This window comes from Podarcis bocagei (genome assembly GCF_964188305.1).
Source record: "Podarcis bocagei genome assembly, chromosome: 1".
Classification (NCBI taxonomy): domain Eukaryota; kingdom Metazoa; phylum Chordata; class Lepidosauria; order Squamata; family Lacertidae; genus Podarcis; species Podarcis bocagei.
Window position 1 is genome coordinate 94,859,971 of NC_138125.1, and position 1,153,433 is coordinate 96,013,403.

At 41.6% G+C, this 1,153,433-nt stretch overlaps 9 protein-coding genes and 10 long non-coding RNA genes across 63 annotated transcripts in view; 8 read left to right on the forward strand and 11 right to left on the reverse strand.

Annotated features, from left to right (window-relative positions):
* Positions 1 to 14,623: 14,623 nt before the first annotated feature.
* Positions 14,624 to 31,540, reverse strand: LOC308584334. Its single transcript, XR_014006775.1, has 4 exons — positions 31,430 to 31,540; positions 30,991 to 31,042; positions 17,563 to 17,646; positions 14,624 to 15,562 (listed from the first exon to the last, which is right to left on the reverse strand). It is a non-coding gene; the product is annotated as an uncharacterized lncRNA (long non-coding RNA).
* Positions 31,541 to 31,571: 31 nt separating this feature from the next.
* Positions 31,572 to 182,700, forward strand: PDIA5 (protein disulfide isomerase family A member 5). Of its 2 annotated transcripts, none has more exons than XM_081188770.1 (17): positions 31,572 to 31,700; positions 61,175 to 61,301; positions 72,319 to 72,406; positions 90,627 to 90,710; positions 92,689 to 92,734; positions 98,905 to 98,997; positions 102,762 to 102,822; positions 109,399 to 109,466; positions 112,859 to 112,950; positions 113,049 to 113,120; positions 118,606 to 118,742; positions 142,932 to 143,002; positions 144,203 to 144,366; positions 147,986 to 148,116; positions 161,016 to 161,086; positions 177,637 to 177,771; positions 181,087 to 182,700. In XM_081188770.1, exons 1-17 carry the CDS (start codon positions 31,629 to 31,631, stop codon positions 181,165 to 181,167), a joined length of 1,593 nt encoding a protein of 530 aa, XP_081044896.1. In that variant the 5' UTR covers positions 31,572 to 31,628; the 3' UTR covers positions 181,168 to 182,700. The 2 variants fall into 2 exon arrangements, with proteins under 2 accessions (XP_081044896.1, XP_081044897.1); XM_081188771.1 differs by lacking the exon at positions 31,572 to 31,700 and adding an exon at positions 45,978 to 46,114.
* A 16,031-nt stretch (positions 182,701 to 198,731) lies between these two features.
* LOC308584293 lies at positions 198,732 to 202,078 on the reverse strand. Its single transcript, XR_014006749.1, has 3 exons — positions 201,940 to 202,078; positions 199,787 to 199,947; positions 198,732 to 199,016 (listed from the first exon to the last, which is right to left on the reverse strand). It is a non-coding gene; the product is annotated as an uncharacterized lncRNA (long non-coding RNA).
* On the forward strand, positions 199,970 to 223,383 carry SEC22A (SEC22 homolog A, vesicle trafficking protein). 4 transcript variants are annotated; one of them, XM_081188901.1, is made up of 7 exons: positions 199,970 to 199,991; positions 210,913 to 211,116; positions 213,805 to 213,968; positions 214,992 to 215,186; positions 217,285 to 217,403; positions 219,741 to 219,806; positions 220,730 to 223,383. In XM_081188901.1, the coding sequence occupies exons 2-7, from the start codon at positions 210,935 to 210,937 to the stop codon at positions 220,928 to 220,930; spliced, it is 927 nt and encodes a 308-aa protein (XP_081045027.1). In that variant the 5' UTR covers positions 199,970 to 199,991; positions 210,913 to 210,934; the 3' UTR covers positions 220,931 to 223,383. The 4 variants fall into 4 exon arrangements, with proteins under 4 accessions (XP_081045027.1, XP_081045025.1, XP_081045028.1 ...); XM_081188899.1 differs by lacking the exon at positions 199,970 to 199,991 and adding an exon at positions 202,139 to 202,278; XM_081188902.1 differs by lacking the exon at positions 199,970 to 199,991 and adding an exon at positions 202,139 to 202,278 and having other exon boundaries at positions 220,883 to 223,383.
* LOC308584339 lies at positions 217,863 to 220,721 on the reverse strand. The gene is made up of 2 exons (XR_014006778.1): positions 220,607 to 220,721; positions 217,863 to 218,908 (listed from the first exon to the last, which is right to left on the reverse strand). It is a non-coding gene; the product is annotated as an uncharacterized lncRNA (long non-coding RNA).
* Positions 223,384 to 225,405: 2,022 nt separating the features above from the next.
* Positions 225,406 to 419,515, reverse strand: ADCY5 (adenylate cyclase 5). Of its 6 annotated transcripts, none has more exons than XM_081188287.1 (23): positions 418,173 to 418,287; positions 416,654 to 417,518; positions 305,168 to 305,317; positions 302,770 to 302,891; positions 284,118 to 284,229; positions 283,513 to 283,640; positions 278,708 to 278,866; positions 276,797 to 276,938; positions 269,053 to 269,193; positions 261,145 to 261,167; positions 256,519 to 256,663; positions 255,248 to 255,345; positions 247,974 to 248,061; positions 243,157 to 243,273; positions 242,435 to 242,599; positions 241,188 to 241,363; positions 236,333 to 236,365; positions 235,267 to 235,399; positions 233,883 to 234,146; positions 232,644 to 232,848; positions 230,965 to 231,089; positions 229,922 to 229,997; positions 225,406 to 226,453 (listed from the first exon to the last, which is right to left on the reverse strand). In XM_081188287.1, the coding sequence occupies exons 2-23, from the start codon at positions 417,491 to 417,493 to the stop codon at positions 226,275 to 226,277; spliced, it is 3,621 nt and encodes a 1,206-aa protein (XP_081044413.1). In that variant the 5' UTR covers positions 417,494 to 417,518; positions 418,173 to 418,287; the 3' UTR covers positions 225,406 to 226,274. The 6 variants fall into 6 exon arrangements, with proteins under 6 accessions (XP_081044413.1, XP_081044410.1, XP_081044409.1 ...); XM_081188284.1 differs by having other exon boundaries at positions 225,407 to 226,453; positions 418,036 to 419,515; XM_081188283.1 differs by having other exon boundaries at positions 225,407 to 226,206; positions 226,323 to 226,453; positions 416,654 to 419,515.
* Positions 419,516 to 424,368: 4,853 nt separating this feature from the next.
* Positions 424,369 to 448,351, reverse strand: HACD2 (3-hydroxyacyl-CoA dehydratase 2). Its single transcript, XM_081188921.1, has 7 exons — positions 448,019 to 448,351; positions 445,884 to 446,001; positions 441,005 to 441,023; positions 438,334 to 438,422; positions 435,228 to 435,349; positions 432,784 to 432,962; positions 424,369 to 431,266 (listed from the first exon to the last, which is right to left on the reverse strand). The coding sequence occupies exons 1-7, from the start codon at positions 448,180 to 448,182 to the stop codon at positions 431,184 to 431,186; spliced, it is 774 nt and encodes a 257-aa protein (XP_081045047.1). The 5' UTR covers positions 448,183 to 448,351; the 3' UTR covers positions 424,369 to 431,183.
* On the forward strand, positions 431,438 to 432,472 carry LOC308584336. Its single transcript, XR_014006776.1, has 2 exons — positions 431,438 to 431,565; positions 431,690 to 432,472. It is a non-coding gene; the product is annotated as an uncharacterized lncRNA (long non-coding RNA).
* Positions 448,352 to 451,817: 3,466 nt separating the features above from the next.
* MYLK (myosin light chain kinase) lies at positions 451,818 to 633,540 on the reverse strand. Of its 8 annotated transcripts, none has more exons than XM_081188192.1 (32): positions 633,403 to 633,540; positions 587,513 to 587,685; positions 570,922 to 571,129; positions 568,746 to 568,794; positions 565,702 to 565,867; positions 564,538 to 564,703; positions 559,922 to 559,958; positions 557,233 to 557,816; positions 556,058 to 556,261; positions 554,793 to 554,927; positions 545,207 to 545,359; positions 529,987 to 530,127; positions 528,370 to 528,567; positions 525,006 to 525,252; positions 520,360 to 520,434; positions 518,905 to 519,953; positions 507,509 to 507,625; positions 504,255 to 504,326; positions 489,558 to 489,608; positions 487,718 to 487,845; positions 483,576 to 483,729; positions 476,803 to 477,105; positions 473,980 to 474,021; positions 473,800 to 473,893; positions 471,581 to 471,784; positions 468,065 to 468,282; positions 466,261 to 466,384; positions 463,679 to 463,831; positions 459,081 to 459,204; positions 457,508 to 457,637; positions 455,532 to 455,663; positions 451,818 to 454,030 (listed from the first exon to the last, which is right to left on the reverse strand). In XM_081188192.1, exons 2-32 carry the CDS (start codon positions 587,675 to 587,677, stop codon positions 453,780 to 453,782), a joined length of 5,874 nt encoding a protein of 1,957 aa, XP_081044318.1. In that variant the 5' UTR covers positions 587,678 to 587,685; positions 633,403 to 633,540; the 3' UTR covers positions 451,818 to 453,779. The 8 variants fall into 8 exon arrangements, with proteins under 8 accessions (XP_081044318.1, XP_081044319.1, XP_081044316.1 ...); XM_081188193.1 differs by lacking the exon at positions 633,403 to 633,540 and adding an exon at positions 595,921 to 596,057; XM_081188190.1 differs by lacking the exon at positions 633,403 to 633,540 and having other exon boundaries at positions 529,987 to 530,124.
* On the forward strand, positions 457,635 to 458,777 carry LOC308584328. The gene is made up of 2 exons (XR_014006772.1): positions 457,635 to 457,774; positions 458,527 to 458,777. It is a non-coding gene; the product is annotated as an uncharacterized lncRNA (long non-coding RNA).
* LOC308584321 lies at positions 589,765 to 606,823 on the forward strand. Of its 3 annotated transcripts, none has more exons than XR_014006769.1 (3): positions 589,765 to 589,992; positions 601,557 to 601,674; positions 606,384 to 606,823. It is a non-coding gene; the product is annotated as an uncharacterized lncRNA (long non-coding RNA). The 3 variants fall into 3 exon arrangements; XR_014006770.1 differs by lacking the exon at positions 589,765 to 589,992 and adding an exon at positions 594,276 to 594,380; XR_014006771.1 differs by lacking the exon at positions 589,765 to 589,992 and adding an exon at positions 595,227 to 595,425.
* Positions 633,541 to 633,773: 233 nt separating the features above from the next.
* Positions 633,774 to 654,722, forward strand: LOC308584182 (tetraspanin-6-like). Of its 4 annotated transcripts, none has more exons than XM_081188912.1 (7): positions 633,774 to 633,860; positions 646,209 to 646,397; positions 648,017 to 648,091; positions 650,001 to 650,096; positions 650,638 to 650,787; positions 654,086 to 654,169; positions 654,534 to 654,722. In XM_081188912.1, exons 1-7 carry the CDS (start codon positions 633,807 to 633,809, stop codon positions 654,600 to 654,602), a joined length of 717 nt encoding a protein of 238 aa, XP_081045038.1. In that variant the 5' UTR covers positions 633,774 to 633,806; the 3' UTR covers positions 654,603 to 654,722. The 4 variants fall into 4 exon arrangements, with proteins under 4 accessions (XP_081045038.1, XP_081045039.1, XP_081045040.1 ...); XM_081188913.1 differs by having other exon boundaries at positions 633,792 to 634,027; XM_081188914.1 differs by lacking the exon at positions 633,774 to 633,860 and adding an exon at positions 634,051 to 634,086.
* A 2,747-nt stretch (positions 654,723 to 657,469) lies between these two features.
* Positions 657,470 to 672,462, reverse strand: CCDC14 (coiled-coil domain containing 14). 3 transcript variants are annotated; one of them, XM_081188435.1, is made up of 13 exons: positions 672,321 to 672,462; positions 671,317 to 671,372; positions 670,925 to 671,000; positions 669,199 to 669,271; positions 668,969 to 669,109; positions 668,176 to 668,418; positions 667,983 to 668,080; positions 665,819 to 666,392; positions 664,258 to 664,399; positions 663,289 to 663,368; positions 661,799 to 662,014; positions 661,586 to 661,715; positions 657,470 to 658,711 (listed from the first exon to the last, which is right to left on the reverse strand). In XM_081188435.1, exons 1-13 carry the CDS (start codon positions 672,348 to 672,350, stop codon positions 657,739 to 657,741), a joined length of 2,832 nt encoding a protein of 943 aa, XP_081044561.1. In that variant the 5' UTR covers positions 672,351 to 672,462; the 3' UTR covers positions 657,470 to 657,738. The 3 variants fall into 3 exon arrangements, with proteins under 3 accessions (XP_081044561.1, XP_081044560.1, XP_081044562.1); XM_081188434.1 differs by having other exon boundaries at positions 661,586 to 661,718; positions 672,321 to 672,461; XM_081188436.1 differs by lacking the exons at positions 669,199 to 669,271; positions 670,925 to 671,000; positions 671,317 to 671,372; positions 672,321 to 672,462 and having other exon boundaries at positions 661,586 to 661,718; positions 668,985 to 669,098.
* A 5,068-nt stretch (positions 672,463 to 677,530) lies between these two features.
* On the reverse strand, positions 677,531 to 690,451 carry ROPN1 (rhophilin associated tail protein 1). The gene is made up of 6 exons (XM_081188915.1): positions 690,295 to 690,451; positions 688,473 to 688,599; positions 687,086 to 687,203; positions 681,958 to 682,119; positions 678,656 to 678,831; positions 677,531 to 677,677 (listed from the first exon to the last, which is right to left on the reverse strand). Exons 2-6 carry the CDS (start codon positions 688,586 to 688,588, stop codon positions 677,611 to 677,613), a joined length of 639 nt encoding a protein of 212 aa, XP_081045041.1. The 5' UTR covers positions 688,589 to 688,599; positions 690,295 to 690,451; the 3' UTR covers positions 677,531 to 677,610.
* Positions 678,838 to 687,068, forward strand: LOC308584341. The gene is made up of 3 exons (XR_014006779.1): positions 678,838 to 679,187; positions 682,189 to 682,247; positions 686,065 to 687,068. It is a non-coding gene; the product is annotated as an uncharacterized lncRNA (long non-coding RNA).
* Positions 690,452 to 711,955: 21,504 nt separating the features above from the next.
* Positions 711,956 to 1,153,433, forward strand: part of KALRN (kalirin RhoGEF kinase) — a 501,553-nt gene continuing 60,075 nt past the window's right edge. For 4 of the 22 annotated variants that reach the window (XM_081188025.1, XM_081188027.1, XM_081188026.1 and 1 more), the window contains exon 1: positions 1,138,153 to 1,138,339. In XM_081188025.1, the coding sequence (XP_081044151.1) occupies positions 1,138,252 to 1,138,339 (88 nt within the window). In that variant the 5' untranslated portion in view covers positions 1,138,153 to 1,138,251. Of the gene's footprint in view, positions 712,255 to 737,210; positions 737,404 to 796,151; positions 796,383 to 882,462; positions 882,600 to 930,150; positions 930,226 to 941,460; positions 941,576 to 969,709; positions 969,903 to 974,889; positions 975,403 to 991,588; positions 991,712 to 997,381; positions 997,574 to 1,004,744; positions 1,004,877 to 1,007,927; positions 1,008,159 to 1,023,892; positions 1,024,016 to 1,034,303; positions 1,034,496 to 1,042,307; positions 1,042,478 to 1,047,079; positions 1,047,255 to 1,050,527; positions 1,050,724 to 1,052,523; positions 1,052,691 to 1,066,145; positions 1,066,266 to 1,068,627; positions 1,068,847 to 1,069,765; positions 1,069,916 to 1,071,666; positions 1,071,782 to 1,074,804; positions 1,074,921 to 1,075,903; positions 1,076,027 to 1,077,052; positions 1,077,236 to 1,078,603; positions 1,078,723 to 1,080,106; positions 1,080,174 to 1,080,910; positions 1,081,021 to 1,082,227; positions 1,082,298 to 1,083,088; positions 1,083,179 to 1,088,554; positions 1,088,648 to 1,089,481; positions 1,089,594 to 1,090,303; positions 1,090,495 to 1,090,802; positions 1,090,905 to 1,092,950; positions 1,093,094 to 1,094,120; positions 1,094,224 to 1,128,101; positions 1,128,349 to 1,138,147; positions 1,138,340 to 1,151,510; positions 1,151,884 to 1,153,433 lie in introns of those variants that run through there. The other 18 variants (XM_081188022.1, XM_081188023.1, XM_081188024.1 and 15 more) reach the window with 13 other exon arrangements.
* LOC308597682 lies at positions 834,298 to 835,728 on the reverse strand. The gene is made up of 3 exons (XR_014013103.1): positions 835,628 to 835,728; positions 835,252 to 835,381; positions 834,298 to 834,523 (listed from the first exon to the last, which is right to left on the reverse strand). It is a non-coding gene; the product is annotated as an uncharacterized lncRNA (long non-coding RNA).
* On the reverse strand, positions 924,356 to 926,435 carry LOC308584345. The gene is made up of 2 exons (XR_014006781.1): positions 925,468 to 926,435; positions 924,356 to 924,921 (listed from the first exon to the last, which is right to left on the reverse strand). It is a non-coding gene; the product is annotated as an uncharacterized lncRNA (long non-coding RNA).
* Positions 1,072,807 to 1,074,852, reverse strand: LOC308584347. The gene is made up of 2 exons (XR_014006782.1): positions 1,074,764 to 1,074,852; positions 1,072,807 to 1,073,028 (listed from the first exon to the last, which is right to left on the reverse strand). It is a non-coding gene; the product is annotated as an uncharacterized lncRNA (long non-coding RNA).

Consider the following 1,153,433-nt stretch of genomic DNA (forward strand, 5'->3'; position numbering starts at 1 on the left):
AGGATTTAAAATAATTTGTGATGGTGGTCTCCCGTCTCCCCCCCTTCAACGTTTTACTGCTGTTGTTCAAGAGAGGTTCTTAAACCAGCCAGCCTGTTCTAGGGAGATCAGCTATCTTTGGAGGTGCTCAGATAAAGCAGAAATCAGAGAGAAGAGAGGCTAGTTAAAACTAATATCAGCAAATAAAAAGTATTATACTTCCGGCTCAAACACGACAATCATGGTCGCTTGACCCCAGAGTTTTGAGAACCCCACTGAAACACCCAGCCCCTCAGGGGAATGAAAGGGGAACCCAAGATGCAAAGTGAAAGAGACCAACAATATACCCTTAACCCCAAAGCAAAACCACACACGGTCAAGGTCAGGGACAACGAAGAAGTCAAAATGGCAATGATCAAGGAGAAGGTGGAAACGACAGTCACTTCACACAGCAAGCACACACCACCACAACTAGACCTGAAGGAACTTGAACAGAAAATAACAGAAGCCATCCAAACCTCCGTAACGGACTCGCTGTGCCAAGCCTGGAGGGACTTAACAACCGCATTGGAGCAGCAGATCTAATAACTGAACTCCAAATTTTAGACTCTACCAGCACCTTTACCACCTTGGAGAAGAAGACTCAGATACAAGAGAAACAAATTCACTACTGTCAGAAGGAAAACACAGACAAGAGAAACAAACTAGCTGACGTCAAAAATCTCAATGGATGCTGCAACATTCACATTCACAACTTTCTTGAAAAAGTGGAGAAAATAGACCAAACAAGTTTTGTCGTGCAATGGCTGAAAACCATGTTCCCAGACCTGCCACTCAATGTGGAGAACCTGGAAAGGGCACACAGGGCTCTGAAACCCATCCTGAAAGCTGGCACATACACACCCCATGGGACATCATTGTATGCTTTGTCTTCTACAGGGGGAAAAAATCTGAAACAGACACAATAAATTAACCTCCCTGTGACACGAGGACAACCACATCATGGCCTTACAGCAGGGCTAGGCAACCTAAGGCCTGGGGGCCAGATGCGGCCCAATCACCTTCTCAATCTGACCCATGGACAGTCCAGAAATCAGCGTGTTTTTACATGAGTAGAATGTGTCCTTTTATTTAAAATGCATCTCTGGGTTATTTGTGGGGCATAGGAATTCGTTCTCCCCCCCCCCCGGTCAAAATATAGTCCGGCCCACCACATGGTCTGAGGGACAGTGGACCAGCCCACGGCTGGAAAAGGTTGCTGACCCCTGCCTTACAAGATCTTTCACAGGAGACTCTGAACCAAAGGAAAAAAATCTGCATCCTTGCACATCAACTCTCCAACAAGCAGGAATAAAAGACTAATGGGGCTTCCCCCCTGCACCTAATCTCAGACTGGGGACAGAGGGTAGCGAGCAAGATGTTGCAAAATGCTCCATTTGATTAACTGAAATCATCCCAGGTTTGTGAGAACCTGCAAATCACTTGTGGTTGGTAAAGCCAGTGCTTCTCCCCACCAGGCCAAAATCTATAATTCACTAGCCTGCAGTAGTTCATGCCATTGGATCCACACAGTGATAAGAAGAGAAATGCTTTCTCCTGCAACCAGCTGTAGCATTACACACAGGTTTGATGGAAGAAAAAGAAAGGAGAACATTCCTTGAGAGGGGGGTCTCTACATTTAGACAATTACAAATCTATAGGGATTGACAATTGGTGCCATTTTAACTAAGCTCTTCCCCTCTCCAGGTGTCATGTTACAATCATTCCAATAGACCCCCTCAGTTCTTCAGTGCTAGAAGATGAAAATTAACAAAGCAAACATAAATATTTATTCAGAAAGCATTGTTCATTACCCGATGCCACTACTGTAAGTGGCCGAAGAATGGTTACTTTGTACCTGCTTAGTGCTGGAATAATCTACTCATTCACTGAAATCGAAATATATCTATATCACAGCACTGAGGATCTATTGGCAGTCACTGTGCTGCATACGTCCACCCTAGAGGGATGCAGGTTGGATTTGGCAGTCCACTCTTGTCATTTTCAGCCAGTTAGTTAAAATTTTGGAGTGATGCCCATTCACAACATGCAACCCCAGGACCATCACCTGTTTCACACACCTGCTGCTCCTGGTGGCTGCCAGCATTTCAGCTATGGACTCCATGCTACCTTCACAAAAGTTCCCTTTCCTCAGAGATCTTCAGGTAAGTCTTTGCTTAGGGAGGCATCTTAATTCAAAAAGCAACATCAATGAGGACATGTGACAGTCTTTTTGGGTAAATACCCCAACCTGGAGGCATTGAGTAAACACCATACTCTTAAAAAAAAAAAAAATAGTGTTGTGCAACATGGTTAACATTTTAGCAAGCTGCATATCAAGTGGGAGTCTATTGATCCTGGGGTGAAGCTGTCCTCCTATCTAGTGTATTCATAGACAGTGAATACTGGTATGGTTTCCAATGGAACCGAGAAACAAGATAAACAGAGAGTTTGGCAAATAAGCAGCTGTGGACAAGGAATGTCACCACCAGAAGGATGTGATAGATTAACCAAAAGGAATCAAGTGTGGTCATCATGCTACACATAGAATCACTACAAACTTCCCTCAGTGACCTATGAATTTCCTGGAACTGCCTGTGCTCAGGCCATACAACCTTCTTGAGGCACAAAAGGGAATGCAACTACAGCAGGCTGTAAGAAGCCTCCGGACTAGCATAAATAGGAGGAGTCTGGCTTTCTTATCTTTCCCTGTTAATGAAGCAGTACTTCATTGCTCACCAAAAATAGCTTTAGGTGCTGCATTTAGATGTTCACTCAAAATATGTTCAGGGTAAGCTCTCCCGAGTGATCAGGTGGGCCGCTAATTCTATTTTCTATGTCCCTATCTGGATATCATACAGAATAGGCATCATCTTAAAGGTTTGTGATAGGTTTGGATCTCAGAATTAAAATGCTGGTGATATAGTGGAAAAATGTGAGCCCTAGGGGCACTATTCTATAAAACATCCATTAGTATGCAGGGAATTGTTTTTAGACAACCATAACAGCAATAAGATTTAATTATAATTTTGCCACAGAGGAGGAGAACTGGTGCTTGAAAACAAGAGCAACCCACTTTTCTTATGAGACAAACAAATTGAAAGTGTTTACCCAAAATGCCCAGGGACAAGTTACCTTATTTATTTATATTTTCTTGCCCATCATCTTAAAGCTATTCATGTGGCAAAAGAGTAGCAGAGGTCATTTTAGGCTAAACTAGCACAACTTATGCAACTGCATTGGTTTCCAAGACAACAAGTACGGTAAGTTGCTGCTCTTGTCTGGATCACTTTTCTCAAAAGTAAAAGCTCGGGGTTTTACAGGCCTTAGGCTCTAACTTTACTTGGAAATACTGAAGGACAAGCATAACTTCTGGCAGGTAGATGTTATGAAATACATCTTCTGGATAGAAAAAAAGATGTAGAATTCTCTTATTGAAAAGGAGGATAACGTATAATAAGAACAGCTTTACTGACAGCTGACACTGCTTGTGGTGTGTCATCTCCCTGTGTCTTATATCTCAGCTGTCGCAATTGGTTAAAAAGAAAAATATGCAAGGAGACTGGGCCACATACAGAGTGCTAATAGAAGAAATTAATGATAACTTCAAACTGAAATAATTTGAAGAAATTAGAAGGCATTTGACAGACTGGCTACAATATTTTCAGAATGAAAGACTGAGCTTAGATAAAAAGGAAGGTCTTGCACAAGAAACATCTAGATTTGAAAAAGAATTAATTCAATATAAAGGAAAATAAATTTCAAGAATATATAATCTCCTCTTAGAATGGGAGGTGAAAGAAGAATTGGTGAAAGGGACAATGGTGAAATGGGTGCAAGACCTAGGGTATAACATCTATATGGATCAATGGGAGAAATTATGGAGAGAGGGTATTAAATTTACGGCATGCTACAATCTCAGAGAAAATATTATGAAAATGCAATACAGATGACACCACACTCCAGCAAAACTTGTGAAGATGTATAAAAATAGATCACCAACTTGCTGGAGGTGTAAAGACGGTATAGGGTCATATACGCACATGTGGTGGGAATGCACAGCCATTAAGGAATTTTGGAATAACATCTATAATGAATTTAAAAAGTTATTTAAGTTCTCATTTAAGAAAAAAACTGAAACCTTCCTCCTAGGTATAATGTCGCCAGAAATTTAAAAAAGATGTTAGACCACTTTTTATGTACATGACAGTAGCAGCCAGGATCTTAATTGCAAGAAACTGGAAAAGTGATAAAACACCTACAATAAATGAGTGGCAGGTCCAAATGATAGAATATCTGCAGTTGGCCATGATGACAGGGAGAGTCAGCGGTTAACCAAAACAGAAAGTACAGAAAGAATGGGAAATCTTTGAAGAATATCTGGAAAACTATTGTAATAATAAACATCTCCTAGCAGAACTAGAATGATTCTTGTAAAATAAGAAACATAATGTTTTTGGTATCTGATAAAAATAAAGAAAGTAATACAGTATTTTGGAACTGTGTATGACAGAACAATAGAAATAAGAATACAATGAGTCTAATTGGAAGTTAAATGTTTATTCTTTCTGTAATTTTTTTAAAATTAATTTCCTCCCCTTCTTTTTCTTTTTTCTCTCTCCCCTTTTTCCTCCTTTGGTTTTTTTCTTTCTTCTCGCTTTCTTCTTTTGGTCTCCTTTCTGATTTGCTAAGAAAGAGATAAAGTTAAATATGAAAAGTTGACTAACTCAAAGTGATGTTTTGTAGATTGTTAACTATTGTTAAAGATGGTCAACTGTAATGAATTAATGTATTAGTTATTGTTGATTTATTGTTATTGTCGAATCTTAAATAAAATTTATTTTGGATTGTGGGGAAAAAATATTATGACATAAGATTTAATGGATTGCAGCCCACTTCATCAGATGCATGAAGTACTATTCCTAGTTGCAGATAGGTGCCTTGATGCAGTGGCGTAGCGTGGGGGGCACACCAGGCGCAACATCTGGGGGGGGCCCTCGCACTCGAGTGCTAAAATCCACGGGTTAGGGGGTGCAAATTACTTGCCTTGCCCCGGGTGCTGACAACCCACGCTACGCCACTGCCTTGATGGGAGCCAGCATAGTGTAGTGGTTAAGAGCGGTGGACTAATAATCTGGTGAACCGGGTTCACTTCCCCACTCCTCCACTTGCAGCTGCTGGGTGACCTTAGGCTAGTCACACTTCTCTGAAGTCTCTCAGCCCCACTCACCTCATAGAGTGTGTGTTGTGGGGGAGGAAGGGAAAAGAGAATGTTAGCCGCTTTGAGACTCCTTAGGGTAGTGATAAAGCGGGATATCAAATCCAAACTCTTCTTCTTCTTTTTCTAAATATGTGTGGGGAAGGATTGTTCTACAAAACCTCTGTGGTGTTTAATTTGTCATGCCAATTTCATAAAGGCAGCTCATCACTTGATGTTGAAGTCATCCAATAAGGAATCTGCATTTGCCAAGTCAGATCCAGATATTGTCCAAACCATATCTTGGTCAACGCTAGAGGAGAACATTCAGGAATACTATAGTGCTCCATTCACTGGCATTCATCCTCAGCTTTTGTCAGCCAAGGTGTGTACGAAGGCAATTACAGGAAAGGCCATATGGAAAACTGACCTTTAAAGCTGCAGGGGAAAGTGAGTGTGGTTCAACCATTCTTGTATTTTTTCCTTCATGCCTCCACCATTCTCTCACTCACACAGACACAAACACACAATTATGAGCAGACAACAACTACAGCTGCACAGGGAAGATGATGGAATCGTTTTATGAAGAAATCTCAGTCTCATTTGTGGAAATGGTGGGGGGGGGGGAAATAAGGGGTTTGATTATTATTCTGTCAGGATAACTCAACAAAACACCTGCATGACACTAGAACCTATTACATTACCTAAAAATGGGGTAGAATGCCATATACTATACATAATCTTAACAAAGTGTCCCAGCTTCCTCCTTGCAGGCAGTATCCTGTGATCTGAGCCACAGATAAAGAAAAATGATTGCAGCAAAGAGTGGAATTCATGCAGGAACAGAGTGGTTTCCTGCTGTAACATTCAGTGATTAATAACATGCAAACCTTCCCAGCACAGCATCATGTTCTCAATTCAGCATAGACATCACAGCACATGGTTTAAAGACAAAAAGGCACTTTATCCTGTCTGTTGGACACCCTATTAAAAAAGGGCAACCTGCAGCTTTCCAGTGGCCTCTTTTTTTCTTTTTTTAAAGTACAATTCAGGAGTTCTGCCTTTCAAGAGCAGGGCATTGTTCCTTAATACACTGCCTTGCAATGTCAATGAACAATCGAACACTCTGAGTGAATTACAGGAATTTTGAGCAAGAAGCACTTTGAACACAATGTAATCAAGATCTCTGTGTTACCAAACTCACTGAAATTGGGAGGTGTTTCTTACACGTTATAAGACTGTACAGCAGTGCAGCTGCAATTTGTCTTCTCAGGTCTCGCTCTAAGCAGCCTAATTCTTTAACTTGTATAATCAATTTCAACCACTTTCTCCAAAGTAGCCCATGACCTTTGCAGCAGTGACCTTTGTATCACCAGAACAGTCTCAGGAGCTATACATCTATTCTAGCCAGAACAAAGATTATGCTTTACTGTTTTGGTGCCAGTTCACAAACTCAGATTTCCATAGTACCAGTACAATCAAAAAAAGTATTCATTATCCCTGAACTAGGGCATCTCCAAAAATCAGAACAGTTGAGTGATTAACAGGAGATAGTCTCATAGATGCATTATTTTGAAACTGTGGTGGCATTTAGGTACACAGCAAATATACACAAATAAATAATTCCCTGAAGTTTACTTCCACACAGCACATTGGCCCAGGACATGGGCATAACCAGGATTTTTTTCGGGGGGGGGCAAGCTTTTATTGGGGGGCAGAACCTCAGATTTGCATTGATTTCTGTTTTTTTTTTTTATTTAGGGGGGCAGCTGCCCCTCTGTCGTCGTCCCCCGACTATGCCCATGGCCAAGGACAGTCTTTGGTGTCTAAAATGAAAGATTCTGAGGCTTAAACCAATTCTTTCTTTCACTAGCCTTTCTTTCAATTATCTCAGACTATCAAGTTTTCTTTCACATCAACATTGTGAGATTGGTTAGACTGAGTGATAGCAATGGCCACAGTACAGTGGTACCTCGGGTTACATACGCTTCAGGTTACATACGATTCAGGTTACAGACTCCGCTAACCCAAAAATAGTGCTTCAGGTTAAGAACTTTGCTTCAGGATGAGAACAGCTAAAGTGGTGCTTCAGGTTAAGAACGGTTCAGGTTAAGTATGGACCTCCGGAACGAATTAAGTACTGAACCCGAGGTACCACTGTATTCCAGTGAGTTTCACAACTGAATACATTTGTGTGGTGAGGCCCCAGGCCCCGCAGCTCCCTCCGAAATAAATACACAAACCCAAGTATATCGGGTTAATGGGATAAATAAGGCCACAACTTTATTGGTTACAGATGTGAGCAGTTTGGCTTAGGTAATTGGGTGAAGCAAGGCTATATCCTGACACCCGCCTGTCTGCAGGAAGTCTCATAAGGGGCAACCACCAGAAGGAGGAGCCCTATGATATACATCAATTAAGAGCACCCCCAGAGTCACTGATGGGGTCACCCTAACCCATGCCCAGGCTTCAGACAGGAATCACACCCTGGATCCCTTTAATGGGATACCCTTAATGAGGAGCGGCAGGCGGAGGCAACAACCTCCCCTCCCATAATGAGGCTTACCCAATGCCTAACCTTACAAAGTTGTGGTGATTGCTACTAGTTAGGTGAAAACCAAATGGCTAGTGCCAATTTTGCCAAGGGGAAAAATTCCTACCCGGCCCCAACAACCAGGCAACCGACACAGCAAGGCCAAAGTCAATCCACACAACAAAGGAGGGTGGGCGGGCTGGGAGATCCGAAGAATGGAGGAAAAAGGAGGCTGCTTCCCAATTTTGCCAAGGGGAAAAATTCCTACCCGGCCCCAACAACCAGGCATCCGACACAGCAAGGCCAAAGTCAATCCACACAACAAAGGAGGGTGGGCGGGCTGGGAGATCCAAAGAATGGAGGAAAAAGGAGGCTGCTTCCCTGGCCGCACCACAATTTAAACAGTCATAGCCACACCTCCAGGCAAACCTGATTGGCCGACCCGGGGGGCGTGACATGGCTGGGCGTCCTCCTGATGTGGGCTGCATTCCTCCACCCACTGCCAGGTCGCTGCGAGGACCTGGATTCCTGCCTGTTAAGCAGTGGCATAGCATGGGTTGTCAGCACCCGGGGCAAGGCAAGTAATTTGCGCCCCCTAACCCGTGGATTTGCGCCCCTAACCCGTGGATTTGCGTCCCCTAGCCCTAACCCCCAGATGTTGCGCCCGGTGCAGCCGGGCCCCCCTGCACCCCCCACGCTACGCCACTGCTGTTAAGCAGCCCCCTCAAAACGGGGAACTGACTTCCCTGCTTCAAGAGCAGCAGTCTGTGGAAGCCACTTCATACTGGCTCTTGCAAGTAACAGCCTGAGTGACCTGGTGACCCAGAAACCTTTCCTCTCTTGCCTAATACATAGAGCCTGATTTCAGTTTATTCAGTGGTGAAAGGCACTCTGCATATGCCAGAAGCCATCCATTATTAGGATTGCTTAAAATTACCAATGGTTGCAATCTAACATATAAAACAGGCCCTGGAGCTAAATTCAGCTGAGACCCGGCTCTTAAGAGCCTGTAAAATACACTCACTGTTGAAATACTGTCTTGTCTTAAAAGCAACTCATCAGGTTTAGATCTTTGATCAGCTAGACACATTCCCTTAATCCTCTGATATTACAGTATATTGCTCCAATGCCAAACCCCAGCAGACTTTCTCAGACTACCACATCCAAATTCTTTTTGTTGGTTTTTTAATGCTAAAAAGGCACAATTGATCCCCTCTCACTGAGAGCTGGCCCAATGTATTTTGCTGACTGAGGTAAAGCAGCACATGATATCCCATACTTTCAAAAGCACCCAAGGCTGGCCAAATTCTTTTCAGCACCTGAGGCAAAAAAAAAATCCCATAAACATTTCTTTCCCACACCCTGCTTATAACAAAAATGCAAAAACAATAAATAGGCTTTAAAGAAACCTGCTGACTTGGTGCCCTTTAATAACACACAAAATCACCTGTTGAGGCAGTGCCTTGTCTGGTCTGAAAAGAGGCAAACTAGTGGTCAAGCTGGAGGTAAGACTCATTGAGTATAGAGTTCTAGGGCTCTGATGTTGCTTTAGAACAGGCTTCCTCAAGCTCGGCCCTCCAGATGTTTTGAGACTACAGTTCCCATCATCGCTGACCACTGGTCCTGCTAGCTAGGGATCATAGGAGTTGTAGGCCAAAAACATCTGGAGGGCTGAGGTTGAGGAAGCCTGCTTTAGAGCTCTGGAGAGTTGAGCCCTGTGTAGTAAAAGCAGCTAAATCTCAACTGTTAGCCCCACTTGCTCCAGAAGATGCCTTTTAATTAAAGAGGCCCAGCCCACTCAAGTAGTTTCCTATGGTGTCAAAGCCTCTGAATTCACTGGGTCTTGGAGTCCTCCAAGTCTGAGGATGGCAGCGCCATATCCTTGGGTTTCAGGGATGCTGGTCTCACAGGGTCCTCTGGATAAAACAGTTCTGGCTAATCTTATGAAAATGCAGTCTTTTAATGAACTTGTGACCAAATAAATCCAATTCAAAACCTGACCTCAGATAGACAATTGCTGCACATGGAAGTTCTACTTTTGACAATTTGCTTTTACTGGAAGGGATGTTCATTTCTCCTTTGGTCATACAGTCATAATACTTATTAGGATTCCTTTGTATTCAATGATATATTGTCTACTTTTTATGCCCTTTATGAATACATGTGTTGAGGTGTGCGTAAGTGTTGGTTTGTATGTATGTATGTATGTATGTATGTATGTATGTATGTATGAATGTATAAAATAAAAAAATTCCTTCCTGTAGCACCTTAAAGACCAACTAAGTTAGTTCTTGGTATAAGCTTTCGTGTGCATGCACACTTCTTCAGATACCTTCTTCAGATACCTTTGTGCATGCACACGAAAGCTTATACCAAGAACTAACTTAGTTGGTCTTTAAGGTGCTACAGGAAGGAATTTTTTTATTTTGACTATGGCAGACCAACACGGCTACCTATCTGTATGAATGTATGTATGTGTATATACGCAAACACGCATTGTGGTGATGGGGTACCAAACTGGGTCAGTCCTGAGTTAGGCTTCAGATAAACTCATTATTCACTGCATGTATATCTTGTCTTTTTATTTTTATATCTTGAAGTTCAAGGGTTCCCTGCTGGCCTCCCATCCAGGCACTGACCTGCTTATCTTCAGCCAAGGCTGATGCTATATCATGGACTGTGCTATGAAACTGAACAGCAGCAAATTCAGCATGGAGAAAATAAAACACTTTTTTTGCACACAGTGCCTAATTAATCTATATAATTTCTTGCAATAAAATGTGATGGCTAATATGTTAGATGACATTAAACAGGATTAGACAAATTAATGGAAGGAACTGTTTTATTGGCTGTTAGTCATGGCGCTATGTTCCAAACCATGTACAGAGGCAGTGTGCTCCTAATCCTAGTTGCTAGGGCATTATTGTGCAGTTGTATAGTGTTTGTTATTTATTTTATTATATTTATTGGATGTGTTTCCACCCTGGGACCATATGACGAAGGTTAGGCTGCACATGACAAATAGAAATAGGAAGCAACGGCAGAGAAGACTGTTGCCTTAAAACCAGGGATTATGAACCCATGTGTCTTGAGTCCTACGAAAGCATCATGGAGAGGTTGGTCAGAGCCAGAGGAGTAGGAGAAGCGTGAAGAGATTGTGTTGGAAGATCCTGGGTAGGGACTCAGTGGGCTGCAGGTTATCTGAGCCTCAAGAGAGGGAGAGACCCAGTGGCCAGGTGAAGGCTCAAGTGGTCTACCGGAAGATTGTTACACTCCTGTCCCTCCTGGTCTACTGCCTTCTGTTGAACAGCCACCTTTGGCACCTCCTCCTGCCAGTGCTGGCACAAGCAAACTTCACAGAACTACATCTCCCTTGAAAGACCGCTTGTTTACTTGCTGAATTTCAGGCTCCCACAGTAAAGCTGTGTCTCCCCACTCTTCAAAAGGAAGGTGCAGGAAGCATGTCACTTGTTGGACCAAAATCCCACGCATTTAGCCTCTTGTGACTCTGCTTAGTTCTGTAACCTGTAACCTGCCTTTTATACTAATCTGATCTACGTATTAAAGCTTTTGGCATAAACTGAGTTGTGTGTTCACGTTATTTGTTGGATGGGAAGGGCCAGGATGCCGTGGTGTGGTCTCTTGGTTTCTGTTGGACTCCAACACTCTCCAACCCCAACGGTCAAGGGTGATGGGAATTGTCGTTCAGAAACATCTCAAAGCCCTGATTATGAGCATCCTGTTGGACACTGTGGGAAATACTATGCACCAGGAAACAAGTCATGTGATCCGGTTCCTAAGATCTTATTTCATCCATTATTCTTTGGATCCTGTACACACTAGTGTTGAAGAACGAAAACTGAAGAGAGGACCAAAGGGCAAGAAACAGAACATGGGACGGGAAACCCACATTAATTAGTGGAAGCAATAACATTTTTGTCAGTCATCCATATTTCCTGCGGGGTGTAGCTGCATTGGTTCAAAGTCACTAATGTTACATTTGTTTCATTTGTTATCAGTTAAGTGTGTTCAGCTCTTATAAAAGCTTCAGTCACCTGACTTGGTGTCCATCCATCATTCCCTTATATGTTTTTTATTTCCTTTCTGTAATAATGTCTGAAGTATTTTGTAAAAGTTAACTCATTCTCACCATAGTTTTCAGAGAATGAAGCAACTCATTATTATTAGCATGATGATGATGATGCCACACAGCAGATATAAAAACAAAGTAATTTCGTCAATGTACTATGCTGATTAACAGCAGAGCAAGCCTTTTACTCAACATTTACTCCCCATGCTAGATCCCTGTACATCACTTCCTAAGTTTTATTATTATTACTGAGCAGGGCTCTCCTTTCATGAAGTTGCCCTGACTCACATGTAAACCTTCTGCCCTGCAGTTCTTGCCAACTATTAATGGTTTTAATTTCCTGTATGTTTCAGCCTCCCCCAGTTCCTTGGAGATTATGATAAATCTTTGCAAAATCCACCCTCCTTCTCCCCACCCTGTTGGCCGCCATCCTATACCTAGCATACTCGCTTTTCCCCAACTGCCATTCATTCTGTATCTGGATCATATAATTAAAAATTGGCATATATATATGAAAAATGGGATCAGATGTCACTATACTTTTCTTAAGTTTTTATTCTCCAAGATTGTTCACAGATGTTCTTTCACCATTTAGGTGCAAGAGGCCTCCACTATACCTCCTGTGACCCCATAAGCAGAAAAAAGTCAATATACCTACAAAGACAATGCTCAGATTGCAAAGGCACATGCATTCCTGGAGGCCTCTTCTACTCTCCAAGGGAATAAGACGAAAGTGTTTCAAGCTGAATTCCTATGTATAGTTACTTGGGAATAAGCCCCTTGGAACTCAGTAGAACTCTCCCCACCCCCAAGCATGGGTTTTCACTGTCCAGTGTTAGAGGCTGGCTTAAAGTCTGTCATTTGGATAAGGACTTCCAACCCAGATCTGAGAACCTAAGAGGAGCCCTGCTGGAACAGACTAAAGGCTCACCTCGTCCAGCATCCTGTGACCCACAGTGGTCATACAGTTGCCTACAGGAACTCCATAAGCAGAACAAGAAGGCATGAGCCATCTCCCACTGCTTTCCCCCAACAACTGGTATTCAGTGGCACAAGTCATCTGATCCTGGAGGTAGCATTCTGACTAGTAGCTGCTGATATCCTTATCCTCCATGAATTTGACTTATTCCCTGCAAAGCTGTTCAAATGGGTGGCCATTACCGTACAGTATGTATGTATGTATGTATGTATGTATGTATGTATTTATTTATTTATTTATTTATTTATTTATTTATTTCATATTCCAAGTTTCCTCTAAAACGATCAAGATGGCATACCTGGCTCTCCCCAGGCATACCTGGCTACCTCCCAGCAGCCCTGTGAGGTAGGTTCAGCTGGGAGATACAGACTGGCCCAAAGTTACCCAGTGGCTGAATGCTCCCATAGCTCTGTTGGTAGAGCAGGAGACTCTTCATCTCAGGGTCGTGGGTTCAAGCCCCATGTTGGGCAAAAGATTCCTGCATTGCAGGGGGTTGGACTAGGGTCCCTTCTAATTCTACAATTTTATGATTCTATACTGTTTCTTATGTCTCTCTCTACCATCCTTCAATGAGTTCTCTTTCTCAGTTACTTTATATTCTTCAAACAATACTTCTGCAGTCTCATAGCTTCAGAATTTTCTGCTACCGGCAAATCCTACCCTTCTTCACGCCACCTACCTTTGTCAATTCTGACTGATTTAAAGGTCTCCGGGCAGGGGTGCCATGTCACTTCTCTGCTTTGTACATTGCACCCCCCCCACCCCAGTGAACAATAGGGTCCTAATTCATCCTCCCTGATGGACAGTCACTATTTGGAGTTCACCCACCTGCCTGTGTGGAGACTGAAAGGCTCACTTTGTGCAGTTTATATTTGTCCAGAGAAATAAAAAACAGTAGTGAGGATTTGGAGCTGGCTGGCAGAAAAATTGAAGCCCCAGAGATGCTGATGTTGCTTTGACACGACTGCTGCTTTGTACCTGCTTGCTTGCCACCTGCTCAATTCTCAGTTGTACATTTGTACAGAAACAGGTATTACAAAACGCTATCCGTCTCCAGAGCTCTCTCATTTGAAGGAAATTGACCCTGCAGAGCTGCCTGGAAATCTCCATTGCTCGGAAAACAGGGAACACTATTAAGTAAGACTGAGCAGCTAAATGTGATTGCCCAGTTAAGAACATGGGTGGACATGTGGCCCACCCACAAACCCCACATATGCACCCACTTTGGGCTCTTTCCTTCTCAGCTGGGAATTCTTTCCTTCCTGCAGTCAGCATAAATGCAACACATCTTTTCATTATTTTCACATAAATTTGCTAGTGTCTGGCAATTTTAACCTCATCCAGTTTAATTAACCCATGGTTAGTAGTTTTCATTATTGTGAGACTTTGCCATCTCTTGGCATTCCTTACAAAATACCAGTTTCCCTTAAAGTAACCATGTATATAAACTTGTCCCCCACAATATCAATGTGGGCAGGAGCCTGTTGCTCTTCAGATATTGCTGGACTACAGCTCCCATCATCATTGGCCATTGGCCATGCTGGTTGGGACTGATAGAAGTTGAAGTCCAACCCACAACATCTGTAGGGCCACGGTTTCCGCACCCCTGATATAGACAAAGGTGCATGTAAAGTTCTACAATCACAGAATTGTTCACTGTCAACCTCTCTTTCAGAAGGCTGAACATTTGCTGCACACTCATGCATTTTTAAGCACTGCCAATTACCCTTTGTCCATAGATAAATTAAGAATGTATCCAGGCCCCTCCATCGCTTTGTGTTTATTTTTATTTTTTTTAATACAGCTTTCCACTTGAAGCATTTATTTTGTTAAAGTAGCTTGCTTTATCTCTGTCACACATGGAACAATTGAACTCATTCCAATGACCCACTTGGTTACATCTGCACTCCATTCTGTTGTTCTGTAAGAGTTCTGCTGGCCTGTGTTTTATTAGTGTCTCAGGGTTATTCCCAGTTTATATATCCCAGAACACTATGCCTACACATACTAGCTTCGTTGCTTGTCTTCGTCACTTAGCTGTCTCTCCTCCTCTTTTTTCAGTTGAGGGCCATGCACTCAGTAGTGTAGACATGATACGCATGGCAAGTTTCCAAAGAGGCCTCAGCATGTGAATGTGCACACACAATCTTACACACACAGGTACTGTACAATTAAATAGGTAAAATTGGAAGAGCATGGGATAATAATATTTTTCAGCATGTTTATATTCACAGAAAAGTCTGATAACTCCAGAGTCACTTGGGAGTGGTCCATGCAACATTCTGACCCTTGTTCCACGCTCCATGGATTCCGGTGCTAGAAGAGCACAGGCAGGAGCTACTAAAAATCCCCTATTGTATAGCAATGGGTTGTCAAGACAGAGCAAACTTGGGCTCCCCAGGCAAGCCTGACGGCACTGTCCAGGGCTGACCAAAACCATAATATGGGCTTCGAATCAGCATGCGCACCACTCAAAATGAATGAGTAGTAGGTGGCAATTTGGTCCAAAGAACAAAGAAGGGTGGATTCAAAGGATGCTTAGACACAAAACTAGGTGCTTGGAGGATGTGGGCGCTGCTGTTGCTTCTGTGTGGCCTCTTTCCTGGACTGTGCAGATAAAGTTGTGGGTAGGCTGGAAATGATAAGATAAGACAGGATGGTAGTGATTCTGGAAGACTCTCCAGATGCTCCCAGCATCTGCATAAAAGGAAGGACACAGCAACAGTGGAGAAACATCTCTGGGACCTAGAAAAGTAGACAATGGATGGAATTTGAGAGATTTATTGACCAATGACAGGCTGCAGAGCAAGGAAAGTGAATCAGAAAAACTACACGCACACAAATGAAAGGCTGTAGTTATGGATTATTATGCTATAGCAAATAGGCCAGTTTATAGTACTGGGATGAGAAGGGGCTCAAAGGATTGTGTGGACCTCAAAAAACACATTTGTGGCACTGGGGACTTGGCTAAAGGTAAAGGTACTCCTGACCATTAGGATGACTCTGGGGTTGTGGCGCTCATCTTGCTTTACTGGCCGAGGGAGCCGGCATACAGCTTCCAGGTCATGTGGCCAGAATGACTAAGCCACTTCTGACGAACCAGAGCAGTGCACGGAAATGCTGTTTACCTTCCCGCCGAAGCAGTACCTATTTATCTACTTGCACTTGACATGCTTTTGAACTGCTAGGTTGGCAGGAGCTGGGACCAAACAACGGGAGCTCACCCCGTCGCGGGGATTCAAACCACCCACCTTCCGATTGGCAAGCCCCTGGGGACTCAATTATACAGCTGCAAATAAAGTGTTTTGTGTTTTAAGTGCAATATACAAAGTGATGCTAGATGGTGATAGTGAGCCTTATGGGAAATTCAATGTATTTTAAAAAATGTTGTTGTTGTTTTTAAAGCATTTTCAGAACTGTTTTTATATGGGTGTAGATTCCACCTGGGACTCTGCTGAAGATGATAATCTCTATCTGCACGTGCAGTGCATAAGTTTTGGTTTCATGGAGAGCTGTGTAAGCTCCAGGAAAGACTATCATAATAAGCAAGACTGTCATGAGCTGGCAGGATACTGGTGAAGAGGAAGGGTGTGGCTACAACTGGTACATACCAGGACAAGCTGAAGATGGGGAAGGGGAGGTTGGGGACTTAGGAGGGATTCAAGGGACATCAGAGGATGTTGAAGTGGCAGCTGCCAGTTCACAGGAGCCAGGGGGGAGTGCCCACATCACCAGAACCAAAGGTGCCCCCGTCACCATGAAAAAGGCGGGTTCCGAGGCATCGAGAATACTGGGAAGTGCACTTTAAGAGACTGAGGCAGGCAAGACATCACAGCCCAGCTTACTAGGTGATCAGCTCAGAGAGGCTGGGAGCCAGGAGGCAGATGCCCTTCTCTCCTCACAAATGCCTCACTGGGGCAAGACCTACTGGGAATAATTGCTGTGATCACTATGCCTGAGCTGTTTTGTTTCCACCACTCATCTGCATCCATCCATCCATCCATTCCATGACATCTTCCATTGATAGGAATGTATTCCTTTTTCCCTTTCCAGTTTTCTTTCTGTTCTGCTCTGTCTTCCCCACTAAGAAATAGATTTTTTCCCCCCAAGACACAGACATGTACATAGGTGTGTGTTTGGTTTTTTTGGTAGCGTTTACCTTCTCATTTAAAATATTGGCCATTTCTGCAAGCCTAACCTCAAAACAAACAAACAAAAAAACCCCCCCACACCAAGTGGGAGTACTCAAGGTTACATTTAAAACCCCTGTTGTGAAGGGATACAATTCTATAAACAGGTCACCCATTTTTCTCTTTTTCCTTTCTATAAATTGGGAATTCCTTTTCTTCCTTTTCCTTTCAATGCCCTGCCAATTTTGATTTCTATAAATAAATCCAGTCTATCCTTTTAACTCCATTCTGTGACTTTGGGGCTTTCAGATACTGTCTATCCCTGACACTCTTGGCCCATGTTACCAGGTTTACTCCCAGATACTGCTGTGGTTTTACTATCTTGTCATTAGCAGAATTTAATAAGGAGTTCTGACAGTCAGAGTACTGACAGTCTGAGAAAAAAACAGTGTAGGAGCTTCGAAAGCTCTGCATGTTCTAATCCATCCCAGGCTCCTTAAAGTTAAATGAAATAGACTGGATCTTCACCAACCTTTTAAATATTATAAGCACAATATTAGATACATCATTCTAAAACGTCACAGGGCATACTGGTAAGTTAAAAACATTCCTTACCTTTTGTCTGTCCAAACACAGTTTCACTACTGCCGGTTCTTGATTGCTCTGCAGCACCCTCTGGCTTCACATTTTCATAACGCACTACAATATTAACATTACAAGCAAAACGCAATGTATCCATCTTAACGTTATAAAAGATGAGTGTAGATCTGCCCATAGTGTCTGTTGTACAGTGAATGTGCAGGATGAGCCTACCAAGAAGAAGGCAGCTAGTTTCCTACTGAGGCCAGGCAAGGAGTAGTTAGCAGATACCAGGAGAGATGGTGACAACAACGTGGAGAAAAATGGCTAAGACACTGACAAAGTATACATGTGCACAGAGAATGGCATTTTAAATTCAAGTTCTTACTACATTCCAAATAAGATGGTCAAGAGCAGCCCAACACTTTTAGCTGCCTAAGGCAAAAGGCAAGATGGCACCCACCCCACATTTCCACACTCAAAAGTTGACCAAACTGGATCTTATTTCAACATTGGCAAGGAGGGTTCAGGCAACCTACTAGGCCATATTCTCTATCCTCCAATAACACCCTGCTGCTCCCCACCCTGCAGCATCTTCCGCCTTGCTCTACCTAATAGTAGGACTTGCCATGAAGCCAATAAAGGGTATGGTGATGGCCTGATCTATGTGATCCTATTTCACGTGTGTGAGGCATTGCAAGGTCACTTTCTTTCTCAATATTCACACGATTGAGTAGTCTGGTGAAAATTCATATGGAACATCTAACTTATCCTGCCCTTCTCATGATAGCCTTATGAGCACTTTTCTAAATGTGTTACTCCTTTAGAGTGTAGGAAGGATCGCTTGCATTGTGCTTGTGCAAAGAATGCTGGAGAAATGCAATACTCTTCCCTGTAGTTAAGATGACAAACAAAAGAGCTTTGGTAGAGTTTGTTGATATGCATGCAGCTATTTTTGTCTCACTTCAGACAGGGTGCATGTGTTTTGCATAAAGAACCTGAGGGTGTATCACATTCCTATAGAACTCTATGTATAGTGTCCTATAAGTTGACGTCTTGGGAATGATGAATGTGTGTATCCCTATGGCTCCCTCTGGTAAACTAGTGAAAGCAAAATATACGCTACTGTATAGCTGCTTGCCACCAAGTCAGGAACTGACAATAAAGCCAAGGGAATACTGAATGCTTGCAATAGCGGTTGGCAGCACACCAAGATATCAAAATAATTAGCACATCTGAAATGCAAAGGGCAGAGACTGGCTACATGATGGCAGTAACCACAATACAGCTTCATTCTGGAGAGAAATGATGCATTGTTAAGGAATGAGGCAAATATCCAGTGTTACTGCCAAAAATAAGGCAATTACAACATTTAGGCATACCAGTATTGAATACCAAACTGGACTGACTCCCCTTTCATTAGTCAGAGAACTGCTCAGCTTTATAGGGTTCTTAATTACTTAGGTGAGTACTAGAAAAGAATAGAAAACCAGGATGCAAATAATAAATAAACTTTCCCTGTTAAATACAAGACCAAATGCTTCATTTTGAAAATCACAGTGCTGACAATTTTGTAGGGTTAAGTCCCCCATAAGCACTGTGATCATGTAAGCCATCTATATAATGTTGAATTAGGGCAAGATTTCAAAGAGGCCAGTCTAGAACAATTCCCATAACCTAGAAATTAGAGTAACATAGATAGTTCCCTCCATTTCCATGAATGGCAATTCCATCAAAGGGTGATGGAATTAAGACTTTAAAATTCTTAACCTTTTCCATATTCCTGAAAAGAATTCCAGAATGAACAAAGAACACAGTAGTATCAGGACCATCCAACGAAAACTCTGGAAATACACTTAGAACTCTGTGGAGATAACTAACTAATGTGGGGGAGGGAGACAGTGCTCCTGAAGGTAGGAGTCTATCAATTGATGAAGATGATCATCCAAATGTCATAGACCAAATGGAGCAAACAGCACGCAGACCTAGTGGTGGGAGGAAAAAATCCTTAAATAAGAGACACGGGGGAATGATTAATGGACTTCAATGTCTGTACACTAATGCGCAAAGCATGGGAAGTAAACAAGATGAGCTTGAGCTCTTGGTACAGCAAACTAAATATGACATAATAGGCATCACTGAAACCTGGTGGGATAAGTCCCACGATTGGAATGTAATAATGGAGGGATACAATCTATTTCAGAGAAACAGACCAGACAAGAAAGGAGGAAGAGTGGCGTTATATGTCAGGGATGTGTATACCTATGAAGAGATCCAAGATTTAGAACCTCAAAGCCAAAGTGAGAGCATTTGGGTCAAAATTAAGGGAGAGAAGAATAACAGAGACCTCATTGTGGGAGTTTACTATAGATCCCCAAGCCAAACGGAGGACATAGATGATGCCTTCCTGGAACAGATGGCCAAGCATGCAAAAGGAAGGGAGATAGTAGTAATGGGGGACTTCAATTACCCGGATATTTGTTGGATGTCAAACTCAGCCAAGAGCATAAGGTCAAACAGATTCCTCACTAGCCTTGCAGACAACTTTATTGTCCAGAAAGTGGGAGAAGCAACAAGAGGAACAGCCATTTTAGATCTGGTCCTAACCAATGTTGATGATCTGGTTAGTGGGGTAGAAGTGGAAGGATCATTAGGCACGAGTGATCATGCTCTTCTGAAGTTTACTATACAGCGGAAAGGAGCAGCCAAGCATACTAGGACTCAATTTCTTGACTTTAAGAAAGCCGACTTCATAAAACGTAGGGAAGTGCTGGGTGAGATCCCATGGACAGTAATACTAAAAGGAAAGGGAGTTCATGATGGCTGGGAGTTTGTTAAGAGGGAGATAGTAAAAGCACAACTTCAGGCAATACCAATGAGACGGAAACATGGAAGGTGCCTAAAGAAGCCAGAGTGGCTATCTAAAGAACTTTTAACTGAGTTAAGATTAAAAAAGGATGTGTACAAAAAATGGAAAAGGGGGAAAACCACCAAAGAGGAATTCAAACAAATAGCCAGCACATGTAGACACAAAGTCAGAAAAGCTAAAGCACAGAATGAACTCGGCTTGCTAGAGAGGTTAAAAGCAACAAAAAAAGCTTTTATGGGTATGTCCGTAGCAAAAGGAAGAACAAAGAAACAGTGGGGTCACTCAGAGGAAAAGATGGTGAAATGCCTTCTTTGCTCAGTCTTCTCCGATAAAGAAAACAATGCCCGACCTGAATAATTTGGAGCAAATGATTCAGCAGAGGAAACACAGCCCAGAATAACTAAGGAGATAGTACAAGAATACTTGGCTAGTTTAGTTGTATTCAAGTCTCCAGGGCCAGATGAACTGCATCCAAGAGTATTAAAAGAACTGGCAGATGTGATCTCAGAACCACTGGCAGTCATCTTTGAGAATTCCTGGAGAACAGGCGAAGTCCCGGCAGACTGGAGGAGGGCAAATGTTGTCCCTATTTTCAAAAAGGGGAAAAGAGAGGACCCAAATAATTACCGCCCAGTCAGTCTGACATCAATACCAGGGAAGATTCTGGAGCAGATCATTAAGTAAACAGTCTGTGAGCACCTAGAAAGGAATGCTGTGATCACCAATAGTCAGCATGGATTTCTGAAAAATAAGTCATGTCAGACAAACCTGATCTCGTTTTTTGACAGAATTACAAGCCTGGTAGATGAAGGGAACACAGTGGATGTAGCCTACCTTGATTTCAGCAAGGCATTTGACAAGGTGCCCCATGATATTCTTGTAAAGAAGCTGGTAAAATGCGGTCTTGACTATGCTACCACTCAGTGGATTTGTAACTGGCAGACTGACCGAACCCAAAGGGTGCTCATCAATGGTTCATCTTCATCCTGGAGAAGAGTAACTAGTGGGGTGCCACAGGGTTCTGTCTTGGGCCCGGTCTTATTCAACATCTTTATCAACGACTTGGATGATGGACTCAAGGGCATCCTGATCAAATTTGCAGATGACACCAAACTGGGAGGGGTGGCTAACACCCCAGAGGACAGGATCACACTTCAAAACGAACTTGACAGATTAGAGAACTGGGCCAAAACAAACAAGATGAACTTTAACAGGGAGAAATGTAAAGTATTGCACTTGGGCAAAAAAAATGAGAGGGACAAATACAAGATGGGTGACACCTGGCTTGAGAGCAGTACATGTGAAAAGGATCTAGGAGTCTTGGTTGACCACAAACTTGACATGAGCCAACAGTGTGACGCGGCAGCTAAAAAAGCCAATGCAATTCTGGGCTGCATCAATAGGAGAATAGCATCTAGATCAAAGGAAGTAATAGTGCCACTGTATTCTGCTCTGGTCAGACCTCACCTGGAGTACTGTGTCCAGTTCTGGGCACCACAGTTCAAGAAGGACACTGACAAACTGGAACGTGTCCAGAGGAGGGCAACCAAAATGGTCAAAGGCCTGGAAACAATGACTTATGAGGAACGGCTAAGGGAGCTGGGCATGTTTAGCCTGGAGAAGAGGAGGTTAAGGGGTGATATGATAGCCATGTTCAAATATATAAAAGGATGTCATATAGAGGAGGGAGAAAGGTTTTCTGCTGCTCCAGAGAAGCGGACAAGGAGCAATGGATCCAAACTACAAGAAAGAAGATTCCACCTAAACATTAGGAAGAACTTCCTGACAGTAAGAGCTGCTCGACAGTGGAATTTGCTGCCAAGGAGTGTGGTGGAGTCTCCTACTTTGGAGGTCTTTAAGCAGAGGCTTGACAACCATATGTCAGGAGTGCTCTGATGGTGTTTCCTGCTTGGCAGGTGGTTGGGCTCGATGGCCCTTGTGGTCTCTTCCAACTCTATGATTCTATGAATCTCCCCTCCAACTGAAGGCTTGAAGGAACCTGCAGTAGTCCAAAGGCAGCCTGAAAAGCTCCATCTCAATAATTTTTCACCTGGGTCCCCCAAGCACCTCTCCTCCCGCATCTCAAACCTTGCCTCATTCCCCAGTTCTACCACATCACCCCCAGAACACAGAAGTGAAGGTGGAAGAGTCACAGGAGTACCTGTTTGATTGCTGGACAGTTTTCTTACACAGGAGGGGGAGAAGACCCAGTTGTAAGATACGACCTAGCAAAGGCCCGGGTAGAAAGAGGCATGCCAATGACTATAGAAGAATCTCCTCTGAACCTTTTCTGGGTCATTCCCGTATTCCCTTTTGAGCTCATTCATTTAAAGCTTCCATGCCAGATGCTGGTCATGCACAAATAGGTAGAACTGTATACAAAGGGCAATCCCTCTTCATATGTAGTGCTGGCTCCTTGCAAACAAATTTCTGCAATTTGTGAGCCAGAACATAGGATCATGCACTCTCTTCAACACCAGTTCCTCTCTCTTTTCCCTTGTTAGTCTTAACAACCTACATGAGAGATCGATAGCTCAGTAGTAGAGAGAGCACACTTTCATGTAGATCATTCATTATTTGGTATTGCTAATGATAAAGAAAGGCCCCTACCTCAGACCCTGGGAAGCTTGTGCAGGCCACAGAACAGTGGAGTAGATAGGCTAATAGCCTGACTCATTATAAAGTAGCTCCCAGCATCTTGTTCTTAAGTAATAAATATAATTCTGTGCTAAGGAATTGTTTTAAATAACAGAATTTAACAGGTACATAATATCTCTTTCACTCTCCCTCCCAAACCCACATTACAACTTATTCTGTATTTGCAATTGTAGTAAGCCATAAGAAAAATATCAACAAAAATAAGGAGTATCTCAAGCATATGTCAAACTGTCTCTAGAAAAGTCTTTGGCACCTATTGAAGACCATTCTTTTCCAACAAGCCTTTTAAGACAAGATTTCTTATCCCACTCTGTAGGTGTACTAGACTTGAAATTGTTGTTATGTGTGCTTTTATTGTTAAATTACTTTGTTGTTTTATGGAAGTGATTCATACATAAATAAAGAAATAAGCAAACTGCAAACCTTCAGCACACATTCCTCAACCTCAAAATAACACAGAGATTCTTGATTAAGTACCTTCCATTATTTATGTTTAAGAAACCGGGCATCTAGGTCATTGTTAAAACATTAAAAGCAAATCCAACAGTTAATATGTATGGGAAGAATTAAATTAGTTGTCCTCTTGCACCAGCGCTTTAATAAGAAGTGGCTGTAGAGGACATTGCTGTCACAGCCCTGTTCCTGAGTTAAGAGTCAGAGGACGATAAGCTGGCTGCGTTCTGCTGGACAACTTAACTGGGTGCCTGATCCTCAGGCAAATGCTCCAGTGCCCGGGGAATCTAAGCTAGGGCTCTCATGGATGCCTTCTTCGAAATCCATTTAGCCTTAGAAGTCACCTCCTTGACCACCAGACCTACAGAAAAGAGAAGAGGCACTCTCCTTCATAGATTCAATCACAGGATTGTAGAGTTGGGAGGGACCACGAGGGTCATCTAGTCAAAGCCCATGTAATGTGGGGCAATGCTCTATCCCATGCTAAGGGGTTGCCCCGATTCACATTCTTCAGGCAGGAGATGGAGGTCTATTGTGCTGCTTTTCGGAGGCCCAGGAAAAGCAGGATCCCCTTCTCCTACATTAAACGGCATCTGATGAAATTTGTTTGGTTGGCGATCACAATGGATAATTGTGTAAACATATTCTAGAAATAATGCCTGGTGGTAATGGAGAGGGGAAGCACAGGGTACACAGAGAGTACATTTTAAGGTTTCAGTCATGGTTGTACCTAATAAAAGACACAGGTTTGTATGGCATTTTAATAGTAGTTATGAACTGGTTGTTGTGTTCATATTACTAATTTAATATTGGCTATGTTGAAAATCTTGTTAGGCATTTATGCATTGTTGCTGTATGTGTGATCTTTGTCTATGGGAATCCTGTGGGCTTAGCTGGAATAAAGTTTGTGAATAATTAATGTGAACCAATTTTCTCTAGTTCAAATAATAATTATACCAAGAAATAAAGAAATACAGCAATGGTTTCTATTGTACCTTTGAGTAGCCATCCAGTGGAGTTCTTCTATGTGGTCTGGAGGTTGGTCACTCCTGACAGGGACTGGTTGACTTAGCACTTCCAGGATAAAGTTGCTTGGCTCTGCAGTGATGAAGATGCTGCTCTTGAGACAGTGTCAGCCAAGGTGTCCAATGAGTCATGAACCTATGTTGGGATGTAATACTAAGCTAAACCACATTCCTTAGCTACTCTACAGGTCCACCACATATGATAGAAAGTTCCTTCCATTACATTTCCAACAATCACCTGACTCCAGTGAGATCACAGTGGACGCAATGCAGCTGGTAGTGAGCCCATGGGACACCATCTCTTGGACTTCTGTTGCCCAAGGCAACTGCTTCAGCCTACCTTATGGATGGGCCAGCCCTGCTGATTAGACAGCAGATCAAAGCAAGCATGTCCAAGGGAGCAATCACATCCACATCCATGCCTCTTAACATGGCTGTTAAAGTGAATGTGAATATGGAGAACTCTATATTGTTAAGGGTGCTCAAAGTTGTTAGGCGACAAACTATAACAAACTATAGTTCCTGGCATGATGTGTGTGTGGAGGGGGGAGCACATTACAGTTTAAATGGTATAAGAGAGCTGTTGGTGTGGATGTGAATGGTAGGAAGCAGGGCCCATGAGGAACTGGTCATAAATAGGGCATCACCATAGGCGCCGACTCCATGGGGCTTGAGGGGGCCCGAGCCCCCTCAAAAATTCGTTGGGGGGGCTCCGCCCCCCCAATAATCTCCGGCGCCCCTCCAGCAGAGCGCCATCGCCGCCCCTCCCCCAGCCCAAAATGCACAGGGTCGGGCTGCATGCCTCCTGCCCTCCCTCCCGAGCAAAAGCTCCACCCACTTTATTTGCATATTCATGAGCTTATTTATTATTCATGAGCTTTCCCGGGGGGGCCCCCCAATATTTTTTATAAGTCCGCGTCCCTGGGCATCACCCATCCACTCAGCTGCAAACCATTATTTATGGCAATATTTCCATACAGATGCCAACCATTTGGAGGGCATTTTTCTAGTTTGTTGTGAAAGACTGTGCCAAACCTAAGACTGGGTTTTAAATCCATAGAAAACTGACAAAACAGGGAAGGGAACTTCGACAATAGCAGACTTCGCATATGAGAACAAAGGCAAAGTGGAATAATGGAAGCACACAAAACAAACTAAGTGATTATGAGAGGAAACAGCCAAAGCAAGACATCAAAAATAAAGGCAACATGTTAGTACAGATTGATCCAGGGCTGTAATTCAATGAAGCTACCTTATCTATTGACTTGCTGCGTAGTTTGTGTGAATTGCTGTTGTTGGTCCACTTTCCAACCTGCACAAGTATTATAAAGACAATTATATCCTATCTGAATAGTTTTTGAAGTCTCTGGTTGGAAATGACTGTGTAAAAGCTAGGTGCTATTACAGCTGGAAATTGTCAAAACATGATGTGATTTTGTTCCCTGTTGCAGATGCAGTCTCCTTGAATTGCCGTGTAAAGTAAGCCACTCTTGTGTTGAAAGATGCTCTCTCCCCTCTCTCTCTTTTTGCTATTGCAGGGAGCATTTCTGCTTTCCGGTCTGATAAAAGCCGTCCTGCCAACCTAGCTTGGCAAATTTTTCATACTGAGGTTGCTTTTGCATTCTTTAAGAGCAGCGACTGTGCTATAGAGCATCTGAAGATGTAAGCATTTTTTGGCACAAAGGAATCAAAGAGAAGTTATGATAATCACTGAAGGTTCAGAAATCCATGGGAAACCAGAAGAGTGCACACAGGCTGGGATAATTGTGTCTGTATAATACAAATGGAAATCTGTTTAAAAGTGCCTGGGAGTTACCAGGTGAATCTATTTTTTTTTGTTTGTTTGTGTAAAAGGAGTCACTTATGTAGATAGCAAGGAATTTCTCTACTTGCATTTCCAATATTATATATTGAGTGGTGGAGAGGTGTATTATTTTTAATTACGTGTGTATGTATGAGTGAGAATTAACAGTAGTTATTATCTGCTTCCTCTTCTCTTCCAGCAAGAATTATGGACAGTTTTCTACCAGTACTGTTGAGGTTGCATGTTTTTATGCTCAGGTAACCAATATTTCTAAGGATCACACTGAATTATACCTGGTTTGGGGGCGGGGGCTGATTCAGATGTTGCACCACTTTTTATACAGCATCTATAGTTGTGAGGTGGGCATAACATGTCAGTGGAGAGTCTATAGACTTCTGCTATACCATGGTCTCAAAGATTCCAAAATGTTAAAGTCTGTGTGCTTTCTTAGTGCACATTGTATGATGCTTATATGAACAATGAGCTTAGTAATACAAAAATGGTTGGAAGCCTTCCTTGTGAGTATAGAAAGCAGTTTGTGAGTGCAGATGGTAATGTTTGAACTGGCCTTTATAATGTCACACAAGGTAGGCTTGATTTCATAGAATCATAAAACTCTAGAGTTGGAAGGGATCCCTGAGGATCATCTTGTCCAACCCCCTGCAATGCTGGAATCTCAACACGTTTCCCCATCCAATTTGAAACCATACCAGACCCTGCTTAGCTTTGCAAATGTGCTAGCAGTGTTGTTGATTCACCACATCTGCAGGCACCATTAACAAAAAGAAAGTATTTAGTGATTTGAGACAATAAACATATACAAGTCAAATAAACATAGCATGTAACCAAAGGGCCATGTACCAATAGTATTACTCATAATGGCTTCACTTTTTCCACTTTCATAAGATCTAAAGGGTATTACAGTGACAGGTTAACAAATCTATACTGTTGACACTTTGCAACAGGAGTACAGAACCTGTGATCACCCAGATGTGGTTGGACTGCATCTCTCATCATCCCTGGCCATTGGGAGTTGGACTCCAACCAGCAACATCTCTATATCTGCAAGTTCCCTACCCTTATTTCACACACTGTTTGGCTGCAGGTTAAGAAATTTCCTGATTATGCAGTGACCAATTACATTATACACTCAATTACTTACCTAGGCATTAGTATTCCTAGCAAGGCTTACTGGCCATGCCAGACAGAACTTGCTCTCTGCATGCCTATGATTTGGGAAGTGTACCAATTAGTTATCTGGGATGAGATGATCATTCAAATATAATGATCAAAATGAAGGTTACACAAATTGATTCTGGACAGGCTGTGCTTCATTTGTTTACTTGAAATTTTGAAGAGTTCCCAATACATAATCAAGGCTGAAATGAAACCACTTCTCACACACCGGCAGAACTAACACAAGTTGTACTGAGGGTATCTTTCTTCTCCAAGCCTGCCCAAGGACTAGAAAAAATGGCAAAAAGCTATGATTGTGTTGGACTATGTATTTGGCACTGTGAGCTACAGTGGAAATGTATACCAGGCTGGTGAGACATCACTAATAGCATTAAAAGCACAATTGCCTTGCTGCCATATAGTTTTTAACCCATAAAGCTGCTAATGGTGGAAACCAATGGCACAAGTATTTTCCTGTTTCATACCGCAATATTGAAGCAATCTGAAGCATGCTTATTTGGGAGTTAAATCCCTTAGAATTTAGTGGAGCTTGTGTGTGACTTAACATGCATGATGCAGGATCTTAAGGTGCATCCTTAAGCATCTTAACAATATGATCCTAACAATGTTTCTTTATAAGTAAACCCCAGCGAATTCAGTAGTACGTAGTTCTGAATAAGAAACATAGGCCAGCAGTCATACTTGAAAATAAAGTTGTATTTAAATTGGTGGAACTTCATTCTAAGTAAATGTGTTAATCTGGGTGTCTGAACAAATGAAAGCACCCCATTAACATTTCATGGATGTGTTTCTAGTATGTCAATTATGCCAAGTTATATAGACACAAATCCTTGATGGCTGCCGCATGCTGCAGAACTCCTGCCCTTAGGCTCTCAGACACTAATATTATTTCTTTAAAACCTTATTTGTGTGGCTTGTATTTTTATTTGAATAATTTATATGCTTTTACTTTGAAGAATTGCAACTGGTCCCTAGCCCTCATTTTTAAAATAATGTCTTTTAAAACTGGGTGCATAGTGAATGTAATAATAATGACTTTCTAGAAGTTTTCCTTGGTTCTATATTTACTCATTTCTGTATTTTGCATTACACAACTCAAATTTTCTTAGTGATTCTATGTACAAAATTGGGGAGCTTGATTGTTGCCTTTCCCCATTTCAACACACTTCTGTTGGGCTGAACATGCTGGGTTGCATCCAGTCATACTTGGAGTACACTCAATGAGATCAATAGTCCTAAGTTATTGTAATGTCCGAGTATGACTTAGCTGAATACAGCTAACTCTCCTAAATTTCCCTGACGAGGTGCTAGTTAAGCCTGTTTTAGGGTTGCCATATTTCAAAAGGTAAAAACAAGGACACCCCAAAAGTTGTTGAGTGTTTTAGGAAACCACCAAAATTGTTGAGCTTTTTAAAGGAAAAAAAAATTGTTGAGCTGTCTTTTTATGAAAACACAAAAAACCCATGATTTTTTGGTCTATTAGCTGAAGCTCCAGGACAAACCGCCACCCAGATGTCACTTCCGCCTTTGAAATCCTGGTAATGTCTGGGAAAATCCGGAAATATGGCAGCCCTAGTTTTTAAGTACCTGCAAATCAGAACATTCCTGTGCCTGTATCTGGACTATGGACCTGGGATGCCTAACATTGTTCCCCTGTCATTAACAGAGCAGCCAAAACACATTCTCACAATCTCTTTCATTTTATATGTGTTTATGGCAAGTATGGGAAACATGTGGCCCTATAGGTGCCTTTGGACTCCAGCTAGGGTTGCCACCGTTGGTCAGGCAAAATAAGAACAGGTCGGGCAAAATACAGGACAGGACGGGGCGGGAGGAGGGATTGAGGGGCTAAAAATTACTTCACTGGGTGCAGAAATAACTTCAAAGCAATCCATTACAATGGCACATGGGGGTTACAGTGGTTTATTCAATGAAAACAACAACTTGCTCTCTGATCCACCTGCCTCTGTGCATAAACTCCTTCCTAATACCCCCTGCACTCCACTGGGTGGATGAACAGACCAGGCCCGTGCAACACCCCTCTTTCTCCAGGACTCACCCTCTGCCCGCATAAAAACCCTCTCTCTCAAACTCCTCCTCCTGGCCCCACCCCACTCTCTGCTCACCATCCCACAATAACTCTTGCTCTCATTCTCCATCTCATGGACCCACCCACCCCATACAAACTCCTGCTCAGGCTCTCCCTCTCCTCCTCCCACCGGACCCACCCTCTGCTCGCACAGTTTTGAGGATGAGAATGAGCCTGAATACATGAAAAAAGGCATCCCGTCCAAACAGGGCAGGGGACACTTTTCTCCCCAGAAAGGACAATCACATATTTCTAGGGACAGGTGGCAACCCTAACTCTCGCTCCCACCATCCCTGTCCGTTGGCCATGCTGGCAGGGGCAGATGGGAGTTGGAGTCCAACAACATTTGGAAGGTCACAGGTTCTCTATTCCTGGCATATAGGGTAGCTAACTTGGTACCTTCAAGATTTTGCTATTGCTCCCATCATCCCTGACCATGGGTCATGCTGGCTGGGGCTGATATGTATAAGTTCCCAGGTTCAATACCTGGAGCTACTTGTTCAAGGACTTGAGGTAGCAAGGCTAAAAAAGACTGTGAAGAGAGTTGTTGCCAATTAGAAGAGACTGTACTCAATTTAATGGCATGCTATAAGGCAGGTTGTAATGTGCTTCTGCCATTTTAGGGGTATTTGTACAATGGGATATATGTAGAAGGCAATGTTTTACAGAACTGTGATATTGCAGGGAATATCCATCCTAGGCATGGCTATCCTAGAAGCATTTAGAGGTGTTTGATAGCATCTGGCACTTGGGTGTTCTTTTGTTTTTACTGCCATGGAGCAGTGGGGTGCCTTATTGTATAGGATTCTGTGTGAGGCTGCTTGTTCTGTGGGGCTCATAAGCTCTTCTATGGAGATGTGAGAGGCACCACGTGTGCCAAAGAGATGCTTTTCAAAACAAATCTGCAAGGTGCCTGTGATTTTATAGTGGGGTTCTTGAAGCTGTACATGTGCCAGTCAGGTAAACTGGTCTAACTGTAACACTGGGGAATGAAGGCTGGGTACACACCCTTATTTACTCTGCACCCAGTGTGCTCCCAAGAGTGGCTTGGGAAGCAGTGTACACATGACGTTTGCCACAATCCATATCTGTCCTGTTGTTTTCCTTATCATGTTTTTAATATTCTGTTGGGAGCCGCCCAGAGTATTATTATTATTCCTTATGAAATACTGCATTTCGATGCACTTTCCCCACAAGCTGCCTTCAGCCCGACTTGAGGAAAATAACAATCTAGCTGTGTTTTAAACCAGTAATGTTTACACAAAATAATGGATGCAGTCCTAAACTCCATTTACCAGGGAATAAGCTTAATTGAATTAAAAAGGATTTACTGCTGAGTACACATGGCCAGGATTTCAGTGTAAATTACCAAGAAACTGCTGCTGTTTTCGTTTTTGTAATGTTCAAGACTGGAAGAGTTTCTAGAAAAAATAAATATAAATGATAAGCCGAGATATGTCCATAGACATATTAAACCAACAAGCAGTTTGCATGCCCACCTCGGTGTTTATTTACAAAACATGAAGAAAAAGCCCTGCCCCCTTTCAGGTATGCTAACCAAATCTTAACCAAGCATCTACATCCCCCCTCTACTTTGCTCACCCCGGTTATTTTGAAACGATTACCAGTCAGAATGAGATTTGAAGCAGCGATTGCTCTGCTCAGACCTCAGGCTCTTAGTCTCTGCAGAGGAAGCATCTACTGCTACCTCACGGAGGACGCCCGCCGCGCGCGCCCCTTCCTATGCCAATTCGGATTAGACTATACCCTGCCTGCAGCAGACGTGTTAATCGGATACTTCTTCCCACCTGTTTCCTCGCCCGTTACCCAACGACCTGAGCCGCCGGAGAGACTACGCTTCCCAGCATGCACCTCGGCCGCTCCGCGCTCCGCTCCAGTGTAGCAGGATTTTCCCTGTGGATTGCGCATGCCTAGCCAGACGTGGCAGCAGCAGCAGCAGCCAGAGCCAGCAGCTCCTCGTTCTGCCAGCGCGAGCGGCAGTCGGTGATGGGTCTGGCGGGGCGCAGCTTTGGGAGGACGAAGTGCTTCGCAGGGAGGATGTTGCTGCTGGCCCTCTTGGTAAGTGGCTGTGGCTGGGAAGCGGCTTCTGCTGCCGAGGGGCGTTTCGCGAAGGACGCGCGGGGCGGCGGAGGGCGGGGGCGAGCTGTCCGGGGCACTTGGGCTGGTACACTGGTGCTGCTGGTGGTGAGAACTGGTGATTCTGGAGGCGCCGGGCTGTGTGTGTGCTTGTGTGTTTGCACACAGCTCGCCTGTCAAAGTGAAAGCGGCAGGCTCACATTGCTTAGGTGGCAGAAGTTAAAACTTCTTCGGCCTTTGGAAAGCGGGGCGGGCAGGCGGGGTTTGTGTATGTGTGTGTGCAAATACGGTACCTCACGAGAGGAGCCGCTGCTTGCAAAGGCTCGCGCTGCTTTCCTTTCCTTTCCTGCCTGCCACGCTTGCGAGAACCCCGTGGCCGGTTGTTGGTGAGTTGGAGGAAACCCGGCTGCTCCAAGGCAGGCTAGTTGCCGGCTGATTTATGCCTCCACTGCCACTTAACGCTCGGGTCCTTTATCAGTCCCGCGCTCAGGTTCTCCGGCTGCATGTTTTACATTGCTGTTTCTGGGATGATTATACAATATGTCCTGTAGAGCAGCACTGTTACTATTTCTCTCTCTGTCTCTCTTGAGATTCTACAGTAGGTAGGTGTAAGTCATTCCCCTACTCTGTGAGGAGGGAGAGAGAAGTGTTGGCGACAATGATTAGGTTAGTTCAAATGGTTAGCTCTGGACTAAATTTTTGTGCAGAATATCAATCGACCTATTTTCTTCCCCCTTTTCTTTTTTAAATAGAAATAAAAGCAATGAACTGAATGTGCCGTGGTGAAACAAGACTACTTCTGTAGTTCAATATTTCAGGGGTAAATAGAATGTAATGGTGTAATCCTATGCTACTCCGAAGCAAGTCCGTTGAGTTCAGGGAGACTTGCTCCCAGGGAAGGACAGCAGCCTGAATACTGTTTGCTGAAGCTAGTGCTCTCAGAAAATGGGTTCAAGAGTGAAATGAGCACAGACAGGTCCTCTGCATGTTTACTCAAAGGATAAACCCCACTGGGACTCTCTCCCAAGTGCATACAGGCTGGGTTGCTACCTTATACATCTTGCAATTCTAGGTGTGGCTATTCTGAAGTGTGTCTTGCTGAGTAAATTGGGACTTATTCCCTAGTCATTGTGTTTAGGATTGCAACCTTCATTTTTGTGAAAAGAATAAAAGTCACAGAGTTAGGAGATAAGATGACTTGAGAGATGTGTGTATATATAGCTATATATATTTCCTTTTCAGAGGTGGGTTGAGGAAGGATGGAGGGTTGACACTTAAGGCTCACATGGGTGCTCAAATTCCTGTGACCTTGCTTGCAGTGCAATGCACTTATCATTGTTTGTTTTCCACTTCCCTTAATTCTCTTGTGTTTTTCCTACCACCGTTTCAAAACAGAAACATTTTTTTAAAAGTGTTTTTCCATTTCCACTGGAATTTTGCAGACTTCCCTTATGGCTCCTCTCAACTCTCAAATGCCTACTGTTATCCCAGAGAAGAATCTGAACTGTCTGTTGTCAATAATAATAAATCATTTCAATCCACATTAGTCTGACATACCAGATTATTTTAGGTTTTGCAGTAAATGGTTTAAACAGAGACTTCATCCATTCATGGTGAAATGTAACTTGGATTCCTTATAGAGGATGATTATATGGATATGACTGGGTGGCATTAAAATCATGAGCTTGAGAATTCTCAGATCTCTGTATGCATAGGTACACTTTGCACAATATGAGTTCTCCTTGAATGTGCTGAGAGAAAAGAGAGGAAACCTTGAAGTTTTGGGCATTGAGTGGGAAAGCTTTATGACAGCACATTCAGAAATATCTAGGTATGGTATAATTTAAATGGATGCAGTACCACAAATGGTTTATTAACACTAGCTGCTAAAGTGGAGCTTTTTTCTGTGGTGGGAAAAAAGCTTTTACAACTCTTAATTGATTCTTTAAAGAGGCTTAACATGAATAAGTCAGAAGGTTGTTTAACATGAATGCTTGCATAAATACTTCTTTTCATTTACCCTGTGAAATTAGACTTTCTTCTTTCCCCTGACAAATAATCATAACCTAGGTAAGTTCTTAATTTTCTTACACCTGCTCAGTCAGTCAGATGTGGACTTCTGAAACAGAGTGACATGATAGCAGTGCATTAATTTGCCTACAACAAACAAAATGTATAATTGTGGTTGTGTTGCCATTTCCCCCCGCTCCCTTCCCCACCAATCCTTATTTGCAACCCCCACTCAACTGACTTGGTGTGATGGACACAAATGCTGTGCCATTCATGGAAAAAGAGTTGGGTGGTTGGTTTTCACTGACCTCTTGCTTCTGACACACTTTTATTGGCTTTGAAGGAAAAACAAAAGCTCAAGCAACAATGCCCTAGCACACAGGTGGGGGATTTCATGATGGAAGGGTCCCTTAATAGGAGTCCTGTAGATAGAAAACTAGAAATTTGGGGAGAAGGCTCAAACTGTGTGTGTATGTATGTGTAGGGAAGAGTGTCTATTCTGAAGTGGCACAGTCTAGATACAGCTTTACTATTTCATCTGCTGTTTGGGATAATGCTAAATTAATTTCAACAGAGAAAGACTGAAACTTTTGGGCAAAGAAAGAGCCTGTGGTTATTGCTTGCAATGTTACTTTATGGGTTAAGTTAACACAAATGTGCATATGTCGAACAGGAAGTGTTATATGAATTTTGGTTTCCTGCTAAGAGTACTCTTCCAGTCAGCTTCCAGAGCTTTGCAGAAAGTCTTAATTGAAAGAGGATTTTGTTTAATCATTTCCAAGTGTTTGGTATTTACTTCCCACCCTCTTTTAGTATCACAGTTTGATGTGCCTCCTGGACCTGGATTCTATCTACTGTTTAGCCTTATTACTGCTTCCCTACTCTCCTTTTCCTATTGCATGTGGGAACTGATTTTCTTGTTCTAGATCTTCCAAGTGCAGTCACATGGGTAGCCCCATGTACAGGTTGCCCTATTTGTATGGTGGTAGTACTAATAATAAAATAAAGGTTATTTTTTCCTTATAAAAACATAACTACATAGGTCTGAACATTTTGTTACCCAACTGGATTCCCCCCCCCCCAAGAAAAGATCCATTTTTTCTTGTAGAATATAGTACTAGTATTCTTTGGTTTTGAGAGAAGGTGGATTAAGCCTTCTTGAAAGAGTCAGAATGATGTAAGTTTGCTCCTCCAGTTTCCAACTTGTGAAATGCTTCTGGATATGGGTCAGTTTGGTATTTTGGGGTGGGGGGTGATTGATGGGTTGGATCCTGTTACAACGTAGGATAGGACTTGGATTAATCTGGACATTCAGTTCCAATTCTGGCAGAACTATTTTTTTATAAAAAGGTTGGCCAAAGTGGAGCTACTTGATGCATGATGGAATGGTGCTGTTTTTCAACATAGGGCGTCCGCTATCATCTGTATGACTCAGATAGTCTTCTGTAATAGCTATTTTACAGTCCTCCATGCTGTTCTTTCATCCTGTATGTTTCAATGCCTGCCAGGTTCTGCAGTTTTTGTTAAAAAGATTCTCCTGTACTCTGAACCAGGAATCAATACCCTATCCCAATATTAATATTTGCTACTGATCCCTCTTCTTGAAAGAGAACATCTTCTTACCTTTTCCATGTGCAAAATTCCCACTGTGGCCTTTTGTTTTTAGGATTGTTCAAGATCTGTTCTCAGACATGCAAGTCCTGTCGCTCTTCTCAGAACCCTTTTATTGCAGTCTTGCCCTTTCTGAAATGAGGTGAATATTACATGATAAGGTTAAATTACACGATGCTATTGCAGATTATCCTTATTATTCTCTATCTTCTTTGTCTAGCCCCAGATTTCCTTTGCTACTCTTATGCTGAGCTTAGGTTGGTTCAGCCAATTTCGCTCCAACAATGTATGCAATTAAATGCTACTTCTGAATTGTACTGTTTTGAATTTATATACCTGTATTAGCTTGGCATCATTTTGTAACAGATTTAGCTTTTTATAATTTAATACATATTTGATACTCTTGCTGCATCTTGTACAGTGGTACAGGTCCTGTTTGCAAGGCAGTAAAACAAATTAAATTGTTGCTATAAAAAAAATCCTCAAATATGTGTATGTATTTGTAACTTTTCATTTACAGGATTGCACACTGAGTGCAATATTAAGTATATTCAAGCCTTCCCCCCCCCCACCCCAAATTCTTGTAGGTTCTGAGGATTACAACTGGCAATTTAGGAAATGATCTGGAACAACTATTCTCCCCTCTTCTTGTCCAACAAAAAATTGTGGCATGGGTGGGGAAAACTATCACTTATTGCCTTGTGCTCAAGTGGGTGATCTGCAACTAGACAAGCATTGAGTGACTTATAGTACAGTCCTGTCTGTATGGCTACTTAGACCCTCCTAGGCTAAGCTATGCCACAGAAGTGTTCAAGCTCCTAGGGAGGACATTGTAGCGAATGTTCAAAATTCCTTAGGTGTGTTTTGCTAATGGCACGGGTCCAATTGCTTTTACATGGAGATCGTCAGGCACCAGGTTGGTGACCACAGTTTAAACAACTCTGCCTTAAAGGTAAAGGGACCCCTGACCATTAGGTCCAGTCGTGGCCGACTCTGGGGTTGTGGCGCTCATCTCGCTTTACTGGCCAAGGGAGCCGGCATACAGCTTCTGGGTCATGTGGCCAGCATGACTAAGCCGCTTCTGGCGAACCAGAGCAGCGCACGGAAACGCCGTTTACCTTCCCGCCGGAGCGGTACCTATTTATCTACTTGCACTTTGACATGCTTTCGAACTGCTAGGTTGGCAGGAGCAGGGATTGAGCAACGGGAGCTTACCCCGTCGTGGGGATTCGAACCGCCGACCTTTTGATCGGCAAGTCCTAGCTAGGTTCAGTGGTTTAGACCACATTTCCATTTCCATTGTGTGTCTTTCTCCTTGCATACTGGCACACGTGACTTATAAGGGCAAGCTGGAGTCAAGCAACGTAGTTAAGATCATAGAATTGTAACATTGGAAGCAGTGTTAGAAACTGGGTTATTTGCCACATGGCTCCCGGAACCTGGGTTACAGGCGCAAAAACATAATGGCTAGGTTTTTCCAAGGCTTGCGCAGTCTTTCCAAGCCAAGGTTTGGCTTAGCATGTCATGTGAACCAGGCCATGGGGTTTGCTTTCCAAGTTTGCTTAGGATTGCAGCTTGAGTTTAAAGTAGCAGGTTATTTTTCACAGGATTCTTTTCCCCTTTATTGCTTCTTGCTTTTGTTGGTCTTTTGCTTTCACCATGTGGAAGTATGTGTTGAGTGTTTGCATATAGTCTCACTAAAAGGGCATTATCCTACTGTGTTCTTGGCTTGAGATCATGTATTTGGAGTAGCTAATTGAACTGCTGAATATGACTGTTACTTCTCTACAGAAAAAAAATATTTAACCCAAAAGCTTAGAATCTGACTTTGAGGAGCCTTAGTGCTCAGTCACTTCCATAATTATTGTGTGTTCTCCTGCTTGGAATCAGGCCTTGAAGTTGTTTTATGCTGGAGGACACCTTCTGCCAATTAAGCTTTCGGCTATTTGTCCGATGTAGGAAATAAAATGCTTTAAAAAGAAGAAGACACTAAACTGCAGCCTTCTTATTCTTGGCTTTCTTCTTCAAAAACAGAATGTACTTGAAGTAGAACTTGACAGTTATGAATTTTTAAGCGGGGGGGGGGAGAGCTTTGTTTTGAAATGTTTATTCAAAGGTTTTTTTAACCTCTCTCTGAGGATGACAAAACACAGTAAGTCCTGGTTGCGGCACAGCAGATTTTAGTTTTAAGTTCTTGAAGTATCTCAGTAGAAAATAAACTGAGGAGTGGAATGGTTCCAAGGAAAGTAGAATCTGGAATCCTGGAACATGAGTCTGTGTGTATGTCAGGACAGTTTATGTCTACTGACATCCTTCCAGTACATAAGAGTTAGCTAAAATGACTAGAACCTTTCAAATTTAGTTTAATGTCATCGCTTGCTTGCATCCATTCTTCCAGCAGACTCCCCTCCTCCCTCAGTGATGATAATCTCCCACCTCACCAATTGAACAGCAACTTGTTGTCTTGCTTCTTGAGCCCCTGATTTGGCAGAACATCTGTAAAGGAACTGAGGGTGTTCTCTTGAGGTTCTGCTGTGCTCTTATTAGATTCCTCTGACGTAGTTGCTTTGTCTCTCAAAGTGAGGGGAGAGAGTAGAGTTTTCCCCTCAACCCTACAGGCCACTCACCAAAGATAAACACAAAAGCAAAGTACAGAAACGTCACAGGGATACACAGGCAACCAAACTTCCCTCGCTGAAGAAATAAAAGCAGCTGAGTAGTACAGATAAGAGGGGGAAAATGGCATAGCACAATGCAAAAGAGGTAAGAAGTTGATATTTGCTTCTCTTTAAATGCCAAGAGGAGTGATGGTATTCCTGTGCCCACAATTTCCTTACTTTTCTATTTGAGTGGATTCATACAGCCATTTGAGGTGATGGCTGATGTAATGAAGCTATTACAATTGCTGGGTGTGTGGGGAGAGTGTCCCCCCAAACTTTGACATGTTCTGCAAGGTGATAAATTGCTTGCCTCCTTGTGTATGTTTCTGAGATTTTCCAAGTAGTGATTGTGATGTTGACATGTTTTGAGATTTGCTGGGGCAGTCGTAGGTAATGGCTTCAAACATTTCAGCTGCCATCTTGAAATGGTTATGTGAACTTACCTACTGAATCTCAGAACAATGAATACACTTTTGGAAAGCCGACTGAGTGCTAGGAAGGAAGTTGACTCCTGAGACTCAAAGCTGAAAAACAAAGTGAATGATAGAGGGGCAGGTTCTGGCCTGGAAGAACCTAAATTTCTTTAAACTATCACAGCTATTTTAAAAGAAGTGTTACATTTTGAACGTGAAACACTCCTACATGCAAGTAGATGTCATTGGCTACAGACGGATTCCAGTGGCAGTGCCAGTCTTCTTGAGTGACTGACTTAGAGCTTGTATGGTAGCCTCTTCATACAGAAGATATAGGGAGAATATCTAATGACCACTTTCCCATTAAGTAAAAAACTACAAAGCAACCATGGTTAGGAAAACATTAAAAGATACTACCGTATTTTTCCATGTATAAGACCCCCATGTATAAGTCGACCTCTATTTTCTGAGCCCCAAATTAAGAAATAAATATTTTAAACACCAAACATAACAACTCTGATATTTTATTAAATATTCAAAACACTGGTATACTTAGTACCGTATATTTAAACATCAAACAGTGAGGCAAGCTGTGTAATGGCAGCTGCTCCTGTCAGCTCAGTGTAACTCCACTGTGGCTGCAGCTCCTGCTCTCCTGCCTGTGTGTTGCACCTTTGTCTCAGTATTTATGGTATATAGCCTGTTTACTCCACGAGCGGCGGCAGATGCGAACGCTGATCAAGGAGCTGTGACTGCCAGAGCTGCCTGAGTGAGTGCGCTTGGGGAATGGGGGGTCTGGGTAGCCAGGGGGCGGCTGAGGGAACCAGGTAGAAGGGACAATGTCCGGAGTGGGGGCTGCTGGGGGGGAGTACCAGTCCAGGGTTCGTCGTGAGGCCAATAGTGAGGGGAGGCGGGGGGGGGGAAGAATATGGATGGCGGCATGTATTTATTTATATATTTAATTGCAACATTCCTTCTATAAGAAGACCCCGAATTTTAAACTTAAAAAATTTTGGGGGAAATATCGTCTTATACATGGGAAAATATAATAAATTGAGAAGTGAACAGAGTTTACAACAATGCCTTCTGTCTTAATAACCCCTTTACAAGAATGGTCTGGTTTAAAATGTGGACTAAAAACCATTGTATATCTGTTAAAAGTATCAAGCAAGCTTTCAACACTAATGACTTTGTAAACTAATAAAGGGTTTTGACAAATTGTGATAATAGTACAATTAAAATATTTTATTGTAGATTTCTTCATAAACCTTTCATGGGTGATTTAATTTAAAGATTCCCCTTTTCCTGCTGTAATAAATGGAAGACTTAGTTTTCTGGCTTTCAGTATTTACCTGAGTGTGGCCATAAGCTGGAGAACACATTTTTCATCAGGAGGTGGACATCATGAGGGTGAAGGTGAATAATAACTTTGATTTGTATGAATGGTTGTCATAGCAGTGACTGTCAGATGCTGGGCTATTTAAAGATTTTGTGTAGATCACCACCTTTTCAAGTTGTGGGTTTAAGGTAATAACGGTCAGGAGCTGAGGCAGACTAGAATGCCTAGGTTAATGGGGCAAGAGAAGAATGGAAACCTTGTGGCCCTCCATAGCTTGTTGAACTACAATTACCGACTGTTGACTATGCTGTCGGGCTGCTGGGATTTGGAGTCAAACAACACCTGGAAGACTACAGTTCCTCATCCCCAGACTAAGAAGCAAGGAAGAAAAACAGAATTCCATTAATAGATCCTGTGAGTTAAAAGTGTAGGAAAAACTGTGCTGTTACCATAGTTATTCTCCGTAATTTGTAAAGTGGTGTGCTTGCCTACGAAGTAGGTCACTTGTACAGTGCAATTCTGTGCATGCCTTCTTGGAAGTATGCTTCACTGAGTTCAGTGAAGGCGATTCTCAGGTAAGTGTATATAGGATAGCACCCTAAATCACATTTTCTAATAAAGCCACAGTGGCTGTAAAGTAGTAACAAGCTCAAGGCACAAAGCAAATTTTTTACTTAATTAGAATTTGAACCCAGGTGTGTCAGGGATAAGTTCTAGATAAAGGAAAGATTTAGGTTATGCATCCTGAAGAGTATCTAAGAATAGACAGGCAGTGAAATAAGCTAACTGCTTAAGGAGAATGAATATTGTCAACAATAGCTCTCAACATTATCTAAAATGTCAGAAACGGTTATTGGCTTTGTGTAGGATCACAGAGGTGGATTTGACCTTAAAAGAGTCCTCCAAGCTTTGAAAGCTAGCAGAGAATGCTATGTGGAAAGTTACATAACCAGCAAGTTTATAGGATAGGAGCAGATGTGATAGGAGCAGATGAGTTAATTTTTCAACTGTAATCCAGAGTTCTCCTTAGTATTTTAATATTGGCTAACTGTTGCATCATGGATGTGTAATGCAGTGTTAGGATTTTTATTTTGGAGATTGTGAAACACTTGACTAAGATGGTATGGAAGTTGTTGGTAGATGCAGGTTAGATTTCAGAAATGTGAGGGTCCCACTCCTTTGATGATTTACAAATTGATTTACAATTGCCATAGTTCAATTCTATTTATATTTACTCAGAAGCAAGTGCTGTTGAGCTCAGCGTGGTTTACTCCCTGGGTGATGAGTATAGGACTGCATTCTCAAGGGCACAGGAGCTGCAAATTCATTTAACCTGACTTTATTTACAGAATACAATGAGCTTTTCAGTTCACTGAATAATGGGATCACAAATGGTAGAATCTTGGTGAGGAGGGGGAGACAGAACTATGTCACTGCTGTCAGTCCTGCAAGAATAATTTCCTGCCTTGCTAGCCTTTTTCCACCTGGACTGGGAGCACAGGGCCCTGACTGACTCCAGCTACAAAAGCTAACGCTGATGGAGAAGCTAGAGGCCATCTTTGCTGTGAGTCCTGCAGTTCCTGCTGCCATGGGTGCAGCCAGGATTTTTGTTGGGGGGCGGGGAGGACTTCGTTAGAGGGGCAGAACCGATGTGATTGGTCAGTTAAGTATTTCTATTGTTTTACTTGATCTGGAGGGGGTAGCTGCCCCCCTGCCCCCACGGCTACATCCATTCCTGCTGCTCAGGGTGCCTAGAGGTGCAGTATTGTTTAGGGTTTTTTGGGGGTGTGTGTGTCAAGTTTTCATTTTGGAGATGCTTAATTTCTGCTGTTATTTGGTGTTTTAATTTTTTGTATGTTTGATGATAGACCGTATCATGACTTATATGGGGATTGTTTAATTTTATTGCATACTTCCTGATTATTTATTTATTGCTTAGGTCTACTTTTGTTATATTTTTGAAATTATATAAATCTTCATGGTGTAAGCCACCTTGAGCATGGTGTAACTATGAAAAGGTGGCATAAGTGAGCAATGAATATGATTGTAAAAATGTGAAGATTTTAATAAACCCTAATAAACTAACAATTAAAAACAACGATCATTTCTAATTCAGGCTGGCAAATAACAACCTGACTGATCTACATGTGGTAAGTAAGGAGCACTTTCAAGTGGGAAAGGTATACACAAGTTGGTAGTTCTATTCCTTTAAGCTAAATATGGCTTTACACCAGTAACATATTACTCTGTCATTAACTTCACTGGCTTCCAGTTTGTTTCAAAGTGTTTGGCAGCTGGCTACATGAGAGATGGCCTTTTCTGTGGTGGCTCCCAAATTCTTGAATTCTCTTGTGCTTGCCTGGCATCTCCATTGTGCACATTTAGGTGCTAGGCAAAGCCCACCCAGTTTTCACAGGCTATTATTGGATCCTTCTCCTAGTTTTAGCACCCACCCAAATTGTTGTTTTTGTGTGTGTTGCCTTTCTCATTCTTTCATAGTTTTAATTTGATATGTTGATCCTCTTATTTGTATTTGTTTTGGAAGCCCCCATGAGGCCACCTGTCCAAAGGCAGAGAACTGGTTCTGCAAATAAACAATAAAGTACCGTGGTATGTTGGCAGGTGAGCTAGTGACTTCTGAGGACTCATTTGCGTGCCTGTTTTAGCTGCTTCTTCAAAGTTAGGAGTCTGTGCAGGTGTGTGTGTGTATGTGTGTTTTCCTCAATGATGTACTCGGCTCCCTGAATTAATTGATGTGGGAGGGAAGCCTTGCTTTGGTTGGTTGATCATGCCAACTGAATAGATGAAAGTTTGCAGCTCTAAATACATGGTGATTCCCTCAGTGCCAGTAGTATTCATAAGGACACTCTTCCCATTTCCACCTCAGATGGTTTTTCAAAGGAGTTCAGGATTATCATTACTCTTTTCCTTCTTTCTTTACAACATATACCTGTTGTTCATAAGAGACTTAACCCCAAGAGCCCTTTTCTTTCCATTTATATACAAAACTAAGCAGAGAGTTCGCTTTTCAGGTGGCAGAAGCAACTGAGGCTGACAGTTCTCAGCTGAAATCAATGTCAATATTTCCTTTAAATCAGGATCCTTTGCAGTACTTGGTTCTGCCCTGAAGTTGTTTGTTTTTGTCTTGGAAGCCCTTTTGCCACTGATGTTTTAATGCAAGAGCGTTTCATGTTCCCAATTTGACGAATAAGGAATTCATTAAGTTGGCCTTTCAACACAAAGTGGTAACTTGTCTTGCAAATTTTATCACGGAAGTGTCATCTTCATTCATGATTAATCAAGAATACCTTTGTTGGCTTCGCATTTTGTAAGTGCATTTAAATTTAATCAAGCAATCCGTCAATGAAAAGTCAGGTGCCCAAGTTAACACTTTCAGTTGATTGACAGTCCCTATCCATAGCTGTCAAGTGTCCCTTATTTGAAGGGACAGTCCCTTATTCCAGCGCCATGTCCCGCTGCTGTCCCTTATTGATGGATGTCCCTTAAATGTCCCTTAAATGATGTCCCTTAAATTTCAAAGGAAGCAGCTCCTCTCCCTCCCTCCCTGCTGGCCAGGGAGGCTCCAACTGTGTTGCTTGGCTGTGTTGCTCACCCAATAAGAAGTCTAAGAATGACTGGGGGGTGGAGCTTGCATGCCTTGTGTGTGGCTAGTTAATGCAAGCTGAGGGTTTTTTGGAATGCTGGACGCCATTTTGGTGCACGTGCTGCTGCAAACTTCGCAGTGCAAAGCCAGGCCGTGGAGCCATCTTAAGTTGAGGCTGTATAGGCCTTGTGGTGCATGTGATTCAGATTCTATTCAGTTGAACCTCTGGTTACAAAGTTGGTTGGACAGTGTTCTCGAACCTACCAGCATGAGTTTGACCAGACTGCAGGAGGACAGGAAGACTGGAGTGCCTGGAACAGGTGAGGCTGCAGATCCCTTATTTTGGCTGCTGGTCCCTTATTTTCAAATCTGTAAGTTGACAGCTATGTCCCTATCATGCATTCTTCATGTAAGAAATCCAAAAAGAATTGGTTTCCATTATTTTTTTTTTGAAATCTGGACTGGGCCTCTATAGCAGTCAGTATCACAGGCTGCATAATTTCAGTGGCACTGTCTTATTGGGTGTTCAGGTGCTTGTCACCCACTTCCTTGCATTGAGTTAAATGCATTGAGTCCTGTAGTTCTCTTGCAGTGACTATCATTATTGTGATGATGAAGACTCTTGAAGAACCATAAGCAACAGTGCTAATAATACAGTGTCAAGATCAAAAAATAACAATAAAAAGTGACTGATATTTGTAGCATATTCTTGTTGAATTAGAAGGACTTTCTGTTGACATACCAGTTTAATCCATTTTTCAGAGATGAGAAGCACGGTGTAGATAAGTGCAAATTGGTAATGTTCAACAAGCCCTATCTGCTATTAAAATCAGTGCAGCAAAGTAGAAACATCTTGCTTGAAATGCACCAGCAAAACAAAGAATATTGCAGTGCTGTTCCTAAAGCTGTTCTTAGATTTATGACCTTGTGTGTTTTCTCCAATTTCTTGACTTCTGCCTGTTGGGGAGACTTCAGCCTGAAATGATTGAACTAGAATATATTGGCAAGTTTGATCCTATTAATTTAGAACTTAATTAAGAGCAGGTATTTCTCTCTCAATGTGTTAAATTAGCAAGCAGCCCTAGGAAGATTGTATTAGCAGTAATTATCACTACAGTGGTGCCTCGCAAGACGAAATTAATCCGTTCCGCGAGTATCTTCGTCTAGCAGTTTTTTTGTCTTGCGAAGCAACCCTATTAGCGGATTAGCGCTATTAGCGGTTTAGCGGCTATTAAAGGCTTAGCGGCTTAGCTGTTAAAGGCTATTAAAGGCTTAGCGGCTTAGAAAAAGGGGGGGGAGCGAAAAAAAATCTCAAGACTCGCAAGACATTTTCGTCTTGCGAAGCAAGCTCATAGAGAAATTCGTCCTGCGAAGTGCATTGAAAAACGGAAAACCCTTTCGTCTAGCGGGTTTTCCGTCTTGCAAGGCATTCGTCTTGCGGGGCACCACTGTACTGGGTACAGTCATCGGTATCTTATATACCTTTTAACTGGGTTTAGAAATAACACAAAAGGTCCCTCTTGTGTCATGGTCTTCAAGCCCTGTTATGCTGTCTGCCAACTAAAGATATGGCTTCATAGATCTTACAAATTCCTGAGGCACCACAATGAATGGTTAACATTTAAGGTGCCACAAGGCTCCTGATTTGATTGAGAAGCCTGCAAGCCAAGACTTTTCATAAATGAGAGCACTGCAAAAGCTCTTGCCACAAGAAATGTGTTTGGGGGTCTTAATTTGTGGAATTCTCATCTTGGTTGTAATATATTAGTTCCGTGTCTGACCACCGTGGTTGGTACATCACTGGTGCATGTTGAAGTGCACCGCATCTGCTTCTCTTGTCTGGCACAGCCCTTGACACGTTATATTTTGTCTCTCTATAATATCCTCCCACTGCTTCTTGGCCTACAGATCCCCTCCTTTCAGGACTATCAGCTGTTCTTTGGGGCTTGAATAAAGCTATGCACACATACATCTTTGACTCCCAAGAACTGCTGGAGTGCCTTGAGGAAAAATATGTGGGGACTTGTCTAAGTGTTATGGATTTATGTTGCCAGGTATCTGCCTCTGGCCTGCACGGAAAGGCTGCTACTATTGGGCTCTTACAGTACAATCCTATACATGTCTACTTGGAAGTATCACTGAAGTCATTGGGGCATTTAGATAAATGTTTATAGATTTGTAGCTTTAATTTTTGCCCCAGAGCTTCCGGTCTCCTATGGACTTGGAACTTCTGTTGCTGCCAGGCTATTCTGCTCCTGGATAGAAACATGGATCAGCTACATAGCAGCCTGTTCACTGTGGAACAACAGAAGCACAAGTACACAAGCTCCAACCACTGGCATTGGCCCCAGTAGGGTGTGTGTGTGTGTTTGTGTGTGTGTGTGTGTGTGTGTGTTTTATTTAGACAAACCATGCAGGACATTGCTTGAAATCTCACATTCTTTTAACTGGGTACTAATTTTCATGCTGTGAAACCTGGAAGTGGAGCTCTGTCCTTCCAGGATACATTTGTGCCCCTTTATCAGACTCTACCAGCTACTTCTATGCTCTTCAGTGCTGGATTTTGAAAAATGACCAGTTATGGAAATAACATTTTAGTTAGTTAGGCTGAGGATTGGCTGTAGTTGTGGCTGTAACCTTCCCAACAGTCAGCATAGGCCACCGCATGATAACACTCCATTATGAATCTGCCTCAAGATGGCAACCAGTTGGCTTTTGTGGCTAGCTTGGCTGCTCATTACTCTTCCTGTTAAATATTGGTAATTCTCATCAACCTGGAAGGGGAGTTATATGGGTTAATTAGTTAATATTGGTGCTGCATTTGAAGACATTGCTTCCTGTATATGTGCTAAGTATTATTAGGGGTAATTTGTTCCCATCACTGACTCCCATTAGTGTGTTAATATGCTCATCGAGTAGCTCTAGGCTTCCATGGAAACTAATTTCTAACATAATAATGTGGCATACGCGCTCTCTTTTTTCCCTCTGACTGTCCCTAATTGTTAAAATTATACAAATATATTCTTTTTACAAATGGTATCTGGAACAAATATTAACCAGAGTGTTAATGAAATAATATTGTGTTGAGTTTGATGTGGAATTGAATTCCGCATACATAGAGAGAAGGAAAATTTAGTCAGTGCAGGTAATTGACCATATTACAATAATTTGTTAATTAGTAAATAGTTGTGCTGGCTTTCCTTCACTAAGCATTTTAAAATTGGCAATATGGAGCATAATTAATTGGCTACCCAGAGCCTTGAAAGAACTTGTAGCAACAGATACTATGGTTAGACATGTTTCCTAAACACCCCCCCCCAAAAAAAACGCCTTTCAGCATTTAACTACTGTGTATTCATGGGTAAGCTCTATTCAGTGACTCAGTGGCCCTGTAGTTGCATTATCCTTATGTTACAAATGGGTGACTACTGGAAATGCCACTTTAAATAGAATATCTTTGCTATTTGTCCTCCACATTGCACACATTATTTATTTAATACACTCATTTGCCGCTTTTCAGTAATTCTTCCTATGGTGGTTTACAGTCTGACAGTCAAAATAGAATAGGAAAATACAGTAAAACATTTAAAACACTATAATCATTTCAATATAGTATAATTAATCAACATTGTTAAAATCAGCAAGCCCCAAAATCATCCAGCATAATACAGCAAGTACCACCACCAGACCCCAACCCACAATATTGGCCTACATCTGAGGCCAAATTACTAGGCCAGAATATGGAAGTGAGTTTTTAAGGCCTACTTAAAATTATCCAGGAATGGGGCCTGTCTAATATGAACTGGGGTTTACAAATTCCATAAATTAGCGAATTCCTTAGGAACCTTCCCATTTTCATATTTACAGTGGTGCCTCGCAAGACGAAAATAATTCGTTCCGCGAGTCTTTTCGTCTTGCGATGTTTTTCGTCTTGCGAAGCACGGTCCGTCGCAACTGCGCCTCTTCAAGCGGCTATAAAAAAAGCGCAAGACGTTTTCGTCTTGCGAAGCAAGCCCATAGGGAAATTCGTCTAGCGAAGCAACACACAACCGAAAAACCCTTTCGTCTAGCGAGTTTTTCGTCTTGCGAGGCATTCGTCTTGCGGGGCACCACTGTATTTGTAAAAGTAATAAGAAGTAATACAGCCAGTAATGCACCTTTGTGTTTTTCCTTCTAGCTCTGCCTGTAACTTTTATGTAAGTTTTTCAATTATAGCTATTTGGTACTATACCAGGACCAAAGTAGACCCCTTTAGGTCATTCCAGAAGTTAGCAACGGTTGTTTGTATCGCAACCAAAAGGTATTTTATCAGATTTTTATTTAGCAGTTCTGCATCCTCACCCATAAACAAGCTTATCAGAGCTACTTCTAGGGCCCTTTTTGGTTGGTTGGTTAGTAATTTTAGATATTTTTCCAGTAGCCAGAATGTGGACCTGGGTGCAGGTCTACCACATATGTTTTAGAACAGGCATGGCCAAACTTGGCACTCCAGCTATTTTTGGGACTACAATTCCCATAATCTCTGACCACTGGTCCTGTTAGCTAGGGATGATGGGAGTTGTAGTCCCAAAACAGCTGGAGGGCCAAGTTTGGCCATGCCTGTTTTAGAATAACATTTGTCCCCACACCTTTGCCAGCAAAGCATCAGAAAAAAGGTACCATTCTCATATAATTTGCAGCATCAATTATTTGCTAGCATTCATGGTGCTTTGTATGTGTGTGTGTAAAGTAAATTGTACTTCATTTATGTTACTTTATAGTGCAGTAAATAGCTCTTAGACTTACTGCTTCTGTATACCATCAACCAAATAGTTTGATTCTACTCAACTGCTCACTAGAAACTGGCTTCATTCAGATATTGTGGCAAAACATGGTTTATGCTAACCATAGCTAAGAATCCACACTGTCATTTGACCTCCAAAATACAGGAAAGACAAGCCACGGTTAGAGCTACTTTTGTAGTTTTGTTTTCCAGTTGCTCAGCACATGGCTTCATAAGTTCACTTCTGTCTCCATGGAGCAGCAGCCTTTTGGTTCACGGCAATGACTATCACTGGTTTGTTAATGGTTTGTCAATTTAGACAAAAAAAGCAAGCCATAGTCAGCTCGCTTATGGTTTGCAAACCAGTTTCAAACTGTGGTTTGGTGTCTTTGTTTGCCAGTTTCTCACAAGTCATGGTTTGTGATCTGATACAGGTTCAGTCATTAAAAATAAAACCATGGTTTGGTGTAACATCTGAATGAAGTGATTGTTGTTATGCCATGTAGTGTCAGTGACTGGCCTCTTGTTGTCCAGCTTGCTACCACTGAAAGATGCCTTGGGAACCCTATCAAATGTCTTTTTTTCTGTCAGGGGCTGCAGTCTTATTCTGGCAGCAGGAGAGGGGGATTAGCCTCTTTAGAACCATATGCTTCTCTGTTACTTCTAACATGTACTATGTAGACAGTATCCAATGTTCCTGTCTTACTGGCACAAGAGACTTGCTGAACATAACTCTTTCCTCCTCAACCTTGTAGTAGTCCTCTGTACACCCTCCAGAAAGTTGGGCGAATCTTGGGAGCAGATTTGGGGAGCATGTTGGTGGAGGAGAGGAGCCTTGTTGCATGAGTGGAGTTGCAGAGCATTGGATGCAACCATCCGAGAGGCTCTTTTCATAACCCTGACAGAATGGTAAGGCTAGAGCTACAAGGGACCACAAGGGCAGTTGCTTAGCAACCCATTCCATGACCCCTGGGACAACTTAGAAATGACTGAGAAGCATATGGCATGTATGCTCTGGATAGCTTTTTCTTTTGCTAATGTTTCTAAGACCAGAATGAGATAAGTAGCCTTTGTCAGGAACATGGAGGCTTTTGACAAGGTATTTGTATCTTTAATCGTTGGCAGACCATGCAAGGGTGCCTCACGGAAAACAAGAAGCCAATAACTTAACTGGTTCGTTTAGTATAATGGCAACCATCATGAGCAGGGTAAATGACTCCTAATTTATTGTTCTTTACAAACCTAAAACTTCTTTTTCGTCAAACATTGACCCATAATATTTTCTGTTTCAGTCCAAGTTGTTGCTATCCCACATACCCATCCTTGGTTGACTTTAGACAAATATGCATTTTTGTTCCAACAGGATTTTCCCAATCAGATCTAGCGCTGCTAAGCTTGGCTCCATGTTTGCACGAGATTGTTTCCATTTTAGAATTGACATTTCTTAATTGTGATTTTGTATTGTGTGCTTTAATAATGAACTGATCTGCCTTGAGATGAGACCCAATAAAGGAATGGGCTTTTTTAGGGAGGGCTTTTTGCTCCCCAGTACTAAGAGATTTTGACTTACACAGAGTTCTACAGTGAAACTTAGCAAGAACTGAGTTATATCAAAGCTAGACATCATCTTTGCTAGATAAAAAGCTGAGATTCTTATTTGAAGTGTGCTGTTTGATGTAACATACCTGGTAGACATGGCGTCTCAAAATGTATATGCCTTTTGATCACAATAGACAACACAGAATCTGGATGTCTCGGTTAAAGAGAATCCTGAGACTCTCCACCTTCCTATAAAAAGGTGGTAGCTAAGTTGGCCTTCGTGGTGTGTTTCAGAACTTTCCATGGTTAGGAGCAGGACTTCTCCATGCTTTGAGTTTCTTTGTTTGTTCTCAGTCTCTTTCATTTCATCCACATTCATGTTTTACCATTAAAGGTAAAGGGTAAAGGGACCCCTGACCGTTAGGTCCAGTCATGGCCAACTTTGGGGTTGCGGCGCTCATCTTGCTTTATTGGCCAAGGGAGCCGGCATACAGCTTCCAGGTCATGTGGCCAGCATGACTAAGCCGCTTCTGGTGAACCAGAGCAGCACACGGAAACACCGTTTACCTTCCCGCCAGAGCGGTACCTATTTATCTACTTGCACTTTGACGTGCTTTCAAACTGCTAGGTTGGCAGGAGCTGGGACTGAGCAACAGGAACTCACCCCGTCGCGGGGATTCGAACCGCCAACCTTCTGATCTGCAAGTCCTAGGCTCTGTGGTTTAACCCACAGCGCCAATAAATACTTGTCAGCTCTCTACATTAGTGATGTCTGTGTGGCCCTACAGTTGCTGTTGGAGTGCAGTTGCCATCAGCCCCAGCTAGAATGGTCTGTGGTAGGGGATGATGGCAGTCATCTCACCTTTCAGTGGGTGCCCTCAGGAGCTACTGTTCCACACCCTGGAGGTATAAGTCTCTTAGCAAAACATTCACTAGTGGGGTCATAGTAGTACTATGGATTAGGGTTTTGGACTGAGGAGTTTCATTCAGCTATGAAACACACTGAGTGATACTGGGCCAGTGAGTGGAACACCTTCCCATCAGATGTCGAAGAGATAAGCAATTATACAACTTACCAAAGACATCTGAAGGCAGCCCTGTATCGGAAAGTTTTTAATGTTTAATGTTTCACTGTGTTTTTTATATTCCACTGGAAGCTGCTTAGAGTGGCTGGGTCAACCCAGTCAGATGTGCAGGGTGTAAGTAGCAAAATATTATTAATATTATTAGCCAAGCAGTTATCCAAGCAATAGTGTGTAGGACTGTAAATTGTGCTTGACTATTCTCCTTTTGTGTGAGGCTTGCCTCTCAGTTTTTGGTTCAGCGCTGAACATAGCTTGCTTTGATGTCCAAATAAGCCAAGTGTGGTTAATGCTTGTAAACCTAAAATCAGAAACCCACTTCAAACTGTGGTGGAAAACTGAGAGATAAGCAATGGATGTGAAGGCAGTCTGAATATATGGCTCATTTTCAATCCTCTAAACTAGGCATGTCCAATTTACAAGAGACTGCAATCTACTCCCACTATAAATTGACCAAAATTGTTGAGCTTTTTTTGGAAGCCAAAGCTGTGGAGCTTTACTTTTTTCCGGGTAGATCAACCAGTAGATTGCGCTCAACTGGTTGGACATGCCTTCTCTAAACCATGGTTTGGATGGTTGCCGGAATAGATCGTAGAAAAAGTTTCTACCTAGCAGTGAGGATAACACATGGTCACCCTGAAGTCAGATGAATGGTGGAATAAAACTGTCTAAAATGCAGTACTTTTTGGCTTAATCAGGAGATTTTAGAATAGAATTTTAGAACCCCATATTTAGAAGTTCCACCCTTACTTTCAATGTATGCATCTCCTAGGGCGGGGGTTGTGGTGCTACTCCTGTTTCTCCATGGGTGATTTTGTCTGGAGAATTCTCAGACAGTGTTAGCTATTAATCATGAACAAAAACTGGGGATTGTTCTACTAATCGCTTTATGTCTCGGGAGACATTTGTTACTGATGGTTGAGTGATCAAGGTGATTGCAGCTCAGAATGTAAATAGCAATGGAAGGGAGCGTTTGTGATGGGAAAGGAAGCAATTATTGCACAAGGTCAGGAGTAGTTTGCATGATGAGCAAAAGGACAGAAAAGCATGCCATCAAATCCTAGTGTGTTCTCTGTCCTTCTCTATCTTGATTTGGGGAGAAATGGCTTTAGGTCAGCCTACAATGGCAGAGCTGTAGGTAGTTATTTGTGTGAAGATTTAAATTAAATGTGCTTGGTTTGGGGATACTTCGGTTGCTCACTTTTAAGAATCTGTCTTAGGCTGTGGTGCTTTGTTGCATGTGACATCCCTTGAAGCATGTACAAAAATGTACAGGTGGGGTTCTGTTATGTCACTCAGTGTAACATGATATGCAATTTGAAGTTGATTGATCAAAAGAATGGGGTGCTACTATGCTTATGTCTTTGAGTGCCTTTTGCTGGTGGTTTATTGGGCTCTCTCAATGACCTGTAAGTGGCTTACGCCATTTTGTACATTCTCCCTCCTCTTTTGTTCCCCTTGTCTGTGGTCGCTACCTTCAGCACTTCCATCAAAATGACTTAGCAGTTGATGGTGGCACTATTTTGCTCTGCACAGTCTTCACAAGGATACATTATCATCTCCCTCTCTCTGTTCAGTCTATTCTCTCAGTTTGTTATTCAAGGAAGTGACACAAAACAGGTAAGCCACAGATACCTGCATCTGTTCCCAAGTATGCTACTTCTCTCCATTCTAGAAGCAACTTACCAGTATTGCATCTCACAGTATTCTAATCCAAAATGAGTATATCTGATATACTGACTTTAGAACTTATATGACCAAGGCAAATTACTTTGACTGAAAATATGATTTAGGTGCTCCAGTCATTCAGGTATTTTAATATGTATCCTAGCTTTTGTGCATATTAACATAATGATTTAGATTGTCCCAAATCTGTGCTTTGAGCTTTAAAATGATGCCAAGATTGCCTTGGCATGGAGAATTTTTGGTTTGCCAACAACTGCATTTTAAAAGTGTGGGTATTGTATAGGAAAAAGAAAAACTTGTGTGGGAGGAAGGGAAAAAAAACAAGTCAACTTGCAGAGACCACTTCACTGAGAATGAGTGGGATGTGGAGGCTAAACCCTTCTCTTCTGACAGTGTTCAAGGAGCTGCATGTTAATTGAGTTTATATAAAACTGAAGGGTGGGGCTATAGCTCAATGGTGGAACACAGGCTTCATGTGCAGAAGTGTCTCTAGCCTAGCCCACCCCTTGGCACCAGGTAGCCGGGGATGTAGAAGATCTCTAAGATCCTGGGTAGTCTTGGCCAGTCAAGAGCATGGAATGCTGATAGCTGAGAACCCAAAACAGGATTTGAGCTTGCAGATACGCAGCAGGTTGGTTTACTACACGGATGAGACCTCATTATTGAGCTTACTCTGTGGCATTGATGGTAAAGCAGAAACAATACTTAGCTGTCAAAATGGGGTTGTCTTGTACCCCCAGTAGTGTTTCCAGGGCAGTGTCTCCCACTGCTGCAGAAATGTTACATCTATCTGCATACAGAGTTAAGCTTTCACATTTTATCACTGTAAAGTGCTGGTGTCTAGAGGGCCTGAAGGAAAACTCTGCTGCTTCAGAAAAGCCTGCTACATCTTAAAATGTGTGTCAGTCTGCAGGGCCAACAAGGTTACAAACATCTTGCACTTCATGTGCTTAGTGTGGCTCATCAGAGAATTCTGTTCTAGTAGCGTAATTGCTTCCTGTCTCTGTGTATAGTTTACAATCTATGGGTCAGGAGCTTGACTTAGCATACAAAACCCCATCAGGGCCCAAGTTGGGTCAAGCTGATTCTTACACACATTATCAGTGAAGTGGATAAGACAAAATCACTAGCTGAGAGTGAGCTGTACAGGGAATCTGAGGGCTGTGGGTCATTTGGAACACCTGGTCTCTTCCTAGCTGGAAAACAGCAAGGCAGTAGGCTCAAGATGGTTGCAGCAATAGGGAGCAGAACGTTTCTGTGTTTGTAACTGGTACTCATTTCCCACTTTGTTGACACGTGACCATATCCTGTTCATCTTAAGCAGTGTATTGTGTAATTGGGGAACCAAGAAAAATGTCGTGGCAATCCCTTTTTGTGATCAGAGCAGCTCCAAAAACATATACATTCCTAATAATGGAGGTTACCACCCTTTGGTTTCTAGCTCTCACTTTTTGCAGAGTTCAGCATTTAGCTGAATGCCCAGTACGACCTGAAAGAAGGAGAAAATAAAGTGGCTGTGAAAGAGTGATTTGCCCAAGACCATCCAATTAGCTTCATGACTAGACAGTGATGTGAGTTCAAGGCCTTGTAGCTTAAGTCCAACAATGCTACAACCCTGCATATGGTGGAAAGTCACCAGCTTGGGGTGGGAAACCTGTTGGGCACGCTAGCATTTTACAGTGAGTGAAACAGCTCTCTGGGCATCACAGTTACTGTGTGAAACCTCCAGAACAGGTTGTGAATGGTTGAAAATCAAGTTCAATTAATTACAATAGTCATGTCATAAGGTGAGCTTTTCAGGTGCTTGTAAAAGTGAGCTAGATTTTGTGTAGACACTGCTGCCCTGGTCAAGTGTAAGCCAGTTTTGCAGCTTATAAAATTTGAAAAATGCACCCTTGCACAAGCCCTGCATCTTTTTACCCAATGCCAAATAGTTCTCATGTTTATCTGGAATGCAGGCAAGTGGTCTTTCAATGCCTACATGAGCAACAATTCTACAATTTACAGAGATTGCTGGAAAATTTAATGGAAGAACTCAAGGGACTATCTTACTAATAAATATTGCCCTGAAGGCTAAATGGAAAATCTAAAAAAACCCTGATAATTATTCAGCTCTGAAGATCAGGGAAAGAAGACGAGAGAGAGAAAAACACTTTAGATAAAAGTGGTAGTCTTGTAATTTCTTGCACATTGGTTTTAACACCCCAGAGTCATTCAATCTGAATATAGTACATGAATCCCAGAGCTTATGTTCCCTTAGGCATTTACAAAGTGAATAATTTGTAACTGCAGAATCTGATTATATGTTCCAAGTCGGGTATAAATGAGTTTTGATTCTTGAGTTTAGGGATAGTAAGTATGGCTGGCACATAGTTTAAAGTGCTTTGAAGTCCCTTCTTATTTTGCCATGTCAGTCCAGATATTGTGCAGAACTAAGGTTTGTGCCACCCAGAATCACACCATAGTTTGAGCTTTCAGATGTATAGCAGGCACACCCTGATTGTGTGTTCCTCTCACAACTGCTCATCAATTTACTTCATCTCTTGTCTCCATGGGGCAGCGGAGGCTGTGTAATAATCTTAACTGTGAACTATCAATGGCTTGTGATTTTTGACACAACAGTGAACCATGGTTAGCATAATCTGCATTTTGCAAACCAGCTTCAAACCATGGTTTGATAACCCATTGTGTTTGAGCAGTCTGGTTTGGATGAATAGACAAACAAACAAACAAACAAACAAACAAACAAACTGTTATTTGTATGCTATTTGAATGCAGCTATGTGTAGCTGCCCCACTGATTGTGGGGCAATGCATCCAAAATGAGCCTGATTGCTGCTTCCTTAAGAGATGATGGCACCTTTCTCTCTTAAGGGCACATTTATACTCTTCTGCATAGGGCCAGTTCTTTTCTCATTCAGTTGGAACCATCCATGATCGGCAAGGATCCAAAAGAAATATGATTGTACACACTTCCTCAAGCCTTCTGTTACCATTGGAGAAGGAAACGGTGTGAAACTTATCCAAGCAAACAGAACAAGGTAGTACCAGTGACACCTCTGGCTTGCATTCTGCTTCAACAGTAAGATAGCTAAATCGTGTTAGATGTGAACAATTTCATACACAAAATGTTGATGAGTTCCTTCACAGGGGCATTGCAGAAGTGGGCTGAGTGACTAAGACTGCAGAGACAGAAAGTGTTTCATCGCTCAGAGCAGCTCTCAGCAACAGTGCATATGCACATGATGACGGGAGGAAAGCCATTACTGCCACTGCAATCCTTTTAACAGCTTGTTCACTTTTATCTCCTGTATACCTACAAGAATAATTGATGCCCTCTTCAGCTGGAACCAACATCAGATCATTTCTGGCTTGATGTGATCCTGTTTATCTAACAAATGTTAACAATTGTAATAATGCTTTTAAAAGCACTGTTTTTCAGTAATTCAGAAACTGGATTCCAAAGCTGCAATTGCGTCGATGCCTTCAACAGAATTAATTTTTGACTTTACAGGTTGTGAATGTGTGCTCTTGCACATGTCGAACGGCAAGCTTTAGTAGTTGTGTCCGATTCTCATTGCTTGTTATGAGCTTCACAAGAGAAGCAGACAGATTTCCTTTCCAGAAATGTGTGTCAACTTTCCTGACCTTGTAACATGTGCTCATCCGTTTCTGTGACCTTGGGTGTAAAACAAATGAATAGAAGGGTTTTTTTTATTGCCTAGACTGGCTTGTAGCACCTTCTGTGAAGTCTTTTTGCAAACAATGTAGTGTGAATCTATCCCTTGAGTCATATCCCAGCATTCATAAAGTGTGTTCCTTTGGTAGCATACTAGTCTTGATGTATTTGGCCAGAGGTTTTTGCTTTTTCCTCTTTGCTTTTTCTGTCTGGGTCTTTTAAAATGACAAAAAATAATATACTCATTATTCAGTTTAACGTTAAAATTGTATCTAACTTACTTGAAATTCCTGGATTTAATGTTATATGAATTTGCAGGGTTTTTAAATGAAAGTAAATGGCAATGAAAAGTACCATATTTTTCCATGTATAAACTATATTTTTTCTTAATCTTTTGAAGTTTAAAATAAGGGGACGTCTTATACACAGATAATGCATAGTGCATTTTCTTAATTTTGGGTTAAAAAAAATAGGGGTTGTCATACACGGAAAAATACGGTATATATTCCAGCCATAGGGTTAACGGTTCCAAATGCCAGTCCTAGCATTTGATCTGCATTGTAATGACTATAAGTGATCAAAAACAGAGTGTATGGAGTAAATTGCTCTACTTGGCCAATACCAGTGGTCAGAGAGCTTTCAGTGGAACTAGGCTTACTTGTTCTGTAAGCTGACAGTGAACTAGATTCTTACCTTCACACTTTTTCATGGAGAAAAGCTATATATGGAGATACAAATGTTCCTACCTGGGACTTGAAAAATACAAGCTCCCTGATAGCCTAACATAGAATTCAGGCTTGTTGGGTGTACTTTGTTTTTTGCTAGAGTCTCAATACCTACGAACCAGAGTCATGTGCAGAAGACAGTTCATGAGGTGGGGTCTATATTGATATTTGGATGCCAGGCACCATATTAAATCAAGATGGCAAACTGAAATGTGACTTTGTCATGACTGTGCTCATTTTATTGGCATCTCCGAACTTAGCACAAGGGTTCCCAAGGTGGGAGCTGTGGTCTTTGTCAGCACTGAGATTCTAGGCACCATTTTCAGTCAGGAAGGCAGACTAAAATGTGACTTTGGCATGACTTAACCTGATTCTTAGTGTGATGCTCTCAAATTATACTGTCCATTTAAAGAAAATAATATCTTTTAGCCCAGCCAGATGGGTGGGGTATAAATAAATTATTATTATCCCTGAGGTAGAGATGGCATTCCTCATTGACATTTAGGTGAAGGTTACCATTTTGAATCAAGATGGTAGACTAAACCATGACTTTGGTGACTATGCTATTTTTTATTTTTTTATTTTGCATAGTCCTGGCCACCTCTCAAGATAGTTTTGCTGAACTTGGCGTGAGGGTTCCTGAGTTGCAGGTGGGGGGGTCTAAGCTGATGTTTGGGTGCCAGGTGCCATTTTGAATCAAGATGGTGGACTTGAAATTTGACTTTGGTGTGATGCCAATGGTTTTTTTGGCATAGGTTTGGCCACCTCTTAAGATACCATTGCCACACATGGCATGAGGGTTCCTGAGGTTGTGGTAGCAGCCTTCATCAATGTCTGGATACCAGGTTCCACTTCGAATGAAGATTCCATTTTGAATTGCCCAATATTTTATGTGTGTGGCCCAAGCTCACAAAACACACAATCAACTTAAAAATCACAATATTTTTGGGTTTCTAAAAAAAAAAAAAAATTCTGGGCAGTGCCAGGCACTCCCTACTAATGGACATAAAAAAACTAAACAATGAAGGGTGGGAAGGGGAGAAGATGAATATTAGAGCATTTGGGTTCATGACATTCTCAAGGCCCAGAAGAAGGATGTCCAAAAATGCCATTGGTCAAAAATAACACCCTTCACCCTTGTCATACTCCAGAGTTATTACGATGGATCCCCTCACACCTCTGGGAAAAGATTTAAGTAGATTATGCTTCCTGTTTCTGGTCCATGTGAGAGAGACATTACAACTGCATGGAGTCCCAAGTGAGTTAATGACAACTCCTAGCAGCTGTTTATAGAGGAAGCCCGGTGTCTTGCTTAGAGGAGTGTGGCCTGATGTCTGAATTAATGCACGGAGCTGCTTCTGAAAAGAGAATTGCATTATCCGACTTTTTAACTCTTATCAACTTGCAAATGTCATGTAGTCCACAGTGCTTATCTCAAGGTGACAAGTTCTTGGGATGCCCTCGATCACCTACTGAATATCTGATGCAGAGGCCTAAGCATGAATATGCAGATTTCCATATTCCACCTGCCAGCGCAGAACACTTGCAGTGAACATTTAGGTTCTGTGGCCTCGACAGGGCAAAACATTAATCTTAATACAGAGGAAATGGTGGTGATTTATTCAGCAAATGTCAGTGGGATACTTGGAGGCCCGCCATACAAGGGAAATGGCATGGCACCTGTGCCCATGGTTCAGAGCAGAAACTGAGGAAATTCTCTGTTACTGCATGAATCATTTGGGGGTATAACATAAGGCAGAATTTGCTTTTGGGATATAAATTCATGTTTTAAACACTGTTTGACAGGAATTAATGTTTGCAAGCTGTGTCATACAACAGAAGTGACACAGAAGACACAAGTGTGTGGAGGCATGTAGTGCCTAAGATTGTGTTTCCCCCAGGGGGTGTCTGATGCTGCAGCAAAACTCTACTGAAACTTGCACTGCCTCATTTCCATTTTTGAGAGGAATAATTCCAAGCTACCTCTATAAGCATCTCTTTTAATAAGGCCACCTGGATTTTGCTACAGAATCTGGTGATGGTGAGACTTGGTTAAATTCCGTTTGATTGTATTAAAATCCTAATTTACATAGTGTGCTATTTACTCTCTGGAGACACATGACTTCCTGCAGTGTATTGGAAGCTTTGAGCAGGTAAGCACTGCATTTTAAAGTAAGTAACTCCAGCTTTTAGACTCAGCAGGCAGAAAGTAATACTGGACACCCCCTCATAACTATAAGAAGGGAATAAGCATTAATTACAGACACGGCATGTTAATTCTCAGAACTGTTCCTGTAATCACACATTAAAGAAATGAGTGTGCTGCAGCACATTTTTCTGGCCTCCGAAAAGGCACACTTCCCCTGAGAAATCACATGAATGGCAAAGGGGTTTAGGCAGCGCAGCAGGTCACATATATTCTGTCTGAGCAGGTTGTGTGTAATGAGAGACTACTGTCACATGTGGTGAGGGACAACTTTACTTGGGATAGCAGAATGGGGGGCAGGGGGAGAGAGAGAGAAGAGGGATATTGGGGAGAAAAGGGGTTGCCCTGCCCACTTTTATCCCTGGCCATTACCAACTCCGCTCCTGGTATGTGACTCCCTGAGGAGTAAGTCACAGGGAATGCTGCCCTCAGTTCAGCATCCCTTGTGTATTACCATCATATCAGTGCATGCAGGGCTGCATTTGCAAAGTTGCACATTTACTGTTCGTCTTATTTGATCACCCCTTTGTGTGAGGTGTTTGAATTCAAACTTTCTTCAGTTTTTCACTCTTCATAGCTCCAAACCGGTGCAGCGGATATTAAAAACACATAGTTGGGGAGGGTGAGGCTTTCACTAAGTAATAGCATTGAATGGGGAAGTGAAGAGGCTGCAGGAGAAACACAGTGTTTTAATAGACTACAGGGCTAGAATGTATGTCTCTTGTTCAAGAGTTAGACTCAATAACAGCTTGCCTACAGACATTGTGAGGCAGACAATGCAATAATTGCAATATCCCTTATAGCCTCCAACAGCAATGTTGATTGCCATGAAAATAAAGTGGGATTTTTTGGCGTTCATATTTATCCCTGAAAAATCATCCTTTGCTACTGCATACTCTTCATCACTAACCCTTTTGTTCTGAAGATGATGAATACAGGTGGTGTCTATTTTTGGTCAGTGATACCTGTTCCAGGATTGTGTAGAAGCTGCGGCCATGGATAGCATTGTTTCTGCTGGGTTCCCTAATGCTTGATAGGAACCTGTTTTGAGTGCCCACATTAGGCCTCTTAATTGCGTCTAATATATATTTACCATGCAGTTCTAATGGAAACCAATGCCACTAACTTGCTGGATGGTGTGAGGGATTGTTGTATCCCTATTGTAAACCCTTTTAGTTTCTCCATGACCTCTTTGGGGTCTGTTTCCATTGGTGTCCCAGGATTGCTTGCTGCATCAAGCAGAGGAAGGGACACAGGTCATTGGGAGAGCACATGTTTTGTGTCAAGGTAGGACTGGGATTGTCCCCTGTCTGAAACCCTGGAGAGCCTTTGCCAGTTTGTGTAGACTAAACTGAGCAAGGTCAACCAGTGTTCTGCCTTGCTATGAGATGGCTTTCTAGTCCTATGACTCATAGTGGTTTGAAATTTGGGCATTGCTTTCTTTCTTTGCCATCCCTACCCTACAGTGGGTCTTTCACTTGCTTACCTGTTTAGGGATACATTTGTCTCATATCTGCATTTTTAAGACTTCAGGTAGGTCTTTGTGTCTGGGAAGGCAGGTTGTGGACTAAGAACCAGTGGTCCAGTTCACATGTGATGCTATACCATACCATGGTTAAATAGGAACTCAGCTACATTAGTCAAAAAACAAAGAACAAAAAACTTTGTTCTTCCACTGGTTTTGAATGTGTTATAAACATGCAACACCAGATGGTGCTGTAGAGCAGAAAACTTTTCTATGTGATCTTACATAGTTCCCCCCTCCTTTGTTATAATGATTTAATTTCTGACTTATTTATAGCGTTTTTCCTTAACTCGGGGGCTGACGGGCCATAGCACCCCCAAATGGTGGTTATGGAGGTTTCCTAGAATTGATGCATGTCATAGGGTGACCTGTAACCTTGATCAACCCTGCTGATCCACAACTCACAGGTGGGCTGGTTGATTTAAGGAGACATACCCATTCCCTTTGCCAAAACCTGCTGACATCTGTAATCAATACAGCTGTGGCCTGTTTAACCCCATACTTATGTCACATGTTTTATTGCTGCCTGTTTTGTATTCAGCCCCCTGTCATGCAAACAGGTTGTGTCGTAATAGTAATGTGCCTGCTTGTTTTTCTCTTTGTCTTTCCACTGCAGACCATCTTTCCAGCCTGCCTATTATCAGCAAAGATGTCCCCATTGATAGAGAAAATTAGTGATCAGAAGGACTTCAAGAAGCTCCTGAGAACACGGAACAATGTGTTGGTGCTATATTCCAAATCTTGTGAGTGCTGCTCATTAAAAAACAAGCAAAGGTTTAAGAGCAATTAATATGTTAACAAATAATGCTGAGTAGCTGTCAAGGTTGAAAGGATCACAAAAAGAGCAAGGATTATTATTATTTTTTAAAAGTTAAATCTTGATTTCAGACCTTATATACTGTATATCTGATAAATAGCAGACTGTTTTGCAGACTGATACAAGCATTTGCTGATAAAACTTTTGATCCCCCCCACCCCCAGGAATGAATTCATTTCTCTCTTGCTATTTTTCTTCCTGTCCTTACACCGAACAAAATAAGTTTTTTTAATTTTATAACTTTTATAAATAAAACGATGTATCGCTTCTGTTTTGTAAGAGCAGTCCTATAACGAGAAGCGCAGATGGAGGCAGATCTGGTGAGCTTTTCGGCTTAACATCACACAAGTCATTCCACTCTTTTGCCTTGAGGCACTCTTCATACCATTCTTTTCCCTTTGTTCTCTTAACACACATCAAGGATGTTCTCAGCAATAGTTTTATTTGCCCTTTATCGTATATATATAATATATAAACACTGTGTGTGAAAAAGAGCAATTTTCCTTCCTCTACGCCTAGTTATACAAGCATCCCCACACACCAAGTTGGTGTCACCAGCATTTGTGTTTATCTTTCTGTTTCCTTCTCTCTCTCTCTCTCTCTCTCTCCGCCCCCCCCCCCGCCCCCCCGCCTTTGGTCTGTTCCGTTTGCATCTTCTTATGCTTCACCTCCGCTTGAAATACCCTTCTTAACTTCTTGTCTCCTAGCCACCCACTTGCTGTCTCTTTCAGTTACAATCAACTTCTTTTCTCTGCTGGTTTCCTCCTTCTGCCTCCATCCCTGATTCTATAGTACAGCTTTTCTTCTGCTTTCTTTCTCTTTCTTTTTAATTGTCTGTACTGGATTGTGAGCTGCTCTTGGCAAGATTATTTGCAAGAGCTTGGCCCATTTAGGGCACTGTGTGTAGAAAGGCTAATTACGCCTAATATTTCATGGCTGTGATATTTACTTGGCCAGGAGATGTATGATCTGCACATTAGCTTGGAAATTAGATCAAATTGGTCTCTTTAATGCTTTTTTATTCCCTCCTTGAGTCCCCCCTTTGGGTGAGGAAGAGGAACAAGCCAAGAGATGTTGGTTTTTAAATTTTATTACGCAGTTTTCAGTTGCTCTTAGGCTTAAGCCCCCTTGTTGCTTATTCTGAAAGGGAGGGAGCTGCTTCTCCCAAGTAGCTTGTTTGGGGAAGCTTATTCAAGAATTAGGGTTTTTTTAATTTATCTGATTTTAGAATATATTACATTGACTGCAACATAATTAGATTAAAGGGCAGAATTTTATGGAATCTTAAGTGACTGAGGTTCATCTCTTCTTGCTACTAAGGCAGGACTCTTTTACTAATTTCTATTGATTAATTAGATAATGGAGGGGACAGGAAAGGGAACAGATGCTTGATTCAGCCACCTTCCAAAACCACGATTAAGAAGATTGGCCAGCAGACCAGAAGCTGCAGCCATGGTTTAAAGTGGGATATGCCGACTGTGATTTCGAGTGCTGTCGGAGTCCACAAACAATAGTTATGTCCACAGTTCCCCCCAGAGCCTGGATTGCTCAGCTGTCAGAAAATGAAAGCAAACAAGTGGAAATAATGCATGATTTGCCTGTGAGTTTGGAAGTTCAGTACATGGTTCAGGTTCTAAATACAAACCATGGTTTGGAGTAATGTCTGTGCTAATATCAAAGTCAAAATAATTCAACAGGACTCAGCTATAAAGTGTCCTGAAACACTTGTTCCAATGAAAAAACTTCTTCAGAGTTACTAGGGAAGGACCAGTGATGAACAACACTTAGAAATGGCCTGTCCACTACTAAGGGACTGCATAGCTCCATTTGTCATCTGTTGCTACACCCATCCCTTTCTCTCACTCCCCTTTAATAAATGTCAGGTGGGATTTTGCACACATAAACTAGCATATGTGATATTCGGGAGATGGTGCCTCTGGCAGAGGGTAGTCTTCCCAGAGAGTAATTTTCATTGCTCATCTCTTTATACACATCACTGATATTTAAATACATTTTTTATCTTGTTAGACTGCTGTCCAGGAGCATATACAGTTGTCTGCTCCTGTTGATGTGGGGTTTGTTTGTTTTTTGGTCTTTATAGCTCTTCCAGAAAAGGTAACTAATAGTGGCCCCATGCATTCTTATGCAGAATTTAAACCCACTGTGTCCAGTAGAATTTCCTATGTCAAATTCAGATTTGGGAGGCAAGGACCTGACCTTATGTACACTGTAAAGCACAATGCACATTGATAGCAGTGAATAATTAAATAATAAGTACATTTTATTGATAATACAGAATAATGTATATCATACTATTTGCAGCATGCCACAAGTAGAAAGCAGAAACATTAGGGTCTGCTATGGCTGTTGGTTATCAGAGAATATAATTAATTTCATTTGTGCATTGCATATAATAAAAAAACCCACAGTGCTAGTAAGATTTTCAAAAAAATCGGGACACCACATGGGAACAATCTGATCTAGAAAGGCCATTGAGCATTTAGAAATCCAGAACTATATCATACAGTATACCCACTAATTAATAATTATATATTAAAAGTAAATATATAACTTGCAAGATAATGTGGATTGCTAATTATCAGCAAAACAATGCACATTGTCTTCGACAAGGAATAGCTCAACAAATCTGTAGAGTGGAATTATCTTTCAGAGTTGGGATATTGTTACCTCATTTCTTAATATAATGTAAACCCAAGTTACCTTTCTCTGCAGTAGAAGTTGTTTGTGGAAAAGAACTATCTTAAATGAAGGGATTATTTAGGTGCTAATTAGAATTCCTCTTCACATCTGTCAGTCTGCCTTTACAGTATTCCCATAATGTTCACTTTTTATGTTTGAGAAGGAACGTCCTCAATTCATACTGTGTGTGAGCAGCCTCTCACCTGTTTTGGAACCACATGACCATGTAGGAGTCTGAGCACCTGGAGTCTCCTGCTGGTTGTTCCTGAAGGGTATTTGGGATTCTTCCTCTCCTCACAGCACTATGACGGTGTATCAGATTCTCTCTATCCATGCATTCTAAAACAGTGGGTTTGATGGTAGCAGGGGAGAATAGTGAAAATGCTGTTCCTCTTCACCTACCTCTCTACTGTAAGATTTCCTTTAAAATTCAGATAAGGCACTTGTAGCAGAAGGATAAACTTTTCCTCAATTGCTCTAGAAAGTGAAATAGCTTTTAATGGATGCTCACGTGACCTAATTGCTGTTAAAATATTTATGCTATTGGTAGCATAAGGTAGAATAGCAAGCTCATTTTCTACTCTTGTCTTTCTGTACTAACTCTTAAAGTTCAATTTGCAACAGGGTTTCTAACGTCATTCTCTGAATTTGAAAGAGGATTTTAAAGCAGTGCTGGCCTATGTGTCTTTTGTTTTTTTGCTGTCAAGTAGAGTATCTAACTGCATATCCAAACATACAGAATAGGATGGCATTAATATTTCCTAAAAGATTGCTGTAAACGTTATCTTACTGTTATTTTTTATTAAAAAAAATGTGTCTCATATCTGATGCATGACACATATCAGAGCTGAATCTGACTGTTAAAAACAATCTATCAGATTTTTCACATTAAGCAATGGAAAAGAAGCTAAGATTAGCTCTCTAAATAGATGGAGGAAATTTACATGTGTAAAATATTCACACTTAACGATATAGCTAAATGCAGTTGTGGTAACAATATTAACTAATTTTATGCAAAACCCTACTTGAGTAAAAATTGCAAGGAAAGGGGGCAGTCTTCTCAGAGTTCAACTTTCCCTCCCTAGAAAATATATTTTATTATGAGCGCTGATCCTTCTTCCTAAAATCAACGCTAAACTGCAAGCAACATACCCGTGAGTAAAGGGGTTTAAAATTTGGCAAAAGAAATTCGGCTAATTTGGCTGAAAGCGGGAGACGAGAAAAGGGAAGTCCGTCTTCCGACATTGCTGACAAGATCAAAGCAAAGCTTTTAGAAACGGAAGCATTTGAAACGGGACTTTGGGAAGTTTAAACTTTTTCGTGCTATAAAATCTGCCTATTTTATTGAGCTGAAGGTGGAAATGGACATTGACTAAAAGAAGCAGCAGATGGTGACTTTCCTCCTATCTTTTTTCTTCTTTGGGCTGTATTTTTAAAGAGCCAGATTGTCGGGCTGCCAGAGAGAGAGACTGTGTCAAACTGCGGAAACAGTTGCAAACTGTGCTAGAAAGTAATTGTTACATTTGAGCAGAAAAGTCTGATTGGGATACTGTTACAAGCACCTTTCGTGAAACTCTGTCGATTTATAAAAGGTGCTTTGGGAGATCTTGAATTTATGAAGGGACTTTTGGATTAACGAATTTACTGTTCTGAAACAATTTGGAACTTTAATGGCGGATTACTTCCTTCTTTGTCTTTGAAACCGGGTGGCACTCCCCCTACAGGGCTTTCGGATTATAAAATCCTGGGAACTGACTTTTGTTTTGAATTCCATCTCACTGGCTGTTTACTCCTGAATTCGTCTTTCCCATGGAACAATAGACAATTTGACCTTGAACATTGACAGATGTGTAATGAGTGGTGCAGGGAGAACAAGAGCGTCTAAAGCAAAGGAATCTAAAGAGGCTAAGGAAAAAGAAAAGGAAAAGGAAAGAAGACCAGCACAATTTGTACAAACAACATTGACCCAAGGACGCCGATCGTCGGTTCCAGCTGTACTGGTGTCTCATAGAGAACAAGGGGAAATAACTGAGAAGTCCACTGAGGAAGATATGGCAGCAGGTGGGTCAGACACACTATTAAAACAAATATTGGAGCAACTATCAAGTTTAAATCAGAAGGTGGACGATCAGTCTGTGAAGATAGATAAAGCAACTTCCTCGATCCAAAAACTGACTGACCAAGTTTCCCAGCACACGCAAGCCATAGAGAAATTGCAAGGAGCAACAGCGGAAAATCGAGAATTAGCTGGAGAAGCAATCCAGAAAGTGGGAGTCCTACAAAAAGAGGTTGAAGAAATAAAAGGAGAAGTTAGGCCCCTGCACAAACAGGTGGGTGAACAACAAGTCTATCTGTCAATGGTGGAACTGAAAAATCGTGAGAGCAACATCAAATTGAGAGGTATTCCAGAACTCGAGCAAGGAGACTTGATTGGATACTTAACACAGGAATTCTCGAAGTTCTGGGGTTTAAAGGAAGACACGGATTTTAGGATTGTCTCGGCATACAGATTGGGAAGACTGGTAAGGAAAGACAGATCCAGAGACTGCTTGATAATTTTAAGAACAAAGGAAGAGAGAGACAAGATCCTAGGCCTTCACTTCAAAAAAGCAATTGAAATACAAGACAAAAGAGTGGAAATTTACAGAGATATTCCGAGGCAGCTGCTGGACCTTAGAGCCACCTATACAGAATTAGCAAAATTGCTGAGACACAACGCAATTCCCTATAGGTGGGAGTTTCCACAGGGATTATCCTTCACCTACAAAGAAAGGAAGGTTAAAATAAGAACACCTGAAGATAACCAAAGGTTCCTTCACGACCACGGAGAAGATCTCCAAAAAGGAGCGGATTGGCTTCCAGTTTTACCAGCACCAGCACCGCCCGGAAGTGGGCCAACGCCTATACCTTCGGGATCTGAACAAAAGAAAGACACCCCATCTTAAGAACATCTTAATTAGAACAGGATGTCTCTGCAGCTACTTAGTTGGAACATAAATGGCGGGAATTCTCCGGAAAAAAGGAGAAGGATATTTCATATCCTAAAAAAAGAACAATTGGATGTAATATGTTTGCAAGAAACACATGTGACTAGGCTCCACAGGAAAGTATTAATCAATAAAAGACTTGGCCAAGAATTTATCTCATCAGACAAAGTTAAAAAAAGAGGTGTTGTAATTTATGCAAAGGAGAACCTGTCGCCAAAATTTCTATTTAAAGATGATCATGGAAGAATCCTCGCAATTGAAATCCAAACACAAGGGGAAAAGATTTTGATATTAGGAATCTACGCGCCAAATGATGGAAAATCAGAATTCTACAAGAAGCTGCATGAGACAATGATGGACTATCTGGACTATGCAAATATTATTGTGATGGGAGACATGAATGGGGTGGTGTCTACAAATATGGACAAATCTCAAAATCAAAACTTAACAACAGACGGCAGACTCCCTAAAACTTTTTTTGAGATGACAGACAATATGGACTTGATTGACATTTGGAGGACAAGGAACCCCTTGGGTAAAGAAGGAACTTTCTTTTCTGAGGCCCACTTGTCATGGACACGAATCGACCAAATTTGGATATCTAGAGGGCTGGCTCCGAAAACGAGAAAAGTGGAAATCTGCCCAAAAACCTGCTCCGACCATAATGCCTTAAAAATGGAATTGAGACTTTTCCCAACTGGATCCTTCAGATGGAGAATGAATGACACCTTGCTAAGAGATCAAGAGATTGTTAAGAAGGCCCAAAAAACGCTAAAGGACTACTTTGAAATAAATTTGAATACTACGGTGGAGAAAAGAATAATCTGGGACGCTAGCAAAGCTGTAATGAGAGGGTTTCTGATACAACAGAATACAATAAAGAGAAAATTTTGGAATGGAAAAAAGGAAAAAATTCTAGAGAAAATAAGTGAAGGAGAGAAAAAGCTGAGAACTAATCCGAAGTCAAAGGAGGTGCTAAGAGAGATCAAATTCCATCAAGCACAATATTCGAAATTGATTAATCAAGAGATTGAGTGGAAAATCAAACAAATGAAGCAGAGATCGTTTGAATCAGCAAATAAATGTGGAAAGTTGCTAGCTTGGCAATTGAAAAAAAGACAAAAGCTAAACACGGTCACAAACTTGGAGATTCAAGGAAAAATAGTTCAGAAACCAGAAGAAATAAGAAAGTGCTTCCACAGATATTTCAAAGAACTTTATGCACAGGGGCCTCAGAAAGAATCGGAAATAGACCAATTTTTGAGGACAAATGGACTATCCAAAATAAGTCAAGATAAAAGATCAATTCTCAACAGTAAAATAACTCAACAGGAAATTGAAGGTGCCATACAAAATATGCAACTTGGCAAATCTCCAGGCCCAGATGGTCTCACCTCCAAATATTATAAGACTCTGAAGGATTGTTTGATACAACCGTTGCTGGAGGTTTGCAACCAGATTATGGAGGGGAGAAGGGCACCGGAAACGTGGAAAGAAGCATTCATCACATTGATTCCTAAGTCAGAGAAGGAAAAGACTCAGCTTAAGAACTACCGTCCCATCTCACTCCTGAATGTGGATTACAAAATATTTGCAGACATTTTAGCAAGTAGACTTAAAAACGTTTTAAACGAAGTAATTCACAAGGACCAAGCAGGCTTTCTCCCTGGTAGACACATGTCTGATAACACCAGGAACATTATTGATATATTGGAGTTGTTGAGAATTAGAAACACAAGGGCTGCTTTAATCTTTATTGATGCGGAGAAAGCATTTGACAACATTTCTTGGATGTTTATGAAGAAAAACTTGAAGGGGATGGGAGTGGGACGGGGGTTTGAAAATGGACTAGAAGCAATTTATTCAGAGCAAAAAGCCAAGTTGATAGTGAACAATGTGGTGTCGGATGAACTTCTAATTGAAAAAGGGACACGACAGGGGTGCCCTTTATCCCCTCTGCTATTTATCTCTGTTCTGGAGGTATTGCTGAATATGATTAGGGAGGACCAGTTGGTGCAAGGTATAGAGGTCGGAGCGAAACAATACAAACTGAAAGCCTTTGCAGATGACCTAGTCTTGACAGTACAGGAGCCAGTATCTAGCACAAAAAGAGTTTTGGAACTTATCTTGGAGTTTGGTCGGGTGGCGGGATTCAAGTTAAATAAACAAAAAACTAAGGTTTTGGTCAAAAATTTGACATCTACAGAGATAGAGGGGTATCAGAAAGAGACAGAGCTAAGTGTGGTTAAGAAAGTGAAATACCTGGGGGTATATTTGTCCACCAAAAATTTAAATCTTTTTAAAGATAACTATGAAAAATGTTGGTTGGAAATTAAAAAAGATCTGGATATTTGGTCAAGATTGAAACTTACCTTGTCAGGCCGAATCGCAGCTATAAAGATGTGTGTTTTGCCAAAAATGCTGTTCTTATTTCAAACCCTTCAGGTCGTGGACAGAATGGAATGTTTTGGAAAATGGCAGAAGGATATTTCTAAGTTTGTCTGGCAGGGCAAAAAGCCCCGAATAAAATTCAAAATACTAACCGACTCAAAAGAAAGAGGGGGGTTTGCCCTGCCGGACCTAAGGTTGTACTATGAAGCTGCAGCCTTCTGCTGGTTGAAGGATTGGTTCCTGTTGGAAAACACCGATGTCCTAGATCTGGAAGGGTTTGACAACGTGTATGGTTGGCATGCATACTTGTGGTATGACAAGGCGAAGGTTCATAAATTGTTCAAAAACCATATTGTCAGAAAATCAATTTTTGCCGTCTGGACGAAGTACAAGGACTTATTAGAAAGCAAGACCCCGAGGTGGCTATCACCTGTGGAAGCCAAGATTTCAAAAAAAAAGCCCAATATGGAGGCCTACTGGCCAAAGTATTGGGAACTGATTGAAAGAGTTGGAGATAATTGGAAGCTCCAAAGCCAGGACAAATTAAAAGGTAAGGTGCGAGACTGGCTACATTATGCTCAAATTCAAGAGGTATTCAAAATGGACAGAAAAGTGGGTTTCCAGTTGGAAAAATCGAAACTGGAGACGGAGTTGCTAGAACCAAAGATTAAGGTACTTTCGAGAATGTATGACTTGCTGCTTAAATGGAACACACAGGATGAGACAGTTAAATCTGCTATGATAAAATGGGCACAGGATGTGGGACACAACATTATGTCTGAAGACTGGGAAAGGTTATGGAACACCGGTATGAAATTCACGGCATGTAGTGCCTTGAAAGAGAACATTATGAAAATGGTATACCGGTGGTACATGACTCCAGTCAAGTTGGCTAAAATATATCATCTTTCTGATAATAAGTGTTGGAAATGCAAGGAGGCAGAAGGGACATTCTTTCACCTCTGGTGGACCTGCCCGAAAGTAAAGGCCTTTTGGGAAATCATACATAATGAGCTGAAAAAGGTATTTAGATATACCTTCTCTAAGAAACCAGAGGCCTTTCTCTTGGGCATGGTGGACCGGAAGGTGCCAAAGAAGGATAGAACCTTGTTTATGTATGCAACCACAGCAGCTAGGATTCTCATCGCTAAGTTCTGGAAAACACCAGATTTACCCACACTGGAGGACTGGCAGACGCAGTTGATGGACTACATGGAGTTGGCAGAAATGACTGGCAGAATCCGAGATCTGAGCGAAGAAACTATGGAGGAGGACTGGAAAAAATTTAAGGACTATTTGCAAAAACATTATAAGTTGTTTGAATGTTAAGATAGCGCACGATTAAGAAACGCTATGTTTCCGTAATTTATTTTAAGAAATGATAAAGTAAGTATTGATAGAAAAAACGAGAAATATTTGAAACAAATTATTATGTTTATTAACAACGTCAAAACTAAATTACAATTTTCTGAAATTGGTAACATAATATATTTAAAGGTACAATAAGATGGGAAACAAGATAACAAATTGCTGAACTGGTTAGAATAATGAACGCAATGCTGAGAGGATGTGAGGAGGTCCAAAAGTGAAATGCTGAAGGATGTTAAGGAAAGTTTCATAACATTTTTTCTTGTTTTTATTCTTTCTTATACATATATACAAAAAATGTTTCTTGTATCTTGCCATGTAAACAAATTTGTAAATCTATGAAAAGAAACGCAATAAAAAATCTTTAAAAAAAAAAAAAAAGAAAATATATTTTATTATGTCTGAAGATTTCTTACTGTTTGCCCTGTTCTCATCACCGTGGCTCAGATTTCAATCTTGCCATTGAGGATGGTGAGCTGTCCAATGAATCAGAGATAAGGTTTCTAGAATAGTAGGAGAGCTGTCCAGTTAATGGGACTTGAGAGCTGGGCATGGTGTGGTGTGACAACTAGATGCACATTGAGCAGCTTTGTATTTGGCTCTTGCTATTCTTGAACACCAGCAGGGTCCTGATTCAGAACATGGGTTGGTTCTGGCTGTGTCTTCCCAAGTACAGCTCAGGGATGGGAGACTGTCTCATGCTGCCAAACAGACACGGAGGCATCTCATACTGGCCTCTACTTAGAACCTGTCCTGACTCTGTTCTTGGTGTCCTGGTATGGACTGACTAAAACAAAAACTTACTTGTCAGTGTTGAAACTTGCCCAAGCACATGGAAGGGGAAATGAATGGGAGCAGGGACATACTTGCTTGGGGAAGCTAAAAGCTAGAGAGGAAATTGCTTAGCCATGAAGATCAGCATGATGAAAGGTAGGCAAACATAGTTTCCTTGCTGCAGATAGGGCCCTCCAATTGTTGCTGTATTACAACTCCCATCAGCCCCAGCAAGCAAGGCCAGGGATGATGGGATCTGTAGTTCAGGAACATCTGGAGGGCCAAAGGTTCATCACATCTGGCTTACTGTATTCATTGACAGAAAGTGAATGTAATCCCCCCCCCGTACCTAAGGAGGTTTTGGGCTTGTGACATTTCAACAACATCCATGACAGATGGTAAACCACACTTGAAACTGACATCCAGAAACAGTGTGCGATATGGAGCAGAGTGTCCAAAGAAGGAAGAAGACAAATCTAAAATCCTACTGAGCATGCCCAGATTCTTGGGCATATCTAAAGTGGCTCTTTGGATCCCAGCCCTTAGTAAAATGTTGAGGGAAAAGCCTATGCTGCCTCTGGCAACTGTTTGTTTTCTGGCAGGGAGAACTTAGTGAAAGTGTTTCAGCACAGAATTCTGCAGAGTTGCACTGGATATTAATTATTGTTTCAATACATACAGTACATTTATTTATTTGTTTGTTTATTTTGCTCTCTTTTCCAGCGGCTGCTGCTGACACTTCACTCAGGTTATTATCTGATGTAGCCCAAGCGGTGAAAGGCCGAGGTACTATATCATGGATAGATTGCGGGTATGTAATGTCCTGCCCAATATGGTGCCCTCCCTTCTCCCACCTGGTGAATTGCCCATGTCTAAACAAGCAAGATTTTGCTGCCGTTGTGTGCTTTATGTGGCAAGGAGAAAGCATTGTCTTTTGTTCCCCACGGCTTCCTATACAGTGGTACCTTGGGTTACAGATGCTTCAGGTGACAGACGCTTCAGGTGACAGACTCCGCTAACCCAGAAATAGTACCTCAGGTACTTTGCTTCAGGATGAGAACAGAAATCGCATGGCGGTGGCAGCGGGAGGCCCCATTAGTTAAAGTGGTACCTCAGGTTAAAAACAGTTTCTGGTTAAGAAGGGACCTCCAGAACGAATTAAGTTCTTAACCTGAGGTACCACTGTATTGTAGGGGTGGCCAACTCCCAAGAGACTGCGATCTACTAACAGAGTGATCTACCCCCTTTTTGGGGTTCGGGTCAAAGTTGTTGAGCCAGTGATCTACCACAGACATCATGATCTACCTGTGATATTTTGACACTAATATCGCAGGTGTGATATTAGTGACAAAATATCACACAGGCAGAGCCACCTGCTACTATTCTGCGCAACACTCTGTAACTACCACATTCCTCCTTGGCCCCATTAATCCAGGCAGTATTATCATCCTCTGTCCCCTACACGCGGCTCTGCTGCTTTATGTGGTCTTCCCGGTACCCCTCGCTTTAGGGAGAACAACCGAACAAAGGGATAAAACCTGCAGTGTTCTGACTGAGAGGTATTGTTGGTCCTGGGAGATTTAGATCACTTGCCTTTGATATGACCCTCCAGTTTATGACCCTCCAGATGTTCCTGGGAGTCCTATCGGCCCCAGCTGGCATGGCCAATTGTCAGGGATTATGTGGGTTGTAGTACAACAGCACTTGGGAGGGGCACAGGTTCCTCATCCCTGGTTAAAACCTCCAGAGAATGCAGGCTCTTGCATTCAAATAATCTTTAAGTTATTTGTTTCTCCCTCTGTCAGAGGAGTATGGAGGATTTCAGTGCATATAAGCTTTTGGTGTGCTTCTAGCACCTTCTAGGATACCATTTTAAGGGGAGAAGTGTCATCTTTAAGTACATCTTTGTATATGTTCAGCATATCGTTGAGAGAGGAGGATAGGCAGTGGTAAGGCACTGAACGTTCTGTTACGCCTTTACTTTGCTTGCGGAGAATTTCCTATGCTTCTGTTACATGGTTGGAATTTATTTGAGAATCACTTTTAGCTGGTTATTAAATATAATTCATAATATAGTTGGTTTCTCCCAAGCCTTTAAGTGTGCTTTACAGATACTGCATTAACGTAGGATTGGCTAACCAGATGCTGCTGTACTATTACTATTACTTCCATCCATCCCTGACCACTGGCCATGCTGACTGGGGCTGATGGTCTGGGACTGATGGGAGTCCAACACCAACTGGAAGGCCACAGGTTAGCCATCCCCATCTTAATGAATTTTGCTGCATGCCACTTGTATGAGCTGCAAAAGTACTTTTCTTGGAATGGCTCCAGGATTGTTTCATTCACAAAGCAGATTTGAGAGTAGCACTGAGGCTGTGTTGGGTCTTGCACTGAATCCAAAGTCCAAACTATCTTTTTTAAAAATAGTCTTTGATCAGTGCCTGGCAAGTTCATTTTAAAAAAAGTAATTGGTTCCAGTTTCTGCTCGCCGTATCAAAAAATGAATTTGGAGTCACAATTGATTCACATGGTTCCCCCATCTTCAGAATTTTAGAAGCTGCTCGGCTAAAGTATCCCCTATCCCAGGAGTCCCTCTGCTGTTCTTTCTAGAGTGAGATCCCTTTAGTGGATCCTTCCTTCCTTTCAATAATTTTACTTCCATTGTGGACTTCTTCGAACTGTAATAACTGTTCAAGTGAACATGGCCTTAGCTGCCATGCTTAAATTGCTTCTCACACAACTGCCTTCCTTAAAACCTCTGGTATCACTTTGACCCTCCCCAAGCCTCACTGTTCCATCTTCAGGTCATGTCCTCTCCTTCACTTTTGTCCTGTTGAACTTAGGTCATGAGCCTTCTTGGCAGGAACCACATTGCTTCTCTGTTCCATGTAGCGTCTGACAATGTTGTGCCACTAACTAAATGTCACTACATGCCCTTCAGCAAAATCACTGTCTTATATTCTTGCATGTAACTTTGGAGTCAAACTTTCAGAGGGGCTGTTGATATGTCTCTGGAAACACTAATGCTTTCCCATAATATACTTTTGTGCTTCAATTTGTTGGCTGTCTTGCATCATGAGCCCCACGTCGGGTGAAAGATTTCTGCATTGCAGGGGGTTGGACTAGATGACCCTTGTGGTCCCTTCCAACTCTACAGGTGTATGTGTCCTAGCAGAAACTGCTAAATCTTTTAAAAAATTCAGTGTGTGTTTGTGTTTCAGTAAGAAGCTGGATCTGAATAGTAACTGGGAGAAATGTGTTGCAAATCAAACAATGATTTAAGCTTGTGTCAGTGTTTTGCCTTGGGCAGGGTTCATTTTCTGCATTTTTGATTGTTTCTCATGGCATTATTGGAAAGAAAGTTCTATGTTGGTTTGTTTGCTTAGTTGTTAACTTTGCGAGACTTCCCACAATATGGAAATGTCTTGGTGTGTCTTTCTGTCATCAGCCCCCAATGACTTAGTTTTTTTTGCAGGCACTTTGAAACCACAAGTCTTAACAAAAACTGCTTCAGGGGGGTGCCTGAGGAGAGAGACACCCTCCCATTGCAAACACATGTTGCAACTCCTTCTCAAGGATCTCAAGGCTGAAGCAGCAAATTACACAGATGTTGGGGGGTATTTACCGTGTATGCCCAGTTTGTTTGACAAATATTGACAAGGAGCGGTTTGTTTGGCTGCTATGTTCTCCTTTCCCAGTAGCACAGATTTATTTATTTTTTTGGCTTTGCTTCTCATATCACACAGTATAGCGAGTTTTCTGAACAGGGGAAGAAAGAAACATTGTGTGTGTGTGTGTGTGTGTGTGTGTGTGTGTGTGTGTGTGTGTGTTTTGGCAAGGCTGGCAGGCATGCTGTGCTGTGTGGCTGCTGCCTTCTGCTCTCCCTGCAGCGATGACAGCTCTGCCTTTTATGAAATTGGCTGTGTTTTGTTTCTTATAGCTACTGTTTTACTCTTGACTTGGGAGAAAGGAAGATGCTGCCCCAGCTATTATCAGGCGACATCATTTTATTATCTCTTTGTTGATCCCAGCATTGTCCACGGAGCTATTCTCAAAACTGCTTCTTTATTGTGCAGTCTTGTTGTTCATCTTAGAAGTAAATTGTGGCACTACTTCTTCCTTGTGTGTTCGCTGGAAAATATTTATGGGTGTAATTCTTGGGATTCCTATGTGTTTTGGAAGGTGGAACAGTCCCACCACTGCTTAGGTTTTCAAGTTAAAACAAGCACAGGCAATGTATCTAGTCCACAAAGGCCACTATGTCCCTCTCATCACTGCTTTTCACTTGAAAGGCTTGTACTGTGGCAATAGTGGAACCTGCCATAAAGGCTTTGTGGGACAAAAGGTAAGCTATACATTGGTCCAGTTTGCATACCACAACCAGGAACAGCCACAGCAAGCCTTGTTTTCACACACGCTCTGCTCCCCTCTCCTTCTGTGGAGTTTGGAATCTTCTGTTTTTGGTTAACCACAGTTTACCGTGTTGTCCGGGCATAGAATTATGATACACATTAACTGTGGTTAGTGCAGTGTCTGAAAGGGGCCAGCTAATGCATTGCCTGTCCCTTAGTCACTGTGTTAAAGTGTAACAGTTTGCCTAGTATTGATAATGAACCCCAACCCACACTTGAGGGGAGCCTTCAATCTGATCCAGTAGGATTCTTATTTTCTTACACTTCTGTATAGTTGCAGATTGGGTCAGGCTATCTGCTACTACAGATGCTGATTCCCACCCCCCACCCCAAAAAGTTTTGGGATATTTCACGTGGCACTCTGTCCATGTTCTAGGTCCCCATGCATGCAGGGCTTTTAACTTCAAACCCACAAGGGCACTTGACGTTGTGTTCAGTGAACATCTCCCTTGTGCACAACAGCAAATGTTTCTGGTGAACCCTCTAAAAGGCAGTTTCAATTTGGAAGCCTTAATTATAAATGTAGCTATACTTGGTATACCCTCATCTAGGGGTGGATGAATCAGTCTGTTACCAGTCAGCATCAATTTTGCATGTATTTATTCATAGTAATGCTATTTCCTGTTTTTGCATTAATATATTTAAATATTTTATCTCAGTGTATGCATTTCAAAACCTTTTGTATCCTAAAATAACCATTCTGTAACTCATTTTGGTGTGTTTTTCAGTCTAGAGCTATAAAACAAATTTGGGAGAAGTGCAGAACCTGAAGAAGCTCAATCTACACATGAGCCTGGGGGGGTTAGGTCAGTTCACTTTGGAATTCACAGAGTAAATTCCTCAAGCATCCCAGCCAACAGGGGTGGGAAGCCTGTGGCCCCCTCCCGCCCCGATCTTGCTGAACTGCAACTCACATCATCCTGACCATTGGCCATGATGCTTGGTACTGATGGGAATTGGAGTCTCACAGCGTTGGAGGACCAGAGGTTCCCCATACTATCTCCTATAGAACAGTAATACGATTTAATGATAGGTTTAAATCTGAACCACCCATCATTTCATTCCACGTGTTGCTCTCTGCATAATCCACACAGAGCATGTTCAACTAAGGATGCAAGGCCCACAAATGATGTGACAGAAATACTTACTTATTGTAGCCTTCCCATGTTTTAATTAAAGAGTCCTTGCCCAAGGTGTCTGATGTTTGAATGATTTGCAGAGGAGGAGACGTTGGAATATTGAATTAATAATGTCTGGTGAGATTTCACAGTGTACGCATGATATCTACTTTTTGTTGCTTGTCAGTTTTAAGCAGAATGTTCCCATTATACTGTGGAAAATCCAGTGCATTAGATCTAGATTAGAAATAAAAGGCTAACTACTAGGGCTGGAGGTGCAGTTCGTCATTGCAGTTCGGTAAATGTTTAAGCACTGCAGTCAGTGTGCCAGGATGTGCACATAATACCAAATGGGCTCTTCTCTGACCCAGAAGTAGACTTCTGAATGAAGTAGTCTAGGCAGAGTGGCATTCTTCCAATGCAGTGACCAAGGGGCAGGCAATGCATTAATCGGTCCCATTCACACATTATGCTAACCGTTTTGAAGGTGAACCACAATTTTAGGCCTGGACAACGTGGCAAACTGTGGTTAACCAAGAACAAATTTTCAAACTCTTCCTTGCAGGCACACACTGAAGGAGGAGAGGGAGGAGAGTGTGTTCAAGTCCAAGGCTCACTGTGGTTCTTCCTGCTCATGCAGGCTATGTCAAACATCATATGTTGAAAGTTTTCCCTAGTATTATGTGTTTAAGCATTTTTAAAGTAAAAGCTTTGTTGTGTTGAAATGGATAATAGTTACTTTTAACTCAGTCGAAGCATATGGAAAATTCTAAAAACTAATATTGTTTGTGCCTAACATACTGGATTCATAGCCATTTAAAATTGATCTCATTGAATAACTAAGGATTTGGGGGGAAAGAGAAAAGAGTTAGGGCAGCTAGTAGGATGATTCTCTACTCCATTAGTAAAGACTTGAGAGGACAATGTAAAATTATATACTGGCAAAGAGAGAACAACATTTAGTACAGCCTTCTCCAACCTGGTGCCTTTCAGATGTTGTACTCTGACTCTAATCAGCCCCAGCCAGCATGGTTAATGGTCAGGGATGATGGAAATCGAACCCTAACAACATCCGGATGGTACCAGGTTGGGAAACGCTGATTTAGCTTACATCACTGCTACTCAATTCTGGCTTTCCCTTCTAACAAATGTTGAGTTAAGGGAGGGGGTTCCACCCAATTGTCATCTCACACAGAGACCCTTTCCTTTGTTCTCTTAATGATCCATCACCTAGAAGATCACCTCATCAAGAAGCTAGTCTGGCTGGTTCCAGGGGTCAGAAGGCTCTCTGCATACAGCTTCTCTCCTCCCCCCCCCCAAACTCATAGCAGTATCTAGAATCGTACTGCAAAATGGGTTTGAGGCAATGTGGAGAGAAGCTTTTAATGTTTAGGCAGTGTTTGAAACATCCCCAAACACATACAAATACATCACTGATGTTGCATTCATTGTTCCGCTATAATGTATTGAAATTTTATACAGAGGAGAAACGAAAAAGGAGACAGAATTAAATGTTCTGGCTTTCTGTCATAAATCGCACGGGGTGTACAGAATCTCTTATGTTTTGCCTATGTTAATATTCCCAGAAGCATCTTAAGGATTCAGGTTTGCTATCTACTGACTTGGGTTTTTTTGGCATGTCAGAAATTGAATCCATATATCTAAATACTTGCCCCCCTCCATTTTTGCCTTTTCCCTAAGAGTTGCAGTTGATTGAATAAATTCTCAATCATTCTCATGCTCCATATTTTAAAATACCAAAATTTTAGTGTAGGGAGGCTGAGGTCTTTCCATTTCTCTGCAGTACATGGTCTTAACAGCCTCTAGTAAAAGGGATATAGATTCTTTTTTTATGGAAACTGCATCCATTTTTTAAAGGAGGGGAGAATTGCTTAGCAGGTATAACTGGTTTATAGGACCTCTATTGATATCAGTGTTATTACTTTCCTCCAGACTGATTCCATAGCACGAATAAGAACATGTGCTGCAGCCATTGAGTCAGTTAGTCAGTGATGCCCAGGTCACCTCATCCTTATGCATATCTGAGGAGTCCTCACCTCATATCCCTCTGTGCTGCACTGCTTTAGACTTTTTCCTTTTAATTCTTCCCTAAAGTTTCATTGACTGAATTTTCAGGACTATTCTTTTTTAATTAAAAGTTTGGCTATCAAGCGTTCCCCACTGTGCCTTTTCTTTAAAGCCCTTGAATGATGTTGTATAATTAAGTTCAGGGCAACCTGTATTCCTTGCAGCTTTTCTGTGCTGTCCTGGAGTCTAGTTACACATTTTGTGGAATCTACCACTGTGGCGGTGATGGTGTTGGAAGTTGATTCTTCCATGGTTTCTTCCAGTTTTCACATTTCTTTCTAGTACATGTGCCCCATGTAAGGCGTGTGAAAATTGGATTGTATCCCAGGGACTGTTAGTGCAGCTCTCAGTCCCACCTCCAACCAGGGGTGGATTTAGGGCAGCACGATCATTTCCATTGCACTCGGCGCCAAGACTAGGGGGCACCATAAGTAGGACGTAGTGAATTGAGCAGAACAGGGCGCCACTGAAATTTGAAATACCAAAGTGTGCCCTTGCTCCCATGCTGTTCAAGAACGTCCCCCCCCCCGCCCCAAGCCTCGGAAGCAGCTTTTCTGAGGGAACAGTGGGCTGCAGGTTGGAGGAGGAATAAGAGAAAACAACCTTTGTCCACCCCATATCTTTCAGTGAAGCATCCTGTCAGTGGAACTTATGTAAAGCCTGGATCCAACCCACTATATATGAAAAGCTGGAACTCAATAGGACATCAAAAATGTTTGCATTTAAATATGTGCATCTTCCTGTTCCTTCTCACACATAGCCAGACATATGTGCAAGTTTATTGAATGACAGGACCATTCTCTTACCAAGCTGATCCTCAAAGTACTTTGGCAAGTGAGAGGATCACTGAAGCCAGCAGAGCTCCTTCTGTCAAGATGATTGAGAATTGGACTGTCAGCTGTTTTAAAAGGCTGTGATGAAAGAGCTTTTCTTTCTTTTTAAAATGATGAAAGTCCCTCTGTCTTTTTTCACCAGGAGATCCTGTGCTGTGTTTGGCACTTCTCCTTAACCTACTGCTTATTTCTGTGCAGTGGTGTCGATTTCAAGAGAGATTCACTTATTAACATGCCTCTCCTTGGAAAATGCCATTTGTTATAACACGCTGGTTTCTGCACAGCTGGAATGCTATGCTGTTGAGTTGTACTCTCCATTCCTTATGGTTGACATCCAAAGACACCTGCCTCGCGTTTGACTTGCTAGTCTGTTGTCTTTGAGTTGAAACAGCTCTTGGTATTGCAAAGTGAAGAAGTGTCCTCATTCAGTGCCAAAGTCATTAATCGGTATGATGAATTAATTAGCCATAGATTACTAATGTGGATCTTTAAATGGTATTCTTATCACAGCAGTTTCCACGGGGAAAGCTGCAGTGCTGATGGCAAGATTGTAAACTGTCTCAGGCAATGCATTTGAGATGATTTTTCTCAGCAGGAGATGATTTAATCTGAGGAGTTTCCTTGAGCATAATTTTTGCTAACATAATTGTTTGCTAATGAGGGGTAAAGTCTTGTTCAGACTTGCACCAAAGTAAATAACACTGATACCTGTAGAATCTTCACATTGAGACCAAAATTACTTTGATGCTTGGCTTCCCTAACCTCATTATCCTATTATTTGCTTTCCAAACAGGTTTGTCTATCACACATTTAAGTTACATTGATTTCAGTAACTTTTAAGCATGCCCATTTTTCTCTGAATTGTGCCCATATTTATTCATTCATTCATAAATTTAGGATTGTGATTACTGTGTGCCATCAGTATACACAGTGTTGTACAGAGTACAACAGGGCAGGTCCCTGTCTCAAGGAAATTACAATCTAATATTTGATTGGGGTGGGGGATGACAACAGAGGAAGTAGGGCAGGAAAGTGGAGGCAGGGACAAACAGGGAAGGAATGTGCAGTTGTTTCATCTGCACCTGCTCAAGCTTAGTTGCAGGCTGAGTTACAGTAGGGCATTTCTTCATTTCCTTAAAAAGAAATCTGGAAAAGAGAGCTCTTTTTTCTGTCACTCACATCTCCCTGGTCTTTTCTCTTTACTTTTCTCCACCCCATCCCCCGCCACACCCAATATAATTGTTTTGCCCATCAGTGCTTCCTTTTCAAATCATTTTGACATGAGCTTCATACAGCTGTATTGAAATCTTCAGTTGTTGGATTCTGTGTCTCGGAGGCATAGAGATGAGTCATAGACTTCAGGCTGGCATTTCTTTATCTGCCTGTTTGGGTCTTTCTATTTCAGTCTGGGAGGGTCCTCTTGTTTTTGTCCATGTGTGGAAGCAAGAGACCATTATCATACAGGGGTTGCTTCTCTCTCTCTCTCTCTCTCTCTCTCTCTCTCTCTCTCTCTCCTTTTTCAAGGAAGAGCTCTTGCAGTCTTTATTTTGACACTTCCTTTGTGGCGCTCCCTCCCCGTCATAAAGGACTGAAACAGAAAGGCCTAATATCATTAATCCATGAGGATCCATATAAATATGAATTGCTATTACTGGTTCCACTACTACCACAGAATTAGGAAGAAGCAATAATAGGGACACCAAAAGAGTCCCTGAAGCTGGAGCAGAAGCCAATATGTTTTTCATTTTCCTAGCACAATTCCCTAGCTTCTCTTTCATAAAGCATACCGCCACCACTGCTGCTTTGAGAATATGGAGAAAAATAATAATGTGTTGGATCTTTTCAAAGAGCCTTTTCTGGCAGAGGATCTTAAATCTGAGACACAGGGAAAAGTACATGGACCCTTTGACGACATCCTCTGTATGTGCTTTCAGACATCACAGTGCCAGCCCAATCTAGCTGATGTGTAGACATATGTAGGATTGTCGAGTCTTGCTTAGGAAGGGGTTGCATTTGAAGGATCTACATAGCACTCTCCTCCTCCTCCTCTTCCACAGCACAATGAGAGGGTTTGTTCAACACACTGCTAATTATATTTTCAGTTAAATTGCTAGTTTACTAGAAAGCAGGGAAGTGAATGGGGGGGGCAAGTGTATTGAGTCCAAATTCCCAATGAATCTCCTTCTAGTCATGGCTTCAAAGTCTGAAAAACAACACTAGTGATAAGCAAACACAATCTTGATTCAGAATTGCACCCAGCAAATTTAATTTAAACAAATCTGAAAATGGCTCTTTTTGTTCCATGTCCAGTTTGGACCTTGTTGTATTCCTGATGATATCACTGGGACTGAAGTAGCATTCAAGGATCTCACCCACATCTCCCATTGCACCATTCCACTTACCTAGTCTGGCCACGAGGCCTTACTTGAGGACTTCAATCACTTGATCATCTGCTAGAATTCTGGCGTCGAAGCTTTCTTTAGGAAACATCAACTCTGGGTCACATAATTTCCATGACTTTTGGTGTCAAAGGAGGTTAGACACTTTTAGTAAACTACATATTAAAATGTATTAAAAAGGTGGTAGCGAGGTGCACCTCTGTTGCAGTCACTGGGAGAGTAAGAGAGAAGATATTCTCTGGTTTCATTACCGTCCAAGCCAGAGAAGATTGTAGTGCGCACTTTGGATTGGAGACAAACTTTACAAGTCTTCAGCGTTTGTGTTCTGAGCAAGGAAAGTACAAAGTTTGGCATCACTAAAACATTTCCAAACTATTTTGGGGGTGATAGTCTTTATGCAATAAGGTGTCTGCTTTTACCATGCTGTTAAATTGACTTCCTTTGAACAATATAGACTGCGAGCTTGTTAGATGATGTATTTGTCTATTCCAGAAAGGCAGTTGTTGTCACTCAGTCTGAAGTTCTAATAACTTAATAACAAGTCCCCGCCCAAGAAACATGGCTACAGCAGCAACACAAACCTTCACATCTAACTTGATACACTGTTAAATACTTGTTGCTTTGCCGGAAACTTATGCAGAAATTTGTAATAGATGAATTGGTACCACAAAGAGTTCTGTTTTTATTTTAGGAACAGCATTCTGAGATAAAAGCATGAATATTTAGCTAATTCTTTCCAAATGGATAGTTTCTCACTGTCCTTTGGCAACTCTGTTGTGGTTTCAAGGTTGGGGATTAATCACATGAGGGCAGCCGCCTTCTGTATTTACAGATGCTGCTCTGAATTAGATGAATGGTATTCAACCAAGGCTGCTGTGTTCTGTTGTACATTTATAGAAGCTTTGCCATAATGACCTCTAGTTGTTACTTGAAGGCGTAATGATTATCTGTGGCACTTCCAATTGTGCTTAGATCTAAGGATCACATGGCTCAACTATTATTAACAGCAGATGTTTAAGAAGGAGCCACATTGTTAACAGTTTCCACTATTATAAAATTCGTAGTTATGGCTGCAAAAAATAGACACCAATACACTAGTTGTGCTTTTTTCAGATTGAACTGGGTTATAGAATATAGTATGTTTAAAGGTATGAGTTTTGTATTTCTTAATATCAATATATGGTGCTAGAATTACTACCTTAGGAAATATATAACTGAGTGTAAGTGAATTGAAGGTAATGTGGGTTTTTTTTTAAAAAAAAGTTGTTTGACCTCCTTCTTTACAAGAGCACAATTTTGATGTCTCTGCCAAGCCTACCCGCATTTTTCTACTGCATTGAACTATAGGTAAAAGGGAGGGGTGTTGAGATCAAGAGAGTTACAAACTCTATTAAGGACTTCCCTTCTTCCTTCTCTCACATACACATTCTTCCATCACAAGAGCTGTTGTCCTAATTACCCTTTTCCACACTAGAGGTGAGGTGTTTTTCCTTAAGAGGATGTTGGCGAAAATCCAAAGACATTCTCCTCAGAGCAGAAAACTGATTCCGCTTTTCTATTACATTGTTATTCAGAATAAAGGAGGGCATTAACCAAATGCTGTCAGAAAGGGTTTCCTGAAGCAGATGCTTGGTAAGGTAGTTTATTTTCTGGCATCTGTGGAAAGGGGACGGAAGACAGGAGGGAGGGAGGTCAAAATGGCCATTTCAGTCAAAATGTGCTCAAGGTGCAGTATGTGGTGAGACTGAGCTGCACCTTTGGTTTCTTTGCATATAGGAAGGTAATATGTGTACTGAGAAGTTGTACACATATTATCTGAAAGCTCTCTTTCTGACCTTGTGATATAATTAGGTAGGAAGAATCTATGCGGAGGTGAGAGGAGACTGAGTGTCTGAACAGGCTTTCGGTTTGTGTCATTCTGTCCATAGCCAATCCATACTGGCAGGTTTAAATGTAAGTGTCTCATGTACTGTTGGAACAGCCCTGCCTCTGTTCACCTGATGGGATACTCGCTTGCATTGTGTTGTCTAGATCAGATACAAACCACACTCGTGCTTCCTTATCCTCCCCTGAAATGTATACAGACTATGAGATTTCAAAAGATGCTTTTCTCAAGGTGAGGTTGAATCCAGAGGGCAAAAAGGCCTGTTGCCTCTGTCCAGAAAAAACTTTTCCTGCCTGAGGGCTGTTTAACAAGGATTTTGTGATGAAGGATTGTGATCTTGTTTTAAATTGTATTGATGCATTTTATGTATTTTTCTGTTGTGCTTTATGCTTTGTAAGTGGTTTCAAGGGCAGTTCTAGGGGACTGTGTAGAAATTGAATAAAAATAATAATAAATGTGAGTTATGACACTTATGAGTACCCGTCAACAGCCTCTGGAAGGATGTGGTTCAAAGGATATGAATAACCTGCTTTCTCCCACTGCATAATCTTTCTCAATCACCATCCGTGGGACAGTCAAACCATTGTTAGAATGCAGGTAAAAGATCAGAATGGGAAATTAGGCATTGATTTGGGTCTCAACTGCTTCTGTGGGCGCTAAATTGCTATATATTTAGCAGTTAAAGTCAGCACAGCTGTGACTTCTTTTCAAATTAAAGGAGTAGGATTCAAAGATACAGGAAAATAGCTGCTTGCACTGTTTAGCAAACACTTGCACAGGTGCTGATGGAATTATTTGTGTAGTGCTAAAATTGGCTAGGTTCTCTAGCAGTTGTTTTGCTTCCGTTTGCATCAAGTAAAATAATATATTTGATTTTGGTTTTCTCATGTAGTGCTCTAGTACAAGTTGTAAAACAGCCCTTCTGAGGATGGAAAGAAGCTCCCACATGTCGAAGGAAACCTTTGGAACTAACCCAGTGATTGGAAATATTGAATGACTTGTCTCATTCTGGGTTGTAATTGAAAATGATAAGAGATGCTTTGGGTGGCTGCCCAGTAGCCATGCACTACTGCTGATCCACCACATTCAAAGATGGCACTGGGACAGTCTCATAAGGCATTAGATGAGAGAGGGGACAAAATGGCTTCTCCCATGATCTACCGTACTCCTTCAGTACAAAGTACACCCCCATTGGGTCTGGAAGACTGATCTTAGACGGAAACTAGTTAGTATGTGCAGCCATGTGTTTTATCACCCCACTACCAGCTTAAAAAATCAAGAAGTGTCAGGCAACTGTGTTTAAGCAGAATAATGGTAAGGACGAAGCTGCTTAGCACTTTCCACTGGCACTTAAATTCTCTCAACTTCTGTTCCCTGTCTATAGAGGAAAAGCATAAATCATGCTTTGGGGGAGGTGGTGATTTTGAGCAGGAAAATAAAGTGCCAAGAAAGAAAGGGTTAAACAGCTCTTCTTCTCCCCTGTTGCCCCCACTTGCTCACAGTCTCTCAACCCTGGTGTGAGTGAGTCTCTGTGTATTTTAAATTACACTGGTGAAAAGTTAACTTTAGCTCTGTGTGCAGTATTTAATTGGGGGGCTTTAAAGAGACGATTTGCACAGTGTACTGCAACTGCACGGTTTCCTCCTTGTTTCCACATTTTAAGATGATAATGAGATCAGCCTCATAAAGCTGACTTTAGTACTGGTGGTAACATCTGCTGCTTAAGGAATCACCTGGTGCCCTAGCAGATCTAAGAAAAAGGTGGAAGTTTGTGATGGGCCACCATCACAGTGTGTACAACAGTGCAAAATTCCTGGAGGTCTGTGTTGGACAGGATGGTGTTTTAGCCAGCGTCAGCTGTTACTTTCTGATGACCGTGTGGTCTGGCATGCACTATGTGTGAGAAGCCATTGCCTTGGCAAGATTGCAAGCTTTGCTTTAATGGGTGAAAGTGTTCACCTTTAAGTGAGGAAGTCTGTCTTAGTGTCTTAGTTTTGCTAGTTAGTGCTTTAAAATGCTAATGTCAGTGCATGCCAGACTGCTGATTATCATGCGTTTCTATATGCTACAGTCTTCCTGCTCAGACTAACTACCATCTGCAGGGTATGTGCTGAACTCTTCTCACCCAAGCTCTCCCGTCTTATCTGCAACATAGTGCTAATTTATTTATTGTTCATTCTTCACATTTTCCGTAAAGACAGCTTGAAAATGTCGAGAGAATTAACAGGAATGCCAGCAACCGCAAAAGCAGCACTTCGTGTAGGGAATGGCCCTAATCAGTTCCTCATTTCTCAAGTGTTGAATGTGTGCTCAGCAATTTCAGTCCATGCTGGCACATTGGTGCGCAGATGCATTTTGCTCTGTGCCTTTCAGTTTGACTCGATCCAAGAATCTTTGAAGATGCCTCTTCCGTCTTTGGCCCTGCTATTAATGCTCTTCATCCTGCCACTTTGTGCCAGTCTAAGATATAATACTTCCAGGCTAGGCTGCAGGATTATACCTGCCTCTTGGGCGAATTATCCCATATTTTCTTCTACTGGCCTTATGTCAGGGCCAACCTTAACAAGGATTTGGTATTAGCCAGGATTTATCCATAACCAGCTGTTATCCGCAAAGTCAGTGGAGATTAAAGCAGTTCCGGCCCAAGACATTTTGCTGCCTGAAGCAGAGCCCAAATAAGTTTTAATCTTATATGGGCATTAAAGCACAGATCCTTTTTGCCCTCAGTTTGTCCACATGTTCTGTGAGACTGTGTGGTCTGCTGCTGAGAATGCTTAGGAGCATTAGTGTGGGAAAACTGATGAGGTGGGTTCTAATTCCAATAGAGGCACATCCTCTCTGGTCTTTATATATCTCATGTAGAATATATGAGTGGTAGTGTTCTTTAGAAGAAAGCATTGCAGCCACCACTCCCACCCCACTTTCTCCCAGTATCCCATAAGAATAGACTGGGTGGAACTTCATCATTGCCGATTATAATCATTAGCCCTCATGCCCCCGACCCCCACCCAAAGGAGAGATCTTCATGGCTCTTGTTCTGTATTGGCCTCCAGGAATGCTCAGCATACCATCTAGATTCTAGAAATTAAGCCTTAGTGAACAAGTAGGTTAGGATCTGCATTTGATATTGTTTACTGTCTGGTTATACTTTGTACCTACCCCCCCCCATATCTCTTTGTATTTCTTTATATGTTACTTCTTCAGTTCATTCTATTTTAGTTTATTTTCCCTGGTGTCGCATACCCTTCACACATGTACAAATATAATTGCATGTGTCTGTGTTCTCAGGCAAATGCAGGGTGTTTGTGATGTCTACGCGATGCCACTACTGACTTCTTCAACACCTTCATACTGTACATCATTTCTTCATGTTGCCTCCTACGATTCATTTACCTACTGACCTATTGTTAAGCTCCTTGTACAGGTTGTGACTATTTATCTGATGTTTGTATATTCTTTGAGTAGTTTCAGGGATGCTACCAAGAATACTTCTGACAATGTAGGCATTTTCAGCAAATATACCCCAATATTATAGGCAGTTTCCTAGTACTTCAGGCTGGGTGTGAAAGCTAGAAATACATTTTCCGTGGGGCTGGGTGGTAATGTGTTGCAGTGGCTCTGCTTGTATCTGGATGACCATTTCCAGAAGGTGGTGATGGGAGATTTCTACTTAACTCTTTTTTTTTTTTTTTAAAAGATATTTATTAGAGGTTTAAAAATTACAGAAAAAAGAAAAAAGGAAGACAACAAAACAAATTACAATACATTAAAGAAAAAACATAGAAAACAATACAGCAATACAACATAAAAACACACCATAACATTAAAACACACATCCAGAGTTCCATAACTTTATCTTTCTTTTACTTGTTTCATCGACCTCCTCGCATCTCCCTTCTCTGTGTTCCCATTTCAAAATCTTATTCAGCAATACTTCACCTTCTCTCAAAACTTGTTTTAAATTATACGTTTCAACTATTATGTCTCCGATTCTTCCCTTTATTATCAAATATTTAAGCTTGACATAATATTGTTCAAATTTCACCTTTGTTCTTATAAACCAATTATTTTCACAGTCCTTTCAGCTATGTCACTAATGCCATATTATCTTTATATCCTGCATCATTCTAACCTTCATACAGTTTACAATATTTTTGCAAATAGTCCTTAAATTTCTTCCAGTCCTCTTCCACTATCTCTTCTCCCAGGTCTCGGATTCTGCCAGTCATTTCTGCCAATTCCATGTAGTCTATCAGTTGCATCTGCCATTCTTCCAGGGTGGGCAAATCTTGTGTCTTCCAATATTTTGCTGGGAGATTTCTACTTAACTCAATGGGGCTTGTGCCACAGGGTCCTGCAGGGTCTATCGTATCTCCCATTCTTTTTAACATCTACATGAAACTGCTGAGCATCGTCATTTGGGGATTCGAAGTGAGTTGTTGCCAGCATGTGGGTGACACAGAACTTTTCATTAAAACCGCATGAAGCGCTGAATGTGCTAGGCTAGGGTAAAGGACAAGATGAGAATAACAAGCTGAGGTTAGCTCTGCGAATAAGTACTTCCTCTCTCCAGATGAGCAGGGTTCAGCCTGCTCTGGATGGGATTGCACTTCTTCTAAATGATCAAATTCATAGCTTGGGGGTGGTCTTGTATCCATCAGTGACCTTACAGATATAAGTGACCGTTTAATTAACTTTGGCTTGTAGCCAGTGCAGTTCTACGTAACTGTGCCCTCAGTGCAAAGATTTGCACTGGCACAATGGGAGGTCCCCCCCCCCCACTTTTAACACCCCCAGTGTATGGTGTATTTTTGACTGTTTCCATGTGTGAAATGATTTTCCTGTCTTCTTTTTCTTCTTCCAAACTTGGATTTGAAGGTTTGTTTAGGATTCTAAAGTTCAGTTCTACTGTACAGTGGTACCTCAGGTTACAGACGCTTCAGGTTACAGACTCTGCTAACCCAGAAATAGTACCTCGGGTTAAGAACTTTGCTTCAGGATGAGAACAGAAATCGTGTGGCGGCAGCAGGAGGCCCCATTAGCTAAAGTGGTACCTCAGGTTAAGAACAGTTTCAGGTTAAGAACAGGCCTCCAGAACGAATTAAGTTCTTAACCCGAGGTACCACTGTATTGGGTGGAATTCAACATAGCACAAACTGGGGTATATGAATACAGGAAATAAGATCCACTAACAAACAGAACTTCCTCCTCCTCCTACCATGTGCCCCCTAAACCTGTCCTTAGGACTCATCTAACCCTCCAGAGCAGATTTAGCAGGAGAGGAAAAGTGGAGCTTGTTTTTACCCATATATATATTAAACTTGAACATCACCTGGAGATATTTTTTTTGAGGCAAGTAGTAAAACTAAATAATAAATGTCACTCATAGATTTAAAGAGACAGAAACAGAACGAGCAGTTGAATCATACTGCAATCACCTGTGCCACCAACTGCTGCCATGAGATAAAGAGGCGTGGTGCAGTAGCATGAGAAAGATTCCTGTGTGAGTGCATTTCTCTGCTCCTTCATTAGCCTGTTGCAGCTCTTGCTTGCTCAATTAACTTTGTGACAAATTTATGTATTGGGGAATGTGTAAAATGTTCCCCGGGATTTCATTCATGGCATTCCAGCCGTTTTATGGTGTCCTTTTAGATGTTAATCTTGTCTGTTTCCCTGTTTCCCAGAGAAGCCAATTTCAGAGCTTTTCGCGTTTTAATCATTCTGCAGATTTGTGGCTGTGTTGCATTATTTTTATCTTCATGTTGTGGGGCACATTCTGGGATGGGAAGGTTGACATGGGCTTGGTTGCTACAGAAAACTGTGGGTTGGTGTTGCTGAGTAAGTCTGTCCACCCCTCCTGCCTTGTGCTATGATCTGGAAGTGTGGGACAGGGCTGCCTTTGGCTGTAACTCTTAGCAACCGAATCATTAAGGAGAAGGCTGGCAGAAAGAAGTGCTATCAGGGCTGCACCCAGCTATTCTGACACTGAGTATTGACTTGGAAGTAAGTCCCACTCTGCTCAGTGCAGCTTACTAAGTGTGTTTAGGGTTGCATCATAGAATTATAGAACTGTAGTTGGGAGAGACCCCAAGGGTCATCTAGTTTTACCTCCTGCAGTGCAGGAATCCAACTAAAGCATCCCTGAATGTTGCAGTCCCATGCTGCTGCTTGTGTCCTAGGTTAAATTATCAGTAATCACGATAGAGGTGCTAAACTAGAATTGTTCACATGTAGTTAATGTTGTGTAATATTTTAAAAAATATATCAAATGCTTTTGTTTGTTTTTCTTGCAGTGATTCAGAGAGCAGAAAACTATGCAAGAAGATGAAAGTTGACCCTAGTTTGAAGGAGAAAGGGGTAGAGTTATTGCATTACAAGTAAGTGCAAGAACGGGTTTTTATTTTATTTGTTGAGACAATTTATATACTGCTTAATTACAATCCTATCTAAGATTGTCAAGGAGTGCAACATAATGTGTTGAGAGTGGCTGTGCTGCCATTGGCTTTATCTTCTCCTAAAGATACCCTGCAAGGCAGCAGAGGTTTAGTATCAGTGTTTTCCTTTTCCAAGATGGGCTACCTTCCCAGGTTGATGAGCCCCATCTGTCCCTCACTTCCCTCTACAGCATGTGCAGGAACCGCCTTCTTGGCTATTGGACCCACTATTGGTCTTGTCTGCTCAATCCACCGGAGCCTGTCTTTGTATGCAGGGCAAGTCCCTAAATCAACGAGGGTTTGAGGCCCATCGGCTACCCTCACCTGGTTTAGCCAGCCAGTCAAAGCCATTTCCCAGGATGTAGCTGCTGTTGCATGCTGACAGCTTCTAGGAGCCACAGGTGAGAGCTGAGTGCAGAGTGGGGACCAAAGGTGGACAAACTGCCCCAGAAGGAGCACAATAGGTCTCCCACCAGAGGTACTACCCCTCCCCATACAGCCCAGAGTGGCTATGCAAAAATAACAAAAGCTCGTAAGGCAGAGATAATAATTTTCATATGTACTGTATTCCAAAATTGGGCTGCTAATGGACATTTAATGGGCAGGCAACATGGTATGGGTTGGCTATGATGAGCTGGTGGCTGAAAGCTAATTTCTGTTGGTGCACTCGGTCCCACTAAGATCTTAGTGCTTGCTAATATTTAAGAATATTAAATGCTTTTGTTTATCTCTTGCAGTTGCCGGAACCATGCACCTTCCTCAACAGTTGGGGTTTTGTTCTGACCTTGCACCATACATTTGAAATGCAGCACAAGGTCGGAGACAATTTCTGTCCCAATCCCAAACCTGGAGGAGGGTTCAGAGCTCTGTGCAATGGGAAAGCAAGCCTTCAACCCCCTCCAGTTTAGAGTTGGAGGGAAGTGGACAGGCTTGCTTTGGCTGTATGCTAGGCAGTTGAAGCGCCTGTCAAATGCAGATGTCAAGACACCTGCCTCTCCTTCTAGCTTGGAGCTGGATCCAAAACACATCCCAAGCCTCCTCTGAACTGTGGAGGCAAGGAGGAGCAGGGTCATTCCCTTCCCCCTCGCAGCTTCAAGCTTTGAAGTAAGCCTAGGACTTACCCAAGAGGCTTTCTGGGCCACAAAAGTGGCAAGTAAAATTGTAAACTCCTAGACATAATTGCACTGTATCTACTGGCGCATACATAGATAATGTAAGTTTTGTTGTGAATTTCAAAGACCATGTTACATACTCAGGAGAGTTCCCTGAATAAAAATGTGTGTGTGATTACATAATACACTGTTATTAATATTAGTAGTCTGGGTCAGCATTAAGAGTTGAAAATTAACCCTCCCCCATCTGCCTGGCCTGAGAGAAATAGAAAAACTCGTCACATTATTATTATTAGGGATCAGAAGGGATGTTTTTAAGGCAGATGAGTTTGGGGAAGAAATTACCCCCTGAAAAATTACACCCATACTTAAAGAAAGTGTTGTCTCCTCTTCTAGTATTCCGTCATAATTCTTTTTAATGAGACAGTCCCTACCTGTGTTACCTAAATCAGTTGGAGGCTGGTTTCCCAGCTGACTGATTTCAGGAGACTTTAGCATGTGATTGTTTTTTGTTCTTCAGGAACCAACATGCATAAATATAGCTATGCATTGTTGCAAATAGAACTGCCCCCTGAAACTGCCACTCCCCAAGTCTAGCCTGTGCTAAATGCTCTCATTAAGGTTTTGTGGAAGTGATTGCCCATTAGAGACCAGGTTGCTTCAAGAACTTGTTTTCGATGGCTGTGTTTTCCACAGCCCTGCAAGCTGAGGAAAACTTAATTTATCCAGACCAGAGGAAACAGCTGCATGATTTTCTAATAGCACTCCTAAAATTAATTGCTGTTTTTCCCCATACTGTTTCTTGACAGGGATGGCGCATTTCACACTGAATATAACAGAGCACTCACACTGAAGGTAAATTTACAGTAGTTTGAAATCTTCCGAACAGGGAGATGTGTTTGGGTGTAGAACAGATGTTAATGCTTACAGCTTTATATTTGGATGGTCCCCCCCCCATACATTTCAGGAACAGCTGTTTGGGTGACCTAAAGGGTTTCTCTCCATTCTCATATCTCCTGCACATCTGCCAGGCAAACATCCTGCAAAGCTGTGTGTGATTAACTAGATGGAGACACTGTTAAATTGCAATATAAATTGTGAACTTCGTTGCAATCTGCTAACAAATAAAGTGGGTTTTTTATTTAGTATGTGTGTTGTAAATTATTTTTGTCTTGCTGCAAGATCCCTTTTGATGCCAGCTTGTATCTAACCCTGGCAGTGATTGGGAAAATGCTCTCCCCTTCTATTTCATCTGCCATGAAATGAGCTTGGAAAAGAGAGGAAGTGGCCTTTTCTCAGATATGATTGCAACCATGGACTAAAGTCCTAGGTAGATGCCCAGCGCACAGCATTGGTAAACTGGCCTCCTTTCCTTTTGTTGCACGGCCATAATAGACTGCACAGAGCAAAAGGAGAAGTGCCCTTTGAAGCAGCTTTCAGAGAAAAGGGGTATCCTAGAGAACACCAGAGAATACTCCTAGAATAGGAGGCCTTTCCTCATGGTGGCTTAAGAAAAAGCTTTGTTCACAAAAGTAGCCTCAGGAGGTCTTGGCTCTGTTCCTGAAATGATTGTAGGAGGCGTTTTTAAACTCCAGAAGAGCCTTAAAAAATTGACAAATCAAATGATACTCAGTTGAATTCACCTGGTGTGTTTCCTTCAACCTTCTCCAGCACTTAGAGGATTTCCCCAAAAGTCATTGGAGGGACTCAAAATGACAGAATAGATTCAACAAAAATGAGTTCTGTTTAGTTTTGGAAGTATTTGGGAACCTTCCCTATAAGAGGAGGCTGAAGTGTTTGGTGCTGTTTGCCTTAGGAAGGATTACTAAGAGGAAACATTATAGGGGAGGGGAGCCAGCAGTGCATAACCCAGATATTATACAAAGTGAATAAATTGTGAAGCTTTGCGTAAATTTCTCTCTTTCTGGTCTTTATAACAGAACAAAACAGATAAATTTATCTGCACAGACCCTGGCTTGCTCATAGTTCACAGTACGGTGGCAGTTACGAGATTTGAGCACCATTATTGAAGCTAGTGGCAACTGCCACTCATCAGTGTCTCAACACTGATTCCTCCTGCCTAATTAGAGGAGACTTAGTTTTGCAACTGCTACCACATTTTGCAGATTGTACTTCATTAACAGATATCTTCTTCCTCTTTGGCGATCACTCGTAGCCGAGTAAGATTGTCTTCCATAAACACGGTTACACAATGAGTCCGTAAGTGACTGTAGAGGCCAGTTCTGGATCCACACATCCTTCCACAGTGGGAACATTGGTTTCCGGGCGGGAGTTGATCATGGTGTGGATTTGTCAATCATGCCTTCCTCTTAGCACATTTCTCCCTTGTGTCCTGAGTTCGGGTGTCTTCAAAACCCATGACACCTTTGGTAAAGGCTGTTCTCCAACTGGAGCGCTCACAGGCCAGTGTTTCCCAGTTGTCAGTGTTTATACTACATTTTTTTAGATTTGCCTTGAGACAGTCTTTAAACCTCTTTTGTTCACCACCAGCATTACGCTTTCCATTTTTAAGTTCGGAATAGAGTAGTTGCTTTGGAAGACGATCATCAGGCATCCGCACAACATGACCAGTCCAACAAAGTTGATGTTGAAGAATCATTGTTTCAACACTGGTGATCTTTGCTTCTTCCAATACACTGATATTAGTGTGTCATTAGCCTGTCTTCCCAAATGATGTGTAAAATGATTCCATAAGTTGTTCTAATTATTGAGTGTGTGTGTATGTGTGTTATTAATCAGTTGGTTGGAAAGTGTTCGCAAACTACACATTCCTTATGGGGTTTAGAAGCAGTGAAAGTCCCTTCCCTGTTCCAGAGGGACGGCACCTGCAATCTCCTCCACTGCCCTAGGAGGGAAAGCTGCTCTAGGCATTGTTGGAGCTAGGTGCTCTTAGGCAGGTGCCTGTACAGCGTCAGCCCAAGCACTCCTGGCAGCCTCTGGCTGGCTTCTGCCAAGCAGAAAAGAGCGGAGTGTGTGTGTGTTTCTGCCTTCCCTCAGGAGTTGCTTTCATTGGCTGCCACTGGGATTGATATTTCCCATCTGGTGTGTTATCTACTGACTGTCTCCCTCTTCCTTTTTTGTTTCCATCTTTTTAAAATGATGGAAACAGGCTTGCACAAGGCCCCTCTCCTCCTCCTCTGAATATAAAGTTTAGAAACTGACTCCATGCCCAGAAGTAGGGCTTTCCCCTAAAGCTAGCTGTTGTCTTCTTCTCGGGGGAGAATATGATGAAAAAATATGACATGTCAAACTAATAGGAGGCATCTTTAAAATAAGCATGCAGAAGAGCTTGACAAGATGTGGTTAACATGCTTGTGAACCTGACTGCTTCCAGAAGTTATCATAAAAGGTTATGGTCAAGCATTTGGGCTTTCCCCCTCCCTTTTAGTCAAACTATTTTTTCAAATGCCTACAGCACCTTTGAATCAATAAATGCTCACTGGGCAGACCACAATAAAAAAAGCCATTCAGTTATTAAATCCCTCCAATAAAATTATGAATATAAAATCAATCAAAAGGTGGATTTATTCTTATGGAAATAGATGTAGTTTGTGTTTACGCAGCAATAATAGAGGCTAAAATGGAAACCCGAGTGGCAGTTGTTGCCCATAAAGAGATTCCTATTGGATGAAACCAAGGTCCATCTTCTTGGTGACCTTGCTTCCTAAAATGACCAACCATAAACGTCCTGAAAGCCCACTAGCAGGGAATGAAGGCAACTGCCCTTCCCTGTTGCTGCTGCTGCTTCCCAGCAACTGGTATTCAGTGGCATACTGCCAAAGTCCTAGTCAGCTAACACTGATTGATAGACTTCTCATCTAGTAACTTGCCTAGACCTCCTGCAAAGCCATTTGAGGTAGCAATCCTCAGTAAACCCGAATAGCTTTAAAGCATGGGTTTTCACGGGGAAAGCCCTGGAACAAAATAAAAAGGGGTGCTCAATCAAACATGGAGCTTTAAAGTTCCTGGAAAGCGCGGAAGAAAGGTAAGTGTGGATCAGTCCTTAGGAACCTTTGCCACTATACAATTAGGCCACAGGAAATATTGCTGCATTGGAGAATAAACATTAAAAAGACACTCATCATCATCTTCCATTTTATTCATAAAGTGCCCAAAATAACTAGTTACTTATGCAATATATTTTTTTGAAAAAATCTGGCTCCCTAATCCCTAAATTAAAAATTAACTAGTACAATACGACGGGTAGCGAAGGAAACAGAAGCAGTCTGTTCAGTAATGCCGAGAAGGCTTAGAACACATGAAAATAGCAGATTATTTAATATTGTTTTATATTTAGGTATGTGTATCTCAGAACATGTTTTGTTTTTAATCGGGTATTCCTGTTTTCTGTGACCCTGCTGCTTCAAGTGTGTGTAGATTTTAAAAACTGTTAACAGATTTAACTTAACACTTCGTTTTGCAGTACATCAGTAATAGCGAACAAAGCTCTCTAGATCTGCTGTGTTACATTTTAAGGCAATATGAAAATGCATTTGGCAGTAAGGTGGGGTGTGCTGTTCTAATGAGGCTGCCACGCTGCTCCCAGCACTCTTTCTTTCCTGGGCTGCAATCCAAAGAGCCCTCTTAAGCACACAGAAACCCTTTCATATGTGCAAGCAGAGCTTTGGAATTTCTCCCTCCCTTCACCCCTCCCTTCTCCAACAGCATCACAAACTAGTTTGAAAACCAGGGTTGGGGAACTTTTCTGTGGTTCTCCAGATGTTGTTGAACTACAACTCCCATCAGCCCCAGCCAGCCTGGCCAATAGTCATGGGTGGTGACAGTTGTAGCCCATCAATGTTTGGAGGGCCTCGCCTGAAACTAAATTCCAGGTTTTGAGAGTAGTTCCTCAAGCTTCATTCTGAGCCTCTGTTAAGAAAAAGAATCAAGAGGTGTGATGTACAATGAGCCCACAACTTGCACACATTTAACTTGTGTGCATTCAGTTTTATGCAGGTGTGGGGGGGAATTACAAAGGAGGTGAGGTTCTGGGGGGAAATGACTTTGGCAATCCCACCCGCCATTGAACCCAGTAGGTTTTGACCATATGTGATTTTGGCTTTAGACACAATCCCTGGAACGTAAACCCTGCGTAAGTTGTAGGTCTGCTATATACACAAATGTCCAGCTCCCACATTTGTGGACCTAATTTTATGTAAAGCGGAGCAGATTTATCCACTTAGACTGTTGCGGTCTGTCACTGGAAAGTTCAGCACTGGCAAAACCACATATATGGCAGCACACTGTTTCGTGTTTCTGGTGTGCATTGCAATCAGTGTTTCCTGTTTGTTTTTCTTCATGTATAGTAGCTTGTGTTAGTTTTGGCAGTTAGATAAAAAGAGAAAGCCAGCGCTGTTCAAACACCTGCTAAATATGCTAGGAATTTACTAAGCTAGTTGAAACAAACAAACTGTTTGTTTGTTTCATTTAACAGGGGTGTGGGGCTTAACTGCACACTAAAACACACAGGGTTCCTATGCTGGGCAGGAGGGAAACAAGCCTGATATCTCTCTGGTGTCTGGATTACTTTCCCAGCACTCTTAACTGGTGAGGGAGCCTCACACACTAAGTCTAAGGGTGTAACTCTATGCAAACTTGACAGAAAGCTCTACTGAATACAATAGGTCTTAAGAATAAACTTGCATAGGACTGTGCTGATGACCTACTGAAAATAGAAGGAAACAAAAATATTGAAAGCTGGGTTGTTAGGGAAGATTGCCTGGGGTCCTCCTGCTTGTGGATCCAGCTTTTCATTAAAAAGTTACAAGCTGCACTTTTAGATTTCCATGGAATTTGAAGAAGACATTATCTCTGCTCCCTTTGGTCCTCCTCTCTTCGGTCCAGTTATGTCCGTAGTTTGCTGGACATACCCATTTTGTGTCCAAATTTTCACTTTTTAAAATATGGCAACCCCACATTAGAACACAGCAGGCATAGTATTGTTCTTTTGCATGAGAGATATTTAGAAGCTATTAACAGCAGTGGGATAAAGCCACTTCCGACCTAGGGAGGAGGTGGTGTTGCGGGCTTCACACCCCCACCACACGCGTGGAGGCTGGCTTTCACCCTCCACGCAATTAGGGGAATCCTTGGCCGCGTCATCCCCTGGCCAGCCAATTGGCTGGCCCAGGGGGTGTGGCCTGCGCTGTTTAATGCAGGCGTGGCCGGGGATCTCCCTCTTTTGCCGCTCAGCTGCTCCGGTTTCCCACCCACCCGTCCTTCCCACCCACCCGTCTGAAGCCTTTGGAGGTGAGGGCTAAGGCACGCCCCCAAGCGGTGACCCCGGGGAGTTCCTAGTTGATGTGCATCAGCAGGACTCCCCCTGCTGGTGTTTTAGCCCATTTAGCCCAATTTTAGCCCATTAACCTAAAATAATGGTGTTGTGAGTCTTTATTCCTACTGGGGGGAGGCGGGAACTCGCCACACAACATAGATCACAGGCAGGCAACTTGCAGCCCCCACCTCATTTTATACATCTCACACCCCATTTGTCCAATCCATATCAGAGTTAATGCCTTCCTATTAATTTCCTCCTTATTTTTCCTAGATTTAAAAACTTTCCCTATCTTTTTTATTTGGTTTCAGAACAATTGGGAGGGGCAGCAGCACTTCATTAGATTTTTTTAAAAAATTGGTTTGTATGGTTTGGGAAAAATAAATTTCCCCCATCCCAAACATCTGAGAGCAGTTTGATAGGCTTCTGTCATTTATAGCAAACTAGTCAGAAATGAATTTGTTTTGCTTGCTTTCCAGAACAATATTCACCTGTTGTTGTTGCTTTTTAAAAAGTGTTGTTTTTTTAAAATCATCATGCCAAAGTTTTCTGGAATCTGTTTAAAAAACTTTGCTGCTTGGGTTTCTTTTTATTTTTTAAAGAAGTCTTAAGTGCAAGGGTGAACCAATGAATGTTGTTACTGGAAGTAGAATGGCAAAGTCAGCATTCCATGGATTGGTGGTAGTTCTGTCATGGGGTTAAAAACTTTTGTCTTTCCATTTCTGTGCAGTCAATGGTGGCCTTTCTAAAGGATCCAGAAGGAGCTCCATTGTGGGAGGAAGATCCTGAAGCCAAAGACATTGTCCACATTGACAGTGAAAAGGTACGTTAACAAGAATTGTGAAGTGCTTGGAACAAAACAAAGTTCTTCCACAAAATTAACTCCTGCACATACTGAATGCAGAACCCTTTGCACTCGCGTGAGCTTGAGAAAATCAGGGAAATGTTGTTACTCTTAAGCTTATGAATTTTTGAAAGGCATGTTTAGCAGAGCTCCATGTTCTGTAAGCTAATATGCTTTAAGGGCACCAAGGAAGTTGCACGGGACATGAGAGAGATGCTTTGCAATTTTATGTTGTGCAATTTTATGCAGTTAAGGCATGCTGTAAGGGGATATCCCTTGCAGCATGCCTTAACTGCATCAGCCACTCTAGGCACCAAATATAACTTGTGCTCTCCCAGCTGATAGTTCCTTGAACTTTACAGTTTTCTAGTTGGCTTGTGGGGTAGTTGCACTAATATTTGCAACATGGAATGGTTGTGATAAATGGCTGTGTATCACGTGGGTATCACATAAGCAAAGCCCTCAGACTTCTATTACTTCATTAATTTGTTTATGCTCCGCACACCTGTTGGTTCTGGCATCATTATAAATCTTTATGGTATAAGTAGTATGATAACCCTTTAGGTTTTTACAACAGGTTGCAGTTTTGAATTGAACACAGCATCAAGGCTGAGCAAAATGAGCATATTAATCATTGAAGGCTGTGATTAAATGGGTGATATGATCCAGTTTAAATGGAGATAGAATGAGGAATGGGTGAAAAGCGAAGGGAGTGCAGGCTGATTTCATTGAAGGCAGTGTTCTGTGCTCCTACAGATGAACTACTGACTATCACCCTGATCTTTATAGAACTGATGGTTCAAATGGTGAATTGTTTAAGGATGCAAATGCACTTTTAATTTTTTTATATATGAAGTTCAAAATTGGTATATGTAACCAGCAAATCCTTAGAATACAACAGAACGTGAATTAAAATGAATCAAACATCTTAAACATGGGAATAGTCCCCTGTTTGGATTATCTCATGGGAAATGGGGTTGGTTGGAACATTTTGGGTTGTAACTTGTTGAGGTAAAATATAGACTCCACAATTAATATTTTAACTAGAGCAGAATTAGCTTTTTTGGCAAGGTACTAATTGGCCTAAGTGACAGAATAGGAAAATGGCTACTCCCCAGAGTGCTCACGTGCCATCCTTTTTAAAAGCCGTGGAGGGACTGGCATGGTAACCAAAATTTAGATGCATTTGATGGCTTACAGGTTTTGAATCACTGGCAGATATTTAAGGGTCATGATAAAGCCCTTTGAGTTGCAGTAGGAAAACTATGTATGATGGTGTGTTCGGTCTTAATGTGGGCAAATGAGGACTATGGCAAGGGTTAGTGAGGTTACCTGAGATCTCACTTGCAGCAAATAGAGGCTGTTTAAGCCCAGCAAGGCTTCCTTAGCCATCAAATTATTTTGATTTAATAGCAGCTTATTCATAAAAGCAGAGAACAGTCCTAAATCATACACCTACTTTTGTTGCAGAAATGTAGCTTCATCATTCTACTTCCTCCTCTTTCTTGGTAAACTCTGAGCAATGTGTGTTGTATTCCCTCCCACCCACCCTATTGATTTTAAATTTTAATTGATTGGTCTCTGGCTGGTATTTCATAGAGTCATTTCAGTTTCTTAGCTTTCATTCTGGTATTAGGAACAGTTACTTTGGCATTCACTTTTTGTAAGAAGATTAATTTTTAATGTTCACCTTTCTGTTCTCTATTACAATCTCTCCTGGGGTCATTTTCAATTTAAAATTTTCATCTTGCCTTTCTAATCATACTGGCTCTGAAAAATTCACCCTTATAGTCCCTCATAGCCCTGGATTGGTTTGTGTTGAAAGGAAACAAGCAGATTTTTCTGTCCTTAATAAAAGTGGGGTGCCTGTTTCATTGAAGAAAACAGTCCTGTGGTTCTGGGGTAATCAACCAGGGGTGCATACCTCATCTAATTTATAATACTTGTCTATTTTTTGACAGTTACTTAGCAGTTTCTGGATAGAAAGTACTGTAAGGGTAGACAACATGGTGCCCTCCAGCTGTTGTTGAACTACAACTCCCATCACCATTGACCACTGGACATGATGGTTGGGGTTAATGGGAATTGTAGTCTAGCAATACATGAAGGGTACCACATAGGCTTCCCCTGGTAGCTCCTGTGAGAACAACATCTTTATTTTCCCAGCCCAATTTAGATACAGTTTCCTGATATTTGCACAAACCATGGTGAAACCTAGGCTCACATGCTTCCCCTTTTGTGCTCATTAGAGGGAAAGTGAAACCTTCTGTTTTCAATTTTAAACAAGCTATGGTTCCCTGTGATGTTGAAACTTGGGTGGCTATAGTTCATTTAAACAGTGATTTAGTGGGGGAAAGTCAGAATGAAACTGTGGTTTCAGACTCTGACTTGTATTTGCCTTAAAAAACACACCACAGATATAGTTCAAACAAATTGTAGCTCCCTAAATCCTGATGTCACAGGGAATTGTGATTAATTTGAACCTAGAAGCAGTTGTTTCCAGTCTTCTCCATTTTGGACACGAGGAGAAAAGGGGTTTTTGGGAGTGAGAGGCTAGCTGCAGTTCATCCACTTAGCAGAAAATCATGGTTTCCTATTACATCTGAAGTGGGCCTTGGTTAACTTTTTTGTGAGTTAGCTGAACTAGAAAGTTGGAGGAGAAAATTATGTTTGTATCTACTTTTAAATACCCTTCAGCTCCATATTCTCTTGGCTATAAAGCTGAGAAAGGGGTGAAGAAAACAACCAAATTTGATGGGTTCCCTAAAGAATATTCTAGGAAGCTTATAACTACAGCAACAAAAAAGTCACAATGTAACACTATAAATAGGGTAAAATACAGTGATGAGAATACACAAAGAACAAAAATCCAATATGGGTGTAAAGTTGCTCATAAATCCATCAGCACAGATGAGATATATCTTAAATTTTCTGAATAAACCCCTTTTGAGTAAATCCCACTGGAAGCTTGTCCCATTAATTTATTTTGGATTATCTGCATTTATGAAAACATATCAGCAGGAAAACAATGTGTTTGCTTCATTTGTAAATCTGTGGAAATATTCCACTTATACGGAGTGGGGTTGTAGTTACTGTGGAGTTGCAAACATCTGCTTCTAGCAGGCTCACACTGTTGTCTTTAAAATAACTGAAAGCAACATATTAAAGATAAATGGTTTGTTTGTGAGAGAATGCATTTCTCTCATTAGTAAAAATAAAAATAAATTTAAACCATAGTTCATTTGTGCCATGTCTTGGCTTAAAAACAAGAGACCCATCTTGGCCTCATAAATGTATGTGAATAGAGAATAGTGGCCATGTTCGATTGCTCATAAAATATGGGTTTGAAACCTTGGATATGAAGGTATCACTATGTTCTTAAAAGGCATAAACCCATGGCACAAAGAAAGCCGTCCTGTAAGCAAGTTTTTAAAAGTTTTGTATTTATTTATTTTTTAAAAGAGAAGGGACCTGGTGTAAAAGACCCAGGGCCTTATCTATCTACTTGGATTATCGCCTAAATGCAGCCAATTCCTTCAATTCATCAACCTCTTGGCCTTAAATTTGGCACAGTAAATTTTGTTATTCAAGCCCCTAACACAGACCAATCCTTACTCCATATATTGACACATGTAATCCAAACTATATGTGCTTGGAAATTTTACCTGTTTATCTCTTTGGGATATATTGTTTCTTAAATTCAGGGTTTTAATTATAGCATGTTTATCTCTTTGGGTTTTAAGGAACTGAAAAGACTTTTGAAGAAGGAAGATAGGCCTCTGCTGCTGATGTTCTATGCCCCCTGTAAGTAATTAATATGCTGGTGTTCTGTGTCCCCTGGAAGTAATCTAATATGCAAGATCTCAAATCCTTCTTTTTTTTTCTTTCTTCCTATGGTCCAGTAAAACAATATGGACTGTCTGTTAAATTCAATTTCATGTGTATATGATTGCCATATGGTTATCAATTAGCAGATGATTTTTTTCACTTCATTATTCTTCCTAGCTCAATTCTCCAAATTTCAGTGTAAATGCTGACAGTATAGCACAAGAATATTTCAGATATTTGCTTTCTCTAAGAGCACTCTCCTTAAATTATTGAGAGAGGAAAAACACTTGGCTGGACTTGCCGTTATAGTGCACATTTGTACTCAGTTCTAAAAACTGAGTTTAGGAAGCCTGAGGTACCAGATCCAAAACATTCTTTGCTCCAGCCTTAATCCATCTGAAAAATGAATGGATGTGAATTCATATCGACCCACCATTATAACAAATAGACTGACCACACAAAGGGAGCTGTACTGTTCCAGCCTGGCTGAGTTTGCAAGTTGCTGGACGAAGTCAGAAGAAGCTGATCTTGATTAGCAGGGAGCTCGCAAGAATTAAGTGGCACAGGACCTTGGATAGCTCCCAGTGACAGCAGCTGTTGGTTCCTTAGCTTTCAAACTTTATTAGAGACTGATGTCTACAAGAACCCTGCCAGTGAAGCTGCAATCAATATAGAGACAATGCTCTGATTTCAGTTGTGCACTGTGAATGACCTTGCACTGAACCCTCTAAGGGAATGGACAGCTTTGGGTGGTGGTTGGGTTGATACAGATTCTTAACAGAGATATCTGAGCTGCCAGTCCAAGATCTACAGTCTAGTTATTCACCTTCCTCAGAGAGATTAATAGGGAGTTTCCCTTCTGCCTCTCCAGTTTCCCTTTTCTGGTGGGTTTAAATATTCCTGGGCAGATGTTGCTGGCTCAAAGTAATCAACCAATAAAGGAGGATGTAGGGGAAGCTTAAGGTCAATATCAGATGGATCACCATTAGAATCATTGAGGGCCTGGATCCCAACAGGAAGTTCATGTGCAGGTCAGATGCAACCCATCGCTTTAGATATGAACGCATGCCATTGCAGGCTCACAGATAACTGGACTCATTATCTTTATTAAGAAAGACTTGCATGTCACAAGTACTTTTCTCTTCCCATCTACTACTCAGAACCTAAGGGTCTAGAGGTTTAATTTATTAGCTGTGAATATGTCCAAACTGCCCATCTAAAAAGACATGCCTTTGAGGTACAATCTTGAACTTGTTCATTATTCATCTACTGCAAGATTTACTTCCATCTATCATCTGGCAGAATGTTAGTGGCTTGTTGTTTTGCCTATTGCTATTCAGTTTGCACCTACATTTCTCTTCCACTACTGGCTATTGTCGTGGGGTGGGTAGATATGAACATAATTGCTTTTGTCATTTGAAACCTTGTTAAATGAGATAGAGACTGTATTGAACATGAGAAATAGAATCTTTTCATTATATTGAATGCAATAGACCAGTGGTCCTCAAAGGGTGTGCTGCACCACACTGGTGTGACAGGAGAGGATGTCTAGTGTGGTGGGAAGATTCAACAACAATCAAAGAAGCTTGTATACAATTTCATTTTGAGAATGATTCATGTTCTTACGTAGCTGCATTGTTTAATACTTTATGGCTGTCCCATTATCATGTTATAAAGTAGTTGTGTTCTATTAGGGTTGCCATATTTCAAAAAGTAAAAACCAGGAGCTTTTCTTAGGAGGACCCCAAAATTGTTGCAACACACAAAAAAAGCAATTTTTCGGTTTGCTTGCCTAAATTCCAGGACAAACCGCCACCTTCCGGAAATTCCCCCCGGATGCCACTTCCGCCTTTGAAATCCCGGCAATATCTAGGAATTCCAGACGTATGGCAACTCTAGTTCTATGTTACAAATCAAGCACTGCTAGGAGTTGTTTTGTTTTTGTTTTCCAATTTATTATCAGTAAAAAAAAATTGGTGTGGTGTGAGCAAATTTTCATTCTGAAAGTGGCCCAGATAAAAAAGTTTGGGAGCCACTGGTATAGACCTAAAAACATCTCAATTTGTCCATTATACATGGATTGTGAGAAGCACTGGTGTTTCCTTGGCAAACACAGCTGATGTGTAAAGTGGCTCATAGTAATATTTGTATCATTCCATATTCAAAGGCTTTTCCTACTTATAACAGTGCATGCCTATTACTTTTTGTTAAAAAGGGCAAGTTGGAACAATTAAGTATAGGATATGGTAAATATGGCTAAATAAGAGTATATCTGGTGGATTTCTGGATGAAATATAGGCTCTGGATCCATTCAAGTCCGGCTTCTGCTCTGGTCATGGGACCGAGACGGCTCTGGACACCCTAACATATGATCTCCGCAGGCAGTTGGAGCAAGGTGGGGTGGGGCTGCTGATTCTTTTAGAAGCCGCACAGAGAGGCTGGGGCAACTCAATCAGATGGGCCAGGGATTACTACTACTACTACTCATCCTCATGAGGATATGTATGTATCCTCCCTCTGTCTATTGCTGTTTTATGGCTCTTTCAGATGACATGTAGAATAGCTGCTAGTATTGTTTTCACCTTTTCAAGGCTGAATACTGCTGAATTTTAGCCACTGATCACCAAAGAGAGTAGAGTAGTTGTAGAAAGGAAACCATCCTATGCTTGTTGCATATGGAATTGGTGTTGCAGTACATGGCTCACCCCTTCCAGTGCAGTGGCTTTTGCTCAGACTCACGTTTCACAATCTCCAGTTTGTTCCTTGAGTGAGTGTTCTCTAGAATGCTGGCTCCCTTTATTGTTAAGGCCGCTGTTGCCTATGGCTCCCAGACAATTATATGTGATGGCATGTTTTTCAACCATGCAGATTTACTCTTAACAAGCCTACTTTTAAACTTCTGCAAACACAGCAGAGTTTTTGGGTTATCTCTGAATGGCTGCTGTTTTCTGGCTCGCAGGATGTAATGCAACTGCCTGCTGTTTTATATCGGTTTGAAGCTCTCAAGCCTGCTTTAGGCCTGTAAATCATTCATTCAGGGAGAGTCCATAGCATCAGAACACTTTCATACTATTACTCTCTAGCAAGTAACTTTTTTGTTTTTAACAACAAAGTATTTTTCTTCAACGTACATCATCTGACCCTTCAGTCGGTTTGAACTATCCCCCCCTAGACACACTGCTGTTCTGCCTCCTTCCAGTTTTCTTTCCTTTGAAGCAGGAAAACATTTGAGGCAGCAATATTTTCCTTGTTTCTAAATGGCTGTGGAGGAGCCGAATTACTATTTTAGCAGCTTTAAAAAATTTTCTCTCCCTCCCCAGTTTTCATTCAATTTTATAACTTTTAGCATAGACAGTTTGATCTGCTGGTGTTCTGGGTATACCCAAGACAAAAATTAAACCACTAATTGAAGTCTAGTAAACTAAAGATGCTTACAAAGGTCTCTCTTACAAATATATTTATATATTGTTGGGTTCTGATTTGCCTGATCTTGTTTGTGGAGAAGTACTTGAAGGGGGGTGGTGGAAGGGGGGGCTGAGCTGCTTCCAGCCAAGATGACTGCTTTCAGGAAGGATCTTCTCTTCTTTCAGATGAAAAGTGCAACATAATAATGAGAATTGCTGAAGATAAGCCGCACAAAAATCCAGTGTGGATTCTAGATACCACACTGTTGCAACAGGAGAGGTTTGTGAACAAATTAAGTGAGGAAATTCTTTGAGAAAGAATTGTTTTCAGGGCTTTCCTGTACAATGGTCTGCAATTCAGTGAAAATGGTTACAAGAGAAACATAGTGTATTTAAAGGTTAGAAATGTAGAGAGTGAGAGGCTGACTTCTGTAATCATGAGATTAGATCTAATACATAAAGAAACAGTTAGTACTAAGATCTATAGGCAACTCATCCAGAAAAGAAGTGAGGATCTAAAACCACAGAAGCCAGTTCTTCAGAGTGATTAAGGGAGTGTAAGATTTTTTGGAGTTATTTACACATATGGCTGCAGTGTCCAGTAGTGCAGCTTTTCTGACAACACATCCATGAATAACTGTCATCATAGAAGAAGAGGTGTCCACCTAGACCCATAAGTAGCTTTATGTCATTTGTTTGTCAGGCCAAATAAAAATCTAATGACCAAGGGTCTAATCATTATCCCATTAGTAACATCTAGACTTGGAATGGCGAAAAATGCAGGTGTGTTACTACGAGTTACGGTATTAAATCACATGGGATATAGTATTAGATGTAAAAATAGCATGTTTCAGCGTGGCTTTATGAGGTAACACAAATCATAACACTTTTTAATGTGGTATGGGATAGTTTCAGTAGGCACATAAACAATCTGGATAATCAGAGATGAGCAACTCAAACACAAAGGCCTTTGGAAAGATGTGTGCCCACAAAACATGCCAATTAGGAAATGCTGTGCAAATGTATGAGAATGTAAATGTTGACTGCTAGCAATGACAAAGGTATAGGGTTATTTGGTGTTTTTGTAATGTTTTGTTATATTTTGTTGCATGTCTTTTAAGTATGTGTATGTGTATAAAAATGTGCTGGGAGGGAGAAGTGGACTGCTTAGGATTCAAGCAGTATCCAATAACCTTGTTTTGTTTTAAGATTTATAGAAAGGAGAGGTCACAAGACAGTGATGAAAAGATCAGGAAGATTTGAATGTCCTACAGACAACAGTTAGGACAGGTCAAGGCTGAGGACCTTCCTTTACCTCTGCTAGAATAAGCCAATAATGTTAACAAAAACTTATTGCGTGGGATTGGCCTATTTTAGGCTATTCGGACTGCGAAGGCTGATTTTCTGGCTTGGCTTCTATACTGAGCAGCAGATGCAGGCTGCTAGGCTCTATGTTCCAAGAAGACACTCAATTTAGTCAGTATCTATCCTTTGTGTAAGAACTTCTGCTTCCTACTCCCACAGTGGTCTGTTTAGTATTAGAAGAAAGTGCCAGTTTGCAAGGTGATTTTGATTTGTTCAGCATTGTATGCATGTAGTTTCTAGCATTCCACAGCCAGATGATGACTTGGCTGCATTCTCTCTTTTACTGACAAGTCTTCAAAGTCTGGCATCATAAGCTTCTGGGTCCTAATGAAGGTGGCCCTTTGAATTACCACTATTCTTAGTAATCATGCCAACATTGCCATTGCTTGTTTTTTTAATCTCTGTGTGCTTAATTTGATGAAAGGTGCTTCAGTTAAATTCCTATGGCTTGTCTCGTCTAAATTAAGCCTGTAGAGCCTATTAGCGTACCCTGGGTTGCTTTGGAGGCCTTGAGGTTGGAATTGAACCCGTGCTCAATAAGCAAAGCAGTTACTCAGCCAAATAAAGCAAAATGGATTTAACAAGATGACTAAACCACTGCAAACAGATCAATAGTGAATTAAAAACAAGATAAAACAAGGTTGATACAAAATAATGGCTGTGAAAATAAGGGTTTATATATCTCTAACTCTAAGCAGGTTACAGAGTCCTTTTTGAAGATTTCTGAGTTCTACTTTGATTCCAGTAAGTCTAGTTTTATGAACTCTGTCCCTATCACTAGACATGTGTAGGTTCAGTTAACTATATCATTCCAGCATAGGCCGCCTTACGGCCTATATTCTTCTTGCCACAATGGGTCTTAGGTAGAATTAGGGCATATTTGATTGATAGAGACTCTGGCCTGGTTTTGTTGTTGCTTGGCAAGCTCCAAAGGATTCTTCTTCAGTGTACAAAATTGATATAGCTGGTTTCTTGCAAATTTCAAAACTGAACCAACCAACTTCTCCTCCTCTTCCTCGGCTAGTTTGAGAATACTCGTACCTGTACTGGGCGTCTGCTTTGAGATGAAAGTACTCTTGTTACTCCCCAAGAATTCTATAACTTAACTCTTTTTTATATTGGGTAGGGGAGAATTTCGTACTTGTCCAGTTTGTATCTTCCCCAATACTGTCATCATTGCAGCACTAGACATTTCAGTTACAAAGGCTAGTTTTTGCTTTCTCACTGGAAGGAAATTGGAGCTGATATAAGAGATTTGCGTATACCACTTCCAACATGATGTGGAGAGTATTGTGAAGTGGGGAACAAGATACAGCATTTGAGATACCAATCAGAATGCTGTGGTTTAAATGATGCAGCACGGCTGTATGGCATTTATAAAAACAAAAATCAAATTGCAGTTAGAACAAGCCATCAAAGAGACATACTTGGAGCCAGCCCACCCACAAGACAAGGTGAAGCTACTGCCTCAGGTGGCAGGATCCACTGGGGCAGCAAATCCCAATGTCAATCTACCTCCCCCCACTTTCCCCCTTCTTCCCTGGAGAGGAGAGGGGCACCATTTTGGGGTCCGCCTCAGGTGTACAAGGCTTTAGAATATAGGGCCAATGGGAGGTGCCTAAAATTTGGACCTTGGCAAGTCAAGAATAATTCAGTGTGTTTTAAGTTGTAAGTTCCCTAGCTCTAACTCAGTGTGTTTTTCATTTGATGTCCATGCAGATGCATTTAATGGTCTCTCTCTCTCTCTCTCTCTCTCTCTCTCTCTCTCTCTCTCATATATTAGGGTGTGGTGTTTGCAAAAGAATGATGCCATCTTTCCAGCAAGCATCCACAGAAGTTAAAGGCATGTATGTAAGTGAGAGGAGTTGCAAGACTAATGAATGTTCTGGTGTTTTGTTTTTGTTTCTGTGCAGCTTCATGTGTGTGTGTGTTTTCTGTCCTTTCTGTACAACTATTGCAACATGCAGACAGATCTTACCATATTTAGTTTTTAAATGGCATCCCATTTTTTCCTTCAAAGAAGTCAAAGAAACTGACAATACAAAACATAGTCATGAAAAACCTTCAAAGAATCATAATCTAAGAGACAGTATTCACTTTGGTAGTTGTACTGTTGGGTAATGAATATTGATCAGTACCTAATATTGTTTTCATGCCCTCTGTCCACATGGTGCTTGCCACTGACAGTTAATTGTAGCTAAATATTGGGAGAGATGGGGACACGGGTGGCGCGGCGGTCTAAACCACTGAGCCTAGGGCTTGCCGATTGGAAGGTCAGCGGTTCAAATCTCTGTGACGGGGTGAGCTCCCGTTGTTCAGTCCCAGCTCCTGCCACTTATCAGTTTGAAAGCACGTCAAAGTGCAAGTAGATAAATAGTTACCACTCCGGCTGGAAGGTAAACAGCGTTTCCATGCGCTGCTCTGTTTCGCCAGAAGCGGCTTAGTCATGCTGGCCACATGACCCGGAAGCTGTCTGCGAACAAGTGCCAGCTCCCTCGGCCAGTAAAGTGAGATGAGCACACAACCCCAGAGTCGTCCGCGACTGGACCTAACGGTCAGGGGTACCTTTACCTTTACCTATTGGGAGAGGTGCAGTGCCCATACGCACTCTAGCTGCATCATCATATCTATAATCCATATTCTTGATGGAGGCTGGGGAGAGCTCCTTTCCCCACATGATGATAGGAGACTGGGGGATGAATACAAGCGGTGAGGCTTTTTGGACTGTGTTTACTGTAGATTTCATGGGGGAAGGGTTATCCTCCCCCCCCCCCACCTAGGCAAGTTGATGCCTTGCCAGCTCTATGTTGTAAAATGAACAAAATCTCAAGACGTTGCCCTGCAATCTTGCCCCTTTTTGCATGAGCCATAAAACTGGGGTGGGGGGCAGAGAGGGGCTGCCCCTCTTTCTTACCACTCTTCTCCAGATAGGAATTATATACACAACACAAGACTGAAAGCTCTTGAGTAGAAGCAGGGAATTGCTTAGTTGGTAAAAGCAACCTCATGAATCTGTAATGCAGAGGTTGCTGATGTAAGGGTTTCCCCTGTTAATCCGTTTGATGTTCTTCAAAGTAGGTGTTGATGTCTCAGAATGGGGGATAAGGGTTGGGGAAAGACCAAGACTCTGTGTGTAGGTTTGCTTTTGTTATTTATGTATATATATAAAAAGCCCTAATGCTTTCTGAGCAACAGCTGACCTTCTGAAGGGAACGGCCTGCTTTAAGATTTATTTCACACTACCTCCAAGCACATTTGGTCTGAGCAGCATTTTATGTGAAAGAAAAATCCTGCTTTTGGATGGGGAGGGTGAAGTGGGTGCAGTTAGATTAACACTGTGCTGCTAAAGGGATTTAAGCCTTCAGTGTTATTAATCAAGAGTTAATCTTCCAGTTGTATCTTCAGCAACTGGCCATTGAGGAATATAGCTACAAGATGACTTGCATCTAAATCTTAGACCCAGAGAGAGGCAGTCCAATCCTCTGAGTAGTTTCATTTTAAAAGTGCTTGGGGCTTTGGAGGAGCAGAGTTGGTAGTTTATTGTTCTGAGCAGAGGATGGCAAGTCACAAGCTCTGTATCCAAATGCCTTTTTCTAGTATTCCTCATCCTTCAGGGCAAAAGTCTGCTCCCTTTTCAGTAAAAGATGAGCCTGGCACCAGGCCTGCAGCTGTGAAGATAAATTAAAGAGCTGTGGCTGTAGGCAAGGCTCCAAAGTATATTCTAGCAGTAGTGTTTCCAAGCAGGTATGAAAAATGAGCAAGCTCAAGAAGGTCTGCTCATTCCCCTGGCTGGAGTGTTTGTAATGGTGAACTTCTTCTTGGGTGATCAAATTTTATATGCATGGAGGTAGGTTAGGATGAGCGATAGTAGCTGGCCCAAGATCACCCAGTAAGTTTCATGACTGCGTGGAGTTATTGTTGAATCTTGGTTTCCTCAGTCTTAGGTCGATACTTGAACTGCTACACCACACTGACTCTTTGCAGCAGTCCCCTGGGGTATCTTAGGCTGAGAGGTAGCAATTTATTGCCACCCAGATTGCTTCATAGCTGAACAGAGGTTTGACTCCTGACTTCCTCGGTCCAAGCCCAATACTCTGCCCACTAAACCACTCTGATTCTGAGGATCTTTACTTTTTTGTGTGTACATCAAGAAAAATGTGGTCTGAACATTACAAATTCGTAATTGCAAATACATGCATCATACAGGTACAAATAAAAGATCTGGAAAAGGACACTCAAGTAACAAAAAAGTCCCCCCCCCCCCGCATAATATGTGAAAAGACCATCAGTGTTTCCTAAGCAGGGCCCATTTCCCCTTCTATTTTTCCATGTTAATGGCACAGTGAACTTCACATGGGGTTTCCTTTGGTGTTCCTGATTAATAATAAAAAGGAATCCATTAACAGGCTAATATATAATAGGCTTTTGAAATAAGTATTTTCTCTTGAGGTCATCTGTGAGATGTTCGCACTGTCTCTTATGAGAGAAAAAGAGAGCATCTTTGTTAATGGACACTTATAGTACACGTGGAAGAGAGGTGAGCTGCTGAAAGACAAGGGCTCTCGAAGTAGCCAGTGCATTTCAGACCACTTAAAAATGATCCCTGGGCCTCTGATTCTAGGCATCAATGAGCCATGTATGTCTATGCTTCCCCACCCCACCCCACCCCCCACTGCGAACTGTTTCCCCCTTCTCTATTCCCAAGCTTCTGAATGAGGAGGAAGCTCCATGTTAACTGCCATAGCAGAAATAAAAAAATCTGTGATCCTCCTGACATTGTAGGAGTCCAACTCCTACCAGCCCCATACAGGATGGCCAATAGTTGAGTGATGGGAGTTGTAGTCCAGCAATATCTAGAGGGCTGCAGGTTCTCCATCCCTACTGCATAATCTATGTAAATGATTTATGGCTTGAATCAAAAAGAATCCCCAACTTTTCCTGCCTTCAAATCCTATATGAGCACACAATTCATTCTCTACTGTAAAGGAGAATGGTAAGCCCCATCACACATGGCAGAGCATTTTGGGTTTTTTTAAAAAAAAGACCTATCAATTCTTGCCCTCATGAGCCCATGGTGGTGAGAACCGCCACCATGGTTTTATTGGCTTTTATGTGTTAAACTTTTCTGTGGCTTTATTAGCAAGCAGAGATTCCTATAAAATATAATCGGTACTGCAGTAAAATACAGCTTCGAAAGGTCCTTCTGCTTCTGGTGTAAGACTCTTCTGGTTCTGACATTACAGGTACTTGCAGGGATGAATGTCTACTCAGCTGAATTTGAAAAAATAAAAGAAGAATACAATGTCCGGGGATACCCAACCATTTGCTACTTTGAGTAAGTCTCTGCTTATTCTACATATAGATAATGGCAACACCAATCATGTATTTTGTTGGTTTTCCAGTATTTCAAACCTTGTTTTGTTGCATTTATAGAAAGGGAAAATTCCTGTTCAACTTTGAGAACTATGGTGCTACAGCAAAGGACATCATTGAATGGCTGAAAGAGTAAGTGTCTGAAGTGTATCTCCTACATCTTTGAGAACTGTATTTTGAATAAACAGTATCACACCTTGCAAATAGCAGTATCTTCATCACTACTCCAAAGGCACATAAAAGCATCACACTGAACTATTAAAGATGAACCTGGGTTGTTTGCTTCAGTTTCCATGCTTTCTATTTCATACTTGCAGTATCTTCCCAGTTGCAATTCTCCTATTATCTTTTCTGGACATCGGAAGGATGCCATTGATCTGTGTCAAAACCTTCGTTTTTAAAACCTCAGACTTTAAAATTTTCATTCCCTTGTTGTGAACACCTCCGTTATCAGACAATTTGAAATGGCTCTGACTGAGAGATTGCGAATCTTTTGTTCCAGTATCTTTTACCAGGGAAAGGAGACAGACTCAGTGGTGTGTAGGAATGATGATCCAAATTGAGAGGCAAGACAGGGTTCATAGGATGACACTAGAGTTCTTGCTTTTAGTATCTAATGTTGTGTTCAGCATAGCTGGATATTTTAGTTTTTGATTATGAAACAAAATGCAGCAAACACTGGCATATATTTATAGGTTTGGCAAGTTTGATGCTTGATTGAGATAGAAATATCTGACCTAAGCAGAATTGATTGACACTGGGACCTTGGGGCAAGGTCTTGAGCATCGTTAGTGAAGCTGTTTGATATTTATCGGAGGAAAACTATAATTTGGTGTTGGACTGGAAATAAAGCATAAGTTACAGAAAGCATGCAAGAACCTATGGGCTTGTTCACGCCATTTCATGGCAGCCTTTGAGGAAGAGCCATAGCTTAGTGCTAGATTATCTGGTTTGCATGCTGAAGTTCTCAGGTTCAATCCCCAGGAGAGAATGTCTGAAACCATGGAGTGCCACTGGCAGTCCATGTCAACAATACCGAGCTACATGTACCCAGTGCTCTGTATAAAGCATCTTTCTTTATTACAATGCTGTGTGTTGTCTTTCATGGGACTGAAACTGCCTTGGTCGCACTGGCTGATGATCTCCGGCGGGCTAGGGACAAAGGTGAGAGCTGTTTCCTAGTTCTGCTGGATCTCTCAGCGGCGTTTGATACCATCGACCATAACATCCTTCTGGACCGTCTTGAGGGGCTGGGAGCTGGGGGCACTGTTATACAGTGGTTCTGCTCCTTCCTCCTGGGCCGTGTTCAGAAAGTGGGGGGGGGGATGAGTGTTCAGACCCCTGGGCTCTCACTTGTGGGGTGCCTCAGGGTTCTGTCCTCTCCCCCATGCTTTTTAACATCTACATGCAGCCGCTGGGAGAGATCATCAGGGGGTTTGGGCTGGGTGTTCATCAGTATGCGGATGACACCCAGCTCTACCTCTCTTTTAAATCATAACCAGTGAAGGCGGTGAAGGTCCTGTGTGAGTGTCTGGAGGCGGTTGGAGGATAGATGGCAGCTAACAGATTGAGGTTGAATCCTGACAAGACAGAAGTACTGTTTCTGGGGGACAGGAGGTGGGCAGGTGTGGAGGATTCCCTGGTCCTGAATGGGGTAACTGTGCCCCTGAAGGACCAGGTGCGCAGCCTGGGAGTCATTTTGGACTCACAGCTGTCCATGGAGGCATAGGTCAAATCTGTGTCCAGGGCAGCTGTTTACCAGCTCACCTGGTACGTAGGCTGAGACCCTATCTGCCTGCGGACTGCCTCACAAGAGTGGTGCATGCTCTGGTTATCTCCCGTTTGGACTACTGCAATGAGCTCTACATGGGGCTATCTTTGAAGGTGACCCGGAAACTACAACTAATCCAGAATGCGGCAGCTAGACTGGTGACTGGGAGTGGCCGCTGAGACCATATAACACCGGTCTTGAAAGACCTACATTGGTTCCCAGTACGTTTGCAAGCACAATTCAAAGTGTTGGTGCTGACCTTTAAAGCCCTAAACAGCCTCGGTCCAGTATACCTGAAGGAGCGTCTCCATCCCCATCGTTCTGCCCGGACACTGAGGTCCAGCACCGAGGGCCTTCTGGCGGTTCCCTCACTGCGAGAAGCCAAGTTACAGGGAACCAGGCAGAGGGCCTTCTCGGTAGTGGTGCCCTCCCTGTGGAATGCCCTCCCACCAGATGTCAAAGAGAATAACAACTACCAGACTTTTAGAAGATATCTGAAGGCAGCCCTGTTTAGGGAGGCTTTTAATGTTTGAGGTTATTACAGTATTTGATATTTCTTGGAAGCCGCCCAGAGTGGCTGGGGAAGCCCAGCCAGATGGGCGGGGTATAAATTATTATTATTATTATTATTATTATTATTATTATTATTATTATTATTATTTTATTTATTTATTTATTTCACTGTGTGCTTTGCTCCACAAGGTATGAGCCACTGAAGTCCATCGATGGGCTTTTGTATACTGCCTGCACTTGCTGCTCCTGTGCCTTGACACGTCTACATATTTGGTTTCCTGTCTGTCTTTCTTTGGGACTGTTTGCTCTGCAGGCTCATGTGATCTGGACTGTGTAGGCAGATCTGCTGTGGTGGGGTAGGGATGGGGGTGTTGGACGATGGTAATGCTACTACTTTGAAAAAGAATTTATTGAAAGTACTCAGAGCTCTTCATATGCATCCTTTTGCTTATCCTAATAATGTCCTGCAGTAGAGGCTGTTGTTGCTATTCCCAAACTAGAGACTGGAGAGTAGAGGTGAGATTGAGAAGACAGTGAAGTTGACTTAGGCAACTCCAAGAGTTCCTGTTTGTATGGACACATCTAGTTCATAGCTCATGTTCTTAACTGTTATGTTGTAATGTTTCGGCAGCATCACAATCTTTTGATCCCTCACAAATCATTGGGTGGACAGTTATGGAATCTTTCCTAATTTAATCATGCTCTCATCTTTTGCTTTTCCACCTCTCATTTTGCGAAAATGTACATGGGCATCCCTAGGTGTTTACAGTCTTGCCTTGTGCACTTCTATGTATAGCCACGAAGGAACAAACTTATGTAGCCGTTGAATCCACGTAAATAGGTTGCTAAATTGTCAGTGGAAACAGTGATTATTGTACCTGTGGAGACTGCACGTCCTAGGATACTGGGAGCGCAGGGCAGGGGGTATGTGTCCAATAACCAATTGTTTGGCTAAAGAGCTTTGTAGATGGGATGAGGCAGGTGTTTAATAGAGCTGGAGGCGTCATGGTTCAGTGACATTGTATGGCATTCAGGCTGCTGTCTCTTACAGTGGAATACTCAACACATTGAGTACCTACTGTGTGGATCAAGGAAGGAAATTTTGCCCTTAGAATTAATGTCGCTCTTGGTCTGTTAAGAAAGCAGCACCCGCGAGCGGAAGAGAGATAGCATTTCTCCCACCGCCCCTTAGCAATGATGTGTGCCTTCATCACCTGTACCTTTTCTCTTTGCCTTTTGGCTCTGCGTGGAGGCCCTTATCTCTTGGCTACCACATGTGAAACAGTGTCTGGAGCCCCCCTCCCCTTTTCTTCCCTCCAATCTGCCTACATTATAGTCTGATAATCCCTGCAATATGCAGTGCTTTTATATCAGTGCTGCAACAGCTACTGAAGGCAAAGCAGAACAGCTGTGGACTCTTCCCAGTGATAATCTCTGCTAACAAGCCACTCTGGGCTTTGGCTGATATTTCAGTCGTCCAGAGCTAAAGACAGCTGTTTGTCCTCAATTAATTTCCAATGCACACTTAATAATTTCCCAGAAGGCAAAGTGATGCAGCCGCTTTTCTTCCCTCCCCTAAAAGAAATCAATATGCTGCGGGGGGGCAGGGGGTGGGGAGAAGAATTCTTATTCAGAAGCCGTGCTTTAGTTGGAAGCTGTCCATAATTGAGGTTGCAGTTATAATTTGTATACAGTGTAAGACCCGCACATAGGCATAGTAATGAATTACTCAAAGGAGTCTGTAATATGGCGTAGTCCAGTGCTCTGTGGCAGTGACTCAAGAAGGCCTGGAAAGTGTAATTGAATAATGGGGCAACATATGTAGGCACTATATGGGAAATAATAAACCTAATTAAAAAGAACAACAGGAACAAATAACATTTCCAATTAATTCAGCCTCCTGTTAGAGGCTGATAGTGGGGGGGGGAGGGGTGGTTCTTTTTTTTAATAACACTTTTATCAGCCCTGATTCTCAAAGGACCTGTGAACACAGAATCTCTGTTTATTTCATTGGGGCACCTGCCTTATTACTGCATGTGAGTGGCGTGAAAAATCAAGAATTTGTGATGATTGTGCTCTGAGGGTGCAAAAGGCAGACTGATAACTGATTTCCCTTTTGCAAGAAAGCTGAAGATATGAAATTCCTGAATTCAAAATACAATTGGGATTGGCAGGGGGTGGGAAGTGGCCAAACACCACAGGTTTCTGTTGTCCTCCTCTATACTTTTCAAGTCCAGCTGCATTTTTTCTGTCTCCAAAAAGCCCCCTTCCTTGGGGACAGATATAAAGAGAAAGGAGAAAAGGCAGCTCCAAGGCTGCTTTACCTCATTTTATTTGTTTTGTATAACAAGATCTTTATATAGCTTAATCAGAAGAATTAATGGCTCCTTGCGAGAGGGGGCAGTCCCTGCTTTCTTAAAGTACTTCTAGTGATTTGAAGGAACTAATACTCTTTGAACAATTTTATTGTAAACGGCCCGAACCACTTGTGCACAATTGGAATCCTAAAATTGCCGAGGATGCTGCGGTTCTGACTGAAAACATGAAATTGAATTGCCAGGAAAGTTTTGGAAATCCAACCTAGAAATCAGCAGCAGCTCTGATAATAACGTGAAGTCCACTAGCCACATTGAGTAGTAGGTACTCCATGTGCTTAGTATTTTACTGTAAGAGACAGAAGGTAAACAATACTGAGTAAACAAACACATTTTTTTCAAGTGTTTAAAGGGAGAGGCATCTTTGTGACTCATCAGAGTTCTAGAACTTGGGGGCAAAATAAGTACCGTAGTTTGCGTGTAAGCTGGAGGGTACTCCATTTGATGTCTTTAATTTTGGTGGCACTACACTGGTAGGATAAAACTCTTCAATGGTATTTAATATTCAAACACCCATTATTATTATTTTATATTGACAAAGCAAACAGTGTTGTCCTGTACCTTAATTTCATTTCATTATCTTTAACCTTAATTGGGTTATGCAAAACCTTCAGTATTTGTTCCTTTTGTTACAACTCATCATAAATTTAAGATCATAGCAGCAAGGGTGGGGAAATGATGGAAGGAATCCAGCATTCCACTGTTGTTATTGTTCCATCAGTGCAAGCATTTTGGGTCACCAGACATAACAATCTCCCCTTTCCTCTCACCCACCCCTGCAAACTGTTCTGCCATCGGGGTGGGTGGGCATAGGGAGTGGCTACCCTCTTAGAATAGGTAACCTCTTCATCAAGTTAGCACATACAGAATCATTTTAATTTCTTAAGATCCAGTTCGCGAAGGCAGCTGCTATTTTTCTCCTTGTAGCATCTTCTAAATTCTACCTGTTTGTTTCTAGTCCTCAGCCACCTAAGCCACAGGCCCCAGAGACTCCCTGGTCAGAAGAAGATAATGCTGTTTATCACCTAACAGATGATGACTTTGACAAGTTCACCAAGGAGCATCCTTCTGTTTTAGTGATGTTCTACGCACCATGTGAGTCTGCATTTTTTTGTTTGTTTATTGTTCACCAATATATTGAGAGATGATCTGGTTCACATAGTGTACCTAGACTCTTGAGTAAGCATAGATGTCATGGAATAAGAGGAGGGGACCTCTTGTGGATCAGGAATTGGTTAAGCTGCAGGGAGCATAGAGCAGGAATAAATGGACAGTGATAGAGTTAGAAAAGGTTCTGAAAACGGCAACCAAAATGATCAAGGGGTCGGAGTAACTCCTCTATGAAGCAAGGTTGCAGCATTTGGGATTTTTTTTTAACTTTTGAGAAAAGGTAAGTAAGAGGTGGCATGATAAAAGTTTGTAAAATTATGCCTGGCATAGAGAAAGTGGATAGAGAGAGGGTTTTTTGTCTCTGCCTCTGATAACATCAGAACTCATGGACATCCAATGAAGCTGAATGCTGGAATATTCAGGGCAGACAAAAAGAAAGTAGCTATTTCTGCAACACATAGTTAAACCACGGACCTCGCTGCCACAGGAGGCAGTGATGGCCACTAACTCAGATGGCTTTCAAAGAGGGTTAGAGAAATTCATGGAAAACAAGTCTACCAGTGACTGGTGGCTTTGATCTGCCTCCCTGGTCGGATGCAGGATGCTTCTGAGTACCAGTTGCTGGAAACCCCAGGAGGGGGAGCATGTTCTTGTGCTTGGGTCCTGTGTGCAGTTTCCCCACAGGCAGGTTCTCACTGGCTGGCTGGCCCCTGTGAGAAGAGGATGCTGAACCAGATGGGCCATGTGCCTGATCCAGCAGGCTTCCCTGGTGACTGAGTCCAGGGTTGCGAGGAGGAACCTTAGAAACTAGAGCTTCCCAATCCTGCTAGGAATGGTCATGGCAGTATCCGTGCGATAGATTCTGTGGTTTGGCCCTATGATGGGACAAGCTGCAAGCCTTCTGTACTCATGTTTCCCATGTGTCTACGAATGAAAAAAGGAAAGATGTAGACGTTAAATATTTTAGCACTGCAGCAGGAAAACAAACCACTCAATTCAGAACCCAGTTTATTTTGTCAAACAGCTTGAAGGTGTCAAGCAAATTAATTCGGTTTCTCTCTGTTATGCTAGATTTGCATCCATATGTTTAGGGTATATTTTTATATACAGGAGAACATTCAAATACACCACCCCCTGAAGTGCTACAGACCAAATAAAGGATTACCACTTGATCCTACTGAATAGATAAAATGGTTTTCAGTTCATTCAGGTTTCTCTAAATGATTGTCTAAATGATTAGCTTTGCTGTGCTATGTTAATACCCCCTTTTAAACTAAATATAGATTCAATGAATTATTGGACACATTTTATGTCCAGTTATGCCATCCTTATGACATAAGGATGGAGGATGACCCTGTGGAGGTTATCGTATTTCATAGTGATCCCATTTTGCAGATGAGAGGGGGCCTAGGCTCATCATGACTTTGCAAGCCCACTCAGCCAGAATGCTTGTTTATGAATCAGGATTTCAGCTCAGACTGCCTGTGGCAAATCCAGTTCTTTTATGCAGTACAGCACACTAAAAAGCTTTTATGGAACTTTGGACACAAACCGTTGTAGCTTCTGAGTTGCAGAGAACAAAATTCCACTGAATGGATTACTCCTGTGGACCAAAGAGAGATTCCCCCTTCCCTTTTTCAGCCCCTGGAATCAAAAAAATATTTGCTCCAGAGGGTTGGAGGGCTCTCTGGAACAGCATGGGAGGTGTTGTGGTCTGCAGGGGAAACTGGCAGATATCTCCTCCTGCTGCTTGTTCTGAGCCATGAACGGAAGGAGCCCTGCCATTTGCAGAACAGCAGGTTTGGATTCAATCCAATGTCTTCCTTTTAAAAAACCACACATTTAGAACATTTTTTTGCTGATGGCAAGGATAATAGCTAGTGATTACTAAACAGGCAGATTTCACTGCTGCCAGGATGCAGAAGCACTTTTCTACTAGGAATCCCCTGCAGGCAACATTAAGTGAAGGTGAATATGCAAGTTAATTAACAGAAGACAGCTATCATAAACAGTTATCTCCATGATTAAAAGGTCTTCTCCAGACACTTTTTATATTTACTAATGGAGTCACCTTACAAATATAAGTAGATAAGATTCTTCCATGAAAGCAATGCAGCAAAGACAAGGAGCTTATTCATATTTCTTTCATCCTTGGGACACCTGAAAGATTGCAAACTTACTAGCTCGAGAACAGCAAAAATCAAACCAAAGCCAAGAGTGCTTCATGTACACTGAAGTGTGCATCTAATTTGTTTTTTTTAATGGGAATTTTGATATGAGATTTGCAACACTGACTTGGAGTTAGTAACCTGGCTTTCGCAGCCGATAAAACTAGTATACAGTTGCATTGTGTTTACACACTACAGATCTTACGTTCATAGAGTGTCCTTTTGGAGAGGAGACAGAATTCTGGTGGTAACCTGATTACAAAGTTGTAGTCAGATGGGCAGAATATTAAGAGTCCATTAGTGCAATGCAATTCGAGCAAACTGTTCTTAGCATAGGTCCAACACATTTTGGTAGCAGAGGAAGAAAATTAGAATGACTCCCCTGGTGGTAAAAGATACCATAATACACTGTGTAGTGTGCTATTTGCTGTCCTTGAATGTTTGCCCAGCTCAGGGAACAGATTTGGGGGTAACTCACCTTGACTTAATGGTAAAGCAGGGCCATTTTCTGAAATGAAATATACTTCATGGCACATGGAAGATTTCTCCAGTGGTAAGATTCAGCACATACTTTAAGTTGATGATGCCTTGGTGGTTTGATTAGATGCTGCCATTATTTTTCCATAAAACTTGATTTTCATGTCATACCCTCGAACAGTGATTCCCAAACCATTTTTCCACCAATGGACCTTTGCAAGATTGTTGAGGGACTTGGTGGATCCCTGAATGATTTTCTATCTCTTTTGGCAATTGTAATGAGCTGTGCAAGATGCTGAGTGATTTTTAATTGTATTTTTATTGTTGCTTTTATTTCTTATATTGTATTTTATTACCATTTAAATTCTATGGAATTCCACTGGTAGCATTTGCACATCACAGTAAACCATAACTTATGGTTTGTATCCTTGGGTTACCATTACTTTCTGTGGCCAAGGTTTGTTCTTGGCTTATGAATTCTAGCTTGTTTGGAGAGCAACATACCATGATCCCTGGTTTGACCATAATGCTAGGTCAGAGACTGTGGTTTGTTTTCCCCAGCAGAAATAGGAAGGAATGAAGCTGACATGATCAGCTCATCCACAGTAAACCAGGGGCTATATATACCATGGTGTCCTAATGTGCCCATTGTGACTTTATAGAACTGTAGAACTGTAGAGTGGGAAGAGCCCCAAGGGTCATCTAGTCCAACCCCTTGCAATGCAGGGATCGCAACTAAAGCATCCATGACAGATGACCATATAACCTCAGCTTTAAAACTTCCAAGGAAGAAGAGTCTGTCATCTCTCATGAGAGTCTGTTTCACTGTCAAGCAGCTCTTACTGTCAGAAGGTTCCTCCTGATGTTTAATCGGAATCTCCTTTCATGTAACTTGAATCCACTGGTATGGGTTGTGCCCTGTGGAGCAGAAGAAAAGAAGCTTGCTCCATCTTCCATGTGACAGCCCTTTCGGATATTTGGAGATGGCTATCTTATCTCCTCTCAGTCTCCTCTTTACCAAGCTAAAGGTACACAATTCCCTCCATTCTTCCTCAGGGAATATTTTTTTAAGGTACCTTTTGTGCTTTCCCCCCCAGAGCATATTATAGGGAGGTGTTTGTGTGTGTTGCAGAATTGTGCTCACATATGTTCCTTTGAGCTCAGTCTGTACCCACCAGAAACACTACAGTAGTGAAAGGAAGGTTCAGCTCTTGTTTCTAAGACGATTGTGTATTTGTGGGGGTGGGGATTTGATTGAGAGGCAGCACATCAAAGGGTGTGCTGTGTCTGACCCAGTTTCCCCAGTCCTCTGGCGATCTCTTCAGCAAAAGAGCACTCGGCTGTATTTCATTCCCAACATGATGGTTGTGGGGGTAGGAAGTGTTTGTGACAAGCTAACAGGGCTAAGAGATTTACACTTCCGAGCCTAGTAACCATAATCTATCTGACCAAGTTAATATGGCTGTAAATAAAGTTGCCTGAGGTAGAACAAGCAGATCAGGCAACTGAGGTAGCAAGGCATAGCATGTGAACTTCAGTGGTGCATTGACCATTAGTTTAGTTTTGGTCACCCTGGCCAAGGGGCAGCATAGCACAAGTTCAGATGCTGTACTGCCCTAAAGTCACCACTTACTAGGTCAGTGAAGCTTGTCGTGGTTTCACACCGTGACTAACAACAGGCACATTCTGTTTCCAAGGCCAAGGAGGAATCACAACAGGATTATTGTTCAGATATAAGTAATAATTGGTGCAATGCTAGTAGTACCTGAACCACTTCTAGGTCTTAAGATCACCCATTTTGATCCAGAAGAAAGTTGCTTTGATTGATTAACGGCTTTGAGGGGTTTTGTTTTATTACAGTCAATATAAATGTTATTAAGTAAACAAACAAATAAGCTTTTCCTGGTGACCCCGAGTCCATTACAATATCTCTGCACAGAAATTCAGTAAGCAGAAGCATGTCTTCAGATGGTTCCAGACAAAAACAACCAACAACACTAGGGTCTGACCCTAAAATGCAAGGCTTTACTAAATCTTTTTTTTCTTTCTTACATGGATCTCCACTCTCTCTAAATCCATGTCAGGAGCACTTCCTCATTTTTACCAAGGAAAAACAAGCGTGTTTCAAATCTACTATCTGAGAGTCTATAAATAGTAGTGATCTTTTTAAAATGCCTTGGAAATGTTTCACTTCAGTGGGGAAGGCTTAAAACATGTGTGAGATGTTATCCTGTAGAGAAAAGATGGAATATCTTGCCCTGAGGTAAATCACGGGTGCATATCCAGATCTATTAACTGCTTGTCAGCAGGCGTTCCCAAGGTGCATCTACATTTACACAAAAGCATTTCTTGCTTAGATCTGGTTACATAAACTGCACTTCACAGCTCTCAAGCATAGCATGCGGTGGGACATTTTAGCATTCGCAAGCTTCTTTGAATATTGGTTGTTTAGATAACATAAATTCCCATATGAAATTGTCTCTCCTCAGCATAGCTATGGACAATGCAATTTGCCGCAATTGCAGTGTTAAAATGGGAAGCAGCACTTAAGGGTGCTAAGGGGATTCAAATTGAACTGCTTGGGCTCTTCTCTCTACCACTGCCACCCTTCTCTTTCCATTTGACAAATCAATTCATTCTGTGACTGGTTTTTACCCCCACAGGGGTAAAATAAATAAATCATTGATTGATTCTCTCCCCCACCTTAGGCACAGAAATGTCTTGGTTCATATGTGCCTGCTTAACCCCCACTGGTTAACATGTGAAGAATGCCAGAGCATAGACCTGATAACCCTTATCCTCCGATCCTAGAGTGTGAGGGTGGATTAAGATCATTCACAATGGGAGGGGGGGACCTTTGGTCCATCAGGCGTTATTGGACTCCAGCTCCAGCTGGAGATACTCTCTGCACATACTCAGAAGCTCTTTGCTACATATTCCACTGATGTGTTTCAGCACTGATAATTGGTTCTGGCTCACTCTAAGCCCAATTCAAGCCTTTCTTCTTCTTTCATGCGCTGCTGCCATTTACTTACCTGTATTGTAGGGACAGACTGAAAAACCTTATAGCATTCTTACCTGAGAGGTGGGCAAATAAACATCAAATTCTGTATGGGCTGGTTGTATGTGTACTATTTCCACCCAAAACAGTTCTTTACGTTTTAAAAATCACTAATGTATTTTTGATTTTTTCATGGCCAGTAGATTAAGCTAGGGTGAATAACTGGTGGGTTTTGATTGCTAGGGATAGGACCTGGTGAGTGTTTGGCAGGTCAGAGATGGAACCAGTTGAATTTTGGTAGATATGGCAAGAGTCTGATGGGCTTTGACTCATCAGGCTAGAGCCTTGTTCATCGGATGTGGATCCCATAGGAGGTAGTTTAACACACACACCACAACTCAGAATTTGTTGTTGTTTAGTCATTTAGTCGTGTCCAACTCTTCGTGACCCCATGGACCAGAGCACGCCAGGCACTTCTGTCTTCCACTGCCTCCCGCAGTTTGGTCAAACTCATGCTGGTAGCTTCGAGAACACTGTCCAACCATCGCGTCCTCTGTTGTCCCCTTCTCCTTGTGCCCTCCCATCTTTCCCAACATCAGGGTCTTTTCCAGGGAGTCTTCTCTTCTCATGAGGTGGCCAAAGTATTGGAGCCTCAGCTTCAGGATCTGTCCTTCCAGTGAGCACTCAGGGCTGATTTCCTTCAGAATGGAGAGGTTTGATCTTCTTGCAGTCCATGGGACTCTCAAGAGTCTCCTCCAGCACCATAATTCAAAAGCACCAATTCTTCGGCGATCAGCCTTCTTTATGGTCCAGCTCTCACTTCCATACAACTCAGAATATCTGATAACAAACACAATGCAAGAGTAACATGTGCTTGTCTTCACTTGCACACAGGGCCGTCTTAAGCATATCTGGTGCTGTGGTGCAAAGATCTCCCCGGCGCCCCCCCCCCAGCAACTCCAAGGGAGGGGGAGGGGGGAAATGTCCTCTGACTCCCCCACCGCCCCAATCCCCGGCGTGGTGGCAGTGATCAAGCAGGAAAACGTGCTGGCAGACATGCTCTCCAGCATCGGGGCGCCCGAGAAGGCAGCTCAGGAAGGCAGTACGCTGCCTTTCGCCAGGCAGCAGGAGGAGGACAACGACCAGGAGCAGGGCCGTCTTTAGCAGATGCAGAGTCTTGGGAGGGAAGCTGTGCGCAACTTCCTTCCTAAGCCTCTGCGGGGATCACTCTCCTCTTGCACAGGCTTGGGAAGGAAGCTGCACACCCACCAGCCATATAGTTGGCGGGGCGCAGCTGGTGGGCATGCAGGGGAAAGGGAGGCTGCCAGCAAAGCTGCGCAGCTCCCCCACTTGCTAGGGCGCTCCTGAGAGGACGGCGCCCTGGCGCAACGAACCACTAAGACCAATGGGAAAGGCGGCTCTGCTTGCACACACACAATGCAGTATCATTCAAAAGAGAAAACAAGTCATAACACACTGAGAAGGGCATTGTAGGTATGGAGGCATCCAGGGTCTTACACAGGGTGATGACTCAAAGAGCTGCAGAGCCATTTGGGTAGATCAGGCCCAGTAATTTCCATGGTGCCCAGCATATTGGACAAACCAGCCATGCAAAGGCCACAGGGTTGCTTTCAACCCTACTCTCTGCCACAAATCAGGGCTTCATTATTACATTTCTCCCCACGCTCCCCACCCCCCACACCCGCCACACATATGTAAGAGGATAGGTGTCACAGGGAGAAGAGGTGACCTTTAAGCCCCTTTATACATCCGGTGATGAAATTGTGGGTAGGAAAGTAGTTAGCAACAGAGCATGTGAGTACATAATCTGTTCTTAAGTGCAAACAATTCATTTGGTGAAATAATAAAGGGATGCATTTTAAGTTGTGGAAATCAAGTGTGCCTTTCTCCCCATCTAGTGGCTGGTCCACAAGAGGTTTGTCAGTGTGCTGTTCATCCTGCATAAGCTATGTGGAGCTCAAACCCCCATGTATTTCCACCAGCAGGAGCATTAACGAAGTTGGCAGGGCTCCCATCAGCAAGTTGAAAAGATTTTGAGCTGTGAGCTTACTGGATGGCATTGAATGTAGATTTATCTAGGTGCTGAGCTTCTGTATCTTATGTTTACTCACAGTACCAGACATACCATGTATACCTGTTGCAAATATAAACGCCATACTAATAATCTGATACTGATAATATATTTTAGGCTTGATTCAAAGCCTTTTATGTTCTGTAGTTATTGCAGACATTTTCAAAGATGTGTCAGTATTTTATTTGCCATTCCCTGTAATAGCAAAGTTAAGAAGCTGAATGTCAATCAGATCTGAAGACAACAACAACGGACCCAACAAAAAATAGTCCAGAACTTATATAATGTTGGTGTCATGAGCTGGTCCTGCCTTTTCTGCTTCCTTTTCCTGGGCTATCTCTTGTTGACACGCTGCTGTGTCCTGGATTTCTCCATTGTTTTAGGATGTAGGAAGCTGCCTTAAACCAATTCCTACCATTATTCTATCTAACCCTGTATTTTCTAGACGGAATGGCAGTGGCTCTGCAGGATTTTAGACAGGATTCTATTCCAGCTTTACCTCAGGATGTGTGGCCCTTTTTATGTGATATACCTCTTTTTTTCTCTGGTCAGGCCTCTCTTCTGTCACCAGGATGGGAAGGGAGATCTAAAGGAAGCAGAAATTGGGCAGAGTTGCGCAAGTGGAAATCCTGACAGAACTACCGTATTTTTCGCTCTATAAGACACACTTTTCCCCTCCTAAAAAGTAAGGGGAAATGTGTGTGCGTCTTATGGAGCGATTGCAGGCTGCACAGCTTTCGCACCGATCCCTCTTGCTCTCCTGGCTTCAGGGATAGCCGTCCGAAGCCTTCTGAGCGCAGCAGGAGCGCTCCCGCTGTGCTCAGGAAGCTTCGCATTGCTTTCGCTCCCTCTTGCTCTCCTGGCTTCAGCGAAAGCAGCGCGAAGCCTCTTGCTCTCCTGGCTTTGCTTCGCTGGAGAGGCGCTGCACAGCTTTCCCTTTATGCACAGCGCCCCTTCAGCAACGCGGAAAAAGAAATGGAAGAGGCTCTGTTTCTCCTGCCGCTTCGCTGATGGGGTGCTGCACAGAGAGGGAGAGCTGCGCAGATCCCCTTCCGTTTCTCCTCCCGCTTTGCTGGAGAGGTGCTGAGCAGAGAGGGAGAGATTTATTTTTTCTTGTTCTCCTCCTCTAAAACTAGGTGCGTCTTATGGTCGGGTGCATCTTATAGAGCGAAAAATACGGTGGTTGATTGGATATTGCCCATTGTCTGGACTAATCAGATAATGATAAAGTCCACATAGTTATGGAGAGGAAGCATTCTTACTTAGTTCATAACCTGAAAAGGCTATTTTAATGCACTTAGGCTCTCATGCAAAATTCAACAGCGTCAGGTTCTTCTAGATTAAAATAATACAAGTTTCTCTTTGTTGTTGTTGTTTTAATGCATAGGAATGATGGTTACACAGTGGGTTGGTTAACACAAGGCATTCCATTTGCAAGTACTCTTGTTTGAAAGAGAGCACCAAGGTTGCTAAGTGAAATACTCAAAGCGAGCAAATGCCAAAGCTTAATTAAAGATTGAATCACAGAGCAAAGGCACAAAGGCATTTTTCTACCACAGTAACAGTCACAAACTAAAAACAGCAGCTATATAAGATAGCTAGTTAGCATGGGCAAGGGCCCCCCGGTAGTAATATCATTTTTGCCAAATGTGTTCCCTGTTGTCCATCTTGTTAAAAGCTTTGCATTTTGCAAATAATTCAGCATACTGTAATTGAGCACATTTTGCATATTTTCAGCAGAATTGTAACCCTCAGGCAAGAGTAAACTGTAGAAATGTTAATACAATCTCATTGTGATGTGGATTGTCCATCTACAGCCCATTCTTCCATCATCTGTAATTACCTGTAATTACAAAAAAAAGATATTATTGGGTCTGGCCCATAGTCCTTTGATCCCAGTAACTTAGGTCCCTTTTCACCAGTCACGTACAGTAAAGGCTTAAATATAGGCTCAGAGCAAACAACTTTGTGTACGTCTAACAACCCTGAAGTTGCTCAAGGAAGCTCCAAGTCTGAGGATTTATGGGTTCTGAGATAATCTGAAGTGATTTTTAAAGTACTTTCATATAGGTGGAAAGGTTAGAACTGTTTTGCAATTCATTTCACAAGAAAAACCTCAACTAAAGTCTAGTATACTTTTATGGATCAGTCCCAGAGGTATAGTTTGAGAAACTAGTTCCAACAAAATGGATTGGTTCCAGACTTAATCATATTTGGTGTAGGGCCACTTGTATGAGTGGGAGCCTGCAATCCTAGCCTCATTTACCTGGGAGTAAGCCCCACTGAATTCAGTAGGACTTACTCCTGAGCAGACATGGTTAGGATTGTATTGTAACTCTGACTCCAACCCAGTGTTTCACACTTTGTGTACAAGTGTTGTTCACAGTTCACCAGCAGCAACATCCTTCCCATAGTGTATAAGTAATAACTTGGACTATAAGGCAGTGCCCTTGCCTACTTCAACTCTTGAAAGACTTAGGTGAGGATTGTCATCTGGGGAAAAAAATCAATGCACATTTATAGCAAAAGATCATGTAAATAAGGTATGAACATAATAAAAATCTGAACAACTGAGTTATGCAGTAAAACTTGATGGGTTACCTAATCAAATCTATGAGGGTGATAAAAATGGTTTATTATCTCACTTAATCCATAACTTCTAAGAGTCATATAACCTAAAGCAGTGGAAGTATTAGGTCTGGATAGACAGAGTGCTTTAAGGACTGAGCAGCTATGCTGGATGAAGAATGAGAACATGAGTGTCACTGTTTTTTACTAGAGTTGTAGGCACCTGAAGATTTAATTCTGTGGAGTGTAAATGTCTCCATGCTTCCATGCTTCCTTCGTGATATTATTGATTATATGACACTGAATATTGTGCATGATACCTTGGGCATATTGCATTATTACTTTGGACAGTGCACCACATTCCCCATTTTAAATTATTGAAGTAACTTCCATTTTTAAGTGCTGATCCAGACAGCTCTGCTCAACAGCTGCTTTCACTCCCTGGTCATGAAGATGCTGGCCCTTTCCTACCATAGGCCAGCAGAGAAGCCTGCTTCACCTCTGCTAGCTGATTGACAGCCCTACCTGGGTTCAAATGCCAGGGACTGGGGGCCATATCTTTCCCAGCTGAGATGTGCCTCACCTGGGAACTTTACATTTTCTCTGAGGTGACATATAGAGACAAACTGCTGGCATGTGCCTGGGATAATATCCCTTGGGGAGAGCTTGAGGTAAGAGAGGAGGGGCAAGCCAGATGAAGGGGATGCAACACAGGCAGTTTGTGGATGTTTTGCATGCTAGCCCCTTCTCTATCCAGAAGAATTAGAGTTGTGCTATCAGCCAGCCTTCTGGCCTGTTGATGCTGCAGCTGAACACCAGGTCACTGTTTATAGTGAAGGTACCAGCCAAACATCTCTGAGGAGAGCATTCCACAAGCAAGGAGCCACTGCAGAAAAGGCCTGTTCTCATGTTTGCCACTCTCTGGACCTCTTATGGAGGAGGCACATGAAGAAGGGCCTCAGAGGATGATCTCCTATTAGAGAAGGTGAATCTCAAGAGGTCTAGTCCTGTTTTGTTAGATGAATTACAGGTGGTATGGCTTGAGGATGTGGACCTGTTGAGTACAAAATATTTTAGGTTCAGCAAATTATGATACTTGGATATAAATGAGGGATGTGTTGTTGTTTAGTGAGTATGCTACTGTCTGAGGTTCAGTCTCTGGCATTTCCCCCTAAAAGGATCTATAGTTCAACTAGGAAACATGTTTGCTTGAATTCATGGGAAGCTGCTAAAGGTCAGAGTAGATAGCACTGGGTTAGAAGACCAATGGTCTGACTTGATCTAAAGCAGCTTTATAAGTTCTTTAGCAAAAACCAAAGTGCAGTAGCCATGATCTAGACTATTTGGCCTGCATGCATAGTTGAACTGAAGAATAAGCTGTGTGAACAAGGCACTGTTGGTACAGAATGTGCCTAGTATTTTCTTAAATACTCAGCCCAGAAGCTTCCTTTCTTGTGTCCTTTCCATAATGCATCAGTTTCTGAAATCATCAATTTCATCACTCAGATTATGTATTTAAACTGGATAAGTGCTTTCATGTCATCATTTTGCAGCACATGCAAATATATTTTTGTTTGTTTTGCTAATCACTCATTCCAGACTGCAGTTAAAAGTAACTAAGCGTCCTCATTCCCTTTAAAATATGCCTTCTTTGTTGATAAGGAGTGTGGATGTATGTTCAGTTAATGCTCATTAATGCCACAAAAGCCACCCACACCTGTGTGTACAGTGGTAATTCACACACCTCAATTATTAGATCTGTTAGGGAGTCTCTTGAAAAGAGATTGGGGGAGAGGGCATTGCTTATCATTACATTTCTGCCCCCTGTTGTGCTGGCAATGCAAGTTTCTGACCAGAATCCCACATTCTGACTGATTCTGTAAAGGAATAATTATGTTCTGAATATACATGGAATTTTAAACTATTTTTGGACTACATTTTTCAAGCAGAGGAACTATATTTCTAATATGAAATGTGGTGGTGATATAATAATTAGTGTTGGGTTCTTCATCTTTCTGTGACTATTTTCAGATATGGTAGGGACTGCTGCATCTTTTGCCCCAGTGTGCAAAACAGAATCCATAAGGTCTTACCTATCTCTAGTCTATACACACATGAAGGTGTGGTATAAAAGGTTGGGGCTATTGAGATGTTTGTGTTTATTTCTCACATAGGCTCCCCCGCCAGACTCATTACTCAAAAGGGAATAATGAACAAAGGCTGTCAGAAGAGTAGTCCACAGCATGACCTGCACCATATGGCATTAGGGAGATAGATTGCATGTGCTAATTTAGATCTCTGCCTTCATTAACATTTTCTTATGTTTTCCCCAAATTAACTACCACGCTGACTCAACAGTCAAGGAACCAATTCCTTAGAATTGGTTAATATTATATCTGGATCAGCTGAAGACAGAAATGCTACCTGATCTTCTTTCAGTCATGTTCCCTGACATGTTTCATTTGCATAGCTGCTTTTTTCCATCCGTAATGCCAGCAACACCCTTTTTCATCTGCTGAGGTTTTCGTTGTTTGTCTCTAAATTCTCACTAGGAAAGAAACAACCAAGTCATAAAATATTTCAGTGCATGACATGAACAGGCAGTTGCAGATCAGAAGCAATGCTTAGTAAATTGTATATTCCACTATTCCTTCCCCTGTCATTCCATTGCCAATACTGTATGGAATTTAAGAGCCTTCTGCTTTCGCTTTTTCTATAAGTTCCTGCTCCAGTTCCGTATGATCCCCAGAGCCTTGTTTTATTCTGTATAAAACTGTAATACCCTTTTATAGTTATATTTAACATTTTAAACCACTTCACCCACAGGCCTCAGATGGAATCAATACATGGTTGCATTTTGGCTTATTTCATGGCATGTGTACTCAGAAACCATATGCTTAGATCACAACTGGATAGTGAAATATACAGGCAGTTAAGTCAGATTAGCCTGCCCATCACTCACTCATCACATTGGCATATCTTTGCATTGTTAGTGTAGAAGAATAACATGAAATTTGTCTCGGTCTGTGTAATATAGATCTACCATCAGGTTGGGTCAAATGAAATTACCTTGGGGGTTCTCAGACAGTAGAAGTTTTGCCCTAGTTACCGGTAGTTAGTTTGTTGATAGTGATTCTGGCTTCCTTTATCCCTGTTTTGGCTGATTACCCTCATATCTTGCTTTGAACCAAGCACACCTTGTGCAGTAGTACCATTTGTTAAGTCTATTTTAAAATATAATATTTGACTCAGTAATACACATGCTCCACTGTTCTCATTAGCCCATGTTCTGTTGTAGCGGTCTTCACCCAGAAGAAAGGGAAATCCAGAGATCTTAAGAAGAAAAAGCTTTCCATTATCCCATAGACCCTTCCCAACAGGCCAGTTTACGGCTAATTGAAGAAAAATTCTACTAATTAATCATCAGTGTGCATTTACCTCCGGAATCTGGAAATGGGGGCCTCCATTTGCGGGAACTAACATTTGTACATTGCAAGTCTGGAGGAAACTTGCAGCTCAATTTTATTGCCTTTACCTAGGTGCTTCTAATGACTGATGTATCAATAAAACTATTTTGTGTCATTAAAGCAGCTATATGTTTATACCTTTTGAAAATGAATTTCCTCTCCTGCCTGGTGTGTAATACCAATTAATTTGAAATACGGCTATGGTTATTTCCATTCATAAAACCTTAGACAGTGTCTTGCATCATAGTGAACTGGCTCTTCCATTAAGCAGCATATCGCTAGCAAATCTTTGGTCAGATTCTGTCATATGTGACGTGCAACGTGATATTTGTGCTTACTGTACATTGTATTTAAAGCATATGCATGTGAAGAACAACTTTGGTAGGAAGACTGTTTCTTTCCTGACTTTTGGATGCTTTCCCTGTGCATCCAAATGTTTAATGTTTCTGGCATTTCAGTACACTTTATTTTAATCCCAGTGGGGTGTATTGTGAAATTGCTAGCTATTTCCAGGCAGTCTGAAATATAGAAGGTTAAACGCATCAAAGAAATAGTTGTTATGGTTTATGATGTTTTGTAAGCGTGAAGGAATTGTATCTTTTTGTTTTCGTTAAGGCTTTACTAGCGTTCATTGTTGCAGTGCAAAATTGTACCTTGGCCAGAGCTGTATTCATAGAGTGTAATGAGCATAGCATGAGACAGAGAAAGCAGGAAGGGTTTCTGGCACAAATATGAGGAATGGATCAGCAAACAACAACAGCCTAGACAACAGTATAGAACATTTGTAGAAATACACTCAAATGGAATTGGAGGATAGGTGATCCCCAGTTGGGATCATTCAAGTGAAGATCATTCAAGATCCCCAGTTGGGATCATTCAAGTGAAGAAACAAGACACCCAACTGAACAGTAACAATGCTTTGTAAACTGGAGGTTCACTTTTTTCTCTCTATCTGTATTCCTAATATGACAGAAATTGGTTGTGCTCTTTAAAAACATTGGTGGGAATATGGGATAGAAAATAGAGTATAGTTTTAATGGTTTATCTGAGCTCCTAAGACTCTGCACATTTTTCTTCTCTAATGTTCTGTGTGACCGTATAAGATACCCTCTGTCTTTCATGGTCCATCTTAAAACGAAGATTCTTGAGAAGTTTATATTCGAGATTGCTATAGCTATAAATTAGTCAGACAGAGAGCAAAGAGAACTCTCTTGATAAGGATTGTGCTTCCTGTTTTGCGAGAAGGATTTTTCTTCAGGTCATATTCATCAGTGTGCATCATGGATTTTGTGCTGGTGTTTGCCCCTGTTTTCACTATAGCATGCAATGATTTGGATTATGTCAAGTAGTATGTGAATGTGAGCTAATGTTTGAATTGCTGGGTTGCCAGTTGTACATATGAAAAAAACCTAGGGGTCTTAGTGGACCACAAGCTTAACACGAGTCAACAGTGTAATGCATTAGCAAAAAAAGCTAATGCTTGACCGCTGCTTAAGTTTCAAGTACTCTGTAAAGAAACTGATCTGTAAAGAAACTGACCTCCCAGTCCACTGGCCCTGACCATCCAACACTGCTGCTTGTCTTAGGCAGCACATCCTTCCTGATGTTTATGTGTTGAAGCAGGCACATACTGGTGGTAAGATGTGTACAGGATAGGCTATTGATGTGCTTAGTTTTCCTGCAGGTTAGAACATGGTTACAGCCCCTCTCTCACCGAATTTTAAAGAACCTGGTCTTAAGGAGCACTCAGGTAATTTGTACAGCTGCCAGGTGTGAGTTGCTAACTTATTTTTCTTGGAATGTATAGCTCAGGAATGCTCAAACCTGTTTAAATTCCCTTTGGGGACCTAATCCCCATGGAAACCTCTCATTCTACCAAGGAGAGAGGCTGAAAAAAAATCTTCAGTACATTCCCATTAACACACAACTATCAAGCTGCACAGATCTCTTTGTGCAGTCACGTGGTTAGCATCTTTTTTTAAAAAGTACAAACTCATATTTGGAGCTTACTCTTTGGCATCAGTTTGTTAAACATGTAACTGTTCAGTCCTCTTAATTTTGTAGAAATGCATACAAATGTATGAGCTGTTAAGTATCAGGCTCCAAAAGGCTTACAGTGTTCAAAGGCTGCATTGCCTGCAGAGCTGCCCATTACTCTCCCCTAGCTAGTCCTTGAGCAATAAGAACCTGAAGTGCATTTGCCTGAAACAAGTATGCACTCCTTTCTCTCTGGATTCATGCTGCTTCCAAAAACATTGCTGAATGATCCTCAAATGTAGGGAATACTTAACAAGAACACTGAACAATGGACACAGCCTAGTACTTGTGTGGGAAATATAATTGGAGGCCTTGTGCCCCACTCCCATACCCATTTTAACTCTGTACATCCTTCCTCCCTGTTTGGTAAGACCAGGAGAAATGTTTATTGCACATTTTAAACCAGTCTTCTCATTACATTAACAGAAATATTTGTGGCATGCTGCCATCAAAGAACGTGGAAGCAAGCTAATGAATGCTAATGATTTCCAAGTAGCTTGTCAATAGAACAAATTTAATAATCAGTGTTTTGGGATTCTACATTCATAAGTCAGTGTGTTGCTAGGGTACAGAAGTCAGAGATACTGTCTTCTCCCATCTGCTTTGAGACTGATGGTGATCTGTATTTCCTGTCTGTGTCATTCTTCTAGCTTCAGGCCATAGCCTGGATGAGGCAGTGCCAAAAATTAGATGAGGAGTCTGCGAACACACTTTTTAATCCATAATCGCTCAATGTGAGAGAAGTATATGTGGCAAGTACATGTGACAACTAGCAATGTGACTAGTTATTCTACAATCAGAAAATGCTACATATAGAATAGTAAGAGTTGATAGACAGATGAAGAAAAACAGTTTTCTTGTACATAAAGTTTAATGGTTTCAGTCCTAATTTCAACCATTAATCACTGTTGGCATACTTTGTACTTTAGTTCAATAGCCACAAATTTTAAAAAAGTAAATATTAAAATATATTTCTCAATATTATCCAGATAGATACAAATAGACACCCTTCATGTGAAAGCAGGCTTTGGTAGATTGAGCACAGGAGACCAACAGTGGGTCCAAGAGCCAAGAAGACAGTTTCTGCACATGCTGTAGAGAAAGTGAGGAGCAGATGGGCTCATCAATGTGGGAAGGTAACCCATCTAGGAGATGGAAAATTCTGATCCTAAGCCTCCACCACCTTGCGGGATCTCTTTGGAAGGTGAAAAGGCAAACCCTACATATACCCAGATTCCAGATTCCAGGAGTCCCTAAGGCAGTTGTACACCTCCTTCTGGCAACTCCTGCAGCCAAGCTGGTGCCAAACATATTGCTCTGCTTTTCTTTGGATCACATCCGTGAAGCAGCACAAGACCTCCATACACACTGCCCAGACTTGCGCCCCAGAGAGAACACTTCGCTGTTGCTAACTTCAACCCCGGAGGAGCACTCCATTCTGTCTTGAGACAGATGAATGCCAGCAGCAGCAGCAGCAGCAGAAGCTACAACAACAACAACAACAACACACACACACACACACACACACACACACACACACAAACACACAGACAATTATATATCTTTTTAAGAGGAAGTAAATCTGTTGAAAGCATGCCCAATGTCCATATGAAAGCTATAGGCATCTCTTTATGCAGGTCTGCCTTGTAGCAGATCAGACTGTTGGTCTGTCTAGCTCAGTAATGTATACAGTGGTACCTCCGGTTACATATGCTTCAGGTTACATACGCTTCAGGTTACAGACTCCGCTAACCCAGAAATAGTGCTTCAGGTTAAGAACTTTGCTTCAGGATGAGAACAGAAATTGTGCTCCGGTGGCGCGGCTGCAGCAGGAGGCCCCATTAGCTAAAGTGGTGCTTCAGGTTAAGAACAGTTTCAGATTAAGTACGGACCTCCAGAACGAATTAAGTACTTAACCCGAGGTACCACTGTATTGTGTCTCTGGCTCTGCAGAAGTCTTACCCACCACCTGCTAATTGAGCCTTTTAACAGGATTATACTTGGTGCCTTCTGCATATGAATAATGGGCTCTACAGCTTGAACTGTGGTCCCTTTGTCATATTGCTGGTCCCTTCCTATAGGAATTATTGTCTGTATCTTATTTATATTTTATTGATCTTTCATTAGGCCTCTTGTGGCTCACAGAATCAGTTTGTTTGTTTGTTTATTTATTTTTACTTTGTACTTAACTGATCCATGGCAAAATGCTTAGGTGGACTTTTTTTTTTTTTTTAGTACATTCCTCTGGAAGCCTTCCAGGCTTTGACAGATGACAAGGGGAAGTCAGCCTCAAACTTAAGGAGCAGCCACTGAGAGTGCTTGCTCCACAAAACTTGGCAATGGAATGTGCTGCTGATTACTGCTATGCAACCATGGGTATCCCAGAACCTAGCCTTAGGCTTTATCGGCCCATTCAGGAGAAATTGAGGTGGAATGAACTGTACCACTTCAAAACCAGGTTGTGATTCCAATTTTGAATAATCTCCCATGTAACAAATTCCCTGATGATAGAACTACATAAAGCAGAAGAGGAGGAGGAGGAGTGGATTTGATATCCCGCTTTATCACTACCCGAAGGAGTCTCAAAACGGCTAACATTCTCCTTTCCCTTCTTCCCCCACAACAAACACTCTGTGAGGTGAGTGGGGCTGAGAGACTTCAAAGAACTAGCCCAAGGTCACCCAGCAGCTGCATGTGGAAGAGCGGAGACACGAACCCGGTTCACCAGATTACGAGACTTGGTGCCTTCTGCATATGAATAATGGGCTCTACAGCTTGAACTGTGGTCCCTTTGTCATATTGCTGGTCCCTTCCTATAGGAATTATTGTCTGTATCTTATTTATATTTTATTGATCTTTCATTAGGCCTCTTGTGGCTCACAGAATCAGTTTGTTTGTTTGTTTATTTATTTTTACTTTGTACTTAACTGATCCATGGCAAAATGCTTAGGTGGACTTTTTTTTTTTTTTTAAGTACATTCCTCTGGAAGCCTTCCAGGCTTTGACAGATGACAAGGGGAAGTCAGCCTCAAACTTAAGGAGCAGCCACTGAGAGTGCTTGCTCCACAAAACTTGGCAATGGAATGTGCTGCTGATTACTGCTATGCAACCATGGGTATCCCAGAACCTAGCCTTAGGCTTTATCGGCCCATTCAGGAGAAATTGAGGTGGAATGAACTGCCCCTCCGCTAGGTGAAATAATGAAGAGGAGATTGTTGGATTAATTAGCCAGTCTCTTAACCACTACACCACACTTGCTCTTTTAAAGAGAGAGAGAGATTATGCACCTGCAGACTGAATAGGTAAAGTCCATCCTATCACATCATTCTCTTGCATATGTGGTCCAGTGATAAGTCAAAGAGCATTTCAGGCCTGTAAATCTGAGGGCTGGTATACACTTGCAGCAGAATGATGTGGTTAAACACTGAGGTTGCCCTGCAGGAAGAGCCAGTTCACTGCAGGTTTATAAATGCAAATAATAAATAAATATAACCACTGCAAACATTGCTAGCCAAAGGCTAAATGTGGCATTATGTATATATACCTGTCCAAGAGACAGGTTGTCTTTGTTTGCAGTCAGCTCTGAACAAGGATTTAATTCTAATAATACTCTGGGAATCCTGATTCCCAGTTATGCTGTTATTTTATATATTCTCGGATATTCCAGGCAAGCTGGGAGGAAGAACTAGTTATGTTAGTGTGTTGCAACTGACATGAAGGTGTCCTTGCACTTGATTTTTGACCTTTCTCTTCCCCTCCCGGGACAGAATATGTCACTTCACTTTCTTGGTCTTTGGCTTTTACTGCAGTCATGTCAATATTCACTTAACACAAAAGGGCATCTCTTTCAATAATGCACATCAAAGGTGTTTTGCTATAAAAACCTGGACAATCCAAGCAAGCCTTATGCAACATATTATACAGCATCTGGGTTAAGGGCAGCTTGGAGTGTTCTGTTTTTAAAAAAAGCAAGAGGAGCTTTATAGCAAGTAATCTATAGCTGTATAGAGATGGATAAAGCAGTAGTTGGGTAGGATGTACACCACTTTGGGATTAGGTGTTTTTTTGTGTGTGTGTGACCCTTTCATAGTTTGGGAGGATTCAGTGTTTAACATTTTCAAGAACAATCAAAGCAGAACATTGAACAGATATTTTATGCTTCTGGAGTTAAGTTTACATGCAGTAGCAAGGGAATTGAAAGGTTTTAGCAGGCATGCATAGAATAGTGGATGATGAGGGGAGTGGATTTGCCTTAGGACTCCCTGTTAATGAGAAAATATCAGTTCCATTCACCACGGCTGTGTGTATCTGCCTGTTCCACCCATGAGAATAAACACCCATCATGATAAAATAAGAAAATTATAGGAAGAAATGAGACATTGAAAGATTATCTAGTCTGTCTCCCCACCCAACTGGGACCAATTATCCCTATTACCATCCCTGATGCAAGAAAAACACTTAAATTTCATAATGTAATAATTTCCAGCCATAATAGTGTGTGTTTTCCATAGGGTGTAAATTGAATAATAAAGTGACTGATGTCAGTGGAGTTCCCAAATACAGATCTCAAGTCCAGCCCTGTGAATCTTTCTATTTTAGTACAGAAGAGTTCAGTAGTTACGTTTGATTTTTTTTAACAGGGTATGACATATTCTGTTGACTAGGCTTTCCCCAAAATCATTAAAGGGATATCAATTCTGTAAAAATGTTTGCTGACAATATGCCTAGCTGAGCTTTGAAGCAAAAGTTAGGTGCATGACAGAATACCAGCCATCTGGCAACCAAACATATTTCACTCCTACCTAACCTCTGACTTCAGAATTGTCAGAGCCTTCCTATAGCACCTGTTCTGTAGGGCAGGGATTTCTGTTTCAGAACCCTTCAAGTGATGGTGATGAATATGCTCCCAAATAATAATAATCTAAGCTGCAGCTGTTGAATTTTAAAAGTTTCCTCCACATAAAAAGTTATGCTTTGCTTTTACATTTTAAGGACTGTGCTGTATAGCACGCGAATAAAGCCAGTGTGCATTTCTTCATTGCAATGAAATGTGACGTTAAGCTATTACTTGAAAACTGTTTTCCAGTGTAAATTTTATGCCTACCATGGGAAACAATAGTAGCTATGTTCATTGTTATAACCTTGATGGGGAAGCCCAGTCTGCTTGTTCATTTAATCATGCAAGGAACTGAGGATTCTTGTATCCTCACCCACTTTTGCTTCCTGACTTCTACTCACAGTGATAATATGTAGTGAATGTTGTGATTGCGTAAATTCTTGCTGTTTAAAAAAAAAAAGTATGTAGAAATGAAATATTTATTTTAATCTCTGGATAAATTGCATAATTTAGAAATACATTTAATTTGCATATTCTAAAAGCACATCCAGGATTCAAGCAGGCAAATTATTTGCAGGCATAGAGATCTGAATCTCAGCCCATGAGAGGAAGGGTAGGCAAAAGTCTGGAAAGCCTAGGCATGGAGATGTGGAACAAAGGCATAGGGTTAAATATTAACAAGGTTGGGGGACCCAAAATTGTCTGTTGGATCAGAGTTAGCTAGCTTGTACAGTCAAAGAAGACAATGTAGGATGGCCCTGTTTATAGAAAAGAATCAGTAGCATATATGACAAATTTTGTCCTAGTTGTTCAGTTTCCTGACTTGAGAATACGGAGAAATTTGGTAAGATCAGAACCAGCTGTTCTCCAGGTTTCTTTCACCGAGTGGACTGCACTGCGCCAGGTGGGAGATGAACTGTAGCTTTTAATGGCATGTATTTTCTCTGCTGAGATCGCCTATGATGACAGAGATAGAAATTTTTTAAATAAAATAAAAATAATTATGCTGATGGGGTATTTTCCCAGCTTGTAGTACTGTAAGCTTATTACCTGCCCTCAGGCTCTGGAACACTGGTAAGCTGTTTGCTTACAATATAAGCCCTGGAAACAGATGGTCAGTCCCCTGCTATTGCTGTCAGCCAAAGGCAGCCTTGGCCTTGTTGTATAAGGGAGACTTCCGATTCCATCAACGAGGCAGAAATATTAGTTTCTGACAAATAAATCATCCCCATCCCTTCTACTGATTGTAGAACACATTTCAGAGTCCACGGTTTTCTCTTTTCAGTGTGTTAGGCACTTGGGTTTATGTAGTTTTTTCCGCCACGTGCTTTCCTTTGTGGCAAGAATGCTTATATGTAATGTTGCATAGAGGCTGCCCCATAGAGAGTCGGCCAATCTCAGTTTTCTCTGTACTCCCTGGTAGTGTCTCTCTAGGGTTTTTGATGGGAGACTTTCACAAACCTACCTGGAGATGCTGGATATTGAACACAAGACCTTCAGATGTTCAACCCATTGAGCTACAGCCCTTCCTAAACCACCAATAACCTGCCAGTCCCTTCCCAAAGAGAGTACTGAATTCTTATTTTAACCATGAACTGTGAAATCCATTTACTATACTTATTACTGAGCCAGTCTTGAGCGTGCAGCCTTGCCACACATAGCCATAAATGCTCGCTTGCCACACATATCTACTACATAAGTCATTGGTGGGCTAAAGAAACAGCTTTCGTAAAATAAAATTTTGCTCAGTGAGCTAGCAACTGGTGAATTGTAAGTTATAACAGCTTACTTTAGTTCCCATTTTCTTGGAACTGGTGGTCAAACAGGCAGAGAAATATGGTACAAATTGAAAACCTTTTAAGATTAAAATTCCTAAATGTACACTGAGATATTTTATTCAGCGTGTTAACCCTCCTCAGGGTCTATAATTGAGGGCAGTTCCTGTGTTGGTGGTGGATGGGGGTGGGGTGGAAGAAACTAACTGATTCCTACTGCTTTATCTAATAAACTTCTGCATCATCAGTGTTAGTCCCACCCAAACATTCCTATGCATTAACTAGGCCTGTGGGCATCATCATCGTCAATAGATCTGTGCGGAGACCAGCACATCTGTTAAAACATGGATTGTGATGGGAAAAGCTTACATGGGTGTAATTACATGTGTGTAAATGAGCCTTTTTAATGATCCATTTGCTCCCTGATGGGGTTAGTAGCCTTTATATATATGAGGGAATAGCACTTTTTCCATTTTACAGCTACTCAGTATTTTAAAGAGCCAGAGCAAACCCAATTTCAGATACATATATAATGGGCGAAATGAAACTGTGTTACAGCGAAGTGAAGCTGAATTGAAGCATGAACAGATCCCAGAAGCACAACATAGGGTGTCCTCCACTGCAATTAAGAGAGAGAGGGGGGGGCAGACCAAGGAAGCAGACATTGGAAGTGCTATTGATGTATCACTGATGTGGTCCGAGAAGCACTTGGGATGATAATGTTGCTCTCTTTGCTCTCCCATCCGACACAGAACTTATTTTTATTTTTATCACTGAAGGCCCTTGCAATATGTGTGTCGGGTAAGGTATGTGTATAAGAATGAAATTTATAATTTATTAGAAGGCAGTAGAACGTGTGCTATCATTTTTCCCGTAGGCAAAGCCAGTTTTTGTGTAAGGTAATTCCACTGACAAGATGAAGGATCCATTCTGAGCCAGCAGACTGCAAGCAAGAGGCCAATTATACCTGTAACAGGGTAGCCATAGCCAACGACTTGTCACACTCCAGTGGACGGCACTACTAATGTACAGTTCCCAGGATTAAAAGTTGGCCGTCTAGTGTGCACCCAAGTGCATCTCAAAGCAATAAGCTTTAGTGATGTAGAGATGTATCTTAATCACAGTGCCTACTCTAGTATCACTTACTGGTTTCCAAATCTTAAATCCGGAATGGTGTAGTGTTTAATAGAATGAGCTGTGGACCAGCAAATCCCTGCTTCAAATTTCACGGCAGTCTTGAACTCATTGAGTGCCCTCCAGCACACTTATGTTTCAGCCTTATCCCTACTTGCAATAACTAGATGATAATATTGGCCTGCCTTATTGGGGTGTTGGGAGAGATTGCTGAGGTAATGTTGCTAAAAGGGCATTGTATGGCTGAGGAAAAATGCTCTATGAATTACCTGTCAATAATGTACCGTAAGCAAAATGAGTACTGCATTTTAATCATCTCTGCCTAAATTTGCAATATAACTTGCAATTTCTTGTAATAACTGCTTGTTGTTTTTTTAAGCATATGTATTGTAACCCTTACCACTAAACAGAAGTTTAATGCAGCATTGAAATGCTAATCTAAAATCTGCAAAGCAGAAGACAAATGAGATTAAGGCATAAACTATCAACATGTTTTACATGAGCAAATGGATTTTTGATAACTTAGTTGTAGGCAGCTCTCTGATTTTTTTCTGGAACATGTAGTGGATCAATTTTCTTTGTAAAGAAAAATGTTATGTTAAACTTTTTTTCTGGCAGGGTGTGGGCACTGTAAGAAAATGAAGCCGGAATATGAGAACGCCGCTGAGGTGCTCCACGCAGACAGTGATGTAAGCTAATTCCCTCTTCTTAGCCTGTTTCCAAATTATCCTTAATAAATAAATGAAATCATAAAAATTGTTCTCCTTTCTTGCTGCAAGAATTTCAGCTGTTCTCATCTTCCCAAGGGGCTGCAAAAGCGATGGTTCCAAAGTAGAAGCTCATCGGTAATGCATGAGCTCTGCCAGAATTGTTAGCAAGAACATTCTGTCTTTAAACACAAACAAAACATTCACAGGGTGTTTATATATTCAGCCGTAGAGCCTTGCATTGTACATAACATGATTGAGCCCAAATGCTGCACAGAAATGTTTTGTCCCCACTATTAATTACAGGTTTCATGTATAACACAAACCTATGAAAGCATTGGCTTACATTTAATGCTGTGCACTTGTAAACTAATAAGGGTGTTCTCCCCTTCTGTTTAAGCAGGTGTTACTGACTTTGACTTGATTTTCTGCCTACCTATTGTGCATTCCAGTATTGCAGAGAAGAGTTAGGCACGACTGCTATCATTAGTATAATTAAAACCATGCACTAATAGGTCATGCAACAAGAGCTGGCCTCACTGCATAATTTGAGCACTTGTTAACTATGTTCTGGGAGTATATATTTGGGGGAGGGGGAGGGGTTCTTACCTGCTGTTTAATGGCTGAAGGACTTTAGACATAAAGGTGGGTAGAATTTTGCAAACCCAGGAAAAACCATCATGGAGTCTTACGCTACAAATGGGAAGTCTTGCTGGGTAAATGCTCTTCATTCAAGGCTCAGGGCCATGCTAGGTCATCCCATCATTACACATGTGCAGCAAGTGTTGATTTTTTAAAAATTGTTTTATCCTTTTATGATTCTTTTTTAAACAATCAAGCGGTGTATAATTTTTTTGAAATAAATGTATGTTGGCCAGTTAATAGTTTCACAGCTTTTATTCTCCCTTTCTGCAACATATAGCAATAATGCTTTAGTAGATTGGATGGAAATTTTCCTATAAGGATTTACCCTTAAAATGGAAAAACATTATTTGTCTTAACAAAACTGATTAAACCGTTCTTCTGTTTGTGGTGATAGAAAGGTTCAAGTACACCTTTCTATGTATGCTTTGCACTTCCTTTGTAAAACCCATTCTGGGCTCTGAATGACTGGCTTATGAATTCTCCCTAAGCTTCACAACCAGTGATTTGTAGTTACAGGTATTACTCTTTATATTGCAGAGACCAGGTGTCCTGGCAGCAGTAGATGCTACTGTCAACAAAGCTGTAGCAGAAAGGTTTCATATATCAGGATTTCCAACACTCAAGTACTTCCAGGATGGAGAAGAGAAATATACTTTGCCACACCTCCGAACAAAGAGTAAAATTGTTGAATGGCTCCAAAAGTAAGTGGTTGGCACCAAAGATTTATCAAGATTAACAACTAGCCACAGATGGTTACTTTTTAAAGATGTTTAAAAAGAAGTTTTTAGCAGCTCCATCTCTTTCCATTTAAGACTTTTATTTAAAACACCCCAATGCAAACTGTGGTGTCCCACAGAAAGCTAAACAAACATGGGGTATGTTTAGCCAGGAGGTAGTTTTGTTAGTATTTTCAAAACTAAATGGGCTTGTGCTTTCAGGTAGCTTGAGAACAGCAAACACAGAAGTGAATGGTGTATGGGAGGGAGAAGGAAGGTTGCTGCCACAGTGGAAATGTATTAGCTATTCTGTACTTTTTTGCAAATCTTTCAATATATTTTATAAGCATATCAAGGATATGATGGGACAGAGCAGAGACACCCCTTTGCTACTTTGACTTGGAAGATATGGCCAACTTCCCTCAGATCTGGGGTTGTTTCAAAAAACCCTGGTTGTGTTTTTGTTTAAACATAGTTGTAATGGGAATTGGGGTTGCTTGTGCGTAAACTGCAAACTGCTCCAAGCTGGTCGTATAGCTAAACCTTTCTCTGGTTTGACAGCCCTTATAACGCGACTGTCTCAGTCACTGGCAGAATCCGTTTGTGGGCGTCTCCTAAACTTCCTCCAACATAGAAATTCTTTGATGCCAAGTCTCCTCCTAGATTCTCTGCGCGGAAGCCTTCTGCGCAGCGTGGGCGTGCCAAGCGGAGGTCCTGTGCTCTCTCCGCTGATTTCACTGGAAGAGTCTCGGAGCCTCCCCTCTGCAGTACTCTCAGCCTCCCCTTTCTCCCTGGTGTCCCCTGGATTTCCTTCCCCAGCGGAAGCTCTCTCTCTCTCCTTGCTAGTTCCCTCCCCTGCATCATTGGAGCGTCTTACCTCTCCTCTTGCCTCTGATGGCAGTTCCCTGACAATAGTGTTTTACAAATATGTTTTTTAAAAAAAGATATTTATTGAAAGTTTTTAAGCTATAACAAGAAAAAAGAAAAATAAACATACAAAATAAAAAAACAGTTAAAAACACACATAACTTCCATACACTTATTTCCTCGGACCTCCTCATACCTCCCTTCTTTGTATTCCAATTCGATTTGTTAGCTCAGCAAATCCTTACCATTAAACTTTTACCCATTTGTGAAACCTTTTTTTTTTCATATCTCTTAAAGCCATAGTGTTTTACAAATAATAGTTTCCTGCAGTTTGCACGAAACATAGATTGCCTCCAAAACTGAAACTTAGCAACTGTGAGGAACAGGAACCCTACATCACATTCCTAATCCTCCAGACTATGGTTTGGAACAGGGGTGGGGAATTTCCAGACCCTGTGCCAAACTTGGCCCACCAGGGGTTCAGATTTGGCCCACAAAGTCATTTGCCCCCAAACCACCTGACTCACATCTCATGTCACATGTGGTGAAAGATGCGGGGGGGGGGGAGCGTAGAAACAGAGCTGTCAATGCACAGTCAAGAGTCTTTAAAGCTGTTCCTGATTGTGCACTGGCAAGGGAAACAGGCTTTGTCACTGTGGCTTGCCAGCCGATGGGTGGTAAAGCCAAAGTCCTGGGCATTTTAAACCATGCAGGGTGGGCTTCTGCTTTGAAGTCCCAACTTCAAAGTGTCCAATCCCTTGATGTCATTGTGACGTCAGACAGTTGACAGCTCGGCAGCCTCACCTATCTATCAGTTTGACCCGCAAGGCTAGGAATTGACAGGGATCTGGACCACAAAGCCAAAACAGATTCCCAAACAGCCCTGTAGCCTACCTTCCATGCTTGATGAGGCACCATTTAGCTGCCATGGGGAGAGAGAGAGAGAGAGAGAGAGAGAGAGAGAGAGAGAGAGAGAGAGGTGCTGCTACTGCTGAGTACTGTCACAAAAATAGTCCTTACATTTAGCAATAAGTACCCAGTCCTGCTCTACTCATCACAAAAACTGCAGAATAAACAAACTCTTATTGCTTACTACAGGCTAAAGTCTGTCCACTCAATACCTTCCCTGAGGGTAGATTTTTCATGATCACAATAACCCTGTTATTACTTAAGTAAAACTCTTCAGTGAGTTTTACTTTTTCAAATGAGGCTTGCCCTGTATCAATTTTTCAGAAGCCCCCATTATTAAACTATTCATATGCTTAAAACAAAAAAAGTTGTCATCCTTTGTATGGAGGTTGACATTGTCTGTCATGTCAAAAATTAAACAATTGAAAAAAACTTGGGGGCAGAGTCCTACACTGGCTACAGGGCTGCTCCCACACCGCTGGTTTGGAAGACTGGAAACATATTTGAAGCAACCCAGTACCTTGCGTTTGACTGTGCAGCTACCCAAGAGAATTTTTTTTTCTTCTTCTTCTTCTTTTTTTTTACAAGGGACTGTTAAGTGAATTTGTAAAGTTTGGAAGCAGCAGGTAAACACTATTACATGTGCTTTTTGTTGTGTTTTGTACCTAGATAAATATTTGCTTTTGGGGAAAATAACATATTTTGCCCCAAACCCTAACAGGCCCACCACTTTGATGGATGTAGAAAAATGTGTTGAGCCTAAGCTTAATGCATATTGAAAACTGTGTAATTCCAAGAGGCAGGACTTACTGGTGGTGGCATTTTTGTTGATGGTTACAGAGCTTATTCATTATGAAAGCTGCCAATTAGCCAAGGGCAAATTGCATCATTTTGAATCAAATGGTAAATTCATGAGTTGAAAACCCATGTACTACTGCACACAGGGAAAAATACAAAAGTGTCCTTTAGGGAGAGGGTGTGTGAATTCTTAATGGTTTGTAGAAAAAAAGTTTAAATTTGCCAGGTTGGCATTAAGGGTGCATAAAAAGACTCCTTTTAGTGTTTTGAAAACTACTTGGCAGTGCTGGAATTTAAACTATATAATTGGGAAACATGTGCCTTGAGGCATATACCCTCTACTTTTTGAGCATCTGAGTTTTAATTAACAGTATTTTGCACTTTTATTATCTGTGGTTCTTGAAAGATCATTATAGTAAGTTTAATTAATTTAGCTTCACTGTGGCTTTATGAAAGCGTTTCAGCTATACATACCTTAAATACTAATACGGTGAATAGTGAGAGACTCTCCAACTAGACATGGTTCCCACAGGATGTCTTATCTGTCACAGAGCTACAATTCAGTGGCTGCAAGAAACTAAGTTGCTCTTGGTGTAGTAGGAAACATGTTAAACTCCGGATATCAGGTTCTAATGCTAGCACGATGTCTGAACCCATCAAGCTGTGGTTAATCTTAACTATGCTTTATTGAATCATAATAGGTAGTTTGAAATTAATTTTTTATTGGGTTTGGATAAAACGACAAGCTGATGATGATTGAAAATGTAAGGCAAAGCTTCTGATCTTCTCCTTTGCACCCAACATGGGAAAAGGAAAGGAGAGTGCAAATTCCAAGGCTTCTTGTCAATCATTTCAAACCTGATAAACCATGGTATATCATGATGTCTGAATCAGTTATAAGTAAATGAGACAGGTAACTTTTTTAATAAAACGTTTAGTTTGACAAAGTTCTTCCAAAGAAGGCTTTGGCATTTTGCGTCTATTCTTACCAGTAAAAAAAAGAAAAGCTAAAACATTATTCAATCTTCAGTCCACAGGCGCCGCCTCCACCTGAACCAACTTGGGAAGAAAGGCAAACAAGTGTAATCCATCTAGCAGGAGAAGACTTCAGGGAATCTCTGAAGAAAAAGAAACACGCTCTTGTGATGTTCTATGCTCCATGTGAGTAGATGTTTATCTGAATCATGCCTCTAATCATGCAAATACATAGAGTGCAGCAGAAAGAGTAATACCTTTTCAGTGCTTTTGCACCAAACTAGACATGAGTGCATTCTGAGTTTTAGATATGCTCAGAAATGCATCTCAATTCTCTGCCAATTTGGCCCTCATGATATTGATTGGGCCAGCACTGCGGGGGAGCCAACTGTGTTGGAAAGGTAGGTCCAACATCAGAACTGTCTCCCTGACATTAGAGAGGGCTCCTCGATACAACCTGTGGCCTCTGGGTTGCTCTCTTCGGCGTGTAGCCTTTGTTTGTTTGAAAGAAAAATAAGAAACTGCAGGTAACAAGCCTGTTCTGCACCAATATGAGCCACTCTGTAGTTGAGAAGAACATATTGGTGTTCTGAACATTTAGTATAATGACTTTAGCTTTTATGTAGAAATATGCTGAACTTCAAAATTCCTGTTACAGGTAGGTAGCCGTGTTGGTCTGCCATAGTCAAAATAAAAAAATTCCTTCCAGTAGCACCTTAAAGACCAACTAAGTTAGTTCTTGGTATGAGCTTTCGTGTGCATGCAGACTTCTTCAGATACATAGCACCTTAAAGACCAACTAAGTTAGTTCTTGGTATGAGCTTTCGTGTGCATGCAGACTTCTTCAGATACATAGCACCTTAAAGACCAACTAAGTTAGTTCTTGGTATGAGCTTTCGTGTGCATGCAGACTTCTTCAGATACATAGCACCTTAAAGACCAACTAAGTTAGTTCTTGGTATGAGCTTTCGTGTGCATGCACACTTCTTCAGATACGTAGCACCTTAAAGACCAACTAAGTTAGTTCTTGGTATGAGCTTTCGTGTGCATGCACACGAAAGCTCATACCAAGAACTAACTTAGTTGGTCTTTAAGGTGCTACTGGAAGGAATTTTTTTATTTCAAAATTCCTAAATGAATGTTATGGCAATGCTACCAAGCAGTTGAAATTCTAACGCTGCCTTTTAGAAACAATGAAGAGCATAATCTGGTTAAGCCCAAATGCTTGCTTAAGCTTTGTAGTTTTAATAACTTCAGAAGGTTTTGCTGGCTGTGTTCCATGTATGCTAGTTCCATAGTGCACTGAATTGCACAAACACGCTGATGGTCATGTATGCAAGTTCCCCCCTGAAAATTATTTCTCCAGTACATTTACTCATAACACTCCTCTGTCCTTCCTTAATTCTAGCAGGAGCATTTTGAGGAAAGTGTGTCATGGTCTTCAGTGTCACAGCTACACCACATGTCTAAAGCACATAACTTCCCCCAAAGAATCATAGGAACTGTTGCTTAACAGTTCTGGGAATTATACTCAGTAAGGGGTAAACTACAGTTCCCAGAATTATTTGAGGGAAGACGTATGGTTTAACTGTCTGGCATGAACCTGACAATGATTTTTGAGATGAGTTGTCATATTTCAGAACTGTAAAGTGGGCTGCAGTTGGTTGGATGTGTTTCTTAAAACCTTTGAGATAAAAACTCCACTACGGATCCTAATTTAGTAATGGAAATACCTTTAATTTGATGCTATGATGAATCCTATAACTAATGTATTTACATCTGCTGTAATATTATCATTTCCTGTGCTCATGAGGCTCTGAGACTCTTAAGTTTTATTTCAGAAAAATGTACGAGTGCATGTGGTACCTTTGATATATAATGCACTCATATACGCACAGCCTCTTCTTAATCAAGCACTGTATGGTGTAACTACTGAATATTTCAAATCTCTGCTTGCAGTGAGATACTTATTAGGGAAATCGAACAAATACAAATCATCATGTAGTGAGACGGTTCCTTTTCTCCACTGGTAATGTGCCTTCTGTTAAATTTGATAGATTATCGTTGTTTATCTCTTTCTCAGTCACGGAGCCTCTCGGGGTTTTTATGCCTACCAATTACCACTAACTTGCTTATTTTAGTGCAGAAGGAGAACGACTAAGATGGCCCAGCAAATAATTTTCTTTTCCTATTCAGAGCCGTATCCCAGGTCAGTGAAGCTCCTCAGCCAAGGCCACCATACTGTGTTCAATAAAGAGTTGCAAACGCCTTGCGTGATTAGGGTTTGTTTTTCGATCTGCTTGAACTCTTTGATGCTTTCTAAAGCCTTCAGTTTAATTAGGCGAATAGTTGGTGCAGGTATAATTGCAGCTGGCAAATCCCCACAAATAGTTGCTGAAATGTATAGCATCTTTATCTGAGATCTCATGAAAGATCCCAATGGCTACTTAATAAAACTGCACCTTCCCATTCAGTCACTTTAGGAACTCCTACGATTGTCTATTATTCCCCATTTCAGACATGGGGAAATGAAATAGAAAACCTTCTGAAATAGGACGCTAAGTAGAGGAATAGATTACCCATAGCAGAAAGGGTGAAAAAGGTGAAATGGATTACAAAGTAGGATAGAGTAGGCCTCTTACTATGTGTGTCTCACAATGATAATGATAAATAATAGTCGGGTAATATAACTGGCACACTGTAAAATTTCTTCTCTGTTTCCCTTTGCAATGCCATTTCTGCATATGGCTTTTTCATAGTACTTGGAGTTTTAACTGCTAGCTGCCCCCATGCCTAAAACCACAGGGCAATTTATCTGCATTCATCAGAGTGCAGTCCATTTCTACCATTTCTACTACCCCTTGTGTGCTTCAACTGGCATTGGCCAGTTGGTGCTTAATCCATGTAAATTGGAAGACTTGTTGCACCTGCACAAAAGAGCCCAGGATATATATACCATCATTAGCATCTAATCCAATGCAGCATCACAAAGCATGTGTTGTGTTGTTGTTGTTTTTAGAAAAATAATATTTATTTATTTATATATATATATAAAAAGAGATACTGTCTCCAACAGGGGCCCAACTCTTATTAGTAAGCATGAATCACTGCAACTCCCTTCTTAGAGAAGTTAGACTGGGTCCCTCCTTGCTGTCCTTCTGCTGACTGTGAATACTTCCTTATTCCAATAGGCCTTTTATTGTAATTATTGGTATGTTTTAAACAGATTTTATATATGTATATAGTTTTAATTCTATGTTTAATAGTATTTTGATTATTGATTTTCCCATGTTTTTAGCAGTTCTTGTTTTTATCTGTAAGCTGCCTTGAGGCGGGGAATAAATAAATAATTATTATTAATAATAATCTTAAGAGTAGTACAGGTTTCGTTTTACTTTTAAATTTTGTGGTCACCTGCATGAAAAGGATTTCAGTTAGTTACTTGACTATATAATGAGACAAAAATTGTGTTTAAATAAATGTCAGATACCATACATAATTATGTACCAGTCTTTATTATGGATATATAGCCTTTCCACATGCTACTTTAAACATAATTAAACCATAGTTAAAAGGTGAATGCGCAGCCTTCTGGCTCACACTGCTGAAATCATAGGCACTTCACTTCTCCCCCGCTTCTCCTGCTGCTATGGTTGCAAACCTTGGTTATAGCTCAGGGTATGTTGGAGAGGAACAAACCATAACTCTGGTTTGGATGAAACACTAAGCCAGACCATAATTTAGCACCCAATGCAGCAGGAGCAGGGGATGGGCAAAGCACCTACAGTTGTAGCACTGTGCAACAGCATATTCATTCACCTTTAAATCATGGATTTAGCTCATTTGTGGTTTGTGACATACAAACCAAGCCATTGACTAGATGCAAAGGAGAGCAGGAAAGCTTCTGCACTGTTGATAGCTCTGAGGAAGGGAGAACTCTGAAAGCGTCCACTTCTCCTTACAAGGATAAGAAAAGCTGCACCTCTTTAATTCTTCCTTTTATTTAAGGACAGGGTAAGCAGGGAATCCTGTAAGCAGGAGTCATTAGCAGTAGTCCAGGAGTTGGGAGCCTATGGTTCACCATGTGTTTCTGGACTGCATCTCCCATCACCCCTGATCACTGGACATGCTAGCAGGGCCTGTGGGGAGATGGACTCCAAAAACGTCTGGGGGATTGCAGGTTTCCCATTTCTGCTCTACTCCAATTACAATAATGGTTATATTCCCTAGATATTTTTTTAAGCCAAAGAACAAGAGTGCTTTCTATTAGTAGAAAGAAGAAAGAAACAAGAAGACAAAAGTTTGCCTTTCATCCAAATGCTGCATAAGGATGGCAATTGCCAATATTATTAACTTTTTGAATGGCTTCAATTTGCAGACCTCTACAGGGTGCATGGAATTGATGTTTCTTGTAGATGATTTGCAGCACAAAGCTGATATCCACTTCGCTTTATTAATCATAAGAGAAAATTTCAGTTAACTTGAAATAATGATAGTTGGCTTATGAAACCCCTTTAAGAGGATAATTGCAGCCATGATCTATGAGCACTAGATGGAGGGCACCAGAACCTACCCCCTTTACTCTCCTTCTGTTGGCTGCATTTGTATTGAACCAATTAATGCTAAACAACTGCTGTGTTTGTTCCTGAGATAATGATTATCTTTCCCTGCTTTTCAGAAAGCTTTCTTTTTCCAAATTACAAAATTGGACATGTTAAGATATGAATGTTCTGCTTTTTGTTACCTTTCATAGACCCCCCTGGAGAGTGTCAGAATACTGTGATGGGGTGTTGTTAGCAGAATAATGTGCCTCAGGTTTTTAAAATGATTGTTTCTTTATGTAATTTTCTTGCTGCTATAAAGGTACACCTTGGTACCATTGCAAAGTAGCTGTCATGTGCCTCAATACAAGTCCCATTCAGAAGCTCTTGTGGCAACTTTCCTCAACTGATAGTTTTTTTCCTATCCCAAAGTACTCTGAGGCTGCCTCAGCTCCTGGCAACCAGCAGCTCCTGGCCAGCCATGAAAACAACATTCACTGGGGGAGCTTGTAGCCACGACTGCTGCAACAAACAGCTGTGCACACCTTTGGGAGGCAGAGATGTGAGAGGGCATCAGAACAGGGAGGGAAGGAAAGAAGGACAGAGGCCAGTGTTGCCTGCGGCACCCCTGACCATCATTCAAGGCACCCCAGGGTGCCACGGCACACTGGTTGAAAACCACTGGTCTAACCAGATCAGTAGCTGTGTATGGGCCTCTGTATGGACTGCTTGGTTCACACCAAAAGCTATGTGTTTGGTCGAGCTGGAGGGACACGTGCAGCTGGAGTGCCTGCTCACTGTCTCATCCAAGGCAGAGTCAATTGTAGATGCCTCTGCCTATAGTTTGTTTCTTTGGATATTGGTGATGGGGCAGAATTTGCTTTCAGTGACAATTGGTTTGTCCTTAATAGAGCAAACACATCTGGAGAGCATGAGGTTGGTAAAAGTTGGTACACTTTTTCTTTCATTACAGATGGACCCGTGAAATGATTTCCTGCTAGTACAGTCACTATTTAATCCTTGTTCTTCTTGCTCACATGTATTAATTAGTACTTGGGGAGCTGCCCTTGAAAATACTTGTTTCAACATTACTCCTACTCCAAAAGTTATGAGTCAGTTTAATAGACTTGAACACACTAGCAAGGCTAGAAGTGTGGCTAGAAAGCAGCTGTGACACTAAAACCTAAAGATAAATTTGTCAGGTTTTGCACTCATAAAACCTTTTAGTTCTTGTACAACAGGATTTTCGCTTTAAATATTTAATAACCTTAAAATGTTGCATGTGATTTAATTACCTAAAAGGAGATTACCTTTAGTATGCACCTAAGTCAGCTTTGAAATATATGAATGCCTCTCTTTGGCAGACAGTTTAGATTCAGCAATGGAAGGACACCATTTACCCCTGAATGATTCACTTCTCCATTAACATGTTCCTGCTGCCAGATAATTATCAGGCCACTAGATTTTAAAAGTGTTAGGTTTCAGCATATTGATACAAATTCTGATTCATGGTTGTGAGTACAGAACAGAGCCCTAGTGACTCACCTTAAATGATATGGGGTTTGAGGCTTGCTCACAAAAGCATATTGCTTCCACGACAATACCTGCTTTTAATGTCATCATTGCGGAGCAGAATTTAGTTCCACCTAGAACCTTAGAGCTGGGGGCAGCCCAAAATGTTTCAGCATCAGAAGCAAAATGCCCCCTGCCACCCCCATGATGGAGGGAGCATGAGGCTCTGCTGGGCTGCCGGGGGTGGGGGTGGGCTTCCTTTCTGAAACACCCTTCCTGCCAGCAGCAAAGCACATCCCCTTTCGCTGACTTGGCAAGAGGGGAGGTGTTCCACAGAGCTTTGTCACCAGAGTCTCTCCTCCTCTAGGGGCAACGGAGACTGGCAGCAAAGCTGGGTGGCAGAATGCTGTCCCACACGATTTTTAGGTCCCTCCTCCATAGAGCACAGGGAAGTGTTTTTTTCCCCCCTAATCATGCTTGACTCAGGAGAATATTCAAATGGGATTTTGGAAAATGCACCAATACTGCAAAGTCCAATCATTACAAAATAAATATATTTAAAATGGGGAACTTCCTTTTTTTAAAAAAACACCAAAACTCTACCAGCTTTATGGAACCAGAATCATAAAATTGGCAAGCTCTTCTTTTATTATTTATGTATATTTTTTGATGAAAATAATGATTTTTTTCTATTTAAATGTTTGAGGTTGATTAATACAGAATATAGAGAGCCTTAATAGTGCATCTCCTAGGTTGTAGATTCTCAACCTTCAAATATATATTTATTGTTTGCTGTGATATTCTTGTCCTCTTGTGGCAGATATGGCAGATACAGTGGTGCCCCGCAAGACGAATGCCTCGCAAGACGGAAAACTCGCTAGACGAAAGAGTTTTCCGTTTTGGAGGTGCTTCGCAAAACGAATCTCCTATGGGCTTGCTTTGCAAGACGACAATGTCTTGCAAGTTCCTGCGGGTTTTTTTTCCTTCCCCCCCTTTTTCTAAGCCGCTAAGCCGCTTATCAACTGATCCGATAAGCCGCTAAAAGCTGCTAATAGCGCTAATCCGCTAATCCGTCAATGGGCTTGCTTCGCAAGACGAAAAAACCGCTAGACGAAGAGAATCACAGAACGGATTCTTTTCGTCTTGCAAGGCACCACTGTATTACTGTTAGACATGTCTAATATGAATAATATTTTTTTATGTCTACCAGCAAAGTACATGTCTGCCACATATATATTACAAAATCAGTGAAATGAATGCTCTTTGGCTCAAGCACCTATTAGTTCTTGTAAACACTTAGACTAGCAGGTAGATGCTTAATGATTTACTGTCTCTGAATTAGTGAGACTTTTCTTTGATGCTCATGCTTGGCTTTTTCCAGGAAAAAACCCTTCTTCTTTTTTTCAGAAGAAAATTTCTGTAACATTTTAATATAACATCAAGTACAACCTCATTTATGTAAGTCACTAGGAAGGCATATACAGATGACAGATGATAATGCCCTGCAGTTGGCCATGACTTCCCAAGGGTATCTGGTTAGGAACTGAGAGAACAAAATGCTGGAGTAGCTGAGCCTCCAGCAGCGTTCTTGTTATGTTCTTAGAATCAATGTGTCTCAATCTACCTTTGGAATTCATGTTGGATGGTTCATGGAAGTGACTCCTATGCAGAGTGGTGTTAAAAATTTAATTTTAAAAGCTACGTGGGAAACATGGAGCTGTGAGTGTGTTCACAGAGGAAGTTTACCTCTGGATTGCTGCTGGATCTGCCTCCATTCTTGTAGAGTTTGTACCTGACTGGAAGCAGCTTTGTGAGAAATCCTTTTATAGGTTAGGGACAGCTGCACTTCGCTCCTACAGTGGTGGTGCAGACAGTATGGAAATTAAGTGTTTTGCTGCTGACATTACTGTTTCAAGAGAGTAAATGCAAACATGTCCTAAGCTTCAGAATAATATTTGTGCATCAGTGTTCTAGAATGCAGCAATAAACCTTGGTGTTGGTGGTGGTGGGGGGATACACTGTGGCAAAATAAATTACAGTTGTGTGAGGGGTGAGTTTAGGGAAGCAGCTGGCTATAGCTCTCCTGCCATACCAAACAGTGATTCTTTTGCTACTTGGGAACGATAACAAAAGCATGGCCCTGTCCATTTGCAGAAGCAAGCCTCATCTGCATTGTTCAATGAGATGACTTCACAACATTGTTTGGGTAGACTTGTTATTTGAAAAAATACATTTACTGTAGTTCAATTTGTCTGCAGCCACAAAATTGCCATGTGCGTGGGCTGTACTATAGCAGGAAAAAAGGGATCTCAGCTGTGGAATGCCATCTTCTCACTGTAAGTAGGGTATGCAACCTGTTGGTATGCAGACTAATCTTTTGAAGTATGGTCCTCCTTATTTATTCTCCCCCATCTATTTTTTTCCCTTAGCAATTTGCACAACATAGGTTTCTTTTACTCCCATCTGCTTCCTGTTCAGAGAGTATTCTTGGTTTCAAAAGGCACTTCCTTTTGCCTCCTTTTAAACCCTTGTACTGTACTCTTCCTTTTTGACGTTTTTGGTTGGCCTTCTTAAAATATGCAAACCATCTGTGCTTTTATATACTGATCTTAAACAGCCCCTACTCCAGATTTGTGCTTCTTAAATTCGTCCTTCAGCCTATAATTAATCATCTTCCATGTAAATTTTAAACCTGTCATTTTAATGAGGGGAGCCTCTCTTGGCTATATCAAATCCAGTTGTCTAGTGCTTACTGCAAACCAGTCATGAACATTGCTAGTGTACCACACAGGGCCCTGCCCTTGAAACTTACATGAAAGTCTTCATAATATCCAGGCCTCCTTTATGTCAATGTTTATATCAAGCCAAATGGGCACTCCAGATGTTCCCTTGTTTATATTTAAGATTTTCCCATCATATGTGGTCTATAATTCTGTCCAAAAATGTAGTTTTTTACATGTTTTCATTTCTTGTACTGTTAATTTTAATTATTAATTTTAACAGTTTTTAATGATAATTTTAATATTTCTTGTAAACTGTTTATGTTTTACTACAAAAAAGAGATATATAAATGTTAAATTAAACAAAAAAGGGTGGCTCTGATTGCCTGATCCCACAAGCAACTGGACAGCTGCATTATACATGTTCTGAAGTCTTCCAGGCTATCTTTAAAGACATCCCTATACTTGGGCACATTACTTGTAGAATAGAAGCTGGATTGGAGTTTATTAGTAGATCTCTTGAGTGATTTGTAATGGATTGACAAGGGCTTTCAGCTCCCTGCCTATCAGTAGCAACACAAAAGGGCTTCTTCTCTTCCACTCTGGATGCTGAAAGAAAGGCTTGGGGGAAAACCAAGAGTAGATTTTTTTTTGTGGAAGGATTTATGAGCTTGTTCTGAAACTGATCACAAATTCCTGGGCTGAGCATGTGCTTAGCCAAGTGGTTGTATGGTATTTTGCACATCGCTCTGATTGGTGAATCTCAGGGTTCAAGCTTCTTCCCCCCCCCCCAAGGTAGGTCCCACAAGCATGGCCTGTCCACTCTTGTTACAGAGCATTTCTCTTTTGAAAATTAAAATCTTTGCAAATATATTAATAGATTAAAAATGTGATAGTGGGCGTGACGTGGGTGTGGAGAAAATGAGGATGGTGAAAATTTAATCCCTAATGCTTTTTTCAGCCTGCCTGTTTTTTAAATAGAATTAAAGACTGAATTGGGTTTTATCCAGTTTCCTGCACTTGGCAACCCTTGTAAGTTGTAACAGATGAAGTTCTACTGTTTCATTCAATGAACTTCTTCCCATATCTTTTTTTCTGATGACTTCTTAATTCCTTGAGAATTCAACGCAGGATTCACATCTGTTCTGTTTGGCGAGAGGTTGAAAGCCCAGTAAAAACGCCCCATTGGGTGTAGAAGTTGTGTGGTACATAAAAACTCATATGTTGACATTTTGACTTCACATTTGGATGATGTGGTAAAGTGGAACAAATACCTTTGGCTAAAGGTATACTTATTGTAAAGATAGATCCTGTTGCACTTGAGTAAATTAGCACAATTTTAACATATGAGGGGAAGAAAAGGGTGTAGCATTGCAGAAGTGGCTGTTAAAAGATGACTGTTGTGTATGAAACAATGGCTGGAGACATGTTTTTTTTCTCCACTTCAAGAAGCTGAAGGTGGCGTGGTGTAAGTATGTATATTTATTCTTTGCTCTGGTAAACATGCTTCAGTCTCAAAAATCTGCAATAGTTGTTCTATGGGATAATAATAATAATAATAATAATAATAATAATAATAATAATAATAATAATAAATTATTTATATCCCGCCCTCCCCAGCCGAAGCCGGGCTCAGCTCAAGTACATGTATATACCAAGTACAGTAATGCATCTAGCATCCTTCCTTTGTCTTTCCTAGAACCTATTGTCTGTCACCAGCCTTAGTCATTCATTCTACATTATAGAGACAGCTCCTGCAAAATGTTTGTCACTAGGAAAACAGAAACAAATTACTGTTGTCTGAACTTCTGTTCATAGTTATTTTGAATCAATGTCATCTTTTGGAGATGACTGTGATGAGTCAGAATATTGCACAGCATGAAACACATGGCAGGTAAACATGGTAGGATCATCAAGCAATTCTACACATTGACTGGTATAGGATTTTCAGATCGGATTTTCAGTAAGATGTTCAGAAAATCTCACAATAGCAAAACACCTAGCAGTTGAATTTTTGTGCATTATAATGTGCATGTTGCTTCTTTAAATGTTATTCTTCTAGTGAGTATGGTTGTAATTTGCTTTGCTTCATAATACACCATGAGGTCTAAACAGTTAAAACCTATTTATTTATAAATGAGTATTTCTGAAGCATTATTTAGTAGCCTGAACTAGCGTAATAGTTCCTCTCGCCATATGAAAGCTAGCTTATGGTTAAGCCTTTGTGCCCAGGAGCCTATAAATTTAATTTGTGGCATGTCACCTCATACAAACAAGGAAAACATCCCTTTTCAGATCAAATGGTATATGTCCTGAAAATCTAGAGGTGGTAAAATTTTGGTATTTTTGAATGCTCCCTGGTTCCTCTGACGTGAGTGTTTTACATGGAAGAGCATTCAGGAACACAATCCTTCACTTCAGGCTGCAAGTGATAAAGTATCAAATTCTACCACCTCAAGTCTACATACCAGAGCTCATAGAATAGCTCTGTCAGTTGAGCATCAAATTTTCTGCTATATATTTTAATGTGCAAAAGAGCCTTTTTCCCTTTGGCTAATCTGTGAAGCAGCTTCCTGGCAGTCTAGCCTGCTTCCCAGCCCTACTGCTCAAGAATTCAGGGGTTTTGCTGTTTAGGTTCCAATGCCTAAGCATTGATAAAGACTCGCTTCAGCTGTCATTTTCCTTTATTATGTGACTTCTGAGAGGAGTTCTGTCAATTCACGCTTGTTTCACCTTCTTTAGTATATTAATGCCCTAGCAGAACCATTAAGGAGAGTGAAATGAAGTAATTGAAATAGTGCTGCCTCTTACTGGGTGTACCTCAGTGCACAATTACTGTTCAAAGAGAAGGGCTTTCTCATTCTCTGAAAAGACGAGAAGCCTTTTTTGTGCCACTCATTGTCCATTTGCGAATAGGTAAAACTAGTCTCCATAAACATAGTCTACTGTTCAGTTTCTGTCTGATCAGGCCTGTTTTGTTCTGTGCTGACCGAGAGGGGAAGAGTGCCACCTATATGTGCATGTGGCACAGCTAACAACAGTAAAAGCAACATTTCACAATCCGCTGCTGTTAAGCTGGGGAGGCACTCAGTTGGGCAGCAAGTTCTTTCATTATAGAGAGGTGGGTCTTAATTGATGTTTGGCTCCTGAGCCAGTTTTAGAGAGTGTATAGAAGCAAAATGTAATAGAAGTGGTGTTTATGTACCTTATGTACCAGATGTTTCACCTTCTGTACACAGAGATCAAGGGCTGCCAGGAGAAGGATGCAATGACACTTGTGTAGGTCTAGCTGATAGAAACAGGGAGATTTTAGAGCAGCAAAGGAGGAGAAGCTGTAGCAGTGAAAGCTGTAGGGAACCTAGTCAAGGAAGGAGAAGCACTGGCAAGAGGGACAACTGCTGTAGTCTACTTATGTGAAAGTTGCTTAGAATGAATGTGATGCAAAGCCTTTGAATTAGGAGAGTGAAGAAGAGGGCACAGCCCTCCTTTAAAGAAGAATTATTTGGTTTTCAATTCACATTTCTCTCACTCAAAAGCAATGGCTGTGGTTTCCTCTTTCTTTCCAGCCTTAGGTTTCTATTTATTTTTTGTAAATAGAATCTGACGTACTTGTGTGGTGTCCTTTGGTTCTGTGATATGATTGACTGTCCAAATTCAAGATAGCTGTGATAAAAACAAAAGGTTGATGATTGTAGAAAAGCTAGGAACAGATGGTCATAAACTCCAGCACATGGGGCAAGTACAATAGGACAATGCAATCATCTCCAGTCTAGAAGATATTGCAGTGTGGGTAGGAAGATTGCACGGGCATCGCCATCTTTCCCAAGCACCAAGGGGAAACATGCCAGATTTCCCAAACTTCTCACTTTACCCTTCACATCTTCTATAACAAATGTAACGTACAGTTCATAGGTTGGTACTGCTAGGCAATGCTGGTGAAATAACCCTGGGATATTTCAGTGAATTAAAATGATGTGAAATTGCACACTTGGTGGCTTTGTGTTTTGGGCCAGCTTCATCCATTTAGCTGAATGGTAATATCCTTCATGTAGTGGGGTGGAGACCACAGTTCCAGGTATGTGCAAGCTGAGACCCTGAAAATATGCAATGTGTGGGTTGTTATCCATGATCCTTCCACCCCACTGTAAGATAACGTGTGTATGAACACATGACCCAGTGGTGATGCCCACTCAAGTGGAATCAGATTTGCACACTCCCAAAGCCTCACTTGCCACCATGTGCAGCTAGACTGAATATCTAAGAACATCTAAACTAATTTGATGATTAATGTTGTTTTTCTCTTAATTTGCAGGGTGCCCACACTGTAAAAACTCCATCCCCCATTTCACAACAGCTGCAGAACTATTTAAAGAAGATCGAAAGGTAATCCCATTTTGGATTGTTTCTAAGGTGTTATGTAGAACATCACAGCCATCCTTTTCTGCTAACAACTTTTATCCAGGTTTTAAAATGGTGAAATGCTGGGCTTGTGCTTTAAAGCAGTGACAAAACAACTGAATAAATTAATCTATCATCTAAAGCGAAGGCAGTGGGCCAGGGGTGGATAACCTGTGGCCCTCCAGATGTTGATGGGCTCCAACTTCCATCAGCCCCAGCCAAAATATGCAGTGGTCAGGGATGTTGGGAGTTATCATCCAGCAACATCTGGAGGGCCATAGGTTCCCCATCCCTGCAGTAAGCTAACAAATTCCACTCATTTCTCCTAATTTGTTGCTTAAATAAATGTGGTTTGGTTCATGTTACTCTCCCATGATATACTACTTTTTCTCTCTCTCTTCAGTCTCAACTTGAGACACACAGTTCATTTCAAACTCAAAGGCCAAGATTCAAAAAAGGTAAATACGACACCTGAGAAACTCTGGAGCTTCACTTCCTGCTGTTAGTGCAGCTGATCCTGCTGCTGAAAGAGACCACCTGCTTTTCAGGTTGTCCTTATTAATCAGTGGACCTTCCATGGCTTGATGCAGAATTGGCTCAACATGTACAGACTTTCTCAGATAACTCTTCAGGATGGGGAGAATCTCACTCTCCACCCAAAAAACCCCTGTCTTCTAGCACATAATTCAGTGCCTTATTCATTGGCCCTGCTAACTTAAGTTTTGAGAGAGAGGTAAAAGGCCTCCAGGCGTTCATTTTAGAGCTCAGATAACTGTAGATTCCCCTGATCAAGATTGTGGATGCTCCCCATCCTGACTGAGCAGCTGCTTATACGCCTTCTATTAAGCCCTCTAATTTTAGTTTTTAGCTATTCTTTTACTACCTTATAGGGTAGTAACAACTTTGTTTGTTGATCATGTAACTAGAAGTTTTACTGAGGCCAGTAAAAAAACCCCAAACCCACTCAGGTAAACTTTGCAAAGAGTTGTTTAAAAGGGCAGGACTTATTTAAAAGGAACAAAAAAAAAAAAAAAGGAAATACTCTAGCAGGTACACTTTCCTCCCCCAAGACTTTATATTAAATGCATATGAGATGCATAGCATTTTGCTACCAGAGATAGGAGCTGAACTAGAGCAGGACTCATAACTGCAGCCATATAGGCTGAGAGAAAGAACTGGGAATCACAGCTTACCCCTTCAGTAGCAAGAAACGCAAAGAACAAGTTGCAGTGAATTCACTCCTCTCCTACTTTTCATGAGGTTCTTTAGGAGGAATAATGCTGCTCCCAAGATGCAACTCCCTGTCTATGGGCTGTGCCTCAGAAAGCATGATTCCTAGTTGTGCTGCAGAGCCAACACCTCCTCACACAAATAATGTTGGGCAGGGTGCACCTGGAAATGATTTCTTCGGCCTGTGGAGTCAAGTGTTAAGTTTATGAACCCAGAGAGAACATTTGGATAGATGGGTGGGTGGATGGATTGGACTCCTGTGAAAGGCTCATTACTATCTGAGGAGGGGAAGAGAGAGGGAGAAAACGGATTGTTTTAATTGATATATTGAAAAAATGAAACATGGCTGACTTACTTTTTAAAGAATGTTTTGATTGGCTGATATTTACTTTATGGGTCTGCTTCTTGACTAAGATACTGTAGAATGAATAAATGAATAAGGTCCTGACCCTTTTAGTGTGCACCCAGCTTCCCCCTGCCCACACCATCAGTGCTAAGCAATGCATCTACTGCATCTTTATTAATGAATGAGGGAATCCTTTCCTATGCATCATCTTGAAGCAATTTCTAAATAAACAAAACCATTTATTCCTTCAAATAAAGCCTTCCACACATGAGATGCTATTCCCCCCAGTGGCGTAGCGTGGGGGTGCCAGGGGTGCCAGCCGCACCGGGCGCAACATTTGGGGGGGGCGCGTTTGGCCGGCCCTCCTTGAGGAAGCAGGAACCCCACTGTCCAGGCGGAGAGACCTCCTCCCGCCGCCAGCCTTCGGAAGGCTGCTCCGAAGCCTGGCGGTGGGGCAGAGAGCAGTGGCGTAGCGTGGGGGGTGCAGGGGGTGCACGCCGCCTGCCATGCCGCCCTGGCTGCTTCAACCGCGTCCGACAGCCGGCTCGAGGCTCCTTCCGGCCGGGTCTCCCGACGGGGCGCTGCGGGCGGAGGCTCCGGCACCAAGCGCCACGCCGCCCAGGCTCGGGTAGCTGTCTGGACGCGCGCAGCCCGCCCCGCACCATCGGCGGCGCTCTAGTGCCTGCGCGCCAAGACCGCCCACCCGCCCCGACGGGGCGCCCCCTCACCCGCGCCGGAGGCCGGCCGACGCACTGGCCCCAGAGCCGCCCCCTCCCCGCGCCAGAAAGAAGCCCCCTCCCCGCGCCAGAAAGAAGCTGCATCGGGACTAGCCGGGCCGGGGAGGGAGACTGAGAAGGCTGCGCCGCGACGCCCAAAGATGCGCGTCTTGGCGCAAAGGGGCCTGCGGCACCCAGACGCGGAAGGGACCCTCTCCCCCTGACTCGCCACTGAACTGCAATTTCCAGCTCCCTTGGCAAATCCCAGTCCCCAATCCCCAAGATGCTTTATTTGAGGCAGGGGTCCTTTAATTGCAAAAACAACACCACGGAGGGCAGTAGTCACCACGACGTTTGCCCCAGAGTAGAGCCGTCAGTATTAATGACCATGGTTAGGGTTACTTGGCTTGCCCCGGGTTTGGGGGCGCAAATTACTTGCCTTGCCCCGGGTGCTGATAACCCACGCTACGCCGCTGATTCCCCCCCATGGCTGCTGTGTGTGTTTCTGTGTGAATACCACAAACTTGGGAGAGGGAATTATGTGGGTCATTATCAACCAATGAGATCCCTGCCAGGATGTCTGTGTGCTTAATATCAAAGAATGCTGCTAAACAGATGGGTGAAATTCCACATGCTCAATCCTTCCGCTGGGTAAAATGTCTGATTGTTCAAAAACTGCTGAAGATTGAGAGAGGGTCTTTTAGCCCTCGAGACGATGATTGATGGATGGAACCCTTATTTCAGCCAGTGGTAGTTAACAGCTAAAGTGCCATGGTATAAAATTTAATGAGGTGGAACCAAAGTTCAAATTGAGAATATTGAGTTTGGTGGGGGTTCCTCAAGGCCAGGCACACAGGAAAAACAGCTTTGTTTTTCCCCCTCTTGACTTTTCAAGGTGGTAGAGATTGATAATTTTGGACTCCTCCTTCAATCATACACAATCCAATTCTGCTGAAGTACTTCTTGTGGTCTGCTAATGTCCTTAATGGATAATTTACAGAGGCTGTAGCACAGCACAGGAATGCAAGTGCTAAATAATTTCTTTGCAGCTACTTCTTTTTTTAACAATTCTTTTGTAAAGTTTACACAAGTGTCTTTGTGGACTGGTTGCTCTGCAGTTCACTACAGAGAAAGTGAACAGGGCTCCAAAATAACTGCTCTAAAACCCAGTAAGATTTAATTTAAAAGAAGAAGAACAAAAGGCTAGACTTTCAGTAGCTTGTTTTCTTTGATATTCCATATCTCTGAACTTTTACTCTTCCTGCAGTATTTCAGAGGCGGTTTTTCTTTCTATCTAAGAATGTTTTCCTATTTATGGTTCCAAATGATGACACCAGGTCAGAACTTTCATATCACTCACATCAGTAGAGAATGCATTTTAGTGGAAGCATTTTGCATAAGGATTATCTAGTGATGAAATCAGTTCTGTTCCTGCAGAAGGCAAGATGGATCCGTGCCCCAACCTTGCTGGATTCTTTCAGCAATCAGCTATCATTTGGCTCTTTCCCTCCCTGAACTGTTTCCATCCAAGCTGATCATTATTAAGAACTGCCATGTAGCTTTGATAGTTTGGGCTTGTTTGCTGCTCCCACCTCCCACATCCCTTTTTGCAACGTATCTTCTAAATTGTCGTCCTGTGGGGAGGGACTGTCAGTGTGTACAACACTTGGCAAATTCATGCTCTTTATTATTTATTAAGTTTAACAACCAAAAATTTGAATTAATTCTAAGTGTTCTAAACTCAAGATGCCATTGTAAAATGTTTTCTGTATACAGTGGTACCTCTGGTTACGAACATAATTCGTTCCGTAGCTCCGTTCTTAAGCTGAAGCCGTTCTTATCCTGAGGCATGCTTTTGCTAATGGTGCCTCTGGCACGCGTCTTCTGCTCGCATCCTGGGGCAAAGTTTGCAACCAGGAGCAACTACTTCCGGGTTAGCGGAGCTCGTAACCTGAAGCGTGCATAACCAGAAGCGTTCGTAACCAGAGGTACCACTGTGTACATAAGCATGTGTTGGAAAGATGCATGTCTTATATAGATACAGAAGAAGCTGGCTCATTAGGGTGAATGGCCACTGCCCTATTAACCTTCATGTACCCTCGAGCAGCTTTCTTTCTTTCTTAAAACCAGTCATGGGGTGTCTGTGCCTGCCACTGGCTCTGGCTCCACCTACTACTTGGTTTCCCTGTCTTCAGCTTTACAGATCCAATGGGCACCAGCCATCATAGTACAGATCATACGTCATAGTACTCTCTAGTGAGACTGAATTAGGTTTGGTTCCCTGAAGTTGGTGACAACCATGAGTTTTGTCACAGCCATGTTATATATTAAACAGCCCTCACAGTCAAGTGTGGGTTGATCTCCTGGAAATCCCCTTGTGCCTTCTACCAGGTCCCTGCAAATCCTAAGACGTATCGAGGCTCCACGGTTAGCTTGGCCAAGAAGCACTGTATTTATGATGTATAATACTTAACAGAAATAAAGCAACAGCACAGTCATTGTCAGGGAACAGAAGATTTGCAATACGCCCCATGCAGAACCCAACCTTTAAGTCATTTGGCAACAACATCCTTTTCTGTGTAAGCAGAGATTTGTCATCTTTAGTTGACTACTTTCTAAGCTATTCTTTTCCCGACTGAAATGTTATCCTTTTTAAAAGAACACTTAGGAAGGGGGGAGAAATTAAAAACCTGCCCTTTTTCATTCCTTTCCAAAATCAATGTTCAGATAGTTATTCACTTCCATTTTCATAACAAAAGTCAATATTTGCTCCTGCAGAGATTTATTTCCTTGAATCAATAAGCTGATGTGTGGTGGTACATATTTTAATGGGAGAAAGGCCAAGTGCTCCTGCAGGAGACTTCTATTATTACAGGCTCCTGTGGTAGCTAGAAAGCCAGTCCGTGAAAAGAGGAGGGAAAGGCTGGACAGAGGTGGGTGGGTGGGTGGGTGGGTGTGGGTATAGGTATGGGTGTAAACCAGAGGCACTTCAAGGTTTGAGAATGCACCCGAGCCAGGGGTCCTCTGCAAAAGGGCCTACACTGCTCTGGTCATTTCTCCACCACCGTTGCCCTGGCCCACTGCTTTCTCCTACCTCCACTTCTATGATGGTGTCCCCCTTTCTGCTGCCTCACATTTTAAACCTTTTGGTCAGCAGGGCCGTTCTTATTTCCTCTCTCCTGCCTCCACTGCTGCTGCTACTCTACTTGTGTTTTCTTAAAAAACCTTTTTGACCAACCAAGTGGCTAGTGCTGTGTATCACTTTACTGGCTGAACTTCCAGCAGCCTGCCATTTGCAGCTGGAAGTTGATAAGCTACTGGAACCTGGGTTGCACAGTGATTTGCTTCATAAGGCACAGTGCAGTTTCCTCCTCCGCCCACAATCAACTGCTCCTCACTTTATAGTATCATCTGGGGAGTGGAGAGCGTAGTGTGTTTTTGCTCAGCTACCCACCCAAGTACAGGGACTGTGGGGGCCTGAACTTTGGCCCTGAAGTCTGCATGTAATGGAGTCATTTAAGCGAAGTGAAGCTGAGTATGTAGTTAATTCTTTGCTGTTTGCTCATTTGAGTTTGAATAATCACTAGCAGAGGCTTGCTCGAATTGCTAGACCAGGAAGGAAATCTGGTTGAAGAGTCGAGGTGTAAAACCCTGCGACTAAAGATGTAAGACAAAAAGAAATATTGATTATACTGTACTGTATAATATCTCTTTTTTAAAGTGCTGAAGATGAGTACTCCTCAGGATTGACAAGCCGTTGTAATAACACACTGACCCATTTCTGAGATCACACATGACCCCATTAGACTCCTGGCCACTACCCAATTCTGACTTCATGGCAGAGGCCACCACCCATGGATAGGTGCCGTGTGCAATTTCCCTCTTTCAAAAAAATACTCCAGGTGTTCTGTTGAACAATTCTGAAAAGGAAATAGCACTGCACAAGAGTTAAAAAACAACAACCCTAAAGCTAGTCTATATTTATTTGTAATTTCTAACACACTCAAAATCACTTTTAAATTTTGTATTTACCTTGTATTATCATTTCATTCCACGCTCCTCCACATTTTTACTCCAACACACCTTCAGAAGACAACTGATTTATACATAGTTGGCTGTGGGATGGTCAAACTATAAAACTGAATGCTAAAATCTGGAGGTTAATCTGACAGACAAGGATTTCGTAAGGATTCCTTAAAAAGGGAGGGAATAATTGCAATGTGTTGATGGATCTGACCGCTTTAACTTGCTTTATTATGATGTACCAAGCAAGTGATGACCATAGAGTTGCAGTAAGGCCAGAACTGAATAGTTTTGGCAACTATGAGGCCTCACCCCCATTCCACTTCATTGGTAGCTGTTTTCAGGGTTAAGGAAAGATGGATTATGACCATGTCATATACAATTACTAGAGCCCTATTCCGGGATCCAGTCTTGTGTGTAAAACAAAACATGAGAATAAGGGTTGATGTGTTGCCAAGACTAACCCACTCTCTCAATAGTTTTGAGCCCTCCACAAGTATGAAGACAAAGGTTTGACATGAGGAGAAATGTCTACTTGAGGCTCCCCACACTATTTTGAACCCTGAACAATCAGGATTATTAATCTTGTGGCCAAGGTCCATGAGTACAAGAGGCTGCCTCCCTCAGGCCCTTGCCCTCACACTTGTGTAGAGTTGACATGCCAGAGAGGGTGGGGCTTGGCAGAACACCTAATTTCTCTTCACATGCTTGTTTGCAAGTGAGGGGATTCAGCACCCAAATCAGGTTTATATTATCAGAGAAAGTGGGGGGTATAAAGAGGCTGCTTTTGACAGAAGACATAAATGTAATAAAATAGCTAGTTCTGGCCTCAGACTCAAATGTATATTGCCACTTGGAATACAGATTGAGTGTTTTAACCACCAGTTATATCAGCTGTCAGTGATACAAGGGATCATGTAGATACAAGTGCATTTAAATAATATGAAGCACTCAGATACTATAACAACACGGGCCAAAGACGTCTCACAGTTGCATCTATAAATCACTCTAGAACAGAAAGCTGTGTTTTACTGCTCTCCTGGAATATGTTTCGCTTGAAGAAGTCATGATATGAATAGTGCTGAAAATGGTTCTCCAACTTATTCTTGCAAATCCCACAGAGGCAAGGACTTACTAGCTGCAATTTTCAGATAAGGCACTGAGGAACTGACAGTTTAATGTTCACATTTCAAGAAACTCAACATCTCCTTTTGAATCTAACAACGTGAATGACGATGGGTGTTTTTTTTTTAGAAGCTACAATAAACCATCTATTTTGAACACAAAGAAGTGGGTAATCTTTTTGATTTTTTTTTAAAAAAACACAGCATAGCTGGTTTGCTTTCATTCTTACCACATCAGCTACTGTTCAAATTATATCAGCCATTGGTTCTAATCCAAGGCCCAGGTATAAACAGTGTACACACACACACACACGTAGGGAGGGGATTCCCCAGTCTCTTCACTGTCATTACACATGTATAGTGTCTTCAGTGATGAAAATGAATGGAGAAGCCCCTGGAGCACCTTCTGTGGATAAAAGTAGTCGTCTTAAATTTTCAGTGCTCTTCAGTTGGTTTATTTCCACTTAAGAGTTCCACAAAAAAGAAAAAAGTATACTTGTCACTTCTCCCGCAACAGCTTTATTCATACAAGGTGCCCATCCCTTATTTTCACCAATTCCCCCATCCCACTGATGCTCCTATATCACAACCCGTGTCTTTCCTGAGTGCTTCATATTATTTAAATTAAAACTGGAAATTGTAGAAGGCACAAAAAGTATACATTTCCCACACAAGGGGACTTTTCGGCGGGGACAGGGCAGAAGCTACATAAATCCCCATTTGTTGTGCAAAGTTTTAAGAGTCCAGATTCATACTGGACATGAGGCAATGGTTTGACTTGCTCTCCCAGACATTGCATACTCCAAATATAGGCTTGGTGAATAAGGTAGGATTGCCATATTTCAAAGAGTAAAAACCAGGACACCCCAAGCTTCTTTTTAGGAAAATCTGAAAGTTGTTGAGCTCCCCCCCCCAAAAAAAAAACCCCTCCAGAAAACCCAAAAATGTTCAGTTTACTTGACTTGAGAGCCATGACATACCAATGCCTTCCAGAAATGCCCCCCCCCCCGATGTCACTTCCGCTTTTGAAAACCCGGTATTGTTCAGGTAATTCCAGACATATGGCAGCCCTAGTTTTACAAATAAAGCACTGCTAGGAGTAGCTTCTTTTCATTTTCCAATGTCATTTCCCCCCCTTAAAAAAGTCTTTTTAAAAAAAAAAATTGTTGAATTTGTTTACTCCTCACTTTATCATTTATTCTTCCACCAAGGCCATAAAAACTATGAGGGAAATTTATTTCTGTTTCACCCCTGAATTGGTAACCCAAAAGAAACCTATTTCTGTGGAAATATTGCTGACATTTGACTGCCTTGAAGGCAAACAAATGTGTATATATTTGCAGCCAGTTCCTCTTTCCATTGGCCTTCTGGGATACCGATTGTGAAAAATATTTATTCATTTTCTATTTAATATATATTCAGTGGGGAGCAGTGGAAACAAAAGCTGCTAATGTAGTATGTAAATCAAATGATTTTAATCCACTTAATATGGTGACGCTTTGCTGTTGTTGATTAACACCTCCCAATTATCAGGGGAATAGCAAAGCAGTTGGAGTAAGATTAGCAAAGTCCCTATACAAATAAATGGTTTGATGTTTTCAGGCCACTTTAACATCATCACAACCAGACTATGCACTTGTACAATACAAGATCTCAGAGTGGCAAAATTCACAGGTCTTGGAGGTGCATCCTTCCTTCTCTTTTGCATCTCACCCTTGATTTCTTGATTTTTATGAAAAGTTAGCAGAACATTTCTTCCCAAGGACGTTGCTGGAGAGGGATTTATTATTTTTCATATGGTAAACAAATAATAATAATAATAATAATAATAATAATAATAATAATAATAATAACAATAATAATAATAATAATAAATTTCAAAGAAACTTCTCATTTAGACAATAAAGGCTATAGGCAGTGCAGATAATGTTTTTATTTTTGCAACCAATGTTACAAAAGCCATATTGAAATCAGAGTATGTTTCAAATTTACGTTCTTTTTCAGGGGAGTTGTGAAATTATAATAAAAAAAACCTGCTAAACAGCCAGAAAATCATCTGCTTATAAAACTTCTAACCACCACTGTGATAAAGCATCAAGAAAAATATACATATAAAAATATATGGCATGAATGCAAGTTATCAAAAGTTCTAATGAAAAGTAATTATTAATAATTGTTTACACCTATATGTCCATTGCCGGGGGGGGACGGGACTAAACACACAAAAATGTTTAAAATGTGAAATTTATTTCCAGTTGCATGCCATTTTCCTCCCCTCCCCCAATTCAATTTAGCTATTCATTGTCCAAAACACCTTTTTCTATAAAGAACAAAGTTTTCTAACCAATAGGCAAAAAAAGAAGATTTCATTTGAACCAGAGCATGTCACAAAATATCCCTAACCACTGCTGCTACCTGATTAACCAGGGGGTAAATTCAGAAGCATCTGTATGGTAAAATCATGCATTAATGAGTACTTCATTCATCGCTACATACCTTAGACCACTTCCTCTCCTTTTGTACCATCGTGCAATTAACCAAGAACAGCTTTCTGACGGTATCATTCGTGTGCTCAGTTTGAAGAGCAAGACGGAAAACTCTTTCCCTAGAGGTCTGTGAAATTCCAGGGCTGAATGCTTTCCAGAAGAACTGTAAAAAATTCTTTTCAGGTTGGCGTTCAACAACTAGGGTTGAACAGGCATCTGATAAAATGTAATTGGGTATTTTGTCAATATACTCCTCTTTTTCTTTTTAGCTGCTGATACTTGCTAAAGGACCTTGAGAAGGAATAGGATAGAAAATGAACTAAATAAATAATATTTAGATCGCCTTGCCCCATATAGGTCTACTCGATCAGCAGAACTGGCATGGTTACAGGTGCTGCATAATATTCATTCCACATTTGGAATAAATCAGTCTTTTAGTGTGGAATGCCCTGCCTATTGACATCAGACAGGCACATTCATTGTATTTTTTCCAGTTCTTGCTAAAAACATTTCCCAGATATGTAGAATGTTTGCATGTGTTTTAATCTGTTTTTAGCTTATCACTGATTTTAATTTTATTTGAATTTTAAAATAGTTGTTTCTACTGATAATTGCATTCCTTTTGTAAACCACCTTGTGTTTTTTGAGGGTGTTTTTTACAATCAAGCAGTATATAAATTTAGGCAGTATATAGCTTACAAACTTTTCTCAAATTAAAAGAGAGTGAGAATCTTAAGCATTAAATCGTAACATAAAGAAGCAAATAACTATTTTGAGGAAATGATGCAATGGCTCAGAAACACTAGGAGTCTCTTTTTTAATGCAAAGTTCACTTCTGGGTTTTAATATTTGTGCACTAAATCTTGGCTGTACCACTTGTAAATTTTGACCTGGGTATTTTTGCTTACTCACACATCTGTGTTACCTGTGAGATGGCCAAGGGTGAATTCAAGTGACAGTAAAGTCAGCAGTGGCCGCTTAAAAACTGCTGGGTGATGGCTCTAATTGCATGATGAAATGCAATTATTTGTCACATCTGGTTACATGAAACCCAGCATCACTGCTTCCCTGTTGTGGGATCTTAGCAAAACTGGTTAACTTTTCCATGTGGAAAGTTGCTAAATGGGTGTTAAATGATGTTTGGATCCACCATGAAGTGCTGTGTGAAATAGAAATAGATTAAAATTGAGTTGTTTTCAGTGATGCAGCCCAGAATTCCAAGGCCAGCTTCAATGCATGTGAAGTACAAACCTAAATTGGCTTTTAAAAAACGGGACCTAATGATGTGAATTATAGTCAGTGCTCTTTCTTTTCTTTTTTTAATAGAAAAATGGTTCTGGAACTCACCATAAAGTTGTTATAATAAGTGCCACACTTTTAACATTTGTGGAGGTGGGGTGTGTGTGAAAGTGCTGGTACTGTGTACCCTTGAGTACCCCCAGAAAAAAGGACTGATTACAGTAATTCTTAAACATTATAAAAGGATTTCTTGGTCCCAGTGATAAAAAACCACGGGTATGTACTTTGCTCAAATCAACAAGAGGCTGAGCAGGATTTACTACACACCAACTGGATATCTTAAGAGCTACAGTGTTAATTAGATAAGTAGCAGCCTTCCCTATAGTGGCTTTTTTAAAAAGAGAGAGAGACAGAGAAAGAGAAAGGCAGCTATTTAAAAATGATGGTAATTGCTGGTTGCTTCTGATCTCTTGGGCACATGCTTATATAAGTTCAGTTTGAGTGAGCTTATCTTTATTGTGTAAATAATATTTCTTAAGTCTGGGGACATGCCATGTGCTAGCATTCGTCTTAATGTTAACACTCAAATGATAGTTGGTGGCTTGTACATTTCTGTTGCTGGGATCATTTGGTCTGCTACTCAGTGGCGTAGCGTGGGGGGTGCAGGGGGGGCCGGCCGCACCGGGCGCAACATCTGGGGGTTAGGGTTAGGGGGCGCAAATCCACGGGTTAGGGGGCGCAAATCCACGGGTTAGGAGGCGCAAATTACTTGCCTTGCCCCGGGTGCTGACAACCCACGCTACGCCACTGCTGCTACTGTCGGTAAGTGGAGTTGGGCAAAGCTATCTTGTGGCTCAAAAATAAGCCATTTTCATGCAAAATATATTTTTAAAATGTAATGGCTGACTTCCCTGCCATGCCAAATTTTAATCCATTACTGCTCCCACCCTCTGATATCCAAAAAGAAGAGGACTTTCCTGGACACAGGAAATATTCACAACCATGTACTGAGGGGCCTTGCAAGCCTCCATAGTTTCTTCCTGTTGGTGGCTACCATTTGTGCAGACAGTACAGATTGTTTGTTCAGACAGTAGTGAAAGCCTTTGGCAGCCAGGAAAGCATGCATGTCTTCATAGATTCTGACTGTCAAAGACTCTGATTGTACTGCCATGAGAGGTCACTGCTGGCTGCATGAATCTTTTGACAGGCAGACATGAACAATCTAGGACAATCCTTGCCAGGCTAGCAAAGGTTTGCTACAAAGGTTTCCACAGCCTCCACAGTTCAGATGATTCACATGAATGGCTAAGGAAGCACCTTGACCTCAGGCTTCAAGAAATCTTGAGCATGCAGCACCTTCCAGGACTTCACCAGCAATTCTACTTCTTAATAGTAGTAGAACATACAGTAGCTATTTCATCAACTGGTAGTGTTATTAGTGCACTTTCTCTTGCTTGATTTGTTAGGTTTCTGGCCAGGGGATGTTACCTCCTGTTTCTCTGCTTGAGGCAAAACAAAAAGTGCCACCACCTATCTTCTCCTGCTGATGCCAGCCCTTCACCAGATCTCATTTTATTTTTCCTTCTAATATGAATCTTCCCTTCATAGAGAAAGGTGTAGGATAAGAGTGCACAACATCTTTCCTCTTGATGTTGTTGGACATGCTGACTGAGGCTGATGGGAGCTGGAATCCAGCAACACCTGAAGGACATCACACTACCTAGCCCTACTATGGGAAATAATAACAAGTATGGACTCAGCCTAAATAATGCTGCTAGTTGTTCATAAGCTGGTTATTGAGAGACTTGAAGGGGTTATAAGGGACGCGGGTGGCGCTGTGGGTAAAACCTCAGCGCCTAGGGCTTGCTGATCGCATGGTCGGCAGTTCGAATCCCCGCGGCGGGGTGAGCTCCCGTCTTTCGGTCCCAGCTCCTGCCCACCTAGCAGTTCGAAAGCACCCCTAAGTGCAAGTAGATAAATAGGTACCGCTTTATAGCGGGAAGGTAAACAGCGTTTCCGTGTGCTGCGCTGGTGCTGGCTCGCCAGAGCAGCTTTGTCACGCTAGCCACGTGACACGGAAGTGTCTCCGGACAGCGCTGGCCCCCAGCCTCTTAAGTGAGATGGGCGCACAACCCTAGAGTCAGACACGACTGGCCTGTACGGGCAGGGGTACCTTTTTATGGACTCAGCCTAAATAATGCTGCTAGTTGTTCATAAGCTGGTTATTGAGAGACTTTAAGGGGTTATAATGCCGCTGGGAAAATTAAGAGATGGGCTGAGGAAGGGTTTACAAAGAGTGTATAAGGAGACTGACTGAGCTTTTCCTCAGTTGGGTTGCACGCTTCTCTGAGCTTTTGCTTTCTCTCTCTCTCTCTCTCTCTCTCTTATTTTGGCTCAGGGACTGCGCCGCTTCATTATCCACAGAGAAGGAGCATTTGTCAGTTAATTTACAAAGGGTTCCAAAGGGCCAGTCAGCTGTGTTGGGACAATCCCATTGAGAACGTACACTTTGAGTGGAAATGACAATCCTAAGTGGAAATAACTTTAACTGTCACATGCCAGCTGGGTATGCCTAAAGGAAGTAAGCTGGCTTTGCTGCTGCCAGCCAAGATACTGGCCAGCTTGCCTAACCCAGCAGATGAGTTTGCATTGAGAAGTAAGCAACACTTGCTCCCTGCCCAGCAGTAGATGGCTCTAGAGCAAAAGAAGAGTCAAAGGCAGCAACAATTCAAGCAAGGGAGTAATTAGGTGGAGCACAGAGTGAACAAATGGAATAGAAAGAAAATGACTTGTCCAGAGCTGTTAATAACTAGTAAGAATGCCGCTGTAGGTGCATGTGTAACGTTTACTGCATATCACCAGGAAGTTAGAGGTCATAATGGAATATTAAATGACATTTAATTATGGGACTGCGGCTCAATAACAGCCCGGAAGGCAAGAGGGGGGTATTATGAGCAGATAGTCTAAAAGAAGCAGTGTAATGGAATCTTAAATTTTAAAACTGCATTAAATTTCCCTTCAATAGATTCTAGCCAGCAGTCACAATAAAATTAAAGTAGAAGGCTCCCATATCTGTATTTAAACGGGATTAAAACTGAACAAATGACTTTTCTACAGGAATGAGCCTGGCAGATGTAGTGAAGCAAATGTGTATTAATAGCAGTATAGTCTTAGAAAGTGCTGTTGCGGTAGTGTTGACCTATCAGTGTCCGCTAAAGGCAGAAGGATCATCTAGAGAGCCCTAGTGAGAGAGCAGAGCATTGCAGGATAATTCTTAGGAATTAACATTTGCCAGGCCTTTTCCTGAGACATAATGTAGCAGCTATAATGAAGTCTGTTGAGGCAGCATATGATAATACTTTGCATTACCTTTCAAATGTATATTTCAAGTATATCTTTTTTTATTTAAAAAATGTGTTCAAAGGAGCTTAATGTAATCTCAGTAATCCTTTGGTGGCCTTGGACGATAGACCAGTTTTATGCCCCTGTTTTAGAAGGTAAGCTGACCTGACAGAATAGTGGCTTGTCTAAAGGTATGTGGTAAATTTGTGGCTCAGGTAGGATTTGATCACATTATTAGCCACTGTCTCATACTCACATGCTAGAACCCAGTCATGTAGCATATAATACCTATGTGTTAGGACTTTGCCTTGGGTTCTGAGTAATCTGTATCCAGCCCCTAGGAACTGAACCCTAGCCAGCCTCTAGGAACTGAACCCATGCTCCTGAACCAGGTACATTATTTCTGTACGTTGGTTCAGTGTTGAGGTTTCCCCATCCTATCCCTGTCACTTGGATTCTGACTATTCCACTGATGGTTTAGGAATAGTGAGGGTTGTGGGTTGGACTTGGACTGGGGAGACCTGGAGTTCAGTCTCTGCTCATCCACAAAGCTCTTTGGGTTGCATATCACTGGGTGGAATCCATCTGTTGCTCATGCGCTCACAGAAGAGCTCTTGATTTAGCGGAGGTGTGTCCACCAGCAAAAGAGGAGAGCAGGCAATTCCCCACCCCCTGCTACCTGCAGGTAAAAGTGTTCTCTGAAAATCTGTTCCAGATTGTTGGGGGACCCTCCAGAACAGGGGGGAAAGTGGTATGCAAGTCTACATGAAGACAGTGGAATCAACAGAGATCCCCTCACCCTTTTCATTAGCTGATGCCTTGATCCAAAGCTCTTCTTTCAATGCAAGGGCACTTGTTAGATTTCACCACCTCTCAGCCTTACGTTAAAGGATGAAATGAGAACATCTCATTTATGCCAGCTTGAACTCAGCTGGGGGCAAGGTGGAGGTAAAATGTAGCAACTGAATAAGGCACTATGACGAAGCTACAGGAATAGCTTGGCCTCAGTAATCCATGCTCTGATAACCTTTCATTTTTATTCCTGCGATACATACTATGCAGGGCTGCCCTTGAAGACCACTTGGAAATTGCAGCTGCTCCGAAATGTTGTGGTTCATCTCTTGAGCAGAGTCTCCAGTCAGAATAATTTTTCTCCAGTTCTTAAATATTTGCAGTTGTTTCCAATCCATTTCCACTCTGAATTCAAAGTTTTACAAATGGCATAAAAAGCCCTGGATTACTTGCATGAGGGAAAGCCTCTTCCGGTATGTGGCAGTCCAGGGAGTTCAGATCCTCTATGGAGGCTCTCCTTAATGTCCTAACCTTGGGAATTACACGTAGGCAATCCTTTCCCCTGGCAGCATCCCTGCTCTGGAATGCCTTCCCATCCACTGTTTAATCTGTCTGTTTGTTTGGAGCTTTGGCCTGCTTAATGTGAAACTGTTCACGTCCTGTTTTTATTGTGCTTTGCTGTGACTTTAAATGAGATTACTTTGTCTTATTGAATATCATTGTTGCCTGCCCAGAGAATGTTTGGATGTAGAGCAGGAGATCAATGAAACTAAGTACAGTACGTAGATAGAAATCTAGTTGTTCTATGAGATGCAGTGACATTGCTCTTCATGCGCTTAAAGAATTGCTGTAGTTTAAAGGGACAGGATCCTTTCAGAACAAACCTTGGTTACAGCTTAATGTGCCGCAACAGGAAACAGCATGTCCAGGAGCACACACGTTTGTGTGATTCCGCTCAACCAAATAGTGGCTTTGTATCATCCCTTTGTGCGCAAGTGGAAGGATTTTCCACTAATGCACAGGGGGGTAAGGTGCTGGATCTGCCCTGAGCGCCTATTCTCAGGAATTGGCAAAACAAGAACTCAGAATTCTGATTCTGGTAGTGCTTAGCCTTTGGAAATATTTCCCATATCTTAGTTTATGTGAAAATGCATATGTTTCATTTTGAAAGTATCTGTGCGCCATAGAATGGGATCACACTTGGTGACAGCTGATCTGCTTTTCCTTCCGGTGCTAGATTGCCTATGCTGCAGTGGACTGTGCCAAAGAACAGAACCACGACCTGTGTAAGCAGGAAGGTGTGGATGGTTACCCAACCTTTAACTACTACAACTATGGAAAATTTATAGAAAAATATAACGGAGACAGAGGGGTAAGTACATGGTGCTGTTCTAAAAGATGTACTGGTGTGGGGAGGGGGTATCTTTTTTAAGTGGTTTCATCAGCAAACAGTAAAATCACCACCAGCAACAACAGGGACATAATACAGAGCCAGTTATTTTGCCAATGAGTTTAATGCTTCCATTATAAATTCCTCATGACTGTGTCACCTTATTCCACACATAATGCATGCATTTAGCATCTGGAATTAACTCAGTAGAAAATTTTGGAGGCTTTTATTTTGAGTCTTATAATTTATTAAAAATTTAGCACTAATGAAAATGCAAAAATTGAATGTCTGCCAATTCCACATCAACTCCTAGCCAATGTAGTGCAGAAGCTGTTCCAATGGGCTCTCCATATTCATTAGGAATCTAAGCCTTTGGTTGCCCTGTACACATTTGGAAATTCACTACACACAGCCAAATGATAATAGATTGTTTGTTGGTTTTGTTTTGTGACCTAAACCCACATTTTCTGGGCAGTTTGCACTGGTCACCTTTAGCTTGTGACCTTGATGTCTCCTTACATTTCAGGTTTTGCAGAGATGGATTATTAGCAGTTCACTTGTATCTTGAAATGGAGGAGACAAAAGTTTACCAGCTACTCAAGAATGCTCAGTTTAAAGGTCCATAGCTAGGTTATTAACAATTGCCTGGAGAAGATGGGGACCTAATGTGAAAGATTGTTTTGTATATTAATATGGCCGGTAAACGTTGTTGAGAAACATTTGGCTGCAATATTATTGCTGCTGGTACAAAAAATCTGTAGATATATAGAAAGAGAGGATTTGTGGTACGATCCTGTGGGTCTTCGTTGAGCCTTTTTACAGGTTGTTCATGTGGGAATTCTGTCAGGATAACACCTCCACAATTTGATCCTTAATGAACTAAGCCATTCTGTAAACTTTGTTATGGATCAAGTGTTGTGCTTTGCTTTTAGAATGAAGCTTTATCCGCCGAAATATAAATAAGAGGGAATTGAGTTTAAGCCATCTCTTTGGCTTTATAAATGCGCTTACAAAAGTAAAGGGATTTATGAAAACCAACAGATCTTGTTTGTTTGGCTAAGGAAGAAAAAAACAAGTATACACTTGCTCTTTCAAAATCACACTTTGGGGTGGGGAATCTGGCTAGTTGTCCTAGTGTTCAATTGTCCTTTTCATTTCTTAACATCTGAGTTAGCACAGAGTGCCTCTGCATCTTCATTCTCTCAATTACTAGCAGAGGGCTGCCTCCCTCTACCCAGCTGGAACTTGTGTGCTCAGAGTAGACTGTAACTGCCAAGTGCTTACTGGGAAATTGGAGATTTTGTTAAATCCTTCGTTAGTTTAAAAATATTTCCATTTGTGGCGATGAGCAACTTGCCTTCCCCCCAATCTCTTTCCTCCTAGGCCAACATTTCAGCTTATGTTAGGTAGTGTTATCCCTGTTGAGAGTCTAACAGTGCATCTTTGGTACAGCAGCAAACTGCTAATATACTGTCATTGTACTCATATGTTGCAAGGCTGTATTTATTACATTGCAAATAAAGATACAATCTCTTACTAGCTCTCATTTTAAAAAAGTAGTCTGGGCTTCTCATATGCAGTGAAAGAGAATGTTCCCTGTGAAGTCAGTGGGACTCATGGCACTCACTTTGGCTCCAAAGAGGTATCTTGCTTTAGGCACAGGGCAGGCCCAGTAGAATATTTATCTGAGGTCTTTCAACCATTCAGAATAGATTTAAGATAGGTGTAGGAGGAAGGGGAAATCGCTGAAAATTACATTCCTGGTTGTTTTGCTGATGAATTCCTTCTCTCAGTCACCACTAGATACCACCCCCAGTCTTTGAGCCACAGGCCCCATATCGTACAGCAGTATTAATGGTCCCTTCAGTTTTAAAAGTAATAATTGACCATGTGATGGTGGCTGCTGTTCAATAAATCCATGCACCTAAACTTCTTTGGATCCCAGACTGCTTCTACACTGCAGTGAGCCTGGAGAAAGGCAGATAACAGACCAATGCAATGTTACTGTGTTGAAAACAGGACCTGCTAAACACATCTTGAAGTGGAGCACTAAAAAGGAGTGGGGGGGCTTATTTTAATTGTGGTTATAGATCCTTTTCAACAGTTACTTGGGTATTGGACATTTTGTTAGAAATGGAGAAAGAAACATCACACACAGCTTCACTGGGCTGGATAATGTGTTTCGGATAACACTTGTAATAGCAGGTACATTGCTAATCAAAAGCTAGTTCTTTGGGGTGTTTACTAGGATCTCAAATTTCGCAACTAGTGGTGCGGAACATTCTGAATTAAAATTGACAGATGCAGCCGACAGAATAGCAGTGGTTCCATTCCCTCTGCATCATGTGCCCAAATAGATCAGATGAGTTGTCAGGTCTAATCTAAAGCCCTTGGAAATTAATGGAAAAGCTTACAGACTTCTGTGGTAGTTTGGCTCAAACTCTCACTGTTTTGGGAGCATGACCTCATTATTTTGATCACTTACAAAGAGACAATATGCTGCAGATTAAAGGCACAGTTCTTTGCTGCAGAATTCTCACAGACATGGCAGAATAATAGCAGAACTCCCCTGCCCTGCAAATTTCATGTTCATTTTTAGTAATGACTTGTTTCAGAATGTGGTTACACCCTTCAAGTATTTTCACATTGGGGAGCCTTCACAAGGCGGTTTAATCATCTGATGAGTTTAGCTGGAAGCTTTTCCTTGTAATGATTATTCCATCTCAAAAATGGCTCGGCAGCAGAGGAAGCTTTTAAGAGGGGACTGAGATAATGAAGGACATATGACCAGGTGTGGGCAGTGTGGGGACTGAACTGTGAGATTACCACTCTGAGGAAGGAAGCTTATACAGTTGCTAGTGGTGGAGGCAGGAGGCTTTTGAAAATAGTGAGCCAAGACCAAGAGCGGGTGTTAGCAGACTGGAATTGGGGGACGTTGTGTGGCAACAGTGAGCCAGGGGAAAGGAAGTCAGTAGCAGCAGTGTGCACCATGCATCCTTCACATAGCTGTGTCCACTTAGGATTCTGGAAGAGTGATGAAGTACTTAACTCCCACTCTGACCCCATCCATCCATTCAGAGGAACCATGATGCTGTAGAGTGTTTATTTTACTTAAGGGAAGTGTTCAGTTTGTGACCAAATGGTCACTTGTCATATAAATACAAGGACCTGCCTTACCTGCCCCTTTTACCTCTGCCTGCACTACTGCATGCCCATTTGCCTGTAGAAGATGCGTTGGAGTCCTGTGTTCCAGTTTCACTGTGCAACCAATGCCTTTCTTTACCTCTCACATTCTAGGAGTCTGGATTCTCGACTTTCATGCGGACGCTCAGAGAACGGGATCATGAAAAGATAGGGAAGAGGAAAGATGAGTTGTAATTTCTGCCTCACATGATGATTTCCACTGCACTGTGAATGGTCTCAGGGCCACTGGTACAATGCCTGGGATTCCACATCTTTTTAAAAAGAGAGACTTTGGTTTTTTTTACAAACAGCCATTTGCCATTTTGTACAATTTTGAAATAAAGTGAGATCATTTGATTTTTAAAAGGAAAAAAATAAATGACATCATTGTTGCCATATTCTGTTATGGAAAACGAAAAGAAGAGCGTTTTCTCTCCATTTGATGCACCTATGCCCATTTGATACTCCTATGCAATCTTTTTTGTAATCTGTAGGTTTGATAGTGATTTCCCCCTGACAAGGTGATTTCTGCATTTTTTTTAATTTTTGAAGAATATTATATGTGAAATGGCTTTTAAAAATTGGAGGATGAGGATGAAAGGAAGGTGCAATGGATCCATCAGGAGTAGGTTCCATGGAAACAGACAGAGCTTTGTGGTCCCAGTGGACTCTGCCCCAAGCCTCTTCAGGTGCAGTTATAGCACTTGTGTGCACAGCACTTAATTCAGGAACCAGGTGAGATTAAGTGCACTTTCAGTCCTTATAGTCCACGTACTAAGCAGACATCAGCCTGCACTGCTCACTCCTGCTCTGCATGGCTAATCGGACATCTGCCAGAACAGGGTAGTGTGTGGAGTCTGAATGACAGATCTGCCACAATTATCACACAAGCATCTTTTGTAAGTGGGGCCTTTTCCAAGAACAGTGTGTGTGCATTTCTAGTTGTGCTCAGCAGTGCCAAACTGGTAGGACGACTAGTTGTGACTGGGGCATGCTCTTGCGGTCTTGCTAGGTTACACTTCCTTCCTAGAAAGATGGGGGGGCAATTTTTAAGGTGCTCAGGGATAATAGGTAAATAATGAAGAAGCATTGATTGGCCATTTCAGATCTTAATTGACTGTAGTGGTGGTTTTTGTTTTGTTTTTGTTTTTTTAATCTGCCGTACTGTTTACATATCTTTATAGAATGTGTGGGTTATTTCAAACAAATGTCTCTGCATTCGGCACATATCAAGCACCGAATGTCTCTCAGTGTATGTGTTTGCTCTCACGTTGTCCAATGCTCCTGTAAGCATAGGAGTGGTGTAGTGCAGGTATAAATAAGGTTCTACTTAATTTATGATCTGACCATAGGAACTGCGTATTTGCTAAGCATTCCATTTGACTGTTGACAGAGGCACTGATATTTTTGATATGAAGAAACATCATGCAACAATACTTGTTTACGTTCCAAAGGCTTGTCTATGTGAGTTAACTACAAAAGGAAAGTATAATTTTTTTAGAATTCTATAGAAGCAAGTTGTGCTTTAAAAATAAATAAATTGTTTAGCCCCTGTCAGTGATGTAAGAAAATAACAGCATTACTAGAACTAGCTTTTAAAAGTCCGTAATTATGTGCAGATTCTGTGAGGTGAGGGTGATCTGGACATTGTGTCTCCATGGGATTTATTATATTTTTTGTGATTTCCAATTTGATCAAAAAGAATAAAAGATTGAAAATATGCTCTAATTGCTGCCTTTATTCAACATTTTGTAGGCCAGATTGCCTGAAGCTGCTGTGCTGGTGACTAAAAACCATTTCTTCTAGCCATTCTCGCTAGCCACACAGGAAAGGTAAAGCATCTCCAGTCTCCGCTTCGAGTCCCTGTGGGGAAAGAACAAAAGTCTCCTTGCCACTGTCTTGCCTAATTGTTAAGGCAAGTTACAAGTAACAAAAGAGTCTTTGTAATGCTGTTTCTCTTGACTCCTCTGCTCCATCTGGTGGAAGATGCAGATAAATTCGGGAAATCTGTAATGAAATAAAACCCACAGCCTCTCTCCCTGGGCTACTTCTTGCCAGTACATAGATTTGCAGAATTCTAAAGTTGGAAGGGAACACAAGGGTCATCTAGTCCAACCCGCTGCTATGCAGGAATATTTTTGCCCAACGTGGGGCTGAGCCCCACAACCCTGAGATTAAGAGTCTCATGCTCTACCAACCAAGCTATCCTGCAGGAAATAACAAGCTGTAGAAGAGTACATAGGTGCATGGGAAGTGATTATAGCCCATTGGTTAACTGAAATCTGGTGTTCTTCCTTACAACCTTGTAGAAACTTCTCAAGTGCAAGCAGAGGCACTGTAGGCCACCTGAAGAGGTTCTGTGAGATGGGTTCTGCTTGAGGCTCACCTATAGAAAGATCAGGGTTTTAAAGGAATGTTCCTTCCTTCATAATAGTCTCAGCTCCATCAAAGGAGATAAAATTTCCCTTACTTCACTCCATCAATCTGGGGTGTCCATTAGCAATGAAAGTTGGATCTAGCAACTCTAACAAACTTGCTGGAATACTTATAGGATTCATGCATAGAAAAGGGGCAGTAGTGGTACAGATATGACCCACATACACTGTCACTTTTGAATATAGTATGCGTAAAACGACATGTATTAAGCTGAGAGTGTCACTGGAGTATTCTCAGTGAAGAAACAATCTCTACTCACTGTCTGCTTGATCTTGCTTCTTTTCACTCTTGTTCGGGCTCCACGTTTTCTCTGCTGTGGATTCTCACTTTTTAACAAGCTACCAGTGGCCTGGTTTTCCTCTTATGTATTCCTTTGAATGCTCGCGAGCAGGGAGGTCTGCATTGATGACCTGCTGTAAAGCACAGTTGTTGTTCAGGTGATCTACAGCTGAAAGGGGAAGTGTGGGGGGGGGGTCATCCTTCCCACCTGGACATTTAGCAAAGTTATGTGTTTAAGTGCCGCTGACATCAAGAACATCAGAGCCCTGCTGGATCAGGGCTCAAGCCCATGAGCCCAGAGTCCTGTTCTTACAGTAGCCAGCCAGATGCCTACAATAAGCCTGCAGGCAGGACCTGAGGACAACAGCATCATCCCCATGCGTGATTCCCAGCAAATAGATTTGGAAGCACCCTACCGCCCAACAGTGGCGCTGCAACATTCCCATCATGGTTCCTTGAATATATTCAATTAAACTCAATGGGAATAATGCTTAATTTTAGTTTGTTTGTGTTCTCTCTCTCTCTCTCTCTCTCTCTCTCTCTCTCTCTCTCTCTGTGTGTGTGTGTGTGTGTGGTGCTTTGCCAGACTTATTAAATCATATGTGATTTTCTCCTGGCCTTCGCTCTGTTAGTGAAACACTAACTCTCAAAACAGTGTGCTTTTGTGCTGCCGAGGGAGACTGTGGGAGGAGACCTCACAGGAGTTCCCACTCCGCTTTTCATTCTCAATGCACTTCCTGCTTTTTCTCTGGCCCAATTATTGCTTCTGTGTATTTGGCACTCATTAATCTGCTGGAGCCCCTGCTATGTAATCAGTGAATGATGATAGGGTGATTTGCCTTGTGTGGTAGTAAGCTTGTTAACCATAACATAAATCTAAGCAATGGTTCCATGCCAAACAGGTTCTTTTATTAGACTCCGCATGAACTTTCCTATTAGCCAGACAATTAGCTGTCTGGAAAATGAATGGTGTTTCTCCCCCCACCCTTCTTTTCTCTATAGAACCTGTCCTTACCACTTAGTACTATCTTCATTTTTCCTTTCTGTTGTTCTTAGGCTAATGTAGTTGTGAGTAGAGATGGACAGATCACTATTTCCAGTCTGGGACAGTTTCACACGTGTTCATTCCTATGTCCGTAAGTCCATTCAGACATGTTTCCACACTATATTTCCATTTTTAAACCACATGAAAAATCTGCATTTTATGTAAAGTATGTATCCAAAAATAACTCCTTTAACCTAAAATGCACATTTTAAAATGTATTTTGGTACTTTTCCCAAGTGAGAACTGCAACACAAAAAATCAGAGAAAGCTGTTCTGACCCATATATTAGTTTGGGAAGTGCTGTTAGGATTGTTTGATTTAAAATGGGGACAGAACAAAATGCACAATGGTCCCTACTTGTGGTATTTAAGTTTCAAGGGAGTTCCACTTCTGTGCTATAGCAGCAACAAATCCTTCTCTTTGTGGCTTGATGATATTGGCACTTAGGAGCCATAAAGTAGGACTGACAGCTGGCCAACATTTCACTGGCTGAGTGAGCATTTAATCCTCCTTGCCAGTTGCCAGAATGGAAGGCAGAAAATAACTATGGTTGAATCGAGGTGTGTTCACCTACAAATGGACTGGTTCCTTCCATTTGCACAAATGACTGAGATACAGTGAAGGCCCTACCACAAGAGGGATGGAGGTAATTTGCCCTAGTATTATCTGGGGTTTTTTTATTTGTTGGTTTCTTTATCAAATTTCTATTCTGCACTTCCTCCCAAAAGAGTCCCCATGTCACCTCCCACATGGAGGGTCCCCCAGTCACCCACAGCAGCTTTCCTGGGGGTTTACAAACAGGAGGAATCTGCACAATTCACCTTCCTCCCCTTCAGCATGTGGGGAGCATCCCATGAGCACAACTCTGTTCATGGTTAGTCTGGATTAAACTGAATAAGCCCAGTGGTTTCATTGTAGACCCTTCCTTCCTCCTTTCTTCCCTTCCTTGAAACAAATATGACACTCTTGTAGGAAATATTCTGCATATACATGAAGACATACTCCTTAAAATGAATTTCTTTGGACGGAAGCTTCCTACAAATCTGACAGAAGAGAAAAGGCACATAGTCCTTTAAAGAAAAAAAAGTTCCCTTTAGGAAAAACTTGTGCATGTGTTGAGAGGCAGTCAGATGGAAGTACCAGGAGATAGATAGATTATAGGTAGGTAGGTAGGTAGGTAGGTAGGTAGTTCTGTATGTATGTATTTAAGGAGCAAGCACTGGAAATTGTTTTATATGAAAAGATACAAATACAGTGGTACCTCAGGTTAAGTACTTTATTCGTTCCGGAGGTCCGTTCTTAACCTGAAACTGTTCTTAACCTGAAGCACCACTTTAGCTAATGGGGCCTCCCGCTGCTGCTGCGCCACCGGAGCACGATTTCTGTTCTCATCCTGAAGCAAAGTTCTTAACCTGAGGTACTATTTCTGGGTTAGCAGAGTCTGTAATCTGAAGCATCTGTAACCTGAAGCGTATGTAACCCGAGGTACCACTGTACTAATTTGTATTTAATTTCTTTTTAAAGTTACTTCCCAAGTTATTAATAAAGAGTAGAGCAGATTAAACTTTGTAAGCCAAACTCTCTTCACTTAGGTTCCCCCCCCCCTCCACCACCCCAAACTTGGTGGATTTCACATCAGATTTTGGCCTAGCCTTTCCTAATTAAACAGCTAAGGAGTTCAAGTTGATGCACAGTGGTTTGTAGTGCCTAAAGCTTTTGCAGGCCATTAGAGTTTAATTGTTCATCTCGTTTAAAATCATCTCAACTCAAAAGACATCTTGGCTGAGAATGAAATGGGTCATGAAACTATAAATAGGAGGTAAATTATATTTGCACGTTAACTGAAACGGGGGAAGGAAGGGAGATCTTCCAAGGCCAATAGACTCCATTACAATATCCCAATGGGAAAATTGGATTCCACAATTTTCATGTCATTGTGGAGTAACCAGTTGAAAAGAATTACTTATCTAAAGCACAGTGAGCAATTGTCCTAGACATGCACTAAAGCCTGTGATTCGGAGCAATCCCAAGAGATGAAGTCACCATTGGCAAGTTCCAATTTTTTTAAAAAATAAATGTCTGCAGTTCTCAGCAATTAATACAAATATAGACACAGCCAATGGCACTGGAATCCACAGACGATGTGTCTGTTTATTGTAGACGAAAAGAGGGGTTGGTGGAGGTGGGGAAAAGCTACAATCGACGTTTCAGTTTAGGACTAATTGTACTTTTGTTCTTCCTGTGCTGATCAAAGCCAAAGTCCTTCCTATTTCAAATGTAAACACTGTTGGTGAGCTGATTTCTTAAAAGCAGAGATCAGGGCAACTATTATATTTCAAAGGCTAGTTTAAAACAAAAGACCTGGCCTGGATACCGGGGCTGTGTTTGTTCAAGAGAATAAAATGTGCATTTTGAAAGGACATTGAGTTCACTGTACATACATCTAAGCTTTGACATAATTGTCACACTTTGATTTTTCCCCCCCATTTAATTTCCCTCTGACCTTTCTTTCTTTGCACCTATATGCCTGCCAACTGAGAAAAACGCTCCATGCAACTGATGATGGGTACTTCAATACAGGAAATCTTCTGCTGTAACAAATGTATTAGTCTTTTGAGGTAGCGTAAAAATCCTTGTTCTTTTCATGATGGCCTGCCCAATTTGAGGCAGAGTGTCTGCTCTGCATCTGATTTTCCCCACAAGGCACCCCTAAGCATCTGGTGAACTTGTCAGAATAGAATCTGGCCTAGAAAAGCAGGCTGGCTTTCTTAAACTCATTCCCACAACCAACAACCCCTTACCTGCTTCTCTGCTCAGAAAATAGGGGGTAGTAGTGAGTGGGAATGGAGTAGTAAAGGATTTAGTTAGAAGTGGTGCATAAGCATAGGAAAAGGACCGACCTTACCCACCACTTCATGATTGATGGGCCCTTAGCTAGTATATGGTATACATAGATGTATGCACATGTACATCCATGCATGAATTTATATAGATAACATCTTAATGGTTTTGCACAACTGTAAAGACAGCATAGCTTTCTCTTCTCAGTACGATATGCAAAGTAGTCTGCCAAACCATGGCTGATTTTACAAGTTTGGACCTTAGTAGCATTTCCAAATAAAAATTTTCATCTTGTGACTTGGTTCTCCATGAAATATATATTTCATTATCTATATGTAGGTTACTGGCATTCATCTTAATATTCCTTAGAACCAGATCAATGGAAGAGAAAGAAGCCATTATGTGTGCACGTATTTATTAAAATAACATAAGAAATTTGCCAATATGAGTTTTTACATTTCAGTAGCACATAGAGTAATAATTGTGTGTCGCCTTTTAATAACGCAAGGGACAGATACCTGTAAGGAACTAGAAAATATCTATACCAACCTCCGAGGCATTATGTAAATGTTTCTGAAATATTTTTAAGTCATGCAAGCCTTTTAACTTTCTCTTAGAAGTTGGGTTTTAAAAGCGCAGGGATTTTGTAGATGCCCAGGACAACCTACCTTGGGACAGGTTTTCTGTAATCAAACATCCCAATAGATTAGCTCATACCAAAAAAGTTTGTTTCTGCTATATAGGCCACAACAAGCCCTACAATCAGGAGGGTGCAGCAGCTGATTTTAGGTGTCATAAAAGGACGGCCAATTGTTATTTACTTTATTATTATTATTTTACTACCCAGAAGGGGGAGGCACTTGTGGGTTTTGCTGCCACCTTACACAACTGTATTTTCCCACAACACAAACATGGGTGAACATGAAATGTTCAAAGATTTGTTCTGGGATAAATAATATCCAAGCTATTAGAAAATTGGCTGGTACAGTATAATGCTGGCTCTTCTTCCACCAGGTAGTGGCATACATAGGCATTATTTCACAGGGGGTAGAGTTACATAACCCATGTATCCATATTTTGCTTCTTTCAGCATAGACTACCAAGAACCATATCAGGTAGATTAGACTGATGAAGATGGATTGATCCAGCATCATATGGTGAGCTTCTTGCCTGGACAAACATTTTAATGGGGTCTCTGGGGTCAAGGTCCAGCACTCTGGCCACTAGATCACATTGGTTCATGAGGGTAAACCACTAAATAAACAACGTTCCATAATGTGCTTACTGAATTTACATGGGATAAAATTATCCCTGATCATTTGAGCTGGAATAATTTAATCACATATAAAAGATTTCTCAATGGCAGTTGCTGCTCATTCATGACTGCCCACTCTAAAGGGCTGAGCTACATGGTACCACGCCAAGGGTGTGTTTTGAGATCTGCGTCTGCTGAGGTAATTTGGAAATTGGAAGGAAAACCCTTCTCCATGCCCACTTATTCTCCACTGAAAACATTTGCTCCACAAACAAGGTAAATTCACAATTTGAATTATTAATTCAGAGCTAGGGTGTGGAGGGGAAAGCTTTAAAAACAACTGTGGGGAAGTATTTGCATGGGAGAATTGGTAGGCAGGAGACGGACTATGTGTTTCTTCTCTACAAGTGTTCTCTGCATTTGTGTTATGAGCAAAACATAGGGCAGGGAACTAACTACATGTTTCTCTTGAAAATTCTACCTCCGTCAGTGAATATTAAAATTTTGGGTGTTCTAATTTTGTGATGCACTAAGAGGCCCAAAATACTAGAACCTACAGATCAGCTCTATCATTAGAGGGATTCAGCCTGTCTATCAGAAACTGTTCAGAGATGTCACAGATGGAAATAAATTACCCTCTGTTGCTTGGGATTATAGACCTCTGTTTGCAAATAAACCAGACTATCATTACACTTTCTCTTGCTTTTCTTCAATTTAACTGTGTACATATTTGGTATGTGGGATGTGGTGCCTTTATACATTTGCTGCTAAATGATCTGTAATAGCTAATCAGATCATCATGCAGAATTGCACATGTTAATGAAGTTGGGGCTCTCACTCGAATGCCTATTACAGTAAAGCTTAATTTATCCACACAATTCTAGTTCAATGTCATATGTACTGGATATACCGGTACCTCACAATTTTCTGTGTGCCCTCTCTGCTTCTTCTCTTTATGTGCACACTCATAATGGAACTCAAGAACATATTTCTACTTCGCTCTCTCTCATCCATCAAATCCCTCCTCAAAACCCACTTCAGCACACTTTAAATATGTGTAACACAACTCACTCACCTTTTATTCCCCCTGCTTCTGCATTTTTCTCACTGCCTGGATTGTAAGTTCCTTGTGAGCAGGGACGTTTCACTAGTGCCAGTTTAACTTTGTACAGTACTGTGCACTCTGATTATGTTATATAAATAATAACCATACCGGGCTGTAGGTAGAAATTTCACACCAGGAAATGGCTTGTAGCTGGAACTCCTGTACCTTATTAGAAAGAAATTTATTCTGCCTTTGCCCAGTTCATAGAGTCACATTTGATTGGCTGAAACACCATATAGTAGCAGACAAGGGCTTTGGAAGATTTCCTGCCAATAAGGGGCACCTTCTCTGTTTTCCAGTCCACATGTGATAACCCCCATTGCTGCAAGCATACCTATGACTGACTATATGCCCTCTCAATCCCTGCCCATTGTGACTTATCAAATCTAGCTAGCAGAGCCTGGATGCTTTGGTGGATGCTTTTAGTGGGTGGTTAATGCATCTTTGTGCCAGTGATGTAGTTCCCCCTCGTCTTTTAAAGAGCCACTGGCATAGTGCTAGTCTGTGACAGCTACCGACAACTTACAAATACCCCATTTTGCAGGGCGTTGATCGAGAGGGTGGTGACATGGCAATTGCAGACATTCTTGGAAGATGCCAACTTTTATTTGGGGAAACTTTTATTTTGGAGGCAAGCTTGGTAAAAGTAAAGCAGAGAGGAGCACAGCTGAACAACTGTAAAAAGGGGGAGGACACAAAAAGGGCAAGGGTCTGCAAAACATTATTTTGTCTCAAACAGAGCAGCTTGCCTATGCCTTTTTATGACAGGGTGTGCAAGATAAGCAGGATACACTGTTTGCACAAAACCTTGAATTCCGCTTTGTTGGCAGAGTTAAAGGTAGTCAACGACCCTTATAGCAAAGTGTCTGTGTACGTCTACTCAGTTTTCATTTTTCTCCTAGGTTTGTTTAATTTGCTTGCCTCTTTCTGATGGAAAAATAAATAAATATGAATTATATTTCTGAATTATTAATTATATGCAGCCTTTAGAAGACAAGCCATCACCCACCAACTCAGACTTTTTTCCCTTTTCTTTCGGAAACAGCACAGGCTTCAGACTAGTTATTTGCTATACAGAAGAAAAGGGTAAAGATATCAGTAAACTGCTAAAATTGCAAAATGCACCTATTAGAATGCTTGGGCAATGCAGTTTTAGCTTGACTCATCCAACACTAAATTCATGGAAGAACTTATCTTTTTACCTTACTGTTTTTCACAAGGGTGAAACTGGAATATTGACTCCACATTTTTAATATACCGGTATATACTTTGATGTTGTGCATTTATTTTGTTTGCTTTTTTGTAGAAGAAAAATAAAAATGAGAGAATGAGTGATTTTATATATAAAAAACTTATATAAAAAATTATAATATGAGAGGAGTAGCGTGGGTATGGGCATATATGGTGGCAAATGGGAAAGCGCTTCAGTTTGTGGAGAGGTCATAAGATATGCAAGGAGATAAAAGTCCAGTATCCTGGTCACCAGACACCTTAGCAAGTTCTGATGAATTTGCATGAGGGGTAGAAACCCTTTTAAAAAATACAGTTGAGCAATTTTCTTCTATCCTTGGATTCCTAAGCTATTTCCCCCTTCCTGCTTGTGCATTTCTTGCTGCAGGTATTATTTTTACTGGCCTTAGGGACATGAAGCTGTTTGACTATAAATTGTTTATGGGGCAATCTTATTTACAATGAATGCTTTTCTCATTTACTTTAATTGTTTAAATGAAATCTAATTAAGTTTGGTGGAGAAGAATGATACATGAAACAATCAGGTTGGAATGAGTTTTTCTCTCTCCAGAAATATCTGAATGTAAACAAAATCTGACAATGTGTTCCATTACAGTAGCAGGAAATCTAAAGGGACTGTATGAGCTAGGAGTGTATTAATGTGGTTTTCGGATTCAATTTCATTCCCAGAGAAGGAAGAAAGCAAGTGGTGGGTGGAAAGACCCGAAGAGAGACCTCTGTGATTGGATCGGCCCCGTTACATGATCACCAAAAGAAAACAGACCTGCTTTATTTGTGTAACAGCCAAAGTGCCTGTGACCCTGAAAATGAAACGATACTAATAATATATCACCCTAACGGAAGCTTGTTGCTTTGCAAGCTAAGAGAGATGCACTGTGAGGAAAGACGGCCTTTGCCATGCACAAGGATGCAGAGCCTCACTGCGGTAAGAGTCTTTCCATAAAATGCAGCTACTGCTTCTACAACAGAGATGGGTTTCCTCTCTGAATTGTGTGGTGCAGTTAGGGCAGGAATATAGGGCTTAGGGCCACCACCCAGTGGGATGATCAGAGGATGGGCGTAGTGCAATTTGAATATAATACATGCTGGTTTGTTTATTTATTTACACACGACTGTATATGCCACGTAGCTATAATCCCATTGCCATCTGAAGAGCCCACCCGCTTCCCTGTGAGACTACTAAGTCCAGAGGGTAAAATTACATACCCTCCAACACTTCTTCGATGAAAACAGAAACGTCCCATTCCATAATGATAATCTTACAATTTATACTCCACACATCTTACTGGGTTGCCCCAGCCACTCTGGGCAGCTTCCAACACATATAAAAACATAATAAAACATTAAACATTTTTAAAAAACCTTGCCTATATAGGATTGCCTTAGACAACTTAGGGGTCAGATAACTCCATAGCCTCTAACATTTCTCCAATGAAAAAATTGATATCCTGAGGAAAAGGGGGACATTTCGGGTACAAAATGGAAACTGGGACAGATTCTCTAAATCAGAGACATCCCTGGAAAATAGGGACACTTGGGGGGGGGTCTGAAATTACCCAAGTGCACCACTGTCTAGATTTATTTGTGAAAATGGCGGGTCTAGTAAGTCTTCTTTCTCTCCTCATTTTATTCAGATAGTAACTCAGTTTGTGCACTGCATCCTCCTCTTCCTTGCAATGTTTTCTAGCTCCATTCCTATTCAACCCCCAAGCCCTTAAGAGGACAAAATAGTCTGTGTGGGAAGAAGGTTGCTTCACACACTCTGTACGCCATCCCAAGGCTGACCACCACAAGGGCCTTTAAGGTACAGTTCTCTCACCTCTTCAACCAGCTTCGCAGACAAAGATTTGATTTTAGTTCCAGATCCCCACCCTCCACCGCGAATAGTCTGGTCTGGAAGATAATGTATGGTCTAAAGTCATATGAAGCAGCAGTTGTGGGTCTGGTCAGCGCCTGGGTAGGAGGTCGCCTGGGAACACTGTGCTGGCTGCCCCGAGTTGGATCATAAAAAGGGAGGGATATAAGTGTAGCAAATAAATTATAAATGTATAAGAAGTCAGGAAACACCTCATCCTTCCCTAGACTCTCACTTCCCATTTCCTTTTCCAGATCCTACATACTAAACACTGGTTCCTAGCCAAGTAACCAATCTGCACCCACCTTAGCAGAATATTATTCGTTTCTTTACTTAGACCGTTTTAGACTACTTAATATATTACATTATCTCTAAGTGGTGCATGGAAAACTAAGGTCACATCAGACAACAAGAAATTAAGAAATTTTTACAAAAATGAACAGTTACATGGGGGGGGGGGGATATTGCATTAGTACATCATTACTAATGCATATAAATCAATATCAGTTCCAACTCTCCCACAAAATTTAACAAGGAATAATGATTCTACAAAACAGCTGATATCACCCTAGTCTTTTACTTTAGGCTTGCTTTTTATGAGCAGGCCCACAGGTGCATGAAACAACCTCAGGCTGCCCACAGCTGTGTCCCATTCAGCAGTCATCTGCCGTCTTCACACAGGTACAGCAGACGTGGTGAGCTTCTGGGGGTCCATGTGGGTGAGAAAATGCACCCCTTCACTCACTGTCCTTTTTGCCAGCCTCTGCTCACTTCTCCTCCAGCTGCATTCATGAATACTGCATTCATGTCTATCCCAGATTTCCTTGAACCTTGCTATCTGCTCTCTCTTTTGGTCCAGGGACTCTTTGGCAGCCAGCCATGTCCCCCCCCCCCAAACCTGCAAATTGGTTGATTGGCTTGTTGTTTATGAGAGAATTTTCCCCTTCAACAGTCTGGACTCATGATTTGCATTTTTAAAGGTCACATTTGCATGATGCATGCCCTGCCCTTGGGGTGTATGTGAGTTCTTCTGACTTGGAAATTTGCGGGTAGATTGATTGCTGCAGTCAAAAGGACTCAGGAGTCAGGATATTGTTCTATAACATCCAAGTCAATTTCAGCTATCAACAAACATGTGCCAACACAGCAGCTGGCAGCTGCCTTTCCGAATGCCTGGACTGTGGACTGGAAACTACAATAGGCAGCAAATAGGTACATAAATGTATAATATTCTTCATTTAAATTATGAGTAGGAGGCCATTTTTAGGGGTGAGGAAACTCACCTTGAAATGCATTTGTGTATTTTGAGATGGGTCAATTTGCCCTATGGGCCCCATATTTTTCAGTTTTAGCAGCTTCACTAGCAAGACTTGATCCCTCTTTTTCCAGATTCAGGAAGTTATATGTGATTATCCCTTAAGTGACTGTTCCTTTGAAATGGGTCTGTTTTCTGCAGCCTTCTGCAACCCACTGAAATCTTTATTAAGAAATGCAGGTAATGATTGAAAGCATTGGGGGGGAGGTTGTTTTGAACCTAAATCTGCAAGTTCTAGAACCCCAAGTATCTACAGTACTTAATGACATCGGTCATAAGCTCCCTTAATATTCTCTGTTGAGCACTTAAATGTGAAAAGAAAAATGGTAGCAGGTTTGTTGGACCACTGCTTGTCCCCTGTCATTGGGAAGAATCGAGATATCCTTATTTTTCTGCTGATACACTAAAGAACCAAGTGTTTACAATAAGAGTCAGTGTGGTGCAGTAGTTAATTCAAAGTCCCACTTTGCCTTGAAGCTGACCTGGTGACCTGCCTTGGTGGTGAGGTGCTGACCCTGCATGCTGTCTGAATCTCCTTAGAGGAAGAACAGGATAAAACTGTAGTAATAAAAATGTCATTCTAACCAACCCCTGTTCAGTTGCTATCCAGTTACTCTTCCTGTCATCTCCACTTTTCCAGGGAGTGACAACTCCTTAACAGAGAACAAATTCACACAATTGAAAGGGTCATTGGATGTTCTCAGGTCCTACCTGGTGCTTTGATGTGGAGAATATTATTCCTAAACGATAACAAGGATTACTGTCTTTTTAAAATTATTGGCTCTAAGGAATAGTCCATTTAAAATCATCTGGGACTGAGCGTTTAAAAACCTGCCAGCCAGCAATTCTAATAGTAACAAGGCTGACAGTCCTGAAAAGAAATCACAATGGAAATAAATTGGAAATTATGAGTGGAAATAATGGGTAGACAGTGGTCTTTAATTATTTGAAAACCAATGAGGATATATGGTGTCTTTTTGCAGTATGTCATTCAGTAACTATGTTGCTCCTATGTGTTTACAGTGCAGACATCTTTCTTCATAGCTTAATAGTATTTGCACTTAGCATAGGAGCCAACTCCTAGGGGCCGAGGTCCCTCCGCCCCCTCCCCAATAAAATATTTGAGGGGTCTGGGATCCTCAAAGTTGATGGGCACTGCCATTCAAATGGTATGCTTGTGATCAATAATGCAGGGCAGGGCTAACCTAGCCCCACCCAATATTTTATTGAAGTTGGCACCCCTGGTTGGTTCTTAGGCAATTGTGATTCATCTGCAGGTTGCTCATATTGTGATTATTGTCTTGCATGTCATTATTAAGTAGTAAAATAAAATTACAGGTACAGTGGTGCCTCGCAAGACGAAAAGAATCCGTTCTGTGATTCTCTTCGTCTAGCGGTTTTTTCGTCTTGCGAAGCAAGCCCATTGACGGATTAGCGGATTAGCGCTTTTAGCGGCTTTTAGCAGCTTTTAGCGGCTTATCTGCTGATCGGATCAGCTGATAAGCGGCTTAGCGGCTTAGAAAAAGGGGGGGGGAGGAAAAAACCCCAGCAAGAACTCGCAAGACATTGTCGTCTTGCGAAGCAAGCCCATAGGAAATTTGTTTTGTGAAGCACCTCCAAAACGGAAAACTCTTTCGTCTAGCGAGTTTTCCGTCTTGCGAGGCATTCGTCTTGCGGGGCACCACTGTACATTTGATGAAAATTTAAAATCATGTTAAAACATTAAAGTAAGAATAAAATTCAGCATTTCAAGTAAAAATGTTCAATTGCCATGCTCCTCCTCCACCATTCCACACTACCACATGCATTCCTGATAAATACACGGAGATGTGTTGTTAAGACATTGATGCTAAATCAGAGATTGCAAATACACAGTACAGCACATTTGGGAGACACAATGGGCAGCCAATTGATAAGTAGATGCTCATGGCACACATACATATATTGGAACCCCAGTTGAAACATTTGTACATTTTTCGCCTATATTTAGGCACAGGGTAGCACTGGTGTCACTTTCCATGGCTGGCTAATGCCATATGGTTTAATTATTAATGTTTGAAAATATCAGCATGTCACCTGTCATGAAACAGCATCATTTCATTTGCTATGGGGCATTTGGGTGCGTAGGCTCACTTGAGTATTTGTTGATACTGAAGATGGAAGCATGGCAGGAATGGAGGGGTGGTGGCAACAGCATGAAATATTTCAGGGGAAAGTGCCAGTTTTTTTGCACTTTGGCACTTTTATGGGGAATATAAGCTGCACAAAATGAAAAAATGGGTGAATTTGCTTAATGTATAGAGAGGATGCAGATCATGCTGTTAGTGCAGAATTTGGATTACCTTTCAGCAGAATTTGAAGTTTGCAGGCATGGAGTACACACAACGCAGCTTACATAATTTTATCTATAATAGGAATGGTTTCCCCTGACGAGTCTTTTTATTCACACACATTCATATGCACTGAAAGAAGTAAAGTCATAAGCATAAATGGGACTGTTGATGAATGTAGGTCATTTTATTGTATTAATTTATAGGAAAATTATCTTTTGCCTAGCCCTTACATTGCACAAGAGGAAAATGAAAGGCTGGATGTCAGCTTCCTCTAAGCCAGCTGCAAGGTTCTCAGATTTATTACAGGGCTTAATTCTATATTCTCCACTACCATAGACTTCACTTCTGTTTACTCCCAGAGTTCATTTGCTACAGAGTCTCCTTCACACAGTCTCGCCACAGCTGACATTCTTATCATCTGTGGTGGCCACTTCTCCGCCTCATCAACTCTCTATCTCATTTCCAGTCTCACGTGAAAACAATTTTTCTCCCTTGCCAGCACTTCTTAGTTTCTTTCTCCATCATAGTTATTATTGAACTCTACAACTGTATTTAACCTTATAACAAATTTTTGAAATGCACTCAGAAGGGAAGACCCTGGGGGGTAGATATCATTAGCTCAGCCAAATGGTTTTGAAGAAGGGATTAAAGGTGAGGAGATTCAAAGGACACTTAAATTTGTTTATTAGATTTGAGTACTCTTTCCCCACTCCTACTCTTCCAAGTTCAAGGAACTAGTTCCATCATTTGTCCAGTTTCTTTTTAGCTATTCCTCTTCTCCCTTTCTCATTTGACAAAGATCCCATGTTCATAAATGATTTTGTATTTTTAAAAAACCGGCTTGTTTTTTTTAAGTCTGAGTGGCTAATACAATAGTACCACTTTTCTAAAAAGAAATAAAAAGAGACCATGGGTGGGATTCACCTCACCAGTCCTGTAAAGTAGAAGCTTTGCGTGAGAACACCCCCTTGCTCAGCTGGGCCTTCCCTTTCCTGCCTTGCACCCCACCTGCACCCCCCAAAATTAACTTGTAGGGAATCAGGAAAACTCCCAAAGCAGAACATGGGACAAACGGGTATTGTTCTGTTTGGCAAGCTGAAATGCTTGGGCAAATTGAACGCTTGGAAGAGCTCAGTGTTGAATTTCATCCCTGGCCTTTCCTGTTTTCTTTGTCATGTGCTATGAAAGTTTACCTGTCAGTGTTTCATTTTTTAAAATTATCATTATTTTACAATCAAAATGCCTGTCTTTTCTCATTACTGTGTTACTCTAGGGCCACATCTGCACCATATATAGAAAATAGTACTGTACTGTACCTCTTTAAACAGTCATGGCTTTCCCCAAAGGATCCTGGGAAGTGTTAAGGGTGCTGAAAGGGGAATAGAAGGTCTGAGTTCTCTGGTCCTGTTAGCTAGGGATGATGGGAGTTGTAGTCCCAAAACATCTGGAGGGCCAAGTTTACCTATGCCTGTTGTAACCCTATGAACTCCAACTCCCATCAGCCTTAGACAGCACAGCCTAATGGTCAGGAACACCTGACATGGTCAGAACATGGTCAGAACACCTGGAGGGCTCTAGGTGAAGGCAGGAGACTTGTGAGGAAGGAAAGAGAGCCTCAATAGCTTAGTGACAGGGAGTTTTATTCCATTCTTCTATGGACATGTGACTGGCCTTTTCCCTCCATTCCTGCTTCCAGCCCTTGAGGGAGGAAAGCCAGCCCCTGTTGAGATTTGTTTTCCTGCCAGTCCAGCCTAATGTCAGCTGCCTTCCTCTTTCGTAACAGGGCAGGAAGCAGAACCTTGAAGGGCTTTGTCTGTGTTGTTGACAGTCATCAGGGGGTCCCCAGGGTTCAACTCTAGCTCAGCCTAGCTTGATGAGCTGAATGTAGCTCTCAGTCCTTTTAATATAATCAGCAAATAGCCAAAATTCCTTCTACAATTAAATATATTCAATTACATGGCCAAACACTAATTTAGATGGAGGGAGAAATTAAGCAGGCAACGGTCTCCTGTGAGAACAAAAAGGCCAGAAATGAGATGAGGAGTAATGGAATAAAAGTTTTATTTGATAGAAGGGAGTGCAGGCAAGTTGCAACCCAGCTGAAGATGGGAAGAATCCTCTCATCACACTTCAGAAGGCAGAGCTTTCAGATAAACATTGAGCTCATCAGGGACCTGGGTAATTGGATATGGAGAATCCTTCATCAAAGTTGTCAGTTCAAATCTAGTGCAGCTCAGTTATGATGGGGAGTTACTGAGATCTGAAGATTGTTTGTCGGCCTTTGTGAGATGTATTAGGTGGTCGAGCTCCACTCCCCAAGGACAACTGTCTGTATAAGAAAAAACATCACTGTAATTAGTACAGATTCTCAGACTTCTCTTCCAAAGATGATTATATATGAAGTTTATATAATGTTTGAAGAAAAATTATTCTAGGCATTTACAAACAAACAAATAGCTCCATATTAGAGATGAGGAATTCACAACAATCATAATTGGTGGTAAAACAGTTTCCATTTTAACTCTGATCTTTGGTCAGATCTGTTCCATTCAGAATAAAAATGTCTGCATAGTTCACCTGTGAGGCTGTTGCCAAATAATTAATTCTGGGTATATTTGGCACATTTAACACCCTAAAATATCTGGTTGCTTAGTTTATATAGAAGCTGCTATACATTGATGTTGCTGGCAAATTTCCCACTGACTTCAGTGGTGCTGAGCAGCAGTTTTGATGTTTGACAATAACAGATTATACACCATAAAATAATGAGTTTGTCATGATACTTAAAAATATATAGATATCAATGGACTGATTATTTCCCTGTGGTTCCTCTTCTGTATGCAAAATTATGTTGCATACTTTTTTTCAGACATTTTGGAGGAATATTACTTTAAACATACTTGTTATATATAAAAAACATGTTTAAACAGCAGAAACACAATTTAGCATATTTTTATGCTTTTTGACTTTTAAAAGACGTACAAAATCATGACATACATGATGATGTGTTTACATGAGCTAATTGCCGTAGCTACACGTGCATATTAAAGATTCTCTTTCTTTCAGGGGGACTTTTGTAGTATAATGTTGAGCACTCACCTGCTATATCACTCTTTTCATAGCAGCACATATGTAGTCTTTATTCTTAAAAGATGGCAAATGCTGGCATCCTCCCCAACAGGAACCTGACAGTTTGTCAATTTTTCTGCAGGTTGTACACTCTTCTTCTTGGTGAGCCACAGAACACATCAACCTTGGTGCTTTGAAAGCAATACAAACATGTACAGAAAATCAATACAAACTGGTACATATTGAAAATATTGGAATAAAGGTATTGTCATACATCTCATCCTTAGGTTTTTTCTGTTCTCCCAGTGTATTATATAGGGAAATCCTACCACTGTCTTTGAATTTTACTTCAGAAATTATCCAAAAAAGGATAAAAAGCAGGTGGGAATGGGTCATCTACTGACATCCCTATTGATGCTTACTTGGAAGTAAGTCCCAGAATGTTCAGTGGGACTTACGCTGCAGCAAGTGCATTTAGGATTGCAGCCTAAGTGTGCATCTAGATACTTGTAACTTGAGTTGTGAGTCCGCTGTGGATGAGTATTCATCAGTTTTTGTTCACCTTTTCCTTAAGGAAAATCCATCCTGTTTGTAGCTGAACCTGGCTGTGCTGTGTTGGCTAGCTGCTTACAACATCATGAGGCCACTTATTCCCCTTCTAAATTTTTCAGCATTTTAAAAAAAGAGTTGCTTTACAAAAAATCCCCGCTCCTGTTGCTCGGACCCTGCTCCTGCCAACCTAGCAGTTTGAGAGCACATCAAAGTGCAAGTAGATAAACAGGTACCGCTCCGGCGGGAAGGTAAATGGTGTTTCCGTGTGCTGCTCTGGTTCGCCAGAAGCGGCTTAGTCATGCTGGCCACATGACCCGGAAGCTGTACGCCGGCTCCCTCGGCCAATAAAGCGAGATGAGTGCCGCAACCCCAGAGTCGTCCGCAACTAGACCTAATGTTCAGGGGTCACTTTGCCTTTACATCTGTCCATAGCATCCCAACATAAAAAAAAGGCAGACACACCCCAATGGGAAATTTGTACTATGACGCCAGTTTTTAAATATGTCTGTAGGTATCCTAATGCTCTCCATAAACCCTTAACCAGACTGTTAGGCTTTTAGATTTGTGGAGAGACCACTCAGATTTAATAAAGAAAAGTTTCTAAGTCATGTGCCTGTGGTTTATATATTAGGCTCAGCAATCATAAAGCTAATATAATAACTATCAAACAGTATTGAAAGGACTATCACTGCAGTGGTGTAGGGGGAAATAATCTCTTGAAGATAGTATTGGCTTTGGCCCCATAGCCTTAGCCCTCAGACTTATCCATGTATAGCCACAGATATAAATACAGTGAGTACTTCTGGGCATATATACAGAATACCTTACCTTTCCTGTCTCCACACACTTAGAATGAAGGAATACTGTAGATGTGCATTCTTCAGTTCAGATTGGGATCCTAGCATACCTTTAAAGGCTGCTTGCCCTCATTTCCACAGACAATATTTTGAGAACACAGTGTTGGAGGAAGACATGTCATTATTGCAGGAAGTTTATGAACAGAACCATCTTGGCTCATTTCCACCAGTGTTGATTATTCAAAGATAATTAAGATGTTAAGGATTTAGCTCTTGGTTTAAAGGTATTTTTGAGTGGGCATGAAAGTTTATTAAAATGACATTATCTGCTCGTATTCTAGGTCAATTACATTAAAAAAAAAATTATATATACCATGATTGGATCCCTTTCGGAACTTGAAATATGGGTACCCCCAACAAAAAAATTAAAATTCAGCTTTGTAATTTGGAATCTATGTGATTTGATTTGATTGGTTTGTTAATAAAAAATATTTTTTTAAAAAAATCCATATACCACTGTGCAACACCTCAAATTATATTTTACTATTTTAGAAAGTACTAATCAATATCCAGTTAATTGTATACAGTAGTTTATTTATTTCTTTTGGGATCTTTCGATTTACAATTGCCATGTAAACCCCGAAATCTCAAAAGGCGCTAGTCCCTAATAAAGACAATACGATTATAACCAATTAATATCCCTCCTAGTTTCAAATCCAGGTGTACCGTTTTTGTTTCAACTTCCCAAAATCATGGTTTGGATTATACAAATTCTCGGGCGGGGTTTTTTTTTAAAGGTATACGGCAATTTAATTAGCCAGCGGCACCACTTACTTGGGAGCAAGCCCCGCTGAATGCAATAGGACTTTACCTCTGAGCAGTATTGCGCCGTTCCACCATTATTCCCATAGGCAGATTCAGACCACACCCGCGACTGCGTAGACCAATGGCTGCTCCCGCAGCCATATATCCCCACAAAGCAATGGCGGCTTAAGCTACGCCTTCCCCTCCTTACCCCCGCAGAGCAATGGCGACTTTTACGCGGCGTCATGTGACGTCGCATTCTACAAGCGAGCGCTGTTGAGTGTGACGTGTCAAGACGCCCAAGAACGCTATGCGCGAGGCTGTGGAGCCGCGGTCCGGCTACGGATGCTGCCGGGTCGATTAAGCAAGGTAATTCCGATTCCCTCTCCGCGCGCTGGCTGCAGCCCCGAGTGGTTGCCTAGCAACTGAGCCAGCTTGCCCGTAGGAGCGCGGGCCCTGTCTTTGTGGGCCTGGGCGAAGGTGCGCCCTTCCTGTGGAGGAGGGAGCAGGCATAGGGCTCCCTCCCCAGGGACGTCCCCACAGCTGCGCCCTTTGGCACGGTCCTCGAGACCTGGGAGGGGACGTCTGCAGCCTCCAGTTGCTGCTGCTTCGTCTTCCCTTGTGGCGTTTCTGTGCCTCAAGAGCCCCTTGACCAGGTGGAAGTTCACCAGGGGAAGTTTTCTCTCTAGGGGTGGGAGGGAAACGCTGCAGCTGTTGGATGTTTTGCCCGCCATGCAGCAATTCAAGGCACTGTAACTGTGCCAGAGGGCAATGCGGGGGGGGGGGAGTGACTCGGCCCTTAAATACCTGAGCTAATGTAGCTGGGTGTGCGTTTGCGATTCGCATATCCCCCTCTAGGGTTTTGGCAAAAGGCGTATTGGGGAGGATTTGGAGAAGGAAGTGCTCTTGCATAATGAGGGATATATATTTAGGGTTTTAGGCCTACCACTAAAAACTGCATTTCTGAGTGCAAGGCCTCTTGGTAGTTGTGGAAAAGAAGGGTGCCCTTTAGTTTTCCTCCCTTGCCCTTCCATGCAGGGTGCTACTAGTGGGGGATTTAATGAGACTATTTGTTTGTTGCTTTATGATTTATTGAAATAAAAGGGGGTGAGGGAATCCTTCCCTCAGCCTTCCCTAATACAATACTGGGGAGGAAATGCTGTGACGTTTTAGGGCAATTGTTGTCGGTATGGCTGTGGAAAGTTATTAAGTGGTTAGTAAAGGTATAGTAAAGGTAAAGGGACCCCTGACCATTAGGTCCAGTTGTGACCGACTCTGGGGTTGTGGCGCTCATCTCACTTTATTGGCAGAGGGAGACAGCGTACAGCTTCCGGATCATGTGGCCAGCATGACTAAGCCGCTTCTGGCGAACCAAAGCAGTGCACGGAAACACTGTTTACCTTTCCGCTGGAGCGGTACCTATTTATCTACTTGCACTTTGATGTGCTTTCAAACTGCTAGGTTGGCAGGAGCAGGGTCCGAGCAACATGAGCGGGGATTCGAACTGCCGACCTTCTGATTGGCAAGCCCTAGGCTCTGTGGTTTAGACCACAGCGCCACCCGTGTCCCAAAGGTAGAATCATAGAATTATAGAACTGCAGAGTTAGATGGTATCCCAAGAGTTATTTAGTCCAACCCCCTGCAATGCAGGAATCGCAGCTAAAGAATCCCTAATGGATGGCCATCCAGCCTCTGTTGGAAAACCTGAAATGAAGGAGAGTCCACCACATCCTGAGGGAGTACATGCCAGGAAGGTCTTCCTTACCACTGTGGGTTAGGCCTCAGCTTCTTGAGCATGTTTTTATTGCTTAATGAATGTAATAATACTGTGTTAATTATTGATTTGGCCATATGTTACTCTGAGTTGTGTATCCCCAAGGTTACATTAATGCAACTCTCTTCATATGGTAACATTATTCCATAGTGTAAACTCAAAAAGCTACAAGTGTATTCCTCTTAGTTTGCTAAGAGGAAGTTGTTCCATCAAGGATAGATCACACTATTTCTTACAACATCTTGCAAATAAATGGTACCGCAGTGTAAAAATGGTGTTAAAGTGAAGTAATTTTTCCTCCTTCAGTGGTTTACATGAGATTCATTGTTATCTTATCCTAGAATAACCTTTTCATTTGACCCTTCTGAAATATTTATTGACTGTCAGTGGGATTTCTAAATGTAGTTTGATTTTAAGTGCAATCCTATGTATATGTACTTAGAAGGAAGTCCCAAAGAATGAGTTGGTTAGTTTATTTAAAGCTATTTATATATTGGTCTTCAGCTAAGTAAAACCAGAGCGGTTCACAAAATACAATAGGATAAAATACATATTAAAACCATTATAAAATTATACCCACTGCAGCCAGCAATAAATACAATTTCAAGCTGGGTCTGATTTATGGAATATAGGGTTCTTTAATTGTTATGTATTGTTACTTTTCCTTATTTTATGCTCTGCTTTATGTTTATGCTCTTAAAATTTTGCAAGTTGCTTAGGAAGTCCTTACATAGCAAGCAGTTATTAAAATGAAATAATAATAATAATAGTCAGCAAAGGTTGAGATAAAGAGCTAAGTCTGAGGCAGGTCTTGAAATCCAACACAATCTGCACCAAGCATATTTCAGGGCAGAGGGAGTTCTGTGGAACGGATACAGCCACAAGAAAGGCCCTTGCTTAGGTTGCCGCATTCTGTGCCACAGCCAGTGGTGACACCATTAGGAGAGCCTCCTTTGATGATCTTAACAAACAAGTAGGTCTATATGGAAGCAAATGCTCCTTCAGATATCCAGGCTCCAACTTGTATTGGCAATACAATGACTGACTTCTAGGTGGGACTTGCTCATAGGTAAGTGTGCATATGATCTTAGCTTTGGTGTTGCTCATAGATAGGGAACCTATAGCCCTCCATACCCTGTTGGATACCAGCTCCCATGAGCCTCAGCCAGTCAGGGACAACTGTAGTTATAGTCCAGCAACATCTGGATAGTAAGTTACAGGTTCCCTATACTTGCCTTAAAGTATGGGGCTGTCTTCCACCTTTCAAGATACGGGTATTGAGACTGGAAACGTGAGCATAGCCTAGTGAAAATATGGTTCAGAGCTATGGCAGCTGCATTTGTGGTTATAGCTTCAAAGCAATGGAGATTCAGCTGGGACCTTGGAGTCAACCCTTAGTTGAGGCAAACAGGCAGGTGGCTGATTACAAGCCTATTTTATTGTAAATAATGAAAAATAAAGTAACAGTCTGTTGTTAATGCAAGCCCCCTTTAGGTTGCTGAAAGGACTGCCAGTCAACACAATTGAACACATTATTAAATAACGGATTTCAGCCATTATACTTGCCTATGTGGGCTTATGAAGAACAACATAATAAAATGTTAGCCAGACAACTGTAAAAGCTGCCAGTATTGGCACATGATCTACTGCCTTCTGTGTATCACTATGTACCATAATACAGGCTGTCTATCCACAGTATTATTTTAAAAGCAATTGTCATGCATCCCATTACTTTATTTATTATGTTTATGAGAAAGCCAAAAGTTTTTAAAAGGATGTATTCATACTCATCTCAAATTTAAATAGGAAAAAAATCATTAAAACATAAACATAAGGACACTAAAGGAGAAACCTTATAATAAGGAAAATGATTTTGCTTAATAATACTTCGTTCAGCATTCCAGCAGTTTCTAAGCCATTTCCATTCTTCTCCAAACACATCAATTTTGTTTCTCTTCTCTAACACAAAAATATATTATGTAATTTTATTCATGATTTCTTTGCCCCATAATTTTCTATACCATTCTTTCAGAGATGGAAAAAGAAATTGTCTCCTTAGTTTTCCAGTACAGTATGTTGCAAATAAAAGTATAGCTGTAACAGTGCCCTTTTCTTTCAGGAATAGTTGTTTCAGAAAACCTTTAGGCATAATCCTAAACCCACTCACTAGGGAGTAGGCCCCCACTGAACACAATGTGTTATTAAACTTAATTTTTGGTTTGGAGAAATATGAGTTTAAGTATATTGTTCGTTCTTACACACATGTCCCCCAACAGTCTGCAAAACCCACCTTTCTTTCATCTTGCTTTGAACTTATTTCGCTACCATTAGAGTGTTAGACGACACTGTGTTAGTAATTTATTGAAATTGTCTGAGTACTAAATATTTTCACCCAAATATATTTCTGTAAGATTACTGACAGCTTAACTTTTAGGGTCTCCCATCACTCATTTATATATATATTTCTGGACCCTCTTCTGTCCCGATATGTAAGCCACCCTTACTCTGAACCAACTTGCAATGCTTCTTCAACACTTTGCTGTGCATGTTTCATTTTCTGAGGGGCAAACTAGATATGGCAGTCTTTGCCTTTAACATACAGATTTTTTAAAAAATGCTATTAGCAGCTGTATGGATGGCTGATAAATATTGGGATGGAGGAGATGTGGAGGGAGACTTTACCCATTTTCTGCCTTGCAGTTACAATGGAAATAATTTTGTGAAAACCTGTAAAGTTCCCATCGGCACTTTGGGAGCTTTCCCTTAATGCAGAGAGCACATCTGGAGAATGCTCCACATCTGCTGTGATCCCAGTGATTTTCAGTTCCCTCCCAAGTGGATAGTTAGTGCATTTTAAGAGGAGTTTAAGTCAGACACACATTTAACATTGCATAGTTTATCCCTGAGCAGAGGTCAATTTAGCCATACATTTGGAGGTGTAATGCCAAGGAAACTGACCAAGTGATTGAGGAGTGGTTCTCCAAAGCAAATATGGAGTGCTGCAGCCTGCGAAGATGTCCTCACTCTCTTGAGTGGAGCTGTCTTCCTCACAGAAAAAAACGGGGGTGATTATACTCATAGAAGCTCTACTTGTGAGTAGCAGTGCATATGGTAGTCTGTCTCAGAGGGAGCTTTTTAAACTGTTGCTATTATTTCACACACTGACAAATCCAAGTTATGCAATTCAAGTTGATAAGGACTCTTGCATGACAAACCCACTCTTTCCCCCAAATCAGACATTTCACAATAAGGAAAGTGATTGGATGCACCAGAAAGTAGGGAATGATGATTGCTTGATGTCATGTAACTTCCCCGTATATTAATAAAAATGAATGCTCGGTAAGTAGTCAACATCTTCTAACCTCCCCACAATCTTTGTGCATATTAATAAGGATAAATGCTCAATAAACAGTTCATCTGGAAGCAACCAGAGTATATCTAAAAGTGCAAGATGTAAGGATGGAGATAACAGGATAATAGCATTCTCAAATGATATACATAATAGAGGAGCAGCTCACAGGCGAATTTAATCCACAAGTACATTTTATATCATGCAATGAGGTATGAACACGGTTTCACTTAGAACCCCTTTGACTAATGATATGAGATAGGGCTGTAGCTAAATACAGCTTTGTGCTACTATCATCTGGTAATGCATGGAAAACAGCTTGCCGGTTTTAGGGAGGCTTATCTTTTGGAAGAGTGACTAATTTGCCTTTGCATAAATAGGAGTTCAAAGGAAATGAATGCTGTTTATCCAGGATTTAGGGAAGATTTTGTAAAATAGATCTAGTCCTGTGACGCTCTAACCTCCTCCAGTTCCCTAGTATTTGGGATTTTGTTTTGTATCTCTGGTCCTAAAATACAAAAACCTACTGAGAGAAAAGGAGATACTGTACTAGCTTTATACGTTGCAGAATTGTTTCAAAATAACAGAAATTGCATTATATAATAAGGTCACCAGAATTATACTTTGTTTTCTCATGTAAGATTAATTTTGGTTTATGGAAATTTGGATAAGGATAGGAGGAAAAATCTCTTTCTAGGTAGAATAGTATTAAGACTGAACTCGTGGACTTTTTTACTGTAGGAAATTTGTTTATACAGTATGCAATCTTGTAAGTGAACTGTTGGAACACATGTTGCATCTGTGAATTACAGGCCACTTAAACTGACAGATGTGCAGTTAAACTATTTTAGCCTCATGAACAAAACTAGTCTAGTTCTAGTGTCTTACAGAACACACCATTACATTGCCTTTTAAAAATTGTTTTTATTAAAGGATTTTCATGGTTAACAAGGGTACATACAACCTCTCTGTTTTCAGAGGTATGTGCCTGTAGTGGTGCAGCCTCTCCAGCATTTAGGTGAGGTTCCTGGGTGTATCAGCGCCAGCTTCTAAGGTGTTAAAGGTAAAGGTAAAGGGACCCCTGACGATTAGGTCCAGTCGCGGACGACTCTGGGGTTGAAGTGCTCATCTCGCTTTATTGGCCGAGGGAGCCAGCGTACAGCTTCCAGGTCATGTGGGCAGCATGACTAAGCCGCTTCTGGCGAACCAGAGCAGCGCACGGAAACGCCGTTTACCTTCCCGCTGGAGCGGTACCTATTTATCTACTTGTGCTTTCGAACTGCTAGGTGGGCAGGAGCTGGGACCGAGCAACGGGAGCTCACCCTGTCGCGGGGATTCGAACCGCCGACCCTCTGATCAGCAAGCCCTAGGCTCTGTGGTTTAACCCACAGCGCCACTTGCATCCTGAGTTGTTAGGTACCATCTATAAATTAGTTTCAGTTCTCTTCTTTTGGTTGAGATGGACTTAAAGGGTGGTTTAGACCATAGTTTAAACAGAGTTTTGAACACAATTTTGTAGGGTCTTGAGTAGTAGTTTGTATATTGTGGATTCCATTCCCTTTCTGTGTCCCTCTGTTGTTAGAAGTTTATCAAAGGTGTTCAGAGTCCTTTGACTTCTGGGTTATTTAAGGTGTGCAGTTGGTGTTGGGTCAGCCAGGGTATACAAACTAGGGGACACTTAGTTTCCCCTAGTTTGTCTTTTATTTTTTGTGTTAGTATGGATTTGTCATTTTTGTAGACGTCTGTTAGGCTGTGTAAACTTTTGACTTGCCATGTTTTTGTTTGGAAGCTGTGGACTGCATGGTGGAATAGTGGGTGGTGGCCAGGGGGATTAATGGGGTTGGGGGCACTTTACCTGCTTTCTCCTTCCATACTTTAAGCATGGATTTTGTGAACCTGTTTAGTGTTGTGAGTATTTTCTTTAGTTTGTTTTCGAGGAACGGATACACTGGTACTTCCAGTTGCATCTGTCTCCATGCGCAACCATTGTTTTCTTTAAAAAAGCTGACAAAAATAGCATTGTGTTAAACACTTTGGCTGGCGCATTCATAATGCTTCTTAATCATTCATAATGGTTAAGAATTCACGCATGCCCCACAGGTTCAGACACAACTTTCTCCTCTTGGATGTGAATTTTCCTCTCCCTTTCATTTTCAAAGCTAACCCATGTTACATCTGTACTGTATCAAACTGCAATTTGCAAATATGTTTCTAACCATGGTTGCAAACTGGCTTGGCATTAACCATTGTTAAAAGTGGTTTCGTGAGCTGTGGTTTGAGCTAAACGTGGCTTTGTTCCATTAATGGCATTTAAAAGTAACTTGCTACTATTCATTCTTAGGGCCGTACCGCTATGCATAAGAAATTGGGCAGGCAGACTATGGTATTCAGTGAATAAGTGACATATTTGCATCTGATCTACAATTTTGGGCTGGCTTGGCAGCTGTGTCAAAAAATTTAGTTGCCCACTCTCTGCCTATCATTCTCCTGCCACCTTCTTTACAGCTGACATCCCTCTTCCACCCACTGGCCTTTCCCAAGGGAAAAGAGAAATGTACATGTGGTTAAGTGTACTCGAGTGCTGCTGCTTTAATGTACTTGCAGCATCTTCAGGGAACAGCATGCAACCCTGGAGCTGGGAAGCAGTACAGATGACAATTCACAAACTGTGATAATCCTTGCCCAGCTCTCCAGGTTGACCGACTTTAGGGTGGTGCCCAAGTGGAATTGTGGGAGTCTGTAGATACCAAAAGCATTCTGTTTGGTAAGTTTCAAAATGCTCTCCTAGTTTTATGAGTACTTTAAAGAGAAACTTGAGTGTTTCTTAATTACAGTTTGGGATAGTTTACAAAAAGACTGCCTAGTAGGCATTTTAAATGCCTGCTATGAGTTATTACTAGAGATACCTTCTGCATTATGAATGTTTTAATAAGCTCTTCCTGTTTTCCACATATTATGAAGTATCATATTTCTCACAGCTAGGAATAATATCCAGCTAGGAGCAAATCTCATATGCTAAGAGCAAACTCATTCTCCAACTTATGTAGCCCCCAAAAGCAAAAGAGGAAGCTATTGGCAGGCTCTGTGTTTAAAGGAGGGAGGCTAAGTCATCTCAGTGTACCATGCAATGCTGGTTGACTGCTGGAGGTGGGGAATGGAAACTAGTGTGGAGGGGAAATTGAAAGGACTGTTCTGGAATAGGCCATGATTGATTGGCTGGCTAGAACTCTGAACAAGAGCACTCCACACTGCAATATTTGTTGCAGGAGTTATAAATGAATGCAAGCAGGATGACAGCCAAAGCAAGGACACTGTGAAACAGGAGGAGAGGCACCAGCATGTTCAGGAGAACCCCAAAGTTAGCAAAAAAATCTTAGGGACCATTCGGTCTCCACAAAACAGTTCAGTTAAGGCTGAGTATGCTTAGTGGTCACTCATTGAGTGCGTGAATGGGAAAGTGGGTGAAACAGAATAGAGCAGCCTGGATGAGGCTATGGCTGGCTGGAATATTGTACAGAAACACTTTACAACATTTTTTTGCAGGGCCCATTTATATATATTTCAGTGGTGATTCAGTTTTGTGGTTGGAACAATTTGTGACTGCTCTTCTTCCGCCAGTTGTGGTGACAGAATTACTTTTGTGATGGTTTGCTAAATGCCATATGAATATAAGAAATAGAATTAGGTGCATAGGAAGTCAGATCTAACTAGCTCACTTTTCTGTACAGTACACTGTCTGGTTGTGGCACTCCAGAGTTTCAGATGGGATATTCTCAGGGGTTGAACCAGGGATTTTACTAGAACCCCGAGATGCACTTACTGGAAATGTAGTGAATGAAAGCAAAGGTAAATCAAACTCTATATGTATGTTCTGTTTCAGATTTTCCTTGTGCCTGCTGGCAATGTCCATGATCCTGTCTGCCTCGGTGGTCCGTGTGAGAGATGGACTCCCTCTATCTGCTTCTACTGATTATGAGCAAAACGTTGGTGTGCAGGAGTGCCAAAAATACTTCAAAACTATTGCAAAGAGACTTTCTCACCTTCCTGACAGATGCACACTTCATGCAGGACTGTATAACCTAAAGTAAGTTTTATTTGGGATTTTATCTTGTTTTTATCTTGTTTCACATACAACTGTTGGCTGCTATAATAGGGAGTGAAACAACTATTTGCTTTTGGGGGGGAACTAGGTTAGCTTTAAATGATGATGTATTTTCATAAATCTTAAATATGAAGGCATTTGTACAACTGCTTCATTCCTCATATATGTACGCACATAAATTGTAGTAATCCTCAGAGATCCTGTTTTGCATTCCACTGCCATGAGCCAGGGCCTTTTTGGTGGCAGCATCTCAACTGTGGAACTCCCTCCCAAAGAAGGTTAGACTGGCCCCATCTCTGATATCTTTAAAACAAGAGGTTAAGACATTTTTTTTCTGCCAGTCTTCTAGTTATTTTAAATTGGTCTGTTCAGATCCCCATTTTTGTGGGGAGAGGAGAATCTGTTTTATGTAGCTCTTCAATGCTCCCCAGTTTTTAATTGTAATGAAATTTTAATTGTTATAAATACAGTAAAATAAATATTGTTTCAGTATTGCTTAATAATAATAATAATAACAATAACAATAATTTGCATCCCGCCTATCTTACTGGGTTGTCCCAGCCCCTCTGGGTGGCTTCCAGCACACATAAAAACACAGGAAAAGAGCTGCCTGCAGATGTCTCCTAAAAGATATATAATTACTCATCTTCTTGACATCTGGTGGGAGGGCATTTCACAGGGTGGGAGCCACTACCGAGAAGGCCCTCTGCCTGTGGTTCTCTGTTGCTTCACTTCTTGCAGTGAGAGAACTGCCAGAAGGCCCTCGGTGCTGGATCTCTGTGTCCAGGCTGAACCATGTGGGTGGATATATAAGGCATATAACGGCAGACTAATCAGAAGGCAAATCAAGTGATTATCTTGATATAGTGGCCTGACATAAACCCTAGTATATCATAGGCAGCCAAGCCTTGCACTACCCTTCTGGAAACAGAGATGCTTTTCCTTTGAAGTGTTTATGAAATGAATCCAATGGGGCAAAATATGCTGTGAACACATGGTGGGAGCAGTAGTGTGATGTCATAGCACATTATGCCATTTTGTTCCATTGGTTGTTTACCTTTAGTTTTTGATTGTTGTTAGCCGCCCTGAGCCCGGCTTAGCTGGGGAGGGCGGGATATAAATAAAATTTATTATTATTATATTATTATCAGTTGGGACTTCACCTGCTGAGAGTGTTGGGTCACTCCTGCCTATAGTTTTTCTTTCATTTTCCTACAGACTTCAATATATTTTGTGTCTAAGACCATGAGTTTGTTGGTAGTGCTTTTTCTTTTTGTCCAATAGGTTACAGTGGTGCCTCGCAAGACGAAAAGAATCCGTTCTGTGATTCTCTTCGTCTAGCGGTTTTTTCGTCTTGCGAAGCAAGCCCATTGACGGATTAGCGCTATTAGCGGCTTTTAGCGGCTTATCTGCTGATCGGATCAGCTGATAAGCGGCTTAGCGGCATAGAAAAGGGGGGGAGGGAAAAAACCCAGCAGGAACTCGCAAGACATTGTCGTCTTGCGAAGCAAGCCCATAGGAAATTCGTTTTGCGAAGCACCTCCAAAACGGAAAACTCTTTCATCTAGCGAGTTTTCCGTCTTGCGAGGCATTCGTCTTGCTGGGCACCACTGTATAGAAAAACCCAGCATGCCTTATGCACACCTAGATGGACTATGTTTATCTGGATTAAATTACAGCAGTGTACAGCAGCCATAAAACCATGTGTATCTTTAAGCTGAAAACATAAATTTCAAGCTTTTCTCATTGCCTTCATTTTTCTTGTACCAAAACTATACTTTGGAATGGTTTATCTGAAATGAGTTTGTGTGCTACAGTGTGTGTGTTTCATGATCTTAATAATTAAGTGGGCCCTAGACCAAATGGGGAATGAATTATTTGTAAGTAGATGCAAATGGAGTTGGGGAAAGAATCAATAGTCACAGTTCAAAATTAGGTAATTCATATTATTATCTGATGTGTACATTACTGGCACTGACCTTTATAAATAAACTTCCCTAAGTACTCTTGATAAATCTCTGATGTTTAGTATATCAGTATATCAGTCTAATTATTTTTAAAGTGTCAGATGTACAGTATGTACCTAAAATTGTCCTAGAATTATTGTTTTGAAGGAATGATGAACTAATGCAGTGTTTTAACAGAATGTTTAATAAATAAAGAGTGTAAGCATATGCCAGAATTTCAATTAGATCTGGGGAGTTTTCCAGCTTCTGATGTGTTCCTTTAATGCCATCACTGAATACTGACGAAGAAGCATCATTGCTAGGGCACGATTTCATTCTCTGGCTCATAAAGATAATTCTGAAGAACTTTTTCGTTTTGGGTTTTGGAATGAATATGTCCTTTTATGTACAACCAATAATTAAAACATTCAGAGGTTAAAGAGGGGAAGGCCACCTGCCCTCTTTGATCTGTTTCCTTCTTCCCACTTTAGAGAGGAAAAATTCGCATACTCTTCTGCTTTTTACTTGTGGTGGGACACACCCGGGACCTTTTCCTCTTGAAAACAATGTTACAATTTCTCATGAATATTGATGATTTCATTACACTCAGAGCCATTTTTCTTGTTCTTACAGCACAGAGAGCTGCTCTAGTCAAGCTGTAGATGCATGAATTTAATTCTGAAACATTAAACACATTTTAAAATGTTTTTGTTTTGTTTTGTAGTTTTATTAGTTCCTTGGGAGTGAGTTACATGATGCTCTGCACTGAAAATTACCCCAGTGTCTTGGCCTTCTGTTTCCTGGATGAGCTTCAAAAGGAGTTCATCACCACATACAACATGATGAAGACAAATACAGCTGTTAGACCATACTGTTTCATTGAGTTCGGTAAAGAGGATTCATCACTTTCTTTAATGATGGACTTGTTTTAGATCTTATATATATATAACTGTAACATATCTTTCTACCCCAAAGTGTTCAAGGTGGCTTACAAAAAGCTTTTTTATTATTATTACTCAGCTGACACAATAAAATTAACAGTTAAAATCTAAACATAACCACATAACTAAACATGAGCCACAAACCTTTACTGTGATATATAGCCCATTCTTCCAGCACCTTACAAAGAAAAAGAGAGCTTTCACCTGTTTAATGACATTTTGAAGCGGTGGGTTTAGGTAGGTCTTCCTAGGAAGGGAGCCATAAGTGATGCCACAACTAGGAAGGATTTTATTTTTTTGGTGGAATCACAGGGTGGAAGTCATTGTTGTGTTATGTATGAGATATGTTCTGTATGCAAGCATTTCAGCTTGCCAGATGCAACAGTCCCACCTCTCCTCCCCCTGTGTGCTATGCTGGGGATTCCCCCAATTTCTTAGATTCCAGATGCCCTAAGAATATGTCGAAAATGAAGAAGCCTGTGGGCTTTCCCCTTTAAGCATGTATTTTGCTCTTACATATGTATAGTCGTATGCTTTTGTTGGGAAAGAAAGTTCATCATTATGGATGCTGTTAATTCTCATATTATGTGTGTTGAAGTAAAACAGGCTTGTTTTCAGAACAAGCTCTTGTTTTATTTTGTAAGAATATATTCTGAATTGCATGAAAAGCTAAACAAAATGCAATTCATTAATTATATTAGCCCTACTTTCAGGCTTGTCAGTGCATGAGTCATTAGTTTATTTATAATTAGGTTTCTAGCGCTTAATTTTTTGGTGCTGCAAAATTAATTAGCCCATGATATATTAGTTATAAAGTAGCAACAATATTAAAACCTTCCACAATGGATGTAAGAATTCCAAATAATGAATTTAAATGTGTCTCAGAGACTTATATTGCCCATAAAGCCATGGGGTCTCAGATGATTTTATTAACATATGTCTAAGGGGGTTTTGTTTTAATTTTACACAGATAATTTCATTCAGAGAACCAAGCAGAGATATAACAACCCACGGTCTCTGTCGACAAAGATAAACCTTGCTGACATGCAGACAGAAATCAGGCTGAGACCACCTTATCAAATTTCCTTGTCTGAACTGGGTTCAGCCAATGGGTATCCACATGTACCTCTTCCAGAATACAAAGGTACTGGGAAAATATCTACAGGTGAGTTTGTTTCCTTAAACATAATTTTGCTTGGAAGGTTCAAAACTGGAACAGTTTGCTTATACCAGTCTTGTAAATCTTGGGACCAAACTAGATGTCATTCTTGTTGTTTAGCCTGTCTTAAAATAAAATAAATGGCCATTGCAATGGGCCTATTCCGGATCAGGAGTGTGGCATGGAGAGACTACTTTAACCCTTTGCCCCTGCTGCTTTCCTGATTAGAATCTCTCCCACCCACAACACAGCACCTTCAGTTTGCAGTGGGAGGAAAGGTCCCATTGTTTCCCTCAAGGTCAAATGACATGTCTAATTTGATCCTAAAATTTTGCTAAATCTGAGGTCTTGCTAATGGCTCCACCATATTATTCCACTCTTGTAACAATCAACAAGCTTGAATTTGTGAATATAAGTAAAAAGCCACTGCAAAATTTCACTTGCCTCTAGAATATGTGATTCTGGATTAGAACGATGGACATGAATGTAGGGAGGAAGCCAGTCTCTATTTAACTATGAAGCTCACTGAGGTTTGATGGAATTGTTATCTCATATAATCTGTTTATTCTGACATGTTTGTTTTAGAGTAAAATACATGTAGAATAGAAATCTGTATTTTTAAAAAAACATGTTTCTTCCAAACAACAGCTAAGCTGTGCACAGATTAGTGTGTTCCTTCCAGAGTTTGGAAACAGTGATGCTCACAGTCTAGTTTTCTTCTTCTAGAGAAATTCCCTTTGTCGCTGCTGTGCTTTCTCTGACTTTATGAACTGCTTTGGAGAGCCTTTTTCTGCTGCAGCTGTTCAATGCAAACAACATGGAATGACACCCCTCTCAATATTAATGTTCCAGCTCATTAACTTCATTGTTGGCACCTTTACACTTCACTGATTTAAACAGAATGATTTAAATATGGTTCAGTAACCTCATTGTCACTCTCTCTGTGTTGCCTAGACTACTGTGGATTTTGCCCTGTTTTTTCATATTCATTTTCTGTCACTTGTTGCGGAATAGCACAGTAACTGCTTGTACACACATTCACTATGAATTGGCAGATATTTGTGGGTACCGTTGGCTCTCCAGTAGCACTGATGAATGTCTGCATAAATGCTTACTTTCAGCCACCTCCTCCGCATCTTTTAGCGTCAGTATAGTTTGTAAGAGAATTGTGCAGTGGGTCCCTCTGTGGATTTGCCAGTGAAGCTAGAAGTTATACTTAGCCTACCTCTCCTTCTGCTTCACAGTGCCCCGTTTAGCAAATACACTAAGGCACTAAGCCTATGTACATTTACTTGGGAGGAAGTCCATTAGGATCAATTGGACTTCCTTGTGAGAAACAAAGGAGTGTCTGATTAAGGGGCTAAAAGTGCTGGAGAAGGATAAACTGACAATAGTTTTTGGAAGACTTTTAGGAGATGAATGGATCCCATTCATTGCCTCCTAGAATACCAATTATGGGTATATTACTTTTCATTTTTTTTGTAATATTCCACATTGCTGTCATTTAAAAATATGGAAAAGGATCAGGCTGTCAACTTCTGTGCACTTACTTACTTGCAAGTAAGTACCATTGAGCTCCTACCTCTGAGTAAGCATGTTTAGGTTCAGCTATAAATCATTCATTAAGAGCTGTAACTTACGCATTAGTGGAGCAGAAAAGCAAACTCTGAGAGCCCTATTTCAAGGGTGAGACTTAACTACTCAGTAGCTAATTGCAGACTAATTTCACCAGCTAGTTCTACATTGTGGAAATTTACAGCTGTGCTGTAATCCAAGCCTAATACTGAAGAACTTGAGTGCATTTGTTCAAAACTTATTTTTAACCAGGCCTTGGAGAGTTTCAGTTTTTGCTCATGCAAAATATATTTTCCCCAATGTGCTCTGAGAGTTATGCTTCTTCAGCTTGCTGTTATATATTCTCTAAGCAAGTACTCAGTTTAAAATAAATGAAAAAGGAGTCTCTTCAGCTTATGAGTATTTTCTCATTTAAGTTACAGAATCTTGAGCAGGAAGTCACTGAAAAATAGCATTAACATTTTTGGCTCAAATATTAAGGAACACATCTTTAAATATTGATAAGTGTTTTTTCCCCTCTGCCTTCCAGCCCCTCACCAGCGACTGGAACCTGTGACTCTGTCAGGGATTGTTTCCTTTCTACTCAGCCTTTTATGTGGGGCTTTGAATTTAATTCGTGGTTTTCATGCCATAGAGAGTCTTCTGCAGGTACTGTAGCAATGTTTATGACTTTGTAGCAGGGAAAAACAAAAGCCCAGTCTTGGAAGGCCTACCTATCAATTTCTTTTTTTAAAATGCTCTTGCAATAAGTGATAGAGTTAAATCACTCTCTGAATATTGTTTGGATAAGGAGAAACCCCTCTTTTCCCACAGAGGGCTGGCAACTATGGCCTGCAGGCTGGGTTTGTCCTTCTGAGCTAAGCTGTTCAACATCTCAGCTGGTGGAGCAATATCTTTCTGTTACTAACATGTTTCAGACATGTGTCGCTAGCTTTTTTTTGTAGGGAAGCTGAGCCAGTAGAGAAGTCCAGAATGTTTCACATGTAGACTTTAATAAGATTCTTTGAGTTGGTCTAGCTATTAAACTTTACAACAGAAGTAGGTTTTCCCTGGTGTGTTTCTGACCACCCCATCATTTCTGGGCCGTTTACATGGTGAGTTTGCCTGCCTGCTGTGGATGTCAATGACATTGATTGCTGGTGGTGGAGGAAGCTCTCAGTGTGATAGTGCTGAATCATGTGACAGGTTGTTTGGGGACAAGCAGCTTTCTGTGGGGATGTTGATCCACATGGCCAGTGAATTGTTCTCTTGCATCAGGGAAATCCATGATGGAGTACCTTCTCTCAGTGAATCCCTTTAGAACACAGAATTGCTGCAAATACTCTCTGTATTGAGAGGATCATAGATAGATGATGAGAGAAGGATCTGGGAAGTTCTACTGTTCACTTACAGCAATCCAAGCTAAAGCTCTGGATGCACTAGTTAAAACTGTTCTTTCCTATGTTCTCCACTCTGGGGAAATGTTTTGGAGGACTGCACTACACATTGGGAGCTCCTAGAATCATAGAGTTGGAAGGGTCTCAGAGGATTCTAGGCCAATCCCCTGCAATGCAGAAATTTGCAGCTGGGCCTTATGGGAGTTATCAGCTCCATGTTCTAACCAGCTGAGCTAAATGGCAGGTGTGATTTCTAGTCCATTTCAGATGAATTGCATCACTTTTTCTTTTCAATTCAAATGTAAATGTTTTCAGTGAAATTTAAAATACACTTTTGAAAAGTCATTTTGAACTGCACACACTATTCTGGATTTCTCTTCTGGCACAGGATACTAAATTATAATATAATACGAAAGTAATATATGAATGTTATTACTACCCATGCAACGGTTATAACAAATGAGATGTCCTTGAGGTCTTGTTTCATTTTTCAATATTCCACTAAGCATGTAACATAAAGTTATATTGACTTGTACTCTATAATTGCCCACAGATTACAGTTAGAAATTACACCTTCCCCATTATCATTGAAGAACCTTCTGATTTGCATGCAATTCTAGTCTTTATTGTTCTTCCTTTTGAAAGTGGTCTTCAACAGCCATTGTTGTCTTTTCAATTTCTCATAAGGAACTCATATTTCAGTTAAGAAATAATGTGCTGCTTGTGTGTAACAATTGCTTTTGTTATGTGCACACATGTTCTGGGAAGTCAGGATTTCTGTAATGTGAGAAACAAACCAAAATCCATTGGAACCCATATCTCCCAGATCCAAAGCTCCTGCTCATACAACTGTTAGATATTACAGCTTAAGGAAAGTATATCATATAATATTTAGCTGCCATCTGTGTAAATACTGCTTTGTGGGATTTCTTCATTACCAGTTTACTTTTTACTTTGCAGGAGCTGAGCACCATCTAGTGGATGCATGTGATGGCAGCAGATCAGTCTCTTTAAATGTTGATCTGTGGCTATTGCTGAAAATGGGCTGGACATTTTGTTTGTTTTAAGAGAAAAAGGGGCACATTTGTGAGAGATGCTAAGGCCCTACACCAGCTCTCCTCTTCATAGTCTGTCTCCTGAATTTTTATTTCCAAGTGTTTCTACTTAGAGAAAAATCAAGATTGGCAGGGAGGACAGGCTGCAGGGAGATAAAAAATGGATGGGGGAAGGAGTTTAGCACTTGTCACCCATGTACCCCATTTGCTCTTAAAATGAGATCTCTGCTGATCTGCATTTAAAGAGAGGAAGAGTTTTTCCCCAATGATAGCTGTTGTACATTGAAAAAAAGTGGTCCAGTGGGAATATTTCAGATACCAATTTCAGTAAATGCAGAATAACATTAATTTGATGGTGAACAGATGGCAATACTCACTTGAATTTTGCTAAATGAATGTAGACATACCTATTTAGCTATTATTACTTAAGCAATGCAGTTAAATGTGTTTTACTGCCTTGCATTTATCATGACCTAAGTGCTGGCTGCTTGGCTGACACTGGGACCAGTTGTGCAACTTCTGTTACTAAATAAGGACACCAATTGTTTCCCCAGAATGACAGAGAGGACCTCAGCTATGTTATTGCCTTTTTCCTCGGCACAGCAGCTTGTTTATATCAGGTAGGATCTTCCTCTTACAAGTCTGAATGATTTCTTAAAAGTTGTAATCCCTTTCTGACTTAGGGTATGTTGTATCATACCTTGTGAGTCAAAAATTAAATGAGTGTAAATAGATTTATTTCAAAGTTTCCTTCTGAGTTCGGTTGGTAGTGGGTGAACTGTACTGCAACTCTAGTTTAGTCTTTCTGGACATTTCTGGACATGTTAGAATCAAGTTATAAAGTCAAACAAAAAAGCACCTGGTCCCAGGTGGAGGCCCCTGGCTAAGACCCTGAGGCTCAGTGTACCTGGCCACCCACACCCTCTGCACAGGCCTGCTGAAAATTTCTGTATTTTCATTAATGATTTTATGGCACTGCAGTAAACAGGTAAGCTTATTATGCTAACTTTCCTGAGAGAGCATATTGTATCTTCTTTTAGTGGAGATATTTGTTGCTTCAGGTAATATTTAATCAAAATAGCTGGTAACAGGCAGCTTACTTTCAGCTGCTGTGGTATTTTATTTATTTTAAATATTTATTATTATTTTTAAAGGGTTATACAAGATTCATATGGCTCATAGAAGACTCTTGTGTAGACTTCAACTGCATCTCCAAGATGCAGGGGGCCGGGACAGATGTTCAGAAATTGGATCGTACCTCCACCTGTGGTAGGGTCGTACTAGAGTGCACAAATTTTGGGCAACGGTAATTTGATAAGATATTAAAATGCCACAGCAAATGGTAGATTTAAATTGAAAGCCATAGCTTTTCTCAAGGGAGCTCACACTGTGGAGGTAACATTTGCACTCCCCTTCTTACCTTTGTCGAGTAGAAAGGTATGAAAGGAGTCTCTTGGCACATTAGCTGGATGCCGCTTGCTATAGAAATATGAGAAAATGCAACTGGTTACTTACATCCTTGTGACTTTTTTCCCCTTTGCAGTGCTATCTGTTTGTGTATTGCACAGGCTGGCGGAACATCAAATCCTTCCTAAGTTTTGGCTTAATCTGCCTATGCAACATGTATCTCTATGAACTACGCAACCTCTGGCAGATCTTTTTTCATGTGACTGTGAGCGCTTTTTCAACGTTACAGATCCGACTGAGGCAGCCACAAGGGAAGGCCCCTGATTACAATGTGTGATGGTTGTCCTCCAACAAGTCTCAAGGCAAACTTGATCCAAGCAGTATTCCTCTCAGGAATGAAACACTTTTCTGCAAGACAGATGCTTCCCATAGTCTAGGGCATTAATGACAGAGAAATTCTTCTTCAAAGAAGAGCTGGAAATGGTTCAGGACCCTGTTGCAGGACAAATGAAAACCCTGTGCAGGAGAATGTTCCTCAAGGGCAACGTGAGAAGTTTGGAGGGGCAGCATGAAAATTCCACATCCAGAAGTATGAAAATTGCAAGGAGCTTGTTCTGCATAGCAAGTGATTCCTTCAGTCCCATACCAGGTTTGCCTTTGTGAGATAGTAGAAAAGGCTGAAATAAAAGGATGGTGTTGCATATTAACAAACTCTTCAATATGAATGAATTTCTAAATGCGAGATTATTGGATGCACATAAGTTTAATGGTGTGTGTCTGCATTTTCCTTAATTAAAATCTAACCCAGAACCATCTGTTCATGGGGATTAGTTCCTGGGCCCCAAAGGCCTACCAGCTAGTGCAGTGCTCATTCTGAATTGCTTTGTTTCTGCCCCTCCCCAACTACTTCTGTGTAATTTGCTTTGAAAGAAATTTGGAAAGTGACCTCTCTCTTCTGCAGCCCCAATAGCAATCTCTAATGCTTTTCTCTAATGCTTGAAGGATGAAAAGAAGTTGACTAGCCTCATCTAGGAAAGAGCCTAACTTCTACTAATTTCAATTTAATTGTCTAAGAAAAACTGTTCTGGGAACAAAGGAAATTAAAAGCACTGGTTGTGAACAACAGATCTATTGTAGAAGAGGTGAGCAACCTGACAGAATCCTACAGTGGACCAAAATAGCCTGCCATCAGCAGACCAATGAGGGAGGGTGATGGTTATTCATTTCCACCCTCCTCTAACCCTCTGGAGCAGATTTTGGGTTAGCTGCAGGGAGAGAGATGGGGGACACACACCCATGTTTCCTTCCCTATTCCATTGGTGGCCACCTTTGCTGACTCAATGAGCCTCTCTCATTTTTAGGATTATCACTGGATACAACCCTACTAATCTCACCTTAATGAGAAAAGTAAACCTGCTGGATTGCATTGCATCCTGTACGTTAAGTAGCAGCCATGAGAACAAAATGCCTTCGCAATGAAGGTAGTTGCAGAAGTTTCCTCATGTACAGATAAAAGTTGTTCAGGGTTTGTGAGGATTTTAGCAGCTGGGGGTTCAAGAGATCTGTACTGTCAGCATCCACTGCCATTCTAAACGCACGTCAGTCATGAGATGAGGAAGCTTTTCTCCCAGAGACAAACTTAAGATTCAAGGGAAGCCTGTTCTATGTTTATGCTTGCATTTAATAAACTCTACAATCTACTCCCACTGATCTAGGCACAAGCTTTCAGTGTGAAAACTTTCTGTAGAGATTCTAGCAAGAAAGCGACGATGCCAGACTGAAGTTCTATTGTCCTACCTATCACATCTCTAATGTTTCATGATCCTCCTAGTCTTTAATTGTAAGATGTTACCTACACAAAAGTGGTAGTTTTTTTCAGTAGGCAGTAAGATTGTCTAGTCTTAGTTTTACTATGAATCCTAAGCTGCTTTACGCATTACAATAACTTCTAAAGCATTATTTTGTAGGACAATGCTGAGTGGGCAGAGACTACCCAATCAGTTTACTCCCACATGACTTGGAACACCCCTGCCCTCAAATTAGATGCTGTACCCCAGAAGTGGCTGTTTTTGTCCCAGCAGCAATTTTCATTCTTGACTAACCTCTGGACAGTGGCCACCCAAAACCATTGCATGCACACATAGGAACTCCCTCATCTACATAGATCAGCAGAGGAAGGGTTAATCACCCTCTCCCTGCTCATCAAATGATTGCTAGGGAGATTTGCACCCACATCAGAGTGGTGAGCTCTACCCACTGTAGTGCTAGGTGTATTTTTTTCTTTCTGCCACTGCTGCCAAAATGGATGAAGCTTATTGGGGGGGGGGGGTAGAGGCAGATCAGGCCCTAGATCTGGAGGTCAGACATTATTTTGAAACCACATGCAAGTAATGTGTGAAGTAGCCCAAGTATGTTTGTTGTAGACCCAAATGTTAATAACGATACACACAAATTCATTTATCATGATAGGCATACAAAGAGTCCTAAACTGGGTCTTCCAGTTGCCCTAGTCTAGTTGCTGTTCTTGTATGTTATGTTTTCTTTACTTTCATGATAATTTAAAATATAAGTAAAGGAACTCCTCCTGCCAAACGAGGGAAAGACTCACTCTGGTTGCCATGGGACGCTGCGTATGACGACTTTGGGCATCTGTTTCCTAGCTGCAAAATGGGAATACTGATCATTTCAATGAAAATGTAAAGTGCTTTGTAGAATAAAAGTGCTGTATAAATAAATGCAGAAGCAGCTATAAGACGGTCAAGACTTCTGAAGTGAGGTCACTGCAACTTACACAGGGGTCTTTGTGGATTTTTCTTTTATGAAGGTGGCTATCTAAAGAACTTTTAACTGAGTTAAGATTAAAAAAGGATGTGTACAAAAAATGGAAAATGGGGGAAACCACCAAAGAGGAATTCAAACAAATAGCCAGCACGTGTAGACACAAAGTCAGAAAAGCTAAAGCACAGAATGAACTCAGGCTTGCTAGAGAGGTTAAAAGCAACAAAAAAGGCTTTTATGGGTATGTTCGTAGCAAAAGGAAGAACAAAGAAACAGTGGGGTCACTCAGAGGAGAAGATGGTGAAATGCAAACAGGGGACACAGAAAGGGCTGAACTCCTCAATGCCTTCTTTGCCTCAGTCTTCTCCAATAAAGAAAACAATGCCCGACCTGAAGAATTTGGAGCAAATGATTCAGCAAAGGAAACACAGCCCAGAATAACTAAGGAGATAGTACAAGAATACTTGGCTAGTTTAGATGTATTCAAGTCTCCAGGGCCAGATGAACTGCATCCAAGAGTATTAAAAGAACTGGCAGATGTGATCTCAGAACCACTGGCAGTCATCTTTGAGAATTCCTGGAGAACAGGCGAAGTCCCGGCAGACTGGAGGAGGGCAAATGTTGTCCCTATTTTCAAAAAGGGGAAAAGAGAGGACCCAAATAATTACCGCCCAGTCAGTCTGACATCAATACCAGGGAAGATTCTGGAGCAGATCATTAAGAAAACAGTCTGTGAGCACCTAGAAAGGAATGCTGTGATCACCAATAGTCAGCATGGATTTCTGAAAAATAAGTCATGTCAGACTAACCTGATCTCGTTTTTTGACAGAATTACATGCCTGGTAGATGAAGGGAACTCAGTGGATATAGCCTACCTTGATTTCAGTAAGGCATTTGACAAGGTGCCCCATGATATTCTTGTAAAGAAGCTGGTAAAATGCGGTCTTGACTATGCTACCACTCAGTGGATTTGTAACTGGCTGACTGACCGAACCCAAAGGGTGCTCATCAATGGTTCCTCTTCATCCTGGAGAAGAGTGACTAGTGGGGTGCCACAGGGTTCTGTCTTGGGCCCGGTCTTATTCAACATCTTTATCAATGACTTGGATGATGGACTCAAGGGCATCCTGATCAAATTTGCAGATGACACTAAACTGGGAGGGGTGGCTAACACCCCAGAGGACAGGATCACACTTCAAAACGACCTTGACAGATTAGAAAACTGGGCCAAAACAAACAAGATGAATTTTAACAGGGAGAAATGTAAAGTATTGCACTTGGGCAAAAAAAATGAGAGGCACAAATACAAGATGGGTGACACCTGGCTTGAGAGCAGTACATGTGAAAAGGATCTAGGAGTCTTGGTTGACCACAAACTCGACATGAGCCAACAGTGTGACGCGGCAGCTAAAAAAGCCAATGCAATTCTGGGCTGCATCAATAGGAGTATAGCATCTAGATCAAGGGAAGTAATAGTGCCACTGTATTCTGCTCTGGTCAGACCTCACCTGGAGTACTGTGTCCAGTTCTGGGCACCACAATTCAAGAAGGACACTGACAAACTGGAACGTGTCCAGAAGAGGGCAACCAAAATGGTCAAAGGCCTGGAAACGATGCCTTATGAGGAACGGTTAAGGGAGCTGGGCATGTTTAGCCTGGAGAAGAGGAGGTTAAGGGGTGATATGATAGCCATGTTCAAATATATAAAAGGATGTCACATAGAGGAGGGAGAAAGGTTGTTTTCTGCTGCTCCAGAGAAGTGGACACGGAGCAATGGATCCAAACTACAAGAAAGAAGATTCCACCTAAACATTAGGAAGAACTTCCTGACAGTAAGAGCTGTTCGACAGTGGAATTTGCTGCCAAGGAGTGTGGTGGAGTCTCCTTCTTTGGAGGTCTTTAAGCAGAGGCTTGACAACCATATGTCAGGAGTGCTCTGATGGTGTTTCCTGCTTGGCAGGGGGTTGGACTCGATGGCCCTTGTGGTCTCTTCCAACTCTATGATTCTATGATTCTATGATTCTTATCACAGCCAACACTTCAAGACTGGGACATTAATGATATATACTGTGGGGTTGTGGGTATACAGCTAGCACTATAGGCAATTGGAGCCTGCCCTAAATACTTTCATGTCTCTAAAGAGTCATAGCCAAGGGCTGAGCATGAAGATGTTCAGGGCATGCAACTCTGCTGAGGCTCTGACTTCTCCAAAAAGTAGTAAGCCTTCATCTTGGATTTCATACATGTCACTAGAAGCACTGACATAAAATATGCTTACAGATGCATTTTGCAGGCACACAATCCAAGGGTGAAAAGCTAGCAGAATTTGTTTAAGGATTAAAAAAAAATAATCCCATCACAGAACTCAGTGTTATCTATCATAAGTCCCATTAAGTGACTGTGCTGGATTGTAGCCCAATTTGGGAGGTGGGGCGCGGAACTAGGAAAGATGCTGAGAGTTATGCAATACCAAATGATTTAATTATCCTAACTGAAAAGATCTATATCTAGCAATCCCCCTAATGTTGTGTTATGTAACAGCTCCCATGCTTTCTAAGTGCAAATCGCGCTCATGACCATACTCTTTAGCTAGCATGGAACATCTAAAATGTTTCTCATCTGTGCTTGCAAAATTAACAACTAAGGGCAATTTGCCTGTCTGCTTTCCCCACTCACCTTAACAGGGACTAGCACAAGGAAAAGCAGCATGCAGGGACCCCACTGATGACTTAAATATGAGTTCAGGATGAGTTTCTCCCTTATTGTTGAGCCAGCAACCTTCCCTCCCAATATCTAGAGACTACCTTCAGAGATATTGGGCACCTGTGTTATTATCTTAAAACAGAAGAAAATATGTTACAGTGATCGGAAAATATAACCAGTTGATTTCAGAATATTTTATCCTAACAATATACAGCCAAGCACCATAATTTCAAACAGAAGAGACTTACCATTCCAGTGAAGGAGATCCATATGTGGGTGAAGGCTCCTTTACATGCACAGGTAACATAGATTGAATCGGGCACTTCTACGTAAATCCAATTCTGCTCCATGTTGCTCATCTGTACTGAATTACCCAGACCTGTATTTAAATGCAGATGGCTATGCTCTTGTGCGCGCGCGCGCGCGCGCGCACACACACACACACACAAACACACACACACACAGCTACTAGCTCAATTAGTTGAGTAGGACTAGACCACAGCCTACTGCTTCCAGCTGCCAAAGTTCTCCCTAAAATACAGTTTTGTTGAATCTGACATACAAATGAAATATCCAAATCAGCTCCTTCATTTAGAACCCAGGGGCTGAGATTGATAACCACCTTCGCTGTATTCATCTGAATATTTTACCATTTTTCATCCAGTCGCAGAGAAGTGAAGAGAAACCATTGTACAAAGTCCATTCTCTTCCTTCTGTGATGCAGCAGGCACAAAATATCATCCAGAAATTCATACGTGAGCAGGACTTTTGTTGGGACAAGTTACACAAGTCTGGAGCTGCCCTTACTGAACTGATGAATCATACCGTTGTGATGCACAAAATTCTATTGTCACTCCCGCCACAAAACATTAAATTACATTCCTACTTTTGTAGCTTTTAAAAAACAAACCAGACTCTAATGAATAAATAGAAACATTCACAAGTGAAACAGTGTTTTAATATAATTGTTAAATTACTTAAACAGATTGCAATTTCCATGGGAAATCATAACTGTATCACCTTTTGCAAGAGCCAGAAAAAAGACTGCATACCCCTTGAAATGATCCTGACACAGTCATCAATCACAGTCAGAGATACAGGTAACTGAAAACTGAATTGACAACACAATTGCGCAAGGTGGTCTGCTCAAATGTTAAGAATGCACATTTCAAAGCAGCAGGCAAACCTAAAACAAAATGATCCTATATTGTGCTATTAATTAAAATTTGGAAGTGGTAAATGACGGTAAGAATGAAGGGTGGAAGGTGATGAAGAACAAGCTGCAGTACTGTGTAAATAAAGACCTTTGCAAATCAAATGGCATTTCTTGAAAAGGTTCAAAAATATAGTATGAGGACAGACTTGGCAGTTTTCTAGGAATCCGGCAACTATACTATCCAAGGGTGTGCCCTAGTAGAAAGGGAGGAGATGAAAGGAAAGTGGGATGCTACTGACACTCTAGTCTGAAACAGTTTAATAGCAATATTACACATATCACTGAGACCATGGATTTTACCTTATTTTTTGGTCAAAGGTGACACTAACCCCTGCCCCCTCTCCAATGTCATAATTGCCAGTGCTGGGTAATCATTAGGTAATGGAAATTCTGCCCTGAGAAGAGTGGAAAAAGTATGTGTCAAAGTGTTTGAGTCATTTTTGAAATTGCCAAATTCAATATCAAAAGTTTCCCCCCACTGAAATATAAAAATATAGGTTTTTATGCTTTTATACTTTTTAATAAAATATGAAGGGGACCTTGATTTTAAAAGTTGAAAATGTATTTAACTCACTTATACATTTATTAACAGTCCCCCTCTTTTTTAAAAAATAAGTATTGTTCAGCAGGATAGGCCACATCAATATCTTTAGAGAATCAATCAATACATGTTTTATTATGGAAAAAAAAACTTGCCAAAGTCTTCAAACTGAAATTCATAATATATGAAATGGAATTCAGCTCCCACAATATCAATCCAGAAGAGTAAAATTTCTAGGTAATATTCAACGGCACTTACTTGTATAGACAGTTGTTACATAAACTGTAAACATTCTTTCAAAAAGAAATTCTTGATTTGATTGTGGTTCCTCTTATGCTACTGTCCAGAGGCACACTCGAAGTGGCTTCAGGCCTAATACCCTTGGTCAAATAACTTTCAGAATTTTGAATACACAATTTACCTATTGCATTCAGCTCCCTCTGACGTTAGGAATGAGCACAGCTGTTCTCATTCTTCCTATTTCATCTCTGTCTAACTGTAGGTTTTCCTCACTTTATTTCCTCTTTAAAAAATCAAACCTGAGCTTTATTATTATTACTTCAGCTTGTTTGCTGGACTGTACAATATTTTATTTGAAAACTGCCAAGTCTGCAACTCAGAGATAATGAAAAGAATATCACACAATTCTATAGCTTATGTACACCTCCCAATGTACCTGGTGTCCGATCCAAAGAACTGTGAGCTCAGCAGAAGACTTCACACCCATTGCTGGACTCATGGAGACAAACAGAGCTGCAGGGCAAAAACATCCCATAGCCCTGATCAACCTTCCAACAGGGAAACAGAAGTGCTTGAACTCAGCCTGGGTGCCCGTTCCCTTCTTCCTAACAGTGACTATCAGCTTCTGTGTCAAGGGCTGACTGCCTAATAAGGGATTCAGGATTGTGTCAAGGTGCTCCTGCTCTTGTCCTGCCTAACAGTTGACAGATGCTTTGCTGGGTGCTCAGTTCTGGATATGCGTCTCCTTCAAACAGCTGTTCTGTGAACTTCACTACAACAGAGCTACACATAGATCGCTGTTGCTCCATTGGGGCAACTGTTTAATACACAGAACGTTCAAAATATAGAATTTTGGTGTATTTCTTAGATCTCATAATCTTCCATATTAAAAAATACAAAAAACTGCACCTCAAAACCAACAACCCTACACATTTCAGAGAAATCTCCCTGTGTTTCTCCATGTGTTTCACGTTGGCAGCTAGTCTTTCATGTGTAAACCAAAATATGCTGAACAGAAGTGAGAAGGCCTCCTCATTTAATAAATATGCTTGAAGCATCATTTCCCCCTCACCTTAAGAACTATTTCTCTCCTTTCATTTTCAGTATATCAGTTCTGGTAAAAAGAAGGAACCTCCTATCTGTGTAAGGGTAGGGATGGCAAGAGTACATAACAAGGCATCTTTTCCATTAAAAAACCATTACTGGTGATGTCATTAAAAAAGGCCCTTTTTGTAGAGCAATCGTTGGTGGTGTTTTTAATTTCAAAAGTCCACTCAAACAGCTAATAAGAGAACAGTGGCACACATCAAGGAGTTAACAGCATAGACCAGAAATACTATGGGACTGCACAGCTTTTCCAGAGTAATGCTGTTCCTTTTTGTCCTTTTGTTGCAATGAATCAAACTTTCCTTCAACCAAGTAAAAAACATTGTGTTGCTTCAAATAAATACTTAAATATCTTAAGTCCTGTGTAGCAGCCTCACTGAAGATCTCAAATCCACGTCTTCATTTCGAATTCCATTCAGCAAAAAATCTTTGGTCAATTCATTTACACTCAACCTAGAAAAAATCCACAGCAGTGCTAGGTAACTTCCGAATGGTGTGCCACATAGCCCAAACTGTGTCCCCCCTCCCCCACTTCTTGCACACACTCCTGCTAGGAAGGCATCATATGAAATACTCAACTGTGCCTTGGTATTAGATTCGCTGCTAAGCAACAGCAGATTTTTTTTTGCCAACTTGTTGTATTTAAATCAAACTGAGCCATTCTTGAGTCATTCTTGCCCACTGCTGTTAACTTGCCAGTGGGGGGCCTTCGTTTAGGAAGTAGGTGGTCATTTCTCCTTTACCTTTGACCTTAACAACCCCTCGGCATTCTAGTTGATAGTTGTTGACTGTTAAAACTTGGTACATGTCTGTGGTCACCTGTGGGGTTTTAAAAAGAATGGATCAGAAAAGAGTTGAATAAATTGCAATTGACACAATTCAACACAAGTCTGGTATTCTCAAGCAGCGCTGATGGAAGAAGCGCTGTCATTTCACTAAAAAGTACTATGATTGCACCCATACGAAAAAGGGCTAATGACATTAAAAGTGAATTTCAGATCATTTCAGAGAAAGACTCATAGTGTTCACACGTCCCCTTGGGCTCCTAAAAGGACAATGGCAAGACTGAGACATGTGAGTAAGGAGAAGGAATAGGTGAATCTATCAATTTTGGTTTCTCTCAGTATCTTGTTTTTCAGCTTTGACAATGCCAATCACCTGTTGTAGAGGACAAGAGACTGGATCAAGTTTCCCATTCTCTTCCCTCCCTGTAAGCATGACCCATGTTAGCTTGAAATTGGGCCATCTCTCAGTGTGGACTATAACTGCGTGAACAACGTACTAGGTGGCTAAGTGTTCAAAGCACAGTATCACATAGGTATGTATCTCTGGATCAGAACAAGGTGAATTATCCCATCTTCTGGTTACTGCTCAGCAAGAACAACATGAAAATACTCGGGGGGGGGGGGGGTTACAAAAGAAGAAACAGATGCAGAGGTTCTCAAGGAGCTCTGTTCTGGACTCCATATTACATGATAACATAGATTCCTTCATATTTCACCCCCTACCCCCAACACAGAGATGAATCACTAAGCTGGATAAAGCATGAAATATGTAAAGTAAGAAAGGAGGACAAGTTACATGAATCTGAAGTGACTTCATGTGTCAGCTGCCACATTTTTTATGCTTGGTTAAAAGTTTTTGCTTGGGGTGGTAAATATCTAACTCCAAGTAGAATACATAAAATGTACATATAGATTACTTCTCACTTCTACTAGTGGCTTGTGTAAATATTCATAAGAGAAAAAAAGTTTTAGGGAGGAGGAGAGGTGCCAAGAAGACTCACCTGAATCCTGTCGGGCACTCCTGTGCTGTCCATTCGGCTGGCTACATTCACAGTATTCCCCCAAATATCATACTGGGGCTTACGTGCGCCTATGACCCCAGCTACTACTGGGCCAATATTGAGCCCTAGTAAAGAAATAGTATGGAATTAGACATGAGTGTATAAAGTACATCTTATAAGTTATCACTACCAGATCACATATGCAGGAGGACTGCAACTATCTGATTCCTCCCCAGGCATAAACTGACCTCAGCTAATTTTTGAATGGCCAACCTTTTGAGGGCTATATGACAAAACGTGCCATGATTCTATGATCAGGTATTATTATAAATGAACAAAGGTTTAAAGCAGACTCCACATGGTGGCTGTAATATGTGTAGCACTCCTAAGACTTTGAAACATTACCAGCTGAGAGTGAGGTAAATTCATCCAGTGCGACCTTCCCTGGTCTTTGAAATCTGTGATATCAAAGATTTGTGATCTTTGAAATTTGTGATATCTGCATATAAATACCCTACACTGATTATTTCTCTGCCTGCTGTAGCAATTGCAATGCACCACGCTAGATGCTGAATGATTTTTATTACACACACACACACACATATATATACATAAATTTTTTACTGTATTACAATTTGAATTCCATAGAATTCATACGGCAAGTGTTCTTCATAGGCACACCTGAATGAAGCTTGGGGACCACAGTTTGGGAACCCCTGTCCTACACTATCTAACTGCTTCTCAGAAAACTCACTGGAGCTTATTTTTTACTTGATTAAAGTATACTGTATCTTGATATCCAGAATTATGAAGATGAATAACAGTGCGCCAAGAACACTCATGCTCTACACTCAAAATAAATGATCTATAAAAAATGTTATAAAATCTGCTTGTTTGGCAGATGTTCTCAATTTACACATTACATTCTAAGCTTAGTTGGTCTGTGGAGAGTGGAGCATACCTGGAATAAGAAGCCTCACTCCAGACATCCTTGTGAATCAACTGACTGAACCTGAGGCATTCCCAGTGAAACAGATAAAAATGTAGCATATAAGAAGAGACTTGCTGGATCAGGCCCAAAGGCCCATGTAGTCCAGCATACTGTTCTCACAGTGGCCAGCTTCAAAAAAGGGGCCTGAATGCAAGATGGCTGGCCTTGTCGGTTTTGACTGAGTGGAAGGAAGTACGGGTGCTCAACTCAGTTCCTCCCAAACAATGGTGATGGCTCTAGGAATCCCGTAAGAATGAAGGAACCTGGTGTCAAGCACCTGTAGGCATGCGGATTGGCCTTACAGGATCAGGTTGAAAGAGCTCTTGCTCCGCCTCCACTTCAAGTGTGTGTGCATATTTCAGATTCAAATATGAAAGACAGTTTTCCAGTGTTCTACACGACAAAATAGTTCTAACAGCCATGTCCTTTCTAAAGCACTAATGTGGGCAGGAAGCTAATTTTGTTTAGCTTTAGATCTTCCCATGTTCAATTGGCTACTAATGTCCAGTTGGGAATGTTATGTAATGGGGTCAAATTTCTGCAGGAAACATGAACAGTACCCATCAAGAATACTCCATTAAGTGCTAATTTAATTCAGTAGAGGCAGCACCAATTAACACATGGCATTTGCACTTTTAACCACAGAGGAAATACTCCAGAAGCATAACACCATAACAAAGGCATTTACCTATTTTCATCTGGAAGTTGTTGAACGAATGCTCATTGATGTATTTCATTTGATCCATTAACCTCATTGCAAAGTCAGCCAGGGCCTTGATGTGTGACTTGCCCACTTTGTCATAGGTGGAATCATTGAGGCCTGAAGCAGCCATATATGTGCTGCCTATAGTTTTGATCTTTTCCAGCTGTCGGAACTGGTCTTCGCTTATTATCTGCAGAGGCAACAAAGGAACGAAGTTAGTGAAAAGGACACGTGTAAATCAATATAAGGTACACTGTTTGACTGACCCAGATATAAGACCCAGATATGATATGATCATGCACACTGTAGCTTGCATAACACATGTTCTAATGTGCTTCCCATATGAAGAGAAAGTTCATGAACTGTTTTGATCCTGCACATAGACAGGATGGTGTCCTAAACCCTATTTTTGCTTCTTCAAATTGATAAGGACAGAAAAGTAAGATTTTGCACTAGGATGTCAGGTCACGGGATGCAATGCCCCTTCAGTTTGGGTCTACATCACGTCCTGGCACGAGTGTATCAGTACTTGCTGTCAGGTGACTGAGTTAGGACCATTTGCACTTTTAACCATAGCTTTCTGAGTAATAAAAGCAACAGTGGCCAGTGCCACTGTAACTGGTAATCATAGAGGAGGTAGAACTTTCCTAGGAGCCTCTGCACAAGCATGAGACTATTTCAGCTGACTTGGACAAATTATTGTTTCCACTGCTGCACTTATACAGCCATGGGAGCAGAGCATGAGGTGATTAAAACGGCTGTTGACCAGGAAATAAAGTCAACAGGCCAGGATACCAAGAACTAGGAAACTAGATCTATAAGCTGAGGAAGGCTTGCAAGCCAGGTAGCTTTCTGGGTCCTACCCATAGCCATGGATGAAGAGTTTATTTAGGAGTGCATTGCATTGTCTGGGCTCAGCAGCACCTTTCAGTATATAGTACTTCATATAGTACTTCTAGGAAAGAAAAGTATAGTACTGTATTTCTATTGATACCTCTGGCATATGAAAGAAATCTAGCACAGAAAACAAAAGTGTCAGAGACGACTAGTGTTGTGTGCATCGGGACAATACAAAAGGGTCAGTCATAGATTCACAGCATTGTAGAGTTGGAAGGGACTCCAAAGGCCATCTGGTCCAACCCCCTGCAATGCAGGAATCAGTTAAACATGAACTAGACCACACTGAGGTTTAACTCTTAAAAAAGAAAAAGAAAACTTGCTCACCTCATCAAAGTCAGCAATGATTTCATTGAGAAGCCTCAAGCATTCCACTCCTTCATTGTTGGCCTCTAACTCTACATAGAATTCTGAGAAGTTGCTGATGGAAGCAAACATGACAGCCACACACTCGCATGACTGGTAATACAGCTCATCATTCCTCCGTTCCTGTGCAAGGAAGTGGGCTGCCACATCCTTTGGCAAGATGTTATGGAGAAGGCGTCTGTTGTAGGCCTGCAATTCCTCCATTTCCTCCTTTTCTTCAGTAGCCTGAAAAGGGAGAGAGGAGGAGAGAGAAAAAGATGCAGCCTGCAACTCAGGTTCATTTATGTGGCAAATGGACTGGAAGCATATACAGTGGACACACAACTTATGCGTGTTTAGCTTGAGTGGTTGCAGCTCTATGGACATGACTGGAAAAAGGGGCGAGGGGAGATACCATAAGGGGGTGGGAGAGCAGGGGGGAAATGTCAGCAATCGCACCCGCCATTGCATTAACCATGGTGCAAGGTGTAGTGGCCTTGAGAGTGTGTGTGCAGCTTTTGGAGACACAGCAGAGGTGGCTGGATAGACTTTAATGGTTTTTAAAGGGTTGTTTTGACTATGCGATTTTGGCTTTGTGTGCTATCCCTGGAAAATAACTCTTGCATAAGTTATGCATCTATTGTATAAGGCCGTGGTTCCCAACATGGGGCACATGCCCCACAGGGGGGCAATTTGATTTTTAAGGGGGGGCAATTCGAGAATGAGTTATTAACAGTTAATGGCCTTTTAGGCTTCCTCCTCATGAATAGTTCACTTTTTGAACAATAATAATTACCGTATTTTTCGCTCTATAACACGCACCCGACCATAACACGCACATAGTTTTTAGAGGAGGAAAATCCGTAGGCATGCCACCCGTAGGCATTCCCTCCATAACACGCACAGACATTTCCCCTTACTTTTTAGGAGGAAAAAAGTGAGTGTTATGGTGCAAAAAATACGGTATATGTCATGGGGGAGGGCATCAGGATTTTAGAGTTGCTTTGGCGGAGCATGGCCAAAAAAAGGTTGGGAACTACTGGTAAAGGTCTAAGATGCAACCCATCAATACATGCTAGCAACAGAATATGATTTTGCACACACTAAGGGTGGCTCCGTCCAAACTATATGCATGGGATGGATACACACATGCACGGACAGTATTCTTTACAATACAATATAAAGCAAAACTAAGAGCACAATCTTTGTGATCCTCAGCTAAAATTGATACCGTAGGAGTTTCCTTTGTGCTAGCGCTTCTACCTCGATAATTTATGAGCATGGTAAGATAATGCATTAACAGCGTGAATAGCAACTGTTTGCTGATTATAAATGGCATTTTAAAATTACACTCAAAAACACACACCTGAAGCTTCCAGAGGAAATCAAGTCTTGCTGTGGATTCCACTTGCTGCGCATGAAGATACACCGCCAAGACAAAAACAGTGATAACTACGGGAGTCACAATCTTCAAAGCCACCCTGGACACACTTGGAGGACTATGGCGGAAAAGAAAATATATAAATCTCTGGATGTTCTAGGATGCTAGTTACTAAACTGGAGGAGTACGTATAATTCAAAGCAAGCAATTTCTTGACTTCTTTGTGTAGCGACAGGCTGAGCAAGGGGTGGGCTCTAGCTGCTGACCAATAAAATCCACTGGCTATTTTATTCTGTTCAACTCTGAATCATTTAGTTTTTGCTTTTGATGCAGCGTGAACAGCGAAGTCCAGGTGGCCATCTTTTGCTTTGCACAAGGCCGCCCCATCAATCTTCATTTTTTGTGTGCTTCAATGGCTCTAGAAGTGAGGCACACTGTATCAAAACTGCCTCTTAGGCAAGGAAGGGAGACCAAGCGCCACAGCAGAGTCAATGCATTCCATTACTAAATCATAGGGGATTTGTGAGAGACCACTAGATTCTATTCTTTTCTCCCACTCTCCCTGCCTTTATGAGGTCAAATTCTTCCTGCCCTTGAATACAACAAAGGCTAGGTAGCAGTGCTACTAACCAGTGGCGTAGCGTGGGGGGTGCAGGGGGGGCCGGCCGCACCGGGCGCAACATCGGGGGGGGGGAAGCGCATTCGCACTCGCAGCGCTCTCTGCCCCTAACTGTTAGGGGGCGCAAATTACTTGCCTTGCCCCGGGTGCTGACAACCCACGCTACGCCACTGCTACTAACTGTGGTTGATGTTAATTTGCATTTCAAGTTTGTTTCAAATTCAAACTCTGGCAAGCATTCAAAATGGTTAACAGTGCTTCAGACAGCAAGGGAGGGGACTTGTGTTTGAGAAGAGAGGGGTGTGCCCATCCCATATCCCTTAAGCACCATTAAAGGATGAGCCACATTATGTCTGCAACAACCCAAACCCACCAATGGCTGAAGCCATTTTTTAAAGCAACCTCAGGCTACCTGCCCCCTCAGTAACTCACCATGCTCCATTCTCAGTCCCATTGGAAAATACTCTGAAATAGCAAGAGATAGGTTTTAGACAATGTATATAGACTGCTATGCTATATTTATAAATCACTGACTCCATTGCTTTCTTCCCAATTCCACATTTAGTGCCCTCCTATACTGCTAGGAGTATAAGCAATGAGCCAGGAACACCCTGGTTCAGAGCTCAGATTGCCTTATCAAGCAACCATCTTCTAAAGAATACTGAGATAATATATGTGAAGAAGTCTGAACACTATTCCTCATTACTCCTCCTCATTACTATTATGATTATGCTGTTTCCCTTATTTGTTGCACAAGCTGCCTTTTTAATTTTTCAGTATTCTTCCCAGCTGGCAAGGAACTGCTGACTTTGGATTAAAATCAAGGTGTACATTTCACTGCTCCAATGCTATCCAAACAAAAGTGCCTCTCTAATACTTCAGCCAGTTCAAAGGTCCATGTCTCTTCTGGATCACTTGCCTGATGTTAATCAAATGAACATGTGTGCAAAGTACTCCATTTAAATTACAGGGAAGTTGTTTTATATGTCTCTGTGTTCATTGTTCTGAAATGCAACAGGAGGGATCCCTAATGCCCCTTGTGACACTAGAACCAAAGCCTCAAAGCATTCACTTTATTGCAGGTCCTGCTGCAATTTCAATGGAACATGTTTAAAAAGATCACCATTCTTTTTAAAAAAGTTCTTACACCTACACAGAGTTCCACGGAATCCAGGATGCCACATATTTTAAAATAAAGGCATTTAGGATTGAGTGGAATAATCAACTGCTCCACAAAATCAGTGCTACTATTTTTCACTTTGAACACTATGTGGAGCCATAACCACTTCCTAAAATTTTCTTCTACTTGCCTTTCGCTACAGTGAAAGAGGATCGCTTTTTGACTTTGAGCTTGATTATCGTTGAAGTGAGGAGTCAAGGAAAGTTGGCACATTAGATAGGATGTTATAAAACAAAGCTGCCTGGACAAGTTAGGGAATTAATTCCTAAGAATTAATTCCCTAACTTGAATTAGGAGATTCAAGTGCAGGGAATTCTGCACTTAGGGAATTCTGCATTGGGGCTGCAGAAAAGAGGAGATAAAACGTGACAAGTTGGAATCTGCCCACATAAAGCTGGATTCTACCCTTTGTTTGCAAATTTACTGTCTCATTCTAGATGGTACTGGAGAAGCAGGGAGTGCCTTGAAATCTAGTTTCTTCATATTTATTCACTTCTTGTATTATTCTTGTATTTTGTCAGAAATTTTTATCCAAGTCGTATCTCCAGATCACTCCAGCAGAACCAGATACTTTATAATCCAATTAACATAGCTCCTGTTCCAGTTCTTCTGCCCTTTCGTTTTAAATTTTTTATTTTGTTCAGTTTATGAGTCACCTAACAAAGTATTCTCTAGAAAAGAAACAAAGTAAAAACAGACCATAAAATCTGACAGTGACAATTTAAAAACTGCTTTTCCACGTTAACTCTGTTATATCTATCTTACTTACTGACTCACTGAGTCAGTAGAACTTGCTCAAAAGCAGCTGTAGTCTTCCAGCTGAAATTCAGACCCCACATGGCTCCTGCAGGAAAGCCTGGCGCCAGCAGTTAGCCTTGCTGGGCATTGGTTGATTGCCCCAGGGCTTAGAAAGGCCCATCATGGGTTTTAACATGAGATCCAGGCGGATATATGCAGACACTTCTTGGGGACCAACTTGGCTCCCATCCATGGTAATTGCATAGCCTGCTGCCTCTCTTGAACTCTGAGAAAGGTGACCTGGAAAATGCCAATGCTGTTGCTGCAGTTTGCTAAAAAAGGCCTTTCAAAGTTAGATTTATTTTTTTTAAAATCTTTTTTTTAAAAAAAGCTTTCCTAGATGCCATGGCAAACCGCAGCAGCAGCAGCAGCACAATCAGCTTACCCAGAATTCCTGGCTCTCAAGGACTCTTATTCATCCCAAGGTGGCAAGAAGCTACTACTGAATTAGCCACTACAGTCAGACCTTGGAAGTCGTTCGGAAACCAACGCACCAACCCAATCCTGCCGCCAATTTGAAGCCCCGTTGGATGTTCGGCTTCCAAAAATAATTCACAAACCAGAACACTCACTTTCAGGTTTGTGGTGTTCGGGAGCCGAAACGTTCAAGAACCAAGCTGTTCGAAAACCAATTTTGTGTGTGTTTTTAAGGAAGAGGAGGAAAGGGACTGGAGGCATAGCTGCTGCCACAAAGAGAAGGATGAGAGCTCCAGGAGCTCCAGTGTGACAGGAACAGCGGGCATCAGCTGGACTATGCTGAGGGCCCCCTGAAGTTTGACACCAGGCCTGCTTGCATGGTTACAATTCTTTTTGGCTGGAAAGAGCACTCTAAGTTTTACCACTAGCCTTTTCTTGGCTTATGTTTTCAGTAAATTTGTATAGGGGTGTGAGAAAAGGCATCTGTGCATCTTGCTAATTAGTGTGCATGTCATATACAGAATAATTAGATGGATCAGACAGATGCCCAGTTAAATTAATATAGGACAATATTCCCTGAATCTGGAAGAGATCTGCACCTAGAATGTGGCGGCTGCATATGTACTAAATACTTCCCACGAGCCGTAAGTGGTTCACCACACAGTAAGACTAACAATAAATGGAGCTTTCAGAGCAAGCAAAGCTAATTTAATGAGTGGTAAGACTGCAGCTCCTAAATTTATTTCTGGGAAAAAGCTGCTTATTTACTCTGCCTTTTTACTGACATCTTGACTGTGAGGTGATGCAAATAATTGCTTTTAAGTGCTCTAATTCAGTCTGCTCCTGGCTTATCAAAATTCCATGCAGTATAAAATGCCTAAAGGATGTTTTGTTTTGAGATTATCCCTTCAAATGACTGCCCCTATCAATTTTATTTTTTATATGAAGGGCAGAAATCACACCTGAGTGGATTAATCAGAATTAAGCAATCCAAAATGGAGAAGGGCAGGGCTGTGGTTCAACCAGAATGGCCTTTTTTTCTTTCTTTCTTGTGTTGTTTTATTAACTTAAGAAAAGATCTCATCAAATTGGTTGTTTGGTATGTTTTAAGGGAATTAAGGAAATCATAAGGCATACAAATAATGCCAATAAAAGTAGTGTTGCTTATTAGAGAACAAGCCAAACTCCTACAATGAAAAATGTTTAATGAGTAAATATGTTTAAAAGGGAAGATATGTGTTAACATTCAACACAACTAAGGCACTAGCCTCCTACTTGATGCAAAATATACCGTATTTTTCGCTCTATAGGACGCACTTTTTCCCCTTCAAAAATGAAGGGGAAATGTGTGTGCGTCCTATGGAGCAAAGAAGCCATAGCCCCGTGACCATCTCCCGGCTGGAGAGGTGGCGCGCGGCTATGGCAGGAGCCTCTTTAGCCGCACACCACTTCTCCAGCTGGGAGAGGGTCGCGGGGGGCTTCTTTAGCTAAACAAGCCCCCCGAGACCCTCTCCCGGCTGGAGAGGTGACGCGCGACTATGGCAGGAGCCTCTTTAGCCGCGCACCACCTCTCCAGCCGGGAGAGCGCGCGCGCGGCTAAAGAGGCTCCTGCTGTAGGGTCGCGGGGGGCCTGCTTTAGCCGCGCGCGCGCTCTCCCGGCTGGAGAGGTGGTGCGCGGCTAAAGAGACTTCTGCCATAGTCGCGCGTCACCTCTCCAGCTGGGAGAGCGCGCGCGCGCAGCTAAAGCAGCCCCCAGTGACCCTCTCCCAGCTGGGAGAGCGCGCGCGCGGCAAAAGAGGCTACTGCCGTAGTCGCGCGTCACCTCTCCAGCTGGGAGAGGGTCGCGGGGGGCTGCTTTAGCCGTGCGCGCGCTCTCCCAGCTGGAGAGGTGACTCGCGACTATGGCAGAAGTCTCTTTAGCCGCGCACCACCTCTCCAGCCGGGAGAGCACGCGGGGGGCTATGGCAGGAGCCTCGCCGCTGCGCGCCTTTCCCCGCTCCCCGACCTGCTCTTTGGGGCTGGTGGTGGGCTTCCTCCTGCCAGCCCCAAAGAGCAGGTCGAAAGGAACCTGAAGCCTGGAGAGCGAGAGGGGTCGGTGGGCACCGACCCCTTTCGCTCTCCAGGCTTCCAAGGTAGCCGCCTGAAGGTGACTGAACACACCTTAAACGGCACCTTGTTTTAGAGGGGGGAAACAAGAGGGGGGAAATTCTCCCCCTCTCCGCGCAGCGCCTCCTGCCGCTTCGCTGAAGGGGTGCTGGGCAGAGAGGGGGAGAATTTTTTTTTCTTGTTTCCCCCCCTCTAAAACAAGGTGCGTCCTATTGTCCGGTGCGTCCTATAGAGCGAAAAATACGGTACATGTTTGGTCCTTATCTGAGAGCGCAACAGTCATGCAGATTATGACATTCAAATTCTAGATACCAGCAAAACAGAACCAAGAGCAAGAACTAATAGAGGGTTCTTAAATAACTTCCAGTGTTAACTCACTTGTTGATGCTGCACACTCTTTCTGTTTACATAAAATTGTTTTCATGGATTCATTGACTTGGTTTTCCCAAGCAGCAAATGATGCGGTGAACCTGTTTCTGGACTATTCCACTCTAGACCCTGGGTAGGGGCCTCACATGACTGAATGCCCCTCCCATAAAACAATAAAACAATAAAACATAAAAAACTGGCTAGGCAAAAACCCTTGACTTCTTAAACTCCTATGTGCAAGTTTTACTTTTTTAAACTGAAGTGTGTCCAGTCATGTGAGAACTTACTGGTACTCCGAAATGGTATAGTCCAGAAATAGTCTACTTCCTCACCTGCTTTACTAAAACTTCAACTTGGTGACCTTTCTCTTGGTTTATATATTTAAAAAAAACTTACAAAGGTTTAAGGGTAACTTACATGGCATTGGCTGTGACCAGAAGATCTGCATTATCGAAGAGGGTAAGCCCTGGCACTTCCACAATAAGGACATATGTAAATTCAATAATCAACATCAAAATGAGTTTCCCAATGCAACTGATCTGAAGGAACACAGAGCAGGCCAGGAGGCTCAGTAAGACACTGTAGGTAAAATACTGCAAGAGGAGGGATTGGGAAGCGGAAGAGGAGTGGAGGGAGGAAGAGAGAACAAACGGGAGTCAAATCAGTAAAGCACAGCAAACATCAATTAAGCAGTGCTGCAAGAATGAGGTTACACATCAACTTATTTTAATTATTCTTCTTTTGCTATGTCACATGTCAGTTAATATAAGGCTCTGAACAACTTTGGTTGAGGGTACCTTAGGTCCAGCGTGCCACTGAACATCCTTCAATGGATGCTTATACTGGGACTGGCACATTTGTCTAGCTGGGCTTCCAGCAGGCCCACACAATGCCTGACCCACCAAGCCTCAGCAGCAGTTTAGTCCTCTGGCAGTTAAAAGTCCACCTTTTATTCTGTAAGGTATGTGCATGCATGCCTATTTGAATGTACATACATCATATATGCATATGTGTTTAATGCATCTTTGTTTTCATTAACTTGTAATTTTGTGTGACAGCTGTCAGCTGCTCCAAAGTCAATTCTACGTAAGATGCATAATGAAGGTGGCATTGCGAACTCATAGAAACCACCTCAGATCAAGACTTATATTTTTCAAATGCCACTCCCTTTAAAAGTTTGTTTAGGTCAGAAGGTCAGCAGTTCGAATCCCAGCGACGGGGTGAGCTCCTGTTACTCAGTCCCAGCTCCTGCCAACCTAGCAGTTCGAAAGCACGTCAAAGTGCAAGTAGATAAATAGGTACCACTCTGGTGGGAAGGTAAACGGCATTTCCGTGCGCTGCTCTGGTTTGCCAGAAGTGGCTTAGTCATGCTAGCCACATGATGTCTGAGGACAAACGCCGGCTCCCTCGGCCTATAGAGCAAGATGACTGCAGCAACCCCAGAGTCGTCCACGACTGCACTTAATGGTCAGGGGTCCCTTTACCTTTAAGTAGCTGGGCTAGAAAGAATCTCTACCTGGAAAAAGATCTCTACCTGAAGACAATGGAAAGGAGCTGAAAACAGCTGAAACAGACAACAGTGGGCTAAGTGATTAACTGTCTCATTCAGCATAAAACAGGGCCACTTATAGTTTGTACGAATTAAAAAACTTAAACACACCCACCTCTGGGAAATTGCAGCTTGGCTGGGAGCTGGCACATAATCCTTGTACTGTCCCCAGGCTGTAATTGGAGGCAGAGTAGCTAATATGGCACATGTTCACCTCACGTGGGGTGATGTTATACTCTGCAGCCACACAATCACGGAGATCCACAGTGCTGCAAGTGAACTGGCAGAAAGGAAGTGATTAACAAAAAAAAAAAGGCAAGGAAAAGAGAAAACAGCTAACTACAATGGAATGTACTCAGGGCAGAGATGCATTAAGAGACGGTTCTCTGCACAATGGCAAAGTGGCCCAGCACAGATGGCTCTTGGGCCTGACGATATAAACCACCAGTTAAACAGCGGCGGCTGTAATGACTGCTTTAGCAGGTATGCAAAACATCATCTACCTCTTCCCACATCCCAAGTATTGTCTAACCCATCTAATTAATATACCATGAAACTGGCACGGGGAATTCCCAGGAAGTGCTCCATTTGCAGGTGAAACAATTAGCATTGCTTTGATCCTGTCTATTTTAAAGACATAATATTGGCCAACGCACTGGAGACATTAAGTTGTAACCATGACTGGTTAGAAGAATTAGGAAAATTACTGAGCCCACGCCTACTTTTATTTCATTGGTCACACATACACCAGGAGCTATGCTTTCTGTTGTACCCTACAGCTTCTGGGCACTGATAGGTCAGTGATGCTAAATAAAAGTAACAACCAGTGTAACATACCATGTTGGCAAAGGCTGAGAGGAAAACCAATACAATGGTAAAGACCCCAACTATGGTGTTGTTGGTCCTGGACTGAACAATCTTCCTTGAGAGAGTCTGGAGTGGAGCTGGAAAAAGCTGGTCAAAAAAGAGAAAGCAAGATGTTTGAAATCATGATTCTGGATAAATATCTTGCACACTAAAGAACAATACACATTAGAAAGTACAAAAGCTGACATACCAGATCACTGAACATCTGTCTTCCTCTAGGTAATTTTCGGAGCAGAAAGGCTAAATGCATAATTGCTTGGCTAACTTGTCATACTGACTTGCTGCTCCCTGATTAAAATAATGGTTTCTAAATCAGAACCAGAAAGAATGGTGTGCAAAACAAAACAAAACATCCGATTCTGATCTCAGAATAAATGGATATATAAACATGCATTTTGAAATAACCTGTTTTGCTTCCAAGATTCTAGCTAGAATTGAGTTTTATCTTCATGTCACCTCTTACTATGTTTAGATGGACAATAGGTAGAACTGCAGCAGTGAATTGTACAGTAGTCAATAACACTGGCAAATGTCTTCAAACTTCCAAAGGCACCAGAGATTTGAACATTAAAGCCCAGCTGCATCAGATCAAAGACCTATCTAGTCCACCATTCTGAGTTCACAATGCCTATGGAAAACTCATAAGCAGGACCCAAGCTAAACAGCACTGTCCTGCTCATGATTCCCCAGCAACTGTTACTGCCTCTGATACTGGACGTAATGCATAGTAATCATGACTAGCATTCATGGATACTCTCCTCCTCCATGAATTTGTCTAATCACCTTTTGAAGCCCTCGGAGTTTGGCTTGTACTGAATCTTGTGACCCTCTGGGATCTACAAACATTTATCTACTCTACAGGAGCTGTTCAGGAATCATCAACTTCAACTAAATTAACTCTAAATGGTATTTGGCTGACCAGTGAGTTTGGGATCTTGGAAATTATCTTCCGGTATTAAGTTTTAACCTGGTGAGTTCAGGGAACATATTTTCCTTCACTTGCTTCCCGCACATCTTCCTCCAATAGGTTTTTGTTTGTGGCTCACCCCAACCCAGCACTCAAATCTCCCGTGCAAGGAGATAACAAGGATACATTTCTAGAATTCAGATGTTTGAGTTCTGTAAAACTAAAAGGCTTCCCTGCTGTTAATTTCGCCTCATCAAAATGCTCCCCAATTCAATCCCTAGAGAGAAATCTGAGACACAGACAAATAGCAGCTCAAATATGCATCATTATCATTGCACCAACTAGGCTTCTAAGTGGTTTCTTTTTTAAAAGAAGACAGTGAGAAATGGCTTGTGTATTGCTTTTTTAGCAATGACTAACCACGCCAGCCTCTTCCTTTTTGCTCCCCCCCTTTTTTTTATTGCACGGTTACAAGAGTTGCATTTTGCTTCCTACACAAGCACAATTATGAAGCTGTTTGATGAACAGGAGGGCTGATTAGCTGGTGCCTATTACAAAAGGAGACAGATACAACTTGTGACAATGCTGTGCCTCTTTTAAGCTGCTGCCTTCACCTGCGTCCATTACAGAACTATCTAAAATCACCGGACCAGATTTTTTCTTTGGTTGGGGTGGGGAGGGGGGAGATCATCTACCAGGCACTGACATAATAAAAGATAGCAATAAACTGTAAGATGATAATAAAAATCTATCAATGTTCTTCCAAGTGGTTAAATTAAGCTTGTAAGTAGTTCTCAATGCGACAGATGAATCACAGTCAAACATCACCCTATTCTACACAGACAAGGAGAAAGTTTAAATTATGTGCAGCATGAGGTGCAGGCTTTTCATACTACCTCTACCTGCACAATTTTTTTTAGAGTACTGTAAGGATTTTCAGCCTAATCAGACTCCCATCAAGCTCTGAAGCAAGGACTGGATAATTACATATTTAGAATTTCACATATTTATGTAATACAGAAATTCATCTAATCCCAAATTTGGAAAATGTCAGCATTTGAACTGCTTTCTTCTATTTGAGAACCTAACTGCTCGTTATTTGACTATCTGGAAACCATTTTTCAAAATGGTCTAGCTGAAGTAGAAAAACCCAGATTTGTTGGCAAAGAATATGTTATGCAATGTATGAAAAACCATTTGCTCATAAACATTTACCTTTCATTGCCCTGGAATGTGGAATACAAAATCTGAGGTCATAAACCACTAGTCAGGGATGGAAAAGCTCCAGCCTGTGGACCAGGTCTGACCTGCCAAGCCTCTCCATTTTGCCCATGAGGCTGTTTTTCCCAAACCAGGCACACCTGCCTCACACCTGATATCATATGTGATGTCAGTTGTGGGGCAGGTAGAGGCACAACTGGATCAGCTGCAGAAAGCAGGACAGAACTCCCCACACAAGGAGTGATGCACAAGGAGTTCAATCCCACGGGTTCAGCTACTTTGCAGGGTGCAGGGTACTTCCTGCATGCACATCAGCTGATGTGCAGGGTGTTCAATTCTCCTTGGATATTAACCTGCAAAGTTCTTACCTGGCCCTACCCACAGAAGGCCGATATTTTTAAAAATCCAGCATTGGAAACTCTAAGAAGCAAATGACAAGAATCAATGACTGATATTGTTATAGAAATGAAATAAGTAGAGTCATGATGGTAAGAAGCAATGAACCTTGCAGGACAGGCCTTGCAATCTAGTTATGACCTTTGTTGAAATTTACACAGGACACCCAAATCATCCAGCAGCAGGGGGCAAACAAAAACGAATCAATATAGAAGGTATAAAATTCCTAACTGTCACACTCTAGTTTGGTTCACACATAACAATAAGCTATTGGTGTTTAACAAGCCATGAATGAACCACAAGTTGTCCCATGACTTGTTCTGTGTAAACTTGTTTTGTTTTTCAGATGTTCTTGCCTCAGGCCTTTGTAGGTTGGTGAGCCTCTGAGATGAAGTAGCCAAACAAACTATGGTTAAGGAAGAGTGCTGGATATGCATATAATACCAAGTCATAGTTAAAGCAAGTCAGAGTTTGTGAGTAAACAACAAAAAATGGCTTCAGATCATGGCAGTAAACAAACCAAAGCTAGGTCACTGGACAGTGTTTGAATGATCAAACAAACCATGGCTTAGAATTATATGCAAACCAACTACTATGCTCAAGGAGGCTGCCCTCCCCATCACTGATCACCTACGCATGTTCTTAAACTGGACAAGGGAACACTAGGATTAACATGAGACACCAACAAACTGGTTAAATCTCTTACGAATAAGCATAGTCTAAGCACAAAACCTAGTTATTCTCTTTATGACACCTTTAAAGAGTATGTTTTCAATTAGCAAACCAGACTGTATTTGAAATAGAAGCTAATTTCCTACAAATAGCAGCCTATCTCAGAAATGTGGAAGCTGAGTCAGAATGGGTCATCAAGAAGTTCAGTACTGACAGCAATAAAATACTTTTGGATGCTAGGGCAATAGTTCAGAGCCTAAGCACTGAAATCAGCAAACCAAGGCAAAATAAAGGTTATAACTATAGCTGTATGATTTGTCACTAGGTATTTCATGAGTCACTACTAGTCACTTTTCCATTAGCTAGTTGTTTTTTTTCTTACTGGAAAGAAATTCAAACAGCATTCCAAGTACTGACAATGCTTTATAGAGTACAAAAAGGCAAGGGACTCTGTGTAATAGTGGTTCTGCTCCTACTTAAGGGAGGCTGTTGCTCAGCCATGCTATTTCAGGAAATTTGGAGCAAGGTGTTATTAATATGCTGATGATCCCCAGCTCTATTTCCTCATTCCATCTGAATCAGGGGAGGCAGTTCAGGTGCTAGACCAGTGATTGGAAGTGGTGATGGGCTGGGTGTGGGACAATAAATTGAAGCAAAATCCCAATAAGACAGAAGTATTATGTGTTCCAAGTTCTCTGGTTCAAGGGGAGGGGGGGGGAGAGGAGAGGGCCTCTTCTCAAAAGGGTTACACTCCTCTGGAAGGAGGGGGCTCGCAACTTGGGGGTACTCTTGGTTCCAACATTGTTACTTGAAACTCAAGTGGCCTAAGTGACTAGAAGGCCTGCTTCCAGCTCTGACTGGTTCACCAGCTCTAGCCTTGGTGCTTCGTGACTCAGCCCCTGTACTCCATGCTTGGGTACCTTCAATCCTGAAACTTCAACTGGTTCAAAATGCAACAGCCAATTACTGGTTGCGGCTCCATTCAAGCCCCTATAACAACTATGCTGGTTAATAGTTAGTTTCCATTCACTTTGTTGTTTAGAGCTCTAAAATGACGTAGGAGCCAATTATCTTATCGGCTCCTTACCTACAGACTGTCAGATGTTAAGATGAGCAGAGGAGGCCGTCCTGGCAGTTCTGACAGAAGTACACAGAATGATAACCCAAGAGAGGGCTTTCTCTGTGTCAGCCCATAAACTGTGGAATTCCCTTCCCACAGAGGTGTCTAGCATCATCATGGAATAGCTATCACTGTTTGCTGTATGTATTACTTGGTCTTTTACACACACACACACACACACACACACACACACACACGATCCATCCTATTTTTCTGATTGAAAATTGTTTTTACTGGATTTAATATTGTATTTTTATATTGTTGTAATCTGGGACCTTATGGTGAAGGACAGTTAAGAGATCCAAAATCCACAGCAGGACAATGTCTTTATGAAGACTAATCAAATTGCCACACAATAGTGAGCAAATCATCACCCACTTGCCAGAGAATAAATCCCATTGAACTAAATGGGGCTTGCTTACTTCTGAGTAGACACACACAGGATTATACCATCAAATTATTACCACTCACCTTTACGCAGGAGTAGATGACTGAAACAAATATTACTGTGGTGAGGATCACAAAACAGGTCAGGTAGAATGCCAGCATAAACACAGAGCTGAAACCAGAAAACACAGCCATGTGAGATGAGTGTAACAAATGAAAGTAGGCATAGTAGAGTCATTGGAAGAGAGGACAGAAAACCACAATATCACTGTTCTCTTTATGTTAGCTTAGAAATATAGGAGGAAGCACCACCCTCCTGAAATAACAGCTCCAACAGTGAAAAAAGAAAAGGTTTATGATTAAGAGTAGGTCAATCCACAAGTTGGTAGTGAACAACAAAACTGGATGGCAGCTTAGTAAATTTGAGAAAGAAATATTTGCAACCCACTGTAATCATTTCACACTGTTCTTAATCAGTATGTTACATTATATTCCAAAATCCAGATACAATTTTCATTCTTATTGGTTCTATTTAAAATGATCTAAGACATCTAAAGATGCATTATTTGTCAAGCATTTGAAAAACAACAACAGAAAAATGAAAAACAGAGCAAACACCCAAAGAAATTCTGGCCACTTCCTTTGCATCAATAACCCAGTTCATACACCACAGTAAGCCATAATTAACAACTTGCTGTGAGTGCACAGATCATTCTACTATGTTCCTTTCATAGTGTGAGAGCAGGAGTAACAAACCACAATATTTACCTGAGGCATTGCATCTGGATCATGGATTGTTGTTGGTTTTACTCAAGAACAAATCTTCTCTTTGGAGATTACATTTCTCCTGAGGGGCAACGTGTAGCTTCAAATTGGGAGTGGGGGAAAGCAGAATTTCGTTTCTACACACCACCACCCCATAGCTATTTCCCCAGTCTAATTTGGCCTCTCCGCCTTGTGTAGCTGTCTAGAATATAAAATAAAAGGGATCGGATTCTGGATCCCCCAGCACCAGGTCTACTTTGGCCCTTAGATGTGTGAATGACTTTTGCATCAACTTGCATCTATAAATTAATTATGACTATTGAGTATAACTAAAAAAAGTGTTTACATGTTGTTGTTTTACTGCTATCCAAGCTAATTGATCATCAAACCATGTAGCATTCCATTTTTTTGTGAAGTCCTTGGAATTTTTATATGTGTTTTAAATGGAGGGGGGCTTGCATGTTGCAATAAATTCTACCTCCACCGTCAAGACGCATTATGCCTCTGAAAGCCAGTTGATAAGAATTACAGACAGGCAAAATGCTGTTGCACTTGTGACCTGCTTGTGGGCTTCCCAGAGGAATCTGGCTGGCCACTGTGAAAACAGGGTGCTGCACTATGAGGGGCTATTGGCCTGATTCAGTAGCTTCTTCTTATGTTTGCATTAAGTGTAGTAGAGGCATGAAACTTGGCTGGTATGGGGAGGGGCCACTAGGGGCGCATCGGAAGATGGCTGACAATAACATCTCTCCGACCCACACGAGGTAATTAGGAGGCTGTGATAGGAGTAAATAGCCTCCCTACCCCCCCCAAGGTTGGGGGGGGCTGCCCTTGCCTGCTGTGCCCTATACCACTCCCGAATTTGTGGGGATGGGGGCACTAGGCACAATCCTGTGGGATTTCGGCGCTCCTGGACGCCGTCTCTGATCCGCGCCGCTAGCTACAAGAACTTCAAAAGAAACAATTAGGATGAAGCGAATGCACATATTTCAAGGAAGGAGGGGGAGTAAAGACTGCTAACAGAAGAGATCTCTGATAAAACAAGACGAGTCGGAGGAACAAGAATAAATCATGAGAAGATACGCCAAGACTTGGTATGGCAAAGGGACTGATGGGGGAGGGGGGGGAAACTTTCCTTTCTTTCCTCTATGTGATTAAACAAGAACCACTCCCCTTACAAGTCAGAAATGTCGTTTTAATGACTTAAGCTGTGGATTAAAGACTGTGTGGAGATAAATTTTCTAACCAAAGCATGTTTTAAGAAGATTGTGGAATGTATAAGAGCTTTGGAATGACGCAGTTAAAAATACCGTCGCCATGTTGGCAAGCTCTGTCGGAGGACTTGAGTCTGGGAGGAGGAATAGAGCTGCTTTTGTATTGTGTGTGAGACTCCTCAGAGGGACTCAAGAACGACAGTTTGCGAGATAAATGATGGAAAGAGCGATGTTATTTATGAAAGCAATGATATAAGGAAACCATCTCGATATGAGGATTGGACGAATGGAAAAATTCACACAGGATTACAATTGGGGTTTATCTGCTTAAGGAGATTATCAGAAGAGATCATAAAGAAAAAAAGAAATAATATATACGAACAAGATGAGATGTGGAAACAGCAAGATAAGACTGGATAGAATTATGAACTTTATCTGGACTGATTTGGATATTAACGCAGCAGCAAGAAGATGATCAGAATCCCCCTTCGGAACTTGAAATATGGGTCCCCTCAACAAAAATTTAAAATTCGGCTTTGTAATTCGGAATTTATGTGATGTGATTTGATTTGATTTGATTGGTCGGTTAATAAAAATTATTTTTTTAAAAAAAGAAACTTGGCTGGTATGTCACAGTAGTGGAAGGGAACTGTTTCAATGGTGCACAGAACACTAGGTAAAATCAGACAGTTCTGTCTCTTTCTTCATCTCCCCTCCTTGCACCCTTCCAATTTTGAAAAAAGGTCCAGTGTGTGGCCCAGTTGCATTGGTTAGAATATTTTAACTGAACAGTGAGTGGCACAGCAATGACAGTGACTTTTGCCACCTCAGCACAGAAGGTGGGGCCAGGACCTGGTAGTGCCAGAGCAGGGAGGAAATATTTTCTCTTGTGCCAGTACTGATACCTATGTATTGGGTAGATCGGTTTCCCAGCTACCATATAGAATCCAGGTTATATGGGCTTGTTCAGAGTAATACCTCCACTTCAATTCAGAACATCATTGCCATGTTTATGAGTGAAACATTTCCATGTTACCTTATTATTAAAAACAACAAACAAACAAACAAAACCGGCTCACCCTTCCCTTCCTATTGCTCAACCTCATCCATAATTCAACAACAATCATTATCACGCACGGTAACATTAAGGCTAACCACACGAAAGCCAGCTGGGTTTCATGCTCTTCCTTGACTACAAAGAGCATTTCTACTTGCTAATATATTCATCAGGCTTTTGTGGCTTTCCTGCTGATTGCAATAAATTTATCACTGCCATTTTGCTGAGAGTTTTCATTTCTGGACCCCTCCATGCTTTTGGTAAGTATCTCATGGACATTTACAGTGCTCAACACACAAATATCCATTGCCACACAATGTCACAAACATTGAACTGGTTCAGACATAATGATTTCAATCCAATAATCCATGGCTTGGGGTCCAAGAATGATCTCTCCTTGAGTACCTAATTTCAATGAAGTTTTCTTAAACTATTTTGAACCAGGAAACTGTTGTTTAAGTGCTGCTTACAAAGCAGAAGTCTTCCTTGAACCCAGACATGCAAAGAGAGGAGAGAAGAGGAAGCATGTGGGCATAAGCCTCATTCTTTGTCTGATGAACTATAGTTTACAAGACCAAGATGGTTATGTCTGAATTGAGCCATCTTATATGTATAATTTGGTTGTCCCAGCTTTTCTTAGAGAATGTCTGCACTACAGACAAATATTTACACTACAAATAAAAAGCAAATGAAGCAATGAACCTCTAAAATACACAGCTGAGCAATACCTTTATTAAGACCAATTAAAATGCCACAAAATAATGGCAAAACTTTTGAGTTCTCCAGAACATTTAATCAGGTAAAAAGTTACACAAAGCAGGGGGAGGGGGAAATGTACCATAATCAGGTTGGATATTGCAGCCATAAGGTAAGTTTTTATATTTAGCTCCTTCATCAAGTCTCTGCTAGGTGTTACAGTTATCAGGCTACACACCCAGGATTCTGGGATAAAGACTCAAGGGCTGCTTCCTATTTTTAATTTTGCCGATATAAAGACTGAAGTGTTTGTCTATTTCTTGCTCTCTGCCTAACTAGGAAGCTTTGTCAACATCCAGTCTAAATTTTTTACTTCTTAATTTTCCCTGTATTTCACCCCACCCCTCACCCCAGTTTTGTGTGGCATATTGCCTGATGAAGAGTTCTGGATAACCAAAAAGAGTGCAGATAAATCAGTTTAATATTGTTGCATGCCACCCCAATCTCCAAGTGGTCCTGTGAGAAAGAGTTAGTGGCTGTCTAACAGAGAATTGTGAGTGTCCTCAACAAACCACAATTCCTAAAATTCTCCAGCAGTGGAAGTAATGACAGCATTATTGCTTTAAAGCCAAAGTAAGTTTGCAGGGTAAGTTTAGCTGGGAAAATGACCTCTCCAAGGATTTGTCCTAAAGCTCAGACTTGATGGCTTTCACCTTCCCCACAAAGCTGTTAGAGCAAAAGTGAAAATTAGCTGCTAATCGTTTTTTGCAGCGTGTATTTTGATTCCGGACTCTAGACATGGCTGCCAAACTACTGTTAACACCTCTGCTATTTTGAACCACCGCTAAGTAGAAAGCTGGCCTCTTTACACCACAGTTTTATTATGGGTAAAATTATAACTAGAGTCCTGCTTCACAGTCTACAACCCTGTGAACTGAATTACAGTAAGATGTGCCTGGGATTTCCAGTTTCAGCAAATAATACTTTAGTTTACATTGCTACATTTTTGTGGCTATCTTTGCACTCTCCAATATAACCGAAGTCTTATCATCAGGCAGCTTCCAAGATCACGTTGTTCTGGATTGCCTTAGCAACATCCAGACAAACTACCATGCCTGAAGCACATGATGCTTGAGGGCTTTGCCAAGATGAGCCCTGGATCCAGCTCAAATCTAATCCACTTTCTTTTTCTCCTGGCACTACAGAGACCATCAGGGAAACAGCATCATATCATTGATGCAAACAGACACATACTTGGGAGGGAGAGGGTCTTGCTGCTTGCATACAATTTTCCACTGTCCTGGCAGCAGTCCCCATTCCTTGAAAGAATATACTGCTTACGCTGTTATAGCACAATTCCCTGACTTACCTTTCTTGTTGCTCTTATGGCGTTTGGGAGACAAGAAGTGAAGGGTACTAAGAATTATCAAAGTGATGAAATCTGTAGGTGCTCATTGCAAGGGGTGTGTAGGCAGATCACTTGCCTGTGAGGATGACCCAGTATATGGTTGTTGCTTGAGATCTTTCTTAAAAGCAAACTCTGGAGCCAGCCCAACTTCTGCCATATTTGTTACTTAGCTAAGACAGCTAGAAATGATTATATATATATATATATATATATATATATATATATATGGGTAGTTATGCAATGTGTAATATGTTACACTGAATCTTTAGGCAGTGGGTGGAAATCAATGTTGAACAATTACAATTATTCAGTCAGAACAATAATTTCTGCTTGCCATACAGAACAATCTCCCCTCTCCCCACCCTATGTGCTGCTCTAGGGGTGTAATCCTAGGATCCACTAAGTCCTGGCACCTGAAGACACATGTAGCACATAATGGAAAGTCATTCCAAAGTAAAAATAGCTTTAAAAAAAATGTTTCTTGGTCAGAAAGGAAAACTGGAAAGTCTGCTTCATCTGTAAAAAAAGCCAACAGCAATGCAGACCTTGCCTCAGCAATAGATGCTTTCCCAACTTTACATAAGATGGGTGCGTTGCACCTTCAAGGAACATGGCAAAGGTCCCTATTCCTGTGATTACTGGGCCATTTCTGTAAAAGCTCAGAAAAGGCACAAATCCTGTAACAGTTGTGATTACTGAAGAATAATGGAAATCACAGACCTCTGATCTAAAGCCTCAGAGATGCTGAGCTAAGCCAGAAAGAATAAATTTAGTAGCTTTTAATCACACATTAAAGTGAAGAGATCGACCTAAATTTAGCTGCAAGCCTCTTTTTTGATTTCTCTTCAGTTTTCCTAGATGGAGCCGTCTAAATTTTAGATTACATGTTTTTGGATCCCGCTGCTTTGTGGAACTGATTTTCTGCCTCTCCTTGCACAGTGCTTTTTCTTTAACCTCGAAGAAGAACAAGCCAGGATGATAAAAGCAGCAGTAAAAGGCCTAAGAAGTTTCGTATGTGGGGGGTGGGGGGGACATGGTGACTTCAGCCACATCTTGTTTCCTGCCACTAACCTTTCCATCCTTTTCATCTCCACACTCCCTTACCTCACCTCACATTGCTTCCCTGTCACTCTCCTGAACCCAGCTTCTTGGTGGAATTGCAGCCACCTTTACTGCTGATAATGCAAAACTCCAATATGTAGTCCAAAAAACTTGCATAAAAAACCAGTCTACTCATACCATTTCTCCATCAATATTTTAAGATCCAGAAGATGACAAACAATACCATGAGCGGAAAGAGAAAGGTCATGGACTAAAACATTTGTACCAAAGGACAAACAGCAAAGCAGGAAATAACTTATTAAAAAAAACAATTAGTAAACATAAAAGTGATTTGTTTCAAAGCATCAAATAACACATTTTAGTTTCAATCTTGGTTAAAACTGAACCAAGTGGATCAATAACAGAATTCGAACAATTGATATAGATACTTATAACACTTGCAAGTAAGGGAAATAGTATCCAAAATGCATAAACTACTCAGAGTCAATACCACAATGGTATCAAAAACCTTTGCGGAAAAGATACTGGAGAAACAAGTTGATCAGGAAAAAATGGAGTCAATGTGGAATAAATACTACTTAAAATTGCTTTAATTAAAAAAAAGCAAATGGAGAGGTTGTACCTCTGAATAAATGACACAGCCAGCCCTCATTGCTGAAAAGGATATATCACTATAAGAATATTTTATGCTATACATCATGGGGGAGAGTTATTTGGTTGTTTCTGTTTTTATTTTGATTATGTATTCTGTGTTGAGCAGGTTTAGGCGTTATGGTCAAAGCTGCATGCATGTTATTTATGTTCATGATTCATTTTGAATGCAGGTGTTGAGTTTTCTACTTGCGCATAGAGTACAATGTTGCAAAGCGTAGTACCCTAGATAAGCACCCACAGGGTCTTTTCCTGTGATATTTATGTGAAAATAGACTAAATCATATTTCTCAAAGGCAGAAATAAATATACATAAACTATAATATTAGTAACAACCAATATTACATTACAATACCAAAGGAAATAAATGTCAACAATAAGCACTGCAGTTTGCCACACAGCCACACATTATGGCAAAGAATTTTACTTCACTTTAGTGCAAAGAAGCCAGGGATAGTAAAAAGGAAGATGGATTGTGCAAGGGAAGATATAAAGATCTACTCACTGTGGCACAATTGTGATTTGAACAAAGCAAATGAAGAGGAAGACTATGGAGGCACAAGCCACATATGCACCAAATCGATCGTCCACCTGTTTGGAGTACTGCAAGGAAAGGAACCATGTGTTAGATAGTGAATTCTCATGTTATAGCCCCTTTCTGAATCTTGCATTTCTTAACAGATTTGCCTCTGCCCTTATTGCTGTGTTGTCAGCTTGACAGTGGTACAGGGGGCTATAAAATGGAAATAAACTGATACTACCTTTATAGGCAATTACTACAAATTCATATATTAGATAGGAGGACACATATCTCACACAAAATACCCAGTGCCAAGATCACCTTCTTCAAACATCTGCTGAAGGTTTCCTTCACTAGTGCCTCTCCTAGAGAATATCAACAAAAAAGGGCTGCTTGCAGGCAATTTTTTAAACAAACTCAGAAACTAAAAGGGAAAAACTATGAAAAAATGTGTAGAAGCATTCTTATTAGGAATGATGAATTCTGAGATATCATGTAACATTGTAAATATATGCAAAGTTTCAAGAAAAGCAGCTCATCAGTTCTTCCTCACCTGTTCAAATATGCTCATGGCCCAGGACTAAATGCAATAAAGCAATTGGAAAAGCAGCTGAAATTAATGTACAAATACTGTCTCCCAATACACCATATCTGACAACATGCTTTTTGCTATCTAGGAGACATCTGAGAAGCATTGGTATGTAAAAAGAGGCCAAAGTTCTTTAGTAGGGCAATATAAATTTATTAAGTATCGATGTTTAGACTGGGGAAGAAGAAGAAAAAACAGAAGATTATTGAGGCCGGAATACAAATGACAATGGCAGACTGAAATCATTAAAAAGTCTTCCCAAATTGTGTGAGAAGTGGGGACTGGGGGTTGCAATTTAAAGCTTTTTTAAAAAAGGTGTGTGGGGAGAAGACTGTGAACCTCTCTACCTCAGCTGAATACCAAAGGGAATTTTTACCCACTCTCCCCAATGGGCTCCAATACTGGAAATGAAAGAGCTGGGGGGGGGGGGAAAGCAGCTTTCAGAGAGATTGAGGGGGGGCAAAAGGAGTGGTTTTTTTGGGGGGTCTATGCATCTGATTCACATGCCTCTCTTGAACTTTAAACCATGCCCCTTGCTTTACAAATGATTTGCACCGATTCAGATTTTACAACTTTAAAGTTTAAAGATACAGATTTGTCACCATCATCTGTCTGGTTTCATTCTTAACTGACCTCCACAGACACACCTCTTCTTGAGGAATATTACCTTCTTCTCCAAGTCAAGTTCCCTGAATGTTAAGAGAAACTTGCGAACGTGTTCAGAACGTAAGCGGTCAATACTCCTTGCATCAATGGCGCGGCCTAGAAACTCATCCACTTCATCTTCCGGATTCATGCTTTCCTGGATATTCCTATAAAGCAGAGACCAGTCAGCCTGGGTATTTACACCAGAAGAGCCTTCAACAATGTGTCACCCAAAGGATGAATCAGTTCATCACTTTTGCCTATTGCAAGCCTACGCTGGGTTTCTAATGACAGTCTGAAGGAAGAATTCTACTGTCATTTTGGAAACATGAATTTATTCTGCAGCAATGTAGGCGGCATTTGTAATTCTACGTAAGGCTGCCTTTCCAAGCTTCATCAGTGCCCTATAAGCCTTCATATTATGCTGACCCTAAAGGAGAACCCAGTGACAACTTATGAAACTGCAATCTTTTGGGTTTCATGAATTGCAGTAAGCATCTCCCTTTACTGTTATTTGCTATCAGGAAATTTACAAGTGGTACCTTGCAGTGTATCCTCACCTGCTAACAGCAGTGGCCCAGACACACATCCTTCAGGATTCTCTAAGCTGCAAAAATGGTCCTTCTGTATACAGTGGTGCCCCGCAAGACGAATGCCTCGCAAGACGAAAAACTCGCTAGACGAAAGGGTTTTTGGTTTTGCGTTGCTTCGCTAGACCAATTTCCCTATGGGCTTGCTTCGCAAGACGAAAACGTCTTGCGCTTTTTTTTTAAAAGCCGCTTGAAGAGGTGCAGTTGCAACGGACCGTGCTTCGCAAGACAAAAAACATCGCAAGACGAAAAGACTCGCGGAACGAATTATTTTCGCCTTGCGAGGCACCACTGTACTGCAGGGCTCACCCAACCATGCAGGGACCACATTGCTTTCTCAGTGCTGCTGATTTGACGACTTCATATGAAAGAAGTCAACCTGACTGTAGCAGATCATACTGAAGACAAACACCTAGGTTTCTTTTTTCAGCCTCTTGAACTACAGAGGGAAGCTACAGTATTAACCTGCCTGCCTTCAGAAATAGTATTACTGACCTCTTTAGAAGCCACACTCATAACTACAGAGTACATTCAAGGGATCTTTGCACATCTGATAAGAAACGATGCCCTGTAAACCCTGTGAGGAAAAAGGTTCTATTTTGTCACCTTATCCAGAAGAGCAGAAGAGCTCCGTCTCAAAGGAAACAAAATCAAAATCCCCATACCCAAAGGTACCGTATTTTTCGTTCTATCGGACGCACATTTCCCCCTCCAAAAATTAAGGGGAAATGTGTGTGCGTCCTACAGAGCGAATGCAGGCTGCGCCGCTAAGCCCAAAGCCAGAACAGGAAGACGGAGCACTGCGGAGCACTCCGTCTCGCAGTTCTAGCTTGGAGATGGCTGTGTGCACAGCCTCTCCAGGGCAGCGGGGTGCCTTCACCCCGCTGTCCTGCAGAAGCTAGCAAGGCTGTTCCCAAGCCAGAACAGTGAGACGGCTGTGCGCAAACCTCTGCAGGGCAGCGGGGCGCTGCGCTCCAAAGGCTTCAGGGATCTTTGAGGCTGGCGGTGGGGGAAAGCAGCGCTTCCCCCCACCGCCAGCCCCACAAGCTCTGGTGAATGTACCTTGAACGCACCTTGTTTTAGAGGGGGAGAACAAGAATCCCCCCCCTGTTCTCCCCCTCCTATGGTCCGGTGCGTCCTATGGTCCGGTGCATGCAATGGAGCGAAAAATACGGTAAATAATTCAGTTTTACCTCATGGCTGCTGTACACCCCTTATGAATGGTAGGTAGTATCAATTTTTTTGAACTTGTTGATGATTTTATGTTCATAATTCATAGTTCAAGTAATAAGAAGTAATAAGACCAAATGTATTATGCTATCACGATTTATCACACCCAAAGTAAAGAATTCCAGCTCTTTTCACAGTCAAAATCTAATATTTGCTATGGGAAAACTGAAACAGTATAAGCCTTGGATAGCGAGTTAACCATGTTAAAAATATCATTGAAATTTGTCTTAAGAAAATTAAAGTTCTTTTATTAAGAAATGAATGAGCAATCTAGTTAGGGATCTCTACATTTTTAAAACTAGCTCTGTTTCCAAGAACATAAGAAGAACATACTGGATCAGACTGATGGATCATCTAGTCTACCATCCTGGTCTCACAGTGGCCAAGCAGATGCCTGTGGGAAACCCGCAAGCAAGATTCTCGCACAAGAGCACTCTCCCCTTCTGTGGCTCCCAGTAACTGGCATTCAGAAGTGTTACTACCTCCAACTGTGGAGGCAGAGAACAGTCACCATGGCTAGCAGCCATCAATAGCCCTACCCTCCATGGATTTGTACAATTCTCTTTTAAATCCATCTAAGTTGGTGCCCTGGGGGGCTGCACAAGAAGATAGCTGTTTGTCCCCCAAGGAATGGATCCCTTCTAAGGGCATGATGTTTCCCGCTACCTCAACACCTTCATTCTTCCTGACAGCAGGGGAACTATCAATATATATAGGTGGTAGGGTGCTTTATATCACCCACTGATTTGGAGGCGGGGGTGACATTAAAAATCTCACCCACGTCACATGGAAGAGAACCTATAACATTCTACCTCACATCCTTTGCGGAGACTTCAAAGCTATTTTACCTCTGTGCCATGAATGTTCTCATTTAGCACAAGCCATGTTTTAATAAAATGGCAGCAAACAACTGCACAGCCCAGATCTTGAATTATTCACCTCAGATTTTCATAGCCAAACAAACTTCACTTGGTCTTCTCTGGCATCTCTAATAAAAATGCTGCTTTAACAAACACCCTTAATTAGGCAACTGGTGAGTTGGAGTTCTCTGTCTCCCATCCCACTCCTGCCTTATATAACTCATATCTGAAATTCCTCAGATGCCATTACAAATCTAATTTGTATACTGGGGTTACAGACAGCAGCAACCTAAGTATTAGATAGGGTATGCTTATTAAAGTCAGTTTTATTGTTCATAAATCCAGATAAAATATGTTTAAAGAGGTGTACTATAATCCCTAGTATAAACTTTTCCTGATAAAAATAGTAGAATTTAGGGCATTCATTAGACAAAAAACTTTAAAGTGAAGTTATTTTTTCATATGTGATTTTCATATCACAAGAAAGATCTATGTTCTAAAAAACACTTTGATTCAAAAACAAAAGATTATTACTAATTTGAGGCAGTCTGACCTGCTAAAAGATTTAGACAAACAAACAAACAAACAAACAAACAAACAAACAAACATGTTAAAGATCCTAAGAAGGCCCAGACATTTAGTGGGAATTACCCTTGTTAATAAATTTGCAAAAGAAGGGCATATTTCCTGGGAAATGATTCTTAATTAAGCTTTGTATAATGGCTCTTACCACAGTCATTTTATAGAGCTTTTAGTCTTATGAAAGCAATTAAGAATTGTGAAAGAGGGGGGAAATATTTTTTTAAATCTCAAAGATTTGTTGAAAGTAAACAAAATGGGAAGAAGGAGTTATACAGATCCTGAATTCAACACTTTAAAAAGCACTTGATTTTTTCCATCATTTTTCTTTTTAGGTGTGATAGAGATGGTTTCTTCCTATTTCCTCATTGCTTTATACAGTTTGAAAGTAATGGGGCATCCAGCTATTACCTTATCCTTCTTTATTACTTTTATTCTCACGTGCACATAGATACAAAAGCTGGAGATCAATAATTAAGTCACTACCTCCTCCACTTCCCATCTTTGGATCAGGAGCTACACAGCAACAATACAAGCAGCAGCAGCAGCAGCAGCAGCAGTAGGGCTCATGTTTTGACTAATCAAGAAGCATCTCCTTTCTGGCAAATTGGCAATTAAGTCACATCCTTCATAGTCAGAGAACTACAAGTGCTCCCCTCCTTTAACATGAAGTAGCCTTACAGGACTTTACATCAGGCAATCTCTGCAGGGCTCTTGTAGGCGACAACCAGCAGTTAATCTGTGGCATCCCTGAACTTCTAAGGTTATGCAGAAAAGGGCTAATAGAGTTCTACACTTCCCCCACCTATTAACTTTCTCCTCCATTTTTCCTTTGTGCCATGTGAAAAAGATGTTTGGAGTGCTCCAAATAATACTTTAGATGTGTCACAGAGAATGAAACCAAACAGTGCTTGGTGTCCATCTTGAAACAGAGTTGTTCAGGAAATGCAGGGTTGCTGTAGTTAATCATCACAATGACCCTGTGAGTTAGGTAAGGCTGAGAGTTAGTGCCTCTTCTTTTCCCTCTCACTTTCTTTTTAGTTAACCCCCCGCCCCCGTAGCTGCTTATTCTTGAATTTCTCAAACTGGTGACACCCAGTTTAAGAGCCTTTCTACACGTGCAACCTTTTTAAAAATGTGGCTCATCAAAGCTCCCCTAAAGAACAAAAGATAGGTGGCAGGATGGTATAATGGTTATGTATGTATTCATCACATGGGCTTTATGAGCCTCTTATGTATTGTGTTCCAAAACCTAATAAACATTGAATGAGGAAAATTGTGACTTAAGGAGATGTATTATAATGAGAAGGTCCTCTCCACAATTTGTAGACGGCTAGCTTGAAAATTTTCGTTATAATAAAGAGGAATCAATTATATTTTTTCTCTTACTTGTCTTTTGGATCTTCAAAGCCCTGAAAAGAAAAAAATATATACAAATTAGCTAGCAGAATGACCTCAAGTACAATGAAGAATTCTGAACCATTACCCTACTAAATATTTCCATTTGTCCATATCACGGTGATAACAGTCATGCCAAAAGAAGGCAACATTATCAGTTATGAGTCAAAGAATAGAAATGTTTTGTAAAGTTCAACATAAAGGCTATAAAGTTGGTCACTTAAACTTCTGTGTCTTACACCAGCTGATGTAAACATCATATTGTTCTATCTAAAACTCTTCCACAATGCACTGTGGTCCATTTTTTTACTATGTGTCCTTACAAATGATGTATTAAAGTAGTGACTGACTGGTAGGTCGATCTGGATGTTTACCTTGTAAAAAACTGATATAATCACTGATACCAGCTAGTGATCTGCTTAGTGCATTCTGAATGATTAATTAACTCAATCAAACTTGTTTATATTAATTCAAACAATCAATATAAGTAAATAATAATAATAATAATTGATTCAGTAGCACTGCAGAGACCAACTAAGTTAATTCTGGGTATAAGCTTTCATGTGCATGCACTCTTCTTCAGATACCAGGTATCTTCAGAAAGAAAGAAAGAAAGAAAGAAAGAAAGAAAGAAAGAAAGAAAGAAAGCAAGCTTGGGCAAACCAGTCCTTCAGTGGCCTCCTTCTTGAAATATTCAAAATTGCCAACAATTTCTGAGTTACCTTGGGAACAGAACAGCAACTGCTCATCTCTGCAAAGATCTTGCTGCAAAAATATCTCCCTGATTATGTTCAGAAACATGACACTAGCATAAAAAGGGGGAAAGAGCACTCTCCCAACCTCCCCCCCCCAAAAAAAAGAGTGGGAACTAAACTCCTCTGTATATCTCACAGATATATGCCAAAAATATGATTCTTGGCTACTTGGTAAATATTAGCTTGTCCTGGGTCTACTTTGTTTTGTTTGGACTGGGAAAAGGAACCCTTAAAGCAACAAACAGTGAAGGCATTTCAGAGCAGAGGTTTTCCTAAAGCTGATGGTAGACTCTGGCCACACTCATGTTTGGCACACAATCTCTATGTCAATCACTTCCAGATCTCTTCCACTTTGGCTAACTAATGCTCAGGAGACAGCTCCTCAATTGCTCTGTGCAGAGACTCCTGGAAAAAGAATTACCCACTCCACAACACCACCATCAAGGAAACCATGGCAACAAACATTGCTACAAGAGGGAAGAATCTTTCACAACTGAGGACACTTCCCATTTGTTGCTTTTTAAGGGGAACGACAGCATATCTCCTTAGGAAAACCCATACTGGAGGTGCCATGGACATAAGAAGAAACATGAGTGCTGGCCCATCTAGCTCAGTACAGTCTACGATGCTGCAGCATCTTTCCAGCATTTCCGAGGGGAAATTCCCAGCCCTACCTGGTGATACTGGTGACTTAAACATGGGATCTTTTGTGTGCAAAGCATGTGGCCTGCCACTGCTCTCCCTCCACATATATAACCTATGTATGAAAAGCAACCCATAAAAATTGAGAAAGGCTGTTAACATAAAACAGGGGTAAGGAACCTCCAACCCATTTGGCCTGCCAGACTGTTTCGGTCAAGTCACACTCACTTGCCCCACATCTGATGTCTTATCAGGTATTGGAAACGTAAAGGCAGAATTTGGACAATAGGAGCTTTGCCAGCACCATGGATCAGCGGAGTCTGTACAGTGCTTCTTACATGCCAACTATCAGCTGAGTGTTGGCAGTGTGTGCAGTACTTTCCAAGCTCCAAATAACAGCTGATTGTCAGTGCGTGGGAAGTGCTGCAGCACAGTTTTTTTGCCTGTACGGTTCAATTTCAAATCATGCAGGTAAAAATGGGTCACCTGACATAATCATAACGTCAGGTGATTAAAAATTAAGCAGCAGTTCCCACCCATTAAGCTCAGCTCAGAGGTGCCTGGAAATAATTTCTGATTGGCTCACAGGGGAGCGAGTTCCCCACCCCTCATATAAAGCTTCAGATAATCTAAACGAGACTTCTTTATTCAAGCAAATTTTCAAATTGTCACCTTAAAAAAAACCACACACACACAGATACAAACAAAATTGGGCCTGTGGATTTATGGAAGTACACACTTTAACATAATCTTGGACAGTAAGATAATGATTTGGAAACAAAGTAATGGAAACAAAGTAGGTGAGCTGTCCAGTCTTGGCTGGTTAGTGACAGCTGCAAATCAAAGCCAAGTTCAGGAGAATGGAACAACAGATGATTTCTGATGAGGGGGCAAGCCAAGCTACAAATTAGAAACAGAGACATGAGCAATGCTTAAAAGAGAGAAGGAACCAGAAGATGCTACAGGTAGGCCAGCTATCTGTGGTCTGATGAACAGCATGAAAATGTAAAATTACAAGGGAAAAGAGTAATGCTGGCAGTTCAAGAGCTGCTTCCCACAACAGGAGATAAGAGATAAGAACAGTATCTTATGTGAAAGGTCATATTTCCTTTTAACTTAATAAGCAGTTTCCTTACATTAAAAACGTAAGAGACAACAACTATGAAACTCTTGATTCTCTTTCACACATGGGGCAACCCGCCCCACCAATTAAAGCAACAAGAGACAGTGAAGTATTTTACTCCTGTCTTCCTCCAGCGGGAAAACAAGTCATGGAGCAACTGTGTTAGCATTATATCTGAACAAGTGAAGGTTTGTTCTAGGGAGGTAATACAAAACCACACATGGGACCCAGGAGGTGCTGTGAAACCTGGGGCTGATCACCAGCCAGCTTCAGCTGCCTCAAACCCCACGCAGCCCCACAAGGTAGTTCCATTGGGAAAGGGTTAGAACTGTGTGTGAACTAATATGTTTTACCATGGTTTATGGCGTGACACTGTGCCCAAACATAACCACTGTGTTGGAAAACAGCACTGAGAGTGCTGAACAAGTTATTTTACTCATATACCTGCAGCTGGTGCATGTTCACGACCTCAGACTCTTTTATTTAACCCAGTGTGATAAACTGCTATTTTAGCAATGTTTGCTTTGCACTGTAGGCTAAGGAACTTCTGTTTTATGACTTATTTGGTATGTAATTTTCTGTGATGGATACTATTGGTTTTTCTAGTGCATTGCACAATTGCATGGAAGCATAATTAAGAAAAGTTTGATTAATTATAAACTCCTAACTTGGGTTTTGTAACATGAAACAGTACCAGCTTTGGCATAGGTTTTTTGGGGGAAGTAGGAGTGGGGCAAAGAGATTTGCAGGTTTGTAGTTAGTGGAGCTATCCAGAAGCAGATTAATCATAAAACACAGGTCTTCACTATTCCAAGAGCAAAGATAGAAGAGTTAAGAAAGAAATGATGTTCTACAAAGAAAGACAACAATGGCTGGAAACAGAGTTAATTTTTTCAGAGAGTTGAAGGTGGAATAATAGAAGCATTGTTCCCTGCAATGTGCATTCTCATTCCAGTATCATCTCTGGTAAACACACTTTGCAAGCTTTTTTGATGCTTTAAAAACAAGGAAAAAAGTATTTTAAAACAGTAGGCAAGGGAAATTAATATGGATACCAAGGATAACAACTGCATCTATTAAATTACCTTTGATTTTATCAAATATGCACAATCTATTGCACATAGCTACCCTCTACCAGCTTGTCATGGGACATTGTTGAATGATACATTTGTTTGATTCATTCTTGTTATAGGCATCACTTTAAGTCTTGGATTTTAATTATAATTTAACGCCAGCTCTATACTTCTGGGAGAAGGATGGGTTGGAAATAATGTAATTGCTGTTGCTTTTAGTTTTGTTATATTTGAAAATCACTAAAATAGGGGGAGAATGATATCATCATTTTTTTTAACCTTTTCTCTAGCCTATCATACTCCCTCCAGCTTACACAATTACTAGTCACAACATGCATATTTGAAATGCTGTCAGCCAAAGGAAACAAATAAACTCTTCTTTGTATCAGTACAATGTTAGCACAACACTGAGCCCATACTCAGTACACAAATCCCCACATTTTTCACTGTAAGAAACACAAATCACGCATGTTATTTGTGTGTCAGATTCTCCAAAGCTAGTGCTATGATGCAGAAACATGCAATTCCCACAAAATATCCATTCACAAGTAAGTTAAAGAGAGAAAAGTTGCGCCATCTTCATGTTTCAAGATGTCTTCTACTCATACAGTGCACAAAGTGGAGGGTATTTTTTTTAAAAAATCGCAGTTTGATATTACAATAAATAATAATGTTTTCCCTCTGAATCACCAGCTAGACATAGCAAACTCTAATTAACAACATGATGCATAACACCTCTTGGCACAACTACCCTTTTCCTATGAATAGGATGATGCAAGCACCCTTCTAACGCCAATTGAAAGCAACATCTAATTATAATTACATGCTAGCTTGATTAGAATCTCTTAATCACATCATGCTTTGTGAGTTTGCATGACCAAAAAGCCAAGAGAGGTTTTATGTGAACAAAGGCTGCAGCTGCACTGATATTATGCTACTCCTACTTGACAAAACTGCATATGAAAAGCATGAGCATAAAAGCAAAATAACAAGAAAGGAGGGAAAAACCACCAGCAACATTCATTTTTAAGCCATATTACCAAATATATTCAAGCTGGTTAAACTGCATAATAGTGAATGTACAATTACTCATAGTAATATGTTTGCAAAAACATACAATGCTATATGATCAACTCAATTACAGCCAGTAGAAATCTCTGCTTTTTCCATCTTTTTTTAAACAGAATTAACATTACAGGTAATTATGTCTCATGCCATATTCTGAAAGAGATGCAGGTTCAAAAGCATGTTCTTAATTTGGATATGCAGGATTGCATACCTGGATGAAGTTAATTACATAATTTGCATTCCCTTACACGCTGTGCAGTTGGTTTTAATATGAGACATGTTCTAGTCAGTGTGCAGTGCAGATGTATCTTTATCTTTGAAAGAACCATTATTTTAAAAAGGAAACAGATTTATTGGGTAAAGCCTTCTGTTAATTCACAGTTAATATGTGAAACTTCAGGGACAGGTATTTGAAAGAACATTATGTGAAACAAGTGGGTATGATAATAAGAATACTAAAATAGAAGTGAATCTCAGTGCTTTTTCCCCCAGCTGGAACTCACCAGAACAGAACTCCTTCACCTTTTTGGTGAGTTCCGGCAACTCTTTGTAGCGCTGCTGGTGCTGGAGTGATCCCCCTAAAAAAGCCCTTTTTCTAGAAAAAAAGCACTGGTGAATCTGATATTGCTTTTTCAATATTTTGTTTTTCCTCAGGGTACATTTCTGTTAATAAGCCTACTTATTTTCAATAGTACTACTATGCAGTAAGTAATTTGAGGATTTATTATCTTGTTTGTCTTCCTGATGCATGCAGAATGATAAGCCTACATCCTCTAAACCAGGGTGTTGCAAGAAATTTGGTTGCGAGTTGCTCTAATGTTGTTTCTAATGTTACATTTTTACTTCAATAATTTCCATAAATCTATCATAACGTAATATGAGAGCAAAACATATAAATAACATGTAAAGAGAATGCAAGTGTCTATTTCACAGCTAAGATATGCCCGGTGAATTTCCGAATATGACCACCAAGAGGGTATTCAAGCTGCTCAGCACTAAACCATGAATATAGTATATAAACTTTCTAAGAAAGCAGCTTGCTCCTGTCTTGATTAGATACTGCAACACACACACACACACACACACACACACACACACACACACACACACACTATCACCACTTACTTACTTCCTATAATGGCAACTTAAAAGTAAAGGTAAAGGACCCCTGACAGTTAAGTCCAGTCGCAAACGACACTGGGGTTGTGGCGCTCATCTCGCTTTACTGGCCGAGGGAGCCGACGTTTGTCCACAGACAGTTTTTCCAGGTCATGTGGCCAGCATGACTAAGCCACTTCTGGCAAAACCAGAACAGCGCACGGAAATGCTGTTTACCTTCCCGCCGGAGCGGTACCTATTTATCTACTTGTGCTTTCAAACTGTTAGGTTGGCAGGAGCTGGAACCGAACAATGGGCGCTCACCACGCCGCAGGGATTCGAACTGCCGACCTTCCGAACAGCAAGCCCTAGGCTCAGTGGTTTAGACCACAGCAGCACCCGCGTCCCATAATGGCAACTTATCCAGTCAAAATTGGGTCCAATTACTTGTGAGTAAGTCCTACTGAACAACAGTGTTGTCACTTCCAAGTAAATATTCAGGGGACTGTACTTTAAGCTGGTTTTGGACACTGTACCCTAGAAACACCTGGTGTTCTGTGGCAAACAAAAGAACAAGTTCCATATCTGTTTGACTCCTCCAACCCAATGGGGAAGGGTTTATGGACCATCCACAGGACACACTAAGAAGAACTCACAGAGTTCAAGTCAATTTTGCTGAATATTCTGTTTCCCACAGGCATCTGGTAGGCCACTGTGGCAACAGGATGCTAGACCAGATGGGTCATTAGCCTGATGCAGTAGGCTCTTCTTATGTTCTTATCTAGTGGTGGGTTACACCCAGGAATGTGGTGTCTCTCATTTCTAAAAGGGGCTGGGCTGAGCTTTGAATGACAGTGCCACTCTTGGCAGTCCTTAGGCTCCCAAACTCATTGCCCAGCTAAGCAATAATACCTCTATTGAAGATGAGTGAGGGGCTCCTGCTTCATGTCTGACCAGCAGATTATACAGCTGAAGCAAGTACTGTGTTTTCCCCAGTAGTCAAGCCCACAAGCCACTTTCACAGTATATTTTTGAGTTTTAACACTGAACTTTGGGCTGTTGGTGAAAGTACTCCTTATTCTTTAATGTGAAACTTTCCCTTTAATTATTGTTCTGTGCTGAGGCTGCCTCCAGACTGCCGGTATTTTGCCAAAAGGATTCAAGCACATACTGGAAAATTAGGTTTGCACAATTAAACTGGATTAAAGTTGCCCTGATGCAACAAACCCACTTTAAAAGTGGACTTCTCATGGTTAGGAAAATGACAGGGATGAATGAATGATTAATGGGAAGTATGACTGCCACACAAACAAATGAGTATGAATGCTCATTTTCAAATAACTGCCTTGCAAACTAATCAGAATGAATTTTCAATAAAGACCAGACATAGTCTAACCTCTCCCTAAGATTTGTCCAAGCAAATCAAGATGAATGCTCAATCAACAGGTCATCTGGAAGAGCTCTGCATTTCATCTTCTGCCTCATCATCATTGTGTGAGAAACCCTTGCTTAGTCTAACTGGGGGAGGAGGGAGATCAACAACAACAGAAATAAATTAAAAACAGATTAGACAGGGTAGACCCAACGTAGACTGCTTTGCAAGAAACATAATAGGGTATAGTAAGCCATTCCGCATTCCCTTTTAGACAGTGCTGTTTGTGGGACTCCCCGCCCCCCAAAAATGCAAGGTAAATTACACAGTTTACTTTACCTTTCAGATTGTGTAGTAAGAATGGCCTTGTCTAGGATAAGTGTTAGCAGCAGATGTTTGATGCAATTCGGGTTGTACCAGTCTTTTCCTACTGCTGCCGTCAGTCAGTCCTGAGCCCAGCAGCAGATACTGATGAGATACAATCCAACCCTCTGGCTGGTCCTCACAGTTTACGTAAAGGACACTATTTTTTAGAAACAGTATTACTTGGGGGTTGTTTGTTGTTGTTCTTTAAAGTTTGAACTACTGTTTATGAGCTCGGGGTTTATAGAGCATGTTGTATCTGGTTTGATTTGTACCTCAATTGCTCCCTAACATAGTAATGCCACAGCCACCATAGACTAAATATAGGAATATATATTTACATATAAACACGCAAACTTCACACACAACAGCAACACATTGCTGCATAAAACTGAACAGCGTTACCATTCTTTTCATCTCCTTGGAAACTTGGTTGCTGCCAAGATGGTTGTAAAAGGAGCGATCTACTCCCCAGTGTGGTGGGTTGTGGCCAATGGAATTAGTGCGCTGACGATTCATCTTGGCTATTGTCGCTTTCTCATCTTTCTAGAAAGAAGAACATAGTAAAGAGATTATATTTTGAAACATTTCAGTGGCTATATGTCATCCTAAACCCTGTCTTAACTTCTTTATAATCCTCAACCAGCATATTAACCAAAATCTTTAAGACTGAATGGCTGTGATAAGTATTCTTCTCATGTTACTCACTATATTACACTCCCTTCACCCTATGGTCCCCTGGCAGGTTACAACAAATAAAATGTTTAAAATAGCAAAAGTTACAGAAGTAAGGTGTCAAAAGCCATGGTAAAGGAGAGGTGGATTTTCAGCACTCGCTGAAAGCTGTATGATGAAGGTGTGGGAAACGAGCTCCACAACTTAGGAGCTGTCACGGATAATGGCCTCTCCCAGGCCACCATCCCACCATGGAACCCTCCACCCATCTTAGCACCCAAAAGGGTCTATAGGGAAGGAGGTAGTATTTCAAGTATATGGAGCCTGAGTCATTTAGGGTTAAAATTTGTTAGAAGAATTTGAACATGGCCGCATTAAACAAAAAATTCATAAATGGCAAATCACAGAAAGATCAGCAAAGGAGAATTGAACCCCATGATAACCATGCCTTCTCTTTTCTGCATCCAAAAAGTGCTGTTTAATGTAGAAGAGCTCCAACTACAGATGTCTAGTACGAGAATGCTGCATTATGACCGAAAGTGAGGTTCAAGTGCTTCTAAAAATATAATACTATGAACTCACTTAGTTATGTATTTAGCTGGCTTTTTCCTTTCAGAAATAGCCGCAATGATTTATTTTACATTCCTAGTCTGTCTATTTCTGCCTTCCAGCTGAAAGTGATTTTACATCTACAGATTTAAAAAATATATCTCATTAGATGCCAAAAAAGGAAGAAAGAGCAAATCAGTAATCTGCAGCTAAATATTTATTGCATGGCATGAACAAATGACATTGTCTGTACATTTTATTATAGCTCAGCTAGGGGTTTTGCAACTAGTAGTTATCTAAAAAGCTGCCATAAAACCAAGCCTTTATCTTTCTTTAAAACTGTTTCATTACATTATAAAACCCTCCTATTCACAGATAAGAGCTGTCATATCATGAACTTTCTCTAACGATCATATTTCTGACTTACTGAGAACAATGTGTATTAAATGCTTTGAGCACTTAGGAAAGACACTTTGTATTATTTCAAGAGGTTTCTTCATTTCAGGGTTTGCCAGTACATCCTGCAGTCCTAACTTCACTGGAGCAGGATGTGGGAGAAAATGGAGCGGCAATTTTTTTTTTAATCTCACCTTACTTTCTAATACCAATAACAATCCAGCTCAGGAGAACATTCCGAGTGGACTGGGTCTCTTAGTCTCATCGCTGGGACAGTGCAGACAGATGGAAGACCAGCCCAGCTGAGCACGGATAGCTATTTCCCTCGGTACCCATTCTGACATGCCTTAGTTAGGACAGCTACTTCTCTTGTAAAGGCTAATCTGACATATTCTAGGACATCAAATGAAACCAGTGCAGCCGTTTGTTTATTTAAAACAAATAGAGAGAATTTCCACCTAGCACAATGGCAATCATTCTGTGAGGGCAAGCTTTTCAGCTTGCCAGACGAAACAGCCCCTGCTCTCCTCCCCCTCCACACTGTTCTGGGGGTTCTTCCAGGCATTCGCCGCCCCAGCCAATTCTGTGGGCTTGGGGAAGTCCAACTATGCTAGCAGAAGTCCTTGCATGGGCTTCTGCTAGCAGGAATCATTGTTTGAATCCTGCCCCAAAGCTGCAACTCAGTAAACAGAATTGCACTGTTAATTCACATTTCTGTTTTGGAGGGTATTCTTTTTATTCTGTTTGTGTTGTTTTAATATTGTTCTGTCTATCACAGTAATGGGGGAGGGATCGACCAAACAAGCCCACAACTCTTAGCACCAGTTAAAAGACATTAGACAAAGGCCTGGTCCACATGTCACACTACGCCAGGCCTTGGCCTTAGGGGGAACAATGAACTCCCATAGCACAGCATGCAGCTGCTATGTCACGGCAAGCTAAGGAAAGGTTTGATTTAGCATTTTGATTTAGGATGTTGTCTGAATTCAGACTTGTGGTTGAGCTCTCTCCAGATTTACTGTGAGCTACAACCACAGGGCCCAGGGTGGTAGTGGGGTAGCAGTGAGGGTGTTTTTATCGGCAGTTCTACTGTGGGGTATAGCTAAGAACAGATAAAAGGAAAACACTTATCTATGGCTATAATAAAGTGATGTAATAGCCCTCCAAGTCAATAAAAGGAACTCTTGCAATGGGCCACAAATTGTCTTAGGTGTGTTGCTGTTAAAGTAAAAACTGGGTGCGGGAATACACAGCCACCCAGGCCGTCAGACTAAGTCCGCGGGTCCCTGCGGAGGAAAATGAGTTCAGCCAGACACGGGAGCAAGCAGCAGAAGATCCGAGTTTATTGCACAACAGGTTCAAAGTGAGATTGAACCCCCGAGAATGGGGCGACATAGACTTTTAAAAGTTCCCTCCGTGTCCCAGAATACAGTGCACGAAACGTCATGAATACATTATGGGAGGGTTGGGTTTCGCGAGTAACATCATGAATATATTTCTCACGTCATGAATATATTAAAGAAAGGTGGGATTACATTAATTAACATTTGAGATGAGGGAGGGGGGAACATGCAGAGCGAGAAATATACATAGATAAACATTTATTGAGTACCGGTGGTGGCAAGACAATGGGCCAGAGATATGCATCGTCTGCCACCTAATATTGCCCGGAGGAAGGGTTAGGCGAAACGATCTGACAGGATTAAGAAGTTCCTGTGTACGTGACCTGCCATTTCGGGGATTATGGAAGTAGGGGTAGCATCATGGAGTCCAAGGGGAACTGAGTTGAATGACACCAAGAGTGAAGAAATTTGAGTTACGGTTGATTTTATATCAATTTCCAAAGATTTCAATGCTTTCCAACCTATTCCGTACTGTAGATCAAAAGCGGAAACAGAATGGATACATAGTAACAAGAATGGATACATTGTAGCAAGATTTTGACAGTTTTACGAGGTCCCTGGTTTCGGATCCATTGTTCTCGCAGTGGGGGGCCGTCAGCAGCTTGTCAGGAGTGAAATGAGGCGTGCAGCTAGCTTCTGCAGGGCAAATGCATGGCTGTGATTGGCTAAAGCGCGGCCATAGGAATAAGCGGGGATACAGCAACACACGGTCTACTCATTATAAGTATGGAGCACGAATAGGCATAGCAAGAGATAGGGAGATATATATATATATATATATATATATATATATATATATATATATATATATATATATATATATATTATATATATGAGCTTATTTCGCTCGTGGAAGGAAGGGGAAAGGAGGGTTTCACTGAGGTCTGGGAAAAGTGTGGTGCTTATGCAACGGTGAGGGGGCTGAGGGTGAGTGTATGGTGGGCACCCTCGAGGTCATCGCCTCGGATGTTCCAAGGGAAGGGGGGGAAAGGAGGCACCCCCCCTCCGTTCCGTATCAGTTGCAGTTCCCACCAGATAAAACACAGTATGGGGGAGGGGGGAGAAGCCTACAGCTTCTGCAGGCCAAGCTACTTGTGCTAAATAAAGCACATTTTGCAAACCTGCCAACTTTGCTGCTAATTGTAAAAAGTTTATGCAAATGAAGTCATTCACTTCGAGTGCTGACAAACACAGTCACCATTCTCTTGAAAAATGCAGCAAACTTTTAGCAGCTCATATAAAACTGAAACTGTAAACATATATGCTCCATTCCTAAAAACGAGGCCATCTGTCTTCTTAATAGTGTCCTGAAGCTCAGGGTACAACTTACTGTTATTTGTCTGGAAATGATTGGTAGCATTTTTTTTTTGTCATTGCCTGGATTTGTAGCTCTGGATACAAAATGGAGTGCGCCATATTTATTTTTAAGTATCTGAAGAACAATCTACTTTAAGAACCTTCTGAGATTAAAATCAGAGCTTCCCTAATTTAATGCTGAAATATTTATAAAGGTCGCTATGTTCAGACAGTTTGTTTTTCCTCCTTTACACAAAGGGAAAGGTTTCTCCCAAAACTCTGAATGATTTACAAGGACAATTCATAAGTATCCAAGCCTCTTATGGTAAGGAAACTCAAGATTGCAGTATTAGAAACGCTTTGTTCCTTGTCATTAGCTCTTTTGTACTTTCAAATGTTAAGTGTTACCATGGACCAACATCAGCCTCTTTTAGCTATGCTTATGGGAGATTCCTCAAATCGGAGCAAAGAACAGATGTAAAGCTATTTATTCCACCGCAAGCACAGCATAGGGAAAGACTGCATGCAGGGTTCAGATAGGGAAAGGTACAGAAGGAGGCATTGCTGTTAGCTCTGAAGACTGTTCTTTGTGCTAAGCTGAGATAAAAGACAAAATTAACATCTTTCTGTCTCTGATTATGCTTCTTTCTGTTCCACATTCTTCTTCATTTCAATTAAAGCTCTCTATTCTGCTGTGTAAATTGTGGACATGCCACTCAGTTCATGTTCATGCATATATGACACCCTCTGAGCTACTTTGCCCAAAGCAATGTAGGCTTCATCATTCTAATCCATCTAAGTGGTGCTTTCTAGACTGATTTGTTTTTCCAACAGCAACATCGTAACAGAGTAAATTTATACGAACTGGACTCAAACTTGGCTGAAATTCATAAAGTCTGAGATATTAAGATTATCTGATTATCTTGCTGCATTAGGATCACATGAAAGTCATCTCAGTAATCATTCTGTTTGTTCAGCTGGGTAGATTTCTAGAACACCACTTGGAAAAAAATTGACTTGCACTCCTAGGAGTTGATGGAACTATTTCTGCTCTAAACATCACTTTCAACATTTTTGTTCCATTACATTACTGCTGCATTTTTAGAAAGAAAACCCCAAGCAACCTGTACCCAAGTTTAGTAGGACACAATCCAGATACAGCCTATAGAGGTCTTTGAAGGACATTTGTTTGTTTGTTTGCCCATAAAAAGATCTCTACATAGGGTGATGTTATAAAGTTTTCACTGTTAGCCTCCGTTTTGTGTTCAGGAGTGAACCAAAGATGGGTTTGGCACAAGTGAACAACCATAGAAAACAGACCTCTTGCCTTGATCTCATATACAGTTGTAGCTGATTTCTCTGTGCTTAACATTGTTAGAGAGATCACGAGGAGCCAGAATGTTCATTGATTGACTCACCAGGGAGCTAGATTGTAATAATGGTACCAAGGCAAAATAATTGGATGACAAAAGATAAATGTTACAGACAGGTAGCCGTGTTGGTCTGCCATAGTCAAAATAAAAAAAATTCCTTCCTGTAGCACCTTAAAGACCAACTAAGTTAGTTCTTGGTATAAGCTTTCGTGTGCATGCACACTTCTTCAGATACACTGAAACAGAAGTTGCCAGATCCTTCTATATAGTGAGAAGGTGGGGAGGGGTATTACTCAGAATTGGTGGGAATTGGAGATTGGCAGATAGCTGAGATGAGCCTGTTGACGACTCTTAACGACTGTAATAGGTCTTACAGGAAAAGGCAAGGGGTGAGAAGGTGAGAAATGGCTTAGTCATGTATAATGAGATAAGAATCCAATGTCTCTGTTCAGACCAGGTCTCTCCATTGTTTTAAGTTTGGTAATGAGTTGCAATTCAGCAGCTTCTCTTTCCAGTCTATTTCTGAAATTCCTTTGTAGTAAAACAGCTACTTTGAGATCTTGTATAGAATGTCCTGGGAGATTGAAGTGTTCTCCTACTGGTTTCTCTGTTTTGTGATTCTTGATGTCAGATTTATGTCCGTTTATTCTTTGGCGTAAGGTTTGGCCTGTTTGTCCAATGTAGAGAGCTGAAGGACACTGTTGGCATTTGATGGCATACACAATGTTAGACGATGAGCAATTAAATAGTCCCGAGATGGTATGTGTGATGTTGTTGGGGCCAGTAATGGTGTTGTGGCAGCAAAGTTGGCATCTGGGTTTATTGCAGGCTCTGGTGCCAGTGTCCGTGTTAAGTCTGGTTGTAGTATTATTGTGGGTTAGGAGTTGTTTAAGATTGGGTGGCTGTCTGTAGGCAATGAAAGGTCTTCCTCCCAGAGCTTGAGGAAGAGAACTGTCATTGTCCAGGAGAGGTTGTAGATCTCTGATGATGCGTTGAACTGTTTTAACTTGGGAGCTGTATGTGATGACTAGTGGTGTTCTGTTATTTTCTTTTTTGGGTCTGTCTTGCAGCAAGTTCTCTCTGGGTATGAGTCTGGCTCTGTTGATCTGTTGTCTAACTTCATCTGCTGGGTATTTTAGTTCTGAAAAGGTTTGCTGTAGATCTCTTAGGTGAGAGTCTCTGTCTGTAGAATTGGAACAGATGCGGCTGTAACGTAGTGCCTGGCTATATACAATGGACTGTTTGGTATGTTTGGGATGGTAGCTAGAGGCATGTAGATATGTTTGTCGGTCAGTTGGTTTACAGTATAAGGTGGTGTCTATGCGTCCATCCTGTATTTTTATAGTAGTGTCCAAAAAATGTATTTCTTGCATAGATTGATTCATTGTAAGGTTGATTGTGGGGTGAAAATCATTGAATTTCTGGTGAAAGGTGTCCAGGGTCTGTTGACCATGTGTCCAGATGATAAAAATATCGTCAATGTATAAATAAATGGATATAAGGATACAGGTTTTTGCATCTAAAAGCTTGTGCACTAAGCTCTAGAGACAAGATTTCTCCATCAACCAAAAATTCTATAGAAAAATAAAAACCAGATAGAAGCATAGCATCTGCAGTCAATACAGCATGACTGACCGGGAAACCACTTACCATGATCATTGTTCTTGATAGGTAAATCCATTCAAGAGGAACACCCACAAGGTAAACCTTCCAAATGAGTCATGCTTATTTGTTTACGTGCTCAATCTATCTCATACAAGAACTTTCCCCGTTATATTACTGTGGTCTTCTGGGTGCAAGTCAACTCATGGGTCCAGTCAGCAGAAGTCTTGTGCAAGGAAACAGGGCTTCCCCGCTCCTGAACCCCTTAATTGCCTGGGGGGGGGGGCAGACTGGGAAAACTCCCGGAACAGCACATGGCGGGGGGGGGAGGGGGAGAGGGGGGATTGTTTTGTCTCACAAGCTGAAATGTTTGCCCTGCTGGAACAACTGTCTTAGTGTGATCTTGAGTTCCTCCCACTGAATTAATGGGTGTAACTTAGTCTCATTTGTTAATTTCTGAGTAAATTTTAGTTGAAAGCACCCAAAATCTGTAATTCTAGACGCACATTTTAGGATTTAAGGTAAGTAATAAATCTTTGTGAAATCAGTAGTACAGTACTTCAGATCAGGCTGGGAAAAAATGTGATTTCACTAGAAGGGGACACATTGAAAACAATTATTATTGCAGCAAATAAACTGTGCAAAAAAAATGGAATGTATAAACTCCTCAAAAGAAGGGAGAGCATCTAATCCTCTCAATAGTGAGAGCAACATGAACTCAATATGAACCATCTTACACCATGGACTCTTCCACTTCCCTCTTAGCAGGTTGCCATGGGTATGTATCTATGGTACCACCTTTTTATATGGCACAGCTGGACTATTAACCTATTATAACTTTTGGTTGACTCTTACCCTTTTTTGGCTGCATCGTACAATGAGGAAGGTCTCAATACTATGTTCTTTGAGGTAAGCATTACGTTCTCCTCCAAAACCAAGCTCCACTTCATAGTCACCATTCAGGTAGTTCAGTGTAGCTTTTGTTATGTGGATTCGCCTTGGATGAAGACAAAAGGCAACCAAATAATAAAAATCATTGAATGAACTGAGAAAGAAGCAGTCTGGAAGAGAAAACTATTACATGCAATGGAATGGTCAAGTTGTACTGAAATCCTACCCGGCAACTATAATCATTCCACAGTTTTGTGCTTAACATAGAGGTCAATAACATAAAAACAAACGTTATGCCTATGTTTTCCTGTGCTTATAAGTATCCCTTGACTAAACTGTTATTTTATTTGTTCAACCATTCAACCTATGCCACCCCAGCTCACCAATAACAGGCAATGGTTCACTGCCACTCCTAACTATCCCTCTTCTATTTGATATGGTCAAGAGACACCCTATGAGAGCTAGGGTCAAGGCTTCTTGGCTCATTTACAAAGAGGCCCTTCACCTGACTTCAGATTTTCAAGGAAAGGGTAGATACTTCTCTTTTTAAACAATTTTTAGGGGACATATACATACTGAAAATTTAATGAGGCTACAGTGGGGGGGGGGTTATTAGTCATACTCCCACGCACGTGCATATTTTACTGATGCTTGTATTGTAGTTAACTGTTTCAATTTCCAGCTGGGAGATAAAAGCAGAACAAAAACATTTTAAATGGAATAAAATTGGAATAAAATATTGGAGCAACTTGTGTTGGTGACCATGATTTGTAGTTTAATTAGGGCTAAGCTGCAATGGTGTGTGCAAGTGCTTTTTATTAATACTTTCACACTTTGCAAAAAGAGGGGATGCATGCCTATTTAGGTTCTGTTTCCAAGTGAAAGCAGAAAACAATGGCTCAGCTTTGCACAACAAGCACAACATCCTTGACTTAGCATGACACAGCAGCAAATAAGACTCAGGAAGAGCAAAATGTGGCCTCTCCAAGAACCCTCATAGTTGCATTGTTTTAGTCAGACTGTGCAACCATTTGGTTTAGTGCTTGGGTAGTCAACCTTTTTATACCTACCCCCCACTAATGCTTCTTTCTTGACGGTAAAATTTCCTTATCGCCCAGCAGTGCTCAATGGAAGGAGGATTCAGCTTGTGCCGTAGAACCCCCTACCACCCACCTAGAACCCTGAAATGCCCACTAGTGGGCGGTAGGGACCAGGTTGACAACCCCTGGTTTAGTGTGTCATGCCAAACAAGACCATTGAACCAGACTTGTTTTTGTTACATTGTTTGCATGTGAACATTCAGCACAGCTCTAAATTTCATAAACATTTCTCCAGTTAAAGGATTTGCTGGAATGGTTGGTCAGTAAAGGAAACCTCTGCAGACTGAGTTTTAGTGTCTCTGGTATAGAAAGCTGTTGTGAAAAAAGGAACAATGGAGTGTGAAAGTTTTGGATAATTGTAGCAATCCTTTCCCTGTGTAGGATACACCACCTCCTGAGTCTGGCATTCTGCTACATGGGCAGATCAGACCCAGAGAAAGAGGAGTTAGTTTTGCACCATTTGTGCTATACCATTTCTATGGGCCAGATCAGGATTTTAAAGTCCACTTTTTGGTAACAAACATGAACAGGAAGAAGCAAAGAAATGGCATCCGAAGTTTTTATTTGGACACGCTGTACTTCCCATCTTTCCTTTTGTACAGAGAGCGCAACATCAAAAGTTAGTAATTTGCCCGAATCTAGGTAGAATTGCTTGTCCATAATTCCCATATCCAAGAATATAATTAAAGGGTAGATGTATTAATGTGAGGCTGCAGAGAAGTTACTGGAGCAAAATCAAATAGAACAGTAGACTTCAAAGGCAGGACTCTCTTACCCCGCTTTGCCGCCTGCTTCCATGTGATTAGCTAATGTGACATCATTTGACCACACATCAAATTGCCATTTCCTGAGGCCCAAGACACCACAATGAACTCTCCCGCTGTGGATCCCAACTCGCATGTTCACGTTGACACCTGTCACCTCCCGCACTAATCTGAAGAAGGATGCAGGAGGGGGAGGGAATGAAAGACATTGAAGAGGGCACACATTTGAACCGAAAAGACTGTCCTCAGTTTTTTAAAAAAATAATGTAAACACACACATACAGTGTTGCTTAAATGCTACATTTCACTAGGTAAGGCAGAAACCACACTGTGAAGTTTGGCTAGACCAGCAACACAAATCACTGGATGGAGGAGTTAGCCAGGGATGTCAATTTGCTTTCAGTTCAAAGCACAGTTTTTGTGTGTGGAGGGGGGATATCTGGGGCACGGCAAAGAGCTCTGGCCTCTGATTTCCACACCAAAGCTGGACATCACTTGCCAGCTTTCAGAGCCTCATTAAACATAATAGCCATGTTGTGAAGAGAAAAAGAACAAGATTCCAGAGCTCTCAATTTATTCACAGAGTACCGGGTATCAAATGTTCCAGAGATGAAACATAATACATATGTGAATTATTCACTGTAGCAAGACATGCTGAGCTGCTGCAGCAGCAGAGCAGACAGGTCTGTCTTCTTCAGTTACTCCCAACAGGCTCCAATGCTAATGAGCTCTCAGATGTACAAAGCTTGCTCCCAAAATTATCACTGGAATCCTTTGTGGGATTTTGCCTTTTAGGGCAAAAGTTTACTTGGAAGAACACAGCAATTTGCAATGAAATTATATCTAGGGATTACGGAGGAAACCACTGAGGCGACTCTTGGCCTTGAAAGACCTTAAATGCTTGCTCGTGATTGCTGTCACTGGACATGTTATGGCTGCTGTGGGGAGCCGCCATAGCTCAGCCACTTCCAGGATGGTTGTGCTGTACAGAGAGTAACAGTTAGCTTCAGTGGAATGAGAAGATGTCATGGGTCGGATTGTCTAATGAATCAAGCATGACCGCATTGTAGACAGAAACTGCATTCTGCACTCTGCTCCCCCAGTTCTGCCTTTTCTTTGCAGAATGCAACTTTACTGGTGGAAAGGTTTTGCAGACATGGGAAGGTGTCATTTCAGATCAGCTACTGATTTAATAGAACTAGTGCAGAGCGAGTTGAGTGGTTCTTCGTTCAAGCCTCTTGCCTTAGCTGCCCATAAGGTAGTATCAAGCTCTGTTCTTCCTGCCTCAGTGCCTCTCCCCAACCCCTATGCATGTCTGTAATGAGAGGATCATACTGCTAACACAACTCATGGGAGTTCTGATATAGTGTTGTGTGCAGCAATCAGAGTACTTGACATGCTTTCTATGCAACTGTATTAGGAACAAACCACATGTGACACCAGGAGATCTGTGATCAGCTCTACCGTGGAGTTTTACAGCTGTCAGGCCCAGTTCAGAATGGGGTCATGGAGCTCAGAAGTGGTTTTCAACTTTTCTATCATTTGCATGATCTAAGCTCTCCTGTTCCAAGCTTTGGGGAAACTGGGAAACAGACAGGAACCAAGGGGGAGGAATTTAGGGCTTGTGGTGAACAAATTATAGGAAATCCGTTCCAGGGGCTGGGGTTGGCTCTTAGTGGATGCTATGATCTTAGATCACCAGTGTTCCCCAGGCATCAGATAACATCAGACATTTATTTCCCCTGTGAACCTCATGCTGAACATTAGGTGTGAAGACAAATGCAACATAAAAACATAATTCACAGGAGGTCTCTCAGCCAAAGTGTAACCATTGGCTGCACATTTCCCCTCAAACATTATGTGCAATCAGAGGAGCTCCTTGTAACCTTCACTTTCTCCTAGCTTCACAATTTGTATGACAGCATTTGTATGAATCAAACACTGGCTCAGTTATAGTGTTGCCCCTTCCTTCATGCTGCAGATACCATGTCACTTTTAAAAAAGGCACATGTATGGTTATTCATTGATTGGTTGCTTTATTAATAATAAAGACAAACTTCTTTTTGAGGGCAAAAATGCTGCAGAGATGTGAGAGAAGAAGAAGAGAAGAAGAGTTTGGATTTGATATTCCGCTTTATCACTGCCTTAAGGAGTCTCAAAGCGGCTAACATTCTCCTTTCCCTTCCTCCCCCACAACAAACACTCTGTGAGGTGAGTGGGGCTGAGAGACTTCAAAGAAGTGTGACTAGCCCAAAGTCACCCAGCAGCTGCATGTGGAGGAGCGGGGATGTGAACCCGGTTCACCAGATTACGAGACTACCGCTCTTAACCACTACACCACACTGGCTTCTTGATGACATCATTGATGTTGGTCCCTCAGTGATGTGCACAGTGCATGCCGAATTCTGCTAAAAATTTGCAGCATCATTTTTCACAACTTTTACCTCACAAGGAATATACTGATAAAATGAAGGCAGCGAGAACACTTCCAAACAGGTTGCTTTCATCTTTATCCTATGGTGTTCCACATGGTTGTGTACCTGAGGATGGCTAGGATTTTTTTTTTTTGCATACAGCAAAACAAAGTATGTGAATCAAGCCTTGGTTGTTGAGGGCAGAATCTAAGCTGTGGTCCTTGTTTATTTTAGTGCTGCTCACATCAGGCCAAGCAATTGTCGCATTTCTCAAAACTGTCCTTGACAACATTCAGTGCAAGCCTGTTCATATCTACTCAAAAGTAAGCCCTACTGACTTCAATGGAACTTAGTTCGAGGGGAGTATATATGAATGCACCTGAGGTGCCTAAATCCCACATAATTCCTCCCCATCCCACTATGAATCTTTTCTAGTTTGGCCCTGATACAATGTGGTGCTTTCTCTAATTCACTGGGGCTGCAAGCAAGGCTCTGTGGCATTTCCACAGAGCAGCAGTGTGTTTTATATAAAGCACCGATACAGGCACTGAAGTGCACTCCATTTTTGTTTACAAATTGTTCCCTGTCAGCTTTGAAAAACCTGGTTCCCACTTTGTGTGGGATGAAAAGGATTCAAGAATCTTATCTCTTTGCTAAATCTGGAGTGAGAGACTTTTTGTTCTCACTGCCTCCTCCATATTCTCTGATGAAAAGAGAATGCTTCTCAGACAAGCGAAGGTAATAAAAATCAGAATGCTGGAATGGCAAGCACTAAAACTGCTGGTCCTTTTAGGATGTTCTTTATGCTTCTGAAACATTAACACAGCACTATTTTGCTTTCGTAGCTTTTCAGCATCTATTTCGTGGAAATTATTATTCTTATTATTTATTGAATTTATATACCGCCCTATACTCGGAGGTCTCAGGTAAAGAGCTGAAAGGATAAGTAAGAAGCGGATTGTTTACCTTGAAATGGAGATGTCAAGTATTGGTTGAAAGAATGGGTGCAATCCAAAGAAAAGTTGCTGCTCTATGTCATACAGAAAACTATATGATTTAAGATGACAATCAACTGCTTGCATATGCAAGTTCAAGGTGCCCCTAACTTTGTTGGGATTTTGCTCAATATCTTTAACAGAGCCTTCAATCGTGTGAAATATCAAGTTTTTGACCACCCACAGACTCTTCCTCAGGCAAAGAAGTTCAACATAAAACAAAAGAGATCATAATGTCCTTACTTTTCCAGGTTTGGCATCTTAGCACACAGCTGTTTTGGGACATTAGCTGGGTCACTGCCATGCTCATCAATCTAGTTGCCCAATCTAGTTGCCCAAGCTGCCCTTCAGCTTGAAGCAGACGATCAAAAGAGAACTTTAACTGCAGCTATTCCAGTTGTAACACCAGCAGCCATCTAGACACAAAGAGCATCTGCACAAGCCAAGCTAAGCTAAAGAGCTCAGCAAAGTGCTGAGCACTTTGGTGAGAATATTTTTTACCTAGACTCTGGAGGGGAATTTGCATCCAGTCCATGGCATGACAGGAACCAGCTTTGCCCCACTTTGGATCAGGGCCCTGCATAGTTGCTATCTGCATGACAGGAACCAGCTGCATCATCATGCAAGCATGGATGCTGGACATGTATGCCAGAATATGCAGTCATGGAAAGTGATGACAATACACCGTTTGTACCACCACTTTGCCCTAATAGGAATCCACGACCCAAATATGCTTCTCCCATTCACCAGGTTTGGCACTTCCATAGGCCGCTGTTAATAAGCTACTTGTAAATTAGCACTGAGGATCTGTTTACCAAAAACTTCACCATGGTCAGTTTGTTGTTTTACTGACTCCAAACAATAGTAAGTGACTTCTTGAAAAACCAACATGAAGGAAGTAGAACTACAAAAGGGGAGGGACAATGCAAGGTGTGCCCCCCCCCAATTCCAGTATATTTAAATTCCTTAAACATTCATCATATTGATATTTCAAGCATACACTCTTCTTCAGGGTCATTTGCTTCATACATTTGTTTTGTTCCTTTTTGCACTTGACAAATCAAGTTAATATTCTCTAGTGTTGTGTTTCCCTGTGCTGAAGAGCTGCAGAAGTACTTTGCTGCATGTATAGTGCAGGGATGACAAGTACTCAGTGGGTCACACCACAGCTGCTGCAAGTCTTCTTTATTGCACTTGTATCTGGGGCTTTCCCCCAGTACCAGAAGCTTTCTCTCTCCTATTCCACCCAAACCTTTGGTCTCAGCTAGACTTTGACCTGCTGGTATGAAACAGTCATATTGATTTACAAGATATAAAATTAATTAGAAGCACACATATACACACACACAATATATATCTATATTTGTTATTTATCCACTGCCCCTCCCTGTGGTGCTTGGTACTTACGAGATAGCCTCTATCATATCCATTCCCATTTCAACACAGCAGTGTGCGTGGTCTGCTCTTGCCTCGGGTAACCCAGACACACAGTAATAGCAATCGCCTAGGATTTTTATACGTAAACAGTGATTCTCCTGCAAAACAATAAGAAAAAAAAATAAGCACTTTTACTTCAGGATGTTAACAGTTTGCCGCTTAAGGCAATGAATTTTTTTGCAAAAGTCTAAAGCAACATCATGCGAAAGGCACCGTTATACAGTGGTGCCTCGCAAGACGAAATTAATTCGTTCCGCGAGTTTTTTCGTCTTGTGAAGCACGGTGTCGGAAAAGTTTTGGAAAAGCTTCAAAAATCACCAAAAACCTCAAAAAAGGCTACCACACCGCGTTCTATGAGTTGCTCCTCGAAGTCAAGTCGCAACTGTATTAACGGTGTTAAGAAAAAGGAAACAAACTTGCAAAAAACGCAAGACCATAGGGAAATTCGTCTTGCAAAGCAGCTCAAAAACCGCAAAACCCTTTCGTCTAGCGAGTTTTTCGTCTTGTGAGGCATTCGTCTTGAGGGGCACCACTGTAATACATTTGAGGAAGCAGAAGGAAGAGGGAAAACTTACAGCTGCAAGTTTATCAAATCTGGCAAAGAGTTCGTTCAGCGTCATCACCAGCTCCTGGGCAGTACACTGGGAGGCCAGGCTGGTAAAGCCCTCAATGTCGGCAAAGAGAATGCTGCAAGGATAGTAAAGGGGAAAGAAAACCGTGGGAAACACAGGTATTGGTAAATACATGCTTCTCATTCATCCTAGCCTTCTACAAAGTTATGCAGAACTTTCCTTATCCATAAGAGCATGCCCCTATGTTGGACTCCTTAAAATACCATTGAGAAATCAGTTTCAGTATAGGTGTGAATCCCTAAAACTCTTAATATATGTTTTTCCATAGTGTCTTTTTTTCTTGTTTGAGACATCCTATAACTCATCCTCTTTTGATGAATTTATCAGGGCACCTCGACAAGAGACAGACTATATACAGTTTCTCAGATACAGTCCCAAATATCTCTGACCAGGTAGCTATAACAACAAAAAAAGCTCTGTGTGTCAGAGCTCAATGGGTTGACTGTGCTAGCTAAACTGCATATATTGCATGGCTCTTAGTTTTCTTCTTTGCTATTTGTGCTCTGCATTTTAACATGAAAGGGGTTGTATGACCACAAAGAAGAACAAGTGACTGAAGATATAGCACAAGACAATTCGGACCAATGCATATTTTATATATGCTTTACATTCCACAAATTAGTACTTTAAGTATGCTCAGTTTAATCGCTCTCTATGCCATTCTGGGATAAGTTTAAATTTTAACAAATGATATAGTGATTCAAGTTTATACCAAGTGGTATATAAATTTATCATCATTGTCGTTGTCAGTGTGATGCACAACACCCACCCACCCACACATATTTTTTCATTACAAGGATACAATGCATTTTTACACAAAATACTAAAATGCATATAATAAAAACATGGTCAACTTTATCTATATAGATGACCAGTATACTAGTATACACCTCATTTGATTCCACTAAATTAACATTAAAAAAATAAAGGTTGCATACTTGTACTTACACTGCTTTGTACTTTTGTTTCAGTGACTCAGCTGACCATTACTTGGTGCTCCCCATCCCTTTCCACTTATGCTGAGTCAGAAATGTGAAGCATTGCTTAAGCTCATCATATTAACAAGTTAAGATACTCACAAGTTAATAATAATGATTATAGCAGAATCAAGAATAGCTGTTAAACCAAGTGAGGAAAGCCCTGCCTCCAAAAGACTAATCCCTACCTCACAGGCCTGTGAAATTACTTCACTGGGTAGGTAGAAACCAGAGGACCTTTCAACTCCTGCTCTACTACTTTCCACCTGAATTTATTATTGATCATTTATAATTATTGAGGATTAATAGTAATTCGAAATGTACTGTGTATGGTCTGCCCTGAGCCCAGCCTTGGCTGGGGAGGGCGGGGTATAAATAAAAATAAAAATTATTATTATTATTATCTAGTTAATTATTTATTATTAATTAATTATTATTACCTATTATCTCACCTCCATATTTTAGAAGCCACTGTTACGCATTCTGTGAAACCTCTTTTGGTTATTTTTAATAAGTTGTGAACCACCATGAACTTTCTTTTCACAACAGAAGGATGGTGTGGGTATACACACACACACACACAGGCTGCACTCCTATGGTCCCTAGAAGGGCATCCCAGGGGCAATTTATTGTATCTCCTTCTTTGACAATGGACAGAGAGAGAGATCGCTTTAGAGGCAATGACTCTCACAGCACAGTCAACTAGACGAGGGTAGGGTGGTGCTGAACCACCTCTTCTGTTCTCTTGGAAGAAATAATGTCCAGCATTATAATTGCTGCTAAGATTATAACAGCTAAAAATTGAGAGGCAAAACATCTCTCTTACTATATTGAAATCAACTTAGAAATTTGGTCCATTGTAACTGATTACAAAACAATACATGTAAATCATTTTAACAGGTTTAAGAAAATATTGGTGGTTTTTTGGGTAATGTTTTGGACCAAGTTCAATGATAATGTTCAACCTGCTTATGCTGCTTACAAGCTGCTGTAATAGTATTTCTTTATGCTCCTTACCTTTGATTTATTTTTCTTATAAAAAAATTATAATATTCACTGTACTACATAATCCACAGGAGGAAATAATAAGGCTCACAGTATGTTTCCAAGTTGCATTGCTTTTTATACATGACCTTGCAAACTAACATTATTTAGCTTCAGCAGCATACCAAGCTCAATGACTCTAATGAGGAGATCCCAGCAGACTTCAGGGATGCCAAAATTACCAATCTCCTTTAAAAAGGTGATAGAATGGATTGCGGAAACTGTCAAGGCATCTGTATTAGCTGCGGCTGGCAAAATTCTTGCAAGGATCTTAGGAAAACATCTCCTAACAATATTTGAGGCTACCCTTCCTGAATCCCAAAATGGTTTTCAACCTTCTAGGGGGACAGTGGACATCATTTTCACCACTTAACAGCTTCAAGAAAAATACAGAAAGCAAAACCAACCCCTGTATATGGTGTTTATTGACCTGACAAAGTCAACACTGTAAATCATATTCAAAAATAAGAAAAAGATACAGAAAAAAAATACAAAAATACACCACAAATTAAGAACATTTAAAAACAAATTCATTATTCTCCAATCCTCAACTGTCATTACCTTCTTTCTTTGACCTCCTCCTCCTCCCTTTCTTTGTATCCTAGTTATTAATTATCCCAGCAAATCCTTTCCATATTTCATAATATTCTGTCATTACATTACCCTAAACTGTTTTAATCTTATCTTTCTATAGAAAAATAAACCTTAAAGCTTAAAACTTAAATCTTATCCTTACCAACTTCTCATAACCATAATAGTCTTTCATAATTCTTTAAACATCTTTACTAAAGCCGAGTAATTTCATTCCAACATTTTTCTGACATTCATCAATTTTATAAAACAGTTCTAATGGTAAAAAAAGAAAGAAATACAAACAGATCCAATCTTCATCCAACGTCCCTTCCTCCTGGTTCCGGGTATTGTCAGTCCTTATTATCCCATCGATCTAGCCCATTAACCTGGCAACCTTATATCCGAGGCCCTCAAGTCTCTTTCATGTCCCTTCCGCAGCTCTTCTTCATATTTGTAACTGTATTTTCCCTTGTCTCCTGCTCGTGGTAACTTCAGCTTGGCAATATTTTTAACCCTTCTCGACAGATCAGCCCCTTTGTATTTATATGGTTGGAAGGGGTTTGTTATTTTTTTCTTTTTCTACTTTGTTAACTATTTTTATTTTGTATTTTCTTTTGCTTTTATTTTATTTTGTAACACTTTGAAAATCTCAATAAATATCTTATAAAAAAAACAACAACACTGTAAATCATAATGCCCTGGGGACTGTCCTTCTGAAAATCGGCTGCCCAGATAAATTTGTGAACATCCTTTGGCTCCTCCATGATATGACAGCAACAATTGCAGATAACATTGACTCTCAAAGTGAACTATTCACAGTGGAATCAGGTGCTAAACAGGGTTGTGTTATCGCCCCAACTCTATTATATTCATCACCATGATCCTACACTTTGTCGAAGGGAAACTCCCTACTGGAGTAGAAATCATTCTTTGAACAGATGGAAAGCTCTTTAATCTGAGCAGGCTGAAAGTAAAGAAAAAGGTTACCATAACTTTTGTCATAGAGCTTCAGTATGCTGATGACAACGTAGTGTGTACACACTCAGAGGATGACCTCCAAACCATCCTAAATATATTTGCAGAAGCATACGAAAAGCTTAGCCTATTGCACAACATCCAAAAAACCAAAGTGCTGCACCAGCTAGCACAAAACAACCCCTCTGCAGCACCACAAATCTAACACAATGGTGTAACGTTGGAAAGTGTCGATCACTTCTCCTACCTGGGCAGTTATCTTTCCACAAGGGCTGACATTGATGCTGAAATCCAGCATCACCTAAGCTCTACGAGTGCAGCTTTTTCCTGATTAAAGTACAGAGTGTTTGAGGACCGGGACATTCGCGGGGAAACCAAAATGCTTCTTTACAAAGCTATTGTACTACCAACCTTACTGTATGCTTGTGAAAAATGGACCATGCCGTCTCCAACTGCTCAAAAGATTCCATCAATGGTGACTCCAAAATTTGTTACATATCACTTGGGAATACAGGTGAACTAATGCCAGTGTACAGGAAGAAGCAAAGATGACCAGTGTTGAAGCAATGATTCTTCAAATTCAACTTCGTTGGACTAGTCATGTTGTTCGATGCCTGAATACTGTCTTCCAAAGGAACTATTATTCCAAAATTAAAAATGAAAAGCATAATGCTGGTAGTCAACAAAAGAGGTTTAAAGACTCTCTCAAGGCAAATCTTTAAAAATGTAGTATAAACACCGACAATTAGGAAACACTGGCCTGTGAGCACTCAGTTGGAGAACAGCCTTTACCAAAAGTGTCATGGACTTTGAAGATGCTCAAACTCAGGACGAAAGGGAGAAACGTGCTAAGAGTTTGGTAAACCCTCACATGATCAACTTCTGTTTGAAAACCTATGTTTTCTATGTGGAAGGACGTGTGGATCCAGAATTGGCCTCCATAGTCACTTACGGACTCACTGTAAGTGAAGATCATGTTCATGGAAGACAATATTACTCGGCTATGAGTGATAGCCAAAGAAAACACTAATGTAATTATTTATTGATCTGATTAAAGCCAAGAATGGGTCAAGACTAGCTCACTCCATTTTACATTTCAATCTTTATTTATTTTCTGATCTTATCTAGAGCATTTGTACCCTTGCTCTTCAGCCAAAAAGGCTCTCAGAGTGGCTTTCATACAATTATGCGGGCTTGCAATTGAAAAGACACAACACACAAGAGAAAAGGTACAGGGTGGAAACAGGCACCAATTATTCAAAGAGCATTTTAGAGTGTTTGGAGTACTTAACTCATAGCACCTTAAAGAGTAACCAGTTAATTACAGCTTAAGCTTTAGTGGGCTAGAGTCCACTTAATTAGTGGCATCTTCTAAAGCGGATCAGTACTGCTTAGCCCTGTTGCTGAGGTTGAGAAACAGTGGCTTGCCTTAAGACCAATGTGTGGTTGAAATGAGATCTGAAACATGGGGGGGGGGGGATATTTCTAATACCAGAACAGTTCCATAATAATGGGTATATAATTTTTTCCCATGGCACATCACAGAAATTGCAGTACACTAAAACAAGCATGCTTCAGCAGCATCCAGACGGACAGCAGGTGATAGCTTTAGAGATTTTCCAAGAATGATCTGACCTTGCATATGACTACAAAATAAAATGGTCTATTTATATGTTGACACAGTAAAACTGATTTGCTTTAGTTGTCTTCCATTGGAATTCACCTACAGATTTTCTGCAGAAAATATGTGAGTGTGCAAAATTCCTCTCTGGGAGAAAAGTTATTTGTGGAAAGGAAGAGTAGTACTCTTTGGCCCAGGATTCCACCACCTCCCAAGATATCCATGTTGACATATCACAAGGAAGTTCATGTGCAAAATAACTACACCAGCTTATGACTTTGCCTCCACAAACTGAGCTAGAAGTTTCTTGCTTCTGCCTGATGGATCATGAGTACAAATTTCATCTGCCTCGGCTAACTGAAATTTCAAATGTACCCATTTAAGTATCATGACAATGAATGCTCAGAAAAAGAATACCACTCTTTAGAAAAAGCCTTTCTATTTTAACTGTATGATTCTAACCTTGTAAAATAAATATAGCAGTTGCACTTCACAGAATTAACAGAATCATAGAATTGTAGTGTTGGAAGGGATCCTGAGGTCTATCTGGTCCCCACTCAATCTTAATTTCACATATATGCTTATGGGGTCTGAACTGAGGGTGACACACTAGGAATGAGGCCTTGGGGTCACAGTAAGGTAAAGGTAAAGGTACCCCTGCCCGTATGGGCCAGTCTTGACAGACTCTAGGGTTGTGCGCTCATCTCACTCTAGAGGCCGGTAGCCAGCGCTGTCCGCAGACACTTCCGGGTCACGTGGCCAGCGTGACGAAGCTGCTCTGGCGAACCGGCACCAGAGCAGCACACGGAAACCCGTTTACCTTCCCGCTATAAAGCGGTACCTATATATCTACTTGCAATTAAGGGTGCTTTCGAACTGCTAGGTGGGCAGGAGCTGGGACTGAACGATGGGAGCTCACCCCGCCGCGGGGATTCGAACTGCCGACCATGCGATCGGCAAGTCCTAGGCGCTGAGGTTTTACCAACAGCGCCACCCGCGTCCCCTCTGGGGTCACAGTAGATAGCTTGAATAAGTTGTCAACCCAGTGTACGACAGGAGTGGAAAAAGGCAAATTTCATACTAGGGAATCATAGATTTGTAGAGGTGAAAGGGATTCTGAGGGTCATCTAGTCCAACCCCCTGCAATGCAGAAATCTCAATTAAAGCATCTGTGACAGATGACCATCCAATACCTGCTTAAAAATTTCCAATGCCATAAGAAAAAAGCCTATATATATTTTCTTATGGCAGTGCCTAGACCATGGGTAGGCAAACTAAGGCCCGGGGGCCGGATCCGGCCCAATCGCCTTCTAAATCTGGCCCATGGATGGCCTGGGAATCAGCGTGTTTTTACATGAGTAGAATGTGTGCTTTTATTTAAAATGGATCTCTGGGTTATTTGAGGGGCATAGGAATTTGTTCCTTTCCCCCCAAAAAATATAGTCTGGCCCCCCACAAGGTCTGAGGGACAGTGGACCAGCCCCTTGCTGAAAAAGTTTGCTGACCCCTGGCTTAGACACCTCAGTCACATACAATTTAATTTACATTAGCAAAATAATTAGAAAACTATCAATGAAGTTACAAGGAATTATGTTTAGAAGAACTAGTTATTATTTAGTGCTAATTTTTCAGTCTCAGGAAAATCCCATTCTTCTCAACAACTTTTGATCTCCAACTTTATTGCATACAATAAATAATTGTAGCTACAGTTAGCAAAACGTTACCAGAAAATCACTGAATGGTTTGGGAGAAACTTACAGAAGCTTAAACTAAGCACAGCATAGTTCTGTTAAAGATACCTTATGGTGGCCTTTCAGAGAATAATGGATAATTTAGGGGAATCACTTCTTCTACTAACTTGTGCTTGGAAAGCTACCTGCTGGTGTTAAATTTGCAGACCCAGGAAGATAAATAAAAGCTATACCAGAAAATAAAGATAAAATGCTGGATTGTTTCTTCATGAAATCAAATGACCACTTAGGAAGCCAGAAATCTTAAAGAAAATAAACTATATAAAAGCAGATCTGAAAATAGTCCTTTGAGTGCAAGTGAAAGACCTGAAGTTATATAAAAGGAGAAGATACACAAACACTATTTGTCATCACTGAGGTCCTTAGTGTTCCCATCACAATGACAAGACAGCTGGATATCGATGGAACAATTTAGTTCAACACAATGTTACTGAACGAAAGAATAAAACTAGCTTTATATAATGTCTTTCCTAGTTCTGGTTTCCCACTGTGCTTTCCAAAACAAAAAGGCAACTTTCTGCTGATCTGGTCACACGCCTGCACCCCCACACACATATAAACAGTATATAAATAGAGCATCTATACATCTCACATTGATGAGCTGGACATTATGATTTAAATTCATGAAAAAGTTATTTTTGTACCTTATAGAGTGGGTCTAGGAGTTCCGTTTACTGTTTCTTCATTACTTGTTATGAAATCTCAAGCTGAATTCAATAACAAGCCCCAGTAGATAGGGTTATGACTGCACTGTAACACAATAATTTACACACACACACACACACACACACACCACCACCACCACCACCACCACCACCACCTGCCTGCCTGCCTGCCTGTCTTCCTTCCTTCCTTCCTTTATTCCAGTTATATGTCACTTTTCCTTTAAGGAGCTCAGTGAAACGCCAACACGACTTCCTAGGTGTTCTCTTTTTTGATAATGCTGTGTGTGTGGACAAAAGAGGACAGAGATTTGCTTTAAAATTCTAAAAGCTAATTTATACGTATAGGTGCAAATTTAGGGGGGGAAATGCTGTTCTTTAAATAGAAATACAGTATATCTCACCACAATGGGGAGCAGAATACAATCAGGTGACTTTTATGCCTGTTCATTTTGCCAGGTTCTACTGTAACAGAGGGACGCGGGTGGCGCTGTGGGTAAAACCTCAGTGCCTAGGACTTGCCGATCGTATGGTCGGCGGTTCGAATCCCCGCGGCAGGGTGAGCTCCTGTCTTTCGGTCCCAGCTCCTGCCCACCTAGCAGTTCGAAAGCACCCCTAAGTGCAAGTAGATAAATAGGTACCGCTTTATAGCGGGAAGGTAAATGGCGTTTCCGTGTGCTGCACTGGTGCTGACTCGCCAGAGCAGCTTCGTCACGCTGGCCACGTGACCCGGAAGTGTCTCCGGACAGCGCTGGCTCCCGGCCTCTTAAGTGAGATGAGCACACAACCCTAGAGTCGGACACAACTGGCCCATATGGGCAGGGGTACCTTTACCTTTACCTTTACTGTAACAGATGTTGGGCAACTTCTGGGCTTTGCTATCCCTTCCTGTGGATCTTTATCTTTGAACTGGACTTGGAATGGACAGCTCTTCAAATAAAAGGCCGTCCTCTGTAGTGTATTGGCACCCTACACACAAGCAACTTACATGGCCATACCCTCCTAACTGAAAGAGCAGAACTGCATGAATTGCCTTCTAAGAAGTCTCTGGGCCCATTCCTGACGTAATGATAGTGTTCTAATGTTTCCAAACAATGAGATTTTTGTATCAACCCAGAAGGCCAGCTCGAGCGTGTCATCTCTCTATCACAATATTTTAAACGTTGTCATTTATCAGTTAAGCTCTTGTTCCTCTTTGCAACACCCCTGCTGGCCAAGTCTTATTATTTGCCTTTTACAGACTAAAGACTGAAAATAAGCGGTAAAGACTTGCTTTTGGCGTTTGAGCAAACAGCACTGTCAAGCACTGACTGACTGGAACACCCTGGGCTTCACAAAAGCTCAGTTAAGAAGAGCTGGTTCTTTGTTTCAAAGGATCATCAAAGTCTCCGGAAATCTGGATTTGCCTACCACAGCCAGCCCCATTTTAAATAAAGCACAATTGAGATATCTTGCAGAAAAGCAAGAAGCCTACAGTGGCTGGAAAAAACGGGTAAGGCTCAGTGCTGCACAGCAAACATTTCGTACTGAATAACTGGCCTAGTTTTCCTAAACAATGCACTGAACAAAAATAGAAGCCTATTTACATACTGATGCTAATATCTTTATTTATAGTGCCACAGAACAACAAAATTCAAGCCTTGGCTAAGAAGCAGAGTGCTCCGGAAGCATTGTACAACTTTCTTATTCCTGGTCTTAATATGTCAGCAGTTTTTTTTCAAAAAAAATCTATTCTATGTAGTTGAAAAAGACTTTTAAGAACTGGTCAGGGTTCCAAAGTAGGTTGCCTGAACTATCTGAAGGCATGCATCATCACAATTGAAATGCATCTTGTATCTCTAAACATTATTTTAGTAAGCTGTCAACCCTAGTTAGCAGAAGCACTAGGGTCAACTTGTGTATTTCGCAACCTAGTACATTAATGCTTATTAGAGACATTTGTGCTTATGGTATATTCACGTATAATACTTTAAAAAACGTGTATCTATTCTATTCTATTCTATTCTATTCTATTCTATTCTATTCTATTCTTTTAAAGTTAAGCTGTTTTAACTCAGTGAGTTTTTCAGAGAATAATAAGCAATAGTTGAGCGATGAAAAACAAGCAAATGGGAATGTTTATACTCATGTTCTCCCCCCTTTCTTTTAATATATGTAAATTGTCTATGGTGGAAGTAGTGAACTAAATCAGTTTTGATTTAGCTATTGCAGTCTATATACCAGGAGCTGTATTAAATAATCACTTGGAGTTCCAACTGATTTGTACAGTCGTACCTTGGAAGTCGAACAGAATCCGTTTCAGAAGTCCATTGGACTTCCAAAACATTTGGAAACCAAAGTGCGGCTTCTGATTGGCTGCAGGAAGTTCAGCCCAGCCTTCCTCAACTTGGTACCCTCCAGGGGTCTTGGATTACAGTTCCCCTCACCCTTGAACACTGGTTATGCTCCAAGTAGCTGATGGGATTTGTAGTCCAAAACACCCAGAGGGCACCAGGTTGGGAATGAATGATTTAGCCCAATACTCCAAGGAAGTGCTCAAAGTCAAGATGTGGTTAGTTGTCTGGTTTTTATTCACAACTTTGTAACATGCATAAATGTTCACACAGTCTCTCAACTGGAGCCATCTTTCAAGTAGAAAATATTATCAAAGTAGTTATTTCTGATCTGGAGTTTATAGCTCTTTCTTTCTCAGGGGCTCTGAGGCCAGCTGTCTTTCCCAGCAACGGTAGCTTCAACAAGATGCTGGCAAAGACCAAAATGCTGACCATTGCTGCAGAGCTACTATCTTGGCAATTCTTCTGTTAACTGCAATTTTTCTATTAATATTTTAGTTGCCCTTCACAGCTTATGAAATTAAAAGCACCACCAAGGTTCTCAGCATACTTTCTGTTAATGATCTGTAAGATAGAGATGCTTGAAGAGTCTGCACAGCATGAATTCCTATTTGAACTTTATGATTCCACACAACACCAAATGAACAAATCAGGCAGTTCCCCCCCCTACATTTACATAGAATCCCAAGAGGCAGTTTTCTAATCAGTGCATTCAACTGTTTATTCGTATAACAGTGTAATAACAATGAATATTGTTTGCACATAATTATTTGCATGTAAGCACATGCAGTGCTTTCCCCCCTAGAAAAATAGATGCTGTGAAGTTCTTACAGTAAGTGCAACACTTTATAACAACAACAACAACAACAACAACAACAAAAGAGGTGCCGGTACTGCATACCCTTGAGTGCCCTCTGAAAAAAAGCACTGAGCACATTTATTTATTTACAACAGACACACACTGCCTAAATTAGATTGGCAAAAAGAGGAGAAAGCAGTAAAGAAGGAACAAAACATGGCAATTCCAGAATAGTACGCTAGTGTGGAAGCATCCCAAAGAAAAACCATCCATCTTCTTGGATGAATTAGTTTTAGTTAAAGGTGCTTGAATGTGAAATAAGTGATTATTAGTCAATGTGCATTAATAGTCAATATACTGGCCCCATAGCAGCTTTTGACACAATGGAATGCCACTGGGGTATTTTTAACCAGATAATATCTGCCTCAATCAGTCCATATAGCCATTTAGTTTATCTTTCTAAAAATTATATTATTAATGTAGTTTTTAATCTTTCTCTCTAGTGAGCCATTTTGATCCCATGTTGAAAACACAGCACATACATTTCAAATAAATAAATAACCATAAGCACCGCTGTGCTGCTCACAACATTGGTCAGCACCAACTGAGCTCAATTCTCAAGCAGCCACACTGAACAATCAAGCAGAAAATTCATAAAAGAAGCTGTTCTTGCTGAATATGTACTCAGTGTGAAAGCGGTTGTGGTGGGCCGAGTACAACAGTTGGTATGTTCTTCTGGTTTTGAAGGCCAGACAGCCCCATCCAGTCTCAATTGGACACAAGTTTTATGCTCCCTGTTGACAACAAAGGAACAGCAGAGCCTCATTTCCTTGGTGGGGCTGTGAAATGTCTATATTTGAAGCAACAAAGCACGCTCTTAGGCAAGGCATTCTTCCACCTCACCTACTGCAAGTGCCATCAATGGACACCCTTTCCAGATGTCAGGTCACAATGTCTTTCTATTGTAAAATGATGAATAGTGTGCAGTTCTGGATTTGAAGGACATTTGATGATTTAACAAATAGTGTTTGTTCTTATAAGTGCTTTCTATAATGTCACATATCTCCAGGAGGGAGTAATCTGGCACCAGCACTACTTTGAAAGTGTTTCCTTTGATACCCGGTAGCTGCTCATTCTGCTATAATATACCTTTGAAGCTGGTTTCAATTTATTGTAATGACTGCTGCTAGGTGCGGGTACCTTTTTCACAGTCTGGTTTTAGCATGAAAGATTGTATCCCTCTATCTGGGGAAATAAGGAGCGTGGCCAGTGATTCAAGCAATGAGTAATAAGCAGGATACAGACAGCAAGTGTGAGGCCACCGCTGTACTTCCAGGCTTATCAGGAAGCTTCCAAACAATTATCACCATCCGAAAAATGTTAAGGCACCTGCCTTGCTGGGAAATAATTCCCTTTAACTTTAAATCATTCTGTCACCCTAGTGCTACAAAACAACTGCTCTAAAAAAACTGATTTTTTATTTTTTATTTGCTATTATGGGGAACTGTACTGAAAAGGATGGAATGAATGAATGGTCAACAGAAGATATATAAATACTCAGTAAGCCAATTGGGATGAATTACCATTGTTGTATAACCTCCCAGCAATGGAATCAGAATAATTGCTTAATCAAGACCAGAGAGAGCCTAGCCATGAATGAGCCTAGCCTAGAATGGATGGCCAACAGACAGGATATTTGGGAGAGCCCTCAGCAATAGAGCACCATTATCAAGCAAATGTAATCAGTGGTACCTAGGGATGGAGGGAATTTGGTTTAGTCTGCATTTTAATGTGAACCTACCTCATTTGTACTTCTCCAAACAAGACACTTCTCCAAATTTTGCTATGCATTTGTCTCACCAAATAAGGTGCACAAAATTTGTATCTTGGGTAGAGCAGTGGATAAAAGTGCATCTGTTATTGAAAATAATGTACAAAACAGCATTCTATTATGAAAAATTGCATACAAAAGTGTGTAGATTAGGAGAAACGTGCATGAAAATGCTGAAAATGTTAAAGAAATGCTGAGAATTTTTTTTAAAAAAATTGCAAACTGATGGTGAAACATGGTGAACTGAACTTAAACTAGGGAAAAAGAGAGAAACCAAAATGGATAGATTTGTCCATCCCTAGCAGTAGCAATTCTTTTACTGCTTGGGTCAGATGTGAAGACCTTTTGGTTCTTTAAGTCTTCAATGCTGTTTTTATGTTTTACTGTCTACTCTTTTTAAGTTTTTAATGTTGTCATGGACTGTGTTTGGCTAGTACACATTTTTGTTTTATTGCTGTTTTATACTGACAACCTAGCAGTTCGAAAGCACATCAAAGTGCAAGTAGATAAATAGGTACTGCTCCAGCGGGAAGGTAAACGCCGTTTCCGTGCGCTGCTCTGGTTCGCTGTACGCCGGCCCCCTTGGCCAATAAAGCGAGATGAGCGCCGCAACCCCAGAGTCGGTCACGACTGGACCTATCGGTCAAGGGTTCCTTTACCTTTACCTTACTGACACTTTAGATATGGTATACAAGTAACACCCCCCCCCCGTGCTCAAACTTTATTAATCTTTAACAAAGGACACCCAGTATAATTACACACAAATTTAATAAAAACCATTTTACAGACAGACTTTATTACTACTATTATTTATTAAATTTCTATACCGCCCTATACCTGCATTGAGAATATAAGTCAAAAACCATGGTCTTTTTTAATTTTAGTTTTTTATTTTAATTGGATTATGATTTGATATGTTAATTGGATTTTTTTATTGGAAAATTAATAAAAATGATTTAACAAAAAACAAAAACAAAACCATGGTTGGAAGCCAGAAAAACTGATTCTGAAGCAGATTGCACTGCTTACTACTACATTGTTAAAAGGATTTAAACAGCGATAAATGAAGCAACAAATTGGTATGTTTTGGTACATTAAGCAAACCACATTAAAAAGCTAAACATGTATTTTATTTACAGAGCTGACAAGTCCACTGCTGTATTCCAGCAAATGCCGGTTTAACTTCCACCTTCCAAGCCATTCTAATTAACTGACAGTGACAACAACTGCTTCTCCATAATCAAAGTATATTTCACAACACTTAACAAAAATTGTCATTCTCATTGCATCTGGGTACAACCTCTAAAAAGAACACATTGGTGAGAAAAATTTAGTGGCATATAAATGGTGAGCAATTTTTGTTCTTGAGCTTGACACCTCTTTTTATAGTACCAGGATGACTATATTTGGCAAATTCCAGATACCATTAAGGGGTTATTGTGGCAATGGGATACCTTTTGAAAACCACGAGGTAAAAACAATCTATGCATATCTTAGTGCATTTATGTCTGCTATAAACTAGTCCAAGATGGAAAAAAGGACTGCTGTAACAGTGCAGTTTGTGTTATTTACTTTAAAAAGTGAATTGAGAGCTCCTGGAAATCCCATTTTAATTTTTTTGACAGTGACCATTATTTTTCACAAACAGATGTAGGCAAAGATCAATTTCTGCTGCAAGACTGTTTTTGTGTTAAAGCAGTTTCTCACATTTTAACTTTCTGAGAGTGGGAATGTTTGCTTCCCCATGAAATGTCAATATACTGTATAGTCATAATTCACATCACGAGTGACTATATGAGCCTGAGATAGATTTCACATCATCACTAACTTCTACTTACGCAACACTGTAACCGCAACTAGATTAAAATATTTTATGAGCAGGCATGACAGGAAATCCTGGGTAAATTACCCCTAGAGCTGTAATTCTCATTGCCGCATTCCTGAGTTTTATTTTATGCATTTATGTTCAATGTTTCTATCTCTCCATTTTTATAAAATTATACTCAAGCTAGCTAATAAATTAGAAACAACAAAATTAGAAACAATAAAGCCAAAATCATCAACAGTAAAAACCACAATCTTGAAACATTAGCAGTCAGAGACCCAGTGTAAAAGACAACAGCAAAAAATGCACGCTGAAAAAGGGTAAGTTGAAGCTGCCTGCTGAAAGGTAAGCAGTGATGGGCCTAGCTGAACCTCTAGACTGTTTCCTGGTATCCACTTGTCATACGAGAAAAAACTTAGGTGTCCAGAACTGCTCCTTGCACACACCCTGGATTAACTAGAGCATTTGTGTGCTTTGCCAGATGTGACTGGTGTTCCGCAGATGCTTCAGAGATGGATTAGCCGGGAGATGTGTGCATTACAACTGGAGAGGTTGGAGAGGGTGCCCTTTTTTGTGTGCACACGTGGATCTGTGGCTTTCACAGATGCGTAAGAATGCAGGACTTTCCCAACCTGATGTTTCCCTTGCATGGCATGGTTTCTAAACCAGCCAAGGTCACAGGGAGCCGTTGTCTTCTGGTTGCTCTCTGCTGTGTAACTTAACCAATGCCACCTCCTGGTCCCATTCCCACCACCACCAGAAAAAATTGCAGGGATCTTTCCCCAAGAGACATCTCTAGATGAGACACAAAACCCTGTTCAACTGAGGCGCCCACCTTCTGCCAGCCCAAAGCACCAGCTAGCATTTATGGAGCACCAGCAGAGTACGAAGAGATCATAAGAGCATGAGAACAGCCCGTTGGATCAGGCCACACATCTAGTTCACCATCTGGTTCTCACAGTGGCCAACCAGGTGTCTCAAATGGAAGCCCAGAAGCAGCAGCTGAGCACAAGAGTGCTCTCCCCGCCTGGATTTTCCAGCAACTAGTATTCAGGTACATAGCTGTCTCCAACTGTGGAAGCAGAGCATAGCCATCATGGCTGGTAGCAATCAGTAGCCTGCTCCCTAATGAATTGGTCAAATCCACTTCTAAAGCCATCTAGGTTGATGACCAGCACACCCTCCTGTGGAAGTGAGTTCTACTGATTAACTATGTACTGTGTGAAAAAGATGGATTAAGCAGGCCAGCTCAGAGGACCTAGTGTGAATATGGAGCTAGTCCCTGTGTGCAGCTTATAAGTGCAAAGAACCTACATGTATGCATTAGAGAACATGGAGCTAATTACAGTGGTACCTCGGGTTAAGTACTTAATTCGTTCTGGAGGTCTGTACGTAACCTGAAACTGTTCTTAACCTGAAGCACCACTTTAGCTAATGGGGCCTCCTGCTGCTGCTGCGCCGCTGGAGCACAATTTCTGTTCTTATCCTGAAGCAAAGTTCTTAACCTGAAGCACTATTTCTGGGTTAGCGGAGTGTGTAACCTGAAGCATATGTAACCTGAAGCGTATGTAACCCGAGGTAACACTGTATAGAAAATTGCAGGTGAAGGTATGGAACCAGAAATAAGTGATTGCTCAAAGTATATTTTAGGTACAAAAGCTTGGCCTTGCTGAAGCATGCATTTAGGACACGCCTTCACAATTATTACACAATGTGTAATAAGCCAAGGGCAATGCCCGAAGCATGGACTGTAAGCGACCTAATAGCTAACAAGCCTGCTATTTTGCAGTCCTAGAAGACAGAAAAAATAGGTTTGTTCAGTCCCTGGAGGACCACCATACATGAAAGGTGACTGCACCCAGATCAGTGTTCATTAGCTGAGCAACCTTTAAGGTGGATTTGAAGCAACCAGAGAGATACTGTATACGTTTATATCAGGCTGAAGTAGGGCTACTTTTAAAACCAGAAGCTTTTCCTTTAGGGATAGTTAATACAGAAATTCCGAAGGACCTTAGAAATTTGTGTATGCTACAACCACAGCCAGAATGGTTTTGCTCGGAGATGGAAAGAGGATGCTGTTCCAACCAAGGAAGAATGGCTGATTAAATTGATGGATTATGTCGAAATGGCAAAATTAACAGGTGTGGTAAGAAACCAAGAGGAAAGCTAATTTACTAAAGAGTGGGGAACATTTGTGATATATTTCAAAAATCGTGGCATGCAAGTAAGTGCATTAGTAAGTAGGGTTAACTTAAATCAAGAAGTTAAGAGTATTATCAAGATTAACTGTAGAATAATTTAAAAATGGAGCAAAGTGAAAAATGCAGTGTTAAAAATTTAAATAAGATAAGAAACCAGAACCAGATGGAAGTCTAATGTGTATTGGAAATATGTGATTGTAAGGTGTATATTTGTAAATTTTCAAAAACTGAAAATAAAATTTGCAAACTCAAAAAAGAAAAAAGTAGGGCTACTTTTGTTCTTGGGGGAGGGGGGAGCTAGTGCTGAATCTTTCTAGTCATTAATTGTTTGTTGTTGTTACCTGCTCAGTTGCTTCCCCTACTCCCCATCTGTTCCTATTCACCACACATTGCCAATACAACTTCAGATACGCAATGGCCAGAGCACAGGTCATAGTGTCTATCAGTGGATACTTCTGAAAACTGCCTCCTCTTTCTGTGTGACATGTTGTTGTTTTTTTGTTATTTAAAGCCCCACTTACTGCACAGATCTTAGTTGTCACTATAGCTCTCCATAAAAAAATATGGAGCAGGACTGTGGAGTTCAATGTGAAATTATCCAACTTCCATGCAGTAAGTCCTATACATGTCATGGACCAGGATCACTCACCACAGAGAGGCTGACTCCAGTAGTATAACAACATAGGTTGAGCCATTTGTTGTGCAACCAAGACGCTGAGTTTCAAAGAAATGATAATGATGACAGGCAGGTCAGATATTGGTATTGGAACTAGATGGACTTGGCCTCTCAACATTTGCCTAGGTCCATATCTGGTTTCTGAACTGTTGCTAGTGACTACCCAAACATGTCTAACCTGTTTTCTGATTACAAGTCTAGAGCCTTGTTTTTATTAAAGGCAAACTGGACATCCCAAACATAACTAGGATAACTATGCATCTAGGGCTATTGCTTATATATTTATATTTGCCCAGAGTGGCTTGGGCAACCCAGTCAGATGAGCGGGGTACAAATAAAACAATAACAACAACAAGTTTGTTTCTATTAGACAAACTGATATTTTTACAAGTCTCCTATGTACACCTATCCTTGTAATGAAGGCCACAGAAATTACTGGCTCAGGAAATTTTAAATAGCCTGATTTAGTTATTTGTGACGTTTTGAGGTCTTGAGAGGGGAAGAGGGAGAAAAAAACTTAGACACCAGGAAAATGGCTACTTACAAGTCAGCAATTATCAATGTGAACTCAGATAAGAAAACCATGTGAAAGCATATATTCACCCTCCTCAGTTATAAATCTCTACCCTTTGGAGAAATTACACAATATTTAAGATATAAGGATACTATAGAACTCGCAATTTTATGTGTTGGCACAATTAGCTAAATACAGCAAACATTTTCATCTGTTTATCTTAAGACACACATACTTAATTATGTTCCCTTTCTCAGCTATCTTTTTTCAAACCTCCTCCACCTTGTGACCATTCTCTCATCTTTAATTGTTCTCCCTTCATCTCAGCAAATTGGCCTCATTCTAAAACTAGTTGTTTGTTTAGATGACATTAATAAATAAGGTTTAAATCCAGTGAGGTTGCTGGATGGAGACTCTGATCTTGAAAGTCTCACTTCAAATGCCACAGAAAAGTGTCAAATGTATATAATGCTGGAGTCAACAAGGCCAATTAAGGCAGGTTTCTTCTAATTAAAGAGCACAGATCGAAATGCATAGATCAGTTATGCTGTACTGCTTTGATTTCAGCTGATTAATTTTCAATTAATTTGATAAGATTAATTAAGTCAGTCCAAGAATTTCTGCTTAAATAGTTTGAGTATTGGTGCACTGGTTTAATTTGACTCACTGGGACCAAGTCATTTTAAAGGCAAACAAAGAAATTCCATTTATGCTTACCTCTCAGACATACATATTGTTTGCTTTAGTTTCGTTTCTTTTTAAAACATGCTACTGTGTTGTGGGTTCATTCCACGCCTTTACCGTTGCACTTACCTGACATTGTCATGCTTCTGTATGTAAATTTTATGAAACATCATATCTTCTTTTTTGGCATTAATGTCAGCTTTCATCTCCATGGCAACATGGCGAGGAAGTACGGAGAGCAGGAGGCGCTCCTGTGGTGTTAGACAGATGAGCCAATTAACATGCCTGCTCTCTATTTAACAACACAAACACACATCTCTTCTAATCTCATATAAACAAAATGAAGCTATCAGTTCTGCAGTGAATGGGCAGAATCATGGATATTTTCCATAAAGCCAGCCTTTATCCAAGATCCTATTCCACTCAGTAATTAAGCAGGCCATAATCCATCAGATTTCTCTCCAGTTCCAATTTAACGGCCATTCATAGAAGTTACACTCTCCAATGTTAGCAACATCAAAAGGTAGCTGTTTTAACGGAGCTGGTGGTGCACAGAATGCATGTTGACTGTGCATTGTTTGTGGCCATTCCACGAGCCCTATGTAGGCCAAAGGAAAAAATATCATTCATGAAATTTGGCTTCATTTATTTGTTATGTAGCAGCAAATCCAATTTCTAATACACGTTTATGGCTTCAGTAACTATGAAGAAATGACAACAAGTGACTTGCATCCAAGTTTTGTATTTCTTGTGTCAAATGTGAAGGTTGAAGATCAGAACTCTCTACTGATACTGAAATGTATGGGCATTGTCCTGCCTTCTTCTGGCTTACAGTCCCAGTGGAGGCCAGGTTAACGCTGATAAGAAAGAAGTCATATTCTAAAAAGCAGGGTCACAGCAAGGCATGTCCAGTCAAATCCAGCCAGATTATGGGCTGGGTAATTTGTCAGCACCCTGGAGAACTCACACCAGCCAATGCTTGCTAGGACTCACTTAGGAAGGGCTGTTGTCTCAGCAACAGGCTGAAGCCTTCTGAAGACTCCTATTAGTCAGTCATCCCTGAGGTGCTGTGTATTCTTTTAAGGACCATTGCCCTGTTCTGCAACTGCTGGCTCCTATGGCTTGGAGGCAGTGAAGAAAGAGCTAGTGTCCTCAGCGATGAAGAAGTCCAGTAAACCCACATTATCTTTCACTCTGAGTCTGCCTCTGAGCTAGATAGGGAATTGTGGCCAAATAATATAAGAAGCACCATCTCGCTACTGGAAACTCGTGTACTTTGCTGCTTTGCACATTACAACAAAAGCATGAAGATAATCTTCTCCATTGCACTACACTACAATTGTTCATAAAGTGTGCATCTGGGAAATTTTATGGGCCCAAAGTACATGTGTTTAAAGATGCATAAACATGCATGGATGCCTTTCACATTTTAACCGTTTGCTGAGGAAAACAGCAGTTTCATATTCTCAGTAGTGCATTTTCTCAGTCCCTATATGAGACCAAAACAACCAGAGCAGAAAGATAGCAAAGTAACACATTTTACTCAGGATATTTAAAAAGCACTAAAATCTTTATTGTGTACATTAGAACCAAAAGGGTTCAAAAGGTAACATATGAATCACTGACACCTCAGTTTCAGAAGTAATTATTGCATACTGGTGAGTCTCTAAAAGTGAATTCCAAAGGCTTGTAGCCAACTAAATTCTATTCAGAGTGGACCCATTGAAATTAATGAATCTAAATTAGTCATGTTCATTGACTTCAATGGGTCTACTTTAAGTAGGACTAGGATTAGATGCAACCCCAAGTTACTTTTCTGTATTTACATTAGATGGAGTTGGGCAGCTGGGTACAGGATAACAAAACATGCATCTATGCAATGTGGGTGGAATCAGACTTAATTTCTGTCTATAGATGTATCATCAGTCCTCTTTAGATTATTGACAATTTCCTACATGCATCTTAAAGATGCTCTCAAATTAACTAGATTGCTCACAGACACTCTATCATGAGCCGTACTTACAGAAGAATGCTACTAATTAAAGCTGATGAAGTAAACTAAAGTTCTGTGATAAGACTGGAACCAGGAACACAGTTTTGGCAAACTACTCAGTGCTACAAATCAAAATGTTCTCAGGAGTAGGATATTTTCTCAGCTCATGATGGTTACCTCCCTCACCCCACAGACCACCTATTCATTTCTCCTAACCTGATAGATATATTAAAGCTTTTTGGGCCAGACTTGGGCTTTGCCTGAGCAACAATCACAGCTGAACCTTGGAGATCATCATAGTCCTGGGAACTTTTCTCCTGCAGCCACAAACGGCAGCAAAAGCCAGGTCTCTATCAAATCACAACTTCAATCAGAATTACTTGAACATTCTGTATTCTTCCTATGCAAGACCTATATTGCCACACAAAAAGCCCGGAAATTTGTTCACCACAAAAATATATAAAATAAAATAAGATAATCAAGCTAAAAAACCCCTCATCCTTGAATGTATTATCATCATCATTTTTCTTTTACCTGTTGCTGGTTTTCTCTCTGAGAATGTAGACGAGCTTGAATGCATTCCCTGGTCTCTTGAAATGCCTGTCTCTGGGACACCTCAGCAGGATAGTGTGTACACACACCTACAATGTTCGTGCAGATGAAGATGAGGATGTTGGACACCAGCTGCATAAGAAATAGTGGAAGGAAAGAAAGACAGAACTGGTTACAGTCCAGAAACCAGGGTTAAGAATAGCACCAGATCCAAGGCCAGAATGCCCTCTTCTGAACCATATATGTAATCATTGTCTTCTGCTCCGAGCAAATTATCTTTATGGAAGTCAATAGCTGCAGAAAGAGTAGCAATATTTATCCTCTGGTCCTGCTTACAGAAGAGGTCACATAGGCAGCCAGACACAGGATATTTTCCTGCTGTTTTGGTTAACAGATTTGAAGATACCTCTTGCTTTGCTTTAAAATATGGTCATACACACGGCAATAGCCATCAGCATCTGAGTTCTGGAAAGTTTTAAAGAATCCCATTAGGGAGATGAATAAGCACCTAACTCAGAGATGGGCAAATATCCCAGTCTTTCCACAAAGAAGTCCACTTTTGATTACTCTAAGCACACCTCATTTCAGTAATGTAATTTAAGGTAGTGACAGGTACAGGGATTATTTTGTGCAGCTGTTGTTTTGGACTCCAAAACCCTTGCCAATCTACTGCAAATCACTCAGAGATCTAACGTAAGATTTATATCTTTTTTTCTGCCTGGCCCTAACCTAGTCTACTGACAGGCATACATATATAACTACAGTGGTACCTCGGGTTAAGTACTTAATTCGTTCAGGAGGTCCGTTCTTAACCTGAAACTGCTCTTAACCTGAAGCACCACTTCAGGTAATGGGGCCTCCTGCTGCTGCCGTGCTGCTGGAGCACGATTTCTGTTATCATCCTGAAGCAAAGTTCTTAACTCAAGGTACTATTTCTGGGGGAGCGGAGTCTGTAACCTAAAGCGTATGTAACCTGAAGCATATGTAACCCGAGGTACCACTGTACACTAAAATTTGATGCCATAGTCTATACTTAATGGCTAATCTAAGCCTGAAGAAAAATCAGGGAAAAATAAAGCTAGTGTGACAGTTTGGAGGAACTGATTGGTTTCTGATCAGCAGACCATGGTGATTCTTGCACACATATCTCAAAAATCCTTGGGAGTTGTTATATCACTTATCCCCTACCTCTCCAAACCCAATGAGATGTTTAGGCAAAGTTTAAGTAATTTAAAGGGGCTAGTATGTTAAGAACAGTAATGAGGAACCTTCCAGATGCTGTTGGATTCCAATTCTCATCAACTCCTTTCTTTAAAAGTAGAGCAGCAGGTGTCTCTTCCCAAGTTACTGGCACTTCAATAATATTTCCCTCAAAACTGGTTTACAGCCTGACAGCCAGCACATTAACTACTAAATCAGTTGTGATGTTTGACTGCCCTCTTTGCACATCTGCAAAGACTTGAAACCAAAAGTGGCTCCAGATGACAGAAAAGTGTTTGCATATAGCGCTGCAGGTAGTTAAGATAGGGAAAAGCAAGCAGATTCGGCTCCTGCATACCATTTTTGCTTTTAAAGGTCAGATCTCAGGCTCAGGCAACAACTTGTAGCTCTGCAATATAATTTTCCTGCCCTCTCCTCTGCCCACAAATCTGCTCTAGAGGATTGCGGGGATGGAACCTAGAGCAGCTTTAGGGGGTGCTATGTGGCAGATGATGTGTGTATATTCATGTGGTTTTGCAATGAGTTTTTTTTAATGTTTCTGTTTTGGTTTTTAATACAGTGGTACCTCGGGTTACTGGGACGCGGGTGGCGCTGTGGGTTAAACCACAGAGCCTAGGACTTGCCGATCAGAAGGTTGGCGGTTCAAATCCCCGCGATGGGGTGAGCTCCTGTTGCTCAGTCCCTGCTCCTGCCAACCTCGAATTTTGAAAGCACGTCAAAGTGCAAGTAGATAAATAGGTACCGCTATGGCAGGAAGGTTAACGGCGTTTCCGTGCGCTGCTCTGGTTTGCCAGAAGCAGCTTAGTCATGCTGGCCACATGACCTGGAAGCTGTACGCCGGCTCCCTCGGCCAATAAAGCGAGATGAGTGCCGCAACCCCAGAGTCGGTCACGACTGGACTTAATGGTCAGGGGTCACTTTACATTTTTACCTCAGGTTAAGTACTTAACTCGTTCTGGAGGTTTGTTCTTAACCTGAAACTATTCTTAACCTGAAGCACCACTTTAGCCAATGGGGCCTCCTGCTGCCGCCGGGCAGCCGGAGCATGATTTCTGTTCTCATCCTGAAGCAAAGTTCTTAACCCAAGGTACTATTTCTGGGTTAGCAGAGTCTGTAACCTGAAGCGTATGTAACCTGAAGTGTATGTAACCCAAGGTAGTACTGTATACCTCATACAGCAAGTTGACTAGGGAAAACGGGGGTACCGTAGTTAGGCAGTTCTGGGGAGTCCTGGAAATCACTTATAAGGGAATATGGAACATTGGGAAAGTGACAGTCGAGGGGTGGGGGCAGTTGGGCCAGGAAAGGAGAAGAGAATGGTGGGCTGTTGAGGAAGAAAGTGTTGTTTTGAGTTTGTGAAGCAGTACACCTGGTGAGGGGAGCCTGCATTCAAGTTCTGGCTGTGGCTGTTACAGATAGATGCAGAAAAACGCAGTGACAAGGGACAGAATGGTTGTAAGATGAAACACCCAGGCGAAACTGCACCATCATTTGAGACTGGGGGGGGGGGGCTCAAGGAACTAAGCTGGGGGAAAGGACCACAGTGTTAGTTCATTTTACCAGAAAGGATACCGACTTGTTAAGGGCATTTTATGCTAGAGAAAGTTATACCTTCCTTCAATCAAAATTGTTTTAACAAAGGGGTTTGTGTAGGCTTCCAAACTCCTTTCTCAGATTTTGAAATTTTGATTGTGGTCTTCTACCTATTGCACTATGTTTAACATAGACTAGTTTCTTGAAGGCAAAGTGCCTCTGCTTAAAAGTGTTTTATTTCAATGTTCCTTGGCAGAACCTTAGAAGGACATTCAACCTACCGAGTTGCCCTTTTAACATATCCTTAGACATGTATTTCTTTAGAATGCCATTACCGCATTGGCACTTCATTAGAACACTTTAATCTTGGCCTGCTAACGTTCAGATGCCTTCAATTATTGTGCCCGACTGCATAAACGTTTCAACATTCGTGGAATCTGCGATGAGCTCAGAATTTTATAAAATATATGATGGATGACTATAATTATTAGCACTTACTGATATTTGCATATATGGCATGAGAGCTGAAAATAGGATAGCCTTTCCCCCCCCCCTTCCCTCGTATTTCAAAGTCGCGCTTCAACTTCTTTGACAGAAAGGCTTTTGATTTCATTCCAAATACTCCCACTCCCAGAAACATGCTTTCTTGGTGAGATTCAGCTGTTAGATCACAGCAAAATATTATTTCCACGCAAATGAGCTATGGAATTTATATCCCATCTATTCACAAATTTGATCTTCAAAGTGGCCCACATATATCACTAAAACAGTATAAATCAGTTGGTTACTTGGAATAGCTACATTTGTTCTGCATTTTACAGAAACAGAAACTCAAAGGCAATATTTCAAAGTACATTAAAACAATATATAAAGATATGAAGGGGAAAATTAGGAATAAATATACAAATTTCATGCCCATTTTATGTCTGACCAATTATCTGTCTTAAGTTAAGAAACTTCAGCTGTAATCATTGCAAGACTTAAAGACTGGGAATACATGTCACACAAAGCCAAACCACGGTTTAGCAGGCCTATGTGAGTAAGTGGACTCCTAGAGAAGAACTGCTTTGCTTCTCCATAGTCTTTTTGCTACAAACCAAGGTTTTTGCACAGTAAGCCAAAGTTTTGCTTAGTGTTTTGTTTAAACACACAGCTCATAGTTAGTCTGGAGACAGTTTGTTCCAAAGGCTTTTCAGATGTGCAAGTGGCTGATCTGAATTTTATAAAATCCAAGATGTAAAGGTAGAATTGTATGGATGGATAGATTTGAATATTACAAAGCAAAGAAAGAAGCTTATTTTTAAAATTGTTAATACTGTAGTTTAAAATCAATCTATGCTATTTCAGTAATGTAACAATATAATAGGGACACGGGTGGCACTGTGGTGTAAACTACTGAGACTTGGGCTTGCCGATCAGAAGGTCGGCGGTTCGAATCCCTGCGACGGGGTGAGCACGTGTTGGTCGGTCCCAGCTCCTGCCAACCTAGCAGTTCGAAAGCACGACAAAAAGTGCAAGTAGATAAATAGGTACCGCACCGGCGGGAAGGTAAATGGCGTTTCCGTGTGCTGCTTTGGTTTGCCAGAAACTGGCCACATGACCTGGAAAAACCGTCTGCAGACAAGATTTAAAGAGTGGGAATAATTTTAAAGCATGACAGGAAATGATCTCATGCTCAGCATGGGATACATCTATTCAAACCACATTATATCCAGTGATTTTGATTTTAATCCAGTGATTTGAGTTTGACTTAAATGAATATCATCTTCTTTGTATTATTATTATTATTATTATTATTATTATTATTATTATTATTATTATTATATACAACAGTACTGATATTCTAAGCCAAATAAATTGACTAACATCTAAAAAACCAAAAAATTTGTTTTCTGATGATACAATTTACCTTAAGTAAATTATTTACATATTAGGTGTTGATGTTCTGCCTAATATGTAAATTCTGGACGAATGTTAAGATGGTTAGTAAGAGAATGATCAATAACAAAATATTGCTAGATGCTAAAATAATGTACTAAAATTCAGTCAGCAGATCATATCAAAAACACACCACCCATTCATTTCAAACCTTTTATTTGCTTCAATATTTGTAATAGCAAAGAGAGAGAAATACTAAACCATGTATATGTAAAGAAATTTGGCAATTACTGAAGCTCAGTTGCCTAAGCAAACAAAAACCTAAGCTTAAAGAAGAGAAGTCAGCACAAATAAAAATTACTATAGAGTAGTGTTCTTTTACTAATTATAGGAAGAGAAAAATCATAGTATCAATGTCATATAAGGGTGGGTTTTTTTGCCTCAAAGTTTTATCTTTTTATTCTTTTTGTATAATAATAAATGTAAAACAGTATTAAAAATGTTCATAAGCAACAGTAATGGATCAAATCAAACATCCTAAAAACAGAAAAAGCAGCCTATTTAATGTGAGAGATTTTCTGACTGATTGCCAGGAATAAATAAAGCTAGTACAAGATTATTAAATGCTATTGCATTAGCTGTCAGATGCTGTCAAATATGGACTTGACTGTGTATCAGCTGCGAGAATCCGTTAAATGCTGGTTGTTATATGTAAGATGCTGTAAAATGTTGGCAGCTGATTCTGAATATCAAATATTTGTTGAATATTCACACATTCACATATTTGCTAACAAAATTCACACAGCAGAATGGATTTTAACTCTTGTGTAGGACCGCCACTGAAAACATGTAGCTTCTTAGTACAAACTTTGCAAACTGTTTAATGAGGAATAACAATTTCACAGAGAACTCTAAAAACTAGTAAGCAAGAAGTGAGCAACAGCAGATTACAGGATGTGTTGCAGACTGTTCTCCTTTCCTTGTACAGATTGCACACACAAAAAATCATCTTTCTGCATACATCTTTAAATGTGTAAAACTGACAATATGGTAATTCATTGCCCTATAGTATCTATTTACGCTGAATTAAACCCAATACCACCCTGCTTTGTTTATAGCTTTCACATGCTATGAATTTCCCCCCTAGAGCCCATATATTCAAGCAATCAAAGACCCATAACATGGGAAGGCATTGGCAAGTCTTCCCATCAACACAGCAGTTAATTATAATGAGTTACTCAAGGCACACAGCATTATTGAAAAACTACCCTCCATGTCTCTGGTGCCTTTTACACACCACTAAGAACAGTAATTATACAAATCACTCTACTGTAATTCTCTGCAAAGTCAAGGTGGCAAAGCACCCAAAAACAGTCTGAAGTAGCCATTCTTGAAACAGTATATGTGTGTGTTTCATGCAACGCTTGACTAAAGTGAGACAAGAGCTGAAAGTCTTATAAATCAGCTTTCTGCCCCCCTCCCGAGAGCAAACAATACTAATTCTCATCATCGTAAAGGGATGAAATTCAATTAGGAAACCGAAGCTGAGATTCCGAAGGGAATTAAATGGATTCTGACTCATTTCTAACGTACCTATAACTAAAAATATTGCTCAAGATTAGCTACGAGTGAAATACAGGAATTGCACCTGAACTAGAAAAGATAGGGGCACCCAAGGATTTTTAAGAACACAAGACTTTTTGTCAAAAAATTACTGAGAGTGCACTGGTAGTCATGTTATTCACACAACAGCTGTACAATTTAGCTGTACATAAATGTGATCTCCCTGCAATCTTCACTTGGCTAGTCACAACCCTACAATGTCTGAAGTTTTTCTGCTCCCTAAAAGGCATCTGCCCTTTCTCTCTTTGCTGCACCTTATGCCTAGAACTACATCCCTGAACAGGTATCCCAGGTATTTAATTACCGTATTTTGCGCCCCATAGGACACTCCGGCCCATAGGATGCACGTAGTTTTTTTGGGGGGGGGAAATAAAGAAAAAAAATTTTATTTCCCCCCCAGGTGCGGGGCTGGAAGAACCAGGTCGGGGAACAGTGGGAAGGCACTCTCTGCCTCCCCGCTGTCCCCCGAGCTTGTGGGGCTGGCGATGGGGAGAAGTGCGCTGATCCTGGGACTGCAGGCAGCTCTGCGCCGCCATCCGGAGTGGGGCGGGACTTAGCGCCCCGCTCCCGGTGGCCGCGCAGAGCTGCGCTGATCCCGGGACTGCAGGCAGCTCTGCGCGGCCATCGGGAGCGGGGCAGGGCTTCGCCCCCGGCTCCCGGTGGCCGTGCAGAGCTGCGCTGATCCCCGGACGGCAGGCAGTTCTGCGCCGCCATCTGGAGTGGGGCGGGACTTAGCGCCCCGCTCCCGATGGCCGCGCAGAGCTGTGCTGAGCCGGGGACTGCAGGCAGCTCTGCGCAACCCTCGGAGCCGGTCTCCCGAGGGTTGCGCAGAGCTTCCTGAAGCCTGGAGAGCGAGAGGGGTCGGTGCGCACCGACCCCTCTCGCTCTCCAGGCTTCAGCGAAAGCCTGCATTCGCCCCATAGGACGCACCCAGATTTCCCCTTCATTTTTGGAGGGGGAAAAGTGCGTCCTATAGGGCGAAAAATACGGTACCTACCTACTTTTCTTCCTTCCAGTGTTTCCTCAAAACTCACCTTTCCCAAGTTCTTTGGAATAATCCCCTAGAGCAGTGGTTTTCAACCTTTCTGAGTCCACGGCTAACCTGTGGGAGCCACTTACATTCAGGTTCCATTGCGTGTAAGGGGGAATTTCCCCTTTCCACCCCGCCTTCTTTTGGGCGATGTTTTTGGCAAGCGCCTAAGTGGGAGCACACATGCCGATGGGAACCCAAGCAACACTGCTGCTTTGCAGAGATGAGGTGACATACTCCACATGGTAGCCCCAGCCTGTCTTTCCTGAAACTAGTGTGCACATGGTGAGGAGAAGGCAAAACAAGATTAAGATCAGAAGCAGAAATGTTTTGTTATTGTGGAGAACGAAAGCGAGAAATGCAGCGCTGGACACACATGGAGACATGGTTCTTTTCTGCAACATTCTCCCTTTCCCCGTAAAGCTGGGTGACTGTTAAGGGGGGGAGTGTTGCCTGTGGAGAGAGGTAGAGAAAATAATCACATGATTATTTTGTTTTCAGAATAAAATCTGCATGACTGATGTCAAGCAGGGCAACAAAAGCATATGGAGTCTCTCTGCCTGGGTCTGAGAAGGTATTGCATTCATTTGAAACAAGGTGCTTAAAGAAACATTTTCAAAAAACACACCAGAGAAACACAGGGCATTGTTTTTACAATCCCACCAACAAAAACATCTGATATCCCTTCTCTGCCAGTTGGGATAAATGCATGTACTAGTCCTCATTTTACAGAAGTTCCTTTCATGCATGAATCATATGAAGAGGTATCACGCATCAAAAGAGGAAGCTGCTGTGATCAGAGAGGCCAGCAGTGACCTGGACCCAGATTCAGACCTGAAGGACCATTGTTACCAAGTGGAAGCCCTGAGCACCACCATTAAACTGGGAACCCCCAGCACCCATATGACAACAACCTCTGAACCAGAAGCAGAGACTGCAGCCCCTGAACAAAAGTTCAGCAAGGGGCCAACACACCTGACATCAACACGGTTGGTTTATAGATTATTTGTTAAATTTTTATTCCTATCGTTTCTCCAAGGAGCCCTGGGCAACATACATGACTAACCTCACTCCCAATTTGTATCTTCACAACAATCCTGTGAGGCAAGTTAGACTGACAGAATATGACATAAACCAGTGAAATCCATGGCTGTGTTTTTGAAGCAAACATTTTTGTTGCTGTTGTTACTTTGCTCACAAAAATGACTCAAGGAGACTTACAGTAACACTGAAACACTAAAAACAAGTATGACAACCAATCAATAAAACCCGAAAAACACTACTACAAAGATAAAGGACAGGTCTTAGGTCCTATCCCATAAAAGAACCTGCAAAGACACGAAACACTTCAAATTAAGGGCAAAAAGCCTGGATAAAAAGGTAAGATTTTGCCAAATTACATTTGTATCTAATTTGCTTTATTTTTTCTCCAAGAATACTTTCTTCAAAAGATAGAACTCTTTCATCAGTTTCATCCTGTTGCTTTAAAAACTGAAATGAATAGGTAGAGTAACCCTATTATGTAGTAATTCAGAGGAAAAAGCCTGGTACTGTACAGTCACCACAAACAGCGAAAGACCATCTTGTGTCAATATGCTGCACCACTCTGCTACATTTGTATTTGATTATTCAAACACCAGATGCCATTCAACAGACAATTATAGGCAGAAAATATGCTTAAAAGAGAGATGGTGTCAAGATAACCTCTGTTATTTTCTTACCTGTGACATGAATAACAATGCAAGTTATTAAGCTGCAGAAACTGGTGCAGGAGCAAGCAGATATATTTTCCACTATTCAGATTCATTGGATGGTTATGAATTCCAGTATTATGACTATCCACTTTCTCTACACTGTGCACCATTTTATACACCTGCACAAAGTCCACACATTATTTTTTGTCTAGATTAAAAAGCCCCAAAGGTTGTAACCCTTCCCCACAGGCAAACTGCTTCAGCCACTTGATCATTTTGGTTGCCCTTTTCAAACTGCACCTTTCCCCAACACAACAACATACTTTTTGAGATATAGGGACCAGAACTATACATAGTGTTTCAAGCTCTGGTTGCAGCATGAATTTGCATAAAGGAATTATGATATTGGCAATTTTATTTTTGATCCGTTTCCATTTCAGGGCCTTGTTATGCAGAAGTTATGGACTGCAATTTTGGAACACCCTCATTACAGACACATGTTAAGTGGTCAAGTCTTCTAGAAAAGTTGGCAGATGAATCAAAGGGACATGATACCAAATATGGACCATGGACCTTAAGCTTAGTCAGCGAATTTAGCAACGGAATCAGCTGCAAAATAAAATAGAAAAAATATGGAAAGCTCCATTACATTACTGCTGCCCCCTTTAGTTTAACAATATATATACTTAGAAATAATTATAAATTTTGACAGCAACGAAAATTTCCCATTGAAAAGAATTTTCTCTTCTATTGGTTGCCTGATGTTTTAGACCCTATAGTCTTCTAAAATAATGTTCTACTCCATATTATACAGTGCTGTCCACTATCCAGGATTAGCGTTGAAAGATCAGGAAAGATTTCTTGCCAGTGTTACCTTGCCAGCAAGGTAACATTGTCATGGAGAGATACAGCACTGTGGCTGACAACTCTGAAAGGATTCAAGGCTCTCCCATTATTCACTTCTTGTACTTCTAATTGATTTCTCTTGACAACCAGTTCTGCTTTCAATATCTTTCCCTGATAACAGTTCTCTAGAGGTACAGCTGATATGAAACCTATCCACCTGTGGAGTAAACTAGCAGGCTGCCTGCACATGGTTGACCTCTCTTATTGCGACTCCTGAGAAATTCCAGGATCTACAGCCTGGTTGAAGTCCAGACAATTTTCCTCTTAAGACCAGACAATTTCCCCTTAAGAATTTCTGGCATACAGGAATGGGTCTTTGCAAATATGGAAAGTCAATATTCATACTATACTGGAAAGCCCAGTCGCACCTTAAAGACCAACTAAGTTAGTGCTACTGGAAGGAATTTTTTTATTTTGACTATGGCAGACCAACACGGCTACCTATCTACTACTGGAAAGCCCAGGTATCACTTGAACCTCACAGACTTCATGTAACGTCATGGAAAAGTAAAAATATGTACAGGAAGTACCAATAAACACCAAGTCAATAATGTGGAATCCAACAAAAGACCTTGGAGAGCATCACATAATGCCTCTTCAGGCATTCAGTATTAGAGTGAAGCAAACACACAACACAGGGAGCATGCTAAGTCCACAAACCCATCACCACTTCTGTTGGAGGGTGACCCTGTAAGGCAGGGAGCCTCCTGTACATGAGGCTCCCTGATTCACAACACGGGATGACAACAGGAGGAGGAACTAGTGTACAGATCCCCAGGACCTGCCTGTGCACACTTAATTCTGAATATGGCTTTTGTGACTGTAGTTTCTATACACCCAGAAGAGCTGTGTATGAAAAATTATAGAAAAAACCTGCAAAACAGCTCCAGTGAAATTCATGCACACTTGGCATTTTGTCATTGCTCTGTATTGCTTGTTGATGTTGCTGAAGTCATTAGACAGTCATGATACAAAGCAACTAATTATGAATATGCCTCAAAGCACTTTACTTCTAGAGAGCCGGATGCGCAGAGACTATTCAAAGTAATCATCTCAGATGACATCGCCAACAAAGATTCATACATATTGCTTTGAAATAGTTAGTAGTTGTACAAATCCCATGTCCTTGAGGACTTTCATTAGCTGGCTGTCTCCTGCAATTATGAACTCTGCATGTTCTCCTTTTGCAGTGTAGGGAAACAGCTGTCTAAGAGATGCTTTCACTGACTCATGCACTACGGAGTACCTCCACACTCCTCAGCCATAATCAACCTCTCTAATTAATAAACAGCAAGGATCCTGGCACTTTTTAAGCCAGGAGACTTTTCAACATAGTTACAATTATAGAAAAAACACTTTGTAGATAACTCTTTTCTACCTAGACAATTTTCTACAAATTGCCCTATCATTTTTAAAGAAAGATTTTACATATGTCATATAGATAGAAGAACAGTGTTGGATCTAGAACATGCTACTTACACTTTCTTCCCAGTGGAATCAGCTACAGCAATGATTTACTGAATTTAAGTCTGCCCCACCCCCGCCCCAGTTTATCATCTAGTCTGATGAGTTCTGGAGAACTCAAAGGCTTGAACCCTATTTTGTGATATATTGTTTGGCCTAATAAACGTATTGTCCTAATATGGATTTTGGAATTTTGTATTAAAGAAACAGGGGGAAGAAAGGTGGTCTGAGAAGTTGCAATGCCACTGAACAGAATCACAATCCTAGAAGCAATTATAACAGGGATGGGGAACCTGTAGCCCTGCAGACTTTGATGACTCCATCTCTCAGCATCCCTGCCCTTTTGCCATGTTGCTGGGACTAGCTGGAGTTCAAAAACTTCAGGAGGACTACAGATTCTCTGTCACTAGAATTTTGTGTAAGTTTGTTCTGCCGCCCACAAAGCTCTGGAATCTTTCAGGAAGGACCTGACTGCAACATAACTTTCAACTTTTCCCTTTTCTTGCGAGGAATCCTATTCGGAATAAGGGAATTTCCCTTTAAAAAAGGGAAATATTGACAGCTATGGACTACAACTGTTTTTGCTGAGCTGGGCTCATGGAAAGAAATCATGTAAATGCCTTGATGCCTTACTGACAGGAGTTCAAACAGGTTGTTAAATTAAAACAAAAAACCCTGTGCTCACTTCAGATCAAATGAGTTTACACAAGGCACTCTACAACACAGGCATGTAATCAGTTACATAATTGCCTAATAAAAAGGAGCAAATTATAAGAAGAAATGGTGTGTCACAGCATGAATGCTATTCATTAAGACAAGCCAAAGCAAAAAACTCACATATCTGAAAAATAAAGATCTGTGAGAGCGGCAGGGGAAGAAAAGGCAATGATCACCTGGAAAAGAAAATACATTCCTCCCTCCCTTAACTTGCTTTGGTTCTGCACAACTTCATGGCTTTGAAACTCAAGGTCCAATCAAACACAGCCAGAATGGCCAATAAGTCAGGGATGGTACTTGCTAAGGTGACAAAGGTCACTCAGTTTCTTTCTTTGGCTTGCCACTTGCAACATCTCTACTTTATCTTAACTTAAGTCCATTTTCCAAACACTCATTTGTACACCCAATTTATGCTAAATGTCTCTCCACATTTCATAAAATGTTCCTAGTGCTCTTGCATATTGAGTAATGTATCGGGGTCAGTGTAAGACTCCTTCTAATTTCCCTGGTGATGCATTAATTGGTTTGTGATAGGAATATGTACTCCCACTTGCATTTTCTTTTGAGTGAAAAAGTACATTGAAAACACTTGCAGCAGATGGATGATACATCTTACATAAAGCAGTCTCCAAATGGCTAGTGTCTGAAGACAGTAATCCATGTGGCATTACTCTTTTAAGAAGGAGAACTTTAGTGGACTGTGTACAGACAGGGTGGTTGTTTCACAGGTAGAAGACCCCAGTTAGTTTGTTTATTTATTATTTTAAGAAAACGTATGCCTTGCCCTTCCACTACGATCACAACATTAAGGGGCAGCTGGACATGTTACTGAACAGAATGAAAGCAATGGCCAATCTAACAGATTGTACTCTGATTGGTAGCAGCTCCAACAGAAAAACCAAGGGCTGACCCCTGGACCTTTTGTGTGCGAAACTATGTGCTGTAATACTGAGCTACAGTAGCCTCTCCCCACTAATCTCTTACCTTCCAGCAGGCTCTACCTCTAAACACACTCTTCCACACTCCCAGCTCCTACCAATAGCAATGAGAAAGTTTCTGGGGAGCTGGTAATGAACCTGAAGTTACTGATACTCTACAGATAAAAGTCCTACTCCAACTTTACCACTTCCAACCTACTTAAACCTGCGAAGACACCATTACTAGATATATAGCACATGTGCAAATAATCTGCAAATTAAAATTGACTTGTACTAATTCTAGCAGATAAATACCAATTATGAAAATAGCAAAGTAATTTTTTGACAATTTAAACAAATACATGTAAAATATACAGTGGTACCTCGGGTTACAGACGCTTCAGGTTACAGACGCCGCTAACCCAGAAATAGTACCTCAGGTTAAGAACCTTGCTTCAGGATGAGAAGAGAAATCGCGCAGTGGTGGCGCGGCGGCCCCATTAGCTAAAGTGGTACCTCAGATTAAGAACAGTTTCAGGTTAAGAACAGACATCCAGAACGAATAAAGTTCTTAACCCGAGGTACCACTGTATGTCTTTTGCAAGCAGCTTTACCATATTAGTGGGCTAATGACACACTTTTTCATTGAGTAGAAAATTGATTAATACATCACCAAGAAAATTACAAGAGGTCTTGCACTGACCCTAACACATTGATCAATATATAGAAGCACCAGGAGAAATTATGAAACAAGTTAAATGATATTTAACTTTTGGCACAAATTTAGAGTCAAACTAGATGAGACATTGGCGATCTGTAATTGTATCATCTATCTCTTTTAATTCATTTTAAAAGCAGCAGCTGAGACCCTGACTCTTATCAAGACCATAGTGCGGGAGGTTAATGATTTTACTCCATGCCACTTTCCCAATTTAATCACACACAGATAGATTTGCCATGATAGGAACACTCTTCTACCCACAGTTTCCCCTAAAAGAACAAATAGTATATTAGTAGTAGAATTTACAGCATGAAAATAGGGGGAAAGTTGATCATCCTACGATACAGCTTCAATCCAAGCCCACTTTCCTTTGTTGCTTTAAAGAGAGAGAGGGAGGGAGGGAGATGAAATCAAAAAGGGCCAACATCTCATCTAGTTTGGCATTTACTTACAAAAGAGTATTTGCAAAAGTAATTTAAGTTCAGCAGCTACCAATGGGAAGACTGAAGGTAACTGAATGCTGTTTGGTGAAAGCCAGAAAATTCAGGGGTATGGTTGAAGATGTGATACCAATGCAAAGGCATCAAAGTCTTATGCACTGCTTTCACTTATTTTCCATATCCGTATCTTGCCAGAAATCGTAACAAGTGTCTCACCAACTCCTCCCCAGTAGTATTAATCAACTTCATCTGATCACAGCTTTGCTACTACTGATCACCCTCTTGTTTATTTGTTTATTTAGTAAATTTATCTCCTGCACTTCCTCCCAAAGGAGCCCAGGACTTCAGGAAGAATAACTCTTGATATGGACAACATACTTTTGTTGTAGGGCATTGCTATCTATAGACAGAATGAGGTGGACGCCCCAGGCATCTGATTTTAGGCAATGTGAAAGTTCAGCAAATTGTTGCTTTTTAATTTGTTGTTATTGGGTGAAATAATGCCATGCAAGTAGTAGCAGAGCTTTGAAAAATTGAAAAACAAAGTGCGAGATTGGCTCCATTACTATCAAATAATGGAGGCATACAAATTGGACAAAAAAGTTGGTTTCCAGGTGGAAAAATCAAAATTGGAAACAGAATTGTTAGATACAAAAACTAAGAATTTGTCAAGAATGTATAACTTGCTGTTGAAATGGAACACTCAGGATGAAACGGTGAAATCAGCTATGATTAAATGGGCACAAGATGTTGGACATAACATAATGATGGCTGACTGGGAACGGTTATGGACCACAGGTATGAAATTTACGGCGTGTAATACCTTAAGAGAAAACTTAATGAAAATGATTTATAGGTGGTACATGACACCAGTTAAGCTTCAAAAAATCTACCATTTGCCCGATAATAAATGTTGGAAATGTAATGAGACTGAAGGTACATTCTTTCACCTTTGGTGGACATGCCCAAGGATTAAGGCATTCTGGGAGATGATTTACAATGAAATGAAAAAGGTATTTAAATATAGCTTCCTTAAGAAACCAGAGGCCTTTCTCCTGGGCATGGTCAGCCAATTGGTGTTAAAGAAGGATAGAACTTTCTTTATGTATGCAACAACAGCAGCAAGAATACTCATCGCGAAATATTGGAAGACACAAGATTTACCCACCAGGGAAGAATGGCAGATGAAGTTGATGGACTACATGGAATTGGCGGAAATGACTGACAGAATCCGAGACCAGTGAGAAGAGTCGGTGGAAGAAGACTGGAAAAAGTTTAAAGACTATTTACAGAAATACTGTGAAATTAATGAATGTTAGAAAGATGTTGGAATGAAGTTATATGGCTTTAGTAGAAATGTTATAAGGAATTAAGTATAAATAGATTATTAGAGCATTAAAGGGAAAAATAAGGTTAGAATGTGTTAAGACAATTATAGGATAGAAAACAGAGGAAGATGGAAAGGAATTGCTGAAACAATTAATAGAAGTGGGGTCACTCAGAGGAGAAGATGGTGAAATGCAAACAGGGGACACAGAAAGGGCTGAACTCCTCAATGCCTTCTTTGCCTCAGTCTTCTCCGATAAAGAAAACAATGCCCGACCTGAAGAATTTGGAGCAAATGATTCAGCAAAGGAAACACAGCCCAGAATAACTAAGGAGATAGTACAAGAATACTTGGCTAGTTTAGATGTATTCAAGTCTCCAGGGCCAGATGAACTGCATCCAAGAGTATTAAAAGAACTGGCAGATGTGATCTCAGAACCACTGGCAGTCATCTTTGAGAATTCCTGGAGAACAGGCGAAGTCCCGGCAGACTGGAGGAGGGCAAATGTTGTCCCTATTTTCAAAAAGGGGAAAAGAGAGGACCCAAATAATTACCGCCCAGTCAGTCTGACATCAATACCAGGGAAGATTCTGGAGCAGATCATTAAGAAAACAGTCTGTGAGCACCTAGAAAGGAATGCTGTGATCACCAATAGTCAGCATGGATTTCTGAAAAATAAGTCATGTCAGACTAACCTGATCTCGTTTTTTGACAGAATTTCATGCCTGATAGATGAAGGGAACTCAGTGGATATAGCCTACCTTGATTTCAGTAAGGCATTTGACAAGGTGCCCCATGATATTCTTGTAAAGAAGCTGGTAAAATGCGGTCTTGACTATGCTACCACTCAGTGGATTTGTAACTGGCTGACTGACCGAACCCAAAGGGTGCTCATCAATGGTTCCTCTTCATCCTGGAGAAGAGTGACTAGTGGGGTGCCACAGGGTTTTGTCTTGGGCCCGGTCTTATTCAACATCTTTATCAATGACTTGGATGATGGACTCAAGGGCATCCTGATCAAATTTGCAGATGACACTAAACTGGGAGGGGTGGCTAACACCCCAGAGGACAGGATCACACTTCAAAACGACCTTGACAGATTAGAAAACTGGGCCAAAACAAACAAGATGAATTTTAACAGGGAGAAATGTAAAGTATTGCACTTGGGCAAAAAAAATGAGAGGCACAAATACAAGATGGGTGACACCTGGCTTGAGAGCAGTACATGTGAAAAGGATCTAGGAGTCTTGGTTGACCACAAACTTGACATGAGCCAACAGTGTGACGCGGCAGCTAAAAAAGCCAATGCAATTCTGGGCCTCATCAATAGGAGTATAGCATCTAGATCAAGGGAAGTAATAGTGCCACTGTATTCTGCTCTGGTCAGACCTCACCTGGAGTACTGTGTCCAGTTCTGGGCACCACAATTCAAGAAGGACACTGACAAACTGGAACGTGTCCAGAAGAGGGCAACCAAAATGGTCAAAGGCCTGGAAACGATGCCTTATGAGGAACGGCTAAGGGAGCTGGGCATGTTTAGCCCGGAGAAGAGGAGGTTAAGGGGTGATATGATAGCCATGTTCAAATATATAAAAGGATGTCACATAGAGGAGGGAGAAAGGTTGTTTTCTGCTGCTCCAGAGAAGCGGACACGGAGCAATGGATCCAAACTACAAGAAAGAAGATTCCACCTAAACATTAGGAAGAACTTCCTGACAGTAAGAGCTGTTCGACAGTGGAATTTGCTGCCAAGGAGTGTGGTGGAGTCTCCTACTTTGGAGGTCTTTAAGCAGAGGCTTGACAACCATATGTCAGGAGTGCTCTGATGGTGTTTCCTGCTTGGCAGGGGGTTGGACTCGATGGCCCTTGTGGTCTCTTCCAACTCTATGATTCTATGATTCTATGATTCTAAGTGGAATACAAAAAGGGAGGTGTGAGGAGGTCGTGGAAATTAGTGAAAGAAAGATAAGATATTGAAATTGGACTGTGTTTTAAATGGTTTTTGTTTTGTTTTGTTAGTTGTATGTTAGTGTTTTGCAGGTTTTTTTTGTATTGTATTGTATTATTGTATGTTTTTTCTTTTTTGGTTTTTTGTAGTGTTGTGTTCAATTTGTTGGAAAACTAATAAATATTATTATAAAAAAATAGACTTCCACTTGCACAGTGAGAACTCTCTGCGCAGCTCCAAAATCTGTTCAAGGGGAGGGGGGTCCCCCAACCCTGCAGAACAGGTTTTGAAGCTGCGTATATGGGAGGAGAGGAAGGGGAAGATGGAGGGAGGAGGTTGACACATGAAATTCTGCCTTAAGCAGCAAAATAATTTGGGCCAGCCCTGACAGTAACTGATAAAGGTCCTTCAGGAATCTACTTTTAAAAAATAATATTTTCATAGCAGATCTCTTGTACTTGACAGTTTAATTTTCAACATTTATAAATAGAGAATAAAACCCAGCAGGAAGTCTTCAAAAGGGGAAAATCCTGCCTGAACATGGATGCAACGGATGACAGCATCAAGTCCCTGACCTCTCATAATTTCTTGGGAAATTATGCTTTTACTATTCTAATACAAGTGTTCCGAGTACACAAACACAAAATACACCAATGAGGACAAAATTAGAACAGCTATTCTTATGTTCCACAGAAAGCATCTGAGCTCTGAATCAGACAAAACATAATAAGACGAGCTGTTTCTCATCTGACTTTCTTGCACAAGATGTTCTACAAAAATCCCTTTTAAGGAGCTCTAAAAGTGACATCAACTCAGGCCAGTGCAATGGGTGGGGTAGCCGGGTACACTTGTCCCAGGCCTTGGAGGGCTAAATCATCTGGGAGGCCCAGCCAGGGACCGGCTGCTTTTTTGTTTGAGTTTATAATTTTATTCTAACATGGACCTCCGGGTTGGTGCCTCCGGCAATGGCGGAATTCCTCTGATCGGGAGGAATTTGCCCCGTGGGAATTTGGGTCTGTACTGCCACGGCGAAGGCGGAGACCCGTAAAAATCACAGGCGGGAGAAGCCTGTGAACGTGGGATTCGGCGGGCACCTTTTGCGCCTCCCCTACTCGCGGGGAAACTCGGTTTCGGGGATCCGGAACGATGTGGGGTGAGCGGCGCGGTGCTTCGAATCGTCTGCTTCTTCCACGGAGCGAAGCTGCATAGCTGTTGTCGGAGAGCACTGACTTTTTCTTGTGGACAATTTGACTCTAAAGTAATTACCCGTGAGTAGAGCTGAATTGGGAAGAATTGGATTTTTAAACGTTTAATCTGGCATCGAAACGGGGAGGTTCAATACAGGAAGTCCGCCTCCCCCTTTTGTAGATAAACTGAAGCAAGGAGGCTGCAAGCTAAAGTCTTGGAAGGCCTTTCGTAAAAGACTAAATTTCCATCGGTAAAGAACTACCCCCCCTTTTGGAGACAGGAGAAGAGGGGGGGAAGTGGTGGACTGAATATGCCTGTAGGAGAGAGTTAAGAGAGTTAAAATACCGCCGCTCTGACCCTGGAAATGGGCTGCTAGCAGGATTGATGTTTTTTGGAACGTCCATTGACAGCGTTTAGAACGTTCATTGACAGGTAGCTAAACAAGAGAATACATTGTTTCTACTGTCTCTGGTTGTTTTCAAAAAAATGTAGCATTTATGTGTTGTATTTGTATTGTTTTTTCTCTTTTCTTTTTTTGTTTGTAGTGTTGTGTTGAAAATGTTGAAAAAGTAATAAATATCATTCATATATATATATTGTCAGGGGTTCAGGAGCAGAGGCAAGGGCAAGGGAGGAAACAGAGAGCGAGGGGGAGGAGGCAGAAGAAAAGATGAGTGATGACGACGACCCGAGATCTCCGAGTCTTTCCAGTGAATCAGAAGATTCACAGAAAGGAGCACCAGTGGTCAGGGCAAGGGGGGAGCCTAGGGGGACACCCCAGGAAGATAGAGCCAGAGGGGACTCAGAGGAGAGCAGTTGGAAATCGGGACCAGCGTCACAGCCAGAGAGCAGGGAAGAGGAGGAGCGCCAGAGATCAAGCGCTGGCAGCTCGCAACAGGGGGGAGGGCACGAGTCAGGAGTGGCCACACCTCCATCGGGGAGCGAAGAAACGGTCAGACGGAAAGTGGAAGGTTGGGCGCGCGCGCCAAGTTCAAATGCACAGGAAAGTGACGCAGTAGGCAGCCAGGAAAGGGAGCCAGGTCCTAAAGCCCGGCGCAAGGAGACAGGGAGTTCCGGGGGGTCGGCGTCAGAAGAATCCCGGAAGGAAGAGACCCCGGGGGGCAGAGGGACCCAGAGGAGAGCAGTCAGGCGGAAAAGGTGGAGCAGGGCTAGGATATTAAGTTGGTGCACAAGGGGCGGAGACTCAGACGGAGCTTCGCCGATCTAGCCATTAGACGTAGAGTTGCACGCAGCAGCTTGGGAATGGAAACTGTAACTCAATAAAGACTTTTACTTAATGACCGCTGGCTAGCGTGATCCTCTGTGAGCTAGGATCTTGAAGCAGCTCTGACATATATATATATATATATATATATATATATATATATATATATATATGCAGGTTTTGGTGTCTTCGGGTGTCTTCCCGTGTAAGAGTTGGGGTGTCTAGGCGACGTTTCGACGAGGTCTCACTCGTCATCTTCAGGCTGGTGCTTTCGGCTTCTTGTTACTAGAACAGAGCAGGATCTCAGTGTTTGAGTTCCTATAAATACTGTTGAGGGGGTGTGGTGTATAGCCTCCAACGTTCTGGGCAGAGAGGGAGTTCCCAGGTTAGTGTGCCTGTACAACTAAGTGCAGTACAGCCATCTTCTCAGAAAAACTTTTCACAAGCTCAAGAGGTCAAGACACGAAAGCTTTAGCAACTAATCCACACCTAATGACCCTCCTAAGTGGTACTCAGAATATCACTCAAGAAATCACTCAAGATATCCCTCAAGTAATTAAGGAACAAAAGAAGAAAAGGCACACTAACCTGGGAACTCCCTCTCTGCCCAGAACGTTGGAGGCTATACACCACACCCCCTCAACAGTATTTATAGGAACTCAAACACTGAGATCCTGCTCTGTTCTAGTAACAAGAAGCCGAAAGCACCAGCCTGAAGATGACGAGTGAGACCTCGTCGAAACGTCGCCTAGACACCCCAACTCTTACACGGGAAGACACCCGAAGACACCAAAACCTGCATTCCTGTACCCGTGAAAATCTACGAAAGCATATATATATATATATATATATATATATAAAATTTTATTCTAACATGACTCGCGACCCAGGCCTCGGACAAGTTCTGCACAGGCCTGCATAAACTGCTACTGCTCTGATTGTCTCAAAGATAATGCACTTTACACTGGGAGAGCTTCCTTCTGCAAAGCTGGAGGCTAAAGGTGGTTTTTAAGAGGAAGTAGATAGGGTAGGATGGAGGCGTAAATGCCTGTGACATATATATTCATTTCTTTTGTCTCATTCTCAGCAAAAAATGCTTTTTCAAGTACCACCAACATAAACTAAAAGGAGGGGGGGGAGAGTGGTGAGATATTTCCAATAATGGGATGTGTTTAAACCAGTGTTTCCCAGCCTTGGGCCTCCAGCTGTTTTTGAACTACAATTCCCATCATCCCTGACCACTGGTCTTGCTAGCTATGGATGATGGGAGTTGTAGTTCAAAAACAGCTGGAGGCCCAAGGTTGGGAAACACTGGTTTAAACACCCTGCATTATGATGCCTTATTTATTTCAACAGAGCAAATAAACTGTGAGACGAGTCAATGCAATGCTCTAGATCAGTCCATTAGTATAAGTACTTCTACTTACCAGCTGGAATGATCTCCCCTCTCCTCTCCTAATGCACTGTTCAGGGCAGGGCAACATGAGGAAACCCCGCAGTCTTTGCGCAGGCTTCCCCGGTAAGACCCATTAGTTGAATCGGGCCCTAAGTTTTGAAAAGTTTGACCACAGCACTTGAAAATGGCCTGTTTGGGGTCTGAGAGTGGATGGTCCATGTTGGAAACCCCAATTCAGGTACAAAACTCCATAGATGACGAATGGACAAATCATTCTCTTTGACTCTCACCCTACTCACAGTTTGTGTGACAACAAGCAAGCAGTGCAGCCTTAATTTAATCAAAAAACTATGAAGAAAATTCCATTCTGTTCATGATACATTGATTCTTTTTATAAAGATTCACTTACTTGACTATTTTATTGCACTGTATTTATAGTTATTCATTTTCTTTACATTATTTGCCACCTTATATTTGAAAGCAGCTGAAACTAATTCTCATCATGGACTTGGATCCAAAGTTGTCCTGCTCATGGATGGAGTGGAGGAAGAGATTTTTTGCTGATTCCTCCACTCCCGCAGCCCCTGACACTACCTCCCAGACTCCGCTACCTGCCCCCCCCCCCAACCCTCTGGTGCATATTTGGGAACAGGAGGGGGAAGAGATAATAAATGAAAATTGCTACCCCTGCTTCCTTCTGCCAGTGGGATTTCACTCACAAGATCTTGGAATCCAACCCATAATATACATACATCAGAAACAATTTTATGTTTAATTGGGCATTTGTCCTCTTATCACTACACACCCACCCCACCCCCAAAAAGCATGCTAGAGACGAACAGATTAAAAAAGTGAGGGCTGCAAGTGTTGTAATGATCACAGAAGCATACAGTGAAACAAATCATCTTCAGAGAGGAGCTGTCAGAATATATAGAACATCCTACAGCAATTAAACTGGTGAGGCCTCAACATGAAAGGTAATTCAAAATCAAAGCTTGTTCCAGGCTGATCAGGCTGCTGTGTCTTATAAGGGAGTGCTGCTGTCAACTTCCTGCCTCACCCTGAAATTTATTCTATAATCTTAGGCCTCAGCTGCGGACTATGCCATTTACAGCATCATCATCATGCCACTTTAAACAGCTGTGCCACCTCAAAAGAATCTGGGACCTGTAGTTTTGTTAAAGGTGCTGAGAGTTGTTATGGGGGAGACCCCTATTCCCTCCACAGAGCTACAGTTCCTTAGGATGAGGGATTGCCGGTGAAACCACTCTATAAACTATAGCTCTGTGACTGTTTAAAGTGGTATGATACTGCTTTAAAGCCTCTCTCCTCCTCATGCAGCTGCCTTACATCCATTTCCCACCCAAAAGCCCTTTCCACACAATTCTTATAAAGGAAAGGACATACAAGAAGTCATTTTTCTCTCACTATGATTATCTGCAGAGAAAGGAGAAAGCTGGGGATGTGACGGCAAGGGGGAATACACATCTTGTAGAGCCTGAGCTTCAGGATTCCTTCTCGGCCCACAGTGCCAACTCTCATTCCAATCACACTCATGTGGAGTGATATTTGGGATGTGGAATAGGTTTCCATCAGAGTGGTGATGACATCCACACCCACCTTTCCTTGAAAGGAGTCCCTCACTTCACAGTCATTCCTCCTTGCATAGCTTCTTGTTGGTGCATAGATGTGTGAGGAAGCCGTTTCACTCCATATCTAAGACTAAGATAATGATGGCTGGTGAAAGGATTAGGTACACCTGTAACTGTTAAGAGTCTAGGCTCTCAGGGTCCTGAATATTCCTGAGATCTAGGAATATCCATTCCATCACCACCCCCGCCCCATGTAACCTCGATACTTGATTACAATGCAAGCTGGCTACATAAACCCCCCTCGGTAGATGTATTATATTGTATAACTATACTTATGGGAAACTATTATTTTTCCACAGCAGTGTTCTTGCAAGAACTAATTGACTTGAGGTGAGGAGGGTTACGGGGGAAGCAAAGAAACTGAGAGCTCATTAGTGGCTTTTAAAAAAGACAACAGATAAGATTCTAGAAGCAAGTGGAAGAGTTGGAAGCCAGAGAAAGGATATAATTTCCAAAAAATGATGCACTTTTGCATGGTTGGCTGGACACAACATATTCAGGCCCCTTGCCAAATCAAGGCATATTAGGACATGTGTAAGACATGCCAAGAATCGTGTCGTAGTTCAAACACTTTTGACATTAGCTGTTTCTGCGGGCTTTCAACTCTATTTCGACAGCTGATGCTCACCAGATACACCAGACCTGGTTCTATTTCCAACAGTGATAATGAGGAGGCATGCATAGCAGAGCTAATTAAGCAATAAAGACAGAACTTTACATACTCAAATATGTGCAGATTTTATTTTTTGATTAATGAAGAATGATAACAAGCAGACAAAAACACGCAAAGATTAGGGGATAAGTGCGCAATAACTATGTTTTTATGACATTTACTCTTATAAACATAGGTAGTCTATTCAAACTGTCCAACATGCACCACTGTAGACACTTGGTGGGGAGCAATATGTTTGAATGCTCCTCCCCAATTAAAATAAACAAATCCGTGCCGAGAGGAAACCAGATGCCATGGAGATGTATTCTTTATTTATATTAATATCCCACCTTTCTTCTGTCACAGAACATAGGGTATACATGTGATTCCCAGGTGGTCTCTCGTCTAAGCCCTGAGGACCAAGGTCTCACATGCCTTCAGAGTAACTTAAACACATCCTTGACATGCCAATTGCCTATGTTTTCTGAGTGCCCACATCTACTATATGAAGTAGTCCAAGAATGAGTTTACCATGTGATCTGCTATTTGTCTACTCCAGACCTTAGTTTAGCCTAAGGTGGCAGTCACATGCCTTCTCATCATGTTAGTGGTAGCCTATAGCTGCTCCCAAAGTCTTGGTGTTGTACCCAATGTAGCGCTAGGTAACCAGTTCTATTAGCATAATTTATTTGTTAATCTCTCAAAGATGGCTATTTCTTGAACTGTTTTGTACCTATTGTTTATTGTTGTGCCAGAAAGGACTTAAAGGTCTACCCTGTGCCTGGAAATTACGTACTGAAATTAGTATGAGTATGTTAAAGGTAAAGGTACCCCTGACAATTAGGTCCAGTTGTGGATGACTCTGGGGTTGCGGCGCTCATCTTGCTTTACTGGCCGAGGTAGCCGGCGTTTGTCTGCAGACAGCCTTCCAGGTCATGTGGCCAGCATGGCTAAGCTGCTTCTGGTGAACCAGAGCAGTGCACGGAAATGCCGTTTACCTTCCTGCCAGAGCAGTACCTATTTATCTGCTTGCACTTTGAAATGCTTCTGAACTGCTAGGTGGGCAGGAGCACGGACCGAACAATGGGAGTTCACCCCGTCACGGGGATTCGAACCGCTAACCTTCCGATCGGCAAGCCCTAGGCTCTGTGGTTTAGACCACAGTGCCACACACGTCCCATGAGTATGTTAGGTCCATTAATTTCAAAGGGTCTACTGTGAGCTGAATACAACAGAACCCACAACTAGTATTGCGAATAGATTACTTAAACCTAGAGAAAGATGCTCATGGCGCTGGAATTAGGAGTAAAAAAGTTTCTCATTGCCCTTAAAATACTCACCTGTCTTCTTCTAGGGTCAGTGATGGCCAAACCTGGCCCTCCAGCTGTTTTGGGACTACAATTCCCATCATCCCTGACCATTGGTCCTGTTAGCTAGGGATGATGGGAGTTGTAGTCCCAAAATAGTTGGAGGGCCAAGTTTGGCCATCACTGTTCTAGGCACTAATACTCCTCTCTTGCATCAGGACAGCTATGACAAAGGCAGACAAAGGGTTATTGATTTCATACCCTTTGATGTCACAGAGTATTGTGACATTAAATCCAGGCAGCTGATTACTTGGGGCCTCAACATTTAAGAGTATCCAACACTCACTGTGTCAACAAACAGATCAGGTAGTCCCCATCAGGAAAGAATGATCTGTGTGAACACTGTGAGCATAAAAAGAATGTCTTTAGAAATTACATCTGCCTAGTGCAGTTTGAGTCTAACATGAGGTGCTATCACTACTGAGACTGAAAACATTGTTTAAAATTCTAAAAGATTTTCAAAAGCATAAATTTTCCCATATTTTAACCGACAGAGCTAAAAAGTCAATTTTATCTCAAGAACAGTGTTAACAGTCACATGATTTCCTATTTGGTCGTTAGCCTGTCAAATTATGCGCAATAAATCTTTTAGCAGTTGAAAATGACACAAAAGAGTTGTCAGATGAGGAATATAAGGAATGTGTCAGTCATCATAAATTAAATGAATTTTAAAGGGAGACTACTTGCAAAAACTCAAACTGGGTATAACATTCTAACTTTTTGTACTAAAAGAGTAAAAGCCACTAAGAGATGTTCATAAACAATGTGAATTTAACTGTCTACTTTTCCTTTACAGGTGAAACAAAAATGTAAAGGGAATTCTGAATTAGATGCAGTCTCTGAATTCAGGGTGTCATATTCCATTTAGGATTGTACAAATAGCTTATAGTTTTGTCAATTCTGCAATAACATTCTGAAGCCTCAGTTCTGCAATCCGAATTTTTGTACTATAGACTTCAAAATGCTAAATGCTGAAGTGCTGGTATTTCTGCAAGTCTATAGTGCAAAATAGCTTCTACTTTTAAGCTTTGTATTTCTAAACTTTAACTCTATGAATGTTTGATTCTAAATGTGAATTTCTACCAGTGGGATAATAAAGCAAAATGAATCTTTTACCTGAACTAAATATATCAGATTAATTGTTTCTAAAGATAGCCACTATGATCATTTTTCACAAACACTTCCATTTTCAAAAAACAAGAAGTATAAAACTAAAGAAACCGGTCTGCAACTTGAAAGTCAGTAATAACTGAGACTCTCCTATAGTGTGTTACCAAACTGCTCAGCCTCACTGCCATTTTTTAGTATCACCCTAGCACCCTGACTCCAAACCCCTTTTGTCTAGGAAAGTATGGTAAGACTGAGGGAGGGGAGTGTTCTGTCTGGCATGCCAAAATGTTTGCCTTACTGTGGTGTTCAATTCCTCCCAAAGTATCCAATTCTATGCAGGGTTGAGAATACTGTACCCATTAAATAGGGAAAGCAGGAAGGGTTTCTAAGGTCAAATTCTATAAAGTCTATTTGAGTGGCTTGTTTCAGATACATGCCCAGTAGTTACATGAGCTGAGCAAACATACTCTCACTTTTATAAACCATTAACTGAGCTTATGACAATTTAGAAAAGAAAATGAATTGGTAGATAAATGTGATTCTACCAGTTCATGCTCTGAAACCTCAAACAGTAAAACCAGCAATCAGCTGAGCAGGCAGCTCTCTCTGCAGCCTTAGTGAATACCAATGGACAAACTTGCCCTTTTGTATCTGCTCAGTTGGCTTCTTGTAGCTTGAAGCTCTTGCTCGATTTATTTGTGACAACAATGTCCTAATGTTATCTGACAGCTACTATTAAAGTATCATACGCCACTTGTATATGTAGGAACCTAGCTCAGGCTTCTGCTGCAGCTGGGATTCCACTGTAGGCTACTCTCTTCCAAGCTACAGGGATGGCAAAAGGATATCATCCCATCCCTCCCTCCCTCCCTCCCTCCCTCCCTCCCACACCAACAAACTTGTTATCACCCCCCACACAAGAGGGTCGAATCAGCAGGCCTGGGTAGAGTTTGCAGAAGAGCAAAATGTTAGGGGAGAAATGAAGGAGTACAAGAACCACCCCAAAACAGTTAAATGTGAATCCATTTAGTGGTGGACAAGGCCAAAGTCAGTGGGCAGGGTCAAAACGTAAAGACACTTCTCTCTCCCCTTGCCAACTGCTTGCCCTCCACCCCCCCTTGCCACTCTTCATTAAATTAGACAAAGATAAAGTTGTAGCTCAGTAGCAGAACATCTGTTTTTCATGCAGAAGGCCCAGGCTCAATCCCAAGCATCTCCAGGCAGGGCTGGGAAAATGAAACCATGAAGAGATGCTGCAGTCAGCATAGACAATAGAGGGACCAGTGGTCTGACTTAGTATAAGGAATTTTCCCATCCTCTCATTCTCGGCTCACAGGTTACTAACTCATGGTTTAGAGATTAGCAAATGGTCAGGATGTTAAGTGTCCATGCACAACAGATATTAAGAAAGACATGAACAACCAAGAACCAAGCAAACTGACTGTTGCTTTAGTGCAGGGATAGCCTTTCAGTTCCCGGACTACAACTTTCATCATCCCCAGCCAGCAAAGCCAATGATTAGGTATTATGGGAGTTGTAGTTCAAAAAATATGGAAGGCACTACATTGGATACCCCTGTTTTAGTGTCTGGATTGTAACATTTAAAAATTATTTATCTGTACCTACTTTGAAGAAAATAACTTTTAATTCCCCATATTAAAGATAGAGATGAAAATCTGGAGTTGTATCCAACCAAGTTGTTCCATTTGCAAGGACTTTGGCTTGTGCTATGAAGCTTCCCCCTCCTTCTCCTCACCTCCATGCACCCCAGCAAATCTGTTCTGGAAGTTTCCCCTACCCTCCAGAGCATAATTAGGGAAACACACAAGGTGAGGAGAGGGAAAGGAAGTTCCATTGCACAAACCAAAGTTCTTGAGCTAATGGGACAACTTCACTGTATATAACCCATAGACATTTACAATCTCATAGTGAAAGTGAGTGATAGAGGCATCTTTCATCTTTGATGATAGTGTCTACATTTCCATTGATTACAGACTAAAGTGGAAAAGGACAGCAAGTGTAAATCTGGATTGATGTATGTAGTCATACAGTTCAAAATGCCAAAAGTCTTATCATCTGCCCTTTAATCAATTAAATTTATTTAATACATTTAATAAATTTGCATGTGACAAAACACCTCAGCCCATCTTTCCTTTTGAGATTCTGAAGGGCATCCAAGACGACATATACTTCTATAAACTAAAGCTACAAAGGATGGCCATCTTTAACATTTGGTATTTTTTATTGCCTTTTACAGTAACACAGTGGAACTAAAAATAGCCTCTAAAAATAAGCAAGTGTGCCCTAAAGGCCAGTGCAGATGAAACTCATACAGACCCAGCAACTAAAATTGGTCTCCACCAATGAATCATCTTCAGTCAGCCTCAGTACTAGTTTACTATATGAGAGAGAGTGGGGGGGAACAGTTGTTGAAAAATTAATTTTATGGATAAATCTGAAATCTCTAAGCTTTGTACAGTGACAAATCAAAACTTTGTTATCTTTTAGAAGCAATAATGTTTATATGGCTTTGTCGGGAGGGGAGAACAAGAATATCAACTTAAGAAAAAAAGAGCAAAAGTGAGCCATATTTTGCCTTACAGCTGTGAAAAACTGCATGAAGAGCAATCTTTTTTTTTTCAAGGAGAAAGACTGCATTCCTTCAAACATAGCAAAGGCTGTACAGAGAAGTCTGGATAGTACAAAGTTCTAGCTTATAGCCAAACTGAATGTTTTAAAGCTAGGCTGGAGCTCTCAAGATTCTGGCTATAATCCAGTTATGTATTCATATAAATCATGCAAAATTCAACAGCATTTTATGCATGTAACGGGCAACACTTTTGTACTTAAAAATAAAATAAAACGAGTAAGTGAATCCAGATATGTACCCTTAACATAAAGCAAAAGAACAACATGGTCCAGGTTTAAAAGGCCAGTGTAGATGAAATGTTGGCCCCTTGCTAACCCACTATTATCATAAACCACCCAGCCTGTGGAACACATGTTCCTTCCTCATAGCCCCTCACCTCTCCAGAGAAAATTCCACCCTCCCCTTCCTCCTCAAATTTCTTTTAGCAGTTCATCTGTTGATCACTGCTCCCCTTAACACAGGATCTGAAACCTATTTCAAACTTTGCCAGTTTGAAATGGAGGTTAACTTTCACTGCAGTTAAAGGTGGCACCAAAGAGCTGCTTAATCACAATTTGGAGAAAATTTGCACTGAGAACTAACAGTCATTCCAGAAGTTGACTCTGGAGTGATTAATCATTACAGGGACCAAGTGTCAAATCTGTTCCAGCCACTGATACTACCTGGCTGCTGCTATGGAAATTGCAAATGGCAGCTTTCTCAAATGGTAGGCCATGGGCCATTAGTGAGCCTCCTCCACCCAGTGCCTCCTCACTTACTTGCAATGCCCCATTCATATAACATAGGCTTTTGGTTGGACCAGTGCCAGCACCAACAGCTTGCCACATTCATGACAGTGGGATTTAGTTAGAGAGCATGTGAAGTCAGAGGGGACGGGGGAATGAAATCTAGGGACCTTATGATGGATAGACCAAGTAGCTGACTAAAAGAGTGCCCTGGTTCCCAACCTCAGACATAGTACTCAGAAACCAGAGAGCTTTATTTAAGAAATCAGCACACTGTCGCAGGATACACAGTTCATAGGTCTATAATCAGAGCTCTAGGATAAATGACTAGGACAAGCAAATATACTGTCCCAACATTTGACACTCCTGCTCTGCTCCATATTTAAAGAGCAGGATGGAGGCCACCATTCACGCAGTGGCCTGGGACATCTGCTGTGTCTTCTAACACCTTTGATTCACATCCTCACTTCCACTCCCACAACCCACTACTCTTTCTGGTCTCCTGCTGGCTGAGTCCAGGTGCAATAGCTCCCTGCTCCACCACAGAAGAGCAACCTGACATTGGGTACCAGAAACAAGAAAGGCAGGGTGGATAGGTGACCACAGGGGATGGGGTGCGGTCCAATACAGAAGGTGGAACTAAGCAATGGCATGCACCTCTTAACCACTCCTTCCTCTGTCCTGCACTGCTAAACATCTGGGGGTGTTAAAGCATTTTCCCCAGAAAAGCACACAAGAAGAACATAAAAGCAAATGTTACCTAACCTCCATTAACTGGAAATCCCATTGAATTCAGCAGGACTTAATGGTAGGATTCCACTGCTGTGTTTCACAACAGAGGCTTGTCCTCTGCAGGGGAGATTATAGATGATAGATAGATAGATAAGACAGACAGACAGACAGAGAAATAGATAGATATAGATAGATGATTGATAGATGATAGATAGATAGATAGACAGACATGAAAATTGCTGTCTCAAAGAATTTAGAGAACTTCCAAAGAATGATCATACGCCAACAGAAAATTATGTTGGTAATTGTCAGCTGATTATGTAAACTCTACCTCCACTCACCACTCACCCTGCCCTGTTACTTTGTAGTTGGTGTAATTTTCAGTCCTCTCAAGGGCCACAGGGGCAGAAAAATTGAGAATCTCTGGTACACAGTGTATAGAATTGTTAATGTCACTTGAATAGAACTGTTTGCCCCAAACTCAAATGGTCATGTGAACCTGCCCAATTTGCACCCTAACTTATATTGATAAGCCCACTCCTGCCAACTCTCACCACAGATTTAAGTGTGGGTTCAATTACAAGCAAAGCAACACAACTACGCAACCAGTTTATGCTGCTGTCTAAATTAGGTGAGTGAATTCAAACATGAGGCATCCATTTGCTACATTACAGAAATTCATGAATTGGTTAATAGAAGTAGATGACATTCATATTAATAGGCAGGCATTCAAAGTTGAAAGCAAAGTGGCCAGTGCCCAAATATCAATCATGGAAGCAGATAAGAACTTTATTACTGGGTAGATTCCATTCTATAATGGAATCTGCACAGAACAAGGCATTCCAGGACGTTTTGTTTGTTGTGTTGTTCCTGCAAAGCATAAACAATCAAAATGACTTTCAGGTCTCACCCTGTGTGTTCTGAACCCATCAGCTGTACTGGGCCTCATCTGGTTCCTGCAGAGAACAGAAACAATCCCAGTGCCAGGGTCTTTAGAACAAAGCAAGGGAGTTGGCATGCTTAAGAGAGGAAAAAACAAAAAGGTTGGATCTCAAATGCTAAAACATGGATGTAGTTCATTCCTAGACTTAGCTTTATAAACAAACACATTAAAAAAACATTCTTATTTAAAAACAAAAAACGCTCGACAACCCAACCCCTTATTATTGAATTTAATATTTCAGCAGTACTGTCTGTAAATGTGCATAGAGACATGCAAGCTGGGGGAAGGAAAAGAAATCTAAAAGCTATGATCCTTGTTGAGGAAGAAAACACCTCTGTTTAGATGTTTGGTGCTATCAAGCCCCTACATAGGCACTAAGAATCCTATGTTGCAAAAAACACTGATCTGCACCAAGTCTTGGACATCCATCTCTCTATCTGGAAACAGGGAGACTAGATTCAAAGAACAGGGTTTATCTGCAAGAAAAGACAGAACTATGAAGGTAGGAAGATATATGTAAAATTTCATGCAGGGTGATATTTATAGAGATTCTGAGCAACTGCAAAACTTCCCAAACAATCCTCTCAGTGTTTTGGGAAGAGATTGCAGGGATTCCAGATGACTTAAGATGGAGAACATTACTTGACATCTCAATTCACAACTAAGTTTCCCTAATATTTCAGGTAACAGCTGTCTCGGGCGGCCCTGTCCTGTCCTCTATTTTATTTGACTGAAAACATTTCTATACCACCCTTCAGCAGAGCACTTAGGATTGGTTCACAAAAACAAACAACTTGCCTTTAAGGAGTATTATTTCTCTTGTGAGTGAGCTAAAACTAGAACTCAAACAAACATTTGTTTACATTCACAATAACTTGATTAAGGCCTGGTACAGAACAGGCTTGAAAATCCTTATCCTAAATGGCATGAAGGCTGACGTTTGCCACAATACTGAATTTTTTAGCTTTACAATCCCACATTCCCAAAGCAGCTACACAAACAGCACTGATTTATCTGGGGAAAACAGATCATATCCAGTTACTTGTGAAAATAGTACTGCACCTTCTTTACTCACTACTCTTCAGCTGTGTTGCTGTGGCTTGAAATTAAGAGTAAAGTCAACCCATCAGCAGAATCGCACGAACTGTGGAGGTTGAGTGAAAGACACGTTTCCCTTTATTTTAGAAAAGAAAAACTCCCTACATTTGGAAAAGTAGCATGCCTAAGGAAATTGTGGTAGCTTAGCCACCTCCCTGGCATACTAGTTATCTCTAAGCAGAGTTTTAATGTACCCACAGCAAGAAGGGGAAAAACAGTCTGGCAGAGCAATAATTATCTAAATCCACAAAATTATTTTGTGTGGATATTTTGTGGATATTATTATTATTATTAATAATAAAATTATTATTTTTTATTATCTCCTACCACCCTTCTGAGAAAAACCCCACCCCACCCTCCCACTATATATAAGGGTTTGGTGACTTCAGTGTATCTGTGCATATTTGGTGTTTCAGTGTATCTGAAGAAGTGTGCATACACACGAAAGCTTACACCCAGAACAAACTTAGCTGGTCTCAAAGGTGCTACTGGACAATTTTTTTCTATTTATTTCAACTGCATCAGACCAACACGGCTACCTACCTGAACACAAAATTATTGGTTAGATCTTACAGTTTGGTGCAGCATATGGTAGGGATCCAAACACCCGACAACCCAATTGCAAACCGACACAACCACTCAGTCCAGAAGCTGGGAAACATTAGTGTAAAGAAGGCAAACTCGTGCCCACCTTGGTGTGGGCTGATATTTTGTGGACTGTTACTTTCAATCTCTGTGTTTCACAGGCATTCCTTTAAGATCCCTGAAGAGAGTCCCCAGGGAGGAATGGGGGGGGGCACTCACACCTACCCCAATTATGAATCTTGACCAATTCCCCCAGGGCCTGCTGGAAAGTTGTGATGATACTATGAACATAATTTTAAAATCACAAAGTATATTGCTATAGGGATGGCAAAAGTCTTGCATGGCTGAAGCCATTCATGAACGTAGATGAAATTCTTTCCTAGCCACATCAGCTGTCTTAATCTCTGTCCATAGCAAGGTGATAAGTACACTGTGGTGATAAGGTGATAAGAACAAAGGCACTGTGGGAGAGGAATTACCGTATGTTTCGCTCTATAACACGCACCCGACCATAACACGCACGTAGTTTTTAGAGGAGGAAAATCCGTTGGCATGCCACCCGTAGGCATTCCCTCCATAACACGCACAGACATTTCCCCTTACTTTCTAGGAGGAAAAAAGTGAGTGTTATGGTGCAAAAAATACGGTAGTGATTAACAGTGCTGAAACCTGGGCCAGATCCCCAGTTTCTATCGCAGGAACAGATCAGAAAGAAGAGGTTCTTCCTCTGCTGTGTTCTGTGGCCCCACTCTCTGAAGACCAGCCAGCATCACTGATTGGTTCCTGGAATGGGATCTGGACCATGGTGTACCTAGTTAGCAGCCCAGCCAGATCACCATCTAGTCATACAGCTGAGGGATTTATCGGTCTCCTGCTACTCCCACCTCATGCAGGAGGGCAGTAAGCAGGTACCTCTAACATATGGGAATATCATTAAAACATGTGTCCCCTCTGTAACCTGAAGTGGCAAAGTCTCACAAGAGCTATCATATCTGATTCTGCTAATCAGGTAGCTCAGTTCTAAAATATTATTTAAAATTTGATCAACTGGAGAACTGTGTATTAAATTAATGCAATCAAAATTAACTTTTTGGAATACCTCAGTTGTGTTGGGAGGTCTTGAGAAAGGACAAATAAGCACACCTGTGCCTTATTTGGGGATCTGAAATTAAAGTCTGCTACCAAAAATAGGCCTGACTATACTCTTATTATTCATCCAAAGCAGATGAAAACCAGCTGTCAGGATTTGGGGTAAAGTCAATGACAAAGGTTAGGTAAATGGGGTCTGGTTTCATTTTTTTACAATGGGCAAAATAGTTGATAGGTAATGGATGGTGTGCAGCCAATAAAAGGGCCATAGTTACCAAAATCTGAACATACCATCATAGTTTATTTTAACACAGTCTGGCTTCAGTGTCTGCAAGCTACAAAGGCAAACCAATGACCACACTAACCCTGACTAGTCCATTGGGAAATGCTGTTTCCACATGTGCCTATTTGACCCTGACAAGGCAAAGCTCTGGTGAGGAAATAGTGATGGAAGAAAACCAGAAACCAAAAAGGAAACAACTGAGCTGAAGAAAGAATCAGCTATCACAAACAGAGACAAAAGAAACCATGGCAGGAGCAGCATGATCAAGTTAAACTTGGGCAGGCTGTGAACATCTTGGCAAGTGGTGCAAAAAGATTAAAAGAAGGCACGGCAACAATGCTCCAATACCTTTAATATTCATGGAGAGGAGGGCAGGTATGTGTGTTTTTTGGCAGATGCAGCTCTTCTCACATCTGCGTGGGAAACAGCACCACTTACACACATGGTACAGATTACAACCCCTGCCAACACTGCATCAAATAACCCTATACCTGGAAAAGGAGATATATGGGCCATACTGGTTGGAGTTGATGGAAATGGCAATCTAACTACAGTGGTACCTCGGGTTACATATGCTTCAGGTTACATACGCTTCAGATTACAGACTCCGCTAACCTAGAAATAGTACCTCGGGTTAAGAACTTTGCTTCAGGATGAGAACAGAAATTGTGCAGCGGTGGCACAGCAGCAGCCCCCATTAGCTAAAGTGGTGCTTCAGGTTAAGAACAGACCTCCGGAATGAATAAAGTACTTAACCCGAGATACCACTGTGTATCTGGAAGGCCACAGATTCTCCAACCGTGTCCTATATAATATTTAAACAGCACACATACAACAAACATTCATCCTCAAGTACTCCCAGCCAATCAGGGGTCATGTACTGGGTGCAATCACATCCCAATGCTATTTATTGTTGATGTTTGATATAACTAATGGCAAATAAAGCCCATCTAGTGTGAGGGAAATCCTTCTTATATAAGACACACAGTGATTCCAGTCAATTGGGGATCTCATTGTGAACATTTTCACTATCTTGTCTTGCTTCAACAACCTCCACACATCCCTTGCAAAAGCTGGAAGAAGAGTTGTGTCTTTCCATTCTGAGAAGATTTTAATGAAATGGTTCCCACTTTCAGCTAAGCCCAGCAGGCCAGTGCGAAACATTCACAATATGTTTTACTAGTAATTATTATTATCTCTTCCTCCTCTTACAAGTGCTTCACTTGTTACTTTCATTTCATAAAGTGATATATTTATTTGCTGTTTTTATTTATTTATACCTAAATACACAGACCTCAGCTTCTGATAAAAGGTAAAGGTAAAGGTACCCCTGCCCGTACGGGCCAGTCTTGCCAGACTCTAGGGTTGTGTGCCCATCTCACTCAAGAGGCCGGGGGCCAGCGCTGTCCGAAGACACTTCCGGGTCACGTGGCCAGCGTGACATCGCTGCTCTGGCGAACCAGAGCCGCACACGGAAACGCTGTTTACCTTCCCGCTTGTAAGCGGTCCCTATTTATCTACTTGCACCCGGGGGTGCTTTCAAACTGCTAGGTTGGCAGGCGCTGGGACCGAACGACGGGAGCGCACCCCGCCGCAGGGATTCGAACCGCCGACCTTTCGATCGGCAAGCCCTAGGCGCTGAGGCTTTTACCCACAGCGCCACCTGCGTCCCCCAGCTTCTGATAAATGGATTTAATTTAATCTTGTTCCCAGATTCTCTTCTCTACGACTGCTGATTGCTTCAGGTTGTAAAACAATCAACTTTGTAACCAGAAAAAAAATGCAGGACAACAAATATTCAGAAGCTTGACTTGCAGTTCCCCTCACTGTTTCTACATCCTGAAATGGCAGGATAAAAATCCTCCTAAACCAGGCATGTCCAAAGTCCATTTTGGGGGCTTAATATGGCCCACTGGTTGGTTTAATCCGGCCCCTGTGGCAGTTTATTTCCTGGGGTAAAATCCTAAAAAAAAAACCCTCTTCAATCCTAAAAAAAAGTCAACAAATTTGGTTGGCCCTTTGGTCGGCCCTCACGGCCCTTCACTTCATCAAATCTGGCCCTCTTTGAAAAAAGTTTGGACACCACTGTCCTAAACATACGAAATAAATAAATTGTTCCACTGCTCCACAATATAACAATAGCTAGTAGGTGAATTCTTCAAAATCATGACAATTAGGTATAGAAATAGTTATTAGACTTGATAGCTAACAATCAAATGGTTTACTACTGGTAACTATAATAGATGCCTGTGGAACAAAACTAGCACAAAAATGGAATGGGAGTCATGACCTTGGAAGCTTCGCTGGCCACTGTTGCAGCTACAATGCTGGGTTATTTTGATCTACTCAATTAAGGGAATTACCATATTCTTCAGTAGACCAAAAAGGAAGGAGATGCCCCTCAAAGATGCAGATGTGGACTAATCTAAGCAATTTATTTCCATCCATTAACGTCTGCCATCTCATTTTTCCCTAACTACACAATTAACACATTAAATACTCAATTTCACCTAGAAACCCTTTTGCTATTTTTTTTAATCACTGCTAATTTTTTTATCTGCCTCTTAGCAGCAAGGTCACCAGATTAATCAGCTGACAGTAATTGCAATAAATCTAGACCCCAAAGCCCATTTTTAACTATGTTGTTGTTGTTTAGTCATGTCCGACTCTTCATGGTGTGTGCTAAATCTATAGCAGTTTTGAACTTTCATATTCCATTTCTATTTTTTAAAGAATCGGGTTCATTTTAACTGTGCTTCGCAATATTGTACATGAAGTGCAATATTTTATTTACTTACTTTCAGATAAGTACAGGTAACTCACATCTTACATAGAATCATAGCATCTTAGAGCTGGAAGGGACTCAAGGGTCATCTAGTCCAACCCCCTGCAATGCAGGAATCTCAGCTAAAGCATCCATGACAGAAGGCCATCCAATCTCTGCTTAGAAACCTCCAAGGAAGGAGAGTCTACCACCTCTCGTAGGAGTCTGTTCCACTGCCAAACAGCTCTTACTGTCAGAAAGTTTTTTTCGAATGTTTAGTCAGAATCTCCTTTCTTGTAACTTGAAGCCATTAGTTCGAGTCCTACCCTTCAGAGCCACATGAGGGTTCAACTACTGCTCTAGTGAGTTGTCTTATGTATTTTCTTTGTATTTTCCCAGCATTTCTATTCTTTTCTAGTCCATTAAGATAGAAAAAGAAAATACTTGCCATCCGGCATTAAGTACTGTATGTCTTTTTATGTTTGACTATGCATGTGTGTATGGCTGTCTGCAGTGATTCAAATATTATTCCTGGATACAGTTCGCTTTCATTTTCTAGCTCCTATCTACACCAGAGCACCAGCAAGAGACAACATAGCAGCCAAGTCTTAACACTGTCTGGAAAAGAAAAAAGGTTTTCAAACAATTTGTTAACAAAGAAAAGTAAAGTAAAGCAGATTTCCCCTTATTTTTGCACCATTTTATATTCCCGTACCTTTTCTTGGTCCACTGGAGGTGGCAGTCATGTTATATCCCTGGCTGCAATCATTTGTGATTGGCAACCTTGGCACTTTTTCAAAATTCTCAAAAGCCAAGCCCCAATAGTATCAATAGAAGTTTACATTCCAGTAGCACAATACCTATATTATTTTTTCATAACATAACCAAGAGAGACAACTCTTTAGAAGAAATATTCATTTCCTTTTCCTCTTCTAGGTCCCCTACTATAAAACCTGGAAATACCTCAAAATACCTCAAGGCAAAGACTCATCTTAAGTACTCAGTGTGGTCAAATATCAACTATATTTGGAATTACATAATCTGATTCAGCTGATGCTCACAGGACCTAGCCTCAAGAAAAACATGGTTAATTAAATTTCATCAGTCCTGTGCTCAAACTAACTCATGAGCCTTGGAAAAAAGTATTTTTCTAACAGGACAAAGAAATCAAAATCTCACTCCTTGGTTTTTCTTCTCAACACTATCCAAGGTGATAACGATGTGTTTTCTGGGAGGAGGGGGCGCATCCCATTGGCCTTCTAGCCACTGAGAAAAGAGGGTAGGGTTTAATTCTGATGCACTGGAAAAGTAAGAGATAAGGCTCCACTCCCGGCTCTCTGCATTTTCAGAATGAACTGATCCCTGCACAACATGTACAGTGGTGCCCCGCAAGACGAATGCCTCGCAAGACGGAAAACCCGCTAGACGAAAGGGTTTTCCGTTTTTCAATGCGCTTCGCAGGACGAATTTCCCTATGGGCTTGCTTCGCAAGACGAAAATGTCTTGCGAGTCTTGAGATTTTTTTTTGCTCCCCCCCTTTTTTCTAAGCCGCTAAGCCTTTAATAGCCTTTTAGCAGCTAAGCCGGTAAGCCTTTAATAGCCGCTAAACCGCTAATAGCGCTAATCCGCTAAGCCGCTAATAGGGTTGCTTCGCAAGACGAAAAAACCGCTAGACAAAGATACTCGCGGAATGGATTAATTTCGTCTTGTGAGGCACCACTGTAATACACTGGTACCTCGGTTTAAGAACAGTCCGGTTTAAGAAAGATCTGGTTTATAAATTCCACAAAACTGGAAATAGTGTCCTGGTTTGAGAACTTTACCTTGGTATAAGAACAGAATCCGAACGGTGGAAGGGCACCGATGGTGGGAGGCCTCATTAGGGAAAGTGTGCCTCGGTTTAAGAACAGTTTTGGTTTATGAATGGATTAAGTTCGTAAACCGAGGTACCACTGTAGTAAAAGGGGAGAGATAGCTTAACACTGAATGTTAAACATAAATGTGCAGTGTAGCCCTTATTTGACTTGAGCATTAAAACCCTGTAGAAAAAGGTATATGCCATATGTGCAAATGATGGAAGCAAATAAACACATGCTCTGCAAGGTACACATTTTTTCCTAACGAATATACTCACATTAATACCATAGATTCTTGCATATAAGGCGACTTTTTAACCCCGGAAAAGAGGTTAACAAGTCGGGGGTCACCTTATACACTGGGTATGGGTGGAACGGAGCGGAGCCCCCCCCGCCCCCCGCTGCTGCGGCGGCGGCTCCGAAGCAGCAGCAGCGAGCGGCAGGCTCAGCTCCACGCCGGGCGGCTTTCTCCTGACACGGAGCTGCCCAGCGTATTAGGCGACTGGGCTTGCAGCTGCTAATTTGGGGGGTCGTCTAATATGCCCAGTCGCCTAATATGCCGGAATCTACAGTACTTTTTGTGTGCGTTAATCACATTGAGGGCTTTACGTATGTGATTTTGAATCCTAACGGCTCATTCTGCATTTATTTCAACCCTTAATGCCAGTGTTGAGGCCAACACTTTTTGCTGCAGTTGCAAAATACTTTGCCCATACAGTATACAGCTGAAGCTACATTTCTAGTTTCTACAGGCTGCTTCCGACAAATTATATCATTCTAGCACTGCAATCAGCTTTTGCTTTGCTGTTTTAGAACTATTTGGAAATAGAACTACTGTGCACACCCAGGATACAACTGGCCTTTTCAAAAGTCATTTAATTCCCACTGTGACAGACAAGCTTTCAAATAGAGAAATGCCAGATGGAAATTTTGTATGTGCTGATTAAATATTTTTAGGGAATATAAAACAATGCCTTCAGTTAAAACATGTTCTCTAATATTTCCGTACATGAATCATGGCTTCTTTTAATAACAATTCCAATAATAAACCAGAAGTTAAAGAAAAAAGAACCGAGCAAGCTTTTGAAAGGCTGGTGAAAGAAGTAAGGCTGCTGTTCTGATATTCACTGCCCCATATCTGATTTTTCACTTAAGCTGGGATGTCCATGATGATGTGGCTGGAGAAGATGCAATGCCTTGGACATCCATTTCTATCTACTGCTCCTATTGACAGCAGGGGTTCTAGGCACTATACATTAAACAGAAATAACATAGTGCATGGCTGGAGGCATAGGCACAACTCTATGGGGCTGAGGATAGATATGGACTGAAAAGGACTAGTGTGGATAGAAGAGCAGCTAAGCAACTAGCAGCAGATGGTATTGAAAGGTTGAGGCTACCATAATTGCCATAAGACATGGTGTGGCTAACATGATGCCCTCTAGATGTCAGACTACAACTCTCGTTGGCTCCAGCCAGCTTTGCCAAATGGTCAGGGATGGTGCAAGTTGCAGTAGAACAACTTATGACGGGTATCACACATGTTCTGGAACGGAGTGGGGAGAGGACTCATACAGGTGTCCTCAACAAAATTCTACATTGAGAAAACAAGTACGGTACATACCGTATTTTTTGCTCTATAAGACTCACTTTTTCCCTCCTAAAAAGTAAGGGGAAATGTGTGTGTGTCTTATGGAGCGAATGCAGGCTGCGCGCAGCTATCCCAGAAGCCAGAACAGCAAGAGGGATCGCTGCTTTCGCTGCGCAGTGATCCCTCTTGCTGTTCTGGCTTCTGGGATTCAGAATATTTTTTCTTGTTTTCCTCCTCCAAAAACTAGGTGCGTCTTATGGTCTGGTGCGTCTTATAGAGCGAAAAATACGGTAACTCGGTACGTTACTGAGGTATACTAGCAAAAGTACTAAGATAGGATGTGGGAGATGAACCAAGTTCAATTCCAATACTAGGAAGGTCATACAGGACACCAGGTGCATATCATGTTACTCATCCTATAGTTCTATCACACAGAACTGTTGTGAGGGTAAGTAAGGTTTGTAAAACGCTTTCTGCACTGCAATATAGACAAAGAGAGAAGTGATGAAGCAATATTATACCAAATAAGCAAATCATATTAACTTTAATCAAGTACATTCTTATAGCAATATCTGCAACATTTACTGATTTTCTTAAAAAATAAAATTTCTAGATTGTCAGCTACAAAGCAAAGCAAAATGGCATGGGGAAGGCGGGGGCAGTTTGGACAAGACTACAGTTACACAGAGCTATACAAGGGACAGAAATTCCTAAACACATGATGGAAGACCTGCTAAGCTCACTTCTGACAAATTCTTTATGGCCATTGCTCTCATATTAAAATGCCCCCCCATTTATGTATGTATGTATGTATGCATAAAATTTATTAAACAGTTTTCTGCCAAGAAGGCACTCAATAATGATATAGAACAAGCCAATAAAAACCAATTCATTCAAACAACTAAAAGAATAATAGAACCAGTGCAAAAGACAGGAACGCAATTACAACCACGTTAAAGTGCAGAACAGAGGCCCCAACTTCAGAAAAAGATTGTGGGGGCCCAATGCAACATCCTGATGTTACAAGTGTGACATTGCAAGGTGTCAGGAACCAGAGTTGAACATGACAGCAGCAAGGCTCCACTCCTCCCTCTCCCCCTGCTGTGCAAGGGAAAGACAAGGGAAGCTATCCCTGGTTAGTGCTGGCAGCAACAGCAGCACCTGGAGGAGCTGCCAACCACTGAGCCACGCCATGCTGTGCTCAGCTCCAGTACTGGCCTCCTCTTCCTCCTCTTGCTGTGCCACTGGCGGGGGGCTGCTTTCCCCGTCCCGCTTGCACATGGCAGGAGGAGGAGCTGCCAACCACTTAAGCTGCACCTGGCTCCACATTCGCCCTTCACCGCCCTCTGAACATTGGGGGGCCTGCCCTCTCAAAAAAACAACATGTGGGGCACCTCCAAGTGCCTTGGCCCCAAGGAGTTGGTGCCTATGGTGCACAATAAATTAATAGGGTATTTTCTCAGAGCCTAAATTCTACTAATGAGATGGCCTGGAAGGATTTGTTACGCAATTTGTTCCAGAGTTGTGGTGGGAGACAACAACTATGAGAGATGGACTTAATTTGAAAAAACCGAACTGAGATTCTGTAGCACAATAAATCACTTGCCATATTCTAGACAAGAGAAAAAGGAAAATGTCCAGTAGAGCATAGTCTCTTGTCACCACAACCAGGGAATAGTACCAGTTTTCCTTCCTCTCCTACTGGTATACTCGTGTGTGTGTGTGTGTGTGTGTGTGTGTGTGTTTTCAAACTACCACCTTATCTAGAATTGCTATCTCACTGCACTCTGCAAGCCCACACAATTCACACACATTTTGCCTACACAACTGCAGCTGATGGCTGTGTAATACATACCCATTTTCACCCTCATTGGCTGTGTAATGCATACTCATTTGCAGTGTAGTTGGGTCATCTGTATATACCTAGTAGCTTGCTTCACACATCATGTTAAGCCAAACCACAGATAAGCACAAGCGTACAGACTGTTTGTCCCAAAAAGGTAAACCATGAAACCTAGTCTGGACAACCTGATAAGCCAAACATGGCATAGCTCAGTGATGCACAGCAGTATAGCTATCAGGGAGAAGGAAAGTGGACGCAATCAAGTGAGAGATTGGCTTCATTATTATCAGATAATGGAGGCATACAATTTGAATAAGAAAGTTGGCTTCCAGGTGGAAAAATCTAAATTGGAAACAGAACTGTTAGAACCCAAAACTAAGATTTTGTCAAAAATGTATAACTTGCTGCTGAAATGGAACACTCAGGATGAGACGGTTAAATCTGTCATGATTAAATGGGCACAAGATGTTGGACATAACATTATGTTTGCTGACTGGGAACAGTTGTGGACCACCGGGATGAAATTTACGGCATGTAATGCCTTAAGAGAAAATATTATGAAAATGATATATAGGTGGTACATGACCCCAGTCAAGCTTGCAAAAATTTATCATTTGCCCGATAACAAATGTTGGAAATGTAAAGAAAATGAAGGTACATTTTTTCACCTTTGGTGGACGTGCCCTAAGATTAAGGCTTTCTGGGAAATGATTTATAATGAATTGAAAAAGGTATTTAAATATACCTTCTCGAAGAAACCAGAGGCTTTTCTCTTGGGCATGGTTGACCAGTTGGTGTTAAAAAAGGATAGAACTTTCTTTATGTACGCTACAACAGCAGCAAGAATACTTATTGCAAAGTATTGGAAGATGCAAGAATTGCCCACTTTGGAAGAATGGCAGATGAAGCTGATAGACTGTATGGGACTAGCAGAAATGACTGGCAGAATCCGTGACCAAGGAGAAGAGTCGGCAGAAGAAGATTGGAAAAAATTTAAGGACTATTTACAAAAATACTGTAAAATTAAGGAATGTTGAATGATGTTGGATTGAAACTAAGTGGTTTCTAGCTGTAATGGTATTAAGGAATATGATAAAATGGTTTTCTTTTTATAAGTAAGAATTTAAGGTTATAATAGCCTAAGATGATGGAGAGAAAATAAGGTGGTTTTTTTGTCTTTAAAGCTGTAATGCTTTGAGATATGGATTTGCTGCATAAATAATTTGAACTGGATATACAAGAAGGGGAGGTATGAGGAGGTCAGGGAATGTTATGAGAAAATAAGTTGTGAAATTTATGTGTTTTTAACTTTTTTCTTTTTATGTCTGTTTTCTTTTTCTCTTTGTTTGTAAAAAAAATGGAAAATTTAATAAATATCTTTATAAAAAAAAAAGGAAAGTGGACGCAATCTTCTCTCTTTGATCCCACACATGTTTGCATTAATGCTAAGCCATGGTTTCATTTAGTGCAAAGCTTGATTGTTAGGTATGGCAAATAACACCCCATAGTTTTTATGAGCTGAATGTTCAGAATAAATCCTTTCTAACTAAACTAGAAATGACATCAAAAGTTGTAGTTCCAAAGACCCGATTTATGAATTTTGGCAGCTCAAAGTGTTTACCAATACGAATGTAAGAATTATAATCTCAATTTCAATATTAGCAGGTGGGTGCTTGGGAGAGGATTTGGAGGTATATGTGGAAGGGTTGGATCCCATCACACTTCTGGTGATGTAATATGGATCCAATTTGACTCATAATTCGGGAAAGAATAAACCAATCTATTTATTCCCTGACTCCTTTTCTTATTTTTTTGGAGGAGGGCAGGATTTTTCTCACATTTGCAAATCAAACTATATACTGCAGCTGTATCAGCAAAGAACCAGCAACACTGTCTTTCAAACAAACAGTGGTATGTTGAATTCCTGAGTGGAAGCTAAAGTCAGTAGGGCTCACCCAGTCAAGCTATCATTCAGATGGGAAGGGGTGGAACTTTCTGTTGAAATGAATTGAACTTCCTTATAGGGGCAAAAAATGTCTAGAGCTGTCAAATTAAATCAATTTTATTTCTTGAAGAATGAAAGGGGAGGGAACCATGTGTGTGAGTGTGAGGGGTTAGGAATGTCAATATAACTGCTTATTATTATAGCAAACTCTGGCTAAATAAAACTTTTGTACTTATATAAGTTTATCTTCCCTCACAGTGAGAAGCTTCATGGAATGTGCTGAAATAAAACATTCTGAAATTATTGCTTTGTTTGAATGAATCCCTTATACCAACTCATCCCAATTACCAGTTTCAAAAAGCACTGATATTAGCTAGACAAAAGGTAGATGCATTAGAGGCAAGAGAAGCAAATTTGTCCCATTTGTTATTGCAGAACTTGGATCTCAGTTTTCCTTAGCAATCTTTCTAAATAGTCAGCACACAGCTTTCCTTTGTAAATTTCTATTCCACCTCAAAATAGATTTCAAGCAGCATAAGAACAGGGGTGGTGGGGGGAACAGAAAAAAAACAACCTCTTCTTAAGAAGCCTGATTCCAAATTGAGCCCAGCGGGGGGACTGCTAAATACATTCTGTAACTTGTACAGATTATATAGTATTATGCAAACTAAACAAATCTGCCTACATTTGCTCAATCTACCCAACTACACCAGACAGAAAATGTTGTATTCTTGCATCCCAATCTCTCTAAAACACAATTTTAGGGAAGGGGGGGGCTTCACTGGGGAGGGGTAAATCAGCAAAAACAAACACCCCGCCAAAAAACCCCATCCTCTTATGTTAAAAGCAGTTACAAATAAGGGGTGGGAAATGAAATCACTGGTATCACACCAGGTGACAAAATCTGGTGTACCATCCAAGTACAGATAGTTTACGACATTTTTAACACTGTAGGAGCACTACTTCACTTTTTTGGCCTCAGGTACTAAAAAGTCTTGTGTCACTTCTATTCAGCAAGCTCACAGTTACCAAACACCTCCCTCGTTATCTTCCCAGGAGAACCGGAAACACTATTGGTACAACGCTGACAACATATGTGGCTGAACTTGGTCTACAGCTGCACAATTCATTCTTTGTGACATGGATGTGATTCACTGTGGATCCGGCCCATATTCATGTCTTCCTTCTGTGCCAACCAGGCTGAACAAGGACAAGTGTTGAACCAGCGTGTCTGGCTTACCCTGGCTTGTTCCTGTTCTCATGTTTCCACATCTAATACTAAGCAATTGCTGCAGCTCAGTTCACTGAGCACAGCAACAGTGTCCATAGAGATTAATACCCAATGGTGTAAACATCTGGTCAGCTCTGTAATGACTCTCTCTTAAGAGTAAAGCTTTTTATTATATACATATTGCTCAGATTAGTGTGAATTTGAATTCAATAGACAGTTCCGCCTATTAAAAATATTTGCTACAGGAATAAAATGGAGTTCATTTTGTATTTTTTTATATTGTATTTTTATGTTGTGAGGTGCCCTGATATCTACAGTTGAAGGGTGGCACACAAATTTAATAAATAATAATAAAATAATTACAGAACTCAATCAGCAGAACCATCGCTATGGAGCCTTGTGTCATGGATTGTGTCCTATATAAGTTCTCATTTATTGTTGGCTTAGTGTTTTTGTTTGTTTGCTGCTAATGTGCATATACAAGTATTAAAAATAAAAAATCAAGTTGTTGGCTTAGTGTTTTTGTTTGTTTGCTGCTAATGTGCATATACAAGTATTAAAAATAAAAAATCAAGTTTCAGTATTTTGATTCTTTTACATATCTCTGTATGTGCACATACATACCATAATATGCATCTTCCTTGGTTTGATAAACTCTCAAAAACCTTGTACTTTTCTAGTATCTTCTGTTATTTTAAATACCCAACATAAGCTTAGTTTTAAGCATGTGCAAAATCTGTTTAGAGTCAAGAGTCTAGAGACAAGTACATTTTCTTAACCTTGTACAATCAATAAACATATATTGAAATGTTCTTTTCCTCATTGCCACATCTGTCCCATCTGTTTTAGTTGCCTAAATAATTACTGTGAATAAACCTCACTGTCAAACTATTTTTTAACCAATGCACATCTAGAAAATGTGGCAGATTTTTTTAAAGGCAGATGGGACAGGTGCAGCACATGAATTAATTCTGACTCTGTTTATCAACAGGTGCTGAAGTTCATGAAGTTTGTCACTGTGGACAAGCAGTGTACTAGCTACTAGTCATTCTGGAACAAAAGCTTGAACACTGACACTGCGAATACTGTGGTTCTGATCCACCACCCCCCCAAATTTCTTGATAGATACCCTTCTTGCTGCCTTTCCTACCTTGGGAGGAAGCCAGCAGCAACCATGAATTTATAGTACTGCAATTACTTAACAGGACTACCAAATGCCATTAGTCCCAGTCAGCATGGATGATGGGAAAGGTAGTCCAGGAACATGTAGAGAGGCACTGATTCTCCCCCCCCCCTCTGAAGTTTCCCTCAGGAGCCTCAAAGACAAAACACAGCATTATAGTGTAAATAGGCATGAGTAAACTGGATAGCCCCTAAATAAGAATATTAATCTACATTATTATTTGTAAAGAGGGGCAAGGGTTCCGCGTGCAAGTGGTTGGCCTGACCGATCCAACCATCCTGGTCCACACCCTCAATCCTTACCAACAAAAACTAGACTGTGCTCCGAACCCACCTTGAGATTCATTTGCTATAACAGCAGAGTCAAGATGCCGGTGGATGCAAGCGATTTTATAAAATGGGATATGGAATTTCTTTATCATAAACTATGTCCACAGCACAGGAATGGCCAAGGTGATGCCCTCTAGATGTTGGACTCCAACTCCCATCAACCCCAGCTACTATGTTACAGTGGCAAAGAATTGTTACATTCTCAAACTTTCCTTCCAGGCCAATAGTTCCAATGTAACTCCATTTCACATTGAAGCAAGCATTCACACAAGTAAGTTAAAGAGAGGCATTATTCACCCACGCTCCTGACAAGTGCAAGTACAAAGTGCAAATGAGTCAACAAGTAGGAACAATTAAAGCAGGAAAGAGAACCACAGCTTCTGTTCTTGCTTGAACTTTTAATGGTTTTTTTTTAAGTATCTCAGAGGCTGGTTTTACCTACAAGGCTTTTGTACCTACTGTGAAATGTCTAAACATTTAAGCTCCCATGAAGAAATATGTCAGCATGTCAAATGCATGCTACAGGAAGGAAAAGATGGGAACGGCGATTAATCAAAAGGCATGCTTTAGTTGACAAGATATACCGTAAATTTCGCTCCAAAACACGCACTTTTTTGCTCCGAGAAAGTAAGGGAAAATGCCTGTGCGTGTTAAGGAGCGAATGCACAGATCAGAGCCATGGCTGCCGTCAGTCAGGCAAAGCGGGAGCCACTTACACGCTCTACGAGGCTCTCACTTTGCTTTCTTTAAAGCGACCTGGAGCCAGGAAGGAGGGAGGGAAGGAGAGCCATAGCAGCAAAGCCGGCAGCAGCCGCTTACACGGGAGGAGGGAAAGGTCTGCGCGCTCTCTAAACAGAGCAATGAGGCTGCAGAGAGACGGCAGGAAAGATAAAATTTAAGCAACCAGCAGCAAAATAAAACCAACCTTGAGCTCTGAGCCAGCGCAGTGAAAACCAGGAAGTTAAAAAAAAGGCTGGGGAGGGCATGAGGGAGAGGGGAAAACTTTGCAAATCCCCCGCGTCTCAGCTGATCGGCTGGGATGGAGCAGCTTGTTTTCAGGCAGGATAGATTTGAGCATTGTCTGGGTCCTAGTGCCCCTACCTCTTTTTTGTGCTCGATTCTATTGCTGCTGGTGGCTGCTTATCATTCAGGCTGCAAGGAGGAGCACTTTTACACAGCTAATGGCGAATCCCCTGCAACCCAAGTCCTCCTCACTTGCTCAAATCTATTCCGCCTCAAAACAAGGAGCGGAAGGAAAAGGCTGCAAACTGTTAAATGGAAAAAAAACCCAGGCACAGGGCAAATACCTTAAGTATACCTTTAAAGCAACAGTGCTCTTTCCCTCCCTCCTCCCCGCAGAAAAGCTCCTTGTCCCTTGAGTTCTTTTCCTTCCCTCCCCACTTAAAACGTGGTTACAAAGCACGGATCCACATGGATCCTCAGGATTTTTGCATTGGGCTACCCCAAACTCACTGTCAGATCACATGTCTGTGGCCACAGCATGAACCATAAAAATCATACATCCACTGTTTCATTTAGAATATTTTTTTTTCGTTTTCCTCCTCTAAAAACTACATGCGTGTTATGGTCAGGTGCGTGTTATAGAGCGAAAAATACGGTAGGTTAGACTAAAGAGCCAATTCATATGCATCCAAAGAAGCTTTATGGATAAACCCAGGAGGGAAGTGAGTCTCTCTCTTCTTAAGTTACACCGAGTGCTAGAGCCACGTGCCATTTCTTCTATTGCTACTACTTTGAATTCACTGACTAGCCTTGTAAAAACAGCTAATGAAATAATGGCAGAGCAAGACTTGTAAAAAAATATGCTCTCTGTATAGAAAACCAGTGCCGTACACTTGTTAGAGTGCTGGACTAGGACCAGAGTTCAAATCCCCACGCATTCAGAAAGCTCTCTGGAGCAGTCGGAGTTTCTTAGGTTAACCTACCTCACAGGGCTATTGCTGGGGGGAATTGTGGAAGCAGCAGAACCATGTATGCCACCTTGAGGTTCTTGGTGGAAATGTATAATATAAATGCAACAATAAATAAATATTCCTCTCAGGTTAATACATGCGGCGCCCATTTCACATGAGGGTTCCATTCCCACCCCTTGCATGTGTCAGCAGAGTGCGCATAAGTGCCTCTGCCCCATTCCACCCTCTTCTGGGTCCAAAAGGACCCGTGCATCAATTGGATCATGCATCAATTGGAGATGCCTAAAATGGTCATCACCTGTACCAGGTGATGTGGGGAAACTGGAAAAAAAATACATCCAAAAGCAACTGTTAAGGCTGATAATATCACATGAGGGATTTCTTACCCTACCAATGTAACATTTTCCTCTAGGGAGGTAAATTTGAACTGTGCATGCACAATACATTTACACTGCGTACATTCACGCCCAAAAGAAACGTGGAGCTGTACTCTACCCCTCACAGAGCTACAATTCTCAGCAGCTTTAATAAAGTATAGTTGCACATTGGGGTGGGGGTGTACTTTAATTGTGTGGTGGGTGCACAGTCATTCACCTGGGGAACACAAGAGATGAATAACCACATTAGTCTGTTGCTGCAAAACAGCAAAGAATCTTGTAGGACCTTCAAGTCTTGGCACATTGTTGCATAAGCTTTTGTGGGCAACAACCTACTTCATCAGATTCATTTGATAAACAATGGATTTGAAAGTCTGTATGGCCATCTTATGTAAGAAATGAGAGCAGAAGATAGCAAGAATCTTAGAATATTAATTCAACCTCTCCTATAGTAATGAGACATGTACACTTTGTAGAGCTCATCACCTGCTTCCTACACTGAAATAGACAAGATTGCAAACAGGGATAAGAACAGGTATCCTCATTCCATCTATGTTGCTTTGGGAGATAACATGAATCACACCCCAAGGGAACGGCACTGGATTGCCAAAGTGATGCTCCTTAAGAAATCATGTTGAGAGAAAAGTTAATTATACATATATACAGAGCTATTTTTCTAGAAAGAAAGGTGCCAGAACTCACCATGAACACCTCCTTTGTTCTTTTATAATGTCAATAGTACCAACCTGCTGGGGGTGGGGGAAAGCCCTGCATATATATGACATTCCACTTGACACTTTAATCATCCTCTGGATTGAATAATTGTGTAAACAATTCTAGAAGTTAGCTGAACTATACACAGTGTTCTTCAAAAGTTCAACAAATAAAGGATGGATTGTATAATGAAATTAGTAATTCATTAATTACTAGAAATTGTTTTTTGTCCTGATGAAACTTGACTCTTGTCCAAAAGATCTCATAATGGGATACAACACAGCTGGTTGTGAATTACAAGAAAACTAAAGTCACGGTGTTTTCAATAAACTATAGGGCCCATAGATGGTATATGGATAATCAGCTGACTGAACAATTTAAGTCTTTAAATACCTTGGCCTTATTTTTCAGTCAACAGGGTCATGGGAAACATCAGAAACATGCAAAGGAAAAAGCATCTTAAAGCACCAAAATTCTGACATGCTTCTTCCATACAAAAGATGGCAATCACATACCATCAGCGTTTGAAGTGTTTAAAGCTAAACCACTAGCAGAGTTATTATATGGGGCATATTTGGACAGATGGATCTACAGATGGATCTACCATGGATCTACAGATACTGTTCAATCTAAGTTCCTAAGGCAAAAAAAGTTCTGTTCCATCCTGTGTTCCAAATGTTTCATTGCGCCTGGAGGCTAATCTCTCCTTTGTTGAATTACAGATTTGGTCTAGGTAGGACATTTAATTATTGGCTTTGGCTAAATTTAAACCCCACTGGTCTACTACCCTTAGTATTACAAGATTGTCATGAGCACGCTTGGACTAAAATTGTCAACCAAAAGCTTTACTTTTCTGGTTTATCACCACAGTAGTTATTAACACTGAGCTTCACTAAAGCAAATAATTTAATTAGACAGCACCTATATGATACTGAGCGACAGAATAATTTGGCCATGATAAGGAAATTTTGTCCATGGTATGATAATTTTCCACCTAGTCATTTTGACACTTTGGCATCCTATTTTGGAATTTAACAATTCCAAAATACAGATGTGCTTTCACTTGTGAAAGGTTAAATATACTGCCCTCAGCTGTACTTGAGGGTCGATTTCAAAAAAATTCCGCTGAAAAAGCAGTAATGTCCATGTAGAGATGGAAGTATTGCATCAGTAGCTCATGTGCTTCCAGCTTGCACTCTTTATAAAGATTTGAGGAGTGAGGTTCCTACCCCTCTACTGAGTCATCCGCAACTGGATCTAATGGTTGGACCTAATGGTCAGGGGTCCCTTTACCTTCTTTACTATCCATACCAGGTTGCTCAACTGTTGCTACTGTGTCCTTTCTTCTAGGAGATCAAGATAATCAGGTAACAGCAAAAACTGCTAAAATTTTAGCAGGGACAATTAGAATAAGATCTATTATTTGATTACTGATGTAAACCTCCATAATGTATTTTGTATAGTTAAGTTTTTACCTCTATCTTCAGTACATTTTATTTTATTGCTATGGCTAGTGGCTGATGCAAATAAAGATTATTCTGATGTACCTTCTGAAGTAATGGGATACAATTTGTGTATTTTCTGAATATTCACTCTTAAATTACAAGAGCTTTCAATTTTGCTAAGTCAGTTCATTTCGTCCTCAAAATAGGATTAACAAAACATTTAAGAGCATTACAATAGTTCAGCTTGAAGACTACGTTGACAATGCAGAACTGCAGAAATAAATAAAAAATTGATACATTTTGCGCATTTAGCACAGACAACTCAAATCCCCAGTTTAAATAGTCCAGAACAGAATGCTGCCTCAAGCAAAAGTATTGTTTTTCAAGCCTGTAAAATGCATTACCTTTGCTGGGATCTTTGCTAAACGGCATACTGCTGTCTTTCACACACTATGATGTGATCCAGCACGTTACCAGATTGCTAGCATACTTTAGCACATACTTCATTTTTAAGATTATGTAATCAGTTGATAGCAGTTCTATATGCAAACTGCATATGCTAAAACAGAGGTGTGTGAAACAAAAAGTTATGCGAATGAAATATGGGCACATTCAAATGGGATGTGTTTCATCCCTGTGCAAACCACGTGATGACTGTACGTGTATCTTTTTCAATGTATATCCACATGCTAAGAGGCCACAGTCTGTTGTAGCTTCCCTTACATTTGTACATACAGTGAAACAGATTAATGTATAATTAGCACATGAATTTTGAATATGTAGTGTGCAGTGCTATGTAGGACTCTAGTTATATCTGAATAGACCTAAGATGATACATTAAAAAAGGAGGCAGTAGAAGCAGGGTGAGGTGGAAGAAAATAGCTGACAGTTGGGTTTTTAGGATAATGTCCTCTAAAACTCCCAGGAAAATATATTTGTTATCTGTCTGGAAAGTGCAGTTTGTTCCATTAGCACTGGATTGAATCTCATGTTTGCCAATTAGCTAATGGAGAATATTTCTCCCCTTCTTGTGAAGTCTTGTCTAAGATTCAGACAGAGAATTGTGAAACAGATGTTAGCAAATGGGGCAAAATTTTCAACCCTAGCTCAGTTATGGTTAAATGGGAGAGAAGGCACACCCCTAAATATTATGAAATGCAGCACTCCTTGAGCCCAGAGGATTCAAAAACTCACTTGACATGCAGTCATTGCCCTGAATAATGTGTACAAGGCCAATCCTGTAATTAACCTCACTGGCTATAGATGTGGGAGGTGGACAAGTAATAAGATAAACCTTCATGATTGGTCTTCACATGTTACCATTACAACATACATCCTGATTTCCAGGTTCTCCTGGTGTATCATGAATTTGGAATGATCTGAAAGTCATAATCCACATTCAAATAAGGTGTGCTGTGCTTATAAAATTATTTCCTGTCAAATTTCTTCCCAGATTTTTAATTCAGCAATAGCAGAGTTCATCTAAATTTCATAATTCAGTATGTTATCAACAATTATTAAGACAAAACATAAACATACACACTGAGAGACGCAATATGTATGTAATAATATGCTCTAGCTCTGAAAAATTTCATAAAATTACAAACATCAAGAGTGACTGAAAATGCCCCCTATTGGTTAACATGATTATGACATAGCTCCTCACTTTTCCCAGCTACTTCAAGAAACTTCACAAACTATTGAGCTTACAGTGCTACCTTGGGTTACATACACTTCAGGTTACATACGCTTCAGGTTACAGACTCCGCTAACCCGGAAATAGTACCTCGGGTTAAGAACTTTGCTTCAGGATGAGAACAGAAATCGTGTGGTGACGGCACGGCGGCAGCAGGAGGCCCCATTAGCTAAAGTGGTGCTTCAGGTTAAGAACAGTTTCAGGTTAAGAATGGACCTCAGGAATGAATTAAGTACTTAACCCGAGGTACCACTGTATACACTTTCTGTTGACCTCTGATTTTGATGGCCCCTGCCATCATCTGTCAGGTAGCCAAATGCTATCAGGCCTTTAACTTGAGCACCACTCCTTCAGATACATTTATTGCACCGAGTGTAGGTATATCTACTCCAATAACATTTTGTAGGCCACCAAGTTACCTTGACGCAGCAGGTCTTTTTAGGACAAGACAATTGCAGCCCTAACTTTGTTGGCGATTGGAGAGGGACCACTGAGAAACTTTCTTTTCCCCTGACCCCTATCTCTAGGCTCCTGAGTGGGGAGCTTGGGGGGAGAGAACCAGAAGACTCAGAAAAGTGTAGCCACTGAGAAAGATTACTAAATATGAGTGGAAGCTATGCAGCCTGGTGTCATTATTGTCTCCCATTTGGAATGGAGGAGTAAAATAGATGTCTATGAACTGTAAGGGTGCTTTTGTCAGGGCTGGCACAAGACATTTTAGCACCTGAGGCAGACCCCAAAATGCACCCCCCCCCAAAAAAAAATATTGATTGATTCAAAGATTTAGAGGCCATCTTTCAGGTGGAAAGCAGTGAATGCTTTCCAAATTAAATATTCTTGAAATAGTTCTTGAATTTAGTTAATACATTTGGAAATGGGGTATATAAATTAAATTAGGACACCTGAGAAAATAACAACTACAAAAACAACACCAACACCGCTATCCTATTAAAAATGGCTTAACACAATAATTTCAGTAATGGCAATAAAAATAACTAAGGTAACTGATACAACAAAAGACCCAATGAAATAAAAGTAAAATAGTGTTGGTGCCAGACAAAGCTTGCTAGGAAATGTATTTGACACGAAATGAGGCCAGAAATGAGAAGGGGGTTTCTCCAGTCACCATCTGCCTACCTCCAGAGGTTAGGGGGACTCGCAGAAGGCTTCACATGAGAAATGAAATACATGGGGAGGTTCGTGTGGCCTTGTGTCCCGGCTCTGTATTTCCTGTGACCCTGACACAGTTTTCCTCATTGTCTGCTTTCGACTTCTGCATTGTTTCTTATGACCCAGGTTCCTATTCCTCTCCTAGACGAAACTCTGGTTGCTCCCAACATGGGTTCGGGCGCTTTCCTGGAAGTCTATTTTTCTATTAGCTATACTTTTGTCTTTTCTGCTTAGCTAGCTCTGCTTCCCTGGCCCTCAGAACCTCGGAACAGTTTGCACACCTAGTAAATGAAAGGTACTTAATTCTGCAAGGATTGGGGATCAGAAGGCTTGTACCTTGTAGGAAGAGAGATAAACACTTATAAATCAGCCAACAGCAATACCTCTTAATGTACCCAACTTACGCATTTTCTCTCTTAATACTTTCATTAAAACATGTTCTCCATTTATCTTTAGATTCACAGAGAAACATAGGAGATAGTGATCTCTATTTTACATAAGCCCAGGGGACCACGTATGGGCACCATCTGTACATCCTCTGCATTTGTGACTGATTAGTGATTACTCTTCAGGACCACTTCCAAGGCTAAATCAGACTTAATGTGGGAAATCCATAAGCATGGTCTGAGGACACATTATGCAATCCTGCAGTGTGCCTGACCAAGGCGTTTCGTTTTAAAATTAACTAGAAGGCATGCTGCGAGAGAATTTGCATGACAGATATATCTACCACTGAAACATTTCGAGATAGTTAAAGACAGGATATAATAGTTTCTAGGCAACCTATGACTAAGTGCTGACAATTATTAAATTAAATGAAGAAGCAGCAACAGCTGCCACCATCTGATTTGGGAGAACTGCAGTGCAGCTTATCTAATAATACAAATACTAAGAAATGACTTGCTGGAACGCACAAGGCCAATTCAGCCCAGCAGCTGCCTCCAAGAGTGGATAGCCAGATGCCCTTGGGAAAGAGGGCATGGATACTGTCTCAAAACATGGACCACACATACCTTGGGTAATTCCTCCCCCCATGGTCTCACAACTGAATTGCTTCGATCTTTAGCAAATGAAAGACACACAAGTTACAGGGTCTTGAAACTGATCTGATATCCAAACTAGGTTCCTGACGCTGACGAGACACAAGCAACCCCAACCCCAATGCAATTCCAAATTGTTGCTTGGAATAAGCATGCCTGGCATCGCTTAATATATATGCAAACCTTTCTGATGACAGTTAAAGATTGGGAAAGGGGACAGTTAAAGATTGGGAAATTATCTAAGGGGACACTTTGAATTAAGTGTCCCCTTAGATAATTTCACAGTCCACATTTACAATGCAGTTTGGCAACAACATTAAGGTAAATTTGACTGCCCTGGTTTGGGTGAGACCCTGCTTTACCTTTCTACCATAAGCAATCAGAGAGCAAGAAAATGTGCCCCCATCCTTTCACTAGATATGCCTGTCTCAGCTCAGATAAATCAGACATCCATGAATGGATATAATATTTGAATAAGGTTCATGTAAATTTCTGTGCAAGTAAACCCCAGTTATGCCACCCCACCCCCTAAAAGCCAGGAATGGGTGGAACAATTTTGGGCTAGGCACACATATAGCATATGTAATAATACACTTAATTATAAATAGTCTCACCTAACCTTTTGGGGAGGGGAATAATAGAGCCAAATTTTCATTTTCATGTGCAAAGCCAGACCCCAAAATGCTGGTTTTAAGTTCCCAAGAGAAGAAGAAGAAGAGGAGTTTGGATTTGATATCCCGCTTTATCACTACCCTAAGGAGTCTCAAAGCGGCTAACAACTTCCTTTCCCCTTCCTCCCCCACAACAGACATTCTGTGAGGTAAGTGAGGCTGAGAGACTTCAGAGAAGTGTGACTAGCCCAAGGTCACCCAGCAGCTGCATGTGGAGGAGCGGAGACACGAACCCGGTTCACCAGATTACGAGTCTACCGCTCTTAACCACTACACCACACTGGCTTCCCAAGAGAGTGAGGAATCCCTGATTTAGAATACACGGCACAGATCACCTGGAAATATCAAGAAGTTCACAAGACATAGGGAGCTACATTATACTGAATTGGGCCATCTAGTTCAGTATTGCCTGGCAGAAGCTCTACAGTTTTACAGACAAGAACTCTCCCAACACTACCTGGAGATGCTGGGAATTGAACCTGCATGCAGAGCAGATGCTCTACCGCTGAGCACTACTTCATGGTGTTCACCCTAACTTCAAGAGAGTATGGCTTGCACTCTATAATTTTAGGTGGAAAATTAAATTTGTGGGTAGCATTGATTTACCACGAAGACCTCTTAACATCACTGTTTTAAAATAAATGTCAGGAGAGCTGCCAACATAAACTGTAGCTGCACTTTTGCTGAAAATCTGCATGAGATGTACAAAATATCTAAGGGGTGATTCCCTTACCTCTCCTCTATGTGCAGCAGGGGAAGCTAAACGATGCCCTTACACTTACCAGCTGTGCCTACCCTGCCTCCAACATCCCTTGTAGTTGTCCCTTGGAATTCAACAGACTATACCAGAAATACTCGGGATATCAAATCCAAACTCCTCTTCTTCTTCCAAAGGAAAATTCCTTACTTCATCAAAAGGAAGGTTTTGTCTGTTAGTTTATCTGAGCATAGCACCAAAATAAGATACACTGTCCTGGCTAACACTGATCAATGGCTAACCAGATGCCAGAAAGGTTCTCACATGTGAGGATGTAGAGAACTTCCATGCAAATTAATTCTTGGCCCTAACCCTGTGGACTAATCGTTTATAAACAAGTCCCTTTCTCTGCATGACACCAGCAGCTACAAGAGAGATTATTCAGCACTACAGAGTGAGACACTGACACACTTCACAGTTGTTACTGATTTCACATTTCCTTATTGAGTTTACCATGCTGACAAATGAAAGTGTAAAATCCTAAAATAGAAAGCTGGTCTCTCTAAACTGCATGATGAAATCTGCATAAACTTCATCCATTCAAAAGATCTCACTAGTTTACAAATAAAGCGATAGCAGAAGCTACAAGGATAGCCACATCTTTGCCACACTCTCTTGCAACACAAGCTGCTATAACTGTGGCAAGGCATGGAGGGAGAGCAGAAGAGGTGGGAAGAAGCTCCAGTTTCTGACAGGAAGAAATGCAGGTTAATGAATGCCCTTGAGGTCAACCGCAGTTTACTCAGAATAATTCCTCTTACAGTAAGCAGCCAGTGGGCTGGAATCCAATCTCCCAACAACGAAATTCCTACAGTTTATCAGGCAGGTGCAGGGCAGGGAGATTTTGGGGGGCCACAGGTGCACCACCAGTGACAGAGTCAGACATGCACTGCTACTGTCCTGACTTCATGTTTTAGAAGTGACCTGAAAACATTACTAAAAGGGATGGAATGGGGCAGAGGAAAAACAAGGTTTTTGCATGCTTTCTCAATGGTATTTCAAATATGCATTATTTCATTTAAGTGTGTGGTGCCTTGGGACATAACCCCAACATAAGTTGGGCATTGCCTGCATCGTAACATAACTATGGGATCTATAGGTATCACATAAATGAGCATTCAATAAATTTTATATTGCAGGAGGTTGGGTAACCTTTTATGGCTTAAGGGCTGCATTCCCGTCTGGAATACCTTTAGGGGGGAGTGGCACATACCAGCAGTTGGTGTGGCTACCCTCACACAGCCCCCCCCCCCGACCATGCAGATCCAACTGAGTAGGGGGAGCTCACCACATCACTTCTCATCAAATTATCCATCTGATGATTTATACTCGTACTACTAGTGGGGCTCCACCCACCCCTTTGCAGTATCTGTTTTTATTTCCTTTTTGCTCTCACCGTCAAAATCAATGAGGCCCAGCAAAATTTGCTTAGGAATGCTGGATCAGGCCACCAAAGTGGAGGTGTATTGAAACTATTCCCAGAAAATGTCAAGGCAGGCACACCAAATAAGCCAGATATGTGCATCATCTTGGCCACACACGTCTGACACTGATGAGAACCATTTTAATAAACTTCATTCAGATGAGCATGTGTTAAACACCAACAAATAAATCTAGATAATAAAATATTATGTTATTGTCCTTTGGGGCATCTGTTCATCTCTGTAGGTAAAATATGTGGGAAGTGGGAAGGAAGGACTTGGCAATATAACCTTTAGCGACCTCTCTGTGCTTGGCCACAAAAAGGAAATAAATAAGAACTCCTGTAAATTAAGTTCCAGCAAATGAAGTGACCAAGAAACTCATTAGGATTCAGAGAGAGCCAGAAGCAGTAGACTAAAAACTTGCCTGCAGCATTTCATAGCCACTGAAAATGTAGCTTTAAGCTTGCTCTGGTGGAAGTGAGAATGAAAACAGATCTTGCACATGGCAGCCCCAAACCCTGAGGGTAATGTACTTTTTCCCTTTCATGCACTCATTTAGAGCATCAGATGAACATATAAGGAAACAATGGCATTCCAGCAATGCATGGCAGAAACGGTCAGGAAAAACGAAGCTTTATGTACACAGATTGTGTTGCATTCAGCTTTTGCCACTGGGTGACATAGCAGCTAGGCAACCAAGACATCCCTTCGATGTATGTAGGGCATTTTATCTCACCAACAAAAAGGAAAATTCAATTAGAAAGCAGTTTACATGCCTGTGTTCCATGCCAGGGAAAGTATATTTCCCACTTAGACAGTAGGTCTATTAAAAGCCTAACTCAGAGAAGGAAAGGGGAGAACAAAACCCCCAAAGGCTTCGCCAGCCCCATGCTGCATTTGTTGTCCTTGCCTTTTTTCTTCTGCACCCCAGTGTGTGCTCCTTAATATGTTTACAGAAATTAGCAGCTAGTAGAGGGTGAAGCCTCTTCCTTAGGCTATACAGCATATCTCTGCAAGTAATGAGCACAATCCAAGTGGTACACTTTCAAACCTTTCTTTTTCTCCCTCTGATATACAGCAAAGCCTAAGGTTCTTAAGAGTCAGTGTCAACTCGGTAGGACTCAGTAAAAAAAATTACAAACCAGAGCAACCCCATAACCTAGCCCCCCCCCCCAGCTCTAGAACTTGTTGTTGTTGTCGTCATCTTTATTATTATTATTCCCACCACTACTACTATTTTATTTTTATTTTGTTTTTCAGAGATACATTAGATACTTCCAAGAAATTCAACTTCCATGAGGTTAATATATATGTTTCAACACATAAACAGATACATGTATATAATACATGATAGTAGATGCTAGAAACTTGGTAAATGCCAACATCTACTGATTAGAAGATCAGCCATGACACAGTTGCAAATGTTCTGTAACATCCATGGCAGGCTACATGTTCTTTATATGAAAACATGGAAGACATTTTGGGGGCATCATTAAGTTGGCTGTGATGTTCCATTGGTAAATGGGTTTAAGCAGAGAGGGTGGGATGGGCAGGGATATGGAAGGTACTCAAAATGGCCTGGTGTAGTTACCTGTGTGCACTCCCATTCACATGCACCCATACTTCAAAGGTGTATGAGGAACATACTGATGCACCCATGATTGACTGGGTTAAAATATTTTAATTGCTACATGGCAGACAAGTCCATTTTTTCCAATTCCTGTATTTCCCCCTTTTATAAAAGAAAATCTTGAACCTGACATTTGGAAAGAGATCGAGAGTTCCACAATAAGACAACAGTATTAGACTAGAGTTAGCAAATAAACTCCATTATGAAATACAAATTCAGCACAAACAAACAACACACCTAATGAGAAATAGAAACAGCTGGCTGATAAACAGAAGCAGAGTTCTTATATTTGAATGTGACTGAATTGCAAACATTGGTCATTTGCAAATCTCTTTATAACTTTCTTGATTTGAGGCCATTTTAAGGCCACTGTTCTTTGGGGGGGGGAATCATTGGGATGAACCAAATAATGTCAATATTTTATGTCCTGTCCCCCTCAGAACTTTTTTGGCCATTGCAGCAAAATTCTATATTTTTATAAAATTGTTAGAGGGTTTTCATGATGTTCTCAATTGCACTTCAGTTCGCAGATTTACTCACTTAACAGGAATAACCTAAAACCCAGAGCCAGCCCAGCCGTTAGACAGGGTGGGACTTCAGAAGCCCCTTAAGCAGCACACCCACAGGAACCCTGCCTGCCCACTACCTCTGTCTGTAGTAGAGAAGCACTGCCACCACTGGTGCAGATTTTGGGCAAGATTGTGTCCATTTTGGAAGACTTGTGGTCTTGCCTGATATTGGTGCTGATGGCAGCAGCAATGCTTCTCCACCAGCGGCAGATGTAGTGGGGCATGTTGTGGTGGCAAGGAACACAGTGGCAGCAAGAGCAGGTTGGTAGTGGCAGCAAGACAGCACTTCCTATTTTGCCTCAAGTGGCCAAACGGGACACGCCCAGTGTTAGAAACTGAGATATGAAAACTAGGAGTTAAATGGCACCTTAAACCTGGGTCATGGGCACAACAGTGTCTAGGCATGCTTTTTTTAATAACAAAAATACAAAGCTGAAAATGAATGAACTGCAGCGAAAATATTATGTTCATTTTTCACATGGTCTACTCCTTCCCCTGCCCACCCCCCTAATATTTTTAAGAATATTCTTCTCCAGTCTTCAGAGAGTAGCTGGAAGTGGGGAGACAGAAAAAAGTCCTCCTTTCCTTCCACTCTGCAGTTTAAATCTGAAATCTTAGGCGCAGTACTGCACCCAGAGCTCAGAAACTGCTCGCGCTAATGAAATTCCCTGTCGCAAAATGCGCCTAGAACAATGAGAGTTTCAAACACTGGACACGCCCCTCCTGTTAGAACCACAAGTGTTTCAGATAAAAGCAATATTCAAATGCCTACCAATAGCTTGATTCAATAACTCACTCTCCCAAATCTTTAACTCTGATTCCCAAACTATCGTACAAAAGGAAATGTATTAACATTTACCAGCAAAGGTTTCCACCAAGTAAATAATTTTCAACTGTCCAAAGGGAGCAGGGAAGATTTACAAGTTTTAAAAAGATTTAAAACAAACTACTTCATTAATGTGTATTACATTATTCTTAGGGTTTGGTTACAAATATTGGCTTTCCATCATCAGGAACATTTGAAATTGGCTTAGAAATAATACTGTTACATATAATACAATTACCTAGACTCAAAACTGGAAAGCACAAAAATTATTGGGTTCAAATTCCTGCACTAATGGAAGGTCTGAATAAACCCCTTCCCTCAGGAAAAGGAAATATAAGAGGAGTAGAACTCAAACCATTCCAGAACAGCATTTTATTTGTGTGACCTGTTGTTGACATTGGTGCAAGGAGAAAACATAATTCAGACCACATCCAAGAACTATTACCACTTGTAATGGTGAAATTTGTGACAGTGGTTTTGTTTATTAGTTTGTTTCGCCCCAAGCATGTACAGTGGTACCTCAGGTTAAGTACTTAATTTGTTCCGGAGGTCCATTCTTAACCTGAAACTGTTCTTAACCTGAAGCACCACTTTAGCTAATGGGGCCTCCTGCTGCCGCCGTGCTGCTGGAGCACGATTTCTGTGCTCATCCTGAAGCAAAGTTCTTAACCTGAAGCACTATTTCTGGGTTAGCGCAGTCTGTAACCTGAAGCGTATGCAACCTGAAGCATATGTAACCCGAGATACCACTGTATCTGTAAACTTTCTGCAGGACATTTTGAAGATAAAGTCCCTCGCATTTGTCATGATTTAGACTCCATATTTAGTGCAGTTCCACTAGGTGTCCAGAAGACTGCCTGATCCAGCACTGTTGAATCAGTTTCAGTCAGTGAGGCCCAAGGGTGTGGATGAGGTGCTTAGGCAGGTTCAGCCAACTATTTGTGTGCTGGACCCTTGCCCATCTTGTCTTACTGCAAGAAATAGGGAGTTTTCTGGATGGGCCCTAGGGTTAGTAAATTCCTCTTTGAGAGTGGGAACAGTCACAGCCTCCTTGGGGGAAAAAGGCACTTGTTAGGCAGTTCCTAAAGAAACCTAACCTGGAGCCAGAATATGCTAACTATAGGACAAGATAATGCCACTTTAAAGGTTGGTTTATTTGAATACTGTTACAGAGAAATTCAATGTTTGCAATCCAGCCACCAACTTATCACCAGCTTCATTTACTGGTCTTGTTAAACATAATGTGGATGAGCCTGGGGAAAGGAGGACAGTGTATTTACGAGGATACAATTGGAGGCATTTGCTTTCATTTTTAACTAAGTTGAGTGTTACGCCCAAACATAGATGAGCTGCAGTTTTAAATAGGGTTTGCTGAAGCATGCCAACTTCAAACCTTCATTTCTAAGTATGGCTTGTTTCAATAAACCATAGCTTAGTATTCACAAGTAACACAAAAATGTGACCGAAAATGGAATTGCCTGGCTGCTATACCACTGGGGCCGTCTGAGGCTCATCCAGGCTTATTCATGTTAATTAATAAACCATACCTGAATGAAAAGTTTGGCCATTGTTAAATCAGCCCAGGCAATCTTCTAGTTTGGGCAATTTAATGGTTTTTGGGAAGCTTTTTGAACCTGCACAGTATGAAAATCAAATCCTTGCTTTCAGACATAGTACTGACTCGCAGAGCTGACCAGTGGAAAAAAAGAAACCCAAAGAAAGAAAGAAATGCAAGGATACTGGATTGCTTGGGGTGAAAAGGAAGGAGAGTGCTTTTATCTTTATTGCTTTTTAAAAGCCAAACATGATTTTTTTAAAAAATATCAGATCAGTAATGCAAGAACAAGTTGGATTTACATAAAGCCACACATTTTGGAAATGTAAATTAGTACACCTGTGAGCATATATAAGGTGATATCCAACTGTGGAGAGTTAGGAAGACCCTTCAGAACAGATGGGACACAGCAGCTGCATTTCAACTCCAGGGTCCTGGGGCAAGGTGAAGTGTAATGTATGTGGTATTCACTTAGCCACAATGCTGATTTCCCCAGCTAGATCCAGTGAGATAAAGGTGGTCAGACCCCCACTTCCTCGACCCTTTAGATGAGTCTTGACTGCCAGGAGACTATATTCACTTAGCCATTTCTTGTGAAATTATTAAAATCCATAGTGTCTTTGTTGAAATACCCTGATAGCATCCAACCAGGAAATTCATCATGAAGGCAATTAGTAAGAGCCATGGACAAAACACGTTCCTCTAGGGATTCACTACCCAATATGCTATTTTTAAAAATGCACGGCCAGTAGTGCTGGTTCCCATCTATATATATATTCTCAGATTTGCCCCTCCTTTCCTCTCTTTGCAATCCAAGTCCAGGAAATAAATTAATTCCCTTTTTACCTAAATGCTTCTCCAGAAAAATACAATAAGTGGTTTTCAGAGTTTCTATATTTGTCTTAGTCTTGCTGTTCCTGAGAATAGCTGGGGCTAGGTAGAAGGGAAGACTGCCTGCCAGCTACATCCTCTCTTGTACTTCCTAATTGACTTTTCCCCTACTCTCTATTGTGGCAAAATTAAAAGGCATGTCTTAGATTTAGTCATGCATTCATCAATTTCACTTTCATCCCCTGAGTGCAAAGATGCTGAATAACTGTCACCTCCTATCAAGGGCTGAATTATTTGTGTAATGATGGCTCACTTGCCTTCCAGACTACAACAGAGAAGTCCTCTTATTTTATTAGTAATAACTCTGCGCCTGGATAGAGTGAAGAAGGACTCCCCCAAGCAATGTTAGAAACTCATGTATGTAAGTTAATTGCCAACTGGCGCCTTAAACCTAGGTTACGGTAGCCACAATGGACTGTCTAGGTGCATCCCCCCATGAGATTATCTCTCATTTCATTTCTGTACCACTTTTTTTTTTAAGTGGTTTACAACACATTAAAACAACAAATAAAACAATCCAGAATAAAACAAATTAAAGCTTGAAGGAAAATATTTCAGATCCTTCTCTATGTGACATTTTGCTTTCCCCATATTAATTTACCCTGCTTAATTTATGTAGCTGCCCCATAGCAGAAGTCCTCTGGAAAACCAGTGTGGTGTAGTGGTTAGTGTTGGACTAGGACCAGGGAGACCAGGGTTCAAATCCCCACTCAGTGATGAAGCTCACTGAGTGACCTTGGGCCAGTCATAGCCTCTTAAATCTACCTCCCAGAGTTCTTGTGGGGATTAACTGGGGAGGGGGTAAACCATGTACTCAGAGAGAGAGAGAAAGTTATCCTGCTAACTGCTTAAGAAAGCAGGAGGAGCCAGCCAGAAGATGTCAGCTGCCAACCTGGCATCCAGAGATCTCCATGTGGTCGAAATTTGACCCACGCCAGTAGCAAAATGTGCCTGGCTAATTTCAAACACTGCCCCAAGGCATACCAGATGGGAGAACTTCACTCTCTTAGTTTGGACAATAATCTAAAGGGGGACATTTAAAAGGAATGTGTTTTAAATGTATTAAGTAGGTATATAGATTCTTCCTTTGAGATTTATGATGTGATCTTATGCATGTCTACTCAGAAATAAAACCCAACCAAATTCAGTGGCGCTTATTCCCAGGTAAGAGTACATAGGATTGAATCTGCAAGATAGTACAGTGGTACCTCAGGTTACGAACTTAATTCGTTCCGGAGGTCTGTTCTTAACCCGAAACCGTTCTTAACCTGAGGCGTGCTTTCGCTAATGGGGCCTCCCGCTGCCGCTGCGCCAGTGGCATACAATTTCCGTTCTCATCCTGGGGGAAAGTTTGTAACCCGAGGTACTACTTCAGGGTTAGCGGAGTTTGTAACCCAAAGCGTTTGTAACCTGAGTTGTTTGTAACCCAAGGTATCAATGTATAGATTACCAATGATCACACTGCCAAGAATGAAGTTTAATCAATCTATAACAGGCAGAACTAAACATAACAAGAGAAAGGTTAAAAGGGGGGAGGTATACTATGAATGTAGAAACAGATATTCTAAATTGTGGTGGAAGTTTTTTGAACAAACATGCATTTGTTGTGTTCCCCGGCACTTCCATTTTGAAATAATGTGTTTCCAAACCACTTTGACCACACTTTGCTTTTAGAATTAAAGGTCCTCACATAATGCCTGAAGGCATCAATCCTCAGTAAAAAGATAGGTGCCCTAACCTCATTAGACGATACATTACATAAGTTCATCAAATCCTGTTTGTGGAATTAGTTATATCACAGGTCATTATCAAATCCTATAGAAGTGAGTTCCCATGTTTAATGGGATGCTACACAACCATTTTGGGTGTGGTGGATTTGTTGACTGGGTGCATTGGTTTGCTCCTAATGGCTGGCATTACACTGATTATTTACTGCACAAATGTCTAACAACACCTCTTAATAATGAACAATAATCAAAAGCACTGACAGAGGTTCACTAGACTGTGAAAGTTAATATTTGCTTGGCGCTAAGCACCTAATTGGGACGCGGGTGGCGCTGTGGCACCAACTCAGCCTGTCTCTCTTGTATTGTAAGGTAGCAAACAGTTGCAAGCCAAAGAAGAGCCAACCTAGCTGATGGAGCCAGAATTGGTGACATAAGAGAGCGTGAGAGACATGTTACTTGACTTCTGTTGTGTGTGAGATAGAAAGTGTGTGTGATATGTGGGGTGTTGGATTAGTTTGCAAAAAATAGATATTTTCTGGATGCTTAATATATTGGCAATGCAGTGCATTTGTGTAGGTTGATAGTTGCCCTGAAAGTGAGTTCTCTGCAATGGATTCACTGGTTTCCTTAGGACTAGCCTCACCCTTGGTGTTCCCCATCAGTAAAATGGATTTTTAGGATTCTGGACCTCACAATGGAGGTCTTTGATTATTTTTAACCTGTGAGAGTAAACTTCACTTTACTCTATGTGTGAAATCGATAAATCGATAAATGTGCCACAGCCAGAAGTCATGAAACAAGTTATCTGTGGAGTCTACATATAATTACCTTATTTGCACAGAACACTAAACCAAACCAAATTCCGGGAGAAGAGATTGTGGCCATGACCGCTGCACTCCATCCTAGTTCCTTTTGCTCTTGGTGCTGTGTTATGGTTTAGCTGAGAATATTCTCCAAACCCAGGCTCATGGTTTATCTCTTCCAGACCATGGTTTATCTCTTCCATGAACTCTAACCAAGGTTAGTTCTTGGGTTTACAGCTAGTGGTTTGCCTGAAGGATAAGGGGGGAGACATGCCATGATATTTGGTTTGGATGATTCACTAAGCCCAAACCATGGCTCAGTTCATGGTAGCTCAGCCAGCAGCAGGAAGATTGGCCACAGTCTCCTCTCTGGGAACCTAAGCCATGATTTGGCTTAGCGTTACATTCAAACTAGCCCAAGTTGACATTGCTTAGCCTTAGATTATGAGCCTTAGAGACCAGAGCCTTATAAGCATGCATTGCCATGCCCTTTAGACTATGTACAGTGTATTTGTGTGGCTGTGCTATAAAACAGGTTCTGGATTATTGAAATTAATTTATATGCAGATTTACCATGGTAGGCTATGCCCAAAGTGGCTCAGAGTAAACAATCAAAGAAGTATAAAAACACTGCAGCAATTTGAAAAACAATTAGTTAGAAAACTTCTCAAACAATTAGGATAAAGTCAACAATCTGATGAGCATGATACAGCATAAAGTCCATATTATAGTGAAGCAGTGTCAGTCAAACTTTATAAATATCAGGTACAAAATCAAGATAAATCTTCAGACAGGGGAAAGTAACCCATAAGTTGCTGCATTCTAAGCAGGCAATGCAGGCTGGCTTAAATGCCGTTGGCATCCTGTGGGTGGGGTCTAGATCAGGGTTCAGCAACCTTTTTCAGCCATGGGCCGGTTCACCATCCCTCAGACCATGTGGGGGTTGGACTATATTTTGGGGAAAAAAATATGAACAAATTCCTATGCCCTACAAATAACCCAGAAATGCATTTTAAATAAAGGGACACATTCTACTCATGTAAAAACACGCTGATTCCCGGACCGTCCATGGGCCGGATTGAGAAGGCGATTGGGCTGCATCCGGCCCCCGGGCCTTAGGTTGCCTACCCCTGGTCTAGATAGTTCTTTCCATGCTTCCTTGTCTCTCCTCCAGTGCAACAGAAATGGGGAAAAGCTGGAGAGAGATGGCAAGTCCTCCTTCCCAATCATCCCAAGTTTTCTGGCTGCTAGGTACTATAGCCTTGGAGCTTTCCAAGGGGTTACAGTAGCCTAGCAGGAGAGTTGTTGCTCAAAGCAGGAGGAGGGCACTGAGCTGTGGAAGGCTGCACCAATGGCAGTGTTTTCCATTTATGTATTTTTTAAATACGAAGACATTTAACATGGAAAATGCTTTGTTCCCCGTGACCCTAAGCAAAAGAAAGATTGATCTTAAATTGTTTTAAAGAAAACTGCATGCTATTTCGTTTCTTAAAAGTGGCATGCAAGAGATAGTTCTGTTTCAGCAGCAGCACCTACTTTTCCACTGGCAAAGCAGTTGGTGTGGCCTCTAGGCTTTCTGAGGGAAGTATATCACTATTAGGTGCTTAAAAAGATAAAGGGACCCCTGACCATTAGGTCCAGTCGTGGCTGACTCTGGGGTTGCGGCGCTCATCTCGCTTTATTGGCTGAGGGAGCTGGCGTAAAGCTTCCGGGTCATGTGGCCAGCATGACTAAGCTGCTTCTGGTGAACCAGAGCAGCGCACGGAAACGCCATTTAACTTCCCGCTGGAGCGGTACCTATTTATCTACTTGCACTTTGACGTGCTTTCGAACTGCTAGGTTGGCAGGAGCAGGGACCGAGCAATGGGAGCTCACTCCATCGCGGGGATTTGAACCGCCAGCCTTCTGATTGGCAAGTCCTAGGCTCTGTGGTTTAACCCATAGCGCCACCCGCATCCCGGTTTTCCACCAAGAGTCATTCAAAGCAACTAACAAATCTAAGAACACTTACAGATATAAATGAGAGGGGAAACCCAAAAACTATTATGTACAGTAGTGTAAAAACCATTAAAATATAAAAATAAAACAAGGCTCAGGGACTCTTTAAGGCCCTAAACCCCACTTTCCTAGGAGTTAAGTCTCACCAAACTCAATAGGACTTTTGAGTTTGTTTGTCTGTTTCCCATCCTTCTCAAGGCCTTCATTTTCTTGAGAACTAACTTTTATTTGACAATCAGCTCCCCAACTGGCTGGACATGTTTTGGCTTCCTGGTGGGCCACTCTACTTTATTCTGCTGCTCCAGCAGTTCTGAAATGAGTAAGCCCGCTGCAGTGAGTGTCTGAATTACTTGCCAGCTTAAGGAATGGGTCCATCATAACCAATATGCAATTTATCCACTAGGAGGCCACTAGATTACACTTCTTAAGTGGAACACTGATTTGCCACAGGACTGTTGACCATAAAGGTGGTAGGAACCATACATCTTCAAGGGAAATAATTCCCAAAAGGTGTTTCTTTCTTTTGCTCTGATGCTGTGATTATGGATCTCCCAGGGAAATACTGTTCTGTTGCGTAATATTTTCTACCACTCAAGAGAGATAGTAGAAATGGTATTTTATGATTCTGCATGTTTGGAATTTCTTGGTGTAACACTAGGGCTGGTATTTCAGTGTTTTAAAAGAGAGAAACATGTTGAAGATAAGATACTTCAAATAACACTTTATAGAAGTATGGAAACAAAGGACAGCCGCTATGTCCCAAGAGCATAATGGCATGACAAGGAATATGCCAAGATAAAAGCCAACTCTATTCTGGCAATTTCATATAATATTTAATATTAAATTGGAAGTTACTGAGAAAGTAAAACTTGTGCATGCTCACAACAGATCAGCTAAAGTAGGACTGAAAAGGGAGACAAAAATTCTATCTCAGGGTTGCAAGGCAATCAAGTGAGAATACATAGAGCTGTGGAAGGACAAAGAGCAATACAAAAAAGCACTTTCCTTTGGCCATGTGATGCTATTTTACACTTATTCTAATCCTGCACTGTCCTGCTACACTACTGCTGTATGTACTTCAATCACATTCATTTGCAGAAGAGTAAAACTGTTTGGCAATTGGTAAAACTGTTTGACTCCCTAGAAAAGACCCTGATGTTGGGAAAGATGGAGGGCAGAAGGAGAAGAGGACGACAGAGGACGAGATGGTTGGATAGTGTTCTCGAAGCTACTAGCATGAGTCTGACCAAACTGCGGGAGGCAGTGGAAGACAGAAGTGCCTGGCGTGCTCTGGTCCATGGGGTCACGAAGAGTCGGACACGACTAAACAACAACAACAAAACTGTTTGGCAATGTTAAAATTGTTTTAATTATGCCTGTAAGCCATGTTTGAATGGCTTTGCCACAAAAGGCGGTATATAATTTTCTCAAAGAAATAAATAGCAAGATACAGTAGCCAGAGAACCATGAATTATTTCTGCTTTAAAGGCAAGGCATACCTATACTTCATGTTCCTACAGCGTGTTTTATGCGAGTGCATCTCAGGCCATTTACAAGGCAGCAGTGCTCAAAACACTGCAAAGGAGAAAGAGTGGTTCCCACAGGAAACGTTTGGGAGTTGCTGCAGTAATGAATTAGTGGCCAGAGGAACACCTGCCTCCAAAGGCAAACATAAATATCTGTACATGTCAAGTGCGAAAACTGATTATATGTACACAGAGAGTGAAGATAAATTATTACATTCAAACAAAAAACCAAAGTCAAACAGAATATTACGAAAGCAAGAGAAAGCCACAGGAAATTGTTTGACAGCACTTTATTGTCCTTCCCGCCATGACTGTGATAGTGGGATAAAATGAGACTGGCAAAGCTTTATAACAGTAACATGAAACAGATTCAATGTAAGGAGGAATTCATAAAGGCTTGGGGCCAGGTTACTTGAGGAATCAGCTCTTTGTACAAGATCATCTTCAGTTGCCCTTCCCTAGGTGACCTCACCAAGCAGGGCATGACTGGTGGCTATTGGGGAGACAGTATCGGTGGTGGCATCTCGGTTATGGGATCCCATCTCTAGAGATACATGGCTGGCACTTTCTTTATACACTTTTCAGTACCAGATAACCCCTTAATTTTCCTAATCTTTTCAAATCTATGCACTTTTAATCCATGGAACATTAGCAATCTGAACTATATTTTTAGTGATGATGTGCACCTTATTAAACAGTTTTACACACTGCCACTGACAATTGTATTCTGCTTTTTATTGTTTTGTTGACAATTGCATTTTAATATTTATTTTTGTATGCCATCCAAATAACACTGCTATTGAGCAGCAAATGAAATACTACACATAATAGTGTGTGTCTCTGGTTATAAATGAGATAGGTAACCTGATCCTATTGCAATATTTTGTGACCATAGATTAATAAAAGCCCATGACATATCAACCAAAGCAACACCCTTTGTATGGCAAGTGTACTAGCATTATCCAACTTTATGATAGCTCTTTAAATACAACTGACTAACCCCTTGATGGTGAATTAAAGCACTAGTAGTTGGAAAAGAACTAGCTGCTATGCCAGCTCTTCAAATATGCAGGCCAACACATAACCAACCTTGCACCATGAGACAACAGTCTCGCAGGAGGCAAAGCTATGCTGTTTATGTGCTTCCTCAAAGCAGTGCCACTGATTGCAAAGACAAAGCAGGACACCTCCTTGCACCAGCACTTAGAGCTGCCCACTGTATCTATTGCTCCCGTATGGTAGGGCTTACGGACTGGGCTACAAAAGGGATTAAACAAAACTGCAAATAGATTTCTCCAAGTACTGCTCCTTCTGAACTATGAGGGGAGATGTATCAGCATCCTCAGGGAAACCCTGTGGTTGCAGAAGTACAAAAAGAAGCTTTAGGGATTAAAAATAAGTGAGCAAAACCCTGATGATGAAAGGGCATGGGGACAAAGAAAAAAATGGGGGAACTAAGAGAGAGGAATAACAGCATGAACACGGAACAGGAGAACTGCACCATGTCTCCCTGCCCTGCCTCCATCCCAGTAAGAGGCAGCAACACCAGTGTTAAGGAGGGTGGCTCCATGGCACCACCCCACCATTCCTGCTTTTAAACTTTGATATCATCTTAATATACATTTCAGCGCATGGAAGTTATTGTTTGGATGAGTAAGAAGGAACCCAATTGATATGCAGATAATCTCTCTCCTGTTTTTTCACAAGACATCCGGGAAAAGTTTGGATTCAAGTGGGCGGACAGCTTTTCAAAAGACACTGCCATACTAAATGTTAAGTTATTTTAGAACTAGCAAGTTTTATTTTTTAAAAGAAAGTTCTCTGTTGCCCACTTATAATCTCTCCAACGCACATTGCAAAGTGCTGCATTATAAATTGCTACATTATTTTAAAAAACAAACCTTTCACATCTCAAGCAGGAGTATGGCTTCTGACAAGCAAATTTCAAGGAAATAATGTGAAGTGTGTTATAAAAGTAGAAATTAAATTAAAAACACTTTTTCTGTTTTTTAAAAAATCATTGTACAGTATTTGCCTTGGGGCTTTGGAATCAACAACTTGGGAAAGTCGTATTTTTTATGACCTAGCTGTGTTTCTAAGCACTCTCCCCCTATGAACAATGAATTTACAATTCTCTCCCTTTTCGGTTCTCCAAATGCTTATAAAGTATAGCAAAACATTGGAACAATATATTTTATTTTAAAGGCATTATTTGTAAAATAAGAAAGCTTGTGGTCTTAATATACTTAAGGTGATACCTTCAGGGCTCCTGTCCTTATGATGAAAGGAGGCAATTTCAATAGAAACATTAACAATTGTACATTCAAATTTTGACTGTTCCTAGGCTCAGAGTTTTCTGAAGACATCAAATAATTTGATTTTGATGGGGGGGGGGCCTGGTGTTTCTAAGCATTACCACTGAGAAAGAAAAAGCGCCCTTAAATCTTAAGATTGTAGAAACCCATTGTAAAATCTGTAATTAACCAGCTACTTCGAACAATCATTTCATTTCCCCCCTAATTTTAAAAAGGCTGTTTAAATGCATTAAGTACTGACATGGCAAAATATCAGGGTCAGTTTGCTCTGCTCATGAAAGTATTAAATGGCTAACTCAGAATAAGAGGTCACATTGTGCATTTTCCAGCTCACATTAGAACACACACACATGTAAGTATATTGGAACTGATAGCCTGTGTTTGGAAAATGTGTAAGTAAAAATGAGCATATTTTGAAGATCTGTAAAAAAGGAATAATTTATAAATAAAATAAAATCGTATTTCAGTGCAAGAGCAGGTGCACACAGTATACACACCTCTTTGTTTTGCTCATGTTGAAGTAGCACAAAGTAAGGCATTTCCATTTAATCACAATGAATCATACTCCCTTTCTGTCCTCCACGCCTTCCAAAAAGTTGCACCACCACCACAGTGTGTACAAAACACAAAACTGTTCAGCTTAAGTCTTTGGGTAGCATCTCCTTTGGTTGCCAGGCAACAGTTTCTCCTGCTCTACTGTTATTGTCTAACTTGCAAGATGATTTCAACATGTTTACCTGAAATCCCATGGGTTTGCAAGGTGGGGCAGTAAAAGACCCAAAGCCAATCTTGGCCAGCAATGTACACTTTTATTACCATCTGGAAAAGTATATGACCAATTAATAAGCTTAGCTTGCTCTTCTTATAAGTAAACAACTTAAAACATACACACAGAGGAAATGTATTGGCTGAAATCCAAAAATGGTGATATAACTGACTGTTAGGTGACAGAATTTCACTAAGAAGAATCTAGATTATGAACTGGAAGTGGCAGGATGCTTTTGCAGTGGGCCAGGGAAACCCAAATATAACAGTTTTAGTCTGTTTGTTTTAGAGATACATTATTTATTCTCCCCAACTCATGTAAAGGAAAACATTATTTATTCTCTCCAAACTTACTTAAAGCAAAATAGAGAATGTATGAAGAAACTTGATTACGTTATTCTGTATTCATTTGCAGCTCAATCCAAAATCTGCCTACTCAAAAGTAAGTACTACTGATGGGACTATGTACTTCCTACCTAGTACTTGTGTTGACGATTGCAGCCCTAAGCTAACCATACCCCAGGTTCCCCGTAATGAGAACTGCAATTACAGCTTTGAAAGCACTGTTTAACCATTATTCATTAACTACTGCAACTATGGGCATTACACAAAATCTGTTGTTAAACTGTGTTAATCAACAAAGAACTGTTCAGAGCTAAGAGTTTTTGAACACAAATATTAGCAACCCTTGTCTCAAGTCTCAAAGTAGGCAGATCAAATAGAAAGACAAATTTCTGTACCATAAATGACAAAGACATTAGGCAAGGAAAACTAAAGAACCATAAGAATCACAAAATAGGTCTTGGGGGGCGGGCGGGTACAACTTACCTATAATGCAGGAAGGAGTTGGGTCTGTGTAACTTTCCCAGCTGTTATATTGTTGATGGACACGGCTGTGGCAACTAGCATTGTCCATGAGGATTACATTAAGGGAAGGTGCACAGGCCCCAGACTAACCCACATTATGGGTGCTTAGAACGGGAAGAAACAGAACAGTGATGGAAGCCTATATTATGGACTCTCTGAATGCTTCATAGGTGTGGAATATACAAGTTCCACACAGGATTCACTGGGAGTTGCATGCTTCCCTCTACATGTTCTGTAAAATGGTAAAGGGTAAAGGGACCCCTGACCATTAGGTCCAGTCGTGGCCGACTTTGGGGTTACGGCGCTCATCTCGCTTTACTGGCTGAGGGAGCCAGTGTACAGCTTCCGGCTCATGTGGCCAGCATGACTAAGCCGCTTCTGGTGAACCAGAGCAGCGCACGGAAACGCCGTTTACCTTCCCACCGGAGCGGTACCTATTTATCTACTTGCACTTTGACGTGCTTTCGAACTGCTAGGTTGGCAGGAGCAGGGACCGAGCAACGGGAGCTCACCCCATCGCAGGGATTCGAACCGCCGACCTTCTGATCAGCAAGTCCTAGGCTCTGTGGTTTAACCAACAGCGCCACCCGTGTCCCTTTAATGTAAAATGGTAGTGAAGGACAAAAGTGCAGGTTGAGAATGCACAGAAAACACTCAGGGCCTGTTCTTTACCCCACCACCACCAAGCACACTTCCAAAAGGTGGAAAAGACACGAGCAAGGATTCAGAGGCTGAGCACAAGCAGGTTAAGTTCATTGCCTGTACAACAGAACCAGCTCTAAAAACTTTTAAAACCTGCCTTGCTTCTTGAGAAGATTTCTTTGCTCTTGAAATATAAACACTAAAAGCTTTCAGAGCCATTTTTAAACTGCCAAAGAGTGCTTATGCCAATAGCATCCATAATATTTCAACACAAATAGAACATTAAGTCCTCTAGTGCTCAGAAAGTTAAACACTTGCAAATAATTAAACGTCTAGTATACTACATTGCATACGGAGGATCCCCACAGGGCTCAAAAGAGCCCTGCTTCTCTACTCTTGACCTCTCAGGATGTGCTGGCAGCAAAACACCCCATTATGGGAAAAGGGAGGTCTGACCACATCTCCCATACACCCATCCAGCAGTTTGCCTCCACTTGATCACGTTATGGACCTACAGAGCTCCTGTAACTTGACTGAGTGAAGGAGCACAAGCTGTAAGGAGATATAGGAACAACAGACAGACTTCCTAGTCATCTCTGTGCCCTGGAAAGCTACCTGTGTGTGTTTTGGGTTCAGAAAATAATCACTAAATCAAAAGGGGAGCCCTCTGGGCACACAGGGAAGGACTATATACCCAAGCAATTAAAAACTAAGTCAGAGTAAATAGCAACCCCTCTAAACCTAAACAAAGCACAGGGCTTCCAGAGCCCTCTTTAGTAATGCATTGCTCTAAAAGCAAGCCTCCAGAACTCACTCCAAATACCTAAGGTGGTATGTCCTAAGGCACTGCCTTTCAGCAGTTGTCTGCAAAAAGTCCAAAAGTATTTACTGCTGAGAAAGGAATGAAGCTCAAATCACTCTAGGTACAGGTACAGCTGGCTAATAGAAGTTGCTGCAATTAACTCAACCTGCTTTTACAGAAATTAGGGCTCCACATCCATGATAAAGTCCAGGGTGGATAAAAATCAATGGTTTTTAAAAATAATAATAATCAAAAAAGTGATATTTTTTAATTTAACTAGGATTTTTAAAATAAAATACTTTTGGAGGAAAATGCATTTGCCAAGGTAATGTCTAGTTTGGCCCGCTGTCAACTGTCTAGGTGGTACATCAAGGACAAGTGAGGGAAATAATACCACTGTAAATAACCAGCAAAGACGGGAACTCATCTAGTTCTGACATGTTTGTGCCTATAAGAGTGAAATTAACTCTCTCTTGTTTCCAAAATAGTGCCAGGTCTTGAATCTTCCATAGGAGACTAAAAATAGACTCCCGAAAGATGTGAACAGGGCAACGTACTCTCTATTCTTAGCAAAGAATTTCTTCTGTTTTGTACACAAACACTTCTGGTTTTGTTGGGTTTGACACAGAAAGAAATTGAGGGGTGGGTGCCCTCTCACTTCCCATGCTATTCCAAAGCACAATGTAGAATCACGAGAGAGAGCAGCACATTGGTAAATTGCAATTAATATTACCTTATGAAATGACAAGTGGACAAGATAATTCCTGCAGCTGACATTACTATCACAGACACAGAGAATGGCAATGTTTTATGAGTTTTACTTTTCAGTGCCTAACCTTCCCACCACTTTCCACCAGTGGTCAGGGAAGATGGGAGTTGTAGTCCCAAAACATCTGGAGGGCCAAGTTTGCCTATGCCTGCACTATAGGAAATAATAGACAGCTGGGAGAGCTCCATACTATTAGTACAGGGAGCAATAAATCTGTACAGTATTTGCTTTCTGGTTGTTGGACCATCCCTGGTGCTTGAAAAAACAGGTAGAAATTGCTTTGGCTCTTGTGCAAGTTGCAATGAGAATAATTAAGTTTGCCTAGCAGGCATCGTTTGGAGGACAGAGCCTATTCTAATTAAAATGGTTATATGTTAATTCCACCTATGGAGTAGGTTTTTTGACTAAGACTCAAAACCTATTTCCAGCAGTTCAGTCCATCAGACAATAATTACAGCCTAACCTTGGAAGCCCATTCAAACCATCTAATTATTTCACAAGAAATAGAGACTGGCATTTGAATGTTTAACCTTACTACTAAGTAAGAGTGTGACATGCTTCCCTCCTGCTCAATACACCTTCTGTGGATTTGATTATATCCAGTTGTGTGGTCACTTCTATCAGGACCATTAGAGACAGAACTAGGCAGTGAGCATGTGCTATTGTTGATCATTATCCGCTTTCTTTTTTATTTATAGGTTCAGAAACCTCTTGAGATATTGTCGCCAAACTTGGCATGAGGTGGGAGTAGTGATATTCATTGATGTTGGGACACCAGGCACCATTTTGAATCAAAATGGTGGACCCAAAGGTTACTTTGGTGTGATTTTGCCCATTTGTTGGTCATGTTGCACCTGGGTTGAGAGGTATGTGTGAATGTGTGTGCAAATTACCTTATTTACTTGAATCTAATGCCCAGCTTTTTTGGCCAAATTACGCTGTGAAAGATAAAGTGCGCATTAGATTTGATGGCACATTTACATTCACCAGCAAATACTTTATTTGGTTTCAAGGTTCTGAAAAGTGAGGTGCATATTAGATTTGATGGGACATCAGACTCGAACAAATATGGTACCCTATCCTTTTAAAAACCACAATATTTGCATGTTTCTTTGCATTCCTGGGCAGTGTTGGGCACTTTCCATATATATATATATATATATATATATATATATATATATATATATATATGTAGGTTTTGGTGTCTTCGGGTGTCTTCCCGTGTAAGAGTTGGGGTGTCTAGGCGACGTTTCGACGAGGTCTCACTCGTCATCTTCAGGCTGGTGCTTTCGGCTTCTTGTTACTGGAACAGAGCAGGATCTCAGTGTTTGAGTTCCTATAAATACTGTTGAGGGGGTGTGGTGCAGAGAAGAAGTTCCCAGGTTATTGTGCCTTTTCTTCTTTTGTTCCTTAATTACTTGGGGGATATCTTGAGTGATATCTTGAGTGATATTCTGAGTACCACTTAGGTGGGTCATTAAGTGTGGATTAGTTGCTATAGCTTTCGTGTCTTGACCTTTTGAGCTTGTGAAGAGATTTTTCTGAGAAGATGGCTGTACTGCACTGAGTTGTGCTCTGGCTTGGCTTCGTGTATAGGGGCGAGCTGTGGTTTTGTGCCCTGTGCCAGCCAGATCTGTGTAGGGATTGCAGGGGGGTGCAGCATCCGGAGGTGCCACTATGGTTTGGCTACCGGATGGAGTCTGTAATTTATCTGTGGAGAGGGTCTGGGTTTATCTCCACAGATAAATTACAGACTCCATCCGGTAGCCAAACCATAGTGGCACCTCCGGATGCTGCACCCCCCTGCAATCCCTACACAGATCTGGCTGGCACAGGGCACAAAACCACAGCTCGCCCCTATACACGAAGCCAAGCCAGAGCACAACTCAGTGCAGTACAGCCATCTTCTCAGAAAAATCTCTTCACAAGCTCAAAAGGTCAAGACACGAAAGCTATAGCAACTAATCCACACTTAATGACCCACCTAAGTGGTACTCAGAATATCACTCAAGATATCACTCAAGATATCCCCCAAGTAATTAAGGAACAAAAGAAGAAAAGGCACAATAACCTGGGAACTTCTTCTCTGCACCACACCCCCTCAACAGTATTTATAGGAACTCAAACACTGAGATCCTGCTCTGTTCCAGTAACAAGAAGCCGAAAGCACCAGCCTGAAGATGACGAGTGAGACCTCGTCGAAACGTCGCCTAGACACCCCAACTCTTACACGGGAAGACACCCGAAGACACCAAAACCTACATTCCTGTACCCGTGAAAATCTACGAAAGCATATATATATATATATATATTCCATATATATGCAATACATTTTTCCAATATGTACAACTCTGACCTTGGAAAGTACTCCCTGAATAAAATTACAAGTTTCATCAGATTTTGTTCAACAGCGAACAGAGCTTACAGGTCTTATGCAGCTTGAGATGGAACAAATCCGTGTGATGTCAACGACTAATTAAAATGAAAATGTTTAAGCAGGGAAGGGTGGGGGTGGGGAAATGCTATATCTACACAGTATTGTATTTGGTAAGATTTAACGAAGCAATTGCAGAAATATTTGGCATAGTATGCACAGGGGAGACATAAATAGCTGTATGCATTTTTAAACTTGCTTTATTTATATATTCTCATTTAACTGGAAAACGTGAGGTTGTGTTAGGTTAACTATATGGAATACAATCCTGTTTTCCCAAAGAGCTTGGGGCACATCCAACATAAGTAGAAAGTGAGATTTTTTTAAACCAAAGCAGAATTTCATTTACATACAGAAATTTTGCAGAACATGAGCCATATTTGTCTGCAGCTAGAAAAAGAGGGGGCGGGGAAGAGACAGAGTCTGGTTCAAACATGATTTACATGTGCAACTTGGCCATTACAGATTAACAGCATAGAGAGGACTTTCAAATCACCTAATATCACAAAAAGCACAATGGGTGGAATCCAACCCAGTCATTCCATGAATGGAAGAAAATTTGTGCTCATACACCAATGCAAAGAGTTGTCTTTCATGAATGCAGTACTCCTATGAATTAGAAAGTAGCTAGTCTACCATTTATTTGTTCATTGGAGGTGCCAGTAGCTGGTTATGTACTGCTGTTTTTTACCTGGGTTGTCTGCCTGTTGATGTGTCCCCTGTCTGTTTTCACTTGATTCTGCACCATTAGGTTTTACCCATTAGAGGTAGCTTGGAGGTCTGAGACAAAAGTGTATGTGAATACCTAACCACTATGTCTTATTAAAAGCCAGGAACACTTCCTGTGGGATAAAGGCTTGGTAATGTGTTCTGCTTTACAAACAACAGGGATACTGATGGAAGTCAGATATTACGCTTTTATATAGCCACCTTTAAACGTATTTTAAGTCTTTCTAGTCACAAACAAAACTCTTCTATAGTTAAAATCACATACTCCTACTAAACTGAAAGACTTCTGATATCTTTCCTAACAGATAAAAGGGGTACTGGCAAGCATCTGAGATGAGTTTGTGTTCATGACCTTTACAGTTCAAAAGATGAATCAATCAGGTTTTCTTTGAGGACATGACATGTAAAGAACTACATATAGTGTGTGCGTTTTTAACATTTGAAACTCCCATAAACACACCACAAGGGTTCTCTCACCTTCTGCTCAAGCATTGAAGTTAATGTTTGATGTGCACCTAAACCATCCCAGTGTTTGTGAGGCAAATGATGCATAAGAAGGCTGATAATACTCAGATCTATCAGAAATCTAAGATTCTGGCTTGCAGAGGGCACAATGCAAAATAACTGCAGCAGAGCTTCATTATGACCCACTCTCCCTTCTGGGTAAGCCATTCTAAACATACTTGAACATGGTCAGTTCACTCAAGTCAAGGACACATATTTCTGTGCTTACTTTATCAACATCTATCTGTCCACTTCTTCTCCAGGCCCTCAGCAAGCAGGATGCTCTCAAGTAAAGCTGTATAAACACTTGCTGGGGTGGGGAGCAGTCAAGGAAGGTCACACTGCTTGGTGCCATTGAGAAGAAGCAGAGAAGGTTCACAAGACATAGAGTTGGTAGGGACCCCAAGGGTCATCTAGTCCAACCCCATGCAATGTCTCCATGACAGACAGCCATCCAACCTCTGATTTAAAAACCCCAATGAAGGAGAGTCCACAACCTTCTGGAGTCCATTCCACTGTCAAATGGCTCTTACTTTCGGAAAGTTGTTCCTGCTGTTTAGTTGGAATCTCCTTTCTTGCAACTTGAATCCATTGGTTTGGGTCCTAGCCCCTGGAGCAGGAGAAAACAAGCTTGCTCCACCTTCCATGTGACAGCCCTTTAGATATCTGAAGATGGCTATCATATCTCCTCTCAGACTCCTCTTTTCTAGACATACCCAACTCCATGCATACACAAGAATGCCACAAGTCATCCAAGCCACCAGCACCCATTAACAGTGACACAGCCATTTCAACCAGAGACACAGTGAACAACACTAAACAAGTTGGTCCTCATTTGAAGCAAAGAATTACCAGCAGAGATGGATTATAACTGTTACATTCCTGCATACTCATCTATCTGATCCCAAGACCAGTAGAGACACGATATCATGCTAGATTAGTCATTTGTTTTTACCCTGACAGTTCTTATGTCCCATTAATTAAAAGAAGCACAAGATACAGCTAAAAGGCTCAAACCAAAGACAAATTGTATTGCTCCCCCACTGAGACTGTTACAGAACTGCTTACGTGAAAGTTCACACTGCTCCCTGTATGCATCACGTCATCCCCCTGTTACTATGCAATACAATATACAATATGTTGGTTTCCTCTGAAATGCACACAGGCAATATACTTTTTGCACAGCCTACACACACTCTTTCCATTTGAAATAGTTATGTAAAAAATAATAACTGGAGAAAGGTTACTTAGAACAAAGATGCAGAGGAATCATAGTAATTTCATCCTCAAGTTGTGCAGGACTAGTGCAAAAAATTAATAAAAACTCAAAGCTATTTTGGGGCATTTCCCCCCAAGCAATTAACATCCTCTCATAATGCAGAACCCTGAGCCAATGTGGCAAATATGCAACCCATTACATGTGCAAAACAGACATATTCAAAAGTATATTTCAAAGTTAAATTAAATGTATAGAATCCCTTTTGAAAATGTTGTTTTACTCCCCCACATCAGCAGGTTTACATTCTCGTTCTCAGTTAAATGCATGTACCAGCTTGTAATAGCTTGTAATGATTGCCTGTGGCAGGGTAAGATTTGTCTCTAGGTGACTGAACACAGAAGTTTTATAAACTTGGGTTGTTTTGCTCCTTCTCAGAACAGTAGGGTCCAACATAAATATGTCTGCAAAGAGGGTTTTAGTATTGTGGGGGGTGAACTAGTAATATTTTTAGATTCCCCCCCCCCAATTATATTTTATAATAGCAGTACCTCTTAGGATGCAACTCTGAATAATTGAGTGCAAAAATTAACAGATAAACAAGGTATAACAAAATTTGCTTTGATACATGTATAACAAGAATTCAGTGATAACGTCCAATCTTATGCTGTAGTCAACCTGCTATAGCAGTATTTCTTTATGTTATTTATCTTTGGTTTCTTTTGTTTATTAATAAAAAATAATAATAGTAAAAAACGAATTCAGTAACAAACAAAAACATCTTGCAAACAGTAACATACTATTAAAGAGAATCTGCATTAACTTTTCTATTTCCAGCTATCCAAGTTGTTTACATTTTAAATGAGGCAACATGTTTCTACAAGTTCACTGTTTATATGCAGGGCTGCATTTGTCTGATGCCACAATGAGCCCTATAATACCTCCTGTCTTGGCTGTGCTGCCCCATGGACAGGTATAGCCGTTGCTGCTGAATGTTCTTACACTATCCTTACATCCATGAACGGATGACAACGCCTGCCAGGCCTGAAAGTACTGTCATAATCACAGCAGCAAGGAATGTGAGACTATACACAGTTTGATACACTGACAAGCACTTTTGAAAACAGCTGATAATTTGCAGGGGGGGAAGACAATGCTGTTTTTGGAAACAGATGTAATGAGCCAAAACGCCAGCATCTGGTTTGAGATTTCCATTTCACATACACCTCCAATCAAGGGGCCAATCCTAAACTGAAACAGGGATCCAAAATAAATAGGGTCTCTCCCTCATTTGCCAACTGGGGGTAACTAAGGGCCCCTACAGAGTTGTGTTCTATTGCATTCTCCTTGGCCAATCAGCATTGTCTGAAGAGTACTGTTCTACTCAAGTTTAGGAGTTTTCAGCAAAAGGATAGGAACCCTGACTGACTGGGAAGTGTGCTTAGCGGGTTCCGCATTATCAAGGGAGTGGGTGCTGGCTCCCCAACGTATCTACTTGCCCCTTTACATGTGCAAACTGAACACCTGAAGTGGGACAAAGCTCAAAGTAAACATAATTAGGACTAAGCTGTAAATCTGTTGCTATATATCAGGCATGTCCAACCTGTCGTTCGTGACCTACTGGGCGATCGTGGGGCGTCCTTGGTCGATCACGTGATCCTTATTGATCGGCCCCCAAAAAAGCTCAACAACAAAAGTCAATCCAATGGGTAGATCGCTGCCAGTTTTTTTTATAGTGGGAGTAGAGCAACATGCCTGCTGTATATGAAGTCAAACTATAGACCGATCAGCCATTGTACAGACTAACAACCTGTCAACAAATGAGTTGCATGCAGCTCTTAAAGCATTTTTGTGTGCAATCCTTTGGGCTCTCTTTAGGGTTCTTAAAATCTTTCAGCTTTCAATGAACAAAAAAAATAGCCTGAGGGTTACAGAGGCCCTGCAAATGTGATGGCAAAGCTCAGGAAAGCTTTAGAAAACTCAGGAGCAAAAGATCGTATTTCTAAACTATGATTCAATTACTTTGAACATCAATGCAGGTAATCTGGAAATGATGTTGGTAATGTGAGATTCTACCCTATGTATCCAAATACCTTTCCAGAAATTGACATTACAAAAGGTGACGTCTAGACTGATCACAATAACCAGTTAGGGTGAACAAGTAGCCTTCGCTATGGGTATGAAATTCATGGCCTTATCACAGCTTGATTCATCACTGTGCCACATATTGCAATCAGTCTTCCAACCACTAAAATATATGTTAATTTTTTGAGGTTGTACACACCTCCATTATCATACCATCTCCAAGGCAATATATTGAGGATGCAAAGAGATTCAAAAGGGCACAAAGTGGAGCAAAAAGAAATAACATTTCCGAACCATTAAACTTAAATCATCCATACTTTTCATTTACAGCACCAACAGAATCAGAAAAGGCATAAATATACATATGTATAGCAAAACCTCATTATATAACAGTTTTCTCTCACTAGGTTTTCCAAGATCATCAGGCAAATGCTAGCTGCTTTCTGAATTACAGGCAATGGGCAGCAGTAATTTTGTTTTATGGCTTCTAAGCAAACATGAAAACAGCCACTCCTACCAAAGGACACACAAAAGTTATTTAAGGTACGCAGGTTTCACAGTATAGCTTTGACCTTTTCCATTCTCAATTGTTTCTTCCAGTGACTGAAGAGATTTGTTTTATGATACTCATAATTCAGAGGACTTTGGCAGGCATACAGAATCTCATGGTGGCATCATTTCTAAACAACTTAGGTTACCACCATAAATCAAGTCACATCCATCACTGGCTGATAAGCAGAACAACAAAATGTAAGTTCTCTAACTAGAGTCCTTATGCTACAAATCACATGATTTGTAGCATAAAGACTGTGGTTAAGACTTCCATTATTTAAAGATTGCTGCCACAGAAAAATGAAACCACGAAACATAACTGAAGTCCCTTTTTTGTTCAAAAAATAGAGAGATTGAACTGGGATGGTCAAATCTTCAAAACTCTGCTATTCATATATCAATAAGCTCTCTAAGCTGTCAAGGTAATGCAACAAATAGTGCTCATACATGTGTGGATGTCAAGCTGGCTCAACTACCTTGCCACTGCTCTCATATTAACATTTACAAAATGTAGATAGCAACTTTTGGTTTGGTGGTATTCAATATTTGACCAAGTAAACACACACAAAAAAGATGGGGCATTTCATCCCCTGTATATATTAGCAGGGATGGGAAACTTGTGGCCTTCTAGATATTGCTGGGTATTTCCTATCAGCCCTAGCTAGTATGGCCAATGGCCAAGGATGATGAGAGTTGTAGCCCAGTCACACTGGTTCCCAACTCCTCGTCTACAAGTTAGGGTCACATGCTCAAACTCTACTTCTCCCACCTTTCAGAAGTCACTTTCCGGGTGGCGGGGGGATGAAAAAGAAGGGATTCACTCCAAATTGCTTTCAGGTATCCATTGCCCCCATTTATATATAGCAGCAGTGCTTTTTTTAGGGGGTCGCATACCCCTAAACATTTTGTAAATTTAAGTTTGGCCTCATTGAGGGGCACTATTTCAATATGGGTAGGAAAATGAGAGTGCCCCTAAACAATTTTTTAAAGAAAAAAAGCAATGTATAGCAGGAAGATGAAAACCAACTTCTATGTTGACCTATGAACTTAGGACCCTTCTAGAACTCTTACCCAGATGGGCAACTAAATGTATGCCAACAGAAATATTACATTTTAGGTACATACTTCCAGAAACTTAGGAAGCACAGGGCACATGTTCACAGGCATAGTTGACCGTGCCCTCTTCTTATACAATCCGCTGTTGGTGAGTGTAAAATGCAATGATTGTTGAGTGTTGGTTGGTGGGTGTAAAACACAATGAATAATCAAATTGCTCTGTTTCTCTTTTAGTCTACATTTGTTTCCCTCCCCAGCAATAGGTGGTGCATGACTGAATGATTCCACACATCCAGAGCCGTAGCTAGGTAACCTTGCGCCCCTGGCAGAACTGTCCAGATTGCGCAACCTAGCCACGGACAAATTAGCTCTTCTTTCCGCCTCTCCTCCAACCCTCCTCCCCTTTTTACCCATTCAATTCACCCTCTATTTAAAAACATTTCTTACGAGGCAATAATCAATATTAATATTTATGTACATATTTTAAGCTGATTTTGCCCTCCCCCCATTCCCTGCACCCCTGGCGGGGGCCCACCTTACAACCACCTAGCTACAGCCCTGCACACATCTGAAGCAAGAGTAACTGCAGTAGTTTGAAAGGAAATATATTTGAAAGGAAATATGTTTTTTCCCCATTATGAAGACATTTTTTGCATTACAACAAGCATGGGTGCAACATTAATAAGCCTCAGACTCATACACCCACCCATCTCCTTAGTTGCACAGGTCAAAAGCTTTTGCTTTTAAACTAGCTACAGTTCCTTGTAATGTCTCAAAACTTGCGTAACTGTGGTTTGTTCCAATTATGATTAGTCAAGCTATCAGAAAACTGTTTAATCCTGGTTTGTTTTAATGAACTGCAACTGTAATATCTAAACTGGACTGTATGCTGCAGCTGCTTATACTAAATAAGTTCCAGGGCTGTATTTTGGGCAGTTTTCCACTCCTACAAAGAAATCACAACATCTGTTTCACTGTTCACTTCTTAATTTCCCTTTGCCTAGGCACTGTGTTCTCATCCCCTGTGGCTTTGATTATTATTTTATTATACATCTCTGTGATAACAAGGCTCACATCTGCGACCAAGAAATGTTTCCCACACTCACTGGCCTATGGAGACTTTAATCCTAATTAGTCATCTCAGGAGGCTGTCATAAACCACAGCTAAAATCTCATCGAAGCAGCAATGTTTAAAATGGGCAGCTGTGACAATATCAATACAGGTGCAAGAGCAAAGTAAGCAACGCATTTGCCTTGCCATTTTTGCCGTCATTAATTTGTTATTCAGGGACTGACATCTCCTGGCTAGAATGTACTAGGTTCTTGTTTTTTTCTCATGAGAAAGCTGAATAATTCTTACTTTCAAATGTAAAAAGCCATCATACCCATAAAACACACTCTCATATAAGCAATTCAGGTACCAGTTTCCTCCAAATGATACAAGAGGTGCACAACATCTCAGGTAATAAGCACTTAAAAATAGAGCCTGAATTTCCACTGACTAGGACACAACATTTACAAATCTTGTCAATGGATTTTTCCTTCAGCAACATGGTTGGTCACACAAATCTCATATTTAATAGCCAAAAGGCAAATGAAAAGCAGAGATAAATGTTTTGCCTATTTTCAGCATGAGATCAGACAGAGTCAGCTTGAAAGGACACAATTCACTTGAAAAAATAATCTAGGGCCAGTCAAAATACCGAGTACTCATTTCTAGCAAATCTGGGCAATGGAGAGTCTCATAGGGAGTTTAAGAGATGGGACTGGTCCCTATCAGCACTTCAAGCTGAGTCATACCAATCACTTTGTCTAGTAAACATTCTAAGAGGAAAGCTACACAGATCTCCCTGCCGCAAGGCCCATTTCCACCTAACCTAGAGGGCGGGGCCCAGACTCTCCCTGAACAACTAAAAGAGGCTCCCGGGAGGCTGGAGGAAGATTGCTGCTGCCTTGAGTGCTGGAAGGAAGACTATTACTGTATTATTACTATTATTACAGTGGTACCTCGGGTTACATACGCTTCAGGTTACAGACTCCGCTAACCCAGAAATAGTACCTCGGGTTAAGAACTTTGCTTCAGGATGAGAACAGAAATCGTGCTCTGGTTGCGCGGCAGCCCCATTAGCTAAAGTGGTGCTTCAGGTTAAGAACAGTTTCAGGTTAAGAACGGACCTCCAGAACGAATTAAGTACTTAACCCGAGGTACCACTGTATCTCTAAAAAGCTTGCAAAGCTGCCCACCTAGGCTGATTCTGATCATTGCTATCAATGCAGTTGCTATTTAACCTGTGTAGTGGTCTAAGCAGAGATTTAATCACGTGGGGAAGATTGTGTCTGTTGTCCCTGACCACATCATAAACATGTTTTCTCGAAAAATCAAAAGTTGGTCTTATTCTGTAACTGAAAGTTAAGTGAACTGCTTTTTCCTTTGGTTAGAACCACCTCATGAGAAGATCGGACTGGCTACCCTACTGTTCAGAATCTTCTGAATGACAGACAGCTCAGCCCTTACATTGCCCTTACATCCCAATTTTCTGGGGAAATAATAAACTCCAAATATTTTGCTTTGCACCAGGAATTCTGCAACTGTTTTCAGCAGAGCCCAAAGCAGAACAGATATATTAAAGGCTACTTTTTCTGTGTAATCCAAGGATATGGAAAATGTAATTTGACTTTAGCAACAGAACGGTATTTATTATGTAAAATTTATATACCGCTTGATTGTAAAAAAAGAAAGAAACAAAGGAAGCCGTCAAAGCAAAATCAGCATTAACAGTGAGCACCTAGACAGTACAATTAACAGGCATGCAGGTCACGATCACAGTCCATTGCAGTACAGTGAAATTGTTCTATGTAAATTATAGCAACTATTTCTTAATTCGTTTCTATATGCATAAATTAGCTCATACAAGTTTTATACAAATCTGTGTTTTCCTCTTTTGTCCTTTTTTCAGTGATGTATTTCCTTTGTGTGGTGAGTGTGGCGGGAGAATATCCAGGTGATTTGCACATGAATAACAAAATTCATGAACTCATGAGCTTAGCATGTAAATGAAAGTACAGACAAACCTAAGGCCTGTATTGGGAAAGCGAAGCAAGACCCAATAAAGCCCAATATGAAGGAATCCCTGAGGCAGGCTCTTATAGGGCCTTGCTCCTGTACACAATGCATCTGTTGTGTAATGAGATGCAATTATTTTCACAATGCCTAGGTGTCTGTTACACAACTGTATCAACAGTATAATCTTTAGAGACAGATATTAATCACTAATACATGGGAACTGCCTGAAGCCTCGTAAAAAGAGGGAATTCAGAACAGCCTTGTCATTTAAATCTGCTCAATTAAAGGACACAGACAGGAGATAATGGCTGTGGCATCACGTTGTGTTTCCTTCCCATGTCCCATTACTGTGCTATTCTCTCTCCCAATCCTGAAATGGTTGCTTCACTCAGAGTAACTGAATGCATAATATAATGCAGATTGTATTTACTGAACTTAATTTTCTCATCACTCGTATGACAGAGAGGTTAGAGCCCGAATGCGTTATCTCCTGACACACAGCCTACTGCCATTTAGAATTCACAAGAGGGTCCAAGCTAAGCCACAAACTGGGTCAAGGCCTCAATTAGGGAAAGGATAATGAATGATTAAACCCGGAAGGGTATGTATATCTCAAAGTTCTGACAGAAATGATCTCACTGTGCTAACTCCACAATTTGTAGCAGCCTTTCTTGTTTCTCTTAATTGTGGTTGTGCTGGAGGAAAAAATATTTTGATCACTGTACAGGCATACTGCAAACAGTAAGGTCAGATCATCTCAAGCCTGCTGAAACTCAAAACCAACATCCTTTTTGACAGAACTTTAAAGCAAGGATATTCAATTATGTCCTTAAGAGGGCAGATTCCAGAGGAGAAAACAGGCAATTGCTGCTGAAGATTTTCTCCTCCCAAACTATTTTAACTCTAACCGTACTTAACCCGAAACTGTTCTTAACCTGAAGCACCACTTTAGCTAATGGGGCCTCCTGCTGCTGCCACGCCGCCGGAGCACGATTTCTGTTCTCATCCTGAAGCAAAGTTCTTAACCCAAGGTACTATTTCTGGGTTAGCAGAGTCTGTAACCTGAAGCGTATGTAACTTGAAGCATATGTAACCAGAGGTACCACTGTATTTGGAAAACCCAATAGCAGCTGCTGATACTGTGTGCATAGTAACATCCTGTAGCAAGGTGGTACAGTGGTACCTCTGGTTACGTTCTTAATTTGTTATGGAGGCCCGTTCTTAACCTGAAGCTGTTCTTAACCTGAAGCACCACTTTAGCTAATGATAAAACTTTTGATTCAACAATAATGTGTTGACATCTTATTCTTTTGTAGCTAGTCTACAATAGGACTGCTATTGCCTCGTTTTGTTTTCTCGATGTGTAGGAAAATGTTTTCCATTTTCAGCAACATTTAGCTCTCATTGCAACAACACCCACATTATTTTAATACTGTGCTTTTCAACACCATTCTTTGCCCTTCCCTTCCTTGCCCTTATTTGTCCTCATCTCCCTTTAATCTAATTGGATCTGGCAACTCACAGCAATTTGTCATCTCCCTTTAATCTGATTGGATGTGGGAACCCACAAGATTTTGTCATCTCCCTTTAATCCGACTAGATGTGGGAACCCACAGGATTGTCAATGCTAGCAGTGTACCTTACATGATTAATATAATTATAAACAACATGACATAATTACTTTTAAAAATACCTGAGTTGCCAGAGTCAGATGGAAAAAAGTGACACTATTGCAAGGAATAAAGCAGAAAACACAGGAAACCATCAAGAAAGAAAGAACACAGCCAGAAAAGGAGAAGAGTCACTTGCCCAGCTGTGCATTGGGGGGCAGAGGCCTAAGGGGTGTAGGATTTCAGGGTGGATGGTGTAAGTGAACAGGGGAAAAAGTGTCAGTTTTGCCAGCAGCTTGACAAGCAGAGAAGCAAGGGGCGGAACACAATATGGGCTGACTGGAAGAAGCTGTAACAAAGACACACACTTCTAAATGCTGCGCTTATGGAGGGGGGCTGGGCCCACTTACAATGTGAATGCTCTGCAATCCCTTCATCTAAGTTTAGGTTGTATGTATGTATAAATAAAGGGACATGGGTGGCACTGTGGGTTATAATATAATAATAATAATAATAATTTATTATTTATACCCCGCCCATCTGGCTGGGTTTCCCCAGCCACTCTGGGCGGCTTCCAAAAGAATATTAAAATACTATGATACATCAAACATTAAAAGCTTCCCTAAACAGGGCTGCCTTCAGATGTCTTCTAAAAGTCTGGTAGTTGTTGTTCTCTTTGACATCTGGTGGGAGGGCGTTCCACAGGGAGGGCGCCACTACCGAGAAGGCCCTCTGCCTGGTTCCCTGTAACTTGGCTTCTCGCAGTGAGGGAACCGCCAGAAGGCCCTCGGAGCTGGACCTCAGTGTCCAGGTAGAACGATGAACGACCGAGGCCGTTTAGGGCTTTAAAGGTCAGCACCAACACTTTGAATTGTGCTCGGAAACGTACTGGGAGCCAATGTAGGTCTTTCAAGACCGGTGTTATATGGTCTCGGCGGCCGTTCCCAGTCACCAGTCTGGCTGCTGCATTCTGGATTAGTTGTAGTTTCCGGGTCACCTTCAAAGGTAGCCCCACGTAGAGCGCATTGCAGCAGTCCAAGCGGGAGATAACCAGAGCATGCACCACTCTGGCGAGGCAGTCCGCGGGCAGATAGGGTCTCAGCCTACGTACCAGATGGAGCTGGTACACAGCTGCCCTGGACACGGATTTAACCTGTGCCTCCATGGACAGCTGTGAGTCCAAAATGACTCCCAGGCTGCGCACCTAGTCCTTCAGGGGCACGGTTACCCCATTCAGGACCAGGGAATCCCCCACACCTGCCCGCCTCCTGTCCCCCAGAAACAGTACTTCTGTCTTGTCAGGATTCAATCTCAATCTGTTTGCCGCCATCCATCCTCCAACCGCCTCCAGACACTCACACAGGACTGTCACCGCCTTCACTGGTTCTGATTTGAAAGAAAGGTAGAGCTGGGTATCATCTGCATACTGATGAACACCCAGCCCAAACCCCCTGATGATCTCTCCCAGCGGCTGCATATAGATGTTGAAAAGCATGGGGGAGAGGACAGAACCCTGAGGCACCCCACAAGTGAGAGCCCAGGGGTCTGAACACTCATCCCCCACCACCACTTTCTGAACACGGCCCAGGAGGAAGGAGCGGAACCACTGTATGACAGTGCCCCCAGCTCCCAGCCCCTCAAGACGGTCCAGAAGGATGTTATGGTCGATGGTATCAAACGCCGCTGAGAGATACAGCAGAACTAGGAAACAGCTCTCACCTTTGTCCCTAGCCCGCCGGAGATCATCAACCAGTGCGACCAAGGCAGTTTCAGTCCCGTGATGAGGCCTGAATCCCGATTGGAAGGGATCCAAATGGTCCGCTTCTTCCAGGCGTGCCTGGAGTTGTTCAGCAACCACTCGCTCAGTCACCTTACCCAAGAATGGAAGATTTGAGACTGGGCGGTAGTTGGCCATCGTGGCCGCATCTAAAGATGGTTTTTTAAGAAGCGGTTTAATAACCGCTTCTTTCAGCGGGTCTGGGAAGGCTCCCTCACGGAGGGAAGCATTCACCACCCCACGAAGCCCATCGCCCAGCCCTTCCCGGCTAGCTTTTATAAGCCAGGATGGGCAAGGATCAAGGAGACAGGTGGTTGGTTTCACTCGTCCAAGCAGCCTGTCCACATCCTCGGAGGTAACAGATTGGAATTGATCCCACGCAATTTGACTAGACAGGACTCTAGCACTCTCCCGTCCCGGCCCTGCTCCCACGGTGGCGTCTACCTCTTCCCGAATCTGAGCGACTTTATCTGCAAAAAACTTTGCAAAATCATTGCAGGAGATCATGTGGCCCGTACTGGGCCCCGATGTAGCAGGTGGTTCCGCTAAATTGCGGACCACCTGAAAAAGTCTCCTGCTGCTGTTTTCTGCAGATGCAATAGAGGCGGCGAAGAAGGTCTTCTTCGCCGTCGCTACCGCCACTTGGTAGGCTCGACACTGAGCTCTAACCTGTGTCCGGTCAGCTTCAGAATGGGTCATCCGCCACCGGTGCTCTAGCCGTCTCAACGATTGTTTCATTGCCCTCAGATCCGTGGAAAACCACGGGGCTGTCCGGGCTCCATGCAATCAGAGAGGGCGCTTCGGAGCCAAACAGTCAATAGCCCTGGTTAACTCCACATTCCAGCGGGCCACCAGGGAATCAGCTGAAAGGCCATCAACATGGGATAAAGCATCCCCTACCGCTCTCTGGAAACCATTTGGATCCATTAAGTGGCGGGGGCGGACCATCCGAATCGGTCCCACCTCCCTGCAGAGGGGAAGGGTCGCGGAGAAGTCAAGTTGCACCAGGAAGTGGTCTGACCATGGCACTTCTTTTGTTTCGCTTTTACTTAGTGTCAGAACACCAACATCTATGGAGGTAAACACCAGGTCCAAGGCATGTCCGCGGCTATGGGTTGGGCCAAACTTATTCAGGGACAGCCCCATGGAGGCCATGCTTTCCACGAAGTCCCGAGCAGCCCCTTGTAAGGTCGTGTCGGCATGGATATTAAAATCCCCTAGGACAACCAAACTAGGTGTCTCCGGGAGAACATCCGCAACGACCTGAAGCAGCTCGGGCAGGGAATCCTTGGTGCAGCGGGGAGGTCGGTACACCAAAAGGAATCCTGTACTGCCCCTATTGCCCAACTTCCAGAACATGCACTCAGAGAACTGGGTCTTCCCAATAGGATGCCTGGTGCAAACTAATGACTTCCTAAAAATCACTGCAACCCCCCCTCCCCGCCCACAAGGCCTGGGTTGCTGTGCGTAAGAGAAACCTGGTGGACAAGCAGCGGCAAGAACAGGCCCATCTGCTTCATCCAACCAAGTCTCTGTTACACAAGCCAGGTCAAATCCTCCATCCATGATCAAGTCATGGATGGCAGTGGTCTTATGAATCATTGACCTGGCATTGCACAGCAGCACCTTCAGGCTATGTGGGTATCCCTTGCTGATTCTAGTATCCGTCCGGACAGGACCAGACCCGGAGGCAGGGATAGTTCTCAGACAACGACTAAACCTGCCTCCTCTGTAATGACATGGTCTGGTCTTAGCGTAACTCCTCCTCCTACCCGTGATCACTGAGATCGGTTGTCCCAGCACATCCCCCTCTGTGGAACATACCCCAGCCATTTTGTTGGCTGGGACCCACTCCCCGGCAGCCCTGACCCTTCCCCTTAAGAACAAAATAAGACCTTAAAACAATAAAAAACCCCAGAAAACAAAAAAACAATACAAATGAAAAACTATAAAAATTACAAATCCACTAAAAATCCATTAAAATCAAACAAATTCCCAACTAAACATCCATCCCACCCCCATCCCCGTCCCCGCATATACAAAAAAATAAAAGGAAAAGGAGCATTTTAAAACATTTTAAAAAGAACTCTGCGCCCCTCCGGATCCCCCTGGGCTGCAGCAGCAGTGACAGCAACCGTCCCTGTGAGGCCTGTCAGGCCCTGCCCTGGGCCAGGTGGTGAGTGGCAGGAAGGAGCAGGGCCCTCAAACACTCACACAGGAGAGTCCTCCTGGGCAGCAGACGCAGCAGTCCCTGTGAGGCCTGTCAGGCCCCGCCCTGGGCCAGATGGTGAGTGGCAGGAAGGAGCAGAGCCCTCAGACACCCACACAGGAGAGTCCTCCTGGGCAGCAGACGCAGCAGTCCCTGTGAGTCCTTCAGGCCCCGCCCCGGGCCAGGTGGTGAGTGGCAGGAAGGAAGGAGCAGGGCCCTCAGACACCCACACAGGAGAGTCCTCCTGGGCAGCAGAACGCAGCAGTCCCTGTGAGTCCTTCAGGCCCCGCCCCAGGCCAGATGGTGAGTGGCAGGAAGGAGCAGGGCCCTCAATATTCACACAGGAGAGTCCTCCTGGGCAGCAGACGCAGCAGTCCCTGTGAGTCCTTCAGGCCCTGCCCTGCGCCAGGTGGTGAGTGGCAGGAAGGAGCAGGGCCCTCAGACACCCACACAGGAGAGTCCTCCTGGGCAGCAGAGCGCAGCAGTCCCTGTGAGTCCTTCAGGCCCCGCCCCAGGCCAGATGGTGAGTGGCAGGAAGGAGCAGGGCCCTCAGACACCCACACAGGAGAGTCCTGTGGTTAAACCACAGAGCCTAGGACTTGCCGAACAGAAGGTCAACGGTTCAAATCCCCGCGACGGGGTGAGCTCCAGTTGCTCGGTCCCTGCTCCTGCCAACTTAGCAGTTTGAAAGCACGTCAAAGTGCAAGTAGATAAATAGGTACCGCTCTGGCGGGAAGGTAAACGGTGTTTCCGTGCGCTGCTCTGGTTCGCCAGAAGCGGCTTAGTCATGCTGGACACATGATCCGGAAGCTGTACACTGGCTCCCTCAGCCAGTAAAGCGAGATGAGTGCCGCAACCCCAGAGTCGGTCACGACTGGACCTAATGGTCAGGGGTCCCTTTACCTTTATGTATAAATAAACCATGTATCATAAAGACACCATAGCCTCTGTTGTGCCCCATTATCCCAGGACCAGGAGGTAAAAATATGGGTTGGAGAAAAGCCAATCAGTCCCTCCTGTGATGGTTTAAATCATAAAGGGGCACTGCCTCTTGTAGTTTAAATTATCCTTTCTGGGTAGGTGGGGGACTTGGTAGAAGCACATCTAAATGCAGGTCTGATCCAAGCCCAATTTTCCTACTTTAAAACCCAGGCTGAAGGGTGGCAAGCATTAAAGCCAGACAACTCCCTTAAGGCTAACTTCCAGCCTAGTCAGTTGAGACACTGCACTTGGCAGACCTCTCTTCTAAGGGAGCAAAATGGTAGCATGAGATGTGCATCCCTCAGCCACAACTACTTTGGGAGGAAGGTGGTGAGGATTGAACACGCCCCATCCATCTCAATACTGCAACTGCAAAGCAAAGATAGGGGGACCTTTACCAAAGAAGCTTGGCTCTTCCCTATTTGGACTCTTACCATATCCACAGACAAAGGACTGACTTGTCAAATACAGGGAATTTTATTCCCAGATTTTAAAGAGTTGAGTGCTTTTTGTTGTTGTTGTTTTCTTTAAGTGCAAATTTAATATCGCTGATGAGCAAAAACATACCTAGCTAATATTCAGGTAAGTAGGTGACTTTATAGAGGAAATTCTAAAAGGAGACCTTGCTTATGCCCTCAGTGGCCATGGAAACAATAAGCATGATCCAGTTTAACACAGATCTGGGAAGAAGTGCCAAAAGAGATTTCTTGGCCTTGTAGACAATGTTTCATTGTGTCTCATAGAATGTAGTTTTGTTAAAGGCCTTCACTGTGATCTGCAAGATGGCGTGTACACTCATGAGTATAGATGGACAATACTCACGTATTCTACTAAAGCTATCAACACAACATTAGCATTCAGTAACATGCAGTCCTCTGTAACTCATATCTTAAAATAGCTGCCTGTCCCCGAGAGTATTCCAGAGTTTGCCAACTTAAAAGAGGCAGAATAGGAGGAATACAAATAATAAACAGTGGTACCAATCTTTTCTTAAGGGCACCAGCCAAATGTTAAGGTCACCACACCAGCTCTTTAGAGGCTAGGTCAGGAACAAGTGTGACAAAATTAGAGCTCTAGATGACCCTGCAGAATTCTATGATTCTAAAACATACTTTTCCTGGATATCTAATCAAACCAGTGATCCAGCCACAACTTTCCTGCCATTAGGTGAGCCCCACAATGTTTTCGTTTTAAATCACTTCAACAAAACAGCCAGCTTCCTTGAGTAGCAGCAAAACAGATGGCAGCATCACATAAAGTGTTAGGTAAATTAAATTAGTATATTCAAAATAGCTCCCTCCTTTGAGATCCTCCTTCAATTATACTCATTTAGAGATAAGAAGAGACAGACATTAAGAAACCAGAATACACCTGGGTTGTTTGCACTTGCTTTACTAATTGGCAGACTGGGATAATAAATAGCTCTCAAGTGCACCACAAGAGAAACCTGGAATTACTGTTACCCTATGTAGAAAGTTGAACAAGTGTTGACAGTCCAGTCTCATGATACTGGCATTTCTAATTTTACCAAACAGTTCAGAATGCAGGTCTGGCTGGCTAAACTGTGCTGCAAAACACTGCTGTTCTGCAGGCCAGCTAGAGAGAAATAAGGAAAGAGCAATAGCTCAGTGGTACAGCATACAGGGATCAGCAAACTTTTTCAGCAGGGGGCCGGTCCACTGTCCCTCAGACCTTGTGGGGGACCGGACTATATTTTGGAAAAAACCGCAAACGAATTCCTAAAACAAATAACCCAGAGATGCATTTTAAATAAAAGCACACATTCTACTCATGTTAAAACACACTGATTCCCAGACTGTCCACAGGCTGGATTTAGAAGGTGATTGGGCCGGATCCGGCCCCTGGGCCTTAGTTTGCCTACCCATGGCATACACCTTGCATGGAAAAGATTACAGGTTCAATCACCTGCATCTCCAGGTAGGGCAGGGTCAGACTCTAATCTAAAACCCAGGAGAGCCACTGCGAGGCAGTGTAGGCAATATTGCACTAGATCAGGGATGTCTAACCGGTCAATCACGATCGACAGGTCGATCCCCGGATGTCTGCTGTCAATCGCGTGCTCCCTAGCAATTGCTCTCCAAATGCAATGCATTTAATGTCTGCACCCTGGCGTTTTCTCTGTCTTTTTTTTTTTTTTTTTTTTTGCAGCAGCAGCAAGATCTGATACGGAAGCTGGCTAAATCGCAGTGTCGCAGTTTTCAGTGAGTGATTCCCCCCTCCCTTAATTATCATAACTAGTTTTGTCCCCCCCCCAAAAAAAGGTTAACAACTTTGGTTTTGCTCCCCCTTTCCCCCCTCCATGGGTAGATCACTGCCAGTGTTTTTATACTGGGAATAGATCAGTGTCTCTTGGGAGTTGGACGTGCCTGCACTAGATGAAGCAATCGGTCAACTGTTTAAAAACTATATTCAATAGACAGAATGGATACAAACAACCATTTATTAACTACCATAGTGCCTTGCCAAGGAGTGGCAATAAATTTAAGACTCCCCTACTTGCTTAGATTCCACTCTCCACCTGGCAAGATAGTGCCAAGATACTGTCTAAAAAGAATCTCTTACACAAACTAAACCCAAATCTATAACACCCATGCATGAGATGGCCCCAATTGATACTTGATATTATTTATATACTCCCAGCGGCGTAGCGTGAGTTGTCAGCACCCGGGGCAACGCAAGTAATTTGCGCCCCCTAACCCGGGGCAAGGCAAGTAATTTGCGCCCCCCCAACCCCTAACCTGCGAGTTGCCGCTGGCGCTGCCGCGCAAACAACGCTGCTTGCCCGGAGGAGGATGGAGGCAGAAGCAGCCGCCGCCTGTGGCTGGGCCGAGGGGATGGCGGCGGCAGCAGGGTGCAGAGGCTGCCCGTGCCCGGCCAGGCGTCGGTGGCGGCGTCGGCGCTGCTGCAGCGGCTGCTCCTCCTGCGAGCAGTGAGCGGAGCGCAGCCACAGCGACGGCGGGGCGCGCGCGCGCGCTAGGGCGCAAGGCTGGCGGTGGCGGCGGGGAGCCCGGCGGAGGAAGGAACTTGTCCCTTCCCTCTGGACTCGCGCCCCCCCAGATGTTGCGCCCGGTGCGGCCGGCACCCCTGGCACCCCCCACGCTACGCCACTGTATACTCCTAATTATGCAGGGACGCGGGTGGCGCTGTGGGCTAAAGCCTCAGCGCCTAGGGCTTGCCAATCGAAAGGTCGGCGGTTCGAATCCCCGCAGCGGGGTGCGCTCCCGCTGCTCGGTCCCAGCGCCTGCCAACCTAGCAGTTTGAAAGCACCCCCGGGTGCAAGTAGATAAATAGGTACCGCTTACCAGCGGGAAGGTAAACGGCGTTCCATGTGCTGCGCTGGCTCGCCAGATGCAGCTTTGTCACGCTGGCCACGTGACCCGGAAGTGTCTCCGGACAGCGCTGGCCCCCGGCCAATAGATGTGAGATGGGCGCACAAACCCCAGAGTCTGTCAAGACTGGCCCGTTCGGGCAGGGGTACCTTTACCTTTACCTTTAATTATGCAATGATGTAAGTGTGGCATATCAACTTATGTTACAAACATTTCTACACACTCACACCCAAATTTTGACTCCACAACAACCTTGTGAAATAGGGAAATAGTGCCTGAATTTGGATCTCCAAAACATGTGTGACACAGCAGAATCAGTCTACACTGCACAGGTTCCCACTGTGGCAGCCTCACATTATGTTTACTAGAAAGTCAAGGTTGATGTTCAAGGGATTCTTCAGTCTTACATTACATTTATCAACTGGATCGTTTTACTTGTCCAGTTCAGCCACATCATTCTGGATAGATCAAAAGCCATATGAATAAGACAGCTTTAACTGTAAGCACACACACACACTATGGTGATTTAAGATGTCCAAGGCAACAACATTGTAAGATATATAGATACTAAAGCCAATAAAAAAATTAAGTATTTTCAAATCTCGTGTGATCGGAGAGAACTCCACAGGCTCATGATCCATTTCAGGGCTCAATACAAGGTGTTGATACTCACCTATGAAGGCCTACATGGTTTAGGAACAATGTATCTCCAAGGACATCCTCTCCTGAATCAACCTACACATGGACCCAAGTCACCTGCCCATGACATCCTCCTCCTCCTATCTAACCTGGAGGGGGCAACCAGGGACTGGACATTTTTTATTGTGGGACTCTTTGCATTGGGAAGCTTGTTCAGCACCTATGCAGTTATCCTTTTGGCACCAGGCAAAGTCCTTTTCCATTATTCCAGGCTTAAGCTTCTTGGTCCCACTTTTAATTGTGGTCCCTGTCATTTTATTTTTTAGATGGCTATTTTATCTGGAAACTGATGTCAAAGGGCAGTACACAAATGTATCAGTCTGTAAACATGTGCTTGAATCTCTTTGCACTTAAGTCAGCAGGATTTTAAAGTGCTGAGCTACAGCTGGATCAGTAAACAAGAGCTACTCGTTAATATTCAGCGTTGATGAATATATTAAAAGGGAGTGCTACACAGAGTGGGAAGGCCAGAGTCTACCTTCCACACACAACAGCATCACTCTGGAAAAAAGAAAATAACACAGAGGTGGACTTCCCCTTAAAAGCTGCTGCTCATTTAAACATGGAACTCATTATTGCTCTGTCTTCTCACAAAATCCCCAAACCCTGAGGCAAGCTTTGGGCACCTGGGGAGAAATAATGAAACAAGCCGTGTAATATCTCTGACTGCCTGGTTTTGACAGAAGGATTTAATTATAAGCCAGGCAGAGACTACAGGGTGTAAAGGTAGAAACACAAATTAAAGTTCTGACAAATCTAATGCCAGGTCAGAAAGAAGTGCACAGTACAATTATAATCAAGGGCATCTAACCAAATTCACTTTTGTAAACAAAAGAAACCTAACCGATTTTGGCGTACATGATATAATTGCTAAATAAACAACATGGGATTGCTGCTCCAAAGCCATCCAGCAGTCAAGCAGGCAGCAAACACCAGGCAAGGATGGCTTGTACCTTCAAGAAATGAGGATGCTAACCTATCCTGAACCAATTTATACCAATTGCATCTTGCCTCAACTTCAACACAGAGCCACTCCTATCTGCTCCATCACAAGGAAACACCTCCCTTTAGCCATAATAGCAAATGTTCATGAGTAGCATGCCTTTGAATACCAGGCAGTGTGGGAAGGTGGGAGGTTGCAGAGAGTCTCACTAGAGAAGAAGAAGAAGAGTTTGGATTTGATATCCCGCCTTTCACTCCCTTTAAGGAGTCTCAAAGCGGCTAACATTCTCCTTTCCCTTCCTCCCCCACAACAAACACTCTGTGAGGTGAGTGGGGCTGAGAGACTTCAAAGAAGTGTGACTAGCCCAAGGTCACCCAGCAGCTGCATGTGGAAGAGCGGAGACGCGAACCCGGTTTCCCAGATTACGAGACCACCGCTCTTAACCACTACACCACACTGGCTAGAGAAAGACACAGAAAAGGTATTTGAAACAATAAAATGGGTTTACAGTTTAAAAAACAGTTCCATGGCTCATGAGCTTCTCTGCAGTCTTCAGTTTCTGGGAGTGCCCATGGGAAAGACATGCAATGCCAAGAGGCATCATCATTGGCCAAAGACATTCTGAACCTGGAAACATGGCAAGAAGGATGTGGCAGGGAGGATGCTGAGGGCCTTGTAGTGTCTTGGAGCCAGTACAAGCTGGAAAAAGGGAAGTGGAACCCTCAGTCACCTTGTCTAAAATTAGGATAAAAGCTGCCACCACCGAATTTTCAAAAAAAAAAAAATCCTCCCTTCCATAATGGTGGTGCTCCCCCCCCCAACCATCACACAAATAACTAAGCAGATTTAGAAAAAGGAAAAAGAATAGTGGGGAGATGAAAGTGATAGGATAAAAACAACAGTGGAAGAGAGAGCAGTGTTTTCCTTCATTCCAGCAGCAGCTCCCTAGCCAAGAGGCCTGAGCTGCATCGTAGAGGAGAACGAAGTAGCCAGGGACAGATATGAGAAATTAATCACTCATCCGTAATTCACTCGCTCCTCAGTAACTCAGCACTTCATCATCTCTCTTTTCTAGTAGATCTCAGGGTTCTAAGTAAAAAAAAAAAAGTAGGGATCCTGCATTTGCAAGTGTGCCCATCCCTAGTTTAGATATAGCCACCTGAGATGTTTCTCTCGCTTGTTGGATTATTGTATGTAGTCATATTCTGGTGTTGAATAATTATCCATCAAAGATCCCTAGTGCATCCTCTGTCTCCCCCTGCTCCCCACCCCCCACTTAATTGAGGGAATGACTATTAAGCCAGCTGAAGTAGCTGAATACCTCTGTAGATGAAACCATTTTCTCAGTCCTGTAGACATTTCTCTCTTCAATATTTCTGAGAAGTGACTGGTTTCATGGAAGCATAGAGGCTACTCTGGTAGCAGGTTAACAACCTGCTGCTTGCATTATCTGAGAAATACAGAACTACCCAACACTTCAGTCATTTCTGCTTTCCAACTGAGCTATGCTTCTATTTGCTTTATTTGTTTTATAAGGCAGCGATCTTAGACAAGCAATAGCACAACAGATTATGCAACCTTTGAAATCCCTCCCTTTCCTCCCAGATTACAGTTCTATATTTCTGAGTAGCTTGAAGGTGACAGGAGCCTGATTTAAAAAAAAAAAAGTCTTGTCTTCTGGAGTGTTGCAAAAGCTGAATAATAGCCAATTCCACAGTTGTCATCCTGAGATGACAAAGCAAATAGCAATCTAGGAAATGCTTAATCAAAGGAAGAAAGCATGCATATGTAATACATACATGCATACATTAATCCAAAGACGAAGACAAGAAAGCTTATCTCACCTCTCCAGTGCTGGTTCTTTAGGTGTGGCAGCTGAAAAAAACCTGTTACACAAAATTCATGTAACATTGTCAGAGACTCTTCTCTATCGCTTCCTAGACATGACATTGCAGATAGAGAATACTAACAACAGGAAAGATGGAACAAATCATTTGCCCAGCTGCCTTCATTGGGAACAGGATATCTGTTTTAAATAAGGAATGTTCATTTCCCTCTTCAATTATCACTGTTTTTGTCTCTTCAGACTAATACACCTCAGACTAATACACTGCAAATTTTACATTACAGAGCTGTTCAACACTTCTCTATGACTTCAGGCACTCTTGGAGGTTTCAGAAGTTTGTGGGGTGAGTCAAAGAATTCCCACTGTCTGTTGCAAAAAGAAAGAAGTCATGTGCCAACTAAAAACCATGGCAGACAGATATGCAAGGGTGACAAAAAATAAAATAAAAATTAAATAGAGGGGGAAATTACTTTAGTAAAAACTGCCTTGCTCCTTGAAGGCAATATAGAATATTGTTACAAACGTTGGGTGCCACCCCCACTCTCTGCAAGACTCTGTGGGGGTCCAGGCATTCACCCAGGGTCTGTGTCCCTTTGGAGAATTGAGACACAGTGAAGAGTGTTGTAGCTTTAAAACAGTATTTCCCCCCCACCTTCAGTCTGAATGGAGGGAGTCAAGATCTTACAGTCAAGATCATTTCAGTGGGGCTTGTCCCCCACAGCAGTGCAACCCTGGAGCAGTGCCGAAGCTACATGCTCTGGCACCGGGGGCGGAGAGGGGGCGGAGGCGTGGCTGGCATGGCGTGCATCCTGGGGGCATGGCATGCCACCCACAGGGTCGCGGTGCGCTGTTTGCGGGGGCATGGCGCCTGGCACTGTGGGGGGTGCATGGTGCATGTCTGGGTGGCAGCTGCGATGGTACCGCCTCCCTTATGGTGCCAGGGGCAGTGTGCTCCCCTGCCCCCCCATTCCTCCGCCAGTGCCCTGGAGTCAATGTCATCTCTCTCAGCCAGTCTGCCCAAGATGGATCCCACTCCCACCCCCTTTTCTTCCCAACACACCTTGCTAAAGACTTTCTTTTCCTGACACTTCCAACCCATACCCCATCACCATGGCAGCCTCTGTCTGCCCAGACCCAGCCTCTCAGATGGGCCATCAATCCCTTTTGTCATGTTGATGCCTCTATCCCAGGTGAAGTCCTGGACTTAGAAAGAAAACTTAGCCTATACTTTTCCACTGACCTCCAATCTTCCCATCAATTCTTCAAATAATCAAAATCCTGCCAATTATTAATTTCTAGGGTTCAGGGGTGTCCACCCCAAAATCTGTAATTTTAACAATCACTGGTATTCGGAGCAGAGCATTAGCTGATATTAATGCACAGGAGTTTGACCAAACTGCGGGAGGCAGTGGAAGACAGGAGTGCCTGGTGTGCTCTGGTCCATGGGGTCAAGAAGAGTCAGACACGATTAAATGACTAAACAACAACAACAATGCACAGGAGAATCCTAGGGGAAAACTATGACAAGATACTCAGGACCCAGATTGCAAGAATTTTAATTTCCCCCCTTCTCCAATGTTTGAACTACAACTCCCATCAGGCCCAACCAGCAGGGCCAAAATGGCCATGGATGATGGTGTTTTAGACCAACAACAGCCAAAGGGCCACAGATTCCCATTCCTGCTTTAAGGGAAAAACCCACACCTTAAAAGTTGAGTCTGGGAAGAAAATGGTAACCAATAAAGACAATTTAAGCTTATCATATACTGCCTATTGAAACTTCTACCCAACAATAGATGGGCATGGCATTTTGGATCAGTTAATGTTTCTGGGATTTATTCAGTGGGTAGATCATTGCTTAAATACTGATTTAAGGGGTTCATTAGATTACTGTAAAGTAAGATCTGTCCAAAAATAAAAGCTAAAATAATAGCAAATACTATTTTGGAAAAACCACCAAAGAGAACTAGTAATTTCTGCAATACAGCGCACTGTACAAGCACTGAACTTTTGACTAGTTACTCCAAAACAAACAAAGACAGTGTCACAGGCTGTTTTATTACTACTTCCTCTGAATTACAGCAATAACCTGAAAGACACAGAGTTTACATTAATCTTAAAATGAAAAATAAATGGTCATACGTATTATCAGCACTCAGTCCTGTGGAGCTTGTGACATATTGCATTTATTTATATATTTTACCTGCCTTCACTTGAAACGTCAGGGTGGATTACATCATATATTTATAAATAAAGAAATCAGTTATTTATTTAGAGCATTTGTTCCCTGCAAAAAGGCTCCCATACTAGCTTTCATAGTGTCATTTAAAAGAAGGCAGCTCTTGCCCATATCTTACAGTTAACAACAAAAACAAAAAAGCCCCACATCATGCAAGGGAAAGGGAACCGGGGGGGGGGGGGAATCAAACAGGCATCAATTCTTAAACCGTAATAAACCCCACCCATAACTCCTAAACAATATCCATGCACCAGCATTAATCAGCCATTCAACATAAAGAGTTCTCTGTAGACCTGTACACTGCCTTCCCATGTGCATTTTAATGTTTTGCAGAGGATGACGTCTAAAAAGAAGTCTAGAAAAAGATGTGAACCTGCCAGCATGAGTTGTTCTCTTTCCTCCTATAGGGAAAAGATTTGATCTGAATGTTATTATAAACTAACCATGCATGAAGGGGCAGATGAAGAGTACAGTAACGACTTCCTAGATTTTTGGACCTATTTAACAAATAACGTTTGGGAGAGCCCACATTTTTGCTCTCATGATCTTTCATACAACCTTTAGCTGATATTGGATTTCCTCTATGGTTATTTTACTCCCTGTCCCAACAGCACCTTCCCTGAAGTGCAGGGTGGTCCAGCCTTACATACCAAATGGACTGCAACAGCCTGCTAAGCAAGGCACAGGGTTTTGGGAAGCAGGCCTGAGACTCTGGAAGTTCCTAGAACCCTCTCACCTGCTCCTCAAAGCTGGGAAAGTGCTAACTAGATTTTGGAAAGGACACTGTGAGAGCCCTCAAACCCAGCACTTTGCTTAGCTGGCTTTGGAAAGGCAGCACAAGGGCTGGCGGGGGGGGGGGGCACCAAGTGTTTCTGAGGGCCACGGAAAGAGGCCTCGAGGGCTGCATGCGGCTCTTGGGTCACATGTTCGATTATCATGGCTTAGTGTTTTTGGAAGATGGAGAGTGGGTCTGTGCTTTTTGCATTTCATCAGGCAAGCTTGTCTGCTTCCAGGAGATGCCTTAAATAGGCTACAAATAGGCTCACATAGCAACAATATAAGAAAAATGTAGCCTATCTTTTAATGTCTTCCAATCGTCATGGACAAGCCATGACAATTCTGACACCTTGGGTTAATATTTTACAAATTTACAATCTTTTTAAACTCATTACTCACCAAAGATCCCAAGTCTCTCTCAACGTAAAGGGAATATATACACTCCTCAAGTAACTTTTCCTATCTTGTTTCAATATGCTTTTCTGCCTCTATAATCTAGTGCAGGGATGTCCAACAGGTTTTGGTAGATTGCGGTCTATCGCTGGCTCCCTTCCCTTAGAGAAGTTAAAATAGACTCCCCCCCCTTGCCCCGTGTTCCATTGCTTCATCAGTGACAATTAGGTGAGCGACGTTTCCCCTTCCTGCCTAAAAAAGCTCAACAACTTTGCCCCGAACCCCCCCCCCCGCAAAACACGGGACTTTCCTCCCTAAAAAAAAAAATCTTAACAGCTTTGCCCTGAAACCCCCCCCCCAAAAAAAGGGGTTTTTATTCTGTGAGTAGATCGCTGTCTCATAGGAGTTGGCCATCCCTGATTTAGTGAACATTCTCACTGTTCTTGCTCATAAATTAGCTGGACTGCAGGGAAGGTGTTAAAATGATGTTTGCTTTCTTATATTTCACTTTTCATCTTAAGCAGCTAATAGCTATAGCCTCAATGTAGTAATTTCATCTGTTGTATTATAATCATTTTAATCTAACACATTGTTTATTTTGAATCATACTTTCACTGTTTTAAATAGGTATCTACAATATTTCACCACTTGTCCATTATATTTAGGAGGTACTCTCCTTTTCCTACTCATATTGAAATACTGCCCCTCAATGAGGCCAAACTTAGATTCACAAAATGTTTAGAGGAATGAGTACCCCTGTGTTCCCCCAAGAAAAAAAAGCACTGTATTTAAGAAATGCTAAGCTCTCTTAGTTGTGGCTCTGGCTTTTGGTCACTGTCCATATTCCCAATGGAGCAAATTAATACAGACTGAATTTAAAAAATGATTTTTCACAATGCATTGTGGAGAGGCAGGGTCTGAATCATTCCCTTCAGGTTCTGCAGTTGCAGTCAGCAAAAGTAGGGCATCTGTAATGCCCTGGGGAATTGCCGTATATAACTGATGGGCTGCATTTGGCTTGGTGGGTCACAAATCGCACACAAGTGCCTATATGGAAAATATGAAGTCTTGCATTTTTTAAGATTATAAAAAAATGAACTATGAATGTGCAGTTCTAACAGTTTGTGAATGTGCAGTTCTAACCATTTATTTTCTCCTTTTAAAAAAAGGCTTAATTCTTTGAGCATTAGCTGAATGATTCTATAGAATCTCATAATATGCCACTTCTCAATGGATTAACTTGTTCATATACATGCAGAGGCTCATGGCACATTCACACATGTCACCACTTGATGCTGCAGCCATCTGGCAGTTGATCAAAAGGTTGGTGGTTTGTGTCCACCCAGGTATGGCAGTGGGCAGTATTCCTGCATTGCAGGAGGCTGGACTAGATGACAGCTGGGGTCCCTCCCAACTTTTTGGTTCTATGATCTGTGCCCTAGTCATCAAATTCAAAGAGCACAAGCTATTCTGTAGTGAGCTTGCAGAAACAAGCTCATTTTATGTGATGGTGATAATGACATTCATAAGACTTTTGTATCTATAATTGCCCTTTATAAACAGATTTTTAAGATATCATTTATCCATTCAGATATAGAATGATGTTCCCTTTTAAAGACTTGGCAAGTGAACAATGCTTCAGTGTCTCAATTAATTTGGGTCAGTTTTCAGTGAGCATGTTCGCTTGGCAGGGGGGTGGGGTGGGGGAAAGCTGGGTTCAAAGGACAATATCATTACCAAGTATTTAAAGAATTAACTTAGCAAAATGCTAACAGAGAGTGAAAGACATGCTAACTGCAAAGGTTAATCAACAGTTGTGAAATAATGAAATTAATATGTTCTAAAGCAGAGGTGGCTAACCTCTCTCAGGGCTCCATTAAGGACTGGCTATTCCTCCACAGATCACATGACAAAAACGTGCATACACTCATGCAGCCACACATTCCACAGATAGGGGACAGATAAACACTTTGCATACAGAGACACAGAGACATTGCTGGGGATAGCAGAGAGACGCAGCAGAGACACTGTTCTGGGGGAAGAAAACCCAGGTTGCACAACTACAATTTTTGTTTTAAACTATAAAAAGTTTAGAAGACAAAGATCAGCTATTAAATGTGGTTGTGGGTTTTACTACCGAGCAAGGGATCACAATGAAGAATATGTGTAGACCACCAGATAGCAGGAAGCCCTCATTCCTATCTGATAAAACCACGATCCAATTAAAAGGACAGGCTGCTTGCTTCCTGCAGAAGGATAATCTTGGCTTCTCTGTATTTAACCAGAGACAAATAGGTGATTAACTGACAATATTCAGATGGTCTGCTGAATGCCAACTCTAGAGCTTTTCTTGCAACAGTTAATAGTAGGCAGTAAATTAAGTTCAGTTCAACATTTATAAAATAAGGCACACCATGACACTTCTATTTCTGTTACATAGCATCACAGACTGTCCCTCCCCTCCCTGACACACATCTTTTTAAGACAGGAACTTCAATTCTGGCATGCAGATTGCCAATACAGTGCCCAAGGGCACCAGTGTGCTCACCGGTACTTCTTAAGACACTCACAAAAGTCCTAAGTAATTATTGGTTCAAAAAGCCACAAGAAATGCTTTCCCTGCTCAGTTCCTGTTTGCACTACCTCAGCCTCTTCTGCATTGAATATGCCCCCTTAAACATACCACATTTTATTGGGTGCCTGGATATTGGATTGCCATCCATTCTGAACAGCGGAGAGGTGCAAAGAGTTTTTCTCTGTGAGCAGGTGTAACAGTGGCAATATAGATATCCCCCCCCCCACCCTCCCGATGCATAAATGGGGCAACAGATGCTCACAACATACTTTGTCTTTTTCTGCTCTTTTATGTGTGGCAGTCATTTCGTATTATGCCATTTTAGGACTGGCACCCATTGCACTCTCTCAAAAGTCCACATGTGCCCTCTAGCCCAAAAAGGTTGGCAACCTCTGGCTTACAGCATAAAAAGACAATTCAAGTGAGACAAAAACCATATTTTTGATTCCTAATCAGCAAAAATAGACAGGCAGTAGGAAGTGTCTATGAACCATGACTGTGTTACTATTAAGGCTATTCTGCAACACTACAATCCAATTAGATCTTACTCAACAAGCAGCACCTTGATGAGATGGTTATCTGGAATGTCAGTTGATGTTTCACTGGAAAGAACAGGCAGCTTCACTCTTTCCCAAAACAGAGACAAGCTTTCTTGGAGGGAGTTGTATGTGTGAATGATGTACCACTTACAGATTGCATGTGGCACATGTGAACTCACACGCATGCTTCCATCCATTCATGAAGGGACAAGCAGGCTATTATTACACCCATAGTAAAGCTACTCAGCATACTATTGGATCAAATATGTTTAATTAATGCAAGCCTGTAGGGTGAAGAGACACCACATGTAGCTTGTTCTCAGACTTCAAGGTCAGAGAGCGTTAAAATAGAGTATTGTTGTGACACAGCTGTTGTTAAAAGGTCTAAACAGCTGGGAGCCTAGCTTGGATCAGAGAATAATTATAAAACAAAGACACATGATGGTGCAGCTGTTTGAAAACTATGTTATCAGGACTCTGCTGGAAAAGAAAAAGGGCTAGAATAAAAACGCAATGGGCGGGGAAGCAGCAAAAGTACAGTTGCTATGACTCTCTAATTACAACCTTATTCTAGGTCACCAACAGCTAATATTAGGTTAATGTTAATTCCTATATCGCACAAAAAAAGCATATGGCCATAACACAGAAACTTATATGCAAGCAAGTAGTGCCTTCATATTTTGCTTTTGCCCTGGAACAGAGTAGTGTGTGTGGTGCATTTTAATTTTCAGTGAACTATATATTGGCACCATCCTTCAAGATGCATGCCTAGATACTTCAGCGCTGCACCAAAAATAATCTTGCCATAAAAAGAACTAACAGTACTGTACAAGAGCCTGTTAAGCTTTGAATCTGCCTCATACACATTAAGATGGAATACAATCCAGTCATATTCAAAAATAGACCCATAGAAATTAATGGCCATGACTGACTTAGGACCATTCACGTAAATGGGGTTGATTACCACCCATTGTATTCCAGTAGAATTCTGTGGAGCAGCAAACAATGAAAAGGTAGAAAAAGATGAAATGTTTAGTGCTGCCACTGAGCTTTCACCTAAAGTGAACTTTGATGTGAACTTGGAGATTCTTCCTGAAGTAAAAACATGCAAGGAATTTTGAAGAAAGAAAGAAAAAAAGAGTTATGATAAAGACTAATGAATCCTGTCAGAGTTTCCCTCCTTATATTTATGTTATTACAATGACACACTAGATTCTTGGGGACATGGTAGATTTAGATAATAAAGCAAGAGTGAAGAATAAAATGCTTGATGCAAATGTTTCTAACTTTAGAGGTCTTTGTAAATGTTGTGTAATCACAGAATCTTAAAAGAAGGGGCACACACACCTACCTGTTCTTGATATAACCATTGATTCAAATAAAGCCACAGCTATTAGCCACTCACAGTGCAATCCTATGCATGTCTTCCCATTGATTTCAACGGGCCTTACTGTGTGAAAAGGATTGCAGCATCAGCCATTAGTTTCACTACTGATCAATAGCAATATAACCCCTCAACAAGCAACTTATCAATAAGGATTTCATTAGGAAAGAATGAAATGAAGACCAAAAATAGCAGCAGCTGAAAGGCATGAAAATAATTTGATTTACTTGGCTTTTATCCATCGCCACGCTTTTTAAAATCCACAAACCAGAAAGAAAACGAAAGGAAATGTATGCATCAGTGGGGCAGTGTCAAAGAAAAATTAGATTTCCATGGTAACAAGCTACAGCCTAGGTAACAAAAATGCCTGCTAACAGTTGTGAGGCAGTTGCCGATATGGATTTTTTAGTATCAGATGGCTCTAAATATAAGCTCTTGCCTACAGCCTTAACGCACAATAGATATCATTACAAACCTTTTTTGTGTGTGGGAAAAAATCGACTTAGATTTGAAGACCTGTTCCATAGCATGAACCTAAATAAAAACCTAATAAAAAGTTCACTAAATTATAGCACAGATGGCTCACATTTTCATAGGTAGAAGCTGCAGGTTATTGCTGGCTAGCAACACTTATTTTTTACACAGCAAGTTTCAAGCATTTCACATACTTCACATACATTGGGCAGGTTCACAGATAACATCAAAATGCAGTATGTCATTTAAAAGGTCAGTCTTGGCTTGCACAGTCCCTTGTCCCTTCTCTTTATGCAGTGGCATAGCAACCCCAGTTGGGGAGCCGCCACCATTTCTGAGCTTTTTTTTGGAATAAATCACCAAAACTTCCGTACCTGATGTTTTGAGGGATGGGCAGTGGCTTTGCCCCCCTGCAATGCCTGAGACACCCACCAAAGGCCATGTCTCCCTACAGCCCCACCCCCGTGCTGCCCAGCGATCCCCCTGAGCCCCTCCTTTCCTTCACTACTGCTTTATTCATTTAGATAAATTTATTTTCCTCCTATTCAGAACAGTTCGCCATTACATCCATCAGACTATGGTTTCTTACTCTGGTTCAGAAGGTCACCATAGTTTACCACTTTATATGTTAGTACGAACTATGTTTGTACTAAATGGGGAAGTAAATAAATGAGAGCCAATTATCCAGGAACTTTACAACAATCCTATGAGGTAGTCCAGTATTATAATTCTTATATTGCTCATGGGTGACGGCCACAACTGTTAGATTTAGCAGCTTGTTTAAAGTTTCATAATGAGTTCATAACTGAGGTGAGATTTGAACCAAGGATTTGATGGCTTGCAGCTGCTGCTTTTAGCTATGAGCTTGTAAGAAATCTGGATGTGCCTGTTCAATGTCCATGAATAACAGGTAGGGGAAGATTTTACATGTTCTCTTTAGGTGATGGAGGCAAAATAAAACAATCCCAAATTGCTTAAGCCAGCAATTCCTAAAGTAATGGATATATAAACACACAGCACATGTCTTCGTTGGGTTCCTCATACAATGTAGCACAAGGGACTTCCAATTTTCTACCCAAAGAGATTCTCCCCCCCTTCCCCATGGATGGTTCTTACCAAAGTATTTGTAAACTAGTTACTTTATCTATACAATTGTGGTTGAATGCTAATCAATCATAGGTGAATGAATACTTTGCAAATAAAGCAGTATTCAGCAAAATATAATCTAGTCATGTTTAAGGAGAAATTTCTCACAGGATACTTTGAATTTTTTTGCACCCAAGGCAGTAAATATGTATGCAGGTCCAGGTATGCAGATTTCAAATGTTACCTCCTCAGGACATAAAGAGCTATGTACAATGCATCCAACCAATGTATTACTGAGTATTTTAAATATTAACTCACGTGTCCTTTTGTAGCTGTGTGTGGAGAGTCAATACTGCAACAGTGTAATCTTAACACCTGCTTCCTAACTTTATGAAGTGAATGCCTACCCATCAGAACAGCACACAACTTTTAAAGTGAAAATAGTATTCTTAAAGCTACAAGCAACCCACATGTGCACATGCACTTCCACACAGAAACTGCTATTTTTACTAAACAGAAAGACAACCCTGGGGTACTTGGTTGCTGAAAAAAATAATTCTGAAGCTTTGGTATGCAGAATATTTAAACAGAAGTTTTTCTTTCTTTCTCAAGCACTGCAGAGGCAGGAATTTCAGGTTCAATGCAAAAATGCATTATCCAAAAAATGCCATTTCTGACAATGGTGCATTGCAATGTATTTTTTTTGACTCTATACTACCCATAGTAAATAGTAAGGATACCTTCCCATGCTGCTTTAATTGCTACAAAGCAGATAAGTAGCTAGACTATTCTAATCTATATCTTCAGCAATAAGAAGCTAAATTTTGCAGCAAGTTAGGAAATCCTTATTTCTACTTCTCTGTGATTTCTAGTGAAATCAGTCCTGAATTTCAGGCACATAACAGTAAACATATTTTTAACATTTGTATTTTTCAAGGCAAACAATATCATTCAGTGTGAAGCCATGAAAAACACTGGGAATGAAACTCAGGTGATTACACAGATCATCATCATTAATAACTGCTTCACACTTCAGGGCAATCAATAAATCAAGTCCCCACAATAATAGCTGGTAGCTGCATAATTCCTAGGAAAACAACGATTTCTCAAACTGAACCAAGTCCAAATTTGTACTAGCAACCAGAAGCTGTGAAAGCATCCAAAAACCAAGCCTTACCTGTTTCAATAAGAACTTGTCTTCTGCATTGACTTTGAGAGAAATGGCCAGATGGATGGCAGACAGCACCACACCACTGATGACCGCAGCCCTCATCCTGACTGGCAGCAAGGTGTAGATGCTGTAGATGAAAAAGATAGTCCACCAGATGCCCTCCGAGGCACTTCGGGGCTGCATCAGCAAGCAGCCAACCACTTGAACGGCCAACACCACCAGAATGACAGAGTAGCACATGAGCCACATGTGGTCCTGGTGGAAATCATTGCGATTGCAGACGGCACCCAGAGCCACCATAAGCAGGATGGCCAAGGACAGCACCACCACATAGGGCACTTGGTAGTAGCCGTGAACGGTGTGGAAGAGCAGCATGACCAGGCACACTAAAACCAACACTGCCATCAGCATGGTCAGGCTGCTCTGATTAAGACGGAAAAAGTAGCGCTGGTAGAGGTGCTCCAGTTTCTCCGACTGAAACTTTTTCGACCTGAAGATCTGCAGCAAGCTACCACAGCAGCTGCCCATGGAGAAGACCATCTCAGACCGCCCTTCGCCATCCAGTTCTTCCTCCTCCTCCAACTCATCAATCTTGGCTTTGATCCGCTTCTCCTCTAGCCCCAGTTCCACACAGCGTGGATGCACCTCACTCTGCTCCACACCATAGCGTCTAGGACTCATGGCAAGCGATGGATCTCCTGCACGGCGAGAGTGCTGGCTCTTGTCAACCCCATGATCCTGCCAGGCAGACTTGGACCTGAAGCTCATCATCCTGCAGCCACTCACCCCGTGGTTCCTGCTGTTCGGTGACTCGTAGTCTTCATCACTTCTCCACCTGCTTTCCATACGGGAAGCTTTTTTTACTGAGGCCCTGGTAGAAAGAGGATAGGAATAGCCATTGGCTCTGGAGTCAGCCTCTCCCCAGGCAGAACGATGCTGTTCCGCACCTCCACCCCTGGGCACAGCAGAAGCTGCAAACCCCGGAGGGCTCACACTGTTGGAGCGGGACATGCCCTGCCAAGGCAGAAGAGAAGGGGGAGGGATTGTGGGGGCAAGTTATAAAGGAGTAGGAGGGAGAGAAATAAAATCACAAGGAATTCCACTCATAGCAAGGAAGAACCAAGACTTCTGAGCAGTTTCTCTCACCCTATGGTGGAAGGTGCAGCAGAGGAAAGACATGTGTGTGTGTGTGTGTGTGTGTGTGTGTGAGTCTTGGCCGAGTCCAAATAAAACAAAGTTCTCAGTGATAAAGGAATTCAAACCCTTAAGGTGACTGGTTCGCCAGCCAGTTGAATTCCCCTTCCCTCCAGAGGCTGCTGGGAATAGAAAAAAAAATTCAACCAGAATTTAAAGAGATCCACTGAGAGCTGGGAGGCAAGTTCCCCTACCTATGGAACTCTGGTGAGGATTCCCACTCTGTCATTTTCACAAGTCCCCAGTGCTTTGGCCATTTGTTGAAACACGACTTCCATGCATAGAAAAGCAAATGTGATGGAGGCAGCTGGGGTTTTGTTTTCTCCCGCACCTTAAGCAAAGACCACCTTCCAGTCGAAATGCATCATCAGGGAAAAAGCCACCACGATAATTCCTCTCTCTGTGTGAGGTCAAGGCGATCCTGCCGCCGCAAAAGGGACCTGCTGGTCAGAAAGGTCCTAAAGAGGCTGCATATTACAGTCGCTGATAACGCTCTCCAGGAAGCGGAGCAAAACGACCCAGTACCGTCATTCTTAATTTTGCCCCGCGGGCAACTGCTTATTTGTTGGTCATCTAGAGAGGTGGTGCAGAGGGCAGCCACAGCAGCAGCGCTGGAGGCGTTGGGAAGCCGGCTGGGTCATTGTTTGATCCCTCCTATTTAAGGAAGGTGGCCCTACAAATTGGCTTGGAGAACCACAAGCAAGCAAGCCTCCCAGACACTCCTCTTTCCCGGCTCTTCCTTCTCAAGGCGAACACGACATTGCTGCAATGGGGAAGGAATGGCATACAGCAGCAGCCCTCGAAGCCTTGAGTTAAATGTATTTATTGCAAGCTCTCGACTCAAATCGGAGACTGGAGTGCCGGAGGCATCATCCTTTTCCCTGCTCGAATGAACCAAATGGGTGGGATTGCTGAGGCTGCTGGGACGGCAGTGCTGCTTGCCCTTGGGATGGCACATGGGAGGGGGGGGAAATGTATAAAAATAAACAAGATCTACGGGGTGATTCAAATCAAGGACGGCGGGGAAGAGGTGGGGGAGGGGAAGAAGAGGCGCAGGTGGGTGATCAGAAGAGGAGAGATTCCTGCGTCTATATCATCTCTCCAGCGAACAGATCCATGGAGGGAGTCCTCCGCCAAAAAGCCGACGTTGCACTGCTGCCTCCGTGCGAGGATGCGCTGTCTCCACTGCAGGGGCCAGCAACAAGCAGCACGGCTCGCTCTCCCGCCGAAGCAGCGATGCAAAATACAAAAACAAAGCGGGTGGGGGGAATCCCACAGCACCACACAAATTTTTCCACAACGAGGGGAGGGGATGGAAAAAGACCCGCCGAGGCTGACTCCGTACTGCTTATGCACACTCCACGAGCCTCCTCCTCCTCCTCCTGCTGCTGCTGCTTCTACTGGGTCTCAATGTATCGGCGTGCGGTGTGGAGGGGGCAGCCTTCTGTGCCCCTTGCAGCCAGCCAGAAGAGTGGTCCTCAGCTCATTGCAAAGAGAAACGGCACCTCCCGCGAAGAGCCGCCGCCGCCTCGGCCTCTCCTAGCAGATAACAGGACCGGCTCCCCTCAGCGAAGCTGCAGCGGCGGCGGCTGCCTCACCCGGCCCGGCGCGCGCTCGCTGCCTCACACGCTCCTCTTTGCAGGAGAGAGGCAACCCGCCCCTTTCAAAACCAGGCTTTGTACGGCCCCTCTTCCACAGAAGCTACTGGCCGGCATGGCTCCGCCTCACGCTCGGCCCGATTGGCTGGCGACCAGCCGCCGCTTTCCGCCACAGCGCGGGCTCCAGGGAGCTGGGCGGCTGAATCGGCTTCCCTTCCAATAGGTTGCCCAGTTAGGAGGGAGGAGGGCGGGGAATGTTGGAAGCCGCGGCTGCAGCTGGCATCTGCAAAAAAAATCAGAGTCAGATAAATAATTAAAGAATGGCCGCCTCCCGCGCGCGCGAGGAGCTGGGGAGGGGGAGGGGCCCTCCTCTGGTGTAGGTTTAACTCCTTCGGGGGCATTGCCGCTGAGCCGGATCTTAGAGGAAAGCGCCCTCATCACAGCAGGGCGGAATAGGAATCACCTGCCTAAGGACTGTTGCTACGCTGATTGTATTATTTCTGTGTTTGTAAGCTCAGCTAGAATACCCACCTAGACTGAATGAGGAGCAACCTGCGTGGATAAACATACGAAGTTCCCTTTTACTGAGTCAGATCACTAGCCCAGTATTGCCTACTCTTGACTGGCAGCTGCGGTTTTTGGGCATTTCACAGCACGTGCTACCTCGTGTTGTGTGTTTTTTTAGCTGGGGAGCCAGAGGAGTTGTTTGTTCTGGTCAAACTTCAAATCTCTTTCAAGATTTAGCCAGTAAATAAATTTGCATCAAGCATCCCCAGCATCATCTACCATTTAGCTTTATTATTATTATTACTACCTGCTACCCCAATATCCAAGTGGTGTGAGTCCAGGGGTTTCAGGCACTTACCCAGGGTTTCTATTTCCCTTTGGAAATGAGGCACAGCTGAGACTGCAGTGTCTTTATGATATATGTTTTCTTTACACATACTGTATATACAACCTGAGCCTACCATGGAGGGGCTCACAGCATTCACACCCTAAGAGAGTCCTGCTTATCCCATAGCCCCCACAGCTTTGGATTCAAATGACACCAGTCATGGCTCTCCAACTTTCTTTCCAGCCAACTGCAATCCTAAAACTCAACCCTGCTCTGTCTCTGCAAACTCTTTCCCAGATGAAAGAGGGGCTCATACTCATCTGCTGTCAGGCCCTGAGTCTTTGCTTTGTGAATTGCCCATTCTCTCAGGCAATTTCCTGAACACAGGAAAGTGGTTTGGCCTGTATTTTAACAATTTGTTAAATCCAGCGTCTGACCACCAGTTGTAACACTCTAACATTAGATAAATTCTAACACCAAGACTCAAGAATTTAGAACCTGGCACCCACAAATCCTGGCACCCACAACTCATAATAATAATAATAATAATAATAACAATAATAACAATAATAAGAGTTACAACATTTAGGGCATGTGGAGAAATTATTTGGATAGGATTGTCTGCTTATGTTTTGTGCTTTGAAAAAATATTTCAGTGAGCTCTGTTGATGTCAGAGTATAAAGTTTGAGGCCTTGGGCTTATGCTCCCATTTAAGGTCTGTTTAGCAGAACTTGCTTGGTGAAAGAAAAATACGATGATTGCTTTTAATGTTTTTAGACAAGGCTTGGATAAGATAAATTAATTCTGATTTGTCTGGGAGACAACACACTCTGAATGGTTGGCGGTTCTGGACAGTTAACTGTCAATCAGATGATTTTCAGTGAGGAATGTCAATTGGGAAAGGCAGTGTGGGAAGACAGCTGAAGAGGGAAGTGAGAGGCAGAGAAAACTGAGGTGAACATGGATTATGGAGGCCTGAGTTTTAAGCTCGTTATCACAAGTGTTTAGGCTAAAATGCTGCCTTGTATAATGGTCCTATCTGAAGATTACTACACAAGTACTGTTGTTTTTTTTAAAGTCAGCTAAACTGTCCAAGCTCCCAGAAGTAAACATGGATGAAATTTTGGGTCAGTCAGAAGTGTATTATACCAAGTAGCCGGACCAGTGTGTGAGGGAATTTAGCTTGGGAGGTTTAAGGAATTTGGCCTGAGGTAAAAGCCACTTACCGGGACGCGGGTGGCGCTGTGGGTAAAAGCCTCAGCGCCTAGGGCTTGCCGATCGAAAGGTCGGCGGTTCGAATCCCTGTGGCGGGGTGCGCTCCCGTTGTTCGGTCCCAGCGCCTGCCCACCTAGCAGTTCGAAAGCACCCACGGGAGCAAGTAGATAAATAGGGACCGCTTACTGGCGGGAAGGTAAACGGCGTTTCCGTGTGCTGTGCTGGCTCACCAGATGCAGCTTTGTCACGCTGGCCACGTGACCCGGAAAGTGTCTCCTGACAGCGCTGGCCCCCGGCCTCTTAAGTGAGATGGGCGCACAACCCTAGAGTCTGTCAAGACTGGCCCGTACGGGCAGGGGTACCTTTACCTTTACCTTTAAAAGCCACTTAGATGGTGTAGTCAGCTACATTTAAAAACATTAAAGACTCCAATGTAAATATCAGTATTCTCTTATGTACATAATTTCCATTAAATAATTATGCTTAATCTTTCATCCTTTCTCCAATGTTTGTGCCTATCACACATCTGGACCTATTATACCAAACTACAAGGCTTGAAAGGTATTCTAAGAGAATGGTGGCAATGGAAATGGGTCACATTGTCACTGAGGAAGGCAGGGAGTTTCATAACAAAAAAATTGATACAGTAAACTGAGAAGTGTCAGCTAATAAGGAATGCCATCATCCTAATTAGTAGTATTGTCAGCATTCTAATAAATAGCATTTTCATTTCCTGCCCCTTCCACAAAAGTTAACCAAACACCTGGAAGAGATAGAGTAGTGAAGTGTTAAAAGTGTCAGACCAGGTATGAGGAAATCCAGGTTAAAATCCAGGCCAGTGTAGGAATCTACCTGTTCCCCCTTTCCCTCCCACCGTCTGCATGGCTGCAGATGTAGCAGAGGCCCCATCACTCCATTCCACATAGTGACAGTGGTTAGGATTGCATCTTAAGACATTGCTGCAGCACCTAGAAGAGGATATACATTTTGCAAAGTAAAACCACAGTAAATGTGGCTTTAGCTATTTGTCTCTTTTATTTATACCAATTAAGTTCTTGCATCAGCTGTTTAAGCATACATGGAATGTTCTCATGTTTATATTAATATCTTTAACATGCTGACCAATTAAAATATGACCAATTAATCAGGCAGCAATTTTATAATGTATTATATTTTACTACTTTTAAAAATTACATTTCACAAGGGAAAATGACTTTTCCAAGACAATGCCTCCTACAACACATGCATGAATCACCTAAAAAGCAAAGAAAATGTACTTTCTGCTTCAGAACGATTGTCTTATCTGCAAATTTAATTGATTAACAGAGTAGTGGGGAACAGGACGGGAATGGGAAGAAACAAAGTATAGGATCTGAAGGTGTACAGTGAGTCATGGGGCAGAAAAAAAGAGAGCAGTGATATATTTCCTTTCTTCTTCCACCCCCTTCTCCAGGTCTTTCTTTTTACAATTTCCTATCATTGGAAATGAGTTGTTAGGGTTTTTTCATTTCTATATATAAAACAGATTATAAACTGCCTCTCACATAAATATCATGGTGGTGTATAACAAAATTTCCAGAAGCATAAAATCCCATAAAAATACAGAATAATTGCAAGAATCACTGGCTCATCTTAAAAAGTTTAAACCACTGAATATGCCTGTTAACACAAACAAAAAATCTTATAGAGATTTCTGAAGGTTGGCAGAGAGGATACTTGCCAAATCTGTCATGGAAGAGCATTTCACAGCATGGGAGAATGGGCACACTTGGCCCGATCTGCCCCTGGCACACCCCGTTTTTGTCTCTAGCCATGTTGCAGCAGTTGAAGGGAAGGAATATACTACCAACATTTGGGAGTGAACAGTTGGTCAGGTGTAACTGAGTCTGCCTCGTCTGCATGAAAAATGTAAGAGTCTCTATCTGTGTAATATTTATGATGATTTTAGAAGATTATATTCATGGAGAATGCATGCAGTTTCTTGTTGTTTTTTTCCTGACATCACAGAACCCAGCCTAGTGTACTTGTGGTTCTCAAGTGGCCTCTCATTCAGCCATGGATGAAAACCAGACCAGCTAGGCTTTGGCAACGTGGTAGCCTCATGCATGTGCAGACCATACCCAGATTTTGCAGCTGATTCCTTTTTGCTGCGTAAGAAGTGGCAACCCTTCTTAAGGGTGGATATCCCCTAATTTCAAGAATTTGACTATATCATGGGAACAATCATTGTCAGAAAAGAGGAGGTGGCAACAGTTAGGGGTTGTGGAGATACAGAACACTTAATAAAACATCACATGCAAGACAAACCACCTGCCAAAAACCAAACAGACCCTAAGGAGCTTCCACACCAGCAGGGACTGCAGATGAATAAGTTTTTTTATACTAAAAGATAGTCCACGGTAGGGTGAAAACTGGGTTAAATGGCAAAAAAGTATAGGCTGCTCATTTGATAATAGTAATCATGTGGATACTGTACAAAACCTCCATTCATGAGTAGCACCAAGTCCCCAATAAACTGCTGTGTAGAAGTGCCTTATTTTTATCTAAGCATTTTGACACATATAGCTTTTATTTGGAGGCTAAAAGAAGCCACTTCTACAAATAAGCGGAATCATCACCATCATACACCAAGAAGAGCACATGGTAAACATCCTAGCTTCAGTTTGCTTACTAGGATGAATACTTTCTATTACAAACTATAAGGCCTTTGAAGTACTGGTTTCAACATTTCACATGAGGACCCCACAACTGACAAAACGACATAAATACTCTGTCTTTAATGGATGTAGAAAATTATTACCATACCACATCTTTAGTCTGAGTATTCATAATATTTTAGACTACAGTGCTTAAATATCAACTGCCAGTACTCCATGTGTAGGAAGACACAACTAATTTATTTCATAATGCAATAGTTGGGGGGAGGGGAGGCTGCACAAATACAATATACATAGAAACCATTTCTCTACATATAAGGTAGGAATATCTTTTAAACATGCATAAAAAGTTCTCTCAGAGCCCCCAGTAATATAAAATTTCAAAACACGTGAAAACATGTACATTGTAAATTACTTATAAAATAACAATAGTATTTTTTACAACATAGAAAAAGTACAAAAGATTACGTTTTATCAAATTCCATAAGATGACAATGCATAAAAACCCAGTAATGTATCAATGAATTATCTGAAACTTAACAATAACTTTGTAAACTGACCCACACAAATGCCAACCTCTTTTGTGAAATGAAATTATTTAATAGAAGTATGTGCCATATGTGCAATTTATTTTGCAACAGGATTTCTCAATAAATTTTTATCTTGTGGTAAGCAATACTGTAGTCTCTTCAAATGTAATTCCAGACTTCGAAGGAACTAAAAGTTAACACATAAAAGCTACTAGATACCTTGTTTAAGTAGATATTATGTACATCACACAGACCACCATGGTGTGAGCAAACATGCTGTGGTTTTGCCATACATGCGTAAGAGAAATTTATAACCACAATGTGAGGAATTTTCTGTGCTATATAAAAAAGGCTGACACCCCCTCCACACACAGCTCCATGAACAACTTGGTAAAGTACATCTGAAAATATATACTTCAAAGTTAAGTGTTCATTTCTAATCAAAGGGGGGGCAGGGAATCTTGAACTTGCATTATGAATGAAGTAATAAGTGTATTAAAATGTCAATACTTCTGTCCTAATTCACAATCTAAAGATTGTCTTTATAGGAATTAAGAATAAGGCAAGTAATCTTAATAGTTACATTGTCAACTCAGATAAACATTATGCAGACTTTCAGACTAGAGACAGAACTCACTTTAGGGACTGTTCATGTTATGTTTCCTTTCTTTTTTAAAGGGAGCTTATTTACAGAAGTGGATCTATTAATTACCATGGATTTTTATCTTCAGAGAAACATACAGTACACGGAATACAGATAACCTAAATAAGCCATTTGTAAGGTAGTCTCAGAATCACACTGATCATGCCCTAGGCACTCTACAACGATTTGACATGCCTATAGAGACCTAAGCCCACCAGCTTGCCTTTTCAATCAATGAGCTGGGGAACAATCCACGTGCACAAGAAAATCAGCAGTGCACACACATGACATTCACTGACCCACGAGTTATCATTGTTTGCTCAGCCTGATTGAGAGGCTGTAATGCAACAGCAGCAATTTCAGTCTTCTATTTTGTTTACTACACTGCTCTACCTTCTGTGATAGTCTAAGGCACTGGAAAACTATTTTTGACTTAGCACGTAAATAATTCAAGTCCTGGTAACAAGTCTGAGTTGGAAACCTAAGTACACTTTGTAGTCATTTAACAAATGTTTTCCTCCTTAACCCTTTCACAAAAAGTTCATTAATTTTCTCCCCTTGCTGCTTCCCCCTGCCCCCTCATCCAATCTGTGAAAAAACTGGTAACTGCATGTTTTCATCCTAAAGTGGAAAGGGAAATTGAGGGGAGCAATTCTTAGTCGCAAAATAGTTTGCAAGGCATAGGTTAAATGCTGTCTTCCCGCATACCATTCCCCTGTTCCAATTGCCTCCTGAGGATGCTTTTAATTAAAAATACTCATCAGAATGTTACATGCATTTTGAGAAGGCAGCTTTAGAATAAAGCAGGAGTAATTTGCTGATTCTTCAGTAACATTCTGTAAAAACTCAGCTACAAACCGTATCAGCTGGCAGCATCTATCCATGAATTACTGGAACACATGTGCAGCAACCCAGGCAGGTGGACCTGGTGCACAGAAACTGCAAATGCCACCTCATAAACAGTAGAGGTCTAATAATTATACTCTTCAATTTATTGGTCTCATCTTAGAGATCCCACTTCCTTTTTAGTACTGCTTATGGTTAATTTTCATATTTGACTGCTGGTACAAGTTTTCCATTGATTAGTCATTTGTTTTCCATTTAACTGGCTGGGTATACCCCCTTTTTTCTATTCATCTATTTGTGCCAGGATTAATGTGAAAAGTCTGTGAGAATAGTCCAGTGAGAAGCCCAACCAATAGATGTGAGAAAAGGAGTGTTGCAATTCCTTCCCCTTATGCAGAGGAGCTTTCCACAGCAGTACCTTGAGGAAGTGAGTTTGACAGCTAACGGTAAGAACTGGAGGACTGTATAATATGTACTCCACAGATAAACTTCTAATTTGAAATTGATTGTTCACCATTTTAGAGTGAGCTTGATACGACCAATTCTACCTCAGAACTCTCTCTGCCACAGTGCCAGTTCTGAATGTACCAGTATGGAAAGAGTATGGCTTAAATATCCCATCCTGAGTCAGTGAAGCAGTCGGCAGCAGTAACTGGGCTTCGCCCACAACATAGTTTCAAAAGGGGCATGTCTGATCGTTTTAGCAGCAACTAGTTGTCCTAGAAGCCTAGTTTTCCACTATCTTTTACAAATAATCTTGGCCCATAGTATGTTGTGTAAATTATTAAATCTTACAGAGAACTTTAAATTTAATTTAAACATTATTTAAATGTCAGGTTATTTATCTATTAGATTTCTCACCCTATGGCCACTTTCACTTCAAAGGGCCAATTCTATCTCAAATTCTCAGGATAAAGCTTGTTGAATTCTCTAGCTTTTACGACATCTGCAAGCTATCAAAAAGCTATATTGCCTCAAGCATCTCTCTCTCCCTACACCCACGTATCAGAATCTACATCCAGCCGCATCAACTTTTCTGGCCTTCACAAATTGTCTGGAGGTTGTGCTCAAACTCTTCCCAATTCACAGTGTTGCTAATGAGTGGCATAAAAAGGTATCAAATTAACTCTTCTACAATTAAGGTGTATCACAGAGGAGAGGCCACGCTAAGGATAGGAAATTGAACAGACTGAGTGAAGTAAATACCAAGTGAGCAATCCATTTTGGGAGGGGAAGTGATAGATATTAAAATACAAAACTGTTACAAGTACACATCAAGCTGACTAGCAAGGCCTTGGGTATAGCAACAGGTAAACCTAACAGCGAGCAATGTTTCACCTTCCTGTTTTACAGAAATATGACGACCAAAAGGTTACAGCAGAGAAAAGTTCTTTTTCCATGGCTTCATCACACAGCATTGCTGTAATATTTATATATTTAAATATATAAATTGGGCTGAATGCACAGTTTCTTACTATCTGATCTTCAATGATTGTGTCTAGGTAAATGATTGCACAGAAAGTATTATTGGGAACTAGGCCTTTAAATGCTACAATAGTACTGTAGGTGCAGGATGAAGCTGTGGTGATGTGGCAATATAGAAAATGTCTCATTCACACATTTAATAACAGCCAACATTTTATGAAAAAAGATATACTGAGGATCAGATTTATATCCCATTACAAAAATAGTTTTCACTGTCAAATCGTCTAAGGGTAAAAAGATGTGTAAGTTGGGACTGGTCATGTGAAGTGGATGGCAATTCTTGTGCTTTACTAGACATAGGTTGTTGTGTGTGATAGTAACAATAAGCCTCAAAAGCAGAGTTTTACCAGTAGAAGATCAAATGGCCTTTGTATCTTGGGAAAGCACAGAAAAACTGGGACACAGCAGACTATTGACAGAATGAAGTGGAATGGAAAAGTAACGGCTACAGAGCCAAAAGTTTTAAGAGGCTCTGGTCAAATGAGTGCTTGAAAAGGAACGCATGCCCAGAACCCTCCAAGAATATAGAATTTGGACCAGCATAAATTAATAACAAAGAGCTATGCAACTTGGGGCAGAACTTCACATAAATGCCAAAAAAGTATGTCTTATCAAGCTATAGTCAGATTTATTTTAAAAATTATAACCTACGTTATGGTCCCCGAGAGGCTTTCAAAGCAGCTTACAAAATATGCTCACAACTGATTCTACACAAATTCACAAATATTTAACTGGACGAAGGACTACTGCAGTGACCTGAGAAACTGCTTCACCTGGAAACTGTTTCACCTGGAAGAAAGTTAAGGTAAAGGGACCCCTGACCATTAGGTCCAGTCGTGGCCGACTCTGGGGTTGCCAGCATGTGGCCAGCATGACTAAGCCACTTCTAGCGAACCAGAGCAGTGCACGGAAACACCGTTTAGCTTCCCACCGGAGCGGTACCTATTTATCTACTTGCACTTTGATGTGCTTTCAAACTGCTAGGTTGGCAGGAGCTGGGACCAAGCAACGGGAGCTCACCCCATCGCGGGGATTCGAACCACCGACCTTCTGATCGGCAAGTCCTGGGCTCTGTGGTTTAACCCACAGTGCCACCCGCGTCCTTGGAAGAAAGTTAGGATACAGTTAAATTTGTGCATGTGATAACAGTGTGCATTCAGCCACATGACTGTGATAGTGAGTATATGTGTTTTGGGAGGCAGGACAGACTTCAGATGTGAATCACAAATAAATGAAATTTGTTGCCACAGACAATGTAAAGCAGCCCTTAAGTGCTGCAGCAAAGGTTAGAAGCTGATTTTGGCAGAACTAAGTTGTACTGATGGACATTACTTGACCAGAAGCAGCATCTGGCTAGTGGTAAAGAACTCTGTAGTTTGTTTCGATTACCTCCCTGCCAGGAAGATGAATGCTGAGCACAAGCAAGAAACAACCACTCTCTGTGTACCTAAAGCCCTTATAATTACAGGAGCGTTGCTGCTTTGTCCTGCTGGGCTCCTATAATGCAGTTATATATCATAGCTTTTACCTTTTCCTAGGATACCATATGCAAAGTTACCTACATGGGGAACATTAAGATTCTTTGCCCAATTATACTTGCAAGGCTCATACTCAACCTGCAACTATCATAGCCTAGAATGGTAGTGTTCTGTGGGAAAATTCATATAAGGGCATGTACAATAAACAGGTTAATGTGAAACCCTTGTTCTCCCTCAAAACTATATCATGGAGGTGTACTCACACTTTCTCTACAATGTAAGCTCTAACCATTGACTATAAGCTGCTGCTTAATGCCAAGCTGTTATAGATTTTACAATGAGAAACCTTTTTTTTTTTTTAAAAGCCAGGCAGCACCCATGGGTTTCAAACTGCTGTGGGCAATTGCAGGATCCAAGCTACGTGTTGGTCGATGGAACCGGTGGGCTGAGCTGGCTCATGAGAAACCTCTTTTAACAACACAATGGCAGTGGATATCAGAATGGAAGGAAATAACAGAGCTGACTGCAAGAGGAGTGCATCTTAACTCAATATGATTAATAGGAATGCCAAAGTAGTGAAATGAGTCAATTCTCTTTTTTTGTCTTTCTAAACGCAGCAGAACAAAAGCATGTGATAGTGTGATGTGAAATGAATTGGACTTATTGAATGAATGTGAAAAATCCTGGATACCACTCTTAGTTATAGGATAGGAATAAAGTTAAATAGTGAATATCTAAGTTAGACCATAACAGTTTCTATGATTCACTCTGCAGGAAGCATGAACAACTTTGGTGCACTGATATTCTTCATAGGATCCCAAAGACACAACAATAAAATGATGAATCATTTATTTTCTTTTGGTACCAGCTGAGCTAAAGGTTAAAGTTTAGCTATCTTTAAAGAGAAGGAATCCTAGGTCATTTTAAGAACTGGTGAATTTTTTAATGTTTTTCCAGTATAACTAGGAAACAAGAAGTGCATAAAGAACAAGCTGCATTTTGTCCCAGAGTGTCCAAGTTATTTAATAAAAAATGTTCACCTGGTTCCATTATAAAAAAGCCATTCTCTAAATAAGCTTTGAAGTAAGCTGAATTTACTAGCATTTAAAATCACTTTTCGGACACAAAATTAATGATGCTTTTGAAAACATTTAAAACTTTAAAAACAAGCTCATTTTAAGAAAAGGCTTTTTAGATAACTTGTCAAGATGCTGAAAATATATCTGCTTATGCTTGCCAAATGCTACTTGATGTATTTGGACAGCTAATTCAAAGCCATAAAAAGTTCTCAAGTAGCATCCAGGTCAATTACAAATTACTTATATTTTGAGTATTTCAATAAAACTGGGCCTTCATTTTCAAGAAAACAAGTAAAAAGAGCATTCAAGAACAGCAGGAAAACATCCCAGCTTGAGGTAATAAGATTAAGTTGCACCTATAGAACACATGCTTTGTGCAACGCTGCACTATTTTTAAGGCCCCACTCTCGAGGGAAAAAATCAGTTGTGCAAGTACAATGAGTTACTGCTGCAATCATTGTAATGCAGCTCTCTCTCTAAGTTTGTGCCCTGAATTGCTAGGATTATCACCTCATCCAGACCTAGAGTCAGAAAAGTCTTTTGTGGGACTTCCTTAGTCTGCCCATGGCAGTTCTAGAAAACTGTCAAAAGCATTCTATTTACAACAATACATGTAAGTATCTAGCATGCAATTTTTTTTAAAGGAATAAAGGAATCCTAATTCAGGCACCACAATTATTGTTATCACTCATACCATCAATATAAGGACATTATAACGCAAGTTTTTAATAAATAAATTAAAAGGTAAAATAAAAGAATAAGTGTTTCACTGATTTGGTAAGATACATGCCAAAAATGCAGTTTCACAGAGCAATGTTTTAAAAATTAAAAATTAAAATAAATATCAGTGTGGAAAGATATCCTTAGTAGGTTATCAAACTTTTTTGTTTTGAAAACTCATTTTAATACTCTGTATTATTTATAAACATTTGAAACATGTGTATCTATATGCACAGCTGTGAACAAAAGCTGTGATTACTCAGATTTCTTGTGTTCTTCAGGAAGGGAAAGTACTTTTCTTCTCTGATGTATCATATGAAAATACAGCTGAGGGAAGACTGAAAAACAGAAAACAATTATGTAAATAAAAGTTAGTATTTTTTTAACTTACACACAATTTAATATCATGTATTCCAGGGCTTTCACATGTATATCAGTGCCCCCAAAGCCAAACATATACTTTCTGCTCTCTTTTAATGAAGTGGAGGGAACCCCCCCCCCAAATACAAGATTGTTTACTTGTCAACCAAGGGACCATGAAGCCATTTCCCTTCTGTCCATCTTTAATTGCAAGATATAATGTATGAAACATTGTACAAGACAATGCTCAACTTAATGGCAAGGTGATTTCTACAAAGTGCTTTGAAAGAGAACGCATACAACACCCCCCCCCCAAGCCTAGCATAGAACTATGACATATTTTATTTTACTATAAATGATAAGTATAATTATTGGTGCACCAGTAATAATTAGTATGTAAGTGGTTATTCAAGTAACACTCATTGCTCTACCTTTAGACGCAGTCAGAGTGTCTCTGTTGCCCACCACTTAGCCAGCTAGTCAATTCTATAATATCATATTCATTTGTATACCTCTCTATTCTATACCAGAACTTGGTTAAAACAAAAATGAATATTTTTTACACAAACACAGAAGCTGAGATAGCTCTGTGAAACAAACAGATGCATTAATTTTCTGCTCAAATGACACTGGATCTTGCTGTGAGAAAATATTGATTTGGTAAGATACATGCACAAATACAGCAATGTATCTTTCAGTATCATCTTTCCTTGAAAGCCCAATAAAATTTGCAACTTTCACTGGTCACTCTATGTACCCAATTATTTTTGCAGTTCTATTTCACAATGTGAAGCTTGTGCGCTCAAGCTGACCTTAGGAAACCACTAGAATGAAATGCACGAAAGAGAGCCTCATCTAACGGCTTTTGTACGTTTTGCAATGTGTACATTTGTCATGTGGTCATGACAGTTTTTGAGTTTTAATAGCTGATAACTATGATAAAAATATCTGCACAGGCAAATATGCCAGCATGGGATTAAATGAATTTTTCATTTTTATCACAAAAGCTAGGCTTCAAAAACTTATTATGCTCTATTACATGAAAGAGAAAACAAAGCTAAAACCCAAAGTCTTCTTTCAAAACATGAAAAAAAAAGATCAGTTGCAACTAGCACTCTTGAAACAAATATATATTCTCTTTTGCTTTCATCCCCTAATTTGAATATAAGAAGAGGGAGAGAATAGAAAAAGATGGCTATAGGTAAACTAAAGGGAAACAAGAATTCCACAAGTGCCAGAGGGAAATCAGCTTTTAAAACTATTAAAACATAGTTCAAAAACTTGCTTTTGTTCTATGCCTCAGTAACACAGGATCTGTGCATTTAAATTTACTGCTATTTTTCACTGTTGAAAACCCACCTTTTATAATGCTTGTTCATTCTAGAACACTGAAACATGTACAGATAAAATACGTTTCCAGGCATTTTAAACTGCTTTTAGTCTTAACAGCTACAGATCTCAAGGGTGGAAGCATCTAACTTAGTGCTATACTTACGTGGAATATAAGATAGCATAGTCAAGATCAGGAATGTATAGTAGTCAAAGGAGAAATTGTATTTGTTAGGTAAACTAATTGAAAACAAGTCGGACCGTCTGACATAGGGCAGAGCAGCATATATTGTGAGCAATTCTCCTAAAACTCCCATTGGATACAGTACGAAGAACAACGTGTACCTAAAACAAACAAAAACACAGATATGCAAAGTTACAGGTAGGTAGCCGTGCTGGTCTGCTGTAGTCAGAACAAAATTTAAAAATTCCTTCCAGTAGCAACTTAGAGACCAACTAAATTTGTTATTGGTATGAGCTTTTGTGTGTATGCTTCACATGTTCACTCAGAAGTAAGTTCCACTACGTTCAATGCAACTGCAGAGTACATGAGACAAGGAGTATGAAAAGGTTGCTAATACAATGCAACGTAATATTTTCTATATGGCATTATATATATTAGTGCAAATAACATGCTGGGGGTCATTCATCAAGAATGGGGCCAGTGTGAAAAGGGAAGGAAATTTAACTATATCCTCCTGCACTGGAGCCCTGCTATTTCACACCATGGAAGCTTGTCTCTCATGCCAAATAGTACCTTCAGAGAGAGTGATTTAGAAAACAACAACTCCACTTTCTATCCCATAGTTTGAAGTTAGTTTGTTTAGACAGGATTCTTTAAAAATTAAACTAAACTACTCTAACTTCACTCAAGCTTATTCTAGCTGCTGCACATAGCAGAAATGCAGACCTGTTCCTCAGTATATATATCCCAACTCCGATCAGCCCCAACCAGTATATCCAGTGGTCAGAGATTATGAGACCTATAGCCCAACAACATCTGGAGGGTCTCAGGTTCCCCACCCCTGATGTAGCTCAAAACTATAGATGAGCATTATGCAAACCAGTTCTGTAGTCCCTGATTGTCCAAACTAATAAAACTTGGAGGTTCACTAGCTTTTGCTTAGTTAGGACTTTTATTCAATAAAGATATATTTTCATTAATTCAACTATATTTCAAGTGTATTCCAAAGTACAAAATATTCTTTTATACAAGAAAATGTTAACAATGTGTAGAACATATGCAAATACTTTTGGTCCTGAACCAAAGTCACACCATTCAAGTTGAAGCTAACTCTTTATTAGCAATAATGCATCTGCACAAACTTGGCAGAGTGTCAAGCCTAATGAGCACAGCAGTTCATCCCCGAAAGGTCTTGCCCCATAGATCAATTGTTGAGACTGAAAGTCCCCACCTCCCCACAGTTGTCTTAAGTTACCTCTTCTCCACAGCTTTTCCCAAGCAATTAAGAGATTGCACCTACGTGCAGCCAACCTCTCCTCCACCCTTTTCATTACTCTTCTGGTTCTGGGAGATAAAGGTAGAGGGGAACTTTTGCAGCTGGAGAAGGAGACACCTATGCCTCTTCATCAGCCAGACTCATCTTTGCCTCTTGGCATCCCTCCTCCCCTGCTTCAGCTTCAGCTTCTGCCTCTGATTCTGGACTTAGACTCTCCCAGCTCACTAAGCCCTGCTACCACTTAACTTCCAACACTTCCTCCCAGTCTTCTCCCTCTGATCACTCACCACTGTCCCACCACCAATCCCTGGGCTCTGAGCCTTCTTCCCTTGGGACTTCCCCAGCTGGTTCATCCCACCATTATCTGCATCCAGCCAGTTCATGACACCAAGTTTGTGAACTTGTATTGCATTGGTAACCTCAAGACTTAATTATTGTAATGCACTTTATTTGGTGCTGCCTTTGGTTCTGGTCCAGAAGCTGCTACTAGTGCAGAATACAGTGGCAAGACTGCTCACAGAAGGAGAATACTAGGAACATGTTACTCTGATGTTAAGACAGCTGCACTGATTGCCGATTTGCTAGTTGGTCAGGTTCAATGTTCTTGTGTTAATTCACAAAGCCCTCAATTACTTGATCCCGAAGTACCTTGAAGACCATCTAATCATTTATACTCCACCTCTATCACTGGGATCTTCTGATGGACACCTGATGGTTCCCTATACCCCTGAGGTTCAGTTGGCCTTCATAAAGGACCAAACCTTTATTGCAACAGGTCCTGTCCTGTAGAACTCCATAACTAGAGGTTCAGCAGGAGCCACTCCTACCTTCTTTCAGATGTCTTCTGAAATTGTACTGTTTAGACAGGCCTTCATAATGTGCATTTTTGCTTTATTCAACCAGTATTTACAGATGTTTTACACTGTGTTTTATATATATTGATAGATTGGTTTTATTGTATTTTATATGCTGTAAGACTCCTTGATATATTTTATGAAAATGAAGATTATTAATTTTTGAATAAAATAAATATGTCAACATTCTCTTTATTTTCTAGGACTGATATTTCTGTTTTGCAATTATTAGGGAAATATGCCCACTGATGTATAGTTTCTCAGGCTCATAATCATGAAGTGCTTAATGCCCTTACCTGGCCCATTTGATGAAGTAAGGAAGGTGGTTTAATAAGTTGAAAGTATAAAAGGAATAACGGACGATCTCTGTGATTGTCCAGGCAACAACAAAAAGGAGGATGCAGTCTTCATTTTGTACCTATTAAAGAAAAATACAGTTGCTGTAAGTTGAAAATAAATTATAAACTTTCTAAAATGACAAGCTTTTAAATCTACCTTTTCAAACTTTGTAATTCAGGTCCACAGGAAAGCAGAAATATTTATCGGGGGGGGGGGGATAATACTCTTCTATGTAATTTGCCTTCTCCTTTGTAATTTCAAGGTTAGAATGCCTGTGCATACACATAAATTAAGTGTTGCTCAGAAATGACACAACATAAAAATCTGAGAAAGTTACCTTAAGTTGCTTCATAGTATGATTACGGAGTATATTTTTAAAGCCATTTACCATTGGCCTGCTTTTTAAATGAAAAATAAACAAAGGCATAACAGCTGACATAATGTCTAATTTCACCAGAGTTCATGATGTATACAATGTTTCTGTTTGAAGGTATAAATATTACATCATTTGGTAATACAAAGTAACTAAGCTTGATGCATCATCCCATGCAAACATAACATTACATACTCGTCACACAAAATCATTTCCTAGAAAACCCTATAGCCAACAATTTCCAACTTCAGAATTACACAGTACCCTGTGCTTCGCAAGCTTCCTATATAAGACTCAAGAGAAACAGGGAGGGGCTGGCTTTGCACCATCCTGGTACTTGCCTGGTCTGCTCTGCCAGCCACCAAATGTGTGTGCTTTATTATTTCTTAATAGACTGTGTTGGCTGTATTAGCATTCCATGAACAGAATACTTTTCACAGTTTATTCTTCTTGCCAATACAGATTTAGGCAAGAATAAAATAAAGTGCACAGGATATGGTTTTATTTTGACAGTTTTCCTCACTAACTTGTTTTTGATTTCTCAACTAGATCAGGCATCCCCAAACTCGGCCATCATCCCTAGCTAACAGGACCAGTGGTCAGGGATGATGGGAATTGTAGTCCCAAAACATCTGGCAGGCCGAGTTTGGGGATGCCTGCTCTAGATTATTTTCCACTTTTCTCTTAATAAGCATGAGTAGCATTCAGATTGATGCTTAGTGAACTTGCCTGAGATTTCAGATATCAAGTAGCAGAAAGGCTACAACATGCAAAGAAATAGCTAACAACTTGACCATTCCAGGAATAAGAGCAAGCACATTCTTCAAACATTACTGAACTGCCCCATGCAATTACTATTAAATATTAGGAACAAAGAATCCAGAAGGAATAACATGTAAACAACAAAATGCATGTTTCAGATTCCGGAACACCATTTGATTAGGCTTGATCAGAAATAATGTAAGACTTCTTCTTCAAGAAAGAGTTAGATATGTGAGAAAGCAAGCAAAACATTAAGAGTTTCTCATTCAAGAACCTAAGAAGAATATGGCAGATTTAACCAAAAAACACACATTATTCATGCATCCACATATCATCTTACAAAATCCGTAATAGCTGAACTTGTTCAGGGAGCTCAGGTATGTAGGTATTCCTTCAGGGGGAGGGGGGGGAAGCAAAAGTTTTTTTGTTTTTTGTTTATTAAGAATGTAGGTAACACTCATCTCACAAGGAAAGGAATGCTAATGTGAACCTGTCAACTAACTCTTCATCTGAGATACTTGGGAACCTGATAAGAGTACAATACAGTTTCGACTATTTTTATTGCCAAATTACTCGAACTGTTTTCTAACATGTTAGAAATAATCTGGATTCTATTTGCACATATAAAATGCTGCATATTGGATATTTGGAAAGTATGTTCACTTCCTCTGTCCTACAGTTACACTTCCTTTGAGTCAAGTGGGGCTACAACATGCTGCTTGTACAACAGCAAAAAGCAAACGCCAATCAGGAAAGCGTGGCCTTTAAGTGAGCTGCTGCCAGTTTAACAGTCAGATAGGGATTTGACTCTCAGTGGGAGAGGGACTGTCAGATGGTTCAAAACCTAAACTGTCCACACTGAGTGGGGTTAGCTACACAGTGCAACTCAGTTTTTATTTCCTGACAGGAAGTTAAATCTTAGAAGGGGCTGAGTGGGTGGATGCTGCTGCTTAGAACTTGATAGCCATTTTAGGTGAAAAGTCTACCTGAGACTTGATTTGTAGGAGATTGCTGCTTAAAAAGTTTCTCTGAAAGGAGTGTGTATTTTAAACCAAGCTGTGTGCCTTATGAAACCACCAAGCGTTAAACTTCCCTAAAGTATAATTAAATAAACATACAGTTTTGTTCCAGAAGTGCTGCCTCACTCTGAATCCTTGGTTGGAGAGAGTGGACACTGGGCAGCTGCCACAAAAATAAAACACCTCGCAGCTGTGAAATTTTAGAAAGCTACCATAAGCAGTTAATCATAGACCTCTACTGTGAAAACAGGGGGAGTTTTATCTGTTAATGCACCCATAATATTGGTCATGCACCTATATTCAGTGAGGGTGTCTCTCACAAATGGATACTTTTTAATTTTTAATAGTGTTTCTATATTAGCCATGTAAATAAAATTACAGGAAGTAACAGCCCAGTTAACCAAAGTGTAGAGATTGACATGAAAGTGGGAACTTTTGATGCACTGTCCCTTTCCAAACAATGAATAGTTAAACCAGACCTACATATATGATTTCCAACTCTTAGAAAACTGTGAATCTTGTTTCACGTATACTAAATAGCTATCTGAAAATGGCAAAGACAGGCAACTTAAACCAAGTTTTAAGTCCAAAGTTTTGAAAAGAAGTTCACTAGTTAATTTGTTTTACATGATTTCCATTTCCATTCCCCACCCACCTGCATGCTTCTTTCCACACTACCTTATCTGCACGGTAGGTGGGAAGATACAACTGCATCAGTGGGCAAGGAGCCAGCACAGATGTTACAATTAAGAGTTCTGGAAACACATCTCACAAAAACAGCTGATCCTGAGGTGCCCACCAAAAACACACACAGTGGACCCAGTAAAAGGAACAGGAAATATACAAAAGAGTACAAATATTTAGTTCTAGGGAATAAATGGATCTTTTTCTTGCTCTCTTTTAACTTACCTCTTTTACACTATGTGTTACAGCCCATGTCAGAAAAACTCTTGACATCACCTGGAAAGTAGTTAGCACAACAGAAGAGGGAACAATTCCTGAAAAGAAAGTTTATATTGGTCTATATCCTCAGTTTACATAAATATTTATATACCATTATTTCATGAAATATAACAAAATGGTTTACAATGAAAGGACATAAAAACATACAGTAAAAATGATATAAAAGATTAAAATCAGGCGTCAAAGAACCATTGTGGAAAGGTGTATTCTCAACTGCCTACATAGGCCTGGTAGAACATAATAGATTCAACAGGTGTTTAAAAGTTGCAACAGAAGGCACCTGCTGAATCTCTATCTCTGGTATCCAAAAAAATCATACTGATGATGCTAAAGGCTCTATTTCAAGTTGTTTTAAAATGAGCCTTACCCACTCAAGGAATAACCAACAACACTCCTGCTGATGATATCAGTGACTGAGCTGGGATATTAAGGTTCAGGTGATCCCTAGTGCTCTAGAAACCTTCATTTTAATCACGTTCTGAAAATGATTTTTACAATATAACATTGTTAACATGCATTCCATATCTTTAGTGTGAAGGGGCACAGTTCACGTATTTTCTTTAGAAGTTTCAAGTGCCAGATCTTGTAAAACAATAATAAACTATTATATTGTAGGTTTTGTAAGGTTCTCACTTTTTGCATTAGATCTTCTTTTTCTTCCTTTTTTTTGAGTACCTGACAAATAAGTACCTGACAAATGTCTCTTGAGAAAGATGTCAGATGTCAAAGAAATAAGCAATTACAGTCATACCTCGGAAGTTGAACAGAATCTGTTCTGGAAGTCTGTTCAACTTCCAAAATGTTCAGAAACCAAGGAAGATCCTGCAACCAATCAGAAGCCGCGGAAGTCGCTTCGGACGTTCAGGTTCCAAAAAACATTCAGGTTTGTGGCGTTCGTGAGCCAAAACGTTCGTGTCGCAAGGAGTTCATCAACCAAGGTATGATTGTATATGACTTTTTGCAGACATCTGAAGGCAGTCCTGTTTCAGGAAGCTCTTATAGTCAAATGGGTGGGGTACAAGAAACTTGTTGTTACTATTATTATTATCAAGAGTCCTTGGGTCTCGGTCTGACAGCTCTGTGAGCTCGTTCCAGACTATTAACTTCCAGTTTCAGGTCAAGACACAATATGTTAAACAAGTTAATAATGGAGGGTTTAATGTCCACCTATTTCCTCTATAATTCCATGTACATTCACACATCTTCTCCAGATGTTTCTTTACACTCTGCACTGCCTTTTTAAAAATAGCTTTCTAATCATTTTGTTGTTGACTGACAAGTCTAAAGCTTCAGAGGCTGTTGTTTATTCCAGTCAGTAAGTTTCTGTTTTGGCAGTTCTTCCCAGTCATTCATTAACTCATATTTCAGCCTTTTTCACTGTGTAGCAAGGCCTTTGTTTTTATTTTTTATCTCCTATGTTGGTGCCTAGAGTCTCAAAGGCTAGAGTCTCAAATGCAATTATAGAGGGCCCTATTTGCTGTAAGGGGAGGAAAGTTGTTGCTTTTTCTTTGGGTCTGAAATAATTCATAAGGCTTCCTGCCTTACCTCATTGTGCTGATGCCAGCATACCCTCTCAGGGGACTTAGCTAGAAATCCTCATGGTGCTGTTGGGGTCAGTGGTAAGCCTAATTAAGAAGCTGGGATCTGAGAGACCCCAAACATTATGTCCATCTTGTGGGCACCCCTTTTTCTTTTTTAAAAGGGTTAGAAAACCTAAAGGCGAACAGACCTCTTCAGAGTCTGTTTCTTTTTAAACACCCGATATTGGGGACAAACAACAGGGATCAGTGATCTCCATCATGGCTTATTTGTGAGATTCCCAGATGTATCTTTCTGCCTACTGTTGGTGCCAAGAACAGAACAAAATAACCTAAGGCTTGATCCGGCAAGGCATTCCTTGTGTCCTTACAAGAATGGCATTGTTACACATCATTTTTTGCTCAACAACCAAGCCTTGTTTTACTAAGCAGAAATTTCCAAAGATCGTACAGGACAATGACAAATATAGATGGGTGATACAGAGCACTCTGATACGTAGTAACAACCTGTATTACATCCTGAATTTGCAAGTTACTTTGGAGTCATATATTGACACTCTCCTTATGCAATTCAAACCTCCCCCACCTTACCCTGATGTTCTACAGAGTGGTCAGGCCATTGCCACACCATCAGGCAGGAGATAGACTGTTGTGGCAGCATGGAGCTGGTACAGTGATTGGGCCCAATGCTTTCATGGGATGGCACTGAAATAGCTTAGGCTCCAATGGCTCCTGGACTGACTCAGCCCTGCCACATATTCAGAACACCCCATTTAGGGTGCTTCTTCTGGGTACTGCCAGTGGGTATCCTGCCCTTTGCTCTCCCACCTTCAGCACATTTTACAGGCAGAACAGGGAGGCTGGCAATGACAAGAGGCTACCTTGGCCAGAAAAGCTAATCAGAGGTACAGCTCCGCTCCCTCCTGTACAGTGTAAGTGGGGCTTGGAATCCTCCTTAGAATAGGCATTAGGAAGAAGAAAAAGTGTGAAATTAGAAATGTATATCATGCTTTATATTTTTGCTATTATTTTTTTTAAAAAGAATAAAGTGAATAAGCTACATGAATCCAGTAACTTACCTATTGCGCAATGCAGAATCTAGAACAAAAAGAACATATAAAGTCAACAAAAACAAAGACTTTTAATCAGCCAAGCATTTAATCAGCCAAGGACTCAAGCATTACACAACTTAAATAGTTTTGAGCAACTAACTATTCAACTCAAGCAACTGGGAGAGGGAATAATCTCCCAACTATATTAGATCCTCAAACAATTGACTGCCCTTCCTCTCACTTCATTAAGACTAAAATGATATATATATATATATATATTTGGAGAAGAATTAGAGGAACAACTCTAGAAACAAATTTGGAATAAACTACCATTTAGCTCCATCTCAGTTAGAACTCAAGAAAATGCTTTAATGATAGCACATCGCTGGTACATGTGCCCAGCCAGATTGTATAGAATTAATCATAACACATCCAACCTTTGCTGGTGGTAATACAATTTACCTGGTTCTCTAGTACACATGTGGTGGCCTGCTTTTCTTTTGGGAAGTTTTTCAAAAAATTAATCAAATAATGGGACAATTGCTACAAACCAGAATTAGCCCTACTATCTTACTTTACTCCTCAGATTAAGAACATAACCAAGGCTGCACAGAGCCCCCAGCCCCCCCCCAGTAGCCATGGCCCCACCGGGACCAAAAACACCCCCTCAACGGCCCAGCAGAGCTCCAAGGCCTGGAGGCCTCCAGAGGTGAACAGAAAACAATAAGCAAAAAGCACACCCCCAGCCGAACACCAGCTTGCCGTAGCCACTGCTGCCACCACCACCAAGGGAGAGAGGTAGGAGGGTACTGGAAAGGCCAGGGAGGCCGTGAGGAATCATGCAGCCTAGCCCAGGCCCAACCATGAGCCTACCTCCCCGGTGCCTGGCATGAAAAGTGCAGGCTGAGGGCGGGGGGGACGGGACCATGCACCGGAGACCACCCCAGGAAAAAACAAACGCAACACGGGACCTCCCCACTGGAAATTAATTAATCAATTAACTTATTTATTTTATTTGATTTTTAAAATATCTTTTATTTTTTTATTGTTATTTTCTTTGAAGAACTGTAATGGCGTCCATGCAGGAGGCCTGAACCATTGAAGGTCACTTCTGGGGACTGCCGCCTTAGCCCTAACCCAGGAACCCGATATCCAGGCCTCATGGGCCCTGCAGTGAAATTAAAACTACCTGTGAATCAAAATTACCACCACTACATTTTTTAATTATATACACAACCCCCTTTTCATTAATACCATTAGTTTTCATTTATTAATAAAAATAATAAAAACAATGCTTTTATGAATATGGAGGTAAGAACTCCAGACTATGAGCAAACAGATGCAGGGGAAAATTCCTCAAAACAAGAATATACTGTGTCACTAAAAAAGAAGAAGAAATAACTTCAGAATTTGCTGATTTTTTTACTCCAAACTATACATCTCCCACAACACCACCTGAAGAGGAAATCAGAAGATTCCTAACAGGGCTGACCATGCCAACTTTAACTGCAGAGGAACAAGAATTCATGGACAGCCCTATCACCCCTGAGGAAATAGAGACAGTATTCAAAATCCTGAAAATACACAAACCAAGGTTACAAGATATTCACATCAATCCTGCCTAACCGTTTAAAATCTTCCTACACAAACTAATGGCCGTGGACCAGGCAGGCTTTACCCCTGGTCGCAACGTAACAGACCCCCATTAGGAAACTGCTGGATCTGATAGAATACAGCAAAATGACCAAACTCCCACTGGCGATCATGTTCCTAGACATATTTAAAGCCTTTGATTGCTTAGAATTATCTATTTGCAGTATTAACTAACATGAAATTTGGCCCCAACTTCCTACAAACCCTCAAACAAATTTACTCCCAAGCCTTAGCAAAATGCAGAATTAACAATATGAACTCCAATACCAAAGCAATACAAAGAGGCACAAAACAAGGATGCCCACTGTCTCCCGTCCTAGTCATCTTGGCCCTGGAATCCCTAGCAATCTGACTCCAAGCAGCCCCAGATATCAAGGGTGTGGAAAAAAAAGGTAAAACATACAAACTAGGGCTCTTTGCAGATGACCTGATGTTCACAACACCAGACACCATAAACACAACAACCACCCTAACTAAAGAACTCAACACATTTGCAATGGGGTTGGGCCTACAAGTAAACTTTGCAAAATCTGAGGCTGTGTGCTTCAACACTCTCCCCCTCTGCCTGCATACCCAAAAGGAATTCACCAACATAACAAAGATAAAACTCTGCAGCACCAAATTCAGGTACCTAGGGGTTCAAATAACCAGAAACCTCAATAAACTATGCCTCTACAATTACAAGCCCAGGTGGCGACAAATCAACAGAGACTTGAGGAAATGGAACAACACCAACTGCACCCTCTCAGACAAAATAGCCATGATCAAAATGATCACCCTCCCACAACTAACCTATTTATTCCAAACCCTCCCTATCTGGATTCCCCCAGAAAAAACTACACTCATTTATTTTCTCACACAAATAGCCAAGAATAAGCCCCAAATACCTGCACTTCCCCTCCTCAGAAGGAGGATGGGGAATCCCCAACACAGAATCATATTACATCGCCAACCAAGTACGCCACATAATCCCGTATATTCTAGAAGAAAAGACAAAACAATGGGTCCACTTGGAGAGAGACACCATCGAAAACATTCCCAAAAGAAGCATACCCATTTCTTCAAAACAAACAACACTGAACAGGCTCACACAGAAAGGAAAGTCCCCATCCCCACTAACCCCTCTGGCCTATCACTCACTATTCCAACATGCAGCTCAAAACCTCCAGATAAAAACCCCGGCAAGCCAAAGACCTACACTGTCTAAAAGACTTCTACAAAAACAACAAACCCATAACAAAACAAGAAATACAAGACAAACTAAGGAACACCCAAATACCTTGACTAACACACCATCAACTACAGGTCTTCTTAAACAATCCAGCAGTAAAATCAGCAGCCGCTAGGCCCTTGACCACCTTCAAAAACCTTCTCCTGATAGCAGAGGGACACAGCAAAGGGATGGTATCCACAATATACAAAATACTGCTCCATAATCACACAAACCCCCTTGACGCAATCAAAGAACAATGGGAGCACGACACAGGCTATGAAATTAACCCCACCCAATGGACTAGAATGTGGTCTAAACCTCCCTTTAAGACCATATCAGCCAAAAGGGAACTCACTCTGAAACTCACCACAGAAACTGGCATTGATACGCCTAAGAACCTCACCAAGATGTTGGAGAGGCTGCATCTCCACAGGCACATAGCTCCACATGTGGTATGTGGAATGCCCTAAATTCCAACCTTTCTGGCCGTGGTCCTACAAAAGATATGCAAAATAACTAAACAGGTATTAGAACTCACTCCAGAACTGGCCCTACTAAACATCTTCCAAGATCATAACAACCACCCACATTACAAAGAGCTTATAACCCACGTACTCTCAGAGAGTAAACATGGACCAATGCAGGCTTCCTCAACCTCGGCCCCCCAGATGTTTTTGGCCTACAACTCCCATGAGCCCTAGCTAGCAGGACCAGTGGTCAGGGATGATGGGAATTGTAGTGTCCAAACATCTGAAGGGCCGAGGTTGAGGAAGCCCGGACCAATGGTATCGAATTGTATGGGAAATGGCCTTAACCAATAAACTGAAACTGACATGGGGACAAATAGAAGAGGATGCCTTCACCCCGGTATGGCTTTATCACATACACAGCCCAACAAGACAACAAGAAGAATCCACTGACAGCAGCATACAAATCAATCTGGCTTACCTGACCAACAAGCCCCCCCCCCCCTCACAAATGCAAGCAAATCCTACTGCAGCCAACCACAGATAACTAACTACACTCTGCCCCACAATACCTCTCACTACCAAGCAAATGTAATAAACAAATAGAAAGAGAACCTACCCAGTTGACGCTGACACAGAACCCCACATGTACACTATACAAAAGGATATAAGCCTCACCACCCCTCCTCTCCCCCCTCTTCTTCCCCAATCTTATACTGTACTCAACACTAATGTTTCACAACAAATGTAACTGATTTGTAAGAAATACTGTACAACCTGAAAAAAGAGACAAGGCATGTACTTTTGTAAACCAAGAAAATATTTAATAAAAATAAATTTAAAAAAGAAAAAAGAACACAACCAATAAATACTTCATTCCCCATATATTAACTGCAACTAGAAGAGTTGATTAGTGATCGCAAAAAGTGAGAAAAATTTCAGAAGTATGGGACATTGTGCTTATAGACAAATTAACAATTTCACAAAAGGAATATTGATCTGGGGACGAGGATACTTGCACATTCTATACCATATGCATATGGCATCCTTTTATTGATTTTGGTTCTATCGACTCATGGAACCTTATGGGGAGACATTTGTTTGGCTTTCTTGGAATGTTTAAAACCACAAACATCAGCCACTATTTTTCTTTCTTTTCTGTAAAACTATAAAGCTCTCTTGGTTTTATAGTAAAGGGAACAAAGGCACTAGGCAATGGTCTCTAGTGTTGAAAATTTCAACATTTATGTAAAGTAATTAAACCTATTTTTCAATTAAAATCATGCTATTTAAGAATGGTTGCAGAGGGGCAATCACCAGAGAGTAGAACTTCAGAAAATAAATTAACTTGAAAATAATAGTTTCACTGCATAATGTCAAATTCTCTTTGATGCTATTGTTTCATGTTTCAGATTTCACTTCTGATGTAATGAAGGAAACCAATACTTACCAGTGGTCTATCTATCAAAAGGGATAGAATTCAATGCAGGAGCAAGTTAATGAATGAAATGCATAGGAAATACAAAACTTTATTTCACTGCAATTAGAAGGGCATGTTCCCTGGTACACATACCTCAACCAAAGCTCCAGTTTGGAAGAACTTCAAAGGTTTTTCTATTGAATAATAAAGATTGTGGTAGCTACCCTTGGTGAGGTATGCTCTGACTAAACCAACTGCTATAACAAGCCACCTAGAAGAAAAAAGGAGAGATTGCAAATGCTTTGTTAATGCCTATTGAAAAACAACTAAGGATCTTCTGACTGAAAGCAGGAACTAGTGCTGCTCTAGGTTTTTAATAGGCCTTTGGGCACCTTCATTGGATGCCAATTCCTCAGGGAGTCTACCCCCTCACCATCACTACTGACAGTTGCTGAGGCTGCTTCTCTTTCTTAGCTTTGCTACACCTTGGAAAGAGACAGTGAACAATCAGGCAGTGGCAGTAAGTCCTGTTCCACCTCTGCTGTTTGTTTACTCATCCTCTTTTTTAAAAATTATGGTATGCCCAGTGACCTATAAAGCAGATGTTAACAGACTGGTTTTAAGAGCAAAAAGGCATTCAGGAAGGTGAGTCCTAAACCTTTGCTATGGCTGTACTTAGCCTCCCTGAAACCTACCCCTCATTGTCACTTTCCTCTCAGCTGGGCTGTTGTAGGCTGCAGGTAGTGGTGGGCACCCACTTTATGTATGGTTGGGTAGACCCACATTTAATGAGTTGGCTGTGCATTTCACATCTAGTTACATTCTAAGAACAGGAGATGAAATTCATACAATGTAGTAACATTGCATTATCAGAAAAATAAAGGCTCATAAAGCAATGATTTTTAAGTTTTTATTCTCCTCTTTACCAGTACCAAGCAATGATTAAAAAGAAGCAGTTATATCTGGTGTAATTAGATGTAAGTGTAATGATTAAAAATGATAGTGTTAGTTGCAAAATCAAATTAAGCAACCTTTTATGGTGGATGGATATTAGAGGATGCTATCTTCTGCATTACTACATACTGTAAAACAACTGTAAAACATTTCTTTTCCAAACTGCATATGTAGTTTTTTCATTTGATGTACACAGTTAATATGCAGATATGCTTTTCACTGCAGCTTTTAAACATACCTTTGCACTAAACCAGGGCAAGATATAACCTTGTCTTTTCAGGAGATGGCTAAAAATACATTTTGTTTGTACATGTACTCTGTTACTAAAGCACACAATCTCAAATAATTATTCTGAAAAGATGCCCAACACAGAAAAACATGAATGCATTTATGAGCAATATAAGTTTAACAATTTTTTTACTATACACATTACTATGAGGATGATTGGTGGGAGTTTATTAGGAATTAACAAAACTTTCACTCTCCTAGCATTACTGAAATGCTCAAATATCACTACCAATTTAAAATCACATATAGGCATATTGCAGACTAAGTTATGGGCTGTACACAAGGTATCAGGAACTGACACACCCAGGCCGGCTTCACACATTTCAATGGGTACAAGGCATAACTGTCACAATCAACAAAGAACAGCGGCCAATCTTGACTCCTTAGCCTAGAGCAAGTATTTTGGTACCATACAGATTTGTGTTGCGCTATGACTATCTGGATACGCATTGCATTCCAGTGACCATTCCCAGTCATTTAGTATGGCACACATTATTATTACTGTATTATTATTACCTTGCCTATCTGGCCGGGCTGCCTCAGCCACTTTATCACTGTACTGTATACATTTTTATTACAGTATTATTGTACACCAACACATTATTACGATAATTGTCTATTCTTGTTGAAAGTGTGTGTGTGTGTGTGAAAAGTAGCATTAATGTTCCTCAATTAAAAGAGGGGCTCAAAAGGGACAGAAGCTGCTATTATTCCAATACCAGCCAAGAACCACCCTGCTTGGCAGGGGGTTGGACTCGATGGCCCTTGTGGTCTCTTCCAACTCTATGATTCTATGAACGCTACAGAAGACCTGCCTTGCTCTGTCAGAGGCCAAGGTCAGCACTAGGCCAGCCCCCTCCCCCGTCACCCTAGGAGAGAAGGGAGCAAGCAGGCTGAGGCGACGGTGGGGAAGCTTCCGTTAGCTTCTCAGAGCGCATATATATATAATGGGAGCGGGAGGGAAGGAGGCCTTCTTGGTTCCGTTCAGACGAGGGGGAAAGATCCTTTCTGTCACACCCACCCCCACCGCACCGGCGCTCGCTCACCCGGCTGTCATGACCACGTTGTAAATGACCAGGTAGGCCGTGGCCAAGGCTCCGGGGCCTTTCCGCCGCCGGGAGCCCGCCTGCTGCTGTTGCCCACTGATCCCGTAGCCATTATCCGCTCGACGGCTGCCGCCGCCGCCGCCGCCGCCACCGAAGGCCGCCATTGCACTTTCTGTCTCTTCGGCAGCGCTCTTCCTTCTCCTCCAGCGACCCGGTGCGACTGCGGCTTTGCCTTTGCCTTTGCCCCCGCCCCCGCCCCCGCGTCTACTTCCACTTGGCAGGGGAAAGAGGCGGCGCTGAGAAGAAAGCGCCGGCGAAGGGGAGCGGCGAGGAGCGAGGCTTGCCGGGCCTCTCCCTGCGGCTGACGCGCTCCGCCTACTCCGGGGCGGGTGTGGGGCCGCTGCCCCGCCTTCCACCTGGCAGGGCGAAGCGACGCCATGGTCAGAGTCCAGAGCCGCCAGCGCCTGGCACGGGATGTTTTCGTTTTGTCCCTGTGGCAGAGAGCCGGGCTAGGGGGGGTTTACGAAACCAGCAAGCGCAGCATAAACCTACCGTGGCATAAATGTGTACCTGCCGCTACCAGGTAATTGTAATGCAAAGGCGTGTACTGGTCAGGTTGGTATTCCACTTGCGTACCACTTGCGTTTGCTGTTGAGCCAGTTGTCGAAATCGCCAACGCTGTTCACAGAGTTAATCCTATAAGCACCTATTTATCAGGATTCATGTGCCATTCTCCTCCTAAGGACGTTTAAGAGGTCTAGATGGTGACCATCCAGTTTTAGATTCGCAACCACCCTGTGAAGGTTGCTTAGCTGAGAAATAATGCCTACCACCACACCAAGGACACCCAGCCAGCTTTGAGGCAATTGGATTGCAGCCCAACCTGAGGTGCAGCATAGTCGCCTTGTAACCTTGGCTCCCTGAGACAGACGGATGCCAATCAAATAAACATTGAGTCTGCATGTATGTGCTGGGTCTGAAGAGGTTAAAGCCTTCTGAACTACAGCATCACATTTCATAAGGGGAGTTGGGTGGCGCTGTGGCCTGAGCCTCTTGGGCTTACTGAATGGTGTTCTGTTGCACCAGATGCGGTTTAGTCATGCTGGCCACATGACCTGGAAAAGCTGTCTGTGGACAAATGCTCGGCCTGAAAGCAGAGATGAGCGCCACACACACCCCATAGTCAAATTTGACTTGACATATAACCGTTCAGGGGTCCTTTGCCTTCTTACCTTTCATACTTTATCCATTTACATGGGTCAAACAGTGGGACGCGGGTGGCGCTGTGGGTAAAACCTCAGTGCCTAGGACTTGCCGATCTTATGGTCAGCGGTTCAAATCCCCGCGGCGGGGTGCGCTCCGTCGTTCGGTCCCAGCTCCTGCCCACCTAGCAGTTCGAAAGCACCCTTAAGTGCAAGTAGATAAATAGGGACCGCTCCGGTGGGAAGGCAAACGGCGTTTCCGTGTGCTGCGCTGGTGCTGGCTCACCAGAGCAGCTTCGTCACGCTGGCCACGTGACCCGGAAGTGTCTTCGGACAGCGCTGGCCCCCGGCCTCTTAAGCGAGATGGGTGCGCAACCCCAGAGTCGGACACGACTGGCTTTACTTAACTGGAGTTAACTGGAGTTACCTTTACTTAACAGTGGTGCAGCTACCAAACAACACATAAGGGGCTCTTACAATTATGGACTTGCATGGAGTATTCGCTATGTGTACTCTCTAAATACAACAGCATATTAAACAGCATTGTCACCCCAATCCTCTATGCTCTAGTTGAATGTTGCTTTTTTGTTTTTGTAAAATTGTAAAAATAAAATCAATAATAGTAGTTAGAATCTACACGTTAACTGGTAAATCGATTAATTAAAAGCTTTAGTTGTTTGCTCACTCTAGTTATAATGGGTTACAAATTAAGGGCACAGGATTGTATTCAACTAAACTGTCCGGGGACCATTTACCTTTACCTTTACTCAGAGAAGACTAAACCAATGCTGTTAATGTCAATTACTTCAATGGGTCTACTCTGAGTAGCTCTGCTTTCTTTTTAAAACCATGTTTGGTTCTGGGTATTACAGTAAATAGGAAATAAAATACTAAATATGTCCTTTTCCTTACTATTAGTAGTAGTGTTCTGCCCAGGGGCAGTGGAAGGGGTGTGTGGTAGGTGCGGGCCGCCCTAGGTGTCACCACTGAGGGGGGTAACAAAACGCTGGGCGGCACTCACTGCGGCACCTGCAGCGTGCCTGAGCCACACATCTCTCCTGGGAGAGACGCGCTGGCTTGTGCGTGCGCAGGCTCCGCGCTGCCCAAATGTTCTGCCCGCTGCCTCCCCCTCAGCTGTAGGGCGGCTGAGTGGAAGGAGGCAGGCAGACTCTGGAGGCCCCGTGGTGCACCCCGCCCCAGGTGCGCTGCCCCAGGTGCCCAAGCGGCTTCCTCCGCCGCTGGTTCTGCTCCCACAAGTTATTAATCTTGTATTAGTATTAGGTAGAAAGAATAACAACATTGCCCCTTTAAGAAAAGGTAGTGCCTCCCCCCTTTTTAGACCTCAAAAGTGTTTGGGAAATGTAGGCACAGCAATACTCTAGTTTCTATTGTCTCTGCCTCCCAGAGCAGAAAAATACCTCCCTTCCATTGGCTCTGCCCAGAGGGAAGAAATCTCCCTTCCTCCTAGAACTCCTTCCTTCTTCTATAACTCCATGAACTCTATAAATAACAGCCTATTGGAATGTGAGTAATATTTCTACATGTGCCTTGATTCTCTTCAATAAATCTATGTATGAGAGGTTTATGGAGTTTTGTTGAATACTATCCAGATTGAGAGAGGTCTCAGGACAGAATAGTTAACATTAATTAAATTGCATGCTGTTTCACATTCGTTTTAGTATCTCAATCAGCCTTTTGTGTTAAAGTTTTGGCCTTTGCGTAATATACAGATTTTGTGTGTGTTGCTATTTAACTAAAACATAAATATTGTTTATTTGGTTAGCAGCCTTAATTGCAGTATATTTACTGCAAGTGAAAAATGTTGATATACAAATATAATACTGATACATAAATATAATATCTAAACCTTCCTACAATTTCCACACCAATTTCCAATACAAAAATAAATTTTGTAATGTGTGAAGCAATCCTATGGGGAAATGGCATCATGTGCAACCTTATACAGTGGGACCTCGGGTTACATACGCTTCAGGTTACAGACTCCGCTAACCCAGAAATATTGCTTCAGGTTAAGAACTTTGCTTCAGGATGAGAGCAGAAATTGTGCTCCAGCGGAGCAGCAGCAGCAGGAGGCCCCATTAGCTAAAGTGGTGCTTCAGGTTAAGAACAGTTTCAGGTTAAGAATGGACCTCCAGAACGAATTAAGTACTTAACCCGAGGTACCACTGTAGAAGCATGGAATTGTTGAGTTAGAAGGTACTCTGAGAGTCATCTAGTCCAACCTCCTGCAATTAGGAATGTCAACTAAAGCATCCAGGACTTCTGTTCATTAAAATTATTGTGACTATAAAAGTTGCTTCTATGGGAATTTTTTTCTAGCATAAATTTTTAGTGCCCCTTATGGAGTTTGATATGAACTACCTCACCAACTGATGAAGGAGACTTGTTTGGACAGAAGAGGGTAGAGTCAGAAAATAACTTACTACACTTGCTTGACAAATGGGAAATATTATTAGTAAGTAGGATTTATGAAAATTAGGTGACGTGTAATCAAGAGCAACGATCATAGAAGGTTGAGAACCATGTTGCAATAAAAGTTATGGGTATAAGATTAAACAAATGAGCAAATGGTAGCATGCTTTGTGGTATTTCTTTATTGAGAAATTGTGAGTAACTACAGCTGTAGTGTTCTCATATCTTGCAACTCTTTTGGTTTAAGAAATCATTGGCATATTTTTAATTATGGTATACAAAAAATACACCCCATTGTTTTCTTAACACATTGAAAATGTGACAAAACGCTCTGTATGCACTAAATAATACTAAAAACCTTATAGGAATGTGTGGCAAACTGGCAATTATTGTGTTTACTATAACAAAAGTTCTTTATCCATTCAAAAAGAAGACACGATGGTAACCTCCTCCTAGCAAGAAACAGCAAAAGCAGTTATAAAAACCCACAGCAATAATGAGTGAGCCTCATATATAGAATGTTGCATTCCAACAGGCAGATGAGCAAATAATATAGAACACATAACATTAGGCAATATCAAACAACCAAAAGATGATACCGTATACATTTGTATTAAAGTACACTTAATTTCCCCCTCTGCCTTAGTAAGCTAAAGTAATCTTCATTGTATACTTTTTTTAAGAAAAAAAGAAGTCACTGTTAACACTTAAAATGTTTGCATCTTACAAATAAAGTGAGGGAGGGAAAAGCCACACAACTGGAATGATGTGCTTACAGTGGACATATTGATTAAATGTAACTTTTCATGGCCTCTGGACTGCAACTAACTGTGAAAGAAAAGCAATGTCAGTAAATCTAAATGTGTTAATCAGTTTGAGGAAGAATCACATTTTATTATTGATTGTGCTGATTTTCAATTTTAAGTCATTAGCCTCACAGATACTGCTAAAACATGGCTTTGGAAGTTGGTTTCAAACCAGAGTTGCACCACACAGGCACACGATCATTGACTTTACACAACATATTGCTTTGCAGCAGCACATATGCCTTTTCAGTTCAATAAGCAAAGTTCTGTATTTATCTTGGTTGCCCACGCAGTAATCTGCCATCAGGTAAGGTAACCTAGGACTGCTTTTGGTTACCATTTCTGTTTGGCAGCTGTGGGGAGAAAGCCAGTCAATTACTATATAACCTACAGGTAAGGCAGTCAAGAGAAGCTGTCACACCAATGCTTACACAACATTTTGGATAGTTTGTGGTTGAGTACCAAATCTTGAGTGTACCAGCTGTTATGGTTGGAAATCCCCATAAACCAGCTTTTTCTTGCTCTTACTAATGTCATGGTAACAACTGGCACGTCTGGAGAAAGAGTAACTGAGAAGAAGATCTACTGCTCAACTGGCAACAACAAATTAATGGGAAAATGTGCACTACACTACATTTAAGCTGAAATCATTCTCTTCCAATGATAATTATTTTGCATAAATTTAGTTATTCTGAATTACAGTTATGAATGATAATGTTCAGAGGAAGAACTAAAGAAGATACAGAAACTGAAATGCTGCTGTGGTGGAGTCTTCACTTATAAATATGCTGCAAACATTCTACGGGATGATGGCAAATAACTGTGTTGTGTATATGCTTGACAAGTTATTCTATGCAGCTCTCGTTCTTAGTGGCTAGATTGTGCTCAGTGTTCTCAAAATACATTCATATAAGATCCACTGATGCTAGGAGACTTACGTGCAGACATGATTGGGAGGATTGGCTCTGAAGTATTCCAAGTTCTCCATAGCTGTTGTATTGGTTGATGCAACAATTAGCGCAATTGTTCAGACCCCCTCTCCTGATCAGCATGTTCAACAAATAAATTGTGGACTCTGGTTAAAATTGCAGATTAGCATTTCATATGGTGTTGTTCACATTGATTGTTTGGGCAATGCAACTGATGCCTTAACTTAAACTAAACTGAAGCTTGCGAATTCAAGTTAATGCCCATAAATAAAACAGGTTATCAGCTGACTGTGCTGAAAAAACAGGGGAAAATGACCTAATGTTACACTGTGTAAGCCTTAAAAACAGTCTTTTACTTGGTAATTTTCCGTATCTCTACCCCATCCTGATTTCATTCTTCTTCTTCCTCCTCCTCTTCTTCTTCCCCTTCTTTCCCCATTGTTTCCACAATGAGTTCTGCAGTACAAGTTATTTCTCCAAGACTGTTAACTGCCTTGCAGGTATATTTGGCATCATCGTCCCCACAGACCTCAGAAATAGTCAAAGAGCAATTGCCATCCTCATCATAGTCTATCTGGAAGTGCCTGGACTCCTTGATAGATTGGTCATCTTTGTACCAAATCACCTCTGGATCAGGGTAACCTGTAAGAACAGCAGGTGCAACAAGTCAAGCAACTTAAAACTATTTTTGCATGCTTATCCTTAAAAGACTGGTTCATGTTAAGGGGCTGATACACTGTAATATTGGTAAGGGATATGTGTGCACATGTGCATCTGTTAACATAATTTTGGTTGACACTAGGAACTGCTGCTTCTACTCATGTTGCTCAACGGCCCATCCTGCCTCGGCTGTTCACCTACCTGGCTGTCTGCTTGCTCTCTGCACTTTCTCAGCCAGGCTACCTGCTCAGACCGTAGGCTTCCCTTGCGCTGTTTTGTACACATGTGAGCAAGCAAGAGGGTAAGCAGTTTATGGCAGTGACAGCAACAATTATGGCAGGGGTAACTTGGAAATGCCTGCCTGGGCTACCTGCCTGCCCATTCGCTCCAACCTGCTGTTGGCATCCTGCAGCTTGCGCCTACTGGCAATCACTCAAACTGCAGCACAACACACACACACATATATATATATTACAATAAGATGTGCCAAAGTGGCAGCTAGTTCTCTTTGCCTGGTCCATGTCTATGTTTATACTCACATATTGCAAATCACTTGGAGATAACAGTGAATTTGCAACATACACGTCTAGCTGAATGTGTAAAGATCGAGTGTAAAGATTGAGTCTCACTTCACATGACAATCTATTAAAACAATCAGCATGGAGCAACATAGGATTATGTATTATGTCTCTGCACTTTGAAGCCATTTTTAGACACTTAACAACCTGAGCATGACCAATCACAGCACATTCTGTGAAGGAGCTTGCCTTCTTTTCCAGAACAGCTTTTCATTGCGGCTGCTGAGAGTGCTAGAAGGAAGACCACTCCCTTCTGCAAGGACCTGGCCTAAGGGGCAGGGCCCAGACTCACCATGAACAGCTAAAAGATACTCCTGGGAGGCCAGAAGGATATTGCTAGAACAACTGGCAAAAAGGGTTTAGAACGGTTTTAATTTTGGTTCCCCTGTTTTGTTTTTGTTGGGTTGGGGTTGGTTAAATATTTAGTTGGGGTTGGCACTTATTTTAATTTGGGTATAAATGTAAATGGATTTTTTTAATGTTTATGTTTCTATTGATTTATTGGTTATAGTCTATATAAGATATTCTGTTTTTTAATGTTTGATGTTTTATTATGTTTTTATATATGCTGTAAGCTGCTCAGAGTGGCTGGGGAAACCCAGCCAGATGGGCAGGATAGAAATAATGATAATGATAACGATAATGATGATTAATAATAATAATAATAATAATTCAAATTGAAACTCTCTCAAATACACAGCCTGTGTCCTCTGTCTCTGGTTAGCTGGGCATAACTGTTTATTAATGCGTGATTCTATTTAGTGGAGCATCAAGATGTACCTGAAGAGTAAAATAAAGTGGCTTTGGGTAGATAAAATACTAGTGTGAAAAACACTGATGAAGCAACACAGAGAAAGATGGTATGTTGATAGCAGAAAATAGTCATCCAAATTTATGATGAGTACCTTCAATTTTGCAGTCAAACCTAGCAGCACTGCCTTCCACAACTTCTATATCTTGAATTGTTTTAGAGAAATATGGCTTCACATGGGACCTTTCTTCATCAACTGCTTCCAGGAGAGCACTAGCAGCTTCATCTAGACAAAGTAAACAAATATCCATTAAACTTATATAGAAGTTTCTCTGGCGAAGGGTCCTTGTTTTAGTGGCCTAATCATCACCATCAAAGTCTTCCTTTACTTTCAGCAACAGTGCAGAAGTTCATGGAAGTCTGCTTTGTGTGCACATCATGATAGTCTTTAATGGTGGAGCTATTTTTCAGTAGCATAAGGACATAATTTCATTTGAGCAGCATTCTCACAGTTTAATCATAAACAAATTTACATGGAAAAAAGCGTGAGCTCCTTGGGACACTTCCCAGTAAATATTACTCCGTGCTTGCGCAAACAAAATATTTTATTAGCATTAATGATGATTCATCATAGCAACTATTCTGTTAACTGTGTAGTGATATCACGATGTCATATGGGGGATATCATAGCTTATGGCCTTCCAAGGGCAGTCACAGAATGGCTCACTACACACTCATCCTTCTCCAACCTGATGATCTTCATATGTTTTGAACTACAACTCTAATCATCCTTGATCATTGGCTATGCTGGCTGTGGATTAAGGTAATTGCAATTTAAAACATGTACATCACATCGCATTGTAAGTTGTTGAAACTATTTCAATAAGTGTTTTCAGAACACTGATATTAATAATAAGACTGCTGTTTAAGATTGTTTATTGTTGTTTATATGCCACATTACTTTTCTTTTTTACATAAAGGAAGCATATGAGAGTTATTTTTAAAGAGCTCAATATCCATCTATATGTTCATTTATGAATTGCTTCCAATAAAACTACTTGAAGCATCAATAAAAACAAAAACAAACAATTCCATATATAAATTCCCAATCCAGATACAGACAGGGATAAAAAATTCCAACTAAAAAGCTTGTTGAAAAAGGAAGGTCTTCAATAGGCACCAAAAAGACAATAAAGCCAGTGTGTCTGATACGTATATGTGTCCCATCTGTACAGCATCTTGTCATGGCTGTAGCAGTCTACTGATGATCTTCCCAGGTTACACTGAGATCTTAAATACCAATAAAGCATACCTCCAGAAACATGTCCTAGTAATTTTTCATTATTCAGGAGGATCTGCATGGCAAATTGTGCTGAGCATACAGTACTGTATATGGTAACAAAAGTTGGGCTCCACCCCAACTCTCTGCCGAGTGGTAGCAAGATTCTAGGAGGTTCCAGGCACTCACCCAGGGTTTGTGTTCCTTTGAGAATCAAGATGCACCAGAGACTGTCGTAGCTTTAAGAAATATGATTTATTCTCATATTTACACCTGAGTTTAGATGGAGTCCAGATCTTACAGCCTGGTCATCTCAAGAGGGGCTTGTTTCCCATAGCAGTGCAGCACTTGAGTCCAAGGCACCTGTCCTAATTATTCTGTTCATAAAAACTAAGCCTCCTTTAATCATTTGCCTTCTAATGCTCTTTTGATGCTTTGAAATAGTAATGCTTATTCTCTCCCCTCACCTAACAAAGCAGTTCACCTGGCTTCATCAACACTTGTTTACTGGTTAGGATGAAAGTAAGTCCTTCATGTACTAATTGCTGTTGCTCATTTCGTTTCACACAGATCTTGATTATTTTCTCAATGTCCCACACACAGTCTTGACACAAACACTAATTTAAAGATTTCAAACTTACATAAACTTCGCTCTTACACGCATTCATAATTAGTAGTGTAATATATTCCGGTTACTAATTACAAGTTCTACTTAAATGATAAGCAAAACATCAAACAATATCACATGCAATATTGGCCCAAGGGCTGTTTACTATGGATTTAAAATATCTGCTCAAATCTTGGAAGTCATATAGGACACATGTGTTCAGATCATATCAACATTTCCGTACCTTCAGCGTCTGTCTTTTCTGCATTAACAGGACTTGTTGGTGAGCTTGAAGATGACTTCCTCCCACTCAGGCCAGATATCATTGCCATAGATGATAGTCTTCCTATTGCACGAACCGCATTCCCTGTTTTCTGAAATTTAACCCAGAAATGCTTAGCGAATCCTTTCTTGTGATTACTGATCCCCAAATGTTTATAAACTACGTAGTGAAGAAACCTCACAATTGTGTCAGGCCATTTGATGAATATCAGGAGACACAGATACAGTGGTGCCTCGCAAGACGAAATTAATTCGTTCCGCAAGTCTCTTCGTCTTGCGAGTTTTTCGTCTTGCGATGCACGGTTTCCCATAGGAATGCATTGAAAATCAATTAATGCATTCCTAGGGAAACCGCCTTCAGACCAGGTCCGGGGACAGTCTGTCCCCGGACCTCTTCTGAAGGCTGGGGGGGGGGGGGGACAAGGGCTTTTCTTCCCACCCCCAGCATTTTAAAAAACCCCGGGACAGCGGAGGACTTCTCCGCTGTCCGGGCGATCTTAAAATGCTGGCGGGCGGCATTTTAAAATCGCCCCGGGACAGCGGAGGACTTCTCCGCTGTCCGGGGCGATTTAAAAGCCCCTGGGAAGGCAGGCAGGGGGGACAAAGACTTTCGCCCCCCGCCCGCCTTCAGAAGGTGTTCCCGCCCCGCCGCCCGGCTTCGGAGCAGCGTTCCGAAGCCAGGTGGCAGGGGCAGGTGTTCCCGCCCCGCCGCCTGGCTTCGGAGCATCGTTCCGAAGCCCGGAGGCGGCGGGAGGAGGCGTTCCCGCCCCACCGCCCGGCTTCGGAGGAGGTCCGAGGACAGTGGGGAAGACGCGCTGCGCTTCCCCGCTCTCCCGGATATTTCCCTATGGGCTGTCGTCTTGCGAAGCAAGCCCATAGGGAAATTTGTCTTGCGAAGCGCCTCCAAAACGGAAAACCCTTTCGTCTAGCGGGTTTTCCGTCTTGCGAGGCGTTCGTCTTGCGAGGTACCACTGTACCTAGCAAAGATTTCCACAGCCAATATTGGGCAGCTTGCAGTGTCAGGAAGCCAGAACCTTACTGAAGCAGCTGGAATATTTAAAGTTTCCATTTAAGTAACGAGAACAGAAGGAGAAATAGAAATGAACAGGTATGGAGTCAACAGAAAAACCTCACAGAAAAACTTTTCACCCACATTTCTAAAGGGCATGAACATCGATCCCCACCTTCCCTGTCTTCTTTGCTGCTATTAACAATAAAAGCATTGAGCAGTTTTCAGTCTTCTTCAATTGCCCCAAAATGAGGACTCAGAATTTCCCCATTATCTCAGGAGACGTTTCCCACAAACTCTGCACAGGATATGCATTTGAACTCAGTGATTATGTGCTTTGCAGGACATGGGTTAGGAAAAGGGTAACTGAAAACCTACCTCTCCCATCTTCCAACATGTTTCCTGCAAAATATGTATGTTCTTCATAACAAAAGGCCCTTTATTCCCACATCGTTCCCCACATCACAAACTTTAGAAATGGAAGGTATGGGGGACCTGCAGCCCACTTTTCTCTCCACTATATTACCTGCCATTTTCTTCTAGCCATGTACTTTTTCATTCTATCTTTCGATAGTTTTTTGGCTTCCATGGTTTTGGTGTCCTTTTGCAGCCAAGGATGCTGAAGGCATTGGGAGCAATCTAACCGGTCCCTGTGAGTTTAGAGAAAACAAAGTCAGGGTTGCAATGAACTTGCTATTGTATTAACATACAATTGAGATCTCTGTATTTTCCCCATGAACAGCGTGGATCATTCGATTATCTCCTATAAGTAGTTGCCTCTGAGTCCAAGCCCCTCCCCACAGAAAAGGGTGTCTCGCTGGCTGCGGAGAGGAGGATGACAAAGAGGAGTGGCCGCCACCACAATGCGAATGTGTGACATCACTTGTGCATGCCTGCATGTGGTGGATGTAACATCAAACGCACCATGTGCAACGTCGCATCCGTTTTTGGAGGAGCCCGCATTACGGTGGCAGGCACCCACAATCCTGAGGGCGAGATAGTGCCTCTGCTAGGCATACCTTCATTGATGAAAAAACACCATGCCTTAAATTAGCTTGGGTTGTTTGTTACTCATGTGAGTGCCTGATTTGATCGTTCACTCTTTCCTACCCTAGCCTGATCAGTCCTTGACCGAGGAGTCAAATCCCTTTGATGAAGGAATTATTCTTGCTCAACTGTGTGACTCTATACTTTTAGAACAAACTGTAATAATAATAATAATGTAATAATAATAATTTATTATTTATACCCCGCCCATCTGGCTGGGCTTCCCCAGCCACTCTGGGCGGCTTCCAAAAGAATATTAAAATACTATAATACATCAAACATTAAAAGCTTCCCGAAACAGGGCTGCCTTCACATGTCTTCTAAAAGCCTGGTAGTTGTTGTTCTCTTTGACATCTGGTGGGAGGGTGTTCCACAGGGAAGGCGCCACTACCGAGAAGGCCCTCTGCCTGGTTCCCTGTAACTTGGCTTCTCGCAATGAGGGAACTGCCAGAAGGCCCTCGGTGCTGGACCTCACTGTCCGGGTAGAACGATGGGGGTGGAGACGCTCCTTCAGATATACTGGACCAAGGCCGTTTAGGGCTTTAAAGGTCAGCACCAACACTCTGAATTGTGCTCGGAAACGTACTGGGAGCCAATGTAGGTCTTTCAAGACCAGTGTTATGTGGTCTCTGCGGCCGCTCCCAGTCTAGCTGCCGCGTTCTGGATTAGTTGTAGTTTCCGGGTCACCTTCAAAGGTAGCCCCACGTAGAGCGCATTGCAGTAATCCAAGCGGGAGATAACCAGAGCATGCACCACTCTGGCGAGGCAGTCTGCAGGCAGATAGGGTCTCAGCCTGTGTACCAGATGGAGCTGGTAAACAGCTGCCCTGGATACAGATTTGACCTGTGCCTCCATGGACAGCTGTGAGTCCAAAATGACTCCCAGGCTGCGCACCTGGTCCTTCAGGGGCACAGTTACCCCATTCAGGACCAGGGAATCCTGCACACCTGCCCGCCTCCTGTCCCCCCAAAACAGTACTTCTGTCTTGTCAGGATTCAACCTCAATCTGTTAGCCGCCATCCATCCTCCAACCGCCTCCAGACACTCACACAGGACTGTCACCGCCTTCACTGGTTCTGATTTGAAAGAAAGGTAGAGCTGGGTATCATCTGCATACTGATGAACACCCAGCCCAAACCCCCTGATGATCTCTCCCAGCGGCTTCATGTAGATGTTGAAAAGCATGGGGGAGAGGACAGAACCCTGAGGCACCCCACAAGTGAGAGCCCAGGGGTCTGAACACTCATCCCCCACCACCACTTTCTGAACACGGCCCAGGAGGAAGGAGCGGAACCACTGTATAACAGTGCCCCCAGCTCCCAGCCCCTCAAGACGGTCCAGAAGGATGTTATGGTCGATGGTATCAAACGCCGCTGAGAGATCCAGCAGAACTAGGAAACAGCTCTCACCTTTGTCCCTAGCCCGCCGGAGATCATCAACCAGTGCGACCAAGGCAGTTTCAGTCCCATGATGAGGCCTGAATCCCGACTGGAAGGGATCCAAATGGTCCGCTTCTTCCAGGCGTGCCTGGAGTTGTTCAGCAACCACTCGCTCAATCACCTTGCCCAAGAATAGAAGATTTGAGACTGGGCGATAGTTGGATATTGTGGCCGCATCTAAAGATGGTTTTTTAAGAAGCGGTTTAATAACCGCCTCTTTCAGCGAGTCTGGGAAGGCTCCCTCACGGAGGGAAGCATTCACCACCCCACGAAGCCCATCGCCCAGTCCTTCCCGGCTAGCTTTTATAAGCCAGGATGGGCAAGGATCAAGGAGACAAGTGGTTGGTTTCACTCGTCCAAGCAGCCTGTCCACATCCTCGGGGGTAACAGATTGGAATTGATCCCACACAACTTGACTAGACAGGACTCTAGCACTCTCCCGCCCCGGCCCTGCTCCCACGGGAACTAATTGTTCAAGGACACTGCATACTACCAGGTGTATCAGCCTTTCAACAACCTTCTCTGTTGAGACTGACACATACTGTCAAGAGGATGAAGGCACACTTATCCAGAAGTACCAATTGCAGAAACATTTGGCATAAAAATCACATTTAACCTATGGATACCTGTAGGCTAGGGACGCAGGTAGCGCTGTGGGTTAAACCACAGAGCCTAGGACTTGCTGATCAGAAGGTCGTGGTTCGAATCCCCATGACGGGGTGAGCTCCCATTGCTCGGTCCCTGCTCCTGCCAACCTAGCAGTTCGAAAGCACATCAAAGTGCAAGTAGATAAATAGGTACCGCCCTGGCGGGAAGGTAAACGGCATTTCCGTGCGCTGCTCTGGTTTGCCAGAAGCAGCTTAGTCATGCTGGCCACATGACCCGGAAGCTGTACGCCAGCTCCCTCGGCCAATAAAGCGAGATGAGCGCCGCAACCCCAGAGTTGGCCACGACTCGACCTAATGGTCAGGGGTCCCTTTACCTTTTTACCTATAGGCTAGATTGTTTGTGGGGGGAAACTACCAACAGCATATAGCACTCTGCTTGCGAAATTCACACTGGCTGCCAATCTGCCACTGGGTACCTGCATATAAGGCCCCATACAGCTCAGAGCCAGGTTACTTGAGAGACCTTATACACATAGCAGATAGCTGCACTCTGCAGGAGAGTTTCTCCTGAAAGTTCCAAAGATCACAGAAGCCCACACTGCAGTCACTCAGAGCGGGGCTTTTAGTGTGGATGCCCGTTCTATGGAATAGCATACCTGGTGAGATAAGACAGGCGCTCACTATCTGCACTTTCCAGAAACAGCTGAAAATGTTTATTCCACAGGCTTTCCCAACTGGATAAACTGGCATTTACCATGAGTGTCTACTTTGAATGGTTTTGGTCTTTAAATGTATTTGATAGTCTATTGTGTTTGCAACTGTTTTTAATCACCTTTAGTGCAAATTGCTGTGAGATGGTTGTTTAGAAGGCAATTAATAGATCAATAAAAGAAAGAAAGAAAGATACTCCCATCACACACTGGGATCAGCATTTTCTCGCTGGAGTGGACACATCCATCTAACAGTGTAAAGAGTAAGTTGCACTAAAACCATCAAGAATAACTTAGGTATCATTCACACATGACCTAATGGTTGCCTTAAAATAGTATGCACATAAACAGTATGCTTATTGAAATAGAAATTCTGATGAATTAGCAACATGAATAAGGTAAAGGTAAAGGTACCCCTGCCCGTACGGGCCAGTTGTGTCCGACTCTGGGGTTGCGCGCCCATCTCGCTTAAGAGGCCGGGGGCCAGCGCTGTCCGGAGACACTTTCTGGGTCACGTGGCCAGCGTGACAAAACTGCATCTGGCGAGCCAGTGCAGCACACGGAAACACCGTTTACCTTCCCGCTAGTAAGCGGTCCCTATTTATCTACTTGCACCCGGGGGTGCTTTCGAACTGCTAGGTTGGCAGGCGCTGGGACCGAGCAACGGGAGCACACCTCGCCGCGGGGATTCGAACCGCCAACCTGACGATCGGCAAGTCCTAGGCGCTGAGGTTTTACCCACAGCGCCACCTGCGTCCCCTTGCAACATGAATAGATGTATTCAATTACACAAACCTACATGTTCTTCTTTATTGACAGAGCAGCAGTGCTCATTATATTGCATATAACACACTCCTTCAGATAAACTTGATTATCTCTGTAAACTTTATATGCTAGTAAATTGGCAACATGGATTATTACTATTTATAGGAGATTATTTAAAGCCACTGTAACTTTATATTTTAAAATGTGGTTTCACAGTAGCCAGAATTTGCAGAATTTGGGGCTTGAATTTGTTTAAATATGAAAATGGCATACAGTACCTCTCCCAAAAGCATATATAGTACATATTTTGCCTATTGGATTACTAGTATATCAACTTTGGCACGGATAAAGAGAAAAGACTAGACAAGCACTCAAGTGTAGCTCTTCCACAAATTTTGTCAACATTGATTCAATGATGGTTCTTCAGCATAGTAACATATAGATAGCAGAACTGTTATAATATTGAGGCTTCTATGCAATTATTCCCACAAGTTCATGAGAGGCAATCATGTCAACAAAGCAACATGAAAGGAATTGCACATAAGGTATCTTTACTTCATATCCTTCTTTAGAAGGCTGCTGATAAAATCCTTGGCATCATCTGAGATCTCATCAAAAGCTTCGTCATCAAAATCCCAGGTGGCTGAGGTAACATTGGCTAAAGTTTCATTGTCATTGTCTCCCATGAAAGGGGAAAGTCCACTGACCCTGAGGTTTAAAAGAACAAGAGCATTTCAAAATTATTGAAGTTTTGAGTTTAAAACCCTATGAGGAACACACATATTTATTATCTGCAAATCTGTACATCCAACAGTTGTATGTACACAAAGGTAAACACAATGCTTCCAAAATCTCCCTGTAGGCAAGCTGCAGGAAAAACATCATAATGTGATGTGTCCCCTGCTAGTCAGTGTTGGGTTTGAAATCTGTCAACTGCTGAACAAAAATAATAATTCTATTTTTCACCCACTAGAGGGAACCAAAAAACTATGATGGTCTCTTTTTTTAGTTGTGGATGTTTTCCCTCAACAGAAAGTACTTACTAAGAGCATACACAAAAGCAATGTATGTCATTACTAGCGATGAAGGGGGAATTTATTTGCTCCAGACCAACCCAATTCAACATTCCCAAATTTGCTTAAAACTATCAGTTGGATTATGTGCTTCTTCATATTTAGTACTATGGTTTTGGCCCCCAAAGCTTTTCAACAAAAACATGTATTGTACAGTTATGTCAGAATTTTAGGGGGAAATTCATTGAACTGCATTGAGCAATGTGTATTTTACAATAAATGCATACAACTTACATGTGGATTTTTCATGCTTTTTATATATGAAGTCTGCAAAGAATGGAACAGAATGGGCCTATGATTGAGCACCAGCAAAACTGACACAGAATAAAGGTAAAGGTAAAGAAGCCCTGGACGGTTAACTCCAGTCAAAGGCGACTATGCGGTGTGGTGCTCATCTCACTTTTCAGGCTGAGGGAGCCGGCATTTGTCCACAGACAGCTTTCTGAGTCATGTGGCCAGCATGACTAAACTTCTTCTGGCACACGGGGGACCGTGATGAGTGCCAGAGTGAATGGAGTACATTAAGTGCATTAAGGTAGCCAATCCATCACAAGACATTCCTGTGGCAAGCCAACGCATATTCTGAGGATTAGTGTTCATCCACGATCAAAGCACATCAATGCTGATTCTGTCTTGTGATGATACAAACCTGACTGTCAACATTTAAGGTGGTTTCAAAGGCAGTGGTGTGTTATGTGGGTCTCAGGAAATATGAAATCCAAAACTGGTTTAAAAATACTTCCAGGAAAAGCAAGTATTTATTTCTCTAATTGGGAAGTGGAAGAACAGGAAGTGCATGAGGGGAGATTGCTGGAACTTTTAATGAAGTTTATCCCTAAAACATTTCCATCTTTAACACAGATCTTCATGCCCCAGTGCTCTGATCTCAGCTTTAAATAATAGCCATGTAAAGCAATAATGGAACAAAATTTTGACAAATTATGGAAACAATTTCCTTTCTGCAGTACTGAAGTCAGAGTGACAAAGATGAGCTGTATCTGCTTCGGAGAAATTATTTGGGGTTGAAGCTATACAGTTACTATTACAACTAACACTGAGATGTTTACTGGAAAGATTTTTTCCAGCTACTTAGATCAGGCATCTTCTTGGCAACGTAACCTTAGGCATAGTTAAGTTTCTAGAAGCACCCAGGGCCAGAACAAAGCTGTGTTTCCCTTTCAAAAATACTACGGTAAATCTGAATAAGCTACTCTAGCATTAGGATTGCAGCAACCCCAAAAAGATGTTTTTCACTGCAGCTGGCTGTTAACCAGAAGGTGGGAGGTTCAAGCCTACCCAGGGACAGCTGTGGACAGGATTCCTGCATTGCAGGGGGTTGGGTTAGATGACTCTTGGGGTCCCTTCCAATTCTACAATTCCATGATTCACTGCCCTAACATCGGCTCTGTAGGTAAGCAGGAAACCAAGAGAGTGTGCATGGCAAGCCCAAGACATTTTGCTGCCTGACATGGTCTCTTGATGTTTGTTTTTAATTTATTTTTGCTTTTAACTGGTTTTTAACCTTTTATGACTTTCTCCTTTGGTTTTATGTTTTTATATTGTTGTAAAAATTACTGTGATATATTTTTACAATGCAGTGGTAAGATGAATCAAGGAAAGTACTTGTCTAAATGACACTGGACAAAGTAATTTGGCTATTGGATTGCTAGGGATTTTTATTACTTTATTCTTTTATTACTACTATACAATATTTTTACAAAAATCTCACAGTGGTCAATTGCAGCTACTGGTAGCTGAATTCCAGGAAGCAACTGTGGAATTTGTTAATGAATATATCTGTGGAATAAGTTGAAAAACCAATAGCATAATTAAGAGAATATATAACATTCCCATAACATAGCTAGAGTATTAAAACACCAATAAGTGACTCTGAAGAAAGAGCAAGGGTAGGTTGGGGAAAATACTCTAGAATCAAATAACCCTACTGGAAATGTCTGGCTCTGTTGCAGCATATAGGCATGGGAATGCAGGTAACAAACATAGGAAATAAGTATCAGTGAGATTGAGAAATGGTCAAGATTTGGCCCAGCAACAAGTACTCACAAGATGTAGCAGATGACTCCTATGCTCCACATGTCTGTAGCATACCCAATAGGCTCATAGTTTATCACTTCTGGAGCCACAAACTCTGGTGTCCCAAAGAGGACTTTAAGAGAACCTGCACTTTCTGTGAAATAGGGAAAAAATGTTATAGATAGATAGATGATAGATAGATAGATAGATAGATAGATAGATAGATAGCATGGAAAAACTATACCTCCTACCTTTCAAAACGAGAAATACTTCCAGACTTGAACATGCCCTATATCAGTCCAAGCAGCTGTTTGTGATCAAAGCAGCGTTTACCCTCCTTCCAATAATGTTTGGAGGGAAATTAGGTGGAGAGACTGCAACGTGTCCAAGGCAACCCAGTGAAGTAGAAGGCCAAGTTGGGATATGAACTTGATTGCCCATGTCCAAACTCAATACACTGGGCTCTAACACCATTTTGCTCCTCAATACTTTTAGGTGGGGAATGGGATAAACTGTTTTTCTAAAGAGGCAGTGGAGTTAAAACTCACGATTCCTACTATACAAATAATTTCCAATCCACTGAGGTGGAAAGTGAATGGACATAGCTGCTAATACAGGACCATGTGGTAGTGGTGCACGTAGGGCCTCATGTGTTTTTCTTGAGTAAAGTCAGAACAAGATAGCCTCAAATGCGGCCGTCATACCAAAAAATATTCCAGTTTCTAATAATGCTAAGAAGAACATTACTGGATTAGGCCAAATATTCATCTGGACCATCATCTTGCTTCTCAAAATAACTAATCTGTGAACTGCCCTGAGATTTGCAGGTATAGGATAGTATACAAATTTAACAAATAATAATAAATAATAATAACCAGGAGAATTCCTCAAGCAGGAGGTATTCTGCTTCAGAATTCTGTGGACAGTGAAACAAAAACTGACACTTATTTATGTTGAACTGTTTTATTATGAGGGCCAGTGTCCCACATTTTTTGCCCAGGACTTGATTGGCGATGTAAATTGGCTGGTGACCAAGACAGAGCCATGTATTTTATTACCATCTGCATATGGTAGAATTGGTAAAGGGCCCTGGCCCTTTCAGTGCACTGTGCAGAACAAATCAATTTCTGAAAATGCTTTTTAAAAAAGAAATGCTTGAAGAAGACACCCCACATGAGGCGAAAGCATCACAATCCCCACATACAAGTTCTAAACCTACCAAAAAAGGTCAGGAAAAATATCCTGCTATATCTTTGGCATGTCCTGGCAAAACAGGACAACCAATTCTCTGTAGAAATTGACCACAAAAGGATCACTGATCTTAACTCATTTAAATGACATCAAAGCATAGAAGCTTAGCTGCAATGGTTTCCCCCCTCCTTTTTTTAATTGGTGAAAATACAACAAAAAGGCACATAAAGCTTTAAAATCAGAGAGCAAAGGCTCACAGGCTTCTCTCAGTTATTGTCCTATGGGATGTAAGAGGAGGGTAGGCTGGGAAATGTAAAAAGGGGTTCCAATTTCCATATTTAATGAACCATACTTAGCAAAACAATAGCAAATAGTCCACAGTGTGGACTAAGGCTTTCACATGGGCTCTTCCAACTTTTTGGAACCTCTGGGATATGATCACTGTGTGCCTGGGGAAAGGAAGTGTACATACGAAGTGCCCATCACTGCAGACTTGGCTCCAAGGCTGACTCAAACCATACGGAATATGGGAAGATAACAAGTTCTGAATTAAATACAATGCTTGGGTCTTGTGACATCTACACACAATCAAATACCTATCAAATAGGTCATAGTTTAGTAAAACAGTTCCAAGAGTTTTTACCTAGCCTTCGTGCAAGCCCAAAGTCAATCAGCTTGATTCTTGTACCAGTCTTGTTGACACACATAATATTTTCGGGCTTCAAATCCAAATGAACAATGCCCTGCTTATGAATATACTGTACTCCTTCTGAGATCTGTTTCATGTATTTAATGCATTCTCTCTCTGTTAGCTCAAAGTCCTCATCAATGATTCTCTCAAAGAGCTCGCCTCCAGAAACACTAAAATATAATTCAAAAGAGAAAGATTTTTAAATTAACATTATTGTTTGGTAAAATTCGAGATGAAGACAGTTTGCATGTGGGTTATTCTGGAGGATGAAAATACAGTTGGTGGGGTATGAACCAGTAGAGTGGTTTAATGCAGAACCATTAATATGTCCCCCAACATTCACCCAGTCTTCCCCCCTACTCTCAAACATCACATTATTGGGTCCCTATGTGCACTAAAGCAAATAAAAAAAAGGTGGCACAGGTACTTCACTGTGACTTCCACAGGGCCCTGAAATTTGCCCTGCTCAGCTGATTTCAGGAAACAGCAATGATCTCTCACCTCTTTCCTATTTCTCCCCCGCAGCTCCTCAAGGACCTCCCCCATTGTTAATCTTTCTCCAGTTTCCTGAGCCATTATTCAGTTATTCCTTATCAAAACATTTAACAAAACTTCCAACTCTTTCAAGCAAAACATATCAAGCTGGGATAGCTCAGTCGGTAGAGAATGAGACTCTTAATCTCAGAGTTGTGGGTTCAAGTTCCATGCATTGCATGGGGTTGGAGTAGATGGTCCTTGTAGTCTATTCCAACTCTACACTTCTATTATTGTATGAAATCATTTTATATAAACATACACAAGTTCTGTTTTCTTGAGACAGAAATTGGATTCTGACTAGAACTGGGTTTGCTGAAGAAAATGTACATGACCATCCACATCAGATGGCATTTGAAACTGGATATAATTTAAAATAAATTCTAAACTCATCTTAATAGATTAATTGAACAGTATGTTAAGTAAATGAGCATGGACTTGTATATGGGAAAACACAGTATTTCTAATTTAGGAATTATATTGCCTTTGCTATTAGATGGTGCACACACGTGTCACAACAGGCATCTTAAGTGTGGGATTGCCTCTTAAAATGATGCTTACCACCTCCAGTTTTTATAAGCGCATATTAAAAACAGGTATTTTTAGAAAAATAATAGGATGCCTGGTTAATCACTACACCTCTTCAGTTGATTAAATGTTTCTAAATGTATTAATACAATCAATTAGTTACACCCCTACTTTAGATTTCCTACTGTAGCAGAGGAAAAGGCAGCCCATGCGTTTCTTGCTCCTTCCTTCCCCAGCCCTGTCATCCACCACCCTCTCCCCTGCTTGCTGTGTGAAAACTGGTAAATTTCTACTAGTAGTGGAGGGAATGGACAGGAAAGCTGGGAAAGGAATAGGCAGGAGAAGCTGTGGCTGCCTCATCTCCCCACCACTGCCAACTTAGGGGTTCGAAAGCATGCCAGTGCAAGTAGATAAATAGGTACCGCTGTGGCGGGAAGGTAAATGGCGTTTCCATGTGCTCAGGCACTTGTCAAGGTCCTCTGTGCACCAGTAGCAGTTTAGTCATGCTGGCCACATGACCCAGAAAGCTGTCTGTTGACAAATGCAGGCTCTCTCAGCACGAAAGTGAGATGAGCGCCACAACCCCATAGTTGCCCTTGACTGGACTCAGCTGTTCAGGGGTCCTTTACCTTTACCTTTTACATATGGAGATTCAAAGGTATAGGAATATTCTAGGGCTTTGAAACTGCAGTGCGTGAGAAGCTAATGCAGCTAAACTGCTTATTATTCTTTATAATCATGTACTTTATTCTAATTTCTTTTTGAAGGGGAAAGAATCAGGAGGCAAAATAAATTAATGTTGTGCAAAGCTGTACGCAGTCCAGCAAACTTCATACATTCCCCCTATTTTCCATTAGAACTGCCAGTTCCCAGTTCCATGCTAAGTAGGATTGTTTCTTTTATTTTCTTACCCTATACTGTATAATTTATTTTACCCGCTATCACCAACTTGGTCAAGGTTTAAATCTAAAAATAAACAACCATCTTCTGTTCAAGCAATGAAATTGCATAATAAGGATTCCAACTCTGATTCATGTCTTTTTGGGCTGTATTTTTATGCACCCTGTACATATGGCAACAAAGGGAAGGGAATTGTGTGCACCCTTTTGCTTAAAATTATTTTAACAGTTTGCTCCATTGATTTTTTTTAAATGTATTTTTTATTAAAGATTTCTTGGTTTACAAAAGTATGTACAATGTCCTCCCCTTGTTAACAGAGTAAAAGAAACAACAGCAGTGAATCCTTCTGGTCCAACATTTTGGAAAATTAACAAGCTGACTCACCTCCTCCCAAATACTACTGTCACAAGAAAAAAGGTGATCTAATGAGAAACATGTGCATATCAAGTTATGCAGCTTAAAAAGGCTGTGACATAAAGACTCTGATCCAAAGAGGCCCATAATGTAGAGGATTAGCAGAAAATGGAAAATGCTGGGGTATCATTTAGCAGCAGTAATTCTGCACCGCAGAGGATGTTGGACTTCTGCTCCCATTAGCCCCAGCCAGCATGGCCAATGGTAAGGGATAATGGGAGTTGTACTCTAGCAACATCCCTAATCTACTTGTGACAAATCTGTCCTGTAGACATGCAACATTTCAAATGATCATCTTTAATTATCCTTGTTACTTCCGCTGCTCCCGGCTGGGACAAATGGATTCATGCTAGCTGGAGGCAGTAAGGAGAATGAGTATGGGAAGTAGTTGAAAAAGAAGCCTGAAAAACATTGCCAAGGCAAAAACCTCCTTAACTTTCAGATTTGGCAGAGAAAGGATTTGTAGACTGTCTATAGAAAGGAGATTGCAAGGATAAGGAGAGCTTCCAGTATAATACCATCTCCTTCTAGTGTGAATTCCTCCTGGTTGTTGAGGGTGCATGTTTGGTTCTAGAAGGAATTAACTCATGCCATCTTCTTACCATATTGATCACCACTGATATGCAGCCATACTTCGGCAAAATGCAAGATATAAGTATTCCTAGTGGTGGTTCTTAGCAAATTCAAGTTTATCTGATTTTTAAAGGGTGTATCAGTGAAGAACGCAATATCTGACTACAGTGGTACCTTGGGTTAAGAACTTAATTCTTTCCAGAGGTCCATTCTTAATCTGAAACTGTTCTTAATCTGAGGTACCACTTTAGCTAATGGGGCCTCCCACTGCCGTTGCGCTGCAGCCGCGTGATTTCTGTTCTCATCCTGAAACAAAGTTCTTAACCCGAGGTACTTTCTGGGTTAGCGGTGTCTGTAACCTGAAGTGTCTGTAACTCGAGGTACCACTATAATGAGAAATCTGTGAAGAACAAAGGAAGAAGAACTTGCAGATATGTTAAGAGACCTAGGAGGCCTTCGTTAGATTTTTTAAAAATAACATTGTTATGGGAAAGTAACAATACTCTAATTTATACTCACAGTTCCAAGACCATGACAATGTTTGCTTTCTCTTCGAAGGCATCTACACACTGAACGAGTTTTGGATGGTGCAAACAGTTCATAATGCTGATTTCTTGCCTTATGTTTTCTTTATCCTTAGCTGAATATGCTTTAAAAAACTTTCCTGCCCAAACTTTTCCAGTTTTCTTCTCAACAAGTCTGAAGACTTGTCCAAATTTCCCCCTGAAAAATACAGAGGAATTTCAATGTCTGAGGGTCAGCACACAACACAGGCTGAAAACATTAGAACATGCTTTTTTGATGTCCTGGAATGATTAATGTGACCTTGAACTCAGAAGATAGGACTTGCTGTGTTTTAGACCAAATGCCCTGAGTCACACACAAACACATATTTTAGGGTGTGTGGTGCAATACAGAGGAACATAGGAAGCTGCCTTATACAAAGAAGTGGTGGCTGGTCCATTAGGACAAATGGTGCACTGCCCCACTAAACTCAGTCTGTCCTCAACCAGCCTCCAGCTGCCTGCCTGCTTTTTTTACAACCAATCAAGGAAGTGGCACTGCTTGTTACTGCTACCTTGTAAAACTTAGTGGGGAGAATGTTGCAGACAAAAGTAGAAATAGTTGGCTCCACCTTTCTTTGGCTCTGGCTCCATGTTTGGGCTCCCTGCCTTCTGTCCCACTAGCCCCAATGGACATGAGTCACCACTGAGACTCCGTACCAGTAACTCTGCAGCTCTGTCTTATCTGCTCTTGCAGGAGCTCACTAAGGTCTCAGGAAAGATCTTTCCAATCACCTGCTCCCTGCTCATTCTAAATGAAACACTAGGGACTGAATCTGGGACATTCAGCAAGCAAAGCATGTGGTCTCCCAGTGAGCAATGGTCCCTCCCCATATTACCAAAACTAATTCTAATTCATATGTTGGTTTGATTCTGTGGGAAATCTATTTTATTTATTTACTTGCATTGGGCTATGTCTGGAGAAAGCATTAGAACAGATGTGGGGAACCTCTGGCCCTCCATAAACCCCCCATATGTTGCTGGACTATAACTCCCATCACCCCCTGGCTATTGGTAATGTTTGCTGCAACTGAAGGGAACTGTAGTTCAGAAACATATGGCAGGCCAAAGGTTTCCTGCACCTAGTTAATAAGATGCCAAATGAGATACACCTGGGATCTCATTACTTTTAGAGACTACCTTCGCTTGTATGGACCTACCCATGCTCTTAGAAAGTCAACTGAGGTCCTGCTCCATATCAAGTTAAGAGGATTGATATACTGGACAAAACCTTCACAAGTATTGTACCCCAGCTCTGAAGCTCCTTCATTTGGCGCACTAACTATGGCTGTTCTGTTTCAGATGTGTATAGGGAAGTGGGCTAGTTTTGTCTTACAGTGTTTTATTTTAATGGCTTAGATCCAAAGTTGCACTTCTGCAAATGGAAGGGCCTTGGAAGGAGGCAATTTTCAGTGATTTACAACTGGCCTTCACTGAGCAGTATCATCATAGGTCATATATTTTGGGGATTATAACCACTAGCAGCAAGGAATCTCTCCTAAAGGCAAGGCAAAAGGCTGAATCTCATAATCTCTAGTAGTTACCGTATTTTTCGCCCCATAAGACGCACCGGCCCATAAGACGCACCTAGTTTTTTGGGGGAGAAATAAAGGGAAAAAATTTATTTCCCCCCCAGGTGCGCTGCGCTAATCCCGAAGCTTGGGGCGTGCGGAGCTCAGCACGCCCGAAGCTTCTGGGTGCCGGCAAGGTCTCCGCTAGCCGTGGGAGAGCCGGGCGCCTCTCCCAGGGCTAGCGGACCGCTGCGCTAATCCCGAAGCTTGGGGCGTGCAGAGCTCAGCGCGCCCCAAGCTTCTGGGTGCGCGCAAGCAGTCCGCTAGCCCTGGGAGAGCCACTATTTCTGGATTAGCAGAGTCTGTAACCTGAAGCATCTGTAACCTGAAGTAACCTGAGGTACCACTGTAGAAGGAACCACCAGTGGTGGAGCCAGAAAAAAAAACACACTGGAGTGGGGTGGGGTTTAGAATAGCCAAATGGTATTTCTGGGGTGGGGTCATGGACAAGTGTGGTACATTTCTCAGAAAGAAATCATGGTATGTTTCACATTAACACTCCCATCCTAAACGTATTTTCTCTGAAGCGCAGCCACATTGATTTTGATGGAAGTTAACTGTCAAGAAAACATGCTTAGAAGAAAATGCATATTGCTACACTTACGATCCCAGTCTTTCTTCAACATTGTAGGAGTCTGAAACTTTTTGTTCTGTATTGATAGCCACTGTCCGATAGTCAAATTCTGTTTCCTTCTCTTCTAGAAGTTGGCAGGGGAAAAACACATCTGATTACAAGGAGGCCCACGCACTGCAAACATAGTATGGTGAAAGAGCAATTTCTTACCATCATCAGATCCTTCAGCTTCTTCTTCTTCCTCTTTGGGACCTATCACCAAATATAAATGTATATGTCTATAAAGAATGCCTTCTCATACCATCTTTATTCCCCCCTTTAAGGATTAAAAGTTGAATTCTGTATGCGAGTTCCTCGTCTCTTGACAAGGCTACAGGGATGACATCAGCAACTGGCATGCATGGGCAACTGCCAAGGCCCATTGCTGAATCATGTCCTGCTCCTTTAGTTTATTTAAATTTATTATACTGTGTTTCCTTTCATGTATATGTGCCACTGCAAAATACAGAATTAGGGAGGCTTAAATGGACATTCTTCCTCCAGTGAAAGAGAGGGGCCATGATAGCATAGGGAAATGGGTACTGCCACCCAGCTGCCACTTTCCGGATTTTCTGCTCCATTCTCTCTTTGAGGGAAAATCTCTACTTATATCGAGTGCATATAAGAGAGGAGAATTCTGATGATCAGTGTGATGTCCCTCCATTGAAATCCTCAATGAACAGAAGCTGAATAAATCCTATGTGCTTAGGAGCTGACGTTAATAATATAATACAGCTCTCAATGATTGCAATGTTATTTTATTCTATTATTTTACTCTAGAATAATATTATGAACTTTTTGTGGTTATGCCGAAGTAAATTAAACCTACAAAGTACTATATATAGAACATACTTAAAAACAGGAAGAGGGAATTGGAACACATAATCCATTCTTCATGAACTGAATGCAAGAAAACTGGGGGAAGGGCCGTCACCTAACTCTCAACTATCTCTCTTTTAAAAACTGAAGCTGAACCTTCCAATGCCATACATGGCTCTTAGGAAAAACCCTATACATCAGTAGCAAGAAATTCACAAGACCCCCTTTAATTCCACACTTGGAACATGTGGATGTCTGGGATATGACTTCTGCTATATTTGGCCTCTCTTTTACAGAGGTTGTCTTTAGGAATGGAAAACATTAGGGCAAAATAATACATATAGTAACTTTCTCGCCTTCAGGGCCTTTCTGTATGAGGAAAGGACTTCCCCTCCCCACAATTTGGCGTCTGTAGCAGCACCATGTTTCTTCCTCACTAATGGAGGCGTGTGAAGGAAGGGTGCAGTGAAAGAGAGACTTGTGGTTCATTTCCCCTCCTTTTTTAACTAGTCCAGCAATCTGTGCTCAGGAAGGCAAGAGCAAGAACCTCCAGAAAAGGAGGGGTGAATAGGAAGGCCCGTTAAAATGGCTTGTAGGACAGTTGAAGGAAGAGGTAGCCCTACTAGTGTTAATCTGTTATTGTAAATGGCAGCATGAGTACAGTGGTGCCTCGCAAGACGAAAAGAATCCATTCTGTGATTCTCTTCGTCTAGCGGTTTTTTCGTCTTGCGAAGCAAGCCCATTGACGGATTAGTGGATTAGCGGCTTTTAGCAGCTTTTAGCGGCTTATCGGCTGATCAGATCAGCTGATAAGCGGCTTAGCGGCTTAGAAAAAGGGGGGAAAGGGGGGGAAACCGCAGGAACTCGCAAGACATTTTCGTCTTGCGAAGCAAGCCCATAGGAGATTCGTTTTGCGAAGCACCTCCAAAACGGAAAACTCTTTCGTCTAGCGAGTTTTCCGTCTTGCGAGGCATTCGTCTTGCGGGGCACCACTGTACTGAATAAAACAACTCATAGCATGCACACGATACCCTTTCTTTCCCTCAAATAATTCTGGTCACTGTAGTTAACCCCTCATAGAGTTACATTTCCCAGAAATCCTTGCCAAACCAAAGAGTCCAGAATTCTTTGAGGGAAAGAATGTGCTTCAAATTTATTTTGGGGGTATAGTGTGCACACAGCCTCTAGATTGGTAGCCATGTTAGCCTGTTGCAGTTGATTCTTTGCTGTGATTTCGGACACCTTAAAAGCTATCGTTTTATTGTACCACCAGAGACAATGATGAAATGGCCTAGGAAAGCTTGTGCCACAATGATTTTTAATGTGTGACCAGTCAGCCTTAGAGCCCCATCTGCAACAGGAGATACTAATTCTGACTCACCTTTACATGATGGTTGTAAGGATAAAAGGGCACCAGAATTACAGAACGGCCTCACAAGAGAAACATGCCTGGCTCAGTCACTATGCCCTCACTCCAAGCTACATGTGGAGCTTGTGGCTGAGCTAGGATCTGAACCAGGAATTTCCAGGTCACAGTTCATGGTTCACCTGTCCTTCTGTACTACACCACTACAGCAACAATATAATGTCAAAACTGGGATTCAGTTAGAATACATAACTCCAAGACAGAGTGGAATTCAATGTTGTGCGAAACATTGCTGCTTGCCATATAGAACTATCTCCCTTTTCCTCCCCCTGCCCCACCCTGTGTGCTGTTCTGAGGGTTTTCCTGACCCTCCCAAGCAGATTTGGAGAGGACATGTGGGGGAGGAGGGAGGGGAAGTCCTGTTATACTAAAAGGACTCGTTGCACTGGCTTCCACTACCACAAGAACTGGTAAATCTGGCCTGCAAGCTTTTTTCCTCTTTTTGGTAAACAGTCTTTCCAAAACGCCGAAGCTGATTACGAAATATTCTCATACATATGCATGCACACTCACTTTTTAAATTCTTTGAATCCTACGTTTTATAAAGCCACCCAGATCTTCTAACCAACTGGACCATGGGGAGATGCAAGAGCATAAATACTCAGTTTTCTTGTGTGTACTATCCAGTCTGGCACCCAGTCCCCAGATTAAGAAGAAAAAGGTGATCTACACATAAAAGCTGCCAAAGTAAAAACAAAAAGGTATATACTACCATAATTACCATAAATTTCAAGTGACAACAAACTTACCTTCTTGCTTGTCTCCCACTTTTACTAGCTCAGATTCATGACTTGGCTCACTTATCCCATACACGTTAGCAGCTCGCACCCTGAATTTGTACTCCCTGTCAGCCAGCAGGTCCTGGACGTTGTATGAAGTGCTGCGGCATGTGGTGAGATCAGTCCATTTCTTGTCCGCTGTATTCCAGATTTCCACAGTGTAGGATTGCACTGCGCTTCCACCATCGTATGAAGAACCGTACCATGAGAGGGTGAGGGAAGAACTCCTTATGTCCGAAGCACAAGGCGTTCCTGCTGGAGGATCAGGTTTATCTACAGATAAGGGGGGGCACACATAAAAATGTGTTATATGCCGACAAAGACATTCTCCCATTTCTCTCTCTTACAGACAGGCACTGGCTCCGCAAGTGGACTCTGAGAACTCCCGCTGATTACCCTGCTTCACATGCTCTATGTGAGAGATGGGAAAGCTGTGGCCCTCCAAATGTTGTTGAACTCTGATTCCCACAAGCCTCAGTCAACATGAGAGGCATGCTCCCCTACCAACAATCTGGAGGACCACCGCTTCCCCACCCCTGCTTTGTACACATCTTGCAACCATCATATAGTGCAACAAACACCAGGGTATGGTATGGGTTAAGAATTTATAGCTGGACCTGAAAATTACAGCCTTGTTAGCCTAATCCTTCACCCATCACTAATTTGAACCATGGATCCAACAGCACTATTTGCTACCTGGCACTTCTCGTTGGTCATCCTGGTTTTAGAAGGCAGCAAGAGCCAGTAGCAGAAAGTGTTTTGTCTTTCTGGGTACAGAACTCTTACTGCTATAGGGCTAGCATGCTACATTAATATATATGCTGCATACAGAGATCATGCCGCACTATGTTGCTTTAAGTCTGGCTTTTCTAGCCTAGCCAGTGCCAACTTCTGTGCGTAAAGGTACAGAGCTAAACAGAGTTCTTGTTCCTATACAAAGGTCTCACCCCAAGAGCAGGAGCCAACATTGTACAACAGAGCTGAAATAATGCCAGTATTATCTTTTTAGGAGCCCAGGTACGCAGACACCTAAGGTCCTGGAACAATAGTCTACTCTTCGATGATTACTGTAATTCACAACTCACCTACACTGGAACACATTTAATAAGTTTAATGGGATTGTCTTGTTTCTCCTGAGGTACAAAAAGGTATATTTGGCTTTTCTCTAAACAGACTTTGCCAACCTGGTGCCCTTCAACTTCATACATCTCCTATCAGCCCCAATCAGCACATCTTGAGGGCACCGAGTTGGTGAATTCAAAACTAATTCTAACATTGCATATGGATGCTATATGCCTCAGAAGAATCTTTTCTCAGAACTGATCTTAAAAAATAAGGGTCAGAATCCACTGCTTGCCACACAGTCCATTGAGTTCAATGAAATAAACCATTTATGACTGAACCAAAGGGACAACAATAATTATAAAGTTGAAAGACAAAGTAAAAACAGTGAGGAAAGGTAAAAGGAGAGAATATAGACAGTAACTCTGAAGGGGGATAAAAACTGAGGTAGTAGACAGATGCACACTGGAAAGTAATGAGGCAAACACAGGAAAAATAATTTAAGATCAGGACATATCCATTAGTAAAGTATATGAGCAGTAAAGATCACCCAGAAATGGAAGGGCAACCTATCATGATGCCAAACTTCCTTTTTGGAAAAACAACAACTAAGAGTTTTTTCCAAAAACAGAAAAAGATGTTTGCATATTTGTGGGAAAGCCTCTATTTCACTAGTGCTGAACACAACAATCCTAAACATATTTACTAAGTAATGGCTCAGTTGCACAGTCTCTTGAGCCAATAGCAGCAGTTATTCTTTTTAATTGGACTTGTAACTGCATTGTTATGTGTTGAAATGGCTGTGTAGAAGCTAGCTGCTGCTGGCTGCATGCTATAAACACATCAGTTTTTTGTACATCACCACAACATTACAGCTTTACTAGCAAAGGTAATTCTGCTTAAAAGAAAAGAAAGAAAATGCAGCAGCTGCTCAGCTCAGTGGATAGCAGCAAGCAGGCCAAGCCAATATAGGATTATTAAAACATGTGGTAGAGGTTTATCAATGTCTACTAGTGATGGCAATGCCCAAGTTCAGAAGTATATCACAAAGCAGAATTGAATAGAGGTGGACTCTCCTTCCTTGTGAGATTTTAAGCAGAGGTTGGATGGCCACGGGGTTGGACTAGTTGACCCTTGGGATCCCTTCCAACTCTATAATTCTATGATTCTATGTTCTTATGTGTAGTGATCAGGTGGGATTGCTATGAGGAATTATAACAAATATAGAGTAAGCCATCTGTGTCAGCAGTGAAAGCATTGCGTTGACTGGGTTTACACTATTTGATTTTTGATCAATCCACACCTCTGCATCCCTGTTCCATTTCTTTTTCTTCACAAGTCACGTACCCCCAGAAATCTGTGTGCTTAATTAGTTTTGGTAGTTTAACTTTCTCCCCATGTAGGGTTTGTTGAAATGCTTAGAAAAAATCTGATTGGTTCTTACCAACACTCTGTAAAAAGTTATTTTGTGAATAAAACGACCTGGGCTGAGGGGCTGGAGGGAGAGAGAGACTATTATACGCACCCTTCCCAGAGTCTTGCTGGTTCAAGCCTCTGTGTGTATTCTTATTAATCAGAGTTCAATCCTTCCTTTACTTTGAGAACACCTCATTATGTAACACCAGCTGTTGGGAGCAACAACAATGCAGGGCTATTGACTTTATAACCTTTATAAGCTTGTGGGTTTCGTAACCTGCTTGTGCCACTGTGGGAAGCAGAATGCTCAACTTGATGGCCCATTTGTTTGATCCAGCACTCTGGCTATTGTGCTCTTATGACGTCAGTGGAACTGGCTCCCAATACAGCTGGTGCATATTGATGTCAAAACAGACAAGTTATGTTATTGTTAAGTAAAAGAAAGACAGAGGTTGGATCTAGACACATTTAAAAAAGCATTACAGGAAAACACATTCTTAAGCTCATAATGGAAAATCAAATTGATGAAAGCTCAAACAGCACCATCTGGTGTTGCATGTTTATAACACAGTTATAACAATATACCGTAATTGCCTGAATGTAGCTGAGTCCAGAGACTGAACATGTGCACTCAAAAGTGGTATTTGTTTATTTGATTTTGTAACAAGAAACTCTGTAAATATTATACAAAAACCTATTTTGGGGTAGGTTTTTGATTTAAGTAAATGTTGTTTATGTAGATATAATTTAATTTTAATAGTAACAACAATGGAAATTTTGTTTTGGATAAAATCTGATACATCTTTGATCTCATGGATAATTTCGTATTTGCTTAGAACCTTATGGTCCAACTTTTCATTTTCAACATGCAGAGTCCTTCAAAGTCTATTTCTCAGCATCTGAGCAGGGAGGGCAACATCAGTCTTACTGACTGTAGGCCAAAGTGTAGGCTTTCAGCAGAGACTTGTATGTGGGAACCTGGCTCCCTGCTGACAATCTAAAAAACAGTTGAGAGAGGGCATTGTGCTTTTGACCAAAAATAATGTATGTCCCACTAACTATTCCTGCAATCACATTTCATAACAACTTCAAGTACAGGGACAAATCATTACATCTGGAAACACTGCAAGCAAATGGATGTATTATGGCCGCTATTATTGTGACTAATTTGTATTGCAGTTGAGTACTAACAGACTTGAAACAACCAGTGGATCTCTGCCTTCTGCTGAAAGAGAACGGATGTTTACTTATTCTTCGGTATGAACTGATTAGATATGTAGGACTAAGATCCAAAATCAACGTTTGAATTTAAAGCTATATTTAAGTAGTCTTGTACCGTCCTATTAATATGCACCACATTGTTACCTCTCTTTAATATAGAGCACAAAGCCTCAGCACCAAGTAAAATTATCCAGCTGCAGATGATAAAATGTTTTTAAGATGTTTTTCTTTATAGAACTGTGAGGCAGGTCTCTCTCTCTCTGTGTGTGTGTGTGTGTGTGTGTGTGTGTGTGTGGAGTGTATACATGCACAGGCTTTTCACTGTAGTCTTGTATATCACATGGAACTTGGTGTTTAAAGCCCCAAACGACCTTGGTCCTGTATACCTGAAGGAGCGTCTCCACCCCCATCGTTCAGCCCGGACACCGAGGTCCAGCGGCGAGGGCCTTCTAGCAGTTCCCTTGCTGTGAGGAGTGAGGTTACAGAGAATCAGGCAGAGGGCCTTCTCGGTAGTGGAGCCTGCCCTGTGGAATGCCCTCCCAGCAGATGTCAAGGCAATAAGCAACTATCTTACTTTTAAAATACATCTGAAGGTGGCTCTGTTTAGGGAAGTTTTTAATGTTTGATACTGTATTGTGTTTTTAATATTCGGTTGGAAGCCACCCAGAGTGGCTGGGGAAACCCAGCCAGATGGGCGGGGTATAAATAATAAATTATGATTATTATAAATTTTTGTATTTTTCGCCCCATAGGGCGCACCTAGGGTTTTTTTTTGGGGGGGGAATAAAGAAAAAAAATTATTCCCCCCCCCAGGCGCGGGGCTGGGGCAGGGGAAGCCCGAGCTTCCCTGACCCCAGCCCCCAGAACAGGCTGCTATCCGCAAGCCTAGGGAGCCCGGCGGGAAGTCGTGCCGGTCTCCCCAGGCTTGCGGATATCTGCCCAAAGCCCGGGCGCGCTGCTCAGCGTGCACCAGGCTTCAGGATGCAGGCAGCTCTCCGTAAGCCTTGGGAGACCGGCGCGACTTCCCGCCGGGCTCCCTAGGCTTGTGGAGAGCTGCCCGAAGCCCGGGGCGCGCTCCGCTGCGCTCCCCAGGTTTCGGGCTGCAGGCTGCTGTCCGCAAGCCTTGGGAGCCCGGTGGGAAGTCGTGCTGGTCTCCCCAGGCTTGCGGATAGCTTCCTGAAGCCTGGAGAGCGAGAGGGGTTGGTCACACCGACCCCTCTCGCTCTCCAGGCTTCAGCGAAAGCCTGCATTCGCCCCATAGGACGCACACCCATTTCCCCTTCATTTTTGGAGGGGGGAAAGTGCATCCTGTAGGGCGAAAAATATGGTATTATTGAGGTGTAAAAGACTAGGTGTGAACACTCTCTCTCTCTCTCTCTGATGTACCAGTTTCACATGTGCAGGGACCATTGGATCAGAGGGCACTTTCAAAGCATATATGTGCAAGTCTCATGAGTGCTGTACTGAATGCTTCCTTGCATGCTTACACTGGCTCGGATAAAATGAAATGCTTCTTACAGGGATCCTCAGGTACGGTTTGGGAGATAAGAGACATACAAGTTATTTAATAATACAGCTAGTGGGACTTCTTTCCTATATCTTCACTATTTAACTTAGAAGCTATTGCTTCTTTGGCTTACAGCTTCCCAAGTCCCAACTGCCATGATTGCTGACTGGGTGTCTTCCACTCGGGGACTCTGTATCAGGAGGTAAGTTTTGCTTCAGAAAGGAAGCACCACGCTCAAGGTAGTCCTCTTTGGATACCTTGGCTACTTTAATTTGAGTTATCATATTACCATTCCACACTATTATTAGCTATTGTGATATTTGCCTGCCAGATGAAGAGCAGACATAAAGCAACAATTAATTCCTTTCCATGGGCTAGGCTGTTTAGCCACAGAAGGTATTTAATATACTGCTAAAGCCTGCTGGATGATGTCCATGCCGACATTGCTGGCAAAGACTGCACTTGAGATTCATCTGCGGGAGAAAAATGAAACCATAAAAGGCCATAACTGAACTCTATGTTACCGCTCTCAGGGCATGTGTGTGTGTGTGTGACTGTAAACTGCTCTGCTTTCATTAGGAAAAAAAGTACCATGCAGCTTTCCAAGGGGGCAAATGGGCTGTAATTTAAAAGCATTATTCTGTATAGATGTTGATGAATTCTATCTTTAGCATAAACATGGGAAGGGGGAAAGGGCAACTCTCTTTTTTTAAAAAAAGCACTTAAGATCCATCTTTACATAGCTATCAAGTTCTTCAGTGAAAAGAACTTTCCCCTCATAAAACAACAGTTTCTCTCAATATACTGACTTCAATGAACTTCCACTTTTAATCCTCCATGAGAGCTTCTGTGTGTCATTTCAATACACCACAATGATCGTGCTGCTTGTGTTGTTGCTTCTAAAACTTACAGGCTCTGCTTTTTCCCACAACCAGGAGTAGATTGTGCCCATAAGCTCTTCTGCACAACAATGAGCACTATAGACTTCATCTTTTTATATAGAAGCTTATATTTTCGGGATTGTATATGCTAATTGCCTTCTGGGTTCTGTATATGGCTGTGATGTGTATATCTGCCTTTATGAGGTAAAAGTCAGAGCCTTTAACTAAACAAATGTCTTTACAATATCAGACCTAGTGCTAGCAATCATTAATTATCAAGATTTCAATTTATATTACTCAATTATAAGTGACCTTTAGAAATTATTGAAGGAAGAATATATTTGTTCTCATTTTCACCATTGAGAATAGGGGATAAATTTTGTTCAATTCACATTTTAATACAAACCTGCCCAATTCACATTTCATGAAACGCGCAAACTGAAACACAGTTATCTCACAATATTTACACTTCTCTCAATTCTGTGATGCAGTTCTCCAACCAAAAAAAGGAAACAAACTAGGGCATAAACTGATTCCAAAAATATGGAAAATAATCATTCATTGTTTTCCTCCATAATTAATTGCATTGATTCAAGTTGAGAAGCCCAGGTCACTTATCAACATTAACTACAAAAATAACAATCCAGTTTACTTACCTACAATGGTGAGGTTAACCTGGGCTTGTCTGCTGCCCAGTTTGTTTTCTACTACTAAAGTATAACATCCACAATGTTCCTGCTTAGTGGAGGAGATAGTTAGCTTACTGCTGTTCTCAGCATTCTCAATTTTGATGTGTTCACTCTCTTGGATCTGCCAAATTAAAGAGATAGGTTAAGGCAGGTATTTTGAAAATATAATTTAAAGTCGATTTAAGGAATTGCCAAACACTAAAGAAGTGGGACACGTATGTTTGGCAGAACTCATCAATCTGTCATATCCCTTGATATCACCCTTCTGTTTGCTCTCTTAGACCCCCTTCTAGTTGCTTAGATCACCAGTCAAGCAGTTTCTATAATACTGTATGTTTTAAGTAATAAAACTGTGCAAAATTATTTATTGTGTAAAATAGTTATTTCAGTCATCAAACTGGGTACATTCAAAACATCGTACCCATTTTACAGAAATGAATTATAACTAACAAACAGCACGACTGGCCATGAATTTATTCAAATCTCTAAAGGGCTATCACATGGAAGACAGAGCAAGCTTGGTTTCTTCTGCTCTGGAGGCTAAGACCTGAACCAATGGATTCAAGTTACAAGAACGGAGAGTCCAACTAAACACCAGGAAGAACTTTCTGACAGTAAGAGCTGTTCTACAATGGAATGAGCTCCCTTGGAAGGTGGGGAACTCTCTTTCATTGGAGGTTTTTAAAGAGAGACTGTATAGCTGTCTGTTATGGATGTTTTAGTTGAGATCCCTGCATAGCAGGGGGTTGGACTAGATGACCCTCAGGATCCCTTCCAACTCTACAATTCTATGAAGAATCATGGTCAAAAATGTCAAGAATACTTAGAACTTGATTTTCATGAAGTTTAGTCAATAAGGGCAAGCAAGAGGTTAGATACTTAATTTTTTTTTAAAAGCAGCACAGTCTGTTCTAAATATGAGAATAGATAATAGCATCAGTGTCCTCCCCTCCACTTCCTGTTAGATAAGAGTTGCTCCAGCTCATCCAGAGTTTCATTAAAAATGAAGGCTATTTAGTTTGGCATGTCCTGCTGTACATTTTGAGACAACAAAAAAATCATGAAGGTCTTAGTAACAAAGTCTATTATGGCAAAAGACTGCAAAAGCTAGCTTCCTGTAGCTGATCCTGTAGGAGTAGTAATAAATTCACAAGATCTCAGGAGGATTTCAGTTCTCAACAGGCTTTATTTTGTCTTTATCACATTTTTTTAACTAGTGTTCAGCAAACCTTAATGTGAAGCTCAGACTCCTTTAGTTCTGTGCAACGGAAGAAATGTAAACATGTGAATCACACACCATTCTTGAAATTGTTATCAAGAAATTGTACAATCTAGATAATAATTTTTTATGTAATGAACTTGTCACCAATGGATTCCCTTGATCCATGTGATTGTAGTATGGACACAGTCATCTATGGAATTTAGCTACATCTGGTATGATCAGCAAAACTTAGAAAATCTTGAAAAGGTATTGAGTTAGCCAGGAATTCAAGGTGGTGATCATTCCACTTAACAGAACAGATTATTGGGGTATCAAGCCTAACAGAAGCATTATGGTTACACAGACTATACCAGAAATGATAGATTGGTACAACTGTCTGCCACTGGAGTCCAAGGTCTCAACATGAAATATCCCCAAGCAGCAGGCATCTTGGTTTATTGCTGCCCAAGAATTGGCACTAGGATGGCCACTTATGCATTACCAAAAGGAGAGGCAATGCTTCAACAAAAATTAAGACAAAAGATGGCGGAGATGTTCATATTTGCATATGCGTATGTATGCAAATTCAGAAATACCTTTGTCAGGAGCTGCTGGCAAAGCAGCTTCCTGATCATACTGTCAGCTCAGTGGTCAGCTGTGGACATGAGCCAGCTGTGGACATGAGCCAAAATGGCCAAAAGAGACTCAGCAAAAACCTCTGTTCCTGCATAATCTGTTGTCCACATGCTGTTAAGAGCAATTTCGAGGTTCCTTCTCTTACTTCTTATCACTGTTGTTTTTTTTAACCTTTAAATTGACATTGGACCAGACAGCTATTCAAATAGAGGACTGCTCTCTGTAAAGTAGGACAAGCGGCCATGCTCTTTTATAGAAGGGACTTAGAGCTACTTCTCGATTGTGAATATTTATATCCTGCCTTTCTAGTTGATAACTGAACAACTGAAGGTGGCTAAGAAACAAAAATTTAAAACGGTATTCATAAAACAGATTTTAAAAGCTAACAAATGAGAAGCAAGTAAATCATCATCATAAAATGTCCCTGCCAGAAAGAACACACAGCTGCAGCTGTCCGTTGCCCTGGGACTGCAGAAACAAGCGAAAAGGACACTCTGGCTCCATCCGTCAGCCAAAGGGAACAAAAGCCACCAACCACTGTCCAAGCAGAAACACCAGCCTGGCTCAAACTTGATACAGCTTGCCACATCATTCTGGCCTTGATGGACTGATCTCTCTCTTCTACATTTTCTTCCATTCCCCTTCCCTTGTGTGCTTTGTTTAGTTTGTTAAGACTGAAGGCAGAGTCTCTCTCTTTCTCTTTACTTTTGAGCTTCTTAGGGAGACAATACTTGGCTGTAAAATGGGATAAAAATAAAGGAAAGAGACCCACAAAAGCTGTCCAGAAACCATTTGTATTATTCCTACCTCTAACTAAACTCAGTTTGGGTGTGATCTCCACAAAGTAAAAAAGAAAAGAAAAGAAAAGAAAAGAAAAGAAAAGAAAAGAAAAGAAAAGAAAAGAAAAGAAAAGTATACAACCTTTTCCCATAGAACACAAGTTATGCAGTGGTCCGAAAGCGTAGCTAATATCCAAGCACTAACCCTTCCGCTCAAATGGCACAAGCATGTGGGGCAACTGGATTAACACTGATCTAAAAATAATAATGTATAACCCCTCCATGGCAATTACAAGGGATTTTTCTAGATTCCAAAATGGTACTAAGGAATGGGGCAGAAGAAGGAAATGAAGATGTATTTGTTGAAAATAATGGAATTCGTAAGAAAAACACAGACCAGTGAAACTACAAAAACGTAAGAGTGAGAGAGGTTAATGACAAGAAAACCTCCAAGTGTAGCAGACATCTCTCTCTGATCCTAAAAGTGAAATAATAACGAGTCTAATCATATCCCTGGCTTTTCAGTCAGCACCCTGAGGCAAAGCAACAGTTATCCGTAAGCCAAGATCTGAATACTATATTTGGCTGCCTCCACACAAGCTGAGATGGGACAAAAAAGCATATCTGGGGGATCTCTCAAGAGCAGTGTAGGGAGGAGAAGATCAGTAGGATTTATTTATTTGCATAAGATAACACACTATTACTGCTATGTTTGCCTCATGGAGGCAAACGCCATCTACAAGCAATTACTTTGCTAAATGCATCACTTGTAATTTCATGAATGCTTATGAAATATTAAATAACATGCATAGTGTGTGATCAGGACTGTATTGTGCTGGGAGAGGGGATTTAATCACCCCACTGTCCTTGGTAGCTGTAGTCCCAACAAAATCAGACACACAAAACCTGCTGGCTCTTCCAGGAAAGAAGTTCCCATTGTAGTAACTTTCTTCCTGAACTAATAGCGGCATGGGAGGAGAATGCTTTTGCTGGGACTGAAACTACAGGACAGCGGAGGTTCAATCTCCTCTCCTAGCAAACGATGGCCCTAATCTTCATGTGGAGGGGGGCAAGGAGGGGGAGCTACCTACCACTGACCATTTAAAAAAGAATCACTACCTTAAGTGATGCATTTAGCACTGTGTGTAGCTTAGCCCTTACTTTCAAGGAAACAGCAAGTCATTATTGAACTACACCTTTGCCATGGTGTCTGTTTTACCACCACATTTAGTTAGGACTTTTCAGTAATATTCAGCATGGACAAATGTGCCACAGAGTTATCATTACTAGGATATTTCATAGGATAAAAAGCTTCTTGCTCCAGCTGATGTAGATGCAAGTTGCTGTGCAGGAAAATAGCTGACATTTGGCTGCATGTGCAACATATAATTCTGGGTGAACATGAATACTCCATATATGCAAACATTATTTTCAGATACCACCTTCTATCATGCAACCTATGAACAAAAGAACAGCAACAAAGATAGTGTTACCTGCTTCCGAAATTTCATCCAGGTACAGGTTAAGGGCAAAGTTCCTGCAACTTTGCACAACAGCTCCACCGATTCACCAGCCCGAACTTTTTGGTCTTCTGGGAACTGAACAATTTGGGGGGGAAGAGCTGGCAAAAAAGGGAGGATTTATTTAGAGATCTCACTGGAGGAAGTTTTTGGCTCTGAGTTTAGGAAGCTAACAACTAAGGCATTAAAAGTGTGCCTACATCTATGTGGCTCTGCTTCCCTCCATTTTTCACTGATGCAGGGCTGCTTCTTGGGCTGACGGATAGACTTTTCAAAGTTGTCATGTCAATGCATCCAGATGGGTAAGTTAACCTATTCCCATTTATCTAACCAATTTTTCAAAGCTTCACCTGTGAAAAGAGCCCAGTCTCCTGGCTGAGTGAAGCCAGGGATGGGAGGTTAAAAGTAAAGCACACCAACAGCTCTACCAGGATTACAGGATAACAAGGCAGCAATTTCAGCTCAGTCTTGGAGATGCCCTTTAGAGATCTCTAGAGACAAGACTGAGCTGACAAATGAGGAAGAGCTGCAGCTCAGTGGTAGAGCAACTGGATCAGTGCTTGCCATCTCCATGTTAGGACTGGGAGAGAACCTTTCCTGAAACCCTGGCAAGCCTTTCGGTGTAGGTAGCACTGAGCTAGACAGACTAATGATATGACTTACCTTTTGCCCTGCTCTTTCCAGGCACAGGTCCACACTTTAAAGCTCTGTGTCCAAGTGCTCTTCTTTTTTTTCCCTTTCCCCATGAAAACATGCTCTTTAAAGCTGAAGTGCAACAACCAGAAATTAGAGTTTTCCATGGATTCAGCTTTAAAAGAGTTGATTTTAATGGGGAAAGCTCTGGAGCAAAAAAGAAAGGGAAAATAAAAGAGAGCACTTGGACACATAGCTTTAAAGCATTAGACTGTGCCTGGAAAGCATGGAAGAAAGGAAAGTGTAGATAAGTCCTGCATATAAAGGTAGCTTCCTATGGTAAAAACAAACAAACAAGGGTTCCATGGAGGGCACTCTTGCCTAAAGTGTCCGTCATGAAGGGGGTTGGACTTCCTCCCTTGGTTTTGGTCTATGCAGTCACTCAAATCTCCCTCTACAGATGATGCAAACTAAAAAGGATGTGCATGATTCCCCCCCCCCAGACCTATAGGGTGGAAGATCTCAGATAATTTCTGAGTTAATCTGAGGGTGCTATGGGACAGCTCACCCACCTCTAGTCCCACATTGAATGCAGCTAACCAGGAATTTTTTGTGGGCCACCAGAAGTCCATTAAACCTCTTGCTTTTTTTAGCTGCCTGGCACTGCAAAAACACTCATCAAGCATGAATCATTAGCCCTAATTTATAGTTGATGAACAGCATTTGACTTGATGGGTTATGAATTCTCCAGGTCTGGTTCAGTGTGAGTAAGGGCATGTATGGGGCAGAAATCTATCCATCAGCACAGGGGAAAAAATCTGATTAGGGATAAGAATTTGGTTAGTCTTTGAACTAAAGTCACTTTATTCAGTTATAATTGGTTTTTACTTTTAACTTGGGGAAGTCTAATGAGAGGGACTTCCTGTCTGACAGAACTGCACAGTCTCTTGAAAATGCTGTGGGTCTAAGCCTTAAAACAACATATTGTATTACACTGATACAAACACACACCTGACAGACCTGCAAAAGAAGACAGGTAACTGAGAATCGTTGTCCTGAACTGTCAAGCTATCAAACTCAAATGGGTACAACTAACAAGGTTGTTAAAGTGTGTTGCATGGTAATTTTTCTGCATTTGTTTACTGTTCTCTTGTCTGTATTAATAGCAATATTCCAATACCTGCTTTGGGTGAAGTCTTGGGAGCTGGTTTTTTCTTCACTGTTGCCTCACCTAATTAAACAAAGAGAGGGGTTTGTAGATGAACTTTGTGATGAGCACAACAAAATATGTGAATTCACTATACAAGTAGAAGCTGCCTGTTTGCAAAAGGGAACTGTGTAAACATGGCACTGTAACAAGTGTCAGGATCTCCCAACATCGTTTTACTTTTGTAAAAAAAAGTCACTGGGAATCCCTTTGTTGGATTAGGATTATGAAATTCTAACTAGATCAACTCCCTGCTATTCCTACCAGCCAGAGGTAGAAACTTGTGCACTTAAAAAAAAAAAAAAAAGTACCAACATAGCTAATAGCAAATGGTGCAGAGGCAACTCTGGTTTCAGGTCCCATGGGGCATGAGGAGAAAGCATCCAATTCCCCTCCCCTATGTCATGGCTCCAATCCAAAGCAGGGGCCCCCACTGTTGCTTTTACAAAAAATAAAATTATATTGGCAGCTCCATACACACAAAGTACCAATGTAATGAGTGCAGTTTTGCCCTGAGAGGAAATGGGTGCAGCCTCCCCAGAATGCATTTGTTTCCTGTCAAGAGTAGGACTGAGAGCAAAGGAGGACAAATACTCCTATAATGCGGCTATGTAACTAATCACCTGAACGTTTGTTTTTAAAGGGTGAGATTTTCAAAGCGTTAAAAGGCTGATATTGAAGCAGAATAATTTTAGGCAGGAGAAAATCACACCTACTGTGGGGAAAGGCTCCTTTTAAATGGGTTTGCAGGTATGGAACATTTTGCCAAGCCATTTCAATGGTGCAAATGCTAGTCCCATAAGTAGAGATGCTCAGAAGCGTCTGTGTTTGTGTCTGTCCCGATCTCCCTCTCGTTTCCCTTTTCAGGCATTTTACTAAAAATAGTAACACGAAACTCCCAACTGCTCCTTCCTTCCCAGTAAATCTCTCACTGCACTGTCTGAGCCACACAAAAATGATCAAGTGGAAAAATCTCATATAACTGCACTAAAGGCTGGAGACTATCTGGGCAAAACCTGTATCCATAAGTCTTCCTGTCATTATGAGTTGCATTCAATGCAGTGTTAAGGCTAAGGTTCCATCAGTGCAAGGATTTCTTGCACAACACTGCTGTCCCCCACACTCTGCTGAAGGTCCTCCAAAGTAGATTTGGGGATGTACAGATGGTGATGATTAGTTTATTAAACTTGTTAGCTGCTTCTTCTTGCCCAAGACAATTCAAAACAATTTCCAACCAACCAACCAATTAACCATTTCACATTTAAAGAGCTTGTCTATCTATTGATGCTGCCAAGTTGCATTCTAAGCACCCAAAAGATGAAAAAAGAGTTATGGGAGGTTTGGTGTAAAAAAAGGGGGGAGGAAGAGTTTATTTTGTAGATTGGTTGTTTATATGGTCTCTGTCAAACTACCTCAGGGAGAGTCCTCTCACCTGGAGAAACCATGGCCTTCTGCTTTGTCACACTGCCAAGCTGTAGGAGAACTCCACCACAAATCAGGTACAGATGTTTGATAAAAATAATCAAATTGACAGATTTGTCCATCCTTACTTATAGCTAAGCACATTGCAAAGTGCACTGCTGGTGAGACCTCAGATACCCACCACCATCTTAATTACCCAGGGTCATCTCTCTCTCTCTCTTTATATATACAGTGGTGCCTCGCAAGACGAAATTAATTCGTTCCGCAAGTTTTTTCTTCTTGCGAGTTTTTCGTCTTGCGATGCACGGTTTCCCATAGGAATGCATTGAAAATCAATTAATGCGTTCCTAGGGAAACCGCCTTCAGACCAGGTCCGGGGGCAGTCTGTCCCCCGACCTCTTCTGAAGGCTGGGGGGGGGGAACAAGGGCTTTTCTTCCCACCCCCAGCCTTCAGAAGGCTGTTCTGAAGGCTGGTGGTGGGAAGAAAAGCCCTTCTTCCCACCTCCCGCCCCGCAAGCTCCGGGGACAGGAGGGCTTTGCTGCCGACCGCCAGCATTTTAAAAGCCCCTGCTGTCCCGGGGCGATTTTAAAATGCTGGCGGGCGGGAGCGAAGTCTCTGCTGTCCCGGGGAGATTTTAAAATGCTGGGGGTCGGGAGCGAACGCTTCGCTGCCGACCCCCAGCATTTTAAAATCTCCCCGGGACAGCAGAGAAGCAGCCCCCTGCGACCCTCTCCCGGCTGGAGAGGTGACGTGCGCCTATGGCAGGAGCCTCCATAGGCGCGCGTCACCTCTCCAGCTGGGAGAGCGTGCGCGGGGCTAAAGCAGCCCCCTGCGACCCTCCCCCGGCTGGAGAGGTGACGCGCGCCTATGGCAGGAGCCTCCATAGGCACGGGTCACCTCTCCAGTTGGGAGAGTGCGCGGGGGGCTAAAGCAGCCCCCTGCGACCCTCCCCCGGCTGGAGAGGTGACGCGGGCCTATGGCAGGAGCCTCCATAGGCGCGCGTCACCTCTCCAGCTGGGAGAGCGCGCGGGGGGCTAAAGCAGCCCCCTGCGACCCTCCCCCGGCTGGAGAGGTGACGCGCGCCTATGGCAGGAGCCTCCATAGGCGCGGGTCACCTCTCCAGCTGGGAGAGCGCGCGGGGGGCTAAAGCAGCCCCCGGCGACCCTCTCCCGGCTGGAGAGGTGACGCGCGCCTATGGCAGGAGCCTCCATAGGCGCGGGTCACCTCTCCAGCTGGGAGAGCGCGCGGGGGGCTAAAGCAGCCCCCTGCGACCCTCCCCCGGCTAGAGAGGTGACGCGCGCCTATGGCAGGAGCCTCCATAGGCGCGCGTCACCTCTCCAGCTGGGAGAGCGCGCGCGGGGCTAAAGAAGCCCCCTGCGACCCTCTCCCGGCTGGAGAGGTGACGCGCGCCTATGGCAGGAGCCTCCATAGGCGCGCGTCACCTCTCCAGCTGGGAGAGCGTGCGCGGGGCTAAAGCAGCCCCCGGCGACCCTCCCCTGGCTGGAGAGGTGACGCGCGCCTATGGCAGGAGCCTCCATAGGCGTGCGTCACCTCTCCAGCTGGGAGAGTGCGCGCGGGGCTAAAGCAGCTTTCGTCTTGCGATGCAAGCCCATAGGGAAATTCGTCTTGCGAAGCGCCTCCAAAACAGAAAACCCTTTCGTCTTGCGGGTTTTCCGTCTTGCGAGGCATTCGTCTTGCGGGGTACCACTGTATTAGCATATGTAAATATGATGCTCATTTGTGTCATGGGCTTCTGCCCCATTGTCCTTTCAGTACCTACCAATGCCTGCTTCCACTAGAAATTTTACCAATGTGGTCAAGCACAAGAGAGAGATTATTCTCCTGTACTTTCCCTAGCTTCACTTCTATAAACCTGAGATGTTACTTCCAAACAACCAGAAATTTTTAATGACTTCAGCAGTGGTCCATCCTCCTCCCCCCTGCACAATAATGCCACTGCAAAGCTTTTCAAAACAAAAGCTTATAGCTAAGCTTCTAAATCTCCACACTTAGGCTCTTTAATAAGCAGCTTGATATTTTAAAATGCTAGCCATTTAGCAGCTCAAACTTCAGCTGCACTCACAGGACAGCCCATACTTTCTGAGACATCAAGCCCTTCTTTAGGAAACAGAAATTCAAGGAAATTTACCTGAAGCTATAGCTTTAATTTCCAGAGGGAAAAGAGTACTGTTCATATTATAGATGCCTTTGCACACCATGGGCCATTTAACACCAGTGCCCACTCTGTATTAGTCACTGCTGTGACATCCTTAGAGTCAGGTCAAGGTCTCTCAAAATCCTCAACTATCATTAGCCAAGATTTCTCATGTCCCATGAGGCTTCCCCTCCACTTTGCCATACATTCCAACAATAGCCTCTGCTCCCAGAATACTCCAGTCTATTTGTATGGTGGGAAGCTGAAGAAACAATAGCTCAGTGGTAGAGCATCTGGTTTGCATACAGAAAGTCCCTTGTTCAAAACCCAGCATGTTGGGAATGTCTGTCTGAAATATTGGAGAGCCACTGCCAATCAGGGTATACAATACTGAGTTACATTGGTATAAGTAGGAATAGTGGTCAGGGAGGAGCAGCACAAGGATCTGGTCTTTCTGGTACCAGAATTGCTGCTGCGTACCAGAGTGGGGCAGGGGTGGGCAAGGCAGGGCAACAGTGAGGGCTGGGCAGTATGAGTCCACTGATGAACCCCTACTGGCCTTTCCTTGGTATAATGGAGCCTTTTACATTATTATCTTTTACCAAAACCTTCCAACCAAGTTTGCTGAAGGCATTTCTAGGATCCATATTGCCTTTCCTCTCCTCCCCAGTTCTCCCAATATGACAACATAAAATTGTATCTACCTTTCTGACGGCTGGGTCTAGACTTGCATTCCGTAAATGAAAGGCTCCTTCCATTTGCGGAATGAGCTTTGAACAAGCAAGAAAGAGAAGACTATTGTCACTGATTTTCCCTTCAGTTTTGAAGGCCAGTCAAACACACTATTCCAGAGGGTGCTGTAACTCATCAGAGCAGTTGTGGTGTGGTGTGCATGGGAGCTACAAGGGCAGGAGTATTTGGTGAAAATCACCTCCTCCCCTTTCACCAGTGGGAACATCTTCTGAGCAAAATTCTACTGGGATAACTTCCAGAGTCTGCAACTGAATTAGTGATCTAGTAAGACTCTTTTCATGATTAAATTAGCAACTTGGCCTTTTGGGAAATGGGCATGTCATGATGCAATCCGCCTTCTTTTCCACTCCTGCTATTTGGGTGGGCAGCATTCTGCAGTACAGGATCTTGCTTTGCACGAAGAATGGCCCAGGTTCAATCACCAGCATTTCCAGTTAAGGAAGAGCCGCTGCCAGTAATTGTAGAAAATACAGAGCGGGATGGACTCCATATAAGGCAGTTCCCTGTGTTCTTAAGCAACTGTGTCTACGAATCACACACCATTTTTAATTTTCCACTGCAACCAAGAACAATGCTTTTAGGAGCTCTGGGGCACTGTGTGAAGTTCAAAATGGTGGGGAATACTGGACTAATACGAGAAAACTCTGCCATAAACAATCTGCTCCCACTCTTAGTAATCCTCAGCTTTTGGCCATGTGGATCTAAAGCTGCTTTGCTCATTGACCTTCGATTCCTCTACTATCTTCTTGGGAAATGGTGTGAATCCTATTGTTATCATATGCTTCATACGCATGAACTATATAAAAAAGAGAGGGGGTATTGGTTGGGGAGAAGATACCAAGTGCATGCACCGATAATTCTAAGTGGAACTTTAGGCCCATATTAAGAGTGCAGCAATAGAATGGAAAGAAAAGGGAAAGAAGATTGTATGGAGCAATTCCTGCCTATATAAAGAACTAGATGCAAAGCAAAACATCTAATCTGATTAAAATGGGTTAACCATGTTTGAGGAATGCCTGCTGCTGAAAGAAAACCACAACACATTTTAGAAGGATCTCTGGGCTGACCTTCACTGAGAGGACATGGGCAATTCAGCATAGTTTGTACATTTACAGACAAGAAAAGAACATTTCAGGAGTGGGGGAAATAAAAGGCAATTTTCACTGTGCCATGTGGGTTGTGTAACACAGAGATAAGATGTCATGATCAACTTCTATATGTGGCGATCAATAACAACCACCCTTCTCTTCTGCCTGTCCCCAGATAACTATGCAGAATGCAATGTAAACAAAGCCCTCATGGAAAATCCTGCTCTTTGCCAGTATTAACTCAGTCACAGCTTGTCAGGATGGCATAAACTATAAAGCATAATAAGCTGGCGGAGATTCAAGTAACATACCTGGCATAAACTTAAATACGTGCCAAGGAGGAATGGCATGCTCAACCAGAACATTTTCCTTACTGGTTTAGAGCAAGGATGGAAAACCCCTGGTGCTCCAGATGTTGTTGGGCTACCATCCCCACTATCTCACCAGTATTTGACCCTTTTTCTTTGTTTCAAGTAACCAAATAAGCCAGGCATATGTTCAAAATGCCTTAAAATGTGGTGTTTGCCACACTGATGCTCATCTCAAAATGTAAATAGCCTCAAGGAATTCTAGACCAGGTGCTGTTTATCTAAAAGAAAGAAAGGAAGGAAGAAAGGAAGAAAGAAAGAAAGAAAGAAAGAAAGAAGCCATTACAGAAACATCCCTGTACACTCCCCCGAAACTAGATAGGAAGTCTAATCACAATAATTTTTATTTGAGGAAAAGCAACCTGGTTCAGTTATGATGCAAAACGTGGTGGGTAAGAGGAAATATTTTCTATTTTATCAACTTCCAAGTGTCACTGAGATCTGCAGGTTTAATCCAGGAGTTTAATCTAACTGGCAAGGCAGATCCAATACTCCCCCACCCTCTATAGGCTGCTTTGACAGATGGGTGGGGTGGCCCACCTGTCAATCACATGGCATCAAATGATTCTACTTCAAAGCAAGAAGCTGGAACACATTCTAAGTGTGCTCTCAGCTTTCCTTTCCTCCTTTGAAGCCCCAGCTTGAGTTCAAAAGAGATCCTGCCTTTCTAGCTGTAATTCAAAGAGCACACCATTTCCCCAGAAGCTGGAAATGAATGACCATGAATGAGCTTGGTGTGCACTTTTCTGCCTGACATCATACGTGTTGTTTGGGTCAAACTAGGAAGCCAGTGGGCCTAATTTGGCCCACAGGCCAGAAGTCTCCCACCAATGATCTAACCCTTAAGAAAATAAAATGGACAAACCACTGTAGAACTAATTCAGACAGAGGGACCAACACTTGAGAAGTGTTATTTTTCCCACTTTGAAGATTATTTGTAAAATGAATTCTCACACTATTGATTTGCCCGAGTTCTGCGCAGCATTGGATACAGTTTAGATAGAAGTCTGTCCCATGTTTCTTCTAGCAGTTCCAACCTATCAGAGATCATAATAGGTCTCACTCTAAGTACCTGTTGATACCGAATTTGTTTATTAAAACCATATTCTGTTTAAATCACTTCTCTGAATTTTCCTGGGTCTGTGAGAAATCTTATTCAAAGTGGAAATTTCACAAGCTCTCTGAATAGTGGAACATACTCTATATTTTGTTCTCTGGGACAAATGTGACAGCAAACTCCATTTCTGCATTACAGTTCTCTGCAGTGTAATTTGCCTGTCACTATCTACATAATTATCAAGAAGCACAAATTGTCACAATAAGTGCAGGGCCTAGAAAGCAAGATCTCAGCCTTAAAACTGTTCATTTCCTCATGTTGCACATGTTCATTCTCAGAAGTTACAACGGCAATACTACCATTCCACTCCAATGACTTTTCAAACATGGAAAACATGTTTTAAATGTCTAGGAGCTTGAACACAGTGGCATTTTGTTTTTATGCGAGGGGTGGTGGTGGTCCTACTTGAAGCTGTTACTTTATTTCTACATTTTTATAGCAACTATATCTTATTACAGAGTATAAAGTTGCAGGCTAATGGAATAAAAAAGAAAAAGCAACGATGGAACTTTTGCTGCCATCCTCTTAAACGTACTGATGCTGAGCTGGGAAAAGCCAAGTGTGGGAAGCAGCAGGTTCTAGAACTCTGGGAGAAAGTGGTGATGCTGTGCTGAAGACTCCATTAATAAAAAGTGATTGGGCACACACCTCTAAGCCCTGTCCACAATAGGAAGTGGTCAGAGGCAGCATGTTGGCTATCAACTATGGCAGCAGATATGTTTAATGCTTTTATAATTGGAGCTTGGAAGAACTGCTGGTTCTATCCCCAAGAAATAGGAAATGGAAATTAAATCAAAACATTTTTGTGATCGGGTTGCATGTGAGCCATCCAAAGACATTTGCCTAAAATGGCACCTGTAAACTCCACTCCTCCACCTGGGCAAGATTTTGCTTTGTTTCTGAAGGGCAAGCAACAGAATAGGGCTTTGATCATTCTGGCTACTGAGAGCTAATCCCGCCCAGTTAAAGTAAGTGCTTTATATATATTTTCCACTGTGGAGCTCGTGAAAATGATGAGGAACTTTTGACATGTTTACACTGATGACATCCTTGAACACTGGCACTGCAAACTTCTGTCTAATAATTCAAGAACAATGGAACATTGCTGGGACTCAAGCTCTACCCCACTACCAGTTTCACCATTTCTCCTCTTGAAAGTGGGGAGGGGATATCAACAAGTTGGGGGGGGGCAGGCAACACAAAAGGATATTTGGATTGGGCACGCTTACCTTTAATGATTAATTAGCTTTTTTTGGTTTTTAACTAAAAGCTTTGTCGCTGCTTCAAGCAGCTGGTTGGATACGCCTTAGCAACCTGATGGTCTCTCCTTTGACAGTGTTTGGGATGCAGTACTATAGTGGATTCTCTCTCAAGTTTCACAGGAAATTTCACTGAGCTGCAGAGGGAAGCTAATGCACTAATTAAGCCTGTTCCAAAGTCGTCCGTCCCCGCTCATTAAAAACACACACCAAAAAGCTCTTCTATTGATTGACTGATTGATTGATTGATTGATTGATTGATTGATTGCATTTATATCCCTCCTTTTTCTTCATGGAGCTCAAGGTGGCTTACATGGTTATTCTCCTCATTTAATCCCCACAACAATCTTGTGAGGTAGGTTGAGCTAAGAGACAGTGACTGGTCCAAGGTCACTATTTCAAGCCCACCCAAAGATTAATCCTGCATTTGCCCTACCCACCGAAAGTACAGAGACTTGCTAGCTTGAATTATTCCGTCCAGCACTAGCCAGAATATCAGGTCTAAGAAATAACAATGGAGATTTCCCTAGGTTTTGTTCTGGACAGTGTCAGTGGTGATGTATATTAACAACTCTCTGCAGGAGCACAGAATAACCTAGCCAATACTTTTGTTTGAAATAAAATCGGACAGATTTTATGCAGTAGTCAGCATGAAGATTTATTAACTTAAGGATATGAGATACCCCAAGCACCGTTCTTTTGATTGCTGGAAGACAGACAGAAAAAAAGAAATAACATTACACAGTGAACTGTTTTAAACAGTTGAGATAACCCTCCCCCCAATGAACACAAAAAGGGGAGTGCATCCTCTGGGACTTAAGATTTTAAGGTTTTTTTCAAAAAAAAATATGCCCTAAAATGAATTGGGAGACACAACTGAGGAGTTAGACAGCTGCTGGGAGGCCATGATGAACCAATAAATTGAGGATAAATTCTGAAAAGACATGGCTGTTATGTGTTCCAAGTCCTCATGTCCAGAAGCTGGTCTGTCCTAGATGGAGTTGTGCTCCCTTGGATGGAGTAGGTCCATACCTTGGGGGTGTTCCTGGACTCATCCGTGCTACTAAGGTGGGCTTGGTGGCTAGGAGTACCTTTTCCCATCTATGATTTGTTTGCCAGCTACTCCCCCTTTTGGACAGAAATGACTTGGCCATAGTACTCTATGCTCTAGTAACTTCCAGACTGAGTCACTGCAATATGCCCTTGAAGGCAACTCAGAAACTTCAGTTAGTCCAAAAGGCAATGGTCAGATTACTGGCTAAAGTTCCATTTAGATCTCATGTAACTCATGTTTGAAAACAGCTGCACCGGTTGCCAGTTCATTTCTGAGTCCAGGTCAAGGTGCTCACTTATTCTGCAAAGTAGCTTAATCATTGCTCACTCAGAGATGGACAAAAATCCCAAAAGACTGTTTTTTAAAATAAGACTTCAGGGAACTATGCAGTCTTTGGGCTATAGACGGCATATTGCTCAGGGATCATTTGCTTACTCCAGGGGTCAGCAACGTTTTTAGCAGGGGGTTGATCCACCATCCCTGAGATCATGTGGTGGGCTGGACTATATTTTTTTTGGGGGGGGGGAATGAAAGAATTCCTATGCCCCACAAATAACCCAGAGATGCATTTTAAATAAAAGCACACATTCTACTCATGTAAAAACACCAGGCAGGCCCTACAAATAACCCAGAGATGCATTTTAAATAAAAGGACATATTCTACTCATGTAAAAATACACTGATTCCCGGACTGTCAGTGGGCCAGATTGAGAAGGCGATTGGGCAGCATAGGGCCCCCGGGCCTTAGGTTGCCTACCCCTGGCTTACTCCCTGATCAGGATTAAGTCTAGATCAGCAAAGTCTAGAAAGTCACCCTTACAAAACTGAGATAAATCTGAGGCACAGTTTGTTTAGTTGCTGTAAGCTCTCTCCCACAGTAAGCTTATGTCACTGATAACTTTTATCTGCAACTTTTCTATGTTATCCCTGCATCTGCTTAAGAGTCCTATGGGCTGGGCTGGAGATAAGAGGACTTACAGAAAGTATATAAAAGGGAACTGCCTAAACATTTGTACAGCCCATCTTCCTGAGGACAGGTTATACAAGTTTAGGGACTGTGTAGCAGTCTTGCTCACTTCCAAGACTTGAAAGCTCCCCTGAGTGGCATCCTGCAGGCTAGTTCACACAACACCAGCATTTTCCAACCTGGCATTCTCCAGAAGCCCACTCTGTAGTAACTCACAGCAGGGCGGCTGTCCCTGTTGAGATATGGCAGCAGGCACCCACTGCCTGTACTTCCTGGAAATTGAAGACACTTTTGTTTTGACAGCGAAATAAAAAGGTCTTTGCCAAGGTGTTCATTTTGTATTATTTAAAAACCTATCTTCAATTGTTTTCTTACTGTTTTTTTTTAAAAAAAACAGTTGCAGCTTTTTTATAGTGTTTGTAAATCACCTGGAAACATATGTAAAAGGCAATTCAATTTTTTTTTATTACTGTGAATAATTATTATTACTGTTAATAATAATAATAATAATAATGTTTTGTATCACAACTCCCATCATCCTTGACTATTGGGCATGGTAGCTGGGGCTGATGGAAGTTGTAGTCTAAAACATCAAGAGGACACCAGGTTGGAGTAGGGTGGACTACACAGTTACTTGGAAGAAAAAGAAGAAGAAGAAGAAGAAGAAGAAGAAGAAGAAGAAGAAGAAGAAGAAGAAGAAAGGGAGTTTGGATTTGATATCCCCCTTTATCACTACCTGAAGGAGTCTCAAAGCGGCTAACATTCTCCTTTCCCTTCCTCCCCCACAACAAACATTCTGTGAGGTGAGTGGGGCTGAAAGACTTCAAAGAAGTGTGACTAGCCCAAGGTCACCCAGCAGCTGCATGTGGAGGAGCAGAGACGCGAACCCGGTTTCCCAGATTACGAGTCCACCGCTCTTAACCACTACACCACACTGGAGTCTTAAGGGTTATTTTCTCTGAAACTTGCTGTAGTGCAGCGATTCAGAAGCAGTGTGGCTGAGGGAGACTTATTACCGTATTTTTCGCTCTATAAGATGCACCAGACCATAAGATGCACCTAGTTTTGGGAGGAGGAAAACAAGAAAAAAAATATTCTGAATCTCTGAAGCCAGAACAGCAAGAGGGATCGCTGCACAGTGAAAGCAGCAATCCCTCTTGCTGTTCTGGCTTCTGGGATAGCTGTGCAGCCTGCATTCACTCCATAAGACGCACACAGATTTTCCCTTACTTTTTAGGAGGGAAAAAGTGAGTATTATAGAGCAAAAAATACGGTAAACACCTTTGCTCTCCCAGTGCCTTATACCTGCTGAGCTCTATGCTGAATATTAATGTTTGAATAAACCTTTACTGCCTTTATCTGGTTTTTGCTGAGAGAATCGTAAAGAACCTTTCATACAAGAACATGGACTGTATGAAAAAATATGGAGAAAGCAGGCTGCAAAATGAGGTTTTATGTTTATACCAATCAAAGAAAGACATAACTTCTGAGTTTTTAGTAGTGAGATGGCATAAACATTATTGAATCCATCTCAGTGTGAAATTCTTCATCACATATAAACCTAAAGAGTAACAATTTAACACTGTTTATTTCAGTTCAAATATGAACACCCATAAAATTGGTTACCCTGGCCGTTTTTACTTAGAACAGTTCTTCCCATTAGTCTTCACAAAGCCAACACAAACACCATAAGAGTAGAACAAAATGACAATAAGTAGGCTTGAGTAGCAATAATTTACATCAAGGTTAATTTAATTACAAGATTAATAGCTACATAGTGGGGGGTTGAACTAGATGATCCTTGGGTCCCTTCCAGCTCTAAGATTCTATGAGTCTATGATCTAACATTGTCCCTATATTTTAATTTCCATGGATGGTAACTAGAACTTCTGAAAGACTCAACCCCTTAGTGATGCAAGATTGACTTAGATAGCTATACTTGTGGCTTTAGTGAGAAAGCGGCCCAAATACGCATATAAGCAGTGAAGTCTGATCCATTAGGGCACTGCCCCACCAACCTCAGTCTGCCCTCAGCCAGCCCCCACATGCCTGCTTTCTTTCTTACAACCATTTCATGGGGTGGCCCAACAGGAAGGATGGGGACAAAACTAGAATTCGTTGGCTCTGCTTAGCATTGGCTCCGGCTCCACCTACTACTGACATCTCAGATTTCTGCCCTAACAGTCCCAAGGGGCACCAGCCATCACTGCATATAGCATATAAACTGTACCTATATAAGGTGCACCATCCATTTGGGAACCCTGACTAGCCAGAGTTCATGAACTGGTGAAGGAGCTGTATATATGTATGGCCCTTTTTTCACCAATGCCAAACGCTTGGCTGGCAGGGGTCATGGCCAGCAGGTGCCTCAGAAATGGAGGGGCTGTCCAGCAGGCATGACTCCATTGTTCCTATCCTGCATTCGCTGAACCTGTGAGGGGATTTTGTAAAGACCTCTCCTGACAAACACCATTCCTACACTAAGCTGCTCTGTTGTCTGTGCGCAAAAGGATTCCAGATTCTTTGGATGTTCTGAAAAATACCCCCTTAGAGACTAGATTGTGGTGGGGTAGAGGATGCAGCAATGGGGAAAAAGTGGGAATGGTGAAATTCAATAATTTCAGTATTAAATATGCACCTCAAGCACCACTGATTCTCCTGACTAGATTACTGGCTACCCATGGAGCACTCAAATCTACACATGTCAAGACTACCTTTCTCTACATTGTGCATTCTTTATTATTATAATCCGGCCACATCTGAGCATTGTACTGCACTTTCTAGCAAAAGGTAACCTTTATATAACATGGCAGCATCTAAGTGGCTACGGCTTACATGAATTAATTTGCGAGTCATTCGTTTACCGATTTTATATTTCTTCATTTTGTGACATCAGAATAGATGGACATTGTTAATTTAATAATCATTTTAGGAGATTCCCCTTTTCCTTCTGAGGAGCCAAAGGATGACAGCTCATTCACTCAGCAGAGTGAAATAGTGACTAAGAGGACAGCCATTCTCAACAAAATGCAAGATGTCTAAGAGAACTTTAACTGTCTTTCTGTTATAATCTCAAATAAAATATTGGGTGGCGGGAGAGACGAGACCTTCAACAGCAGCAGTTGTGGTCATAGCACCAAGAATTAAGAATATATGCAGTAGCTAACAGTGATTTCTCTCTCTCTCTCTCTCCATTATTCAGACACAGGTATAATGTTACTATTTTGCCTTTGATGTTAAATTGAATAAAAACTCTTCCCTTGATCTTAACTGGATTTGGTAAAAGAATGTTGCTATAGAGGTCTTGTTTACACAGCCATGGAATCTGGAGTTGTTTCAAGAGTTTGATTTAGTCTTGTTATTCCAACTAAAATACATCCCCTTTGACTGATTCATACCAACTTAAGTTTTTAACTCTGATTCCCAGCAACAATCCCTAGGGCTGCAGCCATCATTAACAGGAAGGAGGAAGTGTTCTGTTCACCACCAAAAGTTGTGAATGATCAGCCTGCTATTCCTTTAAGATGAAACCTACAAATAACTACCCTAAAAGAGGGCAAAGTAGACCTATTCACATGCTGAAAGAGCCAGTGTGGTATAGTGGTTAGAGTGCTGGACTAGGACCTGGGAGATCAGGGTTAAAAACTTTACTTAGCAATGAAGGTTACTGGATGACCTTGAGCCAGTCATTATCTCTCAGCCTACCCAGCCTCAAAGGGTTGTTGTGAGGATAAAAATAGAGCAGCGGAGGAGCTTGTAGGTCACCTTGAGTCCCTTGGAGGAAAGGTGAGATATATATATTTATAATACTCAGATGTTCCAAAAAGCAAGGGTATACAAGACAGTTTGTGGATATCTGACAATATGGAGAGGAAAGGGGGAAAACAATGCCAACATTTAGGGATGGGTTTTATATATATATCTTTAAAGCAAAACACCTGAGCCAGTTTTGGAGACAACATATCCAGTATGAACAACGAACTGCTTTTGCATTCACCAACTACAAAGCAATTCCATTTAAAAAAAATCAGTTCTAAATACACAAGGATTTGGCTTGGTACACCCTTATTAAAACCATTTTTCCCACCTCTTGGCTTTTATTACTTAAGATACTTTTGTATGCACTGTATGAGGAATACCACCCTCATGATGACCCAAGTACGCCTAAAATTTCTGCTCATGTGGCTCCATAACAATGAGTTTATATAATGCAGAAATTGGGAAATTTGCTGCTTGTGTATCATACAAACATGATATCAAGAAGATTCACCTAGGCAGAAGGCTTATCATGATCACTGCAGGAGGTGACCTCAACCACCCATACCAATATGTAAATGGAGGACCAGATTTTCATTATTGATGCTGCTGCCCTCTTTCCGTATGCCCCTAGCTTCAGTCACAATAAAGACAATCATCTTCGGAACCAGCTACTTTCTAAAGTACCTGTTCAAATTCAGCCGAAAGGAAACAAAGCAGAACAACTTACTCTCTGTTGCAAGCATAGGAGAGAGTGAACTCTTTGGCTTTTTGCTCTTCTTTTCAGTTGGCTTTGAAGACTCTATAAGCAGAGGGAAAGAAAAGGGACAGCTAACAATTAAAAAAACAACAAGCATTTAGAACTAAAGAGCAATGATTGCAAGAGAAACAGACCTCTCATTCTTTTAATTTGATTCTGATTGAGGTGGAAAGCAGATGGAAATAGTTAGCTTTTGCGATGTTTAAACAAGACTTAATTGCACATAGTGGTTTGGAAAGGCCACATTCTGAATAAAAATAGCTATATCTGCTGTCCAATAGATGTTCTGCTCAAAACTCCATAAAACATCAATGGCTAATCTTAACAATTTAGTAGGATGCAACTTTCTACTGAAGTTACTCTGTTTAAGCCCCGACTAGAGGGCTCCCTGTTTTAAAAACACAGGGATCGACCAAAGAGGGTTTAGAGTGAAGGGATAAAATAAGATCACTATGCTGAAGTTGAAAGATTAATCAAATCTCAGTTCAAAAATATAGCAAGGCTAGGTAGCAGGCTGTTACAATAAAGATAGAAACCAAGCCTGGGAACAGACAGTAGTGTTTCCAGAAAGTTAAATATAGTCTGAAAGAGATATTACTGCGCATGGAATGTACACTCAGTTGGTAAACAAAATCTGTAAGCTTTTGTATCATTTAAAAAACTTCTTAACCAGGAACAGCAATGGGGCAAACAAAATGTGCACCAAGTTAAGACAACATATTATAGAAAAGCATGTGTGTTTGACTGGTAAACCTCCTATAGGAATCACACACATTTGTAAGCTTGTAAATGGTCACCTCCCTGGTTGCCTCTAGAGCATAAACAGTAACTCCAAGTAACCAGGCAAAAAAGTCTTACAAAAAACATGTTTCTCTGAAAGAGCCAATGCCATTCAATGAGGACAATACTGAACTAGATGGACTAATGGTATGAGACAGTTTGCTACATACATTGAATTCCTTAGAAGAAAAGCAGAATGTAATGATTTAAAAATATATGCAAACTTTGATTTATTCTGTTTGCAAGATAATATGCATCTAGCAAAAATCATTCATATCCATTCCATCCTTCCTGTCCAACCTGTGAAGTCTTCAGCCACACAGCAAATATCCTCTTCCTTATATTGATCATGGTACCATCATTTGTAGAACAGAACTGATGGGGCATCATTTTCATATATATTGCTGCCATTTCTTCTTTTTAAAAATATACCATCCCCTCCCCCCCCCCAAAGCAGTAGGATGTTATACCAGATTAGCAAATCTAAAGCAAAAATGCTGTTATATTAAGTATTAACTTTTGTTAATCTCTGAACTCAGTAAATTGAATATTATAGAAAAGTTGGACCCAGGGAGAATATCACAACAAGGAAGCAACTGTAATGAGTAATGTAGAATTTCTGCTACCTGCAAAATTTCATAATATTGGTTAGATACAGAAATGCAGAGATTCTTGCCTTTGTGAAGATGAATGATGCCCTATATACTTCCAGAAAGTCTTCACAACAACCCAATGGCCTTTTAATAAACTGAAGAAAATGGAACAATAAAAGTGACCCTAGGCACTATCCTGGTATCACTGTGAGCAGAGTTTATTGCCTTTCTCAAGTTTCTTTAGACAGCTGATGTAAAATACACATTCAAAGAAGGGTGTTTAAGTAGCTGAAGGAGCTGATTTGTTCTAATGATGTGTCTGCCTTATTTGGACTTTAAGGATTTGGAAGCCCATTTTTCAACAGCCAGGATCTTGTCTAATGCCCTTGGCCAAGATTTCATCTTCTTGGCAATTATCTGCAAATGGCTGAACGGCTACATAATAGGGAGACAAGTCTCGGCAAGAGAACACAGTAGAGCAAGCCCAGAAGTACTTAATTCCCCTGATGTTGAACCGGACACCGACAAGTGACATACCACCAATGCCTTGGAATTCAGCACATAACTGCTCACTGTCCCATAACAAAAAAAAGAAGGGACTGCCAGAATTTATGATAAAACAACAGATGAAATTTTGAGTGAAGCAACTCCAAGCCTATGAATCAGAGAATCAATTCTGTCTCAATAACATAAGAAGCGCCTGCTGGATCAGCCAATGGCAGTCATAGCAGTGAAAGTGTAAGATAAGGATTGTGGAGGCAAAGGCCCAAATCCTCATTCAGCCATGAAGCTCACTGCGCCCGTCATATCATCTCTCTATACCTAACCACAAGGTTGTTATGAGAATAAAGAGGGAGGCGGGGGAAATTACCAAATATACTGCCCTGAGCAACATGAACAAAGGGTGGGACCTAAACGTAATAAGAGTAATGAAGTGAATAAATAAAGGGCTTAGAGAATCTGGGTTTGCCCACATATCATTTTACAGTGGTACCTCAGGTTACAAACACCTCGGGTTACAAACACTTCAGGTTACAGACTCCGGTAACCCAGAAGTAGTACCCCAGGTTAAGAACTTTGCTTCAGGATGAGAACAGAAATCGTGCGGTGGTGGCGCAGCGGCAGCAGGAGGCCCCATTAGAACCACAGGTTAAGAACGGTTTCAGGTTAAGAACGGACCTCCGGAACGAATTAAGTTCATAACCAGAGGTAACACTGTACGAGGAACATATGTTCTGTTTTAAGCTCAGGTGACCCCCAGAAGCCACGTTTGCTTCAAGACAAGTCTTTGCTGTTTGCTTTCCTGTCTGTTTGCATAGTGAAAGTGAGCATTAGCACAGGCTGTTGACTGCAATGTGGTAGATACAACAACAGCATGGAGATCTTTCTGCTACCATCTTTGGTAAAAATTTCACCATGGTTTCCATTTGGCGATAAGAGTACCAGAACAAGAGCAAGTTAAATATTAGTTTTATTTATTTAATTTTGCCTCAAAAGCACACACCATTGCTTACAAGGCAGCTTTTTAGATATGGTTTCAAAATGCCACAGAAACTATCATAGGTGAACTTAAATGTATGCAGAGAGGATTTTAAGGTCAAGTCAGACGCACAGTTTTGGCAGCCTGAATGTGGAGCTGACACACAATGGTGTGGACACAGTGTTGAGCTCCATGTGGCTCATTCACTATTTGTTTTGGATATTAAAAATTGTAATATTTTCATGGAAGGAGTGTAAAAGAGAAAGAAGAAGAAAAAGCCACCTTTTCATGGTTTTGCAAATCAGAATCAGATTAAACAGGGTGAGGATAGCAGAAATTGAGGTGGGATAAGGAGGGGAAAGTCTACTTACCTTCCACCGACACGTTGCAAGCACACTCTGATTTTCCTGCCGTATTCTCAGCTATACATTTGTACTGGCCCTCATCTTCAGGGAAGGCCTTGTCAATGGTTAGTGAGCACAGTGATCCTAATGGGCAGGAAACAGAGGTTAGGAGGGGCCACCAAGCATTGTTTACGACAAAAGCATAGCACTGTTTGTTTCTGGTAAATTTTTATTTATTATTCAGATAATAAAACAATAAAACCCCACAATCAGTGTAGCGAATACCAGATACATTTGTAGAAAAAAAAATGACAGTTAATAAATTATTTGCAATATGTAAAGACAAAAGTGAATAAAGTCTTTTTTTCCAGCTCTGTAGGTCCTTTGAAATATGCCTATGGAAATACAGCACTGTTAACATTACAACTTTATTTAGTGTTACGCTAACTGAAATAATACAGAGGAATATCTCTTAAGACTTATCTTGGTACATTCCATATTCATAGGCAAAGCAGTCTTAAGATAAATATTTTCTTCCTTCCTCAGCCTACATCCAGATGTATTGTTATGCAGGGCGGCAAAGGGCCATGGCTCTCTGGCAGGGCATATGCAAGCAAAAGGTTCCTGATTCAATCCACAACACCTCAAGACAGAGCTTGAAAAAGATTTCCGTCCGAAACTCTGGAAAACTACTGCCAGTTATTTCAACCTTAAGTCACCAGATGTTGGATTACAGATCTCACCATCCCCAGTCAATGGTCAAGGAGTTGCAAGCAAAGAACGTCTGGGGACCCAAGGTTGAAGAAAAGTGGCGTGGACAACACTGAGCAACACAGAATGCTCCTACTCAGTGTAAGGTAGCTTCCTATGCTGGAAATTCACACATTCTAGTGCTTCTCCTTACAACAGTTCTGTGTACACAGAAAAAGTTCATATATCATGCAAAAGGATTCTTGCTAATTGCCTCCCAATATGGGTGAGCACTGAAACATGTGGTCCCACTAGCTCTCTGATTTGGTCCACTTCAGGAAGAGCATCAACACATTAGCCTCCTGGTTGTGAAGCAAGAATCTTTAGTGGCATTTTTGCCTTCCAGCACAGTCACGCATATTCAGCAATGTGTTTATTTCTCAAAATCTTAGCTACTCCATTTTCATGAGAGGAACAGGTACTTGTACAGAACAGACAAAGAAAGCAGGTTAAAACCTGATGCCTTTCAAGTTTGCCCCTAAAGGTGCTTTAACAAAAACAAAAAACAAAAAATCATTGAGAAAATGAAGTGGGAATATCACAGTGTGATGACTTCTTCAGTACCTTGAAAACTGTTGCGTGAACTGGGATTCCAATATACCAGGAGACATGGAGAAGGCTGATGAGATAATTTGCGAATCAAGTAATAGTGTGGTGTGTGTGGTGTGCAGTATCCAACTAATGAGTCCAACCACCACAAGATTTTACACTTGTGCAATGCAACTCTCCCACCTCCTCCCACTTCTGTGCATGCCCTCCTCAAATCTGCTCTGTGGGGTTGGGGGACAGATTTAAAGGTCACACAGATTTAAGGGTCTCACAGGGAGGGGGAAGAGAAAGTAGGGATTTTCTGTTGTGCAAGTGGAAATCCTTGTGCCAGTTGGATGCTTTAGTGGGATACCTTTGAAAGTCCCAACAATACTCCAGAAGTTGCAAACATCACTGTAGCAGTGATAATTGCATCAAACTGAAGACCAGCCACATGGTGAGGTTGCTTGTTAATAGCACCATGTTAGTTCCTATATATTGAATGCTTCAAGCATAAGATACATACAGGCATATGATGTTTAATATGTTTTTAGGAGGTTAATCAAGGCTATACTCTCTGTCACCTTGCCAAGCTATGTTCTCTGCCACCTTGCCAAGCGATTTTACAATCCACAATAAAATCAACTGTACTCAAAGAAGTGTTGATGAGACCAAAACAATCACCTAAGTCTAATTTACATAAACCAAAGTGTTAGCAGAAAAACTACAGAACTTCACAGACGTTTTCTGCAAACAAAGACCAGTCTCACTTGTGACATGTATCTTAAGTTCTGTGCACACATATTTTACAGAAATCGAAAGTGACTTCATTCAGCCACTTTCCCTGAGGTTGGGGGTCCATATGTATATTTTCTGTACTACTATTGTCTTAAGTCGAACAGCAATGGCAAAAAAATGTTCAACCAGAAGCCACAATGGAACCAAAACAATTAAGACATGTGCCGGTGGGCCATCATCTACCTTCTCTGAACAAATGCTGTCTGTAATCAGTCATAGAACAAAATATACTTTTTAAAAGCTTAGACATTTTGGGTATGGTGTCAAATGCCAGGGTAAAGAGGTACATCTTCAGCATATAACAAAAACTACATAATGAAGATGCCACACACACCTCTGTAGTGAGTGAATTTCAGAACTGTATGGCTGTACTGTTCATATTTTAAGAATGAAGCCATTTTTATTCTTTAAAATGACTCTATTGTTTCAGATAGTACTTATTTAAGATCATTAGAGGTCCAGAAGAACAATAAACTGTGGTAGAGACTGGTATATTGCTCCTTTCCGCTTTACACATAATGGTTCAATCCTATTCCCAATCCCATTTTGTCTATGCACTGAAACTCTATGCTCCTTCTTCTCAAGTCATGACCTCCAAAGCAGGGATAGAAAACCTTTTATTGAACTACAGCTTCCTTCATCAAACCCAACAGTCCCATGCTGGCTGGGGCTGTTGGGAGATGGAGTGCAACAACCTCTGTAGGGCCCTAGCTTCCTCACTCCTTGCTCTAGAACAATTGTTTTTTGTCACAACAAACCTACCACCAATTTATGAACTTTAAAGGCTAATGAAGCCAAGAGAGTGTTGATTGTGCACATGTAATAAAAGAATGATGAGGTAGAATGTTATCTTTGGACATGTGTTTGAAATATGTCTTGAATCATGCACAAGTATTCCTCTTAACTAGATATACAAACAAAAAGCAAGTCGGATATATTTACTAGAGACATGAAACTTTCCAAAGAGGGTTTTGCTTTCTGTGACTGAGGCAACTGCTTCATTCCCTGAGATGGGAGGCCAAATGTCTCTCAATGAAGCATTTGGTATTTCCTCTACAAAAGCCTCCACTGACCTCCAGAGATGAGATTCTTTTCTCATAGTTCTGAGGAAGGCTCTGTCTGGTGACTTCCGTTGGGAATTCTGAATTTTTGGCACCTTACAAAATGAAATCCCAGGAGGGAAAATAACAAGATCGCTGTAAATGTTGACCTCTCCCCGCCCCCAAACTGTTTATATAGCTGTCAGCCAACTGTGTGTCATAAAGTTTACATGTCTATGTGAAGAAAGCACTGCAATGCATAGAGTTAGCTACACTAGTGTATTTGACACAAAAACGTGTTAAAAATGCCTATAATTGGAAACTTGTTGGAATATCCATGGCAATACTGTGGGAAGGATCCAATTGTCTGGAGAGTTCAGAGGCTTAAACAATTTAAGACACTCTCCCTGGAATTTGGGGCTTATGTGGAGATGTTTGGTTTAACCAAAATAGCATAAACTTGGCAAAATATTTATGGGTCTTGCCGGCATGATAGCCAGTGAACTTCAAAACAAATATGCAGAGCCTCAAAACAAGGATAGCTCTTATATTTTACTTTCCTATCTTTGTCAGCAAAACATATTTCCCTCTGTTCCAGCTGCAATAACTCAGTTCGTGTACCCTGAGCAGTTTTTAAAAGGCAGCGGATGCCAAAAAGGATGCTGAAATCTGGAAGTCAATTAAGTCTGGGGTGAAGAAGTAAACAACTTTGTGGATTTCAGCTTAGCCATCTTTACTGCTTTAGGGCCAGTTTACACTTTATTGCTGAAACATGCCCATGTTAAAATGTAGCATGCATTAATTTCTACCATGTAACATAGGGTTCAGCTGCATACCGTTGTGTTAACTTATGTACACTCTGAGACCAGAACTAGGGTGAATCCCTCTGTTATGAGGATGAATCTTCATAATGGACACATGATGAAAAATGTATATTTATTACTGGTAGGGGTGCCAGATCCAGATTGCAACAACAGATAAAACATGTTGAGTTTGAAACGCAACAGTTAGGTGGAAGCTGAAGTAACCATAGGTTCTTCCTCTTTTTCCTCTACTGATGTTTTCATCCATCCTTCTTTCTTGCCTGCAGTAGGGAAAACATGGAGTCTTGCTCGGTGCCAGAGACAGGCAGATGAAAGGTCAGAAGAAGAACAAGTAGCAGCAACTATGGCTACCCCAGTTTGTACCTTAATGGTGCATCTGGAAAAGGTTAAGTGCATGTTCTCCAGATTGAACCCTAGCAGTCATTATAGGGGACACAGTTTATATTTATTCCATGAACTCATTTCTACTATATCAGGCATCCCCAAACATCGGCCCTCCAGATGTTTTGGGACCACAACTCCCATCATCCCTAGCTAACAGGACCAGTGGTCAGGGATGATTTACCGTATTTTTTGCACCATAACACTCACTTTTTTCCTCCTGAAAAGTAAGGGGAAATGTCTGTGCGTGTTATGGAGGGAATGCCTACGGGTGGCATGCCTACGGATTTTCCTCCTCTAAAAACTACGTGCGTGTTATGGTCGGGTGCGTGTTATAGAGCGAAAAATACGGTAAATTGTAGTCCCAAAACATCTGGAGGGCCGAGTTTGGGGATGCCTGTACTATATCATAGGAAGCATTCCCAAAAGCAGCTTCTCAACAAGAAGTATTCCTAAATCTATCCACCCACTTAAGGTTTGGGGGCAGGTGTATTATCCTTCTGCTGATTTCCCAAGTACTTAAGATCAAGGAGAATAACATCTGCTCAGGAAAACTGAGAACATCAAAGAAATGAAGGGGAAAAAACCAAGGTTGCACAGAAACCTCTCCTACTAAGAAATCATGGAAATGTAAGCAGAATTATTAGAATGAATTGTATACAATCACAACAGCCAGCCATTGTTTCAAAGTAATCACTTGCATATCAAAATGTGTAGCAGTGCTATAACAATATCATTATCTTCAATAAAACAGCTATGGCACTTTCCACTAAGTCAATCCATCAAGAGTGTAGCATTTATAGTCCACCTATGCTGTATACACAGGTCCAACAAGGCACCCTCCATATACTGGACTCCACCTCCCATCAGCCACAGCCAGCACGGCCAGCAACAAGGGGTAATGGGATTTGTATTCCAACAACACCTGGAAGGCACTAGGTTGGCCACCTCAGGTTAGATTAATGCGTAATTGTTGCCTGTTAAAATGTGTGCTATCATCTGCTCAGCCAACTATGATTTCTTTAACCATATATGTTAGTGGAGTAATCAATTAATTGGCCAACTAATCCCACTGTTACAAAGCAGTCTTAATTAGAACCAATAAAAAATAAAAAATGAAAGGTTGGGATGAAAGCATCAACGACAAGCCTAAAGCTTGATTCTGAAGAATATTTTTCTACAGAAGACATTGGGCACAAAGAATACACTCACAGCTCCAAAATAGCTCTGTAAGAATTAAATCCATTAAGGTGAGTTAACCCCAAGCAGCATTAACTACTGCACCAACCTTTTTTTTAGCAGAGGACGAACAGGCAGATTATCTTCAAAGATTATTAAAAGTTGCTCTTAGATTGACTAAAACAATAGCTGTACAAGGCATGAAGACTAAGTAGGCTTCCCTTTCACCTCACCAAATTCCAGGATAAGCAAGTGGGCATGGATACAGTGATGCAAGATAGTGAGCCTACAGTTGTGTTTGGATCATGATAGTACTATGTGCTTTATGTTATGATTAATCACAGTAGTTTATTATAAAAAGGGTGCGTAAGAGAGTGTGTGAGTGTGATGTATATATTGCCATGTGCAAGGATTCCCTGGTCACTAGAGGTAGGATGAGTGAATCTGCCCATTTTGATTTCCTTCAGTTTCTGTTTTTTCCAATCTTGTACTGCAATCTCCACATTTCCGAATTAGTTTGTGAATTATTTTAAAGAAGTCCTCATCAGCAAAATTCACCAGCATTTTAGTATAGATTTCTCTATAGCATGGGTAGGCAAACTAAGGCCCGGGGGCCGGATCCGGCCCAACTGCCTTCTAAATCCTGCCCATGGGTGGTCTGGGAATCAGCATGTTTTTACATTAGTAGAATGTGTGCTTTTATTTAAAATGCATCTGTGGGTTATTTGTGGGGCACAGGAATACGTTCATTTAAAAAAAAATAGTCTGTGGCGTTCATTAAAAAAAAAATAGTCTGCGGGATAATGGACTGCCCCCCTGCTGAAAGTTTGCTGACCCCTGCACTGTACTATACTATACTACACTACACTACACTACACTACACTACACTACACTGCCTAATTTCCCCCTTTTTGGCAAAGCAATAGAATGCATTTCTTATGTGATGTGATATATATATATGAGAATATATGAGAACTCTTTACCCTATTATATGCATTGCAGTGCATTTTTGTTGGCTGGGCAACTGCACTGCAAAATTCAGAGAAGTGCAAATGTTGAAGGATGACTGTATTTGATTCTCAAATTGTTCCAGGAAGTGTGAGTTAGATAGGTGCACTTTTAAAAGTAAACAATCAAAACTCACCCCCCATCCCTAATTAGAGATAAACTTAAAGCTTCTGAGATAGGGTAGTTCAGCTAGAATACAATAGGAAAGGCTACATAAGGCTGGCCTTTCAGTGATGCAGTTGATCACTCCTACCTGTAGATTGCCATCTTCTGTACTATTACAGCAAAGTTTAAGGATTTAAGCTAGCTGAAGAATTACGGAGTTGCTTTTCCTTTTCCTGCCCTAGCTTTTTCTTCTCTCCTGCACCACAAGATCAAACTTTTCAATGGACAGATAGGCAGACAGCTCCAAACTTCTGCAACTCAGATTCAACTTTCCTGCTTATTGGGTAAGCAGCTTTCTAGGAGGATTTGCCTGCTAGTCTCCATGGGGGAGAGTTTCACAGTTTAGCTGTGAAACTCACAGACAAATAGAGTAGTAAGGAAAAGGCCAATTCCCATTGCATGGAAACAGGATATGCAACAGTTAGATGCAAAATAAAATAAAGTAAAATAAATCAAAGAAAGGATTACATTTCAATGGGGAAAATCAAAGTGAAAATAAATTATCCTAATGTATACATATGTAAGGCTGGTGAAAAGGGGAGCCAAAGAGAAGTACAATAAAGCCATACCAAAAAAGACTATTGTAATGAAAGAAAGTATGCCAGTGAGGTCCACTGAGTCAGCAAGATGTCAAAAGACTCAAGGATGAGAATTATATTGTTTCTGACTGCACTAAGGATAGACCCTGCACAGCCAGTCAAATGAGACAATACTGGGCCAGATGTAGTCTGACCAGGAACAAGGCAGCTTCCATAAGCGATATTGGCAGCACTAACCCTATTTTTTCTAAGCAAGGCACTAAAGAATAAGCACAAATCAAAGTGACCACAAAAAAGATTTCACAAAGTAATTAATATGCTGAACATTTTTCCTTTCATGCATCCAGAAAGATTCAAATTTCTCTCCTCGACCACAAAGAACTTGGAATGTGAAGTATAATAGCCATAACTCTTGTTTTGAATAAGAGAGATTGAAGAAAGGTTGACACCTTTCTGAAATAAAATGCATGCTTATTTGTTCTCTCTCTTATTCTAGCATCAATAAAACTTTGGTTTAAAGGAAAAGTTAAAGTGCTGACAACTCTACTCCTCAAATGTTCAAGTTAAGGAGCTCACTTTAGCTGATGCAGATGCCTTTATTTGTGCTAGGTTACAAATTAGCTTTCATTCAACCATACTTTTGGGATGTTTCTTCTGGATGTCAGATAATGAAACTCAGGCCACTATAAGATGGGTGGCCACATAGCTGTAGAACTCTAAATAAAACGACCCTCTGCTTTCCCTATAAGCTGTCATTTCAGAGAATGACATTCATTAGAAGTGACGGGTTCTATATAAATTGCCAAAAATTTAGAACTGTGACAACTTTGCCATTTTTCAACAGAATTTTTAAAAATGTGGACAGATTATACCCTTCACCACGTAGATCAGGCATAGGCAAACTCGGCCCTCCAGATGTTTAGGGACCACAATTCCCACCATCCCTGACCACTGGTCCTGTTAACTAGGGAACATGGGAGTTGTAGTTCCAAAACATCTGGAGGGCCGAGTTTGCCTATGTCTGACGTAGATGTTCCATTACAAACTCACAGTGAAAGGAACACACCATCTTGATTTTATGATGAATACAATTATCAGGCTAAGGATTAACTGATGTATATTATCCATCTCATCAGTTGTGAGTTGAACCTTGCACAGTAAGTCAGATAAAATACCTAATGGAATGTTTACCTTTAGGACAGTAACCTATGAACTACACATTGGAAAATTCAGGATACAATTATAAACAAAAAAAATGGCTATTTATAACCATTATTTCCATGTCATTCTGTTGCCAGGAACTGATGCTGTATCTCAAACCCACAGTTGGGCTCATATGTAACATCCAGTTAACCCACTCTGAGCATTAGCCTGTCCTGAGCACAGGGGTGGTTTTAAAGTGGAAGCACTGCAAAGCAACTGCAAATGGAAGAAGCAATTTCACAAGTGCCTGGCAACAGTTATCAGCACTGAGTTGTCTAATGATACATTGTTCTTCTCAAACCACTGCACCCTCAGGTACAAGAACACTCAGCTTAACACCTAGTTCTTACTAAGGTGATAAGCCTATGCCTGGGCTGTACCATCACAGATTGCCTGCAGGGGTTCACTTGATGGAAAGCTCTTCCATACACATTTTCTTCCTTCAACATAAAATACAGTAAGGATTCTAGCTTAGCCTCCCAGATATCTAGTTTTCTATATGCATGTGTGTATGACCAAATCGGCATCTGAAGTAGCACAGCCCAGGTACAGACTTACCACCTCATTGAGATGTAGGGACATTGTGATTTTAAAAAGGAGACTTAAAAGAAAACATTATTGTTAGAATTAATTGCTATTGATAAAAATATATATATATTTATAAATAAATATTACGGTAGTCTGTTTCCAACTAGTGCCCTTGTGGCAAGCACAAGGGCTTTTAATTCAGTGGGAGTTTTCTACTAACAGAAGAGGGAAGAGGATTTTTGGCATTTCCCTCAGCACCCCCTAAACATCTTTTCTGGAGAATACTCCAACCCTCTAGAACAGAATTGGGGGGCAATGCAGCAGCAGGGGAAGAGGAGGAATCAAAGAATAAGTCCCCCCTGCTTCTTCTGTGAGCAGAAACTTACACTGGAGCAACTGCACTAGGAGGACCAATTGGATTATGGTTACTATCACCACCTCCACCATGACCTGGTTGTTGTATTTCTCTGACAAATTACTGCACTTTTCAGAGAACTAAACTTTTAGGTGATTTGTGGCTATCAAAATATAATAATGTGGTAAAGTGAAGGAAGAGTTTGGTTTTTCGTCAACTAAGTCCTACTCAGAGTAGGGCTTAATGAAATTAAGTTAATCTTGAATATTAGCTTCAATAAGTCTACTTTGCACAGGACTAGCATTGAATACTACCATTTATTACTACAAGTTCACTTAGGCAATATCTCTGGCTTCTTTTGTCTAAGTGTAGCACAACAGCAGTTCAGCAACGAGGAAAAACACATCACTTCCTGCCAGAACATCAAAATTGGGTCTCATCAAATTCAGTAATACATAGCATTCCTCTTGTTATTCTGTCACACAACATTACAAGACAGTTGTTTTGCCAAGACCTGTGCAGAACAGCAAAGATATAATTCTCTTGGTTAATTCCAGGGCAAAGCCTGCATTCTTTCACTCTGCATCCCAACTGATGTGCAGCTACCATCCAGGGACAGTTTGGTTGGGCATCTTCCCAGCCATATAGCCCACTAGAGGGCCCACCTCTAGAAAACCGCAGCTATGTTGCTCCTGTTCCTTCCTGTTACCACCTGTTTCCTTGCACCCCCACTCTTTGGTATGAGCAGTTCAGTAGCAATAGTAATGGCAAACACAGACCCAGGAATGTGGAGGTAGACCACTGGTCCACCTTGCTTGAGGATCTCCAAGGTTTCAGACCAGGAAATTCCCAGTCTTTCTTAGAGATGCCGGAGATGGATCTTACGATTGCAAAGCACCAAGTTAACACGAAGAGTAGCTGCTACCTGCTTGTTCAATCACTAGCCTTCTACCTGACAAACAAGTAGCAGCAGCAGCTATGGCAATGGGGAGGATGAGGCCCCACAGAAAGAGGGCCCACATTTAAAGCCTGACTGTTGTGAGGAAAAGGCACTATGCATCTCCTCAGAAACTCATCTTTATTACTGCTGTTGTTTTAAATGTGTACCAATTTTCCTACTCCCCGCAACCCAACTTGTTCCAGTGGTGAACAATTGTATTAAAAATGGTGGTTGCAGGACCCAAGCCCTCACGAAGTTCGGGTGAAATGAGGCTTCAAGATAGTTCTAATTTAAAACATTAACCTGTAATGGTGCTTTGTGACTTTGGCACCTGAACAATTTTGATTGGTTAAATACACGCTGCATGCTCCAGGTATCTGTGGCAATTGCCATATCCATCTCCCTCCCTCCCTCTGTGAAACATCAGCATATACACAGTGTGGGCTAAATTGTTAGAATCCTTTGCACTAAGCATTCCTAACTCTTATACAGAGAATTGGACTAGAGAACTTTTGTGTCACCACTGATCCTAAAAACAGTACGAAAACAGGATGTTCAATAAAGCATTTCCTGAATTCTGGTATGCTACTACTGTATTTGTCAACTAGTATCAAAATTATTTAAAACATCTATGTTGAACATACTAAGAGTCAAGTCACTTACACTCTTATTCCAGAGGATTCCTTTCCAGGCTTCATTTCCAGAACATGTTTTAAGGTATAATTCTACCCCAAACTCATTTATTTTCCTTCCAAAGTTCCCACGACTCAGCAAGAGTCATGCAAAATTTTTCACGTAATAGGAGAATCATATCTGAATTTAGATACTGAAATTGATATGATCCCCTTGCTATAGACCAGTTTCCAATTAAATACTCATTAAGTAGATACTGGATTTCAGAATCCTAAAACCACATTTAAATATAACTTAAACAAGAACGGAAGACGATTCAGCTTGCATCTGCAAGATGTTAGATGCTGATCTGCCGGAAACATGTTTAATAAGACTATTCCTTGTCCCCAGCACGCCAGCAACAAACACATCTGGAATCAATTACAGGGTTAGCACTAAAATAGTGATATACATAACAAGTTAAAAAGAGCAAAATTTACTTAACAAAAATGAAAGAAGTAGGCTGTAACAGCAGTGAGACACACAGCTGCCTTGCTGTTTGCATCATTTTACCTTCTTGAGAGAGGACAATGAACTTCGACGATTTGATGACTTTCCCATCCAGAGTCCAAGTGACAGCAGCAGGTGGATCTGAGGAAACCTGACACTGCAAGATTAATTTGTCACCTTCTACAACATGAGTATCCTGTAGCTTTTCGGTAAATGATGGTGCTGTTCCCTTTGGCTGCTCTTTTTTGTTATCCTCTACTTTCTCTTCAATTATTCCTCCATCGACTACCGGTGGGCAACCACCTTTGCAGTTGTTGTCATTCTTATCCTCTTTCTCCTTCAGTTTGGTATGTGGCAATTCAGAGTTGGTTCTGGCAAGCTGGGCTTCAGAGTTAATACTAGCATTCTGTGTTTTAGATGTGGGGCTAGCATCCTTGGCTTCTGAAACAGTGCTAGCATTTGGTATTTTAGAGCTGGCATTCTGGGTGTCCAGTGCCTTGGATACTGGTGGGTTTTTGGAGTTGGCACTTGCATCGGCCACTTTGGGGTGGGTGCTGGGTTTCTGCACATCCGGGATAGCGTTAGCATTTGGGGCTTGAGCACCAGGGTCACCATTCTCAGTTGGTGCTTTTTTCTTAGCGCCAAGCACAGACCTAAAATCTGGGGTAGCTGGCTTTGGGGCAGGTGCCTTCTCTGGAAATGAAGGTTTGGGGGCGCCCTTTTTTGCCAGCACTGCACGGAAGTCTACCTGTTGAGGAGCATGGACTTTCCTTTCCTCTTCCGACAAGGTCTTGGGCTTGACCTGCCGCTGCAGGTTAGCACGGAAGTCCATCTGTTCGGCTGGAATTTCTTTCAGCTCCTCCTCAGAAAAACTTTTGGTGTTGACTTTCTTTGCCAAAATGTCGCGGAAGTCAATCTGTTCAGCCTCCTGCTGCCTAAGCTTCTCCTCTGTACTCTCCCGGGTTTCTACTCGCCTCTTGAGCACACCCCGAACGTCCTCCTGCTCTTCCTCAACTTGCTGGACTTCACCAGTACTCTTTCTGAAGTCTCCAATGCTTCCAAATGTCAGTGCATCATGATTATCAGCATCTCTCTGTTCCGTCTGCCTCCCACTGCAAGCAGAGAAGAGTTGCAGGGAAGGAGGAGGGAGAAGGGGAGGGAGAAGAGAAAAAGGGCAAGCAAAGAGTTGGTTTAAAATATCAAGGAACCACCTTAGAGCCAGGACAAAATATGTTTATAGAAGAGAAGGCTGATTAGAAGAACTTGCTCCATTAGTTAACTGCATCACTGATGACTTCAGGAACCATATAAGGCTACACACATGCAAAAAAATAATAAAATAAAAAAGTGCTCCACGCTGGCTTGGTACAGTTTGCTTCAGCTGTGTGATGAAAACAATTTGTTGGGTCACATTTGGGGATTAGGCTGAACAGCAGCCAACTTGAGTCTAAAAGGTAAGAGAATTAGCAAAGCAAAAAATAGAACCCACCCATGTAAGTCCCTGGGAATTGTACTTACTCTCTGTGTATTTCTCCTGTGGAAGTTTCTCTCAGCATCAAAGATACCTGACAGCTGCATTCTCCAACTTGGTTTCTGAAAAAGTTAAAATCAGAAAGTAAACTGAGCAAACCACATACCCAAACCACCCAAACCCAACCCTCACTATGCCTGGTTTTCCCTGCACCGAGCCCAATATCCCAGTAAACATCCAAGTTGCTATCACTGTCTGAAAACAAACAATATTCCCCACCCCTGGAACTTTTCTCCCTGCTTGAAAGGCACACTGAGTCATTGCTAATGAGCTTCAAAATAAAGGCTGGGGTGTGTGTGTTTTACCTCCAAAACAAGCAACCTGAAGGAAAATAAATATCAAAAGTTGTGAACTCCAAGCAAGGGAAAAGCACTGTTTTGCAACGCTTAAAAAGTTCTCCAAGCCTTGTCCCTGTGTTTGTTTATACAATACCAAGCTTATAACTTTCATAACACTAAGATATTAAAAGCAGGGACCCCTCTTCCCTTCCCCACCCCCTCTTCTCCTTCCCTTGCAGATTGTTTCAGTCTGTGCATGTTTATATTAAAAAAATAAAAAAAATAAAACTGTCACCATATATGGTGCTGAGCACTTATTCTTCCTTTTGCAGAGGAATGCCAGAGATGCCTGCTGGAAATGACTCCCATTAAAGAAGTCATTAAAATACTTTCCCCTTTTCCCAACCCCCCCCCAAACCATGTTATGCTTCACAGAAGATACATCTTCAAAATGGCTCATCTCCCCCAAGAGATGCCAAGTGGGGGAGGGGGGAAGCAACACAGATTTTATGGCTTCAGGCAACTCTATAAACAATGCTACTGCATTCATTTAAAAGAAAAGAAAGATGGGCTGGCCCTTTGCCAACAGTTAAAAGAAGGAGGAGATATTTTATCGGAGGGTGGATTTTTAAGGGTTTCCCACTATAAGCCCAACCCCATGACTAGCCTGGAAGGTTTTTCTTTTAATTAATATTATCTGAAAGATTTATCTCTCTGGAAACATTCTCAAGGCACTGGATGTAGAAATAGGAACATGAGAAACTCCTGGAGTATTCTTTTTTAACCAAATCCCATTATGTTTTCAAAATGAATGGGATTTAGCAGAACCTTCAGAACAGAGACATATGACTAAAATCAACCTGCTGAACCTTTTATTTTAGATGTGAATTGAGCCATTATCTTCTACACCCACATAACCGGCTTAGACCATACAATCGAAACCAGGGATGGAGAACCTGTGGTCCTTTTAAGTCCAGCTCCCATCATGTCTGACTATTGGCCACACTGGCTGGGGCTGAGGGCAGTTGGGAATTGGAAGCAATGTCATCTGGAAGCTCACAGGCTGCAAATAGGTCTATTCAGAACTAGATTCAAGTCATTTTAAATCACACTGATGGCATGTTTACAGCTAGGCAATTTGGCATGCAAACTCAAGCTCAACACAGAACACACAAACATGTGTTGACACAAAATACTTTGGTCACTTGCAACCCATTTGGTGCCTGATCATCTGCTCTACAGATAAAGATCACTATTACGGGAGAGCAGGAACCCTGAAGCTGCCCATTTATAAGTAGTACCTGGACAGCAACCTGGTCTCAGCTTTCCTCACTGTGGTGAGATGTATAGTATTTTTAGTTAAACTGTACCATTTCTTTCTAAATTTGCATTTGAATGATTTTAGAGTGTTGTTTATGCTGTACTTTTGTACTGTTGTATTGTTGTTAGCCACCCTGAGCCCGGCTTCGGCTGAGGAGGGCAGGATATAAATAAATTTTATTATTATATTATTATTATTATTATATTATTATTATTATTATGACCATGTACACAATTTTAATGCAAATCTATCCCCTTTTTTGGGACGCAGATGACATCAATCTGGGAGGGGTAGCTAATGCCCAGGGAAGACAGATTCAGGATTCAAGATGACCTTAATGGTTTGGAGAACTGGGCCCAACGCAACAAAATGAATTTTAGTAGGAACAAACATAGTTGCACAAATATAAGATGGGGGACACTTGGCTTGTTAATAGTGCATAAGAAAGGGATCTAGGGGTCTTAGTAGACCACAAGTTTCGCATGAGTCAACAGTGTGATGCAACAGCAAATAAAGCTAATGCTGTTCTAGGCTGCATCAACAGCGCCCAATCAAGGGAAGTTATAGTACCACTCTATTCTGCCTTGGTTAGACCACACCAAAAGTACTGTGTCCAGTTCTGGGCACCACTTTAAGGAGGGTATTGACAAGCTGGAATGTGTGCCGTGGTCTGGAAACCAAGCCTTATGAGGAACAGCTGAGGGAATTGGGTATGTTTAGCCTGGTGAAGAAGAGACTGAGAAGACAGCCATCTTCAAATATCTAAAGTGTTATCACATGGAAGACGGAGCAAGCTTGTTTTCTCCTGCTCCAGAGGGTAGGACTCAAACCAATGGCTTCAAGTTACAAGACAGAAGATTTTGACTAAACATCAGAAGAACTTTCTGATGTTAAGAGCTGTTCAACAGTGGGACGGACTCCTTTGGGAGGTGGTGGACTCTCCTTCCTTGGAGGTTTTAAAGCAGAGGTTGGGTGGCCATCTGTCAGGGATGCTTTAGTTGAGATTCCTGCATTGTAGGGGGTTGGACTAGATGACCTTCAAGGTTCCTTCCAGTTCTAAAACTCTATGCTTCTATGAACCTTCAAAGCTTAATTAGATTCAGTTTTAAATCTCTACAACACAGCTTCACTTTCTATTCTAAACCCAGAACCAACAGAATCCCATCAGCCCACTAACTGCAGTCCCACCTCCTCTTCCTAGACATTCCATACTGAATATGTAAGGTGGAAAGTTCAAAAAAACAAGCAAACGAAAACCAAAAACTTGTACCCACAGAACACTGAATTGGGGCAGTAAAATTTAAGATGTAACCCTAAGACTGCAATACTTCCCTGAGAGTAAAGCCCCCACAGTAGAACTTACTTCCTAGTGAGTTCCATGCATAGGACTGGGCTGCACAGGAAACTTTTGGATTTAACTAAAACTAAATAGGTAGCACAAGACAGTTTGTTTAAAAGTTATCCCAGGCCAAAAAAAGTCACGTAGGTTAAACAAAATCAAAAATATTAACCGAATAAGGCAATACATCTAAGCACAGTAAATAGCGTGTAATGATATTATCAGTATGAAGCTGTACCACTGCTTTTCTTAAGACCATACCAGGGAATATACTTTAGCATTTGATCAGCCTTGCCTGGAGGAAAAAGAATCTGAACATGAGTTGTTTTTCCCCCAGTCAAAAACATTTAAGTTGACACAATGTTTAAAGAACATACCTAAATTCAAATCCTACAAAAGTGGTGAATGGATCCATATGTGGGCAAATAAATGCTGTGCAATACTATAAACTGCTTTGATAGGCTTTTGCAAAACAGCACAGAGTTCTTTCCACGCTACACCAATGAATTAGGGGTGGTCAGAAGGCAGACTGGGATCTATTAGATTTCTGGATGATTTGCAGTAGCTTTTCAAAGATTTCTGACTCTCAAACTTTAACGACAGCAACAACAAAACTGCTTCCCCCCTTCCCACAAAAGGACAGGCTGTTACTACAGTTCAAGGATTCTAACTCAGATGTAGATTTGCAGTTATATATTCAAGTCATCCCGGGGAATGGCTCATGGAGTATGGTAAATAACTGGCTCTGCTCCTTGATCCACTACTCTGCTCATGGCACTGGTTGGTGAACCTCAGGGTTCCAGTTTTTAAAAAAATGAAGCCAGGTCTGCAAGCCTAAAGTCTGTCCATGCCAAAAGAAGTATATAAAAACAATTTTTTGACCTGCAGTCCATACACATTTCAAACAATTTTGTGAAGCAGCGAATCCCCCTGTTTGTATTGTGGGAAATTATCAGGGCAGAATGCCCAGTTTGAGCCACCTACTATCACACACAACAATGTTATGCATGCCTTTCCCCCTACCCTGAGTTTAAAAAATAACATAAAATCAGCCTAGACAGTCTGCAAGCCAGAGCAGAATAAGGGGGGGGGGGGAGAGAGAGAGAGAGAGGGAGAGCACACACAGCCATTTAACCCTTTCCTCGCTTCTTATTTTCAAGACAAAATCTCCTACCCAAAGGTTTTTCACCTGCAGGGGGGGAAGGCAAGAGATCACATCTTTACTTGTATCTCTGTCACTGAGGGTTAAAATGCCACTTTGGAAAGTTACTCTCACCAAAAAAAAATGACTGCCTGATTTTCATTTCTAATAAAGGAAGAATAAAAACACAGAACCCCACATGCTGTGTAGTTTGAGCCTTAAAGATCCACTGAAAGCAGGCCAATGTGAAAAGCAGGCTATGAAAAGGCAGCAACTGCAAAATGCTTGCAACATAGCAAGCCTGGGCTAAACATCAATGGCTGCTACAAATGTAAACATAATGCCCACAATGTCAATTTCCATGACTACTTATGCATGCTCCGGGAAGGTGAAAATAACCATTCATTAATAAATTATTAAAATGTCTTATAGTTCACATTTAGGACTACATTTCATGTCCACCATTTATAAATGTGAATAACTAAGTGGCATAGAAATGGCATGCATAAATAAATACAACTGTTTAGCACCATATAACTTTGCACTTGACATACCTGAGTTGTATTTCGTACTGCCCAATATGAGAAGGCTGTACATTTCTTATAATCAATGTGAAGATGTCTTCATTTTGCAGGAATTCACATCCTGCTCCTGGCATCACTTCCTGCCCATCTTTGAACCAATGAACCATGGGGAAAGGATCTCCAGCAATGGCACAGGAAATAAGGACATTCTGCCCAGCTTCTGCTATCACTGATCTTGGCTTGCTAATGAACCATGGCTGAATGCCATCCTGAGGCTCTGGAAGAAAAATAAAGAAAAAAGAAAAAGCTGAAAGAAGTAATGGAGGTGGGTGTGATTCAAAATATAAACAGCTAAGTGGATTAATTCAACCTGAAGTTACTATTTTAGGATTCACATTAATTTACTGTATTTACATCACATTAATTTACATCATTTCTTCTTTTGTACACAGCACAGGTGCTTCACCATCCAGAGAGAGAGAGAGCTATCCTATGTGCATAAAGTCATAGTCTAGCACATCCAACCTAGCATGTGCTGGTAGTGCAAGCCCAGAATCAAAGTTCTTCTCCTCCCAAACCAACACTGGAAACTCTGGTAGCCATTCTAACCCAAACAACATTAAGCCTTGATGGATCTGAGACCAGGATCCATCTGGCTCAGCAAAGTCTCATCAGCATTTGAACACCAATTTGACTATCTCACACTATTGCAGGACATCATATTGGGCCATGACTCAAACTAGTTAGGAGTGCACCTGTTAGAATTACTAAGGTAGAAACACAATGAGTTCAGTAAAAAATAAATAAATAGAAATTCTTATGCACATGAAAATTTCCTTCTTTCCTTTTTCTTCCTTTCTCCATTTTTTCTTCTTTTCAGGCAAAGGAGATGAACCCACCTGCTGGCCATGACCACAGTAGTTGTATAAAATTAATCTGACTCTGAATGGAGAGAAAAGTGTCACCATAAGAAATAGTGAAAGTAGGTGAACATGTATTAGATTTGATAGCCACCATGGTTTTGAGCAGATTGACTTTAATTGTAGTAAATAATTCATTTAGAAATTCTGCCTTCTTGTCTGTCCTTTCAAAGGTTGACCACAGGTAGAGAACACCTATGCCAAAAGACCAGAATTGCTATCCTCATTTGAATTACTTTCCACTACCACCTTGGGAATATCCAAAGGGTTAAACTCTCCATTTCAGAATCTTAATGCTGCTAATCCTTAGGTTGCTGGTTCCTCTCTTATATTCAGAGGAACTAAGGAATGGGAAAAGTCAACATCTGAAATGTTATGAAAATCAAACATAGGCACCTGAAGTTCTGAACAGCAACTCACAACACTGAAGCAAAAACTATTTGGGATTACACATAATTAAGTCAATGGAGGGAAATAAAGCTTGGGGCCTTAGCTAAGGGTATCTCCCTTTCTTCTAGTAGTGAGTACAGCCATAACGGAGATTTATCTAGGGAGAATCAGCCTTCTTTTAAGGGCTTGTTTGTATTTGCAGATATCCACTATTTTTATGACCCTAGCAATAAAAGCCAGAAGAATGTCTGGCTTCTGAACAAGTTTTCCAAGGGTCCAAAGTTTAAGTTAGGAAGAAAAACAACATGAATTGCCATTTAACAGAATTATTGCATGGCTTCTAGTATAGGGACAGTAAAGAACAATATATTTGCTTGTAGACCAATTTTTATTTCCATTGTGTCTAAGAAAATTTACATACTACTTGATTGTAAAAAAAAATCCTCTAAGTGATTTACAAAAATATGAAATAAAACAGTAAAAACATATTTAAAGATGTTCAGAAAATTTAAAGATGTTCAGAAAATGTTAAAAAGTGGCAGTAGCTAAAAAAAAGTTAAAACACAGATAACCTGTTTGCATAAACAAAAATGCCTAAATAAAAATGTTTCAAGCAGGTGACAAAATGAATACAACATAGGCACTGCTAATTCCCATCCTCCCATCATTTACCCCAAGCTCCCGTCTCTTCTCACAGCTTGCCCCAAGACCCCCTTTCACCGATGCCACGGGCAAGGGGATTGGGAAAGAAAAGGAGAAAAGCACACTTCTTTCTGTTGGTGGTGCCCTACCCCACTCACTCTGCTTGCCTGCTCATTTGCACACTATCCCCCAAACCAGTGGCAGCACCTGGAGGAGAGCAGGAAGGCTTGTAAAGTGTGAGCCACACTCATCTGCCTGCCTCCAGTTACCTTCTGCTTGTCCCTGCTTGCTCACCTATCTGCCTGCACCTCCTGCCTGCTGTTCTGTCCTCATGGTGCAGTCACCATGGCCATTTATCAGCAGCCACATAAACTGCAGTGTGACGATATTTTTCCTTACAAAAATATAGTATGGCGATATAGTGGTCTATAAATATTTTTATAAATAAAATATTTCCAACAAGCATCATCCATGCAGTTACCTTACCAAGCACTCCTTTTAACTCCTCTTTCCCCTCTGATACTGATGTAGAGTTTGCTTTGGTTTCCCTATCTGCATTTTTCTGTCCACAAAAAATTCACGGCAATCACTCATTGTGCTCCTTAGTGGCTTGGCTACACTTCCCTTTTGGATTAGTTCCTCATGCTCACTTACGATAATATCAAGGATGTTTCCATATAAGCTGGGCCAAGCAGATTTCCAGAAATTTTTAACTTTAAAGCCTAAAGAAATACCTGATCCTGTCAACCATGGTGAAATTGAACACCTCCAATAATACTGTGTTACTCCCCACCCTATCATCTATCCATCCATCCATCTATATTGTTACTTTATCCACAAAGGAGAGGATCCACAAGGAAGAGACATAACAGTGATACAGATGAATGCAGACTGTAACTTGATCTTAAAATGCCATATTAATTATTGACAGTCTGCTAAGTTTCTTGAAGTGTAAGAAAAGTGTGGCTGAATCAGACCAAAGGCCCATCTAGTCCATCATCCTGTTCTCACAGCAGCCTACCACAGGCAGGACACAAGCATAATAATAATTTCCTCCTCATGCTCCCCAGCAAATGAAATTCAGAGGTATGCTGTCTCTGGTACTGAAGATAACATAGTCATTTATTGTCTTATCCCTGGCTTATTATTGACACTCAAGTGCCTAACTTTCCAAAATTTTTGCAGAAGCAATCTACAACCTTTACATACACCCTTATATTCTGATTTTATACTCTGCTATACTTTTCCTGGTTTGGAGATTAGAGTAGATTCTTAAATATGCAGACTTCTTGAGAAAGTTATACAGAAAATGAAACTACAAGGGGAAAGTTTGAATCCTCTCCTCTCTCTTTGAAACTGTCATTCATCGGGTACAGCAGAATGCTTTCCTGTGTCGCTGTCACAAATGCTAAATAATGCTGAGAAGGACAGAAAAGAATTACCTTGTACAGTTAGTGTTGCTTCAGTCTGAATTTCTCCTAAGTCATTCCAAGCCTCACAGGTGTACTTTCCAGTATCCTCAGGGAATACCTCCTGGATATACAGGCTATATTCATTCCCCTTCTTCTCAAAATGAAAATCCTCCGTTTCCTGGATTTCTTTCCCATTGTGCAGCCAAATTATTTCTGGAGGCGGGTTAGCTGAGCCACAACAAAACACAAGGCTTTGAGATAAACCATAAGCAACAACGGAAGCGTGCGAGCTATTCTACTAGGCCAACTGCAGTCATGAGATAAGGAGGAACAAACAACTCACTTTGACTTCCTTTTACATAGGTTTTTAAAATAGACCTATTCTCAGCTACATTCAGGTAGCTCAAAATTACACTGAGGGCATATTGCATATAATGGCACTTAAATTTAGCTATTTAACAACCCTCCTGCTGTCCTATGCTTTCCTGTGAATCCAGGAGCCACAAGGCTCTGCACCATCTAGGATGGCCATGTGTACTTCTTTACAGAAGGCAGTCCTCTATTGAAAGATCAGTGAGAGGACAGTCTACTATTTGATGGTGTCCTCTATTTGAAGGGCTGTCCAGTCCAGCTGCTGAATATCGATAAAGAATCCCATGAAGGGAGGAGCCCTGAAGTAGTCCATTCTCAGTCTGCATCCACAGCTCACCTGACAACAGATTCTCTGTCCCTTTGTATTGTTATTTTTATTTACATTATAATATTTATTTCTAAATTTGCATCTATCCATGTACATTAATTTATGCAAATCTTATGCAAATCTGTCCTTGAGAAGGGGTGATGCACATATTGCAGTCCTGCCCTTCTTATGGAAATGTCTGCAGCAAAATCTATATAATAGCATATGCAGAAGTAGCATGTAGTCTCTTTTTTGTGCTTTCCTCACTATGGAATTGTCAGATTCCAGCCTACTTTACAGTCCCATGGTACACAATGATATCCCCCCTCCCAAAAAAAACCCTTCCACTTCATCTGCAGTCGCACATGCACCCACATAAATACATCCACAATTCTGGTTTTCCAAAGCACACTAGATGTAATAAATTCCAGATAAAGATTTCTCTATAGCCTCCTTTTTACACATTTTAAATGACTCTTCCCCACTCCGCAGACAGTGGCTGGAAATACCATCCACTGCACTTTCTTTAAACTCTATCTGTTCCATGCAGATGGAAGAAGGGTTTATATGGATTTTTTTTTGTACTTTCCACTGGGCTGTGGGTGGGTTACAGCACTGGCCTTAAAACATACCATATGTGGCAGATAATGCCCCAGTGCAAACTAAAATTAAAACCCCAGCCACACAAAACATATTGTCTGAAAGGACCCTATTGTCTGCCTAATCTTTGAAGTCTTAGGATGGGTTAAGAGCAAAATATGTTTAAAATAAGCAAATTTATTGAAGATATGCATGAATTTTCCTGGCCAGGACAAGCCTCCCTAAATGTTGACTTTCCAAATGTTAGAAGGAAAAACTGGGATATAAAAAAGTGCCTAGAAACCAGGAAGAGAAACTGCTGGGTTAAAGTAGCCTTGTCAAACCTCAAAACAGGTGACCACGATCCATTAATAAGCACTGGCTCTTACCCGAAACTTCTACTGTCATAATCACTTGGCTTCCATCCATCACCTTGAGGTCACTTAGGCCTTTTAGGAAGATTGGAGGGAAGGTTTTGTTGACTGGGGCAGGATGTGCTCTTTGAGGTTTATTTCTGCTCTTCTTTTCTGCTTGAACAAACAAGACAACAGTTCAAATTAGGAAAGACTTGTACAAAGTAATAAACTGCTTTTTAATTGGAACAAAAACGGAATGGGACAGGGACCATTTCCAATGAAAAAAAGTCCATTGCTATTGTTGATCCAGCAGCAAGAGGCAGTTGTATGGAACAGAGGGTTTTATTTCTGAAACAGAAAACAGCCCCCTAATATATTTTTCTGTTGAAAATTCTTTATTTATTTTTTAAAAATGCAATATTGACTAAAGCTGTGCATCTATTTCTATCATACTTAATTTTTTTGCCTTAAATTCAAATAATGTGGGAAAGAGAGAGAGAAAATGGGAGGGTGGGAGGATTTTTTTTAAGAGGGTGTAGCTTTTCCCTTTTTATTAGGCCTTTTACAACAGTTTTTATTTACCAAAGCTTTTTCCTTCCATTGAGAGGTATAGAAGGGAAATATATAACACCAGCTCCAGGACTGGCATAGTCCTGCCACTGCTCCAGGGGCACATCAGTGAAACAAAATGATTTGGATTCTGTGGATCCACAACCTCTTCCAGGACATTCCTAGCAAATCCCCAGCACACCTAGTTTTTGTCATCTCAAAGTAGGAGAAGCACTAGCTGCAAACCTTTTGGAAGCTGCAGGGAGGAGGATTCCAAGGTTAGAGTTCCCTTTTCAAGGAAGGACCTCTCTCGCTACCTTCAGCTAGGAGAGACCTGAAATATCCTGTTTCCCCCTGAGACAATCACTCAGGAATCATAGGATTGTGCCTTGTGAGTATATACTTATAACTATATGAACAGCCACAACAAAGAAAGTTGCTCTCAGAAAACTACAATAGTCATGATTGCTGTGGCATGGCGGGTGGCGGGTGGCGGCTGGGGGGTGGGACACCCACCCACACCAGCATGATCATGCAAATCCCCTTCAGGAAGCAAGGTTGCCTGTGGTCTCTGGCTGAAATTGAATGCTTTTGCCAGCTCCTTTTTATTTTGTAGTAACAGGAAGGAGGGAGGTGGAGGGCTAACACAAATCTACAGCCTTTAGAACACAATCCTACATAGAGCAATAACAGGCCCCGCAAATACTTAAGAAAACGTTTCCTTGATTGCATAATACACTTCCTTAACACTAACTATATTCACATTATGAGTGGGAGGGAGGTTTAAAATTCCCAATCAGAAGAGCTAAATTGCATTATTAGGTTAATTTGGTTCTAATCTTTAACCGACGTTCAGGTTGAAAAAATATGAATTCCAGACATGGTCTACTTCAAAATAAGTAAAGAAACACGAAAAATGAGGCTTTTAAAAGCTTCTGATAAGAGCATGTTAACAGATATGTCCTCACATACTCAATGAGTGCTATTATAAACATACATGCAATAATGCAACTTACTTAAGACAATTTTATAACGAATAGCTTTAAGCTGGTTGACAGATAAAACACCTGTACCATAGGTTATTCAGTCTTATTGTACTCAACAAAAGGGGAAACACAACTTCTGCATTGCTTAAGCTTTTGAGATCACTTAATGCAATAACATATTTTACCTCTTTCTTATTTATTCAGAATCTATATACCTACCCCTTTCAGGCAACTATTTCATACACCTAATGCCACAATATATAGTCATTAAAGATACTACAGGGCTCTTAGTCATCTCTTCTGCTACCAAAACAAAGATCCTCTGTGATTTATGAAAAAAGCATGTTTCCACTAACCATTTGTCATTATTCCTTAGTCTGTCTCGGATGTATTAACATGGGAATATTCCTACTAGCAGTTTCCCAACTGTGCCCTGTATAAAACTCTTCTCATTAATGGATATGTCCATAACTTTCTCTTTTTAATTAAGTGGGACACATGCCATCAAAAATGCTTTGAGGATTAAATTACCCTCTTATTCATATCTAGACATGGTTATACGAAGGGCCAACAAGAAGATTTGATCCAAATCCCTAGATCAGTAACAGAATCTTAATCTCACTGGGACACAATCTAGGTTTCAAAGAACAGAAAACTGAAGGACTACTTAACATCAGCTACTCTGAGTTGAGGGACAGCAAACCCAAACCCAGTTTCCTGGGTGGAAGCACCACTGACTTCAGTGGGACTTGCTTTTGAAGTAGACATGTATAAAACACTTCCAAAGCTCTAAACATACACAGAACTTGGCAAAATTATGTAACCAGTGCCAAAAGACTAGTAGAAAAAGCTCCCATTGGCTTTTATTAAATTCCACATCATGCAGTTGGTATATTCTTATTGACACAAAAAACTCAATGATTTGTACATGCATGTCTTCCTTCTGGTTTTAATACTATCCCTTCAGATCTTTCAAAAGCTGCAATGACACAAGATTCAAATGGGGAAAATGAGAAGCAGCACTTCCAATTACTGGTCTAAAAAGATCCATGCTTAGTTTGAGAGATTAGAAAAGAAGAAGAAAAAGGAAATTCTAAAATCCCATATCCTTTTAAAAAATAATAATAAAGGCACACATTCACAGTTAATTTCCACACAACATTTCATTTTATATAATGTAGTAACTTGGATCTGAATGAAGAGGTCCAGCACTTCATTTGTGGGCATTATCACTACAAGTCACACAAACTATGCTTCACGGATGAGCTCCACAGAGATTAAAGTTTTCAAGTGCTTCCTCCTAAAAACAGTTTCCACGTTTGGAAGTGAGGCTCATCATGCAGAGAAAAAGCAGCCTCCATTCAATCTTAATTAACCTAACAGCATGACTTACACTAAAGTTTCCCAGGACCTTCAGTTTGATGTTTGCTACAAAACCAGAAGTGTAAGTAGTATCACCAAGAAAATTCCCAGCTGAAAGGAAACTGACTCATGTGCTAACTCCAAGATTCCCGTGGTCTATCCCTCTGGGGATCAATGCAAAAAGGAATGCATGAACATGACCACACAGCCTTCCTCCCCATTCAAATATCCAGTGTAAATACACCTTTTTTTACTTAGCCTAACACTTACACTGTGCATTTTTCACAGTAGAAGAGTAAAAATAAAACAATAAACTTGGGGGGGGAGAAACTATTCAATTTTCTGGTATTTATTTTACTTTTGAAGGACATTTCATGGTGTAATTAGCACCATGGTATTTATTTTAATTTTGAAGAACATTTCATGGTGTAATTAGCACTCTGAGTCAAAGTGCAAATCACCCACATTTAACTAGTGGCCAATCCACAAAAGAGTGCTGTTGTCATGATTAACTAAATGGTTAATCTATCCACAGAACCTGCGGATGATGGACTTTCTGTTTACGGGGTGGGTGGCAGAGGAAATGGGCTCTATTCAACTATGTTATATTCAGAGTAGACCCTCTGAAATCAACGAACCAAGCTCATTCATGTACTTTATTTTCAATTGGTCTACTCTGAATAGAACCAACAGTAGATGCAACCCATTCTTTCCACTACCATAGTCCAAGAAGCAACACCAAGAAGCAGCCTAGATGTTTTGAACTCACCAGTAGGGAGAGTTGCTGTTGCACTCAGGTCTTGCTTGAAGGCTTCCCATGACCACCTGGCTGACAACTGTGAGAACAAGAAACCTGGACTAGATGGGCCCTTGGCCTAATCCAGACATATTCTTATGTTCTTAGGGATTCTTATAAATCCTAATTATCATCATTGTACAAAGTTCATCTCACATATTTCCACAAAAGCCCTTCAAAGGGCCCTTGCATGCTTAGCCCACCAGATGACTGCATAGCCCCTTCTGTTCCATCTACCAGTCTGTGCTGATGATGGTTAACTTAGTATGTAAGCATTCAATTACATGAGACCATCCCTTAGCCCATATCTAGAGAAGTGCTGTTTTCTGACTTGCAACTTCTATGGTTTCACAAAATCTGTTCCTGTGACTTTGGGGTGCTTATTGACAACACATGGTTTAGGGGCATATCTCCATTGACAGTAGTCACTCATCATTCACTTATAGTCATTATTAAGTACACTAAAATGGTATCCAAACTTTATGGGAAAGGACTGTTTGTTGTTGTTGTTTTGTACAGCTACCCTTCCCCATGCCCTCTATTTTATCCACAGAACAAAAGATAACATAATCACTGTACTGATTTATCTCAACAGCCTCAGTAGTTTTTCTGAGTTCTGAGAACTGCCATGGGCCACTCTTGTGGCCAAGAATGGCAACATTTATATTCTTAGCTCTTAAATCTCCTGTGAATATCACTACCACCAGCATATCTAGCAAACACAAAAACTCTTTTTCTTGAAAGTTGAGGGGGACTGAACTTTTGCTGACACCACTGTAGCTCATTACTGAAACAAGGAAAAGGGGGAGGGAAATGCATGCTGCTCATAATACTTTAACACTCAATCCAAACTATAATTCACATTTATTTCTAGGTTGGACTCTTTTAAGCTGGGATTGCCTTTATGCATATTTACATTCAAATGAACTGATACCACCCAATAGCATGAAGCTAACAACCAGCCCTCCAAAGAACAAGAGCAGACTGGTTCAAAAGTAGCCAAATAGCAATCTTAATTATTTGCCAGTAAATTCTCTTCCTATTTAACTGAGTCTAAAGTGAGTATAATGTGAATAATCTTCTGTAGTGTTTAGTTTCTGGAAAAGATCTAATTATACCAGAAGAATCTGTTTGCCAGAGCCATACAATAATGCAGCCAAATAATGCCTAGCTTGAATCCTTTGCAGACACACATGCTCAGCAACATTGACCATTTATGGTGATTAAAATATTGTGTTGGCTCCGAGTCCAATAAATCAACTGAACTGCGGAAAAAGACTTAACTCACAAAGTGCTGGTTTGCTAAGCTCACAGAGGAGAAATCACACACAATTATACACAGCCAAGTAGTCACAGAACAGCTTCCAAATAAGATTATATACTTCACAGCGTTCATCTCCATTCTGGTTGACATCTAATCTCCACATTTTAACAGTGCTTTAATACTCTAATACTGTCAGCTCCATAAAAAGAAAAAACAGCTTCATGGAACAAGAATATAAAATTTATCTGATTTTTTTTTTTTAAGTTGCAAAATGTAGAAGTCTTGTTATAATCTACATGCACTGATATATTTCTTTCTTTCATGAATACCCTCCTTTCAGCTTTCAATTTTACAGATACAAACAATAAATCTGGAGGCAATTTCTGAAATAAAGTGTAGTAGGGTACACATGCAAACCCATCCAGATTTCTATTAATTAGCTAATTCTTCTTGTTGCATTAAGTGATATACCTTTTAGACAAAGAATCTTCTCCCCAATTCATAAATATATACAAGACAACCAACAACTGAGCAGGAGCTGCATAGTTGTGCCATTCAACCTGCCATCCACTGGCTTAAATCAAGAGAAATGCAAGCAGCCCATAAATTGTCATGTTAGTTGCACCAGCCCCTTCCAACTTAAAACATTCCCCCCTCCCCCCATGGCTGTACTCCTTTCAAGACTATGTGATAGCATTTAAAGACGGTATAAAAAAATACTCTCCAGCACTGAGTTGAGCTTATTTTAGAAGGATCTGTCTCTTTAAAGGCAGTCCAATATTCAGCAAGTTCGATTTGACTGCAACGCTGATGGGGAAATTTGGACATTCCTCCTTCATCTGTGCTCCTTCTTTCTTGATTGGGAGGGGAGAAATAAATGCTTGCCAGGCCCATTTTCAGCACTTCCCAAAGCACCAAGCAGAGGGCTGGGAACAGCCCTTGAGCTGTGATTCTAAAGTACATGACAGCTAGCTGGCTGTTAGAAGTTTGGGAATCCGGAGCAAGGGATATAGAGGCAGGGGCGAAACAACCCACCTGTCAATCATGTGACTTCATAATGATGTCATGTTTAACAGGAGGTTAGCCTGTGGGGTGGTGCCAGATAAAGACCTGGCTCCCAAAGTCAAAAAGTTCCCCTAAAGCAGGCATGGCCAAACTTGGCCCTCCAGATGTTTTGGGACTACAATTCCCATCATCCCTGACCACTGGTCCTGTTAGCTAGGGATGATGGGAGTTGTAGTTCCAAAACATCTGGAGGGCTAAGTTTGGCCATGACTGCAAGAGTCAAAAAAAATATTGCTGTATCTAGAATATGGTTTTTGTCAATGCATTAACAGGCAGTGGCAATAACAAAGACGGCCTTTACACAAAGTAGGCTGGTGCACTAGACAGGATTTTAGTTGCTATCTAGGACCATGCTATATTTATCTTGCAATGCCTCCCGTTAAAGGAAGGTACCTCTAAACAACATAGCCTTAATATACTTGAAGCCGCTTTGAGTTGTTCCATGTGAAAGGCAGCAAAAACGTTTTTGTTTCGCCAAGCATTTTTAGAAAATTAATTTGATTCACTGTTGGTCATTTCTTCTGTATTTTATGATTTTATAATCTTATGAAGTTTTAATTATTTTATTGTGTGCCATAATGACATTTTTATGTGACATTGATTTATAAGTATCTTACAAATAAATAAGCATGGATGTAAACATAGGAAATACTCATGGGACTATCAGAACTGCAAATTGTCTCTTAGGCAATCAAAATAAGCTGGTTGGGGAAGGACAGGAGTGTTCAGTTGTGGCCAGAAGAAATACATAGAAAATTATTATGCTTCCTAAACCAAATGAGACATATACACAATTGAGGGAAGGAAACAGCAGGAGCCAATACTTCAACTCCAAATTTTGTTCAAAATCTGCAGTATAGGGCAGATCCTTGTACTCCACCTCATCATATTAACTCATTTCCTAGATCACAAATGGCCAACTGGTACCCCACCACCATTAATTCTGCAAAACAATTTTGTTCAACCCCCTCAACCCTTAATTGTGCTCCACTAGAAATTAAATTCAAAAGGAAGGCAAGAACACAGGCGTGCTCTGGCTTCCTCTTAGGAATCAGTTTCACTGATGGCACAAGTGCCCCTGAAACATCATCCTCTCTTGCTTTCTCTGTTTGGAGTGGATGCACAAAGGGGAAGCATGTCTGCTCACACTGAACCTGGTCAGGAAAGAATGCCAAGAATATTTCTATCCTCACATCCTCCTCCCTGTGAGTTTGAAAATGATTGTACAGTCAAAGTGATCCGGTTCTCAATTAGGTTGTGGATACCTACCATGTAATAAGTAAGGTGTTCAGTTTACAATGTTAAAAAGGAATACGCCCCACCCTGCCATGCCACACGTCACAGAATGATCACAAAAATCAAACTAACATAGGAAGTGTCAGGCAGAAAGTCAATGTAAAACAAAAGTCACTGTAGGTTTGGTTCAATTTGGGTACAGAAGATAAAACTTCACCATGATTTATGTTCAGTTCAAGTTAAAAAACAATTTCAGTTTCTACTCTTGGTGCTAAAGCTGACATGTCAAACCATGCAATAAGGTAAATAAGACGTGTGAATGTGTGGATCTAGTGGACATGAAGCCAACATCATACTGTCCAGTCACATTTACTCCCCCCCCCCCATTAGAGCAAGACAGTTTCTCTTCTCAAAATTTAGTTAAAAGGACCTGCTTTTACATAAGACCGCTTCTCAGCTTCACGCCGCAAGTTCTCCTGTTCACTTCCTTTTCAGGCAACCTGATGTTTCACTAAAAACAAGCAACAACAAATCCCACAAAACGAAACCCCATAGAACCAAGATACTAGCTTTAGCAGACTTCTCTCAAGCTTGTTTTATATAACAAAACATATTTTAGGCCCTCTTGCATGTTGTGTTCTTGATCTACGCAAAGGAACCTAGTGTCCCATCTCTAAGGCCTGAGGCTTTCAACTAAACTAGGACCTCAGCTATTTTGTAACTATTTATTTCAAAGTTTGTACTGTACTCTGTCTTTCAGGTAATGAAATTACACACAACTGCCAGTAAAACATATGAATGTTGGAATATGATAATGGAAAGAGGTTTACTAAGATTTACAAAGAAGCATGTTGGTACTGCTAGTTTGAACTACTTCCAAGCTTCCGCTGTAATTATAGGGTTAGAAGCATCCATTATATGGTCCTTCGTAGGTGTGTGCAAGTTCTATATGGCTACTTTGCTCACTTTATGAAAGTTATACACGCTAAAGGTAAATACAAGTGAAACAAAATTTGAGCAGTGGAGCAATTCTGGAAGTGCATTCATCAAAAGATGCAACTTCATGTCCCAGGTTAAGCTCAAGGAAAGCCAGTTTTTGCAGTGTGCCAGGCACTTCAGCTGAGAATAACAATGACTAGCAAGCCTTTGGACATCATGAACCACCTCACCTACCATAATCCTTGGAAATGTTTTGCAATTTCTTTTTTAAGGAAAGAAATGTTCAAGGGAATCAATGCTAAAAAAAAACAAAAAACTCCAAGGCAAAGTAGCTCCTCCAAAGATTGGAGGACAGGCAAGACTGATAACTAAACCAGCATTAGAATGTATATGCATTTCTCTTTATCACAGTGAGCATCTGGGCCCACTTCAATGGAGGGGAAAAGCAAACAGCAACAACAATAGTGCAACTACTATTTCAGTGTCTATTTGTACACATGCACACACCTTCCCCACAAACATAGAATAGAAAATTCATTGTCAGAAACTAAGGGTGTATTCTTATATACAACTCCCATATCTATATGCCATAGCGCTTCATTACACAACTTATTCTCACATTATGCTTAGACGTGCACATTAAATAAATGTAAGAAGCTGCTTTCCAAGAGAGCATTGTCAATATACAACAAAGCCTTTTGACGCATGAGTGTGTCGACATATGGCAGTTACTCACTCATACACAGAGAAAACAAAATGCAGCCTCAAACATGTTTGCACAGTTTACATAACAGCAAGTTGCCATTTTCCATGCGATAATTACACAGGTCACTTGAGTTATTGTATGAATGAAGGCTACAACTACAGGGTCTGCTATCATGCTTTAGTGTTGAGTATGATCAAATGCACCTCCTTACATTGTTTGGTTGTAAGGTGAAGCAATAGGAGTAGCTGGGGAAACCCAGCCAGATGGGCAGAGTATAAATAATAATAATTTATTATTATTATTATTAATTATTATTATTATTATTATTATTAGTGTAATTATCTTAAGGCAGACTTGTCAAGTGCTCCCATGAATGGTCAGATTAAGCTGAGTGTTCTCCATAAATTGCATTACTTCAAAAAGTAACATGCAACATAATGTTTTGCATTCTGGATGGTCCTGGAACACTGGCAGATGACAGAAACTAATAGTAAAATAATAATAATAATAATAATAATAATAATAATAATAATAATAATAATAATAATAATAATTGTATTATTTGTAAACTGCCCTTCACCTGAAGCTCACAAGGTAGTTCACAATAAAAAAGACAGTATGACAACACAAAATACATAATAAAACAAAAACAAACCAATAATCCCCCTCCTACATAATAGGTGTGACACTCACGCATACATGCTATCCCTTAATCTCTAAACATATTCAAGAGTTGCTTTAAAAATCAGTGCACATTAATTTACAACATATATACACAGAATTTTGATTTAGCGTGCCACTCAAGAAAGCAACATGCTTTTGCAGTGCTATAAACAAACACAAGAATAAACCCACTTCTCCAAGACATCCAGAAGGGAAGCCTACCTGAAAACACCAAGTTGTATTTTGCTCCTGAAACAGGTTTTGCAAGCAATGTCTCTCTCCTCTCTTGCTGTGATAAACTGGTCACAGCAGCCTCTCAGGGGAAAAGCTTTCAGGTGACTCTAATCTGCTTGCCTGCTGGTCAATGAATGGTTGCTATAATCAGATTATGAGGACTATGGCTACCCAACACAAACATTTAATGCGGGTAGACTATATAAATATCTGTGGCCACTCCCTGGCTTCTAGCCTTGAAGGTAAAGAAGGTAAGAAGAAGAAAGTACAGTGCAAACAACATCCCTCATGGTGTAGATCTTTCCCTCATCAGGAAAGTGTTGGAGAGTACAATGGCATCCTTGCAAGCCTGGGGATGTGATCTGTGCTACTTGGCTCCTCACCCAGGGGCAACTGCTACCAGATGAAAAGCAGTAACAAAAATAAATAAATCTATAACTATGACAAAAATGCAAACTGCTCAATGTAGCGTGTGAATGCTATCCCATCAATAAGAGAAAGTCTCATTTGATGAGAATAAAATCATTGTATCACTTCATATTTTGTTGCGTTTGAACCATGCACAGTGCACCCTTGAATGCATGAATGAGTAAAAATAACATACTTAAAGCACAACAGGTATGCACAATATGCATTATGTCAAGGAGAAAGGCGATATAAATGGAGACAGAGCCCCCATTGTGGAGCAGTATCCTTCCAGAGACCCATGAGATCTTTCAACAGAGACCCAGTGTGGTGCAGGAGATAAGAATTAGAATCTTGGATAAGGGATACAACAATTCAATTCTTTGCTGAATTCTTTCACTGAGAAAGAAACTACCTCCCAGCCTTATTTCCTAAAAGAATCGTTGTGAGAATTAATGGGATGAACCCTAGGTCACAACACCAAGCCTTCTTGTATAAATGCAATATTTGAGCACAAAGGTGCACAAACAAATCCACACATACAAGGAAATTATATTCTTTTCCAGCCATCATCTACTCCAGGAGTGAGGAACCTCTGACCTTCTGGCAGGGCAGGGCTTTCAAATTTCAATGGTGCCCTGTGCAATGGTAAAATTTGGTACCCCCACCACCTCTCACCTTCCATTCTGCTCAATTCACTACATGATGCCCTGTGGTGCACCCAGGCTTGGTGCTCGGTGAAGCAGAACTGGTCATGCTGCCCGAACCTCAGGCGTAATGAAGCTCCCCATGTGGCCCACAAGACCATTTCGGTGAAGTCAGGCCGAGCTGCAGTAGATCTAACATGATATATGACATCTGATGTGGGGCAAGTAAAAATTATACTCTAGGTCAAGCTTCTGCTCTCATGCAGGCCACAACTATGAACAAAGCCCTACTAACTTGTCGTATGTAGAGATATAATACATCATGTTGTGAGCTGCAGGAAACTGAAAAGGAACACAGTATATGGAGCTGCCATTCATGCACTACTTCAGAATAAGGGCTCCCCATTGGATGAGACCCTAGTCTATAGCATACTATAGCATAAAATGACCCAGATCTGGGCAACACAACTGCTAACCAGGTTGTATGTAACACCTCCAAAAACACAATGTAACATGGATATGCAGTGTAGGGATGGTCATACTCCTGGTAGCAGGAAGATGGGTAAAGATAGCACTTTACACACAAGCTATTTTTACATCCATTTGACAGAACATCTCCTTTTGTGCTGATAATATGCTTTCAGTTTTAGAACTTGATCCCATAATCCCATGGAATTTATAAAGGCATGCTTTCTTTTCTTTATGTTATTTTCCATTTCGTTTACAAGCTGCTTATATGGGCCTTTTACAAGACAGTTAATGTCAAAACCCTTGGTTTAGTTCAGTAGTTCTTGTTCTCTTTTATAATAATAAAAGAACAAGGAAAGCTCTGAAAGATTTCTGCAGGGGAAAAATGTGTGGGCCACTTTAAAGACACTTAGCAGCAGGTAAACTTCCCCCAATCCTGTCAGCAGATGCTGCTGCTACAACTTATTCATCACCAAGGTGTCTGAAAGCAAAATGATTTATACATTAAAGTCCCAGGGCATAGTCTGAAGCAGACACCTTACTGAAGTTAAGCAGGTCTGGGGCTGGTCAATCACTGAGTGGGAGATTGCCTGGGAACCCTATGCACACCGCTTTGAATTAAATGACAAAAAGGTAATGTAACAGAAATAAAGCAGCAGCTGTGAAAAAGCAACAGGTACTTTTAAGGCCACTGTAACTGTAAAATTAAAAAGAAAAAGCAGTCACTGTATAATCTCCTTCAGGGCAGTGTTATGCATTGCACTAGCAAACATGGATTCCCCACTCTGTGTTTGCTTAAAAAATGTGACCTGGAAGGAAGATTTGGGTAGAATGGTGGTGGTGGTCAGGAGAGTTGATGAGCAAAAATATTAATCTCTTGGATGGTGATAAAATATTAATCTCTTGGGTGGCTGTGATCACAAGCTCTGTGGGATAATATCAAACACAGACATACTTAATTTAAGCAATGCATATCCAAAAGGATCAAAGAAGACATCTGGCAGGTACAAATGCTGTTCACACGGATATAATACAGGAGAAAGGGCACAACAAATTCAGATACAAGGATTCTGATACCAAATTTCAAATGATAAAGGTTCTGCAGTATCATAAGATAATTTGATAGTACTTCACACATTACATAACCACAAACCTCAGACAGTCTTAGCCAGACCCCAACTGTCTTGTGACTTTTGAAATTAGGTGAATACATCTAAAAGTGTAATGGGTGAATATACTGTAATGCTCTTTGATAGGAATTTGCTTAATACTTTCTTCGTTAAGATTAAAATACCAGTCTTATGCAAATCTTTGTCATCAAATTCTAACACCAAAGGTTTACTCATTATTTCTCTTCTGCCTCTTACAAAAATTAAAACATGGCAAAAAGTGCTGGGGCAAAAAATCAATTTCAGCTCTCTGTGACCCCAACAAATGGGATATTTCATTGGACATGGGAATGTTATTTGTGGGACAGAAATGTGTCACATAGTAGAGAAACACTTCAAGTATATTATCCCTTTGTATCTGTGTTCTGATTTGTGGGTGCTTATTCCCCAACCCTTGGAAGCCAAAGCCCTGAGTAGTAGCACATTGTATATTATACAGTGTTATACCACAAGTACTCTTTAGGGAGCTTTAAAGATATGGGAGGAATATGTGCACAGATTTTTGAAGCTTCAATTCCAGTTTCAAGCCTATTTTCAGCACAAAAATCCACATTTATCTCAATCTGAGACAGCAAAAATAGAATCCAAATGCAATCTAATGAGGTTTTAACAGGATGCCCTAAATCTGTTAAAATATTAAACATATGGCTCTCAATACATTTAAAATACTTAAGTCTATTACTGTAAAAAATACTCTCGATTTAGTCTATGTATCCCTATAACTAGACTGACATAAAAAGCACACCAAAAATCCAGGAAACAAACTCTACTCAGAACAGCACCAGGTAAATTTGGGTAGGGTCAACTGAAACATACAGATGACTTATACCAGGGGTGAAGGACTGGATCCAGCTAACTTTCCATGGAACACTGACTGGTGAGCAAGGCTGTCAATCACACAACATCACATGACCAGGTGATTCACAGCTTGTAAAGGGCGAATGAGGAGCACAATCTAAGTATGCTCCTGATTCTTCCTTTGCAGCCATCGGCTGAATGCAACTGGGGCAATGGCAGCAAAGGAAACACTGGGAACATGCCCTTAAGTGAACTATTTCTTCTTTTCCAGCTATAGTCCAGTGCTTTATTGATTTGGTGCTTTTTTGGTCACCGCAAGATGACAGGAGAAGGTGCCAAATTTTCAAGTTCTGAATTCTACTAGTGGTTGAAAAGGAAGAACCGGGAGCTCATGTCAGTTTGGCCCGGCAGGTTTACATGTCCTGTGCCTGAAGCCATATGATGGCAAGTGATTGACAGGTGGGTGGGAGGTTTAGGCCAAATGTTCATGTTGTATATTCTGTGACATCCAGTGCTATTTTTCTAGAAAAAGAGGTGCCCGAGTTCACCAATAACTTGTTCTCTTAGAATGGCAATGGCATCCACCTGAGAGGGGCTGGAGCTGACCTCTGGTGAGCTCTGTCTGAAAAAAAGCCCTGAATAGCCTTAGGTGGTCTAGGAGGTTCTCATTAGATTAGATTAAGTTCTGTTTAACTGCATTGGTTTGCTTAATTGTATGACTGGCTAGCCATAATGTGGTTGGGAAGTGTGTGCTGGTTTCCCCCCAAGTGGTGGCACATGAACAGTGCTGATTCACTCAAAACAGCAACACATGAATGGAAGACCAACCAGAGTAGTTTGAGAACACATGATCTTCGTTGTCAGCCCTAGAAAACCTGTTCCTTGCCTTGCAGGACTTTTCCCACCTGGCCTGGCAGGGTGGGGCCTTACTGACTACAGCTGCAAGAGCTGAGGCTGCTGGGGACTTCCGGGTTGGCGCCATCGCCGAATGGCGGACTCCCTCCGAGCTCCGGAGGGAGTCTGCTCGGCAGGGGTTGGGTCCTACCGCGCCGGCGACGCGGGGACCCTCAAAAACCACGGGCACGGAGCCCGTGGACATGGGGACTCGGCTGGTACCGTCAGCGCCCTCCCGACTCGTGAAGGAGCCTTTTTAATTTTTTTGTTTATTTTAAATCGTATTAGGATTTATTTGGCAAGTGTTCAATTTGCCTGTGTATTTTTTGATGTTTTATTTATTATGACTACTTTTCTATGTTGTAATTATGTATTTTTTCATGTTGTAAGTTGCCTTGAGCATGGTTTGGAAAGGCGGCATACAAATAAAACGACAGTGGTATCTCTGGTTACGTGTGGTCTGTCTGGATGGGAGAGTTCATGAGAGCTCCGAAATAGGACTAAGATATTAAACTTAAACATTCTAATTTCAACCTACAAAATGTAAAAGAATTTTTAAAAATGGAGTGCAAGAGAAACTATTCTAGCCTCTACCATCAGGCCTGAGTCATTCTTTCTCAAATTATCATTGCTGATCACACTCTTCCCTGCATTATAATTTCAACTTTTAAGTAGCACTGAAAATAAAACCTGCAAAGAAATAAAATGATCTGTAAAAAGGCAATTCCAATCAAAGATGCCCAAGGTTCCCTGTTTCAGCAATGAAAATTTATCAAGCTGACTGAGAGCTGTTAATAAGGTCAATATGTAGATAAGGGCTTTTCAATCAGTAAGCATACAGAAATCATTTTTTATCGCTTCAAAATATGCTGTCAATTTCATAAGTGGCCCAAGACGTATGAAGATGTATCAGCCAAACTCCCAAGATACAACAGGATTCTATCTGATCACCACACCGCATCATCAATTACACCATGCAATCTCTTATAAGCCAATAAAAAGGGCCAAAGCTGCTGCTTTCAATTTAATCCATATTTGCTTCTTCTAAGCTGTAAGTAAGATGGGCACTCACCTTTGACAGTAACTTGAGCACTGCAGGATGCCCTTCCAGCACTATTTTCTGCCAAACAAGTATACACCCCATCATCTTCTGGTAAGGCATCTTGAACAGTCAGTTTTGCAAGTCCATCTTCAAAGGCAGAATGTGCATACTGAATAGGCCGATCTAGAGAAGTGAGGGGGGGGGGGGGAGAGAGAGAGAGAGAGAGAGAGAGAATCAAGAAATTGTTGAACATCCCAGTTACCAACCCATACTTCGTAAATCGCCAGTTGCTAGCTTTAAAGCGCATCTCATTGCCTTACCATTTCATTAGAGTCAAGGATTAAATGCTTCTCAGTCACACAGGGATCCATTTATACAGATTTGAAATGCAAAAGAAGTTTCCAATAGGATCAGTCATTTAGCTAACTTCAACTCTTTGTACCATTTCGTTAAATAACTTATAGAAATGCCCACTGTGAATTATTATGCGTAAAGTCCACACCAAGCAGAGATTTTACATACATATGTAAACATGCAGAGATTCGTATACAGCCCTCTGTCTCCTTAACATGAAATCTTGTTTCACTAGTTTCACTTGTTTTCTGGCCTTCCTCCAAATAACTCAGAGTGGCATGTTAGCCTCATGGCAACCTTTTGATGTAGATGTATGTTTGTAGCACATTTACACCCCCCTTCTAGCATAAATATACATTATAACATGCAATAGTTGTGTGGTGTGGGTGCGTAACATTTACAAAGAGAGACAAAGTTAGCAGTTTAAAATAGTATAAGCTTATCTGCCATGTCAAAAAAGCCTGCTGAAATACAGAGGTCTTCAGTAGCCAGTGTCAAACAGTTAGGGAGGCAGCCAAGCATACCTCATGGGCAGTATGTTCCATAATCTGGCCGCTGCCACCAAGAAGTCCCTCTCTCTTGTTTCATACAGCTGTGCTACTCTAGGAAGGGAACGAAGATGGGCCTCACCTTCTAATTCTAGAGAGTGGGCAGGATGATATGGGAGGAGGTAATTATTTAAGGTATGTTGGGCGTAAGCCAGGGAGAGCTTTGGAAGTGCTCAGCAACACTTTCAATTGTGCATGAAAGCAGACTGGAACCACAGCAGCTATTGTAGGGTGGGTGTAACATGATCATATGGACAAACATCCACCAGCATCTTTGCAACTACATTTTGGACCAAATCAAGCTTCCAAAGACATTCTAAAGATACCACCATTTAGAGGAAGCTGCAGTAAGCCAACCTAGATGTAACGAAGATGCAGAAGGACCTTCTCTGTTGTGGCTCCAAAGTGTTTGAATGTCCTTCCCTCCAAGGCATGTCTTGTACCACTGTTGTTGTTTTCAGCATCAGATCAAGATAGACTTCTTTGCCCAGGCTTTAGGGCAGTGGTGGGGAACCTCTTTGGCCCAGCAGGCAAGTGCCTTCTGTGCATTATGGACCCTTCTTTAAAATAAACTGACGTTTATCCAATCTAAATGACCACTGGATCAGAGTCTAATGTAATATGGAAATTCCAAACACCAAGCTTACTACTGCAACTGTACTGTTCACCATTTCGCCATGAACACCATTAAGCATGCCTGGAACTAACAGTCATGGACAAGGAATGCAACTTTCTCCTTTATTTGGTTATGGACAGCTATCCTTTCCTGCAATGTATCCTTCCATGACAGAGAGAAGCAGATTGTTTGCATTCATGAGGATATTACAATTAGCTAACTTAATCCTTAAGCAAAATTATTTTTCTAGAAGGTATATGCTGAAAAGCTGCAAGAAATCCCAGAGTTTAACTACAGTTTATAAGCTAGCCCATGTCTGTTTCCAAGTGATGTATAAACAGTTATGTATCAAGATCAGAAGTGAGAGAGATGAGAATTACTGGCCAGTTCTGGGAGCTGGGAATGGAAGTAACATGTTTATGTCTTTCAGATAATACATAATGTCCCTGTTTTCACTTCACATTTCCATGTTTCTTAAACTTCTGTTGCTGAAAGCCATCACCGCCTGCCGGCTTACAATTGGGGCTAAGGTTTTAATCTGTAGCTTCCAAAGCCCTAAATGGTTCGAAAGCTAGTTACTCAAATAACTGTCCTTCTCCCCATTAGACCTTCTCAACAAGCATAGTACAGAATATGTGGAAGAATAAAGACACAAATTATTGTACAAAATAAATTTGGAGGGCAGCTGATGGGTGCATCCATTGTAGGGTAGGTCTACATAGGTCTACATCAAAAACGTAAGAACAAGAAAAGCCAAGGTGAATCAGACCACACATCCATCTAGTTCTGCATTCTCTCCTCTCAACCAGATGCCTACAGAAAGCCTACAAGCAGGACAAGAGCAAAATGCTGTCTGTGATATGGGACATAATATATAACCAGTATAACCAGTATAAATGAAGGTCATTGATCAGAGAAGCTTTGCCTTCCAAGGTGCCAACCCCAAAAGGGCACAATGGCCAAGTGATAGGATTTTCATGAACTCTAAAAGTTTGCAATGCACCACTCTCCGAACAAACTACCTCTGCTTCAATTCAGACATTACGCAAAACTATGCTTTGTGCGAATCATAGTCAAGAACTGACCCTATCATTTGAACATCCGAACACACAGAGCAAAGAAACCACGTGCAGAATTTCTTGCCTGGTTTGTTTTCCTTCTGCTAAGTATTCATTCAGTTCATTCTCACCTCTGTGGTGCACCAGCCTTCATTATGATGTGTGAACAATTTATGAGTTCAGACATATCTACAGTTAAAACAAACTGTGCAAATCAGCTTCAAATCATGGTTTTACGTCCTGTTTTGGCAGCCACTCACAAACCATGATCTGCAAAGCTGTGTTATGTCTGAATAAAAGCCTCTGTGTAGGGATGCAAGGCAGCAAGTGGCAGTTCTAGGCAGCTAGTGGTATTCCTTAAGAATAGGACTACTTAAGAAAGACTGCAACTGGACTCAGTGGGCTTTATTTTCAGGGAGCCAATTCCTCAATGTTTACAAGAAATTGTCTGGAATTCTGTAACCAGAAAACCTATAGATTTGAATAAATGCATATAAACTAAACACAGTCCACAATTAATGAGTCAGACACTTGCTCCATCTAGTTCAGCACTGTCTACACTGACTGGCAGTGGCTCTTCAGGATTTCAGATGGGGAATTTTCCCAGACCTACCTGGAGAGGCTGGGAATTGAACCTGGGATTTCCTGCATTCTACCACTGAGCTGCTCCTTCTCACAAAAGGGATAAGTATCAAAATATTCAGTAAAACACCTCTACCATCAGATGTGTAGATGCAGCAGGGCACTCACTGAAGATAAGATGCATTCTGTCCATTAAAGCAAAGATCATAGCTAAGAAGATTTGCTGACCCTATGATAACAACTTTAGATCAATATGTGTACCTAAGAAACTAGCCAGATTACTGCAATCACCAATAGGAGGCCCTGTTAACTGTATCATGGCCTGCAGATGCCCAGCAGAGAAGGGGCTTTCTCCACAGTGCTGCATACAGTGAGGGTATGATCTTCCCCTGGATAGTAGTCAGCACTGACTGCAGGGTGCTTCTGGTAATTAAGAACATACCTTTTAACCAAAGATTTATACAGGAAATAGAGGGAATGAGAAGATACGGTACTATATTCACTTTTCTTGATAATCAACCACAAGAACTTTGGAACTCCCTGCCTACTGAGATCAAGAATGTGCCTTTACTGTATTCTTTTCAGCGCCTGCTAAAAACATTCCTGTTAAGGCAAGCCTAACCCGATGCTTAGAAAATTGAGTTAATCTTTATTTGTTTTTAGTATTTTAACTTTTGTATGTTTTTTATTGATTTTATTGTTTTATCTTTTTGTAAATCTTATGAAATAAACCATATATACTAAGGAAACATTCAATCTCATTTCCTAAAATCTGCATTCTGTTGAAATAAAGCTAATGGCCATACAAGCAAACAACGAAAATGCAGCCTTGTCACAAAACACCCTCTACTGGACAATCTTCAAAACAGCAGCAAATATGTTTTCTTTCCCCGCTCCAGAACGCCTTGCCAGATCTTAGTTGTGCCACATATTGTAGGCAACTGTGATGGGATAGCAGTCTTTTTGGAAAAATCTGCCCTGAACTGCTCTGCTAATCTCAGACAGCTTGTGTTTACCTTCTATTGATAAGAATGCAGAAAGATGCCTTAAAGCAAGTCAAACCATTGGTCCATCTAGCTCTGTACACCAACTGGTGGCAGCGCTTCGCGATCTCAGATGCCAGAAAGCTGCTGCCAGTCAGTGCAGGCAATACTTAGCTGTGAGGGTTTGATTAGCTGCTTGTGCGTGAAAACGTGCTCCCTCAGAGTTTGTGCGCCCCCACAAACCTCCGTGTGTGACGGAGCTCCTCAGACATGTCTGCTCTAGTCACTAGTAGAGTCCGACAGTGGCTGTCTGCGGAAGCGTTTCCAGCAAAGAAGTTCCTTAACGGAAACGCGTCTCCTGGACTCACGGCGTGACAGTTTCCTGCGAGGTATGGGTCTCCCTATGGGAGACTCCGATACCTCCCCACTGTTCTCGCTGGAAGCCTCCCTGAGCCCTCCCTCCTGCTCGCATTCCCTCAGAGACCCACTCCTCCCCCTGCTGGTCCCTGCTTCAGCAGTTGAGTCTCTTTCATCCTGCCTGAGTCCCTCCACCACCTGATGCTCTGATGGCAGTTCCCTGACATCCACCTCCCCTCCAGGGCCCCCCTCACCCCCTCCCAATTCCTCCCCCCTGGGAGGTGAAGGGCTAAAACCCCGAAACGAATCTTCCTCATCTTCTGACGTCTCGAACAATTCTCTCCATCGATCGTCGTCCTGGCCAGCTGAATCCTCCTCCTCTTCAGAATCTGGGAACCCCTCCAACTCCTCTTCCTCGTCGGTGGTGGCAAAGTATTCCCTTCGGAACCTCGCTACAGGCTGAGGTTTACGTGGGAACCTCTGATGAAAAGTCTCTATTAAAACCTCGTCATTGACATCCTCTGCCCTAACCCAGGTGTTTTCACCTTCCCTTCTGTTTTTGTCTGCTTGCCTCTTATATTCCTCCTTAGCCCTGTTTAAGTTGAGTTGGAGCTGGCGATGGATCGCTTCCATTTCTTCCACGAACTGTTCTGCAGCTGGAACGCTCCAGTTCTCCCCCTCCCCCCCTGGGAAGGCTCTGGGATGGCACCCGTGATTAGCCAAAAAGGGGCTCATCCCCGTGGACACGTTCTCTGCATTGTTGTAGGCAAATTCTGCCAACGCCAGCTTCTCCACCCAATCATTCTCTCTGTCATTAACATAACACCTCAAATATTGTTGGAGAACCCCATTTGCTCTTTCCGCCTGCCCGTTGGTTTCAGGATGACGGGCCGTCGAGAAATTAACCTCTACATGCCGTAAGCTCATGAGCTTCCTCCAGAACCTGGAAGTAAATTGTTTCCCTCGGTCTGAAACCACCCTCAAGGGGGCGCCATGCAACCTAAACACATTCTCTACAAACAATTTGGCGGTTTCTTCTGCTGTAACCGCATGTGAGCAGGCTATGAAGTGGGCCATTTTAGTTAACAGGTCTACTACAACCATGATGGCTGTTTTCCCTCTAGACCTTGGCAGATCAGTCATGAAATCTATTGCCACTGCTTCCCACGGTCTCTCAGGTGTGGGCAGTGGCTCTAATAAACCAGCCGGCGCCTGCCTCTCCCCCTTGGCTCTTTGGCATTGTTCACACCCTCTCACATACTCCCGCACATCTTCCCTGACCTTGGGCCACCAAAATTCCCTGGTAACCAGCCACATGGTTTTGTGTTGCCCAAAGTGCCCTGCTGTGGGGCTATCGTGCAGCTGCTTGAGTACTTTCTCCCTCAATTCCCCTTCAGGTATATATAACGCTCCCTTATAATACAATGCCCCATTTCTCTCCTCAAAACCACCGGGTTTGTCTTCCTCCCCTCTGAGATCCCTGAGTTTCCCCTGGGCGTATGCATCCTGCACCGTACCCTCTACCAATTCCCTTTGCCCCACCAAAGTCGCCCCACACACCCAGCGGTCCTCTGGAATGATATGGGTTTCTTCGGGTGCTCCCTCCCCCTCCAAATATTCAGGCTTGCGTGAGAGAGCGTCCGCCCTAACATTCTCTGGGCCTGGCACATAACAAATCTCAAAGTTAAATTTGGAGAACTCTTGGGCCCATCTCAACTGCCTTTGGTTGAGCACTCGCGCCGTTCTCCAGTACTCTAGATTTTTATGGTCCGTGCACACTTGCACTTTATGTTGTGCACCAACTAGCAGATGCCTCCATCTCCGGAACGCCTCATGAATAGCAAGCAGTTCTCGGTCGTACACCGTGTAGTTCCTCTCGGATTTGTTCAGCTTCCGCGAGAAGAAGGCACACGGACGCCACTCCGACTCCTCCTTCCCCGGCTGCAGAAGAAGCACCGCCCCTATGGCTCTGTCAGATGCGTCTGTTTCAACCCTTAGCTTCTTTCGTAAATCCACATGCAGAAGTTGTTCTTCAGAGGCGAAGGCCCTTTTCAGTTCCTCAAACGCTCGCCCCGCCTCCGCCGTCCATACAAACTTCTTCTTACTGCTGAGACAGTCAGTGATGGGCGCCGTCAGATGGGCGAAGTTGCGGATGAACTTACGATAAAAGTTTCCAAACCCTAGGAACCTCTGCACATCCTTCTTGGTTTTGGGTGTTTTCCATTCCAGCACTGCCTGTACCTTGCCGGGATCCATGGCCAATCCCTTGTCTGACAGGCGGTACCCCAGGAATTCCACCTCCTTGGTATGGAACCGACACTTCTCCAGTTTGACCCACAGCCTGTTGGCTTGCAGTCTGCTCAACACTTCTCTGACGTCTCTCACATGTTGCTCCTCATTCTCAGAATACACCAACACATCATCTAGAAAGGCAACGCAATTCTTGTAGAGCAAAGGGCCCAGCACGTGGTTCATAAAAGATTGAAAACACGCGGAGCCTGCTTGTAATCCAAAGGGCATAACGAGGTATTCAAACGCCCCCAAAGGGGTAAACATGGTGGTTTTCCATTCATCCCCTTTCCTTATGCGTATCAGGTTGTACGCCCCCCTTAGATCCAGCTTTGTGAAAATCTTTCCCTTCCTCACCATGGTCAAAATATCATCAATTCTGGGCATAGGGAACGCCACCGGTTCAGTCACTGCATTCAGCCGCCTAAAATCACATACAAGTCTCGGCTTGTCTGCATTTTTTTTGTCCACAAAGAACACTGGGCTCCCCCCTGCGGCTTTGGACTCTCTGATGAAGCCTCTCTTCAGGTTCTTGTCAATGAACCCTCGCAACTCCTGCATTTCCCTGTCTGACATGGCATACAACTTGCCCACGGGAAGCTGTGCTCCAGGGAGTAAATTGATCTGACAATCAAAGGGTCTATGAGGTGGTAGTTGGTCAGCTTCCTTCTCGCTGAACACGTCGCTGAGATCTGCATACTGTGGTGGTACCTTCACCTTCCCCATTACTTCAGTCCCTGCTAGGGTGGCTTGGGCCCCTACTGAACCCTTCTCCCCTTTGCAGTGTTCTAGGCAATGTGCTGAACCAAAGGACACCACTCTTTGATGCCAGCCAACCAGCGGATCATGTAGAGCTAGCCAGCTCATTCCCAAAATAATGGGAGCGCCTCCCAGGGTGGCCACATTAAACGCTATCAGTTCTGTGTGCCTTGCCACCCTCATTATCATTGGGACAGTCTGCAAGCGGACTCCTCCTCCCAACAACTCCCTGCCATCAATCGTGGTCACCTGCAGGGGGTTGCTTAAAGGGATGGTCTGTATCTGGTGTTCAGCAGCAAACTCCTTGCTCATAAAATTGCAGGAGCTGCCTGAGTCCAATAGCGCCTTTATTTTTAGGGGGTGCCCATTCTGCAGCTCTAGCGACACTTCAATCACTAGAGCAGGTCGAGGAGCTTCTGGCACGGGCACTTTCACTGCTCTTTGGCCTGGCTGCAGTGCCCCAATTGTGGCAACCAGGCGTTGGCTTTTACCTGCTCCGCTCCCCCTTCTTCTCCCCCCTCAACAGCTCCCACCATCCCTTGCCATTCCTTCCTCTGGGGGCAGACTCTGGCAAAGTGGCCTGGCTGTTGGCAGAGATAGCATTTCCGGGGGCCCTTTCCCTCCTTCTTAGCTCCCTCGCTGGTTTTTGAAAATGCGCGCGCGCGCGCTGTTCCGATTTCCATCGGCTCTGCCGGCGGGAAAGCTGGCTCAGGAATGTCTGGAATGCGGAACTCCTTCCAACGTTCCCCTCTCCCTTCCCGCCTCTCCAAGGCTCTTGCCTCCTGCCGCGCTCCTATGGTCAGCGCAGATTTGGTCAGCTGATCCATAGACTCCGCCCTGGGGCTCCGTGCCAGCTCGTCTTTCACCCCCGAAGAAAGACCTTCTTCAAATAGCATTTGAACGGGTGCCGCCGATAAATCCCAACTCAGTCTGTGAATCAGCATGGTAAACTCAGTCCAATATTCACGGACAGATCGACTCCCCTGCTTACAAGCCATTAGCTGTCTGCGCACCACCCCTTCCTCAATATCGCTGGAAAACATGATATCCATTGCACGAAAGAACTTCATTGTGTCCTTTAGTATGTCATTGTGCGTTGCCATTAGGGGTCGCACCCAGTCTCTAGCCCCTTTCTCAAGATGCCCAATTACAAAAGCAACTCGCGATTCCTCATCAGGGAACTCATCGAACTGCACATTAAGGGCATATTGCATCTCTGTCCTAAAAGCATGGTAGTCCTTGGGGTCCCCCCCAAATTTCTGCACCAATCCTGGTACCTTTCTGGGGAATTGAGTGGCTCTCCCCTTCTTGTCTGCATCCTGAGCCCTTCTCTCCTCCAGCCTCGCCGTCTGCAGGGCCAGTTGAACCTCCAACGCTCGGTATCTATCTTCCAAGCTTGGACCAGCTCCAGCCCCTGCTCCTCCGGTTCCGGTTGGTTCGCTCATGATGCCTTCTCTTGCACAGGCAGCGTACAAAGACTGTCGGACTGCTGTGAGGGTTTGATTAGCTGCTTGTGCGTGAAAACGTGCTCCCTCAGAGTTTGTGCGCCCCCACAAACCTCCGTGTGTGACGGAGCTCCTCAGACATGTCTGCTCTAGTCACTAGTAGAGTCCGACAGTGGCTGTCTGCGGAAGCGTTTCCAGCAAAGAAGTTCCTTAACGGAAACGCGTCTCCTGGACTCACGGCGTGACAGTTTCCTGCGAGGTATGGGTCTCCCTATGGGAGACTCCGATACCTCCCCACTGTTCTCGCTGGAAGCCTCCCTGAGCCCTCCCTCCTGCTCGCATTCCCTCAGAGACCCACTCCTCCCCCTGCTGGTCCCTGCTTCAGCAGTTGAGTCTCTTTCATCCTGCCTGAGTCCCTCCACCACCTGATGCTCTGATGGCAGTTCCCTGACATTAGCTAAATAGGAAAATGATCTAAGTCAGTTTAAGGTTGCTTCCTATGTTCCGATCAAAGTCCCCTGGCCACCCCCTCACTGACTCATATGTAGATGCTGGTAACCAAAGTGTTAGCAATGTTACAAGAAACAGACAGTTGGGCTGCCATTTTTTTCTGACCAAGACTTACCATTGAGGAGCCAAGTGATCTCAGGCACAGGGGTACCCTCAACTAAGCACTGAAGCACAAAATCCTGTCCTTCACTCACACTGCATGACTTCAAAATGGTGGAAAAATGAGGAGCGACATCCTTCACTTTGGGCCCTACAAATCAAAGCAAAGGAAGATACACTAGAAACAGGAGGTTTGCAAAATCCAGCACCAGTAACTTGTTTCAGAATGGAAAAGTAATTCCCACAATAGACAGCTAAACAGTAAGTGTTTTACTAGCTATACATAATTAAAAGTTTCATTGTCAAAATGTCAGGTCACATTGGTTAAGGGCTTCATAAAGTGTTGCAGTCTATTATGTATAAAAGCCAAATGATAGGTAACAATGCAGTCGTCATGGGTATCATTAGACCAACAGCCCCTTCTCTGCGTTCGTCCACACCTCAGCTTGTCCCATGCCTAGAAAGAATGGGTCTGAGCAGTTTTCTGTTTGCCCTGCCACTTTCCCTGGGAAAATCCGCTTGTTAGTGCTGAATCGAAGCAAATGTCAATCTGAAGATGGACGTTTGCTTCAATTCAGCAGCAAAAATTGGGTTTTCCCAGGGGAAAGTGGCAGTACAAGTGGAAGTCTGCATGAGCCCTCTGTTGCAAAGTGTCCTCAGGAGGGTTGCTTCGCAACAAAGAAAAGCTGGTGTCAGCAAGAGGGAGATGATGCTAAATGCTTCCCTTGTTAACCTCTTTCTCCCCTGACACTTTGCTCCCTGTCTATTCCCATCATCCACATTCTTTTCCCTGGACATATTGATTTTTCATTGCTTATAGAAAGCCTAGCCTTTGACTAACTGTTCTGAGAGCCAAAAGTGTATTATAGAGTTTTCACTACAAACTTTAAAATAAGTGCTATCTCCTACCAGGTTATTTTTAAATGTGGAGCAGCTATGACTGCTTGGCATTGTTATAAAGAAGCACTCTTTTTATTTCTTAAATATGCAGGGCCCCAACGCTTGAGTGGTCTGGTCAAATCAGCACATTCCCACAGCCCAAACTCCCAGATCAAGAAACTATCATTCATGTTATGTATTAGTCAAGGTCTCCAAGAAATCTTACCCAACTCATAATAAGTGGGTATCATGTGTATCATGTGGGCCCTTATGGATGACTTGCTTCATAGGTTTTTGTAATTATTATATTTAAACAAAACTGCTTTAACCTTTCCCCACTCACCCTGACACAAAGTCCTGAAACAATCATCTGTGCCAATCATGCACCCAAAATGTACTTACTTTTTACTGTTAATATCCACCTGGTTGAAGCCTGGCCTTGAACATTGGAGGCTGTACAGCGGTAAGACCCACTGTTTTCCAACTGAGTTTTTTTCAGACACAAACAATGGATTCCATCCTCTTCGTATATTTGGACTTCATCTCCTGCTTCCATTTGGCATCCTTCTTTGAACCATTCAACATTTGCCTTGGGCTTCCCTGAAACTAGTTCATCACAGGTGCATTATGACTAAAATATATTAATGTTACATACATATGTTGAGTGCATGAAAAAGTGTCTATGGGTATGAAAGTGTGGGGTAGCTTCACCCACTTTTGGCCATACCCACCACTGGTCCAGAAGGGTGAAGGCCAGAAAGTACAGCTACTCATGCTTTAAATAGAAGCCAGCCCGCTTCTAGTTACTGAAAAAGGACAGAGGTCACCCATCATTAAGCAAACTAAAAAGTTCATCAAGCTGGAATATAGTGGGCAGAATGAAATGGGTTGTTGTGTTCTTAGCAGGAAGACACATGACACAACACTTTGGAGAAAATCTAGTTTTGAAAATTCTTAAGGCAACAATAGAAAATTATGGTGGAAACTATCCAATGGGACATCCAGTTCACAGGTCCCCAACATTCTGGGGACCTGTGGGTACATTTCCAATTTAAGGAAGATGTAATTAGCACAGGCATAGGCAAACTCGGCCCTTCAGATGTTTCGGGACTACAATTCCCATCATCCCTGACCACTGATCCTGTTAGCTAGGGATAATGGGAGTTGTAGTCCCAAAAACACCTGGAGGGCCAAGTTTGCCTATGCCTGAATTAGCACCACACACATACCACAACCACATGCACACATGCAGTGAAACCACTCAGAGAGAGAAACCACATGCATGCACTCCCTTCTCCCTTCTCTGTCAGCAGGTTGGAGATAGGAGTTCTGAATACCGCCCCCCCCCCCCAATTGAGCAGGGTCAGGGGGACTAGTCCAGCTTGTTCCCTATATTGCTAGTTTTCTTCTTGGAGGGAGGTGTTTTATGCATTTTTGTTTTTATCATCATGGAGAAGCATTCACAAATCTGATGCCCCTCCTGCATTGCAAAGTTGTACAGATCCTTCTACTAGCCTCAGTATTTTACCACCTAATGCTGCTGTTGCAACTGTAGGCAAAGCCTTTCTCCTATTTACCTTTGCATCTGAATGTAACCACTTCTCCTTCGAGTGCTTCTTGGCTTTGTGGGCGACACTCAAACTGGGGAGCGATCCCTTGAGTCTCCCTCTTTACATCAGTTATGCTTTTCTTTAATCCAACACGGTCATCTAATTCCTTAGTCCTAAAACCACTTGGCCTGATAGACGGGGCAGCCTGCCAGCCTGTTGTGAGTGGTTGCTTTGGCTTATTCCCATCATCTTCCTGCCCAGAGGAAGCTGCCTTCACTTGTGCCTTTGGTCCAGTTTGTACTTTAACAGACTGTAGAGTTATGGTGCTTGATGTTTTTTGCAGGACTCTGCAACCTTTCCCTTCCTCTTTACGCGGCTCTATATGGGGTTCCTTCACCTCTTCCAGTTGATTCTGTTTGGCTTCTTTGGAGGAAGTGAGAGGGATCTCTTTCTTTACGGCTGGCCTTTCTTTGGGTTCAAGCAAAAGTTCTGTGGTAGTGGATTTGAGTTCTTTAGCAATTCCATTGCTAGTGGCCTTTCTGAACTCAGACGTTTCAATAGCTTTGGTTGTGATGGTGGGTTTTGTAAAGGTACTGCATTTTGTTGGCATGCTAAAGAGAGGGGGGAGTTTATTAAGTACACAGAACAATTCACATCATGTTTGCATGCATTTCTTCAAATCTCTTTAAAATGGCTTACTAATCTCTTTTAAAGCAGGCTATATGTATTATGTGCAAGAAAGAAAGAAAGAAAGAAAGAAAGAAAGAAAGAAAGAAAGAAAGAAAGAAAGAAAAGAAGGAGCTGTAGTCCATATAAAGTGTGCAAACCTTCTTCCTGACATGCTACTTGTATGTGCAGGGACAACATTCAAGCACTCAATCCTGCACCTACCACATGAATGATATAGGACATCTATTACAAGACCAACTAATCCATTACAAGGGATAAGGAGAAGCCATAGCTTAAAGTGCAGAATGTTCCAAGGTTCAGTCCTCAGCACCTACACTTTAATGATTTCAAAATGGAGACCTATGTCTTAAACCAGAATAGGCAGTGTGATACTCTCCAGATTTATTGGACTCCAACTCCAGTTAATCCCAGGCAGCATGGCCAATGGTCAGGTATGATGCATTTTGTAGTCTGAAGGTCACCATGCTGTCTACCCCTGCCCTAGACTTTGGAGAGCAGCTGCCTGTCAGAGTAGACAGCTCTGAACTAGGATTGACCAAAGGACTGACTCAGAGTAAGGCAAATGTATAAGCCTCCTGTGCCTTGGGTCACTGGTTTTAGCTCTGGGATTTTTGCTGAAGGTGGCATAGAAATCCATTAATGAAATAAAACCTTGAATAGGCACTTCATTTGCTGCACCATTTATCTGCTGTTCTACTGCAACTAAAAAGCTTTAAAATGTACACCTTCTGGTGTAATTTTTTCACAGCACCTTGCAATTTTAGGCACTTTATCAGTAATCAATAGTAACTATAATAATTATAAGCTTCACAGCACGTGGCCAAATGGATGATTCATGGAGTTTTAAAATATTCTAAGCTGTGGGTTTTAAATTCTTTTTATTTATTTATTAAGAGCCTACTATGAAATATTCAGTTCTTTCATGAGCCCATGGTGTGAGGGTTTGTGGTAATGGGAAGCAAATAAAAGCCTACTATTAAACCGTACATTTTGACCACTCAGCTAGTAATAACTCACACCCCCACTGTTAAAGTCTCAGGGCCTCATATATAGAACAGAAAGGGAGGAACAGCACCCCAAATCTCCTCTATCCTATTATCTGCTGCCATTAAAGGCACAGCCACAGTCCTAATCAGCCCTGCTACCCTGACTTTTAAAGTATGTGCCATATACTCACAGTGAGCTATCAGCCTCTTGCAGGCCCCAAGAGGCATCAACTCACTGTGGTGCTGCTTGTTGGAAGACTGACAATCCAAGCCTTCATGGCTGCACAGATCCTTGGCCTCCAACATCATACTGCAGCTGTGGCTGGTCAGTCTTCCAACAAACAGTCCAGCCCTCTCACTGTGGTTAGGAACAAAGGGAGCTTCCCTGCTTTTCTCTCTGCTCTCCTTACCTTGGGAGTAGCATCCATGGGATTGAACCCTGGGCACCCAACACAGTATCTTTGCATTTCATATCAAAACACATTCAGGCAGATGCAGGGAGGCCAGGCAGAGCAAATTCCACCCAAAGAGCCCTACCCCTTGTGGTTCCACTAAACTTCTTATATGACCTGCATCCACAAGGAGTCAGGAAGCCCACCATAGAAAATCCTAGCCTTATTCAGGCATTCTTCTAGTATAGGATAGTCCACCTGAGAGGTGAGGACTGTGGGGAGGAGCATGCTAGTTCCACCCCTCCTTCCATCACCCTCCATGAAGGGTGACTGTTTGAAGAAGGGAGCCTTCTGTACTTAGGTTGGGTCCCCACATGAGACTCAGAACCTTGGAAAATCAGGATTCTACATTGCATAAGGAACCTACACAAATCGAAGCAGAAGCCCCATTAAGCATTTATCTCCAAATTCTCTTCCTCACATGTGGAATATCCAGATTAGAAGAGGGATCCTATGGAATTTGTAAACCATTTTTAGGCTATATGGACTCAACAATGCAAAAGACTTGTGGCATACAAAGATAGGTTACTGTTTATTTTCTTAAAAGGATAAAATCAAAATGTGGGTAGAGGGAATTGAACAACATACCAAGGAGGATGAGTGTGCACGTCTTTCTTAATAGAACCTGAAATGATGAAGCATTAAAAGATATTATAAAAATATGATATTGGAATGTTAAGGAGAAGATATATGTTACAGTTTGTTTTCAAGACACAAGATCTGATATTACTGAGAATTCATGGTGGCCCTACATTATATTCACTTGTCCCTGAGTCAGCAGAACACAATTCACTTCCAGCCACACAAATATTTGCCTGCCTAGCTTAAATGATAAGGTGACCGCAACCAAATTATTTCTGGGACTGGGAGGAAAAAAGCCCCTGGAGATTAAACCCTTGTTAGACTGGGACTTTCAGAAAGGCCATATACAAATGATTTATTTCAGGGCTAAGGACATTGGCAGGATTATTGTAATAACCTGCAGTTTCATAAGAGTATATAATTAAAGTAGATGAATAAAATAATAAATTAATTTAGAATATGCAGGAAATGATAAAAAATAAATTTAAGGAACTGCAGAAAGAGGAGGAAGGAAGTAGAGTTTTGAAATGTTAAAATGACTGTGAAACAATTGAAATGTATATAACTGAAAATCATAAAATAAAATAATAATAATAATAATAATAATAATAATAATAATAATAATAAACTTGGGTGCTCAAATTAGTACCATACAAAGGCAAGAGAAGCATTAAAGGCACCGCAGGTATAAGTCATAGCTAAGCAAGCTATAACATTGATCCAACAGTTGACACATCCTTCTGGGTTCCCATTATAAAGGGTGAGAAAGCATATTTGGGCTTGGCAAGCAAATGAAACGTCCTTCTTGTGGGCTGGGCACCTCTTGTGGAGGTGGAGACAGTCCTGGCTAGGATCCAGACTTGTCACCTGATGTCAACTCTGAAGGCCTGGAAGTAGAGAGGAAAGCTCAGCAATGCAGGAGGCAGAGCAGGGGCTTCAGGTTGAGCTGTTGTGGGCCAGCCTGGTGACAGGTCAATCCTCAGACTCACCACCTGCCATGACCTCCCTTGACTACTCTGATACCTTGCCGGTCCTGACACAGCCCACCAAGGCTCACTGGGTCTCCCCCACCCCACCCCTCCTGGGATCATCAGCCTCTAACTGCTTGAGCTCATCCCACCCCTCGTCCTGGTTTGACCAGCTTCTCCAAGGCATTTCCTCAGGGCTCATAACAATCAGACTGGAGATATCTTCAGCGCCTCTCCTGTTCTATTTCCAGAATGAGTGCACAGTGATGTAGAAAAAAGAAAGCATCTCTTTCACATCTAGAAGCCAAGTGTTCAATTTAAATACTGGTGGGATTTATCACCATCCCAAACTAAGTCTTTTTTCATTCTTTAGTTTTTAAACAGTTGCGGAAAATGGTTTCTGGGCATATTTAAAATGAGGTTTTGAATGATAGCCATATCCAAATTGCATACAATATCACAAACGCAATTATCCTTGACTCAGCAGGAGATCACGAACTGAAACTTAGAAAAATTGCTGAGAAACATCCCACCCCCACTGCAGTGGACCTTTGCAGAAATGTAGCTATGTGCAACATTAACTATTGAGAGGAGGTATGTCATTTCATATGCGCTGGTGTAGGTTTATGCCTGTACTGTGCTTTGGAGCTGTATACTGCCCTTTGCTTGAGTGCTGACTTCCATCCTCAAGTTTTATCCCCTGTGGCCATGGATTGCCTTCTTGGTTTTGATTAGATTTGAAAAGCACAAACTCACTGCCTCTAACATGACCACAATTCAAGGCCTTTTATGGTCACAATATGAATATTTTGGTGTTTTCATCCCTACCTCAAACAGGGATGAAGCTGGCTTCTTGCCGCTTTCTGTTTCACATTTTAATTAATTGTCACTTACTTGACTGGTATCCTGCCTTCAGACCACAAGACCTAAGCAGGAATTCATCTTTTCCTGCTGCTCTGGCTAGGATCAGCATCAGCATCTGGCCTCCTCAGGGCGCTACTTGAGCCCACAGCATATGCCTGCACTCTACCCTCTTAATTTCATTTTCTGTTCTGTACCACCAGGTGACAGGATCTAGCCACATTTGTCATTTCCCCCTGTGCCCACGAAGAAGCATTGCTCTGGGGCACTGTGGGACAGTTAAATGATGAAACTAGGCCCACTGCTTGCAGTGCTGCCACTGTAACCAGCTAAGCCCAGCAGGGCCTACTGACAGAGAAGGGGCCCTCCACTCCAACTTGGGACTGGCCTTGGCTGCAACTGTGTTTTCCAGAAAATTCAGAGACAAGATTATATAGGTGCTGTTGAATAATCACAAACCATTTTGAAACCAGGTCACATTTTAAATCCTGTGCTCCAGAAAGCAAAAGGCTACTGCTGGGTGTGCCCTCAGGAAAACCTGACCAACTGCTTACCTAGGCCTTTCTGCCTCATGCTGCAAACCTCACACAACAAGTTTTGGGTATACAAGAAGAACAAAAGCCCCCCCCCCATTAAATTACAGTGCTCAGTTGGGATCAGGGACAGTGTGGTGTAGTGGTTAGACCTCAGAGACCAGGGTTCAAATCCCTACTCAGTAATGAAACTCACTGGGTGACCTTGGCCAGTCACTGCCTCTCAGCCTAACTGTGACCTTACAGGGTTGCTGTGCAGATTAAATGAGGAGAGGGGAGAACCATGTACACCACCTTGAGCTCCTTGGAGAAAACGTAGGTTTATCAATGCAATAAATATATAAAATATCCACAGGAAGTGTGTGTACCTTAGGCAGCTGTATACTGTAATTCTAAAGCATCTAAGCTAAGGGATAATGGAGCAGAATCTGACATTCCCAGAATACAACCACATGTGGTGTTGAGTTTAATAGGTTTTCTGATCCCCCATCATTTAATTCAATATTCGTCAAGGGAATAAACAAGAACTCAGAAACAGAGCAAAGGAAGGCAACACAAGAAGAGGCCTTTTCAGTGGTGGCTCCCCAGCTATGGAATGCTCTCCCCAGGGAAGTATGCCTGGTGCCATCATTATCAACATTTGGGTGCCAGGTAAAGGCATTCCAGTTTATCCAGGCATTGATTCTTAATTGGGATCATATGGCATTATGGTACCCTAGCCTGTTTTAGTGTTCACCTTTTAGTAGGGTAGGGTAGGGCAGGTGTACTTTTAGTAAATAACGTTGCTTAATTCTTTTTATGTTGTTTAAAATCTTTGTATCTGCATGTTTATTGCAACTTTAATTCACTTTGAGACATTTTATGTAGTAAACAGCAAATAAATGTACTAGACAACAACAACACTACATAATGGGGGGAGGGGGGAATTTCTTCAAATGTCCCAGATCCAAAAAGATCTACAGCATCTTTGGGTGCATCCCAGTCTAGAAAAAAATATTACTGTGGAATTATTTTTTGGAGAGAGAGGAAGAAAGAACAAGAGAATTTCACTATAGCTGAAAGATGATCAGATAATGCAGAGAAGCTTTGAAAACACTCAGCTGTTGCTACAGATGAAGCAGCACTTTATGATCCAATCAACTTAAGAGGCCATTTACTCCCCTTCCCAGTGGGAAAATAAGGTTGGGGGGGGGGAGCTTGGAAAGAGCTTATCTATACAAGAGGTCTACATGGTTTTGCTTAAAATAACAATAATTCCAATTGTGTAACAGTTTATGTTATTATCTGATTCTGTGGGGTAATGAAAAGGACTACAAATGAGGGCTTGAAGTTGTAAAATGAGTTGATAAAGACAAGTATGCTAAATATATAATGCTCTCTTTGTAATCAAAGTCTAGGGGGTCTGAATGACTTTAACAACAACCCTCTGAAAGTGGGAAGCCAACCAGTATTTAGAAATAGAAGAGAAAGATAGCCAGGGTAGCTGAACACACAGACGCCAGTTTCAGAGTTGTGTAGTGAATGGAAGTATTGGAAATGGGCTGGTAATACCTGGACCCAAATTCTCATACAGTCAGAACACCAGGCAGAATTACAACATGCAGAACACCATTCTCCTGTTGTACTTTTTTCCACAGCCACCTGTTAAACACGTGGGGTTACTGGTAGTGTAATGGTTAAGAGTGTTACAAAGGACTTGGATTCATATCCCCACTCATTATTGAAGCTAGTCACTGTGAGGATAAAAATGGTGAGAAGCATGCATGCTGCCTGGGAAGTCCTTTGAGAACTGGCAGAATACAAACCTCCCCCTCCTCCCTCTATACCTTCACTAAAGCTATCAATTCTCAGGTCTGAGAAGCTAGTGGAGCTTCTAGAAAATAACATGCTTGTTTAGCTTTCCAGTTTATTTAGAGGTGGGGGAAAGAAAGAAACACACACATGGGGCCAAAATTTCAATTAAAATAAATATAATTTTCACTTGCTGTAATTAAGTGCATTCAGGATTTCCAAGATGAATAAATGAAGAGTAAACAGGCTGGATCTTTCAGCAGCTCATTTCCGCTAGATTAAAATACAAGGCTTTTCTAAAAAATCTAAATGCTGAACTGCAAGTGTGGACCTCATTTTAAATGTCATTCAAGAAAGCAGGAGGAGGAGGAGGGAGAAGAGGACTGATGGGGAGGAATTGGCTCAACTCTCGGAAAACTTTTAGCTGGCATGCCTGCATTCTTTCCCTTTTAGTCTATTTTAACCATACCTTGAACCATGAGCTCTGCAGACACAGAAGCCTTCCCAGCACTATTCATCACAGTGCAAGTGTAAATTCCAGCATCGACCAGCTGAGCATTCTGGATCTCCAAAAACTGGATGCCTGCTTTCTCAAACATGTTGAAACGATCACTTTTCTGCACCTGAATTTCACCCTGCATGCATCATGAAAAATACCAAAGGTGTACAGATACAATCATTAATAGTAGAGGGGTGGGAATCAATGCCTGGCAGATTAACACCTCATCCTTTGCTATTTTTCTGCTTTTACAATTCAGCCCATTGCTCTCTGTGGCATGTTTATATACTACTAGAATACTCCCAAGTGACCAGACCTCAGGCATTCCAGATAATCTGATTTACACCACGGATAAGACACACTCAGAATATGGACATTTTAAGGCTCAGTTGCCATAACCCAAAACCAGAACTTTGTGAAGTCTTCAGTCAAAAGACATATTTGCCACAGCCTGAAAACCTAGCCCTTGCAAAATAGTTTGCAAACTACGGTAAATTCAGTCTCAATTACAATGGTCTGGATTCAACTAACCAGGTATGCTAGCAGAAGCCAGTACAAGGACTCCCACTAGCACAATGGGGCTCCCCCCCCCCGTCCTCCCCCAAATCTCCTCTGGAAGGTCAGAAGAGCTCACAGAACAACACACAAGGGGAGATGTGAGATTGTTCCGTGTGGCAAGCAAAAATGCTTGCACTGACTGAAAGATTGCAATGTTGAATTCCATCATGCATTTTGCAGTATAGTTGCCATTTCTGAGTTCTCAGTATGTAAAGGTTTATAAATTTATGATTAATTAAAATGTTATTGCAATACTTTCCCCAAGATATCGCAACTTAATTTTGTGTACAAGGTTACAGAACATACTTCCACTGCAAGTTTTCCATGTCTTTCAGTGTGCTTACTTGAATAATTTATCATGGGAGTGCTCTGACATGTATCCCCATAATTTATTCTCACAGGGGAATAAGATTGAGGAAACTAAGTTTTCATGGTCAGGTTGAAAACTTAAAAAAATCTGGCCAAGAAAAACTGTGGCTAAAGATGCTTCAAAGTACACAAGTTCAAATAAACAAGGCTTTGGGTTTCATTCCTTTTAGGAGAGGTGAATTTGGAAATCCTCTCAGATAATTGTACCTTAAACCAAGTGACTTGAGGCTGAGGTCGTCCAGTTATCTTACAGGAGAATTTACCAGTCTGTCCCTCTCGCACTATGACCCGATTGGGTTTTGTAGCAAACTTGGGTGGGCATTCGCCCCAGATGCTTGGTCGTTGCTCTACCGATGGAACAGTAACTCTACCACTGGAAAGGAAACAATATTATCAGAGCTCAGTAATTACTATAGCTTTATTTAAAGAGATTGTTACTTCTTAAATTGTGCTACTTAAATGTGTTTTAGGAACAGTGTTCAGGTGATCAAAACAATGAAGGCAGTAGACTGGGGTAGGGAACCTGTGGCCCCCAATGTTGTTAAACTACAATTTCCATCATTTCTAAGCATTGGCCATGATGGCTGAGGATGGTGGGAGTTGAGTTCAGCAATAGCTGCAGGGGCACTTGTTCCCCACCCCTGCGGTAGACAATATGGTGTCCTTTTTGAGAACCTATTTGCACTTTTAAAAAAATTCTAAGGTACAGTTACATAATGCATGTACCTCTCATCAAGTTTGAAGAGGGCATATGTCATATGAAAATACTAGGAAGCAGAGGCTTGACTTTTGCCAGCCACCCCTTTTGACTACTTGAAAGGAACATGTACCACATTTTGTATATTAATTCCCTTCAGACCAGACACAATCAGAAATTGCATTTTGCACTTTATCCATACCTACGTACAAAATATAAAGTAAACAACTGGATATATGGAAAAGTATGGAACAATGTTGATTGATAGGTCACAAGTGCCCTTAAAAAAGGAATGCAGGGTAGCTGCTTACATAATGATCATTGCCATAGGTTCCTCCCAAAATGGAACACCATTTTGCCAGATGCCTTCATTTAATATGCACACAACACATACAAGCATGCTCTTTGACAGCTCTGGTTGTTCATAAGTAACAAAGAACAGTCTAATTGCCACATACAATAGAAGTTCTCTTGCTGGACAGATGTCCATGAATATTCCACTACGTAGCAGAATCACCACTATCCAAAATCTGATAAAACTGTCTATCTTTCTGTAACAATCCTCCAGCAAAACTGGGTGATCTTCTCAACATTCTCCTTCAGTTATCTAAGAAACTGTCCAACTTTGTTTAGAATAAAATAGGAACTAAAGGAACTAATACAGACCCCCTAACTCTCTAATAAATAGCACCCTAACTTAACTGGACTTCTGTAACAATTTGGATGCCTCTGGCCAATTCATCCAAAAGCAGGTCCAAAGGGGCCCAAGTCAGACATAGTTTTGCAGAAAATCCAATCATTGTTTTGCAGAGCATATAAACAAGTGCATTTAGAACAGAGATGGGCCAGTCCTTCAGCATCAAGAACCACAATGGAAGTTCTATGAGGCAGCAAAGCTTGCATGGATACTTTCTGTAAAAATTTAACACAGGCACCTACAAAGGAGTTCAATGGCAAGTTATGGTGCAGGCATACATGGAATTTATTCTGTAGCAATGGCAGGTGCCATGCCTCTTTCACTCTTTGGCTTGGCTGGATTTTAGAATCAATTTGAAATCCTGGCACATCAGAAATGTGGGATATGTCGCCCTTTTGCCTACAGAGTGACCCAGTCAACTGGTGCAGCCAAGTGATCTACTAGTAATCCCTCCAAATCTTAAAAGCCAAGAGACACCCTCTTTTAAAAAAAAAAACCAAGGTGAAGAATCGTGTGATTTAAGGACACCTAGTTGATGACTGAGGTTTGTTTTACACCATAATCTTTTAAATTCCGCCCCAGCCCCCCAAGATTTAAGAATGAAAATTCATAGAACCTGCATTTCTGAAAATTCAGCCATAAACATGTTTACAAAAGCAACTCTAAATCAAAAGCTGGAGTTGGCCTTCCAGCCTCCTGCTGCTACATTTAAGGTGCAGAGTTAAATGACCAGCATTAAAAAATCTTTATAGTGTTGGCCCATCTCTGCTCATACTCAAGGAACAAGCTACTTCAGTGATGAAATCATCAATACCAAGTCAACTGAGCTGGTCGTTCTCATTCATAAACAGCCTTGAAATATGAGCCAATACTATAGCATGACCCAAACCCATGCAAATTACTATTGTCAAGGCCTATTTCAACAGCAAATACACAACCACGCATTAGCAGGGTGATGAAGTTGAAGTTGTGGTTTTCAGGCAAGCAAACGAAACAAACGTTCTTGGGCCATGTGCATTTCACACAACAGCTTACCCATAAGCCAACAAGTTGTGCCCATCTCTTTCTGCTTCCACAACGTATCAGAACACTAAGAAAAACCACATATGGCCTCAGCCCAAGGAGCAGTCACATCAATGTAAAGACGACAATTTGGGGGCAACTTGATAATTCTGAATAAAATAAGGTCATGGCAAAGATTTTTGTAGGCAACTAGAAATATAGATGGTCTCAGAAATCACATGAGTTGAAAAACAATTGCTTTGAGCCTCACTTGCCTTGCCTTCACTTTTAACTTGAAGAAAGAAAAGAATAGTGGGCTACTTAGACTCAGCAACAATACACTTAATACATTGCTCAGGAGCACAGCATGTGGGAAAAGTGGGAAAAATCACCCCTGAAACTGCTATTAGCCACAGGAGGAAAGTGTTCACTGGCGCGCGCGCGTGCACACACACACACACACATTCCTCTCATGCCCACAGCAGTTTGCGGAGAGACATGATACTATTGCCTGCCCCCCACCCCCGCAACCACACACTACTATTTACATTTTGAAAAGGTACATGACATGCATTCATACATTTCAGCTGGTATCTAGTTGGCCTTAAAGGTAGACAGGTGGAAAGAGAGAACAAAAGGGACAATCAGTTAGCTGAGAAGCCTCAAGGGGCTGGTAAATGTACAGCAATTTTCTGTAAGTCTGTCCTAGTTTTGAGCAAAATTGATATTGCTAATAGCAAGGGTCAATGTTGCTCAAGAAAGTGTGGAGGGGGAAGTATTTCAAAATGTGTGCATATTCCAAAAGCTATCAGTATTCTTCCGCTCTAGAAATGTGAAAACCACTGGAATTCTTACCCAGAACTTTTGGCACCAGAAGGCAGACTGTACTTCTTCAAAACCGATCCTGGAAGCAGAAAATAGAAGGAAAGAAATACAATAAAAATACTAATCAGGGCTACAATTTCTTTCAGATTTAGGGACGCTGGCTATAGAAAATTAAAAAGCCATCCTTCCATCAATTTCTAGTAAAATATATGATACAAGGTGGCAATATGTTTTCCCTCTGCGGCAAATGGGGGAAGCATTTAAGTTCCATGTCTTGCGTGTATGTGTGTTTTGCTGTTTATATATCACTCTAGAGGTGGAGAAGCCACAACGGTAGTAACGGATGAGCCATTTGGTGTGGTGTGCCTTTCATCCAACGAAACAGGAGTCCAAAACTGAGTCCCATATACAAAACAAAAAGCTGTCTTACTCTTCACTATAATTTCTCCACATATACGAAGGGATAACTTCACCAAGCTGTGAAATGTCCATTACCATTTCTAAAAATTACTAATTACTTTTCAGTAGTGCATTTATATTTACTTCCAAAAGTAGTCCAGTTTGACTTAAGCTCACCTATCTAAATTTGTCACCTTTTATTTCTCTCCATAAAGACAAAAAAATGTTTTATACAAGAGTCAAGATATGAGGAATGTATTATTAACTGTATGTTTAGCACCATCTACTGGACATGGGCAAGATTATCCCAAGCCAACATAACTACCGTATTTTTTGCACCATAACACTCACTTTTTTCCTCCTAGAAAGTAAGGGGAAATGTCTGTGCGTGTTATGGAGCGAATGCCTACGGATGACAGGGGGATCTGCTGCAGTCGTGAGCAGAGGATCCATGGGTACAGCCTGCACCAAAAAAATCACGCACCCACTGTTGCCTGGGGCCACAATGGTGCAAAAACATGGTTTAAAAGCATGGATCCACATGGATCCTCAGGATTTTTGCATTGGGCCACCCCAAACTCACCGTCAGATCACATGTCTGTGGCTGCAGCATGAACCACAAAAATCATACATCCACTGTTTCGTTTAGAATATTTTTTTTCTTGTTTTCCTCCTCTCAAAACCATGTGCGTGTTATGGTCAGGTGCGTGTTATAGAGCGAAAAATACGGTAAATGGTAAATACGCCCCCCCTTTTTTTGGCAGAACAGTACTGTAGTATGAACTGACCTAGGAAGCCTGAGCAAAAGAAGCTTCCCTAAATAATAATATCTTCTTATTCAAGCACAAAATAAATAAAAAAGCACAGTGGTAAAGAATGAGCTGTGAATGCCTGCAGCTCAAATCTCACCTGCACTAGGTGATCTCACCAGGAAGCCATAGGCAAGCCACTACAGCCTTACCCAGGCCTCCTTCTCACCTGATGTGGGGCAGGACAGAGATGTACCAGTTAGTTCTGCATTCTCTATAGTATCTCCGGGGTTCTAAATTACGTGTAGAGCCTCCATGAGTAAAGCATTCGCCCTCCAATGTGCAAAGGCTTGCAAGCTTATCACAGGCATGCAGTGGAGAAGCCAATGATAGTTAGCATATGCCCACACTCCCCCTCATTGCCCCCTCAAGAAGACCTGAAAATACCATGATAATATCATGATAATAACACTGACCTACCTGATAGGGTTATTGTTAAGAATTACTGAGATAATCAGCATGAACCACTTTGAACACTCTAAGGTGCTGCATCTGGATGGTTTATTATTACACAAATAAGCCACACACAAAACATGTACAGAAACCTTAGTATTAGTGTTATAAATATTTGCAAAGAAAAGCAAAACAGATACTGCTGAAACAGGCCAGACTGGAGGAGGAAGAGGATCAGGCCAATCATCCAGTCCTGCTACTCAACAGAAGGCCACACCATTAGGAACTGGGGTCATCTGCACTCACAGCAGCTAAACATAGCCTTAAAGTGGATCCCCAGCATTCCACAAGCTCTGTTCTTAGTGGTAGCCATTGCAGAGAGCTGATACTATCAATGTGGAAATGACTTTCGCTTTGGTGACTATGCTCTCATTCTTCTTGGAGGGGAAGGCACAGGAATAGCCAGCGTTTCATTTTCTGCCTTACTAAAAGCCTTATCATTTTTATAAGCTTTTCCTGCTTATTTTCAATCTACTTCTCCCTTCATTTGCTACCAGGGTAAAGCATGCTATACATAACATGCAACAGAATGGAAAGACCCTTACCTTCCACTGTTAATTCTACTGTCACCTGACGAACACCACCAGCATTCCGGGCCTCACACGTGTATGGCCCACCATCTTCCTCCTGCACCCCTTTTATAATTAAGCTGAAAAGCCCTCGAATGCTACGGTCCACTACACAGCGCTCTCCCTCTGTCAGAAGTTGCCCATTCTTGTACCATGTGACTTGGGGTTCTGGGATGCCTCTGACCTAGAAAGATTGGGTGCAGGAAGATTGGGGATGGTGTGGGGAGAGTGAGAAGGGGGGGTGGGAGAGAGAAACAAACACAGAAGGTGACTTTATCTGGAAGAAATGCAGAACACTTCATAAGCCAGTGGAAAGTATTTTCTAAAGCCATATCTGTTAAACACATACAAACTGTTTTGAGCCAAATGGCAAAAACCTGAAGAAAAAGAAACGAAACTATTGGGTGCATCAAGCTGTTAAAACTAGCAATGTTGCTCCAGCAGGCAGCTACCCAGACAAAGCTTTTTTCTGTCTTTTGAAATTTTAAAGCCAGAAATGAGAAATTCTGAGAAGCACAATCATGAGCCAAAATTATTAGACCATATTCTACTGTCAAACGGCTGTCTAGACTAACAGATTTATTGTAGCATGACATTTGCAGGCCTCATTATCAGATGCATTCACTATGAGAGGCATTTAGAAGAAGCAATGTTTATCAGCCTCTTTAGAAAGGGTCAAATACCACCCATGGCAAAATAGACCTGGTTGTGTTTTTTGAGTGTTTAGTGTGCATGCATAACACTGTGTGTGTGCAAAATTTGGTTAACATTTTATCACACATAAAAGCTGAACTTTACCCAAAATGAATTTCACGAATATCCAAAAGTAGCTATTTCTCCCAATTCTGGGGGGCAAACACCTGAAGAAGCACCTATTTCCATACCAACCTGTCTATGAATTAAGATCTTCTGCTGAGGGTCTTCTCCAGGTGTTGCCTTTATCTAAGCTACATTACTCAGTCACAAAGGAGAAGACTTTTTCAGCGGTTGCACTCTAGTTACAGAATGCCCTCCTTAAAGAGAGTGCTTGATTTACATTTTGTTTTGCACAAAGCAAAAAACATGTTGATTCATTCAGACATTTAAAAATTGTTGTTATTTCTATTTCTGCCTTGAATGAGCTTTATTTTCTGTTTTATTTCAGTCCATATTATGATATACATTTTGAGTGTTACACTTCCTTAAAATCCAAATAGGATACAAGACAGTACATCAGTATTTTATACAAAATAATAAATCCAACATTTACATTCCGAATGTCAACATTCCGAATTTCAAATATTCACTGGACCATATATTTCGTTCCAACAGAATAAATCAAGAGGAGTGCCTAACATTCTTAACTAGAGCTGAAAACTGTAAATTTAGTTAAGCAATCAGTAAGGCTGGAAGTTAATGGAACATCTGATTTTTAATGCGCTTTTTCTCCTGCATGTTGCTATTCAATTTCTAAACTGCAGAAATGTGAAGATGTGGAACTGTCACCATCAAGACCATGCAAAGTTACCTACTGACCTATTGACCAGTGCCAATGGGTCATCATGGCATTTTATCAAGCAATTATTCAACCAGTGGATTTAGCCTGGGAAATGATACAAGCTTATCACATGTAGTCCAGGAAATGATATAAACTTTTCACATATAGTCCATCGCACTGAATGCATTTACACAGTTATTTTGAGCTACGACATAAACAGGATAAAAAAATTATCCACCAGGTGGTGTCCTTGGCAGTTACAAAGTTCTCACAAAGTAACAAAGACCAACACCAATTAACAATATGTTGTTCCCCACAAATATGTTGTGTGTGTTTTAATTTCATTTATTGTAAAGAAAACTGAAAAGCACATACAAAATCAACTGGAAGGAGGAGTCAAAAAAAGGATTTAGGGCTGTCCATGGTAGAAAACAGCTAACATGGGAATGCATCTGTAAATGAGGATGCAGTACATTTGCAGCATGAGCAGTGATCCTCATGGAGAAGTTTCCACAGAATGTTAAACTCCAAGGACAAGCATAACAATACAATGTCCAGCTGCAGTCTTAGCTATTTCCTTCTGCAACTAGGGGGAAATACTATACTATAACAATAATCTTTGTGAAGACTGGCAAACATTCCTCACACCATAGGAAGGGTGGAGCTGACCTACAAAGATCTGGTAATCCACTAGAAAGTAACAACCCAGAATTTAAGAATCACTGTCCTCTCCTCTGCTAATTTACTAATGAGAAACTTAGCTTCCTGATGTTCACACAAGCAATCATGCAGTTTATCATCATCTGGTGTAAAATAAACGAAAACTAAAGATTTTTTGAAGTGGCAGTTAACAGCAGACTGAATGAACTAAGGCATAACTCAGGTTTCTCTGGCACTGCCATTGGTATTAATCTAATAATGTCACAATAAAGCAGATCCAAGCATATTCTCTAGATTACAGTCTGTCAAAAGCAGTGAGAGGTTTGGATAAACGCGGGCACCAATGTCAGAAGTGCTTGCAGGAGAAGGAATTGATTTAACAAAACAAATAGATGGTAGATTCCTCCCTGGAAAATATTATAATCTCTTCCTATCATCCAGTCCAATTTCAAATAACACAGGCCACAAAGTAATGTGCCTTTCTCCTTCTGGATGCTATTCCAAATTATTAGTTTTCCCTCATGATAGAACGTATCACTCTAATTTCCCTTAGCTCCAATTGGACCATACTATGCCATTCCTATCCAATTCTTCACTTACGGTTACTTTCATAGGCTCCTTTGACCATCTTTTGGCTCTCCCTCATACATAAGCTACATTTCAATTTTTTCCATGTGTTTTTATTTTGCAAACATCAAGCCTCCAATTTGAGGAAGAACAGCAGGAGGGGCACATGCATCCAAAAGGATGAGAGAGTTCTTCCTAAGAAAATCAGAGAGAGAGGCTGATTGATGAACAAAGGGCTTCACTTTTGTGAGCTTCGTTAGCCCACATTGCCTTGCAGCTTCATCAGTTGACACAGTACTTGGGGGGGGGGAGGAGAATAAGGAGAAGCAGCAAGTGGTGAATTATTCTGTTTGTGAGGATTTACATTTCAAGCTAGAGTTTGAAACACATTTCATATGGAACTAACCCCTGCACTGAAAAGATGTATTCCTGCCATAAAAATGTCTGGCGATTCTAAAACAAGCTGCCAGTTACCTCAGTTTGATGCCGATGGTGGACCAATTCCAGAACTGCAGCAGGTTTTTCTATAAATAAAAAATTAATTTTTCTGGTAACTCTTTCAGGCTCTGCAGAAACATCTGCATTTAATAACACATCCACAATGGGTGAGGACTTATCCACTTATCTAATGCTCTGCAGCTTAAGGCTATAGCCCTTATTTATAGCCCTGTCTACTCCTTACACAGGCACTACAGATTCCTAAGAGTAAAGGGGTGGAGGATTGCTTTCACCCAAAAGAAAGGAACAAAGATTGAAATGCAGCTTACTTCCAAGTAAGGACCAATTCACATTGCATGCTGATTTGTCTAACCTGTCTCCACTAGTAAGTGTGAACACATAATGCATATGTGACAGGGACTGAGTTATAGCCAACTGCAGCATCCCAATTTTATGGACTCTTGTGTTTTAACTGTTGTATCCTGCTCTGGGACCTTAATAAATTGTAGTACAGTGGTACCTCGGGTTACATATGCTTCAGGTTACAGACTCCAATAACCCAGAAATAGTGCTTCAGGTTAAGAACTTTGCTTGAGGATGAGATCAGAAATCGTGCTTTAGCGGTGCAGCAGCAGCAGGAGGCCACATTAGCTAAAGTGGTACTTCAGGTTAAGAACAGTTTCAGGTTAAGAACGGACCTCCGGAACGAATTAAGTACTTAACCTGAGGTACCACTGTAATATTAATAGGTTTACAGATACTCATATCCTTTTTGGTATTAAGCTGTTCAGCAGGAAACACATTGTGGATATGTAGAACATCCAGCCAGCCACGTAATGTCTGAATTGGCCCTGAATTCAGTGAGCATTGTAAACTTGAGTGAAAGTTCCACAGAACATTAAAAAGTCCCCTCAAAAAGCTACTAGGGCTTTCTCTGAATATTTTGCAACTGTTCTTTCTTCTTCAATAAATGACAGCACCAATGCCTTGGTTTGTACAGACTCAGATAATGGAAGAATCTTGATATATTTTCAACCCACATCCACAACAAACTGTTTCTGGTCTAACCTGAAACCAGAAGTAGGCTAAACACATATAAGCTAGTTACAATATTTCAAGACCTATTTAAATGACATAGACCTTGAACTCCTGCAGTAAATTTCTGCTCAGAAGCCCAATGAAGAGTAGCAAGACATGCTGTACCATTACCAGTACAACATGCAATGTCATAAGAAGGTGAGTTTCTTCCATTCTGAACACCATGATCCTTTTTATTACCCTTCTCAAGCTCCAATCAAGAACGAGTTTGCAAAGCTTTACAAATTATATATCCCCAAGTGTATGAGAGTTTTTGTCTTGCTTGCAATGCTGACTTTATAATCACATGGTTACACTAAAACGTTCAGTTGTCAACCCTTTTAAGGTCGGCTTTTATTGGAATTTTAATGAATATCTTGTATCATTTTGTGTAAGCTGCTTATATTTTTTATGAAGCTACATATTAATAATGATAAATAAAGAAATCCACCATGGATATAAAGTTAATCTTTAGAGGCAGTGTCCCAGATGACACGTGAATTGCCTCTAACCTATTGTGGTTTTCAGTTCTTGGGATTTCCTACCTTAACCCATGAATCTGAAAACTTGCCCAATTGAGACTAGTAACACCTAGGGCTCTTCTTACAAAATAATAAATGTCTTCATTCAATAGTTATGTTCATTGCTCAATGTTTGGAAACCACACAAATTATTGCAAACACGCACTGTCATCAATGAGTCTTAAGTATCCATTAAAGTTTTCAATCAAATTCCAGATTCAGTATGACACCAGAAATGGCAGACGACAAAATCACGGCATGCTTGATAGCAACAAAATATGGTAAGAGGCTATTTACCTATGTTCTAACATGGCTCCCAATGCTTAACAATGCCTGGTCTAGAATCCTAGGTGGCTTAGATTAACATCATCATTCAACTCAAAAGGAGAATTAACTCGTATCTCATTCAAAATCATCCATGCATTGAAAGAGAGAGGATCAAATGCATGCTTCAGCTTGCAGCATAAGCTGTCATATTTTGACTCAACATCTGGCATTGCTTAAGTTTCTTATTCCATATGTAAGCAGTGCTAATAAATCACTGCTCTGGGAGTTCACATTTGAAGAATGCCACTACTGAGATCTTCCCCCAAGCAATCCAAAGTAGCAAAGGAAAAATTTCAGCAATGTCTTTAACAAAATCCCTCAAAATCAGAACATTATTGAATTATTAGTCAACACTGTATCTAAGTAGCCTGACTCTACCTCATCTTTAACTGTGTGCTTTAGGACTTCATCCCATGGAACTCTTAGCTCTGTTTCCCTTTCATTGCAAATGGAAGTAAATTTTGCTGCATTGATTTATCCATCTATTTTAGGTAATGAGTCCATAGGCTAGTAACATTCATGGAAAACAGATCTATTAGCCACAATGGCTATTTTGAACACCCATGTTTAGGGGTTGTTTGTCTGAAACCTGAAAGAACATCCTCAGGAGGCATACCTTTGCCACCACAATTCTTCCTGGCAGCCACTATCTCACCCAACTCACCCAGCCCCTGAATGATGACATGGGTACACAGAAATCTTTCTAACAGAAACACCACACATCATGTAGTGTCACCCTGATGAACCTTTAGAGGAACAAATGGCAGCTGTTTGTGGAGGGATGCCACCCATTTCACCGCCCACAGGTGGAGCAGCAAAGTAGGAGGGCATTTCATCTCAATCATAACTCATAAACAATATTTTTAACAATTTAGATTTTAAAACCATGGGCCTTAAGTATTTTTTTAAAAAACCCACAGATCATATATTTTAAAAAGTTTTCAACCACTATCTAAAAATGCAACTGATTTTCAAAGGAAGGAAAACCAGCCATCAAGAACGCTCTGCCTCTTGTTGCTCCTGGCCTGATCATACAATAGGACAAAAACCATAGTCTTCAATGGCAATCAGGAAGGCTAGTCAGGCCAGGTCACAATTTGTGTACTTATCAAAACATAATTGCTCTGAAATATGCTTAGGGACAATGTATTACCCAGAAAAGGCCTCTGCTAAAAACCTTAGTCTACCCACAGGGAGTCTGGCTATTTCTACTGCAAGAAACAGAGACAAGACAAACTCTCTGGGATAGCCTCAAATGACTTTTATAATCTTAATTACTGGTCCCCTCGTGCTCTATTTTACCTGGCCCATCTACTGCAGTACCTTATTCAAGTAACTTAATGTGAAGGGAACATCCTATGCTCTCACCTCATGGCTTTTCACTCTCATCTCATATAAAGTAACAGAAACTCCACATCATTAACTAAGGTAACAGATGAATGAACTGACAAAATGCAGGAGAATGGCAACAGCAGAGGAAAAATAGGTCCATTTGGAAAGCCCCTGAAGCCAAAGCAATGAACCACCACTGTGGAAGCTGTGGCTTTTCCAATAAACACAAAAATTACTCCAAGGATGAGTGGAGAAGCTCCAACTAAGCCAACATTTATAGTACTCCCAACAGTGAAGTATTTATGAGCTATCTACAAAAGACATGGTCTGTTAGCAGAAAAGCAGACAGCAGCTGCAAATCATATTGTTGACAATCGTCTTATTGTTTTCCAGGTTTCTTTACAAGAAACTGGTAGGGCTCTTGCACAGAAGTTGATTCTACCATTAGTCACCATGGCACATTAATCTGAACACAGCAAAAACATCTATTTCAGTATTCTATTAAAAGTGGCTGCACATGCTTTGAATTGTCTGTCCTAAGACAAAACAACATTTTAGAACTATAGTACTTTTCTGTCCTCACAAATAAAGGAGATAGCAAAAATGTTCCGGAAAATGTATGCATAGGATCATTATTACAATGGAGTTAGCTGGAGATTTGGAATTGGTGTAATCCAGATTCTCTTATATTATTCAGCAATTAGAAAGAGATTCTTAACAAATGGTAAGTATGTACAAGAAAACATAGCTATGATGATCGGCAAAGCTCAAGTCTCCAAGCAAGTGCTAGTTCTGACATCCTTTTCCTGTTCACAATTAGCTTTGCTCCATTGTTCTCTATATTGTCTTCCAGGTACACAATCCCACTTTCCATTGCCAACATCATCTCATCCAACACCTTCCTTAGGCTTTCATCACCTCTAACCTTTCTTTTCTTGCCTTCTTTACTTGGCTCAGCAGCTGACCCTACCACAGATGCATTCGCCTTGGCCACTCCTTCCTCCACACTTAAATTTTCTACTTCCTACTTCCTCCAACTTTCCTTCCCTGGCTGCTTTACAGTCAGCTATCTTCATAATTACAACAGATGGCAATTGGTTGCATACAAATACAATAAAAATATAATACATTGGCCACAATGCTTGTCTAGGATTTGCCCCAGAGGAGGATGCACCCAATGGTTTCAGGGCCCAAAGTCATGTGTCATCACCGCATGCAAGTAGGAGTCAGATGTGACATATTGACTCAACTAAATATACACTATTAAATAAGTGCTTTTTAGCAAAACTGGAATGAATATGCATTAATAAATGTGTGGGATTCCACTAATGAGTCCCATCAGAAGCCCTGCCCCAGGACGTCTGCTTGCACAACTGTCTTCCCGTTTCCTTCTGCGAAAAATTACAGTATATTGGGTGGTTCCAGAGAACCCCCCAAGCAGCACACAGGGGGAGGAGAGGAGGGATCGTTCCATTTGGCAAACCCAAATGCTTGCCCTGATGGAAATATCACCATATTGCAATGCTGAATTACTCTCAAATAAGGATAGCAACATCAAGATGTTGAGGTGTAGCTAACTAAGCTTCCACTATGCATATTTAGAGATTAGGCTGGGACACCTTGAGATGGAAAAATATTCAACTTTAGTCCTTAATTGTGCAAATGTTTCATCTGCACTTGAATACCACCAATGTGTCAGTGCCAATTTAAGGCATACGCATGTAACCCTAAACCTGCATATGGAACAAAGAAGATCTGAGAATTTGTACATAGGTTAAATGTACAGATTGCACACTTGTAATCCTTCAACTTCGAGGAACACACGCCTCTCCTATCCTGGTTATACCTCTGCTGCAACTTGTGGTTGCTGCTCGGAATGCCTAATTCCCTGTCCATCTAACACAACTAATTGCAACTTGGTGAGCCAAGTTTGTTTACTAAACGAGGAAGATCTAGGATCAAATGCCTGCTTTGTCAAGAAGCTCACTGGGTAATCTTGGGCAAGTCACCATTACCTCAACCTAACTTACCTCACAGGCTATAATGAAGATAAAATGAGATACTCTCCCCAGGCACGTCAACTTGTCTGCTTGCTGGAAAAATTGGGTACAAATCCGATAAAAGAAATAAATCTTGCTGTTCAATGTCACTACTGATGTAAGACAACTCATGACACTCCACTTGAGAGGTGTGCAGTTTTACATATTAAAGCACTCAGGTACCACTTTAAAAATACTTCTCATACAATTGTGCCCTGCAAATTAAAAACACTTGTTTTATTTTATATGGAAGGGCAAAAAGTTTCAATTTCCTGAAACAGAAGGCAAATACTGTAGAGAAATCCTATTTTTTCCGAAGGTGTATAGGATCTTTTTATCTCTCATGTTTTCACATTTCTACAGTTATAATGCTCAGTGATTGCTGTAGAATCAAGTGTTATATATAATATTAAAAGGCACAGGACTTCAATTGTTCCCAAATAGGGCTTGCTTGGTCTTTATCACAGAATTGTGTCCCTTCAGAATACCAGATTTTTCAGAATTGAGTTGCAAGAAGGTTGTTGGAGGGAAATGCATGTCTTCATAATGGACACATAGATGCAAGACATTAAAAATGCTCTTTTGTGTTTTTAGCAGAAGTCTCAGACAGAATTATAGCAAAAGGTTACTTTTTGGTAAACTGTCATGATAAATCATTACGCTGCAGGCAACATCTATCTTCCTTTTTAAGCATTACAGAGCTCTCGGCAGTATGTCATTTATTTATGCAATCCTTTGAACAGGTGGAACTTTTATACCCTCCTTTGACCAACCCTGAAAAGAAAGTAGGGCTGAGCAAAATCTGTGCCTATATTTCTGCAGCATTTCCCACTTTGTGTTTCCAGCTAGCTGCTGGATTCTCCCCCATTAAAAAGCAACATCACATGATACCAGGTCATGAGAGTTGTTGACTAGCTATGTCAATTGTCTATGGGAACGCACATTGGAATACTTTGCCCATTCAGAGAAGGGCAAAGCTGTCAGACATTAGACTAAGAATGCCTTTAACCAAAATTAACCTGTGAATTACTGGAGAATATATAACAGGCATTAGAAATTTATAATGCTTAAATGTGGATGACAAAAATTGCATGCCTGCACTATCTCATGACATATTTAAATTTGTGAAATAAAATAGCATTAGTTCCAAGTGAAACTTGAGGAGCTGCCCAGGGCACCTGCAATTTTCCACACATATTTTCTATGAAATTTCTAAAAGAATGTTTGCAGGTTAGGTCCTTCAGTACAAGCTATTTCCAAGCATCAGCACAGCAAATAATCCAGGAACTACTTTCAGTGCTTATCAAATCAGTTCAGGAATCTGTCCGGAAAATTATTATATGCTCAAGTATTCATTTCAGGAAAAGCCTCTGGCACAGGAAGAGAGATTATTGAAGAACAACAGCAGGTTTGTATTGCAAAACCCACTAGGACAAAAAAATAAATAAAAAATCACCAGAAGCAACTCAAGAAAGAAACTAATAAGCTGTTGTGTTATGCTGTAAAATTGGGGTTCTTCTGTCCCTTTTTGGAATGGATAGTTTAATCACAATGTCCCTGTTGAAATGTTGTTAGGTTTAAATTAAAAAAATATCTTTACTAAAGATCAAATAAATTTTGCAAGATTTCAAGCTTTACGAAGTTCTTCAGTAGGCATAAAGATCTTGAGCTCCTAGTGTAACATGGTGGCTAAGACTGCTTTATGAACCAAAGGTTTCCCCAGTTAAATCTCATCATGCCATGGACTCTGCTGGTGGCTTTTGATTAGCTGTCATCTCTTAGTCTGTGATGTGAGGTTGGCAATTTAGCATTTACAGGCAATTCAGTATTTACAGGCAACCCAGGGTATTTACAGGCAACTATCAGGGTGGCTCAAAACAAGAAAGGTAATGTTTTACAACAATAAAAGCATGTATACAGCATTTGCAGTGCATAAAAACGACTTAAAGCTAAGACATAATAAAAGTCTTAGAGAAATAAATAGGCCTTTGCCTGGAACCAAATAACAGCAAGATTCACACCAATGAGCCTCTCTAGGCAGAGTATTCCACAGCCAGGGTGCCATCACTGAAGTTATGCACCTCCTAGCCTCCTGCTGCATCACAACCAATGAGGGTGCATATTGAAGAGTCGTTCAAAGAGGGGCTGTTATTGTACAATCAGGGTTCTCTGCCTATCTAGCTACTAAAACAAACTACAGATCATGCCTCAATGCAGAGCCAGGTATTTGGTTGCAGCTGTCCCAAATTTAACCAGTGATAGCCACATTGTGCAAATCAAAACAGTCCCATACCTCTCATTAGAATCTAAGTTCCCAAGCTATACTTTATCGTTCTTTTTCAACGCCAAGTGACATTTTTGGTTTTGCAACTGTAAAAAAAAGTTCTAACTAGCATATGTATGTATGTAACATACTGTTGATTTACAATACCTGCTTTGAATTCGTTCTCAAATGTTTTGCCTTACTGTTTTTTGTTATTGGTTTTTGTTTACGTAGTTAAGTAAGTTCCTTATTTCTCTGAAATTAGTGGGGAATGTAACATTTTGAATGAAGTGAAACTTGATGTTTAACATGTCCAAATGCTTAAAAGTACCCTCCATCATCAATACTACTGTCATTCGGTTCAGTGTCTATGTAGGTGCTAGGTGAAAATATTGTCCTTATGCCAAAGATATGTATGTGCAACACTAGTGTTTTGAGAAAACAATACTTAACTTCCATTTTTAATGACTTTCAATGGGGAAAAATAAGTTTGTATCAAAATTTTGCTATATGATAAAACATCAACTAACAACTCTATGACTTTAAAAGTTTGGGAACTGCTGTTGTACACAGGTTGCATTTAAAGCACAGCTGAAGCATGTCTTCTCTCAAAGTGCTTAGTGGGTCCCTATAGTGGGCCTGCTATAAACCTGTGCCATAATACTGGTTCTCTTGCAACATCTGTTGGTGTCCTGGACTATAAGAACAATAAGGTGAGGATTGCATTATGTTTTAAGTGCACTGAGAAATCATTTACTAGTGGCTTCTGGTAACCCAGCTTTTTGCAGTACAGGCACACTAATTATTTGACAGCAAGGGCTATACACCAGATTTCGTACTCATTAGAATTTTTCTGTTTTTCCTATGCAGGAATCAAAAATGTCTCACAGTTGCATAAATGAGACACTGGTTCCTTAAAGTACCCCCTCTCCAGAAAAGTTATAATTAAACTAAGCAAACTAATAAATAAATGAATTACAAATGAATTTTAGACTGGAAAAAGAACCATGTTCATCATCTTCATACCTCCTCATACAGCCAGGCTACTGTCTTTCTCCTGAGACATGGCAGAGACAACATGCAGCCCTAATATCAGGCACAGGTTCAGAGCAGTGTAAGGTTTCCCATTTCCTGATACACTTCAAAAGAATGCCTGTATTGCAAAGATAGCTTTGTTCTGGTTAGCATCAAGTTCTCAACAGCCTACTGATTTAGAGGGAGTTAAAGCTATCACCCATGCCAGAGAGCACAAACATAGATCAGAATGCCTCTATTTCCAATGTACAGCTGCGTGTGCCGTTGTTTGTGTAGCCAACAAAACACAACCCACAAGCAAGAAGAAGGTACCGTCAAGCTTCAGGGCACATCAAGGTTTTCAAAAGTACAAAAACCTTTAGGAAAAATAGGTAATAGTGATCTCAGTTCTAATAGTGATCTCACTTTGCCAAGTGGTGATGACTGGGAACAGAACACCAATTGATCATTAAGGGAGAAAATAGAAAACTTTGTAGCAGGCTGCACTTGTAAATTCTAAAGAATGGTGCCTTTTCACAGGTCCATTCTAAAGAAATATTACACACAAACAAACAAAAATTCTTCTGCTGATTTAAAGACTCTTCCAAAATGCTTTACCTGGAATATAGTATCAGACCCAGCTCTCGCTTCTAGACACTATGGACTAGTGGTCATTTTCCTAGCTTTTTTTTTTTTTTGCAGTACTTCCCTTGAAACCACAAGGTTTAAATTTCTCTTTCCTTGGACAGAATGCACATTGTCTATACAGTAATCTTTTAAAAATCCCCTAGAGTTGTAATTTCTATTGGGCATTGGTCTGCTGCCCACTCAAAGCTGGAAGCAAGCAGTCAGATTTATTTTTTTAAAAAAAATTTTTTTAGTTGTCTGCAACCAGTCCTTTTAAAAAGTACCCGTCATTGTGAGGTAGCAGGACCAGTAAAACAGTGGCTAGCTGGCATCCCTACATTTAATGCTCCTATTACTGACAACAGTAGTTTAAAGAAGATGATACAGTTGATACCTTGGTTTAAGAACAGCTTAGTTTAGGAACAACTTGGATTAAGAACGCTGCAAACCCCGAAGTAGGTGTTTTGGTTCATGAACTTTGCCTTGGAAGCAGAACATGTTCCGCTTCCTGTTGAGTGTTTTCCATTTGTAAACTGAGTCCCCCGCTGCTATGGAAAAGCACACCTTGGTTTAAGAACACTTTGGTTTAAGAACGGACTTCCAGAACGGATTAAGTTCGTAAACCAAGGTACCACTGTACTGGACATCCATAAGGCAACTTACCATGGTTCTGTCATCTAAAATATCAGCAATAAGAATTTCCCAATATCAAGGAAGCAGACAGGCCATAGCTAAAAACCTTGTGTCTCTTGTGGAGGTCATTTTTGCACTTTCATATGCACTGATCTAATTTGTATGTAACACTAAACTGTGGTTTAGCATTACATGCATGAGCCTCAGGGTCATGAGCTCCCCACTCCCTTATTCTGCACAGTTACAAAGAGCTCAGAAGCATATTATTATTATTTATTAAATTTCTATACTGCCCTTCATCCTAGAATCACAGGACGGTTTACAATATAGAAACACAAAAATAACATAGTAACAAATGAAAACAATTCCCCCTCCCAGGGGCCAGGATTTAGGGAGAGACAACATCATGTTCTACATGGAATAACACAAAACATTTCCTTTTATTGTTAGTAAATTCATGGAGAAATTTCTTAATGAAGAAAAAGACACACTACACATCTTGCTTTAAAAAGAAACTATCCATGTTATCAGAAAGATTGTTGGTTTTTGCTTTTTTTGAAAGATACACAGTATTTTGTTCTTCACCTCTACTTCAGTTGCCCTGGATTTATGACGTCACTTTAACTTCTGCATTTTTCTTCTCTTTCAAGTTCTGCTTCCATGCAAATTATTTTGTCATATACTGTACACTGGGAAAAATAACAGAGATCAGATTCTGTGGGGTTTTTATCAGGGCTTTTAAAATGAGAATATAAGATCTTTACAATATCAACTTTATATCCTGCCTTGGAGTCTCAAAATGTTTGTTCTTTCTGATAACATAAATTCCAGTACAGAAGAGTTCTTTGAAGAAAATCTCCTGTCTAGCCATTTTTGCTTTAGCCCAAGTAGAGTTTAATATTTATATTGTGTGATTAAGCCAAGTATCAGTAACCATCCATCAAAGCATCTGCTCCTTATTTTTCTGATAGAAAACTTTATACTGTATAGCTATAGGTACCGTAACAGCTGCACTTCAGTAAATGCTATCAATCAAATTAAAAACAAACTTGGTCAAATGTGGCAATCCCAAGTCAAATTCCCACCTTAGACATAATCACACCTGGTCTTTCCATACAGGCAGAGTAAGCAAATAGAATACAGAGAGCAAGATATGTTTTTTAAAAAATTCTCCACATAAACAGAAATCCAATAGAGCAAGCAAAGATCTGAGCTTGAAGCCTTTGTGCTGATCTCTTACTGCAGATCCCATCTGTATTATACATTTGAAGCATATACATTTGAAGCATTATTAGACCACTTTAGGTAGTCAAAGATATCTAACCTTGCTCCAGAGTTAGCGAGGGCTACCAAACAATGGAGCTAGTGGAACCCCCCCCCACACACACATTTAAGTAATTTCCTCTTCCCATTTTGAGCACTGGATGACACAATGTTTGGTAGGTCCCTCCCCACACAACCATATGAAGAGGTGTTTGTGAAGAATTCAGGAAGCTGCAGAAGGGGGAAGGACGAAAATCCACTGCATGAGCTTGCCTTCTATTTGCACAGCTCTGGATACAACCCAGTGTTTTATGGACTTACTGTTTTAAAATTCTTAGCAGCCCTGAGAAGTTTTACCTGAAGAACAGCAATCATCAAATAAATAAAAGTAAATATGGAAAACCCCCAGACCTTCATTCAATAAAGTGGAAACAAATTATTTGGAAGACATTCCATTAATGTCAAATGGGACTAATTTCCACATACTTGGTGTTGTGTATTGAGTCAAAGGATTTTATATCTGTATTATTATTGTCTGTATTTGCATTAGGGTAAAGTAACTGCCTTTTGGTTCCAGAGGGTACAGCTACTATTGGTTCATTTAAGCTGCTGTATTTGGATCCTCTGTCTTATTGGTTCCCTCCAAAAGGCAGGACTGTGATTGCCTGATATTGTTCCCTCCAAAATGTATCCTTTCTTGCTAATTCCCTGTTCCTATAAATGTAGCTTTCCTCTCCCCAGTCTTTAGTCTTGTTGCTTTAATAAAGAAGTGTTACTAGAGAACTGTCTCCAGCATGTTATATCAAGAGAGCTGAAATCACAAACCCCACGTCACAACACTTATCAGAGGAGTGAATCCAATAGGCCATTGTACAAGCGAAACAACTTCCGCTCACAAAGCAGAACAGGTTGGGGAACTCCTACAGTTGATGGGGGGCGCGTACAGGGGCATATAGAGAGTAGGAAAGGAACTTAGGTTGTGCTGGTGAAAGTCATTGGGCTCCTGCAATGATTTGGTTGGATACAAAACAGTTTGAGCTAGTATTTTAGCAGGAAATAACAGCTGCAGCTTGCTTGAAAAGCAAAGTGTTGGTGGAAATTGCCCCCCCCCCAAAATTAGAATATATGTTATTCAGACTTTCTGAAACATAATTCTGGACTAGATACTATTCTTAAAGACTTGCTCTTCATCTTCAAGTGTAGAAGCACCTGTGGCAAACTGAAACAGGGCACATTTATTAACAGTAGAACCTGCCAAAGAATAGCCCAGGTGAAATGCATGCAGCTAGAGCTCTTAGTTGAAATAGATACCCCATTCAAGTGGTCCGCAGCCAGTTATTAAAAGGGACTTCTCTGTTGTTGCTGCTGCAATATTGAAAGAGATGTTGTTTTGAACAGCACATACACAGTGTTATGTCTTGGACAATTTAGGATACAAAGGTGTGATTGCATAACCTACTGAAACAAAAAAATCCAATATATAAAATAATGACTCCATCTGTACATATCATGGACAGGTTGTGTAACTTTTATAGGGAATATCATCAGTGGGAAAAGCTGCATTGCTAGTAGTTTCAGACAGGTATTTTAAAACAAATTTAGGTTGGCCTCTGATTACCCATGAAGTTCACTGGATGACACTGGACCAGTCACTGTCTGAACCTACATGTTTTCAGTCTACAAAAGCAGAGAATGAAACTTGTATAGTAGTAAATTACCCATGATGACAAACCCTCATATGGCAAAATATGCTGGTACATATATTTCCAAAGAACACGAATGCAAAGCATAATACTCAGTGTTAGGATTAGCTGACAGTCACACGTGGGCAAACAGCAGTGTAGTGGTTATCACTGTGGACTCTAGCTAGGAATACCCTGTCTGAGCCTAACCTACCTCAAATGCTTATTATAGTGTAGGTAATGCACATTTGTGGATGCCACCTTGAGCTCAATGGAAGGATGGGATACAAACGTAAACATTAAAGTACCATATAGTGAGCAGCCTACTATTTCACATACTGGTGGGGCTCATTTTGAGCTGTTCATAACAGATTGTAGACAATCATATTATTTTTACACATATATTTAATTCAAGGAAGAGACACCTTTAGGTCATTTGAGATTGTGCACCAAAGGCTCTTGCCAGGTAAATGATTAATTCAGAATGGCTGTTTTCCAATTTCTCAAGTGCACAACACTGGTGAATGGTACTCCTGCTGAGTACTTTTTTCCTGCTGTGAACATGTCCCTCCATGTTCCTGAGTTCAACATGGGATACTTTCTTGTCCCCCTTTGCCCCAAGCACCCACCTAGAAAGCTTGCCTTACCTTTCCTTCAAACCTGGCTGTGCTTCCAAGTGGCACCCGGATATTCCTTGGAGGTAAAGTAAACGCCGGTGCTTCTGTTGGAGCAGGAGACTTTAGAGAGGAGTGGTCCAGGGTCAAGGTGGCTTTGGAGATCCTAGTAGTCGTTACCAGTTTCACATCCCCCATGTTAAGAGCTTTAAAAGCAGATGAAAAACAAGGAAGTACAAATGCCTGTTATTACTTTTATAGGGACACTGTCAAACCACAGAGAAAATTAAATTAAATACCCAAGTCTTATTTATTTCAGAGGGAGAAGCAAGTAGGATGAAAGCTGAAAACAGGCAATTGTTTCTCAGAACACTGAAGTGTTAAATCTCTTTCATCCAAATCAGTGCAAATTAAACGTGCTCAACTTTTGCAGGATTATGCCCAATAAAAAGGCATTAAACCTATAGGAAAAGGACACCGTTGCTCTGGAAACCCCTTGGCTGCAGGAACAATGAGAATTTTTTTTTAAAGAAACCAAACACATAAAATAATTGATCCCTCCTTGTGTGTGAAAAACTGGAGGAATAACCAGGCTAAAGCAACTATGAAATAATAACCACAAGAGCTTAATGGGAAAGGGGTGGAGGGGAATCCAGCAACCTGAAAACTACTTGCATCAGTAATAAATAAATACAATCGTCTAGACGAAAAGTGTGGTTTTAAAGATGGACTGTCTCCATTTATATGGCTTTTCCAGGACAGAACAGACAAGAATTAACTGTACTATAAACAATTTTGCAACAGCAAGCCTCACAATGGGGAAGGGAAATGAACCAAAAGCCTAGAATTATGCCTACAGTAGTTGTGCCTTTTCTTTTCACTGATTATACAAACTGATTTCACAAAATGTGAGGGCAAATCATCAGGAAAGGAGTTTCAGAAACAACTATGCAGCTGCATTTGGAAAGCTGCAGATTATTTTTTCTCTATGATTTTTAATGTCTGCTAGGTCAAAGTCATAGTGATCCCATACCAGCCACTGAATCCCCTTATAAATCTCCACACAATCAAATACAGCTTTTGCCTTGCTGTGGCGCCACTCATCAACAATATGAATTCTAGACCCCACTGAACCATGCTCTGAAGAATAGTAGCTGCAGCTTCGCTCCTGCAAAGGCTAGTGCTTGCTGTTCTGAAGCTCCACGTGGCAGAAGAAATGCTCCGACGACAACAGGATCAGCTGGCAAAAAACGTGAGGGCTAGCCGGCGAAAAGAGGGCGAGCCCCTTCTGCGCCGGCCCTAAATAGGACAGGCCATGCCCCCCCCAGCCAGCTGATTGGCCGGCTGGGGGGGCAGGCCCGGCCGGGATTCCCCTGCTCTCGCGGGGGCTGCGACCAGCCCCCGCTCATGTGGGGTGGGCGTGAAGCCCGCAACCCCATCTCCTGGGCAAGCTGGAAGTGGCTTTGCCTTGCTGTGGCGCCACTCATCAACAATATGAATTCTAGACCCCACTGAACCATGCTCTGACTTGCTTTTTATTCTTGTTGCTCTCAGTCTCATTCAGTCCCTGCATCTACTTGTTGGTCCCTCAAGTGTCTTGCAGCAGCTATTTCCAAATTTTAGTAATGCAATTCTTAAATCCTGCACTGACTTCAAGGCTCTCTTGTTTTTTGCAAGCAGGGAAATCTAGGCCTACTAGAAGAACGGCTGCTAAAATAATTTTTTGATGAAGATTTTCTCCACAGTAAGAGCAGGAGGAATCTCTTTTTAAAAAGGAAAACAGAGGTTAAAATGTTTAAAACATGCAATACCACACAAATTAAGCTTTTTGGCCACCTGGGTAACGAAGCAGCTGGATATCTACATGCCAGCAAAGCAGACATACCAATGGAACTTTCTTTTTATTTTCAGGTATGCAATGGCCACTGCCCCAAGTGCCTCTAGCAACTTCTATCATGATTCTCAGAGTGGATTAACGATCACTCCCTCTTCACAAGGAATCTGGGAACTGTAGCTCTGTGAGGGGGATAGGGGCCGCAGCTCCATTAACAAACTTCAATTCCCAGAATTCTTTGGTGGAAACAATAACTTTTTAAAAATGATATCAGTGTTTTAAATATATGGTGTGTGAATGTGGCCTTATCCAGGTGACACCGGGTGTACTGAACGTCAACATCAAGGATGGGGGCCAAATCAAGCCCCCTGAGGCCTATCAAGCCTTCAGAGCTCTCCCCAGGCCACCACCCCCTTGTTCCAATGTGTTTTTGCCTAACTCAAATGTGTCCTTGAACTTTGATAACTCTGCTTGCTTGCCTGCCTGCCTGCTTGCTTGGAAGTTAGAAGTAGATGTGTGAGAGTATACAGATTAGCTTACTGTACAAATTTAACATTTATGTTCATTGCTTCATCCAATTTTGTCAGTTTTGGCCCTTTGAAGGTTTCCCACAAGGGAATGGGAACCTCGAGCTGGAAAATGTTTTCTACCTCAGTAGTGTACAACGTTATTAAAATGGGTAAGTGATGAATTTTTAATGGACAAGACTTACGTAATGATTAAAAGAAAAGGTAGGGGTCTTTGGCATGCTACATGTTCAATAGTTTCAGAAATGTATGTGAAACAGCAAGCAACACCTCTGTCCTCATCAGCTGACATTTATAAGGCAATAGCCACGAATACAAAAAATAGTCATCAACAACTTTGTGCAGTTCTAGGCAATTATCAATTTATTAGGGAAAGGACAAAAGCACTAGTTCACAGGGAGGAAAATGTGGACCTTAAGTCAAGAAATTAATATCCCTTCTTGTTTTTCCAGTAAAATAAAAGTCTGAGATCACAGTTGGATCCCATTCATGAGACTGTCCCAAGAAAAGTAGACAATCCACTTTGATTTTTTCACACATATAATTGTTTTCAAAAGACACAGTACAATTACTAAACATTACCTAGTCTATTCTGTCCTGTGAAGTCACAAAACCTAGAGAACCTTGCAGCGGAGCAACCAGAGCCTCTGTTTCCCCCTATCTGAATGTGCACACACACAACTGTAGCTCCAATGCTTTTCTCCAAGCTATCGCATGCCTTGTCATGAGGAATGCCAGGGGCTCCACAACCACAGGTTGTTAATGCTAAGTTATTACAGAGGTGACACTAGGGTGAGGACAAGCATGCTAAAGGCTGGAATGCCGGAATGGGATAGAATCTGGCTTACAGGAAGGAATGCATAAAGGCACCTGGATTCCATTTTCAAGTTCTCCACGAGTGCTCTGAAATCTAGGTAAAAGATTGCTACCCTCCACCCACCAGCTGCTAACTGAAAAATTCAGTGCATTACCCACACCTGAGAAAGAAAAATATTTTCATCCATAAGCCTAAGGGGACCCCTGACCATTAGGTCAAGTCATGACCGACTCTGGGGTTGCGGCGCTCATCTCGCTTTATTGGCCGAGGGAGCCAGTGTACAGCTTCCAGGTCATGTGGCCAGCATGGCAAACCAGAGCAGCGCACGGAAACGCCGTTTACCTTTCCGCCAGAGCAGTACCTATTTATCTACTTGCACTTTGTGCTTTTGAACTGCAGGAGCAGGGACCGAGCAAAGGGAGCTCACCCCGCCGCAGGGATTCGAACCGCCGACCTTCCAACTGGCAAGTCCTAGGCTATGTGGTTTAACACCACCCGCGTCACTATCCATAAGCCTACCTGCACCCTATAAGCATAGCACCCTAGGACCTTCAATGAATTAAATATCAGTAATACAGCATATAGGTGTCTTTTAGTGGACAGAAACTCTGGAGTCTTCTGTAATGCATACTCATGTCCATAATTTTAAAGTAAGAGGGTGAGTGGAACTTCACATGAGAAGGCTTATATTCCAGTCTTCCACTCTGCCAAGTCTGTTTTTTCTGAAGAAATCATATTCCAAGGTTTAGCCATCCCCAAATATGCAATGCAGTCACTTTCATGACAGCATATCCATCACGGCGGATGTAAAGTGAGATGGAGAATTGCCAAAGGCCTCATGTCTCGTATTCTAGTTCCTCTTTTCTTTTTAAGGAATGCTAATCTGTTTTCTTTATTAATTGAAGAGACCCCACAGTTCTATACTATGCTATTATTCCTACTATTCCTATTTTGTAGCCTTAAATCAGGAACAATTACTCCTTACTGGCCAAAATAGATGTCATTTTAATAATGATATAAACAACAGCTGGGGGAGGGGTCGATTTTCAGAAAGAAAATGGTACGGCTACGGCTGCTTTTGGTAAGGGAAAAGGTGTCAGAAATCCCAAATAAGGGATTCAAATGTGCTACAGTGGTACCTCAGGTTACATATGCTTCAGGTTACATACGCTTCAGGTTACAAACTCCGCTAACCCAGAAAAAGTGCTTCAGGTTAAGAACTTTGCTTCAGGATGAGAACAGAAATCGTGCTCCAGCGGCGCGGCAGAAGCAGGAGGCCACATTAGCTAAAGTGGTGCTTCAGGTTAAGAACAGTTTCAGGTTAAGAACAGACCTCCAGAACGAATTAAGTACTTAACCCGAGGTACCACTGTACCTCCGGAAGAACGGACCTCCGGAACGAATTAAGTACTTAACCCGAGGTACCATGGGTTACATACGCTTCAGGTTACATATGCTTCAGGTTACAGACTCTGCTAACCCAGAAATAGTGCTTCAGGTTAAGAACTTTGCTTCAGAAGTACAGGTTAAGTACTTAACCTGAGGTACCACTGTACTGAAGTAATGCCTAGTTCTAAAGCAGGCAATTCTCAAGGGAAACTTTAAATGTACATCACCAGTCCAGAACATTCATATTTGCAGTAGTTCCAGCAGAGTCACTAAAACCAGGGCACAGTCTCTTAATGCATGTCCAAGGCACATGATGCTGCAGTCACAGTGAAGCTAAGCAGTCTGAACAACTTAGCTGGGACCCCATGTAGGGTCACCTGCAGTTCTAATGTGGAAGGGTCATAAAATGGGAAATGTAACATGGGTACTAGCCTTTAAAATAAAGAAAATCCTTACAAACAATACCAAGAGTAAACTGCTTCAGAAAATCTAGTTTAAAAGCACCTGACCCCCATCTACTGGTATTTGATATAGATGGAGACGGTATGTTTAACCTCCAACAGGTATGGAAAACTGATTTGAACATAGAATTTGAAGATGATGTTTGGAAAGCTTACTGGAATAAACCTATAATCACTACAGCATCTAAACAAATTCAAGAAGGTATGATAAAGGTTGTCTACAGATGATACACAACGTTCGAAACTCCCATTGTTTTAGGCACGTTTCATGACAGGGAATTTCATTTATGTGAGCAGTTTCTGAGCTCTGGGCGCAGTACTATGCCTAAGATTTCAGATTAAAACTGGAACTGCTGGAAGGAAAGGAGTACATTTTTCTGGCTCCCCACTTCCAGCCGCAGTTTTGTAGTCTCCAGATGAGGACTAGACCATGTGAAAAATTAACGTTAAAGCAAAGGTTATGGGATAATGCACACAGTGACTTGCGATCTCGATCACACGCAGTCTGTAGTCCGCTGGCAGTAGGAGTACAATATGGGCATGTCTTTAAGTTAACATCTTACATTAAAAACCTGACAGTACCAAACTATCGAAGGCTTTTCACCAAAGCCAGATAAACGTCTTTCCTTCTGCAATGTTGGATGGTAGGTTGAGAGTAGTTCCCTACCAGGACAGACTTTGCTCGTGTGCTCAAGACATCAATTCCATAAAACATATTTTGTTACACTGTGCAAAATATGAGCAAGCCAGGGCTGAACTGATACTACCCTTGCTGGTACCTTTCCCGGGAAAATCAGAGGCTCACTATGTCATGTTCCTATTGAAAGACCGGACAAATGCTAGAACATTAGCAGTGACAAAGTTTTTATCAGTGGTTGCAAGAACCAATGATCCCTATATTCTGAACAAAATGCTTATTTAACCTGGGGGTAGGCTGTATGAATTGTGTATTGCTTTGTAACGATTTACTGGGTCTCTGGACCGTAATAAAGATTGATGATGATGATGAACAAACATTTTAGCTGCAATATAAAAAAATTCCTTCCAGTAGCACCTTAAAGACCAACTAAGTTAGTTCTTGGTATGAGCTTTCGTGTGCATGCACACTTCTTCATACCAAGCTCATACCAAGAACTAACTTAGTTGGTCTTTAAGGTGCTACTGGAAGGAATTTTTTTATTTTGACTATGGCAGACCAACACGGCTACCTATCTGTAACTGGAAACATTTTAGCTGCAGTCCATTCATTTTCAGCTTTGTATTCTTTTTATAAAAAGTGTGTTTAGATACTCGGTTGCAGTGCCCATAACTTACATTTAAGGTGCCATTTAGCTTCTAGCTTTCATATCTCAGTTTCTAACACTGATGGCACATTATGCCTGTACGCATAATATACCATCAGTACATTACTCCACCATTATGCTAGAGAGGTTGCTTAATCCCTGGCACAGATTTACATATGTGGTGGACTTGCTCAAAATTTAATTATGAATCCACAATTGGCACTCTTAAACCATTTTTGTTGAAAGTAAGTCTCCAGGCCTGCTAGAAAGAGAGTTACAGTGCAATATAAGCAATTTCTGTGAAACGAGAGTGAGTGTGGTGTGACTACCTTGTATATTTTTCCTGGTACTGAGAAATGTTCCCTAATGCCATTAGAAGCAACAACATCAATGGGTGTACATGTGTAAAATCAACACTGTATGATATCCACAATCAGGACCAGAAAGAAAAATGTAGCTGACCTCCTTTAGTAAGCATAGTGACACACTCAGTGAAGATGGGAGCAGGGCAACATGATTGGGTTGATTTAATCTTGGCCATTCCCTGCCTAAAACAACAAAGAATTCAGGGATTCTCCACATGTGTTAAGGTAAAATATAAACTTACAAGGACTCTTGATACTGAAGCTCCCTGTGACTACTTATTCCCTCACCTAGGTGTAAATTAAAGCTGGGGCATGATGGAAATGAAAACTGTACTTTTATTAAGTAGCACTCAAAGAGGGATAAAAAGCGTGGAAGTGTCACAATTAAAAGCATAGTACTTATTTTCTGTAAAAAATGCTGTTTCAGGTTGAAAGAAGAATTTTACTTTTAATTATCCACAACAGAAGTGTTTCTATCAAAATTATCTCCTCCTAGAATGGGGCTTTCCACTTTTACTCCTCCTGTAAAAGTACCTCTATCCTCTTTTGGGGACCTTTTCCTCAGAAAATTAAACAGGTTTATCCTGCCTACCAAATCTCTAAGCGTACCTAGCTACTTCCATAGCCAGGCCCTATCTGCTAGCAAAACTTCCAATTTTCTATTTGCCATCCACATTATTCCCTGGTTGGCCGTTTCTCCTGCCTGTCATAATTTGGTTAATGGTCTCCAGGATGAGAGACCATCAAAAGCATACGATTGTTGTGAGTGTTTGTTTGTTGTGGCCACAACTCCCACCCCAAAGCAGCTATTTTGGGACAAGTGCTCCCACCTTCACAAAATTCATAATACGCCCACTGTTCCAAACAGACTGACAATCCCTGAACTAGACATTCTTTAAATAGCAGATTATTCCCTCACAGCAGCTCTTTAGATAACCCTGTCTTCAAGCAAAGACTACATTAACTATAATTACAATGCTGAATATGGCACAACATCCACACAAAAAGATAAAAAAATACAGATGCACAACATAATCCTTTCTAAAAAGAACACAGATCCTTACAAATTCTCACACTATGAGCCATAATCTTTCTAATTCTGAGACAAGCTGAACACATTTCAAGCATTTTCTGTCAGGAAACTGCAGCCCAGCCCCACTGCCTTCACACCCTCCCCTCACTTTCGGCTTCTTTACATGCAGAAATAAAGGCAGGAAACAAAAAGATTAAGTCATAACTAGCTGCTCTCACCATAAATTTGTGGCAGGAGGTAAATATGTACCGTCGGCTTCCAACATAGCTGTTTGATTACATTAGGTTTCCTTTGCCCCAGTCAGAAAAAGAGGTGAAAGACGGAACTTAGATGCAGCCAGTGTTTACAGCTTAAATTTATTATTTATTATTATTATTATAATTATTATAATTACTATCATTATTATACTTCATTCCACAGCACTGCAATGTGGATTTTTGCTGCTGTTTTGTATTGTTCCTTAATAATGGGAAAGAAAAGCACACTGGTTGTTGCTTGTATATATGTAACTACTGTACTTCACATTTTAAAATGTTAATAACAAAATTCAGTAAGTCCCTGCTTGGCCCAAACATATATTAGAAAACTCGGCAAAAATGCTGCTAGAAATTTTATTATCCTGGTTACTTCACACCCACAAGGTAGGACGACTAGTTGCAAAAGGGACAAGTATACCTCTACCTTTAACAATGGGAAAGACAAAAGCATTTCAGCTGATTTAGCTTCACTCACCTCTGTATGAGAAGCTGCATGCAGCTTTCAAAAATTTCCTACTTCCACACAACTGTAAGGGTACAGGAGGAGCCTTAGCTTGCCTTGGCTTATTGAGAGAGCCAGCGTAATCTGCTCAGCTGCAGAGCACAAAGGAATCAAGAGCTCTGAGATTAGAAGATATCTGGAGGGGTGGCCCATCCCATTTAGCTACCAAAGGCAAAACGGGAAATGCTGCCTTCTGCTCCCCCACTGCATCCCCCCACTTCTGACAGTCACACCCCAGTTCTTGCTGAGCTTGATGGGAGTCAGGGTGCCCCTCAGAGCATTGCTGCCCACTAGGCTTCTCTGCCCATGGGTAGGGGAGACGAACAGCAACACCACACATCTCCCCCATGGTGGCGGAGCGCTGCCTTTTGCACTTCTGCCATCTGAGGTGGGCACTTTATCCTGCCTCATGTGTGTGCCATCTCTACTAATCTGACACTCCACCCTCTGACTCCTAAAGCAGCATCCGTTCCCCAATTAGGAACGCCAGTAAATATATCATTCTTAAAAGGTGCACTTTTAAACATTTGCCTCATAAAAAGTACCCCAATACTACACACTGTACATGATTCCAGACTCTCTTTTGAGGCATACCAAACGCCCATCTTCTCTCTGCCGCAATCCCTTCTTAGCACACTTCTTTATGCTAATCAGCTGAACAATTAAGTGTTGCACTACTTTAGGTAAGGTCAAATGACTGCCACCTGGTGCATTGTCCGTCTAAGCTCTATTTTGTACAGCTCTACTAGGATTAGTAACAAGGAAAGGCTCCCCTCGTAAAATTTGTGTGGTTTATTACAGTGCAACCTCAAGAAAGCCACCTTCTTTCCCTCCCTCTGGACTGCAATATAAAATGTCATTAAGAACATTTACTACTAGAGTTGCCAAGCTGAAACCTGGAGATTTGTCTTTTATCTATAAAACTGCTGCTGAATCAAGGGACACAACAATCTCTCAATTATTTTTCCTCAGCTCTTCAACATGCCAGATTCATACATGGATTTAGAGGGATAGGAAGAATCTCCAAGTTGCAACACTATTAACCACTTCAGAGGTTTTTATGGAGTTATAGCAGAAGAATTTACAACTTGCTTTCGAGTAACATGTCTGTAAGGAAGGTGCAACGCCATAACACATCCTGCCAGTGTTAGGATGACAGGCTTGTGGAAATATAGATTTATTTATTTTCAAAAAAATTAAGTATATAGCTGACAAGTAATAATAAAAGTTGTAGGAAGGGCCTTGAAAGCATGTTTTCACCCATGTTTGTAAAAACTCAGAATGCAGCAAGTAAGTAGTCTTTGGTGCAATTTCAGGGCCCCTTGTTAGGAATCGACCATTATACATACAGATGTATGCACTGTATTATAATCTTTCTAAGAATCTAGTGGTCTCGTGCACAGACCCCATCACTCTTCAGAGAGCAGAATTGTAGTCTAGGAATGCAGCTATACATACCTGTCAATTCCGTGCTTTGGCAGAGACACAGCTGATTTTAAAAGTAGCCTTGTGCCAAGTCTATCAGGCGCCACCACTCTTTTCATCTCCAATTTTCGATTTTAGATACCATTTTTTAACATGGCTGCACATGCACAGACTTTTTTTTAAAAAAAAGAAAATTAATGTAGGTAAACAAAGGTGGTTATACCCAATGGGGCTGAAGAGCAACAGAACTCATTCTCTGTTTTTCTAACTGGAAACCGTGGCAGGTATGGCTACACTGCCCATGGCTTCCTAAAGAACGTATTTTCTTGCTCAATCTTATGTTGTAATTGTATTCCCTGGGAGTAAGTTTTATTGAACTCAAGGACTTACTTCTGAGTAGACAATGACATGCATAAGAACTCCACTATTAATATCTCTCTGCCAAGCCTGAAGTGGTTAAGATATTGCTGGATTTTTAAGTGCAAATTACATGGATGTATTAATGTTGATTAAACCACTGAGTTCTACATAAAGGGCAAATTAGATCCACTGAAATTAATGGGCCTACTTAGTCATGTTCATTCATTTCAATGGGTCTATTCCAAATAAAACTTAGGGCTCATCCACACTTAACTTTGCTCCATGTTTCTAGGCACAGGTCTGGGCTTTCCATGTCCTTGTCCAAGCACTTTTCTTTCCCCCGCCACTTCCCCCATGAAAGCAAACAGCAAGTCAAAGAAAACCTGAATGGCTCTTTGCTCCAAGTCAGTGGTGCAGATTGGGTTTCCTGGGGAAAGTGGCAGGGCAAAAAGAAAAAGCTCTTGGACAAGGACTGGGAAAGGGTGGACCTGTGCCTGGGAAGCACAGGGCAAAAAGTAAGTGGGGGTGAGCCTTTAGCTGAATACTACCCAGCTGAATAGTACTGTAAATGAATTTTAAACCAGGACATCCTTGCATGCCTAATCTGAAACAGTAGATTAGGAAGTAGCAAATCAAGTATTGACCAAAGAGGAGGAAAAAAGTACAGCTGCTAGCTTTAAAATAATTTTTAAAAGAGCAGATAAAATGTGAAGCACACTGCACATTTTTAAGGCAATCTTCTATACTCAAGAGCTATTTTATAAAAGCAGAATGGAAATTGAAGCAAGTGGGAGATCCATATGGTAAGCAGAACATGAGAATCCAGAGGGAAGCGAGGAGGGAGTCATAGGCATTTGTGGTGGCAAATACTGCAGCTGCATCAGAAACATATGTTATGATTCTACACCATGACAGAAGGAGGAAACAATCTGAAGATGTTATAGGGCAATTTAAGTCTTAGTCATTATGCCGGATGTCCCATCTTATAATACATAGAATTTATTCTTAACTACGGAAAGGCCCATTGAATACACACTTCTGGTGGTGGTTCTGTGTAGCTTCAGTCCTCCTTCTCCCAATACCATTTACCAGTTCCAGACTGCCTCCCTTCATGCATTCTTTCCCAAGCAAATACCTGAGTTTCATGCAGGAACATGGGAAACTTTGCATTGGTTCCCTTTGTCTCACCACAAAGTTAGATGTCATTTGAGATGGGATGGAAAATAGGCAACATTCCTTCAGTGCATTAATTTCTGCTTGTTGGTTACAGCAGCTATCTTGCTACCATTGTGGTAGATTACAGTCATTCTCATTTTTACAGACCAGAAACTGAGGTTTAGGGTGCTTCTGGACCAAGCAAGGTGCATGATTTCTCAAAAGTAAGGCCACAGAGATCAGTGTGATTAACTATAAAGTGAGCGTGGGAGAATCTCAATTTCAGGTTATCTCATTTTCCAGTCTTTGCATTAAAAAAAAAATCCTCATGAAAATTTATCAGCATTTTAGTGTGAGTTTCCCCTAATACACATTTTTCTATGCAATTTGCCCTGATATCACATTTTTTGCAAAACAATTTCCCCTAATTTAATGCAATTTTGTATATTATTTCCACTAATATATGCACACTTTACGGCAATTATAAGCATTTCTGTACATATTGCTTCGGCGGAGAACTGCATTGCAAAATTCAAAGAAGTGTGAATTTCAAGATGGCTGTGTTTCAGGGTATGAATTAGGTTAGCCTTGCCTTTGAGTGGAAACAAATTGAATTTCTCCTCCATCACGTACATGTTTTCTAAGTGGTAATTCCACTCACACTTATTTTGAAGTAAGCCCTGGAGAACCTATTCCAAGTAAATGTGCGGAGAATTGGCCCATAGGTTCCTCAGCATAGTAGCTGAAAACCTGGTAGTAAAATAGGCAATATCTTAAAGAAATAGTACCTGTCATGACAGCAGCTTGGGAGCTATTGCTAGAATGGTAGAAATGAACTAAAAGCAAGCAGCACATTTGACCTGACTTGTACAGGCATATAAAACCATCAAACACCAGTTTTATATCTCTTTAACCATCAGAGTCTCTCCCAAAGTCTACTGGAAATTGTTAGTTGAGTGAAATGCGAAGTTTCCTAGGACAAGGGAATGACTATGAAACTAGCTTTAGTCTCTTGTGCAGATATGCTTTGGATGCCTGGCATGTCTCTCAATCAACATGTTGGTGACATGCAAAAAGCACTGAGATTACTAAGGAAATCACACCTCTGAAAGTCCCTTTGAAGAAAGCAACAACAACAACAACAAAGAAGCCTCACTAAACGAAATATCTGAACTTAAGGCTCTTTGGCTCAAAAATAATGCTATGTGTTGCAGACACTTAGGGTGGCATGATGAAAAAGAGGTCAGCACTCCTGCACCTTTAACTAATATGCTGCCATTTCAGCAGGTGTAGCTTACACGACCACTGTTAAAGGTGCAGGGATCCTGTCTCTTCATCAGCTGCCTTCCCTAGACAGACTGGACATTTGCAGGGCTGCATGAGTCCCAGAGTATGTGACAAACCAACTTTTCCAGTGGATAGGCCAGCTGGTTTCATAGTGAGTACACATGCAGGTGCGATAAAGGATAGGAGTGAAAAGGATAACACTAACCCACAGACTCTTTACCTCTCCACAGGCACTCTCTCTTTTCTCCCAACCAAAAACACTTCCTGTACTAAAGTTGTTCATGAAACGCTACAGGGAGGGTTCTGCTCTCCTCACCCATGTTGCTTTAAAAAATGAAACTCCTGCTTCTTCTCCCTCCATGCATTGGGATATATTAATGTCTAAATGCTCAGATTTGTTGCCTTCCCATATAGTTCTGTCCTGACAGCTGGGGGGTGGAGTGCAAACTGAGAACATTTAAATTCCAACTGCACTATGTTAAGCCCAGTTGTTGTGTACAGACATGTAATGTCTGCAACTGCAAGCATCTCACTGCCATTTTTCATTATTGTAGAGAAAACTCACAAAGCAGGAACAACCTAAGTTTTGCTAAATCTCCTTATTATAAAGGCATCCACCTAGAAAATATAATCCAACTCCTTAAAAAATCAACAATGATTTTACCGTAAATGTCAGTTGCATGTTGTCTGAATATCTGATTTTAGAGAACTAACCCTCAACACGGGATCTTTTACTTGGAGTTTGGAGCCTTACAGCAATTCTGTAATTCACCCAATATGACTACTTGCACTTACCTCCATGTGCCATTACCCAGTTCATCTTGGGAAAAGATTCTTTGTCAGGATATTGTGTGATCTCAGCTATATTTAAGAAAAGGGGAAGCTTCCTGAAAAAACTTGAAGTTCCCTGTGTTTAAAGAGCTAATTTCATTTCCAACAGTTCTTGTAAGGTACATATATTCAAAACAAGTCAATGCCAGGCAGATAACAGCACAGCAGGAGGACCAGTCTTTCTTGAACAAACTGAAATTTGCCACTGAGTATAGACTTGTTTTCAGCCTTGTAGTCAATGACTGTAAGCTCCATAAACTGCTTTAATAATAGCACCACTAAGCTCTTAAATAGCACTTTCTACCCAACCCAGGGCCTTAAAGCCCTTTACACACAATAATGGATTAAACCTCTCAATGCCAGTTGAAAGCATGCAGGGGGAAGGCATTGCAACCTGCATTTCAAAGATATGGAAACCATGGGCAAGCTGAGCTCTAGCATCACACTAGGGTACCCAAGTAAAAATGAAGGCATCTTTAACTATGTAGCCTTTAGGTACATACAGTATGTTTGTTCCTTTGTGCATAAAGATGTTTCCGTTTGCTCTATAGGACTTAAGAGATCACATGGAACCAATTTGAGATGCCCATGGACACATTCTGGAGCAACGTCTGGAAGGCTGGCAGTGCATTTCTACCTATATCTGATCTCACTGGAACTAAGCCTAAGGTATGTCATGCTCATCTGATAGCTATATGCCGGTAACCAGGTCAGGAGACTGGGTCACAGCACTGAAATAGTATCTAAGACCAATTGCTCAAGGTCATCACCACCTTTTTTGATCAAGGCATGGCTCCCACCATCTCTGTATAGAACTGTTGCCTCACCTCCTTTCAAGTAAGTCATCCTAACCAGTTTCCATATTAGAAAGCATACTAGGTTGTGACTACTGGCTACCCACCTACCAAGTGTCATTCTCCACTAGAATAGTTGCACTTGTGATGCTGCCAAGTTTGACAGACAATTCACAAGGACAGGTTTCTCAACATAACGTGTATACAACAGGCAACTTGCATAATAACATGAGGGCTTGGTTCCAAGGGTTGTGCTTATAGGTGTAAATTGTGTATAGCCAGAATTACTCTTGCAGCTGTCCCGCAGTGAGCCAGCTTGCCTTCTATAAGACAATCTCCTCACCCTAACCCTAAAACCAGGAAGGGCTTGAAGCAGGAAGAGTAGTGACGACTTCCGTGCAGGAGAAGTCTCAGGTTGTAGGCACACAACCATCAGGGGAGGGTTATATAAGCTGGCAGGTGGGGTGGGGTCTCACTGTTACTACAATTGCTCCACAGGGCGCAGATCTGTGGTGGACTGTTGCTTAGTGGCATGTGTGCACGTGTGCATCTAGAGCACCACAAGAGTTGCTGCAAGTGCTTCTTTTGTCAGTAAAGACTTAACTATCAGACATGTGCCTTCCGTAGCTGGGGTGGGCCAGGGCAATACATCTCTGCAGGCAAGCAAAGAGGGCATGGAGCTAGGCAGTGAGGGAGGTGGCCCAGGTAGTCCCAAGAACCCGCCTTGGATTAACAGAGTGTTTTCCATAGGTTCTGCCCCTAGATGCACATACTGAACTCCCCCATCCCCATCCTGCTGGGTTTAAGGGACTTCTCAACCCAAGTTCACCAGCAGCAGCACACAATTTCTGGCTATGGACAGAGATTGAAAGCTCCCATATCAACCCACCCTAATTCACCTCTACTTCGATTACCGGTAATTTGTTATCTGTTTTGCAAAGAATACATCTGTCTAATTAAGAACTCCATATATGTTAGTACAATAAGTTTTAACTTCACAAGTTGTAAGTAACTAGCAAGGTTGGCCCCCAAAGAGTTTTGAATCTGTTTTATATCCTTCCTTCATTCTGTGGGCCCAATGCATTCTTTTCACCAAAGGGTCACCATTCAAGTAAGGCAGGGCTTCTCAAAGGCTTTAAACAACAAAAGCGATGTCCAGATGTTTCCAGTAAAGCCATAGGTTAGATGTAGCAGGGCAGATTGTTCAGAAGCAACATTAACAGGGCCTCTTCTGTTCTTTTGAATTTTGGATTCTGGACGTGACAGACAACACATAAGATGAGCTTTGTTCTGATAAAGTGGGGAATACAGATACATAAGGATGATAAAAGAGTGCAAGGAATAGATTTGGAATCCTTGGGTTTTGCAATCTGAAGCTTTTCTAGACAGCTGCTGAACAGAGTTAAGTCCCTGATACTGATGAAATTTAACATTTTACAAAATAATCGTGACTGTGGTTTTCCGCAGTCCACTGCAGAAAGATAGGTTATAAGTGCCAGTCTGAGTTTTTGGATTGTGAAACCAATTTAAATGGGATTGTTTCACTTTATTCAACTGGATTTTCACTACATTTCACTCCCAAATCAAAATTCTGTATCCCAGAAACCCAGTTTCCACAATCAGAACAAAGTTATGCTCATCAAGCATTGTTGGAAGATTTCATTTTTGCTCATTTATTTAGCAACAGCAGTAATTTTGACTTTCATATATATTCCAAAATTATTTGCAAGACAGGGTAGGTAGCAAGGAGGCAGAGCTAATTGGACACACATAAAGGGAATATTAGCAGACGAGGGGCAAGTTTGCAATGCCCTATTGCCCTACTGGCCAATAATGCCATAAGCTAATGCCAGAGGTGGGATTCAAGATGACCTTAACAGATTGGAGAATTGGGCAAAAACTAACAAAAGGAATTTTAGTTGGGATAAATGTAAGGTTCTACACTTAGGCAGAAAGAAACAGCTGCATAAATATAAGATGTGGGCATATGGCTTGCCAGCAGTACATGTGAATGAAAAGGCTCTAGGGCTCTTTGTAGACCACATGCCTAAACAGTGTGATGCAGCAGCAAAAAAAGTTCACATGTGCTTTAACCCCTTTTTGACTTATTGCTGATTTTAATTTTCTTTTGAATTTTTTTATTCTTGTTTTTAATTGTTTTTATTGCTAATTTTAATGTTATACTCTTTTTGTACTTAGAGGGTTTTTTAACAGTCAAGTGGTATATAAATCTTGCTAAATAAATAAACTAGACTCTGGACATACAGACACGGTGAGCACAGTCTGGACACACACTAAGTCGCTTCAGGCTCTTCCTTGAAGTTTCGAAGGTGAAAGATTCTACAACTATTTCAGGCTGTTTTTCACACAACTAAACTGCTCTTATGACAAGTAAATGTTTAATATCCACTGTGAGCCTTTCGTCCCGCAGATTAAGCCAATTTGCTTGTTGCCTTTTCCATAGCAGAAAGAGTAAACAAAAGCTTTCCCCTCTTCTTCCTAACACCCTTTTTCATGTTAGAAAACTGTCAACATTTCCATTCAATCTTTTTGGTCGCAGCAAAAGCTCCATGCTTCCTGCAACTCCTCCCCACTTGCCCTCTAGACACGTCTTCTTCAACCTGGTGCCCACTCCAGATGTTGTTGGACTCCAACTCCCATCAGCCCCTGCCAACATGGCCAATGGTCAGGGGTGATGGGAGCTGTAGTTCAAAACACCTTGAGGCCATCAGGTTGGAGAAGGCTGCTTGTCATTCCTCTGGGTCTCCACTGAATTGTTTCCCATTTGTCAACCGTCCTTCTTGAATTGTGATGCCTAGTTTTAATTTGTCTAGTTATCAAAAAAAATCCTGCTTGATAGGATACTAAAATATATAGTGAAAGTAAAACTACAGAATATGTCTTCAATATTATATAACTTGCATTGAAATTATGTTACCTTTCAATAGAAAAATATTTTAAAATAAATATCAAGATGCATATTTACTAGAGAAACACCTTGTCATGCATATGACAATTTTAACTTTTAGATCAATGAACAGCACAATCCTATGCATGTTTTACCCAGCAAAGTCAATGAGTTTTACTCCCTACCAAGTGTGTTTAGGGTCGCAGCCAAATATTTATCCCCCCCCCCAAGCCATTACCTAATCTATTGATTGTCCTAATTAATCATTAACTGCTCATACTTCATGGAGGTGACCAACTCCTGGGAAAGTATGAAAAAAATCAATGAAAGTTACTATGAATCCCAGTGAAAAAGGTCTGCCCACCTACCAACTGCACTATAGTTGAGAGAAAGATATTTGCATAGGAAAATTTTGTATCTTGACAGTAGAAAGAGAAGATACACAAAATAGCAAGACCCGTGGACTCTTAATACCTTGCAGTATAAGTGCCAGACAAACCTGTTTAAATGAGCTAAAGAAGGTCATGCATTCCTAATTTTGATCACTTAGGTCAACAGGTTAGAATAAGAACCGAGACAGGTATGCATGGTGACATCATTATGGTAGGGATGTTCATGCAATTCATTTATCAAAGGGCTAGTTCTGAGTGGCTTTGAAGAGACCATATGTATCACTGTGTCACAGTGGGAAATTGGTTTCTTGTCCATTACCGCAAGTTTTTCCCCCACTTCTACACTGCATGGCTGTTTTCCTTTACTAATGTTTCCTGCTTAAACTGATGTAGTACAAATTGCTATAAAGTTACCCTGAGAGGCCAATTTACACTAAAAATCATCTCATTGTTTACCAATATGATGTAAGAACACCAGTAAGAGGTACACATACGTATTTATATAAAGGTATTTCTGTAGATATATTTATATAAATATAGGTGCTATCAATAAGCATAGATGTGCATGATAAACCATGCAGAGTGAGAAATTCTAAGCAAGGTGGTGATCACACTCACCTCTTGGGGTTTGCACGTTCTATAACGCCTTCTACAAGCACTGTAACCATGCTTGATAGACCTTTTCTAAAAGCATATGATGGCCAAGGAGGTGTTGCTAAGTACTGATTATATTAGCCACAGTTACCTCAATACTTTGCCAAACAGTACCCGGCTGCCTTGCCAAAATCACAGCTAAATGGCGACAAAGCCAATGGGAACAATCCCCATTGGCCTTAGATTGCCTTTAGATCAGAGCCTTGGCAAGGATTGCTAAGTATGTGTGTTGTGAGATTCTACCGTTAGGCACTAGCCATAATAATACTTTCCACATCTGTGGAAATTAGACACTTTTTGGAAAGTGTTTCCCTTCCACTGAATATGTTTTGACCAAAAGCTTTGCAAACTCTCATCATTTCAATTTCAAACTACGATGCCATTTTACCCAAGAGCTCTGTTAGGGAGAGAGGGATAATACTCAAATAGGACTTAGTCACTCTTGATACAGAAATGAAGCAGATAATCCTTAAAGGTGGTTTCCTGTTGCAACCCGGGGAGGGGGGGTCTTCTCTAAAGGCAGGTAATCCTTACTGTTAAAAGTTTGAATTAAACATTTTTGCAGTACTGTATAAGCGTACAATTAAAGGGATTGTTTTCCTTGACTTTTCTTATGATACACTACACCAGCCCCCAACAAATTGAGCAACACATTCAAAAGGGGTCAGGAACCAGAGAGGATGCCAGCAGTACTCTGCACGATATACTTAAGATAGAACATGTCATTCACCAGACAAAACGGCGTTTATTTCAACAGATCAAATGAGACAAGCCAAGAAACCCTTCAAATATCTCCAGGAGAAACACATCTGTTATCCCACATGCATAAAGAATCTACTTGCATATTGTTCACGTTACATCCTCCTCTGAACTTGACGCAGGTCATTTTGAAACTATGCACTAAATAAAATACAAGTTTCCGAGATACAGACAAGGGCGTAATTTTGACCACATGTTTGCCAGGAATGCCAAGTCCTCAAAAAGGTGTTGCTGTTGTGTTTCTTTTTTAATGTTAACTAAACAGAAATTGCTCTCTAGCTTTTTAAAAGAATTTCATAAGTTAAAGTGCTATTCACCCATAATAAAAATAGACAGCTTCAAATACAAACTGTAGCTGTATATCTCAATTTTATAAAGCCATTATGTCAATAAATACTGAGTAGAAAATTTAAAATTTGAGGCAGATTTACCACTCCTAACTCCTACTGAGGCAGGCTGCGTTCCTATTAATATGCCTCTTTAGGGTAACCTCTCCCCCTCCCTTAATGCTGTTTTTCACCAGCAATTGATATTTAGTGGCATACACTGCCTCAGGACATGGAGCAATGGGAGGAATCACAAAACGATGGTAGAGCACATGCTTTACATCCAAAAGGTCCTGGGTTCAGTTTCCAGTTGAAATGAGACCAGACAGCAAGGCTGGAAAAGTCCCTTGTCTGATGACCCTGCAGAGTTACTGCCCTACAGAGCATCTAATACTAGGGTAGATGTAGCAGGGACCCGATCAACAAAAAGCAACATTTTATGCTCAGGTTTCAGGTATTATGTTTTCTAGTACTGCATTGTTTCTTTTAGAGATGATATGAGTCTTTAATCCAGACTCACATAAGGCCTATGGAAGTAAAATTTTCCTTAATACCTGGTGGTTGTAAGCCCTGGTCCAAACAGGCAGCTTGCCTCTGTGGGTTACTGATTGGTACATAACCACATTACAGACAGCTTCGTTTGGCAAGCTGTTTGTGTCTGCAACAATCTTAACCACACTAACCAAACCCTTGGTTACGGTGGCATACCTAAAATCACCAGAGCAGTGTCAGAAGCCGCTTTGCATAAACAGCTTAGCCCACAAAGCTGACCTCATACGGGTGTAATAGAAGCAGCTACTCGCCTGCCTGGCTAGCCCAGGTATAATTTAGGCTTCAAGAAGTTAATAAAGAAAGAGCCATCAGTCTTGGTTGAGGGGTGGATTTTGTGTTTCCTCAAATGAAATGAAAATGTTGCATTTCTCCATTGGGAACCATAGAGGCCTGTCTCAGAAACATTTTGAGCCCTGATTTCAAAAGGCAACAACATAGCTAAAAGAACCCTGTAAAAAAAGCTACACATCCCACTAAATCTTGCTGTTATTTGGTACTATGGCTGACATCCCATGATCTCCAAAGGAGAAAAGTGCTAATGATTTTGAATACTGGAAAAAAATACATCAAGTTCTTGGAACTATGCAATACATTCACAGATCTTTCTACTTCTTGGAACCCTAACCTCTCCAGCACTATTAGTATCCTACAGTGTGCCTAAAATGACATCATCCTATGAGATGGAAAATGAATATTAATATTCGAGTTTTGAACTATACCAGTTCCTTTCACACGTACATCCACATGCTAGAGGTTAAAGTGGTCAACAAACATACAATTGCTGAGCAACTAGAGTTGCACATAAAGCCTTCATTTTGAAAACAGGCAGGTCAGATTACAAAAGAAAAGGTTGCACACGTATTGCCAGGATCGTAATAAAATGCATTCAGGAAGCTTATACCATGATGTTGTGAAGTCATAAAATAATCAGATATGCCTGGAGTCTTGGAAAGAGCCCATGAATTGCTTTAAGATTGGCAACATTCATGTGTTGGTGACTTATTTCTCTCCCTGTACATGGAGCGGGGCTTCTTTAATGAAGGGCAAATAAAACAGAAAACAAAAGTAAGAGAGGAAGAGTAGAGTTCTGGAGTTACAGTACTTTACTCACTGGCTCTAGTTTCTCTCTTTTCATCGAGAGTACCATGCTGAAGTTCTGCCTGGTTTGTACCACTATGCTTTCCCACTTCTGCTGCCTTTCTGCTATGGGTACAGGAGACTCTGTAACTCAAATTGCTGCCTCCTTCAATACTTCAGAGGGAAGTCTTTCTCCCTGCCCAATCAGAGAAAGCATGGGTGTGTCATTTGAAGCAGGAAGCACACATACATACATACACTTTTCCATCTGGGGCTGGCTAACCAAGCTTCCTTTGTGGGTGGACATGCAATGAGTCCTCTATTTGAAGGGCTGGCCAATCTGAGATAGGGCAGGGATATTGAAGTTGCCGATCGACAGGTGGCTCTGGATAGCAGACTGAGCGAGGATACTGGTCACCTATTCACAGTATTTCCCATTATGGTGAGATGTATTGTATTTCTCTTTTAGTTTTATAGTTGTCATTGCTAAATTTGCATCTATGCATGTAAATTAACATAAGCAAATTTTATGCATTTGCATTTTTTATGTATTTGCATTTTTTAATTTTTTTTTTGTAGAACACAAGTGGCTACCCAACTGCCCTCTTCACATCTTCCTAGAGCTGTTTTTTACTAGCTCCCTATCCTCCCACCCAGCAATTATCAAGAGCGCAAGAGTCTGGCCAAGCCAGTGCAAGTCAGCATTATTCTGTTGGTGGCAGATGGGTATAACTGATAGAGCTGTTTCTTCTCCCTGCCTTAGCTAGCTTAGAGCTAGGCAACCTGCCAACAGCATGGGACCAAGTGGAAAATTATTTGCTTAAAATCTTCAAAACTTATTTTTCTCCTCCAATATTTTAAGAACTGTGTGGTACTATAATCCCAGCCACAAGAAAGCCAATAGGAGCACCTGTAATTGCTTGAGAAATACAGCTGGTTGCCAACATTGTAGATTACTTTTCCAGCAAAGGGTGTCTGGCAAATCACTCCCTCCATCAAATCATACTGAAGGCTGCTGCTACTGCAGCAGCAGCAGCAGCAGGAGGAGGAGGAGGAAGAAGACGACCGTAACCACCATAATCTGAGATAGGCACCTACAGTAGGCTATGTTGCTGAGAAATTAACGTGCATGCACCTTCCTTAAATCTGATTTGTACTTTATGTGTACTTTAACAGACAGCATGAAACTCTATTCTGGAAAAGCTGTGATTGTATTTCTATTACCTTAAAACCTTATTTTTTAAAACAAACAAACAAACCCACAACTAGAGAGTCCTGATCTGGACTGCGGAGGAGAGGGGAGTTATTCCTTACATTCAAACACACAGAGAAAGCCATGCCATTTCCTCCATAAAATTAATTCCCCTGAAATGGCAATTTGCCCCAAAATGGAAACTACTATTTTCACCCAAACAGTTTTCCTGTGGCTTAAGGTAGAATTTTCCATGGGTGAATTGGCAAATCCATATCTTAACTGCTTCATATGTAAACAAGGAATGTCTTCAGCGAAGTGACAGATAATCAGAGAAGTTTCAGAATAAGTACTCATAAGCTTTAATGAATCTGATCTACTTTCTCAGGCAAAGCAAGGCGTGTTACCAGTATATATAGTGGAATAAGTATATGTACTTGAGTTTGAGTTTCTTTTGCATATTCATTTAGGTACTTTCCTTATAGTAGGTTTGTTTTTTGCATTATTATTTTTTGCATTATCAGGTTTTCATAGAATCATAGAATTGTAGCATTGGAAGGGACCCTGAAAGTGGTCCCCCTGGAAGGGACCCTACAACTGTCCCTGGGTGGCCTCAAACCACCTACCTTCTGGTTAACAACTAGACGCATTGACCCACGGCTTTTATAGCACTTGTCTCTTTAATGCTCTGGTTTCCTTAAACAAATAAATAAAATAGGACTGGTAAACAAACTAGGCCTGTTATTCCTGCATAACACCCCAATCCTATCCATGTCAATTCAGTTACACTGAGTTCAGTGGGTTTACTCCCTGGTAAGTGCAGTAGGACTGCAGTCCAAACCTTTATTTGCATTACCTTTCTTCATGTGAAAATCACTTTAGAGGCCATCTTGATAAATTACAAAAATGGGCCATGGGTTGGCACAGAAAAGGGACACTTGCTTTCATAATGTGTGTATGTCTAGTAAATACAAAAAGACAGCTGAAATAGGGACAGAAAATAACACTGATAACACCAAATGTGTGAGATTCTTAGGAGTTGAAACTAGCTTTTGTATGAGTGTCACTATACTAAATTTGAGATCTGTGTGTGATCCCTAAGTTTTTTTTCAGTGAGATGCCAATCTTATACACACTTACCTGGGAATAAGTCTTAATTTTGTAACAGGAACAAGAGAAAATCAACTGTATTTTTCACTGAATGTTGATTTCTGTACTGTAATAAAATGGCCTCATGAAGTACCACTTGCCTGGAAACTCTGGAATAGACCGGTTCTTTAACAGATGGCTGAATCATAGGTAGTAATCTTGACAGGTAGTAATCTTACTTGACCCTTAATGTGCACTCAGAATCCTCTTTAATTTTAATTATCATCATTGACCCTATGACTATAGTATTTCTCAGACATAAGTATAATAGTTGATTGTCACCATATCACAACAGGATGGGTAAAATTGGCATAAACTGGATTTTCCCAAGGCAAAAACCACTGAGTTCTACATTCTTTATGTACTGTTGTTGTTTTTAAAAATGGATAGTAAGATTAATCCAAATTTCGTATGGCTGCGGCACACACAAATAACACCATTTGGGTCTCATATAAGCCAAGCTCACATATGAAATAAATAACAAGGGTCATAAGTGTTCATATGTACAATTATTACAAAGTTTTTACAAAAAAGCATTTGTATATCAACAATGATTCTACTTCCTGTCAAGAAGTTGATGGAACCCAAAAAAACATAGTTGGGAAGGGGCCATAGCTCATACTTAGCAGATTCAATTCTTGGCATTTGGTAACTGTAGGAAAGATCTCTGCCCAAAACCTACTGAGTCATCAAGGAAGAAACACTTGATTTGAAACCTGTGCCTAATTTTTCTTCTACAATGATTTCTGTTTTGTTCTAATATCTTTTCTCTGTCTTGTTACCTTTAAAACTCAACAAAGATTATTCCAAAAGAAAAAAAGAAACCAAAGCTTGTAAGAATCGATCCACAGGTTCCATTTCTTACTAGGACACACACAAAAACAGATTGCAGGGGAGTTCAGAATCAGCCCACATCTCACCTAACTAATGTCCTAGGGGTCATTCACATTCTGAGGAGAAAAATTCTAATAGCCCAGCCAAACATGTATGAAAATATTTTAAGAACTCAGCAAACGATGTGCATCTTCGTAATTCCTGGTGTTTAACAATCGTAACTTTAAGAGAAATATCAGATCAAGCCCACAATGGGGGTATTCTAGGAAGTGGAGCATAAAATGTCCTGTTTTAAGAGCCATATGTGTTGGCTGCTTGCACTAGTGCAAAAGTTCTCAAACATTCCAGGGAGGCCTTTCCACACTAACTTGTCATGTGAGAAGCCCCTGGGTGCCAGTTATACAACTAACCTCAATGAAGGCTGTCTGTCTCAAGCCATTCATAGGCAGGTGTATTTCTGCCTTGTAGAGAAGCTTCTGACATGTACATCACACCCACCAAGGGTGGCCAGTACTGCTTATGGTGCTAAGAAACCTCTTTGAGGGAAGTTTAGAGATCCAAAGCAATTCCACTTGCTGAGGCAATATTTTCTCTTGAACTCCAGAGCTATAAAACTTGCAGAACACCAAGATACACAAAGCATCTGCAGACCCCACACAAGCCACACCACAGTCATGTTGTTTCAGACCTAGATCTTCAGTTCACATCCACTGGAGATGTCAGAGGTCACAACATGAAAAAGACCAACCAACCTCCTTTGAAAGCCACAATCCAGACAAAAGGAAGCTTATATTTTGGAATGGAACAATATGAACACAGTCAAAATTATCTTTATTCTGATCAGGATCTTTAGACACAGTAACATCAAACAGTATGTAAAACCCTTTGATGGAAATTTAATTCTTTTAAAATATGCACAAGGTAATTGAGAACACATTTTAGAATACTTGGGTTGTAAAAGCAGTAGACCTGCAGCTGCACAGCACAAATAACACTGAAACCTTTTCCTTCTGCCTGAAAATGATCTCGTGGACATTCACCACCACAATGCATAAATCTTACCTTCAAACCAATTCTTCAAAATGCCCCTGCCCCTACCCCTAACCATTGATGTGTATAGGGAAAGACCTGCCCCTAGTGCTAAAGCTTTAAAATTAGACCTTTTATCATGAAACCACAACTGTGAAATTCCCTTCTCAAGGAAGCCTGCCAGGACTTTGGCAGAAGACAGGTGAGATCTTTCCTTCTTAGGCAGGCATTCAAACATATTTAATTTTCTGGATAAATTGTTGGATAGGACTACTGCTACATACTTTTCCTGGTTTTGCTGTATATTTAAATAACGGCTAGAATGCAAAGCCCACACACAACTTTCCACATGCACTGTTGTGCACAGGGCTGTCTTAATCATATGTGGCGCCAGGGTGCAAAGATCCGCCCAGCACCCCCCCCCCCAGGTTGCCCAGAGTAGTTGACATTTTTTTAGGGGGGGACCCCAAAGTTGTTGATTTTTTTTAAGGAAAGGTTCCCCAGAGTTGTCGACCTTTTTTAGGGAGCTGACACCACACTTGTCTCTACTCCAGAAAAGAAAACAGAAACAGGTGTCTGGGGCTGCAAAGAGGAAGGAAACTGACCGGGGGGACCGTATATTAATACCCCACCTTTTCCCCTGACAGGACTCAAGGCAGCTTACAGACCCCACTAGGATCCCACCCCACAGGGTCCTTCAGCTGCAACTCTTCAAGTTCCACCCATTCATCCTCAGGATCCAACCATCCCATTTATGACACTTCTACAGGACTCATGACAATACTGGAGCTAAGCAGTTCAATTATAGCTAGTTCTTAAAAACACAGAGAGAGACAGAGAGAAATTGGTTGTCTTCTCAGAATCCCTAACGATGATAAAACTGATACCTTGGAAGAGGCCTAGAAAGAAATGTAGAGTCAGACTTTGTGTATGCCCATTTTGGCATTAGGAAAGCGGTGTATCCGTCCATTTGTTCCTCACTTCCTGAACCTTGAGTAGAGGAAAAACAATGTTGGAACTGGCCCAGACCATTCAAACTATTACAGTGCATGGTCACTTAACTGAATTCGAGCCTAACACAATTACCAACCAGTTGTCCTGCAAAATATACATATATTATAAAATAGTGGAGTCTTCTAAAGAAATGCAGAGCAATTTAGGGTTATTACAAATAATCTCAAGCCATTACTTGTCTGTAATTAGAATGATTGAGGTCTGAAGCTAGCTGCTTGGTTTGAAGGAATGAAAACTCCTAGGCTGCAGCAGTCCTTCAAGATAGTAATTTAGAGGGCTGTAATAGCATGAAACAGGACCCCTGACAGATTCCGTCAATTACTGTAATTCCAGACACATCAAAAGGGTAGCTCACTTAAGATTTTTACAGAGGATTAAAACAAATAAATAAGCATAACCAGTCCCTTCAATTTAATCGAAAAGCATTTTACTGCTGGCACTAGATTAGTGCATTTAACTAGCAAAAAAATAACCAAAGCTCTCTCAATCAAAATACAGTGCCACCTCAAGAATATCATCACAAATAATCAGATGTCAGGCACATTTAAGCCCGCAAAAATCAATGTTTGTGTATCCATTAGTTATAACATGTGACACGGGACATCAGTGTGTCTTTTAGTTATAGCATGTGACATGAGATATCCTATAGGCACCACCTGCATATTCTGCTTCTATTATCTGGATTAGGAGCAGGGAATCTGTGGTCCTCCAGATGCTGTTGGAATCAAACTCCCAACAGCGCCACCTAGTATGAGCAATTGTCAGGGGTGATGGAAATGGTTGTCCAACAACATCTGGATGTCCACAGATCCCCTGATCTGGATAATCCAAGATTAAGAGGTAGCACATAGATAAAAATGGGCATAAATATTTGTTCTAATCCACATACACTGTTACTTATGTGAGTGCTGCAATGCCAAAGAAGCTCTTCCTCTGTGAACAGGGAATGTGCAAGATGCAACATGTCAGCATCAGATGACCTGCTCGGTTTTCTTCTGCCAAATGAAGTAAGGTGTGTGGTTACATGACGCAGGTCCTTCATAGTAGTGGCACCCAGGCAGAAGGGTGAAGACACTGTTTTTTCAGAGAGGTTTTGGGATAAGTGATAATTAAGTATTGTTCTAGATGTTTTCTGACTTTTTGGATCGTGTTGCTTTGGTTTTCTTTTGCAACTGCACCAATTTTTTGTTGTGCTTTCAGTATTATTTTGTTTATACCGTACTTCATTTTCCTGTTGTCTAACAGGCAACAAGGCAGGACATAAATGTATGCATACTTTATATTGGTGATTCCCAATCTGTAGGTCGTGATCAGGAGGTGAGTTGCTAAGACTGTTCAAGTGGGTTGTGGGTTTTATTAGTAAACTCAAAATAATTATTGCTTATAATCCTTAACTAGTATGATGAACACGTCTTACACATGAAGTGCTCTTTTTATCTCAGGAGAAGATTTTCATGCGCCCTCTGCTTCAAGCTGTCCTGCCATTTACCAACATTCTAGTTTTCTACCAGAAAACTTTGGGGAGGTCTAGACTTTTGATTAGCTTCCCATCACCCTGAAGAACCAGGCTGAATGGCTGAAAAGAATGATCCTTTTTAGCTTTAGTCATTGAAGAACTAATCTAGCAGTGGCAGCAGCAGCTACCCTCTGAATGAATGAAGAAAGCGGGGATGAGAACATTGGCTTGACCTCTCGGCCTTTCCACTTTGGTTCATATCTCTAGTGTTTTGCTAACAGAAGAAAACTTCTCCAGTGCACTGATGAGGCTCAGAGACTAAACATAACATCTTCTGGTGTGGCTTCACTTCAAATGAAAAAATATATTCATTCCCTCTTCCTGCCGTCTGCCTGTGGTGCCAGTGCCATATCTGGGCAAGAAGACAAAACTTAAGTATACAAAAGAATGCATTAGACACAGCGTCCAGGAGTTTGAAAGTATAAAGTGGACCAGTGGGAGATGTGTGACTGACTCAAGTAGAAACATTTAATCACAGTTCTATGCAACTAGCCCCACTCCCCCCATCCCTCCCCCCCCGGTGGGGTGATTGCCCTCCCTGAACTAATACCATGGGCTATGCTCTATCCTGTACACATGCAAATTATTCATTCGTGAACATTTAGGGTCAAACTCATCTTAAGCCACATTCATTCCCTAGACATTCACTTCTGCTGTGTGCATTAATCTGCTCAAAGTCTATTTTCTTCTTAAGTGTTTATGTTTAAACAGTTTTATTGGGGAGCTGTTGTTTTGCAACAAAGCAACCGAACTCTATTTCCTGATAATGACAGATCTTATCCTCTGAGCATCCACCCATAGGCAGAGTGTGCAGGCACAGATGTGAAGAGAATGCAGCCACTAGCCTATAATCTGACAGGAAGCAGCTAACACCTCCTCACATCCCAAAATCTTTATGGTACCACCCATGTGTTTTTCCTCTGCATAGTGAATCCCTACAACTTCATAATAGAAGCACTTAGGACTCGGACTCTTGAACGCAGCATGAGAAGGGCAGTGCAGGGGAACAGATGTGGGCACTCACTGTTTCTACTCCCAGAATTGCAACTCTCCCTGCCCCCCCCATTGTCTTTTAGATGTTTGTGGGCAGAAACCACATTCCCAGACTTAGGTCTCTGCCAAATGTCTAGGTTGCCCCCATACGATTTTGTAAAACAGCTAGGGCATTGCTTCTCTAAACTTTATGAAATAAAGTGCCCTAATAAACTTACAAGAGTGCCTATGTTCCTTCCAGTCTAAACATCTCAACGAGAGAATATACCCACATGGATTCTCCACTCCTTCAGCTATTTCTTCCTCTATACAGCCAGTTCCTACACTGACCAATGTGGTGTGGAGAAAGTGAATAGACAGAACTCCTTGGTTGTTTTGGATTGGAAGATGCAGCATTTAAATAAATAAATAAACAAACATGTTCTCCCTCTCCCATAATACTTGAATTCAGGGGCACCCAAGGAAATAGATAGACAACATATTCAAGAAAGATCCCCCCCTCAATATATATTTTCCCATCAGTGCACAATTAAAATAGGAAAGCTGCTGCCATATATGTGGTGGTGACCACAGCCTTAGAATGATTTCAGCAATTCCATGGAAAATCAAATTATTAGCATTTACTGGCTGTAATAGCTAAATGCAATCTCCATGTTCAGAAGCAGGAAGGGCAAAGGCCTTGATGCTATGATTATGGGCTTCTCGGAAACGTCTTGCTGGCTATTTTGTAGAACAGGAAACAATATACTAGATAAGGGTTGGGGTGCTAGATGTTGTTGAGTTCTATTCTCATGAAGGCAGGGTTGATGGGAGCCAGAGTCCAACAGTGTCTGGAGGGCCACCATTTACCCATCCCTGAACTAGATAGATCTTTGTTCTGATCCAGTTGGCCCTTCCTATCCCCCATTCCTGTTTTGGCTACTACAGCTCATGCCTCTCTTCCTGCACCACAACAGCAGCCTGAGTAACTGATCAGCAGCAATCTGCTTCAGAACCCAACTCCCCTGTTTCAGTGATGATGTGACCCACATTGCAAAATCCTGAGATCTTCTTTTGTTTAGGCTATAAGCAAGGTTGTTGATGGTTTACAAAATGTTTGGGCAATGACTCACCTAACTTATATATAAAAAAATATTTGTGCACATTACCAAAGCATCAGTGTAGCTGCCTTCTGAAGTAACTATAAGGTAATTTAAGAAACAGAATAGAGGAGTTATTGCCTTTGGCACAGAAGCTAAATTTAGTCCAGAACCCCATAAATCAAATTCAACATTAGAGCAGTGGCTATTGTGGAAGAGGGGATTTCGGGAGGTACAACAGCCTTATTTGGCATTTGGGTGTTATTCCCTCACACAATTAATGTAACGTGAGAGGAAAAGCATAGTCTTGCTTGTATGAGGGCAAGCTACACATTGGGGAACGTTGGCAATGGGGAAGCCTGATCAAGGCATTATTGGAAGGGCCCAAATAGTGTATCACGGAGAAGTGAGTAAAGCTGAAACCTCTGTGATTGGCACAAGACCATAAGCAAGCCACTTTCCTATTGACTACAACAACAGAAATGGGATTCTAAGTTGATTTGCCAATGAGGAAGGGGCTGCCGCCACATGGGAAGCGATCCACAGCTCTCCAGAAGAGTGGATGTTAATAAATTATTGCACTTCTGCTGCTTGTAACTGATTATTTTATTTTTACATTCAGTAGTGTTGGGTTTTGTTAACAACCACTTTGTAATATTAGGAATAGCACCTCAGACAAGTTTAAGCAACCAAATATTTCAAAGGTTTCCTAAACTGATTTTGACTTTTTAACAAATTAAGTTTCCTAGTTTGAGCATTTTGCAAGGGAGGGAGAGAAGGAGAAGATAAATCACCTGTGCTGTGCAGGTTGAGGGCCTCCTGCAGATACCATCTTAATCAGGAGTCTATTCTACACAATGTAGGAATCGGGCCTTTAGTGTTGTTGCACCTGCAGCTTGGAATTCCCTCTTCTTGAATATCAGAAAAGCACCATCTCTGTTGTGTCTTTGGCACCTACTGAAAACCTTCCTCTTTCAACAAACATTTCAAGCAAGTATCTTTCCCAATCTGGTGCTGCTTAAGGGAGTGGTTTTCAACCAGTGTGCCATGGCACCCTGGGGTGCCTTGAATGATGGTCAGGGGTGCCACAGGCAACACTAGCCTCTGTCCATCTTTTCTTCCCTCCCTTCTCTGATGCCTTCTTGCATCTCTGCCTCCCCAAGGCTTGCACAGCTGTTTGTTGCAGCAGCCCTGGCTACAAGCTCCCCAGGCGAATGGTGCCTCTGGGGCTGGCCAGTGGGGGCTTCCCAGGCCCCTGTGGGCAGAGGGAGGAGGCACCTCTCTTTGCGGCAGGGAGGCAGCTCAGAGACCAGGAGTGGCAGTGCTGCTGCCCAGAGTACTCCCAAGGAGAGAAGAGAAGAGGCTGAGGAAACACTCCACAAGGGCCCATCTACACTTTCATTCTGTGATTTCAAGTCAAGGGTTCTAGAGGTGGCTTTTTGACCCACCAGTTTCCCTGGAAAACTTGCTGTTTACTGATGAATCAGAACAAATGTAAACTGGGTTTTTTGTGGATTGATGTTTGTTCCAATTGAGCAGTAAACAGGTTTTCCCAGGACAAAAAACCCCCAACCCTATCAGACCTGTGACTTGAGATCATGGGACAAACGAAAATGTAGATGGTCCCTTACAATCCATCCAGTCACGGAGACCTAACGAATAATGTCAGTGCCTCCCCAAGATTGCCATTTTCTATAGAAGATATATTCAATGCACTTCTAAGCTTCTGTTTGAACAACATCACTATGGAAACAGATCTGTGATGCCCTGCACCTTCATCAGCACTTCTGTATTTAAATGCTCTTCTTGAATTTTCAACAAAGCCATTCAGTGAACCTTAACTAATCTAAGATTCTGTTTGGATTCTCTCTTCCCGCTCTCTGCTTTCAAAAGATACTTTCCCACCATCAGTCCTAGAGTTCTGACACAACCCGATTCCTTGCGTCCTAGCTCAATATCTTTTGTGCTCTATTCACTACTACACAACCAAAAGTGGAATTATTTTGATTTAAACTGCACATTTTCAAAAGCTAACCTTTGAATTTTTATTTTCCAAAAGGCTAGAAACTATTTTGCACCAATGACCTGCGTACAACTATACTTCTCTAAGATTTATGGCTGATAAGCAAGTTGCTTTTATTGTTCAATCACAGGTTTCCTTACTCAATATAAAATCACATTGTATTGTGCTTGGGATGTTGAAATTTCTGACAATGATTAGCTCAGCTGATACGATGGAATGGAATGTTGACTTGCTCAAGGAGCTAAACAGCTGACAGTCCAGATTCTGTGAGGGAAGGAAAATATGTCCATTTTCTTGGCATTAAAATGTCAAAGAGCCAGGCTGATGACTGGGATGAAGTCTTGACACACTGAGCCTGTATACACATTATAATTTTCTCTTGTCCTAGTGTGCTCCCACAGCTGGCTTTTGAATCGGTGCACTGCCTTGTCGTGGCGAAGGGGCTTGAATAACTCAGAGAAGCTATGAGCTATGCCGTGCAGGGCCACCCAAGACGGACAGGTCATAGTGGAGAGTTTTGACCAAACATGATCTGCCTGGAGCAGGAACCAGCAAGCCACTCCAGTATCCCTGCCAAGAAAACTCCATGGACAAGGACAACAGGCAGGAAGATGAGCCCCTCAAGTTGGAAGGTGTCCAACATGCTACTGAGGAAGAACGGAGGACAAGTACGAGTAGATTCAGAGCTGATGAAGCGCCTGGGCCAAAGCCGAATGGTCGCTCAGTTGCGGATATGCCTGGAAGTGAAAGGAAAGTCCAATGCTGTAAAGAAAAATATTGCTTAGGAACCTGGAATGTAAGAACCATAAACCTTGGTAAGATGGATGTGGTCAAAAATGATATGGCAAGAATAAATATTGACATCCTGGGCATCAGTGAACTAAAATGGACGGGAATGGGTGAATTAAGTTCGGATGACCATCGTATCTACTACTGTGGGCAAGAATCCCGTAAAAGAAATGGAGTGGCCCTCATAGTCAACAAAAGAGTGGCGAAAGCTGTACTGGGATGCAATCTCAAAAATGACAGAATGATCTCGATATGAATCCAAGGCAGACCTTTTAACATCACAGTAATCCAAGTTTATGCACCAACCACTGATGCTGAAGAAACTGAAATTGACCAATTCTATGAAGACTTACAACACCTTCTAGAAATGACACCAAAGAAGGATGTTCTTTTCATTATAGGGGATTGGAATGCTAAAGTAGGGAGTCAAGAGATAAAAGGAACAACTGGCAAGTCTGGCCTTGGGAGTTCAAAACGAAGCAGGGCAAAGGCTAATAGAGTTCTGCCTAGAGAACAAGCTGGTCATCACAAACATGCTTTTCCAACAACACAAGAAACGACTCTACACATGGACATCACCAGATGGGCAGCATCAAAATCAGATTGATTATATTATCTGCAGCCAAAGATGGAAAAGCTCTATACAGTCAGCAAAAACAAGACCTGGAGCGGACTGTGGCTCAGATCATCAACTAGCTTCAATCTGAAAGGAAAACATAAGCCACATTTACTTTGCAATTAACCTGAGGTGTGCACATTTGAGACAGTCATTGTGCATGCATAGGTGATAGTCTCATCAATTGGGGGGGGGTGTTTACAGGGGAGGGAAACCAAGCAGATAATGCACATCAGGTAAAGACATCCCTGCCCACTGTCAGGTGTATACAACGTGCAAATGTGACTTGAAATGCAGCAGGAGTGGGGAAACTACCTTGACATGTTTTAAGCCACTGATGTGTACACACCCAGGGGCAAGAGACAGAAGTAAATGTACATAGTAATAAATGGGCTGCAAAAAAGAAACCAGAAGTAAGGGTAGATGGCTTGAGGAAACAAAGAAGAGAGTTAGGTAACTGAGGCAAGGAGGAACTAATTAGAGCTAAAGGTAAAGGTAAAGGGACCCCTGACCATTAGGTCCAGTCGTGGCTGACTCTGGGGTTGCGGCGCTCATCTCGCTTTATTGGCCGAGGGAGCCAGCGTACAGCTTCTGGGTCATGTGGCCAGCATAACTAAGCCACTTCTGGCGAACCAGAGCAGCGCACGGAAACGCCGTTTACCTTCCCGCCGGAGCGGTACCTATTTATCTACTTGCACTTTCACGTGCTTTCAAACTGCTAGGTTGGCAGGAGCAGGGACTGAGCAACGGGAGCTCACTCAGTCACAGAGATTCATAGAATCATAGAATCATAGAGTTGGAATAGACCACAAGGGCCATCGAGTCCAACCCCCTGCCAAGCAGGAAACACCATCAGAGCACTCCTGACATATGATTGTCAAGCCTCTGCTTAAAGACCTCCAAAATAGGAGACTCCACCACACTCCTTGGCAGCAAATTTCACTGTCGAACAGCTCTTACTGTCAGGAAGTTCTTCCTAATGTTTAGGTGGAATCTTCTTTCTTGTAGTTTGGATCCATTGCTCCGTGTCCGCTTCTCTGGAGCAGCAGAAAACAACCTTTCTCCCTCCTCTATATGACATCCTTTTATATATTTGAACATGGCTATCATATCACCCCTTAACCTCCTCTTCTCCAGGCTAAACATGCCCAGCTCCCTTAGCCGTTCCTCATAAGGCATCGTTTCCAGACCTTTGACCATTTTGGTTGCCCTCCTCTGGACACGTTCCAGTTTGTCAGTGTCCTTCTTGAACTGTGGTGCCCAGAACTGGACACAGTACTCCAGGTGAGGTCTGACCAGAGCAGAATACAGTGGCACTATTACTTCCCTTGATCTAGATGCTATACTCCTATTGATGCAGCCCAGAATTGCATTGCCTTTTTTAGCTGCCGTGTCACACTGTTGGCTCATGTCAAGTTTGTGGTCAACCAAGACTCCTAGATCCTTTTCACATGTACTGCTCTCAAGCCAGGTGTCACCCATCTTGTATTTGTGCCTCTCATTCTTTTTGCCCAAGTGCAATACTTTACATTTCTCCCTGTTAAAATTCATCTTGTTTGTTTTGGCCCAGTTCTCTAATCTGTCAAGGTCGTTTTGAAGTGTGATCCTGTCCTCTGGGGTGTTAGCCACCCCTCCCAGTTTGGTGTCATCTGCAAATTTGATCAGGATGCCCTTGAGTCCATCATCCAAGTTGTTGATAAAGATGTTGAATAAGACCGGGCCCAAGACAGAACCCTGTGGCACCCCACTAGTCACTCTTCTCCAGGATGAAGAGGAACCATTGATGAGCACCCTTTGGGTTCGGTCAGTCAGCCAGTTACAAATCCACTGAGTGGATTCGAACCGCCGACCTTCTGATTGGCAAGTCCTAGGCTCTGTGGTTTAACCCACAGCGCCACCCTTCCTAATGGTCAAGAGGGTCTGCATGCTATGGAGGTAACAGGTAGGCAATAGGTATACATACTTAGAAGCCAAATTAGTGCTCAAGGCAAGAGACAGAGGGGTTAAGGAATAGACTGCTAGGTATACCCCACAGATAATTCTGCCATTTGTGACTTCTTTTGTCATTGCAGCATTGTAAGTGGGCGATACAGGAGGGCTTCAAGACAAAATATTGATTTGAACTAACCAGCCAATCAGATGCAAGCTTTTAGTACAAATGGAAATAACAGTTCCACCGATTGCTTGAGAAGCTGCTTATACTTTGGGCTCCTTTGAGAGGAAAGGAGGGGAAGAAATGCAATATTGAAAGAATGAATAGAATTCCCACCCCCTATTAAACTACTGTATCCATTAATACCAGCTGGAATTCTGCACCATGTAATCCTAGGTGGCAGGGTTTGTATATCATGTTAATTTATTACTCTAACAGCTATTCCACAAATATGATTTTATTTTAAAAAATCTTGTATCTTTTCAGAGCTTATATACAACTGAAATTATATATTTAACTCTTTTATTCATTCTTTTCCAGTTACAGAGACTGACGTGTACCTTGACTGAAAAATTAACCATAGTTAGAATGAATTATCTCTTGTAAGTCATAGAGTTTGCTGAAGCAGCTGTTAGCAGACATGGCCATTTTAAATAAGGACACATAAATAATTATATCAGCTTTCTGGAATGTAGCAGGAATGTACAAGGTTTGCCAGCAAGAAGGTTCAAGCAACTGATGGTTGTCTTCCTAAAGTCAAAATGCACAATTTAGCTTGTACATGGGCTCTGAATTGTTGGTTGTGTAATTTTTATGTTTGACAGTATAAATGAACATTATATAACTGCTGCATAGAGTAAGCAAACCGAATACATTGGGTAGCCTTGTCTCATCCAATTCTCACTGAATTACCAAAATTTCCAAATTACTTTTTTTAAAAAAAAAATTTGGTTGGTCTTTTAACCTCCCCCCCCCCCACAGCAGAGCTCCTCTGTTTTTAACAGCTACGTAACATGTGGGAATTTTAGTAGGGAAAGCTTTTCTTGTCACTGCACCTTTGTCCTAAAAAAAAAGAGCACCTGTTGAATTTCTATCTGTCATGTAGCTGTTAAAGGCATGGCAGCATTGCCCTGGTGGGGAGCTGGTAACTCTAGGTTCAGGTCCTCTTATTTGCAGAGACAAGGACACTGAAATCGTAATAGTAATAAGCAAAACATGCTAAAGGCTTAGAAACCATATGACAAGCAAATGGAAAGATAGCAATCTTACTTTCGTTAAGACCAAGGATACAATCAGATGTACACTTTTCTATGTATGCCCAGCTGAATTTAATGGGGCTTACTCCTAGTCAAAAAATGCTTGCAAAGCTCCCCATATCTCCTCTTCTTTTTTTAAGGAGTGGACTAAAGGTGTTTCACATCCAGAGATAATAATTTCAAAATAGTTGGTTAATTTGACCAAGAGCAACATGGTCACTGTAGAGCCTGGCTTAGTAGCTGCCATCACATTCATGTGGATGCTAAATAATTTTGCGCAATAGGCAAGTTCACTACATCCCTGTATCATGTGCTAAATGTTCTTCCCCACTCCAAAGCTGCCTGTCCCCCTACTTCAGCCCATAAGCACTTGAGCTTCTTACATTTTTATCCAAAAGGAAAAAAAAGAAAACTAGAAATCTTTCCTATACATTTAAGTGAAAGCTGAGATTTTTTCCCATTTTCATCATAAATCTGGCAACTTGAGACTTAAAACAACAACCCCATAATCATTTCTGATCTGTGGTTTTAAAAAAAACACAATTGGAAAAACTGGCATATTTCCATTCCACAAGCACATGGTCTACAGAAGCCCGTGAGAAGGTAAATATCCACTAGGCCTGCTGAAAGATGATGAGGTATTACATCTTGGTTTTCTAAGGATTAAGAGAGCTTTCATTTGTGATATAAAGTCATGCCACTGCACAGTCTTCCAATACATACTGGCCTTCCACAGAAGTTAAAGTTACCGCAAAGCTACTGGTTTTTAGCATGGCAACTGCAACGAGTGGTATTGATTTGCTGTGACTAGCTTAAAAGAAAGCCACTTTATTAACCCTTCACCCTCCCACCAAAGCTACATCCCACACAGCCAATCTGCCTGCCAAAAAGACCTGGATATTATATCACTGGAACACTGTACAGGCAGTGGCACAAGTACTCCTGCACATTAATCAAGTTGTCATCAGTATTTTAAGGCTGTAGACATCCTCAAGGAGAGGAAAAGAGAGGAAGAAAGGCCTAGGGAAAATAATGAGTAATCAGGATCAGTCCCGAGAGTCTGCTTTCATTTAAAATGAGACATATGACTCCCAACTTGGCTTATAACATGTAGGTTTAATTCACCACTTCAAATAGAAGCAATTAATGTGCATGGCAACATGAATTCTTGTAGTGGAAGGAAAGAATGAAATGGCACATCCTTTGTTATATTATTTTCTCCATGGTAAGGTTTCAGTACAAATCTCTGTTATCCCGTATTACACAGTGGCATATACATTTGTGTGCTATATAAATATGGACAGTACCAAAAAAAGAAGCTTCTCAAAGTCTGAGAGGCTTCCACAGCTGTGGGGGACAGACAGAAACAACTTCCTAAGCATTCATGTGCATGACATTACAAAGCCAAGAGCTCAGAGTTAAGCCGTTCCTGCACCTCCTCCAAAACAAATGTATCTCTATCCCCCGCCCCTTACTGACGATGATGGGCAATCACTTTGTTTGTTCATGTCTTCACACATTCCTATAGGAGATCCAACACACCATAGTTTTGAAATCACAGATAAAAACACAAGATAAGAGCTTGTAGGAGACCTTGAACCTTAACTGGTCAACAAACCCCATTTCTCGAAGGATGTTCTGATCTGCGTGACCTCAGAATGAATAATCTCCTGTGGAAATGGCAGAACATCCAGAAACTTTGGTAAAGTACATAGCGCTGGCATGATTTGAAGGCTGTGAAAAGAGTTTGATTCCTCCCTCTCTACTAAGTATGGATATCATGGAGCTGTGATCAAGAATTAATGACTGTATCTATGACTGTCAGTAACTGGCAAGAACCGGCAAACAGCAAATGAGTTGAGGGACATTTTGAAGTTCTGCCTAGTAGCGCACAGCATGGCGGAGTAGTGCCCCTGGCCTCCAGTCAGCTGCCCTGCTGCAAATGCACCAGTGGAACCCATCTAACACTTCCGGTGGTACATTTGTAGAGAACTCACTGATATTTCCTACCTCCCAGTGAGCAGCACAATGAAACTGACCAGAAGTCAGATGAGCTGCAGTACCTCACCAAGCTGTCCACTACTGCTCTAAGCAGGATGTGTTTGGGAATGTACACAAATTTCACTTTGCCTGTCCTCTCCCACATTTCTCTTGAGAAACACAGCAGCTTTCAGCTTCTAGTAGAACTCAATGGACTCAATGGGCTTACGCCTGACTAAGTCTGCATAGGATTGGACTGCAAGAGAAGCCCTACTCAGGCATTCAGTTCGCACAATTAATAATTGCATGGACTGGGAGAACAGGACCACATTCACTGGCCCAACCCTTGCTCAGGATGCAGCCTCCTGTTGGCACATAGGTTTCTTGCACAATTTGGAACTCTTCACACCCAATCTTCACTCCATGGGGAGGCAAGACTGTCCCACAGCTCTCAGCTTTCAATGCTAGCAACTCCTTGTGCAGAGAGGAGGAAAATGAATACATTTATTCTGAAGAAAAAGTAATCATCGGATCCTGATCCAGATATGAGCCCCTCTCACCATGTTTTCCAATTAAAATTGGTCCCTCCCTACGCGTAAACAGCAACGCTGAGATCAAATTGAATACAGGAAGGGGCAATTCTCAGATGGAACCAAAGAGGGGATCTGATCTGGATCAGGGTCCCATGTTTGCTTCTTTGACAAAATTAGAATGGCCACTTCAAGCTTTTAAAAAGTGTGAATAACATACTTTGTAGTTTGGCCCTTGTTGTGGGGTAGGAGAGCTGAAAACAATGCCCATATATTTCACATCTGTCAACTAATATGCTCCTTTGGTTTCTGATAGTACACGGGTAGAAAAATCTAAAAAGCCCGGGACAGAAATTTTCACAGCCCTCTAGCTGCTATGGTGGATCATTTACCAGAAGTAACGTATTTAGCATTAACTCTGGAAGGGTATACTTGAAAGTAAACCCTTCGAATGAGCTGTGAAAATTTGTGTTCCGGGCTTTTTAGACTCGTCTACCCTTGTACTATCTGAAACCAAAGGGGCACATTAGTTGCCAGAAGTGAATTTATTTCAGCTCTCCTATCGTACTATTGGTTAACAATTTACTATTCATCTACAGTTAAAATATGTGGCTTTATGGGTGACGAATCAGTGCAACATCTGGCCCAATGAGCACAAGAAACAAGAATCTTATGACCTCAAGGACACCTGTTTTCACATCATGCCTCACAGCCACAATTAGCTCTGCATTGAGCCCCACAGTTGTTTTGCTTTTTTATTTTAATACCCCCCCAATGATAACAGGAGTTGTAATTTTTTACCAGTAAAGGAACTAGAACAGCAAATTGGTAACATTTATCAGGCAGATAGCAGTGTTCACATCCCTTTGGGATTCATGGAATTTTCCTAAATCATAAATCAAAAAAGATTCCTCCTCAGGTGACAAACATTTGTCAAGTGGGGGGAGAAGAGACTGGCTGCACAGCTTTGTGCAAGATATAATACTAAACATATTTAGTTGGAACTAAGTAGATTCATCTGAAACCATGGGGCTTACACTGAAATCAATATGTGTTTGACAAAGCAAGATAAAGCTGGCAAAATTGGATTTGCATGACATGTTCTGACTGAATTCTTTTGCATGACTGAATTCTTTTGCTAATGACAATTAGTTTTGAATAAATAAAATGCAAAAGTAATTCTAAATTAAGACTTTAAGATAGCTGATGGGCAACAATAACATTTCAAAAAGATGAAACAATAATTAAAACGTATTGCAAAGGGCCTGTGTGCTTCTGTCAGCTAAATCAGTTCACAAGGCTGAACATCTGGATTGGAAAAAAAATCAGATCTTAATTTCTATACACTGCATGATAGAATGGATTTTTTATTTTTTACTAAGCAGCCAAAATCTGCATGAATTCACGAGCAGACAAGAATATTTTCCTTACTAAAGTTTTTTTGGAAGGGATTTGCATCCAGTGGACGCCACTGGAATTCATCAAAATCAAAACTTCCAAGTTTTCTTTAGTTCTGCTATAACAACAGACAGGAAAAACTTCTATGGACTTTTATATGTAAATTTTGATATGGCATAAATCACTTCAAAATAATTATTCACAATGTTTTAAGTTTTGGAAACTCAATGTATACTTGCTCTGAATCCATTTCCCCCCACTCCTACTTGTTATATAAGGGAGAACTATTGAACTGAAAGATGCAAATTAACTTCTAATAACTTTAAAATAGTCTTAATTTTTTTTATCTAGGACTATTTCTTTCTTTTCCCCACGATTTGCAGGATGCTTGTTTCACAGTAAACATTTCACAATGGAATGTACATCAGTTTCGCTTCCTAGTAATCTAGTGCCAGCAGATGTACTTGTTGTAATTATTTTTTTTAAATCCAACCAAGGTGAGTACATGTTTGAATAGGGCATCAGAATAGCATGTATTTTCACAGCAGCTTTCTCATCAACATCCCTTTACCCATCACACCAACCAAACTGAAAAAGTTGGATCTGGCTAGAAACGAAAGGGGCTTGCAAAGCAGTGACAGAATAATAGGACTGGAATGTCAGCAAATCAACACTGGGCAGTGACCATGGCTCGCTAGCTACAGCGTATTGTACAATAGGGGTTAGAAAACAAAAAAAAGTTACTTATTATTTTTATTCACAATTTTTTAAAGGAACTCTACTCCATATAAAACACCCTACCCAGTTCTCATGTTGAAATTGACGTTCTAGGGTTTTCTTCTTCTTGTATAATGGCTACTCTCAATGCTCATGTACTGAGATTTCCTTCAGCAGAGGCTTTCCTTTAGATCCCCTATCACCTGAGGAGAGGGCAAGCGGCAAACCCTAGAAAATGCCTTTTTAGCAGTGGTGCCCTGTTTGTGAAATTCCCTTACCAAGGAGACTTGCCTGGCAACCCACATTCTTCTATTTTCAGTATTGGGTAGGTAGAAACTGCATGTAGCTGCTGCTATAGTTTTTTATCATGATTTTCACTTTCTGTTGGGTGTTTTTATTTTCATGCACACTGCCCTAGACAGTGTATGCTTTTCTTAAATAAATAAATATTGCGGATTATAGAACCCTAAATTTCTCACCTTCACTCCCAAAACGCTGCCATGGTACCCCCAATGTCCAGGAACTGGCAGCAATTCAACAGAGAGAAGCAACCATCCAGGGGTGGTGAATTGGCAAGATCAACCCCAGAAGCATATAGAAAAAGCACAGTTTTGGTGATAATACACAGAAATCCTGCTCAGTTATTCAGTGCAGAATATAGCCATTGTGCCTCCTAGCCAGTGATAGCCACCAACTTGTTCCTGGCCCTTTAACAGCAGCTTGAGCTGGTGACATTAGCATGTACTAATGCTTATGCAATGAGGTGCCTTATATGCAGAACTGGATTCCTGTCTCCAAATGCTTGTGCTGCATTAATGCTGCATTCCGACTCTTAATATTTTATGGTTGTTCAGTCACATACCAACAAATCCAGATCCCACAATTAAAGCAGATTTGGCACTCTTGCCTTCCTCTCTCTCCCCCCCCCCCACCCACCTCAATGAACTTTTTGCAGTAAGGAAAGTGATGAGAAAAGCCACATACAAAAATCAGAATGAAGGCTCAATAAACAGTGACTGTTGTATAACAACCCTGCAAATTGATCTGAATGTATGTTCAAAAAGCGGGTCATCAAAGAGTAACCTAAATCTGTTAAGACTCTGTTGTTTTATCTACTGATTTTGGTAGATCGAACTGCTGTAAATTGCACAGAAGCAACCTTGTTTAAAATATTTATGTTTAGTATCTCTGGAACTATACAGTGGTACCTCAGGATGCAAACGGGATCCGCGACTGCACATTTGCGTGTGCGCAGGTCGTGATTCGCCACTTCCACGCATGCGCGTGACATCATTTTGATTGTCTGTGCACGCGTGAGCGGCGAAACCCGGAAGTAACATGCTCCGTTACTTCCAGGTCACCGCGGAACACAACGCGAAAGCACTCAACCTGAAGCGTATTCAACCCAAGGTATGACTGTACAGTGGTACCTCGGGTTAAGTACTTAATTCGGTCCGGAGGTCCCTACTTAACCTGAAACTGTTCTTAACCTGAAGCACCACTTTAGCTAATGGGGCCTCCTGCTGCTGCTGCTGCTGCGCCGCCGGAGCATGATTTCTGTTCTCATCCTGAAGCAAAGTTCTTAATCCGAAGCACTATTTCTGGGTTAGCGGAGTCTGTAACCTGAAGCGTATGTAACCTGAAGCGTATGTAACCCGAGGCACCACTGTACAATGAAACCATCAATCAGGAAGATAAACCAAAGAAAAGTTGTCCTGTGGCAGAAGAAATAAAGAGAACCTGAGTAAAATTATTAAAGGCTCTCCAGTGTTTCTCATCCTTGGGTCCCCAGATGTTGTTGAACTACAACTCCCATCATCCCTGAGCTCTGGCCTTGCTAGCTAGGGATGATGGGAGTTGTAGTTCAACAACATTTGAGGACCCAAGGTTGAGAAAGGCTGCAAGTCTACCCAAAGAGTCAATATCAGGTACTCTACAGCATAGCTTCTTGTGCATCATCCTAGCGAGTGAAGAACTGAGGATCAGCGCTTGTTTCAGTCAGTTTAAGTGAACTGCTACACATCTGGGTGTTCACAGGTTTCTCAACAGCCGTATGCCGAGTACAATGAGAAAGAAAGACGAGAACCAGCATTGACTCAAGCCGTTTTGCTGACTGAGCCAATGGGCAAAGTCGAGTGCCTTTCCTTCCATGTGCAGAAGCTAACTGGACTTTAACACTGGCAACAGGGCATTGACCTCCAGTGCACCTGAGAGCAGGAGACTATTTTAAGGGGTACATGGAAGCCTGTGTGGCACACATGGGTCTGATCTTAAACAATTGGGAATGGTCTGGGAGCTCAGGAGCAGCAGCTAGAAAAGGTGTTACTGCTGCCCCACAGCATCTGCTACCTAGGGCAATTGCTTCACTCTGCCTAATGGTAGGGCCAACTTTGGTGAGGAGGTAAAAGATATTGGGTGGCATTCAACTAATGAGGCCCATCAGTGGAAGCCCTGCACAATGACTTCCACTTGTGTAGTGGGGCTTTTCCCTCTCTCCTCCCCACGCCCAAAACTGGCTTGGGGGGTTGGGAGAACCCCTGGAACAGCACACTAGAAGAGGAAAGGGGAATCATTCCATTTTGCAAGCCAGAACAGGCAGTGGCAGTGTTTAGTGTCATACAGATAGTGAAAATCACTTTTTTAAAAGACCGAAGGGCCAATTCTATTTTGCACCTGTAGAATATGGGTTCATCATGGATGCATACACCTGACGAAATACTGTTACACTAGCCAAGTGTGATTACTATGTACTTCTGGCTCGCACATTATGTTTTGCTTCAGGAGTCCTTGCTTAGTAGGCACCATGTGCATGTCTAAAAAGTATACTATTTGAAAGGGCCGTAGCATTCCACTATCATTACATGCACAAGTACACATAGCTCCTGCCCCCTGGAAACATGTTGTATGTCAACAGACCTCAGCTGAAGGTGCTATTTTTGCTCCCCATCTCTTCCGTATTACTCAATCAAGGTTACTGGATTGAGAGGACATTGGTTCTTAGTTCCTTTTATTCCTTGCTATGTAAAACAGGTTTGTGCAGTGTTGTTGTTTTTTGTAAAAAAACAAAATATATGAGTACTTTCACCTTGTTGTTTTTTTAATATAAAAACAAGGTGCAAGTACTCATATATTTTGCGCCATGGGTGTCAGCACAAAATGGAGGTCATGGGCAGCAAAAAGAAAAAAAAAGAGGTGTTGGTATTCTGTACAAGTGAATATTGTCACCAAAGAAAGCTTTGTGTGCGTCAGGACTTTATCAGTACTTCTGCTGGTTCCAATGCAGCCTACACAACACCTAACAACACTCCATACAATACAATATTACAAAGGCACAAACAGCAGGCTATTGCACTTGCAAGTATAATTCTATGAATGTCTTTTCCTAGGTAAATCCCATAAAACCATCAATTCAGGGCTCAATGGGACTTATCCCCATGTAAGTATGCCCAGAATAATTCCTTATGTGTTCAAGTCAAGCATGCACAAAAGTCAATATTCTTTGCTATGTGAATCTGTGACTGAAATATATCAGACATTAGTCCCAGATAGTGAATCCTCTTTAAAACCTATTATAGTGGTATATTCAGGAAGCAAAACAGCTGCTGTTGATCATAGACATCAGGAAAAAGAAGTTGGGGGAACTGGTGTTCATCAAAATGATTCAGAACAATTGGTGGGATTTGTACAGAGGGGGGAGGAAGGATGGTGCCTGGTTCTGGGCATGTGTTGGGTGGGAGAATGTGGCCCTTCAGGTCATGTGAGGAGTTGTTTTCAAACAGACTTCTGGCTTAGTATTTCACTTCAGACAGAAGTAACAATTGAATGAGTCAGTTCAGATAGTTCCCACACATTGAGGCTCCTACGGGGCGATACTTTCAGAAAGTTGAAACGGGGAACAGCAGCATAAGTTGTACATTTCAGGCAGAGGGCGAGGAGTAATGGTGACCTTCGCTGCACAGATTATGGAAATAAATAAAAGCCAGAGGCTTCAAGTAACAAACTGGAGAAGTTTCTTCCCAAGCTGCGCGCCAACCAAGATCCCTCCTCGTCACCTCAGCGATTCCCTTCAAACGCTCCCTCCACAGAGACGCTCCAGCAATCCCCCTCGCGCCATTATTAATTAAGAGAAAGTCACCGCTCCAAGGTAACCTGTACGTTTCACGCACACACACAGTCACTTTCAACACCAAGCCAGTGGCAAACCAAAGCAAACGCCAAGAGGCTTTGTGCCTTGCACGCCCGGCCAGAGCTATAGCTGCACCAGCCCAAGCCGCCTCTCTCTCCCCGCCCCCTTTGCATTCATTCTCCACCACCAGACGGCTGCTGGCATTTTTCAATTAGGTGCGAGAGAAAACATCTTTGTGAATGGGGAGCTGCTGCTGTTGCTGCAACCGCGGGACACTCTCTGCCCGCCCGCCCCCCTTTGAAAGGTCCACAAAGGTTGGGGAGATCAGTTAAACGAAACGCGCAAGCGCGAGTCAAAAGCACGTCTCCTCGGAAGTAAATCCCAGTAAGCCAAGCAGGGCTAAGGCTTTAGCAGGATTGCAGCACTGTTTCATACAGATTTACAGGGGGTGCGGCTGGAGGAAACTCCCCCTGTGGTAAACGGGATTTGCTCCCACGGCAGATCTGCAGCTTTAGGATTACAAAGGATTGGTTAGGAAGGACTGTAGCCTCAGTTACTAAGCAAACGCACTGAGGGAGGATGGCTAAAAAACCAAAGCCCACGTTTCAACGTGGAAAGAGGCGCATCATATTCGCTACCGCTCTCTAGCCTTTATTATTGTTAAATCTCTCTTCGCCTGCATTTAGCCTAAGCTGACCAGAATCGGGGGGAAGAGACCCGCATCATCGGAGGCAATGGAGAAGAGGGAGGGAGAGACTCACCGCGATCGCTTTGGTTACTGCCGCCGCCAGTCAAGTTAGAAACTCCCGCCGGATCTCAGTCCCCCGCGCTCTCGCTCCGTCCCCGCTTGCTCAGTTTCTTAGCGACACGGTCCAGACGGCTCCCTTTTAACTCCCCAAGGCTGCCCCTTTCGAAAACGTGGGCTGTTTAATGCCTGGGGAGCCTTATTAGGAAATGTTTGCAGGAGTTGGGAGCAGGCGGGACATCGGTTTTTGTGCGTGTGCATGTGGCTGAAAGCGGGGTGGGGGGCGGAGGAGGTAATCAGAGGCAGAGGCGGCAGCAGCAGCAGCAGCAGCAGCCAGCAGCCCTTCTGCACGGACTGCTCGCAGTTTTGACAACAAGCGTTGGTGACCTGCAGCCAGTGGGAGGGGGAGACGAGGCGGGGATGCGATGCGATAGGAAAGGCTGGAGGTGCAGAGCGGAGAGCAGACCGGCGCGGGTGAGAGAGACACAGAAGATCACACCGCTAACAACTAGTGATCCATAGCGCAGGCAGCGTCGCCTCAGACCTGAAAGAAACCCCAGGGGCGTGCGCACCTTTTGAAAGCGTGGAGCAGCTCATTGGCCCGCTGTTGTGAATGGCAGACTCCGTTGTCATTGTCACAGGTGGAATCCCCTAAAAAAAAAAAAAAAAAGACCAAAGAAGCGTCCTTCGCATTATTTGGGTGGGTGACTATTGTTAATGGAGTCATTACAAAAATAATAATGAGTGCATCTCTTCTAACTATATCTGAGCCAAGATTTCTCATATTTTTTCTGATAAAGTTTCCTGGATTTTTTCTTTTTCTCACTACCTTAGAAAAAGGCCACATTGGTGAATTTTCTCTGAATTTTCTCCACTCCATTCTTGTTTATTTGTTTGTTAATTATGAGTGGTAACCACCATTTTCTAAATAAAAAAAAGCTAGAGAACAACAGTGGTAAGGCAATTTGGACACTGCAAAATGGTGGCTAGGCTACCAATACAGTTGCTGCTTCCGCCACTTGCAGCAGCAGAAAGAAAAAGATAAATCACCCTTAGGTTAAGTAAGAAGGAGCTGTACTATTGCCTTTGCGGGAGTGGGGGGTGAGCCCCACCCCAAGAAAAATGTAGGATAACTCATCCACCCAGTGGCGTAGCGTGGGGGTGCAGGGGGCCGGCCGCAAGGGGCGCAACATCTGGGGGGGTGCACTCGCACTCGCAGCTCTCTGCCCCTACCTGGCTCACTCACTCTCTCTCACTGCAGTGCTGGCTGTGCGAATCCGATCCGAGTTGCTGGGTCGCCGCCCACTGTGGAGGGGGTGGGTGCCAGGCGTGCGGTGCGGAGAGAGAGAGAGAGGGACTATCTGGGGGAGGGACAGTGAAGCGGCCGTCCAGCGCAGTGCTGAGCGCGGGAGAGAACCACACCAGACCAGACCAGGCAGCAGCAAGAAGAAGCTGGCAGCGGCGGCAGGTTAGGGGTCAGGGGGCGCAAATTACTTGCCTTGCCCCGGGTGCTGACAACCCACGCTACGCCGCTGCATCCACCCCCAGTAATTTGGCAAAATGCTCCTCTCTTACTAAAAATAATCAGATCTGGCAAAGCATCAACCAGTTCATAGAATCATAGAATTGTAGAGTTGGAAGGGATCACAGGGGTCACTTAGTCCAACCCCCTCCAATTAGAATCACAACTAGATCATGCATGGCAGATGGCCATCCAACTTCTGCTTAAAAGCTTCCAGTAAATTAAGCGGGACACCATTATCATAGAACTGATATGCACAATGTAGTTTCCTGTCCCTCCACCTCCCATCCCCATCATACCTACAATTCCTATTATAAAAAGTGGGCGGAAAACCAGGGAAATAAAAGGTGATTAAGCTGGTTCCAACACTTCTGCTTTTGCCTTCCAGGAGTTAAACATAGTTGGAGTAAATCTATTATCCACCTTTAGACTGGTTCTAAATCCTTGTTTCAAAAAAAGGAACACCAATGCTGGGAGACCATCTGCTACTTCCTTTCTATTTGAACTCAGTGTTTGGTATCATCTTCTAAAATAAAAGGAACAATATGCCTTATTTGATGGGCAAGATAATAAAGTTCTACATTAGGAAGTCCCTCCACCCTCTCTCTCAAGGGGAGATATAGCTGCTTTCCTCTTATCCTAGGACGTTTACACATAAAAATAATATAATTGCCTGCAAGGATTGCAGTTGCTTGGACTTAATCCAAATCATAAGAGAATAATAGAAGAAAAAAGTAAGCTTAGGGAAAAATCTTGTTTTCACCGTAGGCTGGTTTCTACATATACTCACATATTCCTCTCTGTTGTCCATCCAGGCAGGCAAGAAGTTCAAGGACACATTGGCACTCAAGGAGAGTGCAAAGCAGGGCCCCTGAGGGGTGTAACTGGGGAGAGTCCCAAGGGCCAGAGAGAGAGGCTTGGAGGGCCACATTTAGTCCCTGGCCCTGAGGTTCCACATTCCTGTCCCAAGGGCTCAGTCAATACAAGGTTCTTCACCACCCCAGTGTTTTCCTCCTCTTATCAGTCCTCTGGCATAGGTTAGGTTGAGATACATGACTGGTCAGTTTCATAGATGAATGGGTTTGAAAACATGAGCCTCCCTCATCCAAGTCTAGCACTGACCACAACACCATGATGATTACCAGACACTGAGAGATTACCGTACCTTGCCTACAGCTCCTACACACCTCATCATTTATCATTTGTATTGGGCATTTGGCTGATCACTATAGGTGAAAGGAAAGGAAAGAATCCCCACCTCCTTATTTGCATTACTGCAAAGTTTGCTTGAGCATGTTGTAAAAGCAGTTAGATGTGTAAACACTACAAACAGGAGATAAGCCTCTAGAAATATTCCACTCATGCTATAACTTTTGTTTGTGTACATAAGGCCAGGAGTTGAATATTTGTCCTTCGCTCTTTTAACTCATGACATCATTCACATGTGAGCCAAGGGCAACTTTGGAAGAGAGGCTCTAGACCCAGCCATATTTGTTCCATATGGTTTTGTGGGTAAAGGGGTTTTGGTGGAAGAACATGCTACTTTTATCACTAGGTACCATACGGTACTGAAAATGAACTGAATCTGAATTGTCATGTCCCTCACACACGTTAAACCAAGCTTTCTGCTAAAAGTACCAGTGCTATATTCCTTCCCTCCACCCACTTTTGTCAGGGAATTTGAACGCGGGGGCAGATGAGGCAATAAACTGAAACCACTATATTTTCTCCAGAAATGGTCAAAATAATTTGTTTGCTGGGATTTTATCTGGTGAGGTGATCCCACCTTCCTGCATTCAGATTCCATACCCAGCCACAAGGAAACCTTTGGCAGCTGCCCAAATGCCTCCCAAGGTTAGGGAGAAGTATGCTGTGCAATTGATAAGCAGATGGTAAGTTGCTTCCACAGGAGACAGTGATGTTCACCAGCTTCAATGGCTTTAAAAGAGGATCATATTCATGGAGTGTAAGGCTACCAAAGGCTACAAACCACAATGGCTGTGCTCTGCCTCCACTGTCAAAGGCAGTAATGCTTCGGAATTGCTGGAAACTGCTGAGGTCCTGCTTGCAGATTTCCCCACAGGCATCAGGTCAGCCACTCTGAGAACAGGATGCTGTACTAGATGGGCCATTGGCCTGATCCAGCAGCCTCTTCTTCTTCTTTTTTTTGCAAATATTTTTTATTACATTTTCTATAAAAACTTCCATCTTTCCATTTTCCACATCACATATTTTAGTTTGTTGAACCTCCCTCCACTCCTCTGACAGTCATCCAAAATAATTCTCCTATTTACACATTTCTTAATAATAATATCACCTTTAAATAAAAAGTTTTTATATCCTTATTTACATTCTTGCAATATTCCTCACTTTTCACAAAGCCTCTTTAAAACACACTAGCGTTGTATTCTCCTCACATATAGTTTTCAAAAACTCTCTAAATTTTCCCCAGTCCTCCAAAAACTTATGGTCTCTTTGAAGTCTAATTTTCCCCGTTAGTTCGTCCAATTCCGCATAATCAATTAGTTTATTTCTCCATTCATCCAGAGTTGGTACTTGTTCTTGTTTCCACCTTTGAGCTATCAGCGTCCTTGCGGCAGTTGTTGCATACTGGAAGAGTTTGAAATCCCTCCTTTTTATTTCCCTTCTGGTTATCCCTAGTAGAAAGGTCTCTGGTTTCTTTACAAAGCTATATTTTAGCATTTTCCTTACCTCATCGTATATTTTCCCCCAGAAACCCTTCACTTTCTCGCATTCCCACCACATATGCATAAACGTGCCCTCTTTCTCTCTACATCTCCAGAATTTATTGCAGATCTTATACATTTTGGCCAATTTAACCGGTGTCAAGTACCATCTATATACCATCTTCATGGCATTTTCTTTTAATGTTATGCATGCTGTGAATTTCAAATTTTGATTCTATATCTTTTGCCACTCTTCTAGCTCTATACTATAACCTAGATCTCTGGCCCAGTGAATCATTACCTCTTTCACCTCCTCGTCCATCGTATGCCATTCTAATAGGATTTTGTACATTTTTGATATAATTTTACAATCATTGTTAACAATTTCTGTTTGAAACTTCGAGTCCTTTTCCTCATACCCTTTTTCTTTCACCTCCTTTTTAAACATATTACTTATCTGCCAGTAGTGCAACCAGTCAAATACATGTTCTTTCACTTGTTCATATGGTTTAACTTTCCATTTGTCCCCTTCTTTAATTACCAAATCTCCATATGTGACCCAATTACTTCTCATATTAAGTTTCTTAATTCCCATCATCTCTAAAGGGGATAGCCAATGTGGTACCCCCCTTTCTAATATATTTTTATATTTGATCCATACTTCGATTAGCGATTTCCGGAATATATGGTTTTCAAACGATTTGTGACCCTTTTTTTTCTCCTGCCATAAATAAGCGTGCCACCCGAACCTATTATCGAATCCCTCTAAGTCCAATAGTTTTGTATTTTTGAGCTTTATCCAATCTCTTACCCAGCAAAGACATGATGCCTCGTAGTATAGCTTCAAGTCTGGCAGGGCAAATCCTCCTCTCCCTTTTGCATCCGTTAGCAATTTATATTTAATTCTCGGTTTTTTGCCCTGCCAGATATATCTTGAAATCGATCTTTGCCACTCCTTAAAGATTTTAGCTCCTCTTAATATTGGGATCATCTGAAATAAAAATAGTAATTTGGGTAGCACGTTCATCTTGATCATTGCTATTCTACCCCAAAAGGATAGTTTTAGCCTTCCCCATCCTTCCAGGTCCTTCTTAATTCCATTCCATATCATAACATAATTATTCTGGTACAAATCAATATTTTTTGGTGTAATCCAAATTCCCAGATATTTAACCTTTTTAACAGTTTCAATTCCCGTTTGCTGCTGGAACACCTCAATCATTGATTGCTCCATATTTTTAGTTAGAATTTTGGTTTTTTTCCTATTTAATGTGAAGCCTGCCACTTCACCAAATTTACCAATTTCCTCTAACACTTCCTTTACGCTAGTCATCGGGTCCTCCACCGTTATGCAGCCTCTTCTTGTGTTAAGAATTTCATACCCACCTATGCAGGTTCTGAAGCTGAACAGCAGAGCGGAAGAGCAACTCTGAACCTGAAAGATAAAGAGGAATTGGGTTGGAATAGTAGAAGGCTTTTGTCCATGGAGTTTTCTTGGCAGGGATACTAGAGTGGCTTGCCAGTTCCTGGTCCAGGTGGATCACGTTTAGTCAAAACTCTCCACTATGACCTGTCCGTCTTGGGTGGCCCTGCACGGCATAGCTCATAGCTTCTCTTAGTTATTCAATCCCCTTCACCATGGCAAGGCAGTGATCCTCAACAAAGGTCTGTATAGTTAAAGCTGTGGTTTTCCCAGTAGTGATGTATGGAAGTAAGAGCTGAACCATAAAGAAGGCTGATCGCCGAATAATTGATGCTTTTGAATTATGGTGCTGGAGGAGACTCTTGAGAGTCCCATGGACCGCAAGAAAATCAAACCTATCCATTCTTAAGGAAATCAGCCCTGAGTGCTCATTGGAAGGACAGATCGTGAAGCTGAGGCTCCAATACTCTGGCCACCTCATGAGAAGAGAAGACTACTTGGAAAAGATCCTGATGTTGGGAAAGCTTGAGGGCACAAGGAGAAGGGGACAACAGAGGATGAGATGGTTGGACAGTGTTTTCAAAGCTACTAACATGAGTTTGACCAAACTGCTGGAGGCAGTGGAAGACAGGAGTGCCTGGCATGCTCTGGTCCATGGGGGTCACGAAGAGTCGGACACGACTAAACGACTAAACAACAACAACAACAACAGTAGAAAGCTTAGACAGCCTAGGCTGGCTCATTGTTTGAGTCAACAAACTACCTAGTCACATACCTGGGATAGAGGTGGAAGAGTATATAATTGGAACCACCCTAGTTAGTCAGTTAATTACGTTTGGAGTTATTTTTAAAAAAATGTTTTTATTGTAATGATTCAGCTCCCCTCACCCTCCAATTTCAGGGCTGTTGTGTTTGCAGAAGCAAACACACACAAAAAAGTGTTTAATGGAATCTTGCTTAAAAACTAACCACATGTATTTGAGAAAGTAGTTTCCACACAAAAACTTTATGCTATAATAAATCTGTTAGTCCTGAAACTGCCACAGGACTCTGTTGTTTACTCATTATGGAAGTGCAGTATTGAAGGCACAGGATGTGGGTCCTGGCTGTGGACCCTTAATATATTATGTTGCTCCTAACTGGTCACTTATTGTTTTGAAAGCTATAAACATTTTTCAGACAGCTGCTGCTGCTGCGCGGCTGCTGCACAATTTCTGTTCTCATCCTGAAGCAAAGTTCTTAACCCAAGGTACTATTTCTGGGCTAGCGGAGTCTGTAACCTGAAGCATCTGTAACCTGAAGTTTATGTAACCCGAGGTACCACTGTACTTGCGATTTCCCAAGCTTAAAGACTACAACCCCCAAGGAGACTTTTCAAGCGGCTTCTGTATGAAACAAAAAGCAGGATAAAGTTACTGAGTGAATGCGTTTAGGGAAGCAGATGATTGAAGCTGAACTGTAAATACTGCAGTTCAGAGATGATTATCAGAAGATTAGGAACAGAGATGCCTAAAATGAGTTACAGTAAAATCAAGCAATGGATATGCGAGAATGTTAAGGAAGGTAGGAGAGGATATATTGTTTTGATATTATCCATCCTTACTAATACTCACACTAGTGAGTAAACAGCAGAGCACATTCCCTTTGCAACTTATTGGAAGCAAGCTGATGATTCGTTAGAATCCTTTAATTAAACAATCCAGCCTGGCTTATCCCTGGCAAGTTTCCCCTTTATTTACTTCTTAAAATAATAATAACACAACACAGTCTTCTTTAAAAGTAAGAACAAAGTTTTACTCACACTCAGCTCACAGCAGTAATCTGAAGGCAGGCTTTATCTTGTGGTTACAGTGAAAAGAAGTCTGAGCTACATCTCAGACTTCTGCTTGTGGGCTCCATCACATGTGAAGGTTGAGCAATGCGCTGGCTAAGAGCCAGGAGAGCAAGAGTCCAAGAGTAAGGGGGAGATGGTTGCGTGACCAGCCCTTTTATCTGGGTCATGCCCATCTCCCTGATCACACACAGGACATCCTCCCTGTCTCCCTTGTCTGGAGCCACATTCCCCTATGGGTCCATTACAGGCAACAGGAAAATGACTGCTCTAGTAATAATAACATCCCACAGGATATGGAGTAGTGTGGATGTGAGTTGAAGATGTTTATGCAGGGTCCTTTAACTACTGTTGCAAGAGCAATGTAGATTTAAGACTTCTTTGACACAGTCATCTCTCACTCTCAACTCTCAGCTCTCCTCCTCATGGACCCACTCTCTGCCCACACAAACCCCCATTCAGGTTCTCGTTCTCCTCCTCCCACCAGACCCACCCTCTGCCTGCATAGTTTGGGGAAGGAGTAAGAAGAGACTGAACACATGAAAAAGGCATCGAAACTGGATGATCTCAAACAAATGATCACGTTTTTCTAGGGACGGGTGGCAACCCTGGTTACACATGACAATACCAGCCAGTGTTGTTAACTTCTGCGCATATATACCCAACTAAGCACCAAGGCCATTGCTAACTGTTCTGGTACATGTGTGAGCATTTCCATTACTAAAGGTGTTTATACCTCCACCGATGAGCAACCCTGTAGGATATAATGCCATACAGTGTATGGCACGTGTGACAATTTTGCACATTCTTTGTGTGTGCTGCACTGCATTGCATTCTGTTGTGTCCTGTGTGGTGCTTGTGATGTGGGGAGTACATTTTCTAATGTTTGCGTGTGTTCTGTCCTATTTTATTTTATTTTGTTCTGTTTGGCATATGTATTGTCTTGTGTGTTATTGAAGAATAGCTCAGTCGGTAGAGCACGAGACTCTTAATCTCAGGGTTGTGGGTTTGAGCCCTACATTGGGGAAACGATTCCTGCATTGCTGGGGTTGGACTAGATGACCCTCATGGCCCTTTTCAACTCTACAATTCTATCTCTTATACCTGCTTAATTCTCACATTGGAGTAAACAGGATTTAGACTATGCACGTTTAGTTGAGAGAAAGCCATGGGCATAGCCATGGGGGTGGCAGGGAGGCAGCTGCCCCCTCAGTCAAGTAAATAAATAAAAATACTTAACTAACTGACCAACTGCATTGCAAATAACTTGGTTCTGACCCCCTCTAAAACAAATTCTTGCAACGCCCATGGAGAAAGCCCAAACAAATTAAATGGGAACTACTTCTGAATAGATCTCCATAGGACTGTGCTGGTAAGGGGTTTACTTTCACTGGCTCATGCCCTAAATCTCTTCTCTTTTTTTAGACTCAAAATATTTCTTTTTGTTATGTGTCATGCTGGAGCACACCTGCAATTTGGCCTCACAAAATCTGAAGACATTTCAGAACTACAGAGGAGAGCTTACTAGCAGTAAAAAGGTTCTGAAATGGCACCGTATGTACAACCTTTTGTTTATTATGGAAACACTTTAATCGCAAATGAAGTCAATTATCTAAGCAGCTAGAGTTGAAAATGTGAACAATGGAATACAGTAGTGACATTCCTGGATTTGCATGTAAAATGCTTGACTGGTAATGAAGAGATCAACTACAATCAGGGTCAAAGAGTATTATTCTAGGCATTCTACATTTAATCCACTAAAAGCAAAGAAACCTGGAATACTCAGATCTCTCAGGAACAATTCACACATTGCTTACATTTAAAGTGCTTAGGACCCCTTTATGTTAAGATTCACTTATATTAAATGCATTTAATTAAAAATGTTTAGAATCCATCTTATATAATTATCCTTCAGAATCTACTGAGCTGCCTTGATGAACCGTATAAAAACAAAGCTATTTCAAACAAAACGAAACAGCAGCAGTAAAAGAGCACAGCATTCCCAGATAAGGAATAAGGACGGCTAGTTGTATTCTGAACCTAAGGCCCTCTGAATTTGCAGAGCCTTAGCCTGTCAACCCAAGCATGAATCAGGTGAATATTTCCTGGGAAGGTGATTAGGTGCCACCACTGAAAGGACTCTGTTTCACATTGCCACACACGGCATATCAGCATCACACCTGAGGCTCCATCTACTCAGTCGCTCTCTTTGCTTTGCCAGCACGAGTGCAACGAAAGACAGAAAGATAGACCTGGAGAGGGGAGAGATTCATTCTGTTAAAGCTCCAGCAATATTTTCAGAACCCTAGCAAGGGAGCCAGAGGTTACAAACAGGGGTAGTCAATGTTGTGAACTACAACTCCCATCATCCCTGATTATTGGCCATACTGGGTAAGGCTGATGGGAGTTGCAGTTCAATGATATCTGGAATGTTGACTACGGTACAACCTCCCAAAAATATTCTTTAGACTCTCATGCCTAGAGTGCTGGACGGTGTGGGGGGGTGTGTGCTGCAAGCCACAAAAATGCTGAACTTCAACACTTGCACTGGCTGGAGCTCTGTAGGCTTAAATAATAATAATAACATCCCCATAGACTTTCTCCTGCCAAGAGCAGGACTGCCAGGTTCTGCGTATGGCCATTATTATTGCTTTGTTCATATACATAAAAGCCGAGACATGGTCTGGGACACAGTGGTAAAATGCTGGGAGCTGGTTCATACTTAGGGGGGAGGAGTGAAAAACAGACTGTTAATATTAATGTACACTGGCAAGAAAGTTCTAGTAATTTTTCCATGCAGGTGCAGACATGGCTGTTCTTGCACCCAGCTTTGATTCCATGCCAATACAAGCTGTTGTTTGCTGGCAAAGGACGGTTGCTAAACGGAGATACTTTTGAGTCCTGAGATTTTAATTTTTTAAAAAAGCAAAGCACAGACTCAAGAATCCCCCCTCTGGTCAAGCTCAAACATGGCCCGGTTTCTTTCTTTAATTTATTAGTTTAAAAAATAGTCAATACTGTATCTGCAATTGCAGTTGCAGATAACGACACTAATTAGCATCACCTTTCACCAACAATATCTAATAAGTTAGCTACATTTATTTAAGACAAGTCAATGATGAGAAAAAATGTTTGAGTTCTGGCTTTAATGGTCTGTTGGTGTATCTATTGCAGAGCAAGTCACAATTAGGTGTTCTTGTCTCTGAAAAGCTTCGCGAATACTACTAATGACTGGTTGGACCTGGACTGCATGGTCTCCTTGCAATGGCATGTGGAAGCAGTATTTTACATCAGCAGGCAAAGCTTGTTTTCTAAGCATTTCACCACAACCATGAAAACTAGACCCTTTATTCTATTTAAAAAACATTCCTGAACTTTTCAGTATTTCAGATTCTGCAACAACTTCCATGATAAAGCCCAGATGCTTTCAGAATAACAGCCATTAAAATATCAGGGTTTGATGATAGCTTCCTTCCTATATTTATTCTGCAGTGTATCACCATTCAGATTGAAAAATCCACAATAGGACAATATTTTTCTTAGGACCAGAGAAAGTAGTGAACAAATTTTCTGATACTTCAGAACTCTTTAAAGCTTTTCAATTATTTTGTAAGTTGAATTTCTCTGAGGAGCCAACACAACTCCCTTTACTTTTTGTCATCCAGATTGCTTTTTTACTTTATTTTTTGTACACAGCTAATGACTATGCACAAGTGTCTTACTTCATTTATTTATGGATGTTGGTATTGATAATTAGAAGGCATGAGGAGTGATCTCTATCCCTACATAGTGACTGGTAATTCAACACAGAGAAGTCTGGAACAAGTTGTTTCAGGAGCAATGCATTATGTGACCACAGCTGATTTAGTTTGCTTTACCACACCACTCCAGAATAAGTGATTTAGGACTTTTAACAAACCTGTTCCTCTCTATAAAGCACTTGACATTTTCCATTAAAAGGATAATTAACTTGAAATTGGTGACAAGTGCAACAATTGAATGCACATTAGAGTTAGTATATCTATCATCACTACTGGTTATTCAGGAGGTGTAAGACAGAAGTTAGTAAGCAAGATGAATGAAAAAGGGATTAGTAATTTTGAAAGATTTGTTAAAATTTGTTTTTGGCTGGCTATCTTCTTTTATTGGGTAAGTTACTTTTAGTGGCATATTTACGTTTTGTGTTGAAATGTAGTGATTTGAGTAGAAGCTGTATAATCTATTACATAGCTTTTTTGTTGTTGAGTGAAACATTATTTGTGCTTACAAATCGAATTGTGTTTGTGTGCAATCAGCTTCTGGTTTTGTTTTAGTTGTTCTACTGCTGTGCTTTCCCATAATTGTATAGATTTGTAACTGCTATAGGTTAGAAGTCTTAAGATGTCACTGTAAGGTTTCTGTGTAAAAAGTACTCTAGATAATTCTCTAGCAACCTTTCAAGTTGTACAGTGTTAATGAACATAGCCTCTTTTAACAAGTTAAAATAGTTCTATTAAAATCTGCTTGGTCATCCAGTGTTGTTTAACAAAAATTATACACTCCCAGTTTTTGAGAAAATAAGGCTGTAATCCTAACCCCAATGAGTAAAACCCATTGTGTTCAATAGGACTGGGTTCTTAGTAGGCATAATTCTTCTTCTTTTTATTTTTATTATATTTATTGCATTTATATCCCACCATTTTTCAAGGAGTTCAAAGTAGCATACGTGGCTCTTCCCCAACTCACTTAATCCTCATAACAAGCCTTTGAGGTAGGTTAGTCTGAGAGGCGGTGACTAAACTAAGATCACCCAGCGAGCTTCATGGCAAACTGGAGATTTGAACCCTGGTCTCCAAGGTCCTAGTCCATCATTTTAACCACACTGGCTCCCCTTGTATTGAGACATAATGAGAAAGTCAGACTTTCCTATTGGCCTCCTTCCTAAAAAGAAGTGCTTATGCAACACAAAACTTAGGGAAAAGGATGAATACAAAACTGATTGTATTTATATTGAGAGAAAGAGGTGGTATGGGTGAAACGGAAAGGCGGTACAATTCCAGGCCCTCCATGATGCAACTTAGAACTGGTAAAAAAAACAAAGCCTGAAAGAGTACTGTACTGATATAAATTAGCTTTTATATTCTACATAGGAACAGCCAGCCCATGCAGGATGATACACCAAGGCTTGATCTTTTGCAATCAGATTTACAATGGGGAAATTAAAGCAGTCCTTAATGCAGAGACTAGGGGGCAATTTAACAAGTTACACAATGATTGTTTGTCATTTTTTAAAATTATTATTATAAACTGTGTGACTAATATGCATGTTTCCTCAAGAGTAAGCTTTCACAGCTTCTTTTATTGACTCTTAACATTCTAGGTCTCTGGAGTTATGTTAATGTGCATTGGAGTATCTGTTCAGGTGAAGCTCCGTGATATCTATGTAGTGATAAATGATGCTGCTTCAGAAGTCCCTATGATCATAACAGTTATTGGCACACTTGTCGTCCTTTCGTCAGCCTTTGGGAAAGTTGCTCTACTAAGACACAGTCCTAACTTGATCAAATTGGTAAGTAATGATACCCAGATTTCCAAGTCAGATCCAAAGCATGAGTAGGCCTTTAAATTTAGCTGAATCTTAACCTCTACCCTTCTGAAGGCACAGAGGAGGGCTGGGTCAAGAGATGCCATACTGTAATTGAATATTTTTTTTTTTAAGTTGCAGTGCTTTCTTATCTGGGTTGTGTAATTCAATGGGGCGGTGCGCTTAGGTCTCTCACCCATTCTTTTAATTCCTTGTAATACCCACAGGAAGAACTATGTTAGGCAACCGTCCTGACAACCACAAATAATAAATGTATTGTTGCCTAAGCATAAGAAATAGGCAAGAAATAAACTAGTAATCTTGCACAATTGATTTCCCCACCCTCACTCAAAACAGATTAGGTTCAGAGCAAACGGTATAATGACCCGTCTTTAGAGCAAGTAAAAACCTTCTGAAGACCATAGGCCATGTACAGTGGAACCTCGGGTTAAGTACTTAATTTGTTCCGGAGGTCCGTACTTAACCTGAAACTGTTCTTAACCTGAAGCACCACTTTAGCTAATGGGGCTTCCTGCTGCTGCTGCGCTGCCGGAGCACGATTTCTGTTCTCATCCTGAAACAAAGTTCTTAACCTGAAGCACTATTTCTGGGTTAGCAGAGGCTGTAACCTGAAGCATATGTAACCTGAAGTGTATGTAACCGGAAGTACCATTGTACACATTAGCCATTATTCTGCCTCTAGTGTATTCCCATTCCTGGCTTGCGTGTACACACCACATTACCCACAATGCAGAGCTATCCTATGGTTTATTGAGGAAAAACTGCTGTTTGATGTGATTTCCCTCAAACCAGCTTCAATCCAAAAGGCAAATTAAACCACATTCCATTCGCAGACAAGCTGAGGTGTGTAACTTTGAGACATCCATTGCAAATTCACAGATGGCAGCGTGTGTGCGGATGATGACTTCATGAATGGGAATTGGAGGGGGGGTACCAAACAGGTATCCCTGCCACCTCTCTGGTGTACTTAGCAATGTGCAAATGCATTGTGTTTTAAGCCACTAATGTGTACATATCTTATATGAAGGAGTTTTTGAGTATACTTTGTGATAAGTAAAAAAATCCTCCCTATGTAGGTAACTGTTCTTCATCTCAAACCCTGTTCTCTTGTTCAGATGGGAAAACTACTTCATCCGAGTGTGTGCCTGTTGGCTTTTAATACTGAACACATGCCCCAAAATATGTTGTTTTAGAAGTGAACATATAAACAGTGGTATACACTTTAACCACAGCAGGTTAATTTACCATGTATGGACCTGAAGGCTGAACTTGGATATGATCAGCCATTTGATTTTGACTATTCCTAAGTGTGACTTCATCTCTTAATCTATATTGGTGCCAGTGATAATGGACAAAATGTTGAATTTGGCTCTGTAGGCATCATACAATCAACTTGGCATCTCAGATAAATTAAAATTAGACTAGGGGATGTGGGAGACCTGGGCAGATAAATAAGAAAAAAATGAGGGCACCAATGCAATTTTCTGCAAGTATTTTTTAAAAAACCACTTAGCACAATCCTGATGTTTGTTGTTGTTGTTAAGAAAATGACCTTTAAGCTGAAAGCAACTCTTCGTTTCTAGTTCATAGGCATATTGTTGGCACTGTTGGTACTTGAAATCACAGCTGGTGCTGCCACCTACACTTACAGACATAAGGTAAGTTTTGTGCCAAAACAAGGCACCACCTTAAATAGTTTTTTGGTGATGTTGGAAAGATGTAGAACTAGAGTCTTACCTAAAGTCAATATTCTCAAAGAGAAGTGGGCAATTGCAGTAAGTGGGATGGGCACATATTTTATTATTTTGAACTGATGCATAATACTCCTGTGCTTACCACCTTCCACAGCAAGGAGGTATTTCTTTCCTTCTCTGGCCCCCTCCAATAAAACAAAAACCTTTTAAAATAAATGTTCCCAATCCAATAGCTTGTGCTTGCAGCCTCGGCTCTGTATACCTGAAGGAGCGTCTCCACCCCCAGCTTTCAACCTAGACACTGAGGTCCACCTCCGAGGGCCTTCTGGCAGTTCCCTCACTGTGAGAAGTGAGGTTACAGGGAACCAGGCAGAGGGCTCTCTCAGTAGTGGTGCCCTCCCTGTGGAATGCCCTCCCATCAGATGTCAACTATACAACCTTTAGAAGACATCTGGAGGCAGCCCTGTATAGGGAAGTTTTTGATGTTTAATGTTTTATTAAGTTTTTGTATTTGCTGGAAGCCGCCAAAAGGAGCAACCCAGTCAGATGGGTGAGGTACAAATAATAAAATTATTATTATTATTATTATTACTGCTGAATTGTCCCCTCACATAGCCTACCTGCCCATGTGTCTTACTTTTGGGCAGCAGGTTTAGAAGACTACTCCAACCTGAATTTGCCAATATGTGATTGAATCCCACCTGCAAAATAGCCTGAAAACCAGCTGTGGTCTACTAATTCATGTAACTGGAACAAGCCTCTTGGTCAAAACTGGTGTGGAATGAAGAGATCTTCCCAGTCCTGAAGCCCATGTTCTCAGTCTGAAGCACATACTATTTGCTTCAGTGGATAGAAGTAGGATTGAAACTGGTGGGGCAAGTCTTCCCTGGTTATCCTCTATACTTGTTGATCTCTACCTACAGGAGGCCTTCAGGTTATTCCTCTAATTTAAGACGGTGGTCCTGATGTGGTTCTTTTATATTTGCTTTATAAATGCTTCATAACACATCATTCCATTTTTAATTAAACCTTCAGCATTGAAATGAGTTTTTCTTGGGATATTTAACTGTGTGTAAGCTTTTAACTGCCTACAATGTGCTCAATAAATATAGAATAGAAAGGCTGAGGGAGAAAGTATGAAAGTAATTTGTCTTGGCTACATTTCCCAATTGGTAAGGAGGACAGACCTCAGAAAGCAAATGAGTTAAACCAGAAGCCTTGCAAGAAACATTAGTGCCAGTCATGTCTTCATAGGGTTTGCCACTAAACTGAAACACCAGAGAAAATACGGAAACACTTCTGCACATTGTTAGACTATACCACAGATGGTCCCCATTTTTTCTCCAGAGCTAGTGTAAGAAGTGCTTCCTTAACCAAAATATGTAAATAGATTTCCATTCCTGCTTCAGCCTTGAGTGAGACCCTATGTGTTGCAAGTTGATGTACAAAAGGGGTGTTAGCTTGGAAGCAGTCAAGTAATATGCAGTCTAGTAATTATGTTTGGAACCTTGTAACTTGTTAATGATCCACCTGTTGAATGTGCCAGTGTCTCTCAGATGTTTGAATTCCCCTTTCTCTTCCTTACCTGCTACACAGAAAAGATAATATTGTGTAGTCCTAATTTAAGTGATTATTTTAGATGGATCCTTCTAGCGTACAAAATGCCTAAACTTTCATGGCCAGAATTGTGGGAGCCAAGCTAAGTGGAGGGAAAGGGCCCACTCAGTAAGAGTCCAATTGATTGATTAAGACACAATTTCCACTTTGGTGCTTGAAGACCTTTCATAAAAAGAAATGGTTCTCCTTAGCTCTACCCCCCTCCATGCAAATTATTTTCTCCTGCCTTTGGAAAACCCTGTGTGTGTTAATGCAGTTGCATCAGACTTTGTTGAGCGATACCTTGAAGACATTGGACAAATATAATGAAGAAGTGCAGATCACCAAAGGTGTGGACTCTTTGCAGACAGAGGTAAGCAAACTTTCTTTTCAATTATAAAGAGCAGAGAACTAATGGTGAAGCCCAGTATTCTGGTAACATTTAAGAAGCTCAAGCGGGAATAACAATATATTTTTTTCAGTCTTTCTATGCTGCCATCTAAAGGCTATCGGATTAGACCAGAAAACCCACTGGTTCTGGAAAGAAAAGGGAAGAATCCCTCTAAGTCAAGGAGGCACAACTTTGAAGATGGCATGATAGAATGATTGCTTTTTTCTGTCCCACCATTTTCTCTGGTTGAAAAAGACTTTGTAGGGCTTAAAATAAAACCCTTGCAAAACCTGTCTGGCTAGAGTTGACAATGGGAATAAAAGAAATTAGTGTTCACCCTATGGCTGTGACAAATTGTCATAGCGCCTTCAGATTACTTGTTTAGCAGAAGAGCATATTAGTATAAGTAGAATCTTTCTTCATACTTTTTGTTGTTGTTAAGAAGAGTTGTTAGGCTTTCATCAACAACCACACTATCTGTTCCACTGCTTACCAACCTAAATTTCTTTCCCTTCCACTCTAGTTCCAATGCTGTGGTGCAGAGAACTATACCGATTGGCTGAACACAACATTTGGATCTCTCTCTTCATCTGTCCCAATAAGCTGTTGCAGAGTACCTGTGGAAAACTGCATCACAGATCTAAGCAAAGACACAGCAGGCATTAACCAGCAGGTAAACGCCATATTGTCAAAAACCACATCTTGCATGTCTTGTCTCTTAAGGGAAATGTGTGTTTGAAACTAATATCCTTCAAAGTGGGCAACCAGCTAGGGATGTGCTAGCAAATAAAATGGGCTAGAGCCAGGCGAAAACTAGAGTCTCCCTCTAAAGTCAACCAAACACAGATTAGTGCACATAATCATGTCTACCAAGTGGCAGTGTGGTCCGTGATGTGGGCACATTTTGCAGCCAGCATTGCAGCCTCCAGTAGTCAAACAGCAGAGTTATTTAAGGTGGTCCAGAGATTGCCGATTCCCCTTGTGGGGGAAGGGCCCCCTGGAGCCTTTGAGGGCCTGCTGTGAACAACTGGCTGCACATTGTGAGGATAAAGTCACCCTACTTCTGAATTATCTTGACTCTGCAGCTTCAGTTGAAGCATCCAATTCTATAGTCTGTGACATGTTGTGGAACTGATTTCAGATTATGTGGCCTGATGATGTGGACATCTGTACTGTATAGGAAAGTTTTTTAAGGTTTAATGTTTTAGTAAGGTTTTTATATTCGCTCAAAGCCACTCAGAGTGGCTAGAGCAACCCAAACAGATGAGCAGGGTACCAATAATAAATTGTTGTTATTATTTGCTTGTGGCTATATGCCCAACCATGTGTCCTCTTGACCCCCCAAGCCCTGGCTATAAGGCATAGTTGAGAGTAACATTGGGAGTATGTTTTTTGTCTCCCTTGGCGTTCTGCTACAGAGGAGTACAGGGCGCTATTTTATTCCCAGTGCTATAACAATCTATATGGAGCTGTTGAGAGTGAAATTAGGAGATTTAGGGCAAGATGCCATCGGTATGCTGATGTCATTCATCTATGTCTCCATAAAATCTGAACTGGGAGAGGCCTTGTGAGCCCCAGACTGGTGCCTAGATGTAGTGGTAGACCAGATAAGGTAAAATAAACTCTGTCTTAGCAAGATAGAGGTGCTCTGAGTGAGTGGTTCCCGCCTCTGAGAAATTGGCCAATTCCCATCTCTAGGTACTCCCTCTGAAGGAGCAGACTTGCATTCTGGGGGTGATTTTGGAATCAGCTGTGTGTCTGGAGGCCTAGGTAGGAGCACATTTTTTCAACTCTGTGTGGTAGCTGCAGCTGTTCCTGGACTGGTATAGCTTAACCACAAGTAGTCCAAGCACATATAAATACTGAATTACTGCAATGAACTTGATGTGTTGCTCCTGTTGTGCTTGGTCTAGAAACTAGAATGATGAAGCACAATTGCTGACAGGAGGGAGACCTTATCAGCATATAACACCTGCACTGAGATCTGCACTGGCTGCCAGTTTGTTACCAGGCCAAATTTAAGGTGTCACTATTACTATATAAAACCCTTAACAGCTTGGGACCAGTTTACTTAAAGGATTGCAATATATGCCCACTCTACCATTTCAGCCTATGGAACTTGCACTTTTACAAGTGCGACATAATATCCATTCAGCACTTGCAAGCAAATGATCCTTCAATGCGGGAGTATTTAATATTGTTCTAAACTGGCTGATTTTATATTTCGACATTTTGTCAATTTATTTTTAAGGTTTGCTTTGATTGGTATTTTAAAATGAGTGTTTTAGATTGCTGTTTGTAAATCACAAGCAGTGTGTACGTTTTGTTAAATGAGTAAACAGAGTGCGCATTTTACATCAGTGCATCTGTGAACAGGAAGAACTGTTGCATGTACAGAGAACACATTAAATCGCCTGTCTCTTAATGTAGCTGTCTATAATGTGTACACCCCACCACACATACCAGAGTGAGCCCAACCAAATTTGGTGTGACATCTTATCTCTCAGTGTGACCAGCACATCTTGGAATACTTAATATGCATGAAAGACATCAGGCTACCACCCTCATCCTTTAGATCTGTCCTGAGTTCTAAGTTGATGGAATTCCAACCGTTCCCCAACACTTTGGTTGGTGTTCAGATACGACGAAGCAAAACTCCATGTACTGTAATGAAAGGAAAAATAAACTGATCCTATTTACATAAATAGCAGGATGTTCAGTGGTGTACCCCTGCACAAGGTTTGTCTCCTTGTGATGAGAGAGTACGCGCTAGGCACTTCCATTGTATTCCTGTAACATTAATGCAAGCATAGTGCACTGAAGCTAGCAGCACAATCACTAATCATGTAGGAGTTTCCTGAAACTCCCACTGAACTCCCAGTGATCTTACTCTGCCCAGATTCTAAATGCTGATGCTGAAGAACTTATACTCCCATCTTCCAGACAGGAAGGAGGTTGCCCATTCAGGGAAGCATGGCTCACGTAAAGGAAATATCTGCTGATAATCTCTCACCATTAGCCATTTCTGGGCTGGTTCATTTTTAAGTGACTTCTTTGCTAACGCTTTCTTCGCATGCCAGGTCTAAGTTTCTGTTGCAGTAACTTTTGGATTTCACTGAGTGTTTGAAAGTCACAAACGGATTGGGGACTTTGGTCCCAGCACTCTTGGTAGCAGCCTTCAGAAGTGCTCTTAAATGAAGGACCAGGTTAGGAATGTGGCATGGCTGGGCTCTCCAGATAAAAACGTCTAAAAGACAATGATCTACATTGTTTTAGACTGCATATATAGTTGTGTCTAAGCCCTGATCTGGTGCTTGATAAATGAGTCTAAATGTTGCAAAACCTCCAAACCTTCCAAGCTGGCTTGGACATTGCATTCCACCTTGATTCTTTCTCGTGAAGAGGGGGAGGCATTAATTCATTTGTAGCTAGAGGTTCTCGTTCTTGTTGTTTAACCCTTGGAGGCTTCCCCATCTGTTTCCCATGCAAAGAAAAGCAATGACTGCTGGCTTTCCCATCTATCAACCATTTTGGGGAGGAGGGTAGAGGAGATCAGCTTTTTTGTCTCTTGTGATGGTCCCCTTACCTACTGCCTTTAGGAAGATATGGGGATATGATTTAGCTAACACTGGCGGGAGTTGGGAGTCGAGGAATGGTGCCTGTGGATTTAATGATGGGCGTCACTACTTTCTCTCATAATTTGACAGCAGGAATAAAAAGAACTGGAGCTTCTGAAGACTCTCTCTCTCTCTCTCTCTCTCTCTCTCTCTCTCTCTCTCTCCCTCCCTCCCTCTCTCCCACCCTCCCTGTGTGTGTGTGTGTGTGTGTGTGTGTGTGTGTGTGTGTGTGTGTAGGAATCTTAATCACAATGTGAAACTTAGATTTTCATTTATTTAAAAAGTTCTGCCTTTGATTTTGAAGGTGCCCCTTGCAGCAATTAAAATATCAGGTTTTTCTCTTTCTTTCTCCAGGGGTGTGTTCTAAAACTGAATAATTGGGTTGAAGAGCAAATTTCTATACTTGGAGGGGTTGGGATTTTTGCTGGAGTTGCACAGGTAAGCATGAAGTGTTAAACTGAAGTGTTAGACTGGTCTATCAAGTAGATCTAGATTTAAACACTATAGATGGGTGCTATTTGATGTTGATGTTGAGAAATGTGAGAGCCAGGCTTTCGAAATTTAGAAATAAGGACCAGCCAGATGCATCTGGGTTTTCTAAAAATGTTTTTTTCTAATGTGAGGTGACAATCCTTATATTTCACATTGGAAGCAATGAGCCAAGTGGTTGCCCCAGTGTATATAAAAAAATACATCTAGAGCAAAATAATTGATTACTGTCTATTGTGTCTTCCTTCTTTGTGTTTCAAGTACCCAAATACCCAATCCTAAATTTTCTGTATGTTCTGTGCTTTCTTTCTAGCTATTTGGGATTCCATTTTGCTATCTGCTGTTGAGAACGCTAAAAGAAAATTATGAACATATTGAATAAGTTTCAAGAAGCTGATGTGAATTCTGCAGCTGGGATTGGAAGAAAACATTTAACAGTGCTTCACTTTTGGGGGGTCCTGCTTGTTGTGTAGTGCATAAATAAAATACTTACATCACTCCAGTGTGGTAGTTCTCAAACGTTCTACCATCCCATGGCCCATTTCAAATGGTTATACAAATTGAGACCTACTGCTCAAAAAATGGCTGCGGATGGAAGCACCATTTGTTGCATCACTTTCTCTCGATATCTGATCCCTCTTTGCAAATTGCTAAAAAAGTTATTCGTGAGTTTCTTCTATGGAACTTCTTGCCACAATTCAGCTTTTCTCAGGACAGAGATAGTGGCTCTGGAGATATTATGAACCCACCTCCCCATTTCAGGCAGAATTTTATGAGGAGGTGCTGCTGTTGTATAGGTCCTCACCCACTCACCCCACACATTGCCTCTTGGTGTCTGTTATGTACTGAGTTGAAGCTCCTATGCTTTCTTCTCCACTCTTCCTTCCATTCTTAGCATGTGCCCTCTGGACCTACCCCAAGCTACCAGTTTCTTTCATTCTTCCTTCGTGCTCCTTTTTTTTTACATCTATTTCTTTCTCTTAATAAGTTTTCCTCTCTTCTCTTCTTCTTTCCTATTTTGGGAGGTGTGTGTACGTGCGTGCGGCGTGCGCGCGCCCCCCCTTACTTTTCCTTGAAGAGACTTCCCTTCTCTGCCTGCTGTTGACTTCTCAGCAAAACTGCCCAATGCTTGCTTGTCCTTATGAGATATGGACTCATTGTTAAAACTGTGTTTATGGAAGACAATCTTACTCAGCTACGAGTGATCACCAAAGAAGAAGGTGGTAGCTGCTACCTTGGAGTTGGGCAGAAGAAGCTTTCTGGCTTAGCTGGAGACCAGGTGGCAAGGAAGATTTAGGGGGCTGTGTGTGTGTGTGTGTGTGTGTGTGTGTGTGGTCAGAAGGTTCATCAGCATCATAATAACGGGTTGCTTTCCTGTCCTCCCCCCTCCCCGCCCAATCACCCCTACCCTCCTTCCTCCACACTTGGCCAGCCAGCCAGTCCATCCATCCAATTGTCCATTTCCCTTATTTCCTCTGCTTTTCTGTCCTACCACCTTGCCTTCTAACCTACTTCCACATGTGACAATGCCGTGTGCTGGTGGGGTTCTGCTGGCAGTCAGGCGAGGGAGGAGGCAGCAGGCCGGCTGTGGCCCTGAGGCCCACTGCTAATTCCCCAGTCCAGTTTGAGCAGCACTGGTCAATTTTTTTCCATGAAAGGATATATGCCCTGCTTAGAGGAAGTGGTGTGTGTGTGTGTGTGTGTGTGTGTGTGTGTGTGTGTACAGGAGCACCTCTACCATGAAGTAAAATGAGCTAGCTGCCTCTGGCTTGAACCTAGTCTGTTGCTTTTGGGGGCAATGGAAGACCCTGTCCCAACTGCCACTCCAGCTGGCTCCTGCACATGGAAAGATGGCTGGTGGAAGGGCAGAGTCTTGTCTTGACCTTATTCCCCTCAAGCAACCAAGTATCTTGAGCCACCCCTCACTGTGATGTGCTGGTAATACAGCTGTTCTCCGCAGACAACTTAACAAGGATAACTATGTTTATAATTAAAAACTTAACTATGTAAAAGTTTTCTAGCTTCAACAACAAAGCTTCTATTTATAAGCTCATTCTAGTATAACTTACACAAGTTGTTCTGAGAAATGAAGGCAGTGGCTTTGGAAGTTTCCTTTCCTCCTCCTCCCCCTCCTCTCTCTCTTGTCCCCTTTCAGAAATAACTACACCTGGAAAATGATGTTAAGTCATTTTAGTACCTTGCAGTTTTTGAATTACAGCAGTCTTGGCAATGGGAACTGACAAGACATCACCTCAGTTAGTTTGGTGGCTGGGACAATGGTAATCAAATCCGAGATAATGAAAAATTGTGTGGAAATGGGAATCATAAAGATTGGGGCTAAAACGCAAGCTGTCATCTTTTGCACAGGAATAGTACAATACTGCTTTGATTTTGATCGGATTCTTAAATGTGATGCAAGCTTTTGATTTCATCAAGCTGAATGTTCCCAAAAGGGGGAAGGCTGTTTAATCTTTTCTCACCCACCACCTATTATGAACTTCTGTATGATTAAAACCTTACAGGGCTGCACTGAAAGATTTAGTCCTGATAAGCTCATATTCTACTGTTTCTGTAAACTGGGATCTCAGTAAACCAGGCTACCTCTCTGACATTAGAGTACCTCAGCTACACTGCGGCATCACTATTTCAAATGTAATTAACTTCAAAATCCTTTAATGCATTTCAATATAGGCTAAATGCCATATTTTTTACCCAGCAGTGGTTTAAAGCTCTTTGAGTGGTAGTTTCAATTGCTTTTCAGATGTCATTTGAATGTGTCAAGAACCTTCATGTTCATTACAAGACCTGAGCAAACATCCCCCCCAGCTGCTTTCTATATTCCGAGGGATCCTGTTCAGTTTTTGCCTGAAGGTTGCTCAGGCTTTTGTGGTGAATATATGGAGGTCAAGTATACAAACAAAGCTGCTCCCTCATTCCTCCCTCTCTATATTCAGATGTGTGAAAAGGGTGTCTGTTGATGGTGGGAACAAAGAAAGGAAAGGCTGGTGGGAACAAGGAAAAAATGAAGGCAATTGCCTCCAGTGTTGAATTGTGTGTGGAAATCCAGAGGTCATCTAGTCCAACCCCCTGCAATGCAGAAATCACAGCTTAAAGAATCCCTGATGGATGGCCATCCAATTTGTTTAAAAACCTCCAAGGAAGGAGAGTCTACCATTTTCTGAAGTACTAAATCAAGCTTCAGGTGGTGTTTAGATGAAAAATTAACGGTAAATAAAGCCCACAGAAAAAGTAGGTTCAATCAATTTATTAACAAATAATTAATAATTTATTAGAAAACTTACATTTATTTACATTCTAAAATTAAAATTTACAGGAATATTTCAGATTTAATCTTCATTTATGTAATGAATAATTTTTTGCCACTAAAACAGCTCTTCATCTTGTCAGTAAAAAAAAAGTGTTACAGCAACAATTCAAAAGTTATACAAATACAAACATGCTATAAAATAACCAGATTTCAATGAAAGAATTTCTCTAGCGTCTTCTGAAATAGCGCATTAAGGACTTGCTGTTTTTTTAAAACTATTCTGCAAAGTCTTTTGCAGTCTAGCTATGTTGGCATCCAAGGCTGCTAGACCATTTTTGAAGTCTTCTTCATCTCTAGAAGTGAATGTTGAAAAGGAAGATATGGTCCATTCAGATTTTCCAGACATCCAGTCAAAAGTTGAGAAACTGGAGTCAGGAACAGAAATACAAGGGCCTTTTTTCTGTGTGTTTCCTTTCTGATGTGGAATAGAAGCATAAAAGAATTTATCAGGCTGAAGTCCATCTGGATCGTCCGAAATCACTTTAGCAGCATCATTTGTTATTTCTTTTGGCTGCATTTGGCATCTGTCTCCCTCCAGCTTTGCTGTCTTCCCCTTACTTTCAGACTTATTTTCCGCAGTCTTTTTGGGACTAAAGCTACCATACAATTTATCAACGGCCTTTGCATTGTTGCCCGGCATCCCAAACCTAATTGGCTGCTTGGTATTGGCCAACCCAAAGTTACAGTCCCGTTTGGGGGGAACTTGACACTGTGTATCTGTCCTTTCAGCTGCTGCAGCTGGTTTCTGAGATGGACTGCTACTCAATGGAATGTAAATAGTCTCATCCGGCCCATGCCCTTCTACCAAAGTACTTGAATTGCTGGCTGCTTCAACTTCAGGCTTTAGGAAGGCAAAGCTTTTTGGAGCCACTATTTCCCCTGCAATAGGGCTGTTTTGAGGAGGGTCTTCTGTTGCCCTCATGTCATATCCTTCACCTGGTACCTTCATCTTACTTTTTGGTAAGACGGGCTCTGCCAGAATAGGACTGGTTTCTAACTTTTTAAGGTAGCTCATTACAGAATCACTTAGAGGGTATGCGTCGGCCTGCAGCTGTTTTTCATGAATTTCCAAGAGTGCTTTTGACAGACTGCTTTCTTGTTTTGGTTTGGCAGTGTCCACAGTGAGGTCCGAGAGAAGTTTGGACATACTGCCCTGCAGAGCCCTGTTGAGAACAATTCAGTAGTTTAATTTTAATTAGGACAAGGAATATGACAAAATCCAAGATCCTGAATTTGTCTCTAGCAGTTAGGCTCTGGTTGTAGTTTTATACCCACTTACCTGTGGGTATAGACATGGTATACTGTACCTCTTTCAGCATACAGTCCACCTTGAGACAATACAGAAGTTAGTAATACTGTTTAGTCATACCTATACTGAGCTTTTAAGTAAAACTTAAAAACTATGACTGCAGGTTGGGCTTTTTGGGTGGCCTGTCTTAAGTTTATCTTCCAAACGACCATTGTATTGAAGTAGAACATTATCTATTAGTTTTGTAAAGAGGCAAACACATTTAAACTTTCATTGAAAATAAAAGAAAAAGAAAACTGAACATTTTGTGTGTGTGTGTAAGTAAATGTCATAACCGTGTGGGATGCCAAGTGAGGATGCCAAGTGAGACAGGCTATAAGTGAAGGGGGGTCTCTAGAAATGGGGCCATGTAAATACAACCGTACACCCAGTTGTCACTGCCTTCCAACAAGTCACATGGGCCAAAACCAAGTTGGCTACAATTACAAACACTGCTAGGAGGAAAAGTGCTGCCCCTTCCCCCAAAACTAGTGATCAATGGTTGGCTTGTCTCCCTAACATGCCCTAGTATATGTGTTGTTGTTGTTGATGATGATGATGATATTAATACAGTGGTACCTCAAGTTACAGGTGCTTCAGGTTACAGACTCCGCTAACCCAGAAATAGTACCTCGGGTTAAGAACTTTGCTTCAGGATGAGAACAGAAATTGGAAGGCAGCAGCACAGCGGCAGTGGGAGGCCCCATTAGCTAAAGTGGTGCTTCAGATTAAGAACAGTTTCAGGTTAAGAACAGACCTCCAGAACGAATTAAGTTCTTAGCCCAAGGTACCACTGTAATAATAATAATTTAATTGTGTTGTGTTCTAATGTTACCAATGTCCTGATATTTCATGTTATAGTGATATAGAAATATTTTTATAAATAAAAGCCAAACGGCCACCATTCAGCCTTAAAGGAAGAACTAATGATGCAATCAGAAGTCTTTACTAAGAGACACACCTCCCATAACCCACTGCAATGGGTGTCTGGGGAAGAGTGGGAGAACCCCTCCCTTTTGCCCATCGTTATGAATGGAATGCTTGCAACTTGAAGAAATAAATTGATTAAATGCTGCACCACTCTCTCCTGGAACATTCAAGGAAAATCCCAGAAACATTAAAAACTGAACTCAAAAGTGCTGCCCATGAAACTGTTGTGGCTGCACCCACAGTTCTTTTAAAAAATAAAATGGTCTGAGGATTAGCTGTTTGCGGGGTGGAGGAGTCCGGGCACGTGTTCTGCTCCCCACTGTCCTGAATAGCTGAAGGGGTAAAAATTTAAGCTTTTCGAATAGTCTCAATAGTTCAGTTCCAACCTATTAAACAGGAGACAAAAGTATGCACACAGGTTGCAGAAACAAGTTTGAGCTACAATCTGAAAAATCTACCTGTTATGTGTGGTAATGACGCCCAACTGGGTTAGGTGAAGCAACAAGAGAAAACAAGAGCTAAAAACCAGAATGTGACAACTTTTATTCACACTGGTGAATAAATTGTAAAGTGTCATTTTCCCCCCTTTCTAGCAAGACAGGTTTCAACTTAGTCCATGAATCTCTGACACCATCTGGTGGCTAAGTACTACACCCACAGTGCAAGACTTGACTAAATATATGTGACAGAACTATCAGTTAAACTTCAACAAAGTGTCTTGTGCAAGACTACCTGCTCCAGAAGCAGTTGTTTTTATTATTTAAATTTGTATACTGCCCTATACCCATAGGTCTCAGGGCAGTTCACAGGATAAATTATGCCCTCTTCAAACAATATTCTATTAAACAAGTAGCTCAAGTGAAACAAGGAGAGACGGAACAGCTGGAGGTGAGTAAATAGACTTGGCTAAGCAGATTTGTTTCTCTTTGTCTGTTTCTACACAATTTCTTTTCATACTTAATGTACCACCTCAAAAGAAGTCTTAAGTAAATTGGATTCTTGATAGAAAGAGAGATTATTCAAACCCATTAACTGTAGAAAAACAAAGGACAAGTTATCTTTATTTTCTGAACTTCTATACATCCTTTGGACTCTCCCTCTGGGTGGCATTCTATAGTGAATGAATCAAGTCCCAAGAAGACTGAGCACGGCCACCTCAATGTCAGCCGTAAGCCAATCAAGTTTCAGGAACTAGTGTAGCACACTCAAGTTCAGCTAACTGTCAGGATTACTTGCATTATACAGTTTTCAAAGAGCAACTAATTATTGAAACAAAGTCACAAGAGCAATACATTCTTCCCTAATAAAGTGACAGAAATGGGTTTCTACTATATTATTTTGCCAATTTATATAGTTAATGAATACTAGTTGTAATATTAGTTTCCAGTGAAACTAGTGCTTGACCCAAACATTTAAAATAAAAAGCTGAATATTGTTCCTTTGCCATGCTAAACATATGGCATGCTCCCCCTCCCAAATCTGAAGTTTGAAAATCCTACCTGAAATTATTCTGCAAAATCTTTGGAGAATGTTCAATTTGGCTATTATTTTCAGAGATATTGGTGCTTTTAAACGGAAAAGAATCCACCATTTTCCAATATGGCGACTTCTCCCGGTCTTCTGTAAGTTTATCATAGCTTTCAGATCAACATACATGCTATTTTCAGCTTTTCATTCTAAATGTGTTGGGCCTAAAATTTTGCTAACTGCACAGAACTAAAGTTAAAAGAAGGAAGGGCAATGTTACTGAACATTAGTTATTTGCACCATTTGATTCAAAGGTGGGATACATATTTGACAAGCAAATTAAGATAGTTACCGAGTCAATTCATGCAATCTATTCACTTCTGCGTCTTTCTGACGCAATGTTATGCCTAAGATCTGGTTTTCTTTCTCAGCAACTTCCAACTTGTACTGCAAGCTCTTTGTGCTGTTCAACATATCTTCTGCTTCTGAAACACATTGAAGAAGTGTAAATTGTAATTTTTACATTAAACAAATATGAACCCAGAAAGTGCCTCAGTGTACACACCAATTTTGAGCTTTGTTGAGAAAATATCATATTGCTGTTGCTTTTCATGAAGCTCTTGGTCCCTCTCGTGAATTATTCTGGTCAGCCTTCTATTTTCCTCTTTTTGGCTTTCTAACATTTTTATGATCTCTTCATTTTTATTCCGCAGCAACTCATTGCTTTTCATATATTCATTCAACTGACTCTGCAATGTGATATTCAAAGACTGGAGCGAGACTATAGGAAGAAGCATATAGTTGTTTTAAAAGACAAGTTCAACCCCAACAAATATTTATAACTACTAAAATATAAATAGGTGGCATGCCCTTGTAATCTCTAGGATTTTTAACAGCAATACATTTTGCCCGAGGCTTCCTTTGGAGACTGTCTAGAAATTTTAATCAGTAGAGAATGTTGCAACATGTCCTTAGGTGAATATGTATGAACTGTTCTGCTGTAGCTGTAATGAATTTTTCTATTTCCTTTTAGGCCAAACTGAAGATGTCTTACTTACTGGTTGGAGCTGACTTAGGATGTAGCAGCTGCAATCATGAAGATACAGCCAACTCGCTGCATGCACTAACTGGTTCACTTACTTTTCTCCACACAGTAATGTACGTGAGTGCAGGTAGAAATTCATTAGTGTGACCCAACTATACAGACTTTAATATTCAAATTGTAAGAGAAACCATGCATGTAACCATTTCCACAATCAAGTCAATAAACCATTCCTGAATAAAGTTGTACGATACAATGGCATTGTTTCATGTGAAACAGTATGAGAGGGAACGAGACAGTGGTCATGTTTTGATTAGCATCTCACATCTTAATAAGCCAAAATGTGAACCAGTCTTCTGCTCACACATGCAGCTAATTCACAAGAGCACGTGAACGTGCTAGGAAATCTTCAGCTAACTAGTTTCTGCTTTCATATGTACTGCAAATCTATTATTAACATATTTAGAAAATGTATTTAGCATTGGGTACAACACATTATAAAAAATCACTGGCATAAAACAAACCATGGAATAACAGAGTGACATAGGTGTGAATAACGGCTAGGAGAAGCAGCAGCATAACTGAAAACCCTTAGAGCCAGAAATCTGCTGCAGTTTAGTAGACATGAATGAAAAAACATAGCTAATAGTTAATTGTGAATGTGCCAATCATGCACACTTTGCTCTTACTAGTGGGCAGGAGAAAGAAACCACGATCCTTCATTTGTTATTGGAGCAAAACAAACCTTTATTTCCAGTTTGGACACACTTAAGCCAGGGAAAGCAGGTATAATTTGTGCATTTGCGGTAAACCATTAACTATGGCTTACTATTACATGAAGGGCTTTATATAAAGTAAATATAGTACACTATTCAAGTACTTCATTAGACGAAAGCAGCATTGCTTCCAGAACTGTTAGAAGTGTGAGTAACCAGCAGAGACTGTGAATACGCTTCAAATTCTGTTTTAAGTGCTTTTAAAAAACATTCAAATCTTTACACTTTGTTACTTACATTCATAGTTGCTATCCAGATTGCATTCTTTTTCTGCTCTCTCTTGGTTCTTCAGCTGTTGATTCAATATTCTTAGTCGTCTTCATTTGAATTGAGGGGTGGGAAAGTTTGCATTTAACAACTATTTTCTATGGCAATGGTTTTGATAAAAAGTGAGGGGACAAAACTATCTTCCTCAGCTTTTAAGTTAACTTTATCCATTCTTACAACCCTTCATTCTCTGCTAGATCCTCTTCTGCTTGGGACAATTGCACCACAGCTTTAAAACAATGCCAATACACAAAAAGTACAATCCAAGAATGTTCCCACAGCAGCTTGCGTATTATACAGTTGAACCCCAACTGCAACCGAGATGAGCTTCCAATCAGCTGAGGTTACCAGTGCTGATCTGATAAAGTCAGCAGAGAGGTTTGCTGTTGCTGAACCACAGTCCTATGAACCTGTATACACAAACTGATCACAGTTGTTATCACTAGCATTACCAACTGTTATTAACCACAATAACGGAACTATTCTGTTCCATTACGTGGATAACCATTATGTGGCAGTGAACTGCCTTTTGCAGTTCCCCCGGCAGACCCCTCTTCTTCCACAATGAACTCTACAAGAAAGTGAAAATTGGGTGGAGAACAAGGATAGCACCAATTTTTATATCAAGATAGTCTGCTGATGTTTCAACTCCCAAATGCGTCTTACTCGTTTTAGTTGAACATTGATAAATAAGTTTTAGATTGTTTCGCAAAAATGTTTCAACATGTCAATTTATTATACAGTATTTCTGTTTTATAGATAACAGACTTAATTTATATGTATACATAATCTATGCATCTACTCCTTTAAAAAAGGACAGAATTGTAATCCTGCTGTAAAATGCTTTTGTTTTAAGTGCACATTCACCCTTTCGTTAACTGTTCTAAACTGAGATCTGGTGAATTACCATTGCTGATCTTCCATACATATATTACTGACCTGCGCAATTGGGCATTTTCACTTCTGAGAGGTTGAACAGCAAGTGCTATTTCAGCTTGTACATTTGCGTTTCCAACAACTGCAGGCAAGAGTGATACTGTGTCTTCTACTTCACCTAGCAATCTCAAAATTTCTGAATCATCTATAATGGGGAAAGGAAGAATCTGTTGAGTAATCAAATGCACTCCTGAAAACATGTTGTGGAAGAATAAAAATTCACAATCCTAGAAAGATACCAGGTACTTTTACATCAGCTATATGCTGCAATAGATTTAAGACAGAGCTCTGTCTTCAATATGTCCCTTTCCAAAGGAAGGGAACAAATTTCATTAATGTTTTTGCAGTGCATGTTGCTAAAAGAAAAAACCAGCACTTTACCCTGAGAATAATGAGAACCCTTGTGTATATATATATATCAACCTTATTGTTCAAGGTGTAATGTTAGCAACATGACCCTAAACACATCTGCTTACAGCTAATTATTCCAGAAGCTTCATTTACTTCCATATAAGCTTGCTTGCTTACTTACCTACCTGATGCCCAGGATGAACAGTACTTGCCAGCTCACAAAGCGGAAATAAGAAGAATTCCACCATGGGTGTTTCCCCATCTAATAAGACTTACATTAATATGGGAATCCTCAAGAAACATTTTATAACCTATTCATATTAGGTAGGGAAAGGCAGATAGTTATATTTGCTTTCTATAGTCATCAGATTAAAAAAAAATATATGTCTCACATTCAACTCCACTACATAAACTCCATTGGAAGCTTTTATGCTGTACTGATCTGGAACATGATTCCTTAATCAAGAAAGTATCCAAAAATATTTTAATAAGAATAGCAATGAGTTGTAAATCACTGGTTTTCAATACACGAAGCAGATGTGATTAGGAAAATGAAGGGGAAGAGATTTGTTTTTGTTTTTTTTTACATTTGACTTCAGATTTTTTACAAAACAAAAAGCACCACTCAGCCATATTGAGAATGTGAACACTCTCCCTTGTGCAGAAAGGAGTCTCTGTGCTTTATTGCCTACTAAATGTAAAGCGACCCCTGACCGTTAGGTCCAGTCGCAGACGACTCTGGGGTTGCGACGCTCAGCTCACTTTACTGGCCGAGGGAGCTGGCGTACAGCTTTCGGGTCATGTGGCCAGCATGAATAAGCCGCTTCTGGCAAACCAGAGCAGTGCACGGAAACGCTGTTTACCTTCCTGCCAGAGTGGTACCTATTTATCTACTTGAACTTTTGTGCTTTCAAACTGCTAGGTTGGCAGGAGCAGGGACCAAGCAACGGGAGCTCACCCTGTCGCGGGGTTTCGAACCGCAACCTTCTGATCGGCAAGCCCTAGGCTCTGTGGTTTAACCCACAGGGCCACCCACGTCCCCTTTATTGCTTACTTCTAACAGATAAAAGGAACAAAATACTAAAATATGAAACCTTAGTAGAAAGAAAGACAAAATTAGTAGAAACAAATGTGGTTTTGTCATGTTGGTATTCAATTAAGTAAACCTTACAAGTATAAATCAATTATAGTGTAAGCAGAAATCTCATATTACCCTGATCAGTGAGCAAGGCCTTAAGTTCTCCCAAAAGATACTTCACAGTTTTCACTTTCTGAGCTGTTTTTTGAAGGCTTGTCTTTTTAGGTTTTAAAATGTCCTTGTCAAAGCTCGTCTGACAGCTTGTATCTCTCACTGGTGCCATATCAACTCCATCCAAGTTTTCCTCTTCGCTTAGAGTACCCTCACTATATTCTTCAGCAGTGTCTTCTCTAGAAATCAAGGGCTTGGACTGAATTTGGTCAACATCCTGGTACTTTCCATCAACCTTCCCATTCTCCTTTTCATGTGCTTGCAACAGAGCCAGATGTGCTTGAATACATCTTATTAGGTCTGCCTCTTTAATCTGCTGTTCGTGGTTTCCTTGATCTGGCACAGTTTCTCTGGTACTAGGTGGAGCAAGTACTGTGGGTGGCGTAGGATTGCTTGGAGCAGACTGGATCATGTGGGGCAGGGCAGAACATGAAGCAACAGTCTGCCCTTGGGCACCAGAAGTGGAGCCACTGGGGCCTTCTGGCAAGAGAAGTCCCATCTGTGATGCACACTGAGTGCAGCTCTCAATGACAGCACCCTATAAAAAGAGCATATGAATAATTTATTCTACACTTAAATGTTAATACTGCACACTTAGTTATGAGTAGGTTGCAATAAAAAACAGTGTTTAGATGTGTAGCCTACTATAAAGGTAAATATTTCATTAGGCACCGTATTTTTTGCTCTATAAGGGGCACCTGACCATAAGAAGCACCTCGTTTTAGAGGAGGAAAACAAGAAAAAATATTCTGAATCTGCGCAGCACCTCTTTAGCAAAGCGGGAGGAGAAACAGAAGGGGCTCCGTTTCTCCTCCTGCTTCGCTGAAGGGGCGCTGCACAGCTCTCCCTCTCTGCGCAGCGCCTCTCCAGCAAAGCTAAGTCAGAACAGCAAGAGGGATCGCTGTGCAGCGAAAGCAGCGACCCCTCTTGCTGTTCTGGGATAGCCGCACCAAGCCTCTTCAGGGCAGGGGGAGCGTTCCTCCCGTTGCTCTGAAGAGGCTTCACGTAGCTATCCCAGAAGTCAGAACAGCAAGAGGGATCGCTGCACAGCGATCCCTCTTGTTGTTCTGGCTTCAGCAATAGCTACGCAGCCTGCATTCACTCCATAAGATGCACACACATTTCCCCTTACTTTTTAGGAGGGAAAAAGTGCGTCTTATAGAGCGAAAAATACGGTAAGTATTATATTTTCTATGACACCATGCAGGATCTCTTTCCCCACTTCTTAAGCATACTTTCAAAGGCACAGCAGTTGATACACCCTGTCCTAAAGGCTTATTTAACAATAAGCTATTATGCCATTTGAATGCTATCCAACACACAAAGAGAGACAAAGAGAAATTGCCTATATTGTATTAGTAATTAGTTGAACCTGATGGGGTAATCTATGGCAGGTGTTTCAAAATATATGCAGAATTAAAGGTTGCTTCAGTACTGGTGTTCTTCAAAACAGCTCCACTTTGAAGCAGGTGAAGTTGGATTTGTTTTAACAATTTTTTCTTTCTTTTCCCCTTTCGGCTTGCAGAATTAATTTGTTGCAGTTGTACTGTATTGTGCTCGCCCAATGTAGTGAGGAAGTATTTAGAAGAATGGGTGACAAGCAAATTCTACTTAAGCCTCAAGACGGTGTACAAGGTGATAAAATCTAACAATAAATCACAGTAAAATATAAAAAAATGCAGCTGATAATCCAAAGGGCACTATTAATTCTCAACATTAAATGCCAGAAAAGGCTTAAGCAAAGAGGTATGTTTTTAAGAAGTGTCATGTGATGTGAAAAATAGAGTGTTTTCCTGAATGTGATCTGCCGGACTTTGGCACAAGCTGCTGACCTTAACAGAGTCTTACATTCCTGTTGTCCCCTCCATCCTCTTATGTCGTCAAATACCAAAGGGGAAATTGAAATTATATCATGGTTCCTCCTCTTTGAAAACCATAAATAAAAAAAAATGAAAAAAATGACCAGTTATCTACATCTACACCAACAATTGTTAAATTGCATTAGACTTTAGAAGCCCCCGTTTTAACATGTATTAAGGAAACTTTTAAGGAAGGCAAAACAGTAGAAATTTATCAATAGTATGCACAGAACAAAACGTGGCAATCCAAAATTTAAGAGAGTACTTACAGGCTGAACAAACGAAGGATTAGCTGCATATTGTGGGGACAGAGCTGGTGTAGAGGTAGGCAAACGGGAGTTGAATGCTGTTACAGGCTGATATGTTGCTATCGATTGAGGTATAAAGAACAAAATTGTCAATGTTAAGATTAAATATATCCATCCCACGTCTGTCAAATCAAATCATGCCATTCCCACTCACTGTGTTCAGGAACGATGGAACATGGAACTTCAGGAATGCCACTGGATTTTTGCAGCGGTTGGGTGTTTAGCAGAGACATCTGGGTTTGCACATGCTCACACAGTTTCTGATGCATCACAGGAGAGTGCTGAGTGCAAGGTATATGAATTGGTTGAAGAGGAGAAGGTTGCCCTGTACTTACAGGAGTTGTGTCTTTTTCAACAACTGCAGCATTCACTGATGCTGGCTTATTTGGCATAGGCACTACAAAAAGCAAAAAGGATAACCTTTAACTCTGTTAAGTTATATTCTAAAACAACAAAGATGTAGCAGTAACCTTTTGAGTTTTGGAATTCTGCTCTTGAAGCATTGCCATGCGCTTGTAGTCTTGATTATGTTTTATGTTACATTATGTAAGATAAAAGTAAAAATATGTAAGTTATATTCTTAAGCATTCCTCAAAGTCTAAACTATTTTCTAATAGTTCAAGAATATAGTTCTGCATTGTTCACAGACTCATGGTGGCCTGTACTTGACCAAAGACTGTACAGTGAAACACGTAATTTAGTCCTATTGATGAATACAACAAAAAACTTAAGACCTCCATGAAGCAAAATTTGATCTACTAGTGCAGGTGAAATCTACTGAACATTTATGGTACAGTAAGGCTATTGTTAAAAAATCAGATCTTTTAAAGAGTAATGTATAAATTGTGTTTTATCATTTTCTTATAGATATTCTGTAATGAAACACTGAATGGATATAATAAAATAAAGAATTAACTTAAAAATAAAGTTGAAGAAAAACATCTTACCCATTCCTTTACGCACATTTGCAGAAATATTTTTTTTCTTTTGACCCCTCTTCTTTGAACCATTGACTTTACTGAGTAAAGGTCTTGAAGCTGTTCTGACAAAAGCTGCTTTTCCTGCCTTTTGACAGAGGTTCTGCATCCCTAGCATCATTTGAAATAATATCATTTAGCAACAAAGTAAGTTACTCGCAGAATGAAAACTGAATTCAAGTAATTAAAAAGAATACTACCTTCAGATTCATTTTGCAAAATGTCCTTCAGTAAAGATGCACAGCGATCCAGGCCATGATGAATGGTTGCAACCTGGAGAAAGGATATGAAAGAGAATGCGAACAGTTTTCATTCACAGAAAATGGCTCATTATTAAACCTTCCTTATTCTGTGAGCTAGTAAATGTTCCAAAGTGTGTGTTGGAAACTACAACCAGTACTGAATGCTGCTGCTAGGATGCCCGTGAGTGCTAGGCATTGTATGATTTGCCCTGGCTGCTGGTTTGTTTCCAGGCTCAATTCAAGGTACTCATTACAACGCTTGGTGGCTTGGGACCTGCATATCTTAACAGCGTGGGGGGGGGGGGGGCAACCTTGGGCCTGCAGGCTAATCTTGACCTATGAGGTCCTTTCCCTCCAACCATGTCTACCTGCCTGTCAGCTGCCATAACTGGGTTAAATCCTGCAGTGGCTGCATGTGATTGTTCCCAGCAAGGCACAGGCCTATGTAGCAAATGAGTTAAATATTGCTCAAGTCAAGTGATCAAGCATTTCTGTTTAAGCTAGGGCTGGGCAATATTAGGTTTTCAACATCGTGGTGTATTGCCAGCCAAACACCACAGTTTGGCGATCTACCACGATGTTGAAAAACAAGATGCGTTGGCCTCTGCCTGCGAGACACGGGGTGAAACTGCCCCAGCTCTCACCTTAAGAGCTGAGGCGATTTCACCCAGGGTTGCAGGCTGGGACAATGCAGCTTGTTCGTGCAGCTTAGCTGGGGGGAGGGAACATTTCCCTTCCCCAGCTGAGTCATCCCCGGTGCTTTTGCTGCTCACACGCGAGCAGCAGGAGTATTGGGGCTCCTTTAATTGCTAGACTGAGGCAAGGGCACCTGCACGCTCCTCAGGTGAGCAGTTTAAAGATTCAGAGGGAGGAACAGGCTGTATCGGCACCTCACCGGTACAGCTTGTTTCTCCCACCGCGTCATATGAAGGCAGTGGGATGGTGGTTTCACTATGTATTGCTGGTGAAACCGCCGCTGCTCCCGAGTCCCTCTGCTAGCAGTGCCCACTGGAAGAAGAAACATTTGACTCCCTTCAGCACACGCTGCTAGCACAGGGATTCAGGAGCGGTAGCTGTTTCACCAGTGATACCGACATCACGGTCTGCTCTTCATACTGGTTCTGGGCAATATATTGATATATCTCCCAGGCCTAGTTTGAGCCTACAAAACCAGAGACTCAAACATGAGCTGTCTGAAAGTTCTTTGCAAACAGGAAAATGGATTTAAAAAGTGCTGCACTTTGAAATCCCAACAATCGGGGCTTCAAAGCGCAACATGAGCTGACATCACAATGGCATTAAGTGATTAACAGATGGGAAGCCATCCATCCAGAAAAGGTTCCTTTGTTGTTGTTGTTTAGTTGTGTCCGACTCTTCGGAACCCCATGAACCAGAGCACGCCAGGCACTTCTGTCTTCCACTGCCTCCCGCAGTTTGGTCAAACTCATGCTGGTAGCTTCGAATACACTATCTAACCATCTCGTCCTCTGTCATCCCCTTCTCCTTACTTCTGCTTAAAAGATTACCCTCTTCCATATAACTTTCTGACAAGGCCCTGTTCTCCCGATTAATTGAAAATGTGAAACATGATGACAGTGACCAGGGCTAGTGGCTTTTCATAGCAATATTTAATATGCACAAATAAAAAACTTTGCTCAGATTTTGCATTATAGTCTGTCATTACCTGATCTTCAGAATCTGTGGAATACAGGGAGTAGCCAAAATCAGCATCAGGACGTGCCACTTTTCTTAAAGCATTCCTGAAACACAGAAATGCTGTGTTAACTCTCTCTCTAGCATACATGCAAAACAACACTTGGACTTTGATATCTAGGAAAGGAGAAATGCTAAAACACAGTATCAGAAACTCTAAAACCAACCACATCAAAAAAGCACCTTAGGTTTGAAGGCATTATATGTAATATTTGATAAGGAATTTAAGATGATTCTATAATCTTCATTTCTAACAAGCATTGGTCCCAACTAGCCAGCAAAAAGCACAACATTTAGGGCAGTTTTAACAATATGCTACTGCTCAAACCTGCACAAATATAGAAGATATGAGGATATCCTTACTGTTTTCCTCCGCTTGCTAATTTAGCTGATCCTGTCAACCTTCCTGATGACAGTACCTGTTGGTTGCACAAACAAGCACTCAATATTTGGTATTAGTTTTCCAGAATAAGTGTAACAGAAAACACACCTCAGGCTTACGAGAGAGAGAGAGAGAGAGAGAGAGAGAGAGAGAGACTACATCTTCTACAGGAAAGCCAGCATGCAAGTGATGTTTTATTTTAAAAATGCTTATAAGAGCATAGAACTGATAACAGAAAAATTTCGTTCTACTTCAAGAGTGAAAAGCGATCTGCAGTAGTGAAGCATGTCTGACCTATACTTTGTATGTAAGCCAATTAAGAGTCTTTTTAAAGAATAAATAACCATTGGGAACATGTAGGCCTCTGTGCATATTTGCAAATATCAAGAACAGAATACTTCACATTTTGAAATTCAGATTCCCTGCACAAGCATGACTATTAACTGGCCATTTCAACAAGGAAAACACTGGTATCCAACTAAGAGCCTTTATAACTTCAACCATTTGGTAATGTGTTCTATAACTATTAATAATAAATAAAACCACTGCAAACCAGGAGAGGTTATGCTTAAGTAGTTAAACTCATACTATTTTTGTACAATCTGGTATTGCAGAAACAATCACAGTTCACACCATCACATTTTGCATGTGTGCTCCAGGAGCAAGAGCGATAGGGATCGGCTTAAAGACCCTCTGCTTTTATGAATTCTAGAAGGGTGGGCTTGTTACCTACTCTGTTGGTAAAAGCAGCAGAGTCCCGCGGCACCTTAAGAACTAAATAAGATGCATCAATAACAGAGGCGTTCGCAGATCCCACTCCACTTCCATCATCAGGAGCATGAACTGCAGCCTTGAGTCGGTAAGCATACAGGCATCATGCATGGTTATGGGGAATGCAGAGCCCTGAGGTTACGAGGGGGAACTCAGGGCGAAGAGCCCGAACTTAATGACAAGCGCTTGCTCCCCCTCTCCCGCCCGCATTTACCTTGTGCCTTACGGAGCCCGGCCTCGCCATCTCCTTCCAGCCAAGAGGCTGCCTCTTCCTCCAAGCTGACTGACGGGCCCAACGGTTACTCACGGGGCAGAGCCTGTCTCAAGCCCCGCCCCCTATTTGCTCTCATTGAGGCGGCGGCGGCGGCGGCAGAACGAGCGGGAAAGGGAGAGGTAGGAGGGAAATAAATAAGAGCCCGGCGATCTAGTTTATTCTATTGGTTAGAGCCGTTCCTAAGTCGGACCAATAGAGGAAGCGGAGCGTGAGAGAGGCGTGGCTTAGCCTGTTTGTCCCTTAGTCAACCCTCGGAGGGTGGGACCGGTGTTTACTAGGCGTCCTGCACGCGTTCCTCTGGGAGCCATTGAAATGAGTGGGAAATCCCCACTGAAACAGGACAGGTTTTTTTTTGCTGCTGGGAGAAGGGAAGGGGCCCTTGCTTTGGGCTCTGGAAGCTCATCCTGCGGTCAGTGTGTTAGCCTAAAGCAGAGGTTTCCAACCTTTTTGAGTCCACGGCTCCCTTGACCAGCTGCATTCTTTTTGCGGCACTCCTGTGGGGCTCAGGAGCCCAGTTATGGGTCACCCTTTGCCTGCAGAGCTGGCATCCTCTCACCCTTTTTCAAACACCCTCCCTTGTGGGTGGAGAGCCTCCTTTCTTTCCCCCTCTTCTTGGGAGTCCTCTGGGCAGCTGCTGCTTCTGCCGCCACCCCTGGTCCCCGAGCTGCGTCCCCTGCCCACAGGGGCCTGGGAAGCACCCACTGGCCAGCCCCAAAGGCACCCTTCGCCTGGGGAACTTGTAGCCAAGGCTGCTGCAACAAACAGCTGTGCAAGCCTTGGGGAGGCAGAGATGCAAGAAGGCATCAGAGAAGAGAGGGAAAGAAAAAGGGGCAGAGGCCAGTGTTGGCCGTGGCACCCCTGACCATCATTCAAGGCACCCCAAGGTGCCACGGTACACTGGTTAAAAACCACTGGCGTAAGGAGATACCCAATCAGCCTTGTGGTTCTTTTATAAAATAAATCACCTTCTGTGTCGCCACAGCATTTGTTTCAACATACAGTGCTCCTTCCTGTGACATCCTACAGGTACTGGTCATTTTTCCAACAATTCAACGCAGTCAGCTTTGTTATTGGGCAGCATATACATATTGTTAATTTAAAAAATCCACTTAACATCAAGCTACTTTTGCGGGAGTTATTGATTTGTTCTTGTTTTATGTACGTATTTTGTCTTATCATTTTGTTGTCAACTGCCCTGTGATCTTTGGATGAAGGGGGGTATACAAATTATTATTATAATAATAGTGCCAGCATATGAAAGTAAACTTAAAGGTGTCAGACAAATTATTAAGGAATTATTCTTTATCCTTTTGGTGTGCCACCTTGTACTCCTCAGAGCAGAGGGGAAAGAGGCAACAACAAACAAGCTTCCAGACACCCAAGTCCAGTTTAGGATCAGCCCGGGTCCGGGAAGACACTTCAATAAGTAGCTGTTGCTTGGTGTCAGTGGGAGCAGACTGGCAACCCACTCCCTGGCCCCCTACCGAGCCTGAAAGAGGTACAGAGAGATACTGATGTTATTGTTCGCCTCAGGCTGAGAAACACACTGTGTCCAGCTCCTCAACATCCTTCTCCACCTTCGCAGGGGGAGCCTCTGCTCTGCACCCCAACTTTCGGGCACCCCCCAAATCATAAACCTCATTCTCATGCTTCCTACCCACTCATACTCTCCACCCACAACATACAATTAAGAGGTAGATTCTTACCACCACCCATCTGAAACCTTTGTGGTGCTTGGTCTCCAATTTCTGTTACCACATTCAAACAGCTGGTGCCAACACAAAGCAAAGCCATATCATGCCTACAATTTCCCCTGAAATGCCTGGGTGAAAATGATTCATTTTCAGTTGTTGACTAAAGGGAGGGAGGGAGACAGTGATATTTCCCCAAAGAGAGTTCCAGAATTGAGGTGCTGCTTGCTGGATTTCAGTGGGGTTAGCATTCTAGCGGTTAAGTATTAGAGACAGGCAAACTAGCTTTTATTGCTTTTTGTCTTGTACTCTGATTTCCAAATGTATTCTCACACATTAGTTTCCTTTCTTATTTTAACTGGTAATGGGTTCATATTTGTATGCTGCTATTTTTATAATTATTAATTACTCGACCTCTATGAACCTTGTGTGTTTTCTTGGGGTTCAACTTTAGCTCTGAATCCTGCTTGGTCAAACTGCTACTGAGTAATGTGGGCTTGTTGCTCAAGAGGCAGTGTTCTGGTTGTTTATCTCTTGCTTTCCTATCTAGCTCTTGCACACTGTTCAGTGTACAGCCCAGGATTCTCCTGGCTCAGGTTGAGTGGACTAACAGGAGTGGTGGCAGCATCTGCTGTGCAGGGCTGGTTTTACCGTAGTCATTTGGCACGTTCTACACCAAAGGGTAGCTAGTGCTCAGGTCTTGAGTGCCGAGAGTCTTTTACAGCTCCTATGTATGTCCATTTTGCCTGTTTGTAGTTGTCAAGTGAGCGAGGGCTAACAGATAAGTATAGTGGTGCTTGAAGGCCCATACCGTGGATCCACACTTCACTGAAGTGTAAATGGAAGTGTCCTGTCCTCTGTGCTGAATGCTTCTGAGTAGGAGTTTTTGGCCCAGGAGACATTAAAAAAAAGTTGGTTAATCCTCGAGTGGCTGATGCAGTAGTGGGCATGGCCAAAGTAGGTATGACCAACAGACATTCACACAAACATACAACACCAACACACATTCAGATAAGTAGTTAGGCAGGCAGATGTACACACATACACAAGTTCATACAGTTTCCCCAATACACATTCACTCTTCTGTCGACTTCTCATCACTACATTGGGCTGGGAGACGTTCCATTCCTCCTAGGCCAGCATGGCAATGGGGAGGAGGAATAGTCTTTCCTCTTCAGTTATCGGAACCTCCCCCTGCCCCCAGCCCATCACTGCAATGGGGAAGAAAGCTTTCCAATTACCTTGCAAAGTTGTCTCTTCTTCCTCTAAGGTGGCATTAGTGCTTAGCAAAGAGGAAGGACTATTCCCTTAGAGTTAACACCTAGGAACAGCGCTGCCCAAGAGGGAGAAGAAATGCTTTTGTAGATTAGTGGAGGTTAAGAGGAAAATAAACAGCACCCTTTGGCAGAGGACTGGCTGGTCAGTCAGAGGAAGCAGCTTTGTGGGCCTGATGGAGCCCACAGGGTTGCCACCCCTACTCCAGAGCAACGGGATTCCTGTCTTTCTGGCACCCAAATGCAATCAGGGCTAAAACCCTACCATACATTGTCCACATTGACTGTTCACTGTTGCGATCATCTGGTCTAGTACCTGCTCTAATATCAAGCATTTTCGACCCTTTGTCTAAAACCATCCTTGGCAGCTCCCTTCCATCTCCCGCAACTTATTTTGCAGTAGGTGTCGTTGTATTTTGTTTCCTTAAAAGTAAAACTGCTTCCAGTTGTTTACATTTAGTGGGTTTTAAAAGAGCAATCTTGCTACCAGGCATTCAACCTAAGCCCTTCTTGCAGCTACCAGTTAGGTGCCTTATCAATCTGTGTGCCTAGGTTCCCGGGCAAATATGGATTTAGGGCACTTCTGTAGCACTGGATGCCAAGCCCAGGGGTTGCCACAGGGTGTCACAACTACTGTATGATGTAGTGCCCATGCAGAACGGAAGGCAAGAGGTAGAGGGGTGCCAAATTTTGGCCTTACACCACTGAAATTTGAAAGACCAAAGTCCACCCCTGTCCTGGGTGGAATGAACTTCTGCCATGTGCTTTTTTGTAAGAGTCTTCTAAGCATTCTTTAAAATTTAGTATCCTTATTGTTCAAGCTATGAGAACTTTCTAGGGAACTTTCTAGTTTGAAAGAGGCTTCCAATTAGTGTTGACCACCTACTGATTTTATGGGCTACAGAGATGTAGCTTGTTGAACTCACAGTAACAGTGGGTTGAAGGCCTGGGAGTTGGAGTTCATCAGTCCCCCCCCCCCCAAAAAAAAAATCATGTAAAGTTCAGGTATGATACTCTCATTATAAAAGTGTTTAAAAGGTGAAAATATGTATAAAAATGCTTAAGGGAGCATTTATTAAGTCTACATTTTACATAGGTAGGAATCCTCTGGCCCTCCATATGTTGCTGGACTGCAACATTCACAGTCTCTGACCTCAAGCTGCACTGGTTGCTGGGGATGATGAAACTGGAATCCAACAGCATTTGGAGGACCACACGCTCCCCATTTTCTGGTTTTTTAAAAGAAAATAAATTGAAGAAAATAAAGTGCCTGGATGTTCCATATCCCACACCAGCAGTAATTAGAAAGGCAAACAGATTTCCACTGCAATTGCTAGAGGGTGTAGCAAACAATGGATTGTGCCTCTTTTTTGTATGATATATGTTTTAAAGTAACAGATGCTAAATGAATGAATGAATGAATGTACATGCACTTTTAAACTCCCCCCCCCCCCCGTGGTGCATATTTGTTTTGTATTCAAGCAAGGAAGCAGCTCTAAATTTCCAGGTCTTCACTGTTCCAGAAAGTTGTTATTTTTCACTCCGATCATTCACAAACACCAGTGTTAAACATCTTTTATAAGTCTGCTTATAGAGCCAGAGAGTCATTACAATGTGTTTCTAGAGTCACTCTGTTAGCTGTATTGAGACTGGGGTACCTTATTTCACTTTTTCAACACTCATACTTTTGTCTGCTTGTATAATTTATCAATTATAATTTATCAATCATACCACAGAAAGTGAACCCCAGACTAGTTCATTTGAAATATGAGGGGTGCACTATACCTGAATAAATGCACAACTGAAAAATCACTAATGGAAAGCAGACTTGAAGGCCTCCTTTTTGTTCCCAGGGAAAGAATGGAAACAATTCTGAAGTTTTCCTCTGCAGATGAAGGCATCTGAAATTCCCTCCAGTTTCACATGGCAGTGCCGGATATTTTGAAATGCAAAAAGAGGGGAGAAGGGTGGACCTCAATATATATTTAATATAATAGGTTTATACTATTTGGTAGTCTATGATATTTATTTGGGTGGACGTGTGTATATCATAGCACCAGAAAGTTTAACAGTAGACTGTACTCTACTCCAGTGGCACCTTCTCAATCTATGTTTCCATCTTTCTTATTTGTTGCTTTGCGAAACTGTTTATTAACGGACACAAAGGGAAAAAAGAGACTGAGAGGTTGGCCTATTTGTAATTCTTATTCTGTCCTCTGTTTCGTCTTCTTCCTATCAACATAGCAGTGTATGATGTACTGAGAACTACTCCAACCTGACCCGCGGATTCTGGGTAAAATCATTCACCTTGATCAAGCCGTCTGGCCCAATGCTGTGTAGGGAACATAAAAATAAAATAAAATAGAGGTTTGCTCAACCAGCAATACTTGATCTTTATGAAACATTCTAAACTTTTATCTCACAAACATAATTGTAGCACCATCTTCTGTCTTTCCAGATGCCAGTCTTCCTTCTACCTCAGTGAAGCACATTTAAAAGAACTGCACTAAGTGCAGGCAGCATAGTCCAAATTAGTCTGTGATTCGAGGAATGCCACAAGGTGGCAGCAGCCATATATAATATAATACAGGATGCTTTGATGCAAAACACTTTTTCCAAGATAGAGCCAAAGGGGATAGGAAAGTTGGGATTTAAAACGTATGCGTAAATAAGCAATTTTTGCTATCAGTGGCCACGACAGTAGCGTTAACTATAATAAATCAGGGATTATGATCAAAAGATTTCTAAAGAGACCCCGCAACCTCAATGGGCATGGAAACATTTTTTAAATTCTTAAGTATCAGAGTCAACAGGTATAGTGGTGGACTGGGGCATGGTGGACTAGGATTCAAATCCCCACTCAAGTCATGAAGCTCAGTGGGTGACCTTGGGTCAGTCATTGCCTCACAGAGTTGTGAGGATAAAATGGGGAGGGGGAGTAACATGTATACCAGCTTGAATTCCTTGATGGGGCTTCCAACTCTCTGAAGCAGATTTTTAAGTTGGGTGACAGAGAAGAGGAAAGTTCCATTGCTATGCTAGCAGAACAGAGGTGATGGACACAATCCCAAGTTTTTAGAGACATGGTATATCAAACTGGGATTTTTTTCCAGTTCTGATTATTCTGTTTAATGTGATGATGTCCTGTCCTGTGAAGAAACTGGCCCTAGGACTTAGAATTTCTGTCCCTATAGCTGTAAAAACTACTGCACTTCAATACCATACAAGAGGGTAAAATCTATGATGCAAATAGCCACACGCCTTGACATTTATGTTAGCTGTATGTATTAGATATACTGGGGTTACTTACATCTCCTGCTCAATATAATTCAGCATTCGACTAACATGAGATGCTGAAATCTCCCCATCTACTTCAGCGATGTAAGTGTAGAGAAACTGGAAAGTGCTGAAGGGGATACGGGCGGGTCCACTGTCATTCTCATTGGATAAAACCTCACATATTATCTTCAGAGTTTTTGCAATAGTCTATTAAAAAGATAAGAAGAATTAGTATCTAAGTTTGTCATTCATCTTAAAGCAACTAGTTATTATGCATTTCTAGAAATACTAAAAAAGAAAAAAAAAAGCTCGGTGTCTGGCTATAAAGCCATAAAGCAGTGATAGCTATTGTGGTGTCCTCCAGATGTTGTGGCCCAACTCCCTTCAGTGCTGCCCAGTTGGGAAATGTTCAGGGATGGTGAGAGTTGCTGGCCAAAATGTCTGGGGGGCCCCACATTGGCTATCCCTGCCATAAACAGAAGAGTGAGCAACTGTTTATTTATGTGACTCAACTAAACAGTCACAGCTTCTTTGCCAGAATTCCTGAGAATTATAGTTAGGTGGTAAGTATAGTTCTGGATAAAACCGCTATGCTGTGGTGGTTTATGGAGTAGTGATTAGAATAGGGGAATGCCAGGTTCAAATCTCCACACAATTATGAAGCTCTGAGGTGAGTTTGGGCCATCATGATTTCCCGGCCTAGTCTTACCTCACAGGGTTATTGTGAGGAGGATAATAAGGGAGTGGAGGGCCTTGTACAAATTATGTGAAGCTTAAATTTTTAAGGTAGGTGTTTCTTGGTAAACATCTCTATTATGATGGAAAGCCACACCAAAAATGCAGTTCAATTTTAATGTGCTAAGATGTATCAAAGAACAGTGGCCACAGGGCGGAGCTACTATGATACTAATGATTTCAGTGGGATAAAGCACACTTTAATATCTGTTAGACTGCGGCCAATTACTATATACATTGGACTTTTAGATACTCTCTTAAAAATTATATATATTGGCACTTTATAGTAACAATAACAGTTATACATTAATGAACAACATTGTACATAAGGAGATATTCTCTAAGAAAGTTGATGTTTGAGTTGTTCTGTTTTGGTAAATGACTGTTTCCTGATGAACAAAAAAACAATATCTATTAGCTCTGTCTGCTTTTTATCTTTTGCTCACCTGAAGTCAAAATCTTCTCTGAAATCAGAATTATCTCCACAGCTGCTAACTGTAATGTTATAAATATAAGATTATGACTTCAGGTGAGGAAGAAGACTGCAGGAACAGACAAATTCACAAACACAAAAAGCCAGATTCATAAATGGTGCCCCTAAAACAGGCTAAAGGGCAGGAGAGAGAAACAGAAAATACAATGGATTATGATAAAGTTTTGGATGCAAGATTACAACAGTTCATTCCAAGAGATACATTAATCAGCCTATATTAATACAATCAGTGGTCATATGAAGAGTAATGTTAACCCACACTGTTAAGTGTCTTTATAGCATTAGACTACTGCTTGAGAGCAGTACATGTGAAAAGGATCTAGGAGTCTTGGTTGACCACAAACTTGACTGTGTCCAGTTCTGGGCACCACAGTTCAAGAAGGACACTGACAAACTGGAACGTGTCCAGAGGAGGGCAACCAAAATGGTCAAAGGCCTGGAAACGATGCCTTATGAGGAATGGCTAAGGGAGCTGGGCATGTTTAGCCTGGAGAAGAGGAGGTTAAGGGGTGATATGATAGCCATGTTCAAATATATAAAAGGAGGGAGAAAGGTTGTTTTCTGCTGCTCCAGAGAAGCGGACACGGAGCAATGGATTCAAACTACAAGAAAGAAGATTCCACCTAAACATTAGGAAGAACTTCCTGACAGTAAGAGCTGTTCGACAGTGGAATTTGCTGCCAAGGAGTGTGGTGGAGTCTCCTACTTTGGAGGTCTTTAAGCAGAGGCTTGACAACCATATGTCAGGAGTGCTCTGATGGTGTTTCCTGCTTGGCAGGGGTTTGGACTCGATGGCCCTTGTGGTCTCTTCCAACTCTATGATTCTATGATTCTAGATGCATTTCCGCAGATAATAGCTGCCATCAGGACAGCTGCAACAGTGGGATTCTTAGGGCTTCTACCATGTTGTGAGAATGTGGCAACCCATGATTAGCTGGATGTTATACCAATCCAGCTTTATTCCTTGTAAATTTGCAACCTCCCTTTGTTACATGTAAAAGCAATAATTTCTGTGGAATATGTTTATGTTCACGAATGAGGGAGAGGCCTAAATATCCATACAATATTATCTTACTTTGGTCCAATTTAATAATTCAAATTGCAAAAGTAAAGATTGGGTTGTTGTTGTTTTTTAAATCTAGGCTATTAAGGGAGATTGGTATTACTTGTGATTCATCCAAAAGAGAGCCCACCAGACAAATATGGTGTAACAAAGTCCAGTATTGAAACTCATCTGGGATCTTGTGCAGTTGCCATGGAAAAGAGGGGGAGAAAGGGTGGAGACTGTAGCTGTTAGCTGGTGAACTATCTTGAGGCAGAATGACTTTTACAAAGCTTATATGATGTGTGGTTCCTTATGGTAGGAAGAGTACGGAAAGTAGGTACAGTGTAGGGAATAGGACAACTCGGCCACTAATGGCGACCCTCCCAACAGCACCAGATTTACTGCAATGTGAAAATGTCCTCTGCCCTTTTAATTCTACACACACAGCAGAATACAGTGGTAGAATCCAAGCTTGGGGGGATTGTGGAGTGGATTGTACCAATTCAAATTGATGTTTAGAATTGCCATTCACATTAAGAAGAAAATTAGGACTCTGAAGACCAAAGTACTTTACTGGCCTGCTCCTTCTGTGCTACTTTTCAGCTTGTATTTTTAAAAACTTGCAGCAGAATATTTTTAAAAACGTGATTCCCCCTACACCTGAAATGGTACCCATCTACTACCATTTCTGAAATCTATAGCCTCTTTCCCAGCTCTTTCTGCTCTGTGTGTACAAGCAGACCTGGGTGAGGCCATATTAGGAACAAATGGGCAGCCAAGGTGTTCTTTCTCCATTAACCCAGGCAATACCTTCACACAAAGGTCCAATAAGTTGTGGTTGTTGTTCTCGCTTTCCTTCTGTTCTGGGACTGCAAAAATACAGGAAGGGAGGCTGCTACAGTAAGGCCCATTAGGTGGCGGCTGGTTCTGCCTTTCACTGCTTCCCAAGTGAAACTACAAGCTCTTAATAATAATCCACATGGCATAGACCCACTAAAAGTAAATACTAATTATTTAAGGAATCTAAACATATCAGAAATTCAAAAGAAAAGGAACTTACAACTCCAAGAGAGCTGCAGGCCAGAGCTAAAAACTTGAGCCATTCAATTTCTTCAGTAAAGTGTCCAACGTTCATAATACTGTCAAATAGGTCTGTAGGAAGATTGAGCACCTTCCACATCTGGGCTAGCTCATCTACGTGGATTATCAGCCTCCCGCCCACCTGGAAAGAAATATTGGCAATATCTATCATAAGTGAATAAGTGACTGCAGGTTTTTTGTTTTTATCTAGATCTCGCCACCTGCTTTAGTGCCGGGAATTCCTTCCTAATCGCACAAATTTCAGAGATGGTAAGCATTCTCTTTGCTTTGTAGAATCAGTAAAAATAAATAAAAATGTACGAGATCACAGAACTAAGATACAGCTAAGCAGATTGGGATGTTGGTTGAATCCTTGCTCTGTTCTTTGTAAGAAGGAGTATGTTGTTGCTTTGATATTTTTTACTGTAAGTGTCCAGGCAAAGAATGAGACAAAGGCCACAGGCATGTACTAACTGTTTTAGAAAAAGTTGTGCTGAGTTTGTATTAACTGTGGTTCTGCTTTGCACCATGATATCTTCTTGTACTCCTCCCAAAAAGTAAGTAGGATGTAATCATGTCTGCATCTTCTCAGTTCTGTGATGGGGCAGGGTATCCTTGCTTATTTGTATATGCCAGTTTATCAATATATTAATACATAACTGTCTGGTACCGAGACTGAGCCTTAATTATGAGGTGACATACACAAACCTAATGTAGATCTTTTGAAAATGGACCAGGTGACATTCAAACTGCTGTTATACTGACTTGACATCTACTAGGCTGGAAAACACTGAGGGGTGCAGGTACTGGGGTGGTGCAGCTGCACCAAGAACTAATTCACCTTCTGCTTCTAGTCTAGTATATGGCTACACCAGGATTGTTTGATTCTAAACTTGCAAAAACAAGTACAGGACTGCTGCTTTTACGGCAGATTCCTACTGTGCAAGAAGGAGAAAATGGACTTACCCAGTCCACATTTTTTGGCAGGGGAAAACTATATCTTATATCTTAGGACCCTACTGCTGGATAATATGCTAATGCTTCCATATCTTATTGAGTGATTGATTGATTGATTAGATTTATACCCCAGTCTTTCTCTCAAAAGCTGCAAGGGGTCTCACTCTCTGTGTTCATTCCAAATTTAGTAGGTGGTGCTTGAACTCATGGTAGCAAATATTTAAGAAATAAGTTTGTGAGACTGCACTGATTGTCCGTGTGCTTTGAGATTATTCCACCATTTTGCTGTTTTAATATTCAATATGCAGCTGTTGAAAAATTAATGACATGGCACAGTTTTAAGAGGTGTCCACAGCAGGTCTACTGCCTTTCAGTGTGTTGTTTTAAACCCTTCACTGCGAGTTGTGCAGCACTGTCCTGAACATGTTTACTCAAACGTAAGCTCTACTTCTGAGTAAGCATATTTAGGATTACAGCCTTAGTATACAACCATAACCTTGGGAAGCAGTATTTCTGGAAAAGGTTTAATTACGATGTTGGACTTTTGCATCTATAGCTCTCTGTTTCTTGTGCTGGCTGTGCAATCTGTACAAACAATGCTAGGTTTTCCTTATGTATTAAGTGTCCCAAAGAAGAGGACCAGGCAGATGAGGGTCATGTGGATCTTGAATGGGCCTGAATTCAATGTAGAAAAGCAGGCAGGGGCTTTGGAACAATATGTTGCAGCTGTCCACTTGGGAATAAATGATGCCACTAACACTGGGGATGTCTATTTTGGGGATATTATCACCCACCTAGTTAATGAAGTTGGTATGCTGTGTCTGCTTTTGAGTGCCATTGTGGGCACAAGAAGAATATAGGAATGAATTCATACACACAGGGGAGAATGCCCTAGATATGCAGGAGTATATAGTTTGTTCTCGAAGCTACCAACATGAGTTTGACCAAACTGTGGGAGGCAGTGGAAGACAGGAGTACCTGGCGTGCTCTGGTCCATGGGGTCACAAAGAGTTGGACACGACTAAACGACTAAACAACAATATATTTTGAAAAAGACCTTTGTACCCCAGAACAAGAAAGAATACAGCGATGCACATGTGTGCTATCCACATGCTGTCTATTCATGTTGGAGCAGAAAGGAGGGCACTAGTGATAGCTCTCAGCTGAAGGGAAGCAAGCAGTTGTCTTTCAACTGGAGGCCTGAAATGTGTTTAAATGTGTACAAATCTCCCAGGTCACTTCCCCTTCTCTAGATCCTTTGAATTGTCAGGTGGCATTTGTCCTTTCGGGGTTTATCCACACTTCCCGTTGCTTTGTGCTTTCTGGGCTTTTCAGGTTCATATCTGAGTGGTTTTTGTCCCAGGGCTTTCCCCAGGAAAACCCTTGTTTTACCACTGAATCAGAACAAACAGCAATCTTCAGAAAACCTGCTTGCCGTTTGTTCCAATCCAGTGGTAAAATATGGGTTTTTCTGGGGAAAACATCAGGACCGAAAATAATAAATAAGTAACCACTTGAACACAGACTTGGAAAGCCCAGACTTGTACCTAGGAAGCACAAAGCAAAGGTAAGCATGGTGCTTCCCAGATTGGTAACTGGGGGTAAGATAGGTGTGTACTTGAATGGAGAAGCAATATCTCTGCACACCCTAGTTTTCAGAGGAGTGCACATTTGGTTATACATTTGAGTGAGCACCTGCATTTGGGATGCACGTCTGCTTTTGGAGCCTGATTTCTCACGGGCACACAAGTATTAAAGTTTCTAGGGATTATTTGAGCTGCAGGTTGTCAATCACAGACACCTGTAGAATCTTCATGACTTTGAATTTGCCACTTGAATTAATAAACTGCTGTATATTTCTCAGCCACTCTAAAGTGTACTCCAGGGCTATAAAATATTCTAGGTAGTGCTAAAATGATCTTTCCATCATCACAAACATTTCTGCTGGCCAAACAAAATCATCTCCCATCTCCTTCCCCACCCTGCACATTGTTCAAGGGATTTGAGGAGGGTGCAGGGGGAAGACGGGGAGGAAGTCCCATTGTGCTAATGGGACTCATTGTGGTGCACCCTGCTAGCTCAACAACCTAGTTGAAAATGGCCCATAGTTTATTAGGACTGGAATCAAATTCCAGTGAATAGGAGCCAGCATCAAATGTGCAGGTGTCAGTGCTGTGCTGATGTGAAGATACTAACACCCTAAAATTCAAGGAGTTGTTTCTGGAGTAAGGAACTTATCTTGTGTAAATATATTGTGGGAGAAAATGGAGAAACAGTAGTAGCACAGAAGCACTGTGCATCAGTAACTGGATCATAAATCCTGTGGCGGTGTATACCCGCTGTCTTCCTAAATAATACATCCTCTTCCACCTGTTCTCTGCTCAAAATGAAAGGCTTAAAAACACAAAAATGGGAACCATTTAACCCATATTGGTACAATAACTCAGCAGTTATGGTTGGTTAGTATTTTTGTGAAGAAATTCAAAGCTTGCCATGCTGCTGGTGGTATTAAAATTTTGCATGAAAAGCTACAGATATTGATTCAGAGTACATATGAAAAGATGTCCATGTTCTAATCATAAAGCCCAGTTGTGCATTTTTTCAGCTAATTTGTAAAAATAATACTTGGGCTACAGGGGTGGCATCTCGCCCTCAGGATTGTGGATGCTCATCACTGTAATGTGGGCTCCTCCAAAAATGAACACGACATTGCATGTAGTGTGTGTGACATCACATGCACCACGTGCAAGCATGTGTATGTGATGTTGCACGTCCATGTTGCAGCATCGGCTGCTCCTCTTCCACCTTTTCTGCGGGGAGGGGCATGGACTCAGAAGCAGAGAGACTGCCTCCATGTCCGAGCCCCCACACTGGAAAAGGGTGCCTTGCTTACTGACTGTGGAGGGTGGAGCTGAACTGCTTCTCTCTCTGAGGCAGCACCACAGAGGCTAGCTGGCTGCCTCTCTCCAGCTTTGCTCATTGACTTTGTGGGTGCTCGGCCCCCACAATTATATTATTGTGGGTGCCCAAGCACCCATGGTCCCCTGGAGTTAGCTTCTATGCCGGGCTATAACTGGGTATCGATGAACTAAACATTGGAGTAATTGATTGCATTGCATTGTGCTTACAGTTACAGAAAGAAGCTGGTCATGCTGCTGAAGAGAACTTTATCATGCTGATTCTCCATTTTCTTCTGTGTAACAAGGGGATGAGAACATTTGAGAGGATGGTATAGATAATGGGCAGGGAACCCTTTTCAATTCCCTTTTAGGCAATCTTCTGAGGGCCACATGCTAGCAGTGGGCAGGACCAAAGCAAAAGTGGGTGGAGTAGCCTGTGGAGAAACCTGAGGGCCAGATAGAAATCCCCAAGTCCTAGTATAGATGGCTTGCTTCTTATGTAGTTGCATGCAGAGAGTGACAAGCAAGTTACTACTTTATAAGTTGTCATCTTTATTCATGGTTTGAGTTCTCACAGGGTGGTGAACTATAACTGATGACTTACTATAAACATGACCATCTGGGTTGCTTTTTCTTCTCCCTGGCACGCAAGGGAAACAAACCACAATTCCTGGCTTAGCATTATGTCCAAACCAGGGTTGTGGTTTGTAGTGCTCCAAACAAACCACAATCAATATGCTAAGTACAAACTTTGGTTGCAGACTGTGGTTTGCTTGGAGCAAAACAAACCATGATTTCTGGTTTGCATGTAATCTTAAGCCATGGTTTATTTTTCCCCAGGGAGGAGCAAAGCAGCTCAGATTGGCACGTTCAGAGTAATACATGAATTGTTGTTTACCATGAGGTGCAAATGAAGTCAGTGTTTAAAATTAGAGCGTGCACAAATTATTGCTTCCCTATGTGTTTCAGGATGGTTGTGGAACTAGGCTTGAATTTACTTAAAAGTAAAGGAATTATGAAGAACAATAATCTTTTAAATAGTCTTCGTACTTTGGCAGAAGTCTTGTAACCTTGACATCTTGTAATAGTTATATTCTGTCTGTATGCATCTTACAATGTGAACAAAAAGTAGCAGATATAAGACTGAAGGCAGTTACTGGAACCGTGTCCAAAACCAATATGAAATAGTAGAGTACAAACACTCAAGCCTCTTATGTACTTGCCCCAAAATGGAAAGGAGATGTTTCTTACTCTCTGGTGTAAGACCTTCAAGAGCTCTGGTGTAAGCTCTGCACAGTTTGATAAAGGGACTCTATCTGGTCGTTCTCTTACTGGAGGATTCTCTCCACGGGCCATAGCACTAAAATAGCTAGACAGAAAGAAAACAGCAGGTGTTTGCATTTTAGCAAAATATGTTAACAAAAAGTGTGACTAGAATTTGGCTATTTATTTTCAAGTTTATAAATGACATATTAAAGCTCAACAGTGAAAACTCATAAAAAGGCATATCAAAAGGACATAGCTTGAAGGCACATGACACAGCATCCTTATTGAAATTTAGCAGCTCAGTTCTGGTTAGTGATGGATAGGGGACAGCCTGGAAACTATGTAAGCTGCCTTCCTACAATGAGGAAAGGTGGGATATTGTAATACAGTGGTACCTTGGTTCTCAAACTTAATCCATTCGGGGAGTCTGTTCGACTCTCAAAACCGTTTGAAAACCAAGGCGCAGCTTCGATTGGCTGCAGGAGACTACCAAGGTACCACTGTACAAGGGTGGGAAGCCTGATCTTCTGAATATTGTTGGTCTGGAACTCTCATTATCTCTGACCATTGACTATTGTGGCTGGGACTGGCTGAAGTTCGACAACATCTGGAGAGTCAAAGGTTCCCCCCACTTGTCATGGTGGTAGCTGATAATAGGAGGGGGAATCGCATGAGAGCAACAGGCCTGATTGTAGCCTCTTTGCAGTAGGGTGGTGATGTGCCACTGGCTGTGCTTCTCTATCAAACTCTACCACTGCTGGCCAGGAGTTAGGATTGCAGCCTGAGCTATTATTTATGCTTAATTTGAAATGTGGTTGTTTGTTCACCGAGGTGGGTAGTGCTTATGTATGCTGGGTAGTAGAGTTTTCATTAATTGGCTATGACAGTGATAGCAGTTTTTGTTCACATACTACAGTTTTGCAATACTCCCACCCACATTGATCTTGGTGTTTTTGGTTTTCGTTTTGCAAAAACCTCTTGAAAATGTTGCACATGAGAAAATGAAAGTCATGTGTGACTGTTGGTTTATATTCCTTTAGGTTTCAGGGGATGTATTTTCTCTGGATTTGTTATTTACTGTAGCCTAAGGTGTCTTGAGGGATATTTTGCTCCCTGAACTTATTCTACCTATGGTTCCCTGTGGCAAGCGTAGGACAGTTCTTCATAAAATGGTGCTGGTCATTCTTTAACGAAAGCTGCATTAATTCCGGATACTATATAATTGCTACCCATCTTCACCTGAAAAATGTGTGTTCTCAAAAAGTACCGGGGAAATGCCACAAACATAGAATTCCACAAGTAAACCTATAAACTATTAAGTATAATATCAGTTTTAAGGATACAGTTTTTTAGAGTAAAATATTAAACTTACTCAGAAGACCATTGGATCAGATCTGGAGGCTGTGTCCGAATGGCAGCTTTTGTAAACTGCTTCAACAAATCTGGAAGCTCCGGAGGGATGCATACTTGTTTGTCTGTTTGTGGCATAATTCCTGTGCCTGTTAGAAAAAATAGCAACCTTCTCTGTTAAGTGTGGGAAAACACATTGCAATTACCCATTGAAACAACCCTTCGGTCAAAGTTCTTCTTTAACCTATAAACTTGTGTGGTGCTATAAAAATGTTGAAAAACAGAAGGCAGGCAGTACCACGCAAGAAAAGCACATAACCTTTTACTGAAAACTATTACATTTGCGTTCTTACTCATTTCACTAAATCACTTTGTATTTGATAACCTTGTGTAATAGTAGCTATATAATTGTGGGTTTTACATTTCTACTGTTGGGGAATCCTCCCCCTGCTGAATTTGTCTGGTAATGAACTTCTATGTGCCTGTTATGAAGTCCCTGAACATTGTGCAGATTTCTAGAGTGCATTATCAGTGCATCTAAGGTGCTGACCACACCTCTTGGGCCCATCCATTATCATCACTCACGAAAAGAATGCACCCTTGACCATGTCCAATACTCCACTGTAGTTGTGCTTTCTAGGTGAAGGCTGACAAGCTATCTTTTGCACAATCAGAAAATCTGCAAAAGGCAGGCAGGATCTCTGACTGTCTGTACAGAGTCTGTGTCTGTACAGCATGTACAAATTCAGACTTTTAGTGAATGTGAGGCGGTTGAGACCAGCAGGTGTAATTTAGATTCTCTTCCCTGCTAGCATTCACTGACCATCAGTACACACAGAGCTACTGATGAGCCCTTATGCACACCCCAGTTTCTCCAGAACTGGGAAATTTAGGAATTTTTGAATACAGTAGATCCTATACAATGATAGTTTTCAACATGACAGGTCAGCCTCCCGTAGAAAGTATGGTCCGTTGCTAAGGACAATGAACGTTCCTCTATGAGTGCAGGACTAATGCATCTCTTGTGAGAAAGCCTTGTTCCTCTGGGAATGTCAAAAGTATTTCTTTCTCACTTGGCAGTCATAGACTATGATGCATGTGTCCACAGCTGCAGTGCAACTGCTGTTGCAGTGGCTGCAATCCTATGGTTGCAACTGCATCTAATTGGGCACCCTCTGCCCACCCCTTTGCGATATGAAATACTCCCTTTGCTGGTGATAGGAATAATTTATTCCAGTTGTAGAAACTTTGGATGAATGCATATAATGATCACCCAGCCATATCCCTACCAAAATACAAAAAAATAAAAGGGAACTCAAGGAAGTGAAGAGGTCTTGATGAGGCAAGGCTTGGGGGATTTGTACAGAGCAAACATCTTACAGAAGCAGTTTCACAGACCACTTAGCAAGCAACAAGCACTTGCAAATATATTTTTGTAACTCTGCCACCCCATTACAGCTACCCTATCTCTATTCTTTCCATCCACGCGCTGCCACTATCTCATGTTGGTCTCCCGTACAAATTTGTCCCCAGTCTTTGGCATTGGGCTTGCATCTAACAGACCTTGCACAGATCCACACCATACATTTAAAACACATCCAGCACACATTTGAAGCACATGACTTGCGCCAAAGAATCCTGGGAACTGTAGTTTGTCAAGGGTGCTAGGAACGGTAGCTTCAGGCCAGGAAACTACAGCTCCCGGGACTGTTTGGGGGAAGTAACTGGGCTTTAAATGTGTGATGGATGTGCTTTCGTGGTGTGGATCTGCCCCTTGTTGATGTCGGAGATTAGCAAAGTGGGTTAAGAATTCTGCCCCCCAGGGTGGTTCTGTCCTGTATTACCGGAGGCTGAGACGACTCAGCCTCTTCGTGAAGATCGCCCAGCTGCTGTTTTGGGACAGTCACACCAGGCTTTATCGGGGGCTTCACGCTGCTTCCACCCAAGATGGGCCCTTGCATTAACTCAGGACTGCGCCCTTTGTTTCCTCGCAGCTCTAGGTATCCTAGCAACTGGTGCTCTACCTCACAAAGGCACTGATTCTGTCAGCTGCCTTTGCTGGCAGTAAACAGTGAGACACTTGAAAAGGTCATGGGGTTCTTAGTGAGGAGTTAAGAGAACTTCATCAGGGTGGGGTTGGGGAGCCACAAACTCCATGGGTAGGACAGGTATTTTAGATAAATTTTAGGGCTTTCACTATCTCCTAGATATCCATAAAATGAATAAGTCTAAGGTTTGCTTGATTCTATGGGCATGGCTGCATGGAATTGTCCTGTTGTTTCTACCCTGTCATGTAAATCTGTTGCACACCATCTAGGTTTCTTTCCAATAACACCTGCCATTTTCACTCTTTTGTGGGGCAGAGGAAGTTTGAGTTAGTAAGGTGTGGCAGTGATAAAACAAAGATGACCAGGAGGAAAAATTCTAATCACAGTTGTGGGGAGCAAGAAGTGTTGCTTTTATGGGGGAAAGGGCTATCTATGATGAGGGCTGCAAAACACTGCTGAGAATGCTTACTGTTGCCTGTCTTCTCTAACCCATTGGTAGGGTGACCATTTGCACATAGATAAGAGAATGCCCCACCAAAGCAGAGGACAAAAGGCAACAGAGCTTTGCATAGAATATTAGTGTGCTAAATATATATGTAGAGATGGAAATGTGGAAATAATTACTATAATTTAAATAGAAATATAATGCATCTCACCATAGCGGGGAAGCCTATAGTCAGGTGGCTTGTGTGCTTGCTCTGTCTGATGTCCATGTGCTAACTGTTGATGGACAAGTTCAAGGTCGCTGCTCTGCCTTCTTACGGTTTTCTCATCTTCAAACCAGACTTGGACTGGACATTCCTTCTAATAGAGGATGCCTTCAAATGGAGGGCTGTCCTCTGACAATGCTTTAAACAGAGGACTACCCTTGGAAAAGTAGGTCACATGGCTACCCTTAGTATTAAATGGTGTTTCATTGGCATAAACCACTTCCAAACCATTTTGGATTCCTAAAGAAACTTCTAGTACGTTAAACTTCTAGTATGTTAATATTTCTGTAGTTCCATCCTGTGTCTGTAGCCGAAAAGAACCAAATAAAGCAATATATGTTCAATATGATTGTTACCCACACATTAAGGAAGCTGTAATGTTTTTAAACTGATCTTAATAATGTATTTTTACATTGCGGGCCCAGTCGCAGTGTCACCCACCCCTCGTTAGTGTCTACAAATGATTAATAACTCAAGCGGACAACAATTTGGATTAATATTGATTACAGAATGTATGTGGGATTTTGGCTTAGGCATTGGGTGTATCCATTCCAGCTTCCTGCTGGAGGACTGGAACTGCTGCAGGTGTGTGCCAGGATTGTGGCCTCTCCAAGATGTCAGTCTACTGAGTTGGCCATCCTAAGGCTGCCGCTGGAAGCCTTATAGGCACATCTGCCGCATGCTTGGCCTCGGGACTGGGACATGCACCAAGACCCCCTTAATGAGGTACCCTGAAAACACCGCTGGGTCATATTGGGTGATGCACCACTTCACCCCACACTTGAAGACTAGGATTCCACCCAATGCTTTAACCGCCAAAGTTGAGACAATTTGCTGCAAGGAAGGAAAAACCTCTAAACCGGCAAATTTGTCTACAGGGAAAATTCCTTCCTGGCCCCAAATATGACAAACGTCTGCGACCATAGCAAGGTCAGGAGATACACGGGAAACAAAATAAGGTTAAACTGTGGATGAAGGAACGGAACACTGATAAAGCAGCAACCTGAAAGGCAGAAAACATTTTAGAACAAAATGAAATTGACTTGGAAAATAAAGAAGATTAACGATAAGACGGGGGGTGTGGGGGGTTTGTTTGCTTCTCCGCTGACTGTGCTGAGGCCGGACAGCGCTGCAGACTTTTATGCAGCCAATGCCCTCCCAGACTGCGAGGCACACCCACAAGGGAGGCCACTGATTGGCTCATTTAAGATGCTGCAGCAGGTGGGAACTTCCCAGATGTCTAGGCAGCTGGGGGTATTTCCCTAATGGCTGCCCGGACATGTGCGCTCTGCTCTGACGGACCAGGGATGGCGGCCGAGCGCGAGAGGCCGCGACAGATGCCCACCCAGGAAGGGGTAAGCGTCCATTGTTGTAAGTTGCCTTCGGATTTCATAATGAAGGGTGGGTAAAAAATCTGATAGATAATAATAAATAGCAACAGGAGTTATGTGTGTGCCTGGCAATAAATTGCATGCATAATGCCAACACAATGTTATAGCGTGGTTCTAGATTGGTTAACTCAGAAAATAAGCCCACCAAGCTCATTGAAGCTTGCTTCCAAGTTCCAAGTAAGGTTGTACAGGTCTGTATTATCATTTGCATGCTATAGGCTGTATTATCAATCCTCCTATTGTGTGTATGTGGGTGGGATGGGGTTCACAGGTAATTTGTAGCCAAAGAAAGATTTGAACCAGGGCTCCTTGAACTCTGTATGCACAGAACTCTGTGGGGTTATAATTTTAGCCTTAACCATTCAAGTGGCATTATTACACTCCCTACTAGAAAAGGTAAAGTGGGATCAGGGGGTGACAAGTGGGGTAAATTGAGGGACACATTCAGGAAATGCCAGCATGATGATTTTTCTTCCTAGTTTTAAATTTATCACAAAGCTAATGTCAATATCATGTTTCCCTGGCTCTCCTTTCAAGAAGAAGTGATAGATGCTTCAAAGTAATAACCTTCAAGTGAATGGTTTTCTTTTTAAAAAGGATGAAGAGTGAATATGAAATAGCATGAATATCATAGCAAATAGCATAAGACCTGAACCTAAAACTCTGTTTGACAAAAGAGCATGAACAAAAATGTCAACAGATTATATTGCATTGTTATACGGAGAGAAATGTTTGGTGAAGCATATAGAAATTGTGCATTATGCTAAACAGGTAAAGTAAACATTATTTACCCGCTGTTGAGATGACAACTGAAAGTTATCTCTTGATTCACTCTTTCACTGGGGAAATGTATGATAAACGAAAAGAAAAAGGACATTTCTTTTCATGTAGTCGAATCCACCCCAAGAATTACTGCAATGAAAGCTGCAAAAGCTTCTTAACTATTGTGCCTTTAACACCCCATACTAAATAGGAATGATTCTTTCATTGAAAATAAAAGAAAATAAAAAATAAAAAATCTTCATTTTCCAGATACTTCTGGTTTAAGCTCTGACAGGGTATACTTCAGGAGCAGAGGGTTAAAGTGCATGAAATATAGTTGGTAAGATGGAAGTAATTTAAAATACCACTTTAGGGTTGTTAGCTACTTTTTTCCCTGAGATTTTTTACAGTATTCTAGTGGAGAGAAATTAATTATAGTCAGTCTTTTTCCTGCTTCTCCATGCCAGGGAAGCTTGTGCCTTTTGTTTTGTTTTTACCTTCTATGCAGTTGATTAAAAGCACAGGACCTGTATTAACAGACCAGGGTTATTAAAGAGGCAGGATATAAGAGGCAGGTAATAACTAGTATCGGTTTTGTCATGTTTTTATATATAATCCATGCTGTAGCATACCAAAAGTAAGCACCTACAGATTAAGATCTGAGTAGCTGTAAGAATGAACCAGAAAAACGGTATATTTTGTCTCTCCAACATAGCAGTGAGCCTAAAGTTCCTACTTGTTAGTAGCTACCGTACTTGGAATTGGGGGAGATGGGACTTGGAAATTTTGGAGTTACTAAGTGGCTGGGAGCTACAAGTGATCTCTTATTCATGTAGTGAGAACCATCATATAGTTGTTGTTTTAAAGCAGAGTCCTGTGCCCAGCGGAAGGATGAGGAGTACGTGCTGCATACTCTATATTGCTTTATTTTCAGTTTAAAGCTGGTATATTACAGAAAGACATCTTGCCTCTGCCGGAGCAGAAAAATGCATCCTCTCTCCTCAACAGCTTGGAGAGAATCACACAGTGAAAAACAGGAAACCAGTGTACGTCACATCCAGCTTCCCTTTCCCGTGAGAAACTCCAACAGTACAGACTGTGGAATGTAAACACCTGTCTCGTGACAAGCCCTTTCGCTGCACAGTGAAGGAAAGCAGAAACCAACATCCTCCCCCTTTCTGTGAACATCACTGGGCAGCGTGTTCGTACAATATCAGTACAAACCCAACTTCTGCACATAGGTACAGTGTTGATCCCTTGATATAATCTTGGACAATACATCAGCAGGAATTTCATTACCTGGCATATAGGACACCGTTACGAGTCCCTTCTGAATACATTCCCTAGCATGCTGCAACTTTAATTGCAAGTGCTTCGTGCTTTGCTTACAACCTTCAGACTTCAGCAAAGCCAAACATGCTTTGTTGTCCTGGTAAACCTGGATTGGACATTTGACAGGAATTTTCATATCTTTGCACAATTGTACTAACCATTCACAATCCTTAAGTGAATAAGACAGTGCATTCAGTTCAGCTTCACAAGTACTTAAGCTAACTGTTGTTTGCTTCTTGCATGACCAATCAAACAGACCCTGATTGTACATGTAGCAAACTCCAGACGTACTTTTCCTGTCTGTAGTGTCACTTCCAAAACTTGCATCTGCAAATATTTCAAGACCACCAGACTTCTGATTGTTAAGTCTCAGTCTGTAATGCATAGTGCCTTTCAAATACCGCGCTATGCGTTTCAGAGCTTTCCAATCCTTGACACTAGGATTGTTGACTTGTCTGCTTAGCAAATTACAGCTAACAGCAATGTCTGGTCTTGAACATCTGGCAATGAAGTTTAGCTTGCCTAGCACACTTCTGTACAGTGTAGTGTCAGAAAATGCTTCTTCAGTGTCATCTACCTGATAACCTGTTGTCATCGGTGTGTCTACAGGGTTAGCATCCATCAGGTTTAGTTTGCTTAACACATCAGCAATTTTCCGTGACTGGTGTACTAGAATGTTACCATCTTGATCTCTCTCTATTTCCAGAGATAGGTAGTTGTTTACCTCACCAAGATCTTTCATGTCAAAGTGCTCTTTCAGTTGAGCTAGGGCATTATTGTACATTGCGACATCTTTCCAAAAGAATAATAAATCATCAACATAAAACAAACAGTACAGTTTCTTTTGCCCCTCCTCTTTGACAAATACACATGGATCAGCTTTCCCTTGCTGAAAACCTAGAGAAAACAATACTTCAGTGAGTTTTGTGTGCCAACACCGTGCACTTTGTTTGAGACCATAAAGGGATTTCTTCAGAGCACAAACAAATCCCTGTTTTACCTGTACGCCATCAGGTGGAAGCATATAAAGTGATTCATCCAGAGATCCGTACAGAAAAGCTGTATTAATATCATGGTGACTAATGTGTAGATTTTCCTCTGCAGCTAGCTTGAGCATAAGCCTAATGCTCTCATATCTCACTGTGGGTGAGTAGGTCTCGTGATAGTCTTCACCTGGTACCTGTGCAAAACCTCTGGCTACCAATCTGGCTTTGTGTCTGACTATCTTGCCATTTTGATCTGTCTTCGCTTTGAAGACCCATTTGCTTCCAAGCAGTTTCATTCCTGGAACTGCTGGAACTAGTTCCCATGTTTTGTTCCTTTCTAAGGAATCAAGCTCAGCCTTCATGGCATTTAACCATGGCTCAGCTTCCTTTGAATCCAAACCCTGGATTTCTTGGAAACTTGAAGGTTCAAATACCTTCTTGGAGCTTTTAACAGCTGTTACTGCTATCGTAGCAAACTCATCAGCAAATCTCTTTGGAGGTTTGCCTTTTGTGGCTCTCTGTGACCTACGAATTAGCCTTATGTCTTCAACACTCTCCTCTTCCTTCTTAGGAGAAAAACGACCTATTGTGAACAATGGTTCCTCCAATTCTTGATCAGAGCTTTCAGAGGGTCGCATAGAGGCTTTCGCACTCTTGAAATCCTCTGAATCACCCGATTCAGTTTCAGATTCAGACTCAGAACCTTCATCAGTGGGTTGTTGTGGTTGCTTTTGACTATCCTCAGTATCATCACCGTCATCAGGATAACATTGGAAAATTCCCACATTCTCCCCCCACTTTGCATTGTACTCAACACTTCTCGTGAGCTTAATTGTCTTAGAGTCAGTCATCATTATTCTGTAAGATCCTTTCTGATAACCTAGAAAGATACCATGCAATCCACGCTTGTCTAACTTGGAGTTTTGTGGTGAGCGAACCCACATGTCCGAACCAAAAATCTTCATGTGTTTGATGTATGGCTTCTTGCCAAACATCTTCTCATAGGGGGTACAACCAATCGCTGAAGATAACCTGCGATTGTAACTGTAAACAAAACACGAGAGAGATTCGGCCCAATAACTCTCTGGAAGATTGGCATCATGCAGCAAGGTTTTTAACCCTTGAAGCAATGTCTGATTTGCCCGTTCCGCAAGTCCATTCTGCCATGGCGAGCGAGGACTAGACAAATCGTGTTGAATTCCTTTCTCAGTCAGAAAAGCTTCAAACTGCTGAGAAGTGAATTCTCCCCCGCGATCACTGAAAAGAGTCTTTATCTTCTTACCATGCACATTTTCCAACCAAGCACAGAATTCCTTGAACCTAGGAAAAGCCTCTGATTTCTGCTTGAGATTGTACACAAAAATATATCTAGAAAATGCATCAATGAGAACCATGAAGTACCTATTTCCACCCAAAGAGGGCGCTAGTGGTCCAACCAAATCAGCATGAACAATCTGGTATGGTTCTGTAGCTTGCCTACTAGACACCTTACCTTTCGCAGCCATTTTCACCTTGTTTGCTGCGCATGCTTTGCACTTCATGTGGTACCTGCAGGGTTTAATAGTCATACCTTCAACCAAGGCAGGCATTTTAGATACTGCCTCAAAATGCAAATGACCAAATTTTCTATGAAAATCATGAATACATTCTGCATGCAAACTTTTGTTAGAACCTGCAATGCAACAAGTGTCATCCTTTTCAACATCATCATAATACAAAACAAACAAACGATCAACATATTCAGCATGCAATACATAATCATTTTTCTTTGTGATGATGCACTTCTTGTTCTTGAAGGACACGTCAATGTTCCGCTCATTCAGCTGTCCAACGCTGAGCAGATTATGTTTGGCGTCTGGCACATAAAGCACTTTCTGTATCGATAAGTCCAAACTGTGAAGAACAACAGTTCCGTAGCCTTTACTGGGAATAGTGTGGTCATCCGCCTGGTGAATCGCACCTTCCTGCGGTGTAAAAGACACAAACAGTCTCTTATCATTGCACATGTGGTGAGTTGCTGCTGAATCAACAACGAAGAAAGATCTAGACGTCTTCTGGACCTCTGCAACCTTTGGAGTGAAGCGTGAAACCATAGCCTTGTGCTGCGTTGTCCTAGACACCGGACCTTTGCCTTTGCCTCGGCCTTTTCCACGCGATGAGCTTTCGCTGCGCTGCTCTGTCTTGGCCCTGGGATATCTGCATTCCCTCTTCATATGGCCTAGACGTCCACAAGAGTAGCATTTCACTGCCTTCATAGCTTTGGCGCCATCTGGTGGTTCCACTGCACTAAGGAATGACGTCTGTGAAGACTCCCCCTTGCCCATGCAGCTAGCACCCCGGCGATCTGCTTCATTTAATATCACGGCAGTTACATAGTCCACTGTCAGCTGAGCGGTTGGCTGCACAGCAATCTGGGTTGCAACAGACTCCCAACCTGAACCCAAAGATTGTAGTATCATGAAAGAATACACAGCCTCTGGAAAGTTGAGTCCTCTCTGTTGCAGCTCATGTCTCAGATTTTGCATCTCCATCAGATGTAAACGCACATCTCCACCTTCAGCAAGAGCCATATTATGCAGCTTGTTAAAGTAAAACATAGTAGATCCAGCTTCTGTCCTTAAGTGAGCCTCTCTCAAAGCGTCCCAAATTTCTCTGGCTGAGGTCTTATCACGCAATAGACAGAGCTCTTCTGGGGATACTATTAATGTAAGAGTTCCCCTAGCTTTCGAATCCTTAGCTTCCCATGCATCTGTAACTGGAACTGGGGGGGTTTCTGTAATCACCTCAAACAAACCCTCTTTCCGCAGAATTGCCTCTGCATATAGTACCCAGTCGGCATAATTTTTCTTGTTGAGCTTAGGAATCCCACAAGCATCCTGAAGGGCCATCATGACTCTGGCATTAGCCTTCAGCGTCATATATGCTGCTTTAAATCTTGCTGCGTCACTGCTGCAGCTGCCTTATTCCAAAAGCGCACTTAAAAGTTACTTTCGATTTCCCCAGCATAGTAACTTGAGCCTGGGAGCCTTTTTTGCCTATTCCCGGCAAAACGGCTTTAAAAGTTCAAAGCCCAGCCATAAAGCAATTAACTAGAAGCTGGCAGGCTGCCCGGAGCAGTAGCACATACCTCATCAATCACTTTTACGCGCAGAGCAGATACCGTTCCGATCTGTCCCTCTGCATTCCGATCCTTTGCCGGCACTCCGATTCGACTTCTGGAGCCCATAACCACGTGTTGTTTTAAAGCAGAGTCCTGTGCCCAGCGGAAGGATGAGGAGTACGTGCTGCATACTCTATATTGCTTTATTTTCAGTTTAAAGCTGGTATATTACAGAAAGACATCTTGCCTCTGCCGGAGCAGAAAAATGCATCCTCTCTCCTCAACAGCTTGGAGAGAATCACACAGTGAAAAACAGGAAACCAGTGTACGTCACATCCAGCTTCCCTTTCCCGTGAGAAACTCCAACAGTACAGACTGTGGAATGTAAACACCTGTCTCGTGACAAGCCCTTTCGCTGCACAGTGAAGGAAAGCAGAAACCTGAGCTTTTCAGGAGTTACTGTATTGTTGTTAGTATCCTGTTTCTGCAAATAATAATAATAATAATATTTATACCCCACCCACCTGGTTGGGTTTCTCGAGTCACTCTGGCCGGCTTACAGTACATATAAAACATATTAAAACATCAAATATTAGCATCAAATATGCCTTCAGATATCTTCTAAAAATCAGATAGTTGTTCATTTCCTTGACATCTGATGGGAGGGCGCTCCACAGGGAGGACACCACTACCAAGAAGTCTCTCTGCCTGGTTCCCTGTAACCTCACTCCTAGCAGTGTGGGAACTGCCGGAAGACCCTCGGAGGAGAACCTCAGTGTCTGGGCTGAGCAATGGGGGTGGAGACGCTCCTTCAGGTATACTGGGCTGAGGCTGTTTAAGGCTTTTAAGGTCAGCACCAACACTTTGAATTGTGCTTGGGAACGTACCGGGAGTCAGTGAAGAACCTTTAGGACCAGTGTTATATGGTCCTGGCAGCTGCTCCCAGTCACCACTCTAGCTGCCACAATTAAGTCAGCCCTGGTTAAGCTACATGTCAAAGCAATGTAATTAAGCAGAGGGAAACAAGCAAGGGAGGTACATCTGTCTTTCTTGTTCATTGGACCAGCTGCCACTGCTCCTCTTTCTTATTATTGTAAGGTTGCTAATTTGTTTTTGTCAAATCTTCCCCCCATGTCTTTAACAGCAATTTGATATGCAGGCATGGCTGGGCAATTATGCTTATTTTTCAGTTGAGTTGCTTGAAAACTTTACCTGCTGATTTCTGTAGAACAAAGCAGGGCATCTTTTTCCTTAGTCAAATGTGGAAACTAGGTTGTTAAACTAGGAAACTAGAAGTAATTACAACAAACGTTATTATAAATAAACCTTAATTTAGAATATAACAAGAGCTCTGGACCATTTCTACCCCTCCCTAAAAATGGCCTCTACTAAGCCTGAAATAATATTTCTGGAAAAAGAAGATAGGAACAGACTATATAGATGGAGGAACAAGGTAAGTTAAGTTCCACATTAGGATTCATAATGACCTTAAATACAAGGATAACATTAAAGGTAAAGGGTAAAGGGACCCCTGACCATTAGGTCCAGTCGTGTCTGACTCTGGGGTTGTGGCGCTCATATCACTTTATTGGCTGAGGGAGCCAGCATACAGCTTCTGAGTCATGTGGCCAGCATGACTAAGCCGTTTCTGGCGAACCAGAGCCGTGCATGGAAACGCTGTTTACCTTCCCGCTGGAGCGGTACCTATTTATCTACTTGCACTTTGACGTGCTTTTGAACTGCTAGGTTGGCAGGAGCAGGGACGGGCAACGGGAGCTCACCCCGTTGCGGGGATTCGAACCGCCGACCTTCTGATCAGCAAGTCCTAGGCTCTGTGGTTTAACCCACAACACCACCCGCGTCCCTATGCCACCCATGTCCCTACATTACATTACAGACCTCAAATTCTTCTCCGGCCCATATTTGTATCTAAGCCAGAGAAGAATCTTACCCCTTGCCCCATCTCCTATCCACACAGTCCCCATAGAATTCTAGTTTTGATTCAGATTCTGCTTGCCTCCATGCCTCTTGTGCAGCAGTTTTTCTACAGGCTCTGCATAGTTGTTTCCACTTCTGAACCACAGGCCTCTCAGTTCTTGGCCAATAGTGTCTGATGGCATCATAGTGTGATCTATGCTACTGAGCCGCCTACTCATCCAAATACCATGGGTACTGTAGTCCCCAGAATGCAATAGTGGAGAACACATTGTCACAGGCTTTGCTGAGACCTCCAGGGATGCCCTTTTGTTGTATGGCAAGCAATCTAATGTCCCGTCCCCCCCTTTGAGAATGTGAATGATCCCTGCTGTGGCAAGATCATGAAAGCGCTAGTGAGAATGTACTGTTTTGAATGTTCTCTGTACCTACGTACTGAAAGATAGGCGGAGGAGAGAAAATTGTTAGGCAAGCTGTTTTAAGGGCACAGAGTCCTTTAGACGCAATCATTCATCATTATTTCCTCTTCTGTGCTAAGCCATATCACAGAAGGTAGCACAATGTCTGTTCATCACATATTTATAGAAATGTGGAGTTGCACAAAGTACTGTGCTTCCACATCTACTTCTTGAAATGAAAGTAAGCAACCAAATTGATAATGGAGCTCTGTGTAATATAGAATTAATTTGTATGCAATGTCAAATTCATGTTCATACGTTTAGCCAATATTATATAAAAGTACGTGAAATGGTTACATCACAGGTCATCTTAGTATAGTAGCTTTTTTCTATTTAATGCTTTAAATTCTTATTTCTGGAGCTAAAAATACTGCTGTGTCAGTATGTCTTGGAGAAAAATGATTCCAATGCATTACCTGCTGGAAATGGACAATAATTTTAAAGGTGACATTTTCTGGCTCCTGTGTTTTTCTTAGCTGGGGGGGGGGAGGAGGCGGAAGGACGCTATCTTAAGTGAAAGGAATGACTGGGGAGCTTGTGAACAAAGAAGGGAAAAGATGAAAGCAAGACTGAAGGATGAGGAAGAAATGAGTGAGAGAGAAGGTGTGAAAGGGTCAGGTTGCTTACTAGGAATGGCAAAGAAAAAGATCAAAGGACTAGAAGCCAAGTACTGGGAGGAGAGCAAGTGAGGGGGCAATCATTTTCAGCAGCTGGAGTGAAGACTGAAAAAAGAGAAGTAATAGGTTGCACTGTTGCCAAGGCAGATTGAAAGGACCCCAATAAGCGTTTGACAAAACTGTGTGCACAAGGTTGGGGTTATAGATGGTGGGTAGAAAACAGTGAAATCAAGTAACAACGTGGAAGACAGCACTCTGTCATTCGGACTAGAAGGTTGGGGGAAATGGGAAAAAAGAAAGGTATTTAGCTGTTCTTGTTAGGTTTTGAGAGCCTACAGTCAAATACCAGCCTTTCTTCCCAATTACATGGATTGAAGCGTACTTAAAAAAACCAGTGTAATACCAATAAGGCTCATCCAAATGTAGGTGCCATAATTACAAACTTTCAAGCCTAAGTTGATGTTGGAAGAACTGCAAATTCCTGTGCAAATTCCTGTCCATAATGACTGCAGTGCAAACCCAACCACTCATGGCAAAACCTCTAATGCATGATTCTTCAACATTTTATGGAACATTTACAGTATATAACCAAATATACACCAGTTAAATGCTTAATATTAGCATTAATTTTTTACTACAAGGTGACTTCTCCCGCCACTTTTTGGGCAATTCTTGAACAAAACGATAGCATCTGATGCAAATACCACTCTTAAAGCAAGTAAAGCAAGCTTATGAACAGGTGTCCCCTTACATTTACCTGCTGTGAAAATACAAAAATAAGGACGTAAGACTATAATTAGACATTTGTGGTGTTGCAGTGCATATCCATATACTCAGGAAATATTTGTTAACGTGACAATCGTACTGAGGGTTGGGGGTTTCCTTATTATCACCCAGCCATAGTTTATATTTTATAAATGAACATGGCATTATTTCACCTCATGCCAGTTTAGAAATAATGGCTAAACAACTGTAGCTATTGTTGGAGAGTTAAAGCACCTGCTGTGGCTGTAGAGAACGATACAGGACAGACATGTTTAATTGCATGTGGGGCAGATGAAGGCATCCGATTTTGCTGCTACAAGTTCACTGTGTCATTTCTTCTTTCTGTGCTCTTCCCAGCAGTCATTCAAACTAGGCAAGTTACTCCGTCTGCTCTTCCAGATGGCAAAGAACCACTTGGTGGCATAAAGAACTAGAAGTAGTTATCCAAAACCCAATATGCCAAAAGCATATTTCTGTGGATGGGTTATAAGGAAAAATATGGTCGCATCCACCATTTACTCCCACAAGAAAACTGAATACAAACCACTCCCATTGTTCATGGAGGAGCAGAAAGTGCTGAACACGACTGACATGCTGAATTGCAGTTATTATATTTTCTTCTTCTTTTGCTGTATGCTTGTTCTAACTTGGGTGTAAGCGTTTACCATCTATCCTGATTTCAAGGGAAATCCAAGGACTTAACAGTGAATCCCAAATTTCAGTGAAGAAATTTAGGTTTCTAGTACTAGATTCAGCCCAAGCCCAAGGGCATTAAAAGGACATACAAGGTTCTTTCCTCTAATTTCAGTGATTGAATAAATCTGCAAAGCTCTAACAAGGACAAGGAGGATTTTCTGGGGGTAGAAAAAAGGGGAGACTGCCAAACACAACAGCTTGTTGGATTAAGCTCCAGACTTAAATACACTTGCAAGTTTGTTTTTAGGGGATGGGCAACTTTTTCAACACCAGTAGCCATACAATACATGAAACATGAGCAAGGCAGTCAGATATATCTTGCATGCAAAATTTATACAGTTTTGCATACTGATCATTTGTATAAGCATATCTAGTTTTGATCCTTCTCTTATGAAGACACAACTGCTATTATGGCTTTGTAAAGAAACACACAGAACTGAAGAAGCATAACTGGGCAGGGGGGGACTCTATGCTTTGGCCCATTCTCTCTTAGAAGTAAGGACTTTTTAATTCTATCATGGCTTTGTATTCTTTCTTAGGATGTCCCCTAGTTTGCTTACCATTTCATCTCTCCCCACTACAAGTAGTTGACATCTATTCCTCTTTCACCAGGACCAATTCTTGCATGTTCATTTTCCTTAGGAAGATCAGGTGACAAAATGACATCACCTTCCCTGGATTGGCTGCAGTAGGAAGGAAAGAAAAGATGAACCACAAAAAATCCTGAACACATTTTAGAGTACTAAACAAAGCTCTATACATAAGGGCACAATTCTGCTGTGTTAGAACTTGTTAAGTTGTAGGTGAACCTATCAGACGACACAGTGATTCTTCAAACAGCTCTTGTTTATTCACAGGACAGAACTGAACTGAAGGGTTCAGTCAGCCTGCTTATATAGAGCTCCAGTACACTGTAACTGTAACACAGATATGCTAAAATGCCTAGTTTAGGTATGGGTGTTGGCAGCTATGAATTGCCTACTTAGCAAAATTGCTCTGGCAAGCAACCAGTATCAGAATTTGAGAATTCAGTAAAATTTACAGCCCACATGATAGTACATTATTATTATTATTATTTTCCTTTGGTAATTTGTGAATGTGGCTCTTTGACAACACAAGGAAAACCATTTTAAGATAGGTAGTGAACAATTTCTTCATTTATTTTTATGTATTAAAATTCATTTAAATCCCACCTCTCTCCCATCATGGAAATTTGCCTGCATGTGTTTGTTGCCTTGGGCTCCCTTTGGGAGAAGGGTGGGATATAAATTTAATAAACTAAGAAACAAACTCAAGGTAGCATACATGGGAGTGTCAGGTAGCCTGCCATTTACCGTATTTTTCGCCCTATAGGACGCACCGTCCCATAAGACGCACCTAGTTTTTTGGGGGGGAAATAAAGGGAAAAAATTACCCCCCCCAGGCGCGGGGCTGAGGCAGCCCGAGCTTCCCCCGACCCCAGCCCCCAAACAGGCAGCTCTCTGCAAGCCATGGGAGCCCAGCGGTGGCTCCCGCTGCTTGAGGAGAGATCCGCGAAGCCTGGACGCGCTGAGATCAGCGCGCGCAGGCTTCGGGATGCCGGCAACTCTCCCCAAGCAGCGGGAACGTTCCCGCTGCTTGGGGAGAGATCCGCGAAGCCTGGACGCGCTGAGATCAGCGCGCGCAGGCTTCGGGATGCCGGCAACTCTCCCCAAGCAGCGGGAACGTTCCCGCTGCTTGGGGAGAGATCCCTGAAGCCTGGACGCGCTGAGATCAGCACGCGCAGGCTTCGGGATGCCGGCAACTCTCCCCAAGCAGCGGGAACATTCCCGCTGCTTGGGGAGAGGTCTGCGAAGCCTGGACGCGCTGAGATCAGCGCGCGCAGGCTTCGGGATGCCGGCAACTCTCCCCAAGCAGCGGGAACGTTCCCGCTGCTTGGGGAGAGATCCGCGAAGCCTGGACGCGCTGAGATCAGCACATGCAGGCTTCGGGATGACGGCAACTCTCCCCAAGCAGCGGGAACGTTCCCGCTGCTTGGGGAGAGATCCCTGAAGCCTGGACGCGCTGAGATCAGCGCGCGCAGGCTTCGGGATGCCGGCAACTCTCCCCAAGCAGCGGGAGCGTTCCCGCTGCTTGAGGAGAGGTCCGCGAAGCCTGGAGAGCGAGAGGGGTCGGTGCGCACCGACCGCTCTCGCTCTCCAGGCTTCAGCGAAAGCCTGCATTCGCCCCATAGGACGCACCCACATTTCCCCTTCATTTTTGGAGGGGAAAAAGTGCATCTTATAGGGCGAAAAATACGGTAGGCACTGACTAGACTCAAACTGACTTCAATTCAGCAGGTAACTCCACTATGTGCTCTCAGGCCATGTCTTGGGACCTTCATATTCTATAATGAATCTCTGTGTGTTTATTTTTGCATATACTAAACTCCTTTGCATATTGTCCACCCTTGACTCACTAGTTTCCATTCGTGGTCTACATGGTTAAGCCACTTGAACCTCCCCAGCAGTAAGTATTTTTTTCATCATCATCAACAATTAATTGTCTTTGGAATCGAGAGCTGGTTGGTCACCTTAAACCTAGATTCATGTAAACATAATAAAAAATGGAAAAATAATTTGCAAACTGCAGTTGTGGTTCTTTCCTAAAGTCAACAGCCAAGAATAAATTTAAAGACCTACTTCTAAGAACATCTGATTAACCAAAAGCGAGTATTGCCAGAGCTGCCATCCAAGGTAGCAGTAATTTGTGTTCACCAAGCTATGCAGCTCTGTAGCAAGATGTACTTATCTCTTCTGCTTATTGCATTTCCTCCACCCTAGTGACTTATTTTTCTTTCTTCACTAAAAATGCAAAGCCTGAGTAGGAAAGCAAATGTGTAATTGTATGTGCTCATTAATCCCTCTTATACTAATTACACCCAGGGCAAGATAATTTTAGTTTCAGTTCAAGGCTGGTTTCTACAGAGCCTTGTTGAATTTTAAAAGATGCTTCTGACAAATAGCTTTAATTAGATTCTAGTGATGGTTCTGTTGTTTTGGGAACCTAATCTTCACAACCTTTTTGTCCATGAATATTTGGCGGTGGGGGGAAACCCAAACTGCACTGTAATTCTCCAAAGAGCTCTCGTTGTACAGTGATAAGAAGGCTGCCAAAATTTCAGACAATGATACGTTTTGAATATGTATTCCTGGTGTTTTGAAATTCTCAATCAGGGTTAATGTTCAATTCAGAAAGGCGGAGAAAGGTCCTGAACTTGCATGTCCTTTGGCTTTATCAAAAAGCTCACGGTGCACCATTTATATTCAAATATTTTAAACTAATGCATATTAATAGGACTCAGCACAATGGGCCAGATGCTGTTGTGTGCAGCACAGTATGGAATGGAGAAGGTGGTGTGGAACACAGGGAAAGTGCCTCTGTATTGAAGAACAGGCTGCAATACCCCGGGGGGTGGGGTGGATTTTCCAATATGCAGGGAGGGTAAACTTACTGAACTCCACATATGATAAGGGCATGGAGATATGATGAATTGAGCATCTTTAAAGAAAAACACTTCAATTCTAAGGCCATGTATATTTAAACATGCAGACTGGAGCATCATACCTGCAGCGGTCATTAGGGGGCTGCCAACCATCATGGTTCTTTGTCAACTGTATGTACACTTGAGGAGAATTCGGGCATCCCTCTGCAGAATGTGTGAAAAATTATTCCATCTAATATCCCATATTCATTTGCGAACTCCAAAGACTACAGAAAGTGGGGGAAATGTCATGGTGGGCAGTTTTATTCTAAACATGTCTAAATCCTCTCCTAGTGGAGAGGAGGAAGAGGTATTAATTTCAAGCACTTTGCATATATTAACTCAGTGCTTGCAGCAGTCCTGTGAGGTAGTCCATGGCAGATGTAGGACTGAGACAACAGTGGGTCACCAAAACATAGATGCTTTGGTCCTTATCATTTTTTCCTGATGCAACAACACACAGACAGGCAGGTCATATTAGAGGCCTTTATTTTGGAAGTTAAAGTAGATACTTTTTTAAATTTATGAGTCCTTGGAATAGAAGACAAACAAATATTACTGATTTAATAATGACATATAATATAATAAAAATCACATGTATGCTTTCCCCAAGTTATAAAACCATTTGGTCCGGCTGTAACAAAATGTATAATAAATGAGGCAAACTTGCAAGAATTTATTGCAGACACAAGCCCCTTTCATCAGTCCCTTCTACTTGTACAGCTAATATGTATAAGAGGACAAGACCATGCCCACTGCCCCCATTCCCAGACCTGTTCCACATGAAAAACTGAAAACACCTCCCATGTATGTTCACCTGTATGCGCAAAAGGGCCCCTTCTGAGGCCTTAACTGTCCTTGCAGAGATCTCAAAGTGGGGCCAGTGGCATGTTATATATGGAGGGGAAGGTCTGAAAAGGCCTGGTGTGACTTCAAATTCCTAGATGCTGCATTCCTAGCAAGCTCGTGGTGTTGTAGTTAACTGCTGGTTATGCCAATATAAGATAATGTCAGTAGTAGGTACACTGTAACTATATTGTTATGTCACCACACTTTCCCAAGCAGTGAGAAGTTCCAGGGGTACAACAACTATCTGGATTTTGTTTCCTTTGGAAGGAGATCTTTGGAGGTTTGTGGCATAGTGATGCAGCTAGATAATTTTAGCCTTTTGGATTAAAGGTCTTATGGGGAGCTGGGGGACCACCAGGGGCGCATTGGAAGATGGCTGACAAGACCATCTCTCCTGCTCACACGAGGTAATTAAGAGGCTGATATGGGAGTATGCAGCCTCCCTTGTTGCCCCAAGGACATGGGGAACACTGCCTTGCCTGCTGTGGCCATAAATCACCCCCGGATTCGAAAGAAGGGGGTGAGGGCACTAGTCTGGGTCCGGCTCTCCCGGACGCTGTCTCTGATCGCGCACTGGCTGCAGCAGCTCGAAATAAACATTTAGAAAAGAAGCAAATGCACATATTTCAAGTGAAAAACAGGAGTGAAGACTGCTAATTGAAGTGACCTCTGTGAAAGTAGAGCGACGGGTTGGATTTAACGGAATATATCATGAAGAAGATACATCAAAGGTTCAGTATGTCGGAGCGGGACTGAATGGGGTGGGGGAAACTTTTTTTCTTTTCTTCTATGTGATTAACCAATAATCCCTCCCCAAGAAAGAACCGTTGCATAACTGACCTAAGCAGGATGATTAAAAACTGTGTGGAAATGATTTACTAACCAAAAGTTTGGCTTATGGAGATCGAGAAAAGAACAAGGGCTTTTGATGACGCAGCAATAAAAAAGGAGTCGCCATCTTGGCAGGTCCTGTCGAAAGATTGATGATCGGGAGGAGGAAGCTTTGTTTTCATATTGGATTCCTGGCAGAACCTCCTCAGAGGACTGAGAAAGGGAGTGACAGACCTGTGAAAATTTAACAAGTAGATGGTAAGAGTGTTTTATTTTATGGAAGCGATGAAATACGGTAGCCGTCTGAATATGACTCTTGGACGAACGGAAAAATCCACACAGGATTACAAATTTGTTTCAACCCACTTGTGGAGACTATCAGAGGTCACAAAGAGAAAGGAAAAATATATGAAAATAACAAGAAGAGATGTGGAAAACAACAAGAAAGGATTGGATAGAATTGTGAACATTATTTGGACAGATTTGTGGACATTAAAGCAGCAGCAACAAGAGGATTGGATCCCTTTCGGAACTTGAAATATGGGTACCCCCAACAAAAAATTTAAAATTCGGCTTTGTAATTTGGAATTTATGTGATTTGATTTGATTGATCTGTTAATAATTTTTTTTTTAAGGTCTTATGGGGAGCCAGCCACCTTCCTTGAAATGGTAATACCACACTTCAAAATGTGGTAAGCCAGCCCTGCTATGTTAAGTGCTCCTCCTCATTCTGATGAAGAGGGCCCTAAAGTCCTACCCTGACAGCACCACTGTATGGTGTTTTGTAATGTTTGAATTTATTTACAAATATACAGATTGAGTATAGGTGGAGGCATGCTTAACACTTCAACAAGCAGCATATCCACTGTCCCACCTCGGCTCTCCAGAAAGCCAGACCCTCAAAGGGCAGGAAGAGAGCAAACTCTGGAAAGTGCCTCTCTTTCAAGATTCCTAACACCTCTGGCTTGGGAATGGGAGTAGGGATCAGTTGTGAGGTTCAGTTACTTATAAGCTCCTTGCAGTTACTTATGTGTTTTAGACTTTCATTGGAAGCACGGCTAGGGGGACTATTACAGTTCACTCCAGCACATCAGCATTTACTCCTGCACTTTTGTATATGATAATGTCCATTTCTTTCTCTGTGTCACTCTTAATTGCTCACTAAAAAGTTTCCAGTGGTGAAAGAACTTTGAAATATGACCTATAATGCGTAGCTGGAGGGAGATGCTCATGGGTTCTGAACAAATGGATAAAAGGAGAAAGGGCCAAGAGACATGGACCAAGCCCTGTGTGTGGAGGAGAGGGTCCTGGGGATAGAGGCTGAATCAGATGCCTGTGAAGAGCAGAGGAAGTGTTGCATTAGCTACCTTATCATAGTGCAGAGACCAGTACCACTCTCCTGGTCAACCCCACCTGGTACAGAGAAGACATCACCCTAGAGAAGGTGGCGTAATGAAGTTAGAGCTTCTAGGAACAGCAGGATTCTGAGATTCCTGGCAAATCTCATAGGCTATGTCTACAAGGAATTCCCTTTTGGGTCTGATTTTTGTATAAGGGTAAGTCACCCAGCATGAGGGCAGTACTGGTCCTTACCCTGAGTTCAAGAAGCAGGCTCAAGGAAAAATGTGAGGGAACAGCTCTGGACAGACAAGTGGGGGGGGGGGGAAGGCAACACTCTGGGAACCACCTTGTGCTTGATAAGAAGCTGTTGATCAAACCTTGGTCCCATGTAGAGTTTGGGATGAGTACTGTGGGTTTTGAGGCCACCCTTACACTAGCATTTCCACAACTCCTGCCTTCTAGCACAATACAAGATTTCTCTGCCAACTGATCCTGGAGAAAAAACTGTTCTCCAACATCTCATTCCTGTGCTTAGCATGAAAGCAAACTTGCTTCTTAATTCCATGGTGGTCTGACTCCTTCTCTGTGCTAATGTCCTGCATTGCATAAATTACTTTTCAGGATACACTGCTTCATTCACTGTGTTTTACAGGCTACTATCTAGTTCTTTTTCCTGCATCATGGTTTTCAGTGCCAACATGATAAGCTGCAAAAGACTTGCCCTTCTATATTTTCTTCTTAAGCAAACAGTTATTTCTTCTTTTCCAGTCCCATTCCTTACCATGTAGCCACCTGGCCCCATGGCTCCCAAAAGAACTATAGTGAGTAACCCAACTATCAATTAATTCAACAAACTCCAATGTAAGATTTTATCATAGCTTGCTTTAAATCGATTTCCCCAGCATGGCCAACTCTAAGGCGAGTCTCTATAGCTGATTTGCATAAATAGAAGTATATATCTCTGGCTGTTGTCTCTAAAGAGGTTCCTCAAAGTACAAGCCCCACAAATGCCAGAGTTTCCAACCTCCATAGAGTAAACCAACCAGGCAGGTAGTGATTTCAGTTTAAATCAGAAACACACATGGTTTCAATTTGGAAGACTAATCTTGAAGAATGATATATACCCTATGCTATCACAAAACAGCACACACAACTTTTTCACCCATAGGTAACAAAAGGTGTAATATTTGTTCACCAGAGACAAATTTTACAACATTTATTTACAGATCCAATGACAGTCCAACTATCTGTTTGATTTGATTCCTATCAAGCTAGTTTCATTGACCCATAGATGCATGTAGGTTATGCCACCTAAGGTTATATCTGTAGCAGTACAACTCTTACTGTAACATATAAATATGTCAGGCTGATATAAAATATAGATCTATGCACAACACATAGCCAGTTCATTCGCTAAGGTGAAACTAGCAAGTCCCTAATTCATAGCTTTAACACGAACGGTAAAAGACCCTTCTCTAGAGGAAGTGCACTAGGCTCTAACTTTTTGTCTGCTTGCTAGTTACCGAGATATGCCTTTCAGAAGCACATTGAAGGAAGAGCATCACATAGCATGGCCAGAGAAGCAGATGGTTCACAGGACTGGTTGTTAAATTGCGCACATGTGCAGCAAGAACTATTTTGCACACTGTGTAATGAAACTGCCACCCACTACCTCTTCTTATAAAAGGTGAAGAAGTCCATGTACTCACTATGTGCCAAAGGAGGAAATTACTGAAAAGGTGAAAGATGTCCCAGTTACAGAATTCAGCAGATCTGTGCTAGCTCAGAATCTGATTCCTTTTTACAAAGCACTTGGCCCATTATATGGATGTCAGCACTACTTGTTTAAGTGTCAGTGAACTTACACAGAGAAACATTCTCAAAGAGGGGGCCACCCCAAACACCAGGAAAAACACAGCAGGCAAACCTGTTAATGTGCAGCAATTATTTATAAGTAATTCTTCTGGTCTTTGGGGAATGCATGGTGGTTTCCTTCTGATGGCTGGGGTGGTAAATTATTGCTTCTAGACTTTTATGAATTTAATAAATAATAATGCATATTTACACTAGAGGGAGCAATAGCATCGTCACTTACTTATTGCTGCTTAGCTACAAGTCAGTTGCATGGCAACCTTGCAAAGTGGGGGATATATAAAAGAACAATCCAGATTAAATGGTTTGGTCTTTTATGTTGTAAAGTTACCCTAATGATTTATGTTAACTATTAGTAGAGCATATTGTTGAATACAAAGCTAAATGTGCTTTGTACGGAGTGCAGTCTTGGCAAACGCTTCTTGATTGGCTGCTCAGAAGATTCTCTCTCCCCCTCCCCACCTCTGTAAAGAATTTCAACAAGGGCATTTTGGGTTGTTTTGTGCCCCCCACCCCCGGAATGATTGCAAAGTGGATGTGGTTCAGGGAACCAACCTTTAATGGCAGAGATTTTTAAAGACTGAAGCTGATGAAAATATCAGAGGATGGGTAAGTCAACTTGATCTTTATTTGGGAATGGAGGGAGACTTTGCTCCACATGCCAAGTTCCTGTGGGTAGTTTCTTCCTTAAGGCTGCAATTGTAACCCCACTTACCTGAGAGTAAGACCCACTGAATTCAATCAGACTTACTTCTGAGTGGACATGGTGAGAGGATTGCACTGTGAGATAGTTTCTCCTGTTTAAGCTCTGTGCTGCATTTTGAAAGTTTCCTCATACAGAGTGACCGTATACCAAAGGGGATTTGACTGCCATATATTTCATAGTTATATAGAAGCTGGATTCTTGACGGGTGCCACTTATCCTGCAGAGGTGAGAAGAACCACAGCTGCTGATACTCTCCTTGTGCCTGATGATTAAAATATAGGAACCTCTTTTTCCACCTTGGCATCTTATCTTCATAGCAGCTCACTGTCCAACGGCCACAGACTCTTAAAGTCTGTTTCTCTGGCACATTTTGGAATCTTTAAAACTTCAGCTATGATGAGTGTTAGAAAATGCTTTAATGTGTTGTAAAGGACCATCTTTCAGAATATCCTAATCTAAACAGAATATCCTAGCTTAAAAAAATGAGCCTGAGGGATAGTTTCTGAGGGCCTGTTACATAGAAACATAAGCTGTTTTATATGCTACCAGATCTGATTATTTGTTCATCACTAGCCCAGTTTTGTCTACTGTGGGTGGCGGAAGTCTGTCACATCACCTGCCACCTAGTTATTTTTTTAATTGGAGAAATTGCCAGGGATTGAATGCAGGACTTTCTGCTAGCAAAGCAGATAGTCTCTTATTGAGCTACAGCCCCTTTGTCCACTGGGCAGTGAGTTGATAAGTGATAAAGTGACCAGACTCTTAACAGTGCAGTCCTGTGCAGGTCTACTCGAAAGTAAGCTCCATTGCACTTCGTGGGATTTTCTCCCATGTAAGTCAAAATAAGAAGGAAATAACCCTCAGTTATGTGGTCAAACCTGTTAATTTGTCCAGCCATTCGTATAATTTTAGTGGATAATTAATACACACTCAAAACAACCTTTTTATTTTTAAAATAGTAGCATTGGCTTTTACAAAGTAATCATTTTTACTAGTGTACATTAACACTCAGCAAACTGATGAGCATCTACAAATAATGGTAAGAATTGCTTAGGCAGGTGTTTAATTGGAAGTTGCATGGGTAATGTTTCATATCAGGCAGTTTTAGTCCTAGAATCCACCTGGGCCTTACTAATTTAATCAAGTTACATAAAAAGATGTATAAACTAGCTGTAGTTCTCTGCCTCATGGCGTTGCCCTTTTTCCGAGTGCTGAACAGGCTGTTCATCTGATTGTAAGATTGCTGCATTCAAACCTGAATAACGTTCTTATAACTTTAAATCTCCCAAGGCAGCCATGACTTCTGCTGCCTGTTCCCATCCTAGATCATTTCCCCCCTTCCCCCTACCTCCTTTGAAGCACACCTGGAGTCAGATCGGGTGAAGGGATTGAGATGATAGGACTGATGAAGGAATGGGGTGGGAGAAGCCACAGCTGTCTTGTCTCCCAATGTACCAAGAGATTTTAAGGTAAATCTCATTGAGGTAAATGAGCTTTCACTTGGTTGTAGCCTGGCAGCTCAACCTAACTGAAAGAATATTTTTAGAGAATATGGCAAATTCAAATTACACACACACACACACACACACACACACACACACACACACAGCTTGAGAGTATTTAGTTAGGTAAATTCTTCTTTTGCTCAGAAAGGTGTTTTGGACCCTAGTAACTTGCTTGAAGCTTCACGTTTACTAATTTGGCAATCAAGTTATAATGTCTTCATGCTGAATAGCTCTTATCCAATGAACATGTGCTCCTGGTCATGTTCAGCCAGATTTCTGCTTTTCTTTCAGATTTGTTGTCATTGAAGCCAAAAGCCACATTCCAAGTTATTAGGTATATCCTGTGAAGATCTCGTGCTGTTTAGATTCTGTTGGAAGGTGTTATTCATTTGCACAGCAATGAATTAATTGGTTCTAATTACTGAAGTAGCAGTCCCTGACCAAAGCTGATTACATCATGAAGGCTGCTTTTGTCTTGAATGATTTAACAAATTAATCCTACAGGCAGGAATTCAACTGGTCCTGCTTTCCCCCAGCATGGAGATGCAATGATAAGGAAAGCTGTACTTATTAACTGTCTACAGTATGCTTCCAATTCATTTTTAAGTGGAGTGCATTGCAATAATCTAAATGAGAAGTTCCAAACCAAATAGCCAGATCTGAGAGGAGGGACCAGATTAGGCTGCCAGAAGGTAATTCTTAGGAGAGTGGATAGCAAGTTTAATGTTTGAGTTAAAACAGAAAGGTGTGTATAGACTCAGTGGCGTAGCGTGGGGGGTGCAGGGGGGGCCGGCCGCACCGGGCGCAACATCTGGGGGTTAGGGTTAGGGGGCGCAAATCCACGGGTTAGGGGGCGCAAATTACTTGCCTTGCCCCGGGTGCTGACAACCCACGCTACGCCACTGTATAGACTTAACAGCAGTTCCATGGACTCCTATTAGTGTTTAAACAGGCATCATTACTTATCAAGAAATGCATATGTGGTAAAGTACTGGCATTCCCCTGTATTTAGGCATGGATGTAGAATCTTAATAGGCTACTCACGTTAAAAAATAATTTCCAGAGTAGGAGTTATTTGTTCAAGACGTTTTGGCTGAACTAAATGAATCCCACATTCATGGCTACAAACTTTAGTGTTTTACAAAACCTGCTTGCTTGGACAGAGTGGAATGAAAACAACGTTTATGACATTATGCTGTGTTTTGAAACTGAAAGCTCTGTAAAATCAGCTAAGCTTGCACCCTTCTTCAGCAACCTATATTGGTCCTATTTATATAATCACCTCCTTTATATATCCTAGCCTTTAGAAAAGGCGCAGTAACTACAGACTGCTGATTTTAGAAGTGGTTATTTGCTGTTGTACAAGTAACAAAAAAAGCACCCTTATGTTACTGAATAAAGCTTTTAAAAAAAATAAAATTATGTTTAAAAGGAGGCATAAGGATTGATAATGGAAATGAGTAGCACTCATTAATTCATCTCACTCCCTGAAAAGTTTCCATCAAGTCACTGGAGAGGGTTATAGAATCTGGATTTATGTTGTACCAAAACTCCAGAGTGGATTGTGGGATCTGCCATGAATTTTACAATTCACTCTATACATCTGCATAAAGGCCTAGTGTGAGAACATAGGAAGTGATCTTAAAATGAGACGGGCTGTCTAACTCAGTATTCTCTAAACCAAAGGCAGCCAAGGTATTGTAAACTACATCTCCTATCATCCCCGACCAATTGGCTTTATTGACTGGAGGCTAATGGGAGTTGTAGTCCAACATGAAGGACACTGAATTGGCTACATGTGATTGAAACAGGTCCACAGACTTCGAGTAGCATAGATTGAGCTGCATCCCACCACAGGGCTTGAGTAGCAAGAGGCAGTGCTGAGAGACTCCAATTACTTAATCTGTGGATTACTTACTGAAGTCCACCCCCTTCTATTTGTGTTGGACATAGTTCTCTTTTTTCCTTTTCTTCCCTTCCTTGCTATATAAATTCTACCTGTTCTTGCCCATTTCATTAGGTTGTTTGCTGGGCTTCCTCCAAAAGGAAAATGTAGGGGCAATGGTCTGACTGGAGACACTATTTCTTTTGGTGGGGCAGCAGCATTTTCCCCTCACCCTTTCAACTAATAATTTGAGCTCACAATGTGTAGCTTGCCACCACCACAAGGGCCTTCCGGTGAGGAACATAGGCTTATATAAAAGTAGATAGGGCTTTTGTACTTTTATATCCCTGCCTTGAGGAGAGGCACCATTGTTGGGAGAGAAAGGCAGGATAAAGACTTTTAGAAGAGGGGGGCTTGCAATGTAGGGGTGAGACGAGCTGCAGCTGTTGATATTCTCATCTTGTTTAAGAATGGGCCATCACTAGATCTAAAGCTTCTGCTGATAGTTCCCCAGGCACTGGCCCCATGTAAAATTCCATATATAACTAATACACAATGATTATTTGCAAAGATTCCTGCCGGCTTAACTTGCATTTTTTTTGCATTGTCGGTTTGGATTTTGAAAATAAATTATAAGCTTTGCAACATTAACTCCATTGGCATTAGGCCAATAAATTTATGCGATTTTCTACTATAGGCACCAGGCTGACCTTCTGTGGAAATTGATAATAAAAAGTTAGAATGGAGTAAGCAATGTGGTGACAAATGTATTCACCCTCCCTTTCATCTAACAATTTCTAGCCTTTCTACTGCAGAAGCATGTTAATAGATTCTACTCTGCACCTATTGCCCTTTCAAAGCTCAAGGTGGCTTGTTCTATACTTTAGGGAGTTTGTCCCAATTTGCTAGTGCTGTATTTTCAAATAGTAGCTGTTCCTTCCTCTTACTGAATTAGTTCTAAAATGAAATCTCTTTCAATCCACTCCTTTGTATGTTTACATAAGACTTACTTCACTCATTTCTCCAAAAGTTAGAATCAGAATGTGGCATTCATTTTCATTTATTTGAATTCATGGTTAAAATATTATTTGCTCATAATTTTTTCCCCTTAAACTGTTCTACACTTTTGTAGTACCAAGACTTTGCTGAAATTTCACCCCCAAAGGAGAGGACTTTCTATTGTCTGAAACCTTCTAAGCGTCCTGCTCTGCTACTGTTTCTTCCCCAGGTGTTCTGTCAACCAGTCAGGACTCATTTACATAATGCAGTGACGCAACAGCACTCCATAACCAGTGAGATTTGGTTATGTGGTGATGTCACTGAGGCCAGTCAAGCTCAGAGTGCTGTGAAGGGGTGTATCCTTGTTGCTAAGGAACTGGAGTGACGCTCCCTGTATATCTGTGCTACTGTGGAACCACCATAGGGTAGCATAGCAGTGCAGTAAGATGCAGAGTATTGTCCGCAGTTGTCTTGGCAACACAGTTACGCTTGTCTTTCCGGCTATGATGGTTTCATTGCAGCATGGCAAGGCAGGAAGTGTTGGTTATAGGAATGCTTCCATGATTCCACGTCCTTTTAAATCCATGCTCCCCATCTTCACCGAAGACACAGGGTGTTTGAGGGGAGCTGCAAAATGCTTGCAAACTATGTCCTATTTCAGCTCAGCCCTATACTGTATAGCATTGCTTTCTGGTCTTATTTTGGGGACAACTATGGTTTATAGTGGGAAGCAAAAAACATCTGGGGGGAGCGGGCTCCAGAAGGTGTTTTTTATGGGAACATTTTTGTAGTGTCCACATGATGTCATCGGCATCAAAATCCCAGCCTAATTTTTTGCCCCATTTAATATGGATTTACTCTTTCTGAAGAAATCCAATAATTTTTAATAAGTGTTAATGATCCATTTGTGATATTTTAGTAACAAATTAAGCCCCTATCTAGAATCAGCCTTAATTTAGGCTCCATGGAACATTTTAATCTGTTCCACCTACACTGACCTGTAATTTAAACTGTTATAATACACCTGACCGATATTTATTTTCCTTATACAGTACAGTGGTACCTCAGGTTACATACGCTTCAGGTTACATACGCTTCAGGTTACTGACTCTGCTAACCCAGAAATAGTGCTTCATGGTAAAAACTTTGCTTCAGGATAAGACCAAAACTGTTATAATACACCTGACCCATATTTATTTTCCTTATACAGTACAGTGGTACCTCAGGTTACATACGCTTCAGGTTACATACGCTTCAGGTTACTGACTCTGCTAACCCAGAAATAGTGCTTCATGGTAAAAACTTTGCTTCAGGATAAGACCAAAAATCGGGCTCCGGCGGCGCAGTGGCAGCAGGAGGCCCCATTAGCTAAAGTGGTGCTTCAGGTTAAGAACAGTTTCAGGTTAAGAACAGACCTCCAGAACGAATTAAGTACTTAACCCGAGGTACCACTGTATTAGATTTTTCTGGACTTGTCAATTGAGAATAGTACAAGGTTACAAAAGGATAATCTAGTCATTCAGCAAAGTCCTATCACCTTCTAGATTTTCCCCTCTGGTTTTCTCTCTGTAGCGGGCATGTTGTTAAAGAGACAAATCCCTAGCATGTAATGTCCAGAATATTAAAGATTTGTATTTTTTTAAACTTTCTAATTTTAATTGTTGCCCAAGTTTCTTTTTAGAGTAAGGATGCAAAGATATGTAGCAGCTAAGCAGGTGGTTGTTTGGAAGAGGAGGTCTATGGAAATTTGACGGAAATGGAAAAATTGTGTGTGTGTAAGAGGGAAATCTAACTAATAATGGACATCCTCTTTTGAGGGCACTTTCAAATAGCTTCCTTAAGGATGTTAGCTGCAACTATGGCAACAAAACAAGGTAGATGTAATTGAAGCAGTACCTTTATCTTGGAGACTTGAATCTGCCATTGCAAATTTTGTATGGTTATCGTTCTTTCTCTTGTGCTGACTCTAGTAGTATGTTTAGAGCAGCATTAATTAGTATTTAAATCATTATTGTAGTCTTGCTTGCAGGTGTCTGGAACAGTGACATATCAGTGTGCTAGTCACCACTGTAAGAATTACAATTGACTGAGAATGTTGATTTCTGGGAACGTTTCCACTCTGCCTAAGTTTATTTTGCCCACACTGGGTAGCCTGTAGGTGTCAGACAGTATCTGCTGTGGATTTTCAAATAGCAAAACAAATAAGTGTTGCACTGTTCTGGTTTAGTGAAACCACATTGTTGACAATGAATTTTACAAGTTTTCAGGTCATTCTTAATGCAGCTATCTTAAATGCATCAGACAAAGCATTTTCGGAGGGGAGCAGTGGCAAAATCTTACCATCTGTACTTCAGCAAATCTGAAGATGTGCTGGGTTTTCTAAACTAACTAACCACATAAGTCACTCATGGATGACCTGTTTACTGAGGATTTGTCCTGATTTGTTTGCACAGGGTTTTATCCAGTGTTAGTCATACTTAGAGTAAGTCTATTGGAATTAATAAACACAACTAACTTAGGTCCATTTATTACAATGGGTCTACTGTAGTAAAATTTAATAGGCTACAATCCCCAAAGTTTATTGGGAATTTATACAATGTTGGATGTTTATTGAGCATTCATCCTGCTTTATTGTAGGGAAGTTATGTGACATTGCTTCAAACAGTTGCTATCCCACACTTGTCAGTGCATTTCCTCATCATTTCCCTTGTCACAAAAGCCATTTCAAAGAAGAAGCAGCAGAAGTATGTTTTGCAAGAGCACCAAATCCACTTTAATAACCTAACTTGAATTTACCAGCACAGAATTGAACTCCACCCACAAAATAGCAGTAGTCTTGAAGTAGCCATTGCCTTCTTAGAAAGGCAGCATCTCTATCACTTTTAGGCCACTAATCTCTAAGATTTCTTTAGGTTGCTTTCACATGTCCACCCTAAGATACAGTGGTGCCTCGCAAGACGAAATTAATTCGTTCCGCGAGTTTTGTCGTCTTGCGATTTTTTTCGTCTTGCGAAGCACGGTGTAGGGAAAGTTTTGGAAAAGCTTCAAAAATCACCAAAGTCTTCAAAGACCTCAAAAAAGGCTACCACACCGTGTTCTATGAGTTGCTCCTCGAAGTCAAGTCGCAACTGTATTAACGGTGTTAAGAAAAAGAAAACAAACTTGCAAGACGTTTCCGTCTTGCGAAGCAAGCCCATAGGGAAAATCGTCTTGCGAAGCAGCTCAAAAAACAAAAAACCCTTTCGTCTTGCGAGTTTTTTGTCTTGCGAGGCATTCGTCTTGTGAGGTACCACTGTACATGTTATTTTCCTGATCATTGTGTATCTTTTAAAACCGATTAATTACACAATTGGTAGACTTGATGCAGTTCGTTCAGTATATCTGCAAACTGAGGTTTTTTGCCCTCTTACTCAAGACTGAAACTTTTTCTTTCTTTTTTTAATTGACACATCTTTTGTAAGGGTGAATTGGAAACCAGGTTTGTATTTATGCCCAGCCATGTGTGAAATTAATGTCCTACAAGCACACTCAAGTGAATGCATGTGGTAATAAAACAGTGTTCACTGTTCAATTTAGTGGTTAAGAAGGATTTTTTTAAATTCTTGCCATACATGCCTATAAATGCAGGACACAATCCAGCCAATCAGAGACTGTGTGACATGCAGTCTGCTCTCATGCACATTTACCACTGAATTTAGTTGGACTTACTCTCTCACAGGCATGTTTTGGATTATTATAATAAATAATTCGATTTGTATACCACTCTTCATCACAAGATCTCAGGGCGGTTCACAAGATAAAAATGCAAGGCAAAAGCACAAATAAATAGTTAAAACCAAAACAACAAAACAACACCCCCCCTCCCACAAACACATTTAAAAGCCTATAGAATACTAATCAGCCAAAGGCCTGGTTGAAGAGGAATGTTTTTGCCTGGCGCCTTCATTATATATCTTTAGGTGCCAGGTGAACCTCCTTGAGGAAAACTTTCCACAAATGGGGAGCCACTGCAGGAAAAGCTTGTTCTTGTGTTGCCATCCCATGCACAACTACTTGGAAAGGAAAGTAATGGAATTCTGCATACTGCTACCTGTGAGCAGGAACAGCCCTATCATTAGACAGAGTGATGTGGTCACCCCAGGCAGCTGAAAGATGTTAGATGTCATGAAAGGACAGCAAATTGTATTTTTTCATGCAGGGAGAGATGCTTTGAGGATGTATTGGCTGAGGTGTCAAAATAACTTGACCAGCCTTTAGTACTATGTACCTTGATGTGTGTGTGAAGGTGTCATTCCGTGTTCTGCCTCAAGCAACAAAATGTATTGGGCCAGCCCTGCTAGTGTGTAAGCCATGGCAAAGAGAATAAGATTTAGTTCTAAGAAAACATGCTCATAACTGCATTGATATGAGCCTTGCATTTGTAATCTTGATTAAGTCCCATTGAAATCAATGGGATTTCTGTCGCTTGTGAGTAACCTAAGTTCCACTGATTGAATTGGGACTTAGTCAAAGACTGTCATTTGCTGGATCAAAAACCATGAAAGGTCTTGTGGCACCTTAAAGACTTACAAATTTATTATGGCATAAGATTTTCTGGGTTTGAATTCACTTCATCAGATGCATAAAGTATAATCCTCAATTGTGTTTGTAGCTAGCTGCCTGCACTGTCAATCACCTGATGTCACAATGACATCAGATGATGCAGAGGAACATTTTTCCTTTGAAGGAGCAGCTCATTTGAAGAGAAAGATCCTTTGCATTGCCAGCCAGCAATTCAAAGGAAGAAATTCACATTTCAAATATACATGGTATCTTCCCTGTGTGCAGATGAACACATTGTTGAGCATCAGTGGTGATATTTCCAGTGAATGGGAATTGGCACAAATAACACATGTTGACAGTGACAAATAACTTGACTTATGCATCAATTTTGTGCCATGGCACCTCTGCCTATCGTATTCCAGATGCAGGGGTCCCCCACCCTTGCATGAAAGGGAACGTTCATATTTCTGAAATTGTGCTTGAAGTACTGCTCAACGCATGCCCTTTATGCTTCAGTAATATTAACAGTAATCAGCAATATTATAGTCGGGACAGAGTGTGAAGGCAAAGAACCAGCCTGCCCACTCTATCTACCATCTTGCTGCATAGTTGGTTCACATTGATTGAACACAAAGATGTCCTTAGTGGAACCTTTGTGCCAGGCTCATCTCTGGATACTTCAGCCAAGGTCGAATGAAAATCTGAAAATGGAGAAAAGTTGGTGCAATTTCTACCTGTTGCTTCCAAGGATCTCATGATATATTGGTTCTCTTTGGCATGAAATTGTTTAGAAGAACTTAAAGGGAGTTATCTGACCTTTACACTTCTATACATTTAGTTCAAGGACTTTCTGCTCCAGAAAGCACTCCAGTATTGGGAGACTTTCTCAAGAACATTTAAAATGAATTGGCGTACACTTTATGCAAACCTGTGGACCCTTGTTCAAATCCCTGCGCAGGAGACAACTTGGTTCAACCTACCACACAGGGTTGTTGTGAAGTTCATGTTGTATGAGGATTTGAATTCCTTGGAGAATGGTGGAATATTAGTGTGAAAAGAAAGTAAATAAACTTGACCTAAGAATATCAGTTCAAAGCATAGTCAAAATATGTATCTGAAGAAGTGTGCATGCACACGAAAGCTCATACCAAGAACTAACTTAGTTGGTCTTTAAGGTGCTACTGGAAGGAATTTTTTTTATTTTGACTATGGCAGACCAACACGGCTACCTATCTGTAGTTCAAAGCATAGCATGTTATTCTGCTTTATAGGCTCTTGGCCCCACTGGTGGGACTTGTCAAAAAAGGTTTAACTGTGATTATGCTATACTGTAATTTGGACAGTTGTCTACTTGGAACTGAGCTCAGGCTTATTTCCCTTAGGCCACTGAACAACTGCTGTTGAGTAATAAAGATTGTCAATCAATCCTACCTTCATCGAAACTAAGCAGAATGAAAGAAGTTGTTATACCATTTCCTGAGACTTTCTGTTCTGTACAGTTGAGGTCCAAATTTACATTTTACAGCTTAATAGAAAAAGCATTTTACAGAAGCTACATATAAATGTCACTCAGTGAGCAGCACATGTAAAATAAAAATCTAGCTGTACTTTATCAAAGCCCCATTTTGCATTTAGGGTGGAATAATCCTACCCTGAGATGCGGGTGGCACTGTGGGTTAAACCACAGAGCCTAGGACTTGCTGATCAGAAGGTCGGCGGTTTGAATCCCCGCGACGGGGTGAGCTCCCGTTGCTCGGTCCCTGCTCCTGCCAACCTAGCAGTTCGAAAGCATGTCAAAGTGCAAGTAGATAAATAGGTACCGCTCCGGCGGGAAGGTAAACGGCGTTTCCAGGTGCTGCTCTGGTTCTCCAGAAGTGGCTTAGTCATGCTGGCCACATGACCTGGAAGCTGTATGCCGGCTCCCTCGGCCAATAAAGCGAGATGAGTGCCGCAACCCCAGAGTCGGTCACGACTGGACCTAATGGTCAGGGGTCCATTTACCTTTTTAATCCTACCCTATCTTGGTTGCATATTTTCAGTAGTATGCTACTTCTCTTGGCGAAGGTGGGTGAGGATGGCAGTCAGTTGTGTGTGGCACTGTGCAAAACCTGGAGCAAATATACTACCCAGTCTTCTGACTAAGGGCTCACCCACACTCCCCTTTGTCCCATGATTGCTTCTGTTTGTCCCATTATTTCTAGGCATGGTCTGAAAGGTTCTTCTTTTCCCCCACAGCTCCTCTGTAAATTAGTCTGTATACATGTTTCATCAACACACTGTGGTTTTTCTGCTTTTGAAATACTGGGGTGTGTCATGGCACCAGGTGTAGCTGAGGTAGTGGGGCAGTGCTGTGTCACTGCCACTTATGTGGCTATTGTGGGGGTGAGGCAGGGCAAGCTGAGTTTGGGGCTGTGTGAAGCCCTCTAGCACTGCACCAGTGTGCCCACGAAGTTCTGACCTCACTACTACCCTGCCCTGTCTGGTACCACCCAGGTAAGTGGCAGTGGCACTATGCTGTGCCACTGCATTCCTGAAATGCTCCAGTTTGCACAAAAGTGGAATTTCAGGAGGGCACTCAGTTTACTTATCTATAGATTTTGTTAATCGTTTTTTATCACATTGTGCACCTAAGGCAGGACACAGCATAAATGAAACAATAAAAATAATACAGTTTCTATATGGTAATCCATAAAACAAGGAAGGATGAATGGTGTTCGGGTGCTGATATATATACAAGAGCATCCACAAAGATACTGAGAGATTTTTATTTATTTATGCATTTATTTTAAAATGGCAGAACGTGAAATGATATTGGTTTAACCACATATGTATAGGCATCAGTACAGTAGCTATGCATGAACAGCAAAGCTCTGTCCATTGCAGGACAAAACTGAATGAAAATGGATGTGAGCAGTTACAGAAAAAGGTCAAAGGGTTCTGAGGAGAAGTGGGGTACACTTGGAAGGGGTGCTGTTTACTCGGATGACTGCCTTTGATTCCATGCTCACTGACATGCAGTGGAAGCATGATGGACAAATGCTGTACTTTGACTTTCTAGAAGTCTCTCATCTCTTTCATGTGTTTTGCTTTCTTGGTCCAACATGGCATCTGCCCTTACTTACACCGTATTTATTACTAGCTTCCTAGAGAGATTTGATATTATGTAATCACCTTGTTATTTCTCTAATAAATCTAAAGCATTCATCTGTTTATTTATTTTAAAGTATTTATACGTCATCCTTCAAAAACAATCTTACAGCTTCCAGTAAAATATAAAAAACCAGCACAAATAAACAATAATAAAAGCTTTATAAAACAACAACGATAAAATCAAACAGCAAGTAAGAGAACAGGCTAAAACCCAAGTATCAACAGTAAAAACGCACAAATTAACATGCCTGAGAAAATTAAAAAAAGGCTTTTGCATAGTGCTGGCATGACATCAAAGTAAGTTATTGTAGAAAGTAGGCTTCATTTCCCAATTCTCATATTTGAAGGGAATCCCTCACCATCCAGAATAGCTTTTCCCCCCTTGGCCCTTAAACTGCAATCTGCATCTCTGCTAGGGATATCATGAAACTGTGCCCAAAAGCTTGCCCAAAAGCTTGCCAAAATGCCTCCCTTAGGTGAGGAGGCCTTGTGTCCTGCATTGCCAAGTTTCCTTCAGAAAAGCAAGATGTGAAGGAAGGCATCTTCCCTTGTTTCACAAAGCTAGCAGAGTCCAGCTCATGATTACTTAAAGACTTTGCAACACTGGTAGTGCTTTTAAAGACAAATTGTTATTCTTTACTAGTTAGGCCTTACATGTTGCCTCTCACCCTCAAGGACCTATCTGGTACTCTTCTATTCAGTTCTTCTCATAATCTAGCTTGGCAGAACTGTGGAAGGGTTATTTACAGAAACAAATTGTGCTGAATTTAGTGGGATTTACTACCAAGTGTGCATAGGACTGTAGCTTTTCAGCATAATCCTACTGTTATTATTTACTCAGAACCAAATTCTTCTGTGTTTGATAGGTCATAGCCATCCAGTGCCTCTCAGAATTGCCAGATCTCTTCATTTCTTGCGTGCTGATGTCTTAACTTACTTTGCAAATGTAGCTTATTAAATAAACTATGTGATATATAAAACCTGGCAAGCATGGTGTTCTTAGTAATTACTGTATTTTTCTGTGTATAAGACTAGGTCCCCCCTAAAAAATAATGTCAAAAATTAGGGGGTGTCTTATAGTCTGGGCCATCTCCCCCCATTTTCTTAAATCTGGGTCCCCAAAAATAGGGGGCATCTTATATATGGGGGCGTCTTATAGACGGAAAATACGGTATATGCCACTTAAACCAAGGCCTTCGCAATTGTTTCCATAGAAAGGTATTGCTAATTCATCAGGACTGTGTACTGTTATGAAAAAAGTCTTTGTTTTTACAGGGTGGCTACCAGTTAGGCAATTGTAAAGGCATGAAACTGTGGAATAAAAACTGCATGTCTTGGAGGTTTTCCACTGAAGACAATAGAACTACTCCAGAAGTAGACAGTATGGGGATTTTATTGAATTTACTTGTGGGGGATTGCTGATGCTGCAAGAAAACAAGGCCTATTCTTTTTGACCTTTTCATATATATTTATGGTGCTTTTTATTGATACTTCATGTTAAAAGCTGTCACTGAGAGCCATCCTAAGTGCTGCATTTTAGCTTTTTTGACTGATATACCCAAAGTGAAAAATACTTGAAACCCTTGCCCTAGAATAAAAGCATCAGCCCATCAAGGAGATAGACAGATTATACATACCGTATTTTTCGCCCCATAAGACGCACTTTTTCCCCTCCAAAAATGAAGGGAAAATCTGGGTGCGTCTTATGGGGCGAATGCAGGCTTTCGCTGAAGCTTGAAGAGCGAGAGGGGTCGGTGCGCACCGACCCCTCTCGCTCTCCAGGCTTCAGGAAGATATCCGCCGCCCAGGCAGCCCTGTGGGAGGTCCCACAGGGTTGCCTAGGCTGCGGATAGCAGCCTGCTTCTCGGAGCGTCGGGCGCCCTGAAGGCAGAGCGCCCGACGCTTCGGGAACAATTCCGCCGCCCAGGCAGCCCTGTGGGAGGTCCCGCAGGGTTGCCTAGGCTGCGGATAGCAGCCTGCTTCTCGCAGCGTCGAGCGCCCTGAAGGCAGAGCGCCCGACGCTTCGGGAACCATTCCGCCGCCCAGGCAGCCCTGTGGGAGGTCCCACAGGGCTGCCTAGGCTGCGGATAGCAGCCTGCTTCTCGCAGCGTCGAGCGCCCTGAAGGCAGAGCGCCCGACGCTTCGGGAACCATTCCGCAGCCCAGGCAGCCCTGTGGGAGGTCCCACAGGGCTGCCTAGGCTGCGGATAGCAGCCTGCTTCTCGCAGCGTCGAGCGCCCTGAAGGCAGAGCGCCCGACGCTTTGGGAACCATTCCGCAGCCCAGGCAGCCCTGTGGGAGGTCCCACAGGGCTGCCTAGGCTGCGGATAGCAGCCTGCTTCTCGCAGCGTCGAGCGCCCTGAAGGCAGAGCGCCCGACGCTTCGGGAACCATTCCGCAGCCCAGGCAGCCCTGTGGGAGGTCCCACAGGGCTGCCTAGGCTGCGGATAGCAGCCTGCTTCTCGCAGCGTCGAGCGCCCTGAAGGCAGAGCGCCCGACGCTTCGGGAACCATTCCGCAGCCCAGGCAGCCCTGTGGGAGGTCCCACAGGGCTGCCTAGGCTGCGGATAGCAGCCTGCTTCTCGCAGCGTCGAGCGCCCTGAAGGCAGAGCGCCCGACGCTTTGGGAACCATTCCGCAGCCCAGGCAGCCCTGTGGGAGGTCCCACAGGGCTGCCTAGGCTGCGGATAGCAGCCTGCTTCTCGCAGCGTCGAGCGCCCTGAAGGCAGAGCGCCCGACGCTTTGGGAACCATTCCGCAGCCCAGGCAGCCCTGTGGGAGGTCCCACAGGGCTGCCTAGGCTGCGGATAGCAGCCTGCTTCTCGCAGCGTCGAGCGCCCTGAAGGCAGAGCGCCCGACGCTTCGGGAACCATTCCGCAGCCCAGGCAGCCCTGTGGGAGGTCCCACAGGGCTGCCTAGGCTGCGGATAGCAGCCTGCTTCTCGCAGCGTCGAGCGCCCTGAAGGCAGAGCGCCCGACGCTTCGGGAACCATTCCGCAGCCCAGGCAGCCCTGTGGGAGGTCCCACAGGGCTGCCTAGGCTGCGGATAGCAGCCTGCTTCTCGCAGCGTCGAGCGCCCTGAAGGCAGAGCGCCCGACGCTTTGGGAACCATTCCGCAGCCCAGGCAGCCCTGTGGGAGGTCCCACAGGGCTGCCTAGGCTGCGGATAGCAGCCTGCTTCTCGCAGCGTCGAGCGCCCTGAAGGCAGAGCACCCGACGCTTCGGGAACCATTCCGCAGCCCAGGCAGCCCTGTGGGAGGTCCCACAGGGCTGCCTAGGCTGCGGATAGCAGCCTGCTTCTCGCAGCGTCGAGCGCCCTGAAGGCAGAGCGCCCGACGCTTCGGGAACCATTCCGCAGCCCAGGCAGCCCTGTGGGAGGTCCCACAGGGCTGCCTAGGCTGCGGATAGCAGCCTGCTTCTCGCAGCGTCGAGCGCCCTGAAGGCAGAGCGCCCGACGCTTCGGGAACCATTCCGCAGCCCAGGCAGCCCTGTGGGAGGTCCCACAGGGCTGCCTAGGCTGCGGATAGCAGCCTGCTTCTCGCAGCGTCGAGCGCCCTGAAGGCAGAGCGCCCGACGCTTCGGGAACCATTCCGCAGCCCAGGCAGCCCTGTGGGAGGTCCCACAGGGCTGCCTAGGCTGCGGATAGCAGCCTGCTTCTCGCAGCGTCGAGCGCCCTGAAGGCAGAGCGCCCGACGCTTTGGGAACCATTCCGCAGCCCAGGCAGCCCTGTGGGAGGTCCCGCAGGGTTGCCTAGGCTGCGGATAGCAGCCTGCTTCTCGGAGCGTCGGGCGCCCTGAAGGCAGAGTGCCCGACGCTTCGGGAACAATTCCGCCGCCCAGGCAGCCCTGTGGGAGGACCCGCAGGGATGTCTAGGCTGCGGATAGCAGCCTGCTTCTCGGAGCGTCGGGCGCCCTGAAGGCAGGGTGCGCAAGGCTTGGGGCGGCAGCGGACTGCTTGCGCGCACCTAGAAGCTTGGGGCGTGCTGAGGTCAGCGCGCCCCAAGCTTCTGCATGCCGGCAAGCAGTCCGCTGCCGCCCCAAGCCTCCCGCACCCGGCAGGAGGTCCCGCCGGGTGCGCAAGGCTTGGGGCGGCAGCGGACTGCTTGCGCGCACCTAGAAGCTTGGGGCGTGCTGAGGTCAGCGCGCCCCAAGCTTCTGCATGCCGGCAAGCAGTCCGCTGCCGCCCCAAGCCTCCCGCACCCGGCAGGAGGTCCCGCCGGGTGCGGGAGGCTTGGGGCGGCAGCGGACTGCTTGCGCGCACCTAGAAGCTTGGGGCGTGCTGAGGTCAGCGCGCCCCAAGCTTCTGCATGCCGGCAAGCAGTCCGCTGCCGCCCCAAGCCTCCCGCACCCGGCAGGAGGTCCCGCCGGGTGCGCAAGGCTTGGGGCGGCAGCGGACTGCTTGCCGGCATGCAGAAGCTTGGGGCGCGCTGACCTCAGCACGCCCCAAGCTTCTGGATTAGCGCAGGGGTCCGCTAGCCCTGGGAGAGGCGCCGGCTCTCCCACGCTAGCGGAGACCTTGCCGGCACGCAGAAGCTTGGGGCGCGCTGAGCTCCGCACGCCCCAAGCTCCTGGTGTAGCGCAGCGCACCTGGGGGGGAAATAAAAATTTTTTCCTTCATTTCCCCCCCTAAAATCTAGGTGCGTCTTATGGGCCGGTGCGTCTTATGGGGCGAAAAATACGGTACCTCTGTTTATTAATTTTATGACTTTGTATTTTGCTCTGCAGCATAAATGCGAATATTCATTATAGTGATTATAGAAAAATAAGTGATTGCTACAAAAGAATCTTTCAATAATTTAAGTGCTCATTTGTGAACAACAGCAAAACTGCTGTCCCAACTGAACCCTATTTGTGCTTTTAGAGTGACAAGTGACTACATTCAAGTTGTTGCTGTCAATGTGAAATAAAGCCATTTTCTTTGCTGGTATTAATGGAGATGAAAATCCTACTCCAAATTGTTAACGTGTTTTCATGTTTGTCTTGAGGTAGTTTGCAGTAGTATGGCCCAGTTGTCTTTTGACAGTGGTTATGACAGAATTCTTCTAGCAGGGCCAGTACCATACATTTTGCTGCCTGAGGTGAAGGACAAGATGGTCCTTCTGCCCAATTCCACACCCGCAATCTGCCTGGATTGGCAGTTGAATCTTACTCTGACACTGCTAATGGGACAATATATTCCACTGTATCTGAGGGCAGCAAACTACCTTAGGAGGTGCAGAGTAGGCTAGCTTATTTGACGCAGGAGGCGTGCTGCTCCTCAGGCTCGGCCATCTGAGGCAATTGCTTCACTCTGCCTAATGATAGAGCCAGCCCTGGCTTCTGGTGTCATTAATTCATCATAACTGTTTACATGACCACTATTACTACATGACCCTGGCTTTTGACACTTGAGCTATACCCACCTTACTTTTGTGATTGTAAGTTGTTTAAAACTGTTCTTAACATTGTGTTTTCATTGTTGCCATGCACCCTGGGACTTTAGGGTGAAGGGCAAGATGATGATGATAATAAAAAATTAGCAGCAGTGACACTAAACTTTAAAGTGGTTTGTATTGCCAAGCACGCTCACATGGTTTGAAGCCATACAGTTTCACTGGTGGTAGTAACTGCTTTAATTTCAGGGTAATAACTTCCATGTGTGGAAATAGAACACTGATTGTCCTGTGAGTGAGCACATGACTAATAAGAATAAAAACTGACAATAAGACACTTGACACTCCATGTATATACCATCTTCCTGCTCAGTAAGTATGTTTCTGGTATTGCCTTCTCAAGGACTTCTCAAGGACTTCTCAAGGACTTTCACTTGCAGAACAAGGCTTTCACTCTTCTCTCCCCACTACACAACCCCTATGTCCCTGAATTTGGCTTTGTGGGGGTCAGGAGAATCCCTAGAACCGTGTGGGGGGAAGAGAGGAGGAATTGTTCTGTCTACCAAGTAAGAATGCTTATGCAGATGGAACAACCGGAAGAGCACAATGTTGAATTCCACCTGAAACCTTTGTGACATTGTAAGTAGGGCATTGTTTTTGTTATGCGGGAGACAGCTTATGGTTCTCATTATAGCTCAGTGCTTTCAGGTTCCCCATAGGCATCTGGTTGGCCAGTGGGAGAATAGGATGCTGGACTAGATGGAACATTGACCTGATCTATTCTAAGGTTCTTCAATGAAAGTTTACTTATAACCAGAAGGAAAGGCTAGCTGCTATTATGTTAACGGGTTGTGTTCTTTGGTAATGCTGAGCATTCAGTGCCTGTTTCTTGCCAAAAGCTCTAGTCACAGTGAACTGTTTTGCACAGCATGGTAAAGCAAGCTATGGCTTAGTAAGACTGCTCAAACATGTAGGATCTGGGAGAGGAGCTCTCAGCCACTTTTCTCCTCCTTAGTCATTTTTACTATAGTGCTTTGTAGATCTAAGTCAAGGTTTGGCATAGTGTGCAATCCCAACTAGGCCTTGGGGCTAAGCTCTCTCCCCACTAACCATGGTATGTAGCCAAGAACTAGCCTTGCAACAGTAAAAAAGGGCCAGGGAAGAACAAAGTTCCTTACTGGAGGCATACACATTTGCATGGTCTCACTAAGCCATAGTTTAACTTACCATGTCATGTGATCCAGATCAGTGCAATGGAAGAATTGAGGGCCAGGTCAGTCTCACTTTGAACTGGCCTTTGTGTCCCTTGTGTTGGATGGGTGGGATGAGCCCTTGGCAACCCAGGTTAGGCAGATAAAGTGAACAATGGGGGCAGGTTGTTACCATCAACTGCTCTATGATTCTCTGAAATGGCAATACAGTGATACCTTGGGTTACATACGCTTCAGGTTACATATGCTTCAGGTTACAGACTCCGCTAACCCAGAAATATTACCTTGGGTTAAGAACTTTGCTTCAGGATGAGAACAGAAATCGTGCTCTGGCGGCGTGGCAGCAGCAGGAGGCTCCATTAGCTAAAGTGGAGCTTCAGGTTAAGAACAGTTTCAGGTTAAGTACGGACCTCCGGAACGAATTAAGTACTTAACCCAAGGTACCACTGTATACAGAGAGGGGAGATGACCAGCTTGAAAAGTGTGCTAGAGACTCTTGCATACTCCTTCCAGCACAGCCAGTTCTATAGACCAAAGCTACACAGGGATTAAAAATAAAGGAATGAATAATTTTGAATCTCATCAGTACTGTGGAATATCCAAATTTAAAAGACAGGTTCACATTGATTTCCAGTAAGCATCGTCAGATTCAGTTAGCTGTAGTTCTTACTGCACTTGGGAACCAGCAGTCCTTCACAGTGTAATGCAATCATTGTTCTATATTTCAATACAAAGCAAGAGAAAAAAGCAATCTTGAAAAGTTTATTTTGCATCAGATTTCTTCCTTCAATTCCAGATATATAAATATGTCCAGCATATAATGTTTGCCTATATTACAAATTGTGTGCTGTGCTCCTACAGTACCTTCTGCGCAGCTTCAGGGCAGAGAGTAGAAATGATGGAGAGCTGTTGGAGGACAGAACCGTGAGGGCCATGTAGTTTGTGATGTGGCCCCTAAGAGAGACTGCTGCTCTCAGGAGGATGCTGTTGCTGCCCGGCTAGGGTTACTCTATTTGAAACAGTGAAAATCCAGACGACAGAAAAGTTGTTGAGCTTTTTAAAGTTTTGCCCCAAAGCAGCAGTGCCGGCATGAACTGCCATAAGTCCGGATTTCCCCGGACATTCAGCCAGATAAATGGCAACCCTAGCTGAACAACTTCTGGACATGGAATGGGGAGGGGGAGTACCATCTTGTCCTTTGCCTCAGACAGCCCTCATCAGCTTTCTGTTAAAAACATTCTTGTTTAGACAAGCCTCCCCAGATGCTTAGTAAGTGGAGGTAATTTTAATCTATTTTAAGATCATAATTTTTGTATGATTTAAAGTATGCTTGCAAATTTTTCTTGATTCCCCCCCCCATCAATTTTTAAACTCCTTTGAGGGTTTTTTTTTTTAACAATCAAATGGTGTATAAATTTTATGAAATAATAAATAAATAATGAAGTAATGAAATAGCTAGGAATAGTGTTCTCCACTTGACCTCTGCTCTAATTTCCTTTCTCCTTGGACACTCTGGTCACCCCAGTCTGTGATAGTTTGTTCCTGATACCACCCACTGGGGTTTACCGCTCCACTTTCATCTCTCATGGGATGCCTTCCAGCTGCCTTTTCTCCTTCCCTGGGTTCTCCTTGGTCCAGCTCTGCCTCCATCCTCTGCCTTCTTCACAGCTGCATCAGTTCAAGAGGTCTGGACTGGGCAGTGAGCTAACTTCCCCAGTATCTTCCATGGATGGGGAAGTAGATCACCACATCATGGTCTGCAGCAATACTCAGCAGTCCTTTACAAGCACATGTGTGACATTCTCATATACCCAGCGCAACCAGATTTATTGCCTCTTAAATCAATCCTTTTTTCATTTGAAGAGCAGTGTTGTGAAGGTTATTGAGATGTTGGTCCAGTAAACGACATTTATCTATCCTTCCAGGTGGTGCCATAAGAAGGGAGAAAACAGAATGCAGCAGGAGGGGTAAAAGGGAAAGGGCAAGTTTAATATATTCAGTATTAAGCAGTAGGTGTGAAAAGGGTTGTGTAGTTGTGCCCATCTTACTTAGGAGGAGGAAGTAGCAGCTGTCATAGCAACTGCACTTCTTATCCTCCCTGCCAATCCAGATTGAGAGAGGCACAAAGCATTGACCTCCCTGAATTGGTTACATTTGCCGTCAATGATGTCGTCACAGCGCTAAATCTCAGTAGCTGTTTGGCCTTATGATGTCATCACATTCACATCATTTTCTGTGATTGGCTGGATTGCATTTTGGGGGATAATAAAGCTAGGGTCAGGGGGAAGACACTTTTTTAAAAAAAAGAATTGAAACAGGTAGTGAACAGTGTGGATGAACTGCCAATAAGGCAAAATTTTGGGAGGCGTCTGTCAGGCACGAAATTTGGGGACCTTTTTATTGTTCTTGCCAAAGTCTCCTGCTGTGCAAAAAAATGTTCACCCATGAACATTGAGTGGCACCTTAATTTGTAGATAATTGTTTAAGTTTTTTAATTTTTTATTTATACTTAATCATAACAGGAAATGCATGTGTTTCAAATGAATAAAAGCGTGTTGCTTGAAATATGGTGAAGGATGCTGCCTATTATGCCTTTCCTGGATGGCACCTTTACAGTTCACAGTGTCTTTCTTTGCTCTGTTTGCTCCCTCTGCAAGTGGTGAGTGAAGTTCCTTCTGAAGGCACACCTGTTTATATAGAAATGTTTAGGATCAGTAAATATGCTGTCATAGCAGATCAGACTATCATTTGTCTGTCTAGGATGGGCCACTCTGATTGACAGTGGTCCAAGTAAAGGTCTTTCCTGTCACCTACTAGCCGATCCTTTTATTTAAATTAGAAATGTCAGGAATTGAATATGGGATCATCTGCATTCAAAGCATGTGCTCTACCAATAAACCATGGCTCTGAAGTGAGGCCTTTGTGCTCAGGGGCAGATTTTGCAATGACTGGAGCCCACCGGCAGCCTCAGATATTCCTGGAGTATAACCAGGCAAATGTCAGTGCAGCATAGCCTCTCAGGCTGTACTGCCGAATCAGGAAGATCAACCAAAGCTGATTGTTATTGTGGAATTCTTGCTGATCTATCTATTTCAATCTTCTTTTCCTGTAAGAACTCAAAGTGACTTGCAATAAAATAATAAATGCAAGTTCATAATACAAAAATGCAACTAAACTCATTTTTTAAAAGCAATAATAAAAAGTCGGGCTGATTTGCCATTTTCTATCACTGCTGCAGAAGGAAAGTCTTATAATTGCCATTGTCCTCCAAAGTGCTCCCTAAAAGAACCACATCTTGACAAAGTGATGAAAAGTACACAAAGATGTAGCGAGGTGGACTTCCCTGGGGAGGGCATTCCACAATGTTGCTGCCATAATTGGGAAGGCCCTGCCCCTTGCATTCACCCACCAAAGCTCAGTTCTCCTGGTACCTGGAGCAGGCTTGACTGGAGAGCTCGGGAGACTGGACACAGTGTATGGAGCTCGCTATGTTAAGCAGGCCAGGAACATGACAGAGACTAGAATTAGGATGTTGTTCACATCGGAGGTGACACAGGAACACATGGCAAAACAAGCAACGACTGGATGTTAGAAAACTAACAGTCTTGTGGCACCTGAAAGACTAAGATTTATTATGACATAAGCTTATAGCTTCTGACCGTAAATCTTGTTCTCATAAGGCAAATGTAGTGTGTGTGGGGGAGCTTTTATGAGAATTCAGAATATGCTAATTAAGAGGAGGGGAGCATTTATTGGGGAAGTCTATTTATTTATTAGGGAGAGTGCTGTTGCACACATGTACTGCTTGTGGTCTTCCAATAGGCGTCTGGTTGGAGCAAAAAGCTGCGCTAGATGAGCCTTTGGTCTGCTCCAGCAAGGTTATTCCTACATTCTTAATTACTGTACCTCTAATTTATCGCTCAAGCACTTATTATTTATTGAGCAGCAGCATCTATGTACATGGCACTTTATAAAATAGCATAAGCAAAATTAGCAAGTTCCTTGCTCACCAGCAGCTTACATTCTCGATTTCAACAAATGGAGGAGGGAAGGGGGTAGTTTAGAAGGGGGTATATCACCCCAGTCTTGTCTTTTGATCATGTCTTTACAATGGTTCTCCACAACAGCCAGTCATGCTACCAACCACTGGTTGGATTCTCTTCTCCAGACAACAGTTTTTGAGATATGAAAGGTGTGTCCAACTCTACAGCCAGGGCAACTGTTACTAAATAGTACAAGGCAGTTTGGATACTGCTGCAAGAAGCAAATGTTTGATCCCATCTCACAACCTCTAAACCTTTCTGTGATGTCTAAATATTTTTGTGGGCGTGGGTGGGTGTTATACTTCTGAAGCCATTGTAATAAATACTGGTAGATGCTCCAGCTGGGTACAAATATCTGACAACCCCTGAAGGTATCCAAGTGCTTTGGAAATCTAACAGTAGTTTTTTTACAATGGCACACATTACTGACCTGAATGGAGCAAGATTAGAATAAAACACAGAAAAACCAGAGTCTGTTATGATGTTACACTATCCAGTGTCACTCCGTCCTGCGTAAATATGTATGCATCTTTCCAACTAGTACTTATATGGAGTCTTTTGGGACAGAGTACTTATACTTCCAAGTGCTTCCATCATGTAATCCTGGCCTGGCTGAGCTACAGAGGCACCTTCCCCCACCCTCATAAAAATATTGATCTCCACTGTCTAAACGCATCATCTTGGGAGCCTTTAGGAGGCAGAAATTCACTCACTTGATATAGAAAGGGAAGGAAGTGAGTGGAAATGGGCAGAACAAGTGATGCAGAGTGTTGATGCCACAGGCAGCTCTTCTTATGAATTCTAAGCTGCAAAGCTGCTACCTTGGAAGTATCCTTTGGGGGGGGGAGTGACTTGTTGGAAACATGGTATTTTCGCTCCCTTTCTCTTTCCACTTCCTCTCTCACACAAACCTTTGCGGGCATCTTTAGAAATGGAACTTCAGGTCCTATTCTGGAAACTGTCAAGCCCCCTAATTATTGTTTGGAAACCAACTGATACAACAGTCTGCAACAATTACCAAAGTGACGTCTGTGGAGCCGCTCTCCTGCCGCCTCCCTCCACCTCTCGCTCTCTGAAATTCAACAGGAGCCAGTTCCCTGCCCTTTTCTTAGCTAGACACCCCCTCCCGTCGCTCTCCCTGGCTGCCCACCGTGGATTTCCTTGCACACCTGAACGTTGCCCAGCTCTTACACCCTCTTGTTTGCTTGTTACTCTTCCGGTTAAGTAGGAAAGGATTTTAATTGCTGCTTCTATAATGAGAGGGCAAGCGGAGGTGAATCATCAGAGGATGGAAAGGGTGGGGAGGGGGAGAGGAGCTTAGGTGGGCTAACGAAAGAAAGAGAAAGAAAGGCAGGCAGCGATGACAGGGAAGGTGGCCCGAGCGAACTAAGGGGATTGAGGCGAGGGGGAGAGAGAGAGAGAGAGAGAGGAAGCCCCTTTGATCTTCGCCCAGGGCACTTCCCCTCTCCCTCAAGCGCACGCGACCCTCTCTTTCCCTTGACGCGGCTCGTCGCCTCCCAGCTTTTCCTGCCTCCTTTCAGGAAGTCCTGCCAAAGCTGCTTTGCAACAATGAGGATTAAAAAAAGAGATGGGGGTGTTGTCGTGCGGGGGGACGGGTGGGTGGTAGCGGTGGCGCCCGGGGAAAACTGAGCTGTCATCTCTGTGTATATCCCTACCTCGGGTGGGTGGGTTTTTGTTTGTTTAGCTGGGTGGGTGGGGGGAGAGTATCACGCGTGGAACAAATAGGAGAAGGGGGATCGCCGGCAAAAGCTGAGGAGGAGGAGGAGGAGGAGGTGGGTGGGGGAGAGAGAGAGAGAACGATCAGAGAGCAGGTCTGAACAATAGAGAGGAGAGGGGGCGGGCGCAGCGTGAGGCGCTACTGGTGTGTGTGTGTGTGTGTGTACACGCCTTTGGGGTAAGAAGAAGAGGCGGAGGAGGCGGGGACCCCCCCCCCAGGACAGGCAGTAGCCGAAGATCCCAGCAGACCCCCTGGCAGGGATGGGGCTCGCCCGGGCTGGCTGCTGCTGAAGGCTCCTCCATCCCTCCCCTCCCTGCTTTCTCTTCCCTACACGCCCTCCCTCCCCTCCCCCTCCCTCCTCCTGGCCTGTGTGTGTGTGTGTGTGTCTCCTCTCTCTCTCTCTCTCTCGCCCCTCTCCTCTCCTCCTCCTCCTCCTCCTCCTCCCCAATTCACTGGATGTTACCCAGCCGCCGGGATCGTTGCTGTTGCTGCTGCCGTGCCTGCTGCTGCTGAGCCCCCTGCTTCTCCTCCCCGAGCCCAGCCATGAACCCCGCCGAGGGGGCAGCGGAGGAAGGGGCAGTTCCCGATTCCGAGGTGGATGCCTTTTTCCGAACAGGTAAAGAGCAGAGGGGCGGCGGCGGCGGCTGGTTGGGGAGACAGGCTGGGCTGCCAGCGCCCCGGCGAGACCTGGAGGCGAGATTTGGTGATGTGTGTGGTGTGTTTATATCTCGGGTGATGGTTTACGTTGCGGAGCGTGTGATGTTGGAGTCCCTTTGTTTTGAGGGAAGCAGGGGGAGGGTATTTTTTTTGGGGGGGGAGGGCTCCCCTAAGGAAAGGGATCCCCAATTGATCCCCCCCTCGGATTCATTGCCTCGTTTCCCGCCCTACATTGTTTCCCCACACCAGTAATTATTGGACAAAAATAAAAACCCACCACCACAAACCAAACCCACTTATCGTCTCCTCTGTATATATATCCCAACCCCCCCTGCCCTCCCCCCGCCGCTCCTCTGGCACGACAGACAGACACTTTCGAGGGAGAAGCCGCCGTCTCCAGGCACAACGATGCTTTTTGTGCGCTGGGCTTTGGGTTGTTTCCACGGATCTGGAAGGGGGGAAGGGGGCAAACTGTTGGCTGTCAGTCCGTTGTACGAGGCAAAGCAGACTGATGTTTCGCTCTCCATCCTGCTGGTTTCATCCCATATATATATGGGATGAAACCTATATATGTTGAGTTTCCTGGGCTTCATGGCTAGTGGTTCATCCGTATCATACAGCATATAACCCACAATGCTGCGTTTCGCTTTTCGCACAGGAACGGGGCGATCTTCGATCACTTTTGGGAAACCTGAGAGCAGGCTTGGTTGCAACCCATCCACTACACGCACACACCCCTCCAGATCGCCCGCTGTACTTCAGGCTCTTTAAAGCATCACGAAATCTCCCCCAACCTACAGCCTTAAGTCGAACGAGAGGCTGAATGATGGTGTGTGCCTGTTGTGTAGACTAGGAGAGATGCTGGCTTCTTAAATGCGCCTTTTAAGCTTGGCTGGTGTACAGGTTGGGTCTGGCGATGGAGCCAGAGGCTTAGATATTAGCCATCTTTGAGCTGCTGCCTCAATCTATGGTACCTCGCTGGATGAGTAAGGAGAGTGAGGATCGTGGGTGGGGAGGAGAGTATTCAGGGAGCATAATTAGTTATTGTGGAGCCTATTTGACCCCCCTCTCCACCTCCCTATTCTGCAGGTAACAAATCTGTGCTTTTAGTCAAGATGGCATGTTTGAAATTGCACCAAGGTCCCTATTTTTGTTTGCACATCTTAGTGCTATGTGTCTCCCTTTGATTATCCCTGATGAAATCTTTGCATAAACCCCCTCCTTGGCTCCAGGCTCCGCTTGTGCACTGTGTTAGCCAACCAACCAGTGTGTGTAGCTGTGGGTGTTTGCATTCATATGTGCGTGAAGACCTCGCTGGTGTGGATTTTTGGTTTTCAGCAAGGTATAGGCTTTTCTGCTGTGAACTTTCCAGGCAAAGTCTTTCAGTAGGTGATTTTAGAGGGCATGTCACGATGTAATTCAGTGTCCTGGGGATTGGTGTTTGCTCTCTGGTTTCAGAGGAGGGTACTAACATAACAGCAGAAGTTTGAATACAAGCAGCTGCGCCTACATCAGAAGAGAGCATGAGGGGGGAGGGGGTTGTGAAACTTGCATGTACACAGGAGAGCCCTATATGTTTGGTCTTAAATTCTGTTCTTAGCTCTGATGAAAGTTTAAGAAAAAAACCCCACCTCGCAGTCTTCCAGTGTTTTCCAATTCCACTAGCAGAACTTCCATGGGGAGGGGGAGAATTACAGGCAACTTGGCAGAGCCTTAATTAAGGATAGTAAAGGATTAAATGCTCCCTTTAGATGGAGGCTTGACCCTTCCAGACCGAGGCTGTTTTTTACTCCTGCAACTACAGCTGCTTTGCTTTTCCAGCTGCCTCTCTCTCCTGCTTTGGTTCAGCCCTGATCATCAGTCACGCGGAGTGTTCCTCCAGCCACAGCAGAACAATCGCATCATCGCCCAAACTTTTCAAGAAGTTTATTCCTGCAGATCCATGACAGGCCCCCTGGCTGCCCTCCATGGAAGGCTGCACCCCATTTATGTGAATATGCTTTGATCTCAGAGGATAAGTATAATAAGGTCTGGCTGTGTGTATATCTCAGGAGCCACACGGTGCTGATGGATATTTGCCTGTTGATACCTTAAGAAGGCTACAAGCAAAGCAATTATAGATTTCTCATAGCCCTCTGGTGTGCAAGTGCCTTTGGGCTGTGCATGGTTTAATGGACGCTATTAAAACAATTTTCTCTAGCCCAGCCACCCCCCACTCCATGCCTTTATTTCTACAGACTGTTGGCTTTTCATTCAAAAGTTATTTCTGAGTGTGTGTTTAGGTAACTACTCAGTGACACTTCTTCTGCAAGAAATGCTACTAAAAATAATGTTCTGATCAGATGTTTCCTTTTCTGACTGCTCTGCCAGAAATTCTATACCAAAATAATCTTGATTATAATCCTGTTTAGGTGCCCCATGGATTTCCTGGAAGGTTTCTTGGCATTCATATCCATTGATGTTTGAGAAGCTTCTCCTTCCATTGCACTTTTGTACATGCTCTGATTTAGTTTCACACAAGAATTTGTTATTAATTCATAGATGCAAAAAAGTATCATTTGTTTGTAATGATAAGTTAACAGGCAGACTTTTAAATTAATACAAAGAATTATGAACAACAGCAAGTGAGTGTGAAAGACAGATCTAGGCATTTGGCTGTGGGCCCAAGCATGGCAAAATCAAATCTCTTCTTATTGGAAAAAAATCCATTTATCTAGGGAGACTTCTTGTTCTGTTGGCTCTTTGCTTTGTGTATGCTTGTGTTCTGAGTGCTTAGAGTTGCCGTTCTCAGTGTTAATAGATACCAGAAAATGGAAGGGGGAGGAGATGCTAGCAGTCAACATAGTATTCAAGGACGTAACTCTAGTACAGAGAGCATTCATAAACAACCAAATGCTGTGTTTTAATCCAGAAACAATAACCTCTGCACTGAAAATTTCCACTGGTGCAATTAGAAAAGACTGTGGGCCATTGCTCTATAGCACCATAGTTAGTTTTTAAGTCTTTCCCTGAAGTCTTAGTTATAGTTTGCCAACTCTTTCATGATCAGGGACCACCTTGTTCTCCAGATAGTGCTCTGAGGGGTGGAAGGATATGTTGCTCTTGGAGATGCACAAGCATCCTACTCCTCCCCCAAAATGCACTTTTGTAAGTGCTCATATCAGATGCTTGTAAAGGTCCAAGGGTGCCCATGAAGTGCCCACCTCAAGCTCTTCCTCCCCCTTCCTCTGCTCCAAGCTGCAGAAACTTAACTTTGAGCTGGGAGAAAGCTGAAGTGGCAGGTAGTCCCAAGCCCCAGCAGAACATCTTTTCCTGCTGGGAATCTTAGTTTTGTAGTCCAAGTCACTGGGGTGTGTGTGTTTTATTGGGCCTTTGAAGTGCTTGCCACAGCATATTCTGCCACTTTTTACCTGTTCCGAAGAAAAGTTTATGGACTTTGGGGCAAGGAAAGCGAGAGGTGGCAGCAGCTTGCAGGCTCAAAGCAAGCACAGATTTGGTGGTCTTACTTAAAGAAGGCTTCTAACAGAAAGTTTCCCATTGGTGAAAGTGGACAGAGGAAAGTTTTCCTTCATCTCTCATAATAACAGAACCCAGCCACCCAGTAAAACTGAATGGTGGAAAATTCAGGACAGGCACGAAGGAACTTTTCCACACAAAACATGGTTCACATAGCAATGTGGAGTTTGCTACCACAAGATGTAGTAATGGCCAAGAACTTGGACAGCTTTAAAGTCGGATTAGACAAAGTCATGCAGGATCAAGCTATAATTGGCTAATAGTCATGATGGCTCTCTATAGCCTCTGGTATCAGAAGCAGTGCCTAAGAATACCAGTGTACAAGTGGGAGTGGGAGTGCTGTTGTGGACTTCCTGTAGACATCTGGTTGGCAACAGAGATAATGATGCTGGACTTGATGGGCCTTTGGTCTGATCCACCAGTCTTCTTTTTATGCTCTTAATTTATGGAGCACATGCACTCTGGCACAGTAAAAATTCAAACAAGTATGTACATTGACATATGTGAAATACAGAATTAGGGACATAACAGTGTAGCATGGAATATATTTAATTTGCACAATTTGAAAACCCGATTCTTTTCCTTCTGAGTGAAACTCTGGAAAAAAGGAAACTTTCCCCCCCTTACAAGTGAAGCATGTTATCAGACCCTTGATTAAAGTTTGGGAGAGACCAGATAAAATTACTTTTGGGGTCACATCTGGCACTATCTCTGCTAGCTGGCCAGTCCATAGGGGATGATGAAAAGACCAAGAAGGTGTAGCAACAAACAGCTTCCTTGTATCTCCTCAATGAGCCCATCTGAAGTACATTTTGTTGTTGCAGATTAATCCACTCACTGATTCTTTCAGTTGCCATTCTGGTCCAGGATATATTCTCAGCATAATTTATAGCCTGCTGCTTACTCATCAGTGCCAGATTAAACCCTGGGGAGGCCCCATGGCAGTCGAAATCTCTCCCCACCCTTGCAAATGTATCTCCTGATAAGTTTTTTATTTTACCAGCCAACAATTTTAATAAACCAAGAGGTGGTGCTCCTAAAAGGCATGGGGCTCATAGGCTGCTGGCTGCTCTGCCTTTTTGGTAATGTGGCTCTGTTACTCATTACACATAGTCACGAATAGAGCACTCTGAAATACTACATAAATGTAACATTCTCCACAGCCAGTGATATTGAAAGTCACCAATATATCTAGGAGAATCAACAGGATTGCAATCTCCTCCCTCTCTCTTTTCTGATCCTGGTCATCCACCACCAGGGTGACCAAGGCAGTTTCTATCCCATAGCTAGGCCAGAAACTGGACTGAAATGGATCCAGGTATTGAGTATTACCTATAATTCCATCTTTTCCAGCACCTTATTTTAAAAAGCGGTGCATTGTATACTGGAAAATAATGGCTCACATGAGCTGGACCTAATTTTTTAAGAGAATTAGAACCACCACTTCTTTCAAGACAGCAGGACCTTACTTTCTCTCAAGGAAACATTAACCACACCTAAGAATCAAGTTGATTGCCCACCTTTGACTGCTTTATGAGGGAAGTGTAAGGATCTAAAGAACATGTGAGAGCTGTCAAGCCTCCAAGCAATTTGTCCCTCAGTCTAGAAAAGCTAAGAAGTAGCCATCACAAGCTGACTGGATGGTGTTCTAGCTACATTAATTTCTGACTCAAACAACTGTAAAGTTCCATCGCTGTCACCTGACCCTTTTAACTGGAGTTTCAAGGATTCAATCTGGGACTTTGAACCTGTATGCAAAGCATGTGCTGTACTACTGAATGCTGATAGTCCCTTCCTAGTGACTTTCCAAGGTCCCTGGCAGAGGCCTTTTCTATACCGATCCTTTTGTCTAAACTGGAAATGCCAAGGAGCTTGTAGATGCAAGGCACATGCTCTATGAGCTACAGCCACCACCCATTAACTTTCCATTAGGCTTCCATAATGACTGTGTCACTCTTAAAAATAAATAAGTAGTTTAGCTGCCTTCTGATTTGCCAGTCTGAGAGTCACATTCACCCTGCATTCTCCCCTGTTGGCCTTAGCTAGAAACTGACCTGCAAGAGCTGCTGTTTAGTGTTGTTCTGGGTTCCCACTGTGCAGTACTAGGAGGGCCCTCAAGAGCCCTGTTATCCAGCTCTACCTGGCAGTAGGGTGATATCTTACGTATGGCAAAAAAAGAGAGAGAAAATGAATAATAAAAAGAGAACTGAAGCAGCACAGATTTCTGTAAAATTGACATGCTCTAAATTCAGGGTTTCACAAAGTTGGGTATCCAGCTGTTTTTGGACTACAGTTCCCATCACCCCGACCACTGGTCCTTCTAACTAGGGATGATGGAAGTTGTAGTCCAGCAATAGCTGGAGACCCAAGTTTGGGAAACCCTATGTCTAATTTAGATGTACAAATTTGGAAATAACAGTTATACTTTCAGTAGAAATATAGTACATCTCGCCATAGTGGGGAAGCCTGTGACCTGGTTGCCAGCTCAGTCTTGACAGTCAACTTCAGCATCCTATTGCCCTCAGTGACTAACCAGATGCCCATGGGAAGCCCATAAGCAGGACTTGAGTGCAATAGCCCTTTCCCACTGTTGTTCTACAACAACAACAACAACAACAACAACTGGTATTCAGAAGCAAGGTACCTTTGATTCTGGAAGTAGTATATAAGCATAATGATTAGTAGCTATTGATAGCCTTATCCCCTATGAAATTTAACAGCATGTGGCCCCATGTTCCACCACTTGCTGACCACTTAAAATTATATTTTTGCATGTGTTTAATTCTGCTTTTTATTCACAAGACGTAGAAGAATTGAAGCTTGGGTATATAAGGATATATTAACCACACTCTTTTTATGTGAGTTTTAGGTTTTCCAGTTGTTTTGGCTGTTCCCTAGGCGTCTTGGATTAATAGGGGTTGTATATAGTTTCCCATTTGTGAAACAAAATATAAATTACTTTGTTGACTGTACCAAAAAGGAAGTTGTGTGTATACATTAAAAAAAGGAGGGTGGCCTTTCTAGCAATACTTTTTACTACAATAAAAGATCTGTGGGGAAATATATTTTTCTGTGTATTTCAAGAATTCCTTAACAACACCTTGGTGAAAACAGACAAAGGAATCCTTTGTCTAAATTAAATATTTATAAAGGAGAAGTGACAGAACAATACAATGCAAATTCCCAAATGCCAGGAAAGAGCAATTATTAGTTCTATCCATACAGAGTGGGGGGGAGGGTATTGATTTCTAAAATTACTATTCTATTGTGTAGCTTGAACATTGGTTATATTTAATATGGTAGGATATGTTATCTGTTCCTGATATCCTTCTACTTTTTTTTAAAAAAAGGCAATGAATTACTCTGTTTCTGTGGCTCCCTCTCTCCTTTCCATCTACTGGTGTGTCAGACTTTTGTTATTGCTCATTTGTGCACAAGTGACTGGCAGTTCTATCACTAAACAAGTTAAAAATGAATGATTGGCAGTGGACAAGCTGTTTGATCAATAGAGGCTCTTGAAATTATGTCTGCAAAGGAGTTCCTTGAGGCTGAGGAACTATACGGCTTTTAATAGGACATAGACATTGAATCAATCTGTTTGTCTCCGTTGGTAGACAATGCTTTTCATGATGTCTTTACTTTCTTGCTTTCAGACTTCATAAATGGTCAACCTCCATGATGTGCATAAATCAATGAGGCTGAGATGCAGAGTAGATTGTCATAATTTGCCAAGGAATCCCAATGTTGACTTTAACATTGTGGCAGTTTTGTCCTACCAGATTACTAGTCAGGAGCAGATACTGCCTGCTGTAGCTGGAAAAAAATGATGGTTGTTTGTTGTCATCTGGGTATATAGCTAACATGCATTAATTCAAGGTTAATCATAGAATTGTACAGTTGGAAGTGACCCCAAATGTCATTTAGTGTGACCCCCTGCAATACAGGAATCTCAACTAAAGCATCCATGACAGATGGCCATCCAACCTCTGCTTAAAAACCTCCAAGGAAGGAAAGTCCACCAGCTCTCGTGGAAGTCTGTTCCACTGTCAAGCAGCTCATACTGTCGGAAAGTTATTCCTGATGTTTAGGTCAGGGGATGGTATTCTTATTTGTCAGCATTACACTGGAAGGTGGTTGAATGCTATCACTGAGGATGAATGTGGGTAATAATTTACAAAAAAGGGGGGATTAGATATGAAACCTGCCAGTGCCCCCCTTTTACTAGGTGACTGAGCATGGTCAATGAATATGCATACCAATGATAATGGGATCTTGTAGAAGAACCTCTCACCATCAATATATGTTAAATTGCAGATTGTCTGCTGACAAGACCATGTGCATACAGCAGTATTAACAACAACAGCAATAACATAATTTATTACCATCCCTGAAGGTGATGGAGTGGGTCACAATTTAAAATACATTAAAAACAGTATAAAACAAACTACAATCACTAGAATAGGGTGAATCCTAAAAATGCACATCTCAAATCAAATTCGTCAAGAACATAATAGCTACCACTAGCTGTTTCTCACCATGGAGGGATATAGGAACACATTTTAAAGTGTAAGTTTGGTTTTCAGTGGAGAAATGGTTGCACACCTTTCAAGAGAGAGGACCCATTGTAGGGAAATTTGGGACAGGTGTGTGGGGCCTCTTGCAAGCACCTAGGAGCCATGATGAAGTATTTTGTTGCTTCAGCTGCTATGACTTATAGTTCCAATGAAGTTTCAGTATAGATACAGAGCTGCAATTTTACCAAAGTACTATGACACATGCTTGTACAGTAACCATTGCTATTTATGAACATATGAAAGGAAAATACTTTTGGAGGGCTAGGGTTTATTAACCCAATTTCCCCTGTAATTTATTACTTGAAACATCAGCACGGCTGAGGGCCAAATAAGAAGCATTTGTGCCCATATTTTATTTGGATGAAGGTCCTGCATTCAATACTATGGTGAATAAACAATTCTCTTGTTCTGTAGTATGGAGCAGACCAGTATGAAACCTCATGGAATTCAGTGTTTTACTAGAGAGTGGTCTTGAAAGTGGAACATTCCAAAAAACCTCTTCAGCAAAGGAAGGAAAGTGAGCAAACAGATCAAACTAAAATGTTATGTTTTACTAAATGTAACTATAAAATGTAATGATGGAACTGTGTTTTTCTAGTCACCTCCATGCCAGGATTCATAGAGGGTGCTATCCAGCCTCCTGTCAGTTTCAGGCTGGAATCCTTTGTGTGCTTACCTGAGAGTTGTTGGCATCCCTCTGTCCTGAGAGACAATGGCGTGTGCCTCTGGGGGCGAAGTCAAACTGCTGGAGAATCACAGCACTTGCTATGGCTGCAGAGACCAGTAAATCATAACTGCTGCCTCCTGTGTTGTTATTGCTGTGTTAGCAGCACTGGTGACCTCTCTGGGGCGCAAGCCTGGGCAGTGTGTATGGAGATCCTGAGCTACCCAGACAACTATACTCCTCTCTCAGCCCTGCTGGTGTGGTCCAAAGGAAAGCAGCAGCATTCGAGACCAGCTTGGCTGCAGGAGTTGCCTGAGTTACCTGAGAGTAAGCCTCATTGAACTCTGTGGAACTTACATCTGTGTAGCTATGTAAAGGCTCATGGTGCTGGCCATTCATCTACCCCCTCTTATTGGAGAAAATGAGCTATTGAAGTTGGACTCTGTAAGCACAGTAATTGAGGCAAGAGCTCAGGGATGGCTTCCTAAACATTTCCCAGAAAAGACTTGTGCCCTGTGGCAGGGAAACCTTCATTCAAGTACCATCTGCAGTTTCAAACATTAGGTGGATAGATTTGCTCTCCAGTTCTACCTGTGGAATATGTCTATTGGCAGAGATATTCCTATTCAGTCAAGGTAGCTTTGATCCTAACTTGGCTCAAATGTGGCAACATCAGGCATGTAGAGATCTACTCCTTTTATCTCTGCATCTGACACTTGCAGATAAGAAGTTGCCTGTAATACAAAAACTGAAAATCTCTTTCTTCAGTTTTTGTGCAACTTTTTCTTTTATTTCAGCCGTGGAATAAAGCTGCTGTAATTAGGCATACTGTGCTTTTTTACTCTCATCATGCTTGGCTGAGGATAATGAGAGAAAATTATCTTTAATAATAGCAATTGGTGAGTTGGAGTGCTGTGGTCATTTATATTGCAGAAACAGTCTTTGGTGGGCATGTGTATGGAGGGAAGAGACGTAGGCTTTGCCTCAAAGTGTGAATCAAACAATATTCCTGTAACATGAATATCAGTAGGATGTGGATAGAGTTCCTAACTGGCCCAACTGCTGTGTTTTAAACAGCAGCCTAGCAGAGAAATTCATCATGAGAAAACGTCCATGTCGTTTTCTCCCTCCATGTCAGTAAAATATTCACATGTTTAATTTTACATATCAAGATGTGGGGCAGGGAGTTTCAGGGTCAGTACTCGAGGTGCAGTCCACCTGAAATCCTGAATAATGTGATATATTTCTGCTACTATTCCATGCTTTCCGGAAAATGCCAGGTAAGGCTTTCCAGGAATGTTCTGGTCATATGCCGTGCTGGCACAATGGAGATCGTGGACTCCATATCTAGGATTAGAATCCCCATGCTCACATTGCCATTTGGATGTTCTTAATTAGATGACTCTTCAAGCTTTTATTTTATTTTGAAGTCTCTCTGTCTACATTATTAGCTCCTGCACATCTAGCTAGCATGAGAAAGTGAAAGGAAGTATCATCACATAGCAAGTGAATGACCAAGCTGAAAGTTCTCTGTGGTGGTTCGCAGGAGGGTCAGATAAACTTAGCATGCAATGACAGGAGGATTGCCAAACACATGGCAATCCACAACACATGGTTAGTGGTGGGCTGGCATTGATTTGCAGTTTCACAAGTTATGCAGGCGCACTGTGTAGCTTGTATGTCTTTAGTCAGGAATGGTATGGTCCTGGATAAACCAGCACTAATAATAATTGTGATGCAGTGAGATGTGAAATCTATGATTGCATCCAGGGGCAGTGCAGATTGCACAAACTGTTTGCACACAGTTGTGCCCATCTGATGCCAGTCTTGCAGTGCAGCACTAATCAAACAGCTGCATCTGATGTCTAATGGACTCATGGCTTTCCATGGCTTTGTGCTAGTGCAACAAAAGTCTACCCTGAGCTATCCTGCTAAGAAGTAGTATGTCAGAAAATGCTGTGTTCCTTTATGAATTAAAAAAAGATTATATACTTGAATACACACACACACACTTGCCCTGTAGGAGAATGGCTCAGGCCTAGTGTGATGCTACTCCTTGTATATTCCAGATATAATATCTTGAATTAAAAACTAAATGGTAAAGAGATCCCCGTGGAATCCCCATATGTGCAAGAGAAAGGAATCTGACCTGATGTGGTTTAGCTGCTGAAAATAGAATATGCACTGTTAAATATGACTTGGTGATATTCTATGGAGTTGTTGGCACAGATCCTGAGTCCTAGAGTGTCCTGTGGCACTCCTGCTGTTATAATCAGAATTGGCAGCCTACATGCGGACAGCAGCATCGACAGAGAACAATGGTGCCTGATTCTTATTTGTCAGCTTGGACAAAGGGCCTGCTGATGGGTTATGGTGGAAGGGAGAGCATTTCTTTTGTATGATGATACCAGCATGGCAGATGGCTAATTGGACATGATAAACCACTGGGGCAACTAAAAAATGGGATGAGGGGAGGGTGAAAAATGGAGGTCTGTGGGGATTATCAACTCCTGCTCTGACATGTTAAAGAAAAGGAGGAAATTCTCAGTCAAAGCAGTTGACATTAACTTTTTGTTGGGGGGGTGTATTGTTGTCGCTTGACCATATGTCATCCAGAAAAGGATGGGGAATTGCCTATTGAACTCCTTACTCAGCCTAGCTAACGTGAAAGCGTATTTCATTAGCTGCAAGCAAATCATATTACTGGATGAAAAGGTAAGGAAAGAACATTGTCCCCAGAGATGCCAGTTCAGCTCTTAGTAAAATTAGCAGATCACAGTCTTGTCAGAGAAACGTTCAAGTGTTGCACCAAAGAGGACCTAGATGGGGTAGGGGTTGGGGAAAGGACATTGTTGTGCTGGCAATTTCAGTAAAAATAGGGATGAAATCTCTGCCAAAGTCTGAACATTTGATCTGGGTGCAAAAACAAAATAAAAGCATTGATAAAATCAAGGAAGAATTTATATGACCAGCCAGTGCATCTATATATTTCTCACTCATTAAGTTTAGGTTATCAAACCAGGTTTTCAGAGCAGGCCTTAAACTGCCAGGCCTATTTGCTGTGCTAATGATTAATTTATTTGAAATTATGAACTGTCAGGGTTAATCTTGAATTTGTTAAATCTAAGTCATACAGAAATTAATGTTGCTAGGTTCTTGAAGCTGAGAGGAAGACTAGTATATTCAGAGGAATCCTGCCTGTCTCAATTATGAGATGATCTTCTTGATTTCCATGTTGGCAGTAAAGAAGCACTGTAATATAATGTGAAAGCAATTACATCTATTCCTTGTATTAAACAAGTGTATGGACCCTCTGTTGCAGGGGATGAAGTTTGCAGTGTCAGTTGTGTGACTGTAGCTGAGATAACGGCACGGATCAACTTGTGACTGTAGTTGGGTTTCTTGGGTGGTGTAACGGCAGGGACAGATGGGGAGCAGGACTTAAGGGTCACTAACATACAGTAAACCTGTGGCTCAGACAAGAACTGGAAGGGGTGGGAGGCTGGGAATTATTTATTTGCTATTGGTTCAGGAGGAAGCAATGACCAGGATAGTATGGTGTGTCTAGAAAGTAGCTTAGGAATAGTGCATTCTGTGGGTGTTTCCCTCCCACGATTGCAAAACTGAGAAAATATTGCATTGTCAAGGGGAGTGAGTAAATTTGCTTTGTTCAAGACTACAAAGTTTTAACCGCGAACCATCTGCAGGTGAAAAGATGGCAAAAAGTCTGCAATGTACCAATCAACCAGTGCATTTCCATAAAGGGTCTACTGAACTTTACCTACTGTTAGCTTCCATATAGATAGAAGGAATAAGAACAAAAGTGGTGAAGTAGGCCTGTCTGAGCCACAAGTAGCCCATACCATGTAATGTTCTGATATGTGCTTGCCATGCCCTTTTGCAGTCCCAGCAAGAAAACAAAATCCCCAAGAGATTCTCTGGTGGGCTACATTGTACATACTTGATGAACTGCATTCAGCTGGCAAGTCACAAATTGTGTGGATCTAATCTAAGCTATTTCTCAAATTCATACCTTTCAGTGAGTCGGAGGGGGAAACAGACTTGCTTGAAAGGTCCGCATTCTCCTAGATAACCAACATTTAGAAACATGCAATTTCAATGAATACTAGACAGGATACGTTTACCCACCTACTCAGTCTGCAGTCATATATGCATCTACTCAGAAGTAAGTTCTGGTGAGTTCAATAGGACTTATTCTCAGGTGAGTATAGATAGGACTGCAATGTTAGAAACTTATGGAGCTGATGGGAGTTGCAGTCTAGCAATATCTGGAGGGCTACAGGTCCCCAACCCCTGTGCTAGAGGCTTTTCTGGTAAAGACATGAATTTTGAAGAATGGCAATGATAGTGGCTCTCCCATACAAAAAGTTTTAACACAGCATCCCCTACCCTGGAACCCTTCAGATGTTTGGGGCTATGGTTCCCATCAGCCCCAACCAGCATAGCCATTGGTGTCGGAAGCTGCCGTCCAACAACATCTGGAGGGCACCAGGTTGGGAAAGGCTTCTGTAGGGTAAGATGGGGACTGAATATTAGGGATTGTGATTTTCCAAGGTTGAGAATATAGGAGTGTATGCATATGGTAGAGAGGAACTGGGAGCTAAGACAACTGAGGAGATTGTACTATGCTTAATATATGTTCTGATTGTAGTCATTGCCTCCTATTCAGAGGGATATATCATAAAACAGCTGGCCCTTTTGGAAATATCTACTGTTGCCTTCATGGCAATTTAAACTGCTTGCTTCATCTTTGAAAAGTGGAGCAGGGAGCTCAGAGAACGCTGCTAATAGACTCCATCTGAAGCATTTGGATAAATTCAATCCGAAGGAGCAAGTCAAGCCTAACGGGTGTGAAGTAATGATCTCGTGAGCTTTGAAAGCCTGGACTGACAGCATTTCTACTGGGAAGCAAGGCTGAGCAACCAATTGCAGAAGCCTATTTGGGTATACTTTGCCTCATTCTCCAGATTTTTCTTTTGAACTTTTAAGAGAGAGAGAGAGGGAGTGTCTGCTGTAATTTTATTTTTTAGGGGAGCAGCTGCTTTAGGTACTTCAAAAAGCTGATGCTAGAAATAAAGAAGCAGCACGAATGGATGAGTTATTTTATATCTCTGTGTTGCCCTTTAAACAATAAAGCCAGTGTTACCGATATAATCCAATCATCCTTTTGTACACACTAGAGTCTGGTTTTTCCAAGTTTCTGATAGCTAAGGAAAACTCCCTCCCTGCCTCCAGAATTAAAATTGGAGACATATTCCAGTCTTGCAGCTGAAAAGGAGTATCTGCACGAGTCACTGATCTGGGGATGCCTCCTGATTGGGCAAAGGCCCTCAGCCAAGAGAAGTGACTTTATGCATACTAAGTCAGAGCACCAGCTCAGTTTGCACACTATTGCTACTCAAGACAGCAGCCATTTCCAGCCCTACCTGAAGGTGTCAGGGATTGATGTTGGGACTTTCTGCATGCAAACACATATACCGTATTTTTTGCACCATAACACTCACTTTTTTCCTCCTAGAAAGTAAGGGGAAATGTCTGTGCGTGTTATGGAGGAAATGCCTACGGGTGGCATGCCTACGGATTTTCCTCCTCTAAAAACTACGTGCGTGTTATGGTCGGGTGCGTGTTATAGAGCGAAAAATACGGTACTTTGCCTCTGAGCTGTGACTCTTCCCCTTTCACAGTAAGTGACTGTATATTAGGTCAGTCTGTCCATCTGTCTACACTGAATGTCACATGGAAGATGGAGCAAGCTTGTTTTCTCCAGCTCGGGAGGCTAGGACCTGAACCAATGGCTTCGAGTTACAAGAAAGGAGATTTCAACTAAACGTCAGAAAGAACTTTGTGACAGTAAGAGCTGTTGCCGCCTGGAACAGGCAACTTCATCTGAGAATGAGACATTGTACTACATCTCTGCAACAGGAGTTGCTCATTTTTTTATTTCTCATAGAAACATTTTAATACCACCCTTTGGACCTAATGAGGACCACCAAGGTGTTTTACAATAAGAATTTAATACACTTAAAAGCAAAGCATTAAAACATAAGAGTAAGATATTTTAAAAAACAGACATTGCTGGCAAGCTTAAGATCCACTACAGGCCTGGTGGAATAAAACATCTTAAGCGCTTCCTTAAAAGACAACAGAGAAGGACCAAAATTTTGAATGACCCAGTCCCACTTGATCACAGTTACATAGCAGGATTTCCTGCTTCCAATGGGGATTAACTGGAAGACAGCAAGGCCAGAACCATCATGTTGTGGGCAGGGCTGGTGTCAGGGGTAGGTATTGTCAGATCTCTGCCAAAGCCTACACACTTCAGCTACACACTTCTAGGTTTAAAGTGTTTGGGTTCCAAGTAGTTTGAGAACTAAGCTGTTCGAAAACTGAAGTACCACTGTACTGGGAAATGCTGGGAAATAACCAGGGATATTTTACATGTGTTCTACTTGTCAAGGTAACAACCAACCTCCTCTGAGAATGAGTAATTGTTCTAAATCTGTGGTTTTCTTTTAGAAAAGTGGCATCTAAAATAGTTTAAATAAGGTCAGCTGGGATCCTATAGGCTTCTCAAGTTATCTGAGCCACAGTGCGCCAAATGCTGTAGAATCCACATCTCAACTGATGGCAGTCTTGTCACTATATTGCTGCAAAATTCTGAACGGCGCTTACCTCCGCTTGCATACTGCCTGAGTAAAGTGCCTGTTGCCAGTCTCATTCCATGCAATCATTCAGAGACATAAGGGCAGACTCGCCTGTGTGGGCAGGTGGGTACTTCGGGATCACAGCAGTCTTTATTTAATAGGTTATTTTTTTAATGACATACAAACAGCTCTTTCCTAGTACAGTAGGGTCCAGTGCAGAGTTTGAGGCTGCTGGCTGTAGTCAGAGGTAAAAAGTAAGTCAAAACAATAAACTCTGAAGGCATTTTGTAGCTTGGATGGAGTTGATTTTCAACCTCAGTGAAATCAAAAGTATGCTGATACATAGATCTGCAACACTTCTTTTGCTGGGAGACAAATAATAGTTTTAGACATCATGTTTCATTAGGCCTGCTATCAGGTCTGAAGTTCCAGAGCTTCAGCCTCTTTCTTGAGCTCTCCAGGCAAAGGAGTCAAATTTCATGAGCCAGACAGAAGGGAGCAAGCCATTAGGACCAATCCCTATATTTCCTCACTGTTCTGAAGAATGAGATAAGAGTGGCAAGCATGTACATAAAATGTGTTTCCCTCATTATCAAGGGGAAATAGCTTATACTTGTAATATTAATTATAGCAAAATCATTTTGGAAATATGCCAGTACCTCATTCAGTTAATTATACCTCTGGAAACCAGAAGGTATTTTCATCTACTCTTTCTGCAGAAAGTTGATTGAGCTATTGCCTAATGTTTTGAGGTTCATGTTGGAAATCTGGGGTGAGATACCCATGTAGAGGAAGTTGCCCCCAGTTCCAGTCACCAGAAGCAGCTTAAGGTCCAAACTAGTTTAATGTTGCAGAAGATAAGGCTTCAGTAATACAGTTCTGGACGTAGATTCACAGCTTGTAGGCTTTGCAAATACATATAGAGATATATTTGACAGGAAGGATCCGGAATCGACGAGATCAAAGATTTACAGAAGATTGGGAGAAGTTTATTCAATATTTGCAAAAACTAAGTGATAACCAGATTACGTTTGTAAGTTTTAAAGAAGCTCTGTGATGTGAAAATGTAACAATAAGTAAAAATAATGAATTGAATCTAATAGTTTTAATAACAAGGGGTAGGAATGTGTTAAAAGTGATAAAATGAAGGAAGCTCAGACAAATTGAGGGAAGTCAAAAATGGAATTAAGATGTAATTAAGAAGCTGAAATGTACAATTTTGTTTTTTGTATTTGTAAACCAATAAATATATATATATATATTTAAAAAAGCAAATACATATAGAGATATATAAAGGTACAAAGTATTTCTGTTGCTCTAGCAATTCAACATGTTATACAGACTCCAACTCACACTTACTCACTGACCCTGGACAGACTGATGACTAATGAACTGACATGCCACTGTCACTTATATATTCAGCACTGGGCTGATACCATAATATTTGGCTTGGCTGACTTTGTACCTGTTGGAGATAATAATAATAATAATAATAATAATAATAATAATAATAATAATAATAATTTGTATACCACCCTTCTTCTGAATATTACAGGGTGGTTCACAACATAAAAATACAAAATGAGAACACAAAATACATAATGAAATAAAAAGAGAAAAAAACCAATAATCCCCTACCCACAAACACATTTAAAATACCATTGAATATTAAATCAGCCAAAGACCTGGTTTTATAGAGAAACATTATAGAGAAACGTCATTATTATAGAGAAAACGTCATGGGGTGATTTGTGCTCATGAAGGAAGTTAACCCCTTCTCCATGTTCAGTTACTCCAACACATTTTCTTTAGTCTGTTTGTGATATTGGCTTCCATTTGATGGCATATGTACCAGTATCAGGTGGTACCTTTGTAAGTACCAGGTGAGAGCATTCGTGGAGGCAGTGGTAGTGGCATCCCACTGTTATGCGTAAAGAGGGTATTGTGTTGTGCCATGAGCAGGAATGGGATTGTGTTACGAAAAATACTTGGCAAACGTTACCATCTCCTCAGTGCCCAATGGATGCCCTGCAGTGTGAGATTATGTATCAAAGAGATTATTGGGTTTATCTGCTGGCTGGTAAAGATTGTAGTCCAGCTATGTTTTAACAAGGAGACATGATTTGAGAGCATGTTATAAAAAAGTTTCTGTATATATCTAACAGGCAGCTGTGTTAAAAGCTAGGATAATGATATCCTGTAGACTTCCAGACTGCAGTGCAAGTAATTCAGCCTCCCATGTCATTACTTTCTTTCTGGAAAGTGAAATATGGATGTCCCCTTTACAGCAGATCATACACAGCAGCCTGAAGCCTTTTTACACTTCAGAGAGAGAGAGAGAGAGAGAGAGAGAGAGAGAGAGAGAGAGCCAATTGCAGCTAATCTATTTTTTCCAAGTTATTTTGGGGAATTGGATTTTACGACCCAGTTTGAACTGGAAATAGACAGTGCAGGCATATTGGATGGGTGGTATTGTAGTTCTGAGTTGGCTGTGCCAGGTGGTGGAGGTTATATGATTCCAGATGCTTTCTTGGAAACATGCAGTGTTAAGCATGAACCTCCACCACCTGGCACGGTCTGAATAACATTCCAGCCAATATTAGGCACTGTGTCAGGCAATTTCCAACTTCCTCCTGTTGTTCTTTAAGTACATTAATATTAGTGGTTTTCATGCAAAATGTTCTCTCTCTCTCTCTCTCTCTCTCTCTCTCTCTGTGTGTGTGTGTGTGTGTGTGTGTGTAAAGAATGAATATGAACATAAGAAGCTACATAATACTAAATCAGTCTGTTGGTCCTTCCAGCTTAGTACTGTTGCTTCCAGTATTTCAGGCATGGGTCTCTCCCACCCAGCCCTATCTAAAGATGCAAGGCAGATGCTCTACTGCTGAGCCACAGACCTAACCCCAAAACTTCAAAAGATCCTTTGCTGCCCCTCTGAAATAATTTCTATCATGAATTAAGAAGACCTATAGACACGTATGATGTTTTGACTCTTATTTTTAAACTTTATTTCTCTTTTAAGCTTCCATAATGAGTAAGAGACTAAAAGGTGAAATACATTCACTTCTGTATTACGGGAGACTTAAGAATCAGCAGACCTTTCCCCAGTTTACTTCAAAAATGATCATGGTCCCTTAAAGATCCCTTTATGTGTTCACGAAACCTTAAAGGTAGTCAGAAAGAATGCCTGTGCAAAAGAAACCCTGATCATTCACCCATCTAGCAAAGTAAGGGGACGGGGAAGAGCATAAAATTCCTTACATTTGCTTGGGGACAGAGGAATCAAACTCACCCAGTTTCCCTCTCAGTTATTTTTTTCCTTTGAGCAAGGGCGACAGGGTAGTAGCTGGTATGGGGTGCAAGCAGAATCAAGGGGGTGGGGCTGCTTTAGGTGGGCTGCACCCACCTTGCTTCTCCCGCTCACCACTTTTTGCAGAGACTACGAAGTGACTATCCATGTACTCATATAAGATTCAGGGTAGTTTTACATGATCGTGATCTGACATGAATTGGTTCCAGCATACGGAAAGCTAGATGGATCAAAGCCATGTCAATCATGTATCTGGACGGAAATGGAGGAGTGGAGAGCATTCAAAACGGAAAGTTTCGGTACGAACTGGCATCACCTCTGTGCTGGAGGCTGGACAGTCTGAGCCGGATAATTACTCTTCTACATGTGACTTTTCAGCTCTATGGGAAAGGAAACTGGCTCCCTGATTTTAATGCACCACACTCAAGAAGAAATTACTGCCATCATAAATCTTTTACACCTAAACATTAGACCGAAGCATTAGAGACAAATGTGAAGCCAACAAATGTATTCAGGAATAAACCAGAGCCAAAAAGAGCGTGTTATTCTGCAAGCCCATGAAGACAAAGGCTTTTTAGGTTTTGGGGCTGAGAGAAACATAGCAATGCACTAATTGCTAAGCACTGTTTATCTAAGTTAAATAGACACAGGGTTGTGCAGTTCCTTATGGCCAGTTCAGATGTTGATGACTGAGGGAATAGCCTGGGTATCATGAGGGGCAGCCCCATTGCAGATAAGAAATTCCATGTGATCTGCACAATTTGCCTCATACCTATAAGTGGAAGGAATGTAGAAATTGGGTGAAATATACGTATATCCATACATATGAACAACAAGTGACTCTCTATGGATAGCTGTAGCTTCTAGTTGTGTACTCAGACAGGGCTAGTGCAAGACGTTGCACAAATATCCTTTTTGAAGCAAGGTGACCAGAGCTATACACTGTATTCCAAGCGTGTTTTCACCATAGAATTGTATAATGGCATTATGATATCGGCAGTTTTATTTTCAATTCCTTTCTTAATGATCTCTAGCATGGAATTTGTCTGCAGCTGCCGCACAAGATGGTATGCAGCCATTGTGCCTCCTCCTTCATTCCTCCGCTGGTCTGTTCATTTACCTCGCTCCCTCCTATCTGTTGGCAAGGGATGAAAGTAGGTAAAAGGGTCAAGGCAGCAGGAGAGATAGGGCAGCTCCATCCTCACTTTAGAACTTTCCAGGGATGATCTCCAGGGCTACATATCTCTGATTTTTGCATATCTGAATTTTAATTTCCAGTCTCAGTGGTTGGTTCTGAGACACATTTTATTCCAGAATTCCCTTACTTCTAATGCAGAAGTATTTATAACTGTGTGCGAGAAAGAGTGTCTGAGACAGCTGTATGCTGTCTGGCCTCTTAAGTTGATGACTCTAGGACTAAGTAGAAATTATTTTTCCTTATCAGTGTCAATTTCCAGATGCAGTCTGAATGCAAAAGCTTACATGTCTGGCCTTCACTGATTGAAGCAAAACAAAACCCAGCCTTTCACTTCTTGTTTCAGCTCCCTTGACACAGACGTGTAATGAACAGGCCTAGGAGCTACAGTATATTTTTCTGGGTCATCGGACACATTATATTATTGTTCTTTATGCACAGAACACAGTATCTTTCATCCTTCCACACATGGTTTAAAATTTGTTATTCCCTTTTTTCAAAAAAAGAATTTTAAGTAGAATGACTTTTAACACCTGATCAGGACATGTGTGAAATGGCATTGTGGTGTTGGATTCCACACAAGTAATCAAAGAGCAAGATTGTGAAAGTGGTGTGTGTGTGTGTGTGTGTGTGTGTGTGTGTGTTCTGAGCTCCATGTAGTAAATGGTTTGAAAATACATATATTCCAGTAGTTCTTCATGGGAGGTCAAGTGGCTTGTCTGATTTTGATATCATTCTTGGTACTGATTTTTTATGTTCTTCTATCTGTGTGATGATTCTCAAAGACTGGGAATCTTTGATTTTAATCCAAGGTGAGTTAATATTTCCAATAAATAAATACCTAAATATTGTGAGGATGCCCCAACATTTTTCTATCTACAGCTGCTCCTCTCTCCATCTTGAGCAGGCTCTGGTAGTGGATCATTTTGACATTACAACCAAATGAGTCACACAGCCAATTCTGAAGTAGTCAGTGTATTCTTTTTTTCAAAACTCAGCTTCCCCTCTTCCTTTTTATACATTGCAAAAAACAAAAACGAAGAAAATCCTACCCTAAAATATCTGGATGTCATTCAACATGAGCAGATATTCTAAAAATATAACTGGGTAGAACAAGCTTATAATGGAAAAAAAGAAGCAATCACCACAGAGCCATACCTGTGGTCAGCCTCCCAGCTAGCTAAACTGAGAAAATCATACTTGTCTGAGGAAAACAATAGATGATGAAATAGCAAACTATCTGTCATTTTAATTTATTTGTTTTAGAATGTGGCTTTTATAATTGAGTTACAGCTTATTTAGAAATTGCTGCCAGTTATTGCATTGTATAAGGAGTGGGTTTCTTACCACCGCTGTCACTAGAAGCGCTTCCTTCTCCAAAATCCAGCCTTGCTCTTGTCTCCAATTCAAACCATTCCAGAGAGTTTTCAGTGTTGTGTACAAGTCTGTGCATGGTACAGCTGTCATAATCGTGCTGTTTGAGCAGAAATTTATGGTGAAACAAGACAGATACGTGGGGTCTTGGGTTATGAAGCTGACAGATAGCTGTCATGTCAGATAGCAGTTTGCCTGAGATAAAGCGGCGTTTTATTTTTGTATTTGTCAGAAGTGCAAAGTTCAGAGGTGAAATGTTTGAGGACTGAAATGACATCTGCAGGGCCTGATTCTGATACTACAGGGCCTAGAGCACATCTGACATCTGAGTACATTATCTTGGGCGGGGAATTACTAAAAAAAGCAAAGCATTATATACTGACCTGTTTAATCTACCTGCTGGTACAATCCTGATCCCGAATTTTACTTCAGTGGAACGCTTTCTTATATCAGAGTACTGCGCAGCTTGTGTGTGAAAGTGTTGATTTAAGGTAAGAGATTGGTTTATTTTTGTGGGGACTGGCACAGCTAGATTATTTAGTAAAATTATATTCGTTTGGACTGGGCTCTAGTCCACTAATGTTTAGGCTGCAGTTAATCTGTTAGACTGGAGTGTCACAAGAATTCTGTGAGTGTAGGTATGCTTGGGTTTGCCGTAAAAGACCAAAGACATCAACCCATTTGAAGTCATATTTCTAGAATACACTGTCCTAATGATATATCAGATAAGGTGTCAAAATGGTCTGCTCTTATTCTATGGAGACCACTAGAATCTTGTCCATTGTATTCCTATGTGTGGATGTAAATGAACTTAAGTCCTGATTTGCAGCTGATAGTCTGACCACTTTAATGCAGTATCATAGAAAGTGTGGCTGATGCCAATTCCACAGCAACTGTGGGCGATGCTTCATTTTACAGATGTGGGATTTTTACCAAGAATGCTTTTGTTTAAGTAATTCTATAAGTTTATGGCTTTGTTATTTAAGAACCAGTGTACCACTAGAAGCAGCTTCTTGCCATAATATTACTTTTGGTGGTTTGCTCACCTTTATTACAGGTGAGGTTTACAATACCACTGGCAATCATAATCTGGAAAATCAATGATGGATAGTGAGATTTGGAACTTCAGATGACTAACTCGAACCATTGCACAGATATACACATTACTTTAGCATAATTGGTATTATTTATTTACTTCCATGTTTTGAGAAAAATGGGGTGTGTATGCCTCTTTAGGAATTTATAATTTATATAATCCATCATATCATTCTTCAGATGCTATTACCAGTTTGTGTTCTTTTGCTAAGTTGGAACAGATTAACAAGTGTTGGAATGGAAAGACCATATAATTTTCATTGGAAGTGGCAGATAAGCCTTGTTAACTCTAATTTTATTATTTGCTTTATATTTCCATACTGTTGCATTATCAAGATCAGAGTTTCAGGTGTGAAAGCTGAATTATGGCTGACTGACTTTCTATTCAGAGTTTTTTTTTTGGCTATTCTGGATCTGTAGTCAGAAAGTTCTACTTCTGCATAAAGTCAGTAAAATTGCAGAAATGTGTAACATCTGCATAAGTTAATTCTAACATTATGAAGTCTGAGGGGTAAGAAATACATTTAAAGACTATTCTATTTTCTGCTTCTACTCTATTTTAAATACTTACTTGCTTTTTTACTGATTTTCTTGTATGCCGCATTGGAAGCGATTCTACTCTGCCAACCTGGAGTTCCCCTGACTTTGTCACTTCTCAGCTTGCCCTATCCCCTGCTGGGAGAATGCCACTGTAACTGCTGTTCCCTTGCCCATGCTGCCCACCCCTGAGAGTACCAGAATCAAGTTGCATTATCCCACCCTGTTCCTTTGCTACCACAGATTAGGATATTCTGAGGAGTCTTGCTTGTGCCTACTCTTCAAGTGATAAAGTTCATAACTGAAACACAGTGTGGTCAACTGAGCATATTTCTCCTGTCTGGAGAATGCCTGGAGTTTGTTTTCGTCCGAATACATGCACCTTTATCATTAGAAACATTTAGTTTCTGATCCATCAAAGTGAAGCTAAGCTCTTCAGTTCCCATTGATTGCTTACCACCTTCCAAGAGTGGGCTTTGGAGGCCGCCTGGGGTAAAGTGTTTTGTTCTGATCTTTGTGAAAGTTCATTTCCTCTTTAGATGATGTTTCCCATAGCGTTCTCAACCATTTACTTTTATTTGTCTTTTAATTTTTCATCAGAGTTGTTGACAGACAAACACAGGTTTTGTTCAACATCAGAGCCCTTTGATTTCTTTATTTCATTTTTTTGCTCCACCATTGTGCCTCTTAAAGGCCTACCTACCAGAAAAGTTGCAGAACACACTGCACCCCTGTGACTAAGTCCTAAAGGAGTTGCTAATATATTAATGTATGCTACCACCAGTTCATAAAAGAAATAGCTCAGTAAATACCACCCTTCATACCCACATGTTGAAGACCAGTTTCCTGGTTCAAAATTTTCTTCCATGTAAATGCTTTTAGATTCAGGCTGTCTTCCCCACATGCTGTGCAGCTTAGGGGCAGGAATGATTATGACATTATATATGAAAACAACACACTTGAACTTTCTTACCAAATAAGGCTGTGGTAGCAAGACTGAAGTCAGTTTCCTCTGGCTATCTCATTTCTGGTTCTCATTAGCATTCGATTCAATAATCAGATGATAGAGGTATTGGCCCAGCGGAAGAACATGTAGCTCATTTAGTAGTACTAAAAAATACAATGAATGCCCATGCCAAAGGGCTGTAGTTACTTTGCACATTTTACTTATACTTTACATATTTTATGTGGCAAAACTTGCATATTCATTTCCTGTAAATGGTAAATTTTAATTCATGTTTGGTGGAAATATCAAACCTGGATGTGGAAGTCACCTTTGAGTACTAAGCTTTTACAGAAATGTGAAATGGTATTTGAAATAATATACAATGGAGTCCCCCTTTTCCAATTTCTGAGCATGTAACTCATATTGTCATCATTGCATTTATAAAAATGAACTCCAACTATAATGAGTCCTAAAGATGTATGTATTTTTATTTTAAATAAAAGCTTGGATTTCAACAATTTTTAAATGACTTTATATAGGTAAGACCTGCTGCAACAAAATCTTGCAGTGCTGACTGCTGCTGTTCAGGATTATAGCCACTCCATTGTATCTTCTCACTCAGTTTTCTATTCCCTACTCCCAATATTCAGTCACAATTTCTTAACTACTAAAGATACCCACTCCTGAGGGTTTTTGTCTAAAATATTTTGGTACTTCTGCACGAGTGTCTGCAAGGGTAGGCAAATGGGCACTTGCCCCACTGGAATTCTAAATGCATGGACCCCACACTTTACTGGATGAAAAGTTGCTTGTTCTGAATGAATGATGCTGCTTCTGCAAATTTTGCAAGATTTGGAAACCCTAGAAATGCAGTGAAAATATAAGGCTGCTAGAGAGAGAAAGCAAAGAAACAGATCTATTTCAAAAAGCGAAGACATCTTGTGAGCCCCAGTCACATATTAAAGCTAGTGCTTCATTAGGCATCATTGCACCCAATGAGTCTGCCTTAAAAGTGAGGGACAAGCACATGAGAACCTCCCAACAGAAAATACAAAGGCAGGTACCAGTACTGTACAATTTGAAGGACAAGGAGAGCTGAACATGGTGAACTACATATCCAAAGTGAATCCAGATGCTTACACAATACTGGACCCCTGCAGGAAGTTATGACTTAAGGTATGCTTGTATGGGTCCAAGAGCATTTCTGCATGCATGGCTTTCTAAATATTCTCCTTGGTTACTATACCCTGCTGTTTTGAAAGGACCTTCTCCAGCTAGTTGTAAGAGGGTTGCAAGGCACATTCGGTACCAATGTTTGTAGCAAGTACAAGGACTTCAGTGAAGCTACAAGAAAGTGCTCCAAAAGTGGATGGCACATTGCTTCACATTAATATACTTCTAACTTCCTTTCTGTCATGAACCATGCTTATCTAACATCTGGAAACATTAGTCAATAATATTTTGCTACCAGTAAATCAGCTGTTCTCCAAACTGTGACTTGGGTCTTCTTATGTACCCTTCTTTCTTTAGTGTTTTGAACAGATAGAAAAGCAGAATCAGATTCTCTTTGAAGAGTCACAGATGTTCCCAACTTCTTGCTTGTATGATTTCACTAGCAAGACCACATATGCCTCCCTCGAACCCCAGGCTCTGTTCATTCACCAAACAGGGAAGAATAAATGGGTGCATTAGAGATAAGGACATCTGTAACCTCTACAGGTTCATCAGCTCATCTGCACACAGACTATGTGTGCATGTGTATTGTTATTACATATTAGAAGTATATATTGCCTTTCTTGCATGGCCTGGGACTCTGCAAAAAGTCACAATACCACTTCCCCTGTCGACCCATTCAGTCTATCCTGTTTGGTCATGTAAACAGGCCTATAGTTGCTTCTGAGTGGTGTCTGTAGTTACTGAGGCAACTTTCTCTTTTGTATGTGTTTTGCTTCAATGGGGCCCACATCAGGCATCATTCTTCCTTACTCTCATTCTGCATTTTTGGCAAGCCCTGAGCTCTCATCTCATTGGCTCCAGCCTCCCAGTTGCTTTATAAAAAGGACCATGAAAAGGATGCTAGTTGGCTGTTCAGCAACTTCTGTTTTGAGCTCCTTGGTTATGCTTCCAGTTGACTTCCTTATTCTGTTCTTTTTGCCTAGCTCTGCCTGGACTCCCCTTGAACCCTGCTTAATTTGCTTGCCTGTTACTAGCTTCGTTTGCCTTCAGATCTCCACTGGTTTGCCCAAGTCACAATGTGACTGCTGTCTGTCTCCCCAGTTATGATGTCTGGATCAAGCTTAGAAGAGAGTGCAGATTGTAGAATGCCCATGCCTGTCACCAGTGCATAGAGACAGGTTCAGAGGTAGGACATGCACCATTTATGTATAAGGTCCCCAGTCCAAGCTCTGCTATCTCTACTCAAGAATGATTTTAGAGAGCAGGTTGGGGACAGGCCTTTGTCTGAAGACCTTGAAGGGCCGTCCAGAGTAAAGTCCTGTACTAGATGTTCTGACAGTTTATGGCAGCTTCACATAGTCCCTGATCCATTCCTTTTTTTCATTCCCAGGCAACTCATTACAGTATATCTGTTTGTTCTGCACCCATCAGCAAATTAACTAATTTGTCAATTCCCAGGGGGAGGAGTGTTATCCATAATTCTTCTTTTCAGTTTTGTTCTTTCCCAGAAGAAGCTGCTACTACTGTAAACTGAGCATTCATCTTTCTGGAGGGGGCATGCTAGACTGGGTGGAATTAAATTTATACTTTAGCTGAAGGGAACAGGATAGGGTTGAAAGCAAAGGGCACCTAAATCCCTGCAGTGTATGTAGTTAGCAGCTGGCTTATCACAGTATCATATGTGAGCTTCATTGTTAGCCCCTGTGCAGTTCAATGTAACATACAGTATCTGTTGTCTCATGAAGCACATCCATTGCCAGCAAGTAACACATTTGTACTTAATACTGAAGCTTACCACACTCAGGAGAGTTGGAAAGGATCAGTAGTTCAGTCCCCTTCTGACGCAGATGGTCAGACACCCATACCTGTTGCTCACACATTTTAATCTATGCAATTCAGACAACTGGAATGCACCCTGCCAACCCTACCAGAGAACCATTTGTATTATACTGAGCCAGACCACTAGTCTATGTAGCTCAGTATTGTACATTCTGGCAATAGCTCTCCAGGGTTTCAGACAGGATATTTTCCCCAGCCGTACCTGGAGGCATCACTGGTGGAACCTGGGACCTTCTGCATGCAAGGAAGATGCTCTAACACAGAGCTACAGTCCTTCCCTACCCTGCGCCTGCTTAGGAGTGCTTTCATCTCCACTTTTTCCATGGGTTCCATTGCACTAAAAATAGATGTAGGAGCTGATCCCTGCTACTTATGTAAAGCTACATGCTTTACACAGGAGCTTGGGTGCCTTCCCCGTGGGGTTTCTCAGTGGAGCCACTGGTCCCACCCACCATCAAGCCAAGCTATGTTGCAGAAAAATCGTGATGAAAACAAGTTGATAAGAACTGTAATAAAAAGCAGTCCTAAACAATGGGCTTCAAAGGGATTTTTGTGGCTGGTGGTGAAGGCAGTGAAATATAAAGGTGGCTTAGCCAGCTGTAATTGAGCTTTGCAGAAATACCAGGTAGAAGGCCACTCTGAGAATGGCATACAGGGAAGGACACCAGATCTTTATTACTCCCAAAGATGCTGGGATTTTAGAGCTCATCTGGATACCTAAGCTTGAATCAATAGCAGAGAGAAGATATATCCCATCCTCCTGTTGCTTAAACTACGAGTAGTTGAGGAAGTCCTTGGACAGCATCCTCCACCCCCATCCACAAATCTCTCACCTTAAGCAAGAATTTCAGTCACCTAGTAGTATGCTTGTCCTTACCCCATCTTGGCTGATTGTATTTTTAAGCAGAATATCAGATCTTTTTAAGCAGAATATCAGACCTGAAGCTGTTAATGTGTAGGGGCTTTTTGTTCTCTCTGAGGGGATAGTAAAAGGTAAAGGTAAAGGGACCCCTGACCATTAGGTCCAATCGTGACCAACTCTGGGGTTGCGACGCTCATCTCGCTTTATTGGCCGAGGGAGCCAGCGTACAGCTTCTGGGTCATGTGGCCAGCATGACTAAGCCACTTCTGGCGTTTACCTTCCCGCCGGAGCGGTACCTATTTATCTACTTGCACTTGACGTGCTTTTGAACTGCTAGTTTGGCAGGAGCAGGGACCAAGCAACAAGAGCTCATTCCATCGTGAGGAATCGAACCACCGACTTTCTGATCGGCAAGGCTCTGTGGTTTAACCCACAGTGCCACCTGCGTCCCAACGAGGGGGAAGTAGAATTTATTTAATAAATTGGGGGTAAGGAACCAGTTCTCTCTATCTGACCTTCAAGATTTTCTCCAAGTCACACCCCATCCCAAGCTCTCCCCATCATTGCTCTGCCCACTTTTGCATCTGGACCTGCCAATCACTGGCATGTTGCCCCCAGAAGGTTACCCAGAAGTGAATGGGGCCCCTGGCATAAATGGAGTGTCCTCTGACTGGAGAAGATTGGGAAGTTGCCAAACATTCGTAGCTTTGGAAACACATTGAAACTACCAGACTGTGAACCAAGTGCCTAAAAGCAACTGGGTAATAAAACTTTAAAGTTAAAGTAGCCGTCACAGATGGAGTGAATATCAAAAAGTAATTTGAAATTAAAATGGTAAATGGGAATGACACTGTGCAAATTTTCACAAATTCTGAGGCTGCCATTTTGATTGACTCAGTCCAATTTGCTTATGCTGTCTAGTGAGGCTGAAGGTATTAATATCTGTGGTGTAGATTGCTTAGGCTGAATTCAAGCTGAACCATGCTGAAAGCATGATATTTGGAAACTTTCAAATTATGCGTGGTTTTTAACTTCTGCAGTAGTTTGAATAGGGCTTTGCTAGAATGTGATGTCATTCTGTGATCACCCAAGCTGTGGATGATTAAACTTAACTTTACACTTCTCCCCTGGTACATGATTTCATATCCAGTGCTTTAATGTAGAAATGTGCACTAGGAGTTTTAATGAGTCTGGGGGTAAAGGCTGCAGTTTGGGAATGAGAGTAAAAAAGTCCATGTGGCGGCACATGGTAGTTACAAAACAAATACATGGCATGTTAATGACACAAATTTAACTTAATCCATGATGGGTGTTGGTGCAAATGCAGATTGGTCTTGGTCTTGGCTATCAGCTGTTAGCTGTGCTGGAAATAGTATCGGCCTAAGCAGAAAGCTCTAAAAATTTGCTGGCAGAAAAGAGGCTTCCAAAATGGGGAGGGCGAAAAGCAGGCTTTGAATTCTTCACTGCCAGTGGATTGTCTCAGTTCATGCCATGATTTCTCTCAAAATATGCTGGCATAAAGAACTTCTGAAAGTTCCGACAAACGATCTGTTAAGGTCTCTGAAAATTCATGGGCAATGAAACACTCAAATGAAGGCAAAGATTGATCTGCAGCTGAGAAACAGAGAATTCTACTTTCTGCCCAACTTGAGCAGAATCTTTCTATTGCTTAGATGTGCTTGATTGGCCAGAAATGAGGATGGACTCGTATGTTACAAGGAAGTGATCATGACAGCAGAAGCACACATGACTTGTTCATCTTGTTTCCCAACCAAGGAGAAACACATGAGTTCAAATGTTTGTGCTCTTTCTTTGCATGTCACACAGAAAGCCTGAAAAGACATACAAAATCAAGCTACTGCTTCTCCTGCTGCTTCCTTGTAACGTAGTTCTGTATACAAATGTTAGACAAAAGGAAAGCAAATATCTTTGTCTGTGGTGCCAGATCATGAGCCAGTATCGACTCTTTATGAAGACAACATTTTTGAAGGGATGCCTGGAAATATGCTGCTCCAAACTATTTCTTGAAGAGCTTGTGGGTAGAGTTTGGAAGGCTGGTGGAAGGAGCTTAGGAAGCAGCTCTGGTTTTTGAGGCATTGGCCTTTGCTTCCTTTTAATGTGGTCCTGGAGTGGGATTCAGGAACCTTAGTTTATCTAGGCATTTGCACTAAGTTCACATAATCACACATTATGTAATAATTATATGCATGGGGAGTATGTACTTGGAAGTGGCTGTTTTCTAAAGCTATCACACCTCAAGTGACTTTATGGAACATTATGCTACTTATAAGCTTCATCTCTTCATCAAAGAAGCTTAGGCCAATGTATGCCAGAATCCTAGAGCACAACCAAAATCAAAGCCAGGGATAGACCACATCAAAATAACCAATGGTTGGCGGGAGTTGTAGGATTGCTTCAGATGTTAGATGTCTGAGAAAAGAACTGTGTGGTAGGAGCAGCCCTGTCTTCCTGACGTAGACATCATCTGCTGTGCTCCTGGCTCTGATCTGGGGGCAGAGAGGGCAGGTGCCTCCAGGAAAGGGTTGCCCTTTGTCAAGGCCAGAACAAACAGAGCTGCTGTTCACTAATGTGCGGGAGGAGGACAACTCCACCAGAAACCCTTCTGTGACAATTCCTATTGCCATCAAGCCAGCAGTTAGAGAAGAAAAACAATGGTATGTTAGGAGCATCCCTGCTCTCCTGGCCTGGACATTATCCCCTGTTTCATACCCTCCAACATTTCTCTGATAAAAATAGGGATGTCCCTTTCCATAATGATAATTTTACTATTTCTACTTCACACATCTTACTGGGTTGCCCCAGCCACTCTGGGCAGCTTCCAACACATATAAAAACACAACAAAACCTTAAAAATTAAAAAAAAAACCCCAAACACTTCCCTATACAGGATTGCCTTCAGACTGCTCTCCAACATTTCTTCAATGAAAATTGAGACATCCTAAGGAAAGTGGGACATTCCAGGATCAAAATGGAAACCGGGGCGGCTTCTCTAAATCATGGATGCCCAATTGGAGGGTCTGCTGTTTTGTTCTCAAATCTGATTGGGGTGGGGAAATCTTTTTCTGTGCAATTGTTGCTTTCCTAGAGAGCCAGAATCTTAGACAGAACTATGTATTACAAGACCTATATCTTTAAAAAATGGTTCTTGAGCTTGCTTCCCCCTGCCCCACCCCTTCTTCTTCATGTTTAGCATCTTTTCTTATTGTAAACCTGAGGGCAGGGACTACCTTATGATTTGTTTCTGTAAGGTGTCATAGGAACCTTTTGAACTAAATGTTGCAATATAACTGCTGTTCAATATATATGTTATATTATGTACTCAGTAACTGGTTCACAAGTACAGGATATGTTGAATTGCTGGAATGTGTGTAAATCAAGCCAGGAAAAAGATAGCAAATGCTGCTTACAAACCATATGATTTTAGCTTTTACACATCATTCACAAATTGCACTCTGCTCATTTTTTTTTTGTACATGGTTTGAATTTTGGAGTACAGAATTTAACATTAATACTTTAGTGAAAGCCAGAAATCATTTGTAAAATCACAAGCAGGGACACCAGAAAGTTGGTGGTGGAGGACAAAACTCCTCAGGCCAGGACCAGTAGGACCAGTCCAAACTACAATAGTTTTGACACAGCAGTCATCACTTTGTGAAGATACTGGCCATTTTCTGAAAAATGCATTTCAAGTGCCTAGTTGCCTATTGAGAAAAAGGCAATTGCACCGTGAACACATGTTTAAAGGTGCCTTTGGCATACTACGGGCTGATAATGTCCCATCAGGCAGTTTCTGGAGATTGGTCCTTTCAGTAGTTATTTTGCAAGAACGCATAAACAAGACATGCATGCTGGGATTTGACATGTGTTTTTCATTTAAAAAATCCATATCCGTGTTTCTCAGGAATAGCTGACAGCTCCACAATGAAAATGGAAAATATTATTTTTGATGCAACGGTTATTGTTTTGCCTTTCTGCTAATGTACTATGCAAGGCTTTTGAGGTGACTTTGTGTCCCCAAAGAGCAATTGTTCTAGGAGAAGGATATCAATCCTAGCACGAGACTGACAAAACACAAGGTATATTGGAAATAAGACACTGTATATGTCAGTCAAGCTGGAAGCCTTTTACCTTTTAAAAATGTCCAGGATACACAGACTGGTTCCGATTCTGCTCCCAGTGGACATGAATGGGAATTTTGCCATTCAGTTTAACAAGAGGAGGAAATGGTTGTCACTAGCGAGGCAAATGTGCAAGCCAAGAATTACGTTGCAAAAGCCATTCTTTCTCTCTGGGTACACTTCAGATGTTCACCACAGGCTAAATGTGATACATTACTTAGAAATAAGGCATGCTGTAATTTATTTTGTTAAAAAAAGCTTACCATAACTTGCAGCTCACCTGGAGAGCAGAGTACCTTTATGCATGTCTGAAAGTCCTGTTTCCTTCACCAGTGAATAATCAACACTATTCACCACAGTTACAGTGGTACCTTGGGTTACAGATGCTTCAGGTTACATACGCTTCAGGTTACAGACTCTGCTAACCCACAAATAGTACCTCTGGTTAAGAACTTTGCTTCAGGATGAGAACAGAAATCGTGCAGCGGTGGCGCAGCAGCAGTGGGAGGCCCCATTAGCTAAAGTGGTGCTTCAGGTTAAGAACAGTTTCAGGTTAAGAACAGACCTCCAGAACTAATTAAGTTCTTAACCCGAGGTACCACTGTATAAGGTGTGGGAATAGGAATCAAGTTCAGAGGCAGCAGCTTTGATATTTTAATTTACCAAGAGAACATGGGTCCTATAGTAGGAGAAGAGCCACTAAGCCACAGCTCAATGGCAGAGCAGGACTGGGAAAGATGGCTGTCCGAAACTCTGAATAGCTGCTGCCAATCAGTGTGCAAACAATATGGGGCTAGATGGTTTGAATGGTTCAATGGTTTGAATCAGTCTCTCAGATTCTATATTCCTTTGACTAAAATTGGACCAGTTCTACTATTCCTGTATACATATCATCCACATTTTACAGATACAAATAGGAACACTCATACGTACATGGGATACCCCTGTTCTCATATGACAGATCACTGCCTGGAACCTGATGGCAAGCTTGTGCCTTGTTCCTAAGGCTTCATGTCTGTGCCAATTTTTCCAGGCAGGGTCTTCTGAGCTCCTTTTCTAGATCTGCTTCAGTGTTCTAGAGATCTCTTTCATGGCTCTAGACTGCAAGGTTTCCCCCTTGACTTCCAAGCTGCATCTTCTCAGCTTTCCCCACAGATCTCCCTAAGGTGCCAGTATATCTGCATCCCAGTTTTAGTTTTTTTCGTTGATTTTCTCCCTCTCCCCAGACTCTCCAGCTGCGGACTCTGTCTTCTTCCTTTCACTTGCATTCCCTCCTGTCTCCTTGGTAACCAACTGCATTCAGCTCCTCCCAGCAGACTACTCGCAGAATAAACTTCACTACAAGATACTATATAGTATTCAAATGAACATCTAGTGTTCATTATTACGGTCATTAAGTTGAAAAAAGGCACTAATCTCAGAGGAATTCTAATGGCATTCTAATGTGCTTGATGTGTCCTTTCGATAAATGACTTTATTTAGGCTCCGCTCAGATGATGTGTCCACAGAAAAAGAAAGGGGGAGTAGATCATGTGGGCAGATCTTAGGGCCTAATTACATGAGATGCTGAATGTACTGCTGCCAATTATGCTGGAGGTTTATGATTATTTAATATTAAGTAGGGGCCTCCCAGATTTGTATCTGATCTGCTATGCATGGGGAATAAAGGTTTTCCTTCATAATATCAGTATCCACAAAAATGCCCTCCATGCTATAATTAGTGATAGGGGGGAAAGCTCCAATTGGTGCAACCTAAGGTCATGTTGTTGTTGTTGTTGTTGTTGTTGTTGTTGCTGCTAACATTTATATACCACCCTTCATCTGAGGTGGTTTACAACATAAGCATCTTGTGAAGATGTATCACCTCAGTGCTCACTCATGTGAAGGGCCATATATACAAGATAGAAACTGAGCCTCCCCACTCTTAAAAAAAACCCCTAGCCTGCCATTCCAAGCAGCCTCAGGTATTTCCCACAATGACTGAAAGTGATACCAGACAGCTAGGTATTTTCTACTATGACCCCAAAGAATACTATGTTGAGAACACTGTGGGAAATGTTATTTATTTTTATGTATTTAGGCAACTTATATACCACTTAACTACAATAATAAGGTAAAGGGTAAAGGGACCCCTGACCATTAGGTCCAGTCGTTGCCGACTCTGGGGTTGCGGTGCTCATCTTGCTTTACTGGCCAAGGGAGCCAGTGTACAGCTTCCGGGTCATGTGGCCAGCATGACTAAGCCGCTTCTGGCAAACCAGAGCAGCGCATGGAAATGCCTGCATCCCTAACTACAATAATACCTAAGCTCTAATAACAGTTTGACTCAGCACCAGTTTGAGAGCTGTTGTTAGCTGTTGCCCACTGTCAGGTAAACATTTTGGATGAGAGCAGGTTGTTTTTTAATTTTTACTTGCTTATGACATTGCCATTTATATGCTTTGTTGCTATTGTTTTTGGTATGTGCAAATTAGCTGCTGTTCACTTTTATTCTTTTCCATCTTTGGAGGCAAGTTAATTCTTTCAGGTATTTCACCATGTATAGGACCGCTGCAATCCAATAGCATCAGAACAAGTTACTTTACTAACTTGTCAGAAAACAGTAATTTTATTGAGACTTCTGCTTCTGACAATGAACCTTAAGCCACTGTGGTCCTTGACACTGCCACAGCAGAGCTTTGTATTTAGGAAAGCTGGTGCAGTACAGCTGGAATTCTCGGTGGGGGGCAGCGGCAGTGTATATGGAAAATGCCACTAAAAAGAAACCTTTTTACAGCAATAAAAGGAATACAGCTAAGGGCAAATAGTTTACATCCTAAACAGAAAACATTCAATAAGAAGGTGCAAAGATAGATATTTTTCTGCTGTGCTGGTTGACTCTAGTCTGAACCACACTGCCACTCATGTTTGTGCTGTATGATTCAAAGATTCCTTCATAGACCAGAAATCAATAAGAGGACCAAAATTTGGTTTAAGTGTTTCCAGATAATGACAGAAGAGGAATACACTTGTATAATGATAAATCATTCTGTAATGTGACTGTAGTGAATAGATGCCACATAAGCTATAAATCATTGACCAGTTTCCATCCTGTACCTTGCAAACACATTCTTTCTTTGGAAACAGTTAATTTATTTCTGGTGTCATGCAGGCACTGGGTTCAGTCATGCACCTCACCCACACTGCCACTATGATAAACACATCTGAATGGAATTCCTCCTCTTGCCCTGGAAAAAATGTTAGTCAAACAGGCCCTGGAAGCAAACTGTATTTGTTATGATTAGATTCACTGACAACAGTCTAGGCTTCTGTCAAGACAGCCGCAATGTGGTTATGGCAGTGGCAGATATAGTTACTATTTTATGGGATTCACCATTAATGAGTATTCCTTCAAGACAACAAACCAATTTTAGCAATAAATATGCTAGTATATCTGACTGAACAAACACAAAACTCACATTTCTGAATGTCAGTCCTTATGTAGACAAAGCAAAACCATTTATGTACAGGAGGGGAAGTATCAGCAAGCTTATGGGAACCCCTATATTTCAAGAACACATTTTTTTTTTTGGGGGGGGCAGAAACTTGTAGGAGAGAAACTGCCCAAAAACAGAGCAGTGAAAACGTAGCATGCTTAGTGGGCAATGAATGTTATTCAGAATGGCTAAATATATTGAAGTAGCCATAAAATACCTCCTTGACCCCTGACTCCTGCCGTAAAACATTTGCAATATTTCCAAAAATGCCACCTTTGGCTTGAGTACCACTTTCTTCTGGAGGGAGCAGACTGACTGAGCATCTGTCATGGCCTATTGATATAGAGGTAGAGGAACTTAGGGTGGGCAGATGAAAAAGAGGACAAGGTCTCCTATACATTGAATAGTTGTACAGAAGAGGGAATTTCAGTAGATGTAGCTTGCATGACATCCTGCACCAGCTGAATTTGCCTCATCTACACAGCTATTAAATACTGGCAATCTTTGTTTTGCATGTAGGTCATGTTGGGGACCCCTGCATGCATTGGTGGGCTCTGCGTAAAGCATTCTGCCCCGCCCCGCCCCACCCGTGTTCTGCCCTGCCTCCGTTCCACCTTTCTGTGGAATTTTAAGGTCACTTCCAGGTTTGGTGCTGTGTGTGCTTGCACGATTGCTTATCAGTTGGACAGTCTTTGCCTGTAGGTAGAAATCCTCTTGCGTTATTTTGCCCCTGACCACCCTAGGTGGCTTTCCTTCTGACTTCTTGGTTCTTAACAATTGTACAAGTTACATAATTTCTGTAATATTGAGATTAAGGTTGCTTTTAATACTAGTAACAGCTCCCCTTTGTCCTTTTTTTCCTTTATTTGAAAACCAAACCACTTCTTTCCTGACTTACACCTATGTAAAATTTTGTCTACTGATTTTCAAGTACAGTATACCGTATTGGCCTGAATATAAGCCTCACTTTTTTTTCCAAATTCTGACTGTGAAAAGTTAAAGACCTTACAAAAATGGGCTTTTACGATATCACTGCTGAAACAGACATACAGTAAAATGGAACAGGTGTGAGTACCTGCGGAATTTTAAGGGAGTGGCTTATATTCGGGTATTGTCTCCCCCCCCTTACCCCCCCTTTAATTTTAAAGGTGTGGCTTATATTTGGGTGCAGCTTATATTCGGGCCAATATGGTAGAATGAAATTGGTTCCAGCACATTTAACTTCCCTTTATATCCATTTTCTAGCCGCCCAACTTGATAGTTTCTACTTCCTACCCTCCACCATCAAGTAAAGTCAATCTGCTTTTTTTGACGGTTTCACTTTGTTACAGTCATGTGCATGGAAAACTAATACCCAATCAAAGCAATGTGATCTCCAACTCTGAGGGAAGATTTGCTTTGCTTTTATTAGGCATGACTAGTTTCTTTTGTAAAGAGACTTTTGGAACCAGCTGTTCTGACCTTCTAGCTGAAGTGCAAGTATGTCCAAATGGACTTCCTCCAAAGTCAAGTAGTCTTTCTCTCTTGGCTTTGCTTTCAACATTTCTAACTATTTTAAGTATTTTTGGTGTTGCATTACATAAGAATAGCAAAGCCTAGTCATGATAGGGGAGAAGAGGATTTCTAAGACTTGATTCAGAAGACTAAACCAAAAGAATTAACATTCTCATGTGAGCCTAAATAAGCAATTGGGGTAACAAATAAATAGATATAGGTTTGTATCCAGATGATTAATTTTTAAACATCCCCAAGGCTTTCTGGAATAAATGTAGTATTGAAATAATATTCATAAATGACATTTTGGGACTTCTTGGATTACCATAGAAGATGGCATGTTGGCTTGTTACACACTTCTTCTTCTTTTGCAGAGAAAATAAGTGTCCAAGACAGGATTTTGCTTTGACAAGGGATCTGACATTCCTATCCTTTTGCGAGTGTGCAGCATACTGAAGACCCTTTCTATGCAGATATCTGGGGATATAATCATATGCAGATATCTGGGGAGCACACACAAGCATGTATCCATAACCTCTGTGATGGCCAATAATCTTGATTCTTTGTATATAGTACTCAGTATGAGCCCCTTCTGGCCTCCAGAGCCCTAGCCACTCTTCCCATTCTTCCCTCTTCCACTGTTTCCCCTGTTTAAAAAATAAAAAATGGTTTTCCTTGTTTGTTGTAAACATCATTTAAAATACAACAAAGAGATACATTTTAAAAAAGAATGTATAGATTTTTATCAAGGTAGAAAAACATGGACTGTAAACAAAGTGAATAAACTGAGTAAACATAGAGATGACCCAACCTCCTCCATTGTGACTGTAGGGCTGAGTATGAATACATTTGTATGCTAATGCTACTCAATGCTAATGCTGGGCAAATATTATTAATTTCAATTTGCAAATGTGAAAAGGAGGAAAAAGTATACTTGCTCAAAGTACATTTAGCTTCATATATGCAGGGCTTTCCATGTCAGGGATTCAAAATGTTGAGTTCTTCTCTGCTAACGTTATTTGACATTTCGGTTCAACCCCTTTGGCCTATACATATGCATTTCAATCCCAACTACTCAATTTATGTTTACAATAAAATCAACAGAAGCCAGGGTAGATTAATATTTGCATCCATTCCAATAATATTCATAAATCATGCTAAAAGCAAAAACATGAAGGTGCTTGTGCTACACATTTCTATGCTTTTCAAAGAGTGAACAGCCTAGCTCTACAAATTTGAGCTGGATTTGTCTTGTTTGAATGACTTTGGATCAGATCTGTATAGCAACTCAGATGCAGCAAAGTTTATCTTAATTCTGCTTTGATCAGGCAGTTCATCTACTTCAAGTTTGAAGCAAAGTGCTCTGCCAAATCAGACAGGTCCTTGGAATGTGAAGACATTCTCCTTAGTCCCTATTGTGGCATGCTGCACATCCTTAAAGTTATTTTCTTCCTTGCATTAATCACGTTCCGGAAATCCACCCTCTTCACATAGAAAGCAGGTTCCAGACCTCTGCTGGGATCTTATGTTAAGTCCTATTTATACATGGCACAAATGATTTAGTGCCAATTTTGCAACATGTACAATGTACAAAGTTGGAAATTGTAATTAAAAGTAGTTCAGGGCTCAAGCCAGCCAGCTATGTTCCCTTCCAGAATACCCCCGCTTTTCTGGTTTTCTTTTCCAATGTACATTCAGCATTCCTTTTAATTTTTTTAAAAAAGATTTTTTGTAGTTCTCCAAACTTTGAGACTACCCCAAGCCTGCCTTTTTTCAGTTACATATGCGTCTGCACTCACAATCTTGGTTCATTATTAGAGACAGAATCGTCTAGTAACTAACCTATCACATCATAAACTCATCAAACATGGTTGCATGAGTACATCCTTTTCCTGTAGCCACTATTCTTCTCAACAGAGGTATGTGTGTTGAGAATGATTTTTTATATTACAAGGTGGTGAAAAGCAGATGAATGAGTGACTCGTGTTTCCATTTCTCATGCTTTGTTTGAATAATTAGCTCATTCATTTTACCTGTGGTCAAATCCATGAATTTAAAAATGTTTTTGGAACCCTTGCATCTCACTGTGAGAATAGATGTTCAAGTACAGTGGTACCTCGGGTTACAGACGCTTCAGGTTACAGACACTTCAGGTTACAGACTCCACTAACCCAGAAATAGTACCTTGGGTTAAGAACTCTGCTTCAGGATGAGAACAGAAATCATACGGCGGCGGCGGCAGCAGCAGCGGGAGGCCCCATTAGCTAAAGTGGTACCTCAGGTTAAGAACAGTTTCAGGTTACGAACAGACCTCCGGAACAAATTAAGTTCTTAACCTGAGGTACCACTGTATCCCCTTTGAATGTTAAACTATCCATACAAACAGTGAAATCATTAGTCATTTGTGCACCTACTTCCTGCTGCATCTTGTAATTTGTGAATTTCTCTCTTTTTCTCCCTCCTCCCTCTCTCTCCCCCCTGACCCACCCACACACACACCCTCTCAAGTGGAGTGGCAATTTCTCATATCCCCCACAGCCATATCCCATAGTAGGTGTCTCAGAAATATCATCCAGATTAAATTGGCCAGTGCATCGTATGATGCTCAGCAACAGCACTTAGTTGGTATAAACTGAACACTTCAAGTTAATGTAATAAAATAGCTATGAGGATGTGTGACTGAAAAGTAATGCCTTTTGTTACAAGCTTTTTCCCAGGCAAATGCTTTGTGTCTCTTTGTTACTTTATATGCTTCATCTTCCATTCTCACTACTGTACTCTGTATGTAAACACTCACAACAATGGGCTGCTCATTTTTGTGTAAATCATTAAAATTATAGCGGAGGAATGTCCCATCTATGTTGTTTGCTGTAATAGTTGTTTCCTAAGAATACAGAGTTGGTAGGCTGAAAACATTTAAGTACAGTGGGCATCATCTGCCCTTGTCTAGACCTTGTTTAATACTTCTATATGATGAAACTGAAGTCCCAGTTCTACTGAATTTCAAGCAAAATGGTAAAAGGGGAACTGTTACTTCCGAGGATGTGGACAGGCTGCTTGGACAAGTGAAACTGACCACCTGTCTCCTTCATCCTTACCCATCCTGGCTCATAAAAGCAAGCCGGGAAGGGCTGGGCGATGGGCTCCGTGGACTCTCTGTGAGCGAGCTTTCCCAGACCCGCTGAAAGAGGCAGTTATTAAACTGCTTCTTTAAAAAACATCTTTAGACCCGGCCAATATGGCCAACTATCGCCCGGCCTCAAATCTTCCATTCTTAGGCAAGGTGATTGAGTGGGTGGTTGCTGAACAACTCCAGGCACGCCTGTTTTCCAGTTCTCCTGGATCTCTCAGCGGTCTTTGATACCATCAACCATGACATTCTTCTGTACTCTCTTGAGGGGCTGGGAGCACTGTTATACAGTGGTTCCGTTCCTTCCTCCTGGGCCGTGTTCAGAAAGTAATGTTGGGGGATGAGTGCTCAGACCCCTGGGCTCTCACTTGTGGGGTGCCTCAGGGTTCCATCCTCTCCCCCATGCTTTTTAACATCTACATGAAGCTGCTGGGAGAGATCATCAGGAGGTTTGGGCTGGGTGTTCATCAATATGAGGATGATACCCAGCTCTCCCTCTCTTTTAAATCAGAACCAGTGAAGGTGGTGAAGGTCCTGTGTGAGTGTCTGGAGGCAGTTGGAGGATGGATGGTGGCTAAAGATTGAGCTGGAATCCTGACAAGACAGAAGTACTGTTTCTGGGGGACAGGGGGTGGGTGGCTGTGGGGGTCTCCCTGGTCCTGAATAGGGTAACTGTGCCTCTGTAGGACCAGGTGCGCAGCCTGGGAGTCATTTTGGACTCAAAGCTGTCCATGGAGGCGCAGGTCAATTCTGTGTCCCGGGCAGCTGTTTACCAGCTCCATCTGGTATGCAGGCTGAGACCCTACCTGCCCATGGACTGTCTTGCCAGAGTGGTGCATGCTCTGGTTATCTCCTGCTTGGACTACTGCAATGCACAGTACATGGGGCTACCTTTGAAGGTGACCTGGAAACTACAACTAATCCAGAATGTTGCAGCTAGACTGGTGAGTGGGAGTGGCTGCCGAAACCACATAACACTGGTCCTGAAAGACCTATATTGGCTCCCAGTACATTTCCGGGCACAATTCAAAGTGTTGGTGCTGACCTTTAAAGCCCTAAACGGCCTCGGTCCAGTATATCTGAAGGAGCGTCTCCTCCCCCATCGTTCTGCCCGGACACTGAGGTCCAGCTCCAAGGGCCTTCTGGCGGTTCCCTCACTGTGAGAAGCCAAGGGAACCAGGCAGAGGGCCTTCTTGGTAGTGGCACCCGCCCTGTGGAATGCCTTCCCATTAGATGTCAAAGAAATAAATAACTATTGGACTTTTAGAAGACATCTGACGGCAGCCCTGTTTAGGGAAGCTTTTAATATTTGATGAATCATTGTATTTTAATCTTTTGTTGGAAGCTGCCCAGAGTGGCTGGGGAAACCCAGCCAGATGGGTGGGGTAGAAATAATATATTATTATTATTATTATTATTATTATTTACCTCCTCTGTCACCTTACAGCTATTTTTTAAAGCTCAGTTCTAGGGCCAGGATCTGCAGTGCTTCTGACATAGCTTGATGGGCAGATCCCCTGCACTTAAATCCAGCACAGAGCTAGTATGTGTTGAGGTTCCCTCAAAATGCTCTACCATCTTCCAAGGTTTTGGAGAGGGTCATTGGGCAGAGGGAAGCAATTTGTTTCCCCCCTTTAGCTTGTTCATTTACCAACCACTATTTGCTACCTTTGATTGTCACAAAAACCAATGCAGCAGTTCTCCAGGTCTTCTTATAAAATTGCTTCCATGCTGCTGCACCATATATTATAGAATAGAGGAATTCATTTGGGGGGGGGGGTGGAACAGAAACCTTGAACTTTGATTCCACGTTCAATTTTTCTGATGACATACAGCTGAAAAGAAAGAATTATTTCCATCTAGCCCCATACCTTCCTCATTTACTCTTTTCTAATTAGCATCAGATATGTGTCAGTAGTATTTAGAACAATTAATGCTTTAAAGATGGGAGTCACCACAAGTTTTTCTTCTATTGAGACCAAATTGAAAACATACATCATTTTTTCAATTGCTAGTACAGTCAAGTTACTTGGTTTATTTACTTTTGTGTTGGTTGGTTACTGACTAAGATCGTGGGGTCTAATTTTTCCATTCTGTTACACAAATAGTTTTACAATCAAACTGAGCTGCTTCAGTTAGAATGCCTCAATATAAAAGTGATGTTATAGATTAGGGACATGATCCATGTTATCAAAAGTAGGGCAGCAAAGTAAGGTCCAAACTAGACACGATGCCAAATGTGGCGGTAGCAATCATGCTTGCACTGTTTTAAAAATGGAACATGTGATGGCAGTGCTTATTGGGAATGTAGTAGGGGGCGGGGAAGAGTGAGATTTAACCTTTTCCTTTCCTACTGAGGTTCTACTGAAAATTGTTCCTCCATTGACACCAAGCAGAGCTTTCCTCTGGGGCTAATAACATATGTGGATATTTTTGCTGCAGGGAAGAAAAGGGACAAAAATATCCCCTTAAAAACCCACACACACATTCAAGACTGAGTGCTAACCAAGTATTTATTGTGATTTCTGATTTGATCCTAGAGGGCTTAACTCCAGAATCTACTTTGTTTGCTAGAAGAAGAACCATGATGACGCCATTATAGGGTACCTCTCACTTTATAAGTTGGTCCCAGGTGAGAAGAAGGAAATCGAAGGGCATAAGAGAGGCACAGTAGCATGACTGAGCTTGGGGGCAATTATCTCAGTGTGCCTAATTAGGTGGCTTTTCCACCTGAGGAATAAGAGACAGTAGCCTAGTTTGCACATAATACTAAGTCACGGCTTGTTCAACTACGAGTTGTCACAAAGGCTTTCAGAAAATCATGGTTTGTTTCTTTTGTGTTTGTTTTGTTTTCTAGCTGATCTAGCTGGTCTTATAGCTAAGGAGAATCTGGAGTGCGGTAGTTAAACAAGCCACAGTTAAGGAAGTGGTCTGGGTTCACATATAACACCAAGCAATAGTTAAAACAAGCCAAGGTTCATGTGACAACAACAAACCATGGTTTAGTACAGTGGTTTGTTGAAAGCAAACAAATAATAGCGGAGCTAATGGCTGTGTGAACCAGGTTGGTATGAAAACTTTGCAGAGTTCATTCACGAGGTTTCGAGCCTGACTGTAAATGGTTCTGTGAGCCAATTTTACATTTTGAGCATGTAGGGAAGGAGGATTCGAGCCCTAGCAGGTTACTAGGTGCAACACTGGGGCTTTGATGTGAAAACTAATAGCTGGGGAAATGGAGAGGAAGGTAACCAAGAGCTGACTGACTCGAGTGGAGATCTGAGGAATGATTGGCCCCAGTCTGACTGACGAAAGTGGAGAATAACTTCTGGCAGAGAAAGAGAAAATGACACAGCACATGCGTAAATAACTGGGTGAAAGGAACACAGTGGCATATCCTCCAGCATTTCACAGATGAAAATGGACACGCTTGTAACATGCCTATTTTCATAACAAGGAGGACGACAGCCAGAGTCCCTCTCTCCTGCTCCCTCTGCCTGCTGTGTGTTCTGCTTGCACTGCGGTAGCCCATCCTCCGCAAATTTACAGGCAAAGAACCTGATTCTTTTGTTTAATGGTATATTAATTGTAATTAAATGTAATTTTCCTACAGTACCTCATAAATGGTTCAAAGTAAAGCTTAGTTGCTGCTGTATGTGAAATGGTAGGCTGTGCATCACATTGTCAGGGCTGGCCCAATATATTTTACTGCCTGAAGCAGAAGAACAAATGATGTCTCTCACCCCACTCAAGCCAAGGTCACTGCCACATCTGAATTGGATGAAGATGAGAAACAGAGCTATCTATCATCAGCAGACTGACTTCACCAAGTAGTGTCATGCAGGTTTTCAAAAGCAGGGGAGACAAAACTTTGATGACCCACAGTCCCATAGTACCACATTTGAAGCTTAAATTGCAGGTAGGAGTGGAACCAAGTAGGAGTGGTTCCTCTAGCTGCCAACCCACCAAGGCAGACCAGAAGGATACCATATTCAATGTTTTGAAAAGGCGAATTCATGGGGTCACGAAGACTACCTAGTTGACTATTCCTGGGATAAGTTGTTGGTTACGATGACCAATACAATTTCATTCCCTAAACCAGCAAGGGCAGCCCTGCAAATTCAGCAGGGTGAAGCAACCTGCTTCAGGGGGCACCTTGAAGGGACACTGATAAAGGCAGGAACTGGTATCTAATGGTGCAGCCACATTTTAAAGTGTTGGGCTTAGCAGGGGTGCAGACATCATTTGGGCTCTGCTTCAGGCAGCCAAGTGTATTGGGACAGCACCATAAACCAGGCTAAAAACTGAGCCAGTAAAGATCTAGATATTCAACAGAACCTGGAGTTGACCAGTCACAACCTGTTTAAACTTCTTACTCCAAAATGGCAAATTAGAGAGCAGCCTATGGTGAGTCTCTGGGGATAAACACTCGAAAAACCACCAAGGTAAGACCCTTCAAATGTGAAACCAGCAGCAGAGGACACCTATACTGAAGTGCTTTTCAGTGGGTCCCTTCATGGTGGTTGTCATGTTTAAATCAGCCTTAAGCTCTCAATGTTTACTGCTGCAAATTTATGTTAAAAGCTACTGGGCATGACTAGCACTTTCAGTTCTGTCTATAGTAGGGCTTGATATATTGCCCCCTGTTTATTCCTGAAGCAGAGGTAAAATTTTCTGCAGCTGCCAAATTTGAATTATTTTTATACCTCTTGCTGTACCTCAAGAGGACTGTGTAGAGACAAAGCATTCATCAGGATATGAAATGTAGAACATGAAGCTTTAACTAGTAAACTACTCAGGGCTGTGTCAGAAAACACCTGAGAGACAGTAGCAGGTTCTCATCTGGGCTGGAGTGCCTCAATATGATAAAGGCAAATGTTTGCTTCTAAACTGTCACAAGAGGTATCAGGTGTCTGTAATGATAACCTAAGGGATGTTTGTGGGGATCCCTGTTCCGCTTCTTACGTTATTCTTGGGAATATCCCTGGCATTACACGTAGCCCAGCACCTGTCTGAGGAAGACCATTCCACTCTGGCTCAGAGCATCCGAAGATGAGACAAAGGAATAATAGTGAGCCAACAAGGTCTTATGCAACTCGCCTCCATCATAACATTTAGGATAGCTAGATTATTTTCTGTACATTTCTGTTTAATTCACTATTATTATTTTTATCAGGAGCAACACCACTGTTTTGCAGACATTGGGATGCTGTCCTGTTATTACATATACCAGCATTGTTCTTGTCCCACTTCACATGCTCTGGAAGCTGGTACATACACCAGAAATTACTGGTAGCGGCTTCCACATGAAGCGAGTGTGACTTCAGCGCTTTGCCTGTTGGTGTTGCTTGAGAGTTATGGGACTTTCTGTCAGGCTGTGCCCATGGTGTTAAGAATCCACATCCCATCCTCATCCATGCTACTGTAGAGCTGTACCCATAATATTTGACATGTTTCCCAAGAGGACCCAAGCTCAATGGTAGGACATATGCTTTGTTCACATAAGGTTCCCAGGTTCAGTTCTGGGCATTTCCAATTAAATGATCTCAGCAGGGATTGGGAAATACCTTGGAGAACGTTTGCCATTAGTGGTCTGGATAGGCCACTTACTCAGTTAAGAAAGCACCGTATCCATAGAAAACTGATTCTCTTAATTGTGCATTACTCAGGGTGAAATCCAACATTTTACAGAGCTGTAGCATCTCCAGTGTTGACAGATTAAGGACCCTGGAGGTACTAGCAGGGAGAACTTCACATAGCCAATAAAGAGGCTTTAGAAAGGGAAAACATATGTGAGATGTTTCGAGGAGTATGATCTCAAACCTCTCACGGTTCTTTATAGCCTGCATGTCCAGCATCCCCCAAACCTGCACTACAAGTCTGAACTCAAATTAACATTTTTTTCAAAAGCTTTTTTTTGGAAGCAGGTTCAAAATGCAAATATTTCTCCTATACTGCAAGCTTAGTACCCATTTACAGAGTGGTATTTGAATCACATTACTGGTTTGGGCAAGTGAATCTGAGAATAACAAACATTGATCCATTGTCTTATTAGTGAATAAGACAGTGAGAGACCTTTTCGTTAGCCAATAATGTGTTGGGGTATTTTGGAATATTATTTCTGCCTGGAAGACACAGTGTGCGTTCTGATAACTGATTTTTGGGTTGTCAGAACTCTGGAGTTTAACAATATTTGATTCAATTCTGTTATTCATATTGGCAAAAGTGAAGTTAAAGTAGATTCAGTGCCAAGTTGCAGCTGTTAAAGAGTTACTAAGAGCCAGAGACAGATGAGCAAGTAGGGATTCAGTATAAAGAAAAATGAAGATATTTTGGCTTCACTCCACAAATCAAACACAACTGAGCACTTGAACTGAAGCTGATATCATACTGATTTATATGGGACAAAACTATGTTCAAGTAAGTATTTTAGATTTAACTAGTTTCTGGATGTCCACCCCATTCATTTAAAAGGGGCTAACTTCACAATCCTGTGCATTTCTACTCAAAAAGCCTTGCTGAGTTCAGTGGGACTGAACTTTCAGGTAAGCGTGTGCGGCCTTGGACTGCAGTCATGCCTGTTTACCTGGGAGTGTCCCTTTGGATCTTGCAGGCCTTACTTTGAATAAACATGTATAGGACTGCAGGGTAAATTAGCTTCAGTCCAAGTAGGTACTAATAATGAAAGTGAGATGAAAGTGAAAAGAGGATTCTTGCACCTTGATCTTCCTCCAGAGTTCTGGCTCTTCACCCTGGCCTGGCCTTGCTTGGGCAAACACCTATTCTCAGTGGTGAGTATTCCTGTGGATCATGAGTAGCACCACAGTTAAAGTTAACCACAGTTCCAAGCTTGGACAAAAAGGGACAAGCTGCAATTAGTTGAAAATAGAAGCAGATTCTATATCCATTTAGTATAACATTTAGCATCACAGCTGAGCCAGGCTCTTGGCTACATATCACTGTTGTAGAGCCACTGTGGAGTGAGGGCAATGTCCTCACTCCAGCATCTTGTGGGCAGAAAAATGGCTTGCAGCCATTGGCAACTAGATGATTGCTTCTACCAAAACAATCAGTGAACAAGGATTAAAAATGGTGAAAAAGAAGGGCTTTGAGTCCTCTAAAAATCCCCTGGACATCTTTCAAGCTGGGGGGGGGGGAGATTGGTAAATTAACCCTGATAGTTATATGTTATGTAATATTTGGGTGACATCTAGAATCCGAAATCTCTAAAGAAGAAAAGGTTTCTAAGAATCTTAGGAGGGACATTTTTGAAAAGTACACAATCCAATTTATTTATATTAATATATTCAGTTTATTTATTGTGGAAGAATATATTCAAACATTACATGAAAGTGTGGAGACTTGAATTCGAAAGCATACTTTTCCTTTAGCATAACATTGTTCCAACTGAAGCTGGAACAGCCTGAAATGTATTGCACGCTGGGGAACTATTCAGTTCAACACAATCTTATTCTGTCTTGCAGATGTCTAAGATAAAAATACACAGTGCATTTGCTCATTGACGGTGGATTCATTATTCCTTGCAGTTTTCCAGTAATTACTAGTTTCTTGGTTTCTTGGTCCCTCCTCATATATAGTCCTCTTTATTTTGTGTCCTCTGCAAGAACATTGTCTTAAGTGTTCTATGGCATTAGATATTAATTGTGCTTGAACTTTTATTTTCTGCCAGTCAGAGTTTTGGTAGGATCTTTCATACAACTACAGCATGTTAGCCATAAGTTAACAGTCTAACCCATCCTCTACCAACCTATTTCCCTCCAGATGTTTTGTGCAGCCTAATGGTAGTTGTGGTCCAAAACATCTGGAGGGCACCAGGTTGGTGAAGGGTGGGCTAGGCTAGGCTATCCTAGTTGTAATGTTCCCCTGGCAAAAATCAGGAGTAGCCCAGGTGCTCAATGTTCATAGGTCTAGGAACATATGTACTTAAAAAACAGCAACAATCCACATTTGTTGCATAGCCTCAGGTTATGAGGCAGGCTATTTTAGATGAGTGTTTTATATTCTCTTGGATTCTCCTCCTCCTCCTCCTCCTCCTCTTCTTCTTCTTCTTCTTCTTCTTCTTCTTCTTCTTCTTCTTCTTCGTAATTTATTGAATTTATATACCACCTTATATCCGGGGGTCTCAGGGTGGTTCACAGAAATCTCCTTAGGAATTTGTCTTTATTTTAAGAGGACAGAGCCCTGCTTCACCAAGTCAAAACCACCAGCATAAGCACCTTTCTGTATGCATTGTGATGCTGGTGCACATCTCCCTCTGTGTTGCAATGATTAGCTGAGCCGTGGTGAACGGCTGCGTGTGTCTCTTTAAGAGAACGGAGATGCATCCGAGGTGGAGGGGTGGACGCCAGTTCTTTCTCACATGGGATTTGTTTCCCACAGTTCCAATGGGACGATACCTTCAGTGTGTTTGGTTTGACCACATTTAATTGATTGTATCAGAACTCTCCGTGGGCCCAGTGCCTTCTGGATATATTGTTTCATGTGCTTACTTGGGCCAAGTTGTCGTGGTAGTTTTGCTCTCCTATAAGCGAGTTTTTGAACGATTACCATATTCATTCTTTGCCTTCTTTAGCGGTGCCATTTGGCAGAACTCTCTCATTGCATTCTCCCCATTTTATATTTTTGTCTACAGAATAATAATTCAACAGCCCATTCACTGATGCTGGCACCACCTATTGCCCTTGTACCTTTGTCGTACCTGCTATTCCCAAGTGTCTGTTTTGCTTTTGCTGTCCACTGTCGCCATTAAACATGCAGCTGTTTTCCGCTACAGGCATATACAGGCCTTTTGGCTTAGATCAAGTGTGTGTGTGTGTGTGTGTGTGTGTGTGTGTGTGTGTGGTACATTTGCTTTGTTTCCATCCCCGTTTTCAGTGATGGCTACAGCTAGGAGGATCCAGTATGTCAGTGGGGCATAATTATGAGGGTGTGAGTGGGCAAAGTAATTATGCCTATAGGGGTAGCCATTGTGGTTGCCCTCTAGCTTTTGTTGGGCTTCATCTTGCATTCATTTCACCCAGCATGGCCAATGATCAAGTATTGTGAGAGTTATAGCCCAACAATATGTGGAGGGTACCTCATGGGCTACCCTAATGGTACTTCTGCCTGGGTGAGAGGGTGAAACAAACAGTGATCATGTTTTGGGAGACACAGCTTACAAATGAAGAAGTAAATACAGAGCTGGTTTCAGCACAAAGGGTAGAGAGAAGGGCGAGGAAATACAGCAGAATCCCCTATCAATAAGCAGCAGAGCACTGGTTTATTTTCCAGCCAGTATCTTGGCTGTGGCCCATTACAGTACTTGAAAGCTGAGCCACAAAGACAATCTGCATATGAGTCACTCTGAGTTAGTCATCCCAAACTCTCTTTAAGCTGCATCACCACTAGAGATTGCCTGGAACCAGGAGCCCAGAATTCAAGCTCCACTCTTCCTGGAAAAAGCTTTGGGCCGTTCTTTGTGGTTACCCTCTCAGAGGGGGCAACAAAGATGTTGGTGAGCTTCAGGCTAGCATGTTTGTCTTTACATTTGAGTAGACTTGTGTGCATGGCAGTATTTTGATTGAGCTTTGGGTTTCCAGCAGCTGGGGAAGTATTGATCCTAATCCGGTCATAACGAAGCACTTACAAGCCCCAGTGAGACTTAAGTGGGAGACTTCAGCTTGTACATAAGCCTCTTTTGCTACATTAAAATAAAAATGGCATCAATCAGTAGCAAAGGAAGAAGCAGATACCATATCCTCCAACATTTCTCCAATGAAAACAGGGACGTCCCATTCCATAATGATAATTTTACTATTTATACCCCACACATCTTGCTGGGTTTCCCCAGACACTCTGGGCAGCTTCCAACATATATAAAAGCATAATAAAACATTAAACTTTTTAAAAAAATACTTCCTTATACAGCATTGCCTTCAGACTGCTCGGGGGTCAGATAACTCCGTACAGTTCAACATTTCTCCAGTGAAAATAGGGACATCCTAAGGAAAAGTGGGACATTCTGGGATCAAATCAGAAACTGGGACAGCTTATCTAAATCAGGGATGTCCCTGGAAAATAGGGACACTTGGAGAGTTTGAGATACACTGAGGTGGCAGCTGGTGTTCAGGGGCAAAAATTGACAAAGACAGCAGCAGTAGTTTGCAGTTCCGAATGTTTGATTTAACTGGGGTCAGGTTTTTGAGTCTGAGACATGACATGAATGTATTTGGGTTGATCTGGGGCATGCTCAGAAGACCTACATTAAGTTGTGACCCACCAAGCCAAATATGCCTCACCAGCTATGTATAGGAGGAGGTACCAAAGGCACCTCAGGCACCTGGCAGGCCATACCAAATGGCTTGTGAGCTGTTTTCAGCTTGGTTGAGCACAGTTTATGCAGGCCTGATCAAAGCCATGTGCTTTGGTGCTCAGCCACGAACTTCAGAGCTTCTAAAAACCTATTACAAAAATAGATTTCTAGAACAGACCATTTCAACCTCTACTTCTCAGTGTTGGTAGCATGCATAGATGTTCCAGTGTTTGTGTTTGCCACATATGACTTACATCAGAATGGGACACCTGTGGCTCTTATCGTCACCCTTCCACTTCCCTCATCCCTATGACCATGCTGGCTGGAGGAGATGGGAACTGGTGTCCAACAGCATTTAGGCCCTCAGATTCCTCATCCCTGACAAAATAAACTACACATAGCCAAATGCTCTGCTAATAACAAAAACAGAAACCAACGGAGCTGATATTGTCAACGGTAATATCGGCTAGATTTTTTTGCCCTTTTTGATCACACTTGATCCCCAGTTCAGGAATACCGTATATATTACAGTTAATGACTCTTTCAAAACATATTTCATGAGGAATTTCCTGCGAACACATTTAAAAGATTGTAGAATATTAATCAGCCTACACACACATTCATAGGATTGGTCTGCCACTCTTTCCCACTGAATTCAAAGGGTTTGTAAAGAGAGCTGATTTTGACTAAATGTTTCCTCATTTAACACAGAGACAAATATAATACAAGTATCATACATGGAATCTCTACACTGTTGTCCCTTAGTGCAGTGTTTTTCAACCACTGTTCCGCGGCACACTAGTGTGCCGCGAGATGTTGCCTGGTGTGCCGTTGGAAAAATTAAAAAAATTGAAAGATTTTTTTTAAAAAAGTCAAATTTTCGATTGGGGCGCCATCCCCGGAGGGAGGCGGGCGAGTCGGGCGGCAAGAGGCGGGGCGGCGGCGGCGAGGAGAGGCCGCCCAGCGCGGGGCTCTCGCCGTCTGCCTGCCTGGCTGCCTGCGAGCTCAGCAAATCTTTATCTTTGCTAAAAAATATTGTGTAATGCTAGCGACAGAATCAGTTATGAGATGTTATCCTCCAGTTATTCTGCTTGACAACTTCCAGTGGAACAAAACTGATGGAAGAAAACAGTCCAAAGAATGCAAATATTGCCACAGTAGCAAGCAACTTCTGTCATCGTCAGGGAAATAAATGTTGGAACTGTTGCAGTTTTGGAAGTTGCTTGCTACTGTGGTGTTTTGTTAAGTTCTTGGCTCATGTGAAACCCTAGTCGTGAAAACAAGCAACTGATTGCAACATACTATTTGAGCACCAGCTTTGATTTGAAAGGGGGCGGGCAGTGGAGATCAAGAGCCAGTGGTTGTGTAGTGCCAAGATTACAAGTGGAAATACTCATGTTCAAATCCTCATTCAGCCATGAAGCTCACTGGGTGATTATGATCACAATCTGTCAAAGGGCAGTTGTGGGAAAATAAGTATTACATACACCACCATGAGGTTCCTGGAGAAAATACAGGATACAAATTAATTTTGAAATCAAATACAATTTGTTTCTTTGTTTGTTTGTTATTTTAGAGTTGTCTGTCCTCCCTGTTTCTCCAAGGAGACTCAAGACTGCTAACCAACAGTACTAAAACAGACATAATCTCTGTGCCCCACAATGTAAATTCAAATTAATAGTATCTGATCTGCTTAACAAATAAAAACAGCAAAAACAAACCAACCCCAAATCAAACCTAAACCAGAAAAATTGCACAGTTAACCAAAGCCCTTTCCACAAAGCAAGGTCTAAACACCCATAGAAGTATAGTGACAGAGCCCATTGGACCTCACTCAGCAAGGCATTCTGTTAAAAATAAGCATACAGGTGTATTGCAAGGATTCTTACAAAGAATGTTGGACCTGGTGAACCTCTGAGTCAGCAAGGCTCTTCTTACTTTCTTAAGCAAGAGTACCTTATTTTGAACCCATCAGGACTGTGCAGACTGTGTAACATGAATGTATGCAGAGCAGGGATTGGGATTATTCCTACTGGCCCTACTTTCTCCCCAGTATATATGTTCAGTGTGACGTCTGGGTCCCCCCCCCATGGGTCCCTTATACCTAGGCGGAGTCTATGGGTGCACTGTTTACATATGCATAGGTTATGTACAGACATATTATGTCTGATGTGTATAGGCCATCAGGTGCCAGTTCAGTCCCCGCTCTATGCATGTGCATACTACACAGCCATAAGCATCTGAATAGTCCTAGATTCGTTAAGAGATGCCGATTATGGACTTCATAATGAACTGCTTTGTAAATTTAAAGCACACAAGTGAACCATGGGGGAAGCAAAAGTAGAGTTCTGAAGCTGGCCCATACTTCCACCAGAGGACTCAGGAAGGAGTACACTTTGGTATACCATTTTCCAAGGCACTGTACTTTTGCATGCCAGTTGTTGAGGAGCAACAGTGAGGAAAGGTTTTCTTGCCCTGGTGGGTAGCTGGCTGGCCACTGTGGGAAGAAGAAGAATGGTGGATCTTCAATTTGCTCTCTCAAGACTCTTTTTACACTGTAAATCTCTACTAAACTATGGAATTAAATTGGGGATGGAGGCATGCAGGCAAGATTGGTGGGTAAGATCAAGCCATAGAATGGAAAGTAGGGAAGAACAGGAGATCTGGCATACGTATTTTTTGTCCAGAAAGGCAAACCATCTCCATCACTGTAACACTTTTTAGTAGATGTAAGGATTCAGCTTACAAGGAGAAACAACAGCTTGAAAGTTCTTAGTTCAACTTTCTTTGTTTCTGTAATACTCGCTAATAAATGAGGCAAAACGGGGTGGGGGTGGAGGTGGAAATAGCATGTGGGAAGCTCTCCTACATAGAGACTTTCATTCCCCAACTCTCTGCTTGAATGCTTTTACTATAAGCACAAACATAGTTCAGGTCACCAGGTCAGAAAGCTGGGTGCTGCCCGGAGCATGCTTGCTGAACATTAGTAACCTCTCAATTTTCAGATAGTCCCAAGAAATCCTTTCTCCATCATCTTTCATTTTAACTTTTGCCTGCTGTCTGCTGAACTCTGACTACTGAGGTTTGAGTGGAAAAACCTACTTGAAATGGAAATTGCCTAGCATTGCTTTTCTGGTGGGACTGCCAAATCAGATCAGAATGATGTGGATTGCTTCCTATTAGTTTAAATTAATAGCAGGTACCAGCATTTGCTGTGATATCAGATCATGCAATGTACTTGAACAAAAGTTATGCAAGCCCTAGGATGGATTCTATTTTCATAGGAAGACAAAAGAAAAGAAAAGAAAAGAAAAGAAAGCTTCAGAAAATGGTACTTAATTATGTTACTGAGAACCATGGTTCTTTTTGTTTTTGTTTTTTTAGGACGATGCTTTGCAGTCCTGTAAACATTGAAGGGGTCAGGTCTATGGTGGAACAAATCCACTTGGCTTAAACCTTCAGGCAGTGTTGAGATTCTTTGCCAGAGAGGTGTGTGGTCTTCCACCCTCTTTTCAGAAAGAGTGGTGCACATATAGTGAGAGGCAAATAGGTTTACTTAGTCCAAGTGGAGACACTTGTTTGAACCATGCCTTTCTGCAAAAAAAGCAATATAATATATTCAGATTAATAACAATGGGGTTCAACTCATTCAATGCTAGGGAGCTATTCACTATTGCAACAAGGTTTGTGAATTTCCCTTCCCCCCTTGTACAGACTTGTGAGCAAGCCCTATTGGAATAAGTAGAGCTTAGTTCTAAGGATCAGGGTGCAACACATTTGTTTTTATTTGTTATAATGGCATGTAGTTTTGTGTTCTTACACTGCAAACTAACCTGTGATCCTCAGATGAAGGGCAGGATAGAAATTAAATAAATAATGACCAAATCCTACTGAAAGCAAAAAAGACTTTACTGTCACCAAATTGTCCCGTTGGTTGCATACAGAGCTGCATAGGAAATAGAATCATAGAATTGTAGAATTGGGAGGGACCACAAGGATCATCTAGTCCAACCCTCTGCAAGGCAGGAATAATTTGCCCAACATGAGGCTCGAATTCACAACTCTGAGATTGAGAGTCTTGTGCTCTACCAATTGAGCTAGAATTGCTGTACTCTGGAAGTACACTTATTGAATTGTTGAAAAATAGACAAATCCCTCAGGCTAGCTTTACTCTGAACATGGGTGGCCATGACTACAAATTGGTGTCATTTAAGTGCATAGTGTATGCACTGTGTGAAGAAGAACACCAACCAGAACTATGCACAGCATTCTGTGAATAGGACTCATAACATAAGTAGAAAAGATTGTGGCAACTACGGTTTTTAAGTAAGTTTGCATACACCCTAACTTTGGCTGGGTTGAGACCCCTATATAGAACTGGACTCAGCAACTGATAACTCCCATTGGTAACAATAGTGATAGTTTCACACACCAGTCATCCTTGCAACTTGCTTGAAGTTAACTACAGTGGTGCCTCGCAAGACAAAATTAATCCGTTCCGCGAGTCTCTTCGTCTTGCGGTTTTTTCATCTTGTGAAGCACGGCTATTAGCAGCTTAGCGGCTTAGCGGCTTAGCGGCTTAGCGGCTATTAACGGCTTAGCGGCTTTAAGAAAAAGGAAACAAATTCGCAATAACTCGCAAGACGTTTTGTCTTGCGAAGCAAGCCCATAGGGAAATTCATCTTGCGGAACGACTCAAAAAACGGAAAACTCTTTTGTCTTGCGCGTTTTTCGTCTTGCGAGGCATTCGTCTTGCGAGGTACCACTGTAACTCTGTAGGCAGGTGGTGTTAATTCATGGGACTGTCTAAGAATAAGGATGACCTATCAAAGGAAATCCGTGCATTCCAAGAAGCATTCCAGGAGACATTTTGTGAATGGAAGAAGTTTATGCCAGAAATTGGCTTTTAAAGAACATAGATACTGTATAAGACAAATGCAAGATTAGCATCTGTAGCTCCATCATCTCTACCCAAACCAGCAATCTGTTCTAGGCTACGAGCTGGGGAAAAGGTTTCAGGTTTTACTAGCCATCTGGTTTACCTATTGGTATACCAGTGGTAATAAATGACATCAGTATTTTCACAACCAAATGACATTGGTGGGATTCTATTACACCAGGGGTATTTGGGTATATGAGCCCAAAGACGTTTCTAGTTAACAAGGTTACTGGTATTGACTTTGCTGAGTTAATAACAGATGTAGCAACCAATGTATGAATTTCAGTTTTTCCACAACACTGGGAAAAATGAGAGCTTCTATCCATGCCCACCAGACTAATGAGTCTCAAGTGTTTTATTTCCATTGCAGACAAATTAAGGGAGAAGGAAGGGGGCTTACCATGCCTTAGGCTTTATGCCAGCAGAAGCCTCAGCATATCAAACCAATAGGAAATTTATTTTTATTTTTGAGGTTTAACATTCCCTGTGTAGATGAGATCTTCAAAAGAGCTTAGTTCACCATTTAGGCATCTGCCTAAACATTAAGGGAAGAGCTTCCCCCTGTTGAGTTCTTTGAAAAGCTAGTCTTACTGCAGTCTCACAGCCCTTTTCAAGGGTGGTGAAGGTGAATTTACTTCAAAGGCTGCTTTGAGCTTCAAACCTCCTGTGTGATATCTTTATAGTCTGCTGCTTTAAAAATATACCATTTGTAGGTGAGTGAAATGGAAGGGAAGAATAGGATATTGTGGCTCTTGATCCTTGCATTTGTTCATTTATTCTGCTATGCCAAAAGGGGCCAGAGCCATTAGGTTGTTGCTTAATGCCTCCTTAAAGAATGGCTATCATGTGAGTCATCTGTGGGTCCTTTTGATTGAAGGTAATTATGAGCCATTCAGAAATATACTTTTTGGAAACACTGTTGAATCTGCTGTGGCCTTTGTAACCATTGATCCTCTCTGTCTGACAGAGTTGGAGTTGGAGGAATTCCTACTTTTTGAGAAGATTCCAGAAGGTGGTGGTAGTAGCTTGCTGCTGTATTTTCCCATAGGGCGCTATACAGTTCTATGCTGACTCCTATCCTTTTCAACATTTATGTGAAGCCACCAAGAGAGGTATCTGGAAGGCATGCATTCAGTGCAATCAATGTGTGGTTGTCACACACTTGCTTCCCTCCTTTCTGTCACATACAACTGAGGTGACTTACTGCATATCACTGATGAGTTGGATGGGGGCCAATAAATTGAAGCCGATTAAAGATAAAATGGGTAATGATGGTAGGAAAATCTCTTGTTCAGGATAGTGGATAGTGCCATTATATAGTTTAACCACTAGACGGCAATCTAATTAGTTGTATCTGCATGGAGTCAGGAGGAGCTGAGATGTTAAATACCGTATTTTTCGCCCCATAAGACGCACTTTTCCCCCTCCAAAAATGAAGGGGAAATCGGGGTGCGTCTTATGGGGCGAATGCCTGCAAGCCTCGCGCGCCCGGCAGGAGGTCCCACCGGGTGCGCGAGGCTTGGGGCGGCAGCCTGTCGCCCAAAGCACGGGGAGCCCTCGGGAGGGCTCCCCCTGCTTAGGGCGAGTGTCTGCAAGCCTCGCGCACCCGGCAGGAGGTCCCACCGGGTGCGCGAGGCTTGGGGCGGCAGCCTGTCGCCCGAAGCACGGGGAGCCCTCGGGAGGGCTCCCCCTGCTTCGGGCGAGTGTCTGCAAGCCTCGCGCACCCGGCAGGAGGTCCCACCGGGTGCGCGAGGCTTGGGGCGGCAGCCTGTCGCCTGAAGCACGGGGAGCCCTCGGGAGGGCTCCCCCTGCTTCGGGTGAGTGTCTGCAAGCCTCGCGCACCCGGCAGGAGGTCCCACCGGGTGCGCGAGGCTTGGGGTGGCAGCGGACTGCTTGCGCGCACCTAGAAGCTTGGGGCGCGCTGAGCTCAGCACGCCCCAAGCTCCTGGTGTAGCGCAGCGATCCGCTAGCCCTGGGAGAGCCCCGCGGCTCTCCCAGGGCTAGCGGACTGCTTGCCGGCACGCAGAAGCTTGGGGCGCGCTGAGCTCAGCACGCCCCAAGCTCCTGGTGTAGCGCAGCGCACCTGGGGGGGAAATAAAATTTTTTTCCTTTATTTCCCCCCCAAAAATCTAGGTGCGTCTTATGGGCCGGTGCGTCTTATGGGGCGAAAAATACGGTACCTTGCTTGGCTTTGTGACCTCTTCCATGAGAGGTGAATAGCTATTCTGTTTCTTCTCTTTAGTTGGAGGGACTTTGCCACTGCTGTACTTGCCTTGGTGACTTTTGTATTAGATTATTGCAATGCACTCTGTATGATATGGCTCTGAAGACTGCCAGGAAACTACTGCTAGCCCAGAAAGACTAGTGTGGGCAGGAGGGAACATATTACAACTGCTTTTAAACATCAGCACTCCGAAAAAGGTCGCTTACAAGTGCAATTCAGCATGATAGTGAGAGAGAACCATGGCTAGTCATAGAATACAAATCTGGACTAGATGAATCGGTGTTCCGACACAGTAGAAGAAGGCCTCATCTCATATACTTCTATTAACAACTAAATAAGTTTTAAACTGTTTTGGAAGCATAGCTGAGAAGAGATCTAGAAATGTAATACAAACATATACACCTACATAATGCATAACATAAATAGTGTGCCTGAAGAAAATATTAGGGCCAACACAATGAATCATAAGAGTAATTAATATAATGCAAAATATTTTATACATTCTATATAAACATTATTATTTATTGCCCATATAAAATGAAAGCATCATCCATGCAACTAATAAAATCATCCACAACTGGGTTATGAGACTATTTCTGGCTATGATAGATGGGATATATTCCCTCATAAACCTGAATCAACGTTCCCAAACTTCTACCTACCGTTATTGAAAGGCTCAACCAAAACAGAATAAAATATAAAAATATGTAATATATGGGGAAACTGCAGCAGGGCTTGAAGAACATCTAATACCAGTTTCCTCAAATGTTGCTGCTAGCACTTAGAATGTGTGTGCGCATGCGTGTGTATGTGCATGTCACACACACATACTGTTCTGTGAAGGCTTAGTAACTAAGATTGTGGAAAAAAAAGCTATCAATACATCCTAGAGCAAAGAATTGAAAGCCTAGATGTAACTTAAATGACTCATCTAATCAATTTAACAATATGAGGGGAAAGAAATATAAGTTGTAGCTGGCTCTAAATTTGAGAAATAATGGATCCTCTTAATTAATCAGGTGTCTTCTTCCATTATTATTATTATTATTATTATTATTATTATTATTATTATTATTATTATTATTATTACTACTACTAAGGTTTGCAGTGGTTTGGCCCATTAATCAGCCCACCAGGATTTGCCTCTAAAAGAAAGAAAGCAAAAAGCAGACTGAGAGGAGGACAATGTGAAAGTAAGCTGAAAGAGGGAGGGAGAAGCTTTGACTCACCTGTGCTTCCTCAGCAGCCAGGGAAGAGAGCAGCAAGCCCCAAAGGCGAGAGAGCAGAAGAAGCTGCAGCAGAAGCCCTGCCGAGCCCAGACTGCCACAACTGGTGGAGGTCTCCCATACCAGAAGCCAAGACAAACAACTGGGGGAAGCAACTTCCAGAGAGGTATTCCAAACAGGGAAGACTACAAAACCTGAACATCTTTCCAGTTGGCACCCTCGGGTGAGGCCTGAGAATCCAAAACAAGGTCAGCCACCATTTGGACTTCAAAGTGCCCCAGGGATGGAGAGAGTTCCCCTGTGAGGGTTTAGTTCTCCCCCTGCCCTTTGCAGCTAGGAGCTGATGACAAACCTGACAATAAGAACACAGTGAAAACTCAAGACCGTGTTGAATAGTTGGACATAAACTCTTTCACGCCTGTGTCCAGATAAACTTTTATTTGGATAATTATGTTTACAGTATAATGGAGAGAAACTTGGTGTGACCCGAAGTTGTGAAAGACAAAATGTGGTCCAATGAATAGTGTTAGACTTGGATGTGAATATGTGAGTTTTAGTCAAGTTAGTGTCCATTGAGTGCCTTTGAGTTACTGTAGCTGTTCTAGGCCTCAGGGATTTAATCAGGATTTAATTTATAGTTTATACTTTTATTACCAGAAAAGGAAAGCTTCTAGTGCTTGCCTAATGTATTGTCTCCACCATCTCCACAAACAGATTTGTAGTCTTTTTCTTGGCATAAAGGGGCTAGCATAGAAGGAACTTAGTACTTTAGGGCCTGAAGCCGTTTCTTGAAACTTGTGTGTTTACTTGTCTGTGAGTGGAAATTATAATTGCCTTTGTTGGCTTCTGTTCCACTGAAAAATTCCCATGTATATTAAATACTCGCAGTTGGATAGCTCAGGCCAAAGAGTGTTTTGTACCCCAATCCTAAGCCTCGTCTATGAAAGTAACTTCCATTGAATGTTGGCCTTAGACCAGGGGTTAGCAAACTTTTTCAGCAGGGGGCCGGTTCACTGTCCCTCAGACCATGTGGTGGGCTGGACTGTATTTTTTTTGGGGGGGGGGGGAGATGAACAAATTCCTATGCCCCACAAATAACCCAGAGATGCATTTTAAATAAAAGGACACATTCTACTCATGTAAAAACACGCGGATTCCCAGATCGTCCGCAGGCCGGATTTAGAAGGCGATTGGGCCGGATCCGGCCCCTGGGCCTTAGTTTGCCTACCCCTCCCTTAGACTTTCTGCCAAGATAGGTTTCATCAACTTGGTGCTTTTTAGATGGCTTGGGCTGCAACTCCCTTCATTCATGAGTACTGGCAATGCTGGTTGGAGCAGATAGGAGTTGTAGTGCAAAACTCTGGGAGGCACCAGGTTGGGAGAGGTTTTTCTAAAAAGTTAGTAGCTGGCCCACCCTTTGGGGGGCATAAACTTCAGTTTTAAAATAACATTGGGGGTAGGGAAATGCTGGTCACTCTCTAATCTGGTGTCTGAAGCCACTTTGCCATGCCTCATATAATAGGGAATCCTTGGATTCCACTGAATGAAGTCGATATACTTCATAGTTAGAGCTTGTTCTTTCTTCATGTTTTTAATCCTTGCGAACGTTGGAATGATTTGTGGGCATTGACATGAAAAATCCACATCAATGAAGCAGGAAGATTATTTGGGTAGGGTATAGGGATGCTTAGTAAATTCCCCCCATTTGAATTTCTCTGTATATTTTGGGGTGCTGAATAATCTGATCTGTTTGCAGAGTGGCACTGACACATTAGCGATTTGCAGTTCTTCTCTCTCTTTTGTTTTATTTCTGTACCTTGTCTAAGTATGCTGTGCATCTGCAATTTGCTTTAGTCTTCAGCCACATCTCTCCCCATCGTTATTGATTATCAAAGTACACAAGCACATATGTGCATTAATTAAAAACTGAACCAAAAGGGAGTCTTGGTATGACTGCATGGGGACTGTAAAGTGCAGCAAACTGGGCATGTACCAATTCCAAAATTGATTTTAGAAATTCTCCAAGTTAAAATAGGAAGGCAGGTGGAGTGGAACATGAGCCAGATCCAACCCACAAAACAATAACAGAAGGGGACATCTGCTCATCCATAGTGGGATACTAGATTTCTGTCAGCTCCTGCTCACAGATATTGTCTGCAAAATTCACATGCCTTTTTATTCCAATGGTAACACTTTCCATATGGGGAATTGCTTCAGTGAACTCTCACCAAGAATACAACTTGTGCTGCAACCAGCCCAATATGAGTTTTTGCAGTAAAAGCAAGAGAAAAAGCTTTTTATTGGACAGTACTATTTCAGGTGAGAAAAAGTGTGTGTGTGTGTGTGTGTGTGTGTGTTATGTAAAAATATTCTTCCATTAAAAGTTTTCTGTGTCTGAGGGAAAGGGGAGGGGGAAGCGCAAAAGATGAGATCAAATATTCTTGTTCAGATCCTCCTTGGCATTCCTGCCTTTAGTGTAGATGAGTTTGCTGCATCCCCTCACTCCTCACTCGGGCTGGGCAATATATTGATATATTGTCCAAAATCGGTTTGAAGTCCATATTGTGATATTGGTTTCATAATTTTTGACCTGGCAATATATTGTGAATCTCTCTCTCTCTCTCTCTCTCTCTCTCTCTCTCTCTCTCTCTCTCTCTCTCTGAGAGAGAGATGCAAAAAACCATGGGGAAAACCATGAAGCCAGCCCAGGCGTCTCTTGTTTCCTGCAGCCCCTGTTAACTCTGCCTGCCCAGCTCTCCCCTGCTTCATGCAGGGGACAGCGAATCACAAAAGCAGGCGCTGGCAAAAATCACAGTGCGGGAAAAACCATGAAGCAAGCACAATACCAAATCAAACACATCTTTAAGAAAAATACACTAAGGATGAACCCTACAAGAGAAGTATTAAATATTATTGGATTCTGGGTAATACAGGAAACTGGTTCTGTTCATGGAGCAATTGGGATTATATTTGCCCTTCTGTGATTTTAACACAGATATTGATGATTAACTTCTACCAGACACAGTATTTCTTATGTAAATATTCAAATGCAATCATGGCTGATTAGACAACTCAAATGTTCCTCCCTTAGCTTAGCCTTTGTTTTCATTCAAACATTACATAAGGTATCCTTGATAACACCAGTGTCATGCAGCCTTGCTTTCCTTTTATGCCATCTTTAAATTATGCTCGATAGTTAGAGGCCATCTTTAGTTAGAGCAGTTTTTAGAGGTTAATCCAAGCTAAGATAATTTAAATATTGGCAGAGAGCTGTAGACCAGGCGTCCATAAAACCCCTGTACAAAGTGAAGAGATTGATTTTCTTTTTGCTAATAAAAACAAACAGTTGCGTCTCCCATATGGTATCCTCTTGTAAAATATTTACATCTGAAAGGCACCCAGATCCTTACTGAGGACTGCAACTTAAACCATGTTGGTAAGAAGGAAGAGGGCAATAAGAAAGGCTCTTAGCCCAGCTTCTGGATCCCCCTCCCTTTTCATGTTGCATATAAAGCAGGGGCTATGGGCCACCTTCTGCTCCCACAATAAAGGCAAGTAATCTTTCCTAGTTTATGAAGTCTTGAAAATAATAGCATCTGATTAATATTTTAAAAAATAATAAAAATAAAGCAGTTGTCAGCAAGCACTGTTACGTGAAGCTTGAGATTTTAATTCTACAGAGCTTGTCTGCTTTCATGACAAGTGTTGTTTTGCCCCTATGAGTATGGCAGGGGAAGTATTTGACCCCCCACCCTGTTTTCAGTGGTGTCATGGAAATTTTTGAAGTGCAGGTGCTGTCCCAACAGCCCCCACAACCCTGCTACCAAGGGTGGGCAAAAATGCAGGGAGCTGTGTTAATTGTGCTTGCTTATATCTATATGATCAGAAGGTCGGCAGTTCGAATCCCCACAATGAGGTGAGCTCCCGTTGCTTGGTCCCAGCTCCTGCCAACCTAGCAGTTTGAAAGCACGCCAAAAGTGCAAGTAGATAAATAGGTACCACTCCAGCAGGAAGGTAAACGGCATTTCTGTGAGCTGCTCTGGTTTTGCCAGAAGCAACTTAGTCCTGCTGGCCACATGACCCGGAAAAACTGCAGACAAATGTTGGCTCCCTCAGCCGGTAAAGCGAGATGAGCGCCGCAACCCCAGAGTCGTTTGCGACTGGACTTAACTGTCAGGGGTCCTTTACCTTTTTTATATCTATATGACACACACACACACAGAGAGAGAGAGAGAGAGAGGGAGAGAGAGAGGGAGAGTGTAGAAGTAGTAGTATATAGCATAATGTCCAATTTATCAGGACCTGCTGATTGCCCTTGTATAGTGAGCTTGCCTTCTTCTCTGACTGCCTCCATACTAATCTGCCACAAACAATTGTAAAACTTGAAAGCCTTATTATCAGCTCATTTGGTTGCCAAGGTCCGCCACTGGCACTCTAGCAGATGATGTCATTGCTCCTATTTTGAAAAAAGTCCCACCGCTGTCTGTTTTGCCTCAAATTGTCCTACATCTTCTGGTCACATTCATGCAGGCTAAAATAATGTATCATGCCAAACCTTAGTTTATTAAGCTTGGCAGTATATCCAGGTTGACAAACAGTAGCTTGTAACTGGCAGGCACACCAGAATAAAAAGCATGTTTGGTGTGATGTCTCAGTTGACACACCTTGGTTACAACTGTTACTTCCTCTCTAAAGGCTGCCACAGCATAGAGACAGGAATGGATGGAAAACGTAAAATCCACAATGAGCTATCACTGCTAGTTCCTTAAACAGGGCTGGCTCAGCACTCTAATCTATCCATAGCCCAGCTCTGGCTGGTTGGTTCCCTATATATAGTAGATCCCAGTACGGGCAGTAAAAACATTACTTTTATATGGGAAATTATTAACAAGACTAATTTACATCTGTTTCATCTGAATTCTGTTTCAAACCACCTGCAGTTCCCTCCCTATGTCTTCTTGGACCCAGTACTTCAGGAAGAAAACAATGCCCTTCTACCATAAGCTGGCCCCCTTTTCAAGGAGAGTCAGAATGACACCCTTGGATACAGCTTAAGCAGCAGTAGTGTAACCCATAGGCAGATACATGCTTGGGAACAAAGACAGTCATGCCCTCAATAACACCATTCTGTTATTATTGGCATCACATAATTTGACACAGGTCGCTGGTCCTGGTCTAGGTCCAGCTAATATGGCATTAGCTGGCCTTGATGCTGAACGAGGTCCCATCAAATACATGAGGTATATACAGAGGTGCCGAGTCACTCTGCTTTGCAGTATGTATACATTGCCGAAAATGGGAACCAAAATAATTCTCTTATGAAATGATCTGGGTGGAATCTGGCACTGCTGCACGCACAGAATGGCTGCTGCTGGAGTGGAAGTGAGTGCTAATAGGAGAGAGAATGAGATCTCTGCCTATTTCCACCTCCCCCCTAAAATCAGCTCCAGAGAGTTGGGGGACCCTCCAGAACAAAGTGGAAGGTGGTGTGTGTGTGTGTGTGTGTGTGTGTGTGTGTGTGTGTGTGTAGGCTGTAGCTAGCAGTCTCTTTTGCTAGATCAAACTACCTTCTGTGAGAACAAGGACCTCAACTGCATCCCACCATTTTCTTCTTCTTTTACTTCGCCAGATTTTTTTAAAAAACATTATTTGGTGGTTGGATGCTTTCCCACACACGATAAAAAGGCTATTTCCTCTTTCAGTTATTTATCATCAAGATCTTGAAGCACATGTTGCTGTTTAAGTGGGAACAATTATGTACTCTTGGTGGGAGGCTGTAATGTTCTTTTGCAAGGTGGAGCCAAAAGATGGTCCAGGAAAGCTGTATCTTTTTATTACATGGAATGCTTGGATTTGGTTGTACAGTTTATATAGCAAATAATAAATTGTCAGGAGCTGGGAAGTGAGAAACACCCACCCATCCCTCCCCAAGATGTGTGTGGGGGGGGAGAGAAATGCCTTTATTGGCTAGAAAGAGTGTCGGGATTAATAGTTAAAACACCACATGAACCTCACAGTGGTCTGATTTTCTGAGTAAGGGCTTTCCTCTTGACATGCACATATGGAAAACATGGTGTATAAATAACAGGATCTCTAGTTTTTCTTAGGAAACCATTCCTTTAAAAAAAACAACAACATTAGTATGGCAGGCTAGTACAATGCTTTCAGATTGTACTGTTCTCTTCATATTTTAGGCCATCGCCTTCTAGGATTTGAACTGATCTGATCTTATTAGAAAAAGTAAATCTACAATTCTAAGCATACTTACTTATCTGGGAGCCAGCTCTGCTGGAATCAGTTGGGTTACTTCTGAGTATGTACAGGTGTGTAAGAACACACAGTTATTGATTTCGTTTTATTCTATCAGTCAATACAACTTATTGTATTGCTTATCTAACCCATGAGTGGGCAACTTCTTTCTTCTATTAAGGGATGCACTCCTTTAGGGACAAACTGCCAGGTCAGCATACTGGCAGTGGGGGTGGTTTTCTGAGCTAAAAGTGGACACCTTCTATATCTTTCTACCAGCTCCTCCCCCCCTGTTTCCCCTGCCACCCGGTCATTGCAACCCACGTGAAATTAGGCCATGGGGTGTTGGCTGCCCACCCTGGTTAACCCTTTTAAAAAGCTGTCTAAGGAAGTAGCTGTTGCCACATCTTGTTAGGATCATGAGAATAAAATTCTGATACTAGGCAGGCAGAGGCGTGAAGTCCTTAAAACATGTCTGCAATCCATTGGATGCCCTCTTCTGTTTGCAGAGGAGAAACCTGATCCGTATCAAAACAGAATGTCGTGATCGTTGTGGCATAGATTGTCTCTTCATGTTTTCTTTTAGCAGCTACACAGGAGGTATCCAGAACACTGTGTTATTGCCGAAAGCACTGCTTCTGCAAGTTGCAAATTAAATCAAAATGGTTAACTCTCTTTTATTGCAGTGTCTTTGGCCCCCTTTAACCCTTGTGCGGCTTTTGGAACAGCTGTTGGCAAATTTGAGTCCTCCAGGCAGAAGAGCGCACAAAAGATCGGCTACATCAGGGTTGTGACCCTGTGTTAATAGAGACACTTTTATTATGCGGTTATCAAATGACTTCCTTTTGCTTTATCCTTAATGCTGGCTGGTATAATAGTCTTGTCAAAAGTTATTTTCTGGCACGAAAAAGGATTGTGACTTTCTGAAATCAGCTTTTGTGGAGCCTGCCTGCCTTTCATATTTCCCGTCTGCATGCTTGGTACGAAATGTTTGTTTATTTGTTGCACTGATAGGCATCTGTTTCCAAATATCCACATTCTGTGAAAATTCAGTTCAAAGTGGGCCACATTCATAGAGCACAGCTACTTTCTCTTTTCTAAACCAACCCTCAAAATATAGTTTCAATATTGAATCATTCTGTTCTCTGTACAGTTTTTACTGATCTCATTATCCAAGAGGTCAATTTGCATAAGCCCTTTGTAATCAGCTGGTCTTGGCCAGGGCTGCTTCGAAAAGGGAGTTGGGAGTTAATGGGCAACCTCAACTCCCCAACATGCCCTCTTGCCAATTTCTGTTCTCATGATCGCTTCTCATCTCCACCCTAGATCTTGGGAATGAATTGGACCTGGTTGTTGAGTGAAAGCAACTTCAGGAACTAGCTGGATGGAAACGTAATTCTTGCTGAGATAGTATACCTGTGTCTGGAAACTTCCACTTCAGATAGCAAGTGGACACTTTAGTCAGTGATTCTCCATAAAAATATTAGGTAAAGGTAAAGGGACCCCTGACCATTAGGTCCAGTCGTGGCCGACTCTGGGGTTGCGGCGCTCATCTCGCTTTATTGGCCGAGGGAGCTGGCTTACAGCTTCTGGGTCATGTGGCCAGCATGACTAAGCCACTTCTGGCGAACCAGAGCAGCGCACAGAAACGCTGTTTACCTTCCCGCCAGAGTGGTACCTTTTTATCTAGTTGCACTTTGACGTGCTTTCAAACTGGTAGGTTGGCAGGAGCAGGGACCGAGCAACGGGAGCTCACCCCGTTGCAGGGATTCGAACCGCCGACCTTCTGATCAGCAAGCCCTAGTCTCTGTGGTTTAACCCACAGCACCACCCGTGTGCCTTATAAAAATATTACCTGCACATAAAAAGGCTAGCATAGCAGAGGGAGGGCTGGGTTAGATCCCTTTCCTCAGAAAGGTTTTAGGTTTTTTAAAAATCTTTTGTTAGTTTTTTTATTTTTGTTCGGGAAAAAGTATTCCCCCCCCCCAAAAAAAATTCTCTCATCTGAGGTAGCACAAGCTCACCTATTCATTGAGAAGAAAGTTTAAGGGAACCTTAAAGGGGCAGCTTTCTGGCCTGGACTATAGCATTCCATGGTGTTTCACACTGGCTGGCCTGGCAAGCTGCCTCTGCAGAGGGAGTGGATGTGGGGGTGAGGATGCCACTTGTTGATGGATCCAGACTTGATGACTGCAGTCTCTGGGGGTCTAGACTTGAGAGCTCAAGCTCAGTGGATTCCTGGGTGTTGGGTTTAGACTCAGTTGTGAGTCTTGAGCCTAGTTCCTTCTAAGCATAAGCACCACTGCCCCCTCCTCTCTGTCCATACCTGAGTTGCTACTGGAACTCAGGGTTGTGATATTTGTCATTTTATCACGAGGAGGCACTTTTTAACCAGATCACTTTACAGCACAAACTTTGGATAAGCAGAACAGGCACCATACGGTAATTATTACACTTTATTAAAAATAGATGTATGAAGCGGTCCTAATTGACCCAGAGTTTGGAAAACAGAAGCCTGAAAAAAATAGGGTTTCAGTTAGCAAGCAGCTATGTGTATTATTCACATCTTTTGATAGCCAGTTCATAAAGCAGAACTGGGATTACAGTACTTTCTGAGTCTATGACTGAGAATTGAAAACAACTAATCATTTGAGGATTTCTTCCTATAGGGAATATATTTATACGTAAGCGATGAACAGAAATGTGAGGTGGTAACGCTGAATACTCTGTGGCATGTGGAACGTGGAACAGCAGCTTTCCTGCCAAATAGACTAGACCAACAGTGGTGAACATGACCATTCCTACATATTTGGGATGTCAGCCACATGCTAAAATTCCAAACAGTCAAGTCTGTCTTTTTTTATTACTTAGGGAGTCTGTTTTAAATTTAGTTAGAAAATGAAATGATTAAATGTGGCTCACTACCAAGTATGGAGAACTTTTCTGCAATGGATGTATTTGAGCTTACATGTAACAATGACTACCTTTTCATAAAATGATTTAAATTAAAATGGAACTTTGCAGCCGCAATGGCTGCAGTCCAAAGCACATTTCTTAGTGGACAGTTAGCCAACATGGTGCCATCCAGATGTTGTGGACTACAGCTGCTACCATCCCTAGCTATTGGGCATCCTGGCTGGGGCTGATGGGAGATGCAGTCCACAACATCTGGAGAGCTACCCCTGACTTTGTATAAACATGTTTTGTATAAACATGCTTTTAATTACCCAGTTTCCTAACCACACACCCCATGTTATTAGGATGAAGCAAAATTGATGTGTTTAAGGACAAGTTGTCTGAAGCATAGCCATGTGCAAGGCAGGTAGGCAGAATGTTGGTCACTGACAGATAGGTAGTCTGGGGGAGGCAAAGAAAGGGAGGCCCTGGACAGGGAGCCAGGTATAATAACAACAATAATTTATTATTTATACCCTGCCCATCTGGCTGGGTTTCCCCAGCCACTCTGGACGGCTCCCAACAGAAATAATAATAATAATAATAATAATAATAATAATAATAATAATAATAATGTGATAAAAGATCAGACATTAAAAGCTTCCCTAAACAGGGCTGCCTTCAGATGTCTTCTAAAAGTTAGGTAGTTTTTTATTTCCTTGACATCTGATGGGAGGGCATTCCACAGGGCGGGCGCCACTACTGAGAAAACCCTCTGCCTGGTTCCCTGTAACCTCACTTCTCGCAGTGAGGGAACCACCAGAAGGCCCTCGGAGCTGGACCTCAGTGTCCTGGCTGAACGATGGGGATGGAGACGCTCTTTCTAAGGTAAGCTTAGCTGATACACTGATGAGCTGGGAAATTGGGTATTCTGGTTTGGACCATCAGAGAGTGGCTTAGTCTTGAAGCTAAAGCCAGGCAAGAGTTCAAGCCTTAAAATATCACCTGATGCTTACAGAACGAGCAAACTGCAATACCTCCTTCGATTCTCAAACACTGATGAGCTTCATCTTGTGGCAAGCTATTGTGGTGGTGCAGAGAGGTTCTTGGGGAGGGGCTGTCACTCAGGGATAGGACACAGGTTTTTAATACAAAAGATCCTGGGTTCCATTCCTGGCTTCTCCAGGTAGAGCTAGGAAAGATTCCTGTCTGAAATCCTGGAAAGCTGCTGCCAATCATTGTTGAGAACCCTAAGCCAGATGGGCTAATAACCTGACATAAAATAAGGTAGTATAAGGTAGTTCAGTTCGTCTTCTGTTCCTGGCACTTTACATCACTAGGGCATCAGCAATGCTGGTGATGTTTGCATGTATGGAGAAAATGGTCGTTCGTCTTTCAAAGATTCTTTCCATGCTTTCATGCTCAGTCAATAGCTTGGAAAATTGTGTGCAGACATGCAATAGAGGCATTTGTGGGGGGTAGGAACTGTATTTCAGATGCCTGCCCAGCACTGCACTAGGCAGATGTTTTAAAATATGCAGTGTTAATCCAAGTGTTAGATGACCAGTCAAGACAGAAGATATTTTTGTAACTATATTTGCAAGAGAAACTTAGTTATTAAAACATCAGTTGCCTGGTTAGGAATCAGTGCTTCCTATTCATTTGTGTGCTAACACATGTGGAGAATTATGCCACACAAATTAGATTTCTTTTTTTGATAGATTTACAAGCTTGGTGGATCAGGGGGGTGCTGTGGACATAGTGTATCTTGATTTCAGTAAGGCTTTTGACAAAGGCCCCCATGATATTCTTGCAGATAAGCTGGTTAAATGTGGGCTAGATGAGGTAACTAGGTGGATTTGTAACTAGTAGACTGACCAAACCCAATGAGTTCTCACTAATGGTTCCTCGTCATCTTGGGAAAAGTGACAAGTGGGGTGCCACAGAGTTCTGTCCTGGGCCTGTTGTTGTTCAAATTTTTTATAAAAGACTTGGTTGAGGGCCACCAAATTTGCAGATATCACCAAACTGGGAAGGGTAGTTAATGTCGCAGAAGGCAGAATCGGAATTCAATATGGCCGTAACAGATTGGCGAACTTGGTCAAAACTAAGAAAACCAATTTCGATAGGGACAAATGTAAGATTTTACACTTAGACAGGAATAGCCAGCTGCAACATTATAAGATGGGGGGCACATGTCTTGCCAGTAGTACATTTGAAAAGGATATAGGGAACTTAGTAGACCACAAGCTTAACATGAGTCAACAGTATGATACAACAGCAAAAAAGAAGAAAAACAGATAATGCTCTGTTAGACTACATCAACAGAAGTATAGTGTCCTGATCAAGGGAAGTAATAGTACTGCTCTGTTCTGCCATGGTCAGATCACAACTGGAATACTGTGTCTAGTTTTGGGTGCCCAAATTTAAGAAGGATATCAACAATTTGGAATGTGCAGAGGAGGGCCTAAGATGATCAAGGTTCTGGAAACCAAGCCTTATGAAGAACAGTTGAAGAAGCTGGGTATGTTTAGCCTGGAAAAGAGGAGACTGAGAGGAGATATGATAGCCACCTTTAAAAATCTAAAGGGCTGTCATATGGAGGATGGAGCAAGCTTGTTTTCTCCTGCTCCAGAGCAGGACTCAAACCAAGTTAAGAGAAAGAAGATTCCGACTAAACACCAGGAAGAACTTTCTGATGGTAAGAACTATTCAGTAGTGGAAAGGACTCCTTTGGGAAGTTGTGGGCTCTCCTTCCTTGGAGGTTTTTAAGCAGAGGTTGGATGACCATCTGTCATGGATGCTTTACCTGAGGTTCCTGCATTGCAGGGGGTTGGACTAGATGACCCATGGGATCTCTTCCAATTATACAATTCTGTTTCTGTGATTAACTCATCTGGAATGTTAAGCATGCTTTGGAGGGAGTTTGTGGACAAGACTGTTAATAAACAACAACTACTGTTAATGACTATCTTGACAAAACAAGACAAGTTGACAAAACAATGACAAGTTGATTGTGCCATAAGATTTGATGGACTAGAGTCCCCTTATTAGATGCACAAAGTGTTGTTGGGAGGTATAGATGGGAGAAAGTAAACAGTGGATTTAAATGGCAATGGAATGTAGAGAATTCAGTTTCCCGTAGTGGAACAGGAAAACCATTATTTGTCTTGATGCCCAAACAAATAAAATCGAACCTTGGTATTAGTTCTAATTGAGCTATTTCACTGGAATTTTCCTTCTGAAATATCATTTTGAGAAGATGGCAGCTTTTAAGTCAGTGACAGTGTGTCCAGGGAATGTCCCCTAGAGTTTCTGAAATAAATGAATGGGATATTTCTATGAGTAAGTGTAGGTTAGCTACAAGTACTACAAAGGCTGCCATAAATGTGCGTAATGGGCACATAAATGTGAAATGGCCCAGAGTTAACACTTACTGTGTTTTAGAGTCTAGTTTCTTTTGTAAAGTCTATTTTCTGTCCCTGGTCAGAATAATGCTCTTGAAATTATGGTTTCAGAAAAAGGCATATGTAAGGCCTCCATTGATGCTTTTTTGGCCTGAATAGGTTGGCAGTGTTGCAACAAGTTTAACAGGGCCTGTATCCAGACTTAAGACTCTGTTACAGCTCTGTACTTACTGATCACTTTCTGTTCTTCTCAATTACTGTAAACTGTGGTTTTCTGTGATAATGATCTTGGCCCTTCTTACTTAATAAGTAGGTCAAATTCAGAAACTGAGCTAGAAAATAGCTGTAAATTAAGCCCATATGTATAAACTGCTGTGTTTTCAGGTGTGGACATAAGTCTGCACAATGCTGAATGTGCAAAATATCCTTGATTCTGCAACAACTGGGTCAGTGGGATAGGATTATAGTCTGACTGTAACCCACAAACCTCTAACTCTGGTATAATCCTATGTTTGCCACCTGGCCTTTTCTAAATTGGCACAGCTGGTATTTTTGTTTCCCAGATGGTATCATCTCCCATCCCTCAATTCTATATTTGTGGAAGCCAAGAGCTGGTTTTAAATACAAGTCCTTGTATAGACGAATGCCTGTATATTCAAATGAGCAATGGCTACTTAATCCCAGCTAACCCTCCCACCTTCTGGACAGCAACCCTAAATAATCCTGATCTGTATTCATAGAATTCAACATGACATCCCCAGAGTAAGAAATACTTGAAATGTAGGGCAGATTTAAATATTAGGAAGGAGTCTCACTTCAAATATCACACCAACCAGATTCTTAACCATAGTTTAGAACCAAAACCGTAATCTAAAGTAAACCATAGCGTGAAGCTGCTTTTCCCATCTACTTTCATCTTTCAGCACTCTTGCTTCTGTGGTTCAGATAATTCTGCTTTGTCAATTTGGACACCACAGCAAACCATAGTTAGTACATTCCCTGGTTTGTAAGCTCACCTCATACTGTACCTTTTGATTTTTGCTTCTTAGCTCATTAGATGTCCTGGTCTGTCAGTTCAGACACCAGTCTTAAGTATAGTTAAGCTTCTTTAACCATAGGGATGCACACATTCAGCCATTGTGGGAGGACTGAATGGTGCTATAGTTGAAATAGAACTCAGATGAGTGATCACTTACCACAGATATCAGACCTAAAACTCTAGATTGCCTTTCCTCTAGTGTGTTTGTTGTCTTTGTTGCTTGAGTGTTTGAAGTATTTTACTGACACGCATTGCTTCAAAAGCCCCATCAGTTAATAAATCAATAAAGCTATCTGTATGGGGAATTAGTTCTGAATGAAGAGGTTTACCTTATGAATGGTTTTGTGTTAGACCAGGGATCAATATTGTTAGATCTCTATAGGTTTTCCAGCCTTATGATTCTTCCAGGTATGTGATTCTGCTACATTGGGTGCCCTGCAGAAATATACCGTAATTATATTTTTTAAAATCTGCAAGTTTTGTATATGAAAATTAGTTCCTTTGAAACAAAAAACAAAAATACAATTTGAATAAAGCCTATCAAATTCAGGGTATAGTCCACTATCAGCAGGCTACATTGGCTTAGTTATGGCAGTTTTGTTTTATATGACTTTTATTGCATATGCTTGCCCAGCATATTAACATATATTCCCTGCTGAATCTATTTCTCTTCCTGATACATATCGTAAAGGCACTTAATGGTTTACTGGATGCTATGGACATCAAGGAATTTTTGAACAGTTCCTTTCTGCATCTGTGGAGAATTCCAAGAACTATGCTAAATAATGATTATTCACTTAGGGCATATGTACATTTAAGGCAAAACCATATAAGATTCCAGGCATGCCCGCATAACACCCTATATGCCTGTCATATATATTTAATAGATAGCATAAGAGGCCTTGTCCTTGCCTTGAGATTGCTCCCCAGGCAATCTCACCAGCAGCTATGCTCACAAATAGCACTACTGGTTTAATTGATGGGTTTGATGACCCAGCTTTATGGCTCTAGTGCTTATGCCTCAGTGTGTGCTCAGCCAGTGCCCTTTAATTGTGCAGTCAATTAATTTTATTCTCCAATATGCATGACAAAAGTCATTGCCATCTCAGTAGCATTTCACATTAAACAATCTAATAACAAAGAAAGCAAAACAGAAAACCCCAACTCTAAAACAGACACACACATTTGGTAGCCACTCGCATCTTCCTGACTTTACTTGCTTTCCTTAATCATGATTGTAAATTGTAGCTTGGCTAGGGAGTTAAGATAGCGATCTTTATATGGTGAACAGGCAAACTACATTAATTCAGTTAGCTTAAGAGAAAAGTTGCCATACAACTAGCCTGCATCGTAGATGGGATTGTTGTTGTTTAGTCTTTTAGTCGTCTCCGACTCTTCGTGACCCCATGGACTAGAGCACGCCAGGCACTTCTGACTTCCACTGCCTCCCGCAGTTTGGTCAGACTCATGTTTGTAGCTTCGAGAACACTGTTGAACCATCTCATCCTCTGTCGTCCCCTTCTCCTTGTGCCCTCAATCTTTCCCAACATCAGGGCCTTTTCCAGGGAGTCTTCTCTTCTCATGAGGTGGCCAAAGTATTGGAGCCTCAGTTTCACGATCTGTCCTTCCAGTGATCACTCATGTAGATCGGATAGGGCAGAGCTTTCCAAACTTTTTATGTTGGTGACACACTTTTTAGATATTCATCATTTTGTGACACAGTAATTCAGTTTTACTAGCAAACCGGAGGTTTAACGAACCCTTTCCAGCCCTGGGAAGAGCATGGGGAATGTTCATGCGACACACCTACACACTGCAGCTGACACACTAACGTGCCGCGATACGCAATTTGGAAAGCTCTGGGACAGGGCATGACAAATATGGAAGTTATACGTAAGTCAGATTTCCTCTTCCCTTTTATATCTTTTCATCTTCACTTACTCTCCTTTGCATTTATATGGATATATTGTCTACAACAAGCAGGGGCATGTACTGTATCCATCACCACCTAATGAAGCACCTGTGTTGTGCATGTCAACTCTAGTGATTATTTGTGCATTGCACAATTGTTTGAAGACTTGATTTCTGTTGGTTTTTTTCCTTTTTATTGATTCTATATGTAGCTTATAATTGATTTTAAAAGTTGATATTGGGAGAGGGGAGGTGTCCCTAATTCACAACATCCTACTTTCCTGATCCACCATGCTGTGAGTCTGTCATGAGCCAGAAACAGAATGCAAGATGCAGATATGAAGATGAAGGGGATGGACTATGGAAATAAACAAAACGTGATTCTCAGTAACTAGTGGCATTGGGTGCAGCTTAAGTCTCAATTAACTGATATATTTGAGTGTACTCCTTTACTATGTGAATGCTTTCCACCCAGTCCTACTGGAGAAAATAAATGGCTATGCTCCGTGAAATGCTGAAATAAGAGCAAAAGCTGAGTGACATGGATCCTACTGAAAGGCATCTCTTGCAATATTCAATTGATCTTCCTCCACACTCCCCCTCCCAACAAAATGATAATTATGATGGTAAATAAATGTGACCTAGCCTTAAAGCTAAAGATACAAATGTATATATGTACAATATGTGTGTGTGTGTGTGTGTGCGCGCGCGTGTGTGTGTGTGCGTGCGTGCGTTCATGTGAGTGTGCATGTGCAGGCGTTTGCATGTCTGGCTATGAGACCTGGGCATAAGTGATACTGAACTCTCTGGGACTTTGTTCTGAATGTACATGGGCAGTATTGTACTGCAAATTGTTACATGGAGATAATGTACACATATATGTCCATGTGCAATGCATCAGTATATTGAATATTCTGCTGTAGTACATTCTTTGTTTTAAAAAGCCCTTGTCCTATCTATCTGTGTGTATGTCATCTGGTTGTAAAAATATTGATGCTTATAGTCCATAATGGTCTTTGGAGAAAATCTATTTGATTGTACTCAGGGGCAAAATGCATTTTTAAAGAGCCATAGTCTATTTGCGTAAGAAATATTGGCAGAAGGCTTACATGCGATAGCTAGTCGCTGCTGTTTTGCAGTCAATGTGAGTGATAAAGAATTGAGCAAGGCTAGGGTGACGTTAGTTTCTCTTTCCCATGAAGATCTCCTGGAAAAGTAATTCACATCCAGGGGTCAGCTCCAACCAAATAATTTCTCCCTGAATTGGAATATGTGCCGCACAAGCCCTGTTATTCCAAAGTGGCTCTGAAGTCTTCTTGTCCTGTATTCTTAGGAACATAAGAAGATGCCTGTGGATGAGGCCAAAGGCCCATCTAGTCCAGCGCTCTGTTCTCATAGTGGCCAACCAGATTACCAAGGGAATCCCACAAGCAGGACCTGAATGCAACACACCCTCCCCACATGTGCTCCCCAGCAACTGGTATTCAGAGGCATACTGGGCCTGGCAGCAGAGCTAGAACATCGCTATATCCTCCATTGATTTGTTTAACCCTTTTTAGAAACCATCCTTGCCTTTCCATTTCTTGTTTCAAACTAAAGCTCCGGGAGATAAGTCATGCTGGGAAGTGAATATTATAAGCAAATATTAATACATGCAAACAGGACTACATATAGCTCTTTCCACCTTGTAGCAGGAATCAAGGATAGACTAGCCAAGAAGGTCCTTATTCTGTCTTCCTTATTAATTCCCTCTTGCCAGCTGGTCTTTGGCTGCTGTGTGGGAAGTAAGGCCTGCCACATCTTGGCAACCAGCTAGGGTGGCCATATTCCCCAAAGTGAAAAACTGGACAAAGTTGTCACCCTCCAAATCTTCCAGGACGCCATTTTTCAGCCCGAATCCTGGATGTATGGCAGCCCAACAACCAGCCCACACATAGCCTATTCTCTCATGGTTACTTGCAGAGTCCTTCCAGCCCTTCCTGGCTTAGAAGAAGAGATGAAGGGAAGCCGCAGGCAGGAATGTAGATAGTTAGCAGCACATTTCAACTCTGCCGTTTCAGTTTGAGGGCCACATTTCCACATGGGCAACCTTCCAGGTACACTGTGATGAACCAAAGGTGTAATGTTCTGAAAGGCCTGCAAGCACCATCTTGCTAGTCAAGCTAAGGGCAAACCAATTTGTAATTGCTGCAAGGATGAGGTCATATATGTTTATATTCACTTGCTTTGATACATGCTGATTGGCTTGTTTTGATGCTGTGCTTCTCTGTAGGCCTGGCCTTGGGATGCTGGGCCCTAGGCCCAGGATAGCTCCACTTATGGCCTCACCAGCCAGGTGTGATGTTCTGGGTAAGCTGACATAGGCTGCTTTGTGCATAAAGAATATATTCTTGTTTACTTGTGTGTTGCATCTGAGTTTTTAAAGGGATTGATTGGCAGGATCGCAGCATTGACACCAGGAAACCTGAAGACGTGTATGACAAAATTTCTGAAATGCATATGACAAAATTTGGCTCCATTTCTTAGATCGTTGGGTTGCAATCTTCCCAAGAAAATGCTTCCTGTTTTGTTCTGGTGCTATCAGCTAGTTGAAAATGTGTGCCATCTATAGGAAACTTGAATGCCCATGTTGCTCATTGGTGTAGGTAATAGAACAGGCTAGTCCAATTAATTATCTTAAAAATTGTCTAAAAATTTGCTACTTCTTTCCTTCAAAATCATCAGGATTTTAGCCCTTTAAATAATACATGTAAATGTCAGTTTCTGACCATTCTTAACAGAACTTTAAAAAAATAAAATCCAAAACTTTCATTGCAGTCAGTGGAAGAAAGAACAAGCCTGGTTCAGCAAGATCATTAATTTGTCTTCTGTTGAACTTTTCCATCAGTGTTTTTTTCAAAAAATTAAAATTTTCAATCACTGTATTTTTTCTGTGCTTTACTCATTTTTAACAGGATTAATGCGCTGTAGTTTTTAGGCATGGGGGAGTTGGTTTTCTCTTCCCGAGGCGAGAGGGAGGCGTAGACAATAAGTGAGCTGTAGTAGTAGCAGTTGTTGTGGGAGGACTGGCACCATGCACAGAACGCTAGCAGCTGCTGCTGCTATTTATGTTCCAAAAGTTATTTATTTGCTTTAGGTGGTCTGTTGCACTGGGGGAGTGGGGAGTGGGGCTCCATCAAATGCTTCTCAGAAGCATTTGAGCAAATTGGCCTGTTCACACTGTACTCTGTCCAGCATGTCCTTCAAACTAGATTGTTCCAAAACCAGTGGATTCAGCTGGAACTTAAACTTTAACTTAGATTAATGTCAGCAAAGGAATGCAGCCTTTATCCAAATTGTATGTTAGCTTGAAATACTGTTTGGATAAGCATTACTGGATGCTAATAATGTGAAACAAGCTGTGTTGTCCAACCTCAAAGATGACTAGATTCGGGCAAAATGGAAGTACACAGAAGAATGAGCTTGACATATTGTAAAACAGGCCACTGGCTCTTGATATGTGCAGCATCTAATAGATGGGGCCTTCCTATGCTTCAATTCATTGTGCTTTAGGTTCTTTGCATAATAACTTGTGTGGATGTGCATGCAATTAAGATTCAGATTTTTTTTCTTATTTGTTATGTGGAGTCCAGATGTTTTCATTCAAGGCAGCACTTCTGTTGTGAGGATATTCTGCTGCCCTGGCAATATATTCATTGCTGCTATTGAGATTGTTGTTGAGTGTGTTGGTGAGTGTGGGTCATGGGCATTTACCAGATAGTGCCAACCTGTGACTTCCCTGACAGTTGGTGCCCAGCTTCTGTTTACTATGTATGTCCACAACATGTTGTAACACTTAATTATATCAACATTTGAGCTGTTATTTTCAGCCTTCCACTGCATTCTTGCTTCATCATTTTGTGAAGCTTTTGTTACTATGAATCGAGTTCAGTGTAGTGTAGTGCTAAGTGGGGTATGCATGCAGGGAACAAGGTCTGCTCATGCAATGGGACTTCCCTCCCTCTTCCCTCTAAACCCCCCAAACCTGTTCTGGTCCCCAGTTTAGGGCTAAACTAAAAACCACACACAGTTGTGTATGACATTCTCTCTGTGTGCAACATTTTCTAAATGTCCACCACCCCCTAGGTCCCTAAATAAAAAGCACTTTCAGGAGACTACTTTCGTAAGTGGAGAAAAGGCATGTAGGAAAGGGGATCCTTAAATCCTGCCCCCTTTCTGTTTCAAATGGCTACCAACTTTTTCCAGGTGAAAGAAAAAGCAGCTGGGGGGGAAGCTGCCATTTTGATGGGGTAAACTACTTATGGGGGAAATGTCCATTAAAAATCAGAAAAATGGGTTACAAAGAACAGCATGTAATTCCTGGTTCCCTCACTGGAGAGAAGTTGAAAGGGTAAAAAATGTATAGTCTCATCTTTTAAAATGTAACTAGGGACTGCCTTCAGCTATTTGAGCAGCTCCACAGTTCACAGAGGACTCGGAAGATCTCAGATCTCCCAGTCTTTGCTGGGAGGTCAGTAAGATTAACGCCCTATTCTGTTAGAGCTTGAGGCCCACGTGGAAAGTCAGACAGTGCCCCCATCTTTGGCTTTAGTCAGCAATCCGGAGTACCTGCAGGACCTTGGAAAGCTCCCAGAGTTCTGCTGAGGCAGCTTTACAAGCTGTTGTCCTCTCAGGCACCTAGATCAAACAGAAGGTTTACATAGGTTGATTGGACCTGTCCTGTGTAGTAACCCTTCCCTCTCCAGAGGAGCTGCCTGTTTGTTAAAGGGTCCTCACTTTTTTTGCAGTATGGCTCCAACAGAGCTGATGAGACTGAGGCACTGTGGGACTCGGAGATGTATTCTCTGACTCAAAAGAAGGTGGCAGTGCTGCGTTCTCCGGCCAGGAGGGTCCTGCAGAAGGTCCTGGCAGTTCTTCCCTCAAGAATGGAGACAGAACCACCATCTCTTCCTCCTCCACCATCACACAGTGCATGGTTCCCAGGTCTGGGGCAATTAGCAAAATCAGACTCTTAGCAAAGCCTCTGACTTTTTTGGTCACCTAGCATAAATCAAAAGATCATGCCATTTGATTTTGTTGGATTGAGGGTGTTGCTGTCTTGGGTTCAATGGTTGCATTTCCCCCAAGAGGGTCATGTTCAGTGTTATGCATGCCTTTTCTTACAAAAAAACATGCTTTTCCTGAATAAACTCCATAGAAATACTTAATGAATTTCTCTTACGTTCATGTGAATGTAGTATTACTCTCTTGAGAGTTGATCTCAATTAATAATTGTTTTCAGAGTGTCAGTGAAGTTACATTGAGATTCCCCTTAATTGATCTCTAATCTTCATAGCGTCCTTTTTATTCTTGCATAACTGATCATGTCTTTACACAAAGCTTGCTAATTTCTGAGACTCTCCGAGAAATTAGAGTGCAAACCTTTTGAACCAGAAACTTGTTAGACCTCCTTCAGACTTGCAAATCTCATTCAGACTTCATATCAGACACATTTGGCTTAGTTTTCGTAAGCACTTCACAAACATCATCACAGTTATCCATACAAAAGTTGATTCAGATGGGCTGGGAAGATTTCCCTCCAAATTATAGATCTGAATCAGAGGGTGGGTAAAGCACAGTGACTTAGTATCTGTTTATGTAGTAGAGGACGTCTGCTGTAAGTTGCTTTGGGTTGTCCTGAGCAAAATAAATATACCAACAAATTTAATAAATAAACAAACAATTTAAAAAGTGATTTCAGTAGGTATACTCTGAGCAAAAAATGGTTAAATACAACACATAGAGGTGAAAGAGGAAGTTAGAAGTGTGATGGATGCTTTTTCTGCTTCTCTTTCACCTCTATGTGCTTTTAAAGAATCAATTTAATTCTACTGGATTTGACTTTTACACAGCTTCCTTGTGAAGTGAAGTGTGTACATAGGTTATTTATTTCTGTTTGGGGGCAGGCTGATCTGGGGAGCAGGGAAACAAGCAACCAGAAGCTGTGGCACCCACAGCACTCATTCAGAAATCCAAATATCCCTATGGTCTGTGCTATAGGGTCATTTTCTCTCTTCTCAACCTCCAACTAGACCTCAAGTTCCCAGCATGGGCATGAATGAACCCTGATGCATACATGAGATTTTCAGTAAACCAGGGATTCACCATCTTGGAACTTCTCTTAATATGTTATGGCTACGGGTATCTTATATGTCTTGCTCTCCCTGGTTTTAGGTCTTTCTTTTTCAGTGTTTAAGGATAAAGGTTTTTGTAAACATTAGGCAGGACAGCTATTTAAATTTATATTATTTTGGGCAGATTTGTTTTACAGCAGGTGAAAGAACATCAGTTAGGAAGACAGCCTTGAGGCCAGTTACTGTGGTATACAAGCTGTGAAACAATTGCTCTTTGCATTGCACACCTGTAAATTTACAAGAGATCTCACTGTCTGTAGCTCAGTACAGCTGATTTGTTTTCTGCATCCATTGGCAGAGGAGATTTAATGCCTTCAGTTCCTTCTCATAACTGTTTGTGATGACAATATGTATACAGGGAAACTTCAGAAATTGGTTAATGGGAGAACTGACTAGGTTGGTGAAGTTTTTAGCCTTTGGTAAAATTTATATATTTTCACTTACTTTTTCTGTTGGATTTTTTTTACCATCCTTTGACAACCTATGTGGTTGCCTTCATTCATTGTTTGTGCATCAAGGAAATTCCCGATTGCAGTCTTAAGAGAGATGACACAGCTCTGGGATATAAGCAGCAATTCCCTCACCAGGCTGCTTTAATTTCTGATATTTAAATCTCTAGACAATGACTTATAGTGCTGATGAGATGTGTGCCTTCGGTAGTCCTAGTTCATAAAATGTTTTAGTCTTGGGTTGAAGCAGGTGCAAAGATTGATTTTATTATTCTCCAACTCTATGATTTCCAGCAAACTGGACTTGTAAGGCTCAGAAATTTAATCCTAGCTCTTGTAAATCAACAATGACTTTTTTTTAAGTGCATGGTGCCATTTTCATGGGACTGTGTCAGCTCTAGGATTCACGTGTAGAATTGTTGTGTCTGTGCCCCTGCCACATGCAGAAAGAAGCATGGCTTCTAGTAGAGCCTCCCTTCTGATGTTGCTAGCACTGGAATGTGTACGGTACTTTCAAGTAAAAGATTTTCCCCGATGGGCATCTTAAAAGATTATACAGTTCCATGCAGAATTGTAAGATGTGTTTGTATTTGCATAAGTTATTCGTTTTAGAGAAAGGTTAAAACAAACAGAAGATTGCAGCTTTCACAAGAATTTAAATAGTCCCACTGACTTCAGAGAGGCTGATCTGAAGTTCTTGGAAGACTTTGGAGACAGACCCACTTATTAGTGAGCAGACATTGCTAATTACTAAAGGCTGGAGTTTGAACTGTGTGCGCAATGATGTGCCCCTATTACAGATTAAGGGTATTTGCATTTTAGAGCTGAGGCAACTGGTACAAGGACACTAAGGATGGCATTAATGTAAAGGGCTAAAGGTTCATACACGGCAAAGAGTTTCATTAAGAAGCCATTCGTTGACATGGCTCAGACACTTAACGTTTGGTGAACCTGAAAACGTTCTGCATACATGAGCTATTTCTGACTCTTCCTCTAACAGTGTATTCAAAATAATGAATTCTTCTGGGAGCATTATGAAAATGATTGGTAATACAAGGGTAATTGGTAATGCAAGAAGATACTTGTATCTGGTGAGCTATGATTCTATTTAGAAACTGGGTCTGAAATGGATGCTGAGTGTTTCTATGTCTCCTTTCAATGTGTGAAATCCCATAGAAATTGGCTGTTTTCTTGTGGCAGAAACTTTCATAGTCAAGAGCCTACTTTTTGAGAGGTTTAAGATAGATTGAGAAAATGGTGGTGGATCTTGTATGTGTACGTGTGGGATATACAAAGAGGCTAAGGTACAGTATATGGCGGGGGGTGAACCTCCAGCACACAGGCAGATCTTTAACTTCCAAGGGTTCCAGTTTGGCCCATGAAGCCATTTTCACCAAACTGTGCCCATCTGCCAATTTGCTGATGTCACTTATGAAGTCAGCTAATCAGGAGGGCGGGCTTTGATGCTGCATTGGCTTTGAAAGCTTGTTCCCAGCAGGGTACAGATGCCTGCAGCCAATGCAACAGGATTTAACCTCTGCTCATCAGCTGACAAGCAGGGCTTAAATTCTGCTCAGGGAACAAGTGCAAGGAGAGAAGGAAGTGCTGAGCATAGGGTAAGCAGTGCTGCTTGTGCTACAGTTCCCAAGTGCCTGTCAGCCAGCTTGGGAACCCCACACAAGGGATTTTGACAGCTGGGCAGTACAAACAACTTGCCAGTTGAGTGATACCATAATGTCGTCATGTGACTGAAAGGTGGGTGGCCCTGCCCTCCCAAATTTGGCCCATGAGACTGATCCTGATAAGGATCTGGCCCATGAAGCCATAAAGGTTTCCCCGCCTCCAGTGTATGGCAAGGTACCTGTTGTCCCCCAGATGTTGTAGGACTACAACTCCCATCATCCCTGACAAATGCTTGTTCTGGGTGGAGATGATGGGAGTTGGGAATCCAGCAATATCTGGAGGGCCATAATTTGCAGATGGGGAAATAAGGTAAGAGTTAAAGATAACAGTAATGCAAAATAACATTAGCATAGCATAGCGTAGCACTGAATCAGTCTCCAAGGCCAATCTTAATGTGTCACATAAATATTTGTTTCCTGGATGCTATAGACTTTTTGGCTGTTTCTACACGGAACTGAAAAATGAGATATCCATGAATACACTGGCTGGGGGGAATAAAGTAATGGAACACTAAGCAAGATCACAGCTGCAGTGCTCCACTCCCAGTCCTCCTGCTGTTGTGCTACCTGGATAAACCGTGGTTACATCCAAACCCAGGCTTGTGGTTTGTCTCACAACCTTGAGCCATAAACCAAGAACAAACCTTGGTAACAGTTTGTGGTTTCTCTGGAGTGAGTGAAACAAACCACAAATCTGGGTTGGACACAACACTAAACCAAACGCAGGTAGCACAGCAGCATCAAGAATGGGGAAGAATGAAACTGCCACAACCTTTGCTCTGCGAACCTGCAATTTCGTTTGCTCAGGTGAAGCCGTGGTTTGGATGAGCGTGATGTGCAAACTAGATTACAGCTTACAAAATAAAACACGGGAGATTCATTGACATGATTTACAACAGGCACCTCTTTTTTAAAAAGTAATTTTGAAATAGTGAGTCAAGAGTCTTGTGGATAACTGACTTTAAAGATGAGTGACCGTAACATTGTGGTGGATCCAAAGGAATGTGGCGGTCTTTGGGACATCCATACCTTTTCCCCATACCATGTCACCATCAGTTCTATTATTTCTATTTCTAAAATGTATACCTTTATGACCAATGGCCAGTGAGCATTCCCAGGATGGCTAAGGCACAGCAGTGGCTCATGTGGTGGGATGGAAGTTCTCTCCCGATACTGTTGTTGCTGCAGTTCACCTGGGCAGGGGGGAGAGGTGACAAGCTTGGGAAGCACCAAACTGGTGGTGCACTTAAATAGCCCCAACCTCATCATCACCTTGCTCCACCCCAGATCCTTCAAGATAAGCTGCAGTGACACCAGTGTAAGAAGGGCTGCTCCACCCCACCACAGTGCCCACTAGTGTCCAGGTGTCCTTTAGATGCAGGCAGAAGGCCTTGGTGGGATCACAGAAAGTCCTTTTAACTCTTTGGGAGACCTGGTACCTGTGTTTACCATTATTGATGTTCTTGCATATTGAATGTGATGATATACTGTTTCTCAGGGCCAAGGCACACTGACTGCTGCCATCTTTACATGACTTCCCATGACAGTGTCTTCATGTGTTGAGCTTTTTGCTTTCAGATTTGGGAGCATCTTCTTATGGCGAAGAAAATAAGCTTGTAATGTCATGATGTGGAAAAGCTCCCCTTATATACCTGGTGATCCAAAATGTATAGATGACCTACCATATGGAAGTAGCTGCTATGGAAAAGTATTCAAAGTTCAACAACAACAACAACAACAACAACAACAACAACAACAACAACAACAACAACAACTTATTACTTATATCCCACCCATCTGGCCGGGCCTCCCCAACCACTCTGGGTGGCTCCCAACAGAATATTAAAAACACAATAAAACATCAAACATTAAAAACTTCCCTAAGTGGCCTGTTTTGTGGACATTGACCCATACTTTGTGTTCGAATGACATTCAAATGTCAGCATCTTCTTGGAGAAAAGGCAGTATAGATTTAGAGGCAGTGTAACTTAGAATGTTTTAACTCCCCAATGCCACAACAAAGATTTCCAGAGAGTTAGCTATAGAAAAGGAAGTGCTGCCTGCTATCTTATCTGTATTGACTGTGTAAATAAGTTGTATTACTCAACTGCAAAAAGTTCAATAAAGTAATCTAATCAACGAACTCACAGTTTCCTTGGCAACCTGATTGCTGAGGCATCAGAGAGAAAAGAGACAGCATTCAGGTACCTCTCCATCATGTCTGGATACAGCTTCAGCTGAGAGCCCCCCTTCCTCTACTTGTCAGCAGCCATTGTTGAGGTCAGAAGAAGAAGAAGAAGAAGAAGAAGACGACGACTAAGACTCTCCCTTGTGCTTAGATCCAGCTCCATGACCCAATGGATTTCTACCTTTCAGTAGTTGCGAAGGGCTTTGGGGAACAGAATGCCAAGGCAGTCTAAGCATGCCAGAAAGGGAGTGTTATTCAAATTCCAAAATCTTTCCACTACTTGAATAAAAGTTCCACAGGCTGAAGCATTGAAGGTGTGAGGTATATGGGCTAGGAATGACTTAGATGGACAGGCACAGTACTATAGATCACAGGACTTTGGGTAAAAGGAAGATCATGGGGACCTGGACCCGAAGTATTGTAAGTAGGTTATACTGGAAATCATTTTGGGGTATCATGTTCCTGCAAAGTAGGATATAGTAGATATAGGTATATCTGAAGCCAGGTTTCTTTTATATTCCACATTGACAAGGGCTTTGTCCTAAAAGACAGCATGTAAGCACCTTAAATAAATAAACCTTCATTTGATGTCATGTGGCTGTAAAATGGCATTCTACCATCATGTGGATGGTAATAGTGGAAATAAAAATAGAAGAAGGTTGAGGAAAGAAGGGGGCTACAAGCTTTTTGGTTTGTTTGTTTTTACAGTGAAGTGCAACTGCCTTGTTTTGGTTAAAGCTTATGGTCATTATCAAAGTTTACCAAGCAAAGTCCTGGGTCACCAAGGACCAAGCAGGAAGGCAATCACACATCTGGTAAAGGTATTTGTTGTTCCCCAAGAGGAATTCACATTACTGCTTCCACAAGCCACTGGTTAGGAAGTATGATGGTAAGACCAAACTCCAAGAATGATAGAGGTACAAGTTCCAAGTACTACTAGTAGGCTGGAAATCTTGGAAAGATTTTGGAATAACTGGCAGGCCAAACTATTTTATAAAGGGCTTTAAGGTCACTCACAACAACAGAGACCTGAGACTCAGTGGAAATGTGATAAAAGCGTCTGAGTCTGGCAAGAGCAATCCATATTAAAGAGTATGTTAGGAGGGTGAGAACTGAACAGAACAATTGGAACTAATAGACAAAAGTTGTGGCTGTGAAAAGCAGCTGCCTAGGGCAAGGAAGGGTAAGATGAATACAAATGAAAATCTAGTTCATTTTGTGTGTTTGTTTATGCTGTCTGGTGTGCAGTTTAGCTTTCTCATTTTGCAGCTTTGGTCCACAGGCCTGATGAACACAGAACGAACTTGTTTACATTGAAGTTGGACTGCAAAACTCTAGATGACGTTAACAGCATTGATGATTTAGCACTTATTTATAACCACCTAGTGAACAGATGATAGACAATAGCGCTGCTGGCAAATCTTTTATTTAAGAGAGTCAGGCACAATTTCATGCAATCATAGCTTCTTCATGTTGTCTCGGAAAGCAATTAGATGTTTAATTAAAATCAGTGCTCCCCCTGCTTTCTCTCTCTTTATTGGCTACAACTGTAAATATCCTGGAACCATCAGACATGTGTCTGCCTTAGCCACTGAAATACTGTATTTGCAAATGAATTGTAAAGTCTTGCCAAGATTCTGCAATGGAGAAAAGTGCTGGCACTCAGTTAGAAAGCCATATGAATGTTAAATTAAATCTTTGATATTGGGTAATAATAATATCCACATTTTCAAAGCTATTTCAAGTGTATTGTGTCCCTTCATAAAGCAAAAAAGGAGGATGTGTGTACTTTCTGATTGAAAGTCATTAGTCATCAGGTATAAATAATCAAGAAGAAATTCAACTTTAATATTATAATATAAACCATGTTTCCTGCTGGCTGTTCAGAGGAGCAAAAAGCAGTTGTTACAAAATATAATTAAACATGTAAAACTGATAGGATATGCTGGATTCCTCCTAGCTTGATGGCTGTGCTGGGAAAGATGTGTAGAAGCTATTTACTGTAATTAAAAATGCTCTGCAATCTATATTACTCAAGGCTGTCTCCATTGAATTAAAATGTAGTTTGGCTACATTCCCTGCTCCCCTTGAAGTTTTTACATATATATGACAAGTACAAGGCTACTTGGTGAAAGGAAACATGAGTTAAGTAAGTACAGATGTCCAGATTTAAATCTAGTACAGATATGCAAGAAGCGAAGCATGCTTCTATTTTGCCCATAAAAGGCTTGATGACATGGTCAGCTCTTTGGGGATCCAGTGAACATATAACTTTAATAAGGAAGCTACTATGGGGCAATGAATTGCTGCAGTGTTCCAAAGCCCTGCTTTTGGATACAAGATTTACAGTGTAAATTCTCCTATTGATAAGTAACTCACACAGACTCCAGTGGGATTTATCTTCCTAGCAAGTGGGCTAAGGATTATAGCCTAAATTGGGAGTGGGAGGGCACAACTTATTTTTAAGCCACAATGTGTCATGGCTATTTTTTTCTATCCCCCTATTCTCCCAAAATGATGCTTTTGCTGTAGGAAGATGGCTTTAACTTTATGAGCTTGTTGTTTCAGACCTAAAATATTTGGTAGCACTTTCATATCCCCAGTGAAAGTGCTACAGTTCCAGAGATTTCTGATTTTTTGGCAAGGAATTCAGAAAATGAGAGAAGTGTTTTAGGACATGCTTAGTGAAAAAAGGGAGGAACAGACAAATTCAGTGAATGAACAGGATATCAGAAGCTGCCAACCATAGGAGTCCAGTAGATTACGATATTAAGAAATATTGTGGAAGAGGTTGCATGGTATAACAGACGGGGCTTTATTTGGACACTGTGAACGAAAAGATTGGAAGGGACAAACAGTGATACAAACAAAGCCCAGAAAAGCAAGTTATTAATCATTCTCTCTTATTTACCTTTCACCCAACTCGAAATAGTCCCTTTCCCCCTCTACTTGTCTGCACCCACAACAGAGTTCCACATGCTCAAAATGACTCCTTATTGTCTCCTTCCACTGATCTACTTTGCTGTCTTCTGTGTGCTCCTCTCTGAGCTCTAGAGTTACCCTCTGGGTTAGCTATTTGGTGCTGGTGGTAGTACTAGCTATCTGTGGTGAGTCAATATGGCTAGAAGCTCACTGTACAGTGGTACCTCGGGTTACATACGCTTCAGGTTACATATGATTCAGGTTACAGACTCCGCTAACCCAGAAATAGTGCTTCGGGTTAAGAACTTAGCTTCAGGATGAGAACAGAAATCATGCTCCGGCGGCACAGCAGCAGCAGGAGGCCCCATTAGCTAAAGTGGTGCTTCAGGTTAAGAACAGTTTCAGGTTAAGTACGGACCTCCGGAACGAATTAAGTACTTAACCTGAGGTACCACTGTATATGACTTATTTTGTATTAGCTGCCAAGAAGCCTTTGTCAGTGGCAGCAGGAATAATGGGCATTAGACCGGATTCAAGATGGCGAACGGCACTTAGTCAGCGTGAGTGTGAGCTCCCTGTTTTATCTTTTAACATTGTTTTAATGAGTATAGAAACCTTTTAACTTTTAACTTTAGTTTTTAGTTTTTAGTTTTAGTTTTAAATTAGTAAGTAGGAGGACGCCTTTTTCTATATCTGTAAAGTCTGCATCGTAAATCAGCTTTAATGAGCAGATAATTGCATTCTCCGGCAGCCCCGGAAGCAGCCTTCGACTTACTGGTTTTCCACCAGCTCACGCCCAGCTGTATTTCTATTTTTACTACCTTTTATTATCTTTCAAGCACTGCTATTTTTAAAGACTCATAACGATGGGCCAAGGCAAACGCCTAAGGGATTGTGACGAGGCTCTGCCCTCCCCAAGAGCCAAACAATTAAAAATCGACCCCCCCGTTTCTGACAAACGGAGTGACCCCATTGAACTCTGCTATAGGGTGAAAACTCAGAACCGTTTCTACCCTCTAATGTCTCCAGAAACAACGTCAACACCAGAGGATTTATTTTTACCTCAGACTAAAACCGTGGACGGCAAGCTTGGAGGAAGAGGGAGTGTCCCATTGAGGGTGGTGCAGGACGTTGGAACTGAGGACTGCGCAAGACAAGAACAACATGAACATCTCCATCTTGTAGTCAGAACCCTTAATTGCATATTCAAGAAGATTGATGTGCTAGCCTCCCAGTTATGTAACCTCGAACAGAAAATGGATAACTTCTGGTCAAAGTTTAAACCAACTGTAGATACGGGGGAATTGAAGTGCCAGAGGTCCTTGCCTTCTACCAAAAAAGATGTGTGATCCCTAAATATAAACCAAATCCTGCACTGATACATCAAGCATTATCCCTGCAACCTAAGAAAATCTGCCTAAACATCGGGACAGGGTCACCAAGGTGGCTTACTCTGAGTGGGGTTAAAAAGCACCTAAGCAATCTCCTAAACATAGAAATCTCACAATGCGATCTCATTGCAGTATTACCTTTGAACCAGCACCTCGGGCAACAGAAAGTGATACTTGCGTTTTACTCTCCAAGGATCCCTTCAGCTATCATCAGGCAGAAACCACTCTTGGCAAGGTACGGTATCATCCCAACAAGAGTTTTTATGGATAGCATGATCCACCCCCTCCTACTTGCCGGTCACGGTACGGAGCGGACTCTGTCGGAGAGGTCGGGAGTACCTCGGGACATCGAGGCTCCTCTCCTGGAGGATATCCATCCGCACCGAAACTGGACTCACCCTATGTCTCCACGAGCCCTAAAGGAACCCACTGGCGCAAGTAATTCTCTGACCCCGCCGGAGGAAAGAGAGCTTTTAGCCACCTTTGGCGACCTTCCACCGAGAGAACAACAAGAAATAATTGATAGACTAGAAGTACTTAATCATCAGCTCATACATGTCCAGAAGAACGGAAAAGTCCTGCCCACTTTTCAGGATAACTCTGCCAGCTTTTCGGAGTCGTGGTTTAAGGAAGCAGGAAGTCTTCCATACCTTAGTCCAGCTCCTAAACCCATGCCTCCTCCACTTGTGGGCAAAACCCACCGACGCTTGGCAGACCCAGGTTTTGCCCCTCAAGCTGGCCCCTCATCCCAACTCTTGATAAATTTCGACTCGCCCTCCAAGAGTCCCCCGCTGAGGAGTGTATCTCAGAGTTCCTTCCACCAAAACAACTCCTTACCATCTAATCCATCAATGCCGGAACTGGAGTCCTCATACTCCCCTGAGCGGCATAGACCCGACATACAAACGGTACCAATACGCCGAACATCCCCTGTACCTTTGCCAGCATCAGGTCAGGGGAGTGTCCCAACTACTTCAAAAAATGGCCCGGATTTGATTGAAGACCCGACCGGACATATAAACCAAATGGTTTCATCGGCGACCTTTAGACCTTGCGGTGGGGCAGTCTCAGCAAATCCTGTGGAGTTTCCCACTGAAGTGTCTGCCCTTGGGTTAGCCAGCGGGAGACCCGTTCTGTCGCCCCAGTCAGAATACCTCACTACCAACTTCAAGACCAGGTACCTCCAGCAGGTGCCTGCTATGCAAAGTAAAATAACTGACTTTTTTGTGGGGTCTGCCTTGCCTCCAAAGGACTTACATCCCTCCCTGAAATGACAGCGAATTGGTTACAACAGGAACTCCCCCCTATCAGTCCTCAGCTGGAACATTGCGGGCTGGAGGGGAAAAAAACTTGACCCAGAATTCTTGGAGTATATTAACCGGTTTCATATCATCTTGTTCCAAGAATCGTGGGAAGTAGAGAGAATTGATCTAAATGGCTTTGAGCTTCTATAACTCCCTGCCTGCCCCTCCCTGAAAGGTGGCCGCCCTAAAGGGGGCCTAATAATAGGCATCTCACTCAACTTACATTCTAAATTTACTCTAGTACAGGCCTTGCCTCCCTACGCCCTTACCGGGCTGATTGCGGGGGGCAAGATCTCACTTCTAGTTACAAATGTCTACTTGCCACCCGGGGGTTCTTCCTCTGAACTGGGCTCTAAATGGGGCTCGCTAGAAGAGCATTTGCTCTCATGCTATGTCAAGTTTCCTAACACCCCGGCCATAATAGGAGGCGATTTTAATGCCCGCACAGCAGCAAATTGGGACTCGCTGACCAAAGCCAAATGGTGGGTTACCCCAAACCTTGATAATTATGATCTGGAACATATCATGAGGAGAACCTCTAAAGACCAACGAGTTAATGAGGCTGGAGTATTCCTCTACCAAATGGCCATCCGTTTAAATCTGGTCCCCCTAAATGGCACATGCCTCCCTGATATTCCAGGGGATTTCACTCACCTGAGTGTTAAATCAAACAGCGTCCTCGATTACCTGCTGGTCTCCAGTGATCTACTTAAGTGTATTTCCTCCTTTAAGATCGAGAATGTACAATCTAGTGATCATCTTCCCCTTGTAGCCAAGCTTTCCCTGAATTGGCAGTCGGAGGCCTATAGACATGCGACCCAGATGGTAACCAACGTATCTCTCCAACTAAGAGGAATCAAATGGTCGGAGACCCAGGCTCAAAGGTATCAGGAATTCTTTCAAAAAGAAATCCTCGGGCCCCATTCCAACATAGGCTCTGCCTCGGACGAGTATAGCATAGTGTTGAAACGCTTCCACCATCATACGACTGATCTTACGTCCTTCTTCAGGTTACCACCCAAAATATTAAATCGAAACGAGTATACTCACGGTGCCCCCTGGTATAACTCTCAGTGCAAAGAAGCAAGACAGCGCCTTCGTGCTATATATAATGTATATAAGACCTCTGATGCATCTACTCTGCCAGCTAGTTATACACAAGCCAAGCAAGTTTACAAATGCACGCAGAAAATTGCCAAACGTGAGTGGCAACATAATCGCTGGCAGGCCTTGATTACTGCCTCAAAATCACATAGATCCAGGGAATTCTGGTCTCTGATTAACAGAAGGGTGAGGAAATACCCAAGGGCAGTCATCCCTGCACCGACATGGGAATTGTTCCTGAAGAAATGTTTCTCACAGGCAGATGCTCCCTCCGACCATCTGATGCATCTGTTTTCCCACCTACCTATTTGGCCTCCCACCGATCCTGACGAAATAGCCAAGCTAATAGCCCAGCTGAAATCGGGCAAAGCCCCAGGGCCCGACCTGATCCCTGCTGAAGCCATCAAACAACACCCAAAATGGTGGGCTGGCATCCTGGCCAAAACCTTCGATGCAATCAACGCTTCTGGTCTCATCCCCAAAATATGGAAGGAGGCCATTATAGTACCAATTCATAAAAAAGGTTCTCCAATGGAGCCGGAAAATTACCGTAACATCAGCCTCCTTTCGATCATAGGGAAAATTTATGCCAGCTTTTTGTTGACGAAACTATTGCGATGGGTAGATGAGACTAACCAGATTGGTCACGAACAAGCAGGGTTCAGAATTAAACGCTCTACAACTGATCACGCAATAGTTCTTTACCATCTGGCACGGAAGTACTCCTCCCCTCCCCGGGGCTACCTGTGTGCTGCCTTCTTAGATCTTAAGGCAGCCTTTGACAGCGTTCCTAGAAATATTCTTTGGGAGAAACTTGCGAAACAGGGCATTGATAGAAGACTCTTATGGCTTATTAGTCAGCTCCATGAAGGTCCCCTTGCCAGAGTGAGACTTACTCCTGCGGGCGACCTCACAAATTCGATACCAATAAACAAGGGAGTGCGCCAAGGATGTATATTGGCTCCCTGCCTATTCAATCTATTCATCAGCGACATGCGAGCACCCCTAGTCAACTCATCTCCAAGCACACATGCGCCTAGACTAGCGGATTACCGCTGTCCACTCCTTTTATATGCGGACGATGCGGTAATTCTATCTTATACACGTGTCGGACTAACCAGAGCTCTGAAGATCTTTGCCACGTATTGTCAACTCAACCAATTAACCATCAACCATGCTAAATCTAAGATTCTGATTTTCGCCAGAAGTCGGAGATTATACGAATGGAAGCTTGGTGGAGCAAAAATAGAGCAAGTCCTAAAATTCCAATACCTAGGAGTTATTTTTCAGTACAATTTGGGGTGGAAAGCACAAATTCAACACCTCCTTAACAAGGCCAAAACTCTGTCATATGCGCTCCTCCGATTTTTCTTTTCGGATGGAGCTTTGCATGTTCCCTCGGCCCTAAAGGTGTTCAAGGCAAAAGTGGTACCCGTGCTTGCTTATGCTGCCCCGCTCTGGGCCGTGACGACAGACCTTGCTCCTCTTGAGACTTTGCAAAACCAATTCCTACGTCGGCTCCTAATGCTCCCCCCGTGCGTAAGCAACGCAGCCATGCGACTAGAATTGAAGATCGCATCCTTAGAAACTTGCCTGTGGAAGCAAGTCTTCAATTATTGGTTATCATTGTGGCATAGATTACCAGATCATTACCTTGTCCAATGCTTATGGCGAGATGAATTCTCCAGCCTTTGGACTAGTAGAATTCATGCCAAACTCCTGAGCTATGGAATCTCTCCCTTAGATTCCCTAAAACTAGATCAAATCACTGCTCAAAGACTGATCCGCCAAAGACTGGATGACATCGATTTACAGCGAAATTATATGCTGGGGGGAGGTGTTTGTTCGCCCCAGGACATTGGTATCACTTTAACTTACCGTGTTCCATCATACCTCTCCTCCCTTTCGACTGTTGCCCATAGACTGGCCTTCACCAAAGCGAGGTTTAACGTTTTTCCCTCCAATGTCCTGAGACATAGATTCTCAAAGGGACAAGCCTCCGCCATGTGCGATTGTGATAAGGAGACGCCGGAGTCGCTCCAGCACATTATGTTCACCTGCCCCTTATTCAAGGTGCCACGGGCAAATTTGTTGGGATCAATCATACAGAAACTAGAGGGTACCCCACCAAAATTCCACCTTGCCCAAATCTTGCAGGATAAGGATACCCATACGACCCTGAAAGTGGCTAGGTTCCTGGTCGCTGTCCTTACCCAAAAGCGTTGCCAAGGAGCACCACAAGCTAATTAAGGCGTAATATGCCATTCCACCTTATAGTATTTTATTGTTATAGTAGTGTTTTAGCGGCTGTTTGCTCCCACGAGCACAAGCTGTTATTTATGTCTTGTTTTTATCTGTATGGGCCTATGGCCGTAATAAATTATTATTATTATTATTATGGGCATGGGTGTGTGACAGCATCTCCATAACTGATAATCTTAGCAGTGAACATAGCCTTGGTTCCTTTCCTGGTGGACAGCAATAAGTTCTGGCCATTTTACAATTTCTGTAATACAGGAGATTTCTTTTCAATCACATCCATTATATTTATGTGCCATCTTTCTGCTAAGGTGGTTTATACTTTTAATAAATAATGTCATAAAATGTAAAGCTGGCCAGGGTGGAAAGGACAGCACAGCTGCAACAGGGCGCTGATGTTGTCTGACAGCCTTCCTTGCTCTCTTTTTTCTTTCTTCCCCTCGGGGCAACTTTGACAATGCCATGTAAATTTTGCCTTATAAACCAGAGCTTCATTTCCAGTAGTAGATTTGGCAGTTGCAGAAACGTACTGGACAACCATCTCACGTTTTCGTGGTCAAGCGCTTATTCTGTAAAGGAGCTTTTCTTTCTTTTGTCCTTTGAAACTAGCTTTTGGGTATCCTTGCCGAGTATCCTGACTGTTCTAATTTACTTGAGAGAATCCAAGATCCTGCGAACAGATTATTGGATTTGGAATTGTGCCTTCACCTGTGGACTGACCTTCCTAGCCTTGGGTCCTCAGATATTGTTAAGCCTCCAGCTCCCACCATCACTCCCATGCAGCATGGTCAGGAGTAATGGGCAAATGGTTGTAGTGGAAGAAAAATGCAGGGGCACACAGTTATGGATCCCTCCCCCCAAAGCAAGAGTTATTGCATCCATCAATTGGACTATCTGGCAAGTGAATGAGCTGATAATAAGGCTTTCAAATTTGTTTGTGGCAAGATAGCATGGAAAAAGTCATAGAATGGAGAAAATAAGCGAAGCCAAATACTCGCCCCACTCCCGTTTTAAATAGGATTGCTACTTCATGCTAGTAGTTTAAATGATAACATTTCCCCCACAGATTGTTTGCATTTCTAATTAAAAACTAAAGGTTGTATTTTAGCAGGCTGAAGAGCTTTTGTTAAAGTTCTATGTGTTTTATAAGTTGAACTTGTGCAGTCAGAAGTGAACAGTGAGTTCAATGGTGCTTACTCCCAAGAAACTATACAAAGGATTGCAGCCATGCTAATTATAACAAATTGGGTATTATGTAAATACTGCTAATATAATGGATCAACACAAATGCCTACATTTTTGGACTCTCCATGTGGCATGACAATGGGGACTGTAAATATGAGCTCCTGAACCTCAAAATTAACCACCACACCGCTGAATGAGATTTGTAGTCTAATAATAATATGGGGATTCATCATGGCTGGAAACGTGCGTAATCATAGTCCAGTTCCATTTTCCCTCAGCTTAATTCTCAGATTTGTAAAATGGGAATAAACTTGTTCTCAATGGGTACTGCGAAGACAGGGTAATTGTTTGTTGCATTTGATATACTGTATATAGTGAGTAACAAAAATTATGATGCATAATGGAAACTTGAAGAAAATAAATACTCTGAAGCCAAATGACCTTTTGACTACTCTCTGTAGCCTATTGGAATGTATATAAATGGCTTAGAACATTTTGTGTGTTGTTGTTTTTTAATGTTTTGTTTTGGTTGATGTATTGCAAAATCACTTAAATCAACTCAGTGGGAGAATAGTCGACCATTACTAGACCACACAGTTTCCATAATTGTATCTTTCTAACTCTTAATTACAAAAGATTCCCACCAATTTGCCAAACTGAATGCCAAGAAAGGCAAATGTGTGTTTGTTTGTGCGGGTGTAAATTAAAATCCAGTTTTGGTCTTTCTGTGTTGCAAGAAGCATCACCCATACTGATGGCTTTGAGTGGGATTTTCCTAAATGTTGTAAAGGTAGGGATGGGGAAAGGGTCTGGGGGTAGAAATGCAGATTAGAGAAAAGTGCTCTTTGGTGGTGCTGGGTGGAGTGGAGGGATCAGGGAACCTTCTGAGCCAATGGGGATTGAATTCTGTCATTGGGAGTGACTGCTGTGTGGGAGAGGATAATAGAAAGAGCTGGCATTTGAAATGTGATTAGGATAAACAAACACTGGTTCTTATCCCTTCGTTAGTCACCATCTAATCCAAGCAGCTCAGAGTAAAAGTGCAATTTTGGCCTTAATTGATATTTTACTAATCTCATTGCACAGGCCGTAACAATCACATTTTTGCTTTGACAGCACAAATCCCCTTGTGTAAAATTTCATCTGTACCATTTCAACATAAACATTCCTTTTTGGCCAGCCTACCATAAGCTTAATGTTTGAACATAGGACTGGGTTGCCTTGATGGCCTAAGTGGAGCAGTTTTCCTGGCTTGAAAGCAGAATTGTCAATGCTGGCTCCAGAAAAAATCAATGCATGTTTCTCTTCCACTAACTGGAATTGCTTGTGTTCTTTGAGACCTAATCCTATAGGTCTTTTTTTCTCTTCCCAGCTGGGAATTCCTCTGTATTAAGAGGTGAGTAACATACTCAAAAGAACAGGCAAAGTGGCCTTCAAATCTTTTCAAGGCAGCCGGGTTGATGCCAATACAATTAATGTATTAACTGAGAAGAATTAAAGTCTTTAAACATTGATGAGGGCCAAAACTCATGAGGATTATCTTATGAAATCAATGTCCTCATTGATTTATCTACGTTTTAGAGTGCTCTCATTGTGTCTGCGTATTTGGTCCGTCATTTGAAGTGGCGAGCCAGTTTTTTTCCTAGGATTTCTGAATATGTTTATTTGGAAGTGGTCCCAGCTTCCCCACATATTACCAGAAAGGTACTACTTCTGGTCGATTGGTGGACAGGGGTAGTTGTGGCGATTGGGGAGCAGGCCAATAAGTACATTCACACACACCCTTACCCACACCCACCCACCTGAGCTCAGGCGTTCACCTAAACTTGTGGTAGGGCCGACTTTGGTGTAACTTCTGTTCTAGATGTCAGGGAAGTTTGCTGCCTGGAATAGAGCTTTGAGTGTTTGTTAATATTTGCCCCAAAGGGGGAGGGGAGATTCTTACAGCTACTGAAAATCTTTTTGCCTCAAGGATCCCCTGCAAGGGATGGGTTTTTGTCTCCAATCCTAGTTTCCCTGGGGCAGCCTGTCAAAACAGCCACGTTTTGCAAAGTAAATATGATAACAGTGGTGCAGTTTGGTAATTTTAGACTCTGGATTTAATAGATTTACTGAGGAGGCCCATTTAAGATAGCAATATTATTGACACATTTTGGAATAATTGAAATAATCCAGGCCTTTCTGCTCATTCTCCTCAGTGAGACTCTGGATCTCTGCCCAAAAGTCCAGCCCTGATTGCACCATTGTATGAAAAGAATAGTAAATGTTGCTGTCTGTGCATTCAGGCACACATTCTTCTCTTAACATTTTGGCAACCATATTGTATCATTATAGAGGCTTCCAAGAAAATATCTGCCTGGTAGTTTGAATCAGTGTGTGAAATCTCGTCCATCTCCCTCCTTGTCTTCCTCCTCCACTTGCTGCCTCCAAAATATGCATATAGCTGCCTAGCTAGAGGATAAGTAGATTGTGGGCAGGGCCTCCTTTATCATTTCTGTACTGAACTTAGATGTAGGTACTCCATAAATAATAAATTCTAGCATTTTCCTCTGGCAGCTTTGTATGGGTAATTCTCTCAACCTCATAGGCTGGGAGGTCCTTGCTAAAGGCTAGACACCGCTATGGCTATAGATGTGGTGGCATATGACCACCGTGGGTACATTTGAGAATGTGACTGTGGCATAACCTTGTCATAACCTTCTCTGCAACCATAAGAGAAAAAACTGTTATTTTAAATGTAGACTTGCCACTTTCAAAAGTGCTCTGGACCTGAGAAAAGCATCTTTGTGGGGCAGATGTTTTGGCTAAAAGGAAACATTCCGTATTGAGGTTGGTCTGTTTTAAGTTACGAAAGCCACAAGCCTTTCTTGTGTAGCACAAGAACCCAGGGATAATTAGTAAGGGCTGCTGCTACTCCTGCTATACCGCTGTCCAATTTATAGCCATTGTGTTAGCTTACCTGTATAGGCAGGTGGAAAACTGGGCAACCTTTGGAGGGCTGCATGCCAGTGATGGGCAAGGCCAGAGGTAAAAGAGGATGGAGTGATGAATCTAAATGTCCTCATTGTAGAATAGTCTAGCCCAGGGGTCTGCAACCTTTAAGACAAAAAGAGCCACTTGGACCTGTTTCCGAAGGGAAAAAAACTGGGAGCTGCACGCACCGCCCCCATGCGACATCACAGCCAGTACAGCGCCCGCCACAGTGGGGAGTGTTGGGGCACACAATGCGCCTCCTCCCCTCGCTAGTATCTGCCCTGGAGCCGCGGAAAAGGTGTAAAAGAGCCACATGCAGCTCCGGAGCCGCGGGTTGCCGACCCCTGGTCTAGCCTCTGCACACATTCAAACGTCCCTCTCTGTCCTCCATCCAACAAGAAAGAGCTTGACCCACAACACACTCTAGCCAGGCAAAAAGCTTGGGGGCAAAGCAGGGCCTATGAAGAGTGTGGCCTGCGGAGAATTCCAAGGGCCAGATAGAGAGGCCTAGAGGGATGCAGCTGGTCCCTGGGCCTGAGGTTCCCCGCCCTATTTGTATAACATGGTTAAGAGCATGATCCAGAAGTGCTTGGCTTAAACCTGAGCTCTCTGAGCAGCCTTAGGCAAGTTCCCCTCTCCATAGGAGCCAACTCCTAGGGGCCAAGGTCCCTCCCAATAATATATCTGAGGGGGCCAGGTCCCCCCAAAGTTGATTGGCATTCCCATTAAAATAGTGTGTGTGTGTGTGTGTGTGTGTGTGCCATGTCATGTGATCAACTATGTGGGGTGGGGCATACCTGCCCAATATTTTTTTCAAGTTAGTACCCCTGCCCGCTCTCAGCTCTTAGACCTTTCATTCATAAAATGTGGTTATACATATAATACTGACCTACCTAACAGAGGTTCAGTAAAGATCCTTGAGCTAGACAATTAAATGCTCCAAGCACTTATGCGAAATGTACCCTATACATTATCACTACAATCTTGGTGTTTTTGCTTTAAAAGTTATTCAGTGCGTGGTTCAACCTTAAGAATGGATCATGTTTTAAGAGAAGAAGATCTTAATGCAGCAAATTCAGAATTAAGGAAGTTTTGAGAAAGGAGCTGTAGCTCAGTGGAAGAGCTGTGGATTTTTTAAAAAAATGTCCAAGGTTCCCCCTCTGGTAGGACAGGGAAAGTTTCCTATCTGAAACTGTGAAAAGCTGCTGCCATTCTGTGTAGACAAGACTGAGTTAGATGGACCAGTAGTCTGACTAAATGGCAAGGATAATGTTTAAAAGCTCCTTGCTGCATGCACCACTCCGTCACGGCAGCAGCTGTATGCCAGAGATTGCCAGGGATGTGCAGCAGTGGTGTGCAGGTGCTGAATGCGGTTGGGAGAGGTACAGTGGTATCTCGAGTTACAAATGCCTAAGGTTACAAACGCTTCAGGTTACAAACTGTGCTAACCTAGAAGAGTTACCTCGAGTTGAGAACTTTGCCCCAGGATGAGAACGGAAATCGTGTGCCGGCGGCACAGCAGCAGCAAGAGGCCCCATTAGCGAAAGCACGCCTCTAGTTAAGAACAGTTTCAGGTTAAGAACGGACCTCCGGAACGAATTAAGTTCATAACTAGAGGTACCACTGTATGTGAGTGAGAGGTTTTAAACATTTTATTGGTTGCATGTGCCACTCTCATGAGGAAGGGTTTTGGGAGAACTGAAATGCTGATAAGTCAATCAAATGTTCAGCCATTCTGTCTGAGTGCTTTGCTGCCAGACCATTTGCACATGAGGTTAGAAGTTCATGTTCAAGATAAGAATACGTTTGGTCCTTAGTGCAATTTAACTGTGGTTTTGTAGTCACATTCAGGGTAGTTAAAGGGTGAATGCTCCTACTTTTATATACATGCTTTGTTGCTGGGGATGGAATCTCAACAAGGTGCTAGAGTTAATGTTTTGCATGCAGAAGATCCCAGGTTCTGTACCCAGCAGCTCTAGTTAAAAATGTAAGAGGTGTTAGGAAAGACCTGTCTACCTGACAAGTTGCCACTCAGAGTAGACATTACTGTGCTTAGAATCATGGACAAATGACCTGATCTAGTAGACAGTAGCTCTGGAATAGTGAATTCTTATCTGTGATGTTGTTTTGAGCATAAAACCAGGTTGAGATAGTCATTCCAGAACAAAAGACTATGCTCATGTGGTTCTGCCATATGATGGATTCTTTCACAGGAATCTTTGTGAAGAGATCTTTGTGAAGCAGGATTGCTGAGTATATGTTGAATTGTTGGGTGGAAGTGATTGTCAGATTTGGAGAGGAGTTTTAATTCCCATTTTTGTGGTGTTCGCAGTGGTGTTAGTTGACAATGTGTTTCTGTGTGGTCAATATGTATCTATACATAGCCTATGCAGTACTGTCTAGTTGCTTTTACTTCCTTTGTCATTTATAGTATATTTCCTTCTTCTCTACCTCTCTCCCTATTTTCTTGATTTCCACAAGGAGGAAATCTCTTTGTCTCTGCATTATACCTGCCACATCCCAAATAAAAGAATCTGCATTTTTGGATGACAGGTCATACTGCAAAAGCACCAAAGTGAGATGCTATGCAGGAAAAAATGATCTCTGTTCTGTCTTTAAGTGTTATGTGATATGCTCTGTTGCAAGGGGGAAAATGGTCTTCGGTTATCAGGCCTGTCATCAGAGTGCTGTCTTTTACCGGCAGATTTCCCACCCAGCCCCCTACTTTTTTGTATTACAATTGCCAGAGAATTTTCTATTGACCACAACCACACAAAAGCCTTATCATAATTACAGTAGCACTACAATTAATCATTAATAGGTTTGAAGGAATGTGTCTTTCTGCCAGGGGCCTTCCATCCGGGGAGCACAGTCTACCTTGCAATATTTCAGTGCTTCCTTTGGGAAGGAACAAAGCATGATCTAAAAAATATGGGAAGAGCTGTGCTTGTGAGAAATCAAAGTTGTCTACATGTTTGGGCCCCGGGCAGTGTTTTTGCAAGATATCACTTCCATTACTGACTCTTATAGACAAATCCATTTCTTATATGTCATTCTGAGTTCAATAGGCTTGTTGTCATGCATGTATAAGATGGTGGCAGTACAATCCTAGGGATAATTACTCAGAAGCAAGACCCCACTGGCCTCTGTGGGACTTATTCCCAGATAAGTGTGTACAGCACCTCTCATTTTGAGGGGAAAGTTGAACCAATTCAACAATCCAATTCAAACGTTGATCTCTAGTGTATCTATCTTGTAGTGAAATAAAATTATACAAATAAGCATTGTCACCTTTTCTCAAGGCACAGAAAAAGGCTATATCAGGGGATGGAACTGGCAATCTTACCGAGGAGCTCAGCCAATTCATGTCACTACAATAAAAAAGAAGAGAGCAAAAAGACAACACAATGGCGTGCTTCAGTGGAGGCTGGTTGTTTAGGGTAAATGGAGTAGTGTCCCTCCAACCTCTACCCTCAGGCACCCATTGGAGTTGGAGGCAGCAGCTGACAAGTGCAGGAGGCAATGAGTGGCATGCTTTTTGGAGGCTGGATCTGCTGCCCCTCCCAGCTGCCTGGAGCCTGCTGCCCTGCAGCCACTGCCTCACCTTGCCTCATAGGTGGACCGGCCCTGCATAAATTGTGGTCTCATTGCAGTTGTATCCTAAATGTTGCACTTAGTTTCCCCCCATAAGACTAAACTGTAGCCACTCCCTTCATGAGAGAAGGGATTTTCTTATAGACTCCAAGGATTTACTGCTTTTTCCTAGTGCCTGTATGTTTTGGAGAGTTTAGGGCAACCTTTCTCAACCCTGGGTCCCATCATTCCTAGCCAGCTTGGCCAGTGGTCAGGGATGTTGGGAGTTTTAGTTCAAGAACAGCTGAGGATCCAAGGCTGAGAAAGGCTGGTTTAGGGTTTTCCACCCCTACTGGAATCAAGCCAATTGCAGTGCATTTACTTTGCCCCTGAAACTGAATGGGAAACCACTCCTCCCAGCATAAAGTCATCTTGCGTTCTCTTTTTTGATTGTGCTCTGGTATAAAAAATAATGACACGTGATAGATCAGATTGCTCATATTTTTTAAAAAAAACTTAAATATGCTTGAGAGGACTGAGACAATGTTCCTCAATGAACAGTTCCAGCTAAAAAGGATTAGATCTTTAATCTCACAAAGAGTTAATTCTTTATCACAGGGAAAGGCAGTGACAGTATTCTTCCCACTGCTGCTAGACAGTTTCCTCTCCACTGTCCTTTTGAATCAGAGTGAGGGCAAGAAACATTGACCTTCATTCTGAATTGGCTTTATGATGCTGTCATGTAGGCATATTTGACAGATGATGCAATGGGGCTACACCGCTTACGTCAAAAAGCGAATTATAAATAAATATATTTTTAGATTCTACTTTGTGAGAACTAAAAGAGTTGAGATATTTTAAGCTGCATTCCTTTTGCACCAGGAAGTAAGCCTGTTGTACCAATACAGCTGTATCCCTATAGGGGCAAATCAGTCCATATGTTCAGTAGAGGGAAACCAATTCCATTGAACTTTTGAACATGTGCCATTCTTGTAAATTAGTGTGAAATTAAATAAGTAAAATATTTTTACTGTGTATGTGTGGAATAGTAGCAGAATCGAGTTACACTAAATAATATTTTAGTCTTTTGTTAACACTCTGTGGATTAAAAGTCTTTGCAAGCACAAGTTCATATGGTTGAGGTGTCCGGTATAATATTTGTGTGATATCCTGGGGGAGCATCCTGGGAAAGTTTGCCAGATAAAGTTTGTGCCTTGTTTGCCTGTGGTGGATTTTCCATCCTTTCCTTTCCTTGTGGAGAAATACTCCTAGATGAGGAGTTAGCTTGGTTTATAGGTGAAGGAAGAATGTCTTGGATGCAGAGCTGTGGAATAAAAGTACTGATAAATTTATCCATGTGGCACTGCATTCTTCATTTCATTGAAGTAACCCCCTTACATTCAGTTGGGCTTGTTTCTAAATAAGATGCTTCTTGCTGCCCACACTTTGCAGTTAGATAGAAGTTTACCATTGATTTCACGTGTCTTTCCCATTTCCCATTGGAGCTGTGGCTGGCATGCAGCTGTTTCCATGGTGCAGCCTGCACAGAGGTTCATACTAACAGATGTGTTCCTGGGGCTCATATATGCTTGGGATCCATTGGGGGTGCATAAGCCATAGCTGTTGAAGATTGTTCCCTAGCAAGTGTGATTAAGACTACATCTTTACAAGTGAAGTCCTAAATATGTCTTCTCTGAGCTCAAGGAGGCTTGCTTCTAGGTAGGTTGGCATAATATTGCAGCTTTAACCAAGAACAGGGGTAAGCCAACATGGTGCCTTCTTGATGTTTCTGGACTCAACTCTGATCAGCCCCAGCCAGTTTGGCCAGTGGTGAGAATGATGGAAGGTACAGCAACGTCTATCTGGAGGGCATCACAATAGCTACTCCAAACTAGAACATATCTATGGAAACATAGTTCAACCATGCATTTGAGTTTTATCAAATGTGACAGATGGTACGCTAGGCCTGGCATTTATTCTTTCATGTAGTATTGAAAAGTTTCCATTAGCAAGGAAAATTTGATATTAACTGTAACTTTCTTCTGTATGCTTCTCACTCCTCTCCCCACCCCAAACCCCTTTTGAGCCAAATCCCTGATCTACAAGGCAAAGAGCTATTAGTATCAACATTTAGACTCCTGGAGCACTTGTACAAATACAGGAGAGTTGCTGTCAGATCTTATGTTATCTTCGCCCCGCAGCACATGGCAGGCTTACCGGTTATCACTTGCTTGAGTTATCTGCAGCTGTTTACTCTGCAGGCTCTGTTTTGTGCCACAGCTGGTCTTTGCCTTGTAAAACACTTGGATTTGGAATGAGTAGGCTGGGTGATCTTGAGCTAGCTAGCTCATTCTTGGCAGCAACAATGTGGAGGAGACAACTTTTGGTCTCCCAAAACTGCTTTCAATGGTATGAAATAAATTTCAAACATGATTGGCAGAAACCAGCAAGCTGCTAAAAGTTGATCAGAAGACATTGTGCCTTAACAAAGATCATCTGGCAAATGTGTAGCTGTCTCAGAACATTGTGAACGTACATCTCAGAATCTGTTTGCCCAGAACAAATGTTATAATAACAACTTGGTGTGCTGTTTGAATAAGAAATAAGCCCCTTTAATTTGTATAATCAGAGATTAGATGGGGCTGAATGAGTGGCATTGTGCTAGTAGATGCAAGTGCTTAAAATGACGTCAAGGTGTATCTAAAGACTGCATGTCTACAAGCTATCGATTAAAATGCATTTGAGTGTCTCTCAAACGATAACAGGAGTAAGAAAGACACAGCCATTTGGCTTGGACATGGTACAAGGATTTGCTTCCACCAGTGCTAAAGGATGTCCAACCCTTGATAAGCACTTATGCCTACTTGTCTACTTTAATTTATTGGAATACTTTAAATCTCCCCAGTTATCCTTAGGCTGTCCTGGAAAGGAGGGAAGACGTGAGAATGATAACAAGCTGATATAGCTGTCTCTCCTGCCAGCAAACCCAAGCTGGAGATGGGAAGAGAAATGTGCAATGTCAGTGGCAGAAGGGGCTAGAGATAACCATTGGTGGTCCTGCATGGCAATTAGCCAAAGAGTTATCAGCAAGCTCAGCATAAATCATTGAGGCCTTTGTTTACACTTGGGCCTGTCGGGAACTCAACTGCACTAACTTTTTGGCATCCAAGAAGTGAGGTTTTTTAAAAAATAAAAATAAATATATATAGTTGTAACCATTGCAGGGTTAACTGGTGCTAGGAGCATTTAGATGAGTGGTGTGGGCTGGGCCTGATGGGAACTGTAGTTCAAAACATTTGGAGGGCACTGGATTGGTGAAGGCTGACCTAGAGAATGCCAAGCACCCTGAAGTCTCATGGATGTGCAAGCTCCATTTTTGCTGAATGCTTCGCTCCTCCTGAATTGTATCCATACTCTCCCAACCTTCAACTTAAGGACAGAGGCAGCTTTTTGCAACAAGGAGGAGAGCAAGCAGCATAAGCAGAGTTGTCCATGGGGCCCCGTAGACTGTTATGAAGAAGGTTGGGGTTAGCACTTAACATGGTATGTCACATTTTGTTTTAGTATCGGGAGATTTGGGGGGGGGGGGCGAGGTAAAGAAAGCGTAAAAACTTTTGATCCTCCCCCCACTCTTGTTGTATGAATTGGTTTAGTTCAGCAGTAAATGGATCACAGGGGATTCTGCTTGCCTATTTTAGCTCTTATTTGCTATAAGCAGCAGGGGAATGGGGTAATTCATTCCTGGAATCTCATATTCTCCCTTGCAAGGGCAAAGTTGGAAGATGCTTTTTCTCTCCTTACTGTAATCCAGCCATTTGATTAACCTCTAAAGTTCCAGTCAATGCGGGCCTATCAAAAGAGGTATAATCCTCACTGCCAGCATAATTCCAATCAGATTCATATTTCAGTTTATCAGAAATTACCATGATGATATAGCACACAAAGCCTTTATTAGCAGGGTAAGCCTTTGTAATTAATTTTCTGCCTTCTACTTAGCAAGCCGTTTGCCAGTACCATTTGCATTCCCCCCCCAAAAAACCCCTCTTCCTACAATACCATGGATTTAAATATTTAAATCTGAATTAAATTAAAGTATAAATAAATCCTTTTACATCATAAAACATCTTTGGAGACCTCTGACTGAATATCCAAGAAGGTCATTAAATCCTTGTGTTGTTCTTAGATTATGAACCACGGCTGTCAGAAATGTTAACACTGTTCTTTTGGAGTGATGAGTGAAATATAAAAATGCAAGATAGACAGGGTCTAGGAACAAAATGCTGATTCTGTTACAATTGGTGCCAAAATTCCCATTTACATTAATGGATCCAGTCTTGATGCCTCTGTCTTTTAAATACATTTCTTGCTATATGGAAACCTGAAATAACTCATTCAGACTGCTGTCTCGGCTTGTCAGATTTGATCTCTCTGCTATGGTTTGTTTCAGTGGGAGATTAATAATGTCATGACATACATACATACACATGCTTCCTCCCCAGGGATTCTAGAAGTTAAAAGCAGAATCCCATGCCAGTTTTCTCAGAAGTCCGACTACACTCAGTGAGACTTATTTCCTGGTAAATGTGTTTTAGGATTGCAGATTATGTGGGGAATGAATACTAAAACTGCTTGGATTAACACATAAATTAGCTGGAGAAGAATTTGGGTGCTTTCATCATCATTTATTTGTATGCCATAGTTAGACCATGCTCAAGGTGGTTTGCAACATCAAAAGATTTCCATAATTAGAAAACTGTAACAAAATTTAAGTGGTCATGAACAATGAATGAAAACATTTTAGTTAGTTATAGAGTAGAATTAAACAATCCCAACAAAGTCTTAACAATAAAGAATGCACAATTCCGAGAACAGCAAAAATTAAGCATATTCAGAATTCAGTCCTGACCCAGACAAAAACTCCTAAACAATACAGCATCCCTGTAGCCTCTAGGCACCTTGAGCAGCAGGTCTTAAAGGACTCACAGATAATATGGTCTCTCTGGCCCCTTAAGCAGTAGAAGCAGTTTTTGTTGCTGGAGTCAGCCAGGACCCAACCTTCCCAGGCCAGATGGAAATTGGCCAGCAAAGCAAGAAGTAGGCCATGAAGGACCCACATAGGCTTTATATAGCTCAACTGGTAGACCACAAGCCTCTTAATCTCAGAGTCGTGGGTTTGAGCCCCATATTGGCCAAAAGGATTCCTGCCTTACAGGTGGTTGGACTAGGACTAGGTGATCCCTTTGGTCCTCTCCAACTCTACGATTATATAAAAAGCTTGCATGTCATTAGAGGTGGGATTTTAAAGCCCCTCCTGGTTTATATCTGGGCCTAGCTTAGGGGAATTTTGCCAGTATCTCTAACAATGAAGTGATTCATATGAATAAATTGATGTGTGTACCCTACAATATGTCCAATAAATTGGAATTCATCAGAGAGTGAATTAGGGTGGGTATAAAGGAAAATTGAAAACATTGAGTCTGGACTATTTGATATTAAAAGATAAAATGAAAAAACTCTTAACAAACAGATACTGTGCACGCGTGTGCACGTGCACACATACACACTTAGTTCCTATGCTACTCAGTTGCTTTCTCTACTGCTTAGAAGTCAGAGGTTGTGCAGGAGGAGGTCATACTGTGGAGCACAGATCATTTCTGGCAGAGGAGTTTCTTGTGCGGGAAGGTGCTAAATATAGAACCTTAAAGACCAACTAAGTATCTGAAGAAGTGTGCATGCACACGAAAGCTCATACCAAAAACTAACTTAGTTGGTCTTTAAGGTGCTACTGGAAGGAATTTTTTTATTCTAAATATAGAAGTGAGTTAAATATCTTACAGTATGGAAGCAGGGGCACCCTCTTCCCAATATGATTGAGGGGGTTCAATGTGACGTCCTGGTGTCATGTGTGTGATGTTGCATGCTCAATGTCTCGAGGAGCCAGGGGGCGGAGCTAAACATCCTCTGAACATTGAGGGGGCTCAGCCCCTAGGAGCTGTCAGCCTATGTGCGGAAGCATTTGGGGTTGTTTTTTTTTTACTTTTTCACAAAAAAACATGTATTGTGGTCTTAAACCATCTCTGAAAGAAACTAATCCAGAAACTTATTCCTGAGGAGTAATTTCCCTAGGTAAATTGGATTAATCTGTTTTTGGATTTAAGGGTCCCGATAATTCATTTAAAAAGTATATATTTACTCTTCTACCAATGAACATTCATCTACAGAGATTGCTTAAAACTTTATGAGATATTTCCTCTAACTTCCACTCTGGCAAACTTTAACTATTGATGTTACTGTATTTCAAAAATTTAAGAAGAACATCAAAAATTCTTGGTACACATTTTCCCCCTGGCTTTGCTCATGGGCAACACTTGTCAAAATTTCTCTTCCTCTGAAGACTCTGGCTCTTTGATGCTGGCAAGAAACATATATGCATCTGTTCAGATAGTATTGTAGGCTGTCATATTTGTGGTATACTAATAAAATGAGCAATCACACAGAGCAATCACTACTCACAGTGACTGAGTAGTGTAATTTTTAACAGAAACAAGTATTAAAATACACATTTAATTAATTCAATTGTGGTGTGAATCCCGAAGTTAAACATAAATGTTATGAATAATTGGTTGTTCTTCAAATTCAGTGCAAACAGACTACTTAAAAGAGAAAATGAAGTATAATAATTTTGTATGCTTTTGTAAGTCTGCAGAATGACTTCAAAGGTATTACAGATCGAGCATTCGATTTAAAACTGCTTCCCTGATCAAGCAAGGGTCAGCCAATCTTCTTTGTGCATATTGCTTTTCTGGACTAGGCTCCCCAATGCATAAATGTGAACAGTGTTTTGACTGCTTGAACAGAACGCTGTGAGATGGTTTGAAACTTGCTGACTGAAGCAGAAAATTCTGGTTTCCAGCAAAGTGATCACCCTCCAGATCTAAAAACATTGGATTGTTAAAAACACTGGGGAATTGCTAAAATAGCTATGTTGGATTCTTCATGGAGGAATGTTGTCCAATCATAAAAATAATAGCAATTTGAATTCCTCATACCCAAAAGCATTTTTTAAGATTCCTCCCTGAAGAAATTTGCAAAAAACAAGTTTCACTCCCTAAAACAGTAGCAACATCTGTGGAGCCAAAGTTTGCCACACCCCGTGGCGTAGCGTGGGGGGTGCAGGGGGGGCCGGCCGCACCGGGCGCAACACCTGGGGGTTAGGGGGCGCAAATCCACGGGTTAGGGGGCGCAAATCCACGGGTTAGGGGGCGCAAATCCACGGGTTAGGGGGCGCAAATCCACGGGTTAGGGGGCGCAAATTACTTGCCTTGCCCCGGGTGCTGACAACCCACGCTACGCCACTGGCCACACCTATCTTTACTTGCCAGATTTCAAACCTGCCCAGATCTTGGCCCCTCCAGCAGATCTCCACACTGCCAGGGATCTTGAGGAGCCTTTAGATATGGACATCCTTGCCCCAGGACAGGAGGTTCCCATACCAGCTATCTAGGTTCTTCTCTCTCTCTCTCTCTCTCTCTCTCTCTCTCTCTCTCTCTCTCTCTCTCTCACACACACACACACACACACACATCCTGCATACACATCTCCCTCTGAGCCTCAGAAATAGAAGGACAGCAGGCAAGGTAGGAATGTAAGAGTCTAGTCAGTTGCCCGTGAGGCTGCTTAGCAGGAGGGGCAAGCACATGGAAACATCTGGCTAACAGCCAGGAAGGGGTGGAACCTCCACCTTCTATGTAAGTTCCCAGTCTGAGCTGCTCTGTTGCTGAAGCTCCAGCATCCCTGATACGGGGAGTGCTGAATGGCTTTTGACTCCCCATTGCACCACTTTGTATTGGTCCTATTGTCCACACCAATGAATGTGTGCTCATGTGAGCTTCTCTTTAATTCCTTCAGCATTGACTTATGGAAAGGTATGATGCCATCAGGAATCATATGCATGTTTCATGTAGAACATGTTATAGCAGAACGTTATCTCCATGTAGATGTCTTTTAGACGTGTTGTTGTAATAAGGAAGCAGCACCAATTAGTACAGAGTTTGCTATCCAAAGTCCTGGTTGCTTCAGCTCACTGTGTGACTTGTAGCTTGCTATGCTGTCAAAACATGTTACACCAGTGCAAGGAGGCTGGATAGGCATCTTACTTCACCAAACTGAGATACCGTATTTTTTGCTCTATAAGACTCACTTTTTTCCTCCTAAAAAGTAAGGGGAAATGTGTGTGCATCTTATGGAGCGAATGCAGGCTGCGCAGCTATCCCAGAAGCCAGAATAGCAAGAGGGATTGCTGCTTTCACTGTGCTGTTCTGGCTTCTGAGATTCAGAATATTTTTTTTTCCAGTTTTCCTCCTCCAAAAACTAGGTGCGTCTTGTGGTCTGGTGCATCTTATAGAGTGAAAAATACGGTAACTGGAAGAGTGGAAGTGGAAGAAGCCAAAGCTTCTTCACTGGTGACTTTAACCTCTTCTGCCCCTTTCTTTTCCTTTTTCCTCATGAAAAGTTGATATCTTTCTGTATATTTGTCACCTGGAGGCTTACTCTTACCTCCAGGCATTTTGAATGTAGAGCCATGTGCTGGTTGTGCAGGAAGGCTCAGCAAAACATACATCACACCATCAATTAGGTGCATATTATTGGGCTGAAACACCTGCTGTTAATCTACTTTAGGAGATGATGCATGAGTTAGATAGCCTTAAAAGAAGGACTAGACGTGTAACTAGTCCTTGTTCTGTGAAGGATAAATATACCTCTGATGCACCAAGGGAATCCTAATGCTTTTTTATGTTGTGGTGCTGATTGAGAAATTGCGGGTGCTGCCATTACTAATTTGGCCGCTGATGTTCTGCTGTGTTTCTTCCTTGGGAATTGCCTCATTCTTGTCAGCAAATGGATGAAAGCCTCACAGTCTCACACAAAGACTGGGTGAGTACAGTGGTCTCCAGACCTGAAACTATTGTGCTTCCTAGGGATTTTTTTTCATTTGTTATTCAACTGAAAGGGGCCCCCTTCCCCATTTTTTGAAATACAGTGGTACCTCGCAAGACGAATGCCTCGCAAGACGGAAAACCCGCAAGATGAAAGGGTTTTCTGTGTTGGAGGCGCTTCGCAAGACGAATTTCCCTATGGGCTTGCTTCACAAGAAGAAAGCCCATAGGGAAATCTCCGGGGACCTCTTTTAAATGCTGGTGGTGGGGAGCAAAGCCTTTCCCCCCCTCCGGCCTTCAGAAGAGGTCCAGGAAGGCCGGCGGGGGCCGAAAGGCTTTGCTCCCCACCGCCAGCATTTTAAAAGCAGTCCGGGATAGCAGGGAAGCGCTTCCCGCTATCGCGGACGGCTTTTGAAGGCAGGCGGGGGGGAGCAAAGACTTTCACCCCCCGCCCGCCTTCAGAAGAGGTCCAGGACCTCTTCTGAAGGCGGGCGGGGGGGCGAAAGTCTTTGCTCCCCCCTGCCTGCCTTCCCGGGAGAGCGGAGAAAGGCAACGCGTTTCTCCGCTGTCCCGGACGACTTTTGAAGGCAGGTGGGGGGGGGCAAAGACTTTCGCCCCCCGCCCGCCTTCAGAAGAGGTCCAGGACCTCTTCTGAAGGCGGGCGGGGGGCAAAAGTCTTTGTCCCCCCTGCCTGCCTTCCCAGGGGCTTTTACATCGCCCCGGACAGTGGAGAAGTCCTCCGCTGTCCCGGGCGATTTAAAAATGCCGCCCGCCAGCATTTTAAGATCGCCCCGGACAGCGGAGAAGTCCTCCGCTGTCCCGGGGTTTTTTAAAATGCTGGGGGTGTGAAGAAAAGCCCTTGTCCCCCCCCCAGCCTTCAGAAGAGGTCGGGGGACAGACTGTCCCCGGACCTGGTCTGAAGGCGGTTTCCATAGGAACGCATTAATTGGTTTTCAGTGCATTCCTATGGGAAACCGTGCATCGCAAGACGAAAAACTCGCAAGAAGAAAAAACTTGCGGAACGAATTAATTTCATCTTGCGAGGCACCACTGTAGTGGGAGGTTGTGTTGAAAGGGTGCAAAAAGAGGCAGTCGGTGGTCTGATCAGCTGAGATTGTTTCCCAAACTCTCAATCAGGCAATATTTACTTATTTATTTGAAATATTTTATAACCTGTTCGTTCCTGTAGAGATCAGAGCAGCATACATTAAAAACAATATAGAGCAATATTAAAAAGCAATAGAAACCAATGCAACTCTTGGCAGAGTAACTAGGAGGGCAAAAAAGCCCTAATTCTGATCACTGTAAGGACAGCAACAGTATCTTTCCAGTCAATTCTGAGTACTCTAAGTACCATTGATTTTAACTGAAGAGTTAAGTGTGTGAATTTTTATTGACAGATTTACATTACTCTTACCCAGATGGCTAATCCATGGGTTAGAATAATGGTGCCCAGCAATGTTGTGAAACCTGGACATGCATCCTTGCACATTTTATTTTTTTATGCCTAAAATTAGGACAATAGTGCTTGCTTTTTTCATCTTAGTTAGCGTCTAGCAATTTGTCTATAAACAATTAAGGCACATGGATCCCATGTAATGGAACACTTCAGTTCTCAACCAACATGGATGGGAAATACAGTGTTAATGGCACCCTATTAACCTATTAACACTGAGAGCCAGTGTGGTGTAGTGGTTAAGAGCGGTAGTCACGTAATCTGGGAAACCGGGTTCGTGTCTCCGCTCCTCCACATGCAGCTGCTGGGTGACCTTGGGCCAGTCACACTTCTGTGAAGTCTCTCAGCCCCACTCACCTCACAGAGTGTTTGTTGTGGGGGAGGAAGGGAAAGGAGAATGTTAGCCGCTTTGAGACTCCTGAAGGGGAGTGAAAGGCGGGATATCAAATCCAAACTCTTCTTCTCTTCTTCTATTCCAATGATTATTAGAATTTGAACATAAGTAAGATAAAGATTGAGGGTGGTATTCAACTTTGTTTTACTCAGAGTAGACCCATTGACATGAATGAACATGACTAAGTTAGGTCCATTGATTTCACTGTGTCTACTCTGAGTAAAACATAATTGTATACCACCCTTGTTCTTTCAAAGCTAACCTGTTGTACATTTAAACTGAAAGCAAACCTGAGTCTGCCACTGAGTCAGCCATGAATGTATTTGTATTTTCTGCATTCAAACCTTATATTGTTAGCATACACTGTTCTTAGATGCATACCTTTAAAAGGTGCAAAAGGCCATGGGTCTTCCATTGGAGACAAGACACATACCTTAGCTGATTTTTAGCTTAACTCATTATGACGGTTTTGGTTCATGGAGCCATAACAGCCTTATGAAAAGAGTACTTGTGACGTAGGACATGAGTCTCATTTATATGGGGTAATCTACTAGGCATCCTGGTTAAGTGCATGGAGTTGGTTCTGCAGTAGATAGGCTATTATACCATGTGACAGGCCATTGTAAGCTTTATTTCATAACTCCTTCATTAATTACATCCCCAAATCCACTAATATTTTAACTTGTGATTTCTGGAAATGACTTGTTTCTATTTCTGTTTCTGTTTCTGTTTCTACCACTGCTATAAACACAGTTAGAATCAGTAATGGAACTTGCTTCCAAAATAAGGCAGGCAATTTTCACTTGGAATTTACTATTGCTCCACGGGGACTAATAAAAATTTAAATCCTGTATCGTTTAAATCATTAAGTATCCCTTATCTAGCACTGTGGAAGAAAATATTGTCAGATTATCTGCCTTCTTTGAAGTAGAAACCCTTTTCCTGGTGTGAAGCTTTTTAAAAACAATTTTTCCCCACTGAAAGATTATTCATGTCATTTTTTATTATTTTTATTGTTTTCACACGTGGCCTATATTATCAGCTTAAGGACAAAATGCAGCTTCCTTCTGCCTTTTGGAATATGGAGCTCAATGAAAATATTATTAATCTTTCTGGGATGTTTACCCAGTATTACTAGTAGCAGATCTGTGGCGTCAGTGTTAATGATTTTGTGTAGGAAAGAATGGAATCCTTACATTGACCCTGCCTTGCCAAGTATTATTCTGCAACACAGACTTTTACTACTTATGATTAGTGTGTTGTGGGGGCATGTTCTAGTACTAACGTTGTTTTTCTTATCCCTTTGCATGGATAAAGAAAAAGAAAGCTAATAATGTGCAAACACTGAGGAACGTGTGACTGAGCATTAGAAATCTCAGAACAGGGGTAGTCAATATGGTACCCCTGAGATGTTGTTGAACGGCGGCTCCTATCATCCTTTACCACCCACCATGCTGAATGGGCTCATAAGAGTTGAGTCCAACAACATCTGGAGAGCTCCACGTTTGCTATCCATGGGTTAGAACTCAATGACAGCTGCTTTGAGGTTCCTTCACAGGTACGCATATTGAGAGAAATCTTGGGCCCAGGGCAAGACAGTATTTATGAACACCTTACAACACAAAGCTGTCAAGTCAAAAGTAAGCTTCATTGAGTTCAATGGCTTACTCCCAGGTAAGTGTTCCTGGGCTTGCAATCTGACATGTCCTTCTGGTTAAGCACTACAGTGGTACCTCAGGTTACATACGCTTCAGGTTACATACGCTTCAGGTCACAGACTCCGCTAACCCAGAAATAGTGCTTCAGGTTAAGAACTTTGCTTCAGGATAAGAACAGAAATTGTGCTCCGGCGGCACAGCAGCAGCAGGAGACCCCATTAGCTAAAGTGGTGCTTCAGGTTAAGAACAGTTTCAGGTTAAGAACAGACCTCCAGAACGAATTAAGTACTTAACCCGAGGTACCACTGTATAAGGCTTGGGTCAACTGTAACATGAAACTATAGCACTTCAATTGGTGACCATCCTTAGAGCCAAAGTAGCAAACTATGGTTTGCACTTGCCCTTATAATCAAAACTGCAAACCACAGTTTCAAGCTTTGTTGTAACATCAAAACAGGAAAATGCTTTGTGGTGGTGATTGGGGCGTGGCAGATAACTTATTGAAACAGAATAGGCAAGGTGCATGAGCTTCTGTTTCTGTAGTACCAAAACACATAAACACATAATCAAGTACAAATTGAAGTTTACATGTTGAGCTTTTTTTCTTTTTGCGAAGTTGATGAGCTTTTTTTAGCTTGATCAAAAAAGAAAAAAAGAAAAAGAGTTTTGGAGCTATTTTAAAGGAAATTCACCAAAATCCTCTGACGTGGGTTGCCACATGTCCGGATTCTTAATATTTGACACAATAGGAGTGTATAAATTGGTGTTTGTGGCCTACTGGCAAGTCTATACACCACTCCTCTTCATCTTTCCTCTGTATTATCTTGTAACAGTTTGAGGTTGAAAGGAGGGAAAGTAATGAATGGGGTGGAATCATTTCCTCTTCCCTCTGCCTGTTCATGCTAGTCTCTAATAGGTCCAGGACTATCAGTACTCAGATACATGAAAACTTTTACCAAGTGTGAATATAACAGCTTGGTAATCCGGTTTTTTGTGTTGTCCTGCCAAGAGGTGAGGTGAATATTCTTACTCCCCAGTTCCTTCAGATTTCTGAGCAAGCATGACAATGAAGTAAAACACACACACACACACACCACTTGGTAGGATGATATGGATGCGCACTGTACAAAGGGATTATGCACCCACCATTGTAATTTAGCACTTGCTAAATGGATGCTGGCTGTAGGTGATCGAGGGGTAGGAGCATTTTGCTTGCTTCTGCTACTGCTAGGACAGTTTCTAAATGACCACAAACTGAACAGAACTGCTGCTTCACTAGGCACTGTCAAGAATTGCCTCATAGCTCTTGCTGCTAATCAAGACAGAAAGTTATCATCACAAATCATGTTAAAGTTCTCGAAAGGCACAGTTGAAAAATGTGGAGCCAGGGGACAAACGTAAGTGGGCAGACATTATGGTCTAGTTATAGATGATGCTACCGGAGGTTACCAGAAGTGGGCAAGATACTGGGCTGCTAGTAGCTGTGTAAGGAAGTGATTCTCTGATTGCTAAAATGAGAAGCTATCCATCATTTAATTTATATGCTTCATCTATAGAAGAATTTCTACAGATTAAGTTTGCTGCTGGGGAAGAAAGAAATGTGTAGGATAGTGAGCAGTGTTAACCCTTACGTAGACTCCATGGTTTAACAGCACATACAGCCCTTTGATGACTAAATAGTCCAGATTTTTCTCCAATAACATGACCTTCATATATTTGAGGCCTAACACTCCAGATACATCTGGAGTGCCAAATGGACCTTTTTTTTCGTACTGGAGCTTCAACCCAGGATTCCATTAAGTTCTAACAAGAATGTCTACTGCTGTTTTCTGGAAAGGCTTTACAAGATTCCTACATGTTGAGTGTTTGCAGAGAGAGGGAGAGCATGAAGTACTTATTCTCCATCTGCTGACTTCTACTGGAATTATTAGCCCTTCATGCTTATTCCTTCTTTCAGCTCATAAAATCAACAGCAGCAAATGAATCTGTAAAATAACAGATCCGTGTTAATAATGCATAATTGTGCCAAACCCTGTTAAAAAGAACACCGTCCTCAATAGGCTCTTATTCCTCAGATCTGTACATTCACTCTGTGTGTGTGTGTGTGTGTGTGTGTGTGTGTGTGTGTGTGTGTGTGTGTGTATGCAAAGACCCCTTAACCAATACTGGTATGACATGGGGTGGGGAAGCAAACCCCAGAGACCTTAAGACAGGGTTGGGATGATAGCAGTTAGAAATTCACATGTGGTCAATTTCATTGTTAAATTGCAAGGATTGTAACTAAATGGAGCTACTAAGCAGTTTTTCTGCCTGTGCTCTCTGCTTGAGGACTACCAGAGGCTGCAGGGGAGAGATGTTATAAAACTCAAAGGGAGGTGTATATTAAGAGGCCTGTCTTCAGCAGTTTAACCAAGCTGCACATGACAGAAGCCAAGTCTTCAACAGAAGCAGTCTGGCATAGAATCATTAAGTAATTCGGGCAGAAACTATAAAATTGTTTTAAAATGATATTTTGGCAAGTTTCTCTTGGAGGCAGGACATGATTCCACCCCCACCCCCGAGTTTTTCAGTGAGTAATTTTTTTTCCAAGTGAATCAATGTTTGTGGCAGACCTGAACTACTCAGCTGAGTTTTCTATTCTGTATATGAGAGCTTTGTCACAAATGGAGGTTACTTAAAGTGCCATAATATGGGTAGAAGGATGAATTCTGATTGGTCATTGAAAACCTATGCTCTAATATGCCTTTTTTACTGTCCAAAATGTATCATTCATAGTACAACAAACCACTTTACTGCTGGTTACCTTTTTAGTTCCACTATTTGATTCTACTTTGGTCCCCAGTTCTCCAAGCTTTAAGGTCATCTTGAATCTTGATTCAGACCTCTGTGGCACTAGCTACCCTGCCTAGTTTGGTGTCATCTGCAGATTTGATGTTGTTTAGTCGTTTAGTCGTGTCCAACTCTTCGTGACCCCATGGACCAGAGCACGCCAGGCACTCCTGCCTTCCACTGCCTCCCGCAGTTTGGTCAAACTCATGCTGGTAGCTTCGAGAACACTGTCCAACCATCTCGTTCTCTGTCGTCCCCTTCTCCTTGTGTCCTCAATCTTTCCCAACACCAGGGTCTTTTCCAGGGAGTCTTCTCTTCTCATGAGGTGGCCAAAGTATTGGAGCCTCAGCTTCAGGATCTGTCCTTCCAGTGAGCATTCAGGGCTGATTTCCTTAAGAATGGAGAGGTTTGATCTTCTTGCAGTCCATGGGATCTCTCAAGAGTCTCCTCCAGCACCATAATTCAAAAGCATCAATTATTCGGCAATCAGCCTTCTTTATGGTCCAGCTCTCACTTCCATACATCACTACTGGGAAAACCATAGCTTTAACTATAAGAAATTTGATGTGCACCCCCTCAATTCTCTTGTCCAAGTCATTTATAAAAACATTGAACAACAACAGGGCCTAGTACAGAACCCTGTGGCACCTCATTGTCACTTTCAGCAGGATCACGAGGAACCATTAATGAATACTTTTTTAATAAAAAAAAATTAATCATTTTTTCAATACAAGCAACAACTGCAAAAGACACATACAACAAAAACTATAATAACACCAATAACACAATTTGACAAGTCAGATTTGAATACTGATATACCTATGACTACACCTTTTTAACAATATTTCCCCACCATTAATGAATACTCTTTACCAGCTTCTCTGCAGGAATATCATGGGGGACTTTGTCAAAAGCCTTACTGATATCAAGATACATTACATGATACACATGATTCTGTTCATTTATACATCTGTTTTGCCAGGTGGACAGAAAAGCTTGTACTATAATGTGACAGGCCTCTTATTGGGAATGAAATACTGCTGTAGCCTAATTTTCAGAGTGTTCCTAGTGGTTCCATATTCTGCCTTGTAGTTTTGTTGTTGTCTCTGGGCACCTTGCGCACGCACTGACACACAAGCAGAAATATCCTTATAAGACCCACACTGATTTCCATCAAAGTAGTTTCCCCTTTTTGATTATGTGTTTCTTTTGAGGTGAGGAAAAACCAAGTTTTCAAAGCAATAATCTCAGCCCTGTGCCTGTCAGATAGAGATATGAGATTTATCAGATGGTGCTGGAATGTGCTCTAGTTTTCATGTCATTAGCACAGCTTCCTGTCAAGCTAGCACCAGGTGAGGTATATGAGCTTCTGCCTGAGGATATTTGGGACCGAGCACAAGGCTGCTGTTGACGATCCATGTAACACAGTTATTTCTTATCAACTTGTCAATCTATGAACTGAGCACAATTTATTTTGGTCTGATTGAGGGGAAGGGGGCAAATCAAGTAAATTTGCTAACCGATTTCCCCCATTTATGTACTGTCAAACAAAACACAGCATGTGCTTCTCAGAAGACAGGTTTGTTAACAGCAAGAGGTTAAGGTTGCCCAATAAATTATTTAGAACAAAACCAAGAGCTGTGGGGGATCTGCTGAACTGGACCACTTCATGTTTTACTTTTTCCATCACTGGTATTACTACTTGCATTCTAAAAACCCAGCATAAATACTCATTAGTGACGGGAGATTCTCCCAACTCATTTGTAATCAGTTTGCTTAAAATAAAGATGTGTAAAATCAATCAAATAAATGGGTCACTTACAAATTAGCAATGCCTGTGAACCCTTTGTTCTATGGTAGCGTCCCCTCAGCCTGTAACCTTTTTGACATGGATGTGATTCTTTCACTATATATCTCATTTTAATTTTTTTTACTTTAAGAGAAGCAGGGAGGCAGGATCCTAACCATGAGCATCAGCAGGCTTTGGGGAAGGGCTTGAATGATCCCTCAGTTGGAATAAAAGGATTCGTTCCACAGGTTCAACTGGGCAGGGATGTAAAATAAGCTTCAAAGGTCATGTAACATATCAGTAGTTATTAAAACTACGTAAATTATGTATTGGCTTCTTTACAGCTTGTAATAATTACATATATTTCCAATGTGGTTGAAATGCCAGAAATCGGTTTACTATGACACTTTGGGAGGGCAGCAGGCCAGGCACACTAGCACCCTTGGAGCTTTTTATTAGTGTCTTCATGGTGGTATCCTAGCACAGCCAAGCACACTGCTGCTGAAGGAAGGCGTGTCATGTTCAACTCTAGCCAACAACTATTGGTTGGATATGTAGCACATTTCACAAAGAGTCCTATCAATGCTCAGTATTTCAATGGCCCCCAGGAAAGCCCAATTAGTGAGTTGGGTTTGATTTCTGTTCCCTTTAATTAAAAGAGGCTCATAAATACTAGTCTGAAAAATCCTACTTTGGAGGATGGTAAAACAAGCTAGGGTTTCAGACTTGTACAAAGACTGAAGAGTTTGGCCGGATAAGCATATAGCTTAAATCCAAACCCAAGAAACCATTGAGATGGCAAAAGGTTAATTAGAAACCAATGGGAGATTAATGTCCACAAGGGTGCTTCATTGAGTAGGCCATTAGCCTGTTGAGAAAATATTTAATTATACTCTAATTGAGAAGAAGTTTTTTAATGTGGAAATCATAAGCATCACGTACATTCATGGCACTGAGTTTAACTAGTGGAAGAAATACAGGTTGCTGTCCCCATGGAGTGTATGATCTAAAATTTTACAGCCAACAAGGAAGAAAAAGTGCCAGCTAAAGACAGTATTCTTTCACAAGGCTTGTTGAGGTTTGCTGAGTATTCTTAGGAAGCTAGGTGGCATTCTATAAGAAAATAATGGAGAGTAGTTTTTAGTGAGGAGATTCTCTGTTTTGAACTCTGTTTTATTGTGTGTTGTGTGTATTAGGTTGTTGTAACCTATTCTGAGATCCTTGACAAAGGGTGGGATATAAATATGGTGGAAGCAGTGGTTGTATTTTAATCATTTACACGAAATGACTCCCCATACAGACCTCTTGTCACTGTGTAGCTAGTTCACAGTGGGATGGGACAGGAGGCTCCTCCACCTGTTGATCAAGGTTTGCCAAAACAGTGCTCTCCAGATGTTGTTGGGCTACAGCTCCCATCAGGAGTCATTGCCATTAGTCAGAATTGATGGGACAGCAACATTTGGAGGGCACCATTTTGGCTACTTGTGCTCCTGGTGAAAGACTCACCTTGGGGAAGCTCCCATCTTTTGGATCTGCTTGAGGCAGACTCTCTCCAATAGCTATTGATGTGCATTTCCCCTTAGTAGATACAATAAAAGGTGAGTCAGTTTTAGGCACAATTCAGTTACTGTTTCATGAGTGTTATGTTCATGATGTGAAAGATGCGTACATGGGTGTACCTTTACGTGGAAGAAAGCAAAATATGTTACAGTTAGTGGTGTGTGGATGCATTATTTAAATGCAGTTTTCAGCTAGCTGTTGTGATAGAGGGATAGGCAGATATATTCCTCCTCTGTTTTAATTCATTTGCATCACCTTCAATTGGAAAAAGCTCTGTGGTTACTGTGCTACTTTCCAAAGTGAAAAGAGACAAGAGAAAAACTGGAGGCTGCTACTATGGTTACAGAGAGAGAGAGAGAGTCTGTGTGGGTGTGTTTCATAGTGGTACTTAGGTGCACCACGAAAGTAATGGATTTATAAATAAGTCATGTCATACAACCGTTCTTCCAGCTTACTCCCAAGACAAGATGATTGGGAAGGAATACTCTATGCAATTCAATTCTTATTCAGTTTAGGTTGTTCTTTGTAGGCGGGGGGGGGGGGGCCAAGCGATCCTACACATCAATTTATTCCGTGAAAAGGGGATGTCTGCTCTCTTGTATCCTATACCCACTCAACCCGAGTGAAGGAAGAAACTCACAATGCAGAAAATCAGAAAGTTGCATTCCATTACTTTTGTTTGCCTGACAAATTCTGCACCAGCTGAAGTCTCTGAACCGTCTTCAGAGGTAGCCCCACTTATAATGCATTGCAGTAATCTGACCTAGCTGTTACCAGAGCATAGGCGATAGAAGTCAGGCTATCCCTGTCCAGATAGAGGCACAGCTGGACCACCCACTGAAGCTTATGGAAAGCACTCTGTGCCAAGGCAACCAAAACCTCAAGCAACAGCAAAGGATTCAGGAGTACCCTCAAGCTACATACCCGCTACTTCAGAGGGAGTGTAACCCATCAAGAGCAGACAGCCTTCTATCCATCCAGTCTAGGGATCCTCCCACTAACAGTGCCTCAGTTTGGATTGAGCCTCAGTTTATTGCCTGTCATCCAGCCCATTACTTGAGGTAAGACACCAGTCCAGCACATCCACTGTCACACCAGCAGATGCAAAGGAGAAGTAGAGCAGTGTGTCATCAACATATTGCTGACAACGTACTCCAAAGCTCCAGATGACCCCACTCAGCAGTTTCATGTATATGTTAAAACAGCATAGCGGCTAAAATCAAATTATGAGGACCCCACATTGAAGTCTCCACAGGGCCAAAGAGCACTCTGCCCAAGCATCACCCTCTGGAAATGACCATCCAAGTAGGACCAGAACCAGTGCAAAGCAGGGCCACCTACAAGCAACTCAGAGTTGCTCCAGAAGGACACCATAGTCAATGGTATTGAAATCCACTGAGAGGTTGAGGATAATTATGAATCCTATCACCTGGATAAATTCAGGAGTTTTTACATAGGCTTGCTTATTTTGTGTAATGTACTTTTGATAGCTGTGGCAAAGACCACGGAGCTAACAGGGTGCTAAAGCACTTCATCTCACGCACTGCAAACCACACTTTGTGCCATTGTCCAAGCAGTTTCAGACCTATATGTGTAACCATAAGGGCTAGAAACTTGAGTTTTCTAAAAATTCTTAAATGAAAGTTGGTCTTTTCAAAATGCTAATCCTATCTGTAATACCACATTCTGTACCTATACAGAGGAACTGTAAAGCACATGGCCCTGACTATAGACCACCTGTTTTGCAGAAAAGTGCTTCACACCAATTTAGACGGTGGGAACTGAGTTAAGTCATTGCCATTCAGCTGAAATTGCTCTTGTGTTCTTTCCATAATGGCTCAGGGTGGTGCTACATATTTTGTCCTCCCCATGCCTCCAAATGCATGTAGGGCTCTTTGTTTTCAGTGCTTGAAGCCAAGTAAGTGAAGTCGTGCAGCAGAATAGGGCCAACCCACAGGTGTTCTTATCTGAACAAAACCACCCCAAGTGGTCCTCATCCATTCCTAAGCTTTAGTGAGGCACTTTGCTGCTAAGGTTTCTTTAGTTTTACACAATGAAAATTCAGGTTGTTTTGCTGGCATGTGGTGTAAAGTTTTAGTGTAGCAACACAAGACTGCAGAAATAAAAATCAATCATAGTCCAATTAATACAGCATGTCAGATGCACCCATTAATGCTTCATATTTCCAGCTCCGTTTTGGTTTTATTTTCACAGTGCTGGTTTTTTATTATTAAAAAAATGGATTTTAAAAATATCATTATTATTAATTGATCAGCCATCTTTCATCAGAATGGTTGCTGGGTGGCAGTACAGTGTATACTGAGGCTATGTATAAAGGACAGTTGAATAAATATATATATATATATTTAAAAATCACTAAAAACAGGAACAATAGCAGTACATTTAAGCCTGAACAATTTGGTTACTTACTAATGCTGACGGGTCTTCATATTCCAGTAAAAGCTACCCAGTGAGGAGGCAATCTGAACCTCCTGGGGGAAGACACTGAAAAGGCCCTGCCATGAGCCACCATAGCCCAAGTGTCACTTAACAACTTAACACATTCTTAATTAATTGAAATTATACACAAATAACCCTTTGCTTACCATGATAAACCTTATTGGCCCTGATGGTTATATAGCTGTTAAAGGCACAATTTCCCCCAATGCCAATTTACCATACAGTGTTGGTGAAGCTTTCCCCATAACTGTATTTGCATGCTAGCAAGGCTTAACTCTGTTTCTCCCCAGTGCCAACCCTAAACCAAAGCTCAGGCTGCCATCCTGTATCCCCTTACCTGGAAGTTAGCATCATTGCCTGGTGTTCAAACAATTCACTTGTCAATCATTGCTCTTATTTAACTCATGGGCTGAAAAAACACACCTGGTTGTAACTAGGCTAGTTCATTTAACAGAAATCATTCAGAAGAGTACCTGCACATCTTGCTTCCTACTTTTCTTTCTAGGGGGACTAGAAATTTACTTTTAATAAATACTGAAGCTCAGAGTCTTAGGGTTGTGTCTGGAAATGTCAATGAAAGTCTTTGCCCACAGGCACCAGGTTGGCAGTCCCTGAATTAATTAGCCTCCTGTAAGACTGTTGAGGGACACGGGTGGAGCCTAGGACTTGCCGATCAGAAGGTTGGTGGTTCGAATCCCCATGACGGGGTGAAGTCCCTGCTCATGCCAACTTAGCAGTTCGAAAGCATGTCAAAGTGCAAGTAAATAAATAGGTACCGCTCCGGCAGGAAGGTAAACGGCGTTTCCGTGCACTGCTCTGGTTTGCCAGAAGCGGCTTAGTCACATGACCTGGAAGCTGTACGCCGGCTCCCTCGGCCAGTAAAGCAAGATGAGCACTGCAACCCCAGAGTCGTCCGTGACTGGACGTTATGGTCAGGGGTTCCTTTACCTTTTAAGACTGTTGAGTCCAGATCCTAAAATTATTTAATCGAACCACTGACAGCAGATGCTTCATGAAGCTTGAATGTTATTACCTGTATTCTGGAACTCCCTGCTCATAGAAATACATCAAGCCTGCTCTGTTGTGAAGATTATACAGACCTTATCTTCTAGCAGATGAGAGAGTAGTTGATTTATTTTAAAGCTAGTGATACAACTTACCTGGAGATTAACTTCTATTTTTTATTAATTTATATCTCCGTGCTGTTTTTAATATTTTGATTACATACTTTTGCTATTTTTAAAAATATTTTGGCTTAGGATTTGTATTATTGTATGTCATTAAGGTTCTAAGTCACAACAAGAGATCAGCTGACGCATATGGCAAGATAAAAAAATTAAAAGCAAATGTCTGCTGCTATCAGAGAAATGTGTGTCCCATTTCCTGGTGGTGCCACAGGTGGTGGTAAGGAGGCCAAAGAAGGATGGTGTGACTTAACAAAAAGTTTAAAGGCCATGCCAAGTCATTAGCAAAACTGACTGGGGTGACATATCCATTTCTGCTCCCAAATGCCGGAGATAAATTAGGTCTATTACTTGAAACAGTTCTTCCCACCATGGTAAAATCTGTTTACCAGTTTCTTTTATTATCTAGATGGTATTTTCTAGTTCCAGTTTTCCTAGTTCTTGGCTGCGTAGACTGAAGAGTATAAGTGATTTGCACATACAAAACTGGTCTAGAAATCTGCAGAGGGTCTTTTTAGCTGTGCCATTAACAGCAGCCTGATGTGTGCTAGAAGATAAACATTATTATCTCCATTAAAAGCTTCACCTGTAACATTCTACATCAAGCTACAATTAACAGTGCAGCAGCAGCAAGTCAGGCCATTTTTTCTGTTTAGTTGGCAACCCTACTGTAGCACTCAGTTGCCAACTTCACAGTGCTGCCAACTTAAAAGTCTTTTTAAAATAAGAGAAATAAGGAAAGGAAACCATGCACAAAAGCATTCAGAGAGTTTATGAAATGCTCTTGAAATCTCTGCTCTTTTAAGGAACAGTGTGAAAGAACTGAATAGAGCAGCAAGCCGGAAAGGATCTTATTCCCCAAGAGTGAGACTTGGTATACCTACAAATCTTCACACAATGTGAATTTAGCAGCAGATGGAAGAGGAGAAGTTACAAGGTCAGGATGAAGATCCACTGAGGTTTCTCTTAGAAGCAAGTGGTAGACAGTGCCTGAAATAAGGAGCAGCAATAGAAAAGGTAAGAACACACACACACACACAGAGAGAGAGGTTTAGTTACTTTCGCTTACCTGGATTGCCAAATTTCTTTCTGAAAGGCATGTTGAAGTTCAGCCGCTGTAATTTTCTTTTCCCCACCACGATCAATATGAAACAAGATCTGTACTCCAGGAAATTTATCACTTGCTAATGAAAATCATAATGTAGGAATCCTTAAGGGGTGCTTTCCCATTCCAGTGTCAGGACATGTTGATTGCATGGCAGTATTAACCTATGGGAAAGGTGTACACATATGAAAAATAAGCCAGTGGAAATTGTCATGATACCTTCCATCCCTTGAAGAAGCCTGTTGATCTATCAAAATGTTCCCAACACCTGTTGAGAGAGCTAGAATGGGGGCATGCAGACATGGGGAATATTATGTTAGTTTTCCTGATTATAATGCTAGCACTTCTGTCCTGTTCATGAATATTCCTTTCACCCTGCTGCACTTGTTGCATTATGGAACACTGGCTTTTTGACCTATATTTAGCACGTCACGCTAACTTTCACATTGGCAGGCATAATGTGGCACAATGAATGTCATAGAACAACTACTCCCCCACCCCTTTTCACACGTGCTTGCTTCTGTTCTCCCCATGATTCACTCATGAAAATGGCAGAAAATAACCATATACCAGTATACTGCCCCAAATGCCATCAGTTTTCTCCTGCTATTTTCTGGGTGAGTGGGGGTTGCAATTGGTTTATTTCCAGAAGCAGTTAACACAGAAATGCTTAAACGCAGTGCTTAAACTTCCACTATATTCTGCTAGATTTCCAGAAGTGATTTGTACATTGGGTGGAAGCTAAAATATAATGTGGAAACTAATAGTTAGAGGAATGTTGGGGAAATTGAATAAACGGCCTTGTGAATGGAGTCAATAATTGCTCATGGGTAATAAAGAAGGCAGAAGGCAAGAATATGGTCAAAGTTTCTTCACAATTCCCAGTTCATAAGAACTTCTCTTGGGGTGCCCCCTCACCTCTGCCATTTACTTACATTGTAAAATTTTAGCTTTGACACAGCAGCAGTGAGAGGCGGGTAAGGAATTGCATTATTTCTTTGTACCACAGAGGTTTTAAAAAGACAGGCACCATCTCCACCTTCCCACTTGCTATCCCTGCAAGTGATAGATTGGCTGAGTTAAACACAGTGCAGCACTATAGAAGTTACACATTCAACAATTTACCCCAATCCCTTAAAGAGCAAGTGGTCTTCAAGAGCAAGCACTTTGATGCCATTGTCATTGTGTGGATGTTGCATGAAAGGCAATGATCCTACAATAAATGCTTGGTTGGAAGTAGCCTCGCTCATAGTAACCCTCCTATACCAGGATGTGTATGGACCAAGTTGGAACTGTGAAGATGAATTGCAGCATAGGGAATGTTGAAAGTGAGAGGGGTTGGGATGACTTCAACAAGGCTTGACTTTTGCCTGGTTAGAGGTTGCTCTAGGCTTCTCAAATATTTGAAAACAGCAGATCTTGTAGGTTTGAAACTACCCTCCGTGCTCAGTATAGCAGTCTGGTATCTTTTCTCCATTTCACCATCTTCCAGTCAGTTCAGCTAGAAAGGTGGACATCAAATTACATCTTCATCAGTCTGAACTTGAACAAGAGACCCCACTTACTCATCTAAAAACAAACAAATAAATTGCATGTAACATGTCCAGCTAGATTACAAGACTGATTAATTATCTAAAAGGAACTTAATAGGAGCCGAGAAATACCTCTCTGGAGAAGACTTATTGTGCTATCCATGTTACTGACCTCTGTCGTCTGCTTCTTGTTTATACAAAACAAGAATGCTCTGTTGCTATGGTAACTCCTTTTTATGGGCTCAGAATTTACAAAGTACTATATATCTTTCCTATATGATAGATAGACAGAGACAAATGATACAAAGGTAGGCTTGCAGATCAGTGTATGAAACAATAAATAAGCTTGCAAGGTGAGCACGTAATCACATAAGGCAGAACAGACCCTGCACACAATATTGAAATATATCTGTGTTATTCTCCCTGTATGTGTTATTAAGCAGGCATTTATCACCTGAGAATATTTGACTTGGGGTTTTTTGTTTGGTTTGTTTTTGCCAATGGCTTGTGTAGGTATATATGTATTATATACAGCTATAATGCATTATAGTTATATAACTTCATTATTTGCTCAGTAAACCTTTGGAGCTACCTAATTTATTAGCAGGATTCATTCAAACCAGGTGGCGTGTCATGACTGGGTTGCACAGTAGCTATGCTATTGCTATCCTACATAAGAACATAGGAGGCTGCCTTATACTGAATCTGACCATTGGTCCTCTGCTTCCTTACGCTTTCATTAATCAGCTTAATTCTCAGGGCACTTTATAATGTAAGTGGGTGCTGGGTTTTGAGTTCACTGTAGTGTTGCAAAGTGCTGAAGTGTGTGTGTGTTTCCTTCTAGTAAGCCATGTGTGGGAAACCTCTTGCCTGTGCGCCAAATTAGACACAGCAAAGGTTCTAATTTGGCCCATGAGGCTCCGTTTTGCAAGTCATACCTACCTGTCCCATGCCTGTTATATAATGATGTCAGGTGTGCAACAGGTAAAGATACAGCTGCAAAGGAACGTTTGGGAACCTCTGAGTGTGTGCTTTATGATTCCTTGAGCAACTGAGGCTTTAAATTTGGCACCAACTGGAAGACACTCTGAGATTGGTTTCTTATGGGAGCTCCTTTTCAGGAGATTCCTGCCAAGTGCTATATGACTTTGGTTCTGTATCTATAAGGAATCCTTCTGTGTGCCAGCATTTATGCTTTGGGATTCCCTGCGTATTAACAATAGTAAGAAACCCTTGCTTTACTGTTTTACACATTTGCATAAAAACTGTTGGAGAGCCAGAAATCTACCTAGACATATAATCTAATTACATATGCTTTGTTTTAATCATTTTGCTGCTTTTTATATGTGTATTACTGATCTTTGTTTTATATTATTTTATGTATACTTCTTAGAGATTTATTACACAGTTTACATTTTTTTTCTAAATAAAGGTAAGATAAGTATGACACAAACCCTCACCTCACCTATGATGATTTTACCAAAATTTTCTTTCTCCTTCAATAATTTTCAAATGCAGTTTCTTTTCTCATTACTTGATGGTTGGGAAAAAATGCTGGATTTGTTGTTGTTGCACAGTGCTGCTTATTGCCCAGTTAATCAGGACAGATGCCTTTTTATTGCTCCTCTCGAAAAATACAGCTCCCTGTATCTGGCAGATTTCTCACTCTTCCCTGCTTACAGACAAAGTCCTGCACAGCTAACGGCAATTGCTTTTGGCAGCTGTCACACATTGCTGCAGTGTAGTGTTGAGACTGAGAATTTGTAGGGAATGTTAACTGTAGTGGCCTCTTGTAAGACCAAAACTGATGCCAAATCTGACAAAACCTAGCAAAAGCCCAGTTTGTTCATGACTCAGGTTTGGAGTTTCAGTTTTCTGCATAGGTGCCTTAGTTTATAATGATATATGGTATTCAATTCAATGTGGACAGAGAAAAAAGTATTTCATTTTAGTGTTTTCCTCCAGCATATCTATAATTATCAAATTAATTATGGCTCAATTGTTAATTAAATAATAATAATAATAATAATAATAATAATAATAATAATAATAATAATATTTTATTATGTATGTTCACAGACCCAGAATCCTATACCATAAGAAGTGGTTTATAAATGATATACCCAAAGTGGCTTTATTATGTATGTTTATTCACACACAGAGTTACCTCTCTTAATTTAGGCAGGGGCACTGTTGCCTTTAACAACTGTGTGACAGAGAGAAATTCATCAGGGGTAGTATTCCCATCTCTATGCTGGAAAAAATATTCACCATATGAATTACTGCCTGTCACATAGCAATTTATACAGGGATGCTGGCAGGGGAAAAGTGGTCAAGACCTCTTAGAAATAAAGCAAGCAGCTGTTCCAAGAACACAGAAGGGCAATTTTTTGTATTGCTCGGTCTTAGTCACACACAACCTAACGTCTGCAGCAAGACTAGCTATTGTAAATGCATGGGAAGATGGCAGTTACTGCAGATCATGACCTCTCTGCAGTTGAATCAATTGGTAGGGTGTATTCAGAAAGTACCTTAGAAATCCCTTCTGCTGTTACCTTAGTGTTGTAGAAGTTGCAGCTGTGGTGTTTCAGTATCACAGAGGAGGCTGTAGCATCTCCAAGAAGCACAGCATGGAGGAGTAGGTGGTACTAGGGATATTATGGTTATCCAGGGGGTCAGTGAACCAAGGCACCAGGCATTATGGTCTCCCCCAGCTTTTGCCACTTCTCATCCAACTCAGAATTTAAGATAGAAGCTAAATCACCTCTAAGTCCAAGAGAGCTCTGGCTCATAAACATATGGACACTGGACCAAGGTCCCTTTCCTATAGTTTTGCTACAGCTCAGCAGTGATCAGACTAGTAAAGCTTGTTCATATGGAATCATTTGCCTCTCCCGCAAACCCATTCTCCTGGTCCCCACCTCATGCTCCATAAGTGTCTTCTCCATCAGTGTTTCATGTTCCAGTTGCTTACCCTCAGCTGAAACTCTTGCCCTCTGTCTCATGCCAAAGACTGCCACACTTATCAGGCACAAACCTTAAATGGTAGCTGTAGTGGTGGGAGAAAAAACCCCAGACACGCAGAGCCCAAAGTCAACTTCTTTCCATCAAACACACCAGCTGTCATTCTCTAGTTTTATGGAGACATAAGAAGGCAAGCTTGGTGAAATCAAGGGGTTAGGAAAAATGCCAGCAACACCAAGGTTCATCAGTGGTCTGCGGAATAAATGAGTTTTCATTAACCTCTTCACTTCAGTCATTTGTTAGTTGACTGAAACATTTGCTTGTTTATAGTTCTATAAACTTCATCTGAAAGCTATAATGGAAGGTCAGAAGAGTTCCTTATTTCAATGAGTATTGAAAAGTGAAGAGGCTGAAGTATGCTTTTCACACATTGACACGCCAAGCACTTAACATTTGCACCATTTCGAGATAATTCAGCATCATTGGTAGCCACTGATGGCCCAGTGATGACCCTGAAGGAGCGTCTCCACCCCCATCATTCAGCCCGGATACTGAGGTCCAGCTCCGAGGACTTTTTGGTGGTTCCCTCACTGTGAGAAGTGAGGTTACAGGGAACCAGGCAGAGGGCCTTCTCAGTAGTGGTGCCCAACCTGTGGAATGCCCTCCCATCAGATGTCAAGGAAATAAACAACTCTCTGACCTTTAGAAGACATCTGAAGGCAACCCTGTATCCGGAAATTTTTTATGTCTAATGTTTTACAATTTTTATGTGCTGCCAGTCGCCTAGAGTGGCTGGGGAAATCCAGCCAGATGGGTGGGGTATAAATTTTACACACACACACACACACACACACACACACACACACACACACACACACACAATTGTTGCCACCAGGCTCTGCTATGCCTAATAGCAGAGGTAGTCTCTGTTCATATCCCCTTGCAGACCATGTACTGAGCTTTCACTGTCTTTTTACATTACTAATTCCAGACTGCAAACACAACAGTCTTCTTTTTTGATGTCCTTATTCCTACATTGGTAGATTGAAAATCTAACGTACACTGACAACATAAAATTCAATCATGTTTGACTGAAAACAACATAACAAGAGAGAGCCCATAAGTATTTGCCTGCTAAATCTCATATTCCATTCATGTGTTTATTCATCCTCATTTCTCCAAAAGAACTTCTTTCACCCAAGTGAAAATGAATCACCAATCTCTTCTGTCAGACAATTTAAAAAGCAACCTTTCTTGCAGGTTTTGCAGTGATCAAATCTACTTCGTTTTAAATGTTAATAAGCATTAGTAATCAATTGACATTGCAAGTAGATGGCAGTAAGTTCCTATTCCAGAAATGTAGCATATATTGAACTAATCAAATCTCTTTCCAGGAGAGAAGGGCGAGTTAAAGGTCTTACATTAGCCAGCCCTAGAAGAAAACTTTAATTACTTTCTTTGAACAAAATTAACATTTTTGATGTGTTCTTTGTTAATTTATGAATCCTCCTGAGATCCAGAGAAGCTTTCCAGTGCAATTCTTTGTTGCTGATGTGATTAAATATTAGAGGTTCCACATTTTTTTAGCCAATGGTTCAATTGCATGTTAATGCTAGGTTTGTTTGTTTTTTCAGTTATAAGCATTCTCAGTTTAAACATATTGTCAATCGACATAGAGGATGTGAACAGTTGCCATCCACTATATTGAGAAATTGGTTGAGCACAAAAAAGTGCAATATCATGTGATTCCTAGTACTGGATCTCTCCATGGAAGCAATTGGAGTGGATGTTGTTATTGATGCTGAACTTGGATCCAAGGAAACAGTGGGATGATGACAATCTGAGGATAGAAGGAAGAGGGCTAACCTGTCCTCCTCCTCCCACCTCAAATTAGTGCGTGAAGAGGCTTGGGTTGGCTTTAATTCCTACTAAATATGATTAGTATATCAAAATTAGTGGCTATACAGACTATATTGCTACATAGATGTATCTCTACATTAGGACCTACATGTTTTGAAAATGGATACACAGCACCTTCTCCATGTTTACAGCCATCAATTTTTAGTTTAAAAATATTTTACATATTAAAAATATTCACAATAATCACATTCAAAATGGACACTATGTGTTTGTGTGTGTATATATATACACAATTATGCTCATTTAGTTCTCTACTAGGAAGTTTTATATGCATCTAAGAAAACCCCTGACAATAGGGCTACCCTGCATCCTATTACTCTGTTGCAATGTGAGACTCCTTTCTTCCCTGAGGAGACGGATAAACACAGTGGCCCTCAAAAGACACACCTGACCTAAGTAGCTTGACAGTTATTTAAGCCAGTGTTTTTCAACCTTTTTTGGGCAAAGGCACACTTGTTTCATAAAAAAAATCACGAGGCACACCACCACTGTGTGCGGAGAGGGAGATGTCAGAGCCCCGCTGCTCTCTATGGGGAATCGGATGAGAGCGGACCGCCTGTCCCGATCCCATCCGATCTGATCCTCACCCAGGACGGATGGAAAATAGGGTGGACACAGTCCAGCGCCCGCCTAGTGGGCGAAAATTTGACATTTTTCTTTTTTTTAATCTTTTGAATTTTTCAATTTTTCCCACGGCACACCAGGCAACATCTCGCGGCACACTAGTGTGCCGCGGAACAGTGGTAGTAAAACACTGATTTAAGCAGTTCAGATCTAATACTTTCTGGTACATTGGCAAGGAAATGGTTGTGTGTATGCTCTGCGGTAGCTTCCTTTTAGAACCTCTCCACCTTTAGACGAGAGGTTGAGACATCTTTATTTTATTTTTTCAAATTTAGAAGAGTATCATCAACACAGGAAGACCTATCCTTGTGGGATGAGGATCTATACATCTTCATTTGTGGGTTACTTTAATATACAGTAATTAACAGGCCTTGTTTAGTAAATATGCTGCTACAGCAAAAGTCATAGAGGATTTGACATAAATTAATCTCAATCTGAAGTTCCCATTGATTTAAAAACCACAGGGGAAGTAATTAAAATGATTGCTCTGAAGTGATGGTATAGAGATTATCTCTATATTAAAATATTACATCCAACATTATATTCAAATAGGGAAAATGACTTTATCTGTTGTTGTTTTTAAGGTGTCAATTACCCTAACATCTAACTGTCCCAATTCTGTACAGAGTAGCTAATAGAGGAACTCCTTGCCTGGCATCACAGTTGGCTCCAACTCACATCAGTCCCCACCAGCATGACCAATGGTAAAAGGTGATAGGAGTTGTAATCCAAAACATATAGAGTGTCAGTTTGGGGGAGAGGGTAGCCTCAATGCTAAGAAACCACAGTGCATATGTGTGTATTGTGTGCACATTATGTGTATTTGACTTGCCTTGTAGTATCTGACTTCTCACCTGCTTTTGAAATTAGTGGCTTGATTGCCCCCTTTGGTTCCTGCTTTCTCCTTGTGGCTCATATGAGACTGAATTGTGTTCTCTCTACTGTTGTCCACCAGGCCTTGCTGCTAGGCTCCACCACTAGTCACAGGGACTCATGCACAGGAATGTCCCTATTTTCATCTGGGAACCTTTAAAAAGATGGTATACAGTACAGCTTCACTGAAATCAGCTTATCCATCCAATTGTAGATACCTTGAAAACAGTTATAATTGTAGATGCCTTGAAAGCTGTTGAGATCACTAAAAAAACCAGGCATGTTATAGCAAATATCTGAAATTTGCTGAGTGTCGCTATTCATGTGATTGCTGCCAGTCCAAGTAACCTTTAGTGATTGTCCTAAAATTCAGTACACTAATGGTGAATGTAGACAGTCCCATAAATGTTATTGTAAGCATTTAGTAATCTGAAAAGTGGGGACATTAATATATCTTATTTTATGTGTTCAAAAATTGATTTGAGGTCACCAGCATTCCCATGACCACATCCACCAAAGTTTGGACATTTGCACTGGCATAGTTCACATTGAGAAGAGGAGCGTTCAGATGACCTCCATGTGTTCAAAGACTGCATGCATCGTGGCTCTGCCCCCCAGTCCAGCTCTCTGTATGTGTGTAGAAAGGGTGTACTGCTTCTACTTGGCCCCACAGTGCACTTCTGAGGTGGGGACGCCACTACATTTCTACACTAGATGGCTCTGAGCAAACGCTTACATGATATTGGTGTGAATCACAAGGGCAGGGCCAAGGAATGAGGCCAGTACAGCCCCACAATCCCTTTCTACATACTTTCCTGCCTTCGCATGTACCACCCGTGAATGAATTTTTCAGTTGAGGAGCATTCAGTCACACAATCCCCTCACCCCCACTTACAGTCTGAAATGTTGTAGCTCAGACACAGGTTTACCACCTCAGAAGTTGGCCCTAAGGTCAGGACAACTGGGGGTTGTTAACAATCCCTGTGACATTTTGTTTTCAGAGCCATATTTATTTCCCAAGACTGACTTTTAAATATGTCCTACCAGAGTCCTAAGCTCACGAGGAACAAAGTAGAGGTGGGGGAAGTTAAAAATAAGGTATGTGGAGTTGTGGGTGAGTGTGTGCATGTAAAGGGCTTTCTGTTCAGCACACTCCATTTAAAGCTTGTTCATAAATCAAGCACTCACCTCTCAATACGCAGTGGAAACATGTTATACGTCGGACTTTGTTTCGTCAAGAATCACTGCTCTCTCTCACAGGCCTTCAGGTGAACGTCTGCAAGACTTCGTGGAAAGCAGTAACAAGGCAACCCCCTCAGGGCTCACTGCTAGGACCAAATCCTATTTAACATCTCTGTTAGTGACGTGGAAAGGAAAATGAGGCTTAATTGCCAGATGATAGGAGTTGGCAGCATGCCCATTGTTTGGAGCAGCCACACCAGAGGAATTTATATTTGGCCTTGAGATGACATGCAGTTTTTCTCTCCAGCCTCCATTACATGGCAGCGAGTGAATGGCAGTGAGAAGAAAAAGTTTCCAAAAGACTAAAACACTAATCAGCAATCTCTAAAATACAATGGCTGCTTTAAATAAATAACACATTTTTTCAGTAAACATATTTTCATTTTTCTTGGTTTTTTAGTATGCATTTATAGTGACTGCTAGATTATTCGAGTTGAAAGTATTTCTCTGCTGCATCATCAGTAAGGCTTTTTAACTTATTATTACTTTTACTTAAAAGTAAAATAGATCAATAAAGAAACTTTTGAAGTAATGAGATGTCAGCATTGACATCGTCTCCACAGAAAGCAAAATAATGCTATTATTGGAATAATTTGTCACGACTATTTTTAATGAGCTTGGTGGGGGCTCTGTGCCTCTTCAAGGCTGATGGCACACAATAAAGACAGAGGACGAGATGGTTGGACAGTGTTCTTGAAGTGACAAACATGAGTCTGACCAAGCTGCGGGAGGCAGTGGAAGACAGGGGTGCCTGGCGTGCTCTGGTCCATGGGGTCACGAAGAGTCGGACACGACTAAACGACTAAACAACAACACAGGTGTGGCTTTCTGTCTGCCATTAGATATTGGTTGCATTCACATGTAACAACGAGCCAAACATCCTGGATTACCACAGTTCAGCAATGGGCAAGCAGTATGCTGGTGTACGCTGACATGTCGTTTCTATTTCACTGTTCCTCTGGCACAAGGAGGATAAACAAACCAGGAATATTTGTCTTCACATTACAGTGGTACCTCACATTAAGAACTTAATTTGTTCTGGAGGTCCGTTCTTAACCTGAAACTGTTTTTAACCTGAGGGGCCACTTTAGTTAATTGGGCCTCTTGCTGCTGCTGCCGTGCCGCCGCCACACGATTTCTGTTCTCATCCTGAAGCAAAGTTTTTAACCCAAGGTATTATTTCTGGGTTAGCAGAGTCTGTAAGCTGAAGCGTCTGTAACCTGAAGCGTCTGTAACCCGAGGTACCACTGTATATCACAATGCTAGACTATACCACTGTACATCTGAGCCAGAAATGATGGTTTCTTGCTGCCTAGCAAGCCACATCCTTATGTCATGGTGTGTTACTGGCTTTCTGATTGTGGCTTGTTAAGAAGTAATAAAACATAATCCCTTGCTTCCTTCTGTACATTGCAGTGAAATTAGAATAAGATCTAATGGGAGATCCATGATGCCTTACTTATATCCAGTGCTTTTCTTCTAGAAAAAAAAGGTGCCGGTACTGTGTGCCCTTGAGTACCCCCAGAAAAAAGCACTGCTTGCAGCTAAGATTAGCCTGCAAACATAATTCTTCAAACACAGGTGACAATATTCAGAATTCTTTATGAATGCATAGTTTTTAAAAAGTTTTTTGAGTTCTAGATGTATCTGTGTACCATTTCAGTTTCATAGGTGTGATTGTTTTATGTCCTGCTATTAGATGAAATCATCAAAATGGCTCCAGGCAGCACCCTACACTTGTTTGTGTGAGGCAAAATCCTTCAGAGAATTGCAAACGCTGGGATTCCCTAATCATCACCATTAAACATGTGAGATAATGTGCTTGAGGTTACGTCACCTAGTTGAACACTATTGTGAGGGAGGTAGCATATTTGGCATTCTTGAATAGGAGAGGTTTGAAATTTACTGTTTCTGTTGTGCAAAGCAAAAGCAAAGGCTCACGTTTTAAAAAAATCATATCGGGGAAATACCTAACCCTGTTGGCCAATCAAAATGTCACAAAATCATCATATATATTTGACTGATGGTGAAGCTATCTCCATTTGCACCTTATAAGAATCTTATGATGGAGGGAAAAAGAGGAGGTAGCAAATATTCAGATCACCTTATATTAGGTGCTATTCAAGTTATTCTTATGCGATCGGAATAGTAGGTGCCAGTGTTGCTCATTTTCAGGCTCTCAGATGTATGTAAGTGTGCACAGAATAACTCTCATTAGATTATAGGGGTATGGAGTAGGTCTAAAAGGCATTTGCTTCTTGTGTATATAATATATGTGGATACATATATTTGTATCTGGCTACAGATTCAGACAGGAAGTTAAAAGTGTAAAGAGCTTAGCTGTGCAATCCTCTGCATACTTACTAGGGAGTAAGTTCCACTGTGGTCAGTGGGATTTATTTCTGAGGAAACATGCTTTGAATTTCGCTGCACACAAAGACATCAAACAAAACTAAACACACCAATTAGTGGGTTAGCTTTTCAGCGCAGGCAAGGTCTTTTTGGTGGGGAGGGGGATAAGGAGACACAGAGAAATGATGCTTGAGCAGTGTGTATATTTGCCAGAAGTCTATGTGAAACTGTGTTTGCTAGTGTCAGTTAAAATGCCTCCTGTTTACTGATCAAATATATTCTCTATTTCCTACTTCTGCCTGCAGTTTATGACAGATATACACAATGTATATAAGACTACAGAAGGGCAATTCCTGAGCTTAATTGCACCAACCAGCCACCTCATTCATCCTTCTGAAACAAAAGCAATGTTTGTTAGAGCTTAATTAGCATAATATATTGCAGTTATTACATTCAGAAAGCTACAGACATCTTCCTTGGAGGGGGTAAATAGGATCCTGATAATTGGGTTTCAAACAACAAATTGAAAGCTGCATTTAATAATGCATAGGATGCAAATACAGAGAGCCCCACCAACCCCTTCATGTCTGGCCACGTGGGTCTTTTTAGTTATAATGAATTGAATGTGCCTTGTGGTAACACTGAAATTGCTTTTTTTTTAGTACTTGTTTAGTATAAAAATCATAATCTAAAGACAAATATTAATTTTATATTTCCAGTATTATTCAGTGCTTTAAAGAAATCTGCTGCTTTTGAGAAAAAATAAAATGGATTCGTACAGCTAATGTAATGAACATATAAGTTATTCTGTGGCTTGCTTTCAGCATTCAGCAGACAGCTAGAGAGAGGGAAATGGCTTTATCCTCTGCAGTTTATAGCTGTGATAGATATTTATGTATACCATCAGATGTGACTATTTTCCTGCTCACAGCTTATTTAAAGGCACAGATAATAATTTGCAACATTCCAGAATTTAAACCATGGATCTTCTGGGATGCAGAGCATATATTTCATTTAGAGATTAAAATCTTCATTCTGGAGTAATGCTGGGCAACATGTGATCACCCACCACCCCACCACATTTGATGTTTGCACCACGTTTATGTCTCCGAGAATTCAATTATGTACCAATAAATCTAATCCTAATGGTTGCAGAAGCAAGTCTGAAAATATAGCACTGAACTTCAGGTGCATGTTGTTTTCACAGAGGTCAGATCCCTTTCTCGAGGAGTTTACAATTTAACATTCGATGAAGGGGTAACAGGAGGAAGGGTAGAGCAGTGGAAGCAGGACTAAAGAATTCAGAAAGAAGGTACATTATATCTGTTACACATCCTTAAGCACCATAGGGCATGAGAAAACTAAAGGATTGAGCCAAAGGCCTCACAAAAAAATAGGGGTTTTTAAGATAGAATGGCAGTAACTACCAGAGATGGGCTCCAGGCAGTTGTTCTGAGAGGTACTTGCAAGCAAGGGATTCATGGGCTTTTCAAACACACTCGAACTCAGGACGCAAGGGAGAAATGTGCTAAGAGGAAGGCATGCTTGGCAAACCCACATCATGATCAACTCCCGCCCAGAAACCAATGTCCCTATTGTGGATGGACATGTGGATCCAGAATTGGCCTCCACAGTCACTTACGGACTCATTGTTAAAACTGTGTTTATGGAAGACAATCTTATTCAGCTACGAGTGATCGCCGAAGAAGAAGAAGAAGAAGAAGAAGAAGAAGAAGAAGAAGAAGATGACATGGTGGAGTCTTTCAAGGGAGCAGATGTTCAGATGGTAGAGGGTTATGAAGCTCAAGGAATCAAGACAATGGACATGGGTATATTGGGTTATAAGAGTGGAGAGATCAGAGGGTGGGGAGGCCTTGGAGGGCTTTGAAGGAAAGGACAAGAAGCTTGTGCTAGATCCAGAAATGTGGACAGGAAACCATATAATCAAAGTGGCAAGAGAGGTGGGTGTTTTTGGCAACTGTTGGACAGTAGTGGATGGCAGGAAGACATGGATGGGGGACAGCGTTGCTCACCTGGCTTCCCAAGGCTGAGTACCATAGTCTGTTACCAAGAGGGGGAAAGATGAGGTGCCACGCCACTGCTTGCTATTGGCCCTGGGTAGATGTGATGGGAACAACATGAGAAAACAGAAGATCAGAAAGAAGATTAGTATAGTCTAGCGAAAGATCGCCAGTGTTCACTTTTTCTTCTTCCAAACCTTGGTGAATTCTTCACTTCACTTCTAATTTTGAAGACTGAGAAATGTATTATTAAAAACTATGTGCCCAGAATTTAAAATGTTGCTGGTGAGAAACTTTAAAGTGCATATTGCTATTTTGGTTGTAAGAGTTCAGGTGAGACTTTTTTAAAATTTTTAACGTAGAAAAATTATGAGAGAAGTGTGTTTAAATTTAGTGCAGCACATCCAAGAATGTTTTGAATGCAGAAATCGTGGAATGCATTTCTTAAAATTCCATTAGTGTCCCTTGCAAAAAGGCATTTTGTTTTTCAAAAGCACTCTACATAATTGGTATGTTCAAATCGCTTGGCTCAGTACTGCTGCCATGCAAGCTAAAAACACAGTTGTGGAACAGCTTGTTACACCCAGTAGAGTACTCTCTTGCTGGGGTTGTGGGAAGAGTTTTAAAGATGCTATACTTTGATATGAATGCTGCATTCAAATCTACATAGTGCTACTGAAGTGTAGCCCTATAGGATTCCCTTTTTAAAACAGACCAGCTCTGAAAGTGGAAAAGAAGAATTTGTTCAGAATTTTGATAGGTAGCAAGGCTCTGAAATCTCCAAAGAACCTTCCTCTTGTAGCACCTTAAAGACTTAAGAAAATAATTATAACGTAAGTTTTTGTAGACTTGATTCTGTTTTATAAAATATATAGAATTTTAGCTGTTTTCATTATGATATACAGTAATATAACGAGTTAAAATGAAAAGAAGGGAGAAATTATGAAATGTTTTAACCCTAATGCATAGGATCAGGCTGCAATTCAGTATAATTGTTCACCAGCGTGTGGAGGCTGCAATAGCATGTGCAGGGATTGAGTTAAAAGTAGGGAGTTATATTAAAAATTATTTGAAGACTGTAAGCTGAGCTCCTCTGCATCCAATAAAGACAAGATAGAAAGATCTGTAGACAGCAAGTATATGTTTTATACAGAGGTTTTTTTTCAGCTGGAACGTTCTAGAACTCAGTTCCGGCACTTCTCAGGTGGACGTCATTGCCATTATAAGAGAACAAGGGAGGCGTTCATGGTGAGTTCTGGCACCTCTTTTTCTAGAAAAAGAGCACTGGGTTTATAAATCATGGGTGCAATCCAGAGAAGAACTGATTTGCTTAAATCCTATTGATTTACATATACTTAGCTTTGATTTAATCAACGTAGATTTCTCAGGATTTAAGTGTACCTATATTATTCTGATTTACACTGCATATACACATAGGTATAACTTTTAGGTGCTTCAGGAGTCCTTTTGAGATGAAAGGTGCTACATAAGCAAAATATTAATCATCCTTTTATATAATTATTATTTATATAAGGGCAGACTCGTCCCACCTGATTGCACACAGTCTGTACTGGTTAATTTCAAAGATGTTGAAACACCATCACAGAATGAATTTAAATTACTGACAGAAGCTAATTTGTATTTTTATATTTTCAGTAAAACCACATAATTACTTCGTTGTGTAACTTAATAAAGATGATGTGCTAGAATTAATAAAGAATAAATTAGTGGAATTCATAGAACAAAACAGGGATTCTGATATTGGCTGTTCAGTGACTAGAATAATAAGTGAGAGTGAAATAGCAATGTCATTGGTTTTATAACTAATCATCAGTGTCTGCTGAAAAATACCCTGTAGGACCAAAGATACCACTGGCTTTCCCCCCTGCTTTTAATTCCATGAAATATTTCATTTTTGTTAACCCAATTTAAATTATGTTTGCATAGAAGGGATTGTGAATTTTGTTTCTGGAAGCTACAGTCATTATTATGGAAATAGTCCAGGATAGCCTTTGGCTGGAATCAAACAATCTTTTTTTATTTTTTAAGATTTGAAAATGGTTTGAGAGAGATTTTCCTTCTCATTCCAGAGATGGACCCAGGGCTTCAGCAGAACCGTCAGCTGTGGTGACACAAAAATTCCTCACAGTTTCAAGGATTCCATAGGAATCCATTAGTCTCTGGTGGGTGAACCATCCAAATAGTCCCTCATACCTGTAAAGTTTTATGTTACTGAGTGTCTGAACAACTGCAGGCTCCCCACATCCTTCAAATTGAGGAGCAGGTCCCTCTGAGCACATGCTCAGCCCAAGTTTTAGTATAAGGGCTGTGCTCACGGTATCTTTTCTTAGTTGAAGATAAAAAATCAAGAAAAAAATAACTTCTGCTTACGTCTCCACTCACCTGCTTATCCTTGTTCCAGAAACCCAAATCTCAAAATAAAGCTTATATAAGCTTATATAGTAGCTTATATAGAACTTAGTACAGTCATACCTCATGTTATGTGAAAGAACATCTGCTTCATGTTACGTTCTTTCAGGTTACGTCCCGCAGCGACCCGGAAGTACCGGAAAGGGTTGCTTCCGGGTTTTGCCACTCACGCATGCGCAAACGTGCAAAATGATGTCACGCGCATGCGCAGAAGCGGCAAATCGCAACCAGTGCATGCACAGACGTGCCGCTGCAGGTTGCGCTCTTTTCATGTTGCAAACGGGCCTCCGGAACAGATCCCGTTCACACCCAGAGGTACTATAATAAGTCAGCTTATTTTTGATGCCTCCTCTTGGCTTCAGGTTTAGGGCTATAGGGCTATAGAGATCCATTTCAGAAAGCGGGGTGGGGAGTGGGTGGGTGGGTGGGTGTAAATATAGCTGTTCCCTTCAATCTGGGACAACTGTGGAGGATGACACTTTTCTCTAGGGCAGATATGTGGCATGTGTGACCACTGAAGGATATGCTGACAGGAGGAAGAAGAGAAGTCTCTGCTTGATTCTCACAAGGAGCTGCCTAAACCATAGCTTCCAGTTGGGGTGGAAACCTTTCCAGAGCAGGCTCTGGTGATTCTGAGCCATTGTGGAAACACATGGAGTGTGTGCCCAACAGGCCATTCCTGGAACCTAAGCCTTCCTTGAGACCCCCTTTGCATGACTGCAGACCTTGTAGCAGATTCAAAGAGACCTAGTACATCTTGAGAGGCATCCCCTGGGTTAGGCCTCCTCATCTGCTCTAAGGTGTCCAACATTGCCTTGGAGGTTCGGGGCCCCTTGAGGCCACATTGGGTGTCTTTACTATATTAGATCTTTCTAGATCCTGCAATTTTGCTCTGGACATGTGTCAGAATAAAATAGATCTGCTGCACTGCACTGCCCAGTTTTGTCAGAGTGGAACCATTAGGCAAAATTATATTGTGTTAGAGCACAATATAATAAAGGAATATTATCATTGGGAATCCATGGTATGACAGTAATTGATTTTTATCTCCTACAAATTCAATATGTGTGTGTTTATTTGCAATTCTCTTGTGCTGTGCTACCATTATCAGCAGACCATTTGAAGGTTGGATTCATAGGCTAGTTGTATGCAATGTGAACAAGATTTTCTTTGAGTATTTTGGCAGCAATTAATAACATTGTGACTACGACTTCTCAGCTTTGCTATGAGTTGCCTGCAATCAGGAGCCAGCTGGTTATCTTCTCAGTTTCACCAGATGTAATGTGGGATTGCAGATTATGAATACCTTGCAAGAGGATTAAAAGGCAACCCTCAAAAAGAAATAAGGAGTGGGTTTACCATTTGGTCAATTAAAATTTATACAGTGGTACCTCGGGTTACATACGCTTCAGGTTACATACGCTTCAGGTTACATATGCTTCAGGTTACAGACTCCGCTAACCCAGAAATATTACCTTGGGTTAAGAACTTTGCTTCAGGATGAGAACAGAAATTGCGCAGCGGCAGCAGGAGGCCCCATTAGCCAAAGTGGTACCTCAGGTTAGGAACAGTTTCAGGTTAAGAATGGACCTCCGGAACGAATTAAGTACTTAACCCGAGGTACCACTGTACAGTATAGTTGGAAGGAGGAGCCTCCACTGCAAAAGATCTTCAGGGGAGTGCTATTTTCACCCTTCCCCTCCCCTTTAGTGGGATGTAAGAGTCCTTATGCATACAGAAAGGTAAGAACTCACCCTTCCTTGTCATTTCATGTACTAGAAATAATAATTAAACTATTTAAAAACAGCTACAAAGCTGTTCTGGCAGCAAGAGAGAGAAGTGTGTTGCTTGTTATAGGGTGAGTGTCTGGAATAGTAAAAAGAAAACATACTCCCTGGTATATTGTTTCTAAGGACTGTTTTCACCTTTCTTAGGGTACAGTGGCTTGAACCACTACAAAAAAAAGTTTAAATGGTATGACCAGTGGCCATGGTGGTGCAGAAAAATGAGAGGGACTCAATGCATTTACGTTTACAGTCAGAATGTTAATGTGAACTAACCATCACCATCTCTCAGCTTCACCTATCTCTCAAGTTTCTTGTAAAGATAGCAGCATGTATATTGGTCCTGATTTCCTCAGAGGAAGGGTCGGATACAAATATGATAAATGAGAATATAATAAGCTTATTTTGGAAGAGGGGTGATAGGAAGGCTGTGAGCTGTATATACTCTACTCTAAATGTGCATTGAAGAAGCAGACCACAGCTGGCCTCAGTGGAAATGTTATCATAATAGGAAATCAATTCTGAATTACGCCATATGACGTTAGCTGCGCTTTCAACTTTCACTATGATTAGCAAGCACAGCTTCGCTAATGTTTAAACTTTTGAACAAGGCCAGCAATATGAAAATGTCCATAACAGAGGGGAGGGGACAGAGAGTTGCTTGTAGAATTCCATGGCAGTAGAAAGCTCCCCCCCCACTGCCCCCAATTCATACGCTTCATTGATTTGTTACAATAAGTTAAACTGAACAACTAATCAATACTATTGATTCATTATACAGGTTCAATTGTACTTTCCTTTCATTATGAAACACTGCTGGCAATAATGAACATTCCAGTAAACGGAAGAACTCCCCCCCCCCCCGTTATTTGGCTTTGTTTTTCTCTAGGGAGCCCTTTTCTGAGCCGGGCTGCTCTCTTGCAAGAATAACCACAGCTTTTTCTAATGCTGTATTAATGCTAACTATCTCCAGGGCTATCCAAGCATAGGAAGAGTAAGGCGCCAGCCTTGCTGAGGGAGGATGCACATGCTGCCTGAGGAGGGAGGCTTTACATTATGTTGTTTTGTGGCAGCAGTCTTGGAGTGGGGGGTGGGGAGGACACACTCCTGTTGGACTCTCAAAGTGGCTTAAATAGGTGGGGGAGAGAAATTTGGCGATAGGCTTCAAGGGGAACCTATGAAGCAAATGCAATTACCGTATTTTTCGCTCTATAACACGCACCCGACCATAACACGCACGTAGTTTTTAGAGGAGGGAAATCCGTAGGCATGCCACCTGTAGGCATTTCCTCCATAACACGCACAGACATTTCCCCTTACTTTCTAGGAGGAAAAAAGTGAGTGTTATGGTGCAAAAAATACGGTACTTTTCCTCAGCGAGGAGCCTGAAACCTTCATAGAGTCAGAGCTAAGAAATACTGATGATTATGATGATTTAATTGCATCATTTGTGTAAAAGGTGTTTTATGTGTGTAACAGGCAGCTGGTTGTCCACTGTGAGAACAGGATGCTGGACTAGATGGGCCATTGGCCTGATCTTATGTTCTTCTTAACCAACACAAGGTAAAAATAATATATCAAAGGAGATTTACTTTAATTTTCATATTGCAGGGATGAGTGTGACACAGCAGAGGAAGCTGAGGGAAAGGAAGGGAGAAGCAAGTTGTAACACAGGCCTAGGCAAACTCGGCCCTCCAGATGTTTTGGACTACAACTCCCATCATCCCTGACCACTGGTCCTGTTAGCTAGGGATGATGGGAGTAGTCCCAAAACATCTGGAGGGCCAAGTTTGCCTATGCCTGTTGTAACACAACGACGGAGACAGTGATGAGGGGAGGAAAGGATGAATAGGGGCAAACTCTGTTACATGCGTACTCTGGTCCTTTTTGCCTGGAATGAAGAACAAGGGTTAAGTTTGGAGAAAGCGAGAGAGATGCTGCACCACAGAGATACCTTGACAAACAGCAATTCAAACCACCACAAGAGTGCTCTCTGGGGCTGATGTCATCTGCTAGTTCAGTCACATCAGCATCACCTCAAGAAAACCACAGCATCTGGAAAGCATGGGAATTGCTGCTTTATTTTCACATTTAATATAATAATACCTTTATTGTCATTGTACAACCTGTGTACAATGGAATTAAACGAGCCTTCCCCCACAATCACTCAATCTCTTATTGAACAAAACACCACCTCACAAGTCAATTTCGCTATGTTATTTTTCATTCAACAGCCTAACAGCCCAAGGATAGAAGCTATTTTTTAGCCTGTTGGTACGGCTGATTATACTTCTACATCTCCTGCTCGAGGGTAGAAGATTAAAAAGGTGACAGTCATCCCTGAGAATTTTTCTCGCTCTCCTAAGGCAACGATCCCTTGCAATGTCATCTAGCGGACTCAAGGGACAGCCCATGATATCATGTGCTGTATTCACCACCCTCTGTAGAGACTTTCTGTCTGTGGCTGTTAGGCCAGCATACCACACTGTGATGCAATATGAAAGGACACTTTCTATTGTGGACCAGTAAAAGGAGTTCATCAGTTGTTTAACATTATTCGTTCGCAAGACCCTGAGGAAATGGAGTCTCTGTTGGGCCTTTCTGACCACCTGAGTTATGTTGATTTTCCAAGTGAGGTCCTCACTAAGGTAAACTCCCAGGAATCTAAGCATCCAAGTGCTTGAGACAGACTCTGTTGTACACTTAAAAGGAGCCAACATTTACCGTATTGGCCTGAATATAAGCCTCACTTTCTCCCCAAATTCCGACTATGAAATTTAAAGTGCGGCTTATATTCACGACCTCACATGTAGTCCCCAGTCCTCTCCCCCAAGGCCAGGAAGGGAGAGAGCGAGGAAGGGGAAAGGCTGCTGGCAACGCAGCATGGCTCCCCCCTCCCCGCCCAGTATGCAGCCAGGAGCAGCGAGGAATAGAGGAGCTTATATTTGGGTATTTTTTATTTTTTTCTCTCCCCCCCCTCCAATTTTAAAGATGCGGCTTATATACAGGTGCGGCTTATATTCGGCCCAATTCGGTAAAAACAGCAACAACTTTACAGATGGGGGCAGGGGAGGAGTATCAGTATCCATTTCCAGGGCCGGAACCACCATTAGGTAGACTGGGCAGCCATCTTGGGCAGGTGGTGTGTGTCTTGTTTTATACATGGAATGCAGGAGATATCTTTGCCTCAGGCAGCAAAGTGTCTTGTCCTGGCCCTGTCTGCTCCAGACTTACATGTATTTATTAGACCATCTGTAGAGAGCCCCCATGAATATACACATGTAGGTAGTTCTCTGTGTGACAGGTTCCCCATTGCACAGAGAGAACCCTTTTGCCTTTACAGCTGTGCAAATGGGGGGCTTTCTACATGTGGGTCAGGGTGGTAGAGGCTTCCACCATGATGATGCTTTCCTCCACATGTAGGCATTCACCCCCACTGAGCGTTTGTAAGGTGTCTTCTATTTATAACTGTAAAGTTAGTTTCTCTAGATAAAAAATAATTCTGTTCTCTCATTACAATCCAGCCTGCAAAAGTAATATAGAATAAAATTTCCCTTAAAAGCTCCAAGATTGCTGACTGGGACTTAACTGTTATGCTTCACTGTCTAAGGGACAAACTAGACATTATATGCAAATGTGTGCATTGAAGGCCAGACAGTTTTTACTTGGGAAGCTGCAGTTTTAGTGAAGCAGCAGCAGGGGATGACTCTCTCTCTCTCTGTGTGTGTGTGGGTGTGAACCCTTTCTCTGCCAGACTCTCCCAGCTGCTTCCCCTCTTCGCTTTCAAAATTTCACTGTTAGAGCTTTGTTGTACACATTTCCAGCAAGCAATTTGCACCTCGTTGAACTTTCCACATTTTGAAATAGTATTTTCTCCTTCAAGTCAGACTGATTAGTAGTCTTGAGTTTTCATCGATCTTGCAACTACCACTTTATTTTATAGTTTGTGACTTCTCCGGCCTCCCATCCTTGAGACAACATACCTGAATTGTTCTGTTAAGCTGTTGTTGTTGGGGTTGTTTGTTTTTTGTTTTAAAAAACCACTTTGAGCATGAAGGTTCAGTCTTCTCTTGCAATACACTACACAATGGACAATTTCGATCAGGGCTGTAGTACTTCTGTTTTGACTTGTGTTGTTGTTTTGTTGTAGTTGTTTTGATCAACAAGCAGTATATAAATTTTATGAAATAAATTCAAGTTAACTCCAGCCAGATGGCCAGTAGTCAGGGATAATGTGAGATGGATTTCATCCACATCTTGAGAGCTATAGGCTGACATTCATGAAATTGTAAGAGGCGTTGTAGGTTGTGTGGACTCTTGAGGAAGTTCTTTCCAGAATTAGAAACAGCACTTCTGTAATATAGATTTCCTCCACTTCCCCAAATAATATCAATTAAAGGGTTAACTCTGTAATGTCAGCATGCCAGGAGGAAATTAAACACATAACCTCCTGATATATATGAAACTGGATTTTTCATTTTCACACATAAGTTGTAAAGTTGTACAAGTTAATAAGAAAGTTTTAAAGTTAGTAAAGGAATAAAATAGGAAAAGTGCTAGGCAGCCAAAGATTCTAATTAAATTCTGCAGGTCAAGCGAGCCTGGTTTTAGATGATTTACTATGCAAGTGTCCTCTTCTTGCAGTAAAAACTGTGGGAACACTCTGCTTGAATTTCCCAAATCTTTCAAAGTGTTTGACAGCACACTCTTCCCAGGCTGTAATTCTGGACATGCTTACCAGGAAGCAACTTCATAAGCGTGGTGTGTTTTGCTTGAGACAGCACTGCAAGTTATTTATAATATATATAGTTTGCATGTAGATACGGTACTTTAAACATGTTTGCACTGACGCATCTTTGGGTGTGTTCACATGGGTGGTTGTGTGTTCACATGGGTGGTTCTGAAATAGTGGGGATGTAGAAAGTCAGAAGTGAGAAGAAGAGTTTGGATTTGATATCCCACTTTATCACTACCCGAAGGAGTCTCAAAGCAGCTAACATTCTCTTCTCCCTTCCTCCCCCACAACAAACACTCTGTGAGGTGAGTGGGGCTGAGAGACTTCAAAGAAGTGTGACTGGCCCAAGGTCACCCAGCAGCTGCATGTGGTGGAGCGGAGACGCGAACCCAGTTCACCAGATTACGAGACTACCTCTCTTAACCACTACACCACACTGTATATAAAAGAGTTATTAGTTGGTGGCAGCTGGTGAATGGGTGCTGTGGCATAGTGATTTATCCTGAAAAGGTCTGCTTTGCAGTAGGGCTATGATTCTAGAAAGCTCATTTTATTATGGGCCTTCAGGTCTAGTATAGGAGAGTGTGGGAAGTGATAGGTTTATGTTGATAGCAAAAGACTTGGACCTCATAAAGGCCAAGTACTCTTCAGTTCAGACTTGCAGAAACTGAGAAAAGAAAGCAGGTGGCAGGCATAGCTGCCTGTGGTGAGTGGCTTATTGTTGACAATAGATCTTTCAATAATAATTTAACCACAATGCTGACTCTTTATCGAACTCCAGCCTTAGTCCATCTTAGCCATTTGACAGGTGGACTTAAATACAATCAGGTTAAAACATTTGAAAAATGGAGAGACAAGATTATGTCCAAGATAAATAACACTATGAAATTAATTAATTGGTTAAAATAATGTATACACTGTCTTTCATTTGAAATAAAAGTAAAGCGCTTGGTTTGGTTCAGTGCAGCACAGAAGTAGAAAGACCAGAGAGGAGCAAAGCAGCTTTTAAGACGTTTTGGGAGCCTGCATGTTCACGTGGTCTCAATATGCCATAGTTTGGCTTCTTTTGTCATGCAAACAGGCGACACACAGGACAATAATTGATTTCTTTTTATGGAACCAAAAGGAGGCTACACTCAACTGGTTTCAGATGCATACCTTTAACATCAATAGACCTAAAAAGGACGGCTAAATCAGGACAAGGCATTGCATTAGGCGTGTACTTCTACAAGTGGCTTATGAAATTTTCTGGCCTGTAAAATTTTCAAAAGGCTGAACACCTGTATTAATAGTTTTCTTATGCACAGCATTTATAGACTACTCTCAAACTGTTGTTTTAGCCTAATCGTTTCATGCACTACTCGGTGTGTTTTAGGTTGCATTTTCAAATTGGTATTATTATTATTATTATTGAAATTTCTATACAGCACTATCATCTGGGCAGTTTACAACATAATAACACTAAAACACATACCATAATAACACACACAAACAGTTTAAAAGGCCATAGATTGTTTAATTAGCCAAGAGCCTGTGAGAAGAGGAATGTTTTTGCTTGGTGCTTAAATAAATGTAACAAAGGTACCAGGTAAGTCGCCCCAGGAAGAGCATTCCGTAAGTGGAGAGTGACCACAGAAAAGGCCCATTCTTGTGTTGTTGGCCTCCGCCCTTGCAGAGCAGGAACACAAAGAAGGGGCTCAGATGATGTTCACAGGGTTGGGTTGGTTCATATGGGGACAGGCAGTCCTGGGGGTATTGCAGTTCTGACCTGTTTAAGGCTGTATGGGCACTGATTTTACACTCCCATCTTGGTCTGATGGAAAGGAGTAGGGTTGTATGTCATATGAATATTGATAGCACCTCACTCCAGACATTTCAGTGGCACAGCTTAGTGGTTTCATATAGAAGTCGCAAAGCATGCAGAACAGAATAGAACTCTATGGGACTGCAAAGCGTCCCAGAAAGCTAGAAACTGAGCTGGAGGTCCCCTAGAAAAGACCGTCTGGGCATGAGTGGAACCTCTGAAATCGTTACCCCCAGTCTGCAACTCAGACAGTTTCTACAGAAAGATATAATGGTTTGTGATCTCAAAAACCACTGAGAGATCACAATAATCTGAGGACTATTAATTGTCATACTCCCTCTGTTGCATCCCACAGGGTGACCAAGGCAGTTTCCATACAAAACCCCAATTGAAATGGCTTTAGAAAATCAGTTTCATCTGAGAGAGCATAGTGTTGGCAGCAACCACCCACTCTAGAACCTTTCCCAGGAAAGGAATATTAACCACCAGCCAATAGTTGTTCATGTCTTCCAGAACCAGTGTAAAGTAAGATTGTTTGTTTGTTTGTTTATAATATTCATATACTGCCTCTCATTAAAATAATAACTATGTGATACATGGTATGATTCAGTAGAACAACAGTTTTTTAAAAATCAGTATCACAATAACTAGGAATTGTTCAACTGGTATCAGAGGACAGGGACAGCTTGAGCAAATAGATATTTTTTTTGAAAGTTGGCAGAAACTCACAATAGTTGGTATTTTAAGACGGCTAATTATAAAAGTAGCTTTTGTTACAGTAGCATTTTAAAGGTAAATTTAACATGGAAGGAATTCAATATTATCGTGTTCTTCTGATGGTTTCAGCAGCACAAGCCAGATGGAAAGGCCCCCTTCCTCCCTCCCTGCACTGTTCTGTGGGTTCCCCCAACCCCCCAGAGCTAATTTCAGAGGGTGTAGGGTGGGGGTGGGAGGAAGGCCCCACTGCACAAGTGGAAACCCTTGCACCAGGGCTTCTACTGATGACACTCATTAGGGTTATCCTGCCCTTCCTCAGTCTGGTGCCATTTAAATGTTTTGAACTACAACTCCCATCATCATCTCTGAGCATTGGTTATGCTGGTTTAGTCTGACAGGAGTTGTAGTCTGGTGAGCACCAAGTTTACCATCTGCAACAGCAGTGTGATTTGTGGGGAATGGGAGCTTTTTTGGCAGTAATTGGTTAAAGCTGTCAAAACAGAAGATCAGTGGAATATTCATATGTGCATAGGGTCCTTAAGCTAGGAGAAACTAACCTCCTAGCTTGATAACTAGCCATCTTCTGCAGCTGGTAACATTTCTGCTATCTTGGTGCCTCCTCAGTGGTAGTATACAAAATCCCATCAACAGAAGCGTTTGATTAAAATCCACTTCATTGTGCTAAAGAAGATTGTCTCTTTACTCTTTAAAGAACAACAAAGAGACAGAGAGATTGATGGGACCACTGAGAAAATTCATTACTATGCTATGGCTTAGAAGGGAAATAAAAGTTTTTCAGTTGAGTTATAGCTGAAAAATAAATACTAGAAATCACATTAAGAAGACAGACAATGTGTTTATATAACGATGTAGACTCCAACAAATCAGCAGTGTTCTCAACAAGATAAAAAGACCAACCATGTATGTGTGGCTTCATACCTTATACAGCACAGGTGATCTCTGCATGTATGTGTGCAGCAAGTACCTGTAGCATGGATAACATACTTGCTTGTTGTAAACAGCAGTGGACTTGTGTCTGATCCCTCAGTAGAGTCCATTAACAGAAGCACCAGGACCAAAGCAAGACTATATGGGTTTATTTTATTTATATATAAAATGTATGTTTCACCCTTCACCATATGTTCTCAGTGGGTTGCATTCAAATAATATAAATAAATACCATAAAATCATACAGTAAAACTATCTCACGTAATCTGCTTCCCATAACAGTATCGGATAACTCAGTATCTCAAATGCCATCTTTGCCAAAAGCCTAGAGAAAAAGATGGATTTTTAGTGTGCACCAAATCTGAACCATATTGATCCCAGCCACACTTGAGGGAAAGACCATTCCATGTACCACCACTGAGAAGGACCTGTCCCAAGCTAAAGCATCTTGAGAACTTAAGAAGGGTCTACGGGATCAGAACAGTGGCCCATAAGTCCAGTATCCTGGTCTCACAGCAATGAGTCAGATGCCAGAAAGAATCTTCTAAGCAGACCTGGGCTGACATCTTCATCAGCCTATCCACTATGACCCTAAGATTTTATTCCTGGTTAGTCACTGCCAATTCAGACCCCACAAACATATATATGAAATTTAGGTTCCTAGCCCCAATATACATCTCTTTACCCTTGTTTACATTGAACTACATTTGCCATTTTACTGCCCATTCACCCACTTTGTAGAGATCCTTTTGGAGCTCCTTGCAATCCGTTTTTGTTTTAACCACCCTGAATAATTTGGCATCATCAGTAAGCTTTGCCATCTTGCTGCTTACCCCAAACAAGTTTAAGGTTCCTATTACCAATCCTTGGGGGACTCCAGTTGCTACATCCTTGCAGTTACGGCTCCCCAAGAGGACCTCTCCTCATATTCTGTAACTTCAGAATGGCTTCAGTTGGTGCTTGAAGCACAAAAAGGGCCTTTCCTGCAAGTCTTAAAATCCAGCAGGGCAATGTAGAGAAAGGTGCTCCTTCAAATAAATTGCTGTTCAAACTGCCCACAAACTGGTCAAAGTGTACCATGGCTAAGGTTTTTGTGACTCAAGAATCCCATGTCATTTTTTGACATAGTGGCATCATCAAACAGCTGATTTCTTTCTTCCTGTGGTCTCACCTATAGCATCAAGCATAGGAGAGATCCTCTGCTAGCTAACATACCTTGTTTCATGTACTGGAACTTTATTTTTTGTAAATTGTTTTGAGATTTCTTGTGGAAAGCGACTGAGGCTGCACTCTGAACCTCACTTCCCTGAGAGTAAGCTCCACTTAATTCAGTAGGGTTCTGAGTAAATATGTTTAGGATTGCACTCTAAGACATTCTGTGACCTTGGCCAAGTTCCTTAAGTTTTCTGTGACATTTTAGCATCTACTCTAGCTCATTAATTTGCAAATTATTATGTTTACTTAGTTCTGAGTGGAGTCTCAATCTCTGAAAAGTTCTGGCAACATCCCTAGCATAAGAAATTTTAAATTCAGGTGGGAGTCTGAAGGCGTGCAAATTAATTGTAGGGGGTCTAAAGTTGTTCTCTGTATGGCGGCTGACTTTTGGAAGGGATGTTGCATATGCATGCAACCATCTGAAAGATAAACAGCCATCTAGTTTAGGGACAATTAGACAAAGTGGTGGCAGAAATCACATCTCGAATTAGTTCCAGCACCACAAAGATAATCTCCTGGGCTTTTCTATTCCATTTAAACTTAATTCATTTAGGTATTCTCTCTCTCTCTCTCTCTCTCTCTCTCTCTCTCTCTCTCTCTCACTCTCTGTCTGTCTGTCTCCGCCTCCCCACTTGTTTGGGGATTCCCTTTGATACTGTGGGTTATTCACTAGGAAGCAGACAGGTGTAGAAGTGATGTCTACTTAGATAGCACCCTCTGTTTATCAACCTTTGCTTTGAAATTTGTTTATTAATTATGTAGAAGATTTTTATCCTGCCTTTCAATCAAGTTAAAAGGTGGCTAACAATAGACTGTAATAATTCACATAAACGCAGACTCCAAAGCCTTGGTTCTCTAGCTGATGAATGGGGCCAAAGTATGCTCTGCAGTTCCAGGGCAATTGGCAGTCAGAGCCAAAAGTGAAATTGAAATTGAGGTGGGGGCAGCTGGAAGCGGAGGCTCCTTCTGGTGAAAACCACTGATCTCATGATACATCCTTCACCACACCACATAGCCATGAATTGCAATCAATGAAACACAGAGAGCAAATGGGAAGTGGATTTATGTTATGCCAGGCTCTTGGAAGGCATCTATGAATTCAAATGGAAATGAATAAGTAGGCTTTTGCTGTTAAAGCATGATGATAAATTTTAATAGAGGCACAACCTTTCCTGTTCTAAAGGAGGAGGAGGCAGTAGGCTTTTATAGCTGCTCACAAATAAAACCTTTTTTGTTGTGGCCTGGCACATCTTGTGATCTCAGCTCAGAAAAGGGCAGAAACAAGAGGAGGTAACCTTGCACTGCTTCTAGTCTAAATTCCTAGGAAATATGAACTGGCCATATAATACGGATATTAGTCCTTGTGTGCTTCCAGAAGTGTTCTTTGGTGGAATCAGTGCTTTTCATGCATGCAAGTTTTTTTTGGCAGTGTCCATACAATGTTGTCAAAATGCCAGCCCATATTTCTCTCCCTGCCCTTTAATCTGGATTTATCCCTTTTTTGCGGGAAATCCAGTAAGTAAAACAACAATAACACAGCTGTTGCCTATGGTCCACTTACAATATCCTAATCACCCATTTAACCACATTAAAGCCCCCATGTTGAAACACCCATAGACAATATTTTCCTGTCATTCTTGTCAAAATGTGTAGTCCTTTTCATATACACTCCAGGGGAGGCCCCCCAAAATAGTGATTCCACCATCACTGTCAGAAACACTTCCTGTATGTTGCAGAGTGAGTTCCACAACTGTGAAGTCTGCAACAGTCCTCAAAGACTGGTATCTTCAGGTATCATCAGTGAATACACATGATGTACAAGTGATAGATCTACGAGCACTCTCCGAGTTAATATTAACAGATCACAGCAAGCGCTAGAGAATGAGGCGGATTCCAAGGGATGCAATCCCCAATCCACTCCTTATGTTAGAGGTGAAATACAGCATTATGAATTGTGTGGGGATGGCTACAATAAAAACATTGGAGCACTATGTGCCGTAAGTGAGCCCACTGCCCACAGGGAATTCAGTTTTTTATAGAGTTGTCATCAAGCATTCATGCCTGTTAATGTCCACCTTGTTCCTGATGGTGTGATGTGTCCAAGGTACATTCCCAGATTGTTTATCTGTATCAAAAGGAAGCTGAGCCCCACCAATTATGGGCATCCCTATCTTTCTCTAATCCACAGTTCACAAGGCCTGTGGATCTTCAAGTGTCTCAGTCCCAGTAGCTGTCAGTCACTGTAAGCAGACCTATCATGTTTTCAAGGTCATTGCTGTGTCCATAGGGACTAGAAACTTCAGTGTTGAAACCATAACAAAAACATGATGGCTACACCAAGCCGGAAACTATTCACAGTAATATAGGGGCTATATACACTGCATGCTGCTCAGCATATTGGAGCTCAAACGTGCAAAAAAGGCCTTGCACTGATACCAATAATTGTAACCTGGTTTCATATGGCTATTTTCAAGAGTCATTGTAAATAATCTCTCCCCCTGCCTCCACTGTAAACCAAACAGAAAATAAAGATTTCATATGTAACGGTGTTAAAAGCTGGTGTGTGTGTGTGTGTGTGTGTGTGTGTGTGTGTGTGTGTATGTAGAGGAAGTATGGTAAGAGAGGGAAGAGAAAGTTACAGAAATGTTTTAAAGATTTAACTGCAAGAGGTTATAAAGTTGTTCAGCCCTTCATCTAAGCTTACATTATTCACAGTCTGCAAATAATTTCATTTTTAAAAAATCACAGATGAAAAGGTGTGTAAGCTGTTCTCTTCTATGTAGGTAGGAAGGAGTAGAAAACTTAATTATTTTAAAATTCTTTGTCAGCATAGAATGTCTGAACATTTAAAATGCACTCAATTTTGTATTCTAATTAAATCCACTCCGTCAGTTCCGAGCAGCTGTAGCAGTAGGAATGGGCATTACTAGAAGCAGCTTTTTTTATTTCTTCAACTCTTTACCACAAAGCGAGGCCACAATGCTCCTTCAGGTATTAGATTAGAAATCAGTTCAGGTTTAGGTCAAACTATTCCTTCTGCAAAAAGAATACGAGTTCATTTTGACATTCTTGAAGAAAAGATTTAGAGTGGGAAGAAGGAAAGGATTAGCTATTCACATTTGCCTGTAAGTAGCACTTCAGAGTACAAGTGGGTGGATCACGTTTTTCCCAATGCTCCTTATGTGATGGGGAGTGGGGAAGTCTCTGCAAGCCATAAAACGAATAGCGGAGGGATAGAGCTGTCCGTATCCCCCACCCTTGCACCAGTTTGCTTTTTACAGTGTGTTGTTGACATAGAGAAGAAATTAAAAGTGATACCCCCACCTGCAGTCAATTCTACCACAACTTTCCTGCCACATTTTGCAGTGTTTGTAAACCCACCTTCAGACCAAGCCCATTCTGTGGGTTGGTTGATTCTAATGTGCCCCAGTGCTTGGAGTTTCAAGATGGTTGTGGAATATCTAATGCTCTGGGCAGTGAACTGCAAGCAGAAACAGGAAAAGTGATAGGGAGTGAATCGTGCTATTGATTATGCTGACTGAGCATCCTGCCATTCAAAAATTACTGTCTTGTTAATTTCCCACAGAATGTTCAGCCTCATGCTCTGCTAGAAAGCTTTGTGATTCATGTTAGAGCTAGACTTGTGTTCTTGTATGCTTCTTAATAAAAGATATGTGGAACACTATGGACCTGATGAAGAGTCTTCACTCAAAACTTATGAGGCCTAATAAACTAGACATTTCCAGTCCACTTTGGAGGTTTTCTTCTTTTATTTTGTATTGGGGCCTTCCTTCATATTCTCCTACAGTCCATGGTAATCTTAGAAGAACATAATAACCTTTCGGTGACAGTGAAAGCAATCTGATGGATGATCTAACAGTGGTTTTACCTGGCCTTTGGCTTTGTTGGGTTTTTTTGTTTTTTGTTTTGCTCAGTAGTTTTTGAAAGAAACAACCTCATGCCAGACATAGATCTGTCTTGCTTTGTGCAGCTGACTAAACAAGGATGGAAACATAGAAGACTTTTCTGGTTGTGTTGTGTGCTGTGATTTAATCCCCACTGACCACATTTAATGAGCTTTTGGGAGAAATCACTCCCCATGGTTTCATCTGCTAGTAATACTTCCACAGGTAGCTCACCTCCTTTCCAAACCGAAACACAATACTTCTCACGCAAGGTTGTGCCACCCCTTTCTGAATGTCACTTTAACAGCTCCACAACCGGCAGAAATTCAGCAACTGAATTTCCCATCCCAATGCAGTAACTGAATATTGTACCTGCTGAATTTCTGTCTGTAACATTGCTGGACAGGAGGTCTTTGCTTGAAAAAGTTCAACAATTCTACTTGGTAATTTTATCCTTAGAAGTTGGGATGAATGAGCAGAATTGTCCAGGAAAACAAGCACAGCCCTTCTGGGACCAAGAGGGTATGTTTGGTCTGTGTTAATAATGTTGTATGACAACAATAGAAATGGAAATGGCGGCATGGGACTTCAAAAACGTTGCCCCTCAGTCCTGCTCCAGTACATACAGGGGCAGGACAAAGCTGAGGCTGTGTGGAAGAGTTGAACTGTGTGTTGTCAGGTTTATGATGAATCCACTCTCTGATTCTTATCACTGTTGCATCTGTTGCACTGAAGCAGGTCCCACAGTTTACCTATACACTGCACAGAGTACTTTCTTTTATCTCTCATGAATCTGCCAACCTTCAGCTTCATTGAATGTCCATGAATTCTAGTATTATGAGGGAGAAAACCCTTTCTGTCTCCACTTTCTCCATACAATGCATAGTTTTGTAAACTTCCGCCATGTCACCTGTAACTTGCCTTTTCTCCAAACTAAAAAGTGCCAAAATACTGCAACCTTTTCGGGGAGTTGCTGCGTCCCCTTGATAATTTTGGTTGCCCTTTTCTGGACTCCACAATATTCATTTTGAGGTGAGGTGACAGGAACTGTACACAGTATTCCAAATGTTGTGACATCATAGTTTTGTATATAGTGGTACCTCGGGTTAAGTACTTAATTCGTTCCGGAGGTCCATACTTAACCTGAAACTGTTCTTAACCTGAAGCACTACTTTAGCTAATGGGGCCTCCTGCTGCTGCTGAGCCACTGGAGCACGATTTCTGTTCTCATCCTGAAGCAAAGTTCTTAACCTGAAGCACTATTTCTGGGTTAGCGGAGTCTGTAACCTGAAGCGTATGTAACCTGAAGCGTATGTATTACCACTGTAATAGCATTATGATGGTGACAGTTTTAATGGATTCTGTGACTTGACCGTTCAAAAGGAATAACTTAGAATTGCTTTATAAGTTCTGGATGCATAACCACTTTCCATAGTTCCAGGAAGCACAATATTATGACCAACTCTACTTGAAATGTACTGGGTTGAGGAAAAAGTCATTGAAGACTAAAGTAGTGATCTATTGTCACTGTAATCACTATGAAGCAGTAATCTGAGATAGCTCAGTAGAGCAAGAGGCTCCTAATCTCAGGGTTCTGTGTTTGAGCCCCACATTGCAGGGCATTGCAGGGGGTTGGACTAGATGACCCCTGTGGTCGCTTCCAACTCTACAATTTTCTGATTCTAGAAAAGGCTGAGCAAAACAAAACCCTAGGAAAAACTAGCATGCTAGATCATCATTTTTGTCTCTGTTTTAAACTAGATGAAATCCCAGTTGAGGTTATAAATTGATAACAGAACATGCATAAAGACATAAAACAAAAATCTGAAGCAAATGGAGTTTTAGGACGAAATTACTTAAAAAGAAGCATAATCTTATTTTGTGTGTATCTGTGGCGCTGCTTTGATATTTCTGAAAGTATTTCAAAACAATATTTATTGGGTAAGGCAGATTACTATTAATCTAATGTTTCAGACGCCAGGTCTGTTTTCCCTGCAGGCTTAACAAAATGAGACAATACAAATTCATGCAAGATATATTAAAGGCATCTGAGCGGCTCCAAGGAGGTGGGTGATGGGGATGTTTTTGATAACTCTTAGGAATAGCAATGTTCACAATCCGGGACTGAGGAAGCAGGATAAGATAGGATACACCTATTAGGCCCAGCCAGCATGACCAGTGGTCAGAGAAATGTGAAAATTAGAGGCTTAGACATGTCTACAGCTGTGCAAGGACTAATGTTCACGCCCTCATTAAGAATTATAATTAACTTACAGTACAATGGTATACATGTGTACTCAAAAGTAATTCTCTCCCTATTTAATGGGGCTTACTTTTAGGCACGTGGCAGCCTAGAATTTGGTTTAGGGTTGGCATGGGGGGGACAGGGTAATAATAATAATAATAATAATAATAATAATAATAATAATAATATATTATTTATACTCTGCTCATCTGGCTGGATTTTTTGTGTTTTTAACAGTTGTATGATAGACAGAAATTCAACAGGTTAAGCCTTTTCTGCTATGGAAAAACATTAATGGAAAAGGCTTCATCATGACTGTACTTGCTTTGATTTTGTGAAATGCCATGCCACCCCCCCCCCATGACAGCCATTATATGACTGATGCTCACAAACGTCTCTCAAAATTTGAACCGCGGCCAGTGGTCCCAAAAAGTTAGTGACCTTGGTTTAGCTGCCACACAGAGCTAAGAGGACCAGGGAGGAACAAAGTGAGTGTGAGTTCCTCTCCAGGACGTGGCACATCTTCATGGTCCCAAGAGACCATAGCTTAACATACTGTGATGTACAAAGCAGGCCATAGTTACTGCATTGCAGTCAGCTTGCCAGATTAACACCAGAGGATTCCATACCTCACCATTTCTCTCATCAGGAACATTATGAGGGCATAGCACAGGCTTGGATTTAGACATTGGTTCTAGTAGACCTTGGATTCCCCCCCCCCCAATAGTTGAACTTTGGTTAAGCGGGTACAAATAATAATATGTAAAATAAATCTTATTTTTTTATTCTATTACAGGTGTTTTTACGGGATGTGCTTATAGAATATGTCATTGTCTCAGGAAGCTAAAGGAGAATGGATTTAGAATTCGCAGATAAGAATGGGATTAGAATGGTAGGCATATGGGGAAAAAACCCTGATCAAGGTAGTTTAGTAAACAGAATATGGATGCTTTACTAAATTGAAACTTGATTCATTCTCTCAACCGAAGTTCCTTCTGAGTCTTTTAAAAAGGATGTCATAACTTTCTAAACACATTCTTACCTTTGATTCCCACCCCCGCTCCCCTCCATTTCCTTAAAACAGTGGCACCCCAAACTGAATGCAATCCTCACGGAACCACCAATGCTCTGAATACTAGCTTAACATTTTATTTGCAGTTAATGTTGTTGGAACTTGTTATGGCTGATTGGTTGTTTCCACTGTAGTTGTTTTATGCTCTTATCGGGCAGCGCCATGTGGTGGGAATGGGTGATACCTGGGAGAGTGCACTGTCAGCAGGTGTGAGCCAGAAGGTCCTGCTGTCTAGACCTGGAAAAGAAGTTAAGCTGAGAGATAAGACCTGACAGGCTTAATGTGCTAAGCACCCTTTTCTCACTCCCGCTGTTAGGCACTTAGAGCAATATAAAGCAACTTGAAGGGTCCCAAACTGGGACCCATGGTGTTCTGCCCTGCCTTGGAAAATTACTAATGGTATAGGTAGCAGATAACACACAGCCTATGTTTTGATTCATTTTGTACTCTGGGGATTAGAGTTCTCCGATTGCTGTAGCAACAGGAGCTCTGCATAGTGCTCAAGCAGGTTTGTGTGCTGGTCAGCAAATCTTCTGTTGGTAGTCGAAGCTTCTTGGACCCAGTGAACAGCCTGGGAACATTTGCTGCTGGGTTGCTGCTGAAGTTGGGCAAATGTGAACCTTGGATGACAGGCCACAGGCAGTCAATTTAAGAGGAAGATAGAAGTAAAGCAAACATTAAAAAGAAGATGTTCGTGCCAAAGAAAAAAATATTTACATCCATCTAAGGAGATTATAGCAATTGAACCTGGGACAATCCACAAGCAAGGTATGAGCTCCATCCCTGAGTACAGCCCACCCCCACTGTGGGAAGGGTAGTCTGTTGCCTGATGCTATACCTGGTACCAGTCATCCTGCAGGACCCTTTATAAGCCCCTACCCTGCTTGCTAAGCCTCATGACAGTTTATATGTGCTAGAAGCACAGTTTCAAAACAGCATCGAAACAAACAAGTGTGTATTTCATTCTCAGCTGCACTGATTAAAAGTTGTTCTCATTGAATAAGGTTGTTCCCCATCATTGATTAATCAACCAAAGCTTTAGTTGATCTGAGTATTTATTGCAGCTGCATTTAAGTCGTATCTGTATGTCTGTTAATAAAGATACACCACTGATAGAGGGATGGGAGATGAGAAAGCTACTTAAGTTACTTTTGGTAAGTATAAGCCTATGTTGTGTGATTTTTAAACAAATGTGTAGCAGAGTCCTTTGTAGAGCTTGGACCTCATGGGAGATGTTGTAGTGTATTTTAGTGTTTAATTGAATTGAAGAACAATCACTTCAGTGATTTCAGCCTGGCTATGCTCCCAAGGTATTCAGGATTTCTGGCAAGAAGATCAACACAGGACTTTACTACTTGATTTTTTTTTTAAGTAAAGAAAAGTATTTGGGTAACAAGTCGGGTTGAATAGAATGTGTGGGCAAGGTTGCCTTGGCTTGACTTTGAAAACTGAGATCTAATTAGTGCCAGGATGTTTCTGCTTCCCTTTGGGATACTCAGGTTTTGTCTAAATATAATCTTGCCATCAAAGTTTATTTTGGAACCTTGAGAAATTATTAAAAGGCATTGAAAATCCATCTCGGAAACAGGAGGTTTGCAGCTCAAGGAAATTGTTCACCTTTAGCATCAGTAATATCCTGGGTCTTCTCTTTCCACCTGATGTTTCACTCCTGGCCTCAACAGTACTTAAAGGAACAGTACTTAAAGGAAAAAGCATTTGTTCTTCAAATTCAAAAACATCAGTTGTCAGATTGTGCTAGTTACTAAAAGTCAAAGAATAGCTTCTGTTCTCCCAAATGCACGTTGATTTGGAAGTAGCTTGTTAAAGAGCCCTTGACACCTGATGGTGAACACAGTTTTCCCAGTGTCAACAAGCTAGGCATGAGAAGGGAGCAGCAAGAAATGGGAGACTTTTCATACTGACCCCCCACCCCAATCCTCATCTCTGTCAAAATCTTAGCAGGTTATGCTCAAACAGACACAGTCCAATCTTATGGAGAGTTAGATGTGTATGTTGTCATGACCGACCTTGCATTGACTTAGGTTGGGAGTGGTGGGATTCTGTTCTTGTTCTTTCTAGCCTGGCCAAATGGCAGCAAATAGATTTTCTCCATCCAGAGGAGGAGTGGGGAACCTGTGGCCCTCCAGATGTTGTTGGACTCCAGCTCCCATCAGCCCAAGCCAGAATGGCCAATAGTCAGGGATGATTGGAGTTGTAGTTCAGCAACATCTGGAGTGTCACAGATTCCCCCCACCTTCATTACTTAATACGTGTGTGGGGGAAACTGCCACACATAATCTTGGTTGCACCTGATTACCACGGCACATTTTAATATGCATTCTAAGCACCTTTGTTCCATTATACTTTAACCATGGGCATGCAAAAGGGTTGTTGAAATATGTTAGGTTACTTGGATGTGCAGACAAGGGTGCTGAATGCAGCGAGTACAAACTGCATGGTCAGAAAGCTGAGAGCAAAAACAACATGGGTAACATTGATATGTGGCATATGGAATGGAAATAGCTAAACATTGTTAAATTCTGCACACTGTTGATCTCTGGTCTGTTATGTCTGAGAGTGAATAATGCCTACTGCATAACTTAGTAGCTGAAGGGGAAATCTGCATCTGGTTATGAAGATGGAATCACTAGAAAAGAAAACGGACAATAGACATGGTAACCTAGATAGCAATCCTGTGCGTGGTTTGGGCTGCTTAAATTCCATTGACTAAAATAGAGTTTAAGCTGTGAAAATTGTGCATAAGATTGTAGTTGTTAGAACTGTAAGTATGATATCAGGAGGTTGCAGTGAGTCAAAGAAAGAGCTCTTGATTGACTGGGCAGATTTTGTTTGGGTGTGTGTGTGTGTGGACTGCTTCTCCATCCCTTTATTCTAGTAAGAAGTGAAAAATCTACAGCACCTGTAATTTGTATTCTATCCACATTCCCGAGGTGCCAGCTGTCAAGCCCTGTACTGGAGCTAGGACCACTGTCAGTTGCCCTCATTCCATTTTATTTGTTTTTGACATGTTCTGGATGCCGCCTTGAGTTTTGTTTAATTTTTAATTTTTTGCCCCCAGGTAATTTATCTCCTAATCTGGCACATGTCCCTATGTCTCCCAGCTGAATGCTGAGTAAAAAGAGTCATTTAGCTTCTTGGCTATTTCTGCCTCATATGCTATCCAAAGGTACTCTGCACTTGCCTCATATATTTCAGTGAAATAGTTCAAGACTCACTGGGGTGCTCTTTTTAGGAAAAGGAGAATAGGACTCTAGACTCTAGGATATTTAGCACATTTTCAATCCTATGGTAATATAAAACATAACTGTATTTTTGTGCTTTAAAGGAGCTCAAATAACTCATAAGGGTTCTTATAAGGTGGAATGGTAACCATGCTGTCGACTATTTTGGACAGGCAATTTGTAATAAGTAACTATAATACTAAGTATGATGAGTAAAATAATTCCAACAAGAGAAGAAGGCTTTGAAATTTTGCTGGGATAAACTGAGGTCCAAAATGTGTAAAGTTCACTGTATAAACCTATATCCATATATCGAGGAATACATTCCAATGACCCCAGTGGAACACACTTCTGAGTAGACATGTTTAGGATTGTACTGTAATACAGTAAGCAGTAGAACTCATTTACTACTTAGGTAGGATTATGATTTTACTGTTGCTTATTCATTGTGTATCAAGTAACCTGAAATACATATTCTCTTATATGAGGCTATCCAGATTTTCAGATTGGTGGGGAGATCCTTCTTCACAAGGGTGAAGTCCCACCAATATGTGAAAGAGCCTTCTTGGTGTCTGCTCCCAGGTTCTGAAACTTCGTGCCAAGAGAGACCTAATTAGGCTGTTCTCTTATGACCTTCCATTAGCAGACAATGAACTTGGGGGGGGGGACCAGACATGTCTTTGATATAATAAACTGAGCATTATGCAGTAAATGTTGGTACTGAAGCTGGTACTGAAGGGCACAGGGAAAGCATTATTTGGCTAAAATTGTGGGGAACCGGGGCTGGGGTTTTGTGGATTTCATAAGAGTCTCCCTGTCCTTTCCCCATGATTAGGAACCCAGGCACATAAATGTGTGCAGCGGACTTATTTCTCCCAGAGAGAGAGAGAGAGAGAGAGAGAGAGAGAGAGAGAGAGAGAGAGAGAGAGAGATGTGCCACTTGGATTCACTTGCATACTAATAGGCAGAATTACCTTTGTAGATAGAAGGAAAAGTCTCTCTTCTTTTTCTAGGAAGGACGGGGTTTATCACACTTGTGCAGTGAGAAGCACCTTTTAAACCACTGCAGTAGCTGGTTTCCTATTGTGTCGTGACTATGCACAGGAGTGTGCTTTGGGTACGCTGCTGCTAACCCTCATTCAGAGTGGTTTATGGCTGTAAGCAAAAAAGAAAAAGAAAGGAAAGGCTGAGCTTGTATGTTGCCCTGTACAAATGGTTCTTTGCAGGCAGGGGGCTAAGGCATGCCCAGGTTTCAAGCAGATTAAAGGCCAGCAGCCATCACATGCCCAATGATGAATTAGCCCTGACTGTGTGCTCCTGGCCAAAGGAACAATTCCTGCTTTTCCTTCTCTAGTGGCTCTTTCTTGTGAATCAGTTTCAATCAAGAGAAGTGGACCCTGTCATTTATGCCCATTATTAATCTATCTGGCCTGATTTGGACTTGGAGATACTAGCCCCATTGCTACTAGAGGTGGGCAGACTTGAGTTTCAAAGGAAACTTGAATAGCAGAAAGCTGCAGGTGGGGCAAGAAACCCTTTCTTGCCTTTATAGGACCCTCATCTCCCACCCCATTGACAAAGAAAATGAAGAAGAGTTTCCTTTGGTGAATCCCCCTTCTGTTTTATCATTCTCAAGCCAAATGTGAATGAGAAGGATGGTCTCTTCCTGGCATTAACAAAACCCAAAAAACCCAAACCAAATCAGTTGTTATTTTTATCACTCCATTTATCAAAGAACCTTGCAAACTTGCTGTAGTTCCTCATTATTTTCTCTGGTACTCTAAAGGGAGCCAGTGTGAACTGAACTGAACTGAACATTGTGCATGTCAGTTTCACTTCACTGTTGCTACCAGGCAAAATGTCCTATTTGGTTTTCAGCAAGTAAGGGGAAGAATATATTTATCGGGCTTTAAACAACAAAGTTTTTGTCCACCTTTCCTGCCTGCACTGTTTCCTAGTCAGTGATACACTTTCTCTCAAAGTTTACTAAGCTGAGTGAATCGATTTGCCTCTTACACATGGTCAGAAACATACACTTCAACTAATTAAAGCACCAGGATCCTAACTAAAAGGTTTTGGGTTCATGGTAGCATGAAAGAACAGAGTTGAGAGCTGAGAGGGGGGTATGAACTGCTCTAAACCAAGGTTAACAAGAGTCTTCTGCCAGCAGACTGCACTATTACCTTGAAAGAGGCAAATGGAAGCAGATGTATCATTGTATGAAACCTGAACCAAGAAAAGTAGTTGGGTTGTGTCAGGGATACGGCTAGGCTCAGAATTTCCCGCTGGCATCCAGCATTACTGAGCAACACAGACATTTGGGGCAACCCTTCAACACAAATGCCTGTTTTCCTCCTAAGATACACATAATATACAGACTTAGGGTGAAAGGAGTAATAAAGAGCTTGTTTAGGGCACATTAAAACTATTAATACTGACACATTGATCTTTAAACCTTCAGGTCTGTAACAGTACAGTTTTTGATTGCATTGTGTATTCTAATAGTACAATTCTCCTGGGAAGAAATAGCACCACTATCATTTTCTAGAGAAGGTCCGTGCTGATGTGCACAACTTGACTGACAAGGCCAATGGGGATCTGCATTTGTCCTTTTCTGGCCAGATGTACACTGGAATTATTACTATTTTTAAAAGCTAAAAGCTTGCATGAAGCATGGGGTGGGGGGAACTGAAAGTCAGCAATGGGCTCAGAGACAAGTCTGTGTCGTTGTTAGAATAACAGAATCATAGAACTGTAGAGTTGGAAGGGGGCCTGAGGGTCGACTAGTCCAACTCCCTGCAATGCAAGAACCGTTTTGCCCAACAGGGGCTTGAACCCATGATCCTGAGATCATAGGAAGCTAATGCAAAGAAGAAGCAAAGCTTTCCCCGCCTTAGAGGGGGAGCACCCCACAAGAATTTGTGTAGGTAGTTATGTCTCTACACATCTAATTTCAGTGAAGAGCCTATATCGGCAACATTGGAAATTAAGAGGGATCACACCATGCCCCCTAGCAGCATTCTGAACATGGGGTGAAGCCTTCAGAGGCACTACATGGGGAGCCAGGTCAGGTTTGGGGCTCAGAGCTGAGTGCTGAAGGCAGGGAGACAATTGCACCTGAGGTTGTTGGGCAGGAACCTCCAAGACCACAAAGGCCTGTAAGGCCAGAGCCCAAACTCCCACAGGTACCTTCCTCTGAGGAACCTGATGCCTCCCACCACACAGTGTGGGGAGGCTATGGGACGGAGACAGAATGTCCATCTTCGGTCATCGGTTGGACCTTTACAGCTTTGAAGTCCCCTACAAGGGGGTGGAGGCTGAAGGAAGTAGTATGGAGACAGAGAGTCTTAAAAGGACTCAGTCTGCTCCCAACCTTGGGCAGAGCAAGTTTCTCACTTGGAGCTGTCCATGGTTTGGCAGCCTTGCCACTTTCTCTATGGGAGTCAGCATTGGACCAGAGCATGGCAGACCATAGCTCAGTGGCAGAGCATCTGGTTTGCATGCAAAAGGTCCTAGGTTAAATTTCTAACATACCTAGCTAAAAGGATCAAATAGTAGGGGGTGGGAAAGGGCTCAGAGTTTGATTGACTGCAGCTCTTTGAAGTGTCATGCAGTGCAGAGAGCAGCAGGCTAGATGGATAAATAGGCCAATAGGGTATAAGGCACCTTCCAATGTTCCTGCAAGGTGAATTGAGGTTGCACGACACCAGTGTCTGGAATGGGAAACTGAATTTCAAAGCCCACAACAAGCATATCATAGGATCCTGGTGGCTTTTGTGGGCAAAGGAACATCCCAAGAGTGCACAAACCAGTGTTGAAGCCCTTTTAAACAACCCTTTGGGTGTTTACACAAATGATGCTAAGGATGCTTTTTGGGGTCTGCAGTATTCTTTTTAGTACTGTTTCAAAATCTGATCAAAATTCACAACAAATGAATTAATACTTGCTTAGTCACACAGATGGATTGATTCTCTCAAATCTGCTGTAAGAAGAAGAAAAGGCTTTTAGCAGCAAATGTTCAGTTATCCTCTTCTTAATATTCCATGGCTTTGATTATTATGACCCAATGAATTTGTAACATTTGATTTGGTATGATAATGATCCTAAATGAAAGTGGTCTAAATTGCTTATTTCAATTTGCTTGCTTTTGCAGGTTTTAATTTTTCGATTGGTAAAAGCTATTGGATTTGTTAGATCTCTCCTAAATTAATGGTCATAGTTTAATGCTTCTGGCTGCCATGGGTGCTTCAGATGTGCAGTTTCATGTACACATTAAAGCAGCATGATGGTGCTGTCCAATTTCAATTTCATTGAGTTGTATTAAGAAGTTGCTTACAACCAAATGATACTAATCTATTGCGGTATAAATAGCTGTAATCATAGAATCATAGAACTATAGGGTTGGAAGGGACGCCAAGGACCATTTATTCCAACCCCCAGCAATGCAGGAATCCTACCCACAGCCATCCCTTGACTTGAACCACTAACCTTCTGGTCAACAGCCAGATGCACTGACCCATTGCGCCACAGGAGCAAAAAGTTCCAGTTGTCAAGTGAGACTGACATGATCTGTTATAAAAATGTGTAAAGGCATCTGTGATATATCAGCAGTCAAAGTACTGATTAAATATATGGATGGATATTGTGAACTTCTTAGGCTGTGGAGAACTTTTATCAGTTTGGAAGGAGGGAGTTATAAGGTAACAGCTGACCTGAAAGACCTCTGTCAGAGACCATGTTGCCACTGTGACAAATTAAAATGGCCGCTAGACCCAGTCTCCCCTGAGATTGCTCAGAGCTCTATTTCCTTCCACCTCCAAGGCCCTACCCATCAGGACCAACTTATGGACAAGGGATCTCAAGGGAGGGCACTTTTTTCAGGATCCCTTCAAACCCTGAGGCAATCCTCATTGCTTTTTAGATCCCAGCCCCCCCAAAAATGCTGATTATTCATTGCCTGCCTTTACTAGGCCCATATATAACAACACAGCACACAAGACTTGTCGCTGGTACTCTGGTCATACTCTCCGTGAAAATGCTTTCCTTGCAACATATGAGTGTTACATGGTCCTTTCCTAACACCAAGAGTGCAGTTTTTACAATACAGTGGTGCCTCGCAAGACGAAATTAATTCGTTCCGCAAGTCTCTTCGTCTTGCGGTTTTTTCGTCTTGCGATGCACGGTTTCCCATAGGAATGCATTGAAAATCAATTAATGCGTTCCTAGGGAAACCGCTTGCCAGGCTGGCGGTGCGGAGAAGGGCTTTTCTCCGCACCGCAAGCCTTCAGGACAGGTACGGGAACAGAGGGGAAGGCGCGCAGCGCTTTCCCTCTGTTCCCGGGGCTTGCGTGGGAGGAGGGTTTTTCCTCCCCGCCGCCAACATTCAGAACAGCATTCTGAATGTTGGCGGTGGGAAGGAAAACCCTCCTCCCACCCCAAGTCTTCAGGAAAGCCATCCGATGCCGCGCGGCGGGAGGAGGCGTCCCCCCCCGCCCGGCATCGGAGCTTCGTTCCGATGCCGCGCGGCGGGAGGAGGCGTTCCCCCCCGCCCGGCATCGGAGCTTCGTTCCGATGCCGCGGGGGGGGGGGGAAGGAGGCGTTCCCCCCCGCCCGGCATCGGAGCTTCGTTCCGATGCCGCGCGGGGGGGAGGAGGCGTTCCCCCCGCCCGGCATCGGAGCTTCGTTCCGATGCCGCGCGGGGGGGAGGAGGCGTCCCCCCCCGCCCGGCATCGGAGCTTCGTTCCGATGCCGCGCGGCGGGAGGAGGCGTTCCCCCCCCGCCCGGCATCGGAGCTTCGTTCCGATGCCGCGCGGGGGGGGGAGGAGGCGTTCCCCCCGCCCGGCATCGGAGCTTCGTTCCGATGCCGCGCGGGGGGGAGGAGGCGTCCCCCCCGGCCCGGCATCGGAGCTTCGTTCCGATGCCGTGCGGCGGGAGGAGGCGTTTCCCCCCCGCCCGGCATCGGAGCTTCGTTCCGATGCCGTGCGGGGGGGGAGGAGGTGTTCCCCCCGCCCGGCATCGGAGCTTCGTTCAGATGCCGCGCGGCGGGAGGAGGTCCGAGGACAGTGGGGAAGACGCGCTGCGCTTCCCCGCTGTCCTGGAGATTTCCCTATGGGCTGTCGTCTTGCGAGGCAAGCCCATAGGGAAATTTGTTTTGCGAAGCGCCTCCAAAACGGAAAACCCTTTCGTCTAGCGGGTTTTCCGTCTTGCGAGGCGTTCGTCTTGCGGGGTACCACTGTACTATTGATTTAAGTGGTCAAGTGTTCAGAGGCAAGATACCATGGAATACCAGTTTCTAGGGTCATGCCTCAGCTGACCACTTTAGGAAGGAAGGATAGTGGTCTACATGACTCTTGAGTTTGATCCACCAGGGATTGATAAAGGTGTTCTATTTGAAATACATGCTGGGTAAAAAACTAAAAGGGGGTCTTGTCGTTTGTTAATAATTGATAGCTTATCCAGATAATTACTAGACAAGAGTGAGAGTCATTGTCAGGTGGCTCATACATGGACATTTCCTTTTTGTTGCTGTTTAATTAAGTTGTTACTCTATTGTCCCTACAATGCTATGAATTGGACATATTAAGAAACACACACACACACACACACACACACACACACACACACACACACACAAATACAAATGTTTTTCTACTAAGCAATTAGTGTCACATGCAACTGTTAAAACCCACTTAGTGCCTAATATGTTAAGAGGTGCTAATTGTTTTCACTGATTTGTCGTAAGCCATTAGCAGGTACCACCTCTTCTAAAAACTGTTGAACTATTTACAGTTCTCAGTGATCTGCCAACATGATTTATTAATTCAGCCCATAGTCTTCTGATGTTATTTTTGTCAGTATTCTTTGTTATAATAATTAACAAAAGCACACAGATAAGTCCACTGCAGCTGGCAAATGCAGCTAACTTATTTGTCCAATTTTTCATAAAGAAACAAGTTTTTTAAAAATTATAATGTGAGTTTGAATGCAGACATAGGTGGCACCAGAGAGGGAGTTGATGTGGGGGGCAAGTATACCCCCAAACCAGTAGCTCACTCCACCATTGCTGAATACTTGTGGATTATTGAAAGAAAATCACTTTTAACATACAATTTATAACTGAATAATTAACCAGAAGTTAAGATCAGGCTACAATCCTAACATGCTGTTTATTTGGAAGTTAACTACATCAAAATCAATAGAATTCTTCAGATACATTTACGTATAACCAAGTGCCCAAAGCAGCAAACAGTAATAACAAATCCCATTGTGTTATGTAAATAACTTAGGGTGATAACTAACTATGCCATACTCAGAGTAGACCCATTGAAATTAAATTCAATGAAACTACTCTGCATACGACTATTATTCAACATCATATTTAGTACTGATTTAGAATTTTTATATTTTGCTAATGGCTAAAATATGTATCGAAAGCTACTGGAAGGGGGGAAAGTTCTGACTGGGGATAAGAAAATATGGTATAATGGTTATTACTAAACCCATTTATTGTTTTTCTTAAACTGTACATTTTTATTATTTTTAAGTATTAAAGTAATAATCAAAAGAAATAAACAAGGGATTAGACAACAGAAATTACAAGTACGTGTGAACTCGGGGAACTGGTTCCAATGGTGAGCATTTTCAATTTTCCCCAGGAAAAATAGAAAGCACAGCAAGGCTAGGGTTGAAAGGAATAAACTGATAGGGGTGTGGGGGGTGTGGGTGTAACCCTAGTCCCAAAAGATTGTACCATCGGGCAGGTCCACCACATAGGAAATAGAGTACCCACCCCGGCATCTGCTCCAACACTTTATAGAAGACTCTGGTTTCATGTCAGCCAGTCTCACACAAGTAAAATACCATCTCAGCATCACTTAAATCAGGCATAGGCAAACTCGGCCCTCCAGATGTTTTGGGACTACAATTCCCATCATCCTTGACCACTGGTCCTGTTAGCTAGGGATCATGGGAGTTGTAGCCCCAAAACATCTGGAGGGCCAAGTTTGTCTATGCCTGACTTTAAATTAACCTCTTTCTTGATGAATTGCAAATACAAGACTGATGGATTTATCAGAAAGTTTTAGTTGACTAAATAAAACTAAATTAAACATGCTAAACTATATCACTCCCTCGGGCATTAGAAAATATTTCTGACGCTAACTGGAAATTTTATGATACAAACTAAAAATGCTCTGATGCAAAGTACCCTATGCAAATTTGCATAGGAAATGTTTCCAGAAATGTTTCTAATTCCAACATTTTCTGGAAAATCCATATCATTGCTACATTATGCCTGGTGGCATTTTCAGGAGCAGGGGTAGATGGCTGCCCCTGTTGCCTCCCCATCCCAGTGCTGTATGTCTGTGCATATGAGGTATGCTACTTATGCCCTTTTCCTTTCCTTCTAATTCGGTATCTGAAACTCAATACAACTAAAATGTAACATTTGGACCATGGACAAAATGGCTTTTCAGTTTGCTATAGTCAATGAATACTGCCAAGAAAGGAGAGCAAAGAGATGTAGTGGGAAGAGAGCCGAGTTGTAAGAAGCATTTAATATCCTTCCATGTTTAAACTTGGGAGGGCTTTTCAGTACCATATAACGTCTCTGGCATGAGATTTCTGCACATCCTCTGAACACATACACTGCAGTAAAGGTACTATTGCACTCAGGCATCCTAAATCCTGCATCTGTTTGGGGTGAGCTAATTAACATCCTGTAGTGTTTGAGCCGCTGTAAACACCTTGTGCTTTTTTAGACTGCCTGCAAGCCTTTCTATTAACTTTTAGATGTGTTTGGCATTAATAATAACACAGCTCTCATTTGATGCCTCGTGATCAAACAGCTATTTCTATTTAAAATTTGTTTGTGTGGTGCCATGTCAGATTTCTGGTGGGTTGAATCTTTCTCAGTTTATGCTCTTGAGTATATCGGGCATCATGAGACATGTATGTATATTGTTACACACCACCCTATTTTCTGAGTGGTGCAAGATTCCTAGGGTTCCAGGTGCTTTCCCAGGGTGCACATTTCCTTTGGAATGAGGCACAGTGAAGACTGCAGTGTCTTTATGATATACACATATCTACAACTTGAACCTATGATGGAGGGGTTCACAGCTTAGCCCCCCCCCCCGCTCAAGAGAACCTTGCTTCCTCCATAGCCGTAGCATTGGATTCAAACAGAAATCAGTCATGGATCTTTCTCTCTCTCTCTGGGTTCCCAGTTTGCTGCTTTGCTTTTAGCTCACATCACTCAACGCTCATTTCTGTTTTTGTCCTTCTAACTACCCATGAGTTGGGGGGGTACCCCACCCATTTGCCGTCTCATGGAGAGTCTTTTCCTTAAAGGCCCATCATATCACCAGGAAGCTAGCCTGGCTATACCATGTATTGGAAGGGGATACCTGTCTGTCTCGAGAGACATTGGAGTGGACCTCTGAGGGTGAAGTCTAATCACTGTGTAAGCAGCACTGAAGTGACCTCCCTGGGGAACAAGCCTGGGCAGTGTGTATGGAGGTGTGCTGGAAAACACCCACCCTCCTCTCAGCCTTGCTGATGTGGTCCAAAGGGAAGCAGAGTAATATGCTTGGCACCAGCTTGGCTGCAGAAGCTGCCAGAAGGATGCACACAAGGCGCCATCCAACCATTTTACTAACTCAGCTTCAGATTTTTTCAGGGTTTACTCCTTAGCCTTTTCATCTCCCAAAGATATCCCACAAAGCAGTTAAAGTTTCTGATCAGAGTTTTCCTTTTCCTAGATGGGCTACCTTCCGAGGTTGACAAGCCCCATCTGTGTTGTGTCATGAACTACGTAATAAATGTTTTTCAATTGGCAAAGGATGGATATTATTATGTCTATAGTCTCATGGCTCAATAGCCCGTCGTGAGATCTCACTGAGATGTTTGCCTTGGCTAGACTTTTTCGGGTAGAGCTGTGAGGACTTGGCAGAACATGCTGAGTCAACTTGAGTTTTATCAAGCTGATCTCAATTATTTTGGTGAGGTGAAATTCAAGGAAGTAGCACTTGAAATGAAGAAGACACACTAGGATTGTAAGGTGTGCTTTTCTACTTTTCTGGTTTGCAGATTTTAGCAGGCTGTATAAGAACACTTTTCTCTGCAGGTAATCACACTTCAGGATCAGCAAGTTGCTGACTTCAGATTCAGTAAGCCATGTGTCAGTTTGATCTTCTATCTAGATACAGTGCTGGAGAGTGGAGAAAGTGTTTTCTTTGTCTGACTGCAGAATGTCATTCAATAGCACAGTCCCACTTCATCTGTTTTCCCACCGGTGGTGTTAACTACAAGGTGAAGTATTGCTTGAAAAACATTTTGGTAGCATGACTTATTTGAGAAACCGGTTTTCAGTGTCATTAGAACAAAACAGCTTGATATAAGAAATCTGATAAAGCTCTGTTTAAGAGCCCTTTCAAATAATTGCTTATATTGAGATATTTTTTGTCTGGAAACAGCTAGCAAAACTTGCTGAAAATATGAACCTTTCCCCTAAGTTTTATGCTTTTGTAGATGATAGCAGCAAATACATATTTTCAATCTATACTGCTTGATGACTTTACACCGGGGTGGAAACTTCAGATCTGCGGGCTAGATGTGACCCTCCAAGTTTCTCTATCTGGCCCACAGGACTCTGCTGTTGGCATCCTTCGGGGATCGAGATCCCAGCTGGATCATGGCTTTCCAGCTGTGATGATCCCCCGATCTCTGGTGAGACGTAAATCAGTGACTCAGACTTCCAAAGCCAGAGCACGCTATATTAGCAGAGCATACTGCACAAACAGAACAGGCGTGAGGCTTGTGGAAACATACTAAGAGCTAAAGATTTATTAAGCCTAAATCAGGACAAAGAAAACATGTTGTCTCCCTTTCTTCTCCTCAGAGAAACAGAGTCAAACAAAAGCTATACACAAACGGAAGTTCCCAGCAGACTGTGCTGGAACGTAAACAGACATGTGACACGTAACAATCCTGTGTCTGCTCCTTAAGGTGGAATGGAATTTTCCCACATCTGCCCAGCATATGTTCGCTCCGCAAGTCACATCTCTCACTGACCCTGCTCTGTGCTCCTTTCTGGTGGTTTCATTTGGTCAGAATGTGCTCCTGACCTGTAAAAATACCTCTTGCTTGCCAGGATGTAGAGTGATGTGTGTGTAGCTACACTCACTTTTGTCACATTCACCACTGGATTGTGTCCTTTAACCAGAAGATTGCCCAAGAGGGAATGAGGCTCTCAGCTGAAAATGGTCCCCCCCACCCTCCCCCGTTATACACATTTATCTAGGAGTTAAGTCCTCACTGGGGCTTACATATGAGTAGACATGCATAGAATGGTTGTTACTTTGACGTGAATAGTAACTCATCTTGGAAAGCATATGGTTTAGGTACTTGAGTGACTGGCAGAAACTGGAGTATTGTGTTAATGGTCTGTGCTTATACATTTCCTCTGAGGCATCTGGAACTGGCCATACTGGAAACTGGATACTGGGCTAGGTAGACCTCTGGTGGGCAGACCCAGTAAGGGGATTGTGTTCTTATGGTACATTTGTTTCCTTTCCAAACATATTATGTAGCTTTTTTGCTTAACCAGTGTTGTCAGGGGAGCCTAGCGAAATCCAAACTCAGGAAGTAGCTGTATTTCTTAATCAGAGGTTATCATTACTGCTGAAGCTATTCAGTGAGAAGGCACTAGAGATAAGCACTTTCGCCATATTCTGTTCAGAGATTGTCATCTCGTATATTCATTTTCCAAGGCTCCCTGAATGATTGGCTGAGAGCTGCAAAATACATCAAAACTGGGCTGATTTCCTGTCCTGGACGAGGCCCTGTTTTCAATTACCATCCTGTAGTTTTCCTGAGCAACAGGTTATTGACTTGTGAGAGGGCAGGATAAATGGAAGTAACATAGATGTACAATTCTTTTTGAACCAGGATCAAGTCTGAATTTTGCTTCTTGTGGCTTCTAAGTTGTTGAGATGCTGCAGTAATGCATCAGACCCATAGCATATTTGTATTTCTTTCTCAGTTTCCTCTCACTCTGATTCTGCTTTCCCTAATTTACATTGTATTGTTAATTCTCATTTTACTGAAGCATAAAGTGTGGGGAAAGATGCCTAAATTAAGATCAATTCTGTTTCATTTAATAATATTTGACTAGTATTGAAAGGAACTAAAATATTAAATAACATGTTAAACATACACATGTACCAACAGGTTGGACTGAAAATGACAAGTGCTGTCTTGTAGCTACATCAATACATTCCTAGGAAATAAATAAACTCTCTAGATTAGACAGTTCATGGTGAGTCAGAGCAGTGGGGAAGGGGAATCTCTTTAGATTTAAAGTTCAACTTTCATCAAAAGAAACCTCTCAGTCCAATGATAACCCAATGTATGAGTTCACACTACGCCTCAAAATGCTTAACTTGTTTGAAGCAGCATGATCAACTGCAGTTAAGTCTCTGCTTTTTTATGTCAAAATGTGGGAGCTCTGTCACCAAAAAAGAGCAACTATTTCTGCTATAGCTGTTATAATTTCCTTCTTGTTAAACTGTTAACAGTTTCCTTTAATGATGGCAGCAGCCAAAGCTCACACTTTCCAAAGGAAAAGCTTTACACCTAGTTAAAAACCTGTAAGAGTGTAATTTAATTAAGCACCAGCAGACCACTTTGGAGGTAGAGACAAGAAAATACAATTGCCACCTTTCACATGCTTTGAGGATGCGTGGGCTGTGGAATATGACCTATTCTGTATCAGGTGTGGAACTCTTCAGGTGAGGAACTTCCTCACAAGGGAAGCTGGTCTGTCTGAACACATGAATAGTTTTAGACAAGCTATCCCCCCCATCCCCAAAGTCATTGGAACAGTATATGATGACTTTAGGCTGTTGTTCATACATACATATATATCTGGAGTTTTTATGTTACATTTGTAACCTGTCTTGGGTCCATTCCAAGGAGAATGTCAGATTATTAAATGGCACAAGTAAATAAATAAACATCAGAACGGCAGATTTGGTCAGCAAAATAGGAATGTGAATCAAAATCAAAACAGTGCAAATCCTGGTATTTTTAGGACTCAGTTTGAATACATGTGCAAAGTAAATCTGAATGTGTATATATACGAAAAGCATCCGTAATTGTGAAATGATTAATATAGTGAAGAAATAATCTCTTGAGCGCCACGGCTCAACACTATTGTACATGTATCCTACAAAAGCGTTACGATTGTGCAACTTGTACATGTGTTGTCTCTGTGCAGAAGTTTGGGTGAATGCATGGCAGTTAGGGATGGGACTGATGGCTGGAATTACAATCCTTTTTTGCCACATATTCTTTATCCTGGGAAGTTGGTTAACTGACCACACCGTAAATAATGCTGAACTTTGAGTGCAATCATTTTGCAGTTATTTCAGGACATTTCCTAGTGCTTGATTGGCGTCAATTTTTTAAATAGTAGAGGTGAATAGTAATAACTCCAGTGTTTTATTAGCTTGCCATTAGCTAATTAGCTAGTTGCCATTAGCTAATTGTCATTAGCTTGCAATGTCAGGACCTCCATTATTCACCTCCACCCTTGGTTAGCAGAATCTCAGACTGTCTCTGTTCCATGGTCTTGTTTACCCTATTTGTCCCTAGACTGTCTGAAGCACTTGTAACATATACACAATGGCATTCTGCTGTGGAAACACGTGCACCAAAATACCTCCTCACATAGAAGCCTGTCTGTTTATTAACATCCTTGGAGGCCCTACTTCCTTGGAAGTAGCATTCCTTGGCAGGTAGCATTCAGGTATAGGGCTTTCTTGAGTTAAAAACAGTGTCCTGAGTATTGGGATGCTACCCCCAAACTCACTTTTTTGAGTCCCTCTCTTCTATCAGCTCATGGGTTGCCCATCGATGCTTTCCCTATCATCTACTGAGTCCTCTGCCTCCCTATTATTCTCCCTGTTGAAATTAGGCTTGAATAAAGCCTTTTACTGGGAGAGCCAGTGTGGTGTAGTGGTTAAGAGCGGTAGTCTCATAATCTGGGGAACCGGGTTCGCGTCTCTGCTCCTCCACATGCAGCTGCTGGGTGACCTTGGGCTAGTCACACTTCTCTGAAATCTCTCAGCCCCACTCACCTCACAGAGTGTTTGTTGTGGGGGAGGAAGGGAAAGGAGAATGTTAGCCGCTTTGAGACTCCTGAAGGGGAGTGAAAGGCGGGATATCAAATCCAAACTCTTCTTCAAACTCTTCTTCAATAGACGGCTTTTTTCAAGCCTAACATTTTATCTTCTTGAAGACTGCAGCTGGAGAGGGATGTTAGGTATTTCCTCTTTAGGTGCATTCTCTAGGATCCACATTAGGCTTGGAAAAAAGTGAAAACCCCAGCCTAATTGCAGGTGAGGACAGAGACTATGTGTGCATGTGTGCATGACTGGGGTATGTGTGTGGTGCATGCATGGAGCCCACAATACTTTCTGCTGCTTGCAAATGTGCCCACAGATCCAAAAGTGTTAGCTTTTCCTAATCCGAATATTAAATTAATAATATACTTATCTGGCTGGGATAAGAACAGTTGTCATATCGCTGCTATTGATGGTTAGCTTTTTTAGTTGACTGCAGATTTTTTAATAGTTTGTAAGCAGCTTTGAGGACAAATAAAGGAGCTCTTTTACATGGTAGGGGCTTGGACTAGGTGACTTTCAGGGTCCCTTCGAATTCTACAATTCTGTGATTTGTCTTGGTGGACTGTGGCATATGAATGTTTTAAATGAATAAGCATATTGAAATGCTAGAGTAGTACTTTGATGGAAACACTGCCAATGCAAAATGGGCCAGATTGCAGATAAACGGGATATGGTCTTGATGCAGAATCTGTTGAATTGTTTTTATTTTTATTTGCATTGTCCCTTTCTCATGATAATAATAATAATAATAATAATAATAATAATAATAATAATAATAATAAATAAATAAATAAATAAATAAATAAAATATATAACACTTATTAGTGTTCAAACCACTGGTTTATTTATTTTATTTTATTTATACCCCGCCCTCCCCGGCCAAGTCCAGGCTCAGGGTGGCTAACATGAGGTATTAAACAATTGATTAAAATACAACTTAAGATTAAAATACTACTTAAAATGCAGCCTCATTTCAGTGGAAGCCCAGATCAAAAACTGTTTGAGGGGAGAAAACATCAAATCTTCACCAAGGCCAACTATCCAGACTGGTCCTACGTGGGCCAGAAAAGCCAGGGAAGTCCCCAAATAGGGGTTCCATCACAGAAGGAAAAGGAAAGAGGGGAGGGGATCAGGCTGGTTTCAAGACAAAGGGCCAGGCGGAACAACTATGTCTTACAGGCCCTGCGGAAAGAAATCAGATCCCGCAGGGCCCTGGTCTCATGAGACAGAGCGTTCTACCAGGCTGGAGCTAGTGTTGAAAAAGCCCTGGCTGAGGCTAATCTGACTTCCTTAGGGCCCGGAACCTCTAGAGTGTTGCTATTTATGGAACTTAAGGTCCTCTGCAGGGCATACCAGGAGAGGTGGTCCTGTAGGTACGAGGGTCCTAGGCCGCAAAGGGCTTTAAAGGTCAAAACCAGCACCTTAAACCTGACCCTATACTCCACTGGGAGCCAGTGCAGCTGGAAAAGCACTGGGTGAATGTGGTCCCACGGCAAGGACCCTGTAAGGAGCCTTGCTGCGGCATTCTGCACCCGCTGGAGTTTATGGGACAACTTCAAGGGCAGCCCCATGTAGAGCAACTTACAGTAGTTAAGCCTGGAGGTGGCCGTTGCATGGATCACTGTGGCCAGATGAGGGTGGGAAAAGGTAAGGGACCAACTGTTTGCTACGGCAGAGATGGAAAAATGCCACCTTTGCAGTAGCTGTAACCTGTGCCTCCATGGAAAGGGAGGCGTCGAAGGTTACACCCAAACTCTTGACAGAAGGCACTGGCACACACTGAGCCCCTGCAAGAGATGGGAGTTGGCCTCCCAACCCCATGCTGTCCCAACCCAGCCAGAGGACCTCTGTCTTCGAAGGGTATAACTTCAGCCGGATCCCAAGCAGCCATCCAGCCACAGCTTCCAGACATCTGGTCAGTGTGTCTGGGGTTCATCTGATTCAGGATGCATACATTATTTTGTGTTCATTCTCAAAATAATCTTGTTAGGTAGATCACTATTATTAACCCAAAAGTGGGACCTGCGACAAAATGTTTTCTGTATTCTGACCTAATAAGAGTACAGTGGTCCTCGCAAGACGAAATTAATTGGTTCCGCAAGTTTTTTCTTCTTGCGAGTTTTTCGTCTTGCGAAGCACGGTTTCCCATAGGAATGCATTGAAAATCAATTAATGCGTTCCTAGGGAAACCGCTTGCCAGGCTGGCGGTGCGGAGAAGGGCTTTTCTCCGCACCGCAAGCCTTCAGGACACGTACGGGAACAGAGGGGAAGGCGCGCAGCGCTTTCCCTCTGTTCCCGGGGCTTGCGTGGGAGGAGGGTTTTTCCTCCCCGCCGCCAACATTCAGAACAGCATTCTGAATGTTGGCGGTGGGAAGGAAAACCCTCCTCCCACCCCAAGTCTTCAGGAAACCCATCCGATGACGCGCGGCGGGAGGAGGCGTCCCCCCCCGCCCGGCATCGGAGCTTCGTTCCGATGCTGCGCGCCAGGAGGAGGTGTCCCCCCCCGGTATCGGAGCTTCGTTCCGATGCCGCGCGGCGGGAGGAGGCGTTCCCCCCCCGCCCGGCATCGGAGCTTCGTTCCGATGCCGCGCGCCGGGAGGAGGCGTTCCCCCCCCCGCCCGGCATCGGAGCTTCGTTCCGATGCCGCGCGCCGGGAGGAGGCGTTCCCCCCCCGCCCGGCATCGGAGCTTCGTTCCGATGCCGCGCGCCGGGAGGAGGCGTTCCCCCCCGCCCGGCATCGGAGCTTCGTTCCGATGCCGCGCGCCGGGAGGAGGCGTTCCCCCCCCGCCCGGCATCGGAGCTTCGTTCCGATGCCGCGCGCCGGGAGGAGGCGTTCCCCCCCGCCCGGCATCGGAGCTTCGTTCCGATGCCGCGCGCCGGGAGGAGGCGTTCCCCCCCCTCCCGGCATCGGAGCTTCGTTCTGATGCCGCGCGGCGGGAGGAGGCGTTCCCCCCGCCCCGCCCGGCATCGGAGCTTCGTTCCGATGCCGCGCGGCGGGAGGAGGCGTTCCCCCCCGCCCGGCATCGGAGCTTCGTTCCGATGCCGCGCGGCGGGAGGAGGTCCGAGGACAGTGGGGAAGACGCGCTGCGCTTCCCCGCTGTCCCGGAGATTTCCCTATGGGCTGTCGTCTTGCGAGGCAAGCCCATAGGGAAATTCGTTTTGCGAAGCGCCTCCAAAACGGAAAACCCTTTCGTCTAGCGGGTTTTCCGTCTTGCGAGGCGTTCGTCTTGCGGGGTACCACTGTACTCCTGTTCATGTTTTTAAGGATCAGTCCTGCCCTCCTGTAAAGCACCCTGTTCTCCCTTTCCACAGTGTTTCCTTTTCCTGCTGATAGTCAACATACCACACCATGTCTCCTGGGCATGCTCAGTTTTAGGTTGTTCTAAGTCTTCTTTTTTTACTTTCCCTTTCTTTCTTTCACAAAACTGCTGCACTCACCACCTGAGTTTACTATTAGAAGGGATAATGATGTAAATACCAGCTTGTTAATTAATGCTAGAGGCAAAACTTAAGCTTGGAACTTCCTGATTCCAAACTCAAGTCTTTTGGTCACTATGCTATTATCAGCTCTCATTAATTTCAACTAAGATTGTTGAGGACTATTGCCATAAATGAAGATTGTGCTACATACGTGCTTGGTGTATTGTATCTTCATTGTGTTGAATCTAGATAACAGGATTCTTAATTCAGCCTATAATCTAAATATTCTGGCAATATAAATTATTCAGTTAGCTATCATTAAAGACAATGGTTCTTAAATTGCCCTCCAAGAAGCTTTTTCTTGAGGGAATGTACAATTGAAAAGATAACTGGTGTGTGTGTGTTTTATAGTATATTACTAATTTATGTACTCAGCTGAGCAATTTCCTCTGTTGATTTGTTATTCCATAATCCAGAATCTATGTTGGTTGACATCATCATGGTTTCTGTTCTATTGGATACATGAGGTATGCAGAATAGTTGGATCAATTTATATAACCAGTAGAATCGGGCAGTAAAGTTTTTTTTTGGACCGTACCATTTCGAACTGCATACTGGGGGCTGCATGTTTTAATACTCCCACACTGTGGAAGAAATCTCCCCACCAATAGATAGCATTCAAACATGTAGCTTCCCACCTGCAGCCTGAAATAGTACAGTTTAGGAAAAGCCTGTTACCACAATTCTGCTGCTTAGATAAATTGGCCTTAAGATGCCATGGTGTTGTGTGTGGTTTTTTTCATTGTCAGTAGTCACACACACCCCCCCGCCCCCGATTTGTAATTTAAATCAATAATTTGAGAGCTTATGAGTCATGATTTTGAAGACTTATCTTTGGCACTACCGAGTCTTCTGGTCACCACAGATGGCTGGGAGGCTCAGCTGGTGAGTGGGAACTTGGCACAGTTCTGACATGCGAAATTGTCAGACTAACCAATTAGACTAATAAAATATTCCAATTTCCAGTGGCACTCCTCTCCATGAAAACATTTCCAACACAGCTCTTGATGTCTCTGAATAAGTTTGTTTTACTTTAATGGCTAAATAATGTGTTGACATTTAACTAGAACCATGTTAAAGAAATTATGGGTGGTCATGAAACAGAATTATGTGCTACAACTTTACTTTGTGGAGGAACGTTTTTAAATACTACCTTGTGGAATAATAACAAGTTTCCTTGGTATTTTTCTTTCTCCTGGCTGCTTTTTCTTAATTTCTACAGTGTAGTGTGATGGGTTTTTTGTTTTTGTTTTAACTGAATATAAAATCCCAAAAAATAACAGGTATTGATTTTTTTTAATGTATAGTAGCGAATAGGGTGTGCTTGGAAAATGGCTTTGTAATATAGTTGTTCAAGTACAATTAAGAATAATATAAAGCCCTGAAGCACTTCATTCAGCCCTGTCCTCCTTGTGTCTTGTGGACAAGCTAGATGGTCATTTCACCACAGATGTCATAGATCTATATGGCAACAGCTTGCTCCCCCTGGAGATCAGTCAAATTTCATTAACCTGCAACCAGTTCTTTGTGTGGCTCAGAGGAGCTCCTTTTAGCGAAGAAAAGCCAATTTGCAGAATTTAAGCAGTAGTCAATTTAATCTTGTTACATATTCCCCCACCCCCTGCCTTCTGTAAGCAAAGCATGTTTGGGATGAAGAGCGTATTATTGCTAACTCTGGTGCTCAGTCCTTCAGCGTAATAGGATATACGAGATGAAATTACACACATGGCTTTCTGCTTTAGACCTCAAGACAGTAGATGAGTTGGTTTTTCTTTCTCTTTTGCAGTGTATTTTCTGGGTTGCACTTCTTCATAGTCTAGCAGGGAATTGACCAAGCAAGGGAAGAGATGAGTCCCTTCTTTTCCATCAATGTTTTAACCAGTTGGCTGAAGTGACTTAATTTCCCCATCATTCTGGGCAAAATCAGGTGGCTAATTCTGTTATCCACCTTCCCCTGGAGATCTATGTAGACGTGGCCAACTCCTGAATTGAGTATCAGAAGCATTTGTTGTTCTTAAGACTACTTTGTGAGATCCTATGAGCCACACTGGCAGGTGTGTAAAATAAAAATAACAAATACAGTGGTACCTTTGGTTGCAGATTTAATTTGTTTCAGGGTGCCGTGTGCACCCCGAAAAATCCGTAACTAGAGGTGCCGCTTCCACACGTCACGCAGAGCGCTTCTGTGCATGTGCATGGCACGCAGAGCACTTCTGCGCATGCGAGAGCAGCAAAACCCAGAAGTATACACTTCTGGGTTTGCCGTGGCTGTAACCCGAAGATTCCGTAACCTGGAGGTTACGCAACATGAGGTACCACTGTAATAATAATGATACAGTCATACCTCGGGTTACAGATGCTTCAGGTTGCGTTTTTTCGGGTTACGGACCGCCAAAACCCAGAAGTACTGGAACGGGTTACTTCCAGGTTTTGGCGGTTGCACATGCGCAGAAGTGCCGAATCACAACCCGCGCGTGCACAGACGCGCCATTGTGGGTTGCAAATGCTGCAGGTTGCGAACGTACATCCCGCACGGATCATGTTCGCAACCTAAGCGTCTACTGGACGTTGTTCCACTGCTCAGATGTGTCCTTCATACAATAATTTACCTGATAAATATTTGTAACATCAGTTTTAGATTTCCCTCCCTCCAAGTGGCCTAAAGAAGTGTGGCTTCCCTCACCCCAACACGTTCACATGTACCACTACCACTGAAGTGTGTAGGCTGAGAAATAGTGACTGGTCTAACATTGGGTTGAAATAAACGACAGACGAGTGACAAGTGGCATCTCCCGAGCATGTCTCGGGGAGTCCCTTTTATTGAATATTACAGCATTGCCACATATGTGCTTGTTGCTGATTGGTTAACACAAATACAATGCAAGGGTTGCATATAGGCATTAATCATCAATAGATTAAAGGTTGGGAAAGGGAACACAGAATTGGACAGGCGTGAAGACCTCATATTAAACAATTACTAGTGATTGATATAGCAAGACTTAAACTATAACTAGTGATTGATATAGCAAGACTTAACAGGGCATAGCTATTGTATTCCGTAGATGTGGTCAACCATGCTTTAAGAACAGGTCAGGGTACGATGTGTCATGAACTCAATGTGAACTGAACATTCTAGGATGGGTGAGGAGGGAATGCTTCAGCTTAGATGTTTGCCAGAGTCATGTGCAGAAGCAAAACTTCCCATCAGTCTAAGCTCTTCCAGGGACCTTTATGATTGAGTGAAAATTTGAAAAATCTGAAGGGTTATACCATTGTCCTGAGGTTTATGTAAAATGCGTACAAATATATAGAATCAAATAGATGGGCCAGCAGAATCTTTTAATTCAGAACCATTTGGTAGGATACTATTAAGGGCTAATATTAATGAATAAAGTGACAAGCAGTGTGCTGTCATGGTTACAGGTCTGGACTAGGACTAGGGGACCTACGCCCACCATGAGGTCATTGGCATATTACAGATGTAACCAACAAACCAACAGGCCGTGTTCAAACCAGTGAAAGTGGAGGTAACCCAGGATGTTAACAGGACTGCTCCAGATTAAGTAGCATGAGTATTGCAGCCTGGGAGGCCTTCCGACATTTATCAGATAATTTCCCAAACCATTAGCGGCACTGGCATGGCAGCTTAACTAATTAAAAGAACAGCAGGTTTGCAAAAGCAGGAGCAGCAAGATTAGGGCCTGGTGGCTACAGTGTAAAAATGCCACTGAAAAAGAATTGATCTTTCACAGCTAGCCTCTCATGATGTTTCTTTGGGTATTTACTGGCACATCTATGGGTCAACATATTTCCTGGTGCTGTATGCTGATGAGCACTCGGAAGTTACAAGCAGCTTGGCTGTCAAAAGAGCTAAAAGCATATGGAAGAGTCAGGTGGCAAGATATGGAGCCTTTACAGACTGACAGTCATGACTCAGCCACCCGTAAAATGATTTTTCATTAATGTTTTAAAAAGTGTGTCAGGGATGTCAGAATATATAAGCAGCACACATAAATTATTTAGGCTTCTGCTTTCGTCTCTCTTCCTTCTTCCCAGCTCCTCACAGCTGATGTATGTAAAGTGTTCTAGTTTTGTTCAGATTTATACTCCTGTCTGGCAGATAATACTCATCACCTGTAAAATAGGGCTATTTCAAAAATGACTATCTTTCCATGAGCAAACAATCCATCCATGGGTCGGATTTGTGGTTTGAGAACGAGCAGCAGAACAGTAAAGAACTTGGCAACAGTAGATATAAAGTATGAATAAATAAAGGCCAAAAATATCTCACCAGAAAAGGTGTGCTGGTGAGACACAAAGGGCCAAAGGAAAGAAGAGCAGTGATTTGACTGACAACAGGCTCCATTTTGCGTATGATAGTTTCATAATCAAAATCCATGGGAGAAAGTGGGATGGCTTTGGGGTGTGGCTTTTATTATTTACTTGTTTATTTTAATTATTATATATTGCATTTTAATATTGTTTTGCTTGTAAGCTGCCCACGATGTATTTATTGATGAATGGTTATATAGATTTAACAAACAAACAAACAAACAATTGTTTTTAAATACATGTGCTCTGACATATTGCTGAATCTGATTTATTGGCAAAGCTCCCAGTTGAGTCAAAAGGCACTATACCAGAAAGAAGGAAGGGAATGGGAAGAAATAGTGAATTGGACACGTACCCTGTAAGCACAGAATAGTAAAATAAATTTTGTGATACATTAACAAAAAGCAAAAAGGGGGTGCGGGTTTGAGCAGAATGTATCTTCATTTTAGCATGCAGGAGAGAAGGGGGATACCGGTTTTCATTTTGTTTTTAAAAGATTCTTTAGAAAATTGGAGGCCTCAAAGTGAAGGTCTGGCTTGGTCTCTAATTAAAGCTGCTTTCTTTGAGTTTCACATGAAATCTGCCTGGGAAGCAGATGTTTGGGTCATGTGCAGCATATTGTTCTTTTGTATGCTCAGTATTTCAGGAAAAACACCTCTGATGAGCCAACGAAGAGGGTCATTACTCAATCAGCAGTACAGCTTTGCTGTATGCAGTGCATATCAGAAAGGGGTGTGGTTTTCTTTGCTTGGCAAAGATAGATGACCCGTCTCCTTTAGAAAACATTTGTTACTTGGACCTGTATTGCATAGGGTTGTGTGTCCAGTTTCTGATTAACTGAAGTGTTTAACCTGCCCTTCAGGGTTAATTAAATAAGTCTTTTATAAGAATAAGAATAAATCCCAAGCTCTGCCATCCTGCAGCAAACAACATTGTTGAATTGCTAAGGCCTAGAGCCTTTTTAGTTACACCCTTTGTTTGCTTAATTAATATGGCAACATGTTGTTAGCCACAGCGTTCAGTTAAATTTAAGCAGAGCTGCAGCACTACTTCCCATCAGCAGAGTTGCTGCTGCTTAGAGGGAGGGGTCCAGGACTGTTGGAAGGTCAGATTGGTACATTTGCACTACACTGATTTCCCTGCCATCTCTCGCCATCCTGTTAAGGGGCAGTGAGTTTGCTGATAGGAAGCCATGTGTGTGGCACCATCCTTTCCGCCAGCTGCTACTGAAAAGAAAACTAAACTTCCAGCCAACAAGCTATAAACCTGCTGAATTACATGCTACGACTATTCCTATTCCCTTCTATCCAGAGTAGTTCCTGAGGTTTTTGTTCTTCTGCATAGTAATTTATATCCCCATTTTTGCCTTTTGTGGACATGTTGTTACAATTTGGTTAGTATGATTTGGAACAATTCTTCAAGGTTTACACACCATTTGAGAGATCCCTAGATGTTAAATCTTAAACATGGAAGTGGATGCTTCTTGTTTCTAATGTACCATGTAGATTAAGATGCTAAGTAACCTGTCATTTGACATGCTCATGAGGATATTTTTGAGTGTGTTGGTTGCGGATTGTTTTTCTACTTCACATATCTCTTTAATTTAAGAAAGGAAACATTTTTGGCTTTTACATGAAAACAGCACATAGCCGATGGATTTTAGAGCAGATGCCTTTGAGATGTTGTTGAACTCCAACTCCCAAGAACCCTAGCCAACAAGGAAAATGGGCTGGCAAGGATGATGGGAGCTGGGGTCCTGCAACATCTTAGAGGCACTATGTTGGCTACCCTTGAAAGTATTCAGCAATGTGTAAAGGGGAAGCCTGAGTGGTATAAAAGGATTGCTAAATATGTGGAAATGTTGTAGGGCATGCTGAGAGGGTTGTGTGTATGTGTGTCTCAGTTATTTTTCATTTAATTTCTATAATGCCTGCTATCAAATCAGATTTCAGGGCTGTATATAACATATGCAGACCACAATACAATTAATATTAGTATTATAAAAATACAGCAGTAAAAGCACAAAGTGTTGAGGTGTTGTATACATTTTCAAATATCTGGGGTAAATAAGAATGTCTTAACATGGCATCTAAAAGCACACATATGGTCTGTTAACAAAGTTTTCATCAAATGCTTTCCATATGGCTGTTTCTTCTCATAGGGCAAGGTGTGGCTGTTGGCTTAAGTGGTGATATACAACATGTTGACATCAAATACTGGGATGCGTCTTTCTGAGAGGCCATGGGTGTAAAAAGCTTTGATTACATTTGCATGTTTTGGTACAAAGTGCTTTGCCTTTATCAAAGCCCTGCCTCTCCTTTAGCCTGCTCTCGAGCTGCAGGGCATCCATTGCTTTTGATGTTTGTACATTCAGGCACCACTTTTCAATCCCTGCCCTGCCAAAGGCCTCGTGTAAAGAATAACAATCTTAGCAATTAAATATAATACACACACACCTCTGCCAGATTTGAGGGCTGCAGGAGGGGGGAATGGAAGCAAGAAAGGTGGAGGTCCCCCCCCTTTCCTTTTTACAAAGGCTGCTCCTGTGTGAAGATACAAAAAGCAGGAAATCTCAGAGACAGGCCTTTCCATTAAAAAAAAAGGGGGCCCAAAGTCCTGGCTCTCTGACAAGCCTTGGCAAAGAGCTTTGAGTCTTTGGAAAGCCTCAGCTACCCATATGGCTTGAAATGGGAAGGATGTTACAGCAAGTGGTGGCGATGTATAATTAATAGAAGGAAGGACGGGACAAGAAAACTGGGAGAAAATATTAGTCTTGGATCAGGTCTAAGTAATGCACACCGATGGCATTAATCTTTTTCATCTGAGAATAAATTTCAGCCATAAAGTGAATATAGCCTTTGTCTTAGATGGAACAAATGGTTTGGCGTATGGGGCAGTGGGATTTAGTATACTGTGCAGATGGCCTGTTTGGTTTCCATGGTTCTAGGGAATGAACTCTTTTAAAAGGTTCCCCAGGAAAATGCCTCAAAGCACAGAGCATGTGACGTGTGCTTTGTTGTACCTCATGGTATGCAAAGTCTTCCTCAGTTCAGTGGTATCCATAGCAGTTTGGAAGCCAAGGTTTCCTGTCAGTTATAAAACAATGGAAGCATATATTTGCAATACAACGCTGTTCATAAGAACTCACATTCAATATTCAAATACAGTGACATTTAAAAATATGCAGGGAACTCTGTTTCTAAGTACTAGCTCACTTGGCTATGTGATCAGCTGAAATACACAACATAGCTTGTACTGGGCTTTGTCATTTCTGCCTGGGTGCTCCTAAAAATCCTTCCCTGGGTCCAAAAACTACTGTATGGTTATAGATAGCCCTGCTTTGGGCAAGGTGCTTAACCTTGTGGCTGTGATTCAGCTGCAGTTGCTCTTGGAAGAAACTGATAATCTAGACCCATTCCAGTCAGGGCAGGCCCAGTCTGGTAGCAGAATCAATTTTGATCCCCCTGACAGATTACCTTTATTAGGGAGAGATGGGGGCGTGTGATCCTGTTACTCTTATTTGATCTCTCAGTGGTTTTCGATACCACTGACTGTTGTATCCTCATGGACTGACTTGGTGAGTTGGGAGTTAGAGGTAGTGTGGTCCCACTCCTACTTACAGGGATACTTACCTACAGAGTAGCATTGGGGAATTGTAGTTGGAAGTTGTGCTATAGGTAGTTGTAACCAACGTCTAGATGAAGCCATTGAGAATGGGCATTGGGAGAGCTATAATGACCTGAGTAGGGGGTCTGGCAAAATTAGGATGGAGACAATTAGTGGTTGGCCAATGATGACCCTTGGGACCCCTTCCAACTCTACAGTTCCATGATTCTTTAATCCTGGGGTGGGATCCAGTGGTTGAGGTAGATCTTTGCCTAAGTTGGAAGTGCCTGAGGAAAGGGATCCTGGAGAGGTGGGGAGAGGGATTCCCCTCACCCTGTTTCATCTCCCTATCTATCCCCATGGCACAAGGCAGGGGCACCACTTTCATCCCTGGAGCTGTCGGGTCTGGTTCTGGTGCATCCACTCTGCTCATTGCACAGCCAACTCCACCTCCAGAGTTGTCAGAAACTATGCCGAGTCCCACCTCCCCAGGGGAAGCTGCTACCCTGCCTGACCCACACTTCTTCCATGGGCTAAGAAAGCAGTGGAGAAGACAACAGCAGCCTTCTACCATCATACAGCCTTCTTGCAGCAGTGGCTCCACAGTCAAGGCAGTGAGGGAGACTGAGGCCTACTGCAGCATCCCAGGCCAGGACTATGTAGCCAGAAACATAGAGAGATTCCACATGTTTACCTGTGAGAAACAGGTGCCTGTTGTTCCGTCTAAATTATTCAATGACTAAATATTTTGGCAGTTTTAATACACTCAGAATTTGTGAGTGAATTACACTAGCTATCTTTAAGGCATATAAAGAAGCATGTTTTGAGGAGAATAGGGTTGAGTGAGGGTGGTGGGGCTTGAGGAGCTCATCAACACCCCTCCCCCCCCCAAAAAAATTTGAGCCCTGGACCCAAGAGTCTCTTTATGCGAGAGGTGCTTTGGTGCCATTTAATCTGCTTTCTAGAGCTTCAAGTGAAATTCTATAATAATGAACATGTTATGTATCATTGTGGCCTGCTCCAGCAGTTCAGCTAGGCAGATAACTTCATCTCCTCCTCACAAAATCTAAACCTCTTGCTCCATATCTTTCTTAATAAAACCTCTCCTCGGGATCACTCCTCCCAAGACACACACACACACACACACACACACACACACACACACACACACACACACACTGCCTCTCCACAAATTTCTCTCCCACTTGGGGTTTCCTTCAAAGATGTATAAGGCATACCCTGACTTTACTTATGGTACCTTTAAAATAAGGCCTACTGAGTTCAAGTGTGTGTGTTTTTCAGGCACCTGAAGCCCACATGTTAAATTTTTGTGGAGAGAGCACGGTTGAGGTAAAAGTTCACCAGTTCAGGAGAAAATACATTTAAGGGCCCATTTAGTTAACAGCTATGATACCAGTTTGGATTGAAATGGAAGCTTTGGCTTTCTTAGTAATGCTGTCTAGGGGAAGGCGCACAGGAGCTTGTGGTACCATCTAGAAGATTTTGGGGTGACTCAAAAGGTACGTTTTTCAGGGGAAGTTGTTAAAAGTCTGCTGGAAATTATCACTTTTGTGTTTGCCACTATCTTCAGAATTATGAATATTACATAAAGTTTTTGTTAATTTAATGGTATTGTGGTTTTATATTGAAACCTCTCCTGAGGTAATATATGACAGCATGCGCGCGCGCGCGCGCACACACACACACACACACACACACACAAACACATTCCATTTGAAGTTGGCTTTCTGAAAACAAATCTTGGAGCCCAAGAAATGTCTAGTTGTCAATTTCTCCTAAAGCAGAGGAGGTTGCTTAATATTTTATTATTTGCATGGCAGATTCCTGCCAGAGCCTGACATTTTTTCCAAGGGATTTAGCTTCACAGTTTCTGCTTTTGGCTTTGATAGATAATGGAGCTTCTACCACCTCAGGAGTTAGAATAGATTTGTCAGATTCAATATGGGACTGGGTGCTGTTTACCACAGCAGAATTCTAATGGCAGAAGTTATACCTGTTTTAAATATTACCTTTTATATAATAACAACATCACTACAACAACAAAAAGCCCCATCTAGCAACTCAAGAGCATAAATACCCCTGCAAAATAGGGCCTATCGCACCTTGTACAGTGGTGCCTCGCAAGACGAAATTAATCCGTTCCGTGAGTTTCTTCGTCTATCGGTTTTTTCGTCTTGCGAAGCAACCCTATTAGCGGCTTAGCGGATTAGCGCTATTAAAGGCTTAGCGGCTATTAAAGGCTTAGCGGCTATTAAAGGATTAGCGGATTAGCGGCTAAAAGGCTATTAGCGGCTTAGCGGCTTAGAAAAAGGGGGGGAAGCGGAAAAAAAATCGGAACACTCGCAAGACGTTTTCGTCTTGCAAAGCAAGCCCATAGGGAAAATCGTCTTGTGAAGCAGCTCAAAAACGGAAAACCCTTTCATCTAGCGGGTTTTCCGTCTTGTGAGGCATTCGTCTTGCGGGGCACCACTGTACTGCGAATTATGTCAAGCTCATCCAAACTGTGTTATTTGCACAGGCTTTGCAGAAAACAAATCTGTGAAAGTTTGGGGACAAGCATGCTTGGAAAAAGTATTTCCTTTTTATGCTAACCTTCATATTTTCAGTTGCAGATAGGTAGCCGTGTTGGTCTGCCATAGTCAAAATAAAAAAATTCCTTCCAGTAGCACCTTAAAGACCAACTAAGTTAGTTCTTGGTATGAGCTTTCGTGTGCATGCACACTTCTTCTTATCTGAAGAAGTGTGCATGCACACGAAAGCTCATACCAAGAACTAACTTAGTTGGTCTTCATATTTTCAGTTAAGAAAAACAGAAACGCCCATCACGTTAGTCATGCCTCATTAGAAAGAGAAAAGTATACTCCTGGGCTAAAAGACTTTCATTTCAGGTTAGTGGACGGAAGTGGCTTCTAATCATTGGCTTCATCTTCTGTCCTACATCTTTCGGTTTAAAGCTAAGAAAAGTTATATTTCGTTGTCTTATCATAACCTTTGTTGTCTTGACAATGTGGGTGGATTTATTACTGTATAGTTCTTATCATGTGGGAGAGCATGTATTGTTTGCTCTTCTGTGCACCATAGCAACCAAAAATGTGACCTCCTTCAAACTCTCAAGCAACAGCTGAGCAGCTTCCAGTCTGCCAAGGAATGACTCATTCACCTTGGCAGAGAGCAGACATGCTCCTGGTTTTGGAATGGCAGGAAATCTTTACTTCATTGGCCTTCCTAGGGAGGACAAAGTAATGATTTATTAATCCAATTCCTATATGAAGAGGAAGCTCCAAGGCCAAATAAACAAGACACCATACAACACTTTTGTTTGTAAAGAGTGCAGCAAATTATATTTCAGCCAGTGCTTTTTTTTCTGGGGGGACGCAGGGGTGCGCATACCCCTAAACATTTTGTGAATCTACGGTAAGTTTGGCCTCGTTGAGGGGCAGTATTTCAATATGAGTAGGAAAACGAGAGTACCCCTTGAATTTTTAAAGAAAAAACAACAACACTGATTTCAGCTATAAGAAATAATAACCCATTATTGGAACCCCTCTTTGTAGCATTTATGTGGCCATCTACTGTACATGAGTTGCTATGTAACTTCATCAGCTGCACTGAGCACATTCTGAAGCTGGGTGTATTAATGGATATGTGATGGAGAGGCTACCCATTTTCAGAACCATATTCAGATATCCAGCAGTGGGCAGGCATAAAACCCAGCTGCTTTCTTTGTAAAAAAACCACAATAACAGGATGCAGGCAAGACAGACCTTGTCTTCATTGTCTTCCTTAAGTTCAAAGCTGAGATTGCTGCAGGAGGATGTGGATGTTAGAGCAGCAACAGTTTCATGACAGAAAAAAATGGGTAGGCGTAAAGCCCCCCCCCATGATATTCTAAAACTGGGATCCCCAATTTGTTGACACAATCCGCACAGTTCAAGCATGTTTACTTGGAAGTAAGTTCCACTGGATTTGAAGAAATTTTAGTTTCAAGTAAATGTATTTTTGATATGACATCTAATCTCCACCTGTACGAGTAAGTCCATTCACTTAGCTGAACATGTGGATTAGGCAGTATTTTGCATTTGCACTACATCAGCAAAATACCGGTATGCCTACATGGGGGATGAGGGTTGTCTTTCTGGTGTATATTTCTTACACAAATATTGGTCTCTTGTTATCTGTATAGAGCCATGACATTTTTCATTTTGGCTGCAGCCATACTTAGAATGGAATTAGGTAATGTACTTATAGTTTTGATAATTTATGGCAGCTGTAAAGATTAGGAATTGCCAGTGCTGTTAATTAGTTATATTACTGAATGCTCAGTTTCATATGAGAAATGATTTTATTTTGTTATGACCTGTGGGTTTGTTTTGTTGTTGTTATATCTTTTATATTAGTCACTTACTCATTTCTTGTTCCTGATATTGTCATGACCTGACAACAGTGATAATGAATAGAAGCTTGTGCAGTGCTTTTTGTACGTTTTGACAGATATCATGCTGCCTTCCCTTTTTATTTGGAAGAAAATTAGTGTTGGAGAAAAGAATGTTTTCTGTATTTCCATAGCTTGATCTACAAATTGTAGGCAATCGCTTGTTGATTGGGGCAGTCTGGAACACATTGCAAGCACTGTCAAAGGCAGACTCCTTTCTAATCAAGACATTCCTATATTCTTCTCGTTTTTGCAGGATCTTTCCGAAATGATGGTTTAAAAGCTGCTGATGTCCTTCCCATACTAAAGGAAAAAGTTGCCTTTGTTTCAGGTGGGTTCATTACTCTTTTCTTTTTGAAGTGTGTGAGCACATTGCACCAGTGAAAATTATATAAGTATAGCAGCAATATATAACAGAATATTACGGAATAGATTATAATCTGTTTGCTAGATTTTAAGCACAACTACTCATAATTAGGTCCAGTTGTATTCTTAGAGACTTGCTTAGTTAGGGAAAGGCCATAACTCAATGGTGGGGCATAATGTTTTCCATGCAAAAGTTCCCATGTTAAATCCCTGGCATTTTCAAGCAGAACTGGAAAGACTCCAGCTTGAAACTCTGGAGAACCACAGCTAATCAGTGTAGATCATACTGAACTAGTGGTCTGAGTTGGTATAAGGCAACTTCCTAAGTGTGTGTAGGATTGCAACCTCATTCACTTATTGGGTCACTGATTTAAATGCAGTAATTTAAGAAGTACCGTATTTTTCGCCCTATAGGACGCACCGGCTCATAGGACGCACCTAGTTTTTTTTGGGGGGAAATAAAGGGGGGGAAAATTATCCCCCCCCCAGCTGCGGATGTCTGTCTGAAGCGTGGGGCGCTCTGCTTCGGTGCACCCCGCTCTCCGTGCAGCAGACTGCTATCCGCAGCCTAGGGAGCCCTGCGGGAACTCCCGCGGGCTCCCCAGGCTTGCTGATAGCTTCCTGAAGCCTGGAGAGTGAGAGGGGTCGGTGCGCACCGACCTCTCTCGCTCTCCACGCTTCAGCGAAAGCCTGCATTCGCCCCATAGGACGCACACAAATTTCCCCTTCATTTTTGGAGGGGAAAAAGTGTGTCCTATAGGGCGAAAAATACGGTAATTTTTGTTGCTGTCAGTAATTAAAGGTGGTGGTATATGGTTTTACAGAGAGCTGAAACACATTCAGGATATTTTCAAATTTCAAATTTGAGTTCCAGTGCCACGTTAAAACCAAATGTTTGGACAGAATTTGAATGTGAGAATGTTAACTTTCTGAAAACTGCATGATGGCTTGGCATCATATTTATAAGTTATACTTTCCACTTTTGATTAGTGTGTTCTAAAAACAGTTCAGGAGGAAAGGAAAGGCTACTGGCAGGAGGCAGAGTAAAAGTAGAAGACCTTCATGCAAGGACAGGGGATTCAGAACAAGTGATTAGTGATTATTGAACAAAACAAAAAGGTTTTAAAGGGTGACCAGGTGCAAAAGACGCATCCTCCAATTTATACGTGATAGAATTGTGCAGGACCACGTATAATCACAGCACTGGGAAACAAACAAACAAGATTAACAGAAGTTGTCCATTCACCACCTAGACCAGGCTTCCTCAAACTCGGCCCTCCAGATGTTTTGAGACTACAATTCCCATCATCCCTGACCACTGGTCCTGCTAGCTAGGGATCATGGGCGTTGTAGGCCAAAAACATCTGGAAGGCCGAGTTTGAGGAAGCCTGACCTAGACCACAGTCTGCATAATTTGCTGTCATTGCCATCCCCAAGTGCTGTTAATGCTATAGCCATGATCATGGTGAGGATCCCTAGGTGAGGAGAGTTGCAGTAACACAGAAAAAGTCAGTTATATGAATTGGCTCTTGCCCTTAATTGCTATTAGAAATACTGCACCTTTTGTTTTGAGGTGTGAATGGATTTCCAGTTCAAAAGGTAGATTTCATCATACCTTACATGTCACGAATCGCTTAGTCCGCAAGTAGAAGTCTGACCCAAACCTGCGCAGGTTGCACAGAATGAAAAGATTGCACACTACTCTTGGTCAATGAATGCCTCTTCAGTTTCTTTAAAGAGATGTCAGAGGAAGACACTTGGGACATCTCAGCTTGCTTTGCTGCTTTGTCTCTGCATGGAAAGGCAATCATTTCTGACACAGCTATTTCAATAGCAGCCTTCCCTCTCAATGATCTGCAGACATAATAGGCAGAGCCAAGGCTCACCAGTGGCTTTTGAAAATGTAGGGCAAATCTTTGCAACCTATTGTGACAGTATAAAGAGGTTTATCCTTTAATATGGAGCTCAAGTGCTGTTTGTTTGCTGTGGACTGCATGTCTGTTGAAGAGATTTCACAGAACAGTCTGTGGCATACAACTGGTAGGAACTTGGAAGCAAATACTTTCACAAAGAAAAGTAATTTGGCCCACTTCCACATGTTGGTCCTTACCTTGCAGGATTTCCTCCATCTTCGTGTCCTTCTTTCCTGGTATACCCTTCTCTGTGACCATTGCTCCTTCCCCTATGTGCCCAGCTTGCTTAGAAGACTCCATCCCATCTTCCTTGTTGCTCCGTATATCAAGACACCTTGACATAATCAGAACACTGAAATTTAGTTCCTGAATGATACCTTTGCCTTTGTTTACAATCTATATACCAAACATACTCTTTTTAGAAAGCCTTTGCCTTAATTTCTTAGTTTTCACTCCCAGTGGAAACAAAGCTTAAGTACATGTAGCTACATATTCATCTTATGGTATCCTTGCTTCTTTCTCCCCTTCCCTTTTGTTGGCTCCCCAACTATCATTTTAAATTGTAAGCTCTTTCAAGCAGGCATCTTACTTTTGACTTACCCATTAAGGTAGGACCAGCCTGGAACATTTTGCTGTTTCAAACAGAGCCCCCAGTCCTACCCTCGCTGTGCCTCACTGTCATCTTTTGCTCCTCCTCCTCTCCCACCCCACTTCTGCTGGTGCACCTGGGTTTCCCAGTAGTGGGGGGACATGACCACAGCAAGGGGGCACAGCCACAGTGGCAGAGGAGCAGGAGCAGCAAGCACTCAGCAGTGACAAGTGCCCCGTGTCCCCTGTCCCCACTGCATTCTACTGCCACCTCCTGTTCCTCCTCCTTTGCAGCCATGCCCACCACGGCCACCAGTACACCAGGATTTCCTGGCTGTGGCGCTGGGGGAGGGTATGGACACAATGGGAGGTGTGTGACCAGAGCAGCAGAGGACCAGAGAAGGAGGTGGGTGCCCATCAGTGTGCAGCAGGCACACTACAATGGTGGTTCTGACCACGGGAGCCTGTGGGTTGATGGCACTATATGTATATTGTTAGTGAGGCCGTGAACAGATTTTTTGAGAGCAAGGATACTTGCTGGAAATTGCTCATGTGAATGTTATGTTCACATAAATTTGGCTGTGTTTGGTGTGTCTGTTATGAGGAATTAACCTTTGGAAAGATCTGGAAAGAATAAATGATGGCTGTTAAAGGGAAATGAACATGAGGAAGGAAATACAGAATGAACTGAGTGTTACAGTCTACACATTAAAAAAAATCCATGTGAGAAAAATCACATATGAAAAATATGTCATCTTTCCATGCACTCAAAATTAAAATTATTCAGTTGCTAATTAATGACAGCTGCGAACATGCATATAGACACCAGAGGAGGGGAATGTTCCTAGGAGAGTATTGTCTCCATGTGTGCCCAATTGCAGTCTTCAAAATGTGGTTGGTACTTAGGGCTGGCATAGCAGATTCTATCTAGCATCATAGAAACTCTCAGCCAAATAAGAAATGAAATAATCTCTTTGGGGTTTCTTTCTTATTCATCCATATGATGTGGCAGTTCATATAAAAATTAGTAGACTGTGGAGGCGCTGGCTACATTTTATTTTGCATATGTTTTAACAATAACCATAATCTAAACCAGAGAGGTAAGTACAGCTATTACCTGCCACTACGCCTCATGTAGTTTCCAGATGCCATCAAAGACATTCACCTGTTTCCAAGCTGAGGGAAACCTTAAATGCTTCTCCTTAACTAGTTTGATCGGGGTTAATGAGGCCACATATGCTGACCAAGTAAATGCAGTTCCTTTCTCTCGGGGCCAGTAAAACCAGAGAGGGATCAAACTTTCACCCACCTGGATTCTGTTTACTCAGAACCTGCTGAAATCTAGACAAGAATCAAAGCTCATTGAAAATCCCCCTGGAATCTGCAAGGACTTCCAGAGTAGCCCCTAGAGTCTCTCACAAGGCCTGCATATATCATGAAATCCAATCAGCCACCATGCCTTTTTAATTAACTGTTGGGACTTTTATTGAAGCAGAATAAGTTCAACAAGACAAGTTAAATAACAGGGTCAGGGGTGGAATTAATAGAATCTTAAGAGGAGAAAGTCATAGAGATATTGTGCCCATCAACAACTTTGGAGTCAAGCTTTCAACCTTCCTCCACTGGCCCTGCCCCTGTGCTTATAATAACAGCCTGACCTACAGAAATTAATTGAGCAGGTGAAGTTTTTTCTACCTCAGGAATGAGTTTATGTGTGATCTAAGTGAGTTGTATTGTGGGGTAATAAGTAGTATGTTGAAGCAGGGAGGAATTGATAGCTTCTCTGAATGCTGCCTTGGGCTCCTTGGATGAAGGACAGGATGTGAATTTGGCAAATAAATAAAACAGATATGATGCCTGAAAATGCTGACCTTGGTTCAGAACAGCCCTGTGTTTAACCAGAAGGTGTTTAGAATCACCTGCCAACTTTACCTTTACTTTCACAAGCTATGCTGATCTACAAAAAGTGGATAATACAGTTGGCAAATGTTACTGATTTAAGATCACATCCAATAAATCTGACACTGAATAACATCAGATTAGTAATACAGTGGTACCTCAGGTTAAGAACTTAATTCATTCCGGAGGCCTGTTCTTAACCTGAAACTGTTCTTAAACTGAGGTACCACTTTAGCTAATGGGGCCTCCCGCTTCTGCTGTGCTGCCGCCATGTGATTTCTGTTCTCATCCTGAAGCAAAGTTCTTAATCCGAGGTACTATTTCTGGGTTAGCGGAGTCTGTAACCTGAAGCGTCTGTAACCTGAAGCATCTGTAACCCAAGGTACCACTGTAGTAATAATTTATTACAGTCAAAGACCAGTTCAGAAGCACAACTGAGACTGCTTTCAGATTCATAAATTATGCCAGCTTAACTGGAAAATAGTGGGTATAGCTTACTCTGCTTAACTTTTGTACAGTGGTACCTTGGTTGTCAAATGGCTTGGCTCCCGAACAAATCAGCTCCCGAACGCCGCAAACCCGGAAGCCAAACGTTTGCAAACCTGGAAACCGAACATCTGATGTGGCTTCCGCAGCTTCTGATTGAGTGCAGGAAGCTCCTGCAGCCAATTGGAAGCTGCGCCTTGGTTTTCGAACTGTTTCAGGAGTCGAATGGACTCCCAGAATGGATTAAATTCAGCAACCAAGGTACCACTGTATACTCCACCCATCTGAATGGGTTACCTCAGCCACTCTGGGCAGCTCCCAACAGATTAGAAAAAGTGTGATACACCAGACATTAAAGGCTTCCCAATACAGGGCTGCTTTCAGATATCTTCTAAAATGTTCTAAAACATTCCTTGACATCTGACAGGAGGGAGTTCCACAGGGCGGGTGTGACTACCAATAAGGCCCTCTGGCTGGTTCTCTGTAACTTCGCTTCTTACAATGAGGAAACTGCCAGAAGGCCCTTGGAACTGGACCTCAGTGTCTGGGCTGAACAATGGGAGTGGAGATGCTCCTTCAGGTATGCAGGGCCTAAGTTGTTTAGGGCTTTAAATGTCAACACCAACACTTTGAATTGTGCTTGGAAACGTACAGGGATCCAATCTAGATCTTTTAGGACTGGTATTATATGAGCCCAGCAGGCACTCCCAGTCCCCCGTCTGGCAGCCACATTCTGGGAAGGGGAATACCATGTTAAGCTCCTTGAGGGGAAACATAGGACATAAATAATAGAATCATAGAACTGTAGAGTTGGAAGGGGCCCCTAGGGTCAAATAGTCCAACCCTCTACAGTGCAACCCTCTCAATATCAACTAAAGCATCTATGACAGATGGCCATCCAACCTCTGTTTAAAAACCTACATAGAAGGAGAGGTCATCACCTTCTAAGGAAGTCTGTTCCACTGTCAAGCAGCTCTCACTTGTCAGAAAGTTCTTCCTGATATTTAGTCGGAATCTCCTTTCTTGTAACTTGAAGCCATTGGTTCTAGTCCTACCCTCCAGATCAGGAGAAAACAAGCTTCCTCCATCTTCCATGTGACATCCCTTCAGATATTTGAAGATGCCTATCATATCTTCCCTCAGTCTCCTCTTTTACAGGCTAAACATACCCAGCTCCTTCAACTGTTCCCCATAAGGCTTGGTTTCCAGACCCCTGATCAACTTGGTCGTCCTCCTCTACACACATTCCAGTTTGTTAATATCCTTCCTAAATTGTGGCACCCATAAATGGACAAAGTATTCAAGGTGTGGTCTGACCAAGGCAGAATAGAGTAGGATATATGTATTTTTATACACACTTCCACCTAATATATGCGTTTATACCATCAGAAACTATGAGTTACTGATACTGTATGTATCAAAACCAAAAAGTGGGAAGGACAAGCAACCAGTTCCCTAATCTAGAAGGAGCTTGCAGTAGTAACCTGTGTGTTGGCATGGAACCTTAGAGCCTCCCCCCTGACACCAGCAGCACTACAGCTTAGCTGGATGGGGTAGGGCAACTGTGAGATTGGGGCTGTGTTAGTGCACTAGTGTAGCCAATCTGGTGCTTCTGCCAGTGCGCCCACATAACCCCAAATTGACTGGGCTAAGTTGTGATGAGTAATAACCCTCAAACACATCCAAAACCTGCTTCTACAGATCCATCTCTTATTATCCAGGATAGATGGAACTACAGATTATATGTTAAGGTTTCCATGGAAATCAGCAAGAGAAAGGTTGATTCAGTTCCCATTAAAAGGGTGCAAATTGCTATGGATTAAGCATAAATTATCTCAGAACAACTGTGCTCACCTGGCATGGTTAGGTCTGTTGCTAAGGCCAAGCAACAAGTGTGAGTGTAACCTATAATTCAACTTAAAATCAATGCCTGCTCATTATGGAAATTTTTGGAACAGCTTTTGTGTATGTTTTTTCCTCATAAAGGCAAGGAGCTTTAAAACTATGAGCCTGCTTCAAAAATCACAGAAAAACAAATATTCCCTGTTGGTGGGAAACTTCCTAAATAACATATTTTAAAGGTTGTGTGAAGAGGCATAGGACTCAACCTTGTAAAATGTCACAGCACACATCAAAATCATTCCCCCATTTAAAAAAATGGGAAAACAACAGCATATTTCTGGAGTTTGCACAACTGTTCCCTTCTTTTTTAAAAAAAACAAAACCCTATGTTGAGGAAAGCAGAACAATCGCTGGCTAAATGTGTCAAGATAAAAACTGGATAACATCCTCATTTGGTCTTCCTGTAAAATATGAGTGAATGACGCATGACAATTCCCCCAATTAATGCCTTTTCTGCCAGTATTGTAGCTTCTCTAGAATCTTTGGGATGTGTGATTAATGCAAGCCCAGTGAAGCTGTGCATACCCTTATAATAATAATAATAATAATTTATTATTTGTACCCCGGCCATCTGGCTGGGTTTCCTCAGCCACTCTGGGCGGCTTCCATAGAAACCAAAAAACACTAAAATATCATATATTAAAAACTTCCCTGAACAGGGCTGCCTTAAGATGTCTTCTGAATGTCAGGTAGTTGTTTATCGTTTTGACATCTGATGGGAGGGCGTTCCACAGGGCGGGCGCCACTACCGAAAAGGCCCTCTGCCTGGTTCCCTGTAGCTTTGCTTCTTGCAATGAGGGAACCGCCAGAAGGCCCTCGGCGCTGGACCTCAGCGTCCGGGCAGAACGATGGGGGTGGAGACGCTCCTTCAGGTATACTGGGCCAAGGCCGTTTAGGGCTTCAAAGGTCAACACCAGCACTTTGAATTGTGCTCGGAAACATACTGGGAGCCAATGTAGGTCTTTCAAGACCGGTGTTATGTGGTCTCGGCGGCCGCCCCCAGTCACCAGTCTAGCTGCCGCATTCTGGATTAGCTGTAGTTTCCGAGTCACTTTCAAAGGTAGCCCCACGTAGAGCGCATTGCAGTAGTCCAAGCGGGAGATAACTAGAGCATGCACCACTCTGGCGAGACAGTCCGCGGGCAGGTAGGGTCTCAGCCTGTGTACCAGGTGGAGTTGGTAGACAGCTGCCCTGGATACAGAATTGACCTGTACCTCCATGGACAGCTGTGAGTCCAAAATGACTCCCAGGCTACGCACCTGGTCCTTCAGGGGCACAGTTACCCTATTCAGGGCCAGGGAGTCCTCCACACCAGCCCGCCCCCTGTCCCCCAAAAACAGTACTTCTGTCTTGTCAGGATTCAACTTCAATCCATTAGCCGCCATCCATCCTCCAACCGCCTCCAGGCACTCACACAGGACCTTCACCACCTTCACTGGTTCTGATTTGAAAGAGAGGTAGAGCTGGGTATCATCTGCATATTGATGGACACCCAGTCCAAACCCCCTGATGATCTCTCCCAGCGGCTTCATATAGATGTTAAAAAACATGGGGGAGAGGACGGAACCCTGAGGCACCCCACAAGTGAGGGCCCAAGGGTCTGAACACTCATCCCCCCCACCACTTTCTGAACACGGCCCAGGAGGAAGGAGTGAAACCACTGTATGACAGTGCTCCCAGCTCCCAACCCCTCTAGACGGTCCAGAAGGATGTTATGGTCGATTGTATCAAAGGCCGCTGAGAGATCCAGCAGAACTAGGAAACAACTCTCACCTTTGTCCCTAGCTCGCCGGAGATCATCAACCAGTTCGACCAAGGCAGTTTCAGTCCCATGATGAGGCCTGAACCCTGATTGGAAGAGATCCTAATGGTACGCATCCTCCAGGCGTGCCTGGAGTTGTTCAGCAACCACACGCTCAATCACCTTGCCCAAGAATGGAAGATTTGAGACTGGGCGATAGTTGGCCATACTGGCCGGGTCTAAAGATGGTTTTTTAAGAAGCGGTTTAATGACCGCCTCTTTCAGTGGATCTGGGAATGTTCCCTCACAGAGGGAAGCATTCACCACCCCGCAGAGCCCATCGCCCAGTCCTTCCCGGCTTGCTTTTATTAGCCAGGATGGGCAAGGATCAAGGAGACAGGTGGTTGGTTTCACACGTCCAAGCAGCCTGTCCACATCCTCGGGGGTAACGGATTGAAATTGATTCCATGCAACTTGACCAGACAGGGCTCTAGCACTCTCTCGCCCCAGCTCTGCTCCCATGGTGCTGTCTAGCTCCTTCCGAATATGAGTGATTTTATCTGCAAAAAACTTTGCAAAATCGTTGCAGGAGATCTTGGGGTCTTTACAAGGCCCCGGTGGTAAAGGTGGTTCCGTTAAATTGCGGACCACCTGAAAGAGTCTCCTGCTACTATTTTCTGCAGATGCAATAGAGGCGGTGAAGAAAGTCTTCTTCGCTGTCGCTATCGCCACTTGGTAGGCTCGACGTTGAGCTCTAACCTGTGTCCGGTCAGATTCGGAGTGAGTTTTCTGCCACCGATGCTCTAGTCGTCCCAGCGATTGTTTCATCGCCCTCAGCTCCGAAGAAAACCATGGGGCTGTCCGGGCTCCATGCAATCGGAGAGGGTGCTTCGGAGCCAGACAGTCGATAGCCCTGGTTAACTCTGCATTCCAGCGGGCCACCAGGGAATCAGCTGAAAGGCCATCAACATGGGATAAAGCATCCCCTACCACTCTCTGGAAACCATTTGGATCCATTAAGTGGCGGGGGCGGACCATCCGAATTGGTCCCACCTCCCTGGAGAGGGGAAGGGTCGCGGAGAAGTCCAGTTGCACCAGGAAGTGATCTGACCATGGCACTTCTTTGGTTTCACTTTTACTTAGTGTCAGATTACCCACGTCACTAGAGGTGAATACCAGGTCTAAGGCATGTCCATGACTATGAGTTGGGCCCAACTTATTCAGGGACAGCCCCATGGAGGCCATGCTTTCCACGAAGTCCCGAGTGGCCCCTTGTAAGGTCGTGTCGGCGTGGATGTTAAAATCCCCTAGGACAACCAAACTGGGTGTCTCCAGGAGAACATCCGCCACGACCTGAAGCAGCTCGGACAGGGAATCCTTGGTGCAGCGGGGAAGTCGGTACACCGAAAGGAATCCTGTACTGCCCCTATTGCCCAACTTCCAGAACATGCACTCAGAAAACTGGGTCTTCCCAGTAGGATGCCTGATGCAAACTAATGACTTCCTAAAAATCACTGCAACCCCCCCTCCCCGCCCACATGACCTGGGTTGCTGTGCGTAAGAGAAACCTGGTGGGCAAGCGGCAGCAAGGACAGGCCCATCTGCTTCCTCCAACCAGGTCTCTGTCACACATGCCAGGTCAAATCCTCCATCCACAATCAGGTCGTGGATGGCAGTGGTTTTATTCATCATTGACCTGGCATTACACAGCAACACCTTCAGGTCATGTGGGTTTCCCCTGTTGATTCCAGTATCCATCTGGTCAAGGCCAGACACGGAGGCAGGGATAGTCTTCAAACAACGACTAAACCTGCCTCCTCGGTAATGACATGGTCTGGTCTTAGCGTAACTCCTCCTCCTGCCCATGATCACTGAGATCGGATGTCCCAGTGCTTCCCCCCCTGTGGAACTTGTCCCAGCCATCGTGTTGGCTGGGGCCCCACTCCCAGGCAGCCCTGATCCCACCCCTTAAAAACAAAACACAAACTATACAGAACCAATAAAACAACAGAAAACAAAAACAGAACAATTATACTAAAATTAATCCCCAACCAAATATCCATCCCACCCACCCACCCCCAACAAAGGAAAAAAGGAAAAAAAGAAATACAAATTTAAATTGCCACCGACTGCTTGAGGACATTTTAAAACACATTAACCACTTGGAACAGGGAAGCAATTGCAGAACACTTCCCAGCTTCCCCAAAAGTTTGTTCCAAATAAGGGCCTGGGCCATGCCCCCTGGGCCAGTTGGAAAAGGCCTTGGAAGGGAACAGGCCCTGCAGTCCTCCCCACAGCCGATGGTCCGAGGCCTCCCCGCAGCAGGAGTCCCTTTATAGCTGGGAGAGAGGGCCTGGGCCACGCCCCCTGGGCCAGTTGGAGAAGGCCCTGGAAGGGAGCAGGCCCTGCAGTCCTCACCCAGCCGATGGTCCCCCTTGAACTGTGGGCACAAATTCATAGATTTGTAGAGCATAAGGCAACAAGCATAAGGCAACTCCCACATTGTAACCCATTTTATGTATGATCACCAGCATGTCCACTGAAGTAGTATGGAGTGAGTGGAAACATTGATGATGAAACTGCTTCTCAGTCATTTGAGTCTGTCAGCTTGGCTCATATAATGTAATGTGCTTCCTGGTTAATTTTCTAACAACCCGTTATTTTCCTGCAGGTGGCCGTGATAAACGGGGAGGTCCCATCCTGACATTTCCAGCACGCAGCAATCATGACAGAATAAGGCAGGAAGACCTTCGGAAACTTGTGACTTACTTGGCTAGCGTGCCAAGGTAAAAGTTCAAAAGAAATGCATTGGTGGGGAGGATATGTTCTTGGCAAGCTGCTCACTTCCAAGTATTGGCCTTTGGTACATTTTTGTATGCCCTGCCAGGGAAAACAGCAGCTCTGCCTTTCATGTGCACTCTAATCATATCTTAGGCAGCCAAATAAGGCCAAACACACACACACACACTCATGACACCATATGAGAACAGAGCAGAAACTGACTGAAAGGCTAGAGATTTAGGTTTGGTTGTGTGTCATGTATGAAAACAGCACAATTCATTTACAGATTATTTCATTCTGTGCATGCAAAATTGAAAAAGCAGAGGGGGAGGTTTCTTTTTGGCATTTTCACAAATGTTCAATGTGGTTTTTGCACTTACATCCATAACACAGATATAAGCTCTAGAATGGCTAGAATGAATGTTCATTTTGTTTAAAATGGATACCCCTCCATATTATAACTTGCATTTAGCAATGGGCACAGGTGACTGCTGGCCATGGGTCTTGGGACAGAACTCTGGGGCTGCTTTCCAGGGGTGGGATGTGTGCTGCTGCCTACAATAACATACAAGATGATCTGAGAACTTTTTTCCATCTCTGTCACTCTTTGTACTTTGACTTTATAATCATACCTCAGGGCCTACTGGTGTACTCAAAATCAGTCTGGTCGCCTGTGTGCTTTCAGAATGGTCACAGAAGTGACCCAAGTAAAGACAGAGCACCATCATTATTCCCCTCAGAACATCATCCTTCCTTCTCTCCATCACCAGTTCCCATTTCCCCAAGTTAAAGACCACCCTATTTTCCGCAGTAATCACTACTACCAATCTCAACTGACTTTTCAGTCCCTTTTGGTCATAGCCCATGATGTTCCCTTCTAAATCCATCAGGAAACTTCCCCCCCAGGTTCTAATTTTTCAGGTCAAAGTTTTTTTCACCTCAGTATTTTCCTATTCCGTTTTCAGCCCCTCTGTCATACCGTTAAATATCTTGTACTATATCTCTATTATCCCCTTCAGAACACACAGTCTCTCTCTTCTCTTGTCCCTATATTCCCACAGCCTCCCCATATTTCCCTAAGCAATTATTCCCCTTGAAACACTTCTAAAACCTCCCACCCATTGATTCTAAGGTTATAGCAATTTAAAAATACAGTACTACCAATAGTTCAAAACAAATTACAATCACAGGAATAGGGTGGGCCATAGAATATATATTGCAGGTGTCAAAGGCCAGAGGTATGTCTTTTTCCTATTCTAGTTATCCAATAATTATAGTGAATTTCTTCTGAGCAGCGAATAAAATTTGAAGTATTTAAAATTACACTTCAGATTGCTTGCTGTGATGGTAATAAGTGTCTCAATTAAAGTAGCTATGTAATCCTGACAGCCAGGATCTAAGAACCTCTGTCCCTCATATGCTGTGTTCTTTCTGCTCTCTCTAAATGCTTTGGCTGACATGCAAAGGTTCTTACTGTGTTCTCACTTACCATCTGTGGATCAGATGGTAAAGTGCGCAAATGTTGTGGGCTCCTAGATGGAAGCTTGCAGCTGATTTGTTTCTCCCTAGTCTTTTTTACTCCTACACTGTGCTGAGCTACACCAACACCCTCTCCACTCCATCTCCAAAAACTGAGTTCTTTCTACCTACTAGATTTTCTGTGGTATGGGGAAAACTTGATTAAATGAAGAAAAGGTACAGGCTGCCAAATTCACGATAAACTGCTATGTGGAGGCATCTCTAGACTCAAAGATTGATCTAGCTGTGTGTTAGCATAGCAAAGGAGTCACACTTCCATAGTTACCTGGTGATGTGGGAAGAGCTTAAAGCTGAATAAGAATAAAACCTAAATCAGACTAGCAGAGCAGATATTTGGAGGCTGAGAGATCCAGCAGCTAGGTTATACACACCACAATAAACCTTCAGATTTAATTTCCTGAGGAAACGTTTGCTTTCAGTCTGCTTGGAATGGCTTTTGTCATTGCTTGATTACTTTTATTTTCACACTCTTTAATAAACCCCAACACTAGCTTTCACCATCCAGTGTTATTTGTGACCATATTTCGTGAATGTGCCTTAGGATAAGAGGGCAGTAGGTCAAATGTCCATGAATAAATGTCAACTAGTCATCCATCTCATGCCGGATAACGTGGCAGTGAAGCTGCCCCTTTCGATGTTATCCTGTTTTGTGTGTACTGCAGGCTTAGAAATCTAATGCTTAATACTTTCCTACATAGATCACTGTCACAAGCACTTGCCCCACACCTAACCATTTAGCACACTTTTTCTTTTTAAAATTTTCCCCCTTGGGTTCTAGTGGAAATAGATTATATCTATGTTGTATTTTCACACATACACTTTATTCCTCAGGTACATCAATTGGAGATGCTTGCTGTGACATTTCTTTGCTTAGCATAAGATGTTAAATAGTTTGGGTATATGTATTCCAGCTCAACTAAAGCACTTTTAAACCCTGTCGCTTGTTCAACCCAATGGGATGTTATACTGTTGTACTTTAAGATCGCAGCCAGTTAATAGACTGTGCCCCATTTTATGACTGCATGACTTGTTGCGGCTACATTTCCTTTTAAAAAACACAGAAAGAGAAGATCAGTGACCCAATGCCTCCAGTAGCTGCCTAGTTCTACATTTGCCATTTCTTTGATCTTACAACCCTTATTTTCCTCTATGGTAGCCGCATTATGATAGCCTCATTATGTCCACTGACAGATATTCCTCTCCTTCCATCCTATAATCAGACCACTCTCTGGCTTTTTAAGGAGTTTTATTCCAGTCTGCCTTGGGGCAGAAGGGAGAGAGAGGGTAATGGTGGACAAGAATACCAAGACCGTTTTTTTTAAGTGTGCGTCTGCAGTACCTTGCTGACATTCTTAGCTATTAGACTATAATGATTAGAATATATACCGTAGACCACCACCCCCTTGTTTATATGCACTCCTGGTGTTTCTTTTGTCTGATTTTCTTTGTTCTTGTGTTGGACACTAGAGTTTGGTTTATGATATTTATGTGTTGGAGAGGAATGATTCCATGAACCCTTTTTTTGTAACATTTGGTTTTTCTTTGCTTGCATACAATACAAGTCTCATCTGTGGACTTTGTTCAGTTCAGTGTGTGCGTGCGTGTGTGTGTGTGTGTGTAAGGTGATTAACTGATTGTCCTTAAGGAAGTTACTGTATTGCTAGTATTGCAGATGTATATAAATTAAAGTGCAACTCAGTGGGGTAACTAAGATTTGGTGTTATCACATTAGGAATTTGTGTTTTGGGCTGGTAAGGAAAATATCCATCTAGTAGAGTCTTTCTAGGCAGTACCACTAATCTATCCATTCTAATTAGTCAGCTTCCAATAGTGCCATGCACACTTGATGCTGCTGTTTGCTTCTGTCTATATTATAATAAAATTATAGCTAGATCTGGCTGTTGTTACATATGAACATAAATACTTTATGCTGTATATATATATATTTATACTGTAAGGGACGCGGGTGGCGCTGTGGGTTAAACCACAGAGCCTAGGACTTTATGCTGTATATATATATATTTATACTGTAAGGGACGCGGGTGGCGCTGTGGGTTAAACCACAGAGCCTAGGACTTGCCGATCAGAAGGTCGACGGTTCGAATCCCCGAGATGGGGTGGGGTGAGCTCCCTTTGCTCGGTCCCTGCTCCTGCCAACCTAGCAGTTCGAAAGCACGTCAAACTGCAAGTAGATAAATAGGTACCGCTCCGGTGGGAAGGTAAACGGCGTTTCTGTGTGCTGCTCTGGTTCTCCAGAAGCAGCTTAGTCATGCTGGCCACATGACCCAGAAGCTGTACGCCGGCTCCCTTGGCCAATAAAGCGAGATGAGCACCCCAACCCCAGAGTCGGTCACGACTGGACCTAATGGTCAGGGGTCCCTTTACCTTTACCTTACTTTATACTGTATCATGCCATTTGTCCATCGACCTCAGTGTTGTCTATTCTGACTGATAGTGACTTTTCAAGGTCTCAAGCTGAGGTCTTTCTGAGCCCTGCAATTTGAGTTTTGTTAGGTTGGGACTTTTAGATGTTATTGAACTCCAGTTCTTTTCAGCCCCTGCTGGCATAGCCAATAGTCTGTATGACTGGAGTTGTAGTCCAGCAACATCTAAAGGACACCAGTTTATGTATCACTGCTTTTGCAGGAAGCATTGAGAATTGAACCTCAGACTTGTGCATGTAAAACATGTGCTCTACCACTGAACTTTGAGCTCACCCATGAAACAATATATGAGCATGGTAAATTAGTGGTAACATAGCTACATATAGCATAATCTTGCATGGCCAAGACAGACACCTGATTGCTAAGCTATGCATCCAGATGGATTTTTAGTCCATGAGGAGAAGTCCACCTGATCATCAGTGTTTGCAGAAAGCTCTGTGCTGCACTTTGAAGACCTAGCAATCTGTTGATCATCAGGGCTTGCAAATAGTCACACAATGCACTATGCACAGGGCATTTCAGGGGCCATTGATCATATGATGTACAGTGTCTGCACGCTGCTTTTGGTCCCAGCTGTGTCTTTGCCTGCCCAGCACCTGACTTCATATATGACATAAGGTATATAGGGCAAGTGGGAATGGCTTGTCTAAAATGGAATTCTTGGTCAAATGGAGAGGACTGGCACATCTGTTTAGACCTGTGAACCAGTAGTTGGAATATTAGGAAAACTACTTATTTAGGATTGGGTTATTTTAGTTTAAACAGCACTGGCAGGGAAAAAGACAAAGTTCACTTTCAGCAAAAAGCCCTATAATTTATCATATAGACCCTACTTTAACAATCTCCTCTTTCTTCTTTCTGTCTGAAGCAACAAAGTGAGGCAGATTATTATCCTCATTGATGCTGTCTAGCAATTGACCCCAGATACCTCTCTTAATGGAAATGGCACAAGTAGTACATTTCTGTGGGCAGTGTAACAGTATGAAATCAATGCATGAATATGGTGATAAATGAGTAGGAGCAAGGAATTCTAAAACACAGTTGGCAATATTTTAAGTATTATTTATTCACAGCTATGGATTAAATATATGTGCAGAAGATACAAGTTTTATTAGACCAACCAGGCAATATATCACTAGATTTTGCAATCAGAAATGTAATTCTTCTAAAGAAGGATCAAAGAGAAAACTGCCTATATGCTCCCAACATTTTGTTGAACAGGCTCTCAGAATGATATTGTTTAACTACCTGTATTTCATTACAAATGTCTATCAGTAAAGCATCACTCAGACTCTGCTTAATCCAGGGAAAGTCCTAATACTCATTAGTTCTTTTCTGCCACTTCCACTGGCTTACAACAAAAATCTATGTCACGTACCCAGAGATGATGATGATTTCTTAGATTTATCAGCTGTCCTTCACCATAAGGTCCTAGCATGTCTACAACAATATCTAATCAGTATAAGCAAGTTGTGTTTCTCACAGTACCCCAGAGTGACGCTATGATGGGGGAATTGTGGAAAATTAGAATACCGGTAGTTACCCACCAATTTTAGTGTTGGGTAAACTCACAGTGTGAACCCAGGATACTGGAAGGGGGGCATACCTGGATGCTGAAACCCCATCAACAGCTCTACTGTGCCAGGTGCTGATGTTAGATCTGATTAAAAATATACTTCAAATTATAAGAGGAATGATCAGAGGAATGTTGGCAGCTCTCCATCTCTCTGCATATGACATAAATTATCTCTAGTCGCTGTGCATGTATTGAGGTTCAGTTATACCATACTATTTTGCCTAGAGTTCCATATAACTTTGGTGGGAATTCTTAGGCTTCTCCTTTTCCTCTTCATTTGACAGCCATAAAATGAAGCTTCCCACTATTTCAGACTACCAACACCTCTCCTCTTTAGCTGCTAAGAGATTTTTGAGTAGCCGAGTGGATACATGGCCTCATTTCCCAGGTATCATTCTGGTATGTTATATGCAGACATCTGCAAAGGAAGGAAGGAAGGAAGGAAGGAAGGAAGGAAGGAAGGGAAAAGATTTTCATTCTAGGCCTATGCAATCTCTTAATTTCCATTATATGTATCTTGTTTCCATATGGCAAAGGGAATATTCTGTCTCAACCCCGATTTATCTTTCTGCTGAATACATCAGCCTGTCTGAGAGCCAAGATTCTCAACTTTTCTGTGATGGAAACACATGATACCTCTGAGGCCTAATGTTTTATATATGTCTACATTTACTTGTCCTCAGAAAACATCCTCAAATATTTCACCAGCTCTGGGGAGCATCCAAGACTCAGAAAGCAATGACAGAAGGTATTCTAGACAGACTGAGAAGTTGGAGGTTCTTTTCTGAGACAATTTAAAGGTATCAGAGCCCATTAAAATAATCAAGTTTCTGGGTTAGGGACGGATTATTGACTTGGCAAAATTTACTAATATAAAGTGCTGCCCTGGCTTAATTTCAAGCAGTTTCTTGGTGAGCTCAAAGTATATTGTGTATTAGCAGGTCATACTAGAAGTAGTGTGCAATTCTTTTTGTTGATTGATAAGGATTAAATGTTGGAGCTCTTATTTTCTGTTACATGATCCTAAAATAAAGGAAGCTTTTTTACAGCCTGGGTGGGGAGGGAGAGACTATAATAGTATTATGTATATAAAAATAACCATATGTTTTTAAAATAACACAAGGGATTTCATACTAATTTGGGTAACTAGATATCTGGCATCCTTTGTCAGGTCATGATTTGGCAATGCACATGCATCAAAAGAACCCATTAATAAGTGAGTTGAAACTGGTAAAGTTAATGGATCTTTGGTGCTTGCTTTAATGGTGTCATCTGATTTTTCTCCCCACATGAAAAGTATCAAGCATTTTCCATTTACAGAAGGTTTTCTGGTGGCTTAGAATAGTTTGAAGAACTAGTAATGCTTTAAAAGCATTTTTATTTTGTTGGTGTTATTTGTAGTGTTGGCTAGAACAGGTATTGGAAGGGAAATAAATTTATTCAATATCATGGTTCATATGGGAGTTTCAATCTGAAATGGTTTGCTGAGTACTCTGCAGAGCAGGAATCTTTGAATTCTAGCATGTATGTAGCAGGCATTTGAAGACAATAGTGAAAAATGCTGCTGCCAGATCAGGGGCCAATCTTCTGCATGCTGACAATGCGGCCACCAACCAGGGCAGGGTGGTGGTGACCACCACATGCTTTCTCTGCTGGCACCACTGCTTTAGTGACAGTGGCACTCACTGCTCTCCTTTGGATTTCCAGACATTCTTCAGTGATGCACAGGTGACAGCACTTCTGAATGAAAGCTAACCTTAGCTCCAATCCATATTTGCTGCCCACCATCTTAAGTTACCCAAAGTTCAATACCCCAGATCATAGACCCATAAAATGAATGAATCAGTAGATACATGAAATCAATAAATTTCATTGATAGTATTGTTATTATTCAAACACACACACATACATACATTTAACCTACTATATTTAGTATAAGTGCATTCCAGATATTATTATACTTGTCCATGCAAGTCTATGTCTGTAAGCAATCTGTTCATAAGTTAAAATAAAAAAATTCCTTCCAGTAGCACCTTAAAGACCAACTAAGTTAGTTCTTGGTATGAGCTTTCGTGTGCATGCACACTTCTTCAGATACACTGAAACAGAAGTTGCCAGATCCTTCTATATAGTGAAGGCAACTTCTGTTTCAGTGTATCTGAAGAAGTGTGCATGCACACGAAAGCTCATACCAAGAACTAACTTAGTTGGTCTTTAAGGTGCTACTGGAAGGAGTTTTTTTATTTTGACTATGGCAGACCAACACGGCTACCTATCTGTTCATAAGTTGCAAGTGTAGTCATACCTTCAATCCATTGATTAGATGGAGCTGAACACTTATTTTTCCAGTGCCTTATTATTAGTCTCTTGGCCACAGTAGGAGCATGAAGAATCCATTTACATTGTCCAGTTGTCAAATTCCATATAGTAGTAATGTAGTTCACAAGAATCTCCTCTGAAAATTTTAATTTCCCCCCTCACAGTAATATTTACATAATCCACTACTTTCTCCCAAAATTTAGTAAGGACATTGCAAAAGAGCTCAGTTTACAATACTTCTAACTTTACTTCATCCCTAGCCTTAGCAGTTGAGAGTTTGTTTTCTTTCCAGTTATTAGTTTTGCTCATGGGTGTCTACCTTGGCCTGTGCCACCATCCTTTCCTGCAATACTGTGAAGTCTTGTTCAATGCAGGCAAATGTAGGCAAATGGCATTATATTTAGGTTAGGAAGAAAGAAGGCTGATCACCAAAGAATTGATGCTTTTGAATTATGGTGCTGGTGGAGACTCTTGGGAGTCCCATGGACTGCAAGAAGAACAAACCTATCCATTCTTAAGGAAATCAGCCCTGAGTGGTCACTGGAAGGACAGATCGTGAAGCTGAGGCTCCAATACTTTGGCCACCTCATGAGAAGAGAAGACTCCCTGGAAAAGACCCTGATGTTGGGAAAGATGGAGGGCAAAGGAGAAGGGGACGACAGAGGACGAGATGGTTGGACAGTGTTCTCGAAGCTACCAGCATGAGTTTGACCAAACTGCGGGAGGCAGTGGAAGACAGAAGTGCCTGGCGTGCTCTGGTCCATGGGGTCACAAAGAGTCGGACACAACTAAACAACAACAGGAATAATTTCTGTTTTGGTCTCAAATGAATGGGGCATTGGCTTCTTGGAATGCCTTTCCCTGATTTCCAGAAATTGACTCCTTTTAATCAAGAAGCAATTTGTTTCTCTCTTCTTTTGTTAGAGAATTCAGAGACTGGTTTTCTTCTTCCTTATTCTCAGAATTCTTCTCTGAAATGAAGAGCAAAATCCATTAAATGTTGCCCTGACACAAACTCTATTTAAAAATCTTTGTGGGAAGAGAATAACACTTGGTGGGGTGTAATAGTTACATGAATCAGCACATGGTCAAAATTTGGGCCTAGTTATCTGAAAATAGTCAAATGATTATTTATCTTTTAAAGTATTTTTATTGTACTTTTCAGCCAAAAAATGCATTTGTGAAGACCCTGATAAGAATATCTGGCAGAAAATAATGTCAGCCTGACCCTTTCCAAATGATCACATAAACAATGGTTTATTGGCTAAGGAATAAGTCACTGCAGGCCTCAGGCATATGTGTTCCATTGTGTTCCCTTACTGTTCCATTGCATGCAAAGGAGTTTGCAATCTTCTGCTTTTGCTTTAAGGACAAATCACAGTTTTGTTATATGTCTGAACTATTGCTTGTTATGACCAAAGTTAGTTTGAAAAAACCATATCCTGGTGGTATTCATGGGATGATGATCAGTATAGGTATTTTAATTCATCTTAAACAAATTTATATTTTGCAACTTTAGGAGTCTGAGGTCATATTCCCTTGGCAGGTGGTGGACTTGCCTTCATTGGAGTTTCTTAATAAGAGGTTGGCTGGCCACCTATCATGAATGCTTTAGCTGAGATTCCTGCATTGCAGGGGGCTGGGCTAGATGGCCCTCGGAATCCCTTCCAGCTCTACAGTTCTGTGATTCTATGAACTAATCCAAAATAACTTAAAAATATTGAGGAGGGGAGGAAAATAGAAGCCCTTTAAAGTGAAGAATGTCTAATGTTTTTGAATTGTCACTGTTTTTCTTTGGCTGGCTACAGACACTCAGCAAGATAAATTTGCATTATATTATATTGCAGTGGATATCTTTACAAGCAAATGAACTAGAAATCTAATTTAAAAATGGCAAGCTTTGATTCTGGAAAAAGCAGCAAAATCCTCAAAGTCAGTTCAGCCCTTTGGCCCAATTTACAAATACTCACATAGTTCTGCATTTAGGGGAAAAGAATGGATGCACTTGCTCAGTTGTGAGCAGAATAAAATGGAATGTGGCACTATTCAACAAGCATATGCGTAAAACTGTAAAGATTCCTTGTATAAAATCAGTACATATGTAGAACAGAATCTGAAAACTCTAGCATTGGAAATGGGAATGTGGTTTGATTTTTGAAATCACATTTATAAGGTTTTATGAGCTGACCACACTGTGCTGAGCTTTGCGATGTAATTTATAATTTTGTTGACATCCCACTATAGAAACAGCTGTCTAGAGATAGAAGAACGACTTGTTCTATGGCTACTGTACTACTGCTTCTAATACTAATAGATACACAGAAACTGAACCTTGTGTTCAGTAATCAAATTAGAGATTGCCATATCTGAAGTATTTTTCTATGCTCTTAAGTTGCACAAAGAATTCACATCCTGACATTAGTTGGAATTAGTGGCACGGAAAGGCGGACAGGCTAGTGGGGAAGAGTCGCCTGGATGTAGATGCGAATGGATCCAAGTAGAGAAAACATGCTGTATTAATTATTTGCCCAGGGTGCTAAATGCCTAAAAATTGTCCTGTTGAGAGGCATTCAGTAAAGCATAGTTAAGTTTGCTTCCTGCAGACATTTTGAGCTTCGTCAACAAATCCTGGCAGTTGCTTTAGCTTCCTCATTAGTTATACTTTGAAATTATACCCAAACAAAATGTCAAACATGTTCCCTAGGCCTGTTTGTGTGAATTAAATGTTTCCCACTTACTGAAACTCTACTTTTCACAGTCCATTTGGACAAGCCATGTCTGCCCACAAAGCAAGAAAAAATAAAGCTTGTTGAGTTAACTTCATTGGCCTGTTTTATATACAGTGGTACCTCGCAAGACGAATGCCTCGCAAGACAAAAAACTCGCTAGACGAAAGGTTTTTCCATTTTCGATTTGCCTCGCAAGACGAATTTCCCTATGGGCTTGCTTCGCAAGACGAAAACGTCTCGCGACTTTGTTTCCTTTGTCTAAAAACAAAGACATGTTTTGTTTATAAAGTTAATTTATTTTCCCTTCAATTTTTGAACTGCTCTTTACAGTATGTGTGACTTTAAAGAGCAGTTAATAAACTGTTGTTGTACCAAATTTGGCTTTGTTTGGACTTTTTTTGACCATAGGAACGCATTAATTGATTTTCAATGCATTCCTATGGGATTTCGTGATTCGCAAGACGAAAAATTCGCTAGCCGACAAAACTTGCGGAACGAATTAATTTCGTCTTGCGGGGCACCACTGTATAATGGTAAGCTGGAGTTAAACAAAATAAAACTTACTGGCCAGAAACCATGGTTTGTTCTTGGCTTGTTCTCATGGTTTGTTTCAAGAGAAACAACCTACAACCTCTGGTTCATACACAATGCTAAGACAGTGGTGTGGTTGTTTTTTACTGGCATGGTAAAGGAAAGAGGGTGAAGGTGAGATTTTAAATAGAGTCCATGAACATGCTTGTCCATTCCTGGTAAGCCATAGTTTATTATTTATTTATTTATTTAATTTGTGTACTTCCCTTCATCTAAAGATCCCAGGGGGGTTCACAACAGAAAAATACAAAATTAGAATACAAAACACATAATAGAAGAAAAACAAACACAGACCACTAACCCACTCCCACAAACACATTTAAAAAGCCATAGAATGCTAATTGCTGAATACCTGGTTGAAGAGAAACGTTTTTGCCTGGTGTTTAAATATATGCGATGAGAAAAGTTGACACAATAGGCCATTGCGTCTGGTTGTTAACCAGAAGGTTGGTGGTTTGAGCTCACCCAGGGATGCCTGTGGACAGGATTCCTGCTATGCAAGGGATTGAACTAGAGGGCCCTCAGCGTCCCTTCTGACTTTACAATTTGAAGGCACATAAGAAATGCAGATTGACCCTATTGGGACAAGGCAGTATTCCACTGAGGCTTGTGATCTGTGTCTGAGCACAGCTGGTACCAAGATTTCATAGGGCAGGCAGGAGTCAGGTAATATTTTAGCACTCAAAGATGTAGGAACGTTCTCTCTTGTTGCAGCCTGCTTGGAATAGCAAAACAAGAGAGCTGGTGAAGTGCATTTAGCTTTGTGTGCAGTCCTATATTCTACATATTTTGATCCAACAAGCCTGTTCCTTCTATTTTTTATGATTTTCCTCAAAGCATGCAACTTTCCTGGATCACCATCAATTAATCTGTGCTTTGCTGCTGTTGACTTGGTCTCACATATCAACATCCTTCTTTCTCCTACATCAGACCTGGACCTCCATTTTAATCCTGCCCCGTTCATGTTCCTAGACTGAAAACACATTGGGACACGGTTGAATTGTATCTTAGTCTGTACTAAAATGCTAAAGCATTTTTAAATAACACTAATTTGAATTTCAAAAAGGCAGGTGTATAATTGAGTCTAAAATAATCACCCATTAATTTTTTTTTTCTTTTTGCTGTCGCTAAAAATTGACATCTGTTTTTGGGATTTGATAGATAGTCAACCCAAAATGTTAATCCATGTTCGTCTATATTTTACAGATGGCAAACACTGCCATAATGTCTTTATTATGTGATGATGTTGCAACTTGTGTTACCCCACTTGTCCACATTCAGTGAAAAAGAATAACAAAATGTGCCATCACAAAAATTCCTATTTCCTAGTCAGTTCCTATTGCCCGTGATTTCATGGAGTTGGAGGAGAATGATCACGATAAGAAGAAATATTGAAATTTTGATGCTGAAAAACCGTGCATTGTGTGCTAAAGGTTGCAGCAAATGTATTCAGATGAACATCCAAGTTCAATGAAGTTCCTCTTCATCCTGGAGAAGAGTGACTAGTGGGGTGCCACAGGGTTCTGTCTTGGGCCCAGTCTTATTCAACATCTTTATCAACGACTTGGATGATGGACTCAAGGGCATCCTGATCAAATTTGCAGATGACACCAAACTGGGAGGGGTGGCTAACACCCCAGAGGACAGGATCACACTTCAAAATGACCTTGACAAATTAGAGAACTGGGCAAAAACAAACAAGATGAATTTTAACAGGGAGAAATGTAAAGTATTGCACTTGGGCAAAAAAAATGAGAGGCACAAATACAAGATGGGTGACACCTGGCTTGAGAGCAGTACATGTGAAAAGGATCTAGGATTCTTGGTTGACCACAAACTTGACATGAGTCAACAGTGTGACGCAGCAGCTAAAAAAGCCAATGCAATTCTGGGCTGCATCAATAGGAGTATAGCATCTAGATCAAGGGAAGTAATAGTGCCACTGTATTCTGCTCTGGTCAGACCTCACCTGGAGTACTGTGTCCAGTTCTGGGCACCACAATTCAAGGACACTGACAAACTGGAACGTGTCCAGAGGAGGGCAACCAAAATGGTCAAAGGCCTGGAAACGATGCCTTATGAGGAACGGCTAAGGGAGCTGGGCATGTTTAGCCTGGAGAAGAGGAGGTTAAGGGGTGATATGATAGCCATGTTCAAATATATAAAAGGATGTCACATAGAGGAGGGAGAAAGGTTGTTTTCTGCTGCTCCAGAGAAGCGGACACGGAGCAATGGATCCAAACTACAAGAAAGAAGATTCCACCTAAACATTAGGAAGAACTTCCTGACAGAAAGAGCTGTTCGACAGTGGAATTTGCTGCCAAGGAGTGTGGTGGAGTCTCCTACTTTGGAGGTCTTTAAGCAGAGGCTTGACAACCATATGTCAGGAGTGCTCTGATGGTGTTTCCTGCTTGGCAGGGGGTTGGACTTGATGGCCCTTGTGGTCTCTTCCAACTCTATGATTCTATGATTCTATGATTCTATGATTCTAATGTACTACATCCCTCTAACCTCTCCTTCACTATGACAGTGTCTATTTATTATCCTGGAAGCATGGGCTTTCATGCTTCCACTAGATCAGGGATGTCCAACAGGTCGATCGCAATCTACTGGTAAATCCCTTTGAGGTTTTGGTAGATTGCGGTCGATCTCTGGCTCCCTTTCCTTAGCGCTGCTAAAACTGATTCCTGACTCCTTGCCCCACCCTCCATTGTTGTATGATCTCTGGAAGGGAAGACGGAGCTTTCTCTGTGTTGCTGTTTTGATCCATAGCGATTTTTGTGAGTGACTTTACCTCTTTGTCCCTTGCCTTTAACCCCCCCAAAAACCAGAACTCCCCCCCCAAAGCTTTTTGTAAATCCCTAAAAAAAGTTCAACAACTTTGAGCTGAACCCCCAAAAACGGGGGTAAATCACTGCCAGTTTTTAATTTTGAAAGTGGACCGCAGTCTCTTGAGAGTTGGCCACCCCTGCACTGGATCCTACCCTATGATGAAATTCCATTGTGACAGACTTAGAGATTATAACCAGAATAATCACCAACTTTTCTGTGCCAAAAGCAAATATATTTATAACAGCCGGAGTTGGAGCTCAATTGCTTCCTTAGAAATGCTCTCAGTTAGCCCAGTGTCCATCAGTGTCTTTCTCTGAAGGGCGTGAGAGTTCCAGCAGTTAATTTACCAGCAAGTAGCAATTCTGTATTGATTTTCATTCAATCAAGCTCCTTTTTATTGCTACCGAATGACTTGGAGGAAAGAGATACTAGATGGGAAAGAGATAATAGGGTGGCAGTCGCTAGAGAAGTATGTCAATGTCATATCAACATTCCTAGAAAATATATAAAAATTGAGGTTCACAATACCTTTCCTCCATGACAAGCAGCATACACATGATCACTCTGAACATATGCTGTAGCTTGCCACATGGGTCCTTTGGAGTGCATAGGAAGTGTCCACAGCAGCCATTGATACCTCCATAAGCATCTGGCGGTGGTAATCAATCAGAAGGAACCACATGATAAGTTTCACTAGAAGGAGAATTGCCATGCAGACAAAGCTTGCTGTGGAGATATCACATGTATATCACGTTTAATCCTGGATTTTTAATTTTTTTAAAAAAGAAGAAGAAAGGAGACCTGATTAATACCATATTTATCCACATGGCTACAAGAGAGAGAACTTGCCAGACACTGTTGACTGCAGTAAATCTGAGATAACATCAACAGAATAGGACAAGTGAGAGTGATACCAAATTGCCAGACATCAGCCAGGTTTTAAAAAGAATCTGAATAATAACATTCTCTTATTAGATTTGGCTTTTAAAAAAATAGCTGTTGTGATCATGTATGCTTATTAGAACTTGAAAACAGCCTGTTTTATATTGTTATGTTAAGATAATAAAGCTTCTTTATTTCTGGCTCACATCCACAAAGTTATGATAGTTGCTTGAGAAATGGTTCCCCTCCAGACTTGACTTTAATGGATTAGCTAAGCATATGAATAACTGGACAATCAAGAGCAGGCCTGCCAGACTTGTGACCCACCAAGTTGAGCTGAGCCAACTTAAAGTGGTACCTCAAGTTTACGAACTTAATCCGTTCCGGAAGTCCATTCTTAAACCCAAACTGTTCTTAAACTGAGACGTGTTTTCCCTAATGAGGCCTCCCATCGCCAGTGCCCTTCCACCTTTCGGATTCCATTCTTAGACAGAGGTAAAGTTCTCAAACCGGAATGCCACTACCGATCTTCAGGAGGGGGTGGGGTTGCGGGCTCACGACCCCCGCCCACACTCCCGCGGGGCTGGCCCCAGCCTCGCGGGAGCCGGTGATTCCCTTCATTAGCATACCCTCGCACCGCCAGCCAATCGGCTGGCGGTGGGGGCGGGCCGTCTGTGGGGCATTTAAGGTCAGGGCAGCCCTCGGCTTCCCCTTTTCTCCTCTCACGCAACGCGGTTTCCCACCCACCCACCCTTTAGGTTCGTCCTTGACTTTGCTATGGGCTTCGGCTGGTCCCTGCAAGGGGCCTGGTAGGAGTTTTTCCATTTGGCTAATTGGCTGGAATTTGAAGCCACTTGGTTTTTTCGCCTACCTCGTAGCAAAACGTCACAACTCCTGCGTTTTGGCGGTAGGCATTGGCCGGGGTATTGTCATGCAGATGAGAACGGGGGGGGGGAGCGCCATCACCTCCCCCAAGGCTTGGAGGGTAGTTCGTTAAAGGACTCCGAGGGGCGTCGCCTCGTCCGAAACCTACGGAGGCTAGGGCCTAAAGCGCGCCCACGAGCGGTAACCCCTCGGGGAGCGCCTAGGGATATGCATCTTGGGTGGCTCCCCCTGTTGGTGCTTAACCCTCACCGGTTAGACCGGTTAGTCTGGTAGGGCCAATGCCTAAAGCCAATACCACTCTTGCCTGTAATCAATAAAGTTGTGGCCATTTTCGCCCATTAACCTAAATTCTGGTGTCCGTGTCTTCATTTATCCATCTGTGGAGGGGGAGGGAATAGCCACGCAACACTACTTTTCGTTTTGCAGAGTTCGTAAACAGAATCGTTTGTAAACAGGGTTGTTCTTAAAACGAGGTACCACTGTATTGTGACCTGACAGGTAAGTAACAATACTAGCATGCCCCGAATTTTGCAGTGCCATGCAGCCAAGAACACTAAAAGAAAGCAAGTTATTTCTGAGATGTTCATCAGTTGTATTGAATTTTTTTCACACCTCGGACCAACTCTTTTTATTTTATTTTTCTGCAGTCTCTCTCTCTGTCTCTCTCTCTCTCTCTCTCTCTCTCGTTGTTGTCATCATCATCATATTCTTAAAATAAATATCAGTTGCTGGTGTTCTGCATGTATTAGAAATTTGTGTCTGTAGAAGTACAACCAGGAATTTCAAAGTCATTCAGCTTGATCTAAAGCAAATGTTTATGCCAAATTACAACAAAGTATTTACATTCAAGGCCACTTCTTGCCTGCAGAAGGAGGATAAGTAGGAAAAACCCTAAAAGGACACTATATTTCTCACTACTCCCTCAGTCTCTCTGAAGCTGGCATAAAAAGAAAGAAGGAATAACCCATAGAAATAACAGTTTCTCTTTCAAGTCATATTGAGATCACACATGTATGTACAGTTAAACAGTAGGTGGACTGTACCTTAACTAACCAGATACTGCAGCATTTCTTTGACAAATGCAGTGCTTGGTTATTTCCTTGAAAACAGCATGGGCACTTCTGTTAACTTAGCTTTTTGTTGCCAAACTTGAATTTTACTTTCTCTTTTGTCTTTGCTTTCTCATCCATTGGTATTTGGCCAGCGTTTCTGGTCAAATGAATCCAGACATTGTGCAGTTCCACATCTGCATTCTTGTTTCATTCACAGTCCTGTCACATGCCCCCTTCAGCTTGCAGTAACTGTTGGCCATGATAACTACAAATTCAAATGGCTGACTACGGTGATACTGAAAAACACCAGTGGTAGTGCTTTCAAGTCTAGTTCCAATAAAAGAAAAACTAGTTTTAGTTTCTTTGCCGGGGGAGGGGGAGGGAGTGTAATTGCTTTTTCACTGGTAGAGAAACAGAATGTATTTAGACACTGATAAGAAAAGAACAAGTAATTGCAAATAAATGAAACATTGGAACCACATTTTTCTTATTTCTTATTCATTCTCTCTCTCTCTCTCTCACACACATACACACACATGTGCGCGTGCGCGCGCACACACACACACACACACACATTCATAGCAACTGCTGGCTCTTTAAGATATGGGGTTCGCAATATTCCAGTAGATAAACAAAGGGAAATATTATAGCAAATTAGAAATACTAAAAGGGAAGAAAGGAGATGAAAATAGTTTATTATAGTACTTTCCACTTGCTGCAGTGTAAGAAGACTCAACATATTTTTGCCTCAGACATGTCACTCAATATACAGGAGATTGGACACCGAATAGCAGCCAGATGTGCTTACTATACAGAGGACTGAGTGAGAAGAGGCACTGTAACCATTATAATTCCACACAAGAGTTTGATGGGACAGAGATGTTGTGATAGATCCTCCTGCTCCTTCATGCTATCAGGGTAGCAGAAGCCTTGGTGTTTAAAATATGATGCTATGCTGACACAAAGGGCTGGACAAATCCATCAGTATACTACTCTTCTGTGGCAGATGCCAAAATGGATGAATCCTAATCCACAAAAGTTTGGTGTTTCTTGACCACCCTTTCCCCCCTAGAAGTTGGGAGCCAAGTCCTGGCAACCCAGTGCAAATCCAGGAGCCATATATAACACAACTATAGAATTACCTCCAGGGCTTCTCTATTCCCAGATTGTTTTGCTAGGGATTAGCTGCCTGCTAGACATATAATTGGGAAAGAAGAAACAGTTACAGCCAAGAGCAGAAATTAACAGTTTTAGGCTGCATTGACCATCACTGCCTGCCCCACTCCCATATAGTTACCTATTAGAGCCAACATGGTGACCTTCAGATGTTGTTGGACTACAACTCCCATCATCCTTTACCATTGGTTATGCTGACTGGGGCTAATGGGAGCTGTAGTCCACAACACCTGAAGAACACTATTTTGGCTACTGTACTGTCCAGAAATACTCTTGATATTTATGATGATAGGAAGCATCTTAGATGCGGAGCCTGTTGTAGCAATAAGCATTCCTCAAATCTGTGAGGATCTAAAAACTTACACATCTACAACCCTATAACCTCATTTCTTTTTCCAGTATTCTCAAACACATCATATATTTTTGTTCACCTGACTCTCTGATTGGTAGAGCAGCAGTGGAGACATGACCTTCTTTATTTATGTTAAGTATGAACAATGTAGGTTTGTTTGTTTGTTTTAATTGGAAGGAAAACAGCTTCAGAAAAGCTGATCTAAACATCTCTAATGTGGGAATTTTAAAAACTGTATCAGAGTTTGGCATGTGGCATATATCAAAGATGTGAGTTCTGTTGTCAAGGTAATGTGTTGATAATTGTACCAGCCAAACAACTGCTGGTAGAATGTATTTTTTCTGATACTGTACATATTTATTTATTTATCTATTTATCTATTTATCTATTTATCTATTTATCTATTTATTTATTTATTTAAATACCAATGTATCATAACAATATATCACAGTGGTTTACAACAATATAAAAATATATATCTTTTAAAATCTTTTGTTAGTTCAAGGTTCAAGAAGTAACACCACATGCTTGCCATCCACTTATGCTTAATGTGGTGAAAATGTTAGATTATTTCATCTAATTACTATAGAGCATTCTAAATGTCAGTAGCTTTAAGGCAAACTACGCGGGATGAAAGATACGTATCACTATTACCAAATATCTGAAAAATTAATTGAAATAGAATGTTTCAAAACATGTTTGATATTGGAGCAAGCTGCTTCTTGCTAGTGAAAATGGATAGCTAATAGCATTAGCACACATTAACATTATATTTTTTAAAAAATATTTTTAAAAGATATAGCTGAATTATGGATTTTCAGATGTTAAATTGAAATTGACTGTACTTAAGTAGCCTTTTTTGTTTTTACCTACACTTTTAATGCAGACAGCAGCAGAAGTTGTGTTTACAAGGGCCAAATTGCATTGCTTTAAATGGGCAAATGTTTCTGCTAAATGTTGACAGGATGTAAAATGAGTGAGATGGGCATCCAGGTTAACATAATACTAATACTTGGACAGGATGGCAATTGGATACTGGATGAGGTGCTTTTCCTTCATCTCCTACATTGTATTTCATTTTTTGTCTTTGCCCAATGTACTTGTTAATCAGATGAACACACTGTTGTTACTGGTTCTTTTTTAAAAAAAAAATGTTTTGTGTGTTCTGACATCTCTTAGGACAATTTTTAAATGGGTTCCATTTGAGATAATATTAAAACACACACACACACACACACACACACACACACACAGAGAGAGAGAGAGAGAGAGAGAGAGAGAGAGAGAGAGAGAGAGATGTGCCTAAAAGTTGGAATTAGTGTAGCACTGGCAGCAAAGAATGGCTGAAAATGTTATTTCTAGTGTGAGATGTCCCCACTCCGTGCCTCATAACATTTAGAAATGATAACCACATGAGATGATGTAATATGCTGTGAGTTTCCTTGCCCTTCCTCCCTGTCATTGACTGACACAGACAGGGGGAAGGAACTGTCAATGTGATTGATAGCATGTTGTGGTGACTGTCTAGAGTGCTGTTTATTCTACCTATACTGGATCAGTTTAGATTATTGCAGCCTGAGGATGTACAAGATGGTTATGTCTTGTGTGTTTATTGAGGATGTAGACAAGCTGCTTGAATAAGCGTGGCCAATCACCTGCCTTCTTGACCCTTGCCCATCTTGGCTTCTTCAAACTAGTCATAGAGGGTTGACTGGGTGAGTCTCAGCGTGATCAGTGCTTCATTGGAAAGGGGGGAAAGTACCATTTGCCTCAAAGGAGGTGGTGGTGTACCTCCTGGAAGACTTCCCTGGACCCAGAAGCGTTAAACAACTATCACCCAGGGGCAAATATTAAGGTGGCGGTGGTGGTCCATCTACAGGCATGCTTGAAGGAAGCTGATTACTTGGATCCATTCCAGTCTGGCTTCAGGCCTGGTTCTGGCACTGAAACAGCCTTGGTCCCCCTTGTTGATGACATTTATGGGAGAGAGCTGGTGGGGGGAGCACAACCCTGCTGGTTTTCCTTGACATTTGCTGAAGAAATGGTGATATAGGTGAAACTTAAAACGTTAGACCAGTTGTTGCTTGGAGAAGAAAGTGCGGAGAAAAACAACAAAAGGGAAAGATACACACAGAAAGAAACAAAATCTTAGTAAAGTTTGAAGTAAAACCAAAAGACAAAAATGTTGGTGGTCCTGAAGCTGAGCATTTATTTGAAGTGAGTAATTGTGAACATAGCAATGTAGTATGAACAGATAATGAGAACAGGAAGCTTTGATTATTACAGAAGAGTGAGTTATTATCCTTGTTTTTTATGCAAGCCTCCCCCAAGTGCAAGTTGAATGATGGTCTGGATGAAGGGAGTATATAGTCCTAAATGTGTACTCTGGCCCATGGACTGTAATTAACAGTGGAATTTGGTCTCCTCTCTTAACCTCCTTTTGCTTGTGTGTTCCTCCCTGAGTACAGTATTACCTTTCATAGGATTACTGTGTCAGTCTTCCAGAAGGAAAACATCATTACCATCATTCATACAAATGCTAATTTAGCCTGTTAGTGCCGGTGGACTGCTGCCACTGAGATCACCCAAAATATTCAAGTGATGGAAAACACAAAACAGTCCATGGAACCAAACTTAAACTGGACATTAGCAGGTCTAATTCCACACCCATTGCTGCCCCCTCTCTTCCCCCTCCCTTGATCCCTCCTTTTACATCTGTCAAACTCTTAGTGCTCAAGTGTAGGCTTTTAAATGCTGCCGGTGTGGATCCAGCTTATTTGCTACTTTCTGCCTTGTGATCATTGCTCATAAAGATCTGTTCATGCATATACTCTGATTCTGAAGGTGTACATTTCACCTGTCACCCCTTACTAATCCGATTCCATTCTTATCATGTTTATATACAGTAAGCCTGAAAGTTATGCGGGGTTGATGTTTCCCTAAAGCCAAAGTCACCTATAGTGAAAAACACATTGGGAGCAAAAGGGTGGGTGGGATTGCTAAAGTTTTTTTTACTGGAAGCCCACCCCCTTTCTGCCACCTTATTTCCCCCCCTAATTGCTAAGTGCATAAAGCTAAATGCACACAAGTTAAATGTGCATAAGTTGCAGGCTTACTGTATTTGTATATCCCAAGGTTTCCATACTCAGTAACTGACAGTCATGTTCTTACAAGCCAAGCCAATCAAGGAAAAATGAACCAGAAAATACAGGAAAAGGAGGGGGTCAGGCTGGGGCATAAGATGCACTCCTATAAGTATGCAGCTTTCATAAGGGATGCTGAGGTTAATCTATGAAAACAGAAGGCATATGAGGACTAAACCCCATTCTTTGGAAGCTTTGCTCCTTCATTCTGTATGCATGAGGGGCTGCCTGTTGGTAGTATTGGGGTAGAGGTGAGAGTGCCATAGGATGAACTCTGACTCAGATTAAGTATTCACAAATACTAATATTGATCTGTAGCAGGAAAGCAGAACCTGTGGCATGTTCTTGTTGAAATACAATTCTCATCATCCCTGAACATTGGCTATGTTATCTGCGGGGAGTTGGAGTCCAATAACATCTGCAGGCCATAGGTTTCTCATGCATGATCTTTAGAATTTATCCTTGATTTTTTCTACTTCAACCTTAAAAAAATGCTCCTGTTATGAAAGGTAAGAGTTTTCCCATCCTGCTTTGTTCTCTCATCTTAAACACTGCTGAGAGTCTGTCCAATGAGAGACAATTGCCAGACAACAATTACTACGGAAAGTGAATAAGTGGTAAATGACTTGTATGTTAATAAGCTAAACAGATTAAAACAGCACCCTCAGTCATTTGAAATCAAAGCAAGCTACTGTGCTCAGTAGGAGTACAATTTAACAGTTCCAGGTTAATTAATCTTCAGTTTGCTTTTAATGACAAAAATCCAAGGCACGTGTAACATGTACAATATGCATAATTCCTAAGCTTTGACAAATATATCTCATTGAAGTTTGTATTTATAGTTTGTTTGTTTGTTCATGACTTTTACTTGTATTGAACTAGTTTATCATATAAACAAACAAGCACAGTTTCACTTTACTGGATTGGCGTTATTGACTGAACATTTGTGTGTGTGTGTGTGTGTGTGTGTGTGTGTGTGTGTGTGTTACCTACATACTACTGTATAGTCTGATCATGTAACAAAGCATTTGTGTCTCTAGATTGACCAAGGTCTTCCTAATTATTTAGTAGCTGATCAATGTATTGAAGGCTATTCTTAATTAAATTTTGAAGAACATGAAGACAGAGCTACTGTTTTAGATTGCAACAGGGAGGAGCCAGTTTGAAAGTCTGTATAGACAAGGGCAGGGGTCTGCAACCTTTAAGACAAAAAGAGCCACTTGGACCCGTTTCCGAAAAAACAACAACAACAACAACTGGGAGAAAAAAGGACAAATTAATAGCTAATTAAAATATTTAATTTACAACCAGGTAACCAGGTTAATGGGACTTTTGCTCCTGAACCTCAGTGCTCAGTGTCCGCACATCAGGGCTGTAAGACGTCACCTTCATTTTCACACAGGCTTGCAAGCTGTCATCTGTGAGGCGTGATCGGTGTTTGTTTTTAATATACCGTATTTTTTGCTCTATAAGACTCACTTTTTCCCTCCTAAAAAGTAAGGGGAAATGTGTGTGCGTCTTATGGAGCGAATGCAGGCTGTGCAGCTATCCCAGAAGCCAGAACAGCAAGAGGGATTGCTGCTTTCACTGCACAGCGATCCCTCTTGCTGTTCTGGCTTCTGAGATTCAGAATTTTTTTTTTCTTGTTTTCCTCCTCCAAAAGCTAGGTGCGTCTTGTGGTCTGGTGCGTCTTATAGAGCGAAAAATACAGTAGTTCATGTTGGAGAAGACCTGCTCACATACATATGTGGAAGAGACCACAAGGGTCATCGAGTCCAACCCCCTGCCAAGCAGGAAACACCATCAGAGCACTCCTGACATATGGTTGTCAAGCCTCTGCTTAAAGACCTCCAAAGAAGGAGACTCCACCACACTCCTTGGCAGCAATTCACCAAACTTTCACCTGCTTAAGTTTAAAAAGGGGCTTCAAGCAACTAAAAAGGGGCTTCAGGCAACTAACTCCACGTGGAATTCCACGCGACCGCGACTGCATAATCAATGCCACAAAATGCCAAAGAAAATTAACCAGGGCCCCAGTGAACCAAAAATCATAATCAGTGCCTGATGTAAATAATAATTAATAATGAGGGCCCAGTGTCATCCTCATCATTATAAAAATAATCCCTCTCTTCGCACCGCCCAGCCTCCCAAGAAAAAACCCCCACTTCAAACGGTCACAAAGCACAAATTCCACACGACCGCGACTTCCTATGCCCAATAATCAATGCCCCAAAATGCCATAGAAAATTAATCAGGGCCCCAGTGTACCATAAATCATAATCAGTGCCTGATGTAAATAAAAATTAATAATGAGGCATTCGTCATTATAAAAATACCGTATTTTTCGCCCCATAGGACGCTCCGTCCCATAGGACGCACCTAGTTTTTTGGGGGGGAAATAAAGGGGAAAAAATTTCCCTTTATTTCCCCCCCAAAAGCAGGTCGGGGAAACCGAACCAGGTCGAGGAACAGCGGGATGGCGGCGCTGCGCCTCCCTGCTGTCCCCCGAGCTTGTGGGGCTGGCCGATGTCTGCCCCGCGCAAGGGGTGCTCTGCATCAGGGTGCCCCCCCTGCGGGGCGGCAGGCTGCTATCCGCAGCGTGGGGAGCCTTGCCGGGAAGTCCACCCCATGCTGCGGTGGGGTGTGGGGAGCCTTGCCGGGAAGGCTTCCCATGCTGCGGGTGTCTGCCTGGCGAGGGGGGCGCTCTGCTTCAGGGTGCCCCGCCCGCCGGGCGGCAGGCTGCTATCCGCAGCGTGGGGAGCCTTGCCGGGAAGTCCGGCAAGGCTCCCCACGCTGCGGATGTCTGCCTGGCGAGGGGGGCGCTCTGCTTTAGGGCGCCCCGCCCGCCGGGCGGCAGGCTGCTCACCCCCGCCCCTCGCCTCCGCCCCTCGCCTCCTCCCCTCGCCACCGCCCCAGAGCCGCAGCAAAGGCTTTAAAGAGCCGCATGCGGCTCTGGAGCCGCAGGTTGCCGACCCCCGGACAAGGGATAGAAGCACTTGAGAACATGGGCATAGCCAAGGGAGGGCAGGGAGGGGCAGCTGCCTCCCCAATCAATAGAAAGAAAGAAAAATACATAACAAACTGAGATTCTGCCCCTAACAAAAGGCCTGCCCCCCAAAAAAACTCCTGGTTACGCCTATGCTTGAGAAGCTTGCTTACACCCCTGAACCACAGGGGTGGAAATATTGCTCCCCTTTGCCCACCTAAATGTCACCCCTGAAGCTAGGCTCTCACTTTCAGAGAACCTGTTTTTTCTCCTGTTAATACTTTAATTAGGTTAATGACATTCACCTAGAAAAGCCTCCAGGTCCTGTCTTTCATCTAAATCTGCACTCTCTGGTATCATGATAATTGCATGCCGCTTTCCTACAAAGTTATGATCAAATTTTAGTGTCCAGCATCTGAAGCTACTTGTCAGATGCCATTAGTTAATTGTGGGTAATCTGCCCCCAGCCATATAGTTTCCTGCTAATTACCATGTATTTAGAAGACAGGGTATGTTGTTGCTCAAAGTATGTATGTGTGCTGTGATGCCTATCATGAGAAAATGGCCAAGCATCAAGTGAGGTCATGAGACTTCCATCATTTATGAAAGGCTTTAAAAATATGATAATAATGCACTATCAATGCTGCAATCTTTTCTAGGCTTGAGCATCAAGGATCTCAGCTCTTGACTCTGAAATCCATTCTGTCCCAGCGCTATGTCTGTATAGTGGTGTAGCTCTAATATGTAAATAGCATTCCTGCAATGATTGTCCCCACCCACCCATACTTTTGATCAATATACTTTGGCTGTTCCTCAGGCTATTCATTTAAACCAAGGCTCTTCTCCGTTTTGATCCTAAGTACTGCAAGGCACAGATCCCTTCGTATCTTCTTCTGCAGCTGGAAAACTGAAGTGAAGCTACAAATTCCACACATTTTTTCAAAGTGTGTGCATTTAAATGTGAATTAGCATCCCACTTAAAAACTTCAAAAACAAGATACGCAAAGGGGATTTCAAGCTTTCTTGTTACTAATTTGTGCTTTTGCATATTCATAGGATGTGACTTTGTAAGTCACTGTTTGGATATGTAAGTAAATAAGGTTTTCAGCTGCAGTGGCATCAGCTGCTACACTAATGGAAAACATATTGCTGACTGCACAGTAACAACCTGCCATGTCAGGAAAACTTCTAGTAGTGGCTCACTTTTGGTCCTCCAGACATTAGTGGACTACAGCTCCTGTAGTCCCTAAGCTTTGGACATGCTAACTGGGGTTGATGGGAGTTGGTGTCCAACAACATCTGGTTGGCCACAGGTTACCCCTGTTCTACTTGGGTGGGGGCACTGAAGGCCCATGGACTCTCCTCATGCAACCTCCACATCTCCTTTTTGTCCCGCCCCCTTGCAGGCTTTAGACTTGAGTCTATAGCAGAGCTTTCCAAATTTCTCATGTTGTGATGTTGTGACAGTTTTTAGACATGCATCATCTTGTGACACAGACACAGCAAAAAAAAAAAAAAAAAGCTCGACAACTTTGGCCTTACCCTCCTAAAGAAAGCTCGACAACTCTTGTCCATGACAATGGGAGTACTCATATGCTTTTGGTGGATATCACATGTAATTCAAAATTCAAAAATATAGAAAGTTGTGTATCATTTATAAACAAATTAATCATACACTGAAGACAATACAGCAAAGATACAGTATTGACAATTATAACAGTTAAACAGCCTCTTTTACAGGAGGTTGCATAACATATTTGTTTTCTATGAGTCCAGCCCACCCTCACCTTCTTATCTGGGAAAGCATCAGGTTTGGCCAGTTCTGCAGAAAGATAAATTTGATGTGAGTTTTTCCATAGTTAACTAATTCCACATCCTCAAGAACCAAGCAGCTATTATTGGATTTATTTCAGTCTACTGAGCACACTTACTGACATAACAAAATGTAAACACAAAAATACTTTAAAATGCTTGTTTGAGAAAAATGGGTTGTGAGATATGAGCCTTTCTGTGACCTGGTTCAAAAGTCTTTTCTCCAGGCAATGTTTACAGTATTTTTGTTTATTTCTTTATAATATACTTTATATGTCTCCCTATAACCAAAGTTTTCTGGGCAGTTTGTCATATGTTGTCATACGTGTGGAGGAAAACCTTAAACGTTGCAGAGTTCAGCAGAGTTCCCAAAAATAGACCAGAGGCAATAGTACTTCATTCAGCAGAGCTTTACTTGTGCTGAAGGCAAATGAGCATAATGGTTATCAAATCCAATACAATTAGGATTGGCTCAGTTCATGCAAAATCCAGTTGCAGCATTTATAAACTTAACTCATAATAAGACTAAACCTTCGCACTAAAGCATCCTATGTACAGAAACATCATACCAGAAGGAAGTGAGATAGAAAGGGAAAAGTAAGACCCAGGCTTCTTTTGGTCTATATTTATAGTCAGCATGACTCTGCAGAATAGAGATAAAAGAACTAGTTCAAAGCAGCTTCGCAGAAAGTATAACCCAAACAATCATTAACCCTTCTGCCTCTGCTACTCTCACACAGAGAAGCTTCTAGTAGCTTCTAGAATTAATCAGAATAGAATAGAATGGAGTGCCTATGACATTACTGGTAATAAGCAACTGCCCTGTAAACGTCAGCAGCATTTGGAAGCTTTTTAAATTGTTATTTTTGGTTTGCAGCATCAAGTTTATCAACACTCAGTCATCAATTCAACAGCATGTACGCATGCACACACACATACACACGAACCCACAATAAGGACCCAATACACACCATTGCATTTTATAAACGCTCTTTTGGTGTGTGTGTTTCAGCTCTAGCCATGCCTGGCATCACTATCTACCATACTAGGGCATCTGCTGGGGCCCATTCACATTAGGGTTGATGCCTTGTCCCACTCACATTTAGCCTCTTGTGCTCATGGACAGAGTAATCTGATGACGGTGACAGCCCATTACTGTGCAGCCACTGGGAAAGCCTACTTGTAAATGTGAGATTGGCAGCTGCCCCACCCCACCCCACTCTGTGACTGGCTTCTACCCTGTAATGTTGCTGCAGTGGGATACCGCTGCCATGAGTAAGCCTGCTCTTGGGCAAACATGAGGGAGGTTGGCAGCTACAGGGGCATATCTGGGGGGGGGAGGAGTTAGGTTGGCTCTGGGTGGGCTACCTAGGGCAGCTTCTCTGGGGCCTTCCAAAGCCCAGAGCCAAGCCTGACTCAACATATATTTATGGACTTTTTTGGAAAAAAGTATTAGGATCAAATGCTATCTGAGTCAATGATTTGTTGTGTGATCTTGGACAAACCAGTTAATCTATGCTTTATATTGGGAATGATAACAAACTATGTCACAGGGTTCATTTGAAAGTTAATGATTGCACACTCAAAGAAACATACATAATGGCAACAACTGAGGAAAGGAACAAAATCTCAAGTAAATAATATGATAACACGAAGTGGAGATCTTTAGTGGGAGGACCACCTGGATTGACACACCTGGATCAGAAAAGAAGCAGGCCCAGTGTCGTGACACTTGTGTGTGATTGCATCTTCACATTTCTGTGAGTCATATACCCTGTGCTCCTGAAGGCACATTATTTATCCCATGTTTTATCCCTACAGTGAAGATGTCTGCAAACGAGGGTTTACTGTCATCATTGATATGAGGGGATCTAAGTGGGACCTGATCAAGCCCCTATTGAAGACTCTTCAGGAGGCCTTCCCTGCAGAAATTCATGTTGCCCTGATAATCAAGCCTGATAACTTCTGGCAGAAGCAGAAGACAAATTTTGGAAGTTCCAAATTTATTTTTGAGGTAAGATTGAGAGCCTTCTGTAATGTCTGAAGAGTTTCAATTTGAGGAAAGATCACATATATCTAGGCAATTCAATCTATATTGATTAATTGAAAAATTCACAGTCAGTGTTAACTTTAAAAAAGATAATGCCCTCAAGTTAAGAGGGGAAGGATGTTCATGCTACAATAGTTGCTGCTCCTGCAAATTATCTGCTCCTTAGTTGGCTTTTTTGACAATTGAACAACCCCAACAATAGTAAGGTTTACTTTTGTATTTTCCCTTGTGGGTACAGTCAGTCACAAGTTGTAGGTAAGCTAAAAAGAGCAAAGCTGACACTTGATTGACTAATGCAGATTCAGGAGCTTGCTGTCAACGAGAGGGATGACCCAATAAACCTCCTTGTCATTAATTCAGGAGTACTTTTGCAAATTATTTTTCTTTTCTCCTGAAAAGATTGAATGAGCAGGCTGTGATTTTGATTGGTTGCATCTAAGAGAGAGAAATATGACAGCTGATAGGCTGTTACCTTGCTTTGCACATCCCTTCTCTCTTCCTGATGAAGTTTGGTAATGTATTCCTATTCATCTCTAGTTCTCCCGAGAGAACCTATCTGAATAATAAATGTATCTTCAGAGTGCTTTAAACAAAAAGGCCTCCTGTCACATCTTTGTGCCGAAAAGGCCGGTTGTGACAGGAAAGAATATTTTTGAAGTGGATTTTAAAACCAAGTGGGGAATCTTTGACCTGCATTGAAATATTTTATGCTAAATGTAATCATCACCTTAAAACTTTAAAGGGTTACTGTTCAAGATGAGAGACCATAAAAGCTTGAGGTGCGTTTTTAAAGGTCTACTGTCTTAATTTGTATCTGACTGTCTCCATAATTGTAAATACAATACAATGGAGTATTGACCTGGTTCCTGTGTTGTGGAGTATGCCATGGCTAATTATTTACCATGGACACACTTTTCTGAGCGGTTTGCCTGCTTCTAAATCAGCGGATAAAATAAGCCACCACCCTGGCTCACGGTTCCATCCAAACTAGGCGTCATAGTTTATTCCACTCCCAAGAAACCATGCTCATTAAACCAAGAACAAAACTTGGCTACAGATGGTGATCTGTTGGAAGTGAAAGAAGCCGTGATCTCTGGTCTTAGCATAATATGTTTCTCCTTCATCCTAGCAGAAAGGAGACAAACAGCCAATAAATGTATACCTTAGTGGTTTACCATGATGTTTGAACAGGGTCACTATCTTATGTACATGTTAAAGTGTCACACCCCGGTGATCTCATAATATCTTCACCTTTCTTCACCTTAGATACTAAGGTGGAAAATGAATATGTCATGACTCTGGTGTGAGGGAGTCTGTTTCCTCACTGAGTCAACAGGTTGAAAGTGGACCTGAGAGAATGTGGAAAGGGAACTATGCTACTTAATCATGCACTGTAGTTCACTTCCCAATTCCTCACATTTCCTTGTTCAAAATGCCAGCTGTCTGGATGGTGGTTGCCCAGGTCCTTGTTGTTGGCTTCCTGAAGATCACTGTGAGAATAGAATGTTGGACTAGATGCGAGAATAGAATGTTGGACTAGATGAGCCTTTTGTTTGATACAGCTGTGCTCATCTTATGTTTTTTGGGGGTGTTTTTTTTTTCATGGTCTCTCCCCAAAGCTGCCCCTTAGTGCTACATGGCTTGGATTTTAAAGTGCATTTTCCTTCTTTGCTTGTACTTTAAAATCAAAGAGGCACAGTTTTGCTGAGACACTGATAGCAGCCCAGGCATTCAGCATAGGCTCAATCCAGAGCTGGTGAGTGAGTGGCGAGCCAAAGTGTTTTTTGCCCACACCTAAGGTTAGGGGTTATAGGGCCCCTAGACCTCTGCCCAAAGCCCAGCCCTAAGAGCACCATTGACTGCTGCCAAAAAAAATATGTATATAAAATTAGTATTGCACTGCACAGAAGAAATGTTTAAAATTTATAGCTATCACATCTTATTCTTAAGAGTTATCAACTAGTTTGTCAATCAAGTTTGAACTTTTCCTGTCCAGGTGAAAGTCATCATATTTACAAGCTGGAATTGGTGTGGGTGCAGAGGAGACTCCTTTTGGGGCAAGAGAGCCTACCTCCTTTTAAAGATTTCAACCTTTTAAAAAGCATCAAATTATAATATACATCAGTTTAAGCATCCTACAATATGACCTTATACAGATATATTGTATTATTTCCAATTGCTCTAATACAACTTCTCCTTATTTGGCAATGGATGTCAGTAAAGGTCAGTGGTGCAGACCTGAAAATTCTAACAAAGTGCAATATCTGCGATCAGCGTTGGGAGATGGAATTGTTATTTTCTAAAGTAGTGATGTGAAGTGAATCACCTAGTCTAATTCTTGGAAATGCCCCAACTGCACAGTTTGCTTTGATATATTCCATGTTCTCATTGCATTGGAATCAGAGGCCTACAGTAAGGCTCCCAAAGTGGCACATTCTGTTCTGGCCTTCATAAGTAGCCTCCCTGCAGTGCTTTCACTTCTGTAGCAAGAGCTAGGTGATTAAAAAACCCCAAAACGCCTCTGTTCTTCTTTATAAATTGTCATTCAATGCCTACTAATAATTAAAAAAGAAATACATGTATATAAAACAACAGGAGAAAAAGACAGGTCAAACTGCAACCAAATTACAATGCAGAATAATCCAATACTGACATGAAATTTCACCGAAAACCTGGAAAAATAACCAGGACCTGCTGCTGAAAGCTTAGTAGCGTCAGTGCCAGTTGTATCAGAACGATGGTGCTCAGACTGAGTTCTTGCCAGATGTGCCTCAGGTTGCCAGTCCTGGAACTTTTGTTGGCTGAAGACTGAACAAGCACATGTCACAATTCTGTATGCTTTGGTGGATAGCAGGGAGAAATAAACTGTACAAATGGGAATTTCAAAAGACAATATTTTAAAATTGTTGGGCTTTTTAAAAAAACTAGAGCTAAAGTGCAGTACAGTGGACGCTCGGGTTGCAAACATGATCTGTGCGGGAGGCATGCGCAAAGTGTGATGTAGCGCTTCTGTGCATGCGCAAGCGCCGAAACCTGGAAGTAACCTGTTCCAGTACTTCCGGGTTCTGTGCGGTGCACAACCTGAAGCATCTGTAACCTGAGGTATGACTGTTTAGTGAGTTTAGAAGGAATGGTGAGGTATAGTTATTTTAAATGTAGCATTTTGGGTAGGGATAACTATTTGCACACTGTCCAAGAATCATTGCAAAAGAACTGGAAAGTCATCAAACAGTGTTCTAGGATACATGGCCAGGCCCTTACCTTCATTTCCAAAACTAATAATGTAAATGACCATCTATTCCAGGATTTCCTGTTTTTTTATTCCAAGTTAATTTTTACTGCCAGAAATTCATTTGTGTCCTCACCCAACAAAGACCACATAAATTACAGTGAGACTGTTTATTGTGTGATAGTCAGTTTCTCCCAGGGCATCGTGCTAGACCTAAAGCATGGCAAACTTCAGTGCAAACACTTCTTTAGCCATAAACTTACTGGGTGGCCATATGCAACAAATTCTTATCTCATGGCCTAACTTATCTGTTAAATGGGAATAATAAGTACATACCAGGATTGTTGATAGAACGAAGAAGATAAGCTTGGAAAGCACATTGTAAGTTTTATATAAAGTAATAGTTTAACTTTTTTTCATTATGACTCATAGGTAGTTCTTTTTATCCATGGCAAGTTCTTCTGTAAATACCTCAGTGGCATTTAATTTTTACATTAATTTGGCTTAATCATATTTAAAAAGGGTTGAAAAATAGCAGCCATATGGAAGCCTGTGTGATCTGCCTGTGGGAAAAGCCAGTTGGAATAATCTGAAAGAAAATAAGGAGCAGTGAGATGTGTATTTTGGCAGGGTAGAGCACCTGCTTCCAGTCACACGCCTGAAACCTATATAATGGCTGTATAATTCAAATAGCAGAATCCGGTGTGATATCACATATCCACTTAGGAGAACATTCAAGCCAGAATAGCTAAAGGCAATGGGGGAGAGTTGTATTTACAGTGATACAAAATACACTCTTTAGTTTGAAGGGATATGTTGTGGAAACATTATTCCCCACCTTCAAAAAAAAAAAGATCTTTCTAATGATCACTTTAGATTAAAAAGAACCAGTGATTCAAGAAAGGTTTGCTGCTGAAAGTAGAATCAAACGAAAGCACAAGTTCTTAAAGTTTGTGCAGTGATTATGAAGTAAATGTAGTCCCTGGTGCTCCTTAAAAGGCTCTCCACCCCCAGTGAAATGTATAAGTTAAAAAAAGCCCATTAACTCAGTATCCTTTTCATAAAAACCCGATGTGTGGTGCCATTGGCTGGAACATTGATGTTGGATATGACAAATCTGGCTTCAGATTCCAGCTCAGTGGGCTTCCTTCAGCAAAATCACATCTTGCGTCCTGAATGCATGCTTCTACAAGAATGTCTGCAGTTCAACTAAAATCCCAGCAAGCTCATCTTTGTATAAACCAGTATCATGTTGTGCAGAGTTTGATACATTACCTGCATGTTACCACCCACAAGTGAAATATTCATGGTCTTTGCACATGAGTACTTAATGCTTTATACTCAGCAACGACACTGAACAGTAGATTACCTCAACCAGACATACCTCAAGATCTCGAACAGTGAAATGGAAAGTAAGAGACACTTGCTGTATAGAACTGTCACGGGAAGCATTGCAAAATGTTTATGCAAGAATTCTGTGGGGAATTAATGGAATTACAGTTGTGTTATTACAGTTGTTATTCTCTAAATGCTGCCATGACATCTCTGAGTTGTGGATGGTGGGGGAAATTCTTACCCGTCCTGGCTGTCAATGTCCTTTCCCTCCTCCGACCTACCTTCCCATGACAAATAGCTAGATAATTATAATGTTTAGATCCCAGTATTGCAACATTTCTCATTCTTTCACTGATAACACAATTCAATATTTTTTTATGCCCTTAGACAAGCATGGTCTCTGTTGAAGGCCTAGCAAAACTGGTGGATCCCTCCCAACTAACAGAGGAATTTGAAGGATCCTTGGATTACAATCATGATGAATGGATAGAGTTGAGAGTTTCATTGGAAGAGTTTTTCAACAGTGCCATCCATTTGTTATCCAGGCTAGAGGACCTTCAGGAAATGTTGGCTAGGAAGGAATTTCCAGTGGATGTGGAGGGCTCAAGAAGACTAATAGATGAACACACGCAGCTCAAGAAGAAAGTAATTAAAGCTCCAGTAGAAGAATTGGATCGTGAGGGCCAGAGGTTATTACAATGCATACGGTGCAGTGATGGTTTTTCTGGTAGGAACTGCATTCCTGGCAGTGCAGATTTCCAAAGTCTTGTGCCAAAGATCACCAGCCTTTTGGACAAGCTGCATTCAACTCGGCAACACTTGCATCAGATGTGGCATGTCCGGAAACTGAAACTAGACCAGTGTTTTCAACTTCGACTTTTTGAGCAAGATGCAGAAAAGGTAAGGGGTAGTTTTCTTCTTCTTCTTGAATATTACTGTGAAATCAAACGGCAACATTGTAGCCAAATATATATGCTTCTGCAATTAGCAACATGAGGAATTAATCGGGGATATAAACCTCAAGTTGCTAGCAAATGTATTTTATATGACTTGTAAAGCAAAATCACCGAACTAATTGTTGGAAGTAGCAAGCAGTACGAGAGCCAAGAATAACTCACCTCTGGCTGTTCTGAAGAAAACTGATCTGCTTTGGATATATACAAGTAGATGTAAGGCACCCCAAGTTAAGCTTTGCTTCTTTCTACCAGGCTTTCTACCAGAACTGGTTGATGTGTTGAAAAGGGGTAACCAACTCAGGAGTTTTAGTCAGGAGTTTATTTGTGAGAATATGAATTGCCAGAGACGTCCCTTCTGCTCTGAGCAGGTGGTGCTGATGGTGCAGCAGTGAGCTGGGAGTGGAGTGGTTGCTCAGCTCCAATAGGTGATGGGTTGCTGCTGTTTTTTCTCTTCCTCAATCTAATGGCCAGCACCAAGCACAGGAGATGGTGGTTCTGAGAGGCAGTCAGATCTGAATGTGCATTGTTCCAGAAAAGCCCTCTGAGGCACAGCAATGGCACTACTGCCACTCTAGAAAAGTATGATTTATTGTAGCAGGAACAAGGGATAAACTCAAGTGCTCTCCTCCCCTGGCTAAAGAGATTTCCTAATTGGTTAGGCGGATACTGTGGTTTCACAAACCAGGCTTCAGTTTTCTATTTCTTTTAGATTATTAACCTTACATAGATGGTGGTAGTCAATTGGATTTTGGTTTCTTTCAGGCTTGCAACTAGAAACCAGTAAGGAAAAAATGACATGAGGTTTTCAGTTCAGGATAGAACCAGTCAGTCTACAAAGTCATAATCTGCTGAGCAGCACACACATTTGGTAGAAATCAGGGGACTGGGAGGTAGCAATCATACTAGGAGCTTCTGTCATCCAAATTCCATAGAAAAACTTGGTTTGTTTAGCTTGGTTGGTTTTTGTTTTTTCCCTTCCAGCATGCAGAGAAGAAAAAACCCAGGGCCTCTAGGATTCCACAGGTGCAAATGAAATTAATCCATAGAGAGGAATTGCAATCTTCTTGTGGTTGAAGTCTAAATGCCATGATTCAATTAGGTCAACTGTGTTGCATTCATTGCTGAGCAATAGGAGGCGGTTCACGTAGTGTGCATCCCCCACTACAGTGATGGCCTGATTAACTCACATTGGGATCTGCAGGAAAGATAGTCTCAGGCTTTGCTATTCAGATTAATTCCTTACCTGAGAGAAGGACAGATAACTGCAGTTCTTGATTGTGTCTCTGTTGGACAGCAAAGATAGGGTTATTTAAGCATAAGAAAAAGCATAGCATTTAACTGTATCAGATATTGTGGTGGTGCAACCCACAGCCAGCATAGTTTTTCAAAACAAGGGAAGGTATTGGAAATATTCAAGAAATGCTAATAAGTTTGTGTAGTGGTGGGAGTTAAAGGGAAGGAAGGGCAGGGTGGATGCCTCATACTCTACTGGAATAAGCACACTAAGGACAGAAAATATTTATCAGCCTACATACTGTCTGCAGACCTTCTGGAAATACTTAATGTTGGCATGCATCCTGGTTTTTCTTTTCTTTTCTTGTGGGAGGAATTTCTCAGTTATTCCACAGCAATCCCATGTCAATATCATTATCTCAATGCATCTGAACTAAGAAAACTTATGTGGCAGTGAGCAACCAGCTCACCACTACTGTTAGCATGGCTGGTACTTAGCATATGATCCAGACCATAAGAAGCATGTTTATTCTCAGATGTTCTTTCCCCCATCTATTTGCTAGATATAAATAAGGAGGATAAATAATCATTCATGGCAGTAAGTAGAGGGAATCATGCACTAACACAACTCAAAATATTTCATAAAATGGAATTTTATGGCATGAAGAATAGCGTCTCAACAATCCTCTGCCTTTGTGTTGAACCATGACTGGGGGAAACCCTGGTTCAGATTTCTGCAGCCTGGGTCAGTCACATTCCCTCCAGCTGCTGTTAACTCCCAGAGCTGTTGTGAGGGAAAGCATTAGGGGAGGGGATCCTCACCTCTGTGAAAGAAGGGCAAGATAATATAATGTACCGTATTGGCCCAAATATAAGCTGCACTTTTTTCCAAATTCTGACAGTGAAAAGTTAAAGTGTGGCTTATATTTGTGACCTTACATCACCAGCAAAGCGGCGTGACTCCCCCCGAAGCAGCGTGGGGCAACGCCACCCGCCTGCCACTTCCAAGCATGCCCTGAGCCATCGGGGAGAAGGGAGGAGGCCATCGGCAAAATGGTGTGGCTCCCCCCCCCCCAAGAGCAGCCTGGGAGTGTGGGGCAGTGGCGTGCTGCCTGTCCGCCAGTCCCAAGACTCCCCCAAGCTGTCAGAACGAAGGGGGGAAGCAGGTGGAGGCTGCTGGCAAAACGATGAGGCACCTCTCCAGGAAGCAGCCTGGGTATTGTCTTTTTCTCTTTCCCCCCTTCAATTTTAAAGGTGCGGCTTATTTGCGGGTGCGGCTTTTATTTGGGCCAATACAGTATTACTTAATAATAAGCCTGAAATTGTTACAGGATGATCCTTACAGTATAATCATGTGAGCTGATGAACTAGGATGGCATTTTGTAATATATTGTGCTAGAATCCTTGTATGTGGAAGAAGGCTATTGAAGTGACAGTGGGTCTCAAGAAGAAGGAGGAGTTTGGATTTGATATCCCGCTTTATCACTACCCTAAGGAGTCTCAAAGCGGCTAACATTCTCCTTTCCCTTCCTCCCCCACAACAAACACTCTGAGGTGAGTGGGGCTGAGAGAATTGTGACTGGCCCAAGCAGCTGCATGTGGAGGAGCGGAGACGCGAACCAGGTTCACCAGATTATGAGTCTATCGCTCTTAACCATTACACCACACTGGCTCTCCTTTAATTCCAGTACTTGTGGAGGAACTTCAGTTAGTATTGCTACATCAACAGACCCCTGATAGTAGGGTACCAGAGAGAAAAGCTCCTGAGCAGTTGAAGCTGACTAGCTTTAAATTTTCCCTCATAAAAGCCTGGAGATCTGAGTGCCTGTTGAAACAAACCTGAAATGTTCCAAAGTGAGGGGAGAATACACAATGCATGAGGTAGAAGAATGCTAATTATTGGTACTGTCAATTTGGAGGAGGCAGAAGCTGGCTGTCAGCCAGTCTCAATTGAGAGGGAAATCCTGAAGTGAATCCCTAGAATGAAACAAGAAAGGGAACACCAGCAGTTGACATCCACAAGATACAGTATTTCCCTTCAGGGCTGGCCAGGAAAAGGTAAGGCAGACCCCTGCTGTATGTGACACACAATGAAATTAAACACAACACGCCTGTAGGCAGGCTGCTTACATTGAAGAGGGAAAAATGGAATTGGAAGGAGTGGAAATGGAATTGAATAGATTAAGTTGGCTAAAATGTCTGGACAATATAAGCTGCATGCAGGGGAAGCCAAAGTGCTTAGAGTACTTTAACAAGGAGTGGTGCATCCTACCAAACTGCTGATCATCAAGATCTTCTGGCCCCATTTGTGTGTTCAAAGCTTTCACAGCCTCTTCTGAGACCTTATTTGGGAGGCTAAAGAAGAGAATGCTTCAGGAATCTAGGGAAGAATGGTCACTAGATTTTTTTTGTAAGTTTATAGAAGCATCCCTTTTTAGGGTTTTTTTAATATAAATTTATTTATCATTTTCCAACAAAACATACAAATTGACAAAACCCAAAATAACATCAAGTTGACTTCCCCTCACCCCATCTGTGCTCCCTTTCATTTCATCTCTGCTACTGCATTTCCACAATAATTGGGTTTTCTTTACTGCTCATTTTACATTAACCCTGCTAATGTTTTCAGTTGTTTACAGTAAGTTTTCAGATTTTCAGTCTTTATTAAAGATTCTTTCTTCCTGGTTCCTTATTCTTCCCATAAGTTTAACAGTTATGTAAGCATCCTTCAGACAAAGGCTATCAGAAGGGCATGTTCTGGCAATTTACCAGGGCCATGGTAGCTCACAATTTGTGATGCTATCTTCCTCCTACGAACTAATCTTTTACCTCTATTAATTGTAGATTTCCACTTTTAAGCCAGAATACCAATGAAAGCAAAGGATCACCAGAAAGGGAAGGTGGTAAATTAAGGGAATTGTTGGAATCCAGCAATGGATGACAGAGATGGGGATTTACTGTAGGAGAGCATGGTGCACAAGAAAACAGTACTTTGTTGTAGTTTCTTTGGAGAAAGGCATTTGGACATTCAGGGACAAATGCATTATCATACTCCAGCCTTAACCATTTCAAGTATTGCTTTCTTTAGATGCTTCATGAGCTATAATAAAATGGCATTGCACAGCTGATGACAAGATCCTCTTTGCTAATAGGAAGCAGTTTATTTTATTACAGTCCATTAAGTGCAGCAGTAGTAAGTGTCCCTGAGCAAATGGCAAGTGTGTGTGTGTGTGTGTGTGTGTGTGTGTGTGTGTGAAAAAAGGATTTCCTGGAAATAGATTTTGGCTCGGTTTCTGGAAGGAATAGAGTTCAGCAGCACTTATCAATCAATAGAGTCATATTTCTTCCCTTCTCTGTTATGTCATCTTGTAAAAACGAAAGAGTATTTTAAAAATTATATAAGAACAGGAGTTTTTCTCTTCATTCATTCATTTGACCATTGGTTCTGGCTACTTTTAAATATTGTAAGTCACTCTAGGGAGAACTGTGTTCAAATTCCAACACAGCATTGGGTATACTGATATTGTTGGCATCAGTCTGTCTCAAGAAGCAATGGAGTGCACCTCCAGGGTGAAGTCAAACTACTGGAGAATCACAGCACCTGCTGTGACTGCAGAGACCGGTAACTCATAATTGTGTTGTTTTTGCTGCGTTAGCAACACTGAAGTAACCTCTCTGGGGCATAAGCCTGGGCAATTTGTATGGAGGGCCTGGAGATAAACTGGTATACATGGATATATATTATATATCTATGTTGGTTGGATGTTCATGTATGTGTTTCGTATATATAATATCAAAATTATAAGTTGTGAGAAACAACAAAAAAGAGAGTTCTTTCTAGACCCAATTGCCCTTTCCCTCATATCTCCCACCATATTGAAATGAGGGGTGCCATAATGAGGCAGATGAGAGTTGAAAATACATAACAGTAGTTTATGTCTTTCACCTTTTTGGCAGCTCATTTTCCTGTTTTCAGAGTGCTTATGCAAATTGAAGCTTTTCAGGTAATTTTCCCACCCATTTGAAATAATTTGAATATTCCCCGTCAAACTTCTGTGCATGTGAAAGAGTGTGGTATCCTCTCACTTGGTTGGAGCCTCTGTTACAAGTATTGGCAGCAATTAAAGACATTGCCTTGTTTTTTGCACATCCACATGTATTTATAAAAAGTGCTGCAGCAGTGATGAAGAGACCACAACTACCACTCTTTCAAAAGCTTAGAGCTCAGGCAGTCCTATCTTTTTTTCTTAGGTTAGTATCATAACCTTTGCTTATTGCAAAACCAAAGCTCTCTCAGGGGCTTACTATATCCTTCTGCAAATATATGAAAAGGAGGCAGAATGCTGGGGGGGTGTGTGATTTGGAGGATACCCTTGAGATGAAGTCTCTAGCACTCCTAGAAGGAATGTTATAAAAGTTTAGGGTTGGCATTGGGGTAAAGCAAGGTTCTTCTGCCTTCCATAATTCAGCAGGCAAAAATTCAACAGGTTAAGTATTTTCTAATACAGAAATAAAATTGTGTGAAATGCTTCACCTCTTCCCATTCTGTTTCTCAAACATTTTATTATGTGTACGGTCACTGATTTATTTTTGGGTCCCTCCATTCCACCTGCAAAAGGGAACACAAATATGTATCCTCATTTACAAGTGGGTTGGAGGGCCCAATCCAGGTACACAGTCCTGGGCACACAAAAAACCCTTTGGCAACCTTGACTGGAGGTTTGTCTTTTTAGAAGCAGAAAGGCTTGTGGATGTAGCAAACTGGACATTGAAAGCTATAACCTCTGGTTCCTAAGCAAGCATCCCACCTAGCATCCCTCAGTTTGTAAAACAGGCTACCTGACAAACTCTTGCTAACAAAGGGCCAATCCACCCCTTCAAAGCAATATAATATACAGTAGAGGAGTGCAAACCTCATGCAGCTTATTCCTTCCTAAGAGTTCTTCCCTCAGGGGCTTAAAAACATGCAGAAGGTCAAACTTTGACCTGCTTCCTCCAGACTAATTACAAGTGTGAACACTGTTAGTAAGTCATCCATCTTTGTTTTATTCTGGTCACTTCTGAGGAGGCTTGAACCATTCTCCTCTTTCCTTGAGGAAGCTGGCTGTGATGAAGCTTGAGAGCCCTTTGCTTTACTACTACTACTACTACTACTACTACTGCTGCTGCTGCTGCTGCTGCTACTATTAATAAAATTTATACAACACACTTTATCAAAAGATCTTAGGGTGGTGTACGTTAGAAACACATTACAAAACATCATAACAAAAACACGGCAAAAAGCATACTGACAGACAGCCTAATAGTAAAATAATTACAATATTAACAGTACTCTCACACATACTTTCACAGGCCATAGATTATTTAGGCCTGGGTAAAGAATAATCTTTTTGCCTGGCTTCTAAAGACTTTTAATGATGGTGCCAGGTGAGTCTCTCTGGAGAGAGCATTCCACAATCGGGGAGCCAAACACAGCAATGTTTTAGACGGAATCTGAAGTTTATATCCGGAATGCAGTGCTAGAGTGGAGAACTCAGGTTCACCTCCCCACGCCCACTCCTGCCATGCACATTACCACAAACCTCTACATTCTTGTGATTCTTGTGATTCTTGTGAGATTCTTTCACACAAATGACATACACCAGGATTCTACTTCTTCTATAGAATACCATATGGATTCAAATGCAGTGTAAGGCAGCCTTTCCTAATCTTGGGTTCTCACATGTCATTAGACTACAACTACCAACACCCCTGACCACTGGCCATGCTGGCTGGTGATGCTGGTAGTCATAGCCCTGAGGACCCAAAGTTGAGGAATGCTTGTCTAAGGAGTGTATGCAGCAAAAGCATACCAATCCACATTTTCTGAAGAAAGCTAGGTTTTAAGTTAGGTGGAAAACCTCTTTGTCTCTAGACATTACTGGACTACAACTCCCATAATCCCTTGCTAGCTGGAGCTGATGGGAGTTGGGAGTCAAGTGACAACTGGGTGGCTACAGTTCCCTGCCCCTGTTCTAGGCCCTATATTTGACTTAAAGGTGACATGTTCCCTATTCTGCTCACTATCCTTCTGATGTCCATGAGCAGATCATAACTGATCTTTCAGCTTTGGAGTGGCAGCTCACATGACCTCCCATGTGCTCACTGCAGGTAAACAGAAAAGAGAAGGGAACAGGAGTGTTTACAGCACTGAGAGGGAGGGTAAGATTAGTGCAGTGCATGAGAGGTTGCAGAGTGTCCAGAGATGTTCAGAAAAAGCCAATGATTTATCAACACCGTGTCACAACTGAGAGTAGAAATCTTAAAGCAATGTCCCTTGATTATTCCAAGGGAATCACTCATATGGAGAATGTAATATGTGACCTGGGTCCTTCATGGATGCAGATGCTGCTTCCCAGAAGTGATTCCAGTGAAGACAGCAGCTGAAAAACATACTTCCACAATTGTGGGAACTGCTGCTGGGAAGCTACAGCTGAATCTGTGGGGGTTCTAGGTTGCATGTTTATGGTCTCCACGTGAATGCATTCCTAAAGGCAGTTGGGATGCATTATACAACTCTGTGAACTCTCTTGTAAGCAACTGATAATCCACCCCTTTCTGTTTTTCCCTCAAAAACTGGGGGTTTTTTGCTTCCCCCACCTCAGCAACTCAGTTACAGCTCTTATAATTTTAGTAGCCTAGATTTCCTTCAAAGCATATGTGGAGCTCAGACTGGTAACTGGATTGTAAAATCTGAACATGCTCTTTGGTAGATAGATGTGCCAAATTGCCTCCAGATCTCTCAAACTGTAGAAGCTTTGGATGCTGTTGCTTTCCTGAACAGCTATCCAGATTGTAGTCTCATTCCTCTGGGTACCATTAGCATTGTGAACAATGACTTCCCATCTTCCAGCCACCTGCAAAGAACTGTGTGTATGTGTGCAAAATAGCCAGCAAGCCAGCCAGGTCCTACCAGATTGGTCTTTCCTCTGATTGCCACTGAGAAGAGAAATAAAAAAAAATCCTAGCTGCACACAATTGGTGCCCCTAGTTGCTTGCTTGCTCTGACTCCAATGCAAACCTGTGCTCATTTACTTGGGAGTAAGACACACGGACTTTAGTCAGACTTCTGAGTAAGCATACATAGGACTGAGCTGCATGGGAAACAAAATGCCTGTATTAGATGTCCATACAATACTTGTCTACCCCGTACTATAGCTTCTTCCCAACATAATACTAGACAGGAACCATTCTGTAGGCGAGATCAGAAAACAGACAAAAGCTGTAAACCTATGCAACTTTAATTTGGTTTAAGTGCTATTGCATATAATTCTGTTGAAAGATGTCCTCTGTTTTGACCAATGTGTGAGGAATAGCAGTGAGCTGAGTGTGAAAGCACAATAGGCAGTGTACTATGACCTCATTTTTGATTGACCTGTGATCTTACAAGGCACAGAAGAATAGAAAGCTTAGAAAATTCCAACTACAGTAGTACCTCAGTTCTCAAACGTAATCTGTTCTGGAAGACCGTTCGAGTTCCGAAATGTTTGAAAACCAAGGCGCAAAGGGCTGTCTGCAAATTCAGTTGTGAAATTTGAAAAACACGCAGCAGAAGCCATTCGACTTCTGAGGTGCATTTGAAAATGGAAGCATTTACTTCTGGGTTTTCGGTGTTCAGGTTCCGAACGGAGACGTTTGAGAACCGAGGTACCACTGTACTTCTATCTTTTAAAATGATTTTTATTTTTGGTGAAGTTCATGTGCATACATGAGGAAACCCGCCCCCTCCCCCCAAATAAATCCACATGTACAGATTCCTGAAGCATCATATGTGGCAACAATATGTGTTTCATGTTGTTCTAGAGTACAAAAAAGACACATAAAGCAACAAAATTGAGAATATCTTTATTGACTTCTTGTTATGTATTACATGTATTACAACTCCCCTGCCATTTCCGGGAGTTAGCAGTTTTAAAATTGTTGCAGTTGTTTTGGGTTGCTGGTTGTGTTCAACAGTGCAACAGCATTTAAGAAATTGTAACTGAGTAGGGCCTGCTACAATTACAGAGAGCAAAATGCACCACAGAAAAGGCACAGGAAAGAAAATATGATTTTCTTTAATGACTTCTGGACTGCCCCCCACCCCAAACTTGCCTCATTGTCAGGCTCCAGCATAGAAGTGGAGTTTAAACTTTGAATCCAGATCACTACAAAATAGGGGGTTTGAAATTCACCCCAGAAACAGTGGAAGCATGACCAGAGCTTTGGGGGCACTGCGACTATAATGTAGAATGGAACATGGGGGGGGGGCACCAAATTTTGGCACAAGGCACTGCTGAAATTTGAGACCCCAAGGTCACACTGGGTGTGACGATCCAAATCTGAAAACTGGAAAATCAGGGGAATATTCTGCTGTAGGGACCAAAACAACAGGGTAGTTGTATAGAATGTGCTAGGCCTTTGCTTATGCAAGTTGTTCCTCCCCTCTCCCTGGTAATCACATAGTAATGGAACTCACAAATGGTATAACTGCACCTAAATCGAGACATATTTATGTTATTCTGTCTCCCCATTCAGATTAGTTGAACAGTTGTGAGATTTGCTGCCAGAATTCACTTTACTTTGGTGGCAGCAAGTAAGCAGCAAAGACACCACCCACATTTAAACAAATCTCTTTTCCTTCATACCCCTACCAAACATAAGGTGTCAGGGAACTGCCATCGGTTCAGGAGGGAGAGAGCAAAAGCCGAATGGATTATAGAGAGCCTCCAGGGATCGTGGGAAGCAGCTCATCTTCAACGGAGGAGAGTAAACACACCTCCAGTGGAGAGGAGCTGCAGGAGTCGGAAGTGGCGAGGCGGTCCCAGGACTCCTTGCCTGGGAAAAGCGGGAAGGAGAGGGGTCCTCTGCTACCCGCGCAGTGGGTATCCGCGCAGAGAGGGGAGGTGCAGACTGGGCATCAAGAAGCTGCTTTGCTGGGGAAAGTTTAGGAACCGCCCACTCACGGATTCTGCCAGTGATTTAGCCAGCCACGGGAGAGTGGGGCTCCGGACAGATAAGGTTTATTTTGGCAGCAAAAACAAGGCTTCACAGCCAAGCAGGGAGATATTTGCCTGCTTGCTCTCGAGCAACCCCTTGGAAACATAATATAAGGAAAGCTGAAAGGTTACAGAAAATGATAGCAGATACAGCAAGGAATTTATGGCGATGTTGCTACAAAGTACAATATCAACCCGCAACAAAGAAATGCAATTGATTAATTGATTATTTGGTTAAAAGGCAAACAATAACTCAGTTAAGCCTTCTTTAAAAGAATGGCAGATCCACATTTCAAACAATAACTATGTTATGGAAAACCAGTTCGCATGAAAGAAAAAGTAGCAGAGAAGTAGAGTAGGGAAATACATTCTGATTATGTTTGTTTGTTTAATATACCCCTTAATATAGCAGCTTTCAAGCAGTGTAGCGCTTCCACATTCTTCTTTAGTTAACATCTACTTCTGCTTTATCAGCACATTGGCGAGTGTGAGTTTAATAAATGCACATATGTTGTGTCCTCTAGGTATCTTGTACAGATAGACTAGATATTGAACTATTCCTTTCATGTTTATTGTCTACTGTATTGAAGATAGCAAAAGGAATACCGGTAATTGTTAGTACTACTTGTTGCACTAAATCAGGAGTGTTGAACCATTGTGTGTGCAGGGCAGGTCTAAACCCCACCCAAGCATATCTTTGGCTCCCAGACCACTTCTAAAAAATTTTGGTGGCATCTAGTATACACACACACACATACACACACACACACAGAGTGCTTTTTTCTGGGGGTACGCGAGGGTACGCATACCCCTAAACTTTTTGTGAATCTTTGTACTGTTGTCCATTTACTGTATTCCCCCCCCCCCGATTTGAACTATAAAATGGTGATTTTATTGAGTCAAAATGAAAGTACCCTAAACATTTTTTGAATGTTTTTAGAAAAAAGCATATTTATATATATATAAATTATTTCATAGATAAACGTCCATCAAATATGATTATCTCTCTAGCTCATTATCACTTGTGTTCCATGAAGGAAAAGCAAAGGCACATACTGTACAGTACAGCTAAGTGCTACAAAATTACATGTAATTCAGTGAATTATTCTCTCATGAAAAAATCCAACAAATTGTGTGCAGGCTTAATCCATGCAATATTTTGCTAAATTACCCACAAGAGCCTGCGGCCTCTCTTCAGTTGATACATAGAAATGTTCATTACCAGAAATTTGACGAAGGCCCCTGCACATTTATTTTATTTCTGAGCTGGGATTTAAAGCTACATCTTTGCTGGCTCCTGTAAACCCTCTAGCAGTAGCTTATTGCTATCTGCTTAAAGAAGGATACAGAGAATACCCTGAGCTGTCTACAATATACATTATTGAAACGAGTTCCAAGTTAAACAGCAGACCAAGTGCCAAGTCCCTAGAAGCAAAGACAATAAGATTTACGGAGGTAAACAAGAGAGCTGCCCATTTGTTTCCGAACCTGCTGATGAACTCATTAAGGTATGCAGTGCTGCAAGTATACTGTAGTAACAAATGTATCTGACTAATGGAGGAGGCACATCAGGGATGCCCTCAATTATTGCTCTGTAGAGCATTCTGTGACATTTATCCTATTTACCATTGGCAGCTCTTCAGGTATTTTTCACACTGGGCAGAAATACGACAGCACTTTGACTCCCAGATCACCTCCATCCACACATAAGTTATTGGGTTATGTTTCAGAAGGCAGTGAATGTTCTAGTCAATGTGTACCCTGGCAGGTCTATTCATTCTCTTTGATATTTTGAAAGGGTAGAAGTGGGGAATATGATGGGAAAATATCAAAGTCTTTCTGTCTTTTAAACAACCTTCTTTTTGTGCTTGTTCATGAAGAAGAGCTCTAAAGAGAAAGCAAAATATAATTTTACAGTAAAAGTTCCTTCCTTTGTTTCTTTTTTGAAAACCTTTTAACTACTCCAGCTTATAATGTCTAATGTTGTATATAGGTAAAACTAGCATAGTCTCCAACTGCCCTGAAAATGCCGAGACCATCACGAAAACCTTTAAGTCACCATGGCTTCTCATGTTGTCCGGAATGCAGAGTCCTTTCATTGCCAGTTTCATTTGGGAATCTGAAGTGTCTGTAAGCCACTGCCACCTGTGTGTGTAGTGTGCATTTCCTCTTTGGCTCCTGCTTTGAGAGAGACACAGAGAGTTCTGATCCCGAAGCTTGGCTCTTTCTATGACTTAAAATGAACAAGACTAGATTTCTAGAGATGAAGGGGATTTGAGGAAATGGGGAGGGGTTTTCTGGAACAAAAACACATGCCTCCAAAGCCCCTTCCTTCTTGGTTTCTCATGTGGACAGGGGGAAGGCATTGGTGGTGCCTTCTGAAATCTGATGACTCTCCCCCTTTTGTGCATTTGGGTGAAGAGGGGTCGCAGCTGGGGGAGGGGATGCCAGGGGGTGGCTGTCTGTGCACCTGATCCATCTAGGAATCAACACAGCACCAGGATGCTGCAATTGCTTACACATTCCTAATTTGCTCAGAATTTCAAAACACTTAAGGGAAGTTTATGTATCCCTGAACTCAAAAGTTTTTATGTCCCTGGACCCCAAAATAAGCATTAGGATACCCCATATCTTTTCTCTCAGGCTTCTCTAAATGCAATACAGAAATTCAAATTTTTCTGTGCTCATGTCCCTATTTTCCTCTGAGAAATGTTGGAGGGTATGAACTAGTCAGCTGACATTTAGTACATTCATGATATACTATTTTACATGGCTGCAAATCTTAAATTAGCCACGGCCATTTGGTTCATTGTGCAGTTCCCAGTTAGCCCCTTGTTCTGAACATTACCTTCTGTGCTAGGGAAGGGTTACAATGGAGGAATTAGCCCACTAATTCATCAAACAGATTCCTATGAAAGTTTTCCCATCCATGCAATAGGACCACTTCTTTAACACTGAGTGATGCAGGGGTGGGGAACCTCAGGTTTTAGGGGCAAGTGAGTCCCTTCAGTTTTCTCTACCTGGCCCTTGAGACACTGACTAGGCGTCCCCATGCCACACGTCTCACTGGCCCTGCTCTACACTCCCTTCAAGCACTTTTAACTGGCTATAGTTTGCACTGGAACTAGTAGAAGAGCAAGGCCTTCTATAGTAAGCACCATGAAGAGTCACTTACTCTTGCTTTTTTCTTTGTGACAGTTGCCATCACCACAGAGTAAAGATAATGTCTGACTGCATCCTGACAGGCATGTCAGAAAGCCCACTCATTCCTAGGATTGTGTTAATAGATCCATGTTTCCTTGCATGGGGGTGGGGAACACCACGATTTGGCCAGCGTTATTTTAGCAAGCTATTAGAAATAATCAGTGCTATTTTTCTAGAAAAAGAGGTGCTGGAACTCACTATGTATGACTTCTTTGTTCTCTTATAATGATAATGGCCCCCACCTGAGAGGTTCTGGAACTGAGTTCCAGCGAGTTCCGGCTGAAAAAACAACCCTTGGGAAATAATAAAGATCAGATCAGAAGCTGCTGGATATGGCTGCTACATGCTGCTAATATCCTTTCGTAAGTAAGTTTGGAACAAGAATAGGAGGAAAATATAAAATGCAATTCACTGTGTCCAAATAATTCTGCATTAGTCCATGTAGAGCCATTACCCAATCACATAAGAGTTATTCTGAAGATGGGGAAAGAAATGTTCTCTTGGTCCTTTAGCAACAATCTGTCGGGGTTTGTTAATTACTTAGTTCCAGGTTGATCTCAGCTAGGTTCCTCGTGAATAATGCACTAGATTGACTGTTTATTTTCTAGGGCTTGTTGCCAGATGGCTCTTGCCTTCTTAAATGGCTCTACCTTGGTTTGGAAAATGTTCACATCTAACCTGCAGTTACTTAACAAGATAAACCTAAGTTGTTTCCTAAGACAAAGAATTGTTGCAGTAAATCCCCAACATGCGAAGCTTCTCCAAGACAGAAAATGTCCAGGCCAAGTCATCCATTGCTGTAATGAAAGCTTCTAATTTAAACTTCAGAAATAATGTATCAGGTGGCTTCAGAAGAGAAAATTAGTGGGTTGGGAGGGTGACAGAACAACTGGAATATTTTTTCACCCAGTATTTTTTTCATTTTTGCCACATTGGAGTTTTAAATTTCTAATTAGGAATCCTGTTGGATTACTTTCTTCTTTTATGTGAAACTGCCAAAAAAGCAATTGTAGGCATGAAATAGTTAACAGAAAAAAATACTCTGTTGCTAGTGAAAATGAAATGTAGAACCTTAAAGCTTTGAAAACCAGAGGAACACATTCTACAACCCTAAAATGTTGATCTCAATGATTATCAATCTCCTGTTCCATCTGCTGAGTTCCCTGTCATTCCCAGCACAGCTTAGTGGCATTATTTTTCCAGCTGTCCACTGCAAAACTCCTCCTGCCAACTTCCTAAAAATCTTAATCCATCCCTGTGCATTGGCCGGCTGGAAAAATGCCTCTTCACAGATTTTCTCATTTACCCACTTTTTCACTTTGGGGCTACAGTCATACCATGCACAAAAAGCAGTTGAGCACTGCTGTTAGAATGATCCAGCAAATGGCAGAAATCCAGATAAATCCATTTGCTGTGTTTGCACTTCATGCTAACCCATGGTTTAGCATGACATGCACATGCTGGAATGAGCCCAAGTGTGTTTCTCAAATATATTTGCATATCAAGATTTGTTTCTTCTTGGGGTAAATAATTAAAGATAGGATTGAGCCAGAACTTGTTGAGCTGCTGTGTCAACCCATGTTAGGCTATTCAGAAGACCAGCCATTGCACAAAAATCCGCCACACAAGTCAATATGGTAACTTCATCCTGTTTTTATATAAAGAACATTTAGATAGATCTAAGATAACAAACACATTTCTAATTTATTGCTAATCTCTCTTCTGAACTATTCTATTACGTAGAGAATTCAGTTGTCTCATTGTCATAGAGTTTATGCTTCTATGATTTTTCATACAAATTACAAGATGACCACCATTCCTGTGTCACATTATAAGGGAACAGCTACCATATCCAAATGTTCCAAGGGACTTGGGGCTCATGGTCAAGTCATGTCTCTTTTGAGAGGTTAGGGCACATCAGGGTACATCTCTTTAAAATGCAACCAGGAAAGTCCAGACCATGGACAGTTCCCAGTGGCCCCTTCTGGCTGGAGTTCACCTTCCTATTGCAGCAATAGAGGGATGTTGTCTCAGCAGAGAGCTGAGGTTGACAGAGCTGGCTATAGGAGCTGGCTGTGTTGGGACCTTGCCTGGTTTTGTATCTGTTGGATTCTGCAAGGTGAGGGAAGTGGAGTTCCTATCATCTTCTGAGTAAGAGGGTAATGGTTGGGCTCTGTCAGTTAACAGGGAGGACATACAAGAAGGTATTTCAGGTTATCCTCTGGATGCAGCACCCAGTTTACCCTTGGAGTATTGCTGACTTCTGTGGTTGGGGGCCATGATGCTTATATTCTGAGTTGCTTGGAATTATAAATGAATTCCACATATAAATTACATAGGCCCACATACAGGTTTCTAATTGGTCTGAGCCCTATAAATGCATACATATTCCACCCAGGACTTGTATCTCCTTTCAACCTGACCTAAGACTAAGTAGATCAAATTTGAAATTGTATCACAATAATTTGGACAGTTCAAATATCCAAGCTTCATATGATTTGAGCAGTGCTTTTAAAGTACATATGCCATGCTTTTATTCACAGAGCATAGTTTTGGTAGAATTTTGTGTAGGGTGTTGTGTGTGACACCAGCATAATTTTGCAGAAAACAATATGCTTGGGTCCAAGGTAAGGTCCTCATCTTCAAGCCATTATTTTGTTTTCTTTCTTTTTTTAGATGTTTGATTGGATCAGTCACAACAAAGAGTTGTTCCTGCAGAGCCACACTGAAATTGGAGTGAACTACCAACATGCCCTGGATTTGCAGACACAGCATAATCATTTTGCTATGAATTCTATGGTAAGTACCTATTTTCTTCCTGTCCAATGATGCATATGGGACAGAGATGAAAAGTCAAGGAAGAAGCACCAGTTAAAAGATTAGGGAAGCCATAGAGGTTCAGTGAGTAAAAGGTCAGGTTGAGCATCTAACAGCAATACTTTTTTTAAAAAAGTATTTAAAGGACGGTTGGTGCAATACATATTTTGCCATGTTCATGAGATAGCATTAATGACAGTCACTAAACAGAAAGCTTAGTACTGTGATAACTGACATATTTTTTCATATGACCAGGATTTATTTTTCCTCTTTGATCACTTGGTCGTTTAAACTGCTGCTGAAGTTCAGAATTCCAGAAAATAAACCATAATGTTTATTTTCAGACATGCTGATGCCATCTGCATTGGATACATGCCCCTTTTGTATGTGCTTATAGCAATGTTGAAGCCACTTCCCTCTGGTATGATTTCATACCACTCCAGGAGTCATATTCTTGTTTTCCACCAAGTACCGTATTTTTCGCACCATAGGATGCACCGGACAATAGGACACACCTTGTTTTAGAGGGGGGAGAACAAGGGGAAAAAAATCTCTCCCTCTCTGCCCAGCGCCCCTTCAGGAGGCGCTGCACAGAGAGGGGGAGAATTTCCCCCCTCTTGTTTTCCCCCTCTAAAACAAGGTGTCGTTTAAGGTGCGTTCAGACGCCTTCAGGCGGCTACCTTGGAAGCCTGGAGAGCAAGAGGGGTCAGTGCGTACCGACCCCTCTCGCTCTCCAGGCTTCAGGTTCCTTTTGACCTGCTCTTTGGGGCTGGCGGGGGGAAGCCCACCACCAGCCCCAAAGAGCAGGTCGGGGAGCAGCGCAAAGGTGTGAGGCTATAGAGGCTCCTGCCATAGCCGCATGTCACCTCTCCAGCTGGGAGAGGGTCGCGGGGGGCTTCTTTAGTCCCGTGTGCGCTCTCCCAGCTGGAGAGATGGTGCGTAGCTAAAGAGGCTGCTGCAATAGCTGTGTGTCACCTCTCCAGCCGGGAGAGGGTAAGCGGGGCTTCTTTAGCCCCGTGCACACTCTCCCGGCTGGAGAGATGGTGCATGGCTAAAGAGGCTGCTGCAATAGCTGTGTGTCACCTCTCCAGCTGGGAGAGGGTAAGCGGGGCTTCTTTAGCCCTGTGCACACTCTCCTGGCTGGCGAGATGGTGCGCGGCTAAAGAGGCTGCTGCAATAGCTGTGTGTCACCTCTCCAGCCGGGAGAGGGTAAGCGGGGCTTCTTTAGCCCCGCGCGCGCTCTCCCGGCTGGAGAGATGGCGCGCGGCTATAGAGGCTCCTGCCATAGTCACGCGTCACCTCTCCAGCCGGCAGAGGGTCGCAGGGCTATGCTGTCTTCGCTCCATAGGACGCACACACATCCCCCTTCATTTTTGAAGGGGAAAAGTGCGTCCTATGGTGCGAAAAATACGGTAATTGCTTGATCAGTAGACAGGACAATTATTGGGCAAGACCCATGGCCACATGGCTGCTTAGTCACAAGTTTCCATTAGATTGTATAACAGAAAATTAGCTCCCACACTACCGCATGGGCATGGGAACGGTGCATCAGAATAGAGCTGATATAGGTTCTTCCTGTTCCAGTGCTTCCTGTTCCAAACCATTCCTGTTTTATGTGGATTGAAGGAACCTTGTGGCCATTCTGAATCCCCTCACATCAAAGTAGCTGCTTCAGGATATGCAATCACAGCTCAGCACCCCACTATTTGAAATTATTGTCCAAATGCTTGAAATTATGTGACAGTTTGTTTGCCTGCTGAAATTGGATGACAACTTCTAAAACTCAAAGAAAAATTCAGTCTCAAAAAATAGCAGTGGTTATAAGAGGCCCCATGGCAAGCTGTGGCCATCTGAATTTTTGGCTTAAAGATGCTCAGAGCTTAACAACTCATAGGGCGGTTAGAATGTCACTGGCCGCTCGGTAAATGTAAAACAAGTTGCTTCAGTGTTTGGGGGTCACTAAAAAAATAAAATGTCATGTTTCATAGGACTGGAAATGGTAAACTTTATGTTCTAGTAAAATACCATCTGATTATTATAATCCCAGTGGCTTTATGGGACACTTGCAATAATATTTCAGTTTAATTTGTAGTTGGCTTATTGAACACAGTTAAAAATTAAAGAAGAGAAAATCCACCTGTTAGCTGTCAGTGTATCACTCAGTAAAAATTAAGTACTGCTAATGCATGAAGTTTTATTCAGAAACTTCGGTTTGTGGCAGGAAGTTAATCATTCCTATAAATGTGTGGATGTTGTGTGGTTTGTCTCCATTCAACTTTACCAGCTGCTGGGATTGCTATTTCTACAAAGCTGTTGCAAACTTGGACACAGACTTCCTATTTAAGTGTCATTTCAGAACACTATCGTATAAATTGCCATAATGTAGCTTTATTGAGAAAGCAACACTGACCATGTTATAAGCGCCTTCCTTTTGATGTATGATGTGACTGGAGACGTGGTACTCTTGTCTCATCTAGATAAACTTGCTTATTTTCTGAATGCTGTTCTCCTAAAAAGCATCTCCACAGATTAAAGGAGCAAAATGAAGAATTTGATTGTGGAAGGTCTTTATGGGCAGGACTCTTCATAGCCATATGATTTTTCTGTGGCTCATAAAGCATAAGCTGAGCCTCTTTGAACGTTTAATATCTGAGTTTCATAGCGGACTGTCACTAGCTGTGCATTGATTAGTAATGCCTAGCTTTACACCACATGTGTGCTAGTAATGGCTATGGCTGAGTTCCCAATCCCCACGGGGTCTTAACAGCTTTCCAATTATCTTTCCTTTTGCTGTAATGAAACAGAAAAAGAAAAACCGTTAAAGAAAATGTCTTTAAGTGCAGTTCTCTAAACATTTTATTTATTTGCACACTTTTCTCATGAATAATCCTTCTTCATCAGTTTTGTCATACTCAGACTATACATATTGTGTACAGCTGTTAGTTTCATTGCCATCACTATTTAAAATAAACTCCCATTACAGTACGTAGATTGATGTTTTGTTTTATTTTGTTCTAAAAGCTGGTTTCATAAAATCAGGTAGTCAAGGCAAAATCCTTATATTTTAAAATCATAGGAGATATGGAATGTTCCTTGTGGGAGGCTTTTAGACTGATTGGAATCCAAAAAAACTCAGCTTTAGGGTTTTTTTCTTTTCTTTTCTTTTTTAAAGGTAACAGTCTTCATGGCTACATGTGCTACTTTTTGTATTAAATACATGTGACACATGTTGCAAAAATTAGAAAAAGGAGGAATGTTTCAAACAACCCAAATTCATTACATTTGCCGCGTTGGTGGGCCACTGAGAGTTCCGAGCAGCCGCCTTCCTCCTCCTGCTGCGAAGTTGAGGCTTTACACACCCTCCGGCCACGGCGGACACCCTGCGTAGGGGCCGGTCGGGGCTGGGCGAGGGAGCAGGACTAGTATGTTGGGCAGCCCCCAGGGCCCTTTCAGGAAACAGTGGCATGAGGGGGGGGGGTACCGCTGCATGAGCTCAGAGGGCCACGCTGAAAATGCTTGCTTGCTTAGGGCTGGAGCTTAAAAGTGGGGAATCCTTAAAGTGTGGAATTCTCTGCCAAATAATTTTAAGTCAGTGAAAGCACTTGGGATTGCTTTCCTTACTTAGTTTGGATCATCTTAATGCAAACTTTTACAAGTTGTTTGTATCATTGAAAACTCTGTTATTGTGTTTTTCTTTTAAGACAAAAGATGTTAATGTATGAGTTGTTTTTTCTAAACTAAAACCTCAGTATTCAGGTTAAATTGCTGTGTTTGCACTTTGCGATAAATAAGTGGGTTTTGGGTTGCAGTTTGGGCACTTGGTCTATAAAAGTTTCGCCATCACTGCTATAGTGATGCTATAGTGCATAGTAAGAAAATGGATTTCCTAGGCTGTTATGTTAAACTAAAGGAATATTATATAGCACTATGTACTCTAAGAATTGTGTTTATTTTAACAGAACAGTGTTAGTATTCTTTTTTTTAAAAAATGGATTTTTCTTTTATTACAACTGTGCAGTATTTACGTCTATATGTTAATGTGTCTCATTAAAAGAGAAAACTGACTTTAAAGTAAATTTGGTATCCCATTAATCTCATTACTTTTCTAAAGCAAGCTTCATTGTCCTATTTAAATGGGTACAAATCACACTGATTGCCGATTTATATTTGAATAGCCCAGTGCACATGCTGATTATTCTAATTGAAGCTATTCATAACTGCTTCACCAAAATTGGTTTATGCTTTATATGTGACCCCTTCGAAGGGTGAGTCATGACTTCAGAGAAATGTGCAAAGTTGTTTTCCAACATGGCTACATCAGCCCACCCATTGTTAAGGAACTAATTGTCAAAAACTAGGACAAGTTGCCCTCTCTCCCTAGAGTTACAATGCATAGGAAACACATTACAATTACCCTCTAATGACATCTTTCTGAAATAAGATCTTACTGTTTGTCATTTCCATGCACTGTACTCTTTATATTATTCCAAGACAATATGCACTTCAATTAAAATCTGCATCAGGCCACATGCAATTAGTTGGTTAAGAACATTACCATGGGAATTGGGTTCTTGAAGAGATCATATGAGAACAAGCTATTGTTCTTCATTAGAGCTTATACAATTGCTGGGTACAGTTTAAAGATTACAACTTCATTCCCTGCAAAATCAAAGCAGCAATTGGATTTCTGCAGAAAAACATGGACTCATGTTAATGTATTTCTTGAGTTCATGGAGTCTTCTGCTTCTTTCACTCCTGAGTGGGGTCGTGTTGTGTGTATAATTTTTCTTTAACTTTATTCCGGTGATGATCGTTTGTTATAATAGAAGGAGGAGGGGAGAGAGAGAAAGAGAGCGCAAGTCCTAGCAGAATCCCCACCTTCTGTCCTTAATTCTTGCCCGCCCTGTGTGTCTCCAGGAACTAAGTGGTGAAAAGAGGCATGTTAAACCATCATGATAAGCACAATGCATTTGATCTTTTAAAAAGCCATGTCCTTAATGAACATTTTATTAATTCCATGTTTGTGTAGGAGCATGATCTTTACAAAACAAGTAGAAAGGTTAAGTCAAGAGCACTACTTATTGTAGATTCATTTAAATTTTTAATTTATAGCTTTTTGTTGAGCATTTTTTTAAAAAAAATTTAAATACAACAATACATTAAAGTAAAATAAAAAGGTGGAAATGAAATTATGTTGTTCATGATTTATTTATTTATTTCAGTTTCAAAATAATATCTTAAATAAATCAATATTTACTAGTTTAGCATGGTTCCAACCCTCATCTTACAATTTCAGTTACTCCATTTGTCTGGCTGGGACTCTGGATATGTGACTTTAAAGATAACAAAAATTGAAGCATGGGTGGCAAACACCATAAATACATTACTGCTTTCAACAGGTAGAAAATTTGGCATGCAGGAGTGGGAACTTCCATCTGCAAGATGAAATGGTACAATCAATAAATAATAATATCACCATATTATACTGTTAATAATTTATCTTGGCTGTCAGATCTTCCCAAATGCTGCTTGGTTGTGTACCTGTTCTCTCCTTCACAACCCATTCTCAGTTTTGAGAAATATATTAAAATGTTTTGATGAATAATAGGGAGGGTGGCAGTTCTTACTTAATATAATTTTCTCTCTCCCCAGAATGCCTACGTGAATATAAATCGCATCATGTCGGTTGCATCCAGGCTTTCAGAGGCTGGCCATTATGCATCTCAACAAATTAAACAAATTTCTACGCAGCTAGATCAAGAATGGAAGAGCTTTGCTGCAGCACTGGATGAGCGCAGCACTATACTAGCAATGTCTGCTGTGTTTCACCAGAAGGCTGAACAGGTGTGTAATTTTAGTTTATTTGGGATTTAGGTCTTATTGAGAATATTATCGATACCATTAATTCAGCTGGTATCTTGGCTCTTTTCTTGGTGATGTGTTACAAATAGGGATTCAGTTTGCGGATTCACCAAGCTCAAGGAAAGACAGGAACTAGGGAAGGGGGGAAAACAGATCCTACATCACAGAGAAAACAGGGAATCATAGAGAGAGAACATTGAGGGATTTTGCAATCTGCCATAAGAGTGGGGCCCTGCTGATCTTTCATTGGCAATGGAAAACTATGCTTCATGTAGGTACGGTCATACTTTCCCCCCATTTCCCTGCAGTGGAAGGTCAGCAGATCAGGACATACCAGAGCTATCCCATTCTCAGCTGCAAGATTACAGAGGAAGGACCCATTGTAGGACCCTCCTACTGAAGGTGGCTTCAACAGAAGCATGGGCATTGATACAGTAGTGTTTTGTGAAGGTGTTGGGAGATGCCCTGGTGGCTACTCTAGCAGAGGAGCATTGGGTGAGAAAGCAGCCAAAGTAGCTGCTGATCATATGTAGTGAGCAGTGATGAAAGGAGGAGCCCAGAAGCTTTTGTGCTTCATAGGCAAGAGCAATACAGGCCTTAATCTATCCAGCCAAGGTAGGGGAGGTCACTTTCTTCCCCAGGGAGGAAGTGTGAAAGGATACAGTGGTGCCCCGCAAGACGAATGCCTCGCAAGACGAAAAACTCGCTAGACGAAAGGGTTTTGCGGTTTTTGAGCTGCTTCGCAAGACGAATTTCCCTATGGGCTTGCTTCGCAAGACGAAAACGTCTTGTGTTTTTTGCAAGTTTGTTTCCTTTTTCTTAACACCGTTAATACAGTTGCGACTTGACTTCGAGGAGCAACTCATAGAACGCGGTGTGGTAGCCTTTTTTGAGGTTTTTGGTGATTTTTGAAGCTTTTCCAAAACTTTTCCGACACCGTGCTTCGCAAGACGAAAAATTCGCTAGACGAAAAAACCCGCGGAACGAATTAATTTCGTCTTGCGAGGCACCACTGTACAAAGAGGGATTCTGTTCTCCTGAGTTCCCTGGTCCTGTTGCTTTAGGCTTTTAAGGTCCTTCAAATGTCTAGGGAATGCCAGGCTTTCTGGGCAGAATGTGGGCAAAACAAGTTTCTGTTGTAAGTGGAAGCTGGAAGAGACCTTCAGTATAAAGATCAGGTCACTGCGCAGGACCAGTCTGCCCTTGTGAAAGATGCAGAGGTATTTGGCTATAGAGAGGTTGCTGAGTTTGGATATTCTCCAGGCTGATTTGACAGCCAACAGGAAGCCTACCTTAACCAAGAGGAGCTTAAGGGAAACTTTGCTGAAATACTGTATATCTGGGTATGTTTTGTTGTTATTCTTTTCCCAGCAGACATCCTTTCCCCTCTTCAGACATGGCTATCTGTTTACAAATAAACAAAAAAACCAGGCAATTTTCTATTTCTTCTGTACTTTTTTAAAAAAATGCTTATCTTTTTCAATCTAGGGGATTTTACATTTTGATTAATGCCTCTTTATTTTACGATCTCATTATCAAATATTAATTTACGCCTAATTTATCTGATTTGGCCAAGAATTCTCTTCCTCTTTTTCTATTTCATTTTTGTAGCATATAATATGTGAAAGCTGTTTATGCTAGCCTTTGAGAATTTGGCAGTACAGTATTTTAATCTGAAAAATCATATTTGATTTTCTTTAACACTCTCATGTAGGTTGTTTTGGATTCCCTCTCCTATTCATGGGCAGATCTATACAACTAGCATTCAAGATTCAGGTCTAGGGCTGATTTGGGCATGGTAATTGTTTGTATGAAGTCTCGGGGCTTTAGGCTGAATTCTTCAACCGCTTAGTCTGCAAAATCTGATGAAGTGTGATGCTCCATAATCTAGTATGCCACCATCCTCCTTAGCAACTCACAATTCAAACTTAAAATGTAAAAAATCACTGTGCCACATAAATGTTACTTCTTCCACATATGAAAAAATTAGCTTAATATAAATAAGCTTTTATTGGTTAACAAGGGAAAATAACTAATGGGCCTTTAGTGTGGTCCAGCAGGACAGTTGCTGTTATCTTGTAATTAATTAAGTTCTATGGTATATACTACTAAGTAATCAATAACAAATTAATAAAGGTCAAATGTTCTAGCTAAAATACTTCAGCTTCTGGATCTTAGTCTCAGTGGTAAAGTTGATTGCATTTCTAAAAGTTGCTTAGGATCAGACTCTGATGTGACCCCAAAAGCTCAACGAGTCTGTGCTTTATACCTTGCACTTCAAAACCAGCTAAAATTACTCCCCATACTGGTTACCCCTTTGTCAGGGAAGAGTTAGAGTTAGATGTTTCCAGTTCCTCAGAGGGAGAAAGCTTTCCACAAAGGGGGGGGGGGGAGAGCAGTGAATCTAATAGAAGAGAGCAACAGGAACAACAGGGAGGGACAGGATGTTCCCAGGAAAGGCAAGGGTTAAGTTCTAGCTCAGATTTGCAGGTGGGGAGATACAAGCCAGCTCTAGTGAGGAGGTTAGAAAAAAGAGCGGAGCGTTTGACATTTTGAGAGTGGCTGGTCATGGAGAAGCAGAGCTCAGAATGTATCTGAAATAAGTGACTCTGAGGAATAATAGTTAAGAACCGTTTATAAGATTGTTTTGTTAATACACAATAAAAAGTTATAAGAAGAACAAGATGCGTTTGTGTGGTGATCTGAAGAGGACAACGACCAGTCCTGACACCCTTTGTATGAGTAATCCCACATGCAGTTGGATTCTCCATGCCAGCACAGGCATATTATGGCTTTTTCCTCGACTGCAGTATTTTATTACCTCTTTAGACTACTTTTTGTTATTTCTGGAGTGTTCTGTAAGAATAGATTATAAACCTTGTTGTTAGCCAATTTGAGCACATTAGTTGGGACATAAATATTTGTAATAATAACCAATAAAATATCTTAACGGAGAGTTGTGTTTTGGGAAGGCGGGTGTATTGCCAAATGTCATAATGATATACTCTGTTGAAACTACTTAACTATCACGGGACTTAGAAATGCCAGTTGGAGTAATTTCAAGCATTTCCACAGGGCAGCTGTAACAGCTCTGTGATCCTCAAAATCCACACTGTGCCTGTCTTCAGATCAGCTGGTCTCATCCCCATGTGCATTGTGTGTAGTAATTTAAGGACTAGAACTGGGGGTGCAGTCTGCACCGTGCCAGACTAATAGTATATTTCCAGACTGATAGCAACGTGGGATTCCCTCACTCTTAATGCTTGTTAAATGGCAATACTTGTTAAATGGCAATTTCTTGGACTTTCTAGTGAGTCATGAGTAGAAATGTCAGGTGCAGAGGCACATTCTTAGAGATCACAAGGAAACACAGAGACAAAGACAGAAATACCTAAATGGTTTAAGCTTTGACAGGACAGCTGTATCAGCCGCATTAACATGCCTAACTTTTAATGGGCCCTCTCACTTGGGTTAGAAAGCAACTGGAAAAAAGGAAACCTTTCTTGAAATAAAGGCTGATGGACAGTTATCAGAGTCTCTCAGGACAGGAATTAAAGTGGGTAGGAGAATTTAAGTCCAACTTGCTACTCATTTGGATTAAAAGAGACATTTGTGGGAGGAAAGGATTGGTTTGGAGCCAGCAAACTCTCAAGTGCCTGGGTGGGTTGGGGGCTGCAATTATCTGACTAGGCTTGCAGTTCCATCAGCTGGGAGTCTGGAATTGAAATGTGTAGTCTGCTCTTGTTCTTCTATTTAGTGAAATATCCTGTTGACTCATCGTCTTATAATTTAGAAGATCAACTCCCTGGTGTGCTATGAAAGTTAAGGCAGGAGCCAAACAGTAATTCCCAGAAAATGATTCCCCTAAAATTGAGTTTGTTGAACTTTTGTGTTCCTAAGTATGTTTACTCAGAAGTAAGTCTGAGATCACTGGAACTTGCTCTCTAGTTAAATGTGCTTAGGATGGCAGCCTTCACATTGTGTGGTGTCTTAATCTCATGATGTTTCTTCTCTTTTCTGTTAATAAAATTATATTCTATATTTCAGCTGGGTTTCTTTTAATCTCATGTGCTTCAACTTCCAACTCTAGCTCTTTTCTCTTACCTAGTAACCAGAATACCCTTTGTGGAATACTTGTTTCTATCTCTTTCTAAGGTGGTTGCTATTTTAAAACATACAACATATCTTACAGCGCCTGATGCTTACAGACACATTTAGACCATTTACAAACTGTTGCAGCTGCAGTTTATCTGAGCCAGGCATAAGCTGACTGAACCCTTTGGAAGCACTTTATAAATATTTCTCAAGTACATGAGCGACTTTGTTCTTCTTTGTGGTCATATCTGAAACCAGGTTGCTTCCAAGTTATCCCCAAAGAAATTTTTTTTTGAATGCCCCAAATAAAATTATTTTGACTGCATTGCCTTCTGACTGACATGCAATGACTTGGAAAGAAAAAACAAGCCAGGGAGTAGTTGTGATGATAGGAAAGAACAAATTGAAATGCTTGGAAAATGCTATATAAATGAGGATGGGGGGGGGGGAGTTTATCCCCACTTAGGTGCAAATGCATGACACATGTATTCATACCCCAAAAGTTCATTTAAGTTTACATACCTAAACTTTAGCTTCACTGCCAGAATCCTTAGACACTGAAGTTTAGGAATCCAGAGGGCAGGAATTGAGAACCATGCAATGTTATACTGCCTTTTGGTGATCAGTAGGTGCAAATCCTTTCCTGTTTCCCCCCACTTCTGGTTTGATAACCACAGTACATCAGTGGGGAAAGTGCACACTGAAAAGCAAAAGCAATCCAAAAAAAAACTCCAAGCATTTGTCCAAGCATTGTTACACTTAATTCAGCTAGCTTGGTTGAGCCATAGGAGTCTTTTATGCTAAAGTGGCTTCCCTGTCGTAAAGCTGTTGGGCACAGCATATGCTGAGCTATGCTTATGATTCATAATAATCGTGCTAATGTGTTTAGGTTGGGGAGGACTCTGCTCAGGGTGGGGTTGAGATGGGGTTAGCCACTGTGACCTTCATGTCCTTTCAGGCTCCTCATTCTAAGACACCCTTGATAAAAATGGCAAACTTAACAGGAACTCTTTGGTCGGTACACCTCAATAGGTACAATGCTTAAAGCATTGCCTAAGCAAGGCAGAGGGGGGAAACTTCAAAGGTGTTTTTTTATATTACTCAAATGAGGCAGTGTAGCTACTATATAATTAGCTGTTCTTTTTATTGATAGGTGTTTAAGCATAGCAGAATGAGCAAAAGAAAAAAAAGACTAAGAGAAACAGGAACATTAGGAAAGAGTAATGTATTGGGATTAAGAGTGTGTGGAATCTTTCCTGGTCTGCATCCGTATTGGAATTGTTTTTAATATGATGTTATCATTTTATCACTTGTTTCCAGTCCTGGCCTCCTTTGGGAGGAAGGGCAGGATATGAAATAAATAAATAAACAAGTTGAAGATGTGAGCTTGTTAAAAGGCACATCAATGTGTCACGTTCAGTTTGAACAAACAAACCAGCAAGCAAGAGAACGTCATGTTCAGAGAAGGCAGGGTCAGGATAAGCTTTGTAAGCTTATGAAAAGTGTGCAGGCTACATGGCCTTAGAACTTGCAAGCCTTCTCATTGCTAGTGTTTACTGTTTGGCACCACAGATTTAGCATCCTGGAAATCCCCAGTTCATTAAGAAAATATACATACAGTGGTACCTTGGGTTACAAACGCTTCAGGTGACAGACCCTGCTAACCCAGAAATAGTACCTCGGGTTAAGAACTTTGCTTCAGGATGAGAACAGAAATCATGCTTTGGCAGTGCGGCAGCAGCAGGAGGCCCCATTAGCTAAAGTAATACGTCAGGTTAACAACAGTTTCAGGTTAAGAACGGACCTCCAGAACGTATTAAGTTCTTAACCCGAGGTACCACTATAGTTTCAGTGTCAATTGTACCTCACTGGTGTTGGCTAACATGTCTGTGGGTGATGAGTTTCCCTCTCTTAAGGCTCTGGAATTTCTCCATTGCCACATAGTCATAAAAACTGCCCCTTGGTGTGTTTGCTTACCTCTCTATGAGATGCATTTAGTGTCCATATGGCAGGCCAAAAATAAATAAATAATAATTAACTAGATTTTTGAACCAGTTAGAAATGAAATAGTATGAGATGATACTACAAGAGCTCTTGGAGAAAAAGCAATCTTTTAAAAAGTGTTCTCCAGTAATCTTTCAAATTGGCTGATTCAATTTCAAATCAAGCTGCAGGGAGATTTTCCATCACTACTGGATGTTTTTGAAAGATTGAAGGTGGCCTAGCTCTGCTGCTTTAAGTATAGGGTGACCATATGCAAAGTTGGGCAGAGCTATCTTTAATAGTTGTGTAGAACATAGAATTTTGGCAAGTGTTGCTAATCATAGAGGGATGCTGAATCTGTCGATTTCTCCCCTTTTACATGACCTTTAGAGGGAGGTGTTGTTTCTTTTTGTTGTTGAAGTGATTGCTTGGCCTCGATTTTGTATAGTAGTGCTAAGATGTAGCCCAGTCCATTTCAACATGTAGCGTACTTCATGTAGAGATTGTCTTCTAGAAATTACCCTGTCAGTTGCACTAAGTTAATGGGTCACAGTTTTATCACTTAAGCTCTTAAAATGAAAGCTTGTGTATTCAGTTCAGACCAGCACTCCTTTTCTTCTCATTCTGTGCTATCATGGGCTAGGATCTTATAACATGTTATAGGCATGCTCAGTGGGTTAGGTGCACCCAAGGGGCTATACAGCTTTCTTCTCTCTCTCTTGCTCTCTCTCTCTCTCTCAAAAAAAAAATAATAATAATAAAATAATAAAATAATAAAAAATAATTTTAAAAATCTGCATTCGCCATTCTGTTAATTTTGAAACTCAGGGAGTTGTCCAAAACCATTGCAGCACTGACAGTTCTGTGCCCCCTTGGGTACACAAGTTCTGTGGATCCTGGTTTCCACTCAGAAAGTGAAACTTTGTATGCTTGTTTGTCTCACTCTACTTTTGATGTGCTATGATGTGTAGTACTTCAAAATGGCTCTCCTGATAATTTTAATTATTATTATTTCCTCCTGCTGCTACCTGTCTATTGCATTCCTGTAATGTCCTTTTGGAATTTCTTCTTGCAGTTCCTTTCTGGTGTAGATGCCTGGTGCAAAATGTGCAGTGAAGGAGGCCTCCCCTCTGAAATGCAAGACCTTGAACTGGCCATCCATCATCATCAGTCCCTTTATGAACAGGTCACCCAAGCCTACACGGAGGTGAGTGTTTACGGAACAGACTTTAATAACCAGTGGCGTAGCGTGGGGGGTGCAGGGGGGGCCGGCTGCACCGGGCGCAACATCTGGGGGGTTAGGGTTAGGGGACGCAAATCCACGGGTTAGGGGGCGCAAATCCACGGGTTAGGGGGCGCAAATCCACGGGTTAGGGGGCGCAAATTACTTGCCTTGCCCCGGGTGCTGACAACCCACGCTACGCCACTGTTAATAACCACTAGCAGGTTAGACAGTGAAAATTAATGAAAATTGTTGGATGTGCCTCTGAGGTGTGGAGGTATTAGCTGAGTAATATGTAGGACATATTTATCTGACTTTTCATTTCCATGCTGATGTGACTGTTTAAGCACCTTAACTAATGAGTCTTCTGTAAGCAGAAGTGGAACCGTCTGCATTGCAATCCAGAAACATCTACCCCACTTTCTCCCCAGAAAGCACTTTATAGTATTGCAGTCTGAGCACAATTATTAGAAAATAAGCCCACACAGTGGAACTTAATGTCTGAGTAACCATGCCCACGATTGTTCTGCAAATTAGGTACCAGGGCTTGGAATTCTAACAGTAATTAAGTGAACCTGTGGTAGAATCTCAGCAGAGGGTGAGCTATGTGACAGTCACATCTCAAATAGTCCTCAAAGGTTTCCTGTCCCCTGCTTCTGAAGACATTAATTCATTCTTGAAGTGATGAATATTCTCCAGTTTTGCTTGTTCATTGCATTATTAGTGAATTTTAATGATGCTTGAGCGGAAGGAACTCTCTTCAGTGGGTAGAGCTGCCAGATGATTATCCATATTAACCCCTCCTTCTTTAACTATTTTGTTAGTACTGTCTATGTCCAGCCTACTATTTTGCTCTCTTCTCAATATAATGAGTGAACATTATACTGAGTCACCTAATCCATGAAAAGCAGACTGAGAGGTGATGTGCCAGCTATCTTTAATTATCTGAAGGTCTGTCACGTGGAACATGGAGTGAGCTTGTTTTCTGCTTCTCCAGAGGGTAGGACCCGAACCAATGGATTCAGGTTGCAAGAAAGGGTATTTTAATAAAGCATTAGAAGGAACTATGACAGTAAGAGCTGTTTAACACTGAAACAGACTCCCTTGGATGGTAGACTCTCCTTCCTTGGAGGATTTTAAGCAGAGGTTGAAGAACATCTGTCAGGGATTCTTCAGCTGTGATTCCTGCATTGCAGGGTGTTGGACTAGATGATCCTTTGGGTTCTTCCAACTCTATGATTCTGTGTAACATTATTGTGATCTTATCTGCCTGCAGTTCTAGATTGCACAGTAAGAGAAACTGTGAAACACTAGACAGCCACCACTGTCAACTTCTGGTCTAAATATCCATAACTAGCACAGTGCGTTACCTACACAAATTAAAACCCAAACTCTGTTTTGCTTAAGTAACGTTCTCCAAATAATTTGCACAAAGTAATTAATTTATTTTTTTAAAAAAAATCTATACTGCTTTATATAATAAAAATCTTAAAGCGGTTTACAGATATATAATTAAATTGTATATATCCCTAGTACAGTGGTACCTCTAGTTACGAACTTAATTCGTTCCAGAGGTCCGTTCTTAACCTGAAACTGTTCTTAACTAGAGGCATGCTTTCACTAATGGGGCCTCTTGCTGCTGCTACACCGCCGGCACATGATTTCCGTTCTCATCCTGGGGCAAAGTTCTCAATTCAAGGTAACTCTTCCAGGTTAGCAGAATTTGTAGCCTGAAGCGTTTGTAATCTGAGGCGTTTGTAACTCAATGTACCACTGTAACTGTGAAAGAGATGATAGAAGTACAGAAGAAGAAGGAGATAATAACTTGTATAGCTGTTGTTTTTTAATAGTGTGGATAGGGATCATGATTATGGCAATAAAATGAGTCACCATACCAATAACATTTGGGCTATTGGGTTGGCAAACTGAAAAGTTTGGGAACTTATGCCCAAATGCAGGGCATGTATTGTATACACATTATCTTTAAAAAACCAAATCCTTAATTGACTGCTGGAAAAACAAAAACAAAGTTAATAAAAGGCATTATATGCATTTTAAAAATAAAATAATCTCTAAGCAGCAGTGCAAAAATGCACATGTGTGTTCCCTAAAAGTAAGCCAATTTAGAACTCTAGGAGAAAAACTGATCTCTTTTCGGGTTTCCTCTGATGATGTTTGCAATTAGCAACCCAATTACAATTTGAACTGAGGGGAGAATGAATTCACCCACTAGTTTGATTGTATAGCCGCATTTTCAACTTATGATACAATACACACTGCAAAGCTGCTCTATAAGTGTATTTTAACCTTGAACAGTCCTTGTAAAATGCAAATCACATAAGACGTACATGTATTTTTACTTCTTAAAGGGTGCGCTGGAAGGCTTAAATGGCAGGTAGCTGCTTACTTTCTAAATAATTATTTCAAAACCCATTCATTCATTTGCAGGGACTTTCAGGACTCACATAATTCATGTTCTTTTTCTTGGTGTTTCTATGATATCTATAACAACATTATCAGAACAATTTTTTTTAAAAGCACTGAAGAAAAGCCATTAAACCAAGTATGGATTCCCACTGTGTTCAAAATAAAGTAGTAAATACTGTATGTAACAAAGTACCTAGTGAAGTTCTAATTTGCTTGAATGTTTTCATAATAGGCTTAAAGGAAAATGTTTTAAGTACACTCTTTTGGGTGTGAGCCTGCTGTGTTGCATTGGTATAAATTAATGGCAATTCCATTTTCCATATACAGTTTTCACCAACATTACAGCTTAGAACAACCCCCACTTATAGGCAGTTTTTAAAAGGAAACACTGAAGAGAATTCACCCATGTTTTCTTAAGAAGAAAGTGAAGTTTGTGAATTAAGTGTCTGAACCTTAGGAATAAATATCCTTCTGAGTTTGCCTTTTCACAGGGAAAGAAAGAAAAAAAGTGACCCCATTTAATTACATATGTATTTTTAAAACACAATTACCTGAACAATTTTATAACATTAAACTTGATGGATTTCCCCCCCCCCCTTAATCTTACAGGTAAGCCAGGATGGAAAGGCTTTGCTGGATGTCTTACAGCGTCCCTTGAGTCCGGGGAATTCGGAATCTCTTACTGCCACAGCTAATTATTCCAAGGCTGTTCACCAAGTTTTGGATGTGGTCCATGAGGTCTTGCATCACCAACGGCGTTTGGAAAGCATCTGGCAGCACAGGAAGGTCCGGTTACATCAGAGGCTTCAACTTTGTGTTTTCCAGCAAGATGTTCAGCAGGTAATGTAATTTCTCAGGCATGTGAAACTGAAACTTGGAGATTAGTTCGTTGTGGCCTGAAAATTGGTTGGAGTTTCATCTGGAAAGCCTCATGAAACAATATTTCTATCACCTGATGCTGTTAGGCTGATATACTGAAATATAAAACAGCTTTCATAGACTTTTACCATATCATGTGCCACCATAAATTACAAAATTATTATAGGAAAGCTTTTAGAAATTATTTTGGAATTTGTCTTTGTGAGTAGGTAATTAGCTGTCAAACCACTGTCTATGCCTGAAGGACAGTTAATTGAAAAAAGCAACAGTGAGAGTGGAATAAATTATATCCCAAGGTTATTACCTAGATGATTTCAGCATTATATAATCACGAGGGGTGTGCAGAAAGTGAACTGGAAATCATTGTTTACCTTTCCTTAGAATATGAGAACTATGGCACAGTTGTCAAAATTGACAGGCTGTTGAGCTGGTTTTTACATGACATGCCTGGATTAATAAACCATGGAGAAGTATCCAATATTGTTAATTTATTTCTCTGCGTTGATACTGACCTATTTGTCTTATGAGGACCATGGAAGGGTGATGTTGGCAGATAATGGCACATACAACATTTAAATATGAGCAGGTGGATGAACTCTGGATGTTATGGTTGACATTATTAGATCCAGGTGTTGCCAGAGCAGACATAGGAAAAAAGTTGCACTAACCAAACCATAGTCTCTCAACTGTGACCTCACCTCCTCACCTGGAAAGATCAGTGTCAATATTACAATACTTACAGGGTTGTTGTAATGATTGTGACAATATAATGTTGGTGAAATGTTTGAACATTCAAAAGCTCAGTTAAATTCTACATATCATCATGAACATCACCTTCTGCACCACTTCTGTAGGCTGCCCATTGTCCCCACCACAGCTGTTATTTAAGATATCACGGCTGCCTCTAAGACCGCTATCTTCTTTTCCCAACTTTCTTCCCCTTCCCTCAGCAAGTAAATGTTCACATTTAGGAGTTATTGTGCAGAACCAATATGTACAAGAAACACAGAAACCAATATTGATTCAACAAAACTGGGAAATGTGTCTTTAATCCTTTCTAAATACAGTGGTAAGGAAATACCCTTTGTTTCACCAGAATACGGAGACAGATGTTTGTGTTTTCAATTACAGTATTGATTTGGTTCTCAAACCTTTACACTAATCTTGCAATAAGATCTGCATGTTTTGAGAAGGCATAAATGTCACAATGCATATATTTCGGTGTGTAGTGCTACAAATTGCTGCCAGTGGCTTAGCTTCTATGCCTGTACAGATTTCTACATAAATGGAAGTTTATATTATAAGAGTAGTGATGGTAGATCCACACATACTAGCGATACATTGTGAAATGTGCTGTCCCCTACTCAATCTGCTGATGTATGCATGCACAACAGAGACGGTATTGCTAAGATACTGTACATTGCAAAACCAGACCCATGCCCACTTATCTGTGGCATTATATCACTATGTTTTCTGGATTGCCAGAAATGACCCCATGAACCATGATTATATATTCATTTTATAGGTCTCCTCAACGGCAGTGAAAAATACATGAAACCCATCAATAAAAAATTAAACATGTAAAAATAACCTCAAACACATCATCAGAAAGAAAGAAACATAAAGCCACACTATAACCACAAAACTGCAGAGCACATTTTTTCTGTTCCAGAAACCTTTTAACTGGGGAAAAGATAGGTTCTCCATCCTCCAAGTTCCTGAAGCAGGACAGTGCAGCAGCCAGACAGACCTAGGCAGGGAGTTCCATATGATGGAGCATAGGATTATAGGGAGCTGCCTTATGCCAAGTGAGACCATTTTTCAATCTAGCTTAGCACTGTTGATGCTGACTGGTAGCAACTCTCTTGGGTTTCAGGCAGGAGTATTTCCCACTGGATATACCAGTTACTGAGCCTGGGACCTCTTACATGCAAAGCATGTGCTTTGTCATTGAACTATGGCTTTTGGCACCTCTATAAAGAAACCTCAATCCCGCCTTGCCTCATGTCTATGCATTGTCAGGGGAGGGAGGGCAGCATGCATATGAAAGACATGATGTGCTTGCATGTTACAGGAACATGTGCAAATCCCCTTTCAGACATCTCAAGTAGTACAGCATCTGTTCACTTTGTGTCCATCTTGGGTATATTATCCCTAGAAAGTCGGAGAGGATTCTGGTGGGAAGAGGGATACTAGGTCTCAGAATATGCTCTTCCCCCTAATATTTCAAGCATAAGCAAAATGAAGAAACCTCAGTCTCAGGGTTACTAGTATTGGTATCACAAACAGAGACCAGTGGACTCGTGGTGGATGCATTTTGACAATGTCTTTTGAAGGTTTTGAAGATGTGGCAGCATCTCTGTCCATAATTAACAAATGAGTTCTTTTTGGTTCTAATCACTGTTTGATGCAGTAACTGAGAAAAGCCATCTTGTAAGTAGGTCTCTTATACTACCTGGGGACAAAGGGGTGGAGGTGGGTAGTGAGAATATGTGAGATATAGATAGATGGAGATTTGATCTGCCATTCAGTATAAGGTAATATTTGTCAGAACTGCAGATATTGGTGATACAAGGTGGGACCTGCATCATCATCATCATCATCATCATGGTGATGGTGATGATGTTGCAGTATATCCTCATCTCCTAATATAAGTGCTCTAGTTCAAGGTTCTATTTAGCCAGCAGCACCTACCTTTTGGATACTATATTATATGAGTCTTTGGGAAGTTATACACTTTCCTCTTCCCAATTTCAGTTTTCATTTTTTCTTTTCCAAATGATACTCAACATACATTTACTGAAAGGTGTGTTTAAAACCTCTGATTAATTTTTGCTACTCAGTATAGACCTTTTTTAATGTTGCAAGGCATTGGTCCAAGAATATTGCACAGGTGACTATTGATGTTAGGCTAAGCAGTTAATAGGCTTCAAATTCTCCACAGCCTGCTAGGAAGCTAAATAAAATTATTCCAAACATCAGACAATGATGCTTAAATAAAGCTCAGTGTAATGCCACGAAACTCTGTTTTTAAATAATTTCATTTTCATGTAATGATATTTCCTCAGGACATTCTATAGGGCTCATTATTTAACCATACCCTGTCATTTGCATAATTTGATTTGAACTTTCATATGAAATTAGTCTCCATCTGTAATTCTTTTCTCCTCCCTAGAGTTGCTAATCAGAACAGATTACTCTGCTTTGTGCTTTAAAGCGGCTCTCATTAGAGAGTTACCATTACCCTTACCATTTTTCAATATCTATTTATTGAACAGTGTGTTAACGATCCTGCAATTCATTTTTTAAATATAGATTATTAATATTGAAGTTACATGCTATGTGAAGAAGACACTTACTTATTTCCTCAAATCTCCTGCCAGTCAGTTCCATGGGTCACCTTAAGTTCTTGTATAAAAGTGAGAGAAAAACTTCTACTTTTCCACACTACTCATAACTTGCTAAACCTCTGTTGTATATCCCATTAGTCCTTATTTCTAAACTAAAATGTAACATTTAGTGAAATGTAACGTTAGGAAAGGTGCTCCAACTACCTCATAATCACTGATGCACCTTTTTGCACCTTTTTGAGTTCTAGTAGTGTCGTTTTGGAAGATGTGGGATAAAAATATATGCGGATCAATATAAAATATAAATGTGGATAAAATATATGTGGCTTCCTAATCATGTATAATTTAGCCCTTATATCATTAGGTTAGATAAAGTGGAATATTTAATTAGAAAAGGTTAGGCCTGCACCAGATGTTCTCCATTGAACTTTTTTGACACATTTGAAGGAATGGGGATGATCAAGAGAGGGTAGTGAAAAGTTCAGGGGGGTGGCCAAGAATTCCCTTTAAAAATAATTTAAAAGCAGCAAGTGGCTTGACTCCAAACTCTCCCAGCTGCCAAGTGGTTTGAAATTGGTTGGGTGCATATTCGCTTCCTTGGAGACCACACTACATGGCATAGTGTCATTGCCATGGCATTATATATTAAGAAGAGGGCTGCTCCAGTCATCACAACTGTATACATGGAGGGGCATATTGATGTCACCATTTTCAAAGTGCAGGGCAGCCTAACAACTTGGCATTTAAAGGAAATGAACCCTCAGACATTTCATTTAATTGTAAGTAAGTGATCGCTCCCTCCAGAACTAAATATTTGCACATAGGTCCCTAACCAACTTTCCTGAAAGACATAACTGCTGTGGAGGTGATGAAGGGGACCTTCTATTGACCCTGAGTCTCACAGGGCCTGATCCAATATAATTTCCCCTTTTCATATAATTAATGTCCAAATACAGAAGTAATGGGGGGGCAGGGAAGGTTGTGATGTCAAAAAGGTCAGAGGCAAGTCTAAACTAATGTGGAACAGTCAGAGCTTCCCACCCTAGTTCACCAACATTCTGAAGGCTTTTGTCTTCCATTAGGCCAACAAGGAATTTTAGATAAAAGCAACTTGGGTAAATCAGCGTTCTGCTGCATTACATTTTAAAAGGAGAATATCTGTTTTTTATAATTGAAATGTAAGGAAGGATATTAGGTTATTTGAACATTTGGAGTTGGCATCTTGACCAATGCGTGGAAAGTAGATGTGGTTTGTGGCAGTCTTGGAATAAAGAAGAACATCAGCACAGAGAAGTGGATGCTAATGTGATAAATTTATTGAATTAAGAGTTCTGAGTCTTTGGGTAATGCCACTGACTGGCCCCTTTTAAGCTATTATAAGAACTATAAGCATTTTTAGTCTTTGTAAAGCAAAAGAAAAAAGAAAAATAACCAACAGCTTTCTGTAGAGTACTCTTGCTTCTTTCTTATATTCTGTGAGAGGGAACACATTTTCTATATTTCTTTGCAGAAACATGCACATATTCAGTTATTTATAGCCCTTCCATCCACACACAGTTTGAAAACATTGCTATACAAGAAGCAAGTTCAGCATTAAAAAGTATGGTTCCTTTCTCAATTGACAGTTTTAGTTACTACTCCCCTCCCCTGCAATTTATTAAGACATACTGTATTTTTCGCCCTATAGGACGCACTTCTATAGGACGCACCTATAGGACGGGCTCGCAAGGCTTGCGGGCAGCAACCTGCAGCCCGAAGCACGGGGCGCCCTCCGGAGGGCGCCCCATGCTTCACGCAGTTGTCCACAAGCCTTGCGAGCTAGTCATTTCTTATAAAACATACAGGAATCCTGTGGGCTGATGTTTAATTGTTTTTAACTGTCTGTACGACAGGCAGTATTTCCTGTCTCTTAATTATAAGAGCACAGAATATGATTGAAGGTGGCTGGGGAAATGTACAAAAAATGTTTTGTTTTTCTGTGCAGTATTTTTAATAGCACAGTTGGTGACATTTGTCACATTAAGTACTTAATCAACAAATTAGGAATTTACCTAGGGAAAAATATGGTATGTCAACAGGCAGTAGAGGTCAAAATGATACAGATTGTACATGGCATTTAATCGGCTCATGATAATGAAATAGCAATCTTTCAAGATACACATAACAATATCTTGAAAATGCTCCAAAATGATGAAGAAAACAAACTGGCCTTTTAATATTTTTAATGGATTTTCTGTCTGCCTTTTAGGATGTATACTTTCCTAAGGTGGGTTACAGCAGATCAATACAATGCAACATTAACATCCCAACAGGCTGAAAATGCAGGAAAAAGGCATAATTCTTTATAGTAGCAATCAAATATAGTTACACCATAACCAAATGCTACTGCCCATTTATTCTTCAGAAAGAATGAGCGGGTTGGTGGTGGAAGTCAGCAAAACCCTAAGCATGCCTGTAAAGGAGAAAAGATCAGTACTGGATTTGGAAAACAGAGATGTATGTCATTAGAGGAGTCAAGGCAGTGTTTATGGGATGGTGATCATAGCAAAAAATGAGTTCATAAAAATTCAGAAGTTCCATTTTATAATAGAAAGAGAATTTATATTAGGATGAAGCTCTTGCAGTTTGGATTGCGGGCTTATAAAAAATACCTACATGCTGACTTTAAGGGATTTCTTCAGCTTAATGTTGGCAAGAGGATAAAGAAAGATGATTTAAGAGTTGTAATTGCCTCTGCACTTAATTTTCTTCATTAATTTAGTTGTGCTGAGCAAAAGAATATTGATAGGTCTGCAAGGTTGCTCTTCCTTTCAAGGAGAAAGCAGATTGCATGTTCTCTTCAGAGTCTTGGATGATTATGTATGGGAGGTAGGCCTCTAAACACTGGTAGTGGGGGGGGGGGAGAAAGCAGGATTTGATTAGAAAAAAATTCATAATGGCTCATGGATTAGCTCCCAGACTTTCTAGAAAGAGCTGTTTGCAGTTCAGTGTGGATATTTTGGGAGAAGATGCTGAGAAAGAGAAGGGCACATAGATGGTAGAAGAATCTGTAAAGACTTTTCAGTGTTACAATCCATCCCAGTAAGCTATGCTTGCGTATATAAGAATTGTATGGGACATTTTTCATAAGCAGAGAGAATTTTCAGAGAGAATTTATTACATGGCGCTAATAATGTCATGCCTGATGTGACTTTGAATTTAAGGCACGGTAAGCTCTCTTTTGCCATGCATATGTTGTGGTTGTAGATTAAACAGATTCTGCTGATTAGTAGACCCATCCAAGTCTTCTCCAATATTAAACTGAACTTTGGACCAAATTCTAGAGCAGTAGTTCTCAACCTGTGGGTCCCTAGATGCGGGTCCCTAGATGTTGCTCAGGCCTTGCTAGCTAGGGGTGATGGGAGTTGTAGTCCAACAACATCTGAGGACCCACTGGTTGAGAAAGGCTGTTCTAGAGCAAATTCAGCCCCTGCTCCTGTATTCTCACTTTTGGATCTTATGGGACATGATAGGAGATGGCAGAATTGACTCCTCAAAATGACACAGCAGTAACTGAGGTCCTGGATACTACTGCATATGTTGACAGTTCAACTCTAGGGATAGATAAAATGTCAGAATTGCAGCTCCCATTGTTTCCAGCAGCCTTTAATTCTGTGGCCAACATGTGTTCATGTGCCTGCTGTGGCATTTCTTGGACTCTTCCCTAGTACTCTCCTCACAACCCTGCTTCTGGTAAGTTGCAACAAATGTTGAAAATGGCATAGAGAGCTTCAAGAACACTATGTGCTGCATGTAATGAGGCCAATTTTCATATCCATTTCAGATTTGGCCAAACCATGGATAGTCTAGGGTATGATCAGAAATGGATTTGAGGAAACATGTTCAGAGCTTACTGAATTAGATAGATTTGTTGCTTTGCTAGTACATGGTGTTTAAAGAGCAAGAAGTAGAGTGGAAGTATTGCCTGCTGTTATTGGTCTCACCTAGAATTGCCAGATTCAGGGCACAAGCATATTGTTCCAGGTTACATAGAAAATCCAGATGCACCTAGCATACACAACCAGGCACTGGACCCCTACTGACCCCTATTTTTGACTCTGTATCTGCATTGCAATTGTCAGGGGCACTGGCACACTGAGGGGCATTAACCCCAAGGCTGCATACCAGAAACAGACTGGACCAAAAGTGCTAATAAGATGGATAAAGACCTGCCTGGTACTTTATCCTTACAAGTAAAAAACAAGGTGTAGCATAATGAGTGTGAAGAGAATAGTATTTATTGATCGGTGCAAATATTTCAATCTAAAGCAGTATGTTATATGATGCTGCATTTACCTTGTCTTCTCTGATGGCCCATAAGGGTAGCTGAATTACATAGCTTCAGGCTGGAATTGTTTAGAAGTGATGGATTTGCTATTGGCAAGCTAGTCATTTCTTATAAAACATACAGGAATCCTGTGGGCTGATGTTTAATTGTTTTTAACTGTCTGTACGACAGGCAGTATTTCCCCCTGATGTGGCCATTTGTCTGCAGTTTGAGCGTCTACTACAGTTCTATCAGACATGTCTGTTCTGCTCTGAGGAATGGAAGGATCAGTGATGTTCTGTCCTGTCCTGGTGATAGTGCTAGTATAAAACATTTGCCACCTGACAATATTACAGATGTTAACCTGTAAAACTCTGAGCCTAATTTTGCAATGTCTGAAGGGGGAAAACTCTCTGCAAATAAATGTATTATTATATATATGAGGAGGCACCATAAATCTGTGCCACAGCACATATTTTGCATGGAAAATGTCCCATGTTCCTTCCCCAGCATCTCCAGTTAAAAGGATCAAAGCAGATGATGTGCAAGCAGTAAGACCTCTGCTTGTGACTCTGGAAGGTTGCTGCCAGTCAGAGCTGACCATAGTGGGCTATATGGGCAAATACTCTGCTCTGGTATAAGGCAGCTTCTTTACTGGTCTTTTCTTATTAAGATTGTAGATGGCATCCTTCTTATAATGAGAGTTTCTAACACCTATTTATAATATTTTTAGGTCACTTGTAAGGGTAAAAGCCCTCTCAAGGTGACCTAAAAGATAAACCAAAGCTGAGTAGATAAACCCAGCAATAAACAATACATCAGCAATCTCCATAAAAATGTTAAATACAATAATAAGATATGATTGAAACCATCAAGCCAATAAGCACCTCAATAGAACATCAAGAAAATCAGGTTTGTTCTCAGAAATAGAAGGGCAGATCTTGCAGTGCTGAGGATTGAAACTATTTCTTAAGGTGTATTTTGTCTTTGGTATTAATTTTTGAATTAAACCAGATCTTAATTTCTGGTCAAATTCTGATCTCATTTTTTGTTACTAAGTCATTCACAAAACCTGTAGTGAAAATTCACTTACCGTCTTGGTTCTGTGTTTTATTAAGAAGTCTTCTAAGTGCCAATAAGAACAGTTTAGTTTATTTGTGACTCAGCTATTGTAAGTCGTTAATAATGGCAGGAAAAGCCAGAGGATAAATTCCTTTGTATTTAGAAGTGTTTTTCCCTTTCTAATAGACCTTTATTTGACATTACTCTTCCATGATAAATGGGGAAGAGAAAAGAGGGGGAAATCTATTTCAAGCAGCGGCTTTTAAATAAACAAAAGGAGATTTTTTGTGTGTAATTAAATTGGTGAGCATTATTAGCCATTATGCAGGATTAGGATTTAGTAAGCCTCCTTAGATTTTTTTTCTCTCAAGACTTTTTTTTCTTTGTTTTTTATTTTGTTATTAGCATTTCTGAAACCAAGGTCCTTCTAAAACTAAGAGGGTTGCATATTCAGCATATATAGTGCTGGATTTATATGTGGAGCCCACTGATTTCCCTTTTATAGTTGTACCTTGGTTTTCAAACAGCTTAGTTCTTGAACATTTTGGCTCCCGAACACCGCAAACCCAGAAGTGAGTGTTCTGGTTTGCAAACTATTTTTGGAAGCCGAATGTCCGATGCACCTTCCGCGGATTCCAGTTGAGTGCAGGAATCCACACCTTGGTTTTTGAACGTTTTTGGAAGTCGAATGGACTTCCAGAACGGATTCCATTCGGGAACCAAGGTACGACTGTGTTTTCCTTAAAAGGCAGAAGATTCCATAACATCTGTTTATTGAAGAAATTCACAATGTTCTCTCTACATTTTCATTTTGTATTGTAGCTAGACTGTGGATTTCAGCCACCAGAGAATGGTGCCAGTATTGCTTCTTTTTACTTAACAGCTAGGTCTTTGCTGCTGAATGGGAAGCTTCCTGCCCAATCCATCCTCTAGAAGTACACTTTTATTTATTTATTTTTTTAGAAAAGTACTGAGCTTGCTTCATGCTGTAGAATTAGGGTGCATTCTTGAGGCACTGTCCCCTCCCAGAGCTGTGCTTCCCACCCCCCTCCCAGTTTTTTTGGGGGATAATTGTCTCTAATTTGTGACGTGATGGTCAATGACAGCCTTCATTTGAAGAATGACAACTTGTTTTGAGAACAGTAGCAATGGGACCCTTTGATAAATTCGGGTAGGGCAAGTACACAGCAAAAGCCTGATTCTGAAGAGCCCTCCAAAGTCTACTCATTCAAGAATTTCCCTGACTTTGGGTGGATTTTTCATGATCACAATCACCCTATAATTGCTTAAGTGATCCTGAAAAAACTCCAGCCTTTATAGTAACATGACCCTTCAAGAGTTACTGGGTGCTTTCTGCTAAAGGTTGAAATAAAGAGATAACTTAAAGTGATCTGAAAAAGTATCTATCTTAAGATACTCTTTACTCTTTTAAAGCACTTACTATACAGTACTCAAAATCCTTTTCTTAAATACTTACTGGTAAAGGATGAAAATAACCCTAAAGGAATATAAACATTGTTGTGCACACTAAACGTAGCTGGTTGGCTGGCCAGCTAGGCCTAATTTCTTATTTTTCCAATGTGTGCAGTTGAGCATGAGGCCACATTTTTCTGTGGACAGAAAAGTAAACCAGCAACCAGCAAAAATTCCAATTGCTTTTCATATAGTTTCCAATTAGTCCTTTATATTGTGACCAGTTAACAGGTTTTCCATTGATTATCCAACCAGAAGGAAAATCTAAAGGTTAGGAGCGAGATGAGGAGGGACCCTCAAGGAGGAATTAATGAACACACCCTAAATGATCCCCCCCCTTCCCTTCATAGTGCATAGTTTTAAGCCAATAGAAAGCTTTCACATGTTTGTTCTTTTAGGGTTCACATGGGGACTACATAGCTGTTGCAGCTGACTGGTGCTGTGTAGCTTTCCAGACATGTCCCTTTAAACCTTGGAAATTGTATAGCCCCAGTGACAATTTCTTCCGGTAGTGGTAGAAAAATCATTTTTATGCACAGTCAAAAATGAAACTGTTTTGGCTCAGATGTGCACTGGAAGCACCCTCTGCTGGTTGTAATTAGAACACATCAATTGTGTGACCCAAGGTCCTGTAAATATTAACAATGGATGGAGATTCTCATAGTATCTTCCGTGAAGAAGAAGAGAGCTTGAATGGGGACATCACTCTTTTCAGTGACCATCACACACTGAGCATTCCCATATACTTATTGTTGTTTGAAAGTTGATAATGAATAATATGAAGGCATGGGATACAGGAAACCTCAATAAATACCTTGTTCAGAGTTTCCAGTGAAGGACATAAAGTAGTGGTGTCATATACGTCTGACACTACTTCTTCCTGCAAACAAAGAAGCCAAGAAAGTTACATCAGAGGTAAATTATATTTTGGCTAAGAATGCAGTCTCCCAACCCCAATGAAAACATTGTGTGTGCTGTATCTTATATTCAAAATACATAAGAAATTGCATAGCTTCCTTGTAAATATATAGAAAATAATTATTTTCAATCAGTGGGAATGCCATTTAGATTTTCTCTTTATAATAAGCATATTTTAGGTCAATGGACATTTCCTACTTTCAAATAATATGGCTCTGCTTTCAACTTCCACTTTATGCTTAGACTGGATTGTAGTAGAGGATGTGAAGATTCCCTGATGAGGAGAAAGGATGTTAACAGAAATATTAATAGGTTTGATTACAGCGGAGCTAGCTAGCAACTGTTCAGTCATTCCTGTTATTACAAGCCATGTACAAACACTAGAGCAAAGACATATTAGAAGAAAAACCTGTCATATTTTGGGTTCTCTTATCTCATATGCGTAGGAGTTCATTCCAAGAGGGAGGTGGCAGTTTCCTCTGATAAACCCCATAAAATGTTCCTGATCCATCAAACAGCAGCTACCACTGTATCCCATCATTAAGTAGGATAGTGGACCATTTTCTTTTAAATTGGTATATGACCTACATTACAAAATTCTAAGTGTTATTGTACTATACCCACCAAAGAAATAATGCAAAGTTTATTTTTAAAATGCAGTTTAAAGAAGATCTTGTTCTGTGGAATATAAATGTAGCCTTATTGTGTGCATATTTACACAGGAGTAAATACCAGGCAGAAAGGAACCTGCACATATCATTTACAGGAGGCTTGATAGTCATACTAAGGATTAAGGTACTTGATGTTCAGCTGTTTCAGCTTCCCAGGTGTCCTAGATGGAGGCAAGCCAGCTCAGTTTACAATCTGAGCCAGAAAAGACCTTTAGGAAGAAATGTTGCTCAGTAGGAAAACTACTATTTCTCCTTAGCACTACCTAAAAGAATCTACCTCTCTAGTTTCATATAGCATAGGTGGTTGCCGACAGACATCTTTAAAAAACAGCCTTCATGGGCTGGTTGGGACTGATGGGAGTTGTAGTCCAAAACATCTGCAGGGCACCAACTTGTCAAAGGCTGCTATAAATAATAAAAAATCAAAAGAGCTTAGGCAAGAAAGCCAATGTCGGACTTCCGGGTTGGCGCCTCCAGGCAATGGCGGAGTTCCTCCGATCGGGAGGAATTTGCTCCGTGGAAATTAGGGTCTGACCGCCACAGCGAAGGTGGAGACCCACTGAAATCACAGGCGGGAGAAGCCTGTGAACCTGGGATTTGGCTGGCACCCTTTGCGCCTCCCCTACTCACGGGGAAACCCTGATTTGGGGATCCGGAGCGAAGTGGGGTGAGCGGCGTCGTGCTTCGAATTGACTGCTTCTTTCACGGAGTGAAGCCGCATCGCTGTTGCCGGAGAGCGCTGACTTTTTCCTGTGGACAATTGGATTTTAAACAACTACCCGTGAGTAGAACGGAAAATTGGATCCTTAAATTCATTAATTTGGCATCGAAACGGGAAGGTTTTAAACAGGAAGTCCGCCTTCCTCTTTTGTAAATAGATTGAAGCAAAGAAGTTGCAAGTTAAAGCCTTGGAAAGTTTTTTGTAAAGGATTAAATCTCCATCGGTTAAAACTATTAAACCCCCCTTGGAAGCAGGAGAAGAGGGGGAAAATTTTGGACCTAGCGAGCCTGCAGGAGAGAGTGAAAAACCAAATTACCACTGCTCTGAACCTGCAAAGGGGCTGCCAGAAAGAGTGACTTTTTTTGACAGCTAGCTAAATAAGAGAAATATATTGTTTCCATTGTCCTCATCTGCGTTTAAAAAGCAGGAAAAGTAACTGAAAATTGAAACTAACTTTATAGTTTAAATTGTGTTTGAAAGGATTGATACAAGTGGAGACTGTTTCCCTCTAGAGGGAGCTTTTGAAACTGTTACAAGAGTGGAGCTGGGGTTTTTCCAACTGCAAGATAAGAACTGTGTGAATGAGAGATTGACCTTGGATTTTAAGAATGTTGACAGAAGGAGCCTTAGTGACTGTATTATGTAAGATAAGCTATTCGTTGGAACAGCTCCACAAGACGACAGATGTTATGAATACCAAACTTGAGAACTTGGGACAAAAAGTGATTAATTTGGGACAAAAAGTGATCATTAATACAGAAATTGTTCAGGATTTGACACAGGAACCTACTTTGACAGGACAAACTGGGGAGAAGACGAAGGAGAAAGTTGGTGTTGTTGAACCTAAAGTAATACAAGTGGAAGCCCCAGTTTTACAGAGGCAAATTGAGGACTATAAGTGGAGGCCTTTTATGAATGAATATAGAAAAAGTCAGAATTTGAAGATTGGAGCCCTGCTTGGATTGGAGATGGAAGGTTGGATAGACTCTTTCATGCAGAGACTTACTGGCCTTTGGGTCCTGAATCTGGGTCAGGAGGTGATTGGAGTTGTGGGGGCCTTTGGATCTGGAGGAGCCTTGAAACATGATTTGAGATATTGTATGGACATTGGTTCTAGCTGTGGCCTGTTGAGAGGGAATGGGGGCATGGTTGGGTCGGGGCCCCCCCAAGACCTGCGCTTCAGCATCTTCAGCATCAAAGAATATGAAGAAAAACTGCAGAAGGGACTTGGAAAAGATTTAAGAGCCTCGGACAGAAGATCTCCAGGTTGATGAACTATATGGAATGGACGGAAATGACTGGCAGAATCTGAGACCAGGGAGAAGAGATGGTGGTAGAAGATTGGGAAAGTTTAAAGTTTATATATAGAAATATTGTAAATTTAATGAGTGTTAGAAAATTGTTGGAATGAAACTTTATGGCTTTAGCAGAAATGTTATAAGGAGTTAAGTATAAATAAGTATTTCAGTATTAATGGAAAATAAGGTAAAAATATGTTAAGATATTCATAATGATAAAAATAGAGAAAGATGGAAAGGAATTGCTGAAACAAGTAATAGAAGTGGAATACAAAAAGGGAGGTGAGAGGAGGTCGATGAAATAAGGGAATGAAAGATAGAGTAATGAAATGGTATGGTATATGTTTTTAAATTGTTGTTTTGCTTTGTTTAGTTTAGTGTGTTAAGGTTGTGTTTTGTATTGTTTACTGTATTGTTTTTTGTTTTTTCTCTTTTTTCCCTCTGCTCTATTTTGTCTTTCTCTCTCGCCTTTTTTTCTTGTAAGTTTTAAAAGCAATAAAGATTATTTTAAAAAGAAGAAGAAGAAAGCCAATGTGATACACCCCAAAGTTCAGAGTATTGCAACATCCCTGCATGCCACAAGCTGAAACACAGTTCAGGAAGTTGGTGTGATTCTCATGACCAGAAGGTTTCTCTGTAGGGTCTGATGGTGCCCTTTTCAGCAGACAGGGTAGCAAACAGGCTGGGTGGGTAGGCGTTTGTATATTTCATTATAACATTCATTTTTATTGAATGTGAGAAGGAACCAAGTGCCTGAAATATCTCAGTAGCATCTGGGGCTAACCAGGAGTTGAATAGAGCATGGGTCATTAATGAACAATCCAGCTGTCCTTCCTTTCTGTCTTTCTGGTTGTACAAGATTTTGCTCTCTGTGTTCTCAAGCATCATTCTACTGTTAGATGGAAAGGAAGGCCAGCCAGTTGGTCAGCTTGTGAGAAGGGCTCCTTCTGCTTGTTACACATTCTGTCAGCTATCATGGTTCAGCTGCCGCTGGTGCCAGTTTTCTAGAAGACCTGAATTATGGCATCAAAATTTATGGCTACTACTGTTCTTCTGTAGCATTTATGTCATCCATGTCATCTTGAATCATCTGCATATATGGTATAATTGTATTTTATTTAAAAAGCATGGGCTTCTAATAATGGATGGATGCTTTTGATGTTACTTGTACTTGTAACATTAATGTTTTTACTACTTGGGAGAAGCATCTTTTACCTGCTGTGGCAGAGCTGATTTATTTATTTTTAAAGATAATATTTTAAACCTCTTGCATATTAGGTATGCTGGGATCAGTTACAGTGAGTAGATTGGAAACTGGTGTTACATTAACAATTGGTGTCGTCCAATGTTGTATGGTTTAAGACCTCAGCCTTAGACTCTTTGGATTAAACATCGAAACAGCCATCTCCCTTCTTCCTAAAATTAAATCCTTTACTTTCAGTTCAGATTTATTTTAGATACTCTGCTTTGGGATAGGCTGCTCATATGAAGTGAATCATTGCACATCTAAGACACAAGAACTTGAATGGAAGGGCAACATAGTAGATGTAACTGTCTCCCCTATATGATGATAGTAGTGGTTGTTTTCTTTTAAAAATCCCAGTAATTTAGAACAAATTCATTTCTGCTACAAAACATGTAGCATATGATGGAAATAAACAGACAACAGGTATTCAATAATAGCAATTTATCAGTAAATAGCGGGGGGGGGGGAGAGCCTTTTACTTTGGATTCTGAGTAGATTTGTCTCTGAATGGTGTTGAGTGTTAGATAAACTCTTCAGGCTATTGAATCCACTTATATGGAATGGTGTTGTTTCTAAGTACTGCCCACAGATAATTGGATGTTTTGTGTTGAACAGCCATGAGAGATAATTGGATATTCTTCTCTGTCCAGGTATTGGACTGGATTGAAAACCATGGGGAAGCCTTCCTTAGTAAACACACTGGAGTGGGAAAATCCCTGCATCGGGCACGAGCTCTTCAGAAAAGACATGACGATTTTGAAGAAGTAGCACAGGTAAGCAAATGACAAATCTAAGCAAATTGCTTTGACAGAGGATACCATTGTACTGATTTATTGTGTTGTTTCCAGGACTCTGAAGTGCTCTGAGGTTTCTTTTCAAACATGTGAAATAATCTGTTTTGTTGGGATCTTGGGGTGAAAACCTATAATGTTTACAGGTTGAGTGCTCACTGAAAAGAGATGGAGGAAACTTCGAAGTACAGTGCCAGGAGAGTCTAAATTTAGATTAGTGTTCAGTCTTTTTCCTTTTCTTTTTCAATGTGGAGATGGTAGGTGCAGTAAAGTGGGTAGCAGCAGAGCAACTACAGGTTTTCTTGGATTATACACCCTATCTCAGTCCTTTCCATGCAGGATTCTTGCCTGATTATGGCTGGAAGCAACTTTTACAGCCTTGGTAAATGATTTTTACCTAGAGGCTGACTGGGGAAATGCTGTTGATCAGAAGCATTTGAGATTGTACATTGTTCTCTTGCATCATTTGGCTTGTTGGATGGGGATGTCAAGGCTGGCACTCCAGTGATTTAGTTCATTCTGTCTGTTCATACTTAGGAAGACTAGGAGAGCCCAATGGGAGTTAAATAAAAAATAAATAACTTCCATATTTGGCCAGTGTAATGTGACAGTGACTCAGGAGTTGTAGTTTACATGTGCAGAGGCATGATGATATTTAAACTGTGTTTCACCAGTTGTATTGACTGACTGTGGTCTTCTGAGACCAGTTCAAGACTTGACTGATAAAGCCTTAGCCATTCATGGTCTGGGCATATCTAAATGATTGACCATGATAGTATCATTTTCATATATATTTTTTCCATGGGAATCAGTCCACAAAACAATTTGATGTCAGAATAAAGCATAATTCACAAAAAGCACATCAAAGGAATTACTGTTGTTGTACCTTTTTATAACTAAGGCAAAATAGAAAAATAGTGCACATCCAATCATCATACTAGCCCTCTCTAACTCTAGGTTCTATAAGCTGCAGTAACCACAAAAACTACCTCTCATGCCTTCTCCTTGGGCATCCAGCTTATTCAGTCAACATGGCGCTATCCCATTCTCCAGAAGACATTAGCTTAGCCTCCAGTATGATGGCTTCAAATTACTTCACAGTAAGGCTTTTCATTCTCACAGGTACCAGTATGTACCTTTGAAAGTCAATTTAGCAAAGATAATAATCTGAAGGATCTGAAGGATCTTAATAGTCTATTGTTCTTACTGCCATATTCTTGAGACTAAAAGATGTTATACCATCTCTTGATTTCTTCCATTGGCTCCTGTTTATACATTCAATCTTATTGTCATGATTAATTCATCTCTTCCTTGGCATTTACAGCCAGTGGATAGAAGTATGTCTCTTCTTAATTGAAACTTCCCATAACATACATATTGAATTCCTTTGGGCTACTTTTTGATTACTTAAGTATCCTTAAACCCTCCCCCACCCATCATTTGACTACTTATTAATGAACTTCCGGAGAGTGTAGAGGTGTTCTGGTCAGAAGCGTAGCTAGTCAAGAAATAAGGGTTCACTCTGTATTGGGTGAGATAGCACACCATAATTCACCAAGTAATTAGCACTCAGTTGTCTGTACCACATTTGTAATAGAAACAACAGCAAAACAACCTATATATTTTTTTGTATTGGTATTTGGAAAAATATACAGTGGTGCCCCGCAAGACGAATGCCTCGCAAGACGGAAAACCCGCTAGACGAAAGGGTTTTCCATTTTTCAGTGTGCTTCGCAGGACGAATTTCCCTATGGGCTTGCTTCGCAAGATGAAAATGTCTTGCAAGTCTTGAGATTTTTTTTCGCTTCCCCCCCTTTTTCTAAGCCGCTAAGCCTTTAATAGCCTTTTAGCAGCTAAGCCGCTAAGCCTTTAATAGCCGCTAAACCGCTAATAGCGCTAATCCGCTAATAGGGTTGCTTCGCAAGACGAAAAAACCGCTAGACGAAGATACTCGCGGAACGGATTAATTTCGTCTTGCGAGGCACCACTGTATTTGGTTTCATTTGGGAAAGAAGTAAAAGAACACAGGAAGCCACCAGTCTCAGGAAGAAGGAAATAAATCTTCAGGTGCACAAGCGACAAGCTTTTATTGAGCCCAATGCATTTCAAACTGAGCTCTTCCTTTAGGGCACTATGAATATAAATAATATGAAACTGAAGAAAAGAATGGGCATATTCCTCTTGAGTATGCTCTATTATAAATGGAACATATTGCTGATTTTCAAAGTGCTATATGACTCTTTCATGTTCCAAATGTGAGATGTTTGGCTTTTGGAAGTGAATAGGAATATTCATGCACAATAAAGGTTTTTTTTGCATATGCCCCAACTCATTATATGTGTGCTAAAAAAATCTTTACTGCACATCCACATCTCTGTTTGCTAAGTTTTCATACTGGCCAACATCTTATTCATCTGCCAGGAGAGTCCATTTTTCCCAGCCATAATGAAACTATGTGTGTGTACTTTTTACATCTCATCCTATTATTTCCTTCTAGCTAGTCTCACTGTCTCTACAAACATAATACCTCCTTCAGAAATCTACAAATCCCAGTCTTGTTTTTTTAGGGAATCCTGTTACAAAGTTATTTTAATGCAGAATGTTAGGTCCCCCGATGGGAATTCATGAAAGCTTGATCAGAAGTAGGAAACAGGGTTAGAGATTCAAGCGGAGTATTTTTGTTTTGGAAACTGATAATAGTGCTTTGACATGACTGTTTGAAAACTTGTATATAAGGTTATTTAAGAGAAGGTTTTAAAGGGACTGTAGAGGAGGGCAGAGAAACATCCTTCTGTCTCTCCTGTCCTCTTGCTTCATGTGGATAGGAACTGAACATCATGGCAGGGAAGCAATGGGAACAGAAGGGCTTTCCTGCTATTCTGCTCAATATCAAAGACTGCTTATGCCAAGCCAGAGAGAACCAGGGGATCTCCCTGTCCCTTCTTTCTATATGTGAGGATGCCAAGCCAGAATTGTAAATTTTAAAAATCCTATTCTGTTTTTAAAATAGGTGGCATACATCCTGGATAAAGGAAAGAGGGTTTCATAGTTTCGGGTTTGTAATATTTTGCTCTATCGATCCAGAATGTCAATTACTGTTTCAGAACATGGCTCTTCTTCCCACTATTGACCATATCCCCCTACTGACTTCAATAGCAGCTTGACCTGTGCCTTGTCTCTGGATAGATTTACACAATTTACACCAGAATCTTCTTACTAATTTATGGGGAATGTCTGAAATGTGACCGCTGAATGCTATGTGTCACTCTGGGACATATATAGCTTGGAACCAGGAAACTCCCACATTGTATCAAAGGTTAAAGGTTTGTGAAAATAATACTCATTTCTTTGGAAAAGTGTGATAGCAAAGTGCAGAGGCCAGACATTTGTCAAAGCTAGGATTCCTTTGAAGAATTGTATCTTGTGTTGGATATAATTTATTATGCGGTTTGGGAAGGAATTTCTATGTTATCCACTGGTTGCTTGATGATAGTCACTTGTTTTGCTCAAGCTATCTGTCTGTTTTCAAAGTTAAATGTTAACTGTGTACATTTAGGACTATAAATGGGTGGGGGAATATAAATGGGAGGGGCATTTTGTGAAGTCAGATGGAAGTACTCCTTCCCATAATTTTTATATTTCTATTTCTAATTATTTATAAAAAAAATTCACAGCTACAACCAATGTTCTTCAAATGTGCTACAGTTTGATAATCAAGCCACTGGTCTTGCTGTGAACCTAGTCCTTCTTCTCAGAAACTGTAATATAAAAGTCTGAATATAAAAGGTGATTTCTTGCTCTGTTGATCCCAGAGCATAAGAAATACTGAATGATTAAGATGTAACTCTGAAGTATCCTGGATCCCCAGAAAGGTCTCTGAATTAAATCTGATCTTTAAAGATGTCTCTCCAACTCTTCATTGCATTTGTAGTGCCCCTGATATTTCCTCCCCGCCCCCTCTGCTTTTGCATTAGATTTATGAGTTCATTCTGATGACTTGTTGTGGCTTATTTGCATCTCAAAAAACCTGGGCACACAAGCAATTAGTTTGCATGACTAGTATAATATGGGAGCCACATGACCATGGGCTCCTTCCATGAAAAGAAAAAATACATCTTCTACCTTATGGGAAATGAAATTGTCAGCAAGGCAATTGAGTTTGTTGGACCTTACATTCTTGGCAAAGCTTGAGTTCCAACAGACATCAGGGCAGTTGAAGTCTTCCATGACTACTATATCTCTCCTTGATGGGGTTGCACTCCCTCTGAATGAGTGAGTACGTAGCCTGGATCCTTTGCTGTTGCTTGAGTGTGTACTGCTTGAGTGTGTTGCTGTGCTCCTGTCTGAACAAGGATAGACAACTTCTGTTGTCTATGTTCTGGTTACCTTCAGAAGGCTGAAACATCAACTGGAATTTGGTGGCCAGATTGCTCAATGAGGCAGGGCAATTTGGTTTCCAGGCCCGATTCAAAGTGCTCTTCTTGACCTATAAAGCCTTAAACAGCTCAGGACCTCAGTGCCTCAAGGAGTGCCTCTCCCCATATGAACCAACTCTGGCCCTGAGGCTCTTCTTTGTGTACGCCCTCAATGAAAGGTCCGGAAGGCGGCAACACAAGAATGGGCCTTTTCTTTGGTGGCTCCGTTTGTGGAATGCTCTCCCCAGGGAGACTTGCCTGGTGCCTTCATTATAAATCTTCAGGTGCTAGGCAAAAACGTTTCTCTATAACCAGACCTTTGGCTGATTAAACAATCTATGGCCTTTTAAGTGTGTTTGTGGGAGGCAATTATTGTTTGTTTGTTTTTGTTTTGTTTGTTATGTATTTTGTATTCTCATTTTGTATGTTTGTTGTGAACCATGATGTGATATTCAGTTGAAGGGTGGCATACAAATCTCATTATTAATAATAATATGTCTATTAAGGAATGGAAATATAAATAAATTGTGTACCCCTTTATCAGAAAAATAACGCTGTTGCAAAGTGAATAAGGGATGGTGATCAGAATTTGCATTTTTGGTCCTGCAGATGGCACTGTCCCTGCATCTCGATGTCAAAAGTCTGACCCAGTGGCCTCATTTTAAAACCAACTTAGGAAAGCATTGTTTGAATAGTAACTGCTAGAAAAGTGCAGTATTTCCTTCAGACATTTCCATCCTTGTCTAGACAGCTTGTTAATTTTCTTGCTAGAAGAGGTTAAAAGCTATCTACTTCATACTTCCAGAAGCCAGCTCATTTTTTAATACCACCTTTCTCCCTTTCCCCCATAATGCATGAAATTAATTACACGATGGATGGATGGATGGATGGATGGATGCATGAGGGTATTTGCACAAATTCAGCATTTATTAATTAAAATTCTTTAAACCCTGTGCATGCAATTCAGAGAGGAAGACACAAGCTTGAACAGGAAATGCAACAAGATTTTACTAAACCTATGAGGCACTAAAAAATTAAAACGAAATGAAATTTGACATGTGCTGATGATATGGGCAGAGCCTTTCAGTTGTTCTTAATGAGGGAATTGAAGACTGTACAAATTCAAGAAAGTGCAGTTTGATTCTTTCATTACATTTCATAAATGATGTAATGGGGCACGTGCGAAGACTCTGCCATGAAAATGGTCACAGATGTATTAGCTCAGTGATAGAGCCTCTGCTTTGCCTGTAGAAGGCCCCAGACTCAGTCCCCAGAATCTTCAGGTAAGGCTGGGAGACATTCCTGTCTGAAACCCCATCCTGGCAGTGTAGGCAATGCTGAGCTAGATGGACCAATGTTCTGACCCAGTATAAGGCAGCTTCCTTTGTTTCTAAAAAAGCACATTTGAATATAAAATAGGAAACTGAAATCCCTAGTCCCATTTGTACACATGCATTTCACAAATCATTCCACTTTAATTTAGCAAAAATGACAACCATGCAATGCCTTTATGAAGCACTCTCTTAATATTTTTTCATTCTGAACTGATTTTTTTCTTCCTGTAGTCCTTATACACAAATTCTACTTTGATTAGTGTCAACATCAACAACAAAAAAACATTCTTGTTGGGGGTGGGGGTGGGGGGGACTTGTGTTACTTTTGGTTTGTTGATAAACAGGACAAGTCCTTAATTGGCCCTCCTCCTGTTGACTAATTCCCACACACTTTGCATCCATTAGCCGTACATAGTACGTTCTGTGACAAACTGAATCACATTCTTTCAGTTAACATCTGCATGCTCTTTCATCTAATTTCACAGACTGATATGCATAAGATGAGTATAGCAGAGAAGAACACCCACCAGATGTGCACAATGTAACCCCATCCTCATTGCTTTCCTGTGTCTTTTCTTACACATTACCTTTATCCTATCCTCCTCCATCATTGAAAAAACGATAAGAGGCTGCCCTCAAGGCTCCCTGAGCCTTTCAGAATGGAAGGGGAAAGGCAAATGCTCCACCAGAGAGTCAGTATATCATTCCCTCTCCAGAAGGTGTGAAGGGATGCAGGGGTGGGGAGCTCATTCATGCTTGGAAAGGCTCCTTTGATGAGAAGCTTAATCATGGTCCATTGCTCAATTATTTTTTATAACAAAGGGGGAGGGTGGAGTGGAAAGATCTGCTCAGGTGGTTTGCAGACCTTCAGACATTACAACTGTGCTGTCAGATATATCCGTGAAAAAGCAGCTCCAACAGGAAGGCTGTAGAATCGTAAGGACACTGCAGACAACTTCTGACTTATTTTTCAAGGACATGTTCAAGCTCTTCTAAGGAATTCCTGAGATTCCTAGCTGAGTCTTGGATTTTGTTGTTTACCAAGAAAATACATGTCAACTTTATTGGGCAAGAAGTCTTACTCCTTTCCCCCTTCTTGGGATAGATATTTATCCATGTTTGGCTTGAAGCACCACCAGCCTGATTGAGTAAGGGTAGCATTTGTATGTATATTTGTCTTGGAAGACAACACTTTGTATTTGGTAATTATTTGGTAATCATTTTTTTAAATGTATTTTAAAATATATGAAAGAACACTTCTGATTGGTAAAACATACACTTCCAGCTTTACTTGGCTTTGAATAATGGACCAGGTGCAAGTAGGTTGGAACAGAGATTTTACCTACTAAGTCACTCTACTGAAATATGGTGGGTTGAAGTCTCCTGCCTTTTTGTCACCTGGTTCAATGACTGCTCTTGCCTTGTCAATGGAGGGATGAGAGACTAAGCCCTACCATGTTACTATGTAGTTGTTTGACTCGATACAGTGTCCTGGCCTTGTCTGGCTTGAAAACAAACATAGCTGGGGACTGAGTAAGGTTATGCCTCATCCAACTATTATTAATAATAATAATTGAATTTATATACCGCCCTATACTCGGAGGTCTCAGGGCAGTTCACAGAATAAAATCAAAATATAAAACCACAAAATACATAATAAAAATAAAAACAACAACCCAATAGCACCCCCTCCAAAAACAAAACAAAAACTACTGCATTTTAAAAGGGCATAGGATGTCAATTAAATCAGCCAAAGACCTGGTTAAAAAGGAATGTTTTTGCCTGGTGCCTAAAGGTGTATAATCAAGGTACCAGAACTTCCCTGGAGAGTATTCCACAGATGGGGAGCCACTGCAGAGAAGGCCCGTTCTTGTGTTGCTACGATCTGGACCTCTTGAGGAGGAGGCACATGATAGAGGGCCTCAGAAGATGATCTCAGGGTCCGGGTAGGTTCATATGGAAAGAGGCAGTACAATCTCTGTTCCAACCTACTACACAGTGATCTAGCAGGACTCAGACTTCTTCCTTCATCTTTGGTGCTCAATTTCCACTTATTGAAAAGAAACTCTCTCTCTTTTTTACCCTATGTGATAAGCATCAATTGCTAATGAATAAAAAACATGAAACATATTAATTGACATGGTAATCTGTTCAGTCAAATAAATGCCACTGACTTTTTAACCCGTGGTGGCTTTTCTTCCTGTGACCTTTTGAAAAATAGTATTTGCCATTTCTTTTTCTTAGTAGTGAAGAAACCAATTTATGCCCTCTTGTTCTTTCACACATAAAATAATTACATGTGTGTACATTTGTAAGCGTGCCATTTTGCAGTCTGTAGGAAGTTTTCCAGTTTTCGAGATGGCATATTTTATCAGTTTCAAAAGATTATTATTTATTGCTTATCACAGAGAAGTTATTAAGCTAATTGAAATGGAAAACTGGTTTTGCCTTAGCTTGAGTTGGTTCAAAGCAAGATAAAGCTATTTAAGATATTTGTTTATTTCTGGTATTTATACCCCATCTTTCCATAAAATATATAATCAAGGCAACTTACAAAAACCATCACTTCATAAATATTGTCAAATACAATAAAATAAATTGTAAACTAAAACATGTTGGTGATTTATTAAATTTGTATACCACCCTTCTTCAAAAGATCACAGGGCAGTTCACAACCTAATAATACAGAATGAGAACACAAAATAGAGAATGAAACAAAAACAAACCAATAAGCTCTTCCTACGCAAGCACATTTAAAAGGCCATAGAATGTTTAATCAGCCAAAAGCTGATTATAGAGAAACCTTTTTGCCTGGTGCCTAATATTACTAACATCTTTGAAAAGTGGCAGCAGTTTAAAATTATTTTAAGAGCATGCAACAAAGCTCCACTGGGTGACAAAGCCTTAGGCAAAACACCTTAAAAACATATTATGTTACTATGGCCTTTTGGGGCTAATTAACATCTGTAAATTGGACATTGTTCTTAAACTAGCTGAATTTACTTTTCTTTTACTATATGATATACTTGGATGATATACTGGTCCATCTTGATAAAAATCAGTATTTTAAATATTTGGGGTTTTATCCAACAAAGTTATCCCACTTGCAAAAGAGCTTCAACTTTTGCTCCCCGCACTGTGTCCCTTCCAAAACTGTTCTGGGGGTTCCCCTTACCCTCCAGAGCTCATAGGAGACATGGGTGATGGAAGAGGGAGGGGAGGTTCCATTGCAGAATTGAAAGTACTTGTTCAAAAGGAATTACTTCCCTGGGTGCAACCATTAGTGATTTTATTATTGGATTTTATGGATTTATATTATATACAACTGTAAACAACTTTGACAGGCATTTTTGCCTTAAAAATGGTCTAATCTATTAAATAAAATATTTATATATAAAAAAGTAGGAAAGCTGTTCTGAATTCTGAGAGTCATGACTGAGAAATGATGTCTTATGCCTACCCTGCCACACATTTGACAGTGGAGCAGGTTAAAAAATAGCAAGCCAAATAATTTGTTGGTATTTTTTAAAAGAAATGCAAAATAAGTATTTTAAAATATTAAATTACTTTTAAATAAGTAATTTTAAATATTTTGAATTCCACAGAGAGCTTTGTTTATGTGGACTGCCTTATTTTGTTCAGCATCAGGTAATACTCTACGACACAGTTGGAACTTGCATTTTGAGCTCCCCTGACATTATAGAGCAGTGGTGGGGAACTTGTGGCTTATGGAAGCTGAAGTTTCTGGACTTCAGCTTCCATAACCCCTGACCATTGGCAATGTTGACAGGGGCTGGTGGGAGTTAGAGTCCAGGAGGGCCACATGCTCCCTAGCCACGTTGTAGAGGTGTCTCTTCTTTGTGTGTAGCTCCACATGGATGTCAGAGCCCCTGTGAGTGCACTGAGGCAGCTTAATCAGAAATAATCCACACACTCAGGTAAGGGAGTTGTTAAATACTGTTGATTTTCATGAGTCCAATAGATATGTTTGTAAATTAGGCCAGAATCTCACAGATTGATTGCTTTTGTCAAAACACAAAAATAAGGGAGTAGACACATTTTTTAAAGAAGTAATGTTTCCAGTTCACTACATTTACATGTTGCAACATGCTAGCCATCAGTGCTCCTACTTAAACAAATGCATTGTGAAATATCTCCTGGGAGACCATGTCTGCTTCCGAAGTAGTTAACCATCTGAATTGCTTCTTACCCTACGTCATATTTGAAAGATTCCAGGGATCATGGAAATAAGTGAATGCTGAGCCTTTTTAATCTGTCAAACAAGCTAGCTCTGGAGAGGTTATGCGTTTCAAATGAGAAACTATTTCATGCCTATTTGGAGATTACTCTGTGTGGGTTTTTGCTAGCTCCTCTTGCTGAGAGCATCACTTGGAATAACTGCTGTCATTTTAAGATGCTGGTTTCTGTTCCTGCGTTTCGGAAGTGTAAATACTCATGCTAGAGCTTCAGTTGCCACATTTGTGTGACTTGCACTTTGTTTCTTGCTCTGTTTCCTGGTAGAATACCTATACTAATGCAGACAAGCTACTGGAAGCAGCAGAGCAGTTGGCTCAAACCGGAGAGTGTGACCCTGAAGAGATCTACAAGGCAGCACGGCATCTGGAAGTGCGGATTCAGGACTTTGTCAGAAGAGTGGAGCAGAGGAAGCTTCTTTTGGACATGTCTGTATCCTTCCACACTCATACCAAAGAGGTAAGATGCTTACAGTGTGATCAGAGCTGCATTGAGGGGAGTGCGACTAGTTTGCCCTAGCCAAGAGGGTGCTGCAGGGGGCGCCGCAACCAGTACTTAGAACAGAAAGCAAGAGACAGGGGAGCACAGAATTTTGCCATCACACAAGTGACTGCTGATATTTGACTGATGTTGCAAAGCCTGTAATACTCAAGAAAGTTTTAAGTTGCTTAAGCCATAATAGACTGAATGTGAAATGTACAGCATGAAAACTCAGAAAACATTGACAACTTGTATATCTTGCAAAAATTCCATATTTTCTCTCCTTTCATTTGTTTAATGTAAATCCAAGAAAAAGTGTTGTTGTTGTTGTTAATTCCGTTTATATAACACCCTTTATCAAAAGAGCCCAGGGCAGTGTACAACATTAAAAACACAGAAGTGATAAAAAGTTTTTAAAGCAAATTTACAGCAGTCTCATGAGAGGAGAGCAAGGTGACCAAGTTCATAATAATTAAATAGTAATAATGTACAGTTTATACTAATTGCATTTGGTCTGAGCTCTTTTTAAAAGAATATAAGTTATAATCACAGGCATAACTGAGTAGAAGTGTTTCTTGAGGAATTTCATTAAAATGAAGCATCTGTTTTACTATTTCTAGTAACTTTCTAACTAAGAATTCAGATTATGATCAGAAATGGTTATACTTTCATACTATTTAAAATGGGTCCAAAATGCATGTTCCCATGTGTTTTTCAGTTGCTTGCTCAGAACGAGACTAAATGCTGTTTTAGTTCAAGTGAAAAATGTGCAAAGATAAGACACTCGAGCAGGAGACAGAGAGGACAGGGCGTTGAAATTGGAGGCCCCTGAGGGTGCAATTAAAGCATACTTCACATTTTTCCCCTTTCGACCAAAGGCTATTCAGCAATGTGTGCCTTTGGAAGATAAGTTTTATTCTGTGAGGAGAAAGGATTAATCTGAATCATTGTTTTTTCATGCACTGTAGCATCTGTGTGCCACAGCACTCTTGATCCATAAAGGCACCCGCAGGAGCTGAAGGCTTTGCCAGTATTAGCTGAATTATGTACTACAAACAAGTAATTTGTAATAAGCTGCTGCAGAGTTAGGGGAGCCTGAGCAAACAAACGTATTTGGTCACAGATAAGCTAGTGTAAAGGAAATGGTCTGCAGTGCATGGGTCTTTCTCTTCAGCATCTTGAATGGTATGCAGCACTTTTAGCTATGGATGGGACATGGAAGACAATGTGCATTCCTTTTATGAATCAAGTATCTCTTTATTGGTTTGGTTGGGTCTACCCACATATTCACATGATGCAGTAACAGTTGTGTATGCACACATACACCACAGTTCTTAGGCACCCCAGAACTTAAGATTTGTCTGTTGTAAATTGCTTAATATTAAATAGTTTGTTGGGGAATATGTGTGGGCTCATAATTGCCATTTGGAAATGTACAGCTCTTCTTTACTGTTACTCTGGCAGGGTATTGTCTCTCCTGAAGTGTGCTGCTTACTGTCTGGTGATTTTACTTTGTAGATCAGAGAGATAAGGAAGATACTGGGTAGGTAAAACTTAACCATCTGGAGTAGGAAAATTATTAAAAGACAGTACTGTAATGGCTTAGCCTGATACCTGTGAGTAAAATAAAAATAAAAAATAGCACTTGGAGCAGTGTAGGGATAGTGTTTACCTATTAGGTTCTAATCTCTCTTGGGTAGGGGAAGTTGTCCAGAAAAAGGAACTTGTTCAATGGAGTGTGGAGCTGGCTTTCAGTCACAGGAAACTAAGAATAATGTGAGAGTATAATTTATATCATTTGGAAGTTTCAAATGTTTGAGGGCAGGAGGAAAGGGTGGGAGACATACCCTTGTGATCTGAGACTACTAGGCTTTTAGATTATAATAATAATAATAATAATAATTTATTATTTATACCCCGCCCATCTGGCTGGGTTTCCCCAGCCACTCTGGGCGGCTTCCACAGAAACCAAAAAACACTAAAATATCATACATTAAAAGCTTCCCTGAATAGGGCTGCCTTAAGATGTTTTCTGAATGTCAGGTAGTTGTCCATCACCTTGACATCCGATGGGAGGGCATTCCACAGGGCGGGCGCCACCACCGAAAAGGCCCTCTGCCTGGTTCCCTGTAGCTTCGCTTCTCGCAATGAGGGAACTGCCAGAAGGCCCTCGGCGCTGGACCTCAGTGTCCGGGCAGAACGATTAATGCACTGAGCATGTTAAGGGAGAAAATTGCACAAAAAGAGTACAACTAATATGGACTGCCCATAGGTTTCATGATTTTAATTCAGCCTTTCTAGAGCATAACATTTGGAAACTATCCCAAAGGATAGTGCAGTGTTCTATGCATAAGCTATCCTACCCTTATTGATGTGTATAGTTTTTTACATCTACTTTCCTTTATGTCAGCTGGTCTTTAGGCCTTTGGTGTAGAGATGATGCCATAGAAGTAGTGTTATTTCATCAAAAGCATCAAGATAGTGTTATTTTATCAAGTACAAAGTTGAAATTCTAAGCTTGTACAAAATAAGGAAAGCTGCTTGATTCAGTGAGGTTTGGTAGGATGTTTTGTTTAACCTTTTAAAAAGTTTTTGCAGAATGGTTTAGAATTGTCACAAATGATTTACTTTTGAAATTCCAGGACAGTGGTGAGGAAGTCACATAAAGCACTTGGAGATCTATCAGGATTATGTCCTGTGTCATGTTTAGCTAATGAAAATACAAAGCAGAAGGAAAATACATAGATGCTGGAGAAATTACATCCTTTGACTAAGGATTTGTGGAATGTTTCAAAGCAGCAAAAAGAGTGGGAACTTCATGGTTCCTTCCAGACAGTCTAATAAATCACTTCCTTTTCAATGCAGGGTGCTGGAACTCTTAGAAGCACACATTCTGTTGTCAACTTACCACGGCTTAAAAAATAAGCAGTAACTGTTGCCCTCTTCGGGCAGACTGATTCAGTGTTAAAACTGGCATGTGGGGGGTGTGTGTGTGCTGTGGGGACAGGAGCACTAGCTCTGTCCCTCTGTCTCCATGCCAATTGCCTTCCATGGGTTAGAGGACAAACTTCTGTACCTTTTAGAACTTGGGGGTTCTAAAATGCATGGAAAGTCTCAATGAGTTCAGGATGCTCTTCACTTCAGCAGTCCCCCACCCTTCAGCTCATAGAGGGTAACTGGAGTGGCAGTAAGGGGGTGCAGCTAGGGTGATCATCCCTGAAGCAGCGCCCTGCCCCCCGTGTCTACACAGTATTCGATTTTCTGAAGAGGGCTTATATAAATGCTGATTGCTTTCATGCAGTTTGCTTCTGTAAAGTAAGCATGGAATTTGGCTTGCCCTTGACCGTGTCTGTTCTTAATTACCTCCAGATTAATAATGACATAGAAATTAAAATATTATTTTGATAGGAGCATGATTTTGTCAGTCATTCTAAAGCTACAATTCATGAGCATCTGACTCCCCAGTAGCACAATTTAATATTATGGGATGGATGAACTCTGAATCCATCACACACATTTTTGGGGACCTTGGCATGCTAACTGATGCAAGCATAGCTGCCTTAAGCATATTTGCCTCGAGTAGAGGTTATATTTAGCTGTATCAATTTGGCGCATGAAAAAATCTGAAACATCAGATTATAAGCACTACAATTTTTCCCTATGATGCAAGGACATCATTCTTGTACAGAAACATCAAAAGAGGCCTTACTTTAATGATGAATAGCTCTGAGTTGATATCTGTTTATTTCAAGAATGTCTTAGCTTACATTGTGAGATGGATTCTTGTTTTGCCCAAGAACTGTCGGCTAGAGTGAAACCGTTTCCAGGGCAGGTCCAGAATCCTCTTGTAAGGTGTTGGAAAGCTTGAATCAGAGAATCTGACAGCGGGACTCAGGCTCCTTATTTTCTTTGCCAGTAGGGTGCCTGTGAAGGAGATATTTGTGTGGTCTTTTATTCTGTTAGTGCTACCCAGATAATGGTAGCTCATCCACCTAGCAGAAGCAGATTTATTGCCAAAGCAAACGAGGGCCTGGCTAGCCTTATATACGGTAATTGTTGTCTTAGGCTTGGTTCCTCTTTCTGAGCAACTTATCATGCAGAATAGTTGCTTTGGAGATTCCTGTACTTGACCTCCCTTCTTCTGTCTTCAGTCTTTTGGAACCTAACCCAAATCTGTGCACATAGCAGACAGAAATACTTCCCTTGGCTCTCTGGAGGGCTTTGTGCTGGAGAGGAATGCACTGGAAGCCTCAGAATAGATAAGACAAAGTCTAAAGTGGCCCAGAAGACTGCACTAAGCCTCATGCCATATGCTACCAGGCCCCTGTGTGTTAAATAGGCAGTACTATTACTGCCTCCTTAGTTTACTTAAAGCCACTGAGTAGGTAGGTGCTGTGATGCCTTGTTCTACTTGCCCCTTTTATACATAGACTGAATGCCATAATCTACTTTGATTCAATGCTTTTTAGACTTGAAACACTAGGTTCCATTCATGACATATTAATTCCAATCAACTCATCACTGTTGAATTGTTTACTTACAAATTTGGGGTGTCTTTTACCTACTAAAAGTTGTCATTTGTCCCCATATTACACATAAACTATGGCTTAATGTAGCTGTACACTGAGCTGGTACACACCACTGCAAAGCTTGAACTTCACTCCCCTCACTGTTCCTACAGCTGCTGTGCTGTCAGAAGATTAGAACTAGAATCTAGCTTGTCATTATATCCAAACCCTGGCTTGTGGTAACCATGGTTTGTTTTTTGCCTACTGTTTGTGGCTTGCTTGGGACATGAATGGGAATCCTGTGAATTGATCAAAAATCACATTTTGATTGAAATTGTTTCTGAAATATTTTAAATCTTATTAACAGCACAGATTCTTTGTAATGGGATTTTGCAGTCATAACTGAAGACCAGGGGACTAAAACCTTCTGAGTCAACAAAGATGTACAGTTTAATAGTTTTTAAATATGCAAATCCTTGTTGTAAAAGGTCATGCACCAGGAATAAACACTGTTAATGTAGATTCTGATGCTATCTTGACCTGATTTGTTTGAGTATATTGCAAATGCGTAAGAGTTCAGGTTGCATCATCAGTAGTAGTACTTTAGATGTATATCACATGAAAATAACTAGCTGAGAGCAAATCTTAGTCTTTGCACTGAATTTATCATTTTATTTTCTCAAACTTGTTTTCCTCCTCCTCCATTCTAGGACCAACATGACTTCTATAATGTATCACCATCACTTCATTGCTGCTTTTCACTGTGGTATACAAATTGAGTCCTTAATTCTACTATATGATGGCCAGATGTGTAATCTACATCTCCAAAGTTTCTTACCACATGTTTATACGTTAATATCCCATATGTACAACCCCATACACCAGTGGGAAGAAATATCAGTAGCTGTGGGATTTCCCCCTACATTTACCATGAATATTTCATTTATTTATTTTATTACATGTGTAGACCACTCCTCACTTAAAAACAAAATAAATCACTTGTTTACAGTTCAGTAGTACCTCGGGTTAAGAACTTAATTAGTTCTGAAACTGTTCTGAACCTGTGGTACTACTTTAGGTAATGGGGCCTCCCGCTGCCGCTGCATAGCCGCATGCTTTCTGTTCTCATCCTGAAGCAAAGTTCTTAACCCGAGGTTATTTGTGGGTTAGTGGAGTCTGTAACCTGAAGCGTCTGTAACTCGAGGTACCACTGTACAAATAAATATAATAAATATAATATAATAATATTATATCAATACAATATTACAAATATTAAAACCCAATAGTACAGTACATAATCAAAGCAGCAAATATGAAACCACAATCAGAAGGTATGTACATCCACAGAAGGGGGATGCATCACTAAAATTTTATTTTGCAACTTTATGATGCTTTTCAATTATGGCAAGCCATTCTGAAAGTGATACTTGCTTGAAAAGCAGGGCTAAAATAGAATGAATGAATGAATGAATGAATGAATGAATGGATAGATAGAGAGAAAATAAAGCTCCTGAATAAATAGCCAATCTGATTTGTGGTGGAAATTATTTATATTGAGGGGAACCTTTATAAGGTCTCTCTTGATACAATTTTTGCACTGTTTCCTCAAAGAACAGCCCCATATATTTTAGGTAGCTTTTGTGCAGGATGTTGGAGTTAAGGGCTGCCTATCATTTTTCACATACCTCATCATAAGGATGAACAGTTTTCTGTATACTAAACAATTTGGACAAATAACTAGTTAGCTGTGAATTATTGAATCAATCTGGACTCTGTTGGAGAGAAAAATAAACTTCATTATTTAATTTCTTCAAGGGCAATGGGATAGTAGGGTAGAATTGTAATCAATACATTTATTATGTTTGGCGGGGGGGGGGGAATCTCCACACATCAGATTTATGCTGCACGTTTCAAAATGACTTTGGCAAAAGCGTGGCTGACATCGCCTCAAAGAATGTTACAGACTCTTTAGGACAGCAATTTCCAAATGGTTTTTTGATTGCCACACTGGCCACAGTAGGTTTTGGGGAAGTGCATTACAAAAGACTAAGGGGCAAATGGTGCTATATGCATATGTATATGCGGCATGAAGTCCTGAAGGTTGTTTTTTAAAAGCAGAGAGGGACGTGGGTGGTGCTGTGGGTTAAACCACAGAGCCTAGAACTTGCTGATCAGAAGGTCGGCGGTTTGAATCCCCGCGACGGGGTGAGCTCCCATTGCTCAGTCCCTGCTCCTGCCAACCTAGCAGTTCGAAAGCACATCAGATAGCAAGTAGATAAATAGGTACCGCTCCAGTGGGAAGGTAACGGTGTTTCCGTGCGCTGCTCTGGTTCGCCAGAAGCTGCTTAGTCATGCTGGCCGGATGACCGGAAGCTGTATGCCGGCTCCCTCAGCCAATAAAGCGAGATGAGCCCCGCAACCCCAGAGTCGGCCACGACTGGACCTAATGGTCAGGGGGTCCCTTTACCTTTAATGAGGGAAAAGGTTGGCCCTGCCTATTGCATCCCAATGCTTTTGCCAAACTCTGCAGTAACTTGGGCGCTCCTCTAAGTTCTGCTGCGGTGGGGTGGGCACAGCACCGCCTGAAGCAGGTGCTTCACCCCCTAAGCATAGGCAAGCCAGCTCTGAAGGAGTAACATTCTCCTTCGTAGGTTGATCATGTAATGTGTATCACATTCAGGTAAGATATGTTAATGAGACATATATTCTGCTCGTGAAATCAGAGGAGTGAATTTATTATTTTATGGTGTCAATATTTAGAAGATTGATCATAAGCTAAGCTTCTGCACAAAGGAAACAGAAAATAGCTGAAAGTTAACCACAAAAATTTTGGAATCTGCTTTTCTTCATTACACCTTAATATTCCATACATTTCAGAATATGATATGCTCACAGTCTATATGAGAACTAGAATCTAGTATTCATACAGGTGGGTGGGGTATTATATACCTACCAGTATTTTAACATTTTGATTCTCTTCTTGATAAAAAGACAGTAAATTACAGCCCATTCCATATGTGCTCATACTGTGCATTCATTTTAATATGAGATTTCAGATTACTTCATCTAATATATTGGTTGTTCAATACATGTAATTTTCAGTGTCCTTTAGCATCTGACATGGTGTGCTTTGTAGTACTCTGATTAATACTCTTTGAGCTGGCTTTAGAGGATTAAAGGGTTAAAACAATCTCTTCCTTTTTCTTCCCCCGCTTCCCCCCCCCCCCACACTCCATTTGTGTTCCTTTTGTCCTTCCATTTGTGTTCCTTTCCTCCTTTACAGCTGTGGACATGGATGGAAGACCTGCAGAAGGAGCTCTTGGAAGATGTTTGTGCTGACTCAGTGGATGCTGTTCAAGAACTCATTAAGCAGTTCCAGCAGCAGCAAACAGCTACCCTCGATGCAACCCTCAATGTAATCAAAGAAGGTGAAGATCTAATCCAGCAGCTCAGGTAAGTTCATCACACTGCATCAGAGGCACAATGAACAGAGGCAGGATAACTTAGAATTTAATGTGAGAATTAATCACTGCCCTGCTACGATTCAGAATATTTTATTTTATTGAAACTGCAAGGAATGATTTGTAGAGACTGGTAAAAATAGTCTTAAATCACTTTGAGCCACTGTGTGTAATGGATGAGAAGAACTGTAGATAAGGTAAAGCGAGTATGATTAAATGGTTACTGTATAAATATTTTTGAAGTAGATATTTACAGAATATTGTTAAACTGTTATGAAGTGAGACCTGGTGATTTATTTGCTTACTCCTGCTAGGCATTGTCTGGCAGCTACTGAGGAAAACGCGTAGATTCAAATAACACTGAATGCAATATTTTACTTCCTGTAGGAGTTTTGTGTTTGCATGTGGAGTATTCATATCATCACATAGTGCCTGCTACTGGCAACAGAGTGTCTGCTGTTATCATCATGGTTGTGTGTTTTGCCCCATGAGGTGTTTTAACTCTCTGAATTTTAGTTTTGATTGATGTTTTAGTTTATATCTGTCTGGTTGGTCTGATTTTATGTTTTACTTTCTTTTTGTCTGTTTAAGTAGTACATTGCCCTGAGAACCCCAGCTATAGCATCACTAAGAGGTGATGGATGAATGAAAATAATAAAATAAATAATAAATTATGGTGTGACTCTGCCTGTATTCAGACAGTACTTGTTTCCATTTTCATGACATTTCCTTTCCTGATAATTTATGTGTTTCATGTGATCTTTCATACAATGTAAAAGCCACTCCTAGAAATCAAGCAGAATCTAGTGGAAGTTTAGTGCTAATTTTCATAATTGCTTCCAGAAAAAAATCCGTTTTCAACCCTGTTAACCTGGAATATTAGAGGAGCATTTGTACTGTAATTTTCCTGTGGTTTTCATACATCGTGCCACTGCCATTCATGTGATGAAATTTGGGTATTCCAGCATACAGTGCTTTCTCACCATTTTCATGGCTGGGTCATGGGGGCACAGAAGTGCACATGTGCATAAAGGGTGGCAGTATGGTTGATGGTGTCCACTCTTGCATCACAGCATGCCCACTGTTGTGAATTAAACTTAGCATAACTTCTACCATGTGTTAATGTAAGTCAACTCTTATTCGATTTTAATTAACACAGTGCAGTAACAGAAGCAGTCTCCAGCAATCACCCTCCTGCCATTCAATTTACTTTTTTGCTTTCTGAGAAGTGGATCCACCTTTCATCATGAGGAGTATGTAGTCATCTGACTGCAAGTTCTGACTGGCCATAGACTCCTTGTTATATCCCTGCCTCTATAAGGCAGGAAATTTATAACATGTCTGTAATGGCCGAGTACTTGAATTAATTAACATATAATGTCCAGCTGGCTTTAATTAAATCATACTTTGTGCCAGAGCCAATGTCTTTCAGACATTCTCTTTCATATAACTGGGACCTGCTCAATCTCTCAGGCTGTTCAGTGCTCTTCTTCAGTTCCATGCCACTGATTCCCAAGACTGCTCCAAACTCATGGATGCTTACAGGAGGAGCACTTCCTCAGCCTTAGATGAAACCTACCCTTGCCTCCTTCCCCATCTCACTGCTTCTCAGCCATATTTGCTATTTTTCTCTTTTGGAGTAGTCAGGACCTTGTGGGAAGCACAAAACTGTGTCATCCCAAAAGGAAACTCCCCCCTCCTACTTTTAAACTTTATTGGGACAGGTTTCTATGAATCCAGGGTGGAATCCGATGCAGCCAGGATAAGCCTCAGCTGAAGGTTAGTTGGACCATCCAAGCAGTAAGCAGAGACAGATTAATCTGTCTCTGGTTAACTGCCTGAAATACCATTGCATCCCAGATGTTCACTGTGACTCTGTACTGTTAAGTCACAGTGAAAATCCAGGGAGCTGTTTCTGTTCTATCCTTTTGGGGACAGGTATTTACTGTGTTTCCACCCTCCTTGGCTCCTCCCCAACTTTTCATATTTCTCAGATCTTGTTTACCTACATCAGCCTTCGCCAACATCTGACCTCCAGATGTTTTGGACTGCAGCTCCCCTCCGCACAGCTGTGCTGGCTGGGGCTGATGAAAGCTGTAGCCCAGAACCAGGTTGGCAAAGGCTATCACAAGATCTGTAATGTTGCTATTTGCATGTGAACTTTCCCCCTTCCTGGTGTTTTTGGCTAACCCACTGCATTTCTGAATACCCATCCTAAATTTCCATATAAGGAATTTCTCTGCCTTTTAGACTCTCTGTCACTATCTCTTTACTAGCAGCTAAGTTTATAGTCCAGGCAGTGTGGGTTTGTGTGGCCTCATGCTGAATCAATCACCTTTATCCTTCTGTATTGCTGAATACTGGTGGACCATGTCGCAAAGCCATTATACTTTCTGCCTGCCATTTTGTGCAAATAAACTTCCCCCCATTTGGATTGGTATTTAATTAGTTTTGCCAATTTCCCCCAAATAAGCAAAACAACGTTGGTATTTGCAAAGTAATTGTGTCCATTGCAACAACATCTATGGAGAGTAATTGTCCACAGCAAAAGTGCCCAATGTGATAGATATATGTCATCATGTGTGCATGATAAGAGTTCACATGTCTGTATAGATGCTTGAGTTTTTTTCTTGTTTTGTTCTATTTTAATATCGCTTCTATTTAACTTTTTTTAATGGTTGCAGAAATCTGTAAATATTTAATAAATGAATTAAATTGAAAGGGAGGCCAGTTTCTCACTTTTGATATTGCAGTCAGTGGACAGGAGAACACTAGTGACTGTCAGCACCACCCCAAATTTCCCTTGCAACTGGGCATGAAGGTGGGCGAAAATAAACTATCTTTTCACAAATCATGTGACCCTATCACTAAAAATAGCTGAAATACACTTTTTCAGCTTGTAACTGGGACCCACACAAAATATTAGCAGTGGTATGGCAACTGTTTGCCCTTAGCATTGATCAGCTGGTCAGAAATCATGCCATCGCCCTTGATCCATGCATTATTTCGACATGGTTAAAAAACCCAAAAAAACTACTTGAAATTTGCTCTCACATTCCTATCACTAAGGTATAAATTGGTTCTATTGGTCCTAAGTGTCTTGTTCTGCTGGGGCTACAGGCCCACAATGGAAGTGGTAACAAATACCAGAACCTCTTGCAATCCAGGGTAAAGCAAGACAAAGCAAGGCAAATCAGGACCTTGGGCAGCTCCCACTGGTCCGTGCTGAGTTTAGGAAGATGTCTCAGCAGATATTTTCCTGAAACCCTAAAAAGACTGGCAGAACTTAATATTCCAGTGGCACAACTCTCCCAGGGGAGCTGTTTGCAATATTTAATGGGCCTGCAGCCTGTTCTACAATTGCATGCATGCTGTGTGGGAATCAACCTCAGACTCTGAGGATAATGGAAGAGCCATGTTCTCAGGCCAAGGAAGTGTAGAATTGAGTGCAGAGGGATCCTCCTCAAATCAGAGTCTTCCTTTGGTGAAAACGGGGATCCTGAGGCAGGGGATATAACACCAGGACAATATCATGCAGATGAGAGTTCTGAGTGTCCATGGGTCCCATTAAATTCTATAGAGCAAAGTGAGGGGGATGCAATTAGCAATACTTTGCAGGAAGAAGAACAACCTACTTTGCCCCATACAAAATTAACATCAGCAGGGGCAGACTTGGCCTGCTCAACACACTCCATTAGTGTTTCTTAGTGGTACTCCTACAAGCAATTGTAACAAAATAGATGGTTCTATGCTTCTCCCCTCCCCTCAGATGAATACAAATTTATTGGTGGAAAGTAATATCTCTCTCACACATCTCTTTGCACATATATATATATACACACACACATACATACAGCTGCCAATAATTTTTTTTTTTGGGGGGGTGTGTGTGTGTTGAGTTCATAATGAAACCTGATACCATAGGATAAGTGCATATCTTCTTATTCTGGTGGTGATTTTTTTAAAGTTTTGTTTATCATAGTATTAAAAATGGCAATGTTTGTTAAAGTAATAATTTAATTCACTCTACTTTGAGATATATATTGAAATTATTCAGGTTTTGTTGTTGTTTTGAGCTCCCTGTTGTGACCACATGATAAAGTTTCAGGGTTTTTTAAAAAGTAGGAAATAATGAGAAATATCAAGTTCCTGCATATTAATATACAGTTTATTCTGATGCAATCTAAAAATAGGCAGATACTTGAATGAATTCAGCAAATAGTGTTGTGCACAGCATGCTAGAAGAAGCAGTATTGGTGGGAGAATTGGGCTCACTTGAAATAAAATCAAGGACGATTACTAGTCAGAGTCTTCAAGAAACTTTATGCACCATTCACTCCCTTCTCCTTTCTCTCCAACTCCTTGTTGGTGCCCAGAGGTCATAATGTCACCAGATATGAAAGGATGCATACAATTCACTGTGTAATGCAGGCATTCTGTAATGCAGCCATTCAGCAACTGAACGAGGTGAATCCTGGATAAAACTTCCTCCAACCTTTTCCAGCTATTTTTAGAGCTGAGAATGTTTAATATTCTTTCTTATTACCTTTTTCAACACTGCATTTTTAACCATTCGTCTTTGACTTTACCACAGGGATTCAGCAGTCTCTAATAATAAAACGCCACACAATAGTTCCATCAGCCACATTGAATCTGTCCTCCAGCAGCTTGATGAAGCCCAAGTACAGATGGAAGAGCTCTTTCATGAGAGAAAGATTAAGCTAGACATTTTCCTTCAGCTCCGAATTTTTGAACAGTACACCATTGAGGTAAGGGTTGCACTGAATACTCTGAAAGGGAAGAGCCTTTGAGGAAAATTGGGGTGGGAAGAGGTGGACAATTAATTTTTTTGTTTGTTTTATGATAATGTTTGAAAGTCAATTCCTAGCCTTATATGCATTTATTCAATGTGACCAGAATGTATACTCTGTAGTTTAGCATAGACAGCTCAAGGAGGTGAGCGAAGGTGGATGCTCTTTCAGGAGGGCATTACCTAACCTTGGTGCCACAGAAGAAACATACCTTGTGCCCACCTGTTATCTGTCTCATGGTGAAAGGGCACAGAGCAGGCCCTCCAATACTGACCTCAGCATTGATGGGGACAGCTGTGGATACAAATCAAAACAGAAAGTTGACCTTCAGAGTAATACTGAAAATTACTAGACCTCAAGTAGGGGAAATAACATCAGAAATAAAGGAAAGAACCCAAACCGAATATATACATAATGGGCCTAGTTTTGGCAGTTTGCACTTTAAGAGGGAATTTGTATGTTCAGGTGATAGGACTATACAGTATTAACAAATATTATTGGCAGGGAAGAATAACATGTGCAGGAAAAGAATTTATTATTATTATTATTATTATTCTGAAAATGTTTATCCTTGAAATTACTGAAATAAGCCCCATGGAATCAGGACCCTGTGGGAGCAAGACTACTCTATTCACTTCCCTGCTACGGAAATACTCCTCATGAATCTCAGCATGAATCTTAAGAGCAGCTGTTCTTCATACAATTAATTTAACCCAGCATTTGAACTGTGAAGCATTTAAGGAAGTTTTTGAAATATATATATATATATATATTTATCATTGCCATTAAAGAATGATTTGATTTCAATAGGAACAGAATTTGAGTGGGCACAAGGGTGCTATGTTTCATGCTGGCTGTACGGTACTCAATCAGGATGCATGTGTGTACTCTGTCTTGTCTGTGTCAGGAGAGACATTTAAAAAAGGAAGGAAGAAAAGGAAGGCTTTTATGGCAACGGTACTGTCAGTAACACGCCTCCTGTGAGAGCCTGAATTCTTTTTCCTGCAACTCAAGCCGTTTCTCCATTATTACTATTTTTTATTTATTAAATTTGCATACCACAACCCTCCATCCAAACATCACAGGGCAGTTCACAACATAAAAATACAATATAAAAATGAGAACATAAAATACATTTTAAAAAAGAACAGAAACAAACAGTTGGGGATAGAAGATCTGTAAAAGCAGCCTTCTGAAATCCCATCTCTATGAATTTCTGCCCCAGGTTTAGTGATGCTGATTGAAAGCAGCACTCACGCATTTGCTGTCTACTGTTATTCTGACTTGGATTTCCAAGAACTGTAAATTGTCAATGCTCACATGACACGGCAAGTCGAACTACAGCTTACTGGGACAGAAAGAATGTGTGGGCTCCTGGAGAGTTTGCAGCTGCTTTGTTGTTCCCTAGGCTTTTTTTTTTTTACTATTGCATTTCACTGTCATGGCCCTCACTACCAGATGAAGAACTTGAACTCCCAGGTCACTTTCTTCCAAAGACTTTAATGCTTAAATCAGAGGAGTACATAAGCAAGGCAGTGTTCCATGGTGCAGTAGATGTGCAAGAGGATTAGCTCCAACAAGCAGCATGCCCCCTGCATTTTTCTTTTGAAGGATGGGTGGGCACAGCACTAAGTGCAACAAACAGCAGGGTCTTGAGGCTGGAGAAACAAAGAGGCACTCCTCCAGGTGGATTCAGCTTGCAAGTTCTGTTTATGCTGGCACTCAGCATCTGATTTACCCTCAGTAGCCTCCTCCTCTGAAGGAACCTCATCACTCATAGGAGGAGGTGCCACAACAGAAGGGATCTGACATGGGGTGCCCAGTGGCTCTGGAGCAAAACACTTCTCTGCTAATCTGCCAGGACTCTCCCCTGGATCTTACTCTCCATCCTCCACATTACCAGCTGCTTCTGGATTCTGACACTCCTTGGAGTCCTCCTTCTCACTAATACTTTCCTCAGGGTTGTCCAGCTCTCTGAGCTTCTCCCATTCTTCCTCAGGATCAGACCACCATGACACATCTGTAGGACTCATGTCATGGGCTGAGCTATGTCCTTAGTGTGTTGTCTGTACCTGGACTCATGCTGAAGCTCTTTCCCTACTAACCACAAACAACAGCCAATAACAAACCTTGGCTACAATACATGGTTAGAGGAGTGAATTTGTTGTTGCTGTAGATTGTTGTTGCTTGCTCCGTTCGTCATCGCTTCCCCAACTTACCCTTCCCTTTTACTCCAAGCAACTGTGTACAATAACCCTAGAAACTCCACCAGTGCTCACCAATCAGATACTACTATCCACATGGCGAGAACCAATGAATTCATAAAACAAGAATAGGCCAGGGTTAGCCAACATGGTGCCCTCTAGATTTTGCTGGACTCCAACTCCCATCAGCCCCAGCCAGTATGGCTAATGATCAGGTCAGGGATGATGGTAGGTAGAGTCCAACAACAGTTGGGGAGAATACAATACTGGCTACCCCTGCTGTAGTGTCTCCACTTCATCAGCCCCATTTATTACTTTAGAAATATTTATAAACCACTTAATTAACGAGCTCTCTAAGCAGTGCACATAATAAAATTATAAAGCAGCTAAAATCTACAACCCTATTATATATATACATACATACATACGCACACACACACAGAATAATTATCATTCCATTGAAACCTTGGATAATATAATTAGGCTGCAATCCCCTATGTCCACTTACATGAAGGTAAGCTTCTCGCAAAATATAATTATCCTAAGGAAGATCCATTTATCTTTTCTGTGAATGGCTCTGAGACCTTCAGGTATAGGGTGGTATAATAATAATAATAATAATAATAATAATAATAATAATAATAATAATAATTTTTTCTCATAGGCAGCTAAATTGTACTGATTTTGAGATGTTTGAAAATACCCAATTTGGGCAATTTCTTCAATTACCCACAACTTCCAGTCCAAGGTGATCTTACCTCTAAGATTCTGATATAATAAACATTACATCATTTTGCTTTATGCAATATCATAAACATTATATATCTTTATTTTATGCACTTCTGAAAACATGTCTTGCTTCCAAACACCATTGTATCTTGTATAATAACCAGTTAAATCTGCTGGGCTGTGAAATATAGACTGTAATTACAGAAAAGAACAAAGCAGTTTTAGATTATTTTTCTCAGTAACCATGTTTTTGATGGCTTATAATGCTTATTCTGTATTGCTTGTTTTTACTTTGAAGGTAACAGCTGAGTTAGATGCCTGGAATGAGGACTTGCTAAGGCAAATGAATGATTTCAATACTGAGGACCTGACCCTGGCAGAGCAGCGCCTGCAGAGACACACAGAGCGGAAGCTGGCTATGAACAACATGACCTTTGAGGTCATCCAGCAAGGGCAAGATTTGCACCAGTACATCATGGAAGTCCAAGCTTCAGGCAAGTGACATATATTTATTTTTACTTTCCAGTTTTCTCCCTTAAGGCTCATGTTAGCATGCTTTCACATCTACAAGAGCTATTCTCGAGGAAATAAAACAACCAAGAGAAATTAAGTGAAGCCTAGCACTATCGGAGTACACACGAACACTGAAGCTAGGTAAAGTTCAAATCAGAAAGATGTTTCTGCTGTTCCATACCTGCCCTGTTTCCATGGGATTTGTGCTTAGGAGTAATACAGAGAGCTTATGCAGTTTATACTTCAGCCCAGTTAGTTAACTCTAAACTAACTAACAGCCCAGTTAGTTACACAATGGAGGTAAGGGAATGTTCCTGCCTATCTAGGGGATCTTTTTTCACTTACAACTTCTCCAGCTGCTTAAAGTGCTAGCAGAGGCAATATGAAACATAGCCATCTTGGGAGATGTGGTCTTGTAAACCTGCGGTATTGAAAACTGGATGGAAGTGAAAATCACTAGAAAATCTGGGCCCAAACAAAATAACACCTTCATTACTAAATAAGATAGAATGGCTCTTGAACTTCACATTCAGGGCATGGTAATCTATCCTCCCCTTTGGGAGGAAGGTTCTTTTTAAATGCCAGATACAGCACACATTTGTTATAATTAGCCTGCATATGGTGTTGTGTCCTCAGGACTTTTCCTGCATTTAGTATGCTTGACTTCGCTACATGTCTTTGATCTGGCTGCATTCACAATTTTCAATCACACACACGGCTGGTGTATTTCTGATTGTGATAACTCATCAGTGGCAATCAGTAAAGGGCCTAGGATATCAAAGGGCAGCTGGCTCCCCTGTGATGAATGATTTGGCCTTTCTGTCTTGCCACATGTCAAACAGTTTTAAGCCACATATACAATGACAAAACTGGGATTTCTTAAAATGCTGGTATTAACAGAACTACTTTTTCTGTTGCTTTGAATGTATTGTCTTAGGTAAAATAGTGATTCATTAATGTTTTTGCTGGGTGGATTTATTTTCCTAAATCACAGGGAAATTTTAACTGGGTTTGAATGCAGAACCTTTCTATATACTATGCTTCTTTATGGTCCTTTACTTGGAGTTTGGATCCTAAGAAAACTTTTGGGAGCATGTGGTGGGCAGAGTGTACCTCCTCTTGACTGCAAACCAAGACTCTTGTCCTCAGCATTGAACAAAGCAACACATAAATGATCACATTGAACCCACGAGCCTGAGTTCAGAACATAAAAAAGGTTTATTTTCCTTTGGCTCTGTCTCTTCCTTTTCTGCTATGTGGTGTGAAAGAGAAGTATAATCTTCTCTTATAATGTGCCAAAATCAAAAGGATATTTACTGTGAATTTCAGTAAGTCTGTCCTCTCTCTTTCTCATAAAATCAGTGGTGTACAAGAGACAGAAAGAGTTTTTTCTTCACCTTAATTTTAAAAAGTAATCAGTATTCTTTAGTTAAACATTGCATCCCTGAAAGGCTGAGAGCGATTACTCACTGCAAAACTGTTGCTTCAGACGGCCATGGGGAAGAGAAGCTGCAGCTGGAAGAATAACATTTTGGTAGCTACACAACACATTTCCTATACAGACACCAGCTGCAGATACGTTAGATTTGAGCAACTAGCAAACTGATTTCTTGGTGCTTCACAAGGCATCTGTAAATGTGAATGGGTTTATCTACAATAAATTACCAACAGAAAAGTTCAGGGGGTTGTTACAAGTCACAGCACTTTTCCAGGCTGCCACCTTTTTCCTTTTGTTAGGAGCAGGTCCACTGTTCCATCTGAGGAATTGTTTTTCATTACAGGCATTGAATTGATCTGTGAAAAAGACATTGATCTAGCAACACAAGTGCAAGAACTGCTGGAATTTCTTCATGAGAAGCAACATGAGCTGGAGCTCAATGCTGATCAGACGCACAAGCGGCTGGAGCAGTGCCTTCAGCTCCGACACTTGCAGGCAGAGGTCAAGCAGGTCAGAGCTTTTCACCATTGTCATTAGTCTGTTTTTGTGTTGGCTTAAATGTTTCTGGAACACATGCTGAGCTGCGACATATTGAAAGTGTTAAACTCCCTGGGTGGTATTTAGCTTAGTTTTTTTCTCAAAAACAACATGAATTGGCAGCTTCCAGATATATTTTATTTGAAAAAACTTTTGTTGCTCATTCTATAGGATCTCCACTAGAAAGTAATATCTTGATCTGCTGATGTTGCATGCATAGTTATGTTTCTGATGTAAGCTTGGACTTTGATATCTAATACAGAGGCTGAGATCATGAGAAAGTTTAGTTTTCAAAAGCAGGTTTCTAGACCTCTTTTTGTGTAGGACATATTAAATTGTGCAGTAGACAGTACCACGGGTAACAGCTCAAGTACCCAAAGGAATCTTGAATTGGATCAGGGCATTGGTATTTTGTGTTGCTCATGGTTCTCTTCTGTCCAGCTTTCCATCATTCAACAGCTTGATATGGGTAACAGGCCTGACTGAAGCCCTTCATGCTTGGGAAATTAAGTCTAAAGCTCCTCAATCCATCTAACTGCTTTTGTAAACCAACCTTATATTTATCACTGTGGACAATGGCACTTGAGCCCTTCCCTTTCAGCTTTACATACTTTCTTCCTTATTGTCATTCTGATAAGAAATATTCGGGATGGACTTCTGGCGCTGCCGTCATGGCGAACTGCAGATCCCACGATAGCAGACACCAGCGTTGTAGTTAATTAAGGATAAGCTGGCAGCAATTATCCTTGCAAGCCCCACCCCAGGGTCGGGGGTGGAGCTTTCACTCACGGATCATCCAATAACTGCCTCTCGCTCTGATGGATGGCGGGGCAGGGACACGGACTGCATAGTACTGCATGTATTGGAAACCCCCCAATGCGGTCGCCATGAGCGGAGGTACTTCTGTTTCTTTTAAGATGGATCTGAATTTGGACTTAAGAAACAGATGTGCTCTGGATGAAGGAGAAAGATAACCTGCTAAATGAATCAGCCACTGAGTGCCAATGTTTTGATCTGGAGAGGAGTCTCGTTGTAATTGGATTGCTATGTGAAGTGAAGGGGAAGCCTTTGTTCTCTTTTACATTATATTTGCTTTGCTATGATTCAGCAAGCCTTCACTGAAGAAGAATTAATTAATTGCTAATGGAATAAAATTACTAATGGATTAAAACTATATATGGAATGCAAGAGGGATTCAACAGGAACTATAATTTTCTTTACGGAGTACTGGAAAGAATAGACTTTGTGAAATACTGTGATGATTTGTGACATTGCCTACTAAAGAGGGCTCTAACTCTGATTTATTACGGTTTTGGTGAGACACCAGCTTGTTAGTAGATTGGAAAGGACTAAAGGAGATAAAAACTGGAAGTAAACCAGGAGTCACGGCCGGACTCTGGAATACTTTTGGTTTTAGAAAGGCAAAATGGAAGCTGTGGTGTAATGAGAATTAAGTTCTCAAGGGAGGGGCAATGTTGAAGAGGATTGATTGATTACAACATGGAGGAAAAGAAGAATGTAAACAAATATTTCACACAGAAAACTGCAAGAAATAAATTCCCTTTGCCAGTTAATGGATATGGATTTGCTAAATACGAACGAAAATCATCACACCAGTGGCTGTTAAAATAAAGGATCAAGATCGGAATTGTTGTATTTGGACTAATTAAGAGAATTGGCGCAGGACCAAGGAATAACATCAACTCCTGATAGCCAGAACATGGGAAGTCATCCAAAAATGCTGAATTCAGAACTGATTAATTGGCTCTTTTGATTGTATTATGATTTGGTGTTGTATTAATGTGGCCTCCATTGGATTGTTATTAATAAAAAAATAATAAAAATTATTTATATAAAAAAGAAATATTTGAGGATGGTTAGTATGGACACTTTCAAGATGGAGCAAGCTTGTTTTCTACTGCTCTGGAGGGTAGGAACCAAACCAATGGATTCAAGTTACAAGAAAGGAGATTCCAACTAAACCTCAGGAATAACTTTCTGAAGTAAAGTGCTGTTCATCAGCGAAACAGACTCCCACGAGAGGTGGACTTTCCTTCCTTGGAGGTTTTTAAGCAGAGGTTGACGATGGCCATTTGTCATGTGTGATTTAATTGAGATTCCTACATTGCAGGGGGTCGGACTAGATGACCCTTGGGGTCCCTTCCAATTCTATGATTCTATAGTGCACTTTTCTGAGAAACCATTTCATTGTTTTTAAAGCATACACATAGTTTGGTTGAGATGCATTGTTCTATTTTGCCCAGTAGAATACGTACTCTTCTTATTATGAGCAAGGTTGTCCTAGTAGAACAAGTATTCAGAAAGTACTTTCAGCGAGGTAAAGTACTGAACACAGTTGCTGTGAAACTGCAAATATTCAGACAAATGTTAATAACCCATAGCATTCTCTGATACACAGAAATAGAACATTTTGTTACTGGTACAAAAAAAAAACCATGTTGAGAACTAGACACATGTTACTGCTGAGTGGGGAGCTGGAAGAAGGCAGAGTTTTCTCTCTCTCTCTCTCTCTCTCTCTCTCTCTCTCTCTCTCTGTGTGTGTGTGTGTGTGTGTTTGAAGTAGGTTTCTTTCATTACTTAGCAAACATAACCAGAAAAATGTCTAGAGTTTGTTTCTGGAAATAGAACAGCACTGTACATATGACAGAATGGATTTTATTTTGTCACATGCTGCCTTGAGTGCCTCCTATTGAAGCAAAAAAGTAGTATATAAATGTGTTTAAAATTAATAATAGAATAAATGTTTATGTGTGGCTGCTTGTCTGGGCCAATGGATGTGGGAAATTTGAAGTATCAGGTAAATTGGCAGGATCCACTGATCCATGAATCGTCCAGCAGCCATAAAGTGGTTGTGTGGTTGCTTCATTCAAGTTCCACTTGGTTTCCGTTTGCTATGCACCGCTGCCCAGCCTCATACTTCATAGCTTTCTCAACAAGCTAGTGTGATCATGTGCTCCCAAGCAGTATAAATTCTAGAACACAATGTGAGAACGCTAAAATATCAGCTTTTACTTTATAAAGTGATTTTCAAGCTATCAGCAAATGGTGTTGGTTGTTCAAAACACATCAGAAAATCAGAGGCACTGTGGACAGGGCTTCCAGTAATCAACCAAAGGGGCTCCTCTATTATCTGCACTTTTTCTCCCCATGGTCTTATCACTAGTCAGGAGCACTGCAAAATTTCTTAAACTTCAGGCAATTTTTAAAAATCAGTTGTTGCAGTTTCTAGTGCTTCAAATTCTGAAAGGATTTGTAAGGCCCAAACTTCCATTTTGCTGGCTCTTGCTGCCAATCAGAGACAGTCGTTGAAACTGCCCCTGATGTATCATGACCTTGGCTGGCAACTAAGAGGAGACGGGGAAGCAGAGGAATAGAAACATTTACACACTTGTAACATATTGACAACTAACAGCCTTTTTTGTAACACTGGAGTAATATGATTAGTGTAATACAATCACCTGTTGAAAATGTTTTCACATTTAAAACTATGTTAAAGTTTCCAGACTGTCTTCAGGGGCAGCTCCACATGGAAGACATTACAGTGGTCATAAGACTCTTAGGAAAATCTATGGCACTTGTTTGTATCTGTAACTCATTCTGAACCTTTCCCTTTCTGATTTTAATTCTTATTCTTGCTTGGAAAACTATCTATATACCAATATATATTATCTGCCTTAAAATATTCCCTCAAAATTTCATTTTAAAGGAATTATTGCTTTAAAAGATGCAGAATGAGTCATGTTATTTCCATAGTGTGCTCCAACCATCTACAAACTTGTGCAGAGTAATCTAAAGCCCAAACAAAGTGTGCATGGATTTAGGAGTGAACTTTCAAACTGTTTCAAAAGAGATGTTAACAGCTGTGGTTCATTAGAGTTTCTTTAGAGTTTCTTCAACGTTATTGGGAAGCCTTTCTCACTCCAATGCTTTACAGCAAGCCCATGGTGAAAACACATTTTATTTGTTCAGCTGAATACTTTAAAAGTCAATTGATTATTAACCTGTGAATTATTACAGCTATAGCTTTCCCTGGAAAGAGCTGGGTTTAAATATATCACTGCCCTGTCATAAAGCGGCTGGATTTGGCTTCCTGTGGGATGAGTCATAATCAAAATCACTTAGTGAAATTGGAATTTATATTGATTTTGGCCTGTTGTTCGTTTCCAGTCCAGATCCAAATGGGTTTCCCTTTCACTTTAGAGCACCTGAGACGATGAATGGTCTCAAATCCATTACCAAATTGCCCTTGCTCTTAGGATTAGAGGAAGAGTGTGCTGCTACCAACCAATACCTGGTGCTTACTCAACTCAACTTTTGCTGATACAGTAGAAAGTCTGGAGAGCTCTAGAATGCCTACATGTGGTTGCATTTTAACATAATGGTGCTTGGAGATATCTGAAATTGTTTTTTTTCCCTTCCCTTTCTCATTAGGAAAGTTTTCTGTTTTCAACAGTACATGCCATTGGCTTGGATGTTAAGGCAATGAGTTGAAACTTGGAGTAATTGGATATAAAGGATGTGTAATGTGCATGGGGGCTGACTCTCTCTGTAGAATACTTAATAAAATAGGTGGCTGGTTTTTCACATTCTCTTATGCTAAGACAGAGAGAGATAATTAAGGGTGTGCCTTCTACCATTATCTATCATATCATCTAGTTGTTTGTTTCTCCAAACTGTCCTGCCCAGTAGTTTTCCACTTTCTTCAAATGGAAGACTTTGCTTAGGCTGCCACCAAATATGTCTGTCCCCCCCCCAACTCCCCACACAGCTACTTCTGACTACTCCCAGTTCTGACCCTTTATAGCATCTTCGACTGCTTAGTCTTTCATCTGCAAACCAGATCAAAAGTAGAGGTCTAAGAATACCATGGCGTGAAATATTACAGTACAAAACTGAGGCACTGAAGTGTCAAAAATTAGTGCTTCCTAGAATGTCAGATCAGGGAATAGAGATTCAGCCTGGTTCTGTCTCTGAGCCTGGATGCCCAGATTTCAGCAGTGGCAAGTAGTGGTTTTGCATAGCTGAGACTGGTGCACCTTTGAAATTCCTGCCTAGTCTTCTCCATTAGGCAAATACCTCTTCTTCTTTTTTAAGGCCTTTAACCTGTTGATGTTTTACTTCGGGTTTATTTCTCATCTGTACAAGTTTGTATGTGTTCTCGTTGGTTTTATCTTACTATTACTATTACTATTATCTTACTGGCTGTTCTTTAAAAATTTGTTTTATTGTATTTTTGTTATGATTGTTGTTAGCCACCTTGGATGCTATATGTAGAAAACTGAAATATAAACTGAAATGATGATGATATTGATAAAGTTTTTTTGTCTAAAATTATTTTCCGCCGTAAGTTCCAGGGAGGCATTCTTTTAATATGTAGCTATTTCAGTAGAAATGAGGACCAAACTATGTGTGATGTTTATCACATAGTTTGCCCAAGAGTGTAAACTTCTTCCTGCACAAAGTGCTATAATGGATGGCCAAATCCATATCAGGACCTTGGCATATCAGTTTCCTTTGCTGTCCACCATGGTGTCAGTCTGAATGACGGGTCCCACATCTGCAATACCCATTTTTTGGGGGTATTCAATTTATCTCAGTCAGAATGTCCCCCCCCTATATAAATTGTTGGTGTGGGGGCAGGCAGGGCTTATACAGATCAAGATTGTGGTGAGGGAAGCAAAGAGTTAAAGGGTTTGATCAGACTCCCACACTGGCAATTTATGAAAGCAAAATCTTGAACTCAAGGGCAAAGTATGTCATAAGCATCATGTGTAGTTTGGCCCTTAGATCGGTGCAGAGAAAGTCAGAATTAAAACCAGTTATTGCAGCAAGAGCAATTACGATTCTTGAAAACTTGAGTCAAGTCAGGAGCTGACTTGACTCTGAGCATTCCACAGCATTATTCTGCTTTTTCATCAAAAAGAAAATTATTTAGTGCTTTTCTATGGGTCTTCAGGCTCCACTTAAATCCTGAGATATTTAATGTCTCCAAAAACTGATAAAATCTTCAATTTGGATGAAATGTCTGCCTAAAGGTTACTGCCTTTGTTAGTTTGTCTGTGCATTTAGAGATAATAGGCATATCGGTTACTTCATTGAAAGTGGTATCAGAGAAGTGTCTGGGGAATGCATTAATCCATATACATAGTTTCTTGTTAAATGCATGTTAACACCATAGGAGCCTGTGCCAGCTAACAAGCATTTTGTGTAATGCAGATACATATTATTTATGCATATAAATGCTGATTTCCAGCCACATCCTAAGATCCAAATTTATGAGGTTAATGCTAAAAGGGCTTTTGAAGTCATTGCTTTGTTACCTATTATTTGTGGTGTATTTAAGGATAACAAATCAGTTTTGGTTTCTCTCAGGTTCTTATTTTTCCAATCGTAAGTTCAGCTAGCATTTTCTTTAAAAGTCTGAATGCAAATTGATAACATTTCTGTGCATTTTTCTCCTAATATAAACATTTTTGTTTATATTGGTGCTTCATTGTATTATTAATGCTTATTATTATATGTATACCACTTATATCCCAAAATGGCTTCTATTAAATTAATACATAATTAAAATACACAATAACATTAAATCATCCTTAAAGTATACAATAAAACAATCAATTAAAAAGCATAACACACAATTAAAACACTTAAAAACAGTTAAAACTACAGGTCTGTTTTCAGAAGGCAGCAGAATGCCAACACTGATGGGGCTTCTCATATTTCAGCAGGGAGGGTTAACAGGCAGGCAAATCAGACACACTCCATCCAGTTCACCCTTTTCGATCTCAGTAATACAAGATAGTTTGGTTCCCTCATCCATTGATGGGTAAGGTCTTATTACTTACTGATCTGTTGTTGCATAACAGCAACATCAGACTATAGAGCCTGGAGGATGCTGTTAGCCTGCATAAAGCTATATCCAGCTGCAAGTGCATGGCTTTTTATTAAGGAGTACCCATTGTCATTTGTTAGAAGGCAGTATGTAAATACTGTAAATGAATGAATAAAGTACCCAGGGTGGAGGAGTTACACAGCTCATTTTCTAGGTACTCTGTCCAGTGGAGGACAAGCACCTCACTTCACCTTAACAAAGGAAAGGTACACTGCGACACATGTACTTAGAAGCACTGAGCCCAAATTTTCAAACTCTGGATGATGGAATGGAAATGTCTCCAACACTTATATCATATTTAAAGGTTAAATCTGCTAAACCTGGCCTCCTTAGTTGTACCAACATTTGTAACCTTGAGGGAAGATTCAGCCCCCTCCTCCGCAGATAGATGAGAGAGATGTGGGTTGATGTGCCTCATTTCCTTGGCCAGCCCTAATGCTGGAATGTCTTTGCACAATTGTCCCTATTCTTACTGTGTTTATGGCAATTAAGCTAATGCCTGGATTTTCATGGGAGATTCCCAGAGAGAATGGGAAAAGGTACTAGATGGATACACAAAGCTATAGGAAAGAGGTTAATCCCTATTCCTTCGTTTTTCAGCAAACCCTTTAGGAGATTACTGTAACATTTCCTAATTGTAGTAGCTTAAATGCTCTACCCTATGATGATGATGATCAGCACAATCACTATTATCCCTGAATCCTCCAGACAAATTTCATTTACGAAGAGCTTTGCAAAGGAGGACATGTATTAAGTTTCCAAGATGATGTAAAGAGTAATTAATGTCTCTAGAAAATGTGGATGAGTAACTGCAAATTCCTTTATCCTATTTGCTTAAAGGCTCATCAGAACATAAAGGAGTTGCTGTAGTGTAGCAGAACAAATTTCTCATTCTGGCCACTAGTGGCATTTGTCCCACAACTAACAGCGCAATCCTATGCATGGGAGAAGTTAACCCTGCTGACTTCAGTGGGACTACATGTATGTAGTGTCACGGTCTGAGTCATATGAAACCATTCTTGGCTTCAGTTTTCATCCCATGGAGGTGGTTCTCTTACTGTTGTTGACATCCATCTGTCTTGGGAGGAGTGTACCTTTGAGGGTGAAGTCAAACTGTTGGAAGCTTGCAGTGCCTGCTGTGGCTGTAGAAATTGATGCAGGAGAGACATGTTTTGTTGCAGCTGGGGCAGATGAAGGCATCTGGTTTTGCTGTTGCAGATGCACCATGATGTTTCTCTTACTAGGCTGGGTGAAATAATGGCACTTTTGTGTTAAGGTAGCCATACCGCCAAAGTATCATTTGACATACATCTCAAAATCCATCATTTGTAATATATAAGGCCTATTGTCTATGAATGTATTGGCCCAAGGAGTTTGCAGTATGAAGAAAGTCAAATTGTCACAGTAGATCATCGTCTGTTTCAGTTTGCTCTCATGAAATGACACCTCATTTCTTCTCAGGCTATGTAAAATGTACAATTCCTGATGCAAGTGCAAATTTATCTAGCAAGTGAAAAATGGTAGTGTATGGACTCCCCACAGTTTTGTTGCATCAAGCTTACATCCCAATTGTATAGGGCAAGTATCAATATGTGGTAGATCAAGACTAATCCAAGTGTTATGTATTCTACATTTAAACAATGGAATGTATATAAGCAAGGGGGAGGAATGTTGCAGTCATCTTATGTACTGTATCTAAATATCATTGGCTTGAGAACTGCACCAACTATTTAAAGAGTGGGAAGTTGAAGTGTCATTTTTATGTATTATGCACACATGCAATGGCAACTTGAGGTTTTGTCAACATGTCAACAAAATGAAGAATGACCCACAACACCAGTCCATGTTGCTAAGGTCACCAACCAATTTTGCTGTTGCATGCAACATTTAGCTGCCTTTCCTGTTGCTAGAACAGGCAGGTGTAAAATTAAAATAAAATGGGCTGCTGTGCTGATCGCTAGTCTACATTTTAGGGGTCAGCTATACACTGTGCACAATTGTGTGTACTGCAGCTCTGAAGTTGTTTTCTTTCTTTTAAAAAAAAGAAAAGAAAAACAGTTGGTGTACATTTTGAACAAAGAATTGGGTGTAGTGCTTCATCACTGTTACAAGACTCAAATACTTCCCCAATGGCTTTATAAAAAGTATGTGATTTGGATAATAGTAGGTGGTTAAACACACACAGTATTGCTCAAAACTACCTTTTCAGAATGTGTTTTTAAAGTATTATTAGCATTAGCATTAGCATTAGTGTTGGGGCAGCATCGCACAAAGTTGCAGTGAGGGACTATCACTCAATAGCGGACCTCATGTTTTGCATGCAGAGAGTTCCAGGTTTGGTATCTGTCATCTGCACTTGGAAAGTCTCCTCTTGGAGACCCTGGAAATCTGCTGCCACTCACTGTAGACAATACTAAGCTACATAGACCAATGGTCTGAGGCAGCTTCCTACATTTATGCATGCCAGGTGATTTATTTATTTTTTTGGGGGGGAGGGAATTAATCATGACAATATTCTTTTGGCAACTGGCCAGAATTTTTGTGTGTGTGTGTGTGTGTGTGTGTGTGTGCGCACACACACACACACACACTCATGTGCTGATGGTGGCTTCTCATTTGGTTGGCTGATATTTTTCAAGGTCTTAGGGATTGGTTACAGGTCTGAGGGTATTGGCGGCGAGCCGGCTTGCGGCTCGGTGGCGGTAGGCATTGGCCGGGGTATTGTCATGCAGATGAGGTTGGGGGGGAGGAACGCCATCACCTCCCCCAATGCTTGAAGGGTAGTTCGTTAAAGGACTCCGAGGGGCGACGCCTCGTCCGAAACCTACGGAGGCTAGGGCCTAAAGCGCGCCCCTGAGCGGTAACCCCTCGGGGAGCGCCTAGGGATACGCATCTCGGGTGGCTCCCCCTGTTGGTGTTTAACCCTTCCCGGTCAGACCGGATAGTCGGTTAGGGGCCAATGCCTAAAGCCAATACCCTTCATTTCCTGTAATCAATAAAGTTGTGGCCATTTTCGCCCATTAACCTAAAACGCTGTGTCCGTTGTCTTTATTTATTCCACCTGTGGGGGGGGGAGGGAATAGCCACGCAATATTCTTTTGGCAACTGGCCAGAATTTGTGTGTGTGTGTGTGTGTGTGCGCGCGCACACACACACTCATGTGCTGATGGTGGCTTCTCATTTTGCTTTGTTGCTCTTTAAGATACATTTTCCATAAATTTGGTATGATCCTGTCAGTGTGAAACAGTTTCAACAGAAAATGGAGTGGGTTTGCTTGCCCACATATGACAGAAAATAGGAGTGCATGTTCCTCTTTTGTTTCAACTCCCCAAAGTTAAGAGTTTTCTTAAATCACATTCTGGTAACTGAAACTAATGTTCCTTTTGGGAGGGTACCAGACCATCATTAGGAGAAGCCACATTATGCTCTTTCAGTTACGTATTTTTAACTAAAATCTCTCCTGATTGTACTTACTCAAATCACTGTTGAACTCACTTCCTTTTTTTTTTAACCCTCACCTTGCATTGGTGGGTCTCTCTACACAGTATGTTTCCCCAATAGTTAATTCAATTCTACAGTCCTCATTAAATGTTTATTCTAGACTCTCACTAATCCAGACCATCTGCTTGTAGGGATCAGTTTAAGGGCTATGTAAAAAGACATTTTTTAAAAAGGTTATCAGTGTAAACAAATCAATTAATACTGTAGGCAGATGATCTGGCACTGGTGGCCTTTATTCCGTAAGCCGTGGGTTATAAACTTATCCCAGACTGCATTTAGTGACTTCAGATTGATTCTCAGAGCTGGCCCTGATTTTGGTGACTGAAGGTGATCTGGGATAATTTATATTGTAATCCTGTTCACTGTGTTATTTACACTTCTTGTCTGTTTAAGTCAGTAACAAGCCAGACAGTTAGAAGCTGGTGATGCAGAAAAGATATTGATCACCAAGTAGCTGGCAATTAGACACAGAGTTTAATATTCTTGGTATTGATTAGTTGTGCTTAACCGTAGGCTCACATAGTAACAAAACTGCAATAGCAGTGCTGGTGGTGAGATAGAGAGAAGCTACATTAATGCCCCCCACCAAAAAAACAAAACAAAAAAAACCCCAACCTAATGGAGTTACTGTGGAACTCAGAAGCTGTTTGAAATACTTATAAAACTTTTTAGCTAACTTGAATCATTTCATACTCCATGTATTCCTCAACAATTTGGAATCAGTTGTTCTCTGGTGTTATATCTCTCCCCAACCTTTCATTTTTTAAGAAAACATACCCCACCCCCAATTCCATTCCATGCTGTATGTACAAAGCAAACCCACTACAAAGTGCTGCACAGGTCAGTTGGACCTCAAAAACAGATTCTGTCCTTAGGGTTAAATTCTATCCCAAGCTGGATTTATCTTTACATAGAAGTTTTAAACGATTCCATAATGCAAATTTTCAAGAGTTGTTTCTAATTTATCATAGATATTATTGAGGTGGTGGAAATTTCTTGAGGTATCTTTTAATAATAATAATAATAATAATAATAATAATAATAATAATAATAATAATAATTTATTATTTGTACCCCGCCCATCTGGCTGGGTTTCCCCAGCCACTCTGGGTGGCTTCCACAGAAACCAAAAAACACTAAAATATCATACATTAAAAGCTTCCCTGAATAGGGCCGCCTTAAGATGTCTTCTGAATGTCAGGTAGTTGTCCATCACCTTGACATCCGATGGGAGGGCATTCTACAGGGCGGGCGCCACCACCGAAAAGGCCCTCTGCCTGGTTCCCTGTAGCTTCACTTCTCGCAATGAAGGAACCGCCAGAAGGCCCTCGGCGCTGGACCTCAGTGTCCGGGCAGAACGATGGGGGTGGAGACGCTCCTTCAGGTATACTTTTTGTATAGGGGTAAATTAGATGTTAGCTATTGGGATACATTGGACCCCTTCCATTATTTACTTTGAGTTCAGTAACTCACCTGGCATTTTGGTGGTTTTCAGATTTGTTTTCTCCTTGTTTTTTCTGTGAGCCTAGTTTTTCACCTATGCATCTCTCTTATTTTTTTTACAGGGCTTTCTTTACAGAGGAATTTAAGTTAATATTGTGAGGCCTAGTGTACCCTAATAGCTTTTGGGGGGGTTGTTGCTTTTTGTGGAATGTGATACCAATTAAATCAAATTTGGCATTAAACTGGATGGCGGGGTAGGGGTGGTGATGGATTTCTTGAAGATCCGACTTGCAGAATCTGCAGTCAGCGCCTCCATGCAAACAGGTGTAATTGAAACATATGGACTAGTTACTTCTTTTCGTTTCTAATGACAACTGATTTCTTTAAGGATGGTAAATTTTGGTGATGAGAGCAATATATGATGTCCTGGGGGGGTAGTTTCATGAGTCTCAGCTGGAAAGGGGATTGCAGTAGGGCTGCTAGTGAGAATATTGAACAGAAGCCATTGGATTTCATGTAGCTAATAAACACTTTTGATCATGAAATAAAGATAGGCTGTTTCTATTTGTGAAATGGATGAATCTGTTTCTATATAGACAAAAGAAAAAAGAAAAAGAAACTCGGCATTTTGCAGCACTGTTTCCAACTATTGTAATAACTGTTCTAGTAAGTTACTGGGAAAATATATCTAGAAGTGTAAATATTCAGCATGGGAACTTGCATTCAGAATTAAGTTGCATTCTTACCCATTAAGCAATGGATGACATCTGGCAAGTGAGCCACGTGTGGTGCCTGAAGCTATTATGTGACCCACGGGCTCTTATTAAAATCTGAAGAATCTCATTTTCAATTAAAATCATGAAGTAAGTTTCTAGGCCTCAGAGGTACAAAGATGTACATTTAAGATGTAGTGCCAAAATGCTAAACAGCTGGCATCAAAGAAGCAAATAAAAGATACCAGTTTATTGATTTTCAATTCTCATGGTTCCTTCATCCATATAGTAACATTTTCTAAAAGCCAAATAGGACCTTACATATTTTAAAGTAACAGTTTAAGACTTTATGAATAGCAGAGAAAGTAGAGCAGGAAAATTTATTTAAAATATTAAAATAGTATGCCAAAACCAACTCAGGGCAGGTACTTTTGGTGAGATTTGGCCCATCTCACGGGAGAAAAATTGTTCGTAGGTAAACTGTATATGCTACATATGCACAAATATTGAGTTTCCATAAGCAAAAATAATATTTTTAGTGAAAGAATACATGAATGAGTTGTCTAAAGTGTGTGTGTGTGTGTGTGTGTGTGTTGAGTGCACCACAGGAGCTACTGTAAATACATGCTTGTCAATAAATGGCTTGTGGCCGTTGTCCTCGTTGGACTGGGTGTGCTTAGGACTCCAATCTTCTGATTTGGTTTCAGACTGTCTTTCAACTCAAGTAACTTAGAACATGCTGTGTGAAGCATAATGGTGAAGAAGAACACATCTGAGGTACAGAGCCCTTTGGCTTAACTATGCTAATCAGAGGTTATCAATCAAGGTGTCTTTTCTTTTTTTCTTTTCTGGCAGGTCCTTGGCTGGATCCGGAATGGAGAATCAATGCTCAATGCCAGCCTTGTCAATGCAAGTTCACTGTCAGAAGCTGAGCAGCTCCAGAGAGAGCACGAGCAGTTCCAGCTGGCCATAGAGGTAACCATAATAGGCACGTTCGGATTTCCCTTTCCGCAAAGACGAGGCCACCTCCTTGGGCAGAAATTTAATGGTGATGAAAGTGCAAGGGACCAAAAACAAGATGCTATTTAACAGTGGGAGGAGACTACAATTGTAACAGATAATTTACTATCAATAGCTAAGCTTTCCTGTTACTTGACAAAAATCACAATACATGAAGAAGCTGCTCATTTCCCATACCACCTTTGTAATTCCTTGCAAATGGTTCAGCAAAAATATAAACTAACCCCCCAAAAGGCAAATACTCATGGAAGTGAACTTAAAGATTGGAGCATTGGATTTCTTTTAAGCCTTTACAAAACTTGAATAGCACCTCTATCTACCTCTGCATTGGGCGTTTATAGGTTTTGATAGGCAATACTACTGATAGAAACCTCTTATCCTCTTACAGGCTTGTTTTGTTGGTTGGAGAGGAATTAGGTTAAGGGCGCATTTATGCACATACACAGGCCTGTCAAAGCATCAGTCTGATTTGTTGCAACAGAACAAAAGTTCAGAGGTTAAATAGGCACTGACTGGAATGAATATGTGAGGGCCAAAGAAGTATGCAGTGAGCATAAATTGTGTCATTATTTAGTTCAGCAACACTGAAGGTCCACAGGTTCCTCACCCTTGGCTTGAAGACTGGGACAGATAGTCAAAAGCAGGAGAGCAGTATGTACCCTGCTGTATTAGTCACTTGGAAACATTTGCCATTTATTTATTATGTTTATATCCTGCCTTTCTTTTAAAGAATTCAAGGCAGCATACATAGTTCTCCATGCTCCTCCATTTATCCTCATAGTAACCCTGTAATGTAGGCAAGGCCAAGAGATAGCTATTTCTCTGCATTAGGTAACCCTTGTTACTTAGAGGTTTGTGGTTTTCCACTCCAGTATTTGCTTATGGATGGAGTCAGAGGTACTAGAAGTGACTGTTCACTTTAGTGGTTGTAATAACATGGCACCATGGTGGTGGTGGTGGTTCTTTTTTTAATTCCCATCTGCAAAATGCAATGTCAAGTTAAAGCCTTCATGGGCTAGAATAGTCATCCAGGGTAGGTTTTTTAAAGTCTGTTTTTTCTCACATTAGTAGCAGTCACATATGCACACAAATAGCTCAACAGCGGTGGGTCGAAAGCGACTTTTATTGTCATATGTGAAAATACCGTAAATTAAAAACAAACAAACCAGGAAATTGTATCCCCCCCCCCTCTTCTGATTCATCTGAAATAAATTAGCATTGTCTTGGTATATGACCATTGTTGATGTTCTTGGAACTTCCCATAGCAGGAATAAATAAGTCACTTTTCTGAAGAGGTATTAATCATCTCTTAATGAGCATCTGACAAGACTTTACATTATCCTGCCATATTGGCAAACCCCAAAGGGAAGGGAAGCCTTTTATCATCCAGTGGAGGAGGTTACCATTCAGCTGCATCTTGGCAGCCTTAACCAGGCACCTCTGTGGAGCAGAATACACATTTCCTGTTAGCACAGCTTTCCACACTTCAGAGATGCTTGTACTTGGTATTAACTAAGAGGCCCACAGTGAGACATAGGTTCTCACGCTGCCAATGGGAGAAAAGAATTTTGTTCAGATATGGGAATACCAGATTAAATATTGATGGTCCTTAAAATCTCAGCATGTAACTAGTATCCAGAAAAGCATACAGTGAGGCAGGGAAGGTCTAACTGTTGATGGGGTTTCCATTGCAAATTCTTTGACATCTTTTTTAAAAACAAGCATTCTCATTATCGTCTGGGCAGCCACCCCCAACTAATGGTATCTGGGAATTTTCAGAATGTGTATGTATATATGGGGTGGGGGGCTACTGCTTTTTATGCACTATGCAATTCAACATGGTGTTAGAAGAAACTTTTGAACTAATTTTCAAGTTTAGGGGTTTAAAAGGCTTGATTTATTGCAGTGAACAAAACCTGTATTGTGGCCATACTTCCTAAATTATCTTTCTTAAAATGGTCCTAATAGTGTTGTACGTTCCAGGGTTGTGAGGAGGGAAAATAACAAAGATTTTAAAGCAGTGATTGCGATAGAAGTGTAGTGGAAATTATTAATAATGCCGGTGTTACCTTTGTTTAAAAGCTGCCTTGAATATTTCATAGAAGAACGGGGTATAAATATTGATAATAAATCTGGAATAAAAATAAATATGCCCGTATGAATCTGCAAAATGTTTAGTGATGAGAATCTGTTGGTTGTGGAAAACACTAAAAATGTTTCATTCTCTCGCATTTTCATTCTCACGCTTCACTTCACCTCTTTTTACCATATGCCTGGCCCATCTGTACCAATCTCTCTTTCCTCCCCTCATACACAGTCCCTCTTTCATGCCACTTCCTTGCAGAAGACGCACCAGAGTGCCCTCCAGGTGCAGCAGAAGGCGGAGGTCTTGCTGCAGGCTGGGCACTACGATGCCGATGCCATCAGGGAATGCGCAGAAAAGGTGGCCCTGCACTGGCAGCAACTCATGTTGAAGATGGAAGACAGGCTGAAGCTGGTTAATGCATCTGTCGCTTTTTATAAAACCTCAGAGCAGGTGAGCCGAATGATGTGCAGTGATACTTGTAACTATTTTAAAAATCCCATAGTATTCATTGTCATAACATTTTATTTAGGGCAGCTGTGAATTCAAATCTCTGAGCTAGCCACATCTTTATATTGCCCACATATTCATTGATGCTGTCTGAATCTTACATAGTCCTAGATTGAGATTCATTAACTACAAATCCCAAGATTTGGGATCTCCTCCAAACCTCCAAAGTTTTGAGCCAAAACAAATTTTAAGCTATTGGCTCGGCCTTCTCCACAATGGATGCATATTGTTGCTCAATGTACTATATGAAAGCGCATGTGGTCAACATCATTCAGACTGTATTACCGATACATGAATTTTCTGTATGAATAACTTAACTACCTGCAACCCAGGATTTTCCTGCATGGTTTGAGCACAATAACCTAAACAATTAAAATACATCTCAAGCCCTTTCCAAGGCATCAGTCCTAAATTCGATGCCCTTGACTCACAAATAAGAGAACTGGCTAGCTCAGCACCATAGCTGACAAATGCTGACTTGTTGCCCCATTGTCAGCTGGGCAGACAAAGAGACCATTTCATGAGACCAGGTGAGTCTCAAACCTACAAATCAGTATATTATTTTTCTTCTGTAGTTTTAGCACAACTTGGAATCCTAAAGTTCTGCATCATTAAAAATCCACATTAGGAAATAGGCTTCATCAGCCACGGGGCCAAATTAGGTTGGAATTTTCTCTTTAAAAGGTCAATTAATATTTCCCAAACTAATATGTTCTGAGTTAGGAAGCCCATATAACATTTGTCTGTGAATCTCTCCTTTTCTTGTCTTTTGTTAGCTTTCTAGGTTAATGGACTTGTAGTAGTTTCTCTGTGTTTCTGGATGTAGCTTTTATGGCTGAAGTACTGTGTCCTTATGCCTCAGGTTTGCAGTGTGCTAGAGAGTTTGGAGCAGGAATATCGAAGAGATGAAGACTGGTGTGGAGGTCGGGATAAGCTTGGACCAGCATCTGAAATAGACCATGTCATACCCTTAATCAGCAAACATCTGGAACAAAAAGAAGCCTTTCTCAAGGTCTGTTGTAGTCTTCCTCTTTTCTGTAGTTGTTTTTATTTGTTGGTAACTGAAGATAGCTGTGGTGGAAACCTGTCAGCAGAGCATGCAGATGATGTTCTGTGCACTGTCATTTCCATATAGAACATACCTGAATATAATTTTATGGGAATCATAAGAACAACACAGTTTTTGCATGCAGTCATAGTGTAGCTTTTCTCTAAATGTTTTATGACTGGACAACTTGCACAATCTTTCTCCAGAATAGAGATTTCCCAATTCCTCCCCCCACCCAATCCTCATTTTGACAGTCAGTTCCAATACTACAAAAATGGATATTCTGCCCATACAAGTGGCTGCTTCCACAGGCAGTGTAATGTGGGACCAATCAGCTTGTTCCTTCCCTTTCATGGCCTGAAAGAATTACAACTTGTGATTTTTTTTTTCAATTCATGGAAGGGAACAGGAGAGCTCATATTAATCTGCTGTGCTAATGTTACGTCCTTCACATGAATAGCCTGCTCATGTGGGCAGTGCCTTGTGCATTGGATTCCAGTGCCTCATTTGAGCCAACTCTTTAGTGTTGCAAAAGGCCAGGTACAATTAGCAGATGGAGAGACAAGGGTTTGTAATGTTTCATTGCTCTTTGGCGTTAAAAAGGAGTAGAGGCCTACTAACCAAGCATGAGAGAATGTGGCTTTGAGCAGATATCAGTAGTTGGTTTTGTTTCTGGGTAGATGTGAGGGCAGGAACAACTGTTTTCTTCTGCCCAGGGTCTCTAAGCAGCATTCACATTGAAAGGGTAAAGAACTCAAGGTGCATCTTTTCTTCCTGCCCTTATTGTTTCCCTTTCTCCCAGATCTCATTTATCTGGCTCAAAGTAGCTGCAGTTGGAGAAAAAGTTCAACACTCAGTAGTCAAGCACATGATTTACATGCTGACAGTAGTATGATTCAATTCCAGGAACCGCTAGTTAAAAGGAATTCAGAGCTGGAAAAGATCACTACTTTTTGACTTATGAGAACTGATTCCGGGCAGGATTGACCAGAGGAACAGACAATGTGGTACCCTCCAGATGTTGCTGAATTAGAACTCACACCATCTCTGATTGCTGGCCATGCTGGCTGGGGCTGTTGGGAGTGTCCACTGTCATCTGGAAGACACTGCATTGGCTGTCTCTGGGATACATGGTACTGTGGCATATTAACAATTGTTCTGACTAGGATATGGCAAGGATAAGGATAAGTTCCTGGCTGCTGTATATTCTGTTGCAGGAATGCAATGGCAAGAAGTGACTGGCCTTTCTTCCATGTATCCCTAGATCTTCCCCTCAGCAAGCCATAGCTTGTATATAAATGTTAAATAATTCTTAACACCTTTGCTTTTCAAAGTTGCATACAGATAATGTAATGGTATGTTTTTGAAAGACTGCATTCCAGAATAAATCAACTGTCACCTTCTGGAATAAAGATCAAGATGTACAATCTCCCACTAGCGGTGTTATGCTTTTGCTTTTCTACTGGAATCAGCCAATTTTTTCCACATAGCATTTTCTCTCCTATCATACCCATTCCCAAGATGATGGATGTGTGTGACTGCAGTCTGAGTTTCTCAGTGTTTTCTCATGCACGTCAACATCCTTCAGAGGTCAAATGAGAAAAGAAGCTCATGTCACAGTTCAGTGGTTCCTCTGTGTTTTATTCTTCTGATTCACTTGTCAAAAGGGTAACTGTTGTGCTTGGGGGTGGGGGGGTGTTGTTTACTGCCCACAGGCCTGCACACTAGCACGAAGGAATGCAGAAGTGTTTCTCAAGTACATTCACCGAAACAACGTCAGCATGCCAGGGGGAGTGAGCCATACGAGGGGACCTGAGCAACAAGTCAAAGGTCAGTGTGTTTGTTGGGGAGATGCATTAATGGAATGGCAGCTTGGCTTTAGAAATGTACCACACACCCATGGATGACACTTGTGCTCACCACTGATGCTTCCTTAAACCGGATTAAATTTGCCACATAATAATTACAGGTGCACCTTTTCTGCTGGACAGAATAAGATTAGAATACAAGCAGATGGTATGAAAATGACAGCGTCTTTTTCATTTCTGTGCTGGCTCAGAAAACTTAGGAGTGGATCTAGTGAAGTGTTTTGCATATAAATTTACCAGTGTGCCATCATCTGTCATTAGAACAATAGAAATTCCATTAAATCTATAGGCGATACTTCTCCTATTAGTATGTTTAGAGTATTTTTAAAAGTAGTAGTCATTAAGATCCTTTCTCTATTACACCTATCACGTGCTTCTTTCATATCAATCCATACTTTAAGCCTCCACTTCAAAATGTGTCAGGGTGTGGGTACTAAAATCATAGCAGGGTCAAACTTCTTTAAGCTATCTCATTTTACTACCCATTGTCTAAGTGATGCCCTGGTAGTCATTTGAATTGTTTTTAAAAAGCAAAAGAGTTAAGAGGAGAGCAGTGATGGATTTGTAGGAAGGTTACTGTACATATACAGATCCCTTCTTATTTCCAGACTGCCTACAGGTGTAAAAGAGAAACCATCCCATCTGATTCAGAGCTTAGTTATGGAATCTGAAAGCAATTAATTACTAATCTAATTTGGGGCGGTGGGGGGGGGGGAAGACTGAAAATGTGGGCAGTTCATTAGTTTAGCTACAAAGAGCTGCAGTAAATAGTATTTCCTTCTGTTGAAAGGACAATCCATTAACTCCTTCCACTTCAGGAAACAGTGGGCAGAAAGTATCTGTCTCATACTACATTCAAGGACAGAACAGGTTATTATACTGGGTTTGTTTGTTTTTTGGCATTTGGAGCTATTGCAGAGTATTAATCAGGCTTCCATACCACCCTTCTTCTTCCAAGACAAGCCAAAATTGAAATTCACAACGTGATCACTTTTCTCACAGTTCAATGTCTGCTTCTCTTTCTTAGCTATTTAGCCACAGTGACCAATAGAATGACCTTCTTATGCTTGCCTCTTTCATATGTTCAAATGAACATGGGCTGCTGTGGTGATGATACATTCGTGGAGGAGTCTGGGGTGATGCATCCCCTGCTTTCTTTTGTAGCTGTAATCCACCAGTTGCTAATCTGTTCCTTGATTCTGTGAGGAGCTGATAAAAATGAACTAAAGTAAATCTGCAGAACTAAGCCATTTTTCATCTCTGATTGGATTACTTTTAGAGCTGTAGAAAAGAACAGATCAATGACAGTGTAGGGCAATAATAATTATGTAGTTTGATACTGAGTGCGCCATACAGTTGCTATCACTAAAGGGGTTGAAAATGCTGCAGCCTAACATAAAATCTGTACTTTAAAAATATATATTTCTTTGGTTAATATTGCTCAAGAACTCAAAAAAAGAGTCTGCACTCGTATACATGAGTATCTTTTTTAAAAAAAAATGCACACACAATTAAGATGGGTTTTTAAGATACAGTTTTAGGGAGAAGGCTTACTAAAATATATGGAACTGTTTATACATGTTAAGCAATAGACATAAACTTTAGGCAGCCTCTCACATTGTCATTTTAAGACATAAGATATTTCCTATGAGGAGACAAGCAAGGAGAGTAGGCTACTTTACGCAGTGGATATAGGTCCTCTTATTATTTTTATAAATATATTTCTATACCACTGTAACATGAAAATATAACACAGCAGTTTACAACAATATAAAAACATAAAACCAACCAATAACATCATAAAAGTAAAAATACTAGCACATTTACAAAACTAAGCAGGGTCCAGTATGGTTTCAAATGGGGACTGCAAGTTGAGATTCCTGCATTGCATAAGGTTGGACTAAATGACCCTAGGGTCCCTTCCAACTCTTATGATTCTGTGATTCAGGATTAAAACAAAAAACCAATATCAATAGACCATTGTAGGGGATATACACTTAGTTGCCTTAATTAGTAAGCTGTGACAGACAGAAAAAGCTGGGACATTCTCTTTCACTCGCCCCATAGAATTTTATTTAACTGAAGCTTGCACAGAAGAATCTGTTGGTAATCCCCCCTATTAATTAGTGAACCAGAATATGAGTTGAATTTACCCCCTTAGCCACCAAAATGTCCTGGACTGTTCCTTGCTTGTACCTCAAAAGAATCCCGTTAGAATGTTTCATTTGTGAGTCTAGAGACAGCTCAAAGATATGTACCACAAGAACCTCTTGCAGCCCACCTTTCAGATTTCAGTTCTAAGAAATCAATAATGTGAGCTGAGCATTCTGAAAAAGTCACAGGACTGCTTTTAGGGGAGGCTTTGGTGACCTAAAATTGTAATACCATTGAACAAAGAATAAAGATGCCCCTCTGGAATAGAACTGTATGGCAGAATCGTCAAATACCTTTTGTTTTAGTATAGTATGTCCACCCCAGGCCTAAGGCATCACTGACTGTGCTCCAAATAAATGTTGTATAAGTGAGCAGGTGAGTGTGGGAAGTACAAGGTAGACATTTGTGAGTCTGGCCACGATTGGTGCCAAGGCATGGCGCTTGTTCCTTCTGCATTTACGAGGATACATTTAATGACTGGGTATCTAAACTGTTGTCAGCTGCATGACTTGTAATTGTTCTCCCACTCCCGTTGCTTGGGCTTTGAACAGTGTGGTCTGAAGTGCTCTGCACTGCACCTGTATCTATGTGTTGGAAATATAATATTTTTTTCTGTTGTTGATTTTTGTCCACACACCCTTAGTGAGCCGCTTGTGTTAAGGACTGCCCACTCTCTGCTATTTTGTTTTTCCCCCCAGTTAACTCTGAAGTGCTTCATACTAGGGAGCTTATATCACTGTGATGGAGTAGCCAGTTGAATTTGCATTGACTTGAGTCTGCATGTACTCACTGAGCCACTGAGGGTAACGACCATCCTCCTTTTCTCCGCAGCCATTCTGAGTGAGCTGCTGCAGAGAGAGAACAGAGTTCTTCACTTCTGGACCTTGAAGAAGCGGCGATTAGATCAGTGCCAGCAGTATGTGGTCTTTGAGCGTAGTGCTAAGCAGGTAGCTTAATAAAACTCTGCTTTCCCCTCTTGTTCTGTTGTTACGGCTGACAGGTAATAATGGACTGTGTAATAGATTAGTTGTGGGAAGGGTTGTATCTCAGGGACTGCAGACTTTGCATTATGAGACCCCCATGTTCAATCCTTTGCATCAATCAAGACTGGAAAACTTTTTGTTATGAGGTGCCATGTTCAATCCTTTGCATCAGCCAACACTGGTAATGACCCTGGAGAGTTAGTTTCAAACCTGACACTAGTTGAAACTGACAGTGTGAGCTGGATAGGCCATTGGCCTGAATAAGGCTGCCAGACTGCAAACCAGAAATAAGCATGTTGCCTTGTACATACTGAATGCTGTGGGAGAAATTGTTAACTGCTCCCACCTGTTTCTTTCCTGGGTCTCCTAGCAGTTGGTCTCAGACCTCATCTGTTGTAGGGCAAAACAGAAGTTCTTCTTGTTTCAGTAGATGGAGAAGAAGGGTGAGCCTATATTCCGGGGGGGGGGGGCGGATGTGACGAGAAGCCTAACATTGGCAACCTCTCACTTTTGTCTGCACTGCATTAATCTCTGGTCTGAAGTCTTGCAAGACTACTACGGTCAAGATCAAGCAAGGAGTCTCATAGCACCTTAAAGACTAACAAATTTATTACCTCTTCAGCTTTTGTGAGCTCAAGTCTGCTTTGCCAGATGCAAGGAAAAATATATCGTGTGTAAGTGTCTGTGACCACATAAAATTCAACGCAATGGACAATCAGTCCCTACTGTGCTACATTTTGCTTGCTTGTTTACCGTGTAAAGTGTTGTTAGACTTGAATTTGAGGCCTGCCTGTCAGGCTTCTTCCTTTCTGAGGGCTAGTGGTGCTCTTCAACTGCAATGGAACTTGAATAATTAATTTTGAAATATGCCAATGAGAACTGGTTGCATGGGTGAAAACTAGTCACCTTGTTTTTGTTCATTTGGTCCCGCACCCTCCCATTTGTAGGCCTTAGACTGGATTCAGGAAACAGGAGAGTATTATCTTTCTACTCACAACTCTACGGGGGAATCAGCAGAAGAAACTCAGGAACTTCTGAAAGAATATGGAGAATTCAAAGTACCTGCCAAGGTAAACCCTACTATTGATTTTATAATTTCATGAGCTTCCTTTGGTAGTTTCAGTTAAGGAAATGTAGTAAATGTATACAACTCACAGGATTTAGTCTCAGTTACACTATTACTTATGTGCATGCATCATTTATTACTAAATAAATGTATAACATGATATATTTAATAGCTCTGAATGTTATAAATGCTCCCCCCCCATTTTGTAAAAAAAAAAAATACTAATAATGCAATCTTATGTGTGTCGAGTCCCATTGAGTGTATATAGGATTGCAGACTGAGGCTCATAGAAGGGGCCTGTTTTCCCTTGGAAGCTCACTCCATGCATTATCACAAACGTCTTTTAAAACTCACTTCAAATCCAAAAGGAGCTTGTGATGTGGCATGGAAAACAATTTCTTGAGGAAAACAACTCTAAAGCCTCCTTTTGCTAATGGAGCTAGTTTCAGAGTTCTCTTGTATACTGACCAATGATATTAATTATTTCTAAAGAACTACCAAACTTCAGAATGACCTCAGAATATTCTGCCCTTGTTTTCTCAATTCCAATATCTTCCTGTTTGGGGCCATCAAGCTCTGCAGTCTCCCTGTTATCACTTTGTACCCACATCCCCATGCGCATCTCTTCCTGACAAGTTCCATTCCTGTCTGCCGCAGTGTCCATTTGAAGAGAAATTCTGACCAAGCAGGTCAAAATTAACACCCATAAGCAGAATGGTGTTATTACTCTCTGCTCACATTTCCACTTTCAAAAGATTGCTTCAGAAGCAAACAATTCTGCAAAGTATTGCAACCTGTAACAATTAAGTTCCATTGAGTAGTACTGAGTGGCAGTGGGAAATTCAGAACCATTTTGAATAATAAATGAAAAGATTGCACTCCACCTACACTATGTCTCCAAAGATCTCAGGAACATTTTGTGTTAGTGATGCTTGTGAAGAATACGAGGTCCATATGGTTATTATGTGAATGAAAATTGAACAAAATGTCCATGGAAGATATGATAACCAAGGAAAACTCTTTTGGGCAGCAAACCAAGGAGAAAGTGAAGCTTCTCATTCAGCTGGCTGATAGCTTTGTAGAGAAAGGGCATACTCATGCCACTGAAATTAGGAAATGGGTTACCACCGTCGACAAACGCTATCGGGACTTTTCACTGAGGATGGGGAAATACCGCTACTCTTTGGAAAAAGCTCTTGGAATCAATACAGAGGTACTGTAAGTCACGTGTTTTGCTGACATACTTTAAACAAATGAAAAAACCTTAGCGGAATTAGCACTGTCTTATGTGGAAATGCTTTCATGCATTACATAGCCAGCCTTACCTTGCAGTGGCATAACACAGAGCACACTAGGTGTGGATTTTGTGACACAAATTTGTTCCTTTGTGACACAAAGGCTAGACAAGATGACAGGGGAATGATTGGTTGGGTGCCCAGGAAGTTGCTATAAGGAGTAATCAAGTAGACTTCCAGGTATAAATTCATGTAGATGATGATCAGTCAACATAAGACAAAATGGTAATTCATTCAAAATAGCAGGGCAAATCAATGATTAATCTGTAGTTAATTCCTACCTGGCGCTACTTGTGAAAAGCTGCAGATTTTACTGGGCTGCACATGGCCTGTTACATAGCTTTTCATGTTGATGGCACTGGCCTTGTGTATGTACATGTTTGACTTGAGTCCCACAGAGCTAAATGGATGCTATTCTGGGTAAATCTACTGTTTTGCAGTCCATTCTGTTACAGCCAGCAGGACACGTGAAGAGCGGCTTTAGGTTACCATGTATAAGCCAGGGCAGCGTTAACTTTTAATTATTGCCTCAAAAATTCACTTCATAACCATTCAAGTGAGAAAGAGGGATTGGATCCTAATTTCCATATGTGAGTTCCTCTGACAGTCACCTTCACCTTCTTGCTATGGCCATTTTGGCTCCTAAAAATCTGCTCCTGAAGATTGGAAGGCCTTCTGGAAAAGGATCGGATGCCGTGAAGCTGACTGCAGCAGAAAGGGGGGATTGGCAAAATTGGGCACTTACCTAGTGCAAACAACAGTGTGCTTCTACTCACACAGGGGTCAAAGCCAATGTTTTTATTCAGATCTGGTTCATTTGAAGGAATAATGCAATAAAGATGTACCAAGTAAATATCGTTTCTGAAATTTGAGCAAATGCTGTCATTTGGGGAAAGTAGAATACAACCCTCAGAGGCAATATTGCAGAGCAGACAAAATGTGTCTGCTTGCTGACACCACTGATGTGTCCCAGGATTCCCATGAGGAAAGCCATCCCCTTCCTAAAGTCAAATGAGAGGAAGGGGTACTGATGAAGCCTAGCAAATTGGTTGGGGAAAAGGACTGAAACCCTCCTACCACCTGCCAAATATGTGATGCATTTAGCCAGTCATTAGTAGGTCTGTGTGTGCAGTTGTTTGTTTGTTTGATTTCTTTTTCTTTTTCCTTTCCTTTCCTTTCCTTTTCTTTTCTTCCAGCCCTATAGCCTTTTCTTTCACTTTGTAGATATGCTTACTTTTACAAAGCATAGAAATGTATTTTAAATCCAAGACACTACTCTTTTTCAGGATAACAAGGACCTGGAATTAGACATCATTCCAGCAAGTCTGTCAGATCGCGAAGTGAAGCTGCGTGATGCCAATCACGAAGCTAATGAAGAAAAAAGGAAGTCAGCCAGAAAGAAAGAGTAAGTGGTGGGAAATGGGCACCTCACAAAACATAGCACATGAATGACAAACAGCAGCAGTTCCATGTGAACAATTCACCAAGCCCACCTATTTGTGAGGCAGGTGAGATAGCCTTGCAGGAATGTTATGCAAACAAAAGACCAGAGTTTGGAGAGAAGTAAGATACGTGGGATAAGTCCATGCCTGATAAATTAAAAACGTAATTGTTTTTTCTCTCTGTGTGTGTAACTAAATACTAATTTATTCTTATTTATCAAGATAGAAACTCATATTTATATAACTACAACAAGATTAACAACATTTATACTTGATTCTAGAAATTTATTGAATTATGCAAGTATTATTCTAATTACTTAGACATGCAGAGATGGCTACAATACATAAATCTTCAAACATGATATGATACATTCTAAATGTATTTCCATAATCAGGGAGAAAATACAAATATGCTAGAGACTAAGAACTAATGTAAACTGATGGGAAGGGAGAAATGGCTTGAGGAATTACATTTTATTTACTTACTTATTAACACTTACCGTACTTTTATGTGTATAAGACTTTAAAATAAGGTTAAAAATCTGGGGGCATCTTAGACACAGATAGTGCATATGCCCATTTTAAATTTGGGGTCCCCAAAAGTAGGTGGTGTCTTAGACATAAGGATGTCTTATACAAGGAAACATAAAGTATATCTCACTTTTCCTCCAAAGAGCTCAAGACTATACACAATTTCCTTTCCCCTGTTTTATCTCTGCAGCAATTCTGTGAGATAACTTAAACTGAGATAGTATCTGGCCCAATCCAATGTCACCCAGTGTGCTTTGTGGCTTAGCGTGGATTTGACTGGATATCACCAGTCCCAGGCTGATTGCTACATCATAGAGGAGATACTTAAGTTCTCTTTTCATACATTACAAAAAACTGGAGAAAGCAGAATAGTGTCCACACTTGCTTATTGCATGCATGAAGCAGTCCTTACACTTCCAGTTTGTAATCCCTCCATCCCTTAACATGAATGCTTTTCTAATTTGGAAATGATAGAATTGTTGAGTTGGAAGTGACCACAAAGGTCATCTAGTCCACCCCCCTGCAATGCAGGAATCTTTTGTCCAACGTGGGGCTTGAACCCATGACCTTGAAATGTTATAATATGTGATGAGATGGTCACATAAACAATATTTTATTCTTTCATTTACAATGTGCAATTTAGGCAGCCCAGAAAGATAACGACTACAATATTCTGTACACTTACTTTCAGCAAATATCCATAGCATTGGTCTACGTAACGTTGAAAGTATTTTTCTTTCTTTCTTACGAAGAATATAACAAAGAGAGAGTTTGTGTTTAATATACAGATTTACTCCCATGCATTTCTGCTCCTAGATTCATCATGGCTGAACTGCTTCAGACTGAGAAGGCCTATGTCAGGGATTTACACGAATGTTTAGAGGTATGTTTATAAAGACTCTGTACTGTTTCTGATGGCTGGTGGTCATAATAACTACCACCATGATGTGGTGTTGTGGTCTTCAGTTACGGCAGGGTTTTCAAGGATTATAAACTTGCCTAGATGAGACCTGTGTGGAGGTTTGCTGTACTGTGCAGGCTGGTTCATGATGTTTGTGTTTCAACAATCTGAAAATGCAAAAGCCTTTGATATTTTCTACAGGTAGAATGGAAGGTGGGTGCAATGTATGTGTTCAAAACTGATATATTACTCTTGCTGTAGACATGCAACACCATAAGTAATATACAGCTTTTAATGTATTTTTAAATTGTTTGTGGTGAAGCGTGGGTAAGAAATGTAATTATTGTTATTAAGACAAAAAGCTAACATTCAGTTTGGACCTCAGAAAAAGGTTTTGTATGCATAGCAAAAGAAAGAAAGAAAGAAAGAAAGAAAGAAAGAAAGAAAGAGAAAAGGTTATGGTAACTGAACCTTTGAACTAACTGAAGGTGTGCCTGAACATCAAACATCTATCTTTGAATATGTTGAGATATTTCTTATCACTGAAACATCCACATTCATGGTTTTGGTTTATTAGTTGTGTTGGTTTTTATTATTATCTTTTAGCTTAGAACTCCATGTTTTCTGAGATATTCTATGCCTTTGGCAAGAAAACTGCAAGGTCTTTTCTTTTGTTGTGCACTTCTTCTCTGTGTTTAAGAACTGCTGTTGTCTTCTAGACCTATCTCTGGGAAATGACAAGTGGAGTGGAGGAGATACCCCCAGGGATTCTTAACAAAGAGCACATAATTTTTGGCAACATCCAGGAGATTTATGACTTTCATAATAAGTACGTATTCTTCAACACTTTGAGAAAGGTACCCTTTTGGAAGCTTACCCTGCTTTGCAAAGCCAGGAACCAGCATTGAGGCCAAGTGCTCCTCTCCTTTGGCATCACACACTGGATCTGGTGGGTAGACCCTGGCTTATTATTTAACAGTAAGCTACAGTTCCCTGGTTCAGACATAACAAGAACAAATTCTGGATTAATACAAGCCAGGATCTTCATGCTGAAACCAGTGTGCCCTGAGACACAGAGCAGGGGAGGGACATGGAGAGGAGCACTCAGTCCCAATGCTCATTCATAGCTTCATATATAATTGATTATGAAGTGTCAAACAATTTGCAGGAGTGGGCTAATGTGTGGCAAGAACAGGTGCTGAGCTATGGAGGAGGAAAATAACTGTGCTATAGATTTTAACATGAGAAATACTGGGCAGCCCTGGCCTACCTGCTTATGCAGGCTGGAGACATGTTCTGTGCGATGACACTCCCCACTCATCTGCTCAGACCTACAATGTCTAGCAGGAATAAGACAGTTCAGGGATATCTAGTCCCAACTTTGAAACTCACACTCTACGTAATAAGGAAATTGGCATGGCAATTATGCTAAGTATTACAGCCAGGCATGTGTGGCCTGCTATGTGGATAAGGTAACCAAAGCTCAGTAACTTGCATTCACCTACCATGAAATGTGACTAATTCTGTACTAAAAGAAGAGTTGCTACTGAATGTCTCATAAAGAAAAAATCAAAGTGAATTTGAAAGGTCCTGCTCAGCTGAAACATCTATAGCAAGGATAGGGAACACATGAGCTGTTGGCCTCCACAACTTCCATCAGTCCCACCCAGAACACACAGTGGTCAGGGATTATGGGGACTGAATCAAGTTTGTAGGAATTTCAAGGAGAAGTGAAATAATTTCTTTAAGATTATTGAAATATCAGAGGTTGAGGTTTGCACATCTGTAATCTACTGACAGATTTTACGCTCAGCAACATTTGAGATGAATTTGGAGGGTCCTTTTTTCTGTTAAATATATGAAAGCATTTTTCATCATCCAGCACCTGCTTCTACTAGGTGGTTGTGATGTTCCCCTGAGTCACTCAACCAAATAGCGTTGGAGGGTGTACACTCTTTAATATCTTGTATCAGGTTGGTTCGGGTGCAGGTAGGGCAAGCATATTATAACCAGAGTCCTCTCTCTTACTTTTTCAGCATTTTTCTGAAAGAACTGGAAAAATATGAACAACTCCCTGAAGATGTGGGTCATTGCTTTGTCACCTGGGTAATGAGTCTTAACATAGCACCATTTATTAATGGATGTCTTGAGCATTTGTAACAGGGACTGAGTAGCTTTAAGTAGGCCAAAGTAGTGGACTGTGCAGTTCTTCAGGCAGTACTTTGTTGAATGGTAATTGAACTTTTATAGAAAGTTTTCCTCAAACATTAATTTCAGCCATCTAATAAGTCCGCTATTTGCAAAAGGTTGCAAATCATCACAGGGCACCAGACTTCTGCCAATGGACAATGGCAGAACACAATAACACAAATGCAACTTAAAATTTGAAATTCCAGAGTTCATCTGCTAATATAGATTTGTTTTGATCAAATAACTTCTATGTACTAAGTACAAGTTTAAGACAGATCCAGAATTTTTATGGTGTACAGTACCATAGGTAACAGCAACATTTATATTTCGATTTTTAGAAAATCTCAGTTCCTAATTTAATTATTTCTAAGCACCTCATCTTACATATTGTGCAAGATATATTTCTGTGGCAAAAAGGACTTTTAAATAGACACTGAAATATGTCAGTGGGCACTATAGATAAAATTTTCAAAAGGACACACATTTAATTAATAGGAAAGGCAATCATGATTTTCTTGTAGATTTTTTTCTACTAGTCGAACATACTCTGTTATGCTTTTTATTGTTCCTTTCATTTGCAGTACATTTCTAATTAGAGGGGACAGGCATAAAGTATTCATTTATTCTGTGGAAGTTGAATCGGAAATGGTGCAAGTACAACTCTTGATCATCTTGCCTTTCCCCCCTCTTGGTGTTTATTTTCACAGGCAGATAAATTTCAGATGTATGTTACCTACTGTAAAAACAAGCCTGACTCCAGCCAGCTAATCCTAGAACATGCAGGAACATTCTTCGACGTAAGCGTTTATTGTTTTTCTATTTCAGATTAGACAATAACATGTTCTGCTCTTTTGCTGTTGCAATGGCTATCCAGTTTGGAGGCTTGTTGGTTATATGAGAGTTTTTTGCGCGTGTGGTATTAGACACCAGGCAGCAGAGACTTGATGGCTGCCTCGGTTTCCCTCTCATCTCATTTTCTCCTGGCTGCCACTGAAAAATTAGAACTGCACTGGCCCAGTTCACACATAGCACTAAGCCAAACCATGGCTAAATATGAACATGCTTGTAGTAAACATTGTGACTGTTTAGCGCCTTCCCCAGTCCTACTGCTGTGCTACCTGGAGCTGTGCCATAGTTTGCTTAGCATTACTGTATGTCTGACCCTGGGCTTGTGGTTTATCTGTCTCAGTGAACCCAATCCAGACCTCTTTGGTGTTTCAGCCTGTGAGCTGCTGCAGCAAAACCTTCTGCCCTGGCCAGTTTGTGTGGAAGGACTGTGCAAGTGGTGGTGGTTATGCCACTTCATCAAACCCATTGCTATTGGCGAGAAGTTTAGATTAAATCTGCTCTCCTGAAGTCTCCAAAGCCCTGATGCACTAGTGGTACATTTTAATTTTCCCATACAGCTCTTTGTATCCTGGTCTGATTCCATTAATAGAAGTGTAAATTCAATGGCCAACTCAAATTTGAGTGAGAAATTTCAAATTCTAATGGCAGTGATTTGGGACTTTTTGCTAAAATTTGGATTGTGGTACCTACATTTTATTAATAGGATTCAAATTTACCCCTAATATTTGAGACTATGTATATTAAAAATATATATAAATTTAAAAGTTTGGGGGGAGAAATGAATATTGCTTAATTTTAAACAATTTTTGGGGCCAAACTAGGTGAAACATTAGAGATCTGTGACTGGTACTGCCTTCTTTTCAGCAGATAACAGCCACAAGGAACCCATTCCAGATTAGGACAGCAGCACTGTGGAATGACGGTTAACTCTTTTTCCAAATGCTGTTTACCCAATGAAAATACCCTGTCAACCACTGCTTTCTTTGCTCTGAGCCAAGGCAGTTTTCCAGGAACCAAAAATAAGAGTGGATAGCCTTTTTTACTGCACAGAACCACTCTCAGCTTGCACTATAGGTAGGACTCCAGTTTGGCTGGGTCCCTGCTCTACTTAGCATAATGATTAATCTAGTCCTAAATTGAACAGCTCAAATTACAAATATCATCCCTTGGCAGTCTTTCCACCTAGATGCAGCTGTTAAAGTCTTATATGACTCGCCTCATTACACGCCCTTGATTACATTTTCTCTTTTTAGCTCATTGTTTAGAACATTTTCAAGTGAGTTAAGGAAAAAGAAAGGTGGAGAGAGTATTATTCTTTTTAATTGGGCAGCGTCCCATAGGAGTCTCTTTTAGAATTATCCCTGTCCCTTTGGTGAAAATATGTGTGATAGTTAAATATATGAACCAGCAGGTGGCATTCTTTCCTACTCAAAGGTTTCTGGAAGGGATGTAACATTTCAGCAGATTTACATGTTTAACAGGGTATTGACACAGATTAGAACGCATTTGCCTGGCTAAGCTTTTCTAGCCCAGCTGCGTTATGCTGGTTGGAAATATTCTGATAATGCTTAATACAAAAAAAAAGTTGATGTTTCATCCCATTTATGTTTTGCAAATGAGTGGTAGATTTTTCCTTTCTCTTTTTCAGTTTCTAGGCTAGAAAATCCCTTTTCCTGAAAAGCAACAGGAAGAAAAAGAAGCTGACTTTTTGTGCATTTTGGAGAGTTAGTCTGACTGTACTTTGTCATAGCTGCTCACATAGTCATTCAATCATGCAAAAAGACTGCGAAATGTTCCTTGCTTGATTTGGCACCTCTTCAGGTGTCATTTTCAGAAGGAGGGCAGCAGAAAATCAGAGATGGGGAACATTATGGTGGAAATTAGGTCCTCTGGGAACATGATCAGATATCTTCTTGTCTAATTCTGGTCTTATACTTAGAACTGATTTTTTTTTTTAGTGTGAGCTGACAGCAGTCTAAACTAACATTGAAAATCTGGCACAAGATGGATTAAAAGCCAACAATACTGGGCATAACCCAGGCAAAGTGCACAAAGAGTGGGTTGTGGAGGCCTCCTTCCACTAAAATTATCTGAATCCAGCCTGCAGGGCATTGTGGCTTCTCCTGCTTTAACATGGCTGAACCAGAAGACAGCTTACCTGTGACTTATTTATTTATTTACTTAGTAAATTTATGTACAATTCCTCATCTAAAGATCACATATACTGTGTGCCTCCACACACAGCATCCAGTGGCCCAGGTAGGGACCATATCAAGGATGCAGATTAATCCTGATCAGGATGCAGTTGAGGAGGCTGGGCCATGATGAGAGTGTGTATTTCACAGCAGGGTGAGGGTTACAGTTTGGGGCGGCATTGGGTAGGACAACAGTGTGTTTGGGAACCATGTCTGTGTGTCCTGGGATCACCGTCAGTGTACTGCTGCTCTCTGTGAGGCCTGATGCCCAGGCCTGATGAGAGTGGTCAGACAGATTGGGAACTGGTCAGGAAGTCAAGGGGCTCAGCAGGATCCGTCTTCAACCGGGCCCACCTGTGCCTACAGGGCAGCTGGATGCTCATTTTAGCAGGTGGTGGTACCATATTATTATTATTATTATTAATTGAATTTGTATACCACCCTTCATTGGAACATCGCAGGACAGTTCACAATACAAAAATACAAAATGAGAACACAAAATACATAATACATAATAAAACAAAAACAAACCAGTGATAAGGACTGCATTCACCTGCTTCGTTCCCAATGAGCCAAAATTCATTCAGGGATTGAATGTGGCTTCACATGCATGTTTCCTTGCCCATCCATGTGAGAGCTGCACTTCCTACACAGGGATAAGGAATAGTGTCATCTCATTCTGTGCAACTAGGTTCAAAAGCATCAGGGAAACTGAACTAATTAGGGCCCCTTCACTTGTTGCACACAGTTTCTGTATGGAAGGTACTTGCAGTTTGTGTAACAAAACAGGGAAGAGCTCAGTGGGTGGCCTAAGAGAAAACATGATCTCTCAGAGAATGATAACTTGGGTCTACTTTGCACAGTTGAAAGGATTACTGAACTAAACAAAAGAAGCACTATATTAAGGATGGAGAACCAGAGGCCCAGGGGCCACATCCAGCACTCACAGCCTTTCTGTTAATCCAGCACCCTCTCCTTCAAGCCCTATACTCTCATCAGCATAGGCCCATACCCTCATACCAATGCCTGCCAAAGTAAGTCAACAGCCTCCATGCTTGGAAGCACTTGTATATTCAAAGAAGTGTCTGTGCCTTTCCATTCTTCCTCTGGCATTCTTGCCTGCTCTCAGAAGTGCTTGGATGCTCCAGGGAGTTTTCTGCAGCTCTCGACTTCTTCCAAAAGCACTTGGGTATGTTCAGAGGCACTTGTCCATTACTGCTGCCTCCCACTTATCCCAAAGCAATAATTATCCCAATCAGAGTTGTTTCATGTCCCTCAGTCACAACCAACATAAGCAAAATCAGACTTCAGATTTCTCTCTCACACACTGCCCTGTTGTTGTTAGATTGATTGAAAGAAAGCTTTCTGTTGTCATTGTCCCACTGGGGACAGAGAGCCCAGCTTGATATAAAAGACAAATAGCATAGGGCTACTTGAAAAAGCGAGAGATAATACACAGAGATGGAGGAGGGCAGAGAGACACAGAGACTGAGATGAAGAGGGTGGAAGGGAAGGAGAGCAAAACTCCTGTCGCCCTGAACTGTAGGAAGGAGTAGCCTGATAAGATGAATCTGGAGAATCTGGAACAGGGAAAGCTGAATGTTATACAAAAGCATGCACCCAAATGTGTATTTGTGTGGAAGGATGGGTGTGAAAGGGATGTGAATAGGGTGTGTATGTGGTTCCACCCCCACCTACTTTTGCTTTATTCCCTCCTGCTGGCATGTGGCCTCCAGATGTTTACCCATGGGGAATGTGGCCCTTGAGCTGAAAGCTTTCTCCTGCACATGCACTGTATGCTATATGTAACCCTACATGCAATTGAAATTAATAAGAAACCCATGTATAGACTGTAACTTGTGACTACATGCAAGTCTTTCATTATCCATGCCACATGCTCTGAGAAGCCACGGCCAACTAAGTTTTCTCAGTGTGAGGAGAAACTTTTTATCAGAAGTTACGATTGACACACTAGTTTTTGTACATATCCTTAAAGTAATTCTTACAGTAATTGACTGTTGAAATGGGAATCAGTCATGGGGCAAAACAGAGCATCATTCACTAAAGCATTACGTTGTGTCTTGGAAATGAAGCAGAGCTGACTGTCTTTACTCAGGAACTCTCTTAACACATAGGTGGATTCTTGCTGCTTCCTGATTTCTCCAGACTGGAACTATACAATGTCAAAGTTGCACCTTCTTCTGAGAGCAGCTGCTGCTTGTTCTTGCTACATGCACTGCAGTAGCTCAAATTGTAAGGGTCCAGAGTGGGCCTGGCCTTGTTACCTTTTGTAATCACCCCTTAAGAACATGGTTTTGCTAAAATAGGAGAGGGGGAGTCAGGAGTTAGGCCTTACTGATTTCATAACAAACTCCCTTGTCCTGCTCTGTCATAACTTGAGCAGTGCCAAACACTTTTGTTTGGGGAAATTTTAAATTGTGTCACTGCACATCTTTGTGTAGATAGACTACACAGAAACAAAGCACTTCAGTTTAGGAGCAATTTGAAGAAGACAGGGAGAACTCTCCTATGTCTACGGATTGTGATGAGAATCAGGAAGATTTAACTGGCTTTCTCTTGTTTGCTGGACAGAAAAGGAACAATACATATTATGCCCCATTAATTTTGTTGGAGCTGTATTTCACTCAGATTTAGTAAACCATGCTCAAAGGGTTCCTGCAAGTTAAAAAGCAATCCAAATTTCCATATGTAGAAGGGGTTTAGTGATTCCCCCACCATCCCTGCCAAAATATTAAAATTGATCTAGGCTTTAATGTTAATTATCAAGAAAAAATCACCTTTTTATGGGAGTAAAGATCTGTTTAAAACAAACCATTTATTATTTTATTGGGAAAGCCTTAACTGACATATTTGTATTGAAAGGTCTCCCTCAATGACCACAAGGAATGTTATAAAATTTCTCTGTGGATATACTGTTATCCATCAGGTAGCCACATAATAATTATCTATTCAAAAAAACAACAACAAAAAACTGGTCAGCCCAGGTATTGTGCAGCTAAAATTGATTATGTGTGGCTGCTTTTCAAACTGACTAAGTCTAGGAACTTTTTCATCATGTTCTATTTATATGTTTAACTTAACTGTGGTTTTGTTTTGACTTTTTAAAAGGAAATTCAGCAGAGGCATGGTCTGGCCAACTCCATTTCCTCATACTTAATCAAACCTGTCCAGAGGATTACCAAATACCAGCTTTTATTGAAGGTACATCAGTGATTTGTTTCTACTCTTATGATACTTATTTGCATATGCCTTTATTTAACTGATGGTACACTAACTGAGAGGAATGTGAATCCCACACCAGCTCAGATTGAGTAATCTAACTTAGATTTCATTTACAAGGTACATTGTGATACTAGATAGCAGGCTTGGAGAATCATTAAGTTTTTCATTGTTATAATAAAATATGTTGCATTTCTTCCTTGTCCTCTCCTGGTCCTGCATCTGTTGTGCTACCCAGGGCTAAGCCACGGTTTGGCTTAGCATCACATCTGAACCTGAGCATGTGGTTTGTTTCCTCTAAACAAAGCATGAGTTGTAAACCAAGAACAAACCATAGTTGTGGTTCATGGTTTATCTGTAGTAAGACAAACCACAAGCCTGGGTTTGGATATACTGTTACGCCAAACCATAGCTTTGCCCCAGGTAATGTGGCAGCAGCAGAACTGGAGGAGGAGCATAGCAGTCACTATAATCTCTCCAGGAACCCACATGTTTGCTCGTCTGCAAGTCACCATCAAAATGGCATGGGTCACATGCAAAGTCACTGGGTGGAGCTCAGAGATGGTTGGGTCACAAAGGAGAAGACGGGCTGAAGCAATATTGTGATAATAATACCCAGTACTGAACTTAACTTTAATATTCAGTAAAGTGGAGAGTGAGTGTTTGTTATTGAAGTTATATCAACATTATCTACATCTGACAAGATACACACTCACCCAGGTGCCTAATACCTTGATTTGAATGTTCTTATTGACTGCAAAATAAGGAAGCAGCAATCTTTTATGGGGTTCAGTTTTGTTTTCTGTTTCTCTTCAGGAGCTTTTAACATGCTGTGAAGAAGGGAAGGGAGAACTCAAGGATGGTTTGGAAGTGATGCTCAGTGTTCCCAAGAAAGCCAATGATGCCATGCATGTTAGCATGTTGGAAGGTAAGCATATTTTGACAGCAGGGAGAGGAATGTTACTACACACACACACACACACACACACACAGACACGAATGAATACGCCAGTAAGTGCAGAAGTGAGCGTTCTTTTGGATGGATAAATAGATAACTGCATTTACAGATACTTGGCTTTACTAACTAACTTTGCAGATTCCTGCTCCCAAAGAAAGAATGAAAGAAAGAACTTGAGACTGTCTATAACTTGTGCCACAGATTCTTAAAAGTTTTTGTTTTCAACACACAACATACCTCCTTGAAGTTGCCACACTTTGTCCAAGTTTAACTAGTACCCCATTCCTTTCTCGACACATCTTCACCAATCCCTTTCCCTCTTGTTGCATAATATATATATTTGTTCTGTATAGTAGTTTTGTACAACTTTAGCAAGTGTGTATTTGCATCAGAGTTCCAAAGGGCCATTGCTTCCTCACCCCATTTATGGAATCCCCCTTTGGGGGGTCTTGGTGGTGGAACACAAGATTGATATGGCAAGGAGGTCAGACACAATCTCAGACTTGCACAGAATTTCATGGCATTTATAGATATGGCACATATGTCCTCTTCCCTTACTTTTGGTAATTCTTTAGAGAACAAGTTTCATTTCTCAGTCTCTGTCTTATCAGTTTGTCTAAAACCAACTTCATTTCATGATCTTTATGTTTTTCATTTGATCTGATTTGTTTTATATGTAGGATTTGATGAAAATCTGGATGTTCAGGGAGAACTGATCCTTCAAGATTCCTTTCAAGTGTGGGACCCCAAATCTCTCATCCGGAAGGGTCGTGAGAGACATTTGTTTCTCTTTGAAATTTCTCTTGTTTTCAGCAAAGAGATCAAAGATTCTGCAGGGCACACTAAATATGTTTACAAGAACAAATTACTGGTATGTTTGCTGAGACTATGATGAATGTTTGTATGGGCTTATTTTTTAAGTATGAAGGGCGGGGAATTAAGGTGTGCATGTCTTTGTACCAAATTTGGAAGATGCTAGCAGTTTGGTGCCACATCCCATGAGGATTAGCTTTATTCTACTTTACTTGGGAAGCAATGTGCAGAGGATACATGAAAAGGCTTAACACTATTCAATAAAGTTACATTCGTTGCAGTATGATACTAGATGTGAGTTTCTTCCTAGCCTCAGTTCCAAATCTGTAGAAAATGTGTTTCCCAACCATCTCTCTTTCCTAACAGACCTCAGAGCTGGGAGTGACAGAGCATGTGGAAGGAGATCCCTGCAAATTTGCCTTGTGGTCTGGACGGACTCCCTCCTCAGATAACAAAACAGTGCTGAAAGTGAGTCTCCAAGTTTATTTTCTGTGTCTTCATCTCATTGTTCTACCTCAGCAGCCATATGTTGTTAGATAAATCTAGCTCTGTGGTACAGCTGGCAGTTTGATATTGAGTTTGATGTAGAATAGAGTCCAGTTCTTCAGACTGTGGTTCCTTAGCAGTTCTCTACTTCCACAGCTGGGAGTCTGCATACCTATACAGTCCACCTAATGATGTTGCATTCATAATGATGTAGCAGCTGAACTGGCCTTGAGGTAGGAGTTAGGATGCTGTGCCCATATGATTTAGCCACCTTGGGTCCTGTGCTGTGATGGGGATGCAGATCCTGCCAAACACAATGGCTCCTGTTCACCCACTCTCCCCATTTCAGGGCTTTCTACCAGCAAGTGATTGGGTTACCCCCCCCCCCCGGCAAGCTACTTATCACCAATTGGCCTAAAAGTTTCCCTCATGTCTCCCCAAGAACAACTTAAAGTAGCATAAAGTTAAAGGACCCCTGACCGTTAGGTCCAGTCGTGGGTGACTCTGGGGTTGCGGTGTTCATCTCACTTTATTGGCCAAGGGAGCCAGCGTACAACTTCCGGGTCATGTGGCCAGCATGACTAAGCTGCTTCTGGCGAACCAGAGCAGCACATGGAAACGCCGTTTACCTTCCCGCCAGAGCGGTACCTATTTATCTACTTGCACTTCATGCTTTCGAACTGCTAGGTTGGCAAGAGCTGGGACAGAGCAACGGGCGCTCACCCCGTTGAAGGGATTCGAACTGCCGACCTTCTGATCTGCAAGCCCTAGGCTCTGTGGTTTAACCCACAGTGCCACCCACATAGAACTTGGCTTAAGACATGCATGGTGAATAATCAGAGATAACAAGGTTTTAATGAAGCGTAGATAAAAGTGTACTAAAGTGATACAATAATTTCTTAAGAAAAGGGTTTTACGTGGAAAGGTTATAGAAAAACAAACTCAACCCACAAATGGAGCAAAAAACAACAACAAATTAATCATGAAGGCTTACACACAAATTCCACACACTCTCTAGTCACATTCCTTAAGGCTACAGACTTAGGACCATCTTGCAATATTGATCTGCCTCTCTAAGGATTTCCTGGGTACTTGTAACCTGAAAGTTCATTTGATTTACAAATCTAACAACACACCTTTCAAAGGCTTGAAAGAGAATGATGGCCCTTGTCCTTGATAGACAACATACTTTCCTAACTAAAACAAGGAACCTAGCAAGTTAATTTTTTTTAAAAAAAAGTAAGGTCTAGAAGGTTGATAGGAAATTAAATCATGCCCAAGCATTGCTAGGAAAAATCCATGTGGTCCAATTGAATGCAGATCAGGTACAAATTATCAGATTCATGAGACTGAAGTAGTCTGCAGGTTGTTTTTTTTAAAAAAAGTTTTTATTAAAGATTTTCTTATGTTAAAAAACAAGCACATAAACAAGGAAGAGGACATATAGCGTCTCCATTTTCAATTCATAGAGTCTTTTTCATAGTTGGTTTATGTTCAGTATGAGACACTATTGTTATAGACATCATGCAGTTGTGGGGGGAGAGAGGGGAGAAGGGGGAAATGGTCTGTGGTGTTGACATGGTGTGACGTAAGGAATGTATTTGCTATTCATTGCTTATAACAGAAGAGAATCAAGTTCACTGAAAGTTCCTTTATAGTATCCCCCCCTCCCTTAACTACTCCCCAGTCTCTCTGGGTTGTTTTGACTCTAACGATTTTTTCACCACCTGAACAAGCTGGTCATTTTTGCTGATTGATTTTGTTTTAACAAGGACCTTGTAGCATACAGAAATCCTAGTTATGGAACAACATCCTATTTCCCCCTCTGTCAGGCGTATTGTATTTCATGTACTACACACATTTATCTGGTTTTTGCTAAAGCAGCTGGTCAGGTGCTTTTGACACTTGAACTACTTATGATTTACCCAGGCAGATTGTTCTCTAATGAAGAACAAAGGAATGGAAGAAACTGAAACAAAGCACTAGAACATGAAGCCATACTTCTGCTTTCTCTGTTGAATTCTTTAGGCATCCAATATTGAAACAAAACAAGAGTGGATAAAAAATATTCGGGAAGTGATTCAGGAAAGGATGATACACTTAAAGGGAGCCTTGAAAGAGCCAATACAGCTCCCCAAAACCCCAGCAAAGCAAAGAAACAACAGTAAGAGGTAATCTTAGTAATTCCTTGGAATAGTCATGATTTTTAATCACTTGATGCTCTGCTTAAGGTAATTGGTTTGCTATGCAATGGCTTTGTGAAGATTTGTCAGTGAGGGAGAAATTGTATAAATAGCTGTTTTAGTGAATATCAACAGCACAATAAACTTTGTCTACAGGGATCAGTTTCTCCCATAGCCATAACCTTGGATCCAGCAGAAATCAGGCATGGCTCTGTCTCTCAGCTGCCCAGCTGGTTCCTTGCTTCTAGTTCACACTCCTCAACTCTGGTCTTTCTAACTAACAGTTATATGTGGGAGCCCCCCCCCCCACTGAACCATTTTACCTCTAGCTTGGAGCCACTTCCTTTGTTACCTTAGCAACCCATACTTAGCCAGCCATTACCAAGAAACTTGCCTGGCTATTCCAGCAATTGAATCTTTGTTGGATTCAGGAATTAGAAGGGACTCAGGCATACAACCTGCCCCCTGCTACATACCAAAAAAAATCACAATAGTATGACTTACAGAGAGAACATTTGAATGGAAAGGTAGGAAATACTCCAAACTCTTGTAAAATGGAGGAAATATATAAAATGGAGGGGAAGGGTATAAGTACATTAATGTTTTGTACGTTTTTCCTTAAAGATTGTTATGCTTTCTTAATTCAAACTACTAAAAATGCAAGGACTGAGAAATGACCCTTGGCAATTGGCGTCCGTTTTCCAAAACAGCAAGGCTATAATCTAGATAGCTTGGTTTGGTTATGTGAGAAATCCAAGCAGAATGGGCTATGGGCAGGCCACTCTCATTACAGAGCTATTTTAAGAAACATTGCTGTCACCATATAAGCCCAGGATAGTCAATTTCCAAGAGCAAACATGGTTATTATGTGCTAGCTTCATGGTAGAGGTGACATCATTCTAAATTACAGATTGAGTTGTAACACAAATGTGATCGGCTGAGCAACTGACTTTTCACACACTAGCAGAGCAGTTTTCAAATCCATTGACGAAATTTTCTGGTTCTTTCCCCGCAGAGAGGGAGGAGAAGATGCCGACAGCCAAGGAGATGGGAGCAGTCAGCCAGACACAATTTCAATTGCATCCAGAACTTCTCAAAATACAGTGGACAGTGACAAGGTAGGATTTGTTCTTGAAAATATAGCACTGCTGTAGAAGAGTCCGAAGTACTGTATTAAACTGTAGTCAGAGATAAAAATTAAGTGTTCTATCTTTCTGGAACTGCTTAAACTGTCCGTTTACGTGCCATTGCTGCATAGAGTTCATATCAGGTCATGTCCAACTTTGTCTCTCAGCTGACAGAAGTCTCTTTGATCCTGTGGAGGTTTCCATGAGTGGAAAGGGACAGGAGATGATTTTTGCAAATTTCCCTTGTGCCGCTTTCCATTCTATTCAAAAACATCCTCTGGAGCAGATTTGAGGGGCACAGAAAATATTACCTTCTCCCTCAGGAGGTTGTACAGTCTCCCTCAGGAGGTTGTGGATTCTCCTTCCTTGGGGGTTTTTAAGCAGAGGTTGGATGGCCATCTGTCATGGATGCTTTAGCTGAGATTCCTGCATTGCAGGGGGTTGGAATAGATGACCTTTGGGTTCTTTCCAACTCAAAGATTCTATGATTCAATGTTTCTGCCTTTCTACTCATAGAAGCTTCAGTTGGATCAAATTGCCCTTCTCTCATTGAATGGACACAATTGAATACAACTCATTCTTTGTGAGTGGGAGCATCCTGGAAAAGTAAAGCAACCAGGTTGGATTCACTCCATAAACTGAATCCAGGATTATTTTTTCTTTCTTTCTTGGCACATTGGCATTGTGAATTGAACGTCATCCTTAAGTAGTTATCACCAAGAATTTATGTGATGCAAATGTAAAAGAGCTGAGTTGCACTCAAATCTGTGGCACCATAACATGGAAAAGACTTTCCTTTCCAAGTAATGTCCATGTGTTACTCCTGCTCTGTAATAGCAGGTGGAGGAGGAAGGATGGGCAAGGAGGCAAGGGCTGATTAGCAGGGCCAGCCTGACAGCATAAGCAACCTAAGTAGTCACTTGGGGAAGGAATGTTTTTAAGGTTGTAAGTAGATTAGTGTGTGATTTGTAGCCCAGAAACTCTTTCAATATTCTGGTGGCCATCAGGATCTGGATTGAGGGAGGCTCTGCTTGCTTCCTCAAAATTTTAAGGCACACATTTCAGATTGTACAGCACAATTGCTTGGAGGCATAGACAGATGGGGAATGTGAGCTTGTTGGACCCTGGAAATTGGTGGTGTTAGAAGAGGCCCTGTCAGGAATTGATAAACCACATATGAAGAGGGCTGCCATGTCCAGGAACTCAAACGCACTTCAGCAAGAACAGCACAATACTTTAGTGTGGTGTCCAAGGTGCAAAACCTGGTAAGGAGTCATTTTGTGGGGTTGAATAGTCTCTATCTTTTCTCTCTTTGACATAGTGGAATGCTTGAAGATGATTGGATTCTGTTTTCATTGAATGCATTGTTCAGATCTGGATATTCAGTTGCCATATTAATTTGATTGGGAACAGAAATGCATCTGCTTGGTATTGTTTCCTGATCTTTCAGCGGTGACAGATAGATAGATAGATAGATCAATAGATCGATAGATAGATAGAGTCCCAAGGCACACAATTCAGAATGCAGACTTCTGATTCAGTGTATCTGAAGAAGTTTGCATGCACACGAAAGCTTATACCCAGAACAAACTTAGTTGGTCTCTAAGTTGCTACTGGACAATTTTTTTATTTCATTTCGACCGCGTCAGACCAACCCGGCTACCTACCTGAATCTAGAATCATGCAGAAGCAATTACTAAGCTGTAGTTTGATTATTGCTATTGAGTCTTGAAATAACACTGTTTGGTTCAGGTACAAAAGCAGAAAAGGTATAAAAAATTTCCTAAACTGCCTGAAACGTATTGTCTGTGGTACATTTGGGACAATGTTATGGCACATGCCATAGAATTATAGAAGTGTAGAGTTGGAAGGGTCATCTAGTCCAAAACCCTGCAATGCAGGAATCTGAACTAAACCATTGATGGCCATCCAACCTCTGCTTAGAAACCTCCAATGAAGGAGCGTCCACAACCACCTGAGGGAGTCTGTTCCATGATCGAACATATGTCCTTTCCAGAAGCAGGGTAAATATCATAAGCAGCATTGTTGGCAGAGCAAACCTGTGAAACAGGAGTAAATCTTAAATGAATAACTTTTATAGGAGTCCTAAGATATACAAATTATGTTTGCATTAAAGGCATATTCCGGTGTTATTGGTTTAATTTCCTTCCAATAAAGTGGCAGTCATATGATCCTTCACAGATGTCTAAAAGGTCAGTAGGGCTGGGCAAATGCACTGTTCCAAACACATTGTTCAGAAGCAGCACAAAAGTTAGCCATGCTTCTTCCTTTTGTTTTGTTTTCTTAGGACCAATTTTGTATGTGGTTTGCTTAAGCGATTAGAGATCAAGCTCTAGTTTGTTATCATGGTTGTACACTTGCTTAACTTTCTTGGCAGTCTGAATCTCTGAATTTCAATTTTTTTTGTAAAGAATGACATAATACAATTAAGCACATAATCAAAGCCCTTGAGAAACCACAATAATCTTGCTCACAATATTAGTGACCTTAAAGCAAGGAACCAAGTCTGTTGGCAATACATTTTGAAGTCTGCAATATTTTGTCTGAAGGATCTTTTTCTTTTTTTCATTTCAAAATTTGGAAACTGTGGCAGAATTTAGACTGTACACCTTATCCTGACTATTGCAAACCCTAGCAGCTGGCAGCAGATCTACTCACTTATTGACTACTCTGGCCACCAACATCCCCATCCTCAAAGAAGATTATGCATTTTCTGAGAATTTAAGGCAAATTTCCCATGGCAACACATCTGCAGTGCCTCTCCAGCTGTTCCCATCCCTGCAAAACTGAAGCAAAGGCCAATCATTCAGTGGTTTCCTATTATGTGCATATGTCACACATTGCTTTCTCAGGGAGTGATGCAGGTTTTTTGAAACATCCAAAGGCTGCAAGTTACAGGTGGAAAAAATGATTTCTAACCGGTCACATTTATACTAAAACATACTCAGCCAATTTATATACCACTCACTGAAAATATATATACAGTGGTACCTCCAGTTGCGGACGGGATCTGTTCCAGAGGTCTGGCCAGATCCTGAGGTTTTCGCAACTGGAGAGACTGCTTCTGCGCACACGCATGTGGCAAAAACCCGGAAATATACTTCCGAGTTTGCTGCTTACGTATCCCGAAGTTTACGTCACCGGAGGGATATGTAAGCGAACGTACGACTGTATATATATATGTGTGTGTGTGTGTGTGTGTGTGTGTGTGTGTGTGTGTATTCCTGTAGGCTGTGAACAATAAGAAAAAATTATCCAGGCTGTATTAATGCCATCAGAAATAGTGTCTGAACAGTTAGACACATTGGGTTGATATGGTGGCAGAATTTACCTGTCTCTTGCCTTCCATTTGCCTGCTCTTCTACTGCCTGTGTTCATTTTGCTTGACTCAGTATGCAGCTTGCTTGCTTACTTACTTACTTACTTACTTACTTACTTACTTACTTACTTACTTACTTACTTTGTGCCTTAGTTATGCAACTGCTAAAATTCATCAAGTCCCATCTACCACAGTCAGGAGCCAGGGACCCTGGGGCTCTCATCTGAAGTCCATGCTTATGTTATATTTTCATATTGTAATGTATGGTATGGAGACTCCCTTCTGTTTGACTTGTATTTTGGTAACTTATTTCAAATTTTCTCCATGATGGGGAGGGGGCAGAATATGATTGTCACTTTGCCTTTTAGAGTTCTAGTCTGGCTTGTATTATTTTTGCGCATGTGTCTTCCTGCGATGACACTGGGGAGCTGTAGCGTGAGGGTGGGCAAGCAGCTCTGTGTTGTGTCCTGTTTGGCTTGCATCATTGTGGATCCTGATTGGCTGCTGGAACATGGAGGAGGAAGCGTTGGCAGCTCCAGTGGCATTTAACTATTTTTTAAAGTTAAATGTTTCTTTGGTGAGCATGAAGTCTCCCTTTGACAATACAACTCAGAATCCACTTATGATAACTTTCCCATATGGATTATCTGCAGAGGAATAGACAATGCCCTTTTTACCTTCAAATGTGCTGCTATCAAATATGCTGCCAAGAGTCTTTATGCTCTATTGATGTAGCTCCCTCTCCCCAAATAGAAAACTCTTTTTATTCTAGCGGTCATAACTGTTTCAAGTGTAAGAATCAAACAACAACAGAACAAAACGCAATGTGGTTAGTGTTTTATATAAAGGCAGTGCTTTTTTTCAGGGGTTACTCAAGGGTACACGGTACCGGTACACCTCTCTTTTTTGTTAAAAAATGTGGCACTTACTGTAACAGCTTCATGGTGAGTACTGGCACCTGTTTTTCTAGAAACAAGCACTGTATACAGGAATCAAGTCTTATCTATCAGATAGTAAAGAGAATGCCACCGTAGAGCAGGTGTACATTCCTGCAACATGTATCCTCAAATCTCCCCCCCACAACACACATATGGAAGTGGAGCCAATTCAGTAAGTGGGAATTATAAGAGCAGGCGCAGGTTGAGATTCTGAATGCACACCCTCCCCACCCCTCCCTAGCAATAGAGAAACAAAGACTGGACTAAAACGCAATTCTCTGGCAGAAACAGCAGTTTCCCACCAAAATCCAAGTAAGAGGTTAAAGCAATCAAGTTCTGAGAACTCTTCATTGACCTACCCCAATAAATGCTCACCACACAGGTACTAATGTGAGACATCCAGTTGTTATTAATTAGTAATTTCAAAAGGTTAGGGTGCATGACTCACAACGAAAAATAATGAAAAATAAACAGTGAAAATTCATGTTATTTATTCATTTGTTTGTTGAAAATCTGATGCCCTGCACTTCCAATGCATTTGCATCGCTCATGGTGGCAGATGGTTATCTACGCACAGCATTTTGTGGGTGGTGTCACTGACGTCTCTTCTCGAGACTTCAATGCCTGAATTTGTGTGCGTATGTAATCAATGGTGACACATACGTTATTGCTTTCTTTCCTGGATTATTTCCAGTACTGCTGGGATTATTATTATTATTTTAAAGAGTTGTTCTGTCTTAGGTAGGACTCTGAAATAGGTAACTGCCTACATGGAATTGCTGTGGAAGAAATAAACAATTCATCATGGAAATGGAAAGGTAGACAAAGGGCAGGAAATAGAGAGAATGGTGTCTGTTTCTTCCCACAGAGCTATTTCCCCTGCTAAGGTAGGGCAGCAAGATCACCAGATTGGTTCTGCAGATTAACTCAGTTACAGCACAAGAGACCCAGCCAGGGTGGGAGGAATGCCATAATGAGAACCCACAGCAAAATGTTGCTTGGATTAAAAAGCTTAGTGCCCTATACAACACCTCACTCATGATTCTCCCTTCCCTTCCCCTACCTGTCACCCTGTTTCTAACTTCCTCTTCTGCAATCCCTACTGTGTCTTTCATTTTATACTTCTCTCCTTTCTCCCCTTTGTGTTCCACTGTTTATGCTGCCATTTCCCCTCCTTCCACCTCTGCTCCTGTCCATTCTCTCTCACTTGATCACTCTGTTCTCCTCTGCCCCCAGCCCCACCTTCACCATCTCTTGTTCTTGGTCCTTTTCATCCTACCTTCTCCTTACTCCTCTTTGCTGCCTCTGCTCTCACCCAACTCCTCTGTTGCCTTCTCTCACTCACTCTGTCATAAATTGTCTTTCACTATCTCCTACCTCCTGCTTTCTCCTTATTGCCCCCTCCTCGCTGTCATCCTTTGGATTTCTTCTTTTCTCCACTCAGTTTCTCCTTCTGCTTCTTGCTTTTGTTGTCCTCCTTCTGTCAAGAGCCTGTGTGATGGTTTTTGAAAGCCTGCCACGCAAACCCTGACCCATACAAAATAAAAAAATTCCTTCCAGTAGCACCTTAAAGACCAACTAAGTTAGTTCTTGGTATGAGCTTTCGTGTGCATGCACACTTCTTCAGATACCTGCATGCACACGAAAGCTCATACCAAGAACTAACTTAGTTGGTCTTTAAGGTGCTACTGGAAGGAATTTTTTTTATTTTGACTATGGCAGACCAACACGGCTACCTATCTGTACCTGACCCATACAGATTATGAGACAGCCAAAGAGCATAGCAAGATTGACATATACTGCATGCTTGTGCAGTTATATTCAAAACCTTTTGCGTGTGGGGCGGGGAGAAGTGCTCCATCTGTTTCTCAACCCCCCACCCCCAATTTTTTGTGTTTCTATATTCCTCAAGATTCACCAAGCATGCAGGTATCTTTCTCTTGCTCTTTTGTCAACCCATCTTGGCTACAAAGCTTGTTGAGGCTGACCTCCCATCTCTCACACTTTGTTCTACGGCATTATTGTGGTGCCCGCTGCAGCATGGTGCCCAGTGCAGGTATCTGATGTGGTGGAGCGGCAATCACCCACCCCCAATGTGCTAGGGACTTGTACCATGTTCGGTCTCTGAAGCGTCACACCCAACCTGGGCTGTGGTGAAGTCACCAGGCATTGGCAGCCAATGGCTCCTGTCTACAGACTACCACTTCAAGTAGCACTGCCTTAGTGTCCATGTGCACAAAGCTGTTCCGAATTACTTGAGATATAAAATGAATGATTCTGCTTAGTAACTCATTGAGATTTTGGGGACTGTGGACTGTAGGAAATATTGTAATAGGGTTCCCACCCACCCCTTGCCTAAGGGACAAAAATTGAGATTACAAATACTTACAAATACTTAAAACTTTATTGAGGGGGAATTTTCAGTGACAGTAACATCCCATTTTATGTGTAGAACAATATAACTGGCGGCTAATGGATTGAAGTTGAATCCTGACAAGACAGAAGTACTGTTTTTGGGGGACAGGAGGCGGGCAGGTGTGGAGGACTCCCTGGTCCTGAATGGGGTAACTGTGCCCCTGAAGGACCAGGTGCGTAGCCTGGGAGTCATTTTGGACTCACAGCTGTCCATGGAGGCACAGGTCAATTCTGTATCCAGGGCAGCTGTCTACCAACTCCACCTGGTACGCAGGCTGAGACCCTACCTGCCCGCTGACTGTCTGGCCAGAGTGGTGCATGCTCTAGTTATCTCCCGCTTGGACTACTGCAATGCGCTCTACGTGGGGCTACCTTTGAAGGTGACTCGGAAACTACAGCTAATCCAGAATGCGGCAGCTAGACTGGTGACTGGGGGCGGCCGCCGAGACCACATAACACCGGTCTTGAAAGACCTACATTGGCTCCCAGTACGTTTCCGAGCACAATTCAAAGTGTTGGTGTTGACCTTTAAAGCCCTAAACGGCTTCGGCCCAATATACCTGAAGGAGCGTCTCCACCCCCATCGTTCTGCCCGGACACTGAGGTCCAGCGCCGAGGGCCTTCTGGCGGTTCCCTCATTGCGAGAAGCGAAGCTACAGGGAACCAGGCAGAGGGCCTTTTCGGTGGTGGCGCCCGCCCTGTGGAATGCCCTCCCATCGGATGTCAAGGTGATGGACAACTACCTGACATTCAGAAAACATCTTAAGGCGGCCCTATTCAGGGAAGCTTTTAATGTATGATATTTTAGTGTTTTTTGGTTTCTGTGGAAGCCGCCCAGAGTGGCTGGGGAGGCCCAGCCAGATGGGCGGGGTACAAATAATAAATTATTATTATTATTATTATTATTATTATTATTATTATTATTATTATTATAACTGATCATTTAGAAGTTATTTAGCAATATGGGGGTAAATCTGTTTGAGTAGTTTGGAATCTTCCCCCGCCCCCAAGATATAACTATGATCTGGTTCAGCATCACTTGTTGAAATGAATCAAGTATTCCTCAGTTTCGTGAAGCATCCTGATATTTTGGTTTTGACTGATTAGTGGGTATCTGTAAGCCACAGGTTGGCAACTCAATTCCAAATCACCAGAGTTCTTTCCTTTCTTCCTGTTTGTTTCCTCCTTGCTTTTCTCTCTCTTTGTGTAGTTTTAGAGCAACTGAAAGTGATAGTATTTTCTTTGATAAAAATAACTTGTTTTTTAAAAAAATTTAAAGCTCCTGGTTGTTTGGCTTAGAGTAAATAAGTTTTCCCCTAGTCATGCAGTTGGTAGGCTACTGTCCTGTGTGTTTGTTGCATACTAAAGTCAGAACAGAAATACTTCCTCTTGCTTTCCAGAAAAAAGGTGCATTGCACTTTAAGTGTCCTCTGTACACCTATTTGAAAGTCACCCTATCAAACTAAATGAGGCTTACTTTTCAGTAAACCTGGATGAGATTGTGAATTCTAACATGAGATGCACATTGTGAAAATTGAAGTAGGGTGGTCTCTTTCCATTTAGTTCATGAGAACACATAGAGTAATGATCCATAAGAAAATGGCTTAGATATACTTCAGAGCCTTAAACTATTAAGTTTTAGCAGCAGGAACTTATTGGCTTATAGTTGGGAAGGCGGTGAGCAAGAAAGAACTCTGCCATTGCTATAGATTGTTCATCATTTATAAAAGCAAACCGTCCAAAGCATGTGCTTGCAGTGTAAATTTTGATTACCCCATCTGCTTCTGAGCAGAGTTTAACCAGCAATTCCCATAATGCAACAATTATGACTCCCCCCTCCCTTTCTGGGTCACCCACGTAAAGCTGTCCATGTGATTCCCCACCCCCATCCCTGGCAGGCTCTTGAATTGACTGTGATGCATAAAGGGGTCGATCGACAAAGCGGTTGCCTGGGTGGAAAGACACATACACAAATGAATCAAGAGCACAAAGATTTCATGTTTGCTTCCCACACTCAAGACTTTGAGAAATATTCATTTTTCTGTCACCACCTTTGGGGTTCTGCACTGAAGGGGACAGGTAGGCGTTTTCAAATAGCAATAATTTGTGCTTCTATGGCCTTTTGCATCTGCACCCAGGGAGCACTGCATATGTGAATCACAAGCAGGCTTTTCTTTTTCCTCCCCTCCCCCTTTCTATCCTTTAAAATATCTGAGCTATGCCCGATAGTTGTGGAGGTGGGGAGGGAAGAAGGAAGCATGCTGAGTCCTCTTCTTCTGCTATTACTATCTTTCATCCAGTACAATGTCATCATAAGGTCAAGAGTGACAGCAAGAGGCTACCCTGCAGTAGGCTGCATGCTGACAGTGCCATGCAGAATCAATAGAGTAAGGGAGAGGCCAGGTGATGGAGAAGTTCACTCAGCAGAAGCAGGGCTAGGGGCTAAAGGTGCTATGGCAGTGAAGAACAGATGGACGAGATATGGGGAAGCTGAATTGGATATTTAAATGTTACTTACCTTCTGTTCCACCTTCCAGCCTTAGCAATGCTCATATACTCTGTCCAACCATTGATCAGTTTTTAGAGTCTGTATCTGACACTGGGAATTCAAGATATGATTAGCAACTAGTCTACTAGGAGTGGAGTTGCACTGCTGGCCCCATCTCATTCATTGGGCACGTTATTGGCCCTATAATGACCAAAAACCTGTGTTTTTATATTGCAAACTGCCCTGTGATCTTTGGATGATGAGCAGTAGAATGAATGAATGAATGAATGAATGAATGAATGAATGTTGTGGATGCCTGAAATGAAGAAGCCTATGGCTGAGCAGCTGCTTGCATTCAGACTTCGACAAAATTTGTAAGACTTTTTAGGAAGGCTTGGTACAAAGAGTTAGTTATAATGTAAGAGATTGCATGATGTCAGGGGTACAGGGACAGAGGCACAGGGAAGGCAGGAAATGGAGAGCGATGGAGAGGAATCCCAGGATAGTGAGGAAGAGGATAGCAATGACGCAGGGGATTCCATGAGTCTCTCCAGCGAATCAGAGGATTCCCAGAAGGGGGCGCCTGTGGTAAGGGCAAGGGGAGCCCCAGGGGGAAAGTGTCAGGAGCGGGGGGCCAGCAGGGGACCCCAAAGCGGCAGCTGGGAATCAGGGCCAGCCTCCCCACCAGAGCGCAGCGAGGGAGGGGGAGATTCCAGTGCGTCAGAGGGAGCAGCTCCGGCGACAGAGAAAGGGGAAGGATCAGAGCAAGCCGTTCTCCCGGAAGGGGAGGAAGGCAGTGAGGGGAGTAGCATAACTGTCAAAAGGAAGGTCAGAGGTTGGGCGCGCGCGCCAAGTTCAAATGAGGAGGCGCGCGGAAGAACAGGGAGCCCGGAGGAGGAGGAGCCAGGTCCCAAAGCCCGCAGGAGGGGGCAGGAGCAGTCTGGAGACTCCGCTTCAGGAGAAAGCAGGAGGGGAGGAACCCCGGCGGGCAGAAAGACCCTGCGGAAAAGGAAAGAGAGAAAAAGGTGGAGCAGCGTTAGCTTATTAAACTGGTGTAGGGGAGGGACCGATTCAGAGGGGACTTCTAATGTCTAAGGAAGAGACGCGGGGCTGCGCGCCTCGGTTGTGGAACCGATAATGAACTGCAATAAACATCCTTGTATATAAGAAGAACTTGGCGTTGGTCTTTTGTGAGCTGAGACCTGAGGCAGCCCTGACACATGGATTTGCCAGCCCCTGTGCCCCCAACACCTCTGAATTGATTTTCAAGAAAGGATTCATTCTGTTTGCTCCTTAATGTTGTGACACGGTCTTCTTGTTACCATTGTCATGGCACCCTCTTCTGCCAGACACTTGTGTTGGGTTGCAAATAATCCACTATCACCTGTCCCTGGTCACTAAATTAGACCAGGCTTTGAACATAGCTCCCATTGTGAAGTTATATTTAATGTACAAACCTACATGAACTTTGGAAGGGTTTTTGTAGAGCATGAAAATAGCCTAGTCATATTGGCTGACAATCTTGGAATGTATGTGTGCCTTTTACAGGAGAATACATTTCAGAAATTGTGGGATACAGTACACCATATTCACACTTGGTTTAGTTTTTGCGCACGTTTGATATTTTGTGTTAATTTATAGGCAAGATTAATGTGTGGTGTGTATGTAAATGGTAAAGGAATCCTATCTTTTCAAGATGCAGGAGCTGCTGAAAGATCTTCAGGTTACTTATAACCCTGTGATTATCCATGGCTTTAATCAAATTAATAAGACATTTATGTTTGACTAGTACAAATCATATGGTGTGCATTATTAGTGCTCTTCCACATTATCCAAAAGAGATGTTTGAAAGGTTGCCAGAGGACATTCTTCCCAAACTTCTCAACACACCCACAATTTATTATAACCAGGTCAGTTTTAAAAAGCAAAAACAACTTTCATACTTAATGTTGAATTAGGGGATAAACAGTGTGTTTTAAGAATATCTAACCCTTAATATAGAGACAGCGAAATCTGAATTTCTGTTTTGAATTTGGGACTGTAGTTTGACAAAGCACCCTTAGAAACACTGTTTTATGTAAGAGCATCACACTGTAATCACTGAAAGATGCAACTCTTATAGGCATCTGGTTCATTCTGAGCAAAGCTCTTATTTATGATTTGCTGCTTCTCAACCACACAATTGATATACACCTTCATTCTTGTAACCTTAAGCTACAGTTTAGCATTGCATTTAAACACAACCATAGAAGAGACTGAAGACAGCCAAACAGCTTTTTAAAAAGCATAATATTGAAATAGAGGAGTTGAATGTCCTTAGCCAGCTAATCAGATTGTCAGCCCATCACTGCCTTGTAGTTTAGGCAGTGTGAAAAAATCATTTTACAATCAATACCTTCATAAGATGTCTTTGTAGTGCAAACACCATAGCTTTCAGCTAAACCTCATGTTAGTGAACTATTTGCTATTCGAGCTAATTGCTTATGCAATGTCTGTAAATCACAAGATGCTTCTGATGTACATGTGATCTCGCTGTAGGCAGAATGGCTGAATCTTCCAAAGCATAAGGGAAGCCCAGTTACTGACATAAAAGTTGGCAGCCCATGCAAGTTGCAGAGGTGGTACAAAGTCTCTGTTCAGAATGACTGTGTGGTGCTAAATTGCAGGAAATAAACCATGTTGCAAACCTATAAAGCTTCACTGGAAAGTCAGACAGGCAAGGGGAGGGGAAAAGAGAGAGAGAGACAGAGAGAAACATTTTCAGTTTTGCCTTCAACCGCAAAGAGGCTGCAGCCAGCAAAGGAGCAGAATGTTAAAGTGGATGAGTTTGAGGCAACCAAAACAGATCAAGAAGAGAGTGAGTATGACCTGAACCCCTCCCTTTCCTCTTACATCACATTAGGTCAAGGGGATAATAATAGTATAATCATGATCAGCTAGTAAAATGAACTATTCAAACCCAAGTCTGTAAAGGTACAAACAGTGTTCCAATTCAATTTCTAATTAGGAGAAGGAGAGTTCTCCCGTTTTGAAGAAGCCAGATTTCATTTTGCTACTTGAATTAACAATTTAGGATGTAAATGTGTTGTAAGAATTTGTAGAGTGGGACTGGTATTTGTGTAAATATGGTGGACAATCATTTGTGTAAATGCTGAAAAACAGCTCCATGTTATAGGGACATGGTCACTAACATAGTTACCATTCAGTCAAGATTTCTAGCAAATGGGTGAAGAACTTGAAAAGATCAGAATAGACTTGTGGCAGAATAAACTTGCAAGCATTTTAAGTAGGTGTAAAGTTGAAATGGAATGTGTAAATACTGTGATGTTGTGTTTTGTCAGCTTATTAGAGGCTACCTAAGTGTTTAAGCGAGGACCTAAAAAATAATTATCCATTTCTCTAGAATAAGCAGCTCCAGTCCACAGATTCCTTTTTAATATACATATTTGCTGTCAAAGAGAGTATCAAGGAAGTGCTTCCTCAGACCACCCATAAAAGGGGATAATGGGTGTGGTGAAATGTTGCAGACATTCCCTCTCTGCTGCTGAGCAAACTGCCCTGTTGGGGTTATTTGCAGTCCAGCATGTCTTTCATAAATGGGAGCACTTGTGGAAAGTTAACTAAAGGAGGAACAGTGTATGATCATGCAGTTAAAGGCTTCTTTTTTATTTTTTTGTACTTTTTTATTTTCAACACTCTTGTTGTTTTAAGTGCCCATTTAATATATGTCTTTCATACTGTCCCTAAACATTGTTGACCTGGAAATGAGTACATTGTACTGATATCAATGACAATTATCTAATGGTTTGAGAGTAGGGGGAAACATAGCTAATGTTGATTCCCAGCTAGCTCTGTCCATTTCGAACTAGCTATGTGCATATGCCTGTTTTGGGTGAGGTTCATATTTACACTGGCATTTTACAAGCCAAACCCTGATAACAGTAGTGCATGCACATGAACAAGATTCCTATTTACTAGAAGCTAGTGTGTGTACCCTTTCCCCCTCAACAGCTCCACGCTGACACTGTAGTTTGTTTTTTTTTATTGCTCACTCATTCATGCATAGAGCCTGTGGGTGCATTCAGACATGAGGATTATTGTGTTAGTTTTCCTGGTTATAATGCTAGTGCTTCTGTCCCAGTTTCTAACATTCAGCACCTCCACATGACACTAAATTCCATTCATTGCAGAAGGTGTGGTGTGACACAACAGCTCACATTATCCAACATGTTTCCATCCCCCACCTTTTATGTCCGTGTGAGCTTCTGTTCCCCCATGCTCCCCCTACGAAATTTTATGCTGGAACACCATCCCAAATCTTATCTCACAATTTTCCAGGTTAATTGGTTAGCCAGCTGATTTTTTTTCTGGAAGCCATTAACATGGAAATGTTAGCATTAAACTTCCACTAGAGTCCACTAGATTTACAGAAGGGGCTTTTATATTGTGTGAAATATTGAAAATTATCAGGTAAGGAAACATTGGGGAAACAGAGTAAAGTGCTGTCTGAACATACCCTGCCTTACCTCTAGCCCGTTAAATAATATTTAGGATTTGGCCACTGCTTATATAAGGCTGTTACACAAAAATAAAATATTGTTTTGGAAATATATATTTAACTTACTTTCCTCTTTCATTTTCTTCATTTTGACACTTGCTTATAAAGTCCTTAAGGCAAGCAGGGCACTTAATAAATAACTTCAGGCATATATTCCCCGGTTAAGGAATGAGTTACTCTGGCAAATCATTTACATCTGCTAAAACAGGGATATTATTGATAGAAAGTGACAGGTGAAAACACCAGGAAAGGTAATTTACAATATATATTATTTGCATGCTCTACACTACAAATTTGATCAAAGTGCTAACAATATTAACTTTGTAGTGACACACTGTTGCCTTAATCTTTTATCAAACAATTTTATAATTCTGTAACAGCTACTGTAACAGTAACAGATACCGTTATTAAACATTTCCGCAAATCTCTCTTAAGACGCTAAAGAGAAGCTATTGTTTATTTGAAGATTCAAGGTTATCCCAAGAATATTATCGCAGGCCATGCAACTTTGTGTGAAAGCTTGGCTGATGAGAAGAATGGCTCAGATCATGCATTGAACCAATTTTTAACAAAGGTTTTACTCAGTGATTCCTTCTGGGGTTTGGGTTTTGGAACCTCTCTACTGTTTGAAGCATTTACAAGGTTTCTAGATGGGTGAGAAAACAAGCTGTGGGTCTAGCTTTATAATTAAAGATTATTTCATTGAAGAGTGACTCAGTGATCTCTTAGGGTAGGCTGCGAGGTGTGGAGCTAGGGAAAGGGAGAAGAAAGGAGAGGCAACTAGGCTAACAAGCCGTTCTAATTGTACATTCTAATTGAACATTCGTATAGGTTTGGTAGGATTCATTAGCACTTGCTTCAGGTCAGATACGTTCACTGCTTTGTATGCTTCAGAGACACTGTGACTCCGAGGAGGTTTTCATATCAAAAGGGTCTCTTTCAGGCCACACAGAATCTAATAATAACTCATATGGCAAGAAGTGGCAGTGCATCCAGGATTCTGCCTTCAGATCCCAGGGAGATGGACAATATTCTCATGACTTTGGCTTTTTGTTTCCCTCCTGTCTGTAAGATGCATGTTCTTGTTATGATCGTTTTAGAAATAACGGATGTGATCGTTTCATTGTTACTTGTGCCTCAGTAAGAGCAAGTATAGCATAGTGGTTATGGTACTAAAATGAAAGTACTAGGAAGTATCTAGTTCAATCCTTATCTCTGTTAATGAGCTCACTAGGTAGCACTAGTCTGTAAGCATATATACACCTACCTTCAAGAAAATCTTATTGAACTCAGTGGAGCTTATTCCTGAGTAGACATATATGCTATCATTCCTCTAGTACTATGGAAATACTTAAATATGATAGGTTTTATGATCCATTACAGTGATGTATTACAATCAAAATAGCCTCAACAATTAAAAGGTCTGCCCTTAAAACTAGCAACCCTAATATTACTTGACAAGTAAACATGATAGATATAGAGAAAAAGCATGTATATTTTACATATTACAAATAATATTTCCCCATGGGGCGGGGAGAGATTTGAGGAATTTATTCAGCATAGTGGACCACTGGAGACGCTTATCAAACAGTATACAATGGGGAAGACATTTTTTGTAATATATAAAATATACAAGCTTTTTCCTCTTCCACACACCAACATCATTTGATACAACCAGAGCATTGGTAAAGTACTAGCGCATAATAATCCAAACTCTTTGAGTCTAAGGAAGATTATTTCCTATCCGAAGCACCCTCTTAAAAAAAAGCCTACCCAACCTTCCATTGGGGAAAAAGGGGAGGTCACAATCCTGTATTCTGCGTTCTGTGGAAACAGAATTCTGAAATTTGACCTATAAAGGCAAGTTCTTCCATTCTTTCCTAGATGTGGCACAGGGCTTTTTAGCTTGTTTTCCAGTGTCTTATGAACGGGCCATTTATTTCATGGCAGATTATTAAAGGGAGCCGATCAGAGGGTGAATAATATGTAACTAGGCTATCACCACCCCCTAAGCGAGCACATGATATTCACTGTCCTAAGCTTTAAAGAATACAGCTTGGACAGATAGTAGATCCTGGAATGGAATCCATTCTCAAATTTTACTTTTATGCTTATCATTCTTCTATATAATATGGGCTTTTTCACATACTCCCCCATGAGTTACTATGACGACTGCCAGAACATAAAATAACAGCTTCCAGACAATATGGGCACTGCCTTACAAAGTGTTTCTGGCTCATAAGAGCTGAAGTGATTGAAGTGCTAAATTATTCATTGTTGTTCAAAGAGATTACCCACAGATTAATGAACTTTGAAAATTCTGGACTAGAATAGACACCACAGAGAAGCACAGAGAAAATTTCCAAAAATGGTGGTAATCAAATAAAAATGTGTGCAGTAGATGTATTTGCTGTGTTAGCGATGTTGCTACATGCTGAGTCTGGAGGTGTTGATGTACAAACCCACTATAATAGCTGTGTGTGTGTGTGTGTGTGTGTGCGTGTACATGTGTTTGTGTGTTTATATATTTTTATATAAAATGTGCTTATATGTGTACAGTGGAAAGCAATGCAGTGTGTAAAAGATTTCTTAATTATGCTCATTTTGAACATAATTAAACTAACAAATCTCTCCTTGATTCAGAGTTGTTCTCTTGGACATATTGTTCAGGGAATTTTGCTTTGTGAAGCAGGGGACATTCTCTGCTGAGGTTTGCTCTTCATGATGATTTTGACACAGAAGTGTGTTTGTCAAGATAAGGAGATGCAGACAAAACTCTTCCTTAAAGTTGGGTCACTATCCATCATTTTGTTTTATGACTATACTGCAAGTTGTGAGAAGAGTGTGGAGAGACCAGACATACATACAAGTTGTTCAAATAGTTCCAGAGTTCTAGAAGTCACTCCAAGGAATTGAACACACTTCAATACAGGTTTGATTATTGATGCTATCCTTAGTTCTGGTGCTGTATAATTATTTGGAGACAATAATGTGCATATGGTGATTAAAAGAGAGGTGTATTATTTAGTGACCATCAGAAGAAATCTGCACTGGTCATGGGGTCAGCAGTGTCAGCATCGCCCTAGAGCCAGTGCACCAACTGGACTCTTGCACCTCAACCCCGACTGGGCTAGGCGAGCTGGGTAGCACCGCCAGAGACCTCCTTTTCCCACAGGAGCAGGTGACAGTGCTGTGGACTCACAGCTTAGAGCTGAGAGCACCGGATTCACTGTCTCAATAATACAGTCGTTGCGCAGCAGAGTTTTGCAGAGTCTTGCAGAGTATAAACCACTCGGAGAGCAGCTCTGTAGAAAATCTTCCTTTTATTCTGTAACTACAACTATGATACAAAGCTATATACAGAGCTGAATATTCTAAGCATAAATCAATGCTACACTGAGAGTCTGCAGCTGCTCTTAGCAGCAATCTTATCTCTAGGATCTCTAACACTCTCACTCTCTCCGATACACTGACTGACTGACTCTCTCTCACACACACAGATATGTTGCTGGGCAGAATAAGTAGATAGGCAGGACACGCCTCCTCTTCTCTGTGGAGAGTCAGCAGACCACCATCAGGAGATGATCAGGAGATTCTTGTGTATGGGAGGGGTGAAATCTCCTCAAGCAGAGATATTGCTTCCTCATCAATGAACCATAATAGACAACTGAGAAAGTATATCTATTAAGGTGTTATACAAAGCTGCCAAAGTTGCATCTGCCTTATATATATATTAAATCAACTTCCTGTTACCAAATTAGAAGCAACATGTATAGAAGGGGGGGACACATGATTTATTAAAAGTATGATGTGCTGGAAACAAGATGCAGAGCATTAAGGATATGTATGTGCTGATGCTACCTGTTGGAAATCTGGTTCCACTTGACCTACCCAGCCATACAACAAATGATTTGTATTGACTTTCATCATCAGAATAAAAAATAACATGTATTTACTAATAATAGAAGTTGCCAAGTCTTACCTTCTATCGTTGGTTGCTAGTAAAGTAAAGTTACTGCTGTTTATTTTGAGGAGGAAAGAGTTTGGTTGTTCCTGAATTATTTTGCTGGCCTAATCACTCGTTTATATTTTGTGACTGAGTGTTTTGTTTTTAGTCTTAGAAATTCAAAGAATAATAATTGAATTAGTTGTATGCAGCTGAATGCTTGACAACAGCACTGTGTAGAAGTTTAGAAGAATATTCTAAATAGACATACAGTGGTACCTTGGTTCTCAAATGCCTTGGTACTCAAACAACTTGGAACCCAAACACTGCAAACCCGGAAGTAAGTGTTCCAGTTTGCGAACTTTTTCGGAAGCCAAACGTGCTCATTTTTGAGTGCCACGCTTCCGTTTTGAGTGCCACACTTCCGTTTTGAGTGTTACACTGACGTCTGCCTGTTTTTGCTTTTTATTTTGCGTTTTTGTTTTTGCGGCTCTTTTTTGTTTTGTTTTTGTGACTGTGTGGAACCCAGTTCAGCTACTGATTGATTGATTGTGTGACTGCAGCACATTGTTTATTGCTTTCATTTTATGGATCAATGGTCTCGTAAAGATGGTCTAGTAAAATTCATGTTAAATTGCTGTTTTATGGGTTGCTTTTAAAAGTCTGGAACGGGTTAATCCATTTTGAATTACTTTCTCTGGGAAAGTGCGCCTTGGTTTTGGAACATTTTAGTTTTGGAACGGACTTCTGGAACAGATAAAGTTTGAGAACCAAGGTACCACTGTACTAAAATGCAGAGCTCTTTTACTATATATGGGATCAAGTTTCATTCTTCCTGTCCCTTCCCAGCTTCTTGCCCTTGGCCTCAACTTCCTGGAGCCTGCCGCACCCCCAGTAAAAATATTTCAGAGGGCAGGGCTTCAAAGATCAATGTGGAATTTTTGAACAAGGCTTGCACTGATCGATTCCAGAATGAGGAGCCCTCGCATGGCAAGAGTCCTATCATTGCCAGACACTCCAGTGTGTACTATACAGTGGTACCTCTGGATACGAATGGGATCCGTTCCGGAGCCCCGTTCACACCCTGAAGCAAACGCAACCCGCATCTGCGGGTCACGATTCGCCGTTTCCGCGCATGCATGTGACATCATTTTGACCATCTGCGCATGCGCGAGCGGTGAAACCTGGAAGTAACGCGTTCTGTTACTTCCGGGTCACCGCAGAGCACAACCTGAAAGCGCTCAACCTGAAGCAACTTTAACCTGAGGCATGACTGTACTGTTCTACTTAGTGGTGTCTACAGGCTCAGTCCCATTTCCTTAACCTTGAAAGGTTACCTTATGGCATCAAGCTAACAATTGTCTTTAGCATCTGTTCACACACAGAAATAAGAAAAGAAGGGATGTACAGTATATGCATTGTCAACTGGGATAACTTTTCTACCCCACCTGCAGACCAGTAATGTGTTAAAAGAACTACAAGTGCTATGGGAATTTCCTCCAAACCCGGAGCCCTGCTTCTAGCATTCTTTTGTTAGACGATTGCAACTGTGATGGGATGGAATATGAAAGCTACTCAGATTCCTGCTGTTCCACTGCAACTTATCATCCATGACTATAGAACATAAATTACTTTACCTTGAAACACCCTGATACGTATGGAAAGCTGTGTCATTCCATAATCCATGTGAAATCTCCTCCCAATCATGCAAAGTTTAGACATCTGCTAGTTATTATGAGCTCTGTCTGCTAGAGATGATAATTCATAGCCATCAGTGTGTTTGTGTGTGGGTAGAAGTGGAGGGATATACCGTACTTCAAGGTATTAATAGAATTGTGTGCTTACAAGGTTTGTCGTTTCCTGTGTTACTGATTTCCTTTGTTAATGCAGATATAGCCAACAGCTTTTGAAACTACACTGTGTTATGGGTCATAAAGGTGTGGTCACAGTAGAACCAGAACAGAAAGCTGTGGGAAGAGCTCAACAAATAGCTTTGTTTTACTTTTCCCAAGCACATGAAGACATAAGTTAAATTTCAGCTATGCATTCATCCAACCTAATACGTGGGTGTTACCCATGAAAATGTTGGAAAAGAGAGGTAGTCTTGAGGCATCATCAGATCAGCTTTCAAATTTGTCATGGAAACATCTTGTCAACCCAGTAACAATGACGTCAAGTTGATAAGACAAGTGTTAGTTTGTTCAGAACACACCTGTTCAACAGCAGGAGGGCAAGGTACAGTGGGTTTCACATTTTTGGTGCACTGCTATGATTATGTCTTGGTGATCAGTTTTGTTTCTCTCCATTGTGGCTTGGATCACTGTACTGAGATAAAAAAGTAGTTCATAGAAGACTTTGATGGGGGAAATCTTCTGCAAAATTATTTATCTTCTCTTTTGAAGTTAGTGATATTAATATATGCAGTCTGCAGTGAATTTTCCTTCTGCTTTATTTTTACCCTCTTTGCATGTGAGCAAAAGCTTTTAATTTCTGTAGCCAATGCAAGCTTATAGCAGATGTTAGCAGATGGTCATTGCAGCAGGGTCATAATAATTCCATCAGAACTGCAACTTGATAAGAATGATTTTTTTCTTCATATTATTTGTTTTGTGTTTTATATTTTTATCTAATACAGTAGTCAACTTACATAGATTTAATAATGAGTGAAAAGTTGTCTCTGAAGGTACAAGGAGTTGATGTGGGGTGGTTTTTTTGCATAATTTGCACAAATAATGGAAAAGTAGCTTGGTCATATTAGTATATAATAATAGCTTTAAATACTACATGTTATAATGTAGTAGGTAAACTGCATGAGTAGAAATGAGAGATTACTATAATACAGTATACATGAGATGGGAAAAGGTATGCCTCTTGAATGGATATAAGATTTGGAAAGAGAAGTGTTGAAAGGTACTGAAATTAATTTAGCCTGAGAGCTAAATTAAGACAGCAAGTGTCAGATGGCATTACTATTAATGGGTCAACACCAAGTGGAAGCAGTACCAACCAGGACTCTCCTTGGTCAGTAACTAGAATGGTATCATACTGCTATTGATGATTTACCAAATATCAGGAAATGGTCAGCCATAAGGTAGGTGGTAATTATCTACTAGCTTAGCAAGTGGTGACTGTTTTTTCATATGTAATACTGTGTGGATATTGTCATTGTGTGGTTTAGTCACTGCACAATGCGGGTGGCAATGTGGTGTAAACCACTGAGCCTAGGGCTTGCCAGTCAGAAGGTCGGCAGTTTGAATCCCTGCGATGGGGTGAGCTCCTGGTGTTCAGTCTCAGCTCCTGCCAACCTAGCAGTTCAAAAGCACATCAAAGTGCAAGTAGATAAATAGGTACTGCTCTGGCGAGAAGGGAAACGGCATTTCCGTGTGCTGCTCTGGTTTCGCCAGAAGCGGCTTAGTCATGCTGGCCACATGACCCGGAAAAAATGTCTGCGGACAGACGTTGGTTCCCTCAGACAGTAAAGCGAGATGAGCGTGGCAACCCCAGAGTCATTTGCAACTGGACTTAACTGTCAGGAGTCCTTTACCTTTACCTTTTTTAGTTTAGTCACTAGATGGCACTATACTTAGCAGTAACTGGGTAGCCTCAGGAGTTACCTCTTGCTGTTCTTGTTGGAGAGAGAGATTAAAGTATGTGGCTAGTGTGTCCTATAAACCTCCCATGACAGTAACTATCACTCTCTAGTACTACACAGTTATACCTAGTACATACATTTAAAATGTATCTGCTATTGCTAACAAAAAGTTATTAAGACAGTTAAGTCTATTGCATTGATAATATGAATACATTTAAAAATAGTGGTGTGAATTTTTGGATTTCTGAAGAAATCCAAGAAAGGCAATGGTGACACACACACACTGTGTAGTCAGGGAAAGCGAAATCATGGGGTGTGTTAGCAAAATAGTTGGTTGTTCAAATTTCACAGGTGTTGTCTATCTTTGAGAAAGAGACCTTTATTTTGTCAAAGATAAAAAACCTTCATTTGCATATAAAAGCTGATGGTCATTGTATAGAAATTTGGGGGGTCCTGGTTGATCCTTGATTTGTCAAGGATCTGGGAATCTATTCACATCCTTTGCTGACCCTTTTCTTCCTGTAGTGACTTTCCACCATGCTTTCTTTGATAAAGGCATTATAACTCATCCCCTAGTGTATTACCTAGAAATAACTTCCAGTAAAATCAGTGGGATGTACTTCCACTTAATGTGCTTAGCATTTATAGAAATTGAGGTTATAGTCCTATACATACTTGCTTTCGAGCTGAACTCAATGTGACTTACTTCTGAACAGACATGCATAGGACTGCAATGTGAATAGTGCTGAAGTATAGAGAGGGAAACCAGTTTATTTCAAATGAACATTTTAGAAGTGATAGCTGAGAACAGGCTAGGGAACCTGTGGCCCTCCAGATGTCTTTGGCTCCAGCTCATATCAGCCCCAACTAGCATGGATGATTGGGATGATTGAAGATTGTGGTGGTCACAAGTTCCACATCCTTTGCCTAGAATAATGAAGTAATTATGTGCTAGTTTTGCTGTGCGCAATTTGAACGCGCCATTGTGAATCACTATTATTCAAGACCATTATTAGGATAGGACTGCTGGCATACTGCTTTGGATTTGGGGGTGCAGAAAAATACTGGTAGGGTTCTCCCCCTCCTTGCCCTGGCGACTATAGTAGTAGTAGTAGTAGTAGTAGTAGTAGTAGTAGTAGTAATATCCTGCCTATCTGACTGGGTTGCCCCAGCCACTAATTATTTTTTTCCAATTTACACACCAAATTAATAAAATTAGAGTATATTGACGGGGATTCATGCTGTCCACAACTTTGCCTATTCATTAGCTTGCCTTTTCTATGAAGCTTTCCCCATTCCAAATCAACTAAGGTGGGAGAGGAGAATGGGGTAATGGTTACTCAGCCACAAATGGAACAGATCAGGAAGAAGAGTCACGAAAACAAATGAAGTGTGGCATTGTGCCCCTGGTGTGCACATACTGTACTTTCAGTGAACAGAGTAGAGGTGAACAGGAAAAACGCGTTGCTCAAAATCCCTAGCCCAGAATGCTTCTTCCATTCTTCCATTATTATAGGATTTTTTGAAATGTTTTAAATCATGAGTTTCATTAAGAATAAGTCCACACATAGAATGAGGTGTCTGCATTCAACACCTTCTAAACAGTGAACATTAACAGGTGTATCCTTAACCTGAAATTATTTAGATTACTTTTCTGCAACGCAACACCTGTGAGATTCCATTTAAATGGGGGGGTGCAACTGTTTGCCCTCAAAATTCCAGTATTGCTCCCCCCCCAATAAAAAATAAAAAATCTCTGGTGTTGCTAAATCCCTCTGTATTTTTCCCCTGTCCCTGCATATGTTTGTCAGTGAAGCCAGCTCAAGTCTTCTCTGTAGGATCAGTCCAGTGAACCATTAAGTTAAATTTATTCCAATCTTCCCTTGAGTCAAAGCTGAATGTTGAATTTACAGTAACTGTGCCTGAAGACAGTCAATAAAAATGAAAAAAGCAACAGTAAGATTCTTAAATGGAGAGCAACCTAAAAAAAATGGCAAAGATTGAAAGAAGCCTCTCTAGAAAGGGGCAAAAGGGAGTGTGACTTCAAGAGCCATCTGGTTTATACATAGTTTGAATAATCCCTTCCAATTAAGATTAAAACCATTGTCATATAAAACATCTGTTCTGTGTTTTCAACATTTAGAAGAAGAAAACACCAGGGAATAATTTGAACCCATCCATCAGGATTTTATTTTATGCATTCAGAACTTATATTTGGTTTCTTAAGGTGATGCTGCCAAGTATGTTCAACAATGCTTATTATCTTAGCAGTATCAAACAAATAAGGTTTTTATTTCAATGTATTTTTCACCTTGGTGGGGTGGGATATTTACAGCTATCATAGTGAACTGGGCTGCCAGTGGGGGAAAACCTAATCCAATAACTCATTTTATATACAGATGAATAGGAACAGAGGTTTATCACAGTGAAGCCCCATGCAAAACTGAACTATTCAGCAGGGCAAAGAGTGTTTTATTCTAAATCCAGACCACATTTTAAGATTACTAACCCAAGCATAATGTGGCAAATGTTTGATGAACACACCACCATTATTGTCATATTTCGTTGGACATTGAATTGAATTGCCTGACCCTGCTCTTTTTTTCTTTCTTTTGTAAGAAATTTGTGTGCTTGTTTACAAAAAAAAAGGAGGAAAGATTTTTTTTACCTACCGTACCTCTTCTTTCTGCTATCCAGCAAATGATAAAAGCCTTGTTAGTGTTTCTGCTTTGCATTCACAAAAATGTGCCATGGAAACTTACATACCTATTTGTCTGGCAGCAAAACATTATACTGCAAGGTAATGATTCACCCAGGGTTAGGCTGCTAGGGAACAACCCGAAGTTCCTTGGGAGGGTGACTGAGGGGCTGCTGCAGACTTTCTGCTTCACCAACAGAAACTGAGTGAAGAAGGTAATTGCTGGAGACTTCCATGGTGCAGCAGTAAAAAGTTCTGCGGCCTGTGGTGCTCTAACAATAGTAGGAAAACAAAAAGGGCATTTCAGGGGTGAATCAGAGACCTTTGATCCACTGGATCAAAATCCCTCCTGTTCCCCTGACATACCCCCAAGAAGGGAGAAATACTATGCTGGCAGATTTATTTTCTCATGCACTGGAACCAAAGGAGGGGATTTTAAGAATAAAACAGAGATGAAAAGGGTGGAAAAGATACCACATCACTGACGGGCCCAGCAGGGCTTTGCCTACTGTCAGGCCCGAGTCAGGTCTGGGCAGGCAGCAACCGGATCTCTGACAGCTCCAATGGGGCTGTGTTGGCTGAAGTGTTCTCCTCTGCAGGCAGCTACAGGAGATGTCATTTCTGCTGGGAGCTAGAGCTAACTGAAGCCTTATACAGGCTGACAAGACATGGAGTATGGTAGTTCCTTGGAGCAGCTGGCTGGCTGTTTAAAGGCTCTTCACTATTTTGTAGTCTTTTGACTTCTATGAGGTTGGGAGACAGGTTCTTCTAGGGACTCATCCTCTGAGTCAGAGCTCTGTCTTCCAGATAGGAAGGCCCTCAATAAGGCACTTGTAGTTCTCCCAAGGAAGCAGTCTGAACATCTTCCTCATCAGAGCCCTCCATGATGTACTGCAAGGTCATAGGTCATGACAGGCTTAGAAAGTGGTGCTTCCTCTGTTATGGAATCTCCCCTCCCCCTCTAACATTGCTCTGTCCATAGTCTTAATTAGGAGCAGTGACTAAGTGATTAAGGGCCAGCTGAGACAATCTGGAAATGCTATGTGCCGAATAAGGCAGTGGGGACCCACCTGTAAGTCTGTTACTACATGAGTGTCGTGGCTGTTCACCAGTAATGCCATGTTTTGCTAATTAATCAGTTAAAAACTTTTGACAAATTGAAAAGCTGTTTCCAATTAATCAGGGAGCAGATTTTAATTCTTTCAACAATTATTTTATGTGATATGTTTAAAAATCCATAGGTGCCTTCTTAGAAGAACAAAGGGTGCCTGATGCAACAAATGTGTACATAATCTAAAAACAAATAATCCATTTTTTTCTGTCTGACCTGCTACTTTAGATGCAAATATATGCAAATTAAAATTCATTAAAACTCAGTTGATCACCTATGATTTATGTATTCAAATGACAGGCCTCGTACATATGCACTGTTACTGAGGTACCAGCTTACCCTCATCCAGAGTATAGCCACCAGTGCAGGGTTGGAGAACCTTGGGCACAGGGACTGAATGTGGTCCTCAAGACCTCTCAGTCTGCTCCTCCATATTTGCTATTTACTTCAGTCTTAGTTAAGAACCTGAAGGTGGCACATGACTTCGTTTTCCCCAGTATTTCACTGGTCACCTTCGCCATTCTCCAATATTTCACTGAATTGTGTAAAGTTTGAATGCAACATATGCATTTTCATTTATTGTTGCAATCTGAATGTAAAGCTATAGTATTTGAACATGAACTATTATTTGCTTCCTGCTAAAGGTTCTGAGGACTTTGCAAGAGAGGCTCACACAGACTTCCTTATCTTAGTCTGATGTTTACAGCAATATGTGGCGTAAAAGAAGAAAAAGTAGCAAAGCATCATGCCATATGGACATCCCCAACCTTAAAACAATTCCATGATAATCTTAATGAGCTGCTATTCTAGGGCCGTAGTTGCAAAGCCTTTCTTTCCTAAAGAACATTTACAAATTGTGCAAGCATATCATCCCAAGCTGTGTAGCGCATGTATGTGCACAGGCTGCCTACATCAATCCAAAAATCAGCAGAGTCAGGTTGTAGATGTGGTTGTCTATTAAGGATTCCTATTGTGCCACAATCTGCCCAAGCAATCTGGAACACTAAAAGGTGCATGTCATCTAAACACAGAGAAACAGATTTTCTTTCAGCTACTATAACTGCATGTTTCCAGTTACTGTTGTGGTCTCTTCCACCTGTTGTAAAACAACTAGATTTCTTTTGGTCTAAAGGACCATACATATACGTACCGTAGGTTTTTAAGCAGAGGTTGGAAGGCCATCTGTCATGGATGCTTTAGTTGAGATTCTTGCATTGCAGAGGATTGGACTAGATGACCCTTGTGATCCCTTCCAACTACAATTCAATGATTCCATAATTATCTGGACATTTTCTCTTCTCCTTTGGCAGCAACAAAACCAACTGAATCTCTCCCTCCCTCCTATATCCTTCTTTCCTACCTAAGAGACCTAGACCAGGAAGGAGGTTTCACAAGTCCATATTTATTTTAATTCAAACAGCTCCTGGATCCCAAAGTATTTTGAGATTTCTGTATTCAAGAAATCAATGAGGCCTCATAAAACTAAGTAAAGTGGAACTGTGTTTAATGTGGAATGCGGGGATGCTGCCCAAAATAGCATATTTGTATGATTTCTTCTCCCCCTGTAGCATGTATCCCTTACCCCATATCTGGACATCCATCACTTTCCCTGCCTCCACATTATCAACACATGGTAAGTGATCTAATGCATTATAAGAAAAATGGAGATTCATCATGGAGTGGCGTTTTTTGTTACCATTCCTACACATTATGCATATAGGCTTGGTGACAGAAACAATCGCTGCATGTTAAGCTACATGCTGTGTAGGATCACTTAAGATGTGTCAACAATGTGGAACAGAGAAGGGGAATGTGATGTTGACAGGGCACAGGGTGGGTGTCCATACAAAGACAATAAGATATCATGCAAAAATACCTTTGGCAGCATCCCAGTCTCCTGCATAAGATATATCTGAACATTTTTAGGAGGACGTTTTTCTGCTTATAAAGGAGTAGCTTTAATTATTCAAATGTTTGGATAGCTCTCTGGCCTGGTACACAAAGGCAGGGATGGACAAAAGTGACTGGTGCCATCTGTTTTAATAGGAGGGAAAATACAACTCATAAAACTACGCAGGAAACTTTTTGTAAACTGCACAGAGAACATTACATCCTGCCCTTTCCTATTCACCCAGGTGGGCATCACAACAATACTGAACAATGTGCAGTTTAAATTCAACACGTGGAGAGAGAGGAGTTGACAGGACTCCGTTTTCCACCCCCACCCTAGGTTGTAGACATAAGTTAATCATCATTCTCTATCTTTCTCACTTTTCTGCTCTCTGAATTTCATAGTGACTAAAACTGGCTTTCATCCAAGCCTGATGGGCAGAAGTTTCCTAACAGAAATGGCAGTTTGGTTCATATTCAGTGAAGATGTGTGCTTTGTTTAAATCATCCTGGTAGTGTTGAATGTTGTGAATTTTGCTGTTGCGTGTTAACAGTGTTTCCTTGCTCTGAATTTCTCGAGCTTTTCCCCTAATCTAACCAATTTTTTCCTACATAAAGAATAGATAAAATCAGTTTGTACTATAGAAGAAACATGTCTCTTTAAGAGAGTAGTGCTAATTCAGTCTCTCAATATTTTAACAAAACCCCTTCACAGGATAGTGCAGTATTGCCCATCCAGTGGTTTTATGGAGGAGGCTTACTGGAAAGGTGTGGTTAATCTGATTGCTGTGATGGACTTGAATAATACTCTGTCATTATGAGCAATGATTGGAACTAGAAGCAAATATATATGCTTACAGTCCAGATCTATGGAAATATTTCCCCTTACATTTCCATATTTAAATATGGAAAAAGAAAGTCTAGGACTGGAGTATCATCTTTTATAGTTTTTCTTTGGCTCAGTCTTCCATATTGATGTACGTAGATCAAACATAACGGTATAATATTGCAGAGAGTTGAGCGTCACAATAATAAAGGAGGCATGCCACCTACAGATAGGTGCCTCATGGAAAATCAAGTATCTTTTTCCACATGGGACTGACGTAAGAAGCACATCATTGTAGTTTAAAAGGCTCTACCAGTTTCTGTTAGCATTGTGGAGCAGCAGAGAGTGGAACCAGCACTTTGTGTTTCCCTGTTCTTGATTTTATTGTGAATCTAACTGCACTCCACAACAGTGTGATAATTTCCCTGTGTTTCTACAGCATGGATAGGGAACCCATGGCTCTTCAGATATTGTTGGGCTACCACTCCTATCATCCTTTACCATTGACCATTCTGGGTGGGGCTAATGGGAGCAGGGGTTCAACAACATCTGGAAGGTCTCATGTTCTCCTTCCCAGTTTTATATATTTGCTCTTAAATCAGCTACCTATTTCTCCCAACCCTTTTATTGTTTGCCTTTGCTCCGGTTCACATAAATGTTCCCTCCTCCTTTTATTGAATGCAAACATGTGGTCGCTTTGTGAAAAGCTGTTAAAGAAAATGAATAAAACTTAGTAATGAGGGAATTTATTACAGAAATAAGGAGACACAAACATATTTCTGGAAATGGTACCAACACATTTACCTGAGAAATATTATATTCTCAAGGCTTGACTTTTATCCGATGTTACTCACGCATATGTGTGAGTATTAACTTGCAGCCTTTTTAAAAAAAATGCATATTATAAAACAGTACTTGGATTAACATTGGAGAAGGAGACTGTCATCCTATACAAACTTACCTGGGGGAGAAAGCCCCACTGAACTCAAAATTCTCTTTTGAGCATTCTGTTACAAATAAATGAAAGCCTGATGCTTCTGGCAAGCCTACAAGCAGGTCATGTAGGCAACAGTCCCTCAGCAACTGGTATCCAGTGGCAAATTGTCTTTAAACATAGAAGTTACTGCTAAGAACTATCTTAGCAGTGTTACTGAAAACAAACAAACACACACACATACCCCAGGACAGCTTTTAAAAAATGTTGTCCTTTGAACTACGTACTCCCTTCAAATGTTGCTGGTCTACAGTTCCCATCAGCTCTGTCTAACAGGGTCAGTGGTCAAGGATGATGGATATGACCTAATCTTTTTGACCTACTCCTTTTGAAGGAGGATTCTAGATAACTTGCATGCATGATTCCATTTTGAACACTAACAATGCAGTCCTAAGGTTGGTGGGGAGACTGAAGTTACTTGAGCCAACAGGGCAGAAAAATGGACAAAAGAATGATCTTGTGTTTGTCCATTTCTGGGTTTAATTTATTTAATTTATATTTTCCTTCCTATTGGGAACAGTGGAGAGAGCAAGGGAGATTTAGGCATGCTTAGGAATTACAGGGGCATGTAAGGGGACTGGGATGACTATATCCTTCAGATCTTAGTGGTTTCCCATACCTTCCCCATGCACCCACATCAGTTGGGCCGGGGCATTGGAGGCTTCAGTGGCAGCGACAAGGAAGGGGAATCTGACATTGAACTCCCTCTCCAACATAAGAGACCATAGGATTGCCTCATCATTAATCTAATACATTGTACTGCCCCAAACCTGCAGTATTATACATTTGTTAATATAGAGGGAGGCAGTTGCAAAGTTATTCCAGCAAGTAGCTCCACTAGAAGCAACCTTATGTCCTTGATCAACTTCATTGGAATTCCTCTGGCTATACTCCCACTGTGATGGAGCCATAGCTTGAGTTCTACCTCAAGTGACATTTTAACAAATGAAAAAAGATGAAAAGGACAAAGAGTCTCTGCCTGGTAACAATATATGAGGGTCAAATAATACAAATGCTCCTTAAGCACCAGAGTTCAGGAGTGCTCTCCCCCTGACCCAAGCGGTTTTCGCTACTTCAGAGGATTAAGAGTTTAATAAGTTATTGACAGGAGCTATGTCAGAAATTGATTTTTGTGTTAGCCCCTGTCTGAGGCATGGGGTCACAAATAATTGATGAGGAGGCTTTTGCAGTTTACTGTACTGTTCCTTAGATAAGAGTAGTTTCCCACAAAGCCACTAGAGGATCTAGAATTCAGCAAAATGCCAAAAGCTGCAACCAGAAAATGGAAACCCTGCTGGTTGCCCAAAATATTCATTCATTTAATCATTAATTCATTCAAGTTGTGTACCACCCTTCATCCATAGATCTTGGATAAAATACAAGATGAAAATGCAAACTACATGATAAAAATGGGGGAGCCACAAACCAATAAACCCACCTCTTCCCACAAGCACATTTAAAAGGGAATACGATGTTAATATCAGCCCAAGGCCTGGTTGAAGAGGAATGTTTTCGCCTGGTGCCTAAATGTATATAAGGAAGGCGCCTGTGCCCCTTAGCCAAGGGAAACCTTACACTGTCCTTAAAAACTTGTTGAGCTTTTAAGCGACATTGCATCCATTTTCTCAAAGCTTTCTTCATTGCTATAAGCACTTAATTTTTGCAAAAATATCCAAAATATGCAATTTTAGGAATGATCATGAAGCTTATAAGGCTTTGTTGTAGAAAGCTAGATGCTATGCCTTTGATGTCACTGTGGTCATGTAGATTTCTAGGAATTCTGCCACTTGACTTCGCTTATTTTTTGTAAATTTTCCCCTCAGCATTTAAGGGTACTTTCCTCTTTCCTTTGAATCTTTACGTTATTTTTTCCAAAAGTTGTATGAAGCATCTAGAGAAAGTTTTCCTCTGCTTTTGTAACATCTACCAGCCTTACTGCTGTAAGCAATTGATGGGTACTTTTAAAGCTTTGGTTTGGTGCTGTCAGTTACTAACTGACCATCATATACACTGTCCGGGCATATCTTGTATCACACCCCCACCATTCAGTCCAAAACAGTCTAGTTTGATGCAGACATCCAGTTTGCCATTAGACAGCAAATATGGACATCTAGTGGTTGTGTGTTGCATTGTATGCAGACTATATTCTTTTAAAGGAGTTGAATTGAACCTGATTCTCTCAACTTTTTAAATGAACTACCTTTATTACCCATGCAATCCTAAATTATGACATTGAAATCCTTGACTCTGATGTATGTCAAGGCAGTCATAGTATTTTTTGCTATGCTGAAATCATATGAATGAGCCAAACTCATAGTTCACCATGTAACTACTACAGAGTCTTCAAAAAATGTAACTTAAGCAACTAAAACCAGCTAAGCTAATGGACATCCTGGTTTGTTCAGGGTGCCTTATGATCCCTTAGATATACACTCCAAGGAAGTTTCAAGTCTGTGATGAAAATACGAGGCTAGGGATGGGTGGCTCAGGTCTGTTTCTTGTCTATGTCACTTTTACATGTGTTCGTTCAGAAATCCATTCCATCACATTTCCATATTAATCTGTGAATTTTAATGCATAATTAAATATGTTTTCCTTAAAGTACTTAATTTTAACCATATTATCTCTCAAAATGTGCATTTTTAAAATGCATATTGGTGAATTTTGAGACAAGCACTGTGTCAGAGAAATGTGAAGTTCAGTTGATAATGGGGTTCCAATCCACATATTAATCCAGAGTTACAGATCAGCTCAGTTCATGTCAGATTTCATAAAGATCAAATTGCTCAAGCATCCCCCCGAGCCTCCCAGCACCATCGGGCAACAAAAGTGGGATTTGTTCACAGAGGAATGTGCTCTGTGCTGATTCCAAGGACCAGTTTAGCAGCCAATTCCAGATACTATCAAAGCACTAAAAAACCCCTCTAGGCATAAAGATAGGTCAGGAAGTAGTTTGGTTTGCAGCTCCCCAGGGAGTTATACTGGCTTCACAGTTTGAGAGCCATTTTGTTCCTTGGTAGTCCTTCAGCTTTTGGGGATGGCTAAGGAAGATGGGAAGTAATATATGCAGAGAGACAAGATCTTAAGTGCATTTGCTGTAGAAATGGTAAGAAAACATTGATCTTAATGATACCTAGTCAGTGTTATGAATAAAGGACTAATCAATCTTCTGCTACATTCCTTCTCACCCAGCTACAGAGTGATCTTTTGCATAAGACCTTTCATGGGAAGATCCACAGAAAATAGTGAAGGAGAGAGAGCAGTCAGTAAACACATCCTTATGCAGTTGGGTACATGGATCAGGAATCCAGAAGCAACTGAGTGGGATGCTGAGCAAACAGTACCTGCCCTAAACTATTGTGAACATCAAACAGCATAGACACAGGCCAAAAAGAAAGAAAAAGTTTGCCAAGATTTGGTAAAAAGAGTAACAAGGAAGCAGTGAAACTTAGAATCATAGAACTGTGGAGTTGGAAGAGACCCCAGGGTCATCTAGTCCAACCCCTTGCAATGCAAGAATCTCAGCTAGATCATACATGATGGATGTAGGCTATTGATTCTTTTCAATACAGCTTCTTGCTGGGGGTGCCAATACAACTCCTTGCCAAGGATGTAAGGGACCCTAGGTAGGTCTCTGCCAAAGGCAGACCTTTCTTGAATGGCACAGCCATTACCTTTATCATTAGCCAGCTGTGTGGACTACACCAGGGGTGTCTAACCTGTGGTCCTCCAGAGGTTGTTGGACTATAGCTCCCATTAGCCCTAGCCAGCTTGGCCAGTAGTTGGGAGATGCAGTCCAACAACTGAAGGGCTGCAAGTTAGTCCCTGTAGGCTACACACAGACTGGTAAGAGAATAATAAAGGCTGAAGCACACCACACTTCAGCACTGCAGACATCAACAGTGCTTATCATTAGAGCTGAAGATATGTACCCCCCAAATCAATATATACCATATTTGCTGTTGCAAACATCTATCTGAGAGTAATTATGGTGTAAAATATATTATCTTGTTGTAAGGGCTTAGATTGACTTTTCCTTTTCCTTTCATTGCTTCAGTTCTATTATTTATGGAAAGTTTATATTTAATGTTATTTTTGTTTTAACCATAGGACATAACAAGGCAGAACAGAAATATAGACAGAACACTGGCTGCCACTTCGTATCCATGCAGATTTGTCTTAGCCTTCCTGTTTTTTTTTAAAAAAGACTGCTCTTCCTTTGCAGTCAAAAACCCTGTACATTTGTTAAAAACTTAAAAGAGGAAGAGGCGAGGGTACACGAAGGGACTCTTGCCTCCTTATAGATGTACCATTGAACAATATAGTAGGGGAGATCCTCAGCATTACCTCCTCACCGTGTTTTAGGTGTTGCATAAATTACATTTATAAAATGTGTTTCTGAATTTTGCCTTTTCCAGCACTCCCTTGCTGTTTTCTCTCCTTCATCTAATTCTTAGATGGCAAACTCTTATACCAAGTGCCTGCTTTATTTAATTCTGTAATGCACCATTTACACTGGTGGCACTATTTAGCTAACAGTGATAATAATAATCATTGTTTTCCCTCCCGTGGGGAGTAGTAGATGTCTCATGGGCTCCATCATTTTAAAAACTAGTGATCCTGCAATAAAGTATCCTTTCCCAGGAAAGAGATGAGAGATTCTTGGAGGCAGATTTAACATATAGTAATCAGAATCAGATGGTAACAGCATCTAACCACAAAGGGAAGGCTAGTCCAGGCATATGTTTAAGCAAGGATACCTCTGTTTTGTGCTTTGTTGCCCCATGTCTGAGCTCTAGCCAGGATGTGAAACCTACTTGGTTTTAACAGTGGAAAAAAACACTGAGCCCTCCCACTCTTTTGACTGAGAGCTGTATGAGTCCCATTTGCTTTGACCTACAGGTATGTGGCTGAATCCCATCTGAAGCAACATATTGGAAGCATCCACAGTGGAAACTATTAAACTGAACTATGTTTCTCATTACAAGAGCCAATGTTATATGAAAATTCCCTGTGCCTTGTTGTAGGTGACTCACTTTTCCTCTTTTCTGTTTCAATTTTCTCCCCTTACAGCTGTCTGGAGGATGTGAACTAACTGTGGTACTACAAGACTTTATAGCCAGCCATAGTAGTGAGCTGAGTATCCAGGTGGGGCAAACAGTGGAGTTACTGGAAAGGCCAAGTGAAAGGCCCGGCTGGTGTTTGGTACGGACAACAGAGCGGAGTCCTCCTCAGGAAGGGCTGGTCCCCAGCAGTGCTCTCTGTATCTCACATTCCCGGAGCAGTGTGGAGATGGACTGTTTCTTTCCTTCAGGAAAAGGTAGGCAGAAATTGAACAGGGCTGATATTCCCTCCTCTGTTATGTCAGTAGCTAAAATGAAGGGAAGATAAAAGTACAGATTTTCATAATTTGAGCTGCCAGCCTGCTGTGGAAGTGTGCTATCTGCACTTTTGATGTGCATACTTATCTTTTCACCTGCATCAGCCAGGAGAGGGTGGGGGAAGGAAGGGACCTGTTTTTCCTGCTTGAGTGGAAACCCAATTACATACTGTTTAGCCAGACATTGTATCTGCTATAAAACAATTCCTTCTCTGCATAATGCTGATTGGATGGCTTTTGAGTCATTCCGAAAATCACCTTCTCCCAGTATATAGGGTTTTCAAGGGTGTTTAAAAAAATAAATTGGGGGAATATTTAAAAATAAAGCACCAAACTTCTGTTTTTGAAACTTTTGATCAGGTGATCCAAAAAGCAATACCTAAAGCACCTGAGTCCTATCACATTATAGCAGTTAGCTGGGAAGGATAGTTTTGTTAAGCAATTCACCTTAGCATCATTTCTTCTAAGAAAACCCTTGGGCTTTTGCCTGAGCTGGACAATCACAAATATAGTCTAGGTGGAGAATGCCTAGTTGGATTTCGTTTGCTGCTGTCATATATTGTCTGTTTTTATGTTTTTATGTTATATTGTTTTAAATGTTATAATTCACTTCGTGTGTTCATGGACAGAAAAGTGGAGTAAGAAAAACCCAATAAAGGTCAAGCAAGTAACATGCTTAAACCTCAGGGAAGAGGGTAACAGAGACAAACAACTATTACTCTGGAGCCAGGTGTCAACAGAGAAGCAAAGGCAGTGAAAAGAAGTAGTGAAAAGAACTGACATCCCTTAATCTTAGTGAACAGGCAAACAGAAGAATGTAGGCAGTTTTCACTGTCTGCATTTTTCTGAAGATATTGACTAAGTAATTAGAAATTTATCTAAAAACTAGACAAAGGGACAGAAGAAGGCATTCAGCATTCTGGGATTTGTTCTATAAAAGGGAGGGATCTTAGGCTCAATACACACTATGCAATACATACCATGCATTTAAAGCACCCCTCCCCCCCAAAAAAAAAGAATACCGGGAACTGTAGTTTTTAAATGGGTGTTGGAAATGGTAGCTCTGTGATGAGTAAACTACAGTTCCCAGGGTTCTTGGTGGCATGTGTATGCTTTTCATGTACTTTAAATGCATGGTGGGTATGTAGCCACTGCTTGTGATGTATGCACTTATTCCACTTTCACCTCTGGTAAACAGATTGCACATTTTTTTGTATTGCTTAAAAATCTACTTCACAGGTCCAAAATCTGATCCACAGGCCCAATGGTGAGCTTATGCAATTGGTTTGGTGCAGGGATACCAAACAAGGATGTCAAAAATGCCAAAGTGATCAATTCTGGTGCTTTATTTAAAAAAGGTGTAAATTTACAACACAGCCTGCAGAGCCTTGCTGCCTTTATAGACTTGGGACAGACACAGAAACAGCAAGCATTCTAGATTTGAAAGCTAGGAGCTGAATGGCACCTTAAACCTAGGTTATGGGTACAACAATAGAATGTCTAGACACACTTTTTTATAACAAGAATACAAAGCTGAAAATGAATGAACTGAAGCTAAAATATTACGTTCGTTTTTCACATGGTCTAGTCTTTCACCTGCCCACCCCCCTTATATTCTTAAGAGGGTCTCTTCTTAAGTTTTCAGAGAGTAGCTGGAAGTGGAGAGGCAGAAAAAGGTCCTCCTTTCCTTCCCCTCTACAGTTTTAATCTGAAATCTTAGGGGCAATACTGTTCTCAGAGCTCAGAAACTGCTTGCGCTAATGAAATTCCCTGTCGCAAAATGCGCCTAGCCCTAGAACAATGAGAGTTTTGAACACTGCCTGCCAATGAAGGCATAGGTGCAAGCCTCCAAGTCTTAGATTGCTCCCCTGCCTAGGCCAATAACCAAGTGCCCTAAGCCTACAGAGAAGCATAGCATCAAAGCAAGCCGGTTAGCATATATCAAAACAAGCACATAAACATAGGCAATTCATTCTTGCAGCAACTGCTAATTAGTCTCAGGGTTATCTTGACTACCAATATGGCATTTACAGTTTTTCTAGAATGTTTTCACCATTTAGTTCTACACCATTTAGTTCTACACAGTGAAAGAAAAGGAAACTGCATCTACAAAAAGCAGAGCCTTTTTCAACTGTTAAAAGCATTTTTCAACTCCTAAAAACTATTGCTGTGATCTAACCCATGCCACCCTCTTGCTGTTGCTCTTGCTCCGGAACCCCTCGCGGGGTCCCTTTGCCAATTGGGGGGGCGCTTCTAGCGCCCGCCGAGTCCCACAGCTGCAGGCTTCCCCCACCTGCGGTTTTTGAAAGGGTCCCCGCAGCGGTAGACCCAGTTTCCGCAGAGCTTCTCCCTCCGAGTTAGAAGGAGACCGCCATTGCCGTTGGCGCCGCCTCCGGAAGTATGAGTATGCTGTTACTCTTTCCTCTCACAAGAGGGCTCTCCTGATTTATAGTTTCTTTCTAGTTACTTTCTAGTTATTCATTTATAGTATTTATAGAAACTTTATATTTATAGTAACTTTCTAGTTTCTCAGTTATTGGTAACTCATTCTAAAAATCATATCTAAATCCAAAATCATGTTTAGTCAAAACCCATTGGGGTAGGATTGCCAAAGTAATTTTTTCTGGAACCCTGCCCCTTCCTGCTCCTTACTTCTATTTTTTATTTTTTGCCATGCAAGTAAAGCTGAATGCACACAAGTTAAATGCAGGCAGGGCTTTTTTTTCAGCCTGAACTCCAGAACCCAGTTCTGGCACCTCTCAGATGGGCACCATTGTCATTATAAGAAAACAAGGGAGGTGTTAATGGTGAGTTCCAACACCTCTTTTTCTATAAAAATAGCACTGAATTCATGTAAATTGCAGGTTTACTGTATTCGAATTGGAAAGGAAGTGGCAGATAGCAGAGATGCCATAGATGGAAGGCAGGCTATCCATCCAGCCAAGTAAAACACACCTCCCTTTTTCACTCCTTTCATTTAAATAGTACTATATCTAGCATGAAATTGACATAGTACAAGGAAGTGGTTACATAAAATTGACATACCTATTTATGTTACCATTGCAATTATGAATTAACCTGCAGACTCTGGAGTAAAAAGAAAGAAAGAAAGTTATTTAAAATAAAACTTGTCATGTTGAAGGTGTTAGTAGCAGGACACTTTGTAGATTTTCTTAGCTTAAGTATCATGTGTTTACACTTTCTAAGAAGCTTGAGCCAAAGAATCTGGCTTTAAAGCTAATGAGCCAGCTCACTCATGGAGCAATATCCACTGTACAAGTGCTGAGCAGGAAACTCATTCTGCGAAAAACTGGCTTACAGTCACAAAAGGCCTTACAAATGAGCCTGCAAAATGTTTAGTAGCCCAGAAAAATGTTTAGTAGCCAAATTGCCCTCATAATCATTTGTGGCACAGCCTGAAAGGTACTGTTGCAATTTCTAAAAAATTCCTGTTTGGTCCTCCAAGTGTGATTCTTACCACAGATGAGTATGTGCATGACTAAGTCGTCTTTTAATGATAAGAAAGTGGAGGAGGGCAACCTATGAGCAGTGGGAACATCCCTCTTTTGTAGCTCCTGCGCTAAAATCCAAAGTTAAGGCTGGAGACTTTTGTAAAAGAAAGTGGTGTGTCCCACCATCTTTATATAAGATACTGTATGTCCAGCAGCTATGATGAGCCATAGGATCAGGCTGTTAGCCTCATTAAAACCAAAGGTGATCTGCCTTTCCTCTTGCCATACTTTATATGAAAGCATGTAACAGATGAATGTGAGAAATTTGATGGATCTACTGTGCTAAAATGCCAGGACAGATTCCTCTTGGAAAGGCTCAACAACCAACATTTTCAGATCTTCTCTGTGTTGTAGCACCTGGCTTAATTTATTTATCTGAATCAAATAACTTAGTATAACCTATTTATCTAAAAGTTATGAGATTTATATTCTTGACCTGCAGCTATGTTCGGACTGGACATGTCATGCTCATGATGTCTCTTTGTTTCTGGCGCTTAATCATAGGTGGTTGTGTTTCTTCTAATTAAGTGAATTAAATTAACTCAATTATCTTCAGTTCCCTCTGGCCCAACAACTGGAGAGCTAGTTGCTTTGAATTTGTCATTAGCTTCAGTGGAATGTATTTTGCCACTTGTGCTTCTGATGATATTAGTCTTCCCCTCACTGCCTAAAGCAATATTATGAACAGAATATTAGGGAAATGAAAAGTGTATTAAAATGGTTGTATTGTGATAGGGCTAGATTTCCAGTGTAGACGGTTTGGAAGCTTTGTTGTCTATAACGTATATTTTAGATTACAGTCACGTTGTTTCTGAGCACACAAGCTTATCTAGACTTACATTTGTTTACCAGAACTGGCAAACCAAATGTATCATTAAAGTCACTTGACTTTAATCGGTAGTAAGTTATCCCTGGAGAAGCACCACTGGCAATTCATCAGGCTCTTTATTTCCTCTGTAAATTCTGTAATAAAACAGGAAAGACTATTTTAAGAAACAGAGTTGGTACCATTCTATTTTAAACTTAGAGTTTATTTAGAGAGGAACAGAAGGTGTCCTTTTATTTTCTGAAAAGGAAGGGATAAAAAATTATCCATGGCTTAACTAGAATTCAAGTACCATGTGAGCCATGATGAGGTTTCATTTGATAATTTCATAATGTATTTTAGCAGTAGTCTTTAAATGACAAAGACTACAGCAGAAAGGAAGCAACTGGTTTTATCCTGCCCAAAGGGCATCTCATGTCTTTCTTAAGTATAACTGTGAGCTGTCAACTGGATAAAATTTGCACTGTTAGCTTGTGGGCTGGGGGCTTTATGCATTTTGTATTTTTAAAAATATTTGCTTACAATGTGGTTAGGCAAAGCACAGTACCAATTAGACCTACCCACCCATCATCTGAATTTACCCAGGGCACATGCAGTAAGGGTAGGGAAAGAGGTGAGTGGGAATGGGTGGGTGACTGAGACAGAGAGAAGTCATGCTAGATGTTGATAATGCTTGTTGTAGTTTAATTATGTAAATAAGCAGTTCTAACCAAAAGATTTCAGGTGGGACAGTGGGCCACATACAGCAGGAAACCTATGGCCCTCTGGATGTTGCTGGACTGTAACTCCCATTTTCACTGGCCATGCTGGTTGAGACTAGAGGAAGCTGAAATCCAACAACATCTGGAAAACCACAGGTTCCTTGCCCCTGACATAGTGTACAGTGTCCAGAAAATCCTGTTTGCACTTCAAAGCTCAGAGCAAGCCCTGACAGCAAGAGACAGGGTTTGTTTTTGTTTGTCTAAATTTGTATCTTTGCATATAAATTAGCATATGTAATTTTTATGCAGTTTAATAATATGGGGCTATAATCTACCAATGCACCTGGTAAAAACTGCTATATATAGTGCATCAGAAAGTCCAGGACTGGTGGGCTGCTTAGTTATTATTTGGGTTCTTAGCCAGTCACATTAATATCAGGAGTTAAAAGTCAAAAACTCTGTAATACTGATATTATTAATATGTGAGTGTCCACTTATCTGTAGATTACAGTGGCAGCCACAAAGCTTAAGCTAGCAGTTACCATTTTCCATAAGAAGAAACATATGTTCTTTTTGATATGGAATGCAGGTGTGCAAAATTCTCAAACTTCTGATCCAAACCTACATTGGTGCTCTAAAAAACTGGTGTTTGTAGAGTATTTAGATGGAAGTAGTGTGACACAGGCCTCCTGGTCCTTTCATGGTTATATAGACAAAGGAGAGGAGAGTAACTTGTTGAAAATTTCCTCTTAATCATCCATTATTCTTTGCAGTATGTTTAATGTTGTGTCAGACAATGCTGGATTTTTCAATCCTCATTTACAGTTAACCCGTATCCCAACATTGTAGTCATAATTACCCGAATCCCCACTCTTACCTCTTGATACTTGTGTATTCACACAAGACTCAAAAATAACGCAGTGGTTTTCCCTGCCCTGAAGTACTACAGCAGCATGTCTGTTTCAAAATTAAAACAGCAGGTTTGGTTAGATTGCTCTTCCAGTAACTAGTTTATTTTCCAGAAACTGTGGGTCTGAAGTTTAATATAGCATGAACCTGCCTGCTTTAGGGTTTGCTTCTTCCTCCATAATTTGAGGAATCAAGTGATCATTGGAATGTTTCCACAGGCCAAAAAAAAATACATTTAGCTTTATTGAAAATGTTGCTTACTCTCAAAGAAACCATTTTGCCTTTCCTTTATGTTCCCTCTGGTATTCATGGCACCTGTATACTTCCTCAAAAGCTGACAATGGTCCATTATGCCTCTCTTTTGCCTTAGCTGTGGAGAAACAAGGCTGGTGGGAAATTTGCATTTGGTTAGTTGAATAAATATTTTGCTAAGGCAGATATTTTATTGCAACTTTCCATTGGAAACCTCAGTATTTTCATCATCATCTTTGAGTGGAACAGATGGCACGTTATTTGTCACAACCTGTCTTGCTCAGATGGAAGCAAGTCACAACTGATTTCAATACAGGCATGAGACAGAATCATAAAGGACAGCTTTGTTCTATGATTATTGTTGGGATAGAAATGCCCTCTAGGTGGCTCAGAAGAACATCACGTTTTGTCAAAGAGCTGAAATAGCTCCTGAGAGATTTGCTTGTGGAGGGTTTGCGGAAAGGTGATGTGCTGTAAAGTCAAAAGAACACTCTAGCATTGCCAGCTCTGTTCCCCCTGTCAGAGCTTTAAAATCTATGAAAAGGCCAAATTCAAAATATTAAGCCATCCCCATCACATAATCTCCATGCTAACAAAACTTTCACCTGCTTACTTTTGCCAATGCTACTTCTGTTAAAGACATAACCCGCCCTACCAGAGTGGTTGGGTGGGTGTGCATTGTGTATGTTTCTAATGTACACTGAAGCAATAAGTTTCAGTTGTTGATAAGCAAATGTAAAGGATTTCCCATTGTTTACAAACACAAATCAATAATTGTCTGTTGCAGTAAGTGATGATTTAATCCTTCGTTTTCTCATTCTATTGTGCTTCTGTGTTTCACCAATAAATCTCCAGCCTTCAAAACCACCAAAGAAAACTATTGTACACATGGGTCATCTAGTCCAACCCTCTGCAGTGCAGGAATCTTTTACTCAATGTGGGGCTTGAATCCATGACCCAGAGATTAAGAGTCTCATGCTTTACCAACTACTTGCATGTACTGGGGACAACCTACAGGACACTTAAGGAGTGGGTGCTAACTAGACAGCAACTGCTCTGTTTATGCGAAGGAAACTGCTTTGCTCCCCAACTTGGGGTCCATCCATTCTGAGCTTCATTGCACACAGTTAAATCCTAATGCTTCAACTGTTCCAGGTTCCGTTTTAAAGAACTATGTAGCTGCTCTCCAGTCAGCACCTATCAGGGTGTTCCTTTACCACTTTATTGTTCAAATTTATGTGTAAGCAGTGAAAAAAACCCCTATTTTTATTTTTACTATCAGCTTGGAAACGTCTCTATAAAATCCCAGATGCATCAGGCATGCATGTTAAATGTTATTGATTGGTGGGTTTCCATGTGCTGGATACACTGGATAAGAAACATCGCCTCCCATCCCCTGTTCCTGGGATTTTAACAACAGGCTGAGAGGCTCAATTAAGCAGGTGGAACTTCTCTCATCACATTATTTCCATGGCAGTAAAAGCCTTCACCTGCCTCATTTCCCAGTAGTAGGCTGCTGTTAAAGGCACAAGAGCAGGGCCGGTCAAAGAAGCTGCCAGCCCTAATATAATACCACTATTTATTAAGAACATTCCAAAGGAATTTATAGTTCAGAAGCATCACACCATACTAGACTAAGAAAAGCAAACAGTTCTCTGTGGTATTCTTCAAATAGATAAAATAGCTACCTTGAAGAACAAACAAGGAAGGGAGTGGCAAGGAGTCACAGTGAAGGCTGAGTTTCCCTGCTAAAACATCAAGCCTGACATTGCTTAAAGATGTCACTCACACACCCTTTTGGACTCTGGTACTGTACACAAACCACTGCTGAAAGTATTGAGTCATGAACCTACTTATTAGTGCCACTGAAGTCGATTTATTATTCCTGAGAACTGAATTATGACATATAACATCTTCAGTAGCAAACTATTGTTCTGAAATTGGAAGCAAGAACACTAGGGTTATATAAATACTGAAACACAACATCAGAAGCTTACTCAGACATGTGTAGCTCACTTCAGAATGGTTACATTACCCTTTTTTATTATTGGCAGCCCTTCTGCATTGACAGGCAGAAATACAGCAGGTGAAGTTTTCCTCAGCCTTGCATTTCATGCATGAACATTTTCACCTGCTGAATTTCTGGTTATTATGCAGCAATAATTAGGCATGTTGCTTCTTTTTCCTGATTAAAGTTCTTGTTTTAGCAGCTGCACCATGGCATATTGAAACTTAGCAGATGCAGTTTTCCCTGTTATAGTCTATCTGCGCTGGTGAACTGTGTCAGTTGAATTACTTCCTATAAGGCAGCCACCTTATGTGACTGTAAATCAAATAAAAACCTATATTGGCTACACTTGCACTTGTTTGTTTTAAAATAAGCCTTCTGTTTTATCTCTTGCAACATTCCCAAGTGATGCATTCTCAACTCAATGTTTATCTTAATATATATGCTATAAGCAGCCTTGGGGTAAGTGGCTCCTGAAGGGAAGGACTGTGCTTTGGAGAAGAGTCAGCATGTGATTCACAAACAGCTGATACAACCAGGGCTGCCAAATTTCTCAGGGACCCTGCCATTCTGCCATTAAAATAAGCAGGAATGGGGAACCTGTGGTCCAATAGGTCTTGTTGATTACAGATCCCATCATAACAAATAACTGGCCATTTTGGCTGATGGGTATTGGAGTCCAACAGCCCCATAAACTATAGGAAAGGGGAAACTTCGTTCATCACTGCATCTGAAAGCTGGGGGAAAGCTTAACCTGTTGGATATCTCCTTCTTTGCTAATTGTTGAACCAGGCCCAGTAACGGCCCCCGCCCTGAAGTTTGATTGGCTGCAGCTTCAAGCCCTAAAAAGTTTCATTAAAAAAAAAAAATGGCACACACACACAGCCTGTTTCTGGCTAGTTAGCAACTCTGCACAGAAGCCAGCTGAGAAAACAGGCAGCGCCAGAACCAAGAAGCTGCAAGTTGGTTACCCGCGGTTTCTCCGTCCACACCACCGACAAGCTGTAACCAGAATTCGCAATAACAGCTGATTGATCGACCGGGATCCCTCCAAAAAATAAAAGAGCCGTCACTAAGAAGAAGCGGGCAGGAAACCTGTGGATTTTCCCCACCCGCTTTCGCGGACGGGAAAAAAAGAAAGAAAGATCTATCTTTAGAGAGCTAATTGCAGTATACCACAGATGTGATGGTCGCAGACATGGGGTTTTTTGTTATTTAAAGTTGGCGCAATCGAAAGTGACATACTGCCTACTTAATTGTTTGCAACGTCTACCCCAAGGACAGGTTGTCATTTGTTTTCCGAGTAGACGGAAGAAGTCCTTGTGCAATGTTTTGGCTACAGAGGAGAGCGTCGCGATTCGTAGTAGGTGCGTTTCTCGCTCCCTCCCTCCTACGCGCTCGTCCGCGTTGCATAATCGTGTTCCGAGCCAGTCTTGCAGGCCAAAGTAGATAAGCACCAGCTGGGGGTTGGCCCTGCCCCTGTCTCCAGAGAGCTCCTCCCTCTGCTCGCCTCTTTTTCCGAAGGTAGTTTTCTTTCTTACTCTGCGGTGAGATACTTTTGGTGTGAGTGTGCTGCGCTGAGCTGAGCTGGTGGATTCCGCGGAGCCTGGTTGCCATGAGTACCCCCGAGGCAGAATGAAGGGTGGGAGGCACGCTTATACCAGCACGCCTTGCCTGGGCTGGTTCCTCGCCAAGTGTTGCTGCTGTTTCCCAGCGTGCAGAGGTTGGTAGCCGGCTACTAAACTGGATGTGCTTCTCGTTTGAACATTGGAGCTCTGGGAGGAAGAGGGTAGGCTGTTCAAATCCCAAACTAAATGTTTGCTACTCCTAACTCTGGGGATATTAAACTTGAAATGCGTAACCCTGGCTTTGCTATATGGCTGGGGTTTGAAGGGTGCTCAAGATTTTTCCCTAAGGGGGCTAGGAAGAAGCTGTACTGTATATAGAAACTGCCATAAAAATAGCATGTTGATGTATACCACCCTTCCCAAGTGGTATATGTGTGTGGTTTCTAGTTGCTGCTGACTTGTCACTCAACTCCGTATCTCTGTTTGCACATATCCTCAGATGTCTTCTGCCAGGAGAGAGAGACTTCTTTCTAGGTTTCTGTCCAGCATATGCTGCTGGTTAAGGAAGTGCAAACAGACTCCACAACTTTGAGAGCTATAATTCTTGTCTACATGCCTATGCACTCTATATGTTCATTTGACTTTAGGGATGTATCCCTCTGTGCATTTGGTGATGAGTAAACCCCATCAATTTCAGTGGAGTATGCTTCTGTGTAAAGATAGGATAGGCCCAGAAATACTGTTCGATACTAATAAACTAACAAATGTAATGATTGAATGAACCAGGGCTGTATTTTAGAACCAACTTGGAGATAAAAAGTGTGTGTGCTGGAGGGTGGAGCAGAGTTCATAGTTTTTCTGCAGACAACTTTGTGACCTTGCTTTGCCGATAAGAGCAAACTGTTGCTGAAGGAGTTGTGAGAAAGAACTACAGTGTTTCTGAAAGCATTTATTCCCCTCCCATTAGGGCCCCCCCCCCCCCAGATTGCAGATTCAAAATACTTTGGTAAACACTGTGTATAAATAAACAAAATTCCAAACCTCTCTGCTGACTTCGGACAAAATGTAATAGGGGTGGGGGTTCTTCATTTTCTCTCTGTGTTCCTGGAAAAGACAATGGTGACTTCAGTCTGCATTTAAAAAAGATTCATCAGAAGTGGGTGGGATGACAAGGTGTTAACTACATTATGTAGTTTGTATAATTCCTGACTTGGTTTTCTATAGCAAGAAGGTATATAATCACTCTAATGGTCATAAGTGCTTGTTGTAAACAATGATAATTGGTATTTGTATTGTACTTAATAGGTTTGGCCTCTGTGAGAAAGGCCATTATTTTCTATTTTACAGATGAACAAATGAGATTGAAAAGGAGAGTGCATTTGCTCAGTCCAGCAGAAAAGCTTTTTCTGGACAAAAAGCTTCTGTGCACAGATTGCTTTCTGGATTCCAGGCAGGCGGATGGAAAGGAGACAGTTTCTGGAACTGCCTGTGCAGTGTTCTTAGGGCTAGACAACTATCACCTATTGGGGGGAAACTCAGTTCTCACCTCTGCCTCTCAGCTGAAAAATAGTACTCTCTTGCAAATGTTTGTGCATGGTTTTCCATGTGTGAGGATCTCTTGGTGGTTGCAAGCAGGTCCATAACAATGACCCTAAAATCAAGCCCATTTACCTATGCAAGATAAGGTGGATGTTTCACCTTGCCTGATCTTTATGGAAATCATTCTTGGGTTCCTTATCTCTTTTATAGAATCCCATTGAGTTGGTTCCTCCCCAGCATTATGTTTTCTCCAATTATAGGACCACTTCCCTAGGAGGCCTTAGGCACTGTTGCTTAGCCTTAACCGCTGCCCATCAGCAATTTGAGCCTATAAAACTAGCCTGTTATACAGAACTATACAGACAGTATATATTAATGCTTTGTTATTACTCACACTTGAGGAATTTTCTTCATAGGTCTCATGTATTTGCTAGGAAACTGCATAGTCACAAATTTTATAACCATCCATGGGTGCTTTTTTCACCCAACATATGCATGTAGTTTGAGATACATTTAGAAAGGCAAAAATCTTATAAGATCTCCTTTAACAAACTTAATAAGTCATAAGCAGTCTTTAATTTTCAAAGTGTGTTTCACTTTATTTTTTAAGTACCTTAGATATTTGACTTTCTCACATAAAAAGATTGAGAAGTTAAACTTCAAAAATACGTGCCAGTTGCTTTGGTTTCATCTAAGTGCTCATATATATTCGTGCCCCAGGAATAATTTTGCTTCCTCTAGCTGTGATTAAAAAGTGGTGACTTTCCAGAAACTGACTTCTGTTCTGTCAGAAACTGGCTTCTGTTCTGTGGTCATACGGTTCTGCTATTTGCATTTCACCCCCAGTTGTAGCAGGCAGTAACCATTCTGTTGCATTCTTTACAAGAAATGCTAAGCAACAAGATATGCCCTCTTTTGCCACCATAGCAATGTCAATTCAAAATCCAGTGTAAACTTTCATTGTTACAACAGTTGTACAGCATTGTTTTATAAAGTGTAGGTGGTGGTTGTGGACATGCAAAAAGGCTCAAATGGACAGAGTTCAGCATGGTGTCTTAGTCGTTGCTTTGTGGGTTCCTTTCAAAGATCTCAGTGAGTGAAGTTTTTTATTGTGAGATATAAACTGGACCTTTTTTCATAGCTGCAGTTCACTATAAAAGTAGGGAAACCTTTAGCGTTCTTGCTGGTTGTATCGGAACATTAGGTAGAGCATGAGACTGTTAATCTTGGTCCTGGGTTCAAGCCTCATGGGTCAAAGTTTTCTGCATTGCAGCGGGCTGGAATAGATGACCCTCATGGTTCCTTCCAACTCTACAATTATATGATTCTGTGGTTCTAGGTTCTGGTTGTAATATTCCTTTGGGAGTTGGAGAAACACTTGCTGTGCAGAATATAGTAGTTTAACAAAGAATATCCGGTGGTGTGGATGACATAAATATGGGCTTTAAAAAATTCTCCATGTTCTGCTGCTCTTGCTCAGGAGAAATGTCCCAAAGATAATGCCCCAATGTGGACCCTAGAAAATAGTTGGTCTGTCTTCCTGACTTTAAATTAGTCCATATAAATGTTCTTGGACTTCCCTTGGTAATCCAAGGGCTGGGTCATACGGTTCTCTCAAGTATCAAGTTTGGATCTTTATATCCAGAGGACCCATTACAGGTTCAGGCACATAATTTTATGACATAACGTGACCTGAAAACAAATGGCAGAGAACACTTTCCCTACTTTGGCTTGCTGTTAAACCTTTAAACCCAATAAATGGTACAACTATCACTTGCTTATGAAAGACAAATCCCAGTTCTTGCTTTTTGGTTTGGTGACACTAGGTTGGTGCTTGCATTCTGGTTCCTGACCAGTAAGAAATGCACAAATATTTCTCAGTAATGTGTATGCACTTACACAAAGAGAGGCACATATGCCCCATCTGCACTGTACATTTAAAGTAGTTTTATACTACTTTAAACAGCCATGGCTCTCCCCAAAGAATCCTGGGAAGTGTAGTTGTTAAGGGTGCTGAGACTTGATAGTGCAACCCATTTCCCCTTCACAGAGCTGTGATTCCCTGAGTTCCCTGGGAAGAGGGATTACTTGTTCAACTACTCTGGGAACTGTAGCACTTTGAGGAGGATGGGGTCTCCTAAGAACTCTTAGCATCCTTAACAAATTACACTTCTCAGGATTCTTTGGCGGAAGCCATGACTGTTTAAACTAAGCTTTAAATATAGTGCAGATGGGGCCATAGACACTTCAAAGGTACTCTTTGGTGAACATGCAAATGGAGTTAAAGTCATAGGTGCGCCCGTGTGTCTATCTCTAAAGAATTGTACAGTGGTACCTCGGGTTACAAACACTTCGGGTTACAAACTCCACTAACCTGGAAGTAGTACTTCGGGTTCATCATCATGATCATCATCATCGACTTTTATTGTGCTAGCCATAAGCCATGGCATCATTCAGAAAAATAACAAAAAGAAAAACAACAATAACCATAAAAAACCTCCAGCACCACACATGCAATATAAACCACGGTCACAACTACTAAGATTGATTGTTGCATAAAATAGAATAGCAGAAGATTCTCTAGTAAAATGTGCCAAATTAAATATCCAAATAGTACCTCGGGTTGAGAACTTTGCCCCAGGATGAGAACGGAAATTGCACGGCGGCGGCACAGCGGCAACGGGAGGCCCCATTAGCGAAAGCGCACATCAGGTTAAGAATGGTTTCAGGTTAAGAACGGACCACCGGAACGAATTAAGTTTGTAACAGAGGAACCACTGTATTTGAGATTTTTTAAAAGCCTGCGCAGTTTGCTTTCTGCATTACACTCCCATGTCCTTGTACCTTGAAAATGTAAGTTGAGATAAGTAGAGCTGCACTATGGCTTAAGTGTTTCCTGCTCTGTGGAAGGTCATTAGCAAGGAAAATCTAAATCGGACTAGAGAAAATGTGAAACCAAATTTTTCCAAGAGGGGAAACTTGGCTTTGGATTTCTGCTGAAGCTTGGGCTCATTGATACTTGACTTCCTACTTAGGCTACTAGTTCCTTCCAAACCAAAAAAATGAGCCCGCAAGATTCAGGCAAGGCTACTTGAATGTACGGGTTTCAAATATTAGAACAGTGCCTCACCAGAAATAGAAATGTATTCAGTCTGGAATGACTTATTGGTATGTACCTATTATGTGGAACACCATCTATTTTGGCTGGCCACACTCAGATAAATTCTCTGAGATCATACTTTATCCCTCTACCTCTCAATTTATTTCAGAGTCAAGCGGAAGATACTTATGGTGCAACCTGTGATGGGATCTTCTGACATCCTTGTTTTTCTTTGTTTAAGCTGATATGTGGGACTCTCAAATTGGCCAAAATAGCAATTTCTAAATTGCATTGAGATGAAATGGTTGCTGACTCCACCAGTGAGTCAGATAGAGATACAGATTTTTCTTTTACAACATCAAAACAAGAAATGTTGAGTACAACTGAAAATTACAACAAAACTCTAGCTTTCTTTTAATGTAGAGACAGCACTTGTGGACGCATTGTATCATAAGGATATCTTTGGTTGTAACTTTGAACTTCTGACTACATTTGATAGACCTAGGTATCTTCATGTGAAGGCAACAGGAGTGAGGAGGAATGGGGAGGGTAATGTCCCCCCCCCCAATAGCTAGTGCTTTCATGGTATCTGGAACGCAAACTGGTCATGTTTGTTTGTGTTTCCTATGTGGCAACAAAGGGTGCAGGACTGTGATTCTGGACCTGGCTGTTTTCACCTTTTCTACATCAGGAGCAACCTATGAGAAACTGGTAAAAACCTACCCTTTATTGCAAATAACTACCGGTATTTGTGGGTTACATGCATTGTTAGCCTTTGGAGTCTGTGAAATTAAAACAATAAGAGAGGTGTTTTGTTTTTGCTTTTTTAGTACCTGTGTCCAACAGTGCTTAACCAAAGACTCTCATAGGAGGTTACAAAAAGAAAGCCATAGAAAGCATTCTTTTGAGCACTGGTTTTTTATATATATATATATATATATATATATATATATATATCACACACACACACACAGAACTGAAGAATAAAAAAGAAAAAAGGGAAAGAAAGGGAAAGAAAAGGAATAGATATATTCCATAATTCTATTCTGTCCACTTCCCATCCATCTTTCCCTTGTTCCCTAAAGCTTCCCATTCCTACTGCATATTCTATTTTTTCTAACTATTTAAACATTCAAATTCTTCTCATTATGAACTTTTAACTGTTGACCTTACTTTTTAGGTACGTAGTCTACAAATCTTGTGGCTCAGGGGGGAAGGCTAATTGTTATTGTTAGCTGATTGTTTTTGATAGTGGGTTAGTGTTGGTTGAATAGTTTTGGTGCTTTGTTGTAGCTTTATGTTTTATCCTTTTCCTGTAAGGCACTTTGAAACTCCATCATCACTTATATCTACTTGTTGCAGGTTTACTTCTCTTCACAATGTCAGTGCCAAGTCAACCATTCTTCACTGTAGCTCTCTGGGCAACCCACCTGTCTAAAGAAATCAACTGCTACCGTTTCTGTGTCTTCTCTTTAGTAGTTTTGCTGCCAAATTGGGCTCTGTACATCTTCTCCCTATCTGCTATCATTTAACTACCCTAACATGCAGTTCAACGCATAGATTATTTGTACCTCTTCAAAAACCTCTGCTAGCAGGATCTTTTGATTGTCAGAAAAATCCTGGTATAGTGACACTGTTTTAATGTTTGATGCTTTTCCTTTAAGGCTATGTGCTGACCTTTGAACACATAACGTTGTCTTGATAAGACATGAGAGAGAGAGACCTTGACTCTTGGGTCCACTGTGTATCTCTAAGAGTGATTCTGCTTTGAGGCTTGCTTTATAAAGCATGTATCTTTTTATTATTATTTTAATAAACCTTATAGATTATAATAATACTACAGTTCTGTGTATTTTGAATAGGTATTACTTCATGTGTAAATGACTTCTATTAGTCCCCAGGTAGACGAGCATTGTTCATCTTGTCATCACATTTTTTTCTCTGTGTGTTCTGCCCACCCCCAAATTATACTGATTTGAATTCTTTTTTAATCTTGCTATTGGGTAATAATACTTGAATCTTTTTTGTGTCAATAAAGCCTCTTTTAAGCTATCTAATTCTGAAGAAACTCAATGTTTTTACGCTGTTTTGTAAAACAGTGGTCACAAGAATGGAAAAACTGAAAAGAGAGAAATGTGGATAAATTATTATGGGGGAAATGGGGATAAGGAACTGGTGGCCGGAGCTCCTCTCTAGAAATCCAATGCTATATAAAATAATTAGCTGTTTGTTTCAGTGCATAAACAAGCCATGGAGGAAAGAGCAGGTATTTATTGATGTCAGCAGATTCATGACCATAAATACCTGCTCTTTCCTCTAAGGCATTCAAGGTGGTACATATGCTTCTATGTCATTGTATTTTCATAGCAGTCCTGTTAGGACAGCTCCCCTTTTCCAGGGGGCTGCGTTGCGGAAGGGGTTCCGGGACTCCCCAGTTACCCGGCAGTGGGTGGAGGGATGCTGCCCACATCAGTGGGATGCCCAGCCACGTCACGCCCCCCCCCCCAGCTGACCAATTGGGTTAGCTGGGTGTGTGGCCATCTGCCATTTAAACAGTAGTGCGACTTTGGGGCAGCCTCCATTCATCTCCTTTCCTCGGATCTCCCAGCCCGCCCACCCTCTTTTCTTGCATTGCATGACTATGGTGTTGCTATGACTAATGTCGGTTGCCTGGCTGTTGGGGCCGGGTAGGAAGTTTTCCACTTGGCAAATTGGCACCAGCCATTTAGTTTTCACCTACCTAGTAGCAATCATCACAACTTTGTAAGGTTAGGCATAGGGTAAGCCTTGTCATGGGAGGGGTGGTTGTTGCCTCAGGCCTGCCCCTCCACGTTAAGGATATCCCGTTAAAGAGATCCGGGGGTGTAGTTCCTGTCCAAAGCCTGGGTGTGGGCTAGGGCCATGCCAGGACCCCATCAGTGACCCTGGGAGTGCTCTTAATTGATGTATATCATAGGGCTCCCCCTATCAGTGGTTGACCTTTTTAGGCTTCCTGCAGGAGTCAGGATATAGTCTTGCTTCACCAAATTGCCTAAGCCAAACCGCTCACATCTGTAACCAATAAAGTTGTGGCTTTATTTATCCCACTAACCCAACATATGCATGTCTCTGTGTTTATTTCTGGGGGAACTGCGGGGCTCGGGGCCTCACCCTCAAATAGGTTAGGCTGGGAGATGGTAACTGTCCTGCTGTCACTCAGTGAGATTTTTAACCTCCCAGATCTAGTCTAACACTCTAATCCGGGGATGAGAAATCTGTGGCACTCCAAATGTAGGGCCGTAGCTCTTATCAGACCCAGTCAGAATGGCCAGTGGTCAGGGATGATAGTAGTGATAGTAGACAAAGTTGTATTTTAGCCAGGTTTGAGCTGTAATCTTTACTAAATCACAATGGATTTGTAAGTTCATTAATAATAGCAAGTAATAAATACCAACTCGAAATACAATATTAGGCAAGTTAAATAAAACCGCTCTTTAGGACAGTGTTTTTCAAACTTAAATTAATTACATATTCCTTTTGAGTGTTCATTTCTACTGGCATACCCTTTCCCAGGTGAAGATAGTTTGTGGGTAGTCCTAATACTACTATTTTATTTATGATAAAGTAAAAAAAAAAAACCTGCCATGTCCCATTGAAATATTTTCACATACCCCTGGAGGTATGCATACTATACTTTTGGAAACACTGCTCTGGGGCATCAGAAAATTTTGCAATGCAAACTGAAAAAAATCCTAAACCTGGCAAGTCTAGATTCCCCCTCACCTTTCCCTGGCATTTTCCTTTGCTCTTCAGGCATGTTGGGAAATGCATGATTTGCACAGTAGCAATTGCACCCTCCCTAAAAACTCTGCTGAAGTGAATGAACAAATTACTTAAATCAACTGATCATTTAAAGTGATCAGATACTTAATGTCATCATAGTAATATAATTTCCAAGCTATAAATGTGGAAGCTGAGGTGGTAACATTTACTGGTTCATGGCTAAGTTGAAAATTTGGACATAACATGCCAACTGGTTAAATGACAATTGGTTCTTTGTAATATTTTCCTTTAATGTTTAGGAAGGGTGTCCTGATGGATTTGTGCAGTTCATCAGAGGGTTTAAATTTAAGAAGAAAAGGGAGCAATGAACATGATTATTTGGATTGTGCTGCTCAGTGCAAAGTACAATACTGATAAGGTACCACAGTGCTGTGTTATTTAAACAAGCTATGAAAGCTCAAAAAGTTTGAGTAGGAGAAAGTTCTGAGCTATGTTTGTGACCGAAGCCTGTGGGAAAGTGTGTGAAATGCATTAGCAGCTTAAGATACCTAAGCAATAGACTTTTAGTGGCCAGTACAAAGGGAAAGTGAATTTAGTACAGGAAATCTAAGATTTGGGTCTACAGTGGTACCTCGGGTTACATACACTTCAGGTTACATATGCTTCAGGTTACAGACTCCGCTAACCCAGAAATATTACCTCGGGTTAAGAACTTTGCTTCAGGATGAGAACAGAAATCGTGCTCAAGCGGCGCAGCAGCAGCAGGAGGCCCCATTAGCTAAAGTGGTGCTTCAGGTTAAGAACAGTTTCAGGTTAAGAATGGACCTCCGGAACGAATTAAGTTTTAACCCGAGGTACCCCTGTATCAGTAAATTGCAGAACCTTGCATAACGTGTTTGTCCCTAACCACAGGGTCTGACACACGAGAGGAAAAACTTGGAGGGCATTGTATATAAGGAGAAACTTAGGGTAGGGTACAGAACTCCTCCAAATTCTGAAGCTAAGGGCAGTCTATATTATGCTGTTGAGCAGCTTTCACGTGTCATTGGGCAGCCATGAAATGAACCAAGCTAAATATTTCTTCAAGTCCCTAGATTTTTGTCCCTCTTGCTTTTTTGAGGTGTGGTTCTAAAGTCGTGAATGTGTCTAGGCAGCACCACTGCAGATGGGGAAACTTTTATGATTGAATGCTCATCCCTTTTAAAAAAATTCCTGTTCGTAAACAATAGACAAGGCGGGGAGAAATGTAGGCTAGAATGCTTTCCCTGAGATGCCAGTTTTCTATGCCAGTGGAAGAACACTGAAATCATGTGAGCCCCCACTTGTGCCCAGACACAGGCCTATCATCTCAGTGAGAACTAGGTTTTAGCCTGTCCCAAATCACAGTTTTTCCAGATGGAATTGTGTGTGGTGTCTTTAATCAGAAGAGGCATAATAACTACCCTCCAAGAGATCTGGGATCAACACACAGCCTTAACTATAATAACATCTTAGTTTTGTTCTTCCTGGAAACTGTGCATGCGGTTTTCTAATTGATGCCCAGGGCTTCCCACAGCTGCCCAAAGCAAAGGCATGCCACATAATCTGTGCACTGCTCTCAGTAGCGGAGCACTGCAGGTGACTGTGGGAGAGAGGTGAGAGCAAATAATAAGCAATTCTAGCATAACCCTGCCAGGGTTGAAAGAACTGTAGTGATTCACTTACTGCAATAAATACACGAAATAACTTGTATAATTTGTTCTATTTCTGTAAATGCATCTCTTAAGCAACTGTTGTCATAGCAGCCCTGTAAAATGACCAAGATATGTCATTTAGAAACAACCCCCCTCTCTGTGTGATTAATTAATTAATTGGATTTATATCCCATGCTTCCTCCTGAAGGGAGCCCAGGGCAGAAAACTCATCAGTGATACGATACAGTTAAAAATAAAATAAAAACACATTTAAAAGCACGTAAAAACAATAAACTTGATAAAACATCAAATTTAAAAGCAGATGTAACCAAATCACCTGTCTGTATAGGTTGCTGAAACAGGCAGGAACAGCATAATAAAAGTGCCTGTCTGGCCTCAATAGGCAGGGAGTTACAGAGCATAGGAACTGCCACTCCGAAGGAATGACTCCTCAAAAATGCAGAACAAACATTGTGTGTGCAAGTTCCACAGACTGAAGTGATCAAGAATGTGTGTTAAGTGATCCCTTAAGTCAGGCATCCCCAAACTCGGCCCTCCAGATATTTCAGGACTACAGCTTCCACCATCCCTGACCACTGGTCCTGTTAGCTAGGAATGATGGGAGTTGTAGTCCCAAAACATCTGGAGGGCTGAGTTTGGGGGTGCCTGCCTTAAATAAACGGATCCTAAGTCATTAAAGGTTTTATACACTAATGGTAACAGCATAAACTTTTATGACTGAATGCAACTTAGGTTACTGGCTAGCAGCCTACCTGTTCTTAAGCTTCAAAGGCCCACTTTTGAGAGGTGGGGGCTGCACACTGGCAGTTAGAATGAGGTTTGCCACTTGTTCTTTAAATTTGAAAGAAAAGTTCCCTATTCTGAACATTATTTGTGTGATGCAAAAACCTAATATATAGGTTACGAGCACAATATATTCTAATGAGGTGCTGTTAATAGTGTTCTGTCACACATAATACACCGCTTTCTTGCAGTCTTGCTCACAACAGGCTTTATTTGGGACCTCTAGTTACAGCCATAGTTATGTCACATACAAGAAGCTATTGTGAATGAAGGCTGTTGCTCAAGGATTTCTGAGAACTGATCTGTCAAATACCAGAGAGTAGCAATGCTAGGAGTGCCAGATGTGTGTGTCTGTGCGTTAAGGAAGTGGTCAAATACTGACAAGAAAATTAATATATTTCTGATTCAAATTCTTTCCTGCACTGGTATGATTTGCACCACATTTCCTACAAGAAAATGTCAGGGAACTGAAGGCTTCACATTTTAGTTTTCCAGTTGAACCATAAAGCAGAGAATATAAATGTGTGTTCAAATTGGCTGTTTTGAAATTCTGCATGGCAAGGGAAAGATGGTGGAGATTAAGATAGTTGAACAAGTTCCTCAGGTTTCCTTGTGCTTCCTGAATGATAGCTATGAGGAAGCAACTGGAATTACTCAGATGCGTGGTCTGGTGAAACCCTGTCTTACCAACCAATAGTAGGCATTGTGATGCTTTCATAGGGGGGAAACCAGATGCTACAGGTAGTTCTGCAGTCCTTGGGGGGGGGGTTCTTTTTGCAAAATTTAGTTCTTTCCTTTGTCAGGTGGGTGTAGTTACAGGATGTGTAGCACTAAGAATGGGTTGACATGGGAAAGAATAGCATAAAAAGTCTTTTAAAGAGGCATACTTTTATGTCAGCTGTAGAGAACCTCCAGCCTTCTCTCTCCAGCCCGATAGGACTCTTCCCTAGACCACTGGCCTTTTTTTGTGCCCTCCTTAAGTGTTTTTCTCTGGCTGAACTGTGATAAATGTCTCTTGTTTGTCTGGATAGAAAAGGGTGGGTGTATATGTGGAAATCACTGTGTAGAATGATAGTGTTAAATATTGTCATGGTATTCTTATGGAGTGGAGCCAAGACTCCATCCTTTAACTTGTTCTTGTGGTCACTTTCATTTTCCTTGTGATGTTTCGTTTTGCCATGTTCATCAATAAATAGTCTCTTGTTCTGGGTCTGCAAAAGTGAATAACCCTGCCTTATATTAAGTAAGAACTTAGCACTCTTTTCTTTTTCCTACTGTACAACGGTAGGTGTCCTACCCATTTTCCCTGTCCACTTTTGTCCCTGACCCTGCCCAACATACATATGTGGTTCCTGTAGGGTTCCTTATGAGGGAATATGGCCCTCAGACTGAAAAAGCTTCCCCACACTTGCTTTACGGACAGTTTGCAGTAAGGCAAACTGATAAAATGTAGTTAATGTTATAGGTCATTGATGTTAAACCAGGTGTAGGCATCCTTATTTATTATTTTGAGTGTCCTTGACTTTGAAAAGTGGTGCAAAGAAGCATGTAAAAGTAAGGAAGGAAAATAAGTCTTGTAAAGAACCAAAGTTTCACAAATAACTCCCAGCTGAGAAAACAATGGGTTACCAAAAAACAACAACACACAAGATCAAATGAGATTAACCATTAGAAGTTTTGTTTATTTTATATATAGGAGTATCGTTAAACTGCCAATTGATTCAGAAAATAATGTAGCAATTTACAATAAGTTTAACCTGTGCAGGGTTGTTTTTTCTTTTTAAATTTACCTTAGTGTTCTGTGGGTTTGAGAAGTAGGACGCTAAAGAGCACAAAGTTGGTTACCTTCTGAATCAAAGAGAGATTAACTGGGCCCCTTTCACACCCTGGTTACAAGAAGGGTGTGTTTGTATTTTCTGTCTTCCTCTTGGTGCCAGTATAAACCTCAAGTATGCATATTTAATTCACAAGCCAACAATTGCAAGCTGAATATTGGTGTAAGCTATCCATTTTTTTACTGTAGCAGTTTTTGTGCACTTTGTCAAAGTTGTATGTTCTTTGGAATGAAATGTAAGGGTTAATACACAAATCTTCTTGCTTCAGTGCACGTAGAAGCTTATTTGCTAATTAAGTCTTGGCATCTGATGGCCAAAAAGAAATTATTTAATTTGGGCGAGCCTATGAATAGATATTAAATATTACATATAACAAGAAATTGAGGAAACTTCTTTAACTGGTTTCTTTAAGACAGTTGAATAATCACAGGTGGATGTTATACTCTATTTTGTGCAATAATACCATCATTGTAGAGTATCCTGAAGTTAAAAGTATCTCTTTGAGTTCTGCTACGTCTTCCTCAAACTAAAGACTCCTACCAGATGCAGACCCAGATGGCTTGAACAACAGCCTCTTTTCTCTCTCCCCTTTGTGTTTTTTTTTACCATATAGCCTGATGAAGAGTTCAGGGGAACTCGAAAAAGTGTGTGCGCACGTGACTTTTGGGTTGATTTGTTGGACTACTTTTTAGAAGGCCCTGCACACATGGATTTAGCACATCCACTGGCTCTGCCCCACGCCCTGTGAGTCTTCAGTAAGGAACTATGGTTGGGGGCAGCTGTAACTTCGGAACCCGAACATTATCACACCACTCTGCTTCTCGATTGGTCCAGAGAGAAAGTTCTACCAGCAGAGGGGCTTCACTGATTAGAAGACTGACTTTGTATTGTAATGGTATTTTCAACACAAAGCTTGGAGTCCAAGCTGCTGATTTGAAAATAATCTTAAGTGTACTTTCTAAATAAATAGGTTTGTATAGATTTAATTCATTGTACACAAAATAATTTAAAATCACCTTAATTATCTTTTTTGTTAAAATGATAGCATTTTAACCACTGTACCAAATAACTGATTTTCTACTCTGATTTTAAAAGGCAATAAATGTTAGTGGTACATGCGGAACTGACTTTATCCATAATGAATGTTCTCAGGAATCTAATCAGAGGAGGTTAGCGTAGGGTTACCAGATGTCCCTGTTTCCCAGGGACAGTCCCCGGAAAATTCCATCCCCAGAATGTCCCCGGATTTCATCTAATGTCCCGGGAAACGCAGCAGTGGCAGTCTCAGCAGCCCGGAGCAGTTGACTCTGGCTGGCTTCAGGAGCTGCTTGGTAGTCCCCATGTGATGGTGGTGCAGGGGCTTTAAGATGCAGCTTCCAGGGTGCCTCCACCTTTCCTGACCCCCAGCAACTAAGCTGTGAAGGAAGGCTTCATGCTGCCTATCGGAGCAGCCTTCCAACTCCTACTTGCATGCAGTTGTGAAGGGAGGCTTCACGTTGCCTATCAAAGCTTGCGTGCAAGCAGGAGGGGGCAGGGATCTCTCAGTTAGGCAACAGGAAGCCTCCCTTCCCAGCTGAGGAATCCCCACCCCCTCCTGCTTGCAGGCAAGTAGGAATGGGATTGGGGCTGCTCCGATGGGAAGGAAGGCATCACACTGCTTAACTGTGAGATCCCTGCCCCCTCCTGCTTGCACGCAAGTAGGAATGGGATTGGGGCTGCTCCAATGGGAAGGGAGGTTTTGCCGCTCTTGGCCTTCCTCTGCCTTCCATGCCTGGCCCACCATACACCGCTTCCCCACCACCACCGAAGAACCAACAACTCATGGGCTGCCCAGGCTCATGGAGAAAGGAGATAGAAGCCTCGGAGGAAGGGGAAACGTGGCGGTTGAGGTCAAGGCGGCGGCCGCCCCTCTGCCACTGCTATTTATTTATTTATTTATTTATTTAAAGTGTCCCCAGATTCATTGGAAAAAAATCTGGTAACCTTAGGTTAGCAGGGAAGCCAGTCAGCATTTATTCATGTCTAACCAGGGGCGCCATCGGGGGGGCAGGCCACCCAAAAATGTGGGGCAGGGGGCCGAGACCACCCAAAAATTTGGGGCAGGGGACCGAGCCTGCCTCAAAATTTTCAAGGAGAGGCCTGAGTCCCCTCAGCATTCTGCAGTCACAGTGGGGCCCATTGGATCTTCCTGCAGCTGCAGCAGGCCATGGCGGACCCTCCCAAGGTCCTGGCAGGCCTTTTTGAGGCTGTGGCAGGCTGCGGCTGGCCCCATTGGGCCTCCTCCTACCACGTGACATCACATGTGTGCACTGGGCCCCCTCCAAACTTGGGTAGGACCCAGTGCATGTTCATCTAACCATTTGTAAGAAAGGAGAGTTCTCTCTTGGTTTCTTCGTTGAGCAGTAGGGCAATTTCTAGGGCAGTGCATATATGAACATAATATGTGTGTGTGAATTGCTTACAAATAGCATCTCTATTAGTTGTCAATGTTAAATTATTTTATTTAGGTTTAATTGGTTATCACTCTTTCTTCATT

What these genes read in the sequence shown, in the direction of transcription:
- PDIA5 (XM_081188770.1), top strand. Translation starts at nt 31,629, where the DNA reads ATGGGTCTGGCGGGGCGCAGCTTTGGGAGGACGAAGTGCTTCGCAGGG. An exon ending in CAGAAGTTAAAGGCATGTAT is followed by an intron (nt 109,467 to 112,858) that starts GTAAGTGAGAGG and finishes CTGACATTACAG; the next exon opens with GTACTTGCAGGGATGAATGT. An exon ending in TGCTCCACGCAGACAGTGAT is followed by an intron (nt 143,003 to 144,202) that starts GTAAGCTAATTC and finishes TTTATATTGCAG; the next exon opens with AGACCAGGTGTCCTGGCAGC.
- SEC22A (XM_081188901.1), top strand. Translation starts at nt 210,935, where the DNA reads ATGTCCATGATCCTGTCTGCCTCGGTGGTCCGTGTGAGAGATGGACTC. An exon ending in GCAGGACTGTATAACCTAAA is followed by an intron (nt 211,117 to 213,804) that starts GTAAGTTTTATT and finishes TTTGTTTTGTAG; the next exon opens with TTTTATTAGTTCCTTGGGAG. An exon ending in ATACTGTTTCATTGAGTTCG is followed by an intron (nt 213,969 to 214,991) that starts GTAAAGAGGATT and finishes AATTTTACACAG; the next exon opens with ATAATTTCATTCAGAGAACC.
- ADCY5 (XM_081188282.1), bottom strand. Translation starts at nt 417,658, where the DNA reads ATGTCCCGCTCCAACAGTGTGAGCCCTCCGGGGTTTGCAGCTTCTGCT. An exon ending in GAAGCAGGCGGCAAAGCGGG is followed by an intron (nt 276,939 to 278,707) that starts GTAAGAGAGTCC and finishes TCTTCATCCAAG; the next exon opens with GCGAATCCACATAACAAAAG. An exon ending in TCTCAGCCTTTGCCAACATG is followed by an intron (nt 242,600 to 243,156) that starts GTATGTTACACT and finishes CCTTTCTGCCAG; the next exon opens with TTCACTTGCAGCACTGTGGA.
- HACD2 (XM_081188921.1), bottom strand. Translation starts at nt 448,182, where the DNA reads ATGGCGGCCTTCGGTGGCGGCGGCGGCGGCGGCGGCAGCCGTCGAGCG. An exon ending in AACGTGGTCATGACAGCCGG is followed by an intron (nt 446,002 to 448,018) that starts GTGAGCGAGCGC and finishes TTTTTCTTCTAG; the next exon opens with GTGGCTTGTTATAGCAGTTG. An exon ending in TATGCTATCTTATATTCCAC is followed by an intron (nt 431,267 to 432,783) that starts GTAAGTATAGCA and finishes TCTGTTTTTCAG; the next exon opens with TCTTCCCTCAGCTGTATTTT.
- MYLK (XM_081188192.1), bottom strand. Translation starts at nt 587,677, where the DNA reads ATGGGGGATGTGAAACTGGTAACGACTACTAGGATCTCCAAAGCCACC. An exon ending in CTCAAGTCACTTGGTTTAAG is followed by an intron (nt 564,704 to 565,701) that starts GTACAATTATCT and finishes TGATGCATGCAG; the next exon opens with GGTGAAATTCAGGTGCAGAA. An exon ending in GGATGAAATTTCGGAAGCAG is followed by an intron (nt 483,730 to 487,717) that starts GTAACACTATCT and finishes TTAATTTGGCAG; the next exon opens with ATCCAAGAGAGTGAACACAT.
- LOC308584182 (XM_081188911.1), top strand. Translation starts at nt 644,849, where the DNA reads ATGCACATTAGAGTTAGTATATCTATCATCACTACTGGTTATTCAGGA. An exon ending in TGGCTATCTTCTTTTATTGG is followed by an intron (nt 644,999 to 646,208) that starts GTAAGTTACTTT and finishes TTAACATTCTAG; the next exon opens with GTCTCTGGAGTTATGTTAAT. An exon ending in CCTACACTTACAGACATAAG is followed by an intron (nt 648,092 to 650,000) that starts GTAAGTTTTGTG and finishes GTGTTAATGCAG; the next exon opens with TTGCATCAGACTTTGTTGAG.
- CCDC14 (XM_081188434.1), bottom strand. Translation starts at nt 672,350, where the DNA reads ATGGCGAGGCCGGGCTCCGTAAGGCACAAG. An exon ending in CCACAGATTCTGAAGATCAG is followed by an intron (nt 669,272 to 670,924) that starts GTAATGACAGAC and finishes TCCTTTCTCCAG; the next exon opens with GTTGCAACCATTCATCATGG. An exon ending in GGCCTTGCTCACTGATCAGG is followed by an intron (nt 664,400 to 665,818) that starts GTAATATGAGAT and finishes TCCCCATTATAG; the next exon opens with ATGATTCAGAAATTTTGAGA.
- ROPN1 (XM_081188915.1), bottom strand. Translation starts at nt 688,588, where the DNA reads ATGCCACAAACAGACAAACAAGTATGCATCCCTCCGGAGCTTCCAGAT. An exon ending in TGAAGGTCTTACACCAGAGA is followed by an intron (nt 682,120 to 687,085) that starts GTAAGAAACATC and finishes ATTTCTTTCCAG; the next exon opens with GTGGGCGGGAGGCTGATAAT. An exon ending in CCTGCAGCTCTCTTGGAGTT is followed by an intron (nt 678,832 to 681,957) that starts GTAAGTTCCTTT and finishes TCTTTTTAATAG; the next exon opens with ACTATTGCAAAAACTCTGAA.